Raw genomic sequence first — 1,153,433 nt, 5'->3', positions numbered from 1 at the left:
CTCTCTCTCTCTCTCTCTCTCTCTCTCTCTCTCTCTCTCTCTCTCTCTCTCTCTCTCTCTTCTATATGAATGTAATAATTTTTTTTAATATGTACGCAACGGGTGCAACCATGTCTAGGGTGCCATGGCTGACTCATCTGAAATGAGGAGGCGAGGCTCTCCAATAATAACATGCGTACCGTCCAGCAGAACACAGAAGACCAGCAAAACCTCAAGAAGTGAGGTGTAGGATACCGGACTGGAGAGCGAAGGGAGGACAGACGCCCTCTGCAGAGCTGGCGTTCGTTCGTGCTTGCATGGATGGGCGACAGTGATGATGCACAGGGACTCTGAACACACTGAGCTCTAAGGGACCTCCTGGGGCTGATTAATGCTTAAATGCGGTTTGCAGCCTCGGGAGGGGGGCTGGTGAGGTGGAGGTTTAGTCGGTAGGACGCAGGCTACATACGCCATAACATCTGCGGAACCTGTTAGCGAGCCCGACACTTTGTCCGTAAATGGGATTACTCCTCTAACCAGAGAAAAAAAATTGTACGCAAAGCAAACAAAAGACCATTAAATTGACGATGATACTCAAATATGTTTATCTTAACAAAAATTGATTGTGGATAAAGTTATTATTCTTAATTTTAGCAAAACTCTTCTGATTTTCAGCACAATTTTCTTTTTCACAAAGTACAGTAGAATTTTGCAAATGTACGGTCTTATATATATTTGATGGCCGATACTTTTCTTCTGTTAGAAGTTTAGTAAAGATTGATACGCGTCATATATTATGAACTTTAATGTTAATCTCAATGTTAAAATTAATTTTCTTAAACTAAATATCAGTAAATGCATTTCAGTTTAATATTTAAATCAGAATTATCCTTCAATTAACATTCATTACATAGATGGAATCAATTTAAAAAGAATTTCATATAATAAGTATTGTATTTGATTGTAAATAATTATACCAGGAACTAAATGTAAATCTTTTTTAATAAGTTTTTAAGTTAATGTATATAAAATTAGTAAATAATTCAATAATAAATAATGAATTCATTGCCGACCTCCGGGGCGGAGTGTTACCGTCTTCGTCTTTTATCCGAAAGGTACGGAGTTCCAATTCCGGTCAGGCTTAGAATTTATCATTCAAATTTATACTGTATTCTCAAACGCAGACCTAGAGAACTAATGTGGTGAATTAATCATATTAGAAATAGAATCTTACCTATAATAATTGGTAGTAACCTCTCTTTGAATGATCTTGTAACGATTACTTAACAAAGAAAAGAATATACAGGAAAAGCAAAAAAGCGTTCAATTACTTCTAGTCTAAAATTATTATCATCATACATAAAAACTTGATATGACAAATTTATACAGCAGCATATAATGGATTGAAATCTCTATCTCTGTATAAATTTTGTTTAGTTCATTAACCAACTAAACAGAAATAATTTAGGTTACAGAAATATCTAGATATTACAAAATTTTGAGAGTAAGAAATAAAAAACTTTAAAAAATCAACAATTATTGAAGATTCCTCTATTACTTATTTATCAAGCAATAATTAATTATTTAATTTTAATTCAATAGATTTCTGAAAGAATTTAAACTTTTACAGTTATAATCTAAGAAAATGAACAAGCAGTTTCAGATTGTGATTATCATAATAATCATTAGAGAATGTCACCCATCTTAAATAGGTAATAATTTTATGAATAAATTATCTTAGGGTATTTTTTTAATTGTTTTCATTTGAAAATATAGTCGCTCAGTAAAAAAACTATTTTTTCGTAATAGGTGATATGGGAGCTAGAATCAGTGTAACATCTGATTCTGTAAAAAATTTACTAGTTAATCTGTATGGAGTGGTAGCGTCTCGGCCTTTCATCCGGGATCGTGGGTTCGAATCCCGGTCAGGAATTTTTCATACGCTACAAAATTCTATCTCCATATTCACACGTACAAGATTCTGTGGTGAATAATTCGAGTAAAAAAAATAAAATAAAATAGAAGAGAGCGAATATGTTCTCTCATATTCTTTCAAAGGTGAAAGTAATGATTACTTTTGATCAAAACACATTCCGTCAAATATTTGTCGTGATTTATTTAATGCCGCGTTCAACAGAATGATGGCCACATCGAACCATTACTTTGATTTTAAGATTATTTTAATAATTTTTGTGTCGTTTTTCAATCAATAAAATTAATTCTTGAAGTATTCTTGAATTCTTGAAGTATTCTTGAATTCTTGAAGTATTCTTGATTTCTTGAAGTATTAATTATTTTTTATTCACATCAATTAACATAAAATGAAATTTTTTATAAATCAAGTTAAAAATATTGAACACTTAAAATTATTGAACTTCAAAAGTAAACAATTGTGTTTTTCAACTTCAACTTTTTGGGTTTTATAATAATTTTCTAATTACAAAAGATACGGTTCTTGGACCTATTTTTTCAATCTTTCAGGTCACAAAACGTATCAAATTTGTGTCGTAATTTATTCCCCGTGAAATTCAGCGTAGCCGCATATTACTAGTGGATCAGAAATCCGGGCGATTTATTTCGCTAGCCGTAACTCGCTAACAAACGTTTTTGGACCTATGTTTATTTAAACTTTTTTTCTTATTTTTATCTGTAGAATCATTTCCCGAGAGTTTGCGTTGCAATTCAGAATCACTATGCATAATCACTTTGCAGTTTATGCCTATGCATAAAGGTTTGCGGCTCAAAAATTTCTAAACTACTACTTAACTTTCATTAAAATTTAGATATGCACGTTAAAATTTGATGTAAATTGGTCGTTTCTGAGTCGTTCTTGACCGACCCGGATTAGCTGATCTCGGTCGGACCACTTCTAAAGTCTGAATATTTCTAGAGTACTTAATATGGGACTTTGAGCGCTCCAATTAAAAAACAAGAATGCTAATCGAAAAGATGTTTTGCGCATAAGATTATATTTTTATTCAGGATTCTTAAACACAATTCATATATCCAAAATCATTCTTATTTATTTAATAAAATGAATTTCAAGGAACAGAAGATGTCTATAAACCTTATTTTAAAGATTATAGAGGTAGCGTCGCCGCCTGTCTGTCAAGTTGTCATATTTGTCAGAGGGGGCGCTAGCAAAGTCCTTAGATACCTGTGAAGTTGATACCTGCCCAAAACATGGCATAATTCCTTGTAATCCTTTAATGATGTTCTCAAAAATGGCTCCCTTAATATCATTTTAACCGAAATACTATTACTATGAAAACTTATTTTAATGACTTATCTTGCTAAAAAATTAAAGTACATCCGATAATTAATTAAAAAGTGTAGTATACATCACTAATTCGTATTTTGTTATTACCTGTTTACTAATATAAGTTCTGAAATATAAAACGGTCAAACGTGTTGTTATGGCTACATTCCAAACTGTATGGCCGCTACCGCTCCACGATCCTGATAAGGAATAATATTCGTCTACATTACTAATATATATTACCAACACTATCATGTATACTAAGAGACTTTGACCAAAAATCGGCCACAATTTACTTACTCATTATTTTTTTATATTAAGCGATGAAAAATTCAGTGGTTACATGTTTCTAATTTTATAGGAAAAAATATCGCAGATATTGGAAGCCAAAGCATAAATTCCTACAAAAAGGTTTTTTTGTAAGACGTAAACTTCATTTCTTTTACTACCCGATAGTAAAGTAATAGCTGCAAGGTTTCAGAAAGTAGCTTACTGGATATTGAAAGGTGTGTAAAAAAAATTCTAATAACCAAAACCTCTTTCATAAAAACAATTTTTTAAATAATAACAGACGAACGATACTAAAATATTTAAATAAGGATAGTTCTTGTGTTATTCATTTTTAGCCAATTATTATGACGAAATATTTTTTTATGATGGAAAAAAAATTAAAAATATTTGAATATCCGTCAACTTTTTAGTGGATGTCAAAGAAATTTGCGTACTTCTAATTTATTTTTATTTGTTTATTATGTTTGGAGTGTCGCTTTATATGGAAGTGAATCTTGGACAATCGGAGTATCTGAGAAGAAAAGATTAGAAGCTTTTGAAATGTGGTGCTATAGGAGAATGTTAAAAATCAGATGGGTGGATAAAGTGACAAATGAAGAGGTATTGCGGCAAATAGATGAAGAAAGTAGCATTTGGAAAAATATAGTTAAAAGAAGAGACAGACTTATAGGCCACATACTAAGGCATCCTGGAATAGTCGCTTTAATATTGGAAGGACAGGTAGAAGGGAAAAATTGTGTAGGCAGGCCACGTTTGGAGTATGTAAAACAAATTGTTGGGGATGTAGGATGTAGAGGGTATACTGAAATGAAACGACTAGCACTAGATAGGGAATCTTGGAGAGCTGCATCAAACCAGTCAAATGACTGAAGACAAAAAAAAAAAGTTTATTAAATCTGTTTTTTGTCATCTTAAACTTATGTTCAAACAAATATTTAATTCTCTATTGTATACGTTGCAATTTGTACAATTAGTAAACAATAAGCAGCCTTTCTCCGCGGCCCAGTGAGATCAAGTTGATATGAATGACATGTAAATGCGGTGTACTCTTGTACAGACTCAGACCGATCTTTCCTGAAACGTTTGTTAATTGAACCTTAACCACCAAAGAACACAGGTATCCAGTGTTTAGATTCAAAACAAAAGCAATTAACTTTTCTAGAAAATGAAATTTAGAACATTCGACTTCTATGCATCTATGTCGTGTAAAAGGTTTTATACTACACCCAAATTTACGAATGCTATATATTAACAATAAATTTTATTGCATGTATCTACATTTAAAGTATAGATTAATTATCAATTTGTCTCACAGGACTTATCAATGAACCCTATACAAAATCTGAAAAGACGGTGAAGTGGCGCAGTATCATAACGCATATCTACAGAAAGTATCCGGTCGTTTGTTAACTAAATAAATAAGCTTTTATTTTGAAATTGTTTTATTAATTAAGGTAATTAAAAAGAATTATTTTACATCATACGTACATAATTCCGATTCTACACTAGATTAGCAGCAGAGTGATGTTTTTTATATCACATGGAAACAAGAGATTGATTCAGAAAAATTTGCAAAAAAACTAATAAGCTGTGATAGAAATCAATCAAACAATAAGCATTCGAAACTGAGAGACCTGATATCTAAATCTAGAATAATGGTATCTAAATCTAGAATAATGGTATTTAAATCTAGAAAAAATTCAATTTCGTTGCTATACGTTTTAATACATTATCTGACAAGTTTTAAACTTTTCTGACAAAACAGTGATTGAAAGCAAGAAAACAGAAAAATGTTTGAATTTTCTTTTTTAATAACTTTTTTCTTTGCCGCATTGTTTAGTTAGTTTTTGCCACATTGCTGTTAGCAGTTGACGGGGTGCGCCTACCCATTTTAGCAAATATATGACAATTGAGCGGTTGGGACACGTAAGCCGGTGGTGTATGGCACCGCGCTTAGTCCGCTCATGCTTTAGGATACTGGTCGCTAAACTGTTCTAGACTCAGTTGCCATTTGTGGCACAGATATTCGGTTTTATGCTTTAGGGCGACCGAATGTTCTGGTGGCGTAAGAAATGACAAGCAAACCAATAGCCGCATTGTTTAATTTACAATCGGGTACCAATTTATTGGAAGCATAGGTAAATTTAAAAACAAAGTAAAACCATGACATTTAAGTCATTAAAAAAATGTTTACGTGAATAAATAAAAATTAGATGCAATAAAGTTCTAAATAAGGTAATGAGGTAATTCAGAATTTCAAGAAGTGACCATTTGTAATGTAACGTAGTTTAAGATAACACTACAATTCAGATTTGATAAACTATAATATATATATATATATATATATATATATATATATATACATATATATATATATATATATATATATATATATATATATACTAGCTCTACCCGCCACGATTCGCTGTGTACATTGTGGTTGCATGGATGAGAAATGAGAAACAAAACAAAGCATACTTTTCATAGAAGTTAAATTTTGCAATACTTGTGGATATACAATATTTTTTGTTTTTTTACTGTCTGCGTAGATATAAAGGCTATCTGGTTTGCCGACTCGGGAACACGCAACATTCAGTTGCCCATGTGAGAAGCAATCCGCATCTAAATCTAAACCACACAATTCTAAAGATTGACCTTGAGCTTTATTGATTGTGATTGCAAATGCCAAACGAATTGGGAATTGCAATCTTTTAAATTAAAATGGTGTATCGGTCGGGATTATGAGTATTCGAGGAATGAGGACATCTTCACCTTTGAAAGGCCCCGTTAAAATCGTTGCTTCCACTACGTTATTCATCAATTTCTTAACTGCAAGTCGCGTGCCGTTGCAGAGTTTTGGCTGATTAATATTCCGCAACAGGATAATTATCATTTTTTGATCGAACCGTTGCTAGAATCAATCTAATGAGGAATGTTTTCCCAGTTCCTCCTGGCGCATCCAAGAAGAAGGTCCCCCAACTCCGTCATTTATCATTTGCATTATGCGATCATAAATGCCTTTCTGTTCACGCGTTAATTTGGGAATGTTTGATTGGACATATGACTGAAGATCACCAATGATATAACTCTGTTCGCGGCGTAAATCCACATCAAATGAAGCAATCGCAGCTCGGGTGGGTGCTGGCATTCCCAATGACTAAGAACTTTATTTGCAATAGCTAAGCACTTGTCTTCAATATTTATCAATGCTTCGTTGTAAATGCCTTCTGTAAATTCCATGGTCATATTGGTATTTTCTAGAAGTACTCTATGCAAAATATCCTCAGCCATATGAGATCGATATCTTTCCCATAACTCTATGGGAGATGAAGGGAAGGAAGCGGTCAATATAATTGCGAATAATGCGCGAATTTGGTTTTGATGTGCAGTGTTGCACTCGTCATTAATACATATATCCCACGGTTGGTCGTTTTCTAATAAATTCAAAGCTTGGTGAAAGGCGCAGCTCAATCACGACACGATCGCACAAAAGTACTTCGATTAAAGTGAATATTTAATTCAGATTGTATAATAATCTGAATCAGATGCAAGTGGATACTTTTTTTTTTGTTAATAAACAATGTAATTCAGAACAGGTATTGTTTCACATGTGACTGCGGTTGTCGTTAGCTAGTATGGCGAGTGTTCCCCTCGCTTACTGGCGATGGCGCGGACACTGGTACACAGCTGACCGTTAAAAGAACTGTTTTCTCGCGGTAGTGGGTATGTGACTGATGCGAAAAATATATAAAAACAATCTTTGGTGCGGGTTATATATCGTGCTAAAATTTGAGCTCAATCGGTGCAGAACATTTTGAGTTTTTGAAGCGTACCCAAACGAACTTAACATTTTTATATATTAAGATTTGTGGGCTGCGAAAAAAACCCCTTAAGTCGTGCGAAAAACACATCATTTTAAATGCTTACAAAAGCAGTGTAATGCTTACAAATTACAGAATAATGAAACGGCGTTGATTTCAGATGTTAATAAACTGCTAACGTAAGTAGAAGTTGTGCTGCTTCAGTGTACAACGTGATTCTCGAATATGAATCTACTAATGAATTACGGTCTCCAAAGAAAACAAAACCCCGCAGGCCAATTGAGAAAAAGGTGATATTTTGATAAAAACGCGATTCGTAAAAAAATTACACGAATTTGAATTATTTAGAAATTGTTTAGCGGTGTATTATGTCCTTTGGAATAGAATTCGGTTATTGTCTTCGACAACGCTTCTTATCATTAAAGGAAAAGAATTCCAGCCGTGTTATAGAAAAACAATGATATCAAACTGCGGCTTACTTCAAAAGGAATAATTTTTGAAGAGGTTTAAGTTAATGTTCAATCACTGCAAAGGGTTTCGCGTATTAAAAGTAATTATAGTCCGTATAAAATTGATTTGACACACAACGCCATATTGGTAAGTCGTGTTTTTATTCGGCTCCTAACGAATATGTTTGCCGGCCTCCGTGGCGCGAATGGTAACGTCTCGGACTCTAATCCGGTGGTTCCGAGTTCGAATCCCGGTCAGGCATGGCATTTTAATACGCTGTAAATCATTCATATCATCATCTGAAGCAATGCATAACGGTGGTTTCGGAGGTTAGAAAAAACAAAAAAAAAACGAATACTTAGTTGTGTGGTTTCAGTGTTATTATTTGTCAATTTTGTTCTTTGCTTTTACATAGCAAAGAACGCTAAATGACCAAAAAACGATTGTTTGAGCATATATATGTAAAAAAAAAAAACCCAACAAAGGATTTTTTGGTCATTATGTAGGGATATTATTTTCTGTGTATTTGGTTATTTCGACTTTTTTTGTTTGCATAATCTTAAGTTTATCTGGGCTATAAGAAAGTTGGGTGTTTTAATTTATTTACTGTGTCATCCTTCATGGTGGCTTTTCTTTTGGTTTTGGTGTTTTTATGTTTTTTTTTTAATAAAATACAGATGTTTTAGCTGTTAAATATAATTCAAAGAAATTTGTTACTTAATCAGTTGTGATTTTGTTTACATTGGCAACGGCCATACGGGCTCCTTGTGATTGGTCGTTGTGTTTGACAGCGGCCATCTTGCATTGATCTGATTGGTTTTTCTTTGTTTACATTTCCATCTGATTTATTAGCCTCTTATTTATTAAAAAACTGTGCAAATTAAAAATAGATAGATATATTTGTTAAAAATAGATGAAAACAATCTTTGATGCGGGTTATATATAGTGCAAAAATTTTTTTATCGTGTTTTTTTTTTCTTAATAAAATACAGATGTTTTAGCTTAGCTATTAAATATAATTCAAAAAAATTTGGTCGTTGTGTTTGACAGCGGCTATCTTGCATTGATCTGATTGGTTTTCCTTTGTTTACATTTCCAAATTAAAGATGTGCAAATTAAAAATAGATGAAAACAATCTTTGATGCCGGTTATATATCGTGCTAAAATTTGAGCTCAATCGGTGTAGACCATTTTGAGTTTTTGAAGCCGTACACAAACGAACTTAACATTTATATATATATATATATATATATATATATATATATATATATATATATATATATATATATACACACACACACACATACACACCCAGCGTTTAAATTTTATGACAACTAAAAAGATACAAGACGTATTGTTTATATATGAAAAAAAAATAATATGAAAAAAAGAAAAGAATAAAAGATGTTTGAATGTTTTTTCAGTAACTGAGAAGACAAACGGAAAATATTATTTCATAACTTATACAATCCAACCGTGTACTACTATTGTACGTCGTATAACATTACCCTACCATTGGTAAAATTGAGAGAGAAAAAAATTAATGTATGATATGAGAAAACCTTTATATAACAAATTCCGATTCTTTATTACCTATGCGTGATATTGTTTTCTTAACCCAACAGCAAAAATAACATTTTATCCAATAGTTTATTACAAAATTCTAGGCAATTTTATAATTCAACCGACCGGTAGAATTTTAATGATCATATTCAAATGTTATATCGCTAACCAATAAGGACGGTTACGTAATTTTTTAAATACTATCCGTCTGGTTTTATATATTATTTTTTTCATTACTAACTTGGTCTTTTTCGACAAGGAAGTGAGAGAGTTTCCGTACCTCATCGCCACTACCAATCCATGCGAGCATGGACGAACGGCAGCTCCGCAAGGGGCTGTCCCTCACCCCCACGTCCCACAGTAGACAACTTAGTCCGCCCACCACTCTCGGTAATCGATCTCCTTCAATTTTAAGACATCATCTGCCAAATTTTCTAGCACCTCCATTCGACTACGCCCCGCTGCATGTAGTCCACTATGGCCTCCGGCGTCATCCACTGTAGTTGAGAAGTTACCTTCATTCCTTCCCGCCGAGAGCACTCAAGAATATGTGCTCCATAGTATCACACTGGCCGCAGTAAATGCAGCTAGGAAACTCCTGCCTCCCAAACCTGAGCGGGTAGACGCCAAATTCCCCGTGGCCAGAGAGGAGCTGAGAAATAAAGAAATCTACGTCTCCTCATGCCTCCTCCCTAGCCACAGCCCCAGTCAGGGGGAATCAATCTCCGTCCAGGGCCCTGTAAGTGATACGTCTCAGTCCTTTTACCACTCCCGAAGAAGAAGGTGCAGAGTCAGCCTTCTGCACCCCCTCGTACATCCTCTTCAGCTGTAGGGCCTAGAAACGGATCGCCGGGACTTTAGTAATAGACGAAAGATTTATACGAAATGAAAAGAGACCAGAGATACAACGATCGCCGGGACTCCCGTTGGCACCTCTACCACCTCCGCGGACACCGTTCTATAGGCAGCCACAACCCCCTTCAAAGCTGCCCAACGCTGGAGGGAAGCCAGCTGCCTCACGTTCTTCTTCTGTCCAAGGCCGTAAACCACGCCGGAACAGCGTATAAAATCACTGAGATTGCAGCTAACACTGGTAGTTTATGCTTGGCCACCCGTGGTCCCTACCTTTTTTTTTGTTATCGGTGTTGCGGAGAAATACCGTTTACGTACCCCTCACAAGTGGGAGAGTGTCGGACTCGCACAGGTTCGGCTAGATGTTTTATGTGTGCCCGCACCTACCGACTAAAACTCCTATTTCACCATTCCTCACCGCCCGGGGTCGGATAAGCAGTTTAGCTCAACCCCGGGAATGGGTTTGAACTCGGGGGGTCAAGAGTCCCCGTGTTTCTTCACCATCGCCTATCCGCTCAAGCGCAAATGAACGATAGCTCCACAGAGGGCGCCTTTCCCCATTTCGCTCTCCGGTCAATTCTTCACCAATTGTCTCAGGTTTTTTGTTACATCAATTTGTGTCTTCTAGTAGTGCCTGTCTCGGGTCTCAGTCTTTTACTCTATCACCATTATCTTATTTTATTTACACTCAACCTGGTCTACTTTATTATTACCTTTCTCTATTATCTCTAATAATACCTGTCTCGGTTCACAATCTTCAATCTTATATTTTGACGCATTATATATCCAACCTAACGAACCCCTGGAGTCCCCAGCCGCTCATTAAAACTGGCACACCTAAGCATGCCGGCCCTCACGACTGGGGCTACCCCCAGTCTATTGCTTTTGTTTCAAAACCCCGGTAATGAATTTGGACATAGCTAAAATTTTATACGCATCAGTTAACATCATCTGGACTACATTATCTGGATCAGACGGACCTGTCATCGCAGTACACCGTCTTCTCTCATTCTCCCATCTATAAAATTCAAAGAAAACATGTTCCGTTGTATCCCGTTGGTCGCAATATAGACAAATAGGGCTATCCACCCTATTCCTTCCAAACAAATATGCCCGGAATGAACCGTGGCCGGTCAGGAACTGGGTGAGCCAGAAACTGAGCTCACCAAATCCCCTCCCAAACCACGTTCGATCAAGGTGGCAGAAATCAAGGTGGTACTAGAATAAGTTCATATAATTTACCGAGGGAGGGCAACAAACAAATTGCCCGATAAGCCACTGAACAGCCAGCAGGTGACGGTTTAGGAAGAAGCAGAAGCCTGTCCCGCTTCCATGGCAACCCATATTAGACTTAAAAATGATTTCTAAACTTCAGGTTCTGTTGTAATTTTTTGATTTAAGCAATTTTGACAACACTGTTGTTTCTAATGCACGTCTTATACACACAACATAATTAAAAATATATAACATTTTATTTAAATATAATATTTTTTCATTTTGTTTAATTCAATGATTCTGACAAAAGCGCGCGCGCTTTAATTGGCGTGGATGTGGCGATACTAGCGGCGAAGGTGGGCAGTAACTAAACTAATGTAATTTCCCAACTTATATAGAAAAAATTTCGCTTGTACGGTCGGCAGATTGGTGTAGCCACGAGGCTTAACGCACCAGGTACCGAGTCGGGCGTACGAGTTTGAGACCCAGCCAAACCGAAATACTTTTTTTTTTAAATAGCTCGAGTTAATTTTTTTAAAAAAAGCAACTCGGTCTTTAAATATTATTCAACTATTTAATGCTGCAACTCACCTGTGACGTCGCATCATAGCAGACGACTACAACAGCTTTAGTACGTCAGTGTTACCAACGTCTGAAACATTAAAAAAATTAAAAAAATAATTAATATTTAAACTGTAAAAAATAATTTGGTTGGCAACCCTGTAAAGTTGCAAATATACCGGTTCAAGAGGACGAGGGAAAAGGGAAATTCCAAGATGGCAGACTGCGACACTAAAGCTCCTTGTGCTGACAGGATGTACTATTCACTCAGTATGCCCACTTAACTACTAGTTTAGAACACTTTTTGGAATGGGGTGTGATTTTGAAAGTTTTTTGCAAATACTGCTATTTTTTAATTGTTAACAAGTGTGCCTAAGAAAAATACGATCTAAATTAGCCGAAATCTCCATATACTGAGAATAACCTTGCTCTACCGTCTCACCCCCTTGATCTTTTATTATGTTGAAAATTTAATGACATCAATGCCCCAAGAAGTTATCTAAGTTTGGTCAAAATCGGTCTGGTAGTTCTAGAGATATAAGGTGATTTTGAAGCCAACACCGAACACATACACGTACATACGAACGAATTTCCTTAGGTGAAAAAACGTCAAGATCCTGGGAAACCCAAATTGGAACGGTTATAACACTTTCCCTCCTAAAGCTACAGCTCAGCTATAGCAGCATCTAAACAGGAAAGTAAAAATAATATTTTAAGTTGTAAATTTAAGGGTTTTAAGAGTTTTTTATGACGTTTGTTTTACTATACTCTTATTTAAAGTTATGTAGTTTTTTACTTAGACTCACACACTCATATAATATATAAATGTAATATATATATATGTGTGTGTGTGTGTGTGTGTGCGCTTGTGTGGGTGTGTGCGTATACACTTTATAGTAATTTCTTCACTGGATTCAGGTAATGATTATACAAAGACAATGATTATTTTAAAATTACGATCTTAATTTTTTTGTAAGGTTACCCATCATACATTTAATATTGAAACGTAGAAAATAACCTACCTAACGTTTAGCTTATAATCCTACATTTTTCATTTTTTATTTGCACACATAAACATAATAGTTTACATTAATTTTACAAATTAACTTGACAAAATCTCTACAATCAACTAATCGGACCGGTCTATTGTACTGAAACAAAGTCAAACTAATGTGTTGGTTCAACTAATCTAGTATATTTGGGCGGTAAGCTCCCTTAAGTCGTTTTCAGAGTTACTAAATTCTACTACTTGAAAGCAAATAATTATTTTCATCTCCTTTTATAATAAATATCTTATTTTCTTTTTTGATAGATTTTTAATATTAATCCGATAAAAACGACTGAAATGGAACTTCGGTCTGTTATCAGTATACACTTTGTTTTTCATTTTAACATTTTATCTTGTAAGGTATGTTTCCTTTTAGATAGTTATTTTTTAATGAATAATTTAATAAAAGAAACTTGAAAGCTGTATGTAGAAATATGTTATAAATTATGAACTTTATAAAAAATAAAAATTGTAATCTTAAAAAACATCCGGATTGTAATTTGAAGGTAACAATATTCGAACTCTGAACCTTCCAAATCCGTATTCACTAATTAAATCGGTAACATTATAAAAACAAGATAGGATTTTAAATTACTTTTATTAATTATGAAATTCTATAGAATTTTAAACGTATCTAAGTTCACGTGTAACGACTTCAAATTGATGAAGGAATACGAATATTTGTTTGTATGAAGTGAGGTTAATGAAAGAAAACATAATTTAATAATTTTTTTCACTAATTAAAAGAACGTACTCGGTAGAAAACGCAGCAGATGAATTCTAATGTAACGTTAATGGTATCAGAAACAACACAACGCTAAAATCAAGCCTGGGTGAGACCTTCTCCCTTCACCGACTGATGAGTTCTGGGAACTTGACAATAATGAAGGGAATGCAATTAACCGGAGTTAGTAACTTGATTTCACTGCATTGACGTGCCTCGGTTGCAATCTCTGCTCCCAGGAGCACTGAGTACCACCATACTCAGATTTCCACCTCCTACACTACTGATACTACCACAACATTGCCACATCCACCTTCATCATCAGTACATGTCGCTTAGAAACTTCCCCTTTTCTATTGCGTACAATACAATATACAATGTGTACCTCCTTTCATCAACGTTATGATGACGTCAAACATTCCATACTGTAAGAGAATGGAATATTCATTTTACCTTTAACCTTTAGACTTTCATACAACACTATACATACTAAAAGTCATAAACTGATTTACCTTTCTACAATTATTATAAATTCTCTTCTCTTTTTAATAAAAGGGATAAAAAGTTTGGAAGCATAAACTTGAAAAACTTTCAAGATGTTTTTAAAACTAGAAAAATACCTGTTTCTTTGCTATGATATTTAATGATTTTTAATTGAATTTCGCCTTGCTATTACTTGAAAATAATTTAAATATCTACATGTTATGTCAGATTTTCATGAAAATTTGGTTCATGAAAAAAGTGATCACATAATGATCATCTGTATATGTCTGTGTATCAACCTTTATTAGAAGAAATAGGCGGTCTAGACAGGGGGCTCCGCCCCGTGGATCGCAACGAATTTGTTATCGAATATTAATATTCGATTCGTTATCGAATTCAGTTTTGTTAGAATATTAATTATTTTACAGATATTCTTTAAAGAAAAAAAAATTAATCATTTTACTTCATGAAGTAAAAGGATATTTTTTCTTTAATGAATATTTTTAATTTTCAAATTCATTTCTTAGGCGGGATAGAACTTCAATCTGTAATGTAATACCTTCTCTGTAATGACATAAATATATCCTGAAAATTTGAAAGCAATCGATTTGCTGGTTCTCGCGTGGTTGTCGCAAACAAACTTTCGCATTTAAATAAGTTGTGTTTTTTTAGCACAGCTCTAACCCTAATGTTTTCCTTTTTTTAATCCCAAAACACAAATATAATTTTAAATAAATATCTATATACAAACATTAAATAATAAAAACATTACAATACGAAAACAAATTTAAAAAAAAAATAGTAAAAATTGAACAACTGTGTAATAGATTGTATTGTGTACTATAAACAGCACGTTTGTTTACATTAACATTTATTCTATACTTATTTATTTTTACAAAATTGCAAAAAACCCATATGTCTACAATATGTCTATTTAAACAAAATATAAAAATACTGATGTGGGCACCACATGACTTCCTTATACGCCTATTAAATTACATATACAAATTTAAAAAAAATGAAAATTACATAAAGTTCTGTTTAATTGATTACTTCTGATATGTTTTTATATTTTTTTTATTTTTTTATTATTATTATTATTATTAATATTGAATTATTTATCGTATTTTTTTTTACAACCAGAGGTTAATAATTGTTAATAAATCTAAAAACGGAAAAGGAAATGTAAAGGGGAAAACAAACGAAAAAGGAAAAGGAACTAAGGGAAAGGGAAATGGGGGTGGTAAAGGGAAAGGGGAAGTAAAAAGGGAATATGGTAAAAATGAGAAAATGAAGATGGGGAAAGGTGGAAAAGAAAAAGGGAAAGGAAGAAAGGGAAAGGTTAAATTTTGTGAAGTTCCGTAATGTTCATTTTATTAATGTTTTATCAAACATTCAAGTGTGTTCATTTAATATACATATATATATACTCAAATCTAGCAATAGCGAACCATTTCCGGGTTTGCTAGTTTAAAATAAAAATGTGAGCATATACAGCAAATCAATGCACTATGTATTTTTATTTGAAGAAAGAATAATACTAAATTTGATTGGTGTTCTTAAATTTGAGCCAACGTTTCTAAAAAAAAATAATCTAACGAACTAACTTTAACCAAAATAATAATCTAACATTTTATGAGGTGAAGTTTTCAAAAAAGCTATCTTAGCAAACACTTACAATCTAAGAGGACTAAATTTCGTCCTTGATACGTGTTAATGAATGGTATTTAGTATTTATGTATAATAAATTTATTTTTGTATATATGATTGTGCAACCTTGAATTTAACGAGCAAATACATCACTAAAATACAAAAATATGTCTATAATCTCTCTTAAAAAATAATCTAATCGGCTTGAGTAGTTTTTTTGAAAATATATAAAACAACTAGAGTTCAAAAGAATCTAATCAGAATATCTTTCTCTGAAAGTAATGATGTTTATTATGGTCGGACTTTTACGTATGTTGGAGAGAGTAGGTTATTCCTCTACTCTACTTTTCAATGGCATATCGTTCGATGAGATAAGATATTAAAAGTAAGTTGCGAATAGTAGATTAAAAAAAAATCTCCAATGAATATGATTTTAAACGATTTTATTAACAGTAAAATATTTTTGCAATTAAACTAATATTTGACGATTTGACTGTATTAAACGATTAAATCGTACAAGCTAATTGCTGTATTTTAATCAGTTGTAATCATATTATGTACCTTATATAAAGCTTAAAATAAATTTATTTAATATTTATACTTTTTTTTATTAATATATTTTTTCTTCATTTAATTAACATTTAATTCTTTATTTTTTTATTTTATTTTTTTTAGGAAAACTTATTTACTTGCTTTACAATCATTAAATATGCTCTTTGTCCATTTCAGACCCTTGTTAATGAGGTTGAACGTGTCTCATATCTGGTTGAATCTCAGGTGTATTTTAATTGTGTTGGTATGCTAATCGTTATTTTAATAAATGTGGTAACTTTTATTCTTTCTTTACCCAAAATTCTTGATATATTATCCTTACTACACATTGAGAATGGCTTTGACATATTTAGAAATAACTTATGTCCTACGCCAAGGTAACAACAGTAATTACAATTACGAAAAATAATATAAATTGTTCCTCCTGAACATCACATTTTTTAGTGCTTGAGGTGGGAGAAGGAACGTCGCTGCTGCGTTGCAGTCACGGAGCAGATTATGGTAAATGACATAATAGACACCATGTTGAAAGGCCAGAACCACTTTGAAACAGTCGCAGGATTAGTAGCATGAATCTTGCAAACCAAAGTCCAGAAAGACTTTAGATGCTTCCAGGTGTATCTCCTAGAGAGTACCACAATACAAAGTCCTCAGACTGAGGCGGAAGAACATGACCTAAGGGTCATGTTCTTCCGCATCAAGTGTCGGACGGTCGAAGGGTGAAAGACAGTTCTCTGCGGAGCCGTCGTTCGTCCGCGCTTGCCTGGATGGGTGACAGTGATGAAGCATGGAGACTCTGGAGAGAATCCCTGACTTTCATAATAAATATTATCTGCTTAAGTTTATATTTAGACAGTGATAAAAACCTTCCAAAATACACCGAATAATCAAGAGATCTTATTCAGAGAATAAGAATAGATCTTATTAATAATCAACAGATTAGAAATTTATCATAAAAGTTTATTAATATTTGCTGTTAAAAGGTTAAAATGTGATTGAAAATAGATATATTAAAATTAAAGCAGAATGAGTTGATCCGTAGAGAAAAAATGCGCAGGATAGATGCAATAACGTTGTTATGCAAGTATGGATTTATATTAAATCGAAATATTTACAAATGTAGTGTGTCAAAAACAGACCTTTTTTGTTTTGTTTTTTTTACGGAAGAGAAGATTGCATACGAGCATTCTCTGACTTCCGTGACAAAAACAGTAAGAGAAATATATTGTATTATTTTATAATTATTTTATTACATCCATAAACTGCTCCATTATGATACAACAATATCTTGCACTAAAGAAATTTATTTCTATATTTATAAAATGATTTTATATTTCTTTTAAATTAAAGAGCTCTGGATTACTTGAAACGCCGTGTTTCATTAAAAGTGAATGATTTAAACGAGAGCAATGTGAGTATTAAAAATATAAATTTAGATTTTAGTGCTTATTTTTTTTTTGAAGATTGGTATTTTAATATTTACAATAACGAAATAGTTTTCCAATTAACCATTATTTTTTTTTTGTTTAATGATTCTGACATTAAAATTTCCTGCTAAAAGAAAAATTTAAACTTTCAACAACAAAAAATAGGATATTTTTTATACAGAAAAAATATATTATTAAATTAATTTGAGTGGTAGTTTTTGCATATAATTTGGTACATCTGCATATATCTTAGCTGTAACTCTACTGGTATATTAGCATAATATTGTTTTGTGAGGTATTTATCATAGATACTGTTGTGTGAGATATTTATCATAGTAGTGCTGAGTGAGGTTTGTGTTAAGTAGTTACCCACAACAATTTGAACTCTTTCAGAGACAAAGTGCCACAAAAATTATTTTATACAAAATAAAATTTAAATAGAGAAACAATTTTCCCTTTTTTAAATATTGATCAATACAGATCTATGTAATGGCCAAATCGAGTGTAATAAACTAGTAACAATTTCAAAGTAAAGAGCAACACATGAATCGTTGCTACTCTAGTGGAATTTAAGTGCTTTGATTTTAAAAGAGCTTTACCTATACCGTAAAACACATCTGAATTTATAATCTTGAGGTCCTTTTGATCGTTGTTGGTTATTGTAGAAGTTGGACAAAATTAAATTCATGGGAATTCAGTTAAACTTACAAATTTATCTATTAAATAGTTTTACTACACAAAACAAAATTAATACTGGTCTTCACTCAAATCTGCTAAATCAACGCAGTTATAAGGAAAAGCAACTTACATCTCAGATTAAATTATTTCTGTGCTAAATGAATGGAAGCTAGCTAGTCAGAGAGGTTAGATAATAAATCTTCGTCAAGATGTTTCACATTTCGTCATTTCAAATTTTGTCATTGTTTAACATAATGAAGGTGGAGTGTAATCATTTTATTGTAATTTATGAGATTTTCAGATCACACAGACTCTAGAAGATGTATAAGTGAACAGCCCGTGGTATTTACAAGTAGGTTTAATTGAAAACAACATACATGCTCTACCTGAACGTGTGAGCATTTAACAATATACTTACGCAGCCAATAGTGTATGCAATAGACGTATTGAAAGACAGATTTTTAGAAACCAGATTTTTTAATAAAATTGATTTTGAAGGTTTTTTGTATTTTATTAAGTTTTTTTTTTATTATAAAACATAACTTTTTACTATTCATACTTAATTTATCGACAAAAAATTATAATTATTACTCATAATTTTTCATACAATTTCGATAAAAGGTTTTACCCAGTAAATTTTTTCAATTTATTAAAATAGACATCAGATTTTTATTTTCAAATTGTTCTAACTGGATCCGAAAAATTCATCATGAAGTTTTTCTATTTTTAAAAAAATAATAAATAACTTATTTTCTATAAATCGTTTTAAAACTGTTTGCAGGTACTAAAAGCTGAACAAAATGTATTTATTACTGAAAAGAAATTATGCAACATTGTCGGGTCCGGAACATACATTTTTATCTAAATCATTCAATAATTTCCAAAGAATCCTACTTCAAATAAAACAAAGTATGTGTCTACATAAAATATAATAAATTTTGTATATTTGGCTTTGATTAGTTATACTTATTTGTTTCATTTTACTAGTGTTCTCTAATACGTATGGCTATGCTTTGTTACGAATAGCAGGCTATGATTAAAAGAAAAAACAAAGAACAAATAACAAAAAAAAACTGACAACACAGTTATAGGACTTTCTCCGTCACGCAGCTAAAGTGACTTTCCCGTCACGCAGCTAAAGCTGCATTCTAGGAAAGACCTAAAACTTTGGGTTGTCTATGATGCACGGCTTACACACACAACTTAATTTAAAATATTTATAATTTTATTTTAATACAATATTTTTTCGTTTATTGAATGCAATGATTCTAAGTAAAGCGCTCGCGCATACCTTATTTAATTCGCTCGGGTGTGTTTAATTCACCGGTACTACCGCGACGGTCGCCAATAACTAAACTAATGTAATTTCACAACTTACATAGAATAAAATTCGCTTGTACGGTCGGCAGACCGTTGTAGCCGCGAGGCTTAACGCCTTAAAGTCAACCGGGCGAACGAGTTCGAGACCCAGCCGGACCGACTTACTTTTTTATACTTTAAATATTATTCATTTATTTAATTCTAACGCTCATCTGTGACGTCACAACATAACCAGACGACTACAACAGCATTTTATGGGGTGGAAATGTGATTTTGCTACACAAAAAATCTTTTTTTGCATATATTATTTTTTAATAGTTAACAAATGTTCCTAAGAAAATAAGAAGTTAATTAGGCTAAATCTCGAGATACTGTGGGTGAACATGCTGTACAGCTTCCCCCTTGACCTTTTAAGTTGAAAATTTAATGGCATCAGTGTTCCATATAAAGAAGTAATCTAATTTTGGTAAAAATCAATCCAGTAGTTCTGGAGGTATACGGTGATTTAGAGGGCAACACTGAACACACGTACATACGAATATTAAGATCCGGAAAATTTCCATTCGGTTTTTTGGGTTCTTAGGACTCCAAAAATGTCAAAATCCTGTGAAAACCGCTTAGCGGTCATGAAAGTTAATTGCAATATTTTTGTATGAAAAAATAAAACGTTTACAAAAAAGATAAATCCCAAGATTTTTTTAAAATAATTATTTATAAATATAGTGTTGTATTAGTATTACCAGTTATTTTCTATTTAAAAATCTTTTAAAGCTACAGATAAATTAAGAAAAAGATAAATTAAATAAAACAAATCAAAAATTTACTCTTCTTCAGTGAAAAATTATGTCAACAATTTCAGGTGTATTTTTTACATAATAATAAAGTTATTATTTTACCCTCGTTATTTACTTATTTGTATTTTTTTTTTTTTTGCGACAAGTAGTTCAGATGTATATAAGAGGCAAAGAAAGGGTGAGTAGAATGAGACTTGTAGTACCGTGAAAGATGAAGTAAAGACAGAAAATAAGATGAAGAAAGACGTTGATAACGAAGTATAAAATGAGTAGGATGAGTGGGATGTTCCCATTTTGGAGGCAACCGTCAACTCGGACATTAATCCTGGGATAGTTTCAGAACTGTCAAAGAGTACCCGTACTTCACCCGACACTGTTAGAACTTAAGCAAAGAGGATGTAATTCAGTATGAAAAACCATTTTCTATTGAAGACATTTTCTATAATAATCATTGTAAAACTCATTAAAAATACTCTTTGAAGTTCTTTGTAATTTATGTCATTTGACAATATAAAATCTCATTTTTAAAGTAAAGAAACATTACATCTTGCAACGTAAAGAATTCAATAACTTTTATAAGATATAATACTAATACTATAAAATAATACAAATATATAAAATAACTAATTACAAATTACAGTCATTCAAGTGACTTAAAATTGCAACTTAATCTAAAATAAAATATTTTCAAATCAGTTCAAATAAAAACATAAGTAAATGATAATTACATTTCATTTACCGCTTTTACATTTTTTATTCGTTTTTTTTGTGAGAGAAGAAATTATTGTCTCATAAGAAAGTATATTTTATTTTTTCATCTTTATAATATTAAAAAAGCAATTTTAAAAGAATTATCCCTTTATTATTTTAAGAACATCCTTAATTTTTTTTTTTTTTTGATAACTCAAACTTATTTTAAAATTACACCTAATTCCCAGAGATAAACCAGATAAGATTTTTAATTTTATTATCAGTAAAACGAGTAAAATTAAATTTTCCTTCCAAAGTTTGATCAAGATTAGAGGAAAAAAGTGTATGTTAATCTGCTAAAAATACAATAATTAATTTTCTTTGTATCTTTGTATTCGAAAAATAATCTGTTATAAAAAAAAGTGCTATGTTGTACTCAAGAAGAAATAATATTTAATGTGTTACGTCTTTCATAAGTTTATTAAGCTTTTTAGGTAGATTTCATAATAAAGCTACTCATGGTAATGGGTACCATGATTCGATATCCGGAAAATTTCGACATATCTTCAAGTTTCACATCCCCCAGACCCAAAAACTACCATCAGTTCAAAAGTTTTACAATACATCTTTATATATATATATTTATATATTTCACTATCTTGTGGAACGATGACTGCCGTAATTTTGCGCCAATCATTTTCAAATTGTTCCTTAAAAATAAATCGTCCCAAAATTTCGGTCGTGTTCGTTAACAGCCAAAATTGGATCATGGGGGTGAAAATGTGTGTGCAGGTTTTTTTGAAAAAAAAATATATTGCTATAACTTTCTTATTAGGTAACATATCGAATTCTTTTAAAGTTTCTACTATTCTTTGGATAAAGATTTAAAACCGATCTAAGTAAAGTTTTCTGATATCACAAACCATTGGCTCAGGGGGTGTAAAAAATTGGGTTTCGAAGACAAAAAAGTCATACCTCCCTTAACAACCATAGCATCGAATCGGTTTAAAGTAGTCATTAGTACTTTAAACATTACCTAAAACGTTTGTCTGAAAGAATTGTTGATATGACCAACCCTTATGGCAAATGATGACAAAACTTTTTCTAGAATTGCAAGAAGATCGGGCTTGTATGCTAAACGTGTGTAATTTTTTCACATGCAACCACTGTCGTATTAAGTATTGTCGTATTAATTAAATTTGAAGTTTTTCTGAACTTTAAGGTGGAAATTTTTTTCCACCTACTTAGATCCGGTGAAATCTACCTCCGTCTTCCGGCGTGTCGAAAGGGATTTTTTTTCAATTTAATTTGAAAATTATTTGAATTAATTAAAAATAATTAATTTTATTTGAATTTTTATTTAATTTAATTTCAATTATTTGAAAATTTGTAATTTAATAGTATTGCATTTAATTAATGTGTTCCTTTATCGCTTGATAAATGTTTTCTTATTTACTTAATTTTTTATTACTTATAATAATTAATTTGTAACTCTTGACGATGATTATTTGAGAATAGAGATGCACATCAATTGCTTGTTTTTTTTAAATTTAGAAAAGGGTTCTGGAGTGTTTCCTTAGTTATTTTGTTTCACTAACATTTACGAATAGCTCGATATTTGTATTATAATAATTAGAAGATGAGTAAGTTATTTATACAATATACTACAAGAAATTAAACTAAAACATCTTAAGTGACCTATAAATGGAAATAGCAATTAATAAATAAAATATATATTAATTGTTTACGATGAAATATTTTACTCAGGTCATAGAGATAATGGATATGAGATGAATAGAATAGAATTAAACTTTATGCAAATTTGCTGATGTATTGTAAATCGTTTCTGTTTCATTAAATTATTCTATTAGCAATAAGTTATTATATTTATTAATTTATATATACAGAGTGTTTTCTGAAATGGTGATCTGGCTATACTTTTTCGGATTCTACTTGTAAAACTAAAATAAAAAAATATCCTTAGGAAAAATGGCAATTTCTCCTTTGTTCTCCCCCTTCCGACATTTTTTTATTTTTATATAAAAATTTATATCTCAAGTGCGAATAGACGAATCATATTAGTATTTGGTAACCGTTTTGGTAATAAACTTCTAAAATTATAAAAAATCGGGAATAAATACATTCGCAAATTACAAAATGGCGGCCATGTTTATTTTTAAATCCCTTATATCTCTGTAAATATTAGTTTTATCAAAATTTATATTACTGCTAAAATATTAAGCCTTTTATTTTGAACAAAATATCATTTTATTTTTTTTAAATCTGTTAAGAAATAGCCGAATTATGCAGAAAATTGATGTTATAATTTTGTGCCTGTTTTCCCTGACCTCCATGTTATGTTCAATTCGATTAATAAATGTTTTAATGTTCAGCTATAATAGTCGCTGTGTAAAATAATTCAAAAATGAAAAATTCATATCAATTGTTTTATTATTATTTAATATTAAATCGTATTGTGAGAAAATTATTACTAAATCTGATACTAATTTAAAGTACTAGAATTTACAATAAATAAAAACAATTAATATTTAATCGAATTGAATTTAAAGTGGAGGACATGAAAACAGATACAAAATTACAACTTAAATTTTCTGCCATAACTCGGCTATTTGCTTTTAAAAAAGAAAATGTCATTTTGTTCAAAATAAAAGGCTTAATATTTTACAAAAAAACATAAACTTTTATAAAACTAATATTTACGGAGAAATAACGGATTGAAAAATAAACATGGCCGCCATTTTGTAATTTGCGAAGGTATTTTATTCCTGATGTTTTTCTAATTTTACAACTTTATTACCAAGACGCTTACCAAATATTAATGTGATTCGTCTATCCGAACTTGATATATATTTTTATATAAAACTAACAAAATGGCGGACAGGGGGTGAACGAGGGAGAAATCGTCCTTTTTCCTAAAGATATTTTTTGTTTAGTTTTACAATTATAATCCTAAAAGGTATAGCCAGCTCACCATTTTAGAAACACTTGTAAATATATATATATATATATATATATATATATATACGTGAAATTAAGCTTTAGCTTCTCTATTTAAATAAACGCAAAGACTGTAGTTAAATATTCATAGTTAGAGAAATATCTTCCATTTTTTATTTAAATAAGTTGTAATATTTAAAGATACAATAGTAAATAAAATATAAAGAGAAAAAATAGCTTATTTCATATAAAAAGTTAAATTGGATTATTTATTCGTACTTTTCGTTTAATCCCTGGATATAAAGATTTGTATTAAACCAGTTAAGTAAGGTATATAAAATTCTGTTTATAACAAATAGTTTATATTTTATGAATTTATCCATCAACAAAGATACTTTTTCATGACCTTACATGAAAATTTTATATAGGCTAGCAGTAGCATAAGCCACACCAGAAAGAACAGTATTTAATACCAAATCTATTCAACAAATTTTCACCTTGAATATCGTGGCAAGTGTCTTCAAGTAAAATCATTTCTAAAGTAAAACAAGAATATTTTCTATCATTAGAAAATAAAACAAAAACAAAATAATAGTTTTATAGAAAAAATAGTTCATTTTAAAAGTTAATTGCTGAAGGAATCCGATAATTAGATAAGAATGAAAGAATTCAAGCTTCATGTTCTAGTACTCCAAGAAAATACAAAAATATGACACAGTTGACAATTAAGGAATAAGTAAATATGAAATTCATTAAAAAATTTATTAAAAAAATTCATTAAAAAAGCAAGGTTCTGATAATGCTTCTAAGGTACCCCGTGATGTACATCTTGTACGAAATCCTTATTTATATTATTGTATTAATCTTAAATAGATTTATTAATTAATCTTAATATAATTAATCTTAAATATATTTTGTACTTATCCTATTAATATTTCAATATTTCATTGAAATATTAATCAATAAGCTACATTTTAAGAGTAAAAATTCAAGAGGGTAAAAGCAATAAAACAAAATAAATTTAAAAAAATAATAATAATTACTGAATGGGGACTCATAAAGAATAAAAAAGAGGATGGGTGACCATAAAGATGTTAAATAATGACATCGGGAATTAAGTTTTAAAGAAAAATGAAGCTTTTCTCTGACACAGTATTATAACATTAACGTATGTTAATGTACAAATAAAGACTTGCATAAAAATATTAATCTACTCTTAAAATAATTTTGAGATACAAAACCCATAATGATGGCATTTTTCCGCCTTGACTTATTGTTACGAAATTAAATGGCATTAATGACCCATATTCAGATTTTATCGTAAGAAAATAAATGTCATAAAAATCGGCTATTCTAGGTTGAAATTAACAAACAAAATAAAATGACGAAAACAAATAACGGGCTTACACTCCAGAATGAGGTTGCAAAATACATAACTATGCTTTCACAGTTACGTAATATAAACACCAAATTAGTATAAGATTCTCAATACTTGAGAAATTGTTGTTTCTCAAGTACAGAAACGACAAAAAAAGAAATACAGTTTTATTGTACCCTTTTAGAAAGTTCTGGGTAAGTTAAAAAACCATCAGAATTTTTTAGCTACCTAAGAGGCATTTAATTATGCGAAAAATGTATCTACTCTAAGTAAAATTTTGAGATAGTTATCTCCTTTACCAATTTTTGCCAAAATTAATTTTATTATTTTTTTTTTTTTGCTCAATAACAATTACAAATGGCTCTCCTGCGGAGCCATAAGGAAATTTTACTGACAAAAGCACGGAAACTTTGGGGTTTTTTTGGGGGGGGGGGTTTAAGGAACCCCCAAAATAAGTAATACACAATATAAGTAGTTGCAAATAAACTTAAAGTCCAATATGAAATTTCAAGCTCAATCATAAATCAAAAACCATTAATTTCAACACCATATAGTCCAAAAATTAAACATTAATAATAAATAAAAAAGAAAGAGAAGTAACAAGAAATTAGATACGACACCACTAAACTTGACGGTGTTAGATTCCAAACTGTTACGCAGACCCTAAGTCGAGTTCATGGGTTCGTTTCAACCGTCGGACGTCTCTGCTGTTATCGAGTAGATTAATTGCAAAGTGGTTTACATGATTCTCAAGCCTCTGCAGGTATTTGACATTGCGCTGTTGTGCAATCTCACGAACCGACGGGAGTTTTACATAATGATGAATCTCATCATTCTTTGTGAACCACAGCGCTTCGGCAATTACCCTCACTACTTTGTTCTGAAATCGTTGTATAATTTCCACATTATTAGTACTAGCCGTTCCCCACAATTCTACACCGTACGTCCAGATTGGGTGCAGGATAGCCTTATAAATTAAGATCTTGTTGGATAATGTGAGGCCTGATTTCCTCCGTAGCAGCCAGTGAAGTTCCCTGTACCTTGCGTTCAACTGTTTCCTCTTCTTCCTCACGTGACACTTCCAGATCAAACGCCGATCCAGATGATGTCCCAGATACCGCACAGTCTCCGTTTGTGGGATCAGAACACCATCGAAGTACACACCGGGACAAAATTAAATGGCATCACAATATACAAAAATCATAGAACCAAATTTTATTCAAATCCGTCCAACCAGTCTGAGAATATCAAGTAAAAAATAAGCCACACAGTCCTAACATATTTAAATCTATCTCAAATGCTGAAAATGTTTTTTTCTTTTGGTTTTTAGGGGCTCATGAAACCAAAAGATCTGCATTTAATCAGTCATATAAAATTTGACCCGATTAGCTAACTTTTCCCTATACGTATATTACATTGTATAGTTATGCAGTTTATCTGTATAGCCGGGTAAGTAAAATCCGAATTTAAATCGATATACTTTATGATCTCGAAAAATTTATTAAGAAAATTAAAAATTTTTTAATGAAAGTTAACAATGGACAATGTAAGGTAGAGTAAGTATGGAATAAAAATCAAATTGAAAAGTCTAAGTCCAAAAATATAAAAAAGAGTAATTGTTTCATGACACAGTGAAACGTCTACAAAACGGAACCTCCAAAAAACAGAAACCTTCTCAAAACGTACGGTTTCTCAAATCCCGATATGTTTTTATAGAAATTAATCTTTTCAAGATGGAAAACTCCGCAAAACGGAAATGGGAAGAAACATAGATTTTACTTTTAATTTTACGTATATCTTGTCCCATAAGACGAAAAAGAAATTAAAAAAAAAAAGTTTGTACATTCCCACGATTTGCAAATTATAAATCCAGTAGATTATTATTGTAATACAGTACTGTAACTGTTGTTTATCTAATTATACGCCGTCACATTCTTGGCTCCAAACTTGGCTCAAACTCAAAACAAGGAGAGAACACAGAAAACAAAATTAACGGTTTCGGAGAAGCATTGGGTATGGTCGCTCCGCTGGAAGAATTCGCGATTCGTATAAACAGCGATGATTTGCGACAGAAATATTATTGAAAACGAAAGTTCCATGAGTAAATTATTGAAACAGAACACTGTGCTTGATTATTTTAGAAAATGATTTTAACCAGTATTATATAATTTTTTGTTTTAGGATAAGTGAATTTTTTTCTATTTAATTGTATTACTGAAGTCTATATTTGAAGTGCAGTATATAATTATTGAAAATGAAAATTCCAAGGGTGTTATTGAAACAAAACTGTACTTGATTATTTTAGAAAATGTTTTATTTTAGAATTAGTGTAAGATCATGTTGTGTTTTAGGCTAAGTAATATGTCTTCTAATTAAATGTAACTTTTAAATGAAAAATTACCAACAATTTTTGAAAATTGGTGTTAATGTTCTCTGTATACAGTATAATTTCCGGATTATTCCAAATTTTTATCCTTGTCTAACTTCATTTTTCATTTGTATAATTCATAGCACAGGACCTCACGATAAATTAGCTCGATTTTTAAAAACTCTGTAAGACGGAAACCTCTTCAAAACGCAATTCTTACTCGGTCCCGTCAGATTCCGTTTTGGGGAGGTTTTACTGTAAAACAATCGGACGAACGGGGTTTTTCAGTTGACATGACCAAACCGGGAAATAAAGTACTTTGGAAACTTTCTTCGTTAGGTCGTCACGGACATTCTTATGTTATGTTAAATAATAACGATATTATACTACTTGACAGGAAATAAAATATTACAAGAAGGAGATTTTTAACTGCACCGGATTTATGATTACAATAATAGCAGATAATAAAATATCATGTAGAAATAGAGGGAAGTTGAAGAATGTTTTTGTTATCGGCTTATTTTTTAGAATGAATTATAAAGATATTTCTATCAGTTGTATTTTTATAAGATAAATATGATTTTTAGATTGCAGCATGTAAAAGTAACTTAATATTAAAAAAAGAGGTAGATACAAATCTCTAATTAAATCCCTCTGACTATCTCCATTATTTTAACAAAAAAAGCTTTTTTTCAGTCGAATTTTTAAGATTGAAAATTCTGTTCTTAAAGTACTATAAAAAAGAATCATATTAGATATTTATAAAGTGTATGAGTATTAAATGAATTCAAAAGAGTTTTTAGAAACTTTGATCGTGGTACGTTTTTCATTCAATCACGGTATCTCAATTATACGTTAGATTATTGTATATTGAATGAATACAAACTGTAAAAACAAGATCAAAACGAAGCTGTCCATTGCGTATTAAATACAATTTCCACTCTTTTTTTATTTTCATTACTCGATGTCATTTTATAGATATGAAAAGCATTTTTCAGCAATCCGTAATATTTCTCGATGACAATTAATTAAAAAGCATTGTTTTAATAAATATTTCATGATATGACAATTCTACAATGAAAAAAAAGGGTTTCTATTGTCTCTTTCTAAAAAATTACAAAAATTGTACTTCTAATTAATATATAAAGAACAATAAAAAAATCAGACGTAAGTAATTGTTTACGATTGAAGTGAAAGAAGGAAAATATTAAAAGGATTTTTCGAGGCTGGCTTTGAATAGAAAAATGTAAGATTCAGTGAAAAAGAATATATATATAAAATAATTATATAATTACGCCTAATAAAAATGTTAACTAAAATAATAAATGGAAGGTCCTGGGTAAAGGGTTCAGTACATTTTTATGATTTTTGTTTTATTGAATCATGACAGCAACCTTACAGACAACTAACTACATTGAAATATCAAATATTCGTACAGGTAAATAAAGGGATTAGTTGACTGAACATTCAAAGAGGAAAGTCTGTCCAAGCGTCATAAAAAACAATTTAACGTGTAGTTTAGTGTCGTAGCCATCAGTGATTATGCCTTCCATAATTCCACTGAATGAGCAGTTCAGTTAAAGATTGTGTTTTTTTTTTTTAATTGGGTAGTAACGACGGATGGGCTTGTGCGATATCGAGAAAGCCGAGCTGTTTACTAGACATATTGGCATGGTGTTTCGACCAAAAGATAAGTAAGGAGCAGATGAGGGAGAATGTTTTGGCATTTTGAATAGCCCTATACCTCTAAGTCTGCCCATAAGATCATTCTCTTTGGAAGAGATATCTAGTGAATTCAAGGAGATAGAGCAAATAACAAAGACTCCTGAGTTCAACTCTATAACGCATAAGATCTTATTGATGCTGCCGTATTCAGCCATATTACAGAATGGGATTCTATAACGGGATTCTTCGAACGACACATTTCTCTGTGGAATGGAAAATCTCTCGTATGACGATGATCTAAAGCCAAGTATACCGTCAACCGTCACAGGAAGTTTCCTCATTCAGACCCATTACCCTGCTGTCGATTTTATATAAAATCTTCGATATCTTCGAAGCCTATGACCTACTTTGTAGTGGAAGGATGCAATACCTGACTATTAGTTTGGTTTTAGAAGTGGCCACTCTACTGTAAAGCAACCCTATAGAATGCATAATGTTGTCCGGTGTCTTGAGAGAAAGAGGTACTTCACTAAGACGTTTTTAGACGTACAATATGCCTTCGACATGTTTTGGTTACCTGGCGTGTTCTTCAAATTGAAATCTTGCCGTTCTCAACCTTACAATTTGACTCTGCGAAGTAATTTAGACGATCGCTTCTCGCAGGTTAGATATATAATCAAGACTAACTTCTTTGAAAATACCTGAGGAGTGCCGCAGGGCTCAGTATTGGAACCGGCTTTATTCCTAGTATATGCTCTTGACCCTTCTAGTCCAGTATCTGTTGCAATTGCGTTGTATGCGGATGATACGGCTACCTTACCAGTTGACGATGACTGGATTTTACCCTCGGAGAAGCTTCAGTCGGCGTTGGATGCAATCGGTAAGTGGCTGCATAAATGTAATAATAAAATCAATCCAACGAAATTTATCCACCTTAGTTTACGACTAGGAGAGGATACTGTTCTCTATTCTACTTGGATATCGTTGAAATTCCTCACACAACTAGTGTGAAATACCTTGGTTTGTCAGAACCAACCGGCTTGGTTCGTCACAAATTCTGACATATATGAAGAACATCTGGGGATCCCGTATGTTCAGATGAGATTAACCGTTTCATTTGTAAATACACGTTTAGGCTACGTAGACGTGTAAATTCCCTTGCTTTGAACCTAATAGATAACATTAGACAATTTAAAAGGGTTCATGTGGTGGATCTTAGTGATGGTCATTGAAGATAATTTATTTTCATGTTTATTTTTTGTGCTTTTTTACCTTATGCATTTACTTGTTTCCGTTACTATTTAATGTTTCCATTCTTGCTACCTATTTACTATTGTTTTTTAATGCTCTTACTATTTGTCGTATTCTTGTTTTGTATTTACCTATTTTCCCTTATTTTGTCTGTATTTTATGTATCTCTGTTTAATTTTTCGTTCGTTCGTTCTTTATCAAACTGATCATATATGCATGAGGACCTATTTGATAAAAAACATCGCGTGCCGACAGAATATGTTGGAAACATGTGTTCCATAAATTGTACAAGTTATAGAATCCAGTGGTGATAGTGCTGATGACATAATGAGTGTATTACGTTTACTGTTATTATAATCATTTATTGTTTCTTTTCGTGGAGGGGGAGTAATCATTGGGTGGCCTTTCTCAAAAGATATTATAACATATTATTTACTTATGGTTTAGTCAGAAAAAAACAATTGTAAATTTTTGTTATAAAGGAAAAAAGTTATGGAGTAAGCTGTATTACTTGAAAACAGCATTTATTTTTTAATTTAATTTTAACAATTTTTTTATTTATTTTTTTAAATACTTTTTATTTACTACAACTTATATTAGGAAATAAGGTGTTTAGTTTGCAATTTAATCACTTTTTGCTTGTAAATTTTGTACTGAAATAATAAAACTACTTCTATAATCAGTTTTTTTTTTACTTCCTTGTACGAAATAAAGGAAGTTTTGCGATCTCGAAAAATTTCGGTTTTCAGATTTCAACAGAAATATCTATTTTAATCATCACTGAATTCAATTTTACTAGTTTCGGCGTGACGTCTGTACGTACGTATCTATCTTTCATAACTCAAAAACGAATAGTCGAAGGATGTTGAAATTTTGGATTTAGGACTGTTGTAACATCTATCTAAGATTAGAAGCTTTTGAAATGTGGTGCTATAGGAGAATGTTAAAAATCAGATGGGTGGATAAAGTGACAAATGAAGAGGTATTGCGGCAAATAGATGAAGAAAGTAGCATTTGGAAAAATATAGTTAAAAGAAGAAACAGACTTATAGGCCACATACTAAGGCATCCTAGAATAGTCGCTTTAATATTGGAAGGACAGGTAGAAGGGAAAAATTGTGTAGGCAGGCCACGTTTGGAGTATGTAAAACAAATTGTTGGGGATGTAGGATGTAGAGGGTATACTGAAATGAAACGACTAGCACTAGATAGGGAATCTTGGAGAGCTGCATCAAACCAGTCAAATGACTGAAGACAAAAAAAAAAAAAAAAAAAAAAAAAAAAGTAACATCTATCTGTTCACCTCCCTTTTTCATTGCAATTGACTGAACCAAAAGTGATAAAAGAGCTCAAAATCCAAAAAAATCTGGATTTTGGACTTTTTCTTAATTGCAGTAATAAGCCTTCATTGAGAGCTTTTCAACGATGTATCTTAAGTGGTACTTATTTTTATTGGTTCCAGAGTTATAGCCAAATAAAAGTTTAATTAATGAAATATTTGGATCGTACAAGGAGAAGGCACATCGGTTCGAATTCGACTTCATTTTATCACATTTTAATCACAATTTACTTACCAAAAAAAAGAGAATTATTTTATCCCCATTTTTGTGGTATAATCTCATTATCTACATAATTATTTTACTTTCTGATTTTATAAAATCATTAATTTTTTTTAGTGCAAACAACAATTTTTTCTAATATAAGTTAAATCCTACCAATACGCAATAATTTTCATGTTTAAGAATTTTTAAACGGCTACCTAGTGGCAGATTTATTTTTCAATGTATATCTAATTTTTGAATACGTAGCATACGTCTGTTTGACTAAAACATAGGTATTTTCTTATTATATTCACCAACTATTTCTTGCTAAACGCCGTCAGGAGAATGTAGTTTAATAAAATACATTGTTCTTCTTAAAAGAAGTCCACTCACTTAGTTTAGTCTATAAATAATAGTTAATTGCCAAAAAATGAATAATAATTTACAGAAAATGTTGAAAACTATGTCCATTCAGTTCTATGCATTTGTCAACACATTTGTTCATGTTCCTTATTACATCTTATTAGCTGTACAGTGTCTATTTCCTAAATAGCATTGGTAATTTTTGTCAATTTCTGCAAGGTATAAGGATTGCTCCTATAAATAATTTCAGATCAGGGGATCTTGGTATTAGTCATATCAGGGGTTCTTGCCTCGAGGCAAGAAGAACGCTCAATAAGGCTATTAAGAGACGTAAAAAGGATTGCTGGATCAGGCTCTGCGAAGAGCTTGACAGCAATCCCTGGAGCCAGGCATATCGTATTGTGACCAAAAAGTTCGGGAGACGTATGCCTATCCTCAATAAGACCAGTGTTGCAAGGGAGGTAGCCAGGTTGTTCCCGCATAAGTGCCTGATATCGTGAGATCCACACCTTGCGACAATAGAAGATTCACCATGGAAGAGCTACAACTTACGGCGAGGAGTTTGGCAACCAAAAAGAGCCCTGGCCCGGACAAGATTCCCGCGGCAGTGATCAAGGGGCTGGTTCAGAAGGCTACCTGGGAGATGCTCGAGATTGCCAGTCACGGCATGGAGAACGGAGACTTCCCCGACTGCTGGAAGGAGGCCAGAGTAGCATTCCTACCTAAAGGCACCTCTTTGGAGGGAGATATAACCTATAGACCCCTGAGCCTCCTTAACATGTTGGGGAAGCTAGTAGAAAAGATGCTGGCTGGCCGCATCATCAAAGAACTAGAAGAGGGAGCCGGAATCAGTCCTAAACAGTACGGGTTTATGCGGGGGCGATCCACCGTGCAGGCTATCTGCCGAATTTCGGGATGGGCCGACGAGGTGAAGAGAGGCACTTGGCGAACCAGGAGAATTCCACTGATGCTGTCACTAGATATAAAAAACGCGTTCGGGGCTATTGGTTGGGGTCACATTAATGACGCAATTGCGGCTAGAGGCCTCAGCCCGTACCTGCGTAGGCAAATTGAATGTTATTTGTCCAACAGAGGATGTCTGGTAGAAGCACAGGAAGAAACAGTACATCTTCAAATGCACGGTGGAGTTCCGCAGGGCCTTGTTCTGGGGCCGGTGTTGTGGCTGGTGATTATAGATGAACTCCTTCAGAAGGAGTTTCCTGTCGGCGTCCAGGTCCTGGCTTATGCAGATGACCTTGCAGTCCTCGTAGAGGGAAGGACGGTCTTGGAGGTGCGGGAGAGGGTGTATGCGGCCATCGACACTATACAGGAGTAGTTGAGGTCCAGGGGTCTGCAACTGTCTACGGAAAAATGCCGGTGTATTGCCTTTACGGGTAGAAGAGTGCTAGAACCGTTCAATATTTCCATCAACGGTCATGCTATAGAAGAAGCGAATAACATCAAGTACTTAGGAGTTATCCTCCAGAAAAACGGTAGAAACACCGAGCACATAGTCAGGTAGATACACCGAGCACATAGTCAATGTATGCAACAAGGCAGAAAGGATGATAAAAAGTCTAAACATCATTATGTCATCGCAGAATGCACCTCGGGCCTCAAAGCGCCGTTTACTGGCGACCACCGTCGTGTCTTCGCTTATGTATGCCGTTCCGGCCTGGTGGCGCTCTATCGCCATCAGGTGCAACAAAGAGAGACTGGCGAGGACGCACTGTGTGTGCTCCTAGGTGTTGTGTCCGCATACAGGACAGTGTCCTATGCCGCCCTGTGCGTTTTATCGGGTACACCTCCTATTGACCTAATCGCAAAAAAGAGTGTGGAGAGGGCACAAGGCAAGCCAGAACAAGAGGTCAGGGATGCCGTTTATAATATCTGGCAAGAAAGGTGGTCGCAGGAAGCTGTGGATCGATGGACGAGAACCCTTATCCCCAACATCAAGCCATGGTTGTCGAGAAGATTTGGTGAGGTTGATCATCACCTATCGCAGTTTTTTACAGGACATGGTTCCTTCAATAACTACCTGCACAAAATAGGCAAGAGAGAAGAGCCAATTTGCAACTACTGCAACGAGATAGATGATGCTGAGCACACCTTTGAGTGCAATAGGTGGGACACACTTAGACATAGTAAGGCACTCACAGGTATAACTCCAGAGACAACAATAGACTACATGCTAAGAAGCGAGTCAAACTGGAATAATTTTGCTAGTTTTGTTAGACAAGTTGTTCTACAGAAATACTCCGATGAGAGAAGACAAAGTGTTGGCTAGAATAGGACTGGGGGGACAGCCTTGCTGGTGAGGTCCAGCATGCTGCGGTGTGTTGGCACTGATAAGCCACAAAGGACTCCACGGGTAACAGTCAGGTAACAGCACACTGAATACTGAAGGGACCCGGCGCCGCGTCGCGGCGAACTGGGTCTGGCGTGGTGTCCAAAAGGGCAATATTAATAAAGAACTCTCAAAAAGAGCTAACCGGTAGGCCGACCTGCCATGCCGGTATATAGCCGGTAGGTAGGGAGGCCTATTTGAGTTTAAAGACACTCCCCTGTGTGGCGTAATACCAACAAGTCGGTCCGGCCCAGGGGAGCTGAGAGAAAAAAAAAAAGAGAAAAAAAAGGGGATCTTGGTAGCCACAATTCTTTAGAAATGATTCTTCCACCAAACAACTCTGTAGCATCTCCATATTAAAACTAGCGAGCTGTATAGTAAGTTGCACTGTCCTGTTGCAACCAGTAATAACGCTCATCCTCTTGCAATAAAGTTATGAACTGTGGGATAATTTCTTGGTAGATGGCAACATCCAGAGTTCTTTCAAAAAACAAGGGTCCTGTTAGCGGTAGACTTGAAACCGCAAAATATACGCCTTTTTTTTATGAATTAAAAAAAATTTTCGGGTTTTCAGTACCTTAGGTCCGGTAATTCTGACTGTCCACCAAGGTGAAACCACGCTTCATCTGTGAAAATCATTTGATCTAAAATTGCCAATGTAGCCCCTAATGAACTTTTTGAACCATTGATAGTAGTGAACTCTTTTAGCATAATCAGAATTAGTTACCTCATAGATTCGGATATCATTCGACACGGTTAACATTTCAGCATTCTCCTCACTGAAGTGTGGGCTTAACCTAGTGAAATCTTCTTTTCCCATCTTAGTCCTCGTAAAGCTTTACGAGATCATGTAACAGCCGCTTTAATGTCTTGTACGACCTGCGCGTTAAAACTGATGTGCCAGACACGTTTCTGGTTTAACACCGAAACTGTTTCACGAAATATTTTAACTAGCTTCTGAGTAACACTTTTCACTGTTTTTTTCTTTTCAAATTTCTCCCTGAACTTTCGCCGACACACAACATCAGATTTCTCTCTCTAAGTAGGTTTCCATCAATAATATACGTTCTTCAACACTTAATACGTTCTTCAACTGTATTTTAACAAAAAACAACAAACGATTAGGCTACCTAGTTCATAAGCCAGTGGTCGACACAGACTGGCAATACTCAAACGTGCAGGCAAAAAAACAGTCCTCTCCAATCCAGCTCCACTTAGACCAATATCTTCCACGTTATTTTACCCATCTCACACTAATATGTGCATTTTAATAATCTCTCTCTTTCTCTCTCTCTCTCTCTCTTTTAAGTTAATCCCTGTTTCAAGTTGAATATCTGTATTATATTCTGTTCATCGGGTGCACACTCAACCTGTACACATCTGTTTTCTCGCCTTGTCTTCAGTAGCAACCCAATTAACGTTTTTTAAGCATATCACAACAGAATCTTAATTAAATTGCTTGCTAATTTTTTTTAATAGTTTGGCATTAAAATCGATGATTTTAGTACAACCTAATATTTTAAAGCATTGTATTTTTATTAAATTGTAAATCATATGTTCTAGCTTTATTTTACCACGTTTTTATTTTTCTACGTAAAGTCACAGTTTCGTCTGTTTATCTTTTAATTCAAAATAGATATTAGTTGTTTACATTTTAAGTTTGACATTTTAACAATTTAAAACTTTATAATAAGAAATAATGTAATAAATACATAAACTAAATAAAACAGTTTTATTACACCCGGTTGCCCAAGAGTTATTTTTTTGCTGTTCAGTATCTGATCGCAACGGTTACCTCGCTCTTCATGCAGTTAAATCGTCGCATTGATCTACGCGTTCCCATTTATTTTTACATCGAGGTAGCAATGGAAAAGATGTACTGGATAGACCTACAACGATTCCAATAACTTTAAGGTGGACATCCAGGTTACCCTGAGTTGAAAGGACAAAGATATTTGTAGTTTTTTCTGTTTCATTTCTTTCTTGCCTAGAATGATAAAAGTTCCAGATTTATTTTTGAAATTTAAAACAATCGAAAGATTTTTTTTGTAAAAAAAATAATTTTATTTTAGTTTTTTTATACATAAAATAAAAATTCAAAGAAAAGTTAAAATTTGATATCAGTTAAGTGACATTCCTACTATCTAAAGGATCCTACTATACTAAAGGAAAATTGAAATTACTGTATATTATTTTGAAAAAGGAATTCTATGGTTGGTAAATAATTATGGAAACAACTGCAAAGAAATAATTTTTATTAATATTTATTAGGAAATATTAAATTAGAATATCCAAAAATCTTTACTCTCAAAAAACCATCCTCTTATAAAAACTACAATTAGACTAATTTATTCATTTAAGAAGTTCGTCAGAGGCAGTTAAGTTTCAACGGTAAAAAATTCATGTATTAAAATGAATGTTTAATGAAAGAAGAAATTACCAAATAATTAGATAATTATAAAAATATTTTATTTAAAATAAAATAATAATCTTTTTTTTTAAAGAGTTTGAAGTGTTTATCCCCTTATTAAACTTTTAAATTTATAATTATGCAATTAAACTATATTATTTATTAAAAGTACATTTTGTTTAAAACAGTAAATTAAAACTTAAAAGCTGATTACGTAAATTAATTAGTAGTAAGCCCAATTAAAAACTGCGGTATTTCTAGATTAATTTACATTGTTTACTATATTACGTTGATTACACTACAAATAAAGCACTAAAAAAAAAGGATCGTTAATAGTTACTTATTAATATTTTTAAGTAATCATTAAAAATTAATTTTCTTTAAGTAAAAATACGTAAAAATTAATTTTAGTAGTAAAAATGAAAAATTGTCCACCAAAAAAATCTTTCCTAGGATTTAAATGCGGTTACGCTGTAAAATAATAATCATCGTTAAAGGAATTTTGAAAATAAAAAAAACATTGAAAAATACATAAATAAACAAAACCCACTACTTATGAAGTAAAAAAAATCCCTTTCGGCACAACGGAAAGCAGAGGTAGATTTTACCTTAGCACCGGTGAAATCTATTGGTAAACAAATCTATTGATGATAATCTCTATTCTCAAATCATCAATAGTTATAAATTAATTATTAGAAGTAATAAAAAAATTAAAAGTTAACAAGGAAACATTTATCAAGCGATAAGAAATACATTAATCAAATGTTATACTGTTAGATAAGAGATATACCAAATTAAATTTTAAAAAAGCCCCTTTCGGCACGCTGGAAGGCGGAGGTAGATTTCACCAGTGCTAAATAGGAGATAAAAAAGATTTCCATCTTAAAGTTAAGAAAAACTTCAAATTTACTCAATACGACAATGAATGGACACAATCACATTACATGTGAATGTGAAATCACATTATTATTACATGTGTAATCACATTACATGTGAGTACATGTGAAAAAAGTTTCACATGTTTTTCATACAACAAGCCCCCTCCTCTTACAATTCCAGCAATATTTTGGTCATCCCTTGCCGTAAGGGTTGGTTATACTAAAAATTGTCTCAGAAAAACGTTTTAGGTAATGTTTAGAGGACTAACTACCACTGTAAACCGATTCGATACTGTGGCTATTAAGGGAGGTATGATTATTTTTGTTTTCAAAATCCAATTTTTTCAACCCCCTGAGCCAATGGTTAGTGATATCAAAAAGGTTTACTTAGATAAGTTTTAGGCCCTTCTTTAAACGAATTCAATATTTTACTTAATAAGAAAGTTATAGCTTTTTCGAAAAAGCCCCCCCCCCCCATTTCCAATCCCATGCTCTGATTTTTCCCATTAATTAACTCGACCGAGATTTTGGGACGAATTATTTTTAAGGAATAATTTGAAAGTGAGTGGCGCAAAATTACGGTAGTTATCTGTCCACAAGAAATTGAAAAATATGTATTTTTATAATAAATCTATATATAAACTTTTGGTGAGCTGACGTTGGTTTTAGGATCTACAAGATGTGAAATGCGATGAATGTCGAAATTTTCTGGAAGTTGTATCATGGCACCCATTACAATAGGTGACTTTTCGTATGAAATCTACCTAATACCTCACTATTCAAAACATAAAAAACTGACCATTTTGAATAATACATTCTTGCAATTTTCATTAAAAGCGGGATTCAAAGGATTACAAAAAAATCTTTAATACTTAAAATTCCCATAAAGAATGTTCCGAAACGTATTCGCCGAACTTCACGTACTGATTGAGGACACAAAAATGAACAAAAAAGTTCATATCGACAAACTCCTGTTTTGCTTTGTTTTCATTCTAGACGCATTTTATGATTTTCAACAAAAAAAAAAATTTTCTCAAAAACGGGTAAACCTACTTTAATTAAATTTGGCAGATCTAATACTAGTGTCTTATTCTACAAAATAAAACATTTCGAAAACGTCACCTTAAAAAATGTCAAAATGGCGGCCATCTTAATTTTTTAATCCTCAGTGTCTTTGTAATTATCTGTTTGATGAAATTCTTAATTATTAAAAAATGTATTAAACATTTTATGTTGAATAAAATGACATCTAATTTGTAAGAATCCGTTGATAATTAATTGAGTTATTGCATACAATTAACCCAGCATACAATTAACATTACGCTGTACAAGCGTAATGCAAACTTATAATTTTTATTAATTTACTATTATTATTTATTATTAATAATTTTTATTACATTTAGTGGAGGAAATAAAAACAAGTGACTAAGAAGAACATTGGGTACACTCTCATTTATACAGACGGCTGTGTCTCGGCCGACGGATGTTGCTGTTTTATTGTACTGCTTGACATAATATTATACCTGAAATATTATTGCCTGTTCCTCTGCGTTCTTTTGCGAGGCCTATGCCATTTACTCCGCCTTGAAAATTATCGAGACCCATGTTGACGACAGCATCCTAATAATTACCTACTCTAGGCAGACGTTCTGAATCCATCGTTCAGATTATTCATGATATCCTTTCAAAGATAACTAAGATTATGGTATTGATATCGGTCCCTGGCTATTGTGGCATCCTCGGGAACGAACGGGTAGATGAGGCTCACAAGAAATCGGCAATAAATGGGCTCCAAGTACAACTGACACGTGAGAGAGACTTTATGAATTCTATTCGAGTAAAATTGCGAGCGCAGTGTGGAATAAGTTCTGGATGCTGAGTCCTCCCACGGCATTAAATCACATCCGGGAGATCTGTGAAATCTCCGGATGTGATCTCTGCGATTATATAACTTCGGGGGACTGTGTTAACTCAACAGATCTGCGAGATGTGCAAGCAAATGGTTCGTGCACCACCTGCTCTTTATTGCCCAATCTTTGAAACCATCCGACAAAACTTAGACCTAGGTTCAGATATGAAATCTCTACTAAAGTGGAAAAAAGTTACAAAACGTATGTTGCGGTTCCTCTCCTACAGTGGAATGAAGAATGAAATTTAATGGTTTTTGTCTAATTTATGTAGTTTAGTCTGTGTTTGTTGTTTCTTGTTTTTGTTTATTCTTTATTGTTCCTGTTTCTTTATTGTTTAGTTTATTATTTATGATGATGTAGTGTTTTTTTAGTCGCTAATGACTATAATTGTTGATGCGGTTGTAATAAAAGCATTACAAAAAAAAAAACTACAAAAAATTTATCACTTTCACTACGGTGTGCAATTGTACTGTCGGGTTAATTGTCTGCAATAATTGGATTGTTTATCAACGGATTTTTACAAATAAGAGGTAATTTTTTTAAAAATAAAATACTTAATAAATCTTGTAATAAGTAAAAATTTGATCAAACAAATAATTGGAAAGATACTGAAAATTAAAAAATTAAGATGGCTGCTACTTTGAAATTTTTGAAGGTGACTTCAAAATTTTTTTGTAGAATAAGACACTAGTATAAATTTGCCAAACGATTTTCAATTTTACACGTTTCTGAGAAATAATTTTTTTTGTTGAAACTCGCAAAATTGCGTCCATAAGTAAAACAAAGCAAAATAGGACTTATGCCGATATATACTTTTTTGCTCATTTTGGTGCCCTAAATCAGTACCTGAAGTTCGGAAAATATGTCCCGGAAACCTTGTATATGAAACCATCCTAAATCAAAAAAACTCTTCATCTGAACTCACTCATATAGTTTTATTATGAAGAGGTAGAGATCTACATTTCTATGATTAGACTGCTACGTTTATTTATTATTTTAATGTTTCTACCGATCTCCGTGGCAGAGTAGAAGTAGTAGTGTCACTGATTTTCAATCCAAAGATCCTGGGTTTGAGTCCCAAACAGGAATGGCATTTTTTGACACCCTTCAAATAAACCACATTTTATTATCATCAAATAGCATTCGCATTGAGAGTGCCAGCTAGGATAAAACAGAATATAAAGGTGTTGACTACTTTTCTGCTTTCCCTCCCGCAAGTTAATGATAGACATTAAACACGTCTATTCATTGTTCCAAGGGAACAGATTGTAGTTATTTGTGTCAGTATTGTAGATATTCTTAATTGAAAGTTATATTTTTATTTTTTGAAAAAGTGTTTTTTACGTTATTTTTTACTTTTTGTATCTCCAATTGTATTATTTTTAATAATAATATTACTTTTTAATCATTTTTTGATGCTTTATTATCAGTGTATGAATATAGATTTTGAATTTTTTTGTGTAAACTGTTTTTTTTTAATTATTTTATTTCAAAAACATCAAAATAAAAAAAGGTTATTTTAGTTAATAATTATTACGTTATAATTATTTCAAATGAACATTAAAATGATTAGTTTCATAACAAATTAGATTTTTCATTGATTGGGCTATGGGCAAAGTTAAATTAATAAAAATGTGTATAATAAAATTAACAAAGATATAGAAAATTAAATTAAGAACAAAAAGTTATTCTTGCTATAATTGCACTGCTTTAGGGCGCTACAATACGTACAATGTTTATAATGACAATTATAACTGCGTGTTGTGTTCGTAACAAAGGCTGGGTTAAATAGTTTCATTGTAATTTAATTTAATTTTATAATTAAGCTCTTTTATATATAAAATACTTAGACTTGATCTTTATTTACACCTTATATTTATTAAGAAATATATACGATGATATAGGATTTTACTGTACTTTTATTGTGTGTGTGTTTTGTGAGTATGTGTATAAATAGTATATTCAAAATTAGTACGAAATTGTCGGACATTAAAGGGAAAAACACAATTCCATAAAATTAATATTTACGGAGTTTATTAATTTGGAATGGAATTTTGGAATTTTTAAACTTATATATATTTAGATATTATTAGGGATACGTACATCAAATTTCTTTAAAATATTTTAATGCGTTCTTAAGATATAAATTTTACTGTAAAAACATAAAATGGCGAACAGAAATAAAATGAAGCAAGTTAATGCAGTTGTTCACAAAAACTGTTTTATTTATACTGATTTCCTAAATCTTTCCACTAAATTTGAGCAAATATATATATATATATATATATAAACAAATCCAGGTACTTAAATTTAATCTTTTATTCATTCACATAGATCCCATATATCTTGCGACAAGTGTTCACCGAGACAATCTGGATTTCGGTATTTTACAGCCGAAAAATTTGCTTTCAAAAAATCAAATAAGAAAAAATTTGATCGACAAAATAGCCGAACAAATTGGTAAACCCTTCAGCATACGCCAAACTACAAAGTTTGGGCTAAGTGGATAGATAAAAATCGAATGAAGTCAGAGACGAAGAATATTTTGGAACAACGATGAATATTTTTCAAAGTCAGAAATGCTGACGAATATAATTTGTCGATATCCAAAGACTTTTAGTATTATATCAACTGCGGAAAAGCGGCTCGTCATAAGAAATGAGAGTGAGAATTTAACGGCTCGCAACTTAGCGGCTCAAATGAGAAGTGCAGCGCCGTAAATGATTATTTATTATTTAGGCGTTTTAATAAATAATTTGTTCACTTAATATAGCGTATGATACTCCATATAACATAATGAAGATACTGTTAAAATTTGGAAACGATTAGTTTAGCGATTCTTGAGATTTTTGCTAACCAACAAAGGTTTCCTGTTTATAAAATTGTGAGATTGACTTATTTGTCATAGAGATCTAGGTAATAACACGAAACGTGTTAAATTGTTATTCACATTTTTTTATTTATTTTTACATTTACGTATATATTTAAATTATTTAAAGATTATAAGTTATATTTCTAGCAAGAGATTTTTTATTTAAACTAAAGCAAAAAATATATAAAGGATGATTACAATTAGTTAGATCTTTAATTACGTAAAATACCTAATGGTTATAGACAATTTCAATGTGAATGAATCTATTACAATATTTTTTTAAATTTCAGTTACATTTAAACTAATTATATACGTAAAATTCGACTAATTGTTTTTGTACTGAGTGAAAGATCCCGTTTCATTTTCAAGATAATATTAATTCTGATTCAATAATAATCCAAGATTAAATCACTGTAAAATATTATTTTATTATGTTGCATTAAAATTTATAATATTTATTATATTATTTTCAAAATAGCGTTCCACAACATAGGATGAATTAATCTTGAGGAATTTCAAAATTTTTACTTTTATTTTATTACGTAGGTTACGGCTGTACTCAGGGAAAAGTTGATTTGAACAAATATTGCATTTACCTCCTTTGTTATGATGGAACAATCAAAGAGAAATTGGCTTGTATTGGTTTCAAATTATTTTTTCCCATTCTAACCTCAGCAAGAGAAACATTTCATAAAATTGCTTTTGCTTGAAGCGAATATAAATAAATACGCTCCTACTTTCGTGAGTATTAGATATTTTGTGTGTGTGTATGTATGTGTGTGTGTGTGTGTGTGTGTGTGTGTGTGTGTTTGTGTGTGTGTGTACTGTGAGCAAACGGACGGTGTATGAGTGAGTAGCAGTATATGCTATGATTTATTTGGAGTAACCGCCCTTAAATAATATTATACCCCTCACTGCCAATAAACCTTTTTCGATCGAATTTTTAAAACATAATGGTTGAAAAGTTGTTTAAAAAAAGTTAGAATTTACTAAAATTTTAAGAAAATAAAACCTACTGGGAGAGAATTGCTTGAAGTATTTAAACGAGATAAAAGAAAATGTGTTAATGTATAAAAATATTGAATTCAGTGATTTAGTTCTATATATTTAAAATGATTAAAACAATATATTTAGAAAAAAAACCACGTTTTTTTTTTTTTTTTATAAAAAAGCTATTAAAACATTCTCAATAAAAATAAAAAATATTCCAAGCAAACAAAAAAACAGCTTATTTCATTATCTTACACCAAACGTAAAAATAAAAAAAATAAACTAAATTGATCGAAAAGATATGAACGTTATAATTTTATTAAAGCGGCATCTACCTTGGAATTATTTTTTCATACTAACATTAATTTCATATCATTAAACATTTGATCCAGAACTTTGGTGGTGTTCGTAAATATTTAACCGAGATATTTGAATCTCATCGCTAAACGATTTGCTTACTTAAAGTTAAGACTAAGTCTCTAATATACTAATGTAATACCATTCCTTTACATAAAAAATTACTGTATTAAATTTTCATTAATTTTTAGTTACTCGTAATTTACATTATAGCTAAATAATGTAAATTTTCATATTATATACGTTATAGTGTTGTTTTCAGTTACCAGAGAGCAACCGATATTTATATTATTTTCTTCTTTAATAAACGCTCTTTATTATTGCACCTCGCAAAACAGCGCCCCAGGAGCACCCCGTTTGTTATCAGTTGATGGTGATGATTGGTCTAGCCTCCCACGAGGTGCTCGCATACCTTACCACTCTAGCCTCACCCGCAGTCTCAACAGGAATCCCATTATTATTATTATTATTACACAGAATTTTTTTAATTTATATAATATTATTTTATTTAACGTAAATTATTTCTATTATTTTTGTAACATTATCCATTCGACTGATTGGAATCATTCAATTCAAACCCAGCTCATACAGTGACAGGAACTCATAGTTGACAATTCATTAATTCAGTTTAATTTTGTGCTTAACTGGAAAATTTCCACTACTACATATATAGTCCAACCAAATTACACTTAAAAAAAAAAGTTGTTAAGTAGACTTTTATAAGTGGAATGGTAAAGGGGCTTTAAAATTACCGTAAAATAAATAAATGTCTGAGCGGAGGTGATGGAGGGGTGATTTGGGGGGTTCATTACAACATTTTCCAATACAAAAGTTGAGATCATGCAAAAATGTAAAAAACCTTTTTAGAGGACACTTTTTAACATAACCTCAAAATGTCCGAGATAGATGCGAAAAATCTTTTATTTTTTTTATTTTTTTTTATTTTACATTTCCGCAAAAATAATTAAATTTTGGTGAAAGTTGATGAAAGTATATATTTCTGTGTCTTAAATAACCACAAAAGTTTTGACGTCACTTTCGCCGAAAATCGCAATAATACCATTTTCACTTCTTTTCAACCACCTCAAATCAACCCTCCGTCACTCCCGCTCACGCATTTATTTTTTTTTTTACTTTATTATAACCCTTTTACCATTTCCACTTATAAAAGTCCAGGTAACTATTTTTTCCTCTAAATGACTTATTTAGATCGGTCTTATATATACTCATATTTTTTCGACATGAAATATATCTAAACACCTTACCAGTTATGCCAAGAAACATGGGTAAAAATTTTGTTGCGATTGATCGAGTAGTTTTTTTGTTTAAGAGGACAAACAAAAACTCTTTTGTTCTACATATATAGTAATAGTATAAATTAATTTCAATGAATAAAGCGTAAATTAATAAAATAATTCGTATTTCATTGTAATACTTGGTTATTAATTTTTATTATTTATGTACTGTACTAATGTTTAATTAAGAAAAACAAAACAGAGATTACCTTCATTTTATAACATAAAATATATTTCAAACTTAAGTGTATGTTTATTCAATTTCTTAAGTTGAATCATTGTATTTTGAAAAAATTGTTGTAAAGAAAATTAGGGATATGTAACTTCAACTTTATTTATGAAAAAAATTTACATTTCGACAATATCTTTTGATTTTCAATATTGCATCGTAATCATGTAAATACTTCATCAGCTTATCACGAAATAAATACATAAAGATTATCATATTTTCACGTTGGTCATATAAATACCCCAGATTGTCCTCATTCTCTCAAAGAAAACAATGAGGTTGTCCCCGATTCGCTTATGATTGATCGGTTACGAAAGCATATAGATTGAAAAACAGTGTACAACAACATGGAAATAACAATAATATTGATTTTTGAAATGTATATTAATATATGTAAAGTTTCGCCAGAAATTTTTAAACAGGCGGAAATTATTATGACAATAAAATTTTAATATAATTGGAAGTGAATTTTTTTAGTTAACGGTCGTACAAAAATAAATAAATATATTTTATGATACCGTGTTAATAAATTCTTCTGCAGTATTTATTTTGGTTTCTCAGCAGAGTAGTGATTAGATTTTATTGTATAAATTAATAAATGTTGTTGAAATACGTTGTAATTGTAAATCTACAGGGATGTAATATACAAATGTTATTATGTTAAACTTTACATTTGAATATTTCGGGACTAAAACTGAAATACGTGTTATCGAACATGAAACTAAAATATTTTATAATATGAGTTGAAAACAGAGGAATATTATTTTAAAGCAGGATTAACAATTCATGTTGCTGTTAAATTAAGGAAACTAAATAAATAACACTAACAATGAAATACATTTTAATTTACGTTTGCTTTAGAAGATCCTAGCGAATACAAAATTGATTTTTTTGCATAGAAATATTGTATCTATGGAAAATGTTGCAGGCATCACTAACTAGTGAATATAATGATACCCATGTTGAAAATTATTCACATTATATGAATGTAGGAGGTAATTTCTTTTTTTATAGATGTTTTTTAAATAATTTTTTTACCCTTTGCTTTCCACACATAAAAACTGATTATATTAAACTAACCACCCAGGCGTGCGGCTATGTGAATAGATAAGCGGATAGGTTTACGTGTGCACGTATTACATTTTCATTTATTTACTTTTAGTCTCGGTTAAAAATAAATTTTATTTAATTATGTATGTTACATCCATAGTAAGATATTACCAACAGTAAAATTATTTAATTAAATTAAATGACACTATTTAAATTTATAATGCGAGTTTACAGTAGCACTGAGTTACTGTTAAAATTAGTATAAATTAATTAAATTAATGTAATAAATGAATTTTAAAATCGCCAGCAGTATTAATAATTTATACAAAATTTTGTTAATTTTTATCTTTACGTTGTAACGAAGTTTTGTAATTAAAAAAAAAATATTTCATGTAATTATTTTATCATTTTGGTATTAAAGTTGAAGAATACGTAACCAGGAGTAAATTAATTGATTTACTTTTAAAAACCAATTATGAAAAGAGTTGTACTATTTTTTTTTTTTTTTCACCTTATTAAGAGATTCCAAACATTTCATCACTGTAGAATTTTTTTATAGATTTTATAGAATATCTGTCAAAATCTTTAAAAAAATTAATTAATTCAATGGTGTTACAATGGGTGTTAAACCTAACTGACGAGTGGCTAGCAAAATTGAGGATAAAAGTAAATCCGATTAAGTCAAATCATATTAGGTTTGCATTTAGGAGGAGTCACTGTCCCAAAGTCCACCTGGACGGACTCTCACCGGCATTGGGGCCGGGTTCGATACTACCTTGGGCTCAAAGAAAAGGAAGCAATACCAAGTATAAGAGATTTTATTGGTTGTTAAATTTGCCGGAACGAGGCATTAAGCGCATAACGGTAAAGTCCTACAAGTCTGATCCACAACTTACACACACAACTCAATTTAAAATATTTATCATTTTATTTAAATGGAATGTTTCTTCGTTTATTTAATTCAATGAATCTAACTAAAGCGCGCACGCATACCGTATTTAATACGCGTGAGTTGTGGCGGGACTAGCGGCGACGGTCGACACTAACGAAACTAATGTAATTTCACAACTTACACAGAATAAAATTCGCTTCTACGATCGGCAGACTAATGTAGTCGTGAGGCTTAACGCACCAGTTATTAAGTCAACCGGGTAATCGAGTTTAAGATCCAGCCAGACCAAGTTACTATTTTACACTTTAAATATTATTCATTTATTTAATTCTTCGCTCACCTTTGACGTCACAACATAGCCAGACGACAACAACAGCATTTTTCGGAGTAGACGTGTGATTTTATAAAAACCTTTTTCGCAAATATTGTTATTTTTTAATCGTTAACAAATATGCCTAAGAGAAATATGACCTTAATTACGTGAAATCTGGAGATACTGTGGGTGACCTTTCTCTACAGCCTCACCTCCTTGACCTTTTAAGTTGAAAATATAACGGCATCAATTCCTCATATATAGAATTAATCTGACCAAATTTGGTCAAAATCGGTCCAGTAGTTCTAGAGATATTAGGTGGTTTAGAGGCCAACATCGAACACACGTACATACGAACATTAATATCTGGAAAATTTCCATCCGGTTTTTTTGGATTTCTTGGGTGCCAAAACGTCAAAATTCGATATAAATCGCATATGCCCAAATTGGACCGATTACAATACTTTCTCTTCTAGAGTTACAGTTCTACTGTAGCACTACCTACATGGGAAATAAAATGTTCATATAAACATAAGTTAAGGATTCACGTTCTTCATGTTCATAAACATTCGCTTCGATAGGGAATATTGGCTGGGGAATGATTTCCCCCTGATTTCTGCCCGTTCAGTAAAATTAAGCCAGACCGTAATTCTTGCCGGCCTCCGTGGCGCGAGTAGTAGCGTCTAGGCCTTTCATCTGGAGGTCCCTGGTTCGAATCCCGGTTAGACATGGAGTTTTCATACACGCTACAAGTGATTCATTGCCCTGAAGCAATATGTAACGGTGGTCTCGGAGGTTAAACATAAAAAAACGACCGTAATTCTTGGACTCAAATTAAGTAGTAATTTTAGTCCTATTTTATGAAATCAGACCTACGATAATACAACTATAATATACCTACAATATATAACGCTTATCACCATTTTACTCAGAATTTATTCAGAATAAATTGGAATGGATAAATAGAATGGAATAGAATATTAGAATGGAACAGAATAAATAGAATGGAATTTATCCATTTATTCAGAATCAAATTCTATATAAATTTTGTTTAAACATTTTATGTGTTTATTACCCAGTTAACAAAGTTATTTTACGGCAAACAAAAAATAATGTCTTCCCTAATCTTTGGTTTTTTATCCAGATTTTTCGAAAGTTACTAAAAATACGTAGGTCTTTAACCTATTTTTTTCAATTTTTCTAGTCAGATTTCATACAGAATTATTAAATTACCTCTTAATCTGGAGCCAATGAATTATTACCGTCTCGCTTAATTTTACTGAAGACGCAGAAATCAGGGCGAATTTTTTTGCCATCCGAAAATATCTAACAAAGCGTTCCGTAACCTACAGTTTATTTGAACTTTTAGCTATAATTTCAGTATATTTCTTGAAAGTTTGTCACATTATTGGTGAATCACTCTGTATTTTAAAAATTTACGAGTTTAAAATATTAGCTTACGTAGTTTGACGGTCTCATTTCGTTTATGTTGGAGCAAATTATTTCAAATTAGACTTTAATTACTGAAATATTTAAAAAAGATGTTTTTTCGATAAAGATATTGAATGCAACAGTACTAACGATGTGAACTTAAGAAACACAGTAGTCTATAAACGATAGCCATCTAAACTAACAATTTTTAAACTTTATTATCTAAATTTTCGGCCTCATGAGACAGTAATATTTTATTTTTTACATTATACGTTTTCTAAACTTTATAAATCTCTCATTTTCCTTAGATTTTATTGCATTCTTTCAGGAGGATCTATTAATTTCATATTATATTTATTTGATATTAATAGGATATTGTACAAGGAGCCTATAGTAATAGCTCATTAATGAACGAGTGGGAAGTAAGTTACAAGAGCGTTGGCGAGTGTCGTAAACTTCGCAAGAGTGCGTTAATGGCCATTGTAAGATAGTTTCTTACCGTTTTTTTTCCAAGGCTGGAAAAATATTGGGATTGTTGATTTAAATCAATGATAAGATACATTTTTTACGCAATAATTTTTTAATTTTTCAAAAAATGCATTTCTGTAGCGATAGGTTATTAGTCGTAAGATCTGCCTTTTCTTTAATATCCATCGGTTTTAAAAAACATTTCTTCCTCAAAGTGCTATATAATTAATAAAAGGATAAACAGTATAGTATAAAAACTTACCTATAGGTGTACTTTTAAATTAACTATTAAATCAGATTAAAATCAAAGTAGAAAAACCAGCTGTTACATTAAACAATACTCGCTTTTGATAGGGCAGTGATTGTAAAGAGTATAATGACCCTCATAATAGTCGCGTAATTCAAACATTATAATACAGCCGTAGAAAAAATATATTATAAAATTTCTACAAAAAGAATTATCTGTTTTTATCTCTGGCTATTCTTAATCCAATACACATTACAGCTTACTTCAGTATTAAAATACTAAAGGCTGTTTTTTTAGTGGTTTAATAGGTTTTTTGTAGTCGATTTCATATATAATCAAATTATAAAAGTTTTGATTAAATATAATCTAATTGAAATTAATAATTATGTTTGAAATAAAAATACTGCCTTGAATTGACTATAAAAATCTTCTATAGATAAAATCGTGTAATTTTACTTACAGAATACCTATTAAGAAACTACAAATACTAATTAAAACTATACTGATATAAACTACTATTTAATGGCTATTCTACAAAGTGAAACCACTTTGTAAAACTTTTTAACAATAAAATATAAAAACCTAAATATTCTATTAAAAATCTTCCTTTGTGAAATTATTATCAATTTGAAGTTACGTAATTTAAAAGTGTTAACTATGAATATCAATTTTTGGGTTCTTTAAAGTTTTTTTTTTTTCTTTAACACAGACTAATCCCTGTAATCTGAATTTCACTAGCCTAAGTGTTCCATTAATCTAAAACAGTGTTTTTATAGAAAAAGTACATTGCACTTATTTATTATTATAAATTATTAAAAAAATATGACAGCAGATCGATTACCTAAATAGTAGAAATTACACGTTAAATGACAATAAAGAAGTGCTAATAGAACTGCTATATATAGAATTCGTGACTATCCTTGCTAGCTCGTATCCTATCCTTTTTAAAAATATCGCATTTAATGAAGTTACAAATCAATAAATTAAAATAACCACATCTGATGGATGTGATTTTATTGAAAACTTTAGTTAACAAATTTCTTGAAATTGATATTTTTGATTGATAATTAAATTTAGTAGTAATCTTTTTTATTTATAATGAAATCTTTACTCTGATTTTCCAGTTTCTTAGTTCAAATTTTTAGTAACATCTCATAACTACAAAAGATATCATAAAAGTTATAAAAGGAAAATTAATTATTGATTCTACTTGTACTTCGAAGGATGAGCTACTTCATTTAAAATTAATAGTGTTTTTCTTTCCCAACCAACCTTTTCTTCCGTTTAATTTCATTTAAATCTTTATTATTAAACCGGTATCTATTAGGTAACTGAGATTATTAAATAAATTGTACAAACAGTATATTTCCACTTACCAACAATTTTTTGTAATGTATTATTCAAGCGCTTTCAGAATCGTTTCTCCATCATCAGGGATTATTTAAAACTATGAATTTGAATCTGTATATATAGTATTATATGTATGATTACAATTAAAATGAAATTACAATTATTAAATTCCATAACAGTCTGTCGTCAGTAGTTAAAATAAGTTATAATTAAATAAAATAAAACGTCATGTCAGTAGGATGTTTACGACTCTTATAAGATATGAAATTAAATATTACCAACCTATTAATTATTGTATAATTTGTTTTAATAAAATATCATCTGATTTGTTCGTTCATTAATTTATTATTAATGAACGTTAAGAAAATTGTTTAGATAAAAAAGCTAAATAATTATTTTAAATATTACATTAGATATTTAAATCCTGTTTGCTGACTAGTTGTTTCCCGTCAACAAAATGTTAACGAAGTTCTCCTTTTGAAATTTGTTCTAAAGAGGGAAATAGCTTAACTTGAACGTTGACATCTGTTCCCATTCGTTCGACAACACATCTACTTTCAATGAACAGTATTGTCTTAACATCAATAATGTGGTTAAACAAGTTTGTTCGTCAAGTCTAAGTTTCTTAGAACTTATCTAATAGTATTTTGTTAGTTTTATATTTTTTTCAACTTTCGCTCTATAGTTCGACTGGTAATTTATTTTTAGTGAAAATTATAGATTTATTTTTAACATAAAGGTTACACCAAAGAAAATAAGTATTTTCCTTCCTATCTCTGTGTTTTTGCAACTCATCCAATGATAACGTGTTTTGTGTCTAGAATGATGGGCTGAGTAAGATGATTGAGCAATTCTAAAGAAAACAAATAATTTTATTTGTTGGATATAAATACCAAGAAGCCCTGAAGTGAATGTACAGACTGTAAAGTAATTTGGAGAATAATATAAAGAATAAAATAGTTAAGATTAAATTTATCGAAATTTCTAAATTAGAAGTACCGGCAACTTTAAGGTATGGAGTCGTTTGATAATATGAAATCCGCTTGAATATCTGATGCTATTTAATTTAATTAGGAACCACAGATAGCTGCATCCCTTATTTGTGAAGTGCCAGTTACAACGTAAGCCGGAATGTTGCATCCTAGGTTCGTTAGACAGAGACGTGTTGTTAATTAGAACCGAACAAATGCTGGCCTCAAGATGAAATCAAGAAATTCTGTTATCCCGTTTTCTATAAAAACTTCTTAATAACGTCATTAATAAATTTTGTTCTTAGGACTAAACAGTAAACATAAAAAATTATTACTAATTTTTAAATTAACTTCAATTACAATTGAAATATATTTACTGTTTTTTTTTTTTAAATTTAATCATTTATTTAAGGTCACAGACAACGAATACACGACTTCATTTACTTAATTAAATTATATTTTATTTTAGCTTAAATAGTACTAATTATTGTCATTAGTACCAAAAAATAGTATACTATTAATTAATACTAATACTATTAATTAAGGTCATATTTTTCTTAGACACAGTTGTTAACAATTAAAAAATAATAATATTTGTAAAAAATAATTTTTTGAAAAATTCCCACCCCCACCGTAAAAGATGTTGTAAAAAAGTAACTTGGTCTGGCCGGATGTCGAACTCCATCGCCCGATTGACTCGATATCTGGGTACGTTAATCCTCGCGGCTACACCGGTTTGCCGACCCTACAAGCGAAATTTGTTGTACGTAAGTTGTGAAATTACATTAGTTTAGTTAGTGCCGACCGTCGCCACTAGTACCGCCACACCCGCGCAAATTAAATACGGTATGCGCACGCGCTTTGGTTAGAATCATTAAATTAAATAAACGAAACAATATTTAAATAAAATAATAAATATTTTTAATTAAGTGGTGTGCTTCAGAAACAACCCACAGTTGTAGAACTTTCCCGGAACGCGGCTTTAGCTGCTTGACGGGAAATCCAGTATGACAATCTGATATTTTTCGGGATAATTATCGAAGGTTTTAATTAATTTAGCAAAAATCAGATCTTTTTGTAAATTGTAAAAAAATTCAGAGCATTTATTTTCAACAAGCCAAATCGAAATATAAAATTCAAGACTAACGTAAAATTTAGAAGAATTTAAAGAAATATGATAGATATCCTTACTCTCTCATATTTGCGTATCATGCCGACTAATTAACAACCAAAAATGAGAAATATAGCCTCATCTGTGAACCAGATAATTAGTATTTTGTTATCGATGAATACAAAGTTCACTTGAAGTGGGATTTGTGAATTATTACGTATGTTATTGTAATGGATAAATTTAACAACCGCCTCATCAGGGTTTGAATTATGAATAAGTTGTTTGTTTAAGTAAAATTTTTCATTCCGTATATTAACAAAATCTAATAATTTTTTATACTCTTTTGATCACCATTTTGGTCTGAAATTGTGCTGAAAAGTTATCGCCGATTTTTCTGCTAAAAACATTTGACTTTTTAATTTTAAGAGTTTTGCAATCAACTATATCACAAGAAATATTTTTTTATATGATCCCATTAATAACTCTATCTTTGATAGTTTCAATTTTTAATATTTTCATAATGAGAAAATATCATGCACACAGTGTATTTTATTTAGTTTTTTATTCATCAACATATTCTCTATCAATAATTATTTTTTAGTATTTTATAATTGAAGCGTTTTAAAAAACTAGCGTCCATTTCAATATAAAATTTAAATGGACTATTTAAGCTAAAATTGAACGTAAATAAGATTTATCAATCTTTATTTGATTATATAGGAGAGGTGCAATAAATTTTCACTTTGATACAGAGATACGTAACACATTATAGATACAACTATTATTTACACATTTGTACAAACACACACACATACATACAGCACATAAGTACACACAGTGGCAAGGATAAGAGTGCATTGTGTTCAGTAGGTATATGATAAGTAATATTATGCCGACAGGTGAATAAGATAAGAGAGGTGTTAATAATTTATCATTTTGCTTCAGGGTAGGTGGTTGTAATTTTCAATTAGCAATGAGAAACTAAGGTTGCTTGCTGGTAAAGCTGCTGTTACCGCGTAATTTCAAGCTAACACTGAATTATAGTTCGCAATTAATTTCATGGTGAAAACAGTGAAATTTAATTTTATTTTTAAACAATAACAGATACTGTAATACAAAGATATTTATCTTTGGTTATAATATTTCTTCCTTTAATTTTTAATTTACACGGTACTTTTTCATTTAAATTAATTATATGACATTTAATTCTAAGATAAAATTTGTTAAGTTTTCCTTAAATTGTTAAATAAACCTTATTGCTGTTTACTCTAATTTTTTTTTAGATTATTTACTAAAGATTTATTCCTCTGAAACTTTTCGTCCGGAGTACCGTATTCATTGAGAAATATTACTTTAGAACCACATCTTCAGAAACGAACAATTTCTGTATATATCTGTTAAAACTCAGATACATATTGGTAGTCATCCCCAAGAATTAAGATATGTTTTAAAAATAATAGGAATATGAGGGTCGTTCGGAAAGTTCTCAGCTTGAAAAAAAAATTAAAAATTTTCAAAGATTTTTTTTCAACTTAGTCACGTTGTAGTTTGATACAACAACTTTATAATACCCTCAGTACAATGCGACTTGTCCGTCTTTGAACTTATTTTTTTAAAAATAAATCTTCCCAAGAAGTCATTTCTTCAGGTTTGGAAAAAAGAAAGTAATCTCTGAAAGTCAAATCCAGTGAATACGGCGCATGTGGAAGCACTTTGAAGCGTAATCATAGAATTATACAGCAACAACCCCGAGATGTATGTGCTACAGGATATCGTGGTGAAAGAGTACTTTCTATTTTGGCAGATACAAAGGTTTAGCTTGTACAGAATATTTCAAACGGTCCAGTAAGGAAGCATAATATTCCCTGGTGATAATCCTGCCTTTTTCCAGTTAACCTATGAGCACCGCACTACGAGAATCCCTCCTCCCACCAAAAAAAACACCATACACATAACTTTTCAAAAGATAGAATCACTTTCGCTTACTATGGTTCATTTTCATATACTCCCACCCACTGTTTGATCTGGCATGCAATTGTGAACTCACGTTTCGTCTACTATTACAAAACTTTGAAGAAACTCGGTTAAAACTCTTGCATTTGAGTAAATCTTAACACCCTTGAGAAATGTTCGATTGAACATCGAACGAAAACGCTTTTTATACCCAAAAAATCGTGTAAATATGTTAAAACTGTCTGTTGAGATGTTTATAATATCAATATAAAAGTTGGTATCAATTGTCAGATACAAATAAATACAAAGACTAGATTGTATTACATATTTACAAGAATAAATTTTGTTCTTTCTTAACAGATGACAAAAATATTCCAACCGTTAATGAAAATTGTTCTTACTAATCCTTCTTGCGTTCCGTTTTTTATTTGAAGTTATTTACGTAACTTCACAATATTACTTTTAAACACAACGTTTGGTGTAGACCAGGGCTACCTTTATCGAGAGCCTAATAGATATATTACTTTAAATGATCACCATATTATAACAATAACCCTCGAAAACCATTAAATCTCCCCTTTAATTTGAGTTCCAAGATATACTGTCTGGCTTAATTTTACCGAAGGAGCAGAAATTAGGGGAAACTTTTTCACAGCCGATACTATCTAAGAGGAACTTTTCCGAACCTCTTAATACATGAACTTTCATTTCTATTTTCACCAGTTGAACATGTCCTGAAATTTTTTACATTCTTGGTGAATCACTCTGTTTAAGCGATTATATTATTTTACTTGCATCAAAATAATAAAAGTTTAAAATTCCTACCAAAATGTATGTATAAATGAAAGCTCATTGTGATCACATAAACATTATAAATAAAAGACGAGAACAAATATAAAAAGAGAAAACGAACTTAGTTTCATGGTACATTTTACGGAGTTATAAACCGAAAATATCAGTTTGAAATGTATTTGAAAATGTTGAAGAATGAATGCTTTTTTTTAAACTACCTAGCAGGAATATCCCAGTTTCTATTATAAGAGATTTATTGATAAGATAAAACGTATTATTTAAATTATAATTAATGAATGAATAACTTCCCCCACAAACTTTATTTACTTTGACGTTGCTATTATGTACTGGTAATAAGAAAAAATTAAACGAAAGAAATAATAAAAAGGTAACTCTAATTGGTACATTTGCATTAGGTTTTTTCTTACTCTACCACCTTACTGATGTTAATGATTTCAAGTATCAATATTATGTGGTTTCTAAGCCCACATAATTACATAATTGCAGTGTTCTCATGGATCGAATTTAGACATGGTCGAAAACAATGAATCTTTCACCTTTCACTTACTTCAAAAATAGGATAATTTGCAAAGAATGGTTTTAAAATCCGAACGTTTATTAAATTTTCATAATCTGAGAATGGGAAAAAATATAAATTTTAATTATTTGAAAAGAATTCTGCTGGCAAGAGCTCCCTGACCTATCTGACATCATTAAATTTTTTTATTTATTTTTTTTAATTGAAAATAATATTGGAATATTCCATATTTTTTTGTAAAAGGACAATTTAAAAAAATTAACAACACAGTATGGTCAATACATTTCAAATTTTCAACAGAAAGGGTGGGCCGCTTAGGTGTCCCACCCTCGATGATTGGGCGGGGACTCCCTTGTGGCTTTGGATTTTGGGGAGTAAAGTAAGACCACCGTCCTGGTGGGGATCGCTCCGGGGATTCCTCTAAAGGCAAGACGTAAATATCGGAGTCCCGCAGGGGTCCTCCTTGAGGTTCCCTCATTAGAGGTATATCACCAAAAAAAGACAGAGTCCCGACTGCCTGGAAGGAACATTAGTTCTCGACGAGGCAGTTTGAGGCAAAGGCACCTCCTGGAACTGTGTTTTGGCTTAGTGGTGTGTCCGGCTTCGAGGGTAAGGATAAGAAATGGTGCACTCAAAAAAAAAAAACACATTCGATATCAAAATATTTACTGGCGCTCAAGAAGTATGACGCTGAAAAGTAAGGATTGAATATCACAATTTTTTAATTTTGAATTAAAATGAGCTGCAAATCCTTTCAAGATAAACAGAACTAATTTAACTTATTGATTTTTCTGAATGTATATAAACATTTTTATAAAGGACAGTTTAGAACAATTTTTTTTTCTTCAGTGCCTAATTAACATTCGGTTCCAATTTACTGAAACCACATAAATAGATTTGTATTAAAAATAAAATGACATGTAGAGACGGATTTCCATTGAAATCACTCAACGAACAGTATATGTATACGTATGTATGCATATCTTATACTCATACTGGGTCAGTAGTTCTTGAAATTACCCCGGGTAAAGAAAAAAGCTTTAACTCTTTTGTAGCATTACAGATTTGTAATTTTATTTCATTTATCGATCAGATTACCATTTTCGTAAACTATCAACCAATAGATTTAAAATTCGAATAGTAAAGTTTCTTATTATAATTTGTTACAGAGTATACCGATAAAATCGATATGATTTTTACCCGAGAAATAATATATATCTAAATTATAAAGTTTATTTTCTTTGAAATATAATAAATTTATTGAAGTTTACAAACTGAAAATTTAGTTCTATTACATTGTTAGAAGGTAGGCAGTATGACAAGAAATTTAACAATGTAAATTTTCCATCTATAAAACAACTTTCAAAAGTTTCTCTGGTATTTTTATTGTTATATATTGATTTTCCTTCACATTAAAGTAGAAAACTTGATGAGAACTTAGTAAATGAGGGATAAAGAAACTTTTGTGTCTCGTATAAATTAAAATTTAAATGAAATGATTATACGTCCCCACTGTACCATAACTTTAGCTTATTATTTAAAGCCAATATAATTTTGTAATTTCTACAATACCTTAAATGTAAATATTTATTAAAATTATTTGACTTAAAAAAAAAATGTATCGATTTTTATGTGTGATATTAGGTTTATAAAATTATATTCTAATAATAACTCTGCAATATAACACGTTGAGAAAAAAATCAGTTGAACTAAATCGTTATCAGTTGCGAAATCTATCATGATAAATCGGAAATCAATTGCCAGTTGAATATAAATTATCAGTATACAAATCTGAAATCGTTATCAGTAGAAGAGGCAGAGGTGAACGAAATATTAACAACCAACCAAAAGATGTTAGTTTATAATTTGTTGATCCGCTTCTCTGGCTGTTAATTAGATAACTCTTTATTTTGATCGATACATAAAAATAAATTATATAAATTACATTAGTTTAGGGTTAATTATAAATTATAAAAAAAAACTTATAAGAAAATAAAAGATGGTTTAAAGCAATTTTAATGTAGATGTAAATTAATTATTGAAATATAAATACTTAAATGGAGGTAGAAGAATTTTGTTATTTGGGAAGTAGAATTATTAAAGATGGACGAAACAGGAGTGATATAAAATGCTGAATACCACAGGCAAAACGAGCCTTCAGTCAGAAATATAATTTCTTTACATCAAAAATTATGTTTGGAGCGTAGCTTTATATGGAAGTGAAACCTGGACGATCGGAGTACCAGAGAAGAAAAGATTAGAACCTTTTGAAATGTGGTGCTATAGGAGAATGTTAAAAATCAGATGGGTGGATAAAGTGACAAAGGAAGAAGTGTTGCGGCAAATTGATGAAGAAAGAAAAATATAGATAAAAAAAGAGACAGTCTTATAGGCCATATATTAAGGCATCCTGGAATAATCGCTTTAATATTAGAGGGACAGGAAGAAGGAAAAAATTGTGCAGGCAGGCAACGTTTGAGTATGTAAAACAAATTTTTAGGGATGTAGGATGTAGGGGGTATACCGAAATGAAACTACTAGCACTAGTAGGGAATCTTGGAGAGCTGCATCAAACCAGTCAAATGACTCAAGACAAAAAACACTTAAAATAATGTTAACGTTAATACAAATAATATTAAAAATTATTAAAAAATAATTTACAATTCGATGCCGCCGCTGAAGATTATTTTGTCCACATATTTTTCTTAGCTGGTGTGTACAAAATCAATTTTTTTTTTTTGGCGCAGTGTTTGGTTAACAATCGGTTCCAATTTACCGGAACAATAAGTAGATCTAAATACAGTAAAAATTTTCATGCAGAAAGGGGATTTGAAATCCCTCAAAGAACAGTATATGTATACATATCTTATACAGTATTCATGAATATATAGTTAACATAAAGTACATACAAAGATGAGTCCAAGGAAAATTGATAAAGTTCAAAGCATAAAAGACAAAGAAAACACAAAAAAAATAGTTTATCAATCACACAAAAGACAATCAATTAAAAAGAGAAACAGTAAAACAAATCAAAGGACCAATAAAAAAATAAGTGGCGATACGAAATGAAAGATTTTGACGATGTACAACACCCTAGGGTAGCTGATTCACCTCAAATATCGGAATACTTAGATATAATATATTCATTGCTTTAAACGTCTAAATCCTTGCTTTTATCCCGGAAGTTATCCTCGAATGAGTTCAAATGTTCGTTCAGTCTCATTTTGTATCTTGTACCAAATCGCTGAATCTCCTTTCGAACGATTGGCAGTTCCAGATATTAGTGTATTTCAATGTTCTCGCTTCTGTTATATTTCTTAATAATTTGTTCTGTAAACGCTGCAAGACTTCAGTGTTACTCTGGTTTGTGGTATCCCACAGTTGGATTCCGTAGATCCAAGTCGGTTTCCGGACCGCTGAGTTCAGCAATTGCTTATTAAGTAATGATAGTTGCGTCCCCTATCCTAGCAACCAATACATCTTCTTGAACTTAATACTAAGCTTCTCTTTTCTCCCTGACATGAATCCTCCACGTCAGACGGTAATCCAGATGCAGTCTTAGGTATCGCACACTATTATTCCTGTTTATCTATGTAACAAAGTACAATATATTTTTTCTTGCCCGCCTATCTTCTATTTTTTGTAAAAGAATAAATAATTTACGTACTAATAAATAAGTTCATTTTTACTAATATGATTTTTAAAAAAACGTTTATATGTGTATATTACTGTATTCCATGTCTTATTTTCAGGTAGTCTTAACCTTAAGCTCTGTGGTTTTAGAAATTAAAAGTCTTTAAATATCTTTACGTCAACTGTAATAAACCCCTTGATATCATTTTAATCCCGCATAATGAAAGTATTTGGTACCTGGGTACGTGGACGATTCGTGGAAGAGAGAAAAGAAAGCAATTTAACATGAAGTTCAAGGGAATTTGCTTGTGGTGGGGCAGGCGGTATAAGTTATCTTTATCTAATAAGCTACTTTTATACTTAGCAATTCTGAAAACAAAATGAACATATGACTTCCAACTGTGGAGCACGGCAAGTAAGTCAAATGTTGAAATCATGAAGCGATTACAGAACGAACTAGTGAGGTGTACAGCTGCGGCGCCGTGGTTTGCTAATACAGTTAAATCCACGAATATTTGGGTCTGTGGTAGGGTGAAGGAAAAAATACGTTTCAGTTCGAAATATGAACTTCGGCTAAATTACCACGTTAACTTCTTGGCCATTAACCTTCTAGAAGACCGTTAACTCCTTATGACCGGAGGGCTGTTTGAATAGACAACCCCCTGAGCTGTGTTTTGCTTTGTTGTGGATCTGGCCCAGGGGATAGGGTGGAAAAAAAACTCTCCTAGAAGACAACGTAAGAATGTTAGAAGACTTATGTTAGGCTATATGTTCTAGATCTTAGTAATTCTGATGTTAAATTACATCCGCTGAGTGTTGTGCATTAATCAACTATTCATCCCTTCCACTCTATTTCTATTTTCCCTATCATTTTTTATCGTTTTTTTTTTTTGTTTATTTTTTATTTTCTAAGTGTTCAATCAATTTACTATTTTTGTAATTCTTGTTATTGTTTTTTACTGTACTACTAGTGGAAGAGTTCTTCAAAACTACCTTGTGAATACCTTCTACGATAAGATGTTCTATAATTGTACTAGTATATAATTTTTAGGAATTTCAATGGGGGTTCCTTTTTAATGTTACATACGTCATATAATTTACTTAAGGTTCCTACAAAATTGTAACGTTTGTAAATAAATTCTGAGAAAAAGAAGTTGTAGTAAACAATATTATAGCCCAGCCAATCAAACTTTTAACATAGATAAACCTCAATTACCACTTTAAATCATGCAGGCAATTACCGCATAAATAAAGTTTCACGATATTCTCGTAATCATACGACATCTTATCTTGTATTAATTATTATGTATTATTATTATCTTGTATTAATTATTATTATTGTATTATAATTATTATTTTTATAAACTTGATAGTATTGTTGTACTTGTATTATTGTGGTAGATTATGAATTTTGATATTTTGGTTCGTTTTCAATCGGGAAGACGAACATACGAAGAAGTGCTTGGCCTTAAAATCTTTCTTAAACTGTTTTGTTTTACTCTTTGGTTTGATAAAGATGTGTTAAGTAATAAAATAAAAAAAACCGTTAACGAATTATGCTCGTAAACCGATAAGATTATAAATTATAGCAACGAATCAAAAAATAAAGATGAAAAAGAAATAAAAGTATTTTATTGATATCGAAACAGTTTTCATGAAGTAACTTTTTATTGTTATTATAAATTTCCTATAAAGAAGAAAATAATAATTTTACCAATAATAATTAGTTTTACCAAGAGAATATATTTTTATTGTATTTACTACTAAAGTTAAAACGGAAAAATTTAATATCCCGACATTAAAAAATGTACTTTATAACAAGAAATTATGAAGGCCGTAAATTTTAAAATAGAATGCTTAATTTCAAATAAACGCATTAAATAACAATAATTCTCTTCTATTCTGTAAGCGTATAATATAAGAATATAATAAGACTAGGAAGAGCTTGTGTATATCGCTAGTGCTATATAGTAAACTGAAGTCAAGTAACGCATTGTCATTCTCTCACTCGCTGCCTCTATCTTGTTCTCTCTTGGACTCACAAAATACTCACGCACACAGTAATACCACGAACACGGTTACGGTCTGTGGAAAGACGCTTTTAAAGTCAAGAGTCGAAGAGTAGCATGAATTTAATTACATTCTCCTCCTTATCATGAAACGGAGGAACATTTAATAACAAGAGTATGGATCATCGATAGATGACACAATATCACTATATTGCATTTTAAATTATCGATATCCATTAATAAACCCATTGAAGTTTATTACCTCCTAATATTCCTAAAAATACTAACGTATACAGAATATAAAATTTAATATCATACACAATGATATGAAAATTCTATTTTCTGCCAACGATTTTTTTCAACTTTATTTTAAATATCTCAAAAATGTTATAAAAAAATTATTTTTCGCGATGATATTTTTATTTTTTGCCTATTTTAACTATATTATGTTTTTCTAAAAGACATCTTGCTTATGTCGTAAAACTAAAAAAAAAAAATTGTTAAGATAACTGAACGCTTGGCTGACTGAAAAATCACTATATAACTGTTAGAAATATTTTAGTACAGCAAAGTTTGAAGAAGATACAAGAGTTCTTCATCAAAGTACAGTCGACTTCAAAAGGTCTAGTGGTTAACGCGTCTTCCCAAATCAGCTGATTTGGAAGTCGAGAGGTACAGCGTTCAAGTCCTAATAAAGCCAGTTATTTTTGCATGGATTTGAATACTAGATCGTGGATACCGGTGTTCTTTGGTGGTTGGGTTTCAATTAACCACACATCTCAGGAACGGTCGAACTGAGAATGTACAAGACTACACTTCATTTACACTCATACATATCATCCTCATTCATCCTCTGAAGAATTATCTAAACGGTAGTTACCGGAGGCTAAACAGGAAAAAGAGAGAGTCGACTTCGAAATTTGTTAAATCATTAAATTATTTTCCGAAATCGTTAAATATTTTCTAAATCATTAAATTATTTTCCGAATTAGTTCATGTATCATAATCTCTATCCTTTAGCTCATCATTTCACTTACCACAGCAACAGTGGTATGTATTAATTCTGAGAATATTGAATTCGGGTCAGTTATTGAAGGATTGACAACTGGGACAAGTTATACAAGCATCACTGTCTATATCGTTGTAAAACATTAAAATTGTTTATTATTCTGATTATATTAAAATTGGTGATAAACAGATCGAATGACTTAATAATATTTTAAGTTGTAGATATACTATCCCACCTTTTTTAACAATAATGAAAATAATGTTCATTGATGTGTATTACTAAGCGTTTTCACTATAAAAAAATATGAAATACAGGTACTTACGTATTAGCCCGTCGACCATAACCATAATGGACCGTAACTTTGAAAATACTTCAAAGTTATGGGATCATTAACATACTTTACATGTTAAAAATATAAGCATTGTTTTTTATAATTATAGACATAAATTAACCAAACTTAACCTACGCTCGCTTCGCTCGCTAACCTCGACTAATTAACAGTAATGTTTTGATTATTAAAATAATAAATAATTACAATAATTACTGAATCTACTATTTATACATGTTCAAAACATTAATGTGTTAATTAGTCAACGTTGGCGAGCGAAGTTAAAGAAGGTAAGTTTGTTTAAATTATATTTACAAAATAAATAAATATAAGTGGTTATAAAAATGGTAATATAACAGTTATATCAGGTGATATAACCACCAACCTTTTGGGTTAACAATAAGCCAAAAGTCTGCAATTTATTGCTCGACGGGCTAATACGTAGGTACCGAAATATATTTTTCATTAACAATAAAGGATCTTTATATCTTGCTTGAAATACCAGTATAGTAATTATTAGTAAATACAAGATAAACAATATCTTGCTTAAAACAAACCATACAGATTAATTGAACCAAGATTAGTACAAATAGAACAAAACCTATGAGGAGTACAACTTTCCATGTTTTTAAAGAATATGAAAATTCCATGAATTTCCATGTATTCTATTATACATAAGAAATTTCAGTTGGCTTTTATTGGCTAATTATGTACATACGAAAAGTTTTATTTATCTTTATAGGAAATATTTTTGTGGTTAATGATATAAACAATTACGACCCGTGGTTGGTGAAAACTAGTTTTCCTCTGAATGAATATAAATACAGAGTGTTATAATTATTTAAATAACTAGATTTTGTAATCTATTGGGATGCGGTGTTAACAAAACTCTATAACACGATTAATCAAAGGAGATGCGCATTGCAGTTGATTCAAATTTTGTCCATTCCGATTGGTCAAAAATTTTACACTCTTGTGATTGGCTACAAAATGGGGAATTGTGATTGGATTAAATTTGATGCATTATGATTGGTCAGTTACGATTGATAATTATTATGTTTAATTTGAATATTTTGTTTACCAGCTGATCTAGCATATTCATATTTGTAATTGGTCATGAAAAAGCTGTATCCTGATTGGCTTGATTCAGTGCAATCTGATTGTTTGAACAAATCGTAATTGAATTAGAATCTTTACCTGAAGAATTTCATATTGAGAGTAATTAAGCTAAAATAGAATCGGTGGTGAATCTGTATCTCGTTAATAAATAGATATTAGTTACTGTTTCTGAATATTTTGATGCGATTGTCATATATCATTCTGTTTACCCAGATTAATTCGTTATAAATGTACTAATTTAGAATATATTTTCAATCAAACCTGATAATTTTTAAAATAGCAATTTTTATACCTCACTAGAAGATATATTTGATGCTACCGAAATCCAGCTGTAAAAAAAGCAAGCTGGATTTTTCTTCGCCATTATATTTATCACATTTTAGATATCCTATCAGAATGTGCCAATCCATTTGATACTGTGTGTGTTTCTACCCACAATAACCAAATTATTTCTAATGTGATTTATTGTTTATAAATAGAAAATTTAGAAACAACAAGTTTATCCAGGTTTACAAAGTTGGTTTTGCGGGTAATTAAAAAGGCAGCAGTATTCCTCCAAACTAATTATAATTACATCCAAACCTGAACGTCGTCTGTATGTATGTTTCTGTTACGTCTTTATGTCGTGAACGCGTCTTTGCAAATCAGCTGATTTCAAAGTCGTGAATTCCAACATTCAAATCCTAGTAATGGCCGTTACTTTTATACGGATTTGAATACTAGATCATGGATACCGGTGCGCTTTGGTGGTTGGGTTTCAACTAACCACTCTCAGAAAAGGTCGACCTGAAACTGTACAAGACTACATTTCACTTACATTCGTACATGTCACCCTCATTCATTCTCTGAAGTAATACCTGACGGTGATTCCCGGAGGCTAAACAAGAAAAAAGTCTATTAATCGATGTTTGGTAAAATTCAAGAACCACTGCGCCGATTCGACTGATTATTTTACTGAACTTTCAGAATAAACGTATGTGGTTGTTAAACTGCCTATATCTCTGTTTAGATTAAAGTGTAATTTAACGCTTCGATTGAGGAGGAATGATAATTTAAATTATCATATCTTGTGGTGTAATTTTCTCCGTAAATAAACAAAGCTCAGTTGCGTAAAGTTCAGAGGTAATCAGTTGTACTGCTTGCTATTGGGATATTTGCATTAGGTTTGAATAAGTTAAAAAATACTTTTTTTAATTTGATCAACTTTCTTTGGTACTGAAAGTAAAAAGTTTTTTTTGTTTCATTGTTTTCGTTTATATATTTCGTTTTATTATTGTTTCTATTTATATATCTATGTATAATTAACGTAACTTCTATAAGTAATTGCTATTAATAATAATATAAGTAATATTATTACTTATTATAAGTAAGTTTATTTGCATGTCGTTTGTTCGTTCCGAACAAAGCTAATTCAAAATGCCTTTCCGTTCAAATGGATACATTATCATCTTTTATTAACCGCTGGAAAATTTTTCTGCTATTCTGATCTCTATATAAATTTCATATTTCAAATTAATTCAGGAAATTGTTTCACGTTCTGCTGCTCAAATCAAAATTGACACAATTTCCTTCCTAGGCAATATAACTGTGAAGTTTTACAGGAAGAAATATTGTTAAGGATTATAGATTAACTTAAAATGTATCAAGTAGTGACCACCTACCATGTAATATTAATATGTACACCATCAATTATCTCCCCAATAATAATTTTAATTGAAACAACAGGAAATATTATCGAACAATTTCATTACACTTTGTAATTCCTACCACTGGGGATTCTTCAGATCAAACAAAAAAAAGTTGAAAGACAAAAGTATAAAAAAATATAAAATTGATATATAGTAATAAAAAAATACTTTTAAAACGATGGTCGGTGGTTGTAAAATAGTTTTAATTTAAAGAGTATTAAATTAGACATAGAGTTCACATTGTCATTTAAAACTCCGTTCATTTATATCTGCCAAACTGCAGTAAATAAATAATTTTCAATGCTCTCCTTAAATACTCAGTTTTTTCTTTTTAATTTCACAAACTTATAAATTCATAGACTTCTTTGCATAAATAAAAGTTTTAAACAGTTATTTTCTTCGAGTTTAGTAAAAAACAGCTTAATTTTTTTTAATTTTACTAAGACATATCATGCTTTTCTCCATGCCATTGGTTTGTGTGTGTGTGCGCGCGCGCGCCCTCGCGTATATGTGATTTTTTTTTTTTTGGCGTGTATTAAAACATAGCTTACAGCTGAAAAATAACACAAACTGGTCATTTTGCAATTATACAACAGTATAGAAATTTAAAATTACATGTTTACAGAATTTCATTATATTTACACTTCAACTGCTTTCTAGCAACCTATGGGCACCAGTTATCATAAATAAGATAGTACATGCTGATGTCCAGCAACTGAAAATCTGCAAATTTGTAAGTTCTTATAGCTTTGAACTCCTCTAGCTACGAACTTAGGTTTCAGGTAAAAACACAAATTAAATAAGCTAATATATCGACTGATTTTCAAAATTTATGAAACAAACAGCAAAATCTCTTTTTGTATGTGATGAACTCATAAAATTTCTCCACTCTTCCTTGCATAAAAAACTTACATACACTCAAGAGGGTTAAAGAGAATGAATGTAAAGGCAAACTAAAGGACGACGAAATTAAACAAAATCTTTTTAACTTTTTTAAATAAAAAATCCATAAACTAACTTTCTCTTGACCAAAAATAAAGTATCTTTTTTTACCTTGAAAAAATCAGAAACGGTTTAATTCTTGAATATCTACCTTTAATTCATCACATTAAAATCATAATAAATACAAGAAATTATAATGAGTTTTTAATTGTTGAATTATGTGACAAATTATTTTTATTGATAATTAGGTATTGAGACTAATAAATTGTGTATAAACTGCCATAGTAATTAATAATTTAATTAATTTCCCTTGCTCCCATGAAATACTTCTTTTTCTTCTAGTAAAGTTTTTTCCAGGATCTTTTCCAGGATTTGTAGATACAGAAGTATTTATTATTCAAAATTTTATACATTTGAAGTAATTGGTGTAAAAGTGGTGTATTTCAATTGGTATCATTTTCTTAACCAGTTAAAGAAAGAGATATGATGATTGGTAAGAAATCCATGTATTTCGATTTTGAATTGTGAATAACTCTTTCCCGAGTATCATTTTGGTACCGGTCAAACCATAATGGATTCTTTGATACCCCGGAATTGTTGAGTATTGGTATAGCAGAAATTTACATGTTTGGGTTTATGATATTTGCCACGGATTGTTCATATTATATGATTACGCCGCATAATATGGTCATATGAATGAATAAACTTTCTGTAGTTTAAATCGTTAACGTAATGGTTTCGAAAAATTAATTGTTTCATAATTTATTTACTATTCATTTCTATTGTTTACTCAGTAAATATAAAATAGTGGTAGTCTTACGAATATTATCTATCGCTTTTTAAAATTTATTAACTGTGTATGAAGTATAAAAACAATTCGTGTTTACGTTTGAGGTAGCTTTACCTTTCTAGCTTCACCGTTTAAGCGCCTACATAATTAATAATTTGTAAGTGACAAAAGCGCACCGTTCGTAAATGAAATACAGGCCCTATTTCGAACGTAATCATTTGTTTATTAAAATTTGTACCTTCCCGTGAAAGAAAAGTTTCAAATTACAAAATTATTAGTGGTTATAATTTGATATTAATTCAGACCATGATATGTGGAACTTTATTTATAAAGTTATTAATAAACAAATTAGAACTTGTAGAAAAATTTAAATATCTTGCAGAGCTCATTACTTGTAATTGTAACGAAAAACAAAATTGGACTGAAAGATTTAATAAATTATTTAAAGTGCTACAAGTAACCAAAAATACTTACAACAAAAAATCGCTCTCGATTAACACTAAAATTAGATATTACAACTGTGGTTAAACTAGTAATTACATACGCGAGCGAGATTTTTTATTTAGATTAAATCAGAAAAATAGGACTAAACCTTTGGTTAAAGTTGAACGCAGGATTCTTAGAACCTGCATAAACAAAAAATATAAACACGAAAATCAGTACAGATTATTGCCTAATAAATTTCTGTTAGACAACTTGCAATCCTTAATTGATACTATGAAAAAGAAGCGAATTTCTTTCTGTGCACACTTGTTAAGATTATCGCAGGATAGGATTACTAAGAGAATTATCGATCAATTTTGGTCTTTAAAAAATCCGCCATTATGGATCAAACAAATTTAAGAAGACATGCAAGAATTATATGACTTATTAAGATTTACTTAATAAATCCGTAAAATTAAAATTTGTTATTAAAGATCCGAATACCAACTTTAAAGTAAGAACTTTTAATTATACAAAAAGGGTTTATTCAGAAGAGGATCGTATAGCAAGATCATTAAGAATGACTAAATATTGGGAAAAAGTAAAAGCTAAGAACTTAAAAGGCAAAAGATCGGCAAAAAAAGACCTTGAATTATTCTGATTAAAGGGGTCCTTTGCGGCCTTAAAAGTAAAAAAAAAAAAATATATATATTATTTTGTCAACGTTACACTTCTCTAATATATTTTACTGTTTAAAGACTGAGTTAATTACGGAAACGATTTTCCGGTTTCCGAATATATTTGAACGATTATAACAGTTTTATCGATTTATATTACCGTAGCATCTTTTTCGTACTTTAAGCCAGTTTTGTTTTCTGCTCAATAAAAGTTAAAACACAGCTAATCGTAAATTGGCTCTACACACTGATTACTGTTTTTTTCTGTTTTTTTTTTTTTTTTTTTTTTTTTAGAAAACATCGATTGACTAATTTTTTTTCAAATTGGAAAAATGTATAAAATGTTTTAGGGTGTATAATGTAGTATACCTTATATACCCTTGTAACACGCAACCAGATTTGTATAATTGAAAAAAAATAAAAAAAGGAGTTACTTTTTTTCTAGTAGAAAGAGTTACCTCCTTCAAGTATTTGGGTAGTTACATTATCAACCAGCTGAATCCTAATAAAAGTGGTGAAACAAAAAGTAGAGATAGCTAGAGCAAATTTTCTTAAAATGAAGCCTATGTTTTGCAATAACAATCTGAATTTGAAGTTTCGACGAAGAATGCTCAATTTTTACATTTGGTCTACGTTGATGTATAAAGTTTCAGTTAAAGGAATGATTGTTTAAGGAAGAAAAATAGAAAAAGAAATGCCATGAATATTTCCACGAAGACTAAACAATAATATTAACTGTTATTAATATCCTAGTCGTAGAGAGAACAAAACAACTCGTACTGACGCGAGCGATCAGCGGTCAAGGATGTCGAGCTGTTCGGTTATTTTTTTGGTCTTTTTTCTAAGATTATATAGGTTAAAATTTATATAGGACCTTTCCGAATGTATACGCTTTCGATTAAAGAGATTCCTTTCGGGAGGTAGATTTCACTGGTCCTAACTAGGGGGAAAAAAAAACATCTTAAAGTTAATAAAAACTTCAAATTTACTCAATACAACGGCTGCATGTGAAAAAGATTTCACACGTTTAGAATTCTACAAGACCCATATTCTTACAATTCCAGCAACATTTTGATTCTCCCTTGCAGTAAGGGTTGGTCATATCAAAAATTATTTCAGACCAAGATTTTTGGTAATGTTTAGAGGACTATTGACCACTTTAAATCGATTCGATACTGTGCCTAATAAGGGAGATACGATTTCTTTTTTGTCTTCAAAACCCTATTTTTTCCTCACCCTAGGCCAATGGTTGGTGATATAAAAAAAACTTTACTATCCAAAGAAAAGGCCCTTATCCAAAGAATAGTAGGAATTTCAAACAAATTAATATGAAACAATTTAATAAGAAAGTTATAGCGATATTTTGTTGTTTTTTTTGTAAAAGCCCCACCATTTCCACCCCCATGGTCTGATTTTGCCCATTAACCAACCCGACCGAGATTTTGGCTCGTTATATTTTACGTATCAATTTGAAAACGATTGGCGTAAAATTATGGCAGTTATCGTGACCACAAAAAAAAATATATAAATATAAATGTATATATAAATTTCTGAACTGACGGTGGTTTTGGGGTCTGAGGGATGTGAAACGAGAAGATATGTCGAAATTTTCCGGAAGTCGAATCATGATACCCATTAAAATAGGTAACTTTCTTATGAAACCTACCTAAAAAATGATAAATTTATTACTAATTTTCTTCCATGGAATATAATCAACTCGTTGGTAAAAAACTACTTTATATTGAGTTTTTTTTTAAATTTATCTACAGTAAGAAATATCGCAAAAGCTTGCTTTTACTATTAGTAACGAATTTAGTTTTTATTTTTTACTAAATATTTAAATTCATTACTTCTACTTTTCATCTTGTTCGGTTATATTAAAAATAAAATCAAGTAAATTATTTACTCGATTTTTAATATAAATATATTATAAATTTCATGTTGAATTAGCAAGAAAAGAGTTTTTTCTTTCATTATTTTTATTAAAACTTTTCAAACTTTTGCGGAGAAGAAAGACAATACCAACTATTTTTATCCCCCGTGACACTTAAACCCTCAAGTCATAATTTACCTACCGGTGATCTCGTGTTTTTTAAATTTATTCTAACATGTTAGAATAGAATTTTTTTTATTTAAACAAAATAAAGTTTTTGTATAATCAACCTGATTTAACTTCAGATTCTGTGACAAAAATATATTAAAATAAAACTTGTGTTGTTCGCAAATAAAGTTTAAAGTATTCTATTATATTTAATTTTCGTTACTGAATCGTTGTTACTGAATAAAACTTTATTATGTTAAAAATTTTTCAACGAAATATATAATGAAATTTGAAAAACTAAGTCTTATTAGATATTTTATAAGTTGCTTAGAAAAAAATGGATAATTGTATTAATTTACAATACTATATTTGTTCACTGGCAGAATAAAATCTTTTTCTGTCACGTTCGACTTTCTTTTGAATTGAGATAGGCAGAGAGAAATAATACGAGAGGGGAAATCAAAATTTAAAACAGAAAAACGTATAGTAAATATTTTTTTTAATTTTTAAATTAAATTAAATTATTTTCATTTAAGTAACAATGCGCTGTCCCCGAACTTTTACCATACTCTTTCTAACTCTAATTTTTTAGAATTAGATTACTTATACTGTCGGTAATTTTAATTAATATTTATTACGTTTTGATCTAAAAGTGAAAGTAGATTTTTATTAGATAAAATTTATTATAAGCTAATTTAAAAATAAATCATTTTAAAATAGTTGTAAAATTTAGAACGTACCGGTAGAAATAAAATGAACTCGTTTCATTGAATTGTTTAACTGTCGTAAGTTCAAATTTACGTGTACTTATACGTGTGTGTGTTTCTGGAAGCCACACATATACTGTACGTACACCGACTAACTAAGGTCTGTACGGTGTTTGGAACGGGGAAAGTCTCCAAGTTTATGACTCTTACGACGGAGAGTTCATCTGCGGCTAGGGAAGTTGGTCTAAGTGTCGTTTGGAGGGTTCCAAACCTCTTCTTCCCTCGCTATTCCTTTCGTTACAACTCCCTTATCCATCCTATATTTCCCTTACCCATACCTCTTTCATATACTTTCCTGAGTGCCAAACATTCTGTGGTTTTTGGCACCGGGAACCACTCCTAACTTCATTATTCTAGAAATAGAAATCTATTATCACGCAACATTCTGTGATAAAAAAACATGCCACCTAACACTGCTTAATCCAATTTCAACGTTCTTTATAATAAAATCTCACTTAAAAATTAATTCTAACAGACGTTTTTGAACATTTTGTCTTCTTATTTCATTAAATAATATCTAATATATCATTTTGAAAATTACATTTCCCTCAACACAATTTTTCTTTTGTTTTCGTTATTTCTTATTTATTTTAGTTTCATTAATGACTTTCTTAGAAATAAACTTGTCCTTAAACAATTCGTCTTATCAAATAATTACAGTCATAAAATTTTTCATGTTCACAGATTAATTATTTAATTCCTTCCCCAAATGAATAATTTAAGTCCTTTTGGATAGTGGCTTATACATTTGTGCCTTTTGAGGGGGAGGGGGTATGGCCACGATCATAATAAACTTGAGACAAGCATTTTAAACATCTCGATAATGTTCCATTTTCTGAAGAAAAAACGTTGTATAAGGTGATAAAAAATCTTTGTTAGATATTTTACAGAAACCATCGGGTTGATCTAGTGGTGAACGCGTCTTCGCAAATTAGATGATTTCAAAGTCGAGAGCCCAACGTTTAAATCCTAGTAAAGGCAGTTACTTTAATAATACTAGAATACCAGATCGCGGATACCGGTGTTCTTTGGCGGTTGGGTTTCAATTAACCACACATCTCAGAAGTGGTCGACCTGAGACTGTACAAGACTATACTTCACTTACACTCATACATATCATTCTCATTCATCCTTTGAAGTAATACCTGTGACTGTGATTCCCGGAGACTAAACAGGAAAAAAGGTATTTTACAGAAAGGACTTATGATTGTGTATGTACCTATAATATTTAGAATAGTTTAGTAACATCTTGGACTTGCATTAATATATCCCCCACCAGTTTTTTTATGGTACTAACTCAAAAATAATGTCAACAGTCTTTTTTTAAGTAGCCGATAGATTTCAAATATATACAAACAATTTTACTAACACGTGTTGCAATAAAGGAGTTAAGTTCTCAAAAATCGTACATTTTGAGAAATTCACTTTTAAGTTATTGTATAATAATTTTCATAACTATCATTTATACACAATAATTTTTTTAATCAGCTTTAGCTAACTGCATAGAGGTGGCAATAAAGATTAGAATAAGTTTATGAAGTTTTTGGAGGAAGAATTTTAAAGTTGTATTTAGTCGCAAAAGGAATGTCTTTTTTCTTTTTTTTTTCACCCAACCCCCTCGGCCATCCCATCCGGCGATCGTAAGTCTAGTCCGTCAGGTCAACTCGCCCGTTACATCTTGGAATTTCAAGGGATTACTTCAGTACGTCCTAGTATTTGGCAAACGGAAGAGTCATTACTAGTTTAACCAAACCTGTCATAAGTAACCATTAAATAATCAACTTTCTCTTATTTCCTAATAAATAATTTAATTATTTGTTGACGAAAATTATTTGATCAAAATACAAGCAAATGTACCAGATTTTACCAGCAATTTTAATCAGTGGTTCTGCCGATTAAAAGTTTTTTTTTAACCTCCGGGCCACCATTAGGTATTGCTTTAGAGGATGAGATGAATGTTATGTAGCGTGTGAAAAATGCAATACCAGACCGGGATTCGAACCTGGGACCTCCTGTTGAAAGACCGAGACACTACTACTCGCGCCACGGAAGCTGGCTCTCTATTAACAGTTAGAAAATTCTTACATCCCGAATAAATTTTCAGTATTTTTATTTAATGTGATATTATTTTTCTTCTAAATTGTATTCGTGACTTTAATTTTCATGCTACTCATGTTTAAATTTAGTAGTCTCTCATATCATTTTTTCTGTAGTATTCTATATTACAGTGATAAATTTAGAATTTTATTGATTTATTTATTTTTTTGGCTTGATGATATCGCCACATAAGCTTAAATCTTGTGCGTGAGATATGGAAATAGAATTTCGTAGCGTCTGAAAAATGAATGTCTGACGAGGATTCGAACCCGGGACCTACGGATGAAAGGTCGAGACGCTACCACTCTGCGACGGAGATCGGCAAAAAAATTAAAGCTAATAAAAAAAAAACCCCTGTTTATAAATACGCCAATCTAATTATAACGAGATCCAGTTTACCCTTTGACGAAACTGAATACCAGTAACAAAAAAAATATTATTTTTTTAAAAAATAAATGACAAAAATTTTCAAGTTTTTTTTTTAAATGTTGCATTATACTGTTAATATATTATTAGAATAAATAGCAAACGAGCTAGAAAATGGGTAAAGATGTTTCATCACATATGAAACTTTTTTTTATAATCAAAATAAATTGTCTATAATATCCGAGTATAGAAAATACAAAACAATGAATTTTAATCTATAATTTAAATAAGGTCTGCTAAACAGTTTCGTAAGCTCATTTCATATTCTAGTTTGCGTTTATAATGAACAGGTATGTGGTAGCACCCGAAACGCAGTTAAGTCCTATTAAATTCTACACAGGTTATGAATAATAACTAATCCGACACTGAAGAACCTTCTATGATAACTGACTTGAATTTTGCTTAATTTTAACCCGTGCTTACAATTGTTTAACTAAAAACTCTGTTTATTGAGTTTTTATATATTTTGATAGCTATTATATTTTCATCTGAATACTTTTCTCATCCCATTTTATTTTATTTTTTAAATTCATTTAAAATTCAAACAGAAAAAATTGATAACTGTAATTAATTTTTTAAGATTAATAATTATAAAATCATTAAATAAAGATCGGTTATCGTCTGTACATAAATTACGTATAAAAAATATTTATCGATTTAAAAAACAATTATTACTGGTATTTAAATTCTAATATTTTAATCACCGGGTTTTAGATAGCAATGACCCTGAATAACGCTGATTTTTTTATGACTTAGATATGGGTTTAGAATTTTACTATCTCTCCAAATGGTTTAAGAAGGGTGAAAATGTTTTATTTTATTTATCATCTCACAGCTTATTATTTTGTAAAACTTAAATAATAAAAAGAATTTCAGCTGAACACTTTAATTTTTGATCGGACTGTTATTTTATAATTATTCCCTAGATTTTTTTAAAAAAGAATAATAATTATAAATTTTCTTAACTACTTTGACATTTCTGATTAGTATCTTACGTGATACGAAAGTTCTTGAATATCTAATGCAAATTTATTTAATTGAAATATACAAACAGTTGCGTCAGTTGTTCTTGAAAAGCAGTGTACATATAATTGTAATTACATCCAACATACTGAAGCAAGCATGTGTTATTAATTAGATCAAAGAAATAAATGGTGACTGAAAGACAGAACAAGGAATTAAGAAAACACAGTAAACATCGTGATAATAAATAATAATATGATATAAAATAAATAAATAAATAATAATGTATTTGTGAAATGGTGGAAATAGGTGCACCAAATCTTAATGCGGATTAGGATTGTATTACAAAAAATATTTGCTTGAACTGTATTTTTTTTTTTTTTTTTTTTTTTTTTTTTTAGAAATACTACATGGTTTTATTCGACCATTTATAAGAATCTAATCTAGAAAAACCTACAGTTTTTAGCGTTGTTAGTTCCTTGCTGTTTATAATGACGACGGCGATACGACAATTGTAAACAATAATTTTCAGAACAGGGAACGAGAACCAATAATGACTTCAAGCAGAGACCCCCAGAAAGCAACACGTCGCAGATTGAAAATATAAGTATCTGAAGGTGTGAAGGGGAATCTGGCATTGTGGACAATATACCAAACACACAATGTAGCATGGCAAACTGCACCAACTTTGCACACACCAAGGGTGTCGCAAATAACGACTTAACACTTTCTAATCAATTTGAATACTTTCCTATGCAAGTCACCAGCGAGCAAACAAACCAAAAGGAGAATGATAAACCCTCCCAAATAGTTTTATGTGGTACTACTGACATATTAAAACTCTATAAATTGTTAGAAACAGTTGTATCCAATTCCGATTACAGTATGCGTGTGATTAATATCAGACAACTGAGAATAATCTTGAAAGACAGAGACGCTTATAAAAGGGTTATTCAATTGATAAAAGAACGCAACCTTATAGGACATACTTTTCTAGAAAAGATGAGAAGGTGTTTCGGGCAGTACTAAGGAATTTATTCTTCTCGATTCAGATCGACGTGATCAAGGAGGGTATTGGAAATCAGTGCCACAAGGTTCAAAGCATTGTCAACGCCCGTCATCGGATTACAAAGGAATCGATAACTACTTTTTTTATTAACCTAGAACCTCAAGATAATAAAAAATAAGAATTTAATCTTAGATATATTGCCAACTGCAGTTTAGGTTTGAAAAACCTAAGAGATCTCCTTAATTATCCGATGTATGTGATGTCAGAAATATGGAGTAGTAAAAATAATTGTTTGAGATCTTATCGCTGGGTGAAATGAGCGGGCAAGTACAGAACCAAGGATTCTCAAAAGAAAGGCAGAAATACTCCGACTACCTGTACATGTGTTGTTGTACCGCAGGATATAGTGTGTATAAAGAGATTCTAGAAAGGAAGGATAGAAGGAGAACGAATTATGCGCCAAAACTCACTCCTCCTAGAACCTCTCAAGGTGCACAGGACAGATCATTTGTACTGAATAATAACAACTTCTTCTCGTTGAATCAGGGATCAACAAAAAACCATCATGGCAATACTGGATCAGCTGCCTCATCCTGGTAACCATTAGACCAAAATTTAAAGATTCTTAACGGAGGGCATTATGAGGCTGCGATTCAATGTTACCTCTGGCTTAGAATCAAATTATTGGCCTACGAACATGACTAAAACTCCTGACTTATTAGATTTCTTCTTTACTTTAGGGGGGGGGGGGTTGGCTCTTTCGACACTGATATGAGTAATAACCTTGATTCTACGTCCGATCATTCTCCTGTGATATTGACGGTTAGCAGAATGGTCATACAGAAGAATAATTCCCGATCGTTCACTACAGTAGGATAGACTGGGAATCCTACCGGAGCTGTACTGAAGAAAGGCTACGTGCGAAAGTACCATTGAAATATGTACATGTTACTGATGATAAAACTCAACGTTTGACTTTAACCACGCGGGAGGCAGCATGGCGCTCAACGCCTACAGAGATACTTAAGAGAAGAGAACGCAGAGATTACCCTTAAGAGTTGATGGAACCTATTGCGACTAAAAGGAGAATTTGGAGTAGGAGACAATACTACCGGAGTACCGATAATAGGACAGCTCTTAACAAAGCTGCTTGCAGAGGGCTCTAGAGATCAATCAAAAATGCGTTTAGAAGCTGTGTTGAAAATCTCACCTCTCTTAGCATAGATGAATATTCCCCGTGGAAAACCTTATGAAAAGAGATGATTATTCCTGAGAAAATTCAAGAGACCTCCACTATCACTTCTACCTTTAAAATGATCGTATGAGTGAGATTGAAGCAACAGCTAAAAGGGGGAATTGTTTGTTGCACACCTGTGAAAAGTCTTTTGGCTACACGAAATGAAAGGAGCCGATATAGAAGAAATTGTTGAATCCTTGGACAGTCCTCTTCTGCTATACCTCCCGATGAAACCCATTTCATATGTAAAGGTATCAGAAGAATTTAAGAGAATGAAGGATCAAAAAACTTTGGGGTTTGATTTAATCTCTGATAGAATGTTATTTATATTACCGCCTTCGGCACTAATTTACATAACCTGCATTTCTTCACAAGGCAATCCTTCACACAACGTTCTATCCTATAGATCGGAAAGTTTCACATATAACTATAATCTTAGTTATATTATATGTGTGTGTTGCTGAGTAAGGTGAGAATTCAACTGTCATTTGTAATTATTCGACTTGAATACGTATATTAAGGAGTATTACTTGTGTTCAGTCGTACTACCTATTAACATTGTTTAAGTATAGCTAATGTTGGTTGATAAATTTTCTTTTATTATTTCATTTATTGCTGTTATTTTTTCTTACTTATTGATTCATTTATTTTCATTGAAATCTCATAATACTTCAATGTATTATGAGATTTACATGTATTTACATGTATTTAAATACATGTATTTTAATTATATTAATCTATTATTTTATTCTGTTATTTATCATTGTGTTGGCGCACTATCATTACGTGTTGTTCTTGGAAAGTAATGTATATTATTAGTGTTTGTAATCGACAAACAGTATCATTGGATAATCTTCATTCATGTTAAAATTTATCAATCGGTTTCAAAGTGTTTAGGGCACCGATTATAAATGAGGCGTAATAGTAAGGAATAAAGGTAGTGAAATACTATAAATATGAAGAAAACATGTTAATAAAAGACTGACAAAGTTAAAAAAAAAAAAGCTGACGACACAGTTGTAGGACTTTTCCGTTATGCTTTTTTCTGATGCACGGCTTATACATACATAGACACAGAAGTTAAAATATTTATCAGTTTATTTAAATATATTTTATTTTTTTAATTTTAATTCAATAATTCTAAATAAAGCGTGCGCGCATACCGTATTTCATTCACATGGGTGTGATGGTACTAGCGGGCACTTTAAATGCTTCTTATACTTTGATATTATTCATTTATTTAATTCTACCGCACACCTGTGACGTCACAACATGGCAGACGACTAAAACAGCTGTACGTCAGTGCTGTACTAACGCTCCTTGTGGTGTGAGGGGGTACTATTGAGGCAGTATACCCACTTAGCCGCTAGTTTATTTGAATAATTTTTTGGGCTGAGGGTGAGATTTTGTAAACCCTTTTTTTTGCAAATATTATTTTTTATTTGTAAAAAAATTTGATTAAGAAAAATAAAACCTACCAAGTTTGGTCAAAATCGGTTCACGAGTTCTGTAGATATAAGGAGTGCAAGATCGAACACACATACTAACATCCGGAAAATTTCCATCCGTTTCTGTTTTTTTTGTTTTTGGGTTCTTTAGTTGTCAAAACGTCAAGATCGTAAAAACTCCATATGCCTAAACTGACCCGATTACAATACTTTCCCTTGTAAACCTATAGCTTTGCTATAGCAATTGACGGGAAAATAAAGATGGTCATAATACTAAACACCAGAAACATTATTGAACATTATCTTAAGTGAATTGTTTTTAGGATATTTTCTACGCGGAAATTTTACTCGTTTTTTAATGGAACTGTCATAAAAAAATACAAATCGTAAGGATTGAACAAACTGTTTGATATATAAAAATAACTACTAATGTTTTCTAAATCTCTAAACTACATAAATACTCTATAGTATCAATGATAATTTTGGATTGATATGATTGATTTTGCGCTATTTTGAGATAATGAATTTGGGATTTGGCAAAAACAGAGTTGAACAGACATTATTCAGAAAATTATTGAATATTTTCGGCTTAGCCTTTTCCAAGTGAAAATTTGTTACAATGTTTTATAATTCCAAATTTCACACAATACAAAAATTAATTAAGAGCATTCTTTAACACAAAAAGTATCTTCTATTTATTCTCAGATATCTTTTAAGTATTTCGATGGATCTAAGGAAAAAACATTTTCTTGAGATTTATATCTATGATTTTTAATGAAAAATTATAGATAATCAGTTGATTACATCCAAATAAACTTTCCTTGATTTCCAGAAGAGTAGGTAAGATAGTTTTCCGCTCTCTGGATGGACCCTAGTAATATCCTGTGGGCGAGGTTGCCACGAATCACTCTTTCTCCATTTTTTCTCACCAATCACCTTATAATGTAAGGTACGTTCCTACCCTTGATCTGAATATCCTCTTTTTGAATTCTAAAAGAGTAGTTCAGATTCAATATTATATCTATTCGGAAGTCGCGAGGACTTGTGGAGTCATTGCGCCCTTGGAATATTCAGGAATAGCTGTCTTATCCAATATCCAGTGGACCTTTCTTGTCTGGTGACAACGTGATTAGCTTAATGCTTGAAATATCTATTATGTAAAGCCGAATTTCTTAATTCTTCTGAAAATACAATATACACAGTACGCCTGTTACGAAGAAAAAAAAATGGGTATAGGCTAGTTTATAAATAAGTCAAATACTGAGAGTAGATTTTAAATCTAAAGTAAGTTAGAAATGCAAAAAGAGAAGCAGGAGCAAGAAAAATAGACTATTAAAGAACGAAATAGTATATCATCCGACAAGATAATGACAGAAAGCATAAAATATTTGTTACATGAGTGTTCTTACTTTATTAAATAATCCATCGGAGTTTTTATTTCAATTAAATTTTGCTATTCACCTTTGATTAACGAAGTTTATTTTTATGATTATTTTTGGTATATTTAAAAATATATCATTCATTCTGTTTAATCTTTATTTCATTTTTTATCGACAAGTAATATAGGTTAGCAGCATTATATATATTTATTTTTTAATTAATTATAGTAAATGTTTAATTTATTATAACAATTTAAGAAGACAATGATAAACGATTCATTCGACTGTTTAATATTTTTGAAGTATGTGTTAATTACTTGATAATTAAGAAAAATTGTCGACAATACTTCTATCTGCAGGGTTGCTTGCAGATGCGTCCCCATGAGAACAACGATATAATGGTACTACTCAATGCTTCTCTGTCATTCCGTATTATTCATCGTAACATTTCATCCTCACTTTATCTCTAAAGAAACAAAACAAGCGAAAACAAAGCCGAATAAATTTTTCAAATCTTAAACGACGACTAACATTTTCTCAGTTCCATTTTTTTATTTTATTGTTATTATTGCTTTTCTTTAATGGTATTTTATTGAACGTGATTTAAACAAATGTAATGTTTTATCGAAGTTCAATTTTTAAATATATCATTATGTAATGGGAAGATTTCTGGATCAAAAATATTATTTATATTATTCTAAAAAAAAGTTAAAATAAACTTTTTCTGAGATACAAATAAAATTTAATTTATTCATAATCAGTTACTTGTAATATACTGTATTTAATTCAAAATTTTAAACATTTAAACCTTACATAAAGCATTAAAAATGGTACGTATGAAAATTTAATTTTATCTTTCTTATGAATTTTTGTGTAGGTTAATAATCCTGATTCAACACAGACAATCCTCGTAGAGAAATTTAAAAAATATGTAACTGCAATCTAATGTTTTGTCATTTTTTCACTTGAATAGGTATTTAACAAATTAGTATTTAATATTAAAATTAAAATAATTAAAATATTAAAATAATATATTAAAATAATTTTATATTAAAATTTTAATAATATTCATTTTCATCTAAAAACATTTTTTTTTTTAATTCGTTATATCTTCCCCTCTTTGATATCATAAAAGGAAATATTGAAGTTTTGTTAAATAAAAAAAATAAGCGACTTAAGAAAAACAATAACTAAATAAAACTATGCATATAGAATATTCTATAAGCATATATAATATATAATAATATAATATTTTAATGTACAAGTACAATATAAGCATATAGAGTATATTCATACAGATTAGCGCCATAATCCAAAAAATAAATGAAATGTTCAACCTAATTAAAGCCAAAAAACCTTCTGCAGATATCAAACTCTGCTAGATACCATACCACTCGGACATTAAACCGAATGAAGAAGCAGACAAGTAGGCTAAAAAGCTTCTGAATTTCACGAACACTCCGTGAAATTTAACACTTTTCCCATGCTTAAAAAAGCTCATAAATTATCCAAAAAGAAAGTAATCAGAGCTGGAACAAAAAATGTCAACACAAAAAACTTCATCAAATGTGAAAAAGCATTAATGAAAAGAATCCTGCATGCTCATTTCCCTGAGAATAGGACACTAACTTCAGCCAAATACATCTCATTTTAAAAAAGAAGCGAAATCAATGTAATATTCCCAGGATTATCTATCAGTTAAGCACATTATTAGCGATTGTCCAAACTATCAAATGGAAACACAAGGTACCTCAATATCTAGAAAAGACTTTAAATAAAGTGACAAATAGTGAGAAAACGAAATAATCTAAAAGGCTTGAATTTTCAGCATTATATATGTATGAATTATAAGTGAAATTATATCCATATGATCCACTAGGTGTCACTAATAATCGATAAAGTTGATGCAAAATTAAATAAATTTAAAAAAAAACAGATTTTTTATTGTAAAGCACTTTTAAGAAGTTACTTCAGATCGTCTGTAGTATTTTTTGATACTATCTTCAGTAGAAAACGAACAACAATTTTAAGTTTCGGTTAAAAATTTGTATTCATTTTATCTGTCAGAAGCATTACAAATCGTATTTTTTTTTATATTTCAGTAATCGATAAGCTATAACCGATTTAAAATAAAATAACTTTAAAGAATTAATTTTACTTAAGAACATTAAAACATATTTATTTTATTAAATATTATTCTTTCTTCGACAAAAACAAAATATTTCCTTGGTGACATGAAATCATAAAATTCAATAAGATTTCAGTTGAAATATCAATTATCATGCTTGCTACCTCTTTCAGGTTTTAATCTGAATTTAAAAATCTGATGTGGACAGCACATAACTTCCTTGTACGCCTATTAAATTACACATACACATTTTTTTTTTAAATGAAAAGTATATGGCATTTTATTTCATTAATAACTTCTGATATTTCTTGTTATCGAATTATTATCTATGGTCAACAACTTTTTTTTACAATCGGAGGTTAATAATTATTGATAATTAAATATATTTAAATTTAAAAAAATATATATATGAAGTCGGATTCGAACCGATATGCCTTCCCCTTGTAAGATCCAAATGTTTCATTAATTATTATTATTTTATTTGGCTATAATTCTGAAACCAATGAAAATTAGTACCACTACCCAAACTCCAAATTTTTTTGGATTTTGAACTTTTTTGTTTACTTTTGGTCTACTCGATTTTAATGAAAAGGGGAGATGCACAACTGGATGTTACAACAGTCCTAAACCCAAAATTTTGAGATCCTCAGCTAATAGTTTTTGAGTTATGCGAGATACATACGTACGTGCGTACATAGACGTCACGCCGAAATGGATATAGTCAAAATGGATATTTCCGTCGAAATCTGAGAAAACCGAGATTTTTGCGATTACAATACTTCCTTTACTTCGTACAAGGAAGTAAAACTTAAGAATTTAGCCACAAGTTGTGAGTACTTCATTAATCGTAGTTTGAGTATTATCAATAATTTGTAGTCAAGCAAAGTATACTACTTGGCCTGTAGTTAAACGTTAAAATAAAGCTAAAAATGTAAAATAAACTCATATTTCGTTATAGAGAATAATATAATTTCTGTTTTAGTTTGCGCAAATAACAACGTTCATGATATGTTTGCATTGTATAGAAAATAAAATAAAATTTCTAAATTATTTATTTCAATGTGTGTTTGCAGGCGTAACTCACGTACTACCAAATAATTTTCACGAAATTTTTAACACATAAAAAACCATTAAAATGTTAAATATGTTTTTAAAAAATATTTTATGTTTGAAACAGTGTTCTGAACCTACTTTGACAAAAACGTTATTTATTTCCAAGAGAAATAGAAATAGAAAATTTTATTGACATAAGTGATGGAAAATATAAATTTAAAATATTTATAAAATATTTAATTTTTATGTTTTTTTTTTAATTTGAACAAGCTTCATTTTCCACCGGAAAAGTACATTTTTGTATGTTTTATTTGCTATTCACAATAATACCACTATAAAAATATTTTTTTCAAAATTTCGTTCAAATTTTTAACTGTACCCGAAGGAAAGATTTATTCGTATAATATAGTTATTTTCTTAATATAAACCATTTGAGTTTTATTTTAAAACCTGATAATTATAAATATTTATATACTGATGATAATTATTTACCACAATAATATTTCTAAACCTAAGAAAAAATATTTTTATAACCTTTTCCACCCGAAGCTTGATATTTTCATTTAGGCGAGTGTTTATAGATACAAAGGCCGTCTCTCACATCCCAACCGCTGAACACTTCTATCTCGCCAACTTTCCTCCTCTAAATTCCTTCTTTCTATCGCCTCCCATTACTCTAGATATCCACTGTTTTGAAAGTCGTCCACGTTTCCTCCTCTCTGCTGGTATCCATCCCAACATCATCCTAGGTCACCTGTACTCCTCTATTTTCTGAACATGCCTATACCATTGTAGTTTTCTTTCCTCCAAAACATCAGTCACTTTACCGGTTGCCCCGATAGTTCTTCTGACCTCCTCATTTCTCACGCACTGCATTCTTTAAACTCCACAACTCTTGTGCAGCACATCCATCTTTACAGCCTCCATCATCTCCTCTCTTAAAAAAAAAAATGAAAAAGAGGTGAGGTAAGGTTATTCCCTCACCTCTTTTTTTAATTTATCAAGCTTCTGACCCGTACAATAAACTAATCTCAATAACATTCTTGTATAATCTATACTTAGTTGGTTTCCGTATCCCTTCAGACCACCACAAAAATTACACTTCCGGATAGTCATCCGCTCCAAAGTTATACGATGACTTATATCTTTTACACTATTTCCTTCCTGTGATAATATAGAGCCAAGGTACTTAAAGTATATGCCTCTATGAAACTCCCATCTATAGTCAAGTCCATCTCCTTTTGCACCAGCCACTAAAAGCTCTATCTTTTCCTAATTTATCAATATTTTTCATGAGAAAAGAAACCCTTTACTAAATAAAATAAAAGATTATTAAAAACTAGAATTCGTAAAACAATTTAAAAAACAAAATATCAAGTACTATTAACTAATTTCATGTCTATATGTCCCACTGATACTTTTTCAAAATTGCATGATCATATTGGTAGTAGTGTGCGTTGCTATGGACACTGTTTCACATTTGTAGTTATTGTTAATTTACCATTAACCACAAAAGTTGCAATTATCCATCCTTATAATAATAAAATCATTGGTTTTTATTGTCAGTTGTAATTTTTAGTTACCTACTTATCTTGATAATTAGATATTAATGCCTAGTTAGTAACCAGTTACCTTTTATATGGTTATAAGTAATTTCAGTAGAAAATAATACAGTTCGTAACTAAGATTCTGAAAAAACTAGTTTTTAGGATGAAATACGTAATGATTGCCACGTTATAGTTTAGGTGATCGAGCGCAACTATACAAGCGACATATGAATTAATATTTTTGAATCGTTTGACTAAATACTAAAGGTAATTGTATAAACTATATTTTCCATCGTTATCAAAATTCATCAACAAAGTTCTTAGTCGTTCTAGTTGAAATAGTACGTAATTAGGTCCAACAGTTGGAATTGCTGGTTTCAAAATTATTATTACTCGTGAGACAGTGCCGTTAACAAAATACCAGTAACGTTGAAACAACTGTAATACGAACGTTACAATTAAGGACGTGTATAATCACAGAACAATTTTTTTTTTAAATTACAGTTTAATATTATAGAAATTCTTTATTTAAAAAAATATCCAACAGGTTCCGAAATCACATTCCACATGATAGTGGTACATTTTGGATATTTATTTACAACAAAAAAAAATTAAGAAAAGACCGAGTCCCGGCGGATGGGGCAGGGTCGCCGGAATGGAATAGACCCGGATACCCCCGCCTCTGAAGTTAGAGACAGGCAAATTAAAATAAGAAGATCAAGAACCGGCAGGCCGATCTGACATGCCGGATCTGTTGTCGGCAGAAGGGGAGGCTCCTTAGAGTCTCAAGGACACGCCCTTGGAGTGAGTCATGTTTGACTGCAGATCTGGTCCAGGGGTGTAGGAGAAAAAAATATTACAATTAACGGAACTGTGAACACAAACAATTATCAATCAAACTTTATTTTGGTTTACATCCTATTATAAATCAATAGAAACTCGTAAAAATGTTAATTAAAATAAAGAGTATCGATGGATTTTTAATGTAAAAGAAATTTTCTAAGTTAAATTGCATACTTTTTAATATATATTTTTAAAATAAATATTTTTTCAAGCACGTTCATTATTTTTTGTTATATAGTTAATAAAACGTTTTGTAAAATTTAAGTATAAATAGGTATTTGTAATAAAAGCCACTAACTAATACCCGACATTGGGAAGGTACATTAGAATTTTAGTACGATTAAACGATGCTTAGTGTTCGCTGGACATTATCTCTACGGAACCTAAGATTTTATTCATGTATGCAGGGCTGAAGGTATACATGGATTCCCTTGGTATTTCAAGCCTCTTTTGCACATTTTGTGGGTCGCTCTTACTTTAGTTTACCTTCTACCAAACCCATTTCACATCTCGACTAGACTCACCTCTAGAATACTCACTGAATTTCGGCTCACTGAATCGCTTAACGGTCTTCCAACTAACAATTGCTACGAACACACTTACCTTCTAATAAACCTCATAAATTAATATGCATTATCTAAAGTGTCTTTTGTTTTAACAGTTGTTAGACGATAATGAATTTACTTTATACCTTCTCTTTCACTTTTACATTGAGAATTGTATATTTTATTTACTTACACGATACTGAGTAAGAATTTTATATAGTAACTTGATTTCTTGGAAATTTTATATAATGAATTATAATATATAATTAGAAATTTATATATTATATATTTTTTGTTAAAAATTTCACTTTTATTCTGTTAAATTGTCAAACTGTTTTGTTAAAATTTTTTTTGTTATAAATTTTTATATGTTTTATTAATATTTATCTCTTATTTTATTATTGTCGTGCTACATTTATTAATGTCTGCTTTCCATTACTTCTTTGATAAAGTTAATCTATTTTGTATATTACAGTTTAATTTTTTTTCAATCAGGATTGAATTGCACAATCCCCCGCCAGCCATACAGAAATATTGAACGTGCTATTAAAAAATATTTATTTAAAAATATGTAATTTAACCTATAAAATTTTAAAACTTCTTTTACAATAAAAATCCACTGATTCTTTTAATTAATATTCTAAAAATGCTTTATTTAAAAAAAATATCCATCATGTTCCGTAATCATCGTCCACACGATGGTGGTGTATATATATATATATATATATATATATATATATTTATTATTATTATTTTAAGTCGAGAACTTCCCAATGGAAAACGTTAAGCATTCATGATTCATGTTTCTTTCGTTCTCCTTTTCCCTCCAAAATTCTTTCATTCTTTCCCAAAAGTCCTTCTTCCGTTCTTCAGACCATTTCGGACAATGTTGTTTAGGCTTCGGCGCTTCTGGTTTAACTTCCCATTTATTTATTTTATTTCTATATGGGTTTCTGTCTATGATCCTCACCAATGTAATTCCGGCGTGGAATTTTTTTTTTTTTTTTTTATTCTAAATCTTTTCGTATTTCTGCGAGCCAAGGGATTGCATCTTTTAACGATGTTAAGTATGCGATTATTTTTTGGTCAGTCGGTTTTCCAGCAGCCTGCAATGGTGTCCGAGGGATTTCATTCGTCTTTTCCTTATGTCAGTTTCGATATTAGAGTATGTTTCAACAATTTTGTTCGATTGTAATCTGTATCCTTCTTCAGTTTGTCTCAGTCCTAATATTTTCCTTATAATTTTCCTTTCCTGTTTCTTTATTTCTTCTACTTCGGTTTTCCTATTTAAGGTCAATGTTTCACTGGCTGTGAGTTTAATAACTGCATTGTAATGCCGGATTTTCGTTTGACGTGAAAGGGATTTCTTATTGGACTAAACCTAGAATCTTCCTGACTCTCTACAGACGGTCCAATTGACTTGATTTCTCAGAGCTGTTCGGCGTAATAAATTCTCTAAGGTATTTGAAGTGAGAGATTTTATTTATTACTCCATATTTTGTGTTTAAATTTGGATTTCTATTTTTGAGCAGTCATCTGCTCTGTTTATACTGTTTTTTCAAAAGAAATTTGTAGTCCTACTTTTTCTGCACATTCCTTGCGTATTTCTATTTGTTTTATCGCAGTCCGTTCGTCTTCCGCGAGGATTGCCAAATCGTCTGCAAATGCCAGGTAAGAGATACTTAAATTTAATTTCCCAAATCCCAATGAAATCGGTTTCCAGTATTTTTGTTGTTTGAGTGTATCTTCCCACTTTTTCATCACTTTGTCCAACGTGATGTTAAATAGCAGAGGGGAGAGTCCATCCCCTTGTCTTACTCCCGTTTTAATTTCAAAAGGTTCTGAGATTTCGCCCATAAATTTTATTTTAGATTTAGTTCCAGTCAATGTTTGTTCTATTAATCTTCGAGTTTTCTGATGTAGTCCTCTCTCTCTTTTAGAATTTGAAAAAGAGATTGCCTGTCTACGGAGTCGTAGGTTTTTTGAAATCTACAAATGTTCAGATCATGGGTTTGCTTCTAATATATATATTTTTTTTTTGAGTTCACAGTTTCATCCCCTCCCCCATGGTGGAGCCAGACCCAAAATCAAGCATGAACACAGCTCCAAGGGAAAATATTTTTGTTATCTGGGTTCAATTAACAGAACTGTCAACATGAACAATTATCAAACTTTGTTTTAGTTTACATCCTATTAGAAATCAATCATAATGTTAAAGCCATTGAGTTTTGGTATGGTGGACGACTAGGTACATTTTATGTCTTTATTATAATTAATATATTTTTTGTAACATAATAAAACTTTCGGCCTCTGTGGTGTGAATGGTAGTGTCTCGGACTTTCATCCGGATGTCCCGAGTTCGAATCCCGGGAGGCACTCTATTTCACACGCTACAGAACTGCCATTTCATTTCATCCTCTGAAGCAATACCTAACGGTGGTCCCGGAGGCTAAAAATAAAAATTACAATTTAACTAATTACTCTCTCAAATCATATTATACATTTTTTCTCCGTAAAGTTGTAAAAATTACACTATAGAAAATTTTTCAAAAATATTTATTTTTACTTTTTAGTACAAAATGTTTTTGTTTATTTTATTTGTTATTTTTTATATTATTTAGTTTTTTGCTTTTTAGTACCAACTGTTTTGTTTTGTTTTTTATTTTTTTGAAGAAAACCATATAAAATTTACAAAATGTTCAAAGAGTTAATATTAAATATCTAAAAACCGATCCAATAGAATTATATTTAATTTAAAATAGAAATTTTTTAATTAAATAATTACTAATAATTCAATATGTCCCTAGTCGCTTCAAGAATCGCCAAATCTTAAAATTCTTATATGTTTTATCCAATTAAGTAAAATCATCATCTTTATTGGAAAAATAATTTGAAACACATTGTTTTTTTCATTTCCCTATATATTTTTGTGTATGTATGCGCTAGTGTGGTCTAATACTCGTGAAAATAGAATCGTAAATAATCGCCAATTTTCTATTACAACTCAAACAACAAATATTTAACATTGCAGAACTTACACATTTGTACAAATTAAAGATATTTTTACAGGAGGAAAGTTCTGCAATGTTTAATAATTTTTTTATGATTTTAAAAGCAATAATTAATATATATAAAAGTAAATTATTGTTCATAGAATAATTTTACTTGGTAAATATAAACTACTGGTAATCTTTTTAGGCATAATATCAACATTTAAAAAAATTATATTTACGATTTGTTAATTATAGAAACATTTATCCCCACTACATTAAAAAATCTGATGTGGACACCACATGACTTCCTTGTTCAACTACTAAATTACATATAAATTTTTTTTTTTTTTAATGAAAAATACATAAAATTTTATTTCATTAATAACTTCTGATATTTTTTCATACTTTTATTTTGTTGTTTTTATTGAATTATTATTCATTGTAATTTTTTTTCCACCAGAGGTTAATAATTATTAATAAATAATATATTTAAGTTAATAAAAAGAAAAAAGTAGATGAAGTCGGATTTGAACCGATGTGCCTTCTTGTAAAATCCAAATATTTCATTAATTAAAATTTTATTTGTTTATAATTCTGGAACCAATGAAAATAAGTACCACTTATTATATATCGTTGAAAAGCTCTCAGTGAGGGCTTATCACTGCAATCCAAAAGAAAAAGTCCAAAATCCAGTTTTTTGGGAATTTTGGGCTTTCTTGGACGCTTTTTGTCCAGTCAATTGCAATAAACAGAGGAGGTCCACAACTAGATCTTGCAACAGTTAAATCCAAAATTTCAACATCCTACAGCTAATCTCGTTTTTCACGTGAGGTACATACGCACATACGTGTGTACAGACGTCATGCCGAAAGTTGTCAAAATGGATTCAGGGATGATAAAAATAGATATTTCTGTTGAAATCTGAAAACCAAAATTTTTCGCCATCACAATACTTCCTTTACTTTGTACAAGGAATTAAAAATGGTAAGAAAAATGCAGAAAACATGAAAATTACAATAACACGGGACGTACGAGTAATAAATCTACTGGGAATATCTCATTGATCTATTGGTCGCGAAAGGGCCAGTAGTACTTTATGAATGAGCAATTTAATTTTTTGGAAACCCTTAATTATGACCGGTGATACAGTTGCCCTCTCTGAAAATTTAACATAGTACGTTTCTCATTAAAATTTACGTAATAAGGAATTATACTGAGGTTGGAGAAAAAAATTTATTCATATCCTCCCGATAGGTGGTTTTAGTATCGTATCGCTCTGTTAATATTTATAATATCTGTCAATACTTGTGCCTTTGAAAGTTGACATATCACTGAATATCTTTAGCTATTTTTTTCATTTTTTTCGTAATAAATTGTTTCAAAATGTATCGAATTTCTTCTTTATTTTAACTTATTTTCAAGTCGTAATAACTGTTAAATAAATACACTAATATTACCATAACCTAACAGTTATAACGAAATAACAGTTATAAGAAATTCGATACATTTTGTAACAATTTATTACGAAAAAAAGGAAAAATTCGACTCGGGCTGTAAAAAAGTTCATAATGTTTATGGATATGATGGTTTGTGTGGCAGAAAGATTGTTCAAGCATTTTCAATCTGCAATTTTTTTTTCTCAATGATGCATTTCGCTCTTGTCTCACAGTGAGTGAAAAATTTGATGAAATCGTGAAAAAAATATAGAAAAACTAGCACATTATAAGTCGCGATATCAGTAATGAAGTAAAAAGTAAACACACAAAATAAGCCCACCAGTTTTAAACCATTTGAAAAAAGGCTGGATAATTTTGGTGCCTTCAAATCTTAACTAAAACAGAACGAAATCGAACCATTTTTGTAACGGCTTATTATGGATGACGGAAAATGGATGAATACGATGATACGAAAACCATGTATGGTAAACGTCGTGCAGTTGAAGATGATGCTCCTCAAACGGTGGCAAAGCCAGGATTGATACCAAGAAGAATGATGCTCTGGGTGTAATGAAATTAGAAAGGAATTGTTCGCTATACGCATCTGCCCGATCACGCAATTGATTCTAACCTCTACTGTGAGCAACTGAAAACATGACTGCAAACGACCGAGATAAAACGACCAGAATTGATCAACAGAAAAGGTATCATCTTCCATCACGACAATGTCAGATTCCCCTCATCTTTGTTGACCCGTCAAAAATTGTGAGAGCTTGACTGGAAAATATCTACCGTTAGTCCTGACCTTTCATCGTCAGATTACCATTTGTTCTCTGAAAAATTCTTTAACAGTATAAAGTTGACTTCAATAAAGGCTTGTGAAAACCACTTTTCATTATTTTTCATTAATAAAATACTGAAGTTTTACATTGATGAAATTATAATTTTACTTCAAAAATGACAAAAAGTGATCGAAACGGCATATGTTTGGTTTAATAGACTTTATTTGAAATATAAAAACCTTGTTTTACTTTTGCATTAAAATACGAAGAAAGTTTTCACCAACTCATGAAATCAGGTATCTTCATCTGGAAGAAAATACAGAAACATGACACTGGAAAATATATGTATAAGAAAAATATATTTGTTAGGAAACAGCAAAATATAAGTAAAAGAACAATTTCTATAATTATGCGTAATATATTGCTGTTTAGGGCTACAATATTCAGTCAATTATTAATCTTTGACAATACGTTTGAGTGTCTCGTGGAGAAAAAAAAATCAAATAAAAATATATTATTTTCTTCTATGCTTTCTGTGTATGTGCTAGTATTCAAAATATAAATAATAATTTACTATATTTACTTTAATTACTAACATTAATACTTTAAGATTTGTTTAAAGTATTTACTTTAAGTATCTATATTTACTACTTATTCAGATCGGCAAGAAATAGATAATCTTATTCGTATTATTTTTAAAAACAAAATACAAAAACTTTTATCAACAAAATATATAATTTTCTCTCTCTCACTCTCTCTCTCTCTCGTTCTCTCTCCTTTCTTTCTTTCTTTCTTTCTTTCTTTCTTTCTTTATTTCTTTCTCAGTCTACTGTGCATTATGAAACAACTCGATAATTTAGTTCTACTACAATTGAAAAGCATTTGTTGTGAATTGAAAACATACTACGCTGTGTTTCTCCAATTTCTCGTTTCAATTCATTTTCTGTATATCTATAACATTTATGTTTAATATACCCAGAAATATGAATTAATTTAAAGATTTAAATAATAAAACAATTAGTTCTTTTGTCATTTTTACTTCCTTGTACGAATTAAAGAAAGTATTTTGAAAAATTTTGGTTTCCAGATTTCAACGGAAATATCCATTTTGACAACCCTGAATCCATTTTGACTAGTTTCGTCGTGATGTCTGTATGTATATATGTATCTCGCATAACTCAAAAACGATTAGCCGTTGAAATTTTGGATTTAGGACTGTTTTAACATCTAGTTGTGCACCTCCTCTTTTGAACCGAAAGCTCCCAAAAAGAGCCCAAAATCCTAACAAAAATTTGGATTTTTAACTTTTCTTAACTTTAGTAATAAGCCCTAATTGAGAGCTTTTCAACGATATATGATAAGTGGTACTTATTTTCATTGGTTTCAGTGTTATAGCCAAATAAAGTTTTAATTAATAAAATATTTGGATCTTACAAAGGGAAGGAAATTGATTTGATTCAGACTTCATCTCCTTTATTTTTACTTTTTGTAACTTAAATATATTGATTTACTAATAATTATTAACCTCTGATTGTAAAAAAAAAATTTACAATAAATAATAAATCAATAATAACAACAAAAAAAATATAAATTACTAGAAGTTATTAATGAAATAAAATGTTACTTACCTTTCAATTTAAAAAAATTGTGTATTTGTAATTAAATAGGCGTACAAGGAAGTAATGTGGTGTCCACATCAGTTTTTAAAATTAATTTAATGGTAATTTTTTTAATTTACACTTTATTTGGAATACTATGATGATAGATTATTACTCGATTAGTCGGGATAAGTTTTATACACCGCATTGAAATAAATATATATAACTTTTTTTGTATTATTCTGTGCTTCAGAAGTTTATTTGATAAATTTCTCAACATAATATCCATATTTCGGTATTACTAGCGGTTATTAAGACATTAATTGCAAATTAAACACTAATATACGTACTAGAATACAAACAGTACATATTAAATTAGTCAGTAAGTAATTTATTATGTATTGTATATGTTTACATCGACGTATCAGTGTAATCAATTTCTATCTCATTCCTAATTACTATTTACTCCTGAAGTGTATTTATAAATTTATACAATTTTATTTCTTTTCCTTACTGTATCGCATCTAATAACTATCGCTTCCCTTCATTCAACTTACTCGAAAAAAAATTATCGAAATTATAAGTACTAACAAAATTATCAAAAGTAGGTACCACAGAAATGAATTATCTTCAATGAAAATTCCAGCTATTGAATAGAGTCCAGTCATGTATTTTCCAGTACATCAAATATTTACGATATATTATATCAGAAAATAGTGTTCCGAAATAAATTATTTTCTGTACAGATGGGTTACGTATATGTTAATTAAAAGGGTGAATCTAAATAAACCCGATCATCATCATTCACTAAAGGCTACGCCTTGTCGATTTAGCCAGGTCACTCTCATCTCCGCTTCGCAAAGTTTTTCTAAAAAAAAAAGCTTGCAAAATCGAGAAGATTTAGTCGAATTAGGATCCATTACAAAAAATAAAAGTGCTTTAAAAATAATTTTTGTGAGGATTTTTTGTCTAATGCCACGTTTTCTTTGTCACTTGATATTCTTTTTCACTACTCGCTAATTTTCTTTAACTTTGGTTTTTTCTGTTCTGATTTGAGTTCAATATTTTAGGTTTAAGTCTTCACTAGATGTAGGATAGAGACGCAATAATCCGTGGATATGTTGGATCTGGAGCCTCCACACAGTGTTGCATCTGTAATTTTAAATTTTGTTTTCTCTTTCTAATTTCCCAGTTACTTCTAAATCTTGGCGTTTATGCATAGGTAAATGCAATTACCCCGGCGTGCGAGAGACCTGATATAGTACAGACGTTGTGCATTGAACGTGCAAATGTACCAGTAAACATGTAATCTGTAACAGACTCAAGGTGACCACTCCTGAGACGTATGGTTAATTCATAATTAAATTCCATTCAAATGCATATAAAAACAACTGCTTTTACAACGACTCGAACCTTTGATTTTGGATGCCGAGTTTAACCACTAGACTAACTCAGCGAGTTTCTTTTTAATGTATTCCTTCTTATATTTATCCAACTTGTCATGTATCTGAACAATGTAAAACGATTAAAATATCCACCGGGTAAAGTTACATCACCTAATCTTTCCTAAAATATAACTAAAAATATGTTTTATAACTTTAAATTACGAACAATAGTAATTTTATTAAGAAGTAATAGACCCGGCAATGCTTCAATATTGCTAGATTTGAGTATATATATATATATATATATATATATATATATAGATTAAACGAACACAATTGAAAATTTGATAAAACATTAAGAAAATGAACATTACGAAATTAAACCTTTCTCTTTTTCCCTATTACTTTTTCTCCCTTTTACTCTTTTTCCATTTTTTCCCGCCATTTTAATTTCTACCATATTCTCATTCCCTTTCCCCAATTTCCCCTTTTCCTTTCATTCCTCCATTAATCTACCCCATATTTCCCTTTCCCCTTCCACATTTCCACTTTACTTTTTCTTTTTTATCCTTTTCCCTTCCCATTTCTTTTCCCGTTTCCCTTTTTCCATTTTCCCCTTCTTCCCTTTTACCTTTTTCGATTTTTTTCCTTTCTCTCTTTTTCCCCGCGCGTAAATCGGTCCAGTAGTTTTTTATTCTATAACGAACACACATATCGGAAAAATTGAAATGGAATCGAAAAATATTTAGTATAGCGTGTGTTGCTTTTACGTCCAACAGATAGCGCTGTTTTTTTTAAAAAACCCATGTTTTTATCTGTCACAAGTACGACATCTTAGATACATAAATAGTAGGTATATAAAAACACGCGTGAATTCGAATGTAACGTATCAAAATTTCAAAGCAATTTGTGAAGAACTTTTGGAAATAAAATATTTTGAAAAAACGAACATTTACATTTTTATTTATATAGATAATAATTATACGTTAGATAAAATTCTATTTTCAATGTAACCCTCTAATGATTCTGTTCATAGCATATTATATATAAGCAAATTCTATTCTATATACACAAAGAATATCTCAATATTCTATCGTGTATACGATATTATAGTTTCAGTAATTTTACCTCTACCGTTCCAGGAATTAAGGAATACTCATATAAGTGATTAGTGGAATATTAAATGTAATTGTTGTTGTCGTAAGCGAATAATGTTTATAATAATAATTGTAATACGTAATAACAATATAGTTTAATAAGCACATGTTTTCAACTATGTAATTTAAAACCAATTAGAGAAGTAACTTGCTTCTCTTGGTAGAACTCATTAGATTAAAGAGATAATAATGCAGTTACAAATATCTATTTAAAAGCAACTATCATGAAATGTTATGATATTTGGTCCATCAGTATTTTTTCATTACATTTGTTTATTTTAACTCAAAATATTAATTTGAGATTAAGTTTAATAAAAGATAGATACAAACACGTTTTCACAATTTCATAAATCAATTTTACCCACACTTTCTCTTAAGTCTCTTTCATGCATACAAAAACAGGTAATAAAAATTGTTCAAAGTACAATTCAAATTCAACACTTTCTTCTTTTTTTGTTACAAACTACTTTTGAACTTCTTGACACTTTGTTTTGAATACTAATTTGGTCATTAGTGAAGGAAGTTTGTAAGATTTGTTTTTTCATCCGTATCACCTTTTAAAAACAAAAATAAACTAACAAGGATCAAATAAACATTACTAGTATAACGCTTTTTCAATAGAAAAATGTTTTAACAGTTTGAATAAAACTTTTTTTAACCATTATTAAATTGATGTTTTTTGTAGAAGTTTTTGCTTAAATTAATGAAGTAGTTAATAGAATATATTAATATTTCAGTGCTTCTTAATAAATAATAAAGACTTATATTCATGAGTTACGTGTTTCAATAATTTAAAATTTACAATATTTTTAATAAAAAAAATAAAATTTTCAGATCGAACTGTAAGAAAATGATCATTCATTAAAAACAATAATCAAAATTCAATTGAAAACAACAGATGAGCCTAATGCTATAAATTAAAAAAAATTGCTAAATGTGAAATTTTGGTACCTCCTTACGTTCTATGACAATGATATTTTAATATCATAAATCATTTGATTAAACACCGTGCGAGTTTTTAGAAAAATCAGTTTTTAAACAATTTAAAATGTTGAAAAAGTTTAAAAACTTTAACATTTAGAAATTGAAAGTTATAACATGCAATAAATATCCCATATTAGAATCATGAACATTTTAATTCATTGTGCGGTACCTAAAAGAAATGCAAAAGATTTATTTGTACAAAACTTTTGATAACTTTCCAATCCATAAAACCACACGGACTCAGTCACACCATGACACCCTCACTAAATACTGAGACAGTAAGACAGGAAAAAATAAGGTGCCTGCAGTTTTCTTATCAGAAAACAAGCTTGTACTCTTGATCTATCTCGAAATAGTGTAAGAATAATTCTGTACAAAGATTTGAGTTATAGTAACATAAAATAATTTTAAAAAAACTAAACGTGCTAAGAAAATAAATTACGTGGCATTCTTTGAGAAATGTTTACCGTATATATAATTTTCATCTGTTAATTAGCATGAAAAATAATTTCGTTTATTTTGTGTAATAAAAAAGATTTTATTAATACATATTCTAATCTTAGTCTAATCTTCAGCAGCTTTACATTTAACTTCATTATTTTGTATAAACTCCTATTTACTGTACTTGTATTGTAGAACGTTTTCGAATCATTGAGCATTATTTTTCATAAACCCAAATTATGAATGCTTTTACGATAATAAAGCCGAGTGGTTTTCTTATAACAATGGATGAAAAATTTGATCAGAAGTTTCGTATCATTATATTATGTTATATATTATTGTTATTATTAACAATAATATATAATATTGTTATTAAATAACAATATTATTTTATTATAACTCTGTCCAAACAGAGTCAGCGCCTGGCTGGACGACCATGGATTGTCTCTAGCCCTCCCGGCGGCTGGCAGAGCTTTTTCCTCCCCCTACGGAAAACAAAAAAAAAACCTTTATCACAAACCCCCTCCCCACCAAGGGAGAAGAACACCCGCCTTGTGACATGTCCGGTTGCCATACCCTCCTCCTTTCCTAGCCATTATTGACTTAATCGGAGGACATCTTCTAAAGAACTGATCACATTCCACAGTCATCAGTCATTTCACAGTCATTCATTATAGTGGTCTCAGTGTGATGCCACTGATGTAAATGCCTCAAAAGACATTCCCATCAGTAATTTCTGCCATCTCTTAGCCTTCCTCGAAGGCATCAGACACCATTAGCACCACCACGTAGCCCTTTGGAACTACTTTGCCAAACCCGTGGAAGCACGAAGACCCCGCTCCTAACTTGCTACCACATAACTCATATGCCACCTTGCAGTATGATTAATTCAGTACAACGCTATTAAGCAATTAATTTAGTTATTGGAGTGCAAAACCATAAAAATAATTCCAGAGGACCTCAAATCTGGTCCTGAGTAAACCTCTAGATGTGAATGGATCTAAATAGTATTTATTTCCTGTTTTAATGTTAAATTAAGTAAATAAATTGTAATTTTATTTAATTTTGGAAATTTTAAAATATAAGATATTTTCAACTTAAAATATTCTAAACGATTTCGAGAGAAAAGGATATCAAACCCTGTATTTATTTTAATTAAACAATTCACAAAGAAGACTAGTAGCCTGTGTTAAAATATTCTTCTTTAATTGTAAAGAGAAAAATATTTCAGTTAGAAAATATGAACTACATTTTATTTAAACTAGTAAAGGTTTTGGCGAAATTACTTTTGGACTATAACGAGATAATTCTGGTTCTAAAATAATTAATAAGATAATTCTGGATAAAATTTAATAAAGATCTGAAACAACTAAATAGCGCACTATGAAACAGCCTTTTAATTTTTCAGGGAATTTTCATAATACATAAAATGCACAGATATACATAAATACATAAAAACCTGAATAACATAGTACTATTATCCACAACTAACTTTGCTAGATTATGAAAATAACTCCAAAAGTGCACGTATAAACATTGCCAAAAATAGTTAGAAAATATTTTTATTAACCTTTAATTTTTAATAGATATATATCAGACTGACGCGCATGTGTACCCACGTCACACTCATATACATGTAAAATAAAACAATGAAATTGATTACAGCAAACAGCCAAAAACCATTACTCTACATGTGAAAGTCTTGCTCAACGATGAATTACGCTTAACTCTATAAAGGTATTAAAAATAATATAAAATAAACAAGATAAACGAACGAACAAAACACAAGTAATTTTTGATCACATACTTACTAACTTCTCCACCATCTCATAATTAGCGAAACAAATAAAGCATCGCCACATAATAATGAAATATTCTAGAGCTAAAGGAGAATAAAAAAAAGATTACTTTCTACAAATAACACACAAAAGTGACTCTATGAGTTTTCGTACCTTTTTAAGAACGCTAATAAACCGCTTCTTTTTACAACCTTGTAAAAAGTAAAGGAAGTATTGTGATCGCGAAAAATTTCGGTTCTCAGATTTCAACGTAAATATCCATTTTGACCATCCCTGAATCCATTTTGACTAGTTTCGAAGTGACGTCTGTACGTACGTATGTATCTCGCATAACTCAAAAAGGATTTTATGTTGAAATTTTGGATTTAGTACTGTTGTAACATTTACTTGTGCACCTCCTCTTTTTATTGTAATCGACTGAACCGAAAGTGTCCATAAAAGCCCAAAATCCAAAAAAAACTGGATTTTGGACTTTATCTTAACTGCCATATTAAGCCCTCATTGAAAGCTTACAAGGACACATCGGTTCGAATCAGACTTCATTTCCTTTCTTTTTTTTAACTTTTTTTAATTTAAATATACTGATTTATTAATATTTATTAACCTCTGATTGTAAAAAGAATTTTACGATGAATAATATTTCAATAACAATAAAAAAAATTTATGAAAAATTATCAAGAGTTATTAATAAAATAAAATTTTATGTACTTTTCGTTTAAAAAAAAATGTGAATATGTAATTTGATTGGCTTACAAGGAAATCATGTGATGTCCACATCAAATTTTTTATTAAAAGTATAAAAAGAAATAACTGATTGATAATTGTTTTTTATTCGTGAAACTCTAGTAAATTCAATTTTATCATAATAGAGCGAAATTTTAGAATCGTTAATTTCAAGTGAATATAAACATAAAAGAACGTAAGTAAGTAATTGGTAAACATTTACTTATTTACATTTATATTTCCAAATAAAATATTTTAATATTTAAAGTTGGTTAATTTAGGTATACAGCAATAAAAATCATTTCACTATTATGTAAAGTTTAAAAGTAATAAAACAAGTAAAGTTTGATCCTTTTTTTATTTAAAATATATTAGGATACCTATTGAGTAAAGATTAAAAGTTTTTTACAGAGGGAAAAATTTAAACAGGGTTTTTTGAAGAAAAAAAAAGTTTTTTTTTTCTTTCTATTAAAATTAGGGATTACAAATGTTGTTTGAAAAGTTTCAGTTTACTTTTGAATGAAAATGAATTCAAAAATGTTATAAGAGGTCGAAGTATTTGTTGAAGTGGTGGAAGGAAGTTACATGGTAATCACTATGGTAATAAAAATTATAAAATGAAAATCTGTAAAGAAAATTCAATATTTTTAAATACATTAACTTTGTAGACTTTCGCATAATATTATTAAAATTTGCCATTCATTGATTTTAATCGTTCAAATAATAATAATAAAAAAATACTAAATTCTTCCCGACATAATATTTTTTTTTTTAAATCTATCATAAAAAAATTAATTTTATTCTCAAATTTATATAAATATAGTAATTTATATTATTATATTAAAACGTGTTACTTCTATATAAAATGTACTCATATCTGCACTTGGAAATGAAATCAGTAATTCAGCGATTTATTTTTGTCTTCAGTCATTTGACTGGTTTGATGCAGCTCTCCACGATTCCCTATCTAGTGCTAGTCGTATCACTTCGGTATACTCCCTACATTCTACATCCCTAACAATTTGTTTTACATATTCCAAACGTTGCCTGCCTGCACAATTTTTTTCCTTCTACCTGTCCTTCCAATATTAAATTCAGAGATAAAACAATTTAAATCTCCGTAATATTAAAATAGTTTATTTATTTTGACGTACAACTGAAATGATTGAAAAAATATATAATTAGTCTCCAAAATAAATAGTCCCTTAGCAATGTCCAACTTCAGCAGACCATCAAACGTTTACACTGATAACGAATGAATTAAAAATTAAATCTTATTATCATGAATCAATTTAAATGCATCATCAAGAAAACGTTTTTTTCTGAGTCAGAAGATCAGAAATATACGTTTATTTGATGATGATTCATTATTCTGAGTCCTATTCTGAATTTGTAATTACATATATTGCAGGCATCTGCGGTATCTACTTAATAGAATAATTAAAATAAATACTAACATATTTGCATTGCAAAAAACTTATTTGGAAATTAATATTTTAACCAGATATAAAGTCCCTGGACATTCATTATTGATTCTATTGATGCAGGTACTATATGGAATTTTGTTGACTCCTTTACCGGATGTATGTCTGTTTTTCTTGTCGTGAGGAAAATATGATGATTTCATATCATAATCTGGTGTTCCACCACCATTTTCTCAATCTATCCTTATCTCAAGTTTTCCCCTTCGTCTCTTATAGTCTCCAATTTTCACCTCATTCTTCAACTTCATTCTTCTTCTTCATTATTTCCTTTCTCCTTTTACTAATCCTTCTGATGCACTTCCTCAAACCATATCTCTTTTTTTCCTTTTTTTTTCTTCCCCTATAAGTACTCTTTCTTGTTTAATCCTGTTCGTTACTTTACGTTATCCGTCCATATTTTTTTCAACTCTTCCTCGCCCTCTTCCTCTTCGGCATCCTTCGCTTGCATAAAACAAGACACTCCATACATAGAATTTGATTAACCTCTTCCTTAACTATACGTCCAAACTTTTATAACATAGTAATTTCCTGCATAGATCATACATAAATTATTATATTATATGTAATATTTAAAGTATTTTTCTGTGGCAATTAATTTCACCGATGTTATTTGAAATTGATGTATTAACTCATATGTCACGCCTATCATATTTTTTATAAATTGTTAAACACAAAATTGCCAATATATGTCTTTAATACGGTTACACTACTTAATGAACATTCTATAATCTATTTAGGGCCATTCAACTGTCATTATCATCTGAGATGAACTTCCTTACATCTTACAATGCTATACAACTGAAAACGGTTCAATCTGCAACATTAATCTAAATGTATGCGTTATTTTAATCTTTGATGTACGAATTTCTTCATTCCTTCAAGTCTCTTTCACATCCAACACTAGGTCGTATTAATATCATGGGTATGATACATATTAGTTTAGTTAAAGTAATTTACAACTAAGAGAGATTTTAAGAAATCGCTGCTGTACTGTATGTAGTAATAGGCTTACTTAAAAATATTATATTTTAGTAAATTTATAAAAATTTAAATAATGCTGTAGTTACAAGCTCATATTTTATATGTAGAATTCATAATAATGATAGAAATTAGTGTAAGAATTGTCTCTTCTGAGCAAGTGGAGTTTTGTATATAATAACAACAGAACCAATTAAAGACAGCAAAAAAATTTTTAATTACAACATATATATAACTTTTGAGACAATTACAAGGTTCAGCTTTGTAATTAGTGTTTAGACAGAAGTTACAACAAACACTAATCGACAATTATCGGATACTATTCTTTCCTAAATCAGTAATTATTTGTGTAAAAGTTTCAGAAACGGTTAACTATTAAAACCAATACCGAACATATACACAGCTTAAATTAAACCTTTAAAACATGGAAAAAATAAAATAAAGAAAATTCGATTTTTTATTTTAATAATAAAAAATTAATTTCGCATTACAATAGATAATAAATAGCAAAACAAAATTATCTAAGTAAAGTATTTCTCGCTCTTAAGATATAATATAAAATGAATTGCTTTTTGAAGTTGTTCTGTTTTTGGTCAAGATCGCACATACAACGTTGTTTGAGATGACGCCATTTTTCACAGATTTACCTCGAAACCAAACAAGAATTCCAAGCAGCTGATTTTACGCAAACCTTTCGGTAGTTTGTTACATAAGTTAGCAACTAACTTCTTCATTTTAGCTTATAAAAGTATATTTTACAAGTATAAATGTTACAAAATATGTAATTAAGTATGTTTTTTTATGTAATTAAGATTTCGATATATATATAGTCTTTCCGCCCGACTGGTCGGAGGCATTTATTATACCAGTACTAAAGCCTGGCAAGAGAAAACCGATCCCTTAAGCTACCGCCCTATTTCTTTAACAAGCGTATTGTGTAAAGTAATGGAGAGGATGGTGAACCGCAGGCTTGCGTGGTACTTAGAGAAACATGGATTTCTTTCTTCGGAACAGTGTGGTTTCCGACATGGGGTTCTTCCATTGACCATTTAGTGTCGATGGAGACAGCCATACACAACGTCTTCCTGAACCGCAACACCTCGTTGCTATCTTTTTCGATATAAAAAAGGCGTACGACACGGCTTGGCGATGTGGCATTCTTAACACCCTTAGTAGGTGGGGGATCACTGGCAACATTCTTTTATCCGGGGATTCTTGAATCACTGGACGTTTCGTGTTCGTGTAGACGATTCACTTTCAGACAGTGTCTCTCAGAAAATGGGATACCGCAAGGTAGTGTATTAAGTGCCACCTTTTTTTCTGTGGGCATAAACAGCATTACCAATTGTGTACAGGCTCCTGTCTCTTGTTGTCTTTTCGTTGATGATTTTATTTACGTTGCGAGCCGCTCTACACCCACTGCGGAGCGGCTGATACACAACACTATATTTCGCCTTGAGGCTTGGTCAGGGAATACTGGTTTCACATTTTCACCCGACAAGACGAAATGTGTAGTCTTTTCTCGGCTACGGAACCCTTCTAATCCGCGGGTTTTTCTGAACAGGGACCTTATTGCTGTCTCTACTTACGTTAGGTTTCTGGGTTTGCTTTTTGATAGCCGTCTTACTTGGGTCACACATATGAGGGATTTGAGGACAAAGTGTTCCAAACTTTTGGATATGATGCGGGTCACCAACTGGGGGGGCCGATCGGTCGTGTATGTTACGTTTTTACTACTCCCTTGTTCGTTCCCGTTTGGATTATGGTGGTGTCGCCTATTCTTCGGCTCGTCAAACCGTACTTATGGACGGTGTGCATCATTCTTTTCTTCCTCTTGCCACGAGTGCGTTTAGATCGAGCCCTATCGCAAGCTTACTTGTAGACAGTGGCGAGCCATCACTTTGGGATAGACGAGACCAGCTTTTTTTTATCTTATTTTGCCCGTCTCAGCGAACAGCCGAATCACCCAGCTTTTAACCCAGTTCTTAAGAATGCTAATTTGAGGAAGTATGAGGACCGTCCACATTGTACTGCGCCTGTGGGTGTCCGTACACGACGTCTGCTCCAGCGTATGAATGTTGGCACTCCCTCGTTCTTTCCATCATGTCCGTGCTCGAATCCCCCGTGGAGAATAAACCATGTAAACTTTACGTTTGATCTTCCAACGTATGATAAACAATCAACGCCACTATTGTTTACCAGCACGTGTTCCAGTTTCTCCTCACAAAGTCGAACCCAGACGTGGTGGTATACACTGATGGGCCGAAGCATGACGGTAACGTTAGTTGTGCTTTTGTTTTCAATGAACAGACTTATATGTTTGGCCTACCCGGTGTTACGAGTGTGTTTATCGCGGAACTACTCGCTGTGTATAGGGCTCTAAGTATCCTTGGCCCTAAATATAGGGACATTCTTATTTGCAGTGACTCATACAGTGCTTTCCAGGCGTTGGAAAACCTTTATTCTAGACATCCTGTCGTCGTTGGCATTTATGATAAAATCGCTGAGTTAGAAAAACGAAACAAGGGGGTAGGTTTTTGCTGGATCCCTAGCCACGTTGGGATTCTTGGTAATGAGAGGACAGATTCTACTGCGAAAGATGCGTGTATTTAGCCTCCTTTCACCACCCAAGTTACTACCTTTGATTTTATTAATCATATAAAACAATCACTGCGAGCAAGGTGGTAAAGTGGCTGGACGGCTGCCGTCGATAGTAAACTTCGACGGATTAAAGACTCAGTGTTGCCGTGGGGCTCCTCTTGCAGGAACTCTCATCGTGAGGAAGCGGTCCTCTTCCGGTTACGGTTCGGGCATACGAGGATCACACACGAATATCTAATGTCAGGAGGAGACCCACCCCTGTGCACACGATGCAACTGCCGCATGACTGTGCACCACATTCTCGTGGACTGCGTATGTTATGCGACGTTGCGTCGTCAGTTTAATATACACAGCAGTATTCGTGATGTCTCGGGCAATGATGGCAGGATTTTGGAGCGAATGTTTCTCTTTTTGCATAGTACTGGGTTACTGTAAAGGATTTAATATACTTATATATGTTTTTCTGTAAGGAGAGTTTTATAATAATTTTAACCTTTATTTTCGATTTGATTTTTTAGTTTAATTTTACTATCCGGGTTGGGGATTTTTGCACAACCCATCAGAGTTAGGTAAGTTTTTATACTTTCTTTATTCTATTATTTTATCTTTAATATTTTATCAACTTTGTCTGTGATATTAGTTTTGGGTTTTATTTTGCCTTCTTGGCTTGTTTTAGTAGAAAATATATATATATATATATATATATATATATATATATATATATACATATACATATCGAAGTCGTGCATCTGTAATAATGGTGGTGAGAGAAATTTTATATTTACAGTTACTGGTTTAAGGCAGGGATGTTACTGATTTGGTGGCGTTTGGATACGTCAGACCAGAAGAACGTTACCCGCATCGTATGAGAGGGCCGAATATGGAAATACAGAGGCAAAGCAACGCAAGACTCACAGAAGGTAAACAAAATGACATTACAAAAAAGAAAGGGGTTACGTGGATTCACAAAGTTTGTCACAGGAGTAATCTTATCTAACTCCAGCACGATCGTTCACTCAGTTTCCCTGGACACAACGGATTGTCATTTTCATGCAACTGCTGAAATTAGTATGGCTGCCATGCATTACTCGCGGATGAGTTATGATAAAAATATTATTAAATTTTTTTAAAAATAAACTATTTTTCTTTTTTCTTTCCATTGTTGAAGCCAACCTATCAAACGGCCTCGCGGCCATGCCAAATGTGGTAGGTTTTTTTTGTATACATGAATCTTTTTACATTAATTTTAAGATAAGTATTATATATTATGCGCATCCACCACATAAATGTATATGTTTATTACATATACCTACATATACCTCTTTATTACATATACCAATTACATAGGTATCAAAAAAACAAATATATATATAAATTTAAACCCTGGTTATATATTCTGCTTAAAGCATAATATTATTTTTTGTATGTTGGCCATTTGTTGACACAAGTGAAATAATCCGTTTCAAAATGAAGTGTATACTCTTTTGTTAAATACGACGTGAGAATGGGTAACTCTATTACTCCTTAACTACCCCAACTACGTTGAGTTAAGTCTTTATACGAATGCTTTATAATCTGCTACAACGCTTTCGGCTAATAGAAAACTTTAAATTGTACATGAGCAAGTAAATGACCAAGTGCTTGTTAATAAAATGATTGCTATAATAATTAGATAAAAGTGTGATAACTGCAAAAAGTGTGATAAAAGTTAACTACAAAATAAAAGCCAAACATGTTTAAGCATGCCTGTAGATATACCATTTTTGTATGATTAATTAGATAAAAGTCACCGTTTATTCCTCTCTTACAATCACTCTATCTATATCTTTATCTCACTCTCTCTGTTCCTAAATATCTACATAATTTATATATCCGCAATCAAAAAATATTTATCAAATTTAGAATAATAATGTTTTTAACGTAGGCTCAATATTGTAGGTACATTGTATGAGGTAACTGACAAAATTATAATACCAATAAAATTCTTTCTAAAAAATCATATTAAACAAATGATAAATACATGATTTTATTAATTGCTATAATTAAAATGGTAAATGTTTCATTGTAATAGTGGTATTGATTTATTAAAATACTAGAGATACGGCAATGTTTCGCTGTTTGCTAGATTTGAGTATATATACAGATTAAATAAACACAATTGAAAGTTTGATAAAACATTAACAAAATGAACATTACGGAACTTCACAAAATTTAACCTTTCCCTTTTACCCTTTCGGGAAATCGGAAATCGGGAAATTGGGAAAAGAGAGTTTTCCCAATTTCCTTTTCCTATTTTCATTTTTATCTCCCATTTCTCCTTTCCTCCTCTTACCTTTTCATTCCCCATTTCTCTTTCCCTTATTTCCCTTTCCTTATTCCTCTTCCTTTATATTTTTCTCCTTTCCATTTCATTTTCTTCTTTTTCCTTTTCCCCGTTTTCCTTTATTGTATTTTTACCCTTCTTACCTTTTACCTTTTCGATTTTTCCCTTTGCCGATTTTCCCTTTCTCCCGTTTTCCCCGCAAATAAATCGGTCCAGTAGTTTATAGTCTATAGTGGACATACATATCAGAAACATTGAAATGTAATCGTAAAATATTTAGTATTGCGTGTGTTGCTTTTACATCCTTCAGATAGCACCGTTTAAAAAAAAAATCATGTATTTACCTGTCACAGGTGTGAAATCTTAGATATATAAAGGCACGCACGTATTCTAATGCAAGGTTGTGCCAAAATTTTAAAGCCATTTTTATTTATATAAATTATAATATTTTTTTGGACTAAATAAACATATATTTAAAGAATAACTAATAAAGGTTCGATTGGTTATTATAATTTGTAAGGTAACTTATTATAATTTCGTTTGGTTATTGCAATTTTAAATCTTGTATGAAAAAGATGTGGCTAGATAAGTAAGTTCTTTAGTGTCAGTTAATGAATCAGACATTTCTTATGTATCAAAAATAGAACTGTTTTTAATAACATTTATTTTATATAACTTTTGTAATTATTTACATGAACACAATTATTTTATTTTCGATAAAAAAATGAATTTTTTTTAATGAAGGGTGTAGATCGTATTATCAGAGCAATAGAGTCAGTACGTAATGTGTAAAAATAATACCTAGTTTAAAAATTATAATGAAAAATCTAATAGAAAATGTTTAATTATTTTAAACATGTTTTAAGTGGCAAAAGAAATCTCAAATTGACAAGGAAAATGCGAAGAAACAGGTATGTCCTTTAAGAATTTAAAAATACATTATAGTAATTCTAGTATTTTTATATACGTAAGCGGGTATATAATATGATATGTTATATTGATGTGGTAATTGGGCATCTGCCAAATCCGTATAGTTTATCTATCATCTGAGATTTCCAGACAAATAAAACTATTTACTTCTAACTATCTTTGATAATCAGAAAGGAGCATTTCAATCATCTAAATCTCGATTTCAATATTGGAAATTTCAAAACTTGCTGAAGCTCCATGTTGCGTCAGTAACATGATCCAACGTTTACAACAAGAAATAATAATGCCAAAGTTACATATTTGCTAACCTTATCTTATTTTACAAACTTCATAAGTCCTACTGATCAGTATTTTTGAAACAGATGATCCATGTAACGTATATATATTCACCAAATTATAAAAATAGAATTTTTCAAGTCGGTCCGGTTTATACTGTATGAATAATAACGTCACAACAACGAAAGTTAGCCACCTTTCAAAATGCTGTGTTAGGCAATATTGTACGCATTGAAACTCAATAGTGAAACGTAAAAAGCTGAGCCCATGAATTAAAGAAAAGATAGAATTTGGTAGGTAAGCTGAGTAATAATAATCTTGCCTAGATATAAACACCAAAAAGTACCCGTTTATATTTATTACAACTGTATGCTTACTGTTTGTCATGATAAAATATTTTTATTAATAATGAAACAGTAACAACGCAAATCGTTGTTGGAATATATACTTAGAAAACGCTTATTATAAACCGTATTAAAAATGAAATACATAAAACAAGATGCTCATTTCAATTTCTCAGCAATCGTTGTTGGTAATAAAAAGAAAACAGTAAAAATAAAATAGTTTAGATACACAAAACTTAAAGATAAAAAAATTAAGAAGAAATTCAAAATACATGTTATCCTTATTTATAACATTTATTTTTTTTTTAATTAAAAGTTAGTGTGATTTATATGTGGCTTTTAGTAATCAATGTTAAAATCCAAAGAATAGCTTTAACTGTAAAATACCAAACCCCCTTGAAATTTTTACTTGGTTTTAGACAGATTTTTTCTTTCAAAATGGTCTGTACATAATCAAAAAGCTAAAAAAATAAAAAGGAGACAATATAAAAACTCACGATTTTTCCTTGCGAAGAACGCTTATTTCAGCTATCATATTATACAAAAATGATGTATAGAAATGTTGAATTTACACAAATTTGATAGTAGACACTAAAAACCGACAACAAGAAACGTTATATTCAGTTGTTCGGCGATAGATTTACAATTTAGAATAGTTAGAATTAACGACGAATAATGTTTTGGTTAAAATTTTGAATTTAACTTAATTGCTTGCTATAGTAACTTTGAACTTTTGAGACAATTATAAGGTTCAGCATTGTAATTACTGTTTAGACAGAAGTTACAACAAACACTAATCGACAATAATCGGATACTATTCTTTCCTAAATCAGTAATTATTTCTGTAAAAGTTTCAGAATCGGTTAACTATTAAAACCAATATCGAACATATACGCTGCTTAAATTAAACCTTTAAAACATGTAAAAAATAAAATAAAGAAAATTCGATTTTTCATTTTAATAATAAAAAATTAATTTCTCATTTAGTAAATAATTAGCAAAAAAAATTATCTAGTAAAGTATTTCTCGCTGTTTGGATATAATTTAAAAAGAATTGCTTTTTGAAGTTGATCTGTTTTTGGTCAAAGTTGCACACACAACGTTGTTTGAGATGACGCCATTTTTCACAAATTTACCAGGAAACCAAACAAGAATTCCAAGCAGCTGATTTTACGCAACCCTCTCGGTAGTTTTTTACATAAGTTGGCAACTAACTTCTTCATTTTAGCTTATAAAAGTATATTTTACAAGTATAAATGTTACAAAATATGAAATGTTCAATTATATTAAACAAAGTTCTACAACAACGATATTTAGTCACCGTAATCACCGTTTGAAGACATTCTTTTTCGTCTGTATTGAAGTAAAAAAAAAGAAGTGTAGTGTAACCATGGACACATTCTTAGTTTGTTTATTTCGTTATAAGGAAAAAAACATACTTAAATCAAGACTTATATTTTATCTGTGTTTCAAAATGACTAGCTATATACATATATATATTATTTTTGTAATTGCTATCATTGAATCTATAATGTTATCTAACGTATATATTAAATTTTTTAAACAGAAGTATACTATAATTTATATCATAAAAACATTTTGGAATAATTATCTTACCAAAAGCAACGAAAAATATTTAGGTTACACGTGGCTCAATATTTATTTGCTGCCTACTGTATATTCGGTTTTGTAGTGCGAAGTAAAACTCAATTTTTTTTATGAAAAGAATGAACTTTTATTCAACTGTACATTTTCAACTTCGTCCGAAAACATTTTGCCATCTTTCTGGCAATTTCATTATTCCACGCTTATAGAATTTCTGGACTTTATCACAAAAAAAACTGAGCCTTATACGATTTCAGGTCTTCATAATTATTAATGAGACTTTTACTAAAGTCTTATGAAGTTTACAAAACTATTTTACTATACAAATAGTTTTGTAAACTTCAAAATAAATAGTAATGTAATGGTTCAAGATCAGGGATATATGGGAAATGAGACTTCGTTTTCCGACCGAGCTCCAATAATTTTCCATGAGTTACCAAAGATGCGTGAGGCCTCGCATCGTCTTAGTGGAACACGATTTCTTTGTGATTTACCGATTATAGTAGTTTTTCCTTGATTTCTTCCTCCATTTTCTGTAATTGTTAACTATAAACATCTGAATTATTTGGTTACTTGGAAGCAGTTAAAATACACAAAACCTTTGTAATCCCAACAAATTGACAGTTTGATTTTTTTTTATGTAATTCGGCTTTCGATGTGGCTGTTGCTGGTTCATAACCCTCGGGCCATGGTCGTTTTCGATCGATGTTACTGTAGATGACCAGTTTGACTTAATTGATTCGAGATGCATGCCGCAAATATTGGTTGTGTTAAGTGAGTTGAAGGAGATCCATGCGGAAGCGAAATATCGAGCTTCTTAACGAGTAAATAATATTCGATGTGATTTTCAATTGCTTTATGCTTAATCATGCTTATTTTTATTTAAAGATAAATCTATCATATGATATAATTATGTTAATATTTAATACTAAATCCCGGTCAGATATTTTTACCCCAGATTTCTAAATCTGGGGTAAAAACAGTTACCTTTTTCAATTTTTCCGATAAGATTTCGTATAAACTCACTAGATGTGTATCTTAATTTGGGTCCAAAGCATTATTACAGTCTGGCTTAATTTTACCGAAGGCGCAGAAATCAGGGCGAAAACTTTCACCAGCCGACACTCGCTAACGAAGCTTTTTCGAACCTATATTTATATGAAATTTCTCTTTAATTTTATCAGTACAAGATATCCTGAATTTTTGTTACATTCTTGGTGAATCATCCTATTTACTTGCATGTACACAACTCTTTAAATACTCTAAAACACTGGAAATTGTTGTGCATGCCCATCCATCATTAAACAACCCTGTCAAACAATTTAAGTCCATAATTAAGAAGCTGTGACTTTTTTATTTAGAAATTGTTTATTTTTATTTAAAGATAAATCTTTTAAAAACAATTTTTTAATTTCAAAAAATATTAAAATGAATACCATTTTGGTATTTAGTTTACTTATTAAAAAAATAAATAAATAAAAGATTGTTGAAATTTGGTAGGTTGGATTAGTAGTAATGAATGGGATACTATTAATTTTTTTTAAATCCGTCAAGAAAAGGGAGAGAAAAATGTTGAGTTGTCCATAAAGATGTTGAAGGGAAAAATTTTCCCTTCAAGTGATCTGCGAAAACAGTTTTCAGAAAACTACTCCCTCCCATAAAAAGGTTTAAAATAAATGAATTTCAGTTTTAGTGGTGTAAAATACGTTAAATCGCACTCAAATAATTAAATTGGTAATTCTTAATTTTATAAATTTCCAAAGTAGAAAGGATAACGAATTTCATGAGCGCGAATATTTCACTAACGAATTTCAATAATTACATATCTCTAAGCTTCGTCAAAATAAATCTTGAATGTTGATCTCTACATAAAAATGTGTTAATGCTATAAACTTTTAATTAATAAATAATATTTATTGTGGTAGAGATAATCATCCCCGCTTTCCCAGAAGGTCAGTAAGGTTATGAGTTTGTTTCCATTTTGATTTATTAGATTATGGCTCATCTGAATTCAGGAAATAAAAATACAATTATCTAGTAACTTAAATATGCAATATATTTCTACAGAAAGAAATAAATCAATATTACTTTTAAAAAAATCGCAATTATTTGAAACCTCTGTTTAAAAATAACTACAGGCTTCTACATTGAGTTGATTCTAAGTCATTAAAATAAGATACGACAATAATTTTTGTTGCCTGCAGCTTCAAATCAATATAACAAAGAGACTCATTTAAAAATCGTCTCGTTTCTAAAAAAGCAATCTGAAAAACTGATTTAAATATTTAGTACGTTATGTTTAAACCGAAATTTTTCTTTCTCTGTGAAATAAATTTAAAAACGCCGACCTCTGTGGCTGAGTGGGTAGCATCTCGGCATTTCGTTGGGAGGCCCCAGGTTCAAATCCTGGTCAGATATGGGATTTCATACGCTACCAATTTCCACCGAACTAATGACCATAGCTGTTGATGCCCGCTCTTTCAAAACAAATCTTAACTATATTTGAACAGTTGGGAATATTATTAATTCTTGTAATAATATGTAGGAAACAGTTTTATAAGCAAAATTGTTATTTTAACATTTTTCTTTATACGAGTATTAAGTATTTTACTATGAATAAATTGATATTTGATTTGTTCAAGTACTATTTCAAAACCTGATTGATTGTAAAAATTTAGTAATTTAAATTGAAATTTAAACCTAGGTTGAGATATGAAATTTCTATTAAACCAGAAAGTATAAAACGTCTATTGCGGTTGCTCTCCTGCAGTGGAATGAAGAATATGATTTAGTAATTTTTGTCTGATATATGTATTTTAGTTTGTATTTGTTGTTGTTACTTGTCTATGGTTTATTTTTTATTGTTTATTTTTGTTGTTTATGATTTTTGTTGTTTTATATAATACTACATGATAGTGTTACTTTAGTCGCTAATGACTAAATTGTTGATGCGAGTGTAAATAAAAGCATTAAAAAAAAATATATATATATATATACAGAGTCATTCACGGGAACCGGATGTTTTTGAAGTGGGTTGTACTCGGGCGTTCGTAGTGGGAGGGGCACGTGGCTGGTGTCTGACGTTTCCTTTGTTCATAGCATTTACATTTTAGTCGTTGAGATGGAGCAATGGACGCTAGACCAACGCCTGTACGCGTATGACAGTTTTGTGCGAAATGACGAATCCGTAACTGCTGTTCACCGAGATTTCCGCCGTCAGTTTAATATCCATCGTAATGCAAGTGTCCCTTCTCGTAACACAATATTGCGATGGGTAACCAACCTTCGAACGAGTGATTCAATATTGAAGAAAAAACCACCGGGTCCCCGACGAACTGCTAGCACTCCGGAGAATATCGAAATAGTAAGGGAAGCCATTGTCAGAAGCCCACTCCGCTCTATTCAAAGGCATTCAGCAACGCTTCAAATGAGCACAAGTACGGTAAGACGAATTCTGCATACAGACCTGCATTTCCATCCTTACAAGATAGCCGTCGTGCAGCAGTTAAACGAGCAAGATTTCACGCAGCGATTAAATTTTGTCAACAAATGCTTACCATTTTTGAAGAAAATGAAAATTTTTTATTGTTAATGAGTGACGAAGCCCGTTTTCATCTGAATGGCTTCGTCAACAAACAGAATTGCCGGTATTGGGCAGAAAGAAACCCACATCAGCTTCACGAGAGACCACTTCATAGCCCAAGGTGACTGTCTGGTGTGCAATAGGAAAGGTCGGTGTTATTGGACCATATTTTTTTGAAGAAAATGACGCTGCCTATAATTACATATACATAAACTATAACAGCTGATCGTTACATTGCGATGTTGAATACGTTTTTCATCCCTGAGTTACAAAATCGGGGAATCGATTTTCAAAATGTGTTATTCCAGCAGGATGGAGCTACAGCGCACATAGCAAGGGCAACGATGGCTGTTCGTAACTTGTTTCCAGGACGGATCGTTTCCAGATTCGGCGACATTCCTTGGCCCCCTCGGTCCCCCGACTTGAGTAGTTGTGATTTTTTTCTGTGGGGGTTTCTGAAATCGCGTTTGTACGCCAATAAACCGCGTACATTGGAGGAACTAAAGATCGCAATTCGTCATCACGTCACCCAGATTGATGCAGACATGCTGCAAAGAATTGAGGCCAGTTACCGTGAAAGGCAACAACAATGTATTGCCCAAAATGGACATCACTTGCCGGACATAATTTTTCGTTCATGAGTAAGTAACAAATGCTTTGGTTTAACAAGTGTTTCAGTACCAATAAAACGTTTTTAAAGTAAATATTCAATTTTTTATAATTATTTTAAAAACATCCGGTTCCCGTGAATGACCCGGTGTATATATATATATATATATATATATATATATTTGAATTTTAAAAAAGAAAGAATAGTTACAGGCATCTGATAAATATTTAAATGTATATTTAATTGATAATATTTAAATTTATTTAGGTTGCTACGACATGAGAGTAGTAAATATGTAATTTATTTAATTATTAATAATAATGTTAAGTAATGCTGTCACAGTTTCTGATTGTTTTCGCTTCACAAACTTCGAAGGAAAATTCCAACGTCTTTTCTACATCGTATAGAAACATTTGTCATAGATAATATTAAAGATTTATTATATTTAAACGATAAATTTAAAAAACAATTTCGTAAAGAGGATTTATAATTTTATTATTTTTTATTCTATACCGATATAAAAACTCATATTATATTAGTCTCTATTGTATCGTGTTTTGTTATTATAGAGAAATCTGAAAGCTATCTATCTCTTTTTATTTTATTTATTAATTTTTTTTAAAAGATGAATACTCCATATTTTCCTATGTAAAATCAAATTATGTAAGATTGAAGCCTTAATTAATAAAATTTATTTTATGATTTCATTAAAATACTGGTTTAACGCTATATTTATAAAATTTGTTTCTAGTTGTTTTGCTTGTATCAGTAAACATTTGTGCTCTCTTTCTGTAAGGTAAGGTTGCTACTCAACTGTTTTTCTGTGTATGTACTTTTCTGTACATGTGTGTTCCTTGTATGTATAGGTTAATTTGTATCGTCAGTTAAAGTTACCGGTGATTATTGTAAATGAATTTTTTATTTCACGTAAAAGATTACAAACCTATCTGCAATTCGAACACAAAATTTTAAAATACACTGCCGTTATCCGGTCCAGAGCCGCTAACGTGTTTCAAACAAACATCGTCATCGGACAGGGAAACAGAATCGAAACTTCGCAAGTTTCAATTCCCGTCGCATTAATATATTGTCCCCGTTGCATTAGGTGAACTGTTGTTGTGAGTCTCGGGATTGCTTTTTGCAGCGCCCTTTACTAGTAGTGCGATCTATCATGTCATTCGGTTTTTATGGTCTCTTTACGTGTGTGACGATTTCCCATTCCACAATGCAAGAGGCTTTGGTGTAGGTCTATTGCGATTGCCAAATTGCTTCTTTGGCACGAGTTAGGTGATGAACTATGGGCATTTTCTGCGTGTTTCTGTTCCTGCTTGCAGGGACGCTTTTTCACTGAGGATGGGTTGATCAAATCTCCTTAGTTTGAGTTGCTTCCATCTTAACTGAAGTTAACTTATTTCTATATATCAACTTAGTTTGAGTTGATATAGAAGACCTGGTAGAGAACTCTTTCTCGGCAGTTTCTACTGCAGTATTTATCAATTTTACTTGGCTAGCTTACTTCTCCTCACATCTTGCGCTGGCGACTACGAGTTCATTTAGCGTTAGTTACCCGGCTGGCTAGAATCTGCTCGGACAGTTTGATTGGCTGGAGGTAGATGTGCTTGACACCAAGCCCCGGTTAGAGTAATTTTAATTTTTGTAGTACATCTCATTTTTGAGTCACTCTTTGACTACTGCTCAAAGATTTTTAATTGGGTTTAAGTCTGGGAAGTTCCCACAAGGGAACAGAGTGTTCCCTTGTGGGAATTTGTTTTCAAATTGTATCACAACCTATTCCTTCAAAATCTTGATATATCCATCACTTTTAAACACACCGTATACTGGAAGTATTGAACAACTGCCTTCAAATCTGTAAAAAAAAAAACACCAAAACATTTTTTTCTGGGTATGTTTAACTAATTTTTGGTTATGAGCCGGTGATGTATTTTCATATGATGATTTTCTAATGTAGGAACCTTCTTTTGCCCATGAACGTAAAAATGCGACTCGTCGGAAAATATAAAATTTTACCAGTCTTCTTTGATCCAGTATTCTTAGATCCAGCTTGTCTTAAAAGAGCGTTTCTTCTTTTTCAACATTGCTGGTGTTAAAAGCTGCTTTTTATCTAACCGTCGAGCTTTCCGTCCAACTGCAAGTCTGTGTATAACAGTTGTCACATAAAAATCTGTTCCACTGACTGCTAATTCTCTATTTAAGTCCACGATAATTTTGGATCGAGTTTACTTTTTCTCATTAATAATCGATACTGTGTTGGAGTATTTTTTCTTTTACGCCCGTATTTGCCTTTTCTTTGCGGTGAAAAGGAACCAGTTTCGTTAAATTGTTTTAAAATAGAATTTATTGTCCTTAGTCCAATACCACACTAAGAAGCTGTTTGTCGTTATGTTGCACTTGTATCTTCAGAAAGAAAATAAACGTTAAATAAATAATATAATTCATGAACGGAAAATGATGGCTGAAAAAAGAATTAAACATATCAAAAATAAAAACCAAGATTATTATAAAATTATTTCTACGTGGCGGAGTGATAAGGTTTCTGCCTTTAAACCAAATACTGGCTTTGAACCCCGGTGATGGTTGTCATTTTTTATATATATTCATTACTCATAAAAGGGGTTATGAATTTAACCCCTTTAGGGGTTATCAATTATTCCGAACTGAATGGTTAGCCTACAGTTCCTAAATTAAACATGCAATGTATATTTATCTCAAATGTTTTGTTAAGAGTTATTTATTTTTTAAATCTCTTTAATGGTTTTTCCATTCTAGAATAGTAATAAAATTTAATTATCGCCCGATTTTATTTTATAGTTTTTAGTTTTCATTGTTTAAAATTGTTTTATTTTATTACTTAATCGATCTACATTACTGACTGGAAGCGATTTAATTTTTTTTTTGTCTCCAGCTATTTTTTAATTTAAATACAGTACAGTATTAATTTCTCCCAAATTAAATTTATCTTACGGCAAATCCAGTATACATGCAGGTGATTATTCCCATACATCTCATCTAGTGATAAGATCTATTATTTCAGTTTAAAATTCACTTCGTACATCGCTTTTATTTTGTTTTCTTATACGGTAATAGTAATTGAAAATTATTTACTATGTCGTAATTTTCAATCTATATTTTGTTTATTAAACAAAATTAATTTTATCTGTGTATCGTGATTTTAACGAAACAGATTTTTACATGTCGTGTTAGGCAGATATATGAATCGTTAGTGATTAAACTTTTGAATGCTTACTTACGAAATAATCGTATGTAGTAAAAAAAATTGTCTTTACTTGAATATTACATTTCTTAGAAGTATTTTATATATTTCATAGTAATAATAATAATAATAATAAGTAGAAACTTATTTCGTGTCTGCGATTGGAAATCATGCAAGAGTAGTCAAAATAGTTGTAAGCTACTTACCGATTGAAAAATAGTAAAAAGATATTTTTTATAAGAATTATTTGTTCATTTTTCAATTTACTCGGTCTACGTTCTGATAAGTTTTTTTTTGCAAATTTATTCTAAAGATTAATTTCAGAAATATATTTCAAAAAATACGCTAAAAGAGTACGCTTGTTAAATTATATATTCACATTTTTTAAAATGAAAAGTACATATAATTTTATTTCATTAATAACTTCTGATATTTTTTCATATAGTTTTTTTTATTGTTATTATTGCAATATTATTTATTGTACTTATTTTTACAATCACAGGTTAATAATTATCAATAAATCAATATATTTAAATTAAAAAAAAAGTTAAATAAAAGGAGTTGAACTCGGATTTGAACCGATGTGCCTTCCCCTTGTAAGATCCATATATTTAATTAATTAAAATTTGATTTGGCTATAACTCTGGAACCAATGAAAATAAGTACCACTTATGATATGTCGTTGAAAACTCTCAATGAGGACCTTTTACTGCAGTTAAAAAAAGTCCAAAATTCAACTTTTTTTTATTAATTTAGGCTTTTTTGGATACTTTTCGTTCAGTGGATTGTAATCAAAAAAGGATGTACACAATTACATGTTACAACAATCCTAAATCCAAAATTTCAACATCCTACGGGTAATCCTTTTTGAGTGATAAGAGGTACAGACGTTACACCGAAACTAGTCAAAACGGATTCAGATATGGTTAAAATGGATACTTCCGTTGAAATCTGAAAACCAAACTTTTTCGTGATCACAATACTTCCTTTACTTCGTACAAGGAAGTAAAAAATTAAAAAAAAACCTTTCTAGATAACTGTTTTTAAAATTGAAATAAGGGAGATCCACCAACTTCTTTTAGAAGTATTGCATTTGTCTTGAAATATTTATAATTATTGTAATTTGTTTTTTAGAATTATTGTAGTTTGTGTTTTTTTAATTTTTCCTATTTTTCCTATCAGTTCGTGAGTTTTAATTATTAATTTTATTTTATATATTACTGTTATTTAATGTTTATTTCGAGGTTTAACTTAACTTTATCCAGTTGAAATTATGTGTCACCGTGGAGTTCTTCATGCAGGAGTAACCGTAAAGAAGAAGTCAGTATTTGCCGTTTGTGAATAGGCACTAGGCACTCCATCGTGGATATCTCATCAGACCGATGCATCTGTTTGTGTTCACTGCGACTGCCAACTGACGGTACACACATACTTGTGGACTGTGTCTGTTATGTGGCATTTTCGGGAATTTAAATTAGGGGCTAACATCCGAAATATTTTAGGTAACAATATGACGATGTTATCCAGTGTCTTATTGTCTCTTACATCTATATTAAAATGTTTTATTATTATAATGTTTTGTTTTTTAGAGTTTTATAATGTATTTTAGTGCTATTTTTTCCTATCACATTATGCGTTTTGGTTATTAATTTTATTATATGTATTACTGTTATTTAGTTTATATGTCCGTAATATTTTGCGTTCATATAATTGCACGAGTTATGCACTAGAATAATTGCTTCCAAGCGCTAATAACGAGTCTTCGTTGTGCCCCCCCATAAAAAAAAGTTGTGGATTTTCTCTCAGGATTCATTTCAGCAAATAAATAAATAGTTGGTGGATGACTTTCAGTTTCTCTTCCTCATTATAATTTGTAGAGAGCGTAGCAGAAGTAAAAATGATTTGATTAAAATTATTGAAAAATGTGTAAATTTACCGGAAGAAGTCAGAGTATAGGACGTTGAAATAATGATTAGAGTGAAATGGCGTTGCGCAAATTAGTTTACGCTGTTCACCGTTATATGTAGATGAAGTAACTAATCCCATATATCATGATATTTAAACATTATAAAAAATTAATTATCTTCTATGATTTTAATTTAAATTTTAATTACCTAATGTCGAAAAATAAAATGATATCACAATAAGAGTTATTGAATTATATCACCACTATCAAAATATTTTTAAAAGCTAGGGATTAGATTAGATCTGTAAACCATAATATTCCTAATATATATTCTCCAGAGAAACTCGTGATGTTTTCTCAGTATATATACTACTAATATTATGTCTAGCAGATTAAAAGTTACATTACACCTGAAGCGACAGTTTTAAGTGACATCATTCATAACAAGTTAAACTATTATGTTTATTTCCGCTTTCATATTATGTAACCTAATTTATTTCTGCACCGTTTTCATCCTACTTGACAGTTTATTAATTATCTTTTGCTTAACTATGGATGCAGCTTTGCTTGCTTTGTTATTCAAAAAGTAAGTGATGCACGGAATTTTCATAGTAGTTATATGACCAAAGAATTAACAAATTTTGAATTTTCGTATTTAACCGTGCGCGCGTGTGTGTGTGTATATTGTGTGAACTCCCACATTATATAAAATGTGTAATTAGGCAGTTATTTTTTAACTGCCTAATTCCGAAGCAAAACTGATGAACAATTTTTATAATCATTTATAACAAGTTCTGGAAGTAGTAACATACAGAGAAATAAAAAATAAATTAATTATTTGTAAAGGGATTCCGAAAACTGAAGAAAAAATTAAAGAAAGACGAATGAAAAATACAATTCGCAAAAAAAAAAATAACTTAAAAAATTGTAAACTAAGAAAATTTTTAAATTATTAAGCAATAATGTATTTACAAACTACTAGTAACTCGAAAGTGCTAACTACAATAGATTTAAGCGTTCCAGCCAAAAAAAAACTTAAGAATAAGCAAATTCATAATAGAATCCTTTCTTTTTTCCTGTTTAGCCTTCGGTAACCACCGTTCAGATAATACTTCAGAGTATGAATGAGGATGATATGTATGAGTGTAAATGAAGTGTAGTCTTGTACATTCTCAGTTCGACCATTCCTGAGATGTGTGGTTAATTGAAACCCAACCACCAAAGAACATCGGTATCCACGATCTAGTATTCAAATCAGTGTAAATTTAACTGGCTTTACTTGGACTTGAACACTGGAACTTTCGACTTCCAAATTAGCTGATTTGGGAAGCCGCGTTCACCACTAGACCAACCCGATGGATACGTAATAGAATTAAGAATAAAATTCTATCCACTTCAAGAATTTTAGTAAATCTTGTTCATCTGGCTAGATTTTCAAAGACTAAAGATAAATCACTGCTATGCGTTACAGCGAAAATTTGAAAATCAGTTCAAAAAGAATGTAACGTAGTGGTATGATGAAGTTGTTTAAAGGAAATATTGAAACATGCGTTATTAAGAGTTATTTTGGTTACATTGGCTGGGTGGCCTGCCGGGTGATTCGACGTGCTTCAGATGACCTTTCGGTTTTGGGGTGGGACATAGGGCCAAGTTTTGTCTTGGTCAAACCGAAGTGGTCATTGTTTTGCCTGCGGTATGGCCAGCCATGTGAGGAGGAACTCCACACAGGAAACTCGCTGTGTGTTATGTAGATCGCACGGACATGCACCCGGAGATCGAGGATGTAAGGTGGTCCCACCTACACCAGCATCTTGAATATGTACACAGCTGCGCTGTGGTATGTGCCTCATCTGGGATGAGTGGGAGGCTCCGGCGTCTCATCTTCGATGATCGGGTGGGAACTCTCTTGCGGTGCCGTTGGGGGAAAAAGTAATACCGTAGTCCCGGCGGGGGATCTCTTTGGGGTTTCTCGTTAGAGGCGAAGCGTTAAGACCGATGAGGATAACCTTTTGGGATCCCTTCATTTGAGGCATGGCAAGCGAGGAAGACAGAGTCCCTGCTGCCTGGGCGGGGTTTTGCCCTCTTCCGAGGTAGTTTGAGGCGATGGCACCCCTTGGAGCTGAGATTAAGCTTGGTGGCGAATCCAACTCCATGGGGCGGGGAAATCGATGGAGAACAAAAAAAAACGTATACTACAAGAATTATTTTACCATGACCATCTTACTAATTATGTTTAGTAATACACTAACATTAATATAACGGAGCTTACTTTTGGCAACTTTCAAAAACTTATTCTGCCGTCGTTTTCAGCTGAAGATTTACAAGGCGTGAATAATAAAAACATGAATGGATTATATATTTCTCGAAAGTCAGTCAAGGGAATCTTCCTAAGCGTGATTATTGCGTGTACTTTAGCTTCTTCATCGGTTGAAATTTCTATATGGTTAAAAATCAAGCAGAAACTGATACTATATCATAGTTCTTGAGGATAGAAGCAAGCAATTACTAAAAGTAATTACTTTTATTAGAAGCATCTGGATATGGTGAAATTCGTATGCTATATAATGAACACATCATTTGCGCTTGAGCATATCACAAAATCCCTTTGTGATATTAAAAGTAATTATCCTTCAATGATGAGGTAAATTGAACATACAAACTGTGACCACCAATAAAAAAAAACTTATTGGAATCGCTCAGGTTAGATTTATAAGTGAAAATTTCTCAGTAAATTTACCTAATATGAAAATTTCCAGTTGTAACGTAGATAATCGGTTATCGTATAATTAATTTTATCAAAATTTAGAGATTTCGTCCTTTATTTGTTTGTTTTTTTCGCAATAAATAGAACAAATTATTTGAAACTACTCATCGCTCGCGCGCACGTGTGTGTGTGTTTTGTGCTCAAATACTGCAAAAGAATCCCTACTCAATTTTTTAAATTTTAATTGAAAAAATTACAATATTTTATCCTGAATTAACATTTTAAAATGCTAATTTTTTTTATAAAAACAATATCAGGAAAATTTTACAGAAAAAATAACAACCATCGTGTCTATACAACACAGATATACGTAGCATTAATTCATTTTCCGATATCACAATTTTTATACCCTTTTGAAACCGTGTATTTTTGTATTTAGTTCGATAGTAATTGCAAAACCCAGTAAAACAGTATACCGTACCGGGATAAACCCTACCATAGTTCAATTTGCTTAACGACTGAGAAAAATACAATTAATGCACTAATTGCTTTCTAACCTTAATTACCTCGGATATTTTTATTTTTATCTTTCTCTGTATTTATATATTTCTTTCCTTCTTTTTATTTTCTATTTCACTTCACACTACCCCTTTTCCTCCTTTTTAACTCCCTCTTCGATTTAATGTTCTGTTTTTACGTTCAGTTGTAGTTTCTATATATAAAAAAACAACATCGCATGTTATCTCTTTACACTACCGACATCAAATACTGTTTAGCTTTTATCCTTAATATGATATTTATATTACGATTCAGTGGAAACGTACGCGTGTGCACTTATAAACTTATTTGTATCAACGGATATATGTATGGTATTTGTAAATGCAATTACTTATTTATTATGTACTCCCATCTACAATGCACGGAACAACACAATACCCTAGTTATTACATCAGTTTAATACTTTAATATCAAATATGCCCAAAAATCACTATGAAATATGAGCATAGAACAAAATTAATGAGTGATGAAAAAGAAAATACTGTAAAATCTTAACTATCGACCGTTTGAAATTCAACTGTCAATGTTAGAACTTTCACTTTCTTCTTTAAGCAATATTTTCGAAACAAAATGACTATTCCCTTATTTTTTAGGCTTAATTCAGGTAAGAAGTGATTTTTTGAGGATATTGCAATTACGAATAAGGATTAAAAAAATGTTTACCTGCTTACCGGCCCGATTTCATTCATTAAACAACAAATAATACTAATCACATTTACCGAAATAATACGTAAACTAATACTTTAATTGTTTTTTAAAGAAGTGATGAGAATTAAAAAAATTGTTTCATCTTCAGTACTTTCATTTACGTAAGTATTTATTAAAACAAGCAGTAGTATATTTTCTTTTACATTTTTCTTATTTCAAGTACATTATCAAGTTTTTGAACGCTATCTGGTACATCAAGTACTGCTATCTAGCGCCGCCAATCGTAAAATCACCTTAAAAAAATGAAAAAGTGACATATTCGAGTCCCGCGGTTCATCAAATGGTAAAAAAAGTTGTCCAACAAAATTCAAGGTATTGAAAAGTTCTCTAAAAAAATTGAAGGCGTTGAGGCAGGTATTCGTTCATCCTCGATAGTTCTGATAAATAATATCAGAAGACTTTTCATTTAAAAAAAAATCTTTATGTGTAATTTAATAGGCGTAAAAGGGAGTCATGTGGTACACAAATCAGTTTTTTTATTATAAAGGATAAGATCTAAAACACAAATGAATAACCTATATATATATATATATATATAGATTAGTGAGATTAGAAAATATAGCAACCAGCAATTTAACTTGCGAAAATCAATACAACTTCATGATGGATGTTAATAGTAGCAATAATACTTGCAGTACTAAAAGATAATGCTAGGAAGGAAGGTTTATCCATAAACCTGTTGTACCATAAGTTTCTATAAATCCAAGAAAGAAATAAAGCTATAAAAAAATCTAAGATAGTAGTGTGGTTGTGTGGATTTCAGCTGCGGTCATATTGTTATTGTATTATGGGCACGTGTCATTCTATTGTTGCTGTTAAAATAATTTAAAGCTATCCCTTAATTTTTCCGTATCATAAAATATATCTTTCTTTCTTTTATTCTCTCTATTTCTTTTATCTCGTTTTCCTTTTTTTGTGATAAATATAACGATTCGGTAAAAGTAATTTTTCCAATACTTATTGCAGGTAAGTATTCCAATATTTTTGTAAACAGTCTATATTTGAATTTTTTAAATTTAACAAATTTAAGTACCGTTAATAGAAATTTCATTAACCTTATCTTCTTGTGTAAATTATCAAAAACTTTATTAAAAATACATAAGTTTGACATCACTTTAAGAAAAAGAAGAATTGTAGTATTGGTTGTGTTTGTAATTGTCTTCCTCTATCAACTCATAAAGATTTAGGCTTTAGACACATTTCGACTTCGCTTCATTGACCTTCCTAAGTCGCTCTTGCCATTTAGTTATATTTCCACTACAATAAATATATCAATCAATTCTATGCCATAATAAAATTTCTTATAAAAATATTCCTGTGTCGAATATGATCTTTCAATTCAGCTGTGATATTTTCTTTCAGATATGATCTTTTATCGTGCATTCATTAAGGGAACGCAGAACTCTGCTAACCAAATGCATGCATCCATTCTTTTCAGAATTATCATTTAGAAGCCTCAAAAGTATTTTATTTTTTTAAATCCAAGTCCAGCCTAAAACTATAACGACAGCCGTTTTCTGACCTGCTACTGGTACTACGGATTGGGCGGGATGTTCCTTTACATCGTAATAAATCCAGCTTAATCGGATTGTACCACTGTAAATTCTCACTGCTGGAAAAGGTGGGAAGGATAAGCCGTGGTGTGATCATCCGGTGTATTAATTCGTGGTGAGATGACCTTAGTCGCAGTCGAAAGTGGAACGAAGGCGGATACGAATGTGTTCACTGTCGAAGAGCGTTTGTTAGCTTTCATGTGGATTCACATGAAACGTCTACAGATTGGTAAAACATTTGAGAACATTATGAATAACTTCTTTATGCGTCTTAGAAAATCGTCACCATCATGGAAAACGTTACTGACTGGAAGAAGTAGGCTTTTGCAACGGGGAGTGTTCTTGATGCGCCACACAGTAGGTGGCCGATCACTCAAGCTGAGACGTCTGCTACTGTGGAGGCGTCGATTTTAAGATCACCGATGAAATCAACGCGCAGACTTTCTGCAGAGTTAGGAATTCCTAGATCGACAATACGAGACGATATGAGGAAGGACTTAAAAGTTAAATATTTTTGTCCAGCCACAGTTAATGAGTTATATATATAGATGCGTACATTCGATGAGTATGTACATAATATATGAGTACATAGTATATACATTACGTGCTTACTAACATCCCTATAGAAATATAGTTTTTCAAATAAACCAATAGTTTTGAACTAAGAAGGAGTTACGTTAAGTGGTGAGGTAAAACTTTTATTGGTAGTATATTTATTGCACTTTAGAATGAATTACAAGACCTTACGTTATCCAATATATATTTAAGACTCATTATGCAACTACCAGAATATGCATGTCATCGTACATATCTACCTGCTGCCTATTTGTATATATTTAAAAAAAGAAGCGCCGACTTCCTTCTATCTTCCTACCGTAATCATCGATTTACCAGAGTATTGGCTTACAGTACACAAAATCTAAGTAGGGGAAGAAATCAACAAAAAGAAAAACGAATTGATTTTGAAAAAAAATTATCTGACTAGGAAAGTTCCGTTGCGCAAACTCTTCTTCAAGGTTACTTACGGGCATTTCCAACGAGATTAAAATGGAATTAATTTTACTTGTGGAATAGTCATCTTTGCAATATGATTTTTTGATATCTAGCCTGAAAATATGTAACATCAGAAGTTAATTTTCTTCCAAAAAATAGCTTTTTGTCAATCGATAAGAGGCTCTGATTTTCTTAATCAAGATTCTAAGTGCCTTATAACTTCTTTCACAAATTCTCTTTAAGAAATTAGTAGAAATTACTAACCAATATTATACTAATTAATATAAGAAGATATTTCTGTAAGAAGAAACCTCGTCTACAGGTTTCCCTGGGTCATTACCATGTGAGTTACCCTTCATTCCGCTGGGAAATAAGATTTCCGCAGGATAGCGTTAAAGAGATCCTTAACTCACATGAGGCCTACAAGTATTTTATGCCTCACCAAATCAAAACCCGGGGCTTCCTTTAGTCAACTTCTCTGGTTGATTAACTTCAGTAATTCCCTTGTCGAGATCAGTCTAACCGGAAAGCTGACTGGTATTGGGCTCTCTAAGAAATCTTTAATATCTTTGTCTCTAGGACTCTTACACATAATAACATATATAATAATAATATAATCTTATATATATTATATATAATAAGTATTTTACTAAGTAATTTAAGTACTAACATATTATTGTGAAAAAACAGCAGTTTGATTGTTAAAAACAAATTTCCATCTTGGTGTTTGTCTTAAATCACATTTATTAGATTAAAATTAATATTTTATAACTTAAGCACTGAATCAAATTTTAAAATGCGTATTCTTCCTGCATCAATTTCCATAACTCGTAAAATAGCAATCTGACGTAAACTTCGAATAAAAAAATCAATTCCTTTTATTGCTGAAATTAAAGAACTTTTAATGTAGTTTTCCTTGAATGTTCATAATACGTATTCATTTAAGACTTTTAACATCTTTTAAATACTAACTGTTGGAATAGTTTATACTATTTTTTTTAGTTTTTAAAACTAAATAAAATAATTAAAAAATGTATATATATTTTTATTTTAATTTTAAAACGTTCCTGTACTAGGGAGTAATTAAAAATAGATTAGTAAAAGGCACGGAAATGTTTAATGGAAAGAAAACCCCCACCCACTAATATTAAAAAATAATTTTTGAATTTTATAAAATATGTTTATTCTCTGCACTATTTCATATAAATAAAAGATAAACTATATGAAAACCAGAAATACAAATCACTTAAATTTTTAATATGATATTAAAGGAACGTTAAACATTTAATTTAATGAAGTATAAAATTAAAAGTATTTAAATAAAAATATGTGTATGAAAACAAAAAATAATGCCAAATGTAATTGGATTGGAACTCAAATAATAAATTTTATTCACTTTTGATTTCTTTTATTCGTGACAACCAAAATTGAATGAAACAGCCACCTAAATAAATATAAGACATGGCATTTAGTTATTTAGAATTTCAGATTCTAAACTAAAAATTGTGTTTTTTCATTAAAAATTTTATAATTTTTGAAGAGATTTACGATATTAAGATAGAAAATTATGTAGTACACAATATGTCAATTTTTTTCTATTATAATTTTTTTATTATTATTTTTAAGATAATGAAAAAACTGCAACACTCGTAAATTAAATTAACTTTTAGTTTAGTTTTCCTTGAATGTTCATAATACGTATTCATTTAAGACGATTAACACCTTTTAAATACAAACTGTTATAATAGTTTATACTATTTTTTTTTTTTTTTAGTTTTTAAAACTAAATAAAATAATAAAAAAATTATTATTTTTATAAAGTGAATTTCCATCCATTTCTGATTTTTATCTATTTTTATGATAATTTAATGTCTATATATCCTTAGGAATACGTATCCTCAGTGCATTATGGGTACAAACCGTTTGTAGTACATGTTGTAAAACAATACCAATCCAAGAATTTTTTTTCTAAAGAGTTGTTACCTACCTGTATACTTCAAAGCAAATAAAGGCTCGCCGTACCCCATGTATTGTAGGGTACCCCATTACCTTTAACCTGCTGTTAATAATAAAATAATATTTCTTCAGTAGGGATCTTTGTCATTAAAATTTTATAACATATAAGTATTTTTATAGATAGATTCCTCGGCACGTAGTCAGACTAGGCGTAAAAGAATGGAATTTTAGGTGTGGTAGAATAGATCACTGACGAATAGGTATAGATCTGATTGACCCATCAGTAGAACTTTCAATAATTTCCACCTAGTACAACAGATTAAAAATAACAAATCTCTTAATATCTGACAATTAAAATTACGTTTGAACCCCTTTGTAATTAAAAACTATTCCTGAATGTTGTATTGAAGAATTTCGTCCGCCTTTTCAATTTTTATTTTATTTAACACCAAATTTTGAATGTTTTCCTGTTACTTAACATTTTCTGTATGGTTTTTTGGTGGATACGTTCAAAAGTAATTTTCTCTTCAAATACTCCAATTGTAGACAAATCAGGCATTTTTGTTGCGATCCCCTTGTCATCTACAAGAGATATAATCAGTAGTTCTCATTATTTTTAACCGATGAATGAAAATTTGATTTCCTAAAACACTTTTTAAACAGTCCTTGAGAACGGATGAAGTAAGGTAATGGTTACCCTACTATATGAATTACACCCATCTGTTTCATATCCAAATCATTAACGTTATGATGTACGGTGAAACATACGTTCAAATATATTAAGGTGTAATTTTAAAATTAAAAAAAAAAAAAAAAAAAACAATTTTAGATAATAAATAAATAATTTTTTTTTAACTGAGCATCTTTTTTTCAAAAACGATTATCAACACATCCAAAATTTTACGTTGATAACTAATCGCTTTTGGCAATATTGACGGCGTTTTCGATAATTTATTTATATTACTGGTGATTAGAATTCCTTATTATAATTTATTAGTAAATAGAATTTTTCCAAGAAAATTGATAATTTTATTTGACATTTAGATTATGTATTAGCCGAATTCATCCTCTAACTATTGGAGTAACAGATGCAAAAAACAAACAGTTAGAGAGAAAGGAACAAGGAAAATCGTACGAATTACCAAAAAAACTACTCCCTCCACTACTATAGAGGTGGTAATGAATTGTCACACTCTCAAAGAATCTTTTGATAACAATTATACGAATATTTATCGTAAAATTTCATTTATTGCTGGAATAAATACGCAATTTATAAAATATAATACTATGTATACGTATATACAAAATAGTACAGTACAAATACAAAATGGGGGGAAGCATACTTACAACGTAGGTTAATTTCACAAAATATTGTCGAAATAAGTGAATAACACTCTAAGGCTTACAAAATACTTAATGCCTGTAAGAAAGTCCTTAAAGTTAGGAATCAGTTTGATATTTTGTTGATGAAATTTATTTATGATTTCATATAATTTAAAATATGAAATATAGACTATATTTAGCCGTTCTACTTCAGCCGTTTGTTTATAAGAATTCAAATCTAAATATCTGTTCCTACTGTCGGAAGTTAGACACGCCGGAACACGTGATATTCCAGTGCCCAAGGTGAGACGAAGAATGCCATGACTGAACTGCCGTAACTGGGCATCTCGAGGTGGGGATCTTCGTTTGAACGATGTTACGCAGTTCGGTACACTTCGACAATGTGACGGGTTTCGTGTCGGGAATACTGAAAAAGAAATATCGGAACGGGGAGGGGTGAGGGACAGCTCCGTACGGAGCTGCCGTATTCGCCGGTGCTTGCAAGGGTGGACGGATGTAATGTAGTGCGGGTACTCTCGAGCCCCTGGGATAAACGACTGAGTCCCGGCGGGGCCGTCCCCGTTAGAGGCGAAGCACAAAGGACCGAGTCCCGGTAGCTGGGTGATGGAGGTCGGGAACGGCATAGCCGGGCCTGTCATTTCCCTCGTTTGCCGATTAGAGGCAAAGGCACCTCCCGGAACCGCAGGCAGGGAGGTGCCAGGGAGGCCTCCCGGTTCCGGAAGGCAGGAAAAAAAATCAAAATATGAGCCGGCCTCCGTGGCGAGAGGGGTAGCGTCTCGGCCTTTCATCCGCAGGTCCCGGTTTCGAATCCCGGTCAGGTATGGAATTTTCTCACACGCTTCAAATTAGTCATCTCTAAAAAAAATGAAATATGAATAAATCCATTTTTTTTTTTTTACGGCCCGTAAGGACCAATTAGTCATTTATGTTTAGTCTTTCTTATCTGCCAATACTCTTTCATTTTCCTAAAAAAATCCCTTTTCCGCCCGTTCTCTTTTTAGGCTTTTCTGCAAATTTAACACCGGGTATGTTGTTATAAATTCCAGATCCTGTTCTGAGATCTTGCAGTGCAATGCCTCCTTCTTTGATGTGTTGAAGCACCTCAGTGAGCCACACTGGTTGAGTTTTTAGCTTTAGCAATCTTTCCAAGAGTTGTTTTCTTTTCCCCGATTCCTCCAAACGCAAGAGGTGGCCAAAAAATGTTATTTTCTTCTTTCTTATTTCTTCTGTAGATTTTATGGTTTGGGAGTAATATCCACTTTCCTTCCACCAAGTTTACCCCGCCAATACAGGTCCTTACGATCCTTCTTTCTATTTTGGCTAATTTTTCAGTTCTCGATGCTATCTTGATTTGACCCAGTGTTTCACTCCCATATATTACTACCGGTTTGATCATTTTACCGATAAATAAATCCATTTTATTTATAAAATTAACGATTTATTATGAAATAAATTTGTAAAAATAATAAAATATTTCAATATTATCTCTAAAGCATATTATTAAAAACAAACATAAGTCAAACAATCATTACTAATAAAAAAAAGAAACGATAAACAATTAACATCAAATAGAAAAACCAGAGAGAACAATTTTTTTTAAAAATCCATGAATATGTTATTTCATAACGATAAGAAGAATTAATAGTTATAAGAATAGCCTGGTAGTAATTAAAGCTACGTTTGTAGTGCTTTATTTTCAAAAGTTTAGTACTCTAAAACTACTTGCCCTAAAAATACGAAACTTTGATGAGCACTTCTCGAAAGTGAAATGTTTTTTATTACAGATGGATTGCGAGCCCTATGTTACATATGAGACTCCCGTCCACATCGTACAGCAACTACTTAGACTTTACATTCTAATAGTACGCGTAATGATTCTTCCTTCTTTATCTTTTTTAAAAAATTATATAAAAATAACGTACCAAAACATAAATTCAAAGAATCCTAAGACCTTTTTCGTTTGGAAAGTTAAGTATTTTAACAATGTCATCTTTGATTACTGCACATCTCATAACGTAATCAATTACCATGCGTTTGTAGGATTATGATTCTGTAATACGCGTGACTTAATTGAATTATTTATCTTAAACGTTTACATTTTAATTGTTTCTTCAATTAATTTCAATTATTAATTTATCAAAAATAAAAATTTTCTATTTATCTTCTTTTGTTTTTATTGACTGAATTAATATAATTTTCAGAAATTCTCTTATAAAATTAATGGAAAATTTTTATAAACTAATATGAAAAATATGAAAAGTTTTACGGGGTAGAATATAATATATTGATATAAATTAAACTGTTCTAATAATTTATTAAGTACAACTAACACGATCTGTAAGGAAGTGATAAATCTTTTATCTGACTTCATAATTCTTATTTTTGTTCTCTTTGTTGTTCTAAAAGTTATTAATGATTTTTTCTTTGGAAAAATATAGAATAAACGTATGCGTTTTATAATATAAAGACACAATGGAGTTATGCGTTGAGATAAATAATAAGTTCAGTATGGTCGAGCTTGTTTCTTAAAGTGTTCGTGTCAGAATCAGATGTTTAGTAATAAATTTATGTCTGTTATATTTTTATTACTTATTACCTTATATTGATATTTCAATCGGTCAAGCCTTTTTTTCCTGAGCAAGGAAGCGTCTATATTATGTATTTCTGATGAAATTAGATGGATGAGAAAGAATAAAATATATAATGTTAATATTTACGCGCAATATTAATTACTTAATTATAATCAGATAAAATCGTTACGAATAAGAATGATCAGAACAGAATACAATTTGATCTCGTAACGTGTTGCACCTCTCGATATTGCTTATATTCTGCCGAGTTATGTAACGTAAGATTTTTAATTCGTACTTTAAATGAATCAGAGGAGATAAAACAACAGATAATTGGATAATAAAAATTTCATTCCTGCAAGAGACAATAATCATTAATTGGGGTTGCTCTCCCTTCCCACTGGTTCACCTTTATCAAAAAGGCTTAAATAAGCATAGCTTTGGTCAATAAGTTGAGAAGAATATATTTTCTGATCTTTCTAAAAACCAGCTAATCACTTAATTTTTCTTTTCGTTTGTTTTACTAAGTCTGTAATTTGTGTTTGTATTCCAGCTAATTAATTTTTTCTGTTTGGGAAATTAAAATTTACATTTTTTGTTAACCTGAATTCCGTAATTTTTTATTTCATATTCGTACATTACGATATAGGTTTACATGTAAACTTTAAGGATTGATTTACTTCGAGTAATTATAGATCGTTAGGACTTGTAATAAGGAAGGCGATAGAATTAAATAGCCTTTAAAACATATATGGAAATGGAAAAGATTTAAAGAAAATTATACCTGGTAACTAGATTACATAAATATCTTTACCGCTAATTTAAACTTTCTTACTGACTCATTAATTTACAAAAGTCAACAATAATTTCATTTTCTCTGAAATACTTCCAACATTTAACGTTGTATGCTGAAAAATGTTTAATTTAATAAAAGATAATAATTTTCTTGTACGAACTGTGTGTGTGTGTGTGTGTGTGTGTGCACGCTCGTGCGAGGGATTTAAAACAAAAATAATATAATAGTAATATAATATATAATATAATAATATAATTGAAAATATATTTTTTGCTGCCAAAGCATACGTAATTCTGTTTTTAATAATTAATTGAATTAGTATGATTGTACTTACTGAGCCACTATAACTTCTGCTGCAACTACAAATAAAATTTTAAATATTAAATATATATATATAGTGCTGACAATTATGTTTGTATTTGTGTATGCGTATTATAAATTAAGTAACGTTCCCTAAAAAGCGAAGTGCTTTTTATAGGATGTCAGTCAATTAGTTTAGGAGTATAGATTTATTTAGGAGCGTAAATTATAAAATTGTATCCAGTCAATGGGAGGTTCCTTATCCAGCGGTAGTCATGATTTCCTCCCCGCTTCACAGTTTAATAATGCTTCTTTTGATCTTAAATGACTTAAAAGTAGAAATAAGAGTTACTAGGAATATTTTGTTGTAGTACCTTTTAATTCCATTTTTTTTTAAATGAATTATAAAGTGAGTAATAGTAATAAATTTATTTGAAATATTACAACAAAGATTTACTACAATAGTATGTTAAATTATAAATTACAACTTCATAACTGAATAAATTACAACACGAGATTAAAATTTTAATCTTGTACGAAGTGAATTTATTAAAAGAGGAAAATAAAAGCACGATTATGTTTTTTATTGAAGAAGAAAATTAATTAATTTCATCTCTTTCATCGCATTTATTTGATTTTTTTTTAGTAATAAAATGTATTATATATTTTTAAATGGAAAAAATAAATGTGTTTCTCATTGTAAATAAGAAAATTTTGGCAATCGGTTAGAAAAATTGACGGTGTTTTTAACCTCTTTTCATAGTTAAATTTATGCATTTTAATTTTTTCAAAGACATGTTCAGAATTACTTATTGTTTAAGGATCTGACGAGTGTACAAGTTACTCAAAAGCGGCATTTAAAGGGAGGTAATAGAACTAACCAAAAAAAGGTATTTTTGCAAAAAAAAATTTAATATTTTTTTTTTTTAAATTACAAAAAACCTTTCTTAAAATATAAAATTACATTTGATTTTTTTTTCGTCTTATAGTATAAAATTTAATCAATATATAATTTTATTTATATTTTACCGTCTTTTAAGAAATCTTTTTTTTTTTAGTTTACACTATTTTTTCGTTTTAGAACTTATTCGAAAACAAAGTATTGATTATAAAAATACACCTTATAAAATCGAAAGCTTAACTGCAACTCAATACTGTTTCTGTTCGAAAAAGACTAAAATGAATGTATATATGGCCCAAAATTAGTATATATTTATTAATTTTATATTATATACATATATACTTTACTTTTGAGGCCACATTGGACCACTTTAGTCATCCATATTTCAGTTCCTCTTGAATTTCTGTATTAGACTGGCCTTTCAATTTTCCCAGTATTTCTTCATTCTATCGGATCGTTGCTGTCTAATCTCGTCTGTGACCTCCACTTTGTTATGCCTTTCTAATTTTTTAACGTTGAATCTATTGTTTTGAAGTGCGTAGTTAACTTTCATTTTATCAGAGGCGTCCTCAACCCTCATGCCAATTTCTTGAAGATCTCTTTCAATTTTTTCAACATATTTTCCCCAGGTTTTTTTATTAATATTCCTTGTGACCAGTTGTTTTAGATTTCGGTTCTCAGGTATTCTTAATACACGAGGAAAAAAAAAATATATATATATAAACTAACCGTTTAAAAATGAATACTATTACTTCGACTCATTAACATAAATTTTCAATTAAGAAGAACATTATGAGGATGTAGATGATGCATTTATACATTACACACATTTCTTCTTTATAATATAAATTGTAAACAAAAAAAGAACAAATTTTAAGGTAAAAAATATTTTTGATTCAATCTATATTAATTAAATTAAATTATATTATTTAATATAAAAAAAAAAAATATTAAATTTTTTCAATATAACAACCCCATGAAATAATGTTAAAATAAACATTAAACATTACAACAAAACAATTCGCAATTCATACCTCTATTGAATATTATTTTGAGCACATATCTGTGTACGCATTGAACGAGTTGCAAGAAAGTAAGAGTTTTTTATTATTGTTTTAATTAATATCGTCCAAAAATTCATCGACAGTGTAATATTATTTCCGTAAAAAAATCTTTTAATTATATTTTAAATAAATTGGTGAGAAGATTTTTAATTTATTTTTGTTTGGCAATTTATTAAAATTGGCAATGGAACCATATTTCATAAGCAAAAGGATTATGTTGACTTATAAGGAAACAGTTCCGTTGCCTGGTTTAACAAGGGTGGATATCATTATTTTTTTAATCTTTTTTTTAGCAAAGATTGCACATTCACAAGTATAAAGTACAGATAAGTTATTCTATTTAATTTTAAAAATATCGATCTACAGTTCATCTTATGGTTGTAAGATAATGATCTGACAGCCCATTTTTGTATTTTAAAAATTCCTTCTGACTTTTTAGAGCCCCAAAAATGACATCATACTGTACAGAGTAACATACGTAGGCATAATAAATATTTAATGACCAAAATTAGCTTATTTTATTAAGACCCTTAAGACCAGAAATTTTACTTAATGGGTAACAGAAATACTATCATTATCATTGTTACGTTTACCTGAAAAGTGCAATGCAATAGCTTAATCCATATTTAAAGTTGGGTGGTTACAATTGATTCGGTAATTAACTTTTTGAAGTAGTAGATTTTCAATCCTTTTTAAATGATTTTTTCCAGATATAGATCAGTTGTATCGTTGTGTTTGATCAGTTGTTATCGTTGGTTTCAGTTAACCACATATCTCAGGAATGGTGGACCTGAGACTATAAAAGACTCCAGAGGCTAAACAGAAAAAAAAATATAAAGAGTAGTATCGTCTACGACGAGATTTAAAAGAAAACGGCTCAAGATTTTGAGCAAGTTACTAACAAACAATAAGAAAAGCAAGACATCCGTGAGGTACTCCGTGTTCTTCATTTTGAAATAAAGGACTATATTTTACATGTGTATTCTGATAACAAGGTGAAACTTCAACTTCTTTTCAACTAATCAAAAGTATTGTACAAGTTTTTTTTTTAATTTTATACTTTTAATAACTATTTATATGTAAAATAACCTTATTGGAAAAATGTATAATTAAAAAAAGTCCATTATCAAACTGAGCGAGGTCAGTGAGATAAAATTGGTAAATCAAATATTACGATGTATATTAAGTTCTTTTCTCGTTTCAAGTAACAAAAATTTTTAATAGGTTTAAAAAAATAACCTAAAGATTCACTTTTTTCTGTTTTTTGTACTTTGTAGAAAAAACAAAGTAAAAATATTTTTATTTCACCGATTCTGTTGTTATGCAAACAAGTGAATTTGACGTACTTGCTTTCATACAATTTATTTAGGATCTCACTAAACGAGTTTTAAACAATTTTATTATTATTTATTTTACACAGTTCAAATGCTGGAAAACGGTCCCAGCCGGCATAAGCAAGGTATGAGTCTGGACTATTATTTTTCTACGGAAAGCATTATCGTATACTGAATTTAATATCACATATCCAAACTGACAGACGGTGGGGTCATCCGAATCTGTAGATATTTCAGCGTCCCCAGGTCAGAAGTGAAATGCTTTCTCACCAATTCGCACGTGTCAAAAATTACGGATTTCTGCACGGTGAGGTAGAGGTTAGATGGTACGCTTAAGGTTTGCAGTGAGTTGGATATTTCATCTAGTGTACTAATAATTATGGGCACCACTTTAACTCTACTCTGATCCAAGATCTCCCTGGTCTTATTTACCGAGTCCTGGTACTTGGTGAGCTTTCCAGAATATTTCCTCTTCATGTTGGAGACCAATCATCTGGCAACGGCAGCATTCCAGGTGATCTTCTCCTTCTTCATTATTAAAACAATATCAGTGCGATTATGCTCCACTGGTCTATCTGTGAGGATAGTTCGATCCTAATAAATCTTAAGTGATCATTCTCCAACAGAAAGCAGACCATATTGATTATACAGAACGGTCTTGTCAAAGAGTCCTAGGTCTAAGGCGAATTTTTAATGGAGGATTCTCGCTTTATTGTTCAGTTTATTGTAACGGGACGTATACTCTTTCAGAGTCAACACCCGACATACCCCAATCAAGTGTCCAGTGGACTCATTTGTGGAGTTACACGAATGATAGTGATCTAGTGGTCTGAAAGTATCGCGTAAAATATTTGACAAATCCCTCAGTTTTCGCAAACAGCCCGGTGTTCTTGAGCCACTTGAAGGAAACATCACATTCCACTCCATCTTCTAGCACGGTTTTGACAAACCATCCATGAAGCTCACCAGTTTGCCAACGCTCTATTTTTGTTTAATCAGTTTGGGGCATCACCTACGGGTTGGAAGCCAGCATCTGCAAGGCGCAGTGGAGTCAGACAATCGTCTTTGTTCACTATTTCCCTGTGAAACAAGTTGGTAGAGCCTTTCTCGTGGAAATAATCTTTGAGATTTTGCATCTGTTTAGCACAAACCCCAACAAATCCATGACACCACCCTTTTCCCCTTGACAGATGGAAGCGAGCACTTGAACTCCTCGCATGATGAATGCGTTGTGACGTTATTCTACACTATCTGTCTGTTTAACCCCTCCAGATCCGTCCTTGTCTTTTCAAAATCCCAAAGCTGTAGGCAACCACCGGCAGCGCAACCGTGTTCATAGCCATTAGTTTACTATGCCCACTCGATTAAGATCCCATAGTGGTACGCACTCGCTTAATGAGTTCTTTGGGATGGATATGGTTAATTCCAATATCATCTAGGGAACCTAGATAACAATAGGTGTCACCACGCTTCACAGACGTCATGACCGCTGCGAGCTCCATTGACGGAACAGCACAGTCACAGATCCGTGCTCACCTCCCCTTACATTGATTGTATATTTTTCAAGGCCAAACCTCATGGATATATCAACACTGAATATTTCAACTAGTTTAATGAGCATTCTGATCCCTCTTTCAGTGCCTGAAAATAGTTTGATATCGTCCATATACATCAGATGACTATAACTATAATGGATCAAGCGTAGCCTCTGCTGACCGATTTCAGCAAGTTTGAAAACCGGTTTACGGCAACATAAAAGTAGAGAGCACTAAGTAAATCACCATGAAAATATCCTTCCAGTGATCTTTATTCAACTGATCTTTGCAATCGCTTTATTAGGGACGGCTGTCAGAAGGATGATGCGCCAACCCACCATTCATGGTACGTTGCAGAATATTCACAATCTCTGTGTCGACCTTGTACCGAATCATTACCTCGACAAGTGCAGTGTGCGGAACCGAGTCGAAATCCTTATTGCAATCTGTACACGCTGTATGCAGATTATTCGGCTTCTCTTAGCTGAACCACAGAGAACACCATCTACCACCAAGTGCTCCTTGCAACGTCTGTTCCCCTTGCGAGAGCTCTTCCGCTCTTTTGCTATAATTTGATTCCTTTCAAGATGTTCGCTGATTATGATAGACGTTGGCATATATGATAGACGTTAACATCTTATATGGGGAGACAGGTGATAATACCTTTTTCTTTTTCTGTTTAGCCTCCAGAACTACCGAAAGGTATTACTTCAGAGGATCAATCAGGATGATGTGTATAAAAGTAAATGAAGTGTAACCTTGTACAGAGTCAGGTTGACCATTCCTACCCACCGGGTTGGTCTAGTAGTGAACTCGTCATCGCAAATCCGCTGATTTTGAAGTCGAGAGTTCTAAGATTCAAATCCAGTAAAGGCAGTTCCTTTGAACGGATTTGAACACTAGATCGTGGATACCGTTGTTCTTTGGTGGCTGGGTTTCAATTAACCACACATCTTAAGAATAGATGGACTTTTTTTTTTTTTTCTCTACTCCCCTGGGCCGGACCGACTTGATGGTATTACGCCACCCAGGGGAGTGTCCGTTACTCTAATAGGCCCTCACCGCCTACCGGCTATATACCGGCATGGCAGGTCAGGCCTACCGGTGGCTCTTTTGAGATTTGTTATTCTCTATTATGTCCTCTATGGAACCACATCATACCTGCAAGTCGTGATGTGACCCCGGATCTTTCATAATACTCTCTTGTCCCTACAGCACACACCAAGGAGTCCTCAGCGGATCATTGAAACCAGCACACCTAAGCATGCTGGCTCTCACCGCTGAGGCTGGCCACCCAACCTAACATACTAGAAACCCATACTTCTTTCCTCTTCATTCTTCTGTTTTAGTATTGTCTTTATATAATCAGCGACCTTCCTCCAGTTCTCCTTACTGCTGAGCATGAAATCCATGGTTTCCTTCGGCGTTTTTCCATGAATACCCGCGTCGTGTCTTAGTCTTATCCGTTTATTACATACTAAAAACGTATGCTCAGAATCATCGTCCTGTTCGCAGTACATGCACGTGGGTTCATTCCTTCTTCCCACCTTATGGAGATAACCATTGAAACACCCATGTCCCGTCAGGAACTGAGCGATCCAATAGTCAGTTTCTCCATGCCGCCTGTTTATCCATCCTGTTAATTCTGGAATTAAGGTTCTTGTCCATCCAGCCACTCCAGCCTCCGCCCATCTCTCCTGCCAGATTCTATGTATGTTTTCCCTTACTTCATTTTCTGTTCTCCCTAAAAACCTGTCAGTTCTATATCTGGCGATAAGGTCAATTGGTAACATTCCCGAGAGCACACAGAGGGCCTCGTAAGAAACAGTTCTATAGGCAGATACTACTCCCAGTAGTATCCCCCTGTGTGCTCTTTTCAACCTGTCTCTATTTCTGCTAATAGTGAGAGCGCAACTCCATGCCGGCACGGCATACATCATTGTTGACACTATGGTTGTCGCTAAAACTCTTCTTTTTGATGCCCGAGGAGCGCTCTGCTTTGACAAAATTATATTTAGGCATTTAGTCAGTTTCTCCGCACTCTGACAGACACTTAGTACCTGCTCAGTAAATCTGCAGTTTTTCTGTAAGATGACTCCAAGATATTTTAATATTGTTACTTCTTCAATATTATAGTCTCCAATTCGTATATCTACTGGCTGCAATACACGTTTTCCAGTGAATTTAATGTATTTACATTTTTCAGTCGAAAGCTGCAATCCCCTATCAATGAGCCATCTACCAACTGTCTCTAATGCAGCGTTTGCCTTGTTTTTAACTTCATCGATCGTTCTGGCCTGCACAAGGATTGCCAGATCATCTGCGTATGCTATAATTTGTACACCCTCAGGAAATGTTAGCCCTCAGGAAATGTTAAGAGTAGTTGGACCTGAGACTGTACAAGACTACACTTCATTTGCATTCATACATATCATTCTCACTCATCCTCTGAAGTAACACCTTACGGTGGTTGCGGAGGCTACACAAAAGAAAGTGAAGGTCGACCATTCTGAGATGGGTGAATAATTTAAACCCAACCAATAAAGAACACCGGTATCCACGATCTAGTACTCAAATCCGTATAAAAGTAACTGCCTTTACTATTATTTGAACCGTAGAACTCTCGATTTTGAAATCACCTGATTTGTGATGACCATTTCACCATTAGACCAACCCGGTATGTTGTAGGTGATAAAATTGCATGTATCAGGATATTCTGCTGGTAATGCCGTGTTAGGAATCACATATGTCACTCCCTTGGTGAAAAAGTTCGGAATTAAATCCTTATCCTTAAGAATCTCCGAGTAAAGCTCAGGAAGACGCTGGTGGTGCATTGCGGTAAAGAGCTTGTAACAGTAGTTTTGCATTTCATCAACTCCGGGCGCTCTCCAATTATGAGTTTCTCAATCGCACGGAACACAACAGCACGAATCAACACATGATCCACCATTACTGATGTCCCGTCAACCCTCCTTTTCTCATCACGGATCCATTCTGCTCCGCCTCGTTGGTGTAAAATTGACCATATCGAAGCCCAAATTCCAATATTTTTTTTTTCTACTCGGGATTATGTGATCCTGAACTTTTAGCTGATTGGTTTTTGGAGCTGTTTATAAAATCCACGCTGTTTGGTGCTGAACGATGGTTTTTATCGCGCCACAAATTATTCAATTAATACGGACGCATCCCTTCAATACCACTACGCGCTGCTTTAGGAGATCCACGATCTCAGCCGCAGAGTTGTTCTCTGAGTTCTTATTTTTCTGAATTATGGACTCCACCACGGATTGGACTCTCCGGCTGCGGTTAGTTAACTTCAAAAATGTTGTCAGACGGCCAATATTTTTCTTTAGCCTGTATTACTACAGTATAATAATAATTATTATTATTGAGTTTATTGTTAACTGGCATTACACTATAATATTTCATGGTTCTAATGCCGAACGTTCTGTTCCCCCAACCGGGTGCCTACCCCTATAGCGGTTGGGACGGCTGGAAGAGGAGGATGGCGGCCGTTCGGGCCAACAAATTATTATTAATGGTATCCTATTCCCGTACTACGTTTAAAATTATGCGTAAAAAACAGTTTTAATAAAGATAACAGTCGTTGAGTAATCAGGTGTGATTTATTTTAAATTAGTATGCCTTCAGTATCTCAAGCATGATATTATAAGGAATTTATAATATTAATGAAAATAAATATTAAATATGTATAATAAATATACACACGTTTTCGTTAACACATTTATACCGTAATAATAACCCTAATAATAAATATTTTGTGACAAAATAAGCTTTTTGTTATTAAATATTTTCTTATATATTGTAAAGTATTCATGTTAGTAAGTATAATAATGCTATAAGTAATAATTCATTTATCTTTCATAAATTTTTCAACTTATAATCAGTTATATAATTTATTTTTATTTAAATCTGCACGGTAACAAAATTTAAATTAACAGAAAAATGGAATGAAAATATAAAAATCATTTTAAAGATGAAATTTTTCTATTCATATTTTATTTCTTTTATACCGAGTAGTTCATATTGGCATGTTATGAAAAGCTGAAGTGTACTTATATTTTTCCAAGAATGTCGTCTCATTTATATAAGAAGACATTTGCTGAAAATGAAGAAAATATTGAAGGTGAAGATTTTATTCAAATTATGAATCAAGATGCGACCCAAGGAGTAAATAAATGAATAGTAGTTCGCCATTATAAATATATTTATATAAAACTTTTTATTTGGTTAGTTTTGTTTTAGTAGTACTATTTGAAGTATTATTTTATTTTTAGATTCATTTTAAACTTTATCATTATAAATAATTTTTGTTAAAATTTTGTGTACTTAAGATGTGAAACAAAATTTGAAAAGGCGTTTTATACAATTTAACATCTACCCGAATTCAAATATAATAGAAATACAATTCGTAATCTCAACAAAATGTATAATTAAAGAATATTGCCTTTTTTCCAGGATGAAATAACGTATATCTCAACGTTTATATGATTTAGTGTAATGTATACAATATTATTAGTTAAGTTTATCGGTTTTATAGGGATAAGAAAGAAGATCCGAGTTCGAATCCCTTATAAATATATTCTCTTTCTTATACTGCACGGGACTGAAAAGGGATAAGAATTCTGTTTTGAAAACAATCAAATATTTAAGAAAAATGTTAAGTATATTTTATAATTATCTTCACCTTTTATTGCTGTACTAAAAATAAATTAAGTAGCTTTTAATATTTCCTCAGTTTCTGTTTATATGTCCTAATCTTTATCTTTCTGTACAATTTTTTGACTTCAACATATTCCTCTTCACCTGTTTAACAAAACCTGGATATCTTAATATATGCTCCACCATATTTCTTCTTTTTTTATAAGCAAGCCATAAATTTCTTTAATCTTCTATTCCTCTTAAGACAGTTCATTTTGGATTTTATTGACCCATCCTAATTTTTAATATTCTCCTGAGGCACCGCATTACAAAGATTATATTTGTTTTCTTTTTGTTTTGCCTATTGCCCTTGTTCCCAGTAGCGTTACTATCCACATAAACATTTAAAAAAAATTCTTCCTAATATTAAAACCTATATTTGATACCAATAGATTTTTACATATAATCTCTCCTTGCTATGCCATTCTACTTTTGCTGTCTATATCCTTTGTTCATCCTTCGTAATTTTACTCCCTAAATAGTAAAGTTTTCTTACTGCTGATATATCACGTTCATCTAACTTAATATTTACTGTCTCGTTATCATCAATTCTGTTCACGTTACATTATAGTTGATTTACCCTTATTTATTTTTAAACTGAGTTTCTTTAATAATAACAAATTCATCCTGTTCAGACATTTCTGCTAACACATATTTGGTTTTAGTGAAAAAACAATGGCATCGATGAATTTCAAATTTTTGTTTTATCTTTACATCCATTCTCAAATTCATATAAAAATTTATCTGAATTTTATTGTTTAAATAAAAGGTTTGGAAACATTTAAGATTAAATAAACAAGCTTTTGAATAGTGTATATATTTCATTGTCCAGTTCAAATTAAGCTTTTAACACAGTCACTTCAAATTAATGAACCACTTATGGAAATTTTTTTCAAAAAAAATGAACAATTAAATGTTTTTGATGATAACTGGTTCAGCGTATGTTTAAATTTTATTCATACGAGCCAGAGTTAAACTTTTTCTGAATTTCGGAATTTTTTTAAATGTATTTTTATTGAAAATTGCAGTAACTATTTTTCTTTTTTTTAATTTTTGAAAAAAAAACAAATAAAAACAAATTTGTTGTTATTTTCTTAATAACAAAAATTATTGATTTTACTTAAAAATTTAAAGCTAATTAAAATTTTTATCTTATTTTTAAATTCATTAATATTCTTTATTAAATATTAAAATATTTAGGTTTTTAATATTTTTATACCTAAACTATGGCTTTAATATTATTACTATTATATATATATATATATATATATATATATATGTGTGTGTGTGTGTGTGTATAAACGAGTATAATATGAGTATGAAAAATGATGAAACTTTACAATCGCGAAAATGACAATCGAATATCCCTCTTGATATCATTCTACGTTCATAGACTCATTAAAACATATAAATACATATATCGTTAAAACATATTACAGTTACTTGATAATCACAAAAATGATATTTCTCAACTTATACTCGTATATCATATTAGAAAATACATGCACATGTAACATTTTTATTAGAATACTTTATGCTTTCTACAATTTTACAATATCTAAATTCTGTTTTAATAAATTGAATATTGCAGCTGTTGTAGTTAACGACTTGACATACTGTTGCATATGTTTTTCTCGCGAAAAATGAAGTAATCTAAAATATTTTTTCCTTTCCGTTGTCTTTCTTATTGTTGCGTGTAGTATTCAATAATAATAATAATAATAATTTTATTTCCAATTAAATCAATTATAGTAAACCGTAATTATTATTTTAACTTATAAAAAAAGTATTTTAAACGTCAAAATTAATTTAGATTTCTTAATAATGTAGTTCAGATAACACTTCAAATTATTGGAATTTAGGTATCTCTAGAGGCAAGTATGTTCAAGAGATTACCAGTAATATAATTAATTAATATAAACAAATTAATTTATTAACAAAAATAAAACATCAATTTAATAGTAACTTGAAAGAGGTATCAAGTGATATTCACCATAAACTTATCGTTAACGTATATCCCATTCAAGAAACGTAGAATTTCACTCAATTAACAAACTGTAATCAAATTCGAACAGTTAACCATTCAAATATAAAAGACAAATACATATATGGTCGATACCATATCAATTCATATGATAAATATTATATGTGATAATGTATTATTATGTTTCACATAGACTGAACATGAAAATCCAGAGCAATTAACGTATATTCTTCAAACAACACAGGTAATCCTGTAATAAAGTAACAAACCAATAAAATCTCATAGTCATGACAATTGATCAGTCGACAGGAAGAAACGTTCTGGATCATCCTTCTCAAATATTTTATTCGAAAGGGATCTTTTTCTTACAGAAAAAGTTTCAGGTTCCCTGATATCATCAGATGCCGGCCTCCGTGGCGCGAGTGGTAGCGTCTCGGCCTTTCATCCGAAGTTCCCGGGTTCGAGTCCCAGACATGGCATTTTCACACACGTTACAAATCATTCATCTCATCCTTTGAAGCAGTACCTAACGGTGGTCCCGGAGGTTAAAGAGAAGAAAGGATATCATCAGATATTAAGTTTTAAATCGTAGGAGCCAAATAATCATACGACCTTTTGAGACTTTCAATTTTTGTAAAGGAAACAATAATCTTTCCCTTATTTCCAGTTTGCACGATATTATGATCTCCTTCAATATGTCCGTTTCTTAAATAGAGGTTTAATTTATTAATCATTAACCTAACCATTAATACAATCATTAGTTTAACCATTAATCTAAAGATGTTCAAATGTTTTATAGATAATATTTTTAATTTCCTAAAAATAGATAACAATGGATTTAACCTAAATTCATTTGCAATCAATCTTTCAATTTGTTTTTTAGATTATAATTAATAGCTCAACAACCGATTTACAAGCATATGTATCTCCTTAACATGTTACTGCGTAATTGATTCTGGACTGCACAAGAGAAAAGTACGGTATTTCAATATATAATTTGGAAATATAAGTAATAAAATCTTTCTTATATAAAAACCAATAATATTTCTAACATAATGAACATGGTCTCTTCCATGTCAATTGGTTACCTAAGATCATTCCATGACCATATATAACACTATCAACCTTAATGATACGTACACAGTTACATAAGTTTCATCCACATAATTTAAATTATGAGAATACATACACAGTTACATAAGTTTCATCCACATAATTTAAATTATGACATTGCAGACTATCAGTTACAACCCTACATCTTGGACGACATTCTACAATTTTTTTTTGAACATTTAAAGTAATTCCATTCAACGTTAGCCATCCTTATGTGTCTTAGATCATTTACAATATTAGTATGTAACTGCTGTTTTCTAATTGATCGATAACCATATCATCTGCAAATGCAACAACTTCGCCTTTAAATTTTCCATTACAAAAATTATTTACGTATGTAAGAAGTAGGACCAAGTACAGACCCTTGTGGAACTCCAGGAGATAGTTTACCTGGCTTACTTCGTACATTACCAACTCTAACTGACTGAGTTCTATTTTGCAAATATGTTGTGAATCGCTTATTAACAATCTCTCTAATACCCATTTTTATTTTGCAAATATGTTGTGAATCGCTTATTAACAATCTCTCTAATACCCATTTTTTTCCTTTTTATATAGTAAAATTGAATACTCCACCTTATCGAAAATCTTTTGCATATTTAATAATAGGCCAAGTACTTTCTCATTGTTGCCTTTTTCCATCAGAGATTATTCTTGTGATTGAGGTAAAAAAATATTATTTTTTACTTTTAGACCGGTTATTTTTTCATCAGTTTTAATTTTTTTGTAAGTTTATTATATTTAAAAGCGTGAGTTTTTTATCTTTATTAAACCTATTCATAAATTTATTAAGAACAATGTCTATATGAAAAAAAATTTTAATTAAAACCGAAACGCGAAAAACCTGCACGTTGGTAAAAATATTAAAACAAGTGATGTTTTCCTACTAGATTGTTATAGAGTTTGCGGTAAGATTGTTTGTAATGCCGGAAATATTTACAGTTTTAAGCTTAAAAAATTGTTTATAATTCAAGAAAATAGCAAGTTTTGACTTAATGTCTTAAATCACACAAAAATAGTTTTAATATTAGCATATCATTAAGTGCTAACTAACCAATTTAATGCCACGGTAATGACAAACGTACTTCAAAAATTCTGTTTCTATGTATTCAGTTTTTTTTTATTAATTTATATAAATGTTTTAGGAAAATGTATAAAAGAAGCACCAGAAGGACTTCCTGTACAAAATGAAAAAAAGCGTCTGTGTACTTACGTACGTACGTAAGAAGTTATACTTCTTTGGCGTGAATAAATAAAGATTTTTTTTACGCATTCAAACAAATTTGAACTAAGTCAAACGATTCACAGCCGACATTAAATGCCATGAATAAAAATTTGAATAAATATCACTTAAATTAAATTTAATAATATTTATTTTAAACAGTTTAAAAAGTATTGAAGTATTCATTGACATATAAAACAAAGTTCATCGAATATATTTAGATTAGTTTAGTTCCATTAATTCTTCGGATGACGATTGAATAGGCACGAGGGTTATCAGCGGCTTATGATATGAAAAATATGATATAAATAGTTTAGTTGAAACCTTTTCTAGAATCGCGTAAATACGGCACCAGTGGGAGGGCTGTGTTCTTTTGTACTATAAAAACTGTAAAAAATGTGCAAATAATTTTGAATATGCTTTTTTTATTATTTATTTTCTAATTCAACATTCACAATAATTATTTTCCTTCAATTATATTCATTAAAATTAATTTTGGAAATTGATAAATTAACTCAAGATATAATAAAATAAATACCTTATTATACATGAGCAACCTTACAAATAATACAATTGGATAACTTGAATAACTTCAGACTGAAAAGAAAATAATAATCATAATAATAAAAAAGTTAATTCTCACTAAAAACTAACTTCATGGTGTGTTACATCGACGCGCGCAACTTCCGTAACTTACTGAAAACACTCTGATCAGTTTCTCCTAACGCGCCAAACAAAGTATAACTTCAAAAAGTTAATCATTGAAACCCATCATTTTAGTAACTAATAAGGCGTTAACATAAAAGAAAAGAATACACATCAAACTGAAATCCTTCTACGCTAACATGTATATTAGTTATACGTATAAATAAATATAGAATTCTTCGTTTTGTCTTAGAAATGTCTTGGAATTCTTGGTAGGATGAAAGAAGCAAACGTTTCAGATCCATGCCGAGAATCAAACCTAAAAGTAAAATGAAAAAAATAATGATTTTGTAAGTAAAAAAAAAAAAAAAGTGCTCGTTGAAAATTTATTATGATGTAAAAACGCATACATTTTATGTATTTAATACAAACATAACTATTTTTTTTTCTAACACGGTTCTTACTTTATTAAATTTTAATTTAATAACACTGTTTTCATGGATTATAATTCTTACTTTTAGTAATTACATCTGCTATATTTTAATAATATAGCAGTAAATTATTACATTTCTGTTTATTTGTACCTGATTTATAATCATTTCTATGAACGGTTGGGAGTAATGTACTCAGACGCGCAAGCACATGCACATGCACTGACGCTCAAATAAAATATACTCAGCACCTGGAAATTGCAAAATCAGAATACTTTTTCAACATTTTGTTATTTTTTTTTTTAATATCATTTATGTGTTTAATAAAATTTGAAAGGCAAAAATAGTTATTGTTAACATAATATTGTTTATTTTTATTTAAAAAAAATTAATAATAAAACATAGTTCAGCATTCATTTTAGTACTTTTGAATTTTATATTCAATGACATGTAAATTTATATTTAAATTTTTAACATTTTTACTACTTTCAAACATTTAATTAACATTCTATTTCAAATCGAAAAATGTACAAGTATAAAACTCAAACGTAATTCGGCTTCAATCTGTAATGAGTAATTCAAATATAAGAGTTGCCTTTTAATAAAATAGTATAATTTTAATATTAATATTGAAGATATCGTCTGTGTTGAATTTTTAGATTCTATCAACACGTGCACGTTAATAAGTACCCAAGTGAATACATTCTTTTACTATTTATTTATAAATTTTTCATATTGTAAAACTTGCATTTTATAAAATTTAATACTTGCATTTTTAATATTGTAGCTTACTATATAGTAAGCTACAATATTACATAATTATATTCTTTGTATGTGTTTGTGCACAGTGTGTGTGTGTGTGTGTGTGTGTGTGTGTGTGTGGGCACGCGTGGCAATATTTTTTAAAAATATACTCAGAGATTATTATATTGCGAATAATGTAAGCTGACATTTCTATTAAGTTAAAAACCAGTAAAGTAAAATTTAAAATTGTATAAAATTGAAATCAAAAATGTATGACTATTAAATTGCATGACAGTATTATAAACTGTTTACGTCTTAAGAATAATTCTATTTAAATTTATATAGTCTGCTGGTTTATTTGTATTCTGAAAATGATATTTAAATGCATAGGCGTTCATTATATTTACAAATTAAAAAAAAGTTGAAAGTAAGTTGCGATTTAAGTATAATTCAAGCGAGACTACATTAGCCATTTACTTTTCTTTATTGCACCATTTACTGTTTTCAGTAATGGATTATTTAATTAGTCCTTAAGGTTTTATATCCCCCCCAACTTTTGACTCTTAACGAGCATAGTATTTTACTTTATAGCGTTGTTTTGAAAACGCATGCTATTATCATACTTTAAAAAGAGTGTCTACTGTACACTAAAATATGATCTTATTAATAATAATAACAATAACACCGAAGTTACTTTTAATAATATTGTTTCTTGTTCTACAGATTAGATTATACGTTAACCAAAACAAAATAACACAGTTAAATATAGGTATAATAAAAATATATGTATTCAAATGCGCACATTACGCAGTATTCGATTGTTTCACATTTAGATATAAATGTATTTATTCATTGTGGCATCTTTTAATACGGTACATCAAAAGCACCTGTCTTCCAAGAAACGTCCCGCAATTAACCTAAGTTTCTAATAACTAATGCATAGTTCTAGATGTCGTAAAAAATTTAAAAAATGAATTTTAAATATCTGTATTTGTAAGCTATAAAATTATACTTACGTAATAGTAACAAAAAAATAACAGTACATAACAATTATGTAAAACTACAAATTAAATTTTTTTTTTTAAATGTAAGTAAAAATTTTTTTGGTAAAACAATACACTATGTAAGCTTCGAAACTTGTGCATGGGAATATGAAATGAAAATTTGTTTAGCGTATGAAAAGTTTTATGCCTAACTGTGATTCTAACTCGGGACTTCCGGATGAAATGCCGAAAGGTTACCACTCCACCACGGGTCGCAAATCATTTTAACTATGATACTTATTACTTAATTAAAATCATCCAAATAAGTAAATTTGTAATAAATTTTAGAAAAACACTTTGTCACCTTTATTTATTTTTCATGTACAAATTTAATACCGCTTTGGTGCAGTACGATCATCGGAACTGATATTTATTTATTTTCGAAGTAAATAAACTATATCTAAAGAGATTTATAATAATAGTAATTTTTTTATGATTAATTAACGAACTAAGTTGAACCTTAAGTATATGAAATTGAAATTTTTTGCATATAAAAAATGCCAACCTGGGTGGGATTTAAATCCGAGGCATTCTAGATGAAAGATTAAACCGGTATCACCACGCCAAAGAGATAGGCAAAATAAAATTATGTACCTACGCAAGTCAGCATATAAAATTTAAATAGTATATTTGTTTTTAAAATACCGAATAAATATCTTAAAATTTTTAAATAACTAAAAAATAAATAAATTGCTTCAAAAATAGATATTAAAACAACACCGGTCTTTTAATAAAAAAAAAAATCTCCTCTATTACCACAATAACTGCAATTTTTATAATTGACCTGGCACAGAATCACTACCGAAAGAAACACAGGTTTCCCATGAACAAAAATGCAGTTTATATTCTGAATATATAGATAGAGTGAAATGGTTTCCAATGTGTTCTTTACTAAGTGGAATATAATATATTTAAATGCATCTGCATACCAAGTTTACGATAGCAAATAACTTTCAAGGACCCTTGAAGTGATCTCTGATCGCTTTAATTGATTAGGAAAATAATTTTTTTATTATAGAATATTTTTTTCTATCTAAAATGTCTGGTATAAATAATTTTCAACGAGTTTTCAACGTAATGTAAATTTATTTACCATAATTTTTTTTTTAAATACAAGAAAAGATAGTTATACCACATATTAATTTGTACTAAAATGTAGAATTTACTTATCCTCTAGATATTGTTCGTCGAATTGTTTGTAAAAAAATTTTTTTTTTTTTGAAAATTATATAATAAATAATATATTTAATTCTGAGTGGTTTAATTTGTCCACCCGACAAACTGTATACCGTATAAAATATGATTTATGATACTGCTTTGAAGTAGTTTTTTTTATAAATTGAGAGGATAAAAATACCATCAAATGGAGATGTATAGAAAGAATAGTTAGAAAATGGAACCAAAATATCCTTAGTGGAATGTGATTAGGAATAAAAAACGAAGGTATCAAAATCAAGTGTTTATCTTTCAGACAACATACCCTACTAGCTAATACATGTTATAAAGCCAAAGAACAGACTGTAGGACTTGAAAAACAAGCAGCAAAAAGAGATCTCAAAATCTTCTTCGAAAAGTAAAAGACGAAAAAACTGATGACAAACATAAAAACCCACCAAGGCACCTTAAAATTGGGGAACAAGAGATAGAAGTAGCCAAAGAATTTAAATATCTCTGAGAATGGATCAGCGGCAATCCCCTTGAGAGAAAGACGATGAAGACCACCAGACGATGAAGACGACCAGAAGAAACAAACTTGAATAGCCAATCGCCCCCCCCCCCCACAAACATCTTCAAAAAAATAATCTATATTCTGGAATGTAATAATACAATATTAAAACACGGTAATCATAATCGGAAGCCTTGTATGCAGCCGAAACATTATTCATCGCCGACTGCGACCCAATCGAAAGACTGGAGATAAAAAAAAGGAAAATCTTACGAAAATTCGTATGCCTCAATTTCCAAAACAACTCATTCGCATCAAAAACGAAACCGAATACCAGAAAACAGAAAATTTGTTAAACACAATGAGTAAAAGATGAATCGACTTCTACGGACACATCCCCAAAACAAGCGCAAAAAAACAAACCAAACTAATCTTCATTTCTACAACAAAAACAAAACAATATTGGTTTCAACGAAACAAGGAAAGATCTAATGGCACTCCATATTCAGAAAGAATGCTCCTGGACAAAACCGCCAAAACAATCACCAAGGACAAGAAAAGAAAATTCCAAACCAAAACCAAAAGTAAGATCCATTTTTCCGAAGGATAAAGGAAAGTAAGACAACTTTGATTGATCCAAGCTACTTCTATGTCGGGTGAAACGTAGATTTTTATAAATATTTTCTGAATTCTTAATAAGTTGTCCTTTAATTCTATATTTTTCAAAAACTCCCTGTTTTTCATAATCGTCCGTATTTCCATGAAATTATATTCATGATTACATGAAAATTTAATTCTTTATACATTAGTAAATCTAAAAAGTCTAAATTCAACTAATTTTAATATACTTTGTCATTAAGTTATTATTTTTTTATTTTTTTTTTTATAGAATAATTAGTCCGTTTATTTGTCATACATAATCTTCAGTTAAAAAGGTACAGCCTTAGAAAAAAGATATTTATTTCTTTTTCAATGTAGTTATTACGGGGTTCATTAGAACTTCGTCGATAAGAGGTGAGTCAACCAACTACGTTTACAGTTCTAAACATAACCTAACCTAACAGTGAAATTAAAATGGGGGAAAAAATAAGCATGAAAACATTATATTTCAGTTCAGTTATATTAGTAATAAAGAATACTTTCAAAAAATTCCTCGAATTTCGTTAGACAACGTGTTTTTTTTTTCCATTTGATGAACCGCAGGACTCAAATATGTCATTTTATTGATGTACCTTTATGAATCGCGCTGCTAGATAACAGTAATTAATAGTACTAGGTAGCGTACAATAACTTGATAATGTGCTTGAAATAATAAAATTTAATAGAAAATATAGTACAGCTTGTTTTAATAGTAAATGCTGTTATGTAAATGAAAGTACTGAAGATGAAACTGTTTTTTTTTTAATTTCCATCACTTTAAAAAAAATATAAAAGTATTAGTTTACAAGAAATTATACTAGTTTTAATAAAAAAAGGAATAAATAAAACAGAAATAAATTCGATTAGTAGAATCGTATTTAACGATATAAATCAGGGGTTACACTTACAAAGTAATAAGTACAATATTGCCGGCCTCCATGGCGCGAGTGGTAGCGTCTCAGCTTTTCGTCAGGAGGTCCCGGGTTCAAATCCCAGTTAGGCATGGTATTTTCACACACGCTATAAATCATTCATTTCATCCTCTGAAGCAATACCTAACGGTGGTCCCGTAGGTTAAATAAATAAAAACAACAAAAGTGCAGTATTACATCACGGATTTTCGATTCGTAAACGTAATTCATTATATTAGTTTTATTAAAAAAGGAAAAATATAATATGAAGTGAATGATGACTATCAATAAAAAAAATTGGTCTTGAAATTCAATTTATTTGTTCTAAGGGAATAAATTTTAATAATAAATTCATTAGATGACAATCAGTAATTCATAAAAAAAAGTAAAAGAATAATCTAACAAAATGAAGGATATTCAAAAAAATTACAATGAAATTGTAAACCATTCAGTAAGATATAATTTCTTCCGCTCATAAAACAAAAATATCTGTAATATAATAAATAAAACTGTTTTTAACAAAACGATACTGATATCAAAAAAGGTAAGACGCTACATTTCTATTTTAAAAATCTGTTTTAATTTAGAATTTTCTTTAAAAAAAAAATATGTTAAATGTATGTAGTAGACAAGAGATATACAATAATAGATGATAAACAATGTTTAAGCGTTCCATATAATAAGCAAAAAGAAACAAAAATTTGTTAAAAAAGTTTTACCGGCCCCATTTCATTTATATGTAACATTTAACATTTACAGGAATAATACAACTGTTGATTATTCGTTGTTTAATAAATGAAATCGGGCCAGTAAGAGTTTTGTAACAAATTTTTATCTTTTATTTTTTGTTTATTATATGGGACGCTTAAACATTGTATATTATCCATTATTTTATGTCTATTGTCTATTACATATATTTAACATAATTTTTTTTTTGAAGAAAATTCTAAATTAGTAACAGATTTTGATAATAGAAGTGTAGTGTGTTATCTTTTTTGATATCAGTATCGTTTTGTTAAAAACAGTTTTATTTATATTACAGAATTTTTTTTTTTGAGCGGAAGAAATATCTGCGTGACTCTTATCGTACGGTTTCCAATTTCATTGTAATTTTTTTGGATTTTATGTGCCTAATAAATTTCAATAAAATAAAAATATATACCTATAATAATCTAAAACTAATTATTTATTTGCTGATCATTTCATTAATCTTTTTCAGATTATAATTAAAATTTTCTGCCGACATCTATAATGTTCCTCAGCGTATTATTAATTTACTTACAGTATTTCATTAAGGGTTATCAGGTTGCTACACCTTCTTTATTATTATGATTCTACGGTAGCTAACGTAAACCCTTTCTAACAGATACCTTACCATTGCTTTGCATAACCTTGCACCCTGCTTTTAATATATTCCCAATAAAAAAATGATACTGTCTATTCACAGAATAATCTAACTTCTCCATCACTAAACTTGGAATTTTTTAACTAAAAAAAAGTACTTTTTTATTGACAAAAAAAATACAAATTTAAATAACCAAATTTCAGCAGAATTGTTATTTTTATAATAATGAGAATTTAAACCGTGTGCATGTTATTTTTAGTTTTATCGCTGACCTATAAAAAGAAGTAATTCAGTAGTTAAATAATTTTTATGAATATCTCTTCAGGGTACAAACTTATCGAGAAAGATATTTAAAAGAAGAGTTTTAAAATAGGTCACTGTTTTTATATTACTTTTTTCTTCACTCTCTCTCTCTCTCTATATATATATATATATAAGTCTATTTCACTCTCTCTATGTATATATATATATATATATATAAGTCTATTTCACTCTCTCTATGTATAAATATATATATACATAGAGAGAGAGAGAGAGAGAGAGAGTGAAATAGGCTTATATAGACTTATATATATATATACATACATATATATAAAAGTGACCACTACAATATTACCTCGACTGTAAATTAATTCTATTTAACAAGGTTAACCTTGTTTTAGACCTGTTTTAAAACGGAATTTGAAGCCCGTAAACTTTGCTTTATTAATGGTATGAAATGTAATTGTAATGTAGAATTACTTATATATTATAGAAAAAAAAATTACTTGATAATATTTATTGTTATATTATTTCTTATACGACATTACTAAATCCATATTACGACATATTTTTATAGATATATATATATATTGAAGAACATTCATTCAGATTCATTTATTCTACGTGTGATTTATAATAAATAATTCCTCCTGCTATATAATATTAAAAAGATTTAAGAATTATATTGGCGAAATATATTTATAGAAGAAAATTGATTTTATTAACCTTGGAAAAATAACATAAAAAATGAAGATATTCTAAGGCATTCATACAGAATTTTTTCATATTGGTAATAAAATCTAGGGGTCTTTAAGGAACCCATCAGATTAGTCTAGTGTTGAACGCGTCTTCGCAAATCAACTAATTTCGAAGTCAAGAATTCCAACGTTCAAATCCTAATAAAGGCAGTTACTATTATACGGATTTCAATACTAGATCGTGGATAGCGGTGTTCTTAGGTGGTTGGGTTTCAATTAACCACACAACTCAGGAGTGATCGATCTGAGACTATACAGAACTACACTGCATTTACATTCATACATATCATCCTCATTCATCCTCTGAAGTAATAGGTGATTCCGGAGGCTAAACAGGAAAAGAGAGGGGGTCTTCATAAAAAAAAATAAAACATAAAATTTGAAAGTGGTAAGACAGTGCAGAAACGAAAAAAATACTTAAAATAATTATTCTAAAAAATGGTTTACTGAAAAAAAGGATCCATATGGGCCAAATTTAGAGAAGAAAAGAAAACATAATAAAAATTATTCTGAAGAACACTACAAATGTATTAAGGTAAAAAATAATAACAAGATATATTTCTTTCAATGTCTGTTGGGTTTCGGAGCACTTTAATTCACAATTCACTCAGTTCTAACAGAATTAAAGAAATAATCAATCATTACTCAAGCCAGAACATAATTTATACACCATACAGATTACGTTAGAAACGATAACTGTGGAATTCAACGGACAAAATAGAAAATGCACTAGTAGCTACAAGGAAGGGTCAAGAACAAGGATGAACAAACCCGTAAAGCAAGCATGGCCAAAAATTTAAAAGTTATATAATCCATATTAATCTAATAAAAAAGTAATTCCATAAAATAATTGTGATTCAGCTAAACAGAGATAATAAATTAGTAGTTTTACGAAAAACATTAGATTTTGCTCAGTTTACACTGAATTTGGATTAATTTCTACAAAGAAAGTGGAATTAATATAGTGACCTGAGATAAAATAAAAAAGAAGTTATCGATTCTAATTGATTGTAAAAGTTTTACTCAATGCTGAAAAATAACCTTACTGTATTAGCACTAGCTTAAATACTTCCAGAGATACCAGACCCCCACTAACAGATGGCCGTTTTGATGGTACCTTCACAAGATTTCATGTTCTTTTCTAATTGTTTGCTTGTAGTACTTTTCATGTAGTATTTTTATGTAAATAGCTCTTGGGGAAAATAATTAAAAAATTTAAATACCTTTATAAATTTATAAACCTTTTTTCGCGGTCGAAGATTAGGCACAGTATTTTATAACGTTGTTCAGTAATAGAGGAATATTCGAAGCGATATACGTTTAGAATAAAGATGAAGTGAAACATAAATATTGAAGTATCTAATGCGTAACCAATGAGAAACAGACTGGAAATGGTGGATCTGTCATGGGTCATATCTACATTGAAGGGGAGTCGACATTATGATTGCTTTTTGATAAAAACTTCACTTCCATCAAACCCTGTCTATGAAAAATAGCACCCACCATTTTAAAAGAGAAAATTTTATGGTAAATCGTTACATATTTATCATTCTGCTAAATATCAAGGAACCTTACAAAGAAAATATTTCTTAAAAAATTATGTTGAAAGCACATTAGTCAATGACTGGATCTTAAACAGATGAAATGCCAAAACTTCGAGCTAGAACAGTACTTTCTTTTGCTCAATAAATGTAATAGGCACAGAATATGACAATAATTTATAAAAGCATTAATCGATGAATAATTTTATTATGTATTTAACTGCACGTTGTTTAGTTCTTTTAGAAATTCAGATATTTTTTATTATTATTTAAAATGTTTAAAATAAGTAAGGTACCAAATTTAATAATACTTAATGTTGGTGATGAAAAATTAATTTTTTCGAATATGAAAATTTCTAAGCATGACTAGGATTTGAACCCGGAAACTTCTGTAAAAAGGCAAAAACTTTACCACTCTGTTGCGTCGGTTAACCTCAGTGGAAGAGATAAAATGATTTTTTTTTTTCGAAGTAAAGGAAATTAAGCAATTGATTTCTTTAATTGGTCATAAGATCTTTTACTTCATTATATATTTAAATTAGAGAAGGCAGACAGGTGGATCATTGCACGGGTTCACCACAAACACAGATCTGCTTCCTTGTGCAATGTGCTACTGTATGTCCAAACCTCTGATATCCAAAGCATCGCAGTGGTGTCAGGATGAACGGAGGAACGTCTAGATTGGGAAAGCCGGTCTTTACCTTTTCCGGACCCTTCGGCTTGTTAAATATCAAAACATGTGACGCAAAGGGTAAAATTTCTCCGTTGCGTCGGGAGTTCAATCTTCGACATGCTATAACTCCTTGTTCATTCATTTGCTCGATGATTTCCTCTTCGGTGCAGTTGAATATCCCTGTACACAAATACTCCTTCGAGGTATTTAGAAAGCCTCAATTTCTAACAGTTCAATATTCTTCGCCTTTATGAACTTTGATAATTGTAAATCGTCGACAATTTCAATGAACAAATGGACCGGTAAAGGATGTAAGGAATACATCCTTCCTTGCATCCTTTACCGTGATGCCTCGGACTGTCACGAAAGAACTTATTTTGCTAAACTCTACTTGATAACCAAAAATGTTGGTATCACTACATTTCCTTTCGGTAGGAACTTAGTTCGATCCGTCTTCTCAATGTCCAAGAATTCAACATTTCCTCCTCTTCGTCTGAGAAGACAGAAGCTCTCCAAGAAGCACCGGATAATTGACCCTGTCTGGGTTCCCCACTCAGCCGGCTCCCAAAGATTTAACCCGCGCCGGGTAGTCAGGAACTGCCTTACCCACAATACCGACATTCCAGGACTCACACGTAGTGATTGACTCATACTGGGCGGCGCAAGTCTTAGGCAGAGCAAGCTCACAGCAAACCGACTCTCCATCCTCAAACCGGCTCCAAAACCGACAAGATGGATGAGCACTCCCCGTCCGCATTCCGTTCAGCATCGGCAAAACTAGTTCACAGTCATGCCTCCCGTCATCACTGCAATCAGAGAAACAAGAAGCACAACCGCAATCAGCTCGGGATCGCCAATCCCGTACTCTCCAGGGAGCTTCTGATCAAGACCAGGGTCCCGTTGACAACATAAGCGAAAGTACCGAAGTACCATGTTGTTGCCCGCCCGGGATGTGTGCCTAATGTTAGTGCAAGGATATAGGGCTGGAATATTGTCCGGAGTATTATTATTATTATTCAGGAATAAATACCTTTTTTAGAGTAACTAACACATCCATTAATAATCCTGACCCCCGTAGAGGGAAGACACCCGCCATGTTTCCGATCGCCACGCCACCCCTCCGTACCAAGCCCTAATGGGCTTTATCGGAGGTCATCTTCATAAAACTTAGCGATTGACATGTTTCAGTCTCGCCTCGGCCAGGTTGCCACCGATGCGAATACCACATGTGACATTCCCATCGGTGAACTACTAACTAAGGTGAGCTCGTAGAAAACAAAATACATTTCAATTGAAGACTGAATTACCTGAACCTCAAGTGAAGAAACTGAGATCTGCCTACCCGAATAAGTAATAGTGAGTTCGACGCACAACTCAACAACAAAATCAAAATGAAGACAAAATAAAGAAACAAAAGAAGCCCAGTTGGGATCCTACGTCCCTTCTGCATTTCTTTCTTTAGCAAGGAAAATCGTAAATTCTTCCAGTATTAAACATTCGACCTGGTTTCTGTAATTCTGCTGAATATCCAAAGTCGACCCTATAATGTCGAGACGACAAATCACCTCAGTGCGCTTCCCATCTACTTTGAAAACTCATACAGCACGTGGAAGGCATCATCTATTGTCCCACACTGCAGGCACAAACTCGAATCGACCAGGCTGAAGGAACATATGGCTAGAGTAAAAATATAATATGGAAATGTTAGAATTTTTAAATTGCTGAATAACGACCAACAATATCATATCTATATGCACCAAACAATAGCCCAATGATGGAATGTTTTAGAGTATGCAATTATATTGCAACAAGACCGGTATAACGGACCTGAGTAATGGATTCCTGCCAATCAAGAAGAAAATAGTAGAAAACATAATAATGGGAGGAATTCAGAAAGGGGCTAAAAAAACTCTTTTAGTAAAGGTACAGGTCTGTTTAACAATCGTCATTTGTAATACTGCCCGCTGACAGACCTAAACAGATGTTGTTCCGTGAAAAGAGTTACTGGACCCAGGTCAGGAATTCATGGGAAACTAAAAGGGCTCGGTTGTCATTCACACGCTTAACTGGGGTCTGGTCCTGCAGGTAAAGAGGATAGGAGTATAAATACTCCGGGGAAGACAGTTGATAATCAGTTCTGCGAGATGAAGTTGGCAGGGAGAGTCGGCTGGAGAGTGCTACGATAGAGTTCTAAGCGATGAGTTATCATGTGAGTTTAAAGCAAAAGTATTCTGTGAAGAGGTCAATGAAGGAGCGAATTTCTAGTGCAGGTTCGACACAATTAAAGTGACGTCACGAATAATTCCAGTACACGCAAACAAGAAATGGTTCAGTGAATTATTGTTAGACTCTAAGGGAAAGATATAAAGTACAAATTTCATTTCTAAATCGTTATGGTAATTTTATTTGGGAAAAGCAAAATATTTGCAGTGAAATAAATTTATACTTATCTTATCTATTGTACTATTGTTTTTAATAGAAGAATAGTTGTTAAAAGTGTTAAGTTTAGCGATCATGCTAATTTGTTTGTTAGTGGAACTATTTAACTACTTCTTTAACGACTTATGAACATACGACAATAATATACATTGATATAATTAATAAATTAAATGTGATAACAAGCTTAACAATCAAAACCTTGGATCTATGAACCAAAGTAAAACAGCATGGTATAATCTTCTTGGAAACGAAATCAATTTGATCAAACCATGAAAATGTATCATTTAACAGGACGTTCACTTTGACATCAATATAACCGTGATGTCGCCTTAGGGTATAAAGGCAGATATTCGAACAATCACCTACTATCATTCCTCTAAATCCACATACTGCTATTTTGTCATTGATATCAGACAGATATCAATGTGAAAAGGGATTAGAGACAAAATAATTATATATATATATATATGTTTATATCCTAACTATTGATAAGCTATTTATTTTGTCGTGCTTCATATTTATAGGAAATATGCTTATTCTCCCAGTAAATATTTTTCTTTCATAGTCGTATACTTTTAAAAATTGAAGTATTTATTTAAAAGGTTAGAAAGAATCTTATGCAGATGATACAGAATTAGAACTTGTATGAAGATTATTGTTATCGTGTAAAATTTCAAAGAAATTTAGTTAACTGCCAACTTGTTATTGATGGGGTTTTCCTTGACAACCGAAAATAATTAGTACCCGTATCTCTAATTATAAATATAATAATATCATTAAAATTACAAATAATATAAAATTGCGTATTTATACATCTATTTTTATTTTTCTTATCGCTATTGTCACTTGGTTTATTAAGAAACAGATATACATATAGAAATTTGTCTACTTCGCTAAAGTGCAGACGGACTGATCAGACTAGCGCAGACGTAATTATGATGGCTGTCCAACGATCTGAAGAAGATAGAGGCGGACCGGACAAGACCAGCATCTTATTAAATAGAATTCCTATTATTTCAATTCGCTTCAGGTTTGGATCCGGTGAAAACATCTAATTCTTCCGATGAACGGCATAACTTTCAAAGTAGAAATTCTAATCTCAAAAGAAAACGAAGATCTTGGATTCGTTATTTGTGGAAAGATTTATCATTGATGTATACATCAAACTATGCATACAATTGAAAAATTATCCCGAATGATTTTTAAAGTATTACAAGATGGATATAAAAACATTTAACTGCATTCTCCATCTGTTGAAAGTAGTTTAAGATAATCATTAACTTCAGAAAATGTATTAACCTACATAAAAACTTACAATACCTTCAAGATAATACTTAAAAATAAAAACATTACAGATTTTACATTGAACATGACGAGCAATCTGAAGGTGAAGGAAACTCGTTTACATCTAACTGGTCTGACCGGTTAAACTAAAACAATTATCAGTGGAGGCTCGCGTATAGGCACTGTGGAACTGCAGCACCCCTATTTCCACTTGATATTATCGATAACATTTAACATAATGAGTACTTTTTCTTTAATTCTTTCTTTATACTTTTACAGTATATAATCCTTAAACATAATGTCAGTAGCTATTCCCCAGTTTATGAAAAAGATACAAAAATCTTTGTATGGAAATGTGCGCTTCACAGTTCCAGCGGCGTAGTGTTTGGCTGTTGTGCGCATGCGCACATAGGAAGCTGCAGGCAAGGCCTGCGAGGGAGAGAGAGAGAGCACTGTCACTCCCGCAGTGCCGACCCTGGCGTGCTGGTGGAAGGTAGTTTTTCTTTTACTCCGCGTGTGTATAAAATGTTCCTTGTTCGTTCCTTTTTCTAGTTTAGTCGGTGGAAGGAATATGAAAGTGGTTTAGTTGTTTTCTCAGTAGTGATCAGAAGGTGGCGAAAAGCAAGGGTTCTTTGATCGCCAGATCTGTCCAAAACACGCTCGAAGGGCGAAAGAGAAGGTAATCGGTAAAAACTAATTATTTTTTTGTTTCTTTGTACATAAAAATTTTAATTAAGCACCATTGGACTACAGTGTTTTTAAGCGGACAATTTATTAAATAAAACTATTACTTTAAAATAAACTTTTAAATAAAACTATGACTTTATTTAATAAAACTAAAAAATATTATCTGTATGACATTTCATTTATTCGGTTAAACCGAATACGGCTTTTAAGCACAGTGTCTTTTATGCGCAGTATGCTTAAAAACCGTGTACCATATTCTTGAATTCGATAAAGTATAGAATTAGATTATTATCCTGCTTCCAGCTATTCTACTTGATTCTTTTTTTTTACCGAAAACTTTAACCATAGCCTTGAAAAGGTCCAGAAAAATGTTTTCTGGAAAAGCACCCCCCCCCCCTCTAATTTTAGCTACGAGCCTCCACTGACAATTGTGATAGTACAGCATGAATTGGTTTTACACAGCTCTTGCTGAGGTAAGTTTGTGCTGGTCTTTCCGCTTGCAATGGAACCATATTCTAACCCAAATTGAATTAGAACATTTTGTATACAACACTTGGGAATTTAAGTGAAATAAATGTTGTATTTGAAAATTTTTTATAAGACTTGAAAGCACGGTTACCAGTCGTTTACTTTGGGATAAATGGCAGACAATGACTCATCGTTCCTCAAAGTAGCAACTTCGTAATCGTTGTTAGTAGAAATTTAATTTCCTTTGTGAAATAATTTCAATAATAATTAATTTATAAATCATGCTATTAAAAATAAATTTAAAAAAATAATTATAAATAATAATAATAAATAATTAAAAATAATAAAATAAATATTTTAAAAATAAATTTATAAATCATGCTGTTTTGAAGATTTTTCTTTTCCTAAAATATTTAATGATACAAATTCTCGATATATTGTTTTATATATTATTGATAATTGTCTTTTAAAATTTTATCTATAATTATCGGAACAGGCGACACAAAATAAGGCTAAAAGAAATGATAAGAGCATTACTCGTATATTATATTGTACAGCAGCCGAATATGCAAAACACGGACTTTGCGCTACAGTTGGCTATGCTGTTGCGTTGCTATAGTTACATCTGAAAATTTTGATCGGCTAATAGTTAAAATTTACTGTTTACTAACTATTAAAGTTCGTTCTAAAATAATATCAACTATAGTGTAATCAACTTATGGCAGATGCGGGAATGAATTTTTTAACATGCCACGGTGATGTGGAACCAGGAATATAACAGTTTAACTGGTAATGTTGAATTGGTAGTAATCATACTAGACAGACTTCTATGACCGTATTGACGAAACTTTTGTTAAAATGTTACCGGAATTTATGAACCTATTATAACTTATTGTTTAATTTTTAAAGATAAATAGAATTAAATAAATGTTATTTCTTCAGAAAAAATAAATTAATATCAATTTTTATAAAACTTTAGTAATTTTTAAAAATATATTAAATAATTTCGTTTTTTATTTTATATTATTCAATTTTAATTGTGATGATAGATTTTTAAGGAAAAATAATCCAGAATAATATGTATGTAATACCAGATTATTAAAAAGATAACCCAAAAAACGTTTCAAGAAGTTTTTATTTTTGATTCAAAATATTTTTAAACATTCGCAATGTATAAAAGATGAGGCTTATAAACTTAAGTGCTTGTAATTTTAAATAGTCTACTATTATTATACGTGGTTATACAACCTACATAAATATAAAAATTCAGTAAATATAAAATTCTATCAGAAGAGGAAAGCTAATGAGGTATCTTCAGATTTCTTCCACTCTGTACAATCATTTCATCCCTTTCTAAATTGCCTCTTTCTCTTCATTCTCTCTTCATAATATATCCGACCCATTCCTACTTTAGATTTATCTCTTGAGTACGGTTTTGGCTGACCCGCCCATCCATGAGCAACCCCCACTCTTCGCTATCAGTTTCTGCTCATCTCTAAAGCTGACTCTCCAAAGTATCAGACAAAACCAAATTAAAGCAGCAAATATTTACCGCAAGCATTTCGTGGGTTGTTTCGCCCTCCCTCAACCACGCTCCTTCATTTATCCTTTCTTCTTCACTCTTATTTCTTCCCTCTTACTCACCATCTCCGCTTTATCTTCTTTATCCGTCTTACTTAAAGGATCTTGGATATTAAGCTGATTAACTGTTAGCATTTCTAATATAAAAAAATAGATAATTTTCTTTACGATAGCTTATGTAAATCGATTATGAATTTTAAGTTATTTTTTAATAACTAAATTTAATCCTTTTGTTCCTTTTTACGATTTCATCGGAATCTTTATGACGATATTCAAATTTTTATCTGTCTTTTTATCCGTTTAACAGAAATTGTAGTTGAATCACGAAACGTTGAAATTTTTTATTTACTTCGGATGCCGGAAAACGTTTCCATTATAATTGTTTTAATTTTGAAATATTCAAGTATAATTTTCACAATAATTTGTAAAATTATTAAAAATTACTTGTCATTAAAATAACTTGGCAAAGAGAAAAGAAAAAAAATTTATAATCATTAAAAAAAGTTGAAATGATTATAAAAATTACACACAAGAATTACAAAAATAAGTTAAGTAAATAAATAAGTTTGACACACTACAATAAACAATAAAAAAATTACATCACTAAAACTTATAAGTAAAGAAATTATTTCAAATTATATCACTAGAAAAAATAGTTACCGATTACAAAATGTTGACCTACTTGATTACTAAATGAATAATGATTTTTGATCAACAGAAAGTTAAATTAAAATAGAATTATAATAATAAAAAAAATAGACGGACCATCTTTTGCACGATTTCAATATATTTTTAATAATTAAGAAAAACTCCGTTTTAAAAAAAATTGTTCATTACTAGAAGAATAAAAATGAATAATTACTTTGAAAAGTAATTTTAAATACATCAAAAAAAGTATAACTTAATAAAAGTTTGAAAATTATTGGAAAAATTACATAGAACGCACTTGAAACAAATTTTTTTATATTAAAAACTAAACAAAATTAGAAAAAATTTTAATGTTGTTTATTTTTTTTAATACTTAACTGTACTTAATATTAATACCAGTTGTTGGAAAAAACGAAGTAAAATCACATCATAACTAAGAACATAAACTTATAAAAACTGTTTCATTCAACTTTATTCATTGATAATCTCCACATTCTCACTACTCATCAATTCATATTGGAATTTATGTCTTCAACAAGCAAATCATAGACTGATAGACGGTGTATACTGAAACAATATTAATCGTATTTTTTTTCCCCAACTAAAACAGAAATAGGCTTAGAATAAAACAAGAGATGATGTATTTCAGTAATGTCTTTTAAAATACTAATGGTCTCTTAGCACGTGTTTTATTGACAATAATATTCTGAAAATCCCTAGTAATGCTAATTTTTTTTTAATATTGAATGAAAAATGGAAAATCCTTGGAAAGTCTTAGCCAACTATTTTCCAACAAGTTTATGGCATTTTCTAGGTTGTAATTTTTTTTAGTTATCCATTTTTCAAGAATACTTGTACTTAAAAATACAGTTCTTTCATTTTATGAAATTTAAAAGAGCCTCTTTTTGATTTGATAGTTTTTACCAATCTTGTGGAGTAAAAAGTTATTGTAATTCTAGATTAATTTTCAATTACGGCAAAGATTCTACCGTTTGATAAGAATGAGTGCACATTTACAATGAAGTTATGATTTATTGTTTTAATAGATATTATGGATCTTGCAAAAGTTTTAAAATGAAAGAGGAGATTTCCAATTCCGGTTCTAGCCGATACAAGAGTCACTAAAAAAAATTCATCGTTGTTTATCCTTCTGCTGTGTAATATATTACACAAGACATGCTACTATCTCTTGGCTTCCTTTTTTTTCATTTGGCATCCTAAATATCACATGACTTTCATTACCATTTAAATTTACGGCACACAGAATTACACTCGTATATACGTATTTCTTTAGTAATAAGTCACAGATGTGGTAAATTTGAGTTACATTGACTTAAACTGCTTCACTTCATCACTGATCGTATCTAGTTATCGATTTAGAAAATTTGGGAAGTGCTCCACCAAATAGTCTGTTTTTAAAATAAAAGCATACCATTTTACTCCAGTACAGTAACAATCAATAACAAGTTCAAATCATAGAATAAGCAATTTTTATTTATACCATTATACTTCTAACCAGCTTAAATGTCAAAATATTATTTTTAATCACACATATAATAATAAATAGTTTCTCTGTTAACAGTCTTTGTCGGCAATTTTAAATCGGTTAGTTTTATTATCAATCTATCAGCCGTATTTTTCTTTCAAATATATTCCATTTTTCAAATAATTATTTTAGTAATGAATAAACGACTGTTAAACATTATTTTAAATGGTATGTTGGTTTATATAACGTTTAGTAATCCCTCGTTATTCGATCCGCGAACTTTCCATGAACGCCAAAACCGGGAATATAAAAAACTTAACTTTACGGTCCTTAAATCATGAATGACTTGGTTGTTACATACAGAAAAATATAAGTATATGCGATAAATGCTTACTAGAAATAAATGCAGATTAAACAAGTATTTTATTAATAATAAATAATTTTTATATTCGACTTAATTGTGAAAGATAGAAATTATGTTCATAAATCTAACAAAATTTTATTTTACAATAAAATACATATATATACTAATTAGTTGATACTCCGCCCACTGGACCTCCATGGCTCTAGATAGGCGCAAGTGAGGGCCGGGGCCGACCCAAGAGCCGCAGACCTCGTTTCGCTTGCCATTCCTGTCTGTCCAGGACCTCTGCAATGTTCGTTACCCTTATGATAGTGAGAATAATATTGATAAATAATTAAATTAATCAGAATTTATAGAAACCTGAAAAGAAACTAAATTGTAGAAGAACAGTAGTAACTGTGCTAACTAAATTACACAGACCTTTGACGAGGAAATCTTCACAACTTATTTTTGCTGTCATGGTGACAAAAATTAATTTAATTTTAATTATTATTTTTTTCTTTAATGAATATCATTAAATCATTAACTGATAACTCACCCCCTCCTCCACCTAGAGGGCTACGGCTTCAGTCTATGGCTTAGAACCTTCCCTGAGGTAACACGAATATATCCTGCAAAATTGAAAGGTCGGTTGGTTCTCGTGTGCAGAACATACAAACAGACAAACTTATAATAGAAAGAAACAAACTCTCGGTTATATATATATCTTTATATATATTTTTTTTTTGTCCGTGTATATGTGACTGAACTCCTCCTAAACGGCTGAACTGATTTTGATGAAATTTTGTGTGTGTGATTAAGTTGATTCGAGAATGGTGTAGATTCACAATTCGCTCCGATAGAAAATGTTTTATTAATTTATTTATTTATTTATGTGTTGTTGTTGATCTTGGGATGGTTAAGGTTCACAACTGGATTCGGTAGGCAGCGCTGCCATCGCGTTTAGAATTGCGCGCTTATTGAGAATATTAAATTATAATATATTTATTTATTGAAATAATGTTATAGTATAATTAAAAAATATACATTGCGCAAATTTTTAAGGTGCAGTATTGAAGTGAGTATTTTACATGATTTTTCATGGATTTTAATGATATATACACGTGCATTCAATAACATGCAAATATTGAACGGCTCATTGAAAATAAAAATGTAAGTTTGTAAAATAAATTATAACATTTATAAAATTAAAATATAAGTTACTTCTAATAATTATAATTTAAAGAATATTAAAGAAATTTAAATTATAATTTTTGTAGCTGATTAATTTTATAAAAAAGTTTTCTGAAATTGTTTTTAATTTACAATAATTAAAAAATTGATAAAATAGATGTTAAAATAAAGAAAGAGAAAATAAATAAAGATATAGAAAATGATAAAAATTTCTACTAAAATTTTAACTACCTTGCTCTTTTTTAGTGCTCAAATTTTTTTATTAATTGATTAATTAAGCTATCACATGATTATGAAACTTCAAAATTATTAATTAAAAAAAAAAGGAGAAGGTACTTTTTTAAAATGATCTTAAGTGAAAATTAGCAGTAATGTGAATGAAAATTTATTAATTCACTAATTATTAATTTTACGACGTACACGGTATGCACAAATAGTCCATAACCGTTAGTTAAATAGAACGACAAAAGATCAATTGACGGACAATGTAAATTTAAGAGACCAGGTTGCAAACACACGTACAAATGAAAGTCGAGAGCATCACAATGAACGTCTTCGAGCTAATCCATTGAGACAAAGAGAGGCACGTCAACGAGTCACCGACGCACACAGAGCACACGATCGACAGCGCGTGCAAGAACGTCGTGCATTGACACATCCATCACTTCACCGCCTTGCGTTTGAATATGAACCTAATTCGAAAAAATACTGTAATTTTATCCAGTTCAAACCTTCGTCTTCCCGGCTTCATTATCAGCTCTTCCATCGTTAACTATATCGTTATTGTACAGATGATGTAAGAATAAACTGTAAACTTAATATTGTAACCTTATCTCGTAACCTTTTTCAGGTTCCAGTGAACCCGGGACCTGGAAACAACCAAACTGTTTCATTTTTTCTGAAAAGGTTAATTATTTGTTTCTGTTTTTTTTTCCGGGTTCTTTAAACTCTTCATTGTACAGTACTAATGTTACGTTTTGTTAAAGTCTAAAATTTATGGAACGCTCTAGAAAGTGACCAGTTTAAGAAAATTTATTTACTATCTGACTACCTAAACTAAAAATCTCATTCGGCGTATTTTTTTTCACCTCCGGGACCACTGTTAGGGATTGCTTCAGAGGATGAGATGAATGATTTGTAGCGTGTATAAAAATGTCATGCCTGACCGGGATTCGAACCCGGGACCTCCGTATGAAAGACCGAGACGCTACTACTCGCGCTACGGAGGCCGGCTTATTCAACAATTTGAGATTATTAGGCGTAACTGAGACGTCGTTAGAATTTTCCTCTTCCTCAGGGGTACTCATGGGCTTCATTATCAGCTCTTCCAGTTCTTTTTCTGTGAATTTTTCATTAATTCGCGAGGTTCTTGAATGTTTGATATTTTAATTTCATTGAAATCTTCGTCTCTAATTTTATGTGCAAGTTACACAATTTCCATCACTATATCGTCAGTGCCGAGGACATTGTCTTCTAAAATACAACCTGGATACTTTCTCCAGTAAACAGTGGTCGTTGACGTTTTATTTTCATCTACCAGTCTCTCTATGTTGGGAATGCGTTCTGTGATGTCGTAATTTTTCCAGCGATGGAAGACAAAACTGTATCTTCTCAAATGCCCGTAATAATATGCTAAAGTACGTCATAGATATTAAAGCTTTGAAAACAGGCTGTAACACGGCTACAATGTTTATCTTCAGAAATAACACTTTTATTCTAGGATTTAAAATTTTATCTGTTTTGAATTTCTAGGAACATTATTTATTACGAGTAGCTCTTTAAAAGGCAGTGACCCTAATTTCAAATAAACTTTCGTCTTTTTTGTTACGTCGAACTAAATTTGTTATGGTACAATACAACGTAAAATATAAATTCTACACAACATTTTTAAATTGTATTTTTAATTTGAAAAAATACTGTAATCTTATTCAATTAAAATTCATTACAAGCTCGTAATATAATGTGCTAGCTAATAATTTTCTGCCAAGTTTATATCGCCCGTAAAGATTAAATATTTCATCATATTTTTATTTAGAAATATCATTGTACCTCCGAGTTTTTAATTTTTTCCAATATGTCATCAATTTTTTTTTAGCTAATGAAATTAAATTATCAGATTTTAATCACGTATAAAAAAAAAATTGTTAACTTGAAAGATTGTCGATTATTGGAAAACTGTTGGTCTAAAACGATAAAACTTAAAACTAGAGCATCGAGAAAATATTAATTATTATGCAAGTAAATTGGTCATAATTATAGGACCTTTTAGGTGCATTGCATTTTACGTGGATCAAGATTCGAATAAGTTCATATATTATTCTAATCAGAAAGCTGATTAAGAATCATTTTAAGCTGCGATTTGTTTTAACGTTGTGATGAAGTGAATTGTTAAGCTTCAAAATAATCTATTATTAACTATTTCTGATGAGAGTTCAAAAATTATCACTAAAATTTCCTTTATTAATTTATTTTAAAAATATAGTTGTTTCCTTCATTAAATATGATAAGCTAAAGAAAATATTATAAACTATTAAAAGTTTAACGCAATATTTTTTCTTCGCTTAATTAAAATAATAACAATAGTAATAACGGTTATATCGCACAAGCGAATGAGGAAGTTTATGTTTACAGTGGTAGAGTAATTCGCAAAAGATCGGCACAATTCATCAAAGTTATGTATGACTTTACTGTCTTCCTCCATCCACTTAATTCATATTCTAACAATTCTCTCATCTTTACCGTTCCACAACCCATGTGGAGAGCAAATTATACTCGTACGAGATCTTTGCTGTAAACCATGATGGAATCGGCCGAGTTCCTCTCCACATGTTTCTTCTACCACCCTTCCATTTAACTAACAAACAACATTTAAGCGCCAGTCAACCGATTCCACTCTATAAGAGATTTCTTTCTTCCTACTTATTTCCTCTTATTACTTCACGCTTTATCCTTCAACTATATTACTTGTATAAGATTTAGACTCGTGCTCTGTTCTCATTAACAATTTATTACCTCAAAATCATTTTATATACTAATTTTGTTTTCAACATGATAATTAAATATCATTTTAAATTACTATTTAATATTAATTTTAAGTTTCCATTTTTTGAAATGTATAACAAAAGGATGCAGTCCCATTTGTCAAAAAATAACCCCTCTCATCGATTTTTATATTTTCTGACATTTTGAGGTTTCATCAATTCAAAATATTAAAATTCCCATCATAAAATTTTGAATGATGTATATGTTATCTGTTTTTCGCTTTATACGTTATAATGATAATAGTAATAATTAGTATATAATATATGATATATATTTATTTATTATAACAATAATAACTGAACTTAAAATCATGAAATTTGATTGGATAACTTTTATAGTAAATGGATCTATATTTTGTTGTTTTTTTTTCGGATGAAAGTTGGGTATATTGAAATAGTGTTAGAAAAGAAATGAACCATGAAAATTACTTTATTTACACACTCAGAAAATACACATAAATAGCTTGGAAAATAATAATAATGATAAATTTTTGAAAACATTTTCATAAAATCTCTATTTTGTATTTGATTTTTTCAAATTCTAGTTTTTAACTTGTCAAAACTAAATAAAAAGCTATGATAATAAATTTAAAAACTTGACTATTCTCAAAAATTGTTTAACAAAAATGTTACATTAAATCTACAAATAGTTGGTAATTTCAATTATCCGTAGATGCTGAGGCAGCGTCTCGGCTTTTCATCCGAAGGTCCTGGATTTGAATCCCCCGGTCAGGCATGGCATTTTCACATTTTACAAAAAATGTTCATTTCCTGTCATCCTCTGAAGCATTACATAACGGTGGTTTCAAAGGCTAAAAAAAAGATACTGGTAAATGTATCCTAATGAATTATATCTTGAAAAGATACAATAAATAAATAATAAAAAATAAATAATATTAATTGGATTAATTGGCAAATAACCTATACATTTTTTGTTATAAAAATACTGGTTGTGTAATGTGTAGTAAGTTCTGTTTATTAATCCTGACCTCGTAGGGGAAGACACCCACAATTGACAGTTACCACGCAACCACCTCCCCACGCAAACCCCTCCGGTACCTAACCCGTATGGGCTTTACCGGAGGTTATCTTCAAAGTCTCGGCAAAAGGCATCTCTCCGCCTTGTTGTTGCCTCAGTCAGGATGCAATCTATGCGAATGCCACATGTGACATTCCCATCGGTGTACTACTATCTCTAAAAGACAACAAAACACATCTGATGTTAGTATCAAACAAGATTGAGTAATCAAAATAAGAAAAGAAACTGAAGTCTTTTACCTACCCGAAGGTAAAAGAAGTGAGTTTAACAAGCATTTACAATAACACAAATCAACAAAAACTTAGCATCTACAAAACAAACAAAAGAAGAACGCAGGAAATCCCATGCGGCAACCACCCTAGATCCCTTCGACAATTATTTCTTTTGCCAAATATTGTTTAAATATTTAATTATTATCCATTCGGCCTGGTTTCACCAACTGACACGGTGATCCAACGCCGACCCGATAATATTGAACCGACAGATAGTCTCCGTGCGCATAAACTCATACTTTCAACAAACCTACAACACATGATGTGCATCGTCCAACTGTCCACATTGTGGACACGTTCCAAAACCTCCGCAGCCTGTCTAGGAAAGCGCCAAGACCAGAAAGATATTGCATCACGTACTTATACTTTAGGCGCCCTGCAAACTAACAAAATCAGGAAAGAGATGTGTAACGTTCGCAATCTGCCTCATCCCATCTGGCCTGCCACAAAACTTTATTATGTTGTTCAATTTCCCGAACTTTGTCAGACATTAATTCATCTATATTCTTGACGACATAACGCTGTTGCCGCTCTGACGCAGTCAAGTTTATCGGTTTCACGCCCACACTCACTAAGATCGCCTCCCGTGAAATCGTACGGTAGCCACCCATTACCGTTAGACGCCCTCAACAATGTGTCCTGATATCTTTTAAACTTTAGCCTATCCGCCCAAACAGGCGCCACATATAGCATAATTGCCTCGCAAATGCTTTTATGCAGGATACTCATGGTATTAAAAATTAAGACCCCAAACAGGATTGATCACATGCCGAATACCAAAGAAGGCAATACAGACTTTCTCCGTGATGTGTTGAAGGTGCTTCCTGAATTGCATTTTTTAATCGAGAAACAAACATCCCGAGGTACTTTTCAGCCTGAACATATTTTATGCGCTGGCCTGCCATTGAAACACGAACCTGCCACCTCACTGCCAAGTAGCCTTTGAGGAGAATCATAGTGGTCTTCTCAGCTGAAAGTCATTTTATGTTGATGAGCCTCACTTGATGAGCTGAAGTATTATACAAGTCTGAGAGCCTAGGAACTCGCCTCCCTCCGCGAGCATGCTTTGACCAGCAGGAGCTGCATCATCAGCAAAAGCCATAAAGCGACACCCGCTGGGCAAACTTAGCCGCAGAAGATAATCAAACCCCACCACCTACAACAAAGGACTCAACACGCTACCCTGGGGACACCCCTTGGACAGCGTTTTGCCTACCTCACGGTTTCCCTCGCGAAGGAGCATATCCCGATGACTGAAATAACTTTGCATTACCTGCAATTCACTGACAGTGCATTCTGTTTTTTGTAATTGATAAATGGCCGAGGGCCACCACAAATTTTTAAACGCCCCTGAAATGTCTAGGAAAATTCCCAGGACATATCCCATCTCACTAGTTGTCACCACACTCATCACACGGAGTATGGCATTCTCACTGTCTTTTCCAGAACGAAATCCATACTGGTTTACCATCAAAATAAGCCTCGCGAGATTAACCTCTCATTTATATGAAGGTACAGAACCTTTTCAAAGTCCTTACCAATAACCGATAGTAACGTCAAGGGCCTATACGACGAACTAGCAGTGATATCCTTTATGCGGTTTCCCTAACTTCGTCGTCATCAGGCAGTAAATCGTCAAGTAATTTTTGCAAGTAAAATTTTGTCCAGTCGTATATAAACAAGTTATAATTACCCTAATCTACAACCTCATGTACTTCCCTAATCTCTACTAATGTTTTAGAAAAAAACTCCTTGTTGACTGGAATATGTCTTAAGACAGGAAGAATTGGAAGTGATCGTCAACTGGGATTTAAATTTGTACTTAAAACAATAAAAATAAAACAACGAATATATAGTTATTGGTATTAAACATATTCCATCCAGCATGTCTTGCTGATTAGATTTTATATGTGCATTATATATTCAAATACGTATTTACTATGTGCCTACAGATTAATTCCCACATTTTTAACATTTAATTTATGAAAATGACCGAAATTTTGAATATTTGCCTGTATTGAATATTCTGTAGCCGCATATATCCTACAATTGCCATATTTAAACGCGGTCTTCTCAGATCGTCAACTTATAGACAGAACAAAAGAGTACAGCACGGTCATCTTATAACCACTGTATAAGTGGCTATGATCTATCATCAAGATCTTTTTATCTTCCCTAATAATAGAATTTCCCGTGAAATGATTATAAAAAATGCCATGGCTATCCGTTTTTTTTTTTGTTTTTTTTTTTGTTTTTTTTTTTTATAGATGTACATTAAGTGAGCTTAAAGTTTGCCGCTCGCCAACTGCTGTGTCTAGAGTACTAGCCATTGTATTGCACTAGTCTGTTGTGTTTGTATTTCATATACAAATATGTGTGTTATAGTAATCGGATAATATTTGATTAGATAGTACAACAAACCACGCCCGCCCGATCCGCCAAAGCCAGCCGAAATTTCGGATGACAAAGAAAATGGCAAACCTTCACCTCACTTAGTTTATGAAAAGAGTTATTTTAACATACCTCAAAATATAATTCCCCGTACAGAATTTTATATTCTATGATATTTACCATTACATCAGTAAACAGTTAAAAGTGAATTTATATACTTGCATTTATATAATTTTCAATCTTTTGAAGTTACTGAATTTAAAATTTCTTACACAGAGATCTTTCTAAAAAAATATTTGTATATCAAAATGTGTGTTGACTTTTAGTTTGTTTTATATCTCTGTAAAGGTTAAATCTAAATTTGCAATTTTTTTTTTCTGATAAGATGTTTGGAATTATTAAGGTGTTATATCTCTAAAGAGATATAAATTTATAAAATTCATTTATGATCGTAGAAAAAAAAAAATATTTACTTTTTATTTTCAAATTTACATTTTAATGTATTTTAGTATCGTTTTATACTGATAAATTTAATATCTTAAATGATATTAACTTATAATTAAACAAATCCTCTTTAATGAATTAGAATAAGATGAAATAATAAATTAATTAAAAATATTTCGTATAATAAAATGCGATTATAAGATATATATCCTTTATATTAAAATAAGTAGCATTTTAATTTACGTTTTAATAAAAATTTAATTAAATGAACTCATTTTAATCTCAGTTTGCAGTTAAATAAAAAGCTTTCGGTTATGTTTTGTGTTTTTTTTTCTTTTAGAAAAAAAGAGTAATCTTACATCTTCCTTTAGCACCAGTTGTTTTTAAGTATTATTTAACTTGCTGAGTAAATCCGTATGCTGATAGTTACTTTTTATAACTAACATTTGCCCTCATTTTACTGAAATTAAGTTTTTTCATTTCTTTTCCTTTTGAGGTAATACTTTAAAATTATTATCGTTAATTTTATATATTTTATGACAGACTTTTTTTGGTATTTTTTTAAAAATATTATGAACTTTTCATATTTTACCTTTCTAGTTGTTTAAATTGTTTAGTATTAAATTCATATGAATAAAGAAACAATTCGGTTTAATATTTCGATTAATTTACATTTTAGCAGAATTTAAGCGAAACAAAGGTTTTATTGTTTCCTTAACTGTAAAGTGCAACTGGTTAGTTCTCATCTTTGTAAGATAAGGATACCGCTAAAGATAAACCTGGATTTAGAACCACGTACTACTTCATTAATAATAAAGTTATTAAAAATTGGTTAAGCCCACCAATTTTTATAATATAATATATCATTAAATTTGTTTTTACAATACTCTTGAAAATGCTGGTTGATAGCTGCGAGTAAATGATAAAACATTTTAAATCAATTTAAACTAATTATTATGTTATCCTTAAAATATTTCCCGTAAAAAGGGATATTTTCACACATATTTAAATATCATCAATCTTATATCTTTCTAATACAAAAGGATTAAATGTTTTGTTTTTCGTTTCGAAGACACTTAGAGAAATATTAATTAAGCTTTCATCCCCAGACATTAATAATTTTATTGTAGTTAAACCGTATTTAATTATTTTTATTTATTACGATAATTATTTTCCTATGATTTTCAGAATAACACGTTTTAATTTTTAATTTTTTTTTAATTTGACAATATTTTTCAGGTATTATTTTTATTTTGTTTTCAGAGATCCCCTGGTTTGAACCCGATCAAGCATAGCATTTTTCATAAGTTAGGAAATTCATTACCATTCATCAGAGTAACTATTATCTGACGTCAGGCTGTAGGATAGGAAAAAGCAATAATAAAGCAACCAACTATTATATAAAAATAATACAAACGCTTAATATTTATTCGGAATTCCTAGGCTTTATGAAGTAGAAAAAGTAATAAAGAAGTTTAATATATAATCGTACTACATTTCCCATGTCGTAATAGATTATTCCAAGGTTTAATTGTTGTTTTAACCCATAGAATTCTTAGTTTTAATTTGTTTAGGTATCCGCGGGGAGGGAAGTATTTGCGAGAGTCTTTTTTCAACGGCTGTAGTTTTTGAAGTTAAAGAATTGCAACGCGAAGAATGATAGATACCATGATCGTTAGGAAATTCCTCGGCCTGACGCAGAAATTTTAAGTATGATATTTGTTAAGTATGATAATTTAGACGTCTTTAAAATATTATTCATATATTTAATTTTCAAAGCAACAATAAACTTATGAAAATTTAGAAACAATCTGTGATAAACTAAAATTTTATGGGTAATAAAAAATAAAATCCCGTTTACTATCTATAAAACATCGAAAATAATGTCGTTTAAATCTCCCAATGTTTGCAAACAGCTTAATATTTAACCGTTTATGATAATTATTGCACTTACAGTATTACTTAAATTCATAACTATTGTCAATTTATTTCATTATCAAATAAAACAGTTAAAAACAAAGTTGCTGAGTAGAAATTCAATCCTGTAATGAAATATTCTACCTTAAGATAACATAAAACGTAATTTAAAACATCTAAAATTACATTATTTTGAGCTCTATAAACAACAAGAATTTATTAATTATTACTATTATTAATTTTTATAATGAATTCACTCCTACTACTGTGATTAAAGTTGATAAATATTTTCTACCGTGTAACGATTCATGCAGAAATGTTTTTAAGTTTCAACTAAGGAACTAGATTAGAAAAGAGAAATAGATGTTAAATTTTATCTTCATTGGTAAGGGTTTATTACTACCTAACCCTGTTATAAGGTTTAAAAACTGTTTTCCACTTAATAAATTCTTAAGTAGAAAAAATTGTTTTCAGAAAATATTTCAAGATGAAAGATTGGGCCGGTAAAAGTTTATATAAACACCTTTTTTATCATTAGTAATATTCCCTCACCTAATCTATTGATAAGGAGGAGGGCGGATGAGCCCCTCCTTTACTGCCGCGACCCGGATACCCAGAACACGTAGTGTTCTGGTGCCCGCAGTGGGTTAATTACCGCCTAGCTTGCTCGGCGATTACCGGACCGCTCAGCGTGGAGAACCTCATCGCCACCATGTTGTGGAACCCTAAGAGTTTTGACACCATCGCAGGGTTCGTGGCGAGAGTTCTTCAAGAGAAGGATCGGGGCGGCTGGGAGATGAGGGACAGCCCTCTGCGGAGCTGCCGTTCGCACATGCTTGCACGAGTGGGCGGTAGCGATGAGGCACGAGGACTCTCGCACCCCCAAGCGAAAAAGACCGAGTCCCGGGGGGGATGCCCCGCTCGGGGTGTCACCGTTAGAGGCATTGGCATAAAGACCGAGTCCCGGCTTCCGGAATGGAGACCCAGGGACGGCATAGCCGGGCCTGGGATTTGAGGCGGGCGCAAAGTGACATCCGACCGGCGGGCCGAGACGTGGAGGCCCGTTAGAGTAAAGGACACTTCCCTGGACTGTCTAATACTTAACTGCAGGGTCCGACCCGGGAGAGAAGAAGAAAAAAAGATAAAAAAAAAATTAAATCTTTTGAGAAGGATAGAAAAAGTTTCCTACCCTTAATGAAATCTAAGATACTAATAAAAAATGTTTCTTGAATGTTTTAAAAATTACAAGTTAAAAAATGTATGATAATAAAGTTTTACGGGTGGGGTTATTAATATATATCTTTTAAGTGGTTTTATTTTGAACGATAAATTAAATTGTATTACTTTGTTAAAAATTTTGAATTAACTAATTTTTCAACTTACGCCTTTCAAAACATATCTCTCAATACTATTCCTTTACCCAATTTTTTTTCTGTAAATCATTTTGATTCGATTCAACCCCTTTTTACAAAATAGCACAGCGAATTTTATAATTAAAGATTGGATCATTCTTGAAATATAAAGTGGAACAGAAGTCATAATACATGAATATATAAGCACATAACTATAGTAGGAAAAATTTAGGTTAGCCGGTCAGTGACGTAACACGCGAATATTAAATTTTATAATTTTAGGAGGTTTTTATTTCCTCGCATGTATTTTTTGAAACAACGGATTACTAATAATAGTAAAATAATATAAAACTATTTAAAACGTACATATTTACCACAGAAATACCAAACTTTTATCCATTATTAATAGTTTTTGGATGTACTTTCTTTAATCCTTATAGTGGTCCTTAACCTACCCTAGACCCATCGAAAGAAAGGGCACCCAAACAAGAATAATTTTGTGTGTGTGTGTTTATGTGTACCCACGCGCGCGTGTGTGTCTGTAACAACAATCGCGCATTTTATTTTTTGTTTCTTATAAGGTGTTGAAAAAGAAGTAATTGAAATTTCTTAGGATTTTGTTCCGTTTGAATTCATTAATATTTTGTTCTACAAAACTGATTGGCCTTTACTGTTCTGTATTGTACCTTATAAATAAGAATATTTTGACCGACGTTGTGATTCTTCGTTCAAAAATTTCATTTCTTATTCTTGCTTGATTTGTAGAAAACTTTGACTTGCATATTAGGTAATAGATTTGACTTATTTTCTTTAATTTTGTAAGACAATCAGTCTTTTCATTTATATAAAAATTAGAAATAAAAAATAAAACGCTTACGGAAAATTTAAATATTCGGTTTTAACAAAGTAGTCAGACATTTATTCTTTGAATTTATGTACCTGATTGAATAAATTAACGAGATATAACGTGATATCTTAACAATCAGTTGATTTGCTTTACACATAGCACTTATGGTTTTGTCAGGTCTGTGTCGACATTTAATTACAGTCAAAATTGGTCACCTACAATAATTCAACTATATATATATAGTCTAAATATAGTAAGATTTATTAACAACATTTTATTTCTATGAGGTAAATAAAAACTTAAGCAATAGCAAGACTTTTCTCTGATATACCCAGCAAAAGTTAGGAAAGTAATAATTCAATAGGTTTTCGTATTTGGAAATGAGTAATGACTAAAAATTGTTCAATATTACTTTTCTTATCACTTCTTAAATTAATTTTGTATGAAAATTAAATCTAGGTTATTTCTTTAAGGAAAAGCTTAATTAAGATAATTATTTAAATTAATTCAGATTAACAGAATTCTAATTAAGGAACGCAAATAACTACAAAAGATAACATTAGGAAGAATGTTTTTAAGCAGTTGAATTTTTGTTACTTTTTTTCTAGACGGTGTCATGCTTTTAATTAAATAGAATACCTTTGAAATCTGTAGTACCAAAAAATACCTTGAGTTTGTTTTTAAATTATGTAAAATACTGTGAACCTCAATTAAACTGCGTTTGTTCATGGAAAATTTACCACCGATCATCAATAATATTGAATTTTTTCATTCTCCACCCTCGCTGATACGATAATAATAAACTTTCAGAGCACACTTTGGTCAGTATAGGACTTGAAACATTGAGTGATGTGAAGAATGCGGGTTTGAAAAGAATCGGCCTCCATCTTAAAAATAATTGTTATAGCTGGCTACCCGTCCTTCGTACGGGTAAAAATGTATTTTTCCCGGTTCTTAGCTTTACCGACAAATACCACTAAGAGGAGACCGAACTTCGTTTCTCATTTTTTTATTTTTTTTTATTTTATGTTTTTTAGCCAAGTAACCGGAGGCAGGTCCAGCCAGTCGCGTTGCATATATAGTAACAGTGGCTGTGTTGATTGAGCCATCGCCCCGTAGAACGTCGCACTCCTTACTAAACCTACTATTATATATATTACCTACCATTATATATGTATATATTTAAACAACCTTACTTTTTAAACATTCGAATTTGAAAAATCCTTTGGTTTATCTACCAAGGCGAGCGACGTCGTACGCAAAGTAACTTAACACATTAGGTTACCTAATATCTAATATTAGAAGATATTCGATTAAAAAATCGAAATTCAAAAATACCCAAAAATGATTTTTAAATATTTATCTGAAGAATATTTTAAAGCCTCCAATCTAGTTAATCTCATTTAATATACTCGGAAATGAGGAAAATTAGGAATCATTTTTCTTTTCTTTTTTTTTTTACTTTTCTTCATCCCATTTAGAAATATTTCTAAAAATCTAGAAATTTTTTTTACATATTTACATGAAAATTAAATTATACAAACCAGAATCTTTTAATTCTTTTAAATGATTTAAAAAGATTTAATAACTCTTTAAAAATATTAAAGTTGATATGTTCATTTGTTACCGAGAAATTAACAAAATAGCCGGGTTTCAAAAAAAATCGAAATTCATTTTAATTCTTAAAATCTATAAACTCGGAATTTCAAAAATCTAGAAATTAGTTTTTAGATATTCACATAGGATTATATACACAAAAATTAAGTTGATATCTTCAATTCTTACCGAGAAATTACAAAAATAGTAAATATCATTGTTACTCCATTTTAATCCTTTAAACTCGGAATTTAAAAAAATTCGTTCTTAGTGTGCACTTACATCGTAAGAAGAACATGTATAAAAATTCTCGTCAATTTATCTGCAGTAATTTTTTCTGAACGTTGATGAATCATTCGGTCAGTCAGGACAAGTTGCTTTATAGATACAGATAAATATATTAGAAAATATTTTTTTTCATGAAATTAATGAACCAAATTAAGCACGTATTCAAATATTTAAACCTACCATTATATATATATATATTTAAACAATCTTACTTTTTAAACATTCGATGAAAGATCCTTTGGTTTATCTACCAAGGCGAGCGACGTCGTACGCAAAGTAACTTAACACATTATCTAATATAAAAAGATATTTTTTAAATAACCGAATTAAAAGCCGATAGTTTTGCAACATTTCAGAGAGTATTTAAGTAGATTTCATAAGAAAGCTACCTATAGTAATAGGTACCATGATTTGACTTCCGGAAAATTCTTCGCGTTTAACATTCCCTAGACAACAATACCAGTCAGTTCAAAATTTTTGTATACATTTCCACTATCTTGTGGACACGATAACTGCCTAATTTTGCGCTAATCACCTTCAAATTGATACATAAAATATAAGGACCAAAAATCTCGGTCGATTTCGTTAATGGACAAAATCGAATGATAGGGGTGGAAATGAGAGGGCTTTTTCGAAAAAAACAAAATATCGCTATAACTCTCTTATTAAGTAAAATAAAAGATTCGTTTAAAGTCCCCACTATTCTATGGATAACGGCCTAAAACATATGTAAATAAAATTTTTTGATATCACCAACCATTGGCCAGGGGGTGGAAAAAATTGGGTTCGGAAGACAAAAAAAATCATATCTCCCTTAATAGGCACAGTATCTAATCGGTTTAAAGTGGTCGTTAGTGCTCTAAGCATTACCTAAAACTTTTGTCTGTAACAATTTTTGATATGACCAACCCTTACGGCAAGGGATGACAAAAAGTTTGGTGGAATTATAAGAAGATGGACTTGTCGTATGCTAAACATGTGAAACTTTTTTTCACATGTAACCATTGTCGTATTGAGTAAATTTGAAGTATTTCTTAAATTTAAGGTGGAAATCTTTTTTATCCCCTATTTAGCACCGGTGAAATTGATCTCCGCCTTCCGGCGTGCTGAAAGGGATTTTTTTTCTTTTTGAACTGTGTTTTATACAAAAGCATCTTATTTCCACGAACTAGCATTGCTATAACTACACGGTTACTTTTTACCTCTTCTAAATGTTAAGAGGTTGTTTAACGTAAAAGGTATTTAGAAGCTACAATTTAATTGTAAAGATTATTAAACATGTATATGAATTAAAGTACCGTGCTTAAATATCTCAATCCGTTAAAATAATATCGCTTGATATATTTAAAATAACTCTGATATCTGCATAAAATATTGTGATTTTGTTTTCAATGTTATAAGTAGTCTTAAAAAGCTTAATATTATTAAATTAAACACCGTATGAAACATTACACTAGTAGAAACGTAAATATATAAATAAATAGATTAACTTAAAATAATTAAATTGAGCATGTACAAAACTAAATTGTTTGTGTGTGTGTGTGTGTGTGTGTGTGTGTGTGTGTGTGTGTGTGTGTGTGTGTGTGTGTGTGTGTGTGTGTGTGTGTGTGTGTGTGTGTGTGTGTGTGTGGGTGTGTGTGTGTGTGTGTAGATTTACAATAGAAAACATTTTGAAGTGTCGTTTTCAAATAACAATAAATAAATACTGACATTTACTCTAGGGTTAGATTTCAGTATGTGGAAAATAGGTCGATGAATCACGTAATATTTTTTATTTCATTTTAAATTCAACTGTAATACTTTTTTTTTAATAAAATATTAACCGAAGCTTACGTACAAATAAAATCTAAATTCACTTTATCAATTTGGCTCACGTGACTAAAAAGACAAAGTCAAGAATTGTAAATGAGTGTGAACATATGTCTGTGTACGGTTATACTAACAAGGATTCAAAATAAAATAAAAAACTAACTATAGATAATTTCTACGTATAACTCAATAGGTTATATCTTAAAAAAAATAATGAATTAATTAATTTTACTATAAAACACGAAATCAGCGTGATTTCAGATATAAGAATTATCTTAAGTTTATATATAATCTCAGAAATGCTTACAAGAAATCAATCATCTCAGACGTTAATGTTGATATAGTTATGATGATTCTCTCTCTCTCTCTCTCTCTCTCTCTCTCTCTCTCTCTCAAGAGAAGTAGATTAAGAATTTTTTGTAGGTAGACTATATATTTAATGTAACCCTAAAAGAAAGCCTACAGGATCCAGATAGAAATTATTTTTAGGTCACAAATCAGTATCGCTTCCCCCGAACCACGATCATTGAACCCCATTGTCTTGAATCTTTCAAGTCACTGTCTTTCCCGTAAAATGATTCTTATACCATTACACCTCTCAATACTGGTAACTTGAGGAAAAATAAATATTTCAATATATCCTAATAACTGTAGACTATAATTACTTCTTAATAGAATATAAATGGAACCATCATTTGTAATACATTACTTTACGAGCTTCTTTTTTGTTTAGATTTTGATTATTTTATGCAATCTATAATTATTTACGCCATAAATAGTAGGATAGAACCAACAACGCCACATAAAGATATCACGTAATTGGTTAATCCTTTTGAGGTTGAAATTTTTTTCTTTAATGGTAGTTAAAGAAATTCTAGTTTAAATAGATTTTCGTAGTTGTAAAAGAGCCGTTGAGAAAGTTCTCGTCCTCACGAGGAAAAAAAAAAGTTTCTCGTAAATTCCTTTTTATTTTTCACCGTAGTTACCTTGCAATACTATACATGTAGGCAACAGTTTTCCAACTTTTTATTATGCTCAAAATAATGTGATTTGACTAAATTTGCAAATAACTGGTTGTCTCAATTTTGACATCATCATTTGAAGCGTATTTTCGTCCAACGAGCCACTTATTCAGGTTTGGAAAGATAAATTAATCGCTAAGAACCAAACAAATCCGACTAACATCAGGAATTTGGAAGCACTTTAAAGGTACGTCATAGAATTTTTCATTAACAACCCGATACAGTAGGTACAGGCACACTATTATGGTAAAAAACCTTTTCTTTTTGGCTAGATGTGAACGTTTCATCCATTTAGTCGACCTATTAGTAAAGTATATTACTCCCAGGTGTTGGTCATGCCTTTTTTCAGGTATATTATGAGCACCACACAACGAGAATCAAAAAAAAAACCTAAGCATGATTTTTCCTACAGTTGGAAACGTTTTCTTTGGCGCATCTACCAAATATCTTACAACGAGTTGTCTGATATATCTTATATCAGACAACGGGTGGGAACACCCGTTGTCTGGACTGCTATTTAGTCTCTGGCGTGTAATGGTAAATCCATCCTTCACCTACTGTTATAAAACTTCGAAGAAACTCAACTAAATTGGTATAAAGCCAAACACCCTCGAGAAATGTTCAGTCGAATACATTTTGGTCGACTGTTAACAAACGTTGCAACCGTCGAACGGAAAGCTATGTCAAACCCAAAACATCGTGTAAAATGTAGTGGAAACGTCACATCGATATTTTTTTGATATCATTAAGTTCCTGTATCTTTAGTCGACGATTATTTAATGCGATATTGTATACCTTTGTGACTATTTCGTCCGTCTTAGTAGCTTGTGGGCGTGCCCAGCGTTCATCATATTAAATGGATATACGGTTATGTTTAAATTCAGCAACCCACCGACCGTTTTACCGTCGGAAATGAAGGGAATGTCCGTCAGGGTTAAACATTTTAAAATAAAATACTTTATAACAGCTCAAACTTCAATTTTATCCATTTTTCAGAAAAATTTAATAAACTTGTTCGCTTTATTCGATGGAAAAAACAAACTATTAAACCCTCACGATTGAAACTTTGCAACAGGTCATCGAAAGGTCATTTGATCATACGTGTCTTCTTTTTGTCGGGCCAAGAAATTTCTGAACGACCCTGGCATTTTAAAATATACTTTTTTTAAACATTAAATTTATAACTTTTCACTGAAGAAATAAAAATTAAATATTTTTTTTTTTTATACTTACGAATTTATGAATATATCTTTTTATTACAAATTTTTAAATAAAAATAGGTTGTTGTTATAAATTTTCAAAAGTATTACCATAAAGAAAAAAATAAAACATTTTACAAGAAGATTAAAAAATATTATTTAATCGTAATAACTCAGTGTTTAAAAAATGTCACTAAATTTCGCTTTTGTTATGAAATTTCATGACAAAATTTTGAGATCAGAATTAAAAAATATTTACTTTTCAATATTACGCAAAGAATTCATTGCCTGTATTTGTTAGTTTCGTTAAATATAACGATTATGAAGAAGAGGAAAAATCTGAAAATAATCTGCAAAACATTGATTAAAAAGTTAACTTTTTCATTTAATAAATATTCCATACATCCTGATTCTACCTCACTTAATTAAATATGTTTATAAATTAAGATATTTAAATTCGTCATTTTTAAAAAAAGTTTGTTGAGTATTCTACAAAAAATAATAACTAAATAAAATATTAACAAATAATAATAATATTTACTCTTATTATAAAATGACTGACTCAAACCATGCTACATTACAACAATTTCTTTAAAGGTTGCTAGATAATAAAAATGTCTTGTTTATAACATGGAAATGATAAATTAGATTGTAAAAGTATATTAACAAAATCAGGAATACGTGAAAATTTTATTCTTTTTTTAAATCTATAACTTAAAAAAATAATACGGAATCGAAGTTAAAATGAATAGAATAAAATTTATTTTCTCGAACCATCGATAAATAAGTCGCCAATACAAGGTAAAAATTCGGTTGAATTCAGTCCAGGAAGGATTAACAGAATGTTCATTCGTATAAACACGCGTTCATCAAGGTTTTACAATGTACGTATTTTTATAAAACTTACATTTGTAAAGCTGGATATTTGTACCGAACTTAATACTTACACTAAGCAAATTTAGAACGTGCATCAGTATCATTTACAAGTACAGTATTTTGATTAATAACTGTGTACATCGCGGTAAAGCTTAGTGTTTACTCAACGACAGTTGCAGCGACTCTGTCATTGTGTAACTTATAAGAGGAATAATTGATGATGAAAGGATTCTGTACACAATCCATTACAATTGAAATTACTTTGGACTCAGTTTATAATTGAACAATAATTCTTCAAGTTTTAATTATAAATTTACGATTGATATTTCTGATAAAATAGTAATTAACTCCGAAATTCTGTAGTTTAATTTTTTTTTTTTAATACATTTTTCTTAGATTAGTATAAATTTATAACATTCAGTAAAGAAATATTACAAACTGATCAATATACCAACTCACTCCTACCATAAATTAATAATAATAGTTATACAGTTTTAGAAATAAAGCATTCAAAAATATGGCCACATATTTTTTTGTAAAATCATAGAAATAGTGAAATATTTATAAATAAATTGTTAAAATGCTGAATATTTCACTGGTTTATAAAATACAGAGTGCGATAGGATGGAGTCTCATGATCCACAAGTTAATAAAAGAAAAACGATAAAAATATTATTTATTTAGGAAAAGTACATATATGAAGTTTTGTTTACTTAGGTTTTTAAAAATGATGTCGCCAAACGGCGGCTATCACGAGCGAAACACATTTAAAGAGGTTCCTGAAGGATTTGAATCACTATCTCCAGTATATATCAAGGAATAGCGAGCGAGTGGTAACTTCTCTTCTCGCGTCCTTAAGTTTTCCAAGGATTGGAGACCGATGATTGTAGATCTCACCTTTCAGATAGCCCCACAAAAAAATCGCAATTGCTTAGAGGAAAGAGCGAGATGGCCACTCATTATCTCCCCGTAACAAAATCGACATCCCGGAAAAATTTCTTGCAAAATGGGACGAGATGGACGGGTAGTGTAAGCTGTAGCCCTATCCTGTTGAATCCAAAAGTTCTCTGATTCATTTTTACCGAATTCTGTCAAGTGAGGTCGGAGAAAGTTTTCCATTCGGTCACATTACCGGTTGGAACAAAAAAGTACAACTCTCAAAAAAGTAGGACCCTACAATGTTCCAAATGGACAAAGCATACGGTCACTTTCGGTTCGTGAAAGAAACCTTTGATGAAGCTGTTGGGGATCTTCAGTGCCGTAAGATTTGCCTCATAGATCGATCGGAAATCCCGAGTGCAGAACGGTTTGTATGCTGCTCTGTAGACGCTGTTTCAGCAGCGACGTTTAATTAAGTTGTAGGATCATCAGACGTTCTGATGGATCTGCAACAGTCAGCCGGTCGTCTCGTTAATACACAAACGAATTGTCCTTACATTTGCGTGTAACTATCCTCCTTACAAATACAATACATGTAATTGCCCTTACATTTGCGATCCACTTCAGTATCATTTTCCGATCTGAAAAGACTGCTCTTGCCGATAAAAGAAAGTACGTAAGTAATGGTCTTTAAGTCGCGGTTTCCATGAGCAACTATTACCGGCATAATGTACTTAAACGTGTTAGATTTTTGTGTTTCCGCAGATTAATATGGAGGTCCCAATTTTTTGACGAGGTAGAACCCTTCCACAACATTCGGAAGTTGTGCGGATGGCACTCAAAACAGGTTCCTAGAACGCTTGATAGGCAGAGAAGCTTCCATAGCTTGCGTTGGATATTAAGAAGTGGTGGGAGAACTGGTAGTAAGGTTTGGTTATAACCAATCATTAATAAGTCGTGCATAACATTTGTCGGGAGCGACATCGTCCTCGCTTCGCCTGCGATTAATCGTATTTTAGCGCTTGTCGAAAGCATGATCACCTCCATCCGCAAGTCAGTCGCGTTTAGTATTTATTGTAAGGTCTCTCCACTGTATCATTAGGTGCATTTACTATGTCTTGTAGTTTAGGGAATCTTATTATAAATTAAATATAATTTATCTTTATATATCTAGTATCTTCATTCTCATACCGGTCCAAGGGATTATTCCAGCATTATCTTATACAGTTCATTATCTCCAAATCAACATAAATTGTCTACCTATATAGTATCATCCTATCAAAAGAAATCCCTTTCGACACGTCGGAAGACGGAAGTAGATTTCACCGGTCCTAAATAGGGGATAAAAAAGATTTCCACCTTAAATTTAAGAAATACTTCAAATTTACTCAATACGACAATGGCTGCATGTGAAAAAATTTCACATGTTTAGCATACGACAATTCCAGCAAAAGTTTTGTCATCCCTTGCCGTAAGGGTTGGTCATATCAAAAATTGTTACAGAAAAAAGTATTAGGTAATGTTTAGAGGACTAACAATCGTATAAAACCGATTCGATACTGTGCCTATTAAGGGAGGTATGATTTGTTTTTGTCTTCAAAACCCCATTTTTTCCACCCCCTGGGCCAATGGTTGGTAATATCAAAAAACTTTACTTCGATAAGTTTTAGGCCCTTTTCCAATTAATCGTAGGTATAAACAAATTCGATATTTACTTAATAGCAATACTTTGTTTTTTTTTCGAAAAAAAACCACCCCATGGTCCAATTTTGGCCGTTAACGAACTCGACCGGGATTTTACGTTAAGGTTACTTTAGGGAACAATTTGAAAGTTATTGACGCAAAATTACGGCAGTTATAGTTTACACAAGAAACTGAAATATATGTTTCAGCTGACCGTGGTTTTGGAGTCTGGGGTGATGTGAATGGCGAAGATATGTCGAAATTTTCCGGAAGTTGAATCATGGTACCCATTACAATAGGTAGCTTTCTTATGAAATTTACCTATTACCAAGCAGGTATTTCTTCCAACAAACAATATAATGTGATAACTTGAAGAAATTAACAAATAAATATGAATGATAAACAGTTATAAAGAAGAGTAATCAATAATCTTGTTATTAATAAATAGGTACAATTAATAAAAATAATTAAATAGATAAAATTATAATGTATATAAAAAATTCAGTTTGAAAAATACAAAAAAAATTAATTTATATAGAATAAAGCGAAATAAGTGAGTTTGAAATTCATCTTATCTTAATGGAAGGTCAATAAACCTTTACTGTTTAGTAGAGTGAGCTAAAAAGTTTGGATGCTTTTACGAGTTTATTTTGGTATTTAACACCGACAACCTTAATTTCTTCTTTTGCCGTTTTTAACAGACCACGGAGCATTCGTAATGATTTCTAAGTTTTTATTCGTAAGTTGTAAAAAGTTCATTAATATTAAACTAAAATACTTTTGTTTATTGATTTATGTACTAGCCAGCGTTTGTTGTAACAAGTTGAAATCAATAATCAATTCTGATTAGACGAGCTAAGAATGTAACGTTGCTAAATATTACAGTCCTTTTGCATGCGTATAAATAAGAAATTCAACTATCTACTGGTTTTCAGCGGGCAAAATTGCATCATATTATTTATTTATCTTTCGTTATTTGCTGGCAATACGCATACATTTGATTATATTGATAACATAGCTAGCTGCCTAGCATAACCTGTGCGCAACAACCGAGACTTAAAATTGTTCCAAAAAAACAACATTTGTCAAACAAACGTTTGTCTATTTGTCTAAAAACAAAAATTTGTCTTTTGTATAACATTTGACAAGATGTTTTAAAATTTTTATCTATTTGTCTAAAAACAAATAAACCAAATCTTTGTCTATCATGTATCTTTGTCTTCTTTGTATCATGCTTTTGTAAAAAGCATGATACAAAGAAATTTCAAAAAGAAGTCTAAAATTTTTTTTTCCTAATTTTTAAAGAGTTTTATGACTCATTTAACTCAGAAATCTCATAACAAAACAAAGAATAAAAAAATTCGACAATGAATTGCATAATATTCCCGCTTACGGTTGTGACTTAAAATATGTAATTCATTATCGAAAATCCAGAAAGCTTTTCAATTCATTCATTTTAAGCTATTTGGTGGGGGCTCATGCAACAGCATGAAATACTCACTAATAATAATTAAAATATTCACTTAAATTGAATTTAAAGTAATAAAATCGAAATTTAAAAAACCTTTTTTCGTTTTTTTTTTGTTTTTTTTTTAATTTGGGAGCTTCCCCAAGAGGAGAAGAATATTAAATTATTTTATTGACTTTATTGTTTTGTAAAATACATTTTGAGCATTAAAAATTTGAAATTGAAAAAGCTGTTGTTTTTTTTCATTTTAGGGGCTTTCATAATCAGGAAAAGAATTCGGGTAAAATTAATTTTCATGAAAATAATCCCTAAGAAGATATTAAATATTTAAGAAAAGATTTTTCATGATTGTTTTAAAAATAGAAAGATACACCAACCACAGTTCTAAATAAACGAAGTTGTAATTTTCTAGGAAGGACGTGAAATTAATTGAGTAATTTTATTTTCAAGAAATACTACAGTTAGGGTTATAAGAAATTTAATATTTTTATATTTTAAATGCGAAGGGTAACTTGAAAAATGGATTTAAATAAAAATAAATTAATTGTTTTTTTACCTCAGACCACTGGAGTGGGATGAGGAAAACGTTTTAAAGTGGTTTGAAGGCTTATTGATATAAAAAATATAGATGCAAAAAATTCTCATTAATTCCTTTTCTGAAGTAAGATGTAGTTAATAAAAAAAATTAAATAATTTTTTGGGGTGCGGGTGTATAATAAAAATTGTCAGTAATTTTTGTTCTTGATAAAAAATACTTCAAATTTTGTAAGAAAAATTTTTTGCTAAAGTGCTCCAGTAAAAATTTAAAATTTTATTTCGTTCAAAACACTCCCATCCCTTTCTCCAATTTTTGAAAAAATGTAATCCATTTTCCCCCCGAAGGTAGTATTTATCAATCTAGTTTGAAAACTTTTGGTCAACGAGTTATAAGACCATATACAGGCCAACATACATACATACGTATGTACATACGCACAAATGTCCATCTGACAAAAATAAGTTTTTTGAAGTTTAGAGCATCGGGATAAAAGGTTTTTTTTAATGTTTTCTTAAGGTAAAACTTTAAAAAAGACTATTTTTTAGATTATTTTTTGATCGATCTACTCTTTTATACTTTCCCGTTTAGTTGTAGCTCTATAACAACATATATCGCTTTCCGGGAAAGTAAAAATACACAGACATATTTGAATATAAGGTATCAGATTAATATAAAGAAAGTGGATAATGCGTTGGCCATCCATATTAATTATACAGCATAACATACTAGGTAAGTGTAGATATGTGTACTTTTCTTCTTTTTTTTTTGTTTAACCTTCAAGACCACCGTTAGGTATTGCTTCAGAGAATGTGATGGATGACAATGTAGCTTGTGAAAGTACCATCCCGGGATTCGAACCCGGGACCTTCGAATGAAAAACCGAATGATGACATGAAACTCATTCTAACCGGTTCGTGTAGCTTTAGCAAACGAGTAAGTGCACGCGCAACGAGTTCAATTCAATCACGTATCAGGACGAGAGGTAGTGCCGTCAAACGATAAACGAATATACAGCACAAACAAAGAGCCGCTAATTTGATTTAAGAGGCAATGAATCATTTTCCTTATGTTTGCTTACTTTGTTTACTTTAGAATAGAATTAAGAAAAAGAGTTACCATTTAACTTGTTGCGTAGTATGAAGACGAGTCATAACTATATGGAGCTCGTTTTTAGTATAACTAATAATACTACTTGTAATAATATTAAAAAGTAAAAGCGATTTTTTCTAAAATCGAATACAAACATCCCCATATTTGGCATATTATAATATATATTTATTATTGTGTCGCTTTTTTACGTAGATTTCATAAGAAAGCTACCTATTTTAATGGGTAACATGATTCGACTTCCGGAAAATTTTGATATATATTCGCGTTTCAGATTCCCCAGACTCCAAAACCACCGTCAGTTCAAAATTTTATATATATATATTTTTTTTCACTTTCTTGTGGACACGATAACTGCCATAATTTTGCGCCAATCACTTTCAAATTGATACATAAAATATAACGATTCAAAATCTCGGTCAAGTTCGTTAATGGACAAATTCGGACCTAGAAGATGGAAATGGGAGGGGCTTTTTCGAAAAACAAAATATCGCTATAACTTTCTTATTAAGTAAAATATTGAATTCCTTTAAAGTTCCTACTATTCTTTGGATAAAGGCCTAAAACTTATCTAAGTAAAGTTTTTTTATATCACCGACCATTTCCCCAGGGGGTGGAAAAATGGGGTTTCGTAGACAAAATATCATGCCTCCCTTAATAGGCACAGAATTGAATCAGTTTAAAGTGGTAGTTAGTCCTCTAAACATTACCTTTTTTTTCTCTCAGCTCCCCTGAGCCGGACCGACTTGTTGGTATTACGCCACCCAGGGGATTGTCTTTATACTCAAATATGCCTTCCCGCCTACCAGCTGTATACTGGCATAGCAGTTCGGCCTACCGGTAGCTCTTTTATTTTATATGCCCCTTTCAGGAGTGTCGTGACGTGGTGTCGAGGTCTTTTCTCTATATCTTGTGTTTTATTATTCCCTAACTATATCCCCAGGAGTTCCCAGCGGCTCATTGGAACCGACACACCTCGGCATGCCGGCCCTCCCCGCTGAGGCTGTCCTCCCTTCCCTAACCTAAATCAAAAACTTTGTCTCCTTTCGTCGATGTTTATCTGCGATAAGATCTGTCTTGTGTAACACGCTATTTTCTTCCAGTTGGATTCCCGACTAGTCATAAAAGGTACTATAGCTTCGGGAGTCATCCCGTCGATCGCCATGTCAAATCTGAGGGCGGTCCATCTTTCACATATGAAGAAAGTATGTTCTGCATCGTCGATCTCTTCGCAATACATGCAGATTGCCTCTGTTCTCCTTCCTACTTTATTTAAGTAATCATTAAATGAGCCATGTCCGGTGAAAAATTGCGTTAAAAAGTGATCCATCTCGCCAAAACCTCTTCTTATCCGTGGTTCGATCTCCGGGATGAGTTGTCTTGTCCAGCGACCCACACCGCTATTAGTCCACCTCTCCTGCCAGGTAGTATTGACTTCATCTTTGGCCTCTTGTTCTGCTCTGCCCCTCGATCTTTCGACTCTATATCTCGCGATGAGGTCTATCGGCGGTACTCCGGCGAGAACACAAAGGGCTTCATAGGACACTGTCCTAACGCGGCCACCACACCCAGGAGCCCTCTCCTAAACATTACCTGTCAAAGTATATAATAACGATACTTCAGCACAAAGGCATGGACGACGAGGTAGCTAGGGGGTGATGGACAGCCTCCTGTGAAGTCGTCGTTCGTCCGGGCTTGCCAGGATGGGAGACGACGATAAGACACGAGGACTCCGTCGCCCTCGAGCTGTTAAGACCGAGACCCGGCTGGGATCCCCTCGGAGGACCCGGTTAGAGGCAGGCAACTGTTACAACCAAGATCCCGGTGGGTCTTGGACGACATCTCCCGGAACTAAGTTATGCTGAATTACGGGTCCGGCTACGGGAGTTTGTACATAATACCATAATACCTAGACATAGTGAAGACTTTAGAAATGTTAAACGATTCCACGTGTTGGACTTTGTTAACTTTATGTGTTCTGAGGTGCAACTGTGTCAATTTAGTGTTACTCATTAATTCATTATTTTACTTCGTTCAGTTTTATTTATTATTCTTTCAATATTAATTATAGTTTTATTTTTTCTCTTGTTTATTAATTTTTGGGATTATTTTGTTTTGTGCTGAGCTGAGCAATGGAACTGTTCTCCGACTTAAATTTATGTGTGTACTTAGATTGAATATTCTGCATAGAAATATTAATATATAATTTTTGAGGGCCTTCCATGGAAGCCTCTCTACATGTGATTGTATGTGATCATATTTACTTATGGTTTATTTGTGTAACTTTTATTTTGAGTCAAAAAAAAATTATAATCTTAAAATTTACAAAATTTTATTCTAACCGGAAAATTTTTATAAAATGTTTAATTAACACAAGAAACTGTATAAAAATTTTATAATATCGATACTTATAGTAAATAGTAGAACGAGTGTGGGAGAGAGTGAATGAAACTGGTGGGTGCGCGGGTGTGTCTAAGTTTATTATAAATTGAAAGATTATAAAAGATATGTTTAGACAACATACAACACAATATGTTTTGTACTTGTTATATTGTAATATTGATAATGAACTAGCGAGTAGCCTCCGTATATTCATACTATCCTAGTTGTAGGTTGATTTTAAGCATTATATATTAATAAATGACAAATACCATTCGAGTTGCTTGTGCAGTAAATTATTATTACTATAAAGCATTGTTTAACGTTCAGGCACACGTATTATTCATGATGTAATACAACATGTCATAAACAAACTCACTTGTTCATAAAGATTTATTACTATTTACTAATAAAGACAGCATAATGTATTAGGATTTACAAGAACTATCAATTTTTTTTTACTTTAAAAACGTTAAAAATTTTTATGTAATTGTTATAATTTAAAAGTTATAATTTTAATGTAATTGTCCAATAATTTTTTGCAGTTTTTTTTGCCATTTGTTGATGATAATCTATACGGTCGTTAGACAAAACGACAAAGAATATGAAATATGTGAATTCACACCAAGCCCTGAAGCACTCCTCACTAGAATCGTATTATAACAACACGACATTACTTCGTATGTCGTGTTGTTATTATGGCATTGATTGCGTATATATTTTACGTATTCTTGATTATTGCACTGGTCAACCAATTTAATATTATTAAATTAAAACTATTTCCTTTTTTATCTTCAAATTTCAAAGAGGTTTGTGTTTTTCTTTTATTTATAAGGTCACTCTATTTGAATATATTTTCCCCCTATTCCCCCTAATATACTCTTTAATTACACATTACACAGTAGCAGGAAAAGTATACTGATCGGATCAAATTGCATGGTGGAATTTTTGCAGATCTCGACGTTTCTTGACCCCTTTAACAAAAGAACAAAATAGTTCTGAAAAATTCTAGGATGTACCTGTTTTTTGCTTAATGTTTCCAGACTAGAGAGATCTATTTAAATTACATTCTGTCACATAATGTTGTATCCCTTAGATAGCTAAGATACCTTCTGATGGTTTTTGATTTTATTCAAACCCCCATAAAAGGAAGTAAAACTCCTTCTTCCTTTTTTGTCGTTTCTGGACACAAAGTCGAATTTTTTTTACTAATTGCATGATTCAATTACGTAAGTATATCACTTTGGTTATGTATTTGGGCAATTACATTCAAAGGGATAATAAGCCAAAGGCTTTTTAGGTTTTACAGTTATCGTTTTACTTGTTATCATCAAGTATAACGATTAACGATTTTTATTAAATTTGGTATTATGATTTCTGAACATAGGTTATTCATTCCAAAATGAACAGGTTATTCGAAAACAAAGTTAAATTAATTTTGGTTGTAATAGTTTAAGAGGACAAGGAGATATGGTCACTAAGGGTCCCGTATCTCAAAGTTTTACGTAAAGAATACATTTTTTAGTTAATCTTTACTTGCACACATGTTCCACTTAATTTTGTTCCTAGTTGGTAGTTTATCAAGCGCAAAGCTTTGAAAACCAGAGTTGTAAACTTTCCCTAAAAAAATTATCCAATACTTTGCCGGATTTTTTCTTCATTTTTATTTAATTACTAAATTTTTATAAATTTTGTCATTTAAGTTATGAAACTGAATAATTCTTACTTTTTGAAAAAATATAATGGTAGAAAATAGAATTTCAATTTTTTTTTTGTTCTTCGATTTGTGTAAGAAATTAAGATCACGTAATTACACCTAGAATCGCTAAAAAAAATTATCTTAAAATATTGGCTGTGTCACCATTGGTAGTTACGTATAATATTTCATATATTCTACTTTACAAAATACTAGCCGGTCATTCTAGCCAGAACCTGGACCCTCGGGGCTCTGGTCAGCCCTAGAAAATCCTGGAGCCAATTCAGAAGCTCCTTGGAGCCTCGGTGCGGAGTTTCGTGTGAATTCACAAATTTCATATTCTTTTGTCATTTTGTATTCGACCGTATAACAATTACATTAAAATATTTTTACATTATTAGTCTAAAAAAAATTTATAGTTTTTGTAAATCCTAATACATTGTGACGTAATCGGTCGGATTCAGTCAATTAACTGTTGCGGCTATGGGGTAGTCCAAGGGGCCTACCTCATGGCCGCAGAGCTCACCATTCCCAATTTGCCAGGGGTACCTGCGCCTGGACATCCTCAAGCTTGCTTCGGTCTCCATTCGCATCTACCCAGAGAGCTCCATCCACTGGACCCCCGTACTGTACTATATCCTCATACTTGTGAGAATAATACTGATATATAATAATTAGAACATTCAGGTCATATAGAAACATGAAAAAGAAACTAAGTTACAAAAGATAGAATAATAGTAATGTTAATTAAAATACATACACCTTTAACGACGAAAAATTCATTACTTATTTCTTTACCGTGGTAGCAAAAATATGATAATGAAGTAAAACGATTAATATATTTTTTCCATAATGATTATCTTTAATTCACAACTTCACCCTCCTTGGTGGTGAAGAAATAATGGATATTTTTAATATTTTAACTTTCAATGGAGCTAGGGCCTCAGTCCATGGCTTAAAACCTTCCCTGGGTTAAAAAAGAATGAATCCTGAAAATTTTAAAGTAATCAGTCAGTTGATTCTCGCGCGATGCGATAACAAACAGAAACTTTGTATATATATTTATGTATATACATTTCCGAAGAACGCGAGTGTACCTGAAGCATACAAAATTTAGCCTTCAACCTACTAACAAATACCCCTTTTGAATTTTGAACGTAGAACGATTGTTTGTAGATATATTATAAAAGCACCCCATTGCCCCTCTCAAAACAACGCTCCATGGCACCCCGTTTGTTACCAGTTGATGGTGATCGTTTGTTTATCCCCCCACGAAGTGGTAGCATACCTCACTCGCAGTCCCCACGGGAAGCCCATTATTGTTAAACAGAAATTTTTGTAATTTATTTAATATTATTTTATTTAACGTAAATTTAATTCTACTACTTCTGTGATGTTATTCATTCGATTGATTTGAATTATTCAGTTCAAACCTAGCTCGAAGAGTGATAAAGACTCACAGTGCACTGTTCATTAATTCAGTTCATTAAAGTTGTACTTCAATCAACAAATTTCCACTACTACGTACATATATATTTGTTTTCAAGATTTTTCGAGATGAGATATATCCAAAAACCTTCTCAGTTGTACCAAGAAACATGGGTAAAAATTTGGCCGCGATTGATTGAGTAGTTTTTTTATTTATCCTGAACAAACAAAAACCATCTTCCTCTTTTTATAATAATATAGATAGTTATTAAAATTTATCTCGAATTTCCCCTTTTCCGACCTTTGTATTATAGTATAAGTTTCTACGGTTACATAGAAAATCAAAAGTAATTTAAATATGAATAAAAATCTTTTTTTTCAATTCAGTGGTTTGTAATATATAACCTCAAAACGAGCTTTTTCTTTCTTGATGAATTACCTAACTAAAATTATTTGATTGGTTAATTGTCTACATGTTATGGTCAATTATTCCTCTCTCTAATAATTCCATAACCTGAACGTTGATTTTACTGTACTTTGTCAATTATAGGGCATTTTATTTCTTTTCAGACAGCCTAGTATTGACTTATATTTCCAAACATTACCATGCGTCTTCTTAAAGCATCATATTTTTAAAACAGTACAATTAATTTCAGCACTCATGAACTCTAGAAATCGATAAAACTAAAAAAAAAAGGACTGAATAGGTCATTTTTTATTACTAAAGTATAAAAAGGTGGCTTTTTAGATAGTCTTGGCCTGTCATTAGCTAGAAAATTGGATGTTGAGCTTTTCCTTGAGAGCTTCTTAGAAACTAAAGTTACTGTTCAATTCAGTTGAATCTGATAGGTTTTTTCGAGGTATATGAAACTAGAAAAAATAGTTTATACCTAAACTATTTTTCCATATCTTTAACATCTCTGACTGTAATTCAGTGTTTGGAATTTTGGATTCTATATTAATAAATTATGAGTCAATCAGTCATTTGGGTAACAAACTTGACAGAGTCAAGTTGTCTGAGTAACAATACTCAGATATCTGGGTAATAACATTCGTATTGTTACCCAGATGAGGCTCAACAAAAAAAAATACTTGTAGGTGAGAGTTATAATTTAAAATGAACGGTCCGACCTTTTTGGCTCTTCATACATTACAAAAATTTCCGCAACTATAAATCTGGTAGATACGATCAGGAATATTTGCAATCGCGTAAAAATTATAGGTAATTAACCGACTTCAAAAAGGTGATTATGTATTTGACCCACACACACACACACACACACACACATATATATATATATATATATATATATAATGTTTGTTCGCGCAGCAATACTTTTTGCTTATTAATCCGTTTGAGATAAATCTTGTTACAATCGACATGCTTTTACAATCGATGCTTTTCACGGTAGTACCATGATGTTAAAAAAACTTTCTAGACAAATACTGGTCTGAAAATTGACAAAAAAAAGTTTTCGCCGTCCGCGCAAGATATGTAGCACCGTTAATAAAATCATCAAAAGTCAAGATTTCTCGTCTTGATAGACGAGACATCTCGATTATATACCCATTATCCATTTATATAATATGCATACTCAATACACATTATGTATAATAACATCGGTAGGGTTAGTAGGAATCTTATAATTCTATATACGTACATTACATTTCATGGTCTTTCGGTCAGTCTTTCATGGTCAGTCGGTTCCAATAAAACTTATTACATTGAAATCATATGAAGAATTTTGCAATAAATTCTTCTGTTTGTATTATCCCTTTTAATCCCTTGTATTACCCCTTTATTTAAATCCCTTTTTTTATCCCTTTATCTACCTCTAATTTAATTCTTAACTAAACGGAACACAAGAATGCTGGGAATTTCAATATTTCTCCCTACAGATCTCAGAGCCTGGACAATGTCCCTTGCTGCTGTATCATTCTATTATCGGTCGGGTATGATGGGTTATTTAGTGGCGGTTATAAATTTTAAGTTTTATTTACGGACGGATTTGGTAATTTGCGTTGCTATTCGTATGGACCAGCGTGAAATTTATTTGCTGGGTCTGACCGTGGGAGACTAAGCTTTTGAGCCTAGTACTCCCGGCGTAATTCCCCTTCAGTCCATCCGCTGAAGTCCTTTCGGTACCACCACCTTATGGGCTAACAGGAATACGCCTACTGGAGCCCTAGTTATTTGGAGAAGCAATGCGCCCCCTTCTCCGGAGGGAGTCGCATATACTGACTGAATTAAATTGTGGTCTCTTCGTTGGACGGTGTGGGGTGTTGTCTAGGTTTTTATAATTTTAACAAAATTTAATTTGAAAACGGTCACTTTCGCGGCCGGAATTTTTGCGGGTTTCCATTTATAGGTCACGCGATATAGAGGCTCCTAAGCCTGGTTTGTCATTTTTTGACTCTCGTACCGCCTCTTCACGGTGGTTCGTTTAATACGGCATGGGGCCGTTTACTTATACCCTGTGGAGTACGGTCCTCTCGGCAGATGTCCCAGAGATGGCCGGGCACCCAAAACAGTGTGTGCCTGCGCCACCACTCCCCCCTCCTTTGATACGGCGTGTAGTCCCGGATCGTAGCGAAGAGTGACGTTTCTGACGAATTACGGTGCTCCAAATATCTCCGCAACGCTGTGTTTTGGTTAATTCTTAAACTTTTTTGCTCTTTCAGTTTAACAAATTGTATATCATAATACATTTTTGAAGAGCATATGAATGATGTAAATATAGGAATAACATAACTCATCCTCAATAACCAATTTTTAACTTATACTCGATCGAGAATCAGTGTTATTTTCTCTTCGTATCTCTTCTTTATAGAAATACTCTCGTGTTGTCGCTATGGTTTCCATAGCAATCTTTTTGCGTGCGTTAAAACCCAATACCGAACCAATAGAAATCACTGACTTTTATTTATATTATTTTTATATTCTGTAAAGATTTATTATATAACAGATAAAAGAAGTTCTTGATCGCAAATACGTCTAACAAACAACATCAGTTCATAGAACTTTATGACCGCTAATATCAGGTGTCAATGAACTAAAAGTCGCGAAAGAGCTTATATTCTACTTTAATTAAAATGAATATTTGTTTAAATATTCATTGGGTTATTTATTATACATTATTTAACTGTGATCGTGATAAATAGGTCTGATTAGTTTTCATAGTTGTATTATCATTTATTTAATACGTTGTATTTATTGAAAGTAATAGATAATTACATAAAGTAAATATTATAAAATACACAATTCTATGTAATAAAATTGATAATAAGTATGTATTAATATTTTCGTAATTCTAACTTATTCAAATTTATACAGTTACCGCAAATAAATCTTGAATTTATGCATACGTGTATAGAACTTAATATAAATAAGGTTCAATGATAATTCTATGTTAGTAATATTAAAAAAGGAAGTTTCCAATAATATGACAAATCTCAATTCAGACTTCCGTTTCTTTTTATAATTCATCAACGTCCGGTAGGGGTATTTACATCAATACTTTTTATTTGGCACGATTGACAACATTTTGTATTCATTGTCTTTCTACTTTATCGTATTAGGGGAAGAGAAAAAATATCTTTCTTCTTTTTTTTGGTAGATTTCATAAGAAAGCTACCTATTGCAATGGATACCATGATTCGAGTTCCATAAAATATATATATATAATATATATATATATATATATATCACTTTCTTGTGGACCCAATAACTGCCGTAATTTTGCGCCAATCACTTTCAAATTGTTCCCTAAAAAAATTCAACTCAAAATCCCGGTCGAGTTCGTTAATGACCAAATTGGACCATGTGGATGGAAATGGGATGGCTTTTTTGAAAAATCAAAATATTGCTATAACTTTTTTATTTATTAAAATATTGAATTCGTTTAAAGTACTTACTACTATTCTTTGGATAAGGGTCTAAAATGTATCTATCTAAAGTTTTTTGATATAACCAACCACTGGCCCAGAGGGTGGAAAAATTGAGTTTTTTAGACGTTAGTCCTGTAAACATTACCTAATACTTTTGTCTGTAACAATTTTTTATATAACCAACCCTTACGGCAAGTGATAACCAAAATTTTGCTGGAATTGTAAGATGAGGCTTCTTGTATGCTAACATTTGATGCTTTTTTCACATGCAAACATTGCCGTATTTAGTAAATTTGATGTTTTTCTTAACTTTAAGGTGAATATTTATTTTATCCCCTCCTTAGCACTGGTGAAATCTTTTTTCAACTTTTTTTTTAATTTAATTATATTGATTTATTAATAATTATTATCCTCTGATTGTAAAAATGTTTTACAATAAATAATAATTCAATAATAAAAAAAAATATGAAAAAGAAATCAGAAGTTATTAGTGAAATAAAATTTTATGTACATTTCATTTTTGTATCAAAATTACAAGATCCGGTAAAAGCGGTGTACGCCCAAATTGGACCGGTTACAATAATTTCCCTTCTAAAGCTACAGCTCTGTTATAGCGTTATCTAGACGGGAAAGTAAAATCATATATACAGGAAACAATTTTATGTGACATGTATAAGAAAAAGGTAGAAAGAATTCTTGTTCTGGATCCTAGTCATTAAAGCAGAAACTTAGTGCTTAGCTAATTTTAATGTAATTCTACTGAATAAATATCTTAATGATGTTTGGCACGTTACTTAAATAGCTACTTATTAATACACATCTATTATCATCATACATTTATCTGTCCCCCAATTCTATTATTTCCAAGTATTTCTCACATGCACGTGTATTATAAAAAAATAACAATTCCACAGCCGTAAATGTGCTAAAACATTAAAATCCTAACGAAATAGTCATTGAAATAAAAAAGTAAAATTATTGCTTACTTAAAATTTAAATGGAAATAGTTATTTATAATTTGAAATTTATTTGTTATCTAGCAATAACAAAATATAACAACTCGTATGTACATGTACTATTTATTTTATTTTTATCTATCGAATATTATTTTATATATAATATTACCGACAATAATATTTATAATGCATTGCTAGTTCTCATTTTGTTACACCATTTCCTTCTTATTTACTGATCTTGAATGGTTTAGAAAAGTCGTACTATATGTGTGGTACAGTGTCTATGCATGTTTATATGTTATGAACTAAGATACATGTTTAAAAAAAAAGGATTGTAATAGAAAGAAAACGTCTGACTGAGCAATTGTTATTACTGTTTACTCACTCCTCTATCCCAATTCTTTAACTATAATATTTGAAACTACAGGATGGACCGTTTCCGTTTACCAGTAATAGTGAATTTATATATTGCATTTCTTATGTTGAATTTGTGTATTACTACTGTAACCCTGTTATCTGTTTGCAAGATTTTATGCATTCTTTCCTAGTAAACTAAATTTTATTTGAGTACTTTCAATAAACAAATAAATCTAACAAAGAATTTATTAAAAGTTTTTCTTTCTTATTTTAATAATTATATTTTACTAATAACTTTAAAAAGCACCCGAATTGAGTTTTCGATCTGTGTATAAATATAACTGAAATCAAACCGGCCTCCGTAGAGCGAGTGGTAGCGTCTCGACCTTTCATCCGGAGGTCCTGGTTTCGAATCCCGGTCAGATACAACAATTTTCATACTATACATTTCCATATCCCACCCACAAGCTTGAAGCTTATGTAGCCATATCAAGAATAGAAACGCAAAAGGGTCATCAAGCGTTCTGTATCCAAATCATTAACGTTCATTAGATTGGCGGAAATTTTTTCAAATTCGTAAATTAAAATTTTGGAAAATTAAACGTGAAATTAGATTAATTTATTTTATTTTATTTTTTTTAATAAATGAAGAATATGTTACAAAAAAATAATTCTAAAATTTTGGCTTGGTATTGTATATATTTCACAGCGATATCACAGATACGGCTCGATCAATCGAGCTGAAATTTTAACTTTAGCTTCTACTACCTGAAGTAATGTTAAATAGCTAGGTAACAAAAAAATATACAGGCTCAGTTTAGGTTTAACTTGCAATATTTTTTTTTTTTTTTATTTCAAGTCGGCGTGACTACTTCAAATGATTAATATGATTTATCGACTTACAATCTATGAAAAAACAACTAACCGATTTAAGAATATGTATATAATTTTTTTTGACTATTGCTATAAAAAAAATACTGATAATTGATATGTTACTTTAATTGGTTCCCAGTCAATAAAGTGGTTGGCAGATTGACGTCAGGTTAACGGTAATAACCCATAATTTGTTTAAAAATAAAACTACTTTTGGTTTCATATCTAAGTCAAGTTAATTTTTCTAAATTTTATTTAATGATTTTTCTTTAATAGATTATTTTATAAATTTTCAAAAATCTTTAAAAGATTTAAGAAGAAAAATATTTACTTTACCGTCTAGCCTGTACGTTTTAATACCTAAGGAACCCAAAAAACCGGATGGAAATTTTCCGGATGTTGTTTATACATGTATGTTCGATATCGTACTCTAAATCACCTTATATCCCCAGAACTACTGGACTGATTTTTACCAAAAATGGTCAGATTACTTCTATATATAGGACATAATGATGCCATTAAATTTTCAACTTAAAAGGTCAAGGGGATGAGGCTGTAAAGAAAGTCACCCTCAGCATCTCGAGATTTCGCCTAATGGTCTTATTTTTTAGGTATATTTGTTAAAAATTAAAAAAATAATAATATTTGAAAAAAATGTTTTTGAAAAATTGCACCCCCACCCCAAAAAATACTCTCTAGTGGCTAAGTGGGTATACTTCGTCAATAGTACCCCATCTTACCGCAAGGAGCGCTAGTGTAGCACTGAGTACAGCTGCTGTAGTCGCCCGCTACGTAGTGACGTCACAGGTAAGCGGTAGAATTAAATAAATGAATAGTATTTAAAGTCTATAAAAGTATTTAAAGTGACCGCTAGTAACGCCACACCCGCGCGAATGAAATACGGTTTGCGCGCGCGCTTTAGTTAGAATCATTGAATTAAACAAAAAAACAAAAATATTATATTAAATAAAATAACAAATATTTTTAATTAAATTTTGTGTGTAAGTCGTGTATCAGAAAAAAGCCGCGTGACGGAAAAGACCTAAATCTGTTGTCAGCTTTTTTCTAAAACTATTTGAAAAATAGGTAAATCTCACTTCTGTATACGTCCCTTGATTCTTTCACACCGATTTCAAATTTATCTTCTTTACACAGCGTTAGATAATTATCTGTACGCTTTAGGTAAGCAGTTACGGTTTAGCTACACCATCTTCGTTTGCTCAAAGCATGTAGTATAAGTAAGAGCATTAGCCTTCATAATATTCTGATATTACATAGTAATTCTTAATGAACGAACATTAAATACAGCTACAATTAATGTTTTCACGTTCTTATTTAACGTGGGAGTCATACATTTTAGTTTTTATGTTTAAAATATTACTTTTCTTTATTTACATTGTATTTTATTTTACTCGAATGAACGGGGAACCACCAATTTTATTAAACGACTTACTCGTGGTATGAGTGTTAAAAGTATTCGTGAGATTGTGGAATCGATTATTGTCCCTGACCTCTAGCTATTTATTGGGTTTTTTCGGTTTTTCCATTCGATAAAACAAATGACAGAGTAGTCCCTTAGGCTTCACCGAACCACTCACTTTTATTTTCGACTTCTGTTCCCCGTAAACAGTAAAATCCTCGATATAAAATTCTGTTCATTATAGAAATTCGTGATTTATTACGTTCATATAACGTGACCTAAAATTTCTGCTGAAAACTTTGAAAAAAAAGATTTGTTTCTAAAATAAAAGTATATGTTATTAATTTAAAGATTTATTTCCTTTATATCGATTTAAATTAAATTTTATAAACTAATGCTTCCGTTTGATTCTAGAAATTTTTTTCGAATAGGATTTATCTTATCTAGAAATAGTAGCATCCGAAATACAATTAGAGATTATAATATTATCTTTATATATATATATATATATATATATATATATATATGAGGTATCACCACCCCCATCCATACGTTTTTCGTAATTTTTTTTAAGGTTTGAAAATTGATACCGCTCTCCTGATGTTCTTTTTATAAACTTTGTGTCAATAAGGCGTAATCGAGCTACAGACAGTTTTCAATCGTTATCTGAGGATTATTGAGCGCACTCCCAATAATAGAAAGTATATAGACATTATTTTACGATTTGTTGTTTCAACCGTCTCATTTGAGTTTTTTTTTATTGTTATCTGTAATCGTTCTTAATTTTTGTTTGTTTGTAATAACCAAAGAATTGAATTATATCTGAGTTATTCCATATAATTATACAATAATAATATTGAAATCGTAATAATTTTTAACATTTTTAACCGGTTTACAAAATCACTTTAGAATGATTTTTTTTTTTTGTTTCTAAACTGAGAAAAATACGTACAAAAACTGTTTACAAAAAAAAAATACTTTTTATAATAGTCTATATTATAATATAAAATAATGAAAAACTGATAATAAAGAAATAATAATTAAACATATAAGCAAAACTTAAACTAATAACATTGCAAATAAATTAGCTATTCTAATTTTTATAGAATAAATGCAAAAAGTATTGCCTAAATAAGTAAGAAATATTTTTTTGGCAATCATAATCAAAAGTGCCTTTTTTAATCAAGAGTTTTTCTTTGTTCTTAATAAATCATTTGGAAGATGTAGCATTTCGTAAGTACCGTTTACTTTTCAATAAATTGTTTATCATTGTTTTTGTTTTATGCTTTTTAACATAAAATTCACTACGTCGTTACCTCACTAGTGGAGTGGTAGGGTCCTGCCTATCAACCTTTCAACCGGAGATTCTAGGTTCAAGTCTCATCACGGATGGCGCTTTTCACACGCTAAAAAAGTTTTATTATCCATCAGTAACTGTTACTTTTTGTCAATGTATAAACAAATAAAATAAAAGATCGAGTAAGAAAATAAATTTGAAAATAAAAACGGGTGTAACATTAGTTTTACTTTAAGCTTTATAAAAAATTCAGGTATTTTTTGTGGTTTTTTTATTGACCAACAAATAGAGAATTTTTTTTGCGTTAACACAAAAATGAGGATAATCCTCCCATTTTTCTATGCGGTCAGAAACTGGATAAATTTAAACATTTTGATTTTGAATTTTTAGTGATTTTTTTTTTATGTTCAACCCCTTAAAAAGAGATTCTGTATATTTGTAAGATCTTGAGTTAGTTTAATACTAAAAATTGATATGTTATTTTATTTCTCTTTATGATAGTTTTAAAACCTAAAAAGTCAGAACCTTTGATCTTAATTCCTAAAACTTTAACGTGTTTAGGCTGTAATGTATGAGGATAAATGCGAAATATCGGTATATGATGAGGTACTTACACATATGATGAGCTGCGTTACACGGGAGGGGTAACTCCCTTTGCCTAAGCTGATTATTTGGCACTTGTGTCGGTGGGAAAGACTGAAGAGGAGGTGGCTAACAATGCTCATAGCTAATATCGGAAGATCGATGACGGAAAGGGGTTGCAGCTGTCCCGAGGAAAATCTATGTTTGTCCCGCTGGCGGAGAGAGGGCGCTGGCACCCATCGCAATCAACTTTGAGAGAGAAGTGGTCCAATCGCGGGAAACCACCAAGTACCTGGGAATGTGGCTGGACCACAAGCGATCGTTCACCTACCATGTGAAAGAGATTAGTGAGTAGGCGGGACGAATGGTGCAGCGTCTGGCTAGGTTGCTCTCGATCATCTATGGACCACGAGCACATCGAAAAGAGGGCTGTTGCACACGTGGTCAATGCAACACTTCTCTATGGCATTCCGGCATTCCGGCATGGAAGAGGGCCATGGACGTGGGGCGCAACAGGAGGATCCTGCTGCGCCGCTCTGAGGTACAGCATTGCATGGCCTTCAAGGTGGCATCAGCATATGCCTTGGTGTCGACAGAGGTGGTGCTGGTGATCACGGGGCAGCCTCCTCTTCAGCAGCTGTCATAGGCCCGAGTGTTGTGCCACGGGGGGGGGGGAGTGCCCAAGTGGGACATACATGCGGCCCTGTTCCGAGATTGAGAAGCTAAGTGGGATGCGTCTACCAAGGGCACATGGCCGCATCGCCTTACCGCAGATATAAAGTCGTGGGCCGGTCGAAGGTTTGGTGAGCTGAACTACTGGCTCACGAAATTCCTGACCGGCCATGAGGTCTTCCGCGCCTACCTGTGTGGTAGGAGGAGGGCGGATGACCCCCACTGCCCTTACTGTGGCGACCCGGATACCCCAGAATACGTGGTGTTCTGGTGCCCGCAGTGGAATGAATATCGTCTAGCTTGTTAGGCGATTACCGGACTGCTCAGCATGGAACATCCATCGCTCCCATGTTGCGGAGCTCCAAGAGTTTTAATACCATCGCAAGGTTTATGGCCAGGAGAAGAATCGGGGGGCTTTGGGATGAGGAAAGCCCTCTCCGGAGCTGCCCTTCGCACGTGCTTGCAGGAATCGGCGGTAGCGATGAGGCACGGGGTCTCTCGCACCACCGAGTGAAGAAGACAGAGACCCGGCTGGGATGCCTTACTCGGGGTGTCCCCGGTTGAGGCGTTGGCATAAATACCGAGTCCCGGCTTCTAGAATGGGGACCCTGGGACGGCAATAGCCGGGCCTGGTACATCCTACTCTGGTGGGGTTTGAGGCGAGTGTAAAGTAAGATCCGACCGGTGGGCCGAGACGTGGAGGCCCGTTAGACTAAAGACACGCCCCTGGGCTGTGTAATACAGGATGCGGCACGAGGGAGGAAGTATAAAAAAAAACAAAGCACACTGGCCTCCGTGGCGCTAGTGGTAGCGTCTCGGCCTTTCATTCTGAAAGCCCGGTTAGGCATGGCATTTTCACACCCTACGAAAATGTCAATCACCTCATCCACTGTAGTAATACCTAACGGTGGTCCCGGAGGTTAAAAAAAGAAAACAATACCCTATATTGTTGAAATCCTTATACAACTAACTAACTTTTCATACACAATTAAATTTTACAGGATTTGAACCTCAGAACCTTTGAATTCGACAATGAGCTGGTAAATAACTGATTTGCGACGACGAATTAACCACTAGACCAACCCAGTAAGCTTTTATCAATATAAGGGTCATAATTTTAAATAAGGAAAAAAAGAAAAGAAGATTTCTTATTTTGCAGACCAAACAAATAATTCCGTTTTGAATAAATCGATTGCTATGAAGTATCGATCATCAACATCATAGTTTCCACTCATTATCGTTTTACGACAAAAATCTGTTTTTATTTTTATCTTCAGTACAGCAATATTCGTTAATTTAATATAAATTTGTTTTTATAATTCTGTTTTGATGTATTATCAACTTAATTTTAATAATTTATTTGTTCTTTTTTTATATACTTACATTTTTAATTAATTGCATATTAATTTTTTTAATGTTAAATTCGATTAATTTATATTTATGTGTTTACAATATATTTTCTGCTATGTATAAATTTATGAACTATATTCCGGTAGAATTTATGGTTCACGTATGATCAAAAACAAAATTTAGTAAATAATTATATATATATGTGTAAAAGATTAGTTTTATAAAATATATTTTTTAAACAAAAATTTTTATTTAAAACAACTATAAAATTTTTTGTACAAATTTGTCAGAACTCTTGCTATTATAATTATTTTTAAATAAATTATACTAGCGTTTATTTATTTTCTAATCTCTACAAAATCAGGTAGATATCGACAAAATCTATTTGTAGATGTTTACAATATCTACAAAATTTCTGGTAAAAGATATAATTTAATACTAAATAAAATTTTAGGTATAAACATTTTTTATGCATTATTAATTTCTGTAGCATACTAAATTCAAACATTGATTTAATGATATTGAAACAGAATTGAAATTAAACCGACATTTACTCTATATTTAATGAAGATACAAATAAATCTGAACTTGACGATTTAAATTTTTTTCGACATTACACTGTACTTTCACTTCCTTTCGTATTGCATACGAGAGTAAAAAACTAAAAACAAACAAACTAAGGAAGTATATTTTTCCTGTAGTAGATGTAAATATCAACAGAATTTTTTTTAACCCATTGAACTTCCATTCATATTTAAAGACGGTAATAAAAAAAAATGAATGATGATGATTTTCATTGTTTGCATAAGACCTTAAAATTGGACTCATCCCTCAGTAGAATGTTCAACATTTTTATTACCCGTACGTACGTTGCTGTTCTATATAATTTCTTACATAAAGAAATAAAATGTTTAAATTGAATTTTTAAACCGAATCACTGTCATGTAAAAAGAAATGACAATTGAGAAAAATCCATTTCGTTCTTACAAAAAAGGCTACTTATTTTTAATAATTTAATACAAATTATTTTTGGTAATTAGAAAAATTTGGACTAATTTTTATATCTGAATGCCTTTCTTAGCCCTAACTTATTAAAAAAAACAAAATAATTTTAAATTATGAAAATTCTTGTCCGAAATTATAACACAGAACCCATAAATATGTTTTGGTATTCAACAATCAAAAGACAAAACACAAAAACAAGCAACTGATTTTAAAAGAATTACTCACCAATCATTGTGATAAACTGTGACAAAATTTTTGTTAATCACTCTTCAACTGGAAAAAATATTTTAAAAAGTTTATTAAGACGAAAATATATTTATCCCCAAAATTTAGTATTTCTCAACGTTTTGAGACCCGAAAATACTAAAATTTGTAAACTGTAAGTATAATATTCTCTTACCTAAACGTAAAAAAAATCATGGAATGAGATTAAAATACAAGACACCAAATTAAATTTCATTTGTGTTTTATAACTCTCTCCAATAAAACGCATGGTTTTTTTGTATGCTGTACGCGCTTACATTTTTATTTTGATGATAAAGCGCACGAACGATGTATACTTCTTGATAAGAACTATTTATCCAAAATTATATTTTTGTTTTGGGGGTAAAAAATGAAAACATTGGGATTAGAGCTCTGTTAAAAAGACTATATACACGCGTATATATAAATGTAAAAGTTTGTTTGTAACAGCATCACGCGAGAACCAGCTAGCTGATTGCTTTCATATTTTCAGGATATATTTTTGTGTTATGCCAGGGAATTTTTTAGCCTGAATTAAAGTTATTCATTAAAGAAAAAAGTATCCTTTTACTTTATTTTATTTATGTCACCATGACAACGGAAATTATAATGAAGTAAAATCATTAATATTTTTTCTTTAATGAATATCTGTAAAATATTTAATACAATAACAATGATGAGGATAATAACGAATTCGTCGGCGTCGACGATTAGACGATCAGGTGAGCGAAATGAGCTCTGAATAGCTAGTTTAACCTTTATTCTGTATGTATATATAGAAATGGTATAAAAACAATATCCACCATGATCCAGGCTGGGTCTGGTTTGGAAATGTTTTGTTATATATATAAGTTTATATGTATATAAGTTTGCAGGATGGTAACAAAGCTTGGCAACTCTTAAATAGCTTTCAATAGTTTTTATTTTTATTTTTTATCCCTAATGTATATTTTGTAATCTGTACGTGTGAACAGTGATGTGAGGATGTTATGTAAGATATATTAATGAGGTGCCCACTGCTTAGGTGCCCATTAATGGGGTTCCTCCATCTCTTAAAAAAAAGTATTAATCAGTATAAATAATGTACAATTTACTTATTATATTTACTTCAATTTGAACCTCAGAACCTTCGACTTCGAAGTCGAAGGTTTGGCTTTAGTTTCGAAATTGATAGTAATTTTATCAACTATGACAAAATTAATTAGCATTGATTTTACCACTAGACCAATCTGTAAATTCTTTAGTTTCGATTACATCTCGAAAACTTTTTTTCGGTATGAGTTCACTATAATTCAGTCACCAGAGTGTATCCGGGGACGCAACTCAAAACTTTTAAATGAAAAGATTAGGATTCATCGTGTTTTGGAAAACAAAAATTTTGACTCTGACTGAGAAAACCCTAACCAAAACGGCAGTAATTTTATATTTATCATATCGCTAGTTTCAAAAGCAACCTACTGTACACCCTAAATTGTGCACTCATACCGATAAGTAAATCATTTTTTTTTTAATTGTTAAAAATTTATTTAAATGATTGACACTTTATTAACATATTCGATATATATTACATAAGTTAGAGTACCAGGAAGTTCGTTAGAACTTCACCTGTAATAGTTCGCACAACTGGACGACACGGCGAAGTCAATGAACTATGTTTACAGTTCTGAACAAGACTTAACCAAAAAGTGAAATGAAAATGGGGACAAAAATTATAAAATAAACGTGAAAACTTTATATTTAGGTCAATATATTTATAATAAAGAATACTTTCAAAAAATATGTCGAATTTTGTTAGACAATGTTTTTTCTTTCGTTTAACGAACCGCGGGACTCGAATACGTTACTTTTTTTTCAAAAAGGTGTTTTACGAATAGCGCCGCTAGGTAGCTGTACTTGATAATTCTAGGCAGCGTAAAAAAATTTGATAATGTACTTGAAATAATAAAATTTAAAAGAAAATATACTACAGCTTGTTTTAATAGTAAATGCTCGTATGCAAATGAAAATACTGAAGATGAAACAATTTTTTTAATTTCCATCAGTTCTTTAAAAAAAATAAAAGTATTAATTCACAAGATATTTTAGCTGCTAATAAAATACGAACAGTAGGAAAGTGTTGCAAATGTGGCAACAAAGATTTGTTACATAAAACAAAAATAAATTCTATTAGTAATATATTTGTTTATTCTACAATTAGAATTATTTAAACTAATTGAACTTAATTTTTTTAAAAAAGTTAATGTAATAATAATATAAAATAGGTGTCCACGGATACGATAAAAATCGAGGGTTGCACTACAAAGAAATAAGTCCAATATTACATCACGGATCTTCGTTTCGTGAATATCAATATACTATTTTATTAAAAAAGGAAAAATATGGTATGAATTGAATGATATGACTATCAGCAAAAAAAGATTGGCCGAGAAATTCAAAATTGTATATTTGTTTGTTCTAGAAAGGCAATAAATTTTAAAAATTCATAAAAAAATAAAAGAATAATAAAAAAAACGCAGTGATATCCAAAATGAAATTGTAAACCATACGATAAGAGTCTCGCAGATATCATTTCTTCCGCTTAAAAAACAAAAATTTCTGTGCAACAGATTTTTCTATTTTTTTCTTATAATATGGAACGCTTAAACATTGTTTATTATCTGTTATTCTATATCTATTGTCTATTACATATATTTAACTTGAATTTTTTTTAAAAATTACCTTCTTTGATATCATTTTGTTAAAAACAGTTTTATTCATATAACAAAAAGTTTTGTATTTGAGCGGAAGAATTGATATCTGCGAGACTTACCGTACGGTTTAAAATTCCATTGTACTCTTTTTGGATAGTATTAATTAATTATGTAAGCATTAAGTATTATGTGAAGCATTATTATTTTTAGTTTATTCCAGGAATAGTAATTATTCTAAGAGTTGCTTATTATAACTGAATCCTTTGTTCAGTATGTATTTTTATTCAGTCCTGCAATTCCCTTTGTTAGTACGAACATCTCACTCTCTTTTTCCTGTTTAGCCTCCGGTAACTACCGTTTAGACAGAGGATGAATGAGGATGATATGTTTGAGTGTAAATGAAGTGTAGTCTTGTACATTCTGTGTGGTTAATTTTGAAACCCAACCACCAAAGAACACCGGTATCCATGACCTAGTATTCAAATCCGTGTAAAAATAACTGGCTTTACTAGGACTTGAACGCTGGAACTCTCGGCTTCCAACTTGAACGCTGGAACTCTCGGCTTCCAAATCAGCTGATTTGGGAAGACGCGTTCACCACTAGACCAACCCGGTGGATAGTACGAACATCTAACATTATATGTAAGAGTCTTAAATTGCCTTGTTAGAAAGCACATGAAACGTAAGTCTTGCACTACTGTATTGGAAGGAATATCCAAAATAATATAGAATGTATATCTCTATGTAAAACTTATATGTAAGTAAATATAAATTTTTTTATAAAAAAATATTCGTATATATATTTATCCCTTTGTAATATGCATGTTGATTATATTAAATAATAATTATTATGATCATTATTGTTATTTAAATTAAAATATATTTTGGTAATATAATTTTTAAATGTAATATAACCTAAAATTAATTTGTACAGATAGTTCTCATTCAGTTTTAGATAATTTCTAAATTAATTTCCGTTGGTATATGTTAGCTAACAGTTTCATATATATTACATTTACTCGATTCAATTGTGATGGTAGGTACATCCAAAAGCCCTTTTAATGGTATTTCCCTAGCCGAGTATTTTGATTGCAATTATTATTTTTATTAAAATAATTAAAACGGAATTCATCTAATATTTAGGATGAAATTATTATGTAATATAAAAATATAGATTATATTTATTTTAATGATACGGTACGAACAAATATAAAGAATGAAATTTAGCTATCACGGTATATTTAATTTCCTGTTTATCCATTGTTCACAACAAATGTAAAACCTTAATTTTTATTTACTTTTAATTTTGATTCTTAATTTTATGAAAATTTGAAATTTAGAAAGTATATTGCCCTTGACTAAAAAAGTAACAAATTAAGTAAAATATGTACTGATTTTCTCAATGAAAATCAAAAAAAAGTAAGCAAGCGTATTAGAAATTGAAAAACATTTTAGAACGAAATAATTAATGTTCACGGAAGGTTTAACTTCCACTTATGAGTATATATATTACCTTCTAATTAAATAAATAGCCGTACAAGATAGAAAAAAAACGTGTTTCAAACATCGAAAAATAATCTTCCTTTTCTTCATCTTAACCTCTCTTCTTTCTTCTTTTGCCTCCTCTTCTCGGTTTTTTTATTCTCATTAGATTGCTCATCTGCCTCATTCTTCTCAGTTTATCCAGAATGTTGAGTTTTTATTTCAATTTAATAATTTGTTTTATTTTTAAATATCGTTTTATTAGAAAAATTTTATTTGAATAGAACTGATTTTCAGAAGTCAGTTAAATATAGTGACGTCCTTTATAAAAAAAAGAAAAAAAGTTAAATTTAAAATGGTCTGTTTTTTGTGTAAATAACGTTTTATATAACTTTTTCTTTCTCTTTGTAGTTAGTAAAAATTAAAATACATAATTTTTCTTCATTTTATATTTAATTATTTTTTCCGTTGACTTTTATAATAATGGTCGAAAAGAATTTTTAATAAATATAGTTGAGTTACTTATATAAAAACTTCATAAATGTTATTTTTTCATTTCTGTCTTACTTTTTTTGTAAATAAAACTAAATGCAGTTGGTGTATGATTTCATAATAATTCTTGATCGTAATTTTTTTTTTTTTAATTTTTGTTAAAATTAATATTACTTTATAATTTGATCAGTGTTGTTTTTTAAGCCCTTGTCACATTAGTTAAAAGTGATGTGTAATCTTATCACCTATAGGATCGTCAGATGTAAGGATGAACAGGATCTAATAACATTAGTTAAACTATTTTTGACGTCTGCCATTTGAATAGGGATTATATCCGTATTCTCACAATTTATTGCCATTCTGGCGGCTTCATCTGAGCTTTCATTTCCTGAGATACCCTCATGCCCTGCTGTTCACAAAAATACACACCGCTGACTTGTTTGGTATAATACATAAAGAATGAACAGGATGTTTTCGACAAGAGCATCCTCGGTTTTTTGTTCCGAATAGCATTTAACACGCTTAATCGGAACATAAAACCACTTTCTTTGCACAGAAGTAGTCTGTGAACCCCATACTGTCTGCTGTAAAGAAATAAGCTCTGCTATATATACTGGCCTTATCTAGCAGTCTCCAAGCAGAAATTTCTAGTATCAAGAAATTTCGTGTCGTATTCCGGTTGGTCTGGAACAACAATTTTTGTGTATGTTGTTTTTAAATTTGCTTCGAATCTATGAGTCATTTACAATGAAATGGAATCTCAGAGGGCAACGATGTAGGACACCGAAGATGTCCGGACGAGGCCTACAGCGAAGCCAAAAGCTCAGTATTAGAATCACCGATGTAAATGTCTACCGAGGCATTTACATCGGTGGTATCTCAACGAGGCTTGGCTTATTACTGTGAGATGTAAAAAGTTAGAGGGCGAAAGACGACTCCCGTTAAAGCCCATAGGGTTTGGAACGGGGAAGATGAGGCGACCAGAAGAATCACAAAGCTGGTGTCTTCCCCTACGGGGTTAGAATGGTCTGGGATAGGTAGCGCAGCGTTTTTTTTTTATGACGCAGTCTTCAGACTGAATTATCCTGAAGGAGTTACTGCAATTGGCTATGCTGATGACATAGCAATCCTCGTTGAGGATAGGGATGTAGATAACTTAGAACGCAAAGCCAATCTGGCATTAGGAATTATAGATGAATGGTTACAAAGAAGCCAACTACAGATAGCCCCAGGGAAGTCCAGTTGTATTGCCCTTTCCGGCAGAAGACCTATTAGAGGTATAAATTTGAATATCAGAGGGGAGCCAATTATGCAAGTCATGAGCCAAAATATCTGGGAGTCATACTCGATAAAAATTTGAGATTTAGCAGATACATCGATATGATATGTAGTAGGGTCACTCCAATGGTCAAAGCTCTGATAGGACTCTTCCAGAACCATGGAACACCAAAAATAGAAACTAGGAAATTAATAACTGCTGCAACAACATCAATGATATTATACGCGGCCCCGGTTTGGGGACATACAATTAGTATTAAACGGAATAAAGGAAAATTGAGAAGCGCGCATAGACTTGCACTGTTGAGGGTGGCCGCTAGTTACAGAACGGTGTCCTATGACGCGCTTTGCGTAATAACAGAGGTACTACCAATAGACCTGCAGATTAAAAGCAGGATGCTTAGATATGAGGGACTACCACAAGACGAGATAGCGGCTCAATTGGAGCAAGAATGGCAGTTGGAATGGTCACGCTCAAGAGTCGGGGATTGGACTAGAAGACTAATCCCTGATATAGGTAGGTGGTATGGAAGTAGACGCGGAAACGTTGACTTCTATATGACACAGTTCTTATCGGAGCATGGATCTTTCGGGCAGTACCTAGCCAGAATTGGAAAAAGGGACACACCACAATGTGTTTATTGTGAGAAAACAGATAATGCGGAGCACACTATATTTGTATGTATATTTGTATGTCCTAGATGGGCTGAAAACAGGAGGGTAATTATAAAAAATCGATTAACACCGGATAATCTAATTAATTGGATGGTACAAATCAAGAGAACTGGGACTGGTTCAGAAGGTTTGCTGGAGAGATCCTGAGAACTAAGGAAGAAGAGGGCGGTAGACTGTGATTAAGTTAAGTAGGGAAGGGTGGACAGTCTCTCCGTGGAGGGCCCGTATGCCCTGGTATGCGGGTTCCTGCGAAGGGGGAGAACTCCAGGGGAGATGGGAATAAAAGAAAAGAACGAGTCCCGGCCGGCGGTGTGTCTCCCTGCGGGCGTCTAGGCGCTTGTGGGGTGGGTACCGTCGGTTAGAGGCATAGGCGTAAAGACCGAGACCCGGTTCCCTGCGGAGGGGCTGGGGGACGGCATCGCCGGACCTTGGCCCTAACGCGGAGAATTAGAGGCAGGCAAAAAATAAAAATAAAAATAAAACAAAAGATCCAAGACCGGGGGGCCAACCTGCCGTGCCGGATGTAAAGCCGGTGGGTGGGGGACGCCCCCTTTGAGTAGAAGGACACTCTCCCCGACTGAGTATACTTAAATGAATACCCGGTCGGGGAGAGTAAGGTAGCGCGGCGTTCATATAAAGCACCAAAAGGATTATTATTAAAAAATTTGTAATTTATACTGGTAGGATAATTTGTATATTTTGATAGGTTTTGGATTCTGTATTTTAGAAGTGGAACTACTGTATTCAACAGCACAGCTTTTCTTATTTCGATTCAGCAATTTTTAAATATAATATAAATTGTTTAAATAAATTCATGTTATTCGTGCACTATATTTAAGTATGCAAGCCAGATTTTGTGAGAATACACAATATATAATATATATTTTCTTGGATACTTATTAAATACACTTATAGAAAATCGATTTTTCAAATTACAGTTAATTTTCATACATTCAGTATGAATGTACCAGTACGAAACTAGTTCACTGGTTTTATTGATACAAAAAAAAAACTTGAGTAAGATTAAGTTAAATTAAAATTCTTATTAGTTTGGTAGAGCTTATGTTTTGTTTAATCATAAATTTTTATCTTTATAATTACCAAAAGATTTTTTCTTCAAGGAAGTGAATGAATTCTATTCAATGTTTTGAATTCTAATGAAAACAAAAAGTAATTGGAAAAAAAATACTATAAATGTTTTCCCAACTTATGTATATTGTTGAATGAGCTGGTTTTGAGAGAAAGGTTACTCCACCTTTCATTTTGAATAAGTTCGAATCTCCGTCAGGTTTGGCATTTTTCATAAAAGATTCATTTATCATCAAGAAACTACAATCGGTGTCAGCCTGTTATTTTTGCAGTAAATGAAGGAAGAATAAGTAGAAGTTAAAATTCTTAAAACTTTTTTTAATTTATTACCTTCCGAAACTTTTTTAAAAAATTTATTTGTTTATTGAGTGAGTCACCAGCCTATAAATAAACTTTTTAATTGTTTTCAATCAGAGAGACGAAGCCTCCTTTGAAAGTTTAAAAATATCCTCCTACATTTTGTTTTAGATTATAATTAAGTTGTAAAGAGTTATTTTGGTATAGATGTATTTTTGAAGTTTTTCTCTGAAATAAGTCGATGATTCAAAACTGTTTTGCCAAGAAAAGGATGTTTGAGTTTCTCAACATGGATCAAAGTTAAAAAAAAATTGTTTTAGATTCTAGTTTTTTAGATTTTAAAAAAATCTAATCTAGAGTTCTAGACTATAGAACTCTATAAAATGTTAGTTTTACGTAGAAAAATTGCATGAAACTTCCAAAAATACTTTTTTAGAAAAAGTTCTTTCAATTTTTATTCACTAAATAATGATTCGATTCAACAACAGGGCTCACGTACAATCACTATAGCCTTCTTATAGAAACTTCTAACATTATTAGCACTAAACAATATTTCTCAAAAAACCAAATAATACAAAATGTAATCTAACATTTATAAAGCACATAAAGAATCTTTTGATAAAAATGATCTCTCTCCTTTGGTTTTTAAAGTTATTTCAAGTTTTATCCTTTTGTTTTACTTTTACCTCGTGTAAAAATAATTCTGAGATAGTAAATCATAAAAAATATGTTCGTTAAAAAAGAATTTAAATACCTCAAAATATTGACTCAGCAAAGTTTTCGCTGATCTAGGAATCAATAAAAACTTTTGATGAATTGGATCGAATATCGTTAAAATCTCGATTTTTAACAAGTGGTTAGTAGCCGTGGTAGACAAAGACAACAATACGTTCTGAATCTCATTAAAAGAAGTTACGGTTTTTCCTTGTTCTTCATTAGAAAACTTTTTGGAAAAAAAGAGTTTAAAATTTGGAAATACTTGATATAAAAAAAAATCTTTAATGTCCTGTTTTTGCTTTACTATGAAAATAAAATGCGTTATGAAAAATAATTTTTACAAATATCGCAAAATTGTGACTTTTGTGTACTTAAGCGATGGGGGGAGTCAGGGTATTTAAGATATCTGCAGATTATGAAACAACTATTGCACAGTTGTAGATAAATATTTTTTGTTAAAGCACAGTTATTTGGTAATTCTATTTATTTATTTTTTTATATTTTTATACCCCGTCATCAGAGCCGTATCTACAATTAAGTATAACGCAATCCAAGGGAGTGTCCTTTAACTCTAACGGGCCTTCCCGCCCACCAGTTGAACATCCGGCAAAGCAGATCGGCCCCCCGGTTGGATATTATACTTTATCCTTACTTCTAACTGCCAGCGAGGAGACACCAGATCCAGTAATGCCGTAACCTTCATCCCCACCCCAGGGGCCGGGTCTCGGTCTTCTGATCGCCTTATCCCTCAAATGGGGAGTCCCCAAGGGCATCCCCCACCGGGAATTCGGTCCCTGGTAATGGTAATTCTTACCCCCAGAAAAAAACACATTTTTAAAAAGAGCGTTATAATATCACATAATATTCAAACCTTTTTCATTAACAGCCTAAATAGCAACAAGACTTAACATCTTCCACTTCATTAAGTTATTTATTAATTCATGAAATTAGAATAAATTTTGAAAAAATATACAACTAACCCAACATCTGATTTCTTCACGTGTAAATTGATAGTGATCCAAAGGATTGGGAATTAGCACTCTTACAATCCTAGTAATGATCTCAACTTCAAAAATCAAGTCCGTAAGTTTGGTGCTCCTCCGATAAAATGCTTTCTTGCGACCGAACTTAGCATATATTGAAACAGTTCTTTTAAATTAATTCAGATACATAGATTAATTTCATTTTCATTAAGTTAACCAAACATTAAAGGGTTATTTTTATAATTGTACAATTAACAAATAAATTTCTAATAACTAAATCGTAAATTGATTTCACGCGTTTTTTAAACAAAATTTTCTATTTTCACCAATAGATATTTTTGGTGCAATTATAATTTTATTTAAATCTAAAAAAAAAATAATAGAAGTAACAATAAAATGAAACTGTATCAAAATTATGAAACGAAGTTTTAAGTGGGATGTACTTGAAATAAATTAATGTGTAAAAAGATTATTAAGTAAAAAAAAAAGTGAAGTAGTCAAGGTTGAAAAACGAAGACTGTACTGTACTGTACTGTAAGGGAGTAAAGGTGAGGAAAGCAAAGAGATGATGAAAAAGGGGGAAAGATGATAGAAGAGAAGAAGAAAAGGTACTGAACTGCTGTAAGGCACAGGAGGTAAATCGTTCATCACGATCACAGGACGGGTCTTGAATGTCGATGCGGGCACTTCGTACATTCATCACAAGCCCCAGCCACTTCACATCAACTCACTCACTCGCTCATTCAGGCTATTGGTATTGTGACGTTGCCATTACCGTGTTGGGAACAATTTGAATTTTTTTACTCGGAGAAAGATTCTGTATACCTTAAAAAAAGTACTGAACAACTTTAGTTTTACTATTTATAAATGTAGGAGTGTTTTAGAATATTTTAATTCCACGATAATTTTTTTTGCGCTTCTAAGAGTTTTTAATATACAATCGTTTTCATCGACCCACAAAAATAAAAGTACGATACGCTAACTCAAAGAACTAATCATATATTATTTTATATATACATTATATATATTACTATAGGTAATATTATATATCTTTATAAATGATAATTTATTACTAAAGTATTTATTTAAATTTATTTATACATACATACGAGGTCTGTAAATAAAGTAATGAGACTAGTTTTTTTTTTTTTGGCAGTCAACGTGGCAACACTGTGAAGTTACTAGTAAACATATGGTTATATGAACAGCTGATTTATATTGGGTTAATATTTTTAGTCTATTGCTACAAAATGAGACGTAACCAAACGTTTCGTGAAACGAATTTTTGTTGTGCATTACAAAATGTTGAATCAAGTTTTGTTTAAACTCGCTGAGAATGCTACTGAAACTTTTTCAAAATTGAAAAGGGCGTTAAAGCATTTTCAGATGGCCGGAAATCAGTTGCGAACGATCCACGCTCTGGAAGAACGTTAACGTCAAAAAGTGACGACAATGTTGATCGAATCAGAGACTTGATACGGTACGACCGGTGATTAACTATCAGAATGATGGCAAAAAAATTTAATTAGAACCATATCACAGTCCATCAAATTTTGACAAACGAATTGGACATAAAAAAATGTTGGTCCCAAAAAACATCACAGTTGAACAGAAAAACAAGGGTGGAAGTGTGCCGCGATCTGCTAGGCCGAATTGAAACTGATCCTGATTTTCTAAAAAATGTTTTTACTGGTAATTAATCTTGGATATTGAGTACGACCCAGAAAAAAAACGCCAGAGTAAGGAGTGGCACATTTCAAACTTTCCACGTCCCAAAAAAGCAAAAATGAGCAAATCAAAACCATTCTAATTTGATTCTTCAGTAGTAATGGCATTGTCCATAACGAGTTCTTGCCTACGGGACAGACCGTAAATCGATATATTTACCAAGAAATTCATGAAACACTCGGGAAAAGAGGTGCCCGCGTGAGACCAGCCATCAAAGACAACTGGATGCTGCATCATGATAATGCACCTTGTCACCTGCCTCTCAATTAATGAGTTTTTGGCAAAGAAAAATATTCCTCTAGTTCCTTAACTACCTTATTCACCTCACTTGAGTCCCTGCGACTCTTTCCTGTTCCCTACGTTAAAAAATACTTCAAAGGACACTGTTTTGGAACAGTAGTAAACATTTAAAAAAATGTAGCCGACCATCTAAGGATATTTCGGTTTCTGAGTTCCAACACTGCTATGAAGAATGGGAAAACCATTTTATTTACAGACCTCGTATATGTATATATGTTTTAATGTATTTTAGTTATTAATTAGTTAACTGACTTTAATTTCATTCTCCATTCAGTTTTGTTCTGTGCTGTTCATTACCCTAAACATACTTAAAAGTTTCTGCATTCTTCGATTTATGTACACTTCAATCATTGTACTCTGTAGATCTTACCTTCTGTTCGTCAATCTTTCACGAAATTAATAAAACCTGATTGCCTTACTAATAATTTCAATTTTCAAATTAATTTTCTCTATTAACAATACAATCGTGCCGTTATTTCTTCAAACTATTTGATTTCTGCTAAAAGAAAATTGTCATCAACATTCTTTTGAATGTTGAAAAAATCTCAACATTCTTTTCCTCCTTGAATACTTCCACCTTCAATTTTTTTTTCCAAATTCTTTTACTGCTAATTCTTTGTAAGATTTAAAAAAGATCGGGGACTAACTTTTTTTTGTATCACTTCTTTCTGAAACAAGGCTATCCTTTATTCATCTTCTGCTTTTATAACTGCTACCTGATTCTTACACAAATTATAAATAGTTTTTCTTACCTGTATTTCACTCGTATTTTTTAGTGTATATATACAGTAATTAATAATTTTTTTAAATTCCCTCAGTAGCGCAGATAGTAACGTGCTTACCTGCTATACATCTAAGGTCGCGTATTCAATTCCCGAATACAGTCTAGTAGGTTTATTATGAATTGAACTCAGCATTATCGCTATTGTTAACATGTAAGCATAAAATTTCACAATTATTTAAAAATATTCTCTTAAATTAGAGGATGTTTGGTCAGAATTACAACAATTTCCTTTGTATATTCTTGGTTAAGTAAAAATAAGAAAATTCTCGAAGTGGCAAGGTTTTATCCCTCAACCATCCCAAAGATGGTGATCCTTCATTAATAAAAACTTGATTTAAAATTTAGTATGCCAATAATTTTAAACTAGTAACAAACGGGCTCAAATAATTTACAAATCATTTTACTTACTTTACAGTTACGCACTTACAAATCTTTATAAGTAAATGAAATGATCAAAAAGACCTTTAGAGAAAAATATCTTTCACAGATGTCAAAGAAGAAAACATATACACTTTTTAGCATAGTTTCAAAATACAATTTTGATGTGAAATGTCTAAAATCACACCGAAACATACGGGTACCAGAACAGAAATTTGTAGCATAACGAAAAGGTCTATATCGTCCTGCCTTAATAACTCCCTAACTATTAGTCTCAGAAACGTAAATTCGGTGTCATTTTATAGCTTACATGGTCAGCTCGCCGATACGACTTTGAGTTTGCATCACCGGCAAACAGGTTGGCGGAGAGGGAGCACAGCGCAGTTCAAACAAAAATGGCGCTCTCGCTCATTTCCATTCATTGTAGTTCACGACTTAGACGTGATAACGCGATGATTCGTATATTTGTGTTTGATAAAAAATTAAAGTCAACATGTTAGAAAGTATTAAAATTCAATATGTCAGCCTCAGCTTGCACAAAATCCAGCCGGCATATGGTTGGAAACGGGAGATTATTGGCCACGCTCAGGTACACCTATGTCCGGTGCTGAGCGAACAAGACTGATTTAGGAGCTTCGCAAAGCTGACATGCCGCGCTCATTGAACGACGCCGACGGAGCGAGCACATCTACTGCTGCTTATTACGCCTTATGTATCTTATCTCATATCAAAGACCAATGTTGAACAAAATTGTCGTCGAATATTAATCGAAATAAATATGTACTATTTAGTATCTGTTTTATGTTAAAATTAAATTTAGTACGCAGTCAGTGTTTCGTTTTTATTTCAATCCAATACATTAAAAGTGACTCGCTGACATACAGATCGACCAGTTTATCTGAAGAGTTGACCAAATGAAGGAACTAAAATTCGAGAGCCACGATGGTGGCTCTCCCATTTAACTCTACAGATAAGTTGGTCAGTCTGTAGCTCGGAAGAAATTCTTCCAAGGTCTGTAACGTTTCACGTTAAACCAACGGCCGTGCACCCCAACACAGCACCATCCGTTTTTTTTTTAAATTTCATATTTTATACATTTTTTTTTAAATTCCTACCTTCTTTTATGAAAAATTCTAAAGAGAATTTTTCCCTAATAGGCTACAAACATATAATCTATTTCCGCTTAATAAGGAATTTAAGAAGCTAATAAATACATTTGTATAAAGTCATATACATCACTGTGTAAGAGATATCAAATAAATATACACAAATGTCAAATATATACGTTGTTTGTATGCAGTTTGTTTGGTTTAGTAAATATGATGAAATTCTGCACTTAACTTTAATGTAGGTAAAATTCCAGAGAAATTAAATAAAATTAAACAGAAAGTAAACTAAAAAATCCAAAAATAATACGATTCTAAATTATAATTTTCAATTATTATTAAATAATCAGATGTGTCACGTTGATTGTGGTATTTTTTTTATTGTTATTACTAAAAAATTATTTAGAGTATTTTTTTTTTATAATGACGGGTTAATAATTATTAATAAATCAATATATTTAAATTAAAAAAAAGTTAAAAAAGTGAATAGGAGATGCAGTCTGATTCGAACGGATTTGCCTTCCCTTGTAAGATATTAATTCAAATATTTCATTAATTAAACATTTTTGGCTATAACTCTTGAACCAATGAAAATAAGTACCACTTACGATATATCGTTGAAAATCTCTCAATGATGGCTTATTATTGCACTTTAGAAAAAGTCCAAAATCCAAATCTTTTGGATTTACTAGATGTTACAACAGTCCTAAATCAAAAATTTCAGTATACTACGGGCTAATCGTTTTTGAATTATGCGAGATACATAAGTACATACATACATACGTCACGCCGAAACTAGTAAAAATGGATTCAGGGATGGTTGAAATGGATATTTCCGTTGAAATATGAAAACCTAAATTTTTCGCAATCACAATACTTCCTTTACTTCGTACAAGGAGTAATAAAAGACTAGTACTTTTATTATCACATTTAACACACTTAAATATAAATGCTGGGGAAAATTATTATTTTTAATTAAACAAACGTTTTTACACGATTATATCTACAAGCACCTGAAAAATAATCAAGTAGCTGTCCATTTTAATGTCTTGAAACTTTTTCTGACTTTAAAAGGAATTGCAAAGAATATATTGTTGCCGAATACATGCCGACCTTCATATAGGCGAACGCAACGTTACCGTTCAGATGTAACCGAGAGTACAGTATATCTATGCGTCTGCAAAAGTACCCCTCCCGACCAAGCTAGCTGATCACGAACCTCTCCCACGACAGCAGCGCTGCGCACCCACCATTCGCAGGAGCCTATAAAAGAGTGAATGACAGAATGAAGTTTCAATTCGTCGCCGGCCATCGCCTAGAGAAGAAGAAGATGGGAGAAGAAAGAAGTATTTAAGACTACATTTTTGCCTGACTAATATAACCACAATGGTTGTAGATAATGAATTAAACATACCCACTTTTAAAACTGAATGAACTATTTTGAAGACTGACTAGCCAACTGAACGAACGATTGCCTAACTGACTGACTGCATGACCAAATTGCTTACTCACTGATAAACTAGGGAGACGTCTGGGAGGCTGACTGGCTGACTAATTGACTAATTAACTAATAAATTAAATTGACTAATAAATGACTGTCTGACACCCTGAGCGTCTGACTGGCTGACCGATTTGCATACTCACTGAAAAACTGAATAACTAACTGGCTGGCTGGCTGCTGACTGACTTACCGACCGACCTGTCTGAGTGAATGATTCATCCGTTGGCGGGCCAACTGGTTGAATGAGTGACTGGCTGACTGACCGAGCTAACTACTGATTGATTTTCTGACCAACTAGTGACGACTGACTGGCAGACTGGCTGACCGACTGGCTAAATGACTGACCTGACCGACTCCTCGACGGGTTGACTAACAGACTGACTGGCTAAACGATTAGCTATCCAACAAGTTTGCTAACGTATCGACTAGTTGTTCGTCGGACTTGCTGCCCGACTGACTTGGTGATCTATTGTATGACTGTCGGGGTGAAAAGCTGGCTAAAAACTGGATGAATCTCTGAATGACCGATTATTAGGCTGACTGACTGAACAACTGACTGACTCATTGGCTTATCGGCTAAATGACTGACCAACTGATTGATCGAAAGTCAACGATAGGATGACTTAGTAACGGACTCACCGTCTGAATAACGGACTTTCTTACCGACTGAACGACTGGCTTATTGCACTACTAATCGACTCACTGACCGACTAACTAGCTAAAGAAATTGCTGACTGGCCGACTAAGTAACCTGGCAGACTGGTTGACCAACTGGCTGGCTGATTGACTGGATAACTGACGTTCACCTGCTGACCTATGGAGTGCTTGGCTGGCTGATGGTTGAATGATCAACTGGCTGAACTCCTGGGTGGCTGAATGGGTGATGTCTGGATGGCCGAATCTCTGTCTTGTTGACCAATTACTGACTAACTGACCGACTTACTAAACGACTAGCTAAAATCTACTAACTGACGGACTGTCTGATGTACTGACTCACATGCTTACTTCTGGCTTACCTTCTGCGGCCTACTGTCTTTCTGATTAACTGACAGGCTAACTGATTTTCTGACAAACTGGCTTACTTACGGACTGGCCAGACCGACTGGGATCGACTGAGTGACAGACCAGATGCTGTATGTCTGCACAGACGGTTGACTGGATGGCTGGGCAAAATGTTGTAGAGTTGGGTGGACCATTGAGCGTACAGATGAATGGCTGGCTGACTGTCTGGCTGTCTGACTTACTGACTGTCTGACTTACTGACTGTCTGACTTACTGACCGACTGAATGAATGTCTGACTGACTAACTGACAAGCTGACTGACCTACTTATCGACTTGACGGCTGACAGGTGTCTGGCTGGACGAGCAAGTGGTGGTCTGGCTGTGCAGATGGATAGCTGGCTGGCTGGATGACAGATGACTGAATGTGTATCTGGTTGGCTGACTAACTTACTAGCTGGTTGACAAAACTAGCTGACTTATCGGCTGGATGACTGGACGGCTGACCAGTTAGCTGAATGATCGGTTGGATGGCTAGGTTGTTATTCGTCTGGATGGCTGGACGAATGATCGGCCGGTCGGCTAGCTGGAAATGAAAGCTTCGTGTCAAATATGATGTCATTAAAGAAATACTTATTCTTTAATCTAGGTTTGATTCCCAACCTATCAATAAGTGTCCAGTGCAGTTTGTTTTCATTTGAGGGAAGTAAATTCCTACCAGATTAAATTTATTTCCAAATGGAAGTGTCAGATTTTAACCAACCAAAATCCCTCCCTACCACCAAGAAAAACATAAGTTTAGCATGTAATGCATGTGCACAGCACCTGCTAGGCCTCATACAATCTCCCAAGAAGTCCTGCAGGCATCTTAGTCATACAGCTGTCCTTATGGGATACTCACGTAGACTCATGTAGCCTATTCACTTTTTTTTTTATCTGACATATTTTACTTTAAGATCATCTTTCCCCAGTTACTTGTCTGCAGTTTTGGACTTTATTACAATTGTAATAATTTTATTTATTACTTTCCAGTTCAGTTTACTCAATCCTAACTCTAACAGTTAGTTACAAAAAGATAAGTGCTCTGTACCTATCCACTGTCACTGTTGACAATGCAACACTGAGTCCAGGGGATTTTTTTGCCACTTTACTTGCAATCACTACTATGGTCGCTACTTAATTGAAAACGGAAATGAACTGAGGCCGTCATATCCAACCAAAGACTGCGTCAATTTAAAATTCACCTGTCAGTTTTATCTTTCTTTCAACCTAAGGCTTAATATTTCCATCAGACCGTATGTTCACATTTCCTTTTATGCGTCGTTTTTCGTTCTTTCTATCGTCTTATTTAATTTACTACCATTGTTCAAGTTTCTCAGCTATTTGTCGTCATCCTCTTCCTGGCTTAAACTTGTAAAACTAGAATAATACCCAAACCCCCTAAAGAGAAGACACCCACGCCTTTTGGAGATTTTGGGTGCTACTTTCGTCCCTCTGTTACTGGCTTTACCAGATTTCGTCTCATTGATCTTCTAATACCAAATACAAGTGACAGATGATCAATAAGCTCTCATCAACTAGTTCTCTTCAAAATTCCGCCAATTCAAATGCTTCAGTGGATTTATGTCCACCGAAGAATTTGCATCGGCATAGGCCATAGGATTTTAGAAACTTATAGATCCTGGTGATGTATGCTTCCTTGACCATTTCATTTGATTGGATAACTTTACCTTAGTACCTAAATTTGCTTGTCTTCTTAATTCTAGCTCTATCCACAACAATTTTGGTATGTTATTAATATTCAGCATCATATACTTTGTTTTCTCTATGGAGATTTATAAGCCTGCCTTTTTGGCCATTCCATGTAGAACATTCAATTGTTATTCTACCATTTATATATCTTCTACCAAGAGGGTGAAATCATCTGCAAAGTCCAGACAAATGTTCAGATTTTCCCTTCCATACTCAATTTGACTTGCTTCATAAAGGCCAGAAAGGCTTAAAGAATTTGGGACAGACCTAAATTCTTTAAGAACGTTAAACAATGTTTTCAGATCAATTGAATCATAGACCTTTTTAAACTCTACAAAGGTGATCACAATTCTCTTGTTCCCCAAGTTGAATTTCCTGATGACTATTTTCAGGCTAAAAATCTGTTCTGCACTGGATCTCTCTTTCTTGAATCTACCTTTCTACTCTCCATTTTGTGGATAAATTTGTTTTTCTAATTTTCCAAGATTAACATTAGAAAGTATTTTGTACATAACCAGCAGAAGAGATATTCCTCGATAATTATTGATCTCAGTTTTGTACCCTTTTGTAAAATAGGCTGTTTTCCACTTCTCTGTGAGTTTTTCTTTTTCCCAAATTTCTGTAAGCTCTCTACGCAGTGAGCAGATTGTATTCTCATTGACATATTTCTGCTATGATGTAGTCTTTATCACATGCTTTGTTATTGAGGTTCTGTATTGCTTTTAATTTCTTCCAGCATTGGTGTTACTGATTCTGGAGACCATTGTTCTGGTTTTACGTCTGGGAATCTTTCCTCTGGTTTTTTCACAATTGAGAAGTTCCCCCAAGATATTCGACCATAATTTCACAGTTTTCCTTGTCATTTCTACATTCTTCCTTTTAAAGCAGATACTGGAAGGAGTGTAGTTGGTTAATTTCTGCATAAAGATTCTATAGTTCTTTCCACTGTCATTTGTTTATAGGATTTATTTTTATTATGATATTTTTTAAATGATTAATCTTCAGATCAAACCTACAAACTGCCCAATTGCTATACACTAAGCAAACAATCATGCTAACTTCATTACCTTGTAGACCATAAGCATACATGTGAGCAACAAATACAGATGATAGGTACATATGAGAACCTATCATAATCTTATTATGGTTAGATGCCACCACTAAAGGCAATATTTTTGAAGACAAATATGGTCAGTGTTTTTCAAGATGAATGCAGAGTATAGTAACGCCCAGTGGTTCAGCAGATGAACATATAAGCAAGGATTCTTGAAGTTTGTGTAGTACAAACTTTAGCTTACTTAATGCAGTTACTTAGCTTACTTACTTAGTGCAGTTACTAAGGTTGCCATCTAATTGATTGTTGATTTTACTGTTATAATGAAGAAGTAAGTTATATGAAAAAATAAATGACCTAATCATAAATATTAAAGGAAATTACATTTTGATAGTTACAGGAAACTGGAATGCAGATGTAAAAAAAGACAAGAAAGGAAAATGGTTTGAAAACATGAATCAAAATAAAAATGATTAAAAAGAAACTAATAATTACAAATAAATATATATTTTAAAAATTGTAAAAGAAGATATACTCAGAAGAGACCAGAAAGCACAAAAAGGTATCAGGAAGATGAAAATGATATAACATTTAAGTTGATACTTCAAACCCAGGTTATGGAAATACAAACCTATGCTGACATTATTTTATTTTATATTAATTAAAATATCTGCGTATAAGTATGCTTATGGACAGACCCAATATGTAAAAGATTATTAAAATGTTGTTTTCTCAGATAAGTATGAGTATTCTACCAGAGATGAATGAAAAATTAATTTCAATAATATGAATTTTTCTTTGTTAAAAGATTTCTTTTCAATTTTGTAACCTACTACTGGCATTGTTATTAAAAATTAATTTTTAGTAATTTTTAAGAACTAGTATCTGAGTTCTGAATTATATGGCATTATCCAAGTACTGCAATAAACATGTTCATAATAATGTATTTTAAAGTTTACAAATTATTTTTATAAATTATTAGTGTAAATTATTATTATCCGTATAACATAATATTATATTAAGTATGCTTATGCTCATATCTTCTCTTAGTTAACTACATTTGTCTGAATTATACTTCAGTTGCCCAATGCAACACTTCCTACAGCTAGACTTTTGAATTGAGATATTAAAAAATCAAATTATAAAGTGCTACTCAATTGCTCTCTGAGGTACTTCAGTTAGTATATTTAAGATAGCAATATTTTTTTCAATAATCTTGCTGAATTCCTTTTGTGTCAATGAAAATCTCATAGGTGCATATAAGTGCAAAAGTGCAAATCCATGGTGCATATTAATAGCACAGTCTTAAAACTCACTTGTAGGGGCCTTAAATGTATTAGTTATTCAATAACGTTGAGTTTTGGTTCATTTTATAAGCACAGTGAAGTACTCATATGAAGTAATATTGAGCAGTTGGGAATAAGAATATTCAATTCAGATATTATGCAAATACTTTGTGCAATACTTTAGAGCGGTGCATGAAACTGGCAGAAATGTGTTAATGGATACATAATCAACGTATTGCAACAGAAAGCAAAAATGAATACCATATTTCATGGTACCACCAACAAACCAAAGTAGATACCATAAACTAAATAACATGATTGATAAATTTAATCAGTTTTTTGTGAAGATTCTTTCTTAAAGACAGATAAACTTCAGATTACATCTAGTTCTCAATATTTAATTATAGGATTCCTAAATACAAAAACACTTTCTTACTGCTAGCACCCACAATATTTTTACTCTCTTACTAGTTACTATACAAAAAAAAATTGCTTTACTATTTGTAACTTGACCTACATTGGCGACATCTATATCGATATAGATTATGATGTACTTCCGCCAAAAAGTTATTTTTTCAATTTTACTTCTCACTTGCTTTATTTGTTATGGAATTCGTCATTACTTTCATCAGCTTTTCTTTGACTTTAATAAAAATTTAATTAGTTGTCCTTTATTTTTTTATTCTTCGTTAAAGTTTATGAAAAACACGCTCATTTAATTTTGAAATATCACCAGTTACACAGAAATAATGAATCCGTAAATTTCGTTTATTACATTGGATCCCTATATAAATTTTCTTTGACATATTTCATAATAATTGACTTTTTAGTTCGAAAACATCATAATTACATATCTGCTTACATTTAGTGCAATTACTGTACATTTAAAAATATGTATATACAAAACCGTTTCTATGGTTTCTTTCTGTATTATATTCATTTATTTTCAAAACAATATAGAATTATTAAAATTCACTCTTTTCTAAGATTTCTTAATTTAAAAAAAAAATACAAGTTACTTAACCTCCAATGTCGTACTTCAGTGAAGATAGTTATGATTAAATCGTAATTGATCACTACGGAAGAGTTGTGTCATTGTTTGAGCTATGAAAGTTTCTTTCTTAAAGCATTTACCCATTGTTTTTGATAAATTGCAAATATACTTTATTTATTTATTTTTAATATTTAGATTAACAAAATGCGGAGAAAAGTATAATTTAGTTGTAGACGGCGATGTGATCAAATGAAATTTTCAAAGCTATTCTGTAATGTTTCGATTTTCCTGCGGACACAAACAAAATCCTTCAGATAATGGACACTTTGTTCCAGCTAACCATTAATTTCTGGCTCGCTTATCACTCGGTGTCACAATTTAAGTAAGAAATTTGAAACTGAAACGCGTTTTATGATAAGCGATTTCATAAAAAGTTTTAAAGATATTCTCTACTCATTACACTATCGATAAACAAACTACGGTTTACCAATGTTATTATTATTATTTTTTTTTTTTTTTTTTAATATTGTAGGAAATTATTACCTGACTATTTATACCACCAATATTCATTAAAGAAGGAATTCTGTTACTGGCCACCTGCATATCTGTGAACTTCATTGAAGTGCACTTCATATGCACTGAAGTACATATCTGTGTACTTCATCAGCCATATCTTTTTTATATTATCGCATGTTGCAGCTCGATCAGGATACTAAGAATAGACAAAAATGTTTATATAATGACAATTTATTAGTTTAAGTACATAAGTGAAAAAGATAAATCAATAATAATAATGAACAACTCACAATAATAATCAGAATAATAATAATAACCTCAGTAAACAATAATAATAATAAAGATAGTGATTTCATACAAAAGAGAATTTAACATAATCATCAGGATTTATTTACAGGTAGTTAAATATAATTCAGTCCCACTGACAAAATATATAAGCATGACCGCTAGTCTTAATACTTTTAACAACTAGTCTTGTATTAACAACAATAGTACCATAGATAAGACACGTATAAAATAAATTCATTGTAAATACCTTTGCTGTTCACAAATTAAACTACCCTAACAATTTGTGAATGAAATTTAGTACATTATCTTTTTCACTTATATATAGTCGAACCACTTCTTGTTTTCATGTACTGGAATTACTTTTGACATCACCTTAATCGCGTCGAATTTAGTTCACTAGAAATTCGCTCTTTCACGGACCTCCTGGCAGAATACTCTCACATCAAACTCGCATAATAACTCCTCTCTTAGAACTCTACAGTAGCACTCTCTCGCAGACATTCCTCGCAGACTCACATCTCGTGAACTGATCTTTCCCGGAAGATTTATACTCCTATCCTCTTTACCTGCCGGACCGGATCCAACTCGAAGCGTAAGAATGATCGTTTTATCACATATTCCCATAAAATTCCTACTCTGGTCCGGAAACTCTTCTCGCGGAACAACATCTGTTTAGGTGTGTCAGTGGGCAGTATTACAAAGAAGGATTGTTGAACGGACCTGTTACCTTTACGAAAAGAGTTTCTTTTAGCCTTTTCTGGATTCCTTCCATTATTAAATTTCCTAATACTTTCTTCTTCAATTGGTAGGGATCCGTTACTCAGGTCCGTTATATCGGTCTTGTTACAATATAATACAAAACGTGTTAACGAACTGTTTTTTTTTTTAACTGCTGCACTATCGTGAGTTTGACGTCATCTTCGAGAATGAGTAGTAGTTGTAGATTTCATTTGGTTTTCATATATTAACAAAAGTACATATTTGTGCATTATTATTTAAAAGTAGGGGCAAGTTCCCTTTTATTTTTCTTGGTGTTCAATCAATGTTGTTTTAGTTGAAGATATTTTTGCAAAAATTACTATAACTTTGCTTTAGACGGTTCTCTTATATTTTCAAGAAATTAACAAGCTGAAATCCTTTATAGATTTAATACTTCGGTTTTTGAAATAAGTTTAAAAAAATAAAGCCACGCGCCGAAAAACTAAAAACTTGAAATATGAAACTCAAAACATACAAGACGAATTAAAAGAAACAATTTCTAATGCGATACACAAACTGAAGAAACGAAAGTCAAATCTGTTTCAATTAATAACGGGTGCCGACGATAGGACAACAACATAACACATTTAATAGCACAAAACAAAAATGAACGTAAAACGACATCGCTGGGTGCATCAGTACAATGAAATAAATTTTAAATGCGTTCTTTTTTAGTGTCAAAAGAATTAGTAAATGCTCATTCAGAGAGTTTAAAATTATTTTATAAACTGCCTATTCAAACATTTGTTAAGTTAATTGTTAATTTCCGCTATTAAACGTCACATAATGAAAAAATTTCAAACTTTAGGTCGAGTCTATGAGTTGAAAAACGGTTGCTCATAACTGTAAGGAACCTGGTAATATTTAAACCATAATTATAGAACTGATGACATTCAATTTTTATTTGAATCTAGGTAACAAAATACAGTCAAAAACAATATGTTTAACAAAGTTCAAATGTTGTTTCTGTTCTTCAAGATGGGGCTTGACGTATGATAAACATGTGAAACCGTTTTTCACATGCAGCCATTGTTGTACTGAGTAAATTAAAAATTTTTCTTAACTTTAAGGTCGAAATATTTTTTATCTCCTTCTTAACACTGGTGAAATCTACCTCCGTCTTCCGGCGTGCCGAATGGGATTTTTAATATAAATGTTATTTTATTTTTTAACACCTTCAATTTTTTTTTTTTAGTAGTTTTATCAGTACATGTTTTAAATGCATAAATTTAGCTCGTTGAACTACAAATCTGTAATCATAACGCCATTCCATTCTTCTCAAAACTTATCAAAATCTTTTTTATTTAATTTAAATGCGGATTTAAAAAGTGAAATGACTCTTTAAACCGATTAAAATCGTTAACCTCGACGTGAATCGTGGCTCTGAAAGATTTCAAAACACGTAATGTTTGAAATTTTACAAAAAAAATTAATTTTATGGAACTCTACATATTTAAACGGGTAGAGGAGTAAAAATAAAGCCGGAAATCGATATTATTTTTGTTAATTTCCCTCGTAAAATGATTTTTCAGCAGATTAAAATCTTTAACCTCAACGAGATTTGTGGCCCTGAAAAACCTTTCTGTCAACGCTCCACGGCCGCATTTATATATCTTCCCTGTAGTATTTGTGTTTATTCCTTTTGTTTTGTTTCAGGTCTGTTACAAGTGCTGCAGAGTGGTTATAGTGATACAACTGAGGAGGTCACCTTTTTCGGCCTCACGGTTCCACCCCCCAAACCGTTCCTAGATGCACGTGCGTTTAGAAGATATAAGGATTTTTCTTACATCTCATCGTAAAATGGAATAAGACGATCGCCGCCCCCCTCGTGAACGTGAACATTGCTATATGAATTGTAAGAGCGTAATATTCTATTTTCAATCCAAAAAAATAAAGAAGACTGCCGACAGACTGCGATGTATGTGGAAGAAGAAGCCCAGCAGTCGCCCGACGGAAGAAAGAAGAGGCCTGCACATTCCCCTGTACTGCCCTTTTCAGAGCCACGGAACAATTTTAGGTTTATGGTTTGTAAGTTATTTACAACCGGTTGATGAAGGACCGACGGATTGAACCCGGCCCAGCCTGAATTCGACCGAGGCGTAATGATAAAGATAGCATCAGTGAAGAAAAGCTTTCTAACTTTGTTTCACCGATCAACTATTCTCATTTCCTAACTCTTATAATTTAGGTCTCTGTTAGAACATGCGATTCCCTCTTGCGAGGGGAGTTCATCAGTACAAGAGTTCTTTCCTCTTACACCGAAAGGACTTCAGAGGATGAACCGAAGAGGAATCATACCGAGAGAATGAAGATGAAGCACATACGCGGCTAGTCACCCAAGGTCAGCCGGAGTAAATCTTTTCAATCTGGAACGGAAGACAATGTACTACTCCGTCCATAAATAAATAAATAAATAAATAAACAGATTAAAAATATAACACCCAAATAAACAATTACCCGCCCAATTAAAAGAATGACAAAAGGACTTCCACAAAATGAGTGACAAAAAAGGAATTCCAGATTCTGCGAATAGTAGAGATACATTAATCTCCCGCTATCCTGGGGATTCGATCCGGCGAACATAATCCATATCGTTTCACTCTTCATTTGTCAAAATAATCATACTAGGTTTTCGGGCATTCGCTTATTTTTGTATAATTATTTTATTGTTCACGTAAACTTCAGAAAGTAATTTAGAGAATTTTTTTTTTACATCTTGATGTATGATTTTTTTGTATTTTGTTAGCTGTAACTTTTAAAAAAAAATATATTTTATATTCGGTTTGTATTCCTTCTGATTACCATATGAATTTTTCGCTGTTAATTTATCAATTACTGTGAATCCCATTTAATCAGATTAAAAAAAAGTATAATTCAACCTTTTTTATATACCATCATAAGCAGTGGTATTAAATTAATCTTTTCTGCTCAAAAAAAAATATTTTAATTAAATAATGGATAAAAGAATCATTAAAATCGGTCTACCGGTCTTTCTATTCCTAGCACACGTCAGTTGATACATGCGGACAGGTGATATATACACGTGATCATTCTGATTTTTAAATAATTTAATACACATGCATAAAAATCCTATTTAATTAACAAAAATTTAAAAAGTAAATGTAAAATTTATTTAAAAAAAAAAATATTAGACCTCTAAAAATTACGTTAGTAGTGAGAATTATTCAGTAGACATAAAATATTACAATAATTTTTAAATATAAGTTTGATGCTTTTTTTAACCAAGATGTATCAAGAGTATTATAATAATGAAAACAACAATTTTTTAAATTTTCAGTTTTAAAAATGATCATATTAATCAGTTTTGAAAATGAAAAACGTACTTATTCAGAAAAAAAATAAAACAACGTATGTAACGTACATACAATTTTATTTAAAAAATTATATTTTCAAATTTTCAGTGTATTTTATCTTAATACATTTAGATTTGTTTTTTTACTGAAAAAAATAAAATAGCTGCGACCTAGAACATCCCAAGAACGTCATAACGTTGAAGAATGTTTCCCCTTTCATCGCCATGTACCAGTTGACATTCAGATGAAACATGAGCGCTGGGAGTGTACCATTCTCACGAAGATTATTAAAAATTCTACAAAATACTTTACGGTTTGGAACTACTCGTCCAAGATACCTACGTCGGTATTATTCTTCATCTGGAGTAACATTTTTCTGTTTTGTTCTTAACAATAAAAGTTAATTTATTTTTTAATTTTTTTTTTTTTTTTTTTTGTTTTTCATAGATTTTAATACATAAATTTTCTCAGAATTAAATTCTCTACAAGTTTTTATTATGAAATTTACCCAATTATTAGTCATTTAACAAAGTTATTGTACTTCAAACCTAAGAAATGTGTTTTTCGTCACATAATTTTTCAATTTTACGTTGTATATGATATAAAGTAGAAGAGATACAATTTTGGGTCCTGTTTTATTCGATTTTTTGGATCATAGAATCATTAAAAACCCACAAGTTTACCACTTATATAACACTTAAATATCTCAATGTGATATCATTTCACCGGGGAACTGAAATCCGGGCGAAATTCTTCGTTAGCCGTAACTCGATAAAAAAGCGTTTTTGGTATATGTTTGTATAAACCTTTTTCCTTATTTCAATCTTTAGAAACAATTCTCAAATTATTTCCCTTTTCCTACTTAAACTCTGTATATATACATTTTATTTTCACTATTGCTATCTACTCACAAAAAAAAATAATTTTTTCAACTAGATCTTCTTTAACAACTCCTTGTCCTTTTATAAGAAAGATCTGTTAAAACTTCTTTAAATGATAAAGTATGACTTCTTTCAAATTTTCAATCCCATATTCAAACAAAATTTCATAAAAATCATTTAATACAGTTTGAAAATATCAAAAGGAAATCTGGTGAAAAAATAGGTTTATGGTCCCCTTCAGCCCTGAGTGAAAGTTTCAGAATTCAAAAACCGAAGTGATGTACTAATGTAATGGAATCACTTAATTAATACAAGAATGTAACTTTGAATCCAGAAACAACAAAAAAGAAAAACCTATTTTCTTTACCTACTCTCTTTATGAGGGTTTGAATAACACCAAAACACAAAAGTATTTTAACTCCCTACAGAGCATAAAATTATGAAAAAAACGTTTATCAACCTTTTGAGTAAAAATTTGAAATACCAGACCCATAAGGTCCATCATATTTCTCTGCTCCTAGACCAATTTTGACCAAAATTAAATGACATCAACACCTAAACACAGAAATCATTGTGGTAAATTTCAACCAGATTTGTACATCCAGTCAAGAGATATCACGCAAAAAGCAGGCCAATATATATAAACTTTATTAGAATTTTTCAATGCTAAAATTATTTTTTTTGGTCAGAGGGAATCATGGAACATTAAGATCTGCAAATTTTGACCCAAATAGTATACTTTCCTTAAATAATATAATGTACATATCTAGAAAAGGGGAAAGTAAGAATTAATCAATTTTTTTTTAAATTCAGTCTCATAATCAACTTAGGGCAATAAAAAAGTTTGTAGTTTAGCCTACAAAAAAAAAAATAAATAGTACTTTGACTAAAAGAAGAAAATTTATTGTTAAAAATCTTAATATTTACACAACTATGTTTATATTTTGCCAAACCTAAATATCCTTTATTAATCTAAAGGTAATATATATTTTTAGGTAATATTTAAATTACAGGTGTTACAAATAAAAACATAAAGAATAATTTGTGTAGAAAACCATATAAAATTTATTATAAGAAAAATCATAATTCGTACACTCATCAGCTTTATTGCAGTATTAATAATATTTTTTTTTTTTACTGTTTCTGAATTACCTTCACAATGATCATTGTAGTAATACCTTATTATCCTACATGATAGAAAGGACCGGTAGCAAAAACAGTACATCGGGTAAGCCGTAACATGAAGAAAATGAGGGGAAATGCACTAATAAAATTCAATTCATTTCTGCCAGTAAAACCTCTACTTCTAAACTTTATTCTAATTTAGTTTTACATCTAATTCAAATGCAGAAGGCAAGCAGAAAGTAGTTGCTGAGTCAGCTCATAATCCTTCACACGGAATATACTACTTAAATGATATTCATATAGAAAGGGTAAAATTTGACAAAATGTTTTTATCCTGCAATGATTTTTAAAGTGTAATTTATTATTTTTTTTCATGTATTAATTCCTTAGAATTTTTCTTACAGTTATTATTTTATAAATATAAAAAATAAAATTTATAAATATAAATATTATATATATAAAGAGAGAGAGAGAGAGAAAGAGAGATAACTTGTCCCAGCATCTGCCTGAACATATCAAAGGAAACCATGACATATCTTACCAGGGCAAAGTCACACAATACCCAATTAATTATAAAATAAAAATTAGTTGTGGTTTAAAGTCCATATTAATATTTTTAGATAGAAGTAAATGAAAGAATAGTAAATTAAACATATGAAGATACTAAATAAACCATATAATTATAACATAAGAATTCAAAAAGTGAAAATGAAAATTATTTCAAATTTTATATGTTAAATAGACATTCAGAAAATTCAGGGAATTTCCTATTTTCTAATTTTAGTATTACTTATAAACTCACTGACTGAGTAATATTGTTTCAATAATTTTTTTTAATTTTACTCAAATGGCTTAGCAATTTACTAAAAATATTCATGGAAGCATAAAACCCTTTTTCATAAGCTGAAGCATTACACAAAAAACAATTCTGTTGTTTGGTTTAATATTTCTAATATTTCAGTTTACAAAGTACATTACTTTGAAAAAAATAAAAACTGCAATTTGAACATAAAAATAGTCTTGTTTAATATTTTGTGAACAATTACTAATATTTAATAAAGGTACCGTAATTTGAAGTAAGCTTTTGAAATTGTTTGTATAACAGGATTCTACGCTTATGGGATTGACTAAAATAGTTTCTTTTGAAGAAAAAAACATTAGTAAGCATAAAATTAATTTAATCTTATGAATGTAAAAAATAGGTATTAATAATGGTTTATTCGGTTGACAGAATTATTTACATAAATTTAACTTCAATACTGACATCAATTCAATTTGCGGTCAAAGAAGGACTTTACTTCAAATAACAAGGTTTATAATTGAGGTTAACCGCAATTTTATTTTAATGTTTGTATACTTAATTGATAACATAATGTTGAGGAAAATTAAGTTATATTTCAAATGCAATCCAGTAGATAAATATTCTTACTTATTAATCTATATCTGTAAAGATAATATTAACTAAGATCGTAAAATTATTTATTTGTACATTCCCCGCCCCATTTTATTTATTTTTTTTTTCATTAACTCAACAGATCAGATCTTTCAGGCTCCTTATAGAGGAATAACTATTACAATATTCTGAGGTAGTCACAACATCTCAATAAATCGAATTTAAAGACTGATGAAGGAGCAAAGATAACATTCCACAGCAAATAACAAAATATAATTACACAGCCTTTGCTGTTTAGAATACACAAAAATCTTATGAAGTGTGTCAAGCTAAGTTTTACATAAAACCTTACACTTTGCTTATATTCAATTTATAAAACAGATGAATAAATTAAATTGATAAACTAAATAAATAAACAATTTTTTAGTTAAACTAAAGAAAAACTTAGATAAAAACTAGTTAGAAAATAAGTAAACCCTTTTAAAATTATAGACTGACTACTCAACTTAAGTAGTAACTAAACCCTTAAAATTAACTAATTGCTTACTAAATTTAATAGCGTGATTATTTAAAACAAAAGCAAAACTTACAGAAAGTAATTTTTTACTGTATAAATATAGTATTTTGATTTCAACAATTAAAAAAAAATCAGTTACAAACATTACTGTTTATTTCAGTGAAATTAAATGGTTCATTTAACGGTTAAAAATTTCAGATATAACTCATATGAAAAATTGTTTAATTTATGAAGTGTTAGTAATGGTAAGTAAAGTACATTACATGCAAAATAGTATTATTTATTGCTAACAATATTACTATTTCTGACAATGTGCTCTCCAAAATATTGAAACGTTAACACATATATTATATGTCTATATATATACATACATACACAAAGGCCCGAGCGCGCTCGCGCTCACAAACACACACCACTTTTACAAGATGAACTGTACCTATTCTGCAATTATCCAAACTGTAAATTCAGGAAAAAAGGCAAAATTACAAAGACAGAATAAAATAAAGTTACAGACAAAAACGATGCTCATGGTAAGTACATACTATTGTAATACTGTAATATAATAGTAATAATATAGTAATTTAGATGTAGTACTGTGGGGTATACATGGGATGCATACCCGGACCCTGGGTAGGACAGGACAAGGAAGGGCATCTCAGCAGTCCAGAGTGGATGGTTGGAGTGTTCTGATGAGCCAGAAGGGACCCCAAAAGGTGGATAAAGAAGAGTCCAGAGTCAGAGGGGTGTTTCTATGCCACGATATACAGGTGCAGCTGAGGTAACTTCTTTCACGTGGCTACCAATTGCTCCTTGTGTTGAAAAAAGGATAAAAATAGAAAAAAGGTGTAGTACTATATCATTGTTGAGGACGTTTTGGTCCAGCAGACAGCTGGATCAGGATGTCTCAATGACGCATTGAGGACCCTCGAGGTATATGAGGTGGGCATACGATTTTGGGGAGTTATGCGTGGAGAGCATACTCGGACCCTGACTAGGAGATAGGAACGGGGAAGGTAGCCCTTCTGTGAAGGGTCATCCCGTACCCAGAAGTGGGTGTTGTGGTGATTCAATGAGCCAAAATGAACCCCGATGGGTAGTCTGGCTTTTATGCTGCATGTGAAGGGGTTGGCTAATCTACAGCCACGTTACTCAGGATCGACTGAGACAACATCTTCTAGGTGGTTACCAGTTGATCTTGAGTGGTCAAAAAATGGTATATAAAAAAAAAGTGTACTGTGAAAAGAATTTTCACAGAAAGATAAAGCAGCTCTTTTTACTTGACTTGAGAGAACAAAATGGATGACAGTGATGAAAGTAACTAAATGCACACACAAGATATTTTTTGTTAACTTTTTGTTTAAATATTACTTAATATTTAAGTGTATTAATAATTATCAGTGAAAAATATTATAAACCCTGGATTCTATCTCCAGTCTATATTATTTTTATCTATCCCAGCCCAGCTTCCTAAGATCATCATGACATTATAATATTAACAACTCAAACAGATGCTAAGTGAATAAGATTATTAAAGCAAGATTTTGTTTTTTTCTTGATGAAAACTTTTTTTTAAAGACAAAGACTAGTTATTATATACTGAGCTTATATTACTGAAATTCTGTTTACTTTGAGTCAGGATATTACACCAGGTCTGTCAAATGGAAGGGCTGGTGAGCCCTTCCATTTGACAGACCGAAAGATCATGATCTTTACTATACTGGTTAAGTATAAAAGATTATGAACTAGCTACACTGGTTAAATTTTTAATAGTACTCGTTCATCAGTGTTGTCTTCCATCAACCATTCATTATCACTTTCTACTTATAACATACCTTGGGCTAGAAAGTATAACATACTTAATGTATACCATTAGTACGTATACGTATTTAGTACATATATGTATTAATACATATTTTAGCCTTGACTAAATAAAACTGCATTGGACATCTCAAAGAATTTCAGATTCATACATATTAACTGCTCTTTAAATGTACACATTTCGATTTGACTTACTATGATTTATTTTGAAAAAAAATATCTCTGACTTATAATTGCGTGTCATGTTTTATGTCCAACGTGTAGAATGCTTTATTATTTTCTTCTGTTTCTTCATAATCAAATTTTTTTGCTTGTTTTGATCGGACGTATTTTTTACCAACAATTCCTGAAATAAAAATACATGATTAATTTCTTAAAACATACGGTTTTTATAACCATATTGAAAAAAATCCTAGATGTCAGTTTTCAAGATCTTGCAGTAAAAATTCAGACCCTTAACAGGAATCAAACCTAATATTTTCATATTAAAAATTAAAGATCCTTGTTAGTTAACAATAATCTTTGATCTATAACCATACAAATCAATTCTTATTTAAAATTTATGTTATGGAAAATATTATCTAAATTGTATGAAAGAAAGGATTTATCAACTGACAATGCAGATCTATTATTTGTTGCTGCACTCTACAGGATATCTGATATGAGAACACAAATGTGATAAAAAATAATATGTTTATTATATTATTTTTTGACTGTTTACAAGTTAAAAACTTATATAACAGAGGTTGATAAACAAAATAAAAACAATCTCTATTAAATACAAACATAAATTAGACTAATTACTTGTAAATTCTTGTACCAATCTCAGTCTCTAATTAACCTCAAAATATACACTTTTCAAACTTATCAATAAACACTAATATTCATTACATCAATGACAAAGCATATACAAGACTTACTTAAAAATACCTGTATCTTAGAAGACTGAAAAAAATAAAAAGAATCACTGTTACTCCAAATAAGTCGGAAATATTACATACAGTTAGAAATATTTAGGTAAATTTACAAAATCAAAGTGTGCCTTCTCAGTACTCTTTTATTTAAAATTTAATAAATTAATAATTTTACAAGAAATGTCTACTTTTAATACATAGTGATATTCCAGTATTCGTAAGTTTTCATATAACACACACACACACACACACACACACACACACACACACACACACACACACACACACACACACACACACACGCACACACACACACACACACACACACACACACACACACACAACCCCTTACAAACTTATCAGAACCTTACAAACAGTTTATCAGTAAATAATTTCAATCAATTTGATTACTATTACACACCTGGCAAATTAATAATCTGACTTATTAACATTATATTAGAAGGGGGTTAGAAGGAGGTCATGCATAGAGTACTGAACAGGGCTGTTAGATGTGTAATAGTGTGTAAAATAACAGCAAAAAAAAGCTTGTTTTAATTCTATTCCTGCAAGGTTTTCTATAATGAGAATAATTTTCCTATTGCTGACAAAATTATTTTATTTCACTACAACAGATTTTATGTTGAGATTAATTATTCATATAATCAACTTACTTTTTAAATTAAATAAATATTTTACTCGTATCAGAACATAACATGAATGGGAAGTATTATTATTCAGTCGATTAGTAATTTTTTTTCTTTTAAATAACGTCAAGTAATCTTATTTTTTACATGGGTCCATGATTACTACACAATTAGATACCAAAATGTAAAAAAAATATTTTGGAAAATCAATGCATTGAAGTAATGATTCTTATAAAATAAAACAGATTACTGATGCTAAAGTGCATCTCAGTGTTACTTAATTTTATTCGTTCAAATATAGAGATATGTTGAATATCAAATGTTAAAAACCCTAAAAAAGCAAGACTAAAGAAATGATAGATTTTGGAATATTTTCAAATCCACTGTGGCATTTAGATACACCGCTAAAAACCCCATTTAGATACACCGTCATTTTAATTGACTTTTACATCATCCAAATTTTGTTCTAATGGTATTTTTTAGTTTTCTGTTAGGTAGATTTCATAAGAAAGCTACCTATTGTAATGGGTACCTTGATTCGACTTCCGGAAAATTTTGACATATCTTCGAGTTTCACAACTCCCAGACCCAAAACCACCGTCAGTTCAAAAGTTTATATATATATCACTTTCTTGTGGACACGATAACTGCCGTAATTTTTCGCCAATCACTTTCAAATTGATACATAAAATATAGCACCCAAACTCTCGGCCGAGTTCGTTAACGGGTAAAATAGGACCGTGGGGGGTGGAAAAAAATATAATTTTTTACCCCCCGTGGGGGTTATTTCGAAAAAATATAATATCGCTATAGCTTTCTTATTAAGTAGAATATCGAATTTGTTTTAAAGTTCCTACCATTCTTTGGATAAGAGCCTAAAACTTATCTAAGTAAATTTTTTTATAACATCAACCATTAGCCCAAGGGGGTTGGAAAAATGGGGTTTCGAAGACAAAAAAGAATCACACCTCCCTTAATAGGCATAATATCGAATCGGTTTGAAGTGGTCGTTAGTCCTCTAAATATTACCTAAAACGTTTGTCTGAAACAATTTTTGATATGGCCAACCCTTACGGCAAGGAGTGATCAAAATAATGTTGAAATTGTAAGGTGGGACTTGTATACTGAACATGTGAAACTTTTTTTCACATGCAACCATCGTCGTATTGAGTAAATTTGAAGTTTTTCTTAACTTTATGGTGGAAATCTTTTTTATCCCCTACTTAGCACCGGTGAAATCTACCTCCGCCCTCCTGCGTCCCGAAAGGGTTTTTTTTTAATTATGTGTTCATTTTTGATTAATAATAATGACTTAATAGTAATGATGTCAATTGTTATTTTAATGAGCATTAGTATTCGTGGTAGTATCCGATTTATAGTGTCTAATTGTAATGTAGTATCTAATTATAGTGTTATTTGTTACAATCATAACATTACATTAACATAACATTAAGCAGTCTCTATTACCAGAAACATGTTTGGACAACGATACTCATCTACAGAATGTAATCGTATTATTCAGTTAATGAACGCTTTTAATGTTCTAAAAACAGCTGTTTTTTATACCTCGAGTTCATTCGAAATAGTACATTCGAAAATAGTGCTTAAAAATTCTTATCAGCTGAGTACTTTAATCCACTTTGATAATAGCAAGCAACAGGTAACTATTAAATCGTTATTTATTCACCTAAACTTTTTCTAATTTGTTAATTATATCATAAAAATATGTATATGTAAATTTGTGTGTGTATTTGTGTGTGCGTGCGTGCGCGTGCGTGCGTGTTGTGTGTGCGTTTGAGTGTATCGTGTTGTGTTTGTGTGGGGAGCGGTTTTATGTACATACTCGTAAAGGGAGTTGCAAATAGTTGGCAGAAAATCAACGGAGTCGCGAGTCTTAAAAGTTAGGAAGCGCTGATTTAAGACATAGTTATGAATTCAGTGAGGGTTAAGATAAAACTATCCTACAAGTCGTGAAACATACTTTGTGTCTCAATTTATTAATATCAAATTAAATTACAGAAAACTTGTTGCTATATACCTTTCTTTTCTTATTTTACTGAAAATAACGAAAGAATATATTTTAATCACAAACCTAATTTGTCTATTATTTGTTATACTTCATAATACGTTGTTGTGTTTTTTTTTTACGTACGTACTAGCATAACTTAGAGTCACATAGGATATTTCAAATTACACTCAAATAATAAAAAAGTATTCGTTACAAATATTCTACTACACTACTTTTAACAGAAAGGTAATGTGACGTGTAATATTTATTTAGCATAAAATATAACTAGACAAATACAGTACCAGTATGTTTTCTTGACCTCGATCGAATGCAGCGAACTCGCTGTAATCCCATATTTAGCCTTAATACGTTGTAACCTTATTATTTACCTCGTTTCCTTATTTCAAACTTGTAACCTTATTTAATGGCAATAGCATTACTACGCGCTAGGACACAGTCACCTACCGTTTAAAATGAAATAAAATGTATTTATAGCTACAGAATATTATAAAAAAATATTTATTTACCCGAAGTTCAATTTTAGTTATCCAATCTGCTTAAGAATATAATCTTTTAAATTCCTTATAAATAATATTTTAGCCTACTTTTTTTTTATACATCTGTAGTTTCCCCTCCCCCCCCCGGAGCAAGATACATAATTAAGCATAAACTCAGCCCCGGTCTTGCCTTCGCCTCAAACTACCTCGGAAGGACACAAGGCCCCACCAGGCAGCCGGGACTCGGTCTTTTCGCATGCCATGCGTCAAGTGAGGAGTTCCCAAAAGAACACTCTCCACCGGGACTCCGGTCTTGACGCCTCGCCTCTAGTGGGGAACCCCCAAAGGGATCCTCCACCGGGACTACAGTCTTACGTTCCCCCCCAATGGCACCCCAAAGGAATCCCATCCTAACATTGAAGGTGGAAGACCGAAGCCTCCCACCCCTCCCGGGTGGAACTGTCCCTCAAAGACACCACGATGTTACTGTGAAGCAGATGGACCCGCCTTACATTCTCGACCTCCGGGCGCATAACCGTACAACTTGAAGGATATACATCGAGGCTCCTGCTTATAAGCTTTTCGTATATGGCCGGCCTTACCACACGTAAAACAATGGCCACTTCTATCTGCACATTAGAGAACTTGGCCCTGTAGCCTGGACTCCAGCATCTAAACTAGAGTTCGTCGGAGGCACGCAGCGTCACCCGACAGGCCACCCATCCAATGTGAACAGGTTCATCAGACACCAGTTTTTCCGCAAGGACAAACTGGTGTGGTACACCTAATGTTACTACTTGCGTCGAGCCGTAAGCCGGCCGCATTGATAAAACATCTATAGTGACTGACTCACCAGTTATTTTACAAATTTCTCTGAGAAACCCATCCTGAGTCGTAAGAGCACCCACATCCTTAACAAGGACGTGGACCCTCCTACCACCCTTTCCAGGCAGGGCCGTAGTAGCACCCTCCACTTTTTCGGCGATATCTTTGCTCAACTGTTCGGCCGCACCACCATCGGCTCGCACCCGGAGGTGAAGATCCTCCCCCTGGCCTTTCCGTACGGATAGGACCCCACTTTTTACTTGTTACACAAGCCTAAGTGATAGTAATTTGATATAATAATTATGATTGTAGATGAGTATATTTTATTTCCTTATAATATTAAAAAACGTACTATTACATAAGATCTGATTCAATAACTTGATCTTACCAGACTAAAATAACATACATCTTTATTATAATATACTGATAAACGTTAATATTATGTTTGGAACCACATTATGTTCGTACAAAACAAAAATAGAAACTTAAATAAAATATACGTAAAATATCGTTTTATACTTGACCAAACCATCGAAACTTTGAAATCTCAGTAAAAATTTCTCTCTCTTATATTAAAACCAATAACAAAATTTTACATTAAAATACAGAATAATATTACGAAACAATGTATCGGCATTTTTTTTCAATTATTTTTTTATTGGATCAACAGAACGCAAAGCCTATTACATATTCTTATTACCTCATGGTGGACATCCGTTTCTCTTCTTGTGGTTGACCATCTGGCCACAAAATTACAGGCAGAAACTGCGGACACGGTCACTTATGGTCGACCAAAAGCGGGCACTTGGCTCAACCCTTTCCATTCACTTGTACAACACATGTTACACAGTCTACTTGTTCTAAGGACTAGACCTAAATGAGATTTCTGATTGAGTGACCCACAACAACAATAAAAACAAAAATGGTGTTTTATTGGTTTAACTTTTGTCTTGTATAATTCACTAGAATTGTTTTTCAAGTATTAAATATTATACATTTAAAACATTCATTTATACATACATATATAACATTTATTTATCAGAATAAAATCTTTCGATTAAATATTTTACTGCAAATAAATCGTGTTAATGAAAATTGTAGGTTTTTAAAATATGAGATGCAAAGATATATATATATCTGATTTCAACGAAGCTAAAATATTCCTTGATTTGATTAAAAACTGAAAATTTATTTTAACATACATGAATTTTTGTTTTAAATATTTTTTTTAATATTATTTAAAATTTAACATACTTAAATAGAAATTATTAATTCTTTAATTTTCGTTATTGAATGAATAACATTTATCATTGACCAAGATCTTGAAAATGAACAATGAAGCGATCTAATTTTTCAGTTTTTGATTCTTAAAGTCATTACCTATTTAACTTTAAATAAATGTATCCACTTCTTTCGCTGAAAAAGGAAAAATCAGAGTTTTTTAAAGGTATTAAGATAACCCCTCGGTTACTCTATAATATGTATTTTAACGAAACAGATGATATAGTTCAAATTATACATTGAAAACTCTAAACTCCGGCACTTAGTATTAGCCCGTCGACCATAATAATCCCATGTTACGTTAGCCATAACCGTAATGGTCCCGTAACTTTGAAAATACTTCAAAGTTACGGGATCATTAACATATTTTACATATTAAAAATATAAACATTATTGCTTATAATTATAGATATAATTTAAATTAACTTAACTTTCGCTCGTTAACTTCGATTAATTAACAGCAACGTTTTGATTATTAAAATAATAAATAATTGCAATAATTACTGGATTTTTTTAGTTTATTTTTTTGTTTAACCTCCGGAACCACCGTTAGGTATTGCTTTAGAGGATGAGATGAATGATTTGTAACGTGTATGAAGATACCATGCCTGACCGGGATTCGAACCCGGAACCTCCGGATGAAAGGCCGAGACGCTACCACTCGCGCCACGAAGACCGACAATACGCAAGTACCTAAAATCCTTACAAGGAATTAGACCAGAGACAAACTGATCTAGAAGTCGGTGTGTTTAACAAGAAAACCAATTAGTCGGCTGACTAGATAGTTGTTTGAAAAATTTAAAGCGTTATACTTGTACTTTAACAATTATCAATTAACAATTATTATTAATTATATATTTATTAATTATTTTATTACATTAACAATTATTAATTGTTATTTTGATAGATTTTACAAGTAATCACGTTCTTATCGTAGATGGTTTATTTTTATTTATTTTATATTATACGTTTTTATTTTTTTTGCCTTCAGTCATTTGGTTTGATGGAGCTCGCCAAGATTCGCTATCTAGTGCTGGTCGTTTCATTTTAGTATATCCCCTACATCGTACATCCCTAACAATTTGTTTTACATATTCCAATCGTTGCCTGCCTGCACAATTTTTTCTTTCTATCTGACCCTCTAATATTAAAGCGACTGTTCAAGGATTCCTTAATATGTGGCCTATAAGTCTATCTCTTCTTTTAACTATATTTTTCCAAATGCTTCTTTCTCCATCGATTTGCCGCAACACCTCTTCATTTGTCACTTCATCCACCCATCTGATTTTTAACATTCTCCTATAGCACCAACTTTCAAACGCTTCTAATCTTTTTTTCTCAGATACTCGTATCATCCAAGTTTCACTTCCATATAAAGCGACGCTCCAATAATATACTTTCAAAAATCTTTTCCTGGCGTTAAAATTAATTTTTGATGCAAACAAATTATATTTCTGACTGAAGGCTCGTTTCGCCTGTGCTATTCGGTATTTTATATCGCTCCTGCTTCGTCCATCTTTAGTAATTCTACTTCCAAATAACAAAATTCTTCTACCTCCATAATCTTTTCTCTTCCTATTTTCGCTTTCAGTGGTCCATCTATAATTCCATTATACGTTATGTATTCTTTCTAGTGTAGATTATGTTAGGAATTGATCGTAAGCGCTACGTATCGGAAATATAAAAAACGTAGCCGAATAAATATTCTAAGATTGAAGCTAATATAGGGATCTTATAATACATCTTAAATTAAGGACACATATCCTCTATGACTGGATGCAGAGATTCTAAGGCATACGAAACTATTGCAATGAAAGCCATGTCGTTAACATAATCTACTTACTATGTATTATTTACAGTATTTAATATTTTACATAATTAACACATTTTATACACTCGTAAAATACGTATTTTAAACACACACACACACATTTATAGAAGAGGTTATCTATAAAGTAAAGACCGTTTCATTGTAAACAAAATTATTCTGAATAAGAATAGTAACCGGTAGATACTTTAAAATTACAAAGTAATAAAAAACAAAAACCCTACTTGAAAAATGTGTGAGTAAATATGGTAGCCGCCTTCAAGACATGTGTTAGAAAAAAGATGGCTTGTGGTACAGTAAAATGCTATTATATCAGTTTCCATTTAATTTATTTTTAATATGTGTACAAAAAAATTAATAAATTATTAAAATCGCATATTAAGAAAATTAATACACAAAAACATAAAGGTACAATTTCCGAACGTGAGCTTAGGTTTTCGGGAAAAAAGAATATGGATTATTTTTTCTTTATATTTTCCAACAATTTTTTTTGTGAAAATACTTTTAATATCAAAATTAAGTAAAGATCTCTGTCTTAACGCTTTAAACAATCCTACAAACAATCGTTAGTGACAAAAAGAAGATTTTTTTTATGTTCTACATAGACCATATACAATATTTAGTTTAAAATAATCGTCCACTCATGTTGTCCGGAAGAAACTTACTACAATATCACAAGAAAACGTCGCCTTTAAGTATTTTCAGAATATAAAAAAGAATTATGGAAATCCATAAAAAATGCGTACTTGTTGATTCAACAACATTTCCTTTGTAGTAATAAATAAAATCCAATACGGCAGGTTACAGTCAAGAAATTTTTAAAAGCCAAGATTAAAATTAGCAACTTTCGAAAGTAAATATTTTGAAAATTTATTAGTACAATTTTAATAAAGAATTTTTTAAATCTTCTTAAAAACGTTGAATGAGATAACATAATTTTTGAAAAGAAGTTTAAAAGAAAGAAATTCGGTATTTCAATGTGATTATTCCTCGTAACATAATAAATAGTACACAAATACCTACTTTTAAGTACGTATGCAACCACAATTTTTACTAAATTAACCGATTTAAATCACTTTCTAAAGCTTTTAACAAGGCTGCATATTGCGTCTGTGATTGGAAGGAATTCATTTTGATGGGAGATTAAGAGAAAGAGAGATCATTGTAAAAGAATTGTTAAACGGGTGAATAAATATACAAAATGATTTATTCTCTTGTAAAGAAAGAGATTTTTTCTTATCAATGATGGGCATTTATAAATTAATTCAATCATACATTGCAAAAAAAAAAACACTTTTAGTTAACTTTCATATCATTTAATTGCAAATGCAACAAAAATCGATTAATCTGCTAAATCATGTTTACTCAAGCTTGTCAGCAAAATCTTATCGTTTCATAGATTAAGTTCATTAAGAGTAACCATTAGAAATGTTGAGGTTTTGCATTAGAGGACCTTTTGTGGATTATACTACCAACATACTAAGAGAAACGATAATAGTAATAAGTAAAAAAAAGAAAGAAAATCTAACATTTTCTGCTTAATCAGAGTAAAAGCTTACAGCACAGCCCAGCTCTACTTCTATTACTGCTTTACTTGTTTTCCAAAAGCTTTTCTCTAAAATTCCTCGATTTTCTTTCTCATGTACGATTTCTCTTCCTTTTAGTTTTTCTCTTTTCTCACTTATACGTAGTACGCAACTAAATTCTACTGATTAACTAGCTGAGTAAATACTGTAAAGACTCAGTTTTAAGCACTAGATAATCTGAGTTCTAGAATTCTGTGTTTTTAAATAAAAGAAATAAATAAAATTCAAACCTAAATTCAAGCACAATATATTTTATATTTTGAAGTATACATATGTAAAATATTACTATACATATGTAAAATATTATTAAATTATATGATAAAATTAATAAAAATATTCCAGTTGTGATCCTGTCGTTATTTAATTTTATTCGGGAGGAAATGAAAACTGGTTTTTTAATGTAGAGTGACTCACTTCAATAATTTTTGCTATAACTCTATTATTTATGAACGCATTTGAATAAATCCGGAATGAATAAATAAAAAGTGTAATTTTCTTTTTATAAAACGCCTAAAATTTTTGTTTTTGTATCATAACATTTAAATAAAGCAACTTTTGCTATTAACAATTAAAAAATTTACATGGCCGCATTTTGAAATTGGTTGAGAGATCATATTCATTATTTTTAAATGAGTAAATTTCTGGTACCGTGGTAGTATAAGAAATTTCAGGTCAATACGATTAATTGTTCCTAATGAACAAATTTTTATATTATAAATTCAAAATGCCGGATAGCCGGTAAACTTTAGCGTTTCCTGACGTATGTTGATGTACAGTTTTTCTTTATTTCTATATGTTAGATCATTCCCTGGATTCTTGAAAGGGCTTTTATAAACCCCCTGTTTATACACACACGCACGCATGCATATACACAGTGATATTTAAGTTTGGAAACAGCTTTATACTGCATATCTGAGTGATTTTGGAGGCAGAAAGAAATGGAGGTCAACATACGAATAGTTAAAGAAAATTTACATTATGGTGGGGTTTTAATTTTAGTCCGGCATCTTGGATTCACCATACTGAATCAAACTTAATTTTTTTTAAATAGGAAGGTGGACATATGACACATGATTTCGGTTTAAAATTTTACAAGAAAAACAATGGCGAATGAAACCCGTTTCTCTGTTAATGTCTTCATTATCGAGTTATAAGCATTCTAATTTGGTATGGCGTAAAAATCGTGTTAACAATAAAACGAGATAAAACGCGCTGTGTGAACAATTTTATTGCATTTTACATTCATAATTTATTATTATTATTATTACAAAATATATATATAATAATAATATAATATTGATTTTAAGAGTCTATGAGTATATCAATTCGCTATTTTAATAGTCCATTATGCAATGAGCCTATAATAATAGCCATTGTTGCGCGAGTGTGAAGTAAGTCACGTTACGAGCCTTGACGAGTCTCGTAAACTTTGCAAGACTGCATTAATGGTCATTATAGAGTTTTATACCGTCTTTTTTCTACAGCTGAGGAAATATTAATATTGTTGATTTAAATCAATGGTAGAATACATACGGAATATTTTTAATTTTTTTTCCAAAAACTCCATTAAACGGAAAATAAGACAAACCACCAGAAATAAAATACCGAAATAAAAAATGTAGGCTTAACTTCTGCTTGCTAATTACTAAATCAAAATCAACAAGAAATTTTTTTAGAATATATAAAATAAATATTACACTAACAATAATAATAATCTTAATTATTACAATAATTAAGTTAAAAGCAGTTGATACATTAAATAAAACCTGTTTCTGATTGGTCAGTGGTTAAAAACAGAAGGCTTTTGATCTGTTGAATACCTGAATCATAATGAAAATTTGTTTCATAATGATCCTCATTACAGGTTCCAGGTTTCAGCCGCGTAATTCTAGCGTTATTACACAGCCGTAGAAAAAAATACAATTTTAAACTTCCCCTCTTGGATGACCAATCTTTTTTCTTATTATTTATTTTTGCCTCCACTATTTCTTTTGTATTTACGAATGATGATTGTTTAACCATCAAAATACGCATCTAATTTGAAATGTTTATAATTTGTAGACGGTTCTTGAGCATTTTTATGCATAAATGTTTTTTTTTTTTTAAACATGTTAATTTAGAGGGTGTACAAAAAATAATATCGGGTTTTAAAGCTCTTATAAACCCCGACTTTGTGGCTTCGACGTATTCTTAAAGTTTTTCCCAACAATTGTTCAATATGAGCATCTTTTGTTGCGCAGCATACATTCAACCGATAGGAGAGTTCGTCCCATATTTTGTTCCGCATGTCTGGAACCGATAGTTGCTTCAATCCTGTGTGTCAAATCGGTTAGATCAGTAAGTAGCAGAGACACAAACACTAGACCTTTTATAAAAAAAAAAGGAAAAGTCACATTGATCAGATCAGGTGTCATTTGCCACCGCAAACATGTTCTTATCATCGGGTTTATTCTAATTAATCTAGCGCTGGGAGGAAAACAAGCATCATTCATCCGATCTCGTACAGAATTTTGCCAGTGAGAAAGCACCTATTTTTTTGCCAAATAAAATTCTCTAATCCAACTCGCAGTTGAGAAAAGAGAGCCCAGATAACTAGGCTCTATGGAACTAGATGGCTAGATAAAATACTAGGCTAAATAACTAGGTTCTGGAAAGTTAATCTATCTATAACTTCTCTGAAGAGAATTATTATAGATTTAATAATGTAGCGACATCATATAACATTACATATTTTCAACATTTTCTTTATTTGATGTACCATTTAATAAGTTTCAGTTATCTGTTGTTTTTTTTTTTTTGTTGTTATTACTGTTTTTTTTTTTTATATATAACTACTAGTATCGTTATTAACTTTATTTTTATCAAATTGTCATGTTCCCAGTTTCACCCGCACAAGTCCGACGAATCACGTGATATCTTTTTTCATGAAAATCATTTAATCATTTTGAAATTACCACCTGAATAAATCATTTTGTTACTGGCATGGTCATATATACTAAAAAGTATTGAAGTGTATTTATTAAATTATATCTAATAACTTATAAGAGTAGATAAATATTTTGTATTGCAAATGAAAACTTTTTCAGAAAAAATACTTATATTTTAAAAGTTTACATAATTATTTAAAAACATGTGATATCATTGCTGTATCTAACAATGTACAAGTAATGTGTATTACATAAATTTGTTTCAAGAGACGATGTGACCCAGAAAGTACACTCTGATGTTTTCTAAATGAGGAAACTACAATACTGTTCTGTCCATCATGTACAGAAGCTAAGAAATTGATGTCGCCCTTTTAGTTAGCTCAATCTCGTTATAATTTTTTCTCTCTTTCTGTGTTACTTACATTTGTGACACTCCAGTGTGCAATACCCTTATAGTCGTACGGGCTCACTCAAACACACACACATTTTTTTTTATTACACTCATTGTACATTTCGTGTATTCTACTGCTACTTTATCACAGTAAAGTACTATGTTTTCATCTTTTGTTCCGAATCAGGTCAGTTTTCTGTACCTTTGGCCTTATATTAAACTACATTATATTGATTTTTTTTTTTTAATTTTTCCTCTTCAAAAATATAATATAAATAAATAATAATACTGTAATAATAAAGAATTTGTTCATTGCTTATTTATAGCCGCATCAACGGTAAGAATCATTAGCTACTTAAATAAAGTAAGTGTTCATAAATAATTAACCAATAAACACCAAATATTGGATAATAAATACTGAAATAGGATCATGACAACTAGACTCACTTGAGTAAAACTTCTAAATTGAGACATCTCATTATCAGAAAAACCGCAACAATTTTTTATGCATTTCTTCCAGTTGAGATAATCCTTCATATCTGAACCCAATTTTAGTAGAACGAATAGTCCTGAACATTGGGCAGTTTTGGAGTAAGTGATTTACGGACCATTTTACAATGCACGTCTCACAGTTCTGTGAGGAGAGCCAAATAGATGATGGTGGGTTAGTTTTGCGTGCCCAATTCTCAGCCGCGTTTGGATGACTTGATCTCTTCTGTTGTTTGGAATGAAAGGTTTCTCGAGGACGTTCCCCCGGATGTCGTGTAAGGCCGCGGGAGTACTCAGCAGTAAGACCTTATTCCTTTAAGTATGTAGTTTGACACGGACTGTCTTCTTGGAAGCCGCTCTCATACGTTAATTCCAATTGGAAGCCATTTGTTTCCACTCTCTTAGCAGGTTCATCATTCGTTTCCGAGGATGCCACAGTGGCCCGGGATCCATATGAATACCACTGTCTAGATTAATCTTGAGAGGTGTCATAGATAATTTGAATGATGGGCTCAGATCGTCTGCAGTTAAAGCTGTCGAGTATACTCCAAGACAGTTATTACAGGAAGCTGTCGTCACTGCGGGTATCAATAACTCTCAAGGCTGAAGAAATTGTATAGGTCTCGCAAAATAACACAGAAGAGTAGGCAATTTAACTAATAAATACGTATTTGGAAAATAGTGGGAACTGCTGTGGGAAACTAACCTAGAAATGTATGACTGACCACAAGTCAATTAAGGATGCAAGCGCTTTAATATGATGAACAGGTACTTTCTGGCATTCAGCGACCTAGGCGTGGCAGCGAATTGCTGTCTAGACGAAGTAAATTTTAATTTATGGATGTCATATATATTTTTGGTAGTTAACGGGATGCCCCTATCCATTTTAGTAAATATATGGCAAGTGAGCGGTTGGGACACGTAAGCCGATGGTGTATGGTACCGCGCTTAGTCCGCTCACGCTGTTAGGTAAGCTCTAGGAGGTATTTAGAACAGTGGTCGCTAAACTGTTTCCAGGCTCAGTAGCCGTTTGTGGTACTAACATTCGGTCTTATGCTTTAGGGCGACCGAATGTGGCGGGAAAAATGCCAAGCAAACCAATTACAATTACTTGGAAAATGAGTTAATATATATTTTTATCATTTTTATAAATGGAATAATATAAAAAATAAATAACATGTTTTAGTTAATCAGTACAATTTTTTTACGATAAAATTTCGGGTAATTAAATATCTATTTAACTACCTAGTAATATCCTGTACTATTTAAAGTAAAAATATACTATTATTTACCACTATAAGTAGTTTTTTCCTTAATTAACAATCATACTCATTAAAACAAACCTAATGGAATTTTTGAAATAACAATAATTTGATTAAATTAACTAATAACTAAACGAATTACCTAAGTAACACAGTTACTAGGAAGCATTCATTCATTCATTCATTCATTCATTCATAGTGTTCTGCCATTAAAGCAAATCCTGTCGTGGCTGCAGCTCTCCACCTTATTTTATCCTTTGCTAACACCTTTGTTTCAGAATGTTTTTCCTTTTTCAAAATCCCATCCTTCATTTGAAATCTCTGCTTTCCTGTTCCTTTCCTTTCATTCACCAAGCTTTCTATCGCATCCACTAATAAACACCTTCTTTTCGAACAATATCCTAGCCAGTTCCTTTGCCTATATTCAATCACATTTAGTATTCTCCTGTTCTCCCCGATTCTCCTTAATACTTCATTTGTTACATCGTCTTGCCATCTAATATTTATCATTCTACGCCACACCCACATCTCTTAAGCAGTAATTCGTTTTCTGTCTGCCTTTCTCATCGTCAATGTTTTATTTCCGTAGAGCATCACACTCCAAATAAAATATTTCATTAATTTCTTCCTTAACGCTAAGTCTAACTTTCCACACAGCAGCGGGATTCATGTTTCTATATTTGAAACCATGAGACTATTGTAAATCATTATCATATTTTTAAAGATATGGTTGAACTATATGACGTAACTAATGCAGCCACTCAGCGTTGCGCAATAATTATATCGACGGAATCCGAGAGCAAGGTCATCTAAGTTATTACAAAGATAAATATTATTCTGCTTCATTTTTTGGCATTTAAAATGAACTTTCTCATAATAGATTGCCGTGAAAATGAGCAAGAAAAGGTTTTTGGTGATATTACTACGATACACAAAAATTAATTAGCTCTGCTTTTGTTGGTGCCTTTAGCCATTGCTTCATTCCAACTATTTCCCGGAGATTATTCAAAAGGTGACTGGCCATATTTGTTTACACAATTAAAAATTCAAATACCTCGTATGGAAATATGTGAACTTTCTATGATATTTGATAATTAATGTTTGATATTTAACGAAACACGCGCGCGCGCGCGCGCGCGCGCGTGTGTGTGTGTGTGTGTGTGTTGTGTTGTGTGTGTTCATTTAATAATTACAACACTTCAGTTAAAGATTTATTTAAATATTTTAAGTACTGTAAATTATTTTACAGCTATTTTTCTTTCCTTTTGCTCAAGTTTAAACTAATTTCATCGATTTTTCAAAGCCAATAAACTCAACTGTTTTATCACACCATCACTTTTGTAATCTTCCATGTACTTAACTCTCGATTTTTCCTTTAACGTAAGATATTCTTTTATTCTTTCTACCTCCAACACACCCAACCACCCATTCCATCATTATTTCAATCTTTTCATTTTTTTTCTACTGGCGCATGCTTCTTTGTATTTAATCTTTATTCTTTTTTAATTTTACATATAAATTGTTATACATACAAAAACATTTTCTGATTTAAAATTTGTTTTTTTCAATATCAATCTTAATGATTTTGTCTTTTTCTTTAAAAAAAAACTTATATCTTCCATTTTATAAATAATTTTAATTAAAGAATATGCAAATAAAAAAAATATATTACAGAATTTTTATGTTTCTACTATTAATCAAATTTCTATATTCAAATTATTTAATATTCAGTAAATTGAATAAAAATCTATAAGATATTTCGCTAATCCAGATAATCTATGACTGCAGTTACTCTGAATTGTTGACATTTAACTGTTATGTAAAACTTTTACTACTTGTACTCTATTTTTAAGTAGATTTCATAAGAAATTTACCTATTGTAATGGGTACCATGATTCAACTTCCGGAAAATTTCGACTTATCTTCGTGTTTCACATTCCCCAAACCCCAAAACCATCGTCACTGCAAAAGTTTATATATATATAATAATAATCGTAGCAGTACACCCAAGTATGCAAAATATTGTATCTAAAAATATGAGAAACCTACTTAAAACCATAAGGTATTGGTTGGTATTATTTTTTTATTGTATGTTGTTGCAAAGATTTTATACTCCTACATGTTTTACAACAATATTTTCTGAAGCTTCTTATGGACACGATAACTGCCGTAATTTTACGCCAATCATTTTCAAATTGATACATAAAATATGACGACCAAGAATCTCGGTCGAGTTTTTGTTAATGGGCAAAATCAGACCATGGAGGAGTAAATGGGAGGCTTTTTCGCAAAAACAAAATATTGCTATAGCATTCTTATTAAGTAAAATATAGAATTAGTTTAAAGTTTAATACTTCCTATTAGTCTTTGGATAAGGGCCTAAAACTTATCTAAGTAAAATTTTTTGATATCGCCATCCATTGGCCCAGGGATTGGAAAAAATGGGGTTTCGAAGACAAAAAACATCATACCTCTCTTAATAGGCACAGTATCGAATCCGTTTAAAGTGGTCGTTAGTCCTGTAAACATTATCAGAAAATTTTGTCTAAAACAATTTTGATATAACGAACCCTTACGGCAAGGGATGACAAAAACCAAAAAAAAAATCCACTAAAAACAAAATAACTAGTAATAACTTTCTTATTAAGTAAAATATCGAATTCGTTTAAAGTTCTACTATTCTTTGGATAAGGGCCAAGAAGTGGAAAAAATGGTGTTTCAAGGACAAAAAAAATCATAGCTCCCTTAATAGGCACAAAAACGAATCTGTTAATCCTCTAAATATTACCTAAAAATTTTGCCTGAAACGATTTTTGATATGACCAACCCTTACGGCAAGGGATGACCAAAATATTGTTGGAATTGTAAGAAGAGGCTTTCCATTTGCAAAATATGTGAAACTTGTTCACATATGAAACCATTATCGTATTGAGTGAATTTGAAGTGAACGCATTTAAACTCCCGTGACTTAGTACTGTGTATATTTTAATTTTTGCAAGTGACAATATTTTACGTGGGTAATGTAGGCCTATTGTATTTTCAAATCATCTTCTCAACATCACTGTTGTTACATTTATATATTTTTTAAATAAAACTTTCTGAAACATGGTGTTTTTTTATCAATACAAAGAGACAAACCTAGGATCTCCCACTAATCCTCAAATAGGTGTGTTGTCAAGCAGTCTTAATAAATTTAGCAATAGCTTGTAGTTTAATGAGAAAACGTAGTGTCCGTAAAACATGGAAAGTGATGTTTGATATGAACTCGTACAATCGGAGTTCGCCTACCCCTACTTTGCCCCGGTGAAATTTGCCTCCGCCTTTCGGCGTGCCGAAAGGAATTTGTTTTTAAAGTTTTATGAGAAAGCAATCATTAAGGTGAACATGTTACTTTTTCAGCAAAAGTAATTTACTGTTCTTCTTTGTATCGAGACATTCACGAAATTGGCTCGTTAACTTGTAGAACTAGGCACGGGGTTCGCGTTTCCGCGTGTAAGCTTAGTTCTTGAGGGCTACGAAGTAGCGTTAGGTGTCGGAGTCTTCTTCGGAAGGCGATTTTACTGGGGCAGAATAACTGATGTAGATGTCCATCGGGGCATCTGCATCAATGGCATCTCACGAGGCCGGACTGAACACTGTGGAATCTGATCAGTACGAGGGCAAGAAGATGACCACCGTTAAAGCCACAACTGGCAAGGAACGGAGAGTGGTTTAGCGACCGGGCACGCTACGAGGCGGGATCTTCTCCCCTCGGGGGGGAATCGAGATGTTCTTCTTTGTAAGTTTTACGAATTCCTTACATCATTTAGTTTCCATGTTTCTGTACAAAATATATTGTACTAATTTTATAAGATTTTTTTCTTAATTCTGTCTGTGATAGTAGTATAGATACCACAACTTCTGGTGTAATGTGGGTTGGTGGTAAATTACTCCAGAAGTTCAGGTTTTTTTTCACTAGAGCGACACCCTAATTTTCACTACGAAAGTGTGTATTAAGCACAATTCTGTATCCTTCGTAAAACAGTACTCATTAATTATAAAAGAATAAAAATAACACATGATACCCCAATCTTTTACATGTCTATATCACTGAAAGTAATGATGCCAGATTTTTTCAAAACACTGTTATAAATTTAAAAGTGATCAGAACTGTTAACCGAGTGATTACTAGATAAAAAAAAAACATATTTTTATTTTATTTCAACATCAAATATAAAAACATTGTGAGAAAAGGGCGTAGACCCCTAATACCAAAAGAGGACTTTCCAACTTCCTGGATCGATAGCCGCTAGTTTCATGCGTCTAAGTCCAACCATTCTCGAGATACCCCCTTTTCTCACAATATTTTTATATTTGATGATGAAATAAAATAAAAATATGTTTTTTTTTAATCTAGTAACCACTCGGTTAACAGTTCTAACCACTTTTAAATTTATAACAATTTTTTTGAAAAAAATCGGACATCATTACTTTCAGTGATATAGACATGTAAAAGATTGGAGTATCGTGTGTTATTTTTATTCTTTTGTAATTAATGATTATTGTTTTATGAAGGATACAGAATTGAACTTAATACACGCTTTCGTGGTGAAAATTAGGGGGTCGCTCTCGTGATAAAAAACCTCAACTTCTGGGGTAATCATCTTTAATGTATTGAGTTATTGACTTAACTTCTGGGGTAATCTTTAATCCATTAATTTACTGAAGAAAATAGAGTCGTGTTTTGCTGTGCTTTTTGAAGTAGATACACTGTTTCGTGGTGAAAATTTAACTAGAAAGAGGAGGTCGCTCTCGTGAAAAAAAACCTCAACTTCTGGAGTAATTTACCCCCACCCTCACTACTCCAGAAGTTGAGGTTTCTGTACTACTTGTATAATTTTAATAGCATTAATAATAATAATAATAATAATGTTAAAGAAATCGTTTTTTCCGAAATTGATCAAGGAATTTGAATTTTTATTCTAATACAATTTTAAAATTTGCATAGATATCGTTAAACAATAATTTATTAAGGTTTTACTCATCTTTAAACTTAACTTTTATTCACGTGTGTTTTCTTTAAAGAAAAGTAAATTATCTACGTAGGATTTTATAGGCATGATGAAAACTATTTGATCACACAAATACGTAGGTGACGCATATAGTAATACATAAAATTAAATATATATGTACGCACGTTTAATGCATTATATGAAAAGTTATTTCGTTCATTAAAATTATCCATGTTGAAACAGAAGGCTTAATGAAAGCATTAGTAGAGCAAAGAAGCTGTACAGAAAGTTGCAGTAACTGTACATGTTGAAGTGACTGGAGACTATTCTGTAAGCCTTTGAAAACATAACTCCCTTAGATCCAGCTAGCTACAGCTTCCAGCAGCTCCAAAGAGAAAGAGAGAGTATGAGCGCGAGCGAGCGAGATAGTAAATGTAGGAATCGATAGCCGCCTACCCACCCTCCTTCTACGTTATACTCCGACCGACAGCCCTTTTCTCTATGCTACTTCGAAATTTCGAGACAACAACAAAACAAACCGCCATTGGAATTCGTTTAAAGCATAGAGACTGCCTCCTCTCTCACTTTTACTCTTTCGACCTCCCCATCACCATCTCTGCACTCACATTTCCTCTTGGATTTTCATCCATCATTTTGCTCACATATTGACCTCTCTGTATCCCTACCGACAAAACTGCAACCGTTCTTTCAATCTCTGTCATTCTGTCTTTCTCAATCTTTCTAAAACACATACGAACGCTTTACATTCGCTCTCTCTTTTTAAAATACTATAGTTGTTTCTATATCGTATTATCTCTGTCGATTCCACATATAAACGTATAAAGTTTTTTTATGTTATATTTAACGAGTAGTTGTAAAAGATACGTTCTTATATTTTGCAACAATAATAATCTATGTAGGTTTTCTTGTATTTTATATGTTTTTTTTTTACTGAATTCATATAAATTGTTGAAAAAATTATTCTTAAAATAACAGAAAACGATAGAATGAACATGAACCTCTATATGAGGCTTTATCATGTAGCATTCAACCCGGTTCAACTTTATTTCAGGTCAAAATCACCTGCCATTCTTTAAGTACGGACACTCTACTCGCGAAACCTGACGTATGCAGTATCAGCTGTCACCTTGCTAGGTCGCAACTATTTCAATGATACTCATACATAATCGTGAATGGCGGGAAAAAATTTAGTGCTGTTCACCCTCTAAAGTTCTTCTTTACCGATCCAAGTTTATCACCTGAGTAACTTTTGTGGGGGCATCTAAGTCAGGCCCTTTACGTTTCAAGTCTGAGACCACTGATTACAAAAACAGGCTGAAACACAAGACGACTTGAGCAACGCAGAGATATTTACAAATGAGATACTCTACCTTTACGAATCTGACCTTACCCGACTGATATACTGAATATTTTGACATTATCTTCCCATTATTGTAAGCTATTAGCCGCCCATAGCAAATAAACTGTACTTATTTGGAAACGGATTCCGGAAGTTTCGGAAACGAATTTGGGGAATATACAATATGTTCCCCGAATTTATTTTCCTGCACGGGGGTCCTAATTGACTTTTATCTTACGGAAAATCGATCTAAGTATAGATTAAATGTATTAATATTGATCAATCAGTTTTGTTGTAAGACAATACAAACCTCGCAAAAAAGGGAAAAGTGGGCTAGCCAATTATGTATTTATAATAAATTTTGTAAATATAAATATTACTTAAAATCCATTAATCTTCACCTTTTTTTCCAGAAACAACACTTTCTTTCGATACCTGATTTTAAAAAGAAATCTTTATTCCTGTTTATAATTTGTAACATAAATTTAACGTATTTAAATTTTAAATGATTAAATTTACTTAAAAATAAGTTCAACTTTAATCAAGTAATGGTTAATATAACGTTTTTAGAGGAACGTGATCAACGTTGTATTTACGCATACACTTTAATTCATCTGTTGAACTCTGATTGTTATTTAGTACTTATTATGTAATCGTCTAGTTAACTTGTAATAACATTTAACCGAAATTTGTTTTTGAACATTTAATTCAGTCATACTAAGTTATCACATTCAATAAGATGATTAATTATATATATAGCATTTACCATACCTATCTATATAGATATAGTAAATGACGTTAAGTTTGTTCGCTCCTATACTGTAACGATATTATAATCAATATTACAGAACGTTTAGGTTGACTGAAATGCAATTATTGTAATTATTATTTAACATTCCCTTGTTTGCAGTTACTTTATACGAGTACAAACTGACATTAAACTATTAAATTAAATTTCCTTTCTCTGTCTCTATATAAATGTGTGTGTGTGTGTGTGTGTGTGTGTGTGTGTGTGTGTGTGTGTGTGTTGTGTGTGTGTGTGTGTGTGTGTGTGTGTGTGTGTGTGTGTGTGTGTGTGTGTGTGTGTGTGTGTGTGTGTGTTTAAACTAAAATTGGGAAGGTTTTTAAATGAAACAAAACTTAAAAACTGTTTTTTATTCACATTTCAATTTGTTTTATTATGTAGGCTACTTATGTGTATTATCTGTAACAATCCTATTAAACTAACAATTAATTTACATATGTAAATAAAAATTACACACCATTTCAAATCATTTTTTCCATAAATTAACACACAGGAAAATTTACAAATTCCAATAACTTATCTAAATAGGTTTGCTTTTGAAATGCTTCATATAAAAGATGTTTTAAATCTTTTGGGTTATGACTTCTCTCTACCATTTACTTTTAATAAATCTAGAACGAATAAATTTTTAAAAAAGTATCTTTATGAAGAGGCTCCGAGTTCAAATAATTATCTTATAGATAATTTTTTGCACTTTTATAATTTTTTTGTGTGAAAGCTTTCACTAAAATACTTTCTGATCAGATAATGAAAAGTAAATCTCTTGAGGTACCGTAACATTTTAGTATATTGTTTTTTAATCTGAATCGGAGTGGTCCAGAGTGTTAGTGTCTGTTTACTCGTGTTAAATGCAGACAGTTTGATGCCAGTCAGATATTTTACACAATCACTCCGTTCTAAAATCACATAACGGTCCGGAGGACGGAGATGTGATTTATACCTTACCACACAGTAGTAAGTTATAGATATATTCGCAAGATATGCAGCTGCCTACAGATTCAGTAACAAGAAAAGTGTACTAAATACTTGGAATCTTCCGGAATATAATTGGAATCAGTCAGTAAATCAGTTTAAGTAAATAACTCAAATTTCTTTAAGTTATGATGTATTCAGTTTTTGCATGATTCATAAGAAATGAATTGAGTGACAGAAATGTAATATTGATACGATTCACCGTCATATATATTATCCAGAAAGAGGAAAAATACCAGTTCCCCCATTAAATATTTACTGCAATTTTTACTTCCTTGTACGAAGTAAAGGAAGTATTGTGATCGCGAAAAATTTCGGTTTTCAGATATCAACGGAAATATCCATTTTGGCCATCCCTGAATTCATTTTGACTAGTTTCGGCGTGACGTCTGTACGTATTTACGTATGTATCTCTCATAACTCAAAAACGATTAACCGTAGGATGTTGAAATTTTGGATTTGGGACTGTTGTAACATCAAGTTGTGCACCTCCCCTTTTGGTTGTAATCGACAGAACCAAAAGTATCCAAAGAAGACCAAAATCCAAAATGTTTTGAATTTTGGACTTTTTCTTAACTGCAGTAACAAGCCCTCATTGAAAGCTTTTCAACGATATATCGTAAGTGGTACTTATTTTAATTGGTTCCAGAGTTATAGCAAATGAAATTTTAATTAATAAAATATTTGGGTCTTACAAGGAGAAGGAACATAGGTTCGAATCCAACTTCATATACATTTTTTTTTTTTAACTTTTTTTTTAAATTAAATATATTGATTTATTAATAATTATTAACCTCTGATTGTAGAAAAAGTTTTACAATAAATAATAATTCAATAATAATAATAAAAAAATATGAAAAAAAATCAGAAGTTTTTAGTGAAATAAAATGTTACGTACTTTTCATTTTAATTTAAACATTTTTACAGAAGTTAATAATTATAAATAAATCAATATATTTAAATTTTAAAAAAAGTTAAAAAATATATGTATTTGAAGTCGAATTCGATCCCGTGTGTCCTTGGTTCCGTATCCGACACTTCTCACTTACACCACATAACTACTTGAGCGACATGAAACAAAATTAATAAATAAACTAATATAAAATGCTGATACGAACACCACAAAAAAATGTGATGATGTGTTGTTCACCACAATGGAATTGTGTAACTGCCCACTTTATTAAAGAATTGGAGAATCGTATCTCACTTTCAAATGAAATAAGTTTAAATGAAGTGCAGCCAAAAATGTGTATATGTAATTTAATAGGTGTGCAAGGAAGCCATGTGGTATCCACATCAGATTTTTTTACACATGAATTAATATAATTTTTTTTATTGAATGTTGTATCCATTTTCATTTGTACTGGAAGTAATGTAAAAATTATATATAAATAAATATTTTATTTTGATCGGTACATAATAATACATTGTATACTTCACTTAAGTATGAATAGATATGCTACTTTACGAATAAAAGAAGGGACTGGCTCAGGATTTTCCTGGATAGATCAAGGAAAACCATGATAAAACCTTGATCAGAGCAGCATAACCAAATACGTAATTAATTATAAAATAAATAATAAATATGGTTAAAGTCCATGTTAATTATTTAAAATATAAAAAAATAAAATATTAAAAAATATATTAAATATACCTAAAATAACTATAAAATTAATTACAACTCAAATAGTCGTAAATTAAGATTTTTTATGTAAAGATTAAATATTCAGAAAATTCTGGGTTTTTAAAAATATTATTTAAAAATTAATCAACTCGGTAATATTGTTTCTGTAAAAGAAAATCATTCTATTTTAAATAAAGCGATGAAAAAAAATGGTGGGATAATTTATTAAAAATTGTAACGGAAACATAATAAGGCTCTTTTTCATAAGCCAAAGAATTGTGTACGCATCACTGCGTAAACATATACTATTTTTTTATAAGAAGAAGACAGCTAAAAACTGTTCCACGAGCATTAATTTTAATGACTTTGTTCTGATACAGTAAAAGAATAGAAATCTTTATTTATTTATCCTTTCTCTCTTTTTTTTTTTAATTTATTAGAAACTGAACTACCCGATGTTCCTCCGGGAACCATATTTTATTTATTACCCGAAAGGGAACGCTCTCTAAAAAATTTAGAAAAATATTTATGAAACTATCTTTCAAATTTTAGTTACTTTTATTCTTAATTGTCAATATACTTTCTTGTAAGGGATCATCATATTCTTCTTGACTATATAAGTTACACGCCAATTCTTAAATTTTAAATTAACCTGCCGAATTAACGGAGCAATAAGTGGCCAAATAAGAAAAATATATAAACTATATTAAATCTGTGAGAGGTTAGTTTTTATGTATTGTTTTTCCACAAATCTTTTACCCTCCAGCCTTGATTAGTTTTCGTAACTTTACTACTTATGTATTATGCTTATCTATTTTAAATATGTATTTTTTTTTAATTAAGATTATTTATATTTCGAACATTTTTTCTTAATTAATTTTTGATACCCGACCCGAGATTTTTCGTTTTGGGTTATCCCTTATAAAATTCTTAGTGTAGTTTATTTTCTGCTTTTGTGAGTTACAACTTGTAAAGTTTTATATATATGTTGTTTTATAACTTTCCATTATGACGATTATGCAAAATGATATTAGAATTAAACAGTAATATGCTTCTTGTTGATTTTAAGCCGTTAGGCTACAGTAACTTCTCTAATTATTCACCATTTTAAAAATAATTATTCTATGAAATGTTTATTAAAATGCATTCTCAGAGAATAAATAACAAAAAAAAACTATTTAGTAACGAAGGAGACAGAGACGGATATGCTGAAACTCAACATAAATATTAAAAATTACAAAACACGACTGCAAAAAAAAAAAATTGCTGACAAACATTGTTCTTTAATATAGGATAATCTTTATAAATAATGTAATGTTTATAAATAACAACATTATAAATAATATAATGTTGTAATGTTCGTTTGTTCAAAATCTTAAATTTCTGAAAGTTCTTCACTGATTGCTTTGAAATTTTGACACAACATTGCATTCGAATCCGCGCGTGTTTTTATATACCTACTATTTATAAACCTAATATGTCACACCTGTGACAGGTAAAACAATGATTTTTTTTTAAAAAACAGCAATATCTGTTGGACGTAAAAGCAACACACGCTATACTAAATATTTTACGATTCCATTTCAGTGTTTCCGATATGTGTGTCCGCTATAGATTAAGAAACTACTGGACCGTCTTACGTGCGGGGAAATAGGGAGAAAGGGAAAAAACAGCAAAGGGAAATAGGGAAAAATCGGAAATGGTAAAAGGGAAGAAGGGGAAAATGGAAAAAAGAAAAAAACGAGAAATGGAAAGGAGAAAAAAGAAAAGAGGAAAGGGGGAAGAGAAATAAAGGAAAGATAAATGAGAGAAGGAAAGAGAAAAAGGGAATGGAAGAATGTACCGGGGAAATGGGGAAATTGAAAGGAAATATGGTAAAGATTAAAATAGGAAAAATAAAAATGGGAAAAAGAGGAAAAGGGAATAAGAGAAAGGAAAAGGTTATATTTTATGAAGTTCTGTAATGTTCATTTTGTTAATGTTTTATCAAACTTTCAATTGTGTTCATTTAATATATATATATATATATATATATATATATATATATACACTCAAATCTAGCAATAGCGAAGGTTGCCGGGTCTGCTAGTTAGTAATATAGAATAATTAAAGAGCGTGCAGGTGACAATTTTGCATATAGTATAATTTTGTATCAAATTTCTAAAATTTATTTCAATATATATATTTATATAACTCAAAATAACAATTGTACAAACTAACATCAAACATAGTAATACAAGAATCTAATAAACTGCCGAAAGTTAACTTTCACGGAATCCTATGTCATCAGTTGGTAAATAAATAAATAATTATAAAAAAAAAAAATAATAATTTAAAGGAAAATGTAAAACCTAATAATCATAAAATTAGAATAACATAAAATCACTATCGCCTGGAATTATATAAATTTAAAATGTCATCTAACTATATTTGTAAATATTGTTGCCGACTGCTACAACTCGCTGTGTCTTTAATTAAAGTGTAATTTTCAAAAACTATCTGTTGATTAATGATTTTATATTTTTCTTTAAATTTATAAATGCAATATTTTTCATTGTCGTTACAAATTTCTAAAATTTTTAAATAATTTTTATAATCAGTATTTCTGTGTTTATATTGCAGCAGATGGTCAGCCATGTTATTTACATCTCATTTCTTGTTTTTGTAGGTGTTATAATGTTCCATGAATCTTTTTTTAAAGATAACATGGCCGACCACCTGCTGCAATCTGTGTGTGTATATATATATATATTTATACACATGCATATTTATACAGCCTATGATACTTCCAGTTATGTAAGGATTCCAACGCTGGGTCACACATCTAAATCAGTTCAGCCATGTAAAAAGATAAGTAACATAAAATTGTTTTTCTAAATGCTGTTTGCTTTAATCAGTATCTGCTCAATTTGTTTAGTTAAAATACATCTACAGTGTATAAATAAAAACTACAAACAGTATTTGAAACTTCTGTTCCCAGTTATATTAACAGAACTTTTTTTTTTGAGAAAATTATTAAAAATAATTCTATTTGATTTACATCCATTGAGATATCTATTCTTTTCTTCATTTAAATCCATACTAATCAATTAAATACCAAAAATAAACTTTTTTTCTTAAAAAGGAATGGGATTACTACTAGTACATTTTTTAAATTAAAATATAGAAGATTTCAGTTAGGATTAGAGTTCAGACTGCAGTTTTTTAAACTTTGTATCTTCCAACAACCTAATGATCTCACGACTGAAACTTCTCATGAGTAGCATCCTGAAAATTTGAATGAAAAAATAATAAAATTTCATTGATGATAGTCATATTTAGAAACTGATTTTTATGTTGAATGCAGTTTAATTGTTTGCTGTTGACAAATATTAATATCTAATGATTCATGACTGTCAAACATTGGTGCTGTGAAAAAAGACCAGATTTTTGAATCAAGGTCTTTTCTTACTATAGGTTAAAATTCCTCTCCAGGCCAAAGTCTGATTGGACAGGTCTGGTTTCTTACTATAAAGTCGAAATTTCTTTCCCGGCTCTTGATTACAAAATCACATACTTAAAAATTACTATGGTTTTCACTTAAGAATACGCAAACAAATGTAATAATGTTTTATTTAAAACTTGTATTCTGCAACATTTTAGTTCAGTATTTTTTTACTTCACCTTTTGTTCTGTTTTCCTTCTCTTTTGCTACTATATGGATAATATTTTTAAATTTAGTAACTTTTTTTTAATATATACTTTTATTTGATGAAAAGTTAATCCATTCATAGCCATTATGATAACCTATGTATAATCTTTATCTACTTGTATTATTTTTAATTATTCTAATCAATTAATTTTGTAGGAAAATATTTAAATGTAATGACAGTTTACTTAGAATTGTCATGTATTTATTACACTGGGGACATATTAAATTATTTTTATTCAAAATTATAACATCACTATAAAAGTGTTTTGTGGTTTTTTAATACAAGTTGTCCATGCTGCAGTAACTTAACATTGTTTTGTTTTTATCTTTTCATTATCAAAGTTGAAGAAGTTGTACACAAATTTTCCAGCCTTTCCATTTTGTGATTTAGAAGAATTAGGAAAATTCTAAATCTGACACATTAAAGATAAGCTCATATGCCCTTTTAATCAATCAATTGTTGAATATTTCAGTGAAATACACATATGTGCAGATAATAAATCAATTACCAATTTGGGTAGAAGTTTTATTTTTTTACAACAAACTGTCAGATATATTTAAATTTGTACCATGAATATTACTACAAATATTGTATTTTATTATTGATATGGACACTACAAGTTGGTCAACACATAAAATTTTGTTTAAACTTTAAAAAAAAAAAAATTAAAACTAACTTGTATTTTAAATGTGAGAAAATATTTTTCCAAAAGTTTTATTCAAATGTATGGAGTAGTTCTTTCATCAATGGTGCTATTAGATGTCTCTGTAGTTAAAGGCACTCAACTTGAAACAGTTATAAAATCCTTTTAATGTGAGTTTAGGAAGTATATCATTGATTATTTTTTTCTTTGTTTGCTAAATACGACTCTCTTATCAATTTAGTATCTTTATAAATCTAATATTTTTCAAATATGAGAGTTTTATTGAGTTCGTAATTTTTATAAAATATATGTAAAATGTGAATAAAATACTGTGTGAAATATAATGGGTAATAAAAAAGACTATGTCTATTTCCAGAATATGCAATGAAAATTATTTTAGAATTGAAATACAGAAATAAACTTTGTAACAAAAGTTTATAGTTTCAAATAATCTCATTCCATTCTCCAACTTATGTAACACATATTCTTCAAGTACGAATATATATTTGTCTATTAATGTGTACTCAGTATTTTATTATGTTGTTCTTCATTGCAGTTGTCAAATGAAATGAGGATATGAAATAGATGGTGTAATATTTGTGAAAAAGCTGCATAATTGTATGGTTAGATCATATATGGCAGCTAGATAAATTGTGGATAAGTAGGTCAGTTATCTATATATTATAAAGGTGTACAAGTTGTGTAATTTTTGTATGGTGATATCTAAAAACTATGCTTCATTCTGTATACGTTCTGGTATGAACTAAAATTTGGGATATAATTTGTTAGTAAGTTTGAGGGATATTTATGATACATTTTATATAATTTTATAATATGTATCTTGTATGTAGTAATATGAACTCATCAGCATAGTGTGACAGATAATGCTTTATGTAGATACATTCTACGTTGTATTTTTGTGGCATTGTAAAGATATTTTAGACCAAAATGACTGAATTCTTTAGTAATTTTGGTTACATTTAGTATTAATTGTTAAATATTTCTGCTCTACTGCAACTTACATTAAGGTAATAATTTTATTTAATTTTTATTACAGTTTTTTTTAGCATTTCATTTGTTAACATCATTCAGGGACTGATAATAACTAAAAGGACATCAGCCATTATTGAATTTAAAAATGCATGATATAAAAAACTAACAAGTGTAACACAAAATATATAATATACTAATAAATTAAAATGTTATCTGGAAATTTCTAGAGGTTTCCAAGGAACAATGCTTATCATCAGAAAAATACAGTAATTAATATTCTTAAAAAACTTTTTATGAATATTATATAAAGAAAACTGCTATTCAATAATTAAATTGCATCAGTTCATCATGCTCTTATCATGATATATTTGGTACAAAATCGTTTTGGGAGGTGCTTCATGTTTTATTATAACTTTGTAAAATGTTTAATTACTTTTAACATTTTTAAAAATATCATTAGTTAAAAATTTGGCATTTTTTAGGTGTCATGAACACAATATTTTTGAGCAATATTACAAGTTTCTCAAAAACAGCATAACCATTCCCAAGAATAACCACTATCATTTATCAGGATTACTAGGGAAAGGGATGTACAAAGTTGTTTTCATAACCTTTTTTATTTGGCTAAATATTCTACTGTATGTCAGTATTCCAAGCACACAAAACTGTCCAAGTACATCAAAGGATACATACTCTATACACATTTAGATCTAAATATATACTGCAGGCAAATTTTACGTAGATTTAAATACTACCTTATTAAAGCAGAAATATAAAATATGCTAGTTAAATCTGACAAAAGTAATCTATTAAATTAATAAATATGAAACAGATAAAATATGAGCATAGTATTCAGCTACACTCTGAACAGGTTTCCTAACTACTTCAGGGCACCTTTGTCCACCATATGTATTAACTGTAATAATAATTAAACACACTTTTTCTGAGAGTAATAATGTTTAATTATTGCAATGTTAACTGATATCACTTGTATGTAAGAGATTTACAAATATGTCAGCTCTAAGAAAGACTAAAGTAAATAATATAAATCAACTTATTAATGTGAAAATATTCTTTCTTTTGTGAAAACATTGTCTCAACCCACTAAATGAATCACTGTTCTTTTCTTTTTAACATGTTGGCTACAGTATCGGTTATGCATGTCATGTATTAACATTTACCATGAAGTTTCTTGTTCTCCTCTCGATTTCTCTTCTGTGTGTTAGGTGTATTTTTTGTCTGTTCTCCTCGTTTATTTTTTTATCATTCTGAGTAATTCTAAAGATTAGATTCAAAAGTCAAAAGGATTAAATTCTTGCTGGACAGACCTGGGTGACCAGTACCACACCATTTGAATATAAAACTAATAAATAGTTCTATAATAAGCTTACAAGATATGGTACCCTTAATGTACCTGTGGAAGCATGAATACTGAAATATGGAGACTTATAAAACACCAAAATTACATACATTAAAAAAAAATACTCTAGCTAATGTGTTAATTAATATGAAAAAATATCATTATCTAGGCAGGATTTTTAAATAACTAAATTTATTAAGAACCCTTTGTTTATATGAACATGAAACTCTAAGTATGTAAAATTTCTAGTATTAAAAATTAATAAAGATAACTAAGATCATAACATAAGAAATAAGAACAGTATTCAAATAAGAACAGGATAATTAAATTCAAATAAAAAGAAGTACAAAAATTATAGAAATTATAAAACCGTTACAAGAATTTCTAATTAATAATTCATCTTAATTTTGCCAATTTATTCTCTGCTCTTGCTTCTATGAAGTCTCTAGAAACTGTTGTGCAAAAAGGATTTATTCATTTATGTATTTAAAAAAATGAAAATATATATCTATAATTTTTTTTAAGATAGCAACAATGGGCTCTTGTTATTCAACACAGTGCTTTACTTGTAAAATATTCAGAAAAATGTTATGTTTTATAAAATGCATAAATGAGAGGAATATGAATGTCTATTATTTTTTTAAGTTATATTGATCCAAATCCTTAAATAACTTTTTAAACTTAAAAAAAAAACTTTTAAAAGAAGAATAAACTTCTTCCTCCTCCCCCTGCCAATATTTCATATTATACCCTAACCCCTGTTGGGTTGAAATTGATCTAAAGAGTTTTTCCATAGGCCTATGTATTTGAGAGGGGCATATAACCTTTGTGTTTAACATATCTTTAAAAATGGAAATTGAGTTTTGTGTGGTAAGATGGGATCAGGTCGACCGCTATTCTACAGGCTCATATTCTGATACCGTATACGAAGTCAGCCAGCTGCCTTAAACAGCTGTCCTGATTATTATTTTCTATACCTTCAATCTGAAATATATTCTCAAATAAAATCTTTTTCTTCCTTTAAGTTCCAAGAATTATCGAATAACATTCAACAATTTTTAAATGCAGAAATATATTTAAAAGAAGTTTATGTTATTTCGCTCAAATAAATGTAAAAATAATAACAGTTTATTTTACTACTCTACCTTCATTACTTTTATCTTATGATTTCCTCTCAATTATCACTCCAAAATTTTGTTTGTTTGACATTCATTAGTAACATCATCCACTGTAATTTGTATTACAAATGTACCATTTGTATTCTAAATACAAATGGTATACTATCACTTCTAGAATATTTTAGAAGCCAGACTGGCCTGTTCCTTTCTCCATTAGAAATAAATTTATCAGCCAGTTATTAAAGTAATAGTTACACAAACAATTATTCAAAAAATGTTTATCCCTCGTTTATGTACTGATCGACAGAATGGTTTCAGTTGTGTTTGTAGTCATAATGGCACCTGTAGTCATAATGTAGTCATAATGGCACTTGTAGTCATAATGGCACCAAATAGTCTAATGGCACCTGTTATTTCTGTTAGAATTTTGTAGTTAAGTAGACACACTTAAAATGTAATCTAATCTTGTGTTAAATTTTTGTTTACTCATTTAGTAGAACATTATATTCTACAAAATACGATCACCAAATTAAAACATTTTTCCAGGAATATATATGGTACTGTTCCAACTGTATAATGTTCTAGTTTGGAGAAATGGGATGCACCTTCAAATGAGTTTTCCATAGCAATGTTGAATCAATAATTTCCAATTATCTCATAGATGCAAGGACAAATCTTGAACCACTAACAACCTTGATATTACACATACACACACACACACACACACACACAGAGAGAGAGAGAGACACACATACACACACACAAATAAACAATATGTCTTAATATACTCAAACATTAGTAATCAGCAGATGGTCAGTAGTCAACAGCACCACCATTCCCTGAAAATCTCCATATAAGCATTATGGGGTGAGATTTGGAAACTATAATAAGTTTAGTTTTTTTTATTGTTTAAAAACAATTTATACATTACAGTTTATATCTCTATCTTTATGATGCTCGGTATTCCATTCTGTCATCATTTTATTAAATATTTTATGTACATGATCATTTTAATTTAATTCATTTTAAGTTAACAGAATTATTCAAAATATGTAGCTAGTTTAATGAGAACACCTTTTTCAAATACAGTCTGATGATTTATTAAATTCTCCTTTTGTTTAGTCTAGTACATTTTGTATAATATTTCTGCTTCTGTGTTATTATTAACTTTGAATATTTTATAATTACTATTGTTTCAAAAAGGATTAGTTATAAATGATTTTGTGTCTGTTTTAGAAAGTTCTCCAATAGTTTTAAAATCTAGTTTTAATAAGTATATTTTTCCCCTTTATAGACCACGTAAATAATTTCATTTCACCAGAGAAACATAAAATGTTTTTTTTTTTTTTAATTTTAAATTTGTTGAGACATTATAATGTGATTATTTGGTATATGCAGATTTGAAATTATTGTTATCATAGTATGTACATATTTGTACTTTTAATACAATTTATGCATTTATATTTTAGAATTTGTACCAACTTTGATGTAGTTTCTACTGTTGGACTTAGTTTGACCTTTTTATTAATTCTTTTCAATAAATATTTATTTTTAAATTTATTAATAAATTACTTTTATATTCATTCTGTATAGTTGTTTCATGTTGTTTAATTCTGTTTCTAGTTTCAGTTTATTTTGTATGTAGTGTGTTCCTTGATTAATCATGTTTGTAAATATGTTAGCATTCAGTGACTGTGGATGATTTGAATCTTAATGAATCAAACAATATAGTCATTCATAAAGATTCAAAGCATATAAAATCAACATATGTGAATTCAAATACTTTTGAATTGATAAAGAATTCATTAAATGTCAATATAACTTTATACCAGTCTTTCAATATCACAGTGACAAAATTAACAAAGTAACAGGTTGAATTTTCTGCTACAGATACGTAGAATTTGGACAGTTCCATGAGAAATTTCCAATTGGAACTAATTTCCCTCAAAACTAAATTCATTCCAGTGATTTTTAAATGGGAGATTTGAGCTTTGGAAATCACTTATACATATTCCAATATCTTTTTGATTTATTGGAACTAAATAAAATGAACACTCCATTTGATTGACACCAGTTAAAGAGGACGTGTTTCTATATATTATTTCATATTATATTTTCTCTAACCAGATAATGTAAATTATTAACCTCCAATACATGTCTCTTAAAGAAAACAAATTTTTCTGATCAGCAACTACATGATTTATTTCTTAACTTATCTCTTTGATGTAACCTTGACTTTTAATAACATATGAGTGTTTCTATGAAGTTCAAACTGGCCTTTATATAAGTAACTGATTATTAATTTACTTTTATTTTGGTCAAAACACACATTTTTTACTATATTGTTATTTAACACATTTTTTTTACATATTGCCAGTACTCAATAATCTGCAGTAACTATAATAATGAAAAATTACCTAAAGCAGACCAAAGTAGCAAGCTTAATATAAAATTTACCATTATAAATAATAAGTCTTTCAAATCTATGGATTCAAAATCAGCTATAGAATACTGTAATGTCAGCAGTACATTACCATCTTAATATGTAAAAAAATGATATTGGCATGATCATCGGATTTAATTTTCGACATCCACCTTCAACTTCATATTTCAAATGTCTCTATATTCTTTACTGTTTTGTATTTTCTATCTTTAATCTTTATATATTGTAAGATGCTACACTTCAGACAAATATTTTGTTTAAATTCTTTTCTTTTTCTATATTTAATATTAGAAGACTGTTTTTTTATATTAAACTCTCCTTGTTTATGCCCAATCTGCTTTTGACACCTTCCTTACTTCATCCATCCTTTATAATTTTACTACTGAATAATAAATTTGCCTATAACTTAAAAAAAAAATAGCAACATATCTATTTATATAAGAATTATACTTTCTAGAAAGAATATGTATACACTATTACATCAATCCTTATCTGACCCCACTAAATAATCAGAAATAGTTATTCCTCTATACACCACAAATTAAACTATTTATTATAATGCACTATATGTTTTTTTTTTAAATATCAATATTTGATTTATAATCTATATATAACACAAAAACTAATAGCATGTACTGACATCAAAGTAAGCAAGAAAATTATTTTAACTAATTGTCATGACAAATTAAAGCAATTATTAAAGTTGCTGTAAATTTATTAATAACTTCTGACGGCAATAATACAGTGCTTCTTGTTGATAATTAATAATAATAGTAATACAACTTTGTTATATTCTCAGTAACATAACAAAGGTATCATACAAAAAAATATGGCTCTCACCGAATCCAAACACTTCTTTTTTGCTTTTTATTATTGTCACACTCTCATTAACTGGTTAACTGGTGCAACTGGTTAAATAGTTAATCAACATCCATGATGTTAGATTCCCTATGAGGTTATCTCAGAATGAAGGACTTCTTGAAGGTGATAGTCAGTCTCCATGAAATTGCAAACAAAATAAGAAGAAAAATCTCTACCTATTTAAGACATCTAATACTTAAAAATCTATTCTAAAATTAAATTTTATTCATCTCCTTTTTCTTCACACTTATATTTTAAAGTTGATTGAAAATAAAAAGTCCACTGCTAATTAAATGTTCAGAATTTGGATGAGACTGCAATTTTGCTAGCAACTTTAGAGCCCAATGTGTAGTGCAGTATCACTGAGGAGGTTGAAGAGTTAAGGAGGTAAATATGTGTGGGGTCGATGTAATTCAGGCAGATCTGGGGTATGCCCAGCCCATTCTGCCCAAATCTTATTAAAAAACAGCTAACTACTTATAGAAGAAGCTTCACAAAACTTTTGAAACTTTGTCTATCCTAAGAGTTGGCTCAACTTAATAATGCAAAAAGCATAGAAACTTTTAATTCTTTATTGTCTATGGATTAGCAAAGGAGCTCATAGAAAAGAAGTAACATATGTAAATCCAATCTAGAAAAACATTATACTTACAAACTAGTGATACTCAGATAGATTTCCGATTTTTGGCATAAACCAGAAATAGACTTCAGCTGTATGCTGACAGCTTAAATTGGTGGTCGGAGAAAGAAAGCTCTTTAAACAGATTATACAGTAGAAGTAAAAGAATTGTAATAAGATAATTATGATGGGAAATGGTTCATTAAATGTAGTATTCAAAATAACAAGTTAATGGAACTGTATCCTTTTCATACATCGCATTAGAATTTTGTTGTTTTGATTTACTCTTCCTGAGATGACCAAAAGACTATTATAAAGGTTTGTTAATTACTGACATCATACATCAGACTAGTTATATTAAATGATAACAAAATAAATATCAATAAACATTCAGTTATCATAATAACAGTTTATTTTATTTATTATTTTACTAAGTGCACTTATTTTAAATGTTTCACTTTCAGATAATATGCAACTGTATCATACCAGATGTACTATCTTTTTACTTTAACGATTACATGGTAACACTTATTTATTTTCTCTCCAGTAATGCAGACCTATACCCTATACAGCTAGACTAATCCTTTTTTTATGGTAAGAAATGAATTTTAGATTATTTGAGAAAATTTTTCTCTAGCCTGTCTGGGATAAAAAGTTCCAGGTTTGAACTCTGGCATAATTCAGCATGTATATCAAAAGCATATTGACTATTAAATTTTTGAAACAACGTTATTTTTGTGTAATTTTAAGCTGAACATAATGCTTATTGGCAATAAAATTTCATATTTTTATAGATAATTGAGTCATTATTTTGTGCTGTGTGTGTTGTTAAAACAATAATATAAACATATATTACATTCAAATAACTTAACCGTGTTTGTAGTATCCTTATAAAACCTTAATTCTTTTTTTCTTTAAGTTCTATATATTTTTTTCTAAGCTTGGTAACTTACAGGAACTGAATTTTCTTTTTTTTTAATATATTTTAGGCACATCTCATCATACTATAAAAATAACTTTTCAAAAGCTTCTTCATGGTTTGTAAAAATGAAAAAACATTTCTCATGAAGGAAAATCTTTTTTTGTTTACTTAAACTCTCATACTGTCTCTGTATCTTTTTGCCTTTATCCATCTTCACTTATTTTACCTAGCAAAGAGAAACTTTCACAACTTTATATACATTACATGTAAAATTTTATTGAAAATATACAGCAAAAATATTTTTTTTATCATAAATTTTTATATGTTCATAAAAATTCACAAACATGTTTTTTTGATATAAAATTCTCAAATCAAAATTTGTAAAATATATAAGTGTACTTTTTTCTCTTTATATTTACTGAGTATTCCAGTTTGAGATACAAATATCAACATTTTATCTTGCATTTAATTCTGTCATTAATAGCATGTATTTAGTTTTACAATTTGCTTTTAAAATAAAAGTTATATATTTTTATACACATCAAAGTTTACACTCAATATAAAAATTTTTTATAAGGTAAACTGTTTAGAAGTAAAACTTAAAAGTACCTTAATATTTAGTTAATACTTTATAAATATTAATGAAAACATCTATAGTTCACAGATGACTTGAAAGTTTACAACAATTTATATTCTTGTACTATACTCAACTACGTAATCTTTTTATGCTGATTTTACAACCCTAACAAATAACTATTCAATCATTAAACTGTTTAATATTTAGATCGACTGTGTGGCTGTCATTTCATTACTCACTTTTGCAAATAAAATATCTCACATCCAACTCAAAAAGATAAACAGAATAACATGTTAGCATAACATACCCTCAACTGTACAATAACATTCCGGCGTATAACTGCTTAAATGTCATTTACAAGCTCTGACAGACCATGATAATATGCTATCTTAAATTATTCAATATACTCAGAGATGTGAAAAAAGTTTGATAGCTAGTTCATAAGAATTCATTTTTTTTTTTTTAATATTCTAAAATCAACCTTTTTTCTTATTGTTAGGTGTTGTAAACATAAATATTGTAGGAGAGCTGAAATAAGAGTCATAAGAGAGTCCTGAAAATAGCATAGAAATTCGCAAAAATAATCAGCATTGCCAGTCAAGATTACTGGGAAAATTAAAAATAAAATGTTTTCCAATTGCCGTCTTCACTAAGCTAAACATAATTTCATACGTTGTCATATATAGTCTATAAAATTCAGATTACATTCATCTCTAAGAGTGACATTCACCGTTTACCACAGATACTGATTATATAATGAGCATCATTAATATTGCCAAAACTGTATCTTCATCAGTTGCTTTAAAATATCATGGCCAGAACTCTGAAAGAGATAGTGTAAAGTAGTACATTAATGACCAGATTTTGATAATTATGCTTGACTGCATCATTTACCAACAAATGTTTAAAGTTTGCCCTGAAACTTCATCCAACAATAATTAACTCTGTCAATCTACTGGAACCAGTACTTAAATGAGGTTTTGACCAGTGGCATTCTATTTATTTTTATTTTTATGACCTTGGGCATTGCTACTTAATAACAATTTCCCAGATGATGATAATTGAGACACTCCAAATGTTTTAGATTAAAGTTGTTTGGGAAAACAGTTTTACATTTTACTCTGTACAACTAGATAGAATGAATTCTAGAAATAGGGAAATCAATAGAAAGATCATCAATTGTGAGTAATATTAGTTTTGGAATTAGGGTCAGACACCATAATGAGTAGCATACCTAATCATTCCTGATGTGATCCATGTATATATTGTAATTTTATACTGATCTGGTTAAAATATATTTCATTTAAAGACATGTTACATTATCAGTTATGCTAGCACGAATTATGTGCTGCAATAACAACAAAATTGAGATAGACTAGTACCAAAGAAGAGATAGAAATTTTAAGAAAAGATAAAATTTACCTACAACAAGGGTTCACAATTTGAAAGTATGAAATACTTTCTTCCTTATATTTTATTTCTTATACTTCTTCCATTTCTTTCTATTCTATTTCTTATACTTAGAAATACTAAATATAAATTCTATAACATGTATATATAAATGGGTACAATAGGTTACAAACAGCACCTTCTAAGTATGTCTTCCTAATTCACAAATCTAATAATTAATAATTTATCTATTTCCTCTTATAAGCAACTACTGGCTAATCTCCGATTACAACTCCCTGACGAAGATAAATTTTGTATCATGAAAATACTCCAGACTTGACAAAGATTCAAATCCGGGATCTACAACCATTTAAACAAGTTTAGACCAGCTGCAATACAGAACTATGATACTGGAATTAAATTCTGATATGAAAGAATAAAATTTTTATAGCATTAGTATACAAAAAATAAAGTTACATTTTCTTTAATCAATTACAACTCTAACTTATCACAAGAAAAGAAATTACTGCTTAAATTTCTGTTAGTAGCAGAAGAGATAATCAAAATTAAGTGTAATTCTCACATTAATGTTTTATTATTATTATTATTGTTAATTGCCTTCAAATTAAAGCATTTATACTTACATGTAGGTGACTTTATACATTTTTATGTTTCTATCTTTCTTGAGAAAGATATTATTATTTAGTATTCTGAAAATGTAAAATAAATTAATTTATTAATTGACAAAAACCATAATTAATATTATGGTTATTGTCAATAAAATCACAAATTTCAATATTTTATCTCATCTCCTAATTAATAGTCAAATATCTGTTGTTTATCTACAAAAGAGAATATTTATTTTAGGTATTCAAACATAACAATTATGAATTGCCCTCACTGGATGTAATTGTATTTATGGTCATAAAAGAGCTTGAGATTTTCTGTCTTCTGGAGGTACAATGGATCAGCGAGAATAGTTTTTTTTTAGTTACAACTGTAAAATATTTGTGTTGTTATAGTTTTCGGTAAATGTTTTTTTTACACTCCAATTCAATTTATACACACATAAAGCTATCACTAATATAAAAATGTGAATGGTTGTTATGAAAGTTTTATACACTTATCCATTTTAATGCAATTTCATGTGAAAAGTTTTCAGTATTTTCTAATTGTCATAAAAAAAATACTATTAACTACAACTGCAGCTAATATTATAATATTGAATACAAGTTTGCAGGCAACTTACAAATAACTTTGTAAGTTTTAATCACAATTTGTGGACATCAAAACTGACTGAATTTTTAAATAAGATGCTGTCCTAACTGGTGAAGCATCTTCTGCAGAACTCAATTTTTGAAATTGTATAGTAATCAGTGAATTTTCACGGTGATGAAAATAATGTTTCACTTAATATAGCCTGAAGCAACTGTTTATGATAAGCTGTATATTCGTTTTTTCATATAAATACATATAAACAGTTAAAATGTTTAAACAAAGGTGAACTATGGTTTTAATAATTTACACCAAAAAAATATGATTTTTATTTATTTATTGAAAAATTCAATACTTAAGAGTAAAACCACAAAATATTTTTCATTAAAGGCTGGACATATGTTATAAAAATATTTCAGGGACCACAAATTAAAGCAAATAAAATATATAAAAAATTCTGTTTTACGCTATATTTTAATTTTTCATTGAGTGATCCTTTCTGACTACCCGTAGAAGCAACAAGTTATTCAGTTCATGCATTACTTTATAAAATACTGTAGTTCATTGCTATAAATGAAGTCCAAAAATCAAAAATTTAATTGTTGTACAGAATGTTGTTAGCAACAAAAACATTACCCACCAGATTTTTGTTCCTCGGGAAATTTAGACACAAATAAACAAGGAAGTAAAAAAAAATTAAAATTTCAAAATGATATAAGTACATTTGAGTGTAGCATCTATTTGGCATTATTGATATATTAGAAAAGGTCATCATAAATTTCAGTAACTTGTTCCTAGTAAGAATCCCTTTAAACACGAATCTTTAGTTGCCCTTCTTATTTTTCTAATTCTTTTAATGTCCTTTTACTAATTCTTCTGCCAGCATTTTTTAAAGAGAAATTTACATCTTCAAAATGGATTATGCTATTTTAATGAAATTTGCCACATCCAAATGGACGTATTGTATGAAAGACCTGTTGTAGTATCTTTTATCAGTGCATAAATCTTTCTCAGTACTCTGTTCTCAGTTGCTTTTACTCTTTCTGCATCCTGTTTTTTGAGTGTCCATGTTTCACAGCTGTAGAGCAATATTCACAGCTGAACTATTGTCTTGCTCAGTCCCAGCTTAGAACTTTGCAATAAGTTCCTACTTTTAAACAATTCATTTAAAGCAAAACTTGTTCTACTTGCTGTCGCAATTCTTTTTATAATTTCTGGTTTCATAATTTCCATTATGGGGAGAATCCCAAATATTTGAATTCTTTTACCCAATTGAATGTTTCTGCCTTTGAAGTTAAAGGGTTTCTTTCACTTTCTTTACTGCTTTTCTTTGAAATTACAAGACATTCTGTCTTGGTTGAAGTTTAGTCCAACTTTCTTTTCATTTTTTTCAATGGATTCCACAATCCAGGTCATCTGCATCTAGATAACAATTCTCCCTACATTAATTCTGCCACTGCGTTCTTTTTGGAATTCCCTGACAACCTTCTCCAGCACTGAACAGAATTGGCAAAATCTCATGTCTGTGTTTCAGTCCTATCATAAATGGAAATTTTTCATTTATAGTTCTTCATTTACTTTAACCTTTGATATTCTGTTATTCAGGAATTCCTTCCTATTCCCATTTTCTGCATAATAAGGAAATTTTACACTGTAAATTTAAAAATGGTGCTCATCTTAATTTTTCACTCCATGATAGTTCAATAATTTCTAAAAGTTTAAGGTTTATAGGTTTTTATTTATAAAAAGAAAGTTGTTGCCAAGAATTCATCATTTAAATTTCTATTGATAATCAAAATAACTGCATCATGAAGAATTCTGAAATAATTGTTACTCTTTTAAGTGTCTGCTTGTTTGCATTTGCTGTTAAATATCTTTAAAACACACAAACTACATCGTAACACAGTTAGACATTATCAAATAAATTCATACTGCTCAAAATAACATGTAAATTTACACAGTATGAAGTCACACACTTCAATTTTGACATTTTATTATACATCCTGAATACATGTTAACTCAAACATACTTAATTCACCACTGGTTACAGCATCAGCTGATGCCAAAATAGAAAACAGTGATACTGATCACTGAAGATGGTTCAAAATTGATTGATACCATTATTATGTGATTCAAAAAAGTATATACTAATAAAACTGCTGTGATTGTACTGAATTCTTCACTAGTCAGATAGGATCAACCTACAATGAATCTTGTGTAGAGAATCAACCTCAGTGAATCTCCTTAATATTAAGGAGTGTATGAAGCTATGAATCAATTTTTGCCAATCACCTTGTTCAAATAGAATATACGAACTAAGGCAATAACCACAACATACAAATTATCAAACAGTATATACTAACCAAGATCTCAACAAATTTAAATAAAACAAAACTTACAAATGCTTTAAATTTAACAAATACAAAATATTAAACAAATAATATAAACTAAATATGTTATTCAATTACATTTTTAAATAGTTTTTAAGATGGGAACTAATAACAGCAGTGCTCTCAACAAGTCACTGAAGAAGGTTCTATTTAACTTTGAAAGATCTTATAGAAGATCAAGTTCCATTAATAAAAACATTAATAATTTATTATTAAAATAAAAACCTCTATATTAAAATAAGTATTCTGAAAAATTGCAGTCTAGTAGCAGAATAAATTATTTGTAAAAATAGAATTCTCAACTTACTTATTGCTTTTTTTTTTATATTAAGTGCTCTTACAGATCTCTGCTTTATAAAAACATAGTTAGAAATAAAAAGTTAAAATATACAGATATATATATATATACCATCTCAGTTACTGATGTAGAAATGGAATTTTTTTTAATATAAAAGAAAAGGAAATCATAAAAATAATATTAAGCCAATAGTAAACTGAGAATTTGTTTTTATAAAAAAATTTGTTTGTTTTGTCACCAAAATATTTAGTTTTGAATACAATTCATCATTAACAAAACCACATTACAAATATAAAATTATGTTTAATCTGTGTCATGATTATTCATTTAATTTATTGTTTTATAAAACTTACTGTGTTTATAAATTTCATATTATTTATTTATTTCAATAACTGTGTTTATTTTTTGCATATCACTAGTAAAATTTGCATATATGGGTTATTGTTTTTCTATGTGCATTTATTAGATGACTTTTAAATTTTTTGTTATTAAGAGAAGTTATATTCGTTCTTTGTATCTGTGGGTAAATGTACATAGAATTGGTTCATTGGAGTACATAGTGCAGTTATTACAGTTTAAATTTATATCTTGCCGGCCTCTCTGGTGCAAGTGGTAGCATCTCGGCTTTTCATCTTTTCATCTGAAGGTTTTGGGTTCGAATCCCAGTCAGACGTAGCATTTTCACATGCTACTCTCATTCATCTCATCCTCTGAAGCAATACCAAATGGTGGTCCTGGAAGTTAAATAAAAATTTATATACTTGGGTTTTACATTTATCACAATGTTTTTTTTTAGTTTATCTTAAGTTTGTGTATTTTATTATGAATTGGAAACAACATAGTAAAATATTTTCCTGAAACTGTAGCAAATTTATTGTGAATTTAAGCCAATATACAGGTCTGTGTATGTCCAGCTATTGTCAATATATATTCAGCCAAGCTTGAAGTTGCTAACATTAGTTTGGTGCTTATGTAAGTTAAATTAAATAAATATCCTGGGTAAAAGAAGCTAATTGCAGATTTAAGAGGTTTGATAGTGTAAAGTAGTTTTGTTCTTTACAGAAAAATCAGTTATTAATGTTATATTTTAATTTACAAAAGAAAAGCTACTTAAGTTTATTATTGATAAATAACGAGAAAGGGTTTGTTTTTTTTATGTTAAATTATATGTAGGAATTTTTTGTTATTTCTTTCTGAATTTAGTAAATGCAAAAATTGGATGTAAATATGTATAAATAAAGATACTTGAATTAAATATATAAAAATTCACAAATAATAAGACTGTTAGGAGGCAGACTAATAATAATTGAAAGCTTAATAATATGTATCACCAAGTATTATGATCTTACTTTATCAAATCTTTATATATAAAAATGTTAAGTTCGTTTGTGTACGCTTCAAAAACTCAAAATGTTCTGCACCAATTGAGCTCAAATTTTAGTACAATATATAACCCGTATCAAAGATTGTTTTTATCTATTTTTCGCATCAGTCACATACCCACGACCGCGAGAAAACAGTTTTTTAACGGTCAGCTGTGTACCGTTAAATAATTTTATATTGAAGCAAATTCATAGCAATTGACTGATCAGAACAGCTCCAGCAAAAGAAAGAAATACCAATATCTATATAAATAAAAATGTAAATGTTCATTTGTTCAAAATCTTAAATCTCCGATTTCTTTGAAATATTGACACAACATTGCATACGAATACGCGAGTGTTTTTATATACCTAAGACATCACACCTATGACAGGTAAAAACATGCCTTTTTGTGAAAAACAGTGCTATCTGTTGGACGTAAAAGCAGCAAAAGCTATACCAAATATTTTTCAATTCAAATTCATTGTTTCCGATCTGTGTGTCTGCTATAAACTAAAAAATTACTGGACTTATTTACGTGCAGTAAAAAGGGAAAAGGGAGAAAGGGAAAAATCGGAAAAGGAAAAAGGAAAGAAGGGGAAAATGGAAAAAATTAAAAAAGGGAAAACGAAAATGGAAAGGAGAAAAAATAAAACAGGAAAGAGGAAAAAGAAAAAGAGGGAAAGGGAAATAAGAGAAATAGATAAATGGGGAAGGAAACAGAAGGGGGAAAAAGAGGGGAAAGGGTAAAAAAGGGAGAGGTTAAATTTTGTGAAGTTCCGTAATGTTCATTTTGTTAATGTTTTATCAAACTTTCAATTGTGTTCATTAATTTATATATATATATCATAATATAATATATATAATATATAATATATATGTATACTCAGATCTAGCAATAGCGAAGCATTGCCGGGTCTGCTAGTATTTTATAAAAATTGTATAATTTTCTGTTTCTTTCACTGATATTGTTGAACCTATAGAGTTATTCATGAAGATCCAAAATTGAACATCATGTTCTGATATGCAAAGTTTGTGAAAATCTTTTAATATTTATAAAAAAATTATATGATATAAATTTATTAAATCCCTTCCCGGTTGAAGTTATGTGAGAAGGTCAAGTCAAATGATAATAACATTATTTGTTTGCTGAATTCTTGAATATCACTCAGTGCCACTTAACTGTCACATACACTAGCTCATCACATGTTTATAACACATACTGTTAACATTTGTATGAAATCCCAAAATACCAAATTCGTTTTAAGTTGAAGTTTTGGATCAACCTCTTTTAAATTATAGACTGATCAAATTTTTTTATTTTATTTCAAAGATGACACTCCTGCACTGAACCAGTTAAAAGCAGTATACCTTAAAAGCAGAGTATTGTTGAGACTACCTCTTGAAATTGGAAAATTTTCTTATACAAATTTTAATGAAATCCACTAGAGGTAAAAATCAGACAATTTTTTTACAACAAATTTCTCCGGCATATGGTAAATAATGAAATAAATTTCCTTTATGTAGTTAAATAAACATAATTATTTAACAAGTAGCCATACACATTGTAGTATACTTGGAATTGAAATCTGACAGTATTGTTATGTTGTACTCTTTAAGGAATTTGTGTGATTAAATCAATATATCATTCTAATAATAAATATAAATGATTTAGGTATATTCTGTATTTACAAGTTTATTTTTATATAAATAGGTTTTCCAAATGTGATCGTAAGGTAGTGCAATAAATATATTTTTAACAAAGTAAATTTTAAAAAACTTCAGGTTTTATATTATAGTTTGTACTGTACAGCTTACAATACAAAAAAATAAATTGATTTCAAAATAAAATTATAGGTTTTAATGAAAAAAAAATTGTTTTTTCACATTTCTGCAAAGGTACACATTTTTAAGAAAGTCCATGAGAAACATTTTAACACATTTATGACTGCACCAAAATATATTATTAAAAATACTTTTAGTCTATTTTTGTTAATGTTAAGGTAATAATAATAATAATAAAAATAATAATTTTTGTTAATGCTACATAATATTAACAGACTGTATCTCATTTACAGTAAAGAAAGTAATTTTTAATCATAATTATTACATGAAATAATGAAAATTAAATTGCTTAAACCATGATTACAATGGATCTGATATAAATTTATCAAGAAATTATATTTCTGATTATTTCAGATTTAAAAAATTAACATTTCTATAAGTAATTAGAATAAAATATAAAAAAAGATTATATTGTTATATTATATAATATAATCTCTATATATTATATTATTCATAGAGATTATTATATTAGTAGGTTATTATAGAGATAATAATATTAGTTCTTTGACAACAAACATGAGGCTAATCTCATTTGACTTCAGGATGTTTGTAAAGTATAGAGAAATGGGACTTAGAATGATTACAATACCTGTAGTATAACTTATATATGTATTGTAATGTAAATATTACATCTATTTAATGTGTGTATATTGTACAACAATAGATGGTTAAATCATAATAACATGAGAACAGTAAACTTATTTCTAAGAGCATTTTTGCTGTAACGAGAAAGTTCAGTAGGTCATAAAATGTAATATTATTTATTTTATAATATTAAAAATGTAATATAATCAAATAATTGTGAAAATATAAATTTCAGTTTTGCTACAGTCATGGGTAATGTTGAGTGTTTTAATGATAATAAAATAGAAGTAATATTCTTATAACAGATATGATATGGGTAGAAATGTTTTGTACTAATATAATGAATATGATGAATAGGTGTTTTAACATAAACTGATAGAAGTAATTATAAAATGAATTACTATTAAATCAATCCTCATCTGACTCCACCAAGTAATCAGAATTGATATTATAGTAATTTGAATATTTTATAATTACTATTGTTTCAAAAAGGATTAGTTATAAATGATTTTGTGTCTGTTTTAGAAAGTTCTCCAATAGTTTTAAAATCTAGTTTTAATAAGTATATTTTTCCCCTTTATAGACCACGTAAATAATTTCATTTCACCAGAGAAACATAAAATGTTTTTTTTTTTTTTAATTTTAAATTTGTTGAGACATTATAATGTGATTATTTGGTATATGCAGATTTGAAATTATTGTTATCATAGTATGTACATATTTGTACTTTTAATACAATTTATGCATTTATATTTTAGAATTTGTACCAACTTTGATGTAGTTTCTACTGTTGGACTTAGTTTGACCTTTTTATTAATTCTTTTCAATAACTATTTATTTTTAAATTTATTAATAAATTACTTTTATATTCATTCTGTATAGTTGTTTCATGTTGTTTAATTCTGTTTCTAGTTTCAGTTTATTTTGTATGTAGTGTGTTCCTTGATTAATCATGTTTGTAAATATGTTAGCATTCAGTGACTGTGGATGATTTGAATCTTAATGAATCAAACAATATAGTCATTCATAAAGATTCAAAGCATATAAAATCAACATATGTGAATTCAAATACTTTTGAATTGATAAAGAATTCATTAAATGTCAATATAACTTTATACCAGTCTTTCAATATCACAGTGACAAAATTAACAAAGTAACAGGTTGAATTTTCTGCTACAGATACGTAGAATTTGGACAGTTCCATGAGAAATTTCCAATTGGAACTAATTTCCCTCAAAACTAAATTCATTCCAGTGATTTTTAAATGGGAGATTTGAGCTTTGGAAATCACTTATACATATTCCAATATCTTTTTGATTTATTGGAACTAAATAAAATGAACACTCCATTTGATTGACACCAGTTAAAGAGGACGTGTTTCTATATATTATTTCATATTATATTTTCTCTAACCAGATAATGTAAATTATTAACCTCCAATACATGTCTCTTAAAGAAAACAAATTTTTCTGATCAGCAACTACATGATTTATTTCTTAACTTATCTCTTTGATGTAACCTTGACTTTTAATAACATATGAATGTTTCTATGAAGTTCGAACTGGCCTTTATATAAGTACCTGAATATTAATTTACTTTTATTTTGGTCAAAACACACATTTTTTACTATATTGTTATTTAACACATTTTTTTTACATATTGCCAGTACTCAATAATCTGCAGTAACTATAATAATGAAAAATTACCTAAAGCAGACCAAAGTAGCAAGCTTAATATAAAATTTACCATTATAAATAATAAGTCTTTCAAATCTATGGATTCAAAATCAGCTATAGAATACTGTAATGTCAGCAGTACATTACCATCTTAATATGTAAAAAAATGATATTGGCATGATCATCGGATTTAATTTTCGACATCCACCTTCAACTTCATATTTCAAATGTCTCTATATTCTTTACTGTTTTGTATTTTCTATCTTTAATCTTTATATATTGTAAGATGCTACACTTCAGACAAATATTTTGTTTAAATTCTTTTCTTTTTCTATATTTAATATTAGAAGACTGTTTTTTTATATTAAACTCTCCTTGTTTATGCCCAATCTGCTTTTGACACCTTCCTTACTTCATCCATCCTTTATAATTTTACTACTGAATAATAAATTTGCCTATAACTTAAAAAAAAATAGCAACATATCTATTTATATAAGAATTATACTTTCTAGAAAGAATATGTATACACTATTACACCAATCCTTATCTGACCCCACTAAATAATCAGAAATAGTTATTCCTCTATACACCACAAATTAAACTATTTATTATAATGCACTATATGTTTTTTTTTTAAATATCAATATTTGATTTATAATCTATATATAACACAAAAACTAATAGCATGTACTGACATCAAAGTAAGCAAGAAAATTATTTTAACTAATTGTCATGACAAATTAAAGCAATTATTAAAGTTGCTGTAAATTTATTAATAACTTCTGACGGCAATAATACAGTGCTTCTTGTTGATAATTAATAATAATAGTAATACAACTTTGTTATATTCTCAGTAACATAACAAAGGTATCATACAAAAAAATATGGCTCTCACCGAATCCAAACACTTCTTTTTTGCTTTTTATCATTGTCACACTGCTCGTTAACTGGTTAACTGGTACAACTGGTTAAATAATTAATCAACATCCATGATGTTAGATTCCCTATGAGGTTATCTCAGAATGAAGGACTTCTTGAAGGTGATAGTCAGTCTCCATGAAATTGCAAACAAAATAAGAAGAAAAATCTCTACCTATTTAAGACATCTAATACTTAAAAATCTATTCTAAAATTAAATTTTATTTATCTCTTTTTTCTTCACACTTATATTTTAAAGTTGATTGAAAATAAAAAGTAATTATTAAAGTTACTAGTAAATTTATTAATAACTTCTCCCTTCAATATACACCCTTCCTCAACACCTACAACACTCCATAGAAATTTTCCATTGTTCAAAACAGTGCTGGAAGTCTTCTTCTGTGAGCTTTTTCATGATAAATGCTGCTTTTTCTTTCAAAGCTTCAACGGTCTGGAATTTTGTTCCTTTTAATACAGATTTGACCTTGGGGAACAGATAAAAGTCACATGGTGCCAGGTCAGTTGAATAAGGCAGATGGTCTAACACTGGGATGTTGAACTTTGCTAGAAATGTCTTGACAGACAGTCCACTGTGAGCCAGTCCGTTCTCCTGATGAAGAACCCATGACTTGTTCTTTCACAATTTGGGTCGTTTTTTTCTTATTTTTTCATGAAGTTATTAAGCAAGGTCTTCAAGGTACTAATGTTGATTAATAGTTTGACCTTCAGTAACCCAGTAAAGATACACTATCTCATGAATATCAAAAATAACAATCATCATCGCTTTGAATTTTGATCATCTTCAACATTTTCTCAGCCATCTTGGCAATGCTTAAACCATTCAAAAACTCATGCATGTAATAAACATTCATTGACATATTTCCTTTTTTTAATAAAAGATAAGCTTCAGTAGTGATTTTTCCAAGTTTCATATGAAATTTCATGACAATTCTTCACTCTCCAAACAAAAAAAATAAATGCTACCCAAATGAAGGTCATGGCCAGACTAATATGTCTACAGAAACTGGAATGGCAACAATTGAAAGAGAAGGCTTCATGCTACACACAGATGTTGGTCTTACAAATCTGGCACAAGCGCAGTTATTTTGTATCAGCAGTAGTCTCATTATTTAATAGCCACACCCCGTAAAATTAATTATGTCTTCAATAAAATTTTCAGTCCGGTACCCTACACTTGATGTAATTAATGATGAAAAATTAATATAAACTTTAAAAGTAAACCCTAGACTAAAGAGCAGATTAAATAAAAGAAAAATCTATAAAAATTAAAAACTATTTTTTAATAGTACAGAATGTAAATAATGTAATAACTGAACAAGTACATTAAAAAATGTGATTCAGAATCAATATTCTAAGATGACACTGCAGTTTGCAGGAGATGCCAAATAAAAAGCTCTAGTAGGTCAAAGTACATAACAAATGTTATATAAAAGATAATCAGATAATGCTATAAGAAGTTATAGTTTTAGACTAAAGATGAATATTATTATTAATAGGAGGAGATTCTATTTTTCTTTAAATGTAACGAATGTTAAATGCCATAATTATAATTATAATTATATTCATTTTTTTATTTTTCAATTCATTTATTTTTTTGTTTTTTTTTTTCAGATTATTTCAGCAACTATAAATTCAAATATTCAGGCTTCAGAATATTGAATGAATATTATACAGGGTAAGAAAAATGACCAAACCAACTGTGATTCAAACCGGGGACTTTACAGATCAAAGACTGAGATGCTTCCATTTAGCTATACAAATTAGTAATTTAAAACTAAAGCATATTGGTTAATATTGTTCATATTCTTTTGGAAGAAACCAAGTAATTCTAGATGGCAACGATTTATTGTTAGGAAAGTTATTCTGTATGGGAATAAGTAAAAATATAAGAAAGATAATAAAACGAACAGAAGGGATGAAAATTAAGGAATTAAATAGCAAATTAATATATTGAAAGGAATGTATAATACCAGAAGTTATTTGGTAGTAAAATTTATTTGATAGTAGAATTACAAACAACAATGGATGAAATTTGATCAAAATCAGACTCTCACAAGGAAAGAGAGCCTCATACAGAAAAAAGCCCCCTGGTATCAAATATAGCTCTAATAATTAGAAGAAAAAGATTCTTAAAAAATATTAGAGAGCAGTGATATGGTTTATGGTAAAACAACACCTTCAATAGGATATGCAGTAAAGAAAAATTATAGAGGGCATTGAAATGTGGTTTTACAAAAAGATATCAAATATTCAGCAATTGATGAAGAGGTCTAAAGATAAATAGAAAATGAGAAAACTTATAACAAAGATTGGAGAATCTTGTATAAAAATAAACTAGGTCTTCATAAACATAATTTGATATAACATAATATATTAATCATTTGTCCTTCTTCATCTACTCCTCATATCACCCATATTCTTGTGCTAATTCTTTCCCCAAACTTCAAATTGAATTTTATTAAAATGTTAAAACATCACTGATTTTATTAATTTTTTTTAGCCTTATGGTACAAGATGGCCAAAAGAATGAGCCTTCTGATGAATTAGCCTTCATTTAAAATCCCTTTCCCCACAATCTCTACTTACCTGAGGAATGTCCAAATACATATTTTTGATACATAAAGTATCAAATAAAGATTGATAGCATGGTACCTCTCACATTTACTTGGTTCTGTTTGTTTAATAATTAAAAAAAGAAAAATTTAGATACATTTATGAACCATTAATTCACTTTATATTTCTGTTGAAAAAGTCCATTATTACAGATTGTAATGACATACCACTTCATTTAGATTCTTCTGTGCATTCAGTGTAGCAAGGCTCATTTATTTGATTAAAGGAAAGGCAGGAAAACCGTGCTCATGTTACTGAAAACAGAATACCATGTAAATGGGTGGGGGAGTAGTAATTACTCAGATAATTACTATTGTTCTTGAATGGGAAGAGACAACAAAAAAATAACAAATAAAAAGAAAGTTATTTGTTTAGTAAAAGCTTCTAACATTGTTTTAGCACCTAGCCTGACTACTCTGTGGTTAAGGAATTGTTTTTTCCTCCATGTATTTTCTTGTGTTATGCTGAGTACCATATTCTTTTTAGAAAACAATGCCTCCACTTTCCCTTAAGGATACACAGTTGAATTCAATTTACATTATTTTTTACAAAAACATTAAATGATATATTGAATGAAAGTCTATGTTTTACATAAGGTTAAATAATTAAAATACCCTATATATTTTATGAAGTAAAATTTTAAACAAGTCACATAGGTTAGCACCATATGAATATAAACTATCCATATTATTTTTGCAAATTGTTTCCTACATTGTTAAAAAAAATATCGTCAAGGAACTGTCTGTAATTAATTGTCTTATTGCAATAAATACTGGTATATTCGGAAAGAGCAACATTTAATTGTAATTTTTATTCTTTTTAAAATAATAACCATTATAAGTTTTATTAATTTTCACTTCACACAATATTTCATTATTTGCAATATATATATATATATATATATATATATATATATATATATATATATATATATATATATATATATTAACTACAGACATATTTTACGACAATAACACAATAACAAAAGGTCGAAAAACAAAAACAAAATATAATTATTATTATTATTACGATACTTGATTTAGTTTGATGTAAGTTTATTTTAATCTGATAGGTTACAGCACTATACTGTTCTTACTTGTATGAATTTCATAGAATTTCTTGGAGATAGCAGCAGTGTTCGTAAAAATAAGCCCAGTATGAAAAATTAATGTAAGGGAATTTGGAGAATTGCTAAAATGAATATTAAAATTATTATTTATAAATTAATCATTATAACGCTGACGAAATCAAATTATTAAAAGCAACATTTCCAAGAAGAAATCTTTTTTTTTTCTAAAAAGTCGGGATTTATAATAAAGTTAATGTTCTACAAGTTAACATTTGTCTTGTCACTTTATAATCTTCATTAAAATACAAATTTACTACTTTTGATGCCGTGATAATAAAATGATAGCCATTGTTATTAATGAATAATGATGTGCATTTATGACAGAATTCATGAACAAAGATATTTTATTCATTAGATAATTGTATGTCTACTCCTCATTACCTTTTTGTTATTTTTTTTTTGCTATGAATATGATTAGTGTGTCTACTATTAATTTTTACAGATGTCTCTTGTTTTTAAATAATGTGCAATGTAATAATCTGAATTAGGATTTCAAAATTATAGTAAATTTAACAATCTGTTTTTAAACTAAAAAAAAAAAAACAGAATTGTTTTCAACACTAATTTAGAACATTTTTTTCTGTCTTAATGAAATTTTTGTAAATTTTCTTGATTTAAATTAAAGAATTATTTCATATGCTCTCATTAGAATTAAATTATTTTTACACAGCTTATTATTTAATGTGGAGTTTTCTTTAAATTCATGAATCATTAATAAATGTGTGCTAGCTTTAATGCTACACTAGATCCAAAAAAAATTTAATGTTAATTTTTCTTTAATATTGCTAAATAATAAAATTATTAGATACAACAGTTTCACATACTGTAGGAAACTTAATAACAATAATAATTCCTGTTATTACAAACACTGATATAATTTGTTTTAAAGATTCAGTTTACTCTTTACATTATGTATAATTTTTGTTATATTTGCCCTTAGCCAATTCCATTGTTTATAAATTCTACTTTCTTTCAGATCATCTATTGTCTAACATATTTTTATTTTATTTTCCACAGGCTTATTTTTCAGAACCTAAAATGATTCCTCCCCTGTATATAACCCATCAGTTTTTTTATAATCTGTTTAAAATCTATTCAATTTCCCCTTCTCCATTTACCCATGTAAATTAAATTTTACTTGATTGTGATGAAATAAATAATAAAAAAATCCTGTCTGATAAAATAAAATCAAACATAACATTAATACTGATGAACTAAATGAAGTATATGCGGGAATGTTTTTCATTGAATTCTGTAACTTTGAAATGTGCAACTTTTGACAGACTTAAAATTTACTTAAGCTTAAAATTTTACTTGTTTCAATATTAATAAATATAAAATTATTTTTCTAAATACACTACTTATAACTTAATCCAAAAAAGATAATCCTTATGTCTAACATCTCATATTTGATCATTATATTCTTTCACTCTTCCTTCAAAAACATTTTTTTTAATTTATTACTTGTCCTACCAAAAAGAATAATGTTGTTTTTTTGTACTACTCATTCATCCTACACAGTACAGTACAATTATTTTCAATAGAGTAAGATTTTTTCATTTTCTCATTAGACTCCATTTTTCAATAATTTTCTTCAGTTACTCTTCTCACTTTGCTTTCTTCTTCCTAATAAAAGTCTTTAACAAAACCATGTAGAACAGCAGATATTTTTGTAAAAATATTTTTTTATAAGTATTTTTTATATTTTTGTAAATTAAATATTGATTTTTTACCACTGGATGATTTCCAAAATGCAACTGTTTGTCTTTCATCTACTCTTCTTTTTATTACTTTACTCTCTTTAACACTCATTCTTTTTTTTATTTTACTTGTTATTATAGCTTCTTATAACATTAAAAACATATTTTATAATGTCTTCTTTCTATTTTATTTTTGTCATTATAACATAACAAAAAATATTTGTGCTTTTTTATACAGAGCTCAGCGCTGTTACCTTAACCACGTAAGATTTTTTCTGAATATTTCACCTTGAAATATGTTAAAACGTTTATTTATTTGGAGTTGTTTCTTTTTCTATTTGCCTAATTCCGCTTCATTCTTTCTGATATTTCTTTCCTTCATTCTTCAGAAACTTCAGCTCTGTTGTTCTTGTTTTTGGCACTTCTTGGAACCTTTTATTTTCATCTTTTAATATTATCTTTAAAATTTCTCTTTCCCTTATAATTTCTTCAATTATCTCCAGTTCTTTTAGATCTTCTTAGACTTGTGTGAACCATTTGCCTTTAGTTTTTTACTTTGAAAAGAAATCAAAAATTTGTTTAGTCAATTTACTGAAAGCTTTATTTAAGCTAATAAATAAAAAAAAGATAAAACTTTTGAATAATTATTATGAGAAAATAAGATATTAACATTCTTCTGATTCAATTTTATACACATCAATAAATAGTAAAAACCCACCTATATGAATTCAATTAAAGCATTAAATTCACTCTCAGGTAAATTGTAGAATATCTCAATTTGCATTTAATTAACATTTTCATACAGAGTGTATCACGAAGTACTCCTGTGACTTTCACAACTTGTTCTACTCATGAATATAATGGAAAAAGTTTAAATAAACATATGTCCTAAAAGGCTTCATTTGCGATTTATGGCAAGTGAAAGATTTCTCTCGGATTTCAGCTACCCCAGTGAATTGAGGTCTTACTGAAATTTTCAGGACATCAATTAAGAAGCAGAATTAGTGATTTCTTATGGTTTCTGACATGAAAGAGCGAATAAAATAGGTCCCAGAACTGTATCTGGAGACGTTTTTAAGAAACCTGGAGTGTAAAACCCAATAAATTTGGGTAAAAATCCTGTTTTTTATGTTTAATGTGCAATAACATTGTTAAACAGGTAATAAACACATAAAACTTTTAAACAAATCTTGTGTAAAATTAATTATGAAAAAAATGGTGTAAGATAAGTTGAATAAGATTTAGAAAAGTTAGAAAAATTCAAATTTTATTTAGAAACAGTACATTACTACAAGTAATTAATGTAAACAAAAAACAAGTTCTTTTTTGGTGATGTGAAAAATTTGAAAACAAATTTTACAGAAATTGCTGATAAAAATTAAAAATAGAACTGGAAATTGGACGACAACTGTAAAATAAATAAAAATTACGTAGATAATAATTTTTTCATTAATCTCAGAAACACAATAAATTATTTGAAAAATTTTACTTCAAAGTTGGCAATAAAATACAACAGCGGATTAACATACGCGATATTGAATTAGTGTTTGAATCATTCTGTAAGGTGCATAAGTATATTGGGTCCTCTGAACTGTGCTGTGAAGGTTTTCTGTAAATTTTAGTTTGAAAATGATCAGTTTGCCATTGAAATAATGCCGTATGTACTGTATTTATAAAAGAAGAATATGCTGATGTAGTATCCATTTTGGGTGAGTGTAATGATAGTGCTACAGCTGCTGTAGTAGAATATGAAATACGTTTTCTGAATCGCAAAATCCCAGATCTCAAAACAATTAGCGTGGCTTTTCATAATCTTCAAGAAACATGTTCATTTCTTAGTATTCGTACCAGCTACAAATTATCTGTGAAACACGACCCTGTTATAAATGAAATTATTATCAATGCAGTTCAGCGTGATCCAGGCATCACTACATGATATATTTCTAAGTGGATTGGCGTTTTGCATTCGATGGTTTGGAGGAAACTTAAACAAAACAAGGTTTTTCCTTATCACAAACAGCCAGATTGAAGTTCTTCAACTAGTGGAATACAAATCAACCACTCTAAAAGTATGTTTTGTTTTCCAACGAGGTAAATTTCACATGAGATGACATCAATAACTTACTCAATGAGCATCCATGGGCAGAAGTAAATCCTCATGAAACAGTAAAAGGCAATTTTCAACATCAATTTAGTGTCAGTGTATGGTGTGGCTTTCTTCACAATCAGCCATTTAGACTGTTCATATTACCTGGCCATTTAAATGCTTAAGTCTACTTGCACTTTCTTCAAAAAGAATTGTCACAGATGCTTGAAGATGTTCCTCTAATGCTGACACAAAGAATACTTCCAACACAAGGAGTGCCTCCCCAGTTCTCCAGTACCACTCACTTAGATCATTATTTCCCTGAAAAATGGATTGTATGTGGAAGTCCACATTCCTGGCCACTAAGGTCGCCTAATCTAACAACTTTTGAGTTTTGTGTCTGGGAATGGTAGCAAAATATTGTATACAAAACAAAAATACATTCTCATAAGGAATTAATTGTCCGCATTGTGGGTGCATCTGAACTGTTTAAGGACATCCTTGAATAACTAAAAAGAACCACAAAAGCAATACAGAAGAATACCAAGAAATATGTCAAAAATGTTAGGCTCATTTTTGAACATTTATTATAAACTGGTATATATAATAAACTTTGGTCTAATGTACTGTTTCTGAATAACATTCAAAGTTTTCTAACTTTCCTCTGTTTTATTCAACTTATCTTACCATACTGTTCAGAGTTAAATTCTCTACAAGTCTTGTTTAATAGTTTTATTTGTTTATTATCCATTTAACAAAGTCATTGTATGTCAAACATAAAAAACACCCAATAAATTGGGTGTTTACCCAATTTATTCACCCCAAATTTCAGTAAAAAACATCTCCAAGTAAGGTTATGGAACCTATTTTATTCAATTTTCAGGTCAAAAACCATAAGAAATTACTAATTCAGCCCTTAATTAACATTCTAAAATTTTAATATGACCTCATTTCACCAAGGGTAGCTAAAATCCAAGCAAAACTTTTCATTAGCCATAAATCGCAAACAAAGCATTTTAGGACATATGTTTATGTAAACTTTATCCATTATTTTCGTGAATAGAATAGGTTATGAAAGTCGTGAGAGAACTTTGTTACACACTCAGAATAATTAAATAGTATTAGAAGTTCACTATTTTTTATATCATTCCAATGATTTATTATATAATTTTCTAAATTTCCTGACATAAGACAGTGAATGATCCACCAATTTCTTAAGTAACTTACAGTTTATATGTTGTTCATCTCCTGTCTACACCCATGTTTCCCTTGTCATGAACAAGTATTTTTCCGTTTATTATCACAATACTGGTAAGATAGTTGCTGGAATGGACTTATTTTCCTTGGTAGTGCTCAGTAGCATGAACTTGTTTAGGAACTTCTTTTTTAAACAAGATTTCACAGAAAGTTTCAGAGGATTCCAAATTGTCTAATACTGATTTCCTTTGAAGAGTAATATCATCTTCATCTTTCATGCAGAAATTTTTAGGTTCAGTCAGGTTTACCGATCAAGCTTGGTGTTTATTTAGCTTTAATGTATGATATAAAATTAATTTCTTCAATTCATCATAAAAAAGAAGCAACTTTAGGTGGGTGTTAAGCCTAGACAGTGTAAATAAATTAGACGCTCATCTTCATAACTTCCAACAGGATATGGATACAGAAGTTATACATAATTATTTTACCGCCAAAATTCAACACTTCTATAAATATTTTTGCAGTTTTTCAATAAAATAAAAATTGCTTAACTTCCATTTATTCAAAATATATATTGCATTTTTTACAAGAAATAATCATTTATCTTTATTTTACTTGTTAACTTATAATTATAAGTTTATTAGTACAATGTTTAAAATTCTGGGCTACTTTAGATGAATGTATTCAGTCAGTATGAAATATCGATGGCCATGTTCCTTCAAACATGAACAACAGATTTTCTTCAGATTTCAATATATGATAAAGAAGTCAAGTACTAGTTTATGTGTAAAAACAAAACAATACATTGCTCATCAAGAAATCACCAAGGATATGATAAATAGTTTATTACGTGAGTACATATTTTACATACATTTCTTTTGAAATGTATGTAAAATAAAAAAAAAATGTATGTAAAATATGTACATACATTTACATTTCTATTACATGTATGTAATAGAATTAAGTATAGCATGATTTTAAATTGTAATTGCTTTTATGAAACATTTTAAACAATAAGATAAACCATGTTTTAAAAGGGTTATTAGTTTTAAGAAAGTTCTTCAATTTTAAGTATATTCTAAACAATCCAATAACTTCATTAGTTTTCAGCTGCTATCATCTAATTTCAAAAATATATTTTATAGAAAATTACAAAGCAGTTTTTAAAGTATATGTCATTCATTGTTTCTTTTTATGTTTTTATTTGTACTAAATTCATATCTTTAATTATTTTTTAAGTGCAGGATTATCACAAAGGATTATTTACGGTAAGTGTTTATTGAAATTTGAAATAATATAATTCTGAGTGTAAAATTCATTTTCGAATTCATTACTTTTTTCTAAAAAGAAAAGTGTGTAGTTTACACAGTGATTATTAGAACCAGTTACAATATACTTATGACATCTGCAGTAAACAAAGTAATATATATAAAACTGTCAATTTTTTTTTTTATTTGTAATGTTACTAGTTTATTTCATGTCTTTCTAACATGGAGAAAATTATAACCCATACAATTGTTTTCTATATTCTCAGTCATTTTGTATTGTTCATTCAGCTGGTATGTGAATTATAACAGCAAACGTTCTTCCCTCTGAAAGTTGTTAGACAATTAAATTACATATTTTACAGAGACATCTTTTTTCCTTTTCTAGAATATCTTCATCATAATCACATTTCTTTATTTATTTACAAATACAATTTACTATGTTATCTGTTTTTTGGCAGAATTCTCTTTTAATTTGTTGTTTTCTTTACATGTCTATTCTCAAAAATAGTCATTTTAAATTCGCAGTAGCTTTGGCTGTCTGCAAGTTAATCCTCTTTCATGAAAACATTTTTAAAATCTTGAAACAAAATAATGGATGTAGTATTTCTGGCCTGTAAAAATAATATTAGATTTTCTTAAGCAGTAGATAAGTAATTTATTTTTTAAAAAAAGAGCCTAGTTATGTTAATGAAATATCAGCTTCAATTAATCTAACTTTTCTTCTTCTAGAAAAAAAAAAATTTCTCCATATATTTTTTGGAAGTATGTTCTGTTTTTAAAGAAAACCTGAAAATTATTTTATGTCACATTTGACTAAGCATATGAGCTGGCATGAGATCTACTGGTAATCCTTGGTCAACATTAAGTACAATACATGTGTATCTACAGTGGTTTGTCACTCACACCTGAACATTTACTCATTACACCTTTTCATGGCTTTATAGTAATTCTTTGTAATTTTAGCATGAAATCCTGGCCTATAGAAATAAAGGGAATTTATTTTTGGTGCCACTTTTTAGGACACTGTTCTACTACTACAACCAATTTTTATTTTTTCTCCTGTGATCCTTGGGAATAGTTTCCCTTGTATGTTGTGGTAAATTAATGTGTTAAAAATCTCTTCTAAAAGTAAAACTAGGATATCATTTAAATGCCATTTGAAAAATAAGCTTTTCAGATGTGACAACACCCTGTCTACATACCACTTTTAATGATTATCATTTTGTTTTTTAACTGAAGTAACAAATAAGTAATAATAGTCTGCTCAAAGAATGTAATTAAAATATATATTAAGTTAAAAGAAAAAGAAAATGTAAAAAAATGAAATATTCAAAGAATATAATTAGATATGTTCTTATTATTACTTAGTTTTATTCATATAAAGTGGAAACTATATTTTATTTTTTATTCTTTTGTTAACTTTAATAACAATCGACTTCAAATTGGTTAAGTCCAGTTTTTAATTGTTATTAAATACAGTCTATTAACTTTAAAAATAAAAAGGTCAATAAATAAAATAATTTTATCATCTAAGAAATAATACAATGGAAAATTCCTCACTAGTAAAATTTTTAAATGTAATTATTGATTATAATTTGTGTTGGAATAATGATTATTTTTCAAAAAAAAACAGCTCTTAATATTTTTGTTGTCTGATCACAGTGATGGCAGCAGTTTATCACAGATAGCAAAAGTTCTCACACTAAATACTCAGTGTAGTTTTTGAGTATTATTAAACACAGTTTATAGCTTACTAAAATAACACATAAGGTAGGATAAGAAAATATGAAATATATACAGGCAAGTATCTTAAAAATATAAAATAATTGGCATTTTATTTATAATTTCTTTATAAAGAAATAATCAATATTGTTGACAGGCAGATTTCTTTTAAATATGCCTTTACGATTCCAGAAATGGAACAAGCAGATTTGTGGAAGTTAATTATTTGAATGTAAGCCATTGTATACAGGGGGTACAATTTATGGAGAAATTACTACATGACAACAGTGCCTGAGATTATAAAAAAGCTAAAGTAGTTTTCAGTTAAAAAATATTTTTCACATTACTTAAGAATAACTTTTGGTCCACAATATAAGTAAGTTAGATAGTAATAAATTTAGGATAAGAAGATTATAATTAAGTTTTAGCTTTTAACTCACCTGTACTCAGTACCGAGTTATTACAAGATGCTACTGAAGAAACATACAATATGATGTAGTACTTTTTTTTTAACTGTGGTAAAGAATTCATATTCCTGAAGAGTATAATGTAGTTCAGAGTTCTATTTTTTCTGTAAAGCACAAAAAATTTGGCTTAAGCCTTTTTTTCATAATAATTCAATTACATTTATATTAAGAGATATAAATTACATTTATATTACTTGTCTTGTCCAAAAATACAACCAGCAGTAATTGAATTTCAACCAAACAGTACATCATTGAAATTGCATTTAACCAGAATATGAAATGTAAATAAATGGAAAGATAATATTAAACTCTTGCAATAAATAAACAAGAATTTGTTTGAACTAGAGTCCAGCAGTCATAAAGTTTACCTTGTAATTATGCAAATCACTAACCCACCATAATTATTATTAGTTTACCTTGTTATATAATGAACCAAAATATGTTAAGATTGATTGTCAATAGTAATCCTCTGTACTGTGTTCATTCCAATTCATTCTCTGTAAATTTTATTATGTACAAAGAATATGAATTGTAAACAGTATAACTTACTAGAATGATTAGATTAAAACTATATAAATAATTGTTTACTGTAAATACCTATGGGTAATATAAAACCTGTTTTCTGGCTAACAAGATAAAAAATCCTTTACAAAAAAATATTTTATATATTTTATTATTAATTTTTTGGTTGTGTTTTATAAAAATGGAAAGGTATTTCATTTTTTAATAATAATCATTATTTTATTTACAGTTCTGAAATTACAAGCTATTTTCTTGATATTTAAAATTTTAAACATCTAAATTATAAATATTCAACAAAATTTTATAAAGCTATATATATTATTCATTTCCTCCTACTACACTCATTACAGTTTTAGCTACTTTTTCAGTCTTCATTATTAATTTGACTTTTCTAAAACTAATCCTTTTCTTTTAATGATATGACATACTGAAATTCAGTAATTTTTACTTCATAATTTTTAACAAATATGAATGTATTGTCATAAAACAACAAAAGATTAAAGAATTTTTACTTAAAAATCATCGCATGCAGTTTCAACTTACTTTAAAATTTCTATTTTTCATAATATCTTATTTCAGTTTTACAAATGATAGATATAGTTTCAGTTTTACAATTGATTACATATGTTTTGGAAAATCTTCACTTCTCCTTTCAAAAAGATTTAAAATGCCTAGATGCTCCTGAATCACCTTAATTCACCATACAGATTCTTTGCACCATTTATGCCATACATTTTAAAAGCTTAGCAATTTCCAGATTCTTTGGTTACTTTTATAACTTTTAATTTCTCACCAACCAAACGTAAGTTTATTATTTTTGAGAGTTTGTGATTAGGACAAATAAAATATTATAAAAATATAATATCAATAATCATAGACAAAATTTAAAAAAAGAAACAGTTTCTTTGAAACTGCCTTATTGAATTTAATCTAAAATCTAATACATAATTAGAAAGTTTTACTTTCTAAATATGAATTTTACTGGATATCATCTATAGGTAAATATAGTATGTCATTAAAAATCAGTTTGAAACAATGGGGTGTATTTCAATCATTACTCAGAACAGAACTATTTGTAGAAAGATACTTTAATAACATGTAATTTAAAAATGTTTAGTAATAATAATATTGATTCTCTAAAGGCCAGAAATCTGCTGCAACTTCCCACATAGTTGAATTACATACTATACCTGCAATATATTACCTATAAAAATCTTTGGCTTCTTTGTAATAAAATGAAAAAAAATAGAACCAAGAAATTACTTAGTACTTTTTTTAAATAATCAATTTAAACAACAGATATTTATCAGAAAAACTCAATTTTGGTCTCTTATATTTAAAGTTCATGTCAAAATTCTTTTTCAGTTGCTACTTAGTTATTTCTCATATTGCAGTTAGCATCCGTGTAACAAGAAAAAAAGAAAGTGTGATTTTGATTGTGATAATTTAATATTTTATTTATATTGGTATGTCTTATTTTGGTTACATTACCTTTTTTCTTTTTTGCTTAATCGGTTTGATGAATTTTCTTTATTCCTTTCTATTCTTCTCCAACACTTCAATATCAACATATTTTAAACAACCATTAATTATGCACTTTACACACTGGCATTCTAAACTTTCTTTATTTTCCAACGAGCTTTTAGCTTTTATACTTCCTTCTATAAACAAATCAATTAACCCTAAGAATCTTAAAACAGTAATAATCTGATCTACTTCTTCTAGTAAGAATTTCCTTCAAGATTTTTTTCATTCCATTTCATCATAAAACCAAAATTAAGGTTTGAACTATGACAACCCATTTAATTTCAACATTCTTCTTAACATTCTGTTTCAGAAGCATGTATTTTATTTTTTGTGATACTCTTAACCATTTCTTAAAATAAAAATTATACTACTCAGATAATAGTAAAGAAAGCATATTATTTTAAACATATTTTCATGTATTTAGAAAGTAAATCATATTTTTAATCGTTTTCATTGAACAGCTTGTTTGAAATGTATCAGTAAAAACATAATAAAATAATAATTAATGTTAATAAATATTTTTAAAAATGTAAATATATCCAATAATTCATATGTGTTGTTTCCTGTTTAATTATTAAACAGAATGATTTTACTTTTCAATAAATCACCCTCAATAAAAAGTAGTAAAAAAAAAATTAAATAAAATTTTTATTACATTTCAGCTATATGGTCACATCTGATTACACAAAGCTGTGTAATCACATGCATGTCAATTCTTGTGTAATCAAATATGACTGATAGATATTAGAAAAGCATTTAAAATATATACAGGCTTTTTAAACATTAGAATAATATTATTGATGATACTTTTTTTAAAAGACAAAATGTGTCTTGCGTGTAATTAAAAAGGTAATATCTCAAGATTTTTTTGTAAATGCATTATTAGAAGTTTTTATACTTTTTAATAATATCTATTAAGATTAATTAATTAATTAAACTATCTTAAATAAGTTGTATAGAATTTATTTAAATACATTTTTTAATTTAATACTGTTTCAGTCTTAAAAATTTAAATTAATGTTAGTATTCATTCTTTAGAAACAAGTTAGGATTTAAATCCAACCTGTACATTTATTTTACTTCACGTATTAAGATCATAGTTTTAATTACAATGATCATAGGTGATTTAATATGACATAAATTACATACAAAATTAACACAATTATATTTAAGCAGCCCGTGTCAGACTTATTAAAGACAATGAAGAGTGAAGTGTTTTCTATTACCTTCTTTACTGAACTGAATATTACATTGCACATTACTACACAAACTCTACAAAAATCAGATATCAGTTTAAACCAAAAAATAATACTTTTAATCTGAACACCGTATTGAATAGTTTTAATGTAAAAGTTATTTTATTCAAATAAACATTTCTCAGACCAATTTCTCCTGTATTTTAACTGCTTTGCATGCAGTAGAGACTTATAAAGATAGCATAAACCAATAAAATAATATACTTTTTATAAACTTTATGATCATTTCTTGCTGTTTTTCTAGGGTTAAGTAGGAGGGATTTGGCAGGATGCCCTTCCTGATAACCATCCTACAAGAGGATGCAACACATGATAATTAATGACAACATATGAATATAAATGAATGAATTGTTTTTTTTAGGAATAATAACTACAATATTTTAAAGCAAAATTAAGGGAAGGCGTACTTTTTACCCAGTTATACTAGAATGAGGGAGGTTATTCTGCTTAAGTAGTATGTTCATTTGCGCCTCTGTAAATTCAGAATGGCTGTATAGATTTACATGAAGCTGTCATAAAATGATTACTCTAAATTGCATGAATGATAATGGGTACATGACAATTTCAACAAACAAAATGGCAAAATATACATACCATCTTTCCTAGATAAAAATTAACAAAATTTGTAAACTCATTTTTTGAGCTATCAAATAAAAGCACTTGCAAGAAGATTTCAAAACAATAAATAAAAAACATATATATATATAAATAAACATGGTCACCAATTTGTAATTTGTGAAGGTATCAAGTCCTGATTTTTTGCTAATTTTAAAACTTTATTACAAAGTTGCTTACAAAATATTAATGTGATTCCTCTATCTGAACTTGAGATATAAATTTTTATATAAAAATAAGAAAATAGCAGACAAGGGGAGAACAAAGGAGAAATTGCCATTTTTCCTAAGGATATTTTTTGTTTAGTTTTACAAGTAGAATCCAAAAAAGTATAGCCAGCCCACCATTAGAAACACTCAATATAAATATATATATATATAAATATTGGTTATTTTTTACATAGGAGGTATTTTTCATGAAACATTAAAAAGTTATTTATAAAATTTATTAAAACTAATCATGAAATACTAATATTTTTTTGCTTAAATCTTAAGGTCTTTTAATAAATATGAAAATTAATTTGAAGAGGTAATATAAAATAACATTTGTAATTAAATTATTGGAAATTCATTTATGAAAAATAGTCCATATTGCTAGTAAAAAATGTGCAAAAATTATGTTTGCAATATTGACTTCACATTTAAAAAGTTCTGAATTTTCATGAATAAAATATATCAAATTATTTATCTATAGTATAATATCCAGTAATTGGTGCTGAATGCATGCCAATTTAAAAATAAAAAATGGAAACATTATTAATTATATTTTATTATTTATAAAGTCTTTATAAAATTTTCAGGCAGATAACTTCACCTTAGTTTTACCCCTACAGTATGTTTATTAAAAAAATAATTAATTTACTTTTTCACTAAATTTGCAGACATATTTTAGAGAAAATATACTGCAATGCAGAGTTTTACTGTAGACATTTTTTTTTTTCATTCTATATCCTAATAATATATATACAATGATAAAATGAGTAAATGTTGACCTAACATTTAGACTATTACTACTGAAAAGTAATGGATTGCTGCACTACTAGTATCCCAGTAAATATAACTATGCACAAAAATTGAGAGTGATAACCATAAAAGTTTGCAAAAGAAATCTTGCAAGTAGCAGGCACTGACAAAAGAAAAATAAATATTATTAAAAGGTTGTAAAAAGATCCCAACAAAGAAAGAACACATTGCAGAGTGTAAATAACCATCACTCAGAAAAATAAACTAAGAAAATAATTAATAAATAATCCCAAAACAAATGAGAAAAAATAAGTAAAATGCACAAGCAATGAGGTATAATTATAAGCAAATCATTATAAAAACTATTAGTAATCAAGGTCGCAGTCTGAAAGTAAAAATAAATAAATAAAATAACATGGTAACTGCAGATAAAAACTGGAAAGTATTATTTGACTTACCCAGATATTAATAATAAAAATTAAGAGTTAGAGTCAAAAAAAAACAAAACAGATTGTATATTTTTAGAGATAGGGAATAAATTTTAAGAAAACTTTCTAGAAAATTTATATGCAGGTTACACTCAAGTAGTTTAAGTAGTTTTTTTTTTTAATTTCACACACCATTTAATAAAGGCTAAAATAAGAGAAAAAAAATTTCTAAACCAATTCTGTGTTTTACGTATTTTTTGAACATTTCTTGACAGCTCTACATATAAAGAATAAACTTTCAAAAAAAAATGTTGAAAAATATTTAAATCAAAAGGAGATGGTACAAAAGAACAAAAAAAAACATTTATTTCAATTTTAATAGGTGGAAGTTAATTTTTGAAAAACATTTTTTGAATTAATTATATATTCTTTATAGTTAACAAATTTGCTATAATGAAGTTTTCCCTAAAATGCCTCTTAAAAGAAGAAAATCTAAATTCGATTTTTCACAATATCCTCCTACACCCTGAACAAATTTTGAAGAAAAATTTGTATGATCAATGCCCCATTATAGAAATATTTGAGTCAAATTTGAAGATAATTGATTTTGGTCAATCCAAAGATATACCCATCTCAGCTATACCGAAGGCGAAAAATAGTGTAATACACATATTATGTACATATGTAGACACATACACAAACACACATACACAAACACACACACACACACACACACACACACACACACACACACACACACACACACACACACACACACACACACACACACACACACACACACACACACACACACACACACACACACACACACACATATATATATATGTTTTTTGGACTAGATGAACTAGTTGGTCCCTAAAACCTAAAAATTTGCAAAAAACCTGATTCCCCATTGATCACCAAACTTTCCCCTTTAATATTGCTGTTTTAGGTATATTCACTTGGAAAGTAATATATAAATTCAGGCAGAAGCCTAACTGATTTTCAAGTTTTTAATTTCTGGCCTCAATATCACCTAGAATCCTGCCAGTTTTAATCTAAATCTTTAACACAGTACTATACACAATCAAGCAAAATCTGACACTCCATTATCTGGCAGTTACCCAAATAATATACTGGGCCATTTTAAGATAAAATGAATACCCAAAGCAGTAAAGTATAAAAAAGCAGTATTTACAACTAAATTTTAGATGTAGGAAGAATCATTTTCTAACCTCTTGTTTCCATTTTTAATTCTGTTTATTGATCACCACCAGTTCAAAAAAAAAAATTTATCCACTTTGATGGTAAATTTTGACAAAATTAAGTTCAGTTTGATATCGAAGTTGTTTAAAAAGCTTTAGTAGCATTGTTAAGAGTTAGAATATAATGTCCTCATTTATACATGGTTCAAGTAAAATTTATTTTTTAAAAACTTACATCAACATATATAATTAATTTGTGACTTATTTATAAATGCATCTGAAGAAGTAGACAAGATCTTCTAACGTGCATTCTTCCTCCATGAAAAAAGAAGGTAAATTGCTATATTATCATCAGAGTAATTAAGCAAAGTACTAATATAAATAAAATAAAATACATGAAACATGAAAAAAAAAAATCATTATAAAAATGTAAAGGTGGTATTTTAAATAAATATACATGAGGGAAGTCAAAAACTAAAGGGAAATTATTATTCCCTTCCCAATCACACAACTCTCTCGCACCACTGACTATTCTGTTATAAATTATAACCTTGCATCATCTGTTCTGTAAATATTAATTTGTTTGTAGCTATTTGTAGCTGTATTTAAAAGTTAGTTTAGAATCAGGGTTCTTTGTCCAGTTCCTAAAGAAAGATTGCAAATTATAATGTATTTTCTCAATTCAGAAGGGTACTAATTGTATATCCAACCCAGGGGTGTAGGGGGAAAAAATTCAGAAGATGACCAGTCTCCATGGCACATGTGGTAGTGTCTCGGCCTTCAATTCGGGGTCCCGAGTTTGAATCCCAGAGAGGCATGGCATTTTCACACATGCTACAAATCATTCAACTCATCCTCTGAAGCAATACAGTGGTCCCAAAGATTAAGCAAAAAAAAAAATTCAGAAAGATAAATCAACAAAAATTATCTATAGAATGCAGCAGCAACATTGAGAGAGTTGTTTGAGTGTTAGCAAGATCTACAAATGAATTGTGGTTTAAAAATATTAGAATTGATTTCTCTTTATAATGAGCAAGAAAAAATTGGCCTTCCACTACACAGAATAATGAAAATAAAAAAGGAATTAAATAAATGATCCACAATAATCTCAAACTAACATTGGTAAAATTGCATGTGAATTGAATATAAAATAAGATTTGGTTTTTTTTTTTAACTATACATTTTTCTTTCAATTTTCAATAAGTCTGCCCTTGTTGGGTTCCATGTTATCTAACATGCAGTAATTAACACACATTCACTAAATGAACCGTTTGAAAATTTCTTAGAAACTATTGAGAAGGTATGAAGATGTATAAGACTCATTTCTGAATAATGTAATGGATAATAACTGTTGATGAGACATGGATCCAATGCTTTTAACCTAACTGTAAGGAATAAAGTTTAGTCTAGAAACATACTCTATCTTTTACAGCGAAAGATTCAAAAGTTACATGTCTTCAGGAAAGCAAATAATGACAGTTTTCTGGAATGCAGAAAGTTCACTTTTATTAGGTGAGATAGTTAATAGTTAAAACTAATGTGAGCTACAATCATAGAAAAAATAGTACAATCGTAGAAAAAAATTTTTAAACCTGTTATAAATGGGGTTTATGAATCTATAATTTTATATTATTTTATTTCCATTTAATAAAATTTACTTATTAAGCAAATATATTTGGCTTGAATAATAATCTAATAATTATTTTTTATAAATACAAATAATAATCATCCCTTTTTAATAATTGTAGGGGAGATATAGGTGATAGATGTTTTGATATCATGAGATAGAACCACAGCTCTTCTCTTTCAAAGGATGTTGACAGACATAGAATCATTGTGGTATAATTAATGAAACTGTTGATCAAGTATAACTTTAGAACTAGTCAGCTAAAATCACTAACTTGACAGAGGATTGGTAGTAATCATTATTACACATCCATTGTTCATGCAACAATGGTCAATATAACCTCTGAATTCTGTCTGATGAATGAATATTCAGCATATATACAAAATATATATATATGTATATATGCACATGCTTATAAGTAAAGTAGCTGTAAGAAGTAAGAAGTAAAAAGATTAGAACAAAATTTTTCAATGTAAAAAGTTTTTCTTTTAATAAACTGGAATTTAGTTCTGCCATTTTTTATCCATTTACGAATAATGCTACGTTCATAACATTCATTTCAAATATTATCTGTAGGCAATTCCTTCATGTGAATTGTACTAATATCTTTTTGTGAATTTTTTTGTAGTCAGCTACCTACACATAACAAAAAGCAATTTTTTTGTTATTCTAACATAATTATAAATGAAATATTCTTCTATGAAAGTGCTACTACTCTTCAGTTTTGTACAGAGAAAATAAATAGTCAAGTTTTATTGGATATTTGGATCTAGTTATATAAAATGATGCATTACTACAAATTATATGATTATTTTGTAAACAAAAAAATGGAATTTCTACATTTTAACATTTTACAGCTTATTTGTTAGAGTAATTTTTAATATTGCTATAATACATTAAATTCGTTTTCATGTGATTTAGTTTCAAATTATTGGTTTTGTTTTCCTATTCCTATAGCTCTATTCCTGGACTAAGTGTAGACAGTGTATGTAACTCATTATTTCTCACAGACAGGATGTGGATATAATTATTTGTAACTTTGCACTATCTTTCCCAACTAGAATGATATTTACCCAATTAGAATGATCCTTTTTTGTGGTTGTGTTGTACACCTATAATGCAAATGGAGATATAAATTTGCTGCAATTGTCAACATTTCTTTCTCTAAAACTAATTTAGCATCATTATTCAGCCTGTTCCTGCAGTGAACAAAGGTGTCATTTGTAGTTTGAATGTCATTTTCATTTTGGTGGGATTGGTACAATGATGTGCATGCAACATTAATTTAATTCAGTGAATGTATTAAGAAAACACTTCACTCTTCACTTTCTCTAGTAAACATGATATGTGATCATTTTCTTCCTGGGAATGGCAGTGTTATTTCCAGGAATACCTGATGCCAAATATTAGGTCATCGAAAACCATTTAGTTATGACACCTATTATGCAATGGTTCCATATTTTGTGTAGATCTTTTTCTGGATTTTTGTTCTCACTAGAAGCAACGTAACTAGGTTTTTATTTTTATTTTATTTTTTCATATTATGAATTTGGAAATACATTAAGTAGTAATATTTTACACATATTTTAACAGAATGTTGAGGAGGACAGAATGAAGTTCACATCATAAATCAAATACTTTGTTTTCTGCTTTAGTATCTACTAGAAATACCATACATGAACTATACAGATTGAAGAAATACATTTTAACTGCTGTAATTAGGCTCTAATTAAATTTTCCCATTCTTATTCTGTTTAAATATTATTTAACAACTTTTATCCTTTAAAGTAGTGTTAGCATGATGCAGATGGTTAGGCCTAACCATTCGTTGGGAGATGATTATTTCAAGGCCTTGTTAAACTAATTATATTTTAATGTATGTACCACCTTGTACTACCTCCAATCTTCATTCTGTTTTTGGATTCTAATTAACATCATTCTAGCTCGCTGGTTCATGAATGTAAGAAGCTCATTACTCAAATATGGGACTATGGGTTGCAGCTGCTAAAAAGAATATTACACAGATCAGTTGATCTATTAAAGGATATTAAAATGATAGGGCATGTACTGACTGAAAAGAAGCATAAGTGGTTGAAGGAAAATTTAGTTTTAAAAATCTCCTGGCATCTGTGCCTAAAGGTTAAATTGATATGGTGGTTAACATGTTATCCTAAATTGAGAAGTTCCTTAAATCTGAATTTAATTTATAGTGTTATTTATTAATTTTATTAGATAATTATTTTTTATTTTATTACTCAAAACTCACAACATCTATAAGTACCATTCTAAATAAACATACCGTAAAATCTTTTGGGAAGTAACATTAAATTTTTCCAGTAAAAAATAAGGTATACAAATTATGTTCCTCCATAACCAACTTTGGTTATAGAGGAACAAAATAGTAGCAAAATAAAAAATTGTGTAGGGGGATGCAATCAGCAAAGAGTATTTCAAACCTGAGAAGCAAGTATTAAAAGAATTATACAGTAATATGTGTAAAAAGGATTTTTTTCTGACTGGTTTAACATATCCCTATACCAAGGTAAATTAAATGTAAATTTAATATTCAGAGAACAAAATAATTAATGTGTTGATTATTCTAGATTACATAAAGAAGTTGGAGTCGTGTCAGGCATTATTAAGGAGTTAGTTTTGAGAAAAATCAACTCAGAAGTATAACAAAAAACTGAAATAAGTAAAAAAACCTTATTTTTCAGAAATAAAAACTACCAGTTCAATCAAACCTTTAATTTAGTTTTTTTCTGTTTTTGAAGTTGAATGTAGCATTTTTTTTTTTTTTTTTTTTTTTAATTGAGTATATTACAAGATTGCTGGGTAAAATCAGTAAAATTTCATTATGATTATTTTTACTAAAATTAGCTGTCTTTGTAGCTCAGTTCACAGATATATTGACTTATATTCTGAAAGTCCTTGGTTTTATTTCTTAACTTAGTCTAACTCCTAACACAAATAATCACTTACTGAAAAAAAGAACAGCAATCACCTCTATTATTTCAGACAATAGTACTTTTTTTTTCTAACTCAACACAATCCTTCAGTTTTGAGCAAAGTCCATATTTTTGTCATTTTTAATAAATTACCAACCCATTTAGAAGATTTTTCCATCAGTTTATTTATAACAAAATTAAGTAATTTGTTTTTATAGTAACAATGTTACTCAGTTTTTATAAAAAAAAAAAAATAATAATTAAAATAACATTCTTAATTTTCCACATTTTTATTTAATTTATACAGTGATCAAAAAGTGACAACATTATGATAGAATGTATCCTTCTTTTGCTGCAAGTTTAATTGAGGAAAATGTGTTATGCAATGCAGCAAACAGTATTCATTGTTTCCCAATACATTAAATGTGCCAGTTATGCCAAGACCCAGAATGCCTTCACAGAAAAGTATGGTGTGGATGCACCAAAAAAGTTCTCCATCAGGTGGATGTACAACAAGTTCCAAGTGACAAGGAATGTGGCAGATGCAGCCAAAAGTAGTCAACCAAAAGTGCTAGTACCAGAAAAGTTAGTCAATGCACAAGCTAGATAATCTGTTAGTCCCAAGAAGTCTGAGCAATACCTATCTAGCCAGTCTGTCTCTATGTTACTAGGGCCCACACGGCATTGCACAATTGTTTAAAATGCTTCCATACAGAATTCATGTTGTTCACGAGTTGTTACGTACAGTCACTAAGAAATGTGTAGCTTTCTATTAGCAGTTCATGTCATCTGTAATGCCAGATGGGAACGAATTCAATAACTGGTTTTGATCTGACAAGGTATGCTTCCATCTTTATGGATACATGGATGCACAGAATTCACACATTTGGTGTACAGAAAATCCACATCAGCTGCACAAATCTTCTCTGCACGAACTAAAAGTGGGTGTTTGGTGTGCAATATCACAAAGGCATATCTTCATGACGTTCTTTGATGACACAGTAAAAAGTGAGCACTAAATAAAGATGGTGCAACAGTTTGTAAATACTATACCTGCTTATTTCGAAGAGGTTGTGGCCCCCTCAGTCTCCTGATTTATCCCCTCCTGATATATCACTTTTCTTGTGAGGATATCTTAAGGAAGCTGCTTACAAAACTCATCCTCACACCATTCCTGAATTGCAGAGCGAAGTTGTGTCATTGCAATTCCTTTATAAAAGTTACAACGTGTTTAAGAGCATGCAAGTCATATTCAATTATGCGAATCACATAATGGAGGCTACTTTCAAATTACTGCAACTTACTCATTTTCCTATAAGGTTGTGTCGCTTTTTGAACACTTTGTATAAACAGTATAAACTGAAATAATTTTCATTAGCACCTTTTAAATTGTTATAATTTATTTTGTAATTTTTAAATGTTTGTGTTTAATTCATTATTATTTCACTTATTTGTTATATATTTTATCATAAATAAGCAACTTTTAACACTACTAATTTGTTATTTTATAATTAATTGTCCATTTTGTGATACCACTATGATGAAGGTCTTACCACAGTTTTTCTTGATCCATCAAGAAAAATGCTGAGACCAGTTCCTATTTTTATCCATGAAATAGCCACCGATCCATTCCTGATGTGATCTATGTAATTTATTATTAACTACTGATCTGAATAAAAAAATTATTTATTCCTAGTACAAAATTAGACTTTTTACTGGACAAAAAGATTTTCTGTGAAGATACTTTGTTTAAACATTTGTTCAGGTAAACTTTGATTAAGGTATTTTTCAAATGACATTCCATTCAATAAAATTCATAATTTTTTTCATAAAGTTTTACTTATCTCAGGATAATTTTAAATTCTCACGGAAATTTTATCTGGAAATAATTTTATTAAACAGTTAATTCATAGTAGATAGATCTTGAAAAGGTAAGTTTATGAAATTATCGTCTACAGTTATTACTATTAATAAAAATAAAGTAATGGTTTTACAAACTAGGACGACATTTTAATATAATATTAAAGTTTTGCCTCATTTATATTTGTTGGCGTATTTTGTAACGTACGATTTAAACAATTCCCATACTACAAGGATTGTCAATAGAGAGTACTTTTACGGCTCTAATAAGAGAGAAGTGCAATTGACATACGGCAGATTCTCAGCTGTTTCCTACAATGAATGTCACGGCACTTCCGGCACCAGTCGGTGATTCTACGTCCATTATTTTACCAGCTAGATCAATAACGCTCGCACGCACTCACCCACTCACGCACGCGTAAACACAAGCAAACTTCTTTTAAAATATGCGCACGCGCTTTCTCGTCATTTTATTAATCTGTACTGCTTTTAATCGAGTAACAATTTTTATTTTATAACAACAAAAAACCAAAACATATTACATATCGTAATTAATTTGTATTGATTATTAAATTATATATTAAATCAAACCATCCATCCAACACGACTTGAATATTCTGTAATATTCAGTATTACAAACTAAATAAACAACCCTAATTAATTTGTTTACAAGTGCTATTTAGCTTATTTATTTCATAACTATACTAAAAAAAAAAAAAAAAAAAAAACTAAAAAACCGTGCAATATACCTTTATAATGCACTATTAATAAAAGAAATTAGTTGGAATAACAGAAATTCTTCATTAACGTTTCATTAATGTTTTGATTCCACTCGATTCTGTTTTAATACTTTTATATACAGTGTATTAATTTAATCATTCATAAGTAAATTTCCCTAATTCTCCTTTCCCTGTACGTTTTCATTTTTATAACGTCAGTTACAATTGCATTAAATTTTAATCGATTTCAAAAATAAGAGAAGGTTCTTAAATTTACTCAAATTATTTTGCTCTTTTTTATAGTTCAAGCCTTTCTCTTTACCAATAAAACTCGATTAGTGTTTTTAGTTTTTTATAAAGAAAGGTTTTTCCTAATAACTTATTTGGAGAACACTTTGAACAAAAAGTTATTTTGTTTTCATTCTAACGCTTAAATAATTTTACACAAAAACTGAAGAAAACTTAGTTTTATTGGATAATTTCGGATAAAAAATAAAATATGCTTTTCTATTCATATGATTAGGGGTTTCCAGCGAACATCCTCATTAAGACCATATAATTACAATAGTTCACAAAATCTAATAAAAACAAACAATAAAACATCTATAACAACATTAAACAGTACACAAAAGACAAACAAATAGTAATAAAACACTCTCATGGAGATAAATGGAAAGAGGCTAGGCTCGTCATTAAGGCATAAAAAGAAACTCATCACATTTATACTATTGAACCAGCAAGAGTCACTCCAAGTCCAGCACATGTTTTCCCACACGGGTGGGGTCTGGTTTTAGGCCTGGCAAAGAATAGACCAAGTCCCGACCTGCCGGGTGAGCGATCCCTGAAGGATACAACTTTGTCGGATCCCGCGGGGTCACGAAGGGTTTGAGGTGAGGCACCCGCTGAGGTTGTGCAACGTATTCGATGCAGGTCCAACCTCAGTGGTAAGGGGAAAAAAAGTCCAGCTCATGTAGGCGTTTCAATCAACCCACCGGGTTGGTCTAGTGGTTAACGCGTCTTCCCAAATCAGCTGATTTGGAAGTCGAGAGTTACAGCGTTCAAGTCCTAGTAAAGCCAGTTATTTTTACTATTTGAATACTAGATCGTGGATACCGGTGTTCTTTGGTGGTTGGGTTTCAATTAACCACACATCTCAGGAATGGTCGAACTGAGAATGTACAAGACTACAACTTCATTCATACTCATACATATCATCCTCATTCATCCTCTGAAGAATTATCTAAACGGTAGTTACCGGAGGCTAAACAGGAAAATGAAGAAGGCGTTTCAATCGCCAGATATTCTCGCTGTTGTCTAAGAGATAAACTGTTAGAAAGTTCACGTAATTTTATAACCGCTGTCACCGAACTGTTTAACGTCTCCGCGAACGTAAGGTAATTCTGGGTAGTCGTGAATTTATTCGTTCCGTGAAAACCACGGTGTTTCTGCAATAGCTCCCACCAACTTAATCTGGAATCTTTGTTTAATATCAATACTATTCTTACTCGTCGTACCCCACAGCCCTATGCCGTACGTCCAAATCGGTTTTAGAATCACCTTGTGTATTAAAAATTTATTAGACAGCAACAAGGAAAATTTAAAATAAGAAAGGGAATGAATTAAAAAGAAATAAAGATAAGGATATCGAAGCGGCAAACTAAGGTTCCCTAAAATGCAGAATATTCATTTTATATTTAACTTAAATTTTCCAACAACCTTTAACAACAACAAATATTTAAGAAAATTCTTTTAAATAATTATATACAAATGAATACAATAACGGGGCCAACTAAAGACCTTGTCTATAAAATAAAATGTCTAACCGGTTGATTAGATGAAAATTAAGGCCTGATATACTTATTTAAATATATATAAAACTAGCGGCTATCGGAGCATCGCACGCGTTCTTGACAAGCCCTTCGAGACTGATTTGTTTGATCTTCATACTCGGTAGTTCTGGATACTCCTTAAGTTAAGCTTGCCTAATGAAATTATGTTGTTGATCTGGCTTTGAAATTTTCTAGATGATTAATGTTTTATAAACCACTAATAATAACGTCTTTGCAGAAAAGAGTAATGAGAACAAAATTCATTCCTACGTTTCACACTGACACCGCATGTTTTGTAAATGTATCGTAACAACTCTTATAATAACATCTTTATTTAACTAGTAAGTTTTATCGTCGTTCACAGTAAAAAACAAAGAAGTGGTCAGCTTACAAATCTGTCTTTCAAGTTGTTTATTGCTGGTTGCAATTTTCATATGTAAAACACCACAGATTACATCATTTTGTAAATAAGAGCTTTACTTTCTTTGTTGTGTACTCTATCAGCTATCTGATTTTTGTAAAAATTGTAACTAATATTTCGTCTCTATATTTCAACAAAATTTTCTCTAAATATTATGCATTTTATGTTACATGCCTACTTAGAACTACAAAAAAAGCCTATATATTTCTCAATAATAAAAAATGAAAAGAAAAAAATTAAAGGAATCGATGCAGTAGTTTTTACAAGTTAGAGTATTAAATAAACAAACTTTCAAATCTCTGTATTAGTTTGATTACAAAAGGATCAGATTAGGGAACCTTCTTCTTTTATGAGTTCGGAAGTAATGGCCTAATGTAAACAGAATGATTCAGGGAAACAGTAAATTTTGCCCTTAAGAGGTTACACGTTCGGGACCTTAGTAACTCTTAGTTTAATTATACTCGTTGAGTGTTTTACATTAATCAATCCTTCATTCCCGTCCTCTCTGTTTCTGTTTTCATTTTCATTTTTTTTTCTTTTTTGGTTTATTTTTTCCTTTCTAATTGTGTTCCAATCTGTTATTTTTGTAATTCTTGTTATTTTTTTTCTACTATATTACTGATAGAACAGTTCTTCAAAATTACTTTGTGCACATACTACGTTCTACGATCAGAAGTTCTATAATAGCACTAGTATATAATTGTTTTTTTAGAAATTTCAATGTAGATTCGTTTTTAAGGTGTATATATATGTTATATAATTTACTTAAGGTTCCTACCTTAAATAAATTGTAAATAAAAATTTGAAACAAAAAAAAGAATATATATAAATATTCTTATGAAAAATATCTATAATATTATTATTATAATACATTTATTTATAAAATTTAAATAGAAAAAAATGCCGTTCGGCAGGTGGGAAGGCGGAGGTAGTATTTACCGGTGCTAAGTAGGGGTTAAAAAAGACTTACACCTTAAAGTTAAGAAAAACTTCAAATTTACTTAATACTACAATGGTTTCATGTGAAAAATTTTCACATATTTAGGATACGACAAGCCTTAGCTTATTACAGTTCCAGCAATATTTTGGTCATCCCTTGCCGTAAGGATTGGTCATATCAAAAATTGTTTCAGACAAACGTTTTAGGTAATATTTACAGGACTGACAGCTTTAAACCGATTCGATACTGTGTTTATTAAGGGAGGTATGATTTTTTTTGTCTTCGATATCCTATTTTTTTCCACCCTCTGAATCAATGGTTGGTGAAATCCAAAAACTTTACTTACATAAATTTTAGGCCCTTATCCAAAGAAAAGTAGGAACTTTAAACGAATTCGATATTTTACTTAATAAGAAAGTTACAGCGATTTTTGATTTTCGAAAAAGCCCCCCATTTCCACCCCCCATGGACCGATTTTGCCCATTAACGAACTCGACCGAGATTTTGGGTCGTTATATCTTATGTATCAATTTTAAAGTGAAATATATATATATAGATAGATATAATCGTATATATATAAATGTATATATAAACTTTTGAACTGATGGTGGTTTTTGGAGTCTGGAGGTATGTGAAACGGGATATGTCAAAATTTTCCGAAAGTCGAATCATGGTACCCATTACAATAGGTAGCTTTCTTATGAAATCTACCTAAAAAACATGCCAGTTATGTACAAAAAAAAAAAATTATTTTTTGGAAATCTCTTCTTGCAGATGAGCTCCGTCTCTGCGTTGACATTACTCCAGTCTCATAGTGAAACTATATGGTTTGAAGCAACATCTCAACAGGAATTTCAGCAACTGCTGTTCAGAAATTGGCATTTTGGCATTTAGTTCTTCTGTGGTAGCAGGTCGACTACTACACACTTTACTTTTAAGATGTCCCCCACAAGAAAAATCTCATACCGATAAATCAGGAGACGTAGGAGGCTATGGAATGTCACTATTATTCGAGATTATATGCAGTCCACCAAAAATTGGCGTGCAGTTGATGTTTGTGCTATGAGTAATGTCGATCCACCTTGTTGAAACCAAGCGTTGTCAGTAATTTGTAGAAATATCTGTAGTTTATGCGCAACAAAGTTTTTCAGCAGAATGACGTATCAATTTGATGTGACTTTAGTCATGAGACCATCCTTGTTTCTGAATAAAGGCCTATTATGTGATATGATGACATCATACACCACACATTAATCTTGTTACTATGTAGCGGGCGCTGGTGTAGCTATGTAGGATTTTCTTGTACCAAAATATGAAATGTAGCAAATTCGTTCTCCTTGTGTTTCTTTACAACCGTTTGTTTACAGAATTATTGGCACAATATATGATCGTTTGCTTTCAGTTCCTTGACGACTGCAACACTGCAACTTGTACAGATGTAAAGTAAGTTTTGCAACAGTTTGAACACTTCTTCCAAGTTTCTTTGAACACTTGAACTATGTGACTGTAAGGACACTGTACGACAGCGAATTGAACAGTGTGGGGTTTTTGTGATAGCAGTCTCGATATTGTCTGACTTTTGAACAATCCACAAACCACCTGGAAGTTTCTTTTTCATTGCTGAAATTGTTTCCCCAAAATTAAGTATTCACGTATTAATTTCATATGCTGAAAATTATAAATTAAAGGCCAACGAAACTCTCTAATTGCAGCCATATACTGTTATTATTTTATAAAAAACTTATAGAGGCAAAAGCATGTTGGAAAGGTGGCGTGAGCTGATTTCTATAAGTTATTCAGTACTGACACTCTCCAGGGCTGCCGACACAAATTTCAAAATGTCCCGTTTCCTGGAATCACTCTGTACAAAACAACCAAACGGAATTTTTTTAAAAATCTTTTTCATACTTATTTTCTATTCTGCATGTATTCTTCCACTTTTTTAATAATGCTCTTATAAATTACAAAAATCTTTATATTTTAATTAAGTAGTTTAAAATTGTGTAAGATCATAGCCCAAAACTTTCTTCTTATTAATTATTAGCTTTATATAAATATAATTATATATTTATATCTTTGTAAATCAATCATTCAGTTCAATAAATTTAAATACAAATGTTTCTTAACTAATTCATTTATTTATTATTCTGTTCTCAAACTTGTAGTACCTCAAAGGACAACCCACTTGCAACAAAGTTTTTGCTTAATTATATCTTGATTTATATATCACTTAAAACAACATTTCAACAGGAATTTTAGTAACTGCTGTTCGGAACTTTGCTTTTAGTTCTTCTGTGATACCAGGTTGACTACTATACACTTTGCTTTTAACATACCTTTTACCTTAAATAGATTGTTTATAATTGACTATTAGTTTATATGTTTTCCATTTAGTTAATCGTAACTACAGCTATAATTACTAAGGTTAATGTAATAATATTAACAATTCTATTAGTGATGTGATAAAACTTGTTATTTGCAGACGACCCAGTTGTATGGGGGAAGTCTGAAAGGGATGTAGAATATGAATTAAATGTCTAGAGTAAAGAAATTCAGAAATATGCTATGTAGTTTAGTGTTGAGAAAAGTAAAGTGCTTGTGCAATATAGAAAAAAAGGGATTCAATGGACATGACTATGAATAGTAGAAAAATTAGAAAGGGTAAACAAATTTTCTTATCTGAAATCGGTTTTTTTTTATTTTGAGGATGGCAGAATGGTTAAAAAAATATGTGCAAGAGTACGGAAGGCAAGTGGATCTTACAGAGTGTAAGATGTCTGGAACAAGGAAGTACCTTTTGCAGTGTAAGAGAGTTATGTGTAAATTCTACTTTGTGACAATTCTTACCTTTGCAGCAGAAACCTGGACAGGTAGCAGAAAGATGGAGAATGAAGTACTGGCAGAAGAAATGAAATTCAAGAGAAGCATGCCAAGAAAGACAAAAAGGGATAGGGTAAGGAGCAATGTGATTAGAGAGAACTGAAATTGGGAAGCCTTGACAAGTTAATTCGAAGATCATAGTTCAGATGTTTTGAGAATATTGAAAGGATGGATGAAGAAAATTAGCAAACTTGATACTTCATGCAAAGGAAACAGGTAGAAGACAAAGGGGTAGATGAAGAATGAAATGGATAAATATGATGATGGAGGAAAAGTGCAAGAGAGAGAATTTGGTGAGTATAATAGAAGAGAGATGGTTTATGGGTCAAGGCAGGAAGAGAAATTTTGTGGAAAGCTCAACCCAAGGGAACTTTGATTAAAGGAAATTGAAAATGATGATGATGGATATGATAAAATTATACATATAGAATTCAAAATCTTTCTTCCATATCAAAATATTTCAATCTCAAATTCAAATTCATTAGTTACAATCCAATTTTATTGGAGAAAATACCTAGGAAAAAGCTTAAGAAAAGTTTCAGAGCATTTTCAAATGCTGAAAAAATCTAAGGTAAGCTTGTTTTTTTTGTTTCAACTATCTAAATTTTTCAAAAAAAGTATAGTTTACAATAAAAAAAAAAGCACTGGCACGAAAAGAATGGGGAGAGTATAAGGTAGAAGTTCAATATAAGTGGAATAAATTGAAATTGTTTCAGTATTTAAGAGTGTGATAGTCAAACCCTGCATAATATTAATCAAATAGGAAATGTGCAAGCACTCCCAATTACCTAATCAAATAAATTTAATTAATTTTATTTGAATTTATTCAATACAACCTCTCGATTTCAATAACAGTATGTTTCAAACAATCTTCCATGTATAACTTTATAGATACAGTGTAGCATAGATTGTAGATGTAACTTTAACACAAGGTACAAGTACTGAAAGCATCAAGGGATATACATATTAGATAGGCTTCTCTGTATTAACATTTTGTATGGTGTATTCCTGGATTTTTTTTTTATAATGGGACTCTTTAAACAGTTTTTTAAGTGTTTATTTCTAAAACTGAGGCCTTCTTTTTTACTTATACTTTAGCTTCAATTTTTCATCGTTGTTAAGATACTTTAAAATAAATAACTACTTTTTTTACTGAGTAAAAATTAATAAAATTGATATTTTCAAAGCCTTCTCATCGCTCGAATTAAAAAAAAATTTTTATTCTGTTATTTTGATAAAAAAAAAAATAATTTTTGTATCAGAATAACCCTTAAGTTGTTAAGCTTAATAAATATTTATTAATGTAGAGTTATGAATAAATATATATATGTTATTCTGATCTGCATATAATAATATATTACATAGATCACATCGCTAGGATAAATTATAAATATAAATTATTAAATTATAAGATAAAAATAGGTATGATTAATTCCGATTCTGATTATGTAAATATAAACATAAAATAAATTTCAAGGTAAAAAAATTAAATATAAAAAAACTAAAAAAAAATTCGCAATTCAGAAGGCATTATTGAAAATCATTTTAAGCATTTATTTATGCATACGCTGAAGGGATGTCGAAAAATCAGGAGTTTTTTAATTAGTATTAATTAAAAATTTATTGATAGAGTAATTTTGTTTTAATATTAGATAGATTTCATTAGAAAGCTTCCTATTGCAATGGGTACCATGATTCGACATATCTTTATCTTTTCTAAGGAAAATTTCGACATATCTTCGACATATCTTTATCTTTTCTAAGGAAAATTTCGACATATCTTCGTGTTTCTCATCGCCCAGATCATAAAACAACTGTCAGTTCAAAGGTATATACATATATTCGTATATATATTTCAGTTTCTTGTGGTCACGATAACTGCCGTAATTTTGCGCCAATCACTTTCAAATTGATACATAAAATATAACGACCCAAAACTCTCGGTTTTGGAGTTTGTTAATGGGCAAAATCGAGCCACGGGGAAGGAAATGGTGAGGGGGAGCTTTTTCGAAAAAACAAAATATCACTATAACTTTTATTAACTAAAATGTCGAATTCTTTTAAAGTTTCTACTATTATTTGGATAAGGGCCTAATACTTATCTAAGTAAAGATTTTTGATATCACCAACCACTGGCACAGGGGGTGGAAAAAATGGAGTTTCGAAGACAAAAAAATCACACCTCCCTTAATAGGCACAGTATTGAATTGATTTAAAGTGGTCGTTAGTCCTCTAAACATTACCTAAAACTTTTGTCTGAAACAAGTTTTGATATGACCAATCCTTACGGCAAGGGATAACCAAAATGATCCTGGAATTGTCAGAAGATGTCATATGCTAAATACCTTTTTCACATGCAACCATTGTCGTATTGAGCAAATTTGAAGATTTTCTTTACTTTAAGGTGGAAATCTTTTTTATCCTCTACTTAGCACCGATGAAATCTAACTCCGCCTTCCGGTGTACCGAAAGGGATTTTTGTTTTATTTATAGTCGCATCAATAATTAAAATCATTCATTGGTGACTCATCAATAACTGTGTTAATGTGCCGGTAATTGTGTAGTCTTGGACAGACGTTAGTCGAACAAACTCAGACCAACCATTCCTGAGATGTGTGGTTAATTGAAGCCCAACCACTAAAGAACACCGGTATCCAGAATCTAATATTCAAATCCGAATAAATGCAACTACGTTTATTAAGATTTTAACCTTAGAACTCTCGACTTCAAAATTATCTGATTTTCGAAGATGAATTTCAGCGATAGACCAACCCGTGGATTAAGAATAATATTTTTTCCGTAAAAGAAATTTTTTTAATTTTATCTTAAATAAATTGGTGAGAGATTTTCAAATGGTTAGGTAATTTATTGAAAATGATAACAAAAGCATTTCTCGTATTTTCTTGAATTATACGAAAAAGGTTCCGTCGTTTAGTGTTCGGTAGAGATGAATATTGTTATTTTTTAAGAATGCGTGACTAATCTTTATAGCGAAGATTGCACATTATAAATTTAAATACAAAGTAAACACAATTCACACTTATAAGCGCCAGATAAGACCATACAGCCCATTTTTATACCTTAAAAATTCGTTCTGACTTTTTGAGGGAGCCCCAAGAGATGATATTATATTTTAAACTGGTATATAAGTATAATAAATATATTGAACTGATGATAAACTACAAATACAGAGAAAGAAGATTTAAATCTAAATGAAAGAAAAATTTTAAATTAAAGAAAATTTATAGCTATAGATAACGAATTTGCATTTCTTTTTCAGGTCATTTTTGTAACTGCTTGTGACCTCATCTTTTTTATAACTCTGTTTTTTTTTCAATGCTGTTCTTAGTGGTATCGTACTATCGTTTTTATGATTAACTTATTAAATGTTATTTTAAGATTTATTTAATATTGTTTACTTTACTTTTAATTTATTTGTAGCTTGACACTTCTTTTTTGTACTTTAGCTGAATTGTATTCTCTGTTAGCACACAAGCTTTTTGCTTAGCTGGCAGTGCCCATATTAATACATGTATTTATGTTTTAATAGAAATTAATTTTTTTTTCTTCAGCTCATTTTGATTTAGTTATATCTACTTTTTTCTTTTACATTTTTTATTGTTGTATGAAGTTTGATAAATTTTAAGATTTAAGGAATTATTGTGCTGATTACATCATTAACATACTGTACGAATTATAAGATAGTGTGGCATGGTTTATTAAAAAGAAAAAAATTAATAAATAAAATACAGTTTTTACTAAGGCGCTTCAAAGGAAAATAGTACCGTTTGATTTTTGTTACAAACGAAATCAATTTCATCATCCCAATAAATCTTGACATTTAATAAAACGCATAGAAATTTCACTGTAAATGTAACAAAAATACTATTCATCATTAATGGGGATTTTATCCTCACGATCAGTAATTTTTCATTTATTGAGAAAAAATGTAATGGTTTTATCCTTATTTAATGTTAGACTGTGAGCGAATAATTTTTTGAATTATTTGCTGTTACTGATATTTCCGAAGCGTTTGTACTAAACATTAAACTCGTTTAGCTACATTATCACAAAAAAAAAAATAAACAAACTTGTAAAAATATTTTTTAAACAAAATTAAATCTACGTAAGCCGAAATGCAAATTTTCAAAAATATTTTAATTTATAGATTCTACATACTTATTACATTATACTACATATAAATAAAACGAAAATTTTTCTGTTTGACTATTCTCCATTTTTTAATAAAAATCACAGATTGATCTGTTATTAGCCCTGATTCAAATTCAGGATGTTTAGCATTTCAGTAATTACAGGGGCCTTAGTTTGGTAGAATATCATTTAAGTAGAGAACTTAAAAGATGTAAATTTCATTTTTGTAAAATTATGAACAATTTTTATCTAAAATATTTTCCAGCATGTGATTCTGTGCCATCTTATAATATCAAACTTTTTTTTTTGTCTTCAGTCATTTGACTGATTTGATGCAGCTCTCCAAGATTCTCTATCTAGTGCTAGTCGTTTCATTTCAGTATACCCTCTACATCCTACATCCCCAACAATTTGTTTTACATATTCCAAACGTGGCCTGCCTACACAATTTTTCCCTTCTACCTGTCCTTCCAATATTAAAGCGACTATTCCAGGATGCCTTAGTATGTGGCCTATAAGTCTGTCTCTTCTTTTAACTATATTTTTCCAAATGCTACTTTCTTCATCTATTTGCCGCAATACCTCTTCATTTGTCACTTTATCCACCCATCAAATATCAAACTAAATAAATCATACTATATATCAAAAAAACATTAAATAATTTTTCTATAATAATAATTAGTTGTGTAGTAAAATAAATTGTTTTTTTATAAGTTAATTTTTCTAAATTAAAAAAAGCCTGCTTATAGATAATTCAATTATAATAGAATATTAAATTATTTATTTAATTAAAATCAAAGTCAGACCAATCGACTTTCATTATTTATTAATAAATTATTCTTTTATCACAAATCGGTGTAATTTAATGATACCAAGGGTGAAAGTAGGTTTGTGTCGTAATTATGTCACCCCATCTTTATGAAATAAGGACTATGCAGCAGCCAATATCAGAAGAGAATAATTAGCATTTAAAATCTTTAAAGAATTATTCAGGTTTCTGAGATTACTTTGGATAAGCAAATAAACAAACGTTAATCTCATTAAATAACGGATTTACTAATGGAAATATCAGTTTAAATTTAATTTTATTTCAGCACCTAATTAGTCCACATTGTAAATCTTTTAGATAATCCTTCCCTACTAAACGGCATTTGTATGTCTGTCTGTGTGTACGTCCGCCTTAGCTTAGCACCGGAATGTACGATCACTAGCGGAAAATCCCGATTCTTTAGTACATGTCTCGTGGTGGTCAGGTGTATACTTGTTATATTATTATAAATCGATATACCGTAAATATGTCGATATATATGCGGAATACATATCGATGTATATATCGAAGTTTTAAGAATATGTAGTACTTTTTAACCGGATCCGAATTTTCGGACGAAAATTGCAAATATCTCGAAAACGGATGGTCCTAGCGATGTGAAAGATTTTTTCCGACTCCCTTCACCTTTGCCCCATCCGCTTTCAGTGTTACCCGTCGAATGATAATATTTTCAAGTGCCCTTTGGGCGCCGTTCGGAAATTGGGGAGGAGGTGCGATGGGTGCCACCGTAATATATCGGCAACTGATTTTCACAATTCAAACGGCGTATGTATCAGCAGGTCGAATAAAACGCATCGGGTACACTTTTGATCGACCGGATCTTGGTTATTCGGAAATTAAATCGTTTAGCCCTATGATCTGATTGCACTCATCCACTGTAAAATGTACTGATCTATGCTCAAACCTGTGCGCTAGAGCAGCTATAAAGTATAAACTTATGAAGACTAAAAAGTATAAAATAAAATATATATAAAAAACAACTTTTTAAAAAACACTCTTATATTAAATGCACTAAAAAATAGAAAAATAAGAAATATGTATAAAAAAATTTTAAAACCACTAATAAAATTAAACGCACTAAAATGTAAAAAGTAATTTTAGGACTATATCTCGGAATGAATCTGACAACAAGCTTTGATGGTGATATGTAAGATTATGTGAAAGTCATAGTTTCAAATTAAAAATTTGATTTTTTTGATGTTTTTTGCTTTGCAAATTAAAAATTTGATGATGTAGATTATTTTTATATATATAATTATTTTTATGTTCAATTAAAAATTGAATATGTAGAACAAGTAATAATTATATGAGAATGAAGAACATTGAATAATCATATAATATGCAAACTAAGAATTTAATCAATTTTTGTTAATGTGATAAATTATTATTAGCATTCGAATTTACCAGTTAGTGATGATTTATTTTGATGTATTATGATAAAAAATTATTTATGATTTGTCAGTGACATTATGTAAATATACTATGTAAAACAACCGAAATGTTTTAATAAAGCTCTCAATCAATCAAACAAATATATCATCATAATAAAATAAAATTTTGTGAAACATGAAATAAGCTAGATTTTATAGAATTTAGAATTTTCGAAAACCATTAAAAAATGTTAAGTCCTTATTAAAGACTTACAACTTCTAACTTTCTTGACAGCTGTAATGTACTATATTAAACTATAAAAAGAGAAAACTAAACTAAAAAAAGAGGAAAGAGTAAAGATAACAAACACCTCTTCACCTTTTTCTCTGGATTCCAAGATCATGAAAGATGTAGAAATGCAAAAAAAGGGAAAAGTAAATTCTGTTTGTTCGAATGTATGTGTGACTACATACATACATACATACAGTAACTAAGGAGTCTAGATTCAAAATATTCAGAATTGTTTGGTGAGTTTTTTATACGGAACATTATTCCATTAATGTTTGGAATGGGGATCTGAAAAGTACGGTGTAATAAATAATAAGTTGACAAGGTTAAACAAGGTCGTCATATCTCGTTTGGCTGTTTTCCGGTCAAATGATCCATCCCGGAAAATTTTAGCATCGTAGTTATTAAGTTTTGTTTTCGTGTTAATTAGGCATAAGAACAATTTACGCACCAGATTTCACTTTTCTACAACATGAGGAAGTTTCCTTTCAAAGTTGAGGAAAACTGTTAAAAAAATTAGTCATAAGCGGTACATAACACAATCGCTATATTTACCATTAGTAAAGGGATATTTATTTAATTCAAATGGATGTAAAAAAAAAAAAAAATATCGTATATCTTTACGTAAAAGAGATACATAAATATTTTAATAACCACAAGTACATTACAGGCAAAGAAGTTAGTCGAATATAATAGAAGACTCATGTCTCATTACGCCGGAAGAGAGGGCATTGTCTCCTTTTGCGGTCTCTATACAGCCACGTCTGTCGTGCTTTGATTATTCACCGACTTCTTTCCTTCTACTTCTTTTTTATGACCTTTTTTTTCTGTGTCGGTGGTCCTTCCTAATGAGATTATGCCCCTACTCTTAAGATTATATACCATTAATATATATGTACATTCATCTTTCTACTGTATTTTTTTTTTTTTGCCTTTCTCTTTATCACTAATTCATGTATTTTATATTTTTTATTCATGAGATCAATCTGTTTGTTGTCCATACTCAAGTGCAGGTCGGCTCTAATGGATTTTGTATAATAATATTCCGTGAAAAGTTTAAATTTACCTATATTCTTTGCATAACACCAAACTTTGTATTAAATAATCGTATACTTGGATTCAAAAGGATAATGGTATGTCCCCGAAAAAGATGTAAGCGTCTTCATTAAATTTCATAAAAATGTAGTTTAAATTCTATGTGCCAATATGTTTTAAAAAATATGTACTATCGCCTAATAGAATAACTACTTTATGTCAATATATATTGGAGGCTGGAGATATTTAGCAAATATTAAACCTTTAATTACTGTTCAAAAAATTATCTTCCGTTGTATTTAAAGAAGCACGTTTGGAGCAAACTTGTTTCTTGTTTACAAAACACCACAAGTGGTAACATAATATCGTTAGAACATTGTTTATAAGATACTGAAAGTAGGTTTTCTTTTTGAAGCGAAGATATTAAAAACTGAATTTATGGTAAATATTAAAAATGCTCATAAGATTAAAAACCAAATATGAAAAAATTAATAAACTGAATAAATTTAAATGCCTAGGTGAAATAATTAAACCCAACGCAAGATATAAAGAATCGAATAAAGTTAGAGCTAGTAAAATGAATCTAGCTTATTACATAATTAAGCACTGATACAATAAAATTTCCAGAAAACAAAAATTAATCATTATAATATCGTTATTAGACCTGAATGATTGTACGCCTCAAAATGTTTACGTGTGAATAAGATAGACGAAATTTGAGAGCTAGAAAAGAAAATATTAAGAAAAATATTAGCGCCAGTTAAAATTGAAGAGAATAAATGGAAGATTAGAAAAAATGAATAGCTTTATAAATTTAAAGAAAGACTTTGAGATGTTATAAGGAAAAGAAGACTGACTTTTTTGGATATATTTTCAGAATGGAAGAAAAAGACTGACTAAAAAATTTTTAATTTTGTCTATAATAGAAAAAACTAAAAATATCTGGTTTTAAGCAGTTTAAAGGATATGGGAAAACTAAATACCTCGGAAGAAATAATCTTAAATAGAAATAAATTTAAAATTATTATTTTAGAAACAAGGGTTGCCAGGAAAACCGAAAAAGAAATAGAACTACAGGTGGACTGAAAAAAGAAAGCAAAAACATGGAAATTGAATGAAGAAATATTGGTAAGTAAGGCAGTCAAAAGAGAAAAAATGATTAAAATATTTATTGTGGTCTTAAAATGGCCAATTCAAAAATAAGAAAAAATGTATTATGAAAAAAAAAGAAATAAGAAAACCACATAATTTTTTTTTTCAAATTCACGTACACGTAATGTCATTTCTATAATTCCTAACAAGGATTTTTATACATCATTTATGAAAATTCAGAATTTTTTATTTGTATTCAAACTACTTTTTTTTTCCAAGTAACACGCTATGTTTTTAACGCTTAATCTTGATAATCGCTTCGAGGTAGATCTGTTTAATAATTTTAAAAATATTAGGTTATTTGTTTGGATATACTAAAAAAGAATGGAATATGTAAAACAAATTGTTAGGGATGTAGGATGTAGGGGGTATACTGAAATGAAACGACTAACACTAGATAGGGAATCTTGGAGAGCTGCATCAAACCAGTCAAATGACTGAAGACAAAAAAAAAGAAAAAGAATATTTAAAAATTAATGAAATACAACTGTTATTACAACGTGGATGAATTTATAAATGAAGTTGTGATTAATTATTTAATGGCAGAAAAAGAGTGGTGTACAATGACACTCGCAAGAAAATGATTACCCTGCAAAGCGATAATTTTTTCTACAGTGCTATAATTGTGTAAATGATGTAATTGTGATATTACAATATTTTTTCCTATTAAAAAGAGTTATGATGATTGAATTATTCCTTTCGTATATCACTTCATCCTCTTTACTTTTAACTGCTATTCATATTTTCTTATTTAGCTCAATAATACATTACAGTTTGTTTTTTAAATCTTTAAACTAACCGTTCCTGAATGAACCATTCTAGTAAATATTACTAGAATAATAGTTGATCAACTTGAAAAATCTGTGTCCAAAAACGTCCAAACTAGTCGCAGAAATAATAAATGGCTACTAACTTAATAGTTAATAGGACATAATATTAGAATTTTTATTTGTGCTTTTTACACTTGTTAAATTGAAAAGTAAACCAAAATGATTTTATTTCTACATGTTATATGCTTTACTTTAACTTACAATTGTTCTACCGTGTCCTCAAATCTTGCAACCTTAATTAATAAACTCATTTCCCGATGTCATACAAAGGTGAAATTTTACACAGCGACGTAACTCGAATGACAGTTCAACATCCCACTTTTAATTTCATATATTTCTATATTTTATATATAGAACATTTATGTATAACTTGGAGATGCAAGGGGATCATCTTGAGGAAGGAATCTAAATTGATAAAATGTAGCTATCGATCCGTTTGATTTAGACTATCGATTCAGTACGTGGCATTAAGGTGGCTGTTGAAGCGGATTTTAATATAATTAGTGTAAATTTGCCTTCCAAAATTTATAAACCCTATAACCTTTTTTTTTTTCGTTTAACCTCCGAGTCCACAATTAAGCATTACTTCAGAGGATGAGATGAATGATTTGTAGCGTGTGTGAAAATGCCATGCCTGACCGGGATTCGAACCCGGGACTTCTGGGTAGTAGTGGAGATTTGCCGGTTGAAGCACAAACTTTAATGAATTAAATTAATGAACTGTGAACTGCATACTATCACTGTGTAAGATGGATTTGAACTGAATGATTCAAACCAATCGAATAAATAATATTAAAAAATATACAATTAAATTTACGTTAAATAACATAATAATAAATAAATTTAAAAAAAAATTATTTAATAATAAATATGGTTACTGTGGGAACTGCGTGAGAGTAGTAAAGTGATGCGAGTACCTCCTGCGAGACGAGATCAGTCATCACCATCAACTGGTAACAAACAGGATACCTCAGGGCACCCTGTTTGTTACCAGATTTTCAAAATTCAAACTGGATATTTGTTAGTAGATTGAAGGGTAACTTTTGCATGTATCAGGTAAAATCTTGATATAATAAACCCTATCACCTGATTTAGTTATAAATAACTACATTCTACTTTTTCTGTTTAGCCTCCGGAACCACCATTAAGTATTATGGTGGAGGATGAATGGGGATGACGTACGTGTGAATGTAAATGAAGTATAGTCTTGTATAGTCATGGGTCGACCATTACCCAACAAGTTGGTCTAGGGGTGAACTCGACAACGCAAATCAGCTGATTTGCGTTGTCGAGTTAAGGGTTGATAAGTCAAGAGTTATAAGGTTCAAATCTCAGTAAAGGCAGCTACTTCTATACGAATTTTATTATTAGATCGTGGATACCGGTGTACTTCGGTGGTTGGGTTTTAATTAACCACAAATCTCAGGAATGGTCGACCTTCCTTTTTACTGTTTAGCTTCTGGGAATCATCGTCAGGTATTACTTCAGAGGATGAATGAGATGATATGTATGTGTGTTAAGTGAAGTGTAGTCTTGTATAGTCTCAGGTCGACCATTTCTGAGATGTGTGGTTAACTGAAACCCAACCACCAAAGAACACCGGTATCCACGAGCTAGTATTCAGATCCGTATAAAAGTAATTGCCTTTACTAGGACTCGAACGCTGGAACTCTCGACTTCGAAATCAGCTGATATACGATGACGAGTTCATCACTAGAGCAACCCGGTGATTTATACCAGTTATAAATAACTGGTTTCATTTATATTAACGGAAACTAATTTTCAGGTTATAGAATAAAACTGCATATAAATGATTTTTTTTTGTTTGCTAAAGAATTATAACAACTATAAGTAAAAACTTACTTGTCAGTTTAAATTACTTATAAAAAATATTAGTGTAAAATTAATACTTTACGAAAAGATTTTATAACTTGAGAGAATTTAATTTGTTCAAATATGATTTCAAGCTCAGTTTTCTGGAAGAAATAAAAAATTTAATAATTCCTTATAATATAATTTATAATTGCTATATTATAATTTAATTAAATTTCATTTAACGATGACTAAAAATAAAAAAAAAACTTTTATTAAAAACATGCTTTTCTAAAATAAATTAGAAAACAAACAAAATAAAATAATTCGTACTAAAAAGTAAAGAATAATATTTTGTTTTCAAGAAAATTACTTTAAAAAATTTCTATTTATGCATGACTAAAAAGAAAAGCGTGGAGTGCGTTCTAATTATTAAGTTCTATATGAGAGCGCACTTCATGCTTTTCTTTTGAATAATGCACAAACAGAAAATTTTTTTTAAAGTAATTATCTTGAAAACAATTTTTTTTTTCTTTTTAGTACGAATGCTTTTGTTTTTTTTATTTTTCTTTTTGGAGAAAAACATTTTTTTAAATCATTAAAATCTTTTTTTTTATTTTCTTTTAATTTTTTACCGATAAATTTTTCACCGATTAAATGAAATTTTATAGGTCAACAAAAAATGAACAGGAAATGGAGGGGTTAAAAGAAGACATCTTCGACTTTTTATTTATATTATGAAGCTAATTAATGAAGTTCAAAACTTATAGCGAGCCGAACATAGTTTATAACATACGACCTTTATTTACTTCAAATTTTAAACCGTTTTTCCTGAAAAAAAAATGTAATGTTTCAATTAAATAATTAAGACGATGGCGAGCCATCACTTCATAAGTTATATTTCTTCATTCCTGTTAATCTTCAGCAATTCCTATTTATCCTGTTATTTTATCTTCAAATTCCTTGCCACTATAGGAATATTCCTGGGTTAAGATGGATACCTCAAATATCAATTATTTTTAGGTTTTAACACTTCTTCTATTTGATAACCTTTCTGCTAATGCAATTTTCGATATTTTCTCTTTTCCCTCTGTGTTGTATCTCTGACGATATTTCTAATTCTCAATTAGAGTTCTCCTTTTTTTATCTTTCATATATCTGTTATTCTATAAATTTTCATAGTAAAATCATTCATTTATGATTTATTAAAAATCTTAAAGTTCTTTTTATTATTATTTTTATTTTTGCAGTTTTTTTATGTGCTTCATATATTTTTCAACTATAATTTTTACGAAAGCCTACAACATTAAAAATAAATCTAAAATTTTCTTTTCAAGCGCTTTTATTTGATATATTTATCAGTTTTTAACGATTTAAGTAGTTTTGATTTGGAAAAAGTTACGACAAATATGTCCACCACTTCGGTTTTTGTAATCAGTTTGTCATGAGCTCAGCGTTAGTCATCATCCTAAAAGTGAATCGTTTGGTAACAAATTAAAAAAAAATTGATTCAATCCTTTTGGATTAAATGAATTTAATAATTTTTTTTTAAACACAGCTCCAAGAAGGAAATATAATCGAATCCAAGAAGGAAACATAAGTAAATAGAATTACAATAAGCGCTTTATGAGAGGTTTCCATTGAATTCCCTTAATAAAAAATTCATGCAAAAGACGATATTTTATTTGTGCATATGCACTTGCACAGATTCACTTCATAAAAAGTACATAAAACCGTAAAACCCTAAAAAAACTCAAACAATAATATATCAAGACAAAGAAAAGAAAAACAAAACAGTAACATAATATAACATAGAAAAGATGCTCGTTACTTAAGGAATGTCTTTTCAGCCCAAACCTCACTTAGACTTCAGGAGGTCCAACATGTGAAGGCGTTTAAGTCTCCGGACATCCTCTGTTTTGTCTAAGAGATTTAGCGCTAGATAGTTCACATGATTACCTAGCGTTGTTTGTAATGTGAATTAAATCGCTTGATTTTCTTGCGGATATAAGGTGATTCCAGATACTTACGAATTTCTTCGTTCTGTGCAAACCAAGGTACCTTTGCAATGATTTTCGCCAACTTATTCTGAAAACTTTGAACAACCACAACGTTGCTCTTGCTCGTCGTACTCTGTAGCTGTACGCCATATGTACAAATGGGTTTAAGAATGACCTTGTATATTAAAAGTTTGTTGAACAGCGATACATATAAATTCCTGCTTAGTAAGCAATAAAACACCTTAAATCTGATGTTTAGCTATGTTCTCTTCTCTTTCTCATGGTTCTTCCATGTCAAGCGACGATCAAGGTAGAACCTGAGTTATCGTACTCAATCAGAATCCGGGATGAAAATGTCGTCTACCTTAACCCGGGGATAGTCACCCCTCCTTAATGCGATCATGACACAGCTTTTATTGTGATTTAATTTTATTCTCTACTTTTCTAGCCACTTTTCGATCAAAAATTACATCAATAAATTGATGTAATTTTATGTCTGTTTTCATGTCCTACGTTCAATTCGATTAAATATTAATTGATTTTATTTATTGTTAATTCCAGGATTGTAAATAAATCAGATTAAGTAATAATTTTCTTACAATAATAGACCTAATAAATGTGACACAAAATTACATCAGTTTTCTCCCATAACTCGACTCTTTGTTAACCGATTTAAAAAAATAAAATGTTATTTTATTCAAAATAAGAGGCTTAATGTTTTAGAAAATAAGATAAATTTTGATACAACTAATATTTATGGAGGTGTAACGGATTGAAAAATAAACATGGCCGCCATTTTGTAATTTTCGAAGGTATTTAAGTCCTGTTTTTTTTTTTTTTGCTAATTTTAAAACTTTATTACCAAGATGTTTACCAAATATTAATGTGAATTCTCTATCCGAACTTGAGATATATACTTTTATATAAAAATAACAAAATGGCGGACGGGGGAGAACGAAGGAGAAATTGTCATTTTTCCTAAGGATATTTTTTGGTTTAGTTTTACAAGCAGAATCCGAAAAATTATAACCAGCCCACCATTTTAGAAACATTCTGTATATTAAAATCGCATTCTAATAATTTTTTTAAATACAGACATAAAAAGCTTATTGTTGCTGTAAGAATAATTAAAAATAAGACTGATGTAATATCAGAAATAAATTTTGTAATTCTGTTATAAATCGATAGTTTGTTTTTACATAGGAATTAAAATAATTAGAAGATTTAATATTAATTCGTAATATGTGCATAGTATATTTACTCTAATAAAAAAAAATTAAAACAGTACTTAAAATTTGTATATAATATTTTAAAGAATAGCCTGGATTCATTGTGGATAAATAATAGGTAGGTGTGGTAGAAGCCGACATTGCCCCTGTTTCATCACGGGGTAACCTAGTAACACGGTGTAGAGTCGGATACATATCGGTGTTGTGGGTGTGCGCCGAGTTTGTGCGTGCGGTAACAAGATCACAGATGACAACATTTTTGTCGGTAGTCTCTGTGTTAAGGGTATACGAATATGTGTGGTACTGAAGGTGGATAGGCGAGGCAGCGTCAGTAGACATCAATACCAGACGCGGGGCATGCGCGGACGGAGGCAGCCATCTTAACAAGCAAGGGGCTCACAGTTACCCGCGACCTGGCAAGGTGGCAGTTAACGTAGTCGTCGGCCAGTCTGTATTTCTCCCTAAATGCAGTTGTTGTAGTGATAACAAGCAAGTGACGTCATAAGTGGAGACATGTGAGAGTTGTATTATTTGTAACGGTGAGTTACGTTTATAATTTTAAATTTACGTAATAATTTCTTAATATATTTTGCTGCTTGTATATTATGATGTAATAATATTTAATACAACGCCCTGAAAAGGCTATCTCGAGCTCATGTTTTTGTAGCCATAAAATATTTAGACAGAATAACGATTTTATTATGTTGTTTTCTCTAACGTTACACATAATACCGCCGAAAATATATACTATATATACTTGATAGTTCGTTTCTTTCATTTCATTAACTTTTTTTTAGGTTAACTTGTTATAGTGTTTCACAGTGCATAAAAAAATGCCAACGGGCAAGTCATTGAAAAATAAAAAAGTTTGTTTACAAAACTATTTTTATGTATTAAAAACTACAGTTGTTATTTATTAAGGCTGTAACACATACTGCTTCGCTTGCCAACCAATTCTAGTAGTGTTGTCTTCGTTTCCTTGTAATTCTGTTTTTAATTCCTTCACCTGTTACGTTGAATTTTCCCAAAACAGAATAATTTGAGAAAAATCCGGATTAATAAGAGAAGTTTAACAACTTTTTATTAAATCATAAAAATTTCAATAACGTTTGAATAAAAACCTAAAATCACAATTTCTGTTTGATACATATAAAACAAAATAAAAGTTTGAAAAATTTTCTGAATCATTATTATTATTTTTATGTATTATTAGATTTTAAATATCTTAGAAACGATGCAATGTGTTTTAAATAACATTGAGATAAAACAACAACATTCGAAATATGAAAAGTTCGTAGTAATTTTTCTTCAATTAGGTATAATCTTATGAACTTTCATGTGCTTGATTAAAAGGTGTTGTACACGATATTTACTATGATAAAAAAAAAATAGGTTACCAATTTTATTTTACTTTAGCTACATAAATTCAACTATTACGTAATTTAGGTTACTGAGTGAAATTATTCATAAATCTGTTCAACAACAATTATTTTTTTTTTTTGTTTTTTGTTAACTTCTGGGTTCAGTAGTTCTAAGTAAATTTTCCAATTGTTTATGTTATCTTAAAATGATCATCATTTGTATCGTAAATATACATAATGTCTTCTGTATAGACATTTCAATACCGCAAAGAGAAGACTACCTTGTGTTTGTTACGTTACTCCATCGTAATAGACGAGTTGTCTGTTATTGTCATACTGCTCTCCCATCAATTCTGATGTCATTGTTTATACACGTGCACTTCAGTTTTTGTGGTCGTATGCGACCTAAACTCAACTATCTTTTCTATATATATATATTTGTGTGTGTGTGTGTGTGTGTGTGTGTGTGTGTGTGTGTGTGTGTGTGTGTGTGTGTGTGTGTGTGTATATATATATATATATATACACATAAAAGATTTTTTTAAATTAAATTTATCCTAGATGTATTATTTTCTTCCATTATGATTAAACAGCCAGTAACCATAGTCTAAATGTAATCAATATTGACGCTTTTTTTCTTTCTTTTTCTTTTGTTAAAAAAATTAATTTACCTTAAGCTTAAAAAATATTTAATGTAATGTTACTAACTTATAATTATAATATTTTTAATTTGTTTAATTAGAGATATTTATAGACGAATTATTTTTTTTTAATTTTTGTCTCTTTTTTATTCATAATAATTCGATAAAAGAATCTTATTTCTCTAGAGAAAATAAGTTATATTCAATTCACTTTATTTCATGTAATATCTACACACACAGTCGATCTCTCTCTTTCTTTCTCTCTTTCGTTCTCTCTCTCTCTCTCTCACACACACACTCACACACACACACACACACACACACACACACACACACACACACACACATTCCCACTCTCTTACTCGAGGTGTAAAATTTTATGAAAGTAAATAATAAACAAGGTAAATATCTTTAAATACAATATTAAATATATAAATTGACACAGTAAACTAATTTCGGAAATACGTTTGTATGTTTATTTTTATGACTACTGTTACTTCCAACTTAAAAGTAAATGAAGTCATATTTTATAATTACTTACAATATTAATTTTATATAAAATGTATGTATAAGTTACTAATTGTTACGCTTGTATTTCCTTTCGTTAGGGTTTTATTGTTTTACTAAGTCTAAGTTTTCATTACTCATTGAATTTGTTATAGTTGGTATTAAATAAACGATATTGTTAATTAAGACTACAGTATTTTCCAAATATTGTGTTATTATTCCCGTTGAGAGGAAAAGATCATCTGTATATTTAATAACAAGAATGATGGTGGGACATTCTTTTTATACGTGATTAACTAACTAGAAAGGGAATCTTGACTCAATGTTGCCACACTAAATTTTTCCACCAAATTTGCTAGCTAGTAATGATTATTTAAATAAATTCAACAAATTATATTTTATTTATCATGTAGAAAAACCCGGATATACTCTCATGTTATTCGGATTATACAGTAATTTATTGAAGAATGTTTTACATAGTTATTTTATTACAACTTTTATTATTTTTCTTATACTACTTTTTTAAGATACTATATGGAAGTAAACAATTTTTAAATTCTTTACAGTACATATTAATGCATCCTGGACAAATATTCATCGTACACAGCTTATATTTTACTGATATAATAAAAACTCTTCTCCTGCTTTTTTGTCCAATCAAGAAATTTACCTTCTTTCCGTTGTGAACACGTACTTCAGATATTTCGATAGACACTAGATTTTTTTTTTTACTTTTATTTTCATAGCTCTCGTGCTATGCTACAAGAAGAAAAGTATGGTAATCAGTCGAAAAATAGGGTATGGGTTTTTCTTTCGTTTCTTGACGTTTTATAACCCTGGAATTTCGAAAATAAAACAAAAAAGTGAGAAATATAATGTTTGATAACTGTAATTCGTATGTACGTGTGTTGGCGTGTTTGAAGCTTAATAACTTTTTATTGGATAAACCAGGCGTGGCCAACAGTTTTTGCCTCCAAGCTGAATTGGAAAGAAAACTCTTTTCACGGGCCGAACGAAATATTAAATGATAAAAAAAAGTTAACTACAAAAACAATTCATTTAAGTAAACCAAATTTTATTATCGAATTTGTGTATGAATAAATGTAAATAATTTAGTACAACAAATTAACAAAAAAAAAACTAATGTGACGTGTTAAGTTTTTTAAATTTCCGTATTTTCCATTATTCAGTTGCTTATATTGAAAAATTTTTTGCGGACCGGATCCGTCCCGCGGGCCGTATGTTGGCCATGCCTGGGATAAACCGATTTTGATGAAATATTTTTCAGACTTGTGTATAAGGGTCAATTTGTTGGTAGAATGTTGTGGTCAATATCTCCAGGGGATTGTTGGGAGTCAATTTTCACAAAAATTTGTAAACTCCACATTATATTAAGCTAAGTACAAGCTTATCTTACCATATTTTTTTTACCGTATTTTTTAAATGTATTCCAGGACGTAGGAGTAGTAGTAGTGGTGCAAATGACCCAAACAAAATATTTTGGGGGCAACACTGATGGTGGGGAAACGATCAAAGTTTAAAAATATCGATTTTTTTAACTTTTTACAACATTTTTGGTTTATTTAAACTTTTAATATTATTAAAATTTTAAACTTTTAATATTATTAAAATTTTAAATAATAAATTTTTAGTAATAATGTTACTATAAAATTTCATCATACTTCACCCCCTACCCCTAACAATTAATCTTATGTAATTTTTTATTGGTTGTACATTTTTTCTAGAACATTCTTTTAGTTTCTTCCATTTAATATTGTGAACATAGAAAAAAAAAAATTTTTTTAAAGGTGATTTTGGAGAAGAGAAGTAAAAAAAATTAAAAATACTAATTTTTTTAAAATTTTTAATTTTTTTTTTAAATTAAATATTAATTATAATTTTTACAATAAAACTTCATTATTAATTGCCCTCACTCCAAAAAAAAAAATGCTTGGTACCTTTTTAATGCACAAATATTTTTCCATTTTACTTGTGTAAGAATAAATAGGAAAGTATTACAGCTTTGTTATCAGCATTTTACTTCCTTGTACGCAGTAAAGGAAGTATTATTATGATTGCGAAAAATTTCGGTTTTTAGATCTCAACGAAAATATCCATTTTGACCATCCCTGAATCCATCTTGATTAGTTTCGGCGTGATGTCTGTACGTATATATGTATCTCGCATACTCAAAAACAATTAGCCATAGGTTGTTGAAATTTTGTATTTAGGACTGTTGTAACATCTATTCTTTTCTTGGTCTTAACGTTTTCTTCGTCTTTATATTTATCATCTTCTCTTATTCTTAACATTTTCTTCCTCTTCACATTCATCTTCTTGTCGTTTTTTGAAATATATTTCTTCGTGTTATATTTCTTTTTTCTATATAAATATTTCTTTTTCATTTTTGATTATTCACCAAATAATCCAATAATAAAAACTGAATATTGTACACCGTAAGTTCGAAATTAACATTTGTAACCAGTATACAGAAGTTCACTAAACGAAATAGTTTAATTATTATTAACTTTTTTTACGATACACCAGAAATTTGAAACTTTTGTTAATCATCAACTCACCCAAGATACAAATAATACTGATCTAGTAATATGAATAACAAAGAGACTTTTACTCTATCCTAATATTTCATGTAAGATTGTTGAATTAATAATTGTGTAAATATTTGTTGTTAATAAAAACTAATATTTCAGCAGTTGAGTAACTGTCCACTTTAAAAAATTTGAGGATCTTATCTCACTTTCAAATGAAATAAGTTTAAATGTTGCGCAGTAAAAAATGTATATATGTAATTTAATAGGCGTACAAGGAAGTCAAGTGGTTTCCACATCAATTTTTTTTTTTTCAGTATATGGTTAATTTATAAACCCAAATACTCTTTTTTTTATAGTTCTTTGTACTTTTTTTATTGTTTCCTGTACTGCGGTTATTGATGGTTTTTTTCTAACAGTTAAAATGTACATTTACTCGTAGTTGTAGATTTTTACTTTGGTTACATACTCGTATCCTTCACTATTGTATATTTATAAAGTTTCGTTGCTTTTCATTTTATTGTTAATATGGAAATTATTTAAATATATATTCATTAATTTTACAACTGTATATATGAGTGTTTATTACTTGTTCTTTATTGCCTAAACCTATTGTAAATAAATAAGTTAAGAAATAAAAATACGGCCAAAATAATTTATCTAGCGTTCTACCCTCAAAAATTAAATTTGGACACAATTAATTTAAATTATAAATTTGTTCTACTAATTAATTAAATGCAGAATTACGGTTTACATAAATTAATAATTTAAACCTTAATTGATATTCAATTGCACATAACGTAGTTACACAATTGGTTTTGTTTAATTAGAATATCTCTATTTGTGATCTAACATAATTAGAAACATAAATTAGGCTTCTATTAATCCTTTTACTAAAATTCAGTTTTAATAACCTATTTTACGAGTATTAACATATACAACCTAGATTTTTTTAAATACAATCTCTTTTAATGAGAAGAGAAATTTTTACAATAGACTGATTAAAAACTACTTACTTTATTATTTAAAAGCACGAATGTTTTACTTTAAAAGGTTTAGATATTGATGGCTTAGATTTTAGTCATAGATAAAATACTAGTGTTATCGATTAGACAATACATAAATAACTACAGGTACAAAAGATAAAATTATTTCTTAACATATAATATTATAAAATATAAATTTGATACTATTTTTATTTTCATAATTATTTTCGGTTTTCAGAGAAGAAAATAGTAATAAAAATTAAATAAAATAAAAAACAATTGGAATTGTACAATAAGGAATTAATTCAATAGGGAATTATATTTTTAGGGAATATTATTATTGGTTAAAAACCAATATATAATCTTTGCATCAATTTATCTATTTATATTTATATACGTAGGTATATTGTAATTAAATATTTAAGTCTTTATTATGTATTTTTTGATTATTCCCATCGAAGGCTCTGTAATTTTCGAAGTAATTCCGATGACTAGAGGCCAAGCTGGTTGGAGTTTTTTTCTAAATTAAAATATGCTACATACCAAATTGATATTAAATATAAAACCATACCACATTATTAAACATTAACTTACATAACACTTTTTACTTCCTTGAACGAAATATAGGAAGTATTGTGTTCGGTAAAAATTTCGGTTTTTATATTTCGACGGAAATATCCATCTTGATCATCCCTCAATCCATTTTGACAAATTTTGGCGTAACGTCTGTACGTACGTATGTATCTCGCATAACTTAAAAACGATAAGCCGTAGATGTTGAAATTTAGGATATAGGACTGCTGTAACATTTGGTTGTGCACTTTCTCTTTCGATTGCAATCGACTGAACCAAAGGTGTAAAAAAAAAACAAAATCCAAAAGAACTGCAGTAATAACCCTCATTGATAGTTTTTCAACAATATTTCATAAGTGGTACCTATTTTCATTGTTTCCAGAGTTATAGCCAAATCAAGTTTTAATTAATGAAATATTTGGATCTTACAAGGGGAAGGCACATCGGTTCGAATCATATTGATTTATTAATAATTATTAACCTCTGATTGTAAAAAAAAAATACGATAAACAATTCAATAATAACAATAAAAAAAATATATATGAAAAAATATCAGAAGTTATTAATGAAATTTAATTTTATATACTTTCATTAAAAAAAAAAAAAAAGTGTATATTAATTTAGTAGGCGTAAAAGGATGTCATGTGGTGTCCACATTTCATTTTTTCTTTATATAAAAACAGGAACAGGAATAATTCTTCCAAAATCATGGTAGTTACGGTTCTAAAGAAAGCAGCCCTTCTTCGTAACACCCCTTTTTTCTGGGCTAACTCCTCATTTAGACTACTAAATGATTCAGCGTAAAACCTAGCCTGAGGACGAAATTTACCCCAACACTATATAAGCTAAATTGGAGAAAGACCAGGAAGATAAAGTTTATTGATTACTTTCTTCTCAAAGAACAAAAAAGATTCAACTTAGGCAACGAAAATACCGATATTATTGAAAACACAAAACGAAAATTAAAAAATTATTATTACGTCTACTTTCAGTCGTAAATTACTGTTGAATTTACCATCGGTTCCAATGTAACTGGCCAAAAATAAATTTTAAACAAAAAAAAATTGACTTATGGAAAGGGGTTTCTACTGAAATTCCTCAAAGAACTGTATCGTATGTATGCATACGTATACATATTTTATACATTATACATAAATATATAATAAAGATAAATAAGTACATGCAAAGATGAATTCAAAGAACATTGATCCAAGCCCAACGTTCCGAACATAAAAAGCACAGAAAGCACTAAAACGAGTCTTATCAATCACACAAATATTAACTAATCAAACGAAGAAACAATGAAATTAATCAAAGAACCAATAAAAGTAAGTGGCGAAACGAAATGAAGAATTTTGAAGATGCACAACACAGGGTAGCTGATTCTCTTCAAATCTTGGATAACTTACATAATTAATATATGCAGTCGCTTTAAGCGTTCAACGTCTTCGCTGCTATGCATGAGGTTAACCGCGAGCCAATTCACATGTTTGTTCAGTCTCACCTTGTATCTTGTTCTTCTCGAAAGGTTGACAATCCCAGATAATCTTGAATAACCCTCGCCTAACAACCAGTACATCTCCCAGAACTTAATGTTAGGCTGCATCCGTTTTTCTCTGACATGACTCTGTCAGACGGAGATCCAGATGCTGTCCTAGAATCACACGCTGTTAGCAGGCGGGATGACTTAACCAGATTAACCTTCATCTTTCTTCTAGCTAGCCACTCGTTAGTTAGTTAGATCCAATGCAGTTTGTAGTTTAGTAGAACCTATCCTAGGTTCTACTACTAAACTACTTCTACTAAACCTGGCATACACAGCCAGGACCGCCGTATCATCCGCAAACGATGCAATTGTGATGTTCTCTGAAGTCGGGAGGTCCGCAATGAAGACCGAGTATAAAACCGGCCCCAGAACTTAACTCTGAGACCCCAACCTCTTAACACCCAACCCAGTATCAAACAATACAGACAAGTCTTGATTTTACTTCAGGTGGGAAAAACCTCCGTCCAGGTAGCTCAATGAGAATCAAGTAATACGATTGAGGAAAAGCTCCTTTTCAATTTATAGAGTAGGTCAGAAAACCAGATCTTATCAAAGGTCTGCTGGACATCCAGAAAACAGCCGGGCACTACATCTTCTCTTCTAGGCACTTGCTGATAACGTTTACAATCCTGTGTTTGTTCGATTGTTCAGTGACCACATCTGAAGCCGAATTGATGGTCAGGAATAACATCCTTCCTTTAGAATCGTTATATTACTACTGTTTTATAAGAAGAAACGAATGAACTTTTTTTTCTTTTTAGAAATACCTTATAGAAAGTGGCAATTTTATTGGCGGATTTTGTTCATAGAAACTTGAAGTTGTAATCAATACTGTGTAATCAATAACCATAATAGTCATTTCCTTCTTTTTTTTATACCAAACGGAAAATTATCAAATTCTGAAAACGTTTCAAAAGTTTACCAATTTACAAAATTAATTTTACTAAGCTGAACTTTTTTTGTATTTTTATGTAAATCTAAATTTATATTTTGATAATTCTTATAAAATTAAATATAATTTTATTTAAAGGTCTCATAAAGGTCTATTAAAAAGAAAGTCAGTGTGTATTTATACAAATCTATTAATTAACATACAAGCAAAAATTAAACTGAATTTCAATAATTACATGGTTGTACTTTTTTTTTTCGAATCTGGTCGGCTGAGGACGACATGAAGCACATTTTTCTTTTATATGAACGCTTTTTTTCTTGGTCTTCCAATAGTTCATTATTTCACTTTATTTTTGTGTTCTCTCTTCTGATCAGACCGTTGTTAATTTTTATTTCTCTTTCTCTTTGCAAACCCTTGAAATCTTGTACCAGTTTTTTGAACGTCGTTCTATCTTGTACTATTTCTTCAGGTATTTTCATTCCTTTTAGGTTTTTTGAACCACTAAGGTTCACTTATTTCCATTCTTTTTTTATAAATATGATTGAAAATGTACAGTATTTGTTTCCAGTTCTGTTATCATCATTCTCATAAGGTGGCCGAAGAATTTAGGATTTATATAATTAATATTTGTTCTGTATATATCAGTTTTATTTTTCATTTATTGATTTCAAAGTTTTATTAAACATTAAATTTTAATAATTGTATTACTTGTCTACAGCAAAACGTTTCCTGTTTTTTTTTCTTTAAAAATTCTCCTACTGAATGGAAACAGTTTAGATAATTTATTTTTCCCCAAATAATATGGTATATTAATTGGTTGCTTTGCTCTATCTTTTCCAAATTTTATTTTACCTGCGACGAATGTAAGCAACTAAGGTTCAAATGAGAGAGCTGCTTTTTAGGATGATTCCAACAATACTTAAAGAAATTATGAAAATATTAGGGGCCTGAGGAAGATAAATAGTAAATAAGTGTTACCTACATATATTTTAAACCAGCAACAACATTACGGTAGCGGTACATTAGCGGTAGGCACGGGGACTCTCAAACCTCCGAGCGAAAAAGACCGAGTCCCGGCGGGGATACCCCACTCGGGGTGTTCCCGTTAGAGGTACTGTCATAAAGCCCGAGCCCCGGCTCCCAGTGTGGACCCAGGGACGGCATAGCCGGGCCTGGTGGATCCTACTCTGGGGATTTGAGGCGGTCGCAAAGTGAGATCCGACCGGCGGGCCGAGACGTGCAGGCCCGTTAGAGTAAAGAACACTCCCCTGGGCTGTGTAATACTTAAATGCAGGATCCGGCCCGTGAGAGAAGAAAACAAATTTTAAAAAACCAGCAACTTCATTACATGCACGCGCGCATCCACAATAAAGCATTAATACTCACATTATTTGATAATGACTTTATTAATCACTTCAACTATTCAAATATCACTGCGTAATTTCTGAGCTCGTGGTGGTAGCGTATCATTTTTCTTATGGGAAAGTCCTAGGTTCGAATTCCGAGCAGATAAGGCATTTTCATACGCTAAAAACTTTCATCCCACATTAGTTTGCTCAAGGAACTTATTTGGTGGATTAATCAACGAAAATAATAATTACAAAAAAAAACACTGTCCTTTAGTAATCTCTTAATTCTCATAGTTTATTCATTACTTTACCGCTTGTTCCATTATAACCTATAAAAAGAAAGTATTGTTATATGTAAAAAAACTATTCAGAATTTTTTTTTTAAGAAGCATTTTATGTCGTTTTAAGAGCCTTGAGTTAAAAGATTATTAGAGTACAGGTTGTAAAATTCTTGATATATAAAATTTGTTGGTGATCTTTCCCCTTATATCTTGAAGTAGTTTTTCCTATAAAACAATTCTCTTGTGGAATTGTATTCTATAGAGGCAATTGATTTTTATAGGTATATTTTAATAGAGTTACGGATGGAAAATTATTGAATAGGGTGGTGTATCTTGAAGAAGAGGGTGGCCTCTATAAAAATATTACTCTTATTTTACACAGGCATTTTCAAATTTAGTTTTAAAAAAATGTTTATAATTTTTTTTATCATTGCTGTTTCAACCTAGCCATTTAAAAAATTTTAATCATTAATTTTTTTTTTTAATAATATGTAGTCAGGATGAAGATATTTTTCAGCTGTTACCACAATAATAAAAATAAATTTTAAAGAAGTTAGTTTTTTTTTTTTAAATAGCCCAAAATGTAATTATATTATGATATTGAAATTGTATAATAACTTAGTAGAGATTTAAAGTTTTGCCAATTCATATACAAATTTTTATATTTTAAAAAACCGTAAAAATGTGCGGTTCTTTAAGTAATAAATCTTAATACTGAAGAAAATAATTCAACTTTCTCACATTTAGAAGGAGTTTTAAGTTATGGAAATTTCAGCAACATCTTGACAACTTAATATAGATATAATAACTTTATATGGTATTGCAATTACAAGATGATACTGAAGATGAGTTGAAAAAGCAGCCTTAAACGGCTCTCTCAATTTAACATAGCAGTGAGTTCCACTGGATATGTCATATTGTTATTTCTCTTACAATATGTATATTGGGTGTAAACGTATAAATAACGCTTACATACTTTCAGTAACTAACTTTTTTTTCACCGCAATAAAAAATAAATTTTTACTCTGTCTCAGACTATGATATTGATGGTAATAAAGCACTGAAGCTGATGTTACATTTCACATCAATAAAAACGGTCGAAAATTTCTGGGATTCAAATAAAAGCTTATCTAAAATACTAGCATTGATAATTTTGTACATAGTGTAGGTAAAATACAATATTAAAAAGAAATTGAAATAGAGCTGGTCAGTATACCTTTTCAGATTTTATTTTTTAAAGTGTCAGACGAATAGCACCGAATATACCCGTCAAATTATTTCCCTATGAAGTTTTTGATACAATGTAAAACGTAGGAAATCAATTTTTATTACAAGGATTTTACTATTTTAGATTGCACAGTATTTTGTTTTGACGTTTTTGATAAATTATAAAATAACGGAAAAAATGACAAATTTAAAAAAAAAAATACAAAAAAATTATACGAATAAATAATTAAATGCCTAACTTCAAACTCATGATATTTTAATACAATTTAAAAAACCCCATCCTAAATATTTAATAAACAGAACTTTTTTTTTAAAAAGTTGTGTATTGAACAGATTAGTTTCTTAAACGAAAGTGGTATAGAAACAGGCATTGAAGAAAAATTTCAAGGTCGTTCTTCGCCACCGGGCTCGGTGCGGTATGTATCCGTTTGAGGAAGCAAAGCGAACACTTCAAACGAGGCGAGTCCGTTTACGTTTCCGCTAGCGTTAACGCGTCGGCTAATGGAAGCGGACCGACTAGCGTTTGCGCTCCCGTTAGTGTCAGCGGAAGCATAAGCGGACTCGCCTCGCATGAGGTGCTCGCTTTGCCTCTTCTAGCCTCGCACGGGGTTCACACAAACCGCACCGACGGTTAACCTTCAATTTATGCTTCAATTCATGTTTCTTCCATACTGTTCTATAGTTTCTATACTGCTATCAAAGAATTTTTTAAATTTATTATATGTATTTTCGATGAAAAGTGTATAAATATCGTTGACAAGTTTTTGTATTTTTTACTCGCTAATAAATTTACAGAAGGATTATTTCTATGGAAATATATTTTTAATTGAGGGGAAATTATTTCAATCATATTGTTTTAAAAAGAATATTTGTTTGATGAGAATTTTCGATGAGATTAACGGTGTTAATTGAAGTTACGTTTTTCATAAGCTTTGCAAACAAATCATTTGATACATTTTTTATGAGTCTTACACTTTTTAAAAGATATTTAATTTATTTAATATTTAATTTATTTATTAAGAATTTAAGAAAGAATTAGAAAAAGACAAGTAACAACAACAAACACAAACTAAAATACATAAATCAGACAAAAACCACTAAATTGTATTCTTCATTCCACTGTAGGAGAGGAACCGCAATAGACGTTTATCTTCTTTCCGGTTTAGTAGAGATTTCATATCTGAACCTAGGTCTAAGTTTTGTCGGATGGTTCCAAAGATTGGGCAATCAAAGAGCAGATGGTGAACGGTCCATTTGACACGCCTCACAGATCTGCTGAGTTAACGCAGTTCCCCGATGTTATGCAATCACAGAGGACTCTCTCTTTTCCTGTTTAGCCTCCGGTAACTACCGTTTAGATACTTCAGAGGATGAATGAGGATGATATGTATGAGTGTAAATGAAGTGTAGTCTTGTACATCAACCCGGTGGGTCAATCACAGAGGACTCAGCAGCCAGAAATTATTCCACTGAGCTCGCAATTTTACATGTGAGATCTAAGATCTCACATGTCAATTGTACTCGGAGGCCATTTATTACCGCTCTCTTGGCAGCCTCATCAGCCCGTTCGTTCCCGAGGAGACCACAATGGCCAGGGACTCATACCATTACCACAGTCTTATTTATCTTTGAAAGATAAATCTGGACGATGGATTCAGAACGTCTACAGCTCAAGTTCTCAAGTACACTCCTAGATTTTTAAAACAAAAATTTTTAATTTAATTATTGTTTGTTTAATAATTTTTTTTTCTTTTAAAACAAAAATTTTTAATTTAATTATTTTTGAAAATATGTTTGTTTAATAATTTTTTTTCTTTTCATTTAACCTCCGGATCCACCGTTAGGCATTCTTCAGAGGATGAGATCAGTGATTTGTAGTGTGTGTGAAAATACCATACCTGACCGGGATACGAACCCTGGACCTCCAGATGAAACATCTAAAGTGAATATTTTAAATGAAATTAACAATACTTAACACAAATATTCACAAGCTTTTAAAAGAAATCAATAACACATATTTTATACATAATAAAATTCAGAATGTATGTTTCCTGAGAAATGAAATTTCTCATTTTAAAAAACCTTCATTTTTCATATAAACGCTTTAGATATTTAATTTTTTAAATATTTTTGATTAATTTAATAGTGTCGAAACAAATTAAATATTTTTGTCAAGCTATTCATGCAAATACGTTTTTAGAAAACGTATTTAAAAAATATACGTTTTTAAACGTATTTAGAAAATAGAATTAATGAACATAATATTCTTACTCTTTGAAACATAAATGAATTTCAAGATTTATTTATGTTTTACTTTTGTTGTTTGATTATGCACCCCTTTTAAACAAAGTAGATTTCTATTATATACTGTTTGATCATAATTTTGCATTCACTAAAACATCATCAGAGGTACATGTAAAAATATCTGTTTCGATATTACATTTTTAATTAATTTTTAATTAAAAATTAAAAAAATTATGTTTATTTATTCTGTTTATTTATTTATTCTGTTTATTTTTAGTTCTCTACTCGGTAATCATGATTTGTGAATTTATATCTAATAATTATTTTCTATAACAATAATATTCTACAAAGATATCATTTAAATCAGTATATACGTGTTCGTTTTTAAATTTATTTAACTGTATCGAATTACTTAATTTAATTCAAATCACGTTTAAGTTATTTCTTATATTAATATAAGAGTTTATTTGTACGCAATTCATTATTATATTTTGTAACTTCGAAAACCTTTTAATTATGTTATAGGTTCCTCTTATACCTTAAGCGTTCTAAATGCACGATTTCGTAAGTTAAAATGTAAACAAGATTATTTTTGTTCTGGTTATTGTTCATTTATCCTTGAACTTTATCTCAAGTTGTCGACTAAATAAATTATTATACAATATTTTTCTTCTTATTAAAAATATAGAATAAAAGTACATTCGTGAGAATAAATAAGAGGTTTTAACTTTTTTAAGCTCTGTACAAGTAAATTTAAATAACATGGTTATCAGCTTTTTAAAAATATTTATATAATTTGATTGCATTAAAATTAGCAGATTCATTTTAATCTTTAAACCGTTATACTTTACAAAAAGAAAATTATTAATTCTTCTTTTAACAAAGTTAAATTCCAATAATTTCAATTTTACATTTAAAAATATTTTACTGGCTCTCTTTGAATAAAATCCACTACAGATAAATTATCCCCTAGGATTTTGGAGGAGGACCTGTAGATTTCCGAAGAGTAGCTCTATCTATGGATCTACCCGATAGCTGAGAAAAACCAAATCTGGGTTTTCGTGCTTAATTCGTTAATCAGTTTGTGGTGCTAAACCTTCAGCAGATTTTTTAGTACTGTGTCACGACTACCATGAATCATTATAAATTGCAGATTCTGATGTTGGTTTAAGGGGATTTTTGTGTTTCATTATTATATTTTTTTTAAATTAGGTACAAATATAATGTAGGGTTGAAAGGTAATAAAGTGATATCATCATCATCAGAGCACCGGTACGTGACTTTATATTTATACAAAACTAGAAAAAAGTTCTTTTTGTATGAATGGAATACCATGAACAATAAAAAGTTACTGAAGCGTGGGACCCACTTACACCTTTTTAATTTTAGAATGTAGACTACACATCACAAAAACTAATTAATTTTCTTTTTAAGTTAGCGTGATGTCACGCAAACATTTAACCGATGACCATACGTTAGTAATTATTTATTTTTATATGTATGTATGTATTATTTATTTTTTTAAATTAATTTTATTAAGTATAATTCTTTTATCACATCAAGTAAATACGTTTATATTTACTAAATTATTACTATTTTTCTCTAATTCTTGAAAAAACCTTGAAAAAATATACGCATGTGTTTTAACTCGTGAAAAGGAATGAGATAAGATGTAAAAATAAATGAACAGAACTCATCAAGCGTTAACTATTTAAATTCAATAAAGAATGGTTGATTATAAATACAACGTATATTTCAGAGTACACACAATCTTCTAAGGAATTTAGCTTCGTTAACCGATTATTCTGTTATTGATTATAAATCCTATTTATTCGTTTATTAGAATTTTTTATCTTTATATGATATTTTTAGCAATATATTCTGTCAAACGTCTGTAATTCTCTCTTTGAAATCTTCTCCGCAAACTCAATAAGCCCCAATTTAGAGTTTCGGTCTTACAGTGGGCTGGGAGTCAAGGACAACTCCAAACTTTTAAATAGGAAATATAGTCATATGATTACCGTATATGTGAGGTTTTTGCGAGGCAAGCAATATGGTATAGACCTTCGGCCTTTCACCCGGAGGTCCCGGGTTCGAATCCCGGTCAGGCATGGCATTTTTCACACACGCTACAAATCATTCATCTCATCCTCTGTACAGTAATGCTTAACTGCGGCCCCGGAGTTAAGCATACGGTAGCAATACGGTATAACCCACCGGGTTGGTCTAATGGTGAACGCGTCTTCCCAAATCAGCTGATTTGGAAAGTCGAGAGTTCCAGCGTTCAAGTCCTAGTAAAGCCAGTTATTTTTACACGGATTTGAATACTAGATCGTGGATACCGGTGTTCTTTGGTGGTTGGGTTTCAATTAACCAACATCTCAGGTATGGTCGAACTGAGAATGTACAAGACTACACTTCATTCACACTCATACATATCATCCTCATTCATCTTCTGAAGTATTATCTAAACGGTAGTTACCGGAAGCTAAACAGGAAAAAAAGCAATACGGTATAAATAAAATAAAATTCTGAATATTCAAACTGAAATAGCGACCATAAATTCATTACGTTAATTAAAAACTGAAAAAATTAATATTTTAGCCAAATCCCTTGATCCCCTTGATTTCTTGCTGTGGGGGCATTTAAAATATAGTTCACAGCCAACTTCTCTCGAAAAATGAGATATAATGTAGGAAGATTTCACCAGAAACGTTTCACAATCTGAGAGAAGCTTTCGAGCAGCGTCTGTGTTACTGCATGGAGGAATAGGGAGGGCAGTTTAAACATTTAATATGAGGTGAGAAGCAAGAAATTTTAAAACTGAAATAATTTTATTAGGCAATTATAATTCATGAGATTATAGGACTTTTTAAATAAAATATAAAATTAATTACACATGAAAAAGTAATGCAAACTGTTATTTGCTTAAATTAAATAAAATTCTTCAAGATTCTTAAGTTTAATTAAAAGAAATATTTTAAAAATTGTAATAATTAATTTTTTCAATTTTTAATTATTGAAATGACATCTGAATTTAGTTTTAATTCCATTACTTTTCTCGTCTCATTGAGTTCTTTAAAATGATATAACTAAATAACCATTGATCACATTTGAAATTTTTAAGTTGCCCCCACCCACGCCGCTCAAAAATCAAAAAGAGAAACATAAGTTCATTGAAGTAACCCCTCGCTATTAGAAAGAATGCCGCCAATTATAAAAAAGTTAGAGAGGGGTGTAAATTACTTTTCAGCCCCCGCTATATCATATATAAGGAAATCCCAATTTAAATGAATGGTATTTTTGTACTCCTTATACCTCAAAACTTAAAGAAAATTCATTTTCACCTTTAATATTTATACACTCTTGTTTGCATTCGAACCAATTCTCGAAAATTTTCTGATTGTGATTCATTACCAAAAGTTGAATGAAGTGATTTGAGGCATTGTTGTTGAATTAGTAGAGACTAATTCAAATTACTAATACTAATACTAAATCGTAAAAAATCATCCAACAGTTTTTTTCTCACAAAACTACTCGACTGGTTTCTGAGCTGTGGCGCTTTTACAACAATAAAACAATCAAATTTTACAACAATAGTAATGTCACATCTTAATAGCGCCATCTAGTGGTCGTTTGTAAAGCCTTAAAAGGCGACCTCCCTAGTTTTTAATATTTAAATACTTTTTTTTTTATAAAATTAACATTAACATTCGATTGTTGAAATGTAGAGATAAGCAAAGACCCATAAAAATATATTATACATATATAAACTTACAGCAAAAAATCGAGAAAATTTGTGAAGGTGTAATTTTTTGACCAGTAGTAATAATTTGCCTCTGTTATATACAACAGACAGGACAGTAAAGGTTTAGTAGACAGACTGTGATGTATTACTGTAGTTGTTTTGAACATACTGAGGTACAGGAGAGTAGAGTTTTATAATGTAATAAATGAACTCCATTAAATTTTATCCATCTGTAGAAAAGAACTTTTGTATTACACACAATGAAATATAAAGTTATAGTTCACTTTCTTCTTCCCCACGAGCCCTTATTTATCTTTTTACTATCTTCAATTGTACTACAAAGAAGACAAGCGAGTACAAAAAAAAAATAAGCGTTACTTTTTTTATGATGTCACCAAATTGTAATAAAATAAAATTAAAAAAAATTGTATTAAAAATATCAGAAGCATAGAATAGTTTATTATTATCTTCATTATGCGATAATCTACGTGGTGGAGTGGTAAATTTTGTGTCTTTTATCTGGAACATGTTTTTTAAACAGCATCCAAAGCAAGAATAAAATTTGTGCTCTTTTTTAGTCGCTTGTCCCTAAGATGGTCGATCGATCCTTCATCTGTATTAGACAATAGTTAGGACAATGTTTGAACACTACGCCTCGATATGGAATTATAACATTGACCACACTTCTAATTTAATTGAATCTGTTCAGGGACGTCTTTTTCATTTTTTGCATGTAGAGGTATTGGCCAAGTGTCTTTTGATTATAAAGCTCAAAAACTTTCTTTGGTCTCAGCTCCCTCAGTAATCGGCGGTCGTTTGAGGATATTATCTTTGCACTAAGGTACTCAAAGAAAATCTTAATAACAAATATAACAGAAACAAATTACATAAATTAGGAATGAACTGATTATTCTATAACTTAGTAATAACATTAAAATCTTCTGGGAAAATTGGGCAGATCGCTTAGATCAAAGGAATGTAAAAAAAATACTTATAAAGTATTCTTATAAATATAACCCAATAGGAAGAAGACGTTTTAGTCGTCTAAAAAATCAGATTTCTGTGTAGTCATGAAAAATATTATAATTTTGGATATTCCAGATTGAGTACAGTCGTGAATAAATTATTATAACTATTATAACTGTTGTGTGATATCCTGCTTGTTAATTAGATAAAATTACTATTTATAATTCACATAATACTATTTATAAAACACACATAATTCTCTACGTTCCAACAGGTTTTTTCCATATAAAGAAAAAATATATAAAAATTTTCCTCAAATATAAAGACAATTTTTTGCAATGTAATGCAAACAGTCTATCAATATTATATTTTATATTTTTAAGTATTTATCATCGTTTGAAGAAATGAATCATAAGTAAAATACCTTTACCGCTGTTTAGTCAGACATAAAAGGTCAATTAATCCCACTACCGTTCAACTACAAATATTACGGAAATAGCCTGCACAAATATATTTCAATTTTTAAATGCTTAGCTTTTAGTTTTATTGGTTATAATATTTATTATCGTAGATTGTGATTAATTAACCATTAAAAATATAATTAATTTTACGTAAAAGTTTTAATTTATTTTTTTTTAATGAAAGGAAGTTGTTTATATGGATCACTGAACCAATATTTTTCTTAGAGACGGGGTTTTATTTTCATATTACTTTTTTTTTTCTAAGTTACCGTAGTAACAACAGCGATATATTTTATATATTATTTATTACTATAAAGACAATATATACAATTTGATGTGTAGAATAGAAGATGTAATAATAATAAAAATAATATTAATAATGAGAGAAGAACAGTTGTATGAGTTATACGTTACAAGTTACTTAAAATATCGGTTACAAACAAAAACATGCCAGTATATTTAATACATTCTACGTAGTGTGTTTTAACTGTTGATTTTAAGTATAGGATACAACATGAAAATACTGTACTTTTCCCCTTTAGTAAGTACTATTATTGTGTAATTTTAGACTTCTTTACATTTTCTCTATTGTTTTATTATTTTATGCGATAAAAATTGGAACGAGTTACAGTTAGAATACAAAGTCAGATTTTTTTTTTTATAAGTACAGGATCAGTCTAAGTATTACAAGACCATTATAATCATCTTTCTTAATAAATTTTATCGTTATTTTTTTATCTTTACCATTTTAGGTAGATTTCATAAGAAAGCTACTTATTTTAGTGGGTACCATGATTCGACTTCCGGAAAATTTCTTATACATATCTTGCAGTTATTATTTCTTGCATATCTTCGCGTTTCACATCCCCCAGACCCCAAAACCACCGTCAGTTCAAAAGTTTATATATGACACGATAACTACCGTAATTTTTTGCCAATCATTTTAAAATTGATACGTAAAATATAACGATCCTAAATGGCCAAAATCTGACCATGGGGTTGGAAATGAAGGGATTTTTCGAAAAAACAAAATACCGCTATAACTTTCTTAGTAAGTAAAATATCGAATCGTTTAAAGTTCCTACTATTCTTTGGATAAGGGCCTAAACCTTACCTAATTAGAGTTTTTTAATATCACCAACCACTGGCCCAGGGGGTAAAAAAATGGGGTTTTGAAGGCAAAAAAAAAATCATACCTTCTATAGGCACAGTATCGAATTGGTTTAAAGTGGTCGTTAGTCCTCTAATATGCTAAAAATGTGAAACGTTTTTTCACATGCATGAGGTGGAGTTTCATATTTTAATTTCCACAATTTTTCTATAACCTTTTTTTTTCAAATACCCATTAATGTAAGCGAATAAATGTGAAGACAATAATATTTAATCAAAATGCGGCAGTCTTGTTTGCATGTTTTAAGTCAAGATCTAAATCAAGGTGCTACAGCGACGTCGTTAAAATTAACTCAAGCCTGTCGAGATGGTAGGGTAGGTTGCAGCATTTTTCACAAAATGAATATATGTAGAAAAATAATGTGTTTTGATTTTTTAGCACAAGCAGAATTTTAATTTTTCTAGGGCTATTTTACCTCCGGTCGTTTAACTAGTTCGGCGCATTTTCTAAATCGTTTATATTACTGACATCCATAAATTTTTTATCCTATATCCTCAATTCAGTTAATAGATAGAGCCAAATAGATAAACTTATAATATCTGTTATCATATTTGGGGCTCTATTTGACTAATCAATTTTGGCTCCCTTTATTTTGTCTATACATAACTTTTTAGAACCAAATCCACTTACCGTTTTTTCACATGCAACGATTGTCGTATTAAGTAAATTCGAAGTTTTCTTAACTTTAAAATGAAATCTTTTTTATCCCCCTACTTAGCACCAGTGAAATGTGAAGACAATAGTCTTCACATTTATTCGCTTACATTAATGGGTATTTGAAAAAAAAAGGTTATAGAAAAATTGTGGAAATTAAAATATGAAACTCCACCTCATTTTAGTTAAACTGTTCTTTTTGAACTATTAGCGTGCTTTTTAACTGATTTGTGATAAGAAGGATCCTCTCTCAATTGGATCCCCCTTTTTTAATACAGTTTCAACCCTTACTCTTTATCAGATTTATCGACTTCGATGATAGTATTCCACAGAGGAAATAGATTTTTTTTTTTATTCCACAGAGGAAATAGATTTTTTTTTATTCCACAGGAAATTTCTGTTGAGGTCCGGTTATAATTTTTTTTTTTGTAATCTCCGGGACCACTGTTAGAGGATGAGATGAATGACAGTTTCTGAAGCGAGTAAAAAAGCCATGCCTGACCGGGATTCGAACCCGGGACCTCCGGATTAAAGGCTGAGACACTACCACTCGCGCCAAGGAGGCCGGCTCTGTGTATAAAATTACTGTTTATAAACGATTCATTTTTTTATCGATATTGTCTCTTAATAATGGCTGCTTAAACTACCGGTTAAATCAGTTTTTACTTGGAATTTTTTATTTGTGCTATATATTAGTAAAACATTTCATGGGAATAAGTATTAAAATAAATAGAAATTTAAATATCTGAAAAAAAAGGTTTGTCGGAATTTTGATCCACGTTCCTTACCTGGTAATAATATGACCCGATAATATAATCCAAGTCATATTATTAAGCACAAAAGTTAATTTATACCCGCTTCTATTTCATCTATTATTACATATTATACAGTATCAAATTATTATATGCTGTACGTCTCCTTTTTTTTAATCTGTAACAGACTCGGTGGTAAATTTATCTTATTTAGAAACATTTTATTGTGTTCTGTGTTTTATTTTATAGTTTAGTTTGTGGTAATGTTATTTTCTTAAAAGTCAAACGTTTTAGGATCAGTGAAAAAAAAAAACAAAAGATTTATAGAAATTATATTGCACCTCTCTACAACATGATGTATCATTATTATTATTACCATAAAAACGTCGATTTTCTGTTTAAACTTTCTATAATTTTCAATTATAAATTGCCGCGTTGTATTTTTGCTGATGGGTTAGAATCATAATTACTCCTTTATAATAATAAAAAATAACTATATAAAAAATCACGCTTATTTTTTTTTTATACCCGGTCAATTTTCTTCTAATGTATGTAATTTTGTAACATTTCTCAAACTCTTTCATAAACAAAAGTTTCTCTTTTTAAATAATTCTTATCTTACTCCTGTTGACGCGCAAAAAGTTAGGTAAATAATATATCCTACATAACCAATCTTTCTTCATTTTCTTTGCTTAATTTGTGTTTGGCTATTTAAATATTTATGTGTTTGGTTAATTTTATATATGGTTATTTCGATCTGGAATGTTTATTTTTTAAATAAACAACTGACTTTTTTTAGTAAATTAAATAAGAAAAAATGTGTAACTAAATAACCATTATTTCGGAAAGTTGGAGTGGTAAAAAAATACAATTCTTGAAAGAATTTATTATATTCATTAACCGTTGCGAAAAGCAGTGTAATTTAAAATTCTTCCGTGCTTAGAACAGCAGTTTTATTACACAAATAATTACGACTGCATTATTATTTGATCGTTACTGTTCAATTTTCGTCCATAGCAATTACTTAATTATTTTGTGTTCACCTCTTTCTCACTGATAACGACAATTTTAAATCGCTATACAAATTTTCTTTACAAGTAAACCAGTAGTTATTTAAAAAAAAAAAACAAAAACCGTTAATTCAACAGAGTCCAAATCGGGCAAACACGATCAATAAAATCTCAGTTCTATAAATTTCAATTGAAAATAATCAAAAAGGACATTTTAGATTAATTTTTTAAAAATAGGATTTGATTTGTGAGATAAAATTAACTGGCAATTGATTGGAACATTGTTTTTTTTTAATTGTTATAAAACAAAACGTATGACTTTTAAGAGCAAAACTATGACAAGTACATATACTTACGCTATTTTGAAGAATACGGACTTTGTAGAAAAAGCATTTCTGTTAGGTTTTATCTTATCAAGAAAATATTTTTAGATATTCAGTTGTGCTAAAGTTATTGTTATAACGCGTTATTTATGACTTTAGTGTGTCGCAGCCCGCACTGTAGTCATGAACCTTCTTGAATTATCTGAAAAACTTTCTAATGAAAAAAAAGCAAGTTAACTTTACGCGTAAATTTCGTACCAATAATGGTATGAAGTTATCGTTTATTGCGAATAAGAAGAGGTGGATTTGTAATGGCAAAGGGTGCTACAAATACGTGTGACGAGACACTCGTTTCTTAAAGTCATACTGTTGGACAAAAGAGCTCACGTCCATTAGATTCTGTTTAGAGAAGCTGAAAATAGCTGGAGGTACTGCTGTACAGTGGAGAAATTATATGTGAGCCGCCTGTGCACGAATTTAGATAGAAATCCGATAAAAATTGGTGGACCAGGACATTCCGTAGATCTATTTCCTTGCAGAAAAACAATGGGCGTGTTTTGCCTAAACAGTGGGTGTTTGGCGGGTACTGTCGTGAAACAAACGAATCGTTTTTGTATGCGGTTGAAAACAGAAGAGCGGTTTTTACCCTTACCCAAGAAAGGATTCTTCCTGGCACAAAAATTATCTGTAACGAATGGAAAGTTTACAATAATATTCAAAACCTGCCGGGAAATTACACGCATCAGATAGTTAATCATAAAATTAATTTTGTAGATCCAGAGTTTAGCAAAACAAAGAGAGCGGATAAGTCGTAAATACGACTTGTATCCTCTATCGATTCGTACCTGTGCGAGTTTGTGACGTAGACGTTATCGCGACACCGACTTATATAAATAGATAATTGCAGATATGTAGGAACGTATGTAAATACTAATTAGTTATTCATTTTTATATGAGAACGGAGTAATTACAATAAGTATTGGATTTCATTTCATTGTAATTTCGATAGCAACAGCAATGATGTCCCTTCTGATATGAAAAGATATGTAAAGATTGCTGATATATAACTTCACATATCATCTGAATATCAATCCTTTTTACTAATCTTTTTTTCTTAAAGCGAATTTGAAACGCAAAATAAGCTATATTTAAAAATTTGTAAATTCCATTTTTTTTTTTTGATCTCTCATTAAAATTATGAAAATTCCTTTTAAATCATGGATGCCAGTATTCTTTTGTGGTTGGGTTTTAATTAACTACACGTCTCAGAAAATGTCGACCTGAGAGTGTACAAGACTACATCTCATTTACATTCATACATCCTCATTCATCCTCTGTTCCGGAGTTCAAAAAAAAAAAATAACTTCTATATTAACTTTAATAATTTATTACACTGTTTATCCTTTGTTAATTATGTCGGATTCTGAGGAAGAAATCGCTGATCAATATTAAAAAAATAGACAGAACTTATGATAACCTATTGCCATAGAAATGTACTTTTAATGTATTTCTGAAAAATTTTAAATGATATATATTCTATCATTGATTTTTTTGTTATTATTCATTCACCTTATAAGTTGGAAGAATTTATGACCTATTGCCATAGAAATGTACTTTTAAAATCTTTGATTTTTTTTTATTATGCATTCGCCTTATAAGTTGGAAGCTTGTAAATATCTTCTCAGACATAGAAAAAATACGTCGAGCAACTCTCCATTATGGCCGTTAATGCACTACTGCGAAATAAGCCATTAATGTGCGAATCAAAGAAATAAAAAAGAGAACGCTACAAGTCGTAAATATATCGATTCGTACTTGTTAGAGTTTATGTGGCGTAGACGGTATCGAGACACCGACTTATTTAAATCGATAATTGTAGATATCGTTGCCTACCGCCCTCCTTCTATGTAACAAGAAAAAATATCTTCTATGTAACAAGTAAATAATATAAGAATAAATATCAAGAAAAAATAAGTACTAATTAATTACTAATTTTTGTGCGAAGTAAGTTACGACAGAGCTGATATCATTTAAATAGTGATATGAGATATATAACTTATGATCAACAATTAAAAGAAAATAGTTGCGTAATATTATTGGTACCATTTTTTAATTTAATTCTTCTAGCTAAGTTCATGTAAAGCTACATATGTAAAATGCTTGTAGGTTAAAAAACTTAATTTTAAAAATGATATTATATATTACCCTTTTCTTTAGTAAATAAGAAAGAGAAAGGACTAATTATTGGTAAAAAATTACTGTTTCAAAGTCTGTTGATTTAAAAAATCAGCTATATATATATATATATATATATATACATACATTTAATGTGATTTTGTACCTTTTATATAAAAGGAGGATATGATCAGCTGAACTGAAATAATGCTATCTCTCTCTCTCATCAGGAATATAAAGAAAACTATTAAAATTATGAAGTGTGTGAAAGACATCGGTCTTATAAAAATAATATATTATTTGAATTAAGAGATTACAACATATTCAGTTTAATGAGTTGTGAGTCATTCAGTTGATGCATAGTGATCATTGGGGGGGGGGGGGGAGGATGTCACATTATAAACTTAACATTTATATTTATTCGTGTCCACTGTTTTCCTTCCGGAAAACAGTGGACACGAATCCCATATGAATATTGAAACCAAACACGAGGTTATGAAAAGATTCAATGAATAAGAATTTTAAAATAAGATGAGGGCAATGTATCATTAAGAAAAGGGTAAGAAAAAATTTTAATTAAGAACAAAAAAGTGGAAAGGTAAAAATAATATATATACAAAAACAAATACGATCGCGCGCGCGCACACAAACATTTACATTTATATATGTAGAATAAGTAATCAATATAAAAGCCACTAAAAGAGAATAGTAATTGAAAATTACTATTTCAATAAAATTAGTTCAATAAAATTTAGGATTTTACCAGAAATTTAGGAAGTGTCAAATTTCGGCCTAATAATCATCTAAAATATCACTGGTATTGTTTATTATCTTAATCTCTGATCTAATACTGAATACGACACCCAATCCAGGATGAAATGAGGTAGGTTTACGCAAAACCTACCCACGGAACATAAGAACAATATCAGGAATCCTGCTTCTCCCTAATTAGCAGAAAACAGTATATAATCATTAATATTATTTGAAATTATAACATTTTCATAAAACCATCCACAACTAAAAATTTAACTGTTCAATTTTAAATCAGGGTAAACATTTCTAAAAACTAAATTTTTTTTGCTTCTTTTCGTTTCAATCTTTATTCCGACAGAAGGAAGGTTATTTTTACTTTCCCGTCTAGATAGCACTATAGCAGAGCTATCTAGAAGGGAAAGTATTGTAATTGATCCAATTTTGATATATGCGGTTTTCACCGGATCTTGATATTTTGATACCTAAGGAGCCCAAAAAACTAGATGAAAATTTTCCGGATGTTAATGTTAGGAGTACAGATTTCGTATGTATGTGTGCGTGTTCGTACTTCTATATAAGGGGCATCAGTACCATTAAATTTAAAAAGTCAAGGAGGTGAGGATGTAGAGCAAGGTCTCCCTCAGTATCAACAGATTTCACTTAAGGTCATATTTTTCTTAAGTACATTTGTTAACCATTAAAACCTAACAATATTTGTACAAAAAAAAAATTTGCAAAATCTCCCCCCTGCCAACAAAAGATGCTGTTGTAGTCGTCTGCTATGTGCTGACGTCACAGGTTTGGAATTAATAATTTTATGTTCATATTTTGTGTTTAGGAAATAATAAAAAATAAAATACAAAAACTTTTAATTTACTTAAATGTTTGATTAATTTCAGTTTACTTTTCGAACCTAAGTATAATATTATATTTAATATAATTTTTTTTTTAACATCCGGGACCACCGTTAGGTATTCTTCAGAGAATGAGATGAATTATTTGTAGCGTATGTGAAAATGCCATGCCTGACCGGGATTCGAACGCGGGACCTCCAGATGAAAGGCCGAGACGCTACCATCGCGCCACGGAGGCCGGCATACTTAATATAATTAGATATAATAATAATAATAACAACAATAATAGAACTAATACTAAGTTTTGGCTTAGATCATTGAATTACTTGTTGGTTAGTTGTCTTGAAATTTAGCCAGAAACTTTGCTGTTTTACTCATCAAATAAAGTACAGTACAAAGACCACGTGTGTGACTGTCTGACCGTTTCAGTGCTATTTATGGGTTTTTCTTCCATTACAGTTGATGAGATGCACCGACATAATAGTCCTACAGTTCCATTCTATTTTCTTCTCTAAAATGTTTTAGTAATGAAGTCTACATAGTGTGTTCGTATTTTATGTAAATATGGGATCCTTCTTTTTTCTTGACATTGTTTAAATTGTTCTTTCATTTGTGTATATTTCTTAATAAATATCCATTTACTGGTTCTTTGTTTTTGGTCGTATGCAATTTTTTGTTTTTTTTTTTCTAAATGTTTTGGTTGTGGTATATCAAAATAAGATAAAATGGGATAAAGGAAGAAAAAGTTATGTATTTATGAAATAGATAATTGAGAATGAGTTATGTTTGAGTTAAGCAGTCACCGAATGGAACCCACCGGGTTGGTCTAGTGGTTAACGCGTTCAAGTCCTAGTAAAGCCAGATATTTTTACATGGATTTGAATACTAGATCGTGGATACCGGTGTTCTTTGATGGTTGGGTTTCAATTAACCACACATCTCAGGAATGTCATTCATCCTCTGAAGAATTATCTAAACGGTAGTTACCGGAGGCTAAACAGGAAAAAGAAAGAAAGTCACCGAATGGAAAGGAATAAAGAAGTGCATCAAACCAGAAAACAATTGACACCATTATTTAATATTTTAAACAAAAATAACTTTATTACATTTATGTATTAAGATTTAAGGTTTGGGTCTATACCAATCTTTGGGAAGACAAAGCAATTGAGCCGACCCTACCCGCCTTACTATAAGGTTTTTTGTACACCGCCGTATCTTTTGATCCCTTTAGTGCCTGTTCTACGTAGTACTTATAAATAGTGAATATGGGGTACAGTATAAAACTTAGATGAGGGAGAAACTGTATTTATAATAATTAAAAACATATCCTTCGGATCTTGAAAAGTTTTGCATGTATTTAATAATTTCTGCATACGTCCACTTAGATAATGAGACACCTTTCTGAAACTTTTTATACCATCATAAAAGAGATTTGTTCGTAGTTAAATATGTAACAGCCCTTTACACTTAATTCAGCAAATCCCTGGTAAATTTTTTAAACACACTAATTTTTTAAAATGAGTGTTTTATTAAGTACGTGTCATCGTGACAATTGAGAGTGCGTGAAATGTGTAAAATGTATAAGATATGGCGTAAAATATAGTTATACTTAGAATCATGTCCAAGCGAAGCGTGATTCCAAGAATTTAAAAAAAAACTGGCCATTGTAATGCATTGTAAGAAAAAATTTCGACTCTAGAAACGTAATAGTAGCCCTCAATCAATGTTACCACATTCGATTTTTTCATGTCTTCATTTTATATAAGAGGTACAAAATCACATTTTGTACCTCATTTTGAGTGAGAGAGAGAGAGAGAGAGAGAGAGAGAGTGAGAAAGAAAGTATTAAGTATTATTTCAGTTCAGCTGATTTTTGAAATCAACAGATTTTGAAACATCGAAAAATGCAAAACATCTTGAAGTAATTTTTTTATTTTACATGAACTTACAACGTTTGCAACTTTCGCAACGTTTGCGTTTATACTTACACAACGTTGCATTCGAATACGCGCGTGTTTTTATTTACCTAAAATGTGACATTTACCTAAAATCTGTTGGACGTAAAAGCTACACAGACTATATTAAATATTTTACAACTCCATTTCAATGTTTCCGATATGTGTGTCTGCTGTAGACGAAAAAACTGCTGGATCGATTAACGCGTGGGGGAAAAAGAGTGAAAGGGAAAAATCGAATCGGAAAATGAAAAATTGAAAAAAGTAAAAACGTAAGAAGGGGAAATTGGAAAAAGAAACAGTGGAAAACGAGGAAAAGGAAAAACGGGAATAAATAATGGAAAGGTGAAAGGGGGGAGGAAAGGAAAAGGGTAGAATGGAAAAAGGGTAATGGAAAGGAAAAGGGTAGAACGGTAGAATGGAAAAAGGGAATTTAACCTTTCCATTTTCCTCTTTTACCTTTCCTCTTCTTTACCCTTTCACCTACCCCATTTTCCTTTTCCCTTTTTCCATTCTACCGAATTCTCTTTCCCTTTCCTCCATTTCCCCTTTTCCTCTCCCCATTCTCATACCCCCTTTCACCTTTCCATTATCTATTCCCGTTTTTCCTTTTCCTCGTTTTCCACTGTTTCTTTTTAAATTCTTACGTTTTTCGATTTTTTCCTTTTCCGATTCGATTTTTCCCTTTCACTCTTTTTCCCCTACGCGTAAATCGATCCAGCAGTTTTTTCGTCTACAGTGGAAAATGGGGTAAGAAAAAGGGTAAAGGAGAGGAAAGGAAGGTAAAAGGTGAAAATGGAAAGGTTAATTAAATTTTGTGAAGTTTCGTAAAGTTCATTTTGTTAATGCTTTATCAAATACTCAAATCTAGCAATAGTGAAGCACTTCTGGGTCTGCTAATATAACATAAAATACACTATATAAATTTATTTTTAAAGAAATATTGTGTATTACTTACTGTGACCAAGATGTTACCTACTGTGTGATCACCAGTACAACAAAAAATATATTTAAATGTATTAATCTACTTCAAAAATGTGTAATTTTTCTTTCATAACCGTTTCTTTCTCCCGTTTCTTGACTAATAAGGTCAATAGTAAGGAAAAAAGGAAAAAAGTAAGGAAAATATATCTTTTCTGCATTTTGTTTTTTTCTTTTTGGAAAAACCAAACTACCAGACGGAGCCGGTTTCCGTGGCTCGAGTGATAGCGTCTCGGCCTTTCATCCGAAGGTCCCGGGTTAGAATCCGGTCAGGCATAGCATTTTCATACACGCTACAAATCATACATCTCATCTTCTGAAGCAATTCATAACGGTGGTCTTGGAGGTGGAGATAAAAATTAAAAAAAAAATTTTTTTGCAGATAAAAGCACAAATAAGTAAGCATAAATTAGAATTTACACCAACAGTAAGGGGACGGAGATTTGTGTTAAACTAATCAAATGAATACGAGAAAAAAATTTGCAACATATAAATTGTTTAAAACACATTCAATTAATTGTTAGGAAAACTGTATTTATTACATTATTGAAAGTTAAAAGTTGTTAAGTTTAAAAAGCTCTAAATAATGATCTTAAAAGTAAACGCCCTCTCACACACATACCTGCACAAAAGTATCCCTCTGTCTTTTTTTCTCAAGTCTTGCTTCTCATAGGATAAGTATAGAATCCCAGATATTAAATCGTGACTTGTTCTTGATTGTATAATAATTATTAATAACATTATATTTACCTAGTAATTTCTACCGTATAATAATTATTAGCATCCGATGCTCTTTTTTTTTAAATTACCTGGTAAAATAGTTAATATTATAGTGGAAACAGTGTTTGTTTTACCGTAACGTACTTAGCCTATAAATGAAATTAATAAATAATGAGGTTGTTTTGTGTCAGTGCCCTAGTTCGTATTTTTACTTGTCTAATAATAGATACTAGAGGAATACTATCAGTAAACAATTTTTTTTAACATCTAGTTTGGTGGGTATATTAGACTCTTTATGAAGTGCTAATTTAAATAGTTTGTGTATACGGATGAGTTGGGTATCATAACTTCTTTAGGTCATCTAATACGAGACAAAAGTCTCGAAAAATGGGCGTAGGCATTTCGAAGAATAACAAAACATTCTATAATAAGGTTATTAGAAAAACTAAGGAATGAAGTGAGTGATTTCTGGTTCCCTTCTTCATCAAGTCGATTGTACTATTCTTTATCAAATTGCTCTTAGACTAGTAAAATTTGGGTGATATTCAGTTCTACTTTCATTCTCTTCTCTGAATCATCCATTCTGAGTGTTGATTGTTGTATATCAGATGGTTTATGTATCTACAAAATAAAATAGTGCGGATATAAAACTTTGTTTTAACTTTATAAATAGATTTGTATTATTTTTAACATTTTAACACATCAAAATCTGTTAAAATTCGGAAAACAGATAAAAGATTAAACATATATAAACTACGAGGTATGGAACATTAATATCAACTACTTCTCTTGGAATTCCTTCATAATAATATTTAAACCAATTTTGTTTCTTTATTCAAGTAATAACACCATTCAATAATCTATTTTAGTCTTCATTATGCATTAATTAACCTTGCAAATATCCTTTTCTTTTTGAGATTAACAGTTAAATTTATATATTAAACGTGTAACTTTTTCAGATATGTGTTTTGGTTTATATTCGCAGAAACTTTCTTTCCCGTGATTCTACCAATATAACTCGGTAATAAGGATTACCGTAAGATGGTTGCTTACATGATGTAATAACTATAAGATAACGAAGTTTTAATCCAAAACTATAACCTCACCCCTCACAGATAGATTAAGAGTAAGATTAGCAAACATAAAAGTGGTAATGATATTTTTTAATAAGTATAAATGTTTATTTATGGTTACCCATTGCTAACTACGTTGTTCAACGCATTGTATAAGAACAATTCGTTTAAGAACACAATGTAAAAGAACACCATTCAACTTTATGTGTAAGAAATAAATTTATGTGGCATTACCTAGTTTTTACATATCTGAATAGCTAATTCAGTAGTTTACTGGTTATTTTTTAACACAAATGGCTTGCTACATAAAGAATTGTTAATACTCAATCTTAGAGAATTTTGAATTTTTTGTAACTTTATTACTATAACTATAGTAACGTAAATTTTTTTTTCTATTTCTATTATTATCCCTTCTCTACTATGGGTAAACTGAGACAGTCGTTTTCTTTTAAAATAGGAAAATTTTGTAATTTTTTTTTATTTTCGCTAATAGTTCATATTTTCGCTAACAAATTAAAATTATATCTCTGATTAGAAATGCATTTTTTTTTATATGAGCACTGTTTGTAGAGTAGTTTTTGACCCCTTAAAATGTTGAAGGTAAAAGATAGTTATTGAGGATTCTTTTTATTTAAAGTTAGAAGTTCTGCTGAAATTTCAAGTCTTTACCGAATCGGAAAGTGTTGAAAATAAATTTAAAAAGAGAACAATACTTATCCCGGTAAGAATGTGAGCGATAAAATTTTATCATATTCCTTTTTTCCGTTTCGCTTGGGCATGACTGACTGCACCGTATGTTTGGAGATGTATACATATGAACCATTATCTCAACATCCACAAAAGATATTTTCGGTTTTTATATTAAAAGCTTTTATCTAAATTTTTCATTTTTAATATTTTTTAAATGTCATGGCAACGCACTATAAAATTTTAAACGGGTCATCTGATGTGTAAAAGAATATATTAAAAATATCCTTTAAGGGCAAGAAATCTGTCACAAAAATTTCAAACATGTACCTCCTAGAAGCTGAGAAAAAGGGATTTAATAAAAACGATTGTATTTATTATTTACCTTGTTTTAATAATTCTCTGGTGCATATGAAGGAATGTCTGGCTCCTCTTCTTGCTTACACATATCTTCTTGCCTCTTTCTAGTCAATGTACGTTTTTTTTTTGTTTTATTTATTTTATCATGAATTTTAAAATATTTGTCGCTTTGTTTTATCCGATCAGAATCCTCCGATCTTTCCGTTGCAGTCAATATGTTTTTCCTGGGGTCAAAACTTTAGTTCGCTTAACACTCCACACTTAGGAATTAAAATTATTCACAGCTTTATACACTCAAAATTTTAGTGTATTTTTGCCCACAAGAATAACAGTACTCACTGAATTATTGAAAGATTCACTAGGATTTTGTGTTTTACGCAAACTACACTTTTCTAAAAAACTATTTTTCGTCAAATCGTGAAATATTGGTTTTACAGCACTTTATAGCAATAAAATTACAAAAATATATAGCATAGATTACAAAAACTGGAATGGAATACTGTTGGTTTTATAGCACTTTATAGCAATAAAATTACAAAAAAAATGTAGCATAGATTACAAAAACTGGAATGGACTACAGTAATACTGAAAAAGTAGCAGGCCGCATGGAAGGAATACGTTCCTGTCAACCAATTGGAAAAGAATTAATAAAAATATTCTAGTCATCTGATTAACATGAAATACCATCTTAAAGAGCGCATTTCAAACTACAAGTTAGACTAAAAACCTAAAATTCGATTTTTGGGCGGATTTTACGTGCAGTAGTAACCTTAGGAATTTTTATAAGCATTTCCTCGAAAAGCAAATGACAGTTTTTCAGGTCGATTTGATTTAATCAGGTCACGATACAATAACGAAAAATCCACTAAAGCATTTCGTAAGATTTTAAAAATAAATATGAAATTGCTTATAATGTGATATACGTGTTTTGTAATATAACTAATATTTTCAATTTTCTAAATCATTTAATGCGAAGGCGTAAGTGTTACTGAAAGATGCAATTATTGTTATACAATGCACCACCCACAATGCACTTTAAATGCATTGGCCTACACGGAAATGTCAGTTGCAGTTACTGGATGTGTATATAAACGACTTTACTGCATATTATATAACAGGCTTATTAATAAAGCTGAGGGCTTTTATAAATTAATGAATTCGACATTGGAATTCACCTTGACAATATCATATGATATATCTTTTAATTACTTATTAATAGCGTCCTTATAATTTCAGTTATGTATTTTTATTTAAACTTTAAAGAACCTTTTAAATGATTTAACCAGAAAATTCACGACAGTTTTATTAAAACTTTCAGTGCTTTATGCTCCATACTACATGAACTAATTGCAAAAAAAGATACTGTTTGTTAAATTAATAACTAAAAAACTATTAATTGAAGAAAACAGTAATGAAAATACTTAATTTTCTAGTAAATAATATACATTTTTGTTTATTAAACAAATTCTCTGATAACGAACATAGCGGTTGAATAACCCAGAAATATACGCGTATCTTATTTCCCTTTCGGCACGCCGGAAGGTGGAGGTAGATTTCACCGGTGCTAAGTAGGGGATAAAAAATATTTCCACCTTAAAATTAAGAAAAACTTCAAATTTACTCAATACGACAGTGGTCGCTTGTGAAAGAAAGTTTCACATAACACACGGAGCAAGCCCATCTTCTTATAATTCCAGCAAAAGTTTAGTCATCACTTGCTGTAAGGGTTGGTCATATCAAAACTTTTTTCAAACAAAATTTTAGGTAATGTTTAGAGGACAAACGACCATTTTAAACCGATTCTATACTGTGCCTATTAAGGGAGGTATGAATTTTTTGGTCTTTGAAACCCCATTTTTTCCACCACCTGGGCCAATGATTGGTGATTTCAAACCTTATTTTTTGGATAAGGGCCTAAAACTTATGTAAGTAAAGTTTTAGGCACTTATCCAAAAAATAATAGGAACTTTAAACGAATTCGATATTTTTACTTAATAAGAAAGTTATAGGGATATTCTGTTTTCTCGAAAAAGCCCCCTCCCCATTTCCATTCCCATAGTCCGATTTTGGTCGTTAACGAACTCGACCGAGATATTCTGACGAGTTATATTTAAAGAACATTTGAAAGAGATTGGTGCAAACTTACGGCAGTTATCTTGTACACAACAATATGAAATAAATAAATAAATAAATTGAACTGAAAGTGGTTTTGGGGTCTGGGGATGTGAAACGCGAAGATATGTCGAAATTTTCCCTTAGTCGAATCATGGTACCCATTACAAAAGATAGCTTTCTTATTAAATGTATCTAAAATATTAGATTATCCAAAAATATCATGAAAGAAACTATTTTGTAGTTTGGGGGGTTTTACCCATTTACAATAATATAATTCATTCGGATTAAAAAATAGTTATTTTATGTAAATAAAAACAATAATTTATTTTTAATTATTAAAGATCTTTTACTGATTTTAAATTAAAAGTCCATTTAAAACCATGACCTCGTTATATTAAGTAAACATCGGACCTTTAATTATTAAACATCACATCATTATTTTCAAGTCATTTAAATATAAAGTGATGCGTTGAATTTAAAGTGTAAGCTGCTCTATCCTATTCGTATTGTATTATAATATAACTTGTTTTCATACTATAATTTATTATTAGCGTGTCATTACACGTGTATTATTCCTAGTTTTTTTATTATTTTTTTTTCTATAAGATAAGCATTTCTAATATTATTACGTTCTATTAAATAAAATGTTTTATCTCTTTAATTTTTCAAATAGATAATTTAATTTTTAAATGGAAAATGTAATAATATTTTTTGTTACTTTAGACCGCAACACTCGTTTATAATTCTGTTTTGTAATATGTCGACATTAAAATATAAACAACAAATATATGTATGTAACCTTTTGCTTAAGAGTTTTTTTTTCTGTTTGTTCTCCGGAACTACCGTAAGGTATTACTTCAGAGGATGAATGAGGATGTAATGTATGAATATAAATGAAGTGTAGTCTTGTACAGTCTCAGGTCGACCATTCCTGTGATGTGTTGTTAATTGAATCCCAACCACCAAAGAACACTGGTATCAAATATCAAGTATTGAAATCCGTAAAAACATAATTCTTTCCTTTGCTAGGATTTGAACCTTAGAACTCTCGAATTCGAAATCTGCTGATTTACAATGACGAGTTAACCACTAGACCAACCCGGTAGATGGGTTTACCAATTAAGCCTGCTACTCTTCGAGATCTTTGAAATCGAATTGTTACAGCAATGAATTCAATAAACAGGGACCAGTTACCTACAAAATTAAATTAGGACCAATTAAATAATTAACTGTTATTTATAAATCTCGATTTTTACAAGGAATTATTGTGATTGCGAAAAATTTCGGTTTTCAGATATCAGGGAAATTTCCATTTGTATCAATTTTGACTATTTTCGGCGTGATGCCTGTACATAAGTATGTGCGTATTTATCTCGCATAACTCAAAAACGATTTAGCGTATTAGCGTAAAATGTTGAAATTCTGGATTTAGGTCTGTTTAACATCTAATTGTGCACCTACCCTTTTGATTGCAATCCACTTGACCAAAAGTGTCCAAAATACCCAAAATGCAAAACATTTGCATTTTGGAGTTTTTCTTAACTGTAATAATAAGCCCTCATTGAGAGCGTTTCAACAATATATTATAAGTGGTATTTATTTTCATTGGTTCCAGAGTTATAGGCTAATAAAATGTTAATTAATGAAATATTTGCTCTTACAAGGGATAAAAAAATTAAGAAAAATTTCAAATTTACTCAATACGACAATAATTGCATGTGAAAAAAGTTTCACATGTTTAGCATACGATAAGCCCTATCTTACAATTCCAGCAACATTTTGGTCATCTCTTGCCGTAAGGGTTGGTTATATCAAACATTTTTTCAGACAAAAGTTTTACGTAATATTTAGAGGGCCACTTTAAACAGATTCGTTACTGTGCCTATTAAGGAAGATATGATTCTCCATTTTCCACTCTCTGAGCCAATGGTTGGTAATATAAAAAATCTTTACTTAGATAAGTTTTAGCATCTTATCCAAAGAATCGTAGGAACTTTAAACAAATTTGATTTTTCATAGTAAAAAAGTTATAGCAATATTTTATTTTTTCGAAAAAGCCACCTCATTAACACCCCCATGGTCCGTTTTTGGCCGTGATTTTGGGTCGAGTTTTATACATATATATATATATATAAACTTTTGAGCTGACGATGGTTTTGGTGTCTGGGTGGTGTGAAACGCGAAGTTATGTCGAAATTTTCCGAAAGTCGAATCATGGTACCCATAACCAGCTTTCTTATGAAATCTACCTATAACACGGTGTCGCTTTCTCACTTCACTTTCAGTACCGGCACTGGGGGTTCAAACTATCACCATATGATGGAATTACTTGCTCAAGTAGCCATGTCTTCTGATGAACTAAGATAAAAATTGTTCACCTTACTACGCAGTCGACTCGTCATTTTCTTGGACAATAACTTCCTGGAACCAGCGAGAATGACTAACCGTCATTGGAGCTAAGCATAATGCTCATAATTTCCTCCAGGAAGATCGCTCCCCCAGACAACCTATTCTGAGCCCAGCTGGGCCAGATTTAAACTAAAAACACCAATTTTCTGTGCATTTTTGAAGATGATAACTACAAACTATCGATTTTAGAAAAAACGAGTCAAATGAAATTTTAATTTCTTTTCCATAAAGTTGACCTTTAAAATACTTTTATTTGACCTTATCAAGGACAAAATAGGTTGTGAACGTATTTCTCTCTTGAAATGGAAAAACTTTAATAGGAAATATTACTTCCCTAAAATGTGTAGTTTTTGAGATATAGATGTGTCTCAATTTGAATGAACCACCCGGTATACCGGCCTGTCCAAGTTTTGTTTTATATATCGGGCTGTTCAAAAAATTGTATCCACACTTTGAAAGAATATCAAGCGTGCGATACGCTTCAATTAGGGTTGGCTTCGGGTTCAAGGTGTTGTATAATCGTTCAAAGTAATTTGAACGTTCAAAGTAATTTAAGTAACCGTTATTTTTCAAAGTAATGGTTGCTGGCCAGACTTACTCGGAAATGCTGGACACATTAATTTCGCCACACATTAGGGTTTTGTTTGGTGACGATCCATTTCTTATTTTACAATACAGTGCCTCGCTGCACTTTCATTCAGATGTGCGTACCTACCTGGATAATATTGTATCGGGACGTTTTTTAGTACGAAGGGATCTAATTGAGTACCCCCGTTCGCCTGATTTAATCTCCCTTGAGTTTTACTTGCGAGGGACCTTAAGGACGTACTGACAGTAAGACGCCACGGTAGTAGTGGAACTACGCCATGAAACTGAAGTGGCTTATGAAGCAATCCCTACTCTAGAAGATCTCACCAAGAAATCACAGTATCGTGAACAAAAATGTTTGCAGTTTGAGCATTTATTGAAATAGTAATATCTCTATTGTGTTATTGTAATACTCACAATAATACAGCAGATTCTTCTCTTTCAAAATGTGTACACGAACAGCCTGGTGTGTACAACTTTTATAGTTTGTATCTTCTTTTCCTTTCGTGTAATTGAAATAATGTTTGGTATAATTTCTTAATAGTAAAAAAGAATGTGCTTTGCTGGTGTTTTTTAAAAACTTTTTGTTTTTTTACAAAGTATATTTAACAAATTAATTAATAAAGGATATAATAAAATACTTGAATTGAGAAAAATTAAACAACGGGTACTGTAAAAAATAAGCTACTGGAATCTTGTTCTAGACAAAACACATACTTTAATTTTTTCTTAATATAAGAATTAAATTCTTTATTTCTATAGTAACTTTATTTGTGACCGCTAACCGCTTTGTTGTGGAAAATAATTCGTCTAAATATCTTAATTGCTTAGACCCTAATAACTTGTTAATTAAAGAAAGTATGCCACTCAATTAAAACTTTTAAATTGACAATTATGATTATCTTCAAAACTTAAATTTAACTGTTCTCTTATTGATATCAATAAGGATACATTATGTTGAGTTTAAATTTATTTACGTAAGTATTTTGTTGTAAAAGATTTATTGTTATACATTTTTGTGAATGAATAATTAAGATTTATATTATTTGAAGTAGATTAATTAGGAAAAAAATGTAATCTAACAAATTATTATGTTGAAAAATGTTTGATTTTTTTAAAAATATGTTAAGGAAATTTTAAGAATTCTATTTGCTTAGATTTATTACTTGTACGAAGTAAAGGAAGTATTGTGATCGCGAAAAATTTCGGTTTCCAAATTTCAACGAAAATATCCACTTTTACAATCCCTGACTCCATTTTGACTAATTTCAGCGTGAAGTCTGTACGTAGGTTTGTATGTTCGTATCTCCCATAACTCAAAAATGGTTAGCCGTAGGATATTGAAATTTTGGATTTAGGAGTGTTGTAACATCAAGGTGTGTTGATTTCAATCGACTGAACCGAAAGTATCAAAAAAAAGTCCAAAATCAATTTTTTTTTTTATTTTGGGCTTTTTTTAACTGCAGTAGTAATCTCTCTTTGAGAGCTTTTCAACGATATATCATAAGTGGTATTTTTTCGTTGGTTCCATAGTTATAGCCAAATAAAAATTTTTATTTGATGGAGATTATTTAAATATATTGCTCTATTAATAATTACCAACGTCTCATTGTAAACAAATTTTTACGATGAATAATAATTCAATAACAAGAAAAAAAATGAAATTATATCAGAAGTTTTTAAAGAAATAAAGTTTTATGTACGTTTCATTTAAAAAAAAAATTGAAAATGTAATTTAATAGGCGTACAAGGAAGTCACGTGTTGTCCATATAAGATTTTTTTATTAATCAGGTTTAGGAAATTTTATCATAAACGTTTCACTAACGATTTATCAAAATATCTCAACAATGGCAATTGCATGCAGTAATATTGTTTACTTCTGTTGTCTGAACGCAGGGCGGGTATGGTTTTAAAAAATACGATGTTCTTTATTCTCTAATACCTTTTAAAAGGACAGACTGATTTCAATGTGTATTCCTCAAAAAACTGTATTCTCAAAATAAATTTTTGTTATATAATTAAGACGTTTATCTATTTACAAGTCCAAACTTTTCTAATTTTTTGAATTAGTTTTTCACTTGATTCGGGTGAAAATTCCCTCTTCTAATAAGATGGCCAACCATGGAATCAGCTGTGATTGTCGCTGGAAATTATTCGTTCACAAATGTCTGTAAACCAACTCTTAAATATTTTTTAACCTTGGGGTATTTAAAATTTCTTGTTAATGAATTATATGTATGATCAAATTGACAAGAACACTGAAAATAATTAGGGTTATAATACAGATCAAAATCTAACTTACACGAAAATTATACATTTTTATCCGTAATTATACAATTCAATTAGTTTTAAGTTACACTTCTGTGAATATGAATATTCAGAACAGAGCCCCATGCCATCCACTGGCGCCCCATGGACCCTCTGTGTTCGTTAAACTAATGCTTGCGAGAATAATAATGATAAATAAAAATTAAAGCCTGTTCAGTTTATAAAAAGTATCAATGTATTGTAATTTCTTCAAGGCAATAGTTTAATAAGTACTGGACCCAAAACTTAGAGTGATCCGAAGAATGCGGGTTTCAAAATAGGCTGTCTCCATCTTAAAAAGTAGTTACAGGTGGTTACCGTATTTCGTACAACTAAAAATGTATTTTCCCCGATTCTTAGCGTTTCTCGATAAACAACACTAGGAAGTGACCGAACTTCGTTTTTCTTTCTTTTTTTTTGTAACTTTTAAAATCTTTTATTTTATATATTTTAGTTAAGTAACTGGAAGCTGGTGCAACCAGTCGCGTCGTACATACAGTAATAGTGGTAGTAATTGTGGTTGATCCCGCGCGCCGTACAGCATCGCACGCTTTAAAAATCGAAATTCAAAACAAATTCCAAAATAGTTTTCAGATAATTATCTGAAAAATATTTCGAGCCCAAATCGAGTGAATATCTCGTTTAGAAATGGGAAAAATTTGCAATCATTCTTCAAAAGTTTTTAATCTTTCCTCACCCCTTTCAAGACGGGATTTCGAAAGATCTAGAAATTGGTTTTAGATATTCACATGAAAATTAGAAACACCAAAAATCATGTTAATATCTTCATTTGTTACTGAGAAGTTTAAAGAACAATAAAATTTAATGTTACCACATTTTAACCCTTTAGACTAGGAAATTCAAAAATCCTACTATACCGGAAGAAAAACGTGTATACAAATTTTCACTAATTCATCTTCAGTATTTTTTCTGGGTGTTGTGTATCAGTCAATCCAGATATTTTTTTTTATAAGAGGCTCACTGCTGAGTGTTGATCTCTTCACTCTATTTCATATGATCACATTTTTCATCATCGCTTGTATTTGATTGGTTTTGTTGTTACCATAGTTGTAAATTAATAGAGAAATTTATTAAGAGAAGAAAAATTTATAATCCAAACCATAGCTGCCTATTACGTAATTTACTGCCTTTTAATGGAAGCATTCGTCTATAATTAAATGCTATACATGTTTTTCTTAAACCGAAAGAATTTGGTTGGCTATTTCTTTTTAATAAAGATCTTGCGAATATAAAATTGTACGAGTACGAATATCATCATTGTCGATTCTGTTACCCATGATAAACTAAATTACTACAAAACATGTTCAAGGTAGACAGTATACTCAAAATCATGAAGACATCCGAATTCACATTTTTATTAAACCTTTTTAATGGAAGGTATAATGAAACTCGTATTCACCATTTTGAGCCGAAATTTAAACTTCGGAGTATGAAATGGAAACATTCGAGTTCACTCGCCAGGGAAAAATACAAAACCTACGCGTCACCTGGAAAATTGATTCTCTCGGTGTTGTAGGACAACAATAGTCAAATTTATTACGATTATTTGGAAAAACAACGAACAATCAACAGCGCGTACTATTGTGACATGTTAGAAAATAAGTGAAACCCAAAATAATTAGGAAACGTCTCGGTTCTCTCTGTATGATAACTTCTGCCCCCATACCACTAAAAAAAAAAACACGGAAAGCTATAACACGGCTATAAGCTATATAACACGGACTAGGAGTTATGCCACATCCAACTTACAATCCCGATCTTGCACGATCAGATTTTTGTTTGTTTGGTCCCCTCAAAGGATTTTTACGTTGCACCAAGTTCCACAACAGTGAGCACGTCAAGAATAGAGTACAAGAATGGCTCAGACATAAAAGTTACAATTGCTGGAATAAAAGACTGAACAAGTATTTAAATGTAGGCAGGATTATATTGAAAAGTAACGATAGTTTTATTGTTAAACCAATAATAATTTTTCTGCAGTCATTTCTGTCTTTAAAATTGAGCCGTGTGATATTTACGATGAGAAATGGTGATTGTCCATGGGTCCAGAATGAATGGCATCTATATCCCATACTCTGATCTGGTACGGTACCTCGGCCTACACTTGGATCGTCGCTTGAAGTAGAAGGGCCACCCGGTAGAAAAGCGGAAACAGCTTAACTTCAAGTATAAGAAACTAAACCGGTTGATGGGTAGAAACTCATAAGTCCTTAATAAATTTTTTATTTATAGAGTTACTTTTATACTATCTGGACGTATGAGATCCAGAAAATTAATGTAGGATATGAAATCTTTGGTAATTAAAAGATTGCAAGATAAAATTAAAATTAAAATTGCTGAGGACCATAACAGAGAGGCCGTTGGTTTAATAGGGGCAGAGAAATTCATGAATATCTAGGATTACCTTTGTTTAGCTAAGAAATCCAAAAAAATTGGTTCGCGATATAAACAGAGGTTACACAAATATGTAAATCATCTGGCAGTAATTCTATTGGACAACGGTGATGACATCAGGCGACTGAAACGTTTCCATGTGCTGGACCTGGGAGATGTAACCAGAGGAATGACATGGAGAAGGAACCTAGGTTTACAGTGAACGTCACTGTGATAGTCTACGAATTACAACTATTTTATTACGGAGGAATATTTATTTTATCTATATTTTTTGTTTTCATGTATTGGTATTGAAGACATTGTTTTTTTTATTTTTTTCCTATGAATTATTTCTAGTGCTGTGTTAAGTGTTGAACTTTACTTGGACTACATTACGCAATTGTTTTTCCTATACATGAGGAGTGAACCTATGTTTGATTTAATGAGGGGTTTCGTCAGAGATATTTCTTCACGTGATTACCATGACTCAAATTTACTTAAGGTCCTATGAAGTACCTATTGTAAATGCTAATAGAAAGACAAAAAAAATTGCGCTTTAATTATTAAACGACTCTCGTAGAATGTAGCTAAGTCCTTAATTTGAAAATTAAAGCCGGATTAAATAACAGTCATTATAAAATGCTACTAAAATTTATACTCTTATTTATCCTTTGATTCTGGATTATTTGCGGTTTCGTTTCATTAATTTCATGTCATTCCCTTTCAGTAATTTAAATATATTTTTCTCTTTCATTAACTATTTAATAGTTTTTTATATCGTTAATTCAATAACTTTTACTTTAATTTTATATCTGCAGATAGAAACGTCTGTGTATTAAATATAACATTTATAGGTATCACTTTTACTTTAAGTAATGGGATATAAATCAGATCACGCGATACATGAAAGGAATTAAAATATTTAATAAAATTATTGAATTTTAAAATACCTGTACCAGTTTCATACTGGCGACATTATTACTCAAACAGAATAAATAATGTTATTTTTACTAGTCAATAGCGAAATTAAGTGGATTACTTAAACACAGTGGTTATCTAAACACAACACCATTAATAACAACATGCAACTTTTTTTAATATAATACAATCTGTATTAATGTAAGTTGGGTTTAACTTCATTCTTCAAGTATTCTATTTTTTTTTTTTTTTTTTTGTAAATTTTACGTAATGCAGTAAACATAATAATTTCCATTATCTTTAACATAGATAAAGACAATATTAACTTATAAGTACGATTTTTTTTTTTTTTAATCCTGTAACCTATTTTTTTCTTTTTCCTGTTTAGCCTCTGGTAATGACTGTTCAGGTATTACTTCACAGGATGAATGAGGATGATATGTATGAGGGTAAATGAAGTCTCAGTTCACAGTCTCAGTTCTACTATTCCTGAGATGAGTGTTTAATTGAAACCCAACCACCAAAGAACACCGGATTCCATGAAACAGTATTGAAATCCGTATAAAAGTAAGTGACTTTACTAGGGACGCTGGTACTCTCGACTTCCAAATCAGCTGATTTGGGAAGACGCGTTCACCATTAGACTAACGCGGTGGGTTAAATGCTGTAACCTATTATAATTTATTAACACAAGAATAAAACTATTTACTTTTATACTGTATACAGTAAGAAATATTTATAAGTACGTTAAAATGATAATAAATTCTAAATGTGTAAAGAATTTTTGCTATTTATGAAAATAGTTAAACACCCTGTATTGCAGAATTGAATGAGCCTAATACTATGAGAAAAGTAATATAATGATTCCCTGCACAGCGACTGTCTTCCTCGTGCAAGCAAGCTTTTAGTTTCTTCGTACACACTGATCATTATTGAAACATATAACGCTACTTTTGTAACTGCTCTAATATATTGGGCTGAGAAATTTGAAATTACTTTTGACAGTCATAACTTAGGGTTGCATTTTGTTTAATCACTGCGGCTTCGCAGAATTATCTCATTAATATATCTCGTTAAATTTTTTGTTAAGTCAAGTTTTTTACATTATTTATGTAAAATTGTTTTATTTTGTTGTAATATAAAATACATTCAATACACAATGCGTTCGGAAAGTCGCTATGCAATGTGCTTTAGAATTCTGTAGTACATTCTGTGTTTTCGGCGTTAGGTTGGTTGCCCTGTGGTTTCGTTGGGCGTTGCTCAGTAATGAACTAAGACGTCAGTTGATGAATTGTAATTAAATGTTCTCGCAACAGTTGCGAGAAATCTCCTAACGGTTCTTTTGGTAAAGGAACGCATTTTTCTCATTGAACACGTCTTGCGTGAACGTGACAAATACGGACTTACTGAAGCAAACGTTTTCTGAAAAATTTCGAAATACTCCTGTTTTTCATTGCAATCAGTTTGAACTCTTATGAAATCATTTCCGGCAACAGGATCTGCTGAATACGCTGATCGATATGGAAGACATATAAAATCCACCTAAACTAGACGAACAGAAGCTGCTTGATATTTTGAATGCTATGGCCGAAAGTTCATAAAAGTCAATGCATACGTTAGCATAGCAGCAAGGTATCGGACTTTTTACTGCACATAAAGCTGTAAGAAAAGAATTGAAACTTTTACCCTACAATGTAATGTTTTTACAAGTACTGAAGTCTACAGATTATGTCAAAAAACTAAATTATTGTCAATAATTTAAACGTTTTATTGACCAAAATTCCGTAGGTATCTTCGACATTACATTTTTTTACACAAGAAGCGCGGTTTCATCTGGGAGGGTTTATTAATTCACAAAATAAACGTCTCGTCAACAACTAACCCCCATGAATTACACGAAGGGAAAATTGGAGTCTGGGTCGGTATGAGTAGAACGCGTATTATGGGTCCAATTTTTTTTTGAAAATACAGTTAATAGTGGTTGATATTGTGCTGTTTTTACAAACTTCATTACTCAGCTAACAGAAGTGAGTATCAATCACGTTTGATCCAATAACATGGCGCCACAGCGCACACAGCTAACAGGTCAATGAGGTTTTTCGAAATTTCTTTGGTGAACGAATTGCGGCTTACAGTGTATCGCAAAAAACCACGCACGATTGACAAACTAAAAATCGTAACATCGACATACGTACGAGACATCCCAGTTATGTAATATCTGTTTCTATAAAATAATGAAATAAAGATACAAAGTAATAATTAAAAATGTTTCATCTTTACACTTCCATAATTCCAGTCCACAGGAACTACCTGAACGCTCTGTATTAGCTATTTCAGAACCCTTATCTCAAGTTTAATGCTTTCAAATTCATCTCGAGCAAAAAGTTACCTATTTCTGTATTATAATCCACATAAATTGATAATTCAGTCAACTGTACACTATGATAATACAATAATTTTTCACAGATAGCTTGTTAGCCCACCAACATTTTTTCATATGTACACTATTCTTTTCTTAATCTAGCAGATTTATATTCAACGTCTCCCTTTATTGAATATAATACATGAAATAATTGCCTTATAGTCATAATAGTACGATAGTTTTATTTTCAAAAATAAAGTGGCGAAGTAGCTCCTGGTGTATGATAAAAAGTATTAGATTAGTTTTTTAATAAATTTGTATATTAATTCAGACAGATGAATCACCAGATCAACGGCATTGGAATGCAGAGAGCAATGGGAAACCACTGCATTAAAGTTCCTTAAGAATATCCTTAGTCGATCATGGCATGGTATGGACCTTTTGTAAAAGGTTTCGGAGGTAAAGCTTCCCCTTATTCAGATCTCCGGGAAGGGAATATAGCAAAGTTTCATTCTTATGAAGAAGAAAGTATAAGACATGGACTCGGAAAGGGTAATTACGAAGGGAGGGCTAGAAAATGAAAAAGAAAACCGAAATATGATAAGAACAGGAACATGGAATGTACTGACACTAATACAATACGCAAAACAGAAAGAAATAAGAAATAAATTAGATCTAGTTGGAATGAGTGAAGTGAGATGGGGAGGAAATGAAGATATGTCGAGTGAGGACTTCCACTTGTACTATTCAGGTTGCAAAAAAGTGGTAGGAATGGAGTTGGTGTATTAATAAAAAAGAAACTTGTAGGAAAAGTAATTAGGGAGGAATATGTTGATGATCGCCTGATGATGATAAGGATAGAATGAATGTAGAGATAAAGATATTTTAATAATTCAAATGTATATGCCAACACCACAATATATGGAAGAAGTTGAGGAGTATTATGGAAAGCTGGAAAATATGCTAGAGAATGAAACGAAAAAGGCATGTGTATTTTTGATAGGCGACTGATATGCTGTGGTTGTTGAAGGACAAGAAGTCAAGACAATAGGAGAATATGGTAAACAAAAGAGGAGAGAGATTGAGTTCTTTATGGAAAATGATATGGCAGTGGGAAAAACAATGTTTACAAATCATAAAACAAGGAGATATATGCACGGGTTTCGAGATTGGATGGAGAGAAGTGTCAAACTGATTATATACTCATACTACAAAGATATAAGAACTGTATGAAAAATGCAAAAGCTTGCCCAGGTTCAGATATAAACTCTGGTCAGAACTTAGTAATAGCAGAAATCAACTTGAAGCTCAAGAAAATAAGAGTTGATCAGAAAGGAAGTGCCTATGGTTTAAAAAACTAAGAAACAAAGAGATACCGAGAGTCAAAAAGATGCAAAATAGCGTACTGGAACAAACGAGAACGGAAGGGAACCAGATAGTGTAAATGATCATTGATTAAACATGAAAAACAGTATAAAGGACTGAGGAAACAATAGGAATTAAGAACAGAGAAAAAATACGGAAGAAGTGGATCAGTGAAGAAATGATAAAGAAAATGAGTGAAAGGAGAAAATGGAAAAATGTTTGGACAGAGGAAGGTAAAAGGAATTATAGAAAGCTTAATAATTAATTAAGAAGAAAAACTGAGATGGCAAGAGAAAAGTGATTACAGGAAAAACAAGAAAAAGAAGGAAAGTAAGATCTAATGTACAAAGAAGCTGCAGAAACGATATTCAAGAAAAATGAAAAACTTGTACAGTGTATCAGATCGAGTAAAAAACAAGCACCTAATAACTGAGAGGAATGAAGTGTAAAAGATATGGGAAGAGTACATCATGGATTTATATGAACTGAATGATAGGCCAAGGGAAGTAGATCTAGAAATGGAAGAAGAGAACAAAGTTCATGAAGATCACAAGGGTTATAATACACTTCTTTTACATTCATGCATACCACCCTCATTCATCCTCTGAAGTAATACCTTACGGATGTTCCGGGGGCTAAACAGAAAAGAGAGAGAGGTAAATGTTCACGTTAAGTTATATCATTTTTCATTCAAGTGAAAGTATATTTTAACGAGTAACCGTAAAAGTACATGCGTGTATATAGCAAATAATTTTTGTAGTAAATTTTACAAAGGCGAAAACTAACGTAAGAATATGTAAAAGTTAAGATACGATTAAAAAATAATGAATCCTCGTTTCATTATTTTTTAATAATAGTGCAATATAATTAAAATTTATTTAACGTTTGGCCCTTCGTAACAGTCACCTAACGTAAGTAAACAAAATGGAATATGAACTAAACACGTTACTAATCCTCCCAAATACAAACCGATAAAAATAAATCAATGGCAATTGGCATTCATCCAGGCATATCACAGATTACACTTATGATTCTCTGCCCCCACAGATTACTTCAGGAAGTAACCAATCAAAATGTTGTGCTTTTTCAACCAATCACGTTTACGAATACGATTAACCAATAAAAAGGCACTACATTCCACCAACCAGAACTGTAAAATTTACTGACTAATTATCAGGCAGTAAATTCCAACCAATCATATTTGTTGTTTTTTAACCAATCATATTTAATACTTGGCAATTGGAATAAAACAAATTTTGACTGATAAAATTCGTACTATCACTTAATATTATTAACACTAATAAACAATCCCAACTCTTTACCTTTTGTCAGAAACAAACCTGAGAATCAACCACTCAACAATTACTTTGACCAAACACGAGACAGAATTATCATCACCGTTATTTGTATATTAATACAGAAATCATAAATGGATATGGATTGGTTAACAATTAGTTTTGTTCTTTTTCAGATGAAAACAAGGGAATTTTTTAAGGCAGAATTTTAACGTATTACCAGTTGAAATTTTGTGTATTTTTATAAGCAACAGCGATATTTTTAGCATTCGGGAGAATGGGATATATATTTCCCGGAATAGTGAACTAAATTTGCAAATAAATATTTCAATTCATATATTTGATTTACGAGTCGTTTCCGACTCGTAAATCAAATCAGAGTTTTCACTCTAACGGTAAATAGCAGTGTTTAATTTCTATCTTTTACTGGAAAGAGAGGTTTGTCGCTACACGAGGCCATGTCACAAAAAGGTAAATGTTACATATTTTACAAACTGACACCACGGAGTATATATGTTTTAATACAGATTCGCAAGCGTTTCGAGATGGGCCCTGTAAATTTTGCAGTTAGGCGTAAATACACATTGACTGAGTGATCGCTAGTCTCCGTACGTTTGTTACGCAGTTCCCAAAGGATTGAGTTACATATTCTTAATCGTAAGTCGGTTTGTAACAACTCAATTACAAACCGAACTAATTATCTTGCTAGTAAATATACCTTCAAAGTGTTTTTAAAATAGAATCGGGCTTCCATTTTTTCAGTATATGAAATTTCAATACATGATGTAGTGCAGACATATGTGTATGCCAACCGCTTTAAATGTCAGTATTAATTTTTGTAGTGACTAATAGGAATTTAAATAGTAACTTGGGTATGTAAATTGTTACCATTTCAGTATAATAAATTATTTATTATTATTGTTATTTCCTTGTATGAAGTAAAGGAAGTATTTGTGATCGCGAAAAATTTCGGTTTTCAGATTTCAACGGAAATGTTCATTTTGACCATCCCTGGATTCATTTTGACTAGTTCCGGTGTGTCGTCTGTACGTACGTATCTCGTATAGAGAGATTATGGAATTAATCCACAATCGTTATTTTAATTTATGTAAAATAAACTAAATTTTATTTAATAAACTAATATTTAAATAAAAGTATGAACTAAGAAGAATGAAGTCATAAAAAAGTTTACGACTATCAAACATTGACGTTAACAGGACATAAAATGCAACTGATATCGCATTTTCACAGCGAGGGCCTGTAAATAATACGCTTCTGTTCGGTAGTATAACGTTCTAAATAATAAAATACTTACGTGCTTCTGAATTCTAAAACAGAAAGCAGTTTCAGAATAATAAAACAATCTAATTTTTATTACATTGTATTTTACTCTAAAGAAAAAGTTTATCTAACAGAAATTCATACGGGAACTTATGTAATTAACATAATTCAACAATTTTATTTTTTTTTAGTCTCATTCTATAGACATATTTTCCTCACGTATATCCCTAAGACATGAAATTTAATTTATACGGATGCGGGAGTAACCTTAAGTAATCACAGACTGTTTACAGCATGAAACCGGAGCTCCGAAGACCAGAGAGATAATCAAACATAATTCAAATTTAATTTCCAGTAAAATTCGAAGTTCAGAAATATGATATCCACATATCAGTAAGTACCATAACAGTACACTAACGCGTTTAAATTATAGAAAAATGTTTCGTACGTAATTACATAAGGTAGAACTTTAATTATTTATAATCTGTGAATGTTTGTTTCTCTGTGAAAGATGAGGGTTTTTTTTAAATAAAACATTACATTTATACCGTATTTATAGATCATATTATACGTTAAACTTTCAAAGCTCAATTAACGGGTAGGAAGGGGATGGATTGCTGGAACAGAGGCTTACTTCTTGTTCCCGATGAGGGTCCTGCCGCGGTACATTACCCGTTCTGCTGTACAACAGTTCAGACACGCCAAGAAAAACATACCAAGCACCTAGTGTTTACGCTATCTAAATTTTGACTAGTAATATTAACGAGTACTCAAGCACACAAAGCTCGCTTTCTACATCGATAGTTATAAATTATTTTTATATTAAATGACGTAGAGTTTGGGGGGGAGAAATTTGTATTATTACTTGTATTTTAGAAGAAATTAGATTTTACCTGTTGAGAACTTTAGTAATTTAGGGTAGTTACCGGTTACGGATGACGTCAAAATATATTGTCCGATCAGGAATAGTATGGATCACCTGTTGCTACAATTAAATATTAACAAGGTTGTTGAGTGGGCTGACCGCAATTGTATGCCCTTGAATTTTCGAAAGACCAAACATTTGACTTTGTCTCGTAAGACGTCGAGCTCTGTTTTCAGCTACAGGATTGGTACGCACTCTATTGTCGCTGAGACATTGGTTGAGGGCCTCGGGATTTTATTTGACACGAAGTTGTATTTTCACGAATATGTTGCTCGGATTGTCAATAAAGCACGCCGGGACCTTGGTCTTGTCCTTTGGATTTGTGGACGGTTTAACAATATTTCCACTTGTAACCTGCTGTACAAATCTTTGGTGAGGAGTCGCTTGGAGTACTCGACCGTGGTGTGGAATAGTACACGAGTTTTTGCCTCTGATCTGGTTGAGGGTGTTCAGAATAGGTTCCTGAACTGGATGCGTTTTAAGTTTAGAGATTGTTTTGTTAATGCTAGTAGAGAGGATACGTTGAGGCGATTAGACCTTTCCAGGTTATCTGATAGAAGAACGTACTTTGACTTGGTTTTCTTTTATAAAGCTCTGCACAATAAACTTCCGACGCGTTACCATGTTGTCTTGCGAAACCAGGCCAGGTCAGTGAGGTCTTTTAGGCAATTTGTGTCACCGGTTGGTTCCACCGTGTCTCCGATTGAGCGGTGTACCAGTGTTCCAGTGGAGTTCCAGGATAAGCTAAGCTTTTGGGAAGATGAGACAACCTTCATTACAAATTTGAGAGGGTTACGTGGCGATGGATTATTGTCCTTGGTGTAATGCTCACTTTCATAATTTTAAAATTGTTGTTTTTTAGGATTAGTGCTTATAACTTGTTTTATTTGGATAATATTAGTAATATTGTGTTTTTGTTTTTTTATGTTTTCATCTATGTGTTTTTATTATCACTCCATAGCTACTGTTTTTAAAGTTGTAATTATTATTTTTTTTGTATTTGACTGTATAATTGTAATTATTATTATTGTGTTTTGAATATTTTATTTTTAATTTATATGTGGGTTGTTGACTTGTGGCTGTTCTTTTGTGATTTTATGTGATATTGTGCAACATACAAAGGTTTTGTGTAACTGTTCTGTTGCACAAACAAAGCAAATAAACAAATTATTATTATTATTATTATTATTATTATTAGGGATAAGAGGGAACCATCTAAAAATGTCTAATAATAATAATATTATTATTATTAGACAATAGTTTGGTCTGGTCATAAAATAAGGGAATTTTTAATGTACAAGTAAAAAACAAATAATTTAATTATCTTCCTATGTCTGTAGATCCTTAAAATAAAGTCTTTGGGAGAATTACTACCTACCATTTTTGGAAATTAATTAATCCTTTGTTTGTTCCTGCAGGAAGTATAACGGATAAATATTAACATAAATTTCTACTCGACCCCTTTCCACTGTTTTGAAACAAGAGCGTGCAGAGAATTTATGTAGAATGCAGTATAACAGAGTTACAGAATTCTTCCTGTAAAACTAAGAATAACAGTGCCTTGTGTACGCGTGTGTTCTAATGTATAAGCTGTCGTTGTACTGTATATTTACAAAAATCTTGCCTACGTTGGAAATTTGTGAAAATAAGAGTCCTATCTTTTACAAGATAATGGATTAGTATGTTTTCGTACCTCATAATACTCAAAATTAACCAATCAGTTTCCATTTTATTTATTTTTGTTATTAAAAAAAGATATATAATTTAATAATACCAGTATATATACTGGTATATATATTTATCTTTATCTCTTTCAAAAGCGGTGACATTCAATATTGATCATGAATGACGGCTTTTTACGTCCTAGTTTCTTTGTTATTTTTGGAATATCCGACTCCTGTAGATTTCTTTCGTGTTCCCTTTGCAGCAATGACGTTTAAATCTTTTTCTAGTTTTATAGAATATACTTTTTGATCGTTATTACCAGAAAAGTTTTTAAAAAATGTATAACTGGATAGTTGTTCTCTTTCACGTAAAAGCAGTTGTCTTTCTATCCTATAGAACCCATGTTGAATTTTAACTGTAGAAAAATTGTTCTTTTCTTATTATTATTTTTTGTACTTTTCGTTGATCAAATCAAATAACTACAGTCTTTATGAAATGATTGACCTGTGGTTGGGCTTACTATTTGAGATTATATGATTTAAAAATAAAATAAAATAAAAGCTGTTATTTATATTACACAACACTCTGCATTTGAATAAACGTTAAAATTTAACTCTTCGTCTAGTAACAAAAGTTAAAAATTATTTTTAATCTTACTATATTACTTTATTTACTTTTATATTAAAAAATAAATTTTTATTTTTTTTATTTGTTAAAAAAAAATATAAAAATTATACCCAAATTCATCTCTTTCAAAGTTAATTTACTGTAAGATATAAAACATAATTATTAGTTAAAAATAATATTTTGTGTAGTTTACACAAAATTACATTTAATTTACCCCTCTACCTTTAACATAAACGTTGAAAACTAAGCCTACTCCAATAACGCCTTATTAAAAAAATATTATGATATATAGAACCTCTACTTTTAGCGAAAAAGATGCTGTTTTTCAGTAGTATTTATTCATTAGTATATCAGATGATATTGTTGTTTTATAAGCCAAATAATAGTCATGAATAAAAGTCCAGTTCATTAAGGTTCATTCTTCAGAATCTTCCTCGACCACTCATTAAAATTTTTTAAATATTTCATAAAATCCATTTCCCTAATATAAAATCTATCACTCCAAATCTCATGACCGTAGTGTTAGCATTAGCTTACACTCGGGACATACGCATTTCGATGGACTTCGATACTGTGACGGGTTTTGTGTCAGGAATACTGCAAATGAAATATCTGTGATGCGAAGGGGTGCGGAACAGCTCTGTACGGAGCTGCCGTTCGCCCGTGTTTGCACGGATGGGCAGTGGCGATAAAGTGCGGGAACTCTCGAGTCTCTGAGATAAAAGACTGAGTTCTGGCGGGCCCGTCCCTTCGAGGTGTCCCCGTTAGAAACGAAGCACAAAGGACCGAGTCCCGGTTGCTGAATGATAGAGGCCGGGAACGGCATAACCGAACCTGGCGTTTCCCTCTTTTGGCGGCTAGAAGCGAAGGGACCTCTCGGAACCGTGTTCATACTTAATTGGGGATCTGGTATTAAACTTTGTTATTAAATATTTACGTACTGTTAAATAACAATACAAAAGATCTCATAACCTCCAGAGATACTAAAATCAAGGCAGTTTCAAATTTTTATGATTTTTTTTAACGATAGTAACAATTCCTAAAATATAACATTTGTCTAGGGAAAATTAAAATCGTTTATTGGAAACTACAGTTGACACACTATCTTTAACAATAAGTTACAACCTTTATAACGGTAAAAATTCAAAGGTGTTATATTAAGTAAAATAAAAAACATCAGTTTCTTTTCTGTTAGTTTACGCATTGCATTCCTGTAATTTTCCTTTAAGAAAAATAAAATTCTTTCCTCAAAATAAGGTTGGCACGTCGGCGGAGGTAGATTTCACCAGGGCAAATAGGCAAACTGTATGAGCTAATAAGTAGTTTTAGTCCGACTAAAAACTACTTATTATAATAATCGATTACTTTAAAACTCCCCAAAATGCCTAAATAAGGTGAAAATATTGATTTATTACGTAGTTATTAGGACATATATATATATATTTTTTTTTTTAACTTATCAAAAAATTTATAACTCACAAATTATAAATAATATTTAACAGAATCGAGATTTAATTTAATTTAATTTATATTTTGAAAGTAATCGATAAATTTCTATTCTTATTCTTATAGTTCATTCAACCTTTTAAATAAAGAAAATAAGATGAAATATGTTATTGAACTATGGCCAGAAGCAATAAGGAATTGTTTTCATACACAGGCCTACTCACTTTTAAGAATGGTATCCTTCATATAAGTTTGATCAATACATTAAAACAATGGTTTAATATTGTCTTCATACTTTGCCTTAAGCAGATTTGTTTTGTTTTTGAGTTATTTTTTTCTTTATACACAATTTACATATTTTATGCTAAAGAATTAAACCCCTAGTTATATTCAAAACAATTTAAGTAAAAACAATAATTATATTATTTTAATATGGAAATTTTAATGTCATGTTATCACGTTTAATACTACTTTTGTCCAGTACGTGACTTAAAATTTTTTTATTCTTTATTCAGAATAACGTATATTATTTATGCTTGCATTCAATGGAAGTTCCGGATTAAATAAAACTATTATGATACCGCGAGAAGATGGTAAGGTAAGAGAAACTCAGTTTATTATACGTTTCATGATACTCGAAACGTTTAAAGGGTTACTTACGGTGATATGGATTTAGTTTTATCCTTTTACCGCTTTTCCATTGTTACGTAGATTGTTTGTTATATACCTTCCGATTGATTTTTTTCAATCGGATATCTTTCTAATGGAATCGTATTAGACCCAAAAGTTTTTCATTCTGTTAATCATCTTGAGATCAAGAATAATTCGATGTTGAATTGGTGTAAAGATTTTTACTCTGTCATTAATAATAATCATATAAACGTATAATAATATAATTAATAATAATAATAATTATTATTTCCCAATAAGTTATTACCTTGTTAATTTTTTATAAAATATCCTAAATAACAATATTCATATTAAAGAATTATTTATTATTTCATTATATTCCATGTTGTAGTTGTTTCATATTCCTTTTATTAAAAATACATATCTCACTATAATCCCTGTTTGTTTACAATATCACGGAATTAGTTAGAACTTCTTCGATAAGAGGCGACGAAGTCAACGATCTAGTTTACAGTTCTAAACATGACCTAACCTAATAGTGAAATGAAAATGGGGGAAAAATAAACCTGAAAACATTATATTTCAGTTCAGTTGGATTAGTAATAAAGAATACTTTCAAAAAATATCTGGAATTTTGTTAGACTTATTTTTTCCATTTGATGAACCGCGGGACTAGAATATGTCATTTTATTAAATTTGTTTAATGTACCTTTACGAATCGCATCGCTTGATAGCAGTACTTGTAGCACTTATAGCAGCACTTGTAGCATGTAAAAACTTGATAATGTACAAAAATTAAAGATTAATATTAAGATTAAGATTATTATTATATTAAGATTATTAATATTAAGATTAAAACTTAATTAATGTAAAATTTAAAAGAAATATACTACAGTTTGTTTTAATAGTAAATGCTCTTAGGTAAATAAAAGTACTGAAGATGAAACAATTTTTATAATTCCCATCACAATTAGGTGACTTTATAGTCCGGCCTTACGGTGTGTTCTTCTGTTTATTTCGTTATTATTATTATTAAGTCACAAACCACTGGGTCTGTGGCTACTTACTTAATGTTAATTAAAATAGATCTTATTTACTTGTTCAATTCTCTTACTGAACAGATTATAAAGTTGCTAGGACGTTACAATAAAAAAATAACTTTTTATTAATTTTATAGTTTCATTTATATTTGTAAACATATTTTTTATATAATATTATATACCATTCTATTAATATTACCAAATAATAAATTTTTTCATTTACTTATTAATAGAAAGCCATTTTTTATATTATACGTATAAGCTATTATCTTACTTCTCAATATTTTGTCTATTATTTTAATAATATAATATGAAGTCGCTTTCTTAAAGTTAATCGTATTGGATAATTTTGTTTGTATATTTTTGTTAATTCTATTAATTTTGGAGCACTTGATATAAATGCTATCCATTATATGCCATAGAATATATCCAAATGCATTTGTTATAAATATATATTTATAAAATAAATATATATATTTTTATTTAAATTAATTAATATAACGAACAACTAACTGAAGTTAATCCCGATTTTAAATCTATTTTATCTGGAGATTTCGCAGCGACTTAAACAGTAAAAGTTAAATTTCAGACAATAAGGAAGACACTTTTAAGACAATTTATACCATTCTACGAACTGTCATAATCTTTCGCACGATTTCTATAGTATTGGTTAAAGTTTGCATTGGGTTTGCACTAAATTGTGGTTATATAAAATTCATGGTTTTAATATATCATATCAAGTCACAGTCAGCCGTTATAGAATAGAGGCATCAGCGGTTCTATTCAAAACCATCTCCAGTCGATATTTAAGACTCTAATAAATTCTGATTAAAGATATTTTTAACTTAGTAATCTAATATATAAATGCGAAAGTTTGTGGCTGGTTCTGTCCGTTTTCATCAGCATCACGCGTGAACTAACCGACCGATTGCTGTCAAATTGTCAGCTTATTTTCATATTATCCCGGACGTTTTAGGCCGTAAATCAATGCTCTCGCCCCCTTGGTGGGGAGAGGATTTGACATGTTTGAAGCTTATTAAATTTTGACTGGATAAACCGATTTTGATGAAATTTGTATACAGAGACTCGTGTATATGGGGAAATTTGGGGCCCCCTCTTATAAGGTTGCCCCTTATAAAAGAGGCAATCCCCCTTTATATTAAACATGCATACACGCTTCTCTTACTATTTTTAAAAATATTTTGCCCCAAAACTCCCTCCTTCCTCAAACATTGAAAAATTTATTTTTATTTATTGCATATTTTTAACCGAGAATCTGTTTTAATGTCTTTCTAGGCATTGTAGTAGTGCAAGCGATCCAAAAAAAATACTTTGGGAGCAATATTGGTGGTGGGAGAGACGATAAAAATTTAAAAATATCGATTGGTTGAACGGTTCAAAACTTTTAGTTCATTAAAAGTTTAAATAATATACTTTTAGTAATAAAAATGATTAACAATAAAATTTCATCATAATTCACCCCCAACCCCAAAAAATAAATTTTAGGTAACTTTTGGTTGTACATTTTCTTGCGAAATTTTTTTAGTTTATTCTATTTAACATAGTTAAGGTAGAAAAATCAAAACCTTATTTAAAGGTGATTTTGAAAGAAGGGGTGCAGAAAAAGATTTCAAATATCGATTTTTTGAATATTTTAACTTTTTTCGTTTATTAAATATAATGTGATAATATTACAATAAAAACTTCATCATAAATTACCCTCTCCCCACTTCCAAAAAGTGTCAGAAACGTATTTACGAATTTGTTGTCCGTTTTTTTTTTTTTTTTAATTATGAAATGTCCTTTTATTCAAAAAATTGAGTTGTAACTGTTTCTAACTATTTTCTAATACATAAATGTGAAAATTTGTGACGGATTTGTCCGTTAGCAACAGCATCACGCTAGAACCAACGAAACCGATTGATTTCAAATTTTTTGTATACATTCATGTTACCTAATAAAAGGTTTTAAGCCATAGATCGAGGCCCTAGACCCCTTGGAGGTGGATATGTGAATTTTTCCTCTTGAGGATAACCTAATACCGTTTTTATTTAGTTTAATAAACGTAAAGATAATAGAGTTTGCGTTTTATATAACATACCCGATTTTCAGCTCTCTACCTTGACCCCTTTTTGAAATATAAGGTACATTGGGGTAATGAAAAGGGGAACCAAAAGGTTCGTCTACAACAGGAGGGTATCAGAGCTACTTCGTCAAAAACGAAGGAAACTTTTAGAAAAGAAAGGTTTTCAGGCTTTAATTATTTATCAGTATTATTCTCACAACCATGCAAATAACGAACACAGGGGGCGGAGCCCTTTGGGTAGACGGAAGCGACCGAAGAAAGCTCTGCGGGTGTCCAAGGCGCCGTCCACCGGCAATACGGGAATGGCGAGCGAAGCGAGCTCTAGCTCTGCGGTCCTGAGGTAGGCTCTGTGGCCCGAGAGGTTTCGGGGCCTCACTTCGTTCGCTCTTCCCGGCTAGTAATTTATATAGGTAAGTTTATTTTTTTTAAGCATTTAATTAAGATATTTTATTTTACCAATCTTTTCCTTGTTTTTTTTTTTTTGACCGCTTATCCAATCAAAAGTCGGTTAGCAAAGTAGGTCACCCTAACAACAAGCTCTGTACAATAAGAATATTTTATCATTTTTCAATTAAATTTGTAAAAGATTCGTACAATTTTAATAAAATTTACTGTTTTTTGTTGTTTTTTTTTTATGTAGTGTTTCTTAATATTTATCTCTGAATCTTTTTTAATCTGTTTTTTATATAATAATTGTATTAATAAAACAATTTTTATAAATCTTATATTCTGATTATGGTTGTCCAACTATTATTTTGTAATAATTCTACTGTTAAGAACCCATTATAATTCCTATCTTTTGATGATTTTTAGAATCTTAAATAATTTTTTTAAAGGTATTAAGCACTTAATTTTTTTACAATTTAAAATTTTTAGATATTACCCAATAAAAATTGCACAATGTGTTATAAAAATCTCTGATATTTTTTCTATATGTTAATGTATATTTTAAGAAAAAATAAACGAAATAGTTAAGAAAAAATTGACCGAAAAACATTTTTAGATACTAAGTTCTACATTACTTTTTATGAATAACCTTTTTTAATTAATTTTTTATAGATTTAAAAAGTATCTTCAAAGTAATACGTATTCGCTACGTACGTATTCAAAATTTGATAAATTATGTACATAAATTTAAAGTGTTATGAACATCTCAAATGTTACTAATGTAATTAGTAACATCAATATGTTAATTCTAACATATTCAGTCATCATCTGAACATGAAACGTCAATAAAAAAAGCTCTCTCTCTCTCGCGCGCGCGCGTGTGTGTATGTGTGTGTTTGACGTTATTAATTGTTTAGGGGATCAAAGAAATTTTTTTTAGGAAGATATGAAGGACATACAGGGCCTACGATTTAATCTTACCAAAATTTATTCTTATTGAAACTTTCATCCGTGTGTTTTTATTTTAAGATTAAAGAATAATTAGAATCTAAAAACAAAACAGTTTTCAACCTTATAAGTACAGAAGTTATTAAATTTTAAATTCTGAAAATTTTCTGGTAAATTTCGGCCACACCATTGATAGTTATTGTATACGGTTACAATAATCAATTATTATTATCCATATTTTTATTTTTACAAACGAATATGTAACAAAATATACATAAAATGGATAAATTAAAACTATTTCTGCTGCATTTTTTAAGTCGATATAATTACGAGGAAAAAGAGGTTTATAAATAAATGTAATATTGTAAAACATACACTCTACTCAAAGTGCATACTGATGGCAATGACAGTGAAGACCTAGTTTGAACGAGTTTGAGGCCACTTTGTGGCTTCCATAACTTCCTGAGAAACAACGTGAGACTGCAGATAGAAATATAACCCTAACCGAGATCTAAGAAAGCAATCGCATGGAACCAGACCTGTATTAAACCACAGGGCACTCGTACTTAATCTTATATACTAATATAAACATTTTATTGGATTTATTATTTTTTTTAATGAGATTAAAATTAAATTCTAAATGTAAAACTTGTTGAAAGTTAAAGATTTCAGTTCCGATACTTCTCATAATAATTACATACTACGCAACCGAATACGAGTTTCTTTATTAATTTATTTAATATAATACGCTTAATTCTTCGAGAGAATATAAACTCCGCTGTTCATTTTTTCCGTGATTATTTTATTAAAATTTATTTTCACTAACAAATTTCAAAAGTCTAGATTAAAGTTTTAAAAAACAAAGAAGCATATCCAAGATATAAAATATTTCTTTTCTTCTTTTTGGAATTATCAATGGGTTGACCGGTGTAATGCTACTTTCCAATTCTTTCATTTCTGCAATCCTTTAAATATCTTCTAGTTTTATCTTCTATTTTTTTTTCTACTACACGATCCTATATCAACTAATTAACTAAAATTATATTAATACGTGTAGCTTATCATAAAATTCATTCACAAATCTTTCCTTTCCTATTTAATTCTTCCTAAGAACTGTTTTATTTCAAATTATATTGACCCATAGTCTTTTCAAAATCCCTCCTATAATACTACATTTCAAAGACCATTTTCTTTCCCTGCTGTTTTTCTTGTTGTACATGTTATACTACCATGAATTTGCTAAATTTAGTTCAAATATTTTCAAAAATTTATTTCTAATTTGATTATCTATATTTATATAAATAAGAAAAACCTTTTTTTTTTTAATTTTATTTAATATTAGTACGTAGTATATCACAACTATATATCAGAAAAGATTCAACCAATCGAGCGGAAATTTTAATTGTAGCTTATACTATCCGTAGTGGTCTTAAATAGCTAGATTGCAAATCTATCAGGTTCAGGTTTAGGTTTAGGTCTAACTTTTGATATTTATTGGAATTATAACTGTTATTTCCTATTACCTTTTTCATTATAAATCTTAATAAAATTTAAGTTATAAATAATAAGCAAAGATTTTTTTTCTGGCCCAAAAACTTTATAAATAAAAACAAAGACCAAAAAAAATACAGGAAAATAATTTTTTCACATCTAAAAAGTATAGAAATAAAAATTACTGCTTACTAGCGATACTGAAACACGAACAATTTTTATTAACGAAAACTTGTAAAATTGTTGAATAATATTTCACACGGTACACTAAATCTTAAATGTTTAAGTAGAATAAGTGCAAGTGCAAAGAAATAGGAAAAATTTTGATAATTAAAGAACATATTTCCGTTGGATTATAACAATTTTTCAATTTTTTTACACTTCCCAATCTTTTTTACACTTATTAACTTAATCTGTAAATTCCAATTACTTACCCTTATCGTACTTATACTTGATATTCTAGTCTCCTGTTACTGTTAAATTCATCTCGTTTTGTACTTTTCATATTAAATCATTATATATTTTTCATCTTTTGCTAAAGAGGTTGACATATAAATGTGCACTAATGTAATAAGTAGGATAGGATCGTCATTCACATAACACAACAACAGCTCGCATACAAAATACCTCATAAATATAGATCTGAAAACATGAATTTTTCTAGGTTATAAATTCTCTTTTTTAGGTTATAAAGTCTTTTTTCAGTTAAAAATTGAGGTATTTTAATTTCTTGCTATATTTAAGTTTTACAGTACAAGATCTACTATAGGTATCAGTTATACTTACTTTTTTGAGAGTAATGATGTTCACAAAACGTTTAATGAACTAAATTAGGGTTCATTTTCTGGGCCGAACACTAGCATATATTTTGGGAGTTTGACATGGTAATTTGAGACAGTATATTTGTCTTAGTGAAGAAGGTAACGGGAAACTACTTCATTCGTCCTCTCTTTTCCTTGTAAGATCGATATAGAATATTTGTTATTTCTAAGAATAGTTATTCCGTTTGCGGTAGTTATTTGTAACTCATACTGGATATTTATGGATTTACCACCAAAAACACAAGCAAAGAATAAGAAATGTCTTACAGGCACTATATGAAAAGAAATTGAGAAATAAGTTCCATCGGTCAATTTTCAAATTTATTGGGAAATCAGCTAATAACAGTTGTTTAATAAGCAGGATATTAATTAATCTGTTAATCATAACACGAGGTGTTAATCTGGCACGAGATGTTTTCTTTTTAAAAATTCTTATGTAGTTTTTGACAATGGTTACGCAGTTGTGATTTACGAATCGTGATATGATCGCAATAGTTATATCACTTAACAAACAATCTACCGAGGAAAACAGATGTATTCATCCACTTTCTTCACAAATGATCGCATACGAAATTTTACGATATATTTTGATGGATCAACTCGCTCCTCTAAGTAAGCCAGTATGATGTTGGTAGATATAATAATATTTGATATCATAGTGTAATGATGTGTTTTTTAGTTTTAAAAATAAATGTGGTGAAAATTGGGAAATATTTTTATTTTTTAATTCAAAGTTTAGTATGAAATTTTTAAAAATAATAATTTAAAAAAACTATATCCCAGTATTTTAAAGATACTGTAACTAGAAAGTACGTTATAATATCATTCTTTTTTCAACGTAAAGATACTGTTAACAATTCAAAAATAATTTCTAAGTGATAAAATAGAAGGTTATAAAATAAAGATGTAACTAAAAATTGGATCAATAAAAAAGAAAAAAAAAAATAGTGAATGGAATACTATATAATTTATGTAGCATGTTTTATTGCATTTCCTGTACTTTCGTGATGCAGCTTTCTAAATTAAAATAAAAAGAGACAGATCTGGAGCAAGAGGCGGGATAATACAAGATGTAGGTCGTCGTACTTTTTAAAGTCTTGGATATAATCCAAAGTGAAGTATACCTAATATTTTTGTTATTACTTGAAATTATTGTTATTATTATCTTTTTTAATATAGTTATTTCGACGTTCTGTTGTTGAAATTATGGTAAAAACTTTCCCTATATATTTGTATTAATAAGTTTTGATAATGTTATACGATTTCTGCGAGTGGTGAGTGTTATTTGATTACCGTTAAGGGTATTTTTAATGAAGTTTCCATTATAGACAAGGTATTATTGCATTATTGCTATATAATAACTTTAATGGTAGTAAGACAATAGTAAAAATAACTACGGGAGAATGATATACCTCTCTCACAGTTATTAACAAAAGCAGATAAGCGAAATTGGATTGATCTACATTAAAATGTTGATAAAATAAATCGGTAAGAAATCTTATTTTATTTAAGTTACGATCCGTTTGTGATAAAACACACAGTATTACTAGTGAAATCTAGATTTCTTATTATATTAAACAAGATAGTGCCAGACAAACAAAGTATTCAGACACATTGTTCTTATAGGTCAAAATCGCTTGCGCTAAATTGAGCATAATAAATGTTATCTTAGAATTCGTGCGGAGTCAAAATTAAACTGAATCACGATGAGGTGCTTCTTGCTTCCTCATCGACTACACTTTTCTTATTCTCAATAAAATCACGCCATTCACGATTTCAGGATGTAGGATGCACGTCCTATTTAAAACTCACAACGGGTGGGGAAATGTTGAAAAGAGTTATTTATTAAAAGGACGGTTAAATCTTTTGAAGAAAAAAAGATTATCTCAATTTACAGATGTACATATGAAGATTTAGCATTTTGATTCATTAAAATATAAATATAAAACCGCCGTTTCTCTATACGTGTCAAAAAGAAAACTTTCGATATGCTGTAGTAATTGAAATTTGGTACTCTTTTGAATCGATTTGATTTCAGTTAGCTATTAACAATTAAAAAGTAACAAGATAATTTATAACCTTGAAAAATTAATTTTCAGACAATTTTGGTGTATTTAGAATACAAAAAATCTTCTCGTTTTTTTCATTTTTTTTATTAATATTTTTAATGTTTTGGGACAATAAGAATATGAATTATTTAGTTTTAAAGTTTCTTTTATTTATTATTCTCGTTGATTTTTCCATGAGGAAAACAGGAAACCTTTATTTAAAAATAACAATGCTGACTTGGATAATTATTCTATCACTGTACTACGTAATTGAAACTAAGAACGGCTTTTAAGTAAAAATCTATCCAGATAATTCTATGATCGGATCAGGAATACAGCTTATGTAGAAAAATTATCGTATTTTGTACTCGTAGCTTTATTTTTCATTTATGATTTCCGGAATTTTTTTTTTCCTCAGTGTTTAATTTACAGTCGGTTCCAATTTATCAGAATTTACAAAAAAATGACATGCAGAATGGGGGTTTCCATTGAAATCTTTCAAAGAATGATATACTTATACATATGTAAATATATCTTATACAATATACATAAATATAAATAACTGCATACAAAAATGAGTATATTGATCAAAATCCAAAATTCAGAACATAAAAAGCCATGAAACACCAAGAAGTATATCTCACAGTTACACAAAGAATAATTAACAAAACAAAGAAACGGTGAAACAAATGAACCATCAAAAGTAAGTGACGAAATGAAATGAATTTTAACGATGCACTACACTGGGTGGCTGACTCACCTCAAATCTCGGATAACTTACAGATCTAATATATGCAGTCGCTTTAGGCGCCTTACTTCCTCGCTATTATCCAGGAGGTTAACCGCGGGCCATTTTACATGTTTGTTCGGTCTTATTTTGCATCTTTTACTCGTAAAGACAATTTCTCGTAAAGACTGCTGAATCGAATGGTTGGCAATCTTAGATAGTCGGGTATTTCAATGTTTTTCAAAAACCATGGCGCTTCTGTTATATTTCCGGAAATGAAATGTATAAAATGATACTTAAATGTATTATTTTATTGACAAAAATCGGATTTTCTGTTCTCTAGATATCATTAATTTTTTTTAAAAGATTATTATCGTCTCTGATTGTTTTATATTTTTATTTTATTTTTTTAGGTAGGTGAAGACGTAATTCTTTGTTATAACGACACAGCAACTTTACAATCTGTTCAGCAAGATAATTGAACAATAAGTAGATAAGATCTATTTGAACTAACATTAAGTAGTCACAGACCCAACGGCTGGAGACTTAACGATAACAACGAAACGAAATTGAAGAGAGCACTTCGTTCACAGCCAGACCATAAAGTCATCTAATTGAAACAATAGCCAAGAATATTTATTGTTCCTTAGCAATCTTGAAAAATCACTGATCGTGTTATCTAATAAATTGACCACCAAATAATTCGGGTGCCGATTCAAATAATTTTGATACGGTAGGCTGACCAGAGAGATATCCTGCCGAACGGTTCGCAACTTAAGATCATTATACATGAGATCATTATACATCCTTATGTACCAAGGTATGTTGAGCATTTTCCGCAGTGTTTTTGTCTGGTAGCTTTCAAGTACGTCAATACTGGAATTGCATGTCGTATCCCGCAATTCAAGCCCGTAAATCCAAACAGGCTTCAAAACGGATTTATAAATCAATAATTTACGTTCTGCTGAAAGCCGAGATCTATATAATGAAATTAAAGTAAAATTTATCAACTTTTACTTAATTTATTAAACGTAATAAATTTTTCAAGTATTTAATTAAATAAAAAAGTTTTTATAAATACTTAGAAAAAATGTAGGCAAAAGTTTTATAAAACAATCTATAAAATTTCATAATTTGTTTTTAAGAAGGTGAGTAATTGAATTTTTTTTTGTAGTTTAAACTGCATAATTAATTTTTATTATGCTGCTTTTAATTTATTGATGTTTTTTTGTTTCTTACAAAACTAAGCAAAAGTCCTGATCTGAATTTGTTCTAATACTGTGTTATTTTATCACGATTTGTTCTTTTTTTGTTTGTACGGAAACAAGAATGAAGGGAATAACAAGCTTTAACGAAAAGTATTGAATAAATTTTATCTAACTGTACCAATTAATGTCTTTTTTTTTAAATAACTTGTTTCTAGTGCGTACTGTTTTTATTTAAAAGAATTACGATAGGACCACCTTTCATGACAAAAAGTAGATATTGGTATTTTTATTCATAATGCACTTGAAATATAGAATCAGGACATTAAACTAAATTCACTCATTTTGTTGTACATAATTTCACGATCATTTTGCATTTAAAAAATAAAAAATAAATATTTTAACAGAAATGTAATATTTGAAACAACTTTTCTTTGGGAGCTTTATCATTTCCCTCTTTTTGAAAAAAATTAGTTTTTATTTTTTTTTTTAATTGTTCCTTCCTTCATTTTAAAAACACTTTTCGTGATTTTATTACTGTAGGTATATTTTACTAAACCCTGAGGCATAAACTCCAAAATGATGAAATTTGAAACCATTTTGGTAAGAAATATTATGTATAGTTATATGCACATCTCTCAATAAAAGAGTATTGTGAGTTTGTTTGTTTTTTGTATGTGCTCATATTTTTATTTTAGTTGCTATTTTGTTTTTCCGTAGGGGGGAAGCTCTGCCAGCCGCCGCCAGGCCCGCTCTGATGGCATTGCAGGGCTCTCACCCGATAAAACACCTACACCCCCCCCCCCCCACTCTACGCAAGCGTCGGAACCAATCTCTTTAGCATGTACTCAGCCCCCGCGTGATCACCCGGGCTCTCTTCTATCCGATTCGAAACGACTCTGTGGCATCCCCTGGGGGTGATTGACGGCCGGCGACTCCGGGGAACCCCCGCTGACCCCACAATCATTAGTCTCCGGACTCTGTGCCACGGTTCATCCGTTGATCCATATTCTGTGGAATTCTCTCCTCATGCTCCTTCCCATGTATCATGGTGAAGACCACTGTCATTACTTTATCCCACTTGTCCTGCTGCTAAGCATTACTTTTATTATATTGCTAACGTCCACTATTCCTTGCTCCACCATTTTAGCTGCTATTAGCGCAGAGTGGACCACGTGTGCCCTGGGCGGCTGCGCGCAACCGACTCTCTCCCGCTCCCTTCTGAATGAAGGACTTCATTTATTAAATAATCACTCAAGATACAGCTAAATTTTACAGGCTAGAAGCAAGTCCGTTTTCAATTAATTTACAGATTATTTAATTTAATTTCTATACTCATAAAATGGAAATCGCCGGGTTGTATTATTACAGACTCAGTATCCCTCCCACAAAGGTTAAAACCTAAAAAATGTAAGAAAATTAATATCAATTCTCGAAAAAGACTTCGAATAATTCAAATATGCTGTTAACTATAAATTGTTATAATAAAAAAAAAAATCTAAACGATAATCCTGTTAAATTTCTAATAATAATTCCGCTTACTGTAAATTTCCTGTCTAGATTTATCATTATTTTAATTAATATTTCACTATTTTATAGCCTTTTTATGATGCATATATAAAATCTCTAAGTAGTGTAAACGCAAGACGTGATATATACATATACGATAACCTTGAATTTGGATAATAGTGTTATTACCTTGAATTTGGATCATAGTGTTGTTATTTTAAATAATTTTTATTTACTCAAATGATGCGTATTCAAATAAAACAATTAAGTTACTGACTGACCAAAACGAGGTCCTACTTTAAATCTATCTTTGGGTATTTCTTATGTGTATGTTTCACACGTAGTTATGACCAAACTTTCTCCCGACTTTTGTGAAATTCTGTTAAAATAAAAATTAGGTTTATTCCCTGAAAAAGAAGTTTTTCATAATTTTTATGAAAATATTAACTGAAACGATATAAAGATTAGAGTTTTATAATTTTCATATTTAAAACAACGCTGCTATATTTCTTTTCCTGAAATGATGGAGAGGTATAATAGAGGCGAAGTTTCATCGTCAAACCAACAACAGAAAACCCACCGCGGTGGTCTTGTGGTTAAACTTATTGCAAATAAGATGATTTTCAAGAATGGGTTCTATGGTTCATATCCTAGAAAAGGCAGTTATTTTTATACTGATCTGAATACTAGATCGTGGATACCGATGTTCTTTGTAGGTTGAGTTTCAATTAACCATACATCTCAGTAATGGTCAACTTGAGACTGTATAAGTCTATACTTCATTTACATTCATACATATCATGCTCATTCATCTTCTGAAGTAATACTTTCGGTGGTTTCGAAGGCTAAACATAAAAAACTCATTAACAGTTACGGGTGACTCCATATCTGACGCGAACCTAATCTTGTCATATACAATTTCCGTTATGTTTTTCAGAAGGTACGCATTAGATATTTCAATTCACTTCTCTTACCACTGAGTTGTGCCTTTCTAATACATAAGTACACTGTTTAATACTCATTCTTACTATAGTTTTTTTTTATTGCTTGCTTCCTAAAATACGTAATTTATTATATAAAGTTAAATACCTCTTTGAAATTCATTAATCTGTCCAGTCCCCCTGAAAACAGTGCTTATGTTAGAGTAAGATATTTCTTGATACTGACTCCACCAAACAAATTCAATTACAGTTGAAAATTCGGTTTTTTACTTTATTTTTATTTTCAATTCATAAATTCAATGTCGCTGAAGGATCAGTTTATTAAATTCAGTGCAATGTAAACGACAGCTTCCATTTACAGAAAAACTTTTAATGTCTTTAAAGGTTGCATACAAAAAATAGTACTTTACCGTACAAAGTATTTGCTATATATTATTTGATTAACCGGACTGGTCTAGTGATTAACTCATCGTCACAAATCAGTTGTTTAACTGATAATTTTCGAAGTCGAAGGTTCTGGGGGTCCAAATCCTTGAAAAAGCTAATGGATTTTAAACGGATTTGAATACTAGACCGGTGTACTTTGGTGGTTGGAGTTCAATTAACCACAGAAATGGTCTCAGGATTGGTCAGCCTAAGTCTGTAGAAGATTACACCTCATTTATATATCATACATATCATCCTTATCTCATTTGTTTGTTGGTAGGGTGGTTGTGGCGGGGTCCACTAGTTGAATAGATTTCATCGTATACATTAGGAAAATTAAAAAAAGATATATATATTCATATATTGTTTTCAAATCGTTACCAGTAATATCAGGACAATAACCCGAATTCTTTTCAGTTCACCGAATTCTTTGGTAGAGATGTCAAGAAATTTTGTACTTTATCCGAACACAGAAATAATTTATACCTATATTTTGTATAAAATCAATAATTTTGTTTTGAATCCCACTCTTCTTTGAACTTGAACAAAGCACTGGTAAGATAATGATGTGAAAGAAATAAATTGGTAATCGGTTGAACGTTTGAAGAATCGTTTAGTAAACATTTAGAAAATAAAAATAAACTTATTTATTGAATACTAAAAATAATTAATAAACTATTTAATGCAGTTTACTAACGACTCTATAGAAATTAATAAAACTTTTTCTATGGAAATATTTTTCTTGTTTATATAAAAATAATTATTATTTAGTTGAATAAATTCATACAATCGTTCATAGATGGCGTCCCTTTTAGTTGAAAGATGAAAGCTCAAAGAAAAATTTCAGCATTTGTGAGATAGAAATTTTATTTCCATTTTTCTTTTTTATTATTTACAATATTTCTTTTATCGACAAAATATAAATTTAAAAAGTACTCTATACCTTTTGATGTTATATTTTCTCGCCTCTGAATCCATTACAATACAAATAATTTCCGTTCACCGTATTCATCCATTGAAATGGAAAAGTAAAGTGATAAAATTTCGTTTACAAAAATTTCAATAAAAGAAATTCGTTTAATTTTTAATCAAAGTAATAAAATAACGAGCATAATAAGTAACTTTATTTAAAAAACGAAGTCGGATATTCTTATATAGATCGTTATAAATGTTTCCATAATTTACAACGTAAACAAATATGAGGTTCTTTTTATCACAATAGCTTTAAAAAATGAGCTTTTGTAATTTAATTTTTGAAATTGTAGGATTGGATTAATAAATTTGTAATTTACCCTGTTCATTATCCTTCGCTTCCTTCTGCTTCCAGTTATACCTCTCCCTTTTTTCAACTCTCTCACCTTCATATTTTTTCCTTAATCCACAATTATTCAACATTGTGTTAAAAGCAATTTCAGCTCCAGTCTTCTAGAAATTAATTTTTTTATTCTTTTTTTTGTAACCCCCTAAACTTCTTCCTGCTGATTCATCATTAAAGTACACATTTCTATGAGTTTTATTGAGTACCATTTGAAATAAAATTTTACATATGCGCACGCGTGCACACACACACACAGGCAGAGAGAGACACACACACATATATATATATATATATATATATATATATGTATGTATTTTTATTTTCTGAAGATTCCAATATTTTATTATTATAGTTGCCACTGTGTTAATTGATCTTAATATGATATAGTAAATAAATTATTATAATCAATTTTCATATACTCATAATATTAATCACCAACTGACAATGCGAGATATTCGCGAAGGTTATCTCTTTTTTCCTCCAATGAGTCTGAGAAACCCCATTTACGGGCGGAATGTTGAACTCACTAACAGGTTCCGTTAGATGTTATTAAGAGAACGTATGTGTGTGCCTGCTCCCTACCGACTAAACCTCATATCTCGCCGATCCTTCCCTCCCGGGGTCAGTTTCACAATTAAACATTGCACTTTCCCGGGAGAAACACCCACCGTTTCTCTCTGGCCCGTCGCCCAACAGATATCCATGGCGTCCCTGGACATTTTAGCATTAAACAGGAGGTATTTCATTTTGTGGTTGGACAACTCCTGGCTCGGTGGCCCTCCACACCACATAATGTACAGTATGCTACTTCAACGCACTTCTCTCTCCTGTATCCAGGCCTCCCACACGAAAAGCACAAGTTTGATTTGTCGGGGCCGGTGCAAGTCGAAGTCCGGTGTCCCGTTCCCCAATATCAGAACACCTGGGGTCCTGCTCTCTTAGTAGCATCCGACGAGACTGCCATCCTATGCGGATTCTTCTTCCAACCATCAGTGGTTAGCTGCTCTCCTTGGTAGGGTGACAATCTCATTTTGCGACTGTCCGATGGTCGGTGTAAGGTAGGTAACCTGCATATCTGCCTATTCTAACGGCGGAAGGGCCTCCCTAACTGCTCTCAGCACTTCATTTCTTACTGGCTTCATAGCCCAAATTTTTTATATGCACTGCAGCCTATTTATCTAACTTACCACCGGAGGTTATTTTTGCCCCCTGGAGGGTCTTCTGAATGTGATGTGATAAGGCCTTAGCCTCACCAGCCTCATCTTTTATTCTCTGGTCGAGGCCCTCTCCTCTGCCTCGTCCTGCTGAGATGACGGCTTCTGAGATTTTCTCTCCAGCTCCGGCCTGACTTCTCTTAAGAGCTGAGCATAAGATAATCCTTCTTTGCTTATAAATTAAGTAGCCACTTCAGCCTTATCAGGTATCTGTGCGACCCTCTCCTCCTTGGTTATATGTAGCGATTTTCTCTTATCATCTCTCCTGGCCAAGTATTCTAATAGCCGCTTAAATCTTGTGCACTGTCTTGCCCAATATTATGCCCACAGGGATTGAGTTTTTGACTAAACCCTATATCTTCAAAATTCCATCTAAAATATGCTTAGTAACCTGGGAATTTTTCATGTCAAAATTTATGATGATCTCAAAAGTTTCATCCACATTGTCATCCACTTTAGTTCCTCCTAGTAGAATCTCAGTTTCCGGATCTCAAAAGTTTCATCCACATTGTCATCCTCTTTAGTTCCTCCAGTAGAATCTCAGTTTCCGAAGCATCTCTCAGAAAACTACCTTGGACCAACTTTCTCTCACTACGCACATTACCTAATCGTGGGACACCATTACATATTGTCCTGGAAAACAGGCTTTTCTTGTTCTGTTTTAAGTCTAGGACCATTATCATCTTGTGACCCAGACCCAGGTCCAGGATACCCGTTTTAATATCCACACTGCAGAAAAAAATCATCTGCTCTCTTTACAGAGATCAGGCCCGCGATTTCTTCATGCGTAACACCTTTCTCTAACTTTTTCAGTATTTCTTCTTCCGCAATCACCACTCTGCTGGGCTTATCCGTCTGTGTTCTGGCTTCAGCTGTCTCCCGAGGGGAAATGGAGGGTCCCGGCTAGTGAGAATATGTCACGTAATTCGTAAAAATTTGCCGGTCAGGAAGCAAAGTTCTTTATCAATGATCTCTAACTTCGTGTTAGGATTATGATATATTAGTGACTTCAGAGTCCTAAAATAATTAAGTATGTTCTCCACTACACCCCGAAAAGCGTGGGCCTTCTCCTTGGCCGAATATGTCTCCCCATCACTAAACTCCATTCCAGCCGACCCTCCACACGCCTGGCGGGCGCTTCAACCTCTGCAAACTCCGTTGGCGACCTCTAGCCCTGGTCAGCCGACCGCAACTTCTTCAAGTCCTCTTCATTATGAGAAAAGCTCAACCTCGGTTTCCGCTCTTCTCGCAATTGTTACTCAGACATGCTAATATGTGAGTCCTCATCACGTGACGCCCCTCGTAAGGTGAAAATTTCCCGTCATAATCATACTCATGTCCACTGTCTCCGGTGACCTAGTCTCTGAAATGACGACCCCGCGTCGAATGCTCCGTTAATTTTCACTGGCATCCTGCCGCGAAGAAGAAGGAACAACAGTCGATGACATGTCCTCCGATCTGTCCTTCCGCTGCCTTTAGTCGACAGCCTGCGGGAACCACCTCTCCTCTCAGGTTCCCCGTCACTAGCAGAGGCTGGATCCATGCCACTCGCCACACCGAAAATGATCTACTGTAGATATCGTATGAAAAGTTTTGTCAAAAGCGAAACTTCTGATGGCTGTGCAAAAGTTAACCGAATCAGTAAATAAATTATCAAAGTTAAAAATATAACCAACTCCGAGCAGTTATTACAGACGAAATATAAGATAAACTATTTTTCATGTGAAATAATATAAAACCACCAAAATTGTGTGAATTCATCCCACACATAATATTTAAGGGCAATTAAACGAAATTAGCAACAAAATAGGTAAAATTAACAAGAAAAAAAAGAAATCTGAACCTTAACCTACGGTTGCTAAGGGTAACTCTCCTTAGCAACGCGAGAATAAATTTAAATTAAGATTAGTCTACTAATTAGTCTACTAAATACAACGTAAAATTAAACAAAATTAAACATTGTCAATTTATTTATCTTAACTGATTTTTAAGCCCTTTACACGTCTGAATCATCTTACAAATAATATATATATTAAATTAACACGGTCGTAATCTGATCTAAGATTTTTATATTATATTCAGCCTATTTCTTCGTAAACGATTAATATTCTTATATAATAGAGACCAAAATAAACAAGTTGGTAATTGTAATTCTCATAAAACAGAAAAAAAAACTAGAACCCAAACTAATTTTAATATTTAAAAATTACAAGTATAAACTATAAATAATAACCTTTTTTGTGTATCTTGTTGATCACGAGTTTAATCATTCTATATTTCTATATAATTCTTGTTTAAAGAAAATGTTCATTTGAAGTTTGTCATAGCTGGCGTTATCCTTTGAATTCTAATCATTGGATAATTACACTGTTAGTTGTTTGATTGATATGGATTTGATGATGTATTCATATATGTTATTTGATTAGTAGGCCTATTATATCTGTCGGTTCTTCGACAGTATTTCTTTTTTTAAGAACGTTTTAATTTTTTTCATGGTATAACGTTTTTCTCTAGAAAAATATATAATTTTACTTAATTTAATAAATTATAATTATATCCGTCTATATGATTGGCACGTCTACTTACTTTTAACGTGTTTCGGAATTCTTTTTCATCCTCAGAAAATCACTCACTGGAGGTCGTCATCATAAAATGAAAAACGAAAACATTTTATTTTGATGTGAAAACGACTTCCAGTGAGTGAATAATTTTCTGAGAATGAAACAGAATTCCGAAACCCGTTAAAAGTAAGTGGATGCCAAATAAAATGTTACAAACTATATAAATAAAAACGTAAAATTTAGTTTGTTTAAAATCTTAAATCTCTGAAATTTCTTCACCGATTGCTTTGAAATTTGACACAACGTTGCATTCGAATAAACCCATGTTTTTATATACTTATTTATATACCTAACATATCACACCTGTGACAGGTTTAAAACATGCTTTTTTTTAAAAAAAGCGCTATCTGTTGGACGTAAAAGCTATACACACTATACCAAATATTTTACGATTCCATTTCAGTGTTTCCGATACGTGTGTATGCTATAGACTAAAAAACTACTGTACCGATTTATGCGCGAGGAAATAGAGAGAAAGGAAAAAATCGAAAAAGGGAAGAAGGGGAAAATGGAAAAAATAAAAAAGGGGAAAACGGGAAAACGGGAAAAGTAAATGGAAGGCGGAAAAGAGAATATGGAGAAAGATAAAGGGGAAAAGTAAAATAAAGGAAAGAGAAATGCGGGAAAGAATGGAAAGGGGGAAATAGGAGGAAAAGAAAGGGAATGTGGTAAAAATTAGAATGGGGAAAAGAGGAAAAATGAAAGAGGAAAGGAAAAGGTAAAAGGGAGAAAGGGAAAGGTTAAATTTTGTGAAGGTTAATTTTTTTAATGTTTTATCAAACTTTCAATTATGTTAGTTTAATCTATATATATATATATATATATATAATATATAATTCAAATCTAGCAATAGCGAAGCATTAGCATTACCGGGTCTGCTAGTAATTAAATAAAATTTATTAAGTTAATTAATTATAATTTATTAAATTAATTATCAATGGTGATTTAGATAAATTAAAATGAATTTTACATTTTATGTTGTTTACATTTGTATTTAACCAAATAAAGTTTTATTTTTTATGTATTAATATTTTGTAAATAAGTAATTATATTAAAAAATTAATACAGACTGAAAACATTGAGAGTTGAATGATAAATAATTTTATTTACTTATTTTACTCTCAGATTACTTTTTAATAACTTCTATATTTTTTAAACGATGAAATTTACCCTAACGCTTAGATACTTCTACCGTACGAAATCAATTAAATTAATAAGCAAAGATCAAGTAACATTTATAGTCTTCATATTCTGTGTTCATGACTCTTTAATTTTAAAATTATTACTTATTACTTTCATGACCTAACAAAGAAAATTTAGCTAACATAACCGTACATAATTACGACAATAATAATTTGTTTTATTATTTCCTATTTTATTGGTAGTTAAGTTCTTTAATAATAAAGTGTATTTTTATTATCGGGAGAATGGAACATGATTACTTAACTAAATCTGTTGTCGGTTTATTTAATCAAAAAAAAAATTTAATAAATTTATTCGTGTTTGTTTCTTTACATGGCATATTTTAACGGTAGTTTTATCATGAATAGATATTTTAACTGCTATAAAACGCCGCAAAAGTAATAAACTTGAATATTTTTTAAGTATGTTACAATAAAGAAAACCTTTTTTCTTATAATAATTTTATTTAATAACAGAAAAATTGTAATCTAAATTATAATTTCTTAATATATATTTTAAAGAATCATTGATGTTTGGAAATAACTCAGTTTACTCGTAACTGCACTACAAACCATCAGAAAATGTTATAAGTATCAATTCTGTAGAATCTTGCCGAGCAGTGTTTATTTTCATCAAAAGATTTATAAAAACCGTCTATATTTATCTATTTAATCATAATTTACATAAAAATGCATTCATTTAGAGTTAATAGTTTGTTGATGAAAGAACATATCCGTTTTGAGAAAAGCAAACATATTTACGATTACACTTTGAATCCTGTAAAATTAAATCTGTTTTTTCTTATTTAGACGGTTACCAATACAATAATATTTAAAGTAAAAAATATTTATTTAACAGATAAAAGATTGACCACTCAGATTATTTTTACAAATGAAACCGATATAAATAAGTCGTGCATGTTCATTCATTTAACGTGAACCGACCACTAGAATGCCATCTCCATAGATATGTATTAGAAAAAACGTACTGCGTATTATTTTAAACAAAAATTAATCGTTTCAGTTATTTTTAATGTAAATTAAATGAAATTTATAGACATAGAAATAGAATGATTAATGCGTACATTCTAATCGATCTGATTCAGATGTACCTATAAAGATGATAACTACAGAGTTCAGCAACTTAAAACTGACTGCTACAGACTAAAGACAGTCACGACAAGCAATATTTTGTAATTAAAATGAGAAATTAAAAAGGTAAATTAAATTCTGTCCTTGCATTAGCAAACGTTTATAAATTTACCATATTTTTACAGATGTTTGAAATGAGCACTCTGTGCATAGCGATGTACTTTTGTATTCCAGTGATCGTAATGAGAGTCAGTCACCTTACACAAAATGTTGTTGTCAGCGTTGCCTAATTTTTGTTAAATGTTTACCTACTTCAGTTCATCAATAGTGTGGGGATTTGACTCAGTTCGAACCGATTCCGTTCAGTTTTAAGTTGCTCACTCATTATTTAAATAGATTAAATTTAAATGTAGTAATTCTTTTTCAATTTATATTGCGGGAAAAACAAACATTATTCGGTTCGTTACTTTATGTAAAGGAGAAGGGTCGATGAAAGTACAACGGTATAATATTAAAAAAGAGAAGGGAGTCGATTCAGGATGCTCTATCATTGTGCTCCTTTTTTTAAGTATATTATTATCCTAAATAAAACTTATAAAGAATATGCCGTTTAAGATACTTCTTAAAGCATTTGTTATTCAAATATAGCTTTTAAAAGTTAAATCGAGCTTAATCGTAAAAATGACAACATTAGCCTAAAAATTCAAAATCTCTAAATGTTACTTAAGTCCTAGTATAATTTTAATATTACCGTAACGGTAAGATTCCATTTACAATAAATTATTTATTAATCAATCTAAAGGTGAATACGTTCTTCATTGAATAACGCATGTCATTATGACAAAGAATGAGTAGGAGATATTTGTTAGATATCGTCATACAAGAATCAATAACAGGGAATGGCCAATGGAAATCGGGTGACAAATCTGTCAACCCTCCGCAGTTATTCATAAACCCCTTCCCACTGGAGCTTCGACTCTCTCAGGTAGATTTACAACAGAACTTCAAGTTAAATCAATATTCAGCAAATATTAGTAATTAAAGGCACGAGTGTTTTATAAACATTGTTGTTAGGTGTTTTCGAAAAACAAAGTTTATTTTGTAATCACTGTTCGTCGATTATTTTATTTTTTTATTACTGGGCTCACAACTCGATGATTTCATTAGCCTCTCAATCCATCACTCTATTTTAAACAGTAATAAAATTACAATATTAAGCAAATAACTATAATAATTCATAGAATTCGTTATTGAAACACAAATCTTATGCCTTTTTACAATTTTACAATTTCCTCTACATCAAATTACCCTAAGCAATCAACCCGTGCAATCGAACAGTGCAACCACTTTCCCGAAAACATTGATCATGATAAAACAATTTGAAACAATCTTACTTTGAACTTTAAAAAATTGTCTACAATCCAAAAATAATTTCATAATTTTCTAATTGATAAGATGAACTAGTTTTTTCAAAACTGAATCTTTCCACATGACATACATTCCGGAATCGGGCACACCGATTCTATCAACCGATGTTCATAGTTCAATACTTAATTCCGGAGGAAGAGTTCAATATTTTTTGAAGTCAACGCAAGATCTTTTATTAGTAATATACATTTTCCATCCTGGGTAAAAGCGTTTTGGTCTTCCAGAGGACTGAGCGCGGCAACGAAATATCTGGAGGCATCCTTGTTCTATATATATATATATATATGAGCATTCTCTAGAATTATTATGCATACCGTGTTACGGTTTTCTATGTTACGTTATATCAAGTATCACCCACCTCTTTTCCATATCCTTCCACTTCTTCTGAGATTGGATCCTGTCAGATCTATGCTGAGGTTGCAGGAAACTATCCAGCCAATATATATATATATATATATATATATATATATATATATATATATATATATAAAATAATATATATATATTATTAAAACTTTAAACAAAAAAATTATCTTTGGAATCTTACTACAGCAATTTTTATTCAAGATAATTAAACGTTTTCATCAAATCATTTCAGTTGAGAATTGAAATCAAGATCTAAAAGAAATAATATTCTAACAGATTATTTAAAATAAAAATTGGTAGGTGTTACTTTTTATTTATGTTATACGATTAATTCAACTGTTATAATTCGTTTGTTATAATTAAGTTGTTGTGTGAAACCATGAATAAAAAGAATATAAATCTAATGATGTGTGAATTCTTAACCGGTTTTCTCAAAGGGATAAAAAAAGAGGTCGTTGGACTATAGATTTAAAAAAAAAATATGTTACAACTACCAGTGAAAGAAGACAACAATGTAAATTAATATTTAAAAAAAATATTTATGCAATAAATACTGATATTATAATTTATACAGAAAATATCCATTCTGAAAGTACATAGGCCACAAAATATCCTCGTAATGGTAATGTGTTTTTATCGATCCAGTTCGGAAACAAAAACAGCTAATAAACACAGATATATATATTTTTTTTAAATACTTTACCTTCCCTCAATAATTCCTAAAACATCAACACTATTAGAAATCAATATACCGAATTTTTTCGAGATGATGATCTTATGAATGAAGTTGCGTTTTCTGTTTTCCTGTGGCGTACGGAAAAATAAAAATGCTGACAACACAGTTGCAGGAATTTCCCGTCAAGCGGCTAAAAGCCACGTTCTAGGAAAGTCCTACAACTGTGGGGTTCTCAGATGCATGGTTTACACACACATACTCACACAACTTAATTTAAAATATTTATAATTTATTTAGATATAATATTTTTTCGTTTATATAATTCAATGAATCTTAAGTGCGCGCGCATACCGTATTTTATCCGCGTGGGTGTGGCGCTACTAGCGGCGGCGGTCGGCACTAACAGAACTAATGTAACTTCACAACTTACATAGATTAAATTTCGCTTTTACGGTCGGCAGACTGGTACAGTAATGAAACTTAACGCATCAAGTACCAAGAAAACCGGGGCGATCGAATTCGAAACCCAGCTAGACCGAGTTACTTTTTTTAAACTTTAAATATTATTCATTTATTTAATTCTACCGCTCACCTGTGACGTCACAACATAGCAGCCGACTACATCAGCATTTTTTTGGGGTGGGGGTGTGATTTTGTAAAAAATTTTATTTTTTAATTGTTAACAAATGTGGCTAAGAAAAATATGACCCTAATTATGCGAAATTTCGAGATACTGAGGGTCACCTTGCTGTACAGCCTCACCCCCCTTTGAGCTTTCAAGTTGAAAGTTTAATGGTATTAATGCCCCATATATAGATGTAATCTAGTCAAGTTTTTTCAAAATCGGTTAAGTAGTTCTGGAGATATAAGATGATTTAAAGGCCGACAACAAAAACACACACGTACATACAAACATTAACATCCGGAAAATTTCTATTCCATTTTTTGGGTTTCATAGTTGTCAAAACGTCAAGATCCGGTGAAAACTGCATATGTCCAAATTGGACGGATTGCAATACTTTCCCTTCTAGAGCTATAGCGCTATCTAGACGGGAAAGTAAAATAAAAAATATGCAATTGTTATAAACAGCTATTTCCTTTAGTGCCAGATCTAAAATAAATTTTACCTAAAATAAATAAAAAATTCATCTGTTAAACAATTTCCTTTTATTTACGAGATGTGTGAATTTTATCATTAAAAATACGCTTCTGTACCCGCGTGGTAAACTCGACCCTGGGACAGCTCCTATGAAATCCGGAACTGATTTCCTCTTTCCGTATATCTTTATTGCTTAGAAATAACCCGACACACAGCACACCCGATTACAATTCTATTTCTTTTTAAAGTGTTAAATAAGTTCTCAAATAAAACTGATGCCTAATCGTTTTAATATTAACAACATTCATAAATCGTAAGAGATTATTATTTTAATTAAAACGTTTTTATAACGATCTGTGTTTGTCTGGAAATAATTACAGACGAATTGTGTGATTTATTTTCCTTTAAATTATAGGATTTTTATTTGAACTTTTATAATTAAACTATGACTTTAGTAGAATTTTGTTGAACAATTCTCTGTTTTCTTTTTAGGAAAATCTAACTCGAAATTTATTATTCATTTTTTAAATGCGATCGTAGTTGTTAATCGTTTTACGTTCTTTATTTCTTATTTGTTTTTTTCTACATCTTAAAGAGTACAGAATTTTTTTGTATTGTTAATAATTAATTTACTCTTCTAACAATAATTACTTCTTGGTTTAATCAATAAAATGAATTTATGAGGAAATTTAGGTTTTCATAATATAATATTCAGTCAAAACTTTCTAATTTTTCGCCCATTAAAATACACACTTTGTTCAATAATCAATGAATCAAATAGCTACAGAAAAAATTGTTATTTATCCGGTGACAATGAAATTATTACTACTTTTCAGCAAAATCCCCAGCTATATTAAAGCAGTTGTGCCAACTTTCTGTGAATTCTTTTATTAGAAAAGTAAGGAGTTGTTCATTTATCAGGCATTCTTGTACCGCATTTTGACCTACTCGTTTCCGAACTTCATACCACGTAAAAACTCTTTGAGAAGACAAACAAAAAAAGCCTGATGGTCTCGAGATCGGTATTGTAAAAGGTGGATGTGGCAACATCTCCCATCCCAAATTTTGAAATGTTACTCGTGTCTTTTGAGCAGTATGGGGATGGGAGTTATCATGTAAAAGAATTACACCTTTTGATAAAGAACCAGGTCGTTTCTTTCTTATAGCGGGTTTCACCTTATTCTCTAGCACGTCACGATAGTACTTAATGTTCATTGTTCTTTCAAATAATTCCAATACATTGGGTCTTTAAGTCCCAAAACACCATTAGCATCACTTTACCGGATAATTTGTGGGTTTTTAATTATTTCCTGTCAGTTGAACATAGATGTTTTAATTCCATATATCGATATATGGATTCCGACTCAGAATGATGAATCCAAGTTTTATTACAAGTTATTATGTAATCTAAAAAGCATTGCCTTCCTCTAAAAACCGTTCTTTAAATTCCGTTTAAATGTGAATTCAGGTGTCTTTGTGATTTTAAGTATACTGTCTCGGAACCCACCTTGAACATGCTTTGAGGTATGGATAATGGAATGAACATTGCCAATTATCGCTCTAGAAGTTTCAGTAATTTCATAAATTTATATCCTCTGTTATGGGAATAAGCCCCTTAATGCGACGCAAATCGTCAGTCGAAACTTACGATAAGATCAATAACTGCTGCCTGGTTTACAATATGTGGTTACAATATGTTTTTAACATCCGCTAGTGAATTTTAGCCGGTCATACATTTTACAAAATAAAATTCTTATCACAGCCCGCGCTTCTTCCGCGGTACACGATTTAAACAGAGCCCACAATTATAAATAAACAAAAGAGGTCATAAAAATGGAAATTCTTTTCGAGCAGCTGATATTTTCTTTGTCGGTAGCCCCAACTTGAATGTCAAATTTTTCACTGCTGCTATTTGTGTCTTTAATTACTGAATGAACCTCGTATTTAAATAATACTCAAGTTCTGCGGAAACATGACTTCATTGTTTTTCGTTTTGACTTATTAGTGTATGAAATTCAAAGTAAAAATAAAAGTCATTTTTTTAAGAATCCATACGGTCGGAAAACCAAACTTAACTTTTCCCGTTTTAGCACATATATATATATATTGTATGATTTAGTATTATATTGCTCGCAAAACTAATTTTTTTTAGTAAAATAATACTAAAACATTATGAATTATATAAATTTAACACGAAAAATAACCTACGTGTTCCGACTGCATTCAATTTATAGCAATTATGCTTCCCTTTCCATGTGGACGCTCATCAGACCATATTTACCTTTCTTTCTTTTCTTGTTTAGCCTCAGGGAATTACCGTTCAAGTGTTACTTCAGAGGATGATATGTATGAGTGTAAATGAAATTAATTGAAAAAAAATTAATTGTTTGATTAATTGAAACCAAACCACCAAAGAACACCGGTATCTACGATTTAGTATTCAAATCTGTATAAAATCTGGCTTTACTAGGACTTGAACGCTGGAACTCTCGACTTCCAAATCAGTTGATTTGGAAACACGCATTCACCACTAGACCAACCCGGTGGGTTAAGACTATATTTACCTGTACTGTTTCACCTTAATTTAAATTTACCTATGGATCTAAACTGAATTAATTGTCAGTTACTTATATGTATTTACGCCAATCACTCAAACGTACAAAAACAGGTAAAGAAAAATTTTAATAACCGATTTTTGGCAAATTTTTTATCCAGTTTTATATATATAAAGAGTTATTCAGAAGGAAAAGAAAATAATTTGAGAACTGATTCTAGAGCTTGAAATAAGGAAAAACATTCATACAAATATATGTCCGAAAAGGCTTTGCATCGAGATAAAGCTAGCGAAAAATGTCACCCGGATTTCATTTCCCCGGTGAAATGATGTCATACTGAGATTTTTAAGGAGTTACATAAGAGGTAAACTTGATGATTTTTTAATGTTTTTTTTTAATCAGAAAAATCTAATAAAACAGGTCCCAGAACTACGAGTAAATATCTCCCGTAGTTTTCATGATGTAGTAAAACAGAAAAATTCGGTGACGAAAAACGCACTTTTTTAGTTTTAAGAACAGCAGCATTGTTAAATGACTAATAAACAATTATATTTTATTGTCTGAACTTAGAGAGAATTTAATTCTATGAAAATTTATGTAATAGAGTAAATGAAAAATTAAATTTATATGTAAATTATTGTATAACAGATTATAACATTATTGTATTAACAGAAAAATGTTACGAATTGTAAAAATTAAGAACAGCTGTATTGAAAACAGCTGCAGATGACTGTTATTGCAGATGACTGTTTCTTGTACAATTTTAAAAACAGTTGTTTTTAGTTCCCAATTTATATATAGAATCACTTCCCAAATTATTTTCCTCTCTTCCTGAATCACTCCTCCTAATCACTCTTATTCATATGCATACATATGAATTAGAAGAAAATGGTCATATTATTTATATTTTACGATTCAGTGTGGCTAAAACTTAAAAAATCTGATGTGCACAACACATGACTTCCTTGTACGCCTATTAAATTACATTTACACAATTTTTTTTTAGAATGAAAAGTAGTACATAGAATTTTATTTCATTAAAAACTACTGAACTTTTACTTTTTTCTTTTTGTTATTATTGAATTATTACTCAATTGTAAACTTTTTTTTTTACAATAAGAGGTTAATAATTATTAATAAATCAATATATTTAAATTAAAAAAAAAGTTAAAAAGAAAGGAAATGAAGTCCGATTGAAATCGATGTGAGATTTGGATTTAGAGATAGGATAGAGATAGAATTCTGGATAGAGATTTGGATCTCTAAGATCCAAATATTTCATTAATTAAAATTTTATTTGACTATACTTCTGGACACAATGAAAATAAGAACCAGTTATGATATATCGTTAAAAAGCTCTCAATGAGGGCTTAATACTGCAGATAAGAAAAAGTCCAAAATCCATATCGTTTAGATTTTGGACTTTTTAGACACTTTTGGTTCAGTCGATTGCTATCTAAAGAGGAAGTGCACAACTAAATGTTACAATAATCCTAAATCCAAAATTTCAACATCCTATGGCTAATCGTTTTTGAGTTATGCGAGATAGTACGTACGTACAGACGTCACGCCGAAACTAGTCAAAATGGATATTTCTGTTGAAATCAGGAACCCGAAATTTTTCTCGATCACAATACTTTCTTTACTCGGTACAAGGAAGTGAAATATTGTTCTAAGTAATTTTTATATATGGAAGTTCTGTGAAAGTAAAATTCTAATAATTCAAAATTAAAGGGAATAAAAAGGAATACCATGTGTGTATATATATAAATAAAATTTTGTACACTATCTTACTGAACGTTTTGTATACAAAAAAATAATTACTATTTAAAACTTTGCTTATTAAACAACAATATCGCCAGTAAACGCGTCTGCTGTGCTGTACAAACGTGTGGTATCGTGACATTCTCTTCAAGAAAGTTTTACATATAGTACTATGTATAAAATTTGCATATATAGGAAGGTTAACTATTTCCTCTTCCATCATAACATACCTATATATTATAGCGTGCATTATTTCACCTTGTTCTGAAATGAAATATAGACCGATTCTTGTCTCTTACACGAACTTACTAGCTCCTGTCCCATACATTACCGATACGATCGGCTGTTAAGTCTTGTTACCTGTCATACTTGAAACAATGTTAACTTATTACAAACTATCAAATTCGGTCCTATTTTAAATGTTATACTTTTTTTAAATTATGCTAAATATATCATTTAAAAAAATTAATCAGTTATACGAATTGTATTGTAATTTATTTGTTTATTTTCTCATTCAAAACTGTAACCTTAAACATTTATAAATGAAACAGTTTGTATGCGTGATGTAATTGTAGGAAGGACAGAATATATTAACCTTGTGTTCTGTATAAAATTATAGCCTACTTAAAGACGGTTAAGAAGAAAATAAACATTAGCTAGGTAAAAACTTTCAAATTAGGCCATATTTTGTAGAAATCGTTTGTTATAACTAATAACATAGAAGTTTAATAATAATATTAACAATTTTTTATAACTAATGCATTATAAAACACTTGAATGCTTTTCCAGACCTGAAAAGCCGATGAAGGATACATTTAAAATACGAGTTTTATGCCTAAACAGTTCATAATTAGATGCGAATGTTGTCCATCTGGAAGCATCAGAACTATGGTCATATAATTAAAACCATTATCCAGAGCAAACAATCTCGTAATAGAAGTATTTATCACGGAGTTCGTTAGAACTTCGTCGGTAAGCGGTGACGAAATCAACAAACTATGTTTACAGTTCTAAACATGACCTAACCTAACAGTAAAATGATAATTGGAAAAAATAAAATAAGTGTGAAAGCATTATATTTCAGTTCAGTTAGATTTGTAATAAAGAATACTTTCATAAAATATCTCCAATTTTGTTAGACTTTTTTTTCCATTTGATGAACCGCGGAGCTCGAATATATCATTTTATTCATTTTTTTACGGAGACTTTACAAATCGTACCGCTAGATAGCAGTACTTGAAAGTACTAGGTAGCGCAAAAACCTGATAATGTACTTGAAATAATAAAATTTAAAATACTACAGCTTGTTTTAATAGTAAATGCTGTTTTGTAAATGAAAGTACTGAAGATGAAACAATTTTTTTAATTCCCATCACTTCTTTAAAAAAAAATAAAAGTATTAATTTACGAGACATGTTACTAGTTTTATTAAAAAAGGAATAAAAAAAAAAAAACAGAAATAAATTCGAATTTAACGATAAAAATTGAGGGTTACATCAATATTACATCACAGATTTTCAGTTCGTAAAGATTATATTAGTTTTATTAAAAAGGAAAAATATGGTATGAAGTGAATGATATGACTACCAACAAAAAAAAATTTCCGTAAAATTCAATTTGTTTGTTCTAGAAAGGCAATAAACGTTAATAATAAATCTATAAGATAACAATCAATAATTCATAAAAAATAAAAGAATAATCTAACAAAACGCACTGATATCCAAAAAATTACTGAAATTACTGAAAAAAATACTGTAAAAAAATTACTGAAATTAAAACCGTACGGTAAAAAACAAAAATTTCTTTAATATAAATAAAATTTTTTTTAATAAAACGATACTTATATCAAAAAAGGTAAGACACTACATTTCTACCATCAGAATCAAATTTTCTTTAAAAAAAACATACATGTTAAATATATGTAATAGACTATAGATATACAACAATAGATGATAAACAATGTTTAAGCGTTCCATATAATAAGGATCAAGAAAAAAAAATTGTTACAAAACTCCTCCTGGCCCAAGAGTTTTGTAATAAATTTTTCTTTGTTTTTGCTTATTATCATTGTTTTATTAACATTTTTTTATTGTCTATTTTTATTATATCTATAACTCATTTTTATGATAGAAATGTAGTGTCTTACCTCTTTTTTGATATCAGTATCGTTTTGTTAAAAATAGTTTTATTTATATTAGAGAAATTGTTTTTTGAGCGGAGGAATTGATACCTGCGAGACTCTTACCGTACAGTTAACAATTCATTGTAATTTTTTTGGATAAAATTTACAGTAACACAGTAAAGTTTCAGGAACAGAAATAATTAAAAAAAATACAGATATTTGGGTACTATGGTGATAAAGGACTGAAAGAGTGTAATGGAAACATGAACAAGAATAGGAATGGTAAAAGAAGCCTTCAATAAGAAGAAGAAATTACCATGTAATAAAGTGGTTAGAAGAAGTGAAATCTTGGCAACTGCAAATTTGAAGGATAGTAGAAGAAGAAAAACCGAGGAAGAAGAATGATGAAGTGAAGATTAGAAACTAACGGGGACGAAGAAAAGACTTAGGACCAAAATGGATGAAGAATCTCACGTTAGACAGAACCATTTCTTTATTAATTTAGTTCTGTAGAAAAAAACAGAAATTTTTTTTTTTAGAATTTTCTTATTATTTGATGGAGTATTTAGAATTTTTAAAAATGAACAGTCCAACAGGCAATGTCATTAAATATCAGATAAGATCGTTCGAAGCGCCACGATTGGCGCACCATGTCAGCAAACCAGCGCGTTCGTTGCCTAAAATATCAATATGGCTGCCTGTAATGCAGCAAAAGCTCGCCGTTGTATTACGGTGATTCATTTGCGGAATCTCACACACAGAGTGTCTGGAGTACACATCATTAATCACCTGTAAGGCACTCATGGAATCTGAGCAAAGAACATGTCGAAATTTTGCGTAATACCGTTCGAAAGTGACATACAGTTCTGCAACGAATTACTGGTGATTCTGGGAAGGCTAAACATGTATGTTCTGTTGCCGACAACAAAACCACAACCAACAGAATTAACGTTTCTAGAGTCATCCGGATAAACTGTTACATTAAGATTCATGCTATTTATAATACAAAATTCGTTTTATAAGATAACGGATTTGTATTGTTTGGTAACGTAATAGAAGTTAGATAGTTTGCATCAGCTTTATTTAACTATTGTAAAAACACTTACCGATTCGTATTATTATTATAAATAGAAGATTTTGCTTACGCACCAAATGTAAACAAATACTTCATAATTTTGCGGTGGTTATATTTGAAGGTTATGTTATTACATTAAACATGTACTCATATACAATAAACGTATTTCGTTCATTACTTACCCGGCTATAACGATATATGCTGCTGCTTCTGCAGCAGTTAGAGTTATAACGGGAAAGTATATACATAATGTAAAATATAGTACATATATATAATATCGGTCAAAAACTGCTTTATTTAAGTGCTGTGCTTTAGAGACATTTTTTCTTTAAATTAAAAAAAAATAGATTTAAGTAAATTATAAATAATCAGCGAAAAAATTCTATTTCAATGCTCCCAAGAGAAAATATCTATTTTTGTCAGATGGACGTATTAGGTTAATTAATTAATAACATATTTTATTAGATTAATACGTCTGTACCTCAGCCTGTTGGTTTTGGTCTGGACCCCGTTGACCAATTTTCATCAAACAAATTGGAAGACAATTTCTACCTTCAGGAGGAAAAGAATCCATTAAATTTTTGCAAAATTTTGAAAAAGAGGTGGGGTGTTTTAGTTGAAATAAAATTTCAAACCTTTACTGGGGCACTTCATCAAAATATTTATCTTACAATGGTCGAAGTTATTTTTTTATAAAGTTCGCAAATTATCAAAAATTTTTCTTTATTATTTATCCCGTCCCCAAAAATGGCTTTTTATATTTTTCTTTTATTTAGCTACATCTTGCTTCAGAAAAAGGGTAATGGAAGGTTTTGCATTTTTATTTTCTGAATTAGGAGGCCTTCACATCAATATAATTTTCTGTCCATTCTACTCCAATGGCCTGCGGTAACAAAAAATAATTTTTAATTAAAAATATTTTTTTTCATTTAAATTCATCTCGCAAGTTACTCATTCACTGCATTTAAAATGTAAAAATCTGAATTTTTTATAGCCCTTAAAAAAATGATGAATGATTAATGATTAATTAGTCAAAAATTTTCATCTTTTTCCTAGAAAATGACAACTTTGTTTATTTAGAATTATGTTTGTATGTTTGTAATTTTTAAACAATTTTAAAAAGTTATTTTTTAAATTTATTATCACTACTTGGGGATTTTTTCTTAAAAATTAATTTTACCCAAAGTTTTCCCTTAAATATGGAGCCCCCAAATTGAAATAATTAAGTGCATAACGCGACTGGCGTAGCTGGAAAGAATTTATTAATCTTTTTCTTTTTTTTTATTAATAATTATTTAAACCTGTTGTTTGAATTTCAGTCGATTTTAAATCTTAAAGGTCAAAAATTAAAGTTCAAGATCATTAAAAAAATATAATCTTTATAATTTACGTAATGTATTTAATTACAAGATTCCGTTTATAGTTCTTATATCAATCAGTACTTGTTTTAATTTATGTTTTCACAAACTTGATAGTAATAAATGCAACAAATTCTAGTAATAAAAATAAGTTCTAGCCAACAAAAAAATAATACTAGGTACTCAAGTTGTGAATACTAGATCGTGGATACCGGTGTTCTTTGGTGGTTGGGTTTCAATTAACCACACATCTCAGGAATGGTCGAACTGAGAATTTACAAGACTACACTTCATTTACATTCATACATATCATTCTCATTCATCCTCTGAAGAATTATCTAAACGGTAGTTACCGGAAGCTAAACAGGAAAAAGAAAGAAAGGTACTCAAGTTGTAATTATTTTGCTATATTATTTTAATAGCCCCGGATGATCTAGTGTAACTCGTCTTCGCGAATCAGCTGTTAATTTTCGAAGTTGAAGTTTCCGAGGTGCGAATCCTAGTAAAATTTAGTTAGTTGTTTTAGAATACTAGACACTGGACACCGGTGTACTATGATGGTTAGGGTTCAGTTAATTGCATGTCTCAAAAATGTTCAGCCTGAGTGTACAATACTACATCTCATTCTCATATCATGCATATCAACCCATCTCATTGGTCCGTTAGAGGGGGAGGGAGTGTTGCTTACTGCCTTTCACTAGTTGAACAGATTGCAACGTGCATTAGGAAATGGTGTAAAGACATTAAAGACATTTTATTTTATTTTTAATGAATGTTTTTGAGAAATTCTTAATATTTTTAGATAAAATAAATAAAATAAAAACTCTGCCAAACATTTCATAATTTAGAGAAAATAAAAACTTCTTACTTTTGTAAACTATTTTGGTTTGAATTTTTTTTATAAAGCAATTAACATCTTATATAAGATACTGCTTTATATAAAAATAATAACCTGTTTTGTGAGTTTTTTTGGCCGTAAAAGAATAACAAACGTACCTAATATATAATAATAACCAATTTCTCAAACATGGTTACCGCTGATATATTAATAAATTATTAAATATAATTAAAAATGATCAGTAATTAGTATACTGTTAACTAGCAATCAGTCATGACTGGTAAATATTTTAATTTTTTAACTTTATTTTATTATGATACTTTAATCTCCTGACGATGATCTAAGGACTGAAAGATCTAATAATAAATAATTTTTATTTGTGGAAAAATTTAATAGTATTTCTAAAGGGAAAGTTCCGTCATACTTCAAAAAGAATGTTATAGTCATGATACCAAAGAAAGCAGGAGCAGATAAATGTGAAGAATACAGAACAATTAGCTTATCTAGCCATGCATCAAAATTCTTAACTAGAATTCTGTACAGAAGAATTGAGAGGAGAGTGGTAGAAGTGTTAAGAGAAGACCAATTTGGTTTCAGAAAAAGTATAGGGACAAGGGAAGCAATTGTAGGCCTCAGATTAATAGTAGAAGGAAGATTAAAGAAAAACAAACCAACATACTTGGCATTTATAGACCTAGAAAAGGCAATCGTTAATGTGGACTGGAATAAAATTCAGCATTTTAAAAAAATTAGGGTTCAAATACAGAGGTAGAAAGAACGATTGCTAACATTCACAGGAACCAAACAGCAACAGTAATAATTGAAGAACATAAGAAAGAAGCTGTAATAAGAAAGGGAGTCCGACAAGGATATTCCCTATCCCCGTTGCTTTTTAATCTTTACATAGAACTAGCAGTTAATGATGTTAAAGAACAATTTAGATCTGAAGTAACAGTACAAGGTGAAAAGATAAAGATGCTAGGATTTGCTGATGATATAGTAATTCTAGCTGAGAGTAAAAAGGATTTAGAAGGAATAATGAATTGCATGGATGAAGCCCTACGCAAGAACTACCGCATGAAAATAAACAAGTACAAAACGAAAGTAATGAAATAACGAAGATGGATCACTGAATGTGAAAAAAGGAAGAGAAAAGATTATGGAGGTAGAAGAATTTTGTTATTTGGGATGTAGAATTAGTAGAGATGGACGAAGCAGGAGCGATATAAAATGTCGAATAGCACAGGCGAAACGAGCCTTCAGTCAGAAATATAATTTGATGTCGAAAAGATTTTTGAGAGTACATGTTTGGAGCTTCGCTTTATATGGAAGTGAAACTTGGACGATCGGAGAAGAAAAGATTCCTGAGAAGAAAAGATTAGAAGCTTTTGAAATGTGGTGCTACAGGAGAATGTTAAAAATCAGTTGGGTGGATAAAGTGACAAATGAAGAAATGTTGCGGCAAATCGATGAAGAAAGAAGCATTTGGAAAAATATAGTTAAAAGAGTGCCTTAATATGTGGCCTAGAAGTAAAGGCCACATATTAAGGCACTCTGGAATAGTCGGTTTAATATTAGAGGGATAGGTAAAAGTAAAAAATTGTGCAGGCAGGCAACGTTTGGAATATATAAAACAAATGACTGAAGACCAAAAAAAAGTATTTCTAAACCAGTAAGAGGTAACATTTTACGCTTTAAAATAGGAATTTTTAATATAATTTTAAAAGTTATTAAAGTAAAGGAAGTATTGTATGATCGCGAAAAATTACGGTTTTCAGATTTCAACGGAAATATCCATTCTGACCATCCCTGAATCCATTTTGACTATTTTCGGCGTGGTGTCTGTACTTGCTTATGTATGTATATACGTACGTATGCATCTGGCATAACTCAAAAACTATTAGCCATAGGATGCTGTAATTTTGGATTTAGTTGTAATGTCTAGTTGTGCACATTCCTTTCTGATTCCAATCGACTGAACCAAAAGTGTCCAAAAAAGCCCAAAATCCAAAAAAATTGTACTTTGGACTTTTTCAGAATATTAATAGTAATATTAGTAATAATATTATAATTAATGTAATATAATAATATACAATACAATAATATTTAATATTAATATCAGAAGTTATTAATGAAATAAAATCTTATGTAATTTTCATTTAAAAAAAATGTTTAACTTAGTAGGCGTACAAGGAAGTCTTGTGGTGCCCACATCAGAATTTTAAAATTTATAACTCGATCAACAGCTTGTGAAGAGCTTTTTGAAGAGTTAACTTGAACAAAACCTATAATCTAATTCCGAAAGATAAGAGGATATGAATTTTTTTTTCAATCAACTTCAATTTAATTTAATTTAAGCTCTTTATAACATAATCTACTTAAAACTCATTGAAAGTTTTTACTTTAGTTAAATTCATCAAGAAATAATGAAATATTTTCATAATAATGTCACTACTGCATCGATATCTCGGTATAATTCTGCGATTAATAAATTTATATATTATTAAAATTTTAAACACATTATTTTATTTTAACCGCATAAATTCTGGGAATCTATGAATAATATGTAGGTAAGAAAAATGGATTAAGCTAAGACTTTCATACCACTAAAGATGTTAACCAAACGTTAATTTTGTACTTGTGAAATCATTTATGTCATATCACTAATTTTACCATAATTTTTTTTTTTTAATTTTATAAGTATTTAAATTGACAAGTAAATTTTTACTTTTAGTTGTTTTAGTATTATAGTCAACAAAAAAAAATATTTATATGCAGTTTTATTCTCTATTATAAAATTAGTTTCCATTATTATAAATGATACCAGTTATTTGTAACTAAATTAGATGATTAATGTACGTAAATTTACGCTGATTCTATTGAAATCTGCTTAACAGTCACCTAAGCTACACATACTGAATCAACAGTCAGATGGATAGCTACATCTTATCAATTCAGATCCTTTCACAAGGTGTTCCCATTTTATCTTCACTAACTTTTATGTAAATGTTCTATATATAAAATATAGAAATATATGAAGTTTACAATGAAGTATTGTATTGTCAGCCGACTTACGTTGCTGTGTAAAATTTCACTATTTTGTGACGTCGAAATATGAACTTGAATATGAAATTAAGATTGCAAGATTTGAGAACTCGGTTGAACAGTTGTAAGTTAAAGAAAGACATGTGATAATAATAATAGTAATAATAAAATAGTAGTAGAATAATTTTTTATTTAAATCTTATTGGTTAATTTAATTCTATAAGTCTCTTAATCCCTTTTCCTCCCCCGTTTAATAACGTAATATATGATAACGTTACACTTAAATGATATAGAGAACTACGGAGGAAGCAGATCATGAAGAAAATTTATCCTTCTATTTCATCAAACATTTAAAATTAGACTTAGTAAAAAAATAATTTCAATGAATTTTATCAGTACCTACATCTCAACAATAATGGTATTTGACTTTAATGTCTTTCTGATTAAAATGAGGAGCACAACAAACCAAAGAGATAGCGTATGATCTCGCATCAACAAGTTTGTTTGAATAAAATTATAATATAATAAAAAGACAAAAAAATCGGAAAGGTTATAAATATTACTGGTTGTTGAACTTTTCAGATTATATTTTTCTACCTTATTACAGTGATATGAAGAACTGTAGAGATATCCTATATTGATATCTTTCACTGAATAATCATTTATTCCTTATTAGATTTTAATTATAAAAAATGTTTCTTTTCATATTGCATTTACAGAATTCCTGTACAAGATTTCATTTAAGAAAGTAAAAAATGTTTAAAGCTTTTGTTTAGAATGCTGTTATTAAAACTGTATCGGTTTTCTATTCTTATTTGGGTGTTAATTTATTTTACTTTTTTCTCTGATTGGAAGATTTTTGCGTAACAAAAGGCGCTGAAAATTTAGTATCTCTCTCAGTAAATATTATCTATTTATTGTAATAGAATTAATAAAAATGCGTATGTAAATACAGAATTTGATTAAAGTTCTCTCTGTTTTTACATCATAAATAATCCCAGTAAGAAAAAATAATGCTTCTGTTTGCTTTACTCTGTAAGATTTAGAATAACATTTTTTCCATTATAATTTCAAATTTATTTGTATAATATTGACGTAACATTACGTAAATTTGTATGTATTTTTCTCTAAATCAAGGGCAGTGTTAATATAAATCTTATACAGCTTTAGTTTTGTACGTTATTGCTCAGATAAAACGCAATTTCATTGATCTGCATTGAAAATAATAGTCCGGAATAAGAGGCGTGACGTACATAATACTTTTCGTAGCTATGACGCAGATGAGTTTGCAACTTCTGTACTCAACCACTATCGAGATAATCGACCATTGTGCTGTTCCACCTTTAATAAACTACTGTGAAATATTTACACTTATTCATGTAAAATCAAATTTTTATATAATTATTTTTACAATTTTGTGTTAGGTTTTTTTTTTATAGATTTCACCATTCGATTTAATTTTTTTAATTTGTTCGGTAAGTTGTATAAATTGCATCCTTTAAATTAAATAAAAACGTCATCAAAGTGATTAAATTTTTGACTTCTCTAGAATAGAAAATAGTTCAATGTCATCCAAATAATTGATTAAAATATTAAAACATATAAAGAACAACAGTATTACAATATTGATCAGTTTACCAATATTTCTTCGTGATAAATCAAATTAACTTCATTTATCGTCTAACATTTTTTCTATTTTCTAGTTTTTCCTCATAATTTTTTTATTATAACCACACAGAAACTTTACAATCTGTTCAACAAGATAATTGAACAATAAGTAAATAAGATCTATTTGAACTAACATTAAGTAGTCACAGACCCAGCGGCTGGTGACCAACGAAATGAAAGAAATGAAATAGAAGAGCACTCCGTACGTGAAGTAACCTAATTGAAACGATAAGGCAAACCAAGAATATTGTTCCTCAGCAACCTTGAAAAATCACTGATCATGTTATCCAATAAATTGACCGCCAAATAATTCGAATGCCGATCCAAACGCCGCTTAGATTTGATATGTTTCGCCCAAGTAAGTTGTCCTCAATCTCATAATCTCAGTCCTCAGATCTCATAATCGGAACATTGATGATAGAAGAAGCAGAACAGTGTTCCCTACAAAGGGTAAATGTGACGTGCTTTGCAAATAAGAGGAAAAGTTTTACCTACATTTCAATTTTAAAAACAATCTCTCTTCATTCCCTATGTGATAGTACTACCAGAGGATTTATTATCGAATTAAAATTTTATTAAAAATGGATTTGATGTAAATCAAATCTAACCAATGTAATGTAAATCTCTAACCAACCTCAAATTTTGCGATTAAATTTACAATAATATAACGAATTAGAAGTGGAGAAATAACAATATTGGGAAAGTAATTATGTTGGAAAATTAATAATTTTGTGAAACGTAAAAATGTCTTTATTTTGCGAGTAGAACCGCACACCGATATCTTTCTTTTATTTTTTTGTAGAAAAAAAACTGTTTTTTTTTTTTTATAGATTACATTGTTGTAAGTACGCGTGCAAAGCCGTGGTTAGGAACTAGTAAATATTAATAGTACGTAACCCCCGATCTAAATTTCGAAAAATATATCTACATTAAGGATTATCATTTTTATCTCGAAGATTATTTTGTAAAATAACTTTTTATGATGTCGCTAAAAGTGTTCACAAAGAGATCGATAAAATGTTCCATTTCAGTGATCAGTATGAGCAACGAGTATAATTTTATCTTCTAGAAATGCGATGAAACGTAAGAATTTATTTTTGATAAATCTTGTGTGTACTTTTAGTCCTTGCTCACATTTTAAAACCGAGAAAATTAACACCATAAGTGTATAACGCTTCCGTTTAGTTTTTTTATTTTACCAGAGATTCCACTTTTCTTTAAGTTTTTACATTTTGTTTATCCTACTTCGCATTCAAATTTTTATACCCATAATAAAAATTGTTAAAAATTAATACATAAAATCAGTTTAGTTAAAGAGAATATTTTTGTACTGAATCTACTGTTCTGAGTAATTTCTAAACCACACAACAAAAATTTATCTAATTGATTAACAAAGTACGCCTTCAAGAAATTGTTAAACTTATTTTAAATATTTAATTAGCTCAAAATAGGTTTCAACTATCTAACTTCAAGTAGTTTTTATTTAAAATACAAATACATATCCTGAATTATTAGTTTATTTTTCGTTAATATAAACAATTCGTAAAACAAACAAAAAAAAACATTTTGTTAAAGAACATTGGCATTGACCTTCAATGAAGTTGGTAAATCTTGTTTTTATTAATTGTTTTTTTTATTTATCTTTCTTTTAATCTCGATGCTTTAACTGTGAAAGAGAAAGGTTAAACAGAACAAGATCTCCGTCTACCTACGAGATTCTCCGTCTACCTCGTTCATTATATAACATTTATACTACAGTATTTGCTTTCTCACGACAGTTCCGTAAGAAGCTATACCGTATGTTTGCGTGATTTAAATATAATTCATGGTCGTAACAAGCCTTCTTTTTATTATTATTATTATTATTATTATTATAAAGGTTACAGTTAATACCTTTTACTAATAAACATTATGTTTAATAACAATTTTATAATTCGACTTTAATTCCTTTTATTATATTTATTCAGTTATATTATAAAAGAATTCTTCTGTGTGAATAATTTTTAAATAGATTATATAAAATAAAATAATATTATATAAAAATAATTATTTTTTCTTAGTAGAGTATAATTATAAGTTAAAGAAGAATGTTGTAAAGTTTTTTATTTGGAGTGTTCTTCTGTATGGATACGAATCATGGAAAGAAAAAAAGAGAGGTTGAAAGCATTTGAAATGTGGACTTTGAAAAAATTTGGGAAAATGAAATCGACAGAAAAAGATGAAAAAGGAAGACGGTAAAGAGGAATGTGAACGAGAATAGACGCTTAATCAGAACAATATTTAGAATAGAAAGGCTAATCACTCAAAAAGAAACCATATAATAATAAAAATTTTAAACGATTTAAAAGAGATTGGATCTGTCTGAATTTTAAAAGATTAGTTGGTAGTAGAGGTTTATGAAGACGGATGGACATAATGCAAAAGATCTGAGAACATATAACCATACGAGTGTAGTTATTTTTTTAAGTTCATATATTTATATATATATTAACGCATTTATTCCCATGAAATATAAAACAAACAGTTTAAAAAGTGAAATTATAATTCAAAGAATATTATTTTTTATGGTTTTATAGGGTCTTTTTTTTTATATATTACTATATGAAATTACAAAATAACAAATCCTTTCTTTTTTTTTCAAATGAATCTTTTTACTTTAGCAATATTTTTACACACAGCTAGATTTTTTTTTTTACACAAGATTTCAACGACTTAAGTAAGCCTACAAAAAATATCTGTATGATGTTTGGTTAAAACTAAAGCAATGTGTGAGAACAAATTTATTAGATATAAAAACAGATTAATGTCAAGAGATAACTCCTCAGTTCAGTACTGCGATGTAGTTTTGCAGTATCCATTTTAGAATATGCGCGCACGCGAGCGAGCGCGTTTGTGTGTTTTGTAACTCTTTATATATATAATCACACATTTTTATTTTTTTTATTGCCTTCGTCTTTTTCCTGTCATTTTTTACGATTTTAGCGATCCATATGACAATTTTGACTTTGTCTACTCTAACACGAAATAGTCCAGTGATTCCAAGAGAAAAATAATATACTTTTCTCCTTCCAGACGTCTTCCACTTTGTTTTTGTATAAATGGTGGTTACATTTAATGATTATATATTTAAATTATTCAACCATCTTTCTTCCAATATTTTTAACATTTTTAGGTACCGTTCATAATCTGTTTTACAAGTCTTTATGATATAATCTGTTTATTTAATTTTGAGTGTGCATCTATATTTCTTGATAATTTTTTATATTCATATCACTACTTTAAAGGTAATTAATATCCTTTACATATTTATTTCAATTTTCTGCTTAGAATCTTATTTAAAAAATAATGTCCGTTCATTGATAATAAAATTCATTTAAATCAATGCTAATAAAGGTGGTTGCGTTTATTCAGATTTGAATACTAGATCCTGGTTGTATAAATTTTTTAACCCCTTACCTCCCAAGACTGTCCCCGTCGTCAGGCACAACTCAGTCTTGGAAAGCTGCCTTTAGCCTCTATCATCACAGGTGCCCGAACTGGCCCCGGCTGTACCGTTCCCAGCAGTAACACCCGATCCGCCGGGTCTAGGTCCCCTTTAGTTGTCATGCTTCAAATGGAGTTGCCCCAAGGGACCTCCCCACCGGGACTCCGGTCTTAAAAAACCGTCCCTATCATCCCCAGTAGTCCCCGTTCACTCATCGGAAATGAGAGGCAGGAGATCCCACTCCTTCTTGAACGGGGCTGTCCCACGTTCACTTTTATTTGTTTGTTTATTTAACCTCCAGGACCACCGTTACGTATTGCTTCAGAGGATGAGATGAATGATTTGTAGCGTGTATGAAAATGCCATTCCTGATCGGGATTCGAACCCGGGACCACCGGATGAAAGACACTCACGCTACGGAGGCTCTGCCCCTCTCACCCTACGTTCACTTTTTTTTTTTTTTTATTCCCACCTACTCCGAGCGGTTTCTGCGGTTATAAACGACGAGATCACATTAAAGTTATCCTCGTTAAGTAGCATTTTATCCACCACATTCTCCGTAGATAATGGCCCTATACGTCTTACACAGGATTGCCTGCTTTCAGTCCAACGGTTACATTCAAATACTACATGTTCAGGGGAATCATATGCCCCACAGTAAGGACAGTTGTTGTTATCTACCCTTAGTCTTGCACATAAATAGGACCTGAACGACCCATGCCCTGTAAAAAATTGCGTTATCCAGTAATTTATGTCCCCGAACTTCCTTTCTATCCATGGTCAGATCAAAGGTATCAAACGATGTGTCCATCGTCCCGTGTTGGCTACATCCCAACGATGTTGCCAATTACGCAGCATCTCTTCATATGCTTCTTTAGAAGGTTGTCCACATGCTATACTCACTCGCATCTTCGCCAGTTGTTTAAGCGGAGGAACTCCTGCAATTACGAGTACTGCCTCGGCGGAGACTGAAGAATATGCGCATATCACTCTTAAGCCCATGCGCTGTTGAATTCCTTCAAGGGCTCTTCTGTTCTTGTCGGCACGCAGAGCTCTTTCCCAGACTTGTATACCGTAAAGTAAGATGGAATTAACTACATGAGCGTAAATCTTACGCTTCGCTGTTCTGGATCCTGTCATATTACCGAGTAATCTGCTAAGATTTTTGACCGTGCATTCAGCTCGTTTACGTATTTCATTCACGTGTGCCGTAAAACTCCTCCTCTTGTCAAGCCAGATCCCTAAATATTTGGCTGAAGTCTGTTGCTGGACAAGATTACCCCCTACTCGAATTAGGATGTCAGATATTCTCCTACGACCTGTCATGACTACGTATTTTGTTTTACCGTGCGAAAGTTTTAAGCCTTTAGTGGACATCCAGACTTCTGCCATTCGTATCGCTACGTTTGCCTTCTCCCTACGTTCACTTTGGTTTCAATTAACCACACGTCTCAGATATGGTCGGTCTGAGTCTGTACATAGCTACAACTCACTCAAACGTCACCAACAATGGATGCGGCTGCCTACACGCCCCGAATGCAGAAAATATATGGGATATATGGACACTTCCGGAATATTTATACGAGAAAAACGCTTTTTTGTTCCTAACAAAACGATGTGATTAGCGAATTAAGAAATTTTTAATTTTGTTTTCTGGATTGTTAACTCCATTCTCAAATCCACTTATCAATTCCATAGTCTTTCTGTACTGTTATATAGATAATTAATAGTAAAGAAAATACCTTATCCAGTTAATGAATAACTAAATAAAGGTATAATTTTTAGGGTTGAATATAACTTACATTTTCGTAGCATCTTGTTATATTCATACACTATAAGACCTTTTTGTTAAATTAATGTAAAAATGTATTAATATAATGATTTTTACTTAAATTATGCCTGTTTATTACTGTAATAATATTAATAAGGAATGATTTAATTTGTTCTTCAATACAAAAACACAGTTCAGCCGACACACGAGCTACATTTTTTATAATTTTTTTTTTTAGTCGGTAACTTTTTTCTAACTTTTAAATGATTATCAGATGCAGCACGAACACACTAGATAGTTCCTTATAGTAACTTAAATCGGAGAAGGGGACATCACGTCTTTGTGCCAAGTAGGCCAGTGCTTTAATAAATATCTTTGTTCGTTATCTGCAGCTTATTAAGGATGTAACGTTTATCTTACCTCAGTTCAAACATAAAGAAATACTCACGAGAGGTGAAATAAAAAAATAAAAAATCGTGAAATATTTGGTGAAAATAATCTATTTTAACTTAAATTACGAATATATATATAAAACTAACCCATTAAAAACAAATATTTAATATCATCATAACTTGTTAACACAAAAAATTTACAAAGATGTTATTTAAAATGTTTATTTTCCAGTCAATCATACATAGCATTATATTTGTGTTTATTTAATTTGTTTATTTCTCTTAATTTTTTTCTACTGACCTCAATAAAAATGCATATAAAAATAGTTTCTTAAGAGCATTAGTTCGGCGTTCATTTTACTTGCTCTAACAAAAATAAGGAATATTTTTTAAATTGGAAACTACGCGAGTGATTCTTTCGTATTCTTTGCCGGATGTAGGAAAGTGAGTAACGCCATATGAAAGAAATATAACTGAAATATTTTTAATTTCATTCTTTATTTTTTTTATTTTAATTATTATTTGTGACGTAAATCCTTCACACGATTTTTGACAAAAAAGTGAAATATTACCCACGTACTAAATAAATTTCTCTTACTTAGGGTGTTTCCAACCTGCGTGCAGCTCTGTTAAGAGATTTTCTGTCCCCTATAGCATTTCCATCTCCTTTAAAGTCACCTTTTTGTAGTAATTAGGTCCATCACCTGTTTTGTATAGTCTGTGCATTCCCATCTTAGGTGTCCATCACCAGACTCCTTTCTGCATGATCGAGGACAAATAGTATGTTGCGTAATCAATGTTATCAAAAACATTTCAATCGGACCGGTACAATGAGCTCCTCTCCCATCCAGTCCCGATATGAATCCCAGTTTTTCCTACTATTATAAGGGCAAGCGACTTCTTTCTTAACACCGCCGTACTTAAGATGAGTAGAAGAGGTAAATGGTCAGATGTCGAATAACCATTCATAGCGGAGATGTATAGAGACGATATACCTAAAGTGACGTAGAAGGCTAGCAAGTCCGGTATCATCGTCATATCCGATGGACAGTATGTAGACTGCAAACCTGAGATGATATTGACGTGGAGGTGCATAGTTAACCCATTGATGTCCCACGTAAAAATCTTAAGAAATCTAGCCATCAGTAGATTTTTGGCGATCACGTGGGTGAGTAAGGCTATTATGCTTCCCTTCGCTGGACGTTTCCGAGAGACCATCTTGACCCCGAGAGGAAGACAACCACAATGTAACGGGTACGACCGCTACGCCACCACTTCGTGCCTAGCCCTAGGGGCTTTACGGAGATCATCTTCAATAGCCTCAAGATATACGAGTATTTCAGTCTGGGCGCTGTCAAAATAACACCGATGGGAATGCGACAAGTGACATTCACATCTGTGTATGTCGTCTAACATGGACATTTACCTTAAAATGATACCATTTATCTGTCTCAAACGAGACCACACCGATTGAGCTGCACAACCTACCTGAGAAGAGAACGAGTTCAACGCGTAACACTAACAAGAACTAGATTCACATGGAACAACAATAATAAAACAACAAAGTAATAAATCAAAAGACATAAAACCTAAAATTAGAAGACTAATGAGAAAACAAGAAAAGCATTCAAAGACAACAATAACACAACTAAACACCAAATAATAACCAACAAAATACAAACATAACACCAAAACTAACTAAACCCTAACAAGAAGACAAGTAGCCAAACAAAGGGATAAAAACTACAACAAAACTATAAAAGAATTCAGACAAGAGAACAACACCTACAAAAATATCACAACTAGGAAAATCACTTAGAAGAAGCAGGAAAGCAACAGAGACAAAACAAATAATAGAAACAACACGAGCAGTATGACACATTAACAAAAACAAAAACATAGAAACCAAACGAAGCATAATTATGAACTGAATAAACGTAAAAGAACTTAGAACTGCCCGTACAAACATCTAAATCTTGGTATCAGTCTTGTTACAGAACACCTCCCACGCACGCCTATATGCAGGACATTCATATGACCTACAGTCATGAGACGCAGGCTTCCCAACACAGAAACAATCAACACAATTAGGATATCACCTTCTTTCCTAACTGGACAATCCTTGGCATAATGTCCCTCCTTGCTGCAGTAGAATACAGCTCCTTGTCCTTACATGCTTTGACTACATACCCAAGTACCGACTCGCTCTAATATAATCCTTAGTCTTGCAAGATTCATAATCCACAAACAACCTACCCTTCCGGAGAAAAAAAGCACGTAACTGCTTGTCACATTCAACTGTGTAATTCACATAACTGCTAACCCTGTTTTCTGCACAAAAAACTGCATGAAAGATTTTTTTTAAATCATCCTCTGAATATTTTGTATTCTGAGTCCGAACGGCATCTACGAACCCTTTCTCTCCCAAATCTCGTGGGACGTTGTAAACAATTATACGAGGTCTCAGGACCTAAGTGACCACCGTCTTTAATGAATATTCATTAATCTTCTCATTGCCTCTGATATTTCGCTCAGTTCACTCTCATCCTCCACAATCCTGGTACCTTTCAGATTTTCTTTCAAACTGATAATTCGCTAGTCTTTCTTCCTAGCTAAGATCTTTATTACCTGGTCTTTAAAGGCCAGGTTTATCAATTAATAGTATTTTAGACCTAGACTTTGCAACATCAGAGACAAGCTTCTTCATAGGTGGTGATGAAGCAGACACTCGTTCACCCATCCCGGCCCTGAAACCCTCGATATATCCCTGAAGTTGGTCGTTCCTCTTAACTGTTAATAAATTAAAAAATCAAGCTTACACACACGCGACTGTATGACTGTTAAACTTCTTTCTGTAACGTTATTAAAATTGCCGACATATTCTTCGATCTCAACACACAGTCCATTGAATATGCTCACTAGTTCGCTAACAACCTCATTAGAGACAGTAAAAGCTAATCGAGATTCAAACTTTCGCAATGCTGCAGCCTCAGCCTTTTTGGCCTTCATGAATGCTAAGTTTTGTTTGTCAGAACCGACAGAGGTCCTGAGAGTAAAAACTCTCCCTAGACGACACACCAACGCCATTGAGATCAGCTGACAGCTGATCCATGTTTACACTTCATTATAGCCTGGCCAAAATATCCAAAATGACTTATAAATAAAGTTACCTCATACAGTATCCTTCTCAATAAAAATCCGATGACACCACTAAAAACAAACACAGCTACACGAAAAAATAACAGCTGATGAAATAAAATATAAACCTTAACCTTTTTTTTCCCTTGTTTTAACCTCCGGGATCACAGTTAGGTATTGCTTCAGAGGATGAGATGAATGATTTTTAGCGTTTGTGAAAATGCCATGGCTGATCGGGATTCGAACCTCCAGTTAAAAGACCGAGACGCTAAAACTCGCGCACAGAGCCGGGCATCGACCTTAAACCTGCACTGAATTACTTAATATTTCACCTGAGACAAAAAATATTAATACCGAATTTAATCAGAACCGGCAGAAAAGAAAAAATCTAAATTAAATATAAAAAAATGAAAACATAACAAACAGCAAAAAAAATTAATAATTATTTACAAAATAAATAAATATATATATTCTTAATTCTAGCATTTTTTGTGTTTTAGTAAAAGATACAGGAAGATTTTTCGTTAATAGATTTGACAGTTGAAGTATACACTCCTTTGAAGTCATTTTGCCCCCCTCCCTATGCAACAAAAGAAACAGCTTGTACTCCCATTCCAAGTTTTTTGCTTGGATATGAGTAGGCATTGTACAATTAAAGCGGAAGAGTTAATAGTAATACGGCTTGTGAAAAGTAAGAGCATGAAATATCGTGTAACGTGACTTGCTAACATGGGAAAGTGTTTTGGATGAACGTCTTTGTGTTTCTTTGTCTAAAATAATAAAAAGATGTCATGGAGTGTTTATATATATATATATATTTAGTGTGTCATATTCATGACTATAGCAAAGCAGAATATTAAAAACAATTTCACTGATAAAAATTTAATTATAATAATATGTTTTTAATTGTTATATTTCTGTTTATTTTCTGTCACACTATAGACCCATGAACTACTAATATTCATAACTGTGGTTATTAAAGAAAACAAATATTATTAAAAATGGATTGTGTTAATGGGATTCAGATAAAGTGGAGAAATGAGAAAACAGAAAGAATCTTATAAAAGTTTGATAAGCTACATAAACTATATTAAAACATTCAGAAACTATAATGGAAACAAATCAGAAATTGTATTATATTAATGTTATATTTTCTTTCTTGTTCATGACAATATCTTCCTTTTTTAAGACTGAAAGTAAAAAATTAAGGAGACTTTGACCTTTTTAATTTTTTTTATTTTGCTATTCTGGGAATTTTTTCTTTAATACTTTTATTTATAGTCTCATCAACAATTAAAGTCATTAGCGACTTATCAGTATAATGTTACTGTACCGGTAAATGTCTAGTCTTGAACAAACTCAGGCTGACCATATTTGAGACGTGTGGTTAACTGAAATCCAACTACCAAAGAACACCGGTATCCACGATCTAGTATTCAAATCCGAATAAAAGCAACTACCTTTATTAAGAATTGAATCTGAAAACTTCGACTTCGAAGCTAGTTTACGACGATTTTACCACTTGACCAACCCGGTGAGTTGAAAAAACATCTGGGAAATGAAAATACATTTCTGAAATAATTGTATAGAATATAAAATCCAACCCGCCGGGTTAGATAACCCCTACTGCCCTTACTGCGGCGAGCCGGATACCCCAGAGCACGTGGTGTTCTGGTGCCCGCAGTGGAATTATTACCGCCTAGCTTGCTCGGCGATTACCGGACCGCTCAGCGTAGAGAACATCATCGCCACCAAGTTGCGGAGCCCCAAGAGTTTTGACACCATTGCAGGGTTCGTGACGAGAGTTCTTCGGGATAAGAATCGGGGGGCTCAGGGATGAGGGACAGCCCTCTGTGGAGCTGCCGTTCGGACGTGCTTGCACGAGTGAGCGGTAGCGATGAGGCACGGGAACTCTCGCACTCCTGAACGAAAAAGACCGAGTCCCGGTGGGGATGCTCCATTCGGGATATCCCCGTTAGAGGCATTGACATAAAGACCGAGTCCCGGCTCCCGGAGTGGGGGCCCAGGGACGGCATAGCCAGGCCTGGTGGATCCTACTCTGGGGGTTTGAGGCGTGCGCAAAGTAAGATCCGACCGGCGGGCCGAAACGTGGAGGCCAGGTAGAGTAAAGGACACTTCCCTGGGCTCCCGCCGGGTTGGTCTAGTGGTGAACGCGTCTTCCCACATCAGCTGATTTGGAAGTCGAGAGTTCCAGCGTTCAAGTCCTAGTAAAATCAGTTTTTTTTACGGATTTGAACACTGCAGATCGTGGATACCGGTGTTCTTTGGTGGTTGGGTTTTCAATTAACCATACATCTCAGAAATAGTTGAAGTAAGACTGTATAAGACTACACTTCATTTACACTCATACATATCATCATTCAACCCCTGAAGTAATGCTTGAACAGTAATTCCCGGAGGCTAAACAGGAAAAAAAGAAAGAAAAAAAATAATATAAAATCCATCTGGTATTTTTTTCATACTTAACAGAATGTTTTTATTTCATTCCTAATAACATACGGTTGGAATTTTCTGGCATTCATAGATTTATATTGATATATTTGAATTACCATAATTCACGAATATGAACTTTAACTTTTTATTCGATTAATATTAACTATATAAAATGTTCATTTCCGTCAAATTAAACTTCGTTTTACTTGAGGTAACCTATGTAATAAAATCTATGTATCTTTAATACTAAATATGAAAATTTTTTAAGTTTTAATGAATTATGTTCTTCTATCTTACCATAATCTTCCTTTCTCTAGAATTACATTACCTTCGATTTAATCTTATTTTATTAATAAATATAAAGTTATTTTTATAAATACATACATACCATTTAATTTTCTATGGCTTCCTTATTATGGAAACTGCTATTTTTTTCTTAGTTCATAAATTATTCACGTATTCACTTGCATACCACTACTAAAAAAACTATATAACTTTATTAATCTTATATCAACTGGTTGATAGTATGCAGATATCTTGCGCAACTTTAAATCCCTTCTCCTTATGATAATACAAACTCTCTACAAGAATAATTGTTTATTATTTTAAAAGATACATATATATATATATATATATATATATATATATATATATATATATATATATATATATATATATATATATATATATATATGAGATTTTTATATTATCAGGATAATATCTGACTACACTACCTTAATTAAAATACCTCGTTCAGTTTTGCATACTTCATTTTTCTCTTCTTTAGATTTATTGATTTTTTTTCTCTCCACTTTTCTCTTTGTCAGCTTGAATTTTTTTTTAAATCATCTCTCTTTTAATATAGTTACTAATTTAGTTACTTTATAGTTACTAATTTAATATAGTTAATAATTTAATATAGTTACAGAGTTAACAAACGAGTATAGTTTTCACAATTCAAATCAAATTTCTTAAAAACAGTTCAAATTTTTTTTAGGATAGAACAGAATTACTTAATCTTCAGGAACACTTAAAATCATACGGTAAACATCGTTTATTCTACTAAAATAATAAAAATATATAACCTTCTGTAAAATATTTGATCACTTAACTAAACTAATTTTGAAAAATGTATAAATTAAAGTAGAAGTGAAAAGTTAAAATAATTTTACTGTTAGTTACTTTGCATATCTTTGCATAGTCTTCATCATTTCTGGGTATGATTTTTTAGTGTATTTAATAATATTTTATGCTAATATTTCTGTTCCCTTTTAGTATTAATTATCTAAATTTGCTTAAATCACTTAATTCTCATAATTATCCTATATTATACGTTAAAATTTATTTTGTATCTCTAAATCGCATTAAACTTTCTAAAATATAACGTGTAAATAACATGTCAAGATAGAACGGGAAGGTTTATAAAATGCTAAATTCTGAATCTTAGGATTTTCGATGTTTTTATAATCAGGAAAATCATTTTATCTTCTTGAATCGTGTAATAATCTTTAATCTTAATACATTGATTAGGATTGATAGATAAGGAAAATAAGGATTGATAGATAAGAATAGTAATTTTTCTATTTCAGGACAATTTTTATTCGATTTTCAACTTATAAAATTTCTTCAAAACAGATTGTATTTTTGTTAAAGTTCAAGCACATGTTTTATCTTAGTTATCGGTTTTATAAGTATTTAATTAAAAATTAACAATTCTTAAAAATTAACAATTCTTAAAAATTAACAATTCTTTTAAATGAAAATCATATCTCTTTAATTAGACGACCTGATTATTCACTTGATGCTGATTAAGTCAAAGATGCTCCTTAAGGAACCGTATGTCGGCTGTTCAGTAGGTTTGAATTTATGCAGGAAAATCAAAGTACGTTGCAGCTCATTTTCAATGTAAAATCGCTGATTAGTAATTTATTACTAATATCCTAATATCCTAAACGATTTTTATTTAGGATAATCGTCCAATCTCAAGAGATTGTGAGCGGGAATGAAAGGACAGAAGGACGCTTTGAACTATTCTACAGCTACAATTATCTGTCTTATTCAACATTTGTCCTTTTCCCTAGCCTCGATTCGTTTTTCTCTTTTTTCGATATAGAGAATCCAAAGACCTGTTGAACCAATCTATTCTGGAAGTGATTCTATGTGGAGAGCTGTGAACTTATCTAGGATCTCAATTTCCCAATTCGATTTCAATTTCGTAGTTGTATATTAAGAAAAAACGGGATAAATGATTTTCCTAGTTTTTAATCCTAGTCCTAAAATACTAACGATTGAAAAACTTCTCCTAGAATCACATTCCATCTCTTTACACGGATTCCCATATTTTCCATTTTCTTTCATTTTTGTTTTCTGTTTTTTAATAATTTTTATCGTCACATTGTTTTCTTAAATCGTATAAGGTATACAGCCTTATCTGTTACCTATCTACCTTATATGTTGCTATCACTTGATTTTCTCACTGCTTTCTCTTTTATACCTTTTATAATAATAGGTATACTAAAAGTATAAATGAGAATAATTAATTAATTTGACTCTTCTAAATATATTACATTTTTAATCTTTAAAATAACCTATTTAATTTACTTAGCAACTAGATATGATGATGTATGTCACTATAACTTGTAAAGATTTTCTTTTAATAAAAATGTATAATTTCTTTTTAAAGTGAAGGGAAGTTGCTATTCATAAAATGTGAAAGGAAGTTTATCTTGATTTATAAACGACATAGGAGAATAATCCTTGTCATATCATTTTTAATTCCTATAACTTATCTAAAAATATATATATATATATATATATATATATATATATATATATATTTAATTAAAATATATATTTATATATATATATATATATATATATATATATATATATATATATATTTAATAAAAATAATATTTTAATGGTTAATTTAATTTCAAAAGATGTAATTATTATAAAATAATACTTCATTAGAATTAATGATTATTAATATTTAAAATAATATTAATGTGTTTTAATTTATATTTTAAATATTTAATCACGTTTTTATAGTATTAAATCGGTAGCGTGATTAAACTTTCTAAAATAATATATTTATATAAAATAAATAAAAATAGTTATAATTAAGTACATAAGTATTAGGCAACATTTTATTTATAATATATTATTTATTACATCTAATCACGGCAGATCACAAAAACTATCATTTTTATCCATTCCGTTAGGTGACATTTCCTGGTGCATTAGCCTTTTTGTGCTTTTTTTTATTTATTTTTTCCTGTCTTACTTACAATTTCTTGCTATTACTAAGATTATCATTACTATGTACATAGTATAATATTAAAGTCTCATCACAGTGTTGCTGAGAGTCATTATTAAATATGTTTTACGACGTTTCTATTGACGTTATAATTATACAGTATAAAAATACCTGTAAGATATGTATAAAAATATTAACGTTTGTCAACATTTGATAGCGTATAAGTAGATTATTATGAAAAGATTTACAATGTTGATAATATTATAAAATGATTTCCTGGTTGAAATAACTTAAAGACTTATTTAAAGGAAAATTGGAAGAAATAAATAGGCTGATAATGAATTTTGTACATAAAAGCAATAAAATTCGTGTTGTATCTTCTAATAACTTCTTTAGCTTTTTTTTGTACTTGTATATAAAAATCTAGTCTGTGAATCTGTTACTCTTTTACACAAAAATGATTCAACCGATTGAAATTTTGCATAAACGTAATTTTATACCACTGCTTCACCATCTCAAAATGTTTCACCATCTCAAGATGACTACCGTTTTAATGGCATATGATAAAAACTGGATTATGTTCAACTTATGATCAACTTGACTGTAGCCAAACCATAGTCAAATCGAATTCGAAGATCACTTAGTTATGAAATTAAATTTTCTACAAAAAAGGTCTGTCTTTTCGATATCTATTTCGATTATAAAAGTTGTTTTAAAGGTTCTTAGGTGTATGGCGCGGCGGATCAACCATTACAGCCCCTACACTACTGTTACCACATGCGACGCATCGTGACGCGACTGGCTGTGCCTACCTCCGGTTATTTCATTACTGTTTTTAAGATGGGAATCAAATATTCTGAAACCCGCATACTTCAGATCAATCAATATCTCGAGTCCTGTGCTGACCAAACTGTTGCTCTGAAGAAATAAAAAAACGAACACAATCAAGGGACAGGTACAGGGGGCGCTGAGCCCCCTGGCCAGACGCAATCGATTAGTTCATGAATATTTTTATAATACTTTTCTATATTCTGTGAATTTTGTTAAAATAGTCAAAACATATTTTTAGGATATTTTGGGAGATTTCACATTCGGCTTCGAGTCTCTTGTTTAATTTTTTTTTGTAATAATGTTTCACAGCGTAAATTATACCGAAAATGTTAAATCTGTATATCATAAATTTTGCAATTTCATCGTTGAATGTAAATCGGTTATTAAAAAGTTAAAAGACGACTGATGGAAAATATAATTCTAGAGAAGAATAGAAAAGCAGAATGTTTTATGAAGGTTAGATAAATAATTTCAAATAATAAAAAAATTTTACGGATTAATACAATCGGATATGTTTACTACTCAAATAAAGCATTGAAAATAGCTAAAATCCAAAATGAAGGAATGAGATTGAGTGGGTAATCCTTGGAAGAAGATTTTTCAAATCAGGGTATTAGTTAAAGGAAGCCGGAAAGGTGGAAAGTACAATAAATGAAAAGAATGAATAAAATCAGAAAAAAGATCTGAAGAATTTTTCCCGGGCAGGGAATAACTGTATAACTGAGGTAGAAATACAAAGAAAGTATCTTTGACATGAAAGTGAGGAATTTTATCTATTATGGGACAGAACAGCAGTCATAAACATAGATTCTTTGATATAAACTTAAATAAAGAAACGATAAAATATAAAGATTTCTCTGTTTTGGACAAAATTTATTTCAGTTTTATTGTAATGCTTTAAAATGCTCTAAAGATTAAGTTTTTAAAATTAACTACAAAGTTTTAAAAAACGTTATCTGAACTGTGTCTGAGCTTAGATTTCACTCAAGTTTAACATAAAGTAAAATTTGTGCAACTTTCACCTAAAACCTTTTGCAACTTCTTTAGGAGAGGCTTACAATCATAGAACCTGAAATATGTCTATAAAATTTGAAATTATATTTTTCGTACCCCGATTTAAAAATCTTTTTAAAATTTTACTGTTGTGACTGTTTGAGATCTAAAGAATTGGTGAACCTTATTTTTTAAGCTAGTATAATTATTTATAACGGCTTTATATATTACAATTATTATATAACATTTTAAGAAATCCTCCCTATATTATAAAAAAGTTAATAAAAATGTTGGCAACACGAAAATTGCAATAACTCGAGACCTAACTGATCTACTAGGACAGATAATGGTCACAGATAAAAGTCACACCTAATGAGGAGGCCTCACCCAAACATTTTCCTCAACTTTGAGTCGAGAAATGAGCGAAAATTTGTTTTCCCTATATTATAGCATGGTAAGAAAAATGCTGAAATATTTGCCCCGATGCAGCCAGGGGGCGCAGCTCCCTAGTCTATAGAAAGGCTAAAACTTTTTTTTTTAAGTGTCATTAAAGTAATGTATGCTGTTAAATATTCATAATTAAAACGTTTCATATCATGCTGCCAAATAGTAACAAACTGAATGTTAATAATCCATTCTGTTGTAAATTAACTGCAAATAGATTTTAACAGTTACTTGCTTGAGAAACTTGAAAAAATATTAATCATTTTCCTCTACTTCATGAATGTAAATTTAGTAGAAATAAACTAATTTAAATTATCGTTTTTACAGAATTCATAAATGAACAGTCTTTTTATAATTCAGATATAGTATTTTATTTTTGTAACATCTGTATAAATAATAATTTGTCTTTTTTAATATGTAATGTGATGCTGACACTACGCGTGTTACTAATAAAACATCGTGTTGGCTAGCGTAATAAAGGTTAAGGAACAATTTAGGAGGTCATAACGTTAAATATGCAGTGTTAGTGAATGCGATATAATAACAGGTTTTTACTTTATTAATATAACTGACGTGAAGTTATAATAATTACTATGCATTCTCTTTCAAAATTATAACTGACATCATATTAAAATTAATTTTAAACCTACACAATTTTGCTTAATTATTAATTAATAACTATTTATTGGATTATTTATAAACCTACATAAATACTTACTTTTAATTGGTAATTAAAATATTGGTACACATGTAAGTAATTTATTATATATACTCGTACATCGTATTATTATCTACTGTAAAACTGACAATAATATGTTAGATTAAAACATATAATACACTCATACTAGCTGACTGTAAATGTGTAACATGAACAGAACATTGACAACGTTTTCATGAAACTATCATCTTTTATGAAAGAAGAAAAATTTTACAAAAACATAAATTAACTTTTAATAAACATAGTTAACAAATACACGCAACTTAAACAAATTACTGCAAAAATAACATTGAATAGAACATGCAGATCTAAGTACAAACCAAACACCCAATCAAAATGACTATGAACTAGAACGAACGATTCGAATTTACAACTACTAAATTTAAAAAAATAATTATATATTAACCGTAAATACAAATAAAGAGCTGCACTAAAAAAGATTGAAATAAACTGAAATAAAGTTTCGCTCCAAAATTGTATTTCAACAAATATAATTTTAAAAATGTAAAACTAAGTTGTGGGGAACAGCAAGTAATAGTAATATAGATATCATACAACACTTTCAGAACAAAGTAACGAGAGCAATTGCAAAGACGCCATGGTTCACACGGAATGATATCTGAAGCTTCCAATGGTTCGTGAGGTTTTGAGACAGCGCAGCGTTAAATACCAACAACTACTTGAAGAATCACGACAACTTATCAATCAATCTGCTTGTTAACAACAGGGACATTCTAAGGTTGAAACCTCTCCCCATATGCTTGACTTACGGGCTACTGAATGAGAGTTTGATAAACGCCAAATCTAGTGATATTATTCCTGTTTTAATTTCTTTATGTTTCTGGTTTGGTTATTTATTTGTTTTATTTTTTTAATATTTTGTTTTTACGGACTATGAAGTTTTGGCCGAAATATTTTTCTAATAATTTTAGCATTACTGTTTATTGGGAGTTCCTTAAGAACCCCTTATCATGTGCTTCTTATCAAACGATTTACTTATGATTCTACTTGAGCCGATTGTAAATACAGTGAAATCATGAAAGTGGATTCCAGTGTTAGTGGAACAAAAACATCTAAAACTAGATATCCACTTTGATGATTATTATTAGACAATTGTTATCTGTAAACTCTGAGGAAAAGTATAAAAAAGTATGAGGAATAAATGTGTATGAAAAAAAGTAAATTAAAAAAACAATTAGCAAATAAACAGTATTTCAAGAGAATACAAAATTGATATTTTAGCGGTTTTTATATTAAAATAATAACAAAAATAGATAAAACTGTTGTATCATTTTATGCAATCCCAGAAGAAAAGTAAAAATTTTTAATTTCTTGCCTTTGAGTATCTTGTGAGCAAATGTTTTTATCCGGGACACGGTTTTTATAAGCCAATCCGAATAAAATTTTAAATAGAAATATATATATATATTTTTTTTTACTTTCCCGTCTAGTAATCGGTCCAATCCTGAACATACGCGGTTTTCACCGGATCTTGACGTTTTGACACCTAAAGAACCCAAAAACCAAATGGAAATTTTCCGGATGTTCGTATGTACATGTGTATGTTCGGTGTCTCACTCTAAATCACCTTATACTTTCAGAACTATTCGACCGATTTTGACCATACTTGATCAAATTACTTCTACATACGGGGCATTGATGTCATTAAGTTTTAAAAAGGGTGTAAGGCAAAACAAGGTTACCCTCAGTGTCTTGAGATTTAGCCAAACTGAGGTCTTATTTTTATAAGGCATATTTGTTAACAATTAAAAAATATTTGCAAAATCGCACCCCACCCCCAAAAACTGCTCTAAACTAATGGTGTATATTTCACCAATAGTGTACCCCCATTCACCACAAGGAGCGCTAGTGTAGCACTGACTTACTAAATTGTACTAAATTGCCGGTCAGGCATGGCATTTTCACCCACGCTACAAATCATTCATCTCATCCTCTTTAGTAATGCTTAACTGTGGACTCGGTGGTTAAAAAAAAAGCCTGTGTAAACCGCGTGACGGGAAAGTCCTACAACTCTGTTGTCAATTTTTTTTTTAGAAATAAAATACTTTATATTAATTTTGTTTATTTATTTATTTTTTTTTGTCTTCAGTCATTTGACTGGTTTGCTGCAGCTCTCCAAGATTCCCTATTTAGTGTTAGTCGTTTCATTTCAGTATACCCTCTACATCCTACATCCCTAACAATTTGTTTTACATATTCCAAACGTGGCCTGCCTACACAATTTTTCCCTTCTACCTGTTCTTCCAATATTAAAGCGACTATTCCAGGATGCCTTAGTATGTGGCCTATAAGTCTGTCTTCTATCTCTGTATTTGAACCCTAATTTTTTTTAAATGCTGAACATTTTATTCCAGTCTACGTTATCGAATGCCTTTTCTAGGTCTATAAACGCCAAGTATGTTGGTTTGTTTTTCTTTAATCTTCCTTCTACTATTAATCTGAGGCCTAAAATTGCTTCCCTTGTCCCTATACTTTTCCTGAAACCAAATTGGTCTTCTCCTAACACTTCCTCTACTCTCCACTCTCCACTCTCTCACTAGTTAAGATTTTTGATGCATGACTAGTTAAACTAATTGTTCTGTATTCTTCACATTTATCTGCCTTTGCTTTCTTTGGTATCATGACTATAACACTTTTTTTGAAGTCTGACGGAAATTCCCCTTTTTCATAAATATTACACACCAGTTTGTATAATCTATCAATCGCTTTCTCACCTGCACTGCGCAGTAATTCTACAGGTATTCCGTCTATTCCAGGAGCTTTTCTGCCATTTAAATCTTTTAATGCTCTCTTAAATTCAGATCTCAGTATTGTTTCTCCCATTTCATCCTCCTCAACTTCCTCTTCTTCCTCTATAACACCATTTTCTCTAATTCATTTCCTCCGTATACTCTTCAATATATTCCACCCATCTATTGACTTTACCTTTCGTATTATAAATTGGTGTACCATCATTGTTTAACACATTATTAGATTTTAATTTATGTACCTCAAAATTTTCCTTAACTTTCCTGTATGCTGTTTATGTTTCCTGTATTGTTTATTATTTTGTTAATTTTTTTACTCTAAATAAAAAATATAAAATCAAATTAACTTTAAAAGAAACGGTTTTATTTGTTGAAGTCGAATTTTTTTTCTCAAGAAAACTGTGCTAAGAAATAAAAATAATTCTTTTTTTTTTTAATTTCGAGTTTGAAAACGGCACTAAATTAAGGTTTAGAAGAACAAAGGTGAATGGTTGCAAAATCTTCGAATTTAAATAAGAATTGAAACGGTTTTATTTGTTTGTCTTTTTTTTACATTTGTAAATTTATTGAATTACAGTAGTGTATTCGTATGAAAAGATAAAACCTAATTATGTAAATGGAAGATGTACGTTTAATAATAATAATAATAAATGAAAGTTTTATTCACTACCTCATAATTGTTAACAATTTTACCCTGAACTTCGTGACAGCATTCCCCTTAAGCTTGTCATCCAGTATGTTCTGAATTTGAATTAGTGTTTTACTTAATATTTCATATGTTTCAAAATCCTTATATATATATAATATTTAATTAACACGAGAATTATTATTTTCCTTAATTTTTTTCACATCTATTTGGTTCGGAATATTCCTTATATATCTTATACATCATATTATTCCTTATACAGTCTTTATAAATGCTTCTTTAAAATGTCTTCTTTTTTACTTTCCCTTCTATTAGCTCTACAAGGAAAAATACTGTAATCGGTTCACTTTGCCCACATGCAGTTTTCAAAGGATCTTGACGTTTTAACAGCTAAAAAACCCAAAAAATTTTCCGGATGTTAATTTTTGTGTGTACGTGAGTTTGGTATTGGTCTGTAAATCACCTTATATCTCTAGAACTACTGGAGCGATTTTGGACAAAGTTGGTCAGATTACTTATATATATTTGTGACATTGATGCTATTAAATTTTCAACTTAAAAGGTCAACGGGGTGAGACTGTAAAACAAGTTCACCCTCAGTATCTCGAGATTTTGCCTAATTAAGGTCTTATTTTTATTAGGCACATTTGTTAACAACCTCTTTTTCATTTTTACTGTTTACTCAGTTAATGAAAATACGAGTAGATGCACGCATTCTGAAGTACATTATTTTAGAATAAAAAAAATTTATGTAGTTTGAAATTGATGAATTTCAAATAATTTAGTTCTTCAGTTTGTAACATAATTTGGTATTGTAAATATATAACCAGTCATTTGCGTTATTGAAACAAACAGATTACCGTTTATAAATGATAACCGGTAATATATTTATCGTTTATAGTTTATATTTTATCATTTATGAAAATATGTAGACCCTTTAGAATATAGTAAAGGAACGAATAAATAAACATAACATACTCAAACCGATTACTGTATCTTTCTGAAATAGTCGTGCAAAAAATTACAATAAATATAAATAATTTGTTTCACTCTAGAGTGTACTTAAAAATAAATATATACTTTTGAAATAAAAATTATGTGGTTGTGAGGAAATGTCACGCGGTAAATCTTAATTTTACAAAAATCGTTGTAAAATATAATAAAGAAAGAAATTATTGAAATTTTTTACGTATGTTCTTTGTACTTTAAAATAAAATTTGTCATAAATTTATTTTTTATGTGAAACAAAGAAAACAAAAAAATTACTCATTTTTGTTGTAAAATATAATAAAGAAAGAAATTATTGAAATTTTTTACGTATGTTCTTTGTACTTTAAAATAAAATTTGTCATAAATTTATTTTTTATGTGAAACAAAGAAAACAAAAAAATTACTCATTTTTTTTTTTTTCAGTTTATCTTCAACTAATTTATCATTTATCAACGTCATTTGTTTTCTTGTTAAAGGTTTTTTTTTATTTTTGTTTTCTAAGTGCTATTATAAAATATATTTACAATATATTACGAATAAATTATAAACGACAACTTAATGTTTTCAGAAAGATTTCGGAAAAAATAGAATTCACCATTTTATTATATTTCTGATGGCTATTATATCTCCAAATTTATATTTAAAAATTTCTTTCTGTATGATTCATTTTTTTAAAAAAAAGAAAAAACCATTTAAAAAATATATTCTGGAATAAGCCAATCCAGTCGCAATAATTATTCAGTTTTTCATATAGGGCAAACATATAGGTCCTTTAATACAAACTATAAATAATATTGACTATACCATAATTTCCTTAAAGCCCTTCTAAACTTTAAAGAAACTTTAAACAAATCAAGAATCCATAATTATAAAAAAATCTATAAATGCCGCTGTTTTAAATTATACCACATTCTAAAAATGTAAAAACTGATTATTCAAGTATCTATTATAAATGTACAAATGTGTGACAACGCAGCCAGCATATGCCATCTAAGGATAGCTTTATTATGTGAAAATTTTCTCTCTATATTCAAAAAATTGCTCAAAAAAAACCAGAATGTGTGAACTCCGCAATTACAACAGGATAAAGAAAATTCTAATAACTCTTCATACTTCACACTGCATGTTGCTGTTGTGCATAGCATCTGTGAAATATATTTTTCAAGACTTGCTAAGCAGTGGTGCTCACTCCAAGACTAAATTGTATCTTTTTTTAAACAATACGGAAGATATTTAGAAATAAGTTATTGTATTTTTATTTACAATCGTATTTACATAATTTATTTATTTTAACCCCGTACGGCGTTTTCTCCTGTACTGAAATATTTTAATAACTTAATATCTTATTTCTTTCTCATTTTAAACCAAGATTTTACTCATTTTAGATTTATGAAGACCTTTAGGTGTTATAATACAGAAATAGGAGAATTTTAATGAATATAATAATATATACGCATCTTCTTTTATTTTTATGCAACTTTTAAATACAAGTACAAATTAGAATTCATTTTACCAAACGCAAAGTATAATGGTAAAGTAATACAGTGTTACTAGCATCCTCATGGCGGTTTCGCCCGGGCTATATAGTTTTACTTGCGTTTCCCATATCGGTCGGGATAGGGTAAAGGCTCGCTTCGCTTGCCCTTCTCTTCTAGCCAGAGGACTCCGCCCCTTGGAACCCGCTGTGTTCATTAAACTCATGCTTGTTAGAATAATAATGATATAAAAATTAAAGCCAGTTGAATTTGTAAAAAATATCATTGTATTTTACAATTCTTCAGAGTAACAGTTTGGTCAGTACAGGACCCGAAACATTGAGTGATCTAAGAATGTGGGTTTCATAACAGCCAGCCTCCATCTTAAGATTATTAGTTATACCTAGTAATAGTTATACCTAGTAAAAATATTTTTTGCCCGGTTCTTAGCGTTACCCGGCAAACGTCACTATTAAGTTTAATGTACTTCGTTTATTTTTTGTTATTTTTTAATTATTTATATTTTATATTTTTTAGTCAAGTAACCGGAGGCAGAATGTGGTTCGTGTACCACATACAGTAAGTGACAGTGGCTTTGTTGGTTGAGCCGCCGCGCACCTACATCGTTGCACCCCTTAAAAAATCTAAATTAAAAAAAACCGGAAATGGTTTTTAGATATTTATCAGAAGAGATCTATTTACAAGTCTCAAGTGAATATCTCCTTTAATACAGTCAGGAATGGGGAAAAATTGCAACCGTTGTTCAAATTTTTACCTTTTTCACCCCCTATCAAGGTCGATGAGAAATATAAAAATTAGTTTTTAGATATTTATTTGAAAATCACACGCACCAAAATTAAAGTTGATGCCTTTATTTGTTACCGAGAACGTAAAATACGTAGCCGGGTTCCAAAAAAATTCAAGACATTTTAAATGAAACCTTACAACCTAAAATTATAGGGGGAAAGTATGATTTTTGGAGTGTCATTTTAAGCAGTGAAACAGGTTGACTCTACTGTATATATGGTAACGGTTGGTCTAAATGTTCCTATAATTGAAACTGGTTAAACATTAATGAGAATTTTACGTGTTTTATATTTTTTTAAATGTTTTAATTACCGTAAATTAAAATTTACTATATTAAATACTTTATTATTTATTAACATTGTTTTCTATAAATGGATTTTTTTTTTTAATATATTTTATTTTTACTAAACAATTTATTTTTAAATTAGATTGTTTTAAATCATAAAACATGCATTATTTTTTAAATCTGCAAAAAGTCGATTTAAACGAAAGATAAATCTATATTTTTATGGAAACAAATTATATCTCTTAACTGGTTTAAACAAACTTTACTGTTACCGGAGAGTGATTTTTTATATGAAGCTTAGTTTCGACCTCGGTAAGATCTGTAATCTTTGGAAAAAAAGAACACATAAATTTATGTTTCCTGCTTTGCAATGTAGTGTAATTCTGCTCGTTAAATGTTAGAATAGTTACTTTATGTTAGTATTGTGTTTAAAATAAAATAAAATTTAATAATATAGAATATATCTGATCTCTTCCGTATCAGCAAATTTTCAATAATTATTGTTTCTTTAACATAAACTAAAAGATGATTTAAAAACATCATTAAATGAGTTATTAATTACCCTGATTATTAATTAGTTTTCATTAAATTATGTTTAATTTATTATATACATTGAAAATAACATTGAATAAATTGTACGCTACCTTCGATATCAGTTACAAAAATATTGTTTTTCCACGCCAATTTACATTGCATCCTAATTTTAAAATATATATTAAAGTCTAAAATGATACACGTAAGAATTTACCAATTTTATTGATTAAATTTAAAAAAGTTGTTTAAAATTAAAATCATTGCAAATAACACTGGCCCATCAGTACATATTAATTACAATTATTTAACACCCCACCGAATCCATTAGTTATTTGGGTCTAACTCTAGACAAAACGCAACACGGAAAAAAATGAGTAACTCAAATTCATCAACTTGCCAATACAGGATTCCGCCAATTATATTGTTTATTTGGTCATAAATCAATATTCTCTTAATATTTAAAACTTACCGTGTAACCGGCCCTTATTGGGCGTTTGGCATATTAATCTTTGATAGTTTTAAATCAGACTATCCCGGTTTTAAATTTTGTAAATAACTTCTTTTATTTTTAATTTTAACTTTTATTTTATTTAAGTAATATTCTACTTGTTTCTACATTATCAAATTCTTCATCAATCGGCAGTATATTATTATACCTATAATGTAATACGGCCAGCATTATTCTTCCACCTACTTTCAAAACTTAATTAGTGTACTAAATTTTTCCGCATGTTTCCAGGCTTTTCCTGAAACCGTGAATTTATTTTCATATAATCCATCTTTCATCTCTCGTTCTTCAATAAATTACTCTGATTAATAATTTTGTTACATATTTTATCATTATTATACTTCTTCTTCTGGGTTAATTCAACGTTTTTATCTTCCAGTGGAAGATTATTGAAACGATTCGATAACGGAAGTTCATCAGGGGTACTTGTTGAGAATTGTGATACCCAAAAAGCTCTGGATTGTTATTGCCGAAGCACTACATAATCTACCATGGAAGGCGATCTGGTTGCGAGTGTCATAATCAATTTCAGAGTCACTTTCTGAGGCATTAGCAAGACTGGAGAAAATATTGTCTCTAATTAACTTTCATCTCCTCGGGTACTTCTCTGAACATACCGGCGGTTCGCGTTTTCCAGTTGTCATGCAATGCCCAGGAGATGCTATCCCATCGTCGCTCGGATCAGCTACCAGTTGATCCATGTTTACAATTCACTGACCTATAGGTTACTCCGGCTAATCCACTAATTAAAAAATAAAAATGAACATACCGTTAAAATGTTACAAATAATATATTTTTCTTACAAAGTCCAGAAAGCAAAACTAGACGCACCAACTTCTATTTCATGCAAAAATCAAAAATGAAACTAACTATAAAAAATGCACTTCCACTACGAAATAACAGCTGAATTTATTTTAAAAAATCTCTTTCTAAATTAATTTACTTTTTTAAATAAACTGTAAAAACGCAGATGAATTCTTCGACTTTAACTATTTATTTTACTAAGTCACTCCGTGACATATGCTTTATGCTATAACTTACAGCTTTCAATCAATGCTAAGGATCAACATTTCATATACATGTACATTTACTTGGCACACACCATCTGTCACACACATATAAATTTCTATTTATTCCGGCGTTCTTACACCTAAAATAGCCTATATGAATCGATCACTGAAAAGTTTTTCCTCCTTCTTAAAAATTCTTGCACAATATTGTGAACGGCATTTTTTAGGTTGTTTCACGTATTTTATATCAAATCCTTATTCATACGATGATCATGTGAAAGATTTTCAAGTAATCAGTAGTTTTTAACTTTACCGCATGGAATTTTTTTTTTTATTACAATCTATTATGCATACATCTTTTTGAAATGCTATAATCTATGTTTTATGAATAGTATGTTAGTAAACGTATTTTTAAATCTAATTTTAGTATATATTTTTCTTTTACTTATTTATATTTAATTAATATGTAATCTTTTGTAACAATTCATAAATAATTGATAAATTGTTACCGTAGTGGTTCTGCAGTATGGCATTCTAAAACAGGAGCGGGCAGTGATTATTTTATTCCCCATTATTTTTATGATTAATTTTATTTCAATGTTATTTCAATAATAAAATGTGCCCAAAAAACTGAATAAATAAAGCAGTTTTATTACTTTTTAAATGAATTCATGAAAAAAGTATTAACGTACCCTACAGTCAACCAAATGAATCAATTTTTTCTCAATGCACTCGCCGAATTTGGGAATTTATGGATTAATCTTTTTCCAGTTGTCTGTCATAATTATTTCAGTCAGAAAAGGTTAGAGGAAATAGACATGTTTGTTAATTAAAACCTCTAGAGAAGGGTGCATTAAAAGCATTATACCATTTATTACAATCTTTCCGGTAACTGTAATGAATTTAAATCATCTAAAATACTGGTGGCACCAATCAGAGTTTTTGTCTCTGGCAGTAATGATGTTAATTACACAGATAGTTTCTATGCAAGGATAGAGGGTGATTTAAAGGTGACTTGATAGGCTGAATATCACATGCATTTCACTGTGCTCAGTATACTGATATGAAATAGAATATTCGGTTCAGTAAAGACAACTTGAAGTTATTTTCCCTATTATGCCGGGCACACCAGGCACGGGATGCTTTTACTCTTGGTCTTAACTTTTTAGAATTAATTATGCCATTTTTGAGGATACATTTGAGTCATATCAAGTCGCCTATAACTGCTAAGATTACATCAGCTATATTTAACAGTGGTCATTTAACAGCTGATCTATGTGGCGGAGTGGTAAAATCTCGTCCTTTCATCACCTGGGTTCGAATCCCGGTTAGGCTTGGAATTTTTCATACGAAAAAAGATAGTGGTCTGTAAATATAAATATAGGTCCGAAAATGCTTTGTTAACGAGTTACGGCTGGCGAAAAAGTTTGCCCAGATTTCATCTCCTCCAGTGAAATGAAGCCATACAGAGATTCTTGGGACTCAAAAATGTAAGCGTATATAATATATAATATATATATTTACACTGTACATCCAGTGATGTACTCGTATATAAAACTGCACTATTAACTACTGCAGAAGAATTGTGTTTAGCTGCTTTGTAAACATAATACACTAGAGACAAAAGCAATATTTTCTTGGAAATTTTAATTGGGCGATGACAACGAAAAATAATTGATCATTAAGACATGTTTTCGAAAGGTTTCCTTTCAGGTTTAAATTCGTATTTGTTAATAAATGATCAAAATCTCTCTCTATTTAAAAAAAAAAAATATTATCTTTACTTATTTATCGTTATAAAGTTTAAAACTGACTGGGAAAGATATAATGCGATAGTTATGATTTATCTGCACTAACATTTTAGATTTAATATCGTATATTTTAACCGCATCTTTAAACTGCTTTAAAATCATGGTGATTAACTAGAATCTCACAATTTCTCATTCCATTTACTGTTCTTAAAATTCGTCTCCTTATAAATGTTTCTTTAGGATTGATCTACTCTTGTCTGATGTTACATTACCACAATAACCGAAGACGATCTGACAAGATTAAAAACATCTAAAAATTTTGCCTAGTAATATTTTCTACCGACTTGTTTGAAAATAAAAAAATCTGGTATGGACACCACATGACTTACATATATGCCTATTAAATTACATATACTCATGTTTTTAAAATGAAAAGTACATAAAATTTTATTTCATTAATAACTTCTGATATTTTTTCATATTTTTTTTATTGTTATTTTTGAATTATTATTTATCGTAATTTTTTTTTACAATCGGAGGTTAATAATTACTAATAAATCAATATATTTCAATTAAAAAAAAAGAGACATATAGCTCTCAATGTTATTACAGCAGTTAAGAAAAAGTTCAGTTCAAAATCCAATTTTTATGTTTCAACAGTCCTAAATCCATAATTTCAACATCCTAAAGCTAATCGTTTTTGAGGAATGCGAGATACATACTATGTACAGACGGATTTAGGGATGGTCAAAATAGATATTTCCGTTGAAATATGAAAACCGCCATCACAATACTTCCTTGATGATTTTTCATGTGATTTTTTCTTCATGAAATTTCTTGATTCAAATTTTGCATGTAAATTTTTCTTTTATCTTTTCTTCTTTAAATGCCCCACACTAGATTATTTTTAATTGTTGTGACCGAGTGTGATTTTTCGATTTTTCAGATTATTTTTCATCCTTATGTCCCAGATTTGAATGCCGGTTATAGGCATGGCATTTTTCATAACCAAAGATAAAAACAGTGTGATTATTACAATACCTATAAATATATAAATATTATTACCGCATTGATGTCGGCGGGCGGCAACGGTAGCAGCTCAGATGTTACGTGGAGCACAGTATACGTACGCGTTGGTGCTCGTCACTGCTCGTCACCGCGCAGATGATCGCGGAGTTCTCCCACCATAGCGGCGCTGCAGTCCCACCACTCTCAGATCCAATAAACGAGCGTGCACGAGATTAAATTTTGAATTCATGGTCGACCAGGAGAAGACCAAGAAGAAGATGGAAGAAGACAGAAGATCCCTGGCCGCTTCAACGTGAGACCTCCCGGCGAATGCCAACATCCCCGCCGGAGCAGCATACCTGACCGGCCCGCCTAGGGAGTCGGTGAACACGGACGCTACCTTCTCGCCGGGCTTCAATCGCCCTGGCTGGCGGACTCAGCAGTGCTCGGGGAGAACCACCTCGGCCGCGCCGACAAAAGACGACCGACCCAACCCGACATTGCGGAACTCTGGGAGCCATCACGGCCACGCTGTAGTGGGGACCCAACTACCGTTGAGGAGAAGCCCAGTCTGATTTCAATGGACGTGCCGCAACTTCTGAGAAGAGCTGTTGGGTCCGGAAGCTGGTCTCCGGCGAAGTCGGGGTTAGAGTAGTTTGAATGAAATGAATACAGTCATATTTTATCATAAAATACAGCTATCCCTTAAATGTTTTCTACGTATTTAATTTTAGTCATGAATACAGTCATATTTTATCATAAAATACAGCTATCCCTTAAATGTTTTTTACGTATTTAATTTTAGTTTCAAGCAAAGTTGAATGAAATGAATAGAGTCACATATTTTATCATAAAATACAGCTATCCCTTAAATGTTTTCTACGTATTTAATTTTAGTTTCAAGCAAAGTTAGAGTAGTTTGAATGAAATGAATACAGTCATATTTTAACATAAAATACAGCTATCCCTTAAATGTTTTCTACGTATTTAATTTTAGTTCCAAGCAAAGTTAGAGTAGTTTGAATATACTCATATTTTATCATAAAATATAGCTATCCCTTAACGGTATAATGGTTTTTATTATTACATACGTTGACTGACTCGATATATTAATACATACATAATACCAGGTTTTTTTTATTTTTATAACTTGATTAAAAAATATTTTATTTGAAAACGCCCGATAGCCGGAAAACCATTTTCTATTGATAAGAATATCAAAATTGAGAATTTAACTTTTTAACGGCGGCAGCAGCAGTAATAGTTTTATTAATTATAGTTAATAGCATTTTAAAATAAAATTAAAATTAATTCTAATCTTAAAAATCTGTATTATTTTCAGGGTGCAATCTCGTCGTCTTCTTCATGTTGTAAACAGTATCATTTTCTGACGACGAATGTGAGTTCATATAAAAATTTCGATGTAACTGTGCTACAGTTTTTCTTTTAATTTTTGAAGTAGAATTATCATTATTTTAATTATATTAAACAAAAACCTATCGATATTCCAGTGAAAATATTTTTTTTATTTTTAAGTTAGATTTAGAGTTAGGATTATTGGTAACTTTAACCGAGCTAGAAAACGTTGTTTATAATTTATTTGTTAATTTCTTCTTCTAGAACATGTTATAATTTGTCGTTACACATTAATTGCCGGCTTGATTTTGGCATAGTATTTCTGTTGATCCGTTAGAACGTTGGCTCTCTATATTTCACAAAATCTTTCACACTGCGAGTGTCACCTGTATGTAGAAAATATTACCCAACGGAAAAACCGTGCAAGTAATAAACTAAAATTCGCGCCCGCGAAAAAATAAGTTAAATAATATTTCGCATCGAATTTGAACGATAAAATAATGGAGAAATGGACCAGAGTCAACAACCATTAATTACACATTAATGAGATTTAGAATTTCCATATACAAAATGTGCCCCCTTGCCAACAAATTAGATTTTTGAAAAAGGCATATTTTCAAAAAGTGTAACACCTTTGTCTTGATAAGTTTCATTAATATCGTTGCCCTTAGCCTACCCAAATTGAATATTTATAATTTTATTTTCAAAGGAGTGTCTATGTAATAATTTTCACTACTTTACCATCTTCGGTTCCTTTAATATAGAATTTTCATAAAAGAAACATTTTCCTACGTTATAAATACTGCGTACCCTTCAAAATTAATCTAATTAAGTTAATCGTTGATGAGTTACTCATTCAGTTAGTACATTGTTATATATGTATAGATTTTGCAGTAGTATCTACTGATGTTGAACTTATAGTCACAGTTACTATTTATTTCTGTTTAGATTTTTAGTAAAACATTTCGTCTACAGTTTTTTAATGAACATTTTGTTCCCCAAATTGTTTCAGTAATCATTTAGCTTAGATCTTTATTTTTTTTTTATATTTAGAATATAGATTTATTATTTTTAGCGATACAGTGATTACGAAAAATATCGCCCACCTTATTATAATTAATTTTCAGGCTACTTTTGTTAATACGCTTTAATCCACTATAATGCTAACTACCTTTGATTACAGTTTTTGTAATTCAGGGTAAATTTTTATAAAATTAGGCCATCTTGACGTTTACAGCATTTGTAAACTTATTTATTTTTTTAAAGAACTAATAAAAAATTTAAACGTTAAATCAGTCAGTTTATAACTGTTTGAAGTTGATAAATGTACCGTAATAAATTTTATTGTATACTTCACCCTACTGTTTACAACCCTTGGTTCAGTTGTTCTACGTCGACCAAGTTAGGTCGAGGACGATGCTATTCTTGTTTAACAACTCTATTTCCGTGTTAGAATACAAGGAGGGTTCTTCCACAGTAAGTTTGATCACATCAGAGATTCACTCACTCGTCGTAGCAGATATGTCGGATCTCTCTCATTTTACTCCCCCTTATATTTTTACACAACTGTGTTCTTTTCGTTTCTGTATACAATTTACTTTTCTTTTTTTTTTTTGGTTTTAGTTTTTATTATTTTTTTTTAACATACAACAGCTGCTTAGATTATTACTCTCTTATATGTAACTGTCTTTTTCTTACAAGTTATGGTTATTTACATTTTAAAATTAAACTATACTTAGCTACTCTGTTAGTTTAATGCTTAGTTCTTGAAAATATATCTCTAAAAAAGTTGCCTAATTAGTTTCTACGTTTGGAATTTAAAAGCAACAACGTTATTAACTCTTTAATCCTTTGACTTATTTACCTATACATTCACTTAAAATTATCTGATTTCGAATTCATGAAATTACTTTAATTATATGAGGTGATCCAAAACGTGTGGGACTGATTTTCTTTGGGAAATTTAAAGCTTGCTAAGTAGCAGTTCTTGATGTATACAAGTAACTGGGTGTATTGTCTGCTTCCAGTGTCAATTTCAAGTTGTTTGTTGCAATCTTTGTCACTGATCGTTATTATAAGTGTCGGGTAATTGCCTAGCAATGGAAAAAGTATCGGTCAATGTTATGCTATTCAGTTTTGCCTACGTTTAAAAAAAAACAGCTTCCGAAACGTATTAAATGCTGAAAGAATCATTCAATGAAGAGAGTGTGTTACATGAAACATATTGCTCGGACCAGAGATCGTGAAAGGCTTGATGAGAGCGGGTCAGACGTTAAGCCTGACCGAATGGAGTACCCCATATTCGTCTGTGAAGAATTGTTGACTCGCTTCAAGGAATACGCTTTTTGCGTAATGTGGTAACCGCTGTCGGATTTTCAAAACAACTCTCACTGGAATTCAACTTCTTTGAAAAAAGCGAAAGCTCCATGCAGGCTCTCTGGTATATCAATGTACTGAAGAAAATGCTGACTCACTTTATGAAAAAACGCCCTAAAATTTAAAAAAAGATTGGAACTGTTTTAATTTTTTCATTCAAAAATTAGCAGTCTATTTGAGCGGGCATTGTCGAGATACAACAAATTTTTTTTTAAATTTTAGGGCGTTTTTTCATAAAGTGAGTCAGCATTTTCTTCAGTACATTGATTTACCAGAGAGCCTGCATGGAGCTTTCGCTTTTTTCAAAGAAGTTGAATTCCAGTGAGAGTTGTTTTGAAAATCCGACAGCGGTTACCACATTACGCAAAAAGCGTATTCCTTGAAGCGAGTCAACAATTCTTCACAGACGAATATGCGGTACTCCATTCGGTCAGGCTTAACGTCTGACCCGCTCTCATCAAGCCTTTCACGATCTCTGGTCCGAGCAATATGTTTCATGTAATAGACTGCTAATTTTTGAATGGAAAAAAATTAAAACAGTTCCTCACCCACCACACAACTCAGATATGGCTATGCCAGATTTCTGGCTGTTTTCAGGAAAAAGCACTTGAAAGGGTGATAATTTGAAACGAATATAGAAGTCATAAAAGCCGCAGGGCGAAATGCAAAATGCTCTCAAAAGATGACCTAGATTTGATGTTTGAAAAGTGGATAGAAGGATGTGTGTTGCACTTAAGAGAGACTATTTTGAAAATGAACATGTAAATGTAGTAGTTTTTTCGAACTATAGCTGTTTTTTAATTATATTTGGACTGTCCTTGTAGTAGATCTATTAAAAAAAAGCAACTTTGATTAATGATACTTGGGTGCATAAAAAAAGCTGTTATCAAAATAATGGAAAAGACAGCTTATAATGTATTATTTACAAGTCATTTTAAATTACTTTGTTGTTAAATTTCTCAAAATTTATCAATAATCGAGTTTCTTTTAAATTTAAAGAATATTCAGATTCTATTTAAAAGTATAATTTAAAGAAGAAGTGGTATTTGATTTAAAAAGGAAATTTGAAAAATTGGGTATTTAGGAATGAAAAGTTCCAAATACGCCGTTTAGCGTATTTGAGTATTATTATCGTCTTTAAAAGTAAAATTTTTAAAATTCTGGTTTTTAAGGTTTTTTAATTTTTACTTTCAAATCAACTTTCTTTTTACTGTTTAGTCTCCTGGAATTACCGATCAAGTATTACTTCAGAAGATGAATGAGGATGATATGTATGAGAAGAAATGAAGTGTATTCTTATATAATCTCAGTTCGACCATTCCTTAGACGTGTGATTAATTGAAACTCAACCACCAAGGAACACCGGTATCCGCGATCTTGTATTCAAATCCGTATAAAAGTAACTGCCTTTACTAGGACTTGAACGCTGGAACTCTCGACTTCCAAATCAGCTGATATGGGAAGACGCGTTCACCAGTAGACCAACCCGGTAGGTTTTACTTTTTTATCAACTTATGATTATTTGCTCAGATCTGCCCTGAAACAGTTTATTTGCACAATATCTCTCTCCATTCTCCTCTATTTTTTGCTGAATTTTTAAGGAATTTAGATATTGCATATCCTTTCAGATTGACTATAACCTTTCTTTTCCGAACTCTCTCATTTGGACCTTCAACACTATTAATCAACTTTTTTCCTTTCATAATATGTTCAATCCGGTTAGCTTTCCTATTTTGAATTGTTCTAATTAAGCTTCTATTTTCCTCAAATTTCATTAATTTTTCATTTTTCAGTTTTTCTACTCACTAAACTTTTCCTATCTCCCCCATGCTAAAATTTCAAATGCCTCGAACCTTTTCTTTTCTCTTTTCCTTAGTACACAGTCCGTCCCGCAAGAAAGATGTCTGATTTTATATTCGTGCGTGCATGTATTTTATTTTTTTAAATAACATCTCCTGGTGAGTGAAGTGTAGGGAGTGTCAAATCATTATTTTTATGTATTATATAAAATGTTTCTATGCAGTAATGGAAAAATATTTTCGGTCATTTATTTGCAGTATTATTTTTTCCTAAATAATTAAAAAAAGATGTGGCAAGTTATTGCTTGCAGAACAGGACCTTCCCTAATTGTTGGAGGGAGTCGCGCACTGTGTTCTTGCCCAAGAAGACTGCTAATGGAGAAGTGGTTGGTTACCGCCCGTTGAGCCTCATAAACAATATCGGGAAAGTGGCTGAGAGATTGATTGCAGAAAGGTTACTTGAGTTAGAGACAGGCCGGGGTATTCATTACAACAGTTATGTTCAGGCGTGGCAAATCGACGCTTCAGGCGATTGAAAAGATAACTAGCTGGGCTATAACAGTCAAGGCTGGAACATGGCGCACCAGGAAGATTCCTTTACTGGTTATGCTCGACATTAGAAATGCTTTTGGGACCGTCCAGTGGGACTCCATCATGGCGGCTTTAGTCAGAAGGCGAATAAGCTCTTACATTAGGAGACAGATCTCCGAATACCTGTCTGAAAGATGGACTACGGTTAGCACGCTTGATGGTGACATACGATACCAAGTTCATGGTGGTGTCCCCCAGTACTGGGACCATTACTTTGGTTACTGGTCATTGATGATGTATTACGACTACAGCTACCTGAAGAGACGGATATAGTGGCCTATGCTGATGATTTAGCGATACTCACCTCTGCGAGATCAGAAGATGTTCGATCGTAAATAACTGGCTAACCGACAAAGGATTAACAGTTTCAGTAGATAAAAGTCAATATATTATGTTGGCGGGAAGGAGACGGCTGCGAGATCTTGAACTTAAGATAGGGGAACATAGGCTTGAACGTGTAAATCAGGCTAAATACCTGGGAGTGATAATTGATAAAACCTTAAGCTTTAGTGCTCATATAGTATATATATGCGAGAGAGTCGAAGGATTACTACAAGCCCTCACAAGGCTATTAGCTGGCCGAGATGCCCCAAGATCATCTAAACGTAGGGTTTTAGTCTCCGCATGCACTTCGGCTTTATTGTATGCTGCACCTGTCTGGTATAGAGCCATATTCACGCAAAGGAATGCTAAACGATTGAGGAGTCTACATAGACAGGCTCTAGTTGGGGTGATGTTCGGATACCGCACAATATCGTATGAGACTGCGTGCGTTCTGGTGTCCACAAAACCCATAGAACTCCAGGTCTTGGAACGCTGGCTTCGCTTTCAGGGCATGGAACGGGGTGATGCTTCTGAAGTGGTTAGACAGGGATGGCAGCGTAGATGGAGTCAACATGAGGGGGCTATGTGGACAAAAAGGTTGATTTCAGACTTTAGCCAATGGGTCAAACGAAAGCATGGCGAGGTCAGCTACTATGTCTCTCAGATGTTCTCTGGACATGGAAATTTCGAGCAATATTTATTCCGCTTTGGTAAAAGAAGCTCTCCACGTTGTCGGTACTGTGAACGCGATGACACAGCTGAGCATACAATATTTGAATGCGATAAATGGACAACACTTAGGTTTCGCACGGGAATACAGAATCTCACACCCGAGGAACTAATTAGCTTCATATTGAGTTCTAGACAAAATTGGAATAATTTTGAAAAATTCTCCTTTTTAGTTTTAAAAGAGAAAAATGATACTGAAAGACGTATGGGGTACTAATAAAGACTGAAGTAATTGTAGAACTAGGATATTCATGAGTATTGTCTCTTTATGAAACCTACGACCGCGAGTAGGCGTTACGAGATCGGACTGGGAATGTAAAGACCGAGACCCGGCTTCGTAGATGGTGGCTGGGAACGACATAGTCGGGCCTGGCCTACCTTCTGTGGGGTTAGATGCAGGCAACACCAAAAGACCGAGACCCGGTTCCCGGGGCTGGGGCTGGGGACGGCATAGTCGGACTCGGTTCCTGCCCTGGGGATTTGAGGCAGGCAATGTAAAGAAAACAAATAGAAAAGATCCGACCGGGGGGCTGACCTACTGTGCCGGACATACAGTCGGTGGGTGGGGAGGCCTCCTTTGAGTAAAAGGACACTTCCTCGGGCTGCGTATACTTAATTGGATAACCGGCCCGAGGGTGAAGGGGGAAAAAAAACAACAAAAAACAAAAAAAAAAATAAAATAAAATAAAAAAAAATTTTAAAAAAAACCTAAATTTCTAACAAGAAATGTTAAAATTTTTAACAGAATAAAAACTTTCTTCGTAATACTACAATGGGAAATTAAAAGAAGTTAAATTTCTGAAACATTTATTTATTTTTCACTGATTTTACACAGATTTTTCAAAATCTAAATTTTTTTAGATGTTTTTTTTACTTCCTTGTACAAAGTAAAGGAAGTATTGTGATCGTGAAAAAAATTTCGGTTTTCAGATTTCAACAGAAATATCTATTTTGACCATATCTGAATCAATTTTGACTAGTTATGGCATGACGTCTGTACGTATGTATCTCGCGTAACTCAAAAACGATTAACCGTCAGAAGTATAAATTTGGGATTTAGGGTAACATTTAGTTGTGCACTCCCCTTCTGATTGCACCAAAACTGTTCAAAAGATCAAAATTAAAAAATACTTGGATTTTTATTTTTTTCTTAACTGCAGTAATAATCCCTCATTGAGAGCTTTTCAACGATATATCATAAGTGGTACTTATTTTCATTGGTTCCAATGTTACAGCCAAATAAAATTTTAATTTATGAAATATTTGGATCTTAGGGGAAGATATATCGAATCAAATCAGACTTCATCTCCTTTTTTATTTTTTATTTTTATTTGTTTTAATTTAAATGTATTGATTTTTTCATCTTTACAAACAAAAATTGCGATGAGTTCAATAATAAAAAAAAATTAAATATATCAGAAATTTTTAATGAAATAAAATTTAAAATTTTTAGCATTTTTCATTTAAAAAAAATGTGTATATGTAATTTAATACACGTACAAGGAAGTCATGTGGTGTCTACATCACATTTGTTTAATTACCATTAAAAAACGCAGTATTAAATTTAATAGTAATTAAAAAATCTGATATTTAAAAATATTGATCTATTAATAATTATTAACCTCTGATTGTAAACAATTTTTTATAATAAATATTAATTCAATAATAACAATAAAAAAAATTCAGAAGTTATTAGTGAAATAAAAGTTAATATCTTTTTAAAAATGTATATATGTAATTTAATAGGCGTACAAGGAAGTCATGTATTAATTAATTAATAAATATTAACCTCTGTTATAAAAAATCTCTACAATAAATAGTAATTCAATAATAACAATAAAAAAAAAAAATATGAAAAAAATGAGAAGTTATTCGTGAAATAAAATTTTATGTACGTTTAAAAATGTGTATATGTAATTTAATAGGCGTACCAGGAAGTCATGAGGTGTCCACGTCAGATTTTTTCAACTTAGTTCTTTTTTTTAATTTGCAACAATTTTCTTTGGAAGCTATACTCTTTCTGTGATTTATTTCTATCCTTGCAGCAGAAATCGGGGCGAAATATTTTGCTAATCTAACTCTAAAACAAAATATTACCAGACATGTTTACAGGAACGTTTTTGGTTATAAGTGTCATAAACGAGCTACTAAAGTATTGCAGTGTTAAAAATTTTAAATCGCCTGTGTTTAAGTCCTTTACTCATTGAATCTTTATTAAAAACAGACTTTTAATTCAAGAGAGATGGAAGGAAAATAGATTAAGCTGTTAGAAATAATTGTACTAGTGTAGAAAAAACTCAATACCTTGGGAAAGTAATCCTAGGGGCATCTAATCCAGATTTATCCTATTGAGTTTTATTATGTGGAACGAAAGTTCAGTTACGTTTTCTAACTACTAAAATTCGTGAAGTAAAGAAGATTAACAAAGAACACTTCCGGGAATATTTCACGCCTGAAAAATATGCGCACACATAAATATATATTATTTTTATAATAGCAATAGAGAGTGAATGATTTGTTTGATCATAGTACAAACTTAATTACTATTTGTACTTTCACCGAGTAAATACCGAGGTCATATAAATAACGAACTATATAATCTGTTTGTGCATCCATAATTATACACCATGTATGCATATAAGTAAAAACTTTTAAACTGTAAAATGTGAAACATATTTTTCCGTACTGAAATATTTGCTACAATATTTTTCAATTAGCAATTCGATTATTCCATTAATGTGACAGAGTGGTATGATTGTTTGTCTTTCTACAACATCAAAACGGTTGCACTGATTTATTAAATAATAACTAAACGTTTTGTCTAAATAACGAGTATAAACTTTGCTACGTGAGAATTGAAATAAAAATAAAAAGTGGTGTAACATTTTTTTGTCCATCCAAAAAATTACAACGGTTAAAACTCATAAAATGTGATATCGAATAAAAATTTAGAAGTTTGTTTCGAAATATACGATAACTATTTGTAAATTAACGTCAATCAGTAAAAAAAAAAAAAATAAATAAATTAATTAAAAAAAATACCATATACAAAAGTTACATAAATATTTATATTATTTATCCACACTGTCCCCGCCCAGATTCAAGCAGTTGTCGTATCGTGACTTTTTTTGTTTAACCTCCGGGATCACCGTTATGTATTGATTCAGAGAATAAGATGAATGATTTGTAGCGAGTGTGAAAAATGCCATGCCTGACTGGGATTCGAACTAGGGAATTCCGGATGAAAGACCGGGATGCTACCACTCGCGCCACGGAGGCCGACCATATCGTGACACCAGCTTTCTATTCAATATTCAAAAAACTGAATTATACCAAAGTATTCATCCACGACTTTCTCATTGCTTGTGAAGTGTTAAAAACAAGCCATTTCTTCAACAGATGAAAATCAAATGCTGTCGAATAAAGGGCTGTAAGGCAGGTGATCAAACTCTGCTATTTAAACTTGATTAGTACAACCTTAGTTCTATCGACGGTGTAATGCCATTTACTGTCACGTAAAAAATAATTATCTAAGTTAGCATCTCTCGCCGTTTGTTCTATATTGCTTTCTTAAAATTTGAAAATGTTTCACAACAAACGTCAAGGGCTTTTCTCCTACTCGACTTCATAAATTCTACTAACAAAATTCCTTTACGGCCCTAAAAAACGCTAGCTATAATATTTAATTTTGTTCTGATAGATTTTTTGAAATTGTTTAGGGTTGTTCAGCGTGAGTGTGTGGCTTACTGTTTGGATTGATTCTTTTCTCAATGTTGCTGAACCGAATCCATGTTTCGTTCCAAGCAACAATACTGTGAAAATATTCTCTTCCTTCATTCTGATATCGTTGAAGGAAAGCTAAAGTTGGTCCTATTCTTTTCGTTTGTGAACATCTCCCATGTTTCGGTACCTACGAAAACCCAATCTCTTTGTAGCAGTTCCGTAAAGCATGGACCTTGAAATTTAGGAAAATTTTCACTGAGTTCGGTAATTTTTTATGGAATTAATAATGCACATTATTTCGCCCTTCCCTGAATTTTTTGCACCATTGTTTCACAGAACCATCACTCATTACATTATTACCGTAAACGAGGAGGATGATGAGGAGGAGGAGGGTGGTAATGGGTGGGGGAGGGGTGGATGAGGAGGAGGAGGAGGAAGAAGAAGAAGAGGAAGAAGAAGAAGACGAGGAGGAGGTGGAGGAGGAGGAAAAACGTGAATTACGGTAACATATTAATTATGAAACTGGAGTGCATATGCTGTGTGAAGGGAACGGTAGATAAAACATAGTTTATTGATTCTTAAAATTCCGGAATCAAGGATATTTGAATGAGAGAATCTAAAAATAAAAAAACAGAGTAAGATATCTTTTTTTAACCGTGACTAAAAACATAGAGAGACGTCACTCACAAAAGAAACAATGTTTTTTTTTGGAATGGATTGATGTAATTGAGAAAATTCTTAACTAATTGCATTTATCAAAGAATTTTCCTTTTAAATCCACTTCCTTTTCTTATGTTATTTACTTGATTTTTTTCTTATTTGTACCTTACGCCATATAAAATGAATTGTTTCCGTTGATAATACAAATTATGAAACACAGGTGTAATTTCATGCTTTAAATAACATAATTTAAAATTGGTTAGTTGAGACACACAGAAACACACACATACACACTTTTTAAAAATAAAATTTAAAAAATCAATATAGGCAGGCAGATTTTTAAAAGAAATCTAGACGAAATTTTATTAGTTAAGAAATAGAAATGTCAACCAAACTATGGCTGAAGTTTATCGACAATATGATATTATTAGTACCTGACTGTAACAGCACAAAAATATTTGTAGAAAAACAGAATTAGGTTTTAATAAAAATAATGATTTGACACTCCCTACACTTCACTCACCAGGAGATGTTATTTAAAAAAATAAAATACATGCACGCACGAATATAAAATCAGACATCTTTCTTGCGGGACGGACTGTGTACTAAGGAAAAGAGAAAAGAAAAGGTTCGAGGCATTTGAAATTTTAGCATGGGGGAGATAGGAAAAGTTTAGTGAGTAGAAAAACTGAAAAATGAAAAATTAATGAAATTTGAGGAAAATAGAAGCTTAATTAGAACAATTCATTATAGGAAAGCTAACCGGATTGAACATATTATGAAAGGAAAAAAGTTGATTAATAGTGTTGAAGGTCCAAATGAGAGAGTTCGGAAAAGAAAGGTTATAGTCAATCTGAAAGGATATGCAATATCTAAATTCCTTAAAAATTCAGCAAAAAATAGAGGAGAATGGAGAGAGATATTGTGCAAATAAACTGTTTCAGGGCAGATCTGAGCAAATAATCATAAGTTGATAAAAAAGTAAAACCTACCGGGTTGGTCTACTGGTGAACGCGTCTTCCCATATCAGCTGATTTGGAAGTCGAGAGTTCCAGCGTTCAAGTCCTAGTAAAGGCAGTTACTTTTATACGGATTTGAATACAAGATCGCGGATACCGGTGTTCCTTGGTGGTTGAGTTTCAATTAATCACACGTCTAAGGAATGGTCGAACTGAGATTATATAAGAATACACTTCATTTCTTCTCATACATATCATCCTCATTCATCTTCTGAAGTAATACTTGATCGGTAATTCCAGGAGACTAAACAGTAAAAAGAAAGTTGATTTGAAAGTAAAAATTAAAAAACCTTAAAAACCAGAATTTTAAAAATTTTACTTTTAAAGACGATAATAATACTCAAATACGCTAAACGGCGTATTTGGAACTTTTCATTCCTAAATACCCAATTTTTCAAATTTCCTTTTTAAATCAAATACCACTTCTTCTTTAAATTATACTTTTAAATAGAATCTGAATATTCTTTAAATTTAAAAGAAACTCGATTATTGATAAATTTTGAGAAATTTAACAACAAAGTAATTTAAAATGACTTGTAAATAATACATTATAAGCTGTCTTTTCCATTATTTTGATAACAGCTTTTTTTATGCACCCAAGTATCATTAATCAAAGTTGCTTTTTTTTAATAGATCTACTACAAGGACAGTCCAAATATAATTAAAAAACAGCTATAGTTCGAAAAAACTACTACATTTACATGTTCATTTTCAAAATAGTCTCTCTTAAGTGCAACACACATCCTTCTATCCACTTTTCAAACATCAAATCTAGGTCATCTTTTGAGAGCATTTTGCATTTCGCCCTGCGGCTTTTATGACTTCTATATTCGTTTCAAATTATCACCCTTTCAAGTGCTTTTTCCTGAAAACAGCCAGAAATCTGGCATAGCCATATCTGAGTTGTGTGGTGGGTGAGGAACTGTTTTAATTTTTTTCCATTCAAAAATTAGCAGTCTATTACATGAAACATATTGCTCGGACCAGAGATCGTGAAAGGCTTGATGAGAGCGGGTCAGACGTTAAGCCTGACCGAATGGAGTACCGCATATTCGTCTGTGAAGAATTGTTGACTCGCTTCAAGGAATACGCTTTTTGCGTAATGTGGTAACCGCTGTCGGATTTTCAAAACAACTCTCACTGGAATTCAACTTCTTTGAAAAAAGCGAAAGCTCCATGCAGGCTCTCTGGTATATCAATGTACTGAAGAAAATGCTGACTCACTTTATGAAAAAACGCCCTAAAATTTAAAAAAAAATTGGAACTGTTTTAATTTTTTCATTCAAAAATTAGCAGTCTATTTGAGCGGGCATTGTCGAGATACAACAAATTTTTTTTTAAATTTTAGGGCGTTTTCACACAGCATATGCACTCCAGTTTCATAATTAATATGTTACCGTAATTCACGTTTTTCCTCCTCCTCCACCTCCTCCTCGTCTTCTTCTTCTTCCTCTTCTTCTTCCTCCTCCTCCTCCTCATCCACCCCTCCCCCACCCACTAGCACCCTCCTCCTCCTCATCATCCTCCTCGTTTACGGTAATAATGTAATGAGTGATGGTTCTGTGAAACAATGGTGCAAAAAATTCAGGGAAGGGCGAAATAATGTGCATTATTAATTCCATAAAAAATTACCGAACTCAGTGAAAATTTTCCTAAATTTCAAGGTCCATGCTTTACGGAACTGCTACAAAGAGATTGGGTTTTCGTAGGTACCGAAACATGGGAGATGTTCACAAACGAAAAGAATAGGACCAACTTTAGCTTTCCTTCAACGATATCAGAATGAAGGAAGAGAATATTTTCACAGTATTGTTGCTTGGAACGAAACATGGATTCGGTTCAGCAACATTGAGAAAAGAATCAATCCAAACAGTAAGCCACACACTCACGCTGAACAACCCTAAACAATTTCAAAAAATCTATCAGAACAAAATTAAATATTATAGCTAGCGTTTTTTAGGGCCGTAAAGGAATTTTGTTAGTAGAATTTATGAAGTCGAGTAGGAGAAAAGCCCTTGACGTTTGTTGTGAAACATTTTCAAATTTTAAGAAAGCAATATAGAACAAACGGCGAGAGATGCTAACTTAGATAATTATTTTTTACGTGACAGTAAATGGCATTACACCGTCGATAGAACTAAGGTTGTACTAATCAAGTTTAAATAGCAGAGTTTGATCACCTGCCTTACAGCCCTTTATTCGACAGCATTTGATTTTCATCTGTTGAAGAAATGGCTTGTTTTTAACACTTCACAAGCAATGAGAAAGTCGTGGATGAATACTTTGGTATAATTCAGTTTTTTGAATATTGAATAGAAAGCTGGTGTCACGATATGGTCGGCCTCCGTGGCGCGAGTGGTAGCATCCCGGTCTTTCATCCGGAATTCCCTAGTTCGAATCCCAGTCAGGCATGGCATTTTTCACACTCGCTACAAATCATTCATCTTATTCTCTGAATCAATACATAACGGTGATCCCGGAGGTTAAACAAAAAAAGTCACGATACGACAACTGCTTGAATCTGGGCGGGGACAGTGTGGATAAATAATATAAATATTTATGTAACTTTTGTATATGGTATTTTTTTTAATTTATTTATTTATTTTTTTTTTTTTTACTGATTGACGTTAATTTACAAATAGTTATCGTATATTTCGAAACAAACTTCTAAATTTTTATTCGATATCACATTTTATGAGTTTTAACCGTTGTAATTTTTTGGATGGACAAAAAAATGTTACACCACTTTTTATTTTTATTTCAATTCTCACGTAGCAAAGTTTATACTCGTTATTTAGACAAAACGTTTAGTTATTATTTAATAAATCAGTGCAACCGTTTTGATGTTGTAGAAAGACAAACAATCATACCACTCTGTCACATTAATGGAATAATCGAATTGCTAATTGAAAAATATTGTAGCAAATATTTCAGTACGGAAAAATATGTTTCACATTTTACAGTTTAAAAGTTTTTACTTATATGCATACATGGTGTATAATTATGGATGCACAAACAGATTATATAGTTCGTTATTTATATGACCTCGGTATTTACTCGGTGAAAGTACAAATAGTAATTAAGTTTGTACTATGATCAAACAAATCATTCACTCTCTATTGCTATTATAAAAATAATATATATTTATGTGTGCGCATATTTTTCAGGCGTGAAATATTCCCGGAAGTGTTCTTTGTTAATCTTCTTTACTTCACGAATTTTAGTAGTTAGAAAACGTAACTGAACTTTCGTTCCACATAATAAAACTCAATAGGATAAATCTGGATTAGATGCCCCTAGGATTACTTTCCCAAGGTATTGAGTTTTTTCTACACTAGTACAATTATTTCTAACAGCTTAATCTATTTTCCTTCCATCTCTCTTGAATTAAAAGTCTGTTTTTAATAAAGATTCAATGAGTAAAGGACTTAAACACAGGCGATTTAAAATTTTTAACACTGCAATACTTTAGTAGCTCGTTTATGACACTTATAACCAAAAACGTTCCTGTAAACATGTCTGGTAATATTTTGTTTTAGAGTTAGATTAGCAAAATATTTCGCCCCGATTTCTGCTGCAAGGATAGAAATAAATCACAGAAAGAGTATAGCTTCCAAAGAAAATTGTTGCAAATTAAAAAAAAGAACTAAGTTGAAAAAATCTGACGTGGACACCTCATGACTTCCTGGTACGCCTATTAAATTACATATACACATTTTTAAACGTACATAAAATTTTATTTCACGAATAACTTCTCATTTTTTTCATATTTTTTTTTTTTATTGTTATTATTGAATTACTATTTATTGTAGAGATTTTTTATAACAGAGGTTAATATTTATTAATTAATTAATACATGACTTCCTTGTACGCCTATTAAATTACATATATACATTTTTAAAAAGATATTAACTTTTATTTCACTAATAACTTCTGAATTTTTTTTATTGTTATTATTGAATTAATATTTATTATAAAAAATTGTTTACAATCAGAGGTTAATAATTATTAATAGATCAATATTTTTAAATATCAGATTTTTTAATTACTATTAAATTTAATACTGCGTTTTTTAATGGTAATTAAACAAATGTGATGTAGACACCACATGACTTCCTTGTACGTGTATTAAATTACATATACACATTTTTTTTAAATGAAAAATGCTAAAAATTTTAAATTTTATTTCATTAAAAATTTCTGATATATTTAATTTTTTTTTATTATTGAACTCATCGCAATTTTTGTTTGTAAAGATGAAAAAATCAATACATTTAAATTAAAACAAATAAAAATAAAAAATAAAAAAGGAGATGAAGTCTGATTTGATTCGATATATCTTCCCCTAAGATCCAAATATTTCATAAATTAAAATTTTATTTGGCTGTAACATTGGAACCAATGAAAATAAGTACCACTTATGATATATCGTTGAAAAGCTCTCAATGAGGGATTATTACTGCAGTTAAGAAAAAAATAAAAATCCAAGTATTTTTTAATTTTGATCTTTTGAACAGTTTTGGTGCAATCAGAAGGGGAGTGCACAACTAAATGTTACCCTAAATCCCAAATTTATACTTCTGACGGTTAATCGTTTTTGAGTTACGCGAGATACATACGTACAGACGTCATGCCATAACTAGTCAAAATTGATTCAGATATGGTCAAAATAGATATTTCTGTTGAAATCTGAAAACCGAAATTTTTTTCACGATCACAATACTTCCTTTACTTTGTACAAGGAAGTAAAAAAAACATCTAAAAAAATTTAGATTTTGAAAAATCTGTGTAAAATCAGTGAAAAATAAATAAATGTTTCAGAAATTTAACTTCTTTTAATTTCCCATTGTAGTATTACGAAGAAAGTTTTTATTCTGTTAAAAATTTTAACATTTCTTGTTAGAAATTTAGGTTTTTTTTTAAATTTTTTTTTTATTTTATTTTATTTTTTTTTTTGTTTTTTGTTGTTTTTTTTCCCCCTTCACCCTCGGGCCGGTTATCCAATTAAGTATACGCAGCCCGAGGAAGTGTCCTTTTACTCAAAGGAGGCCTCCCCACCCACCGACTGTATGTCCGGCACAGTAGGTCAGCCCCCCGGTCGGATCTTTTCTATTTGTTTTCTTTACATTGCCTGCCTCAAATCCCCAGGGCAGGAACCGAGTCCGACTATGCCGTCCCCAGCCCCAGCCCCGGGAACCGGGTCTCGGTCTTTTGGTGTTGCCTGCATCTAACCCCACAGAAGGTAGGCCAGGCCCGACTATGTCGTTCCCAGCCACCATCTACGAAGCCGGGTCTCGGTCTTTACATTCCCAGTCCGATCTCGTAACGCCTACTCGCGGTCGTAGGTTTCATAAAGAGACAATACTCATGAATATCCTAGTTCTACAATTACTTCAGTCTTTATTAGTACCCCATACGTCTTTCAGTATCATTTTTCTCTTTTAAAACTAAAAAGGAGAATTTTTCAAAATTATTCCAATTTTGTCTAGAACTCAATATGAAGCTAATTAGTTCCTCGGGTGTGAGATTCTGTATTCCCGTGCGAAACCTAAGTGTTGTCCATTTATCGCATTCAAATATTGTATGCTCAGCTGTGTCATCGCGTTCACAGTACCGACAACGTGGAGAGCTTCTTTTACCAAAGCGGAATAAATATTGCTCGAAATTTCCATGTCCAGAGAACATCTGAGAGACATAGTAGCTGACCTCGCCATGCTTTCGTTTGACCCATTGGCTAAAGTCTGAAATCAACCTTTTTGTCCACATAGCCCCCTCATGTTGACTCCATCTACGCTGCCATCCCTGTCTAACCACTTCAGAAGCATCACCCCGTTCCATGCCCTGAAAGCGAAGCCAGCGTTCCAAGACCTGGAGTTCTATGGGTTTTGTGGACACCAGAACGCACGCAGTCTCATACGATATTGTGCGGTATCCGAACATCACCCCAACTAGAGCCTGTCTATGTAGACTCCTCAATCGTTTAGCATTCCTTTGCGTGAATATGGCTCTATACCAGACAGGTGCAGCATACAATAAAGCCGAAGTGCATGCGGAGACTAAAACCCTACGTTTAGATGATCTTGGGGCATCTCGGCCAGCTAATAGCCTTGTGAGGGCTTGTAGTAATCCTTCGACTCTCTCGCATATATATACTATATGAGCACTAAAGCTTAAGGTTTTATCAATTATCACTCCCAGGTATTTAGCCTGATTTACACGTTCAAGCCTATGTTCCCCTATCTTAAGTTCAAGATCTCGCAGCCGTCTCCTTCCCGCCAACATAATATATTGACTTTTATCTACTGAAACTGTTAATCCTTTGTCGGTTAGCCAGTTATTTACGATCGAACATCTTCTGATCTCGCAGAGGTGAGTATCGCTAAATCATCAGCATAGGCCACTATATCCGTCTCTTCAGGTAGCTGTAGTCGTAATACATCATCAATGACCAGTAACCAAAGTAATGGTCCCAGTACTGGGGGACACCACCATGAACTTGGTATCGTATGTCACCATCAAGCGTGCTAACCGTAGTCCATCTTTCAGACAGGTATTCGGAGATCTGTCTCCTAATGTAAGAGCTTATTCGCCTTCTGACTAAAGCCGCCATGATGGAGTCCCACTGGACGGTCCCAAAAGCATTTCTAATGTCGAGCATAACCAGTAAAGGAATCTTCCTGGTGCGCCATGTTCCAGCCTTGACTGTTATAGCCCAGCTAGTTATCTTTTCAATCGCCTGAAGCGTCGATTTGCCACGCCTGAACATAACTGTTGTAATGAATACCCCGGCCTGTCTCTAACTCAAGTAACCTTTCTGCGATCAATCTCTCAGCCACTTTCCCGATATTGTTTATGAGGCTCAACGGGCGGTAACCAACCACTTCTCCATTAGCAGTCTTCTTGGGCAAGAACACAGTGCGCGACTCCCTCCAACAATTAGGGAAGGTCCTGTTCTGCAAGCAATAACTTGCCACATCTTTTTTTAATTATTTAGGAAAAAATAATACTGCAAATAAATGACCGAAAATATTTTTCCATTACTGCATAGAAACATTTTATATAATACATTGTTTTCAACAAAACGATATGAAACAAGTTTTTGTCTTACACAACCTATCCCAGTCTTTTTTGTGGATGTAATTTAAAATGCACAATAGCAAAAATAATCAGACTTGCTTTTTCCTAAGAGTATAACAAGACCCTGTGATGAACAGAATTAAGATTTCACTTCCAGCATTGATAGCTGCATATCATAACGTTACAATGATGATATTATATTCATACAAGTACGTCATCGTGGTTAATAATATTTATTAGAAATCATTAAAGTGTCCCCCTGCTCTATATCAATTTATTTTATTTTTTATAAAACTTATTGAACTCGTTTTTTTTATTTTTATTTGGAGTCATTCGTCAATTGATTTACTTGATTCAATTTTATATTCTTTCCTGTTCTATACTAATATTCTATTCTTAAAGTAATTTACATATTTCAATCTTAGATATGTATTTAATAAATTCGTATCTTTGTCTTCTACAGGTTTATCCTTTACACATCTTTCTATTACCAAACCAACAACCTGAATGTCTGTCAAGGCCTTACAACCTAGTTAGCATCTACATGTTTCTTCCATAAACTACTCTCCTTTTCCTACCTCATTTCGTATTATATGAATCCGCTGTATTTTTAACATCCCCCTGTAAACATATTTTTAAGGCCTCAAATCTTTTTTTTGTGTTTTTTATGCTGCCCACCTTTCTTTCGTTACTACCAAATATAACAATTTTTCGAAGATCGAAGATATTGATAAAAAAATGTACTGCAATCAGATCAATATTAGATTCTAGACATTTTATTTTCTGGTTAGGAGTTTGTACCAGTCTGCTTTAGATCTCTACTCTACTTCTTCCAACCTATAAAAATACAGTGATCCCAAAAAATATAGAGATCACCTATCCTTATAATTCATTATCTTTGTTTATCTTTTCTATTTTCAAAGTGAATTACATTCTTAATAATAAATCCATACTACTTATAATTTATTCCGACTTATTTTTGGGATCAACCAAAAAAAAAAAACAATATCAACGGCAAATCTTCTTCTTATCCTTAGATAATTACCTCATTCTAGATTTTTTTTTTCAAGACTCCTGCCCTTTTTTCAATATACAGGTTGAAAACCAACCATCTAAATTAGACATGGCCAACATACGGACCGCGAACCGGATCCGGCCCTCGCAATGAATTTATGCGGCCCGCGAAAAAGTTTTTTAATATTAGCTTTTTTTTATAAGCAATTGCATAATCGAAAATACGCACGTAATTTTTTTTTTTTTTTTTTGTTAATTTTTATTATAAATTACTTACATTTATTCATAAACAAATTCCATACCAAAATTTTGTTTACGTAAATGAATCGATTTTGTATTTAACATTTTTTTAATTTTAATATTTCGTTCGGCCCGCGAAAAAGTTTTCTTTCCAATTCGGTCCGGAGGCAAAAAACTGTTGGCCTTGCCTGATCTAAATCCTTTCCTCACTCCTGTTTTTTATTATTATTACTACTTTAACCCTTGAATCCTGTATACATTGTCTTCTTTTCCTATATTTCAAATTAATCTTTCTTAAAATATTCAACATTTTATTGTTTTCTACATTATCTTCATCAGATATGTATACTATGTAAGTGCTTTATTCTTTATCTAGTCTGATAACTTGAATGGCCTCTTCCGTATCCCATGTTCTTCCTGACATTGAAATGATTTTCATGTAGTACATCATTCAATCCAACCCCACATTCTATTCATCTGAAAATTATTCTGAGTATTTTTAATGCATTATATATTAGTCTAATAGTTCGATCGTTTTCATATTTATCTTATCTTGCTTTCCTTCGTAAGCTAACAGCTATATTTTTTTTTTTTAACTTGGGTATTATTCCAGTCTTAAAAAATCTATATAGTACTCGATATAATCTATTAACTCCAATCTATTCAATCTAAACAGGACAATAATTCTAAATGTATATTTTCTAAACAATAGGGATAGAAAATATACATTTAGAATTATTGTCCTGTTTAGATTGAATAGATTGGATATTGTTTATTTCAACGTCTTTTAGAACTCTGATCTTAAAGTGGAGTCTCCTGTAATAATACCATCATCAATTTATTTATTTTTTATGAAACTTTCTCCTTTCTGTTTAGTTTTACTATGTACTTAAGCTATCTGTAAGCTCTTTCTTGTGCCTGTAACAACTGTTTTCTATCCAATTTTTGATGCTACTAAGTAATTCTGCAAGTATATTTTATTTACCCAAAAGGCAAATTTCACTCGAGATGGCGTCAACGACATACGCAATGGGTATATATGGACACAATTAAATCCTTATGAAGCGGTGGAAGGCAATCGTCAACACCGATTAAGTGTTAATGTATGGTGCGGCCTTCTTCACAATCAGCTCTTTATATTACCCGGCCGCTTATATGCTAAGATCGACTTGCACTTTCTTCAAGAAGAATTACCGCAGCTGCTTGAAGATGTTGCACTGAGAAGCAAAGTGTACTTCCATCACGATGGCGGGCCTCCCCATTTCTCTTGTGCCATTTCCAGTCACTTAAATCATCATTTCCCTGAGAAATGAGAAATGTTAGATCGGTAGTGGAGATCCACATTCCTGGCTCTTAAGATCGCCTGATCTAAACCTTTAGATTTTTTCGTCTGGGAATGGATAAAAATATTGTATAAAAATTAATAAAATATGTCTCATGAGGAATTAATTGTCTGCATTACGGATGCGGTTGGGCAACTTAAGGACGGACCTGAAGAACTAAAAAGAGCAACAAAAGCAGAAAAGTATATCTTGCTAAAAAATGTGTTGAAAAAGGGCCGGAAAGTTTTGAACATTTATTATAAATTGTTAAGTACAATGCTCTTTAGTCTAGTGTACCGCTTCTAAACAAAATTCAAATTTTTCTAGATTTTCTTTGTTTTATTAAATTTATTTTAACATTTTGTTCAGAATTAAATTCTCTACAAGTATTCTTTAAAAGTTTTATGTGTTTATTACCCATTTAACAAAGTTATTTTACGTCAAACATAAAAAATAGTTTTTTCCCAATTTATTGTTTTCATCCCATATTTCTCAAAACTTACTGCACATTTTAAAACATATATTTATACAAACTTTTTCCGTTATTTTCACGAGTATAATAGGTTACGAAAGGCTCGGTTTACCTTCGTGATACATCTGTATATGAAAATTCAATATGAACAGTAAACTGGTTCTTAATATAATCTTTAAAAGAAGTAATAATAATTTAACTATTATGTTTTTTTGTTTTTTTTAAGGGAGGGTTATATCCTTAATATTTAGGAAGAATATCGAAAATCACCTAATTTTTAAACTCTACATAGGCCTTATAAATTTTTATCAATGAATATCTTCTTAATCGGGTTTTAAAATAATGCTTGTTCCAGATATCATCAGGGAGTAGTTTTGTTAAATAATAAAAGTAATTAAAACTGTAGTACTTTTATAAATTGCTTTTTATTTTTTTAATAGTAAATATCAGGAACAGATCGCTTTCACTAATTGTAAGTGAAATTTAATTTTATTTATTTAGTGAAATTTCCGCTTACCTCATTTTATGTTTAAATTAATTATACTTCCGATGATTTAAATTTTTTTAAAAATCAATTTATTTACGACCAGATTAAATAGATCGTAAAATGATTAAGTATTATAGGTTTTGGTTACCTGCTGCGGTTATGTTCACGTAAATATGGACCTTGTAGTATAATAAATTTCTAAAAGAAAGTTAAAAGATATACACATCAATAAAACATTAATAATATAATTTTATTAAAATAACAAGAAATCTTTGTGATAATCATTATTTACATTAGTTTAATTAAACAAGGTTTATTTTTATAGGCGATATAGGTACTAAGGAGTTTAAAAGTTCACATAATATCTTTTTGTAACTGTGCTTAGATTAATTTATCAAAGTTCAGCTAACGTTTAAATACTCGTTTTCTAAACGTGTAGGCGAATAAATCTCAATCTTTTTAAATTCAATTAAAATGGACCTTACATTGTTAAAATTATTATTATTATTATTATTATTATTACTAGCCTCTGAAAATATCAACAACGGGGGGGACGTTGCGCTGAAGCCATAGTTGCTTCGACCATACGGCTGATGCATGCAACGCTTCCATGCCCCACGGGGGGGGGGGGGTCGAGGCACCGGAAGCGACCGTGTACTGGTGGATACCGGAGATTACGGGGTAGCGCGGAGAGTGTCTTCGACTAAGAAGAGTGGCGCAACGAGCAAGGAACAGCACAGACGCAAATGCCAGGTCAGCCGAGTTTAAGACGGCATAGCGGGTCCGTCGAGCCATCAACGTGAGCAAGACACGCTGCTGAAGAGTACTGACGGAGACCGTGGATGCAGACCCTTGGGGGCTGGGTCACAAGATAGTAGCTCAGCGATTAGGGGTCTCGCGCTCACCAGCTACACTAGACGAGGTTAAAGCGGAACACGTCGTTAAGATGTTGTTCCCAGCCCACTCGGACTGTGCCGAGCTGGACTTTGGGGACGTGGGCGACTTCCCGCTCTTCTCGATGGAAGAACTGGAGGGAGCCCTACGGACGCTGAAAGGCAAAAAAGCCCCTGCTCCCGACGGTATACCGGCCGAGGTGCGCTGCATGCCCCGTCTTCTACTAGACATGTATAATGCATGTCTGAAGGCTGGGTCTTTTAGCGCCAGGTGGAAGACCGCGCGTCTTGTGCTAATTCCCAGAAAAGAAAACCCAGAGTGAATGCTTGACACAGCTGGGAAGGTATTGGAGAAGCTATTAAAGACTGATTGCGGCGATGAAATCAGGCAGGTGGCCTGTCACTAACCAGTACGGTTTCCGGCAGGGTCGGTGGACCCTAGACGCAATTCAGGAGGTTGTTGAGGACCACAATCATATTTCTGCGGCGAGCAGAGGACCTCAACCATTTTTCGGGACGTGTGGTCCTTCTCGTTACGTTGAACGTTAAAAACGCTTTCAACTCCTCATAGTGGAGCAATACGATTCGGGCCCTAGAGCATAAGTTCCATGTGCCTCAATACCTACTCAGAATAGTGGACGCATACCAGAAAAATCGCGGCAGGCTGGCGTAGGACTGTGATCACGTCAGGGGCGGTGCAGGGGTCAATTCTCGGGCCCCACCTTTGGAACGCCGTCTATGATGGCTTGCTGAGGCTGGAGATGCCTGAAGAATCTGTCTTGGTTGGCTACGCTGACGACGTTGCACTACTTGTCGCAGACCGCGACGTGGAGCGCGCCTAACTGAGGTTTAGCCGAGCCATGCACAGATGACCATGAGTTGTCTCTAGCCCTCGTGACCTAACGAATAAGCGTATCGACATCCTCCTCTCCCTGCGAGTCGGGGTGGAGGTTGTCGAGACCAAGCCGGCCGCAAAGTACCACGGTATGATGATTGACCGGAAACTCAGCTTTGCTGAGCAGCTTCGCAGAGCCGCCAACAAAGCTGCGAGAGCAATAACTGCTCTCAGTCGGCTCATGGATAATGTCGGCGGACTGAAGACCAGCAGACGGCGATTGCTGATGTCCGTGGCGCATTTCATCCTGTTATACGGGTCGGAAGTGCGGGCCTAGGCATTAAGAGCTGCAAGAAACCGGAAGTGGCTCGCGCAGGTGCGAGCAGCCACTGCGGTGACTCACCGCAGCCTTGCGAGTCACTTCCGCGTATCGGACGGAGGCGACAAAGACCGGGAGACCATTGCCAACGAGGAATGCACTCGCACTTTTCTCGCATGGCAGAAGACCCGGGACCACGAGAGGAAAGGAAGATAGACCGCAAGGCTTATCCCTCTGGTCAGACCGTGGACGGAGCGGTTGCATGGAGAGGTGGAGTATAACGGGTCAAGGGTACTTCCGCGCTTACCTCCATGTCATATGGAAAGCGCCGTCTTCCGACTGCCTCTATTGCCCCGGTGTACGGGGCAATACCTAAGCACTCCTTTTTCAAAAATGTGTTCGGTGGGCGGCAGATGGAGGGACACTTGCTGCGAAATCCGCAGCACGGAGACCGCACAACGTGGTTGTGATGATGCTCCGTAACCTGAGAAGCTGGGAGAGTGTAGCCTGATTCGTCGGCAACATTCTCAGGACCAAAAAGGATGACCTGGATGGTCCTGAAAATTAGGAAGCACCTAATCAGGCTCGGTTCCGGGTCGGTTGGAGAAAGGGGAGTGGTTTTAGTCGGTAGTCTGCTGATAGTGATTGGATAAAACAATCTGTGGGATCCCGACACTAGTTCTAATCGATAGGTTTTATGTATTTACTCGACCTAGCTAATCGGGGGATTCTAAGATACGAGAGTTTGTTTAAAATAATTGTCTTTGTAGAATTAGAATTTTTTTATTTACACTCTTTCTAAATTTCTTTCTCGACTACAATCCAATGCTAAATTAGATTTACCGATTTCCATATTTTGAGTTTTATAAAAATAAAACCATTTTTTATTCGGGATAGATGTTAAGCGTAACGAGGAATCAAATTTATAATCTTCCGTATGAAAGGAAAAGGAATTCTCAATCATGAAAATCGACAGTTTAAAGGTAAACTATATAACAAAAATCTCAACATGTTTTATTTTATTTACATAAATAATTTATTAGTAATTTTATAAAACAAGTAATTGCAGAAGATATCAGTAAATAAATTATAATTTATTATAAAAAAAAGAAAACATAATTAATCAAAACTGAAATATTATTTGTAATTATTTTGTTCCGGAACCATTATTCAATCATTTCAAAATCGATTCAGATAATTTTAAATAAATGGTATTGCATATTTAATACAAGATTAATTTACATATTTTATTCTCAAATCGTTGCAGTTAAGTGAATAGAAAACAAAAGTATGGGAAATCTTTTTATGAAATATAAACATACATACAAAATCATTTATGTATGATCCTACCATGTACAGGTGATTGGTTTTGTAAATATTTAATTTTCATAAATATGTATTAGTTAAAACATGCCACTACATGACGGTTGTCTCAAGAGTTTAGCAGTCACCTGTTCCGAAATTTTCGTTCGGTACCTCTCTACTGCTAATCTAGGCTTTGTATAGCATTAGCAGTAATTTAATAAACAAACAGTAGGACGGACACCCAAGAAATCATTAGCTGATAATATATGAACCAGTAATAACTTTATAACCCTTGACCAAAAGTTCTTTTTCAATAAACTGTCAAGCCTTTTTCTACCGGATAATATTGGAAATATTAGGTTATATCTATATAAATAAAAATGTAAATGTTCGTTTGTTCAAAATCTTAAATCTCCGAAAGTTTGAAATTTTGACACAACATTGCTATTCGAATACGCGCGTATTTTTATATACCTTCTATTTATATACCAAAGATGATCACACCTGTGACAGGTAAAAATATAGCGCTGTTTTTAATAAAAACAGCGCTATCTGTTGGACTAAAAGCAACTCACTCTCTACTAAATATTTTACGATTCCATTTTAATGTTTCCGATATGCGTGTTCGCCATAAACATAAAAACTACTAATAAATACAGTTAGTAAAAAACTAAATAAAATAAAATAAAGCATTCCTTTTCACTCGGAACGAACTATGATTTCACGGCCAACTCAATAACAAACGAGCGACATTTACGTAAAATAAAAACAAAAAACAGTCGATAGGATCAAAATAATGATTAATTTTTTTACCATCCGAATATTAATGTCGATGTCACCAGCGACTTTAAACAATAACAAAGGTAACCTCTATCAAGGAAAATATTTCAAAATGTTCCATCTTAATTTGTTTAAAAGTGACAGGTCGGTGTGGGGATTACACAGCCCAGGGGAGTGTCCTTTACTCTAACGGGCCACCAGGTCTCGGCCCGCCGGTCGGATCTCACTTTGCGCCCGCCTCAAACCTCTAGAGCAGGATCCACCAGGTCCGGTTATGCCGTTCCTGAGTCCCCCCTCCGGGAGGTGGGACTCGGTCTTTATGCCAATGCCTCAATATGCCAATGCCTCAAATGGGGACACCCGGAGTGGAGCATCCCCACCAGGACTCGATCGGTCTTTTTTTCTCGGGGGTGCGAGAGTCCCCGGCAGCTCCACTGCGGGCTGTTCCTCATCCCCGAGTCTCCCGATCCCTCTCCTGAAGAACCCTCGCCACGAACCTTGCAATGATATCAAAACTCTTGGGGTTCCGCAACATGGTGGCGATGATGTTCTCCAGGCTGAGCAGTCCGGTAATCGCCGAGCCAGCTTGGCGGAATTCATTCCACTGCGGGCACCAGAACACCTGGTGTTCTGGACAATACAGGTCGCCGGGAATTTAGGTATCATAGACTACACGCTATGTAGGCTCAGAAATAGCTTTTCCTTGGCTCCTAGACTAATCATAGCGAGAATATTTCCTAAACCATTTGTATTTAAATTTATTTTTTACTAATACCTTTGTAATGCGCATTTAGTTATATATTTTATTAATAGCTTAATTTAAAATCAGTAAAACCGGAAAGTTTTATTAAATATTCAATTAACATTATCACATTATATAAAAAATTAATTTACAAATTTAACAATTATTATTGAAAAGAAAGTACGCCAATGAATTTTGTGAACTTTAATATAAAATTTTCTCTTTGATATTACTTACATCATCAAAGTTATTAGTAAAGTTTCCCTCTCATAGATTGTCAATATAATTTTTTTTTTTTCATTTAAATTATGTAATTAAATGAGTGAATGTTAAATAGTACTAAAGTAAAAGTAATAACATTTTTAAGATGTTTTTTTATCATAAATATAAATTTATTTTATTGCTATTATAAACAAACTTCTGGTTATTATATTACGAGTATGTTTTTAATTATCTACGTTCATAGCAGTTAAAACAGAATTATCAGTAATAAACCTATTTATTTATTTATATTAAATTGAATGAAACAAGATTTCTATTTTATTTAATCAAATACGTTGACTGTTTTATGTTTACCCGAGTTACGTCTGAATTTCTGTTTTGCACTGGAACATATCCAAATACTTTTGAACGTTATTTCTGATATATACGACTAAATATAAATTTTACGTATCTTAAAAACTCATAAAAGATTCCACCTTGTAAATAAATCAATTTAAAGAGATTTAAATGTAGTAAAACAGAATGGATATGGTCGGTGTAATCTGTCTGAAATAAAATTATTACGTTACAAAAAGAACAACTGTTATATTAATGCTGCATTATTTTGAATGATTTTTACTCATATTTATTTTTATAAGTTATTTTTCTCTTCGCGCTATGTACAAAAATAGTATTTATTATCTTTTTTTTTTGCAAATATTTAATTAAGTGTTTTTATCTCTCTAGAATGTATGTTTTAATCTTTTGTTACTTTTCTGACTTATATTATGTACATAGCAAAGGAAAACATTGTTCTGACTTACCCTGAATATTTCTTTTTTTTACTTTTTAAGTCCTCCGAAATTAAAAGTACTAAAATTTTGAATAAAAACTTGTATGTTTTCCTCAAATTAATATCTGAGAAATAGTAAATTTTAAAAATAATAAATTATAAAACATATTAACCTCACGTACTGCGCAAGTGTACAAACCCTTCCTACCTATTGCCCCATCTATACTACCCACAGGAATGGAATGGAATGCAAAGTTGGCGGGAGTTTAGCAAATTCTCCCTACAGATCGCAGAACCTGGACAGTGTCCCTTGCTGCTGGATGATTCTATCGGGCGTGTTTTTAAAGGTTTATTTTTTTTAATGACGGGTCTAATTTTTCAATTTTTGTGTTATTTTATATTTTTAATTTTAAGGACAGATTTAATTGCATTCCAATCCGTTGTTAAACCAGCGTTATCGAACGCATTTTATGGGCCGACCGCGGAAGGCTAGGCTTTTGAAACCTGTCCCGACGTAATTCCCCTTCAGACCGACCACTGAAGTCCTTTCGGTGCTAACGCTTCATAGGCTAGCAGGAATACGCCACAACGGGGCACCAACTGTATGGAGGGAGCAATGCGCCCCCTTCTCCGGAGGGAGTCGCAATTTCTGATTAATTTAATACTACCCACAACTAGCTACTGCGCATATATACTACTTCTCCCCACCTTCTGCTCATGTGTACTATCCTACCTAGCTAACTCCACATGAACTATTCCTCCCCACCTACTGAGCATGTGTACAAACCATTCCCACTTACTGAGCACGTCAGCTCATGCGAGCGCATATGTGTGTATGTATTATACGTGCTAATGCTGTAAAGATATTTTTAAACAAATATAAATACATTTCGGTGAGTGGTTAATTATGGAACGAAACCGTTAACCATGGAACTAAAGTGAACTAAAGGTAAGCATGTAAAAATAATAATACTTGCAAAAAACTTTTTGCAAAATTGTACTTCTATCCCCCAAAAAATGCTCTAAAATAGTGGCTAAGTGGGCATACCAATATTACCCCCCCCCCCCCACTGAAAACACAAGGATTGCTCGTGTCGCAGTCCGCCATCTTGAAATTTCCCTTTTTCCCTGTAGGAGATTCCATTTTTCCTCGTTCCCCTAGTCCTCTTGGACCGGGAAACAACACTTTAAATATTATATATTTTATTTTATTTAGTTAATATTGCAAAGGCTTGGTAGCACTGACATACAGCTGTTGGAGTCGTCTGCTAAGTTGTGGCGTTGCGCCACGTGTTGTAGACCGTAACTTTGAGCGCGCCCAACTGAGGCTCAGCCGAACGATGCACAGGGTCAGCGCCTGCCTAGATGACCATAGGTTGTCTCTAGCCCTCAGAAAGACTGAGATCGTGGTTCTAACGAAGAAGCGAATTGACACACTCCTCCTACCACTTTAGATCAGGGATGAGGTTGTCAAGACCAAGCCGGCCACGAAGTACCTCGATATGATGATTGGACCAAAAGGCTTATCCCTGGTCAGACCGTGGACAGAGCGGCGGCTTGGAGAAGTAGAGTAATACGTGACCCAGTTTTTAACGGGTCACAGGTACTTCCCCGCTTATCTCTATGCAACAGGAAAAGGGCTGTTCCCCGACTGACCGTTAAAGCCCATCAGGGCTAGGAACGGGGGGGGAACGTCACCAGACGGGTGTCTTCCCCTACGGGGTTGGGATGTTCCCCGACTGCTCCGGTGTATGGGACACCTAGCACACTTTTTTCAATTGTGGTCGGTGGGGGCAGATCGAGGGACGTAGAAGCGAATCTCGGAGCACTGAGTCCTCACAACTTGGTTTCCATGATGCTGCGTGACCTGAGCAGCTGTAGGAGTGTGGCTCGATTCATCAGGAGCATTTTCAGAGCCGAGAAGGGCGACCTGGATAGTACTGAGTCAGGTAAAAATTAGGTAGTGGCCTTCTCAGGCTATGATAGGAGGACTCGGCCCGTAGTAATGTGATTCCGAGTCGAGTCCTGGTAGAATGGGAGGGTTTAGTCGGTAGTCTGATGATAGCGATTGGATAAGACCATCAGTGGGAGCCCGACACTCCGTGCGTAAATGCATTTCCCCATTTCCCCTCTCCATAAAAAAAATTATTCATTCGCTTTCTAATTACCATAAATAAATAATGACTAAAATGTAATTTTTTTATGATTGTAATAAGCCTATTTTTTTACGTACTGAAAATGTTACATAGTTGAATAGAGTGGTATAACAAATTAATTTATACAATTAATTTTATCAAATTTATTAAGATAATTTTATCAATTATTATAAGTTTCATTTTGTCTTTTATGGTTTTATAGCTATAATCATTGACCTTCCTTTTTTATATTTTAATAATTTTTATTTTAATTATATAAATTGCGGCTATCTTTGATGTAAATTTAACTTAGAGCATATTGATTTATTTTATTAGTAATGATGGTTCAGAGGGTATCTTTTAATTTTTTCTTTAAATTGCGATTACGTTATTCGTACTGTTAAATTACAATATATTGTATATTAAAAAAACAGGAAATAATGAATTAATTAAACTCTATTTACTGTTAATGTTTTTTTTCATAATTTATATTACAGTAGTATTACGTTTTAACTAAAGCATAACACAATTTATAAATATGTGAACTGCTTCAATAATTGTAATCTAGAAAATAAATATGTCGAAAGGTTTTATGAAAAAATTACGTATGTAATTATATCAGACTAAAAAGTAATTTTCAAAGTTTTCTACAACTACCGATAATATTTGGCAATAAGGTTTAGTTAGAAAAGCCTGTTTCCGGATCTAACTGATAAACGTGTTAAAAATACGAAGTAAATACTAAAATTTTATGAGAACATTATATAGTCATTCGAAGTTTTTATTATTTTGTCGAGTGATGTAGAATATTAAAAAGGAAAGTATTCTTCAAGTTGAAAAAAATAGCACTTGGATGTTTTTTTCAGTTTGGGTGCTTTATTTTTGTCAGTTTGAAACATAATAAACTCTACATAACATGCAATTTCTTAATTTCTTTTTTTTAAATACTGAATAATTTTTTTAATTAATTCACCCCCGTCACTTCTCGTGATTTCATACTTGAAAACCCTTCATGATAATAAAACTCGTAATTAAAGAAATTAACTAAAATAAAATATTCTCCAAAGGTAATTATAAATATTATTTTTTGTTGACAAAAATTTTATTTTATTTTTTAAGTTGGAGAATGAAACTTGCTTTCTGTTATTATCAATGTATATATTGTAATACTTATTTCAATAAAAATATCCCTTTAAAAAAAAATTATTATCCTTTAAATAATAAATTTTTCCTTCCATTTATTAAATAGGCTTTATGCATCCCCTTGAAATGAAGTACGTGATAATGTAATCTGACATCCTCGTTTAATTTGTTTTACGCGAAACGTACGAACATATCAAGGAATAAAATTTCAATTTTTTGTAATACATTTTTATTTTGGACATTCCTAACATAAGGTATTTCAATAGACAAATCTGCCGGAATCAATTTTAAAAATCTGCGAATATGTTTGTCAACGTAAATCACAAATCGATTACAAACTTACAAAAAAAAAAAATATATATATATATATATATACGTATATAAATATATATATATTTTAAGGGTAAATTTTTCTTTCTTATTATTAAAAAATATTTATTTTTTCTCCCTCAGAATAAGTGTTTTTGGTAATGAATGAGTTTTATTTACTAAAAACTGAATTTCTAATAAGGAAGTCTTTCTAAGTTAAAAAAGAAAACAAAAAATAATTTTATCATTTTTGCTACAACTTTAAAAAAAAAAGTTAAAGTTAATTGTTTACCTGAGGATTTTATTAGGTACATTTATTACTTAATTATATAAAGCTTTACTCTAAATTAAACCACTCAATGATATCGGTTGCCAGTAGGAGTCTTAACTATGTTTTTTGAACAGCTTTATTTACTAAGCCTACAAAAAGTATGGATGATATGGTGAAAAAAAATTACTCAACATCACCCGGGTAACGTTGGACATCACCCAGCGTATAAATTTATAAATTAGTTAATATGAAATATATAGTAAACCAGTTCATTTCCTTTTAAAATAATTTCTGTAGTAATTACATATTTGCTTTATAAATAATACAGTCATTCCTAAAGTAGACACGATTATAAGAGTATTGTATTGTAATAAGGTATATATTTTTTGTTTCTCATATTATACTTACAGTCTTTTTTGTAGGTAGAAACCATAAGTAAATTTCATCACAATAAGCAAGTGTACAGAAGTTATCTTGAAATATCTTAATTAAAAACATTCTAAAAACATGAATAGTAAATTAAAGATATCATAGGCAATGATAAAGTCTAAACAACTAGGTACTAGAATCCTTAAAGTCCAGTAGTACGAATAAAATCACAAGGTAAAAGAAAAAGTAACATAAAATCAAATGACACCAGAGACATAAACACTCACTAACATTAACACAATCCTTAGATAATGGGCAAAATGACAAATTAAGTATAGAAACCTCCTCTTCCTGATTATTACTATTATGTACCTAGGTTTAACACATATAGCCGCTTTAACCATCTAACATCTTTTCTATTGTCAAAGAGGTTAATAAGATGGCTCATGTAATCATTAAGCTTTATTTTGTACTTAGTTGCCTATCAATTGACTTCTTCCCGAACATACGGTACCCTAAATACTAATGGATTTCAGCGTTCCAAACAACCCATGCCGCCTGCATCATGCATCTCGTAAATTTGTTCAGCACGTAAATGTCTCTATATTGCTGGTACTTGCCGCAGTCCAAAGATTACGTATGTCTAAATCGGTTTTATGATCATTTTGTACAATAGTAGCTTGTTAGATACAGAAAATTACGATTTCCTGCCTATTAATCAGTATAGTTCCCTAAATTTGATGCCTACTTCCTTCCTTTTTTCTTTAATATGAACCTTCCATGGTCAACAACGATCTAGGTATAGTTAAACACCGTACACTCTCAGCTCGCGGGATGAAATTCTCATCTAAATGAGTTCCTGGGCAGTCACCCCTTCTCATCGAGACAATCATATGAGTACACTTCCCTTGATTCACCTGTATTTTCCATTTTCTCAACTGCTCGACTAGAAGTGCAACCTAGCTGAGACCTATATCATCATCGACGATCATGATTTCCGTATCATCGGCTAAACAATGCAGTAATGTCCGCACTGAAGACGGAATAGAAGATAGGCCCCAAGATATATAATAGGGGAAGATCCAAGATATATCAGACCTTATCGAACGCTTGCTGGACATCTAGAAAGGCAGCAGAAGTGAATCTGTTCTCCTTAAGCATTTTGTGACAGCAAGAATGATCCTGTGTATCTGTTCAATGGTGAAGTACCACTTCAGAAACCGAACTGGTGGTCAGTAATAACGTGTCCCCGCTCGAAAACTGGTTACAATCTCCGAGGTTTAGCCTTTCAAATACCTTGGACTTACATCAATGGGTTATAGGCTTATTGGTACGTTTCGATCGATGAATTGAGTTTCGCAAAATAGGATAACATCCAACGATTCTGTGAAGATAAATGTTACTAATTCTTGTCTGCGGGCAGCAAAACCATTAATGTTCCAGGTAGATATTCTAAGAAACCTGAGCATTTACAGATTTAGGCTATCATCTTGCTGAGTAAACTAATCAGGCTTCCAATATGTTATACTAAAAACTCAGTATATCTCTCTGCACACTTCAAACACCGAAAGGATCGCATATAATTAATCTTTGTATGTCTTTACTACTGACGATATCTCTTACACTGGACTAGAGCCGGAGCTCTTCTGGGGGTCTCGAATGTGATGCTTCAGTTACTGATGTCTAGTAGTTGAATATCTCCTTGTTGTTCATATTAAGCTCAAGATTCACGAAGAATGTAGACAACAGCTCTCTTGTGACGCAATGATGGGCGTTTATTATACTTCATATCCTATGTCCTTTAATTTCATGCTTGATGACGTCAATCGGGATTGAATATTGGAGGTTGGTTCTCAGTACTACCAGAAAGGCAAGCTCGTCCTTTAGCCTAAATGTTATCAGTTACCTTGTGCTCAATGGAATTGGATCAAATCTTTTTTTTTTGTAGATGTCCAAGCTTTTTGTCATCACACGTAACTGTTTAGTACTCACAATTTTTATATAGTACTCGCTTTTGGACACGACTGATTGTTTGCCATGATGGAAATCCTGATTGGAAACCTTAGTTATCATTGATACCTTTACTATCCGAGTTATTCAGATTGTTAAAAATAATTGCCAGGAATGAGTTTACGCCGGGATGACTTCCTAGGGTCTCGATCCTAAGTTGTTAAAGATCCACGTTTTCTACCAGATAATGAGTTCCACCAGTCTTAATTTTATTGGCGTCAAATCGATCAGGTGACAGCTGATCCATGTTTACGTTTTGAGAGGTTATGGGTTTAACCCATTAGCTAAGTAAAGATTAAAATCCTAACAACTGTTCAAAATTTTTAATTAAGACTATAATACACCATTGTAAACCAAACACAATCGCCCATAAATAATAAGCTATATTTATAAATATTTTTTAAAAAAATGAAAATTATTAATCAGTTTTTATACACCATTATCACCAAAAATAAGATATTATTCTTCAGTAATTAAGTTACTATTGTATTTACCTGCAATGTAATAATTAACAGAGCATTTTTTATGACTGAATATATTTCTACCTTGTTTAATCGTTTAATAAGGATATATTCTGATAAATATTAATAATTGTAATTTTATTTAATCAATGTTTATTAAATAATTTTCATTACATCGTCTTTCAGGTCACAAATTAATATGTTGCCCTCATCCGTTGTTGGCATTCTGCCTTGGTCACTCAACTTAACTCTTATACATCCGCTGTATTCCACTAGTGTTTATAAATGTGCTACTACTGTATTAAAGGAGGATGACCCTAAGGCGGAAATACGTATTGTGTGTGTGTGCGTGTTCGTGTAGGTTTTTATTCAGAACTAACCACTTCCTACAATCGTGAAATTAATATTTTATGAAAAAAAGGATTAAATTTTTGTTTATTAGATTAAATTGAATGCATTTTAATTACTAAAATATATCCTCTTCGTTTTAATATGTATTGATCCTAATCACTATAGATGAAGATATTTTTGTAATTTTAATTAGCGTGATTTTTTTTTAACATATCCTGCTTTTAAGTATTCATTATTTCATTCATTAATTTGGATACCATTCATTCATTAATTAGGTTCTGTTGTCCAACATAAACTATTCTATTTTATTTTTAATATTTCTAGGAAATACGGCGGTTAATTATATTCTAATATTATTCCTTTTTTTAAATCTTTTTGTTTTTTTTTTAATTGTATCTGTTTCCATTTTTTTATCTAAAGCCTTAATTTTAAATCTCGTCTAAATATTGTTTTTTTAGTATATCTTTAAAAATAATGAATATTTTTAATTAAAATAATTTATTCTGCGCCATAACAGGCTGGTAAACCACATACAATCTGAAACTTTCAGACCCATATTTCTTGTTAATAGTTGTCAGTTAAACCTTAACGAGAAAAATACATCCTTAATAATGAATGACATTTGAATAAAGTTTAAAAGTACCTATAGATATAAAATCGATTTAAACCAAAATGTTCAGAAACGGTATTTTTTTAAAAATAAATATAAAAGTGATCCTAGAGGTTAAACAAAGAAAGAAAAAGTATTCATAAAAATAAAGTCCTTTAGGTTTCAAAGCCTGTATGGCATAATAACAAGTACCTACCTCCCGGAGAGCCTATCTTAACCGTTTATGGTTCAAGTGGATGGTTCCTTATTTTAAGATACACTAAATAGACGAGTTTGTTTCTTTAAGACCACTAAACCTTTACTCGGATGGCTCTTTGAGTTTTGGAAAATAGATTAAAATAATTTTTAGATAATAATTCGCCGATCTACCGAAGGAGTTTTGTCAGGATGAGCACTTGTTGAAGAAGAACTTGAACTTTTCTGTGTCGCACGTCAGTTTCTCCGAGAGTAAATCGTCTTCTTCAGAAGGAGAAGTCTCCTTAGTAGGTCCGCTCTAAGGATACCAAGACCTGTAGAGGATCTGCATCATCCTTCATACTTCCGATGAGTTTTGGTAGATGGGACTGCTGCCTATGACCGAACCAGGGATTCTGTTTCCTAATCGTTGGTCGGAGTGCCCATGGAATAAATCCCGGCTTCCTTCTTAAATAGTTCAGTTTATTAAAAAAATATATGTTCGATGAAAATAAGGTGAACGTTTGCTAAGAACATCATCGATCATTATGTATCATAAATCTTTTTATTCTAAATTACATTGTTTCACAATCGTCTTTAGATCCGGTTCATGTCATAGTCTTGTCCAATAACTAGTTAACATGGACTATTTTAACACCTTTTCAAATATGATATTGAATTCAAGATTAAAAATAAATAAATTCATAATATATTCCTTGTAGCAATCAGGGATATTTAAAGAATAAAAATTAATAAAACGCTATTGTACAGTACGATTTGTTAATTATCGATTAACAACATTAATGCAGGCAGGTTAGTTCGACTTTGAATAGATACCTTTTATTCAAGAAAAAATTTAAAAAAGTTAATTACAAATAACAGTAACAAGTAATATTTCATTACTTAACCGTTTTTATAGATGTTAGTGGGAAAAACTAATAATATGCACGTAATATATTTTAGTATAATATAAAAAGTATGTAGCTAGGGTAATGGAAATATAGAAAGAATACAGTGCATATTAGCGATGTAGTTAAAGTTCATATTCGTCAATTGAAATTTGAATAACTCTGTAAACATCTGAGAGACGGAAAATATTTTAATATGAGTATATAGCTAGTGTAATGAAAACATAGAAAGAATACAGTGCATATTAGCAATGTAGTTAAAGTTCATATTCGTCAATTGAAATTTGAATAACTCGGTAAACATCTGAGAGGCAGAAAATTCTTTCAACAATATCGTTTCTTATAAAAAGATTATTTGAATTGCGTATTTTAATGTAAATAAGAAGTGTAGTATAAAGAAAAAATAGATCGCATATTAGTAGCACATTTATATTTCATATCAGTGAAATATTCAGATACAACAGTAAATTTAGCGGCAAACAATTCCAACGTTAACATATTTGGTTATAGAATTAAGAAATTATTCTGCAAGTATGAAAAAAATATCTGAGGTGATATTCATTTCAATTACCATGTAAGAATTTTTATACACATAAAAACCGATGAGAAGAATTATTTAACGGTCATTTAAATTTTAAAATGACTATTATTTAGTTCAATTTTTATTAATATCGTTCATCTCAAACCAATCAAAATTACTTTCATTGCCTACAAACCATTCGATGTAAGATAGTTTACATTACATGTCTCAAGTTAACGTTTTTTGTATGTTAATCCTTTGTATTATGTAAAAACTAACGATATCATTTGAATAAAACCAAGTTTTTTGCATGGATTTAACAAAAATTGTTTAGGTTCATCACCTTCTTGACCTGTACTGTACAAACTCTATTGTACGTTTATTTAACTGAAAGTACAACATATGTAAAACAGACTTTTTTTTTAGTGTTTACTAGATAAAAGATGCTTACCAGCAGACTTCTAAACTGACCGAAAGAAGTAAATAACTGAGAACTAAACACAGTATAATGAATGTATGTAATAAATGGCAGTATCTGAAAATAATAATGAAAATTAATAAATCAATCTTACCTTAACGTAAAATTCATGAGTAAATTTTCTTTAACATGACGACAGTCAGTGTACTAGTTTGTTGAATGGAAATTCACACATCTCGTTATTAATTTTCTCATATTAATAAATTACAAAATTAATATATCATTGTTGTCAAATTTTACTTAATTTAACCAAACTTAAAAAAGAGAGTCTGTTAAGCAAAGTTGTTTCGTTTCCCATCTTTTATCGTATGAAATATTTGTGCTAAATTTTTATTTTTGTATACTTTCCGTAAATGAACATTATTCATTATTCATTATTTATTTCATTATTCATTTATTTATTTATTCATTTATTTATTTCATTATTCATTTTTCCTTTTTTTTAATTTACAGAAAAATATTCTTAAGAATTCTTTTCCACATATTTCATTTCAGAAAATGAATAGATAATATGAACTTATTTATTTCTATAGAATAAATAACGTTGTCATAGATCAGTAGCTCTTTAATTTCATCACAGTATAGGCCTATACGGTTCTAAATCTAATAAATCTTAAATGTTTATTTTTAAATTAGTATACTAATACATTAAATGACTGCTCTAGTTTTTTTTTTTTGTGTTCCTTATTAAGATCAAACACAGTACATATATGTTTCAGGAATATACAGTTCCTTAAAAATTCAATATGAATTTATTAATTTTTCTTCATCTTGAGAATTATAACGAACTTAATATGTAAATAAATTATAAGAAACATATTTTTTTCATGTAATATTAACTAAATTCTGAAATATCAAGTTAGTAGCTCCCCGTTGCAGCATTGCCAGTGCTACATGGTTACTTGCGTTTCCCGTTGAGGTCAATCTTTTATTTTATGTCTATTAGTCAAGTAACCGGAGGCAGGTGTAGCCAGTCACACATACAATAACGGTAGCCGTGGCTGTGGTGATTGAGCCACAGCGCCGTACACCTTCGCACTCCTCAAAAAAATCGGAATTAAAAAAAAAACCGAAAATGGTTTTTAAATATTTATCTGAAGAATATTTGCAAGCCTTAATCAACTGAATATCTCGTTAACTATAGTCGAGTTTGAGAAAATTTACAATCATTATTTAATGATTTTTTTACCTTTCTTCATTCCCTTTCAAGGTCGAAGTACAAAAATTTAGAAATTGGTTTTACAGAAGATTACACTCACCAAAAATTAAAATTCTTTCTTTCATTTGTTACCATGAAATTAAAAAAATTACAGGGTTTCAAAAATTAATTAATTAATTCAAAAACTAATTTTAACCTTTAACCTAAGAATGAAACTCAAAAAATCTAGAAATTGATTTTTAGATGTTCATAATCAATTAGTTCAAACCCAGCTCACAAAGTGATGGATAATCACAGTTCACAATTCATTAAGGTTTGTGTTTCTACCCGCAAATCTTCACTACTATATTATATATATATATATATATATATATATATATATATATATATTTTAGACATTTTTTGAGATGAAAAAATCAAAAAAACTTTTCAGTTATGCCAAGAAACATGGTTAAAAATTTAGTTGCCAAAGATTGAGTCGTTTTTTGTTTATCCCGAACAAGAAAAAACCCTCTTCCTCTTTATATAATAGTATCTATATTGATTATTTTATTTAATGTATATTTAATTCTATTATTATGTAACATTATTCACTGGATTGTTTTCGTATCATTCAGTTCAAATCCTGTAAATTAATTCAATTCATTAAGGTTTTTGCTTCAACCGGCAAACCTCTACTACTACATATATATATATATACATTTTTTTTGGAGGTGAAATATATCCATAAATCTTCTCACTTTTGCTAAGAAACATGGGTAAAAATTTAATAGCGATAGATCGGGTAGTTTTTTGTTTATTTCGAACAAAAAACCCTTTTCCTCTTTATGCAGGACGTTTCATAATGTTCTTCGGAGTTTCGAAAATTCATTAACAAAAAACTACTACATTCATAAGAATAAAACAAGTACTGTACGAAATTGTACTTCAAATAGTTTTTTCCACATCTACTAGACAGTTAATAAACCATTTGCTCGTTAGGCGTCGACAGTAGAGAAAATGGCTGCCACGGGAAACGAGAAGTCGATTTATGTGTTAGAATTTCTCTTGTCAAAGTCATTAATTTCTGTGCAACGTGCGTTTCGGTTAAAATTTCATTAGGAGCCACCAAGTGACAATTCAATTCGTGCATGGTACAAATAATTCAGTGAATTTGGTTGCTTGTGCAAGCAAAAATCAACTGGTCGTCCATCAACCTCAGAAGTCAATGTCGAACGTGTGCGTGCAAGTTTCATTCGCAGCCTGTCAAAATCGACTGCGGCTGCAGGCAGAGAATTAGGAATTCCGAAAACAACAGTGTGGAGAGTTCTCCGTAAACGTTCATTATGCAAGCCGTACCATCTTCAATTAATCCAGCGTCTTTCTGATGGAGATAAAACACGTAGGCTCGATTTTTGTTTACAGTTACAGACATAGATACATAGATATTGTCAGATGAAGGTTTTCTAAACAAGATAATTTTCAGCGATGAAGCTACTTTCCATATTAGCGGCAAAGTAAACCGTCATAACGTGAAAGTTTGGGGAACTGAAAACCCACACGATTATGTGGAACACATTCGGGATTCTCGGAAAGTAAACTTTTTTTTGTGCGCTCTCTTGTGAGGCAGTGTATGGACCGTTCTTTTTTATGGAAACGACAGTAACCGTCATGATATAACTGGATATGTTACAATTATGGCTTATGCCTCAGCTACTCAACGACTTCATTTTCCAGCAAGATGGTTGTCCTGCCCATTTTCATAACGAGGTTCGACAGTACCTTAACATAACATTACCTTATCGAAGATGACATATTAGAACGAGTTTCTATCAAAAACTAGACTTTCGTGTTGATGTGTGCCTTGTCACCAGAGGAGCACATATTGAACATTTATAGATTTTAACAAAAACTGTTTGAGTCTCTGCATTACCTCGTACAACTTTCATTTAGGTAAGTGAAGTACTTTTTTGTACTGAATTTTTGTAACTCCTAAGAACATTATGAAACGCTCTGTATAATACGCGTAGTGTAGATTGATAAATGCAGTAAAAATTATAAATAGTTTTTATTTAATTATTTTTAGAAAACGTAATTATTTTTTTTCATATTTACAATATACAGATTTTTAATTTTCTGAATAAATTTCAGTTTTAAGTCCTGCTTATTTCTACTCTTACTAGAAACACTTATACTAAAATACAAATAAATTTAGCTTAAACTGTGCATCTATTAATTCAATGCACACATATTACATACTTCTTATCATCACAAATTTTTCGCAAATTTTAATCGGTATCAAATCCGAGAAAACTTTTTTCTTTAAAAAATTATACATTAATTAGATTACAATGTTTTATTGTATTTTTCGAAATGAAAGGATTCACAGTTTTGTAGTTGGGATTTTGCGTATAGTCGAAAATATATAATCGAGCAAAACGTGTTTAACGCTTCCATACAAAAAAAATCAGAGCTGTTCAATTAGGAATTGAAAAGTAACATTGCAAACGCCTTGTAGACAGTTTAAATGTCTATTACAAACTCGCACATAATAGCTTAATTGTTTTACTCACGCGAATTATTGTACTGTTTTAACTATTTTCGTTCCTCTTTCTCAGGGAAAATATATTAAATCCCTGATTTCTTTAGTGATTGTATTGAGTTTTTGATACACTGAGTTTTTGTTTTGTATTGAGTTTTGTTTCATGATTGTTACTTAAGGTACCATTTTTCTATCGTTTCTAATCTTATCTTGCCAAATTGTGTGTGTGCGCGCGCGCTCGAGAGAGAGAGAGAGAGAGAGAGAGTTTATATTTACTTAAATATACCAGTATTAGATTTGTTGTATTTACTGTATATTTGTTACTCGGATGTTCAACTTAAAAGAAGCCCCATCAAGTAGTTTAGTCTATAGTAATAGTTTATTGGTAAATACTTACATAATAATTTACAGAAGGGGTTGAAATATCAATCCACTTCTGTGCACTTGTCAACACGTTTGACCATGTTCCTGGCTAGTCTTGTTAGCTGTAACTAGTCTACTTCCTGGATGGCATTGGTAATATTTGTCTTCAGTTCCTGCAGAGTGTGGATTGCTGTGGAGTGTGGTTTTTTTTAAATAACCCCACAGAAAGAAGTCTGGACTAGTCAGATCAGAGTATCGTGGTGGCTACAATCCTTTAGAAATGATTCTTCCACCGAAAAATTCCTGTAATATGTCCACATTAAAGGGAACTATATGGTAACTGGAGCTGTCCTGTTATAACCAGCAGTCATGCTTATCCTCTTGCAGTAAGGCTATGAACTATTGGGTAATTTCTCGATAGACGTAGCATCCATCGTTTTTTTTATAAAAACAAGGGTCCTATTATTCGTCACCTTGAAACCGCACACTACACCTTTTTTTTGTGGGTGTAGAGGAGAATCAAAGAAAATGTGCGGGTTTTCAGTACCCCAGGTCTGATAGTTCTGACTATGAAAAACATTTAATTTAAAATGCCAGTGTGGCCTTCTGTAATTAAGATTCTGAACCAGTGACAGTAGTGAACTCTTTTAGTATAATCAGCATTAGTTAGCTAATGGAAAAACGGAATTCGGTAAGGAAAACATTTTAGCATTTTCCTCGATGCAGTTTGGGCTGAATCTAATGAAATGTTATTTTCCCAGCTTAGTCTTCGCAAAGATTTATGAGATATTGTAACTGCCGCTTTAATATCTTGAACGACTTGCGTCATTAAAACTGACCTGTGTCGAGCACGTTTTTGGTCTAACATCGAACCTGTTTCACGAAATTCTTTAACTAACTTCCGAATAACACTTTTCATTGGTGCTTCCTTTTCAAATTTCTCCCTGAACTTTCGCCGCCACACAACATGAGATTTCATCTTTAAATAAGTTTCCATCACGAAATCACGTTCTTCAACAGTTAATCGTATTTTAATAAACAATATACTTTTACACAACCTTGTTCAAAAGCCAATGCACGACACAGACTGGCAATACTCAGACGTGCAGACAATAAACAGTCCTCTCCATTACAGCACCAGTCGTACCAACATCTTCCACATTATTTTATCCATCTCACACCGATATATGCATTTAAAAAAAATATGCGTTTAGAATAAACTACTGAATGATGGGGCATCTTTTCAGTTGAATACTCTGTAATATCAGTTCAGAATTTATAAATTTGTGTTTGTTCTTTAATTAGATTATTACTGTTTTTTTTTTTCATCTAATGATTTTTTCTCATTCATTTTAATTGTGAGTTATGTTGAGATTGATTTATTATTGAACATATGTGTTGCAATATTCGACTTGTAGCTGGGTATGTGATTTCTATTGTCATTATGTGTAGTTCAAATTTAATGATAATAAGTTTTGTTTTTCGGCCGACGTACATTTTATGTTACATCTTATGTTTTACAGTTGATCTCATCAAAGCCGTTTACGTTTATGTTGATTTTATTTTCGTTTTATTCTGGAAATTAGGATTTTCTGGGCATGTGTTTGTTTCTGTTTTCGTGGATCATAATTTTGTTTAGGTCTTCAATTCTTTTGTATACTTCACAGAAATTATAGACAAAGAGATAAATGAACAATGAAGAAAGGATGTAAGCAGGAAGGACTTAGTATATATTTTATCCAGCGTGGTAATACATGTAATGTGTTTTATGCACTACAAAATTCCAACAAAAATTCAAGGTAGATTAAAACGCAAGTATATTAATTTTATTGATATATAACCAATACTTTTACTGATTTATCTAATAGTCATAAAAATGTATTTTTTAATCAACAGAAAAGAAAGTTAATTATGCTTCTATATTTTTAAGATACTTTTTTTTGGGGGGGGGCAAAAAACGCCTGTGCGTTATCAACGCCCGGAATTTTCTTTAATAAAAAGGTAACTTAACTCTAAAATAATAAAACTTATAAGGTTTAAAATTAATATAAATCATAATAAAAATGTATTAAAACAAAAGTAAAAAAAGTGAAATAAAACTCAAAACTATTATCGCAGACGGAGTCTTTAAAATATAAAAGTTAAAATAATTAAAAAAATAAACTATATAAAACTTACCTAATTCCGATAGGTTGTGCAAAAGACTCCCTTCTCAGATAGTAGAGATTTTTGCGAATATATTGAGAAAATATTTTAAGATTCTTGATAGAAATATTGGGCATCTGGCTGAAAAATTACATTATAGAAACACCATTACTGGGTGAAATTTTAAAAACCTTTTCTTTGTGGTTTACTTTGTATTTGATAAATTAAAGAAAATATTTCATAATCTATACATTTTTTCAGTCGAGCTACTAACATTTAAGGGAGTTAAAAACTCTGGACTTAAAGTTTTCATTTCTACGTAATAACGATATCAAATTTTCATAACTGAAAATTTACGTGAAATTTTTAAAAATTTAGAGATTTTTTTTTTAACCTTTTATTCATACAGGATTTATTATGAAAAATCGTCCTTCCGCTGTATAATAATTGAAATATAAATCAATAACTAACGATAGATTAGAACATTATTCATCAGTCCGTTCGACCCTTATTTTCATCCTTTGGTGTAAAAATTTCATAAAAAGATTTATTAGCTGATGCCAGGATAAGTTCATATCACTCTCTTTAAATTTTAAAAAGACAAGAAGTTTTTATTAAAATTTTAAATTTCATAGAACTGTGTTTTCGGAAATATTATCATAATAAACACATTGGAGAGTGGTATTTCGCTTTTATATACGTATTATATTAGTGTAATATGAAATTTAAATGAGAAGAGATATTTTTTTGTAAATCCAAAAATTATAAAGAAAAAGCACACTGTAATAAATAAATTTAAAAATATAAAAAGCGCGCCCAATATGATAGCTTCACACAAGTATACAGCCTCTGGTTTGAATTATGCTACAGTTTTCAGTTCACCAAAACAATGTCATCGGACCAGAACAACGAAAACTCAGATTAATTTTTCTTTTTTCTTTATCTAAAATTTCTTATTATTCTTTCTCCTTTAATGTTCTCTCGCATTTTTTTTTTTATACAAATTTTGTCCCTACTTACAAAAAAGACAAAATAAATATATTAATGTTCTTTTAACTTATTATAAACTTTTTATATAAACAGTAATTTATTATCATCCGAAAACAGTTTTCTCGCAGGTTTTGTTTATCTTTTCACTTCTACTGATCGCCCACTGTTATATTATTCATGCTTGATTACAGTATCTCTCAAACAAACAAACCAATTAACGGGAAAGTCGTTCACTGTTTATTTTTGGTGAAGGATTTATGAGCAAGTATCATATCATCGTTAATATAGTCCACTTAATTATAGTAGTATATTTTTTACTTTATCTTTCTCACATTTTAATTAAATCTACGCGTGCTCGCGTGTGTGTGTGTGTGTGAGTTGTGTATATATGTTTTACTGATGAGTTCACCCGTTAAGAAGATTAAACGCTAGAATAGACTTGCAAAAACGAGCTATAACTGATTCGGATGACAGTTCATTATTATTAATAAAAACTTCTTTTTTTTAATGTTTATTGCGTAATTTATTGTATTTATTTTTGTTTGATTTACTTTTTAAAAAAATTTGATAAATTTTTTGGTTGAAGTATGAAGTATAAAATTTAAAGATCAATCTTCAAATAAATAAATTACGTATGCTTTATTTACATATCTTACATCAGTTTTATAAACAAGATATATTAAAAATATTTTCAGGGATCAAATATTTCTTAAAATTACACAAATTTTAATGATTATCAGCAGTTGACTGGATGATCTTCATAAAAATATCACTATAATTTTTACGGTTGAAATACAAAGGGCACTAGGAAAGTTTTCCAATAAGACTTTATTTTTTTATAACTTGTCAAATAATTTCCATCACACATCACACACTTCATCCTTCGAAACCAGTTATCAAAGAATCCCTGCTATGTTTCGTCGGAGATCTCAGCACACTCATCCTCTCAAGCTCTTAGAAGGATATCATCGACCGCAAAATTCCTCCCTTTCAGTTTATTCTTTATCTGGGGAATAGCACCAACTCACATGGAGCGAGGTCAGAACTGTAGGAAGGGTGCTCTAACAGTTTTATTCCAGTGTTAACCAAATATTCGGAGCAAACTTTGGAGCGGTGCATTGGAACGTTATCGTAGTCATGGTGAAGAAACCATGCTTCCAGCCTTGATTTTGGGCCCAGCTTCTTGATAGCTTCAACAACTTTAGGCAGGCATTCCTTGGTATACCATTTCCCTGTAATTATCTTCTGAGTTTCCAACACAACTCGCTCTAAAATCTCTCTCAGACTAAAAAATAAGGCCATCATACTTTTCACTAAGCTGAATTTTCAAACAGCCACACTTTCTTCTTAGCCTTGGATGGGACTTCACAATAGTGCAGCCAAGTTTCATCACCTATCACAATACTTTTCAGTAAAAGGAGATTTCCAATTTCGAAAGGTTTTCAGCATTTCACGACATCAAAGCTTTTTAACATCAAGATGAACTCGGAGTATAGTACGAACTGTTGATGCATTAATGCCCAATAACACCTCAATTTGGTGGTAGGTCACACACATGTGTCACAAGTATTTTTCGAACTGCAATAATGTTTCCCTCAGTCACAGACTAAGACGGTCGACCTAATCTTGGAGTATCCTCAAGGCCAAAATTTCCTCTTTTAAACTTGTGGTACCATCTAAATATTTTCTTACTATGAAGATAATCCTCTCCAACCACAGGAGTAATTTCCTCGAAACACTGATCAAAGATTAACCCACGTGCAAAATCCTTTTGCTTTTTTGTCAGTTGTAGTTTTACTTGATATCTTCAGATTCGATTAACCGATTTTTTATAAAATATGGTACATCACTTCTGAATAATATAGGTCATTCATACCACATAAGTTTTGTTACAATTAATCAAGGAAGTGGGAGGGAGATACGGTCACCATGATTCCCATATCTAAAAATCGTTTACAAATAATAGAATAATTTTTTACGTTAATCTATTTTCTACTTAATTAGTAGTCTGGTCGAAGGCAAAGCTCTCGGTAGCCTAAGTTGCATAACTTTACCTTCTTTTGTAAGACATCCCTCTATTCTTTGTCTTTCTGGCTTCTATTGTTATGTCGACCGTATGTTTTCAAATTTTTAGTATACATTCGTGTTAATCTAGGAAAGGTTTTAAGCCATAGATATAGATCCTAGTCCCTTTGTGAGTAAATTTGTGAATCAAATACATTAAAGAAACATAAATTATTAATTTTACTTCATTATATTTCTGTTCACCATGGCAACAGAAATATAATGAACTAAAATGATTAATCCTTTTTTCTTAATGAATATCTACAAAATATTTAATATTTTTACAACGAGAAAGATAACAAAAGCGTCGGGGGTCCAGCTAGACCAGTTAGTATGTGTGTATACATGTACATATATATATATATATATATATTGACGCCGAATGACTTCGACGACACGTAATTCACAACCTTGTGGTGGCGTTAGCTATGAGAAGAGCTGTTCAGTCTGGAAGATAGACTCCGGCGAAGTCGGGGAGTTGCTGCTCGTCCATTGAAGTCCGACCGGGCTTTCCCTCTCTAGTTGGGTCCCCGCTACAACATGGCAGTGGTGGCCCCCAGAGGCCCGCAGTGTCGGGTCGGCGTCGGTCGTCCTTCACCGGCGCGGCCGAGGCGGTTCTCCCCGAGCGATCCCACGCTGGGCGGCTTTTACTGTTAAGCCCGGTGAGCTGCAGCTGAAGCGGGAAGGTAGCGTCCGCATCCAGCGGCTTCCTCGGCGGGCCGGCCAGGCCTGCTGCTCCGGCGGGGATGTTAGCATCTGCCGGGAGGTCCCACGTTGAGCCGGCCGGGGAACTTCTTTTGTCTTCTTGTTGGTCTTCTCCAGGTGGGGGTTGACGATGGTGGGGGCCTTCACTCTCGTGGTGCACGCTCTTTTATTGGAGCCATGGTGGCTCTTTTATTGGCTGCAGCGCCGCTATGGTGGAAGAACTGTATGGCGGTAGTGATGCTTGTATCAGCGCGTCCGTATACTGTGAGCCAGTTCGCATCTCGTGTTCGGCCACCGATATTAAATTAGGCGTATATGTGGTATCAAAATATATATATATATATATATATATATATAATAGAAATATATATATTGAATTTTATATACAAACTGTAAAATATCTGGTAAAAATTAATAAAAACAGATGTATGGTTAAAGAGCTGTTAAAATTGAATAAAACAAGTTAATAATTAGATATAACCATGCGTAATTATCTACCTGTTTTTGATTATTCTATTCCTAATTAACATCTATTTTAATCATTTTTACCAGCTATTTTGTAATGAATATAAATTGTGGTTTACGTGAAATTGATGTTGGTTGATGTGGTTAACTTGAAAACCGCCATTTTGTTTTCTATAAATCCTAGAAAGTTGAAATTTTCACAGAACATTTTTAGAACCTTCATTAAAATTTCTGTAAAGTTTCACAAGAATAGGTGTAGGTGTTGGTGAGTGATACTAAATCAAAAGCGTATACCTCTTGGTGGGACACTCTGTATAGATAATTTTAGAAATTTCTTTCGAATTACTGAATCTGTGTTTGGTAGCAACAAATTTCTTTTCTGCGTAAAAGCTCTCTCTTCTTGTAAATATCTCCTTTTGACGTCTTTTTTAATTATAATCCTTTATAGTTTTATAAAATGTAGGATTTAATAACAAAATCCTCAGACCTTTTCTCTTTCCTGTTTAGCTTCCGGTAATTACCTTTCAGATAATACTTCAGAGGATGAATGAAGATGATTATTCAAATCCATGTAAAAATAACTGACTTTACTAGGATTTGAACGCTGGAACTCTCGACTTCCACAGGAAGACGCGTTCACCACTAGACCAACTCTGTGGGTAAAACCCTTACATCTAATTATAGATTAATTTTTCAATACCCTTTCTATCGTATTTCATCACCTATAAAGATAATTCTTCTAATCTTAATTAATTTTCTACATTTTGTCTTAATTTATTTGCTTTAAATTCCGACCCGTTAGTATTTTACATTCTATTAATTATTATACTCGTTTGTATCAACTTATTAACAGTAAATGCCTAAATATCATGAAAACCAAATTAATTCTAATATTGAATGAATTTTCAGCTGGCTTTTTTCTCCATTTCATCTTGGCAAGACCCGATTTCACCAATTCAGACAATATCATAAAAGAAATTATTAGAGTAAATCATGCTGGAGAATATGGGGCTAAACGAATTTATCAGTGGCAATTATCTATTTTTTTTTTAGTATTCTTATCCAAAATGCATCAATTAAAAATCTATATTATCTTTGACTTTTTTATAAGCATATTCACACAAAAACTAAAAAATGTTCTGCATATAGATTTACGATTACAACTGCAAACTACGTAGACAAGGAAATCATACAAATTACTTTTCAACAGCGTTTAATAACAGTCATTAAAATAGAACAAGACTTTCTGTAGTTACGATGAGAAAATTAAATGCTTATAATGATAAAAAGATATTATAAAGTAGAATCCCGCTGTAACGACCTAATTAGTTCCAGAAGATCGGGCAGTCATAAATCCAGCTCTATGCAACCAACTATATTGCTGCAGATCGACTGCAGTAAGATTATACTTTAGTGTTTTAGGGCAACTTAATTACAGCATTTAAAATTGATATATACGCACAAAAACACATTTATGTAGTTTGTCACTGCGTCTAAATCAAGCATATTTTTTTTTACTTTGGCTTCATAAGCGATTATGAGATGTGTTTCCTATGGAGGTCTATTTATTCAAAATGATGAATATCATCAATAAAACTGAATACTGTATTCGTTTCTTTAGTTATTATTAGGAAGACTTCGCTGAAATAAAGATAGCAGCTTCGTATTCAATAATTCATTGTTGTTTAATGTGATGCACCCTTAAATCGATAAAACAATCCTTTACTGACTTAAGTTTTCCGTTCGTTCTACGGCTAATTTATTTACTTTCATACCTTTTTTTCCTATTTAGCCACCGGAAATCATCCTCATTCAGAGGATGATATTTATGAGTGTAAATGTCTTGTACAAACTCAGGTCGACCATTCCTGAGACGTGTGGTTAATTGAAACCAAACCACCAAAGAACACCGGTATCCACGATCTAGTATTCGAATTTATTAGGATTTGAACGCTGGAACTCTCAACTTCCAAATCAGCTAATTTGGGAAGTCACGTTCACCACTAGACCAACCCGGTTGATTACTTGCATACCCGATTTGTTTTTTTTTTTTTGTAACTTAATAGTTTCCTTTTACTTTTTAAAGATATTATTTATTTATTTTTTATTTTTTTTTTTACTATTGCATCACTAAAAATGGGTTAAATGAATTAATGTAACACTTTTTTACGTACAAAAAATAAATATATTTATTTAGAAGAAGGAATTAGGAAAAAAGGTGAAAGCCCCAAACGCCTAAGTGGACCTCTGATAAATATAATACATGAACATAGTACTAGATTCATAAAAATAGAATGTCAATGTTTGTTTTAGACTTTTTAATCAATCAACCTATTGGCTGAAATTTTTTTATTATTGATGATAAATAAACATTTTTAGAGTTAAATAATAATCGGACTTTATCACAGAAGTGAGGGTTAAATTGCAAATATACATATTTTAATATTTTTTTTACAATACTTTATCTTCACAAAGAATTTATTTACAGTAACGTTTTTAAAACTCATTTTAAAAAGTATTTTTATTATTTTTCTTCTGACTGATTGATTTTTTTTTTCCGGAAGTCTCCAGATATCTAAGCAGTTTTACTATGTCGGAGACAGCTGCGTCGCTTCTTCGTGTAAAGAGTTTATCTGTAGCTTATTTCAGACTAGCACGGATCACCAAACCATTCTGTCTGTGTAATTAAAATCTAAAAATAGACAGGTTACCGAGGAGAACATTAATGAGTCAGTGTTGTAATATAACTGGTTCGAACAGATCTTGAAATATCAGCCTTCCTCACAAGAAAATACAACTGCTCAGTCAAATTTCTTTTTATAAGAAAACATGTAAATTTTTAATAATTTTCATGTTTATTCACTATGTTTTACATTTTTATAATTTTGTAAATCTACTTGGTGAAATCTCACAACATCGTTTGGTAGCTTTTAACTTAATGTTTGATTCTTAAATTTTTACTTATACGCAGGTAGTAATTACATTGTGACTTATTAAAGGAATTCCAAATCAATTTCAGGTAGTTAGATAAGTATTAAGTAATTTGTTTTGTTGGTTTCTGAACACTGCTTTTATAATTTTATACTCAATAATTTATATTTTTAATCTTATACGTAATTTAAAAGATGATTTTTATGAATTGTTCTTTACAGGTTATTTGCTAATTCTGTTTTCGGTTAAATTTTTAAGAGTTTAATTGTACTAAAATTAATTCCGTGCAATAAGTTTGAATAAATGTTTTGCTTAAATATATTACTGGAATAGTAATTATAATAGAATTTCAGTTACGAAAATACTACTTAAATATACAAGTATAATTTAAAATCAATTATACCTAAAATGTAATGTTAGATCTGTTTGCAAAGCTGTTAGAATTTAGAATTGGAATTTTTAAAATTTTCTGAACTCAAATAACATAAAGTTTTTTTTTGTTTTTTTAACTTCCGGGACCACCGTTACGTATTGCTTCAGAGGATGATATAAATGATTTATAGTGTGACCGGGATCCGAACCCGGGACCTCCGGACAAAAGGCCGAGACGCTACTACTCGCGCCACGGAAGCCGGTAAACGCTACTTGAAATAAATATTTGTTATTTTACATTTATTTACATCATTGTCAGGAAGATTACCAACAATGTTGCTGAACTGTATTCAATTTTGCATAGAGCTTCAAATTTAATATTTAAGGGTCATTGACAACAACATTGTGTGTGTGTGTGTGTGTGTGTGTGTGTGTGTGTGTATACATCATTTAAAAAAATTAATTAACGTAATTATAAAAGTATTTTTAATTATTTGTTCAACCAGTGAACCAGTATTCAGGTATTCAAATGAAAGTATTTAGTTATATATACAATGAAAATTAACCTTAAGTAATAAAATTAATCTTAAGTAATTTTTCCTCTGTTATAAAGGCTGACAAACTTTTTCGATCCTAATAACTTCTGTTAAGACAAGAAAAATGCTCTATGTTTTTAAAGCTCTGAAAACATGAAAATTAAATATTTCTTCTTTTTTTTCATTGTAAATAACTCTACCTTGTTAAAAATCTTCATAAATTATATCGTGGGTTTTTTTTTAAATTCGATTTAGAATGGGTAAAAAAAATTAATTAGAAAATACTTCTAACTAATTATGCTTCTATCACGTAATCATTCGTTACATTCTGATTTACTTTGCAGTTTGTATGGATAATTTACATTGACAATTAGAATTAACGATATTTTAAACGTTGTTGTGGCCGAAATAAAAGAAATTATTTTTAGTGTCATATACTAATAAAATATTCTCACCGTTTTTATTATTGGTTTTATATTCTTCCAATTTGGTTTTTATTATTGGTTTTTATACCTTCCAATTTGCATGAAGCAAATTACTTTTTAAATATTTATTTTGAAGGTAAACATAATACAGCAAGGCGCGAACTATTTTAGAGATTATGGACTCAGTTAGAATAAAGAGGAAATATAAAAGAAGATGACAACGGTTCGGCAGGCCTGTAAGCAGGACGGTCTGCAGTTTCAAGGTACTAATAAATACAGACAGGAGTGAATCATCTAGAGAATATGTTGAAAGTCTACCTCCCCTGAAGAGAATTAATCATTCTTTGTGAGAGTTGACGAAAAAATTCAAGTTTCACCAACGTTATTCCAACCATTACAGCCGGCTAATGGGTGGGCCTGTAATGACAGCCAAAAGGCCGAGATATTCGCTAAGCACTTAGGCAAGGTGTTACAGCCGCATGAGATGCAAGGAGATATCGAGGAGATTATAGACTTCTTAAATAGCCCATTCCTTTATGTCTCCCTTTGAGGCCCTTCTTGAAATGAAGATAACACTAGAAGTGAAGAGGATTGAGAACATACTAAAGACTCCAAGGTTAGACTGCATTACGCATAGGATTATATCTGCACTACTCCAACGCTGTTTCTTACAAACAGGAACTATTTAATGCAATCCTTAGGACAACTCACTACCCAACAAAATGGAAATATCTCAGAAAACAATGATCTTAAAACCTGGCAAACTTTTGCAGGAAGTATCTTCGAATAGACCTATGCCTCCTACAGATTTTATCTAAAATGTTTGAGGAATTGTTCCTGCGCAGATTATGGTAAGTATTAAAATGCGAAGGAGTAATAAGAGAACATCAATTCGGCTTGAGGTGGTCATTCAACAGTGGAACAAGTCCGTAGAGTTACTAGTGTTATCGTCAGGTGTCTAGAAAAGTATTGTTCAGCGGCATTTTTTGGACGTAAAACAAGCATTTCACAAATTTTGGTTGCCTGGCCTTCTTTTCAAATTAAAATGGTGCTTCCCACAATCTCATTACTTAACGCACCTGTCTGGATCGTCGCTTCTAACGAGTTAATTGCAATCAAGAGATGTCTTAGGTTTTTCGACAACTCAGGGAGTACCTCAAGCTCAGTTCTGGAACCGGTTCTATTCCTGGTCTACACTACTGCGCTACCTAATCCAGTTAGTGCTACAATTCCGTCATGTGTAGATAACACGGCAATCTTTATGGTTGACGATTGCCCTAATATAGCCTCGGAGAAATTACAATCTGCACTTTATACCATCAACGTTTGGCTTAGTAAATGCAGAATAAAGGTAAATCCAACAAAGTCCAGCCACGTATCGTTCACGATGAGAAGAAAATATTGTCTTGAAGCTCATTTAAACGGTGTCAGAGTACCTTACGCCAGTAAGATACGGTACCTGCTTTTACCTTGATCGTCTGAAAATATGAACTGGATATTGGGTAAGGGATGGCAACTTTCTTTATCCAACAAAGTACTGCATTACAAGGCTTTCTTGAAGTCGGTACGGATTTACGTAATTGAACTCTAGAACACAATCAGTAATAGCAGGGTGGAGATTATTCAACGGTTCTAGAATGAAATACTACGGAACATAACCCAAGCGCCGTGGTTCGCAAAGAGGAATGATGAGATCCACGATTATACAGGTATTCAAGAAGTTGGACGCCTAGTTTCGAGATATGTATCCAGATTGGAGAAGCATGTTAATTATCTAGCTTTGAATTTACTTGACAACAGTGAGCACGTTTGGAGGCTGACAAGAGTCCATGTGCTTGATCTGGTTGATGGACCATTATTATAATCCGGTTTGTTGAAGATTGCATTTCTTATAATTTTTTGTTATTTTCGGTTATTCCAATTTATGGATGCTTACGTTTATTATTTATCTATGGTTTTCTTAAAGTTAGTGTTTCATTTATCAGTGTTCTATTTAAACTTGATGTTTTATTTATTTCTCTTCTATTTACATACCATGGTGTGAAGATATTTAACCGTATTCTCAGATATTATCAAATATGTTATTTTGTAGTTACTAATATTTATTGTTTTAATAATATTATATTGTTTTAATGTTTAATTGTTTTTGTACTCGTCGAAGATTATCATTGAATGATCCTATTTCAAGTGATTGTCATACGACTTACTAATACCTTCAATATAGAAGCTGATTGTAAATAAAGGTATTCAACAAAAAGGAAATATTATTTATGGATTTTTTTTATTAATGTAGATATTATTTTCCGTTTTATATACATATATTTTAACAACTGATGTTTTTATTAATTAAAAAATATATGATATATTTATTGTTCACTTTCATGAGTATATGAATGGTTGCGAACAGTGATTTCATAAATGTAAAACACTTTTGAGATGAAGCAGCGAATTGTTTCATTTTAAGTAAAGGTACCTTATTAATTTTGTTTTTTTTCGCATTTTTTTTCTATTATTCAAGTAAAGCAAAGTACATAAGGTTCGAGAGGAACCAGTCAAAGTTCTTTTCACTGAGAAATGAAATTCATTATACAACCAACCCTACGGTGATCAGAAAGAAATTGTCCTCTTGTATTGCAGAATATTATCTGTATTTTTATAGGCTTGGCATAGATACGTAATCGTATATTCAGCTCAATGAAGAACAACGGAAAAACCACTTCACTCCTCATTTTAACGTAATAATTCTCACGTGGGATGCTAGTTATTCTTTGTCAATTTTTTTTTAATGACTTGTGTCACTGCCTAGAACTATTATAGTTATAGCGGTTAGCATACATATTAATCACCTTCGGTGCACGTGGTACCGGTCAGAGTTACTTTTATCTGAAAGTTAAGATTATTTAAATACCCAGTCCTTACAATTAACAACTTGAAATTATCATTTATCTTGTAGTTTCCGCCTATATTTACGTAGGCTTGACATGCTAATATGAAATAATCAGCATAATCGGCTGGGCGAATAAGGCAAGGGTAAATCATTTCACTCCATGCTTTCCGAAGTAAGCGGATATTAGATGTTCAATCCTTGAAAACGACAATGCTATTTTGACTTAAATTTTATTTTTCACCTTTATAAATAAATATGTTTTATTTGCAGCTAAAACAAAGTTTTGTTACTAAAAGATCTTTTGAGGTGCTACAAGTTTTTTTAAATTTTTTTATATTCGGGTGACACCCACTTTTTTTTAGATTATACATTGGGTAGTGGAAAATATATTTTATTTATAGCTGGTAATATTTTTAAATAAATTGGTATCGGTAATCTAAAGTGGTACATTTTTCAGTTGATTAAATTTTTAAAACAAACTACACATTTAATGGGTTTCGTAATAAATAAATTAAAGGTAAACAATGCATTTGTGAGTTCTAATTAAAATTTAAATGAGTTTTGAAGATGCTTCTCTTGTTTAAAAAAAAAAAAATATTGAAAATATTATCATATTTTTCTGACATTTATAAATAGAACTGAGTGTTTATAAAAGAAATATATATATATATACACGAGATGAAATATGAACCGAATAACAATTTATTTACTTTGAAGGATTCTCTCGTCCACTATGGTAAATGACAATGGAAAATAATTCTGAAAGCTTTCTGTTGTAACAATACAACTATATGTTACACATTTTATATTCTAACATAACAAAATCTAATCCATATAAAATATAAAAATACAGACAAACAACTTAATCCTTTTGTTTACCTTTTTAAAATCAATTTATTTTCCAGTATTAACAATAATTTTTATCCATAGGAAATTATAATTTTGTAAAAACACAAAAAGTAAGAAAAAAACTGCGAAAAAGTAATCACCGTAATGGATCTATCGTTATTCAAGTTTCTGAAAATACCCGTCTACTTTTTACTCGTCCTTTATAGTTTTGTTACCTGGCTTAACAAAACGGATTAACTTTTAAATTAAAACTTTTACGTAATCTCTTAATACTATTTCTTTATTTTGTTTTTAAATCATGCAGCGGTATTATTATCTCCTGCTTTTTAAAAAATATGAACGGATCTTCGTAAAACATTTTCCCGATGAAGCTAAGCTTCATCAAGACCAACATTTTACACCTGTTTCGGATAGACCATTTATTCTTCAAATGCATATGAGGAGATCCAGAAAGTCTGACCGAGGGACAAATCAGCCAGACAAGGTAGACAAACAAAAATTCTTTCTTAGTGATTACACATGCACTCTCCCACTACCGTGTTACATTATTGTAGTAAGAGCATTTTCTACTAGTAAAAACATATTTCTACCTGCTTGCTAAAGCAGGAAGTAGTTGATAAATTGTTATACATATAAATATGATATAGTCTGAATGTTTGTGGTAATGTAACTCCAGAATAGTTGTATCTGTTTTATCAAAGCAAATGACACATCTGTCGTATTTGGGATAGGTTGATGCTATTTTCCAATACTTATAACTTCCGGTAACAATTTTAAATGTGTAGTATAGTTATAAAATAAAATATGAATTTAGTAGAAAGAATAATGAAAATATTAATTAAAAAGATTTTAAGCCCTTTTAATTAAATTAATGAATTTAAAGATGTGAAATAAATTAATAATTCAAACCCGCCGGTTGGTCTAGCGGTTAAACTGATCATCGTAAAATCAGCTAATTTTCGAAGTCAAGAGTTCTAAGGTTCGAGTTCTTGTAAAATCACTTGCTTTTATAAGGATTCGAATGCTTGATCGTGGATACCGATGTTCTTTAGTGCTTGGGTTTTAATTAACCACACATCTCACGAATGGTCAGACCTGAATCTGTTCAAGACTAAGTGTGTACCGGTACACTTATACTTGAACATATATTATAATATTACTTAACGTGTCACTACATCTGCAGCTACATCAGGCCTGACAAGCCGGTAGACGTGATTGCAGTTGCTAATCTACACACACATCCAGAAACGGCAGTAGCTGGAAAGACTGGATAGAAAAACATAAAATAAAAAGTAAAAAATAAAAATAAAAAAACGGAGAAGTGCAAGTTCTTTTAAAAAGAAACCATCTTTTGGAATCGAGGTACCGAATGGAAACTAAATAAAAAATAAAAAAATGTTGACAGAATACTGATTTTTTAATTATTTAAAATTTTGTATTTTCCGCGCGCTCGAGTTCCTGGTCGTAGCTATGTGCACCAGGAGGCAGTGACTGCGCAATCGTGCGCTTGTTTACGTCTGCAGAGCATCGTGATGTTGACGGTGCGATTGTTAGCACGCGACTGAAGATGAAGATACTGAAGACTGAAGATTTTTCTGTAGCGTCTACCAATGACAATTGTTTAACAATCGAAACTGATATCTATATACAAATATAAAGTAAATTTTTCTTTAAATGGTTTTTGGACTGTAATTTTTTTTCCTTAATCTGACAACACAATTTTTGTACATTGAAAACTGGTTCTATCTTTTGAGGGTGAAGCAAGAGATATTATATATTAGACAGAATATAAGTAAATATAATAAATATTTAATAATTATTCAAATATTTAATAGAAATATCAAACAAATAATTTAAATATATAGAGAGTTTTATTAAAATGCTTCAAACAAATAATACGGTTTGATATTGCTTGAATTTGTTGATCCAATCTAAAATGAATTATCTAATAAAACACCAGAAATCTTGAATTCTGTATAACAGAAGAATTATCGTTATAATTATAATCGTTATTATAATTATAATTATTATCGTTTTAATTTTAATCAATCCATTAGTTAAATTACAAACAAAGAAACACAATTTCTTGAAAAAAAAAATTATTATCCAAAAGTTTCTGGAGTTATAAACTACCATGAAAATACTTACGAAATAAATATACCTGGTCTAAACTGGTCAGTTGGTTTGATCATCGTATTTGAAAATTTATCTCTCACCCATTTAATTGATAGTTATTTACCTGATATTATTAATTTTACAGAAACAAGAGATTGTTCATTAGAACGTGTGAAAAATGTTACTTTCCCCAATTTCTTTTTACGAAAACCTACCATAATTTCAATAATAATTGTTAAAAAAACTGCTATTACCCTTATATTAAATTTTTTTTATCACTAAATATATCCTATCTAAATATTTCTTTTAGAATTTATAGACACAATGATTAATTAATTAGATTCATAATATTTAATTTCGTTTTACCATATTATGTTTAAGCACACTACAAAATGACAGGTGTCTAATCTTTAACTTAGTTTTTTCTATCGACTTTTAATTACTTAATATAAAATATTATAACTTAATGAAACGTTGATGCTATCGCATTTAGGTTATAAAAAATGACCTTATTTATATTTAAGATTACCTTTAAGCAAACGTAAAAGGATTTTTGTATGTAATTATTGTATGTATAACATTAGCGAACGAATGGTAAATTCAAAGCTATTTAAAATTAATAGTGTGCGGAAATGATTATATCTTCCTTCCTTTGAATTGTTTCTAACTGTCTGTCTACCGCATTATTATTACTAAACTATAATGCTATAATAAAAAATGAATTGTTACTTAATGACGAGCGTTACCTGAATATAATTAGTTATCCATTCGTAGTAATAATTACAGCATTAATTAGTTTTATGCTGAACTGCTCTAGCTTATCTTTTGAATGTATTTTATACAGAGTGATTCAGGAGGAAATGGAAATAATTTGAAAATTAATTCTAGAAATCGAAATAAATAAAAACGTTCATACAATCTTATGGCCGAAAACGCTTAGCTATCGAGTTATAGCTAGCGAAAAATTTCACCGGGACTTCAGTTCCCCCGGTGAAATTAGGTCATACTAAAATGTTTAAAGCGTTATTATAGAAAATATCTGGAAACGAATTGAAAAGTGCATAAATGTCAATGGTAGGATTTTTAAACAATGAATTGTATATTCAATTGTAGAGTCATTTACAGCTGTTTTTAATACAATAAATATAGATCTTTGAAAGGTTAAAATACTTTTAATTGACTTTTTAATAAATACTGTGGTTCATACCGTATTAATTTACAATAAATGTTGATACACAGCATGTTAAGTAACACAGTGACACGTTAGGTATAAATAAATGTTTAAATTTTAATTACAATAAATGAAAATTCTACAATTGACACCAATATATTTTTTAACTCATTTCCTTAAATTTGTTGTGTCCTTGATGAGGGTAGAACATAGAGAATGCGAGCGATCAGTTGATAACATAACATTTATCTACTTTTTGTTTGTATACTTCACATTTCATATATTTCCACAAACAGTAATTTAAAGTAAGATCCGGTGATTTAGATGACCATATACAGGCCTTCTACGTCCAATCAATTTACCAGTAAAATTATCATCTAAGAATTGTCTTACCACATTAGTGAATGTATCAGTGGTCTATCAAATTCATAAACATTTCAATTCATTTCGCCAATGGGAAATTTTAAGCACTGGAAGAAATTCGTTGTTAAAATTTCAGACAATTTCTATCCGTGACAGGTTGTTCTAGTATGAAAGAGCCTGCTGGCCTTCGTGACACGAGGGGTAGGGGTCTCGCCCTTTCATCCGGAGGTCCCTGGTTCGAATCCTGGTCAGACGTGGCATTTTCATACGCTATAAAATTGTCATTTCATCTCATCCTCTGAAGTAATATCTAACGGTGGTCCTGGAGGCCAGAAAAAAGTATGAAAGGCCTATTGATTATAGTTGTTTATTTTTAACAAATTTATAACATTTTTCTGTTATGTTTTAATAATAAAAGTTGATTTTTTTTTTTCATAGGTTTTATTACAAAAGCTTTCTCACAATTAAATTCTCTACATGTCTGATGATAAAATTTACGCATATTGTAAGTAATCTAATAAAGTTATTGTACTTCAAACCTAAAAATGTGTTTTTCGTCCGCGAATTTTTCTGTTTTACTTTGGATGTCATGAAAACTACGAGAGATACAGTTCAGGGACATGTTTTATTCGACTTATTTCGGGTCAGAATACATAAAAACCATCAAGTTAATGCCCCCCTTAATAATGCCTTAAAAACTTCAATACGACATTTCAACGTGGAAACTGAAATCTGGACGAAATTTTTCGTTTTCCGTAATTCGATAACAAAGCGTTTAGGACTTTTTCATGTTTTTATGAACTTTTTTCCATATGTCATACTCTAGAATAAGTTCCCAGATTATTTTCCTTTCCTCCTGAATTACTCTGTATTCGGTATATATAGGATTACCGTGTTTTCCTTTTCTTTATTAAGAATACGTACCATTAGAAATATTTCCGGTCAGATCCTTAGAATTTACTTACAGTGGTAGATTAGCCGTATAATATTTTATTATAGACTTAAAAGAATAAATAAGATTAACTTCAGAAATAATTACAGTAGAATATATTAATTCTTTTAACTTTTCTATTGTTATTTAAATTCCGACTATTTGAAATTCGATACACCCAAACAATAACGATATCTATTACAACAAAAAATGTTTTTTTTCTCTATAGAAGTTAAATCAGCGACTATTTTAAAAGTTAAAATTATTTCAAATATCATTACAACATTATTTCAAACATTATTTTATTGAAGATTTTTTAATTTAAAAAACTATCCATATTCAAAATATTAATTAATTAAATTTAAAAATTGTTAGTTTAAATTGTTCAAACTGGGTGAAAAAAATAAAAAAATTATTAGGTACTCTTTTGCATATTTCGCTAGGGTATAAATGTCTAGTTAGATTAAAATGTTAAAAAGTACTCCAAAATTGTACCTTTCTTTAGCTTTTTTCTCGTAGGCATATTTCAATAATAAAATAAAATTGTATAAACTAATGAAAAGTGATTCGGAAATAAAATAACCCTATATATTTATCGTTAAAATGAAGCGGTTTTTTTTAGTTTTTATTCATCGGCAAAGATATAACTCTACTAACATAAAATGAATGAAAATATATTGATCCTTCAATGCCTTAATCGAAGGACCATAAAGATAAAACAATTGATTCTATTTGTATATGTATAAAAACAAACACGCATTTTAGGTATTTAAATACTCCACAGTCTTGATATATAGTATTTATACAAGGAAATGATTATGCTAAATACATCCTGTTTGTAATATAAACTTCTTTGTGTTATGTTATTTTAGTCATAATATATCATTCTTTATCATACCTATATGATCTACTTTTTTTATTTAATTTTTTAAGAAACGATTTAGCTTATAGCAGTATAGAGATGATATTCATTTCATCTCAGATAAAAAAAAATGAATAAGTACCGATGAAGGTAATCGTACAGAGTATGTAATATTACTGCTGTAAGATTTCCGTATAGTATTTCTACTCATTTTGATTTATCTAAACAGCTTAATGATAGATATACGTGGTAGCTGTTTTTCCTTTATCGTGGTATCTTCCCATTTTATCGATCAACATGCAATCAGCGATAACATATTAAATTACCACAAGGTTTTTTTTTACAAGTTTATATTCTTCCTCGTGAGTTAAATTATTTCATTATTACAGAAAGAATTATTATTATTATATACTACTTCTATATATTGTGTATTACTTGCAGATTAACCTTTGAAGCCAATCTTTTTTCTTTGGAAAACGATAATTTCTTATTAACATAATTATTATGTGCACTGCAGTTATAAGCAATAAGAAAATTTGATGATTAAATAAGATAGCGTAGAAAATATGTATAGAATAAGTATTTTAAAAATTACAATGAATATCTTTTTTAAAATTACAATACCTTGTATTTAAAAGGTAATCATCAAAACAGAATTATTATTTCATTTAGGTATAAACAATTTCCAATATTAAATATTCGTTAGATTTTTATTATTTTTTTTAAGAAGCCGTTCTGCATTTATAAAAAATATAAATGAAACTAGATATATGGAATTTTTAGATACTGGAAATCAATGTTAAAATAATATTTATAATTTTCAGTACATAAAATTGTAATCTAAAGAAAGGAGAACTATTTATAACTTATATAAGAATAATTATAATAAAGAAGATGATAAGTAATGGGAAGCTACAGTAACAAAAAGTGAAAGGAATGAGACAAGGATCTATCCATCTCTCTGAAACGAGTAACTTTTGCATAGGGATTAAAATTAAAATATTTAGATTCGCTGAGAATTGTTATATTTTGTTCTAAATTAGAAAAAGGTTTAAAAATTAAATAAACACGAAATCATTACTGAGAGGAGGCGGAATAAATTCAACTGTAATATAAACAACGCTAAAAGAGTCCTGAAAGACGAGCATATGAAGATTAAAATATAAAAAAGGAAAGCACGATATACCACGAAAAATAAACTAAATATAAATTAATGTGAAAAGTTGACAGGTACAAGCCAGGATTACTTTTATGCAAAAAACTTGTTTATGTTTATATAAAACGTCCTCAGATTAATAGTAGACATACTATTAACATACTTGGCGTTTATAGACCTAGAAAAGGCATTCGATAACGTAGACTGGAATAAAATGTTCAGCATTTTAAAGAAATTAGGGTTCAAATACAGAGATAGAAGAACAATTGCTAACATGTACAGGAACCAAACAGCAACAGTAACAATTGAAGAACATAAGAAAGAAGCCGTAATAAGAAAGGGAGTCCGACAAGGATGTTCCCTATCTCCGTTACTTTTTAATCTTTACATGGAACTAGCAGTTAATGATGTTAAAGAACAATTTAAATTCGGAGTAACAGTACAAGGTGAAAAGATAAAGATGCTATGATTTGCTGATGATATAGTAATTCTAGTCGAGAGTAAAAAGGATTTAGAAGAAACAATGAACGGCATAGATGAAGTCCTACGCAAGAACTATCGCATGAAAATAAACAAGAACAAAACAAAAGTAATGAAAATACCGAATAGCACAAGCTAAACGAGCCTTCAGTAAGAAATATAATTTGTTTACATCAAAAATTAATTTAAATGTCAGGAAAAGATTTTTGAAAGTGTATGTTTGGAGTGTCGCTTTATATGGAAGTGAAACTTGGACAATCGGAGTATCTGAGAAGAAAAGATTAGAAGCTTTTGAAATGTGGTGCTATAGGAGAATGTTAATAATCAGATGGGTGGATAAAGTGACAAATGAAGAGGTATTGCGGCAAATAGATGAAGACAGAAGCATTTGGAAAAATATAGTTAAAAGAAGAGACAGACTTATAGGCCACATACTAAGGCATCCTGGAATAGTCGCTTTAATATTGGAAGGACAGGTAGAAGGGAAAAATTGTGTAGGCAGGCCACGTTTGGAATATGTAAAACAAATTGTTAGGGATGTAGGATGTAGACGGTATACTGAAATGAAACGACTAGCACTAGATAGGGAATCTTGGAGAGCTGCATCAAACCAGTCAAATGACTGATGACAAAAAAAATATATATATAAAACGTAGGTTACAAAATTTGTTTAATATTTTCAGGTTGTGTAATATTCTATTGCACTAGAAACATTTTTGTTTACTAAAACTATTGAATCGGCAAGAAAGTAATTTCGGTTTTCTTGTGAAATAAAATTCAATATTTTTTATACAAATAATGAACTTTAACCATTTATATATTTTCCATTTTATCCATTATCCTTTTGCCATTTTTCTGGCAGCTTCATGATTCCGCATTCTTAGAATTTATCAACTTCTGGTCCTTATCAGCAAAAATCTGAACCGAGTGAAATTTCAAGTCTCAAAGACTTTTACAAACTTTGAAATAAAAAATAATCAGGTGACAAGATGAGAGCTATATAGGGGATGAGTCTCACTTCCTGATCGAGCTCCAATAATTTTCCACGAGTCACAAAAGTTGTGTGAGGCCTTGCATCGTCTGGGTGGAACACGATTCCTTTGTGATTTGCCAACTCTGGCCGTTTTTATTTTATTGATTCCTCCAATTTTATTAGTTGTCGACAGGAAATATCTGAAGTGAATTTACGGTTCCTTAGAAGCAGCTAAAAATACACAACACCTTAATAATCCCAGGAAATTTACAGGTTCATCTTTTTTTTGTTGAAATTTAGCTTTCGATATGCTTGTGCTGGTTCGTCACTCTTGGACCATGATCGTTTTCCATCCATTTTTCATCACTGTGATGATTCGTTTCAGAAAAGAGTCGATTTCATTGCGTTTAAGAAGCATATCGCAAATATTAATATTTACTCACACATCGTACAAATGATGTTGGTTATTAAGGTTGCGCGCGCGCGAGTGTGTGTTCAGAGTATGGAAAAAAAAGATTTCTTTTGTTACGTGTGTTTTTTTCTTGTTGTGATGTATGAGTGATTTTTACTCCTTGTGTTGGTGTTGCATGAGTTGTGTTGCGTGAGTTTGTGTTTGGATGTTTCAGTTGTAATTACGGTGACCGATTGTGCGTGCGGGCATTTATCCCTTCCTGAAGTTATGATGCAAGGCAATTCCCAGGAGAGGCGGAAATCCAGGGGTGGAGATTTAGTCGGTAGTGCGCAGGAACACATACGCACTTAATAACATCTTGCGGAACTTGTTAGCGAGTCCGACACTGCTTGCCCGTAAATGTGGTTCCTCCACCTCTATAACAAAAAAAAGAAAAATTAAAAAAAGGTCTTCATCGACTTTAGCAGGTCGACCGGAACGTTGGTCATGTTTGAGTAAAAAATCTCCAGATCGAAATTTTTTTGATAGGTACGTTCTGAAAGGCAATCAATACCATAAACTTTACATATTTCTGTTAGCCACAGCAACTTTCTTCTCTTTACGGAAAAATAAAAATTAAGATATATCGAAAATTTTCAATTTTGCATTTGAAGTTAAAATTGATTATAAACTAGCAGCTGCAAATAACCTAAATTATGCTAAAAGTGCCAGCTATCAAATGCCAAAGAAAAGAATTATAAGATTTATATTAATCCTTCAAAACAAACATAAAGGTACGTTTGGTATTTGTAAAAATCAAAATTACTTTCTTGTCAACCCCAATAAATAGAAACTAAATCAAAAAATAAATAAGTAAAATCTAGAAAAAACTGGAAACAAAAAAAGAAAAAAGGCTTTACAGGAAATCTTTGTCGAAAATAAGCTGGGCTGATAAAGTTCAAATAAACAGCTTATAAAATTAATTCGATGAAAGAGATATTTTTTGCATAATCTTGAAAAATATAGGGTAGTACTGGTATATTATACTGAATCTTCGAAATTTTCAGTATGAATGAAGGAGGATAAAGATCAGAACACATGAAAGATAAAGGAACATGTTGCGATGTAAAATAAAAATTGCATATTGAAGCTACGAAATCGGCATAGAATAGAAAGGAATAGAGAAATGCATAACACCAAAAATTTAACTTTGTTTTTTGTTTAGCCTCCGAACCACCGTAAGGTATTACTTCAGAAGATGAATGAGGATTGTATGAATGTAAATGAAGTGTAGTCTTGTACAATCTCAGGTCCTGAGAAGTATGGTTAATTGAAACCCAACCACCAAAGAACACCGTTATCCACAATCTAGTTTACAAATTCGAATAAAAGTAACTCCTTTACTAGGATATGAACCTTCGAACTCTTGACTCTCAGATCAGTTGATTTTCCTGATTTGATGACGAGAATCACTAGAACAGCCCGGTGGGCTTATGTAAATTAACTACTAATAAGTGCAAATAGATGTTGGGTACACCATCTCTGGTGATATTTTTTAAGGGCTGTGATTTTCTTAGACTGTTCAGGGCGCCTAGATTATGATCAAAAAATCTTTGTTATTTTTTAACTACTTACGTTTGGCTGTAATTTTGTTACAGATTATTATATCCCTCAGTGTAGTGTTTTTAGATTATTACATCCCTCGTGTAGTTTTTTTTTTACCTTGTTGACCCATTCAAAATATTGCACATTAGAAGATCTTCCTCAGGAAGAATACCTCTAATATCATTCCCCATTCTCCACTAATATTTTCTACTTTTTATGTCTTCAAATAATTTATTTTCCGTTGAAGATTATAAAATAATTTTTGTTTAACTTAAACATAGTCTTGTACTTTATTTTCTACAATTCTTTCTGTAGTTAACTTTAGTTTTTCTCAGTGCCACAATTCCAGTAGACAAAAAAAGATGGATTTACACATTAAGAAATGTTTAACATCAGTGAAATCATACTAATTATCTGTTTTAAAAAATGTTTTTTTAACTCCAGTTAACTAAATTAAATCTACATTTTATCGCTTTAAAATACACTAGATTAAAAAATTTTCAGTGAATTACCTTTCTTCATAAAACTATACTGAGATACAAATAAAAAGGTATCAGATTTTACTTTTTTTTTCATAACAATGGGTAGCTAATTTTCAAAGATTACAATTTTTTCGATCATTCCTGGCAACGGATTAGTGTGACGTCATATCATTGTTACTTTCTTTCTTTCTTTTTTCCTGTTTAGCCTCCGGTAACTACCGTTTAGATAAATCTTCAGAGGATGAATGAGGATGATATGTATGAGTGTAGATGAAGTGTAGTCTTGTACATTCTCAGTTCGACCATTCCTGAGATGTGTGGTTAATTGAAATATCATTGTTACTGGCTGGGATTTCTGCTCCTTCCTTCTCGCGTTGTGTGTATATGGGCCCAATCATTAATTATAGAACTTTCAAGTCTCTCATTGTTTTATCATCTTTCTCCAAAACAATACCATATTGCAGAAACAATAGGCAAATTTTCTATACCCAGCCTTTTTTCCTGATGCACATTTAATTTTTTTTTAAAATGATCTGGCTCACTTTCCTAGTTTTTTCACAAGATTTTCATCACCTCTAGCTTATCTTATAAACTTTTCATTAAAATTTTAATCGCCTTGTTATCTTAGTAGTATCACTAACTGCTAAACACAAAGTCCCTTGTTTGATTTCCGGCATGGTTTTGAATTTTTATAACGAGATAGAAGTACTTTAAAAAGTATTCCTGTCATTGAAAGTCATACTTTAAAAAAATTCGAAATTTGCCAATAGATTTTACTTATCTTTTTTCCAGCAAAACAGTTCTTTAATGACCTATAATATTTTCTAAATTTGGCTTTCTAGAAACTAATATACTTTGAAAAGAAAGTGTTAAGGGTAAAAGTAATAGACAAAAATTCTAATTCATAAAATTGAGGATATAGGATGTATAATTTATATTGAGGGCAAATGATGGAAGCCGTGCACAACATGGACAATGTTATTGTTCAATAATTATACCGTTTTTGTGTATTATCACATTTAAATAACCTTTTCTCTGTTTGCCTGAGTAAATAACATACTGCTGACAATGAAATAATAATATTTTTCTTACTTTATCTATTGTTTTTTACTTCCTAAATAGTAATATTCTTTGACATCTGATATTTTATGACCTGCTTTAATATTTATTGATGATAATTTTTTCTATTCTAAGAGGATAAAATATTCTCCATTATAGATGACTATCTTTTCCAATGATAACTTAACGATTTTAAATCTACGTTAACGCAGCAGTCAATAGTTATGTAAACTATTAAAGTAGTTGTAATAAAATATATTTACATGTATATTCTATATATACATACAAAAATATACACATATAAAAAATAATTGAATAATTATGTAATGATTTACACCCATTACATAAAAATACGATAAAATATTAACAAATACGAGTTATAAATACTATATGTACGTTGTTGTCGTATTGATTCTTTTATAAATGCTAAACACTACTAGCCAATAAAATTTGTAAACTCCTGTCTACTGCATGTTTATACTCCCCTTGGAGGCTGTTCCCAACAGTTTTAGAGTGCAACCCTGACCTAGCCGAAATCGATTTTCTTTGTATGACATCGGGGACCTCCTGTTGAGCTTAACTCAGTGAAAAAGTACAATATCTTCAAATAAAAGATGTATTTATTTAGCAACTGAAAAACATACTTTTATTGAAATAACTTTTCTTTAAAACTGCAGATATCGTTTATAAATCCCACCAGAAGAATACAGATTTTTTCTTTAATAAGTCAGAAAATAGTTCAACCAGAAACATAAATTCTCAAAGAGATTTCCTAGAACTTAATACGATACCGTAATTAAAATATCCTAAAACATTTCTGTAGGTGGACCAAAACACGTTCCTAAAATATAACATTTTTTAATGAAGTATATTCACTTAATTATAGAAATTTTAAAATTAGTTTATTTCTTCGTAGTATATTCAGTTAATAAATTATACTGAATTTATATAACACTGAAAAATAAAGGGTTAACTAATACAGTCATTCTATTTGCACTTCACTGTAGGCTATTGTAGGTTGTAGGTTATTTATACATGAGAATAACCGAAAATGGACATTATTAAGGAAAGCTTCTCTTGTCAGAAGTACTGGGGAACAATCAAAATTGAAAATGATATCCGGTTGGTTTCTTAAACCAAAGAATCTTTTTTTTACACAGTAACAAGTCAATTATATCAAAATGCAGGAGTATTCAATTTACTACAAGGAACCGTCTGAATAGTAAAAATTTAAAAAATGTTAATATTCGTAAACTTACATTTTTTAGTGAAATCAATAAATTTATTCGTTCGTATTGTATTCCTGTTGTGAATAGCATATTTTAACATCTCAAATATAGTATTAAAGCTCAAATATAATGAATGATAGTCTTAAAAAGTACTATAATCTAAGTTATATGTAATATATTTTAGATTAGTAAGGCATCCCTAATCCATTTATCAAAAACATATTGAAATATGTAAGGAGAACTTGATACAGAAAATAAATTCATTAATAGTAACAAAACTGTTTATAAAATAGAAAGATTTTTGTAAACATGAGTATTTTTATCGAGTAAACGATTTAATTGTTATAGAACATTGATATTAAGAAAGTAAAAAGGGCAAACAAATATGTTTTTGTTTGTAAAAAAAAAAAAAGGAGTTTTGGGAACAGAACTTATCGCAGAATGTAGATTTAAGCTACTGTATTACACAGAGTGATATAAAAGTATGGAAATGGCTTCGTATTTTAAAACTGAGCAATATTAAGAATAAATAAGTTCGAATCTACAAGTTACAAAATTATTACTATATACTGTGTTTGACATTTTTTTGAAAGTTTTTCGCGATCTTGGATCAACCATATTGAATCAAACTTTCTTTTTAAATAGGAAGATAGAAATGTGATACATGATTTTAATATCAAATTGTACGTTAAAAACTATGTTAAAAACAGTTTTTTGATAAATTCCGAGTTATGCAAAAATTCAAAAATTGCTTATTAATAAAACGAAGTAAAACGCCCTATAGTAACTTTTATATTTCGTATTACTTTCAGAGTTACAGCCAATAACAATATCTAGTGTGTTATTATTATTATTATTATTATTATTATTATTATTATTATTATTATTATTATTACTGTTATATTTGGGTTTTTTAAGTTTTAAGCGCCCCTTCCACGTCAAAAAAAGAAAAACATACTTTTTCCTCCCTGTTAAAAACACGAGCAAGATAGTTAGTAAATTAGTCTTGTCAATGGAAATCATCTAATAAACAGACTTGTAATGTTTTTTTTTTTTTGTTTTTAAGTGGCAAGGACCATTTACACCCTTGCCATTTTGTATTTCTTCTGCATATGAAGCTATCTGTGGCGTTCAGCTACGCACAATTTTCTTTGCGTCAAAGTAGCTACTTTCTGTATTGTCTTGATCCCCTGGGCAGTTACTTCCTGTTTATAAATAGGAAAATTCCTATACCTTACACAGAATGGTGTCCATGGCAGTTGACACAGACAGGAGGATTCCTGCATGGATCATCTGAATATAATGGTTCACCACATATACATATATGCAATTAGCCGCCGTGTGTCCGAATCTCTGACACCCAAAGCAAGACAAAGATGTTGAGATAAACGAATGTACATCCAACCTGTGAAACCGAGCTTTTAACTTCTTCGAAAATTTCGGTTTACTGAAAGTTAACACGTGTGACGCAGAAGGTAAAACTTCTCCGTTGCGTCGCGTGTTTAAGTGTACCACGTCATACTTTGCATTTATCATTATGCAGCAACGTAGCTGAATAAAATTCCGAAATAAAAAATCTCATTTTTGATACTAAGAGTTAATAAATTTCAATATCCTGATCGTTACATTTTAAACGCTTGAAAAAAAAGTATGTTAAGATATTCATTTAATGTAAACTAATAGCTTTATTTGTATTCAGTATTATGCTGATCACGTTGTATAAGATATTACGTAACATTTAGATGGAAGTATACTTGTATGATTCTATATTCAGCAATAATTGCTATTCTCATGCGGTACAAGGAAACAAGTACTTGGTTTATAAGAAAGTTGTTCTTTTTTTATTTGGTTATTATTCATAGCACACGACTGAAATTGATTAGTCTTATATACAAATACATACATCGATCAAACATTTTTATTTCTTTACATTTTTATTGTATTTTTCTAATTTAAGTACTCTGAACTCTAGTTTATATAAAGTTTAAACTAAGTTTTAAAGTTTCAACTTGATTTTAATTCAAAAAAGGTTCAAAGTTTAACTATATATCAGGTTTTCTGAAATAAAATACATATTTAATTATTGCCCGATATATATAATTATTACAGAAGAAAGAAACATTGATCTAACGAAGTAAATATTTTATTAATTTTTTTTCGCTTTTCTTATAGGATAAAGGGACAAATAAACAACGATTAAACTTTAATTTACAATGAAAAAATCAAATATTAAAGATAAGGAACACCGCCTATAGTCATTCCTGAAGCACGATGGCTAGTGATAAACTTTACTTTTGTCACCAGCCAAACTTATCTACTTTGAATAAGTTTGATAAGCTTGATAAGTTGACAGCGAATATCGATTGTTTAATGCAACCGTTTTAACCTCATAGGTCTGCTAACAGAGGTGATCATCAAAATCTGCTGACGGGAAGGAGTCTGAAGATCGCGACGTAGAACATAAATAGCAATATGAACAGAAAAAAGAATTGGAGGCATTTTTCCTAACTGAATGCTGTTTGTTGTTCTTATCTCGAGACACATTTCACCGATAACAACTATTTAAGTATTCGAGGCTATTCTGTGTACTTAACTAACTCCAAACGTAAGGGGCTAGGTGAATACTGCGCTACTAATCTAATAAAAAATGGGGTAGACATATACAACTCCGCCAATTAGGACCAACCCGTATTTAAGCAACATCAGTTGAATTAACAGACTTGCTTGGACCGCTAAGACTGTCAGCAGTGTACTATCTCCCTCGCCACGCAATCGCAGACGAGATGTACTTTTAGTATTTCAGCTCACTGGTACGTATTCTAGAACTCTAGACTAATAACTATCCGTAGTAGAGTACTAGAGTGTATTACAAGGTTACGGCTCAATGCTCTCTCTGACTTGGAACCAACCTACTAGCCTACAAACATGACCAAAGCTCCTGATCTCTTGAATACCTTTATTAGCTGGCGAGGAGAGGTTGGCTCTCTTTACTGAAGCTTAAGAAACATGGGTGAAAAAAGACACCGTGTCGAAAATTTATCCTCTCTTGGTAGAGGTGAATATTTTTTTGGAGAGTCACAAAGATTCAAAAGATCGCCATTTCCATTCTCACCTATAAGATCATCTTGGGCTGGCAGCAACAGCCAAAAGACGGAACTGTTTGTCACGCGTCTTTGCAATGTATGATTTGAGGGTGTCAATGATTAAGAGATTTTTGAATCCCCGGATAGCCTGCTTCCACTATGCCTCCCAATGAAACCCACTTCAACTATGGAAGTATCGCAGGTACTCAAGTATTGAAGAACTCAAAGAAGACCCCAGGGATTGATTTAATCGCTGTCATTTAATGTTACCCACTTCAGCATTTTTTTTATATAACCCAACTGTTGAATGCAGTTCTTCACAAAACGTGCTACCCGTCAGAATAGAAAGTATCACATATTACTATAGCCTTGAGGTCGAATAAATCCGCCAAATAACGTGTCTTCATACAGGCCTACAAGTTCCTTTCTAAGGTCTTTGAGAAGTGTTCCTTAAGAGACTGTGACCGATCTTAATAAAACATAAAGTTATCGCAAAAAACCAGTTTGGCTTTAGACTGGCATTTGACTGGACCTCCCCGCAGACGCACAGCTCATCAGCTGCTAGGTGGAACAGAAACAGATATTTTTTTAAGCTACTACATGTATTTGATCGTAAGTTCTCCGAGATTTTAGGTGAATCAGGTATAACTAGGGTATTGTTACGCATCGTCAAAATTCTTCATTTCGTTCCGTCACTTACTATTTTTGGTTCTTTGATTAGTTTCAGTCTGTTTGATTAGTCATTCTTTGTGTGATTGAGAAGACTATTTTTTGGTATTTTTTTTACTTTTTATGTTCTGCGTAAATTACAGTTCTTTGAGGGATTTCAATGGAACTCCCTCTTTGCAAGCCATTTTCTTTTTTCGTATTCAAATTTTTTTATAGTTCTGGTAAATTGGAACGGATTGTAAATTAAACCCTGCTGAAAAAAGAAAAAAGTCTATAGGTAATCTTGCTATTTTATATAGCCGTGCAAAAGCCAATGATTTAGAGGGATTAAGAGAGAATAATTGATAATTATTTTCGAAACAAACTAAAATTGAATTTATATTACTTATATCACCCTTGTCTGATTCATGTAACTGCTACGCGACATTACAACTTCTCTGAGGAGAATTTCAGTTGTAATCAAATTATGTTACATAGATTCTTTGATGTGTATACACAATTACTACTGTTGTCAGAACTACTTAGTTTAATAAAACCAAGTTTTAAAATTCACAACAAATGTCATCATTATTCTTTATATAATATTTTATGTTTTAATTTTTTTAAATCAGATAATTAATTATCTGTGGTAAATAATATGAATAATACACAAAATTAAAAGTATAAAATTTATTAAAAAATAAATCACCATAAAGGGCCAGCCAAAAATAAAATAAAACGAAACAGAATGGTGCAATACGTGACGTCCTTGACCCATTATTATATACCTAGCTAACAATATTTACGAACACCGACCGCTATTATCACATATATGTATTATTAATGGAAGCATACTATGCTATCATCCTTTCTCTCTATTTCCTTCTCGTTTTCTTTTTTCACTTTCAGTATCTCTCTTCTGAATGGGTGTGTTTCTATCATCCGGCACACGTCATCAACATCACAAAGCGTCTGTAATATCACTGTCGTCGTTACCTATTGATAGTTACAACCGGTCTCCACCTATCCTTTTATTACATTACCCACAATTCACACTGGCTGTTTAATGCACTATTATATGTCTATTGCATAAAATTATAATAATAAAAGTTATTACTTGTTATGTTAAATTAAACTTAATTCGATAAGTTAACGATAAAAACGTTTAAAAAACTTATGCGACATTTATTTGAATATTTGTTAACGAGAAAACTTTAAAAATTAAAAAATTCAATGGAAAGTTTATTTCAAAGAGTTCTCAGTAATTTGATATTAATTTAAATCAATTATGAATATTTAATATCAAAATATTAGTTTTCTAATCTCGATGACTATCTAAGGTAAAAAAGATTCCGATTTTTTGTTAGTGGACAAATTTATATAAAATTATTGTTGGGTAAATTCGTTCATTGATTTGAAATTAACAACCGAAAAATATTTTAACGCGGTTACCGCTAGCTAATGCACTGATTTGCAATCAAATTCCGTATTTCTTGCAACTTGACTTAGAACTCACTCGTATTAACTACATTTTATCAAAATAAACTATTTTTCTCTTTTCCTATTTTCCTAATTTTTTTAAAACATCATACAAATATTCTTAGGTAAAGAAACAAAAAGTGCCAAGAGGCACATTAGTGGTTTGGGCGTAGAGGTGGACCCATGCAGAGGCGAACAAATGATCCTTGTTAGTTCATAAATCATTTCCAGACATAAAAAATATTAAACCAAAAACAAATTGATGATAAAAATAATAATATATAAAACAAAATTATTATTGGAAAGTAAATTTATTAATAGTAACCTTTATTCAGATTAAAAGAAAAAATATATATCAGAGCGAACTACGACGGTGGGCGTGCATTTAAATAAATCACTTAAGTACATACTAACTAAATTTTAGCCTAATTTAAAATATCTATATATGTATTATTTCTTAGGTAATAATATGAATATTTTACCTAACGAAAGTAGAGATATAATAACAGTTAAAATTAATAATAGTTCATAGAAAATTATTACCCTCGTAAAATAAAATCGATTCATATTAAAACTCGTTTGTTTCCCTCTAGGGGGAGAAGCTGCGCAAAAACTGACCATAATACTGCGTTGCAGATAGGGATAGTCCTACTATACATTAATTTTAGTTAGTTTTATTTAAGAGGGTGAAGTAGGTTATTGTGCATTCAAACGGGGGAAAAAGATGGTGTAATTGCCTGAGAATATTATACAGTGGGTATAACATTTGTCACGAAATACGAGTATTACATATCGTTTGTTTAAAGATTAGTAAAAATTATTTTAATTGTTTATTTAGGTCTGCCGGTGTCATTATATGTAGGTCCTAACGGTAGTCTTGGAAGCTAAAAATTAAAAAAAGTCTAGTAACTTAGATATAAATATTTTACTTATGCAATAGTTTTATAAAATTTTACAATTTTAAAATGTAAACTATTTTTATTGAAAAAATAATTTTTTAAACGTGATCGACTGCTAACAGCTTTCGTTACATTCAATAGTTTCTCTTGGGAAATCAACAATTAGTGGAATAGAAAAAGAGTCTATAGGTTCAGCTGGAATCTGAGATTTACGTTAGAAATATATTGCATCACAGATAAGCTGTGTTAACCTGTTTAAGCGTGATTGAGTAATAAAGTATTATATTTTATCGATTTAAGTAAAAAGCATAGTTAATGATGTAATAAAAAAGCCAATAAAAATTTACTGTTACACAAATTTATTTTTAATTTCCTCTTTTCCGGCATTTATATAAAAACTATATAATATATATTATATTTACGGCACGAGAGAGAGAGAGAAAGTGAGAGGGAGATTTTTCATTGATGGATGTTAAAAGTGACCTTTCTCCAAATTCTTTTGTACTTTTGGAGATCATGAAGTAGAAATTAGAACATGGGTAGAAAATTATGAATGTATGTACATAATTAATCTTTTTCTTGATTTTACCAACTTTTCGAAAAAATTCACTAAAACTTTTTATTTCCTTATATATATAATCAACCATACATATACAAAACAACCATTTTTATTATTATTATTATCTTTATTATCATTAATCACGAGTCCAGTACGTGCCGCCATGTCCAGAATGTATTTCCCTCTGGAGTTGGTACGCGCCATACCCCAGTCTACCGCCCTGGAGTTGAAGTTCCCAGCTACCACCAACTAACCAGCGGCAGCAAGGATAACATCCTCCAGCGCGTAAACTTTCCGGCGAAAGTTCGCTATCGAATCATTTAAGGTGAGGTAACAGCTAAAAATCGTCACTTCACCGCAGCAGATCCAAACGAACCCCTCGCCTGAGCGGTGCCTCCGAACTTAGGCTCTCCTACAATTATTATTATTATTATTATTATTATTATTATTATTACGCGAACGCCAGGTCAGCCAAGTATAAGACGGCAAGAAGCGGCTCTGTGGAGCCATCAACGTGAGCAAGGCACGCTGCTGGAGAGAACAGACAGAGACCGTGGATGCAGACACTTGGTGGCTGGGTTACAAGATAGTAACTCGGCGATTGGGGGTCTCGCGGTAACCAGCTCCACTAGACGAGGCTAAAGCGGAACACGTCGTTAAGATGTTGTTCCCAGCCCACTCGGTCCGTGCCAAGCGGGACTTTGGCGACGTGGGCGACTTCCCGCTCTTCTCGATGGAAGAACTGGAGGGAGCCCTACGGACGCTGAAAGGCAAAAAAGCCCCTGGTCCCGACGGTGTACCGGCCGAGGTGCGCTGTAGGCCCCGTCTTCTACTAGACATGTATAATGCATGTCTGAAGGCTGGGTTTTTTAGCGCCAGGTGGAAGACTAATTCCAGGTCTAAGACTAAGCGCCAGGTCTTGTGCTAATTCCCAGAAAAGAAAACCCAGAGTGTATGCTTGACACAGCTGGGAAGGTATTGGAGAAGCTATTAAAGACTGATTGCGGCGATGAATCAGGCAGGTGGCCTGTACTAACCAGTACGGTTTCCGGCAGGGTCGGTGGACCCTAGACGCAATTCAGGAGGTTGTTGAGGACCACAATCATATTTCTGCGGCGAGCAGAGGACCACAATCATATTTCGCGGCGTGTGGTCCTTCTCGATACGTTGAATGTAAAAAATGCTTGGATGTAAACTCCGCACGGTGGAGCGATATGATTCGGGTCCTAGAGCAATCGTTCCATGTGCCTCAATACCTTCTCAGAATGGTGGACGCATACCTGAGGAACCGTGGTCTCATTTACGAGACCGCAGCAGGCTGGCGTAGGACTACGATCACGTCAGGGGCGGCGCAGGGGTCGATTCTCGGCCCCGACCTTTGGAACACCGTCTACGATGGCTTATTGATGCTGAAGATGCCTGAAGAATCTGCCTTGGTTGGGTACGCTGACGACGTTGCGCTACTTGTCGCAGACCGCAACGTGGAGAGCGCCCAACTGAGGCCTAGTCGACTCATGCACAGAGTCGGTGCCTGGCTGGACGACAATGGATTATTTCTAGCCCTCAGCAAAATGGAGATCGTAGTTCTCACGAAGAAACGTATTGACACCCTTCTCTCCCTGCGGGTCGGGGTAGAGGTTAATTATAATATTTTATAAAAATATTATATTAATTATAAAATATATATATATATATATATATGAAACATAAAAAAGGACTATTTCACGTTTTCGCATTAAAATAAGTCTATTGTTTTTGGATTTGAAATTCTCCTGTTTTCGATAGAAATACGTTTTAGTAACACTTCTGAAAATATCTTAATTATAAAACTCTTTTATAAATTATTAGGGTTCTTTTAATATCTTATTCATATTTGGATCCTCATATTAGCGAAAATAACTAGACAGTAATAAATAACCGCATTAAGTTGGCTACCTTCTAAATGTTGAAAGGAGAACGCTATACTCATACTCTGTAGTTTTAGCTAATTACAATTTATTTTGATTGATATGAAGGATAAAGATTTTATGTAAATACCCGAGTCAAATTCGAAAGAAATACATAACATGTATACTGTATATATACTTTAATAGGAAAAATTAGGAGGATCGGTTATACTAGAGCCATACTATACTAAAGCTATACTAGGATCGGCTCTAGTATAGCCGATCATCCTAAGCACTAAGTTCCCGGTTAGAGTTTTTGTACAGCTATCGGGTAGGGAAGAGAATACCGGGTTTGGTTCATAGACGTAGACTTCACTACGAAACTGTACACCAAAGACACAGAACTCTTGTGGAGAAAAATAAATATGGAAACCGGGATACATCATTACAAACAGCCGACAACTTACAGAGCAACTGGAGACCGTATGAAACAAACATTAAAATTAGTATCTGAAATTTCCCCAAGCAGTAGGTATCCAGTAATATGTTAAAAAACAACGACATTTGGTAGATACACTTAAATGTATATTGAAATAGATTTTTTATCCAGACACCAAAGAGTTACTTTAGAATTTATGAGTTCAGATTTATTTAAGGAAATACATTAGTAGATTAGTGTAACTGCAAGAGTCTTTCATAATCATTGATAGTTGTTTCAGTGATCCAAATCTTTACGAATGTTGATAATAAAACAATAACTTTCTAAAACTATTAAGTTATTCAAGCTGTAAATTACATTCTATTTCAAGGAAAACACATTAAAAAATGAACAATAGGTTGTCCATCTGTCCAAAATTTACATTTACATTAATTTTTGTAATTAATATATTTTTCGTTTGTTTTGATGAATGTAAAAATTTTAATTTTTAAAGATTATATATGAATTTATATATATGTTTTTATTTACACATTTGTTTGTCAATACTAATGTTTCTCCCTGACCCCGCTGGCAGTCACCCAAAATTAGTAATATTTATTATAGTTCTTTTTAGAATCAGGGTCATGGTGAACATTGAACATATGTGATTGTACATAAAGGACTCTATTTCCAATGGAAAGATCCATTCCACACATTTACAAATATAATTAAAAATTTAGAAAGCCAAATTACCCTGTTAAATATTGTATACTGTAACAGATTAAAAAAAAATTATTTTTCTATGGTCCTTTTGTAACATGGTGAATAATTCAACTAGAATAAGAAATACTACTCATAAAGAAATCATTGAAAATATTTTTGTTGCAAATATTATACTTTTTTATTAATTTACATCTGTTTCTTTTTATGTTTATTTTTGAAATTTTTTTTCACGGTTCAACAAAATTTTGTGAAATTTCTCTTTGATCATTAGAAGGAGTTAAGTTTGTACTATAAAAATGATAATATAAATTTTACAAATAAGTGGGAGTATACATTCTTTTTTTTCTTAAAATGGTTTGAAAAAAGTGACGAGTGCAATGAAGAACTAAACGTGTCACTTTCCCAATGACCATTTTTACTTTTCAAAGTATCGTCAGTATCATACCAAAAAAAAATCTGTAAATGGTAAATTATGATAAATAAATACATTAAGAGAGAAAAGATAATTCCTCCTGATCCATTATATTTTCAAATTTCAATTAACATCAAGAAAGATTGTTACTTATTATTTTTCCCTTAGTTACAGGCCTATACCCAGTTAATCTTTTTTTTTTGTATAATAATATATTAAGACTATTTTCGGGATTCAAAATCCAGAATACGATAGGGAGAGAAGCTACCAATCTGTCACGTAGGTCAACATTATCGATAATCGATCAAATACTATAAAAAAAAATAAATTCAGACCATTCAGATATGGATATCAAACTATTTATCAGAATTAACAGGCAGGAATCTGTAGAAGTCAAATCAACTTAAATAATCGATGATTATATCAATTAAAAAAATTAATTTTTATTATTTTTTAAAAATGTAACTGATAGCAGAAGATACCCGCTGATAGACTGGATATCCGCTGCTTCGGGGCACAAGTGTTCTAACTATATATTTGGTGTACAGTACCGTGGTAAAGTCTACGTTTGTAAACCAAACCCAGTATTCTCTTCCCTACCCGACGGCTTCTGTTATGATGAACGGTTAATGTTCAAGTTTTGCTTCCACTTTCATGAGTAAGGCAGAAGGTTGCCTTAGGAGATTTTTTAAGCAAAAGGGGAATTGTTCTTGAAAACGTTGTTATGCCTACCGAATGCCTGCCATCCAAGCATAACTGGTCGTTCCAATTTGTTTGATTGTATCACCTTCAGTTGACATCAGTTGGCATCATTGACATCATTATTAATAATGATTGACATCATTACTTTGACATCAGTTGGTCAAAATAATGATCTACCTGTTCGAGTTCTTCTTTAGAGACAAAATTTTTCTTTCTTCGAAAAACTTGAACATAACCATAGCTCTTTTTAAGTTTCAATCTTAGACCATAGAGTTCGCCAGCCACCTGCAATTCTTCTATGCGTCTTTGTAGTTCTTTTGAGAAGAAAACTATATAATCTGTGAATCTATATATCATTCAAAAATTGAAGTTCAGAATTTTTAATTTTCAAAATTACATAGTTTTAAAATTACTATCTGAAGTGAGTTTTAATGTCGGTGAAATATTTTGTATAAATATTATTTCAGTTTCGTATGATACTTTTGTGTAAGTTGAAAAATTGTATTATTTTGTTTGTTTTATGTAATTTCATATTTACGCAATAGACTATATCTGAGGTTTCCTAATAAGAGCAGATACTGTTGATAGAACAGAGGAGAGTATAATAGTACACTACGACAGGATGTCGTAGGTTTCAAGAAGCCAGTCGCCGCCTCATTATTCCATCCCCACCCTGCAAATGACTGACCTGTATAAATTTTGAATAGAAATACCCAGTGCTGTCATAATTGTTAGAATATTACACTAAACTGACTGGTTCCTGGCGAAATTGTAAATCCATAAACTTCTGTATTTTAATCTTTTTCCGTGGTACGAAGGGAAGCATCTCAGCCTTTCTTCCGGGGGTCCCAGGTTCGATCCCAGTCAGAGGTAGCATTTTCACGCACGCTACAAATCATTCATCTCATCCTTAAAAGATGTAAATAAATATATATCAAATAATTATGTTCCCCTCTATTTTTCTCCCTTTTTTTTGAGTTCATCAGTTTTAATCCCCCCCCCTCCTGGAGCCAGGCCCGAAACGAAGCATGAACACAACTCCAAAGGGTGCCATCGCCTCAAACTGTCTAATTGTGCCATCGCCTCAAACTGTCTAATTGAGAACTGGAGTTCCCTCCAGACAGCCAGGGCTCGGTCTTTAGTTAATCGCCATCCCCCATCGGAACTCCGGTCTTGACGCCACGCCTCAAATGAGGAACTCAAAGGGATCTCCCACCGGGACAACATTCTTTCTTTGCCCCCCTCATCGAAGTTCGATCGGAACAATCAGGGCGTCCCTGTCCAATCACCGGCAGCAGGACACCTAAGCGGCCTACCCTCCTGGACAGGGCTGTCCCAACCCAGGTCTTCCCCAAAACACAGGAAAAATTCGGTCTTGGTCCTGCAGCCGCGTCCCCCGAGAGAATGCCTCCGAGAACTACAAAGGGTACATTTGGCCTCCGTCGGGCAATTCGTAACAGAGATGCCCCGCAATCCCACAGTGACAGCAATGTCTCGTATATCGGGACCGCCGCAGGACCCAGCTCGGTATCTGTTTTTTACCTGATAACGTAAAAGCATATATTTTTTCTTTATAGTTAAGCTTATTAAAATACCATCTTATTTTTAAAACTATTCTAATTGATAATAAAGTACAAATAGAAATTTCTTTTTGTAATTAATGGAATTTTTAATTTATGTAACCGGACAATAATATAAAATACCCAAAAATAACTTTTTAAGAATAATAAATTTAAAAAGAAACAAAACAAAAAACATTTGGTTTAATGTAGTTACGTATAGTATGGCATCCTTTCTTCGCGCAAAGCATTTATTAATAAACTATGGTTTAGTCGTCACACCAACTATTTCCTGGTTAAACGCGTAAAATAAGTGGCGCTATTAAAACACTATTTCTAAATATTGATATTATGCGTTAGCATAACAGGATACGTCTGTTAAAACTATAAAATTAATACTCTGCTGTTTTAATTTTATCTACTGCTATTTTAGTATTTTTTTGTTAATGAATTCAAGATTATATAACTGTTTGTTATGTGTTATTGATGTAAATATTTGGTTTCTAATATTCACTTCTAAATCTATTTACTAACAGTACTTCTCTATTAATTATATAGTTAACTTACTATTTTAATAGAATAGCATTTACTAAATTATTGTATTATAATTAAATGATTATCCTATGTAAATATATTAGAAACATTTATACAAAAGAATGTGTCGGAGCGGTGTTATATATGTTGATGTTTACCTTCCTCTAGAAGGAGACAGTTCGAATATCGGTGCAACCAGTTATATTTTAATCCTAAATAGTGTTGTCTAATTCTACTACTGGAACAGAGAATATATTCCATAATATAAACAAGGAACACAGCTGCTTGCGAATCCCAACTTAACAAAACTATCCGAAGATTCTACAATATTATTCCAATTATTCAATATATATAGTTGTAACATATAAGCAATCAGTTTGATTTTTTTTTTTTTAATTTTGCAAAGGAATATATATTTCATTTTATTTCGTCTTAATGGGTGATTTAGAATTTAATTTTTCAAAACTGGTAATGGTCTTAGTGAACTTTTCCCGTGTTTAACAGAGCTTAAAATTTCAAATTTTCCCTCCTGTGATAAAATTGAGTTCTGTTTACTGTTGTTACTACCTTAGTTTTATTATACTTTTTACTATTTTTAGTAGAAGAGTAATAATTTTTTTTATTATATGTAATTGTAGATAACTAAAATTATTTATTATACCATTAAAAAGTTGTAAAATGTAAAAAAGTTTCAGTTCTAATCTCTCTATAAAACGTACTATAAAACTTAACTAAAAAAAGCTCACAACTTACAATATTTTGAGCTGTTTAAACGTAATATTTTTAATGTCGTTTTTAAACTATTTCCGCGCAAATAATGGCTTATTTTCGTTTCAACGAAGTTTATACGTAATTCATTGTTTCACAACGTAATTAGATAAATTAACTTATTTTACAATATCTGTTTCAGTTTTTCTTATGGTTTATCTATGTAAAGTACCTGGGAACAAGAGGCAAAATTTTGTTTTGCTTTCCTTTAAAATAATGATGTTCATTATTCAGCCAAACCTTGTGATTAAAAGAGTGAAGATGTATCTTGTTCATTTGCATATCGTTGAGTTTGATATACACTATATAACAACAATACATTTGTACGTGTCACGTAGTCCCTTACCATAATGGTTAAATTAATTTCATTAAATACCAACTTTTCTTTTCAAGCAGAATATATTCCGATTCGTTTGAAAAAAGAGTTAGAACCCTAAATCTAAATGTTCTAATATCACAATTACAGGAAATTTTTCTTCTAAGTCTGGTACCAGCTTTTGTGAAGTAAATAACAACATCAACAGAATACGCATCCCTGCGGGTACCTCCATGTGAACGATAATATGGCAGATGGATACAGAATGAACATGCACCTAACCTTACGGGACTCCTTATTTCACGATCCACTGGATTCATCCTATTTCCAACACGCAATCAGGGTTTCCTATTGCTGAACCAGTGAGTGCCCTCTGAATATGACCCTTAACAAGGCGTGAACCAGCCATTCTAATTTAAATATCCTCAACTCCAAAAGCAAAGAGTTTTACCTATTTTGACTCCAATAGCTATGGCAAAGCCAAAACCAACCACGGCATAGTTATCCGATTTCGGCCGAATTATTAAAATTAAGTAATAGAGACGGAGCTACTTCGCCGATGAAGAATCAACCATACGATCCTGACTCAGACCAGAGATACCCGCTTCGTAATATGGTACTTGGATCTGAGCTACAGTGACTCAAAACTTTATCACACAAAATGTCAGGTTGATTCACAAACCGCCCTCGGTAAAGTAATATTCTATCCTGTAAATTTTATTACCTTATTCTCTAAAATATAAGGGCCAATAATAATCCTCAATCGCATGACACTGGTACCTCCATGTAAATGGGGGTAGCAGCCGGTCATGGTACCAAAAACTCAGATCAGTTCTCGTTCATGGATCATATAGCCGAGCTCCGAGTGCTCCGAATTTAGTTCCTGGCACGGGTCAGATTTCCAGGTCGGCTGGAATACCACTTCATGAACTTATTCAGTAAAAATAATTATTTCATATTTCACATATCACTGTTGTAGTCATTTTCTAGTCATCAATTTTAGAATTCAAACAGTAATATGACCTTAAGCAGATTTTATAAATTGGTTGATTATAGTTAAAAAAATAATAATAATAATTGTATAATAATTGGTTGAGTATAATAATAATAATAATATATTTTTGTTTGAAATTTGATAAGTAGGCGCTTGTTAGGCAAACACCATACACGCGAATAATACTAACAGTTGTTTACCTTTACTAAACAGTTATTCCTCTTTTTGTTACCTTCCTCTTCTTCCTGTTAAATGTTTCCTCAAACCGTTACTCCCCCACTATCATTCCCTTTTTTACACCTTTACTAACATAGTACTTCCCTTTTTGACTGTTTAGTCTAAATTAATTTTTTTTCACATTCTTCTCTCTGATGTGTAAAAATCATGTTCTAAACTTTTTAGAAAATAATAAATAAAACTTTATTTGGCAAATTATAGGGTCACATAATATAGTAACAATTGAAATTGTTACTAATTAATAATAAATCAATTTAAACAATTTTCACAGGTTATTATTAAGCATTAATTAATTAGCTATAATTTAAATTTATTTTTTGTGATCTACATATATTCTGAGTAAAACTAGTTGCCGCAAGATCCTAGAAAAAATAAAAAAACGATGGGAAATGGATTGAGAAATAATTCATAATTCAGAAATAATTCCAATGTGAATTTCATTATTTGTTCGTAATTGATTTTTTTTTTTTTTGTTCGTAATTTTTTTTCAAAAGGCTTAGAAATAAATTTCTAAGCCTTTTGAAAAAAAATTTATCTGTACATTTCGATAATCATGAAAAGATATCTCAAAAGATTTTTTACAGTACATTTCAGCGTCATTATTCATTATTTACTTTAAATAGTTGACTAAACCAGTTTCTGGGAAAATAAAAATATAAGAAATGATTTTACATTTATCAGTCCATCCGTTTCAGGAGCTATATCGCAAATTAAATTAAATGTTTTATTATTTATTATTTTCCTTATATAGAAGATTTATATAATTTGTATTGCTAAATCCTTCACTTAAATAGTTTAAGATATATTCTTTATATTAAAAACAACAGTCAGGTTTTATTTTAAATAAGTTTGAAGATAATTCACCGATAAAAAACATAAGTTTAATTACCTTAATCTGGTTACGTTACTGACGAGTCACTTCCATCCGTCATTATATGATACGAAAAACAAGAACTATAATACATATGCAGGTAAAAAGGAAAAGGTGACTTATTTTAACCGTCAGAATATTTCTGTAACAACAATGTAGATATCTAAAACTTCAAATTTACTCAATGCGACAATGTTTACATGTGAAAAAAGTTTAACATGTTTAGCATACGACAAGCCCCATCTTCTTACAATTCCAGCAACATTTTGGTCATCCCTTGTCGGTTGGTCATATCTAAACTTGTTTCAAATGTTTAGGACTAACGATCACTTTAAATCGATTTAATACTGTGCCTATTAAGGGAGGTATTCTTTCTTTTTGTCCTCGAAATCCCATTTTTCCACCCCCTGAGCCAATGGTTGGTGATATAAAAAAACTTTACTTAGATATGTTTTAGGCCCTTATCCAAAGAATAGTATAAACTTTAAACGAATTTAATATTTTACTTAATAAGAAAGTTATAGCGATATATTATTATTTAAAAAGCCCCCATCCCCCCCCCCCCATAGTCCGATTTTGCCCATTAACGAACTCAACCGGAATATTGGGTCGTTATATTTTATGTGAAAGTGACTGGCGCAAAATTATTGCAGTTATCGTGTCCACAAGAAAGTGAAATATATATATGAACTTTTGAACTGTGAAGTGTATAAACTTTTGAACTTGGGGATGTGAAACGCGAAGATATGTCGACATTTTCCGGAAGTCGAATCACGGTACCCGTCTTTATACTTATATTAAGAAGAATATTTATGTTTATTATAACAAGAAATATAATAAGATTACTTAATATCTATTTATAGTAAGCATAACTTATATATATGTATATTATATTATATATATATATTATATAAGCTGGTCATGGCTCGCTTACTTCATGGTTATGAGAATAATACTGATAAGTCATTAATTCATCGATTTCATCGAAAGTTCTGAATTACCTCAATCTTATATTTTTTTTTTTTTTTATTTTGCTTCAGTGTATACTTTAAGCACTGCAGCTTTACATACCTTCGGCCTTTACTTACCTTGTTATGTTTATTGTTCTCTGTTATGTTGCAATATGTACATGATCGGTGTAGTTAATCTGTCCAGTAGTTTTTGCGTGATGCGCGAACAGGGACGATCCTAGTTATAATCTTATTATATGTATACTAGATATAAACTCACCTGCAAGCACACACGCACGCATAAGAGACATATTAAATTAATATTGTGGGAAATAATGTACTGGTCCTTGAATAGATTGTTGTATAATTATTATTATAATGTTAAAACTTAATTTATAACCACGACTTAATTATAATAAAGCTGTAGACTTAAATTATTTGATAATTTATTGTATATATCATAATAAAGATAATAAAATCATGTTGGTAAAATGATATAAAATAAATTCTCATTCTTGTATAAAGAGGAAAACATGATAAATATATTTTCATGACAGATTATATCATTTGTCGTGTATACTGTTACCATGTACTATTCAAGGATACAGTATAGAATAATATACTAGATGTAAATAAATTGCCGTGTGTGATGTCATCGACTGTTATACTATATTCATTTTAGTATTTTAATATAGTAACATAATTGCATGTTAGCGGTTATTTGCAACAAACGTGTCATGAATTTTATTTTTATATTTTATATTTCGTAAGAAAATTAAGTTATAGTATTGTGTTTTCAGTTACATTTTACGTACATTTAATTTTTAAAGGATTCATTTATTAGTTCTTTGATTTTCCTTTCGTGGTACTTTTGCTTTTATTAGTATTAATCTTTTATATGACATACATTGCCGTGTTCTTGTTTTTATCTTTTGTTAAATCGTTATACAAGAAAGTTTAATTGAAAGTAGAAAAACTCGTACCAAGTACTTCCTTTCATTATCTTCATGGCCTATGTTATTTTAAGTTAATTTATTACATTATATTAAACAAGTATAAATGGAAATTAAATAAAATAAATTAGTTAACTACAGAAAAATTCAGTCCCTATAATTTATTTTTTCTTCTTGACAATATTTTATTACATTATTTACGTACGGTATTTTATAAAATAGAAACTTGTTAATTAGATAACATAGAAAATTAATTCAATCTATAATGCAGTTTCGTATAATGCTGCTTTCTTTTACTTCGCTATTTTTATTTTATTATGATATTACTGAACTCTACGTTAAATAACTAAGACTACCCGAATAGATGCAGTTATTAGCATTAGTGTGGGGCCTACGTGAAACAGTTTAACCACTATTATATAAGTAAAGAAAGAATAAAAAGCTTGTTGTTGAGAAGTTACTTTCTACATACTACTTGGTTGAAAATGTTTTCGTTTTACTTAGTATTACCTGGTATTTTCTGCATTATTTTTATGAGTTAGAATTTATTGCTTTCTAATAATTATGAAAAAATAACTCATTTTTTCCTATTTTTTTATCGGTAGTGCAATTTCAATGCTGTTTTGGTTCAGAAATTAACAAAAAAAAAAAAAATGTAACTATGTTTAAGAGCAGAATATTTATTATCTATTACTTGAGAATTTTTTTAATTTTTAGATAGACGGAGAACATTTTTAAAATGAAATAAATTTTTATAAAAATCATTACCTCTTCAAAAACTCATTATAGCTCAGACTTAAACATTTTGAAGTCGGCACTAAATTAAAAATAAACAACGTACCGATCTTTAACCGGGCTAAGACTTAAATTTTTTGTGTCAAATTTTGAGTCAAATTTTTGTGGACACCACAAGACTTTCTTATATGCCTATTAAATTACATATACACATTTTTCACTGCATTTCATTTAAATTTATTTCATTTGAAAGTGAGATACGATCATCCAATTCTTTAATATAATGTAAGGTAATTTTAGTGATTGGAGGTTTGAAAAAATATTTCCAATACAAAAGTTGTAGACCATGCAAAATCTACAACATTTGTAGAGCTCACGTTTTAACATAACCTGTTTTTTTTTTTTTTCGTTTTTTGTTTTAATTTTGACAAAATTTGGTTAAAGTATACCTTTCTGTGTCTTAAATAACCACAAATTTTTTTGACGTCAACTTTCGCCGGAAATCGCAATAATACCGTTTTTCACTCCTTTTCTACCTTCCAAATCAACCTTCCACCACCTCTGCTCATGCATTTATTTTTTTTCGTTCATTATAATGCAACTATAATAAAAATTTAATCGATTGTAAACAAAAAAAATCTGGGAAAAAAACAGATGAGTAGACGTAAGGTAAGTTTTTTTTTATTTACCGGTTGTAAATTATGAATTTAATTGTGTTACAATTTAGAATTATTGAGCTAAGCTATCAGAGATGTACCATTTCCTTTGTATTAAGGAAGTGAAAATGGTTGTTTAAAATCAATACTTGCGAAAGTCTCTCTCTCTCGCTCTCTCTTTCTAATTAATTGAAATAAATTAATATTTGTCTTCCATTCGTTAGTAAATTCATAATTTATTGTCACATTCTTCCGCTTTCCCATTTGTACTCGATAACTTTCCTAATTTTTCATGTCCTTTCTAATTTAACGCAAACTTTTTATTAATTATTTTTGTTTACCAAACGTACATTAACTTTCACTATTATCAAAATTTAGTGGATGGACTTCTATATTATTTTCTATTCTTAAATTCTTTTTTTGCGTTTGACATCTTAATTGTTTACTTTATGGGATTCTAATATTTGTCTCTAACTTATATTTCAAAATTTAATAATCTTCGATGTCTTACGAACTTTCTTATAGAAATTTCTCACTTTTTTAAGATCTTTCATAAAATTTTCTCTTTTTGCACTTTACCGACCAGTTTAAATTTCATCATTCTTCTACAACTCGAAAACCTCTTTTCTTTGTTTTTATGACTTTCTTATTTCTGTAAATAGAATTTCTTTACGTATATTTTTGTTTTCTAATGAATTAATTCTCTATTATTTTTTTTATATGGTCCAACTAAATTATAGATATTATTTATTGCGGAACTCATGAAAAAGGAAATTAAAACAAGTTAAAAAATCTAGATTTATTTTCATCCTGTATCTATTTTTTTCTGCTATACTTTTATTATATATAAAGTAGAAAATATTTTATTGAAAAAAGTTTTTGGTTATTCTCTACTTTTAATTATCTTTAAAAATCAATTTATAATTGTTTAATTTCTCTAATTTCTCCAGTGCACAAACTCCCAGCTCCTCCAGTCAATAATTAGAATATTTTACAAAATTTCCTTTCCTATATTATTTAATAAACGGAAAAAATAATAAGTTTTTTGAATATATTTAAAGGCGAGAATTACCTCGATAACCACTTTAATTATTAGTTTTATTGTGCAGCCACTAGAAGGAAACCAATTATCTGCAGCGACTTACTGATAGCCGCTCTATGTGATCAAAACAGGGATGCACTTATCTGTAAGTCAGTGTATATTCTGCAGTACCCAATGGGGTTTGAGCTAGATGATGAAAAAAAAGCAATATGTAATAAGAATAGATATAGAAACCCGTGGAGAAGCCACACTATAAGACAGATTACTATTCAGTATTATCTTCAAGACACGATTCAGTGACTGGATGCCTAATCCACTCCACCAGCGCTTGGGAAAAGGGATTCCGAAATTACCCTTGGGAATTTTTAAACAACTCATATACATCACATTACCGCTTAACGATATTTTGACTAGCTTAAAGATAATTTATCCGGAGGTCCCTGGTTCGAATCCCGGTCAGGCGTAGAATTTATCATACGCTTCAAATCCCGGTCAGGCGTAGAATTTATCATACGCTTCAAAATTCCATTTCCATATTCCACGCTCAAGCAAATATTTGTAGTACATAGCAGATAAAATCAATGCAAAGGAAATTAAAATATCATAAGTAATCTAAAAACAAAATAGAGCATATAAGAATAAATAGAGGTTTCACATAAAGGGCGAGAATGAAAGAATCGATTGTCTGAAGACCTCATCCTTTTAATAAAACCATTTATATTCTTTCTACATTTTATCGGATGTTTCATGACCTAGATAATTTTTCTAAAAACAAATAACTTTGACGATTTTAGTGTGATTATTTGAAATATTTAAATATCTAAATGAATAAAACTGTGTTCTGTCTGCATTCTGCAATCTCAAAATATCCTTTTTTTAGAAATTTATAATCCGGACATCCACTTTGTGTATATTCTACCCTCTAACAGACAGCAATAATTTGTCTAAAAAAAAGCTGACAACACAGTTGTAGTCCTTTCCCGTCACTTTTTCTGATGCACGGCTTATACACACAATAATTTCAAATTTTATCATTTTTTTGCAGATATTGTTAAAAAATGTGCCTAAGAAATATGATCTTAATTAGGTGAAACCTCGAGATAATGAGGGTGACCTTGCTCTTGACCTTTTAAGTTGAAAATTTAATGCCATCTATGCCCCATATATAAAAGTAATCTAAACAAGTTTGATGAAAATTGGTTCAGTAGTACTGAGGATATAAGGTGATTAAGAGCCACAATAAACACGCACGCAGGCACAGGTACACGAACATTAACATCCGGAAAAATCCGGTTTTTTGGTTTATTCCCAAATTGGACCGATTACAACATTTACATTTTCCCTTCTAGACGGGAAAGTATACTTTCCCTTTATAGCTCTGCTGTAGCGCTATCTAGACAGGGAAATAATCTGTTATCACCTAATCTTATACGTACAGCAATCCACGGAAGCAGTCTATATTATGTATTAATTACTGACCTTTCTCTCCGCTGCAATATAAATTATTTTACACTTTATTACTACAACACTTTTTTTTCAGCTTATCAAATTTTTTTTAAATAACCAGTTTTTTTTTTAAAAAAACTCAAATTCAGATACTAAAATGAGAAAATTTTGAAAATTATTCAAATAAGAATCCTTTTCGTTCATTTTCTTGTTTTTTTTTTTTTTAAGAGAAATTTTAGTAATGAATTGAAACTTTATAGGTTATCAAAAAAGTGAAAATTAACTTCATTAAAGACATTTTTTTTTTTTTTTTATCATAATTTAGGAAAACTTCAACTGAGGATCTAACTGAAGGTTTTTTAGTTCACTGGGATACTTTCACCTGCCAGCCAAGTTGATTTAAGCCAGTGAAAAACATTAATCAGTAATGTGCTGCATCTATTTGGATTAAAAATTACCTGATTTTTGAAACGGAGTAGGGTGGATAGGCTTCCAGTCCTTGCATAGTGTCTTAAAATTAACCATATAAAATAAGTTTGTATTCGTTATTGTCATTATTTTTCGATTGCAATCAGAAGGGGAGGTGCACAACTAGATTTTACAATAGTCCTCAATTCAAAATTTCAACATCCTACGGCTAATCGTTTTTGAGTTATGCGAGATACGTATCTCGAGATACGTACATATCTCGCATAACTCAAAAACGATTAGCCGTAGGATGTTGAAATTTTGAATTGAGGACTATTGTAACATCTAGTTGTGCAAGACGTCACGCCGAAACTAGTGAAAATGGATACTTCCGTTAAAATCTGACAACCGAAATTTTTCGCGATCACAATACTTCCTTTACTTTGTAAAAGGAAGTAGAAGAAAAAATACTACCCAATTACACAACCATTTGTTATATCAATAAATTTGTTATATCAAACATTTATTGATATATGGTATTTATAAACATTTATAATAACAATTATTAAATTTATATTAAATAAATTTAGTTAAAACAATATAATTATTTATCTAATATTTAATAGAGATAATATAAAATAATGTTTTAATCTAAATCAATTTAATTCAAATAATTAGGTGGTTTATTTTCTAATAATTCTAAAATAATAATTTTTCTAACGCTCTCTTTACCTTACCATTCGTGCTGTGTCTTTGACGATGTATATGAAGCTTAAAATCTCTTTTCATTGTAAAATAAAAAAATAAAAAATGGTCTTATTTTATAATACATCAATCACTTTTTTGATAATTTACTAAGTTTCATCTCTGAAATGTGTCTGAGGAAAACTAAGGAAAAGGATTACTATTTGAATAGTTTTCAAAATTTTCTCATTGTCCTACCTAAATGAGTGTTTTTAAACTAACAACATTATTCAGGAATGAGTATTTAAAAATAAAAAGTAATCTGTACGTTTTTATAAGTGTTTAAAATACAATGAGGATGAAATGGCCAAAAAAATATATAAAAATAAGTCACATTTAACTGTAGCGAAGGGAAGAGTACAGTAATTATCACCTAATAATATAGACTGTTTTCGTTGATTGCTGTACACAAATTAGCTGATTATTTTTTCACAAATATTTACTCGAAATATTTAATAAATAATTATTTTAATATCACTGCTCCTAGCATATATACTACGCCAGAATATCCTGCTCCCATGAGTCCTTGACTCGATTTTTGGCATGCATAGTAATAGCAGCTGTTATATAGCAGGATGATGATTGAGAAAAAGCAAGTTCTAAGGGCCTTAAAAATCCATGACAGAAAAATCTTGATCAGGGTGGAGTTAATAGCTTCATCAGGAAATGCAGAGTAATTGAAGTAAAAAAAAAATATTAATATGAATTCATACCCTACAAAGTAATCGTTAAAATTGTCTCAAAGGAAAAAATAACTACAACAGGTACAGTTTAAAATAGCAGAAACCGTTAATCCAAAAACTTCCATATAAGGGTGAGAAAAAATAAATTAAATAAAGATATGTTTTCTATTTCACACAACTGTAAAATCGAAATTGATTAAAAAAAAGTTCAAGCTACTTTTCTCTACTTTCATAAACTCATATTTCCGTATTTAACAAAATAATACATTTATTATTTTAACAAAATTTGGTATTGAGAATTAGACACTTATTACACGATTGTCAAAATAGGAGTGTAATTTCTTTAAGGTGTACGTATATATGTTTGTTTGTTGGTTGCACCGTAGCAGCTGAACTACTAAACCGATTTAGATGTATGACCTCGAGTTGGAATTTTTATGTTACCGGGAGGGTGACATAGGCTACAAAAAGATATATATGTACATGTTTAAATTAAAAAAATTATACTATATAATTTGTCACCCGCTCGCTCTTTAATTATCCTACATTATAGAGTAATGTTTTTTGTCAGTCGTGTTTTTTAATTTTTAATATTTATCTCTTCTTTTATCGTAATTGTTAAAACGTAAATTTATTTACGCTGTTAAAAATTGTTGTAATTTCTATAATAACCTTTACTAAGAAAAGATTGATATCACGTAGTTAATAAAACGAACATATTTTCACAAATGATTAGCTCTTTTAAACGCATTTAAAATAGTTAAAAACGCATAAAAGTTAGACAATGCTCATGAATATGAGCATCGAGATTATGCTATTTCTTTCATTTTAGAAAGAAGTAAATAAAACTGATAAATTCCTAAATATTAAAATTTTATCCAGTTTTAATTATAGCATTACTTTTAATGACCCATAAAATATAAGTAAATATTAACATTACAGACGCCAAACAATAATTTTATGATAATTATAATAATAGATGTAATAAAAATAACATTAATTGGAAATTTAAAATAAATATTAATTATTAAACAGATAAATAGTTTATTTGACGTCAGATATTTAAAAGCTATTTTTGTTGTTTGGCAGAGATATTAAATATGTATTGGCAACAACATGTATTCTATATAATTTAAATCTGCTAAACATGATGGAAAAAGTAAATATAGACCAATATTGTTGTTGTTTGTTAGCTTAATTATTATTATTATTATTTATATTTTAATTATATTCCCAAAGTGCACATAAAACATATTAGTATTTGATAAGATTAAATTTCTCTCAGCTGCCATCCGCGAAAAAGATAATTTTGTTTGAATCTTAAAAGAAATATTTATTGTCAAAATATGTAACATTTTAGAAAATTTATTATTGTTATATGCTATAGACAAAATCTGAATATATATATTACAACTGATTTATGTTAAAACACGTTTCAACAATTCCTTCAGTACGGTAAGGAATTCGATATAATCAATCGGTTCGAAAATTAATTTTGTTATTTTGTTCAAAATAGGATTTTATAGTGAGAATAATTGAAATAAAGTGTAATGAAGACCGATTTAAATAGTTATTAAATTTATATAAATATAATTTATACTATAGTATTTATAAATTTAATAACTATAAATTTAGTAGTTTCATACTCATGGTACACAAGCCTGATTAAGTTCAATCTGTCCATATGTCCAAACAATCTAACTCTTGCCAGATGTACAAACACCTGCGGCGTTATTAGACCAACAGCTGCAACAATTTCTGTTTTAAATCGTCCAAGTCTCGAATTTTTCTTTGGTAGACACTACTTTTAATAAATCCCCATACAAAAAGTATAAAGGAGTGACATCTTGAAATCTAGATGGCCGTGCAGTTGGACCTCCTCGTCCGATCCAACATCTGGGAAAACTGTTGTTCAACAACATCTTGTTGGAAAGTGATTTCAGAAAAACCAGCATTGACTTTTGGTGTTTCCCGTTCATTTGCAATTATTGTATGGGAATTTTCAGTACCCCAAATTCGATTACTTTTTCTAACTTTCCCGCGCGTATGAAATGTTGCCTCATCAATAAATAACAACATATCAAGATAATTAGGAGTTTTTTTCGATACGGTGCACACCTCTGCAGCAATTGATATCGTTGGCGGTGATCATTTGGTTTAACGTAATAAAGAAGCTGTGACTTACACGATCGCAAGCGGAGCCACTTATGAACATCATGAATAGTGGAACCAGAAGTTTTCAGTTCTTAACTAGTCAGCCTGATTGATTTTACTGGACTGGCAGTGAATGCATACTGTACACGATACACGATCCACATAGTCTAGTCACTAACTGAAACTTTTGGATGATTTCCAGTTTGTGAAACCAAAAGATCGTATTACAGTTACGAATGTAGTAAGATCGATATCCCATTCAGTTCCTACTACAATTGCAGCGTGAGTCTGTTTGCCTACGCATGAGTATTCAGCTGACCTAGAGAGTATACTAAACAAATTTTGAAGACGTTTCTTGTCGATTGAGCCTACGTTTATGAGATTACGAGGACTAGTTTTTTAAATATAGGCTATTACGTCTGGATACCTTCAGCCCGGGTACCCTGTAGTATACAGTACAATATAAATATGTATATATATCTGCATGTGTGTGTTTAAAATAATATTAATAATATTAAGTATAGATCTGAATAACAGTAAAATTTAACAATGAAATTTATTTGCCTTAAAGGCATTGATAGTGGTTAAATTTTTGACAAACTTTGATGACGTATTGAAAAGTACGCTTCAAAATCGCTTCATAAACGATTTTATTATTAGAAATAATACCATTGAGCATTTTTGTCAGTTGCTTAAAAACCTCTTTCCTCGTATAATTTTTTTTTAATGATTTTTTACTACGATTGGTTTTTACTTCCTTGAACGAAGTAAAGGAAGTATTGTGATCGCGAAAAATTTCGGTTTACAGATTTCAACTGAAATATCTATTTTGACCATCCCTCCATTTTGACAAGTTTCGAAGTGACGTCTCCGCGTACCTACGTACGCATGTACGTACGTACGTATGTGTCTTGCAAAACTCAAAAATGATAAGCTGTAGAATGTTGAAATTTTTATTTTAGGACTGTTGTAACATCTAGTTGTACTACCTCCCTTTTTGATTGCAACTGACAACCAAAAAAGCCCAAAATCCAAATCTTTTGGATTTGGGCTTTTTCTTAAGTGCAGTATTAAGCCCTCATTGATACAAGTCACAGAACAGTTGTGACTACACCTGATCAGTAATAGCATTAAATATTCACCAAATTGATTCATGAATCATTATAACGATTTTTTTTCTGTTATAATGCAAATATGTAGGTAGACCTTTTGTTTATAAAAAACGATGTAAATCAACTTTTAATTTTGTATAAGAGTGATATGTTGAATAAATGAATATTTACTGACTTTCCCGTCTATATTGCAGCAATAGCGAAGCTACAACCTTATAAAAGGGAAAGTATTGTGATCGGTCAAAATCGGGCATATTCAGTTTTCACTGACAAATTGACCCTAAGGACCCCAGAAAACCGAGAAATGGCATCAAAATTTCCCCGACAAAATGTCCGTACGTATGTATGTTGGCTTGTAAATCGCCTTATATCTCAAGAACTACTCGACCGATTTTCACCAAACTGCTGTAATATTTCTATAGTAGGGACACTGATGTTATTAAATTTTCATCTCAAAAGGTCTAAATCGTCTGCAGATTTTGCATAATTAAGTTTTTTTATATAATTTTGTGAATATTAATAAACAACTTTTTTTACGAAAATTACTTGCTAAATTTCACCTCTATCCCTAAAAATGGTTTTAACTTTGAAATATTATAGAAGGTAATACAAGGGGTGATTTTCTTTACAGTTTTTTCCTGACGGCTTCTCGTTATACCCAAAAATGTTTCCTTCACAAAATAGGGGCTCTAACCCCCATATATCGGCCGGACCCTAAAAACTCTCATTTGGGGTTCGCACTGAAAGTTACAAACATAGTGGTGTGGGGTATCGATTTTGACATTTTCAAAGGCTATAAACCGTTTTTTACTAAATTACACTGTCACTACAGAAAAATGAAACGTTGTAGAAGGACTACAGGGTGGACCTAATTACGATATTATTTTTCTTAGACACATTTGGTAAAAATTAAAGAATATTTCAAAATCGCACCCCTCACCGCCAAAAATGCTCTAAACTACTGACTAAGTGTGTATACTTCGTCATTGGTACCTCCATCTTGTCACAAAAAGCTCTAGTGCGTGTATACTTCGTCATTGGTACCTCCATCTTGTCACAAAAAGCTCTAGTGCAGCACTAACGTACAGCTGCTATAGCAGGTGATCGGTAGAATATTAAATAAATCCATAGTATTTAAAGTATAGAAGCCTATTAAACTGGTCGCTATTACCGTTGCACCCGCACGAATAAAATACGATATGTGCGCGCGCTTTTGTTAAAATCATTGATTATATAAATAAAATGATAAATATTTTTAATTAAGTCGTGTGTGTTATCCGTGCCTCAGAAAAAAAGCCGCGTGACGGGAATGTCCTACAACTGTATTTTCAGCTTTTTTTAATGAAATATATTTATTAAAGTTTCTAGTTTTCATCCCTGGATTTCATAAATATACATAACGTTTTAGTTTATGAATTTAATCAAAGATAATTTATACAAAGAAGAAATAATTACATTAATAAAATCATTATGCAAAAAATTCTATATTGTGGACAAGTTTTGCATGTTAGCTTAACGATTACGAGGAAATGGAAATCTAGAAGAACCTTCATAAAAATTTCCGCAATAGTAGCGTCGAAAAAGTAGCGTCTTTTTTGCTTCCGGAGGGTTTTTGGTTCTAATCTAAGTCAAATTTTCAGTTTTATGTACGCTAAAAAAAAGTAATTTCTAAAATAAATAATGAAATAATCTTCCAATAATGAAATAAACGAGTTATATTTTAGTTTAAATACCATTTTTGTTATTAATTATTTGTATATTTAACGTTAATTATACGAGATTATCGAGCGTAGGTTATGTTAATATGACCTGAGTGGTAGTGTCTCGGACTTTCATCCGGAGGTCCCGGGTTCGAATCCCGGTAAGACATGGTATTTTCACACACGCTAAGAATGATTCATCTCATCCTCTGAAGCAATACCTAACGGTAGATCAAGAGGTTAAAAAGAAAAATCGGTTATGTTGATATACGAACGATTTGTCAGAATGAATATAATTAACTAAACACAAACTACACTCGCTTCGCTCGCTAACCTCGACTAATTAAAAGTAATGTATTGATTTCTAAATAATAAATTCAGTAAATACTGCTTATAGTAGAATTGTTATTTTTAATACTTGATTTCTATAGAAAAACGTTGAAAGCCGTGCAATCCTATAGTGGGAACACAACTAGATTGGTCTAGTGGTGAACGCGTCTACCCAAATCAGCTGATCGAACTGAGACTGTACAAGACTACACTTCATTTACACTCGAACATATCATCCTCTGAAGTAATACCTGAACGGTAACGGTTTCCCGGAAGCTAAACGGTTTTTCACGGAGGAAATGCAAAAAGTCCTATAGTGGAAAAGGTCATTGGTTCAAAGATAAATAGATAAATATGATTTATATAGTTTATTTTCGTTTTTTTTCTATGCATTGACTTTAAAAGGAAATTTGGTAATATTTATTTTTATTATTATTAATAAATAAGAAATTTAACTAGTTGTATAATATTAAAAATAAAATTAATTTTTTGTTAAATAGGGTTCAGTATAATTGGTATTATTATCTTATATAGACACGAAATTAATTAATTAGTGTTACACTTCTATCATATTTCTAAAATCAAAATTTTTGCTTATTAATTTAAAACACCGGATAATAACTGAATCTAAAATCTGTGGGTGGATAAGCGAGACAGTATGTAGGTTGGGTGTCAAGGTTAGTAAAGGAGGGGAAGGTATTTTAGATAAGGTAAGTGGAGCGTTGTTTACAGTGCTTCGTTTTGTTCATGTGTGTGTATTTATTGCTGTTGCAGATGGCTGTGCGCCTGCGCAGAGGTTAGACGCAGCCCCAGCAGATCGCGTAGTAGTACCGCGCCGCCTCGCCTCTTCTGAATTGTCATGTTTCTCGTCGGTGGTGTGCTACGACCTCTTCGCTCTCCACGAGTTTACCGGGTGTGAGTGATTTTTAAGTGTTGTATTAAAATTATTATTAAAATTCGCGTTATTTCTTTGTCGAAATGGTATCGTTTGAATTTTAAATAATACTTAATAAAATTAACGCGTCGTTTTATTTACGACGTAATGAGTGGTTTTGTGTAATAAGTGTTATTGTGTGTGATATATAAACAAATATGTTATCGTATATGGTGCCAGCGTTGGAGGAAAAACCTCCACCTGTACCTAATAAAGACCGATTACAACTCGATTTGGCACCTGATAAATTAACTAACGGTCAATTGACCAACGGACATGCTACAACGGCATCGAGAAAAGCCACTGTCTCTACTGAAAGCAGTGCCAGCAGCCTAAGCAGTGGGGATGTTCCGGCTGCGACACATACCATTGATAAACCAAAACCTAAACTCTTGAATGGAGCGACAAAACACACTACACTTAAAAGGTAATAACATCTACTAAATAATTTCTTACTTATATATAAAAAATTTATTATAAATTAATTTCACTACGTTATGATTTGAATTCTGTGAAATAAGTGCAGTATTAGTAAACCAAAAAATTATCAGAAAAATTATAAGCCACGAAAAAAATGCTGATGTTTTAAAATTAAATTTTAAAAAAACACACTTGGAAACCATTAATTATAATTTATGTACACGTGGAAGTAAAAAGAGTTCATGTTTAAAAATAATTTGCCAACAGCCTGTAACTAAAACAATTAGGCTTGCATCAAATTCGCTTATCTAGCAAATACTATTATTAACTTATTTATAATATTCATACAGGTTATCCTTTTTCGGTGGAAATATTCGGCATTCATCGAATAATTTAACTATTAACCGCAATAAAGATTCTGAATTTTTTTTTATTCTATTTCCCTAAAACATTTCGAAAAATTATAAATCGATAAATAATATTAAATTGTAAAATTTTCAACAAAATTTCGTGAGAGATTGAAAAATTATATTATCTTTAATATCCCTTTAAATTGTTTATTAAGGTGGCAGATGGGACTCGTGTTATTAAACTTTCTTAAAAAAGTATTAAATTTTTTTTTATTCTTTGTTTCTAAAAAAAAAAATGTTTTACGTAACTGCAATTCGAATGTGTAAATTGTTCACAACACTGACTAATCATGATAACAGTTTTTTTCTACTAAATAGACCAAAAAAATTATCCCTTAATTTGGCACAGTATTCAAAAAGTCGTAATTTAAACGAATTCGGCAGAGTAAGCGATTTTTTTCCTGTTTAATCTCCGGGACCACCATTAGGTACTGCTTTAGAGGATGAGATGAACAATTTATAGCGTGTGAAAATGCCATGCCTGACCGGGATTCGAACCCTGGATCTCCCGATAAAAGACTAAGACGTTACCACTCGGCCGGCCAGAATAAGCGATTCATTTTTTTTATGTTTTCTAAATAGGTTTTATTATTATGTTTTAGCAATTATTTTGTAATTTTATATTTATATAAAGTATATATGTGACGAACAAAATCATTACTCATATATAATCATTACTCATATATTTGTTGACCTTTAACATAAAACGTAAATAAAAAATTAACGTAACGAAATTTCGTACATCTCCCCCTCTTCTGTGACATATCTCTTTTATTTTTGTGATCTTATAAATTAATTTTAAAAATAGTCAAAAACTCTTTTTGAATCTACTTATTAATCTACTTTTAATCTACTTATTCTTACCGTATCCGAATGAAGTTATCATTAATATAAAACGATCCAATACAAAGCAATATTTGTCAAAAAACGAAAAACATATTCAAATCGTCTATATAGGACATGTATACATTTCGTTACAATAAAATGGCCTATATTTTCTCAATCGTTACAGGGTTGTGGAACCAAAAATGAGTCTTCAAATAGGTTTACAAGAGTGTTAGAATAAATATTTAATAAATCCTTTCTTACAAGTCGAACTGAGAACTTCCTTTTGTTGAAGATGTAATTAAATTTTTTTTAGGAATTTTATATCCTTATTTTTTTCTTTAGAATATTTTTTGGAGCATCTACATCGAGAAAATTAGAAAAATAAATTACTTTTGAATTTTGGACTTCCAGTTTGAAATTATCAAAATTCGTAGTGTATTATACGATAATATTTTTTATAATTACTCGTTTATAAAAAATGTATATATAATCTAATTTTATTTCGTGTGATTGCATCCAATATTAGATTTCAAAGAAAAAATTTTTTTGTCGATAAAATAAAGTCCTGTTTTTTCAACCGGCTAATTATGATAAAACTGGTAAATAAACGCAAAATTTTATCAATCTATTCTTTTCCTTCAATTTTGTTCATATTTCGACGATAAAAACTTCCATTGTTATTATTAGCCCATAAAAAATTTCAATTTATGTAATTTAAAGATATGACTATAACAATTTATTACGGATACTATCTCTATGTAAACTTGAATATATATATACGTAAATTAAATTTATTTCTTCATACACCATAACCTTGATCACATTGACATTTTTATACTTGCAATTCACTAAAATAAATTTTAAAATTATAATGATGATTTTATTTAAATATAAGTCTGGGAACATTATTGATTCTTTATATTTGCAAAGTAAAGAAACGATTTCGTTCCATGATGGGAAAAGTCAGCATTATTTATTACTCGGAGTAAAAGGAATTTAATACTTACTTATTTTCTTCAAGGTACTTGTAAATAATTCTTAAGTGGCTTACTGTTAAGTCTCTTATTTCGCAAGCTGTCTTTCTTCTAACATTTAGTTCAGAACCCCTTCAAAGAATAAGTCATACAAAGTTTCATTGTAATTTGAAACTTAATAGTTTGAATATACTCGTATTTTCATTTCTATTAAAGTTTTAAATTCATTCTGTTCTTCCGTATTTAATTTTGGTAAACTGTTTTGTATTATTATCTTGAATAAATTAGTTTTATTCAGAAAATTAGAGGATTTGTATTTATGTGTATGTGTGTTTTTGGGCGCGCACATCAAAATATACTCATATGATTCCCATTTGCTCATAGTACGTGTTTTTTAATGATAATTTTGCATTTCTTACGAACAAAAATTAATTAGACTATTATTTTGATCTGTTTATATGTATCTGTTCCTCAAGTTAATTTTATCATTACACGGATTGAAATTCAGTAAAAAAGATTGTCAAATTTAAAGGTTTTTAACATTCGAAAATGTTATTTTAATTATCATTCTAATGATGCATTTTTGCAAAAGAAAAGGGTTCACTTAATAAAAATTAAAGAAAATAGAATTTTTAAAAAAATTCTTTAAAAAAGATATTTAAATTATTAAAATAAGGCACACCCCTTTCAGTAAAAACTTTTTCCATCTTGTACATTCATTGTTTTGAAACATGTATTTTATAGAAAATATTTCGACAGGAAAGAATGAAATAAAATTTAATTCGAAACAATTTTTTAATTTCAAATGAGGACGGCAATCCTTTTCCCTTCCTTTGGGTAAAATAATTATCATTTTTAAATACTTTTAATTTTTACCCATTGATGATTATGAATCTTAATTGAAAAATTTCTATGGATAAAAATTATCTACATAAATAAAAATCGTTTGTTCGTTCAAAATCTTACATCTCCGAAAGTTCTTCACCGATTGCTTTGAAATTTTGACACAACGTTGCATTTGAATACGCCCGCGTTGTTATGTACCTGCAATTTATACACCTAAGATGTCACACCTGTGACAGGTAAAAACACGCTTTTTCAAATAAAACAGCGCTGTCTGTTGGACGTAAAAGCAACACACGCTATATTATTATATTTTACGATTCCATTTCACTGTTTCCGATATGTGTGTCCGCTATAGACTAAAAAACTACTGGTCCGATTTACGCTCAGGGAAAAAGAGAAGAATCTTCCTTTTTTCCCATTTTAATTTTTACCATATTTCCTTTCCCTTCCGTCATTTCCCCTTTACCCTACTCACATTTCTGCTTTCCATTTCCTTCCCCCCATTCACTTTTACTTTTACATTCACATTTACTTCCTTTTCGATTTTTTACCTTTTACCTTTTTTACCTCCCTTTTACCTTTTTCGATTTTTCCCTTTTCCGATTTTTCGAAAAATCGAAAAAGGTAAAAGGGAAGAGGTGAAAAGGAAGTAAAGAAGAAAAAGAAAGGGAAATAAGGGAAAGTGAATGGGGGGAAGGAAATGGAAAGCAGAAATGTGAGTAGGGTAAAGGGGGGTAAAAATTAAAATGGGAAAAAAGGAAAACGGGGAAAAGGAAGGGGAAAAGGGAGGAAAGTTAAAAAGGAAAAGGGGAAAGGGAGACAAGATGGGAAAAAGGAAAAAAGGAAGGGAAAAAGTTAGGGGGAAGAAATGGGAGAAATTTTAATAAGGGAAAAGGGAATGACGGAAGGGAGAAAAGTTAAGAAGGAAAAGGGGAAAGGGAGACGGAAGGGAAAGGAAATATGGTAAAAATTAAAATGGGAAAAAGGAAAAAAGGGGGAAGGGAGAAAATTTAAGGGGAAAGGGAGACGGAATGGTAAAAATTAAAATGGGAGAAATTTTAATAGGGGAAAAGGGAATGACGGGAAGGAAATATTGTAAAAATTAAAATGGGAAAAAGAAAAAAGGGGAAAGTGAGAAATTTTAAGGGGAAAGGGAGACGGAATGGTAAAAATTAAAATGGGTGAAATTTTAATAGGGGAAAAGGGAATGACGGGAAGGAAATATGGTAAAAATTAAAATGAGAAAAAGAAAATGGGGAAAAGGAATGGGGAAAGGGAGAAAAGGCAGACGGAAGGGAAAGGAAATATTGTAAAAATTAAAATGGGGGGAAAATAAAGGGGAAAGGGAGAAAAGTTAAAAAGGAAAAAGGGAGACGGAAGGGAAAGGAAATATGGTAAAAATTAAAATGTAGAAAAGGAAAAAAAGGAAGGGGAAAAGGGAATGATTAAATTTTGTGAAGTTCCGTAATGTTCATTTTGTAAATGTTTTATCAAAGTTTCAATTGTGTTCATTTAATCGATATATATCCTCAAATCTAGCAATAGCGAACCATTGTCGGGTCTACTAGTAACGAATTGTTTTATTCTCTTTTCAAGTAGTAGATAAATCGCACTACTCGTAGAAACATATATATTTTATTTAACTTTTTTTTTATACCTGATTTATATTTCGTTCCTGTACAAATACGTGTAACTTCTACGATATCAGCAATCTACAAACCTGATTTATTCAAATTCTAGATTTTTTTACAACCTTTTTACTCTTTTGTTTATTTATTATACTTGTAGGTACTGATATAGAAAAGGTCACTTGTTTTACTGCTATATTTAGATAAGCATGAACTACAAAAATCATTGTTTACTTGCTTATTGTTTAACGAGCTATTTAACTTTAATTAATATATAATATATGTTAATTTATTCAAACAAATTACAGTAGGTTGAGTAAATAGGTTATGTGATTACATTTATTTTAAAGTTTTAAAATAATTTAAGCTGGTTTTTCTTAAGCATTACTTTTAAAAAAAGTTGTTAATTTATTGCAAGTATAATTTTTGAACATTTAATTTCGTATCTACAATAGATTTTTTTAAATTTGTGGTTACATCATAAAAGTAATACCAATAAAATTTTGAAAAGGCGTCTGGGTTAGTGATGCAGTTGAGTCTTACCGGCTGATTTGTTTACGTATATGGTATCTGCTTGTCGGACCCGTTACCACAACAAATTCACCACTCGGTTTCACTTTCCAGAATTGGCAAAACAAACAAATAATTCTTGCGCAGTTCTGGTCAAAAAGATCGACTTGTTATTTTATTTCGTATAATTTTTTGAGCAAGAAATATACAATACATAAATTAAATAAGAAATCAAAAAGAGGTATAATTTCTAATTTACTTAATGTCCTACATCACTTTTAAATTCGCTCACCATTGTGACTCACTGCATAAGCGCGTATGAAAAATACAAAGTCAACGTAACCTCAATTTGTTGTCTGTTGACCTTTAATTGAGCGTATAACTAAAAAACGACTCAACCAATCTTCATCAAATTTTCACATTCACAATTTCAGATATACTACTACAGCATATCTTCAATGAAATTTATCTCGTAGTTTTGGAGATTTTTTAACCACAAAATTTTCAAATTGTTTGGAAACATTCGAGCTTAATATAAGAATAACTCAACCAATTTTCATCAAATTCTTTTACAATTTCAGATACACTACTACAGTGTAGTAAAATTTCAGTTTTGGAGATTTTTTAGCCACAAAGTTTTATGTATATTAATGTTATTTTATTAGATTTACTAGCCAAAAAAAATGTATACATGAATAGCATTTTCGTAATTTTTATACGTCAAAATATAAAGAAAATTCATTTTCACCCCACCCGTCCACAATTCTAACTTGCGACCGAAAATAATACCTCAAATTGTGGTTTCAATTTTAAATTTAGCGTAACCCAGGAACGATTCAAGCAATCTCATCAAATTAGCATATGCACAAATTCAGATACTCTATCACAACATATCTAAATTTCAGTGAAATTGTTCTGGAGATTTTCGAGTCAGAAATTTTATACATACGCATGTATATTAAGGAAATTACATTTTAAGTGAATGGTATTTTCGTACTCCTCATACCTAAAACGTAAAGAAAATTCATTTTCACTTCCACCATACAACTCATTCCGTACTTTTCTTCGAAAAATGTAGCAGTGGTATGCAGTTGCAATCCAAAATAAACTTAAAACAAAACAAAACTCCAAAAATATTTTTGTTATGGTTTTTTTGCTTTTCTATTCTGGCCACTTTAGGACCACGTTCCAACCTCTACTTCTTTCATCTTAGCTGTTTTCTCTCTTCTTAGTACCTGTTTATTCTTTCCTCATACTGTTGTTTGAGTTTTTCCAACAATTTAATTTCCGGTTTTTTTTTCCTGGACCTTTGTCCTTGGAAACATTCTATTATTATTTTAAATTTGTCTTTATTTTCAATATCTTTTTCTGTTATATTTTTAAATGTTAGGTCTTATACAAGAAATCAATGATTTTCTTAGTTAGTTAACCCGTTTTTACTCGATCTGAAAAGATGTTCGAGGAACATTAATTTTTTCTTTTATATTTTTTTATATATTTCATTACTACATTTAAGTTTAAATGTGCTTCTATCCTTTACAGGACCTAATATTTTTCTAAATATTACTCTTTTTTCTATTCGTATATTTTACGTATTTGTGTTCATGATTAAGCACTCACACCCATTTAAACTTTCCGGTTTTAATACTGTATTACAATTACTGTTTTTCAAATTTTCTATTAGCATTTATTATATGCATTATTCCATAAGCTTTTTCTATTTTTGAAACTATCATGTATTGAAAATTTTTCTAATTCATATTTCTGTACGAGTTCCTATTCCTGTTTGTATGTATTTTTGTGTGTTTTTAATTGTCTTCTCAACTGATAATTTTAGTTCTGTTTTACAAGCTGTGGTATCTAAAAGGTCCACCGGGTTGGTCTAGTGCTGAACGCGTCTTCCCAAATCAGCTGATTTGGAAGTCGAGAGTTCCAGCGTTCAAGTCCTAGTAAAAAAGTCAGTTATTTTTACACGGATTTGAATACTAGATCGAGGATACCGGTGTTCTTTGGTGGTTGGGTTTTAATTAACCACACATCTCAGGAATGGTAGAACTTAGAATTTACAAGACTACACTTCATTTACATTCATACATATCATTCTCATTCATCCTCTGAAGAATTATCTAAACGGTAGTTACCGTAAGCTAAACAGGAAAAAGAAAGAAAGGTACTCAAGTTGTAATTATTTTGCTATATTATTTTAATAGCCCCGGATGATCTAGTGTAACTCGTCTTCGCGAATCAGCTGTTAATTTTCGAAGTTTCCGAGGTACGAATCCTAGTAAAATTTAGTTAGTTGTTTTAATACGGATTTGAATACTAGACACTGGACACCGGTGTACTATGATGGTTAGGGTTCAGTTAATTGCATGTCTCAAGAATGTTCAGCCTGAGTGTACAATACTACATCTCATTCTCATATCATGCATATCAACCCATCTCATTGGTCCGTTATAGGGGGAGGGAGTGTTGCTTACTGCCTTTCACTAGTTGAACAGATTGCAACGTGCATTAGGAAATTGTGTAAAGACATTAAAGACATTTTATTTTATTTTTAATGAATGTTTTTGAGAAATTCTTAATATTTTTAGATAAAATAAATAAAATAAAAACTCTGCCAAACATTTCATAATTTAGAGAAGATAAAAACTTCTTACTTTTGTAAACTATTTTGGTTTGAATTTTTTTTATAAAGCAATTAACATCTTATATAAGATACTGCTTTATATAAAAATAATAACCTGTTTTGTGAGTTTTTTTGGCCGTAAAAGAATAACAAACGTACCTAATATATAATAATAGGAATGGTCGAACTGAGACTGTAAAAGACTACACCTAATTTACACTCATACATGTCACCCTCATTCATCCTCTGAAGTATTATCTGAACGGTAGTTACCGGTGGCTAAAACAGGAAAAAGAAGGTATCTTAAAAGGTTGAGTTGTACTTTTGCTGATTTCGTGTGACTTGTATTTATTTTTATTTTTATTTTTTTTAATAAGAAATGTACACTCTGTTTTGCGTAGCAGATATAATGAAGGAATACAATAAATTAAAAAGAAATAAAGAAAAACAGAAAAGAAAAAAATATTTTTCACCTTTTTACTTCCTTGTACGAGGTAAAGAAAGTATTGTAATGGCGAAAAATTCCGGTTTTCAAATTTCAACGTAAACATCCATTTTGACCATCTCTGAATCCATTTTGACTAGTGACGTCTGTACGGACGTATGTATCTCGCATTACTCAAAAACGATTAATCATAGGATGTAAAAATTTGGATTTAGGACTGTTGTGACACCTAGTTGTGCACTTCCCCCTTCGATTGTAGTGGACTGAGCCAAAAGTGTCCAAAAAAAAGCCCAAAATCCAAAACAATTGGATTTTTTCTTAACTGCAGTAGTAAGCCCTCATTGAGAGCTTTTCAACAATATCATAAATGGTATTTATTTTCATTGGTTCCAGAGTTATAGCCAAATAAAATTGTAATTAATGAAATATTTAGATCTTACAAGTGGAAGGCACATCGGTTCGAATCCGACTTCATTTCTTTCATATATATATATATATATATATATATATATATATATATATATAAATCAGAAAATTTCAAAAATATATAAATCAAAAATTTCTTCTGATTAATAATTATTAATAAAATCAATATACTTAAATTAGAAAAAAAAGTTAAAAAATATATATGTATATGAAGTCGGATTCGAATCGATGTTGCATGGTTACGAAATCCGACACGTTCTCACTTACACCACATATCTACTTGAGCTACGTGTAACAAACTAATATAAAATACTGATACGGACACCATAATAAATGTGATGTAATGTGGTATCCACCACAATGCAGTTGTATAATTGTCCACTTTATTAAAGGATTGGAGGATCGTATCTACTTTCAAATGAAATAAGTTTAAATGATGTACAGCAAAAAATGTGTATATGTAATTTAATAGGCATATAAGAAAGTCATGTGGGGTCCACATCAGATTTTTTTTATTTTTGATAAACGTTCTAATGATTATTAACTTACTTGAACACATTACGGATTAATGTTATTCTATTAATCTATTATTCGTACGCAGTAGAATAACTAAAAGAAATTGTCAAAACAATACTAAAAAAAAGAGAGCTGGCTCGTAGCCAATCGTTACTTTCTTAAGAAAAAGTAAATTAATAAAGTACTTTAAAAGAAAAAAGGTAATGAAGAAAGAAGTTTTGTTTGTTTACTTTTTAGTATTTTTGTTTTTTTTTTATATTTTAATTCTATTTTTTTATAGCTCTTTATTTTAGGTTAAAAAGAAAAAATATAAAAATACGTTTTATATTCAACCTTTTTTGCACGTCAGTTCTTATAATCTTTAAAAGGTGATAAAGGAAAAAAATTAAATTATTTTCTTTCCTTCGATCGGTAGACAAAATCCTGGATTTTTTTTTTAAAGTTTTGATGTCATTGAAAAATAGTGTCTGGGCGTTCTTATTTGTCGTGTTTTGTTTGAATTTCTATGTATCTTAATTTTACTTTTTTTCTAAGGGGAAACAATCAGTTTTTTGTATTTTTTTTTATATGGAAAATATTGTTGTAAGGATAGATTCGACATTTTTTTATATTAGTTTTAAAAAGAACTGGAGAGGGAATTACTTTACAGAAACGAATTCTTTTTTAAAATACAAGAAAGTTCTGATATTTATTCTCACGACCCGTTCAGTTAATTTATTTTTATAAGGACGTCTTGATGGGTTATTCCCCATGTTTTTATGCTTTATCCTAACTTTTCTTCCAGTTTCTAATTTTAGAAACATAATTATATGGACTTCGCTTCGTTTAAATTGTTATTGACTTCGTTTTCTTCTTCCAGCGATCCGTTTCTTTTTCCAACATAATCGATCAATGAAGAGACAATTTAACTAAATAACATAGAGATTGAGAAATCTATAGTAAATTTATATTATTAAACTTTATTTTTTATAACTCATCTTAAAGTAATGCATGAAAGCTTTCGTAGAGGTTAATAAAATATGCGCTGTGTTTAGAGGACAGAGAATAGTTAAATAATGGTAAAGAAGAGCTTTTTCAACTATAAATCAGGTTCATTTAAGGTTAAGGAATTAAAAATTCCTAGAATTCTATCATAATTAACGCATTTATCTCATCACTGCATGTAATAATGTCACTTAATTGAATTATTTATGGAAACGTCAATCTGTAGTTGTGAATCTGTGTAATTTATATATAGTACATAGTATCTCATTATAATGTATATGATTGCATCGGGACTACGTTTATGGTGTTAAATGTAGTTAATTAACTCATGTATATCAGAATAAAATTAATCAACTGATATATCATTTTACTAGCCGGTAAGGGCTCGCTTCGTTCGATTTTCTCATCTACTCAGGGTGCTCCGCCATCTGGACCCCCGCTGAATTCGTTATCCTTATAGTTGTGAGAATAATACTGATAAATAAATAAATTACACAGATTTAACAAATCCAGAAAGAAACTAAATTACAAAAGACAAAATAGCATAGACGTTGACGAGGAAAGATTCACAACTTCACCCCCAAAAGGGGTAGAGTCTGTGATTTATAGCTTAAAACCTACACCGGGGAAACACGAATGCATCCTAAAAATTTGAAAGCAATGGTTCTCGCGTGATGCTGTTGCATACGGCCAGACAGAACCTGTCACAAACTTTCGCAATTTATATATTAGATTTGCTTCGTACGCGGATGATACGACGATCTTGAAGGTTGATGATAGCCTGGCTACTGCCTCGGAGAAATTTAAATCTGCAATGGATGCCATCAGCGTTTGGTTGCGTACATCGAGGATAAAGCTTAATCAAGTCCACCCACGTGACGTTCAGAAACCTTGATCGCCACTTGACGTGGAGGGATCATGTTAGATGCTTAAGAATATGTACTGAGTGTTGGGTAAGAGATCACAACTTTCTTTGTCCAACAAGGTTCTGTTGTTCAAGGCTTTCTTTAAACCGATATGGACGTACGGAATTGAACTCTGGGGAAGGGAACGGCCAATAACAGCAACGTGGAGGTAATTCAAGGGTTTTAGAACAAACTTCTATGGAACATAACCCTCGCTGTGGTTCGCGAGGAATGCTGAGATCCACGATTACGTAGGCATTCCATACGTTCGAGAGGAATTTGGACGTCTAGTTTTAATGTGTCCAAGTTGGATAAGCATATTAATCATCTCGCTTTGAATCTGCTAGACACTTGCGAGGACGTTAGGAGACTAAACAGGATCCATGTGCTTGAACTTTTGATGACCCGTTATGATGATGGTGATCCGGTTTTGGCGGCTTGATGCTCACGTTTATTGTATCTTGGCTGTTTCAAAGTTACTGTTCCTTTACTGTTAATTTTGACTGGACATTCGAATGGGCATTCAAAGGCACTATCAAATCTTATATTATCAATGTTACACTATTGTTTGTTTATTATGTTAAACTATTGTTTCTGTATTAACTTGGGTAATATCATTGGGTGGTACTCTTCCACGTGATGGTTAGTCATAGCTTTATTGTAGAAGCTGATTGTAAATAAACAAAGGAATTCACCAAAAAATATTATATTAGATTTTACGTATACTAATATATTTTAACAAATTACCTAAACTTAAATATTTAAGCAGTGATTCCTAAACTGTGTGCCGCGGCATCCCGGGGAGCCGCGGCATCTTTCATAAGTAATTGAATCCAAGTCATTTATAATTATTAATTTAATGTTAATAAAGTAAAAAAAAATAATGAAGATGACTACTACTTACACTCTTACTTAGAGTAGGGCGCCACGGAAAAATTAATTGAAAACGGGCGCCGCGACTTTTGGAAAAAAGTTTGGAAACCACTGTAATATAGAGTATAGAATTTTTTGAAAACGAAACGTTGAAAACAGAAAAGGTTGGAAATGTACTGCCAAGTGGAACGCAACTGAAAAAAGTTTGAAAAATTAAAAATATCTAAATATCTCTGTTAAAAATCTAATGCCAGTGAAATTATCTAAATAAAAAATTATACTTAAGTTTCAAACTTTGAACAGATTATACTTTTCCGTTTATAGTAATTTACGAGTACCTAGTCTTTCTTATGTTATTATTTTCGTTTTGTTCTTATTCATGAGTTTATTTCTCTTTGAAATTTCGTTATGGTAATTTAAAATGAACAATGCTTCATATGTAATTTTCTAAGCATATGCAATACATTAAAAACTTTTCTCTATAATGTTACAACTATTTTTGCTCTATTTGCTCATTGACCATAACATTTCCTTATGTCAGTAAAATATAATTTTTTATGTATATATACTCATTATGTTGGTTTTGTGTAGATCGTAATTCATTTATTAATAAATTAATAATAATAATAATAATAATAATAATAATAATAATAATAATAATAGTAATAAATTAGTATATATATATATTTTCTCCATTTATGGTTAATTAAGGTCGGTTGCTCTAATGATTTTCAAATGGATAATGGATCTGGAATAAACGGAGATATTTAATATAACACGCCGACTTGTTCAGCACAAATAAATTACTTACGCTCTAATATTTCTCTACCTTCGCCAATAATTTTACAGGTCATATAACAATTGTTTTTCATACAAATATGTACTGTTTTGTTTATTATGCTTATTTGATAGTTTCATCTTAACGCGTAGATTTAAGTGTATAATTCATTTGCATTGTCGTGTCAATTTATATTGTTAAAAAAATTGTTAATTTTGATATTTTGTACTATAAAGGCATACCAAACCCCACCGGATTGCTATTGAAATTCAGCCCTACCAATGAAAACTTCATTCAGTTCTCTACAAGGACTGACAAATCTTTTAGTATTATAGTAACATAGTATTATAAAAGACTTGTACAGGCACTGTAATCCGTTACTGATAAAAGACTACTTTATATAATTTTTTTTAATAATACCGTTGTAGTTGTAAGCAAACTGAATCCTGATAATATTCGACCTGTAAGCGACACTTTCACTGTTCACCTCAGTGACTGTAGTCATCATTACTCCCAGAAAAAGCAAACTAGATTAGTCCCACTTGGTAAAGCAACAGATTGTTTTCTTTTCCGAGAAAAACAATGCATCATACGAGCTCGTATAAATATATATATTGTCTCCACTCAGTAGAATACATATCCCGCCATAACTCAGTAAGGCCAAATTATTACGCATATATCACATTCATAATTATCATTAGTAAGTACGTGTTTACATGGTATTAGAAACCTGTTTACATGGTAAAATCGGTTCAGCCGTTTAGCTGCTTCAGTGAAACATACATATGCTCTAAATACACTACACTCCTTTTTGTGCAATCGTGTAATAAAAAACAATCTTGCAATACTTCCAGGACGGCTGACTCATCGTCTACCAGTTGCTTTATTATTCAATAAAACTTTGTTATATATTCTGTTATATACTTACCCATTATTTCACTACTCCCCTGTTATGTTTACATGGTAAAATCGGTTCAGCCGTTCAGCTATTTCAGTGAAACATACATATGCTCTAAATACCCTGCACACTTTTTTGTACAATCGTGTAATAAAAAACAATCTTGCAATACTTCCAGGACGGCTGGAAGTTGCTTTATTATTCAATAAAACTTTGTTATATATTCTGTTATATACTTACCCAGAGGTAGGGACTCCAGCCTCTGGAATCCCTGGAACTGATGTGAGATTTCACATTCATTTAGTAATCCTTGTTTAGCAGTGTTTTGAAACGAATTGAGAACGATATTTTGCCCGTTTGATTTCTTCCAACGACTTTCCAAATTTTGGTTGTTTGAAATCGACATTATTCAATTTGGATTTATTAAGTTTTCAAGCTAAGTAATTATAATCCTGAACTTATGCTAAAACACTTATTTATAACTGTCTTTGCAGAGTATTTTTATATGAAAAAGCCTAAAACGGGTCTTAAAGAATCTTTATTACATAGTACCGTGTACAAGACTTCTTTTTTTCTACCCTTAAAGTTACACTGACATTTAACGAAATAGCGCTATAAAAATTTCTAAAATGTAATACGGTAAAAATTTATTAGACTATTAGACTCGTCTCAGTTTGTTGTTTTCATTTTCATGAAGTCCTTTACAACCAACCCTACCGGAATCATTTGTTACAAATGATATTTTTATTCTACTGCTTCCAATTTTTATTTTATGTTCTTTTGTGACGTTTCCTCAAAATGATATTGTTTTTATTTAATCTATATACAGTTAATAATTTGCTGCAGTCGTTCAAACTATTGTTCTCATTTATTTATTTTCTTTCGTTTGCAATAATTTTTCTGGTTTTTCTCCCGTTAAGCCGACCTCCGTGACCGATTAGGTAGCGTCTCGGAATTTCGTGCGGAGGTCTCGGGTTCAAATCCCGGTCAGGTATGGCATTTTTTCATACGCTACCAATTTCACCGGGCTAAAGATCATAGCTATTTCATAAAAAAAAAAAATATATTTCTAAATAAATATACATATGTATATCCTTCAATCACCTATAAAAAATATTTTGCTGATTAGTAAATAAATTTACTGATTAATAAATTTATTCATATATAACATGACATCCAATAGATTTATTGATAACATAAAGAACCCGAAAAAATCTATGAATTTTGAATGTAATGGAATATATAAATACATTAGAGTGCGTACGTACGTGTATCTTTATCAATCTTTTATAAACCGTGTACGAATAAATGGATACTTTTTTCCAAATTTATCGTTGCTCAACATTTAGACGTTTAGGTCTATATGGAAAGTAGTAGTTTATTGTTTGTAGAAAAGTTTTTTTTGTTAAGCATATTTTTTTTGTTAAGTTTTTTTTGTTAACTATGAATTAATAATAGAATAATTTTGAAGGCCATTACAATTGGGCTTTGCTATTTTTTTACAGACGTTTATAAATTTGTTTCTCATTTTACTTACTTAAGCGGAGTTCCGCTCCGCATCCATCATCTCGATCTCCATACTTTCCTGTCCACCCAATCACCCTACACCATTCCTCCCTCTTCATTCGCCCTCACTACGTCTTTCTGGGTCTACTCTCGTCCTTGTTGCTCCAGAACAATAATCTAACATCTTTTTTGACCACCTCTCCACACTTTTCACATGTCCATATCAAACTAATAGTTTTTAATTATGGAAGTTGTCTTTTTTACCCTACTTTAATTACCTTATTCCTTATTCGGTCCAGGTTTTGAAGTCAGCGTACACGATGGAAGTCTCTAAATGTTTTTTTTATTTTTCTATTTAGCCCCCGCAATCACCGTAAGGTTTTACTTCAGAGGATGAATGAGGATGATATGTGTGAATATAAATGAAATCTTGTACAGTCACAATATTCTAAGATGTATGACTAATTGAAACCAAACCACAAAAGAACACCGTTATCCACGATCTGGTATTCAAATTCGTATAAAAGTAACTGCCTTTACTAGGATTTGAACCGTAGAACTCTCGACTTCAAAATCAGCTGATTTGCGATGGCGCGGTCACCACTAGACCAACCCGGTGGGGTTGTCTCCAAATGCCCCCTATTTCTTTTAAACGCTCTCTTTTCCCGGTGGCTGTTGCTGGATCTGCTATCGGGTGTCGCTTTGGAAATGGTAATCTCAAGTAGAATACCCAGGGTGGACATAAACTAGACTGGTGCCTCGCAGTTTATAATTTGCTTCTTAAAAGGCTAGGGGAAGAAAACCCGTATAAAAAATTATCTGGTTCTCCAGGAAGCGTTGGACCAGCAACCGTATATTCCAAAAATATTTTTTTCTGCTAAAGATCTCGATAAGAAGCCTCGGAACAAGGATAAACTAATCGTTTGTTTTTCCTATTTTACCCGCAAAGTATATATTAATTTCCTCGAAATGAACCCTATATATTATATCATTACTTCTTTTTAATTTATTTTTACCAGATTATTTTATTAATTTTACCCGAAAGCGTATAATATGTTAGCCCTCAAGATTCGGGAATTTCAAACCTACAATGCCGTTTCCGGGAAAGTTATGCAATTCCTTGCCGCCTATTTATTAATCGGCAATTTAAACGCCTATTTATTGCCTATTAGTGGGAGTTTTAATGTAATAACTGTAACTGCTTTACAGTTTTAATGTAATATAATCAACTACAGTCTTTCTTACCTTTAATAATAAATACGAAGAAATTAATTATTCAGTATTAGATCGTTAATGAATAAAAAGGTTCATAATAATTGAAAAAAAATTATTTCATTTGTTTTATATATATGTAATATATATATTACATATATATAATGTAATATATTTACATTATAGTCCAACGTTGATTTTTAGAATATGGGATTCAGGGCGTGGAATGATTTATGGGGATATCCTGAATCGGTTCACTTCCTCCCTATGGAGGAAGTAGTTATACCTAGTATACCATTAAAATTTTTACTACGATTTTTCCAGCGATGTAATAATCATAAATTTACGTTATATAACTACTTATATATTAATATACTTATCTACTTCAAGGAATTTCACTTTAAAAATGATATGTATATGCATTTTTTATAGTAATTATAAGCTCTGAAAATTTATTTCTAAATAATTTGATAATTAATTTATAAATAATTTTATTACTTTAAGTAATCATAATATTTAAGGCCGGCCATCTTGTAACAACTGCATAATTCTGACGAAGAAACGGAGAAATTTTCAGGACATGTTTTTCTGGTGAAAATAATGAAAAAACTACATAAAAATAGGTCTGGAAACGCTTTGTTTTCAAGCTGCGGCTAGCGAAAGATTTCGCCCGGATTTCAGCTCTTACAATAAAAAGAAGACCTACTGCAATTTTTGGTACACAAATTAAGGAGCAAAGTTGGTAGTTTCTTAAGTAATTTGAGCTGAGAAATAGGATAAAACAGAACCGTAACTTCAATAGTAGTACAATAGGCTTTGTTAAATAACTAATAAATACGGAAGATTTAGTATCAAAACGTACCGAATTTAATTCTGAGAAAATTTCAGACGAAAAATAGACAAAATTCTTTCTGTACCGAATTTTATACTTATATAATACTAATTAAATTATTAATTAATAATTTTATACCAATGTATACCACTTCGACAAATTTACTTATTAATTCACTTCGACTTATTTAATTATTAGTTATTTTAACACACACGTTTAAATAATTAAATAAATACGTAATCAGTGTTTCATTCAATTTGTTTTTGTACAAAGTATTTTAAATTTTAAAATCCAGTTAATGGATTCTGTGACAAGTTGCCTGACATTTAATAATTTTACATACTATTTTTATGCTTGCTGCTAACATTGAAATTATTCTTGTCTATTTAGTAACTAAAGTACTGCGCAGAGAGATTAACATCCCACTGTATGAATTTAACTTATAAATGTCACATGAATTTATTCATGCTGCTAGTATTACAACTTTGTTTTTTAACTCTGCTGTCGTTTATTTGTAACTGAATATTGCTGTTATACTTTTCTATTTGTCTGTTATTAAAAAAAATATGAATTTTTCATATTTAAAAAGAACGATAATATATAGCACAAAATACAATGAGGGGCCAAGTTTTAAGGAATATCACTAAAATGGTACTTAAGAATATTCAAATATAATTTTTTACTGATTCGGAACCTCTCTCTCACAGTCTCTCTCTCTCACACTCTCTCTCTCTCTCACACACACTCTCTCACACACACTCTCTCTCTCTCACACTCTCTCTCTCTCTCACACACTCTCTCTCACACACACTCTCTCTCACACACTCTCTCTCTCTCACACACACTCTCTCTCTCTCACACACACTCTCTCAATCTCTCACTCTCTCTCTCTCTCTCTCTCTGTGTGTGTGTATGTATGTGTGTGTGTCAAAGGTAATAGCAGTAAATTCAAACGTGTTAATCAGTTTTTTAATAGGTTTTTACACTGAAAACATCATGACATTCTTGAATACAAAAAAAAACCTTTTTAACCTATATTTATTTCTTGCTTTGGAAAGTCTCTTGTACAATGATAATTAGTAAAATTTTATGAACTTTTTATGAAAAATTCAGTAATATTAATACTAATATTAAAAAAAAAAGTATGTAAATTTCCTTAAGTCTTAAAAATGTTTACTGCAACGTAACACTGAAACAATAAAACTTACTCAAAACTCAGGAATGTTATTTTCACATTAGTCATATTAAATAATATATCTTATACAGTCAGTTCCTTGCGAAACTGGTAGCGTCTCGGCCTTTCTTCCGGAGGTCCTGGTTCGAATCCCGGACAGGCATGTCATTTTTCATACGCTGTAAAGCTCCATTTCATATTCCAAGAACATGCTTTCAGCTTATATGGTGAATCATAAAAAAAAAAATTATGAGTATGTATCGTAATAAAAAAGATGTAATTGGCACAAAGATTCCTCAAGAATGAGAATCTCATATCATGATTTTTTTAGGTAATGTCATAAGTAAACATCATTATTCTTCGTGTCTAGTCCTCCATGCTGCTTTCCATGTATTAAAACGTAAGAGCTGGAACAGATTATGTATATATATATATATATATATATATATATATATATATATATATATATATATATATATGAATAATTCGTCCAAATCTTCAGCATGTATAAATTTTTACATTAATTTAAATATGAACTCCATGCGGTAGTTTCTCAGCTTTCATCAGGAAGATCACGGGTTCAAATCCCGTTCCGTATGGCATTTTTAATAAGCTACAAGATTTTCCGTTTCATATACCCGTACACAAACCAAGCATATCTGATCAATTAAATATAATAAAAATACTATTGTTAAATTTTAAAAAATCTATCGATACGAAAATGTCAAGAAATTGTAAATTTGCAATATGTTTTCAATGATTCTATCTCCTTAACATTATTATTATACGTTTTTAATTTTTTTAATGAAGGCCAGAAGATAGGACTCTTCTTAATGGGACGGCGCGGATGCTGAGGAGGTTGTTGAGGACTATCAGGGACGAGACATTCAAAGAGGATATAGGACCTGAATGGGGACGGATGCTCCTTATGGAAGGCTACAAAGGGACTGCAATGATCATCAGGAACGCTCCCCACCCTACAGAGACGTACTGTCGTGGGCGAGGACTGACAGAGAAAAGGCCGATCTGTTTGCTTCACACCTAGGGGTAACGTTCCGACCCCACCATGCTGAGAGCCCCGTGATGTGGATGTTAACGACTTCCTTGACAGCCCGATGCCAATCAGCTTCCCGATTAAACCGATCTCTGCAAGGGAGATACTGAAATTAGTAAACCAAGGAAGACGATTAAGGAAGGCCCCAAGCTTTGACTTAGTGACGCTACTTGTCATGCTACCCCTTAACGCATCAAGTGCATCAGGAATTTGTTTACCGCTGTTCTGTGAACGTCTTACTTCCCAGCGGAATGGAAGGTGCCGCAGGTGGGGATGATTTTGAAGCCAGGGAAGCCTGCACAGGAAGTTTCTTCTTACAGACGAATTAGCCTGTTACCGGTCTTATCTAGATTGTTTGAGACTACTGCACAGGCTTGTCAGTTTGGGTTCAGGTGTGGTCATTCCACAATCGAACAATCCCATAGAGTCATCAGTGGGTGTCTGGAGGAGCAGAAATTCTGATCGGCGGCGTTCTTAGACATCCAACAGGCCATTGATATGGTATTGATACGTGGCTTACTCTACAAGTTAAAGCTACATCTTCCTCAACCCTACTTCCTAGTCTTGCGGAATTATCTTGACGGGCGTTTTGCTCAGGTGAAATGTAATGACAAGTTTTCAAGGTTCTTTGAGATTGGATCGGATGTCCCTCAGGGTCTGTGCTGGGCCCTGTGTTGTATTCCATATTCGCTGCGGACATTCCGGCCCTGGATGATTGCATCGTCGCCACGTTTGCTGATGACACTGCTATCCTGGCCGTAAATGAAAACCCTGGCCTATCCTTGCAGACCTTACAAATGGCGATGGATCGTGTGTACGTGTGGCAGAAAAAGTGGAGGATTGAGGTTAATCAGGGTAAGTGTCGAGGCACGTCACATTTACCATGCGGAGAGGTGACTGTCCCCGGAGTGTACTTCGATGGTGTTTTTATCCCGCAAACGGAGACTGTGCGGTATCTGGGACTTCACCTGGATCGGTGTTTGACTTGTCACGTGAGGATGAAGAGGACAACTAAACGCAAGGTACTGGGAGCTTCATTGACTGCTACGGAGGAAATCAGGCCTCACGTTATCAAACAAGATCTTAATTTACAAGACTATTCTGCGCCCAATCTGGAATTGTGGAATTGTGGGGAACGGCTAGTACTAATAATGTGGAAGTTATACAACGATTTCAGAACAAAGTAGCGAGGTAATTGCCGAAGCTCCGTGGTTCACGCGGAATAATGAGATTCACGATTATCTGGAGCTCCCATCGGTTCGTGAGATTGCACAACAGCGCAAAGTCAAATACCTGCAGAGACTTGAGAATCATGTAAACCACTTTGCAATTAATCTACTCGATAACATCAGAGACGTCCGACGGTTGAAACGAGCCCATGTACTCGACTTAGGGTCTGCGTAACAGTTTTGAATCTAAAACCCTGCAAGTTTAGTGGTATCTTATCTAATTTCTTGTTACTTCTTTCTTTTTCTTTTTTATTTGTTATTGTTTGTATTGTAATATGGTGCTGAAATTATTTGTTTGTGATTTATGACTGAGCTTGAAATTTCATATTGTGTATTATTTATTTTGGGGCTTCCTTAAGGACCTTCTTATCATGTGCTTTTGTTAGGAAACTTACCTATGGCTCCGCAGGAGAGCCGATTGTAATTATAATTTTTATTGAACAAAATAAAAATAAAAAAATAGTCATAATGTTTAAGGTGATCTTGTAACAACTGTTTAACTTTTTCTTTGGATATTTTTTAGTAATATACAATGTCCCACGAAGAAAAGGAGAAATTCTCAGGACATGTTTTACTGGTAAAAATAATGATAAAAGTACATAAAAATAGGTCTGGAAACGTTTTGTTTTCGAATTGCGGCTAGCGAAAGATTTTGCCCGGATTTCAGCTCTTATAATAAAAAGAAGGCTTACTGTAATTTTTGCTACACAAATTAAGAAGTAAGGTTGATAACCCAACCATAATATTTAAAGTAAATTATATAAGGAACTACCAAATTCCTTATATAATTTAAGCTGGGAAATAGGATAAAACAGAACTGTAACTTCAGTAGTTTTTATGATTTCCAACGTAAAACACAAAATTCAATGTTGAAAAATTTTTTTTTTAGGTTTGTAGTACAATAGGCTTTGTTAAATGACTAACAAATGTGAAAAATTTAGTAAAATTGATTTTACTAAATTAAAAAAATTTAATTAAATTAATTTTTTTTTTTTAGATTTTTACATAAATCTTTTATGTAAAAGATTTTCTGAGAAAATTTCAGACATCTTTTATGTAAAAGATTTTCTGAGAAAATTTCAGACAGAAAACCGTAATAATCTTTCTGTGCTTAATAAACATTCTAAATATAGCAAAAAAGATATAAATGGTAACAGAATAATAAGTCTCTAATTCGAAACTCCTTCCTTCACAATGTACACAGCACTTTGCCCGAAAAATGAAATAAAATATTTCCGGGGTGGCTTTCCATATCATCTTAGGATCCCCCTTTCTTATAATTTCAATAGCATTTGTATTTTAATCAGTAACTATTCTTTAGTTTTAGCTCTTTGTTGGTATACTATCGTCTTCATATGGTCCCAAATGAACTAATCTAATCAGGTGTTCGTGGTGGTCAATTGATTGGTTCAATCCAGTTTAAGAAAATAGCATTCAAGTAATGTCTAGCTAGTGAAGGAAAATGTGGCCTTACACCATCGTGCTGGAAAATTATTCACGATCTAGTTTGTAAAGGTGCATCCTCCAAAAAAGCCACCAAATTAATTTTGAAGAAATGAACGTATGTATCTCCCGTAAGCTGTCACACCAAACATTAATGTGAAATCTATGTTGCAAATTAGTTTCCACAGTACCACATGAATTGTCTTCGCTCCATGACTACTTTTACAATTGAAGAAGCTATTTCTCATAAAAGTGATTTCATCAGTAAATAAAATTGAATCTACCTTATCAGCGTTATCTAGACGTCAATGTCACATGTTTAACGTTGGGGGTAATCTGTTGACCGCAAATTTTGGACCTTCGCAGCCGAAAAGAATAAAGATTTTTCTTTCCGTAGGATGTGCCACACTGTTTTTAGACAAACCAGTGTGACAAGAGATTCGCCTTTTACTAGTGCGTCGGCTGCGCTGAATATGCTGAATCACACAATGATTTACTTGGCGTTCAACAGAAAACGAACACGTTAGAAATGACTTTCGTTCGTAAATTCTGAGTTTAAAAAGAAGTTACAGTTCTGGGACCTGGTTTATCTTATTTCTCAGCTCAAATTACATAAGAAACAACTTTACTCCTTAATTTTTATTTTTTTAATTACAGTAAGCCTTCTTTTTACTACATGTTCTGAAATCCGGGCGAAATCTTTCGCTAGCCGTAATTCTAAAACAAAGCGTTTCCAGACCTATGATTAAATGACCATTTTCATTATTTTCATCAGTATTCTGAAAGTTTCTCCGTTTCTTAGTGTGACACTGTATTTTTATTATTTATGGTTATTAAATTTATTTTATTAGTTTGTTTGCAAATTTCTTTATGTAAATTATCTATCCTATTAATTTGTCCATATATGCTTACTTTCGTTAACATTAAGTTATAATGTAATTAAAATTCTCTTTTGATATATTTATATCTACATTGTAGTTTTAACCTTACTTCGAACTTTGAACTATTAAAATCTTAACAATTTAACAGATTATAATTATACTAATGTTGCATATTAATACTAATTAGTATTATTAATTTTTTTTTTTTTTTTACTTTTAAGACCATAATGGATCACTTTAGTTCTTTTTTTTTTTTGGCAAGTTCTTTCTTTTCTTGCTGATTTGTTGTTTTTCAGCTTTTCCTTTTTGCCAGTAATTTCTAAGGGTTTCAGATCTTCTTGCCCTTTCTTGTTCAGAGTACACCCGGCTTATTGTTTTCTTGGGTTTTGATAGGAATGTATTTTTTGTAATAGATTTTTGTGTTTTTATTGTGGCTTTGATGAGTTTATTTATTCTTTCATTCCAGTTTGGATTTTCTTGGAGGTTGTATGTTATATTTTCCCCCAAATATTAGTTTTCTACTAGTTCTATGTCATTATTGTTTAGTTTTACTTTATGCATAGTGGGTCTCTCACCATAATTTTGGTTTTTTCGTATGTAATTTTTAGTCCACTTTTTCCTGCAATCCCTTCCAGTGTTGACAGTTGGTATCTGGCCTCTTCTATATTTTGGGATAGTAGGGCTAAATCGTCCGCAAAGCCTAGGCAATTTACTGAGATACCTTTTCCTATTTTAACGTTGTCTTTATTTAATTTTTTCCAATCCCGTATTATAAATTCAAAAGCGGTAACAGTCCATCTCCTTGTCTCAGTCCTGTTTTGATGTCGAATGGATCAGATATTTCTCCCCTGAATTTAACCTTGGATTTGGTATCCGTTAGTGTTAGTCCAATGATTTTGACTAGTTCACCCAAAACTGGGGTGAAGCCCTAAATTTCTCAGGATTTTTAGCAGGGATTCTCGATGTACACAATCATCTGCTTTCTTGAAATCAATAAAAGTCACTACCAGTTGTTTATTCTTTAGTTTATGTTACCCTATAATTAATTTTAAATTTAGAATTTGTTTTGGGTAGCCTCGCCATGGTCTAAATCCCCCTTGATATTCCCCTAGTTCTTGTTCCAGTTGGTCTTTTTTTCTGTTGTAAATTATTCTTGATAGAATTTTGTAAGTGCAATTTTCAGGAAATTTTCTTCACTTGCTTTGTTGTTTTTCATTTGCTTCAGAGCTATCTTTACTTCTGCTAATGTTGGTGGAAGGATGTTTTCTCTTGGTGTTTTAATCTGGGTATTTGTGTTTATTTCCAGATTTGGTTCTTCACAATTCAGAAGTTTTCTAAAGCTTTCTCTCATGATGTTGGCATTTTCTTTATCAGTGTGTGCCAGATTTCCTTCTGAATTTATTAACATTAGTGTTGGGGCATTAAATGTAGTGTTCTTCAGTTTAAAGTTTTTGTAATATTGTCTTGAATTATTTTTATGGAAGTCTTCCTCAATCTGTTCTAGTAATTTCTTGTGATACTCTCTCTTTTGATTTCGGATTATTTTTTGTGCGAGTTTTCTTTGCATTCTTAGTTTTTGTTCGTTCTCTTCTGTCTTTCTTGATTGGAAGATCAACCAAGCCTTGTGTCTGTTTGCCAGTGCTTGATCACAGGTATTGTTCCACCACTGGTGTTTCCTTTTTTTATCTGGCGGTGCAATTTTGATGCTATTTCTTTTAGTGTTTCCACCAGGGCTTCTAGTTTGTTTACAGTCCCTAGTTGGTCTGTTTTTTCGGTGTATGTGACATTTCCTGTAATTTTATTCTGGTCATATTGCTTTTTAAATCTTTTGTCCCTTGCAGATTTTCTCCGTGGTGTCATTTTGATTTTAATTTTGATTAAGTAATGATCTGAGTCTACTTCCAAACCTCTCATCACTTTTACATTGTAGATCTCTTTGTGTGAATTTTTTCCATACAGACATGGTCGAGGTGAAACTCCTAGTTTCCAGTTTGGACTTTTCCAGGTTTTCATTATTTTGGCTTTTCTGGGTAGTCTGGTGAATTTAGATAAAAGGTCGTGACTTCTACAGTAATCCACCAGTCTTTGGCCGTTTGCATTTGTTCTTTATGTTCGTTTGTTCTTTATTATTATTATTAATTTTTTTTCTAAAATCAATCCTTAATCATATTCATCTGCACGATACAAATTATATTAATCCGATCAACCCAAGTACAGAATTAATAAAATAAAATAAAACAGGATCACACCTACCTCAGAGCCCTTTCGTGAGTACCTCGCATCATCAGTTGCTCTATAATTTTTCAATAAATTGTATATATAATTTTTCAATAATTGTATATATAAAAATATGAAATCATTAATAAAAAATTTAATTAAAGGTCAAAATTAATAATAAAAATAAAATAGAAATCCATGTAGACTTGCTAGCCAAAGTTATGTGACTCTTGCTTGGATTATGGAATAATGTAGGTTTCATCCTATTTTAGATAACTGTAACTACAGTAAATTACACTATTCTATGATGTTCAACATTCGCTTTCATTGAAGAGTGTATACAAAATAGTCTTCTCTTGTTTATTCTGAGAACCAAATTAAATACCGATACTGTTTATAACGTTATTAGTAATTATATTGAGTTGCGCATCTCTTTTGTTTATTCTGTTATAAATTATAAATAATGCACATCTGTGCAGATGGTTAATATAATTAAAAAATATGTAAATGGTTCACTGATATACAGTGTTTCTGTTTTTTTTATTATGCCATATTAATTCATTATCTGCTTTGAACAAATGAGATTTTGACATTTTGTTCACATTAGAAAGTTTAATATTTTATCTAAAAACATAATTCTATAAAAATGTTACACAGCTATTATTAATGTTTAAGACATTTAAATGGGCGCCATTTAGAAATTTTTAAAGATAAAATTCAAACTTTTCGATATGTTTACCAAATTTCATTACAATACTGTGTATTTCAATCCGTTCCTGTGATATTCAATTTTTATTGAAAAATATAAAATGGCGGACAGAGGTGAAAATGAAACGAGATAGGTAATTTGTTCATATGAACATTTTTGTTTTTTGACTTAAATCCGTTCCTTAAGTTTGGTCAATTTTCTCCGGACATCCTGTATTTATATTTTTTAATTTTCTTAATTTTTTTTTTTAATTTTATACCTACGAACCAGTTTATTAAATGAATTTAATTCTAATGCCACATTAAAATTTCTTCGTTTTTGTGTTGTTTAATAATGTTGTAGAATGTAGTAGTAACCATTTTATTATATATTAACCGATTAATTTAATATTTTAACAATTTCTAGTGGAAAGGGCCTGATAAAGGAAAAAAAGAAGATTTTTCAGGAATTTTAATTCCCTTTATTTATTCCACCTTTGTAAAAACCTCAGTATAATGCGACTTAACCCATCGGGTTAATCTAGTGGTGAACGCGTCTTTGCAAATCAGCTGATTTCGAAGTCGAGAGTTCTAAGATATACGGATTTGAATACTAGTGTAAGTGAAGACTATACTTCACTTACACTCTATAGAAGGCTATACAGAAAAAGGAAAAAGTGATTGTCTCAACTTTCACTTCATCATATGAAGCGAATCTTTGTCCAACAAGCAATTTCTTCAGGTTTTGGAAGAAGTAGTTTGGACCAATGTATCTTTCTATCAATATTACGCCACGGGAATCCCATAAAATTTGTATCCCTGATTTTCTATGCAGATGGGAACCGTTTTCACTTTCTTTGTCACACTTTCCATCTGCTCCCAACCCAACTCGTATTTAGTTTAACGGTGAAGCTATCTATCATTTACTATTGGGTAGCGATCAGTCGTGGCACCTTCCAAACAATAATTTTTGTTTTTAAAATAGATACTACAATTTTGTTAATAGTTTACTAAAACCATGTTATTCTGTAATTCTTCTCCTACGACACAAAAGATAATAATTAATCTCCTAGAAAACCGAAATTTAATACATACAACTTATGACTTTAAATTTGTGCCGTTACATAAAGAAAAGTAACAGTACATTCAAAAATAGATATCATGGATTTAAATAATTATGGTTTCATACATATGAATATACTTCATATGCATATTTGCTTCTGAGCATTTTTACTCTGAAAATGAATTTACTGCGAAAATATATAGAGTATTTTATTAAAGTAACGAGTAAATTAAGTCCTTTATACTCGCTCTTGTAAAGATAATATTTATAATTATTGTGTGTAGGTATCCATCGGATACTTTAATTTTTTTGCATCATTTTTTAAGGCTGTTTATTTATTTATTTATTTTCGACATGCAAACATGCAAAAATTTGCATGTTTGCATGTCGAGGTTTTGGTAAATCTTAATGTTTTAGACCACTCTAGTAAAAATTCCGAAAGGTTGTATGTATAAGTGCATGTTTGCCTATTTTTTTTTTTTTTTTTTGCTTGCCCCAGACTGAATGAACCAATTTGTATGAAATTTGGGCTCAGATGATTTCTGTATATAAAATATTAATGCCATTTAATGTTGACGTTGATTACAATCGTCAAAAGAGCACCGAGGTACAGATCCCGTATCATTCCCTCTTATGGTCCCAGTATTCCAAAATTTTATTCACAAACAGATAAAGTTTTTCACATTTTTAATGTCAATTGAGTAACTGTAATTTTTCGTCTTCGTCAAACATAAAACTTAAAATCATATTCTTTTCCTATTTGTTTTTTTTTTTTTTGTCTTCAGTCATTTGACTGGTTTGATGCAGCTCTCCAAGATTCCCTATCTAGTGCTAGTCGTTTCATTTCAGTATACCCTCTACATCCTACATCCCTAACAATTTGTTTTACATATTCCAAACGTGGCCTGCCTACACAATTTTTCCCTTCTACCTGTCCTTCCAAAATTAAAGCGACTATTCCAGGATGCCTTAGTATGTGGCCTATAAGTCTGTCTCTTCTTTTAACTATATTTTTCCAAATGCTTCTTTCTTCATCTATTTGCCGCAATACCTCCTCATTTGTCACTTTATCCACCCATCTGATTTTTAACATTCTCCTATAGCACCACATTTCAAAAGCTTCTAACCTTTTCTTCTCAGATACTCCGATTGTCCAAGTTTCACTTCCATATAAAGCGACACTCCAAACATACACTTTCAAAAATCTTTTCCTGACATTTAAATTAATTTTTGATGTAAACAACTTATATTTCTTACTGAAGGCTCGTTTAGCTTGTGCTATTCGGGATTTTATATCGCTCCTGCTTCGTCCATCTTTAGTAATTCTACTTCCCAAATAACAAAATTCTTCTACCTCCATAATCTTTTCTCCTCCTATTTTCACATTCAGTGGTCCATCTTTGTTATTTCTCCTACATTTCATTACTTTTGTTTTGTTCTTGTTTATTTTCATGCGATAGTTCTTGCGTAGGACTTCATCTATGCCGTTCATTGTTTCTTCTAAATCCTTTTTATTCTCGGCTAGAATTACTATATCATCAGCAAATCGTAGCATCTTTATCTTTTCACCTTGTACTGTTACTCCGAATCTAAATTGTTCTTTAACATCATTAACTGCTAGTTCCATGTAAAGATTAAAAAGTAACGGAGATAGAGAACATCCTTGTCGGACTCCCTTTCTTATTATGGCTTCTTTCTTATGTTCTTCAATTGCTACTGTTGCTGTTTGGTTCCTGTACATGGTAGCAATTGTTCTTCTATCTCTGTATTTGAACCCTAATTTTTTTAAAATGCTGAACATTTTATTCCAGTCTACGTTATCGAATGCCTTTTCTAGGTCTATAAACGCCAAGTATGTTGGTTTGTTTTTCTTTAATCTTCCTTCTACTATTCCTATTTGTATAATCACATTACATATGCCTAATTCCCCCCCCCCCTGGCAGTTATACTTTTGATTGATATTTCAGACTGGTTTGACCAATTTTTTTTAAACTTTGTACATCCACATTTAATTTTGACGACAATTTGTCAAGGCGATGGGAAAATACAATCACAATTGGTCCTGTATCACAAAAATTTTAATCATTGTAGAATAATTTTTTACTTGCATACTTTAATTTCACGCTTAATATATTTTTCTCTTAGTAGTCTGGCGAAAGTAACCAGAATATTACATTCTGGCCAAGCCGGAAATGTTATGCAACTCTCCCACATTTAAAAAAATTACTTTTCTCCAAAATAAATAAATACTTGTTCTTTGAATAATCAAAAATGATAATAAATAGTTGATAATCTACCAAAAAACGTGTAACTCATATTTAAAAATCTCTTCTCCGATAGCTTTTATTTCTATAGGAAAATCAATATTATTGCTGCATATAAATGAATACTGCTTCAAGATTGGTTTTTCGTCTATCGCCTTGTTCATTAAAGAACTGATCCTTTTCCTTTTTTTTTTGTATCTCTTCTGCCCAATTTCAGTTCTGTGAATCTAAATTACATCCTATCGTTAGTCTTATTAACTAGTTTACATCTGAATTTAATTTTTTTCTAATTCTCATGTTTCGCATTTGTTTTTATTTTTTTACATATTATCTTTTATCAGAATGGTTCGTACAAATGTATTCTTCCATTAGCTTTTATAGTACCTTAAAGAATCAGTTATTTTTTGTGCGTACCTTCTTTAACTGTGCTTTCTGAATGTTTCTCTCTCAATCTCTGTCTCACTCTCTCTTTGCATGTATGGGTGTGTGCGCGCGTGAATAAGTTTGTGTAAACTTTTATATTATTAATTTATATTTTTTTATTTTTTTCTATTTTGATTGCACAAGAGTGCACAACTTGAAAATTGGCAAAGAAATTGGACGTGTCTTACATTTTACATTATATTCTTTGGCAGTTATCCAAACTTCCGTGCGAGTCCGCTTTTTATTTTCTTATTTCAGATTATTTTGGAAGTTTTTATTTACTTCATTTAAGTTTATCTTTTATACAGTCGCTCTTGATTTTTGTTTTCATAATACTGCGGGAGTGTATATTTAAATTCTTTCTTTATTTTTTCTTGTATTTATTTTCTTTCTAATACAAATATGTATTAGATGAGGAGTTGAAGAATTTTTCAATATTAAACGAAGGGTGAATTCACCGTTATCGAAGGAAATATTGGAAAGAATCTTGATTGAAAATAATGAAAGAGATAGATTGAGTATTTTTGATAGAAGGAAATATTATTTGGTAGAAAGGGGTTGACTGCATAGCTTTCTGTAAATAAATATAGAGGGTGATCCTGACAGCACAGCTATTATTCTTTTTCAGCTGTTCCTATCTACTTATTTATCTACTCCAACTGTTTATTTTAATTTTTCTGTTGATAATGAATTTCCGTCTTAACCTATTATTTATGTATTGTTTATAAAGGTCAATAATAAATTTTAATTCAGCTGACTTTGGCGTTAAATAACATCGTTACGTTTCCTCTTTGCAAAGAATTTTGTGAGGCGAAGTAAACGGTTATAATGTAAAGTGTCATATTTATTAGTATTGTTACAGTTTTATTGATGAATTAGTGTAAATTATAATAATTGACCTAAATGGTATCTTTTTAACAACTTAGTCATCTTATTTTAATATTAGTTTTCAAGTGTACGCATGCGCAACTATGAGGTACATGTATTTTTACATCCAATGTCAACTGTTAAATAGCTAAATTTTTTCAGAGAACCTACACAGTAGCTTTCTTTCTAATTTAAAAGAATTGATTATGTGAAGAAGTATGGATATTCTTAAAGGTGTATATATATATATATACACACACACACACACACACACACACATAAATAATAACATAAAATAACATTAACAAGTACGTACAATTGAATGAAAACATTTATAAAGTTCAGAATATAAAAAAACAAGGAAAAACCAAAAAAATAGTCAACAAAGAATAACTCAAAGTAAGTAGAGAAATGAAATGAAGAATTTTGACGATTCACAACACCCTAGGATATCTGATTAACCTCAAATCTTGAAGAACTTACAGATCTAGTGCATGGTGTCGTTTTAGGCGCCTAACGTTCTCGCTGTTATCGGGAAGGTTAACCGCGAGGCAGTTCACATATTTATTCAGTCTCATTTTCTACCTTGTACTGAATCGGCATGTCTCCTCTAGAGTGGTTGGTAATCTCAGATAATCGTGTATTTCAGTAAACCACGGCGCTTCTGTTATTTTTCACATTAGCTTGTTCGGCTTCGATGTTACTCTCACTTGCCGTGTCCTGTAGTTGGATACCGTAGATCCAAATCGGTTTAGCACCACAGAGTACAACACTTGTTTGTTAGGTAATGACATTTACGACCTCCTACCTAACAAGCAGTACATATATCTAATTTTAATGTTAAGCTGCGATCTTTTCTGCCGGACATGCATCCTCCTCTATGTCTGAAGGCGATGCAGATGCAGTCCTTGGTATCGTAATCTCGGCGGCAGTCACCTGTCCTCATCACAAATGTAACAGGCATAAGTTAATAAGATCCAATTATTCGAACGCACATAAAAAAAATTTATTATCAAGTTCTTATACAAAATAATTTAGTTATGTGTATCTATAATTGTTCTTTTTTTTACTCCAAATTGCAATATCATTTTTCCACATAAAAAAATGGATGGTGCGTGGGTTTGTTGTATGTCCTCACATTTTTACTTTCTTGTACGAAGTAAAGGAATTAACTGTGATCGCAAAAAATTTCGGTTTTCAGATTTCAACGGAAATATCCATTTTGACCATCCCTGAATCCATTTTCACTAGTTTCGGCGTGAAGTCTGTACGTACGTATGTATGTATGTATGTATCTCGCATAACTCAAAAACGATTATGCGTAGAATGTTGAAATTTTTGATTTAGGACTGTAGTAACATCTAGTTGTGCACCTCCCTTTTTGATTGCAATCGACTGAACCAATAGTGTCCACAAAAGCCCAAAATAAAAAAAAAATTGTATTTTTCTTAACTGTAGTAATAAACTCTCATTGAAAGCTTTTCAATATATCATAAGTGGTCTTATTTTCATTGGTTCCAAAGTTACAGCCAAATTAAATTTTAATTAATGAAATATTTGGATCTTAGAAAGGGACGGCACATCGGTTCGAATCAGACTACATCTTTTTTTTGTCTTTTTTTAATTGTTTTTATTTTAAATATATTGATTTATTAATTAATAATTATTATTGTAAAAAAATTACGATAAATAATGCAATAAAAAAAAAATATGAAAAAATATCAGAAGATATTAATGAAATAAAATTTTATGTACTTTTAAAAAAAAAAAAGTGTATATGTAATTTAATAAGAATACAGGGACGTCATGTGGTGCTCACATCAGATTTTTATTTTAGCTACTGGTGCAAAGCGGACCAATGGTGGTGCGCCGGGCGGCTTCGCGCAACGCACGAACCATTCGTAAGTTCAAACGATTTATATTTCTCAAACGATTCATACTTCTTGATACGAACGATCGATATCTAAAATTATTTTTGTTTTGGGGAAAAAAAAGGAAAAAGGGGTTAAAGCTTTGTTAAAAAATCACATTTCAGAACTAAAAATGTTCAGGATTTTGAAGCTTTCGTTGTAAACTTTTTGTGGTTATTACGCTAAATTCATGAACTTATTACAGTTACAATTGGTAAAAAATTTAACAAAATCGTGTACTGAAACGTACCTTTTTATACATAATCGTACATTATAAATAAATGATTTTATTTTGTTGCAATTCGAACCTCCTTAAATAAATAATTCAATGTTTTTACGTTTATTCTCTATTACTTGATAATTATCATCATATCCGTTCACTTTTTACTGATCAATTTCTATTAGTACTTATCTAGACTATCATTACATACATTTTTATATATATATATTTATATAATCTATTCATTACAATTTCCTTAAGTTGTTACTATAAATTTCGTTTTAAAATCTGTTTAAAACTAGCTGCGTTAACGTAACTGTATTTCCTTACTTTTATCTTGTGCATAATGTTTAATAATTCACTTACCTTCACTATGTTGCTACCTGTCTGATTTAATACACCGTTAATTTCTTGACGTCATATTTTATTACATGATAACAGTAAACTATAAACTGCTTAATATACTTACCTCTGAAACAAAAGTTGCTGCATTTAAATTTCTAATAGGATTTTTTTTAGTTAGTTGTGGCTTAATATCCGGAATGATTAATCTGAATTAGATATTATTTTGTTGTAAATACTCATAAAAATTCTCAAAACGTTTTTTCAAATACAGAAATAACCATTTTAAACAGTTTTTGAGCGGTTTCTATTTACAAATTTACACCTCTTTCAAATTAATCACATTTAAATTAAATTTCTCTGTAATATATGTTGTTCATTTTTTTTCACCCTTTTATAATTCTTTTAATTTTCATGCAGTTTCACGCTTTTTAATCGAATTGAATTCATAAATTTAGTGAAAGTGAGGAATGAATGAATGTATTATATAAATTCCATGGTAACGTATTAAAAACATTTTTTTTTTTTTTTTTGAGAATTTTATATTCATGTTTGTAAATTTATGCCTTTTTTAGTATATTGACGTAATAATTTCAGTTTAATTTAATTTTTATCTTCTATACAATATTTTTAATTTTATTTTATTTTATGAATAGCTTCCTAAAAAAAAATCCCCTTTGGGCACGCCGGAAGACGGAGGTAGATTTCACCGGTGCTAAGTAGAGGATAAAAAAGATTTTCACCTTAACGTTAAGAAAAACTTCAAATTTATTCAATACGACAATGGTCGCATGTGAAAAAAGTTTCACATGTTTATTATACGACAAGCCCCATCTTCTTACAATTCCAGCAACATTTTGATCATCCGTTCCCTTAAGGGATGGTCATATCAAAAATTGTTACAGACAAAAGTTTTAGATAATGTTTATAAAAGTAATGACCACTTTAAATCAATTCGATACTGTGCCTGTTAAGAAAGGTATGATTTTTTTGTCTTTGAAATCCCATTTTTTCCACCCTCTGGCCCATGGTTGGTGATATCAAAAAACTATACTTAGGTAAATTTTAAGGCTATTTTCCAAAGAATAGTAAGGACTTTAAACGAATTCGAAATTTTACTTAAGAAAATTATAGCGATATTTTGTTTTTTTTAAAAAGCTCAACCCTCATTTACATCCCTATGGTCCGATTTTGCCCATTAACGAACTCGACCCAGAATTTGGGTCATTATATTTTATATATAAATTTGAAATTTATTGGCGTAAACTTACGGCACTTATTGTGTGTGTTGTATAAAAAAAATTATTTTATTATAATAATTGAAGTATGATTTGATTTTTTAAACTGTAAATGCATTATATCTTTTTATATAAGTTTTTTATTTTTTTTATTTTTTTTCTTAAACTTTGGTAAGATTTATATGAAATTGTTGAATAACTTATTATAATAGTTGAGTAATTCAACGGTTTTTAATAAGCCTTTTAACTATTATAATTATTTACTCACAAATCTTATATGAAGAGATACATAGTGATATATGAATGGTTAAATGATTTATGGCATAGCTCAAATACTGTTATAACAGTGGTGTTGTTATAGAAAAGACGTTAAACGAACAATTTTACTTTTATTTTTGAAAGATGGCCTGATTAGATTTATATTAGTGCTTGAATTAATTTAGCAGTTTAAAAGTCTTGACTTATTAAATTTTAATTGTATGTTATCGCGGTAGATATTTTTCGTTGTGGTTGAATTAGTGATATACATTTTTTAGAGCGGAAAATCAACTGGATTTGTTTTTTTAGCCGGTTGTAAAATAATAGAGATAAAAGTATTAAATATTAGATTTTTGCACCTCCAGATAATTTTCCGATGACCATATCGTTTCTTCTTTTTTTTTGTGATTTGAACACTGACTTTTCTAGATTTAACTTTTGGTGATTTCAGCTATATATTCCACAAAGAGTAGGTATGGAAAAAAATTATAAAGGGTTCATTTTACTATTTTACTATATAAATTATAAAATGGTTCATTTTAATTTATTAAAGAATTTTAGAGAAAATGTTGTTCACAATTTATATTAGATTTGAGTTGCACTCGGTAAGCATCTGGTGAAATAAATTAACTGAATTACCATTTCGCCATTAATTTTTTTTAATCTTGAAATTCATTGATTAGTTTTTCTATTTATTGTTTTTTGGAAGCAGGAAGTAAAATGTTTTCCACATTGTAAATGTTTATTTATAAAAGCATCATTCGGTAATGTTCATTAATTGAATTTGGTTTGTAAATTCTCTTTGAAGCCAGCCGTCGGATGCGATATATAAATATAAATTATTGTTCATTACATTAAAGAGTTTATCCTACACTATGAAGTAACTTACTATAGACTTATGCTGTTGCATGATAAGCCGCTTAACTGAGCATTCTTTCCTTTTAACAATGAATATAAAGAAATTTTGTAGTGTTGAACATCAGGGTATAGTATTGTAATATAATGTGCTGTAAGGGGTGTATATACACCAATCAGATGATGACAGCCGGGGGAACTGTTACATTTGACTCAAGTGGAAAGGAAGATTGGATATGAAAGAAAGTAGTTGTAGGAGATGAGTATGCTGTGGGTTAATCCTATAGAGACTTTAGGCGCGCGCGCGCGCACGTACACACACACACACACACACACACACAATCCAAAGTTAATCCATACCATCCCTTACAATGTCTCTCTGGATTGTAGCGAACAGAGGGTGAACGGTTTTACCCCAAAAATTCAACCCTCTGTTGAAAGGGCGGCTGTTTTGATAAACACCCCTTCGGCTAGGGCGGATGTACTGTACTACACTTTTCGATAGTGAATTTGAATCAAGGTAAATGAATTATTAAAAAAAAAAATCTTTTCGATATTTTATTGTTAATAGGAAAATCGTTCAAATATTTGCATGTTAAAATTCCATGTTAAATCATAATACCAAACTAATGGATTCATTTAAATATTTAGAATGTATTATCACCTAAAATGGTAGTTATAAAAAAGCAGCATTTAGGATGGAAAAGATATAGGTGAAATGGTTTAAGAATTAAATTAACACCGCCAAAACTCCCGATTGACTTTATAAAAAGATTCCCAAAAATATTAAAAATGAAGGAATTACTTTATCACGGTTATGAAGGAATTACGCATCACCGTAAGGTGACGTGATAAAGTGAGAAACAAAGAAATCTTACGTAAAGTAGAAGAAAAAAATATGCTGTTTATTATAACAAAAATGAAAACGTGTTTGATTTTGATCGTATTGAGAAGATATGTGTATGCAAAATAAGATCCCTGGAGGTAGAAATAGTAAATAAAGAGGAAGAATGAATTGAAATATTGAATAATATTATGACAGGAAGAAGTTATGACCATATAAAGAAGGCGAGTAGAGGGAAAGGTTGAGAGCCGCCTGTCACCTGTCTTAAGATATTTCTACAAAAGCCTTTCGTATTATAACAACTTTATTTTTATTCTGTTTTCGATTCAGATTTATGAAATTCTGTACGTTCGGCAATATTGTTATAAAAATATAAAGCAAAGCTGCTTCTTTCTATACTTTACTTGCTAAAAACTAAAATACCATAATCACTTTTTTTTAAATGGCTACTGTTTTTAAAATCAATCTTCAGGCAAAGATTAAAAAATAAACAGTATTAAAAATTTTCTAATTTTTTATTGCAAAGAAGACTACGAACTTTTTAATTGGCTCATATATATAAATAGGCTAAAAACGGAATTATGTTTATGAATATTCTGTCGTACCGACGTGTTTTTTAAAAATTTTATGTTTTTTTTCCATTAATTTTTTTCCTAAAATTAATGGAAATTTAAAATTTCCTAAAATTAAATTAGTAATTTTTATTTTCTGTTACTTCCTAATTTTACCTGTAGTTTCTATAAATTTACCTTTGTAATTTTTGGTAAAAAAATTTATTTATCTTAGTATGTTGGAATATCTGACCGAACTAATTTTTTACAGCAGATTTTTTTTTTTTGTAAAATCGTCTTTTCTTTCCAAACGGATAAAATTTTGACAAAATATTTTTTCTCTGTTTATCTTCTTTTTTGTCGCTATTACTTCACTACAATTCCTGAGAAAATCTAATTATAAAGCTAACACTACCAATCAAAATAGTAAAAATACTATTTTTACTTTCCCGCCTAGCGCTATAACAAAGCTATACTTATAGAAGAGAAAGTATGGTAATCGGAATTTAAAGTGGCCGCTAGTACCACCACACCCGCACGAATGAAATACGGTAGGCGCGCGCTTTAGTTAGAATCATTGAATTAAATAATCAAAATATTATATTTTTAATTAAGTTGTGTGTGTAAGCCGTGCATCAGAAAAAAGCCGCGTAGCGGGAAAGTCCTACAACTATGTTGTCAGCTTTTTTTTTTTATCGAGATCTTTTAAATGTTTTAAGTAACGAATTACATTCTTTTGTAATTACCTTAAATAATCCATTATTCATTATAGAAATTTCTACTTTTGCTTGATTATTAAGTACACGTTCTTCGTGAATTTTACATTTATACTGCAAAATATAGACGTCCAGCCAAAATTAAATGAATTGGTTTAGTGGTTAACTCGTCATCGTAAATCAGCTGATTTCGAAGTCGAGAGTTCTAAGGTTTAAATCTTAATAAAGGCAGTTACTTTTATACGGGTTTGAATACTAGATCGTGGATGCCGGTGTTCTTTGGTGGTTGGATTTCAATTAACTACACATTTCAGAAATGGTCGACCTGTGACTGTACAAAACTACACTTCATTTACATTCATATATATCATCCTCATGTATTCTCTGAAGTAATACTTACGGTGGTTCCGGAGGCTAAACAGAAAAACAGAGAGGTAATATTGCAAAATAGTAAATTGAAAATTTTAATTTAGATATAATTTCATTTTATGAAGCCTGTCAAACTTAAATTTGTATTAATCAAAAGTTACAGTTTTCAATTTTCTTTCGTTTTCGAATAAAGTATATCTGTAGGAATGCATGCTGTGAATAAAAAATGAATCCGCTCCTGGATGTTTAATTATTGAAATTTTTTGGTCCTTCAGTCATGATGTATAGCAACCTTGATTACGAATTCTATATAAATTCATATTTACTTTATAATTATGTCCATTATAAAAATTATATTTTTAAAAAAATTATCACCAGTAAAATCAGTAGTTTTTCATATGAGATATAACAATAAAGGTTTGAAATAATTTCATTAGAGCACCCCTCTCCACTGAAAACAATTCATTTTTTTTTATTACTATTTCAACAGATTAATTTGGATAATTTTTTTTTTTTTAATTTACGTTAAATAAGGAAAGTTTATCATCGGAGAAGGGGTATATTCTAAACTTTGTGTAAATGCCAGAAAAATTTACCAAAATCGAATTCACCAGAAGAAATATAATTGTATTTTATTCCGTACAGGTAACTTCAATGTAAAATGAAAATATATTATTGACAAATTATCTGAAATTGGAACAGCTAGTTGATTTTCCCGAGTAATATATATATTTCCGAAATTAAAATAAGCTATTAGATTATTTTTATTTTATGACAATTTGATTCGCCGTACAATATTTATCATCCGATAAATTTAAAAAAAAAACAGAAACAAATATATGTAATTGAAAAAATTATAACATTGATTTTCCTACCTTAAGAAATAATTTTGTTACTTTTTAACATTTATGTTTGTTTTTTTTTTTATCACCATCACAAATAGTAGTTACATAAAATTTACGTAATAATTTTCTCATAATTAAAAAAAAACCGTTTGAAAATCATTCCTAAAATTTTAAACCCTTTTAAAAAAATGTTTACATAAATTTAGATGACTATTTCGATTGTAATATAATGATTAGTAATATACCGAGGAATTAATATTTAAAAGATATTATAAAATAAAGAAATAACTGAAAATTTATAATGGATAAAATAATAATTATTTTTTAAACTTAAGAATTTCTATGAACCGTGTATTTTTAAATACATTTATAAAATTAAAATAAATACTGTTGACAACTATGAAGTATCCTTTTAGGCTGTCCGCAAAAGGTTGATTTAAAATATTACGTATTTAAGTAAGTTCCGGCCTCCGTGGCGCGAGTGCCCCGGAGGTCATGGGTTCTAATCCCGGTCAGACATGGCACTTTCACACACGCTACAAATCATTCATCTCATCCACTGAAGCAATACCTAACGGAGGTTTCGGAGGTTAAACAAACAAAAAATAAATAAAAAAATTAAAAAAAATAAAAAGTATTTTATTAAGTAGGAGATTTATTGGTAAAGTGTTTTAAGCTAACTTTACGCTTACAATTGGGATTGCCTAAAACGAAAATTCTTATATATATTTTTTAGTCGACATCGGTTCACAATTTTTTTCTATATTATTATATTTTTCTATGAACATTATTAGAAATACACTTTTCTTAGTGTTTATTTGTTAATTATCATTTAATTATTAATTCTTAATTGTAATTTCTTAAATTTGTTACTTTTTTTACTTACTGATATATATTGACAAGGAATACATTATTTAACATCTCATAAAAAATTTTTCGTAAACAGTTTTATGCGTTTTATTCTTTTCCAAATTATTTAAATCACCTTTTAGCAATTCATTTTCTGTGCAATTAGATCGGTATGTAAACTTATTAACCTACATCGATTAGGATTTAGAAAGAAGGAATCTTTTGATATTATTGACGGTGAATCTGAAGATCAAAAAGAATTGAAGATTAAAAGATGAATCCTTTTTTTAAAGATTCCATCATGAATTATTTATTTACGACATAGTATTTTTTGCCGATTTCCTTTATAGTACACATATCTTTCAGTTCTATTTATAGTTTAATTTTGAAATTAACAATTGTTTAATATTAGTTCACTTCTTCTAAGCTAAGTTATTATTCTTTATATATAGATATACCAATCTGACTGGGTAACATATTATATAAAGTAAGGTTACCCTGTTTTTTACTTGATATTTTCAATATTAATTAGATTATATTTATTTAGGTATTTGAAAAGTTTAGTTTAGGGGTTGGATAAACCTATCTTCATTCATCATTTTGCTTGATCATCTTCAGATTAAATCAACTGAATTTTATAACATTTTGTACGATCACTTCTAATACCGGTCATTTTTAATAGGTATATATTAAATTAAATATGCGGAGTTTTTCCTTGCTTATTTTCAATTATTTTTTTCATGACTGCATAGTTAAAACTGTTCCCTGTCGGATCACTGCACAGTTTTAATTATTGAAAGAAAAAAAGGTTTCTGGGGGGCAGAGTTGAAAAACTTTTCAAACTCTTGAACTCATTTAGACTTTTATCAGAATTTTATTTTATTTTACGTTCTTTTTCAGTTTTACAGGAAGCATTTGTTGATCATGTATGATTTTTTATCCAGTTATAACAGTGCAGTTTCAAGAAATGAATTTTCAAGTCGATTTAGCTTTCAAAACTTCTTTCGTTAAGAATGCCCCTCGGGCCTCAAAGCGCCGTTTACTGGCGACCACCGTCGTGTCTTCGCTTATGTATGCCGTTCCGGCCTGGTGGCGCTCTATCGCCATCAGGCGCAACAAAGAGAGACTGGCGAGGACGCACAGGTGTGTGCTCCTAGGTGTTGTGTCCGCATACAGGACAGTGTCCTATGCCGCCCTGTGCGTGTTATCGGGTACACCTCCTATTGACCTAATCGCAAAAAAGAGGGTGGAGAGGGCACAAGGCAAGCCAGAACAAGAGGTCAGGGATGCCGTTTATAATATCTGGCAGGAAAGATGGTCGCAGGAAGCTGTGGGTCGATGGACGAGAACCCTCATCCCCAACATCAAGCCATGGTTGTCGAGAAGATTTGGTGAGGCTGATCATCACCAATCGCAGTTTTTTACAGGACATGGTTCCTTCAATAACTACCTGCACAAAATAGGCAAGAGAGAAGAGCCAATTTGCAACTACTGCAACGAGATAGATGATGCTGAGCACACCTTTTTTGAGTGCAATAGCTGGGACACACTTAGACACAGTAAGGCACTCACAGGTATAACTCCAGAGACAACAATAGACTACATGCTAAGAAGCGAGTCAAACTGGAATAATTTTGCTAGTTTTGTTAGACAAGTTGTTCTACAGAAATACTCCGATGAGAGAAGACAAGGTGTTGGCTAGAATAGGACTGGGTGGACAGCCTTGCTGGTGAGGTCCAGCATGCTGCGGTGTGTTGGCACTGATGAGACACCAAGGACTCCACGGGTAACAGTCAGGCAACAGCACACTGAATACTGAAGGGACCCGGTACCGCGTCGCGGCGAACTGGGTCTGGCGTGGTGTAATAATGTGGTGTATTAGTATTGCCCTTTTGGGTCCCCAAGGGGGCAATATTGATAAAGAACTCTCAAAAAGAGCTAACCGGTAGGCCGACCTGCCTTGCCGGTATATAGCCGGTAGGTGGGGAAGCCTATTTGAGTTTAAAGACACTCCCCTGGGCGGCGTAATACCAACAAGTCGGTCCGGCCCAGGGGAGCTGAGAGAAAAAAAAAGCCGTACATTATGCTGTTATACGATACTTGAACGTATTTTCTTTATCTTAATTATAAATTTAAATACAAGTTGCAATTTATAACTCGTTAAAATTTTAATAAAGGTTTTCGTCATCTGTAATAGCCAGAAATCTAAGCGAAATTTAATTTGTCGATGGGGGAGTATTCTTTGAAAAAGATTTATAATAATAACAAATAAAACTCATAATAACTTCCAAGATTTTTCATTTCTATATTTTTCATAAAAAAACTTTCAATTCAAAAAATTAAAATTAAATTCAATTTTAATTTAATAAAATTTCTACGAAAAGGATTAAATTCGTTTGGAGGTGGAATCCAAATAAAATTTTCATTTAGTTGCAAAATAAATATTAAAGAATTTATACCAGATAAATTAAATTATATCAGTTGAAGTTAAATGTATTTTTATCATTTTTTTTTTATTAGCACACATATATATACTAGCAGACAATGCTTCGCAATTGCTAGGTTTGAGTATATATTTAGATTAAATGAACACAATTGAAAGTTTATAAAACATTAACAAAATGAACATTACGGTACTTAACAATATTTAACCTTTCCCTTTCTTCCTTTTCCCTTTTCCTTTTTCCCCATTTTCATTTTTACCATATTCCTTTTCCCTTTTACTTTCCACGTTTTTCCCCATTCCCCACCCTTTCATTCCATTTCCCCATTTCTTTTTCGCTTATTTCCATTTCCCCTACCTGTTTCCCATTTCCCCTTTTATTTTCCCCTTTCCATTTCCTTTTCCCCGTTTTCCCTTTTTTCTTTTTTAAATTTTCCCCTTGTTCCCTTTTATCTTTTTTTGATTTTCCCTTTTCCGATATTTCCCTTTCTCCCATTTCCCCGCGCGCAATTCGGTCCAGTAGTGTTTAGTCTATAGAAAACACACGTATCGGAAACATTGAAACTTTTTCAAAAAAAGAATGTTTTTACCTGTCACAAATCTGACATCTTAGGTATATAAATAGTAGGTATATAAAAACACGCGCTTATTCGAATGCAACGTTTTGTCAAAATTTCAAAGCAATCGGTGAAGAACTTTCAGAGATTTAAGATTTTGAACAAACGAGCATTTACATTTTTATTTGTATATATATATATATATATATATATATATATATAGAACCATTTACACATATGGTTCTATCTGACCTTGAGCTACCATTTTAAGATAGTACCCTTAGTTCAAATCCGAAAAAAAACGGTTGCACAGTAGTGTACGTCTTATTCGTTGAATTGATGAGGCGTACAAAAAGGTTGTCGGGTATCCCCAAATAAACATCACAGCTGTCTATTACTTCATTTGTGAATCGTTTTACTTGCGTTTTTGCTTTATACAACTTACCGTCTTCCGCGTCACCTTTTTGGTATTCTGTCTAGTTGTGTGGTGATATCCGCTATTTAATTTTAGCTCATCAGATTCTCTACATTTGTTTGGAGTTATAATCGTATACCTAATATTATTTATTACACTTCTACTTAAGTCATCATTTCTCACGTACTGTGATCTGAATTCCAAAATATTCTCTTTAGAATTAATTAAACCACCCTAATCTAACGTATAAAGTATGAAACTACAAATATTTTTCAAGATTACTTTGACTATTATTAGAATTCCTACACTACATTTAATTATTTCACAATAATTTTATTGAAACTTTCGCTTCTATTCGGTGTAATGCCAACCCGTACAGGTATCCTGTTGAACAACATTAACGATGTTCTCAAGACCAGGTATCCTAAAACTACTCCAGAAATGTCTGGAAAAGTTACTCATCCTGTTTGACTTTTATAAGATTTACAAAACCAAGTATTAAAAAATGATAAAATTAACGACGAAGTTGGTTTATAAAAGAATTCGCCAATATATCTAAATGACCTTGATTAAATCAAAACTGGTCATGTTTTTGGTTATTTGTTCAGTTTGCGAGTTGTAATAAAGGAACCGGCTTTTGCAGTTCCTTGCGGTATTATTTTTTATTCTGTATATGTAGTTGCATGTAATACAATACTGTTTTTTGTAATATGAGATTTCCTTTTTAAAGTAGTCTATATTAAGATGATAGTTATAATTAACAAAGGATTTTTTATACACTGACTTTTTTTCTTGCTTTATATATATATATATATATATATATATATATACATATATGTAGCTGTAGTTTATTATATAGATAATAAACTTAAAAAATGTTTAAGTAGTTCTAAAATCACTATGAAGTACTGGCGCATTTTAAAGCAGTTACATTTTAACGACACATTTATATTTATTCTTTTATGACTTTCTAATTATTACTTTTATGACTACTTTTTGTACATCCATACTTCAATTCTTGTCTTATTTTAAGATTTAAGATCTTGGAAAAAGTAATTAAAATGTTGAGTTAAAAAGGAAAATAAAATTATATGATTTTGATAATTTAATTTTAATTATATAATTTTAAGGGATTTGAAAGCTACACTGTAGATACCGGTGTTGTTTGATGGTAGGGTTTCAGTGAACCGAAGGTCTCAGGAGTGGTCGACCTGGGTCTGTTCTAGACTAATTGTTTACCAGTACATATACTTTTAGACTGCAGCTACGTCAGCCCTAACCAATAATTGCATTTGCCTATACAGACACAACTAGATCCAGTAGTAGTTGGAAAACTGGTTGGTTAATTGGTTGGAAAAACAAATAATTTTAAAAAGAAAAAATTATGTGTATTTTAAAGCTTTAATAGATTTTAATTATAATATTATAGTAAAAGTATTGTATTTTATTAGATATTGTAAATGAAATAATATATGGAAAAGTAAACATTTTAAATAGGCTTTATGAATTTCTAGTATGTTTTACTTAGAACGAATTTTCCTTTTTTTTAAATTTTAAAAAAGATTGTAAACAAAATTTTTACTGTTACGTGATTTATATTTAATTTTACTTAATGACTTAATTTAAAATCTTACTTTACAATTCTGCTGCTAGATGCAATTTACTAACCACTTATTAACACTGGTTTGAACAGTTATTTTCTATTCACTAAAAATGAATGAATAAATCATGGCTATAGTTTTATTGCATTTTTAAATCCCACAAGTTACGTAGAATATTTTACCTCCAAAATATAAAATTTTATTTTTTTATTGGTGTACTGGTATTAATTTACTTACAACCAGTTTTCTGAACAATGAAACTATAACTAATTGTACAGAGTAATAATGACGTGAAATGGAGGCATATAGTGATACCTTTCAAGACAATATAAAGGTTTAAACTAATTACAGTACAATAAAAAGTATAACAAATAAAAATATGAGTAACTGTAACAAAGTAAATACAATTCGAAAATTAACTTTTAAGAACAAAAAATCGTAACGGTAACATAACTTAAGCATAGAAAACAATAAAATTAAATGGTTAAGAAAACAGAGCAAGAAATTGAGTATAAAAAAGTCACAAGTTATATTTCAGAAACAAAAAAGACGTAAAAAATTAACTCTGGTCACATATAAGAAACAAAGTCGAAACCATGAAACTTAAACAATTCATAAACAATAAAACAAGAAACGAATCAGCAAAATTTCAGTAAGAAAAGATAATATTCAACGCGCAACAGCCTCTAGATCCAAGAGGTTAACAGCTAGATGGCTTTGTGCGCGTTAAACTTCATTACATACTTTGAACTTTGCCGGTGAATTTCTCCAAGAATAGATGTCACCCCTAGGTAATCATGGATCATCTTGTTCTTCCCAAAATACGGCGCCTCCGATATGTTCCTCAGCACTTTATTCTGGAACCTTTGGATGACATAGATATTGCTATTACTTTCCGTATCCCAAAGTTATATCCCGTAGGCCTATATTGGCTCTAAAAACGCTTTATACAAGAACAGTCTGTTATTTAACGATAACAAGGACCTTCTTCTTAATAACCAGTTCAATCGTCTAAGCTCGATATTTAATTGTTTCCTCTTTTCTCTCACTAGAGTTTTCCATGTTAAGTGGTGGTCCAGTTGAAATCCTCGGTATCGTACTCCTTCTAGGTAGACTCGTGGTCAAACTCCCCTCATTATCGCTAACGTCACATGATTCGACTTTGCAGCAGTATTAACATGTACCTTCCATTTGACTACCCATTCACTGAAAAGTCTAACTCCAATTGCAGTTTCTCCGACGCTACTGTTGAGTTAACGTCAACCGCCATAAACACCGTGTCCTTTGCAAAGAACGCAGGAGTGATATTTTCCATGCTAAGAAGATCAGCAGAGTAAATCGAATACAAAACCGGGCCCAAGACTGAACCTTGCGGAACCCCCAATTTCGATTCAAAAAACACCTGGTAACGTTTGACTATATTTAACCTGTGAGAATCGTCCATCAAGATAGTTTTGTAATACCAAATAATATTGTTGTGGCAGGTTCATTTTAAGCTTGCAAAGCAGACCAGGCAACCATACCTTATCGAAAGCCTGTGTAATAAAATTTATTACACATCTAAAAAATTTCTCCTGCCAACGTTTACAAAGAAATCTAGATGTATTTAGCTTTTAATTGTAAAAAGCTATCTGTGTTTAAAATATAAATTATTTATTTTTCATTTTGGCTCTCAACATCGAATAACAAATTCGCGTTGATGATTTATAATATTGAATTCATAACTAGAACAAACATTTAAAATTTGATTTAAATTTTCTTGTGTCATAACTTTATAATTTTGTTATAACAAAAAAAAATTTTACTTTCATGAAAACGGAAAAGTTTTTTTTACGATTTTTGAAATTAGACGTAAAAATTTCACTTCAAATTAACAGACAAGAAAAAATGTTTGAAATACTTTATATGTAATTTTCCGTATTTCCTGCAAGTTTTTGGTAAATAAATTTCAATATTTAATAATCCAATAAAATAAGAATTTAATAGTGAATAAAACTAGTTTTTTCCATCTACTGGCTCATAACACAACTTGTCAAAGACAACCTATTTCTTTTCTGGCGTATAATTTGTAAATTTCAGTCAATTATTTTCTTTGGCCATTCTAACGATCTATAATTTGATTATTCTTAGATAATTATATGTTTTTTTTTTCTTTCTTTTCACTTTTTTCAATTAAAGTTGGTATTACTGGTAAATTCCAGTTGTTATTTAACAACTATAGTTTTGTACAAAGCAGAATAAAATATGAATTGATCATCCGTTTGGAAGAACTTAGAAAAGATCATTAACTGATACTCAGAATCATTAATTGATATATAATATGATAAATATCATCACTGACGGTATTTAAAAATTAAATGATTTTTTAAAATTAACAATCGCGTACATAGATTATATTATAATTTTTTTAAAAGTATTATTTATAAAAATTCTATTAATTTCATTTTTAATGAATTACTTAACTGGAAAATGAGAATCTTTATTATCCATTACAACTATAGGTCACCTCTTTTTTTTAGAATATTGAATGAACATTTTATTTTTGGCTTCATAACGAAGAAATTTAATTATATTTCTTTGTGATGAAGCCAAAAATACGAAAATGTTATGTAATGGTGGTGCTGTATGATACCATAACCGACCGCAGTTTTATTTCTCTCCGTATTGTGGATGATAACCCTAAAAGGGACGTTAAGTAAGCTGAATTATTAAAAATAAATAAATAAAAGACTATATAAATATTGAGTCATCTGAATGAAAATCGCATTATGTTCTACTACTAAAATCACTGACTTATTTAAATATTTGAAAAATTATGATGTTTATTCTTTAATCTCTTTTTGAGACTAGAACAGGAATCCATATTTATTATTTCTTTATTTAAAAAAGGAAAAAACAATGAATATAAAACTACGTATATTTAGATTCCGAAAAAAAAAATTAATATTTTTCATGTCGCAGTTCTGTATACTATTTTTAAAATATGAATCACTTTAGTTTATAAATGGAATCTAGCTACTTCTTTATAAAAAATTGGTTTAAATCCAACTTGAACAATCATTTTAAATCTTGATAAGTTTTGTCAAAGAAGTTTACAAGACTAACAAGTTTGTCGATAAGCCTTTGATCTATTGTTTCTTTTGTTTTTAAAATCTTCATTACTATTTTGTTGTTTTGTTTATTCACAAAAGTTTTTAAATTAAAAAATTTTCATATTTTTTCAATTAACTATAATTAGAACGCTTTATTGTAACTACCCTGTAATAATTAGTCATTTATTTTAAGTAAGGTAATTTTAATAATTAATTATCTTTTAGTTAAAAACATGTTATTACAATTTAAATAAATGAATATTCTATAATGCAGAATCGATATTTTAAATTTCTGGAATAATACATGTTTATTTAACGTAATTAAATAACATCATAAAGCCTGTGTATAAAATCAAGATAACCGATCGATTTGCATTTATTTCCATAGTACATAAGAATGGTTGAAAAACTTTAAATTTACTGGAAGAATTTGTTGAAACGCTAATGGAAAACCAGGTTTTTTTCTAAGTAAATATATTCAAAGAAGGCTTTTCCCCTTTTCTAAACATGATTTTTTACATTCACTCTCTCAGAGTTTGTTTTCAAACAAAAACCTAAAATTATAAAAAGTAAAGGCTGTAAAATATACAAAACTCTTGCTAGAAACATTTTTTTTGATTTTCAAATTGTCGTAGTTATCTCGGTTTAATAAAAACTGTACATCCACATAAATATTTCAAAAAATATATATTTCTACTTTCTCATAATTATTTATATCATCTCTCCTTATTCCACCATTTGAATTGTAGATTACTTCAAAATTATTTGAAATCTCAGTAAGTTTTTGTTGTTATCATTTATTAGAAAATCATTAAAATATCGTATCTATTAGTTTCTAGATAAAGATAGAAAATACGTTGATACTGGTCGGAGTTTTAGCAAAAATTTTTTATTAAGGACGTTTATTTGATCTACAAATATATAAGGGAAAAACTATTCATTTTTCACAAAAGAACTGAGCTCAACTATCTGATAAAAGTGATGCTGTGTCATTTAAGTTGGTTTTTTCATATATTTTTTTTATATCGATTGGCTGATATTTGCGGCTGATTAACGTAGTAGTGTATCATTGAATTTTTTTATCAAGTATTTGTTATGGCTTCATTGCATATACATTATGAAACACCTTCCGGCTAAAATTTTTACAGACTTTTATTCATACATACAACACTTTAATATTGCAACGTAACGTAATAACAAAACATATTGTTTATCCGTAACTCCTGTTTTTTTTGTTTTTTGTTTTTTTATGAATTGTTTTACTCTTCGTTGTGATCATGGGATATATTTTTTAACGTCCGTATTTCCTTTTCCTTTAAAATCTGTTAGCATTGTATTTTTAAAACAACGAAGTATTTTCTTTAAAAATATTCTATGGGCATTCCAAAAATTGCTTTAGAATTTTAAATTGTTAAAAATATAAAGCGTTTATTTTTTTCAGGTAAACTTTTATATAAACCAATTTGAGTGGTGGTATACAAATCTAACCATTGCCCCGCCACTTTCGCAAGAACAGCGTATTGAAATCATAAAAACGTATTATGAAAATTGTCAGAACATAAAAGAAACGGTTCGTAAAATTGGTAGCTTTTTCCTAGCTTTCGATCATCCTTCTCAACAAGTAATCGGAGATTTAGTGAAAACGTTAGAAAACACTGGGTCTTATCGGAACAAACTACATTCAACGAGACTAAAAACTGCAAATTTTGCTGAAAACATTGTTCTTGTTCGAGAAAGCGTGGCAAATGAGCCATCAACATTAATTTCACGGTGATCTCAAGAATTACCCATTCCTCGGATCAGTTTATGTAGAAGAATTTTACACGAGGACTTGCATTTACATTCACGCACAATTCAGCCGACTTATGGTGGAGTCGAAGTAACGCAGAAATGTTTTTACTTGGGTGTTAGAGGAAAAAGCATCAGATCCATGATTTTACACAAAAAATCATCTTTTGTGATGAGGCTTATTCTTCGTTTAACAGTGCAGTTAATAAACAAAACTATCGCATTTTAGGAAAAACCCCTTGAATTATTAACGAAAAAATTTACGGTTTATGGTCCGAAGGAATCATCGGAATGCTTTAAAAACAATAACGCAATGGTTACGGTGAATACAGAACGTTATAACGAGATTTTAAAGACTTTGTATGACTTTAATTAAAAGGAATTGACTCTGATGATCTTTATTTTCAAAAATATGGCGCTACATACCACACAACACGAGAAAACTTCGTTTATTGCGTATGAGATTACCTAGACGTATTATCTTACAGAATGGTAATGTGAATTGGCCGCCAAGATCTTGTTGCAACCTGACCCCTTTAGAATTTTATCTTTGAAAATTAGGTTATTTAAAAATTAAAGTTTATGCTAATAATCCGGCGAACATTCCAGCCCTAAAAGATAACATCCGAGCTATCGTAAAGGAAATTGAAGTTACCGCTCAAAAATATCCCGCGAGAATTCAATGTTCGTATCGATGCCTGCCAACGTAACCGTGGTGTACATTTAAAGGATATTATCTATCATGTTTAATTATAGTCAATGTAAATTTAACTTTAAATAAAAAACCCGAGTTATTTCTATAGTTTGACCGTTACTTACAAACTTGGAACACCCTTTTCTAAAAATGTTCATTTCGATAAACCGGTCGATTAAGAAATGAAATCGCTATTAACAATCTTAAAAAGAATTACTCGTTTCCATATTGCGTATATACCTCATATAAATTATTTATAAAAACAAATTAAAGTAGTGAACTTCTCTATTGAAATTTGTTCAGCCAAACGAAATTTATCGATTAGAAAAGCATGACCATTTTAAAATGTCACTTTACATAAAAATCTCTTAGTTTGGCTTATAAAATTTTTCTGTAAAATAATTTCATACTTTCTGAAAAAAAATGTTAATATAGCATATGGTTTTATTTGACTACAGTATGCTATTTTAATTTTGAAGTAGTTTTTCACAATGATTTTCATTTTCTTTTTTATGAATTTTCACAACAATGTGCTAGAATCATTTAATCACCATTAGCTCATATATTATTCAGTAATTGTACAAAAAATAAAAAAATGCTTTAATGGTTGTGAGGGCATTCAAGATGCAATATAACAGCAACACGAAATCCTCTCGTTTCTTACGATAAATATATCTAACGTATCTGTTTTTCTCCTGCTTTTCCGATGGTTATAAGCTGCGTTATCGCTCGCTGTCGTCGGCATATCTAACCCCTTCTTCTATTATCCTTGCGTTCATGATAGTTCGGGAGGAAATGTTTTTCAAAGAATATATCATATCATAGTCGGTTTACTTTTCTTGCTTTATGTTCCATAATATTTTTCTTTTCCCCTTATTCTCTTTATTACTTCATTCTTTGTTTTCCTCATATTTTGCTCGTTATTTTTTTATCTCTACCACTTTTATTTATTTTTACCACTAATACTCTTATTTTCTTGACATTATGTTATCACCAAGTCGTTCAGAATTCTATTCTGAGATTTATTTTGATATTTTTATCAGTTGAAATGCTTTTAGACCTTCTTCTCCGTTTGTTTTTGTAATCTTTATTTCATTATTAATGCTTCCGTTTTTTTTTTTTTTTTGTTATAAATTAAGTCGTTTATTACATCGATATATTTCTAAATTATTCTACCGTTTTAAAAATTAAATAATTCAAATATTAATAAATAATGTTCAAATAATTATTAGTTTTAATTTTAGTGTTTTGCATAGAAATTTTTTTAATATCTCAAAGATATTTTTATTTGAATAATTTTTAATTATTGCAGAATATTTTTAATCAATTATTTGTTTAAATTATTATTAATAATAATAATATTGTTTAGTCTGATTAAAAAACAACTAGGACTGCATCTAAATCGCCGTCTAACGTGAATGAATCATGCCAGGGAGAAAAGGTCGCAGCGTAACGTTAAGTTCAAAGAGATCTACTGGTTGCTAGGCAGGGGGTCGCAACTATCATTATCTAACAAGCAATTGTTGTGATTAGCGGTTCTGAAACCGATTTCGACGTACGTAATCAAACTGTGGGGTTCGACAACCGAGAGTAACATCGAGTGGGTGGTAGCGATGAGGCACGGCGTCTCTCGCACTCCCGAGCGAAAAAGACCGAGTCCCGGCGGGGATACCCCACTCGGGGTGTCCCCGTTAGTGACATTGGCATAAAGACCGAGTACCGGCTTCGGGAGTGGGGAGCCAGGGACGACATAACCGAGCCTGGTGGATCCTACTCTGGGAGTTTGAGGCGGGCGCAAAGTGAGATCCGACCGGCGGGCCAAGACGTGGAGGCCCGTTAGAGTAAAGGACACTCCCCTGCGCTGTGTAATATTTAACTGCAGGACCTGGCCCGGGGGAGAAGAAGAAGAATAAAAAAAATTAAAAAAACTATTGAGAAATATAACAGAAGTGCGAAAAATAGTGAAGTACACGATCATCTGAGATTGTCAACCGTTCGAGTGGGAATACGGCAGTTCCATACAAAATACAAAATGAGACTGAACAAACATGGGAACTAGCTTGCGGTTAACCTGCTGGATAACAGCGTGGACGTTAGGCGCCTAAAGCGACTGTATATATTAGATCGGTAAGTTCTCCGAGATTTGAGGTGAATCAGCTACGCTGGGGTGTTGTGCGTCGTCACAATTCTTAATTTCGTTTCGCCACTTACTTTTGTTGGTTCTTTGATTTGTTTTACTGCTTCACTGTTTGATTAGTTATTATTTATGCAATTAATAAGACTATTTTTTTGTTTTCTCCTTGGTTTTTACGTTCTGAACTTAATCAATGTTTCTTGGATTCATCTTTGAATGTATTTATTTAAGTTCAATACATATTTTTGTATATTATATAAGATATTTATGTATACAAATACATATGTATACATACAGCATTCTTTGAAGGATTCAACGAAAATACCTGTCTGCATGTCAGTTTTTTGTATTTAAATTTACTTATGGTTCCCGTAAATTGGAACCGTCTGTAAATTAAACACTGCGACAAAAAAAAAGATATATAGATATATTTATATATGTTTAGAATATTTTGTATTTGGAAAGGCCATTACAATTAAAAAATTGAATGTTCCACATTGTTATCCCTATAAAAATTTGTCATTTTATTTTTATTTTGTTGATAGACACATGTATGTGTGTATATATATATATTGAGAGAGAGAGAAAGAGATCTAAACTCTTATTCAAATAAATACTGAAGTAGAAACTGCTCAAAAACCGCATAAAAAAATCAAATTTTATTTAATCAATTTTTATATATAAAATGCTCATTTTATCTGTAATAAAAAACGCAAGGGAAATAAGCAAAGGCGAATATAGAAGAAAAAACATAAAAGAAAAATTTACAATCAAAAAAGTAATAATATAATACTAAATTTAAACTGACTGAATAATCACTATCCAAATTATCAATTTAATTGGTAATTAAATTAATTTAATTATGTACCCATACAAAAAAGTAACTAATTGTATCTAATTAATAACTAAATAATCAGTAGTCAGGAAATAATTAGAAAAAAATTACGTTTATTGTGTTTATAAAACAAAATTAATCGAACCGTCTATTAAAGCGTTATTCATTCATTAACCGGTAAGGCAACTCAAATCTATCGCCGGAAGTCTGTTTAAAAACTGTCTACACCACTAAACAACCACTAAATATCCACCTAAATCCGTTTGGAGAGAATTCGTGAGTATGATCAAGTTTTGGACCGACTTCCTGCTGTTTTAGAAGTTAACCGTATGATTTCTTAGTGGATTTTATTTTACTATATACAGGTGAACATTCTTTTTGTTCGTATAAGTTATTTATTTATTAATCATTTGCCAGGAGTTCTTTTAAAGTCCTTTTAATTATTTTATCTGTAGTTTAGCTTTGCTAATTACTCTGTTCTGATGATGCCAGATCGTTCGAAATGCGTATATAAATCAAAATCTACAATTTTGATTATTAAAAATTCTCTTTGCTATATTAGTTTTTTTAAATTGATATGTACTAACTTGAACGATTAAATGATCTGTTGAATCTATTTCATGAAAATCTGGAAAGGCGTTAATGAGTTAATAAGATACCAATAAAAATATCACCTTATTAAGTTATTTTTTTCTTGGTCAGTCGAGGGTAAAATATAAAATTTGTAGTAATAATTATTTTTAACATTGTTGTTTGTTGTTGCTTAGTAATTTCCTTAGATAAATTGATTGTAATGCCTTGATTAATACATCTTTTTTAATTTGTAAATTATTTAAAATTTTAAAACCGTAAAAACTGAAGAAATATTGTTTTGAAAAATCCAGTAATCGGAAAGTTGTAGTCTATTACAACTTAATCTTAACAACTGTTAACTGATAACTGTTATTTATCATTTATTTTATAACGTTTAAGAGCTAAATAAATTTATTTACACCAGTAAAGAATGGTCAGATTTATACCTACTGACTACCAATCTATTAAGGGGAAATTGATGTGCAATGAAAAACGTGATTTGATTTTAAACTAGACTCTCTTCCTATTACGAATTTATAACACCATGCATTAAATTCATATCGGATCACCGTATTTGGTTGTTGTCTGTTTTATTACTATTTTTTTACGCAATACTTCCTAGCTTAAGAAAAAAATGATATAGAAGTACATTCTTTAAAAAATGAATTCAAATTTTCTTTGATTAAATGATATCCTAATTTATTATTTATTCCATACTTTTATTTATTTTTATGATGAAAATTTAAAATCGAATAAATCCGTACTAAAGAATATAATTTCATCTTCTCCTTCAGAATACTATTTCAAATTAATACGCACATCTCTGAATGTTAATTAATGAGTTATCGGTTTATTTAAAAGTAATTAAATTTTAATTACTTCTATATTAATTAAATAGATAATTAAATTTATTCATCTGCGGTTTATTAATGAAAGATATGTTTTATAGTCGAACTAATAAATAAAATTAATTTGAACGTTTTATTTTAGCAGGATATGCGGTTTTTTAATTTTTTATTTGCAAGGAAGTAAAGTGTACTTGTGATATCACAAGTACACTTGACTTCGCGATACTTCAGTATCGACGTTTATTAACTCCCACTAATTTCTTTTCCGATAAGTTTGAAACTTAATAACTCGCTTTATTACAAATTTTAAAACATAAACGGGATATTTTACTTAAATTTAAGAGAAATATATACCTGTTTGAAACACGAAAAAGAACTGTATTAATTAATTTTTTAAAACTCGATCAAAAAACTTTTATAACTTTTTTAAATTACACTTTTTTTTAAATCAGCATCAAATTTAAAACGACAAGTTTTAGAGAAGAATTGAAAAAAAAAAATAATTTTTTTTATTTTTAGTGTATTCTTTTAAGTCAATTTTTATATATTTTTAGGTTCATTTTACTTATCATGTGTTTTTTAAATTAAAATATGGGGAACCTTTAAATAAATATTGTTCGTATCCAGTTCAACTTTTTAAATCATTTCTCTTCTAACTTTTTAAAGTAACTAACTCGGCGTATTATTCTTAATATTTTAGAGATGACTGCCGTTTTTGGAGTGACTGATGTTTCATGAAATGTCGTAAACATACGAATTAATATTATATATATATATATATATATATATATATATATATATATATGTTACAAGTTAACCTTGCTACAGTTGATACATAAAGTAGAGATAATTGTACAAAAAGGTGTTCTATAAGGGGACACCACATCACCGATACTCTTCTCAGCCTGCCTCAAGAAGTTATTTAGAAAGCTGGAATGGGAGGAAAAGGGCATACAAATAAATGGCGCATATCTAAACTACCAGAGATTCGCAGATGACATAGTTCTTCACACGAGAACCAGAACTACAAAGACACATGCAGGAACAGGAGGTGGCTGGTGAACACTACGGTCTAAGGATGAACCTTTAGAAGAACCAAGTCATGTTCAACAAGTTTGATGAGGAAAGAAAGATTTTTGTCTCTGGTGAATTCGAACAAGTTGATCATTACGTATATATCTTGGCCAATGGATGTCAATAGAAGGTGATACAATCAAAGAAGTTGAACAACGAGTTAAGCTTTGATGACAGGCATTCCAATCTTAACAGCGTTTTCCAGAAAAAATTCCTCTTTTGTCTTTAAAAGCTTAAGCCTAAACTTTTCCAAATCGCGGCGCCCTTATACAATTAAAAATGACGCCCTACCCTAAGTAAAAGTATGACTACTCGTAAGTAAGAAATAAATAAAAAATAAAACTCGTGTATCTTCATTATTTTTTTTTTTATTAACATTAAATTAATATATAAGTGTCTTGATTCGATTAGTTATGAAGCTTTTACAATATTTCGCGGCGCCCCTGTGAATAGCCCGTGGCTCCCAGGGGCACAGTTTGACAATCATTTTGGTTTTCCTTTCCATAGGTAAGTTTTATTCAACTATACCATTCTGTTCAGAATTAAATTCTCTACAAGTTTCATTTGAAAGTTTTATGTGTTTATTACTCATTTAACAAAGTTATTGTACGTGGACATAAAAATAGAGTTTTTTACCCCAATTTATTGATTTTCACCTCAAATTTCTCAAAAACTACTGCATATACGGTTCTGGGACCTACTCCATTTGATGTTTAAAGTTAAAACCTATAAGAAATCACTAATTCTTCCCATTAATTAAAAAAAAGTTAAGTACAACCTAAAAATTTCAGTACGAGATCATTTCACCGGGATAGTTGAAATCCGAGCGAAATCTTTGACTAATCGTAATTCGCAAACGAAAAATTTTAGGACATATGTCTAAATGAACTTTTTCCATTGTTTTCGCAAGTAGAATAGTTTATGAAAGTCCCCGGAAAACTTCGCGATACACTTTGTATATGTTTATTTATGTATGCATGCTTTATTGAGGGTTTTCGCGGGAAACCCCTCTTCGCGTGCTAAAATGCAATTTACTTGTGATTCCTTCATCTTAACCGATTGTAAACACACGATTTATAAAACAATTTAAATACATTATTTTTATTGAAGAAGATAAAGAAAATTTTAGTTTCTAAAGGAAATAAAACTAAGTTCGGTTTTGTTAAGTAGATAAATAAAGGATAATACTACATCAGAAGATAAATTACAAAGAATAAAAATTATATTCAGGAAAATGGTAGCTAAAATTAAGAATGTGCATTCTATAAGTGTTCTCCTGGATGCTGGATAACAGAGAGAAAAAGGTATATTCTGATGTTATAGGACGATTTTTAAAATCATACCTGATAGATTCTATATTATCAATAAAAATGCAAAATTACATGATTGCATTATCAGATAAATTCAAGGATCCTTTCCCAAATGGTACTGCGAAATCTCCATTTCACTTGGATAACTTAATGGTTCTAATCAATCATATATTACAATAAAGGGTCTTCCTAAGAGAAGCTACTCATACGCGTCGATTTTTAATGTGGTAAACCAATAATCGAACAATATAGGGTTCCAGCTACAATTAGGGGAAGAGCTAATAATAGCTGGACTACAAGCAGACTACACCCCTCTGTAAAGCCCGTAGCAACGTTTCGCAAATACCATACCACAAAGAGAACTTTGTTAATTATCACGAAACATTATAATAAATTACCACGAAAACCTTGTCGTTAGGTTTGTAAATAGGGAGTAATGTATTAATCAATTTTAATTACTCGATTCTGAAGTGCGTATAATAAATATTACATCACAGAAAAGTATTTTGCATTATTGTGCCACTTTTTATGATGGAAGTAAGATCTCAAATTTTTTTCGAATTTAAAAAATTAACGTAATTACACTTTCTTTATTTTATTTATTAGTCCAGTAAACAACTATTCCAAAAAAATTAGCCTTTAAAAAACAGATTCGGAGATAAACATCACCTACTCTGATTTTAACAATCGAAGTTAGAAGAATATCTATTTTGCGTTATAGTACTTTATGGGATAGCGGTTTCAGCTGTCATCCATCCGAGATTACAATTTAACTTGGTTCATCCCACCAACGAAATTTAAAGAAGGTATGTTAGAGGGTGTTCTGCAATATATGCAATTCTGGAACGTCCTTCTACCAAACCCGTAAAGATATTTCCCAAATTCGCTGTGACCGGAGAGGAACTGTGTGACATGATATCCAACCTCTCCATGATTCCTCCCCAGCCACAGCTCCAACCTGGGTATGAGTCTGCACGTCCAGTCGCCATTCCTCGCCGTGTTCCGTGCCTCGGCCATTCTTGAGTTAATAGTGCCGCCGCATCTTCTTTGGTCATCCTCAAATCGCCTTTTTCTCTGCAAAGCTCTGAGACGAATCAGGGAAACCCCAGCGAGTACCCCACCGCCTCTGCAGACGCCGTTCTGTACACACATGTTGTTTTTAGCGCGGCCCTTCGCTGTATCGACGTCAACCATATGCCGTGCTTCTTTCTGTTCAAGGCAGAGAACCACGTCGGTATTGCATATAGCAACACCGACGTTGCAGCAGACATGAGCAGTCTTATGTTTGCTTTGAGGGCCCCATCTGGTACCGATTAATCGGCTCAAGATTCCAACTACACGCTCCGCCTTGCCTGACAACTCTTTAATATGTTTATTGAACAGCCTTATTTGTTCTAACCATAAGCTTTACATGGGGCTGCATGGTCATTTGGACCTCTTCTACGGTGATGTTGATTTGTCGGATTTTTCGCCGGCCGACTATTGCCACGACCTGAGTCTTTTGAGGCGCCAACATTAGTCCTTCAGTAAATTTATTTACTTTAGAAATTCATTTCGAATTGTCTACAAGATTTTATGAAAAAACTAACTGTAAATCTTATTTATTTCAAAATTAGTATTTTAAAAATTACATATTTTAAGACTAAAAAAGAAATATGAAAATGAAAAATTTTAAACCGTATGTAATATCTAAAATACAACCATTTCAATCAAAAATATTAGGTAAGTAATGAAACTTTCCATATAAAAAATACCTTTAATTTTCCGAATTACGTATCCCAAATGACAGACGAATTTTACTACTTTTACTAACGTAATGTTCTAAGGATGAAGTAAATTGTAATATTTCAACCAACTAATTACCGATCTAGCGTCAATAAACGTATTATCCAACCCTGTACAAAGATAAAAACAACTTCGGGTTAGAGATATCATGTCTAAAATTAAAGTATGGGTTAATAATATCCAAATTAACTTAAATCCCGATTGGAGTACTGTCCCTAGGCAGTAGCAGTCTCCTCAGTCTCTTAAATTAATTTTAATCGATCTTTATCTGATTCACTTGTGTTTTATTTTTACTGTTGTGAAGAAAGAATAAATAAATTAACAGTTTGTCGAATCAGATATTTTTTATGTATTATCACTTTTTCGTTTCTGTTTTATTTAAAACATTTTTCTTGATAAAAATTGATGTAATTTGCCTGGTTTCTTTTCATTTGTTTACAATTTTAGAAGGGTGTGTGTGTGTGTGTGTGTGTGTGTGCGGTGTGTTGATATTTATGTTGTGATGAAACAGTAAGTTATCTGATATTTTTTTTTTTATATATATATAATCACTTTTCCGTTTTCATTTGTACTACCTTATACGAAGTAAAGGAAGTATTGTGATCGCGAAAAATTTCAGTTTTCAGATTTCAACGGAAATATCCATTTTGACCATCTCTGAATCCATTTTGACTAGTTTCGGCGTGAAGTCTACGTACGTACGTATGCATCTCGCATAACTCAAAAACGATTAGCAGTATAGGATGTTGAAATTTTGGATTTGGGACTGTTGTAACATCTAGCTGTGCACCTCCTCTGTTGATTACAATCGACTGAACAAAAAAAAGCCCAAAATCCAAAAAAAAAAGAATTTTGGACTTTTTCATAACTGCAATAATAAACCCTCATTGAGAGCTTTTCAACGATATACCATAAGTGGTAGTTACTTTCATTGGTTCCAGAGTTATAGCCAAATAAAAATTTTATTTAATGAAATATTTGGATCTTACAACTATATCGGTTCGAATCCCACTTCATCTCCTTTTCTAATTTAAAATATTGATTTATTAATAATTATGAACCTCTAATTGTAAAAAAAAATATAATAAATAATAATTCAATAAAAAAAATATCAGAAGTTATTAATAAAATAAACTTATATACTTTTCATTTTAAACAAATGTGTATATATAATTAATAGCCGTACAAGGAGTTCATGTGATGTTCACATCAGATTTTTTTTTCTATTTATAATATATAAAAATATATACAATATTTATTAGTTTTTGTTTTATTACAACCAATTTTTAATTTTTATATTACGCAAAATTTTTATATTTTGCTTAATATCTTTGGAATAGAGGAAATGTAAATTGAAAAATTGATATGAAGATTCTTGTATAAAGATCACTGAAGTAGCCTAACTAAATTTTTTTTAAAAATTGGTGTTTTCCATTCCCCTTGTAAGTTCAGTTAGTATTTTCATAAGCTTGTTGCCATCTTCCTTTTTACAAAAATTAACCACCCAGTATATTTTATAATCTCTTGTTACAAAATAAAAAATATATATTTTTTATTTTACTTAATTGTATACAGTAACGGGAAAACTGTTATAGTGTGTTACCTGTTTTAGTAAGTTAATTGTAACACCGGTACTGGATCCGTGTAAACAAATAGGTTATTATTACTGTATTAAGTAGATTGGGAAGTGAAAATTACCGGTATATTGTGTGTTATGCACTGCAAACTGTTAGAAAAGTTAATAGAGTAGCACGCAATGTAAAACGTCAGCTTGCTTATATGACTTCTAATTAACTTTATTTTATATTTATTATTACAGTAGGCCTACATTTCATCACAATACGTCAGCAAATTAAATTACTGTATTTAGTTCGAGTGTCCTTCAATTATTTTTACTTCTTCCTGTAATTATGGTTATTATTTAAATAGTCACTACGACGCTATGATTTTAGCGTCTTAATTATAGGTTTCTTACCCCATTCCATTAATTAAGATTAAAATCTGTGGTAAATTGTCATTCGAATGTATTTTTTTTTTTTAATTTTCTTCGGTATGTATTCATTTTTTAATTTTAACTTTTATGAGTTATTCTTTTTGTACTGTTATACTACTACATCAGCTTGTTTGGTAGTACATCGATTAGAAATTGAATAAAGGTGAAATAAATTCACTTGCCTTATTAATAACTTTGTTAGTTTCGAAATGAGGGTCCTGTAAACTTACCGCTACCATATATTGTTTTGTAATAATTTAATTAAATAATGGCTGAATAATGCATAACTTCCTGGATCACCAAAATTTGATACAACTTTTTTCGATAAGTCACTGAATTCTGATTTTACCGGTCTATTCTTGATTGACAGAATAATTATACATTCGAATATGTTGAAGAATGGAAATTTTGTCGCAATACTTCTCTTCAGTAACTGTAGAACTTCTTACATAATAAATATTATCATAATATTTATTTAACCACCTGAAACTTACATACATATATCGTTTGTAATATATTAGAAAGGGATTAAGAGCATCTTTAGTTAATAATTACTTCAGCCCCAGGTTGGGCATTTTTTACATGCATCGGGTAAGTAATAATTTCTCCAGATAGTTCTTTTGTGCTGAATCCCCCCCCCCCATAAATTGCATAAATATTAAAGGCATTGGTCAGTATAATAAAGGTTGATAAATGATGAAAAGAAAAGATGGGTTATAAGGAAACCGCACAGAAAGATCGTGGAATGAGACAAGTAACCGAACCAAAATAAGTGCAAGGCTTTCTCCTTGCAATGGGTTCTCCTTACAGTCATTCTGGAAATCACGCTATCTTAACTTTAATAAGCATGAGAAAGCGTGTCTTTGATCTTCGATTTTTATAATGAGTCGATTAAATTTATGCTACAACAAATCGGTTTTTCTTCATATACTGAAGGTTTAATCTTAATAGATCAGCATTGCAAATAACCATTTCATATGCGAGAACTTGTAGATGACAACTGGAATTTAGTCTGCTCTAGCTTGACCATCGACGTTATTCTTTAAAAAACCGTTTTGGCTTGCCATTAGGGAACTGAAACCGAAATTGATTTTGATAAATTGACTTCAACCTTGAAGTGGTTCTGGAAAGAACCATTTTGGCTCGTAAGCATATGGTAAAAATTATTGTAGTGGTAATCATACCACTAAGGTCATAAGCGTTAAGCATCTTCTTCTTCTGATTTAGTCCGAGTTTTTCCATCGACGAGACTCTGGGCTGGCCTTGTAACCTACGCTCTTTCATAGCTTTCGGACTGCAGTAACGGGAGGGTTCTAACCGGCTGAGTTGGCGCAAGATATCGATCAGAAAGAAATTTGATCGGTTACCTTTCACCTACACCATTGGTGAAAACAAGTTTCTCAAATAGCTGTTTCGAAATCGGGGAGTAATTTAATTATATCGGTCCTCGTACAGTTTTTATCTGAGAACAGATTGAAATTCATATTTGCCAGTCACCGAAGTTTTTCACAATAAACTAATCTGGACTGTACAACAATTTTTTGGATTGTAAGAGCTTTGAATTTTAGAAATTTTACTAATTATACTCAAAGGTGGAAAACATTAAAGTTTCTTTATATAAAACTTTATAGATTATATTAAAATTCTTTATATAAAATTTTACACCATCATTTTATATAAATTTTTAGTTTATAATTCTAATATGAAATTAGATGTATTTTAGGATGAAAATTCTGTGAGATTGTTGCTACAAAGGTAATTCTTTCTTAATCTATCGTTAAAAATAAGCAAATGTTTTTTCGTACTGCAAAATCTAAAAGGTAAAAATATTCAACGGTAAATATGATAGATTGCAGGTGTATTACAATTGCATGTTGATTATAATTTCCATTTGTGCTCCAATTGGTGGTATTATACATTTTGGTGTAAGAAAAAACCTGTTAAAAAAATTCACGAAAAATATGGTGAAAAAGAAATAATAATTAATTTCTTTTTCATTTCGTACTCTTGCTCACAAGATCAGGGCTGATTGTTGTTGTTTAAGGGCTAATTTTCAAAGTCGAAGGTTCATAGGTTGAAATCCTAGTAAAGTTTAGTTACTTTTCTATGGATTTGATTACTAGACAGTGGATACCGGTGTACTTTGGTGGTATTCTTTTTGTTCCTTTATTCCTTGCCCCGCCCCCCAGAGACGGACCCTACTTTGGTGGTTTTGTCCCTCCTTTTTCCCCGCCCCCCTCGGAACCGGATTCGTAACCAAATTTAAACTCGGCTCCAAGGGGTGCCATAGCCTTTAACTACCCCGTCAGGAACAAAGTTTCCGCAAGAAAAGACCGGGACTCGGTCTTTTAGGCGCGATGCCTCTAATGAGGGAGTCCAAAGGATCCCTTGACCGGGACTCGGTATGCCTTGCTTCTACTTTGGTGGTTTATTTATTTATTTTCTTTTGTTTTGTTTTGTTTAACCTCCGGAACTACCATTATACATTGCTTCAGAGGATTAGATGAATGATTGACTTGTGAAAATGCCATGCCTGACGGGATTCGAATCCAGGACCTCCGATTGAAAGGCCGTGATGCTACCACTCGCGCCACGGAGACCGGCCTTCTTTGGTGGTTAGATTCAATAACCACACGTCTCAAGGTCTCAAGAATGTTTTGCCTGAGTATGTACAAGACTACACTTCATTTACTTGTCATACATATCATCTCCCATTGGGCTATGGGAGAGTTCCTTATTGTTCACTGGTTGAATAGATTACAATGTACACATTAGAAAAATAAAATTAACTGCCTCTTAAATTATCAAACAGGTATATTTAAGTTGCTCATCTATCTATCGATGATAGATCGATATATCTTCTAAAATGTTTATTAATAACTGTAACAGAGAAGGCACGTTAGCGGTATGAATTTTCTTTATGTTCTTGAATTGTTTCGTGCAAAAGATTTATATTTTTATTTTTTAATAATTTTACACTTTCTTTCGTTTTTTCTTAATTTATTAATGGATTTACCATGTTTTTAATGCGCTTTGTCTAAACAATGTTTACCGTTTTACACCGAACAATATGTAACTGGATTTCTTAAATCATTTATTTAAATTCCTATATTTGTTCATTAAATTTTGCTTATACAACAGTTAATATTATTCTTCGGTATTAATGCAATTAATCTAATGAATCGAAAAACCTGTTTACAAATGTCGTTTGACTGGATACAATTATATAATTATTTTGTATATAAGTGAAACAAGACTTCTACATCCTTTTCTTTAATTCTATTACTTAAATTACGTAATTCAGTTTCCCTTTTTTTTAACTGTCTACCGCGGTTTCCAAGGTAATGTAATTCATACCAATAGAATGTAAATAATAGTTATTCTTGTCTAACTATATGCATTAGTAACTAAATATTAAGTACGTAATTAATTCTTATACAGTGTAATTGTGGGTTTCTTTTTTTTGTTTTTTTCTTTTTTTTGTAAATATGAACCTTTTTTTGAACCTTTGTGGGATAAGCCCCTACCCCTACATAATAACTTACTGAAATTGATCGTCAGTTATTTAAAGGTTGGTAAGTCAAGTATTTGTTGTATTGAATTTATGATACGAGTATAAATATTGTCATCTTGTTTTTACGTAATAGCTTATAATTTGTACATTTAATTAACCATTGACATCATACACTAGTACGTCGAAAAGAGAAGATTTTCTGAGAGATAAGAAGTAGCCTATATTATAAAGTTCAATTTATTACCCAAAACAAAATAAATATAATGTAGATTTGGATTTCTATCATAACCAACTAAATTTATTAAATTCGTAGAGTCACTGCAAGTTTAAGCAAAGACAGACGTCATTTAGTCGTTATTACGACATTGTAAAGGAGGGAATCCAAATATCTCTGTCTGTCTCTCACTCTCTCTTTGTGTCTGTCTGTCTTCTACAAGCTAATCGCGCTGGCTAACGTCTATTCTTTAAGTAGTAAAATACTACGATAATAACCAACGTTTAGCAGCAAACTGCATACTAATTACGACGCATTCGGTTTCGCACATAGGCTCCCACTCCATAACGTAGGAATAAATGATCTTGCTTTAGAATCGCCCGCCAGTCCTAACATAAATGTCGAGAGTTGTTAAAGAAATGATAACTAGGATATGAGAGGCAGAAGGTTAATAACTAAATTGGTTGAAAGTTCTGTTGTTTTATTACAAAATTATTACAAGTAGAATTTTTTTTACAAATTTCGTTAGAAATATTACTTTGCAGATGGAATATGTTTATCGACTAGTAATAAAATTAGTCTAATTATTTGTTTTAAGAAAGAATGCAGACAAGTTAAGAAATTAACAAATCACTACAGATGAAGAAGGGTTAGAATTAGAAAACTAGAAAATCTAAAAAATAGTTTGACAGATGTTAATGAAATTCTTATAATGATTTTATAGAATAAAAATAAGCTGAATGTAGAATAAAATGGAGAATGATATTTCAGGAAGTTTTAAGGTAACCAAAGGGATTGAAACAAGACTGCATTTTTTCATTCACGCTGTGTAAAATACATGTATAAGAAGCGTTAAATACATGGAGAAGAAAGTGCAGAGGGATGGGAATATACAAAGGAAACCATTGTCTGTATACACTGTTCTTTGCGGACGATCATGTGGTGTTTTCTAACGGTGCTAAGGATATCTCATGTATGCTAAGGCAATTAAGAAAGGAATACCTTAAATGAAGCACGGAAATTAATTTAAGGGAACCGGATCCACTGTGATGGTAGGTGAGAGAGGAGAGTATTTATTTGCGGAGGCAAAGAAGGTGCAAAATTGTGACAAGATTAGATGCGTGGGAACACTTATTTCTGAAGATGGAAAGTGTGAAATTGATATTACACATAGGATTGGTCAGGGAAGAGCGGCGATTCGGAAATTGAATAGCTTACTCTGATCATCAAAGATAACAGTCAGAACTAAATAGATGTTTCATAATGCAGTGACATTATTATGAATTAAAGGTCAGAGTGATAACAAGTGAACAAAAGGAATAGGGAGCGTTTAGAGGCTTTTGAAATAGATTTATTCCGTAAAGCGTGCCGACTTTCAAAACTGGATAGAATAAGGAATGAGGTAATTAAAGATATAAAAAGGACAACTTCCAAAATTAAAAGAATCGAAGAAAAATAATTAGTTTGATATGGACATCTTCAGTGGATGAGTGGGGTGAGGTGGCAAAAAGTAATTAGATTATTGTTTTGGAACAAAAAAAAGAGAAATAGTCTCAGAAATACGTGTTGAAAATGGGTCCAGTGGGCGATGAAAGAGAGAAGAATGGTAGAGGGTGACTGGAAGGACGGAAAAGTAAGAAGATCGAGATGCGGGATTCGGATCAATCTGTAAGAACACCGTTTAAAGTAAAATAAGCTAGAAAACTGTAAAAAAAAAACAGTTTTTACAGTCATAATGCCGCAGCCTCGCTTTTTGATTTAATTGTTTTTATATAAGACAAAAATTGCTGTAAATTGTCTTGACTTTAATTCTTATACCCGTAAATTTTTGGTGGAATGAGTTGTGAAAAAACGGGGCAGAGATCACCCGTGAATTTAAAGTGTTAAAAACTATAAATTGTATACATTTTATTTCTCATTCCTGTAATGTTCCTCATGTTAAGGAAAATAATTTAAAAAATACCAGAAGCCTATTTTTTTAGTAGCGGAGGGATACCGTTATATATATTTTTATAGAATTTCTTTATTATTATAGTATGAGAAATAATTAGTCTGACCAGGATTCGAGCCCAAATCCTCTGATTGAAAGGAGGAGACTGTATCATTCTGATTCGGACGATTAGTAAAACTGTTTATATAAAGAACATTCCCGTTGAAAAAGTATTGGGATATTATTTTACTATCCCGGAAAAATAATTACAAAAAATTTGTTTTTTATTTAGATATTCTAATGTAATATTAACTATTAAAATCGTTTAAAATCTTCTCAAAACAATTTTTTGTTTAAATAAACGGATACTATTGTTTTAAGTGTTTAAAATTTAAACAGTAATTTATTATTCCTAAAAGTTACTTAAATTTATATTGTAATTTTAGTAATTATTAATTCAGCGGTTTATTTTAACTTAAATTATAACTAATTAATTGGTAAAATTAATTTGTTTTTAATTGGATTAATAAATATTAATTTCTACTACAGTCGTTAATTTTCTTGACTAATGAAATAAAATAAATGCTATATCAAACTTAGTTTTTATCTCATTAAATTTTTCGGTGCTATTTTTAATAGATATACGTTATTTAATTGTGTAATTACTTAATACAATTTTTACGAAGAGTTTTTAAGTTCACAGATATGCGTGTATAGATAAATATTCGATACTGAGAAGAGACAATGTGTATAATAGATAATAATGCATTATCTGTCAACAAAAATTATTTATTAATTTTTTGCTTTAGGTTATCAGACTTTCTTATGACTGTAACTCATATAAGGCACCTGAAGTGAAAGAGGAGAAATTGTTTTCTTTGAGAGTAATGATTTACATTACACCTGTAAATAAAAGGTTATTATTGCTAATAGAACTTATCTCTTGAATTTTTGTGGGTGTGACATATTGATGTGCAACTGAATGTTTGAATCAGTTAGACATTCAGAAACTCTTAACTTTCCTTAGTTAACTTGGCAATGGCATATTTTCTTGTAAGTAGAGTATCTAGTTATATTTTTAAACAAACAAAAATTACTAAGTACGCTATACTTTGTAATTAATTTTCTTTTCCATTTATTTAATTTTTTAGCTGCGATTTGTACAGTAAGTCGCTTTTTAGACTTTCGAGTTGAACTAGGCGTACGTTAAAGTACATTAATGTACCCTTTGTTTAATTTGCACTTGAAAACAATTAAATTGAATAATAGGTTATCAAATGAAAAAAACTTTTTTCAATAATCAGTAATAGTAGATTATTATTGCTTTGGATCATTTATTTATTTTGTTTTGAATAAAGAATAATGATTTTAATCTTTTTTGTTTATTTTTTTATTATTATTCTAATATTTTAACGATTTTGTAATATACGTTACTTTAAAGGGATATAGGTAAATATACGTTTTGTAAATAAATAAATATATGTATATATTACAACTTATATAAATATTTTCGATATTTTAAAGTTATTTTATTATCAAACTAAAAGCATTACTTCCTGAGTTCATCTTTTTCTAAGGAAAAAATATAAAAAGACAATTTTTTTTATAATAAAAATGTTTATTGTCCAAGTATTACGATTAAAATTGTTTAATAATTTCCTACAATAATGAAATTATAATCAGATTACTTCTGTATATGGGGCATTGATGCCATTAAATTTTCAAATTAAAAGGTCAAGGGGTAGAGGCTGTTAAGCGAGGTCACTCTCAGTATCTCGAAATTTCGCCTAATTAAGACCTAAGTAAACTTGTTAACAATTAAAAGATAATAATATTTGCAAAAAAGTTATTTTTCAAAATCGCACCCCCACCCCAAAAATGCTTAAACTAGTGGCTAAGTGGATATACTGCGTCAATAGTACCCCCTGTCACTAGAAGGAGCGCTAGTGTAGCACTGATGTACACTTTTGTATTCGTCTGCTATGTTGTAACGTCGCAGGTTAGCGGTAGAATTAAATAAATGTAACTGTAAATAAATAAATAAATGTAATGTAAAAACAAATGTAGTGTAAAAAAGTAGCTCGTCTCGATGGGTTTCGAACTCGATCGCCCTTTTAACTTGATAACAGTTGCCTCTTAACAACTGGTAACTGTTGTCACTTTAGTTAGAATAATTGAATTAAATAAACAAAAAATATTATATTTAAATAAAATAATAAAGATTTTAAATTAAGTTGTGTGTGTAAGCCGTGCATCAGAAAAAAGCCGCGTGACGGGAAAGTCCTACAACTGTATAATCAGTTTTTTTTATAGTAAACAACAATAACACTTGCAAAACCTGGATGTGCGCTTACTGCACAATTACACAATGTCCTTGGTCAACCATTCCCTTAGTCGGTCGCAGCATTTTGAAAATGTTTTAACCAGAACAAACCATAGCGATCGTTCACATCAACTTGATGTGAACCAAATTGATGTAATCGTTGTTCACATCAACTTGTTTGAATCAAATTTTGGTCGTCGACTTTTTACGTAAATTAAATTGTAGGACGAAATTATCTTTGTTACGATCAACACTGTTTTGTTGATATGAGGATAGTATTTCTAGTGTTTAAAGACTCAATCAAGTAATGATTTTGTGCACAGTCTAATTGAAGTTAGATTTAGAAACAGTTTTAGTGTAAACCTTCGGAGTTAGAGAAAGACGCGGGGATCGCGATTCCGCAAATCGGTTAATTTAATAGTTGAGAGTTGAGGGTTATAAATTATGTTAGATGTTTGTGTTTGGAAGAGGCCACACGAAGGCAATAATAAGTTTTGTAAATATACTGATGGAAATGTCTGCCGAGGCATTTCCATCAGTGGCTTCCTGACAGAGACCAAACTGATGACTGTGTTGTGTTATCAAGTTTAGAGAGCCCAATCTCCGATAAAGTCCATCAGGGCTGTGAACGGAGGGGATAATGTGGCAACCGGGATCGTGCAAGGAGGTTGTCGTTTCCTACACGGACAGGATGTGGGCTTTTTATTAACTACTCTAGAAAATAAATAAAATATACTATACTAACATAAATTTAATATTTATAACTAATTATTTTTTCATCAAGAATTTCGTCAAATTGTTTGTGATCGAAAGCTACCGGCAACTCTCTAGACATTTCACACCATTTTCCTCCATTTATTTTATTCAGCACATTATCGTAGTACACAGCACTAATTTTCTATTCATTTTAGTCGGTATTGTACTTAAAAAATTCTAATCGGTATCGTTGTTCGAATTCTACAATCGACGGCAACGTTGGTTGGCTTATTCTTTTTTAAAAGTTTACAGCTAACAAATAAATAACCAGTAGAGAAGCACAACAAAGGATGGAATACAGCAATAGAGTCCCGAAAGTATGTCAGTTTAATAATTAATGTTCATTGCTTTAAAGATAACTCTCATAGTACTGGCTACTATTTATTGTCTGTCTCGTTTAAAAATTCTCTATAAAATTAACTGTATTCAATACAATAAATTCGATTAATGTACTGGTCTTGCAAATCTTAAACCTAGATCGATATCTGTTCTTTCGATGTCATATTCCTTATGTATGTTACTATATATCTAAAAATGTGTGTATCGAGCGAAATTTAAATCTGTACTGCCGTTTCAAACAGTGTAGAACTTAAAAAATTTGATTACTCAAAACTAAATATGTTACTGTAAACTAATTACACTGAACTAGATTGCTGTACTCTTTGAGATTATAAAATAGGTTTTAATTTAATTTTTTAATGCAGAACTCTGCGTTTGTACTCATCTGCTTTTTAATGATATACATTGTTTTGGAGGAAAACTTCTCACTTAGACAGGGTTAAATTAACTGAAATATATTATCTGAAATTTCTAATGTATGACAAAAAATATATATATATATATTAATGCATTGTATTACAATTTGTCATCCTTTTTTTAATTATATTGTAGTTTTATTCTAATTTTGGGTTTTGAAATTCCTTTTAGATCGATGTAATTTTTTAGAATCCTGTGAAAAAATATGATATTACCTTCTGAAACCCTAATAAATTTTGAGAGATATTTTCATTTCAATCAGAAAGACAGTGTAAAATAAAATTAATAATGAAATTTTTCAAATGAACTTAAAGTGAAATAAGTCATTTCAGTAATACTCGTGTAAGCGACTGGATTGTTGGTTTTACCACCTGATTTTAGTTTAAATTTAGTTTCTACACTATTAGTGTACGTAGAATAGAGTAATAATTTGTATTCTCGATAACTCGATAAAAACCTTTTCTTTGTTTTATTATTTTTCTTTGCGATTACAGTTTCTTAAATATTATTTATTTGTTCAGTTCTTGTCATGTTTAACAGCATGTTTGAAGCCAAGCATTCATAATATACATCACAATTATACTGTGCTACATAATCAAACAAAAAATAATATAAATACAATAAATGCCGAACTTGCACAGAAACTAACATGGCCCACTTACAAGAACAAGTCCCTCTGAATAAAAATTAGACATTGCGACACAATAACACGAGCAGATGTAACCTATGCATGTAAAATATTCAATTTTAGAAGCAAAAACAGAACATAAGAACTTCAGAAAGTGGATAGACGAATTCTAAGTACAATTATTAACAAAAAACATATAATAGATGGAAAATATCGACTTCTTCCCAATGAAATCGTATATCAAGAAAACGTACCCTTACTGAACATCATGAGAAAAAGAAGAATAACCTTCTATAGTCATCTAGCAAGGCTCCCAGAAGAAAGGATAACCAAGAAACTACTAACATACCGACAAAAAAAAAGTTAAGAACAACTGTCTAAAAGAAAGAAAAACAAGAATGAAAAAAACGAAGGCTAATCAAGAAATGACTAACCTACTGACAAAGAATAAGTTAAAAAAAACTGGCTAAAAGAAATAGAAGACTTAAAATTACAAAAGGTTTTGAACAGGGAAGAAAAGATTATCCTTAAAAACAAGAAAACAAAATTAAAAACAAAACTCCGAAACAAAGAAATATCAAGATGAACAGAGAATCTTCTATTCATAAAGAAGGTTCATGAAAAAGATTCCTTCCTCTGTTCTGATGAGGAAGGTAAAAAAATAAGAGTATTAGCCAAAGAAGAGAAATTCCCAGAAAGGATCTTCCCAACATTGACTACAGTTACTCCAACGAGGTCCTAAACCATATATAAAAAAAATTAGTTTATACACAGCATGATTTTATAAATATATATTTCAATATAGAAATTAATTTTTCGGTGGGGCAGAGGAAACATATTTGACCGTAAAAAAGTTGAAGTTAAAATTTGTATAAATCAAAATCAAAATAGTAAATCGAAAAGAATTTCCTGTTGAAAATCTTACAACTAGTTTTGTTGTTAATATAACTTCAGTACTAGTTTTAGCTTTTTAAAATAATAAAAGAAGAGATAGTTAATCTGCAGTTTTTGGAATAATTTTATCCCACTTACATTTAACAAATTATTCTTTTTAAAAAAAGTTCGGTATTTAGATCAAAACCGCTTACAAAACAATTATTTTTTAATGTAAATAACTGAGTTGCAAACACTTTAAAATACTTAGTTATAACACGTATAACTTAACAATTTATCTGGGTACTCTAAACTTTTAATTAGATATAAGATATCTGTGTGACCTGATATTACTGTGTAACTGTACACTTGAGGATAAGTGTGGGTAAGAACGCAGAGGCTCAGACGTTAGACTCTCGTACAGTTTTATATTTCTATAATTAATTATTCCTCTGCAAAATTTTCTCGCTTCACGAAAAAAAGAACACCATTTTAAATAAAAATTAATCTACATTTATAAATTAATAATATTTACAAAGCGTCTGTGGCGAATTAGTTGAGCAAGCAAAAAAATTTCTCATTTTAACATTTGATTAATAATTCCTAGTTATCTTTTTCTATATTAATCAAACGAACTTAAATCATTATTTTTTAATATAATTTTGAGAATATTACAAGCTGAACTAGTCTTAGCGTCTTCTTTTTTTTGAATTCATCTGTGTCGCTTGAATATTCAGCATTTTATATCTTAAAAAACCATCTTATCTATGAACTTTATACAACTTATTCCCCTTCCTTCAGCGCTGATTCATCTTTTTTTAAAACATTTTTTTATCACATTTTTAACATATATTAAATAAGATTGGTGACAGGGAGCACCCTTTCTGTACTTCTTTTTCTAGTTCAAACATTCAATTGGGCATCAATTATTTTCATAGCTGTTTTCTGATTCTGGATAATGTTGATTAGTGACGTACAAAGTTGAATTGCCGTGATTTTTAAGGCATGATCTATTATTTTATTAAAGATGGTTAAAAACAATGATTATTTAGTGTCGCTTAATTTTTTTCCCCTGCCACCCAGAACCAGAGCCCCAATTAAGCATGAACATGGTTCCGGGAAGTGCCTTTGCCTTTAGTAGCCAAACGAGAGAAATGCCAGGCCTGGCTATGCCGTTCCCGACCTCCATCATCCCAGCAACTGGGACTCGGTACTTCCTTTATTTCCTTCCTTTGTACTTCGCCGTTAGAGGCGAAGTACAAAGTCCTTTGTACTTCGCCTCTAACGGGGGCATCCCCGAAGGGTCGGACCCGCCGAGACTCAGTCTTTTAGCTCAGGGTCTCGAGAGCGCGCACTTCATTAGTGTCACCTAATTAATTGTGCTGAACTATTTTATATAATTATATTTCTTTACACGACTGCCGAAAAAGTAGTGTAATATAGCTAGGGTATATGGATATATGTTTTTTCCACCTGAGCAGCTCAACGGTTGAACCGATTTAGATGTATGACTTCGTTGGAATCCTTACGTTACTGGGAGTGTCTCATATATATAAATAAATATATATATATATATATATATATGTTTAAATAAACTTAAAAAATTTGAAAATAATTATACTATATACAAAATTGTCATCCGCACGCTTTCTAATTATGCTATATTAGTAATTTATATTAAAAAGTAATAACATAAAAGAGTAACGTTAAAACCCTATCTCAAAAGAGCAATGTTTGTCAATAATGGTTTTTTTTCTTGGCAGTCGTGTTTTTTCATTTTTTATATTTTTCTTGTTTCCATATCAATAATATCAAACATTATGTATGAATTGTATATCGAGAGAAACGTTTCCATAAAACTTTTACTGGAAATTGTTAAGGATAAAATAAATTACAGTTTAAATATATTGATTGAAAATCAGTTTAGGATACTGAAATTTACCATCTGTTATTTACCACTGTTAAATGAACAAGAAAACTACCAAATAAGTAAACTGGAAATCACTTCTAAGAGTTGCATGCAATTGATTTCTCTGTTCGCCCTAAATTACCCATATACATTGTTACTAAAATAACAAAGGATACGGACTGCACGTCTATAAATAAATTATTCTTTAGCAGTTTGTATTCTCTTGCTTTCATCTAAGAAGTTTTTTTCTTTTTTTTACATCAATCCTTAATTTACTTAGAAAAATAAAGGGTAATTTTAAAGATAGGCAGACATTTTGTTCTTCATTAAAATTTTGAAATTAAATGGAGAGCTGATTTACTTCAATTCTATTGATTTTCTTGTCCTGATTTGCCAATCTTGTTAGCAATCTTGTCACGAAAACCAATCAATAGTGAAAACTATTGCTTTTGTTGTTGGATACATATTTCTATAAACCTTTAAGCGGTTTTATTCTTAATAATAAATAGTAAAATTTATCCTTTTTTTTAACTGTGTATCACATAATATTGAATGAATTTAATTAATATTATTTTTATATTTATTACATTATTATTATTTATTATTTCTATTATATTTATATTAATTTTACTGATAACCGTTTTTACTGAACTGTTTGCTTTTTGTTTTCATTGTTTTTTTTTATTAAAAAATAATTATATCATGTAAAGTACAATTTACGAGGTACCCTAACGCTGTAGGATTGCTTTATAATTTATTTACTGAAAAAAATGATTTAATATGTTATTGAATGCATAAGAACAATTATTCTACAACACAGTTATTGAAATAACTTTTTTTTAGATCAACAGCCAGTTTTGATAAATACTTGTTAGAGCTGCTTGTTATAACACTTATCAAAATGACTAAACGGAGGATATCCTGTCGCATTTCTTATTCGTGCATAAAATCTTACTTGTTTATACCGGAAAACAGTCTACTTAGTTATGAATCTTAATCTGCTTGCCTTATTTTAGAATTTCTAATATTGACAAAAAAGGTTTTACTCTCATTTCTTCCATCTTATATTCCTCTTTGAAATACGCTTATAATACATCTAAGGTCAAAATATTAAAATAATATAACTACACTTGTTACTACAAATAAATCTACTACTACAATTGGACTAATATTAGATTATATACGCAGTGCAAAGTTTATCTTTTTTCAGTTTTAATTGTAATTTTGGATACATCACACTCATTACTTTATAAAACTAATATATTAAAATTATAATTAGATTTAAGAATTAAAAATAGTCTTATAAATATTTGTTTAAAGTGTAGCCTTTTACAGTTGTGATACATGGACAAAAGGGAAAAAACAATAGAAATATGGTATTATATATACTGAAAACTGTATGTGTCGATAAAATTTGAAATGAGATCTTCTAGGTAAATAGAACAGCAAACAAATTTGAGGCATAATCTTGTAAGTAGACAAACCCAAGTGTTTTAATTAGTAGCCCAAGTATTAAGAACTCAAATGTAAATAGTTTGGTAACAGTAGTTAAACACTCTGAAGGATTAACGAAGATTAAAATATATATAACAGATAATTGAGGTAAGAAGAATTTTTTTTAATATCTTACTGTTAAAAATATAAGACAAAACCAAAACGATAAGAAGAGATCGTCAGCCTATTGATTACCCAAAAAAACTATCAATAAATAAACAAAATTTTCAGTCAAATTTGTGTTTTCTTTCGTTTTTATCTGAACATATTCCCAGTTTTAACGTATGCTGAATTATTGACAAACATAAAAAGTCTTCTTTTCTTTCGGGTTTTTTTACGCAGTTTAAATTTACGAGTGTATAAAGAAAATGGTAAACCTTGATATTATTTTATAACTTTACCAATTGCTACGAGCTCGGTAAGTGCCGACATCCTTTTTTTTGTGTATAATGGATAGTGATAGATTAAAAACCTTGGGCATACGGAAATATGTAATCAAGAATATATTCTCCACAATGGAACTTAATTTATTATAAAATAAATAGAATGTTTTACGCAATGTAAGGAACAACTTTACGTTCCATAAAAGGTATAAAAATTTGAGGTAAAGTTGTTTCTTACATTACACGTTAGGAATGTAAATAATTTTTACGTTTAAAAATTATGCGGCCTATGGCTAGTAATTATAATTTTTAAAATGGCCTTTTTTATTTTTGAGCACTTGTTTACTCTTAATTCCATCCCCACATCATACCTCCTTATTCCGTATCTTTACAATTTTAATACTTGGTCCTGTAATACCACCAAGAGTAAATGCGATGTATGCAGCAGGCTCCCCCCCCCCCCCCGAAACCAACAGCTTATCTATTTCGCTAACCTTTTATCTTCCCGATACTTGCTTCCATCGTTCTTTAATCTTTTCTCCACAGTATTTCCTGCTTCTATCCTTGTGAAGATAATTCCTCAGTATGATTCTCTATTTCATACTGCGTTTCTCCTGCGTTTTTACAATTTTTTATGACTTGTAATATATTATAGCAACTGTCATGCGTAATGTTATTTGATGTCGGTGTACTCAAAGACATTGATTATCTCTAGATATATTTATGATCGGCGATCCTAGGAGGCCAAAAAGGCCTGAAATATTATTTTATTTTATATGAACAATATTTTTTCTTATTGTCAGTTATTTTCAATAAATTTTAAACGCTTCCATCTCTATTTTATCTTTTAAATTTTTTTTAAAATCCTGATTTCAAAAACCTGTTTTTTTATTGTTCTCCTGCTGTCCCGGCTCGACAATCAAGTACTACTCAGTTCAGGGGAGTGTCCTTGCGATTTTAATAAGCTTTCCCGCCTACCGGCACGGCGGGTCGGCTTACCGGTTCCGGATCTTTTCCTTATTTTCATCTTTCCACTTCTTGTAATCCACATCCTTTGCTCGTATAACATCAGCCACGAATCTCTCTATTGTCAGCCTCTTTGTCAGCATCTTTACTTATAAGCATATACGAGGTGCGACAATAAAGTAATGAGACTGATTTTTCTTTGCAAGATGTGGCAACCCTGCAGCTTGCGTAGGCACACCATCTTTGACCTTGGTCTGTAAGCTACTTCTAGTCCAAGCGACACATTGATGCAACTGCTCAGTCGTGAGTTGTGCTGTAATAAGTGAACATAATAAGTGAACACGTGTTTGTGTCTCTCGTCACAGAAATGAAACCGCAAAATATTGCGCAACGGTATGCCATTTCTATTTGCGTTAAATTGGGTGAAAACCGACTACAACTAGCTTCAGAAGGCTTTTGGAGAGAAGGTTATGTCAAGAGCTCAAGTTTTTCGGTGGCATAAAATTTTTAGTGAAGGCTGAACAAATGTTGAAGATGAAGACCGCAGTGGACGATCATCAACCTCACGCACAGATGTCAACTTGACCAGAGTGCGTGAAATCGTACGATCTGATCGAAGATTATCCGTGAAAATGATTGCAGAAGAACTCAACATCAATCGAGAAACGGTTCGTCTAATATTAACTGAAAATCTTGGTATGAGAAAGATTTATGCAAAAATGGTCCCCAAAAATCTCACACAGCAACAGCGAGAAATACGGAAAAATGTGGCAGCCAATCTGTTAGAGCAAACGAAAATCAATCCAGATTTGTTGAGCCGTGTTATCACTGGTGATGAAGGTTGGTTTTTTCAATACGATCCAGAGATAAAACGCCAATGTTCGCAATGGTTCTCAAAGGGATCACCCAGACCAAAAAAAGCTCGCGTGTCAAAGTCAAAAGTGAAATGCATGCTTGTGTGCTTCTTCGATTCCAAGGGAATTGTTCATAAAGAGTGGGTCACCTGGACAAGCAGTTAACCAATATTTCTACAAAGAAATTTTAGAAAGACTTCGTAAACGAGTTCTTCGTATCCGTGCCAACATTGCTGATAATTGGATTCTGCATCACGATAATGCGCCATCCCATACTGCTCTGTCAGTACAGCAATTTTTAACCTCAAAACAAATTTCAGTACTACCACAACCACCTTATTCACCAGATATCGCTCCGTGCGACTTTTTTCTATTTCCAAGAGACAAAATGGCGGTCAAGGGACACCATTTTCAAACAACACAAGATGTCCAAAAAGCTATGACGAGGGTCTTGGAGGATATTACAGAGAATGAGTTCCAGAAATGTTACCATCAATGGCAGAAGCGCTGGAATAAGTGTGTGCAATCAGAGGGGAACTACTTTGAAGGAGACAACACTAAACATGACTAAAACGGTAAGCAACATTTTTTTCACATCAGTCTCATTACTTTATTGTCGCCCCTCGTACTTCGTTATAGTTTCCGGGGTAATCTCTCGCATGTTATATCTTACTTTTAGATCCTCCCAACGTGCATATTCAAAAAAGGTGTGACAGGGAGTATCCTTTTGACCGCAAGTACACATAATTTGAGAGCTCCCTTCTTCTAAACCTGTGTAAGTATACACCAAATCCTCCGTGACCGGAGAGGAATTTGTGACAGATAGTAAGTACCCCCATGTCGCCGTGTTTCCTTCCCAGCCACGGTCTGTGTTTTTTTCTTTTAAATCTTTTAATGTATTAAATTAATTTGCTTAAAATAATAAAGGGTAATTTTAAAGAAAGGCAGATATTTTGTTCTTAATTATTTTCTTTCGATCTCTGTTTTATCTTTTAATTTTTTTTTTTTAGATCCAGATTTCAGAAAGCTTTTTTTTTCTTTTATGTTTTTATCCATAACCGACTTAGTTTCAGAATTACAATTTATGAAAATTTTCAAAATATCTGTATTCTTAAAAGTGTTCGAAAAATAATACCTTTAATTCATCAATTTCATTTTTGGTTGTTTTCTAATGGTCAAACTACCACTTGGTTACGGTTAATTTCAAATCGCAAGTCCAGTATTCATTTACTCCTTTGCTCCCGCTTCATTGTCGAGTCTTTAATGGAAACATTATCTTATCTAGTTCACATATTATAAACATATTTTTTCTAAGAGCATATGAAAATTTAAAATAAAAATTAAATATTGTATTTTTGATTAGAATCATTGACTATAATACATTGTTTCATGGCCGAAGGGGCATTAATTTGTTTCTTTATTAATCTTTTTTGGGCTTTGACCTTCTTAAAGAACCTGAAGTACAACGAACACTAGTTGCTGATAATTTCCATGTTCATTGCAGTCTCTGTGATGACAGATGAAGTTGCTACTTCACCCTCACCATACAGTCATTATTGTCGCCTTTTTCAAGGTCTAGGTGTACGATATACAACAGTACGTTTTATTCTATTTGAAAGCAGTGAAAAACTCTTTAAATTTTTCCCGTAGACCGGACACGATAGGTTTGTTATATTTTGGCTCCTCTGATTTTGGAAGCGATTTGAGTAATATGTTACGTTGCTTCAACCTTAAATACTTTCTTAGCTTTAAGTTCTTTTTTTGTATTTTTATAGCTTAATAAACTATTTTGTTTTATTACGGCTGTTAGTTAAGTTCAGTACGTACTTGATGCATTTTTGAAAGATGAAGGTCACTCATTAATTTCAACAAAAAAAAAACGGGTACTTTATTTTATTTGTGTTACAGCATTGCAAGATTTAAAATAATCTAATTCAATCCCAATTAACTGACGACTTTATTCTTGTTTGTTTGTTTCATTTTTAACATAACGATTAGCTTTTACGTCTGTACAGTTACGTCTTGGAATATGCTGCGTACAGTAAATAAAAAACACATCATTATTATTATTATTATAATACCTCTTTCTAATGTATATGTTTGTAATTATGGCTGTTTGTCTTCGTTACGGTAATACTATAGTTTGTTTTGACTACAGTATGAGTCTCTACTAAGACTCAACAGTCGGCCGTAACTGATGATGGAGAACGAGAATTGAAAAGGTGTATGTGTTGTAGGAACATAAAAAAAAATAGAAATAAGCTTCATAAAGGAGTAATAAAGAGAGAAAGTGCGAGGGGGAAAGAGTGACTGTGGCTGTGGAATGCTATAACATCTCTCCAAAAATATAAATAAAACTGCAAAAGAAACTTAACGTATATATTACCTAGATCTATTCTTTTTTTATTTCTTTTTAACTTCATTCCAAATTTAGATTCAATAAAAATTCTTCTGTTTATTTTTAGTATAGTTTACAACAAACAAGAGTCACTGTTAAAGAATACATTAAAAAGAATCCAGAATAGTTATTTACATTATTATAAAATGAATTCTTTTTAAAATTATAAAAAAATGGGGGATGTATGTTTCTTATAATTTTGAGAATATATTTTTTTAAATATTTATAAGCAAGGTAGTTTTAATATTTCATCGATCAAAGTTACAGTTACTGATTTCTTGATTCGTGTGTGTGTGTGTATATATATATATATATATATATATATATATATATGTGTGTGTGTGTGTGTGTGTGTGTGTGTGTGTGTGTGTATGTGTGTGTGTGTGTGTGTGATAACTCTTAAGTATCATGACTGCCAATTTTGTATTTTTGCATTCAAAATTTGATTGATGGAACCGTATAATATTCCAGATGTCTGGTGCAGCTTTCTTGATTCGAGGCTGGTATGCTCCTGCATCCTTTCATCGTATAGAAAGGGTAACTCTTTACATCTGGATCCCTTGTCTAGGACGTGCCGTTAATTAAAACCTAACAATAAAATGATGTTAATAAAAAAGATAAAGTTGTTGCTATAAAATTTAAGTTATGTAAAAAGAACTCAAAATGCCTACTTTCCGTATGTTAAGGTAATGCTTATCCTACAAATATTTGTATAATTATTCAGTCATAGTTTTCGAATAATTACTAATTACGTACATTTTAACCATTAACTTATTTAATCTCATTCATATGTTATGTAGCAAATATCTTCTTTTCCGTTAGTAAATTCTTGTTAATAAATTCTTTTAGACGTATTTTTACTTCTTTAAAATGTTCATAATTTTCAAATAATTTAACAAAGACCGTTGTTTAAAGAAGTAGGTAATTATTTCACATCTTTCAGTAAATTGTTTTATTAATGAATAAAAGGATAATTCAATATACTTTATAATGATAGAAAAACGTAATTTCTTTTTGTTTTCTCTTTTTTAAAAATAGCTTTTTTATTTATTAGTTTTTCGGTTTATTATTATTATTATTATTATTATTATTATTATTATTATTATTATTATTATTATTATTATTATTATTATTATTATTATTATTATTATTATTATTATTATTATTATTATTATTATTATTATTATTATTATTATTATTATTATTATTATTATTATTATTATTATTATTATTATTATTATTATTATTATTATTATTATTATTATTATTATTATTATTATTATTATTATTATTATTATTTTTTTTTTTTTTTTTAACTGAATTTTTACGGGCATCGACTGCTAAGGTCATTAGCCCTCGTCACATTCTTTAAAAGAAATTTTTATCTCCATCAGGATCGTCATATGTAAGGGTGTAAAGGGCCCTTACATTTTATTTAAAAACACAAACTTCACAGTAAACATTAAAACATGAAAGACAAGGACAATCACAAACACTTACGGGGTGTAAAGGGCCCCAATATTAAAATTTGAGATAGGTTCTCAAAAGACCATGAACTTAAAATTATAATTAATCTTCTCAATACCATATCTTTCCTCTTTCTTCTATATGTATATATATATATAACTACCACTTAGAGTATCTTTTCCACAGCTTTAAACTTCCATTTTACAGACTTTTAAGAAGTCCACTGGCGTGTAAAAATGCAACTATATTTTCTTCATTTCCATTATCCAGATCAGCACTAATATTATTTGTAAAACAGAACCTCTTTCTGAGGTCCTCATATATGGTACACTCTTCTATTAGATGCTTGGTTGTCAGTGTTTTATTGCAAACACCGCACATTGGTCTCACTTCGCCGGTTAACAAATATAAATTTGTTAATCGCGTGTGACCGATTCTAAGTCTGGTCACCGCTACTTGTTCACGGCGAGTCAATTTAAAGTCGCTTTTCCATTTATAAGGAGAAGTTTTAACTGAGTTTAATTTTGTATTTAAACTCCTCCATTCAGCGTTCCACTTGTTTCTTACTATATTTGTTAGACGGTTTTTAATATCTGCCACTCTTACAGGAAATGCATCCAAATCATCGCAGACTGTTGCCTTTCTGGCAGCTTCGTCTGCGATTTCATTACCTGTAATACCAGCATGCCCCGGAGTCCATACAAATACGCATCGCTGTCCTCGTTGTTTTAGAACGTATAAAATGGACAGGATGTTTGCAATTAGGACATCCTTAATGTTCTTGTTCCGAATTGCGACAAGTGCACTTAATGAGTCGGAACATATTAGCACTCTCTCTTCGCAATAGTGTTCAGTGTAGCGAAGAGCTTGCTGAATTGCAGTGAGCTCTGCCGTGTAGACACTGGCCACATCTGGCAGTCTCCAAGAGTGGGCTTCTTCATTTACATATATCGAGCATCCAACACCATGTTCGGTTTTAGAACCGTCAGTGTAAATTCTTATATGTTCTTCGTAACTACTGACGGTTGCTAAAAATTCCTGCTGGATGATCACTGCTGGTTTCTTTTTTATTTCTCCTTGAGAGAGATCCAAACTTGTATTTACCGCTGGCAAGAGCCATGGCGGTATTTCTCTAGTAGAAATTGCTAGTGTCTCTGGTATAGCAATTTCATATTTCCTTCTTAATTCGTGGTACCTAATTCCGGCTGGTCTGGAATAGGTAGCACGACGTTCGTATAATGCAGCCATGGGATGATTCATAAACAATTTATTATTTATATGGGCAGGGAAAGCCCATATATTTGCTGCATATCTTAACAAGAGGATCTCTCTTCTATAATGTAGTGGCATTATTCCGGCTTCAGACATCAGACTAGCCGCCGGACTCGTGCGGAAAGCACCTGTTGCGTATCTTATTCCGCTATTATGAACTACGTCTAACTTTCTTAAGTGCGACTTTCTAGCGGATGAATATACGATACATCCGTAGTCTAGTTTAGATTGAACCAATGCTTTATACAGTCTCAATAATGTCTCTTTTCCTGAGCCCCAATTTAGGTTCGATAAACATTTTATAATGTTTAGGGCTCTTTTGCATCTATCACTCAAGTCCTGTATATGTAATCCCCATGTGAGGGATTTATCCAATACTAGTCCTAAATACCTTACGCTGTCTTTATATTGTATTGGATTATCATCAATTGTCAGAGCAGGACTTTGATGAGGAATTCTCTTCCTACAAAAGTGTACACAGCACGTTTTTTCTGGTGAGAATTGGAATCCTGTATTCCTTGCAACTTCATTTAGAGCATTGATCGCTCGTTGCAATTTGTACCTCACTATAGCAGTCTTGTTGCTGGCATATACGATTGCCAGATCATCAACATAGACGCTTTTGCTGATTTCTACTGGAATGGCTAATATCAATTTATTAATGGCAATGGTAAACAAGGTACCGCTCAACGGCGAACCTTGCGGTATGCCATTTTCCAAGATTCTTTCACATGAATATTCGTTGTTGACGCGTACTTGGAAGGTACGGTCATTCATGTAGTTGCTGAGCAGTATAGGCAAATTGCCACGAATGCCCCATTCATGTAACTGGAGCATTATACCATGACGCCAGGTCATATCGAAAGCCTTCTGAAGATCAAAGAAGACTCCGACACAATGTTTCCTTGTAATAAAGCTGTTATATATAATGTCCTCTAAGCTGATCATTTGATCAGTGGTAGAATGGTATTGTCGAAAACCTGCTTGATACGATGATATCAGGTTTTCTTTTTCCAAAACCCAGACGAGTCGATTATTAATCATTTTTTCCAATATTTTCCCCATAGCACACGTCAAAGAAATAGGACGGTAGCTATTGGGGTCTGTTAAATTTTTATTTTTCTTTGGTACTGGAACAACATGAGCTTTTTTCCACTGCTGCGGGTACGTTCCATCCCGCCATATTTTATTATAAAGTTCTAATAGTCTACACTTTGCAGTGGTATTCAGCTGCCTGATCATATTATAGTGGATTTCATCCGGACCAGCAGCTGTGTTACCTGATTTTTCCAACGCCTTCGCGAATTCTTCCATTTTAAATGGTACATTATATGAGTAATTATACTCAGTTCCAAAATTTAGTAGACCTTCGTGTTCTTCTTTTTTGGTTCGAAAACCTTCCTCGTAGTTGGCCGTTTTGCTGGCCTTTTCGAAATGATTGGATAACAGCTCTGCAATTTCATATGGAGTATCTTTTATTTCATCTTCATCTTGAAGGCTAGTTATGGGAGTAAAATCATTACGCCCACAAATCGCCTTCACTTTCCTCCAAACATCTGATGCAGTAGTAGTTTTGTCAATGGATGACACGTGTTGCTGCCAGGATCGTTTTTTCGAATCTATCATAACACGTTTTGCATACGCCCTGTATTTCTTAAAGGCAACAAGATTTTCTATACTAGGACGCTTCTTAAAGGCATTATACGCCCTTTTCTTTCTTTTTATAGCTTCACTTATTTCATCGTTCCACCATGGAACGGGTTTCTTTGTAAGTTTCCCAGATGTTTTGGGAATATATCTCGATGCCGACTCGATTATTGCATTTGTTATGGCGTCGACATCGTCTCCGATAACTCCGGTTGTTTCTGGGAGCATCGTTCTAGCTGTGAAGCTCGTCCAGTCTGCCTTTTCAAATAACCATCTTTTAGGGATGGGATATATTGCTCTAGTAACATCAGTTACAATTTGCACCGGGAAATGATCGCTTCCATGCAGATCGTCTATAACATGGAAGCTGTACCTCGGTGCTATCGATCCGCTTATGAGTGCAAGATCTATACAGGACGTCGATCCATCTCTGGCATTGAAAAAGGTTCCTGATCCGTCATTTAAAATAATAAGATCAGAATTCATCAGGAACCCTTCCAGTTCTCTTCCACGGGGATCTACTCGATCCGATCCCCAGAGAGAATTATGAGCGTTAAAATCACCCACCAGTAAAACAGGTGGGGGAAGCTCGGAAATTAATCTTTCTATGTCATCCTTATTCCAATCGTAATTCGGTAAGTATATGCTGCACACAGTGATCTTAAGCGGTCGCTTCATTCTAACGGCGACCGCTTGTAGGTTGGTGTTTAGAACAACCGCTTCGGTGGTAGCTCTAGTCGATGTTAATATAGCTACTCCACCTCTAACTCTTACATTTGGCGGTTGATCTCGCCGAAATATATGGAATCCTTTTAATTTAAAATTTTCATTTCGGCGGAAATGCGTTTCTTGCAGACATATACAAATCGGGTCTACGTCATGTACCAAGCGTTGGAGCTCATGGATGTTTGAAAAACATCCATTGATGTTCCATTGTACAATCGACTCGCTAATTTTTAATTTTTAATTAAATTATTGCCTGGGTTTTCCTTTCGGCCATCCCTTTTTCCTTTTCTTCTCCATCCTGCGAACAGCATCGTGTTCGCGGAGAAGGTCGTCGCCTGTAAGGCTTCCGGTCTCCGTATCGGAGACCACCGAAGCCGCCGACGACGACGGGCATGGATCGGCGCCGGTTTCAGGCGCCGATTGAGAGGCGACAACCTGCCCGCTCCCCAACACGGGGGTCGCACCGGTCACCGCCTGTGGGAGGGGGGACACTCGCCCCCCCTGTGTGATTTTTTGTGGCCTCTGAGGCTTAGAGGCCACTTCAGTTACAGGAGGCTTGGGAGCCTCCATAACAGACTCTGTAGGTATCGCCTTTTTCTTTTCATCGAGGATCTCGCTGAGACGGACTTGACATTCAGGTTTATTGTCCGTTTTCTTTTCTGGAGGAGCAACTTTCACTTTTATCGACTTATCTTCAGCAGGCTGTATCACTATCTTTGGCTTAACAAGTTCTTTATTGCCAAGAGGTTTCATCTTGTTTTCGATGATCCTCTCAATCATGTTAGCCAAAGTGGGAGCAAGTTTATTTATAATTTGTACCTCATCTACAGCAATCGGAGCAGGAGCAGGAACAGTAGCCGCAGCCTGAGCATAAGATGTTGCTGCTCTAGGCTTACGGGCGTTAACTATTTTTTTTGCATCGAAGTAGCTGACTTTTTGCAGGGTTTTTACTTCCTGCACAGCTACCTCATCTTTGTAGACAGGACAATTCCTTGATCTACAAGAATGCGCTCCTTTGCAGTTTATGCATGTAGGAGGCTCTTTACATGGCTCTCCCTCATGCACCTCTTCACCGCACACGCATATTTGCGGTCTTTCGCATCTAAGAGCGGTGTGGCCAAAGCGTTGGCACTTGAAGCACCTCATCGGCTGTGGGACAAATGCCCGCACATCCAAACGGTGAATCCCCGCTCTTATCTTTTCTGGCAAAGTAGGCCGGTTGAAAGTAAGGACATGAGAAGCCGAGGGTAAGACCTCACCGTTCCTTCTCATGTTCAACCGACGGCACTCTATTACTCCTTGTGCTGCCAGCTCCTCTACAATCTCTTGCTCCGAACAGTTTAAAAGATCCCGACAGACCACAACACCCCTTGAGGTGTTGAGCGTGCCGTGGGGATCAACGCGTACCGCTAGCTCTCCAATTTTCTTCAGCCCTAAAATCTTCTGAGACTGTATATCATTAACAGTCTCTACATGAAGTCCCGTAAAAGTTTTCCGTATTTCCTTTACAGGGCCTCCAGCACATTTGTTTATCTCTCGAGCGATGAGAAAAGGACTCACCCTCGAGAAATTTCCATCCTCCTTTGTAATGACCAAATATTTAGGTTTCGGTACATTACTACTTTTAAAAAAAGCCTTCTGTAAGCTTTTTCTAGCCTCAATCTCTATCTTCTTACTCTCCGTACTCTTCCTCCGTTTTGCCTCAGGCGAAACGGCTGGTTCTAAACGAGGGTGTTTACGTGCACCCTCTGCCACGTTGGTTTGTTCAGGAAAATTCATGAACAAAAAATCCCTTCTGTAGTAAGGCTAGCCGCCGGGGTACACCCCCACTCCAGGGCTACCAACCCTGGAGGTCCGTTCCGGTACTCCGGTGGAACCGGCATATGTCCTGGCAGAGAGCGGATGCGCAGTCTCTGCACTGACTCCAGGCCCCTACACACCGAAGCTTTCAGGGCTCCCATGCTCCGAACATGGGCACCTTAACTACATGCTTGCCATCGCAGGGGGCATGTGGACGACGAAAGGTCTCCGTTACACCTGCAAATAACTTTGACCGTGGCCGCCACATCGCCAGCTCTAAAGGCGGTATAAATCCATTTCCGTAATCGTTAAAAATGTCATATCTGCAGGTGGCCGTAAAGTCCAGTCCTGTAATTCGGCCTATGGATGTAAATCGACCGAAGAAAGTATATCCGAGAAACAACACTCGGAACCCCGTTAGCCAGCTATATGTAATGTACTTGAGTACAGCTGTTACCGCCCTGGACGTGGAACGTAGATGTTGTGTTCCGGACGTGGGGAATATCTACCTCAGGGCATTATTATTATTATTATTATTATTATTATTATTATTATTATTATTATTATTATTATTATTATTATTATTATTATTATTATTATTATTATTATTATTATTATTATTATTATTATTATTATTATTATTATTATTATTATTATTATTATTATTATTATTATTATTATTATTATTATTATTATTATTATTATTATTATTATTATTATTATTATTATTATTATTATTATTATTATTATTATTATTATTATTATTATTATTATTATTATTATTATTATTATTATTATTATTATTATTATTATTATTATTATTATTATTATTATTATTATTATTATTATTATTATTATTATTATTATTATTATTATTATTATTATTATTATTATTATTATTATTATTATTATTATTATTATTATTATTATTATTATTATTATTATTATTATTATTATTATTATTATTATTATTATTATTATTATTATTATTATTATTATTAATTATTATTATTATTATTATTATTATTATTATTATTTTTTTTTTTTTTTTTTTTTTTTTATCTGAATTTTTACGGGCATCGACTGCTAAGGTCATTAGCCCTCGTCACTTTCTTTAAAAGAAATTTTTATCTCCATCAGGATCGTCATATGTAAGGGTGTAAAGGGCCCTTACATTTTATTTAAAAACACAAACTTCACAGTAAACATTAAAACATGAAAGACAAGGACAATCACAAACACTTACGGGGTGTAAAGGGCCCCAATATTAAAATTTGAGATAGGTTCTCAAAAGACCATGAACTTAAAATTATAATTAATCTTCTCAATACCATATCTTTCCTCTTTCTTCTATATGTATATATATATATATATAACTACCACTTAGAGTATCTTTTTCCACAGCTTTAAACTTCCATTTTACAGACTTTTAAGAAGTCCACTGGCGTGTAAAAATGCAACTATATTTTCTTCATTTCCATTATCCAGATCAGCACTAATATTATTTGTAAAACAGAACCTCTTTCTGAGGTCCTCATATATGGTACACTCTTCTATTAGATGCTTGGTTGTCAGTGTTTTATTGCAAACACCGCACATTGGTCTCACTTCGCCGGTTAACAAATATAAATTTGTTAATCGCGTGTGACCGATTCTAAGTCTGGTCACCGCTACTTGTTCACGGCGAGTCAATTTAAAGTCGCTTTTCCATTTATAAGGAGAAGTTTTAACTGAGTTTAATTTTGTATTTAAACTCCTCCATTCAGCGTTCCACTTGTTTCTTACTATATTTGTTAGACGGTTTTTAATATCTGCCACTCTTACAGGAAATGCATCCAAATCATCGCAGACTGTTGCCTTTCTGGCAGCTTCGTCTGCGATTTCATTACCTGTAATACCAGCATGCCCCGGAGTCCATACAAATACGCATCGCTGTCCTCGTTGTTTTAGAACGTATAAAATGGACAGGATGTTTGCAATTAGGACATCCTTAATGTTCTTGTTCCGAATTGCGACAAGTGCACTTAATGAGTCGGAACATATTAGCACTCTCTCTTCGCAATAGTGTTCAGTGTAGCGAAGAGCTTGCTGAATTGCAGTGAGTTCTGCCGTGTAGACACTGGCCACATCTGGCAGTCTCCAAGAGTGGGCTTCTTCATTTACATATATCGAGCATCCAACACCATGTTCGGTTTTAGAACCGTCAGTATAAATTCTAATATGTTCTTCGTAACTACTGACGGTTGCTAAAAATTCCTGCTGGATGATCACTGCTGGTTTCTTTTTTATTTCTCCTTGAGAGAGATCCAAACTTGTATTTACCGCTGGCAAGAGCCATGGCGGTATTTCTCTAGTAGAAATTGCTAGTGTCTCTGGTATAGCAATTTCATATTTCCTTCTTAATTCGTGGTACCTAATTCCGGCTGGTCTGGAATAGGTAGCACGACGTTCGTATAATGCAGCCATGGGATGATTCATAAACAATTTATTATTTATATGGGCAGGGAAAGCCCATATATTTGCTGCATATCTTAACAAGAGGATCTCTCTTCTATAATGTAGTGGCATTATTCCGGCTTCAGACATCAGACTAGCCGCCGGACTCGTGCGGAAAGCACCTGTTGCGTATCTTATTCCGCTATTATGAACTACGTCTAACTTTCTTAAGTGCGACTTTCTAGCGGATGAATATACGATACATCCGTAGTCTAGTTTAGATTGAACCAATGCTTTATACAGTCTTAATAATGTCTCTTTTCCTGAGCCCCAATTTAGGTTCGATAAACATTTTATAATGTTTAGGGCTCTTTTGCATCTATCACTCAAGTCCTGTATATGTAATCCCCATGTGAGGGATTTATCCAATACTAGTCCTAAATACCTTACGCTGTCTTTATATTGTATTGGATTATCATCAATTGTCAGAGCAGGACTTTGATGAGGAATTCTCTTCCTACAAAAGTGTACACAGCACGTTTTTTCTGGTGAGAATTGGAATCCTGTATTCCTTGCAACTTCGTTTAGAGCATTGATCGCTCGTTGCAATTTGTACCTCACTATAGCAGTCTTGTTGCTGGCATATACGATTGCCAGATCATCAACATAGACGCTTTTGCTGATTTCTACTGGAATGGCTAATATCAATTTATTAATGGCAATGGTAAACAAGGTACCGCTCAACGGCGAACCTTGCGGTATGCCATTTTCCAAGATTCTTTCACATGAATATTCGTTGTTGACGCGTACTTGGAAGGTACGGTCATTCATGTAGTTGCTGAGCAGTATAGGCAAATTGCCACGAATGCCCCATTCATGTAACTGGAGCATTATACCATGACGCCAGGTCATATCGAAAGCCTTCTGAAGATCAAAGAAGACTCCGACACAATGTTTCCTTGTAATAAAGCTGTTATATATAATGTCCTCTAAGCTGATCATTTGATCAGTGGTAGAATGGTATTGTCGAAAACCTGCTTGATACGATGATATCAGGTTTTCTTTTTCCAAAACCCAGACGAGTCGATTATTAATCATTTTTTCCAATATTTTCCCCATAGCACACGTCAAAGAAATAGGACGGTAGCTATTGGGGTCTGTTAAATTTTTATTTTTCTTTGGTACTGGAACAACATGAGCTTTTTTCCACTGCTGCGGGTACGTTCCATCCCGCCATATTTTATTATAAAGTTCTAATAGTCTACACTTTGCAGTGGTATTCAGCTGCCTGATCATATTATAGTGGATTTCATCCGGACCAGCAGCTGTGTTACCTGATTTTTCCAACGCCTTCGCGAATTCTTCCATTTTAAATGGTACATTATATGAGTAATTATACTCAGTTCCAAAATTTAGTAGACCTTCGTGTTCTTCTTTTTTGGTTCGAAAACCTTCCTCGTAGTTGGCCGTTTTGCTGGCCTTTTCGAAATGATTGGATAACAGCTCTGCAATTTCATATGGAGTATCTTTTATTTCATCTTCATCTTGAAGGCTAGTTATGGGAGTAAAATCATTACGCCCACAAATCGCCTTCACTTTCCTCCAAACATCTGATGCAGTAGTAGTTTTGTCAATGGATGACACGTATTGCTGCCAGGATCGTTTTTTCGAATCTATCATAACACGTTTTGCATACGCCCTGTATTTCTTAAAGGCAACAAGATTTTCTATACTAGGACGCTTCTTAAAGGCATTATACGCCCTTTTCTTTCTTTTTATAGCTTCACTTATTTCATCGTTCCACCATGGAACGGGTTTCTTTGTAAGTTTCCCAGATGTTTTGGGAATATATCTCGATGCCGACTCGATTATTGCATTTGTTATGGCGTCGACATCGTCTCCGATAACTCCGGTTGTTTCTGGGAGCATCGTTCTAGCTGTGAAGCTCGTCCAGTCTGCCTTTTCAAATAACCATCTTTTAGGGATGGGATATATTGTTCTAGTAACATCAGTTACAATTTGCACCGGGAAATGATCGCTTCCATGCAGATCGTCTATAACATGGAAGCTGTACCTCGGTGCTATCGATCCGCTTATGAGTGCAAGATCTATACAGGACGTCGATCCATCTCTGGCATTGAAAAAGGTTCCTGATCCGTCATTTAAAATAATAAGATCAGAATTCATCAGGAACCCTTCCAGTTCTCTTCCACGGGGATCTACTCGATCCGATCCCCAGAGAGAATTATGAGCGTTAAAATCACCCACCAGTAAAACAGGTGGGGGAAGCTCGGAAATTAATCTTTCTATGTCATCCTTATTCCAATCGTAATTCGGTAAGTATATGCTGCACACAGTGATCTTAAGCGGTCGCTTCATTCTAACGGCGACCGCTTGTAGGTTGGTGTTTAGAACAACCGCTTCGGTGGTAGCTCTAGTCGATGTTAATATAGCTACTCCACCTCTAACTCTTACATTTGGCGGTTGATCTCGCCGAAATATATGGAATCCTTTTAATTTAAAATTTTCATTTCGGCGGAAATGCGTTTCTTGCAGACATATACAAATCGGGTCTACGTCATGTACCAAGCGTTGGAGCTCATGGATGTTTGAAAAACATCCATTGATGTTCCATTGTACAATCGACTCGCTAATTTTTAATTTTTAATTAAATTATTGCCTGGGTTTTCCTTTCGGCCATCCCTTTTTCCTTTTCTTCTCCATCCTGCGAACAGCATCGTGTTCGCGGAGAAGGTCGTCGCCTGTAAGGCTTCCGGTCTCCGTATCGGAGACCACCGAAGCCGCCGACGACGACGGGCATGGATCGGCGCCGGTTTCAGGCGCCGATTGAGAGGCGACAACCTGCCCGCTCCCCAACACGGGGGTCGCACCGGTCACCGCCTGTGGGAGGGGGGACACTCGCCCCCCCTGTGTGATTTTTTGTGGCCTCTGAGGCTTAGAGGCCACTTCAGTTACAGGAGGCTTGGGAGCCTCCATAACAGACTCTGTAGGTATCGCCTTTTTCTTTTCATCGAGGATCTCGCTGAGACGGACTTGACATTCAGGTTTATTGTCCGTTTTCTTTTCTGGAGGAGCAACTTTCACTTTTATCGACTTATCTTCAGCAGGCTGTATCACTATCTTTGGCTTAACAAGTTCTTTATTGCCAAGAGGTTTCATCTTGTTTTCGATGATCCTCTCAATCATGTTAGCCAAAGTGGGAGCAAGTTTATTTATAATTTGTACCTCATCTACAGCAATCGGAGCAGGAGCAGGAACAGTAGCCGCAGCCTGAGCATAAGATGTTGCTGCTCTAGGCTTACGGGCGTTAACTATTTTTTTTGCATCGAAGTAGCTGACTTTTTGCAGGGTTTTTACTTCCTGCACAGCTACCTCATCTTTGTAGACAGGACAATTCCTTGATCTACAAGAATGCGCTCCTTTGCAGTTTATGCATGTAGGAGGCTCTTTACATGGCTCTCCCTCATGCACCTCTTCACCGCACACGCATATTTGCGGTCTTTCGCATCTAAGAGCGGTGTGGCCAAAGCGTTGGCACTTGAAGCACCTCATCGGCTGTGGGACAAATGCCCGCACATCCAAACGGTGAATCCCCGCTCTTATCTTTTCTGGCAAAGTAGGCCGGTTGAAAGTAAGGACATGAGAAGCCGAGGGTAAGACCTCACCGTTCCTTCTCATGTTTAACCGACGGCACTCTATTACTCCTTGTGCTGCCAGCTCCTCTACAATCTCTTGCTCCGAACAGTTTAAAAGATCCCGACAGACCACAACACCCCTTGAGGTGTTGAGCGTGCCGTGGGGATCAACGCGTACCGCTAGCTCTCCAATTTTCTTCAGCCCTAAAATCTTCTGAGACTGTATATCATTAACAGTCTCTACATGAAGTCCCGTAAAAGTTTTCCGTATTTCCTTTACAGGGCCTCCAGCACATTTGTTTATCTCTCGAGCGATGAGAAAAGGACTCACCCTCGAGAAATTTCCATCCTCCTTTGTAATGACCAAATATTTAGGTTTCGGTACATTACTACTTTTAAAAAAAGCCTTCTGTAAGCTTTTTCTAGCCTCAATCTCTATCTTCTTACTCTCCGTACTCTTCCTCCGTTTTGCCTCAGGCGAAACGGCTGGTTCTAAACGAGGGTGTTTACGTGCACCCTCTGCCACGTTGGTTTGTTCAGGAAAATTCATGAACAAAAAATCCCTTCTGTAGTAAGGCTAGCCGCCGGGGTACACCCCCACTCCAGGGCTACCAACCCTGGAGGTCCGTTCCGGTACTCCGGTGGAACCGGCATATGTCCTGGCAGAGAGCGGATGCGCAGTCTCTGCACTGACTCCAGGCCCCTACACACCGAAGCTTTCAGGGCTCCCATGCTCCGAACATGGGCACCTTAACTACATGCTTGCCATCGCAGGGGGCATGTGGACGACGAAAGGTCTCCGTTACACCTGCAAATAACTTTGACCGTGGCCGCCACATCGCCAGCTCTAAAGGCGGTATAAATCCATTTCCGTAATCGTTAAAAATGTCATATCTGCAGGTGGCCGTAAAGTCCAGTCCTGTAATTCGGCCTATGGATGTAAATCGACCGAAGAAAGTATATCCGAGAAACAACACTCGGAACCCCGTTAGCCAGCTATATGTAATGTACTTGAGTACAGCTGTTACCGCCCTGGACGTGGAACGTAGATGTTGTGTTCCGGACGTGGGGAATATCTACCTCAGGGCATTATTATTATTATTATTATTATTATTATTATTATTATTATTATTATTATTATTATTATTATTATTATTATTATTATTATTATTATTATTATTATTATTATTATTATTATTATTATTATTATTATTATTATTATTATTATTATTATTATTATTATTATTATTATTATTATTATTATTATTATTATTATTATTATTATTATTATTATTATTATTATTATTATTATTATTATTATTATTATTATTATTATTATTATTATTATTATTATTATTATTATTATTATTATTATTATTATTATTATTATTATTATTATTATTATTATTATTATTATTATTATTATTATTATTATTATTATTATTATTATTATTATTATTATTATTATTATTATTATTATTATTATTATTATTATTATTATTATTATTATTATTATTATTATTATTATTATTATTATTATTATTATTATTATTATTATTATTATTATTATTATTATTATTATTATTATTATTATTATTATTATTATTATTATTATTATTATTATTATTATTATTATTATTATTATTATTATTATTATTATTATTATTATTATTATTATTATTATTATTATTATTATTATTATTATTATTATTATTATTATTATTATTATTATTATTATTATTATTATTATTATTATTATTATTATTATTATTATTATTATTATTATTATTATTATTATTATTATTATTATTATTATTATTATTATTATTATTATTATTATTATTATTATTATTATTATTATTATTATTATTATTATTATTATTATTATTATTATTATTATTATTATTATTATTATTATTATTATTATTATTATTATTATTATTATTATTATTATTATTATTATTATTATTATTATTATTATTATTATTATTATTATTATTATTATTATTATTATTATTATTATTATTATTATTATTATTATTATTATTATTATTATTATTATTATTATTATTATTATTATTATTATTATTATTATTATTATTATTATTATTATTATTATTATTATTATTATTATTATTATTATTATTATTATTATTATTATTATTATTATTATTATTATTATTATTATTATTATTATTATTATTATTATTATTATTATTATTATTATTATTATTATTATTATTATTATTATTATTATTATTATTATTATTATTATTATTATTTTTTTTTTTTTTTTTTTTTTTTTGAGGTTTTTAGGGGCATCGACTACTTTGGTCATTAGCCCCGTCCCACTTCAAAAAAAAACAAAAAAAAAAAGGTTCAAAATTTCACAAAATGATCAAAATTTTGCTTTTCCTTATAATTTCTGGTCCAATTATATCATTTTCTAGGCTTTCCTTTCGGCCAACCCTTTTTACACCGCTTTTCCATTCTGCGAACGGCCTCAACTTCCGACGACAGAGTGTCTGAGGCTTCGGACATGGCGTCGTCTTCTCTTTCTGACGCCAATGACGTTCGCCGGCTTACATCAGGTGATGAAAGCTTCAATGGTGCTGTGAGCATCGTTGCAATTGAGTCTAAACTTGCAACCGATGCACTTTCGGCGGCTGATGAACTCGATTCGATGTCTAAGGCTGTGCTTGGTCCGGCTGATACAGATGCTCTCGCCACAGTTGTTCTCTGAGCTTTTGGGGCCTCTGTAGGTACAGTTTTAATATCGTCTGTGTCTGGTGCTTTTTCGATAGTTACTTGCACCTCCATTTTGGTTGACGCAGATTTTTCCTGTACTCTTGTCACAGTATCCTTAGCTATATGACTCGTCGTCGGGGTGATCTTTAGATCTTTGTTGGATAGATCAAGATTTTTCTTCATTACGTCTATTGCTGGAGTTATAATCGAGGATTTTGCCGGTTTTTTAAACTGCGCTGGTGCGGGTCTTCTGTCGGCGACGTCAGTCCGGGATTGAGCCTTCTCATGTTTACTTTGTTGTATCTGTTGAGTAGACTCGATCTTGGAATCAATGATTCTTTCTATTATTGTCGCGAGACTTGGCGCCATCGTATTAAGCAACTGCTCCACGTTGATTTTAGGTGTGGGGGGAGCAGCAGCTGCTTCTGCGTATGAAGTCGATGGTCTAGGTGTACGTAGGTTAACAATCTTCTTCGCTTCAGGGTAGCTGACTTTTTGAAGCGTTTTAACCTCCTGAATGGCTGTTTCTGATTTGTATACTGGGCAGTTCCTGGATCGACAGTTATGATGCCCTTTACAATTAATGCAGACTGGAGGGTCTTTACATGGATCACCCTCATGTATCTTCAATCCGCATATACAAATTTCCTGCGCTTCACATCTAGCTGCAGTGTGTCCGAAACGTTGACATCTGAAACATCTCATCGGCTGCGGAATAAATGCCCGTACATCAAGCCGATGGATGCCAGCTCGTACCTTTTCAGGAAGACTTGGCCTATTGAATGTCAATACATGAGAGGCCGAAGGAAGAATCTCACCATTTCGTCTCATAGAAAGTCTGCGACAATGTGTCACTCCCTGACTAGACATTTCCTGCACTATTTCTTCTTCAGTACAGTTAAGAAGATCACGGCAAACAACAACTCCTCTAGATGAATTGAGTGTACTATGCGGTTGGACAGTAACCGCAAATTCACCGATCTTCTTCAACGCCTGGACTTTCTGACTTTGCATGTCGTTTATAGTTTCGACATGTAATCCGTTAAACGTCTTACGGATATCCTTGACAGGACCACCAGCACAATTTGTAATCTCTCTAGCAATTAAGAATGGACTTACCTTTTGGAAGTTACCATTCTCTTTTGTAATGACCAAAAATCTTGGTTTGGGAACATTATTACCAAACAAAGCTTTTCTCAAATCTTTACTGATTTTATCAGCATCTTTTCTAATCTTATCACTCTCCTTGCTTTTTTTCCGCTTCGCTTGTGGCGAATCGGCGGTTTCTAAACGAGGGTGTTTACGTGCACCCTCTGCCACGTGAGTTTGTTCAGGAAAATTCATGAACATTGATCCCTTCTGTAGCAAGGCTAGCCGCCGGGGTACACCCCCACTCCAGGGCTACTAACCTTGGAGGTCCTATCCGGTACTCCGGTGGAACCGGCATATGTCCTGGCAGAGAGCGGATGCGCAGTCTCTGCACTGACTCCAGGCTCCTACTCACCGAAGCTTTCAGAGCTCCCATGCACCGACATACATGGGCACCATTGCTACATGCTTGCCATCGCAGGGGGCATGTGGACAACGGAAGGGTCTCCGTTACACCTGCAATAACATTGACCCTGGCCGCCACATCGCCAGCTCTAAGAATGGTATGAATCCATATCCAAAATCATATGTTACTCCATTTCCTGCAGGTAGCCAAAAATCCAGTCCGTTTAGTGACCTGAAGTTGGAACCAGGTCAAACTTAACAATGCATAACCGAGGAATTTACTCGGAACCCCGTTAGCCAGCTATATGTGATGTACAAAGGTACAGCTGTTGCCGCCCTGGACGTGGAACATAGATGTTGTGTTCCGGACGTGGGGATTATCTACCTCAGGGCATTATTATTATTATTATTATTATTATTATTATTATTATTATTATTATTATTATTATTATTATTATTATTATTATTATTATTATTATTATTATTATTATTATTATTATTATTATTATTATTATTATTATTATTATTATTATTATTATTATTATTATTATTATTATTATTATTATTATTATTATTATTATTATTATTATTATTATTATTATTATTATTATTATTATTATTATTATTATTATTATTATTATTATTATTATTATTATTATTATTATTATTATTATTATTATTATTATTATTATTATTATTATTATTATTATTATTATTATTATTATTATTATTATTATTATTATTATTATTATTATTATTATTATTATTATTATTATTATTATTATTATTATTATTATTATTATTATTATTATTATTATTATTATTATTATTATTATTATTATTATTATTATTATTATTATTATTATTATTATTATTATTATTATTATTATTATTATTATTATTATTATTATTATTATTATTATTATTATTATTATTATTATTATTATTATTATTATTATTATTATTATTATTATTATTATTATTATTATTATTATTATTATTATTATTATTATTATTATTATTATTATTATTATTATTATTATTATTATTATTATTATTATTATTATTATTATTATTATTATTATTATTATTATTTTTTTTTTTTTTTTTTTTTAACTGAATTTTTACGGGCATCGACTGCTAAGGTCATTAGCCCTCGTCACATTCTTTAAAAGAAATTTTTATCTCCATCAGGATCGTCATATGTAAGGGTGTAAAGGGCCCTTACATTTTATTTAAAAACACAAACTTCACAGTAAACATTAAAACATGAAAGACAAGGACAATCACAAACACTTACGGGGTGTAAAGGGCCCCAATATTAAAATTTGAGATAGGTTCTCAAAAGACCATGAACTTAAAAATATAATTAATCTTCTCAATACCATATCTTTCCTCTTTCTTCTATATGTATATATATATATAACTACCACTTAGAGTATCTTTTTCCACAGCTTTAAACTTCCATTTTACAGACTTTTAAGAAGTCCACTGGCGTGTAAAAATGCAACTATATTTTCTTCATTTCCATTATCCAGATCAGCACTAATATTATTTGTAAAACAGAACCTCTTTCTGAGGTCCTCATATATGGTACACTCTTCTATTAGATGCTTGGTTGTCAGTGTTTTATTGCAAACACCGCACATTGGTCTCACTTCGCCGGTTAACAAATATAAATTTGTTAATCGCGTGTGACCGATTCTAAGTCTGGTCACCGCTACTTGTTCACGGCGAGTCAATTTAAAGTCGCTTTTCCATTTATAAGGAGAAGTTTTAACTGAGTTTAATTTTGTATTTAAACTCCTCCATTCAGCGTTCCACTTGTTTCTTACTATATTTGTTAGCTTTCTGGCAGCTTCGTCTGCGATTTCATTACCTGTAATACCAGCATGCCCCGGAGTCCATACAAATACGCATCGCTGTCCTCGTTGTTTTAGAACGTATAAAATGGACAGGATGTTTGCAATTAGGACATCCTTAATGTTCTTGTTCCGAATTGCGACAAGTGCACTTAATGAGTCGGAACATATTAGCACTCTCTCTTCGCAATAGTGTTCAGTGTAGCGAAGAGCTTGCTGAATTGCAGTGAGCTCTGCCGTGTAGACACTGGCCACATCTGGCAGTCTCCAAGAGTGGGCTTCTTCATTTACATATATCGAGCATCCAACACCATGTTCGGTTTTAGAACCGTCAGTGTAAATTCTTATATGTTCTTCGTAACTACTGACGGTTGCTAAAAATTCCTGCTGGATGATCACTGCTGGTTTCTTTTTTATTTCTCCTTGAGAGAGATCCAAACTTGTATTTACCGCTGGCAAGAGCCATGGCGGTATTTCTCTAGTAGAAATTGCTAGTGTCTCTGGTATAGCAATTTCATATTTCCTTCTTAATTCGTGGTACCTAATTCCGGCTGGTCTGGAATAGGTAGCACGACGTTCGTATAATGCAGCCATGGGATGATTCATAAACAATTTATTATTTATATGGGCAGGGAAAGCCCATATATTTGCTGCATATCTTAACAAGAGGATCTCTCTTCTATAATGTAGTGGCATTATTCCGGCTTCAGACATCAGACTAGCCGCCGGACTCGTGCGGAAAGCACCTGTTGCGTATCTTATTCCGCTATTATGAACTACGTCTAACTTTCTTAAGTGCGACTTTCTAGCGGATGAATATACGATACATCCGTAGTCTAGTTTAGATTGAACCAATGCTTTATACAGTCTCAATAATGTCTCTTTTCCTGAGCCCCAATTTAGGTTCGATAAACATTTTATAATGTTTAGGGCTCTTTTGCATCTATCACTCAAGTCCTGTATATGTAATCCCCATGTGAGGGATTTATCCAATACTAGTCCTAAATACCTTACGCTGTCTTTATATTGTATTGGATTATCATCAATTGTCAGAGCAGGACTTTGATGAGGAATTCTCTTCCTACAAAAGTGTACACAGCACGTTTTTTCTGGTGAGAATTGGAATCCTGTATTCCTTGCAACTTCATTTAGAGCATTGATCGCTCGTTGCAATTTGTACCTCACTATAGCAGTCTTGTTGCTGGCATATACGATTGCCAGATCATCAACATAGACGCTTTTGCTGATTTCTACTGGAATGGCTAATATCAATTTATTAATGGCAATGGTAAACAAGGTACCGCTCAACGGCGAACCTTGCGGTATGCCATTTTCCAAGATTCTTTCACATGAATATTCGTTGTTGACGCGTACTTGGAAGGTACGGTCATTCATGTAGTTGCTGAGCAGTATAGGCAAATTGCCACGAATGCCCCATTCATGTAACTGGAGCATTATACCATGACGCCAGGTCATATCGAAAGCCTTCTGAAGATCAAAGAAGACTCCGACACAATGTTTCCTTGTAATAAAGCTGTTATATATAATGTCCTCTAAGCTGATCATTTGATCAGTGGTAGAATGGTATTGTCGAAAACCTGCTTGATACGATGATATCAGGTTTTCTTTTTCCAAAACCCAGACGAGTCGATTATTAATCATTTTTTCCAATATTTTCCCCATAGCACACGTCAAAGAAATAGGACGGTAGCTATTGGGGTCTGTTAAATTTTTATTTTTCTTTGGTACTGGAACAACATGAGCTTTTTTCCACTGCTGCGGGTACGTTCCATCCCGCCATATTTTATTATAAAGTTCTAATAGTCTACACTTTGCAGTGGTATTCAGCTGCCTGATCATATTATAGTGGATTTCATCCAGACCAGCAGCTGTGTTACCTGATTTTTCCAACGCCTTCGCGAATTCTTCCATTTTAAATGGTACATTATATGAGTAATTATACTCAGTTCCAAAATTTAGTAGACCTTCGTGTTCTTCTTTTTTGGTTCGAAAACCTTCCTCGTAGTTGGCCGTTTTGCTGGCCTTTTCGAAATGATTGGATAACAGCTCTGCAATTTCATATGGAGTATCTTTTATTTCATCTTCATCTTGAAGGCTAGTTATGGGAGTAAAATCATTACGCCCACAAATCGCCTTCACTTTCCTCCAAACATCTGATGCAGTAGTAGTTTTGTCAATGGATGACACGTATTGCTGCCAGGATCGTTTTTTCGAATCTATCATAACACGTTTTGCATACGCCCTGTATTTCTTAAAGGCAACAAGATTTTCTATACTAGGACGCTTCTTAAAGGCATTATACGCCCTTTTCTTTCTTTTTATAGCTTCACTTATTTCATCGTTCCACCATGGAACGGGTTTCTTTGTAAGTTTCCCAGATGTTTTGGGAATATATCTCGATGCCGACTCGATTATTGCATTTGTTATGGCGTCGACATCGTCTCCGATAACTCCGGTTGTTTCTGGGAGCATCGTTCTAGCTGTGAAGCTCGTCCAGTCTGCCTTTTCAAATAACCATCTTTTAGGGATGGGATATATTGCTCTAGTAACATCAGTTACAATTTGCACCGGGAAATGATCGCTTCCATGCAGATCGTCTATAACATGGAAGCTGTACCTCGGTGCTATCGATCCGCTTATGAGTGCAAGATCTATACAGGACGTCGATCCATCTCTGGCATTGAAAAAGGTTCCTGATCCGTCATTTAAAATAATAAGATCAGAATTCATCAGGAACCCTTCCAGTTCTCTTCCACGGGGATCTACTCGATCCGATCCCCAGAGAGAATTATGAGCGTTAAAATCACCCACCAGTAAAACAGGTGGGGGAAGCTCGGAAATTAATCTTTCTATGTCATCCTTATTCCAATCGTAATTCGGTAAGTATATGCTGCACACAGTGATCTTAAGCGGTCGCTTCATTCTAACGGCGACCGCTTGTAGGTTGGTGTTTAGAACAACCGCTTCGGTGGTAGCTCTAGTCGATGTTAATATAGCTACTCCACCTCTAACTCTTACATTTGGCGGTTGATCTCGCCGAAATATATGGAATCCTTTTAATTTAAAATTTTCATTTCGGCGGAAATGCGTTTCTTGCAGACATATACAAATCGGGTCTACGTCATGTACCAAGCGTTGGAGCTCATGGATGTTTGAAAAACATCCATTGATGTTCCATTGTACAATCGACTCGCTAATTTTTAATTTTTAATTAAATTATTGCCTGGGTTTTCCTTTCGGCCATCCCTTTTTCCTTTTCTTCTCCATCCTGCGAACAGCATCGTGTTCGCGGAGAAGGTCGTCGCCTGTAAGGCTTCCGGTCTCCGTATCGGAGACCACCGAAGCCGCCGACGACGACGGGCATGGATCAGCGCCGGTTTCAGGCGCCGATTGAGAGGCGACAACCTGCCCGCTCCCCAACACGGGGGTCGCACCGGTCACCGCCTGTGGGAGGGGGGACACTCGCCCCCCCTGTGTGATTTTTTGTGGCCTCTGAGGCTTAGAGGCCACTTCAGTTACAGGAGGCTTGGGAGCCTCCATAACAGACTCTGTAGGTATCGCCTTTTTCTTTTCATCGAGGATCTCGCTGAGACGGACTTGACATTCAGGTTTATTGTCCGTTTTCTTTTCTGGAGGAGCAACTTTCACTTTTATCGACTTATCTTCAGCAGGCTGTATCACTATCTTTGGCTTAACAAGTTCTTTATTGCCAAGAGGTTTCATCTTGTTTTCGATGATCCTCTCAATCATGTTAGCCAAAGTGGGAGCAAGTTTATTTATAATTTGTACCTCATCTACAGCAATCGGAGCAGGAGCAGGAACAGTAGCCGCAGCCTGAGCATAAGATGTTGCTGCTCTAGGCTTACGGGCGTTAACTATTTTTTTTGCATCGAAGTAGCTGACTTTTTGCAGGGTTTTTACTTCCTGCACAGCTACCTCATCTTTGTAGACAGGACAATTCCTTGATCTACAAGAATGCGCTCCTTTGCAGTTTATGCATGTAGGAGGCTCTTTACATGGCTCTCCCTCATGCACCTCTTCACCGCACACGCATATTTGCGGTCTTTCGCATCTAAGAGCGGTGTGGCCAAAGCGTTGGCACTTGAAGCACCTCATCGGCTGTGGGACAAATGCCCGCACATCCAAACGGTGAATCCCCGCTCTTATCTTTTCTGGCAAAGTAGGCCGGTTGAAAGTAAGGACATGAGAAGCCGAGGGTAAGACCTCACCGTTCCTTCTCATGTTTAACCGACGGCACTCTATTACTCCTTGTGCTGCCAGCTCCTCTACAATCTCTTGCTCCGAACAGTTTAAAAGATCCCGACAGACCACAACACCCCTTGAGGTGTTGAGCGTGCCGTGGGGATCAACGCGTACCGCTAGCTCTCCAATTTTCTTCAGCCCTAAAATCTTCTGAGACTGTATATCATTAACAGTCTCTACATGAAGTCCCGTAAAAGTTTTCCGTATTTCCTTTACAGGGCCTCCAGCACATTTGTTTATCTCTCGAGCGATGAGAAAAGGACTCACCCTCGAGAAATTTCCATCCTCCTTTGTAATGACCAAATATTTAGGTTTCGGTACATTACTACTTTTAAAAAAAGCCTTCTGTAAGCTTTTTCTAGCCTCAATCTCTATCTTCTTACTCTCCGTACTCTTCCTCCGTTTTGCCTCAGGCGAAACGGCTGGTTCTAAACGAGGGTGTTTACGTGCACCCTCTGCCACGTTGGTTTGTTCAGGAAAATTCATGAACAAAAAATCCCTTCTGTAGTAAGGCTAGCCGCCGGGGTACACCCCCACTCCAGGGCTACCAACCCTGGAGGTCCGTTCCGGTACTCCGGTGGAACCGGCATATGTCCTGGCAGAGAGCGGATGCGCAGTCTCTGCACTGACTCCAGGCCCCTACACACCGAAGCTTTCAGGGCTCCCATGCTCCGAACATGGGCACCTTAACTACATGCTTGCCATCGCAGGGGGCATGTGGACGACGAAAGGTCTCCGTTACACCTGCAAATAACTTTGACCGTGGCCGCCACATCGCCAGCTCTAAAGGCGGTATAAATCCATTTCCGTAATCGTTAAAAATGTCATATCTGCAGGTGGATTATTATTATTATTATTATTATTATTATTATTATTATTATTATTATTATTATTATTATTATTATTATTATTATTATTATTATTATTATTATTATTATTATTATTATTATTATTATTATTATTATTATTATTATTATTATTATTATTATTATTATTATTATTATTATTATTATTATTATTATTATTATTATTATTATTATTATTATTATTATTATTATTATTATTATTATTATTATTATTATTATTATTATTATTATTATTATTATTATTATTATTATTATTATTATTATTATTATTATTATTATTATTATTATTATTATTATTATTATTATTATTATTATTATTATTATTATTATTATTATTATTATTATTATTATTATTATTATTATTATTATTATTATTATTATTATTATTATTATTATTATTATTATTATTATTATTATTATTATTATTATTATTATTATTATTATTATTATTATTATTATTATTATTATTATTATTATTATTATTATTATTATTATTATTATTATTATTATTATTATTATTATTATTATTATTATTATTATTATTATTATTATTATTATTATTATTATTATTATTATTATTATTATTATTATTATTATTATTATTATTATTATTATTATTATTATTATTATTATTATTATTATTATTATTATTATTATTATTATTATTATTATTATTATTATTATTATTATTATTATTATTATTATTATTATTATTATTATTATTATTATTATTATTATTATTATTATTATTATTATTATTATTATTATTATTATTATTATTATTATTATCATTATCATCATCATTACTAAATTCAAGCATTCTTGTTCAATTATATTTTTAAGAGTCGTTAACTAACAGTAAATTGATATGTAGCTACTCATTTAACCCGGATAAAATAATTCCGTTTTTTATCAAATATGTCTCTTAATGATATTTAAAATACATTCCTCGTAGTCCAAAAAAAAAAATAATAAAATTCGCTTACTTTGTACAAAAAAAAAAAAAAAATTTAGTAAATTTAAGTTGCATAACGAAATTAAATTTAATGAAGCAAAAAAAAAGTAAAAAAAAAAAAAAAAAAAAACGCAATTCTCAATCTCAGTTGATTTTTAAAAAGCTATAAGTGCCAGAAGACCAAATTATTGTTACTGAATTAACAGTTTTTAGGGCAATACCAGGGACAGTCGTACGTATTTCGGTTGTATCCCCCATCTTTTTTTTTCTTTTTTATCAGTTTCCATTTGTATTATTTTTTTATTTAAGTTATCTGAAGGACAGTCGATAAAAAATAAGTTTATAAAAAACGAATCCTAAAACTATAAAATTCAACACTACAATACCAGTAAGAAAGGCATGATACTGTATGTAGTAAGAGAACTGTATTAAAGTCAGTCAGTAGGTTTAAAGGTGGAGTAAAATATAAGTGAAGTGTATCTTAAGTGTAGGTGCTGAAAGATAGACTGTCGGTGGTAATTTGGTGTGGGACCAGGTCACGACAAGAGTAAATAAAACACGTTTTCAGCTTGTAAAAACGGGTGAAGAAAACTACCGTTCCATCGTACCAAACCTTTTCTTTCAACGTCAGAAAATAATAGTCAAAGAAAAATTAATGTTCGAAACGCTTTTAACCATAACTTCGTCACAAACACTCAAGCAAATAAACGAAGTGCTAAAAGATCGTATTAAAACAGGACCACGCATCGTTAAGTGGATTATGATATTGTACTAGCGTAATTTATACGGTGTCATTTTTATCCAGTTCCGCAAAATTTTACAAACGGTCAGTTGCGGAATTAATAATTCTAAACCGTCTGATCTAGATTTAATCTGAATTGCGTATGTACACGATATGAACACGTTTAACTTGTACTTCTGACACGGGAGGTATTCTAGAACTTTTCTCTTATCACATATAACCTTTGTTTTCTAATTGTTTTTTCCAGTCATAGGTAGATTGTCTTGGTGGTCATATACCATACCACACCTACCATATGTTAATCTGAAAATTTGCTGTACAATAGTTATAATTTGTATTGATTACTACGAGCACACAAAGAGCTTTCATCACAAGAGTAGTGACCAACTTGCCAGTATGGTAAGGCGACACAATAATCGGTATTGACATCAGCAACAGTTGTACCAAATTAAAAATATTTCCTATAAAAAAAATCCGTACTGGTTGCTACATTTAAATATAAAGTTACGCTTTTTTCAAACAATCAAACGTATATATTTTATTTGTAATTACCCTTTATTTATTTATTTATTTTTTATTGTTGTTCTATATATTTTTGATAAATAAAAATATAAAAGATGTGAAAAATAAAAAATAAAGAAAAACAGATAACATATAACTTTACCTTGTACATGCAACTTTTTTTTATCATATTTTTATAATAAAATAAAGATGTGAAAATAAAAGATGTGGTTGTTCTATATATTTTAGATTATAAATGTCAGATACTTTCATATAGTTATAACTGCAGTAGTTAAAATTAATTGTACACCGGAGAGTTCCCAAGCGGGACATACATGCGGCCCTGTTCCGAAATTAGCAAACTAGGTGGGATGCGTCCACCAAGGGCAGGTGGACGCACCGCTTTATCGCGGATATAAAGCCATGGGCCAGTCGGAGGTTTGGTGAGCTGAAATACTGGCTCACGCAATTCCTTGAACGGCCATGGGGTCATCCGCACCTACCTGTGTGGTAGGAGGAGGGCGGATGACCCCTACTGCGGTGACCCGGATACCCCAGAACACGTGTTGTTCTGGTGCCTGCAGTGGGATGATTACCACCTAACTTGCCCGGCGATTACCGAACCGCTCAGCGTGGCGATATCATCGCCACTATGTTGCGGAGCCCCAAGAGTTTTGATACCATTGCAGGGTTTGTGGTGAGAGTTCTTCAGGAGAAGGATCGGGGGGCTCGGGGATGAGCTGCGGAGCTGCTGTTCACACGTGTTTACACGATTGGGCGGTAGCGATGACGCACGGGGACTGTCGCCCCGCCGAGCGAAAAAAACCGAGTCTCAGCGGGGATGCCCCACTCAGGGTATCCCCGTTAGAGGCATTAGCATAAAGACCGAGTCCCGGGATCCAGGGACGGCATAGCCGGGCCTGGTGGATCCTAATCTGGGATTTGGAGGCGGGCGCAAAGTGAGATCCGACCGGCGGGCCGAGACGTGGAGGCCCGTTAGAGTAAAGGACACTCCCCTGGGCTGTGCAGTTAACTGCAGGATCCGGCCCGGGGAAGAAGAAGAAAATAAATTAAAAAAAAAAAAATTAATTGTATGTATTGAACACATAATTTTTAGTTTCCTTCATCTTTATTCTTGTTCCCTAAAAAAGTTTGAAATTAAGTCACTCATTATATAAGTTCAGCTAATTTAATTCTATTAATACTTTTTATTGTTTTTTAATATATATATATATTTTTAATTCGTTGTAGTCTCATTGGACAACGCATATATTGTTCATAAGATTATTTATCTGATGTACTTCCCTTTTTTCCTTCCTTCCTACCTAATACCTACCTACCTACCTTGTAGCATGTACCTTATACCTACCTACCTTGTAGCTTGCTTTTTCCCTTCCTTTACTCTAATTGGACCTAGAAACTTCCACAAAATTCTTATGTTTTTTTTCACCCGTAACATATCCATTGCTAACTTCTTTCTTTATTACAAACATTGAATTTATTTTTATGTACATATAACTTTAATATTTACTTATTAATTACTGATTGTAGTTTTTTTAAATGGCAGACTGCTAACTAACTTATCTGGAAGAATCTAGATTTAAATTACGGCTAGCCATATCATATTTTCAAGCTTTTGCAACGAAATTCTTCTATTTGTATGGGAGTTAACCTCTTTTTACAGGAAAAACATTAATTTAAAAATAAATATAAAAACTAAAACAACTAAATCATTAAAATTACAATATTTATATGAATATTATACTGTTGAATATTATTACTGTTAATCAATTAAAAATCAGTCTTTCTTGAATTTTGCACCTTTTCTACTAAATAAATTAATCTCCGATATAATTTCATTGTCAATTTCCAAACACTGAGAAATTGGAAATTTAATTGAAATATTAATTATTACAGAACAGAATTTAGTCGTATAAAATTTAATCTTTTTCTCTTCTATCTAATCAACTACTTATTACAACATTTACGTACATCAGTAAATTAAAATCCTTATTATTCCTCATGTTGTCATTCAAAAACTAATTAGTATGTTAGTCCGATTTCAGCTCACTTTGCCTGATTCATTTCTTAGGTTAGCTACCAAAATTTATTTCGTACGTTCGTTAGGTTTTTCTAAATTTCAGTCGAATACTATTATACACCGCACCCAGTCTTCATGATGGATCACACACCGTGGAGCTGTCACTAGTATAAATTCACGCCCTTTTCACATAGCATAATATGAATACTAACCCGATAAATCCGGTAGGTCTTTTTTTCCATATGCTGTTGTTGTATTCCAAACACATACATTCTTTGTTAGGCAATTAGTTCTGTAGTGACGTTTTTTTTACTTTTTAATTTAAAACATTAAATTGGTATTTTTAAACGTGATAGTTCTTTATGTTAATAAAATGATAAATTTCATAAAAAAATTTGCTCCTTTCATTATCTTTTACTTTTACTTCCTTTGTATCTCTTTTTATCTTTCTAAAGGGAATAAAAAATATTTGCAGTTTTAAAGAAATTTTATGAATAGATGTATATAATAAATTGCTTCTTCTGTCTTGGTTTGTTGAAGTACATGTAAAAAAATGCAAAAAGGAGAACAAACTAAAGTAACAGCCACTTAGCTGCCCGTTGCTTTTATTCACACACATACATACATATCTTGTTAACAAGTTCACTTTTTTGTTTTTTGTTTCCTTTTATCCTTAATTCTTTCGTACATGTAATTTTGATTATACAATTAATTAATTATTGTTAATAAATAATTTATAAAAATGAATCTTAGATACAAAATTTTAATTTATCATTAATTGTTATTACCTTTATCATTTTCGCTTGGAAGATATCATATTTCACAGATTAATTTTTAATATCATATTACACTAAAAATTTTCATAAAACTATATACATATATTTAATATATTCATACTAATACATATATATATTTATATTACATATATTTTCATAAATATATATATATATATATATATATATATATATATATATATACTATAAATAGAAAATAATAATAACAATACAATAAATTTTCTACGCAAAAAATGTAAACATAAGCTAAAATTGAAATTAAGTATATGGAAAACCTACATTATCAACAACCACATTTAAAATAATAAATTAAAACATCTACGTGATTAAAACATTGCAAATTATTTAATATATGATCAACAGGACATCGTACAAGGAAATGTCATGTGGTGTACACATCAGTTTTTATTTTAGCTTCTATTGGCGCAGAGTCGACCACGTGGTAAGCCAAGCACCCGGGCAACTGCGTGTAGTGCACGAATCATTCGAATCACTCATTCGTTCGAAAGATTTACACTTCTCGAGCGAGACATTCGTTCGAACGATTTATACTTCTCTTGATACGAATGATTTATCTAAAATTATATTTATATTTTGCGGATAAAACAGGAAAACATTGGGGTCAGAGCTGTGTTAAAAAGTCACAACTCAAGAACAGCTAAAAATGGTCAAAATTTTGAAGCCTTTCTTTGTAAAAGATTTTGTTGTTAGTACGCTAAATTCACGGATGTTATTTAGTTACAATTGACAAAACCTTTAACAAAATGAGGTGTAATGAAACATACACCATGTATCATTTTCGCGGCGAGTTGTAGGCCCGCTTTTTTCTTAATAATTATAGTTTTGATAAGTTACAATAGATTTTAATTTGTGACTTATACTTTAAACACATTTTAATCGATTTAAATGTATTACACAATACAAAATCCGAAAGCGTAGTGAAAAATATAAAAAAAGGAGATTGTTTTGTTAATAATTTATTTAATTAAGTTTTATAATACAAAAATGAACTACTACAGTTGTAAAATATTATTCATAGTTTAGAAAAATTAGTTGACGCTTAGTGTGGGAATGGATGGATGTCTGTACCAATAGGGAGGCACAACAAATATTAATTCAAACACGCGCACCGACCACGAACGTATGCACGTGAATATGCTGTACAGCGAACGTGTCTTTCCTTTTATTATCCGCCTTAAAAATATTTTTAGTTGTACATTTATTTTTTTAAATCCACTTATTGTTAATATTTTTATTTGCCTAATTCTACTTATTTATTTATTTTTCATTTTATTATTTTTTTTTAGATTTTAATATGTTATTTAAAAAAAAAAAAAGTAGGAAGGATAAAGATTTTTTAAAATTGCAATTCTCTCCCTTGCATGTCATTTTTATCGTTAGTGTTTTATGACCGATTTATCGGTCATTGTCATTGTTGATTGATCATCTTTTATTTATCGGTCATTGTTTTCGATATCGTTGTAAGCTATTGTATATCGACATCTTTCTCGTCTCGTAATTCTATTTTAGTTTTAAGGTGTTCGGAGCACAACTGAATAAAATAATCAGCCGCCAGTCTAAAATCTTTTCTCAACCATTTATTTTATTATATTTTATCAACGTGACACAATTTCCTCCAAAACTAACTTTATTTTCACCACAGTCGAGTTATGTTGAGGGGAGTACATCGGCAATGTTATTATGTTGTAGTTATAATCCTACAAAATTTTTCTGGCGAGGTATTATTTTTTTACCCTAGCAAGGTCCTAAATAATCTTATAATTTTTATAATTCACTTTTTAACCGGACAGAATATTTTTTATTTCGTAGCCTCCCTACCGCTTTTTTCTTCAATTTCCAAATCAGTGGTTTGTGTAATTTTACGTTATAAGAGAGAACGTTGTCAATTAACGAAACTGGATGCGGTGGAAGATTTGGTATAATTTCTTTTCATCCATATATCTTAGTTCTCAGCATTTACGTTCTTCCAGAATTCCCCTTGCTTCTGGCCCGATTTAAAAATCAAAAGTACATTTGAAATTTCTATTGCAGCATTTTGACTTTTGACAGACCTCTCTTTGTCCCAATCTGCAGTTAGATCTTAGCTGTGGCATTACAAAGGTAAGCGTGAGCGAGAAGGTGGTATAAAACAAAACTGTCGGTGATGACTACAGAAAGGTAATATTAATAAAACATAAGAAACAAATAAATAGTGAAAATGCCCATCATAATAGGTGGAAATGAAGAATGAGTATTGAAAATTAGATTATATGAAAAAAGGAAACGAAGAACGCAAAATTAACAATACGATTGCAAGAATGTGACAGGGAATTAAATAGTTATTCTACACATAGGAAACTTTCTCACAGTATTTGAAATTGACCAAAATGTAGCATGAATTCTTCTTAACTGATTCATAATCGTCTTTGCACATTGGAATGGGCTAATTGCTATGCTTCGTTAAATTTTTAAATGTTTACTTATCTAATTTTTTATTAGTGGTTAAAGTCGTCATCGCGAAATCAACTGATAAGTCGAGAGTTCTGGTTCAAGTCCTTGTAAAGGCAGTTGCTTTTATATGGATTTGAATGCTAGATTGTTGATACCGTTGTTCTTTGGCGGTTGGGTTTCAATTAACCACTCTCCTCAGGAGTGGTCGACCTTAGTCTGTTCCAGACTACATATTTACCGGTACATTTACACTTACACTGCAGCTACGTCAGGCCTGGCAAGCCGGTAGTGGTAACTCCATCTGTCTATATACACACACACACACACACACACCCGGCAGTAGCTGAAATATTGTTGGAGAAAACAACTTATCTGATTTTATTCATTTATAAGGTTGTAAATTATATTAATAGCAATTAAAAAATTTATTTATGTCGACATTATTTAATGTGTTAAGTAAAACTCTCGTATGATTTATAAACCTCCCACGTCACCCTCAACGCCTTCTTAGATAACAGTTTTACTTTCCATTGTTAGAAATATGTATCAAATGTTATATTCTTAAAGTTACCTTATTTTTTCTTTGGAATTATTTAATAATATTATAATAAATTTTATTTTTTGTATTTAAAACAGTTTATTTTCATGAAATTATTTTTTTCTTTTATTTTTCATGTTTTAGGTATGTTGGTGGTTTCATTTAAGATAGTTTGTGAGTACGAAAAAACTTTAAGTTTACTATAATATTTATATTATTAAAATAATCTTTTTGAATGATTAATCAGGGCTAAAGAGTTACTGGAATATTTTGAAAGTTGTATTTTTTTCTTGGAAATATAAAAAAGAGGTTTATTACTGGTAGCTTTTCCTGACGCCATCCTATTAAAAGGAACTAAAATTAAAATATGTAATATGTAAAAAGAGTAAGGACGGGGAGAGTAGCCCTACTGTGGAGAGGCATCACAGCATCCAGATGCGGAGGGGTCGTGTTACTTCAATGAACCAGGAGGGACCCCGTTGGGAAGGTCCAATGGGTGGACAATGCTGAAGGGTGGTGGCTAGACATGGACGCGTCACATAAGGTCAATCGAAGCAACGTCTTCGCGGTAACCGAGAAATTTTACAAGGCCGTTGGCCTTGTGTGGTTAAAAAAAAATCGTAAAGAACAGTAAAGTAATATTTATTTATTAATTTTAAAGGAAGGGTAGGCTTAATGTTTCGAAGAAGTTATATAAACATTTAAAATTTTGATCTAATAACTTTTATATTGTGATATTACGAAAAAATTCCAATTTGGAACCGAGAATCGAAATAGATCATTATTATATTAGTCAATATCTACCCTCGGTTAAAACAAAGAATGAATATTAATAATTAAAACATAAAAAACAAAAAATTATCAATAAGACATACGGAGTGTTTCGGGACGTATGAAAGCTGTTAATTTTTTTATTGTAATAAAAAAATTATTACATTATATTAAATATAAAAATTATATTTATTATTTATTATTAATAAATATAATATATTTATTATTAATAATAAATAATAATAGTAAATTTATAAAAATTATCTATCATCTTGCATTACGGTGCGAAAGCGTAGTGCCGGGACTACAATAACTCGATTGTTTGTCAACGAATTTTTACAAATGAGGTAACATTTTGTTCAAAATAAAATTCTTAATAAATTTTGCAATAAATAAAATTTTTTTCAAACAAATAATTACGAAGATGTTAAAAGATTAAAAAATTAAGATGGCTGCGATTTTGAAATTTTATAAGGTGACATTTACGAAATTTTTTATTTTTTTAGAACAAGACTTAGATTTGCTTTGTTTAATTAATGTAGGTTTACCCGTTTTTATTGAAGTAGGTAGTTTTTTATTGAAAATCACAAGATGGCGTCCAGAAGGAAAACAAAGCAAAATAGGACTTACGTCGATATGAACTTCTTGGCTCATTTTGGTGTTCTGAATCCGTCCCTGAAGTTTGGCTAATGCATTCTCTCCCCCAAGGTCGAAGGAATTCCTGGACAATGCTGTCCCCCACAGACACTGAACAGTGCTAAGCAAACACCGCATCTTATGACGCAGGTGAAGTCTTACATCCCCACCACCGGGTGCATACCCATGCAACCTTCAGAAAGGACACCGAGCCTCCCGCCGGCAGTCCTTCCGCAGTCGCCACAGGTAAAGCAGTGGCCATTACGATCTGGCCTACTACAGGATCATTACATCTGGCCTATTACAGGAATTGGCTCTATGGCCCGGCTTCCAGCAGCGAAAAAAAAGGTCAACTGAGCGCCTCAAGAATCTGCAAGACACCCTTTCAATACGGACACGTCCATCGGCAAGTAATTTGTCCGCCAGGATGGGTGCACGGCCACAGTGACCACCTGAGTCTCACCTTAAGCCGATCGCATGGACAGAAGTCCATGCGATCGAGACATGCTGTCCATGTTACGGGAGAGTCACTGTCGATAGACAGTGACTCTTTCGAAGTTCTGTCTCAAACTCATCCTGAGTAGTTAGAACACCCACGTCCCTGACAAGGACGTGAACCCTCCTGCCATCCCTCCCTGTCAGGGCCGCCCCACCTACGCGGAAATGTCCTTACTTATTCGTTGAGCTTCACCACTGTCGGCCCGCACCCAGATATGAAGGTTCTTTCAACCTGCCCCTTACGTGCGAAGAGGACTCCTCCTTCATTTGAGAGACCATTTGGAGGATAAGGAACGCCGACTACTACCTTTAGATTTATTCTTCTCTTCAGCCGCCGGGGGAGAGAAACGTAACCTCCGTTTCCCGATGTCTTCCGGAGTTCCTGCCCCACCTCCGTGTCATCATCGACCTTACTGGATGAGGCGGGAAATACTCTTCAAGGCCTTTGCTTCCTGCAATGTCAACTGCGGCTAAAACTGCGGTAAATCAGCAGTCCGTTGCTGTTTACTAGCCGGTATGTCTTTCTTCATAATCTCTCAGCGCCTTTCTAACAATCGCTCCTCGCTCCGTAGTTCCATCATCTCCATATACGCTGAATTATTACTCCCACTGCCATCGGAGGGGAGACCTCACGCACCAAAACCCATGAAGCCTCCTTCCTTCCGGAACGTCTGCCCACAACAGGAGTGATAACCTCCCCAACAGGAGGGGACGCGGCCCGGGACTGATCCGGTTCGGTACTCTTCACAACTAAGTTATTAAAATGAACTTAGCAACTCCTTCAAGTCGAATGTAAACAAAGAAAACTAAAATTACCAGCTGTGTAATCAAGTAAATAGTCCTTGGTTACCATGGGCCAGACACAAAATATAAATATTAAACACGTTATTTAAATTAAATAAATCACCGAAACGGAAACTAAACACAAAATAAACGTTTCTAACGAAATGGAAGAAAACAACGTAATTAAAATTTAACCCAAAACGAAGAATAACGCACAGCCAAAAATAGTCTGACGCGAATAAAACAAACTACAAGAAAAAGAACACAATAAATAACGAACAAAACTATTAAAAATAACAAAATAAAAGATGTTGAAAATGATTTCCTTCAATATAAATACAAATTGCACACGTTTCAATTTAGTCCCGTGATTCTGAATTAATGGATCTATGGTGTAATCGAATCGAAAATACAGAATTAATCCTTCATTCTGAAGAGCTGACAAAAGAATAAATGAATATTTGCAATAAATAATAGTATTTGATTCGTATTTTATTTGTTTAGTTCACGATGAAAAACTCATTCGTGTATGTTAAATATAAATAAGAAAATTTTAGTTGAATTTCACGATTTTTATTTGTTTTATAAACAGCAAACAATAAATCTTATTTAAATAGCGACCTACAAACTGTTTGCTGAGTTGCGATTATGTAGCACGTAGAACACCGAAAGGGACATGACCCTTACCAAAAATCGATGAGGGTTGAAAAAGGGAACAGAAGAACATTCGCATTCAGCGAACGAGGTGTGGGGAAATTTATTATTATTATTATTGTTATATCACAACAGCTGCTACTATCTCTCATGAGCTACAGAGTATAAAGACCCGACGACTCCCCTACTGTAAACTTCAAACAATCTTAACCATGCGGCTTTTATGTAAAAATAAAATCTATTCTTTTTTCTTATGAAGTGACGCTGTTTCTTGTTTAGTTACTGAACATCGTAGCATTTTTATAGTTCCTTTTTACATATTAAAAAAAAATTATAAAATAGAAACTTTCTTTAAAAATATATTAATTTACTGTTTATTTATTTTCACTGACGTTTTGTGTATTTTTTAACATTTTTATTGAAAAATTTACACAAAATAGGATATTTTCACTGAAAAAATAAGTTCAATTTATTCCTAAAATAAAAATTAAACCCCTTTGAGACGTACGTTAATAAAACAAGTTGAACTCTGTTTTCCACGGTAAAATTTATTTAACGGGTAATGAAATCGCTTGCACTACGCCCATCCGCCGTAACCTAACTCGGAGAGGAAGTTATGTTTTTTTCTTTATGATCCAGCCGTTATATAAGATTTACGATCAGAATCAAAATCAATTTATATGTTTATTACTATTATCGTTTTTAATATAACATTTCTATTATTAAATTTTTTTTTATTTAATTACGTAGAGAAACAACTGAATGCTAAAGTTACACGAATATACTGGCTTCTTGGTAGACGATCTCATTTTTGTCCTTGACGAAAAATTGATGCTGTGTAAGAATTTCCTGAAACCAAAATGGAGGTAATGAGCGCAAGTATGGGAAACTACTTGTAACAGTAACATTGAAATCATCCAACGGTTTCAAAACAAGATGCTCAGGATGAGATCAGAGACTCCATGGTTGCCAAGAACTACGAGGTGAACGGATATCTTTGAATGCCACGTGTTCACGAGGTGATACAAAAGACCAGTAGAGACATATCTAAGCTGGTCAAGTATGTGAATCACCTGGCGGTGAAATTACTTGACAGTGATGAGGAGGCTGCATGTAATGGACCTCACTCATCTTTGAAAGCATGGATTATCATTAAGAGTGCATGACCCGGGGGATGATATAGTGGTTCTTTTGTCAAAAATGATTTAAACTTTAGGAATCTGTACTGGAATTTGACATATATTGAAGCTATATATATATATATATATATATATTTATTTTGACTAAATCGGCGGTCTGATTCTCCGCTGAAAATTCGGTGTCTTTATTGTTTTGTGACTATTTTTATCTGAATTAAATATTTATGATTTTACTTGAATGACTTTAATGTCATCTGACATTATTGTTTATCTGACTGATTATTTGTTAACTATTATCTTAGTTACTTGCTTTTCTTTAACTCACAATGTTTTTTTTTTTCATGTTTGTCCTCAATTTAACATCCTTAATTGCATCCTTAATTTAACATATTTCCAGACATTGCCGAGTAATTAAATTTTGCAGTTACTAAGATCGGGTGAAAATACGATATTCCACCATTATTTTTGCAAACATTCCCCGTACGAGGTAAATTAAGTGAGCGGGTGTAATAATTTAACATACTTCCTGACATTGCCTATTGATGAAATTTTGTACAGTTCTGAGGTCGGGTGACAATACAATATTCCATCATTACTTTTACAAACATCCTTCCGTACGGGAGTAAATTAAGGATTCGGGTGTAAAAAATTGCAAAATCTGAATAACAGCTATGCGGAGTTTTTGGAGTCGCAAATGACATATTCGATAGCTGTTTGACACAAAAAATGACAAAAATTTGGTACGGGAGTTTTTGTGGTTTCGAATTTGGCAACATTTTGTTATCAGTTTTGTACATATATATATATATATATATATATATATATATATATATATATATATATATATATATATATATATATACATATACATATACATATACATATACATATACATATACATATACATATACATATACAGATGATTTTTTCGGGCAATATGTTGACACAGCTCCTGACGATTCACTAGGGTCCGCAGGATTAAAAAGTATAAAGCAAGTTTTGAAAAATTTTTGTAATATATTTGTTATTGTTTCGGAGAGAGGTGACGCATATTATTAATTGTATTTGAGCTGGGCTTTCTTTGGATGGTTTTCTGACCATAAAATAAAATAAATAATAAAAATAAATTCGTCAGAAAAATTACGTATAGCAAAATTGTATTTTCGTCATCCATTCAAAATCATTGTATAAGAAATTAATATCCCTTTTTTCTTAACTTCGTAATCAGCTGACCATCTTTCTTATCAGCAAGTTGTATATTATTCTTTCATTCCCAGCCGTTTCTCCGAAACAACTTGAACTCTATATCCTTTTTGAATAGATTATACCATCTCTATTCGGGTCTTCCAGTCCACAACTGACTGGAAGGCTCCAACCAGTCCCTTATTATAACTTTTAAATGTTCATCTTTATCTACCCATTCTTTTACCGTCTTATCACGGTACGATATCTGATTGATTAAATAATGTATTAATTTTTATTTCTCCTTATTCTTCGATTTCTAATTTCCACTCTATTGAATCAAAAACATTTCTGTGCACTTATTTTCAAACGATGCCAATTTTTATTAAAACGTTATTAATTTACTCGTTTACGTATGGTACTAGTTTTATTTTTTTTTAAATCAATAATTCATCACATAATGCTAAGTTGACTAGGATACGAACTTGGGATATTTTAGATGATAATACGAGATTTTATCGCGAAAATCGTCAGTTCTAAGATTGTTAAATTTTATATAATTTAAATTTTGATTTGTTTGCCATTAGTTTTCAAATCGTACTTTATTTTATTCAAACATTTGTTCGCTGATTTTAGACTTTTAGGTTGAAGGAGATATTGTTGTGTTTTCCGTGGTAATTAGACCGTTAATAATAGTTCTTAAGTATTTAAAACTGCCCATTCTTTCACAGCTTTCTTCATTCTAACTTAATTCTAGATCTTGTTTAATGATAATTGTTTATAATTTCCCGTCTGCCTCTAACTCTTTGATATTAATTGATATTAAACCTAGTATGAACGATAGAAGAACATTTTTTAAGTCAGAAACACATAAAAACATGCATAACTAACCTCAAAAGACGAAAAATTTTCAGAATCGTTTGTCGGAGGCGTTATGTACGGCTGGTGCTGGTGCTCAGAACCGTTGTAAAACTGTCCTAATGCTTTAAACAGGACTTGGATTCGTAATGTGTAGTCCGAATTGAATCGATAGAACATGAATTAGACCGAATTTAACTGTTTAAAACATGAATTTAAATTAATATGAATTCGACCGAATTGTTTAACAACCTTTAAATAAATTAAAGGTGTTAAACAATTCGTCATTATTTGTGAACAAGTTAAATGTGTAAACTACTTAAATTTCAGGCTATTTTATTATTTTTTATTAGATAATAATTTATTTATCTATTCATATCCATAAAAGTATCATTGTATCTTGTATTTAAGTAAAATATTCTTATTTTAAATAGAGGTATAAAAAATTCAAATCGTGTCTCCTTGCTATTTGGTTTTCTCTTTGAACCTAGTGATCAAGAGTTGAGTAATGGTACAAGAGGGTCAAAAACCCTTACAAAAGCATTTATTAATTTTTTTACATGTCTATCAAAATAAATATATAATTTAAAAATTTTTTTGAAAACAGATATAGATGTACTCTTTTGGTTTAGTAACCGCTTTAGAAAAACATGTATAAACAAGAAAAGCTAGACTGTTTCCAACGAAAATAAAACCTAACTTTTCTGTATCTAATCGGTTTAAATTTGTTAAATTTTTAAAAATTGCTGCTTTAATAAAATGTTTATTTGTTTTAGATTAATACGCTCTTAAAATGTCTTTAAGTTCTTTTAGCAGTAAATGATTACAATAACATTAAACGAAATACATTCATTATGTTTATTCTATGGACCACATTTGTTCAACCATACAGTTCACATGAGATGTTTTTTATCAAATAGAATATCCTCATGCTCACATGAACACAGGTAGATAAATCAACGAGTGAAAAAACGACGTAAATAAAAGGCTAATAAAATAAGCGAGTGTAGGTAAACACAAAGCAGGAATACGATGAACAGTAATAGAATTAAAACAATTGTAAATAGGTAGCAACAAATTTTTTTGCAGTAGTATTTAATTTACAGTCTGATACAATCGAATAAAAAAAGAATGACGTGCATAGAGGGGTTTCCATTGAAATCCCTCAAAGGACTGTATATATATATATATATATATATATATGTGTGTGTGTGTGTGTGTGTGTGTGTGTGTATGCCTATTTTGTACAGTACACATAAATGTTTAATAAACAAAAAAAGTACAGACAAAAATGAGTACAAGAACATTGATAACGTTCAGAACATAAAAAGCAAAGAAAACACCAAAAAATAGTATTATCAAACCAACAAAAATAAGTAGCGAAAAGAAATGAAGAATTTTGATGATGCACGATTCACCTCAAATTTCGGAGAACTTATAGATCTAATATGTGCAGTCGTTTTAAGCTCGTTACGTCCTCGTTGTTAAAGGATGCTGTTTTAGGAAATTCAGGAATTCCTGTTAGTTCACTATAAAGAATTCGTACTTTGTAAATGTGTATGTCATTTCATTTAGGAATTCTTATAGAGTGAGCCTTTTTTTAAAGGAATTTTTAGTAAGAAAAGGTGATATATGAAGTCTCTCCTCCGATTAGAACGTTGTTGTAGTGCAAATTGTATAATGCCTTGAATAGAAAAGATTACTTCCTTTTCAAAGATTTTACAATTTTTTTTCATAGATAAACAATGTTTATTACATCCGAAAACAAATAGTGTATGTTGCATTAGAGACAACTAAAAAAATTATTTATTTTTTGCATAAATACCGAAACGGGTTTGAGCAAAACCGTAGATCCTGATGAATGTAAAAAAAAATCTACCCGACAAAAAAAGTAAATAAAAACAATTAATAATAAAAAATAAATAAATAAATAAAAAACATATTTAAAATAATTAAGCTGTATAGTAACTAGGGATACAAAAACTGAAATTTTATCCTGTTTGGTGTGATTGCTTTAAAACAAAAGGGCAGTATGTAACAATGCTTTTAGTTTAAACAGTGCCACTGTTTAATTTTAAAACAAATTAAAGACTTTAATTTTCAGTCTGTTTCAGTTTACCGGAGCCGTAAGTAAATTTGAATACAAAAAAATGACACGCAGAGAGGGGTTTCCGTTGAAACCCCTCAAAGAATGGTTATGTATACATAACTTTTACAGAATACATAAATATATACAATAAAGATAAATAAGTACATACAAAGATGAGTCCAAAGAACAATGATAAAGTTCAGAACATAAAAAGCATATAAACCAAAAATAGTCTTATTAATCACACAAATAATAACTAATCAAACAGTGAGGTAGTAAAACAAATCAAAGAACGAACAAAAGTAAGTAGAGAAACGAAATAAACAATTTGACTATGCACAATACCCTAGGATAACTGATTCACCTCAAATCTCGGAGAACTTACAGATTTAATACATGCAGTCACTTTAGGCGCCTAACTTCCTCGCTGTTATCCAGGAGATTAACAGCGAGCCACTTCACATGTTTGTTCAGTCTCACATTGTATTTTGTGCCAAATCGTCGAATCTCCTCTCGAACGGTTGGTCGTCTCAGATAATCGTGTATTTCAGTGTTTTTTCGCAAACCATGGCGCTTCTGTTATATTTCCCTATATTTTATTCTGAAATTCCTGTACGACTTCGATGTTACTCTCACTTGTCGTGCTCTACAGTTAGATTCCGTAGATCGAAATCTGTTTCAGGACCGCTGAATACAGCAACTGCTTGTTAGGTAATGACAGTTTCGCAAATCAGCTGATTTCGAAGTCGATAATTTGAAGGTTCAAATCCTAGTTACATTTATACAGAGTTGAATACTAGATCGTGGATACCGGTGATTTTTGGTGGTTGGGTTTCAATTAACCACACATCTCAGGAATGGTTGACCTGAGACTGAACAAGACAATATTTCATTTACATTCATACATATCATCCTTATTCATTCTACTCTGGTTCCGGAGACTAAACAGAAAAAGAAAGGTAATGATAGCTGCCACCCCCGCCCAACAACCAGTACATCTCCCTGAACTTCATATTAAGTTGCGTCCTTTTCTTTCTGACATGAATCCTCCACGTAAGATGGCGATCCAGATAGGTATCAGTAACAAAAACATGTAAATTCACGACGTAAAAAAGTACCAAAAAAATAAAATAAGAGTATTACATGAACCCTTTTTAATCGTCTAATGTCATCACCGTTGTTTAGCTGGTTCAAAGCAACGGGATTTACATATCTATTTAGCCTAACCATGAATTTAGAACTGAAACTGTCAATCTCATCTCGAACATAACGGATCCCCAGGTATTCATATATTTCAGAATTTCTGACGAACCAAGGCGGTTGGGACACATTCCTCAATTTCTTGGATGGTCCAAGATAAATCTTAAACTTTTCATTATATTTTGTCAAAAAATGTGTGAAAATATCTTCCTACGAAGGTAAATTTTTTATTTATAAATTTCATTTTTTACAGATCAACCGGGATGTAAAAGTGGACAAAAAGTTTAATTTTCTTCTCCCTTAAAGCTTTAAATTTAAAAAAAAAATCTTTCTTTAACAGTAGTTATTGTACAATAATACTACAAAGTTTATAAATTATAGGAAGAATGTCGTGCTTCTACCAGTAAAGCCAGATTTCATCTTTGGTTTTACGCAGTATAGTTTGTTCATTGTTACTATAATACACTAGCCACATTGTAGGAGCCGCAGTGCGGTATGTTTTTTTTTAACCACTTTAAACCACATCACACGCAAATTCTTAAATTAGATGTAATTAAATTTTTTTTTTTATATATAATGTTTAAAATTAACTGTAGTATGATATTCTAAATCCGATTGTTTTCATTGCAAAATAAATTCTTCCTCCTATTAATTTTGAAAAGTAAGTACACATTTTAGGATCATTCTACTTGTTGTATACATTCTATTCAACTTATTAGTACTTATTTTTAATAAAAAAATGAAGTTTCCGATGTACCAACACATATAAACACAACTACGTAATAAATATAAAAACACATTGGGTGTGGATACGAGTTAAAATGAACTACCATGTATGTTTTCTTTGTATGTTTGTGTAATTTACTGTGAAAGGAAATTGCTGTATTGTATTGTTGTTTACAATACAATACAACGCTTAATTATTACGTGGAGTTTCCTGCACAAAAAAATTTTTTTCTCGGTTTGAGTTCACTTTCCTTGGAATTTTTTTTTATAGAATTAGTTCGTTTTCTTTATGCGGCTTGCATTTGATACTGATTGTTTAACTAGAAAATGAATACGAACAGTATGTAATGTACGAAGTAAAGGAGTAAGATCATGTCTTACTTTTAAGTAACGTTCATTATTTTTTAAGTTTTTTTAAAATTGTCATAATATAAAATAATTTTGTTGGGAAAACTAAGAGATAAAGAAATGTTTTAAAAAGGATAATTAATAAATAAAGAAGTATTATCCTTATAAACTGTATAACTTTTGTTTTAACCATATCAATTGCTAAAATAACCAATTAAAAATATTTAAATTAATTACCTTTTTAAGTAATTTTATATTCCACGAGACTAAGGAAATTTATAATTCGTTTTAATCTTTATTCATTTATACTATTTTTTTTTTTTTTTTTTTTTTTTTTTTAATCTATTGTCTACGTAACAGAAAGGTTGCACTGATTTACAAAAAAATATTAAACAATTCGTCTTATTAGTTCGAATATAACATAATATTTTTAAAACCAAAACGGTGGAAGGAACTCTATTTAGAATTAAAACTGTAAACGCTTAAAATTCCTAATTGATAATTCCACTTGTAGTGGCTTATCAAAGTACTTTGCTTGAAAGAATAATTTGACATTTATCTGTGTATTATACACAAATATATTTTATATATATATATATATATATATATATATATACATGTTCAGTACAATTTCAGTGGTCCAGCCTGTACATGAAAAACCCACCGTGTTGGTCTAGTGGTGAACGCGTCTTCTTGAATCAGCTGATTTGGAAGTCGAGAGTTCCAGCGTTCAAGTCCTAAATGGCAGTTATTTTTATACGGATTTGAATACTAGATTGTGGATGATCTTTGGTGGTTGGGTTTCAATAAACAACACATCTCAGGAACTGAGACTGTACAAGACTACATTTCATTTACACTCATATATATCATCCTCATTCACCCTCTGAAGTAATACCTGAACGGTAATTCCCGGAGGCTAAACAGGAAAAACAAAGAAACCCTGTACATGAGAGTAAGGGTGACGGACTTGCTGAGAATCGAGAGGATTGATGAACTGGTAATTTAATAAAAAATTAAGTCGTATTGACTTAATTTTTTATCAAAATAAATCAATGGATACTTTCTTTATTTAACTGATACTAAGATACTGATACATAATCTGCTTATTTGGGTACTCGTATTTACTGTTTTTGTATTATTCTATTGTTTAATGAGAGAAATATTTTTTTCTTTTTAATAAATAACTATTCTCTAATTGTGAAATAATTGAAATAATATTTTTTTATAACATTTCCAAATAGCAATAATTTCATTGATTCGAGACTTTGTAAATTACACTCAAGGTCAGAGAAAAGGTGAGAACAAAGCAAAAATTTACCATGTTATTTTTTTGGGAACTTTAAATAAAAAAATTATATTATTTTTATATTTTTTTTAAACACGCTGTTTGTTGAAAACAGAAAAAAGAAATATTTTTTCTTTAAAAATACCGCTAATGCTATTTTGCTTCCTTATACGAAGTAAGGAAAGTATTGTGATTGCGAAAAATTTCAGTTTTCAGATTTCAACGGAAATATCCGTTTTGACCATCCCTGAATACATTTGACTAGTTTCAGCGTGACGTCTGTACGTACGTATGTATCTCGCATAACTCAAAAACGATTAGCCGTAAGATGTTGAAATTTTGGATTTAGGACTGATGTAACATTTAGTTGTGCACCTCTCCTTTTAATTGGAATCGACTGAACCAAAAGTGTCCAAAAAAGCCCAAAATCCAAACAAATTTAAATTTTGGACTTTTTCTTAACTGCTGTAACAAGCCCTCATTGAGAGCTTTCCAGCGATATATGATAAGTGATACTTATTTTCATTGGTTCTGAGTTATAAATAAATAAAACTTTAATTAATGAAATGTTTGGATCTTACAAAGGGAACGCACATCGGTTCGAATCCGACATCATCTCCTTTTTTTAACTTCTCTGTTTTTAATTTAAATATATTGATTTATTAATAATTTATTAACCTCTGACTGTAAAAAACGTTTTACAATAAATAATAATTCAATAATATCAATAAAAAAAATAGTATGAATAAATATCAGGAGTTATTAATAAAATAAAATTTTATGTACTTTTCTTTTTTTTTAAATGTATATATGTTATTTAATAGGCGTACAAGGAAGTCATGTGATTTCCACATCAGATTTTTTTTATTAATGATTGTAATTTTTTTATATCTTATTCAGTTTTTTAAAATTCCATTTGTAATTAAAATAACATAATGAAAATGTCGATAGCTTGATTTCTAATAACGTTTTTTTTATCGACTTTTGGAAGAAAACTACGGTATTATTTTTAGTCGCGCGTGGGATTGGGGGTAAAATTTAATTATCTTTATGTTTTGAGTTACGAGGAGTACGAAAATACCATTCACTTTAATGTAATTTTCTTTTGTTTTTTTATTTATATATATATATATATATATATATATATATATATATATATATATAGTATAAAAAAAAAAATTTTAGTTTTCTCATTTAATTTATGTTTTTTTTAAAAATAATTACACGAAATAAAATAACGAAAAATCGGTCTTCTCGCGCGGCCCTAATTCTTTTGGATTATTAGATAATATTACGCATTTAATTACGCAAGAATATTTTTGATAAATTTTTTTACTCCTTTTACACGGTAGTAAAATTAAATTTTGAAAGGTAATTATTAAAAATTAATAATTTCATTTGGTTTTCATTTATTTGTTAATAAGATTTATTCATTTTATTTATTTATTTTAGCAAATTTCTGTTAACTATCAAATTACAATTATTTTGAAAGTTTAAAGTTTTAACGTATGAAAAATGCCAATTCCGATTATAATTTGATCCCAGAACCGCCCAGGTTCTACGGTAGAGACGTTATCACTCCACCACAAGAAGTTCGGCAAAATAGTGAAAATAAATTATATAAAAAATTGAATACATAATACAATTCCTGGTATAAAATAGACAGTTTTCGATTTCTTTTTTTTCTTCTTGAATTTTTACGCGCATCGACTACTAAGTTCATTAACCCTCGTCACGTTCTCAGAAAGAAATTAGTATCACCATCAGGATCGTCATATGCAGGGGTGTAAAGGGCCCTTACATTTTATTTAAAAGCACAAACAACACAGAAGATTAAAACACAAATAACAAAGACAAGCATAACACTTACGGGGTAAGTATCGGGTAAAAGGCCCCGATATTAAAATTTGAGATAAGGTTCTCAAAAAACCATGAAATTATAAATACAAGTTATCAGTACCATTATCTTCTTCTACCTGTCTCGATTATTTGTTAATTTTAGCACCCTAGGGGCGACCAGAACCTCCGTTAAGCAGAATATCAGTCGCGCCAGGATGCCGTGGCAGTTGACTCTCCATATTAACAGGCTACAGGCATGCATTGCGCCCACCTATAGCCTCGCGCCCTCAGTCCACCCTTGAGGGTCCCCCCATGCCATCATTGGACACACCCCGACTCACTGCTCTTGAATGCAGACAAGCCAGGGTGACCTAGGCAAGAGGGCTACCTCCCGTCACTATACGTGCCACGCTTTGAGACTCCCATTTATGAATGAAACTACCTCTTAGAGACTCTTTATTAATATTTTAAATATTTTCTTATATTCGATTTCTTAATATTATTTTTTAATGAATTCTCCTTCAGAATTACTCGTTAGAGTTAACAAAATTTGTTAAAAAACATTTTTCAATTTTATTTTCTAGATGTATTAGAACTACTTTAATCTGTAAGACGTGCGTCTAGTTTCATTTACGTACATATAACAGTACATTAATTTTATGATTGCTACAACAGTCGGGTTTTATTGCTTGTATTGAAAAAAAATATTTTATTAAACATTTTGTGGCCTATTTATCTGTAATTTTTCTGCGAAATAGAAGTTGTTTAATTTATAATAATGAAAGTAAGTAAAACTGCTTGCTTATTACTTATAGTTTAAAAAACATAATTTATAATACATTTTTTTTTAAATTTAATATAACATCTAGTTCATTTTTATATTATACTTCATTTACTTTTATAAAATAAATTAACTCTATAACTCTTTTATTATATTTTTATAACTACTATTTGTCTTTTTAAAATTAGTATAAAATATAAATAAGATTGTTTCTATTTTTGTTACTCTTATAACTGTTGTAAATATTCTTTAAAAAAAAATCCAGTCTGGAGTCCTGTTAGTTATCTAAAGAAAATATACATCTAAAGGTTATTAATTATTCTCTAACTTACTAACCTTTTAACATCAGTATGGTAAAATATTATTCTAAAATTAATCCATATAAAATACAGCCGTAAAAATAAGAGTTCAAAGACATTTTTGAATTCTTTTAATTTGACGAAGTGGTTTAGCTTTTAGTTTGCTTTTTTTTCAAAACTTGTTCATTTATTTATAATATTAACGATACTGTTTATCGTTTAATCATTGCTACAACTATATTATGACGCTTATTTCTTTGCCGAGAAGTTTGAAGCTTGATGTTTTCACTTTACTATAAGAAATTAATTCTTATAACTTGTATTCCTAAGGAATTCAAGTTATAATCAATAAGATGAATTAGGAATTTTTTTCTAGTGAAGCTGTTAGATGTTTCATTATTTTAATATTCAATTTTCCAAACTGCAAGATATTATCGATACGATATTAATGAAAAACACTTTGGTTTGATAAAATAAATTTTTTAAGTTAATGAATACGTTTTCCCCCGCTATATAAAATCAGTGTATACATTGTTTCCTCTAAATGAATATATTAATATATTACTTTAAAGTATCATTATCTGTCTTTATTATAGCTGTGACGCATATAAATAATATAATGTAGAAAAATTAGAATAACTTCAGAGTTACTTTCTCTGAGAGTAAAGATGTTCATTATAGTCAATCCCTATGATGAGGAGAATGAAAATGCTAGGTTTAGAGCTGAATGACATCTGCATTTCAGTGAGCTCGGCATGTTTGCAACAACATATATTCGGCACAATGAAGAAGAGAAATGGATAACTACTTCAATCCTCACTGTCCCTATAAACCTGAAACGAAATGATGTTTAATCTTCAAAATGCCTACTCTATTTAAAGAACTGATTTATAGCTCTGTCAAATCGACTACAGATGGCCGATTATAAAACTTGATAAATAAATCGTAAGAAAATTCTATTAAAAGTTAAGTTTTATCTGTTTCTGATATATTTTTTCAGAGTAACATTAAATATTTATATTTATGAGTTTTTTTACCTTTTTTAATAAGACAATAAACTTTCAGACTTCTATCACTCGAATTATCATGTATCACGAAAAAGATTTTTCGAAATTAGTTTTTATATATATATACAACATACACAGAGTGTTTCACGAAGGAACTGACAGAATTTCAGGACGAATTCTACCAGTGGAGGTAATGAAAAAAGTTATATAAATATGGATCTGGAATCGCTTCGTTAGCGACTTACAGCTGGCGAAAAATTTCGCCATGATTCCTGCGCAAGAAGTGAAATAAAACCGTACTGAAATTCTAGAAACACAAATTAAGGGGTAAGCTTGATGGTTTCTACAACAATGCAATTTGTATTACGTTGAAACAGAATAAGAAGCAACCGACAAACTTCGAGATTGAGAAAAATGGATATCTTACAAGGAGACCTCTAGAAAAATCTTTCGTTTCAAATATTATGTTTTTCAAGTTTTTCCGCTTATTATTTTACTGGATTATTTTGATTTATAATATCTATAGTCTCACAAACATAAAATCTAAGCGTCTCGTCTTAGCAAAATATCGAAATGGTTTTGTTTAAGAGTTGCTCCAATAATTTAGATTAACACATTCATAAAACTAATATTCTCTAAATTTATTTTCCTTTGTAATCAATGAATTATAAAATAACTCATTATGGTAATGTGTATCTCGATTAAAAGTTTTATTCTCGTATGGGAAAATAAAAAATTAACATTCGATTAAATCATGTTTTTATTTATTCCGATTTATTGTTGCGGAACTATAGCACTAAAACCTTTTTTAACCACAGTATATTGTTGACGTTTTGATATAAATTTAACACTGACCGAAAAAACATAACTCATGCAAGAATTAGTGCGTGTTGTATTCACTGGATTATTAAATTCAAGTTAGAAATTACTACCTTTCATTCTAAACTATGATTTTAATTTGTTCTAACCTAATTACTTCACGTATTTGTTTCAAGTTTGTCTTTCTTTCATATTTTATATATATATATATATTTTTTTTTTCATATAAAGATATTCATGTTTCTATTTTATCGTTGTCTGCAGTATAGTATTAATTATATATATTCTACAGTAACAACTCCAGGTTTAATAATACTTGAAGAAAGCTTACATTAATTAAAATAATAAAAATTATTTTTTATAATCTTTATTTTATTCCGCTTCCGGTTTCATATCTCGCTTCGTCATCAATCGTTCATTAATTAAAATTAAACGCTATAAATTCATGCGAATACTCATGTAAATAGTTACACTATCGTAACATTTAAATATTCTGATTTTTAAAAGAATTTTCATAATGCAAATTATGCACCATTTCATGAAAATGTCTCACCATTTGCATGGTAAGAAATTCGGTATGTACATATGTTGAGTCTCATAATTATAAAGGTTACAGGCGACTTGACATATAAGGCACTCGAAAAATGACTTACAATCCTTAAAAATAATAAGCATCTCATAGCCGACTTATTAGACAAAGTAAGGAATGAAACAGTTTCCCGTGCTTTGTTCACAGTCAGATACTACTAGTAAACAGTTGAATATCAGCATATGTGGCATGCCAGTTAAAATGCAGGTGGTATACAGTCCTGTAAATGACATTTTTCGTTCTGTTCATGAATTGACTGTACATTGTACATCATTATTCTTAGAAAAAGCAATCCTGATTAATGCCTCTGTATCTCGTGCGATTTTTAGAAACACTACGCATTAATTGTATTACACATAATTTGATTATAGTTTTTTTTTAGTATAAACGCTTCAAATGGCGTTAATAATATAAGAAAAATAGTTTCAAATTAAGATTACACATCAACATAGCATGCAAGTAATTTTTAAAAGAAGAAGTAGTATTGTGACTACCAAAATTATTGCTATACATAAAATAATTATATATATATATATATATACTAACTGGCCAGTCTAACCAGAACCTGGACCCTCGGGGCTCAGATCAGCTCAAGCGAATCCCTGAGCTGACCTGAGCCATGGGGGAGATTCTCGGGGTCCCCCCATAGCTGCAGAGCTCACTTCGCTCGCCATTCCCAATTTGCAAGGGGGACCAACGCAGAGCCTGGACACCCGCCAGAGCTTACTTCGGCCGCCATTCCTGTCTACCCAGAGGGCTCCACTCCTTGGATCCCCGCACTGTACGTTATCATCATGTTTGTGAGAATATGCGTTAATTGTCAAATGGCGTTAATAATATAAGAAAAATAGTTTCAAATTAAGATTACACATCAACATAGCATGCAAGTAATTTTTAAAAGAAGAAGTAGTATTGTGACTACCAAAATTATTGCTATACATAAAATAATTATATATATATATATACTAACTGGCCAGTCTAACCAGAACCTGGACCCTCGGGGCTCAGATCAGCTCAAGCGAATCCCTGAGCTGACCTGAGCCATGGGGGAGATTCTCGGGGTCCCCCCATAGCTGCAGAGCTCACTTCGCTCGCCATTCCCAATTTGCAAGGGGGACCAACGCAGAGCCTGGACACCCGCCAGAGCTTACTTCGGCCGCCATTCCTGTCTACCCAGAGGGCTCCACTCCTTGGATCCCCGCACTGTACGTTATCATCATGTTTGTGAGAATATGCGTTAATTGTCAAATGGCGTTAATAATATAAGAAAAATAGTTTCAAATTAAGATTACACATCAACATAGCATGCAAGTAATTTTTAAAAGAAGAAGTAGTATTGTGACTACCAAAATTATTGCTATACATAAAATAATTATATATATATATATACTAACTGGCCAGTCTAACCAGAACCTGGACCCTCGGGGCTCAGATCAGCTCAAGCGAATCCCTGAGCTGACCTGAGCCATGGGGGAGATTCTCGGGGTCCCCCCATAGCTGCAGAGCTCACTTCGCTCGCCATTCCCAATTTGCAAGGGGGACCAACGCAGAGCCTGGACACCCGCCAGAGCTTACTTCGGCCGCCATTCCTGTCTACCCAGAGGGCTCCACTCCTTGGATCCCCGCACTGTACGTTATCATCATGTTTGTGAGAATAATACTGATAAATAATATCTTTAACAATCAGGCTTTATAGAAACCTGAATAAGAAACTAAATTACAAAAGATAGAATAATTATAGTAACTATGATAACTACGAGTAATTCCTTTGGCGACGAAAAATTCATAACTTATTTCTTTACCATTATGGCAAAAATATAATAATGTAGTAAAAAGATTAATCTATTTTTCCTTAATGAATTTCTTTAAATCACAACTTAACCCTCTTTGGGGCCAAGAAAAAATTAATATTTTTAATATCTTATCCTTCACGGGAGCTAGGGCCTTCAAGGGAGCCTCCTCCCCTACAAGAGAGCTAGGACCTCGGTCGATGGCATAACAGCTTCCCTGGGATAACAGGAATGTATCCAGCAAATTTGAAAGTAACCTAATCGGTAGGTTCTCGTGTGATGCGATAACAAACAAACAGACGATCTTCGAATATATATATATATAAGATTTGTCTGTTCATTTCCGAAAACCCGTAATCTGTTAGATCGAGAGTGTACCTGACATATGCAAAACGTAGCCTTCAACCTACCAACAAATATCGCGTTTGAATTTTGAAATCCGATGATTTTTTGCAGAGATATTATAAGAGCACTCCCTTCAACCTCCCATAAAAACGCCCCAGGGGCACCCCGTTTGTTACGAGTTGATGGTGATGTTTAGTCTAGCCTCCAACGAGGTGCTCGCATAACTCACCACTCTAGCCTCACACTCAGTCCCCACAGGAAGCCCATTATTGTTAAACAGAAATTTTTTTAATTTATTTAATATTATTTTATTTACACTAAATTTAATTCTATTATTTTTGTAATATTAGTCATTCGATTGATTCGAATCACTCAGTTCAAACCCAGCTCACAGCGACAGAGATTCACAGTTCATTAATTCAATTCATTTAAGTTTGTGCTACAACCGGAAAATCTCCACTACATATATATGTATTTCCCCCCCCCCCCAAGGTGAACTATATAAAAGAACCTTCTCAGTTATGCCAAGAAACATGGGTAAAATTTGGTTGCGATTGATCGAGTATCTTTTTTGTTTATCCCGAGCAAACAAAAACCCTCTTCCTCTTTACATAATAGTATACGCACGCGCACTTGCGCGCACACAGAGAGAGAAAGCCACACACTAATAATATACGAAACTCGTACATTACAATTATTAATCCTATATTAGCAGTAAAAGTGACTGTATCGCTCTAAAAGAATGAATCTCTTCTGAGCTAAAATAGTGAGTACTGCCCCTTCATCCATTGAAACACTTTGCTTTGTCAGGTTATATTGCAGAGACTTTTTTAAAAACTATTTTGCTTTTGATAAGTGAAAAGTAAATAAATATAATTTAAATAGAATGTAAGGGTATTAATGATTTTTAAATTTATCTCTGAAAGATAGATCCATGCAAACGCTAGAATGTTCAATAATATATGCTACAAATTCTTTAATTCAAACAATAATTTTTTTTTCTACTTATAAATAGTACATTTATAAAAATACTTTGCTAAGTGATATATGTTACCTAATTTAATTATAAATTTTTATTTTTTATCTGTTACCGTATTGTCTGATAGGCAAACACATATAGAAGGCCATAATGTAGACAGTTACCGACACGGTCTGGCGTTTGAAAACAATAATTTGTTCATAGAACCATGACGGGCATGATGCTACGTCATCCATATAGTCATGTATATACATAAAATATTTATGTGTTTTACCTTCTGATCATAAATATCATATATATATATATATATATATATATATATATATAATTATTATTTTAATATTTAATGGTTCTGTGATACTTTAATAATTTAATATATTTTTTATTATGGTTTTAATCATTTTACAGTACATTGAACTTAAATGTTGATGGTTCTATTCTTAGTTCTAAACTTGTACTTTGTATTAAATACGTATTTCTTTAATGACCTTTCTTGCAGCGTTAAAATTCTTTTATGTTTAAATGTTATTAAAATCACTTCTACCTCTCTCTTTTATGTTACCATTCACTTTATCTTCTTTTCTTCTCTTCTTGTGTATTCGTGAATTTATTGTCGTATCTGTTCTACTTTCAAATGAAGTTTATATAATTTAAAGTTTATAAGTCGGTCTTTCAGTCGCTGATATCTTTTTTCTTATATAGTAGCTTTATAATTATAGTATGAATATCCTCCTATCTTCATAATCTCTTTCAGCATGTTTCTTTTAAGTTTGCTTTAAAGTTTTTTCTATATCTTCTTCCTATATTCTTTTACCTTTTTTTGAAAATTTATAAGTCTTTCATAGTTTTTTGTATGTAGAATGGCATCTTATTGCTAGTGTTTCTAAATGATATATCCTTACCTACATGGTTGCTACCCCCCCCCCCCCCAAATAATAATACAGAATAATTTTGAATAATGTTTTGAAACTGTTAGATGATTTCAACGTTACTATTACATTACTTCATACTTGTGCAGCATACCTCCATATTGGTTTCAAGAAAACCTTATACAGCAGTAATTTATTCATAATAAGACGAATGAGACCGTCAAGTGGATATATTAAAACAGCAAATATTTATAAAATTCTTATATATTTTAGAGTAGTGAAACTGTGTATGTTGTTGTTTTTTTTTTTTTTAACTAGTAAATATTATTGTCTCCAACAGAATTCCTGATATTGTATCATTTAAAAAAAAAAAACCATGCGTAAGAATATTTTTACGCAGTTCAATCGCAACTCGAGGTACAGCATCTAATATCAGTATTTCCCTCAGTAAACACATTAGCATTTCTTTCAGTTCTAGTTCAAATTTTAATTTATAAAACAACTCCTTGTAATACTCAAGCTATCATATCACCAATTTTTATGTTTATAGGTTGTACTCTACTTCCAGTGGATTCTGGTACAGTTACCATGATACGCATACTTTATTATGCCATAGAATTCAAGAGGGATGAGTGGGGTTATTTCTTTAAAAATCCTCTGGCCTGTTTCCTGGTATCTGTTTAAATATCCGGATGTAGAAGAAATGTTCTGTAATTTATTTATATTTTCAACATGAAATCGTTGATCAATTATTTACTGCATAAAAACGTCTCAAACTCTCAAGGATTTTAGATGGTATAGATTTTAGAATCGTTGGTTAAAACGAAAGGTTGGTTATAAATTCTTGTTCAATCATTTGTAAATTTCGTTTTGCCTCAGCATAATAATATATTTAGTGCAAAGAAGTAAGCTATACAGATAGCACATGTCGTTGTGAATTGATACATTCTTATTCTGTTGTACAGTGTTCGTTAAGTATACTTAAAACGCTATCAGACATATTGGTTACCCACCAATACTGTCAAATAAATATATATCTGTTTTTTTTCTCAGAAACTGCAATAACGGATCAGTTTCTGCTTAATTCCTAGGCAGTAGGAATCCTAGTCAATGAACCTATCGATGTAGACTGTAAGAAAGTTTGGACTAGCCCGATCTTCACGGATCACACCTAAGTCACTCATATTGTATCTGATTTCTGTTTACGTCGGTTGAAGGTGATTTGGCAGTTTGAACGATTTATTAAAAATTCTCTCCTCCCCCCCTCAAACTCACTCACTCACTCCTCAATCTCTCTCAACCTCTCTCACTCTATCTCTCTGTCTGTCTGTCCGTCCGTCCGTCTTTGCGCGCGCGCGCACGCGCGTGTATGTATGTGTGTGTGTGTATGTATGTATAGATATATATATATATATATATATGTGTGTGTGTGTGTGTGTGTGTGTGTGTGTGTGTAAATTATCAATACGTTATAACTTTTGTGAACTTTTTCTTGTCGGTTTTACTTGAGGATACACCAAGCTAACGCATGTTTTCTGGGAATGCTCCGTTTACCCGTTAGTTTACATCTGTGGATATCTTTTAAAGTCATCACACCGAATAGGATAAAATTTCAGTTTTTGTATCTCTAGTCATTACAGCTTAATTGTATTAAATATGTTCTTTATTATTCATTCTTTTTTGTACTTTTTTTGTTGGGTGGATTTTTTACATTCATCTTAAGGTTTTTTTTTAACACAAATCCTTTCAACTCCTTGTTTCTTTTCTCATATTGATTAGGGAAAACTTTTACGTTTCGTTAACCGTTTGCTCAAATCCATTTCGGTATTTGCACAAAAAATAAATAATTGTTTTAGTTGAACTCTAATACAATATACTCCTTTTTCCGGTGTAATAAATAATCAATTTTTTTCTATGCAATGCGCTGTATAATTGGCACTTATGAATTTCTGATCGGGGCAGAGACTTCATATATCATCTTTTCTTACTAAAAATTCCTTTAAAAAAACTCTCTCTATACGAATTCCTTAACGAAGTGACATGCACATTCACACATGCACGAACTCTTTGTAGAGAAGAAACAAGAGTTCCTGAATTTCCTAAAACAGCTCCTTTAACAGCGAGGACGTAAGACGCTTAAAACGATTACATTTACTAAATCTGTATATTCGACATATGAGATGAATCAGCTACCATAAAATGTTGTGCATCTTCAAAATTCTTCATTTCGTTTCGCCTCATACTTTTATTGGTTCTTTGATTTATTCTTTATTTAATTTTAAATTCTTTGTGTGATTGATAATACTATTTTTTGGTATTTTCTTTGCTTTTATGTTCAGAACTTTAACAATGTTCTTTAGAATCATCTTTCTATTTACTTATTTATGTTTATTATATATTTATGTATGTTGTATAAGATATGCATACATAAGTACTCATGTACAGTTCTTTGAGGAAAAAATATATTAAAGCAACAGAATACTTTGACTACTACTACTACTACTTCTAGAAAACCTGAATAACAATCGAAGATAAAAGTGGAAATTGGAGAGGGATAGATAATCCGATTAGAAGCCGACGAGGTCTTCTTACGTAAGCTTAATTACTTAGCAGTATTCTGTAGTTGTTACAATGCAAATGGTCATTTTTTTGCGCTTTTTACGCCTCTAGATATTATTTATATAATAGTTTCCACTTACCAACAATCTTTAATAGTAATGTTCGAGCGTTTTCGGATTATTAATCCATCCTCAGGAACAGTGATGTGTTATACATTATAATTATTTACTTTACATATCATTGATTAAACTAAATTGAATTTTTATAAATATATACATATATATATGTAACGTTATCCGTCATGTCAGTATGTCAATTGTTCAAAAGAGCAATTGAGATGAATATATCAGTATGAATTGTTCTCAATTCATACTGACGTAACTTTAACTTTATTTTACCTTTTGACGCTCAATTGTTATATTTATATTTTTATAAAAATTCAATTTTATATTACTGATATGTGAAGTAAATAATTATAATCTGTAACACATCATTTGATCCTGAGGATGGATTAATAATCCGAAAGCGCTCGAACATTACTATTAAAGATTTTTGGTAAGTGGAAACTATTATATTATTATTTATTTGTTAATACCAACGGGCCGTGCTTAATAAAATTACTGTAGATATTGTTCAGTCATGTGTTATTCTTAAAACTTATTTTGCATGGATGAATAAAATATTTTTACCTCATTTTGTTCTCATTCTCCTTTCCTTTTGCCCATAAGAAACCTACTGATATTACAATTTCCTAATACCTCATCCTTTATTTATTTTGTCAACAATCGAAAATAACTACCAAAATCATCTATTTATTTGATTTTTTAAACATTTTCCTTTTCGTGTGGAATGTCTACAGATTAAGGGCTATGCATACAATTTAAATTTTTAACTTTATCATTTACATCTCTATCATCCGTCTATTATCTGTAATCAGATCATATCGTTGTTGAAACATATACGTTTTAGCGTTGTATACGTAGATCATAACATAAATATACATATCATTTCACGAACGTTTCTGAGTGGCGCAAAGAATAGTGCTTAAGGCAAGAACTAATTTTAAAAGTATCAATATATTGAACTATAGTTAATTGGTCATACAGACACTCAGTTTACGAACAAGGAATGCACCTTGCCTTAACTAACGAGTCTCAGAGTTTTTTCTTATAGGCTTCTTTCTCCCTCTTTCTGTTTAGCCTCCGGAACCACCGTAAGGTATTACTTCAGAGAATGAATGAGGTTGATATGTATGAATGTAAATGAAGTGTAGTTTTACACACTGTAAGTGTAATACGTACTTATAGGTTCCGAATTAAGAAAGCTGCTCTAAATATACAATGATCAAGAATATTAAATCAATAAAAATTAGACGTTAAAGGAAAAATGTCCTACGTTTTATGGATACAAAAATTCTATTTGTTTTAAGTAAAATATCTTTTGATGTGACAGTTAAACTTTTATTTCATTATCACTGTAATTTGGTTACTTATTGTTTTCTATTTATTTATGTTTGATTAATTCGTTTTGTACATATATATTTGTATACATAACTCGTAGTAATAACAGACGATTCATATCGATAGATTTTTTGCAACTTCCAGTTTAATTAAAATTTATTGCGGTTGATTTTACAGTTTAAGAATGGTTCAACTTTTTTTTCTTTTCCTTTAATACTCCATTTTGATCTCATATGTATCTTATATAGAAATAGGACAGTTAATTTAGCAACTCCAACATTATACAGAAAATAAAATCAGCTGATTACAGGGACGGAACTTTGAACAATAATGCTTCCTTACAGAAGAAAAAATTAAACATTTTTGAGACCGTTATAAATAAATTTCCTGGAGTAGAACAGAAACAAAACTGAATCTGTAAGAGGGGAAAGAAGACGTAGTTTGGGATAATAATAGCGTAAAACCAAATTTAGCTAACACAGCTCACCTTTTTATTTGAGTCGGTCGTAATTTTTTTACTAATGGGAGAATTTTTTCACACGTTTTGTGTGATTTTTTATATATCTTATTAAACTTAATATTTTTACTGTACAACTTGTGATTTTCACGACAGATGATTGTACTGTTCCTAATTTTATTCTCTTGATGTTTTATTTACTTGATTCTACTGGCAACTATTTATTTGTAAAGAAGCTTACTTGTAAGCTCTACTTAATATTATAATTTTTATCGCCTACGTATTAAACCAGTGCGTCACAAAGTGGGCGGCGAGTTGAATGCAATTTAGAAACATCCTGTGCTGAGTTTTGTAACGGAACGGCAAAGTGGCGCTGTTCTCCGTTTCCGGCCTTAAAACTAGTCGGCCAATCTTGATCTGGACCCGACTAAACCTCTCTCTACTGAGTATTACCTCTTTCTTACACACAAGCGCGCTTGTGTGTAAAAAAGACTTTCTGCCACCGTTTCACTCTTTTTCTTCCTACTTCCTTTCATTTCTCTCTCCTTCCAATGTTGCATGTATGCAGGAACAAAGCCAATAATTACTTTACGTAGGGTTTTTTCTATATATATATATATATATATATATATATATATATATAGAGTTTACAATAGTTCATGGTGCTTTCGTTATACCCTTTAAGTCACGTGCTATATTCTTTTCCCCTTCATAACTTTATGAATAAATAACGATATGCACTTTAAAGATTCCTTTTCCTTATGTGCCTGTAGCATACAAACCGCGCGCGTACTTTCATACTAATAACAATTTAGAATTAGTAAAATTACTTACAGTTTCACGATAATTGGATAGCATGATTTCACCGGGTTTTTTCCTTGCACATTTAAAATACGTTGTGTTATTTAAAACTTTTAGACTAAATTTTTAGTCTGTTTTTTCATATTCTTTTTTTTATTTTTTATTGTCAAATATTTATAAAATATTTTTATCAGCAATGCAAGAAGTTTCTTGCATTATGAAATCTCAAATAATGAACTTTCTAATGTTTAAAGTAAAAGTAGGTTTAGATTCGATTACTCAATTCCTTTGCGTATGGATATTCTTGTGTGCATATTTACATCTTATGTGTTGCGATTATAAAACTTTTTTACACCGATTATTCCTAAGAAAACGTACAACACCCGTATATTCGAGAAAAAAAAAATTTATTTTTTATAAAAAAAAGTTTTAATTTATAATTCTATGAGGTAATAAACATTCTATTAAAATTATTTTCTGATAAATAAATTTTCAAATTTTACACTTTTTTAAATAATAGAAAATACTATTTACAGTACCTGAAAATGAACAAAAAAATATAACATTAGGTGTATACATAACTGTTAATGTATACAACCTTTTACCGTTATCGTATAAAGCAATTTTGAGAAATTTAGCGCTGGATTTTATAATATACGAGGGTGTGCTGAAAAGTTCCTGGCTCTGATGCCTTGTGGTTGAAATAGAGAAACAACTTTAGGCTCATTTGAAAGTTTGAAATCTTAGTTTGTAATAGTGCAAATATCAGGTGTCCAGGATTCGTACAATTTTTTCAGTTGCAGATGAAAGCCGAGATGGTGGAGTCTCAAGGAAGTTTCTCGTCCGTGGAGTTACGGGTCGTCATGAAGTTTTTGTTTCCCAGGGAAAGTCAGCAAACATTCACACTGAGATTCCAGAAACACTGGGAGAGAAGTGTGCTTCCTACAGCACTGTGAAAACTTGGATATCTCGTTTTAAGACTGACCATTTCACTGTTGATGAAAGATGAGCCCCGCAGTGGACGCCCTCAAATCGCAACTGACACTGAAATATGCATTGCTGTCCCTGAGGTCATTGTCAGGACCGGTGAATATTCACCAAAAAGATAGCCCATATACTGGACATCTCCAGGAAGCGTTTTGGTTTCATTATTACCAATATCCTAGACATGTGCACGCAAGCTTTCAGCGAAGTGGATTCCCAAATGTTTGAACTATGATCAGCGGAAGGAACGAGTTGAGACATTCAAAGCCGTTTCGTGCCATTTTGAAGCTCCAGAGGCCGTTTTTGGTGGGTTAATGACTGAGGATGAAACTTGGCTTCAAACCAAGGAACAGTCAAAAGAATGGCTCCACAGAGGTTCCCGCGACCGAAGAAGTTCCGCTCCCATTGCGCAAAAAAGTGATGGCTTCCGTTTTTTAAGGACAAAGACGGCATTCTGTTGGTGGACTATTTACCTCAGGGATCTAGTATAACCAGGCAATATTATGCTAACCTGCTGAACCAGTTAAGGGAGGCAATTAAGAAGAAACGTCGAGGGAAGTTGGCCAAAGGTATCTTTCTTTTTTTTTTTGGCCAAAGGTATCCTGTTGCATGACAATGCACCTGCGCACACGTCCAATGTTGTGGCTGCCAAATTGACAACCCCTAAGCTTCCAACTAGTCAACCAACCTCCCTATTACCAGACCTATCCCCTTCAGACTATTATCTGTTTCCGAACTTGAACAAACATCTGAAGGGTATTCGTTTAGAGGACATTTAAGATTTCAGAGAAGCTGCTGAGAGCTGGTTTCGCACCCGATCACAGGACTTTTATTTGCACAGACTAGAAAAGCTCCAACAACGATGTACCAAGAATATCATCAGTTTCAGAGGAGAATATATATTGAATAAATGAATAATTTCAAAATTCTGGCTCCATTCTTTCTAGGCATAGCCAGGAACTTTTCAGCACCCCTTCGTAATGTTCGTATTACATATTAGCTTTTACATTCCACATGAACGAATTTTTAAAACAAAATTTTACGTAGTGGAATAATTATATCTTTGAAGCTACCTTCGGAGTAGTTCAATATAAATTCTTCAAAAATGACTAAAAAATTTTGTATATATGGGACCATACCAATAAATTTTGGACATGATGAAAAAAAGTAAAGGTGAGGGTAGTTTTTGCCACTTTTATTTTTTGAATTCTTACCAGGGTTCGAGGAAAACTGAGCTTTAGTCTATGAAAATTAAGTTATATTTAATCCCAGAGTTTTAAGTCAATCAGATTTAGGGATGGGAGATATTCAGAATTATTTATAAACAGTTTTTATCTCGTACCTCAAAAACCCGTTGACAAAAAAAGTTTAAATTTGACATAAATATCTGGCTTTATATATATATATATATATAATATATTCCTGCTTTGGTCTGATTTTCGACCATCGAAGAAGGGGCATATTTATTTTTTAGTAAACCATAATTTATTTAGTCTTGTTGAAGAACATAGCACCAAATTGATCCAATTTATTGAAGTAAATACTCGTAATTACTACAATAAAGAAACTTTTGAGCAGCAAAACGCAACAGGGCTGAATGAGACTTGTACTTAAACTTTTTTTTTCTAACACTAATTTTCAAAATTATCAGATTTCCAAAGTATCTGATAGATGACATTGGAATTTTAAACCATTTTTGAATTTTTTTTAAATTCTTGATACTTTATGTTTTTCAAATCGTAGCTTTTACTGAAAATGTTTTATGAGAAGCTACCGAGCAAGAAGCACTAATGTTTTTACTAAAGACTTTGAATTTTTTCTTCAGTTATAAATTTGATGTTATATAACGTTTAAAATAAAAAATTAATTTGATCAAAGGCGGTCATATCGCTCCCAAATCTTTTTACTGAACATTTTGGTTGTTTTCGCGATTGTGGGTCAAATCAGCTTTCTGTAACCGGAACGGAACGAGATACAAGGATAGCGAGAGAATTATGTATCTCCCTACTAATCGAAGAACCTGAACAAAAGTCCCTTGTATTTCTTTTAACTTGCGGGTAATTATTTATTTAGTGGCGGTTATATTTATTTTGTTTTATTTATGAACGGATTTATTTGTTGCATTTCGATCCTATAGACAGGGAAGTATTTTACCGGGGCTGACCTTGGGAGACAGCTGCGTATTTGCTTTGTTCTCCCGTCTTGATTCCTCTTCAGTCCGTCTCCTGAAGTCCTTTCGGTGCTAGAGCCTTCCAGCCTAGCAGGAATGCGCCCTGAACCTGGTTAGCCAAACCAATGTGAAAAACTATTTTCAGTATTATTTATTGGTAATAATAATAATAATAATAATAATATTCACAATTTTTATTTTATTTAACAGAATTTTCAATTTCATAGCACTAAGTATTTGTTTTTTGAATTCATGGAATGTAAATTATAATAACAATAATATTTACAATTTCTGGTTAAATTAAACAAATTTTACGTATCAGTTTAATTTTATCAGTTTACGTATCAGTTCATTGTATTATTTCTTTACTTTTATAATGCAGATATTATTTGAATATTAAAAATATAATATTAGAAACTTCACAAAAAAATAATAAACCGTCACCATTCGAAACTCAGAATAAATTTAACACCATTTTAAGGGTCCTTTATAAAAAAAAAACACAAAGATTTCTTATCGTTACTATACCTATTAGGGTCAAGGGTTATACTATCGATTCACTTTAAGTACACTCGTAAAGTTGCTTTATGTATAACGCCATGACGTGTTGACGATTTACTAGTTACGTCAACCAGATTTATATTTACTAAATTAGGTAACTCTGACAGATATCATTACTTCCTCTCTTCATTTTTACTGCTAACAACTGAAAATAAAGAAAAAGAAAATATAACATTTGTTAAGATGTAAAACTGCTGATTTTATTTTATTACTTAATTAATTTTGTGTACTTTTTTTATTGTCTAAAAATCTTTACTTTTTACTTTCTTGTACGAAGTAAAGGAAGTAATGTATTAGCGAAAAATTTTCGTTTTCAGATTTCACCATTTCATTTGACCATCCCTGAATCCCATTTTGACTAGTTTCGGTGTGACGTATGTACGTAAGTAGGTATATATCTCGCATATAACTCAAAAACGACTAGCCGTAAGATGTTGAAATTTTGGATTTAGGACTGATGTAATATCTAGTTGTGCACCTCTCCTTTTAATTGCAATCGACTGAACCAAAAGTGTCCAAAAAATCCCAAAATCCAAAGAAATTTAAATTTTGGACTTTTTCTTAACTGCAGTAATAAGCCTTCATTGAGAGCTTTTCAGCGATATATGATGTGATACTTATTTTCATTGGTTCTGAGTTATAGCCAAGTAAATTCTTAATTAATGAAATATTAGGATCTTACAAGGGGAATGCACATCGGTTAAAATCCGACTTCATCTCCTTTTTTTATTTTTATTTTTTTTTATTTAAATATATTGATTTATTAATAATTATTAACTCTGATTTAAAAAAAAAATTACAATAAATAATTCAATAATAACAATAAACAAAATTATCAGAAGTTATTAATAAAATAAAATTTTACGTGATTTTAATTTTTTTTTAATGTGTATATCTAATTTAATAGGCGTAAAGGAAGTCATGTGGTGTCTACATCAGATTTTTTTATCAGACTATGGCAATATTCTGGCAGCAAAAAGAGGTGAGGTCTTCAAATAATGAAATTGTTAATAGTAGGTAATTTATATATATATTTTAAATAAGGATTTAAAAAAATAATTTATATATATTTTTTTAATTAAGGATTCATAAGGACTGTAAGATATATATTCTCAAATCCTTTCAGATTGTCATGTTAGAAAGAAAATCCCATAAAATTTCGTCTGATTTTTTAGCGGATTATAAACACAATTTTTTTTTTTCACTAATTTTAAGTATAAAATCATACGCTGCCAGCACTTTAATTTTTATTTATTTATCAAACTCTTTAGTTTTACTATATAAAGAACTTTTTATAATTAAATAAAAATTATCTCCGTTACAGAATATAATGAATTCTATTATATTATGCATCAGTTAAAGTGCCTGCAAATAATATTTTTAGATTTATTTATTTTTATATAATTATCTTTTATTCTCAGTTTTGTTTCATAATCAGCTTTTTTTATTATCCAATTAGTAATATCCGTGAATCCTATTTACGGACTAGAACAACTTTAATGTATTATTTTAAAAAATCATTTCTCGTTCTTATTCCCACATATTAAATTTTTTTCATGATATGAAGTTAATTCGTTGTACATTATATTTCTGTGTAAGTGCCGTTTGTTTCTTTTTTCATGTTTTATTAGAGTTCTGTTGTTAAAATTAATTAGGTTAGTATAGTAATACGTGATCCAAAAAAAATTACGGTGAATTGTAAACCGTACGTACGGTAAGAGTTTATCATTCCTTCGCTCAAAAAAAAAATTTTCTGTAATATAAATAAAACTGTTTTTAACAAAACGATATTGATATTTAAAGAGGTAACACATTTCTATTATCAAAATCTGTTATTAATTTAGAATTTTGTTTTAAAAAAATACATGTTAAATATATGTAATAAACAATAGATATACAATAATTGATAATAAACAATGTTTAAGCGTTCCATATAATAAGCTAAGAAAAGAAAAATTTGTTACAAAATTCTTACCGGCCCGATTTCATTTATTAAACAACGAATAATCATAAGAATTGTATTATTTCTGTAAATTTGATATGTATTACATGTAGTTGAAATCGGGCCGGTAAGAGTTTTGTAACAATTTTTTTTTCTCATTATTTGGAACGCTTAAACATTTTTTATTATTGTATATCTATTGTTTATTACGTTTACTTAACGAGTAATTTTTTTTTAAGAAAATTCTAAATTAATAATAGGTTTTGATAATAGAAATGTAGCATTTTACCTTTTCTGATATCAGTATAGTTTTGTTAAAAATAGTTTTATATATTACAGAAATTTTTGTTTTTTGAGCAGAAGAAATGATATCTGCGAGACTCTTACCATGAATTACAATTCATTGTAATTTTTTTTATATCACTGCGTTTTGTTAGATTATTCTTTTATTTATTTAATTTTTTTTTTTTATGAATTACTAATTGTTATCTTATGGGTTTATTATTAAAATTTATTGCCTTAGAACAAACAAATTGAATTTCACGGCCATTTTTTTTTTTTTTTTTTTTTTTTTTTTTTTTTTTTTTTTTTTTTTTTTTTTTTGTTAGTCATCATGAGAATATGATATGATTATCATTGATATGATTTTTTCATAACACTTCATACAATACTTTTCATTTATTTTGTAGTTTAACATTTAACATTTAACTTTGCAGTTTAACATTTAACATTTAACTTTGTAATTTATCATGAAATGATAAACTACAAAGTTAGACTTTTCAGTTTTGAAGTCGATAGTACAAAAACCACTGACCCAAAGTTGACGAAGATAAAACACTTCTTGCACAGGAATGCAAGTAAGTAACAAGTTTTGCATATAATCAATTAAAATTCCTCCAACACTATTATTTTCTTTGCAACGATTTTGAATATCTTTCAATTTACTGTTAAACCTTCACTTCTTTTTTTGTAAATAATTTTCTCCGCTACAATAACTCTCTTAGCAACGCCATTCAAATTTGAATTTTTAAGTTTAGCTTGAACTTTTCACATTAGAACACACATCCTTTTGGGGTCACCCAAACATGTAAGAAACGTTTTCATGGACATATTCTAAATAAAATGAATATGACACTGGAAAATCACATCATTTTTAACGTTTAAACCTGAATCTAGATACTTAATGCTTCTATTTGCATAATCGAATTATTTAGTTAAAACGATTCTATCTGTTCTTGTATTTTAGTCACAATAAAATAAATGAGTACAGAATAAATGAATTGTAAAACATTAATTCTGTCTGGCCGGGTCACGAACTCGATCGTCCGGTTGAATCAGTTCCTAGTGCGTTAAACCTCGCAACTACACCAGCTGCCGACCGTACAAGAGAAACTTTTTCTATGTAAGTTGTGAAATTACATTAGTTTAGTTAGTGCCGACCGTCGCCGATAGTATCGCCATACCCTTGCGATTTGAATACGGTATGCGCGCGTGCTTCAATTAGAATCATTAATTTAAATAAACGAAAAAATATTATACTTAAATAAACTGATAAATATTTAAAATTAAGTTTTGTGTATGTGTGTGTAAATATTCCATCAGAAATAACCCACAGTTGTAGGATTTTTCCGGATTTAGCTGTGTTCCGGGGTTGTCAGCTTTTTTCCTTTTAATTTGAGTTAAAAAACATATGTTATTTCTTTCTGTAAAATTGTTTGAATATTAGAAAACTTTTCTATAAAACTAGTTTTCATTTTGATTAAAAAAGGCGTTAATTTTTTTTTCATTAAATATAAAAATACTTATAATATATGAATTTTATTAATTATTCTCAAATTAGCATAAAAATCTTTTTGAAGTAAAATGTAATTTGTTTATTGGAAACATTTTTTGCTGCTTAAAAAATTGCATTATAAGTAAAACAACAAATACTGGACGAACAAATTTGTATTATAACTAAAATTAGAAAGTAAAATGTTATTTCAGTTGTAGGGGAAAACTTAAACTGCAATGTAGATATCTGCATTGTAGATAAAAGTGGATTCACATGTTGAGGGGAAATTAAAAGAACTCGTATCACCACAGATGTCACGAACCATTATTATGATCCATAGAAAGGTGGCCTTTCCGCTGCATCAAGGAACTAAAAGAGAATTGCTGCCATTGCTGACATACAGAATGTCTATACACAAACACTTTTTTTAAGAGTGTTCTCTGATGGCTATTATGGAACTGTAGAGGTAAATATAGAACTCCAGTTCGGTTTGTGATTTTCCTTCAATAAGCTTATGATAGCCTTAATAGTTGTCATATATTAAACAAAATTACGATAAATGTAAAATTACTATCGTACAAAATACAAAATTACGATCGTAGAAAAATGTATTAATTATTTTAAAAATCAGTCGATGAAACATGCGATAATGTAATAAACATTCTTTTTACTCGACTGATACCGACGAATTGTGCTTGGGAAGAGTGAAGAAACTTTTTCAGCAAGTCTTTTTGATAGTTTTATCTTTCCCTTTACAGGACATTTGAATATCCCGTTAATTGATGATAGAAATATATTTACATTATTTTTCTTATGTAAATTTTCTCTTAGTAGAAATTTCTACTATTTCTCTTAGTAGAATTACTAAAGATGGACGAAGCAGGAGCGATATAAAATGCCGAATAGCACAAGCTAAACGAGCCTTCAGTAAGAAATATAATTTGTTTACATCAAAAATTAATTTAAATGTCAGGAAAAGATTTTTGAAAGTATATGTTTGGAGTGTCGCTTTATATGGAAGTGAAACTTGGACGATCGGAGTATCCGAGAAAAAAAGATTAGAAGCTTTTGAAATATGGTGCTATAGGAGAATGTTAAAAATCAGACGGGTGGATAAAGTGACAAATGAAGAGGTATTGCGACAAATAGATGAAGAAAGAAGCATTTGGAAAAATATAGTTAAAAGAAGAGACAGACTTATAGGCCACATACTAAGGCATCCTGGAATAGTCGCTTTAATATTGGAAGGACAGGTAGAAGGAAAAAATTGTGTAGGCAGGCCACGTTTGGAATACGTAAAACAAATTGTTAGGGATGTAGGATGTAGAGGGTATACTGAAATGAAACGACTAGCACTAGATAGGGAATCTTGGAGAGCTGCATCAAACCTGTCAAATGACTGAAGACAAAAAAAAATTTTCTTATCGCACTCTGATCAATTTTTTAATTTTTCATCGAATTACACAGCTATAACTAATTACTAAAATTATTATTAATGACTTATTTTCTTATTAACTTATTTTCCTACGGCGTGTTAATAGATTTGCATACGATAATAATCCAAACTGTAATATAGGTGATGAAAGGTTTATTTTGCTTCTTCGCTTCTTTTAACCATAAATCCCTACAAATAACGCTGTTAGGAACCGAGAGATTTTTATATTACCTCTTAAAAAAAGAGAATTTTCCCTTCATTAATAATAGAAAACTAAATTTTCTATTAAAAAATTCCTTTATGGACTCTATTCTTATGCGTCTTTTTTACTTTCTTTTATTTTAATTAAAATATTTTAAGTGTTTTTATAATCGTTTTAGATTGCTTAGTTTTAGGAATAAATAAATTAATTATAATATATTAAGACTGCGTAGTAGGGTAGTGACCCTTGGTATTTTTATTTCCTCCACTTAAATACAAGGAGGCAGGAATTTTCCGTAAAAAAAATAATAATTTTCCTGCAGAGCCTACTTGCATCCTACCATCGAAGAAAGAATGTGAAATTCTACTCGAAAATAAATAATTATTATTAAATTTAATTACGAATCATTTTTGTTCGATAATTTTTAACGATTCATGTAACTCGATTCATCAGATCAGCTTTTTTGTAGTTGTATGTTTTTGTGTTTTAACATTTGGATTAAGTTTTTTGTTTTGTCTTTATTTGTAATATTTCAGTTTGTTTTAATTTTGTTTTTAAATTTCTACTTAAAGTTTTAATTTTGTTTTAGTTTTTTTATTCAATTGTTTTTGTATTTATATTACATGTTTTGTTTTCCGGGCGTTTTTATTATTGGAATTTCGTTTTTTGTAAAATACATACATCGTGTTCGAGCGATAAAGTCGAAACGTTTTTCGCCCAGAAAAAAATCAAATAAAATAAAAATCTACTCGATTGAAACATAATAAACTACCAAAAGACGAGATTCCTTGAAACTCGGGCAACTTTTTCCGGGATAAGTTACAAAATGTTCATTTAGATAAATAAAATAAAAATTAATTTATACAAATAAATAAATTTTGTATATTTATTTCCCAGGCGTAACCAATCGGTTTTCTAGAGAATTAAATCACCTAAAATATTAATAAAAAAAGTTTCCATTTTTTATCTTACATTAAATGTATTAGTATGATGAAAAGAAAAAACGTGTTTATGCGTTAATTTTAAATTAAACTTCATGTAAACATGACTCTTTTTTAAACTTTATGACGTAATTAAAACTTTTATGTATTTACTGATTATATTTTACTGTACAGCTACTAAAATAAAATAAAAAATCATATGCAAAGTCAAATAAATTTCTTTTGATGTCTTATCTAATTAGGTTTTTTTTTTTTTTGTTAATATAATTTCTCGTGACTAAACTGCGATTCATTTATAAATATATGCAAACATATGTTGACATTTAGAGAATGTAAAAACGGCAGATGTTGTGTGTAGGTGTTTATTTGTAAAAGATTAATTAGGACTGGGAGGAAGCTGACGACTAGTGGGGAAAGTGGGACGGGTTACGAGGTAGATTTAGTTTGGTATGTCACGGAAATTCCCCCAAATTTCTTAATATTTCTTCTGCAAAAATACGGAAGAGTGCCAAATGTTTAATCGTATTAGCTTAAAATAAAATTTTCCATAATTCATTTGAAAATTATAACTGGCTTGTGTTCTTACGTGAATGTTTATATAAATATATAATGTAAGTGTTCATCATTTTTTTTACATATATAATTGGAAAATTAAATATTTAAAACAATAAAATATTGTCGGTTGGCCTCCTTTCACACTCAGAATCTTCTTCGTCTCTCTCACTCTCTCTCTCTCTCTCTCTCTCACTCCCTCTCTCTCCCTCATGGTCATCATCATTTCTTTTAGAATTCATTTCTTTTGATTTACTGTTTATTTAATTTTATATTAAATTTCTCTTCCAAAAATATATAATAATTGATTATTTCAAGCTTCTGAGCTAGTATTTCATTAAAGAGTATCGCTGATGTAGTGTATGATTCACGAATGAAGTACACCAAATTATCGCAGGAATGTTTTTTTTAGATTTGGTAGTATTCTAATTTATTCAAGATTTAGTTCCGAATTACGGTCCTTAATATTCTTACAGATTTCTTCTATTATATTATCTATTATTATGCATAGTATTGGAAATTAATGCGATAAGAAACACTACCAAATGTTTTCAATAACGATGTACATTACATTCAATGATGTGCTTGCGACCTGAGTAGAAGTTAATATATTACTTTAAATTTGAATGAATAATTGTAATTGTTTTTTTTTTTTTACTTGAATTCTTTAATAATAACTCGAGAGTTTTTACCTTAAAAAAATAAAAATAAATGTAGGTTTTTAATATCTTAACATAAATTAACGAGAAATGAATTTTTCTATAAGATAATCTGATTTGGACACCACATGACCTGTTAAATTACATTAAAAATTGTAATTAATTACCTATTCACACATACATATTGATTACGCCTATTAAATTGCATGTACTCATTTTTTGCTGTATTTCATTTAAACTTATTTCATTTGAAGCTGAGATACGATTCTCCAATTGTTTAATAAAGTGGACAGTTCACAATAATAATATTCATTTACATAAAATATTAATTTAATAAAGACAGTTCACATAAAATATTAGTTTTTATTAACATCATATACGTATACAATTATTAATTCAACAATCTAACCTGAAAAAAGCAAATTATTTCTAATTCTGAAAGAAAATAACAATAGTAACCTTTTTTTACAAAAAGTTAAATCAGTATTAAGGCACCTAAGATCCATATTACTATAGCCAAAAAGGGGAAGGCACAGGCTTCGGGACACCGATTTGAACCATATTGCGTGTGTGAATAGTACACTGTATACGTGTCTTCATCACAAAATACTAACACGCAATATTCAATTATATTCAAGAAAAATGGCCCTAAAAATTTCCTTAGCATTTTATATTAGTTCATATATTAATTTTGTTATACGTCGCTGAAGTAGATATGTGCTGTGTGAGAACGTGTCGGATCCGTAATCATGCACACAATTGATCCGAATTCGACTTCCTATACATATATTTTTTTAACTTTTTTTTAAATTTAATTATATTGATTTATTAATAATTATTAACCTCTGATTGTAAAAAGTTTTGAATTAAAATGAAATGTACATAAAATTTTATTTCACTAACTTCTGATTTTTTCAATTTTTTTTTTTTTTTTGTATTATTATTGAATTATTATTAATTGTTAAACAGTTTTTTTTTTACAGTCAGAGGTTAATAATTATTAATAAATCAATATATTTAAAATAAAAGAAAGTTAAAAATATATATATGTATATGAAGTCGGATTCGAACCGATGTGCCTTCCTCTTGTAAAATTCAAATATTTCATTAAGATTTTATTTGGCTATAACTCTCTAACCAATGAAAATAAATAACACTTATGATACATCGTTGAAAAGCTCTCAACGAGGGCTTATTACTTCAGTTAAGGAAAAGTCTAAAATCCAAATGTTTCAAAATTGAAACCCCGCTTTATTTAGAGGTCTGACTTTATACACATTTTTGGCCCAGTTGATTGCAATCAAAAGGAGAAGTGCGCAACTAGATGTTACAACAGTCCTAAATACAAAAGTTCAATGTTCTACAACTAATCGTGTTTGAGTTATGCGAGATACATACGTAAATACGTACGTACTTACAGACGTCACGCCGAAACTAGTCAGAATGGATTCAGGGATGGTCAAAATGGATATTTCCGTCGAAATCTGAAAATCGAAATTTTTCGCGATTACAATACTTTCTTTACTTCATACAAGGAAGTAATAAGTAGAGAAATAATATTGAGAAATATCTTTTTCCTTTTTTCAGTTATTTTTAAAACATAACTGATACTGTTGTAATTATAAAAATAGTGATTAATAATTATAATTGAACAAAACTTATTTTTTTTTGTTTTTTTTATTATTATGAAAGATTGGACATCAAATATCTATGGTCATTAGCTCGGTGGAGATTGGTAGCATATGAAAAGATGCCATGCCTGACCGGGATTTGAACACGGGACCTCCGCACAATATGCCGAGAAGTTACCTACTCAGCCACGGAGGTCGACAGTTGAATATTATTTTATTTCTTTTAATTTAAAGAAATTGCTTCTTCCGGTCGGAAATTAAAATTTTATTTTAATTAAGCATTGTAATTTTAGCTGAAAGGGATTCTATTTCTTTTCATGTTACATCTATTATTCTAGGGAATCGCCCTTCTTGTATCATCGAGCTTAAAATGAAGATCCCTCCCGTTTTGTTCATTTTAAATATTCCTTATTCTTAAAAGAAAGAACTGCTCACTTGTAAATTCTTCACAGTTTTAGAGTGAATTTGTACAGCTGTTCGAAGAGACAGCATTTAAGTGTTCGTTTTAAATATTAGTATTTAAAGTGGCCTAATCGTTTTACTTAATAATTAATTTAATAATACTACCACGTAATTTTTAATTTTATACTCCTTTTTTTAAATAAAATTTTACACGCATCCGATTAATTAATTAATGTACAATGCTCCCTTGATTAATTATATATTTTTTTAAATTACGTGAGAATTATTACTTATTTGTATGTTAATCATGGAATTATCTTTTATGTTGTGTTTTACATTCTTGTTGTATGTAAAGAGTTTTTAATAGGATTAATTATTATTTATTATGTTCAATTAGCTAACTCTCACAATGAAATTTTTTTTCTATGTATCAAGTACTCTTACTTTTGAACGTCAATTAAGCTAACATACCTTCAGATAATATCAGATCGATGGTGTTTACTTTTCTGATGAATATAATGCCTATTTTTTAATACGTTATGTATTTGAGATATCAATTGTTAACCTTATGGAATTTAACTTAATAAATGGTTTAAAAAATTCTATTCCGATCACATTGGGATAAAAAAAAACAGCTAGTATGCATTGGAATAATGCGAACGCGACGAAAAGTTTACTAATATTTTTAAAATCTGCTTTTTAGCTTTGAGTTATAAATAAACAAAACGTTTATTTATTTATTAGATAGATGATGTATTTTTATGAAACAATGTTTTTGACTATTTGTGTAATTTGTCGGAGAAATAGATTTTTTACTGAATTACGCCATTTGTATGTAAATTCAATGGTATTTAACGTACACCATTATTAAGAAATGTTTTGCCCTATAGAAAGACACGCAAATCAGAGAGTGAATTATACAATTAGAATACTGTTGGTCGGCCTGTTGCTACAGACACGCTTTCCGCTCCATCACATCTAGTTAGTGATGTAGCATACGTTTCTATAACTTACACAGACGGCGCAACCGATTTTGATGCTTGGAGCCATGGCAGTGACAGCCAGAATTCGAATCATTCTACTATCCTTTTAGCTTAACATTTGTTTCATTACCTAAAAACAGCGAATGGGCCTTCGTAACATGTATTGTGGTGTTACTATTGGACCGCAAATTATTTCCCAACCTTTTCTGTGTCATGCCCCACCAAAGCCTTTCTAAAATTCTTATCCCCCCTATGTAACATATACATAATTTTTAATATTCAAAAATTGGATTTTTCACTGAAGTGCCTTAAATGGTAGGTTTTCGGAAGAAGTTGTTAAGGAAAAACAATAAGTAAATTTTCAAAACATATAACGGAGAACTGAATTCAAGTACGAAATGATTTTAATGAAAGATTTTTCTATATTATTTTAATTTTTAGTAATTATTTATTATTTAAATTTAGTGAGATCCTTGCGTTTGAGATTTTTTTATCCTTGCTGCAAAGAGATTTTATTTTAGGTTCCAATTTAGTTAGCTTCAGTCTCAAGTCTCCCCGTTCTTTTTTTTTAACAGGAAATCATTATGGCATTACATCCATATTCATCCCAACCCCCGTACGGCAAAACACCCGCTGTGACGATTCCGGTCGCCCCCCCCCCCTCGGCAAAGAAATCTCTGATGAGCTTTATCGGAGCTTAAATCCACATTCAGCTAAATATGAAGATGGTAACGTTAAAAAAAAGTTTCTTGCACATTTGGTTGAATTTAGATATTTGGTTTCTGTTTCCTCACAAAGCCATGCCATCGCTCCTTTTATATTAAATAAAATTTTAACTAACTCATCATTTTGCATTTCTGCGAGTTCTTTTTGATAGTGCATAATTGAAATATCAGACTTATCCATTGACATTGACTTGATCGTCTAAGTTGGAAAATCAATTTTTTTCAAATTAGAAAATTTTTCTTTTAAATCAGCCGATAGAACTTTCAGATGATCGACAATAAAAAGTATAGCGGTATCAGTCACTTCACATTTTTGGAACCGTGAAACTTTTCAAAATATTTTTTTGTAATATATTTCTGAAGTAATTCAATATAGGTAATGAAACCAAATATCTTCGCTTTTGTATCGACAAGAGTTTTATTTGTTCCTTGTAGTTACTTATTAAATATATTTAGTTTTTTAAAGATATCGGTTAAGTAACTCACACAAATGCTTTACTATCGACCGTAACAGATACTTCATTTCAGGTTTGCCGCTTAAAAAATCATTTAGTGTATCAAATAGTTCCATAAATCTGTTCAAGCAGTTCCCTTTTGAGAGCCATCTTACTTCAGTGTGAAGTAAAAGTCTCAGATGGTCTACATTTTCTTCTTCACAAAATAGCTTAAAGAGACGCTCACATTTGGCATTAGCTTTAATAGCATTTATAAATGAATTTAGTATTTCATGTAGAACAGACGAAATGTTTTTAGCTACCAAGTTTTCTTTATGAATAGCACATGCACAAAAAGCATTTTCGATTCTCATTTTCATCAATTTTAAGCAGCCATTTTTCTTGCCATCATATTAAGAGCACAATCTGCAGCACAAGATGATGTGTTTTTCATCAGTATGTTATTGACATCTAAGTAATTTTTTAACTTATTATATATATCTTTGGAGGTAGTAGTGCTTTCTAATGATTTACAAAACATTTCTTCAGCAAAATCCCCTTTATCAATATCTTACGTAAATTATCAATACGGCCTCACTGTCTCTGAAAGTGGATTCATCCATTTGTACTGAGAATTTCCTTGTTTTCAGCTTTCAAACAAGTTGTATTTCAATAGCTTCGCTCACTTTGTCTATTCTGCTAACAGTATTGTTACCCAGTGGGATAACTTTCAGGTTTTCTTCACTTTTTTCAGACCGTTTTAAGAAATGCTGATATTGATAGTTTGATTAAATACCAAGATTTAGCGATGAATAAAGAAATTTGATAACTAGCCTCAAGAGTACAATTGACAGTTGCAGTATGAGCAGTAAATTTAATGTTGCTCTTTTTTCAAAATTTTTCTTTAAAGTTTGAAAGTAATTCAAATCTGAATTAATATGAGTACTATATTTCGCCTTCAAATGCGCCTTCATTGACTCATTGGTCAAGTATTGTTGGCATAAAAGACAAAAACGTGAGCGTTCATCGTGGACAGCTGGTATGAAATCAAATTTTAAATATTTCTCCCAATACTGACGAATTTTTTTTCTTGCTTACACCATTCATTTTACTATGGGCTGAAAAAATTAAATATAGGATTAATTAAAAAACTAAAAAAAAAGTATGTGTTAAAATTAATTTAATCTGATTTGGAGAAAACATAAACTAAAAGATTTGATATAGACAATACATGACTACTTTGTACACCTATTAAACGAAGCGATGTGGTTTCCCCTTGTAAGATCCAAATATTTCATTAGTTGAAAGTTTTATTGGGCTATAACTCTGGAACCAATGAAAATAAGTACCACTTATGATATATTGTTGAAAAGCTCTCAATCAGGGCTTATTACTACAGTTAAGAAAAAGTAAAAAATCCAATTTGTTTGGATTTTGGGTTTTTTTGGACACTTTTGGCCCAGTCGAATGCAATCCAAAGGGGAAGTTCTCAACTAGATGTTACAACAGTCCTAAATCCAAAATTTCAACATTCTACGGCTAATCGGTTTTAACTTATGCGAGATACATATGTACGTACAAACGTCACGCCGAACGAAATGGATTAGGGATGGTCAAAATGGATATTTCCGGTGAAATCTAAAAACCGAAATTTTTCGCGATTACAATACTTCGTTGTACGAAGTAAAAATGCATATTTAAATGTATATGAAATATTTTCCCCACCCCAAGATAACATATATTTTCCATTTGAAAACTTTTTCTGGTAAATGATGATTCTAAAACTGAAATAAATAAAAATAAAACAGAAATATTTTCTACTTATATTTATATAATGTATATTTATTTTAAATCAATGATACTTTTACAACAGTTCTAACGGACGCTTATTTCAAACCAACGATTCTCCTTTTAACTCTTTGCACAAACAGGCGACCGCCCCTAGCGTCTAATAGTGAAATCACGGCTACGAACGTGGCGGACAGAAGTTACCTATGCAGGACATTTTCCCAGCTGGAGTAGCGACTGAGTCGCCATATGGTTAACTTAAATTCTGGACGAGTCCATTTGCGAATTGCCCCACTTAACAATCAAATTGCCCCCATTTGGGGCGTGGGTCCCATGTTGGGAAACACTGCAATATACCTTTCAAAAACGTATACTAATATTTGTTATAAGGCGCGCGCACCCTCACACTCACTCAGAGTTGTTACAAATCAATAATAATAATAATAAAGATCTGTTTTAAAACTCTTTTTGAACATGTTTTATCTTTTAAAATTCCATAATTTAATATCTACTGTGTTGAATTTAGCTAGTTACATAAAATTTCCAATAACTTTAAGAGGTAACTCTGTTTCTATGTCGCATAATATTTTTTTGCTTACTATAATTTGGAAGGGAAAAAAGAGGCATGTTAATCTTGTTTGTTGTATTTTTAAAGACTATTTGCATATTGCTAATAAGTTTTTAGGCGTTAGAAGAATATTTTTGACATTTAAAAGATTACCTCATTCAAATGGCTAAATGATAAATTTGGGTTTGACACAGTTGGCTTACTGTAGTTGCTATCACATCTAACTTTTTTATTACATATAAAGTTACTATTCACCGTTTTATATATATATAGGTAATTATGTTGTTACGTATAGAAAGAATATTTATTTTTTACTTAAGTACTGCAGTAATTAGTACTAATGTTACTTGTTTACGTTACAGGTGAGAGTTACATTCCATTTTAAGATTTTTCGAGTAAGTAATAAACATTCTTTAATTATAGTTAACTGTTTATATTTTTACAAGATTTTAATGGAATTATTATGTATTTTTTTAATTAAGTTTAATTAGCCTCACGTTTCTAATCATATTTCTAAAATTACAATTAAAGACATGTATTAATTTTAATTAAATTAGTTACATGTATGTTTTTATTCATCAAAATTGTATTCTTTTATTATTATTATTATCATTATTATTATTATTATTAATAATAATAATAATAAATACATAGTTGTAAATGATGTTAGAATCTTAAGATATATACATTTTTAAGTTGAGACAATTAGCCAGCCTCCGTGGCGCGAATAGTAGCGTCTCGGCCTTTCATTCGGAGGTCCTGGGTTCGAATCCCAGACCATTTTCATACGCTACTCGTCATTCACCTCATCCTTTAAACAATACATAACCGTGGTCCCGATGGTTAAAAAAAAAACTTGAGATAATTAACGATTGAATAAATAGGTAACTGCTTTAATTTTTGTCAGTACCTTTTTCCATCCACTTTTTAATTGAATAGTACAATGAATATTTAAAAAAAAGATGGTAGATTATTGAATTTCACGATAAAAAACCGATGTCCTATGTTTATTTTTGAGTCATGAATATAGAGCGGTGTAGAATTTAAAAATGTGCGAGAATCTCTATAAAAAAATTAAAAAAGTATTTTTTTTTTAATGTATTTTAATAAAATTTTATCCTAAGGATAAATTAAACATAAATATATATTTTAAAGAGGAGTGGGTAACATTATACAAATGGATAAAATTATTTACAAAATGCTACACTAGCACTGAATTTGTATGTTCAAGCTCGGATTAAGAACTTAACCGCTAAGCCACATCATGAATCAAACAGCTTATTCATATCGGTATAATAACCGAAATATAATGTATTAAATTCCAATATGTTCGGCAAAATTAATTTATACTTCTGTTGATCGGCATACTAAATCTGTACCTCTAACTCCATACAAAATTTAATTAAAATTAAAAGCGGAATTATTTGTTTTTTTAACTCATTGATTTTTATTGAAAAAGTAAAAATTTGGAAAGAAATAATTTTTTTTTATCGTTTTGCAGTCGGAAGATTTAATAAATAACCCTAACTAATTATTCGTATCAAGAATTATCAATTCGGAAAATAAATTATATGGAGACATAGATAAAATGTTCATTTCTAAGATACGTAGTCCTTTGTTGTATCACTGTTAGTATACTGGATCTATCTTGATTTGAAGAAAGCTCAAAAACTTTTTATCAAAAACGTTTTGAGCTTTCTTTAAATCCAGTACCCATTATTTTTTATGGGATTTTTGTTGCCCCTGTAGCTGGAAAATCCCACAAAAATTATGTAATTTTCTCCTTTCTTTTATTTATTTTATCTGTAGATGTGCTGATAAAATTACAATAGTAATTTGTGTACGTCTATCGTGATCTTGAGCAACAAAGAATATTTTCCGAATATTGGGTTGCTGGCCCAACGCTTCATTTCCCAACCTGGAGGACCGGGTAATATTTTATCCGGGTTTTCTTCTCCTAGCCTTTTAAGAGTTAACTGCGGACGATTTAATGTTGTTGGCTAATGATGCTGAGGATATCTCGTATATGCTAAGGAATTAAGAGAGGAATAACAGGCCATGAATACTAATTTAAGGAATACGGGATACGTTGTGCTAATAGGTAAGAGAAGAGAGGGTTTATTTGCGGAGGTGGTGTGCAAAATTATTATAAGATTAAGCGCCTGGGAAAAAAAAAATTTCTAAAGATGGGAAATTATTTCTGAAAATGGAGGGTTTGAGACTAATATCACAGATAGGACTGGTCAAGGAAGACCCGCGATTCGGACATTGAATAGTTTGACTATCAAACTTTACAGTCAGAACTAAAAAAAGGTATAATATGGTAGTTGAAGCAAATATGACATGGCTCAGAGTGCTGGCAGGTGAGAAAAAGGAATAGGGATCGTTTGGAGGCTTTAAAAATGGATTTTTCCCGTAGAGCGTGTCGATTTTGAAAACTGGGTAAAAAGGACAACTTCCATAAGTAAAATAATTTAAGAAAAACAATTATTTGGTATGGATATGTTCAACGGATGAGTGAGAAGAGGTAGAGCAATCTGAGTGAGAGGGATGCAGAGCAATCTGTAGGAACCCCGCTTAAAATAAAGTATTTGTGCACGTATATCAGACGTATTTATACCTCTTCCAGTTTTCTTTTCAAAATGCCAATAATCGAAAAATTTTCAAATCGGTCGAAAAATTTGTTTTTACTTCCTTGTACGAAGTAAAGGAAGTATTGTGATCGCGAAAAGTTTCAGTTTTTATATTTCAACGGAAATTCCATTTTGACCATCCATAATTTATTAGGCGTACAAGGAAGTCATGTGGTATCCACATTAGATTTTTTACAAAATTTTATAAAGGTGTAAAGAAGCGGCGCGAAATCAAAGTTAAAAACAGATAAAAATGAGTTTAAATAGAACACGTCCAGAATGTTTCTTGAACGACTGGACTTTTTGTATGCTGAAATTATTTAAATAAATTAAAAATCAGTTTATGCTAGGAGGTCTAAAACGGTTTTATTTTTATTAAAAAATAATAATAATAGACAGGCTTTCTAATCCCTTAATAAATTAGTAATTGGTGGAACATGTAAAATATCGTCTTTTTCTGATTTAAAAATACAGTACCGCAGACAAATAATGACATAAAATAAAATATTATTTCTTATTGTCAACGTGACTATATCTAAGTTTAAATTACATCTTAATATCATTTTTTTACAATTACTAACTGAATATGAGGAAAAACTGCTAAATTTTTTTTATGTAAATTCATACTTCGAAAAATTTTAAATGAGAAATTATTTTTTTTTTAATTTAAAACAAAGGCTAAGACTTAAATCGTTCAAATAATGTGATCTGCATACACTGTTGTCTTCCAATCTTAGCTCACTTGTCATCCCTTTAGTGAATGTTCCTTAATAGAAAAATTATTCACTTGACTTTAAACAAACTCTATTAAATTTAAAGTCAAATAAATGACAAGCAGTAATAAAATCATTAGAAATCATTTATTTATTTTTTCGTACTTTAAATGACGACATGAAATAAATACACGATACAAATTAATTCTGCCATTTTGTTTAACTTTAATCTAATTTTACGGTTATAAATATATAAAATAGAAAAGGATCCTCAATCAAAATTTCTAAAAACCTTCGTAAAATCCATTGTACTGAGGAATGTTGAAGATCTATTTAAGTGAACTTTCGCTCGTAAAGATGTGTAAAGTTTAATTTTTATTTTTGTTAAAATATTTTACTAAAGTGCCATCTGAATTTAAAAACGACATTTTCCTAGGAGAGGTACAAAGCACCTCTTTTAAAAGTAAAAATATTTTGTGCATACTTATTTTGAATTGTTTTTATTAGAATGGATTCTCAGAGAATAAACCATAACTATTCCTAACCTAACTATTCCTAATAAGTAATACCTAACGGTGGTCCCGGAGGTTAAACAAAAAAAAAAAGAAAAAAGAAAAAAAATGGTTTTTCGTAGGTACATGTTCTGTTTAAAGTGCCAATTAATTATACGATATAAGTGTTTAGATCTCTTAGTGTGTCACGTGTATGAATTTTTTAAAAGAATCTACTTAACAAAACAAAATACTTGAGTTTGAACTATAATTTTTTTACTAGGAGCAAAATAAATGAATAGATAACGATACTATAGCCTATTTTGAACATTTTTAATGCCTATTTCTCTTGATTTTTTACGTTATTTTATTACGAACTTGTTTAAACAGCAATAAATGCGTCGTTTACATTTAAATGAAAACACGGAGAAACTCAGTTTACCCCTTTTTTTGTATATACAATTTCCAAGCATTCGTTTAAGATTTACGACGTTCCAATTATTTCTTCGACGATAGTATGCCTTTAAGAAAATACATACACTTCCATCTCTAGTTATTGTATAGAAATGATTTTTATAAGTATTTTTGTTTCTCATTGTTGAGTCGAAAATTTTCGAACAAATATTTTCCAATTTTCGGCCATTTTTGAATCAACAGTTATTTCAATCAGGAACGCTTATCTTTAAAAATTAATGAAAATAATAAAATTTTGATATTTTTTACGAGTTAAATTAAATATGTAATTATAAATATGTAATTATAAATATGTATTAATTTACGTACATATTAACAGATATTCAGAAAAGTTATCGAAGTATAAAATGAAACATTGGTTGATTTTTTTTACCGTTATTTAGAAATTTTAAATTAAGTTTAAATGTATCGGTAAAGATATAATCCGAATACTATAAATTAATATTCAATGTCTCTCGTTAAGAAACGTGTATTATTTTTATTACGTAAAATTAAAATGCATTTCTTTATATAATTTTTATTTTGTTGTTTTAGTTAACAAATGTTATTATTATGAAGATAATTATTAAAATTACTTAATTGTAGTTACTAATATATAATTAACTGTTTCTCTAGATTTTTGTGCATTCTAAGACGCTATAATTAAAACAAAAATTTGAAAAATATGAATTTTATCCTAAAAGGCAACAAGTTTAATGTTTATAAACATTTTATTTTGTTTCATTATTATTATTATTAAGTTAATTACATTTTAATTAAAAATGGATGTATTACCCGTTCAGCTTTCTTTCACCGTAATTGACAGTAAAATTAATGGAAACCTACATTTAATTTTGATCTATCTGTACAATTATTGAACCATATTGATCAGTATTAGGGTGGTATTCTTGAAAGGGTCGTAAAAACCATGGGGTGTTGAATTTTGGGGGTTGATCGACAGTGCAAATTATACTGAGTCACTTCTGTTTGACCGTCCTGCTTTCACGTTCGTAACTCAGGCGTTTATATGGGTTCTAACTAACACAGACGAACGTGCATTTATATGTTAGGGTAGTAATGGTACAAATACGGCATAAAAGTACAAAATGGTGGAATTACCTCGTCCCACTCTGCTGATCTATATTCCTACTGTTACTTTGGGTAGATTTAAATCCCCTAAAGGCTTCTGGAATGGAAACCTACCCTAATAATACCCTAACCGTTAATACAAACTGAGCATCTGGGGGTTTCCTAATTCATCATCCCCTTTTCTTTTTCAACAATTATTTGCTAATCATTGTTCACTACCCTTCGTTTGTAAATATTTTGCTCTAACAAATTTAAGTTTTATTATTTATAATTTGTTAAGAAAATATATGTACGAAACGTAATAATACTCATGATACCTTTTTTAGTTTATTATTATCAGATTATGAAAATTGACTGTGGTTCGACAATTTTATGAAAATACCCAAAATTCATCCGAATCAGGAACTACATACATCGGTCACTAAACTTGCAGGTATATTTTAAATGCTATTGAAAAATATCATTTTTATAATTTACAAAATATTGTTTCCATTTAGATTTCTTTCTTCACTTTACGTTTTCTATGACATTAATCTTTATTAACGTTGCCCTTTATTACATTGGCACTATGTTATATTGTTAAAATGACGTGATCCTTATGTTTGTCAATGTTCGTTATGTTTCATGCATTTTCTGTTGATATGGCATATTTTTTTCTCTGCATATAATATTTATTTTACTTAATTCGTAATAGGCTTTTCAGTTTTTTATTAAAAAGAAATAACTTATTTAATATTAATAAGAAATATCAGTATTAATAAATATTTACTATTTTAAATTTATTAATTAATATTTTAATATTACAAATATTACATATGGATATTTTTTTCTTATAATACAAATCTGTAGAAAACAATGATTTATATTTATTTCGTGGATGCAAAACGTACAATAATTCTTGTTAAACCACGGAAAAATTCCCTGAATAGCTTATGTTCAATCTAATCTCCGAGCATTTTTTAGAACGGGAAATAGCTTGACGATCTCCTCGTACAAAAACTCTACTTTTTGATCCTTGACAAATTTGGTTAAAGTTTGCATGCATTTTGCGCAAAAAAAAAATTGCTTTAACTTCAGAAAACTATGAAAATCAGATACCCACAGATACGTCCTATGCGAAGACTGATCCAGTATCTCCCACCAAAACTTTGGCAATTGTTCTGCTATGTTTGAACAGCGTGAGAACGCGCATTTTTGTGGATCAGACATATTTTCTTCGTACATGGTTTTTCTTCTTTTCGTTGAATAATGAAATATTTTTTCTCGTTCATCAAATCTCTTTCGTACCCTTCAACGGGTTGTCGATAAATTTAAGTTTATTAAACATTTTTTTTTTTCATTTAAAAAATATATTGCCAACAGCACCTAGTAATCGACGATCGTGATGTTGCTGATGTTTTCAATAACATTAATGCTTCTGAAAAATATCGAATGATTTTCTTAATAACTCTGAGATAATCGACAAGAGTGACAGGCAACTTACTTAAGACAAGTTCCTGGGAAAATTACATTAAAAGCAACTTTTTTTCCTGATTATTACTTACTTGTATTATTATATCCAAATGATTGTAACATTAAAAATGACCTCGATAGTTAGATTAACATTACTTTAACAATATTTTTCAAACAAATTAAAATAAAAATCACCAAAGACTGAAAAAATTAAACCGAAACTAGCAGGAACTATTTCAAAATACTCAGTTTTTAGTAAGACTCAAAAAAATCTCGTTCTGGAGATTGCTTAAAAATTAATATCAATTAATGAAGAAAATCTTTTTTTATGAAAAGATTTCACCTAATATTTATTATTTCAAGGAGATATACCGTTTAAAATTGCAGAATTAATTCCTTCGCTCACCTTTTAGATAAAACATTTAAGTGGAAAAAAGCCGACAAAAGGTCGTATAACTTTACTGGCTTTGCCCCTGACAGGATTTTTTTTTCAAAATGCAATGAGGTTTTTAAAAATTAATGGATTAAGCAGTATTTAGAGTAAAACTGTAAAAAAATATCAAACGTCCAGTAAAAAAGGATTTTTGGTCTCGGTTGACCCCTTAGTAAATGATTTTTTTTTAATATTATATAGTAGTACTGTTTTAGAGTATAATCGTTAAAAAGTTAAAAATTTTTAGTAAAACAATTTAGGATCCATTATTCAACAGGTACTTCATACAGCATTATTAATAACAAACAAAACTTGAAAAATAGATAACGTATCAAAAATTAAAACGACGTTTTGATTCGGGTCCCACAAGGCCTCTTTTTAAATAATTCCCATTTATCTGCATTAACAGTAAATTCAGTTTGATTTTTAAAATTAAGGTTTAAAAAATTGATATTTTAAGAACGGGTTTCATTCAGTCACATTGTTTTTACAGCTTAAAATTTTATTTATTTAAGTAATAATTTACATCAATAAGTCAGCCCAATTCGGTACAATGTTATTCAGCAAGGCAAAAAAAATATTTAAAAAAATGGATGTCGTGATGCCCTATGTCCGATTGGCTCGAAAATCAGATCAAAGCTGGGATATATGTAGCAAATTATATTTGTGCCAAATTTCTTCTTGTGTTGGCCAACTTAGGATCACAATAAATATATCTTAATCATTTTTTTCTCATTTGACTTCCTTTCATCCCAATATTTTTTCATTTTTTCTTCATGTCTTCGCTTTCTCTTTTAACTCCGTCTTAGTCATATTTCTTTTCGATTTTTCCTGTATATCCTTTTTTCTAAAATAATATTTCGAGATTTATTATATTATAGCCTATTAAGATAATTTTTTTGAGGTATTTAGTTTTCTTTAAAGTTTCATCCAGGTGTTTTTAGTTTTTTTTTTTATTATATACAAACCTAGATTCTTTTGTTAGTTTTTTCTTCCATTCTTCAATCTTCTTTTTCATATAACACCTGAAATCTGTCATTAAAATTATAAAGCTCTTCATTTTTTCCTAATCCTCCACTTATTTCTTCAATTTTAAATGTCCCAAATATTTTTCTTAATATTTTACTCTCTTCTTCTCTAACTCTTCAATTTCGTTTATTTTATTCATATATAAGGCATACAAATATTCAGGTAAAATAACTGTACTATAATGCCTAACATTTGTTTTCTGGAAATAATTTTTTTATTGTATAAATGCTTTATTAAGCGATTTGCAAGACCCGTTGTACTAGCTCTAACTTTACTCTGATTTGTGCCAAATTATATTATTTTTATTTCTGAAAAATATAAAATTTTTCGGTCAACGGGTTTTCGAGATATGGGCAAATAATTATTTAAAAATAATATTAATAACCCCTATCCCTAAATCCGATTAACTTAAAACTTTGGGATTTTAAAATAACTTAATTTTCATCGTATTAAAGCACAATTTTCTATGATCACTATAAAACGTCAGTAATTATAAATTGCAAAACCACCCATCCCCCGTTTTTAATTTTGTTCAAAATTTAATGCCTTCAATGGTCCATTTTTACAGAAGTTTTTTGAGCCACTTTCAAATCTATGATGAGCCAGACCGGAAATATAAAAATACAAGCCAATACACGTACGTACATATATCTTCCGGAAAATTCTATAACTTTTTTGGAGTGTTTTTGGAGAACGGGTGTCTTGTAACTTCGACATTTTAAAAAACCCGATACCCAAAATGTTGGCTGATCGCTATATTTTCCCAATATAGCTATGCTACTTACTATGCTATAGCAGCAATACGGCTACTGCCGGTAAGTAAAATGCCAGGATTCGATAATTTTTCACTATTCCCAGTTTTACCCTTACATGAAATATATGTCATTCAAGATAGTTAGGAAAGCAAAGGAGAGATGGATTTCGGAAAAGTGTGAACACATAGAGGAGCTACAAATGAAATATGACAACCAAAATTTGCATAAGAAAATTAAAGAGCAAACAGGAACAACCAGAAAAAGATAATCCGCTGTTATTAAAGATAAAAAAGGCAAAATCTTGATTGAACCAGCGCATAAACTTCTACGGTTGAAGGAATATATAGAAGAGCTATTTCAAGATACAAGAAGTATGAGAATACATCAAAATGCTATAGAGGGGCCAAACATCATGATAGAAGTTCTTTATGCTATAAAGAACTTCTATCTCACTATAAAAACAATGAAAATCGGAAAAGCAGCTGGGCGAGACGAAATTCAGTGTCAAAGGTCAAAATAGCGATGATTATTGCAAACCTCCTCAAAGGAGATGCATCTTGAAGAAGAAGAAAAAGATAATCCATTATATATTATTATAATAATTTATCCATTAAAATTGTCACAGTTATTAATAGCGTCCAGAATTAGATTCCTCACAATTATCATCATTCACTGTATTTATTTTTTTACTTTTGGGTCATGTATGGATCAAGAGTCTGAATATTTTACAAGTTCTCATTATTTCATCACAAAAAACTTTGTTGATACTACTGATAATAAAAATAACATTTGTTTAAAGTGGTAAAATTGAATGTAATTTGAAGTTCGAATACTTTTTTAATTCCTGTAAAAATAATAATTTTTCAATTTATTTCATTTTATATTTAAATGACCGATAAATAACCTATTAAAATAATATATTATAGAAATCGAATATTAGTTAAACGTTCAAATTGCTTTTTCTACCATTTTTTCGCACGGTTAAGTTTAATTACTATTTCATAAAAGTCATCTACAGTTCAAATTCTCGGCACCAGAGGCACCAGCTGGTTGCTGAATTGAAGTAATCGTTTATTGACTAACGATTAAAGTACGCATTTCCTTGCCTAGTAATTGCATGTATTCATGCGTATGTCCGTGCGTGCGCGTGCTTTACGTTCAGATGTATACATTTGTATGAATGTGATTGAAAGGCAGGTATTAGAGGGTCGTGTCTACTCACCCTTTTCATTTTGCAATCATGCCAGACGATAAAACCCTATTGAAAGAGAGAGAGCGATTGAGAGAGTGTGTTATCAACCAGACTTCCCTTTTCACGGCGCAACGTTATTACGAACAAAACTGTTCAGTAGCATCTTTATTTTATCTCACAGTTCCACGCTTCCTTAATTTCAGTTCAATATTACCGTATTTAACCGTGGAATGAATTGGAAGTGTTTTAAGTTAAATTTAATTTATTATTAGATGGTAATTTAGTCAAGTTTTTTAATGGATCAGTGCAGTCCGTAAACCGTTCATGATTTGATTTCTTCGTTTGTATATAGGTGTCTTTTTTTTGCTCAAATAAATTTACTTTAGTTTCTCCCTAAAAAATTATTTTTTTATTAAAAGTAAAAGCTATAACTGAATGGTTTTTATTTCATAAATCTTCTTAAAAGTAAGAATTAAAAGAAGAAAAATTGTACATTAAAAATTTACTACAAAATTACTGCATTACAGTTGATTAACACTTATATGAAATGGGTCAATAAAAAACTGCAAGATATATCTCAAATCGGAGATAAATGGCTTTAAAGAAGTCAACACCCACTGTTGCTGCTTAATAAAACATTAATTATAAAACTTTTATATCGCTTAAGAAAGAAGATTTAGATCTATTTAATTTAGCGATTTATTATTTTCAAGAAAATTTATGGGTAATGAATTTAACTCTCTTTCCAATCGAATGAATAAAAAATAAATTGTATTTATGTTGAAGAAGTAAAACGTTAGATTCCTAATGAAAAAATTTTATTGATTGGAAAATACAGTACTCTTCAAAAATAATGAATATTTAAATGTTTTTTTCCCCATTTACTTCAAATTGTACCAAGTGTCATTCATCTCGTAAGACATTGATAAAAAGTTTAATACTTTATTCATAAAAATTAAAATTTATTTTCAAAATAAATTTTAAAATAAAATATCTGTTTTTAATAAAAATAATTCATCTTAGAAATTAGTTTAGAATTATACATAAATTTTTATTTATTTATTTAACTTTTTCAAATTAAATAATTTTTTTATTTAAATATTTTTTCTTGTTTATTTCTACTAAGTTTTTTCTCCTTATTTTGAAACCGTACGATTTTTTTCCTGTTTAGCCTCACCGTCAGGTATTACTTCAGATGATGAATGAGGATGATATGTATGAGTGTAAATGAAGTGTAATCTTGTACAGTCTCAGATCGAACATTTCTGAGATGTGTAGTAAATTGAAACCAAACCACAAAGAACACCGGTATCCACAAACTAGTATTCAAATCCGTATAAAAGTTACTGTCTTTAGTAGGATTTGAACATTGGAACTCTCGACTTCGAAATTAGCTGATTTGCGAAGATGCGTTCACCACTAGACCAACCTGGTGGGTGAAACCGTACGATTTATTTAATTAATACCTCTCTTAATGATAAGTGATTTATGTATTAAGTGAACCATTTTTAAAGCTTGAAAAAAAATAGTAACTACGAGGTTATAGTCGAAATTCCTACCCGTTTTTATTTTGTCTTTATTTATTTTTTATTTTTTTTTACATAAAAAAAATTAAAAAATATAAGTAGTTTAATCCCACTGCTAATTGACATACTGGTGTGACAAAAGGTGTGTTAAAGCACACGATTCAATCCAAAAATAATATTTTTTTTTTAATATTAAACTGCGGATTATTTTTTGTTTAAATAACCGTCAAGTTGGAACCGATCCAACGTTCATTTTTTTTTTTTTAAAGTAACAGAAAAAACTAAATAATATATTATTACATTTTTTTTTATTTCTTAACTATTTTATAAAATTTATTTAAAACTGTTTACCGAAAATAAATACAATCTTTTAATAAATTACGTAAAAACAGACACAATCGTTCTTGATAACTGTCTTTATAAATGGTGCTGCTGTTCTCAAACTGGTATCAACAGATTTTTATGGTGTCACAGAACAGAGTACTTTATATATATAATTTTTCGTATTTGTTGCAGGTTTTAATCAAATGAATTGTAAACTAGCAAGATTATCTAACAAAAAATTACTTTTATTACGTGTATAAAGTCCAATGTTTTTATATTTAGTGAACGTAACACGTTGATATATAACACAATTAAAATAAAATACAATAATCACTAATAATTATATTTTACATGGTTGAAAATTATATAATAAGTATTGAAAACAGATAACGTAAAGCTTTTAAATGAATATAGTTATCTTTTTCAGTTATGAAACTGTATCTTGTAAATTCTGAGTTAGGAAAACGTCAAATATTCAGAAAGTGAAATAAGAAATATTTTAAAGAAGTTAGATACGTTTGAATCCCCAGTGTTTGTGATCCTTATTTATAAATTTCAATTTATCATTTTGTTGTTTTTAAGTAACATTTAGTGTATGAACAATGAGACTGCCAAATTAGAACTTTTCGTAAACCATCTGGAAGTGACTTTTTGACGTGGACAGACATATTAACTGATATTATTAATTCTATAATTTACACAAAAAAAGTCTGTAATTGTTGAGTGTTAAATTAATCTTTTTTACAATATTTCCTCCTTGTTTCATATAAGTACATTTTATTCCTCCCAGCCTTCTTCTAATCGCTATTTTTTTATAGATGTGATATAAAACCTTATACTGTGTGAAAAAAGAATGTTTTCATTTTCCATTTTTATAGATTTTCATTAAATTATTTAGTTTTAATTACGCTTAATTTTGCTTTTTAACGTAACAGAAACAATTGAAACTTTAGTTTTTAAATCATTCTTAATTTTTATTTATTTATTTTTTTAGTTTATTTCCCATATTAAATTCCTGATCGTACTTTCTTGGGATAGTAATTCTACTCAGTTATGCAAATCTTAGATAATGTTTGTTACTTTGAATTTGTTAGAAGAGAGTTATAAATTATTATTGAATAGCTTTATTTAACTATTTTTTCTGCTATGAAAGAGTAGACAACAGCTACTGCCTTCTTTTATGTTGCCTGCCGAGTGTCCCTTCTCACATAATTATGTACAATATACTCTTTCCGGCATCCGTTCTAAATGATGTTTCTATCGATTCCGGAACCTATTAAATTACATGTACACATACTTAAAAGTACATAAAATTTTATTTTACTAGTAACTTCTGATATTTTTCCTTTTTTTTTTTTTATTGAATTATTAGTTATTGTAAAAAAAAAAAGTTTGCAATCACGGGTTAATAATTATTAATAAATCAATATATTTAAATTAAAACAAAAGTTAAAAAAAAAGAGGAGATGAAGTCTGATTCGAACTGATGTGCCTTCTCCTTGTAATTAATTCATTAATTAAAATTTCTTTTGGCTATAACTCTGGAACCAATCAAAATCGGTACTATTTATTATATATATCATTGAAAAGCTCTCAAGGAGGGCTTATTACTGCAGTTAAGAAAAAGTCCAAAATTCAAAAAATTTGGATTTTGGGCTTTTTTGAATATTTTCAGTTGTAATCAAGAGGAGAGGTGCACAACTAGTTGTTACAACAGTCCTAAATCCAAAATTACAACATCCTACGGCTAATCATTTTTGAATTATGCTAGATACATACGCACTTTCGTACGTACGTACGAGTCACGCCGAAACTAGTCAAAATGGATTCAGGGATGGTCGAAATGGAGATTTCCGTTGAAATCTGATAACCGAAAATTTTCGCGTTCACAGTACTTCCTTTAGTTTGTACAAGCAAGTAAAAAATCATATTCATTTCTTGAATTCGATTTGTCCATTGCTTCAAGGAAACTCGTAATTTCATTTCTACGAAGTACTAGGGCAGTCGTTAACCAATAATTCAGGAGCATTGGCTGTTGTACTCTTTAAATACAGTCTTAATTCAACGATTTTTTCTTTATTCTTCTTCAGGATTGGATATTCTTTAAAATAACTAAAATTTATAAACTTATTTTTTTAAAGTTTCTTTAATCGGTAGTTTTTTGCTTATATTTCTATTTATTTTTAACGGTTGAACAGTTTTTTATGGAAGCATTTTAGACTCCTATCTCAAAAACAAATAATTTTATGTCTGTATATCAAAATTATTTTTAGTTTATTAAAATTTTTTTTTATTTGATTGATACTCATTTACACCGTTCTATATAATTCGTTGTTTCTATTTATAGAGTCTGTTACAACTCCGTACTATTAATTCCATTTAATGTACACCGTACTTTAATCTGTCCCATTAAACGAACTTTTAATGTATATTAAAAAAATCCTTTTTTATTAGTTCAATTGCGTTGCAGTATTTTATTTGGCGTAAGTTTAGAATAGTAATAACCCAATCGAAATAAAATAAAAAATGTTAATTTTATTTTTATTTATCAAAAATTACACGAATGTTATATCAGCCATATATAAAATTTAAGATATGCACGCTCAAGAAAACAATAATTGTTAAAATAAAATCACGAGTAGCGTGTTATATAACGTAATATAACTGACAGCTTAATTTATTTATTGTTTTTTTTTATTATGTAGAAATGATTGGTTATAAGTAAATCAACATTTTCAATATTATTCTTATCTAGTCAAATCAGAGGCTGTATAACTGTTTATTTTGTACGTTTTGTTATTATCCGTAATAGAATGGAGTTAGTATATTATGGTTTCATCGGTTTATTTTTCAGGATCTCTAGACCTTTCATTTCAAGGACTGATTAATTAATTTCATATTAGTAATATATATTTTTTAATCTATCATTATGCTTGAGTTTTAGAAACCTTTTTTACATATATATATCTCAATATGATTTCAAATATAACAGTATTTTTATGATTCTAATTTTACATTTTATCGTTGTTTAAGAACGGATTGGTCTTACCAGAGTTTATATTAATAATTATTTTTTCTTGCAAAATGATTTTAAACAAAACGTCGTGTAAAGCTTTCCAAACTTTTGTTTGGTTTTATAGATGTATATTTTTTACGTAAAATAACTTTTTCCCTGCTTGTATTTTTGTATATATCTTACACCTTTGATGGGAAACCTTAAGAATTAAAATCAAAGATTCAAGTAAAAACCTGAATCATTTTAATTTTGTAAAACATATAGAAAACGTTTCGTTTTCCATCGTTTGTTTATTTATAGTTCCAAAAGCAATAACCGCCATTACCAACTGAAATAAAACTAAATGATCATAAATAATTAGACAATTAACACCAAACATTGGATAACAAACTGAAACATGAATAACAAATGGGTAATAAATACTGGAACATCACCACTAAACTATTTTCACTGCGCATATAGTATTCCGTAAGGGATCTCACGTAATCAAAATCGCTAAATTATGTTCTTCATCCCACTATCACTGAAAAACCGCAATAGTCTTTTGATGTATTTCTTGCGGTTGAGTAAAGCCTTCACACCTGAACCCAGGTTTAATTGTTATCGAATAGACTCGTACATAGGGCAGTCTGAATAAGTGGTTTACGGACCATTTTACATTGCACACCTCACAGTTCTGCTGAGGAGAGCCAAAAATATGGGAATGAATTAGCTTTGTGAGCCCGATCCTCACCGAAGTTAGGATGACTTGGTCTCTTCTGATTTTTTGGAATAAAACGTTTATCGAAGATTTCTTCCCGGATGTCATGTAAGGCCATGGAAGGACTCACGTGCCAGAATTTATTCCACTGTTTATGTAATTTGACACGGACTGTCTTCATGAAATCGCTCTCGCATGTTAATTCTAATGGGAGCCCATTTTTTGCCGCTGTCTTGGCAGCCTCATCATCTCGTTTGTTCCCAAGGATGCGGCAAGGCCAGGGACCCATACCACTTTCTTAAAGAGGGTAGCATAGATTATTTGATCGATAGGTTCAGATCGTCTGCAGCTCAAATTCTCAAAATATATTCATAGTCAGTTATTATCAGAAAGCTGTCGTCACTACTTGTCTCAATAACTCTCAAGGCAGAGTAAATTGTTTAGGTCTCTGCCGATGCCATTATTTTAATCAAACATCGTTTTACTTTATTGATTTAAGTTTAGTTAAACGTATATTTCTGTGGGTTTTTTTTTTGTAATTAATCCATGCTGATGAAGCAAAAATGTCTGAAAACGCGCTAAATGGATTTAAAGGGGAAAAAATTAGTAATTTAAGTATGGTAATTAATTTTAACAGAATATTCTGCTGCTAGAATGGCATTTGCTAATCTCTTGTTTAACACATATATATATATTTTAATGTCTAATGGAATTTTAAATATTTTATTGAAATATTTACCTCATTTTTTTAGTTAATTCCCGGACAATTATTACTAGTTGTCTTTTATTACTTATAAATTTAAAATGTAAAAAAAATGTACAGTTGTGCATGCGTACACACACTCTCAGTCTGTTATGTATGTATATTATTTTCCTAAATCTTAACCCTTATATTGCACATATCTAAAGATTATACTTTATAGTTAGCGGTAAATTATACATATTAAACATCGGTTATTTCACTAAAGTATTCTTATTAAATGAGAGTAAACCATCACGTACATCAGAACGCAATTGGCATTATATATTTTAAAGTTCACTAGCGTTATTAAATTTTGTGATCAACTGCAGATGGTGTACGTTGTGAATGCGCTAAAATAAATTATTATCAGACTTAAATTAATATTTTATTGGTCGCATGAAGAACAGGAAGTGAAGAGAAATGTTGTATTTAATTTATTGATGTAAATTACATTTAATTTATAACTTAATTAATAGTAGTTATAAATAGCATACATTAAAGAAGCCGATTAAAGATAAAACCACTTATTTATAGGTTATAGGTTTCTGATTTACTTCCTTGAGACGTGATTCTTTTTTTTAACAATAAAATGAGTAATGTAATAAATGAAATAATTTCGGATTCTTGTTGAGAGTTGAACTTAAGACCACTAATTTACAAATCATATGTTGTTGTAGTGGCCGGTTGGCCGGTAAAATCAGTAAGCTAACCGAATGACGTTCGATCTAAAGATAGAAAAAATAAAATGGACACAGAATTAGTTATAATGAGGTGTTATGTCGAGTTATGGGAGAAAATTGACATTGTAATTTTGTGTCATAATTATTAGATCTATTATTGTGAGAAAATTATTATTTAATTTGATCCTGATTTTCAATACTAGAGTTAACAATAAATAAAAACGTTTAATATTTAATCGAATTGAACATAAAGTGGAGGACATGAAAACAAACACATAATTACGTCAACTTTATGCCGTAACTTGGCTATTTGTTAATCGATTTTCAAAAATAAAATGGAATTTTGTTCAAATAAAAGGCTTAATATTTTAGCAAATAACATACATTTTGTAATATTTATGGAAATATAACGGATTGAAAAATAAACATGGCCGCCATTTTGTAATTTGCGAAGGTATTTAAGTCCTGATTTTTTGATAATTTTAGAACTTTATTATCAAGACCCTTACCAAATATTAATGTGATTCGTCTATCCGAACTTGAGATATACATTATTATATAACAATAACAAAATGGCGGTCAGTGGTAGAACGAAGGAGCCATTTTTCCTAAGTATATTTTTTGTTCAGTTTAACAAATAGAATCCAAAAAAGTATAGCCAGCTCACCATTTAGAAACACTCTGTATAATTAGGAAACCTACAAAGGATAACCTGTGCGCAGGTATGAGCCACTTTTATGTGATATTTCTAAAAAGGGAATATAAAAAAATTAAAACTATTTTTGAAATAAATTGTAGTAAAAAAAATTCCTACATAAATAAATAAAAGTTCTTACAAACAAAAACGTAACAGTTAAAGATTAAGATCAATTAAAATTTAAACTATGTTATATATCTGTCTCTATCTTATATCTAATGAAACCGTAATGGAGTTCTTTTTTTTTCTGAATTTTTATGGGCATCGACTGCTAAGGTCATTAGCCCTCGTCATAATCTTTAAAAGAAACTACTATCACCATCTGGATCGTCATATGTAAGGGTGTAAAGGGCCCTTACAATTTATTTAAAAGCACAGAACTACACAAAACATTTAAGACATAAAGACAAGGACAATCACAAACACTTATGGGGTGTAAAGGGCCCCAATATTAAAATTTGAGATAGGTTCCCAAAAGTCCATTAAATTAAAATTAAAATTAAAACTTATCCTACCATATCTTTCTTTCTTTCTTCTACGAGTCTCATTTATAGTTTGTTTAAGCACCCTCGGGGCGAGCAGAACCGCCGTTGAGCAGTATATCAGTCGCGCCAGGGTGCCGTGGCAGTTGAATCCTTCTTATAAACAGGCTATAGGCATGCACAGCGTACACCCACAGCCTCACGCCCTCAATCCACCCTTGAGGGTCCCCCATGCCATCATCGGACACACCCCGACTCACTGCTCTTGAATGCAGGTGAGCCAAAATGGCCTAGGCAAGAGGGCTGCCTCCCGTCACTATACGTGCCACGTTTCGAGATTCCCTTATGTATATATGCATACATTTAAAATTAAAATTAAACTTCTCAATACCATTTTTTCTTTATATATATGTAAGCTACCGCTTAGAGTTTCTTTTGTCACAGCTTTAAACTTTCATTTTTATAGACTTTTAAGAAGTCCACTGGCGTGTAAAAATGCAACTATATTTTCTTCATTTCCATTATCCAGATCAGCAGTAATATTATTTCTAAAACGGAACCTCTTTCTGAGGTCCGCATATATGGTACACTCTTCTATAAGATGCTTGATTGTCAGTGTTTTATTACAAACACCGCACATTGGTCTCACTTCGCCGGTTAACAAATATAAAATTGTTAATCGCGTATGACCGATTCTAAGTCTGGTCACCGCTACTTGTTCACGGCGAGTCAACTTATAGTCGCTTTTCCATTTATAAGGAGAAGATTTTACTGTGTTTAATTTTGTATTTAATCTCCACCATTCAGCATTCCACTTGTTTTTTACTATGTTTGTTAGACGGTTTTTAACATCTGCCACTCTTACAGGAAATGCATCCAAAACATCGCAGACTGTTGCCTTTCTGGCAGCTTCGTCTGCGATTTCATTACCTGTAATACCAGCATGCCCCGGAGTCCATACAAATACGCATCGCTGTCCTCGTTGTTTTAGTACGTATAAAATGGACAGGATGTTTGCAATTAGGACATCCTTAGTGTTCTTGTTCCGAATTGCGACGAGTGGACTTAATGAATCGGAACACATTAGCACTCTCTCTTCGCAATAGTGTTCAGTGTAGCGAAGAGCTTGCTGAATTGCAGTGAGTTCTGCCGTGTAGACACTGGCCACATCTGGCAGTCTCCAAAAGTGGGCTTCTTCATTTACATATATCGAGCATCCAGCACCATGTTCGGTTTTAGAACCGTCAGTATAAATTCTAATATGTTCTTCGTAACTACTGACGGTTGCCAAAATTCAATGGAGTTCTTATGTTATATTCAATGGAGTTCTTATGTTATATATTATGCGATATAGTTTTGGTGATTACTTAATTTTGTAGTAACCAAAATATTTTTAACTTAGTTAATTTTTATATTTTCGTAGGTTTTTTCGTGTTTTTCGTTAATATTTATTTCATCTATGGTATTTATAAAATTTTCCAATAAATTATAGTATATCCAATAAATATAAGATAAATTTTACAATAAATTTATAAAATTTATCTTATATTAACGAATTTTTTGTTGTTATATTTTAATCCGACAGGATGTTACTGTGATCATAACATCTTCCTTTTTTCCTATATATATTTTTTTCAACTTTATAGTTTCTCATCATCCTACTCATTTTCTTTGTGTTTGGCGAATTTCATGCTCATTTAGTTTCCCTGTTTTGAATTAGTTACTACCGTTTTAAACTTCCTTGAATGTATATCATTCTTTAACAATAATATTGTTTATGTCGGCTTTCATGACTTTTATCTTGGTATCTATCGTCTTTTCTTCAATTATTAGTATGTTGTAATCTTTATTTCAGTCCGTCAATATTTATTTTTCTGTTTACATTAATACTTGTATTCTTTTTATTATTGTTTTCCTTTTTTTTTCTTTTAATAAATAAAGAACGAGTGAACTTAGAAAAAGCGTACTTTTTAACTATTGTATTTCATTTATAATTTGTGCTATAGCTGTTACCTTGATTATGATTGTTGTTCCTCAAAAGTATTTTTTATTCCGTGTCATGATACTTTCCATTTTTAAATTTTTTATATAGTTTATTCATCTAGCCACTTATTTAACTCTTATTTTTTCTCCTAAAACCTTTTTTTTTTTTCTATTATAATTTTCATCTACTCCATTACATATCTACATGATTGCAATTTTGTCGGATTTACACTTTCTAATTTAGCTTCCACCACCCATCTCTTTTTGACAAAATCATTTCCTTTTTAATCACTGCCTACATCAAATCAGCTCATTTATCACTTTTTTATTCTTATAACTTATTTCTTATTTTTTATTATTATTATTATTTCTTATTCTTATATCTAAGGTGGAAACTATTTTTATCACCCCTGAATTTTAGTAATTATCTTTTTTTTTTAAATCCTTGGATCCGAAAATATACGTTTATTTTTTTCCATTGGAGTTCATTTTTTTTGGAATAACTTAACATAAAATTATGAAATATATACAGTATTAAATCATTTTAATGATATTTGTAAATTATTAAGAATGGATTCATTTATTTAAAATATATATTATTTTGTTTTAAATTTTAATTTTCTCAACGTATATATTTATAATTTTTCTAACGACCAGTTTTCTAATTTCTTATGAAAGGATTCAAATTTGTGAACATTTTACTTGTTAATCGAATTAATCTAAAACGGTTTTTCTTTATTAATTTTTTTTTTTTTTTTGCTAGTAAGAGATCGTAACAGTATAAATTATCACTAGGGAGGGATAACGGTCTATGCAAATACGGACAAAGTTCAGTAATATCGTTGCCAGTTTTCTTTCCATACAATGTACTCATTAGCTATTTCCCTACCGTAAATCACAATTATATACATCATTTTTTATAGGTCTGCTGCCCTTCCTTCCTGACCTTAATTTACCTATCGCACAAAACTGTTATAACCCTTCTATAATTCCATTATCCTTTCTATACTTTTTTCATTACCTCGTTTTTTAATTACCCATCCTTCATAAATTGAGCTCATCTTATTAAAATCTTTTACTTACAGTCTCCTTAAATTACAATCGATTTCATTAAAACCAAGTTCCAAATAGATTGAAATGTTTAATTTTACTAGTTTTCACTTCTAATCAAACAAACTGTCGTACCACCGATTTCAGTTTTATCAAATAATACTTTTATTAACCATTTAAAGGCTGTTCCGTACCGTACAAACCTCATGAATTAATTAATCCTTGTCGGTATAGTGATGAATTAATAGCTATCTCAAGAAAAACTTATAAATGTAACTTCCGTTGCATATTCATCGTTTAATGTGAATCGGTCTTAACCTAATATAGATGTAACTGTTTATAATATGCACACAAATTTAGCTTACCGGAATCGTTTAATGGTTAACTTGTCGCAAATCAGTTATTTAACAGCTGAAGTCAAAGGTTTTAGGGGTCAAATCCTAACAAATATTAATTGATTTTACACGGATTTGAATACTAGACAGTGGAAAAAATTTATAAATAAATTTTCCTTTACTAAAAGAAGCAATTTCTGAAGGTTTTAGTTTAATGAATTTGTTAAATTTTTTTTGTGAAACCTTTTTATAACCAAAATCCAGCTCCACAATATACATTTAGATATTTGATACTATTTCGTCTTTGTAAGTTAATAACTTGGATATCGTTGTCATTTTGACAAGTGAATCTGATTAATGGTGACTACTTTACCTCCTTTTTATTTGCTTATATTTAATTTTAAGTTATATGTAGCTTTTTTCAAACTTGATATGTAGAACGCATAATCTTTTTTTTTGTAATATACTTTATTGGTTACTTAATAAATAATTTTTCTAATGACTGCCCCTAAATTTATCCTTTTCGCGGTTTTCTGGTTAACAGCCAATAGCTGTTTCAGTCTGGAAAGAAAAAATAACTGTATTATTTTGATATACTAAATAATAAAATTTATTTATTACAACCAGTGGAGGGATGAAACATTATCCACGGTAATAATAAATTTATTATGGTAATTTGAAATAAAATTAGATTACATTTATCATCGGTACAAATAGTATATAGTAATTTTGTATGAAAATAATTCGCCGGAAATGTCTCCTCTGAAAAGCAATCTATTTTTGTATAATATTTAGTTAAATTTATTAGGATACTACTTTGCTCTTCTTAAATAAACGATGACAGCGTTTAAATTACTTTCATAAAAATCTTGAGAAAAGAATCAATATTTTTTTTTTTTAACTGCTAAAATATTTTTATCATAAAATGTATACAAAAATACCTGGGGTACTGAATTCCACCAGTCATATAGTCCCAAAAAGACATATTTAAAAAAACATGAGTAAAGTTCGGTTAATGTTTTCCATCTTTTCTTTTAACAGTTGTATAAACATTCCGACTATATAGTATATTTTTTTATAAAGTAAACTTTACATAAGTCATGAAGTTCAGAGAAGAGAGGCCGTTTTTCTTGGAGATCCAAGGTAGTGTTAGGGGATAAACCTATCGAACGGGTGAGCAAATACAAATTTTTGGATGTAAAGTATCATATAAGGGAGAAGTAGATATCGTAGATAAAATTGAGAGTTTTAATAGATTAAATGATGAAATAAAGGCAACATTGAGAAATTAAGTTAGGAAGGATCCTCTTCTGAAGTTGTAGAGTTCTCAGGACCTGTCTTTTTGGAAGTGAGATGTGGACATTAATATTGCTTATAACTCAATATTTTCTTTTTCCTGTTTAACCTCCGGTAATTACCTTTCAGATAATACTCAGAGGATGTATGAGTGTAATTGAAGTGTAGTCTTGTACAGTCTCAGTTCGACCATTCCTGAGATGTGTGGTTAATTGAAACCCAACCACCAAAGAACACAGGTATCCACGATCTAGTATTCAAATCCGTGTAAAAAATAACTGACTTTACTAGGAATTGAACGCTGGAATTCTCAACTTCCAAATCAGCTGCTTTGGGAAGACTAGTTCACCACTACACTAACCCGGTGGGTTATAAATCAAGGTTGCAGGCAGTGCAAATGCGTTTCCAGCGGTCAGTGGTGGGTTATACTCACATGGAGAGAAAGTAAAACTCATAGATAGGTAGGGAACTTGATGTGTATAATCTGAATAGCAAGGTTAAGGAGTAAAGACAATGGATACAGCGTATGAACTGTGTAGAATTCCCAAAATATTTTATGAATACCGGCCGGTGGATGTGAGAAGTAAAGGTAGGCCAAAGAGGAGATAAATGGATCAGTTCAGATAGGATGACGTAACAGGTAATTGCCTAAATACGTAAATAGGATAAGAAGAAGGAATTTTCCACGGATAAAATTAGTGCAAAAAAACTATAAAACGAATCCTGTATAATATTATGAATTTTAAATGATAAGTTGCATGGTTTTAAGAAATGCCGTATTCATTTTTCGTTCAACGAGATACACGTAATTATGGCGCTTGTTAATTAGACTACTTTATTGTTAAATGAATAATACCGATTTCATAAAAAAAAAGAAGATGAATAACGAACTTTAGCTTCTATTGTCATAAATATATTTTTTGAAAATTAAATTACCGAATTTAAAAAAAAATCAATTCTACGCGTAATGCTGTGTATTTCAGTATAAATACAAGTTAAGAAAATGTAGGTTGAAGTAAATTATATTTAGGTTTACTATTAAAATAGCTTAATTTTTGTTGAATAACAACTATATACGATATCTTATTATCGTCAACAAAATTTGCTTGTGGCACGCAACATTTGTATTTGGAATATATTAAAATGTTCTGCTATTGCACTAATTTCCTCTATTTTATGTATACATATTTAGGTTGTGTCTATGTATGTGTATGTTTTTTGTTTTCCTAAATATCGTAATATTTGCATGCTAATGTACTAAATAACGTAAACAAAAATTTGACCTAATTTTATTTCAGTAAAATAATAAATAAATATAATTTCATTTAAAATTATTTTCCGCTTATCTTTACTTCAATAATTTTATGTGTATTTTTATTATTGTTATTATTATTATTATTATTATTATTATTATTATTATTATTATTATTATTATTATTATTATTATTATTATTATTATTATTATTATTATTATTATTCACAAAGTAATATTATTTTATACAAAAGTTCACACTAGACTTATAAATTTTTATTTATTTATATTTTTAAAAAACTGACAACACAGTTGTAGGACTTTCCTGTCACGCGGCGGGAAAGTCCTACAACTATGTGTTGTTTCTGAGGCATGCATACACATATAATCACAATTTAAATATTTAACATTTTATCTAAACAAGAAATTTTTTAATTTATTTAATTCAATGATTATAACTAAAGCGCGCGCGCATTTAGTTCGCGCAGGTGTGGCGGTACTAGCGGCGACGATCAGCACTAATTATACTATTGTAATTCCATAACTTATAGAACAAATTTCGCTTGTACAATCGCCACACCGGTGTAGCCGCGAGGCTTAACGCACCAGGTACCGAATCAACCGGACGATCGAGTTCGACACCCACGAAGTGAAACTTTTAATTAAATAAACAATCATTCAGAAAATCCACATGACATCATCACAACCGGATACCAACACAAGTTCCACGTAAATATTTAGTGTGGTATTGTAGGTAAAAAAATTTTGGGATCATTTTCTATGAGCTTTTTTCGGGTGCTTCATACTTAAACTTTTTGCTGGAAAATTTGCCAGATGTATTGGAAAATGTTACTTTGATAACAAGAAAGCAAAAGAATTTCCAGCACGATGTGGCAACTCCACATTTTTTTCTCTAGCAGTTAGGCAACACTTAAATTTTCGATATTTTTAAACAAGTGGACTCGACGTCTCGAAGCTATCAACTAGCTTAACTCCAAGGTCGCCTAACTTAACACTTTTGGAATACTACGTGTCGGGTCAATTGAAATCATTAGTATATGAACAAAAGTGTAACACAAGATAAGAGTTAGTTATTAGAATTCTTTCTTGCTCCAAAAAAAAATTACAATGAAAAACCGTTTTTTTTTTTTTTGTTTTTTTAAAAATAATTTGGGAAGCACATTAGAAGAAACATTTGGGTGACTTTATTCACTCTATATCTAATGTATCTTATGCATTTTATTTCAAATATTGATTATTTTTTCTTTCTTTCTTAATTTTTAATTTTTTTGAGTACTGGATTACAACAGTCCTGAATTAACTTTTCTTTTTTTTGTCAGGGTCCGCTTATTACCCCGAATTACTCTTACATTTTTTTGTATACCGAACTTAAACAAAAGTTTCCCGATTATTTCTATAATATTATTTTTTTTCAAAATAATTTACACTTAAATTACGTTGAAAGCCCTGACTTTCAACAGACCATCCAGTTTTTTGCCCAAAATGATTTTCTGTAAAGTTGTTTTGATACATTTATAAATTAAATTTCCCCTTTTAAAAATATTAATATGATTTCCGTGAAAGTTTTATAAATGAAATTTTAATCGTTTCATTTATCTAAATAATTTTTTTTTTAGTTTTTTCGACGTTTTTACTTCCTTGTACGATAGAAAAGGAATTATTATGATCGCGAATTTCAGTTTTCAGATTTCAACGGAAATATTCATTTTGACTATCCCTGAATCCATTTTAACTAGTTTCGGCGTGACATCGTACGTTTGTATCTCGCGTAGTTAAAAAACGATTAGCCATAGGATGTTGGAATTTTGGATTTAGGACTGTTGTAACAGCTAGTTGTGCACCTCTCCTTTTGATTGCAATCGACTTGGCCAAAAAAAAAAAAATGTCCAAGAAAGTCCAAAATTCAAAAAATTTAGATTTTAAAATTTTTCATAACCGCAATAATAACTCCTCATTGAGAAATTTTCAACGATGTATTACAAATTGTACTTTCTTTTATTGGTTCCAGAGTTATAGACAAATAAAATTTAAATTAATGAAATATTTGGATCATACAAGGGAAAGCATATCGGTTCAAATCCGACTTTATCTCCTTTTTTTTAACTTTTTTTTTATGTAAATATATTGGTTTATTAATAATTAATTATTAACCTCTGATTGTAAAAAATGTTTACGATAAATAATAAATTCAATAACAAGAAAAAATTATCAGATTATTAATGAAATAAAATTTTATGTACTTTTCATTTAAAAAAAATGTGTATATGTAATTTAATAGGCGTACAAGAAAGTCATGTGATGACCAAATCAAATTTTTTTATAGAAATTTCAGGATATGTCATCTAACTTGATCGGTTACGTTATCCAATTGTAAAATATAGTTTTACGAAAATTTATTAAAATATTAAAACTGCTTATGTTCAAAAAAGTGAGTAAATATTCTATAAAGATATATGGTTTACTTTTGTTAATTTTAAAAATACGATGTCCAGATTAATTTTAATATTTTACGCTTAGTGGACATCTGCATTACGTAATTAGTATTGATAAAGATGCTCCTCTTTCTGTTTTCTTTCGGTTTTTATACATATTTATTTATGGAAACAGTTATTTTCAGAAAAGTTATCTATATGGTTTGATGGTTCATGTACCATTTATTACACAGTTATGTTACATATTTTTACGGTACTAAACATATAACATGCAACAGTAGAACATCTTTTTATGTCTTTCCAGCGTAATGTATTCAACCAAAATAGAAAGTGCAACGTTATTACTTTCTGAATATAGTATTCCGAATTAGTTCACTTTTAAGATCGTATGTTATAGGGACTGAAAATGTTTATAAAAATATTATTTCCAAAAATAAAGCATCCGAATCTCATAAATCACATGCATTTTACTTAATTTCTCCTTAGAATATAAAGATGCATGAGACGGCAACCTACCTCGGACAATTCTTACACTGATTTAAAAATCAAACATTTTAAGTATGAAATTTATTGAAAATTATAAGCCACCTCACCCTGTATCCAGTGGCATTTCGGGACTCATTTAATTGAAGACGTGATAGAGTATATGATTCGAATATAAAGGCAAACGACTGTATTTCGCGAGTGATTGGATATCACAAAAACTCGATTTCTATTTGGGATTTCTTCCTTGAAACGACAAATGTTGATAAAAAAATATTTTGTTAAAGAAAGCTGTAAAATATGGTAAAATAATTACACTTACTTTATTCAATTAAAACAAGCTCCACGTGAATTACTCCAATACTTCTCCTGCTCAAATTCCAAGTATTAAATATTTTTACGTAAAAATTATTGAAAATGATGGGGCACATAGACATGTAAATGACCGATCAAATTTTGGAAATTACTTAATCGGAAGCGTGACGTAATATGAAATTAAATTAAATAATCAGTTGACATTTTTGTAGCAACGATTGAACTCACAAACTCCATTTTTACTTGTGTTTCAGCCTCAAATTGTAAACAATTATGAAAATATTAATTAAAAGGAAAAAAGATTAGATTAGGAATAATTAAAAACGCTTTGACTCAGTTTTCCTGAAAATGTCTAAAGAAACTGTCAAAATAAAAAAACATATGACTCTAAGACTCAACTATTTACTGCATGGAATTTATTGAATACAAGTTGGCCACGATGATCTCTGTAATTGACAGCATTTCGGTAATCAAGTGTTCCGAAACTTGATGGTGTAATATGAGATTACGGTAACAAGACAATCGATTTTTGTTGACTGAATGATTGTATAATACAAACTGTTCTTCCCCACCAAAATTCTGGATTAAATAGCAAATACTTTTTTTGACTCAAAATAAAATGTACAATTGTTAAAAGATTTAAGAAATCATAAATAAATATAATCGTATAAAAACATAAAATGCAGAGACGCTGAACGTTACTTACTAATATTCTTGTACAGAATATTCATCGTAGGTACATGCATAAAGTTAAGTATGAAACCAGTATCAGTGGTGTTTCAACACGAAACAAAACCAAACCAATCGTAAGGATTTATAAAATTCATTATTTCATTTCGTTCAACTTTAGTTATTATTCTTTCGTTATTAATTACAGTTTTATTTTCATTAATTCTCTGTGTTTCATCGTTTCTCTTATTAAAAAGGAAATATGGGAATATTATTTAGCCAAAGGAAGCATTATTTAGCATTAGATTTCGTTAAATTACACGCATTTTTCCTAAATGTAAAAAAGAAACCTTAAAAATACAGACATGATACAAAACCCCATAGTGATCTCTCCTACAATTTTTCCTACACTCATTCTAAGAAATAAGTATTGGGGAGATTTCATAAGAAAACTACTATTGTAATGGGTACCATGATTCATTCAACTTCCGGAAAATTTCGACATATACCCCAAAACCACCGACAGTTCAAAAGTTTATATATATATATTTCAATTTCTTGTGGACAGTCGATAGATGGGTGGAATATATTGAAGAGTTATACGGAGGAAATGAATTAGAAAATGGTGTTATAGAGGAAGAAGAGGAAGTTGAGGAGGATGAAATGGGAGAAACAATACTGAGATCTGAATTTAAGAGAGCATTAAAAGATTTAAATGGCAGAAAGGCTCCTGGAATAGACGGAATACCTGTAGAGTTACTGCGCAGTGCAGGTGAGGAAGCGATTGATAGATTATACAAACTGGTGTGTATTATTTATGAAAAAGAGGAATTTCCGTCAGACTTCAAAAAAAGTGTTATAGTAATGATACCAAAGAAAGCAGGGGCAGATAAATGTGAAGAATACAGAACAATTAGTTTAACTAGTCATGCATCAAAAATCTTAACTAGAATTCTATACAGAAGAATTGAGAGGAGAGTGGAGGAAGTGTTAGGAGAAGACCAATTTGGTTTCAGGAAAAGTATAGGGACAAGGGAAGCAAATTTAGGCCTCAGATTAATAGTAGAAGGAAGATTAAAGAAAAACAAACCAACATACTTGGCGTTTATAGACCTAGAAAAGGCATTCGATAACGTAGACTGGAATAAAATGTTCAGCATTTTAAAAAAATTAGGGTTCAAATACACAGATAGAAGAACAATTGTTAACATGTACAGGAACCAAACAGCAACAGTAACAATTGAAGAACATAAGAAAAAAGCCGTAATAAGAAAGGGAGTCCGACAAGGATGTTCCCTATCTCCGTTACTTTTTAATCTTTACATGGAACTAGCAGTTAATGATGTTAAAGAACAATTTAGATTCGGAGTAACAGTACAAGGTGAAAAGATAAAGATGCTACGATTTGCTGATGATATAGTAATTCTAGCCGAGAGTAAAAAGGAGTTAGAAGAAACAATGAACGGCATAGATGAAGTCCTACGCAAGAACTATCGCATGAAAATAAACAAGAAGAAAACAAAAGTAATGAAATGTAGTAGCAATAACAAAGATGGACCACTGAATGTGAAAATAGGAGGAGAAATAATTATGGAGGTAGAAGAATTTTGTTATTTGGGAAGTAGAATTACTAAAGATGGACGAAGCAGGAGCGATATAAAATGCCGAATAGCACAAGCTAAACGAGCCTTCAAAAACAAAATATCACTATAACTTTCTTATTTTGTAAAATATCAAATTCATTTAAAGTTCCTACTATTCTTTGGATAAGGACCTAAAAGGTATGTAAGTAATGATTTTTTATATCACCAACTATTGACCCAGGGGGTTGAAAAAATGGGTTTTTGAAGACAAAAAAATCATACTTCCCCTAATAAGCACAGTATTGAATCGGTTTAAAGTGTTTGTTAATCCTCTAAACATTACCTAAAACTTTTGTCTGAAACAAGTTTTGATATGACCAACCCTTACGGCAAGGGATGACCAAAATATTCCTGCAATTGTAAGAAATGTGGCTTTCGTACGCTAAACATGTTAAACTTTTTTTCACATGCAACCATTGTCGTATTGAGTAAATTTGAAGTTTTTTTTTAACTTTAAGGTGGAAATCTTTTTTATCCCCTACTTAGCACCGGTGAAATCTACCTCCGCCTTCCGGTGTGCCAAAAGGGCTTTTTTTATATGACATAATTTGTGGAAACGTCCATTAAAAGATTTTTGAAGAGGAAAACAATGGATTTGATTATTTAATGTGTTTTTTTAATTGAACGTTGCTAAACAATTCCTTTAAAGGTTGAAACCAAAAGTAAATGCACGTATTGTACTACCTTAAACATGTACACTGTTAACACGTGCTTAAGATGCTTACTTGCGTAGACAAAGCTACTTCCTTACTTATTATCTCCCGTATTCTTTAAGTTTCTTCAAGTTGATGTTCTTTTACAATAGTATCGTGGTATATTTTTACCTTAACTTATAAATAATCGTTATAGTAAAAAAATATCTCTTTTATTGTGGAATACGCATGACTTCCGTTTTTTTTAATTTATCATTATTTATTCAGTAAAGATTCTTCGATTTTAGAATTAACAGTAGTATACTGAATATTAAAATTTCAAGATATAAACATAAGGACTTATAAAAAATTCATATGATTTATTGAAAAATTTTTTTGCGTCTTAATTTATTTCTATAATTAAATGTACACCTTAATCGTTAACTTATCATGGAAAAGTAATGAAAACATAGCAAGAAACAGAACAAAAAACTTGAGATTCTATTTTTCATGAATTTTTTATGACTAGGCGATTGTAATTATTTTTAGGAAAAAATAAAACCGAATAATAAATTCGCTGAATTTAACGAAAATTGTTATATATTTAGTTTGAAATTTTGTATTCTGAATAAATATTTAAAAATTTATTTACATTCCACAAAACACAGTTTGTTAAAAGAAAATGCACAATTAATTTTTTTCTAATAAAATATGATTTTAATTTAGAGAACCATTGTGTGCAAATGATGAAAAGAAATATTATAATATTTACATTTCATTTAACCTACGAGCACATGCGTCATGAACAAGGTTATTACGTTTAACCTTCAACGAAACGTAAAAGTTACTAATTCCTAAATTTTTATTATTATAATATGTAGGTTACACGATTCGGCCACTTGAATTTAAAACGAAAAGTTTATTAATCCTTCCATTTTTTGTTCTGTGTAAGAGGCTAAATTATAAAATTGTTTCTATATCCATATTTATTTTCATACTTAAAATTAATTTATAAAATATAATTGATTAATTTATATAAAAAAACTACTGATTGTTCGGGAATACGCATGATTTCGTTTATAGTAATATATTTAATGTAATGATTTAAAAATTGTTAAAAGACAATGTTTAAAGACTTAATGTTTAAAGACCGTTCTCAACAAATTTCAATTAAATCTAAAACTAAACGGATATTTCGATTGGTAAACGTTTAGGAAAACTAAATGTAAAAGCAATCTAAAAATAAAAATAATAAATATTAATTAACAAATAAAAAATCACTTATTAATATTATAAAAGGAATATTTAAAAAAAGAATACAAACTAGTTACCTCCAACTCAGATTGTCCACCACGATCTTAATACTTGCCGTTGATGTAGATTGGTGTTTAATAAACAGTAATCTATATAAGAGGTGTGCATTAGGTCGTAGTAGGCAACCTTGGTCGTTTAATTTTTAACCTTTATGCTTTCGACTGGGATTGCCTAATATTACATTTGTATTTTTTATTGTTGTTCTAAAATTAATGTTAGAAATAGTCGTTTCATTACAGTGTTTAATAAACTTTTTTTATTATTAATTATTATTATTAGCTGTTGTTGTTTAACAATGAAAATGACTATCTAGATTAGATTTTAACAAAAATCTTCTTAAAATGGTTTTTGTCCGTTTTCTTGTTTTCCTACCCCTCCCCCCCCCCCACCTCCACAATTTTACTTTAAGAACCGTTAGGTTGATCTTCTTTCAAATTTTATAATTATTTATTTCACAAAATAACCTATGTAAAAATCAAATGCATTCTATTGAGAAAGCCTGAATAAATAGTTGTTTCGTTATATCGAAATGTTTCTAGATATTTCTTAAATATATTTGGGATCAGTCCCATGACTCAAGTTTACCTAGAATTTAATAGATTTGGGTAAGTAGGATGCTGCGAAGAAACAAATCTTTTTTAAATATGCTAATTATGAGTATTTTTTTTTTTTTTTAATTTTAATTATAGAATGAAATGTCAAATTATCATCTCTTCAGTGGGAATAGATCTAGCTGAACGATTTCAGATTGATTCATTCCACACCCCAAATAATTTTGAAGATAGGCAAGAGTTTTCCTTAAGGAAGCCCAATATGGCTCTTTTGTATCTGTAGGAAAGGAAAAAGCAATTTGTTACAGCTTACACTATAACTGATGAAAACCAAATTGTTGATAACTTATACCTGATCATATCTAGGATAAAGAAAATCCGATCCCCAAGAGTCGGAGGGATTTTCACTACCTTGAAACCTTGAGGTTGTCCTTTGATTAGGATATTTACGTCGATTTACGTTCGGTCTTCAGGTAAATTGTTTCTTTCTCTGGCACTATCCATCGATTTCTGCTATTCTTGATCGCTTACTCTACAGAGATGTCTGTAGATTATGGCTAAACGCGTGTTGAATTTATATACGATAAAAATATGGAGATCTTTAGAATCTTGCGTCCACAGCATTTGGTTTTCTGAAACTATGAAAAACCGGGGAATTCGTTTCCCACTCTGAATAACTATTTTACAACTAAGGTTAGCAGCTGTACAAAAACCCCACTCGGGGCTAAGAAACTATAAAATTGAATATAATCTTTCTTATTGCAGTACAACACAATAAAATGCCATTAGTTAAAACAATGTAAGAACTAAAATATTCCCCTGGTATAATTATTTTACTCAAATATTCTTCTGTACCCTATTATATTTTTGAAGAATAAGACAAACAACTACTTAATTAATTCTGTGGACGATTTTTAGGAAGATTTCATAAGAAAGCTACCTATTTCAATGGGTACCGTGATTCGACTTCCGGAAAATTTCGAAATATCTTCGCGTTTCACATCCCCCAGACACGAAAACCATATTTCACATTCTTGTGGACACAATAACTGCCTTAATTTTGTGTCAATCATTTTCAAATTATTCCGTAAAAATAAGTCGTCCCAAAATCTCGGTCGTGTTTGTTAACGGCCAAAATCGGACAGTAGGGGTGGAAATGGGGAGGATTTTTTGAAAAAAATAAAATATCGCTATAACTTTCTTATAAAGTAAAATATCGAATTCGTTCAAAACTCCTACTATTCTTTGAATAAGGGCCTAAAACTTATCTAGGTAAAGTTTTGTGATATTACCAACCATTGGCCCAGGGGGTGGAAAAAATGGGGTTTCGAAGACAAAAAAAATCACACCTCCCTTAATACACAAAGTATCGAATCAGTTTAAAGTGGTCGTTAGTCCTCTAAACATTACCTAAAACTTATGTCTGTAGCAATCTTTGATATGACCAACCCTTACGGCAAGGGATGACCAAAATGTTGCTGGAATTGTAAGAAGGTAGGGCTTGTCTTATACTAAACATGTGGCACTATTTTTCACATGCAACTATTGTCGTATTGAGTAAATTTGAAGTTTTTCTTAACTTTAAGGTGGAAATCTTTTTATCCCATGCTTAACACCGGTGAAATCTACCTCCGCCTTCCGGCGTACCGATAGGAATTTTTTAAGCTGTTTTGTCTCCACATTGAACCTTTATTATTAAATAATAATTATAGATTGTTATATATTTTTCATCGGAAAATGTATTTACAGGTAGATTTTTGAAGAATAAATAATATCCAGTTATAATGATTATATGCCTTAATTATTTTTAATTGATTACTACAACAGAAAAATGTGTAACTCAATTTTAGTTTTCTAATTCATCTTTCGACTTCTGATCGATACACCCGACCGGTTTTATTAATTAGATCCTGGAATGAATAAGTGACATGGAAATTCAGATCAAATAAATTTATCTGTACCTTCAACATAAATCATATATCAAATGTTAACAACTTATCAAAAATAATGCAGAAAACTAATCCATCGATGGGTGATTTAAACTTTAAATGTAGTACGAGTATACAGAATAACGGTACATGTTACTTCCTTTTAATCGTTCCATATAAAATGATTACTTTATGAACTCTTTCTCCTGAAAGTTCGGAAGGAGGTTTAAAAAACTGGTTGCTAAAAAAAATATTATCCTGTTTTTTCCATTATTATTTTAATAGTTCTTAGTGTTATACTTACCTTGGAAACAAAGATTTTAATTATAGATTTAATTCTGTTATTTTATTGTTGTTATTTTTATTATTACTCACTTCAGTAATTTTTTAAAATAGTATTTTTCTTAATTCTTTATTAAATTTACAATAACTTGTATAGCAGTTATATGGTTAACAGATTAAATAAATAATTCTTCTTGTTATTTGGTAAATGTGTTTTAAACACGATGGGATCCGCCCAGTTTGTTAACGGATAAAAATCAAATTAGTTAAAAAACATTCCTGAGCAAGAATTGTATTAATATTTTCGCTTCCTTTTACTACTTTCCACCAGCACGATGTTTTTTTGTTTTTTTTTTTATTTTATTTAAATGCCACATTAACCTATTAATAAATTATTGTCAGATCTGCACTAAAACATTTAATATTAAAAAGGAAAAGAATTTTTCTCTTATCTAGGTTGACTTATGCGTAACTTGATTGAATAACTGGATGCGAGGTAAATATCTTCTGGAATAAGATAAATATCTTATTCCTTATTAATAAAAAAAAAGCTAGTAACGATGTTGATGAAATATCTTGGTATTTGTAGAGAGCTTAAAATTCAAACTTCTCTTGAATTGTTAAAGCTGAACATTATTACTTCTACGACTTTATTCATTTTCTAATTTATTTATTTTTTTAATTTAAAAAATAATAATAATAGTAATAAAGAAACCATTACATAATGATTTGTAAAACCATAAATAAAGTTAGCGCAAACTCAATCCTGTGGAGAAGAATTTTATCTTAAGGTTTCATAAAATATAATTTAAAACTTCTTAAATGACAGTATTTTAGACGATTCAAACAAATATGCATTTTAAAAAACTTTTAATTCACATTTTACTGTGTAATAAAACTAAAAAAAAAAAAAAAAAAAATGTTAAATATATTCTCACCTTGATGTCTTATTTTAAAAAATAATTATAAATGTTTTTTTTTTTTTAATTCCATAAGTTGGAACATAAAATAAATAGTTTTTAGAAGTCCTATTAAAAATTCTACCAAGATAATGTTTTCAAATCGCTTAACTTATAAACAGTGGATCTAAATAAAAATTGTAACTATAATATCTATTTATTATATATTCGCCCTCTCTCTCTCTCTCTCCCGCTCTCTCTCTCTTTGTCTCTCTCTCTCTCTCGCGCGCTCGCGCGGGTGTGTGTGTGTGTGTGTGCGTACATACAGAATTGGAATTCCGACGATACCTGTACTAATTTTTGATAATCTAAAAATAACCGCATGAGTAAAAATGTTAATTGAATAAAACCCCCTTCCTCTCTATACACCTAATTATTCGATTTTTATAAAATAATTAACATAATCAATCTACCTAATTCCAAAGGCTACCTCAGCAAATGCTACGTTCATACGTTAAACCATTGCAAAACTTTAAAACACGTATACTTATACATAAATACAGAATTTTCTGACCAAGATTTTAATTATTTAAAACTTAGGATCGGGTATCAAAACGTCGAGAAAAAATAAAAATCGTGGAGGAAGTAAATTTTTTAATAATACTAACACCTTTCTTCTTTTATTATCTGCACTGTAACAGTTGTAAAAGTAGAAGGAGAGGAAAATGGGCACATTTATAATCAGGTAATAACGTGGAGGAGTTATTTCAGGGAAAAAAGGACGCAGGGTAATATTAACTTCAGGGAGATGTACTGGTTGCTAGGCACTGGGTCGTAAGTATCATTATCTAACAAGCAGTTGTAGTCAGCGGTCCTGAAACCGGTTTGGACCTCGGAATCCAACTATGGGTAAGTTGTCTTACTCAATGTTTACATTGAGTAAGACAACATTGATGTACAACGATTCCAGAACAAACTATTGAGAAATATAACAGAAGTTCCGTGGTTTGCGAAATACACTGAAACCATTATCTGGGATTGCCAACCGTTCCTGAGGAGAGACGGTGATTCGGTACAAAATTAGCCTGAACAAACATGTGGCTTCCATGACTGAACAACTGGGTCGCAGTTAACTTCCTAAATAATACAAAATACAAAATGAGGCTGAACAAACATGTGGGTCGCATTACTGAACAACGTTTATTCCTTTTTCTGTTTTGCCTCCGGAAACACCGTCAGGATTACTTCAGAAGATGAATGAGGATATGTATGAATGAATGAAGTGTAGTCTTGTACAGTCTCAGTTCGACCATTCTTGAGATGTGTGGTTAATTGAAACCCAACCACCAAAGAACACCGATATCCACGATCTAGAATTCAAATCCGTATAAAAGTAACTGCCTTTACTAGGATTTGAACCTTAGAACTCTTGACTTCGTAATCAGCTGATTTTCGAAGACGCGTTAACCACTAAACCCAACCCGCTGAGTATGACTAAACAAGTGGCTTGCAGTTAACTTCCTAGATAATATCGAGGACGTTAGGCGTCTAAATACTGTATATATATTAGATCAGTAAGTTCCCCAAAAGTTTAGGTAAATCTGCTACCCTAGGACGTTATGCAACATACTTCATTTCGTTTCGCCACTTACTTTTGTTGGGTTTTTTTATTTATTTGACTGTTTTTTTGATTAGTTATTTGTGATGCTTTATGTGACTGATAAGATTACTTTTTGGTGTTTTATTTGCTTTATATGTTCTGGACTGGGTCAATATTCTTTGGAATAACATTGTATTACCTATTTATATTTATAGTCTTGGCCGAGATATGTTTTGGTTTGGACTTTTTCTATACGATAAATAATTTTTGCTCTAATGCATCCGTAATATCTTTAGAAACGTAATTACAATTTTAACAGAAAAATTATTATGTTTTTTAAATCTATGTTTTGTAAGCTAAAAAGTTCAGATATCATAATGGCAAACACAAATTATTGCTAAATATTGGTGTATTAATTTATCGATAATAATTTATTCCAAAAGTTGCACAACGGCGATCAATTTAATCGGTTGTATATCTGGAGATAATTAATGAATCGAAACTTTTTTTTAAAGAAGCGTGTTTCCGAGTACTTTTAAGCTGTGTGTTTTTTTTAAATCAGTTTAGATAAAAATTCGTGTAGATTTAATTTTTTTAAGGTATAAAAAAGTTGCAAATACGTTTGAAAACTTCCCTAGGTTCTCCTAATTAGCCGATTTAAATTTTTCAAAATGTATTTGAAAATGTGAATGCTCTTTCATATGTGATTAAATTTTCAAGTATCTAAAGACTTTGAGGCTTTACACAATTTTTTGTAACTTTTTTTTTATGCAAAATTATTGTGCAAAAACTGTTCGACCGATTTTGTTGAAATTTGGCGTGTTGCTTTATCATATCAGATGATTTTTTGAGAAAAAATCTGAAGATCCTATGGTAATATAAGTACTCGAAAAAAATTCCAAAAAATCTTGTAATTTTTTCTTTTTTTTTACAGTTATTGCTATTTTTGCATCAATATTAAAATGTTTTTACGAATTGAAATCGATTGCGTGAAAAATTTAATAACGAAACTTTTTTTTCTCTCGATCTTTTCTCTAAAATGAACAATAGAGTTATTTAAGGAAATAGGAGGGAAAAATGGATATTTTTGCAATTTTTTTTTTTCATTTTTTTAATAAACATTTAAGCAATCTTTTTCAACTGGCCCATAACGAAATAATAATTTCTGATGATATCCCGGAGGTATTAAAAAAAATTAGCAATCATATAGAAAAAGTTCAAATATTCCCATTTTAAAACGACACCGTCTGGATATTATTATATATTTACGTGTTCTGTATAAGATACGCACACATATGTACAATTTTCATACATACCTACAATTCTTTGAGCGATTTCAATGGAATTCTCTCTGCTTGTTCTTTTTTTTATTCAAATTTACCTATTGTTCCAGTAAATTGGAAAGGATTGTAAATTAGACACTTACGCAAAAAAAAAAAAAAAAAAAAAAAAACATTTAATACAAAATTACGTATAAAATAACTATTTATGAAGGATGGCAAGGCAACAGTCATTTTATCGATTTAGTGAAAACGTATTATAATTACATTTTTTTACTTATTGTATTTTAATCTCATTTTGACATACAGTATTACTTTTACTTATTCATTTTATTATGATACTATTAAATTTAAAAACAAGAAAAAATTGTTTAAATAATAATTTTTTTCTTTGAATAAAATAAGAAAATATCAATAAGTAATTAAATAAATCAATAAATAATTAATATCAATAATAATATAAGGAAATACAGTAGTACTAGTTAGTTATTTGTAGAGGAAAAGTATAGAACTTTCTTATATTATTTATCTGGTAATAAAATATGACGTATGAACAAATCATTTTTTTTTTAAGAACAGAAATATTCATACCAACCGTATTTAAGAATTAAAAAGAAATTCTCAATAATATTTTTCTAGCATATAGTGCTTAACGGTAGAAAGTCGGAGAAGTTTAGAAACTGATAAATATAAAGAACAGATAATTATTAAATGTAGTGTATTACATGGTAGGTAAATAAAAGCACCCACCGGGTTGGTCTAGTGGTGAACGCGTCTTCCCAAATCAGCTGATTTGGAAGTCGAGAGTTCCAGCGTTCAAGTCCTCGTAAAGCCCGATCGAGGATACCGGTGTTCTTTGATGGTTGGGTTTCAATTAACCACACATCTCAGGTATGGTCGAACTAAGAATGTATAAGACTACACTTCATTCATACTCATACATATCATCCTCATTCATCCTCTGAAGTATTATTTAAACGGTAGTTACCGGAGGCTAAACAGGAAAAAGAAAGAAAGAATGGTAAATAAAAGCATAAAAAGGAAAAGATTTTAAGACCGTTTAGAGAAAAAACAATTATCGTCATATCTAGAAAAAATAAAATTTTTGATAAAGAATATATTCATGCATCCTTTATTTGGTTGTATAGAACACAATCCGAATAGAAAGATAATTATTAGAAAAAATACAATTAAAAATGGAAGAAATGCATTACAAAAAATGCATTATTAACGTGAAAATTTATAAAACCCATTAAAACAAACGCAGAACGTAACAGCCAATAAATAACATTACATTTTGGTATAGCCTTTATTTTAATGGGTTATGTAAATTCCCATGTTATTAGCATGACAATATTAACAGTCGTTTATTTTAGTCCTTAGAGTTAAAAATAATGTATCGGATAAATAAAAATAATAATAATAATTTGCTCACCTGGAAAAATCGGCGCCATATATTGTTTAAATAATATTTAAATTATACTGTTAACAATTAGATTTTTTAAGATTATACATTGGGTTTAATTTTATTAAACATATATTTTTAATTGTTTTGAATTCTTATTCAGAATGAAAAATGTCAGATTAGTAAGTTGACTGTGAAAGTACAAAAAATAATAATTTAGATTAACCATTAGATGACGTTCTGCGTAAAAATTACGCCATAGATTTGAAAGAATATTACTATCGAGAACCGTTGTTAACATCTTATAACGAATGACGTATATGCTCGTATAGACGAAATGAAGAGATGGGTTTCATTGAAATCCTTCAAAGATGTATTCGCATACATATACCTGTCTTATACAATATATATAAATATATAATAAACATTAATAAGTACAAATATAAGTCCAAGGAACAATGATAAAGTTCAGAATATAAAAAGCAAAGAAAACATAAAAAAATATTCATCATCATAAAAATACAAAAGTGGCGAAATTGAATGAAGAATTTTGACGATGCACAACACCCTAGGATAGGTAGCTGACCCACTTCAAATTTCTGAGAAATTACAGATCTTATATAAGGAATCGCTTTAGGCACATTTCGCCTAACATCCTCGCTATTACCTAGGAAGTTAACCACGAGCCAATTCACATGTTTGTTCAGTCTTATTTTGTATTTTTTACCGAATCGGTGTATCCTCTCGAACGGTTGGCAATGCTTTTCGCAAACAACGATGCTTCTGTTACATTTCTCAATAGTTTTTTTCTGGAATCACTATATGATTTCGATGTTCCTCTCGCTTCCACAGCTGAATTCCGTTGGTCCAAATCTGTTTCGAAACGCTGAGTACAGCAATTGCTTGTTAGATAACGATATTTGCGATCTCCTGACTTGCAACCAATACATCTCCGTCAATTTAATGTTGAAGTTCGTCCTTTTATGCCTGATATGACTCCTCCACGTCAGATGGTGATTCAGATGCAGTCCTAGGTATCGTACGCTAATAGCATGCGGAATGAAAACGCCATAAGTTGAATTACCGGGCAGTTACCCCTCCTTATCGCAAACGTAACATGCGTAAAGTTAGCGGGATTAACCTTCACTTTTCATCTAATGAGCCATTCATTAATTAGATGTAATACAGTTTTTAGTTTAGCAGAAGCTGCGACAGGGTAAGCAGCCACAGCCAGTATTACCCTGTCATCGGCAAACTATACAACTGTGATGTCCTCTGGAGTTGGGGGATCCGCAGTTTAGTCATGCATAAATAAAAATTTGTTTAAAAGTAATTTTCTAAAAAACAATAAATTCTAGGTTTTTGTAAAATCGTTAAATGTTTAACGATTATGTGATAAATATTAAAAATTAAAAACCACAACTACAAAAAAAACATTGCTGACAAACATTGCTCTTTAATATAGAATAATTAAAGAGCGTGTGGGTAACAATTTTTTATATAGTATTTGCATATAGTATAATTTTTTTTCTAATAATTTAAATTTATTTAAATATATATATATATATATATATATATATATATTTATATAGCCTATGACATTCCCGGTAACGTAAGGATTCCAACGCGGGCTCATACATCTAAATCGGTTCAGACGTTGAGCTTGTAATTTTAAAACGTAAATTTCTCTGAAATTTGGTGGAAAATTCTCCATTTTCGAAAATTAATCTATATATATTTATAATCTCCAGACTAATTATTGAACAGAGTAAACTTCAAATTGCTTTTGGTAATGATTATACTAAATCTCTCAGACTTAAGACGACGGCTAGTAATCAAAGTTGGACCCTTTAATTGAGTTTAAGACCCATCTCTTTCCCCCGCTCTATCACTCTGACTGCCTGCTCCTTCAATCTATCTCTGACTCTCTCTCTCTCTCTCTCTCTCTCTCTCTCTCTCTCTCTCTCTCTCTCTCTCTCTCTCTCTCTCTCTCTCTCTCTCTCTCTCAATATCTCTCCCCCTGTGTGTGTGTGTGTGTGTGTGTGTGTGTGTGTGTGTGTGTTGATTATAAAATTTACTATTCATGAACTTGTGTATTTTCCAAAAAAAAAAAAATGGCTAAAACTTCATACTTCAAGTTTATCTACAATTAAACTTTTATCTTTTACTTTTTATCTACAATTATGATATTTTCTTTCCTTTCGAGACGTAACATAAGGATAACGTCTGAGAAAGTTTTATTTAAACTTAACTTTTGTGCTTTGCGCAATGATGTTTTTATTTTCATGTGTCACTCGAATGTACAGTATTTTCTTAATATAACAGCGTTTTATTTATTATTTGTTTTCATTTTTTAGTTATTCATTTTCATCGAATATCTCAGTAATTTTATTTTTAATGTTGTTTTTTTATCTTTTAGTTACATAATTTTACTCATCCTTATATTTTTATCTATCGTTGTATTCAAAGATCAGTGTTTAAATTTTTTTTAATTTGCATTTAATAAATTACATTCCAACACAGAACTTAAAAAACTATGTTTAATGATAATAATCGGTTAACTTGAACTTAATTATAACTGTGTTGCATTTACAGTAGTTGCAATTAAGTAGATTTCTAAAATAAGGTAAGAGAAAGTCGTTGCCATAAAAGTTACGTTATCTACTAATATCGATTACAGCTAATAAGGTTTTGAAGTTTTATATTTATATTGAAATATGGTTACGGTAGCCTATTAAATTTGTATTTTGGTTCTTTACTGATTTAATATTAAAGTTCTGCAAAAAAGTTTTATCTTTTAAATTAGATGTCAAAAATGTGAACGTAATCTCTTTAAATTTTCATGTCACTTAATAATTATAATTCTTTGCATTAGGTTTTATTAAAGCCCTAATGATACAACCGGTATGTTTTTCTGTTCCGTAGCAATTTTAACCTAACTATTCTTAAACCAAAAATGTTGAAATATTGTATGCAAGCAAAATTATTTATTTTTTTTTACAAAAAAGATAATTTTGCCTTTAATATTTTATTTTTAAAAAAATATGTAAATTGATGTGATATTTTCACAAAAAAAAAAATTAATAATTGTATTAGATTAAAAAAATGTAGTTGTGATTTATATCTACCAACTCTTAAAATGTGAAAAAATCCGTGTCGGATAGTAGCGTCTCAGCCTTTTATCCGGAGGTCCTGGCTTCGAATCCCGGTCAATAATGACAAAGCTAAACGTGTTTGATGCCATCTCAAAAAATTTACTGAATAAATAATAATAATGGATTTTTAATTCTTGAATCTCTAATTTAAAAGTATTAAAATTCAACATTCTTTAACAATTTTTTTTTAAAGAAGATTTAAAATATATTTCGTTAGTACCTCTAATTAACTGATGACTATGAGAGTGATATTTCTTAAAAACTGGTAGTGGTCAATCACTCCGAAGTAGGATGATTAATTCTAGTTTAACTTAAGAAATTTAATTTAATAATAAAGATTTTCGTTATTAACAAAATATCATAAAAATAATTTTAAATATTTCTATTGTACATACAGAAATTTCAAAATTGAAAATAAAAATAGCGAAAATTATACAGAGTGTTTATAAAAACCTCTGTTTACTAGTATTCCTCTATTTCTTCCACTTAATTTTATTCGGGAAGGAATGAAAACTGGTTTTTTAATCTAGTTACTTCAAAAATTTTTGTCATAACGTTGTTATTTATGAACGGATTTGAATAAATAAGGTTTATTTTCTTTCTAATAAAACATTTTTTTATAACATAAAATTTAAATAAACCAGCGATTGCAAAGATATTACAACAAAAGTTTTCATCAATTTTGAAACGGATTGAGAGATCAGGTTCGTTATTTTTAGACAGGTACGTTATTTTAAACCTCTAGGTACCCTAGCAGTATATGAAATTTCAGCACGATACGATTAATAACCATTCCTGAGAAATTAATTTTTATGTTAAAAATAGAAAATGGCGGATAGCCGGTAAACTAAACGTTTAAGTTTTTTTTTCATTATTTCGATGTGGGTACCCATCCTCTGAATTATCGAGACAGCCGTAAAAACTTTAAATCACTATCTTTTAGAGAGATTTATGAACTTAAATTTTATTCTTTTTTTCTAATTTATCTAAACCTAATATTTTAAATAAAAATGTTTAATCTTACTTAGAATTTCATTAAAATTTATTACACAAATAGTATTAATTTTTTTTTAACTTTGATTGGGTTAAATTTTCATAAAACTATTCTAGTTGGAAAAATTAAAAAAAAAATAATAATTGTAGAAGAGATAAACAAAAGTTTAACATGAAACGTGTATAGATATCAGTGCAGTGGCAGCTAATGTTTTTATAAGATATTAAACATATTTAAAACATATAAGCCTAAACAAATAATTAATTTGTATGTATTAATTTTTTTTTTTTAAATTATTTTCAATTTTTTTATTAATTTCATATGATTACATTTTTGCATGTATGACTTATTCATTTACATTTACACGTGTCTTTACAAATAATGAATGTTTTTTTCTATGTATTAAGGAAGTACTATACTAGAATGTCGGTCAGTTATTGCATCAAACATGTACTATAGTCACTCATAATTATAATTTATGCATAATATTCAGGGTTAAAGGTAAAGGTCACATTGCATGCGTTTTATTGTTATCGTCCAAGTCTATATAATCGAGTAAGCGTTCTTGCATTTTAACCGAATGCAACACCTCATTACATTAACGACTGGGGATATATGGGTGAAGGTCAAACTGCATTATCGACCTGCTGCCCGGAAACATGACGCCTTGCGCCTCGACGCTAGACTGCGGACCCCTTTTTTTACCCTCCTCCTTTCCACTGTAAGTGTTGTTGTTATTTTTATTAATACCATTGTTTTTACTCGTGTAGTTACCGTTTATTTTTGATAAATAGGAGGGAGACATTCATTATTCAATTTATAAACCCGATACTATTCTTCACTTGTAAAGTGTAAGTTATGTTAATATAATAAACAGTTTCAGCCTTTTCCTGTCTTAATTAAAGTAGTTTTTTCATCGAAGTTAATTATTTATAAAGTAGATCAATTAAATTTTGATTTAATAAGAAAAGAGAACATTCAGGGATATCAACAAACCACGCCCAACAACTATCATTCCTTCATTTTATTTTCGGAAAATAAATTCTGTTAAAAAATGATTCTTTATTATTTTTTTCTATGTAAAATAGAGTCATCTTGTAAAGTGTTGTGTTTGGAACGTATTGTTGTAAAACGGGTAAAGGAAAACTGCAGGCATTAAAAATTTAGGCATAAAAGATATTGAAAAAAGTAAATAGGCAAACGAAGAGTTTATGAGGAGAGTGAACGGGAGTAGAGGCTTAATAAGAAAAATTCAAACTTTTGAAAGCTAATCATTCGGGACATATAATGAGAGAAGAACGATTGATTAAGACAATGAATACTAGAAGGATCAAAGAAAAAAGACGAGAAAAATTAAAAACTACCGTTGACTTAAAAATAAAAGATAGTTAGTTGGGAATAGGGGAGAATTTTGACAGATATGGTGCAAGCGATCTGCCTCGGGATAGATAAATCATATGATGCCGTAAGATTTCTTTTTCAAAAAAAGAGCATTTTTAGTTTAAGAATTTTAACCTTAATATTTGAAACTAATAGTAGTATATTTCGGTTGATTCGACTTTATCTGGTTACGTAATATATTTTACTTACCTTGAATAATACAAGCACGGCAGCATTTCTTTTCGATTATAGATATAGACTTGTTCCAGTTTACAATTATAAAGGTTTTTCTTTCGATTAACTTAAATGATAGTCACTAATAACATATTTAATTTGTGGTTTCAAAAATAAAATTCTTAATATCATTTAACACGCGATTTTTGAATTTCAAATAATATATACAATTAAAACAGGAAAACTTTTAAATTTATTTCTTTTTACAAAAAGCTATTATTTTTAATCAACTACAAACTATTTATTCTGCTATTCTTTAATTAGATATATTTTTTTTAAATTGTCTTTTTCAATAAAATGAAACCGGTTAAAAAAATAAATTAACTTTATAAATTCTTGTTTATTTTTTATAATAAACAAATTATGACAAAAAATAAAGCCCTTTGAATAATCCATGAAGACAGACTAAAGAAAAACGAGACGACATAAGAAATTACTAGACATATTAATATACAAAATTAATATTAAAAGCCGATCATTTCATTTTACCATTAAGTTTGACAACTCTCGGGACCCTTACATCTGTACAGAGTCTCAGAAGGGTTGATCAAACTTAACGGATTGATTCATAACATAAGTAAAATAGTTACGTAAGCAAATACTCGATCTCGTTTAATTTTCTTCGGTCCTCCATTTTGAGTTTTAAAATTCATTTTTTTAAACAAATTGAGATATCATAATTAAATTTGGTTTTCGGATACCAAACAAAATAAATGAATTTGATAATTTTACCTTTGAAAATTTCAAAATGGCGACCGTATAAATTTTTTAATCATTAATAATAACGTTATAAATTTTAGTTTTCTCGAATTCTGTTTTTATTAGATAAAATGTTAAGCCTTTTATTGTGAACAAAATGATATCTCATTCGTTCAAATCGGTTGATAAACAGGTCAGATGTATCTGAAATCGTTAAAATAAATCGCAAAAATTAGTCTGATAATTTTCCTTCGGCGTTTCCTTCCTTCACTGATTGATTCAAAATAAATATTTTTGTTATTATTAATTGTCTCACTGGCAGAAAGGATAAACTTTAAAGTTCTTGGATACGTTGGCTCACTGGTAGAAACATTAAATTTAAAGCTATTGATACGCCGGGATACCTATTTTTAAAACATCACTCTTAATTTAAACGTACTAAAAGGTAAAAAATAATATTAGGACGGTATCTCAGAATGGATTTGACAATAAGCTTTGAAGGTGATATGTAGGATTATGTGAGTTATAGCTTCAAATTAAAAATTTTATGTTTTTGCCAATTTTTTCTTATGCGTGTTTGCATTCAATTCTTTAGACCATTCATCACGCAATATGATGTTTTAAAACATATTTTTTATTTTCTACTTTTAGTGCATTTAATATAAGAGTGGTTTTTAAAAAGATTTTTTTTATATATTTTTTATTTTCTACTTTTTAGTCTTCATAAGGTTATTCTTTACAGCTTTGCTAGCGCACAGATTTGAGCGTATTTAGCGAAAGATCGGATCGGTATGTTTTACGGTAGGTGAGTGCAATCAAAACATAGAGCTAAACGATTTAATTTCCGGATAACCAAGATCCGGTCGATCGAGAGTGTACCCGATGCGTTAAACAGGTAGCGCTCGATCTGCTGATGCATACGCCGTTTGAATCGTAAAAATCGGACAAGCGGTTGCTGAGATAGGATAGCATCCTATCCACTCCCTCCCCAACTTCGGAACGGCGCTTCGGAGGCACTTGAAAATATTATCATCCGACCGGTACCACTGGGAACAGATGGAGTATCGTTCTGAGGAGGTCGAATATTTTTTTCAGAGGGCTAGGACCGACCGTTTTTGAAATATTAACGATTTTCGTCCAGAAATTCGGATCCGGTTAAAAAGTACTAAATTTTCCCAAAACTTCGATAAATATATATATATATATACGGAACAGAACGGAACGCAAGAATGGCGGGAATTTCAATATTTCTCCCTACAGATCGCAGAGCCTGGACAATGTCCCTTGCTGCTGTATATTTCTATTATCGGGCAGATTTCATCGGTTATTTAGTGGCGGTTATAGATTTTAAGTTTTATTTGTGGACGGATTTGGTAATTTGCGTTCCTATCCGTATGGACCATGGTGTAATTTATTTACTGGTTCTGACCGTGATAGACTAAGCTTTTGAGCCTAGTAACACCGGCGTGACTCCCATTCAGTCCATCCGCTGAAGTACGTTCGGTACCAGCACCTATGGGCTAGTAGGAGTGCGCCTACCGCAGCTCTAGTTATTTGGAGGGAGAAATGCGCCCCGTTCTCCGGAGGGAGTCGCATATGCTGACTAAATGAAATTGTGGTCTTTTTGTGGGACGGTGTGGGGTGTTGTCTAGCTTTTTATAGTTTTAACAAAATCTAATTGCGAAAACGGTCACTGTCGCGGCTGGAATTTTCGTGCGGTTTCCATTTATAGGTTGTGCGATATAGAGGCTCCTAAGCCCGGTTTGTCATTTTTTGACTCTCGTACCGCCTTCTTCGCGGTGGTTCGTTTAATACGGCATGAGGCCGTTTTCTTATACCCTGTGGAGTACGGTCCTCTCGGCAGATGTCCCGGAGATGTCCGTGTTCGGACACGACCGCTCTCCCGAACAGTCTGCGTGCCTGCGCCACTCCTACTTCGGATACGGTGTGTAGTCCCGCATCGTAGCGAAGAGTGACGTTTCTGACGAACCACAGTGAATTCAAATTTGTAGTTGTACGGGTTCAAATTCGTCCGCAACGCTATATTTTGGACGGCTTCTAATTTCTTTTAAAACGTGGAGTTCAACAAAGCTCCCCATGCCGGGTAAGCATATGTTATAATTGGCAGGAAGTATAGCCGAAAAAATGAGCAATTTTGTCACCAGGATATGAGCTGGCACTGTTCATTACTGGGCATAATGAGGCCCTGACGGCCTTTGCCCTTTGGGTGACATATTTAACATGTTCTCCTAAGGTAAGCCGTTTGTCCAGGACTACTCCCAGGTACTTGTTTTGACTTGACTGTTTTCCCAAAGGGGATTTTCTCTCCTGAAATTTCCAGCTGCCTGGCTGGAGCACGTGTCTTATATGTGAACATTACTGTCACCGATTTTTCACCGTTGACCTTGATTCTCCACATATCGAGCCACGGCTCTAATAGATCCAGTTGCTGTTGGAGTCTCTCTATCGCGTAATCTACACCTCCGGATTCATAATAATATCCCGTATCGTCTGCGTATAGAGCTGTTTTGACTCCTTTCGACAGCGGCATATCGTTGACGTAGGCCGTGTACAAGAACGGCGAAAGCACTGCTCCTTGGGGGACTCCAGCGACTACGTCTCTGGTGAAGGAGATTGTTCCCCCTACCCGTACAACAAATTGTCGGTCTAGTAAATAAGACCGTATCAATCTGACATAGCGACAGGGAATCGTCGTACATGCGAGTTTATACAGCAAGCCGCATATATATATGGAATATCGTTTTATAATAATAATAATAATATAACAAGTATACAACTGACCACTACGAGACATATATTAACGAATCGGGATTTTCCGCTTTTGATCGGTACATTTTGTTGCTAAGCTAAGGGGGACGCACACACAGACACACGAACAAATGCCGTTTAGTAGAGTAGGATTACTTTAAATTTCGAACTTTTATTGCAAAAGTTTCAAGTTGATGGAGGTAGGCTTGAGGAAAAACCGAAGAAAATTAGTAGATTATTCCTTTCGGTAGTGATAAATTTGTCAAAATGGCGTAATGTAGAATTTAGGTAATGATAAAATATTAAACGTAGATTTGCATATTATAAAGCAAAAATTCAGAAAGTAATAATTTCAATGATAGTGTGCCTTGGCGTTATAAGTGTTTCAAAATTAATTTATGATCACATGTATCTATTATGTTGGGTTCAGTCTCCTGTTACTGGTGAAAATGCATACTTTTGTGTATTTCAAATATATTCCCGGTCAATGGAATTTTCCAGATATGTCCAAATATTATAGTGTGTGTAATATCTAATGGCAAGTCCGTTGTAAGCTATGTCATCCCCTCCACTGCTCTTTTCATCACTCAGCCACTTCTCCTCACACCAGCAGCCAAGTAGTGTATTCCAAAAGTCGCATCAATTAACTTTCAATGACTTCCACCATATCCAATTTTGACGTCACTATTATAGTAACGAAATTTGTTCTATTAATTTATTATTTCAAATAAAATTATTTATGCCTAATATTTTGATGTATCTATTTATTGAGCAATCTATTTATTTATTTCTTGGAAGGATGTTTTGTTTTTTTTTCAAGTATGTTAAACTAAGGTTTTGTTACAATAAATAGTAACAAAAGTAATAGTTGTTAAATAATAGTTTTGTATTAAATAGTAATACAAAATATGAAATGAGTTGTTTATTTATTATAGGTTATAATGTTATGATTTTCTTTGACGTGGTGCAGTTATTTACGAAAATTATTTTTTTAGTAGCACGTACGCATTACTTTTGTTGCAACCAGTAGCACCTATTACGCACGCCAGGTTGTAGGAGTCTTTTATACGGATTTAAATACTAGGTCGTGGATACCGGTGTTCTTTGGTGGTTGTGTTTCAATTAACCACACATCTCAGAAATGGTCGACCTGAGACTGTAGAAGACTACACTTCAGTTACACTCATAGATATCATCCTCATTCATCCTCTGAAGTAATACCTGACGATGATTCCCGGAGGCTAAACAGGAAAGAAAAAAAGGTTATAGGAGTGGTGTAGAGGACGCAAGTAAAGGCAACTTGGAGAGAGGCCCTGCCTTTAGATTTTACATATATTATAGTAAACATCGCTATGTTTTACGAAAATTTTACGTTTTAATGGCTACCGTTGTCAAAGTTAATTTTTTTTTTACTTCCATATCCCTTCTCTGTTCTCTGCTTGTCTTGATGGCTCAAGCGATAAAGAAATTATTCAAATAAATGTACACACCGTTATCAACAAAATATGTCGGATGCTGACGTAGAATGTATTAGCAGGAAAGTGGTCAGCACTCTGAAACACAAAAACTAACTTATCATTTCCATGATATCATTCATTACGTTGCGTAATTGAATATCATATGTATGCATCTGGCAAAACTGTTGACCGTTAAAACAATGGTTTTTTTTTTTCTAAACATTACAAACTGTATATAGATATTAAATCACTGAATGTTTTTTCCTTGAAATAGTTAATGCATCTGTTATTTTTAAATTTAATTATTTATTTATATCCTTTGTTATTTTTTAATTATAAAAAAACTCAGTTTGAACGGAAATGTGATTCTACGTATAATTAAAAGATAGAACTATTAAAAGATGAAGAGCCTCTTAACAAACTATTCAATAAAACATAAAAAATAAGCATTGTAATTGTTCATTAACTGTAACCGAGCTGGATTTTAATTCATTATCGAAGTATATATATATGTGTGTGTGTGTGTGTGTGTGTGTGTGTGTGTGTGTGTGTATGTGTGTGTGTGCGCGCGCGCGCTTGTGCTTATTATAGTTGTATGTAGTTACAGGTTACGTAGTATGTTCCTCATAATAATTTTCCTGTACCATTAACAGCGGAAGATTTTTATTGCAGCAACCGAGGTCAGAGTAAAAATTCCTAACAAATAATAATTATAAACTATGTTTATATCGCTTAATAAGTGAGTAATTTCTATTAGAATCTTTTACTGCCGTCTGGGTGAAGTACTTTAATTAGAAAAAAGTATATATTCCTTTATATTTAATTCAAAGAATATATATATATATATATATATGTGTGTGTGTGTGGGTGTGTGTGTGTGTGTGTGTGTGTGTGTGTACAAGTATATATATATATGTGTGTGTGTGTGATAAAACAACCTTTACATGATATGAATAAATATATCCACATGTGTATGTGTGTAACATACACACATGCGATATTAAAGGTATGGTAAACAAATATCAGATTACACGATCACATTTTAGGTAGATTTCATAAGAAAGCTACCTATTGTAATAGATATAATGATTCGGCTTCCGGAGAATTTCGATATATCTTTGAGTTTCACATCCCCCAGACCCCAAAACTACCGCCAGTTCAAAAATTTATATATATATACACTTGTATAGATATATTTCACTTTCTTGTCGACATGATAACTGCCGTAATTTTGGGCCAATTACTTTCAAATTGATACATAAAATGTAACGACCCAAAATCTCGGTTGAGTTCGTTAATGGGCGAAATTGGACCACGGGGATGGAAATTTCAAAGAAGCCCCTTCTTCTTCGAAAAAAAATATCGCTATAACTTTCTTATTAAGTAAAATATCAAATTCGTTTAAAGTTCCTACTATTCTTTGTATAAGAGCCTAAAACGTATCTAAGTAAAGTTTTTGATATCACTAACCATGGCCCAGGGGGTGGAAAATATGGGGTAAACAAAAAAATCATACCTTCCTTAATAGCCACAGTATCGAATCGGTTTAAAGTGGTAGTTAGTCCTCTAAACATTGCCTAAAACTTTTGTCTGAAACAATCTTTAATGTGATCAACCCTTACGGCAAGGGATGACCAAAATGTTGCTGGAATTGTAAGAAGGTAGGGCTTGTCGTGTACTAAAGATGTGAAACTATTTTTCACATGCAATCATTGTCGTATTGAGTAAATTTGAAGTTTTTCTTTACTTTAAGGTGGAAATCTTTTTTATCCCCTATTTAGCACCAGTGAAATCTACCTCCGCCTTCCGGCGTGCCGAAAGGTTTTTTTTGTGATTAGTCTTTTGACTGGTTTGATGCAGTTCTCCAAGATTCGCTGTATAGTTCCAGTCGTTTCATTTCGGTATACCCCCTACATCCTACATCGCTAACAATTTGTTTTACTTATTCCAAACGTTGCCTACCTCTAAAATCTTTCCCATCTATCTGTCCCTCCAATACCAAAGCGACTATTCCAGGATTCGTTAAGATGTGGCCTATAAGTCCGCCTCCTTTTAGCTTGATTTTTCCAAGTGCTTCTTTCTTCAACGATTTGTCGTAACACCTCTTCATTTGTTACTTTATCCATCCACCTGATTTTTAACATTTTCCTGTAGCACCACATTTCAAAAGCTTCTAATCTTTTCTTCTCAGGTACTCCGATCGTCCAAGTTTCACTTCCATACAAAGCTACGTTTCAATCATATACTTTCAAAAATGCTTTCCTGATGTTAAATTAATTTTTTATGTAAGAAAATTATATTTCTGACTGAAAGCACCTGTCCTATTCGGCATTTTATATCGTTCCTGCTTTGTTCATCTTTAGTAATTTTACTAAAATTTATTTTTAAAAAATAAATAAATATTTTTTCTGTAATATTATTTTTAAGAATTCTAGAAATTAATAATAATAATTATAAATATAATAATAAAAGTAATTTCATTTGAAATAAAATGATTAGAAAATTCATTCAACCTTTTGAATGATTTCACTAATACATTAAAAAAGAACGCTTAAAATATGTTAAAGATTATTGGCTAGTTTAGATAAGTTTATGTAGGTTTTCAATAAATTTAAATTAACTACTAAATTTGCCTTTACTAAAACTCAGTGATAATAAAATTTTATAGACAAAAATAGATTATTGCAGTCATATATTGCAGTCATAGTTAGCTCATTTTAAATTGGACCTGTTTGAAAAAACATTATTGCGTTTTCTAGTTTTAACTGCGTAACTTATACTTAAAAAAAATCACAATATTGATATTGTTGCTGATGAACTAATGAATATACTGAGAAAACGCTTCCATACGAAATTAGAGCTATTCAACTTTGTAACGGTAATTTCTGTAATTTTCTTATTTTGTGTGTGTGTGTGTGTGTGTGTGTGTGTGTGTGTGTGTGTGTGTGTGTATGTGTGTGTGTGTGTGCGCGCGCGCGCGCGCATACAAGTCATGATCCAATCATTTACCTCATATCTACACTTTATTTACACACATATATATATACGCGCGCGCACGGTCTGTATCTTTGAGGTTGTCTGACTGACCATTAATTCTGCATTTAAATTTTCTTCACATATTCCTTGATTAAGTTGTTTTTTCCTTGACATTCAAATGCTCTTCTTCCTTTTGACCACTAACTTTATTGTTCATTCTTTCTTTATAGTATGTGCCCTCAATAACATATGAAATGGATTTTAATATTCAAATATACTTTTAAATCTTTTATTATCGTTTCAACTAAATACTTTTATTTTCTGTTACTGTATCGTTCCAGCTGTCTTCATAATACGACGATTCATTAATACTGCCTTAATGAGATAACTTTTTATTTACAAACAATTATGTAGTTATGTAGAATAATTTCAAACGGATTTTTTTTTTCTTTATTACTTATTTTTCATTGATATTCACCTTATCTTTTCTTATTACTCATTCTTATACCTTGTTCATAAAGAGTTACTTTCTTCAGTATAATGAATATTTTTTGTAGGCAATTCTTTGAATTTCGATTTTCTTTTTTGATGTTGACTCCTAATTTTGGGCTAATAAGTCGTTGTTTGTTGATTTTTATTCTGGTACCAAATTCTAAACTGTAAATTCTATTACAAAGTCTATTATTATAAATTAATTATCCTGCCTTTATTGTTTAAAAAAATTAAAATGTTATTATTCAGATTATTTTTATTTATTTTATTAATTTAAATTTTATTTTTCGTAGTCTTTAAAAATAAAATACTCATTTTAATTATATATTAAAATAGCTGAATTGTTTATTATGTTCAATCATGCTTGTACTGATCTGAATGAAATCTTCCATACTAATAGTCGTGGTTATGAATTAATGCATAGTCAATCTCTCTGCTTAGCTTCAGAAAACTAGGGGGAAAATTCAAAGTAGAGGAAACTGTTTATTTTCAATTACTCTTAAATGACTGAACTGATTTAAGTGAAATTTAACGTACAAACATTTTAAGTCATTTTCAATTGGTATTTTTTTTTTTTTTAATTTAACATACACATTGAAGTATTTGCGCATAACAAAAATTTTTTAGGTTACTTTATTACTGAAACTTTAATTAAAGAATCGCTTCGTAAATACTTGGTTTTGTTTTTTCAATAATGTACACAAAAGTTTCTTAATATATTATTAGTAATTTATTAAATTGCATACGTAAGTTTCTTCTGAACAATTCCAAAGGATTACATTCCGTCCAAATTTCAGAAATAGAAAAATACTGCAATAAATTTAACTTAATACATTAATATTGCAGAAACAATTAAAAAAAGAAAGTGATGAAATAACACGAAATATTTTTCAAGATGGATTTTTAAAAAATGCTCTCGGAAAATTTTATTAAAAGAAAAGTTAAATAAAAAATGAAATTAAAAAAAGAAAATTATGTATTTTTGATTAAACTACAAATAACCCAAGTGTAAGTGTACATACTTTTCACTTAAATTGAAGGAAAAGCAATGAAAACTATAGTTCAAACGTGTTAATTTTATTGGCAGTAAAATTTAAAGAGCTTGTCGTTTGACCAATTCATCGCCTAGAATATCCCCAATTCTGTGTGGTAATTAAATTTGCAAGACAGCTCATTCTGTTTGCGATAAATAAATAAAAATCTTAGAGGAAAAACCGACATTTCTTTTTTTCAAACTGTTTTTATTTTTCGTTTTATATTTTTTGTACTATATATTAATATTGTATAGCTACACAGTATACTGTAGCAAAAAGTAAACTATGCTAATCGTGTCAAAGTTTGCATATCAGAACTTTTGCAGATCTTACGTTTCATGATCTCTCCCTAACAAAAAAAAAACTTAATTTTAGCGTTGAAAAATTCTGAAAGGATTTACGTATTTAGGTTTATTTTTTCCTTGATATCTACAGACTGGATAGACAGATTTGGATGAAATTTGGCATGATATACAAAGGCAACATTGATTCCATTTAAATTTCGTCACAATTCGTCAAGGAGATAAGGAGATTAGAACCTACATCTTAAGATTTTACTTAAAAGATAAATAAATTTTTCACATGTTTTAATGGTCTTTTGTTAGCTAAGATATTTTCTCATGTTGTTTGGTCTTATTTAAACTCCCCATAAGGGAGTGGGGACAAAAAACAAGTTTTTAATTTAAATATTTTTGTTTACTAAGCAGGGGGACTGTTCCCACAGTTAAACTAGATGTTAGTTTAAATCCATCGTTTTTCCGATACTCCTTCATTCATATAATATGTATCTATTTCGCATAAGGAAAATAGAATAAATACTCGGCTTAACATTTCAGGCAGCCTGGAATGTTATTCAATGCTTAAAAATATTTCTGTAGAATGCACTGTTTTAAAGCAACAAAATATGGATGTTAACAAAGCCAAAATCGGAAAATAAATTGGGTCGTTTTTTATGTTTGGTATTATAGAACAATGTTAAAAATTACATCGGTTTATTACAAATCTGGAAATAACAAATATTTAAATGGAAATAAAAAAAAAAAAAAAGTTTAAATGATTTAACCTTTTTTTATTTCCAGATTTCTAATAAACCTGTGTAATTCTTAACATGATTCCCGAATGGTATTCCCTCAAAACGACTAAAATTCCGAGTACCTTTTTCCCGAAGGTATTCTAAGCACAATTGTATGTGAAATTTTGGTATATTTACATGGAAAAACCTAAACATTTGTAAAAAATTATAAAAATCGGTAAATTAAGTAACGATATTGCATGCAAGAGCTCGTACTCTGGATATTTTTCAACAATGTTTTGAATGCGCTTTTGAATTTCAAAAAATTTGAAATAAATTAACAGTAGTGCCTAAATCTGAATGTAACCACGGAGATTAGATTGAACACAATTATTTGCACAATTTGAATGATTCGGGAAACAGTATATGCTTCGTGAAGAAGCGCATTCGGAAATTTGTCTCCGGAAAAAAAATCATCAGGAGAATTTGTATTCGGGAATATGATCATATTAGCCGGGAAATGGCTTTCGGGAAAAAACCTCCGGCAACAGTTTAAATAGAAATCTAAGAAAAACATTTTTTTCTATTTTTGTTTATCCTCCGGGACCACCCGGTATTGCTTCAGAGGATGAGATGAATTATTTGTAGCGCGTGTGAAAATGTCATACCTGACTGGGATTCGAACCCGGGACCTTCGGATGATAGGCCGAGACGCTTTTGTATCTCGGCCCGAGAAAAACATTTGTGATTAATTTTCACAATTAACAGAACTCAGTGAGTCATACAGCCTACACTAACCTACTCGAATCGGTTAATCTGTTAATAAAGAAAGTTTTTTAATGAAAGCTTAAATAATGTAGTAGAGTTTATGTTAACGGTAACTACGTATTATTCTGCTTACGTAAGTGCGTTTATCGGGTTTTGATAGAAACGTTTTTACTTTCAATCGATGTAAGATTTATAAAATAATTTTCCAGATCAAATTTTGACCCTACTTTTAAATAAATATACGAGGTGTGTGATAAAAGTAATGAGACTGACTTTTTACTTCTCAAAGTTTTAATTTTTTTCGAAAAATATTATCCCCTTCCAAGTAGTTCCCTTAGGTAGCTATACACCGGCGGAGTCGTTGTTCCCACTCCTGGTAGCAGCGCTGGAAGGCTTCAACTGGTAGGGCATTTAACCAGTCGGTCACAGTCTTTTGAATGTTCTCCAGGTTTCCAAAATGACGTTCTTTTAAGACATGTTTCAATTTTGGGAAAAGGAAAAAGTCACAAGGACTCAAATCAGGGGAATGTGGGGGTTGAGAAACCGTAGGAATGCGTTTTGAGGTAAAAAATTCCGTGATGGAAATGGCCGTGTGTCACGGGGCATTGTCATGAAATTGTCACAAACCTTTCGCATGTCCAAATCGTCTATCAAAATTTGATGTACGGTGAAAATGTTTAAATTTAACTGTTCACTCGTTATCCTTATTGGTAAACGACGGTCTGATCTCACAAGAACCCTCACACGCTCAACGTTTTCAGATTTTGAAGTTAAAGGTCTCCCTGAGCGAGGTTGATCTTCAACGTGTTCTCGGCCTTCCAAAAATGATTTGTGCCAGCGGAAAACTTGTGTTCTTGATAAGCAATGTTCCCCGTAGGCCTGTTTAAACTTTTCAAAGGTTACACTTGCGGATTCCCCAAGTTTAACACAAAACTTGATCGCACAACGTCGCTCTAAATTTCGATGTTCCTTTTCGTAACACACAACTTCACTGATGGCGCTGTAAAAAATAATGTGTTGGTTGGCTGAACGGAGTTGAAACTCGTACTGATCATGAGGAAGGGACTAGTACAGACTGGTAGACACAGCGTTGCCAGATTGCTCGCAGTGTTACCAATCTCATTACTTTTGTCACACACCTCGTATTCTTAGATAGACTATAATGCGAGTAGTTTATTTTATGACTACTACAAAACCAAAATTCTTTTCATTTCTGAAAAGTATGCCTTGTTGCTGAATGACGTAATTTATGATATTTTTGAAGGGAAATTGGTTGCTTACATTTGAAGTTAAATTACTCCAAAATATAACATTGAATATAAGGTAAGCATTTTAAGAAAAAGGGTATAAGCGTATAATTTGAATTCTACAGGGTTGCCAACCAAATTATTTTTACACATTAGATATTAATTATTTATTTTATTTATTTAATATTTCAAAGGTTGGTAGCACTAAAATATCTGTATGTCAGCTGTTTTAGCCATCTGCTATGTTGTGACATCATAGATGAGCGGTATAATTAAATAAATTAATAATATTTAAAGTGTAAAAAAGTAATTCGGTCTGGCTGGGTCTTAAACTCGATCACCCGGTTGACTTGGTACCTAGTGCGTTAAGACTCGCGGCTACACCAGTCTGCCGACCGTACAAACGAAGTTTCTTCTATGTAATTTGTGAAATTACATTATTTAGTTAGTGCCGACCATCGCCGCAACTAGCTCCACACCCACGCGAATTAATTAACGGTATACCCGCGCGCGATTTAGTTAGATTCATTGAATTAAATAAACGAAAAAATATTATTTAAATAAAATGTTAAGTATTTTAAATTAAGTTGTGGGTGTGTAAGCCGTGCATCAGAAACAATCCACAGTTGTAGGACTTTCCCCGGAACGCTGCTTTTGCCGTATGACGGGAAAGCCCTACAACTTTGTAGACAGTTTTTTTTTTTAAATAACAATAAATATTACATAATGAATAATTAAATTAAAAATTATTGAAAAGTATTGCAAGATATCACATATAAAATAATATTTTGCATTGAGAAAGATATTGCACTATTGTTGTCTTATTCTATAATTAAGTTTAGTTTAATGAACAGTCGGTTTCGGGTCACCTACTACACAGTAGTTTTTTTTTTGTTTTTTTTAAATAAAAAAATTACGATTTAACCTAATCTAACCCTGATTATTTTTTTAAAAAAAAACTAAATTAAACTTGTTTTAATAGTTTGGCTTTAATTAATGACGCTATCTATAGAAAAGTCAAGACCAGTAGCCGAAATATGTGATATTTTGATAAGATTTTTATTAACCAACAATGTTTATGAACTAGTAAACTGTTAAAGTAAAAATAAATCAGTACAGAGATACTGCATTCGTTAATGTTTTTTTTTATATTAATCGCTTTATTTATTATCTATTTATGACTAACAATAATTTATATGAAATAATTTTTTGTTTCAGGTGAATTAACAAAAATAACATGGTTCTAAGGTAACTCGATTATATTTATGTTAGTAATTAAAATAAATTTTATCACTCGTTAAATTTAATTATTTATATTCAACTAAAACGATTACATTAGTTTTATACTTGTATTACTCATTTATGTATGCATTTGAAAGCCATCCGTTAAATGTAATGCATATCATATTAATATACGATGTAAGTAAACAATTAAATATGTTAGATGCATCATTTATTAAGATACGTCATAGGTCACTCATTATAATAAAATCAAACGTTTAGCCGAGTTTATTTTAAATTTTATTCATTGAATTGATACAATTAATTGTTTAATATTATACTTCTGTTCATTTCTCGGGCCACGCTCCTGATGACTAGTGATTAAACTAATTATTATTTATTAAATTGCTATGGTATACTAGTTTTGTCGTATGCAATGTTTGTCTGGTCATTGCTACATTAATTATACGGTATTTTTATATCAATATATAATATATATATATATATATATATATATATATATGAGAAGGAATTAACATCTACTACACCAACAACTCTAGACCTTGTCAGTTTCGTCTAGGCGTTAAACAGGTGCTATTGTGTACCATTGGTGGTGGTCTTATCGATCATAAGACTAATATAATACGCTTTTGTGTATGCAGAGGTATATACACATATCTGTATTGATTTACTAATATTTATTTTAATTTAAATATTAATTTATTCTAATACTAATAATTTACTTTTAATAAGACAATAAAATATTTTATATGGCAATAAAAAATTTTATTATAAGTAATTTTGATTGCCGTTTAAAAAAAAAAATATTTTCCATAACAATTTATATTACGTTATATATGCTGCTAATTTAATTGTTATGTATAAATTGCTACGTATGTATGTTAGAAATTATAACGTAATAATACACCTTTTAAACAACCACATTACTGTAATATATATATATATATATATATATATATATATATATATATATATATATATATATATATATATATATATATATGTTACGGTAAAACCACTTCACTTCTAAATAGGAAAGAGCATGAATTTAAAACTGCTCTTCTCAATTTCGAGATTTCAGTTCAAAAATTGCATTAAAATTAATAATTTTCAAACGTGAGAATAATCAGTTAACTCTTAAATACACAGTCTGGGTCTAACACTCGGGTTGTTTTTTAACCCAATTTATTTTCAATTTTTGCTGCGGGAATAAAGTTTTGAATCCCAACTGAACGTTTTTCATTAAATACAGTCATTTTGTTCGTTCAAACCACTCTAAAACTTAAGGAAAGATACAAAAAACCTAAAAAATATAACTAAAAATTCTGATTTTTAAAATATAATATAGTAGTCTATATTATAGTTTCTATACTATATTCTATTCTCGAAAGGATTCATTTAATTATAACAACGAACATATTGCTATTTACCATTGTAGAAGTTTGCTGAAAATTATTCATTCCTGAATATTAGTGTATATGAATTAATTACTTACTTACCTGAAATGTCTTAGTATTATTTAGCAAAATAAAGTTTTTTGTAATCTTTTGAAAAAACCTGTTTCATTTTTCACCCGCAGTGCACTGAAATTCCGAAATTGGAAAGAGCATTTTTAAATTCATACTTTTGAGTGATTTCATTACAGAATTGTCAACTTTTACCAACAGTCTATGGTAAATGTCAATAATGACCAAAACTATTTGGTAAAATTCCGAAATAAATGTGTTTTCAAGATTTTTTCGGACTTTTACCAAGCGACTTAGTAAATGTTCGAATTTACCGGTAAAACTTAAGATCGCCCCTTCTCATCGTAAATGACACATGACTCGATTTGCTCTGTTCACCATCTTTTTCCATTTCGTCAGCCACGCGCCGATCTCGACTAACTTTAATTGATGTTTAACAGAGGTTTGAGTGGATTCTTCACCATCAGCTAGGATTGCCGTGTCTTCTCAAACGATGCGACAGTGACGTAATCTGGTCAGGAAGGTCTGATGTGAAAATCGAATATAGAACAGGCCTGAGAACAAAGCCCTGAGGAACTTCCGATTTCGTATCGAAGAACCCAGATAATTCCTGATTGAACTTAACCTGGTGAAAGCCCCCATCAAGGTAACTCCATAGGACTAAGTAAAATGGCTGTGGGAAGCTCTGTTTTAGCTTATACAGAAAATCAGTCAGCCAGATCTTTATTAAAAGCCTCCAAAAACGGTGCTGAGCAATAGATCCTCCTCCAAGCATCTGGTTATGCGATAACAGCTCTATGGGTCTGTTCAGTGGTAGGGTGCCCACTTGTGAAACCAAATTGATGATCTGGTATAATATCCTCTTGCTCCAAGATAGGCCACAACCTCCGGAGCTTTTCAAGCAATTTGTATAGTATGTGTGGAAGACTTATAAGAATATAAATTACTAAATATATATATAACGTTATTCGTATGAATAACTTTATTATTTATATGAATAAAGTTTCACACATATATATATATATAAGTGCATGTATAATATAAGACATGTATATATATATATATATATATATATATACGCATATACATCGAGATGATGTGAAATTTTATTCATACATTTAAATTCGTTTGAAGAACTAAAAAGAAAGTTTTCATGCAGTAAACTTTTTCAAAATTTATAAAACTTTAGTCAGAACCTGAGTTACTTATTTGTTTACAGATATAATGGATAAATATTAATACACTTTAGTTCTACCTGTTGCTTCCTTCATTTATCGTGCAGAAACAAAAAACCGGAAGTAATTTTACGTTCCGTTTTGCACTGAAGATAAAAATACAAATCAATGGTATCTGTTCTATATTCATGAACCCTTTTGTTTATTAAGTAATTATACCGTTAGCATCCAAAATATGTTTTCCACTGTTTCAAAATTTAGGGGTTCATGTTTCAGAGAGCTTTTTTATTGATTAAATTAGATTTTAAATAAATTAAAATCGAAATATAAAAAAAATATGGATTTTTTTTAATATGGGAACTCTCCCATCAGGAGAGAAGTATTAAATTATTTTATTGTTAAACAAAATCTGTTTGAGCATTAAAAATTTGAAAATGCGAATAATTTTTTTTTTTTTTTTTTTTTTGGTGGTCTCATACTATTAGGGTACAATTAATTTTTAAGAAAGTAATCCGTAAGTGGTGATAATAAATTTAATAAAAGGATTTTTTTTTAATTGTGTACAGATAGAGCCATAATTCAAAATAAACAAGTTACAATTTTCTAGGAAGGGGGTCAGTTACATCCAACGGGTTGGTCTAGTGGTGAACGCGTCTTCGCTAATCAGCTGATTTGGAAGTCGAGAGTTCCAGCGATCAAGTCCTAGTAAAGGCAGTTACGTTTATACGGATTTGAATACTAAATCGTGGATACTGGATGTTCTTTGGTGGTTGAGTTTCAGTTAACCTCACATCTCAGAAACGGTCGACCTGAGACTGTACAAGACTGCACTTCATTTACACTCATACATATCATCCTCTGAAGTATTATCTAAACGGTAATTCCCGGAGGTTAAACAGGATTAAAAAAAGGAAAGAAGGAAGAGGATGATAAGTTTTGGCTAATTCTTTTCTTCAAGAAATACTAAATAGTAATAAAAAAATTAAGAGTTTTATATTTTAAATGCAATGGATAACTTGCGAGGCGGATTTAAATTTAAAATAGATTTTTCCTTTTTTTAAGCTAAAGAAATGTTTTTTATTACCACAGACCAGTGGGACGTGAAGGCAAACAAAATTTTATAGTAATTGGAAGGTCCTAATTATTTTATTTTATTAGTAGTTATTTAGTATTTTATTTTAGTTATTAATAACTAAAATAAAATACTAAATAACTACTAATAAAATAAAATATAAAATAATAAAATAAAATATAAAATTTTATATAAAATAATAAAATATAAAATATAAAATAAAATAAAATAACACCTGTTATTCATTTTATTAGTAGTTGTAGAAAATATAGATGCAAAAAACTCTGATTAACTCCTTTTCTGAAGAAGGATTTAGCTAAAAAATAAAAAAATAGATTAATTTTTTGGTGCATATTAAATAAAAATGTTTGGTAATTTTTGAATTTTTGATCTTGATAAAAAAAACTTCAACTTTTGTAAGAAGAACGTTTTGCTGAAGTGCCCCAGTAAAGGTTTAAAATATGATTTTAAACTTTCCATTCTTTCCCCCGAAGGTAGTACCAGTTTACCAAATTTGTAAAATATTGGTCAGTGGGGTCCAGTTATATAACCAAGTACAGGTCAATATACTTACGTAGATAAGCACAAACGGCCATCTGACAAAAATAAATCTTTTGAACTTTTCTAGTATTGGAATAAAAAAAAAAGTTTCACATGTTATTATAATTCATTTTAATTTATTTTTTTTTATTTTCTTCTGTTAAAAATTTTTTTAAACATCTCTAAGATACAAAACTTAAAAAACTTTCTTTTTTTTAATGCGATCTATATAATTTCCTGTTGTAGCTATAACGGCTGCATATGACCCTAAAAAGCCGTGAATGTAAAAATAAAACCCTATTTAAGCAGGAATATGCTAGGCCAAGTCGGTGATGCATTTGCAGCTTTTTCTCTCATCTGTTTATAAATGACGTATAATATTCGTACCATAATATACTTAGCATAATTTTCAGTGTTCTTAAGCTACGAAGACCGGCTTACTGTCCAACCGATTTTCCTCTTTAAAAATACTTTAACTAAAATGTCATTTACTCCTGCTTGGGCCCTGGATTTCAACTCATTTATTATTTTTTATTTCGAACGTTCCAATAGACTTTTTTCATGATTTTTATCATTAATAAAATTTACTCACCGTATTTTAACGAAAAAATATCTCCTGTTCCTTGATTATTATTTTATCAGATAAATTAAGGTACAGTATTAGCTTGTTAATTTTGTAAAATTTTAACCACAAAATTAAATAATCATGAATAAACTATTTCATTACTGCAATAAATAACGTAAGATAATTTAAGTATAATATTGAAATAGAACCTGTAATAATAATTATTATACGGCGATAATGTTTCACGTTATTCAAGCAAATGTGACCACTTATTACTTCCTTGCACACTGTAATCGCGAAAAATTTAGGTTTTCAGATTTCAACGGAAATATCCATTTTGACCATCCCTGAATCCAATTTTACTAGTTTTGGCGTGACGTCTGAACGTATGTATCTCGCATAACTCAAAAACGATTAGCCGTAGAATGCTGAATTTGGATTTAGGACTGTTGTAACATGTAGTTGCGCACCTTCCCTTTTGATTGCAATCAACTGGAACAAAAGTGTCCAAAAAAGCCCAAAATCCAAACACTTTGGATTTTGAACTTTTTCTTAGCTGCACTAATAAGCCCTTATTGAGAGCTTTTCAACGATATATCATAAAAAGTAGTTATTTTCATTGGTTCCAGAGTTGTAGCCAAATAAAATTTTAATTAATGAAATATTTGGATGTTACAAGGGGAAGATACATCGGTTCGAATCAGACTTCATTTCCTTTATTTTTTATTTTTTTTTTTAATTTAAATATATTTTATTTATTAATAATTATTAATCTTTGATTGTAAAACATTTTATAAAATAAATAAAGATTCAGTAACAATAAAAGAAAAAATATAACAAAGATCAGAAAAGTTTTATCAAACATGGCCCGTTGGTATGATTATAATAACAATAATTTATAAAAACCACTTACCAGCAACTTTTTTATAAGTGTTCAAGAACTTTCGGATACCAAATCCATCTTCAGGAACTCAAAAAAACTTTTATATTATTTTAAAAATAAAAAACTAAAACTCACTCATCGTATGTAAGTCGTTATGTAAAATTTAAAAATGTACAACAGTGGTCTCATGTTTTAAAAAATTATGTCGCCTTAGCGTCCAAACATATCGGTGGCAACTTTTACTGTGACTGGACGCTAAGTCGACATAATTTTTTAAAACATGACGACCACTGTTGTACATTTTTACATTTTATATAACGAAAATTTTATATACTTTTAAAAATGTGTATATGTAACTTAATAGGCATACAAGGAAGTTATCACAACTGTCTACGGGGATTGGCAAGCCAGTTGGGATGCATCCACGAAAGGGAGGTGGACGCGTCGTTTGATCGCGCACATTGAGTCGTGAGCCGAGAGGAAGTTTGGCGAACTGGGATTCTGGCTGACACATTTCCTGACCGGCCATGGGGATCTTTCGTTCATACCTGTGAGGACGAAGAAGAGCTGAAGACCCCTTCTGCCACTACTGTCGGAAGTTGGACACGCCGGAATACGTGACATTTCAGTGCCCGCGGTGGGACGAGGAACGCCGCGACTATATTGCCATAACTGGGCATCTCGAGCTGGGGCCATCGTTGGAACGATGTTACGAAGTTCGGTGGACTTCGACACTGTGACGGAGTTTGTGTCGGGTATACTGTAACTGAAATATCGGGAAGCGAGGGGGTGAAGGACAGCTCCGTACAGAGCTGCCGTTCGTTCGTGCTTGCACGGGTGGACCAGGGTGATGAAGTAGAGCCCCTGAGCTAAAAGACTGAGTCCCGGCGGGGCCGTCCCTCCGGAGGTGTCCCCGTTAGAGGCGAAGCACAAAGGACCGAGTCCGATTGCTGGGTGATGGAGGCTGGAAACGGCATACCCGGGCCTGGCATTCCCTCGTCTGACGACTAGAGGCAAAGGCATGGAATGGAATGGAATACAAAGTTGGCGGGAGTTTATGCTCCCTACTTATCGCAGAACCTGGACAGAGTCCCTTGCTGCTGGATGATTCTAATCGGGCTTGTTTTTAAAAGGGTTATTTTAAATGGCGGGTCTAATTTTTTAAGTTTTGTTTATTATTTAGTGATTTTAAGACGGATTTAGTTGCATTCCAATCCGTTGTTGAACCAGCGTTATCGAACCCATTTTTATGGGCCGACCGCGGAAGGCTAGGCTTATGAAGCCTGTCCTCCCGACGTAATTCCCCTTCAGACCGTCTACTGAAGTCCTTTCGGTGCTAACGCTTCATAGGCTAGCAGGAATACGCCACAACGAGGCACCAACTATAAGGAGGGAACAATGCGACCCCTACTCCGGAGGAGTAGAGGCTGCATTGCTGGTTTATTTTACTCTACTTGTAAGTTTTAAAAAGGAGAGGTTGTGTAGAAGCTCTTCATCCGCTTCTGCTATGGCTGCCCTTCAGGACGCATCTCTGCTGGGCTCTGTTCCGGACTCCAGTCCGTGATGTTGTCCAAAGACACCTCCTGGAACCGTGTTCATGTTTAATTGAGGGTCTGGTTCCGGGAGGCAGGGAAAAAAAGGACGTCATCAGATTTTTTTTTAAATTTTAATTATGTTTCTGAATTATAAGTAGTTGAACCATATTATTTGTTGTAATGTACTGCTAATTTTATACGAGAGAATTTTTATGGACAGCAAATTATTTATTGATGGTATTATTATTTTGTTTACGTAATAAATATTTGTTCTTTATTACAGCAACGAAATGTTTTTATTTAATAAAAAACAATTAGTAAAAAAGATTAATTCATTAAACATTTTTTTAAAAATAGCTATTATTTTTAAACTGAAGATAATACTGTATGAAATAATACATATATATATAATATACGTAATATACATACATGTACTATTCAGGAAGTTAAACGATTCTTGCGTCACAACGTTTGTCCATTTTAACACATTCAAATTTATTTATTACGTTTTAAATAAGAATTAATAAATGTAAAATACGAATAAATTGAGCGTGTTGAAGAGATAATACTCGTACAAGCGCCTAATTGTTCAACACGAAAAATATAATCGTTACTTTGTTTAGGGTACAGTGATTACGTTAAGATGGCTAACATTTTTCATCGGCTAACACTAAAGCTCAACAGCCGTGCAAAATATGAAAACTTTATTACTTAAAAGAAACAAGTTTAGAATTTGTTTATTTATCATTTTAAATTTATGATGAGCAAACAACGATTGTTATTTTACGTTTTATTCTAGGAATAATATTTTACGATAAATAAATTCGTCTTCTGTAACTAAAATAAATTAAATTACGCATAACAATTCGTAGAATCAATTTCCAAAAGAAGGTCTGGTTTAGTATGTAAATAATATTCTTTGTTTACAATCACCTTTGATTCTAATCAAGATGTCCCTGGTAAAAGCTATTGTCAAGCTCAACAAATTTAATGGAGCCATTATAAGTGTACTTGGTTTCAGTCAGTTTACTGTCAAAGTCGCAATTATGAATTTTAACTGCGTACACCTACTGCAAATGACAATTTTAACTGTTGTCATTTCGCAGAATAATAATTTCTTTTATTTATTCTGCGTTACAAACTTAGTTTTACTTCTTTAGAATATACTACGTGTAACAAAGGAATTGTTGCATCAATTTATCCGTATACGTTTCTTGGCTTTTTTATTGTATAGGGTCTTCTTAAAAGAATGGTGGAGTTTTGAACATGGATTAAATGAAAACAAAAATACTTAACACTTGATATTTATTTATCGAATTTGTCATCTCAAACAGTTTTTTTACATAACTATTAAATTTCAGTATGTGCACCATTAGTCGCTCGGCAAATGTTCAATCGTTAATCTGTCCGTACCCGAATTAACATATCTTCTGTTATGCTTACAATTGCTTCATTAATCCTTTCCTTTAAGTTACGTAGGTCACGTATTTTTCAATCTTTTGTGTAAAACTTTGTGAATTGTTGTTTTCGGAATATCCAACTCGTGACTTCGACGAGAGATGGATTTATTACGACTTCTGATTGCAGATTGTCATAATTCGTTCAACAGTTTCGTCTAATACTCGTGATCTGCCGGTTGATATTTCCTTGAGAACAGAACCTGTTTCTTCAAACTGTTTGAACCAACTTCCTATATTATATTCATAATACTCTTTTCCATATTCACAACAAAATGCACGTTGAACTAAAATTATGGACTTTAATTCAGCCTGCCACAAAGCACACTTTGCTTTTTCTTGAAAAAGCAATGTGTGTACAAGTGTTTACTACAGTGAACATAGTAACGAACTAAACACACATCAAAAACAATACAAACACTGGTGTGTGCTGGTATGATCTGTTGTTACACAAACTTTTAAGTTGGAGGCTATCAGGGCTACCGACATAACCTCTCAAAATTTCCCTACTGCCTTGATCTTTTTTTTCTATTTAGCCACCGGAACCACCATCAGGATTCAGAGGATGAATGAGGATGATATGTATGAATGTAACTGTAATGTAGTCTTGTACAGTCTCAGGTCGACCATTCCTGAGATGTGTGGTCAATTGATACACAACCACCAAAGAACACCAGTATCCACGATCTATTATTTATATCCGTATAAAAGTAACGGCTTTTACTAGGATTAGAACCTTATAACCAAACTTAGAACCTTAGAACAAGGCAGTAGACCAACCCACCGGGTTGGTCTACTGCCTTGATCTTTCTTTCTTTCTTTTTCCTGTTTAGCCTCCGGTAATTACCTTTTAGATAATACTTCAGAGACCATTCCTGAGCGGTGTGGTTAATTGAAACCCAACCACCAAAGAACACCGGTATCCACGATCTAGTATTCAAATCCATGTAAAAATAACTGAATTTACTAAGACTTCAACGCTGGAACTCTCGACTTCCAAATCAGCTGATTTGGGAAGACGCGTTCACCGCTAAACCAACCCGGTGGGTTCTACTGTCTTGATCTGAATTACAGAAACCCCACCATTCTTTTATGATTTTCCAAGCTTTTAAAGGTGCACATATTGAAATAATTATATTAAAATATTGTTTGAGATGAAAAATTCGATAAATAAACATCAATTGTAAGTATTTTAGTTTTCATTTAACCCTTGTTCAAAACCCCACCGTTCTTTTATGAAAACCCTGTATTATATATCACCGAATTTATTTTAGTGACTATGCGAACGTTTTTAATGTTAGTTAAATATTCAAATTTAGATTACCTTACTTGGATAAGCGTACAGTTATTTTAAATGTTCTTTAAATAACATTAACCACATTTTAAGGGCTATTTGTTTGTCAGCGTGATATTATTAAATACGTAACTGTTAATTTTTAAATTGACTTTACCCAGATCTTATTGTAATTTAAATATTTTCATAGAAAAATTATCAAGAAAGTTTTTTTGATAAACTTGGTAAATAATATAAAAAATATTACTGTTTTCCAGAAATACTTTGCTCATTCTGTGTAGCAGTTTCTCTTTATCGTTTATTTTCATATTTTTATTGTTTATTTACGATAATTTTATTTGCATTTTAGTTTCTGAAAAATAAATTTTAAAACAAACTTTTACTGCATTTCTGTATATCGAACTATTTTTTTTAAGTATATTTTTATTTATAGTCGGATCAACAATTAGTCATTAATGACTTGAGTGTAACTGTAAATATACCGGCAAATGTCTACTTGCACAGACTCAGGACGACCATTCCTGAGACGTGTTGTTAATTGAACCCCAATCACCAAAGAACACCGGTATCCACGATCTAGCATTCAAATCCGAATAAAAGCAACTATTTTTACTAGGATTTGAGCCTAAAAACCCTCGAATTTGAAATCAGCTGATTTACGATGACGAGTTTTACCACTTCACCAACCCGGTAGGTTTACTGCAATCTTAGCAAAGGTTTGAAAAGAAGTATAGATATATGACATTGTGAGAATATTTAAGGATTTATAATTTAGTAGGCCACCAAAAATAATTTATTTTAACAGGTAGGTAGCAAAAAATAACCACAAATTTTGGGACCACTGCTATATCAAATATACTAGCGTATTAGACCATTCAATCCATCAGTTAAACTGTACTTTCAAATTAAACCTTTCTTTCTTGTGATCAAGTTAAACGGTTAGTACATTTTTCTTCTTTTATTTTATTCTACGAATGTTAATTTAGAAAAATCAATCTGGCAGGGTTATCCAGACCAATTATCTTTATTACATTTATATGTTCGGCGAATGAATTTATTTTTTAGTGCAAATGATTATGAGGTTGGTTTTTTCCATCGAGTATAAATATTATTAATTAATAAATAAAAAAAAATTATTTCACTTAAATATCTCTATAAATTTCGGAGTGAACTGAAACCGTATTATTTATATTTTCAAATTCTCTCTGTCGGTGGATCTTTTATCCCAGTACTTGATACGGATTTCTTCATCTGTTGCTGTTTCAAGGCGCGCCTTGTTTATTTAAAATACTTAATTTTAAGCTGATTTCCGTGAGAACATTTTTTAATCGTTTTCCACTCGGAAATGTTAATTATAACAATAAAATTTAAATGTTTGAAAATTATTTTTAAAATATTGAGAAAATTACCATAATGAAATACCTCCTCAAAAGTTATCATTCAATAATATCCGGTGTTCCTGGAAACGGTATTTAGATATTTTGAAAAACAGTAAGATTATTTTTGATACTGATGGTAAAACTTCTAGAATTACGATCAAGAGTTTCGTTTTGTACTTTATTTTAATCGTCATTATTATATTGTAATTTCGTTGAGAACTCAATTTATTAAATTCATTATGTCAAAATAAGCCAAACATTCATATAACTATTAGTTTTTTCCGAATTAATCAGATAAATGTTAGATTTAGTGTCAAAATGAATTCATGATTAATTTTAGGATGCATGATAATTTACTTTTATAAGATCTTTGTTTTATTGAACCCTTTAATCGGCATAATTGTTGAACTACGTATAAAAAAAATTATAAAAAAATATAAATTATATTTTATAACGTACTATGTGCCAAAATATTGTCTAATAGTCTATATGCATAGATACTCTATTTGCATTGTTGTAATCTATACAATTTTTCACTAATAATGAATACATTAATATATGGATATTTTAGTAGTATGAATATTGCGCTAAGGTTAATAAAGTCACTTTCGCCAATTGGTTTAATTATTGGCTTCTGCTTTTAATTGTACTGTACAGTATTCGTTTCAAGAAAGACGAGTTAGTTACACATGAATACAAATGGATGGATGGTGTTTCTTTTTTAAATAGTTAAAAATAAATTCGTAGATTACTTTACTCTTTTTATCCTTTTTGTATAGTTATTATTTATATTTAAACTGACATTAAAAAATAAACTTTCTAAGTCAGGAGTACATTTTTATTTGACGATATTATACATTTTATTTATTGATTTATTTTATTATTAGCTTTTTATTAAGTTGTTGCGTGCCGCGCAGCCCACCCTGTCACACGTGTTTCCTTTTCCTTTCTGAGGCGGTAAGTATAGTCCCTTCAATAAAAAACATGTACAATTTTGATACAATTATTTATCATTTCTTTAGTAATTTTTTTTTTATCTTCACAGGCTGAAACATTGGTCTATTTTAAAAAAGATCATCCGCATTCCTAATTATTTTTCAAATTTTTTTCCCATCTTGTTCAATCGACCATCCGAGATGTAATTTTTTAGCTTTTGACAAAGTAATGTCTGCAGTGTTTGGTTAACCAAGGAGATGTTTTATTTCCGGTTCCTACCAAATTTTGTTACATCCTCATATACACCACCTTAAAAGTAGCAGATTGAAATCAGAATTCCTCAACATAACGTTAAACAGTGTTACTTATTTTCAAATTATTCGGGTAGATTTACATAATAATTTAAGTCAGAAAAATGTAATTTTCTATTGTTTTAAATTAAGTGTAGATGTTTAAAGAAAGCGCAGAGGTAATAGCAACCGTTGTAGAATATGGAAACTTTTTCAAACATGTAAGCTTAAGGATGCCAGGAATAAATCGGAATTTAATTGTGATTTCTTTTTTGTTAGAATTTTTTAGTTATAATAAAAACAAATCATCATCTTACGCAAGGTCTATTAATTTCTGTAAGTATATAATGAACGAATAGGAGGAGGTACATGGAATAACCGTTACTTCTGCTATTTTCTCTCCTTTATTAAAGATAACCAAAACTTGTATTTTTGACATGGTTAAAAAACATGTTCGTCTGTGTAGAACATGTTTTTTTTATAGTTTTTCAGTAAACAATCTTATCAAGTTTATAAATATTTCAAACATTTTATTTCCACCGAAATATTCATAACAAATAAACTAGAGAAAAGACGTTAAAATTATGGAAATATTTATAATTAACGTATTCTTTTAACATGTATGGTTGATATATTGATATTTAGGCCCATCAGTGTTCGTTAATCCACATTTTCTTTGCATCAGTGCACTAGTATTTTAAGTAAACTTTTCCTGTGACAGACTGTACTGTTTTTATTCTCCCCCCCCCCCCGGAGTCGGCCCGCAACTAAGCATAAACTCAGCTCCGAGGGGTGCTATTGCTTCTAACAACCTCGTCGGGAACAAATTTCCTGCTAGATAGCCGGGACTCGGTCTTTTAGGCGCCATGTCTCTAATGAGGGAACCCCAAAGGATCCCCCTAATGTGACTCGGTCTTTATGCCTTGCCTCTAATGGGCAACCCCCGAAATGGTTCCCAGACTGTACTGTTTTGTTTTTTTTATAACCCTGCCTCCCGAAACCGGACCCGAAATTAAGAATTAACACGGTTCCGGGAGGTGCTTCGCCTCTAGTAGCCAGATGAGGGAAACGCCAGTTCCGGCTCTGCCGTTCCCGGCCACCATCATTCATCGACCGAGATTCGGTCCTTTGTTGTTCGCCTCTAATGGGGATACCCCTGAAGGGGCGGTCTCGCCGGGACTCAGTATTTTAGCTCAGGACCTCAAGAGTCCACGCTCTTCATCGCCACCGATGAACCCGTGCAAGCATGGGGAACGGCAGCTCCGATCTCTTCGCGATCTATCATTTGAAGTATTCCCGACACAAAATCCACCACAGTGTCAAATTCTACCGTACGTAACATCGTTCCAACGATGGTCACTACCTCAAGACGTCCAGTTACGGCAGCACAGTCGCGGTGTTCCCCGTCCCACCACGGGTACTGGAATATCTCGTGCTCCGGCATGTCTAAGACTCGACAGGCCATACTTTATAGATGAGATAAATCGTACGATTATAAGGGATATTTAGGTTTCGCTATATCCCTGTGAGTTCTATTTAAACAGGCGATATTTTAGTCGGATAGTTCCAGATATCACACAATTTTAGAAATCAGCACGGTTGTTTCTTTAGGAACATTGCAGCTGAACGATCAGGTGACAATTTAATCTCTGTATGAAAAGGAAATTTGGTTACAGCGTATCAACATAAAGTCGTCGATCAATAATATTCTCGCTTTGAGTTAAAATATTCTCCGAGGGGTTTTAAAGGAAATGGCTACCTGTGGCTGGAAGGGTAACCTCAGAATCAAAGATCCCTTTATTGTTTTTTAGAGATACGCGCACAAAAATCAATTGTAGCCAAAAAAAATTATTCAAAAATCAATTTGTCTAAAATCTTTTATTGTTATATATATATATACATATGTATCAGTTATACAATAGATTCATATATGTTTACATATTTAAACGTAAACAATTAGGTAGCTTGTTTTATTTTAATTAAAATTTTTCTTAACTTTTTAAACTTTTTGTGTTCTGGCTTTCATAGAAATTCATCGTTAGTAATCTTCATTTTTGTTTACTATTTAACCATTGGCTAAATGTAATTTAATTTTCATAAGTAAGGTCACTTACTTAAGTGATCATTTTCGAATCTGTTTCAGTATTTTGTTTTTATGGAATACATAACAGAAAATCCATATTCGCAATTTGTGCTGGATGCTTGAAAAGTTCCCATAATGTAATACAGAAAGGAAGGGTTAGAAAATTCAGGGTTAGTTTGGACAAACTTTAATGTATCCCTAAAAGTCTTGAACAATCCTAGTTTAGTTTTATCTAGAATTGTAAATATTTGTTTTATATTTTACCTATATAAACTTGTTTATTTGCCTTAAATTCTCAATATTTTTTTGAAACTTGTATTATATTTTGCTTCCCCAAATCAAAATTGTTTCTGGAATTTGTAATTTCATTATCCAATGTTTGTAAATTTTTTAATTCTTCATTTAGAAATCTACTCTCTTAAATGTAAAAACACACTTTCAATAAATCGAATTATAGCTGACGAACCAATATAACTTCTAATGTTTACTTATCCTAAACAACTGAATTTTTATTGTGAATAGTAGTTATAAACTGCCGCAAGAAGGTCAGGGTATATGCTACTCCGTAATCTCAACTAAACGTGCCAATTAATATAACTTGCATATTTACAATAGTTGATTGTAGATGCTTGGGAAATAAATTTAACCGTGCAATTTATTGCAAACCTCTAAAATCATTGCGCGGCCGCGCACCCGCTTAGAGGGACTAAGCTCAGGATAGGGTTGTTTTTTTTCGTACCGTGGTTCTTCCACGGGCAGATCGTCCTTTCGTATACAGACCATTTTTCTTGATCTCTTTTCCCATTATTTTCGATTTAGTAACGTAGGTGTCAAATTACGCTAGATTGATGTTAAGGATAACGAAAACCGTATAACCCAACGTATCCTCGGTGTGATCTAATGATAGGCATCGCCTATGGATAACGCATAATGCGTTTCAATTTCCTGGAAAAAACAATTACCCTAATCGCTGAAATATCTTCGGGTAAAACAGAGCTTATTAAGGCTCTAAAATACAAAAATAGTGGGTTGATTTTATTTAACCTAATTTTTTTTTGTAAGATGCTATTTTGTAGCACAGTTTAAATGCATTTTTTCAACTTTATGCCTATTAAAATAGAGTAAAAATATAGAGATTATTTTCGCTGATATATCATTTAATCTTTTTTTTTGTTCAGACATAAGGTATTTTCTTAATTTACGGATAAATTTAAACGATTAGATTAATTCGTAAAAAAAGCGATATTAAGTTAAAGAAAAAAATTATTTATAAAGATGTACAAATGGGTAATTATGAAATTTGTATTGATAGGCTAATTTTGTTGTCGGTTTGGTTTTATTATAGAAAACTAATATTACAATTAAATTATCTAGAAAAATCATATATTAGCATTAATAAAATCCCCATAAAAACGAAACTCTAACCAAAAAACAGAAAAATTGTCAGACACAATGAAAAGAAGAAGAATCGACTTCTACAGACACATCCTCAGAATGACCCCAAACCGACTAACCAAACAAATCTTCGATTATTTCCATAACAGAAAAACCAAACCAGATTGGTTCAACCAAATAGAAAAAGTTCTAGAAAGTATGCTACTGGACAAAATAATCACCAAGGACAAGAAATCGAGATGTCAAGCGAAAACCAAAACCAAATATAAGATTCTCCGAAAGAAGAAAGGAAAGTAAGATCGGAAATAATGAAACAATGCTGGTCTAAAAGAAAGGTACAAACGTACCTTGGGGTACCAACGTATCCCAAGTCGGGTGGAACGAAAAAGAAGAAGAAGAAAGAAAAATAATACACAATACATTTATTTTTTTATTTTTTGTTTTGTTTATGCGATAATTCTTATAAATGTTCCACAGTGAAATGAATATATTTATTCACAGTTAAAAAAGTAATTGTACTGAATAAGCCATGTACTAATTTATGCAAAACGTACTATGACGATAATAATGCTGTCATTTATATCTTAACCGCTAAAAATATGCAGCAATAAGTAATTATTGTACTATCTTAGAGTGTGCGATGATAAACTGTGCATTAAATTATTCTTTGTTTCGAGCCGACAGAAGCTTTAATATTATCTTAAATATGTATTCCACTTATGAATTTTGAAATTTTTTTCTTAAAAAATTCTAATGAAAGTTTATTTCTAAAAAGAGATTTTTAAACGGTATATTTTTACCGATCTTATACATATTATTTTTTACCACTAACAGTTAAATTATTTAATACTGGACTCTGGCTTCATTAAATTTTTTAATGCGGTTCTTAAACATTGTTTTTCCGTAAGTTGTTTTAATTTTTCTCTTTGTTTTATTTATTAGTTGATCCGTTAGTCGCAATGATATTTTTAACCTTAGTGAATAAATCGTACAGTAATCCAGATTCTAATACTATCTACGCCGCTTTATCTAATTTAAACTAAAGTTTTGTTTTTTTATTGCGCTATTTTTTTTTTTTACGGTGTAGTTCTGTTTTTTATTCTGTTACAGTTTTGTTTTTTATTCTGTTAATTGAATAACAACGACAAATGGTGGTCGGAGAAAGAATTCAGGAATACTTATCCTCGAGGCGTCAACCGTACATGAAGTAAAAACTGCATTAGGTCTTTTAATTTTTTTAAATATTTAATCTGTCCACTTTAGTGAAATTTTGCACTCGACCGTTTACAACTCATCGATATTCTAGATTGTGGAGTTAAAATTAAGTTAATTTATAATAAACGTAACGCATATCGCAACAATTATGATTTGTTCTGACACAAATCATCTGACAAATGAGCATCCCAGCCTTGGCTTAAGTGTTCACTCTTTTGACAAAATTTCCAAAACATGTTGACATAATTGCTTGGAAACGTTGGCAATATTATGTCGAATTTATTGGTTGAGGTCCTCAATTGTTTGTGGTTTATTGATGTACACTTTATCTTTAAGGTAACTCCAAAGAAAACCGTCCGGCGGTGTCAAATCATGTGATTTTGGCGCCCACTTCACATCACCTCTCCGCGAGATAACACGACAGTTAAATTTTTCTTGCAATAAATGCACAGTTTCACTGGCAGTATGGAATGCTTTCTTTTTCCTATTTAGCCTCCGGTAGTTACCGTTCAGATAATACTTCAGAGGATGAATGAAAATGATATGTATGAGTGTAAATGAAGTGTAGTCTTGTACTGTCTCAGTTCGACCATTCCTGAGATGTATGGTTAATTGAAACCCAACCACCAAAGAACACCGGTATCCACGATCTAGTATTCAAATCCGTGTAAAAATAACTGACTTTACTAGGGCTTGAACGCTGGAACTCTCGACTTCCAAATCAGCTGATTTGAGCAGACCCGTTCACCACTAGACCAGGCAGTATGGCGTGCTGTACCATCTCGATGAAACCACATATCTTGCTCATCCATATCATTAATTTTAGGCCATAGAAATTTGAAATCATCTGACGTTATTGAACTCCATTGACGGTAACAGCATCTCATTTTTCATTTTCGAAGAAGTAAGATCCAATCAATCCCCAGCCCAAAAACTTCACCAAATCATGACCGGTCGAAGATGCATAGAACTTCTTCAATTTTTTTTTTTAATTTTATGATCCCTAAATTCGACAATTTTGATAAATAACAAAGTCTGTGAGAAGAAAATATGCCTCATAAAGATGATTTTTTCGAAAACTCGTTATCAACTTGTTGTTTTTCAAAAACACACTTAATTTCCGAACTCCGGACGACTCGCATGATCCTGTGGTTTCAGTTCTTGTGCCAACTGAACCTTGTAAGCAAACAAATGTAAATTTTTCGTCAAAATTAGTTGAAGAGAGCTTCTGGAAATACTTAATTGGTGACTGCGATGAGGATTGATATGGAAGGATTTTCTTCGACACTTTCATTAATACCGGCTATGTTTTCATTCGAATGATCTCTACGAAGACGGCCACTGCTTTTTTTGTTTGTAACTGAACCGGTTGACTCCAATTTATTGATTAAATTTACCACGATTTAACGAGAACGTGCATTATAATGACCAAAAAAATACGGCATTTGAAAACAGTTTCATTAATATTTTAAACATTTTTAAGGTGAATTTTTACAATTTCTACGCGTTGTTCAAATGTGTACGTTCCATAATTTAACCTTGGTGTTTACTGATTACAGAATATAAAAATCTCTACTCTAATTTTACCGCGAAAAAAATGACGGCGAATTTAAAATATCAGTTCATTTTGGGATATTCTTTAGTATAAAATTTGGAAGTTCAATATAAAGTAGCTCAATTCGCTCGCCATTCCCGTGTTGCAGGAGGACGGCGCCTGAGACATACGCAAAGCTTGCTTCAGTCGCTATTCCCGTCTATCCAGAGGACTCCACCTTCTGGACCCCCGCAATGTTCGTTACCCTTATGATTGTTAGAATAATACTAATAAATAACAATTAAAGTATTCAGGTTTTATAGAAACCTGAAAAAACTAAATTACAAAAGTTAGAATAATAGTAACTATGTTAACTATAATTTTTATAGGTTTGTATACTTTAGTACACAAACCTATAAAAATTCATAATTTATTTTTTTCCATGGAGGCAGAAACATAATAATTAAGTAAAAGGATTAATTTTTTTTACTTAATGAGTATATTTAATTTACAATTTTATTCTTCTTTGGGGGTGAACAAATAATGAATATTTTTAATATTTTAACCTTCAAGAGAGCAAGGGCCTTGGTCTGTGGCTTAAAACTTTTTATTGTATAATACAAATGTATCTTGAAAATTTTAAAGCAATCAACTGGTTGGTTGTTCGAGATTTTTCGATATGAAATACATCTAAAAACCTTCTCAGTTATGCCAAGAAACATGGGTAAAAATTTGGTTGCGATTGATCGAGTGTTTTGTTTTGTTTATCACGAACAAATAAAAATCCTCTTCTTCTTTATATAATAGTATAGATTTTATTTAATATAAATTTAATTCTATTATTTTTGTTATATTATTCATTCGATTGATTCGAATCATTCAGTTTAAACCCAGCTCACGCAGTGATGACTCACAGTTCATTAATTCAATTCATTAAAGTTTGTGCTTCAACCGGAAAATCTCAACTACTACTGATCGATACAAAATTTTGCCGCTTACTTCTATAGTGTCAAATTTTCCAATTATCTCTGAATCTTCCCTGACTCAGCCGGATTCAGACGATTGTGCCTGAATTTGCCTTCATAATTCACAATCCTGTCTCCATGGATTCATAACATGAATTATTTGTTACCTTCCTAAAAGAAAACTGTTATTGGAAGAGCTCATCATTTTAATAAATGAACATTGACAAAATATGTGCTTCAACCTGCAAATCTCTGCTACTATATATATGTATATATTTATTTATTTTTCGACATGAACTATATCTAAAAAACTTCTTAGTTATGCCAAGAAACATAGGTACAAATTTGGTCGCGATTGATCTAGTATTTCGATTTTTTATCCCGAACAAACAAAAACTCTCTTTATATAACAGTATAGTCTTTATATAACAGTATAAATGAATTATTGAAATCTTTGTTCGAACATGTTAATGTATCTTTAAATGTAAGTTATTTTTTTTTAAAAAAATCATTTATATTTATATATAATAAATATAAAATAAATATAAAATTATATATTTCTATTTTATATTATATATATATATATTTATATGTTTTATATTTTCATTTATTTATTTTTTTTTAATTATACTATTATCACGATTTATGACATTTTTTAACGCATTTTTTCAGTAAATATAATTAATTTACTAATGAAGATTTTTTTTAGTTAAACATGGAATTATTGCGGTTTCAGTTAATATAAATATTTCATATATATTTATACTTTATTCTACTCTGTATATATAACGTTTATATATATATATATATATATATATATATATATATATATATATATATATAAACAGCAAACATTTTTTTCACGTTTCACGGGGAACGCATATAAGTTAAAAATTAATTTTCTTTACTTTTCATTTTGTTTTTTGAAGAGTCTTTTCAGTAATGAAATGAAATTGCATAGATTAATTGAAACGTAATCAAAGAATGAAATAAATTACCACCTTGAAATTTTTATTGTTATTATAGAGAGAGTTATTAAGATTCAAACTCATTTAGAAATGATATAACGGTATAGTACCGATATAAGTTCCAGTAATCAGCAAATGACACGTATAATGGCTTCCACTGATTATAGAACAGTGCCGCTTATTATTCTATCATTTATTATTATTTTTAAGCTGCAGTAGAGGTAGACATTCATTCCTCTGTTATAAACAGTAAGACGTCAATTCAGCCTAGTATCTAAATCTGAGGTCTGAGAGAAAAATTTATTCGTGTAATGAAATAGACTGCCTAAAAAAAAAATAGTTCAAGTGGGAATAAACATTTACATTGAGATTTATTTTACCATGATCTTTTATCAAAATTTTGATACTAGGTAAAGTATAATGTCAGTATCTTTGAGTTTTGACTTCTATCACTTTCTTGCGTCTGATGATTGGGGACAATTGACCAAATATTTAAATTAAAGATTTCTTTATTCGCTTTTCGTTTGGTTAACAAAAGAAAAATATTTGAGTTTTAGCCGATATAATTTAGAAACATAAAAATTCATGTTATATATCTTATTATAATCTGTTCTTTTCTACAATACTTTTTAAAGAACCGATTTAAACAACAAAAATTTCGTTTCTATTTAAACAATTTTTTTGAAATATTATTTTTCGTCCTTTTCTGATGTATGAAATTTTAAAGCTCAGGAAATTTCGATTAAACAATTTCTTGTTATTGCATATATTGAAATATAGATATGTATCTTAGATCGTTTCAAACTATAATCTCAGTGATTATAAAATTATACAAAAATTGATATTTCTATATTCATTAATCATATCGAAATTAATTTTTACTGTAATGTGTGGTTTTACAAAAGAAATTCAAAAATTTAATCCATATTGTAAACTGAAAAACGTAATTTTACAATTTATTTTTCTTTGCATAGATTCTGAGGTTTCTAATGCATGGGAATTGATCAAGAATAACACATAGTGACAGCGTTAACTGTAGTTATCACCAAAGAAAGAAAAATCAACAAGAATATTTTATGTATATATAAAACCTTTTTTTTTGTGTGTAACCTCCGGGACCACCGTTAGGTATTGCTTCAGAGGTTGAGATGAATGATTTGTAGCGTGTGTGAAAATGCCATGCCTGACCGGGATTTGAACCTGGGAGCTCCGGATTTAAAACCGAGACGCTACCACTCGTGCCACGGAGGCCGGCATATATAAAACCTATTTATACATATGTAAACCTATATATTTTGAAATTATGATAAAAATAATAGAGATCGTTCAAAGCATCACTGGGAAGTGACTGCTCCTAGTGTGATAGTACGCTATGTTTTTTTTCAGTGCAACGCAATTGCTGTTTGAACGTTTAAAATTAATTTCTTCTTTTTTTTGTTTACTTTCCATTCACCGGGTATGAAAATTTAGAAATTAGCAATTAAATTACTTTATTACAATGAAAAAATGAATTTCCATAAGATTTCTAAAAATTGAAATATCAATATCGTAATAAAATTTGGTCTTATAAAGCCAATATCAACGGAATATTAGCCAAAACGACTTGAAATTTTACAAGAATAAACTTAAAATTTCTTATTTTTAAAATCTGTTAAGTACATATTTATTGGGTAATAGAAATATCAAAGTAGTTGAGCCTGAAAATCACTTAAATAAAAACACCTCTTTTTAATAATTTTTACTTTCTTTTTCTTGTAGATTAGAACAGATTTTAATTCATTATAACACGTTTTGTTTTCTTAATTTTAACAGGTTTTTTTTAATGATGGAGTTGAATGTGACTGATATTTTTTCTCATACTACATTTAATCCTTTGTTATTTATAATTTTTCAAGTTGTTATGGACTAAGGATTTGGAAATTGGTGAACTCTTTTTATGTAGATTGTATTGTGACTTATACTAATAAATTATTGGATATAATAGCGAAAATGAAAATTCAAAAAAGCACTTTTAATGGCTATTTGATGGATAGGCTACGAATAGCCATTGCATAATGATTTGATGATACTACGCTTGAAAGAGCGATAATGATAGTGGTTTTTGATTGGTGATTGGTTAGAAAAATGATAACGGTCTGGTTTGTTGCTATGACTACCACCAATAGTTGCTAGAGATCAACATTCACCAGCTACTCCTCCTTCAGACAAAATTTTCCATTTTATTTTAAATATTACCGGGCTAAAATATCATATTAGCTCAGAATTTCATTTAGCAAACTATTTAAGAAATTTCCTTATGATATACCTAATTATTTTTGAAGACTTTATTTTGTGTTTTTTTCTGTTACATAAAAATTGCATTATTCGTGATCATTATTTTCGTTAAGGTGTTTTATTGTGTACACGTTTATCGAGAGCACAGAAAAAAAAAGACATCTATACTATATAATAAAAATTAATGATAATTGTTTTGGTCGAGAACGATGTATATATCCGTTTTTAAAATGGTTTTAATATTTGTATGTCAGACTAAGGAAATCAGATTTATCTACACCCATTTATTTGTATTTCCACTCAAATATAAATAAAAGTATTTATATACATACACTGAAATAAATTGGAAAGCAAGATTAAGCTCAGACAGTTTATAAAATATTTACTTAACATTTTAAACTAAGTGGCCGTTTTGATCGTTAAACAATTCATTATTAGTAGATATCGAGAAAGAAGTATATTTGTAAGAAAATAAGCAAATAAATACATAAAAATGTAAAAATAATAGAAAATATTAATTAAAAATAAACAATACTTAGGAAATATAAATCGAGTATTCTTGGCATCGCTTTTAAAATAATAATAAAAACACAAACAACGTTGTCTTGTTTATAAACATACAGTTCCACTGTAACCTCCAATTCAGACTTCCTTAATAAGTAATATTTCCTTTTTCTTTTATTTTTTAATTTATTTTCTTATTCGTATGACTGTAAAGCATTCGAAATAGCCATCTAATTTTTAAGTAAAACTTTTGTAAACAGTCGAAAGAAATTTTATTTCAGTTTACAACTACTTTTATTTCAATTTACTTTTATTTATTTAAATTCGGTTTTAGTGTAAGCTTTTTATTTTACTTTTAATTTCTAAAATAATCTTTATAATTACGGTTTAATTTTTATTTATCCGTTAAATTAAAATAATAACGTTTGTTGCAGTAAAATGTAAGCAGTTTTAATAAACCAGAAAAACGTTTTCTGTTTATAAAATTGTTTTATTTTAGCCAAGATTTATATTATACGTTTTTATTTTAAGAGTCATTGTCGTTTATGTAGGAGTGGAATTGAATCTGTTTTGTTTAGACATGAAAACATTATAATAAACCAAAACAAAAACGAACCGCAAAATTATAATAATTTTCTTGTAAAATGCTACTGGCTATATAATGTAAATAATAAATGAAAATAACTAAATTAAACTATTACCACCCACAGGAAGTTATAATAATTTTAAAATATTAGTTACATCGTTTATTTGTACATATAACGTAAATTTCAACCCACTTAAATATCATTTAAATGAATTAGTTTATTTGTGTTATAATTATATTCAATTCTTAATGCTATGTTTGAAAAATCTAAGCGCATGTGTATTTCTTAAAAATTAGCATGTAATTTAGTGGGCGATTGCTCCAAGTATAAATGTTTAGAACGTAGTTTATTCGTTGTCATCTGCCAACCTTCTCACATAAAGTAAGTGTCATTAACACCTGACGTAACACAGTAACAGTAATTATGAATTTTAATTACCTTGCACATTTCTTTGTAAGGAACAATATATATACGTAAATATTAATATTTATGTACAGGTTTCAGTGTTTCATATTACTTATATGAAGAAGGATCGAGGTACAATTACGTGAAACTGAAACCGGTAGCGCATACCATTGTAATCCAAAAGTGTGTTAAAACTACCGTCCAAATCTTTCTGAATTTCTTCCGTTCCATTTCTCAAATTTATCAGCATTCTGAATTCCCTTTGAATATACGCCAGTTTTTCTCATCTTAAATCATTTAAGAATCTACTGTAACTAGACTTTTCATAATATATTTCTTTTTTTTAAGAGGTGGAAGAACCCCCACGTTTAATCGTCAAAAAGGTACAAGTAGCAGTCTGATCCAGACAAACGCAACCAAAACTGAGCAGTATAGGATCAAGGATTAGGAAATCGGATGAAAGGTGGGAAGATAATCTACTGACAGAAGGGAAAATGAAAGAAAACACTCACCTAGAGATTAACTTCAAAGCAGCCTTCAGATAGTTGTTTCTAATTCTTTTAATAATACTTGGATAAACAAGATAATATTATCCAGGATTAGAGTAGCGCAATACTTATCAATTACTCTTATCTTGATCAAATTAAACTATGCTGCAATAAACAAGCCTATCCAAGAATCGATTTAGGCTTTTTAAACCCTAGTCCATCTTGGGAAAATATGTCCATGTGGATGTATCAAACTGAAGTATAAATTGTCAGCTAGCCCTGAACGAAGGGGTTTTACTAACTTAAGTCTTTTCCAACGGTGGTTCCATCTACCTGGTTGTCTTAGATAATATTTATAATCCCTGCCATCTTTCTTTTGATCTGGCTAGTCCTGTCAATTTTTTCCAACTTCTCAGCTCTTTGTCTTTGAGGATTTACAGTAAAACGGTTTTTGGCTCGCCCTCCTGGTCCGTTAAACCTTTATCTTTTATAGCTTATAGTAAATATGAGGTACTGTCTGTTCTGTCATTCTATAAGTTAAACCATTTATACGTTTTTCATTCTTTCTATCATCTCTATCAAATCACACTTTCTTTGTCTCTGGTTTTTTTCATACATTATTTGTATGTACTCTTCTACCTTTTCATCGCCCAACATTCCGAAACACATAGCATAGAGCTCTGTGTAATATTCGTTGCTGAAATATTAGTACTGCGTTTACATTACTAACATTTCTTATTATTACACTGTCATTTTCATTATAATTTTCTTTGTATCGTGCATAATCCTTCTTTATCCATTTATTATTGCATAGCTTAGTTTAATTTTACCCAGCCTAACAACATTATTGGATTTTAAAATACATTTCCAAATATTTAAACTCCTGATTCATAATTTAGATTCGACAAAAGGTTCTTTCGTATCATTTTTCAATTTTCATAATATTTTGTGTATATTCCTTTTGAATTTTTTGCATTTCCATTTATTTAGGTGACTCGCTTTCTCAAATGAATCTACCTGCAACACCATCAACATAACACCACCATATCGCAGATTTGGTATTGTTTCTACTGAAAAATCTCAATACTCCATTTTTAATATATTTAATATATTTAAATAATTAATTTTCACATTCGTTCTTTATGTCGTAACATTTTCTCTTGCTATTAATACCGTGGATGAATTCAGGATAGCTTACTAGTTAAGCGCTTAATTTCTTATCTATAATTACAGATTTTAAGTTAATTGATTTAGTTTAATTGATTGTTAGATATATATATATATGACTATCCGAAAAGGAAAATATGGCAAAAAGAAGATTACTTTGTTTGGAAAAACGATAAAATTAATTGGGAAAACTTAATTTAAGATTTAGAGAGGGGAAGGATTCTAAGCCATAATAATGAAAGAAATTTTATGTACAAAATCATTTAAAGTATTTTCACTTACAACTCTTCGAATTGTTAAATCCTTTGATGAAAAGAAATATTATTTTTTTAAAATGAAATATATTTTGACAAAATTATATTTAAAAAAATCAGATTAAAAGTTTAAAAAAATAGAGATAAATGACTGACTACCTAACCGTAAGTGGGTGATTGACCTTGAGCGATCTATTTGAAAAGCATGAAGTATAATGTTCTTTCTCTTTACACATCAGTAAGTTATATGTGTCAAAAAAGAAATAGTTCCGTCATTTATAATCTTCTTTCAATTCTATTAAACGAAAAGCTAACAAAAAAATCGATCGATCATTTTTCTCACTTTTTAACGTTTTTTATTTATGTTCGCAGACGTGTGTCTGGATATGGGTGAGTATAAATGTGTTTATGTTTAGATAGTTTGTGGTTAAACGTATACAAAATACTTTCAGTTCATATACTTTTTGTTATGTTCACATATTGAATGAAAACATTAAAATGAAATATTGACCTCTAGAGAATATATATTTACCGCCTATCTTAAAATGCTTTGCCAAACTGTGACGTTGTATGTTTAGCTCAGGAATGAGAGTTTGGGAGTGGTAACAATGATGGATGGGTTCCTGCCAGTAGCCTTATAAGTTACTTAATATCATATAGAATTTAGAACTAAAGCCCGCCCCCCTTACGTTCCTCCTCAACCAATAACCATTTCCTTTAACACGTACTGATTCAGTGCTTAAATCGTTCAACGTTTTGAAAATTTTAAATTCGTGAATTTTATTGTAGATTTTTATAAATTTACAAGTTAGATAAATCACGCTTAAGTTTATTTATTCATAGCCTTAAAGTTTTATTTGACACATTTCTTATAAAAACCCCTACTGAATATTCACTTACCGAATCAAAATTGATATACTAAAAAATGGCACGTGTATCCACAGTGTATTTAATAATTAGCCTGTTTCCTAATCAGAGGCTGAGATTCACGGACCAATACCCTTAACAGTACTTCATAACTCCTCAATTTCTTCGAAGTGATGAGAGGCTAGCTCACGGACAAAAAAATATAAATGCTGCTCACCACTAGACCTCTCTACCTTCATCATTGACCTAGCAAATCGAGGTCCTGTTTTACGTCATTGACCTGTTGATATGTCATCTATTTTTGTTTCTATATTTATGACCTTTTTTTCTGTTTAGCCTCCAGGAAATATTGTTCAGGTATTACTGTAAGAGGATGAATGATGATGATATGTATGAGTGTAAATGAAGTGTAGTCTTGTACAGTCTCAGTTTGACCATTCCCGAGATGTGTGGTTAATTGAAACCCAACCACCAAAGAACACCAGTATCCACGATATAGTATTCAAATCCGTATAAAAGTAACTATCTTTACTAGGACTTAAACGCTGAAACTCTCGACTTCAAAATCAGCTGACTTGGGGAGACGCGTTCACCACTACACCAACCCGGTGGGTTGTGTATTTATGACCTAGTTACGTTCAAATGCTTTTTTCAATTTTGAATTAGGTTGCCTTGCTACTTCTTATTAGACTGAATGACGTATGTGTAATAATATTTTATAAAATTTTCCTTTTCAGATTGCCGTTGTTATTTTTATTTCCTTGTACGAAGTAAAGAAAATGATGTGATCGCGAAAAATTTCGGTTTTCAGATTTCAACGGAAATATCCTTTTGACTATTTTCGGCGTGACATCTGTACGTACGTATGTATCTCGTATAATGCAAAAACGATTAGCAGTAGGATGTTGAAATTTTGAATTTAGGACTGTAGTGACATCTAGTTGTGCACCTCCCCTTTTTATTGTAATCGACGTAACCAAAAGTCGACTTAACCAAAAACCAAACCAGTCGACTTAACCAAAAAAGCACAAAATCCAAAAAATTTGGATTTTGAACTTTCTCTTAACTGCAGTAATAAACCCTCATTGAGAGCTTTTCAACGATATATCATAATATCGATAACGATATTTCAAAGATATATCATATTTTTATTGGTTCCAGAGTTGTAGCCAAATAAAATTTTAATTAATGAAATATTTGGATCTTAAAAGTGGAAGGCACATAGGTTTGAATCCAATTTCATTTCTGGCTTTTTTTAAATTTAATTATATTAATTTATTAATACTTATAACCCTCTGTTGTAAAACATTTTTTACAATAAATAATAATTAAAAAATAGCAATAAAAAAAATATGAAAAAAATCAAAAGTTATTAGTGAAATAAAATTTTATGTAATATTAAGAATGTGTAGTGTAATTTAATAGGCGTACAAGGAAGTCATGTGATGTCCTCATCAGATTTTATATGAGATGATTGGTAAAATATTCCTTCAGAGGCTCTCATTTTGAAAGTATGGAGACTACAGACCCAAGGAGGAATTGAACCGGTTGTAGGCATTGTAATTTTATATTAATAGATCACAATGAGCAACAAACATATAGATAGTATATCTTATATCCAGAATTAATTGGAATTGCTTAACGGAATCAAAGCAACAAACGGTTCCATATTAATATTACCTGGAGGGATGTACGACTGACCATGTATCATGGTCAGATAACAATAATTTACGTAGTCATATTAAAGTACGATGCCACCTACAATTTTGCGAATTCCTTTCTTTAAAAACTGTATAACCTCAGCAACTAAATGGTTGGATTTCATCATCTTTTCATATTTTTTTTAACTAATTTATTTTATTTTTATTTTTTATTTTATTTTTTAACTAATTATAAAATATACAGTTACATATATGTCCCAAACAGACGAATAATATAATTTTCCTTAAATATTTTTTTTTAACGAAAATAAAAAAAAATACGGAAAAAGGAAGAAGTAATGATGAAAGAGTATTTAAAAAGTTTTAATTTGAATAATAAAACACTAAAATTGATTGTAAATTGGCTGAGGTACCGATAAGAAAGCGTTACACCGCAATGCTGGTTTACTTATACCACGTACCACAATATAAAATTGTTTACTGCGGTATACTAGATACTTATGTCTCTGAAATTATTCAGTTAATTATTATAATTTTAAGTAAATTTGTTTTCTAGATTTCATATGTTTTTTTTTTTTTATAAGTAACAGCTTTCATAACAATAATAATAATAATAATAACTCTTTTACTTTTGAAATAATTAAGATATTCCCTTTTTAAGTACGAAATTCATTTAACTTTCACGTAGCGACATCATAAAATAGAATTCCACATAGTAAAAACAAATATTACGTACAATTTTCCACTGTCTGTTTAGATTAATTAATATTTAATGAAAATCTTTTTAAAAAAATTCCAGAATCGGTTGATTATTTGCTGAAATAATTTTTGAGTTTAATAAATCACTTCATAAAATTCTAGATTGAAGAAGGAAATTTTTATACTCATCCTAAAATGATATCTCCCCTATTTACTAACAAAACGTAAACACTTTAATAATTTGTTAAAGCACTGTAGGGCTTTAAACCTTTCAAAAATAATAACTTTTTTTTAACGAAACTTGTAACGTTTCAAAAATAACAAGAAAGAAGCTTATCCAACGATTACCCTTGTTAGGCAAATCCCATCCCTGATTGATGAATATCAAGTAATTCAGACGGGAAACATTTGTCTTAGAGCAGTTGAGCCGAGATATTCCTTACCCTAAACAAGGAGAATAATGATATGCAAACAAAAATGTAGGTTTTGTTCGTGTGTATATATATATATATATATATATATATATATATATATATATATATAGATACACGAACAAATATATATATATATATATATATATATATATATATATATATATATATATATTTGTTCGAATTCACTATTCCTAGATTTGAATATATATATATATATATAGATTAAATGAATATAATTGAAAGTTTGATAAAACATAAACAAAATGAACATTACAGAACTTCACAAAATTTAACCTTTCCCTTCCCCTCCCTTTTACCCTTCCCTTCCATAACCTTTCCTTTTACCCTTTCCCCATTTTCTCTTTTGCCATTTTCCCTTTCCCGATTTCCCCCTTTCCCTTTCCACATTTCCTTTTTCTTCCCCTTCCCCTTTCCTTATCCGATTTCTCGATCCCGTATTTCACGTCCACCTTCCTCTTTCTCACCCCTTTTCTTTTTTCTCCTTTCCCATTTCCATTTCCTTTTCCCGATTTTCCTTTTCACCGTTTTCCCTTTTTTTTCTTTTTTCCATTTTCCCCTTATTCCCTTTTATCTTTTCGGATTTTTCCTTTCTCCCTTTTCCCCCCGCGTAAATCGGTCCATTAGTTTTTTAGTCTATAGCAGACACACATATTGGGAACATTGAAATGAAATCGTAAAATATTTAATATAGCGTGTGTTGCTTTTACGTCCAATAGATAGCGCTGTCTTTCAAAAAAAGTATATTTTTACCTGTCACAGGTGTGACATCTTAGATATATAAATAGTAGGTATATAAAAACACGCGCGTATTCGAATGCAACGTTGTGTCAAATTTCAAAGCAGTTTCGGTGAAGAACTTTTGGAGATTTAAGATTTTGAACAAACTGACATGTACATTTTTTTTTATATACTCCTTTTATCATTGACTTATGTGACCTTTTTCAATTTTTTTTTTTTAACTAACTTTTAATAACTGTTATAAATAAATGTTGTTTTATTCAACCTAATTACATGTTTGTTTTTTTTTAATACACATTTAATTAGGTTATTTTTATTACTGACTAAACAAATACTGTTTTTATATTTATATTAATTGTATTATTTTTAAGTCTTAAACACCTTTTAGAGAGCCGCCAAATACTACCCGCCACTGTAAGTTACTCTTAGAAACATCTGTTCCACAATCTGCAAACCCTACTATTATGAAATGATTTATTATAATCTTATATATTTATATATGGGATTTTAGAGACAGATGTGAACACAACTGTGTAATCCTATATACTTAGTAAATGGTATAAGTAAAAAAAAGGTAAAAAAAATAAATAAAATTAGATTTATAATTTAGATGAATAGGCTAAAAACGTTTTATAATATTATTTAATGTTATATAACTGTAACTAATACGAAATTATTACAATTAAAAGATTTAATTGATATGTCTGTACTAATCGCGTTATAACTTTAATTATATCGGTATATAATAATAATAAAAAAATCCCTTTAGGTACGCCGAAAGGGGGAGGTAGATATCACCAGTGCTAAGGAGGGGATAAAAAAGATTTCCACCTTAAAGTTAAGAAAAACTTCAAATTTACTCAATACGTCAATGGTTACATGTGAAAAACGTTTCTCATGTTTAGACTCATCTTACAATTCCAGCAACGTTTTTGTCATCCCTTGCCGTAAGGGTTGATCATATCGAAAATTGTTTCTGACAAAAGTTTTAGGTAATGTTTAAAGTACTAACAACCACTTTAAACCGATTCGATACTGTGCTTATTAAGGGAGATATGATTCTTTTTTGTCTTCGAAGCCCCATTTTTTCAACCCCCTGACCAATGGTTGATGATATCAAAAGCTTTACCTAGATAAGTTTTAGCCCCTTATTCAAAGAATAGTAGGAACTTTAAACGAGTTCGATATTTTATTTAATAAAAACGTTATATCGATATTCTGTTTTTTCGAAAAAAACCATTTCCACCCCCATGGTCAGATTTTGGCCGTTAACAAACTCGACCGAGATTTTGGGACGAGTTGTTTTTAAAGAACAATTTGGAAGTGATTGGCGCAAAATTATGGCAGTTATCGTATCCACAAGGAAGTGAAATATATATATAAATGTATATAATAAACTTTTGAGCTGACAGTGGTTTTGGGGTCTGGGGAATGTGAAACGCGAAGATATGTGGAAATTTTTCTGAAGTCGAATCATGGTACTCATTACAATATGTAGCTTTCTTATGAAATCTACCGAAAATCAAAGATGGTAATAAATTATTCCAATGATTTTTCTGTTAATCAATTCCAACTTCATTTCATTATTGGAGTTGTTTTTTTGTTGTTTTTTTTAAACGAGAAAATGGAGAAGAACTAAAAAAAAAGTGTCTGTTTTATTATATTTGTTTATCTATAATGTTGTTTTCAAATACTGGTATTGATGTTATTGTTTTTATTATTTTCTTCCTGTGATTTATTTTCAGTGACATGTTAAGTATTGAACTTTACTGTTCAAGTAAAGGTCAACCTGTACAAGTGCTTTAATGAGTGGTTTCGTCGGAGACCTCTCTTCATATGACTAATGACATGACTAAAATTTACTTATGAATTACTGATTCATTAGAAATTACTGATCCTGTAAATGTTAACAGGTAGACGAAAAATCATCCTATTAACTGCCTAATAATGTTTTCTTATTGGTTTCACCTTCTTTTTACATCGCAACCCCGTAGGGTAAGACACCCGCGGTCGCCACACCACCCCCTCACCATTCCTAGCCCTGATGGGCTTTAACAGGAGGTCTTTCGTCCTCTAACTTTCTACATCTCATAGTAATAAGCCAGGCCTCGTTGGTATGCCACCGATGTAAATGCCTCGATAAACATTTACATCGGTGATTTTTAAACTCAGCTTTTGCCTTCGCTGCAAGCCCCATCCTGATATTTTTAATGTCCTACAGCGTTGCCCTCTGAACTATCTAACCGAGTTCGCGGAAACACGAACCCCGCGCTTAGTTCTACATTTTACAGTGCCAATTTGTGCGTAAATGTCTCATAATAATCGAGGCAATACCTTCTTTTTACAGTTGATAAATATTTCGGTCAGAAATTATTTTTATTAATTAAGAAAAAAATTTGGTTTCAGGAAAAGTATAGGGACAAGGGAAGCAATTTTAGGCCTCAGATTAATAGTAGAAGGAAGATTAAAGAAAAACAAACCAACATACTTGGCGTTTATAGACCTAGAAAAGGCATTCGATAACGTGGACTGGAATAAAATGTTCAGCATTTTAAAAAAATTAGGGTTCAAATACAGAGATAGAAGAACAATTGCTAACATGTACAGGAACCAAACAGCAACAGTAACAATTGAAGAACATAAGAAAGAAGCTGTAATAAGAAAGGGAGTCCGACAAGGATGTTCCCTGACTCCGTTACTTTTTAATCTTTACATGGAACTAGTAGTTAATGATGTTAAAGAACAATTTAGATTCGGAGTAATAGTACAAGGTGAAAAGATAAAGATGCTACGATTTGCTGATGATATAGTAATTCTAGCCGAGAATAAAAAGGATTTAGAAGAAACAATGAACGGCATAGATGAAGTTCTACGCAAGAACTATCGCATGAAAATAAACAAGAAGAAAAACAAAAGTAATGAAATGTAGTAGAAATAAAAAGATGGACCACTGAATGTGAAAATAGGAGAAGAAAAGATTATGGAGGTAGAAGAATTTTATTTGGGAAGTAGAATTAATAAAGATGGACGAAGCAGGAGCGATATAAAAAGCCGAATAGCACACACGAAACGAGCCTTCATTCAGAAATATAATTTGTTAACATCAAAAATTAATTTAAATGTCAGGAAAAGATTTTTGAAAGTATATGTTTGGAGTGTCGCTTTATATGGAAGTGAAACTTGGACGATCGGAGTATCCGAGAAGAAAAGATTAGAAGCTTTTGAAATGTGGTGCTATAGGAGAATGTTAAAAATCAGACGGGTGGATAAAGTGACAAATGAAGAGGTATTGCGACAAATAGATGAAGAAAGAAGCATTTGGAAAAATATAGTTAAAAGAAGAGACAGACTTATAGGCCACATACTAAGGCATCCTGGAATAGTCGCTTTAATATAGGAAGGACAGGTAGAAGGGAAAAATTGTGTAGGCAGGCCACGTTTGGAATATGTAAAACAAATTGTTAGGGATGTAGGATGTAGAGGGTATACTGAAATGAAACGACTAGCACTAGATAGGGAATCTTGGAGAGCTGCATCAAACCAGTCAAATGGCTGAAGACAAAAAAAGAAAAAGAACAAAAAAAGAAATGGTGTGTTTGTCTTAATCAGCTGAATAAGAATATGTAGGATATATTTGATGTTACTTAACAGGAAAATGATAGGGAATGAAATAAGACCATCCTAGATTTGTTTTTTACAGTTATACAGTGAGCTATTAAGCTTCAAAATAAAGTATATAACGCGACAAGAGTATATTATTAATACTATATTAATTATGAAGCAGAAAAATAGGGCGGACAGTACTATGATATGTTAAATTATTATCATAAAATTAAAACAAGTCTTAACTATGTCGGTTTATATTTTTTATTCCTGTTGTGATGTAGAGTTATTTCATATTATTAACCGGTCTGTTGATTAACGTGAGAATATTATATGATATGTTTCATGTGTCTAATTATTATCATGTAACCTAGCCGACTTGAAGTAAGTAATTCTGTTATTATTAGCGAGTCTTTTATAACGATAAAAATTCTATTCATCAGAATATTTAAAAAATAATAATAGATATCCCTTACGTTTTAATACTTAACACGTAATTATTTAATTTCAGTTATAAAATTTATTTAGCTATGAAAGACTTAAATAATACAATGATTAAGTATTAACGGTTTTCAAAAAGACACGTCGATAAGTTTAAGAAACGTTTTTTCTCAAGAAATTTTTACTGAAAGATTTATTCTGGTTGTGGTGAAAGCAGTTTGCAGACAGCTGTTCTATATTTCAACTTTTTTATATATTAGATAGGGGTTGTTGTTCTACTTTTAGGCAACAATAACAAGGGTGATTTAAAATCTTACAGAGAAAAATGAGAGCTGAATTATTTTTAGTAAACAGAATAGTGTTTTTTATCAAAATTATGTTTGAAAAGTTATTTAATAATGCTGATCATTTCTCAACTTGGGGGTCGCGGTGATATGAAAGAGGATCACGAAATTAGCCTACAACTTTACACGTAAACAATACTGAAATCATTTTATGAGAAGAAAATCATTATAAACATTTTATATGTATAAGTACATATGTAAAGAAAAGTAATAAGATTATTGCATTTTCTCGTTTTAAAATTTCTCCATACGTGGATCTATGTTTGAAACACACAAAAGCAAATTGTTTTCAAATGATAAAAGACGATTCCTATATTTACTTTTTAGCGCAACTAAAGACGAAAACCCCTTTTCATAAAGGTAAGAGGTGACGAAAAGGGATTAATATTTTCAATGCTTCTGTGACTAAATTTTCATATTCACTTCAACTAGCAAGCGAAAACGTATCTAAATCTTCAGATGTGAATTGCAGTTGTAACGTTTTATCGACAGACACATAAATGGACTGTCGTGAATCTCAATCAGCTGAAACAACGTTTTCAGAAAGAGGATTCAGTTTCAATCTCTTCGAGAAATAATTTTTATCTTCCGGGAAATATTCTGCCAACTGAATTTTTAGTTCACGCAAATGTATCTTCACGCTATCCAAACTGTGGTGAATAATATGTCTACTTTATCCAGATTTTTTCAGTATAATAGGAAGTGAGTGGAAACATATCAAAATTTTTACTTTGAACGCGAAAAATCCAAATATCATGCTTCTTAATGAAAGAAAGAACTTTTTTTGTCATTAATAAAATGTTTTTATCACGTCCTTGTAAATTCACATTCAAGTCGTTTAAATGCGAAAATACATCGGCTAAGTATGCCAACAGTAACATATACTTTTTATTCTGTAAAAACATTAAGGATAGAGTTTGTTTATCCTGGAAAAATATTATTAATTAATCTCGCAAATTCAATAACCGGGTGGTATAAGACGATATTTTAATTTTTTTCAGAAATCCACTGTTCTTTTCTGCTGTTATCGCATTTGCACCATCACTTCATACTGATATACATTTTGTCCAGTCTATAGTAAAACGTTTTATATAGAAATAAAGTATCCACTTACCAACAATTGTGAGTGTTGACTATCTAAGCGCTTTCGGATTATTCCTCCATCATCAGGGATTAGTGATTAATTATGAATTTTGTAGTAGTGCATATAAATTTTTATAAATGGGAATTAAAACGAAAATAAAATTTAAAATTAGTACGTTCATAACAGTTTATTGTCAATAGTTAAAATAAGTCAACGTTTAATGAAAATCATCTTACTGCAAGACGTTTTTCTTTTAACGTTTACTTATTTTAACTATTGATAATCAGCTGTTATGAACATAATAATTTTAAATTTTATTTTCATTTTAATTCCCATTTATAGAAATTTATATGCAGAACTATAAAATTTATAATTAATCAGTAATCCCTGATGATGGAAAAATAATCCAAAAGCTCTTGGATAGTCAGTAAGTAAATACTGTATTCTTGTTGCTCTTGTTGGTAAGTGAATACTGTATTTTTATATGAATTGTGTAATACCAAGTTCTTTGACTGATCTATCACTATCGCATTCATATTCCACAGAACATAAGAACTGAGATATGTTAGCCACATCTGTTGATTTATCAAACTATGAATATTAAAACATTCATTTGAAATCACTTGCTGAATTATCTGACCGCGAACATCGGCAGTCATGTCATCGATTCGCCTTGATACTCTGTCGTTAGAGAACGGAAGTTTTTTGCTTCTTCCACACCTATTAAAACACCGACCGTATCAATTTCAGCAAGTAATATGAGGTTTTCTGCAATAGTATGGGATTTGGGTATCTTAGCTAATCTTAATGTTACGATGCTTCAAGTGCACTTTAATCAGTATGGCTTGGTTTACAAATAAAAGCTTGTTGATTTCTCAACATATGTAATTTCTTTCGAAGAATTCCAAGGGTTTGCTTTTACAATCCGAATGTTTAGTTTCCAAGTGTCGAATTAATTTTGATGGCTTCATGCTTTGTTTGGAGAGGATTTGAAAGCAAACAACGCACTTTGACTTTCCACTTAATGAGATAAAACCATAATTTAAATAACTGTCATTGTACAATCTTGTCTTCTTACCAACCGACTGTAGATGGCTCACTTCGTTTTTCTCAAATTTATCCATTTTGCATAACAATCTAGCTGGAAAAGAGAAAAAAGTTAGATCGTTTGCCCGTACACTAAAAAAAACCGAAACCTCTATTATTATTTTTAATGAGACTACGCTTTTAAAAACTTAAATAAATTTTTAGTCTTGTGACTAACTCACTTTCTGTAAGTGGTTCCTTTATATGGTTCTCAAAAACGAAGTTTTTTTTGTTCTCAGTCATTTGACTGGTTTGATGCAGCGCTCTAAGATTCCCTATCTAGTGCCAGTAGTTTCATTTCGGTATATACCTACATCCTACATCCCTAACAATTTGTTTTACATATTCCAAACATTGCCTGCCTGCACAATTTTTCCCTTCTACCTGCCCCTCCAATATTAAAGCGACTCTTCCATGATGCCGTTATATGTGGCCTATAAGTTTGTCTCTTCTTTTAACTATATTTTTCCAAATCCTTCTTTCTTCATCAGTTTGCCGCAACACCTCTTCATTTGTCACTTTATCCACCCATCTGATTTTTAACATTCTCCTATAGTACTACATTTCAAAAGCTTCTAATCTTTTCTTCTCAGGTACTCCGATCGTCCAAGTTTCACTTCCGTATAAAGCTACGCTCCAAACATATAACTTTAAAAATGTTTTCCTGACCTTAAAATTAATTTTTGATATAAACAATTTATATTTCTGAATGAAGGCTCGTTTCGTCTGTGCTATTCGGCAATTTATATAGCTCCTGCTTCGTCCATCTTTATTAATTCTACTTCCCAAATAACAAAATTCTTCTACCTCCGTAATCTTTTCTCTTCCTATTTTTATATTCAATTGTCCATCTACATTACTTCTACTACATTTCATTACTTTCGTTTTGTTCTTGTTTATTTTCATGGGGTATTTCTTGCGTAAGACTTCATCTATACCGTTCATTGTTTCTTCCAAATCTTTTTTACTACATCATCAGCAAATCGTAGCATCTCTATCTTTTCACCTTGTACCGTTACTCGGGATCTAAATTGTTCTTTAACATCTTTAACTGCTAGTTCTATAAAAAGATAAAAAGTATCGGGGATAGGGAACATCCTTGTTATACTCCCTTTTTTATTACGGCTTCTTTCTTATGTTCTTGAGTTATTACTGTTGCTGTTTGGTTCCTGTAAATGTTAGCAATTGTTCTTCTATCTCTGTACTTGAACCCTAATTTTTTTTAAATGCTGAACATTTTATTCCAGTCTAATTTATCAAATGCCTTTTCTAGGTCTATAAATTCCAAGTATGTTGGTTTGTTTGTTTGTTTTTAAAATAAATATAAAAAATATAATGAATTTTGTTTTCATTTCATTCACAAAAATCATTCAATTCACAACAAATTTGTAATCTCAAAATTTCCATGATTTAATACAATATTTTTATATTATTTATAAGATAATCTAGTAAAGTAATTTTTTGTAGCAATTGTTAGATATGCAGTGAATTTGCATACATATTATTAATAAATTGCTCAGATTATGTTTTATTTTATCTTTGCTTTTCATACAAAACTGAAGCGAAAGTCTGTATTTAAATTTCTCAACATCCCATTATCTCTATTTACGCCAGATTGGCTTATTCATAACCTGTCTTAACGTATGAATCTATTTTAACAGCGTAATAATTTTTACGATTAGAACAATTGCCCCTATAATCTGTTTCTCTACGAAAAAGTATCATGAAAAATTAAATCTGTTTTTGTTTTTGTTTTTTTTTTTAATTTACATGCTTATTGTGATTTTAGGAAAAAAATTTTGTATACAAAAATAAAAACTGAAACAACTCTTCTCGGAAATTTTTCAGAAGACAAGAGTACATCTTTTTCCAAAATCGGTGTTAGCTTATTTTACAGGCTAGATGTATTTCAGTGAAATATTTCGGGACGAGAATCAAATAAACTTTGAAACAATCTGCACGAGACTTTTTTTTTGTTTATTTTTTTAACGTACATTTAATAGTTATGAATTGATACTCGGAAAAACGTGGGATAATTCAGATGATATGAAATAATTAAAAAAAGGAAAGATTTCAAAAAACTAAGTAACATAATTTTTCAAATCAAAAATTTGGTTCCTACGTTAAAAGTTGCAAAAAATTTTTTTTGTGATTTAAATCATATTTATTTTTAAAGTATTATGAAAACAGAATTATTAACATTATCATTTACATTAAACAGAACCAACAGATGTTCGGTGTTGTTCATACATATATCCAAACACAGACCACTGTTTTGATATGATGACGACATGTATGCAGTAATTAGGAAATTTAATTTATTGTACATCGTTAAATAACATACAGAGTAAAACTGAATAACGTAATGAACTTGCCGTTCGTTAGCTGTGTTCCGATTACACCATTAATACAACGTACTGTTTATAACATGAGAAACAAAAGGTTCGTTATATTACCACAAGATAGCGTTAAGCACACTATTGTGCATTCCCTTGTTTTATACAGTATTAGAGTATTTCTATTTGTTTTCGTGAATTTTTTTTCAAATTAGTTTCACTGTACACGTAAAAATCAAGAATTACGTTTCGTATTAATTGATCTGTAATCATTTTTTTTTCTTTTTGAGTATTTTCAGCTACTCTTATACATTTATATTATAATTCAATTGAAATAACACAATCATTTAATTTTAATTTTGTGGCTTAGTTTTTATCTAATAAATAAATTAGGATATTAATTACAATAAAGAATTTATCGTGATGGGATTTCTTTAAAATTTCAAAGAAATTTTATGATGATTTAAGCTATTTTACGAAAGGAAGAGAAATTGGGTGAACTGCGATGAAATAAAGGAATGACTACACCGAACCTATTTTTGTATGTTAGTATTAATATTAAATAATGCAATGGTAACATTAAATCTACAGGCTTTGCTACAGTTTTTTTTTTTTTTTTTGTTTGGTTTTTCGTACTTCCTGCCTTGGTGAATTAAGTTAAAACTGCAAGGAAATAGAATTCTTGATTCCACCCTAATGTAATTCCGTAGTAGAATATTTTATGAATAATTTAAAAGAAGAAAAGCAATTGTCAGCGATAAATTTAGTATTATTTTAATTATAAATTTTAAGTTATATATACTTAAATATGAGTGAATGTATGTTTTTTAAATTATATAAAATATATTTTTATATATACCACCAATTATACATTATAATGTGTAGTTTCATTCTACTGTAGCTGGTAGGTGAATTATTGACTCTGTCCTGTGAGACCGACGCCTTCGTCGCGGCGCCGAATTGACCTAGTTTTTATTATCAACTGCGTATTTCGTAAATTTCTTGACCGACAACTTTGTATTGTAATTTTTTTTTAAAGTAAAATGAAAACTGATCGCGCTTGTAAACGTGTTTCTTCTTTAACCCTTTTGAAATGTATTATGATTTTATAAATTAATTTAATAATTTATTCAACGTTTATTATTGATTAATTATTGTAATTAAGGAATTTAAAATATTTAATTTTTTTTTAAATGTAAATGGATCAGGAAAATTTATTTTACAATAAAATATCATGCAAGTGATTTTCATAAAAATATATAGTGAATGGGTTTTAATACACAATTTTAAATGTTTACGTGTGTTTATGCAAACAAAATTAATCTTCAAAAAAAAAAAATTGGAATTTACAGAACCTTTGTAGAAAAATTGTGCATAATATGTTAGCAACAACATCTTCAGTTTTTTTCCGTATGACTTTTTATCGGTAAGGAGAATAAGTAGACCTCGAAAAGTAGTTCTAACTCGCTGTGAATTCCAAACCTTCGACTGGGCAATAGAATTCGGAAACCTTAACTAAGTAGATATTACGAATTATATCACCGAGGCGAGGTGGTTAACTTATTAGCCACCGTTACATTTTTTTTAATATATTAATAAATCAATATATTTAATTTAAAAAAAAAGAGTTAATAAAAAAAGGAAATAAATTCTGATTCGAGCCGATGTGCCTTCCTTGTAAAATCCACATATTTCATTAATTAAAATCTTATGTAGCTATAACTCTGGAACCAATTAAAATAAGTACCACTTATGATAAATCGTTGAAAAGCTCTCAATGAGGACTTATTACTAGTTTAGAAAAAGTCAAAATCCAAATTTTTGGGGATTTTTTGGACACTTTTGGTTCAGTCGATTGTAATCAAAAGGGGAGGTGCACAACTAGATGTTACAACAGTCCTAAATCCAAAATTTCAACGCTAATCGTTTTTGAGTAATGCGAGATACGTACGTACATACGTCACACCGAAACTAGTAAAAATGGATATTTCCGTTGAAATCTGAAAACCGAAATTTTTCGCGATAACATTACTTCTTTTACTTCGTACAAGGAAGTAAAAAATAACTTTTTAAGATTGTTTAAAAATACAAAGGTACAACTAAAATTTTAAATAAACAAAGTTCTAATTTTCTATGAAGGGGTGAATATTTTTGGTTATTTTTTTTTTCAAATTAATATTAAAGAATAAAGCTATCAAAATATATTTTTTTTTAATTTTAATTGAAATGGGTAAATAATGTAGATGAAAAAACTCCGATAACTCCTTTCCTGAAGCAAGATGAAGCTAAAAGAAGAAAAAAGTATAAAAGCTGTATGGGGAGGGGGTGAATATTAAATAAAAGTTTTTAATAATTAGTGATCTCGATAAAAAAATTAAAAAAATTGTAAGAAAAACGTTTTGCTATTGCACCCCGGTAAAGATTTAAATTTTTATTTCGGCCAAAACATCTCCAACTTTTGTAAAAATGTAATACCTTCTTTCCCACCCATCGAGGGTATTACCTGCCTAACAAGTTTTATTATTTTTAACTTTTATATTATTTTAACTTTTATATTTTAAAGACTCCGTCTGCGATATTAGTTTTGAGTTTTATTTCATGTTTTAATAAATTTTTATTATATGCTTTATATTAATTTTAAACCGTAAAAGTTTTATTAATTTAGAGTTATTTTACCTTTTTATTAAAGAAAATTCCGGGCTATGATAACGCACAGGTGTTTTTCACCCCAAACAAAAAAAAAAAACAAAAAGTTTGAAGAAAATCGGTCAACAGAGTCCAGCGTTATAAGACCAAATACAAGCCAAAATACATATGTACGTTCGTAATTATAATAGCACAAACGTCTGTGTGACAAAAATATTTTTTTAACTTGGGAGAATTGGAATAAAAGCCTTTGTCTCGTAATTTATTTAAATTAGTTTTTTGTTAATTTTTTTTAATGTCTTCCTAAGGCACAAATTTAAAAAAAAAACAATTTTTTTTAAGCATTAAGTTTTTATTAGACAGATCGTGGGCGGTGTTAACCATTTTACTAACCTGCAATTAATATTGCTGCTTTCTAGATAATTTATAGGTAGATGCAAATTTGTTAAGCTTAACCTATTTGTGAACCCATACCAAAAAAAAAGAAAAAAAGTATTATAACAAAAAAACCTTTCTTAAATATTATTCCCAACATCTAAAAAATATATATTCTGTTTTATAGCTCTAACTCTTTTTTATTTTTATTATAATTTTTCTTGCTAATTTTAAATTATTCTTTTATTATTAATTAAAAACATAATGTTATATTTCTCTTTATTTAACCTTTTCCCAACACAATGATCCGCGCTTGATTAGCGCTCCGCGAAAATATGTTACCCTTCTTATGCTACCCTCTTGTGAAAAAAATTTCAAAAAATTACAGTATATTAAAGAGATTTAACAGATTCTGACAAAAAAAAACCGTTACGATTGGATATTTTTTATGCCTGTAACAACAAAAAAATTGAAACAGTACAGAAATTACGATAATTAAATTGCAGGATTTTTTGCGCATTCTACTGCGTTTTTTATTAGCGAAATTTTTTTTTGTCTTTATGAAACATAGTTTGCTGATTTTAAAAATAATACTTTCAGGCAAATCGGTTGAAAATTGGGCATAATATGATGAAAACCCCGTTTCATAAATCACATATGTTAGTATAAATGAAAGTAGATTCAAAAAACTACGTTTTATAAAAATTCCCACCACTTAAAAGGCTATTCAGATTGACAAAAACAATTTTTACTGTATACTGTTATTCATTACGAATCGTTATGCGTTTCATATTTACCGATATCTTTTGTCAGAAAAGATATTTTAGACCTCAAGTAAAAGTGACATATTTATGACCACGACGACCTTTTTTTTTTTTGTTTGTGCCGTATAACATAATTATTATGTGTTTAAATACATCTATATGTTGCTAACATAATAAGCTATTTTTATAAATAATAGCAATTTTACGGGTTTAAATTGAAATTATAATTGCTATGAGGGTTACGGATTTTTGTAAATCCTTAACCCTCATAGCAATTATAATACACAAGTCACACACACAAGCACATTTCTGAGAAAAAAATGGTCATATTCTTTCTAGTCTAAATAAAACATTTTTACATCGTATAAACCTCGTTCAAATTGTGTAATAAAACTGATTCCTTTGTGAATATAAAACAAAATAACCAACTTAGATACCATATAAAATGAATTTGTAACGGCGTTTTAAAACTGACGCCGTACATAGCCAGTTTAATGGCTACATGATCAGAAAAGGTTAAGCTACACATTTTAAGTTTTAGTTTGTTAAATTTCACTCTCTGAAACCCTTTAAATATTTCCTTCTCTTTCATAGATTCAAAAAAATATTTCTCCTTATAACTACTTCACGGTTATTATATTGAATTCACGGTGGAAAAAAATATCTCTGCTGTTTTCAGTCAGCTGATTTTAGTTTTAAAAAAATTTGTTTATTTGACATATTACGTTTCTTTAGCATATATGCTTATCTTTATCATTACCCTTTAATAGATTACTACGAAAATTTATCGGAAATATCAATCAGATTATTGTTCACTAAAAATGATTTAGAAAGTTAAAAAGTAAAACCATTTTAAAACTTATTTACTGATTTCGGTTTTTTGACGATTTATCTTTATCCATTTATTCTCTCGTGAAAAAAAGAATTATACGAGAATGAAAAATGTAGAATTTATTATCACTGCTTTTGTTTTAAGTGATTTAAAAATTGTAGGGTCCACAAACTGTAATAGCTTGCAGTTTACCATTTTACTCCCACTTCAACTGGAAGTTTTGCCGATGTCTGATTTTGCTTGTATGTTATAAATATGATATATGTTTATTTAAACATAAATAACGTGAATGTATTTTTTTACTAATTTATTTTATGAATTATTTCAGTTTCATTTTTTCTTTTAATTAATATACATTTTGAAAAAACATAGCTCGATTATAGTTGTTTTATTGATGAAGTGTATAATTAAAATTTAAAAAGGTTTTATTTCAATTTTTCTACCGTGTTAAAAACAAAGACTATTTAATTCCAATCGTGTATATGTGCTACTTAACAAAGCCAAGTGTTACAACCCGGCTATTTTAGTTTATTAGTATCTATCATGCTACTTAACAAAAACTCTTCATATAACAAAAAACCTACTAGAAATTTGTTTTACTCATGATAACGTTTTTACTATTATTCAGTCATTTTTAATTTATTTACAAGGAAGGAATGGCCCGCCGCGAAAATGTTACATGTTTTGTTCATGTTAAATGTTTTTGCCAATTGTAACTAAATAAAGATCGTGAATTTAGCGTACTAAGAACAAAAAAAACTTTTACAATGAAAAACTTCAAAATCCTGAACATTTTTAGCTGTTTCTTGAGTTGTATTCTTTTTTAACACAGCCTAACTCCAATGTTTTCCTTTTTACAACTGCCCAAAAAGGAGTGTAATGTATTTAGGATGTATGTACGTTTGCTGCACCGTAGTAACTGAACGGCTGAACCGATTGTCACCCACACGCTCTTTAATTATCCTTTATTAGTAATTATCCTATATTAAAGAGCAATTGTTTTTTGAGACAGTCGTGTTTTTTTTAATTTTTAATATTTATCTTTTTTTATCCGCAAAACACAAATATAATTTTAAGATAAATCGTTGGTATCAAAAAGTATAAATAAATTGAACAAATATAGCCGGTCTCCGGGCGCGAATGGTAGCGTCTCGGCCTTTCATCCGGAGGTCCCGGGTTCGAATCCTGTCAGGCATGGCATTTTCACACACCCTACAAATCATTCATCTCATTCTCTGAAGCAATACCTAACGGTGGTCCCGGAGGATAAACAAAAAAAATCAAACGAATGAATCGTTCGTGCTCTGCACGCAGCCGCCCGGCGCACCATCATTGGTCCACTCTGTGTCAATAGCAGCTAAAATAAAAATGTAAGCACGTACAACAAATAAACCCAGCACCATCCTTTTTCATGGGATGGGAAAGATTACGCAATTTTATTATTATTTTCAAACACCGTTTAAATTAAAATACAAAAAAGCCTTGCTTATATTTATTTTTATCTTTTTCTGTTTAGGCTCCGGAACCACCGTCAGGATTACTTCAGAGGATGAATGAGGATGATATGTATGAATGTAACTGTAGCGTAGTTTTGTACAGTCTCAGGTCGACCATTCTTGAGATGTGTGGTTAACTGAAACGGAACCACCTAAAACACCGGTATCCACGATCTAGTATTCAATTCCGTATAAAAGTAACTGCCTTTACTAGGATTTGAACCTTATAAATGTCGACTTCGAAAATCAGTTGATTTGCGAAGATGCGTTCACCATTAGACCAACCTGGTGGGGTTTCTTATGTTTATTATATTGACTGAACGGCACTCTGTTCACCTTTAATGTTTTCGTATTATGAAATGACAATAATTCGTTTCTACTGGAAGATCTTAAAACATTAATCTAAATGTAAAAATGCATCATTCATTCCATAAAGTCTACCGAAAATGATAGACTATGATAAAATACTCCAAATAATAATAACATGTATTAAATTATAAATTCCAGGACCCGATTATCACACTCGAAAAGATGTTCGGATTTATATTTCCCTCAGTTATTTTTTATTCTGACGTGAAAAATAATTTCATTCTTTATTTATTAACTTTCTCGTTTAGCGATAAGAATATCTCTTGATACAAAAAAGTTTCCTTCATTTTATTATTCAGCATCGACTTTTAATAGAAGCGGTCAATTTTTTTCTTAATAAATATACCTATTACTAGAGACCGGATTATATGCATTTGAATTTTAAGCCCATTCTCACCGGTTATTACATATTTTCCTTAAAATCTAGTGATGAAACATATTTTTGCTACATTTACAATAGTTTTCGGTAGGGTACCTTGTTAATAAATGAAATCTTACGTTGTAGCCGGCCAAACCTATTAGCTGCACGGCTCTTAGATCGCACTTAGCAGCCGCGGAACAGTACCTCTGATTATTTATATTTACAAAAGTAACAAAATGTTAAATAATTGTTAATTATCGAATTTATCGATATATTAATCAACTACTTACTAATTATATGCTGATTTTGAAATAAAAAAAACTATAATTACTACTTTTTTATTACTTAAAGTTTCATATTTTTACACTTTTCATGCATATTTTCAGCATTTTTCATGCATATTTCAAGCTTTTTATGTTGCATATAATCCGGTCTCAACTAATTATTATTCTTATATACATCCCTGTCAATTTCAAAGATTTCTCTACAAATTTTTTACTTAACCGAGTTTTTTCATAGCTATATAGACCGTCTGTTGCATCTCCAAACTGTTATTATCCACATTCCTTCTCACCATCTACTTCAGATAACGTCTGCATCTCGGCGTTCATGTGTGTTTTCTTTTCTGTTGTAGAATCTATTTATTTAAATTTCTTTTTAGGCCACCTGTATTCTTCCACTCTCAGAATATGTCCATACCGTTACAATTACCTCTTCTTCAGATGATCAATCAGTGAATTTGGTGAGGTCATTCTTCTTATTCTTTAATTTCTTATCCACTGCAGTTGCATCTTCCATTTTTTTAAATTTTATAATTTCGCGTAATTACAAATATATCAATCGAAGTAAATGAATAATTATGTCAGTATGACATATAAATATATTTCCATGGAAAACAAATGTTTATTTATTATAATAATTTTGAAAGTGGGAAGCATATAATAACGATTAAAATTATGACCTAATCGTAAACGTGGAATAAAAATGACAGTACCACTCTTTGTCTAAAACTGTATTTGTAAAGCATGTTAAACAGAACTAGCATTGCTCCCTTATCTAGTTAAATATAGTCTGCTTTGTCAAGTAACGTTCAGCGTTATCTTTATAAATATAAAACACTGGTAGATATTTAAAGATGTACTGAACAGTAATGTAAATGTATTTTATTTTATTGCGTTGTACGTGAACGTGAATTGCACGACTAGAAACTAGAAAAAAACCACTCCATTGCCTCCAGGTTATCAAGATTATGTAGAGCAAACCGTGATATCTAAGTTTACTTCAATTGGAATGGTACAATATGAAGATACTGTTTACCGAATGAAACCTCTTCTTTCTTTGTTATTATATATAAGCCTACACATGCAGAGTACGGTACTGAACAGGTTAATGGTTCCGCACGAACTTCCACACCTGACTAGATCACAATAAATTGTTTATTTTTTTATTTATTTTTTATTTCAATCGCAGTTCTTCACCTAACCTTTTATCTTGATTTTTTTTTTCTATGTGTATATAAATAATATTTTCATACTCAATGTATTTCATATTGTAGTATATAATATAGAACTTTATTCTGTGCTCCCCTTTGGCTACCAAATATAACATTTCAATTATTATCACGCTGTAAAATCTAAATATGTTTTCTTTAGTTATTGTAACATATATATAATTCCATTAATTTTATTATAAATTAAGATGGCAATATCTTTATAATAAAAACAGACCATTCCGTTAAATTTTATAAATAACTTATATAAAAAGTATAACTAACTCGTGATTTTTTTTGTTTTTAATTTTTTGCAGTTAGAATGATTACATTTTTAATTGTACTTCCCTGAATTGGATTTATAATTTAAAAAATACAGTTATGAAATTTTGTGTAAATAGGCTGTTTTTTTAAAAATAATATACACTCAATTTATTTGGTTTTATATTATGATTAGCATGTCTGCTCTTACCCTGTAAACATTTCAACAACTAACCTTACTGTGTGCAACCACAAGATAGATAATATACGCAAAAAAACGCTTCGGTTAGCAGCCCCCTAACCACCGGTTTGGTCCATTGCCGAACTCGTAATGTTAAATCAGCTGATTTTGAAGTCGAGTGTTCTAAAGTTCAAATCCTAGTAAAGCCAGTTACGTTTATACGAATTTGAATATTAGATCTTTGATAGCGGTATTCTTTGGTGGTTGGGTTTCAACTAACCACACGTCTGTAGAATGGTTGGCCTATACAGGACTACACTTCATTTACATTCATACATATCCTCGTTCATCCTCTGAAGTAATACCTTACGGTGGTGCCGGAGGCTAAACAAAAAAGAAAAGATTTTAATCTCAGAACATTCATCGTAAAAATATCAGCTGATTAAACAACTGATTTACGACGTCATGTTAACTATTACACCAGCCCGGTGGGCTATTTTTTTTTAATCGTTTTTTAAAACAATAATTTTTAATAATTTAATTTTTATTTTTACCAATTTTACTGTTAAATTAACAGAAATTTAAATGTTTTCAAACGTTTGAAAGTGGTAAAATATATGAACCAGTATTTTTCAATATGGCAATCTAATCATACTTCCAAATTAAAATTACTTTATTAGAATTTCTAAATTACAATTCTGTAATATTTCATTGATTCCCTTTCAATGAATTTTATAAAAATAGTCTGACAAAATTTAAAAAATGTTTGAATGTATGTGTCGCTGTTTACTCGTTGAGTTTAAATTAACTGCGTTATCTTTGGAATTTTTGCCTGAGCCTGGAAAAACCATAATATCTCGAAAAATAAAAGACAAAATAGTGTTTTTAAAAAAGAAAATAATAACACTTATTTAGTTACACTTTTAGATCGTTTCAACATTTTTAACTGCAACTTCGTTACAGGAGAAAATATTTTTTTTTTTTAGAACATTACAGAAATTATATTTTAAAGCAACTAAATGCTTTGATTAATTGACCTAATTTTTTTGTTTGGTGTGTGTACGTTTGCGTGCGCGTATGTGTGGGAAGTACGGTAATAAAAATATATAATGCCTTATTCTTCCAACTACAGTATTATGAACTATATCATAAGTTAAAGGGGTTCAATGACCGTGCTTTACTAATATATACCTAACTAGGTTAATCTTTTTAACTCATTCTAATCTAAATTGGCTTTTAATTATGTTAAATGTTAGCATTTCTTTCCTCCTAATTTTCTTATTCTTCTTCCCTTTATTCTTCTATAAATTAAGCTAACTCTTTCTCCTTTTATAAACCATTATGACTATAATTTAATGATTAAAAAATCGCTAATTTCTTTATTCATTAAAATCTCAAATGCATTGTATTTCAATAACCTAACGGATTTTTAATATCTGTGAAAAAAATATAAAGGTCAGGATTATTGTTCGATGATCAGAACGCTTTGAGTTGCTATTTTAAATCTGGCACAAAACAGTCAACAATTTATCTATTTTTCTGGCTAAACCAATTATATTTCTTCAATGATATGCTCTAGACCCTACATCCTACTTAATTTGATACTTCTGCATTTCACATTCGGAAATTGATGAGGATTTTCTTCTAGAATCTATTTGGTTCTTCGTTGCAGTTTATATTTGAGCTGGTCAATGTAAAACTGTTGATTTTTAATGAACTGTTCCAAACCTCCATAACGGTATTGCGAGCTGTCAAGCGATATCTTGAAACGTTCGCTTGTATCGGTCTGTTTGCTTCGGTTCATGATCCTTTCTGTCAAGTAAATCCCTTTCTTACTAACTGCCCTTTTCTAAAGAAAATAGGATAAAGACTTTCAAGGGGATAAAAGATTCTTGAACTCTAACCCTGATAGTGTTAAATGGTTTTCTGTTAAAATTTTACTTGATTCGTTTTGAAGACGGTGGGACCTTTAGAGATACTGCATTCTGGAGTAGACATGGTTTAAAGAAGACGGCTCTTTATTTTAATATAACAAGTAGATGTACAAAAAACCTTAACTGGTTATGAGATGTTTATCAAGGAAATTAAATCTATATGTAATACACCTACCTACCTACCTTGCAGGTTATTCCTGGAACTAACCAAAGATAAAATCTATTAGGGATAATACCAGTCTCATTATAATTGTTTACATTTCATTAATAATGCTATTTTCATGTTACTACGATATTCATTCATGAAGGATTAACTTAAAAATACAGTTTTGGATCCAAAAATAGTATAATAATAATAATAAACAAATATTTGATTGATGGTTGATATCAAGCTAGGGGACCTGTTGAAAAATCTTTTATCTCGTTCCTAGTTACAAAGCTATGTAAGGCATACATTAGGTAAGAATTGATTCAGTTGGTTTCCTCAATTGTTATAAAAAAAATTTTAAAAATTAATTAAAACAGAAAATCCGTTACTTTCTATCAGTTATATATTTCGTTCAATGTTCCTTTTTAATAGATAATTTTCTTACTACAGACTCAAATAATTCTTCAAAAAACACCAGTTAAAATCTAAATATGTCACTCAATACAATACTTGAATTGTGAAATTATGCTAAATTTTGAAAGTACGAGCATTGTCTCATCATATGCATTCTTCCTTAGACATATTCAAACGAAATCTCCATTAATTTTTCATGTATAGGTAAACTAAAATGACATTTCTCTTTCTTTTTCTGTTTAGCCATTGGAACCACCGTAATATATTACTTCAGAGGATGAATAAGGATAATATATATGAATGTGAATGAAGTGTAATCTTGTACAGTCTCAGGTCAGAAGTGTGGTTAATTGAAACCCAACCACGAAAGAACCCCAATAACCACGATCTAGTATTCAAATCCGTATAAAAGTAACTTCCTTTACTAGGATTTGAACCTTAAAACTCTCGACTTCGAAATCAGCTGATTTGCATTGCTGAGTTAACCACTAGTTAAATGACATGGCTAACCTAAATTGACATAGCAGGTATTAATCTGCATGTTATTTAAAAATATTTCTCTTCATTCTTGTTGATAGCCAATGACGCTTCCCTTTCAAACATTTCCAATTCCAAACAAAACATTTTGTAAAGCTTTTCCTTAATTTCAATGTTTCTTTTTATCACTGTTATCCTTTAATCCTTTCAAGTGCCGTTTTTTTCCACTGTAAATTCTTCTTCTTATCTACTTATAACAGCTTCCATTCGAGGTAATTCCTAAATACTTAAATGATACCGCCTCTAATTTCTTTCCTACAATCAAGCGTTCAGAACTCTTCCTTTTTTTTTACCAATTTTTATAGCTTGAACATGAAGTTATATCCAGTTATAATTAGCGAAATTTTAACATACCGACCTGTATGGTGCACTACTTGGTACAAGCCCAGCTACAAAACCAAGCTCAAGTACAGATCTCAGAAAAAAATCCAATCCCTCTTTAGTTTCAACATCACATAACCTTTGAAAAGTGAAAAAAAAAAAAATATTAAGATAGCGTCTTGGCATTCCTTCTTTGTGGAAAAGTTAATATTCGAATTACTCTCAGTCTTTTCTGAGTAAAAATATCTGTACTTACGTTCAAAGATATTTATTAAATGAGTCATGTAAAAATAAAATATACAAATGTAAAGAAATAAATATTTGTTGAAAATTTTAAAATAATACTCTTACAAAACAGAAAAATAATTTTTGTGTAGAAAAAAAAAGCGTCAAATAAATTGTACTGGAGCCTCCTTTTAAATAATCTGTAAAATATTTTTAGGTAATCCGCTGCCTAAAAATTAATAAAATTAAACTTTTTATTCATTCAGATATTCAATAAACAAAATTAAAAAAAAAAAACTGATAATAATTATCCTTTTTAAACTAACTGCGTGCATGGTTTCCGGAGTTGTAATGCACATCACAAAATCCTTTAGAGATCTGAGTTAAATTGAAATATAATAACAGACTGGAAAAAAAACCACTGCGCAGGTACCCTACATGATTTTTATTTTTTATTAAAAATAAATTGATGTAATTACTCATCGGTTAGCAGTATTACTAGAGTATAATAATAAAATAATTCAATATTAATAGCTTAACTGCATTTTACCGGCCATCTCCACAATACAATACACCATCCTTTCCTTCCGCTGTTTAAATCTATCGTGGCTGCAAGTCGTGTTCCGCAGACGTGATCGTAAAGGAATTACTCGCTTGCCCGCCAGTGCGGGCGTGATAGTTTAATGCCGATCTGCTAATAAAACGATCTGCATCAGATTTATGGCTCGATATACTCTAGCGGAAATGAATCAAGTCTTTTGTCTGTTTTTAGGTTCTACATCCACCTTTCTTGCTTTATTAGTCGCTTGTTCACTGTCGTCCTACTATACATTAAATCTGTTTATGAAATTAATGATCCGTAAATGTGTCTCACGTTAAATATTAAATGTTTTAATTGTTAGTGTTCTAAATGCGTATAAGATTCATTTACTAATATAAAAACCCCGATGTAAAATAATGCATGTTTTAGATTTAATGTGCTTCCTGTATTTAATTTTTTATTTATACATTTATTCGTTTTTTTTTTTTTTTTTTTTGAAGATTTAAAGGATGAATATATCATTGCACAGAATGATGTGTAATGATGATAACACGATATTATCGTGTTATAAAACAAATATTTACTTTTATCACCCATACTTTCAATATTTTCCCTTAAGTGTATAAACCAAAATTGCAACCAAAATTCTTGTAGGGGTACCTTAATCACATTTTTTCATAAAAAAGCGAAGGAAAATTAATTTTAACGTTAAATCTAATTTATAAAATTATAATTGCAGTTTATTGTTTAATTAAGCAATTTATTTTCAGGCTCCGTTATTATAAATGATCTTTAGAAAAGTTTTTCGTATTACTATAAATAGTTTTCATGAAATTAAATTTTCCGTTTAATTAAAATGATTAAATACTCGTAAATATTATCTTGATAGGAGAGGTTCTACTATTAACTGAAGGTCATATTTGTTGCAATCGGTAAATGTAATTCAAAATGGTGTAGCTTAGTTAAATCTCTACCCTACTCTCTTCTGAGTGATCGGTTAACCTTAGTTGTAAAATCATAAGTTTGTTGGTTTTTTAAAGAAACTTTTAATTTATTTTTACATTTATATCATGACCATTTTTGCAAATGATTTAGAAATTAAACAGTTTACCATAAAATAAGCCAACCGGCTATATCAGGCATGTCCAACATACGACATAACGCGGGCCGCATCCGGCCCGCGAAAAATTTTTCAATATTATTTTTTGTATAAGCAATTGAATAATGGAAAATACGGAAATTTAAAATACTTGCCAAGAAATATTTAGTAATCTTCAACTTAACTTATATTTTTGAACAAACTTTTTCTTGAATCTAAATAAAAGTACAACAAATTCCATAATATAATTTTGTTTATTTAAATTAATCATTTTTGTATTTAACATTTTTTAATTTTAATATTTCGTTCAGCCCGTCAAAAAAGTTTTCTTTCCAATTCAGCCCGGAAACAAAAAATGTTGACCACGTCTGGGCTTATCATGAGAGGAGAAGAATTAATTAATACAGTCGTAGAAAGTGCAAATAAAAGAGGCTCAAAAAGTATAAAAAATAGATCAACTAAATGGAAATGGAAGCTATTAGAAACTAATAATTATAACTAGGATTAGAGTAAATTTGAGTTGGAAGTAGTATAAGGGATCCGCCTTAGGATACATAAACATGTATTGACGATGATTATTACTATGTAATTTGGGAAACATTTCGTTACGTTTACATGTAAATGAGTTAGTTTTAAAATTAAGCCAGAGTTTTTCTCCTTTCATAATTTATAAAATATACTGCGGAATGATATTTAAATTTACAGACATTTAAATTTTGTATATTTATGGGAATTTTGATAGTATTGTGTCTTAATACTTCGAAATATTCCATTAACTATTATACTACATTTTGAGCACAGTATTATGCCAATAATGTCAAAACTATGAGGGTTGGCAAGGAAGTAATTTCGATTTTCACAAATCGATAGCTGTATGTTTGTTTTGAAGGATTTCTGTCAATGTTATGAATTTCTTCTTTTGACATTTAATAGCGGTCACTTTTAGTACACTTTAAAAACAAATTGCGGATAATTTGTTTGTACCTGTTAGTTTATAATCAGTTTTAACGTGGAGTACAAAAATTAAAATTTTCGATATATTTTACTTTTTTATTTCCGTAAAGACAAGAAAGCTGCTGAGGATCGCAAAGAGATACGTGAAGTTTAAGTTGTTTATTGCCTAACAGAACGCAAGTGACAGAATCGGTTTAAAAAAATCCGCTCTAGAGATTTATCACTCAAAGATGATGGTCTACCTACTGAAGTCGATGAAGACCAAATCAAAGCCTTAATTAAGTTGGATGGTCATTTAATTGTGCAAGAAATTGCAGAAGGGTTAAATATATCACACACAACAATAAAAAATCACATTAAATGTTTTACTCGCTAGGCCAATATTTGGGTTCCGCATGTATTGAGATTCATTTATATATTTTCCAGTTATACTCGCATCTCAACTGCATTTTATAAATTTACATCGCTGGTTTATTTTAATTGTTTCTATTTATTACTTTCCCGTTTAGTATCGTTATATCTTATATCTCCAGAACTACTGAGCCGATTTTGACTAAACTTGGTCAGATTAATTGCGTTGATGCCATTAAATTTTCAACTTAAAAGGTCGTGAGGGTGAGGCTGTAAAGCAAGGTCACCCTCAGTATCTCGAAATTTCGCCTACTTAAGGTCATATTTTCTTAATCACATTTATTAACAATTAAAAAATAACAAAATTGCACCCCCACCTTAAAAAATGCTCTAAACTTTGAAGGTTTGTTATGATCGCTATGATGGGTGTTTTTCATTGCGGTTTCTTCTATTGTCGTCTAATTATGCATATATTAAGCTTTACTAAACTGGGAACCCCAAATCCCCTTCAAGCGGCCAGATCTAATCAAAAGTCATGCATTTCAAACAATTTATACATTTTCAATGGCGCTGAAAACGATTTTAATATTTAAAGTTGTTGAAAGAAGCTTTTTTTTTGTAATACCAATTTGAAATTTGCTGTTTTACCCTCAACCCAATATTATTATCTTGTAATTATAACGTGGAATTTTTTCAATATGTCATTAATATATTTTTTTTTTGTCTTCAGTCATTTGACTGGTTTGATGCAGCTCTCCAAGATTCCCTATCTAGTGCTAGCGGTTTCATTTCGGTATAGCCCCTACATCCCACATCCCTAACAATTTGGTTTACATATTCCAAACGTGGCCTGGCTACACAATTTTTTCCTTCTACCTGTACCTCCAATATTAAAGCGACTATTCCAGGATGCCTTAAGATGTGGCCTATAAGTCTGTCTCTTCTTTTAGCTATATTTTTCCAAATGCTTCTTTTTCATCTATTTGCCGCAACACCTCTTCATTTGTCACTTTATCCCATCTGATTCTTAACATTCTCCTATAGCACCACATTTCAAAAGCTTCTACTAATCTTTTCTTGTCAGGTACTCCGATCGTCCAAGTTTCTCTTCCATGCTATGCTCCAAACATATACTTTCAAAAATAATTTCCTGACGTTTAAATTAATTTTTGATGTAAACAACTTATATTTCTGATTTAAGGCTTGTTTCGCTCCTGCTTCGTCCATCTTTATTAATTCTATTTCTCAAATAACAAAATTCTTCTACATCCATAATCTTTTCTCCTCCTATTTTCACGTCTATCTTTGTTATTTCTACTACATTTATTTACTTTTTTTTTGTTCTTGTTTATTTTCATGCGGTAATTCTTGCGTAGGACTTCATCCATACCATTCATTTTGTTTCTTCTAAATCCTTTTTACTCTCAGCTAGAATTACTATATCATCAGCAAATCGTTTCATCTTTATCTTTTCACGTTGTACTGTTACTCCGAATCAAAATTGTTCTTTAATATCAATTAATATATTAATTATATTTTATTATAAATAGCCTCGTGACGGGTAAGTCCTACAAGTATGTTGTCAGCCGGCCTCCGTGGCGCGAATGGTAGTGTCTCGGCCTTTCATCCGGAGGTCCCGGGTTCGAATCCCGATCAGGTATGGCATTTTTACATACGCTACAAATCATTTATCTTCATCCTCTGAAGAATGCCTAACGGTGGATCCGGAGGTTAAAAAAAAAAGTATGTTGTCATCTTTTTTTTTATTTTAATTTTTAAAAGGTAGATTTTCTTTTATCACTTTTAGATGATAACATCTCATTCGTAGGGATTAGAGACCGTAAAAATGCCGCGAATGAAAAAAACCGCGAATATAGAACGGAACTAATACTCATTTAAGGAAAAATGGTTAGGTTCTATGTAAAATTAATAACAATTATGCGTACTTACTTAGGGCGGTGTTATTGATGAAATACAGACGGCAACATTAATTATAAGCACTGGTTTGGTATAGTACGTAGGTACACTACACAAAAAATATTTAAAAAAATACAGAATATTTCCTAATTTACTCGTAAGCACTTACGGAAATGTTTGATTTAAAAACTCACTTAAGTACGTAGAGTATGTACTGTATTAGAAAACTGTATTACATGTTCAAATCATACTCGGTAATCGCCTTAGAAAGTCAAGAAAATAGCACTACAGTACTACGTACATTAAAACTAAAATTAATGTAAAGGAAATTTACAAAACTAACCTACAATATTTTAGATTGCATTTACAAAAATTTGTAATTTTTCCTTGTCTCGCTCTTGTTTTTAAATCCGTTTGATGTTCTGTGTACTCTTGCATGGCAACTTCATTTTGCGCTTAAATATAAGTTTCTATTCAGAGATGGATCAGCATCTATAGAACACTGAATAAGATCGTGAGATAGTTTAATGACTTCGGAAACGTTTTGACATTTAACTGCTTTCCAGGGATCGTATCTTCTACCTCTTCACGTTCAAACTCTACCTGCGCCACTAAATCTTTTATTATTTTTATTTTTTAATGTCACTATATAATGTAATGAACGCAAATACGGAAACTTTTAGCCGCGAATATAGAAAAGACATCGCAAAATATTGTACCGCGAATACGGGAAGTCCGAATAAGGCGATTTCACTTAATATGTAACAAAGTCTTGCTGTAATTTTTTTTAATTATAAAATACGTTAAAAACAATTACATCTTTTACAGATCTTGATCATTTTCTTTCTATATCTTTAATAAAAAAATAAAAATGTTCTGTGTTTATTTTACAAATTTTCTGCTGATAATGTATGTATATAACATTAACATGTCCATTTTTCGTAGGTTTGTCCTCGAGAAATCTAGGCAGTATTTCATTGGTAACACCTACACACCTGTCTGAATATTTAAATGTATCCTATATATTTATACCGGTTTATAAATTAAAGTTCGTTCACCTTAATCACTCACTATATAGCCCACTAGTAACAATAATAATAGTAAAGGTTGAATGTGTCGGTATTTCTACATATTTTCAGTGAGAGTCTACATGTGATATGAATTGGTATGTTAGAAATATTATTTCTAAGCTCGTTTACGTAGAACTCGTACAGTTTGTATAAATTGGTTAATATTATATGTTGTGAGTGATAGGTAAGTGTTCATTAATTAAATGCTTTTTTTTGTTATTTTAATTATATTTTATCTTTAATTAGTGAAGGAAATTAGAATATTTATTAATTTATTCAGATTTATATCGATATCTTTAGTTAACTTAATTTATTAAAAAAATTTATTTTAAGCATTTTTAACAAATTTGTTTTTCTGTTGATCTCCTTTAAATGCAAAGGATTTTCCAACAATGTAAATGAAATTGATAAACATTTTTTTAATTCCTTAAATCTGTTAAAACTTTTTTTATTTGTTTAATAAATCCCTGGTTGTTTATTGTTTGATATTGAGCCCGTTATACTCCCATCTATATTGCATTTTATATATACAATATTGCTGGTTAATTTTAATTATTTATTTATTTTTTTTTTTATTTCTAAAGGTAGATTTTCTTATACCACTTTTAGTACCATGATATCATTCGTATAAGGGGTTCCTTTACAATCTCTTATTTTATATTTTTAAATATATGTTGGTGCTTGCAGAACTTTGTGAACCTTTATGCAAATTTAAAAAAAAAAATTGTTTTTTAATTATGTAAATTTATTTTGGTAAATAAAAAATAGTGCTGCATTTGTTGTTTGCGTTCATGGAGTAATACTAATTATTTGATCATAAAAAAAAGTATCGCAATACTAAAAGTCTATGGATAAAATTTTAATTTCTCCTAAAGTTGGAATATTTCCACACGAAAACAAATTATTATTAATAAAATTGGATTTATTTTTTATTCTTAAATATATATATATTTCCATATCATTAAGTCAAGTCGAATGTATCATAAGGTTGCTTACTAAGATGAATAAATTATTTATTTATTTTATACTTTGGTAAGTAAAAACTTATGACAAATTTAATTATACAAATAAAATAATTATGAATTGAAGTAGTGGTTCCCAAATTTTTCCGAGTCTCGGCGCCCCTTTTTCAATTAAAAATTTTCCATGGCGCCCTACTCTTAAGTAAAAATACTCGTAAGTAAGAGATAAAAATATATAAAACTCGTGTATCTTCATTATTTTTTTTTACTTTATTAACATTAAATTAATAATTATAAATGTCTTGGTTCAATTAATTATGAAGCTTTTACAATATTTTCCGATGTCCTGTGAAGAGGCCGCGGGCCAAAGTTTGGAATCACTGAATTAAAGGATTATTATTATCATCAACTTACATTGAATATAATAATTTAGTCGAACCTTTTTAAAAAAAATTGTACCCTCGGCATTTCGTGCAGTTCCCGGGTTCGAATCCCAGTCAGGCATGGCATTTTTTCATCTTCTACCAATTCTCATCGGGCTAATAACCATAGCTGTTGATGTCCTACTCTTTCATAACAAAAAAAAAATAATAAATTTTTCAAAATCTTACCTATATTATATTTCCATACAAAAAAATTCTTATATCCACTTACTGTTAATTGTACATAAAAACCAGCAACTTTATTAAAGTTTCTAATACATCTAGTTCTGACACAATTTGTTGTTACATATATTATTATAGTTACTTCTTACTTTTGTAGAAACCCGTATTGAGTTGGAAACCTGTATATTTTCTTAAACATAAACTGGCGGTAAAATATATCGTATAAAATGTCAAGAATATAAAATATTTATTTTGTTTTTGTAAATACAAAAACATCCGTGTTCAATTTCAATAGGTAGGCTGCATGAAATAGAATAAGAAATAATTAAATATATTGTTCTGGTTGATGAAGTTATTTTTTATACTTTGAAAATAAATATTGGATTTTGATGAACGTAACGTAATAAAATATAAAAGAAATTAATAAAATAAAGTTTTATTTTATTATCTTACACTTTGTATCAATTAAATTTCGTTACAACTGAAAAAGAAAAATAAGAAGATCCTTTGGTAATTCTCTTGCATTATTCCCATTATTGTAAATCGGTTAATCTATTTCCTTCGTTCTACACACTTTATTGTCTTCTTGTTTCATTTATAGAAGGCTTAACTGGCTCTAAATCATTTAGGATCCTTTATAGGGAAGCATCCTAACGGCAAGGGTGTTAATAAAGTTCAGCCTTTGTTAGAATCCCGAAGTTACATGATTTTGGGAGATAAATTGTTGCAAATTATTTAGTATGAATATATATATATATATATATATATATATATATATATATATATATATATATATATGTATAGAGAGAGAGAGAGAGAGAGAGAGAGTGAGAGAGAGTGATTCATGTAATGTTACCAGCGCTTTCTGAGCTTATTCTACCAGCGAAAATAATGAAAAAAGTCATACACATACGGTTCCGGAAATACTCCATTAACGAGGCAAATTGTTGCAATTAACCACACATTTCAGGAATGGTCGAACTGAGACTGTACAAGACTACACTCATACAATTTATTTATTTATTAAAAAAAATATTTAGACTAAATGAAAAACTACAATTTAAAACTTTTTTTTGTTTCTTTTTAAATGTAACGCAAACTTTGAAAATAATAAATACACCTTTCTTTAGTTTGTATATATATATATATAGTGATTCATGTAATGTTACCAGCGCATTCTGAGCTCATTCTACCAGCGAAAATAATAAAAAAAAGGCATATACATACGGTTCCGAAAATACTCCATTAGCGAGTTTCGGCTAGCGCGAAAGATTTTACCCTGATTTCTGAGCAAAGAGTGAAATAAAGTCATACTGAAGTTCTAGGAACTCAAATTAAGACGTAAAGTTGATGGTTTTTGACCTTACAAATTGAACAAAAAAGAGGTTCCACAATCATACCTCCAGTAGTTTTCATAATATTCGACGTAGAACAGAAATATTTGTTGTCTAAAAACACGTTTTTTTTTTTTTACATTTGTAATACAAAAACATTTTTAAATGGCTAATTAATGGGTAAAATCTATTATCAAAACTTGTATATAATTTAATTCTGAAAAAGTTATGTAAAATAGATGAATAAAAACAAATAATAGTTCAAGGAATTTTATTTTATTACTAACACTTATTGAATGAAAACGAAGGGATTTTTATACGGAATATATACTAGGAAAAAATATATTTGTATATATATATATATATACTTTAATCAATTAAAATGTTATTAATTCTACATGTTAATTATGAGGACTGTGATTTTATCTGAATGAAATTTCGTTCAGATACAGATATAATTTCGTTGAGATTTTTTTGAATATGATTTGCTGAGTGTTAATTTATTTCTAAAAGAAAGGCCGCAACCAGTTTTTGTTATTTATTAAAATTTGGTTATTAATTATTCATCTACAATTTATTACGTAAGGACAATCGATGTCACATTCCATTAAATGTTTGTAATTTTTATTCATGAGCAATTTAAAAGAAACCATTAACGTTTTACGTAATAAATCTGTTGTAAAACATTAAAAATGAATTTTTAATAATACATCCTATGCTTTGTAAATAGTGCATCATCTATGTTGTGTTATTAATGTTATTTGAATTATTTATTTATGAACTCGGTTAAACATAGTACTAAGTATCTAACTATATATACATATATTGTAAATTACAACTTGTAGTGTTTAAACAAAATAAGTGCGCTTAATACATACAAACGTTTAGTCTGTTTTAACTCTTTAATGTTTTCCTCCATTAATGAGCCACGGCTTTTTCCTACCCCCTGTCTCATTTTAAATTCACTGTTATTTATATCCCATTTAGAAGTTCTTTTTGTTTTTAATTTTTTTTTTTTTAATATTTCTTTTAGAGTATAAGATGCTCTTACCTTTAAAAACGAAACAAAAAAGGTCGTTTACAAAAAGGTGTATTATTTTCAAAGTTTGGGTTTATATTTAAAAAGAAACAAAAAAAAAGTTTTAAATTGAAGAGTTTTTCATTTAGTCTAAATATTTTCTTCTTTTTTTTTAATAAATAAATAAATTCTATTTTGCATTAAAATTGAGAATAAATGAAGTTTTATTTATTAAAACAAGTTTGATGATTTTTTTTCATACTCGTATTTTTTTTAAAATTATTTTTTATAGATATTTTGTGTGATCTCATTCATTTTTCTTTTTAGCCTCCGGTAATTACCGTTCAGATAATACTTCAGAGGATGATATGTATGAGTGTAAATGAAGTGTAAGTCTTGTACAGTCTCAGTTCGATCATTCCTGAAATGTGTGATTAATTGAAACCCAACCTCTAAAGAAAACCCGTATCCACGATCTAGCATTCAAATCCGTGTAAAAATTACTGACTTTACTAAGACTTGAACGCTGGAACTCTTGACTTCCAAATCAGCTGATTTGGAAAGACGCGTTCACCATTTGACCAACCCGGTGGGTTATTTTATGTGACCTGTTTTTCACGAATCTCACATATTTTAGAAATACTTCACTGTACCGTAGTAACACTTTAACTCGGCTCGTATTTTTGTCTCTACAGCAATTTTACTGAATAACATCTTTATACAATAAATAAAGTAACTGCCTAAGGATCGTCAGTGATATTTTAATAGAGTGGTTTAAAATCCGGAAAGACAAACACATTTTTAGTTTTTGTTTTCAGATTTTTATATTTTTCTTAACAGATTTATGACATTCATATTTATGTTCAATCATTTAGTAAAAAAATTCTCTTTCGATATAGAAAGAAACTGGTCATTCAATACTTTTGATCGAGGAAATCTATTGTAATTTGAGTAAATAACATTTAATGAAAACGTATAAATTCATTGTTTATAAACAGTGGTGACTCGTAGCTAAAATTAGTGAGGGCGCTGATCCAGAAAAGTTTTAGCCTTTGTTTTAAAATTGTGTAAAAGAAAACAAACATGTATAAAAGGTTAAAGTTTTCTGTAAAATAGAAGAACCGAAAAAAAATGAACCAAATAGAATAGCTGGAAGAAAGATATTAATCTAATTCTATTCTTTATCACATTCAAGAATACGGTACGTGGTTTTTAAGCACAACACACGCAAAGTAAAAAAAAAGACTACTTTCCACCCGCTCGCCTGAGTCAGCACTACGAGAGTGACAGCGCTCTCTCTCCCTTGCAACCACGCGTCCAGCTTCCTATGTTCTCATGCGCACAACAGCCAAACACCATGCTGCTGTGAAGTGCACAGTTGCAAACAAAGATTTTTGTATTTTTTTTTTTATAAACTGGGAGATGGCTTAAGGACAAAGTATAAAGAAAGAATTGAAGAAAAAAGTACTCATTATATTATATGTTATCGATAATATCAAGTGGAAATAGGAGGTGCTGCAATTCCACAGTGCCTATACGCGAGCCGCCACTGTTTGTAGTAATATTTTCCTCAAAAATCTTCTATTTAAAAAAACCGTTCTAATTACAATAAACATACCGAAATTTTGTTTAACAAATAATCAGTATTTTACAGTGTATTTTATTTATTTATTTTATAATGTCTAATCATTTGTGTACAACATCAAAAGATTATGTCAACCAAATAAATGTTATAATTCTTTTATAATAAGTGAGTAAATGTAGACAGATAATTCCACGTCAAATTATTTATATTTATGACAAAAAAAGAATGCAGCGGATCATTATTTTGAAATAAGATAATAGCAGAGGACATGATAAATAATGTCCATTACACAGGACAAGGTTCTTTGGGCGTGTTTTTTTATTTTATTTTATTTATTTTTTTATTATTATTATTTTTTTAATGTTACTCTAACTATAATACCATTAATGTGTTAGAACATTTCCGGGAAATTTGATCAGCGGATGTATCTCCATTAGCGTTTCATACTATATGAACAGTACTAGTAATGCAGTCATAACAGCGTCATTACCAAAGTTAGCGGGAAGTATTGTTTTTACTATTATTATTAATTTTATATTACCGGTAACTTTACTACAGTGTGGATCAAAAATGATTGTGTAGTTTCATGTTATGTAGATAAGTATAAGAAATAAATGTACATTACAACGGAGGTGTATGTTTTACCTACTGAATCAGGGATTCATTGTATTTATCCTAGTTATAAAAAGACGTAAGTTAGTTTAGTTTTTTCGTTTTAATTGACGATTTTATATGATTTTAATAATTATATAAAATTTTAAAAGATAGTACTATAAGAAATATTTTAATTTCTTTGTATTAAGAAGAAAATTATTGGTTTATAACAATAAAAATGTTTTGTTTTATATTTAATAATGTTTGAATTTTTTTAAACTTTGTAAAAATTTTGTTTGTTTCGTAATACGTGATCATTTTAATGCACTTTATAAAAAGTGGACCAATTAGAAACGCGTGTTTTCTTCCTATTCAAACGAATTTACGTTTACATTAAAAAAAGGACTTATTCTCAGTCTAAGAAAATTAAATTGGTAGTTTATCATTAATTAATGATTATACCTTTAATAAACAGTCTTCAAGAAAAACTTATTCTTAATCGATCCGTATTTTTTAAAATTTTATTATTATTATTAAAACTTTTGTCCTGTTACCTTGCGGAATATTTGTCTCTTTTCCTCAGGATCATTTCATCTCACTTTTTGGTATATATACTATTCCTGCTGTTAAATATTGGAAAGACATCGATTTTTTCGAACCGTTGTTAATTTTTCGGAGCACTGCTCTTAACGATTGGCGTGACGATGAATTATGGAAATTTTAATTAACAATCAAATTACCAGAATTATTGTAATTATCTTATTAACTGTATTTTTGACCTAGATCTTAATTTTTTATACACCGAGTGTTTTACATAATTTGATATTATTTAAATTGGCTATTTTCTTTTTTCTCCGAAATTTATGTACAGTGAATATTTTTAGCTGTAAGAATCTATAATGTCTTTCATTTTATGATTAAAAAATTATTTATCGCAGGATATATCAAATCTTTAACATTGTTTTTACTTGTTTTCGTAAAATAAATAAAAATAATTATGATTATTATATAATAATTAATATTGTTATATAGATATTTTTACACAGATGATTTGAAGGCATTTGTCATTGTAATATTTTTACACATATCCTAATGATGTTCTTCAATTATTTTTACGCAAAAAAATCATAAACAATAATATAATACTCCCGGATTTCATATAACCTTAGTTCTCGCTCAGTAGTAGTATCTATTTCATATCCCTGGAAATATTTTTTATATTAATTAGACAGCAGATTTCGGGTTTTCTCAGTTTCTCCTCTCAGTGGTTTGTTTAAGAATAAGTATTCAAAAAGGTAGATAGTCCAGGAATGATTGTAGAAATAGATGAGTCCCTCATTTTCAATAAAAAACTACAATAGAGGCAGAATTCTTCCTAATCAGTGGGTAATTGGAGGTATTTGCAGAGTAATTACAAATATTATTTAACCAAACTTAAACTTCGCTCGCTAATCTTGACTAATCAACGGTAAATGTTTTGATTATTTAAATAATGAATTCAGAAATTATTGCAATTTTTTATTTATTATTTTTTTTAACCTCCGGGATCACCGTTAGGTATTGCTTCAGAGGATAAGTTTAATGATTTACAGCGTGTGTGAAAATGCCATGCCTGACCCCGGGATTCGAACCCGGGACCTCCGGATGAAAGGCCGAGACGCTTATTATTTATTATTTAAATAATCAAAACATTACTGTTAATTAATCAAGGTTAGTGAGCGTGGGTTAAGTTTGGTTAGATTATATTAATAACCCACCGGGTTGATCTAGTGCTGAACGCGTCTTTGCAAATCAGCTGATTTCGAAGTCGAGAGTTCCAACGTTCAAATCCTACTAAAGGCAGTTACTTTTATACTGATTTGAATACTAGATCGTGGATACCGGTGTTCTTTGGTGGCTGGGTTTCAGTTAACCACACATCTCAGAAATGGTCGACCTGAGACTGTACAAGACTACACTTCACTTACACTCATACATATCACCCTCATTCATCTTCTGAAGTAGTACTTGACGGTGATTCCCGAAGGCTAAAAAAAAAAATAAAAAAAAATAAAAATAATGAATTAGAAATTATTGCGATTATTTATTATTTAAATAATCAAAACATTACTGTTAATTAGTCAAGGTTAGCGAGCGTAGGTTAAGTTTGGTTAGATTACATTAATGATTTATAATTATAAATCTGCAATGTTGTACTAAGTAACGAGACATGTTTAAACATAATGGTTTTTTTTACGTAATACGTAACGTAAAAAAAACCATTGTCGGGTAAAAACAGAAAAGGCCCCAGATTTTTCCCCTTGTTGGTTTTAAATATTTTTTTTGGTAGGCTTTTATGCGTTTTAAATAAAAGTAAAATGTATAAAATAAATTATTTCGTATATATATATATATATATATATATATTTTACTTAGATGATGTAAAAAACGTGATAAATTGCGGTTGTTTTTATTTTGGCGCCAGATCGTAAAGACGAAGAAAAAAACAAATTTAATTTTTATGTGCATTTTTAAAGCCACGAAGCTTTAAAATTTATTAAAATGAAAAATAGAAACTTAGTAAAAATGAAATAAAAACCTATTAACATATTGAAATAAGTCGTAAAATAATAAACGCTTATCCTATAAAATAAGCGTATATATTTTTAAGGTTATTAACTTTTTTAAGGCTTGATCATGCCATTTGTTACTAATCGCCCACCCATATCTACTTGATCCACAAAATTCAGTACACTCTATCTAACATTAAAAATAGATCGTAGTAAAGTGTATTTTTAAGCAGAAATTATAGCAGTATGATTTAATATAGGCATTTCTTTTAAATTAAGAAATTGCTTCTTGATGATTTTTTTAATAAGTGATTTTCCCAATTCTTTTAGTTAGTGAATCTTTATTCCATTTTGAATTGACAGATGTCCAAAGAATATATGAATTGTATGCGGATATGTCAAGCATGTTGTAAAAAATGATCACTGGCCATCGGTCAGGTGTATGTGGCTACGAATTGGTCAAGCTTATCTACAGCACCTTTACTAGCGTCATAATCTAAAATTGTTTGTGGTTTTTTATTAGTTCTCGTGCTTATCTCTTCTTCAGTTTGTAAAGAACATAAGTACAACACTTTTGTTCTTTTTTGGAACATAGTTCAACTGTTGTGTTATAAGGAAAAAAAAGATGAGCTATGAACTTCCATATTTGTCATTTACACTGATAATTCTTTTCTATATTTTCTTACTACGAAGAGTTATTTTACGTCTTAGAAAAATTTGCCCTAAATTGTAAGATATAAAATAGTTATCTATTGTAACATTGTGACTTCTGAGGTCACTAGTCAAATTCCACACAACTCTTGTTCAATTCTTCTCTTGTTCCAGGTCTTTTCCGGTATACGAGTAAACCTGCAATTTCAGCGCACATAACACACTACGCTCATATCTTATACCATACTTTGTAGCTTGCTGGGAACGTATTGTTTTAAAGGGCAACAGCCACGAAAACCAACTAATTGTTCATCAGTTGTTACATGTTTTTTAGGATAATATAATCTTGGCAGAATTTCTACCCACTTTTCCCAAACTTCCCATGCACAATTCATCTGAAAGTACGCCTTCGTTCTTGACGTTTCGATCTATTATCAAAACGTAAAACTCCTGTTATTGAACGAAATATTTCAAGGTATATAGTTGCTAGGAATACGGGACGATCACTATCTGAATCCCATAACGTCTTTGTTGATTCCTCGTGAGATTTAAATATCCCCGCCAGTAACAATAATCAACATTATGCCAAAAATGAAACGTTGTTGTCTAAATTCTTAAATTTTTCTCCATAAACTCGAGAGTCCTCAATATTTGTAATTTTTATCACTTCATTTCGCCGGATGGATTTTTGATATTATTTTGGGCATCTTGTCATGTGTGTTATGGAAGTTCAACCTTCAACTGAATCTCTCTAAAAATACTTTTAAAAAATACTTGTGCTTGCTCCTGAATTTCTTTGCCTTGCCCTACTATCCTCATCAGTGTTATTACTATCACTAGTAGTCTAGGTACTTGTATGATTTTCAATCTCTGACACTTCTTCACTGTCAAAAACTGCTGTTATCTTGAACTTCACTTTGTTCTATTTTATTTGCCATACCATATTGTACTATCTAAAACAATGAAATCAGACCGATTCGTTTGCACCTATATTTATAGTACTGTCCTGTTAACTGTAGAATGACGTTTCCAGACGTGACAAAAATTCATTTTGAGACTTGCTTAATTCGGGGGGCTCGGGGACGAGGGATAGCCCTCTGCGGAGCTGCTGTTCGCACGTGCTTGCACGATTGGGCGGTAGCGATGAGGCACGGGGACTCTCACACCCCCGAGCAAAAAAGACCGAGTCCTGGGGGGGATGCCCCACTCAGGGTGTCCCCGTTAAAGGCATTGGCATAAATACCGAGCCCCGGCTATCTGGTGGGGACCTAAAGATGGCATAGCCGGGCCTGGTAGATCCTACTCTGGTGGTTTGAGGCGGCCGCAAAGTGATCTCCGACTAGCGGGCCGAGACGTGGTGGCCCGTTAGAGTAAAGGACGCTCCCCTTGGCTGTGTAATACTTAACTACAGAATCCGGCCCGGGGGAGAAGAATAAAAAAAAAGAAAAAAAGTGACTTGCATAATTACAACAGTAATGTGAAATTTGTTAACATATTAAGTTCCATTGTTGTTTTCTATTTCATGAATCATTTGCCTCATTTCATAATTGATGATATAATACGTGCAAATTCAGACATGTCCAACTTCCAAGCAAACAGGGACATTATACTTTTTCCTCCTTATTTTTCTGTTTTAGCCTCAGCAACCACCGTAAGGTAGGATAAATGAGAATCACACCACATCAGAGGATAAATGAGGATGATATGTATGAATGTAAATGAATTGTAGTCTATTACAGTCTCAGGTTGACCGTCCCTGAGATGTGTGGTTAATTGAGACCCAACCACCAAAGAACACCGGTATCCAAGATCTAGTATTCAAATCCATATAAAAGTGACTGCCTTTACTAGGATTTTAACTTCAGAACTCTCGACTTCGAAATCAGCTAATTTGGGAAGTCACGTTCACCACTAGACCAATGCAGTGGGTTAGAGACAATATACTGTACACAATTATCCATACATCCCCAATCCACCTCATCCACAGTGGGTAAAGCTACGTAAAATAATATAAAATACGCATCGGGTCGTATTAACCCGAACAATACATTAGTATATACTTAAAAATAGGGGGAAAAAAATATTTAAAAACAATTATGTGGTTTAATCCTTTAGAATAGAAATAATAAATTCCTAAAAACCTAAACTATAATCTTCAGCGGAAAAGAAGTGACAGAAAGAAAAAACTCTTTCGGGTTATATTCACCCGAACAAAATAGCAGCAGGGTTAACCGAAACATTTGTTATTTTTGTATATGTTTAGTTGTCAAAACCATAACTTTATGACTGTAAAATCTTTGAAAAAATACGACAAAATTATTTCTTTTTTAAAATTGTGATCTAGCTACACCTCTACGAGACTGTACCTTTTCAGTTTGTCTAGTAGACCAGCTCTACGTATTCGATAATCGTGGTGTAACAGCATATTTGGAAAATGTACTATAAGTTACGAACTCAAACTTGAAGTTATTTCTGTAAAGCTACTTTATATTGTAATCATAATTAAATGTTTTATAAAATATAATATTTTTAATAATTTTGCAAAAATAACAGATGTTCCAAACATGATTCTCGATTTTTTTTTTTTCATTTTGATTATTGATATAACAATGTATTATTCATAAATAAAATTATTCGTAAATAATTATTCTTATAACAATGTTTAAAAAAGCCCAAATTAATAATGCTTTTTTAAACATTTTTTAAAGATAATAAGGAAAAATATTTACTTATTTTTTATACACGAGTAAATAGAATTGAATGTAGACCATGCATGTTCTCTATTTATTTTTTTTAATTAAAAAATAAAGTTATGCCTATATATAATACTCATGTAAGAAATTTTATAATTTTCTTTTATTATGTTTATTTAGGGTATCCTTTGGAAGTTCAAAAGGATCCATGGTTGAGACACTTATCTATGAAAGTCCTCTCCAGGAAGAACCCGAAGGAAGCCCTACGCCCACACCCGATGCCGTCGACCCCGAAACTACTGGGTATGTAATTTCAAAAACATTAAATTATGGAATAATATTTAACATTAAACATAGCTTTGATCGCTGAGTTTTATGGAAATAATAAGAAATATCAGTTATTTTATTATAAACAAAAAATATAATCACGGGGTTTTTCTCAGACTAATTAGGCACGTTTTTAATTATATAATTATTTTTCTAAATATATAGTTTTTTTTGTGGTTATCCTGATAGGCAGCATGTTGCACAATTAAAAAGAAAAAATAGGATTAATGCGTAAAACTAATAAAAAAGGTACTAATATAAATAAACTTATATACTTAACACGTAACAGTAGTGATATTGTGGTTGGGAATATTATTCAAAATTTTATAATATCGATTTATGAGACCCTTTTACAAATTTTATTTAATTTTTTTTTTACTTCAAAACAAGTTGTTTTACCCCAAATTACCTTACCTGATGGGCAATTTTTTTACGTCATTTTGACACTTCCATGTGTAACTTAATTCCGGGAATGAGCTAGCTTCTTTTTTTAGAAATCTGGTACCTTTCTTGGAGAGTTCTTTAATGTTTGGAGAAAAAGTAATCTTTGATAATTTAAACTTAAGAGAATATTTCTTGTTTCACGCTGATAATACCGGGGATATCCAGTATGTGTGATGTGATTAGAACGCGTACTCTGGAAACTCGTGTTTCTTGTCCGGTGACTCCATAATAAATGGAATGATTGAAATATCTATCGAATAATGTTGAATCTTTTGATTTCTCCAAAAACAACCCAATACAAAAAGCTAACAATTAAATAAAATTCATTAAAATTTACGTTAATGTTAAATAAATTCAAGATAACGTAATCCGGGCTATTCCAATAGGGATTGTTTTGTAATTTTTAATGATTGACTGGAATCCATTTCCTGTTGGCCAATCGTATATAAGTTTGTTATAAATCATTGAAAAGAAGTGATTGTTAAACTGTTATCTATTGATGGATGGACGATTTGAATGAAAGAGGAAATAGGTCAATCAAAGAGTATCTGTTGAGCTTTTGGTACTGGCCACGTCTGGGCCTCCTCTAAACGATTTACCTTTTTAAGAAACAATAAATCAATAATATTCTTCTTTTAGGTAGATTTCAAAAGAAAGCTACCTATTGTAATGGGTACCATGATTCTACTTCCGGAAAATTTCGACATATTTTCGCGTTTCATATCCCCAGACCCCAAACCCGGTGTCACTTCAAAAGTTTATTTATACATTTATATATACATATTTATGTATATATAAATATATACATACATATATATACATATTTATGTATATATAAATATATACATACATATATTTTTCACTTTCTTGTGAACACAATAACTGCCGTAATTTTGCGCCTACCACTTTCAAATTGATACATAAAATATAACAACCCAAAATCTGGGTCGAGTTCGTTAATGGGCAAAATCGGACCATGGGGGTGGAAATGGGATGGGGTTTCTATAAAACGAAATGTTGCTATAACTTTGTTATTCAGGGAAATATCGAATTCGTTTAAAGTTCCTACTATTCTTTAAATAAGGGCCTAAAATCTTTAAGGGATTAAATCTTTTTTATTTCCTACTTAGCACCGGGAAATCGGGGAAATTTTTAGAAAAAAAAATATCGCTATAACTTTCTTATTAAGTAAAATATCGAATTCGTTTGAAGATCCTACTACTCTTTGGATGAGGACCTAAAACGTATCTAGGAAAAGCTTTTTGACAAAGCTTTACCAACCATCGGCTCAGCCATTGGCCCTGGATCAATCATTGGCCCAGGGGGTTGAAAAAATTGAGTTTCGAAGACAAAAATCATACCTTCCGTAACAGGCACAGTATCGAATCGGTTTAAAGTGGTTGTTAGTCTTCTAAACATTACCTAAAATATTTTTCTGAAAAACTTTTTGATACGACCAACCCTTACGGCAAGGGATGACCAAAATATTGATGGAATTTTAAGATGGGACTTGTATGCTGAACATGTGAAACTTTTTTCACGCGCAACCATTGTCGTATTGAGTAAATTTGACGTTTTTCTTATCTTTATGTGGAAATCTTTTTTATCCCCTACTTAACACCGATGAAATCTACCTCTGCCTTCCGGTGTGTTAAAAGAGATTTTTGATGTTTTAATTACTCAAAACAATTTTACTTAAGACACTTACTTAACATCTTATGAACAGATTATGAATTATTCCTTAATAAGTTCTATTTTATTTTAAGTAATACAATTAATTAATGGTACATTATGCAACGAGAGTGTAATGGTATCCATTAATGCATGAGTACGAGCAATGCTACTCAATGCTCGTAGCATTGAGTAGCCAATGCTATGACACGAGCGAGCATTGGCGACAATCGTAAACTTAGCAGGAGTGCATTAATGGCCATTGTTGATAGTTGCATATCGTATTTTTTTCTACGGGTGAGAAAATATTGGGATCATTGATTTAAATCAATGATATAATACATTGTTTACGAAATATTTTTTTTTTCAAAAAAAATTTTAATTTAATCTATTGCCACAAAGTTTTTTTGTGGCAATAGATTATTAGTCAGTCATAAGTTTTGCCTTTTCTTTAATAACAATCGGTGTTAAAAACATTTTCTTCCTCAGAATCCGACATAATTAACAAAAAGATAAATAGTGTAACATAGAAATCTATCGGTGAACTTTCAAATTAACCTCTGCTTTCTCTACTAAATCGGATTAAAATAAAAGTAAAAAAACGCTGATACTTTAAACAATACTCGCTTCTGATTGGTCAGTGGTTGAAAAGTGTAGGCTTTTGATTGGTTGAACATGTGCTTCATAACGACTCTCATTTGATACAGGTTCCAGCCGCGTAATTCAAACGTTATAATACAACTGTAGAAAAAATTGTATTAATTTTCGTTTTATACTGTTCTGTGTTTTATTATTACTTCATGTGAATAGTGTAGTAAGAGCGGTACTGGCCCAAAACTTGCAAATATCAATGGGCACGCTAGCCTTTACGCTTCCATTAACTGATCCGCTGATTTTGAAGATTGCCAAGTTTTGGGCCAGATCCGTCTACATTACACTACTCAGGTGATATATTTTTTTAAAGTAAAAAAGATTAAAATTAAATTTTCGAATTAAGTTAATGAGCAACTAGATGTTCTAATTGAAGATAAATATCCAACGTTAATGGTAGTTAGAGTTCATGAGATTTATTTCGCCAGTGACTTAATTCCTGTGTTTTAAATTCTCTGATATTATTTATATTTAATTATGTAATCATTTCGTGGAAATAAAGTTATATTATTTTCTCAACTTCTCATGAAAGTAATTTAATATAAAAATAAATATTTTACTTTTCTTTAGTAATAATAAAATCGTGTAAATATGATTTAAGCAAATTAAATTTTATTTTATTCTTATAGAATCTGTTTACTGGAAAATAATTTAATACATCTTAGTTTTTTTATTAAATTTCCCTAGTAATAACAACTCCGTAACCATGATTATTCCATGGAATTGATGTGCACTTTTTTAGGATTTCATACGAAAGCTACCTATTGTAATAGGTACCATGATTCGACTTACGGAAAACTTCGACATATCTTCGCCTTTTGTAATCCCCAGACCCTAAAACTACCGTCAACTCAAAAGTTTATATATATATTTCACTTTCTTGTGGACACGATAACAGCCGCAATTTTGCGCCAATCACTTTCAAATTGTTCCTTAAAAATAACTCGTCCCAAAATCTTGGTCGAGTTCGGGGTTAACGGCCAAAATCGTACACGGGGATGGAAATGGGTTTTTTTTAAAAAAACAAAATAGCGTTATAACTTTTTTATTAAGTAAAATATCGAATTTATTAAAGTTTCTACTATTCTTTGAATAAGGGCCTAAAACTTATCTCAGTAAAGTTTTTTAATATCACCAACCATTGGTCCAGGGGGTGGAAAAATGGAGTTTTGAAGACAAAAATACCTCCTTTAATAGGCACAATATCGAATCGGTTTAAAGTGGTCCGTAGTCCTCTAAAAATTACCTAAAACTTTTATCTAAAACAAGTTTTGATATGACCAACCCTTACGGCAAGGGATGACCAAAATATTGCTGGATTGTAAGATGGGGCTTGTCATATGCTAAACTCGTGAAACTCTTTTTCAATCCAACCATTGTCGAATTGACTAAATTTAAAGTTTTTCTTAAGTTTCTTAATAAAAGTTTAGCGTAACTCTTTATTTTTTATTTAAATTTCATTGTTTTAATTTCTTGTTATAAATTATATTAGTCTTGTTAACATTGTTTCTGTATTTTTTTTTCAGTATAAATAATTTTTTTAATACTAATTATTTTTGACCTGGGAAATCTGTTTTATGAATTGTTTAATTTAAATAAATATTCAGTTTTTACAAACTGTTCTCATATTAGTGAATTTTAAATTTATTATTTTTATGAAAATGTATAAAAACTTAACAACACGTAGTTTAATTATATTCATAAACAAATCAATAAAAAATAATAATTGTTAGGTATTGGTTATATAGCTCGGGAATCTTTTAACACTGGTTTTGTTTTAAATTCTTACACAAGCGATTAGGATTTTGATTGTTTTTTTATATTTAAAATTACAGAAATTTCCATTTTTGTTTTGCTGATCATCTAAACATTTTTATTATTATTTTTTTGAATAATTCTTTTTTTAACAGGATATCCTGTTGTGATTTCTGATCGGATGTACAAATTAGGCATTCCTATTAATTTATTTACTTTCATCTTATTCAAAACGTATTTTCAGTTTGTTTCTTTAGATAGTTTATTAAAATTATCCTTGTTTTGTTTTAAATTAATTTTGTTCAACTTAATAAATATGAAAAAATTCAATATTAAAAAACTTGTTTAGGCTCATTACAAGAATATATTTTAACTTTAACGCTGTGTTTCCAAACGTGAGAATTTAATTTTTCATTTTTGATTAATAAAAAATCATACAGCAACAGGTAGCAATCTGGTGGTGAGAAACAGGACATTTTATTACAGTTAACCTTACAGTTACGGTTGAAAATAATGAATAATTTTTACCTAACATTTTATCAATTTACCGTTAACATCAAATTAACGATACTTTGACAGGAATTAATTAATGATAATCTAAATTTACTATTTTTAATATTTTTTACTCGTAACACTTAGCGAAATACCGGACCGCTTACGAAAACTCCTGTATAAATAAGCAATTTTACGGTAAACTATCCCTAAAGTACAATTTACATATTATAACGGGTTTTTTCAAATTAATTTTAAAAATAAAGGTTGTTTGGTTTATAGCGTGTATGAGTTATTGTGTGTGTACCCGCACTTTTTACTTATTTCCCAGTATTTTATTTTCGTTTTACAAAAAATAAAAAAATATAATTAATTATATCTTTATGACTAAAAATCGTTTAACAAAAAAAAAAAATAAATAAATAAATAATGCATTGCTTCCTTCGAGGAGTGAGTGAAACACCTATACTTTTAGCAAAGTGAATATAAAGTTAAAATTTATGATTATTATTTTAACTCATAATATGATGCGGTTTACGCATGACGATCGGGTTGCGGTGGTGGATGAAATATTTCGTGTGATTCATCAGCAAGTTATATTTGAAATTTGCTTGCGTCCGTTGCGGTTATAAACCCATAAAATCTAATATTATCATTATATTCGGTCATAACCAAATCAAGGTATTGGCATCATCTATCAGTGGAAAATTTAATTAATATACAAGAAAGATTCGTGGGTTTCTCATAATTCCCATTACCACGCGTCAAAATGATATCATTGTTTTAATTAGATTATACTATATTTCAAGTATCATGAATATAAAAATATTTTTTTTTTTAAATTCATTTTTTTTTCTTTGAAGCAATTACTAGTTAGTATTTCATCTAATTACAGTTACCGATGATTTTGTATATGTAAAAGTTAAAATCTTCCCGGGATTCAAACCCATAACTTTAAATATAGATTGTTTATAGTAAGTACTTAATAACTCGTTATCATAAATGTCTCGTTTTAATTCTCTTCATAACCTAACCCTCTTTTTAGATATTAAAAGAAAAATTTCTATTAATTGTACAGATCGGTTGAATCACTAAGAGCGCTGGTCTGAGCATGCGCAATTATTACTAAACGCCCGCAACCCCCTCCGGGCCAACAGTCTTCAGTACAACCCATGCAATATTAAAAATAGATTGTAAAAATGCTTTAATGCAATAACAAATATGACGAGATAAAGATTTATTAGTATGGCCTTTATAATTATAATAGCACTCGTTGCAGGAATTTTAGACATAAATAAATACGTCTTGATGATTTATTTATTTTATATTTATCAACCCTTGGGTTTTATTTTACAGATCGTTATTTACATTATAATATGTAAACAGACACATAAAAGATTGTTTTAATTCAATGAATTATTTAATTTATATTTTTATTCAAAAATATTTAAAATAATTAATGTTTATAAATTACATAACCATGAATTATGCTTATTACCTAATACACATATATTTAGAATTCTGTAGCTCATGTAGATATTCAATAGGTTTGAATATGTTGAAACAAAAAAACCTTATTAATACAAAATATCTTATATGCATGTGAGTATTTAAACAAGAATGTAAATGTGGAAAATATCGAAAAGAAGGAAATGGGAAAGATAAAAAATATATTAGGTCCTGTAAAGGACAGAAACACATTTAAATTTAGAAGCAAAAATGAAATGCATCAAAATATAGAAAAGAAAAGCTGATACAGTTGTCAGATTTTTCCGCTACGGGGCTTTTTTCTAAAGCACGGCTTACACGCTCGCGCGAACACACGCAACTTAATTTAAAACACTTATCATTTTATTTAAATGTAATATTTTTTGTTTATTTAATGCACTGACTCTAACTAAAGCTCGTGCGCATAGCGTATTTCATTCGCGCGGATGTGGAGGTACTAGCGGCGACTTTAAATACTTTTTTACACATTAAATATTATTCATTTATTTAATTCTACTATTTACCTGTGACGTTACAACATAACAGATAAAGAAAGAAAGACGACTACAGTAGTTGTACGTCAGCGCTACACTAGCGCTCCTAGTGGTTGAGAGGGGTACAAATGACATACTGTATCCACTTAGCCACAAGTTTATTTAGAGCATTTTTTTTGGGGTGGGCGTGCTAATTTGCAATTATTATTTTTTAATTTTTAAAAAACCACATACTGAAGGTGACCTTGCTCTACAGCCTCACCCCTTGACCTTATAAGTTGAAAATTTATTGGCATCAATGCCCCATATATAGAAGTAATCTGACCAAGTTTGGTCAAAATTGGTGGACTAGTTCTGGAGATATAAGGTGATTTAGAGGGCGACACTCACGTACATACGAATATCCGGACATCTGGAAAATATCCATCCGGTTTTTTTGGGTTCCTTAGGTGTCGAAAGGTCAAGATCGGGTGAAAATCGCGTATGCCCAAATTGGATCGATTACCATATTTTACTTTCTATAGTTATAGCTCTGCTATAGCAATAGGCGGGAAAATAATAATGAACACAACAAAAACGCTAATATTGGTATTCTTCGGTCACCTTGTCAGTATGAATAAATCACTGAATTCTTCTATAATAGTAAAATAAAGAACTGGATTATAAAATAAAACTGGTTAAAAATGATTACCGTTTAAAAATCTTATAGAAAAAGATATTAAAAGTAAAGACACCTTAAAATCAAAATTATGATGTTAGAGAGTTTCCAAAAACAAAGACCAGGAAAATTCCGAAAATGAAATCAAAAAAAAGAAAGAAAGAAAGTAAACAACAAGATGCGGAGATAATGTTGAGGTACTGGGAAGAGAGAAAACGCAAAGAAGAAAGACCTGAAAGAGCTTGGAACGTGGTCCTAAAGTGGCCAAAATCGAAAAAAATATGATAAAATACAAAAAAAAATTAATTTCTATTTAAAATATTATACTCTGTTATATAAAATAATATAGACTATTCTTTTAGGCGACCAGCATTCTAGATTTGTCAACCGAGGTCTACGTATGCATTTCAATATGTTTTTATCCTGTTTGTTATTCTTGTAACTATTTTAAATATGATTCACTTTTAATGAAATTTTTATCTAATTTTTTTGTGCTTTCCTGGAGGAAGAGTCTGGGTATTGTCTTATTCAAGGTTGCTAGTCTATGTACGTGCTACACGTTTTTATTGGGTTTATACTAGTATTATTGTCATGTGGCATTGCATTTATTTTATTTTGTTGTTACTTTATGGGAGCGGAACATAATTTTGTGAAAAAACAAATAAACTTTCTTCTGGGAGATAAATTGTTTCTTTATTGTGTTGTATATATTTTTAGTTATTATTATTTGGCCTTTATTCACTTACCCACATTTATACTACCTTTTTATTATTATTATTTTTATTTTATTTTTTAAATATGAATAAAGTTTAAAATATTGCAATATCTTTTTTTTTTTATATGAAGTTAGTTAAATATATATATATACTTTTAAAGTATTAAAACAACTTTTTTTAATTAACTAAAAGTTTTATTAATAATTTCACTTATTAACTTCATTAATTTAAAATTATTACGCGAATAATATTAAAATAATTTATTCTTATAAATTCGATACGCTTGATACAAGTTATACAAGTATTATTTATTATACCGTCAGAGAGTTTAAATAATTTTCTACTTCATTCAAAAAGAAACTTCATGCAAAAAAAAAATACGAAAAAAACTACTTTTATTTGCGCTTTTTTTATTTATTTAAGAGTTAATTTATGACGCACTTATATTACGGTATTTACAATATCTTCTTACACAGGTAAATTATAATTTAATTTCATGCAAGTCACATTTAAATTAGCAATTATCGTGAAGATGTGTTGTATCAGACGAATCATTAAATTTTTTCTTCATATTTAAATTGTGCATGACCTTACCAGTTTAGGCTAATGATTTACAGAGAAAGTGTTTCGCGGTTGAACAAATTTTTATCGGTTTATTTATATATTTAATTATTTTCCTTTTACATTAAAATTTGCAATTTATTTTAATTTAGTCGTTATTTATTCAGGTATGTTTGAAATATTAACGTTATATAATAAGTAGATTACAGTTCACGCACTGAGAGGGCTTTGCAACGATACATAAGTGGTACCTATTTTCATTGGTTCCAGAGTTATAACCAAATAAAACTTTAATTAATGAAATATTTGGATCTTACAAGGGGAAGGCACATCGGATGAATCCGATTTCCTTTTTTTAAACTATTTTTTTAATTTAAATATATTGATTTATTAGTCATATATATATATTATGTTTGGCGTTAGGTCTTTGGTAAACACTAACATAACGTTTTTATACCTGATTGTAGACTTGGTTTTAAGCGAGATAAATCATATAATTTAGCTTAAGATCTTTTGATTATCTTGTAGTTGGACAAATAAAAATAAATAAAATTATTGTCTTTGGTTGGAATTTCCAAAATCAAATTTTATTGTTAGATTAATATATGTAACAACAAATTTTGTCTGGAATAGTAAATATATGTCTTGTAGCTTCCATTTTCCGAGAAAACGGAAGCTACAAGATATATATTTACTATTTGTGAAATGTAAATAATAACATATTACTGCACCGTATATTTAATCTGGACCGTCGATCAATAATATGGTGCACCTTTGCGGGTAAAAAGTCGATTTCCTTAGGGATTATGGGGCTGATGAGTTCCTCCTGTTTGGAAGGGACAGAGAATCTTCGATTTTTTCCTTCCCTATTTATGTTCTGTTAGTACAGATAAGATCCTCGTTAGGTCCTTGGGTATGGAACGGGGAGCTATAGAGCGTCTATGCCGGGTGAAATACGGGAGGGGAACTTATATCTATGAACCTGTTTGGGGACTCCGTTTCCTGCCCGGTGGTTGTATAATAAATGTATCGATTGAACACACGTCGGATAAAGTTGGGCTTTCTAATTATATCTCAAAAAACCCGTAAATAATAGGAGGAATGAATCTCAAAGAAAATAGTAAAACGCATTACAACTTTCCGATAATTAAGTTTTTTTTTTGTCTTCAGTCATTTGACTGGTTTGATGCCGCTCTCCAAGATTCCCTATCTAGTGCTAGTCGTTTCATTTCAGTATACCCTCTACATCCTACATCCCCAACAATTTGTTTTACATACTCCAAACGTGGCCTGCCTACACAATTTTTCCCTTCTACTTGTCCTTCCAATATTAAAGCGACTATTCCAGGATGCCTTAGTATGTGGCCTATAAGTCTGTTTCTTCTTTTAACTATATTTTTCCAAATGCTACTTTCTTCATCTATTTGCCGCAATACCTCTTCATTTGTCACTTTATCCACCCATCTGATTTTTAACATTCTCCTATAGCACCACATTTCAAAAGCTTCTAATCTTTTCTTCTCAGATACTCCGATTGTCCAAGTTTCACTTCCATATAAAGCGACACTCCAAACATACACTTTCAAAAATCTTTTCCTGACATTTAAATTAATTTTTGATGTAAACAACTTATATTTCTTACTGAAGGCTCGTTTAGCTTGTGCTATTCGGCATTTTATATCGCTCCTGCTTCGTCCATCTTTAGTAATTTTACTTCCCAAATAACAAAATTCTTCTACCTCCATAATCTTTTCTCCTCCTATTTTCACATTCAGTGGTCCATCTTTGTTATTTCTACTACATTTCATTACTTTTGTTTTGTTCTTGTTTATTTTCATGCGATAGTTCTTGCGTAGGACTTCATCTATGCCGTTCATTGTTTCTTCTAAATCCTTTTTACTCTCGGCTAGAATTACTATATCATCAGCAAATCGTAGCATCTTTATCTTTTCACCTTGTACTGTTACTCCGAATCTAAATTGTTCTTTAACATCATTAACTGCTAGTTCCATGTAAAGATTAAAAAGTAGCAGCGATAGGGAACATCCTTGTCGGACTCCCTTTCTTATTAGGGCTTCTTTCTTATGTTCTTCAATTGTTATTGTTGCTGTTTGGTTCCTGTACATGTTAGCAATTGTTCTTCTATCTCTGTATTTGAACCCTAATTTTTTTAAAATGCTGAACATTTTATTCCAGTCTACGTTATCGAAAGCCTTTTCTAGGTCTATAAACGCCAAGTATGTTGGTTTGTTTTTCTTTAATCTTCCTTCTACTATTAATCTGAGGCCTAAAATTGCTTCCCTTGTCCCTATACTTTTCCTGAAACCAAATAATTCTATAATACTTGGAACGTCCTGAGTCGCTTATTATTCTAGAAAAAAAAACAAAATGTGTACTAAGGATTAGTTACAGAAGCTGAAGCTACATTTATAAAATTATTTCTATAGATCACTAAGCGTTATTCATCATTGGATTTAATTTTCTTAATGGGTTAACTGCATATTGTTGACATTTTATAGTCAAATTTTAAAAATTGAAGGAATAAAAGAAGTAAGTTCCTCCTAATCAAGTGTTGTATATATTGTAAAATACCTAAAAATTATTCCAAGGTATTCTGTGAAAGAGCCTGATCACATACATTTTAAAGTTAATCATCTCTTGAAACCTAGACGTTCCGATCAGCTTCAGTGAACCATGTGGACATCATAATGCAAATGTCACTTGAGTAAACTTGATAAGCTAGAACCTAGTTAATTGTATTAACCTAATTTCGTAAAATTGTTTTGTACAAGATTTAAACGGTACATCGCTGTAATTATATCGGATTAAGTCTTGATAAAAAATGTTGGTTTCCAAGTAAGAAAAAATAAATGATGTTAACTTTATTTTCTAACAAAATAAATAAAATTATTCTACATTATTTAGAAACGAAGTTTTTATTAATTAATTTTTAACTTTTTTATACATTTTTACTTCCTTCTACGAAGTAAAGGAAGAAGTATAGTAATCGTGAAAAATTTCGGTTTTCAGATGGAAATATCCATTTTGACCATCTCTGAATACATTTTGATTAGTTTCGGCGTGACGTCTGTTTGTACTTATGTATGTATGTCGCATAACTAAAAAAAAATTTACCGTAGAATGTTGTAATTTTAGATTTAGGACTGTTGTAACATCTAGTTACGTACCTCAGCTTTTGATTGCAATCGACTGGACCAATATTGTCCAAAAAAGCCCAAAATCCAAAAACATTTGGATTTTTAACTGCAATAATAAGCTCTCATTGAGACTTTTCAAGGGTATATATCATGTGGTACTTATTTTCACTAGTTCTAGAGTTATACCCAAATAAAATTTTAATTAATGAAATGTTTGGATCTTACAAGGGGAAGGCACATCAGTTCGAATCCGACTTTATTTCATTTTAAAAAATTTTTTTTTTTAAATTTAAATGTATAAATTTATTAATAATTAATTATTAATCTCTGATTAAAATATATGAAAAAAATCAAAAGCTATTAGTGAAATAAAAATGTTTATACTTTTCATTTTATTTCTAAAATTTTTACAGAATTTAATATTAATAATAAATCAATATATTTAAATTTAAAAAAAAAGGTAAAAAAAATGCCTACGAAGTCGGATTCGAACCGATGTATGCATAGTTACGGATCCGACAAGTTCCCACTTATCACCACATAATAAAATTAATATATAAACTAATATAAAATGCTGATACGGACACTACAAAATAATGTGATGTAATGTGGTGTCCACCACAATGCAATTGTGTAACCGTCAACTTTATTAAAGAATTGGAGAATCATATCTCACTTTCAAATGAAATAAGTTTAAATGAAGCGCAGCAAAAAATTTATATATGTAATTTAGTAGGCATACAAAGAAGTCATGTAGTGTCCATAACAGATTTTTTGGTATGAGTTTTGATTTTAACTTTTAATAAGACAATTATAAGTTTTTTTATATGAGTTTTAATTTTAACTTTTAACCATATAATTACAAGATTAATAAAGGAATGAAATATAAAGTTTTCTTCTAGTAGAATAAGAATTATTTGGCAGTTTTTATACATAATCAATTCTTTTGCATTTTTAACGATTTTTAAGAATGATTTTTAATTTTAATTATTAGTCCTGAGGATTTTATTCTTCGAATTCTAATGTTATTTTCTTTCCTGGGTAAGTTGATTAAAATTCCCAAAAATACTTCTTTGAATGCAACTCCGACAATGTTTTATTTTTAATCTGAGGAGCACACAATTTTTGTTTGAAATTTAAAAAAGTACGAATAAATGTTTGTTTTTTTCATTTAATTGAATCATTCAAACTACAGGACGCTTAAAAGTATGCACTTGAAATTTTATTATTTTTTTTATATATACCTTAAAAGATTTTTCAAAATCTATACTTGGATTCGACCTCAGCGAGTAAAAATCATTATATTACTAATAAAATACAGGATTTTTTTTCAAGGGGAATGAAGAACTTCCATTGGCTTAAAAAATGTTATCTATAACATTTTTTCGAATTTTCTACTACAAGGAAGGGAGCCTTAAAACAATTAAAACAAAATGAAAATTAAATATTTCAATTTTTTGTAAAATGAATCTTTAACAAGAAAATAGGAAATAATATTTTTCATCATTAGGCAAGTAGGACCTGTTTAAAATTTTTTCTTACTATAGTATTCATTAAAACTGATTGGGTCATTAATAAGTAACTGCCAAATAATTTAACGCAGAAAAAAACACCGTTTTTCGGTTTGTATGGAAAGCATAATTCATAAAAAATATATAATCTGAACAATATTTCTAAATAAAAAGTTGTTGAATATTTACGGTGAATTATTATATAGTCTAGAAAATTATATTCTAGCATCAAAATATAATTATTTATAAAAATACAGTTTTCTATTTACTACTTTATTTCTCTTCTTTTTATAAACGTTTTCGAAGATAACTTTGCTTCGTCAGAATATATGTGTGGAAATTTAGATTAAAAAATTTGTGTTAAACAGATTTTAAGTACATAGAGGTATGCACTTTAACCATCCCAGTCAAAGAGAGGCAAAACAATTTATTTTATTTTTCTTCTAGCTGTGATTTCTGAAAATGTGTTAAAAATGGTGAAACAAATAAAGCAGTCAATGGAGAATTAATTTCTATGGATAACGATGAAGTAATACATTCATTTTCAAACAAATATTTTCTAATAAATAAAATGGCTCATATGTACAACTATAAAAATCTGATGTGGACACCATAATATGATTTTCTTTTACGCCTATTAAATTACATATACACATTTTTTGTTAGACTTCATTTAAATTTATTTCATTTGAAAATGAGATGTTATCTCCAATTCTTTAATAAAGTAGATAGTTAAACAAATGCATTGTGGTGGACACCACAATGCATCACATTTTTTTGTGGTATCCGTATCAGTATTTTATATTAATTTATATATTAATTTTGTTTTATGCCGCTCAAATAGTTATGTGGTGTGAGAAAGTGTCGGATCCGTAACCATGTACACTCGGATCCGACTTAATACACATATATTAAAAAAAAAAAAAAATTTAGTTTAATTATATTGATTTATTAATAATTATTAAACTTAGTAAACATTTTAGAATTCGACTGAAAAGTATATAAAATCTTATTTTATATTACACTTTTTTCCCCTATCTAATCCGAATTATTTCAGTTTTATATTTTATACTTTTTCATTATTTTTATTTTTTTTTTAAATTAGGTCAACATAATAATATCAATATAATTTTTCTTTTTTATTTCTGTAGAACCATTAGTGAACTTATTATGTTTATTAAAGGATTTACTTTTCTCTTTATACGGCATCATATTACATAGTGATACCGTAGTGTTAAGAATTAAAAAGTTTAGATTTTTTCCGTATAAAAATAGATTTTTTTCTGTTTATATATATATATATAAAATTTGACCTAATTTTTTCTTCCACTTTTAAAAGGCCAACAAAAAAAATTGCCTAGTTAAAATATTGATAAAATAATTTCCTTGAGGTACGAAATAAGTAATATTCAAGAATAAGGATAAGTAGATAAGGATAAGTAGGATTATAAGAATAAGGTAAAGTCAAAAGGATAACTTTTTCTGATCCATAAGATCGAAACCTAAAAGTACTGTAATCGCGTAAAATTTCGGTTTTCAGATTTCAACGGAAATATCCAATCTGACCTACTCTGAATCTATTTTGACTAGTTTCGGCGTGATATTTGAACATACGTATGTATCTCGCATAACTCAAAAACGAATAGACGTAGGATGTTGAAATTTTGGATTTAGGACTGTTGTAATATCTAGTTGTGTACCTCCCCTTTTCACTGTAATCGACTAAACTAAAACCCCAAAATCCAAAAAAAAGTGTGAAAAAAGCCAAAAATCCAAAAAAAAAGCTCTCATTGAGAGCTTTTCAACGATATATGAAATATTTGGATCTTACAAGGGGATGGCACATCGGTTCGAATCGGACTTCATCTCCTTTTTTTTAACTTTTTTTTAATTTAAATATATTGATTTATTAATAATTATTAACCTCAGATTCTGAAAACGTTTTTACGATGAATAAATAATAATTCAAAAACAAAAAAAATAAATATGAAAAAATATCAGAAGTTACTAATGAAATAAAATATTACTCGTATGTACTTTAATTTAAAAAAAAAATTGTGTATCTGTAATTTAATAGGCGCACAAAGAAGTCATGTGGTGTCTATATCAGATTTTATTTATTTAAATGTTAAAGAGCTTATAGAATTTAAATTAATAATTTTTTCAACATTTATTTTAATTTTTAAATCTTAGCATAGTACATACCGAGTAATAATGATTTATGTTTATAATTCTTGTGTTTGACCGAATATTACCAGAATAGGCATCAATGAAATATTGTAGATGTTCCTTGTACCTGGAATAATAAAGAATCTTAAATTATGAATTAATTTCTTTATAAGAGCGAAGATTTTTGGATGGAAAAGCAACTATTTCCTGTTTCAAAACAGTTTTTTTTATTACTTCTTAGTATTTTTATTTTATATTTGACAGTTTAGAAATTATTACGATCAGTAACCATTTTATAATTTTTTTCCGTATGTAATTTTATACATTCCAATAAAATTATCATATTTCTTCCGCTTACAAGTTTTCGACTCATCTCATACCAAGAAACCTTTAAAAAAATCGCTTAAATGTTCATTACGAAAACGATCAACTTTTATTTGATGTAACTGTAGTTCTGAAATCTTGTGCTATAATTCATCCTTTGGGAATAAACTCCAGATCTTCTAGGCGGAGTGGTAGCGTTCGGCCTTTCATCCGGTGGTCCCGGGTTCGAAAACCGGTTAGGCATGGCATTTTTCATACGCTAAAAAATTCCTTTTCCACATACCTATTTACAAGGTACAACGTTACTGAAGTGAATTAATGTATTAATTTAAAAAAAAAAAATTAAAATTAAAAAATATGTATGTGTGAGTGTCTTTGTGTGCGCGCGTGCGTGAGTGTGTGATAATTTTGCCGAAAAGTCAACAGTATCTACATTTATTTTATAAAAAACTTTTAAGAAAAATGTTTAAGTAAAAAATAAGTTAGGTTTGTTTTTTCGATTAATTTTTCTCACGGTTACACTTATTTTAAATAAACAGAACAACTTTGCAACATTGTTAAAAAATTAAATTTATTTCTGTTTTTATCAATAAAAAAAAAAAATATATATATATATATATATATATGTAAATACTGTTACGTATTTTATGTGCTTAATAATAGATTTAAAATAAAACCATTAAATAAAGAAGGTGTTTAAAATTTGTCGATAGACACTTAAAATTTAACTACTATATTTAATAGATAGATCGATGTGTTTAAGTTGAGCCAAGCTACCAGCACATCTGTTAATAATTGCCTAACCTCTTAAAAAAATTAACTGCAGTACTGTGTCCGTATGTATAATAGACTACGTAGCGCGTGGCTGCGTAGCTCGTATGGGAAAATAGACTTTGAAATGCGCGCGCCTGTCCGCTTTACAGTGTACTCCCCTTGTAACTTTAAACATGGACTCTTCCGGACAGCTGAGCCTCGTACAGATGCCTTCCATTCCATACCTTCGCGTTTGTACTAACCGCACTCTTCATACTGTTAGCTTTCATAGCATTTACTGACATTAGTTCGTCGGATATTGTATTACAAGTGATTGTATAGTGTTTATTTCAGTTTTGTGAAGTGTTTGATATATATTTTCCTTAGTTTTCTGACACAATTTTAAAGGTGAGTTAAATTATTGTTTATTTTTATTCTGAACGAGAGCGAAAGTTCCCCTCTATTTCGTTTGACTGAATGAACTATGTTTTGCGCGCGTTTCTTATGATGGAAGAGAATTAGCCATAATTGTAAATAACTTTTCCTTTTACCTGTGGGATTTTTTATTCTCTTCCTATAACTAATTAAATCATTTTCATCTATAATATTTCTGTTTACTATATATATATATATATATATACTTTTTTTTTTGTTTGTATTTATGTATACATCTATTTTGTGTTTATGTTAATTTATTTCTATATATCTATTAATTACCCATTACATTTTTACTTGCATCAAAGTAATTTAAAGATTACAGTCAGATTACAGTTTGAAAAAAGTTTTTTTTTTACAATTATTATCTTATGTGTTAATTCTTTTAATTACCTAGTGATCTTAATATCACATTACCAGCCATTTATTACATCTATCAGTTGAAAATACAAATAAAAAACTGTGGCAAACTTATTTAAACTCCTTAGATTCTATTTTTTTTATTTTTATTACTAATGTATCATTATTATTGTTAGTCTGTACAAGTTAGGTCTTCCGTATCTTTTTTTTTCTAACGCTAGCTGTTGTACAAAGCTATAGTAATAAGGAATACTAAGACATGTCAATATTCCATATTTTTTCCATCTTCCATTATTCAACTTTCATAGTGATTGAATATTTAAAATAAATATTATATTTTATATTTTAGATTCCTTCCCTATGAACAAAAATTTAGATGACGATTTACCTAATGTCGTACGTTGAATATTAATGTCTATTGTTGTTAGTGATCATGGAGAGTAGACGTCATGGACTTCGACCTGGTTTTTGTTCTTGTTTTTTGCTTGATTGCCATGTTTTGAATTTAATTTATTATATGTGTAGTTTTGAAATCAGTTGTTAAAAAATAATACTTTTGTGCTCCACATATTTGCGTGTACACTCACGCTTGTTTAATTATCTTTTCTATAGTATTTGTTTTTATAAATCTGAGTAATTAGATTTGTTAGATTGAGTTCAAATAATTATATTCTTATATTTTATTATGTATCTAAATCATTTAATAGAAAGTAAGTCATTGAATTTAAATTAACTGTTTATTTAATATTCGGAGAATTTGCCGCATATATAAATTTTAACTTTTTTGTAAGGTAATATAGCCTTAATAAAATTTGTGATTTGTAGTTAAGAAAAATATGTCCCTGTGTAATGTAAAGCATGTGATTCTTATTTTGTGAAAGTGTATTTGTAATTTTTTTTTTGTATGTTTGATAATGTATTTAATACAATTTAGTTAATATTCAAGCACGCGATTTCATGTTAAATTTTTATTTAAAGTATCTGATGGTTATTTAGATGTTAATTTGTGCAACCTACTATTGACCGACATAACGCAACAACTGTTTCTACTCCCCTCTAACAGAGTTTGTATTTGTGTATGAATTCTAGGAAAGGTCGTACAGAAATAAAAATGCATAAATTAATTGTTATTATTACTATTATTATGCAAAATTTTAATTTTATTGCGAAAATTAAAAAAAAAACAAATTAATAGTTTGCTCTGATACATATAACAAAAATATAGTATTGAATTTTTTTTTTACAAAAAAAAAATTATTAATTACTGACTGTAATACAAATTATAATTTTAAGAAACCTTGAAATCACCCTAAAATAAATAATTAGATTCTGAAGAAACGTTTCTTTTTTTTGGTAATTATTTAGTTGAGGTGCTTCACCCCGAAATCACAAAAAAACAAATCAAATTCATTCAAAATTAATAATATTTATTCATTTAATGATGTATTTTGGGTGTCTGAAAATAAAAAAAATTAGTAAAACTTTACATAGTGATACAAATAACACATAACACAATGCAAATCGAAAAAAAAAATACTTCTAATATAATCTATATATAAAATACTACTAAATATTTAAAGATATAAACATGAAAATAAATAATATAATCAAACCAAACTTAACCTATGCTCGCTTCGCTCGCTAACCTTGACTAATCAACAGTAACGTTTTGATTATTTAAGTAATAAATAATTAATTAGGTTAGGTTCAGCTCTTTATTATTGCGGTTGCGTTTTTCTTGCTCCGAGTATTCGTGGTTATTATTGCAGTTTTCATTAATAGTAGTACTGTTACTTTTGCGTTTTGTTCGTTTTATTTAGTGATGTTTTTAGTAGTTCTGTTGCGTTTTTGTTGAGTTTTAGTTTTTTCTTATTTCATCACTATGTAAATTTTTACTAATTTTCTACTTTCCGACACCCAAAATACATCATTAAATGAATAAATAAATATTAATTTTGAATGAATTTGATATGTTTTTTGTGATTTTGGGGTGAGGCACCTCAACTAAATAATTACCCTTTTTTTTATCAAAATGCTTAAAAGTACCTTATTCATAGTAAATTAATTTTAAAAACACCTCTATGTGCTTTATAGACTTTCCAAAGATTAGATAAGTTCAACTTGACTTCATGCTGATGCTTGTACATCATCATTATCAGTTCCTTTAAAAATATATTTCTGTCCCTTTTTTCGTAAGGAAAGAAAATCGTTTCTTTCCTTATATTTCTTTTACCCTTTTTTGTTCCATTCGCGGCACTTCCCATGCCTTTTATGAGAATTTTGTGTATATTTTCCTGTTCTTATTTTATTTTTTAACTATATATCGTTTATATATGACTGATATTAACCAGTTTATCATTGTGTAATGAAGCGTAGATTTGTATATACCAGTCATCATTTTACGTAATACTAATTGTGTATATATTACATGTTTGATTTTATAATTATACCGTGCATACCTACTTCAATGTTCGAATTTGTAATTATATCGTGCGTACCTACGTCAAACGAGTCATAATTCATGTTATTTATAAATTAAAATAGAAAAAAAAACATTATTTTTAGAAAGAAATTAAAATCAATGTTTTGTATTTCTTACAATTTTACGATCGTTTTCAGATTGATAAAAGTTTGGAAATAGCGGACTTATGGACACTAAACACACATACACACGCGCGCACACAGAGAGAGAGAGAGAGAGAGAGCGAGATATATATATATACACACATACACCCACACACACATATATATACAAACAATGCGGCAGTTCTTTATTATGTTGTTTCTTTATTAAATTTTTATGTGGTTTCTTATCGTTAAAACGTTATTGGTTCATTAAATATCGGCCAATCACAGTCAAGATAAAGATTTTGCATTACTTATCAGTTTTTTTTTTTTCAATTAATATTGCTGGTATATTTTTTTGCAGTGTATATTCCGTTAAAAGTCTTTAATCTTACCTTACATTAACTGTTTGTTTTCTTATGATTATTATTACTATAACATTTTAAGCCATAAATTTCGATAATTAATTGAGCAGATAACCTTATCTTAATTTATTTCTAATTATGGTACGGTACGTAAGGCAGTTGTTGGTAATTTGTTTTATTTATATTTATTAGATAAGAAAACCAATATTTATTTAAAATTTTAGACGTGTGTCATGATTATTAACTATCAAGGTCAAATATACGTTAGGTTATTTATTGTAATTAAACGGTACGGTATTTATTTCGTAAATATTGATTCGTCGCTTAGATGTAGTAAACAAATCGAACAATTAGGAAAATAATAGTTTTTGCTCGTTTTGGCCTAATTAACATTTTTAAAAAAAGGTTTATTTAGCCTACATTTTAATTTATTTTTGTATACTTCCTAATCTTTTAGCGGCAGTTCACCGGATTCGTTACAAATTCAGAAAACGCTAAATGCGAGCCCTGCGTTGTAGGGTCCACTATGCTGAGTACGTTGTTCAGTTGAACATTTTTTTTTTAAAGCCTGCGCATTTTTATTTACGAGTGTGTTGTAGATTACTTTATAATTGTGAATCTTTATTTATAAATAGTGTCTTCCACAGTGTAACTTGCGTAAACGAAACGATATCTTGGTGATTTCACATGAATTTTAGGTAAAAAAAAGAAGTTTATTCTGTTATATAAGAAATCTAATGAGAGTTGTTCGTGAGCCATATAATAATTTTTTATTTATTTTTACCTTCTAATGCAAATTAGAAGGTAATCCTATGTACTTCTATACTATGTACTTCTTTTTTGGTTTTGTTGTTTTTTAAATGATTTTATTTATGTAAATTATTTTAGTATTTATATTAAATTTATTGTAAAACAGTTTAATTAGGTAACTGCATCATTATTTGTTATATACATACATATATATATATATATATATATATTAATCAGTACGTGGAGAAAAAAAGTAGGTGATGTATTAGGTAACCGAGTTGTGTTACGCTTTGCAGTAGAAAAGGAGTTTTCGTAGGAGTTAACCGAAGATAAAATTTTGTATTTTTGTTTATTTTAATACTTGCCAAGTTTTTAATTGAGGTTACAAGGTTAACTGTTTTTAGAATCCTTAATAATAACAATACTTCAAGATTTATGATGAGTTGCTTAATGTTTGTTTCATCTCCAACTTTTAACGATATATTCTTGTTTCATATTTATTTTATTAAAGCTAATATATATTTCGTTAGTTTGTTTTTCCATTTTTCTATTTTACGATTATATTAAACCAATTTTACTTTATAGAAATGCTTATTGGCGTAACTGTGGTCACTAAATCTTGAAGTTTCATAGAAAAATTTTTTTTCTTATTGTGTATATGAATTTTTTTCTTGAGTTAGTGTGTAACCACGGGTAATATTTTCTTTTTCTGAAATTTTTAATTTTCCATTTGGGATCATTCGGTTGATTCTTATTCATACTCGATTCATTTTAAAAGCTGTTCTGTTGTAAACAAATCAAGTGGTGTTGTAAAATTTATGCGTACAAATTATACGTTTTGATGTTTTATGTTTGATCCCAGGTGTGTTTTTCAGATAGTTAACCTTGGAATTCGTCGTGGCCCTGAAAAATTTATTTTATAGACGGGTCGCAAAATATACTACAGAAAACACTGGAAAACTTTGGACTAAGCAGGTCAGAAGGTGTGCGGGTATATCCCCCGTGGTGTCTTTATATGATTAACCTCAGATGTAACCGTATGATTTTTCAGCCGGTTAAAATCATTAACCTCAGCGAGAATCGTGGCTCTGAAAAATTGTTCTGTCAACCCACCGCGTTCACCTGTTTATCGCGCTGCGGTTTCGGTGGAGTTTTTTCCCACCCCACCCCCTGAGCCGGATCCACAACAAAGCAAAGCACAGCCCAGGGAGTTGTCTACTCAAACTGGCCTCCCCGTCCGCCGGCCATAATTCTAGTCCGACAGGTCAGCCCGCCGGTTTGATCTTTTCATCGCCTATCTGTAACCCCTATGGCGGGATAACTAAGCCCGATTATGTCACCTGGATTCCACCCCAGAAGCCGGGACTCGGTCTTGACTACAATGTCTCTAGTGAGAGCGCCCTGTGTACGGCTTCTGTGGAGTTATATCTCCACCTAGTATTAGAGCATGTTCCTTTTCTTTTGTTTCAAGTCTGTTACAAGTGCTGCAGACTGGTTACATGCATACAATCGAGGACAGCTTTTTTCGCCTCGCGGTCCCACCAAACCGTTCCTAGATGCACATGTGTCTAGAAAAAATGAATTTTTTTCTTATTTATTTTCTTGCATCGCATCTTACTTCTCTTCATAAATGAAATAAGGCGATCGCCGTCCCTTTGCGAACGCGGTTGTTACTGCACAAATTGTAAGTCGCCCAGTATACTTTTCCTAATGCAAGATGTGGAAGGTAGCTAAATATATGGAAGAAGCAGCTTAGCAGTCGTCCGACGGAAGAGAAAAGAGACCTGTACTTTCCCCTGTGTGTCCTTTTCAGGTCCATGGGAAATTTTGAGATCTACGGTCTAAATTTTTTACAACCAGTGTTTCGGAAAGACAGGTTAAAGAAGAAAAGCATCTACCCTCCGGACTGAACCCGGCCCAGCTTGGATCGGGCCGACGTGAGGTAATGGAGACAGCGAGAGTGAAGATGAGTTTCCTAACCGTTGTTTCACTAACCATCCTTCTTTCCGAACTCTTACAATGAAGATCAGCGTCAGCACATGCGACACTTTCCGGCGAGAGGAGTGTATTACATCTTACAACATTTACGATCCTATCAGGCATATTCCTGCTAAGTCGTCAGCGGACGGACTGAAGAGGAATCGTGCCGGGAGAATGAAGCGCGTGCGCGGTAGTCTCCCAAGGTCAATCCGCCACAATTCCGTTCGTAAATAAACAAAATTTATGCATTATTCCCAAATAAACAAATACTCGCCCGATATTAAGAATGTCCCACCAGCAAGAGACTTTTGTCCAGGCTTTGCGATTACTAGTGTTTGAGGGGGGGATCGGTTCCGTTTATGTTTGATGTTTACTTTCGGCCCCGACAGAATCGTGTTATTTACGAATTATTTACATGGCAGCTGTTTTAAAGTTATATCACTGTTGACAAAAAACACGATATACGATAAAGTATGACATAGATACTTTCTTTCTTTTTCCTGTTTAGCTTTCGGGAATTACCGTTCAGGTATTACTTCAGAGGATGATATGAATGAGTGTAAATGAAGTGTAGCCTTGTACAGTCTCAGTTCGACCATTCTTGAGATATGTGGTTAATTGAAAGCCCAACCACAAAACAACACCGTTATTCACGACGTATTATTCAAATCCGTATAACTGCCTTTACTAGGACTTGAACGCTAGAACTCTCGACTTCGAAATCAGTTGATTTGGGAAGATGCGTTCACTAGACCAACCCACCCGGTGGGTTGTTATCTAGATGTTGGTGAGGACTAACAAGTTGAGGCACCGAGTAAATTACTGCACTAATACAGTTGCACATGGTACAGTAAAATCTTACTATTTACCCTATTATCTCACCAACAGTAGTACAGTCACTACTAGGGTAGCTCTTACGCTGAACACAGTATACTTTTAATTAGTCCTGGGTGAAGTTAGTGATTCCGTTCAGCACAATTTAGTATAATGCTTAGATAAATTTCTGTTTTGATTCGGTGTAATTATAGGATAAAATAAATAAATTAAAAGAACACACACACACATATATATATATATATATATATATATATATATATATATATATACATATATGTGATTCGGTTTTTTCAAAAGTACGACGGATGATTTCTTCCATACGTTATGTGGATTAATTTAATTATTTTCTACCATTTAGTACGATGATTTGTCGATGGGCGGTGACCAATAAATCGATTGGAATTTATAGACGAGATCTAAACGTACGTTCGATAGAGCATCGACTTTTGTAAAGAATTGGCGGCGATATTTTCTAATTAAAAATCGATGATAACATGGTTACGATATAACCAAAATATTGTCAGACGCGTGCATTCACAACGGTGGTATGCAGTTGGATTTACCGGCAAACAATACCTTCTTACAATATATTCCCGACAGATGCTTCCGCACAATATCTAATTCCATCACAATAAAATTTTTGGAGGGAGATGTTTCTTTTATTTCTATTCATGGGAAGCGTAATGTACCAGCTTATTTGAAGCAGCTGGGTTCCCAACATTTCAAAGGCGATCTAAGATATCAAATGGTACAGTTATTAAAGATTTCTGGTCGTCATTAATAAATATAAGAAATAATTTCGTTTTACGTTTTACTTGAAGCAGTCGGTACACTGAAGTTTAAAAATGATTTTTGCCTTCGTTAATGCATTAGTGCTTTAATTTTATGTATGTATGTATGTATTATAAATGTATCTTTAATTTTCGTCTTTGCTTTGAGGAAAAGAAGTTATGCTGAAGTTGTTTATAATTCGCTTCCGGTTAGTTATTTCATTAGTTACAACTTTTTCTATTATTCTACAGTTTCTTATTTATCTGGCGCTTTGTATTACGTCTATTGAGTTACTGATGACGCCAGTTCTAAAACGGTTTTGTAAACATCATTTTGTGAAAATAAATGTAAGAACTTCTATCGATTTTGTGTCGTAAGTAAATTTTTTTCTTCTAAATGTAATGTATCGAGATGGTGATTTTTTTATGCTTTTACTATTTTCTTATTGCGCGGTTAATATTTTTCTTCGTTTTCCGTAGTAAATGATTATATTGTATTTCTCTTACTAAGTACAGATGTATTGCACTGTTCAGCAAAAAGTTGTACATTAATTTATTTGTATTTCCCAGTCAGATTCAAAATTTGATCTAAATGTGTTATAAAATAACAAATATTTTTAAATATATAAGTAGAGTTTTGTGTGTATGTATAATAAAGATTTTGCATTGTAATATTAACATAAAATTCATTTGCGTATGATGTCATTAATGGAAGCTTGTACACAATTTAATTGGTAATTGTTATGAAGTACTATTATTAAGATGTTTGTTGCAGCTGTAATTATTTATTGCTATTAACTCTCTATTAAAACTTCCTGAAATAACTGATAATTTAGTTAATAACAATTTTATATATTTAAATATGCTATATTACAGGTGTAAAAAGTGCCTTGTAAATATGCATTCTATTTATAGATTTTGGCTATTTTTTCCAAATATGTACGTTGCTGCAATCTATTCAACTAGTAAACAATAAGCAGCCCACCGGGCTGGTCTAGTGGTTAACTCGTCATCGAAAATCAGCAAATTTCGAAGCCAAGAGTTCTAAGGTTCATATCATAGTAAAGGCGATTGCTTTTATACGGATTAGAATACTAGATCGTGGATACCGGTTTTCTTTTAGGTAGATTTCATTAGAAAGCTACCTATTTTAATGGGTACCATGATACGACTAACGGAAAATTTCGACATATTTCCGCGTTTCACATTCCCCAGACCCCAAAACCACCGTCACTTCAAAAGTTTATATATATATTTCACTTTCTTGTGGACACGATAACTGCCGTAATTTTTTCAAATTGATACATAAAATATAACGACCCAAAATTTGGGTCGAGTCGTTAATGTGCAAAATCGGCCCCTGGGGAGGGGGCTTTATCGAAAAAAAAATCGGTATAACTTTCTTATTAAGTAAAATATCGAATTCGTTTAAAGTTCGTACTATTCTTTGGATAAGGGCCCAAAAATTGTCTAAGAAAGTTTTTTTGTGTCATCAACCATTGGCCCAGGGGTGGAAAAAAAATGCGATTTCGAAGACAAAAAAAATCATACCTCCCTTATTAGGCACAGTATCGAATCAGTTTAAAGTGGTCGTTATTTCTCTAAACATTACTTAAAAGCTTTAATCTGAAACAGTTTTTGATATGACTAAGTCTAACGGCAAGAGATGACCAAAATGTTGCTGGAATTTTAAGATGTGGCTTGTCGTATGCTAAACATGTGAAACTTTTTTTCACTTGCAACCATTGTGATATTGAGCAAATTTGAAGTTTTTCTTAACTTTAAGGTGGAAATATTTTTTATCCCCTACTTAGTACTGGTGAAATCTACCTACCTCCCTCTTCCGGCGTGTCGAAAGGGGATTTTTTTTTTTGGTTCGGTTTTAATTAATCATACTAATGAATGGTCGATCTGAGACTATACAAAATTACACTTCACTTACATTCATACGTATCATCCTCTTAGGTAATACCTTACGGTGGTTCTGGACGCTTCAGAAAAAGAAAGTAAACTATAAGCAAACCCCCTCCCTGGCCCCAGGTAGGTGAAAATATATATGATTACGTATATGAGATGTATCCTTGTATAGGCTCATTTTGGCTATTAAAATAAGATACGCTAATATTTATTTCAATAATTTTGGAACTATGAAGGAGTTAAAAACGTTGAAAAAGTAACATTTCAACAAATTGTAATTACAGGGCGATGGAGATGAAACATTTTTTGCAGTGAGGGGAATGAATGTGTCTTTGTGAATACGAATAATGTTGGGGTGTAATAACTTGTTTGGTTGTTAGCATATTTTTAGATTTGTCGTGCTGATGTGATCGTTTGTAGCGAAAATCACTTCACTTTTTTACTTTCCCTTATAAGAGTAGCAGATATATTTATTATTTTTGAGAAATACTGTGACATATTCGGGAGTGACTTGTCTTCTGTTAATGATTATGAAACAATTGCCTAATAATTGTGTGTTTATCTAAAAGTACATTCTGTCTGTCTGTTGTACAATGTTACACTGTTGCTAGATTTAATGTCCTTTCAATTTTATTTATTTTTTCGTTAAATTTATTCATTTTCATTACCGTTTGTGTTTGTGTGGGTTTGCATATCTATCCTGTCTATTTAAAATGATTGAGTATGCTTTATTTTTTTTACTCTAAAAGTTTATTTTAGAATATTTTTTAATTATATATACTGTAATTTATTATGATTCCCGTCATTATTCATAGTACGTATAAACTTTCTTGTTTTGAGTGCCCTTATTAAGCTAGTATTTTACTTCCTTTATATTGATCCGCTTTTTGTGGTGTCCTATCCTAACTAATTCATTTCGGGTAAACCCTTTCTATATTACTTTTTTTCCTAGTTCATGTCATAATGCTCGGTCGGATATTATGTTGCATCGTGCGTCACGCAGTCTTTTAGTACACGTTTAAAATCAACAACTAATCAAACATGAGTCGTCTCATGCGGCATGAAGTTATTATTATTATGTAATATAAAAAGTCTTTTTATATTCTTCTTGGAAATATTATTAAATCATTTTTAAAATTAAATGCAAATGAGAAAACAAACTGATTAACTATAATTTATTCTTATAATATATTTGTTATGCATTATTTTTATCGACATTAACTTTATTATAAATAAATTACGTATTTGACGTAGTGTGTTTTCTATCGTATATTGATTGATTTGATTTTTGTTTTTATTAAGACCGACAATTAAGAGGTATCACGTTACAAGAATAAAAAATCCTGTCCAGAAGATATCTCCAGATTCTTTAGATAGGGGACTTTTAACAACAGTTTGTGAGTTCGGAAATTTTTACTCACCATCCACCGGGTTGGTTTAGTGGTGAACGCATCTTCGCAAATCAGCTGATTTCGAAGTCGAGAGTTCTAAGGTTCAAATCCTAGTAAAGGGAGTTACTTTTATGCTGATTTGAATACTACTAGATCGTGGATACCGGTGTTTTTTGGTGGTTGGGCTTCAATTAACCACATATCTCAGAAATTGTCAACCTGAAACTGTACAAGACTGCATTTCACTTACACTCATACTTATGAACCTCATTCATCCTCCGAAGTAATCCTGACAGTGGTTCAGGAGGCTAAACAGGAAAAAAAGCACATTAATGATCCAACGATTTTACGTGGATTGCCAGTTAAAAGTAGAAATTATTGTTGGATTTGAACCCTGAATATTACTATTATAGCTAGATTGTATGTTTCTCGAAATTTGGTCTGTGTATGGATGATAAGGCGCTTTGAAGCGCCTTAACTTCCTTAACATTAAACTTGCCATAATTATAAAATATTTATTTTATTTACGTATATCCCCATTTAAAATATAATATCATCTCTTGGGGATTTACCAAAAAAGTGTGAATGAGTTTTAAGATACAAGAAGAGGACGACGTCAAATCACTGTTTGGCCCTTATAATTATGAATCGTGTAGACCGATATTTAAAAAATTAAATTTATTAATTTATCCTGGTATCTATATTTATGAATGTGCAAATTTTACTTAAAAAAACAACAAAGATTAGTCTTTTGTTCTTAAAAAAATAAAATTATCTACTTCTACCAAATCTGACAACGGAACTGTATCACGTTACTTAGGCTTATGAGAAAGGGTGTTATGCTTTCCGTTACCATTTTTAATAATGACCGAACCATTTAAAATCTTCCCACCGGTTTCTTAAAAATACAATTAAAACATTTTCTTTTACAGAAACAATGTTATTCTGTAAATGAATTTTTAATTAAATACTAATAATTTAAATATTTCTAAAAATTTCCGAATTTTGTTCATCCATCCATGTATTCAAGTAAATTTCAATTAACACCTTCTGAATTTTGAATTATGTTTTAGGTTTTTTTTATATATACTTAAATCACATCTATTTTTTGTCTTATAATTAATTGCATCCATTCCTGACTTTCCATATAATGTTATTAATATATTGTGTTTCCGATCAGAATAGAAGATTTTTCGTACGAATTTACTAGACACAGGTTTATATCTTTTCCACTGGTACATGAGGTGTTATTGAATTTATCACATTAAAAAAAATTGTGAAAAGAACTTGTTTCTGGTAAAGATGAAAAGAAACATTCTCATAGCAGTGTAGAATCTGAGAGTTGTTCAAGATAAATATAATATATTTAATTTTTATTACGCCATAACCGGTTCGAACGAGATTTAGTTGCGTAAAATGTAAAATAAATCTGAAGCCTTACAGGTTAAAATAATGAGTGGTGACGTTGTCTTTTTATCGATTATACCATTTAATGCTTAATAAAAAGAAAAGAAAAAAAACAACCAACAGCTACAATTAATGAAGGATGCACTCGTTTTCATATGGCTAGCTAAACTGTTTTTGTAATTCGTTGATGGATTTTGTACAGGTGCAATATTTTCATTGCAAACTTTTCCTTCTTTTTAAAAGATATTGCTACAGACGTCGTTTGACTTTTCCTCTTCTTAAAACCTTTTCATTACCTGTCTTATTAACCGTGCTGCTATTTAAATAACCACTAACATCACGTTTTAAATCCGTTCTGCCTTTCTATCGTACATGTTTTGCTTCCATAATACACTTCCTTCTGTATAAATAAATGTATGTATGTATTTTAAATTGTAAGAGTTCACCGGTTTGTGCATAACTGCTTTTAATTTTTTTTTTCATTTTTTATCTTCTTTATAATGCTGTGCTACCTGAACAGAAATCTCAATGGACTTTGGTGTATTTTATTAAACTAATATTTCCCATTCGTTATTTTTTCTCTCCTCTTTCATTTTATTGTCTTTGTTTCGTAATTATTATTTCGAGTAAAAATTTAAAAATGAAGTTTTATATATATATATCTTGAGAAGTTAGTTATAGAGGGAAAAATCGAGGGCAGCAGATCATGGAGAAGACCGCCGAAAATATGGCTGGACCACATTGAGGAGGCGCTGAAGTAACGCTACGCACGTTGATTCGAATGGCACAATATCCTGAGCAATGGCGTAGAATTGTCAGCGGGATATGAATTGGGTCACCAGCTTTCAGACATGAGAGGAAGGATTAATGATTATGATTACTTTTAAAAAAATATAGCCATATTTAAATCTGCCGCTAGTCCTCCTTGGCTGTCGGATAACTTTTATGGCGTAAGAATAAAGTTTTGATGAACAATTAATAACTGTTTTTCACAAAGGCGCACCTATCTGTTTATCTGACTGCTTAAAAATAAATAAATGTCTGACTTACAAGTTCAGGAGGTCAGCTTACAACGGAGTTTATTGATGGTTTTTTACAGGTATGAGAAGGATACCCCCGCCGGTTTGGTCTAGTGGTGAATGTATCTTCCCAAATCAGCTGATATGGATGTCGAAAGTTCCAGCATTCAAGTCTTAGTAAAGGCAGTTACTTTTATACGGATTTAAATACTAGATCGTAGATACCGGTGTTCTTTGGTGGTTGGGTTTCAGTTAACCACACATCTCAGGAATGGTCGAACTGGGACTACAAAACTACAGCTCATTTACACTCATACATATTATCCTCAATCATCCTCTGAAGTAATACCTGGAACGGTAGTTCCTGGAGGCTAAACAGGAAAAAGGGAAGGAGAACTAATTTAAATGGTTCAAATGGCAGTTCCAACGAGGCTCCGTTTTAAAGTAAACTCCATTTAAAGATTTTGGAGTGATTATTGAGTTAGCTAATTTGTATCACAGTTTCGGCAGCAGGCCAGTGATGAACTATTAACCTGTCTCATAATCGAGAGATCTCGGGTTTGAACTCCGTGACGGTTTTTAACTTTTATTTTTCCCTTACCTAAAGTTTGTTTTAAAAATTTAATTGGTGTAGGAACGTCAGTGGCGGGTAGAATAGATATGAAATAAAGCAATATATAGCCTCTTAATAATAAATACATAGAGAATAACATAGAAGTATTCATTTCCTTTTTAACAAGCGAGTTTATTTTATTTCCACCGTCATATACAGTACTTGTATACGCTTAGACCAAATGTAGTCTGTACATATTGAGTATTTAAAAAAATGTTTTAGTTCCATCCGGTTATTTAGTACTTGTTTAAACTCGATTTATTTTTAGCTTCAATTAACTGGAGTTTTTAATACTACCATTTATTCTTTGTTACACTAAAAGGAAGGAATTTTTTAACCGAACATAGAACATTTTTTTTTACAAAAGTTTTTAATTTTTTTATTTAATTCTTGTTGCACTAAATTTTTTTTATTAATTCCATCCTGAACAAGGAAATAACAGAAAAATCTCTTTGTCCCAAAGTATCCATATTTCAACAATTTTGTTACCGTTGAAAATCGTTTAATATTCTGTTTTATTAAATTTTTATACCTTGAAATGTTTAACTAACTTGTATTTCCCGTCTTTTTGGGGGTGTCCCCATTACAGGCGAAGCACAAAAGACCATGTCCCGCTTGCTGGGTGTTGGTCGCCGGGAACGGCATAGCCGGGGGCTAGAGGCGAAGGGACCTCCTGAAACCGTGTTCATGCTTAATTGGGGTCTGGTTTCGGGGGCAGAGTTTAAATAAAAAATAAGAAAAAAATCGAAACCGGTATTCGGCGTTTAAAAAATTTCACCTTTAGGAAGTTGTTTATAATTTTGTTTTATTTTTTATATTTTAAATGGTTTTTATCTTTTTTAGAGCAGGGGTTAAATGCTTAATTAGAAATTTCTAAAATGCAGCCTGAATTTTATTATTTAAAACGAATGTATTCTGAGGTAGAAATTCATTTGTGTATGTATATTATTTTAACAGTCTATGAATTTATTTTTAAGATGTAATTGAGATTTTATATACTATTCATTCATCATGTAAGTTTCGTTTTAATTCTATTCGGACTGGCGTGATACTTGGAAAAACAAATATAGTTAGAGGTATCATGGACACATTTTCTCAGTTTTAGATGAAACGTAAAAAATATGAGAGGTTTGATTATTCTAAACAGTGTATGTGCATAACTTTGTTGAAAATATTCGTAGATAGGTAGGCTGCAACATTTGCGTGCTTAACAGCTATCTACAAATCGTTATTTTGTATATTATGTATATATATATATAAGCGCGCACACAAACGTTTCGTGTACTTTTTGTAAATCTAAATAAATCGAAGTATTATCAGATTCATATAACATGACCTCATTAAATTTGAAAAAAAAGTTGTGTAAACTTAATATTTAACATATACGAATAAGTTACTTGAAACGATGCATAAATTTTTAATCACTTTAGGGAGTAGACCTCAATTAAAATTAATTTAAATATATGCACTTCGATAATGCTGAGTAATATAATAAAACATAAAAAGAAAAGTTGTAAATTTTTTCAAGAAATTTAATTTCTATGCGGGTAAAAAAAATGTATCGTTATTAAATTATTAACAAGAGATGAATTTTGCCGATAGATATTAATTTATATAAAATCATTTATAACTTTTAAGCTAAGGTGTTTTAATCTCATCGTTTTGACAAGATTTATTTTTAAGGTTTTTAACTGGTCAACAGTAATTTGTGATATGTCCCAAGTCTTTTTTTGTATGTATATATTGTTCATAATAAATTGGTTTAAAATTAATTACATTACTTTGTTTAAATTAAAAAAATTATAAAATTTCAATAAAATTCAAAAAATTACGTCTGTAAAAGTGTAAATTAATTACTATTGCCTTTAAGTTATGTTTATTTAGATAAATAATACATTTTTTAGAGAGGAAGTACAGTAATTATACTGATATGGTGGGGGAGAGAGAAAAAAAATTATTAAAGTAACGGATATAATATTATTTCAGTTAATTTTCAATCTCTTTCTTTACCACAATTTATATTAACGTTATGTTGAACTTGGCAAAATTAATATTTTTTGTTTTGTTTACTACATGTTTATTTCAACAAAAATTATGTAGTAAATTATATCCATCAAGAATTGCATAATTTATTGCATCCTGTTATTTTGCTATTACATGCAAGATTTATTTTATGAATTTAAAAAAAGAAATTGTAAATCACATTATATCCTATGGATCAGCTGTAATTGGTATGGAAGTTTCTTAAAATTGAATTTTATTATCACCAATAATGTTAGTAAATTTTTTATGGTCATTTCATAATTTAAAATTGTGTATTTTTGTTTTTTTTTTATGGACCTAATTTGCATAATAATACGTCAACAATTATTATTTTGTTAAATTTTTTTTGTTTATCCTATGATTACGTACTTGTTAATCTGCTGTTTTTTTTAAAATTTATCCTGCACGTGTGTGCGCTTAAAAGTGGCTTTATTTTTAAATTCTTGATGCTTGATTTGAAACTGAATTTTAATTAATTTTTTTACCCATCGGGCTGAGTGGTTAGCTCGTCGTCGCAGATTAGTTGGTTAATGGCTGATTCTCGAAATCAAAGGTTCAAATCCTTGTAGAAGCTTTTATCCGGATTTGAATACTAGACGGTGGATACCGGTGTACGTTGTTGGTTGGGGTTCAATCAACAACACGTCTCATTAATGGCCGGGTGAGACTGTACAAAATACCTTATTTACATATCGCATATATCATCCTCATCTCATTGGGCTGTGGAGGGAGGTTGCTTATCGTTCTTTAGTTGAACAGATTGCAACGTACATATTAGGTATAATAAAAAAAATAAGTTTTTTTTTTGGAAGTTTTTGTTTTTCTTTTTACATTCCTTCCCGGATTATTTGCATTTAATTATATATATATATATATGTGCCAAATTTAAAGTAATAATTTATATTTCTGCGTTACGGATTTTTCTTCTTTGACGGACTTCCTTTAATCTTTGTAGACGTCCCTTACTTTTACCCAGGCTTAGAAGGGGATGGTATTGTAATAAAGAAATCCAATAGTATAATATATACTACAGAAAGTAAGTATAGACCCAAACAGGAATTACAAAATATGAGGTAAATTGGAATACTTAACTAAACTACTTAAACTCTACAATAATCACACAAACACAAAACGAAAATCATTTGGATGTCTTTATCAAAATATTAAACAAGTAACTTACGATTCGAAACGTAGAATGTATAACGTTAAATTTAAATTAGTGTAGAATACGAAAATAAATTCGTTGAAGTCGTAAACACAAAGAATAACAAGGTATTTGATTGATAGTTGACATTTTGAAATATCGCAGAAGAAATCAATCTTCAGAGTAATTTATTAACAAGAGTAGTAGACATATGTACTGGCGAGATTAGTTAAGAACGGTAAAAAACATTTTACACTACAATCAGGTACTGGATTAGGAACAGAGGCGTTCACTGGAAAATGTCCATACATCTATAAGATTAAAAATTGGTAAAGCATCTCTAAACCATCTCGGGAAATGATAAAAGGTGATTCTCTCTTCTCTGCGTGCCAGTATTTCTAAGATTTATATAATTGCATGACTTTATTAGCTTTAAAATCAAATAAATACTCGTAAAACGATATATTATATTCATTTTTTATCGCCGATAAAAAATGAATATAATATTTGAGTATAACCCAATATTGATATAATTTTGAGTATAACCCAAAAACCTTTTTGGGTTTTCATCCATCTAAATTCTTTTCTTGTGTTTGTCGTTAAAGTTTTCCTTATAAATTTTACGATTCACTATATTAATTTTTTTTATACGCTTTGTTGTACTGCCCTGATTTTTATTTTCAAATTAGTTGCCCGTAGTACTTCCCTCTGTACTTAATGGTCTATAAAAAACATTGGTTATTAGTTTGCTTATTCAGTAATATTTTGCTTTTTATTAAGTCTATGAGGATGTTAATAATTTAATTATGTAAAAGCCGTAATGGAGGGTGGAACTACTCGAAAATGTAAAGTTTTCATTCGGTATTTTTTGCGACAGTGGCTGTGTGTAAGTGTTACGTAATATTCATGACCGCCTCCCTCAAATAATCGATATCTGAATTTTCTAAGTATAATTGCCGTGTCAGATTTTCCTTCAATTAAATTTAAGAATTAATACTCTAATAAATTTATTTTTAACGATGGTTATAACCTTTTTTAATATCCTTCATTTATGGCTACTTTTTAACCCTTATATTTGAAATTCTCGTAACCGTTAAAAATATGGATAAAAAAAAAATTAATGAATGACCCGTTTTACCATAGTTAATCCTACTCGTTTAGATTTAAACGATAAAATTTTGAGTATAACACTTGATTTTTACCCATACATATGTGCACAGTTTTTTATTTTATAATGATCCCATGAATTAGAAAAAGCTGACGACACGATTATTTCTGATGCACGGCACAACTTAATTTTAAATATTTATCATTTTATGTAAACATTTTTTCGTTTATTAAATTCACTGATTCTAATTAAAGCGCGCGATTACCGCATTTAATTCGTGCTAGTGTGTTGGTACTAGTGAAGATGATCGGCATTAATTCTTTTTTTTTCCTGTTTAGCCTCCGGTAACTACCGTTTAGATAATTCTTCAGAGGATGAATGAGGATGATATGTATGAGCGTAAATGAAGTGTAGTCTTGTACATTCTTAGTTCGACCGTTCCTGAGATGTGTGGTTAATTGAAACCCAACCACCAAAGAACACTGGTATCCACGATGTAGTATTCAAATCCTTGTAAAAATAACTAGCTTTACTAGGACTTGAACGCTGTAACTCTCGACTTCCAAATCAGCTGATTTGGGAAGACGCGTTAACCACTAGACCAACCCGGTGGGTTGATCGGCATTAACTAAACTAATGTAATTTCACAACTTTCATAGAACACATTTCGCTTGTACGGTCGGAAACTGGTATAGCAGTGGGACATAACGCACCAGGTACCGCATCAACCGGGCAATCGAGTTCGAGACCCAGCCAGATCGAGTTATTTTTTTTTTACGCTTTAAATATTATTCATTTATTAAATTCTACCGCTCACCTGTGACGTTACTACATATCATAGTATTTTAGAGTATTTTTTTGGGTGGAGGTGTGATTTTGCCAAAAAGGTTTTTGCAGATATCACTATTTTTTAATCGTAAAAAAATTTACCGAAGTGAAATATGGCCTTAATTTGGTGAAATCTCGAGATACTGAGAACGACCAGCGTAATCACTTTGACCTTTGACGTTTAAAGTTGAAAATTTAATGACATGTCCTATATATAGAAGAAATCTCTTCAGGTTTGGTCAAAATCTGTCCAGTAGTTCTTAAGATATAAGGTGATTTAGAGGCCTACACCGAACACACACGTACATACGAACATTTAACATCCTGAAGATTTCCATCCAGTTTTTAGGTTTCTTAGGTATTAGAACCTAAAGATACGGTGAAAACCTCATATGCATAAATTGAACCGATTACAATACTATATCTCTGCTATAGCGCTATCAAGACGGGAAGTAAAAATATCGGTAATAGATTAGATAAATATATTGTATTAATACTGATCTATTTTTGCTTAGTTGTGTTTTTTTTTTAATATTGTTGCAAAAATTTTGTTTTGGTACTGCAACACCTGTTTAAAAAATATACATTTCATCGATTTTGTTATTTTTTTAAAAATAGTTTTAATATTTATTAATTAATTATAGTTTCTATAGAAACAGAGTTTTATAAAAAAATTATAAAATGCAATGATTACATTATTCTAATTTCTTTCAGTTGTAACTTCCTGAAAGGAATGAAACAAAAATTATTGCTTAATGTAATTAACTAAAAATTAATAAATGTAACTTATTGATAGTTTTTATTTTATTAATTGTATCTTTCATGTAAATAAAAAAACCAAACGAATGACCGTGACGGTATCAATATGCTATAATAACTACAACAAGCGGCATATTGTTGTCCATGTAGACAGACGGCTGGCTTACCGCGCTATTAACTATCCTGAACAACTCTGACAATGTACTGCATACTATGTAAGTATACGGAGCTATACGAAATGTTTTCTTAAAGGAATGACTATTTAACTGTTCACCCGTCGTGTTAGTCTATCTCTCTCGCATACAAGTGCACAGCTATACGCCGCCCGCTATACCAACATTTTTGTTTTTTTTTTGTTTTTGATCTGTTGTTCCAGCTTAGTGAATCGAACGATTCTTATATCAGTAATGCACGATGTAGGCTAATGCTTGGCACGATCACGGTTCATTGCTTCTTGTCTTAGTACTTTAACGTCATAAGTCTTCTTTTTTTTTTTTGAGACCAGGTGCCTGCCGGAAGTGTGCAATGAAGGAAAAAAAATTCTTCCCATATATTCAATTAGGACTCCTTCCATGTCCTTTCATTTTATGTGAATTCGTTACTCGGATCTGTATTACGAGTAAGTTATGTATTCCAAATAATATAATGGGGCTTGTATAACGTTGTATAGTAGTGTTGTGGTCGTGTCTTATTTCAAAGCCATTGAACTGTTATGAGAGTTCTTTTATTCTAAAATTTCAAAGAACTCTCGTTTACTAAAGTTAAAACGGTTTTCACTTGATCTTTGTTACATTTTAGTAATGATGTGTGTACTGAATTAATGTAACTCAAATTATAGTTTACGATTCCGTTATATTAAAAATTATCGTAAATTTATATCAAGTATTTTATGGAATGCATGTTTTTTTCATTAATTATGCTTCTATATTTGGATTTAGTTATGTAAATAAATTTAATTTTGATTTTACTTTTTTTAATCGGTAAATATTATTGCTATAGTCGTATTCACTACTGATTTTATTATTAATTTTAAAGTAGGATTTACTCGTTATAAATTTGTCATACCTTAAACGGTAATCGAATTACGACTTTCGGTGTAACAATAAACCCACTACCGTCTCTTTTAAAGCAATCTGTTTTAAAAGTTTTTGTCGAATTTTTTAAAAGTTTTTTCCTAAAGTACTTTTAAGTAAAGACATTCCAAGATTATATCAAGATTGACGCTTATTTTACTTTTTAAATACATTACTTTGTGTGCATGCGTGTGCGCGAGCGCTGTACAAATGTATCAGATTAATATTATATTGGCGTTTCTTTTAACAGGGTAAGACGAATTACTTTAAATGGACTGGTAATTTTGTTGTACTTTCCCGAATATAGAGATGTATGACTGCTATATATAGCTGTAACGGGAAATATAAAATAGATTTATTAAAAAAAAATATAGGAATTTTTTTTTAGCGTAAGGAGAAAATTTTTTTTAACAAAAAAAATAATCTGCGAAAAAAGCTTTTTTTCCCGATGTTCCGTAGTCCAAAATATCTGATATGGACACCGTATGACTTCTCCTTGTACGCCTATAAATTACTTATGTACATTTTTTAAAATGAAAAGTACATAAAATTTTATTTCATTAATAACTTTTGATATTTTTTCTTATTTATCGTAAAACATTTTTACAATCGGTGGTTAATAATTATTAATAAATCAATATATTTAAATTAAAAAAAAAAGTTAAAAAATAGAAAAAGAGGTTGAAGTCTGATTCGAACCGATGTGCTTTCACCCTATAAGATCCAAATATTTCATTAATTCAAATTTTATTTGGCTATAACTGGCACCAATGAAAATCAGTACTACTTATGATATATACATATCGTTGAAAAGCTGTCAATGAGGGCTTATTACTGCAGTTAATAAAAACTCCAAAATTTTTGGATTTTGGGGTTTTTTGGACACTTAGTTGCAATCAAAAGGGGAGATGCATAACTAGATGATAAAACGTCCTTAATCCAAAATTTCAACATCCTACGGTTAATCGTTTTTGAGTTATGCTAGATACATACGCACTTACGTACGTATGACGTCACGCCGAAACTAGTCAAAATGGATATTTCCATTGAAATCTGGAGACCGAAATTTTTCGCGATCACAATAATTCTTTTACTTCGTACAAGCAAGTAAAAATTTATTTTTGTCAGACGGACGTTTGTGCGTATGTAGTATGTATGTTGGCCTGTATTTGGTCTTATAACTGAATCCCGTTGACCGATTTTCTTCAAATTTGGTAGACAGGTACTACCATCACTGGTAGTACCTGTCTACCAGTTACTACCCCCTTAATGGGGGGGGGGGAGACTGTATTAAACTTTTGCAAAAGTTGGAAAAAGGGGATGGGAGTGTTCGGTCGAAATAAGATGTCAGATCTTTACTTGACCAAAAAATCTCTCTTACAATCTCTTTTTTTGTTCCACAGTTATATTTACAATCAGCTCCTTAAGTGGAACCATAGGTAAATCGATTGGCAATAAGGTCATGATTGGGGTTTTTAAGGAACTTCCATAATAAGTCGGTCATATTAAGATAAACTTCAATAGTAAAGAATATATCTGCCAATAGTTCATAGTCCATAAATACAAACAATTAAAAAATAACTACCAGTAAGCAAATAGAAATAAAAACACAAACAACAATCAAGCGATAACTAGAACGAAACAACTATTAGCTATAAACCAAAAAAGTAAATATAGAAGTAAACAATAGTAAGATTACTAGAATTGGCGATAGTAAGGTTTTTCCTGTTTAGTCTGCGGCAATCACCGTCAGGTATTACTTCAGAGGATGATATGTATACGTGTAAGTGAAGTGAAGTAGTCTTGTATAGTCTCAGGTCGACCATTTCTGAGATTTGTGGTTAATTGAAACCCAACCACCAAAGAATACGGTATCCACGATCTAGTATTCAAATTCTTATAAAAGTAACTGCCTTTATTTTTTCGAGATCACAAATTACAAACGTTTATATATATATATATATATATATATATATATTTTTTTTTTTTACCCCCATTAACTATATTTTGTTTCAGAAAATAGTTAATGTGAGTTTTTTGCGTTTATATTTTCTACATCAATAGGCTTTCATACCAATATTAACCAGCTTTGTTTAATTTTCAGTTATTGCTGTATCTCGTCAACAATTTTAAAAGTTATTTTTTTTAAATTTATTATCTTGTTTTAGAGATTGTTTCTTAAACATTAATTTTACCCAAATGCTTCCCTTGAGTATTTTTTTAGAACCCAAAATGAAAAAAATTCGCAATTTAAAATTTTTAATGCTCAAAACGTATTTTGTTAAAAATAAAGTCATTAAAATAACTTAATACACCTCTCTTGATGATGGTTTAGCTCAAAATTATTAAACAGAAGAAATTAAAAAAAAAAAATTAACTATAATTATGCAATTTATTACCTACTTGGTGTTAATAAATAAATTTTACATAGTTTTGATTCAAATTTGATAATTTCGAATTTATTAATAGTATAAATCTGTATTATACAAATATTATAAATAAAAATAGAACAAATAAGCCAATTATTTATAATTATCAGAGATCGGTCTGTGTTGTCAGAAGTTCGTTGCAGCAAATAAAGAAAAAGCTTTCTTGCCGTAAAGAAATTAATTTTCATGTATGAAAAATTCAGGTACTAAATAGGAAATGTTAGTATATTTTAAAATTGATTATATTTGAATAGCTTATGAAAGGATGATGGATGTTATTCATCAGGAGTGTGATCCTAATTCCTCTTACTCCTTCCCACAATTACGTTTAACCTTTCGTTAGAGAGCATATGAATTTATTTTTTTTAATTTAAATTAAGTTCCATTTAAGTTTTTTCTCAATTCGCCTAATCATTTTCCATTAATCATAATTAATTTTTGTAAATGAATTATAAATTTGTAGAAAGATATATGGGTGTACATTAAATGAAGAAATTTGAAAAAATAAAAATGAAAAATATTTAAAAACAAAAGACTAGATTTATAAGTTATATGCATTAAAGGATTTAGTATTATTCAATTTAGTAATGAAAGCATATATATATTTAAATTATATGAAGAGAATACTTTTGGATGTACGATATAAAAAACAAATACGGTGGAGGTAATATTAACACAAAACTGGGTGGGAGTCCATAAATTCAGTCGAGTGGTTCAACTGCAAAACAAATTTAAAAAAAAATATAAAAAAAACTACCGGCTCCTTTTTTTGTTTGACAAGTTACTACATAGCCAATTAGGTTGTTGCTTCAATTAATTAATTTCTATTCATTATTTCTTATTGATAAAATTTTTTAATCTTTCTCTATAGACTATATTAGTTTAGTTTTTAATTGTTTTTTTTTTTTTGTTTTTTTGATGAGGTTTTTTTTAATTAAAATATTATTTACCATTTATTAAAATTAATTAATATTTCATTTTAGTTATAAATTAAAAACATATATGAAACTCTTGCCTACGTGTTAGCGGAATTTTTTATTTTACTCTTTTTTTTCTGTTAGTGTTATTATTTGCATGCTTATCTATGTTAAATTATCGAGTCAGAAACCGCATATCAGGATGTTAGATAAATATTTACAAAGTTTTTTTTTATTTTTATCTGCAATTATTATTGATTAAGTTAAACTTGTAATATATATTACATTTAATGTTAGTTCAGATTTTCCTTTTAATTATTTTATTAAAGTAGGCTTACAGGTTTTATCTATTATTTTAATTTATCTTTTATGTATTTTTTTGTTAAAGGTAAAATGTTGTTCCTTACCCTCACCCGACCGTCTATTACTTGTTCGTAGACTGTTGTATGTTATAGAAGTTTGTCAAATTATTAGTACAAATTGTTGCTGTCAGGTAATTTACGCAAGCTGGTTATTTTTTTTACGTAATAAAAATTATTATGCTGGATAGTACTATATTGTAGAGAACAGTTTTCGTAACTTTAGCAATGTTATTATTATACAACTGAAATAATAAAATTTATTTATTTTTATTAATTATTTTATGGTTAACGTTGTTGTAGTTTTGTAATTTTAAGATTGGTTTTCGTTCGAAAAAACTTTTATCCATAAATTTGTTGTTTAATATAGTAGTAAAAAAAGCTTGTCTGGAAGTGTGTTTAATTTGTATAATAAGAAAATAGGTCACTGGGCTGTTGTATGCAGTGTGTTTATGTTGGTTGTATTTTTGGAAGTTAAAACCAGACAGACGTTGTTTAGTTGACAGTCTGAAAACTGATTTTAAAAGTAGAATTTTATTTATATTTGTATTTTATTTATTACACAGGTGTTTCTAAAATAGTGGGCTGGCTATACTTTTTCGGATTCTACTTGTAAAACTAAACCAAAAATATCCTTAGGAAAAATAGCAATTTCTCCTTCGTTCTCCAACTGTACGCCATTTTGTTATTTTTATATCTCAAGTTCGGATAGACGATTCACATTAATATTTTATAAGCGTCTTGGTAATAAAGTTTTAAAATTAGCAAAAAATCAGGACATAAATACCTTCGCAAATTTCAAATGGCGCTCGTGTTTATTTTTGAATCTGTTATATCTCCATAAATATTAATTTTATCAAAATTTATGTTATTTGCTAAAATATTAACCTTTTATTTTGAAGAAATTGTCATCTTATTTTTTAAAATGGGTTAACAGATATTTAAGTTATGAAAGAATATTGATGTAATTTTGTCATAATTATTAGTTCTATTATTGTGAGAAAATTATTACTTAATTTGATTCTAATTTATAATACTAGAATTAACAAACTATTTCATCGAATTGAACGTAAAGTGGAGGACACAAAATTACAACAACAATTTTCTGCCATAACTCGGCCATTTGTTATCCGATTTTCAAAAATAAAATGTTTTTTTGTTCATTATAAAAGGCTTAATATTTAAAAAAAACAACATAAATTTTGATAAAACTAATATTTATGGAGATATAACGGATTGAAAAATAAACATAGCCGCCATTTTGTAATTTGTGAAGGTATTTTCCTGATTTTTTTCTAATTTTAAAACTATTACCAAGCCGCTTATCAAATATTAATGTTATTCGTCTATTCGAATTTGAGATATACATTTTTATATAAAAATAACAAAGTGGCGGACATGGGCAGAACGAAAGAGAAATTGCCACTTTTCGTAAGGATATTTTTTATTTAGATTTACAAGTAGAATCCGAAAACGTATAGCCAACCCACCATTTTAGAAATAGCAATTTTTATTTGACTAATTCGTTCCAGATTTTTACACACACACACACACACACACACATACATACATACATACACGACGGACAATCACACAGACATACATACACGTACACTGTGTGGGAGACGGAAAATTTTAACTGTTGACTCTGAGTGATTTGATAGCTGACATTCTATGTTTTTATTATCATTAATATCGCTAAAATTACTTTATACACTTCCCCTGATGAGGAAGCTCCCAAATTAAAAAAAAATTGATTTTTTCTTTAAATTATTTAAAATTAATTTTTGTGAATATTTTAATAATTAAGAAAAGCTCTGTGATGCATGAGCCCCCAAATAAAAATTATTGGAAAAAACCTTTTCAAAAGAGAATTGCATGACTTGACCGGCGTATTTGGGAGAAAGATTTTATTATTTTTCATTAGATTTAAGATGAAATTTTTATATTTGGTAACAATAAATCTCTTCATGTTCTATATAATTTTAACTCGCGCCTTAAATATAAACACTAACATTATGTGAATTGTTTGTCAGATAGGCCTGTAATTGTCTTCGTAAGACCCACTTAGACAAAATTCCCTACCACGCACTTATGTTTCCCTCTATTAAAAAACACATTTTTATTCATTTAAACTGGGATTTGTTCACCAGTAACAGTTCAGTAAAATAATTAGTACATGATTCAACTTTTTTTAAAAATTTTATTTCATAGGAATTTGTTTTTTTTTACGATTATCGTTATTTTTCATTTGAAGGACAAATATATTTAGTATAAAGGGGAAAAGATGATTAATATTGGGGTAAGAATGTAGGCTAGTTTTAATATGTGAACAGTTTAAAAAGCACCCCTCGGTTAGAACGGGTACGGAGTTCCTTTTACTATTGTTATATATTATATTGTAATAATGGCTTTACTTCCCTCCATGTGGTATTTTCCAGTAAAAAGAAGGGAACAACCCTATTTTTTTTTAAAGGCGCTTTTCTTTGTTGATTGACTTAGACTTATTTGACAACAGTTATTCTTATAAAACAAAGAAGGATTAATTTTTATATGCATTATTGTAACAAGTGGTTTTGGTCGTGTAGCATTTAGATACGTTTTCACGCTCGGGTGTTTTTAATTCCTTTTAGAAATAAACGTAATCGTGCTCTTGAATAACTTTGATTATTTATAACATAAATATTTTGAAGGTTTATTAGGTGAGATAAGGTTATAAATGTTAATTATAACGAATAGTTATAGGAAACCTGAAACGAGACACCATTTACTCGCACGAAAATGATAGAACATTTCTAAGGATAACAAGGTTTTATCCAGGTTTACTTAAGGAAACATAGCAATGAAGTGATTTTCCGTTGCCATCCTCATTGTGCGAGATAAGGTTAATATCAATATGTCCAACCCTCTTTTTTTGATGAGGTCACCTGCTGATTGATACAATTTTTATCTGACCACGGCGTGTTTCGGAAATACTTACATGTTAGGAGAAGAACTGGCGTCTCCTTTTGCCTTTCTTGCGGAGAGCTCAATACACCGAAACACGTCGTGTTAGTCTGCCGGACGTGGGCTGCTGTGAGTTGGTGATTGGGCCTCTTATAGTTGGCACAATCATAGACTTTATTTTATCTGGGGCAGAGAGGTTTCGGGGGGGTAACTGATTTTGTGACAAGGATACTCCAGCACAAAGCCAGGGAGAATTGGGTAGCGAGGGGTTGAGGGATAGCCCCCTGCAGAGCTGCCGTGCGTCTGTGCTTGTACGGATGGGCGGCAGTGATCAGGCACTGGGACTCCCTCATCTCTTCGCGAAAAAAAAACCGAGACCCGGTGTGAGTGCCCTACACAGGGTGCTCCCCACTAGAGGCACTGGCGTCAAGACCGAGTCCCGGCTTCTGAGGTGGGGTCCAGGAACGACATAGTCGGGCTTGGATACTTTTCCCTAGGTGTTAGAGGCAGTCAATGAAAAGATCTATCTAACGGGCAGGCCCGTTTGAGTATACAACCCCCTGGGCTGTGCTTTGCTTTGTTGTGGGTCCGGCCGAGAGGGTAGGGCGAAAAAAAACCTTCTTGACAGGCTGGTGATATTCTGTTTTATAAGCGATGCGATCATTGTGCTTTCTTCAGGGACTGAGTGTAAAGAAAGCCACTCTAATCGGTGTCGTTTTTACCTCTGATAATTTATTCGTTGAAAGGTCGACTGATATATCCAGAATTACATAAAACGATCAAGTAGTTATTTCTGTAAAAGAAAAGGTAAAATAATAACAGGGAATTTTCATTTTTTAGATTAGGAGGATGGTAACACTGACTACTTATTTGTAACGATGAATTACTGTTACCGGTTTATTTTATAATGAGTGTTTCGCTGACAGTTAGCACCGACATAGAAATGTGATCATTGAGCGATACGTTTCTTTCATTCAGTGGGAGAAGTAAATCTGATGCTTATTGTCGGGTTTCAAACGGCTTCACATCAACGGTTATATGTCAGGAAATGAATCTCTTTCATCTTAATTATGTACCTAATTATTTTTTCTATTATTTCTGGAAGTGTCCGAAGGTTTAATCAGATTTTCTTTCCATTCAAACAAGTTATTATACAATGCTTTTGTGAATAATTTCAGTATGTTTTGTTTACTTTGAAAGAAGAAAATTTTCAACAGTTTGAATTTTTTTCTAGGTGCAGACAGATTATAAATTTACTTAATTTCACACTAGTATGCAACTAAACAATAAATCATTACTTAGGACAAAACATTGTAAGGTTGCTCAGAATTCAGTGTAGCCCTCCCTTTTTAAGAAAAACAAAACTTCCCCATTACTTTCTACTCTAGAACGTTGGTGTAATTTGGTTTGATATAGAAACAAAATTATGATAGGACAATAAGTTATTTGTGATTCTATCTAATTGATTATTTATTGCTTATTAAACCATAACGTTATAAAATTACAGAGTTCAATAGAATAGAAATGGAAACAGACATCAGGTTAATAATTTGTTTACCTATTTAGATTTCAGATTGTAGGTGTAATCTTCCAAACTATTATATAATTTTCAAATTATTATAATTATTTTTTTTTTTTTTTTTACATAGTTATTTCATATTATTTCTTTAAGAATACCGAATTAAAATGTGTTAAATTTCGTTTTGAATCAATTTAATTAAGACATTAAAAACGTTTTTTCTCTAAAGATGGTGATGTTCAGAAGCTCCATATACTCGTAAAAGAAGTCTTCGATGTCAGTTAAGTTGTAAGCTTAAGTATTTTAGTAATAAAAAAATTGTGTTATTCAGTTTAAAATGTTACGTTTAAAAACATGAACGAATAGATACATACCGAAATAACTCAAAAATCGATTATTGGTGAAAATAATATCGATTAATTTTTTTTTTTTAAAACGAATCGGGGGAAAAATATACCAGAAGTATGTTTTAAAAAAAGCGTTAAGTTTCATGATTATTACTCTATATTCTTACCACATGAAAAACAAAACTTTTTTTTTTTTATTCTACATCATACTTTTATTTGTCTTCCTATTTTGTCACTGCATTGGGGTTATTTTGTCTCTGAATCATTTAGCACCCTTTGTGGTGAACACCCCAACGACAGGGGTGTTTTTAGTTGAAGGGTCTGCCTTTATATTTCCTTATTACACTGATTTAGGGTAAAATAAAAAAAAACCGTTATGTGTAGTAAAGCGTTTTTGCAAATGTTACACGATTTTTTAAGTTATTTTAGTATATAACTTAATTTTTGGAATATTATAAGGGTTCTGTTAGTACGAATGTTTTAACGCAGTTGGTATCTTATTTTCTAGGAAAGTCAGTTATTTTTACACGGATTTGAATATTAGATCGCAGATACCGTTGTTCGTTGTTGGTTGGGTTTCAATTAACACACATCTCAGGAATGATCAAACTGAGACTGTAGAAGACTACACTTCATTTACACTAATTACATGTCATCGTCATTCATCCTCTGAAGTATTATCTGAGCTTTAATTACCAGAGGCTAAACAGGAAAAAGAAAGAAAGTTGGTATCTTATTATAAGAAACGGTGTAACTGGCTTTGATCCTGGGATCAGGTTCTTTATCTTAAATTGACAACTAGTGAAGGGGTACTTTATCTGCTAGTATGATTGTTTTTTTTTACAAGTTGTATTATTCTTAAACAATCAGTTATTTTATCTTAATACTCTCCATACACAGACGAGTACAAAAAAAAAAAAAAAAAAAAAAAAAAAAACATAATTAGGGCTTATTAATAATAAAAAATTAACAGTATATCGTAAATAAAAAAAATTAATATTAATAATTATTTATAGGCCTATTTTTTAGTTATATTTGAAATTAAATAAAAATACTATTTTAAATTATTAAATCGAGAAATATTTGTTTATTTTTCCACCCATTTTTTGCCTTGACAGACATGACTGCTATTGCTAGATTTTTTTTTTTATTCTTTTTTTATACGAAGGCGGTATGTTTCTGAATGACTTAACTACGAAGTAATCTATTGTATACGTATATTTATGATATCTGTATTTTATTACATTCACCTTTATGTTACATGAAATGGTTTCGTTTTATAATTGTATATGAAGAATTTGATTTGTGGGTTGTTAAATATAATATGATCATTAATTCTGTAAAGGTTACGGTTGTAAAATTTAAAAAAAAAAAATACTATTCTCATGTTTATTTGAATTTCACGTGATTCTTTTTTCAGTACATATTGTTTTACTAGATTATAATACTTTATTTCTGGTTAGGTATTTTTACGTTGGTAGATCACACGATTTACCAGCCTAGTATGTTTTTATAATCATCAGAAAGACTTTTAAGATGTTAATTGAGCAGTTTTTTATTTTTTTTGGAGTTACCATTAGGAAAATCGTGAATCCATAATAGAAAATGCGTAATTAGCAACGAAAAAGGTCGCCTGGAAGGACAGTTTCTATATAATTACATTGGGAATCTTTAAGTAAAGTTTGTTAACGTATTTAGATATTCAGATTCAGTTAATTTTGTATTGAGGATGTGTGAAGTGTGAAGGTATATATTGTACAAGTTAAAAAAGATTAACAATACAACCGACTAAAGATGTTGGATGTAGAAATTATGTTGAGGTAGGAAATGAAACATCAAACCAAATAAATAAATTGTTGAAAAGCTTGACGAAAAATGGTAACGTTTTTAACGATTAGTTATCAATTATATGAAATTTAATTTTTTTTTTCCGAAGGACCTTTCTTGCTGTTAAGTATACAATTCCTTCTTCATTGGTTCATTGGAGTAACCAGTGGCAGTATTGTAACCATTAGAAATACAGTGCTATCTGAAAGTAACTGCGTAATTAAAGTAATAAAAAAAAACTTATTAGAATAAGTTCCGCGTAATTAGATAGCGAATCGTTAATAATTTTACAAATTTGTAGGCATAATTCGTTTAAGTTCGAATTTAATGTAATTTATACACATGATGTTTTATCATTTTAACTTTGACTGATGTTTTAACAACACGTATTCAACAAACAACACATATTCGTTCACTTAGTAACTTTATATTATTTTTACTTCCTTGTACGAATTAAAGAAGTAAATTCCTTTAATTCCTTTACTTCCTTTACTTCGTACAAGGAAGTATTGTGATCGCGAAACGATTCGGTTTTCATATTTCTTCGGAAATATCCATTTTGACCATCCCTGAATCCATTTTGACTAGTTTCGGCGTGACGTCTGTACGTACGTACGTGTGTATATAACTCAAAAACGATTAGCCATAAGTTGTTGAAATTCTGGATTTAGCACTGTTGTAACATAGTTGTGCACCTCCCTTTTTGATTGTAATGAAAATTAAAATTAAAATTGTAATTAGTGAAATATTTGGATCGTAAAGGGAAGGCACATCGGTTCGAATCAAACTTCATCTCCTTTTGTTTTTTTTTTAACTTTTTTTATTTTTATTTTTTTAATTTTCTTTTTTTTAGATTTAAATATATTGATTAATAACTGTAAATACCCGTGATTGTAAGAAAAGTTTTACGATAAATAATAATTTAATAATAAAAAAAAAATGAAATAATTATTAGTTAAATAAACTTTTATATACTTTAAAAAATGTGTAAATGTAATTAATAATCATTACATAATGCGTATATGTAATATATTCGGTGACAAACTGATTATTTAATATTAATTGAAAATTAAATCGTATTATTTTTGGATTTTCTTCGCAAATTCTTAGAAAAATTGTATATTTATTTTAAAAAAATCATTTTATTTAATTATTTGACAGAAAAATAAAATACATTTTTGAATTGTATCCAATTTAATGTGATTGTTGAAATTTTTTTTTTTCTTGTGCATAATATGCACAAGATTTCTATTGTGTATTTCAGATTTCTGGTGTGTCGTAATAAATTAGAAATAATGAATAGTATAATAAATAGAATAGTTAATAATAATAATAATACTATTCCGTTTAGTGAACTCCTCCTATGTACTGGTTACAGATATTAATTTTGACCTTACGAAGTAGAATAATCAGTTTCTATTACTAGATTATTTGGTAAAAGGTTTATTTAAAGAGTAATCAAGGAACTTTACTGTAACCTAATATTTCAGGTAAGATTTTTGAATTAGTAATTGTATAAATATTTGATGTTAATAAAAACTAATATTTTAGCAGTTTTGTAACTGTCCACTTTTATTAAAGAATTAGAGGATCGTATCTCACTTTCAAATTAAATTAGTTTAAATGAAGTGCAGAAAAAATGTGTATATGTAATTTAATAGACGTACAAGGAAGTCATGTGATGTCCACATATTTTTTTTATAATTTATTTAAATAAATAATCAATTATATTTGTTGGCTATACATTGTACTTGTGTCAAATTGTTTTTTTCCGTGCGTATAACTGATTGATAAACCATAGTAGAAAAAATAATCGTAATATAAATTAAATCTTTTTATTAAATTGAATGATATATTTAAAAAACTTTACAACGAATTTTAGTATTTTAGGTGTACGCAATTTTTATGATGGTACATATTAACGTTAAAACAATAAATTATATTTTTTATCGCAAATCAATGTTAATTGTGTAAAACCAATACAATATTTTTGTGCAGGTCGTTTTATGCGTTTTTAAATTAAAAATTTAAGTAATATCTCTTAAACAATATTTATCCTTTAATAAATATATTGATGGTAGCTTTCTAGAAATTTTATTAGTTAACTGTATCTCTCTGGGGAATGAATATGGAACAACGGTGTAGTATTGGGCGTGTCACTCTTAAAGTGCAAAACATACGTCCTTGAAGGCTTTTTGGGTAATTGCTCAGATACACCAACATACGAGACGTTCCTGTAGTTTGCTTTATAGCATACATAATACGTTACTTATCTTAATATATCATATTTTAAGTTAGTTTTTCATGTAAAGTAAGAAAGTGTTTATTAGATTCTAGGTCATATATTTTGTTGTTAATGCTAGTCTTATGTATTGTAAGTATGAGTTTTTCATATATATTTATTTATTTTTTGTGTATTTTGATACGGTACCGGTAATTTCTAAAACTTTTCCATCCAATTCGCATTTTTAGAAAAAATATTCCATCAGCTCCTTCATGAAGTTATTTAATATCTTCTTCGTGATATTAATCTAGTATTTTAGTGTTAAATTAAAATAAAGTATTAAGTTGTATTTATCATTATTATTAATTCGAGGTCTCCTCTAATTAATCTGATCTGTAAGTACTTAGTAATAATTCTATATTTATCTTAAAAACTAGAAGTTCTCGATTCATTTTTAAAAGTTATCCTGTTGTAAATAAACCGCGTGGCATTGTAATAGACTGTCTCGAAAGTTACGCGTACAAATTATATGTTTTGATGTTATATGTTTGATACATGATCTGATTTATGTTCGATACTTTCACTTTGGGCCGACTGAATCGAGTTATTTAAGAATTAATTATAGGGTGTTAAACTTAAAAGAGGGCCTATCACTTAGTTTAGTCTAGTGTTTTCCTAACTATGCGCCGCAGCCTCTTCTTCACAGGGGCGCGGCAAAATATTGTAAAAGTTTCATAATTAATTGAACCAAGACATTTATAATTATTAATTTAATGTTAATAAAGTAAAAAATTATGAAAATATACGAATTTTAGTTATTTTTATCTATTACTTACGAGTAATCATACTTTTAATTAGGGTAGGGCGCCACGACCCACCGGGTTGGTCTATTGGTGAACGCGTCTTCCCAAATCAGCTGATTTGGAAGTCGGGAGTTCCAGCGTTCAAATCCTAGTAAAGGCAATTTACTAGGATTTGAACGTTGGAACTCGACTTCGAAATCAGCTGATTTGGGAAGATGCATTCACCACTAGACCAACCCCGTGGGTTACCCGGTTGGTAACTTCACCAACAAATATGAACACGTTGCAATAAAATCTCATCTAGCTAGGATAGTTTTTACGCTGAACACAGTATAGTTTAGTGTAGCATTATTCTATAAAACTATTGGTTTTGAATAGTCAAATATTTATAAAATAGACTATAAATTAGGAATTCTGTGATTTATTTTTAATACATATTTATATAAAACTCCTTCGACTATTGGATGAATGTCTATTTCTTAGGATATGGAGTTACAGTCCATTACAGAGAGAAGTTGAAGTGGATAGATCAATGATTTAACAAGACGTAGGTTATACGGCGGGCGAAGTTATATCGCGGTCTCAATATGTAAGATGACTGTTAAACAATAATTTAGATGTTGGACGGGAGACGTTTAAGGGGATTTTAAAAGTACATACCAAAGTGTAGGGATTTGGCTGAATGGTTTATATTTCGTTTAGATACTTCTACATGCCACATAATCCAGGAGATTTTCTGTGAATTTAATTAGTTTCTAATGAACGATTTTTTTTTAGAGGCGAAAAATCCTACGAGTCGATCAATAATTGTCGTTTAAAAGTCACTACTACAAATTACCGTAATATAAATGAACTATACATATTGTAAAAAGAATAACTTAATAAGCAAAGAAAATATAACAAATTTTTATTTGGTAATCGCAAACATTTTCACCAATAATAGCCATCTTTTATATAAAAGCACCCGATCTCCGGGTAGAGTGTAGGATAAATGGTTCTCCGGATTCTAGAGAGGATTGGTGCGCGGTTGATTTAACTTAGGAGGAATTGTTTGTTGATCAGCCTTATGAAGTTTAATTTCTGTTCAATGGCTGCTGAACAACATTAAGCATGTGTAGTGTTCTGGTAAAGTTAAATTATTGTGGACTTTGCCCGAGGAATGTAGCAAAAATTGATGGCACCGAACGTATCAAAAACAACATTGTGTCTTCTGGATTAGAAATTTAATATCTGTCAGGAGATTATTTGTACCAATTAGGAATTTTTGAGTAATACAAAGTCCTTAAACAAGGAGTTCCTTTAAAAAAGGATTTTTATTCCATTTGATTTAAGAGATTTTTTTTGTATTTTTCAACCGACTATTGATACCAAAATAAAAAGCTTACATAATTTTGTTAATTTTAGTATATATTGTATGTCTTTAACAAGAGCAGTATTATCACACATAAGTATTAAAACTAAAAACTAATTCCATGTTGCTAAGCAGTGTCTACAAACTTATAAATATGAAATATTTATTTTTCTTTCGTTTTTTTCTTATTAAAAAAATTCTGTAAAATAACTTATGAAAATCGATGGTACATTTTATAATCGGGAAATTAAATTTTTTTATTTTAAACTAGCAGACCCGGCAATGCTTCGTTATTTTTAGATTTGAGTATATATATAGATTAAATTAACAAAATTGAAAATTTGATAAAACAACAAGATGAACATTACGGAACTTCACAAAATTTAACCTTCCCCTTTTACCCTTTCCCTATTTTACCCCATTTTCTTTTTACTATATTCTCTTTTCCCTTTCCTTTTACCTTATTTTCCTTTCGTCTTTCCCCCTTTCTCCTTTTCTTTTTTCCCTTTTCCTCTTTTTCCTTTTTGATGTTTCTCTATTTCCCTTTTCCGATATTTTCCTTATTCCCTTTTTCCCCCGTGTGTAAATCGGTCCAGTAGTTTTTAGTCCATAGCGGACACACATGTCCGAAAAAATGAAATGGAATCGTAAAATATTTAGTGTAGCGTGTGTTGCTTTACGTCCAGGCGATAGAACTGTTTTTCTTTTGATAAAACTTGTTTTTACCTGTCACAGGTGTGATATCTTAGGTATATTAATAGTAGGTATATAAAAACGCGCGCGTATTCGAATGCAACGGTGTGTCAAAATTTTAAAGTAATCTGTGAAGAACTTTCGGAGATTTACGATTTTTAACAAACGAACATTTACATTTTTATTTATATAGATATTAAATACAATAAATAAATCTTGTAAAACTTAGTCATAAAATATTCATTTGGACTAAAAGTGATTTTTATTCTTGCTTTATTTAACTATTTTATGTTTTCTTATTTAATTATTCCTTACGCTCGATATTTTTTTTTTTTATGATTATTGAATACATAAATAATTTTTGTTAAAAAAGGGGATTTTATGATCACATATGAAAGAACGAAATAGTTGTAAAGATTTATTTATTATTACTACCGTTTCTGTTTAGTCTAATTTTAGTTCCATTTCCGTTATTTTATTGACTTCACACCAATTCTATTACTAGTACTTCTTATTTTGCAAAAACATAATGTTTAACTGAATATCTATTTTTGTATTTAAAAATAGATTTTTAAAAAATATTTATTGTTTATAATTAATTAATCGAAATTATATTACTAAAATACTTTTATATGCAGCTTTTTTTAAATTTTGTTTGCTAGTTTTTAAACATTTTAATCAATTTCAGTGAAAAAGATTTTCAATTTGAATTGAAGTATTTTCTATTTGTTTTCATAAAACTTAAAAAATAAAAAGAATCAGAAGAAATTCAACATAATTTCCTCAAAGAAGTACGTAAAATTTTAAACCTAAACAGTAAAAGAAAAATATTAAAATTACGGTAAAATTAAGAGGAAGTATCTTACAAATTTTAGATCTCCAGAAAAGAGAACGCAATCGAAGAATAAAAAGTCATTTGGAATATATCAAAAATTAAAAACTTTCCCATTCGATTAGAAAAAAAAATCCCATTTTTTCTAATCGATTGGGAAGGCGGAGTTAGATTTCACCGTTGCTAAGTAGAGGATAAAAAAGATTTCCACCTTAAAATTAATAAAAACTTAAATTTACTCAATTCGACAATGGTTGCATGTGAAAAAATGTTTCACATGTTTAGCATACGACAAGAGTCCATCTTCTTACAATTCCAGCAAAACTTTGGTCATCCCTTGCCGTAAGGAATGGTCATATCAAAAATTATTTCAGATAAAAGTTTTAGGTAATGTTTAGAGAATTAACGACCACTTTAAATCAGCACTTTAAATGCTATGTCTATTAAGGGAGGAGGTATGATGGTTTTTGTCTTAAAAACCAAATTTTTTCAACTTCAAACGAATTCGATAAATAAGAAAGTTATAGTGACATTTTGTTTTTTTCGAAAAAGCTCACCCATTTCCATTCCTATTCTCGTGGTCCAATTTTGGCCGTTAACGAACTCGACCGAGATTTTCTGACGGGCTGTTCTTAGGAACAATTTGAAAGTGATTGGCGCAAAATTTCGGCAATTATCGTGTCCACAAGAAAGTATATATATATATATATATATATATATATATATATATATATATATATATATAAACTTTTGAGGTGAAGTGAAATATATAAACTTTTGAGTTGATGGTTGTTTATGGGGTCTGGGAGATGCGAAACGCGAAGATATGTCGAAATTTTCCGGAAGTCGAATCATGGTACACATTACAATAGGTATAGCTTTCTTATGAAATCTACTTTGAAACATTAGATTGTCCAAAAATATAATTAAACTTTTGTAATTTTGGTTTTTTTTTACTCATTTAGAATCCCTTAAAATTGGATAATTCATTCGGTTTGAAAAATAAATATTTTACATAAAAATAAAAACGGTAATTTATTTTTAATTAATAAAGACTTTTTTTTACTAATTTTGAATAGAAGTCCATTTAAAACCATGACCTCGTTTATATTAGAGTAAACATTGGACCTTTAATTATTAAATATCACGTCATTATTTTCAAATCATTTAAATTTATGATTATGCGTTTATATTAAACTGTAAGCTGCCCTATCCTATTCCTGTTTTATTATAATGTAATATAAGATTAAATTTAAATTTGTTTTTCAAATTGTAATTTATTATAAGCGTGTCATGGTGTCACATGTGTATTATTCGTATATTTTTGTAAATTTTATTTTTATAATATAGGCATTTTTAATATTACGTTCTATTAAATGAAATGTTGTATCTTTTTAATTTTTAAATAGCAAATGTAATATATTTTTTATTTCTTTAGACCGGAACACTCGTTTATAATTCTATTTTGTAATATGTCGACATTAGAATATAAATTTCGACAAACATATATATATATATATATATATATATAAATAACCTTTTACTTCAGGGTTATCTTTTTTCTGTTTAGCCTCAGGAACTACCGTAAGGTATTACTTCAGAGGATGATGGTATGAATATAAATGAAGTGTAGTTTTGTACAGTCTCAGGTCGACCACTCCTGAGATGTGTAGTTAATTGAATCCCAATTACCAAAGAACACCTGGTATCCACTATCTAATATTCAAATCCGTAAAAAAGTTATTCTTACCTTGTCTAGGATTTGAACCTTAGAATTCTCGATTTCGAATCAGCTGATTTGTGATGACGAGTTAACCACTAGATCAAACCAGTTGTTTACCAATTAAGCCTGCTATTCTTCAAGATTTGCGAATTCGAATTGTTACAGCAGTGAATTCAATAACCAGGGACCAGAAAACAATAAAAATAATTTGAGTAATTAACAGTTATTTATAAATCGTGATTTTCACATTCTTTTACGAAGTAAAGAAAGTATTGTGATGCCGAAAATTTTCGGTTTTCAGGTTTCAAGGGAAATTTCCATTTGACCATCCTTGAATCCGTTTTAACTGTTTTCGGTGTGACTTCTGTACCTATGTATCTCGCATTACTCAAAAACGATTAGGCGTAGAATCTTGAAATTTTGGATTTACGACTGTTGTAATATCTAATTGTTCACCTCTCCTTTTGATTGCAATCGACTGGACCAAAAGTATTTAAAAAAGCCGAAATTACAAACTATTTTGGAGTTTTTTTTTTTTAACTGCGATAATAAGCCCTCATTGAGAGCTTTTCAACGATCATAAGTGGTACTTATTTTCATTGGTTCCAGAGTTATAGCCAAATAAAATTTTAATTAACAAAATATTTTGCTCTTACAAGGGAATGTACATCGGTTCGAATCTGACTTCATTTCCTTTCTTTTGTTTTAATGAAAAGTACGTAAAACTTTATCTCATATTTAAATATTTTTTTTATTGTTCTTGTTGAATTATTATTATTGTAAAACTTTTTACAGAGGTTAATAATTATTCATAAATCAATATAATTAAATTTAAAAAAAGGTACAAAAAAAGATTTCACCTGTGCAAGGAGGAGATAAAAAAAATTTCCAATTTAAAGTTAAGAAAAACTTCAAATTTACTCAATACAGCAACGGTTGCTTGTGAAAAAAGTTTCACATGTTTAGCATACGACAAGCTCCATCTTACAATTCCAGCAATATTTTGGTGTCATCTCTTACCTTAAGAATTGTTTATATCAAAAGTTGTTTCAGACAAAAGTTTTAGGTAATGTTTAGAGGACTAACGACCACTTTAAACCGATTCGATATTGTGCCTATTAAGGTTGGTACGGTTTTTTTTGAAAACTCCATTTTTTCCACTCCTTGGGCCAATGGTTGGTTATATCAAAAAACTTATATTATTTTAGACCCTTATCCAAAGAATAGGAAGAACTAATTGAATTCGATATTTTACTTAATAAAAATGTTATAGCGATATCTCTTGCCGTAAGGATTGGTCTTATACAAATTTGCGTCAGATAAAGGTTTTAAGGTAATGTTTATAGGAGTAACGACCACTCTAATTCGATGCGATACTGTACCTATTAAGGGAAGTATGATTCTTTTTTGTCTTCAAAACCCTATTTTTCCACCCTTTGAACCAATTGGTGATATCAAAAACCTTTACTTATGAGTTTTAGGCCCTTATCCAAAGAGTAGAAGGAACTTCACCTCATTTCTACCCCATGATCCGATTTTGGCTGTTTTAGGTAACAATTTGAAAGTGATTGGCGCAAAATTACGGCAGTTATCGTCCATAAGAATGTGAAATATATATATATATATATATATATATATATATATATATAAAATGTATATATAAACCTTTGAGCTGACGTTGGTTTTAGGATGGGGATGTGAATCGCGATATGTCGAAATTTTCCGGAAGTCGAATCATGGTATCCATTACAATAGATAGTTTTCTTATGAAATTACCTAATACGATTGATGTTTAATGGGTTTGTTTCAAGACTGTATTAAAGTAGATACTGACAAGAAAATATTCTTATTGTTTTAAAACAGAAAAATGAATAGCTTGGTTCTCAGAAGTCAGAAAAAACGTGGAAGATAAATCTCTGAAAAGGAAATCCAGTTCAGGGAAATTTTTTGGAAGAATATCCAATAACTATAAATTTTTTTACTCAAAAATCAAAGAAAGTAAATTAAGATCCAGTGGTTTGAAAAAAGAAAGAAGCGACACAATGAAATAAGGCGAAATAAAATTTGTAATTAATCCGTATTGGTCAAATCAAAAAATGTTAATAAACAAATCTTGTTAATAATTATTCATTAGTTAATTTTTAAACTACGTTTCACTAATCTAAAAAAATGCTGTTCCTTTTTTTTACGCCTACATTAAAGTAATTAGTAAACACGAACAGTTCTAATAAAATTATTTTAATATTATACTCGTACGGTTCTTGCCTGACGAAAGTAATTATGAGAAACAATTATTTTTAAACGGTTATGAAAAAAAAAATGTTTTTTATTTAATACAGTTGGTAGTTATATTATAGGGAAAACTCTTCTTCATGTCAAAAATGGAGTATAGGTGTTCTTTTTTTTTAAGTTTTTACGTTTTAGAATCCAACTAGTTCATGTAGACGAAAAACATTGGTATTTATGTATACATGTGTGTCGCAATGCTTTTAGCCTTATATCTCAGGATTGACAAAACCGATTTTCTTCAAATTTGGTTCAAATATTTCTATTTATCAAAAAATTGATCATAATTTTTTTCAAAATTCGTTAAGAAGGCAGGATATCGAAAAAACAAGTTTCAATTTTCTGCAGAGTTATGTTAGAGAAGACTTGATTAAAGTAAATTTGCTATCTACAATGCGTAGACGATATAAAAGGAAATGAGAAATGAGACCTATCACGATCTCATAAGGTTAGCTGGGAATAGAGGAGAATATTGACGGATATGTTGTAAAGGAATTGCCCCGAATATTTTAACTGTTTAATGACTGGCAACAAATATTACCTTAAATTTTTAGAGAATTTGTAAATCAACGAAGTAGGAGGTATCGGTTATTACCCCTTCTAAAAAAAATACTATTTACGTTTAACGGGTATGTTTCAAGACTGTATAAAAATAGATAGACTAACAAAGAAAATATTTAAGGTATTTTAAAACAGACCAAATGAATAGCTTGGTTCTGAGAAGATAGAAAAAACTTGAAAGAAAAAATATCTGAAGAGGAAATCCAGTACAGGGAAATTTCCCCTATCTGTTACTCGCTTGGCGGCCTTCTTTCATAAATTATTGCTTTACTCTTTGTCTTTTCTTTTTTCTGTTAACCTCCGGGAATTACCGTTCAGGTATTCAGTGGATGATATATATGAGTGTAAATGAAGTATAGTCTTGTACAGTCTCAGTTAGATCATTCCTGAGATGTGTAGTTAATTGAAACCCAACCACCAAAGAACACAGGTATCCACAACCCCACAATTCAAATATCCGTGTAAAAGTAACTGCCTTTACTAGGACTTGAACGCTGGAACTCTCGAATTCCAAATCAGCTGATTTGGGAAGACGCGTTCACCATTAGACCAACCCAGTGGGTTGCTTTACTGTTTGTTTATATCATAGAAAGTACGCGATTCCGGTTATCTTATATCTTACAAGAAAAATGGTATAATATTGTAAATGAATCCTGATGCTATTGTTTATAAAAACGGCACTAAACCACGATAATATTCTGTAGGTGGTGCGTTTATAGTTTATAATAGGATATATATTGTTGGCCTTTCCAGCATCGTCCTTGTTTTCGTCGCGAAGTTGTACGCTATATTAATAAGGCCTTAAATATAATTAGTACAACATTTCAACGCCTATTCGTCTGCAGATTCCATGAGTGCATTGCAGGCGATTAGTGACATCTACTCCAGACCTCCATACCTGTCGTCTTGCATCTCAGATGATTCACCGTAACACAATTCTGAGCTTCTGCTTGATCCCCAACCGTATTGGAATTTCAGGCAGTGGCCGCGCTGATCGTGCGGCAAAAGAGAATTCTTTGGAGTCTCGTTTCATTGGTCGACTTGTTTCGGACGATATTGTCTGTTTATTTCTTGGAGGGTGGTTCATGATGAACGGAAAAGTGAATGGAATGCTCCCATCAAAAAATCGTCCAGTTAAGAACTTGCGTCATTGTGGAGATCTTCATGCAGGAATAATCGTCGATAGGAGGTTATTATAGGACACACCCAAACTCATTCATGGATACCTTTATGAATCAGACCGATGCACACGTTTGTGTTTGTTGTGACTGCCAACTAACGGTACACCGTACAGCAATATCCTTACGGATTGTCTGCTACGCGGCATTGCGTCGGAAATTTAAATTAGGCGCTAATGCCAAGATATTTCTATATCTTAGCAGACGCTGTTCTGAATGTCTTGCTATTATTTTGAACGAGTTATTTATTATAGAAGCATTTTTTCCCGCGCTAATAATAATTTTTCATTATGCACCTTCCAAAAAAAGGAGTTATCATGGTCTAAAGTTTGGCTAAGTAAACTGGAGAAAGCAGACGGATACGGTTTGAGATTTTTCAAGGCAGTTAACTATTTTATGATAAGACGTATAAGTAAGGACGAAGCAATTTATCACTTCTCGTTAAACGAATTTGTTCTAAAAAGAGCTTTACTTTGTTTAAGAAATCGTGCATGAAACTAAGTTTTACGAATAATAAAGAAATTATAATTCATGTTTAAATTTTACCATATGATTGTTCGTTTAAAAATTGAAAAATTAAGATTATTTATTAAGCTAATGACAATAATAAAAATAATAATAAATTGTAATTAATTAGTAATCGCATATTGCTAATTGCTGGTCAGTTTTGAATGAATATTTGTGCATAATTAACGTAGCAATTACCACTTATGTGCCTAAGGTTTAACTATTTTTTTTTTTTTGTTATTTTGTTGAACGATAACAATAATATATGAAAGCGGTAATGTGTAATTAAAAAAAAAGTTTTATAATTAACTACTGTACATGTTTTTGTACGTCTATAATCTAAACATTGCTATAATAGATTATTGCTTGTAATGGAATGTAATTAAATTTATGTAGCCATTAACTATTCGTACATTAAATTACAACTACGGTGGTCTTTTAATTACTATCGTACGATAGTACGAGAAGTTCCGTTAGTAAAATTTCTTGTAAATAATATTAACAAATTTTCTTTTACTTGTTAATAATAATTATTTTTATTTGTTAAATTATCGTTGAACTGTAAATATATTAAAAAAAAAATCAATAAAATTATGTTATATATGATAACCAAAGATGATGAATTATCTTACTGATAAGCTAAATTTGAAACTTTCGGTTTTCACATTTACTTTTATTTTTGCCATCGCTGTCTTTTTTAGTAAGATAAGTACTACGAGATATAGGAAAACATTTTTTTTTTTATATTGTCTTCCTAGTTTAAAAAAAATTCTGAAACGTTTCGTGTTATTGCTTTATAATTTCGTAATATTTATTTAATTTTCCATTTCCGAAAAATATTCAAATTTGGGATATAGACAATCGTGTAGAAAAATAAAGTGATCTATCGGTTGCAATCATTTCTAGATTTTTTTTTTGTCTTCAGTCATTTGACTGGTTTGATGCAGCTCTCCAAGATTCCCTATCTAGTGCTAGTCGTTTCATTTCAGTATACCCCCTACATCCTACATCCCTAACAATTTGTTTTACATATTCCAAACGTGGCCTGCCTACACAACTTTTTCCTTCTACCTGTCCTTCCAGTATTAAAGCGACTATTCCAGGATGCCTTAGTATGTGGCCTATAAGTCTGTCTCTTCTTTTAACTATATTTTTCCAAATGCTTCTTTCTTCATATTTCTAGATTATATTTTGATATTCTGATTAATCTTATATAAAATATATAATTAATTAAATCTTATAGAGTTGAAAAAAGCTTTGCAGGTATATTGTTATACATCCACCGGGTTGGTCTAGTGGTGAACGTGTCTTTCCAAATCGGCTGATTTGGAAGTTGAGAGTTCCAGCGTTCAAGCCTAGTAAAGTCAGTTATTTTTACACGGATTTGAATACTAGATCGTGGATACCGGTTTTCTTTGGTGGTTGGGTTTAAATTAATACACATCTCAGGAATGGTCGAACTAAGACTGTACAAGAGTACACTTCATTTACTCATACATATCATCCTCATTCATCCTTTGAAGTATTATCTGAACGGAGGGTAGACAAGAAAAAGAAAGAAAGTAAGGTATATTGTTGTATATATGCCTGCCTCCGTGGCGCGAGTGGTAGCGTTTCGGCTTTTCATCCGGAGGCCTTGGGTTCGAGTCCCGGTCAGGCATGGCATTTTCACACGCTACAAATCATTTATCTTCATCCTCTGAAGAATGCCTAACGGTGGATCCGGAGGTTAAAAAAAAAGTATGTTGTCAGCTTTTTTTTTATTTTAATTTTTAAAAGGTAGATTTTCTTTTATCACTTTTAGATGATAACATCTCATTCGTAGGGATTAGAGACCGTAAAAATGCCGCGAATGAAAAAAACCGCGAATATAGAACGGAACTAATACTCATTTAAGGAAGAATGGTTAGGTTCTATGTAAAATTAATAACAATTATGCGTACTTACTTAGGGCGATGTTATTGATGAAATACAGACGGTAACATTAATTATAAGCACTGGTTTGGTATAGTACGTAGGTACACTACACAAAATATATTTTAAAAAATACATAATATTTCCTAATTTACTCGTAAGCACTTACCAAATTGTTTGATTTAAAAACTCACTTCAGTACGTAGAGTATGTACTGTATTACAAAACTGTATTACATGTTCAAATCATACTCGGTAATCGCCTTAAAAAGTCAAGAAAATAACACTACAGTACTACGTACATTAAAACTAAAATTAATGTAAAGGAAATTTACAAAACTAACCTACAATATTTTAGATTGCATTTACAAAAATTTGTAATTTTTCCTTGTCTCGCTCTTGTTTTTAAATCCGTTTGATGTTCTGTGTACTCTTGCATGGGCAACTTCAATTTTGCGCTTAAATATAAGTTTCTATTCAAAGATGGATCAGCATCTATAGAACACTGAATAAGATCGTGAGATAGTTTAATGACTTCGGAAACGTTTTGACATTTAACTGCTTTCCAGGGATCGTATCTTCTACCTCTTCACGTTCAAACTCTACCTGCGCCACTAAATCTTTTATTATTTTTATTTTTTAATGTCACTATATAATGTAATGAACGCAAATACGGAAACCTTTAGCCGCGAATATAGAAAAGACATCGCAAAATACTGTACCGCGAATACGGGAAGTCCGAATAAGGCGATTTCACTTAATATGTAATAAAGTCTTGCTGTAATTTTTTTTAATTATAAAATACGTTAAAAACAATTACATCTTTTACAGATCTTGATCATTTTCTTTCTATATCTTTAATAAAAAAATAATAATGTTCTGTGTTTATTTTACAAATTTTCTGCTGATAATGTATGTATATAACATTAACATGTCCATGTTGAAAGAGTTGCATTTCCATGGCAACACATCAGTAAAAGGAGATGTGGTTATTAAAAACTTAAAAAGGGACTAGTAGTTTTATTGAAAAAAAGTAACCCCTTTAAATGCATTTTTTTAAATAATAGATTACTGATGGTATTTGGAATTGAAAATACGCGAATATCTGGCGTTACTACATGTATCATACACAAAAAATTAAAAATTTTATGTTCTTTTAAAAATGTGTTTATGGTAATTTATTAGGTGTACAAGGAAGTCATGTGGTTTCATATCAGATTTTTTTTTTTAAATCGATTGAATGCTTGAAAGATTTCTTCTTACGTTTTATCGTACGAGTATTTGATTCACATATCATTAAATTATCAGAAATTACCAGATCTGTATTAGTAATATATTTATAGTTTTTATAACACAATTGGCGTTGTTATTTCTCTTTATTAAGTTTTACTATTATACTCTTGTTCAGAGAATGTTATTTTTGTTACATAATGAAAGCATAGTCTTCATTTATTATTTAACTGACTTATTATATTTTCTCATGGTCATTATGTGGGTTTGATAATCTAATACTGTAATATAATTATATATATGTTCGTCGTAAATCTTTTAAGGTTTATTATCTTTGTGTCATTGTTAAAGGACTTAATTCATAACTGTATTAAAAAGAATAATCTAATTTGATTGATTGGTTATTATAGTATAATATTATCTATAATTATTTTTCTATGTAGCAATCGCATTCTTTTAGGTTTTTCATTGTGGAATTTTTTTTATTGTCCCTGAATATCTATAACCCAAGTTTTAATCCTCGTACGTTGAAAGGTTAAGGAATTCTTATTGGTTCTCTTGCCCATTCTTTGGAATATTAGATCTGTTCACCGTAAATAATTCTGACTGAAGCATTTTACATTTCTTGTTATGTGTATAAGTGGAATTTAAAAAAAATAAATAAAATGAAATTAATATACTTTTACTAAGTACAAAAAACTTAGGTGATTAAATATTTTCCAGTTAATTTTTCCATTGGTCATTGATTTAAACATTTTATTGGTACAGAAGTCTATAAAAAAAATTCAGTGTTTTTATTATTATTTTTGAAGGGGTTATTTTTTTAGAAAGGTATTTAACATTTTATATCATCAAAAAATTACAGTCATAGATGTGCACGTGAAAAAATCACCTGCATCTGTGAATGGGAAGTTAAAATCAATAAATTGTTATGTTAGCTTAACTTTAAGAAGAGAAAGATATCCAATTTATAAAACTGTAAAATATTCCTGAAATAGAAAATGATGTAAGCACGCATTTGTCCAGAGATAGATGTTATCTTGTAGAGTTATATAAAGAAACCCATTTATGAATGAAAACCCATTTATGAATTGGAATAAAAGTGCATTAGTTGTTTAGCTTAATTGATAACTCAAATATTTTGATTAAATATGATGACGTATTTTATGGTCTGATTTGGCGGCTGTTCCCCAAAACCTATATCCATGCAGCCGGACTGGATTTAATATAAATTTTATATAAATATATTTTTTTTATACGGCAAAAAATTACCGATCTAAAACGATCTTTATTTGAAATATCATATGTTTGATTCACTTGTTTCATATGTTTGAAATATAAACTTTGAATCGTAAAGTTTTATAAAAATTTATGTTAAATCTGATCCAGCTGCCAAATCAAAACGTAAAATACGTCATCATTTTCTATCAAAATATTTGAGTCCTTCACCAACGCCTTATGGTGTATCACAATCTTAAAATCCAATTACTAAAACAAAAATATTGCTGTAAGTAGGGAAAAATACGTAAAAAAAATTCATAAAAATCGTTTAGCAAATAACCTCTTAGGAAACAGCTAAGATACTCCAGTTATTATTAAGTATATTAATAGGTATTGTCTTTTATAAAGGTTAAACATTTATAGAATTTTCTGAAAGAATTTTAATTAAACTAATTTAAAGACTTTCTGTTATAATGAATTCACCAGCAAGAAATTATAACCACACAATTGGGGGTGAAGTTTATTTTTTTTTTGTTAATAGATAATTAAAAACAAAATTACGAAATAGGCTAACTGAAATTTTATTTATTTATTGTTTATAAAATGTTAGTTGGAAAGTATATCATGATGTAGTAAAAGTTAAGAATATTAATGACTTCACTTTCATTTAATAAATTATTAATTTTTAAGAAAAAATTATTTTACTTGGCGTTAAAAAAAAAAAAAAAAAAAAAACTAAAAGCAATAAATCGTATTATAAAGGGCGATATTTTTTCTTCGAGTATATACTATCATATAAACATTGATTAAATGAGCAGATACATAAATTAATGCAAATTGATGTGTTTAAAGTTAGTAATTTTATTCTAAGTTTTAAAATAAGGTTAAAATCGGAAGTGGACCTCAATCTTTTATTTTATTTTTACTTTAAAAGAATATTTAAAGTTTCGGTTTTGTATATAATATTCAATTATTTTCTAATATACAAGTGTATTCAGATAGGTTAGAAAAATGTTTGAATTGTTATAGACAGCAAAACGTATGTGACCCACCGGGTTGGTCTAGTGGTTAACTCGTCTTCCCAAATCAGCTAATTTGGAAGTCGAGAGTTCCAGCGTTCAAGATCTAGTAAAGTCAGTTATTTTTACACGGATTTGAATACTATATCATGGATACCGGTGTTCTTTGGTGGTTGGGTTTCAATTAACCACACATCTCAGGAATGTTCGAACTGAGACTGTACATGACTTACAGTTCATTTACACTCGTACATATCATTCTCATTCATTATCTGAAAGGTAATTATCGGTGGCTAAACAGGAAAAAGGAAAACGTATGTGACATTTCTTCATATTAAATTTCCGATAAATTTTGTAAAACAGTGATTCCCATACTGTGCGTCGCGGCACCCCCCCCCCCCCCCGGAAGCCACTGCGTCTTAACAGGAGCGCAGCGAAATATTGTAAAAGCTTCATAATTAATTGAACGAAGACATTTATAAATATTAATTTAATGTTAATAAAGTAAAAAAATAATGAAGATACACAAGTTTTATTTATTTTTATCTCTTGCATACGAGTAGCCATACTTTTACTTAAGGTAGGGCGCCATGGGAAAATTTTTATTGAAAAAGGACGCCGGAAAAGTTTGGGAACCACTACTGTAAAAAATTAAAATTATGAATACATTTTCTGTGAATCTCGTGATACTAAGTCTATTCAACACAATTTAATTAATTAAACTGTCTCCCGCTTAACGTATGTAAGAAGTTTTTTTATTATCATTATATCAATTAAAAATTTTACTATTACGGTTTTATAATTTTTCATGTCGGAATCTTTGTAGGTTTTTGTAACTGAAATGTTGTATAGGAATATTAAAATTGTGAGCTACATTTAATTTTTTTAATACTCGAAACAATTCTGACCGCATTATTATACTAATTTATGTGTTACGTACTCAATTATTAGTTTTTACTCAAAAAAATACTAAGTAAATTAAACATATATTAAAATAACAGAAACATTCTTCAGGTCTCCCGTAAATTAACATAAATAGAAAAAATAAACATTTCTTTTTTTATGAAGGCCGTGGTGTACCAAGAAAAGAAATCGCCTCCAGGAATGTTACATTGACGCAATTACAAGCATAACTCTAGCTGTGCTTAGCACAGCTGGCGTTAGTGATACGTTCCTTGAAATGATTATATTTTGTATCTTTTCTTGATACATCATGACCTTCATAAAAAAATTGTTTATTTTATGAACACTTTTGGGCGGGTTACGAGATTTTCGGCAGTGGTTGACTCGCATCGAAATGTATTTTCGAAACAATGGAAGTTACGTAAAGCATTTTATATAAATAAAAAGGATTTTCATAAAAAAATATTTATTTTTCTAAGTATGGAAACCAATGGGACATGTTATTATTACTTTTATATAATATTAAAATTGTATATTGTGAAAGAGTTAATTCATTTTGAATCAAATTCACGGTTTGGTTTAGTATTTGGATTCTTCGGCCCTTGGTCAGAAACCATTTTGGGCTCAGCGCCTTATTACTAAATATTTTTATGATGAATTTCTTTAGAATGTTTATAGGAAAAAATTGAATCTTCATGAAATTACTTTTGTTTTTTGGGTTTTTTTTTATAGATATTTCAACATTTTTCCTTTGATTGTTAATCTGCTTACGATTGTTTGTAAGGGAAGGAATATGTATTTACACAGAATTATGATTATGCAAAATAGAGTATATGATGTTCTTTTTTCCGATTAAAGCTGGTAGGTTAAAGGATTGAAGCACAAGCTAAACAACCTGTTTTAAAAGTGTTTAATAGATATAACTGATGATTAGGCCTTTATCTGTTATGAAAACTTTCTTAATTACTATGACCTTTGTTTAAACTTAGACTAAGCTTGATCAGAAAGATTTGAGGAATATATATGTATTTTTAGTGTGTAGTGGGGTTAAGCAGTGTACACTAGTTCATACCTGAATGTGCTAAGAGTACCCATCTCATTGTGATCGTGCAAACATCAACGTGTCGCATTTTGTTGATTCAATTTGAAATCTTGGTTCCTTTCTTATTCTCTTGTCCCAGGATTTGGTTGCCGAACATGAATATCTTTTATTCATTGTGAAAAGAGTACACAATAATCTATAAAAAAATCTTTTAGGTTCTGACTAGAGTATTTCCAAAAATAGTTATTCTGTTGAAAACGGCTTGTGCCATTTGACTCTCTGGTTGAAGTGACATAATTAACAGAATAACGGGATGTTCGTCGTACAAATTAGTCCCTATAATGGATAAACTTGCTTGAAGTGAAACTGTCACTTGCATGTTTTTGGGCATGGCATTTTTAAAAAAAGCAGCAGTGTATATTTAGCTCGGTGAAGAAGGCAAAGAGAAACCGTTTCACTACTTTTTTCCTATATAAAAAATAGTTATGCCATTTTTCCCAGTGGTTAGTGTATTATGATATATCAGTTCGCTTCAAATTATAAAGTTATGGCTTTGAAAATACATACTTCATAAGTGGATTGGTGTGGATTTTTATGATTTAGAAAATTCCTTCGCAATTTTGGAGAAAATAATTCCAACTTCGGCAAAAGAAAATTCAACTAATTTTAATTGTTTTTGTCATCATTAACATATCATCTTATGGTTATATGTCCTGAGCCAAGTCCCTCGCACAATTTCCATCTCTTTTCTATTCTATTTCCAATTGGTGTTTCTGATAGTTCCAAGTTCCTATCATATCGTCTGTAATTTTTACTATTTTATTTTCTCTACCCCGATTTTTCTATTAATCAACCTCTTTGTGTCATTGAATTCCATATAACTATTCTTATCTTCTGTATATTGTCGACTTCAAAAAGGTCCTGAAAAATGAAAAGCAGACTGCCAAAACTTATTTTTGATTCTCTGGAGATCCAAATGAGAAGATATACTATTTTTAGTTTCACTGGAAAATTTATGATGTTCATTGTACCTAAAAATAATAACCGGTTAATTTTTGGGATATTATTTTCCGATATGTCTACTCATTTCGTTGGTTATGGTTCCTAAATCATAAACCTAATTTCTTCCATGATTTAAAGAACGTAAAAGTTATGTAAAGAATGCTTGTTTGCCTTGATAAAGGTATTGTATTAATTGAGTGAAAAGTTTAGACGTCTTTTGTACCAAATAGAAAGTAATTCCTTACTATAATAGTGGCTAAATAATATTATCTGACTAAACTTTGAAAAATTTATTATCCGCATTGAAAAATTCATGGACTAATTATTAGAAAAATTAACTTAGTTTTTATCGACTGATTCTCTTTGAAATGAACGAGAAAAAATATTGGCAAGTAGCCGAATTTTCTTGCTCAGTTTTTTTTTAACCACCTACTTCACTCTAATTTTAGAGAACAATGCCCGACCTGATTCACTAAAATTCGTTCAGATGTTCTGAATTTATCTTCGAATTAACGTGAAATATGTAAATAACAAAATTATGACTGTAACTTTGTTTCTTTCGGCCAATACGTCATAATTATAAAATGAAAAGTTGTTTAGCTCAAGGATATGTAGCCAATAAAATATTTAAGAATCTGTTGTGTATTTTGTCTTCATATTATTATCTTTTATTTATTGTTTTTGGTAGCACATTTTTATCACTAATTAATAAGTGTTTTATTTTTTATACGAATTACATTGTAAAAGCATTACATTGTGATATTAAGCTCATGAAAAAAAACATAGTAAATACGAATTCTAATTTAAATTAAAAGAGGAAGGGTTCCAATTTTTATTCATTTAAGATCCTAAATTTAACAGAATAATTAATTGAGTGTAATTGCTTTCAATTTACTTTTTTTTTAATTGTCTCTTTAACAAGTTAGCTTACAGTAGCGGGGAGTTAACAGTAACGACATGAACTTTTCGTTACTTGATGAATATTCGAAAGAGAAAAAAACTTGAATATAAAAAAAGTAAAAAAACACCGTTAAAGGGAAAATGTATTTTGCTGGTTTCATCTCTTAATTATAAAATTATTAACAAATTATAAACATAATTGTTCATATAATGAGATCTTGGCGTTACATTATACAGTTCCAGTGAATTTGAAGTTAACCCACCGGGTTGGTCTAGTGGTTAACGCGTCTTCCCAAATCAGCTGATTTGGAAGTCGAGAGTTACAGCGTTCAAGTCCTAGTAAAGCCAGATATTTTTACATGGATTTGAATACTAGATCGTGGATACCGGTGTTCTTTGGTGGTTGGGTTTCAATTAACCACACATCTCAGGAATGGTCGAACTCAGAATGTACAAGACTAACATTTCATTTACACTCACTCATACATATCATCCTCATTCATCCTCTGAAGAATTATCTAAACGCTCAGGAATGGTCAAACTGACACTGTACAAGACTACACTTCGTTTACACTCACACATATCATCCTCACTCATTCTCTGAAGTATTATCTGAACGGTAATTACCGGGGGCTAAAACAGGAAAATGAAAGGGGAAAGTGAATTTGAAGGTGACCTCCCTAGTTTTTTTTTTAACCTGAGTAATTTTTATTTCATTATTAATAGATATCTTCAAAAAACTGAAGTAAGTTTTTCATAATTTGTTTAACTTTACTTGGATTGACGCCCGTATGAATCATCCAAAAAAATAAAAATAAACTTGTTCTAACTACGGGCTAATAACCTTTCTTTACTCTCATCAAATATGGGCATTTCTATAACGAACGGTATTCTAGTTATTGGCTGTATTTCAAGTGATAGCTATTCGTATTTCGGTCAGCAATTGTGTTTATTGAATTCTAACTGTACCGGCATTTTTATAAATGAATCTGAATTTAAAAAAAGTGAAATCATGTTTTGAATTCTTCAGAAATGTCTCTTCACTCATGCAGAACACGCTGATATTATTTTTGTGTGCAGCGTTTCCATGGAAGTGTTTTACGATGGAAGAATACCGCCGTAAGTATCCTGGACGAATAGTTCCAAACCGTAAAGTGTTTTGTAGAATTTTTAATAATTTTCGTTAAAATGGTACACTTCCCAGCGCTTATGTTTCATAACAGGTACATGGTGATGAAAGGGAAAAAATTCTTCAGATGGTACAGTTTAATCCTACCGAGCGCACGATGAATTTCTACACGACTCAACATTCCTCAAAGTATAGTTTATAAGACAGTGTCTTTATCATATTCATTCAATAATTCCAGCTTGATGACCATACCAGACGACTGCAGTTTTGTCAGTTGGCTAATAATAATTACCGCTTAATTTCGTTTATATTTTAGGACGATGATACTTTTCCCTCTCTCTTTTAACTGTTTAGCCTCTGGGAATTACCGTTCAGGTGTTACTACGGAGGATGATATGTATGAGTGCAAATGAAGTGTAGTCTTGCACAGTCTCAGTTCGACCATTCCTGAGATGTGTGGTTAATTGTGAAACCCAACCATCAAAGAACACCGGTATCCACGATCTAGTATTCAAATCCGTATAAAAGTAACTGTTTTTAATGTTGGAACTGTCGACTTCGAAATCAGCTGATTTGTGAAGGCGCTTTCACCATTAGACCAACCCGGTGGGTTTTGATACATTTCCCGTAATGGCACAAACACGGAATTCATATCGGTGATCTGAAGAAAATCCACATGCTGTTGGTCAAATCAAATTTTTGCAGCGGCTTTTGGTGAATGTTTGATTTGCCAAGATCAAAAACCAGTTTTCTTACCTTTCATACTAGAACAACGCGCCACGGGGAGAAATTATCTGGAATTTTTAAACAACGATTTTTTTACAGCGCTTGAAAATTTCTCATACGCGAAACGAATTAAAATGTACTATCAATTTTGTTGCACCAATACATTTGAATGAAATAGACAATTCTAGAAGAAAAATTTACTGGTTAATGAATTGGACATAGAGGGCCGGTAAATTGGTCACCTAGATTACTCGACAACGGACCTTACTCCCTTAGATTACTGTTGATGGGGTTGGATGAAATTTCGAGGTATACAAGCAAAGCGAAGATATTAGGTTGATGACAGAAAATATAAGGAAATGAGTTGAACGATCTCAGGTCTAAATTTATTGTGCTAAAAACAGCTGTTTTTAGTTTTCACTAACTCAACATTTTTGTTTGTTATGTTTTATTTTTATAAATATTTTTATTAAAATAAAAGTTGATTTTAATAATATTTAATAATAATAATTTTTATTAATATTTTATTAATAAAAGTTGATTTTTTTTTTACACAGACTTTATTACATCAATTTTCTCAGAATTAGATTCTTTACACTCTGATAATAAAATCTAACATTTATTAGTCAATTACAAAGTGCAGTTTACACCTAAAAAATTTGCCGCAACACCTCTTCATTTGTTATTTTATCCAACCATCTGATTTTTAACATTATCCTATAGCACCACATTTCAAAAGCTTCTAATCTTTTCTTCTCACGTACTCCGATCGTCCAAGTTTTACTTCCATATTATGTGACGCTCCAAACATATACTTTCAAAAATCTTTTCCTGACATTTAAATTAATTTTTGATATAAACAAATTATATTACTGACTGAAAGCTCGTTTCGCCTGTGCTATTCGACATTTTATATCACTCTTGCTTCGTCCATCTTCCCAATTAAAAAATATTCCTCTACCTCCATAATCTTTTCTTTTCCTATTTTCACATTCAGTGGTCCATCTTCATTATTATTTCTATTACATTTCATTACTTTCGTTTTGTTCTTGTTTATTTTCATGCGGTAATTCTTGCGTAGGACTTCATCCATACCTTTCATTGTTTCTTCTAAATCCTTTTTATGCTTAGCTACAATTACTACTATATCATCAGCAAATCGTAGCATCTTTTTCTTTTCACCTTGTACTGTTATTCCGGATCTAAATTGTTCTTTAACATCATTAACTGCTAGTTCTATGTAAAGATTAAAAAGTGACGGGCATAGGGAACATCCTTGTCGGTCTCCCTTTCTTACTGTTTTATTGTTATGAAGTTCTCAACTCATTGGTAAAGATATGACGCGTCATTTTAATTATTAACTATAGTTTCAGTAAATATTTTTGTTTATTCTATTTGTAACGAAGAAAATTAATACGCTATTAATTATTTATTGTTCCATTTGTATGAAAAATTAAAATAATTAATTCTAATCTGAATGTGGTTTGATAATTAAAAAAATTGTGTGAACTCATTTTTATATGTGCGTGTTCTTTACTGCTTCTGATAATGTAAATTACGACTGTCTGTTAGTATATTATGAAATTCTTTCTCATCAGTTTGGAATTTAACCCTGAATGTGCGATTTTTAAATTACATATTCATTATTCAAAGTGTGTATAGTTATACCACAAAAGTAACGGCTTTACGTGACGTGATATGAAGCACAAGTTCCTTCTGATATTAACATAGTCATACTTAGACTCTTTGATAAACATTCTAGACATAGTATAAATATGGTGGAATGAAGTAATTTACCATTATTATTTTATTTATTTATTTATTCTTTTTAGCAGTAACCTTTTCTGTTTTTTAAAAGGTCTCTGGAATCTATTAGGTTTGTCGCATATTTTTGTTTGTTTTTTCGACAGAAACTTTTGTAGACCCATCTTCTAGATAGTCTAAAAATGGTTATATTTTGAAGTGCAGCTAAGTACAGAACTGAAATCATTCGAAATGAAATTTCGATTTGAAATGATTTGAACAAATTTATTGTCTCCTTTTCATCCTCTACATTATCGGTCTAAAAAATAAAAATAATTCAATTCTCCTTATTTTAGCCAATATTATCCGACTATGTATGTGAAGGTGTGGTCTTCTTTTATTCTGGGGTCGAATCCCGATCAGGCTTGAATTTTTCACTAGCTACGAAGATACGTTCGTCATAAAAAAAAGGACAGCAATAATTGGACAATAAGCCTATTCAGACAAAATAAATAAATCGTAGGAAATGAAAAGGTATATGACAAATTTATTTTTCTTCGGAAGGAAATAATCTTTTATTTTTCATACTATATTACATTTTCTTTAAGTGAATTATCCAAGGATTGGACCTTTTGAGCTATTGTGATTTCTTTGCCTTCTCGTTAAAACGAGTTGACTAACAGCCTCTTGGGGGTAAATCTAACTCATATATCATTTTCATGCATCCATATCAGATGTTCTTCCCGTTTTCCTCTATTCATGTACTCAAAATAGAAAATAGTCGCCAATTTATACATATATATCCCCACTTCTAATCCACCGGGTTGGTCTAGTGGCGGGACTCGTCATTGCAAATCAGCTGATTTCGAAGTCGAAAGTTCTAAGGTTTTATCCTAGTTAAGGTAAGTTACTTTTATGTGGTTTTGAATACTAAATCGTGGATACCGGTGATCTTTGATGATTGGGTTTCGCAATTAACCACACATATCAGGAACGGTTGAACTGAGGTTGTAAAAGACTACACTTCATTTACATTCATACATTTCATCCTCATTCATCCTCTGAAGTAATATCTTACGTTGGTTGCGGAGGCTAAACAGAAAAAGAAAATGATATAATACCCACTTCTAATCATTATTAAGAAGAATCATAATGCATCGGTTCTTCTTGGCAAAATGCAACAAAATAGCAAACTGCATTTGTTTCTGTTTTCTTTTTGGATAATTTCCTTTTTTGTGTTGAAAAAAATAAAGAAAATTTATTGCCATATTTTAGTATTGTAATGTTTTTATTATTTAATTTTTGATTATAAATATTTATCTAAAATTATACTTGTGTTTTGGGAGTAAAAAAAGGAAAACATTGGGGTTTAGCTGTGTTAAAATCACAACCCAAGAAACAACTAAAAATGTTTAGGATTTTGAAGCTTTACGTTGTAAAAATTTTTGTTTGTTAGTACGTTAAATTCATGAACGTAAATTACAGTTTGTAAAAACATTTAACAAAATCACGTGTAATGAAACAAACCATGTAAAACATTGTCGCGGCGGGCCGCAGGCCTCCTTTTTTCTAGTGTGCTTATCAAAAGATATTATTCTTTAACAAATGTTTAGGAATAGATTCAAGTTACTCTTTACTTTCGTATATTTCACTCTTAAGTTCCAAAAAATTAATATTTTTAATTTTCTCTCTGTTATTTGTTGACATCTATTTTCATTCTTTTGGAAACTTTTCCCTAGAAATTAATTTTTGTCTTCGTAACAGACATTTCAAACTCTAAAAAAATGATTTGAGTTAAAGGTGTCTGTAAATCATATAAAGAATTTACTTATGAACATATTAATACTTAAAATACACTTCTTTCTTTTTCATTTCCCCGATAACATTGTGCTTTTTTTAATTAGCAATTACCAAGTAGAAAATTTGACAAAATAGATATTTAATGATTATTTAACTTAGTGTAAAGTTCCATTGTTAACTAATGATTGTGTTTTCTATATAAAGAACGAGTACTGAAATTTTTCCGTTTCACATTGGGATATTTATAATATGCTTTTAATTAGCTAGTTTTAACAGAGACAAAAATTTAATATTGTGTTTACTGTATTATGATAAACACATTCCGATATTGGCTCTTATCAAGTGAAAACGGCTGGCATTTTAAGTAGGTTACTGGTAATTATTCTATGCAGATATTTATGTTATTTCGTTATAAATAAGTTTTAGCTTGTACTTCAGTCGGATGAGTAATTTTAAATTTCTTCAATTAATTTTTTTAAAATTCTAATTTATGAAATTTACAAAGGAGAATTTCAATTTAAAATTTCTACCAACTGAGGATTATTGAATCAAATTATAGCTTCCCTTCCGTATAAAGTTTCAGAATTAGTTCGTGACTAACTTCATAAACAATACCACGTAATTCATGAGAAAATTTGCTAGATTTTTTTATATTTTATATTTATATCTGAATTTAAATAAATATAAGCTGATTTTTAATCATTATTGACAATAAAGATTATTTTTTTATTTAAGTAACTAGAGATTTTTTTTTAATACTGCATATTCTTGATAATCCGAACTAATGAGACTATGTCTGTTCCGGATTACTGAAAACTGGATTAAAATCGCTGTTAATGCGGATTATCGAGAAGTTAGGATCGCGAGTAGGCAGCGTTGAATGTAGATTATTAATTAAAAGTTATTTTAAGTATATGTATTACCTTATTGCGTAATATGAAATGTATTTTTGTTTGATGTAGTTTGCTATTTATTAAAAGATCTATTCCTTGCTATGATCTCACTGATGACGTCACTTTTGTTTTTATCTTTTATTTTAATGCCTTTCTAAAACAAGATAAATAACCAGTTTTATTAATTTGTTTTCTTTTATTCCTTGTCAGGATATAAATAATATTTTTTTTTTTACTATGTATTAGACAATTTACATCTATTTTATAAGGAATCATCCGAGTTACTTTCTACATCGTTTTTAATTTTTTTTTTTTTTAAAAAAACGAGGATTTTCTTCTATTTTTTTTAATAGTGGTGAAAATTTTTAAATCTTTGGTCGTGGTCTACTCTTAATCGTTCGATGTTGATAATTTAAATAATTACAATTTCTAGTCGCGGTTCTATTTATACTGCTACGTCTCGTATCTGTATATTTATGAGGGATACGTATCGCAAAATTTATACTTTATATAATATAACATTGTAGGTAATAAACGCCTATTGTGTGGTTTTTTTTCTTCAAGGAAATAAAACGTTGGAATGTTCAGGCCTCACTTATAATTTTTGAATAGCTTATCAATTTTTAATGCGAATCGAGATTTAATTTGAACTTAAAAAAATTGGGCTATATTTGGGAGTTCAAATCCCTTCATTTATTGAAGCTGTATGTATATAATTATTGTTTCATTACTAAACGGGGTTCATACTTTATATAGCTTTTCAGTCTCTCATAACCGTGATATATATATATGTACTATTATATAAGGAGGCAGAGGGTTTTTGTTTATTCGGAAGAAAAAAAAACTACTCGATCAGTCGCAACCAAATTTTTACTCATGTCTCTTGGCGTAATTGAGAGGTTTTTTTTTTAGATATATTTCACGTTGAAAAATCTCGATAAAAAGATATGCATATAGTTAGTCCATAATATGGAGATTTACCGGTTGAAGCGTAAACTTTAATGAATGAATTGAATTAATGATTTGCGAACTGTGAGTCTCTATCACTGTGTGAGTTGGGTTTGAACTGAATAATTCGAATCAATCGAGTAAATAATATTTAAAAAAAATAAATAATAGAATTAAATTTATATTTAATAAAATAATATTAAATAAATTTCTGTTTAATAATAATAATGGGCTTCCCGTGGTGACTGCGTATGAGGCTAGACTGGTGAGGAGGCCCGCGAGCATCTTAAAGGCTAAATCGATCATCACCAACTGGTAACAAACGGGATGCTCCTGGGGCACAGTTTTGAGAGGTGCAATGGGGTTTTCTTATAATATCCCTTCAAACAATCGTCCCATTTTCAAAATTCAAACGGGGTATTTGTTAGTAGGTTAATAAAGTTTGTCTGTAATCGCATTACCCGAGAACCGACCGTCCGATTATTTTCAAATTAGCAAAATAAATTCGTGTTATCCCAGAGGTTTTAAGCCATCGACCGATCAGTAATATTCTCACAACTATGAGGATAACGTACAGTGCGGAGGTGTGGAGCCCTTTGGATAGACGGGAACGGCGACCGAAGCAAGCTCTGCTGGTGTTCAGGCAATTTCCCTCTGGCAAATTGGGGATGGTGAGCGAAGGGAGCCCTCCGGCCTTAGGGTAGGCCCCTACTAGCCCCTGAGTTGGCTCCGGGATTCGCCTGGGCTTATTTTTGCATCGAGGGTCCAAGTTCTAACTAGGCAAATTGGCTAGTATGAATCTCTCTCTCTCTCTTTCTCAGAGATTGTAAGAAAGAGGAGAGACATCTGGAGTATAAGACTACACCATTAAATTACTCTTAAAGTAAAAGATTTCTCTTTACAGCCTCATCCCTTTAATAATGGAAGCAAGCCGCCACTTAAGAATCTAAATATCATTTCAATTTAGGTGATATATTCAATAACATAATTAGGCCGATTGAAGAGAACCACACTACTCTCTTTCACTTTCCTCTAGTGAGGTAGAGTTGTTATTTTTGAGAACGGATGTGGAGTTTTCAGGATTTACATTTGTAACACACGTTAGGTCAGCCCCTACAACCGTTAGAATACTAAACCAAAATATATATATTGTACAGCTGCAGCATCTTGGTCAAAAACAGTATCTATAAAATTTTAAACAAGTTACACTTATTCTTTTTTTTTCTTTTAGCATTTTAAGATTTGATGTCGTCACAAAATTGTAAAGTATGCGTGCTGCTATGTTTTAAATTTTAACCGAACAGTGCTGACTGTAGTCGGTAAATAGTCGTAAAAGCAAATTAAACAGTTTCGTACATCTATTTACCTGAATAGCTAGAATACAAATTGACTAACTGATGAGAATTATTATCTATTTTTGTTTTACAATATTGCATTTTCTTGCCCATGTTCATTACTGGTAATTACAGTGTATTATTTTAAGTGAATTATCTTAAAAAACATATATATAAAAGTATAATTCAGCTGATAGGATCAAGCGTGTATATTTGTATGAGTTATTTTTATTTTACCATAACTTTATTTCATTTTAGTTTCTCTTATGAATCAAAAAGTATGAATAAAACGTCCTAGTAATAATATTAAAATTTCTGTAAATTAAATAATAAAGAAAAAAATAAATAAACCCTAAAATTGGTTTATGGTACTCGAAAATCCTGTTACAAGTGAAAATTCATTTAATTTTTTTTTATGTTTATTATTTTATAATTACTTTTGAACATACTGAGTCGAGTGTTTATAAAGAATATTGCTATTTTATATTGAAATTGTTCAGTTTTTATAACTTTTTGCTAGACTTATAGCTAAATTTTGTAATTTTCAATAAATGCTCTTAAGCAAATAGTATTTATTTATTTAGTAGTGAAATTTATTAAAAAACTTTTCAATGATTTGATGAAAGTTTTACGAGTTGTTTTCCTTTTTTTCTTGATATACCAAATAATATCATCTATATTTTATTTTTACGGTTTATGCAATTAAATCGGCTGGCATATTTTTCCTTCCTTTATTATTAAAAAAAAAATTTTCTATGCATTTAAAGTAAATATAAAATACTTATAAAAATAATTAATTCTATAAATACAAAAATTATATTAAATTTCCAGGTAATATTGAGTTTGAGTTGTGTGGATTGATTTTTTTTAAGGGGAGGGGATTTGTCAACGTAGACATACAAGACATGCCATTTGTGGGTTGATCAGGAAATAGTAGTGAACGAATGAAGATCTTTTTACGACTTTAGAGGAGGAGATGGTTGAAAATACTCTTAATAGATATCATAACAAATATTTGTTAAATTAACGCTGAATTCATTACTTATTAATACATTTTTTAATACATTTATTATACAATTAAAAGATTATAATGAGTCATCTAAAATCATTTGATGATTATAATGTGTTCAGGGTAAGAGCTATCCTATCTGTTGTTTGTAGTAGTTAAATTTTACAGTACTTATGTATTAGTCCGTCGAGCATAACCATAATGATCCCGTAACTTTGAAAATACTTCAACGTTACGGGATCATTAACACTTAAAAATATAATCATTATTTCTTGTAATTGTAGTTATAAATTAACCAAATTTAACCTATGTTCGCTAATCTCGACTAATTCACAGTATTTTTTATTTTTTATTTAAATAATAAATAATTGCAATAATTACCGAATTTGTTATTTAAATACTTACAACATTACTGTGCTAATTAGTGAAGGTTAACGAGCGTAGACATGTTTGGTTAAATTACATTTATAAAATAAATAAATAAGTATAGATAGATGGTAATATAATTACCATCTCTAATATATATCTAATTATATTAGATATATAATATCTATCATATTTGTGATTACGTTAGTGCAGTAATGTACCGGGTAACCCACCGGGCGTTCACCACTAGTGGTGAACGCGACTTCGCAAATTAACTGATTTTGAAGTCTAAGATTTCCAACTTTAAAATCCTAGTAAAGGCAACTGCCTTTACTAGGAATTTACTATACGAATTTGAATGCTAGATCGTGGATACCGGTGTTCTATCGTGGTTGGATTTCAATTAACCACATATCTCAGAAATGGTCGACTTGAGACTGTATAAGATTACACTTCAATTACACTCTTATATATGTATATATATATATATATATATATATATATATATATACACACAGTATATACAGAAGTATTACCTGACGGCGATTCCCGGAGGCTAAACAGGAGAAAAAAAGTAATGTACCGGATGGCTCAGTCTATTATAGTGATTCCCAAACTGTGTGTCGCGACGCCCCGGGGAGCCGCGGCCTCTTCACAGGGGCGCCGCGAAATATTGTTAAAGCTTCATAATTAATTAAGTCAAGACATTTATAATTATTAATTTAATATTAATAAAGTAAAAAAATAATGAAGATACACGAGTTTATTTATTTTTATCTCTTACTTACGAGTAGTATTTTTACTTAGGATAGGGTACCATGGAAAAATTGTAATTGAAAATGGGCGCCGTGTCTCGGAAAAGTTTGGGAACCACTGGTCTGTCATGTTTTTATCAAGAGTGATATAACTTTAATAATATTAATATATAGCTGCCGTGTGTTCGTTAATCACTCGACCCATTCTGCGCCGAATGAAAATATCAAACATAAATTAGACCATAAATCAAACATAAAATATTTAATCTGTATGAGTAACTTTCGAGATTGCCTATAAAATGCCACGCGGTTTGTTTACAACAAGATAAAGTGTTAAATTGTATCGAAAAAAATGAGTAATACTTGAACATTTGTTTAGTGTTTGTCTCTTCATAACAAACAATTATCTTTGAATTGTAATGACAGTTATTTACATAATGTTAATTAATAAAATTGCTCTATAATTTTTAACTTGTTGTTTTATAGACAAAATTTAGATGGTTAAAAAAAAAAATTAAACATGTACAGCTTCTGTATTTCATCATCATCCATCATATGTTCTGTTAATTTATTTTAGTGATATATTTTCATTTGTTTTCGTAACCATAAAATGTTCAGTACTGAAATTATTTTTAAATGTTTAATATGTGTATTAAAAAACAAGCAACAATTAAAGCCTGTGTTCTGTATGTTGCACATATATAAAAAATGTAGGGTTAATTTCTTTTAGGTTGTAATTGCCAACCAACCGGGTTGGTCTAGTGGTAAACGCGTCTTCCCAAATTAGCTAATCTGGAAGTCGTGAGTTCCAGCGTTCAAGTCCTAGTAAAGCCAGATATTTTTACACGGATTTGAATACTAGATCGTGGATACCGGTGTTCTTTGGTGGTTGGGTTTCAATTAATCACACATCTCAGGAATGGTCAAGCTGAGACTGTACAAGACTAAACTTCATTTACACTCATACATATCATCCTCATTCATCCTCTGAAGAATTATCTTAACGGTAGTTACCGGAGGCTAAACAGGAAAAAAGAGAGAGAGGTTGTAATTACATAATATAAAAAAAATATACGGTTAATTCCATTTAGGTTGTAATTGCCAACCAACCGGGTTGGTCTAGTGGTAAACTCGTCTTCCCAAATCAGCTAATCTGGAAGTCGAGAGTTCTAGCGTTCAAGTCCTAGTAAAGGATAACCATATAAAACTTTTATACGGATTTGAATACTAAATCGTGGATACCGGTGGTCTTTGGTGGTTGGGTTTCAATTAACCACACATCACAGGAATGGTCGAACTGAGTGTGCAAGACTACACTTCATTTACACTCATACATATCATTCTCTGAAGAATTATCCACGATCTAGTATTCAAATCCGTGTAAAAATAACTGGCTTTACTAGGACTTGAACGCTGTAACTCTCGACTTCCAAATCAGCTGATTTGGGAAGACGCGTTAACCACTAGACCAACCCGGTGGGATGGCTAAGGGTATTCTTACCTGAAAAAAACTTTTCTTTTTAGTTTTACGCTTAATTATTGATTAGTAACTTTACAAAACATTCAACAGCTGTTAAAAAAAAAGTAAATGCGTATTTCCATTTTTAAACAATCTTCATCATTAATTATTGAAGATTTCTGAAAACAAATCCAAATACAAACACAAACATAAATTAACCAAAAAGATCAACTATGATGAAATACAAAAGGTAACCAACCATATTTATAATAATAAAATTTTACCGCAAGGCAGAAAAAATGTATGTATCATACATCAAATTTCATGAAAATTTCATTCAGATCTTAAGATATATATATTTTTATTGAAAGAAAAAATTTCGAACAGAAGAAAAGTGACGCGAGATGTAGGACATTGCTCACACGAACTTTTTTTGTTTGTTTATTTTCACATCCTGAAACAGTCCCTGAAGTTTGACCAGCACCTTCCGGGACACCTTATTTACATTTAATAGAATGATTTAATTAAGTGTACATTGGCTGTGAATTAATTATAATAATTTCTTAATGTTCGTTGAATTAACAGTGGAAAATGCGTATCTGCTTCTAGATTTTTAATTTTTGTAAACGGCTCTTAATTTATTTTAATAATTCTTTACATAAAATTTTTTAACTTTAATATAATTAATTAATTTAAGGAAATGAGTTTGTATGATTTTGGATTACAGATATTATTAAAACATAATGTTCATGATTTTATGATCATCAAGAAAATGTACACTTTTTGAAACTTACATTACTAGGGGAAAAAATTAAGTTAATCATATATTGTATACAACATTTTGGTGCACTACGAAACCCTAATTGGATTTATCCTCCGTAACTTTTCTTTTTCGGCCTGCCTTATTGGGATTGTCCTTTACTCTAACGGGCCTCCACGCCTCGGCCCGCCGGTCGGATCTCACTTTGCGCCCGTTTCGAACCCCCAGAGTAGGATCCACCAGGCCCGGCTATGCCGTCCCTGGGTCTCCACTCCAGGAACTGGAACCCGGTCTTTATGTCAATGCCTCTAACGGGGACACCCCGAGTGGGGCATCCCCGCCGGGACTCGGTCTTTTTCGCTCGGGAGTGCGAAAGTCCCCGTGCCTCATCACTACCGCCCACTCGTGCAAACACGTGCGAACGGCAGCTCCGCAGAGGGCTGTCCCTTATCCCTGAGCCCCCCGATCCTTCTCCTGAAGAACCGTCGCCACGAACCCTGCAATGGTATCAAATTATACGTATTTAAAAGTTTTTATGTTTACGATCAATATTCGTATTCCAGTGTTGAGTTACTGGATGGATTAATTTAGTCGTTAAAATTCAGTTAACAGCACTTTTTATTAAGACTCCTACGATACCAATTAACGAAGTGTATTATCAGACTTAAATTTGATATAAGCATAGTCAATCTTAAAATAAAAATTAAAATACGAAATAGTAGTATTAGTTACAATTCGTACATTGTCATTTCAGTACAGTCAGTTGCTATTAAAAAAGAAATAACATTGTTGAAAGTATAGTCTTTCTTTCTGATCAATACTTCCTTCCCTTCCTGTAGTGTGCTATACTGTAAATACATTAAGACCCTTTTCCAATCCGCTAACACCTATCGGGGTCATCTATGGAGTCATTTCCCTTTATTCACATTGTATCTTTTTGTACGTATACACGCACCCATATAATCTGTTAAGAATTCTGTACACCTTTATTCGTACACCTTATATGATATATGTGCTTAATAAACGTGATTACCTTGTATTATTTTTATTTGTATGTTGTCCAGCGTATTGAATGTTTGTATTGATTGATTGTATGTTTTTTTTATTTGAATATATTATGCTTTATTCATTTTTGCAAACTGTCCATCTATTTTAAATAAAATTAATGTGATGTAACTTTTCCTCTTGTTTAATTTTTTTATATTTTGGGGTTTTGTTTTATCCGATTACTTAAGCATCAAAATACTTATTACTGGTAATGTGCGTTATGAGAAGAAAAAATTGTAAGAATATAATTTTATTTTGGTTGGTAAGGTTAAATAAGAAATAATGAATTTATCTTAAATGGTGAATTTAATCTGTAAACACAGATTAATACAACTAAACAGTTGTATTACAAAACTTGTAACTGTAATCGAAAAAGAGATTGTTATAACACTATGATGGGAAAACGTAAAAAGAGGTGTGATTGAAGGAGCTCTGTTGTTTAGAATATTGGTTTTTTTTTGACTTGTTATATACTCTTTATCAGTCACGTCATATACTTTTACACGTTTGTATTTTTACATTACCTTTTTTCGTATACATTACCTTTTCTAAAATATAAATACAACAAAAAAAATGTACACTGATTTGGCATGCTGTAATAGCAAACTTGGTAGGGAGGAAGATGAGTAATATTGGCATTTACGGTACATCTAGGGACTGCAGGAGAATAAGATTCTGTGCATCATGCGCTAACTCGTCTTCAATATATTTGTTTTTATCGATTTTAAGTTTTGACCGATTAAGGAACTTGATTGTTATTTTACGTTGACCTTGAAAAAGCAAATGCTTTATCAATTCTGTAATTATACGGTTATCCCAAATTATTTCCATGAAGTTTTTGTACACCATTATCTTTCAATATACCAGTGTCAAGTTGAAAAATAATTTACTATTTTAATGTAAAATAAATCTGTATTTAAACTTTTCTCTCTGTGATTAATTTACATATTTTTTCTATCAACCGAAGCTATAATAGCCTAACTTTAGAGAATATTTACTTATTACATATTTGTTCGCGGTTCAAGACGGCCGTATATACTTTTTTTGGCATAAAATAGGTTTGTTTAGAAACTGAAATAATTTTTAAATAATTATTTTTATTTGAATATAGATTGTTTGCTTACATGTTAAATTAAAACATTTACCATTTTATTTAAATATAATTTTTTTCGTTTATTTAATTCAATGATTCGAACTAAAGCGCGCGCGCGCATATACCGTATTTAATTCGCACGGGTGTGCAGATACTAGCGGAAACAGTCGGCGCTAACTAAACTAATGTAATTTCACAACTTACATAGAATAAATTTCGCATACACGGTCGGCAGAATGGTGTAACTGCGAGACTTAACGCATCAGGTGCAGAGTCAACCGGGCGATCCAGTTTATGATCTAGCCAGACCGAGTTACTTTTTTACACTTCAAATATTATTCTTTTACTTAATTCTACCGCTCACCTTTGACACCACAAAATAACAGACGACTACAACAGCTGTACATAAGTGCTACCAACATTTGAAATATTAAATAAATAATTAACATTTAAAGGTAAAAAGTAATTTGGTTGACATCCCTGTGGAATTTTCTGTTCGAAGAGGACGGGGGGAAAGGAAATTTCCCACAGGAAATAAGGGATTCCAAGATGGCCGACTGCGACACTAGCGCTCATTGTGGTAAAAAAGAAATGTAAAAATGTGACCTTAATTAGGCGAAATATCGAGATACTGAGGGTGTACTTGCTTTACAGTGTCACCTTCTAGCATCCACGATTTCCTCACGCTCTACCACAAATCTAGAACAGCAAAAAAAATACATGAAAAGGTGTCTCTTCAACCCCATAAGCATAAGGGGGGGGGGGGAATAGAGACTGGATATATACTAGCTGGACGGAATTGAAGTACTCGTTTGAGAGAGGTTATTTTTTCTGTTTCCTTGTAAATAGATTGTCCATTTTCATTTTCACTTTTAATTCTTTATACTCCTCGGTGATTTTCTGTAGTTTTTGTAAATGGCCATTGTAAAACCAATCTCTCTGAGTTGCTGGTTTTCTTTGTAGCGTTTTTTAAAATGGCCATTACAAAACCAGTTTCTAAGCTGCTTAACAACCTCTGAGTTGCTTAGTACTTGATGTTTATGTGGTCTGCCTGTAAACGTATCAAGAGATTTGTTATATCCAACGGCTCCACAAAAAGCCTTAATTTGTCGCTAAACCCTCGACGGGCTTGAATAAAGCCCGTCAACCTGGTCCTTCGTAATATAGCACAACCCGGCGTTTATATTTTATTTGTAATTTTTCTTTTTAATTTTATGTTTATGTTTTGTGTCTTATTCAATTTTTTTTTATTCAGGTGATGGATTTATATATATTTTTTAATATCTTTGTTGTTTCGTTTCGGTGGGGGTTTCCTTCCAGTCCTTTTATAATGTTCTCTTTTATCTTTGTACATCCCGGCTAACAATAGTTTTTGTGTAGTTAATAACAATTTCTTATTCCATCTTAAATCCACTGTTAAAATAACTGTTATAGTTTATTAATACTACTGTATCCTTTATAGTTTTGCCAATAAAGATTAAAAATAAAGATGTAAATTAGAACAGAAAAGATTCTGATGTTGAAAAAAAGTCTAACGTAACCCTATAATTTAACTTCTTTGTCGTAAATTCACCATAAATAAATATGTTATCCTATCTATGATTTGTTCTTTTATGCAGTAACTGTGTAATCCAGTTCTTAGTAATCGTATTTTTTTTCTGTAGAATCTATATTCAATTTAGCTGATAATTTTGTGTTTCCATCTATAACTAAGAATATTCTGCTGAATCCTTTAATCGTTCAAATTATTTGGAATGCGGATTGATTAATGAACCAAACAGCAACAGTAGCAATTGAAGAACATAAGAAAGAAGCCATAATAAGAAAGGGAGTCCGACAAGGATGTTCTCTATCTCCGTTACTTTTTAATCTTTACATGGAACTAGCAGTTAATGAGGTTAAAGAACAATTTAGATTCGGAGTAACAGTACAAGGTGAAAAGATAAAGATGCTACGATTTGCTGATGATATAGTAATTCTAGCCGAGAATAAAAAGGATTTAGAAGAAACAATGAACGGCATAGATGAAGTCCTACGCAAGAACTATCGCATGAAAATAAACAAGAACAAAACAAAAGTAATGAAATGTAGTAGAAATAACAAAGATGGACCGCTGAATGTGAAAATAGGAGGAGAAAAGATTATGGAGGTAGAAGAATTTTGTTATTTGGGAAGTAGAATTACTAAAGATGGACGAAGCAGGAGCGATATAAAATGCCGAATAGCACAAGCTAAACGAGCCTTCAGTAAGAAATATAAGTTGTTTACATCAAAAATTAATTTAAATGTCAGGAAAAGATTTTTGAAAGTGTATGTTTGGAGTGTCGCTTTATATGGAAGTGAAACTTGGACAATCGGAGTATCTGAGAAGAAAAGGTTAGAAGCTTTTGAAATGCGGTGCTATAGGAGAATGTTAAAAATCAGATGGGTGGATAAAGTGACAAATGAGGAGGTATTGCGGCAAATAGATGAAGAAAGAAGCATTTGGAAAAATATAGTTAAAAGAAGAGACAGACTTATAGGCCACATACTAAGGCATCCTGGAATAGTCGCTTTAATTTTGGAAGGACAGGTAGAAGGGAAAAATTGTGTAGGCAGGCCACGTTTGGAATATGGAAAACAAATTGTTAGGGATGTAGGATGTAGAGGGTATACTGAAATGAAACGACTAGCACTAGATAGGGAATCTTGGAGAGCTGCATCAAACCAGTCGAATGACTGAAGACAAAAAAAAAAAGGATTGATTAAAAATATCGATCAAAAAATCAATCGTAAAATTTTCTTCTTTATGTTTTTTCCAGTAATCTTATTTCAGTTATAATCTGTGTTAATATGGTTCTTAAAAAATAATGTTTGTACTTTAAAACGCATTTTAATTTTAATGTTGCGACTTATTGGTGTATAGGATGTGCTCTACTGTTAAACTATGGTGACAAATTAAGCTTGTGTACACTTGGGGAGAACCTGTTGGTGTGATAATCAGTTTGTGACCTTCACTAGGGAGGAATAGCAGCTGCAGTAATTTATGATGTTTCAGTCTCACTGTTCTATATAAATTACAGACGTGTAACATTGTTTTTTCCTGAGTTGTAGATTAGATTAAAATATATATATATATATATATTTATAGTGTTATAGACAGATACACTTGTGATTTATCAATTATGGATGTTTATTATACAGTCATGCATTACATGTAATTCTGTCTGTTCTATTACCGTAATACAGTGCAAATAAATTGTAAATGTGCTCTTACACATTTTTTTGTGGTATGGTCTGTTACTTGAACCGATTTTAACATGTCAATATTTTTATTCAGAATCGATATCGAAACGTTTTACATTCACAATCGGTATCGAAAATTTTCTCTTAAGGCTTCACCTATTCTCATTGATTTTTGTTTTCTATTTGCTATACTAAAATAAATTGAAGTGGTTAATAGATATGCAATAAATGTTGGGTATAATTTGTAGCAGTATGGGGAAAAATTAAGATTTTTTTTTTTATTCATCGTTTTTACCGTGTTTGTGGACGCGTTTTATTGTAACATTTATTATAATAGCTGTGTTTTATACTTGAAATATCTAAAGGAAATTTAACTTTTTCAATAAATAATTTAGAATTTTTATTACACGTAATTATCTGTGTTACGCAATAAATTTGTGAAGAAGGTATAATATAGCAGAATTGGTATGAAGACATACTGTTAATGCTTACGAGTTTGTATAAGTTTAGAATGAAATGTATAAAATATTTATATATATATGATGATGTATGATCTCACTAAAACTAATCTGTTTCAAAAACACATTTATATTATGAAACTTTTACCAGGCCTTCTCTTTTTGTGAGAATTTTTACTTAAGTGGAAATTATTTAAAATGCAAAAATATATGTAAATTTGGGTGTATTTTCCTCAATGTAAACATTGAGGAATATATTTACATTTTTATTTTTCTGTTTAGCCTCCGGAATAGCCTCCGGTAGAGTATTACTTCAGAGGATGAATAAGGATGAAATGTATGAATGAAGTGTATATACTCTTGTACAGTGTCAAGTTCACCATTCCTGAGATGTGTTGTTAATTGAAACCCAACCACCAAAGAACACCGGTATCCACGATCTAGTATTCAAATCCGTATAAAAGTAACTAACCTTTACTAGGATTTGAACTTTAGAACTCCCGACTTCGAAATTAGCTGATTTTCGATGACGAGTTCACCGCTAGACCGGTATGTCGATACCATAATACTAGCAGCTTTTCTTCAATAGTGGTTATATAGTTTTCAGCCGTTGCTCTCATCAATTGACACTTGCGGTTAAGAATTTTACAAGTACTCTTTGATTCTATTTAATAGATATAAATTATTAAATTACTTTAACTCTTTTGCGACAGGTAGTTGCATTATTATTTTTTTTCAGTCGTTTCATTAAAATATACCCTCTTAATTTGTTACATTCTTAACAATTTGTTTTACATATTCCAAACGTAGCCTGCCTGCACAATTTTTTCCCATCTATCAGTCCTTGCAATATGAAAGCGACTATTCCAGGATGCCTTAATATGTGGCCTATAAGTCTGTCGATTCTTTTTAACTAAATTTTTCCAAATGCTTCTTTCTTCATCGATTTCCCGCAACACCTCTTCATTTGTCACTTTATCCAACCATCTGATTTTTAGCATTCTCCTATAGCACCACATTTCAAAAGCTTCTAATCTTTTCTTCTCAGGTACTCCGATCGTCCAAGTTTCACTTCCATATAAAGCGACACTCCAAACATACACTTTCAAAAATTTTTTCCTGACATTTAAATTAATTTTTGATGTAAGCAAATTATATTTCTGACTGAAAGTTCGTTTCGCTTGTGCTGTTCGGAATTTTATATAGCTCCTGCTTTGTCCATCTTTAGTAATTCTACTTCCCAAATAACAAAATTCTTGTACCTCTGTAGTCTTTTCTGTTCCTATTTTTATATTCAGTGGTGCAACTACATTATTTCTACTACATTTCATTACTTTCGATTTGTTCTTGTTTATTTTCATGGATTAATTCTTGCGTAGGACTTCATCCATGCCATTCATTGTTTTTTTAAAATCTTTTTTACTCTCGGCAAGAATTACTGTATAATCAGCAAATCGTAGCATCTTTATCTTTTCACCTTGTACTGTTACTCCGGATCTAAATTGTTCTTTAACATCATTAACTACAAGTATTATTATTATTATAGTACAATATTTGCGTTGTTTTTTTTTCTTTGACCAAATGCATCACGAGGGCATTTACATGAATAAATTTTAAGTGATTAAAATAAATTCTGCCAATATTACCGAAATTATTACAAATTGAGAAATTTCCCCTCCCATGTATGTATATATATATTTTTTTAAATTTATAAACATCGGTATGATTTTGCTTGAAATTGTATGTTTATTTACTTTTTTTTGTAATATTTTTTGCTATTTTGTACATAACAGAATATTGTTAATTATTAGTTTTTTAAACGATAAATTGAGCCAAATTTCGTAAATTCATTTTTTTTAATAACTAAAACGTGTTCATTCTCTGTTGGTGGTCATAAGAGAGGCGTAAATAATTTTAGAGTTTTTAATAAAAGTTTGTATTTATAAAGTTTTGTTTGGTTTGTTGTCGTTTCAAAAGTTTGTAATTAAAAACAAATATTTCCCACTTTGAAATGTACATTTTTTTCGAAAATTAAATTTTTTTAAGATAAAATTAAATTTTGATAATTTAAAATATTAAACGCGTAATAATAAATTGAAGTTAATGAAAAATAATCATGAAATTGACAGTTTTATTTAATTAGAATAGAGCTTTGCTTAATTATATATATATATATATTGTGTGTGTGTGAAAGGGGGGTATATATATGTACGAGTGTGGTATAACTAACAGGAAGTTGTCATCAAGCAATTTGAAAGTTGAATAATAATATATAAATAGAATACAGTTTGTGCCAAATTTCGTGACGTCAAATTTGTGGATTCTTTACGAGTTATGGCGTAGGAGTTCCAATCCGAGTTAGTGTGTTTAGTATTTGTACATCTCATTTATATACATGTGCATTATTTCCTTCACTAATGTATTTTTGTTTGTTATCCCATTTAACGTGAAACTTCGAAAAATTAAGGTTGTGTACCATTACGGTCTAATATTGTATATCGAATGTAGTGATCAAATTTAATTGTGTTGTTAGAGGTTTTGCTAATATATTTTTCTTGTTTCGTTGCATGATTTTGTTTATCAGTCGGTAAATGAAAACTATTATAAACAAACGAGAAGTAATTTTGATCGGCAAGTGAGTCTTTTGAATGTACGAGTAGGATACACATTTATTTTTGAGCCATCCGTATGAGTTATTAAATATGAAATTCTAGTATGTATTCTCCTTCGTTCTGGAACTGTGTGAAATATTTAATTATGTTATAGACGCTCATATAATTTTAACTAGTATTAATGAAATTGACTTTTTTCGAGTGAGATACCTTGTGAATATATAATACGCAGAATTACGTTCTATGTATTATACAAGAATTTTATGAAAATATATTTGTATTTACAAAGGTTTTTATGGAACAGCAAAAGAAATAACGAAAATATTTTTATGATTAATTGTCCCATTATTTCAAAGTTTTAAAGTGGAAATACTAGCTGACCCCGGCAATGCTTCACTATTGCTAAATTTGAGTATATATATATATATAAAAATTAAACGAACACAAATGAAAGTTTCATAAAACATTACGGAACATCACAAAATGTAACCTTTATTTTTCCCCCTCTTTCCGTCTTCCAATCTTTATCCGTTCCCCTTTTTGCAAAAATATTTCTTTTCACATAACTAATATATATTCTGAATATGAACTAAATGATACCATTAATACAATTTTCCGAATTATCTCGACTCCAGCGCCTCCTGTTGGTCCATTTTTTGCAAAAATATTTCTTTTTACGTAACTAATACATATTCTGAATATGAGCCAAATCGGGACCATAATTACAATTTTCCGAAATATCTCTACCTCAGCGCCACTTAGCGGGTCTAAACTAATTCAGAAATCTTCACGGGCGTGCGCACAACTCACGAAAGTTTCATTACAGTTGGATTAATGGTATAGGAACGCATACGGGAAAAATAATATATATATATATATATATATATATATATAAAAGATTAGCGTATGAAAGTAGACGGTAATTGAGATTTGAACATAGAACATTCAGGATTTATGGCGAAGACGCTGCTGAACTTCATAGTAGTCAGCGGAATGATTAATTATTGAAGTTAGAATTAGTTTATTTTAAATATTCAAAAAACTAAAAATTTAATGTTTTATTAGATCGGATTTCATTATTCAATAAATATAATTTTCCCTTTTTTCCTTCCTTTTTCCTGTTTAGCCTCTGGGAATTACAGTTCAGGTATCACTTCAGAGGATGAATGAGGATGATATGTATTGAGTGTAAATAAAGTGTAGTCTTGTACAGCCTCAGTTTGGCCGTTCCTAAGATGTGTGGTTAACTGAAACCCAACCACCAAAGAACAGCGGTATCCACGATCTAGTATCAATAAATATGACCAATCTCACATTACCGATAATGAATTCATTTGTTTTGTGGATGCAATTATTTCGGATACTGCACTTAAGTGAAGTAGTCATTTCAACTGCGGTTAATAACACGCTAAAACTGTGGTTATAGGATAATTAAGCTTAGGGAAACGGGTATTTTCTTGGATTGGTGATGGTAGTGAGAAGATAAAGCATTATAATTCAATTCAATTACGTCTTTTATCTTGAAGGTGTAAATTGTGCGGATTCGTATTATTAAGGGAACTTATTATTAAGTCTAGGAATTTCGTCGAACAACTCCTCCTCTTGCGCCTTTCTACTTGTCTTCCCTAGACCGTTTGAAATACACTCGTATAGTTGACGTATCCATCCCTTCATGTCGGTGAATATAATTTTTTTTCTTCGACATAAAATGGATTTCATGTGATCTCCATAATTTTTTTCCGACTTTACAACATAATAGAGGGTTGTGAACTCAGTCTTTTCTAAAAAGACGATTTCCATTTGTGACCGAACAATAAGGAGGTGGAACGATAACCCTAGCTGCAGTTGGTGTTCTTCTGATACTCCAAGGTTGCCCCTGTCGACGTTATTGCACAATAATACATGAGCAGAGCACTTTCTCAATGACCGAAAGCGTGCGGTATTGGCAGATAATTCCTCTTTTTTTTTCTTTTTCTGTTTAGCCTCCGGGATCACCCTAAAGAATACTTCAGAGGATTAATGAGAATGATATGTTTGAGTGTAGTCTTGTGCAGTCTCAGGGTGACCATTTCTGAAATGTGTGGTTTGATTGAAACTTAACCAGCAAAGAACACCAGGATCTACGATCTAGCATTCAGATCCGTATTAAAGTAACTGCCTTTACTAGGATTTGAACCTTAGAACTCTCGACTACGAAATCAGCTAATTTGCGAAGACGCGTTCACCACTACATCAACCCGGTGGGCTTAGATAATTCCTCTACTCATCCCTTCTCGTGCTACTATGACGTGAAAGTTGGCAACTCTGTATTTCGGTTTTCTCTAATATAGCCCACTTTTTAAACTGTACGAAGTAAATTTTAATGGTGATAACTTGATTTATTAAGAATAATTCATTCTTGATTACATTTTACATTATTTTTGTTTTAGTATTGATGCTAATTACTCTGATATAATAGAGATATATGTATGTAATTTAGCTACTGCCATCGGCGCACTAGTATTTCTTAGGGGATGGTGCCAAATCAGAAATTTTTTAAAGGAATTAGTTAATTATTACGTTTATATATTTATTTTAATTATCGAGTTCTGTATTATTTAGGCCAATAAATAATTAAAAATAATATATGGGTATGAAATATTATTTGGTTAATATTAGAACTTGGATAATGCAAGTTTATAACTCATCTTATTTTTTTTTTTGTTTTTTTCTATCTTGACTAATTTAACTGTAATTTAGTGCAATAAACAATTTGGACCGATTTAAAAGAGTATAAAAAATGTTTTCTATTATTTATTACTACCAGTTACTTTTTAATTTGATTAATATGAATGTATTTATTGTTTCAGGTGAGTAATTGAAAACGCTGTTCTACTTCCTAATTCTACTAAAATTGTAAGTAAGGTTCAGTAATGTAGTAATAAATATCGATCTAGTTTAAAAAAAAGAAAAAGAAAAAAGGTATTAAGAAATAAATGTTTTTTCGATTGTTCATGCTAATATTAATTTGGTTTCACGCATGCATGCACGAGCACACACACACACATCTCTCTCTCTCTCTCTCTCACTCTCTCTCTCTCTCACACACACTACACACGCACACAAAATAAAAAATATAGTACTTTATGATAATCCATTACATATTTTATTATTTTATAAATAATTATATTTTTCTTGATAAGGAAGTTATTTTCTCACAAGATTTTAGTTAAAAAAAAATACACTTGACGAAAATTAAAAAATTTACATTATTTACTTAGTCATTTAAATATAACTTATATAAAGCGTCGGTTGCTGTTCCATATTCTTGGTCTGGCCGAATATAATTTTGGATTACTAATTAATTAGGTAATTTAAAGTTGTTATCAAAAAATGTCTAATTATTCACTTCGATTATATTTATGCGTCTCATTAAAGTATTATAAACATGTACTTATTTTTAGTAATTAACATTCTTACTCGTTCATAAAAACGAATATTTTTTCCCTTTCTCGTTGCTTAGGAATGTATTAATAATTAGTTATCTATATATCTGTTAATTTAATTGTCATATTTATAGACTGTTGGTTTATATTGATAAAATAAATTACCAAATTTCAGCTCTAATTCTATAGAATGGCCAAAAGTCCATTTTTGTATCAAGAAATGAACGCGAATTGTTTCCAATCAGTTTATATAATATTTTTACGCATAAAACTTACTTTTACATTTTTATGTGCTCTTCAATTGCCTGGATACAATTTTATCAATCCCCAAGTGTGTTTCGTCGTTATCTTCAATGTCGGTGGATCAAACTAATAAAAACTGCCGCTGACAGCAGTTTTCAGTTCATCAACATTCCTTAGTCGTAAACGGATATTTTTCTTTGATTACACCTCAAAGGAAGTTATCGTAGATTGTTAATCCTTAAGCTTCTAGACGGCATTGAATTTCGAAGCTCCTACCAAACCATCCCGTTCAAAATGCTCATTTATAAAGTTCCTTAAGGACTAAGGATTATGAGCTAAAGCTTCATCTTGCTATAAAATACTAATTAATTACATGCCGATCAATTGAAGCCCGGAAATAAAATAATTTTCAATAATTTTAAGGTATGAAATGCTGTTAATATTTATCAAAACTGTTAAGGTGTAATGCTGTTAATATTTTCTTAAAAAAAAATGTTATCAGATGCGTCCCAGATATCGATGCGCCATCATTACGTGTGGTGGCTGGTCTGTGATTTTCTCATAAAAGAAGGGGTTTTCTTTGCACAAGAAATACACGTTCCGAGAGATATTATTCAAGTAAATGACACACACGTTGGAGGAGAAAACTAGTTTCTGTAATTGAACACTGGGAAAATGCCTTAGAGGAGTTTTGCGACAAAGTTATCTTAAAGTAATGTCCCGATTAGAAAGCTTATTAACCCGAACAGGCTTAAAGAACTTAAATCCAAGATCTTTATTCATTATTTTTGAAGTGTTGAACGGGGAATATTTAGCTTTAAAGATCTTTCCTGATCGCTTAAGAGGATATCGTAAACAAAATTCTTCAGTAACATGAGAGCTATTCATTCTACTGGAAGTATGTCCAGTTCGTTCAAATCGAGAATTGAACCGGTGGAAAAGGCTTTTCTTTCTCTACTTTCGGACTGTTAGTACTGATGGAGCTTTCTTACGAAACGCTGAACGAATCTGTCTCTAATGATTCCGTAGTTTTCACTCTAGTTTGATATTCATACAACCAAATAATGGCAACAAGTCTTTCTTAAATTGAATACTTGCTTGCGTCTGCCATTTTAACTTAACATTACACAAATAAAAATTCTGATTGAACACGTGAAAATGACATCAGCTTGTAACAAATCTGGCACTTTTTTGAGTAGAAGAAAGCAGCTGAATAACCTTTACAATCATCTGTGACATGTGTCGTTATCACTCTGTATGTTATATTATGGAAAGCGACCTTTTCTGCATGTTTGAATTCTTTATATCATTGTCCTTTTACGTTCTTTTTGTTATTCTCTTCAAAGGATCCCTTTGACATAGACTTATATTTGTTGTATTAATTTTTCTTGTGTACGGCGTAAAAAAAATTGTTTTTGTCGTTTTATAAACATAAATTTGTTTATTCTTTTAAACACTTACGTAAATGATGCTAATAATTAACTTCCACTGCAGCGTTTTGTTGTTTGTTGAATTATAGTAATGTTGACCCGCTTTCAGTTCACTTTAAAAATAGAATACAAACATTTAACATTTTTTTAAAACTCCTTTATGTTAATAAATAATGCTGATTGACATTCAAGCATGTTAATTCTTATACTTGATTATTTTTTACTATCTTGTATTAAAAACGAATGGTAGGTCATGCCCAGAATTGTTTAGAGTGCAGAAATATCAGAGATTTTTCCTGTTTAGCCTCCGGGAACACCGTCTGATGTTATTTCAGAGTATGAATGAAGATGGTATGTATGAGTGTAAGTGAATTTTAGTCTTATACAGTCTCAGGTCGACCATTTCTGAGATGTGTGGTTAATTGAAATCCAACCACCAAAGAACACCGGTATCCACGATTTAAATTCAAATCCGTATAAAAGTAACCGTGTTTATTAGGATTTGAACGTTGGAACTCTCGACTTCGAAATCAGCTGATTTACGAAGGCGCGTTCACCACTAGACCAATCCGGTGGTTCTGAATATATTATTATATATTCATAATATATATATATATATATATATATATATATATATATATATTTTATTTAACTTATCGTATAATGATAATAGGTAGAGATATTCGGGCACAGGTTTTGGACGTGTCTTACTCCATCATTAACAGCGATGCAATGCTACGCATACCGGCACATACAGCGCGCTGAGAGGCACTAGTCATGATACATTTTTGCTTCCTTTTGTTGAGGACCTTTTTTGGTTAAATATCAAGAACTATGTAACTATGTATTTTCTCGAACTAATTGTTCGAAAAAATCACAAGAAGCAAAATGTGATCTTTTTTATCGTTTTGTGGATAACCATCATTAAAATTTGAAAATGTAATTTTTAAATTTTGTCCGCCAGAGTAGCGCACCCCCTTCTTAAAGAGTCATATCAGGTCTTTCTGACGTTGACTATCAATCCGGCGTATTTCTCTCTGTTTTGAGCATTATGAAAAAGCGCTTCTACGTCTTGGCCTTCAATTCCTTTACGACCCTCAATTTTCCCCAGAAAAATCAATTAAAAAAGTTTATACTGGCTCCCCTTTAAAACGTAATCTAAATTTGGCAGCTTCTTGCATGTAATAGTTGTCAGGAGCTCTTGTCCAACCCTGGCGCTTCTCAAAATTTCTTCATTATAACTTAGTTGGGATACAAAACATTCTTCTACCTGGTCACATTTTAAAAGCTTCCACTCGTTTAATAATCGCCTCTTTCAGTGTCCAAACCTCAGAACAGTACATCGACGTTAACCAAATGCAACATTTGATCATTCTTTGTCTAAGCAATCTTTGAAACATGTTGAACATTCTTTATCAGCTATCTCTAGAATAGAGATAGCTATCTCTATTCTTTGTTTCACCTCTTTATCGGGATTCAGCTGGTTGATGATGTAGAAGCCCAAGAACGTGAAGCAAGTAACTCTTTCTGGTCGATGACCATTGACATATAGATTAGCGTCAGGGTGTTTACGGCTGAATATCATGATTTTAGTCTTTGATGAATTAATATTTAACCAATCTTCAGTTTTATTTGTTAAACTCGATTCAACAAAAGTTGAAAGTCTATCACTGAAGCCGACAGTATTATCGGCATATCTAGTTGTATTGATAACATCTCTGTTCACTCTTATTCCAATATGGTCCTTCCTTAAAGAATTTGTCCGAGTGCAGAATGAATAGTTTAGGCGAGACAACTTAATCAGCTGATTTGGAAGTCGAGAGTTCCAGCGTTCAAGTCCTAGTAAAGCCAGTTAGTTTTACACGGATTTGAATACTAGATCGTGGATACCGGTGTTCTTTGGTGGTTGGGTTTCAATTAACCACACATCTCAGGAATGGTCAAACTCAGAATGTACAAGACTATACTTCATTTACACTGATACATATCATCCTCATTCATCCTCTGAAGAATTATCTAAACGGTAGTTGCCGGAGGCTAAACAGGAAAAAGAAAGAAAGGCGAGACAACTTGTCTTATATTACACTGAATGTCATATTCGGTAATAGCTTTGTCTATTTATTACGAATGCCTTCTCGTAATAAATAAAATACATAATTTTAGATAGCCTATATTACTTCCAGACCGAATACTTGTTATTACCCATAAGTTGGTTGTGATTGGTTGGATCATTGAAGCTACAGAGGGTAACAAACAAATATGTATAACAGTTAAACGCATTACCACTCCTCTTATGGACGTAGTCAGGTAATAACATGAAAACAATTTAGTTAATTGTTATGTATTCAGCGTAGGAGTTATTTTAAATAAACTCATGTGTATTACTATATATGGACTCCCTTAAATAGTATGTGTCATCATATAATATTTATCAGTAAAAAATAAAATTGTATATTAAAACAAAATATTAAGAGTGATTAAGTACGTTATCGTGTCAATTTCCTACAACAGATTTAAATATTTTAAGACCATTGAACCGTTTTGTAAATTATTTAACTTTACTTAACAGAGAAGATACAAATAAACCTGCAGTACTTCTCATTACAAGCACGTTGGATAGATCTTACGTTGAACTAGAAATAGTTTACTTCTTAATGAACTTGTAAATCATTTTATGAATTTTTTTCCTTTCTTGACGTTGGTATTTTTAACCCTTAAATGGCATGGTGTGGTCTTTTTTGACCCCCAGATAAATATTTTTCAAATTTTTTTAGGTTATTAAACCAGGAAGTTGACTCTCCAGATATTCTCATAGTTTGGTAGTCTATGTCAGATGGTGGCCAAATAAGATACGCGCTGCGTCCTGGATATACCGAATTAGAGACCTCTGGGGTCGTTTTAAACCCCGCCATGCTAATTACATTACCTTTTTGCTGAAGTTACTATTATTGGTTCAGGTGTTATTTCTTACTGATCTGTGAATTAATTGGCAAGTGAATATGTATACAGACAATTTAAGAAGTAAATTAAATGAAATTGATAGACTATTAGATGGAAGTTTATCCTGTATTGATTTAACGTCTGATTTCCCTGATGCACTGAAAAAGGGTTTGACTTATGTTAGCACCATAAAAAAACAAACTATAAATTCCTTGCAGTTTCTTACCTGATAAAAAAATAAAACTATACACCAGTGAGTTTGTTTTCACAGCTGATAAAATTCTTGTATCCTACGTGCCAAAAAAAATCCCGCCATAATATTGATTTCTTCACTGCACCACGATAAATCCATTCTCCATAATTGAGAAGATAAAAAAACAGAAAAAATAGATTTTTACAATATGACCAAAATTGGAGTAGATAGTCTAGATCAAAAATTTATTTGGTTGGGTTTTCTTGATCCCAAGCTTTTCCTCCCCCTGAAAAGTCGTTTACTTTTGCGGGGAGGAGGAAACGTTTGGGGTCAATAAAACCCCACCATGCCAGTTAAGGGTTAATAATATTTTATTGAATCTTAAGTGAACTAAGACTTTTTTTTTGTAATTTTTGATGAAAAATGCTATTATTACTGTATTATATTGTTATTCAGTTACATTTAAAAATATCTTTAAAAAAAAATGATTTTTTTATTGTTTTTATTACTTTATTCTTATCCCCGAAGTCAGATCCGCAACTAAACATAAACTCGGCCCCGTGGAGGGGCCATAACCTATAACTACCTCGTCGGGAACAAAGTTCCCGCCAGATACCCGGGACTCGGGTCTTTTAGGCACCATGCTTCTGATGAGGGATCCCTCATGCTTCATTGCTGGTGGGGGATCCCCAAAGGATCCCCCACCGAGACTCGGTCTTTATGTTTTGCCTAAAATGGGAACCCCGAAAGGATTCCTCACCGAAACTAGATCTTATTTCCCCCCCAACGGTACTGCAAGGGAGTTCCTACCCGATTATCGTAAGCGGGAGACCGAAGCCTTCCACCCCCTCCTGGATGGGGCTGTCCCTCAGAGATACCATGATGCTCCTACAAAGAAGCAGTTCCAGATGCCGATGGAGCCATTATTCTTTGGTGATAGGGTTTCAATTAACTACACGTCTCAAGAATGGTCGGCCTGAGTTTATGCAGGGCTACACGTTTACCGGTACAATTATATTACACTGATAATTCGCCAATGACTTTAATTGTTGATGCGATTATAAATAAAAATATTAAAACGAAAATAAAATAAATAAATCTTTAGGTTATACTGAAATTCGATCAGCTGAAAATTAAAACTGATAATTAATTGGCAGAAAATAAATTTAAAAATAAAATTATAAACGATATGTAACAAAATATTTTAATATTGCGAAAATCGATGAAGAGTTAATAATAAATAAAAAGAAAAGAAAGACTAACAGGTTTCTTATTATAGAAAAAAAGTGTACATTTCATTTTATAACCTATACACGCAATAATGAGAATGCAGTATACCCTTATAAAGAATGTATTTATTTAAAGAGGTTTAAGAATCTTGGCCAAGGTAAACAAGCACCAGCGTCCAGTTCCTCCGAAAGGGAATTTTGTTTTGATAACCTGTTTTTATAAAAATAAATTTAAAAAATTCACTCCATACAAGTTTAAGTCAAGGACGGTATTTATTTAATATTGTAATTAAGAATTCTGGAGAACTCATTGTGATTATATACGAGTATTAAACTATTCAATAAATAATTATGATTTAATTCAACAATAAAATACAATGAACGTTTAATTATCATGCAATTAAAATAATAAATAAATCCATCGTAATTTGACCTCGCATGTATATTTTTTAAAAACCTCACAACATTCATTCATTCATTTATAGCCGTCTATGTCATTTTATTCGAATTGAATGTTATATAAGGGATTTATATGAGAGAAAGTCCATGAAAAATAGTGTCTAAATAAAAATAATACATTACAGATTTTCAATGACATTAAATTTATGATATGGCTGAATTATTAAAAATGATAAATTGGGATGATTTGTATTTAAAAATTTCAAAAATACAGTTTAATGACGTCTAAATATAATGTAACTAATTATCATACAAAAATAATTGACAGTTTATAAAATTAAGACTTAAAAGTAATAAATAAACTTGTAAGATTTTAAAATAACATATTGTAAATAATATATATATATATATATATAGGCATTAATTTTATTCTATTTATTAAAATATACATGTCTTATTAGTGTTACATATTTTAAGTTAACATTGATTTTAGAAAATTTTCTGACCACTTAATTTACTCATGTTGCGTTCTAAATATGAGGTTCTAAAATTGATTAATTACTAATTTTTAACGTCTTTTTAATTTTATTTTCGAGAAGATCGTCAAAATTCTAAGAAGAAATTCTGTATAAGAAAGTAACTTAATATGGCTATTAAAAAAATTATATAATTTTATTAATATAAATAAACTTAAGAAAGAACTGAGAAACTTCAAAAATATCATTAATAACCACCCAAAACATATACAATAAAAAATGCCTATCGACAAAACTAAAATCAGACATTACCTAACAGTAATTCTTCCAGAAATACAATAATACGCCAGCGAGAGACTCTCTTCGGACCATACAAAATTGGAGAATTAGAAAGGATCGAAAAGATAGAAAGGAAGATAGTCAGAAAATGCATAAATAAGAAAAACATAGCAGAAGGACAGTGGAAGATAATCTCAAATGAAGTATATAAAATAATAACCCCACGAACAAATTTCTTCAGGAAAAGAAGAATTTCATTCCTGGGGGCAAACCAAATAATTAACTTATACTGGGAAAGAACAACAAAACCAAAATGGATGAAGAAAGTCCGAAAAGATATGGAGTAGTTGAGAATCTCCAAAGAAGATCTAATCACAAAATCTGGAAAATATGACACAGTAATTAAAACTAATATAATAACATTTGAACTTAAAATCAAAAAGAAATCCAATGTGTATTCAGATGAGGACAGGCGCCAAAGATCAGAACGCCTCAAAAAGATGTGGGAAAAAGAAAAGAAGCAAGAATAAAACAACTCCCACGATTCGGAAATAAGAGGAAACGATTACAAAATGGACTGGCCCAGAAATTGAACTAAAGTGATCGTATGAGATCGTTAAAGGAAAAAAAATAAAAAAATAAATTGACATATATCTACCATGAAAATATTGTTTTTTTTGTTTTTTTTTACATCTTAACCATTTACTCAGTATCTAACAAAATTAATTCCCTTACTATTTGAATTTTCTAATTAATCATACATTTTTATTAAATAGGAAAACAGGATTATGCTTAATAAATCGTTTAAAATCAATCTAAAATATGACCATTTCGATTACGTAGTTAACACAAAAGAAGTATATATATATATATATATATATATATATATATATATGTAGAACAAAATAGATTATTAAAAAGTAGAATTAACAGTAATAAAATAAAAGAAGATAATTGACAAAAAGATTAGTTAAGAAAGCCTTAAATTATGAGTATTTTCGTTTTATTCAATCCTTATAGAAAGTTTCTATTGGAATTGTAAAAGACTACAGTTGTTTGGATTTCGTATTTTTATTCTAAAAACACTTTTAGAAAGACTCATTTTAGAGTGTTTAGGTTTTAGAAAGACTCTGAGAGCGTTTAGTAATTATTGTTTGTTATTATTTTTTAATACCGCTATTTTTTAATTTATTTCCTTAATTCATTTCTTTTCGATATGTTTACCGAAGACACGGAAATTAGGGCGATCTCTCTCTCTCTCTCTCTCTCTCTCTCTCTCTCTCTCTCTCTCTCTCTCTCTCTCTCTCTCTCTCTCTCTCTCTCTCTCTCTCTCTCTCTCTCTCTCTCTCTCTCTCTCTGCGCGCGCTCGCCACATCTACTCTGTTCAACACAGAAGCTGGTTGTGATAGCTTAAGATTTTAAGGAACACTTTTGAAAACTGATTTTTGAGCGAAAGCTTGTTTCAGGTTTATTTCAATAGCTGTTCATTGGTACTTTTTATTTTTAATACAATTTTTAGAAAAGAAACAGAAGTAGTTGCTTTAAATAATTACGTGAAAAAAAAAAAAAAAAAATCGATAACGTTAGATTTGTAACTATTTGTATGGTGCTATAATAATAAAATATTAATTTTTTTTCTCAGAACAAGTTACTACTGAGAGTGGTACTGGCATTCTTAAAAATAACAAGATTATGGTTATTGTGTTAAGGCTTACTAGTGGAAATGACGAGTGAAGTAGTTTCTCGTTACCGTTTTCACGGTATCAAATATGCTGTTACTTATCGTTATCTATACTGGACACACTGAAATGCAAATAATTTATGTATACGTGTAACACATCTACTCTGTTCAACACAGAAATTGGTTATATGTTTAATATGCTGGCAATCATTTTCAAGAAATCAGAAAATTTTCTGAAATCATTCCTTTTATTATAAAAGCAACTCTGGTGTTGAAGCTCTTGAACGTCACGTGACGTATTCGGGTCAATACGAAAAAAAGTCATTAGATATTGGATTATTTATTTGTTTATTTATTTACGATCGAATTACAGCAACTACTTTTAATTGCCATGTAGTTTTATTTTTTTTAGGGGGGGGGGGGGGGCGAAAAACATTTCCTTGTTATGGCTCGGAAAACAAAAGTATGAAATATAAAAATAATATATAAAATCTATTAAGACAACAATAAAATTAAAACAAAATAAAACATAAATTAAAATAAAAAACCAAGACAAAATTGTTAAATACACAAATTATACAACTACCGTACATAAAAGAAAATTTCAAAAATACTATTAAAATGTAATGTAAAACACCAGTACTTCGGAAAAAAAAAATACCCGGTCCAAAACTTCTTTATTAGTGTCTAGAATGTGACGAAAATTTCTGGTTGGGCATTATATGGTTTTATTGGATGAGGTGAATTTTGTACCCTATAAAAGAAAACGTCATGCCAAATCTAATATTTTTTAGCTTATTATATAAATCCTTCGTTTACAGAGAATCTGTAGTCTTGGTTTCTTAATATCTCCATTTCGGTAATGTCTTTGTTTCTTTATTAATTTTATTAAAAAGATCTTACTAGTTCTTAAAAGATTTTGTTAAAAAGATTTTTTAATTTTATTTTTATTAAAACCAAATTTTGATTGATTGTTTTTTTACTGATTGAAATATATTATGACTATTATTTAATTTTACTAATCGGTTAGATTACATTTTATTTCACACGTTACTAGCTGGATTTTTATTTAGTTTTCGTCGATAATGTAGTTTAGATTGAAGTCTATTACATCATAAAAAGCAATTTTTGGCTGATCGTGTAACGAGTTCGTGAATTGAGAGAGAGAGGCTGAAGAAATAGACTACAGTATTATCAATATGCTGCGAGTTACGGGGTTCGCCACTCCCACAGTTATATGTAACTGTAAGGGTCGTGCTCAGAATTAACGTTTGACGTTATGAACGACGTCACCTGACATTAGTTAGTGAATTATAGTAGGCGGCGTAGCCATTACCGACTCTTGACTATCCGTGAAGGTGTAAAAGTGGAGTAGCTGATTAATATAACGAGAGAGATTCTACTAGCCAGAAAATAATTTCCTATTATATATTTTTAATTACATCGATCTTGTGCACACCGTTGTATGGTTTTTTTTTTGGAATACTATTTCTTCGGGTTTATCTGTGTTAACGAATCACGTAATATAATTATTAGGACATTTATAATTTTCCCTTCACGTGATTTTTATCTGTTCGTAACATCTCATCTCTGTATCTCTCTCAGGATTTTCCCCCATTTCTCCTCCTGTGTGGAGGAGAATTTATTATTATTAGTTTGATAATTGCCTTTCGCTCTCTTGCCTACTTAGTTTATTAACTTTTGTATAATATATAACATTTGTAAAATTTAACCGTATATCAGTATTCTGAAAGACTGTCCGGTATATAAAACCATTCACCGGTTATGACAATACTGCTATTATTCTATAGAATTATAGTTTATTTCTTTTAATATAATCATTATTATCATCGGGTATCTGCCCTAAGTCAAGCCCCTCTCGCCATATCTACCTCCATTCTCTCTCTTGTATCATCTATAATGGTTAATTTTTACTCGTTTCTCTTCTTTAAAACCACTTTCCATTAATCCGTCTTACAGTGTATTTTTAATTAGTTCTTATCTTCTGATATTTCCTAGCTAATTTACTTTTCTATTCTTAATTCTTCTGATTAATCTTCTGTTATCGTTGAATTTCCTTATTACTTCATTAACAGAGAGTTAATGCCCATTTAATTTTCTCCAATCCTACATTTTAAACGCCTCATGTTTTTTTCCACTCTTTTCTTAGTGTCTATGTTTCATATCCAGGCAGAAGTACCCTCCAAACATAGCAATTCACGAAGACGCTTCCTCTAGTCTTAAAGGCCTTTTTTCTATTCAAAGCTTCCTTAACTGTATAAATTGTAATTTTTATTTTGTTTTATTTTTTGAAGTTTTGTGATGTTTGTTCAGTTCTCGCGTCTTTTGTGTAGACATTTGACGAATTATTGCTTCTTCCTCATTACCTTTGTATTGTTTACATTAATTGTCATTCCCCATTTTGTTCCCACAAGGTTTTCTAATGTTGAAATCATCCGTTACATATTCTGGACTTCATCTCCTAAGTTACTATGTTTTCTGCGAGCTTTAAATAAAAGTGTGTTTTCCTTCCTCATCTAAAACAATTTAAATCATATCTTCGGTTCACATATTTTGTTATTGAGAATAAGCAGCTAATTTTCCTTCCTCCTCTACGTAGGTCAGACCGTTCAGTTTGTTTATTAAACGTATGCGTTATAACAGTCTTAAAAATGCAAATTGAATTTATTTAGTTTATTTCAACGGTCTTAATTTATTACTGTGTTATCTGACATCCCAGATACAGGATAACAAGACTTGCGTACAGCATACGTATCACGATCAAAAGACTTTTTTACCGGTAAACATTATAATATCTGTTATTTACGCTATGTGGTTGCAGTCAATTTTCAGTGATCTAGTAATATCTTTTTTTTTCCGGTTCATGATCTGTTGTGTTAGTAGTAAATCATTACTGTAGAGATCATTATATATTCTCATTTTTCTTGATCAAAAATACTGGAAGTTGTTAACAGGGATTTAAGAGCATTTTCTAACATTTTTTAAATTTGGTTATTTATTTTAATCGGTTTTCGATTGTAATATTTTGTCACAGTAGCATGTTTATTTAATTTTATTTATTTATTTTAATTGAACGGTAAACAAATTTTATTTCTGTTGTACATCAAATAAATTAAATTACAAAAAAAATGTTGTTTTTAAGTAAGATGCTAGAGATAATTCATACAAATATTTATCTCTGAATAAAATAAAGTTACCGTTTCGTAGTTAATTGATGTAATCTGACGTATTGAGGTATAATTTTAAAATAGTTACTACGTTTTAAGAAATTACGATATTTTTTTATGATTATTTGATTGTGGTAGTGTTTTTATTAAACGTTTATAAGTATGGAAGAACACTGTTTTAGAAACTCGTTCTTTATGGAAAAACTTATAGAAAAAATATTATTGCCTATTGGTTTTACTTATTCTGTAAGCTAAAAGAAATAAATAAAAATATTTAAAAAATAAGATGATATTAAATAAATGAATAATATATATTTTCTAATACATTACTGAAATATATTACAGCATTTTTACTGTAATGTTTCTAAAATAGATCATAAAATGTTGTACACACATTCTTTTAAGACTGAAATACTTACTGTTAAACCGTTATAGAATGGTGTTTCTTAACTTGTACAGTGGCTTTGGTTTGTAGTTGTACTTGCGTATAGGCTATATTTATATAACAGCGAGTCTGTAGTACTGTATTTTAGATTATACATGTCAGCGTTTAGTATATGACGTCAATGATGTAGAATACGTAACTTAATATAAATTCTGTATTACATTAATTTTATTTTAGTTCTTCTTATAATTTTTCAGTTATGTTTCGTATTAAATCATGATCACTGTATTTCAGTTGATAATTATCGCGTACGTGTAAGTTTTCTTCATCCATTAGCATCATCTTTTTCCCCGTAATTTTTCTCTGTGCAATAATGAAAAATGAAGCTTGGATTTAAACAGCATAGTACATATTTGTAAATTTATGCAAAATATAATTTGATAAATGACTCGTTTTAAAGATTGTTTTATTGTAAATTTAACTCTGTACCGTCCTCTTATAAGTAGCTGTTAATAAATAAAAAGTGGAATGAAATAAAAGGAATTGAGGCCTTTGAGATGTGAATCTATCGATGGTAAGGTTGAACACAAAAGGTTGGATACTAGCAGGAAGATAATTATTATTAATAGAAGAAAGTTCGGGCACTTTGCGCATGTGATGGGACATCCAGATCAGTATTTCTTTCCCTGTATTATACTTTAAGGAGAGAAGCCGAAGTCCAGGTCGACATCGTGATTAAATCAAGAATTTGATTTGGTTTTTAATTCAACTAACTAGCTTTTTATTTTGGTCAGCAGACAAAGTTGTAATTGTGTAGTGCAGTGGTTCCAAAACTTTTCCGAGTTGCGGTGCCCTTTTTAAATTAAAATTTTTCCGTGGCATCCTATGCTAAGTAAAAGTATGACTACTCGTAAGTAAAAAATAAAGATAAATAAAACTCTTGTACCTTCATTATCTTCTTACTTTATTAATATTAAATTAGTAATTATAAATGTCTTGGTTCAATTAATTTTGAAGCTTTTACAATATTTCGCGGCGCACAGTTTGGGAATCCCTGGCCTAGATGTTTGCTAACGTTCGGTAACAGATATAACACATGAAGAAAAAGAAATGAAAAAAAATCACAATTTTGTTTTTCTTTACGAAAATATTTTTACGACTATGTATTCCTTTTCACAAGTATAATGTAATATTACATTATTCTTGAGTATACCAAATATTGAAGGAAAGAGACATACCAGTGATATATTACACTTTCTCTTATTTGCTTTTCTCGAATGGATAAAGACAAGCAAAGTATCACGTGATTGGTTGGGTTTTTTTTCATGGTGATATCTCGAAAATTTGCATCATTTTAGTCCTGCTTAATCGTTTTACGAACCATCCCTTTATCCTTCAGTTATATTAATTACTTTCACATCTTGTGTGACATAAAGCGAATTACAGAAGTTGTCAATATTTAGATATAATAATCTGCTTAACAATTGCTTCTTCACGTAGCTTTCCCCTCTGTTTTCCTGAAAATATTTTTTTTTAATTTTTAATTTAGTTTAAATCCAAGCTTATGTTTTAATCTGATTTCTCGCCCTCGTTATTTTAATATACCACAAACCTTCGTGGAATCGATATCCAATTTTATGAATGAAAACCTACAGTACCTCCCTAATTTGGTTTTTTATTATATATTTTCTTCTTTTTAACACAGAATCTGTGGATAAAGGATTTGTTTTAAGTCACTTGGGAATCACAGTCTTTACGAAACCATTTCATTTAACACTTTACATTTGTATTTTTGACAATTGGATAATAGATTTTGCTGGGAGGGAACCTACCTTTCACTTATGCGTTTGTTTCAGTCACAATAGCTAGCCAATTCTACCAAAAAATTTTAACGTCATGAGGAACTTGTTTAAAACATTAATGCTGAATCTAATTGAATGAGAGTGAGTGAATGAATGAATGAATGAATGATATTACGTTATACAGTCCAAGAACTTCTTATTAGGTAAGCCTAGCACTTCCCTCTCTCCTAACTTTCAACGTTGTAAAATTCAGGAGTACTTAAGTTTGATAGCTGTATTATGTGAATTGAAGTTAATTGTGCAAATTGAAAGTTTCAGTTTTTGGCACAACAACAAAATTTGCGTTTCCGTGTCAAGAAACTAAATTTTGATTTAATAACATGTATTTTCCTATTCAGTTTTGGGTATATATTGGGTATATTTTCAACTGTGTGCATCAACTGGTTTTTTTTTTAAAATGAATATTGTAACTTCTTTTTTTGGAGGGATTAAAAGGCTGGTCTTTATCCATTGCTTCAACTATTGTATTTAATTTATCGCTCTTCCTTACGGGAAATAAGGAGCGTGGATCTTTCCGTAAGCAATCTCAATTTCAAATTACCTGAAAAAATTCTAGCTCTACAGATACGAATATGTTGAAAATGGATCGGGTAGGTAAGGTATCAAGGATAAGGAAAAAATTAGTTAATAAAACAGGATTATTCATTCGCAGTGCAACCGAATAGATAAAAACAGTACCATGCAGAGGATTTCTCAAGGTCCTCTTTTAGCAAAAGAGATTTTCTCTGCAATCCCTGAGATGATCAAGGGGGATTTTTTGCTAGTTAAGAGTAGCATATTCATTATTTAGTAATTTCGCATTAATCAGTTTAAAAATATGTTGCAAACTTAGTGCAACCTTATCGTATATGGAATTATTCAACTAATTCACCCAGACTTCCACATAGAAAACGAGAAACTTATATGTTGTTTCCTTAAAAATTTATCTTTTTTTTTAAAAAATATGTATATTTCTGGATTTAAATAGAAACAATATTAAAAAAAAAATGTATATTTTGATCAGATACACTATGAGATTGTTATTCAAATGACTTATTTGTGAAGGTAATGAACCCGGAGCTGATAGTTCATTTGACGACAGTATAGGCACGCATTTGTTATTGTTAAGGTTGGTCGTTGCTTTAAAATGAATAAAAGATTGAGTAAGTAGAAATAGTTGTAACAAAATTTGGCAACTGGATGGACGACGTGGAAGATTTCTGCAGAAAATCTGACGTCTGGCCAACTGTCTTTATGCCAAATATTCTCTTGTTTGTTTAAATAACTTGATCTACATAAACAAAAATTTCGCTCGAAGATTTTTGTTTATAAGTTAATAGAATTTACTTTATTTATGTAGATTAGATGAATTTTCCCATTTGTTGTTTTATGGAATTCTAATATATCTAGTTTATAATCGATTAAGAGTAAAACAAACAACGTGCATCAAATTCTGCAGTAGAATATAGAGATTGATTCAATACCAAAAGATTTTGCGAAAATTTATTGATGTTTAAACGGGTATGAAATCAAAACCAATCTTGAATTGAAGGTAAACATGCTACCCATTTTTTCAATTTCTGTTTGTTATTCAATCAAGGGCTTTAGAATGTAAATGAAATTATTGTTTGTATATAAAAACTGTTCAATAATTTGAAAAACCTAATATTTCTTTTATGTTAAGTAAAATCGAGACAAATGATTAAAAAAGGCTAGATGTAACATTCGCTCAAATGTCTTATTATAAAAGAAGTTTATTACGGTAAAATTGTTAATTTACATAAATCTATGAAAAAAACCTAGAAAACTGCAGAATTTCATTAAATGTTAGGAAGATTTTTAAAGAAAAATTAAAGATAATCACTTTTTTATGAGAAAACAAATCAAACAATCGATAGTCCAAGTTGACAGGACCTTGTGTTTTTTACTCATATATTCAATTTCTACAAAAATAAAATAAATTTTGAGAAATGATATATTTAAAAATAACACACCCTTAAACTATCAATATTTTGCTGCTTATTTGACTAAAAATCGAAATAACAGACCCTATTGTTAAGAAACTACAATATATCGCTTACCGGTAAATATTTAAAGAGTATTAATCTACATAATAAAATATTATCGTTATGTAATAGTTTTTAGAAAATATGAGACTAATAAAGAACAGTTAACCAACAGTGTAAAAAAAAATCTGATTTGGACACTACATGACTTCCTTGAACGCCCATTAAATTACATGTACACATTTTTAAAAGTACATAAAATTTTATTTTATAACTTCTGATATTTTTTCTTTTTTTCTTGTTATTATTGAATTATTATTTATCGTAAAAATCTTTTTACAATCGGAGGTTTAATTATTATTAATTAATTAATGCATCAATGTATTTAAATTTAAAAAAAAAAGTTAAAAAAAGGAGATGAAGTCCGATTCGAATCGGAGTGTCTTCCTCTTTTAAGATCCAAGTATTTCATTCATTAAAATTTTATTTTGCTATAACTCTGGAACCAATGAAAATAATTATCATTTAGGTATTTCGTTGAAAAACCTCTCATATCGCTGAGGGCTTATTACTGCAGTTAAGAAAAAGTCCAAAATTAATTTTTTTTTTTTTTTTTTTTAATTTGGGCTTTTTTTTGGACACTTTTGGTCCAGTCGATTGCAATCAAAAGGGGAGGTGCACAACTAGATGTTATAACAATCTTAAATCCAAAATTTCAATATCCTATGGCTAATTGTTTTTTAATTATGCGAGATACATACGTACTTAGAGACGTCACGCCGAAACTAGTCAAAATGGATTCACGGATGGTGTATTTCCGTTGAAATCTGAAAACCGAAATTTTTCGTGATTATAATACTTTCTTTACTTTGTACAAGGAAGTAGAAATTGTATCAGTTTTTTTCAGTTAACTAAGGTAAAAAATTTCAGCTAATCACATTATGAATCGCGGTTGGCAGGCCGTTTGTTGGTCGATTTATGTATGTCTCCCCTAATTTATTCAGATACAGTAAAGTAAAACGTTTATTAGTTTTTAAAGTAAAACTATTATAGTACAGTAAAATAAAACGAACAATTTCGTAAAAAGGGAAGTAACGAATTTAGTTAATATTTTCATTTCTCAGAAAATAAGTTGTAAAATATCGCATTAAATAAAATATGTATGTAATTGATAAAATAGTAGATAAATAAAAAGGTTTTTGGAAATTATATCGACCTTTTCACATTTATCCTAGATAACAGATTTTAGTTAGTCAAAAAAGTAGTAGGAGACGCTATCTTTCCGTACTAATTGTGTTCCATTTCTTTATTAAACACATTAAAAATATGATTTAATTACTGTTTTATACGAAAACTGATGAATATATTAAGAATTTAATTTTCTCAATTCAAATTTAATCAGTCCATGTAAAAGAGGTTGCTTTCAATCAGGTATCTTCATAGGTACTTTCTGGATGTTCAGTTATTAAAATTCTATACATATTAGATAAAGTTTGTAGAAAAAAATGCAGAGGCCGATAAAATTCATTATACTTTAAGAATTAAAAAAATGTATATTTGTCGGTCTTTTCGCGGTAGCATGAGAAAAGCGAATCTTGACATTTTTATGTCGATGTGATTTGAATTTTTAATTTCGTGATTCAACATTTTACTTATTAATTTTCAATAAATATCGACTCAAATAATTATTTTTATTAAAAAATGTTTACGTGTAAGATTTCAATGCTTACGTTTAATGATACCGTAAGATGTCGCTGATTAATACAGTTTTTCCGATATATTTAAATGTTAAAATACTATATGCTTGTGACAGAATCTGTAAAAAAATTATAATACTGTTATTATATATGAAAAATTTTGAGTGAGATATTATAAGTATGAATTATTGTGGACTTTAACGAGATAAGTTTATTTAACCGGAAATGCTCTAAATTGAAAGTGTGATAATACCTACAATTGCCATCAGAAATGGATTTTTTGGATTAGTTATCAAAAAGAACCCATCTTTACTGAAATTTTAGGTGAACTTTATTGTTTTTTTTAATGACAATTGAAGACTAAAAATCCTTTTTAGATATCACAGAATAAGTCTTAATTAGTTTAACTGGCCAAGGTACGTTCCGGAACTGTTTGAAAATAATGGGTCTTTTACGTGAAGACTCCTAGTTGTAAATTGTGCTCAACTAATATGCACGCATATGTTGTACCAAAGTTAAAAATTCTATTACTTTTTTCCTATAATAATTAGATAACATAATTTTTGTGTATTTTCTCATAATTTTTATAATCCCGCATTCCATCCTGGAAACAGGATCTGATTATAATTCTGTTTTGCTGATGTAGAACTGGGCTTACAGAATCAGAGCTAGGCGTGCACAAACTGTCATTCATACTGAGGTACTTAGATATAAACCTGTCACCGTTGTGCTTTAATATAATATACAAAAAATAATTTTGTCTCATTTCTGATCTGCTGGAAAGAGATTCCAACCAGTCGTTTTTGTTGGCTCGGATGTATTGACTGGAAAGAAATTCTTCCGGCCAATCGGTAAAGAGATAAATAGAAAATGTTTTCCTTATTTCTTCTTATCTATTCAAATAAATGGTATGGTAATATTTTGTTATATTCTTCTGAAATTGATGAAATAGTTTAAGGAAAAAAAAATAATGGGTGTTTTACAAGAAGATTCTTTTGTAAATTGTGCTCATGAGATTAATATGCATTTACTCCTTAAATTCAAGTTAAAAAAAGTGGTAGTAAAAAAGTAATTAAACTTATTAAGAAATAAGGAATTAATTTTAATCGTGTAACTAGGGAAAAACTTTTAGAATAAAAATTATTCTTTGTAGTTAAACCGGAAAATTCTTGCTAACCAATCTAATGGATTCGAACAGGTTATTTCTGGAATTTCCTCATTTTCTTCAAACTCATTAATGAGTTAATTTGTATCTCGATTTAGATATTAGGCTATTTTATTTGTCCTTTCATCTGAAATTACTAAGTAGTAGTTCGTATTAACCACATTTTTATGTTATTTATCCAATTTAATCGTTTTTGTTTGTGGTTGATAAATTAATTGAAAAAATCCTTTTCGGCACGTCGGAAAGCCGAGGTAGATTTTACCGGTGCTAAGTAGGGGTTAAGAAAAGATTTCCATCTTAAAGTTAAGAAAAACTTCAAATTTACTTAATACGACAATGGTTGGATGTGAGAAAAAAGTTTCACATGTTTAGTATACAAGTCCCATCTTCTTACAATTCTAGCAATATTTTGGTCATCCCTTACCGTAAGGGTTGTTAATTTCAAAACTTGTTTCAGACAAAAGTTTTAGGCAATGTTTAGAGGACTAACGACCACTTTAAACCGATTCAGTACTGTGCCTATTAAGGGAGTTATGATTTTTTCTGTCTTCGAAACCCCTCATTTTTACCATCTCCTGGGCAACTTCAAAAAAACTTTACTGAAATAAGTTTTATGCCCTTATCCAAAGAATAGTAAGAACTTTAAACGAATTCGATATTTTACTTATATGAAAGTTATAGATATATTTTTTCCGAAAAAGCTCCTCCATTTCCAATTACGGTCCGATTTTGGCCGTTAACGAACTCGACCGGGATTTTGGGACAAGTTATTTTTATGGAACAATTTGAAAGTGATTGGCACAAAATTACGGCAGTTATCGTGTCCACAAGAAAGTAAAAATGTATGTATATATATATATATATATATATATATAAATGCTAACTGTGTTTATGGGAGTTTGGCGGATGTGAAACGCGAAGATATGTTGAAATTTTCCGGAAGTCGAATCATGGTAGCCATTATAATAGGTAATCTGTTTATGAAATTTTCCTAAAAGAGCTTTTGTGTGTGTATGTATATATATATATATATATATATATGTATATGTATATGTATGTTTGTTATATAATTATGATACATACCTGAAATGTACTTTTGTTCTCATGCTTGAGAGGTTTTTGTTAAAAGTGTTTATTCAAAAAATTGAACCAAACTGGCTTAAATGCTTTATCTTGATTTTTTAACGGGTGAAGTATTTTGAGATTGCCGCCCACCGTGGCGCATCTAATAGCGTCTCGGCCTTTCATACGGAGGCCTCGGGTTCGATTCCCGGTCAGGCATGACATTTACCGTTGATTATATCTTAAAAACTGTAAAACGTCGAAAGTGGTGGATTAGTGGTGTACCTTTTGAGTTAATTTTCCGTTTCTTTTACGTATGTAAGTCTTAAATAAAATTTTATCGGCCCAAATTTTTCTTTTTTTTGTTCATAGAATTGTTACCGTTATATTTTGCTGCTTATACTCGTCATTTGTATTGTGATATAAGTCTTGACTATCCAATTATAAAAGTCGACATTAGGTAAATTGGTGAAAGTATTTTATTAATATTATCGTTATTATTCGTTTAGAAAGTAATTTATTTTTAAATTAAAAAAAAAGAATGCATTACGTAATTTTTTTTATGCAGGGTATGAAATAACTTTTAAAAGTTTAATATTGTATTCTGTAGTACTATCATTTATCAAAGTAACTAGGTGTTGAAATGACTTGCATATATATATATATATATATTCAAGTCATTTCAACACCTAGTATATATACACATACACACACACATATATATATAACAATAGCATTTTGTTATAATTAATTGTTGAAAGATAACATTAGAGCCGTTAATTTTAAGATAACGTGTTGATGAAAGTTATATGCTAGTCTTCACGTTATTATAAGCCTGTAATAATTTTCAAGTTTCGAGTTAATTTTATGAAAATTTTAATTTAATTGCATTGTTTTTCTCATAAAGACATCGGATACCGTTATATAATTAGCAGGTGCCTTGTTTCATTTTATGTAGTTCAACAGTTTATACCGTTGGTTTTGTTTGGCATTTTCATTTGCATATAATGTAATGTTTTGCACGTATACGTGGATTAATACTAGTGTACACACCTTTTAAGAATTTACAGTTTCTATCCTGTCTATTCTGTTTCTGTACCCCACCCCACCGTCTTCGTTATTGTCTTTCTTTCTCTCATAATATCGTATACTGAGACAGGTGAAATTCATTTACTTTGCGTGTTAGGTTGCTGCTGCTTTAATTGTAGTTTGTGTTGTTTCTATTCCAACACCGTTATGTTAGTTAAAAGTTCTATGTTAACAATTTACAATTACACCTTGATTAAAAATAGCTCTCTAATAATATTATATTATATACAGTTGCAGTTTTAAGTATCAGATTTATTTTGTTCCGTATTTATATTATTATTTCTTAAAACATGTTGACTATTGCAATCAATTATTTGAAGTTGGGTCATTTAGAACCAATACAAAAAGGAAAAGGAAAGAAACTACATGAAACTATATTTACGTGGTCCTTGAAGGCCTATTTGCGGAGAAAAAAATGATAATATGTAAAATAGTAATAGTGTATTGTTTACATACTTTCAGTGAAATTAATCCTTGAAAGAGTATGAACAGCGGCCACCTGAATCGTGAATTGTCCAAAGTTGTAATAAAATAATATTGCAGAAGTCTTTCGTTATTGTAACAACTTTAACAAATTTAAACAGTTTTTATCATATTATTTTTTTATTTTTGCCGATTCTGAATTCTACATTAAATTTTTGCCGATAGTTTGATTATTATAATAAAATGATTTATTTACTTATCGTGTGTACGGAAGTTTGCTGCTTATGATCTAACTTTAAAATTTAGGGAAGTAAGTAGGTCGTATTCTTCATTAAGCTAAATAAATTAATAAAAATCCGTATTAGCCTTGTACTTGTCATAGCAATTTTAATAAATAACTTGCACATACCTCTGTTTTTAGTGGATAGACGATAAATGACGTATATATAGTCTAGACAGAAATGACTGAAAGGTTATTTTTCAAGGTTACATTTACATTCTATAATTAATATTTAATAATAATAACAATCTTTTTTCATTAATTTTGTTATATATTTAGTGTAGATAAAATATGAAAAAAATATCATAATTACAAAATTTTAATTTAAAATATTAAAAATTTGATTAAAATTAAAATTGAAAAAGATCGAATTCCAGATAATTTAGTAAGGTTTAGATAAGTTGATATTATTTTTTTTTTTTTGCTTTGGTCAATAGTTTTTGAGATATTTGGAAAAAAAATGTTTACTCCTGTTTCATTCTCCGTTACGTTGAAAAAAGTAATCGTAAAGAAATAGAGACTATTTTAATCTTTAGGAGTCTCCTGAATTTTCATGAGAAAACAAAACATGTTAAACAAAAAAATAGTGGTTCTTATTCTCTCATTACATCCATTTTTTTATTATCAATTTTTATACTATTAACCCAATATCTATAGATTTATAAAGCTTTTCTATACTCTAATAAAATATATGTAAACATAGTTTTCAGTTATTAAAAAAATAAATGACATTTGTACACGTTTTTTTTTTTTTAATTTTATTTGAAGGTATTGAAAGAATTTTCAATCCCATTATTGATTTCTTAGATTTTTTATTTGACTTGAATTCCATTTATAATTTGAAACTTTTGAGCGTAAAACAATCTCCTTCGATTTTCCATCAGAATAAAATTATGAATTTAAAAAATTTAAGCATTCAGATACCGTAAAAGAACAGCATCTGTGGTGTAAAGATTAAAATAAGGCAGTATTTTGTAGGTTAGAGATGCGACTTTAAAGCTACTTTTTCAAGTAGCTTTTTTTACAAAACGATACTTTTTCAGTATTCACTAAGAGCTCAGGAATCTACATTCTCCGCCATTATTTGTATATATTTCCACGCCACAATAAAAATAAAACTTCGTGTTGTAGCACCCATGGCGCGTTGAGAGTTTTTTTATTAACCAGTGAAATCTCTCCCCAGGAGGCCTACTATAAAACACTCAAAAGTGTTGTGATCATGTAAACAGGGATTATACTAAGAAATTCACAAAGGGAGTGAAAAAGGATAGTTTTTCAACCAATCTGCAATTAGATCTTTTACACAATCGTTTTAATTATACCAGACAACAGAGATCATTATTGTAAACATGCAGCCTACGTAAACAACTTAGCAGAAGCCGAAAGCTGTGCAGAAAAACAAACGGCATGTCATATATTGGTTTTTTTTTTATAACATGTGCTCTATGTTGAAATACACAAATCGTAGACCGTGAGTCCTTTTTATAAAAAAAACCTTGAGACCGGCAATTAAATCACGTAAGAGCAGTATCAGACCAGCGCTCTTTTAATGCTGACGGGTTAAATGAGAATCAGTAAATCCTACAAATACATGAACAACAGAAAGTTGCTCTTTAAAGACCGATCAGACCTTTAATTGAGACGTACTCCTTCGCCACTATTCCTCGACAACGACCTACTAGAAAACGCATCGAAATCGTACGTGAATCGATTCACCGCAATCTCTGCGAGGGATCAGTGTTAAACCAGCCCTTACACCCATTATCATTCTGTGTACCGACTCAGTATTTAGGTTACCCATAAAAAGACCCCGATCCATTCAACCCAGTCCTGATGAAGTATTGCCGTAACAAACCCGTTTCATTAGTAGATCTGATTTTACCTGACTATTTCATGATTTACGAGTATATCCGTTGTCATTCCTCTTTTTCTTCTTTTTCCTTCTGTTTTCCCGTAATTTATCCTAAGATTAAGATCATGTATGTATCCTAGTTACGACTTAGGATAAAAAAGATATTGTTTTTTTTAAAACCCTTATTTTTGCTAAAATTTAAAAATTTGTTAACGATGTATTTATTAGTCGTATATCAGTATTAAGAGTATTATTAGTTTTAACAATAACATTAAAAATCAAATAATTCTTTTCAGATCACATAACCATTCTGTGCAAGGTGAAAATTTACACAACATAGATATAATTACTGGTCCTTGGTTTCTACATTTTGAGTAGTTGGTTTCAGCATTTTTTTTTTTTAGAAAAATATTGTAGATTATCCCGAGTAAACGTGGAAAGTCAAATTACAATTTGACTGAGTTACAGCTAATGCTATTTTAGTTTGCGATTTACTGATTACAGTAAAGAAGTTTAACTTAAAAGAAGAGAAAATTAGAGATGAATATGTTCAGAATTTATAGTAATTGATTGCTTTTTTTTTGTAATAAATCTAAATTTCCTTGTCGAATGACTTTTTTCGGACAATTTTTTTACCACTTAGGGGCAACCGGTAATCCCTTATTAGACGCTGCCTCGGACGGCCCTAAGTGACGTGGCTGTAGACTAGCCCACCCTGTGCATGCAGCTAAACGCTGAACTGCTTAACGCGGTCCCTCCTGATCCATTGAAACATCATGACGCCTCTTCGGTTACTATGATGCCCCTCCCAAGAAAGGCTACCCTCCCCGTCCAGACACGCTAATTAGGATTCGGGTATGCACCCCATAACCCACCGGGTTGGTCTAGTGGTTAACGCGTCTTCCCAAATCAGCTGATTTGGAAGACGAGAGTTACAGCGTTCAAGTCCTAGTAAAGTCAGATATTTTTACATGGATTTGAATACTAGATCGTGGATAGCGGTGTTCTTTGGTGGTTGGGTTTCACTTAACCACACATCTCAGGAATGGTCGAACAGAGAATGTACAAGACTAACACTTCATTTACACTCATACATATCATCCTCATTCATCCTCTGAAGAATTATCTAAACGGTAGTTACCGGAGGCTAAACAGGAAAAAAGAAAGGGTATGCACCCCATGCATACCCCCCCCCCACCTTCCGAATCACGCGTACTTCGAGGGTCCTCATTGCGTCATCGGAACGCCCCAATCCAACCACTCTTGCGTGTCGCTGGACCCTGTCGAATGAGTTGTTTTGTTTTTATGTAGAGTAACATCAATAAGCATTTCTCTCAGCCACTTGTTTCTTTACTCAGTTATGGTTTGTATTGTTGAAAAGTCAAAGAAATATCCACATTCCATACTAAATAGTTTTAATTTCTGTACTATCAGTATTTTCAATGTATTTTTTATATAGTCACTTACTAATGTGTTTCAAGCTTTTAAATTAAGGACATCAGGACTCATATTTTCCAGCAAAATCAAAGCAATACATATATATTGTGCAAATGTTATTGTTTATTAAAATATAACGTGTTATTGGGTTTTTTTGCAACTATCAGCAAAAAATTTCCAAATTTTAATCTACTACGGCTCAAATAGTAGATTTTTGAAAGATCTACAACGTTCCATAAAAACCTTTTTTCGACAGGAATTCAACTTTTCATTTCATTTTCATTTCAAAAATCGCTGAAAATGTCATTTTTTTAACTGTAAACATCTACAAACAAAATGAAAACGTCGAGTGGTTTTCAATCTCGATTACTACATTACATGTTACACCTAGACACTACCCGTAGTTATTTTTTTTTCTTAAAAAATAAACTCATTTGTGTGGCCGTAAACCGATGGAAAGTTTTTTTTAAATATCACATTATTCTGGACGTTTTCTTTTTCGCCTTAACGAAAATAGTGTACCACTTCATAAAAAAAAAATATCATTCCTGTATTAAATGTTTATAGAATGAAAAATGGATGGTAATCATGGATTAGATGATCCAAAAATACCGAAATTAAGGTGACTACAATTAGAAAATATCATTTATTAGTTAATTAAAAAAAAAAGATTTTCATGTTTTGCATGGTCGTAAAATGAAATTTTTAAGTAATTTACAATAGCATTTTTCAAGTTTTTGAAGATAAATTTCTGGAATTAAATAAAATAGAATAAATTAATAAAAGGATAGGAAATAAAATAAGACGAACGAGTAGGTTTTTTTCTTACTGTTATTAGAATGACAGTTTTGAACTCTTTTCCAAATCTGTAAAGATACGACACGACTAATGTAGGCGTTGTCTTAATCTATATTAGTGAATAGTTATTAATTTTTGCATTTGGATTAAAATTTATTTATTTATTTCAAATTTAATAACATATTACTCTTCAGATAAAGTAAATGTATTAGATATTATTTTCTGTATGTTTTTATTAATGTGGATTAAATTACAATGTGTTAATAGATTAATCTTAATTTAATTACGTAATAATAACAATTATTATTAATTACTATTATTATTTTAGTTACTCGAAGGAAAATAAATAAAAAGGTAAATAAATTTGTTATTAATAATAAATAAATAGTATCCATTTCTAGGCCAAAAGTCAATTTTGTAGTAGTAAATGATTTGCCTGTTCATTGTTCGTGTGGTCATTTCCGTTCAGACGAGCGAGTTGTTAAAAAGCATTTGATACGCTGGTCAGGTGTTATGACGTAACAACTTTCACTCGTTTAAACTTAACCCTACCCTATTCTTAACATATGATGTCATTCAGTGCTTGCAGCATATGTTGTCTATTTGTTCTTTACGTTGTTTAAATATTAAAATGAGATGCAGTCCTTCATTTAGAGGACATATTTCGTAAACGTTGTTTAAAAATTGATGAATTCATGTTAATATTTTTTCTTTGTATTATGTAAATGTTTTCGTCCATTTTTGTTTATCTCGTATATTATTGTTTTATTAGAGGTTTTTCGTAAATTATCTCGCTCGCTTATCTAAATTTGGTTTCCCAAGGTTTGGTTTCTCTTTATGCCTAAAAAAAGGTGGTTGCAAATAAATAAAAAATGAGAACTTTTTGCTTGAAGAATTAATTTGCCATAAAAGCTTACGGAGAAGCTTGTACGTGGGAATATAGAATAAAACTATTGTAGCATATGAGTAATGCCATGCCTGACCGGAATTGGAACTCAGAACTCACGGATGAAAGGCCGAAACGCTACTACTTCGCCAAGGAGATCGGCAGAGTTCAATTTTATATTCGTTTTAATTTTTCGCTACATTTAGTTTTACACAAACGCAATTTGTACGAAGCGCATTAGTTCGAACGACTGAAGTGGACGAAGTAATTATGTTCTTTATCCTATTTAATTTTGCTTATATACCGATATATTTTTAATTAAATTTTATTATTATTATTATTAATATGGTGTTATTTATACAAGTATACAAAGTATAGTGACTTTAAGCTTCACAGTATAGAGTTGTCGAATCTCTTCCAAAAAAAAAAAAAAAACCTTTTACTTTGTAATTCCATTCCGGTAATAGGTAAATAGTGTGGGAAATTTTTCATACTTTTATGTTAGATATCAAGTGAGAGATACATAAATTTAGTTGTTGGAGCGATTGAAACAAGTGGATACTGACCCAAAATTAAAATTTTTTGATGTTCATAAAATATATTATCCTTTAAATAAATTTTCAACCTTTAAAAATAGAAAAACGAAATTTATTAGATTCCTATTTAAAAAAAAAAAAGATTTTTTTTCGGCGTGAGACAACCAACCACACCCCAAACATCCAAAGGGCTCCTATGAGAGGCAACTTAAAAATTTTAAATGGAAAGGATAGGATTGTGATACACATTTTCATGATCATTGAAAAAACAAAAAAATTGATGTAAAAAAATCGGGTTACAATTTTAACCAAAATTGGGGTCATTTAATGTTTTACAAAAGTGGTATGTCCTACATAATAACTGCTAGACATTGAATCGTCAAAAAAAGAAAACAAAAGAAAAGAAATTTAGCTCAAAAATCTTCCTGCTCAATATTATATATTTTTTATACGGAAGGGTCACCGTATTTTATGAGCTGTACACTAAAAAATATTAATTTTTTATTAAGCAAGTAGATTAAAAATTTATTTGTTATAATAAAGAATAAAAAAATGTTTAAAAGTTAAATCACAATTTAAATTTTGTTCCGGTTTACGGCAATTGGTACAACAGTACAGTAGGCATTTTAAATTGAAATAGTTCATCGTATTCCTTTCACGTATACAAATTGGAGTCTACTGTCCAGTATATATTTTTCAGTAGTGAAAAATATATACTATGGGGCGTCTGTTTGGGTTGGTGCTCTTGAGGGCACGCAACAGAAGGAGGTCGCTTGAGCCAACTACGACGGCTTAATCTGCAGGTTATTGCAGGGTACCGGACGATAGGTACAGAGGCGGCGTCAGTCATAGCTGGTGTGCCACCGATTGACCTGCAGGCCAGGATGAGACATCTATTGCTTTGGGGAGTGAGAGGAAAGTAGCTGTCGACGAGATGTTCAGAGCTTGGAACGACGGGTGGAATGCGGCGGAGACTGGACGGTGAACACACCGGCTCATCAATGACGACAGGAGCTGGGTAGAGGGGAAGCATGGTGATAACAATTACGAGTTCTATCAGGGCATGGATGCTTTCAAGATTACCTGTACCGTATGAGTAGGAGTACCACGAGATGCTGTTATAATTGTGGGGAGCAAGATACGGCGGAAAACGATGGATTTTTTTTGCACGAGGTGGAGAGACTTCAGGGCCGCCATGATGGGATACGACGCAGTAAATGTGGGTAGTCATAAGTATGATGTTGGGAGATGCTTGGACTAGAGTAACGACTGCGGTGTGAGCCATTATTCGAAACAAAGCACCAGAGGAGAGGGAGAGGCAGTTTGGAAGACTACAGTTGACCTGTGGCGGAGGAACCGATGCCGGACGGCTGTGGGCGGCCAGCCTTAGTGGGTGGCAGCGGGGGCTCCTCGGAATCGTCGTTCGCCGATGAACCCCTCGGGACGTCGCTCTGGTTATTCTAATTCGGTGACAAGAGCACCCGGGCGATTGCGGAGGGGCTGTGTACATACCAATGGATTAGATCTGTCCTCTGCGTGACTAGAGGGGGAGGTTTTTTAGTGGGTGAGAGCCCCACACTTGCCGCCAGAGCGGGCCTGGCGGCGGCTGGCAGAACTTTTTCCTCCCGCTACGGAAAACAGAAAAAAAGTGTAGAAATTATTTATAGATTATTAAATCGATAACAATTTAATTAAAAATAGTTACATATAAACTACAGTAGAAGATAATATATCTTAAAATCATTATCAAAACATGATATTCGATCGCCATAAAAAGAGGAGATTGCGCAAAACTAACCACTACTCGACATTTGATATATACATATATATATATATATTTTTTTTTTTTATTGAGGAATTTTAATGGAACTTTTCACCCCAGACTGAATAAGTTAAAATATTTTAGAATATAGTAATTTTGTATGGTGGATTAGAATATTTTTAAAATACACATGAAAGGCAGTAACTAAAATGAAGTGTTAAATAGATTCTTTAATGTAATGAATCCGTAATTTTTTAAGAGGGATATATATATATATATATGTGTGTGCGTATATTAGGCTACATAGCTACTCGTATGTCCTTGACCTTGACTTTGACAATCAATTTTCCGCCATCTTACATCCTACTACATTTTATTATAACTTTTTCCTTCATAAAAGTTATTTTAATAATTGAATTTAAAAAACCTTGTCAACGTTACGTTGGCTTTTTTTCTTGTGAATTTGTTTTTATTGCTTATGCAACTATATTTTAAATATTAAAAATTATATTTCTTTAATTTATTATTAGTTGTAGCCGGTCTGGGTTGCATCCCTCTGGACCTCCAGGGCCCAGGAAACCCTTGAGCCGACCCAGGGGCTTTCCAGGGCCACGAGGACTACCCTAGGGTTGCATAGCTCGCCGTTACCGTCTTGCCAGGGGTAACGCATAGGACCCACGCATAGCTTGCTTCGCTCGCCATCTCAGTCTACCCAGAGGGCTCCGCCCCTGCACCCCACATTGTTCGTTACCAATATGATTGTGAAAGTAATACTGATAAATAACAGTTAAAGTATTCAGACTTTATAGAAACTTGAAAACGAAATGTGTGGATTAACTGCTAGCAGTAGTAGTATCTATGGCAACTAAAGAACACACTCCTTTGGTGACGAAAAATTCATTACTTATTTCTGTTGCCATCTTCAGAATTTTTTTTATTTTTTACGTATTTTTTTAAATAAATGATCCTTTATAGTTCGTAAAGTACGACTGCAAAATAAAATATTAAATAAATAATTTCGAACAGAAGAGTAAATTTGCCGATACCTTTCCAATAAATTTTACGTCATGAATGATACTATCAGTATTGTATAAATTTTCTTTTACTATTTGCCACGGTCGATAACAGCTCAAACGTTTTAAACCTAATTTTTTTTAGAAATTTTGTTATTTTTTCCTCACCACACTTAAGTAAATTAACTCGTTATTCGTTAAGTGTTATTACTAGGTGTTGTAACTAATCCACACATCTGCGCCTGCCTCCGTGGCGCGAGTGGTGGCGTCTCGGCCTTCCATCCTGAGGTCCCGGGTTCGAATCCCAGTCAGGCGTAGCTTTTTCACACGCTACCTGTCATTCAATTCATCCTCTGAAATAATACTTAACGGTGGTCCCGGAGGATCATTTTTTAGTTTTTCCGCTAAATATTTTATTCTCTTTAAAATACAGTCTTTGAATAAAATTTCCAGTTTATCTTTTGCTGTTTTATTCAAAAGGTACTCTTTACCTAATTTTTTTTTACATTCGATTTTCCCCATTTTTTTTTTTTAAGAAACATGCTTTGATTTAAATAGCCTTTTTTATTCTATCCCCTTTATTTCTGGAGACGTACTTCATAAAAATTTGCCACTTTCTCTTTCGTTATTTTTTTCAAAAAAGCATTCTTCATTTCATCGTATTTTATTTTTTTATTCACTTAATTTCTTCACCTAAATTTGCAGGATGATATTTTTCATTTTTTCGAATATTGTAACTCGATCACGTTTTTGATGATATTGACGATTATTAATTTTTTTCTTGTTTTCTCTGAATTTAGTTATATATATATGTTTGTGATTTGTCTTATATGGTGTTTTTGGGTATGATGATGGGAATGACTTTAATAATAAAGAGAGAGAAACGTATAGATCTCTCTGGATTCAGCAGTATTTATAATGTATTGTTTCATAATTGCAAGGGGTAAATAATTTGCTCCTTAACATCACCCTTGTCTTTCTTATGGGTGTGAAAGATGGAAATCACCTTAGGTACTAAAGGCAATATTCAAAGTAATTTTCTCTGATAGTAATTATATTTATTATATTATCAGTTTATCATAACAACTGATAATATAATAAAATAATAAATTAGTTACATAATAAACTAGTGAAACTGTTACTTGAAGGGCTGAATGATAATTTGTATTTCGGTAGCTTTCGAGTAATGGTGTACAAATGTATTTTAAATTCGCTAAGAAGATTAGTAAAAATATAATTCCTCTAGTAAGCCTAGCACGAAACTTATTTTGATTTAGCTTGATTACAACGTTTTCAGGATCAATTTGTGAATTCATTGCGGGGCTCAACCGTTGTGATACCTAACAAACAAAACAACCGAAACTATTCCTGAGATTTTTCATAGTTAATATGTTATAACAACGACGAAATGCTAGTGGATTGGTATTAATTGCGTTTGAAATGTACTTGGTACCTACCACTATGTTAGGCAATAGCTCCGTTTAATCGATTGTACTATTTTAAAATAGCTTAACAACCTGGTCGTATGTGAACGCAAGACCTGTCAATTTAGAAAGTTACAAAAGTCTTGATTTTACATAATGTTTTTACCGACTTTTCAATGTTATATTACTTCTGGTCACATGATGGGATTGGTTTTTTCCTGTTTAGCCTCCAGGAATTACCGTCAGGTATTATTTTAGAGGATGAATAAGGATGATATGTATGAGTGTAGGGGATCTGAGTCTTGTACAGTCTTAGATCGATCACTTATGAGATGTATGGTTAATTGAAACCCAACCATTAAATAACACCGGTATCCATGATCTAGTATTGAATCCGTATAAGAGTAACTGCCTTTACTAGGATTTGATCGTTGGAACTCTCGACTTCCAAATCAGTTGAGTTGGGAAGACGCGTTCATCTGACCAACTTGGTAAGTGTGAGGGGAGTTTAAAATGAATTTTCTTTACTTTTTAGGCATGAGGAGTACGAAAATACCATTCACTTAAATCATATATATATATTTTTAAGCCTTTGTATAAAATTTTGCGGCTCGAAAATCTCAAAAACTGCTTATTCAATTTCATCGAAATTTAGGTACATTGTTGTAATAGATCTGAAGATGTACATGTGAAAATTTTATGAAGATTGGTTTAGTCGTTCTTGCGTTGCAATTTAAGGCCAAAAGAATTTCAACGGGGCAAACAAAATTAAAAGTCAGTCTTCTTACGCAGAACTGCGCATGCGTATATTCGTTTTGATAACGATGAAAGTATTTATAAAATTAAGGATTTAACATCATATTAAATAAAAATAATATTCGTGGATTTTGCTTCTAGCTTATTACTCCATTAGTAGAAACGTACCATTTAGCATGATTCCCTTTTAACTTTGTTAAATAAATTATGTATACATTTAAAATTATAAATGTAAGCTTACCGTAAAAATCCATTTATTAAATTTTTCGTAATTTTTATCTTTTTAGCAATTATTAAAAAAAAGCCATAACTGTGTGGAGTACCGTACATATTTATCTTTTTATCAACGAAAATAAGAAAAAAGTAGTTAGTAGTTGGTATATCCATTTTGAATAATACGAAAATCGGTTATTTTATTTTGTGTGACCAATTACTTAATCTTGTGGTAATTTTATTATTATATTGTTTATTTTTCTAATGGATCTTTGATGTAAAACCACATCATTTCATTAATACGAAGTCTGTCTTCAATTATATATACAAGTTTTCTCCCGTTTTAATAATTTATTTACATTTCTTTTTTTTTGTTTAACCTCCGGGGCCGCAGTTAAGCATTACTGTACAGAAGATGAGATGAATGATTTGTAGCGTGTGTGAAAAATGCCATGCCTGACAGGAATTGTAACCCGGGACCTCCGGGTGAAAGGCCGAGACGCTACCACTCGCGCCACGGAGGCCAGCAACAATTCTTTTAATTTTCAAAATATACACTTACATAAAATCCCAGGACAACAGTAAATTTATCTAAAAATTCTTCAATTCTATCAAAATTATTAGAAAGTAATTCTGTTAACATGTTGCGAACTAATTTTTTAGAAATATTTTTCCTCATCTAATTTATCATTAAAAATATAAAAAAAAATAGCTGATTCTAATAGTAAATATGAAAACGTACGAATCAATTTTTGCATGCGTATTTGTTAATACGCATGCCTTAACAAAAAAGAACTTTCTAGGATACCTGGCTTAAAAAGATACCAGTCGTCCCAAAAATAGTTGTCATTCTTAACAATAACAAGATTTTATGCTAAAATTACGGAACTTAAGTGAGGAATGAAGTAATTTCTCATTGCATTCTTCACGAAGCGGTTTGTAAGTGACACTACTTTGTTCTCAACAGGTGTCGGTTATATAATGAAAAACGTCGCTATTCGCAGCTAAAGCAATTATCGATAATGTCTCTTGTATTACAGTTGCTTGACATAACTCATAGACTTAAGATAGGTTGGTATAGTAATAAATTAATGTCCTTATAGTCGGAAAAAATAAATAGAAATTGCCGCCTATACCTTTGTAGTTTAGTATTTTGTAGAAGATTAATATTTTAATGGACATATTTATGAGAAGTACAAGTGTCAACGTACATTTTTCAGGGCAGTTTAAGTGCTAATAGTATAAATTGCTCAGTACAAACCAATGCACGAGGGCTGTCCAGAAAGTAGCTTACGTTTTGAAATAAATAAAAAAAACCAAATAAAAAAACATTTTATTATATACATCTGAAAGGGACAATCTTAAACTACTTTACTACATAGTCGTCATTTAAATTGAGGCACTTAGCATGACCATGCACTAGCTTTTAAATTCCTTCTCTGCCGCTTTAGATTTTTGGCATACATCTTGCGTTAACCAAGCTTCCCCGATACAATTTCATGCAGTTAAAATTTGTGAAATTTGGGAGAAATGAAGCAAAAGTTCCGTAATCGTAATGCGGTGATTTTCACAAATTTTATCGTTGATTTTCATCGTCAGTTCAACAGTCACAAGGCTAAGCCGACCACTGCGGTCCTCATCATGAACATTGGTGCGGCCATTTTTAAATTGAATGTACCACTGTCTCACTCCACCTTCATTAATTATTCCATCTCCGTATACCTCACAAATTTGCTGATGAATTTCAATTGGTGTCCGGTTTTTTACCGATAAAAACCTAATCGCACCTCACAACTCGCTGGATTTTCTATTGAAGCGCACATTTCAATAAATCACAACGAACAAAGCAGAAAAATCACAGTCCTCACGCTACGACAGCTTGATGCGTACTGAGTGTAGAAACGTTTTGACGCCAAGATGGCTGCTCTATCCCCACCCATCTCCACGCTAGGCACAAACGTAAGTTACTTTCTGGACCGCCTACGTACAAACCCAGTGTACATGCTTGTTTTATTGTTGAACAGCACATTTCAAGCAGTTTTGTTCACAACATTTATTAACTTATGCAAGTTCCATATAAGCACCTTTTGTGGCGCATAAAATGTCTCTTCTTTCTTTTCCTGTTTAGCACCGGTAACTACCGTTTAGATAATACTTCAGAGGATGAATGAGGATGATATATTAATATGAGTGTGAATGAAGTGTAGTCTTGTACATTCTCAGTTCGACCATTCCTGAGATGTGTGGTTAATTGAAACCCAACCACCAAAGAACACCGGTATCCATGATCTAGTATTCAAATCCGTGTAAAAATAACTGGCTTTACTAGGCTTGAACGCTGGAACTCTCGCCTTCCAAATCAGCTGATTTGGGAAGACCCGTTCACCACTAGACCAACCCGGTGGGTTGCATAAAATGTCTAGACGATAATCAGTTTCACGCCACACATTACGAAGAATAATTGAAGTTATTCTATTAATTACGATTTATCCTCGTAAATCTTCGATTCTTCTTTTTAGTTCATCGATATTGGCAATCTTCGTTGTGTACATTTTTGTTCTTCGACAAACCCCCAATGAAAGAAATCGAGTGGCATAACATCAGGGGGTCCAGGTGGTTAAGGAATCGGCCCATCACTGCCAATTCAACGTTGAGGTAATTGTTCATGTAGGTAGAACATGTAAAACCCAGTATGGTTTACCACACAAGTGCGCGCCACCTATCCGGAAGTAAATGTTCGTGCTCAATTTGTGATGATGTATACTCCTGTAACACGTCTAGATAACTAGCGCTAGTAACCGTTGGCTCGGCGAAGAACGTTTCGATCACTTCTTAATCAGTCAACACTCATGTCGAACGTTAATCTTCGGACTATCACTGTGTTTGTCGATCGGCTTCACGGTTCTCGCTACCCGAAATTCGACAATTATGACGGTTAACGTGACTAAATACATGAAAGGTAACTTCGTTAGAAAAGATTACTTTTTCTAAAAACCTTCTTTCACTTCATCAAGAATGTCCAAAACAAAATTGTAACGGCGTGGTTTATCGTCATCTTCAGTTGCTTGTACAGACTGAATTTTGTATGCACTAGCTTGTGTAGTACCTTCGCGATTGTCGATATCGGTATTATTCCCAATTCTAAACTCGAACGACGAGTCGATTTATACGAGCTTCTCTGTAATATTTTTCTTACTCGATCCTCAACTTTCTCGGAGTTGAGAGGTCTGCCTGTGCCGTTTTTTTTTTTTTGTATACTACACTCCTTTATACTGCTGTTATTTTCTTTTTTCTACTTTTGTACTTAATATGCTGATACCAACGTTCGTAGTACAAACTTAATTAGGAGAATCACGGCCATACGTTAAAGGAAAACGTCTACGAACATTAATAACAGATCCGCTTCCATCAAACCGTAGTACTCGCATTGCTTTCTCCTGCACAGTAACCATTGCTTAACTGACGTCCCCCCTGTCGTTACATCGCTTCTGCGTGTTCATCAAGGTCATCAACAACTGTACTATTTACATTAATGTTTGAAAAAAATCCCCTAAAATGCGCTGAATAATGTATGTTCACTCTGTATTACTAATCATCGTTTTTAAAAGTTTAACAATTTTTCAAAATAAATTCCGTTCTGAGGATTGACTTTTTTTCGCATTACATTGCTGTTATTTTATTTTATTTTTTAAAGAAATTCATTACGTAGTTATTTTATTGTGGCTCACATGAATTAATTTTTTTTGGCTGAATATTTCTACTTTATTGTAAAAGATTGTTAATAATATGAATTATATAGATACCATACCGGTTTTGTCTGTAATATTGTCCAGATATTCTTAAAAAGAAGATTAGATATAAAATCAAATCTGAAATTATACTGCTGTTTATTTTTTAAAAATCAATATCTAACCTACGGCAAAAGTTTTAAATAACGGTGAGGATCAATAATTGACTGATTGAATATGTGTTAATACGTTCCTCGTGGAAATAGAAGCTGGAGCCCGGACGGCTTTATTCTCCCTCCAGATACCTCACAAGAGAGTAAAGGAATCATTGAAGAGAGTAGTACTTAACGTTAAGCACTGCTGATCAATTTAGTGTTACCATGGAAATTGTTTAAAACTGAAGGATACTGTTGAGTCTCTTATGATTATGGAACGTGACCACAACCGGTATTCTCTAATCACCCTTATTGGACACCTCACAGTCGTTCTTCAAGGGTATGGAGTGGAATAAGGACCGTTTTTTTAACATTTATTATATTTTTATTGTAAAATATTACCTGGTATTCAGTATCTCTTAATCTAAAATTAATGCATATTTAAATAGTTATTAATATTGAAGTTAGTCCAACATTAGGCTGCATGGTTTCTTCTGTTTTATTCGTAAATTCCTGGAAAAAGGTCAACCCTTTGTCCAGGTGTAATGGCTAGATTAATTTGATTTTGCATCTTCCTATTTTTAACTCTCCATTTGTAATCGAAAAACTGATTAGAAAGTCTTTATAAAATTTTAATAATTTTTATGAAACGATTCCAAAATTGTGATGCCATTGCATCCAGTGAATTCTCTTTTGTCCACTGCATATTAAAAAAAAAAAAACCGGCTGTCCTTTTGTTGTTTAAAAAATTATTTTTAAGTAAAAATTCTGTTATTTTGTTTTGGAATTTGTTGGTTCCAGGTTTTCCATTTTAATTGTAAATTGTCTATGAATTCTGTTCATTAATAAAAGTCGATGTAATAAAAATTATAACAAATTCAACCTGATCCCCAAAAAACGACTAAAATGCAAAAAAATTCTCATTTTTTTAAGTTTTTGAAGTTGTGTAAAGGATTAAATACAACAAAAAAATTAATAACTTAGTAATTTGGCGTCAAATTTCAAAAATGAAATTTTAAAGATTAATTGAAAAAGTATTAATTTTTTTTAAGTTTGTTGAATTAAATTTTTTTTATTTCGTTTAAAATACGTTTAAGCTACATAAAAGCGGTCCGCATTAAAAAGTATTTTGCAGGAAATCAGCGTCTCGATAAAATGAAAATGTTACCGGCAGACAAAAAAAAATAAAAAAAATAACCTGAAAATAATACCAAGGGATTTATATTTTTTATTTTCATTTAAAAAATTTGTTAATACTAGATTTTATGGTTATTGAATTTTTTTTGGAATTTAAATTGATTCCTTTATTTTTATTAATTTTAGATGGTATTCAATCTCTTGTCGTTCTCTACAGAGAAACGTCTGTAGTAACAGACGAATAGCTTCAAATATCCATTCTTTTAAATGTTCCGATTTTATTGTTTGAACAAAAAACAATTTTGTGTCTCATATTTCCAGCAATGAAATTCCAGAATTAAGATCAAGAGACCATGGAGGCCAAGATATCCATATTTCTCATCCGACCGATCGCTGAGGAAATGTTCGTTTTTTCAGCGATCCCGCACGAATGTAACAAAATTTGGAGAACCTCCTTCTAATCGGAGACTGGAATTCTCCAGTATTTGGGGCACTGAGTACCCTTCTAATATATCCACAAAGTTGTTTCCCGTTACAGTATTATCGGAAAAATGTGACCGGTTAACTCTTTCGTATAATTGCTCATTACACATTAACTTTAAGGGATTCACGTTGATGTTCCACATTGATACGTAGGGGTTCTGTACCCCATATTCGAATATTCTGTGAACATAATAGTCCCAAACATGAAACATAGCTTTACTCTGAAATAATAAACTTGTCTAAAAACTCCTGAAGTGTAAAATGTTTGTTGTGAATTCAGAAAGTTAAATTTTTTCCTACGAATTAAATTTATGTTTACATCTGAATTTTTGTAGTCGGTGAAGTGTAGTTGATTTTTTTTTTAATTTTGTGAGCAACTGTCGCCTAACACCGATTTTTTTGTGCTACGTTATAATTTATTTGTACAGCTTCAAGGGTATCGTTAGACACTGATGGTCATCGAGTCGTTCAGTGTACTGTTGCCCGTTTATGTGAACTGTTTGACTGTCGGCGATATTATGTTCCGTTGGTGGTCATCGAAAATGACGGTAATGTAACCGATTCTTATAAAACTATAAACACATTTAGTCTTTTTCTGCACCGTAATCATGGTCATTAACGAGATACGAGATTTATACGGCTATTGAACTCGTAAAGAAGCAGTTATGGCCTGGTATTTCAACTTTTTTAAGTATCGAAAACTTGGATAATTTGTCTTAATTTTGTTTATATATAAGGGTTTGTTCCAAAATTATGACTATTTAAAACCTCACCATTACAAGCATTCTGTAAATAAATGACGTAAAATTAATACTATCGTTTAATTAAATTTGATGACATGAATTGTATTTTGTTTTATACTTTCAAGTCTTAACGACTATTTTTCTTGACGGTTCGCGTGAAATATTTGGAATATCAAAACGATACGAGGTTATATAACTACGATATAATATTAAACAGTGATTGCAACGAACAGAAAAAATAAATTATCTTAAAATTGTTTATCTAATATAATAATTCTTCTTTTTGAATATATTCCACTTAGTTGTTTATAAGAAACTAATTATGTAATCATCAGATTAATTTATTTTGCGTATTAAATGAAGAAGCATTGATTGTATTTTGTTAAAATTAAGGCTTGAATTATGTTAAAAATTACAAGTCGAATTTAAAATTCGCTAATTTTTTTTTAGTCTGCTAAAATCAAAATAAAGGGGTTGTTAAACAGAGGTAAAAACATAATCGTGAAATGAGGTAAATATTAAGAAAACTTTAAAAGGTACTATGCAAAGATATAATAAGATAATGGAGGGAAAAAATGAAACTGGCTCAACTTGGAAAAGTAAAGGCTCGTTTTTAAATAACCGCATTAGGTAATGTTAGTAATGATTATTTTGTTTTCATATAGAAAAATGCTAAAAAAAATGTAGGTTATCTGTTTATTTCCTAATTAATGATTATCTCGAACAAAAATAAAAATTTTAGAAATTACAATAGTGACTTCTTTTAATATACCCGATTTTATAATACTCAACGATAAAAAAGCTCATATTTCCAGTTGACCCAGACCTTATAATCATAAGAATGTTCATCTTTTAATCTTTGTACGGGCGGTTCAATCGTATTGTTATTTTACGCAATAATTATAAATCATGTATTTTTTTGTGTTGACTTGTAATTAATCTTTATGAAATTACTATTTTTTAAATCTGATAAAAAATAATTTTTTTCTATAAATTTTTTCCCGTTAAAATTATTGTCATTCCAATTCCTTTTTTATTGTAAAAATAAAAATGTGCTTCTTCGGGTCATATTCATGCCTTCTTTCTTACGTGTAATCGGTAATTTGGCAATTTAAAAATACTTAAACATAATTTTATGTATAATAACAGTGATTTTATTTGTAGCATGAAAAATAATAATATACTTTCTACTTGTTTCTTCTCTTTGATACAAGGAAATAAGAAAACAATTGTATATTTAAATATTATTTATTATTTAATGTCAATGTATAAAAAAGCGTATTCTATTATATAGCTAATTTGATGTGTTACTGAAAATTATTTTTATAGTAATAATAATTTATTTACTACGAGTGTATCGTAAAATGTGTACCCTGTTAAATGATTTCATGTTTAGATTAATATATATTAACAATGTTTGTACCGTTATGACCCATAATTTGATCGATTTCGTTTGACATTTTAAAGATACCAGATTTTATTCAGTTGTTGAATTGGGAGTTCTAATACAATCGTCCATCCTTTATTCGTGTAGGTAAAATCGTTTGTTGAAAATAATTTTTTTTAATCTCCCTGGATTGTCGAGCTTAATATTCTAAGCTCGACAAGTACATATAAGTACATATTCGTACTTATTTACACCCAGTCACAGAATGAAAAACGGGAAATAGTATGAAAGAGCTGTTACCGTTACCGGTCCGTTTATCTCGAAACGTGAACCTTCCGTACGGGAAACCAAGGGCTAATCGTCTGTTCCATCCGTATACAATTATTTTATGAATAAACTTGAAAAAAGTTGTTTATTTATACACAAATTAATTGTCTCAAATTATTAATATGGTTCTAGAATATGTAAGCATCTCATTCGAATCAAACTTAACCGATTTATAGTACATTTTTAAACTTTCACATACTCGTACTGCACGATTTTAAGGATGGGGTGTATATTTTAAGAAAACCTGAGTATTTTTTCTCAGATTCTCTGTGTCTTAATTACCACAAATTTTTTTCACGTCAACTTCATCGGAAATCGCAATAATACCGTTTTTCAACCCCCCAAATTAACCCTCCACCATCCCCGCTCACGCATTTATATTTTTTTACGTCTGTTATAAGTCCCTTTACCATTTCCATTTATAAAAGTCCTGGTAACATTTTTTTCCTCTTCTAAATGAGTTATTTCGATCGGTCTATATAGAATAAACTATTTAACTATCTACGCAAAATTCTACTTTTTTTAAGATTGAATTATCCATGTTAAACTAGATATAAAAACTTTTATTAATAGTTAGTCCAAATCACGTATGCGCTTTAGTTTAGGTGAAACATATTTTAATCGGATGACAGACCATTAAATTGTAAATTTTATATATAAAGGTAGTTATTAAATATTATATTACCGGTATTTTTTATTATACGTGATGATATGTTAACACGTATAATTTATTAGATATTAACCGTGGATGCATTATAATCACATACTGAGAAAATCGAATGGTTGTGAATCAACGAGTTGCAGTTCCGCCAACAGCGGTTATCTCTAGAGAATCGGTTACCATATCCTTGTAGCGTGACGCAGAGCGACGTTACTAGATAGAGTTATAAATCAAGGGTGTAAAATTTAACCTGTAACATAACATTTATTTCAGTTTTAAATTGTACGCTTCGATATGCATAAACGCCTTAAAGGGTTAACATTTTATCACTTGGCCTTTCATACTTTCATTTAAATTAATATGTTTTTATTTATAGTCCGTTGTCATAATATATTTTATTATTAATCTATTGTATTCTTTATTTTCTTTTTTCTAATAAAATGAAAAATTGCAGGTCATTTTGTTCCTTAAAGAAAATTATAAATAATGTATTGATACTTTATTAATTGAAATAACGGATATCTATTTTTGTGAGACTTAAAAGTAGTTTATTTAGAGGTAATGTTGATATTTTATGTATTTACAGATCTAAAATTGTTTTGAAAATCAATTTAAGTTGTTTTAATTCAAGTTGTTTTCTCTTACCCTTATTGTGTTTTTATTTATGTTTAGTATTCTTACAGAAAGCTCTTCTTCATCAGAAAGGTTTGTTTTTTAAATAAAATTTAATAAAGAAGGTAATTTAAAATATTACTAACTGTAGAGAAATTTGTTTATCATCTCAGCCATTGATATAAAATGAACTGCTATTAGAATCTCTTGAAATATAATAAAATTGTTTTCTTGCAAATAATGAATATACAAAATGCTAACAAAGAATGGCAACTCTTAAACATAGACAAATGAAATTTAGAAAATACTCTTTCCTCAAAACGTTATTATTTTCGGTATGTGTTCTATCACAGCTCCAAGATCCCGTAGGGAGAAGAGGTTGACTCAAAACTTTTAAATAGAAGGGGTAGGGTTATGAGTCATCATTTTAAAGGGCATTGAAAAACAAAAACCTAAGTATAACAAACATTGGGTATAACAATCCTTAACAAAATGACTACCATTTAATTTTTTTTCCAGCTAGTTTCAAAAATGTTTACAGTACCTCTTGAATAACTTCAACAGGGCCATAACGACGGGACGCCATAAAAAAAATTATAGCAAGTTCCTACCTTGAAACGATTCATTTTCTGTATGAGATCACTACTTGGGATGAAACGTAGGCCACAAAACTAACTGTAATGAAAAACGTTAAATGATTACCATTTTGGTTAAGGTTCATTGCTAACTAATGTAATTTTGATATTCAGTAGATTTTTATAAAAAAATTCAAGAAAGTTTGAAGACTTGGATTGGAGAATAGTACATAATATAGCAATCCTATAATGATCACCATTAATGCACGAGTACGAAGTAAATTACGACACTCGCCAAAACTCGTGTCGTAAACTTTGCAGAAGTGCATTAATGACCATTATAAATAGTTCCATACCGTACTATTTCTATGGCTGAGAAAATATTGGGATTATTAATTTAATTTAATGATCGAATACATTATTTCGGAATATATTTTTTTAAATTTCAAAAATTACATCTGTGGCCACAGGTTATTTAGTCATAAGTTCTGCATTTTCTTTAATATCTAACGCTGTTAAAAACATTTCTTCCTTAGAAAATGATATAATTAACAAATGGATAAACAGTGTATTATAAAAACTTAATTACTTGTGGTGTCCTTTCAAATTAACCTCTGCTTGCCAACTACTAAATTAGATTAAACTCAAAATAAAAATAAAAAAACAGCTGTTAAATTAAACAATACCCGCTTCTGATTGGTCAGCGCTTGAAAAGAGTTGGCTTTTGATCGGTTGAACACCTATATCATAATGAAAATCTGTTTCATAATGACCTTCATTATGATACAGGTTTCAGCCGCGTAATTCAAAGCCGCGTTATAATATAGCCGTAGAAAAATATCTTTTATATTGCTAACATCTTTTGATCTCCTGCTCATTGTCATTTTTTAAGTCGTTTTTATGATTTTTTTTTATCAAGTCGCAGATTTTTCATCATTGCATTTTTTGCGAGTACTTTTTTACACATCGGCAGGACTTTATGTATCAATATTTGAAATAAAATACAATTTTTTTTTTTATACGTAAAATAAAATAAATTTATAAACTATAAAAAATCTTGACGAAATAATAGTTTATCAACTCTTTAATTTATACAATATTTAAATTAGCGTCAATTTAAGAATTAGAATGAATTTTTTTAAATTCAGAGATAATTTTTGGAATTTGAAAGTTTAAAAAAATTGAAAAAATTACTTTTTATTTAATTTGGTTTTTTCAAGTCATTTTTATTCATGATTTTTTTGACTTTAATTATTAGTAATTAATTAAAATAACGGACTTGAATGATAACCGAAGCTTGTAAAATTAATTCAGGTGGTAATCAATTGAATAAAATTAATTATCTAACCTCAACAATAAATACAGGTAAATATTGTCATTTATTATGGCATATAACAATTTATTAAATAATAAATTTAAAAAAATGAAATAAATAAATTTATAATGAGTTAAATAATAATAATTTATTTATTATTTTGGTAATTTGGAATTTATTGGTAATATTTATTTATTGGTAAATATTGGCTATTTTAATTTTAAAAGGCTGCATACCGGACTGAAACGGTTGACCACTATCAAACTATATTTGTTATAATTCTTTGCTTCCCTTTCAGTTAAAATATGGTAACTTTATAATTATGTTATTGTTCCCGACGAGGTAGTTAGAGGCTATGGCACCCCTCGGAGCCGAGTTTATGTTTAGTCGCGGATCTGGCTCCAGGGGGCGGGGAAAAACTTTATAATTATATTTGTAATAAAATCACGTACCATCCCAAAATATTGTAATTTTTTTTACAATTTTGCTGATTGTACCATCTTAATCAATGTGTAATCCATTAGCAATTATTTAGGTTTACACTTATTTATTGTAAAAAAAATTAAAATAAAATGTTTAAAATTTAATTTCATTTAAATTTTTTTATTAAATAGTAATTTTTAAGATTGTAAAAGATATATTAATTTATTTAAAATGTAAATTTTTTAACATTGTTTATACTTTGATTATGTATATATTGCTGACCTGTAAAGAATTAAAATTTGTCTGATTGGTATGCACAAATATTCATTGTTTAGTTTATTTCTTACTGGAGTTTTTACTACATTAGATATCCAGAAACTTCTGAAATGTTTAAACAATTAATCAGTTAGTCATCAAAAATGTTATCAATATATATTACCATTTTATGGGATTCAAATAACTACGATTTTATCACATTATTAAATACAAATACCAAACTGGATACTTTTTCGTACCTCGGTGATCATTAAATAATTGATTTAGTGTAGTGATGAGTTTATATACTTTTCATTCTGTATTGGTACTCTTTTCGTATATTATAATTACATGACCCAAATAATAAAATCAATTATATTTATTTGTAATATGATGAAATGCGTTTAAATGAAAGATTTTCATAAATTTTTTCCGTTATTATTTTCATTTTTTTCTTTTCGGGATGGGGGTTATGTTAATTTAATTAATTAATTGCTACTCGAATTCGCCGAATTTTTTAGAAATAGCTTAGGTAAAACGGAGCCAACCGATAAGAATTTAATAGAAATTCGCGGTAAGAGAATCCAACCTATCAGGACCTTAGATTTAAAGATTTTTCACAACATCTACGTTTCCTATTATTGTTTGATTTCATCCCATAAAAATGAGTTGAAATCACTGTTTTATATTGAAACTGTTGGAATAAAATAAAAAAAAAGACCGATTAATTTCGTTGTCGGAAGTGTTAGAAATGGTAAATCGGAAAATCTTGAAGCTACAGTTTCCTAAGTACGTAAAAATTTGTATTAAAAAGGGAAAAGTTTCACTATTAATACTTTAGACTACAGATAAACAGTTGGATTTTAATAATAATATTTGTGTAAATGACATATTTTAAACCAATCCTAATTAAAATATTAATAGAATAATTAATTATAAATTGACATTATATAGATTAAATTAAAATTTAGATTCATTAAATATATTACGTAATAAATAAAGTGTTATATAGATAGGCCATAAATATCATAAAGTAGGTCTGAACTCGGTGGTAACTCTTTGTGCACATTGTATTATTGTATTAAGACGATGTGTTTTTCCCACGCAAAAGGAAATAATTTGCCGCTTCCTCAACAAACTACAAAAACCACCGACTGAGTGCTTATAACGACTTTACTCACGAACATTGAAACATGGCTTGATTACACCATGACATTAAATACAAATCATTAAACTAAAAACGAAAATTCTTCTTTAAAAGTGTATGCAAATGTTTCTTATATTAATTAAAAACATAATCTTGAGTTGTAGTAGATGTTACTTAAGATATCTTATTGTAGATTGTACATTTCTAAATTTTATATAGCAGGTTATCAAATTGTATTGATACATCTGGTTACAATTTCAGAATTAAAATTTATTTAAAAAAAAATATATATATATATATAATTTCAAGCCATACATTTTTCCTTTCCTTTTTTCCTGTTTAGCCTCCGTCAATCACCGTTCAGCGGATGAATGAGGATGATATGTATGGGTGTAAGTGAAGTGTAGTCTTGTACAGTCTCAGGTCAACCGTTTCTGAGATGTGTGGTTAATTGAAACTACACATTTTTCCTGCCAGTTAATAAACTGGTGTAATAAATTTCTTATTCGCGTTTTTTTTTGTTTTTTTTACTTCAGTGTATTTTTTATAGGTTATCTTCAATTATTTTCTATGCTTATATGTACCATTATCTTTCTCTTACAGCAGCCTACAATTGTTTTCAGTAGATCTGTTTCCGTAGATTTTTAGAATGTTTCCGTAGATTTTTCAGTTACCAAATTAACTAAATCTGGTTTTTTTAATCTTGAATTGATTCACTATGCATCCAGTAATTGTGGAAGTTTCATGTATTCCAACTGTCCTCAGAAGTTGAGGACATAGGTAGAATACATGCGATATCTGTTGATTTCTTAGCTAAGAAGGAATTCCAGATAATGAACGAGTTGATGTGGGCCGCAGTGTAAGCTTACTTTTAGACGAATTTCAAGAATGCTGCTTATTCTAACTGTACATGCTTTGTGAAAGTGGATTGTAGACAACTTGGTATAATGAGAGGTCGGTTGACCGTTAACGGTAATAAATTCTTGCGTTAAAGTAGCGTTTTATATAGTGGAAATCATCAGTGCGAGAGGGTGTTATGAAGAAGTGGTCAATCGTCGTAGAAGATACCAGGTTAACGTATGGGTAGTTATGTTATCTTATTTTCCTTGAATAACTGCGCTTAACGGTTTATCAGATTCTTGTTAATTATTACATTATGGGCGGATTTTTTTTATAGAATCGGCAGATGACGATGTGGTTAAAATTTTAAAATGTTTCTAATTCTTGTAGTAAACGTATTTTCTTTGTCGTAATATATTTTCTTCTTTTTTTTTTAGGGGTGCTCTTTACAATTGCACCTAGATTACTTGAAATTCAGACATCTAAATTGTCGATTATTTGAAATATTTTTACTTTTGTCTCTTTACAATCCTGTATCATGATTTTCTATTTCTCCATATGACTTAAATTTTGTTGTGTGTACTTTTATGGCTGTCTTTTTCTTTACTTTCCCACAATATTTTTTTTCAATTTTTTAGGTAGATTTCATAAGAAAGCTACTTATTGTAATGGGTACCATGATTCAACTTACGGAAAATTTCGACATATCTTCGCGTTTCATACCCCCCAGACACCAAAACCATTGTCAGTTTAATAGTTTATATATATACATTTTTTTTTTTTTCACTTTCTTGTGGACACGATAAAATAAATGCCGTAATTTTGCGCCAATCACTTTCAAATTGTTCCTTAAAAATAACTCGTCCCAAAATCTCGGTCGAGTTCGTTAACGTCCAAAATTGGGCCATGGGGTTGGAAATTGGGGAGGCTTTTTCGAAAACAAAATATCGCTATAACTTTCTTATTAAGTAAAGTATGGAATTCGTTTAAAGTTCCAACTATTCTTTGGATAAGGGCCTAAAACTTATCTAAGTAATTTATTTTGATGCCACCAACCATAGGCCCAGGAGATGGAAAAAAATGGGGTTTCGTAGACAAAAAAAAATCATACCTCTCTTAATAGGCACAGTATCGAATCGGTTTAAACTGCTCGTTAGCCCTCTAAACATTACCTAAAACTTTTGTCGGAAACAATTTTTGATATGTAACCATTGTCGTATTTAGTAAATTTGAAGTTTTTCTTAACTTTAAGGTGGAAATCTTCTTTATCCTCTACTTAGCACCGGTGAAATTTACCTCCGCCTTCCGGCATGCCGAAAGGGATTTTTTATGAATGTTAAGCTGTATAAGTTTTTTTTAGGTGAAATTGAATTACGTTTTATTACTATCAAATACTATCGTTGGTAAATAATGTAAACTCCTTTACTAATATGGTGGAGCAGTATTTAATTCAATATATTTAATATTTTTTAGGGTGTCCCACCCTACAAAATTCTGGGGAATGGTGGGTTTTTTACTTATTGAAACCAAAGTCTGTTCTCGGATGGTTCTTTAATTTTGTATTAAAAAACATATTTGTTACCTATATTTATGCTTGTTGACGCTGTATCATTGATTAACGTTGTCATAAAATGTATTTTTATTGGTAGAATTAATCTTAAAGAATTGTGGGTAAGATGAATGAATACCCACTGCATAGAAAGAACCTTGAAACACTTAATCGTTTCTTACTACCCATTCCTTTTTCTGTTGATCTCCTTTTCGCTGGGATATTCTGCAGCTTTTTGACCAGATATCCATTTAATTCGTCGAACAAGTAAGAATATGATAGTTTTGCCGTTGATTTTTTTCTACATAAAATCTCTCTTTACATAGACCTGTCTTACTTTGCTTTATCTAATCCTTTCGTTGTCTCTGCTTAACTTTACGGGTTAAATAACAAAATTACAATTCTTGATGGATATTTTACTTCTAATTTATAGTTTTCAGTACTTTTCTTTTTAATATATTTCATTACTTTTGTTTCTTAATCTAATCGTTTCGAAATTAAATCTATGTTTAAATTTAATAGTATATAACAATATCTAATCAATTCTTTTTTTAGTTTCATTTTTGATTAATTTTTGCATTATATTTCAAAATTAATGTTTTTTCGAGTACATTAAAAAACAAAGGGAGTGAGAACGTTTGGCATTTCGAATGACTACATAGCTTATCATATTACTTGAAACTAATTTGCATAAATTGATTTAGGTATAAAATTTACCGATCGATACGTGGTTTTAATCTTTTTAAAAAGTCTATTTTAAAGTAAATTTGAAATATGAAATTAATTTGCTGGATTATTGTTTTCGTTTTGTTGCATAAGGATTAGTAGAGTTATATCTCGATAGAATAACGTTGGTATTTGTAGTGTTTACAAAATGAATTGTTAAATTTACCACAATATAAATAACTATTTTTGGTCAGTTTTATTGAAAACGTTTGTATTCTGATCTCCAGTCGTCCATTTTACTAAGCATTAAGGTCTTGTATTAGAGAATATATTACACAATTATTGTCGGGTATGAATGTTTTCTTTTGCAGAATTAAAAATTCACCCACCTGCTTTATCCAAAGGACTTTAGAAAAGTAGTTATATAATTTTATAAATTTTAACTCTCATTTTGCTATTATTTAATCTAAAAATTTATACGTTAAAAAAAAATTGATGTATCATTGTGTGAAAATTTAATTTAAAAAATTGTAGAAGGAATATATTTCTTCAAATCGAAACGGATGCCACTTATTGTGTTATTTTTTAAGAATTATTGAAAATTTGATCAGTTGTCTAACTTCATAGCTATTCTAAATTATTATAACAATTATATATTGCTTAAATTGTTAAAAAAAACTTGTTTATGAAGTCATTTTATAATTTTATCACAGTTTTATGGTATAATTTAGTGTTTTAAAAGCTGGAAAAAATTCAAGACAAGTCAAGTATTACAGGAACAGTAAGTGAACTCAAACAAAAGATTGCAACCCAATATTAGCAAGAATGTCAATAATAATAATAATATGACGAGACGTAACAGGGAATCAAAATTTCAAGGAACCACTCAACTAAAATAAAATCATTAATAATCGAAACCATGAATAATTATAACCAAATAATGAAAAAAAGGCATTAAGTCACCGAGCATGTAAAGATGAAATTACTCTAATATTCCAACACAATCGGCTAATTTTATAAAAATAAAAAAAAAAAAAAAAACAGGATCAAAATTCACAAAAGTAACGTGAGTAATTACAACCAAATCATAAAAAAGAAATGGCATGTCACCGAGCACAATAAGAAATTAAATATTGAATAACAGGGTATCCCATCCTGGTATAAATTCAAATTTAAGTAGATAAAAAACTAATATAAATTTCCCCCAAATATACATTTTAAAAATAAAATAATAACAAAAATAGGCATGGTCAACATACGGCCCGAGGGCTGAATTCAGCCCGCGAAAAGTTTTAAAATATTCGCTTTTTTTTATAAGCAATGAGTAATGGAAAATACGGAAATTTAAAAAAATACTTGCAAGAATTATTTAGTAATCTTCAGCTCAACTTGTATTTGTGAACAAACTTTTTCTTTAATGAATATAAATAAAAGTAAAAAAAATTCCATAATAAAATTTTGTTTACTTCAATGAATCGTTTTTGTATTAAACATTACTTAATTTTATATTTCGTTCGGCCGTGAAAAAAGTTTTTTTTCCAATTCGGCCTGGAGGCAAAAACTGTTGGCTATGCTTGAACTAAACGCTAAAAAAAATTAACTAAAACTTGATGTATAACGGCAAATGCTGGTATAATGTTATTTAGTCCTAAAAAGTATAACTTCAATCACAAAAATGATTTGCAATAACTACTGAAAATAAACAAAACAATCATTAAGAACAAAAAATTAATAACTTAAAGTTAAATTTAATAATAAAGATCAAATTTTGTTATTTTTTGTATTATCTTTATATTGTAATTTGTTCATTAGATTTTTCTAATAATTATCATTCTCGAATAAGGAATTAAAGAAGTTTTTTTTAATATTAACGTTCCATGGTATTAGAAATATTGATTAAAAAAAATATTTTTTGCAGTTTTATTGGATTTTAATATCGATGGTCCCTTGTATTTTATAGTGTTATCTTAGCGGTGTATTACGTGTGTACCCGATCTTTTTTTAATAGGATGAACTATTAAGTGTTTCATCATCCATCACACGGTTGCGCTCGAGATACGGCATTTAAAATAGCTACAAACAGAAAATAAATCGAATAAAACTGTTTTTACAAATTGTCACTTTCACTGAAAATGTGAATGAAGCCTTTTGATTCGGCTAAAAAAATATAGGTTACAAATATAATCGCTTAAAATATAATTCTAAATTAGTACCATTTACAAATTATTTCCGTTTATATGAAAGAAGGAAGGAAGATAGTTAATTAATTATTAAATATTAATTTTATAATTTAAAAAAATATATATATATTCGTCATCGGATCCCAATTCTATGTGGAAACATAGATTTCTGTGAAAAATTTAATTAATGTTTTCTATGAACAGTCTTAAACGTTAATCATTTTGTGAAATTTTTCTTTCTGCATCTTTGATTTTTTTGCATTCGACAGTTTTTTTTTTTAGATCGGTGCCGTATCACGATTTTTAAATTCAACGTTACCGTGTTGTGAGATTTATTAGATGCTAAAAATTTCAAGAAAATAAATGTAAAAAAAATCACGTTTCGGTTCTAGAGTTTTAAATTTTTGTATCGATGCTGTGTTTTAAATTCCGATCCAGTACATATAAAAAAAAATGTTTAAATTGTGTCCGGACGTTCTCAGTTTTTGATTAAATTAGAATGACATGTATAGAAATATTGAAATTTCATTTCTAAATAATAATAGATTACGTTATTTATTATCGTTCAATTTACTGCAGTTATGCTTTATATGCTTTCTTTAAAACGAAAAATATTTATAAGAAAAAGAAATGTTTTACAATTTTATATCTTTTTTACTTCCTTGTACGACGTAAAGGAAGTATTGTGATAGCGAAAAATTTCGGTGTTCAGATTTCAACGGAAACGATTCCTGAATCCATTTTGTATAGTTTCGGCGTAACGTCTGTACGTATGAATGTAGCTCGCATAATTAAAAAACGATTAGCTGTATAGTACGTTGAAATTTTGGAAAAAAGTTTGGATTTTGGACTTTTTCTTAACTGCAGTAATAAGCCGTTATTGAGAGCTTTTCAACGATATATCATAAGTGGTACTTACTTTTATCGGTTCCAGATTTATAGCCAAATAAAATTTTAATTAATGAAATATTTGGATCTTGCAAGGGAAGGCACGCCGGTTCGAATCAGACTTTTTCTCCTTTTTGTTCATTTAAATATATTGATTTATTAATAATTATTATCCTGTGATTGTAAAAAAGGTTTTACAATAAATAATTCAATAATAACAATAAAAGAAATGAAAAAAATCAAAAGTTATTAGTGAAATAACATATTATGTACTTTTAAAAATATGTATATGTAATTTAATAGGCGTGGTGTCCGCATCACGATTTCTATTTTTTTATAAATTAATTGTAAAACAATAAATAATTTTTATTTTATTTTCAGGGCGAAAGCTCCGTCCAAAGTGCGAGTAACGTTTTTTGAGTCTGAAAAACCCTTAGTTGTCAGCTCGCCGGAACAGTCAGACGATTTGGATGCGCCGACGACAATGACTTCAGCTAGTCCATTACCTGACCACGCGCCCCCGTACAATAGACAAGCAAGGTATGTGTAAAGAATTATCTATCGTTCAGTAAAATATATTAAAATTTAAATATTTTTCGTTTATATACTTATCCGATTGTCTTTATTTTTCTAATGTATCTACTTTTTATTATTAGCATATAAAAAGGGTCCGAAAATAATGATATTAATTAGATAGATACATTATATATACGTGTGTGTGTGTGTGTGTGTGTGTATATATATATATATATATATATATATATATATGTATGTATGTGTATATTATACTAATTAAATTTTTACAGTTATTATTTCATAAGATTTCCGATGTTTTTTCTGTTTTTTAATTGGAATAAGAAAGATGTTTTTTTTTTTTTTTTTTTTTTATTAAGGTTATATTTTTTTGTAGCATCTAGTACAGTTATAGAAAATGTTAGACGGAACTTATTTTCATGTGCAATGAACTATGTAATAATGTAATAATTTTTGAGTCGTTAGTTAAGCATGATGATTTTCAGGGTTCAATAACCTCTCTATTTCTCTATTATTATTTTTCTCTTTTATATTATAAAAATACGTATTTGATTTAACCGGTCAGTCGTAGTAAAGTAGTAGTAAAGTAGTAAAGTATGTTGTTATTATTATTATTATTATTATTTGAAATTTACTTATCTTTGTATGTCTATAAAAATTAGGTTACCCTTCTCTTTTGAAATCTTTTTAAAACATTTTTATGGATTAGTAATAATTTTCATTGTTACCCTCATTTTTTAAAAATAATTTTTCTAAATTATAATCTATAAGGAGATCGAGTCAAGTGAATGATACGGAGATTTAAAAAAAAAAGTTTACTAGACTGATCGAATTTTTTTTTTCCTAATTAATATTATTAATTCTTAAGTGCATTAAATTTTTATCTGGTTTATTGTAATATGGACAAACTTCATATAAGTCGTAATTATTTATTTATGTTTTTTTTTATGATTAATTCACCATATAAGCTGGAAGCTTGTGGATGGGAATATGAAATGGAGATTTTGTAACATATGAAAAATGCCATGCCTGACCGGGATTCAAACCCGGGACCTCCGGAATAAAGGCCGAGACTCTACCAATCCGCTACGGAGATTAATATAATAATTAAGTGGACTTTTACTGTCATGGAATGGAATGCAAAGTTGGCGGGAGTTTATTACTCCCTACTTATCGCAGAACCTGGACAGAGTCCCTTGCTGCTGGATGATTCTAATCGGGCTTGTTTTTTTAAAAAGGGTTATTTTTAAATGGCGGATCTAATTTTTTTAAGTTTTGTTTATTTTTAGTGATTTTTAGACGGATTTAGTTGCATTCCAATTTTACTGTCATGTTGTGTATAACTTATTAGGATTATCTTAGTTCTATGATGTAATATATAGAGAGACGGTTGGTTTTCTTTATGCGTATTTGCGGTGAGCTGTTCTCTACATTATTACCCATGTGTTGTTTAATCGGCATGTATTAAATTTACGTTCCTTTAGATTGTATTGAAGTACTAGATAAGTAAGGTTTACTGTTTTTTTTTCTCTCTCTCTCTCTCTGAAATTCAGTGTAACTCCTGGAGATTTTTCTTGTATAAATCAAGATCTTAGAGGATTTCTTCTTTGTTTCCGTATTATTGTCTCCAGTTGTATTTTCTTAAATAAAAAATTAAACTTTCGTATTTTTTTTTAATGATAAACCAAACAAAATCCATTTAATGCAACGTTTAAAAAATTCACGTTATGATGGTTTCGGCCTTTTTTACGGCTAAATTCAATAACTGTTGTTACAGTTCTCGCTCAGGCAACAGTTGATATTATTTATGATGGATTTCTTGAATCAGGAAAATATTTAGTAATGAAGTAGAAAAGATTGTTAAATTTAAATTTTGGCTGTTCATTTATAGTGTCTATATTTATATTTCGTTTTTTTGGCTGGTAACGATTTAGGAGGGGAGATATCTGAAACTTGACCGTAAACAGGCATAGAGACGCTATGGGTTGAAGGCTACCAGAGTACCTTAAGGTACTCTGGATGTGGTCCTTCACTCTCACTCCCCCTCACACACACTCTCTCTTTCTCTGTGTGTGTGTTTTGCGATAGAAAGAGAGATATCAATATTGCAATTGTATGTACAAGAAACAGCTTTTGAGTTAAATCTTTTACTGTATGTATGTTCTTCGTATGAAGCTGCAAGTTATTTGTCCGATGGTAGAACATTGTGCAATAGGAATATTTTTATCTGCTAGTTTGTCAGCTGATACTAAAATTAGAAACAGAGGCACCACTTATTGGTCGCTGAAAAAAAAAATTGAGAACAATATGATTCTAGGCTTTTAATAGATTTCATAAGAAAGCTATCTATTGTAATGGGCACTAATTCGACTTCCGAAAAATTTCGACTTATCTTCGCGTTCCACATCCCCCAGACCCCAACACCACACATATATATATATATATATATATATATATATATATATATATCACTTTCTTGTGGACACGATAACTACCGTAATTTTGCGCCTATTACTTTCAAATTGTTCCTTAAAAATAATTCGTCCCAAAATCTCGGTCGAGTTTTTAATGGCCAAAATCGGACCATGGGGTTGATATAAGGGGGGGGGGGATTTTTAGAAAGAGCAAAATATCAGTATAAACAAAATAAGTATAATTTTCTTATTAAGTACAACATCAAATTCGTTTAAAGTTCCTACGATTCTTTGGATAAAGGCCTAAAACTTATCAGTAAATTTTTTTTATATCGCCAATCATTGGCCCAGGGGGTTGAAAAATGGGGTTTCAATGACTAAATCATGCCTTCCTTAATAGGCACAGTATCGAATCGGTTTAAAGTGGTCGTTAGCCCTCTAAACATTACCTAAAATATTTGTCAGAACTATTTTTGATATGACCAACCATTGTCGTATTGAGTAAAATAAGTAGTTCTTAACTTTAAGGCGGAAATCTTTTGTATTCCCTACTTAGCATCGACCTCCAACTTACGTCGTGTCGAAAGGATTTTTTAAAACGTGATATTATATAAATTTGGTTGGTTTGTCATAAAAAAAAAATTGGTAGTTCTATATAATAATATTCTTTTTATAAATATTCCAAAATTTTTTTTCTCATTTTGTTAGCAAAGTAACAGCGATAAGAAATTAAAATTATTTATGCTAATGAAATCTATAATTTGTTAAATTGAAGTAAAACCTTTTTTTGATATCAAAATGAAACATGTATACATGAAAGAGAATGAGAAACATAGAGATTATATTAAAGAATTATTGCAACAGGACGTTGTAGACTACCCTTCTTTAGATAGTGACTTGCTGCGTAAGAAAGATTTGTACGGTTTGTTGAAGAGCTTAAAAAAGGCAAGTTGGGAAGATTCAGTTGGCTTTTCTTTTCTTTACCCCCCTTATTTCTTTCATAAACCTACGCAATCAAACTTTACTTTCCCCTGTTTCGTCGTCTTTATACACAAAATATTTTAGTATGTCGTAAAGTTTAAAGAAGTTAAACAAACTTTGGTTTGAAGGTTAATAAATACGTATTTCTATCGTGAACAGTAGTAAACGTTCTGTCGACGACTTTCACAATCGATAGATAACTTAATCAAATTTTTAAAAACCATACGTTCTAGTACTTTTTTTTCTTAATCATCCTCATATTTATAGATTTCAAATGTATTTCCAATTTTTATTGTTACATCACATATCGGGGTGAATCTTTATTAAGAAATATAAACAAAAACGTTAATTAATTACCTGTATTAAACTGTGTAGGCACCACCGATGGTGTGACCAGATGGGCTGAACCCCCTTAGAATTAAAAATACTTTATCCAGTAGATAATTATCAACGTATCTAAATACGAGAAAATAGTAAATAAATTATTATTTTTTTTTTGTTAAGAGAATAAACGTTGTATATTTTCAAATATTTCATCGCCCACCGGGCTGATCTAGTGGTTAACTCGTCGTCACAAATCAGTTGTTTAACAGCGGAAGTAGAAGATACTGAATCCTAGAAAACGTTAAGTTACTTTTATACGGATTTGAATACAAACAGTAAATACCTGTTTACTTTGTTTGGTGGTTGACGTTCAATTAATCATATCTCAGGAATGGTCGGCCTGACGCAGTACAAGACTAAACCTCATTTACATGTCATACATAACATGTATGGACCGTGGGAGTGGGGGTTGCATAGTGTTCGCTAGTTGAACAGATTGCAACGTATACATTAGAAAAAAAGATTTTTCCCTGTCATTTTTATTAGTATACCGCATAAAAATATCGTAAATAGTAAACGCTCAATAACCGTTCACAAAAATGAAAGTCTTATGTGGACACCACATGACTTCCTTGTACGCCTATTAAATTACATATGCATATTTTTTTAAAATGAAAAGTACATAAAATTTTATTTCATTAATAACATAATTTTTTCATTTTTTGTTTTTTAATTGTTATTTAATTATTATTTATTATAAAACATTTTTTACAATCAGAGGTTAATAATTATTAATAAATCAATATATTTAAATTAAAAACACGATGAAGTATAATTCGAACCTATATGATTTTCCCTTGTAAGATCCAAATATTTCATAAATTAAAATTCTATTTGGTTATAACTCGAACCAATGAAAATGAGTACCACTTATAATATTTCGTTAAAAATCTCTCAATAAGGGCTTATTACTGTATTTAAAATGTTTTGATACTTTTGGTCCAGTCAATTGCAATCAAAAGGGAAGTGGTCCACAACTAGATAATACAACAGTGCTAAATCCAAAATTTAAACATTCTACGGCTAATCGTTTTTGAGTTATGCGAGATACATACGTACGTACAGACGTCACGCCGAAACTAGTCAAAATGGATTCATAGATGGTCAAAATGGAAATTTCCGTTGAAATCAGAAAACCGAAATTTTTCGCGATCACTTCTTTACTTCGTACAAGGAAGTAAAAAGTAAGATAAGAAAACAAGACTCATACGCGTATTTCGATTGGTAAACAGTTATCAATTAAGAGAAGAGAATTAATGTATTATAAATATTAAATTTATTGAAAAACTAATTACTTTAAAACTTATAAATTAGGGTATCATAGTTAATGAAATTTGATGAGAAGATTTGTCTTGAATTATTTTTCTTGATTTTAGGTCGTTATAGATGAATAAAATGTAAAATTTATTATCTAAATAACAACACTACACGAACGCTAGATGATGTGATAAAATGATTTAAATGACAAAAAACAGATTTTTGCGAAGAAGCGAAAAGTCCAACGATTTCCTCTTTTAAGGTTATGAATTTTTAACATGTAACTTCTAATTTATAAAGCGAACAATTTTCATTCGATCAAGGAAAAAATATATTTATTTAGATTTATTGATGATTTAACTAAAAAAAAAAAAATCAGAGTTGGAAGAAATATAACATAATTTTACTGTCCAGTTTTGTCAAAATCACATAATTATTGAGAATTGTTTGAAGTACAACTGATTTACCATAATATTTGAATGTTTTATTATATGCTGACTGTGGATTTTGTTGTAATATGAAGTTTATTTCACTTCCATCTAGAACTGATATAAACAAACGATTATTCAATTATCAGTGGTGATCTGTGTCCTTGAGGTTACTGAAAATCGTTTGTGTTGCACATCGCGAAATTTTTAAATTATTCTTTATTTATAACTTCTCTTTATTTTTCTTAAAACGTCTGGTTGTTACGAAAGACAAACGATACCTACGTCTTTGGGCTGCAATAGGATCGGAATTTCACTAACCTAACAGTCGGTGGAACGGTTTGTTTGTTAATTCCAAACGAATGAATTTGATCTGTCTGTTGCTCTTAACTGTATATTGCGACTAGAATGTTATGAGATTCTTTACATAAAAAGAATCTTAGTTTTCTGATGTAGGGTAGGGATATGCGGTCCACACCGGATGTTATCAACAGATAGGGGTGTCATTTTGATGAAAGAACTTACAGAAGATCTGAAAGACATTAGAAAACATTTTCAAGCGTCTTAAATCGACTAAGAAGTGGTCATCGTCGAAGTTTTAGGAATTTATAATTTGAAATGGAATTTTTTTTTACTCTATTCCAAACTATATACTTTAGCACTAAGACTGTTTGACAATTTTCACATCGATTTCTTAGTGTGAACGAAGTTTTTCTAAACTTAAGTCGATTAAAAGTTATTTTTATCGGACCATTAGCCAGTCGAGGCTTTCAAGTTTGCTTATTATATCAGTCGTGCTTATAGCAGCTGATTAGATTAATTTTTCCGATGTTATCATCGTCATAATAAATTTGTTGAAATAATAGAAGAAAAACAAAAATTTTAATGCTTCTAAAATCAAAGTTAAAACGGTTTTAACATAATTTATATATGAAGAATTTCATATATGAGTAAAAAGTTATATTAAAGTAGATTTTTAATCGAAATGTTTGTTTTGATTGATAATCGATATTTGTTCATTTAATTGTACTGTTAGTGTGCTATAGTATTATTTCTGATAATTGGCAATATAATATTGGTCCTGTTAGTTGCGTTGTATGAAGTGCAGTTCCAGTATGTTGTACGTACTAATAAAATTAATACGTAATAATATATGCATACTTCGAATAATCTTAATAGTGTTTTGATGTTATTACTGTACTATTTGTTCTTTGCATTGTTAAAAAAAATCATAGAATTTATGTTTAAAATAGAAAAAATAATTCACTACATGTTTTTTATTACGACATTGTATGCGCTCGTTACCCAAATCCGAGTACTATTTAAATGATGGGGTTTGGGCGTGTAGCATTATGGGAGTTCCGCACCGGGTACTAAACAGTCTAGGTACGCCACTGTTTTTAATTTTTTTTTTTGTTGTTTTTTTGGAGCTTAAGTTCTCTTTTGAATTTGAATAACAGATGCTACATTACAGTTAAAAAAAGCTGTTGCTATTTGTGTAATCTCCCTACAGTTATGTCTAGGCTGAAAAATCCCATCACCAGAAATTTTGTAGTTTTTTTTATCTTTTATTAATAAAATAATTACCCTTTCGTTAGAAATGCTGACATAATTTAAGGTGGTCGACTGCGATTATGAGAAGGGACGAATTTTTACTATCCCGTTTTTTTTTTAAAGCAAAATATATCCGACTGTATAAACAGTCTTGTATATATTTTTTATTTTAATTAAAAATACTTTTTGATAGTTGGGTTTTCATAATGGATTAATTATTTTTCATTCTTAGTAAAAATAACGGTGAATTTTTTTAATCTCCTGTTTTTAATGTTAGTAAATAGTGTATTTTATTTATGTGATGGATTATTGTTTAGTTTCCTGAATTATATATTGATGGTTAATTATATAAAAGTTATTAAGTCGTAAGTTAATAAATCGGTTATTTTTATAAAATGATTTATGTATTTGAGATTGACCTTTTAATGCTATGAGAACCTTATAGCGAATTAAAAGTTATATCATTCGTCATCGGCATTTATGATGGCGTAATTACAGTTAAAGAGATAGGGCGAGGTTATACCGCTAGAGAGGAAACCGTGCTAATAGCATTAATGGTAACGAAGAGGAAGGTAGAATATGGAGAAGAAAAGGAAAGAAAGAAATGTACGGTAATGGACCGTTGTCATTTAATAAAAGAGGGAGAGAGGGTTTTAGTGAATGAGTAAATACAAAGGGAGAGGGGAATTGTGAAATAGCGTAGGGAGAGTATTCGGTCAAAGGTCATTGGGCCGTGACGGATTGTTTTTGATTAAACTAGAACGGTCATCACTGTATACCAGGTTTCATTTTGATATCCTTTTTAAAGAACTTAAGATTTATGAAGAATATTCTATAACTAAAAAAAAAGACAGTTCATACTTAAGAACAAAACTAAGGTTATGTCTATATATTTTTCCTCGTATATGTATTTCATAAAAAACTGAAGCCGGTTCAGTTTAGAATATTAATGTTTATCAATTTTTGTACGTTCTTTCATACAACAATAACAGATAAGACTAATTTTAAGTGATTGAAATCTAAACTTTAAACAAGTTCAGTGGAAGTTGGTTAAAAATTAAGGAGAATATCATCTGGATTACGGAAAATAAGCGATTACTTTATCGTTTTAATTAATTTTTTTATGTTTAGTTTTGATGAACATTTTCAAAATTATTATTAAATTGTCCAAAAGATTTGAATATTTTATTGCTGGAATACCAGTTTTAATATTTCATTCCATGAGCTAAGCATTGTATAAAATTTTCTTTACGTTAGAAGAAATATATTACTGTACATTGCATGTTTAAGGACGATGAAATGAATTCTTTTTCTTTTTTTAAAGTTCACGAACATCGTGACAGTGCTTTGTTGTAAGAAAACTCTTAAGCATCAAACGAGTAATGAACTTACTATTTTTTTTTTTGTTATATGAAATTTTTCATTCTGTTACATGGTATTAAATTCAACGTCAGTATTCTTATAGGTCAAATGTCGATTCTCGATCTTTATAAAAAAAAAAAAAGGGTAATGTACGCTGCTTTACATGTTTCTTTAACGTAGGTATGGATATATATTTAGTGAAGCTGATAATCGTAATAAGTGCTTTCCGTGTCCCCTTTTTTAATTTACGTATTATTACACTTTTCCATTATCTAAAGCTATCTAAATCTAGGTATTTTCAACCACTTTTAAACATAATAACGTAAATTACACCAGAGAAAAGCTTTTACTTTTCAACTTCGATCACTTTTTTTTTTTAAAGAAAGTAATGTCAGTTGTAACATAAAATAATGATTTTAATCTTTTTTTTGCTCAAAAGTAGGCGTACCGGATCTAAGAGCTAATGATTTTCGAGCTGCATTATTGAAATTAATAAAACGAACCTAAGTTTAAATTCATTTAAAAATAGTCTATCGAATTTTAATTATAGTTGTTTCCGGGTAATCTGGTTCTTGGCATTCTCATAATTTAAAATCTTTTCAAAATATTATTCAGTTTTTATAGCCGTATACAGAAGTAAAGAATTTCGTTAACGTTTATAATATTGTTTCCTTTTAATTTTTAGTTTTATTGAAAACATGACGTAATGGTAAACATCGTTTCTTATTATGAAGTGGTAGAGGGGAATGTGAAGAACGCCCAACATATTTTTTAAATGTTGTTGCTTTGAATAAAGGCCGAGACCGTATCCACTTGTATGTTTTATTAAAAGTTAAATAATCTTTAAAAAAAAAAAATAATTAAAACTTATTTTACAAAAATTAATTGCTATTCAAATTTTGAGTTTTTGAAGTCGCCGCTAAATTAAAATGAATGTAATATAATGTTATAATTTTATCAAATATGGCCCGTTGGTATGATTATATAATTAATAATTAAAAAACCCAACAATTCTCTTATGTATAGGTTTAAGCGCTTTCATAATAGAATTCCATCATCAGGAACTTAAAAAATGTATGTTATAATGTTAATAAAATTAAAACTTCTTCATGTAAATTTGTTTATGTAACGTAATATAATATGACAGTGGTCGTCAAATTTTAAATATTTAAAATTTTATCCTGTTATGACTATTATGTCACCGTTAGGTTAACGGTGGAGACATTCATATTGACAGGACGTAAAGTCGACATAATTTTAAACATTTGATGACCAATGTCATATTACATTACAATACATAAACAAATTTACATGACGAAGAAGTTTTAGCTTTATTAAGATTATATCACTTTTTTTTAAATTCCTGTTGATGGAATTTTATTCTGAATGCGCTTGGAGTTTATATAAAAGAATTGTTGATAAGTAGGTTTTTGAATTATTAACTATATCAATGTTAACCCACCGGGTTGGTCTAGTGGTGAACGCGTCTTCCCAAATCAGCTGATTTGGAAGTCGAGAAGTCCAGCGTTCAAGTCCTAGTAAAGCCAGTTATTTTTACGCGGACTTGAATACAAGATCGTGGATATCGGTGTTCTTTGGTGGTTGGGTTTCAATTAACCACACATCTCAGAAATGGTAGAACTGAGAATGTACAAAACTACACTTCATTTACACTCATACATATCATCCTCATTCATCGTCTGAAGTATTATCTGAACGGTAGTTACCGGAGGCTAAACAGGAAAAAGAAAACTATATAATGTTAATTTTTAAAAATTGATTAAGCCAACAGATAACCCTGCCCGTATGAAGAAAACGTCTGTGCGTTTCCAAGAAATGCACAGGCGAGTAACCTGCGTTTAAAATAAAAATTAAAAATGACGTGAAGAGATTACTAAAAATCGTGAGTTAAGGAAACCGTGAGTTCTTTGAAATAAAACCATATCTACTTTTTAACATTAAAGTTCTAACCTGTTTACTTAAATATTCGAAATGTATGTTGTTTGAAAAAGTAAGACTTCAATCAAATTGAGAACGACTTCTTTCTTTACGAATGAAGTGTTTTAAATATTGATATAACACGTTCAGAAAATGATCCCTGAAAAGACAAGATATATTAGAGTATTATTACTTTACTAGAAACGGGGTGTTATTACCTAATCAGTATTTTATTGAAAAATGTAATTATTGATTAATAGTTAAATATTTCTAAATAAAGGCTTTTCTGAAAGTTTTTTAATCTTTTTTCAAGGAAATTTCAGAACAGTTGTACAACAGTTTCTTTTGTAAATACGTTTTAGCGAGTACATTCATTATTTTATCGATCTCTTTTTGTTTACTTTAAGCCTATCCTCTTTTCCTATATCTATATAATGCCAAGATAATATATATATATATATATATATATATATATGTAATACTGTTTTGAAATGTTATTTATGCGGTATTACTTTAACTTCACTTGTGGATGTGTTCAGACTTGAAATGCCACTGATAATTTCCTGACATTTAAACAATGGAACTTTAATAAGTTATCTTCTCTGTTCAATAGTAAACTGCTGTATAATACATAGTTCTTTATCTATTTACACGTCTTACTTTAAATTACAGTTATATTTGTCCATACGTTGAATGGAGATATATTATTTTAAATATATAAATTTAATTAGATGAATCAATGGTTTTTTAAAGTAAAATTTAAAATTAAGAGAGAAAAAGAAAGATTTTTTTAGTTGAGACTTTCAAGTTCATTCAGTTGAAACTGTCAAAGAATGTGCATGAATGATTACAATTATATACTGGTTTTTATGATACGTAAAATTATTGCGATAATTAAAATTGTGTTGAATGATGTCTAGAATATCACCTGCTAAAAAAAATCTAAAAATCTACCAAGATAATCAAAAATCAAATACCGTTTAGAGTTTTTCTTTAAGGTAATATATATTATTTAAATATTTTATCATAAATTTGTGTAAAAAAAACTACATAAATTACTAAAATTTCAAAAATATCTATAATACCTGACTTCTGGTATTACATAAAACGAGGATTTTTTTTGTCTACATTTTCTAATCTGAAACTTAAGTCGAATTTTCTTAAGTGCTTGCGAGAAAGGACCAAATAAATACCTTTATTAAGGTTATATATTTATATTCTTGTTAGGAGCTGATCTGGTAAAACCAAAAATATATTTTCAATTAGTATTTAAGGGATTTTGTTTGAATGTGAAAGAAGATTTATGTAATTGATTATCTTGTAAATATTATTTGTGTGTAGCATTGATAAATCCAGACCAAGTGTCCAACGTATAAAATACAAAATCCAAAAACGGAGCTACGTAGAGGTAATTTTCATTTATCCGAAAAAACTGTAATTTTTTTAAACGAAATCATTTTTTTAAATTTTATAAAAAGCATAATTAAAAAAAAAATCATATATTTTAGGGTTCCACGACAATTTTACGTATGAAATATATTACTGATTGTAAAGTTTTATTTTAATATATTCGTATTATTTATGAGAAGTAATATTGAAAATACTAATTGACCACTTAAAATACAAGGTGATTGTAAATTGTTCAGCGAGTTTTAGGTGTTAGTAGAAAAAATAAAATTATAAATAAAGTAAAATTAATTACATGCATGTCGTATTGTGTTGAACCGGGCATTTCAAACAGTTTTGTTTATAATAATTATTAACTTAAACAAGTTCACATGAGCACCTATAGTGGCACGATATTGAGTTTATTCAGTCTAAACGATATTCAGTTTCACATCACACCTTATGAAGAATATTTGAAGTTATTCTGTTAATTTCATCTTCTATTCTTCTTTTTAGTTTATCGATGTTGACAACCTTCGTTGCGTACACCTTTGTTCTTTGACAAACCCTCACGATAAGAATTCGAATGGCGAAACATCAGCGGATCCAGGTGGTTAGGGAATCGGTCCATCACGGATTAAATGAACTTTAAGGAAATTGTTCATTTAGGTAGTTCGTAATATGTAAACCACGGTGTGGTAGTGCGACATCTTGTTGGAAGTAAAAGTTCGGTTGGCGATGTTGCATACTCGTGTAACACGTCTAGATAACTAGCGCTAGTAATCGTTGGCTTAACCCACCGGGTTGGTCTAGTGGCGAACGCGTCTTCCCAAATCAGCTGATTTGGAAGTCGAGTTTAATAGGACGTTCAAGTCTTACTAAAGGAAGTTACTTTTATACGGATTTGAATACTAGATCGTGGATACCGGTGTTCTTTGGTGGTTGGGTTTCAATTAACCACACATCTCAGGATTGGTCGAACTGAAACTGTACAAGACTACACTTAATTTACACTCATACATACCCTGAAATAATACCTGAATGGTAATTCCTGGAGGTTAAACCGGAAAAGAAAGAAGTAATCGTTGACTCGGCGAAGAACGGTCTGATTACTTCATAAGCAGTCGACGCACACCAGACGTTATTTTACGACTATCACGTTGCGTTTGTCGTATCGCATGAGGGTTCTCGGTAACCCAAATTCGAGAGTTATGACGGTTAATTTGACCGGTAGCTTCGTTAGAGAAAATTACTTTTTTCGAAAAACCCGTTATCTTCTTTCACTTTATCTAGAATGTCAAAGGCAAAATAGTAACGGCGTGGGTTACCGTCAATTTCAATAGCGTCCATCGACCGAATTTTGTATGCAAGAAGTTCTAGGCACTTTTATAGAACCTTCGCTTCCCAATTCCCTTCGTAGTATTGCCAATTCTTAACTCGTACCACGAGTCGATTTACCCGGGCTTATCTGAAAAGTTTTTCTTACTTAATCCACAACTTCCTCGGACACAGGACGTCTGAGGACAATCCTTTTTTTTGTACGACAATTTATGTATCATTTATCATTTTATCGTGCCGTTATTTTCTTTCTATCGATCACCAGTTCTTAAATCGTTTCTTTTTATTTTGGCTTTATTAACCTTTCGGTTTTGGATTTTTTCCCTACAATGGATTTTCTATTGAAGTTTTACTCTAAACTTTTTTCCGATTTCTGAGAAATAAGTTAATCAGTTGTTTTAATATTTTTTTTTTTTAAGAATTCGAATATTTTTTTGCGACTCTATTTGTTTTTCATTATTGAAAGATGAAGTAGAACATTAATGTTCACATTACATACCGAACCGGAAAAGTTTTCGGAATTTTGGTACATTTTGGATATTTTTTATTCTTTAACGGCGAAACGTACTACTTATTTCAATTTATTCCTTTTTTACAATAAAAATATAAAACATGATTATTATCGTGCATATTCTTTTAAAACGTCTTACACTTAGAATATTTGAAAAGAAAATTTTACCGCTACATCATTTATAAAGTAAAACAAAAAATCAACCAAAGAATTTGGTTAAGAGCAAAATTTGTATTTAAAAAAGTCGTACGAAAAGAATAGAGACTTTTTTTTACAAGTCGGCTTAATTTTTTTTTTTCAGTATTATTAATCCGCTTAACTAAAGCCTGCGTTAGATGAAGCGTAGCTTGCGGTCAGACTAACTCCGGTATCAGTTGAATTCAACCAGATCGTGTATTAGAAGAAATAGCTTTAAAAACAAAAAAAAAGTCTCATAGTGGTTGCGGTTACGTTGTTCCCGAGATCGTTTCATGTCCGCCAGATGCGATTCTACAATGATTTATTTATTAGTTATTTTGAACTTCTGAATCCAATATGAATTAAAATCATACTGTTCATTCATATTTGATTATGTATTTTATTACATGTATGTATTTTTTAGTGAATTTTTAAGGCCGGTCCGTGTTATACGAACGAATATTTATTTATATTGATGGATTTTCCATTTATTAGCATTATCAAGGACAGATTCATGAGAGAAGCCTCTTGGTTTATATGTTCCTGATTACCTCCTTGATTTTTTTTTATTCGATACGGTTAATATGATCTCAAATAATAATGTGATAGCCAGTAGTGGTTTTCACCTGCAATGCGACCGACATATTCCTTCCATAATTTCAGTTTTCAAGAACATTTCTTTTTTTATAGTATTTATTATGAGTTAATTACGTAAGCGATTTTAGTTACCTTCTGACCCAGTTTAAACGACCCTATTTTGTTATTGATTTTTCTCCCCGCCCGTCGTATAAAAGGTTAGTTAGGTTTTGTTAATTAATATTTTATTATTTATTTCGTGTGTTCCCAAGAAAATATTTGTTCATTATTGCACTATTTGATGACGCAATTTAAATATCTTTCACATGTAAAAATATGTTCGATTTGAAATCTGATTATATTCGGCAAGGTTTTGTTGTATGTTGAATTTTTAAACGGGATTAAAAATGTCTTAAATTGTTCAAGCCTGGAATATTGTGTGTGTATCTTATATACAAACACATTTTAGGACTGACTAGCTTAGAACGAATTAGAAGAAAATTTAAGCTTTTTGTTTGTAATCGATGATTTAAATTACGTCCCTGAAATTGAAGTGATTTTAAATTCTGAATGATTAAACTAGGTTGCATGGCATAGTAAATTTAATTTGGAACTCATAAATAGAAGTAATAATTAGGTGTTTCTAAAAAATAAGAACCGTTATGTAAAAGAACGGTTCAGAATTTTGTTAATTAAAGGGTGTTCTAGGAGGCTTGAATCTCTTCCATATAATTAAGTATTTTACTTTACACTGAACGAGAATACCTTTGTATTCTGTTTAGCCTCCGGAACCATCGTAAGGTGTACTTCAGAGGATGAATGAGGATGATGTGTATGAATGTAAATGAAATTTAATCTTGTACAGTATCTGGTCGGCTGTCCTGAGATGTGTGGTTAAATGAAACCCAACCACCAAAGAATACCTGTATCTATGATCTAGTATTCAAATCCGTATAAAAGTTACTGCCGTTATAAGGATTTGAACCTTAAAACTTCGACTTCGAAATCAACTGATTTCGAAAGATACATTTGAGTATCTTAATATTATTTACATTGAGATATGTGGTTCTGGAGATTATAAAGAAGTTAACGCATTCTCTCCTTCTGTTTGAACGACCGAAGAAAGATTTTGTTTTACTTTATATTTTACGTTTTTGTTAACTTTATGTTTTTTTTTTTTATGTATTTAAAAGTAATTACAGTATAAAATTATTAAATATTAATAAATAATTGTTTTTATTTATTATAATAATTAGAGTAAATTATAGTAAATAATTATAATTATTAAAAATTATTATTTTTATTGGCAGTTTTAAATGGATCTATTGGATAAATTCACTTTTATTCTACTAATTTTCTTCCGTTTTTTCCCTTTTGTGTAACCATTTTATAGAAAAAGTATGAAGTTAACTATCGTAATTTGAAAGCCATAATTTTTCATGTTAATTTTACGATTATTTTTACGTAAAAAGATTTTTTTTCTTCCTTGTCTGTTTACCATAAAAGATATTTCAATAATTACTTTAAACGTGTCTTAATTTATTAGTATTTGATAATATTCTGTTAAGTCACGAAATTACATATTAGTTATGGAGATTATAATCACAGATGTTCATAGTGAATTGAACACGTGTTGTACTACTCGTGTTTATATTCCACTGTAAACCTGTTTTGTTTTTTTTTTTTACTATGATTAAATGCTGTAATGCAATTTTTCAGGAGTTTAAATAAATACGCATTATTAATAATACATTCGAAATTATTCTAATATTTGTTTTGTTTTTATCACAACATTAAGTCTTTGTATACATAAATTACTCACGCATGTATATAGCGAAGACGAAGTATAAATTGATTTTATCTGGAACTGTAATTCTACAGACATTTTTTATTTTGCCAATGAACTCGTACTGCGTTAACGGTCAAAATAAGAATGTCATTTTTGGTATTTGTTTTTTGATTGTTCAAAGTTACAAAATTATTGTAATGAAATACCTCATTGAGGTGTTACGTTTATAACTTTTTCCTACATAATAATAAAGAAAATTAAAAAATTCCTTGTGTATTCCTACATTTAAAAATAGTTTATTATTTTACGAATAAGTTTTATTTATTTATTTTTTATTAAAGATATATTTTAACCGATATTTTAAAATCAATTAAATATTAATAAAAGCTTCTTTTTTTTGAGTGCATAATTTCTCTTCCCCCCCCCCCCCCCCGCTGGAGCCGGACACAATTAAGCCTTTACACAGCTCAAGGGGATGGCTTCGCCTCAAACTGCCTCGTCGAAAACTAATGTTACCCTCATGCTGCCGGGACTTGGTCTTATACGCCATGCCTCTAATAAGGAGACCCAAAGGGGACACCGGTCTTTACGCCTTGCCTCTAGTGAGGAACCCGCGGAGGGATCCACCACCGTGACTACGGTCTTACTTTACCAAAAATCCGAAGCCACATGGGCGTCCCCGCCCAATCATCGAAGGTGGGACACCGGCCACCCGTAGAGCTAAGCGGCTCAGCCCTCCTGGACGTGGCTGTCCCAACCCAAAATTCATCCCAAAAGTGAAGACAGGATTAGTTTCCGGACGCCGGCCCTGCAGCCACGGCTTCCCCCCCCACCCCTAGATCGTGCCCACGGGCATTGCAGTGCGAACAGTTAGCCTCCGTTGAACAGTCCTTACGGAGATGCCCCCCCCCCACCACAATTGAAACATCGTCCTTTTCTGACAGGACCGCCGCAGGTTCCCGCCCCGTGCCCTGTGCCCTATACCTCAACATCGATAGCAACGTTCTTCGTCGGACCTCCTGGACACTCGACAAGACACCCACCCGACTCTAATTCGGCCAGCCTTCAATAATTCATTCGCCAGCAGAGGAGGGACTGCCACTGTTGTTTCGCCGTATGACGCCCTCAGGGAGAGGACATCGATGGTAACCGAATCACCAACAGTCTTGCGCATCTCACGTACTAAATCCTCCTCTGCTATAAGGGCGTCAATGTCCTCCTTAATGAGTAAGTGTACCCGCCGAACGCCCCTACCCTCCGTGACCTTGGTTGGTCCTGTACAACCTTTTCCAATATTTGTTACCATAACATGGTAGCCACGTCTCCTGTGTCTTAGACCCGTATATGAAGATTCTTTCCCTGACCTCTTCGCGCCGACAAGATGTTCACGCCATCCGACGATACAGTGTCTCGAAACGTTCGGAGAAGGTCCGCGTATGATCGTCCCGCCGCCTTCACCACCACAGTTGTGGTTGGGGGCGGGCCTCACCGATTTTTTTGCCTGGGGTTGATCCCCCTCAATCCACAACGAAGACCTATCATAATAAATATGAAGCTTAGTGGAATTCCTTCGGGCCAATTATTCAGCCACCTTATGAATATATTACCGGCCCATCTTCTCCTGAGGCTCACAAAAACAAACTAATAAAAGCTTAAGGCTGTTTTATGTATACTTTTAAAAAAAGAATATTAGCATCATCATAATAATAACAACAAATAAAATAAATATTTATCTGCATAAAAATAGCTGATGATTTTGTTTTTTTGTTAATTTATTTTATTAATCCTAATGGCGTACGTTACAATCTGTTCAACTAGTAAGTAATAAGCAACCCCCCGCGATCCAGTGAGATGAGAATATGTATGACAAGTAAATAAAGTGATGTCTTTCCAAATTTAGGCTGACCATTCCTGAGACTTGTGGTTAATTGTACCCCAACCACCTAAGTTCACCGGTATCCACCGTCTAGTATTCAAATTCGTATAAAAGCAAATAACTTTTACTAGGATTTGAACATCAAAATCGTCGACTTCGAAAATCAGCTGTTAAACAGTTGATTTGTGACGACGAGTTAACCACTGATCCACCCAGGTGGGCTGATTTTTTTATTTTACAATAACTTTTAATCGATTTAAACAAAAAGAACAATTTATCGATTTGCCCTTTTGTTCAAGCTTTACTTTTTACCTAATAAACTGATTTCGTTAATATTTTACAACGAACGGACAGTTCGTTATTAAATTTAAAATGTATGTATGAGAGTGAACACTTTTTGTCTCGGATTTTGATTTCGTTCGGCTATCATCTCGGTTCACCTCGTAATGGCCGCCAAGATAAAGATTTTTTAATAATTTTTACGTAATAACGGTAAAGCTATCAAATTAATTCAAGATACTAATGTTAGGTTTATTAAAATGCTTAAAATATATAAATATCAATTGTGAATATCAAGTGTAAAACCCCAAAATGGCGGAAAAACTAAGTTTTTAATAATTGGAAAAAATAAATCAAAACCGCCGGACGTGAAATAAATAAATTATATTAATTTAACGTATGTAGGATCCCTATAGAGATTTATTAAAAACCTGACAGACTCATTTACGCCGTCTGCAGCTCTAAAAAATCGTTAAATTTAAAATTAGAATAATGTGTAACTTTTTAATTATAACAGGTACTGAAAAGGAACCGACTTCATATGACCATAAATTATGATTAACGTAATATGTGAGTACTGATTTGATCGGCCACCAAATAATGGTCACGTGACTTAAGATAAAAAAAATCCCTTACACACTTACGTAACCGTAATATACAATAAAAAAAGCTTATTACAATATTGAAAATTATTAATTACTAGCAGACCCGGCAATGCTTCGCTATTGCTAGATTTGAGTATATATATATCGCGATTAAATGAACACAATTGAAAGTTTGATAAAACATTATCAAAACGAACATTACAAAATTTAACCTTTCCCTTTTCCCGGTTCCCCTTTTTCCCATATTCCCTTCTTCATTTCTCCTTTAGTTCCCCCATTTATCTTTCATTATTCCCTTTTCCGCCTCTTTCCCCTCGTTTCTTTTTTCTCTTTCCCTTTTTTCATTTCCTTTTCCCCGTTTCCCTATTTTCTGTTTTCCATATTCCTCTTCCCTTTTACCTTTTCCGATTTTTCCCCGCGCGTAAATCGGTCCAGTACTTTTTTAGTCTATAGCGGACACACATATCGGAAACATTAAAATGGAATCGTAAAATATGTAGTATAGCGTGTGTTGCTTTTACGTTCAACAGATAGCGCTGTTTTTCAAAAAAAGCGAGTTTTTCCCTGTCACAGGAGTGAAATCTTTGGTATATAAATAGTAGGTATATAAAAACACGCGCGTATTCGAATGCAACGTTGCGTTAAAATTTCAAAGCAATCGGTGAAGAACTTTCGGAAATTTAAGATTTTGAACGAACAAACACTTACATTTTTATTTATATAGTGAGTGAGAGTCTTGTTCAGATATCTTTAATCGCTAATAAAACTAATAATTATAACGGGAAAGTCTTACTAGACTTTTCATTGAAAACTTAGTTTTGTATCTATCTCTTAGGGTGGTAACTTTATGAAACTTTGAGGTTCAAAACCTAGTAAAGGTATTATTCGGATTTTAATAAAGTGAAAACCGATGTACGTTGGGGGTCGAAGAATTAACCTCACTTCTATAAGATTACACCTCATTCACCTATCGCAAAGATCTTCCTCATCTCATCAGGTCATAGGATTATAGTTGATATGTTAAACAGATTGTAACGTACACATTAGTATTAGAGAAAAAATTTATTAAATTTTATTAATTTAAATTAATATATTTCCCTGAGTTATTTATCCTGTTCAAAAATTACTTGTTCATTAGTTATATTTTTATTCATTGCTACTTTTTTTTTCGAGATTGAGGGTTTTCAGTAAACATTTCGCTCTTTATTTCTAAAATGATCGAGTTTACTTTTCTGGACTAAAAGAGAAAATGTAGTAGATTACAATGTTTAATTAATTATAATTAATTAAGGAATTTGCTGTTAGGGGCATATTTTTAAAATTATTTTTTAATTTTCAATTTTATTTTGCATCGTTACATTTTTATAATGTAATCTGATATTTTTTTTAATGATGTGTCATTTATATAAAATCTAATAATTAGATTGAGGCTTTTTGTACCGGGTAGGGTAACTTTTTCATTTGATAAAGTAACTGTTAATAGGATAATTTAATATATTATTAATAAAATAATAAATTTTATAGAATTGTAAAATAAAAGAAATGGAATGGTGTTTAGCAGAGCAAATGGAAAAAAGTTATCATTCATGCTGCTATTATGTGCTATCAGTTTTATTGTTTTTAATATATCGGATTCCAGCTGAGTATCACATACATTGTTCATACACTTAGTAAACTAGTTCCTTTTTAACCTTTTTTTTTTTTTGTTAATGCTTTTATTTACAGTTGCATTAACAATTCAGTCATTAGCGACTAAAGTAACACTATCATGTAGTGTTACATAAAACAACAAAAATAAACAATAAAGAAACAGGAACAATAAAGAATAAACTTAGACAAGTAACAACAACAAATACAAATTAAAACACATAAATCAGACAAAAACCACTAAATTGTATTCTTCATTCCATTGCAGGAGAGGAACCGCAACAGACGTTTTATACCTTCCTTCCGGTTTAGTAGAAATTTCATATCTGAACCCAGGTCTTAAGTTTTGTCGGTTGTTTCCAAAGATTGGGCAATCAAACAGCAGTTAATAGTTAGCAGTTTGTTAAACTTAACGTTAAAATTTCATTAAAATCTGTTCATTTTTATTCAGCTTATGGTATTTGTTCATACAAAAGAAAAGCAGATGTAAGATTAGTTAGGCGAATTAAAACTTTTAAGTCTCATGAGTTATACGACCACCATTATAAATGTTCAATAAATATCTCTCCATGTTCGGTTATGAGATAACTAAATAAATAAATATATATATATATGTATTTATTTATTATAAGATCCACCAAAGTTAAACCTACGCTAGTTTCGCTCGCTAACCTTGACTAGTGAGCGAAGGTGAAGTTTGTTTAGATGATATTTATACTTTTACATTTATTTATCATATAAATCTATATATTTTTTAAAATTTATTTATTTATTTGGTTACCTCATAACCGAACATGGACAGATATTTGTAGTGGTGGTCGTGTAACCCATGAGACCGAAACTTTTAAATAATTGTACAGATTTAAGTGCGTTAAGTGTGTAAATGTATTTTTTAACATCAATTTTATTGAAACGAGTCGCAAGTTTTTAGTTATGAACTTTATAAATCGATCAACGAGATTCGCATTTTCGGCTAGATTATTAATAAATCTTTGTAACAAATTCATGTTTCACTTTGTCTCGTGAGGGTTTCATTATATTTTTATTTTTATTAGGAAAGTAAAATTTTATTGATCATCGAATAAGGGAAAAGCTTTTTGTCATTTCGATATTAATTTTTATGAATGTTTTTTGAATAGATTTAATTTATACTATGCATTTTGGAACAACTTGGGGATCTCTTCGTTTTGCTTTTGAAAGTTTTGAATTTAACAGATTGTAAAGAAATTTGTTAGTATTGATGTATAAACCTAGTGAATAACGTAAGTTCTAAATTCTAGAAAGAATTTACTGTGGCATTTTTCCATTATAGTTGAAAAATATTGGTCCACTTCTAGAGGCTTAAATATTTATATTATTTTCGACCCTATAAAATAATTTGTTAAAAGTAAGAGAATCCTTTTTATAATTATATTTTTTATAAAAAAAATAGTTACGTAATTGTGCTTACAGAAATAATTATGTTTTTCTTGTCATTTCTATTTCCTTTGAGATCGCTATATGAGATTATTAATATATACTTTCGATAGATTTACATACAGCATGTCGCAAAAAATCATCTGATTTGAATTGTTTATAGTTAGAAAAAATTTCAATATAAAAACTTAGCTTAATTTTGTACGTATTAAAAGTTTATTCATTAAGATTTTTTTTTTGCATACAAAGTCATAGGTGCTCAATATGCTTCCCTTGAGATGCACGACACACGGTAGTCGAATTTGTTCCACACCTTAGCAGGCGTTTCTCTATTCATTGCTGCTGTTTTACGGTTCCGCAGTTCGATAGCTATAGCTGGAAGGTGAGGCACATAGACGGAATCTTTTACAATACCTTACAAGTAAAAATCGCACTTGGGAGATCTGACGATTTTGGAAGTCGGTGTAATAAAGTTGAATCGTTAGGTCCCATACGGCCGATCCATCGTTGAGGAATTCTATCATTCAAAAATTCTCGAACGTACAGACTCCAGTCAGGTGGTGCTCCGTCCTGCTGGAAAATGAAAGTCGAGAGTTAGCTCTTTCTAACAGTACTTTCCTCGATCAAAACTGATTAAAAGCTGAATATTATGATGTTTAAAATTCAGATGATTCTTTTTCGGAAACGATGTATTATTTTAATTTTGAATAGATCTCGTCTAAAATTAGTACTTGATGACAAAAGAAACTATTGGGAATGTCACCAAGATTATTATTGGATGACCAGATTATTATTCTTTGATGACCAATGATATATTACAGCCAGGGACCATTAAAATATAGTTGAAAGGAATTTAAAAATAAAGAATGAACACAAATAAAAAAGGAGTAAGAAAGAATTATCTTTATTATAAAAAAGTGAGAAATCCGTCCTTGGGATTTTCCAGCCGGGAAATGACTTAAAGTTGTTTAATAGCGAAACGTTTACAGTTTTAAACTTTTTTTTTTTTAAATTGTCATGCATCCAGCGTCTCTTAAAGGTCGGTCATAGACGGTTATAGATGTTTAAAATCTTATTCATGAAAATTCAGATTTAACTTTTTTTTTTAATCGATTTTCTCTTAAACCTGTATTTATTTGATCTTTTTCAATTAGAATGTCTGCTTTTTTTCTCTAAATACGAATACTAAAAATTTTCAATTTAAATTTATTTTAAATAACGTTTTCATATAATCTTTTCTTGTTTCACGATAGAGTTTTTACTATTATGTCTGCATAATATTATAAAATGATTATTCAGATTATATAAACATGTGTTTTTTTCACCAACGTTATTATAAATTCGAATACTTTATTTAAAGAATTCTTACGATTGCATTTAAGTTTTATTTAAAATTATTTAATCATATCTTACTGATATAATCAAATTATTATTTTTCTTGACGATTTCAAAAAAAAAGAAGAGTTTCAAAATAATGTCTATTTTACAATTTTTGTAAAATGCTACAATATGAATTTTTCCGCTTTTTAAATGATTGGATGAAGAGGCGGGAATTTTATATTATTCAAAAACTTGTAACCGATATCGACTCTGTGATCTAGTCAAATCATTGGATATCTGTTTCACAATATATTCTGTTTTTTTTTTTAAGAGAAGAGTACAAATAAATCTACGGTCAAAACATATACCACCATGTAATTTATTAGTAAACAGTTAAAAATCATGTCATTTTTTTCAAAAATTTTGAGATTATAACGCGAATTAGTGCGCCAACAATTTCAGAAACAGGAGACTATTAAAAACTCATCGTTTTAAATATATTAAATCAAAAACCTTTCTGAGCTAACATTAAAAGAAAAAAGTGGCATATTACAAATCAATCTATATGTATGTAACACGATTAATTTTTGTTTCATTTATTTACTTATAATTCTTTCTTTTTTTTTTTGTAATATGCGAGTATCAAATTTTTAGTTTCTGGAAATTGTCTAATACAGTAAAACCTTACCTGTATTATGTATGCATGTAGTATACGTCTCCTTTCCGGTATTGTATTGTACTGTACTTCATTATCTTTATTAGTGCTATATAACTGGTCTACCTATTGTTTTAGGCATTGTATTCTAAATACGTTATAGCTATTTTCTTATCTCTTGCAGCGCACCATTGTATAAAGTTAGCTGAATAGTATTATCTGACACTGCACCATAATTATACAAATCATTCTGTTATAATTTTGCTTTTGCTCGGTTGAATGTAGGATAATACGTACCTATCAATGTATTTTTTTATTGAAATAATGGTTATAATTATTCTTAATAATAATAATTTCAATACTGCCTTCAGTGTAACCTACTTTAGTATTCTCTTTTACGGTGAATCCAAATTACAAGAATGTTTCATATATTAACGAGAAATTCCTTCCCTTTCTTGACTTTATATATTGTAACAAGACCGGTATAGCGAGCTTGAGTAATGAATTCCTACCAATTATTATGAAAATAGTAGAAAATATAATAATTAGAGGAATCCAGAAAGGGACTTAAAACCCTTTTAGTAAAGGTAACAGGTTTGCTTAACAATCGTCTTTTGTAATATTGCCTTCTGACACATAATGAACACATGTTTGTACCTTGAGGAAAGCTACCGGACCAAGTTAAGGAATACATGAAAACGAACAGACTTGGTCGATCATTCTCACCCTTCGAGTCGGGTCCGGTCTGACAGGTAAAGAAGATAGAAGTATAAATACTATGGGGTAAACCATTTAAAAATCAGTTGTTCGGCGTTCTGTGAACCAGTCCAGCGAGGAGAGTCTGCGAGAAGGACAGTGAAGGAGCGAATTTCCAGTGTGAATTAAATTCGAGACGATTAAGGTGACGCCATGAGTAATTCCAGTAAACAAGAAATACGATCAGTTAGTTATTATAAAACTATAAGTGAAAGAAATGATGTACTAAATTCCATTTAAACTGTTGGCGGTTGTTTTATTTGTGAACAGCAAAGGTATTTACAGTGAAAGAACTTTATACTTGTCTTATCTAGTGTACTATTGTTTGCTAATTCAAGACTAGCGGTTATCTTTTATTAATGGGTCGGATTTCTGGTTTTCTATTTTATCTACCTGGAATAAATCCTGACGATTTTTTTAAACTCTGTCTTACATGTAATCTCTGTTTATTATTACTGTTGACATTTGTGACTATTTGATGTGTAATATTATGATTGTTTTCTGTTTTGATTATTATGCTCTATGTTTCATTACTGTCGCTTATTATTATTAGTATTATTCTGATTGTGTTCACTATGATTAATATTTGTGTATTTACTATTTTTCATTAATTGTTTGATTATTGTCGCTTATTATTATTATTATCATTATTATTATTATTGTCATTAATAGTGATTTGTTTTCATGTTTTTAAACCAATAAACTGTAATAATATGAACATTCTAAATTGTCAATCTTTCAATATGCTGATCGAGTCGCGAACACGCGACAATATATTTGACGCCATTCATACTTGTAATATTTTCAAAGATGTCTAATGTAACATATTATTATTATACTATTATTATTAGTATTATTATTATTATACTGATATAAAATATCTCTTGAATAAAAGGATTGAGCTATCTGAAATTTTTATTACTCTTAAATCGCAGTTTGGGAATTTTTTTTTACATCTTGTCTAGTATTATCGTCTAAGATTGGGCAAAAATAATCTTTATGAATAAAGAGAGCATGTGGAAAAATGAAACTTCTGCTCGACAACTACGTCTGTTACTTTGGTTACTTATGACATGTAAAAGATCAGTGAAAATTTTGGGACCGATCAGCCAATAGCCCGTTTTCATTTATGTACTTATTGTAAGAGTTTGGAATATGTAAAGGGAATGTTGAGGAATAATTATTATATGTTATTGTAATAAAAATAAATTTTGCGGTGTTTTCTTCCTTAGAACACAACACAAGGAAAAATACCCTACACCTTTTAATGAGGAAAAAAGACAATTCTTTTATTTCTTTTGTAATTTCTGCTGAGACAGTTGTCCATCATTTCACTTCTTGATAAAAGAGATCAAGGGTTTTCTTGATATATTAATGTTCATCTTTTAAGAAAACTAAAAACAATTTCTGCAGCATTTGAAGTTCTTATCTATCAAGTTCTGGGATTCGTCCGGTTTTCTGTTTTCTCAGAAAAAACATTAATTGTTTGGAATTTATTAATTTTATCTAAAATTCAGTGCACAGTTTATTTAATTTTTTTTTAATAAAAAATTGAAGCCAACAATCCGCTCTACTTGGAAATTTACTTATTAGTTTTTTTTTTATAGACAATTTTCGTCTTCTACTGTTATAACCAAATTGCACATTTTTTGGTTAACTCGAATACTCATTCACCATGAACCACCGTTAGGCATTCTGTCTTTGTTTCGCGTTCGGTTTGCACTTTCTTGGATCGAAGTTTTTTTTTTTGGAGAGGTTGAAGTCACTGAAGATGCAAGAAGGTGGTAGTGTCTCGCGTCTCGGCCTTTCATTGGAGGTTCCTGGCTCGAATCCTGATCAGGCATGGGGCATTTTCATACGCTAAAAAACTGTTATTTTATCGTATCCTTTAAAGCAATACCTAACGTGTTGCCACAACTAAAAAAAAAAAATGAATCAACTAAATATTTTGATTATGGTTTAGATAAAATTTATGAAAGAAAATCTATCGTATTATTTAATAATTGTACTAATCACTAATATTATACTGTAGCCTCATTCTTTTTGTAAGCGTTTTATAAACTACATGTTTTATCTCTTGTTATGTTTAACAAATTACTTACTGCATATCCGTTGCGATGAAATTACAAAGAAATAATAATTATAATAAATATAATATGTCATAATCTACAACTCAAAGCATTTAAATACATTAAAAAATGATGTTTTTCGTTTACTTTCGTTTTACTTTCCTGGCTACAGCGAAGTATGTTGTTGTAGAAGCTATAGCTGTATCGGGAAAGTATACAGATCTATAAAAAAAATTTAATCTTTTTTTTTTTTTTTGCCTTAAGAAGATATTTAAAAAATAATTATTCCAATACTCCCAGTCCAAAAAATATGTTGTTTTTTTTGTCATATGGACGTTTTTTCCGTAGGGGGAGGAAAAAGCTCTGCCAGGCCCGCTCTGACGGCAAGTGCGGGGCTCTCCCCGCTAAAAAACCTCCCCCTCTAGTCACGCAGGGGACAGACCTAATCCAAATGGTATGTACACAGCCCCTGCGCAACCACACGGGCGCTCTTGTCACCGAATTAGAATAGCCAGAGCGACGTCCTCAGGGGATCATCGGCGAACGATGACTCCGAGGAGCCCCCGCCCACCCACCCCCTAAGGCTGGCCGCCCATAGCCGTCCGGCATCGGTCTCTCCGCCATAGGTCAACTGCAGTCTTCCAGTCTGCCTGTCCCTCTCCTCCGCTACCTTGTTTCTAATTATGGCTGATAACGCAGTCGTCACTCTCGTCCAAGCATCTCTGTCATCCAACATCACACTTATTGCATTATCCACGTTTACTGCGCCGTGGCTCATCATGTCAGCCCACAAGTCTCTCCGCCTCTTGCATGAAAACCCTACGTGTTCTGCCATATCCTGCTTCCCACAATCATAGCAGCATCTCGTGGTACTCCTACTCATACGGTCAGGTAATCTTTAAATCACCCGTGCCCTGATAAAAGCTCGTAATTGGTATCACCGTGCTTCCGCTCTACCCAGCTCCTGACGTCACTGATGAGCCGGTGTGTCCACCGTCCAGTCTCCGCCGTCATATGGACGTTGTGCGTATATACATTTACCTTTGTTTGGTCTTACAACTTTGGACCCCTTTGAACGATTTTCTTCAAAATTGGTACACAGGTCCTACCTTCTGGGAGAAAGAAAGTATTACATTATTGCAAAAATTGGATAACGGGGTGGGGGCTTTTTTACCGAAATAGAATTTAAAATCTACTGAGGCACTTTAACAAAAACGTTTGTTATAAAGTTGGAGTTTTTTTTAATCAATATCACAAATTACCAAAAATTATTATTTAATATTCACCACCCCCTTCCCAAAAATAAACGTTATAATTTTTTATAGCCATATGTGGCTTCAGAAAAGCAGTTTTTTAATTTAAAAAAAATAATTTATTTATTTTAAATCGAACTTCAGCTCGCAATTTACTCGTTGCATTTAAAATGTAAAAATCTTAAATTTTTGTTAGCGTTTACTCTTTAATTTTTCTTGAAAATAAATTGGGAAAAATTTTTCCCTCCCTTCCTAGAAAATTTAATGTTAATTTATAATTATGGCTTTATCTTTGTGTTTTTTAAACAATTTAAAAAAGGTCCTTTTTTATAATTTATTGTCACCACTTGGGGATTATTTTCTTAAAAATTATTACTACCTGAATTTTTACCAACGAGTATGTGAGCCCCCCTCCCCAATGAATATTTATTTCGCAATTACAAATTTTTAATGCTCAAAACGTTTTTTATTAAATAACAAAGCACTAAAATACTTCTCCCCTGTTGGGGGAGCTCTCAAATTAAAAAAAAAAAACATAAAAAATATTTAAATTTCAATTTTAATTTATTTAAAATCAATTTTACTGATCATTTTAATCATTAAAAAAAACCCTCTGTTGCATAAGTTTCCAAATTTTCAGATTTGAAAACATATATTTTCTAAATTATGATGATAAATATACTAACATTAAAATTTATTGCATAAACTTGACTTGCAATTCAATATCAGCTTTCAGCTTTTATTTTTATTCGAAGTAGATATAAAAATAAGAAAAATAACAGTTATATGAAACAGTCTGCGGTTATAAAAATAACAGCAGCTCAGGTTCCAAAAATCTTTATTTAATTTAATACAGTTTTTCTTTACATTATTAAAAAGCAACATAACTTTTGCTTTCAGAAAAATTAATTTCCGACTCAAAAAGTAGCAGTGTTAGTTTAACAATTTAAAAGTAAACAAAGGGTAGTGATTAGAATTTTTATAATATTTATATTATTTTATAATATATAAACAGAATCACAGTTTAGAATTGCGAGATAAAACAGAGATATTTATATTGCCTGCCAATATGTCCCTGCTTTTCCTTTTTTGTTAAAGAAATATTGAGTTTTTCCACCGTTTGTGTACTTTTTATTGATTCTTTTCATTCTCTCATTCCCATTCATTCATACGCGTATGTCATGTTTATTTATCAGTTTTCCGGCAAACTAATTTCTCCGATTTTATAGATTATAAATAATACTGATTTGAAATAAAATTTAGACAGAGTTGACGTCAATTTTTCTGAACTATAGTATAATTTTGGTTGTGGTGTGACTAAACTAGTGCATGTATGATCAAAAATATGAATAATTGTAAACGAAATTCAAAAGTATGTTCATAAAGCTGAATTAAAAGACGGCAAAATTGAGTAATTTTTTTTCGGAAAAGACTTGGCAATCCTTGTTTGGTACATCAGAAATTAATGTATATTAAAGATAAAATTTAGGTAGAACTAAAATTTCCAACTTCTAGTGAAGGTGCGATAATAAATTTTAATTATCTCCTAAAATAATTGATTCATGTAAAATTTAGTTGGACCAATTATTTATTTTAAATGTAAGAAACGTGAGTTCTGATGTAGAAAGGAGGGAAACAAGTATGCAACGTATAGCCATTGCTTTTAAACTTTTACATGTATAAAGCGGTATTAAAATTGAAGGATATTTCTGAGAATGAACTGTTCAAAAAGGAAAAAAAATAGATATCAGCTTTATTGACAAGATTGATCTAGTAGTAAAAAGAAAAAAGTTATGAATTAGAAAAAATGCTGAATAAGTTTATTGCTAGGAGAGAAATTTTTACTGAACACAAATGAAAGTTAGCCTGATCTACGAAATGTGACAGATGGAAGTATAATGAAGGAATAAATACTAACGTAGAAAAACGTAATATACCAGAAGTAAAAGAATCTTGATACTTAAATTGTAAAATTAAAAAGGATGGGATAAATATTGCAGATATCAAAAGTAGATTGGCATAGTCGAGGTGTGTTGTCCTGCTGGAAGAAAGATATTAGTATCAAACCTACTTAAAAACCTTCAATTTCAAATTTTACCAACTGGTGTAATGTTCAAATTGCTCTTATAATATCTTCTTTTCGTTTCTGTTTTTCCTATTGTCCAACTGGATTACAATAAAATACTTTCAAGAATTTTTAACAAGTCTTAAGACGAATAGGAAAGGATAAACATTTGTGATTGAATTTTGTAGAGATGAACTAGGTCGGTGAATCGTACATTAACCACCGGGTTGGTCTAGTGCTGAACGCGTCTTCCCAAATCAGCTGATTTGGAAGCCGAGAGTTCCAGCGTTCAAGTCCTACTAAAGCCAGTTATCTTTACATGGATTTGAATGCTAGATCGTGGATACCGGTGTTCTTTGGTGGTTGGGTTTCAATTAACCACACATCTCAGGATTGGTCGGACTGAGAATGTACAAGACCACACTTCATTTACACTCATACATATCATCCTTATTCATCCTCTGAAGTATTATCTAAAAAACGGTAGTTACCGGATGCTAAACAGGAAAAAGAAAGGTGAACCGTACATTAAGGTATCTATGTTTGAAGAAGACAAAAATTCGAATATAAATGTAGATTATTAAATATGAAAGATGTAGTAAATAAATATGTTTAAACCAAAAGATTATCACAGAACATGAAGGAATGCAGATTGGCATAAATGTCTCCTCTTCAGAAAAAAGATATTCCTAAACATTCATATAATATTGGAAGTCATGTCTCATGTCTTAAGCCAAAATCTTAAGAAACTCGCAAATTACTTCATCCTTTGTTTGTCTTTTGTGTTTTATTAACAGAAATTGTTTTTTTTTTTAAAGTAATTTTTCATTACAATATGTCTCGTTCAACTCACGAACTCTATTTAACTCGTGATGGACACTCTTACATAGTACGCTTGAATTAATATATGTAATAGTTTGTGAATTGAAATCAAGACAATTCTTTACACAACGTGACCACGATTCAGGTATACGGACTTCTCTTAAGATACTTTTTCCTTTTTTTCCTTGCATTCAAATCTCGTGATTCATGGAACTTACTCCGTTCAAAACGCCATTACAAGACGTATTTGTATATTTTCTTTGTAGCTTATTTTCTTATTTATTTACTGCTACTATTAGCGGATTCCTACTGCTGACGCGTTTCTCCGTCCGCAGTTTCCACTTAAGTCGATCTTCTACATCCTCCATTGCTATATTTCTTCTCTTCATTCCCTTTTATACTTTGTCTTTCAGCCGCGTCTAGGACGTCCTCTTTTCTTTTTTTCTCAAGGGTAGCTGTTCCAAAACCCTCTTAGGAAGCCTTGATCCATCCACTTCGCTTACATAACCAAACCACCTCAAGTATTTTTGGTGGACGTTATCCGCAATGTCTCTCTACTCGTACGAACACCTTGTTTTATCCTAGTTCCTAACTCTCTCTAACCTATCCTTTGTCAAAATTCAGCACCATACTTCCATCACTGTTGTCAGTAACTTCGATTTGACCACTTAATCTTAATTTTTACAATCCAGATTATTTTGTGATAGTTTTTCTACGATCTAAGTCGTGTTGAAGGATGTGATTCTTAATTACATATTGATAAAAAAGAGTACTTTTGTTTACGATTAAAATACGAAGTTATTTTTAAGAATAGTCTTATCAGTGAAAAACACAACTCGCACAATATTTATGTTTTATAATGATTATATTTATGATATTGTGGTGGGGTTACGGGCATTGCAGGAACCCGTAATTTAGAATGGAGTAAATCTTAAGGCATGAATATGTTAGAAGATAATAATTAGGAGGAGGTAGATTTTCTTATTTCTTAGTTCGTAGATCCACAGAAGTGTGTTTCAAACATTATCTATCGACGTTTTCTTAATTATCACTTTAGCATTTGATTTATTTTCTCATCGATCATGACTGTTTGTAATTTTTTTTTTCTTTAGCGACCGTATCATGTACGTATGTTTGTTTAACTTATAAAAGGTCGGACCTTAATTATTACGGTAATCAAGTATACATATATATATTTTTTTTTTTAGACTTGTTAATCATTAAATTTCTCTTTTCAGAATCCGTTCTTACAAGTTGTAATTTAAACAATCGCATACAAAAATAACTCATACATTATGTGGCCCGCCTCCATATCAAAACGTAAACAAATTTTGTTTTAACAAGCAGATATGTAGGTAGTTTAGCGCTACATCTCCTCTTTTTGTAAATAAATCTTTTGAAATTTAATACGTACTATATAGTTTGTTTGGATGTATACTACCATGCTCCTAAAATAATTATTATAATGGACTTGAATTCCATCATGCATCTGAAGAAGTATAGTTTTATATGTTCGTTGGATTTTTACTCTTTGTATTTTTTTTTTATATCCTCCTTTCTTTTTTATCCTTTATCATATTCATTTTAACTCATCATCCGTTATTTCTTCACAAATATACAATTTGTATTCAGTGTAATAATTCATTGTAAACTTTCTTCAAGTATATTCTTACAAATTATATAAAAAAATTGGTATATTACTCTGTTATTCTTTAAAATTATGTTTATTATTGTAAATACATTATTTACTTTTCCTGTAGAATATAATATAAATATTGCACAGTACATAAAAAATCATATTTATACGTTTATTCTCAATTGGCTTCATTACTTTAAATATTGCTAAACAAATTTTCATTATCTTAATTTTTTAAACATAATAATTCTTAATTATTTAAACGTAATTTTCTTCACAGTTTTTATTTCAGAAAATTTATGGAAAAATTATTTTTTTTTGTTTAATATTTTTATTTGTTGAGATATGAGTTAATAATCTGTTTTTGAATTGATTTTCAATTGGTTGTTCAGGTATCACTTGTATCCGACTTTGTTTTTCTTTATTATTTATTTTCTGATTTATTATTTTACAAATTAAATTTTGATTTTTTTTTTTTAATTTTTATTAAGTTGTTATTATCTTATTAGCAGCAACTGTTAAACACGTACTTGAAATAATATTATTAAGTAGCAGTTATAAACATATATCTTGATGAAGAACGTACGTTCAGTTACCGCTACGTAACGGCGAGATTGGATAATCCTGCACTTCAGTGGTATACTGTTGTTCTCTGTAACATTGGTACACCATGATTAGTCATCTGTTATAGCGGGCGGCGTATAGCTCTGCACATTGCGTGCGAGTGAGATAGATGGATAGGACGTGGGGAACAGTTAGATAGTAATTCCTTTACGAAAACATCTCGTTTAGCTCCGTATACTTACATAGTACGCAGTATATGTCACGATATGTCAGTATAAGTTCAGGATAGTTAATAGCCCGGTAAGCCAGCCGTCAGCATATGTGCATAGCAATACGCCGCCAGATTTTTTTTTATATTAGCGTAAACATGATGCAACTTACGTTGGGTAGTGTAATCGTCGTTACTTAGTGTTGACTGTTCAGTTCGTACGATGAAAATTAAAGCTTGCTTGCACGAGGCAGACAGTCGCTGTGGAGGTAATTATAACTCTTTTCTCGTAACATTAGACTCGTTCAGAAACCTCCTCCTTTTTCTGTTTAGCTTTCAGAACCACCGTAAGATATTACTTCAGAGGATGATTTGTATGAATGTAAATGAAATTTAGTCTTGTACAGTCTCAAGTTGACCATTCCTAAGATGTGTGGTTAATTGAAACCCAACCACCAAAAAACACCGGTATCCACGATCTAGTATCCAAATCCCTATAAAAGTAACTACTGCCTTTACTAGGATTTGAACGTTGAAACTCTTGATTTCGAAATCAACTGATTTGTGAATACGTGTTCACCACTAGACCAACCCGGCGGGTTTTAACGCGGTGACTTTGTTTTTTATCCTTTTTTTTAACCACTCAGGTGCAGCCGGTAACCGTCTAGAAGACTGCTTCGACTGACCCTAAGTGACGCGTCGGTGACTAACCACCCACTCTGTATCTCGTCCGCCCTTTTGGACTTACCGACGGGTTCCTCCTGATTCACGGATGCAGCATGACCTCCACTTCTGGATGCTGTGATGCCTGGCTATCCTTCCCGTCCTTAAAAACGCGGTGATTAGGCACACGTAACTTCATGATAGCGGCTGCTGACAAAGAACGAATGACCGAAATTCAATGTGATTTGGCATGTTTGTAATGTGGGAAGAGTAACTTTAAGATGGCAGCATGCATCGCACTACACGATGTTTTGTTTTCATTTTTCGTGCAACTGTATATTACTTATCTGTCCCTCGTAACATTTTCTCTACTTAAAATCTCATCTATTACTCGTAGTTGGGTAAATTATTTACCTAGCCCTCTAAATATGATTAAGATTGGTATTGTAAATTCTTCATTAAAAAAACATATACACATACCAAGATTAACAGTCCATTTTTCTTGAATATATTTGGAATAAAAAGTACTTTGTCAGAATTTTGTTTTCATATCTCCTCCGTCCGAACCACGCTTTCCAAATTATTTGACAAAACTACGCATTGATCTTTTAATCGTTATAAGTTAGACGTTTAAAATGTATACCACTATCTATCATTGGAGAAATATTATTATAAATTACAGTCTAAGTGAAATTCTCGCTTATAAATATGGGTAGTCGCGACAAATAACTACTGACATATTCCTTGATCAAAGCGGATCAAAGCGCTTTAAACTCACCGGGCTCAACATAGTTTATATTGTTCTCATTTAATTTACGAGTGAGCAGGCTTTATCGATCTTGAAGGTTTTTCCTTACCCAAAAACCGACTCCAAAGTGTAACCAGACTTTGAAAGATCTGATCTTTTTTTTTGTTTTTTAGAGACTTAATGATAATGTTTCCCTTTTTCTGTAAAGTTTTGAAAAATTATTCGATTTTTGTTAATTTATCTGTTGATTTCTTACATGTAATTTAACACTGCCATAATTATTTTTATTTTTATTTTAATAGTGAAATTAAGCAGCTTACTAATCCCTAAATAAACATAAATAAGAGACGGGAATTTTTGCGGGTTGATGAAAAATTTATTTCATACCACCACTTAAGTTGTTTGTACTGTTAACAAACCACGCCTTTTGTTTTACTTATTTAAAAAACCGATAAAATGGAGTAAAAATATAAATATATGTTAAGTTTAAAGATGATGAATTAAGCAGAAACCGAAGTTTATAATATGTAAAATATAATGAATAATTTAATTCTTTTTTATATCAAAAGAAAAAATTGGTTGGAACGTTTTCCATGGGTGGAATTATTTATATTTTTTGTCCGACTGGAAAGGTGGATATTGTATTGGATAACTTTGAATTTGTATACTGGAACTCCAGAAATATAGCTCCGACGTTTTCTAATCAGTTAAAAAACTACTTTATTCAAACCTGTAAGTTTTCTATCATCGTATAAAATAAGATTTGAAGAAGAAAAAATTTAATAAAGATTTTAATATAAACTCTTTGCAGAGTATTCAACTTTGGAAAAATTATTTTTCACAAATCATACAATTTTCTTCTGCATCTTCCTTTGTAAAACTCCTTAATTTATTTTTCTATTACTATTTTGGCGCAATTTTTCTTTAAATTAAGAACAATATGGTAATATAGCTTTTAATGCCAGGATTTTCTTTAATTTGTAATCTAATTATTAAAATACCCTACTAATAACACGTTTATTTGTTTAGTTGCGAAACAACTGATATTTATCTACTATGATTATAAACAAAGTATCAATTTTTTATTTTTTTTTTATTTTTTTTTTTTTTTTGGAAAGCGTTTATTACTTAATTTAAATAAAACAACTGTAATAAAATCTGGAATTTTGAAACAAATTTTTATATTTTAAAAAGTTTTAATTTTTAAAATACGTTAATTTTTTGTTCTGGACTCATTGGAATAATCTGTAGTTTTTTTTTTTTTTTCACTTATTTTCATCTAGTTGATGAATTTTTTACGCAGATTTTAGTTTTAAAGGTTTGGGATGGTATTTTTTGTAGTATTTTTTTATGAGATTACGGGCTCAACTGCTATGGCCATTAGCCTAAATGGAAAATTGTAGTGTTTGAAAATGCCAAACCTAACCGGGATTTGGACCCGGGATGAAAGGTCTTTTTCTTTTGGTAGGATAACATAGATATTGAGAGTTGCTTAATATTTTTAATTTTCAGTCTGCATTAATAGATAACAAAGCGATAATATTGATATCAGAAAAAAATTGATTCTTAAAATTTAGTATTTTTCGTTGTTTTTTTGGCCCTCTTTCGTCGTTTCGTACCCTTGAGTTTTTAGATATTAAAGTCCTAGTTTAAAAAGGTTGGCCAATTTAATTTATACGTCTAAATGTCGGTTTCTGTTTGTCTTAGGTATATCAGGAATAATTCTTTACCTATTTTTTCCTTCATTCTGAGAAATTTGTTGGGAAGTTTCTATTTATCTCGAGGGGTGATAAACGTAATGAAAATTTTACAATATATTTAAAATTCTCATAAATTTTACAGCTTAAAAATAATCATATTGTAACAGGTAGAGAAACTTCCAGAAAAAATAAATGAAGAATTTAGAAGAACGGACAAAGGGATTCCTTCTAGAAAAGCGTAGAAAGTGCGGAAAATGTAAATTATTTTGCTTGAACAATCAAAATCACAGGTTGGATACTGGTCTGCAGGCCTTGAGATATAAATACTGCCGGGGAACAGCTTCCTCCACTTTACAATTTTTGCTCATCGTATTAGCTCATGCGACTTCCTCCGGTGAAAGGAGTACATTGCTAGGATCCAATCTGGCGGATTCCTGCTAGTAGCACCGACTGGCCTCCAGTGGACAGAATGACGGGCAATCATGCCGGAAGAAATACGCAAATACATCTCTAGTCTCCCGAGGTTTGCCAAAGTAATGATTTCAAATCGATCTGTAATGATCAGAACGCAACCTTTAATTCCGTCTATAAACAAAAAACAAACAGATACCCGTCATATAATCCCAGCAGCAAGGGACTGTTCTCTAGGTTCTGGGATTAAGAAGAGGATGTACCCCCGCTAACTTGACGTTCCGTTCAGTTCCGGAGTGACAGTTTTCATATTTCTAGTTCAGTGTACGATAAAAGCAAGCGATCACATTGTGCGAGAGCATTCGGAGTAATTGTTTGGTAACAGTCGAGTAAAGAGTGCGTCACGAGTATTCCATTTCGGATAGTGGCTGAAAACCAGAAGCTGTTCGGTGAGTTATTTGGAAATAGGAGTTACAAGTGACAGTATTCTATTCATTCTTAAAGTGTAGGGTAGTTCTTTTGTAAACAGTAAAAGTGAATTAGTTCGACCATTCCTGAGATGTGTGGTTAATTGAAACCCAACCACCAAAGAACACCGGTATCCAAGATCTAGTAAATCCGTGTTAAAATAACTGACTTTACTAGGACTTGAACGCTGGAACTCTTGACTTCCAAATTAGCTGATTCAGGAAGACGCGTTCATTACTAGACCAACCCGGTGTGTCAAACTGTTGGTACACCTAAATGATATTGTACGATGAGGACAATCCTTTTCAAACACACGAATCATTTCCTCTAAACACTGATCAACACTTGACCATGTGTAAAAATTTTACCACAAAATTGCCTGGTATTTAATTTTCGACTACAATGACATCAATTTCTCTTTTCACTAACACAGCTGAAAAGCAAATGACATTGAGGCAGAGGCTAGAGCGGCTACAGTGCAGGTTGGGAGTTTTCTAAACGCGCTAACTTCTGACCACCTCTGATGATCCGTTCCATCGTATTGCAAAACGTTTCTAGTACCGTTTGTATTTTCATTAAAATGTTTTATTATACAAAAAAAAATTAAATAGGCTTCGTTAGGTAAAATCTATTGTTACCAAATTAAAAATCATCTGACGTAGACACTAATGACTTCCGTGTACGCCTATTACATATAAATATTTTTTTTTAAATGAAAAGTACATTAACTTCTGAAATTTTTTCATATTTAAAAAATTTTTTTTTTTATTGAATTACTATTTATCGTAATTTTTTTATACAATCAGAGGTTAATAATTATTAATAAATAAATATATTTAAATTAAAAAGAAAAAGTTAAAAAAAAGAAGAAGAAGAAGTTGGATTTGAACCGATGTGCCTTCCCTTTGTACCATCCAAATATTTCATTAATAAATATTTTATTTGGCTATAACTCTGGAACCAGCGAAAATAAGTACCACTTATGATATATCGTTGAAATGTTATCAATGAGGGCTAATCACTTTTGGTCTAGTCAATTGCAATCCGAAGGGGTGGTGCACAACTAGATTTTACCACAGTCCTAAATCAAAAAATTTCAACATCCTACGGCTAATCATTTTTGAGTTCTGCGAGATACATACGTACATATATAGACGTCACATCGAAACTAAAAATGGATTCAGGGATGGTATATTTCGTTGAAATCTGAGAACCGAAATTTTTCGCGATCACAACACTTCCGTTACTTAGTGCAAGGAAGTAAAAAAAATGTGAACTTAATTATGAAATATTTATTCGCTTCCTTCAACTGCTGTAAACCTACTGTTATATTAAACAGAACGGAATTATTTTCAAAGGATTTCTCGATTACTGTTTTGTCATTTCCGTTACTTGTTTGTTTAAATTTCATAAAGTTTTCAGTTTTATGGTTATATTTGTCCTTTGTAATTTTCAGTAATTCGTTATCGTTTTTATAAAATAAATGACAAAAATATTAGAGGTTGTTATGTAATTAATTTATTTTATTCTTGTGTTGGACTAAATAATGTTTTTTTCTTTTTTAGTTTTGCTTTACCAAAAATAGTTTATTATGGTCAGTGAGCGAGCCGTTTTATTTAAATACCATTGAAACATGCAATAGGTCAATTGGTTGCGTAATCTTGACTAGCAGTATTATTGTTATTATTATTATTTCCATGTTAATTTAAAATTCCACTTCCTCGTATGTAATATTTTTATTGTAGTGGTCCACATTATAGAAAGTTAATTGTTTTTTTTTCTGTGTGGGTTAATTGCTAAGTGAAACTTTTACCTCAGGAGATTTTTTGTGGTTAAAAAATAACTGTGTTGTAATTGAATGATTTAACGTATACAAGTTTTTTTTTTAATAATATTTAAATTTTGCTATTTTTTTTTTAACTACTTAAAATTTCCATTTATCTTTAGGTAAACGCTTATTAAGAAAAGTAGAGATATTTTTAATTAATGTAATGTCATTTATTATAATTTTATTATAATACAGTGATTATTTAAATACTCGTATATGTTCGGTAACCAATCAACTCTGATCAATAACGTTTAAAAAAATCTTTAAATGTTCATCAATAGCGGTTCTTATTCTAAGCTTAAAGTATACCTTTAAATTCATTTAAAAGCAAGTTAATTTTAATTTTCTATACATTATAGTATTTTCTTAGTCTTTGAGAGGTTTCTAGTTAAAAATAAAATTTATGTTCGTTTCGTATAATTTTATAGTTGAAAAATTACCGATCATATTTTTCGGTATCAATTTTTTTGATTCCCATTTTCCATGCTTTTTCTGTTCGTTTACTTTTTTTTTATATTTTTATATTAACATAATATATTATTTAAAATATTCTTTTTTAAGTTAGAAGAAAAGATTTATAGAAAATATGAATAAATTTTAAAAGGACATTTTATTGATTTTTTAGTCTCAATATATTTTTTGGGGGAAAAATAGTTGTTTTTTTTAAATTTTTTTATATATTTATTATTTAAAGATAAAGTAAAAATATACCTACTGCTAGTATTCGACCATTAAAATTCAAATTTACTTGTTTTTCAAAAGTTGATTTGACTGTTATTTTTTGCCCTTCCTAGCAGTGCCACTTGTCGCCGACGAATGGCTTCGACGGCACGTGGCACTGTATAACCTTGTAGTAGCCCTGAGAAGGACTGTTGTCGTCGATTGGCTTCGTTGTAATTCATAACCTTATGATAGCCCTGAAAAGGGGCGTTTTTATTGTCGATTGGTTTATAATCTTGTGGTAGCTCTGAAAAAGCCGTTTTTGATGTTAACTCTGAGAAGAGCTGTTAGATCCGGAAGCTGGTCTCTATCTCTATCGAAGTCGACTTGGCTGTAGTCGGGGAATTGCAGCTCGTCAATTGAAATCAGGGGGGCTTCCCCTCAGCGGTAGTTGTATCCCCATTACAGCGTGGCAGTGGTGGCTCCCTAGAGCCCCGCAGTGTCGGGTCGTCTTTTGTCGGCGCGGCCAAGGCGGTTCTCCCCGAGCGATCTCACGCTTGGTCGGCTCCTGCTGCTGAGTCCGCCGGTCAGAGCGATTGAAGCGGGAAAGTAGCGTCAACGTCCAGCGGCTCCCTCGGCGGGCCGGCCAGGCCTGTTGCTCCGGGAGGGATGTTGGCATCCGCCGGGAGTTCCCACGATGAGCCGGCCAGGGAACTTCTGTCTTCTTCCAACTTCTTCTTCTTCTTGGTCTTCTCCAGGTGGTAGTCGACAATGAATTAAAGAGGTGGACGCTCTTTTATTGGAGGCTGAGAGTAGTGGGGCCGCAACGCCGCTATGGTGGGAGAACTGCGCGGCGGGAGTAATGCCGTGAAAGCGCATACGTGTACTCTGCTGATACTGACATTTGACCTGCTATCGTTGCTTTCCGCTGACATTAAGTTAGGCATATATGTGGTAACACACTAATATTTGTAGTTAACGAGTACCTCCGTTTTCAAAATTATTTACAGCACTGATTCTTCCTGGGATCGTTGAATAACTACCGATGTTAAACTCCTCCCACACTCTATCCCAACTGACATGGACTCTTCTGCTTTGTCCCTCCCGCTCTAACGGTTATAAAATTTCTTGAAAATAATCCTTCTCATTTTTCATTTTAACAAGTTTAGATTTTTAAACATTATATTGGTGTTTATTTATTCGTTAATTATATTCTTTCCTTTTAATTTTAGCTTGAATCTAATAGTCTATAAAACATGCAAATATTCAAGCTAAAATTAAAAGGACAGGACAGTTAATGAACAAATAAACACTCAATCCAATATAATTTAAAAAGAAAAATCTAAAATACGAAATATTCAAGTAAAACCGATTTTATGAATATTTATACATGTCTTTCAGATTAATCGTCTATTATAACATAAAGTAATGCTCCCTAGTATTACTGGAAGCCAGTAAAACTGGGTTTTACAGGTATAAATATAATTATTTGGAGTTAATACCGAGTTCAGATCGATTGATTTTTAAAGCTAAGACTTCAGATTCAAATCTAGCATAGAATTTGGTTAAAATGCATGTTTTAATAAATTATGTATTTCAGAAAAATATAACGAGTAACCTACCTGTCTTGAAGAGAAAATTTAATATTTCTATACTTACGGTCTTATGCTCGGAGTTGCGCTGTTGCTATTTTTACCAATGTTGTGTTTTTAATCATTTAGGGGAACCGGATATACCAAATTTCTGCCATCGGCCGATCAACAAAACTTATCTACCATTCTGGAAACGGTGTCTTCCGTTCGGTCTATCAGTCGGCTAGCTCCTCCTGGATCGTATCAAGAATGTCGTCTTCAGGTCCCGATATCTTCAATACCGACGAAGCGAGGACCGAATATGAACTCACAGAAACTAAAAATTTAAATAAAGGGTTACAGACATAAATGGGGTTGATGGTAATAATGAACGATCTATTCTTATTTATCCCGCTCACAGACACCCAGGAGATCGTGTCTTTATTCCGTATATTGGAGAAAGACTATTAAAATTTTGTATCGATCAGATTAAATGCATGCTGCAACAAACATTTTTCCTCCATTAATTAAAAGTTCCGCCCGATACAGATACACGATTTTTAAAAGAAGAATCTCGCCCTCCAATCGGGAGTAAGTTTTCTGTTTACTTGCCATAATCTACTTTGAATAAATCATAAAAGTTAAGGGTATATGCACAGAAGTAGCTTTTTATCTGTTGTCCAAAGTTGCAAAAGTTACACATGTAACCGACGTGACTTAAGATTGCGTTAAGAACGAATTCAATGAGAAATTTTAAAATATTTCATTAAAAAACTTTCTCTGTGTACACCGTAATAGATCAATTCACTTCTCGGTTGAATAAGTTTTTTAATTATCCATTTTGTAAATAACATTTAAAAAATACATTTGGCGATTTCCACTGCGCGAAAGTGATAGATTTGTCTTAGCCTGTCATCCAAAGGACCCGGATTCGAATTCTAGTTTTATACTCGACAAATTTTTTTTTCATTTTCAAGCCTATCTGGTGAATTAATCATTAAAAAAAAAATGAATTTTTATAGGCATATTTTTTATTTTATGTTTATTTTCCGCTTTTTAATCTGACTGTAAATAATCGTATTACTTTTTTGTTTTAATTAAAATTTTATAAATAACTACGAAATTCGTTAAGCGCTGTTAATTTATTATTTTTTTATATTATTTTATTTTAATTAAATCAAGCTGAATTATATTCGTTCTTATCGGTTATAGATAATAAAAAAATTAAATGTTTTATTTATAAAATAACGATCATCTATTCATTAAAATACTAAGTTAAACGATATTAAAATTGATAGATTTCTGATTGTGAATTTCAATATGTTACATCGATACCATCTCTAATTTCCTGGGCGTGGTTTAATTTCATATAGCCAGTTATTCTTCCATTAAACAGATATTTATTTAATACTCTTAACTAAGTTTTTTTATTATTACTATTTTAAGATTATATTGTTATTGGTTTTTTCTGAAAACATTTTTATAAAATTAGAAAAAAATATTTGATAAATTAAAAAAAAAAAATCTTATTAAAATGAAATTTTTAAGCCAGTTCTATGTTTTTGTGTTACTGTTTTTTACGATACTTTTAATATCGTCTCTACTATATAATAACGATCAGAATGAACTTTATCATCAATATTATTTTCCCTGGTATAAAAATATTACTATCATTCAGAATATAATACATCCGTATTTTTTTACCCACTTTTGGAAGGTAAGTGCGGTGTTACTTTCAGTCGCATGGTGGTATTGCGGGTTGAAATTGAGTGTTCTATATTTATGAGGTATTTTCGTACTCCTCATACCTCATAAATATAGAACACTCAATTTCAACCCGCAATACCACCATGCGACTGAAAGTAACACCGCACTTACCTTCCAAAAGTGGGTAAAAAAATACAATACCACTTAAAATGTAATTTTACACGAGTCATTGGACGAGTGGTGTACACTATAATTTTGAGGTGGCTCTACAAGAAAAAAATCGCACACGGATAAATCTGGCGACTTGGGGGCCAATGAATGTCACCAAACCGTGAAATTACGTGGTATCAAAGAATTGTTGAACGGCTGCCATTGACGTTGTAGCACTATGGGCCGTGGCTCCACCTTGCTGAAATCAAGGATTATGAAGATCAGGAAAGTTTTGAAGGGTTTCTAATACAAACGTTTCGAGCTTATCAACATATAGTTTAAACGTTACTGTCGTTGTATTCCCTCTCATTCTTAAAGAAGTAAGGCCCAGTCACACCTCACATTGGTACGGCACACCAAACTCTAACCTTTCGTTTATGAAATGGCCGTTCGTCCATTTGACGAGGGTTTGCAGCTGCCCAGTATCTACGATTCTGGTTGTTTACATACCCGCTGATATTGAAATAAGCCTCATCCGACATGAAGAGGTTGTCAAAAAAATTGTGGTCGACATTAATCGTTTCGATCATTTTATCTCAGAGTTGTCGCACCACGTAGTCAGATGGTTTCAGTTCCTGTACAACATGATTTTGTTAGGGTGAAACTTCAAATTACTGTGGAGTATTCGGCGGAAGATTGTTTAGGTTCAATACTGCTGGTGTTTCCTTGCCGTTCGTCGTGTGGTCTTTCCAATTGAGATCCGAACTGCTTCATTATTTTCTGGGGTTCGTTCACCTCCTGATGGTTTCTTTTTTAGAGATGAACCTGTCTCCACGAAATTCTCATATGTTGATGGCGTGGCAAGATGGAACGCGACCAGGAGGTCCTGAATTGTAATGATATCGGGATTCCTGTTGAGCAGCAGTCACACTGTCACCATTCTTGTAAAATGTTTCACGGCAAATGCACGTTGTGTACCGGCCCAGTGGTCCATGATTACTAAATGTCAGGTAGTTGTGCGCATAAGGATCTCATTCATTCCTACTTTTCCTACTAGCTTCTCAGGGCTTCCACTACTACTTTGACTTTTGTTTTATAAATTTGTATTATATGGTTAATATTAATTTTACACCTTATAAGTTTTATTTTTTTGGAGTTATTTTACCGTTTTGTTAATAAAAATTCCGGGAGATGATAACGCTCAGGCGTTTTTCGCCCCAAACAAAAAAAAAAACTACTTTGAAACTTTTTTGATTCCCTGTGTCACTCTGTATTATACGAAGTAAAATAATAACGAAGTAAAATAATTATACGAAGTAAAATAATAATAAAGTCCGTCTTCTTGCGCAGAATTATGTAAGAATTTTTAAAATTTTTAAAAGTTTTAGGATCTTATAAGTCAAAGAGTACTAAAATCTTAGGTTAAAACATTCTATATGTCGGCCTCTACCTGGCTTTATATCTTAAACAACGTTTTGAATTAAATCCATCAAATTTATTGAGCTAATTCTTTGAAAAGAAAAGTTACATGAAAATTTCTCGTCTCCCTAAGAACGGCATTTTGTGAATCGTTCTAACATAATTTTTTTTTCAATCTTTCGAGTGTAATTAAATTTTATTCTTCCAAAGTTTTTCTTAGTTTAGAATTACTTTTCCATTCTTATCAATGGTTGATGATAATTCACCCTCTGCCACGTATATAAATAAGGGTACTACATTTTTATAACGTTGTTGGATTTACAGATTATACGATTAATTTTCTAAATTGCTCATATAAACGTAAAATAATTTACAGTAAGTTAGAGAGAAGATTTTTAAAAATATTGTTTCAGGAGCACAAAACACCAATTTATTTTCTTTTAAATGCATCTTACGGTATCTTGAGGCGAAATACCTTAGTTCAGAGTTAAATTTATTGTAATATAACATTTACTGGTTAAAAAAATCTTTCTGTTATGCACTCACGACTTAGTATAGGATTAAAAATAGATTAAGTAGTAAGTATAATAAAAAGTAACTATACTAGCCACTAGTCTTTTTCCATTCGAACATTCACCAATAATTTTTAAAGATAGATATTGATCAGGGCAGGTGACAAACAACATTCATGTATTCCTCTTATCTGTTTCTCGTTCCTTTCATTTTATACCCAAATCTTATTCTTACTTTCTGATTTGGATAAAAATTCTTTATGATTTCCTTATAATTTTACCTCAGGTTCTCCATAAGCTTAAATATTTCTATCGTATTTTCATATACTCCGATAGGAGTTTTCAGTTAGAGTAAGGTATATTCTGAATAATACATAAAATATCATTTTTAAAGAGTGCCTTCATTTCTCCTAAAACCTTCTTGTAGATTATATGTTTGTTTCCCCTTTGAAGGATGAACACTGTTAGGAGAGTTCATTTGGAAGAGATTCTCTATTTTAACTTTGTGAATTAATATAAGACCGAATAAGAGTTTTTTTAAATTTTATTATCCCAAGAAGCAAATTTTCTTCTCCATTAATTTCCTCTGTATCTATTATTTTTATTAGTGATAGTAGTCAGCCGAAGGACATAACTAGCAAATCTATAATTACCGTAAATATTTATTTATTTTTATTTTTACTGCCGTGGTTTTTTTTCTGAGCTTAAGCAGGAGGGATTTGTTATGAATTTTGCGTTCGGTTGGTTTTCGTACTTGCCAACCTACCACCACACGATATGATGCAAACAAACGGAAATCATTTATCTAATAATCATACTCGATGTTACTTAATTTGTGTATTCATATAGTAAGCAGTAATTTAATAAAGATTAATGAAGCGGGGTAATTTTTAGTCCTCTATAACAGTAGATAAATTAATAAATGAGAAGACAACAGCGTGTAGATGTTACAGAAATAATGTACATTACGACAGTTTGGCAGTTATAGAAATGATCTCACTAAAAATTATTTTTTACTTATGTACTTTAATATAGTAGATATATATGCAAATAATCTTCCTACACTAGTTTTTATTGGACATTAAACCATTACTTTTGCACTACAATTTGTATCTCTTTAATTTGTATAAGGAAAATTAGGAGCATATATTAAATTCATACTTGCCAACTTCGCAAAAGAAAAGTTAGAATATCGATATAAAGATTTCTTGGAATTTTTAATTAAAAAAATTCCAGAAATATTATATTTTTAATTTTTTAGTAATAAATTAAATAGCATGAAACTATATTTTTATTATTTGTATGTTTATATCAACAATTTATTTTATCGTTAGGAATTTAGAATACATCGTAAATTTTGAATTATACACGTACTCGTAATTCGATATTTAAAAAAAACATAGTTCTATGAAAGCCGATCTCCGTAGCTGAGTAGATAGCGTCTTAACACTTCATGCGGAGGTCCCGGGTTTGAATCCCTGGTAAGGTATAGAATTTTTTCATACGCTACCAATTTCCACCAGGGTGATGTCCATAGCTATTGATGCCTGCTCTTTCATTAAAAAAAAAAAGAATTAACATAAAACGGAAGTTAAAAAATATTATCCGATACCGAAATTATTTTCGATTTTTTTCAAAATTGCATTATTTTAAAATTATATACGTTATTTTTATCCCAAAGGGTTATAATTATATTTTAATTTTATACAAATAAGCAAGAAAACATTAAAACGCTTACCGGTCGATTGTTTTAATGTAATAAAATGCCATTCTGACGCAGAGTTCTCAGCGAGTGTACTTAATATCCAGGAAAAAACAAAAATGCAAAAGACCGATTTTATGATTAATATATTCTGTTTAAACACTTTTATTAACTGTATATATATATACACACACACGAAGAGAGGGGAAGAGAGAGAGAGAGAGTATATTTTTTTTGATGTGCATCATTAGAAATAACTTAAGTTTTACGAAACGTTGGTTTTTTTTTATTATTTTCCTTGATATTTTAAAGTGAAAGAGATTAATGGATGTGCTATTAAATTATATAAAATTGCCAATTTGTACTCCATTAGAAAAAAATTGTTGTTAATAGTCCTGTGTAGATGAAAACATTTATTTTAAATGTTTAATCCGATTCAGTTTTATAGTAGGTAATTTTTTTTTTTTAAATATTACTTGATGAATTTTTTTATGTTTTTTGAAAACTAGTTAAAAACTACAAAAGGTATTGTATAATTAATTAAAATTGTTTAAATCTAGCCATCAAGTATTCATATTTTTACTATCCCGGTTTTAGTGATATGTCCTTCCTGTTATAGCTTTAAGGGAATAGACTCTATTGGTCAAAAAAATCTTAAAAAATTGGTCTAATATTTTAAGTCCTTTGCTTTAAGGAGACATTAAAAAAATAGATTTAAGTAAATTGTAAATAATCTGCGAAAAAAGTTTTTATTCCAATGTTCCAAAGTCCAAAAAATGTTTTATCAGATGGACCCATTGACCGATTTTTTTCAAACTTGGTTCACAGGTACTACCTTCGGAGGAAAGAATGTATTAAAATTTAGAAAAAAATTGGAAAAAGAGGTGGGCGGTGTTTTTTTTTATCCGAAATAGAATTTAAAATTTTTATTAGGGTACTTAGAAAAACCTTTTTCTCCAAAAAATGAATTTTTTTATCAAGATCACAAATTACCGAAAAGTTTTATTTAATATTCATCCCCCCCCCCACCCAATAACTGATATCTTGCTTCAGAAAAAGAGCTAATGGGAGATTTTTTATCTATATTTTTTACATCAATAGGCACAGCGCCGAGAAAGTTTTGCTATCCTTTGCCGGAGTTTTTTTTATCTTTGAACCTTTTTAATTCAGGTTAAAAGTAAGGTTATTAAATTTTACATATAGAATAAAAATATAAATAAAAAATGTCGGTAAATTTCCGTTGACTTAATTTTATTTGATATATTTTTTAATTTATTTTCAGTTAATATTCAACATTAATATTAGACGGCTTATTATATCAACACTAATGATTCGTATCTAACAATCCTTTATTTCCACATTTATATTGTTATATTTGTATAGATTGAATTTTTCCATTAATGAAAACGAATGTTAGTATATTTAATAATCCTTGGCCTATTTTCTATGTGGTTTTTATTAGTGAATCCGGCTGTTGATTGTGATCTAAAAATAATGTTATATTCTATAGTTCATTATTGCAATCAAGTTCTTTTTTACATCTAAATGTTTAATTTTTTTCACTTTGATAATATTAAAATATCTTATTTTACGAAATAGCTTTATGACGTAATCATGAATGAATTGCATTTTATTGACAATGTAATTTTTTTGTTTAAAAAAGAATAAAAAAATTAAAAAAATGAATAGATGATTAATAATCGAAATATAATTATTGTTTTATCAGAACTATGAAAGATAATACTAATTTCCAGTTTTTCGGTGCGTTTTCGTAGTATTACTCCAATATCAGCGAATTACTATTAAAATTACTAAATTATTAATTACCAAAAAAATTGTTTTAAAAAATATCAGGAAGTATTTAAAAAAATAACAATTATTAAAAAAAAATAAAAATAAAAATGTATGAATGTTCCACACTTGAAAGTTGCGACACGAGCGTTGGCGAGTGTCCTAAACTTCGCAAGAGTGCATTAAGGGCCATTATAGAGAGTTGCATACCGTATTTTTTCTACGGCTGAGGAAATATTGACATTAATTTAGATCAGTGATACAATATATTGTTTACGGAATACTTTTTTTAATTAAAAAAAAATACATTAAATAACACATTTCTGTTGCAATAGGTTTATTAGTCGTAAGTTCTGCCTTTTCTTTAAATATATTTTTTCCTCAGAATCCGACGTAACTAACAAATGAATTTATTTATTTATTCATGTATACCAGGTTACACAGTGATGTGATAACAGTACTCCGCAGAAATGCCAAGGCATGTGTGCGCAATTTAGCGTGTAATTGTAAATGTATCGGTAAATGTGTAGTCTTGAACAGACTCAGGTCGACCACTCCTGAGACATGTGGTTAATTGAAATTCAGCCACTAAAGAACACCGGTACCAACAGTTTAGCATTCAAATCCATATAAAAGCAACTGCCTTTATAAGGACACGAAACTTAGAACTCTCGATTTCAAAAATCAGCTGATTTTGAGATGACGAGTTTAACCACTATACCATTCGTTCTCAAAGTGGGTGGTAACGGCCCTTTGTGGGCGTTAGAGACCTTCAGGTGGGACGGTAGAAGGCCCACAGAAAATTGGGGACGTTTAGGAGGTCTAGGAAGGCGATGGCCGATTAAAAAAAAGGCAAAAATTATGTTTTCCTGATATTTAAAACTAAAATTAAATACCTACTATACGTGTATAAAAAATTAAAGGTACTCCTATATTGTATGATAAAAATTGATTGTATTCGAACTATTTTAACCTTTCAACCAAGAAGCTTCGAGAGACGCATTAAAAAAAAAAAAGAATTAAAACTTGAATACTCTACTTTTTGACAGTATACTTGAGTTTTCAATTTTAATAAAAATATTTCCAAATATGATTAAATATGCGTTTTAATTGCTCTCATTTAAAATTTTTCAACTCATAAATAGGATATGTCACGTTTAAAAACAATAATTGCAATTTTTATTTTTAACAATGGTAAGTTTAAAAATTTTAGGGGCGCTAGAAAATTTTTGATTCTCAATGTGGGAGGCCGGCGAAAAAGTTTGAGAATCAATGCACTAGACTGACCTTGTGGGTTAAACAGTGTAATAGGAACTTGATTACCTATCGGTGTACTTTCAAATTAACTTTTGTTTGATAACTACTAAATCGGATGAAAATCAACGTAAAAAAACAGCCGATATATTAAAAAATACCCGCTTCTGATTGGTTAGTAGTTGAAAGAGCAGGCAATTTTGATCGTTTGAACAATTCTATCATAATAAAAATCTGTTTCACAATGATCCTCATTATGATGCCGGTTCCAGCCGCGTAATTCAAACGTTATAATACAGACGTAGAAAAACAAGTTTATTTGTATTTAAAAAAAAGTCATTTACACACAATTTTCATCGACTTGAATTTTTTCTTTTTTAATTAATAAATAAGTTATGCTTACACCTTTTTTTTTAATAATTACCGGTTTTTCTTAAAAAAAAAAAAGAAATAGCAATATTTCAGTCTTAACTACAAATAAATATAATAGACGGAAAACTTTAGTGTTTTCTTTTTACTTTTCCCTCTTCTGTTTCATCTTCTTTGTTCTAGTTTTCTGAATTCCCTTCTAATATGTCTACCGGCCTTTTATTTTATTTTTCTGTTGTGTTTTTTAAACTATGATTGTTTCTATTTAGAAATATAAAATTATGTAGTTTCCTTTTTTAATAAATGGAAGAATAATATTTAAGTTATCGGTAATTTTTTCAAATTTTTTTTTAATCTTCGGGACCACCGTTAGGTATTGCTTCAGAGGATGAGATGAATGATAATTCAGTAGTGTATGAAAATGCCATGCCTGTCCGGGATTTGAACGCGGGACCTTCGGATGGAAGGCCGAGACGCTACCACTCGTTCCACGGTGGCCGGCTCACATTAATTATGTAGCTGAGATTTAAGCAACTTTGTCGTCGCACATCCTGAAAATGGTATTTTGTTATCCACGTATTGCAATCTAAAATTTGTCTTAATTTTAACATTTTATTAAGCCAAATTTATATGTTTATAAGGTATAGTAATAATAATAATAAAAATAATCGGTTTTTAAAAGTATATTTATAATTAATACTAAAATATAAACGGTTTAAGCGTATAATTATTTAATTTTGTAGTAATAATTAAAAACGTTATTAGTTAATTAAAAGAAAATTATGTTATTTAGTAATCATGTGAAAATAGAATTTTACGCTTTATTTATAAGTATAATTTATAAAGAATGGATGTATTATAAACTTACACGCATGTACAAATTCAAATTTTGTAATTAAGTTATTGTTTACTCTTCTTATAATTAATTAATTGTAATTATTTAATTGTATTCATTAATAAATTCTTGCTTAATGAAATTAAGAAAGTACAGGTTGAATACTTTAATTGATAAAACTAGTCTTTTTAGTAAATTACAAAAAAGGCGATTTAGTAGAATTCTTGTTATATTTCTTTTCTAACAATTAAGAATGGAATTCCATTAGTTTTTTCATTAATAGACTCCAACGTCTGGTTTCCATCATTGCTGTTTCACATTTCTTAGTTATAATTTTAGATTATGATGTCGATTGCTTTTAGTATTATCTCAGAATTTTTGTTTTTCTTTCTTTTTTAAGAATAAATAAAACTAAACGGTTGTTCTTTTTTTTCCAAACATTCATCGTTTTTTTTTAAAATATTTAAATTAATTTTCTTATTATTTTGGATCTTTAAATAATTATTTATCTAACCATAATTCATGTTTGTATTTTACAAAAACAAAAAATTATACGATAATAATAGTTGCAGCTTCTTTTAAATTTGAAAGTAAATTATTTCAGATCAATATAGTTTTAATTCTAAAATTTTTTCAATTCTTCTATTAACTTCAATTATCAGTATTGGAAAATGAAATATTGTAATTTTCCTATCGTTTACCAGGACATATATCTTTTTAAGGAATTGCTATGGTTATCTGCGACGCGTATATATTTTTACTGATTTCTAATCATAGTTCAGTTAATCTTTATAATGTCGCCGAATGACTTCGACGGCACCTGGAACTTACTAACCTTATGGTAGCCCTGAAAAGGGCCTTTTTTTGTCATCGAGTGGCGCTTCGACAGCTCGTTATAATTACTAACCTTATGGTAACCCTGAGAAGGGCTGTTGTCGAATGGCTTCGACGGCTCGTAATTCATAACCTTGCGGTGGTCCTGAAAAGGGCCGCTTTTATCGTTAGCTCTGAGAAGAGCTGTTGGGTCTGGAGGCTGGTCTCCGGCGAAGTCGGGGGGTTGCGGCTCGTCCATTGAAGTCAGATCGGGCTTCACCTCAGCGGCAGTTGGGTTCCCACTATAGGGTAGCAGTGGTGGCCCCCCAGAGCCCCGCGGTGTCGGGTCGGCGTCGGTCGTCCTTCGCCGGCGCAGCCGAGGCGTTTTCTCCCCGAGCGATCCCACGCTGGGCCGGCTCCTGCTGCGGAGTCCGCCGGCCCGGCGAGATGGAGGGGGAAGGTAGCGTCCGCGTCCAGCGGCTCCCTCGGCGGGCCGGCCAGGCCTGCTGCTCTGGCGGAAGTTCCACGTTCAGCCTGCCAGGGAACTTCTTCTATCTTCTTCTTCTTCTTCTTGGTCTTTTCCAGTTGATGGTAGACGATGAATTGAAAATTCACTCGTGCTCGCTCTTTTATTGGAGCCTGAGAGTGGTGGGGCCTCAGCGCCGCTATGGTGGGAAAACTGCGCGGAGGTAGTGTGATGCTGTATCAGCGCGTACGTATATGTGCATCAGCTCACATCTTAGTTGCTGCCAAGTTTGTTCACCGATATTAAATTAGGCATATATGTGGTAACAATAACAATCGGTACCGGTCAAATACAAACCCTCACTAGTTTTATGAAAGTCACATTCACCATCCACAAATACCAAAATTTTGGTATGTACGGGATAGTAGTATCATTAAACCATCCCATCATTTTTTTTTTTTTTGATTTGGCATATTAAAGAAAAATCCCCCCCCCCGCAATTAACCAAATATAATCCTAATTGAAAAAAAAAAAAAAAAAAAAAATAGAAGATGGAGGTATCGTCGCGTTATTAGCTTCTAGTTAAAAGAATGTTTGAATAATTACTTTGTTTTTTATCTTTCTAGTTACTTCGACGAAAAAAGCATTGAACTGGTCGGCTTGTTCACCGTAATTTTCCCCTTCAGTTTTTTTTTTCTTTAGGGGTTTTGGAAGAGGAAATTTTAGAAATTTAAGCCTTCATATCTTAAAGATACAAATGATTGTAACTGCGCGTCATGCAATACTACTACATTTGTTGCGTAAGGAGAGCATTTCTACCACCTTTAATTACTGCTAGGAAGATATGGGTGTGCGTAATATTACTTTTCAAAGTTTAGAAAGCGTAAATATTGTTGATGAGCAGTAATATTCTACTTTAGGTATCTACTATAGTGTTGTCACACAACTATTGATACAGTGGAGGGGATAGTGTACCGCGACATGACTTTGTAGGTAGCAAGAAGCCAGTCACCGATCCAGCAATTAATTACGCTGAGATGAGCCATGCCCACACCTACATCAAATCAGCTTTCTAAACTTTGATAAGTAATAAAATTGTAGTTATTAAATCTAATAAAGATAATATTTATCCGACAATTTTTTGTTCATCTATTTTGTTAAAATGGTTTTAAGATATTAATAGGTAAATAAATAAGAAATTATTTTGTTTGGATTTTATTTTTTAATGATTTTTTATATTAGTAATCATTTTGCTTTTGTTGTTTGTCATCAGTATGTTTTTAATCACGGTCTTTTGGTACCAATTGGTTATCATAATATTCCAAACAATTCTGAAAATCTCGAGCGATTTGCCAATAACTTACTAATTTTCGTTTTTACTTACATTTTAATTCTACAGTAAATAATATTCAAACTTTGACTGGGTTCATTTTTTAAAAGACCAGTTTATCAAACTCCAGTTCGCTACATTTTTGTTGCGTCCTTGGACGTAAAAGCTGAAGTACCATATACCCTCTCTTAATATTAAAAATTTTTATGTCCGTTTCCCTTCCCCTAAAAATCGGGGAAGTTGGATATTGCATAAAACGATAAGTTTTTGACTGTATGTTAGCCTGGTATTGGTTACGAAAATTAAAATTTTTCATATTCATCTGAAAAGTTAAATCGGTTGAAGGTATTAAAGGGAGTTTTTAAACATAGGAGCATTGAAAAACTTTCCAAAATATTTGTAACTTTTTATCCTTGTATAAAATTATAAAATATGAAATAATAAGAGTAGTTTTTATTTTTTTCATTTACTATCAAAAATAGCCTATTATAAAAACAGGCATTTGAGTAATCACAATTTACAATTTATACGTAGTTCAGCCGATGTATTCTTTTACTCTTGTATAAAGCTTTCGTTAATAGGTGCATTGGTTATTAATCTGGAAGAATATATTATATTTAAGTCTTCTTTTTCTCTAGTTATTATACTACAGTACCTGTGAGAATGTGGACGCATTCCGTTGTTGGAGTACAGTATGTTACTTCGTCACAGTGACCTTTCATGAAACGTTCATTTTTACTTTAAGAAGAGAAGTCTTTACCAAGCTGAGAAAATCCAGTTGTTGGTAGTAGTTTAAGTAACAAATTAAACAAGTTCTTCAAAATAAAAATTAAAAAATTAATTACCATTACTGTCGACTAAATACATTTTTCATCCAATAACGTTTTTCTATAAACTTAAGTAAAGGAGATATACTCGTATAAAAAATTTTGTTTTTCAACTTTTTCTTCCTTGTACGAAGTAAAGGAAGTACTGTGATCGCGAAAAATTTCGGTTTTCAGATTTCAACGGAAATATTCATTTTGACCATCCCTGAATCCATTTTGACTAGTTTTGGCGTGATCTGTACGTATGTATCTTCCATAACTCAAAAACGAATTGTCGTATGATGTTGAAATTTTGGATTTAATACTCATGTAACATCTAGTTGTGCCCCTTTTGATTGCAATCGACCGGACAAGAAGTATCCAAAAAAGCCCAAAATCCAAAATTTTGGATTTTGGACTTTTTCTTAACTGCAGTAATAAGCAAAGCCCTCATTGAGAACTTTTCAATTATATATCACGTGGTACTTATTTTCATTGGTTCCAGAGTTATAGCCAAATAAAATTTTAATTAATGAAATATTTTGATCTTACAAGGGGGAAGGGACATCGTTCAAATCCAACTTCATTTCCTTTTTTTAAATTTAAATTTATTGATTTATTAATAATTATTAACCTCTGATTCTAAAAAAAATTACAATAAATAATAATTCAACAATAAAAAAAAGGAAAAAAAATATTAATGAAATAAAATTTTATGTACTTTTCATTAAAAAAAAATGTGTATATGTAATTTAATAGGTGTAAAAGGAAGTCATGGTAAATTACCAGTTTATTATTTTTTACCTAGTATGATTAGTTACACCGAGTTTTGGAATGAAAGATCATAAATGCAATATATTAAACGAAAATTGGTTTGATGTGTTCATATTTTATCAACTAACCGTCGGTCAAATGTTATAGTAATCAGGATGAACTAGTGTTCAACTGTTATTAAGCGTCCGCCTATTGCAGATTGAATAAGTAAATAAACATTACATTACATAAAGGACAGTTATTTCAGTTGATAAATAAAACCTTTTTTTAAATTAAAAATCCGCTACACTAGAAACGTTTTCCCTCATTAGTAAACAAAAACGTAATGTGGATGAAATTAAAATTCTAAAATTATGCTCTGTACTATCGACGTCAAACATTTTAAAAACATAGACATGACACGTTTATCATGTACTGCTAAAACATACTACATTGAAGTATACGTTTAGTGATTAAATGAGAGTATGGATATCTGAACTCAGAATACATATAGATATACTCATTTCACGATAAAGGAAATCAGCTGCCCTATGGGTCTCAAATCAAAATTTTTATTTTGAGATAGTGTAGCTTTCTTGAATCATCCAATCTATCCTACGAATTGATCGATCAAAATATTGATGAGGAATTTTTAACCTCAGTAACAACACCTATTATGACGCGCAAAATTTGTTTAATACAGCATTTCAATAAATGCTTTGTTGTTGAGCATAATTACTTCCTAGGAAATATAAACGTAGTTGAAATTAATGTAACTATTTTGATACCTGCGTTAAAGGACTATTTGAGGAATACAAAATGACACTACAATTTGAATGTGACCTATTCCAATTCGAATTGTACGATTGCATTTTGATTAATGCAAAAATTATTGCATTTGAATTAAATTATGTAACTGTAGTAGATGACCGTGTAGTTGCATCATCGGTATATCTAATGCATGTTGATGTTCAGATATATGCACTATAATATATAAAATGGGTGTGAATGGGAGGTGGTGCTTTAATTTTTAAATTCCTGTCCGGTTTTACTTTATTGTTTGTCCGGATATCCGGTAAATAGGTAATAAAAAATATATTCCACCTCCGTTTATTCTGTCAGTAATAATTGATCATCATTAAGTTACTACATACCAGCCTGATGTCATATGTGTATATCAGATCTATCGTTATATAATTACTCCTTGATCGAAATTCTCTTATTCAACATTCCAATAAATCGCAATTCGTAAAATCTTTGTTTATTTATTGGTTTCTACATTATTTTTTTTAAATTTAATATAAATTAATTTTTTTAAATTTAATATTAATTATACTTATAAAAAATTAAGTAATATTGTTGTTTTGTAGGATACAACAATAAAAAAAATCTGGGATACCATATGACTTCCTTGTACGCCTATTAAATTACATATACACATTTTTTTTTAAAATGAAAAGTACATAAAATTTTATTTCATTAATAATTTCTGATACTTTCCGTTTTTTTTTTTGTTATGAATTATTATTTATTGTAAAAGCTTTTTACAATCAAACGTTAATAAATATTAATAAATCAATATATTTAAATAAAATAAAAAATGTTAAAACAAAGAAAAAGAGGTGAAGTCGGAGTCGAACCGACTGCTTTCCCCTTATAAGATCCAAAAATTTCATTAATTCAAATTTTATTTGGCTACAACTCTGAAACCAATGAAAATAAATACCACTTATGATATATCGTTGAAAAGCTCTAAATGAGGACTTATTACTGAGTTAACAAAAATTCAAAAATCAAATTTTTTTGGATTTTGGGCTTTTTTGACTCTTTTGGTCCAGTCGATTGCAATCAAAGGGGAGGTGCACAACTAGATGTTACAACAGTCCTAAATAAAAAATTTCAACATTCTAGGGTAATCGTTTACGAAATTCATACGTACGTACGTACAGACGTCACGCCGAAACTAGTCAAAATTGATTCAGGAATGGTCAAAATTGATATTTCCGTTGGAATCTGAAAACCGAATTTTTTTGCGATCACAATACTTTACTTCGTACAAGGAAGTAAAAATACGTGTAACATACAGACTTTTACACCTTAACTTTTACTTTTTAGTTTGTTTATTTCATTTTTACTATTTGTGAGATCTGTAATGTCCTGTGTTCAGAGTAAACGTATGATTAGCCAGCAGAGTAGTTACAGGCAAGTGTGGCCTGCTACATCGCACTGATCTTCACGTCGGATATCCTTAGCAGAACCCAAACTGTAGTATGCAGGATCAATAAAAGATATGAGGATGGATAAAGAATCTAGGAAAACATTGCAGACTTAGACAAAAAAAATCTGTCTGAAGATAGTTTCAAGGGCCCTTTCCGGCAGTGGACGCTCTGTTACCCAACCATGAATTTTATGGCGAGTAGAAATATCTTCCTGAATTATAAAAAAATTCAGCCAGATATATAGTAGTGATACGCGAAACATATTATTGTCTGGAAATTCTTTTGGCAAATTGACTACGTTTTTTCAGTTAAGATATTTTTTTAAATTATTAATATGAAAATTAGCGCTTAAACGTACAATGTTTTCACAACGTCTCTGTCCGAGAAATATCAGGTTTTCCTCTTATTCCTTGAGAATACGTTAGGTTAGAACACTTATACAGTAGCAGTCATGCTATACCGGACACAAAACTTTGGATTTCCTTCTTACTGAATTTTTAATGAATATGCTGTTGACTAATAGCCAGCAATTAATTTTTACTTGACATTTTTTTCTTTTAAACATGTCACACCTTTTAATATTCTAAGAATCATGAAACTTTCTGCTGGCAGGTTATCGTCTTTCAAAAAAATCTCTTATTGTTGTTCGTTGAAATCTTCATTTATTTTTATATTCAACTTAATTTTTTTTAATTAATTTTTTCACATTAGAAAAAATTACGTTTTTCAATTATTATTTCCTCCAATAAAAGCATATAAAGAGGTCTTATTTTAATCAAATTGGACTATTGGCGATTTAATTGACACGTTCTACATGTTAATTTAACGTGAGATGAGGAGTAATTGAGAAGTGTTGGTACAAAGCCTTTTTTTACCAGTGAAATATTTAAAAACTTTCAAATTGTATTTTATATCTATAAAATAAAATAAAATATCTATAAAATAACAATGCAATATCTTATTAAATAAAAATTATTTTAATAAAAAAAACTTAATATGTGGGTTAAGAAAGAAAAAAACGAATGAAATCTGCTATAAAGAATGCAATAAGGATGAATATATTAAAATACAAGAATAAGGGTAGAAGATTAAAAAGAGATATAAGAACTAATAAAAGTGTAAAGGCTAATGGAATTCTTCATTTTTATTGAAATTTGTTTACCTCAAGATTCAGGATTTCCGAACGTATAACCTGAATCGTTGAACTTGAAATAAATACGCCAGCTAGTAGGAAATGAAAAGAAGGGTTTCCTATTATATAAAATCAATTTCTTACTTATTTACTGAAAAAGTTTTTTTTTCTTTTTTAGAAAGCCAACTTAATAACAGAAATATTTTCTTTTTTAATTTTAAACCTATTTATTTTAATTACATAAAAATGAAATTAATTAACAAATTTATTTCTTACATCATTATCATTACACTAATTGTGTTTTATGATTTTATATACTCGAGTACAAGTATGTTTTTTTCATAAGATTTCTAAAGGATCTTTCTTATATATTATTATTAAAAAAAATGAGTATTACTGGATAATATTGACAGTTTCATTTAATTAACCTTCATTATTGATTTTGCGCTAATTCATCTAACCCTTAATATGTTAATAATAATGTGTACTTAGAAGAACGACTGCTAACATTTACAGGAACCAAACTGCAAAAGTAATAATGGAAGAACATAAGAAAGAAGCCGTAATAAGAAAGGGAGTCCGACAAGGATGTTCCCTATCCCTGTTACTTTTTAATCTTTAATCTTTACATAGAACTAGCAATTAATGATGTTAAAGGACAATTTAGATATGGAATAACAGTACAAGGTGAAAAGATAAAGATGCTACGATTTTCTGATGATACAGAATTCTAGTTGAAAGTAAAAAGAATTTAGAAGAAACAATAAACGGCATGGATGAAGTCCTACGCAAGAAATACCACATGCAAATAAACAAGAACAAAACGAAAGTAATGAAATGTAGTAGAAATAATGAAGATGGACCACTGAATGTGAAAAAAGGAAGAGAAAAGATTATGGAGGTAGAAGAATTTTGTTATTTGGGAAGTAGAATTACTAAAGATGGACGAAGCAGGAGTGACATAAAATGCCGAATAGCAAGGCGAAACGAGCTTTCAGTCAGAAATGTAATTTTTTACATCAAAAATTAATTTGAACGCCAGAAAAATATTTTTGAAAGGATATGCTTGAGATGTAGTTTTATATGAAAGTGAAACTAGGACGATCAGAGTGCCTGAGAAGAAAAGATTAGAAGCTTTTGAAATGTGGTGCTATAGGAGAATGTTAAAAATCAGATGGGTGGATAAAGTGACAAATGAAGAGGTGTTGTGGCAAATCGATGAAGAAAGAAGCATTTGAAAAAATATAGTTAAATGATGAGACGGACTTGTAGGCCGCATATTAAGGCATCCTGGAATAGTCGCTTTAATATTAGAGGGTCGGGTAGAAGGAAAAAACTGTGTAGGCAGGCAACGTTTGGAATATGTAAAACAAATTGTTAGGGATGTGGGATGTAGGGGGTATACCGAATTGAAACGAATAGCACTAGATAGGGAATCTTGGAGAGCTGCATCAAACTAGTCAAATGACTGAAGACAAAAAAAAAATTGTGTACAGCAGTGATTTCCAAACGTTTCCGAGTCGCGGCACCCTTTTTCAATTAAAATTTGTCCATGGCGCCCTATCCTAAGTAAAAGTATGACTACTCGTAAGTAAGAAATAAAAATAAACAAAACTCGTGTATCTTCATTATTTTTTTACTTTATTAACATTAAATTAATAATTATAAATGTTTTGATTCAATTAATTATGAAGCTTTTACAATATTTTTCGGCGCCCCTATGAAAAGGGCGCGAGGGGCGCGACGCACAGTTTAGGAATCACTGGTGTACAGGATAAATTTCGTAACCGTTGTATTCTAGTCTGTTAATCTTCATACTGTTAACATCGTATTGTACACTACTAATTCTAAAAAGATGATTAAGTCATTAGTGAGTGAACTAGGGTTGCAAATACGGTAGCCGCTGTTGGTGGATTCAAGGTTGTTTCCTTGATGAACTTTGTGGTAACCATTGTCCACTAAACTGCGCGTGAATACATGAATAAAGGACTTTTTCTTTGTATGTAGAGTACAATATCTAGTTAGCAGGCCAGTTGATTCTTCAACTTAATTCCATTCAAACTCTTCTCTTCCTCGCTATTACTCATCAGTCATCTCTTGCTATTGCGAGAGATGGACTGAGTGAGATAATACACACAGTTATAACTAGAGATCGGATTATATGCAACATAATAAGTTTTAAATATGCATGAAAAGTGTCAAAATATAAAACTTTAAATAATAAAAAAAATAGCAATTTTTAGTTTTTTTTATCTCAAAATCAGCATACAGTTAGTAAGTAGTTGAATAATATATCGATAATTAACAATTATTTAACATATTGTTACTTTTGTAAACATAAACAGAGGTACTGTTCTGCGACTGCTAAGTCCGCGCTAAGAGCCGTGTCGATATAGGTTTGGCCGACTACAACGCAAGATTTCATTTATTATCAAGGTAACCTACCGAAAACTATTATAAATACAGCAAAAATATGCTTCATCACTAGATTTTAACGAAAATATGCAATAACCGATGAGAATGGGCTTAATATCCAAGTGCATATAATCCGGTCTCTAGTAACAACTGTGTGTGATTTGATAACTATTCTTGCCTTCTCAAACATCAAATTTTTTTTTATTAATGAATTATAGTCACCTTTTTCTTTGTGATTTGTTCATAAACGGCAAAGTTCGACAATTCATAAAGAAGAAAAAATGTTTCTAACTTCGTCCATCCTCGAAGTTTTTAAGATGAATTATCCAACTTAACTGCATACCGTTCACCGAAACCCTTTCGTAACTTTGTACTCAATACGCCATACCAATAATATCTAGACTTTTATAAACAGCTAATGGTAATATTGGTGATAATGAAACTATCCATTCTCTAAATTACGTGCTTTAAATTCATATTTGTCACAAGATCCGTAACAATCATTGTTAAGAGCTTTTGTATTTAATTCTATAGTGAAACTTTTTTATTTCGATTAACAAAATGTTCCGATCTAGAGTTAGAAATATCAAATTGGAAATGGAACAGGCGCTGGCTTATCATTGTTAAAAGTTATTAAGTTTATACACGGTTCTGCTCCGGATTTGTCAGCATTACCGTATGATAGCGATGTCAGCATTTTATTGATAATTTCCACAGTTTCAATTTGATTTATTCTTTTGTTCAGTTCGGTGTGTATTCATATCGCTTTTATTCTCCGACAATTGGTCAATTTATAAAATCTATCTGCTGGTTTTATTCTCTGTTTTGGGTTTATTGTCACCAGTTTAAGCAAAAAATTGTTGCAGTAAATTGTATTTTCTTTTTGATTTATAGTAGTTGATTTACCTCTTTGGAAATAGGATTATTATTATTTTTCTATTTTCATTTATTTTTTAATAGAAAATTTTTGTTTCCAATCGCATCAGTCATTACGTTTCTCTAAAGTAAAACTTTGTATTTTTACTGAACTATGTAAATGGATGTTATCTCTTTTTAACTTATATTGACCGATAGCGTTAAAATATACCTAAAATTCAACGGTATTAATTTTATACATAATTTTAATAACAGATAACCAAAATTCCAATTTGACTTCCTCGAGCGCTTTTGATAGCAATTGATAAACAATTATGACACTATTGCAATACGGCCGTAGTCACTTTGACTTAAAACTTTAACTTTAGAAAATGATCAGTTATCCTCCTGACGATGGTAGAATACCCGAAAAGCGCTCGAGGAAGTCAAATTGGAATTTTGATAAGCTGTTCTTATAATTATATATAATAGTCATTATACCAAACGATGTCAAGTTCGAGAAACTAAATTTATATTAATGTTAGGATTATATTACAGTTCTTGCGCTAGTTCTATAATCTTGAATAATAGTATGATGCCACACATTTTGCGGTAGTATGGCGCCAAAGGAGAGTGAGAAAAAGTACAAAGATTACATGAAATCATCAGGGAGTGCGCCTGTACATTTACGGCAAATGGCTACAGTTTTTTAAAAGAATTACGGAAGACCGTCCCAGATGACAGCTTCTCAGATAATATCTAAGCCACACAGCCCTCCGAAAATTTTGAAAATGATGGTGATGAAATAAGCAAGAACATACCCAATACTACAAGTGGGACGCTTGCAGAAGAAGTTGGTACCTTCAGAATACCGACTAATTACACAAAATAGAGGACACCAGATCCTATCGAGCTAATTGGCGACATAAAAAAAAAGCTAGATCAACTACTTCATTTATTCAAGGACTAATTCCCTCGCCAGTTTCAGACATTAAGAAACGAAAAAAGGCGTCAAGAAATGTGAATCGGTTAATCCTTTTTTTTCCTGTTTAGCCTCCGTGAATCACCGTCTACACTTCACTTACACTGATATCATCCTCTGAAGTAATATCTTTGTACAGTTTCAGTTCGACCATTCCTGAGATGTGAGGTTAATTGAAACCCAATCACCAAAGAACACCGGTATCCATGATCTAGTATTCAAATCCGTATGAAAGCAACTGCCTTTACTAGAACTTGAACGCTGGAACTCTCGACATCTAAATCAGCTGATTTGGGAAAACGCGTTCACAACTAGACCAACCCGGTTGGTTGAATCCGGTTATCCTACCAAGCACTATTCCAACCCTCTCCTCCATGTAGGACATCACATGACTGTTAGGGTTTCCGATTCCGTATTCTACAGCTTCGTAAAACAGCCAAACTATAACTCAGCTTTTCTGCTGTACTGTACTATGAAGATGAGTCAAAAAACTTTATGGGATCAACTTCCACTTCCCACAGTATGTCTGAGTTTTCCAAAGCTTCGTCAATGGACTAATTTAATTTTTAAGTTTATTTTAAAAACCTTGTTTTTTTTAGGTTTGATTTAAATTTATTAAGGTTCTCTTAAATTTTTAAGTTTCTTTTAATTTTTTCTTAAAGCGTTTTTGTGTATTTTTGAACTGGTAAATTTGTATTCTTGACAAATTAGTTATATACCTAAACTTATAAAATACTTTAGTGTTAAAACAATTACAAAAAATGCAGTATAATTTTTTTCCACTCAGTCAGTAATTGTGACTGTCAACATCAGAGTAGGCTAGATATTCTATTAAGAATGTTTTGTGGTGCTGTATATAATTTTTTATTCTTATTTATAGCTCTTCAAACGTTTGCATGCTCATCCTAAAATAGTTGAAACACTTTTCCCCGTCATTTCTTAAAATTTTCAAAAAGCACGAAGAATGAAGTTGGGCTTTTCAAAAAAGGCCAACCTCATACCTCATTTCTTCTCATATTGATTGAATGAAACCATTTCAGCCTATTTCATCTTTTCTCCGAACGCCCATACAAGAGCACAAACGACTAGTGATTTATCTCGATTTATTCCAACCATCGACGTGTACACAATTGAAAAAATATTAATGCTGTTGACGGATGCATGCCGAACATATGTGAAAAGAAGTCACGTTCGTGTCGGTGCCGGCTAGACATTGGTTAACCGACCGCCGGGTAGGATGAAATAACCTTATGAATCTTTTAATCGGCCTACCTAAAACCGCTTACTATTCGTATTCTATTTCGCATACATTGCATTTATATCATCTTTCAGTTGTAAACGTTGATACAAGTTTTTGAAAAAAACTGTACCACGTATCAAGAAACTATATTAGGTATAAGTATATAATTACGTTAAAATTGACGGGTGCTTAGTAATTTGAAATAAATAATCGGGAAATTTGTTGAATTTTTCAAAATATTAAAGTTTTACTTTTTTTTCTTTTGTTAACGATTGTTGAGGTCATTTACAAAATAATCTATTGAAATAGCATTATGTTTTAAGTGAATAAGCTCTGTTTGTCGGCTAAATTGCGAAGTAACACCGCATAAAATTGTTGGATACATTTCTTCATTTCTGATTTTACATATTTAGCTTTCAGATGTTTAATGACTAAACGAGTCGATTATCGAATTTATTGTTATAAGCATATGTTGAGTTATATTTTTTTTAAGAAAAATAAATTTGCTATCTTCTTTTTTTTAATGTAACGGATAATCTTAAATTTATCGTATTTCTGTGTTCACTGTCGGTTTTATATTCATTACGAAGCGTATAATTTTATGATTTGTATTTTTGATGGTATATTTCCTTTTTATATTACTAACGTGAAGGCTTATTATCCTTTTTTTCATGCTTGTGTACGTTTATTAAAAATAATTATTCGTTATTCTTGCTGAAGATCTCAATTTCCACCGTTTATGTGATTTCCTTTACCGAAAATAATTCTAGATTTTTATACTATTTTTAAAAAAATATAAAAATACTTTACAGGGATAAAACTTAACTGTAAATCATTTTAATTTACATGCTAACTACAATTTCACACGCGCACGCGCACAGAAAGAGAAAGAGAGACATATATATATATATATATATATATATATACTAGCTGCAGAGGCGTGCCTACGGCACGCCCCCTGGGCAGGCGGCGTCTCGAAATGGGTTTATGAGGTGTCCAAAATTGATTACCTCTTGTGTAAAAATATTTTTTTTGAATGATGAAAATTGATATAACGAAAGTGAAATTAGAAATTTAACTCTAGAAATTGATACTTACGAATCGGGATTTTCCGCTAGTGATCGGTAAATTCCGGTGCCTACTTTTTGGTTATTCTTCATTATTTTATGAAGAAAAAAAACAGATAAATAAAAAGAATATTAATATATATATATATAGATAAATATGCGATATATCGATATATAATAATATTACAAGTATACACTTGACCACCACGAGACATGTACTAACGAATCGGGATTTTCCGCTAGTGATCGGTACATTCCGGTGCTAAGTTGAGAGGGAAATACATTCTCACAGAAATGCCCTTCATTAGGGTAGGATAGTGTCTCAATAACATAGCAACCATGCATTTAGAGTCGATTGCTATGAAAAGACAACACGAAATGGCTGTCTTAATATTTTTTAAATTGTGTTTTGATTTAACGATTTTTCAATTTGTAAATAATTTTTTCATTTGGTAATTTTTACTTTTTTTTTTTTAGGTGAGTACTACCTATTATTGGACTAACAACAATACTAAAGGTACTGTAATTACATTTTATGTATTTGATTAATAACAGTTGTGTACGTCTGTTTATATTTAAATCATATTTACCTATGTATATTGAGCGCTGTAAAATGTAATGGTTGTTTGTGACCTGATATGGATCACAAGCTACTCCTGAAGATGATAACAGGCTTTCTAAAAAAATAACGATCATCTCGTGTCAGCTTTAGTAAGGGAAATTGTTTCCTTTCCACTGAGCTAATTATACGATTGCATAGCGGTATGCCAAGCCCAATGAGACGCTGGTAATATCAAGTTAGATCTTTACTCTGTTCACCGTAAGGATTGGTTTATAATCAGTTGGGCTTGACAAATAGTGTAAAGCAGCAAATTAACGTTTGTAACCCTTTTTCTCTGAAATAATGCGTTATACTACTTAAATTCCTAGGATAATATAACATAATTTTCAGTTATATATTTTTTAGCTACATTACAGAAAAAGAACCAGTATAAATATGTGTATTTTTCACATATTTATACAGTAAACTTCACTGATGCGAACATTAAATCCCGTTATGTTGACAGTAGTAGTAACAGCTTACAGAGCAGGCTTTATAGGTGTATATATCCCGTTGCATAATTGGTTATCAATCATCAGAATTTTCTTAATTGAATGTATTTTTTTCTTTTTATTATGAAATTATTCTTTATTTAATATATATATTTATATTACCTGACATGGTTAATGGATAAGCCATTATTTTACTAGCTTTATTTAAAAAAATTAAAATAAAGGATAAAAACAGTATAAGAAATGAAAGAATTTTCTGCTTCAGTCAGTTTCTGCTCCTTAATTTCTTTTCACATATCCATTACGGGATCCTTTATATTCTTTCTATTGTAGTTTAGCATTCTATTCAACTTTACTTTCGTTATTTCTTTGAACAGTCTCCTCTTAAAAAATAATTTTCAAAGCCTAGGTGATGCTTTCTTTTCTTTTAGGAAATACCGTTGTTCTAGATATTTTTGATTTTGCTGAGTTTTTAACGTAAATTATGTTTTTCGTGATAAAACATAAGTTTTATGTTTACTAAATTCTCTAAAATAAATTTTCAAATTAATTTGTTTTTCTTTATTCACACACAATTGGATAATACTTAACATTCAAGAGTGATTTAAATAAAGTTTTTAATAGAAGATCTTCTTTGCGTTTCTTTAACTGGATGAATCCTCTTTTCCTTTCCCCTATTCTTCATTAATTAACCATATTTATTTTGTTAATTGTAAACATTATTAGACTTGACAACCGTTGTTAACTTGCATACAAATTATGAATTCATATGATCATCCTGACTCCTGTCTTGTGACGATTCCGGTCGCCACACCACCTCCTCCGATCCTAGCCCTGATGGGCTTTATTGGAGGTCGTCTTTCAGACCCTCTAAACTTGATAACATAACATAGACGTCTGTTTGGCCTCTGTCAGGATGCCACCGAGGCAGATGCCTCGGCAGACCTTGAACCATTGTTGTGAGAGAAGTTACGCGCATGCGATGCGCAAACGATTCTTACTTCCTGGACGACCTCCAGGAAGGTAGTATCTTATCACAACCTGTGATTTTGATTATATTACAGTTGTGAAAAACTATTGTGTCTATACTTTTCATATCCCTTGTGGTACTTTCCGCCTCTTATCTCAAACACCTGTGATATATTCATTTATTACATCCTTTAAGAAGACTTAAAAATTGATTCAACACTTATATTTTTGTATCGTAGAGTTACGATTACGAATGAATCTTTCTTTCTTCGTTTAGCTAATTGATATGTAGAGTTGTAAATAAAATTGAAAATTTAATTCAGGCCTTTTAATTATGATAATATAAAGTGGTTTTTGAACAGAACAATACGCAGGAGCATTTTATATAAAAATTAAAAATTAATATTGTGATATTTTCCTTAAGTTAAGATGTCGTGAAATACTGTACTTTTAATTTGTATTTTATAAAATTAAAAATTGCTACGTTTTCCCATCACATTTGATTTTGACAGATGTTGAAAAACCGCGTTTAAAAAATATACTAAGAAATACTCAAACCATGAAAATATAATTAAAAAGGTAGTTTAGGAATACAAATATATATGTGTGTGTGTGTGTATATATATATATATATATATATATATATATATATATATATAGAATTCTGAAAATAATATATTTTTTTGTCTTCAGTCATTTGACTGGTTTGATGCACCTCTCCAAGATTTACTATTTAGTGCCAGTCGTTTCATTTTCATATACCCCCTACATCCTCCATCCGTAACAATCTGCTTTACATATTCCAAACCTTGCCTGCCTGCACAATGTGTTTCTTCTACTTGTCCCTCCAATATGAAAGCGACTATTCCAGGTTGCCTTAATATGTGGCCTATAAGTCTACCTCTTCTTTTAACGGTTGCGTTGTTCAACCGACATCGGTAGATTAGTTAAGGGTAACGTATAATGACTCCTACCGTGCTGCTGTGGGAAGCTAATCCAGAGATAATGGCTGGCCACCAGCCAGATAAAGTTCCAAGCGTTTTAAATGGTGGACAGGTACTAAGCGACCAAGGTGTGACAGGAAATTACTGTCTTTTTAATATAATAACAAGGGGTGCGCCTCCCCGCTTTAGTTTTCTTGTATGACACGTGAGCGGTTGGAACACTTAAGCAGGTGGTGTATGGCACCTCGTTTAGTCCGCTCACGCTGTTAGGTAAGCTCACTAGGAGCTATTATTGGTCGTTAAACCTTTTTTGAGGCACATTAGCCGTTTTTGGCACGGACATTTGCTGATGTGCTCTAGGGCGACCGAATGAGGTGGTGGCGGGAGAAATGCCAGTTAACCAATCCTCTTTTAATTATATTTTTCCCAATGCTTCTTTCTTCATCAATTTGCAGCAACACCTCTTTATTTGTCACTTTATCCACCCATCTAATTTTTAACATTCTCCTTTAGCACCACATTTCAAAAGCTTCTAATCTTTTCTTTTCAGGCACTCTGATCGTCCTAGTTTCACTTTCATATAAAACTACACTCCAAACATATACTTTCAAAAATATTTTTCTGACGTTTAAATTAACTTTTGATGTAAAAAAATTATATTTCTGATTGAAAGCTCGTTTCGCCTGTGCTATTCGACATTTTACATCGCTCCTGCTTTATCCATCTTTAGTAATTCTACTTCCCAAATAACAAAATTCGTCTAACACCGTAATCTTTTCCCTTCCTATTTTTATATTCAGTGGACAATTTATATTATTTCTACTACATTTCATTACCTTCGTTTTTTTCTTGTTTATTTCCATGCGGTAGTTCTTGCGTAGGACTTCATCCATGCCATTCATTGTTTCTTCTAAATGTTTTTTTACTCTCGGATAGAATTACTATATCATAAGCAAATCGTAGCATCTTTAACTTTTCACGTTGCACTGTTACTCCGGATCTAAATTGTTCTTTAATATCACTAACTGTTAGTTCTATGTAAAGATTAAAACGTAACTGGGATAGGGAACATCCTCTTCGGACTAATAATATATATATATATACACACACACACATATTAAATACATATATTTAACTTTAAATACCGTTAAATTCTTTTAGTTCTGTTTGTAAAATATTTTTATCGTTGCAAGGATAGGTCGATCGAAAAATTTTATTTAACTCGTGTAGATAATTGTTCGCTAGGAAATTCTCTTTCTTTGTAGAGAATCAAATTTCCTACGATTTTTTTATTATTATATTTATTTTGTAAATTTATTAATTTTTTTTACTAAAAACTCAGAAAAACCACTAAAGTGAGGTCCAGTTGTGTTTAATATTTCTAGTACTCGTTCTGTAGTTCATTATTAAGAAGAAAATCATTTACTGGCCGAGTTGAATCTTTTATTAGTAAATTAATCTAACATAAAATGATAATTTATTTTATGAAACGAGGTTGAAGTATTTACACTGTACAGTTAATAGATATTTTTTCTTTCATTCATGAATGCATGTCTTGTTGAAAACTATGTTTGTAAGTCTTAGAAGTCGTTGCTAACTTTAGACATCAGAAATTGTTATTAACTGTTAGTTGTAGGCGTTGACTCGTGATGGATGAACTAAACTTATTCAGTGAAATATTTTTTTGTTTTGTTTTTCCCTCATACTTATTTATGTTTTCATTTATGTAAATATGGTACAAAGCATACACAAAAACTCTTTTATGTTTTAGTATTTTTTCTTTCTTTCATGCATTTATTCAGTCGTTGAAGTAAAAGAAATGTATGATGTTTCTAAAACTAATATACATGTTCCCAGTTCATTATTTCAGAATAGAAAAGGAATAGTTTTTTTTTTTGCCACGTTAAATATATTTTTCGATGTCATAATTGTCTTTTTTTAACTGGGTTTAGACATCAGATTACTAGTATAATGAATAGGTATATACCAAGATGTTTTATTATAACTTTTAATTTAACTAAGATTTAAATACTGTATTCCCTAATAGACATACAAAATTTATTAAGAATATATTTTAGTATTGGAAGAAGAAGAAGGAGAAGAATATATTAGTATTATCACGAAGTTCATTACAGTACTATTCGTACTATAACTTTACCTACAAATTTGTATGTTAAACTCATTTTTTAATAACTGTTGGGGGGGGGGGGGAAATCAATGTTATCTTATTTTTATTCCTCAATCACGTTTCTGTTAACGTTTGAGATTTCATTTCTGTACTTAAATTAGTTTTAAAAAAACACTGAGGTAAAATTATAGAAAAAAAAGTTTTTATATTTTAATGAAAGTTAGTATTTTTAGGCCGACTGTTTTCTAGTTTCACAACGGATGAATTCTCGCAAGAAAATGATAAATTGTCTTATAAACAGCTGCCCACAATATGTTGTTAACAGTAAAAATTTAAAAAAATATTTATTCTGGTCGGTACTTAATAATACATTGCATAGTGCACTTCAAGAATGGGTACAATTAATTATGAAATAAAAATATAATGTGATTGAAGTACAAATTAATTATTTAAAATATTGACATATGAAATAATCTTAACGTACATAAAGATATTAATTTTATAAATAAAAAAAGTAACTACACAATAACTTACAATTTAGAAGGCATAATTAAAAATTATTTGAGGAAACGTTTATATACACGTTCAAAGAGATACAAAAAATTCAGATTTAAAAAAAAATTATTTTATAAGTGTTATTACAAATTCCTCGGCAGAGATGTTTTTTCTGTGAAAAAACCCTTTTTTTAATTGTATTTTAAATAAATTGATGAGGAGATTTTTTAAATGGTTTAGTAATTTATCAAAAATGGCAATAGGATAATTATACGAAAACAGTTATGTGCCCTGATTTGATAGAAGTGGTTATTTGTGTTTAAGAATAAGTGACTTTTTTTTTTGTTGTAAATATTGAAATTTTTGTATCTCGAAAACTAATTGACCTTCGAATGAGCCCCAAGAAATGATATGGTACTTCTGTCGGGAATATATGTTAGTATGGTAAATGTTAATAATTATGAAAATGACAAGCTTAACATTTTTATTAAGGTGCTTTAAAGCAAAATAGTACGGTTTGAGTTTGTTGCAAAATAGTACGGTTTGAATTTGTTCTTCCCAAGAGAATCTTGTCATCTAATAAAATACCCAGAAATTTCGTTTTATGAACAACAGAAAAATACTATCGTTATCATTAATCGAAATTTTTATCCACCCGATCAGAAATGTTTACTTGTTAAACACAGTGCAGTAGTTTTATCTGCATTTAAAATTGTTTGATGGTTACAATACATGTGGTGAATAATGTTTGAATTGCTAACGTAGAATTTTCAAGCTCTTTTAGATAATTATCTTCAAATATAGATACTGTTGTGTCATCCACGGAGAGGGTAATTTTTTTTTGTTCAAAATTGCGAGACCGGTCATTAATAAATAATAAGAAAAACGAGAGACTGAGGATTTTTCCCTATGGCATCCGCGTTCTAAATCTTGAAGTGAAAACCGACCTACATTTTATGTGTATTTTTTTTCTTTCCGTAGCAATTAATTGAGTTAGATCAGTGAGAAAAAGCTGGTTATTAGGCAGGTAATAGGGCATATTACAAACATAAGCCCTTTCATCGGTAAGATTAACAAAAACAAAATGGACAAAAAGTTACGTTTTTTAAAAACAAATTTCAGGAATGAATTGAAATGTACTGAAAAAAGTTATTAGAAAATCTATTGTGGAATAAAATTCCTTCGAGGTTTTATTTTACCGTTATTTCGAAGCATTTTTTAAACTTCAAACTCCATCAGCAGAGGTATAGCGGAACATTTTCTTTCTTGTTCTGTGACACAGTGATATTAAATCTATTATGTAACTTATGAAAAGTTTTTTTTTAAATTGTTTATGTTAAAGGTTTTTTCCTTAGACCGATTATATTTTTACTAGTGATTAATCTACAAAGGGAACATAAACTACAAAGGGACTCACCCCTCAACGAATATGATTGATGATCTTCGAAACGGATAAGTACTGAACATTGAGGAAAAAATAAAAGTTTGTAGATATAAGAGTATTTATGCGTTACTCTTATTAGAATAATATCTATTTTATAAGAGTATCATTTGTGTTTCAAACAGTTTTGACCTAATTTTTTTTTCAAAGTGCCGAAGTAGTTCTTTGATGAACTTATATGTTTCATTTGTATGTGCACTATAAAGGAACTGATTTTATTTATTATTTTCAAAATGTGTACATTACAATATGTTCAGTTAGCGAACAATAAGCAATCTCCCGACGGCCCAATGAGATGATGGTATGTATAAAATGGAGGTGTCTTGTACAGGCTCGGGCCGAACATTCTGAGAGGTGTGGTTAATTGAAACCCAACCAACGAAGTACAACGGTAACCACTGTCTTTAGTATTCAAATCCTTATAAAAGCAGTTAACTTAGGGTTTGAACCTCGGAATCTTTTTTCCTGACCTCAAAAAAGAGTTGTTAAGCAACTGATTTGGGTCTTATTTTTGTTAAACGACCACCACTTTTGCCTTGACTTAAATGTTAACTTATTGAAATTGGCATGTCATGAATAAACAGAATTAAAGTGATGTGAATTTTAAAAAAATGTGTTACAAAGTTATTCGAAAAAAAAATTAAGAAAAATATAAATATAGAAAATTAATTTAGTATTTATAAAGAAAACTAGTTATTGTTAGAAATTATAGTAATTATTCTTTTGGCCAAAAAATTGTAATGTCCTATTAAAAATTAATTTTTCCGCTTGTATTTTTGTCGTCGGAAACAATTCACAAGATAAACACAGTATCTCTTCTTAGAATATAAAATTTAATAACAATACTATTAAAATATAAACAATATTTGAAGAACTAAAATGAAATCGATCGGTTGAAAAATGCGCGAGCTAGATTTGGTGATCGTATAACCTGTTAGACCCGGTAATTTTTCTGGATTTAGATTTTTTCCAATAAATTAAAAACTTTGTCAACATTTAAAAAAATTCTTGGGTTACTTATTTATGATTACGAAATTTGCTCTTATTAAATAAAATTTCGTATTATCTCTGTTGAATATATAATTAAAATATTTTTTAAAAAAACATAATTTTCGGCAGTTTTGCACAAATTTATTGGTGTATCTCAATTTTATCTCATTCAGATTCAATGCAAATCTTCAATGTCTTTGAAATGATATTTACAAAAAGTGGGGAGTACTATGACACAAATTTCTTTGATATTGACCTTTCTTCAGATAATTTTCATCAAACGGCTCTATTTTCATTGTTACACTTATACTCTTACTATTACTAGTACAACTACTTGCAGCAAGATAGTGGCCAAAAGGTCAAAGTTAATGTACCGGAAAGTTTCACGTCGCGTTCAACAAAGATCGTGTGAATCTTTCCCCCTTCTTTTATACTCCAAGAATATTTCTTCTCCTAACTAAGGGTGAATATGGGTTTTTCAAGTTTTGAAATAAGTTATACTGTTATTGTCAGTTGACTTGAATTAGTGATGGTTTGATGGTGTTACTAATTGTCTTCTGGTACAGCCAGTCCCTGTTATTTGTACAACTATATATAATTTGCCTGACTTAACATGCTATTATGTAATTCGGCTCATTTAAGAATGAAAAAATAAACTAATTCATCTCAATTTCATTAGTAATTTTGGTAATATGTATACTTGTTTGTATTGAGAATGTTTGGGAATACTTTGTATTTCGATTTCCTATACCGTTTGCTTATGGATTTTATAGTCATCGTCAAGGCTGTCGCTGATGAGACAATATTGTACATGACAGGACACAAGTTAACAGGATCCAACACGGTACATCTTTACTGTACCGTGTCGTGATATATATCTATGCAGTATCCCCCTAACAAGAACGAATTCATGTCTACTTCATTTCATCGTACCGATTACTCTTCTTTCAATATCTGTTTTTTTTCATATATTTGATATTTTCTGTTGTATATTTAACAAATATTTTTATATAAATTTTATTTATATTAGATGGTTTTTTTCAACCCACCTGGTTGGTTTAGTAGTGAACTCGTCATCGCAGATCAGCTGAATCCTAAGTCGAGAGTTCTAAGGTTCAAATCCTAGTAAAGACAGTTATTTTTACACGAATTTGAATACTAGATGTTGGATACCGATGTTTTTTGGTGGTTGGGTTTCAATTAACCAAACATCTCAGAAATGGTCGACCTTTCTTTCTTTTTCCTGTTTAGCCTCCAATAATTGCCGTTCAGATAATACTTCAGAGGATGAATTAGGGTGATATGTATCAGTTTAAATGAAGTGTACAGTCTCAGTTCGACCATTCCTGAGTTGTGTGGTTAATTGAAACCCAACCACCAAAGAACACCGATATCCACGATCTAGTATTTAAATTCGTGTAAAAATAACTGACTTTACTAGGACTTGAACGATAAATGGTTGAGCTGAGAATGTACAAGACTGCACTTCATTTGTATTCATACATATCATCCACATTCATTCTCTGAAGTAATACCTTGCGTAGGTTCCGGAGACTAAACAGAAAAAAGAGAGATGGTTTTTTTCGGGGGGAAAAAAATTGAATAAGCAAAACTAGAATGAAATATTTTGTGCACATTACATTAAGAGAACCTTTTTTTCTATTGCATAAAAGGTAAAAATCATCGCCTTAAATAACAGCAGGAGTTACAAAGTAAAGAATGACGAGTAAACAATTTGCGAATTCGGATCGGGAAAAAAGTGAGTGCATCATACGAGTCGGCCAACGGAATCCGACACCGATCGAACAGTAATTTCTTCACAACTATGGTCTCGTTTGTGATAATCCGCTCTGTAAGCATTTAACGAAACTTTAGTTAAATAAACATGTTATCAGTTTCACAGTTCTGTCTTTCTGCCATCACTTGTTTGATTCTAATTAGCATCACATTCTGCCCTGAATAACATATATATATATATATATATATATATATATATATATATATATATGTCACATGTTCTCTTCGCAAATATCGGACCAAGATATTTGCGAATTTTATGGCTTACGATGAAATGAAACCGCACAGATAAAGCTGCATCACTTTATTATAAAAATCAGCCGCATAGTAATTTATTTATTTATAATCATTCTGTATTTTTTTTTAGAGAACGCATATTTTTTCATTTTAATCATTCTCATAGTATGCGATTCGTAGGTGTACTATGGTCTTGTTTTTATCTTTAGTACTTTTTTAAAAAATAATTTTTTTTCTAGTATTGTCAAATGGAAAGTTTATATTCCCTGTGTAGACATCATTCTTTGTCATTGTGTTTTATACTTAACAGCAAATCCTACGGGAACCACCATAATAAAACTCACCCGGACTATTTCTAAATGATATATATATATATATAAGTTTAACTGTATCGTTCCTACAGACGTAATATTTTTTAAATAAGTTAAATTTATATAAGTTAATATTTTTTGTAATATTTAACTTCAAGATTTATTTGAAAATAAGTTTGTTTGTGTGTTTAAAAATATCGTTTATAAGTTAAATTTCTATGCTAGCTCGAGTAAATACAGTATTCGTAGTTATTTTATTACTTTTTCTTATTTGTCGGTTCAAGAATAAATCATTAATTGTTTACTGTTAAATAAACAATACGGTTTTAACCGGCTTCAGAAAAGACGGAAGTTATTAATTTGACCCGATTTTTTTAAAGTTTAAGCTAATTCTAATTTCCTTTTCACCAAATGAACAATTTTTGAGATATTTTTACTTTCCCGTGTAGACGGCTCTCTATAGATCTAGAAGGGAAATATTGTAATCGGTCCAATTTGGGAATATGCTGCTTTCACCGGATCTTGACGTTTTTCGCCTAAGAAACCAAAAAAACCGGATGGAAATTTTCCGGATGTTAATGTTACTATGTACGTGGGTATGTTCGGTGTTGACCTCTAAATCACCTTTTGTCTCAGAACTACTGAATCGGGTTTGACCAAACTTAATCAGATTGCTTCTATATATGGGGCAATGATACAATTAAATTTTCAACTTAAAATGTCAAGGGGCTGAGGTAGTAGAGAAAGGTCGCCTTCAGTATCTCGAGATTTCGCTTAATTAAGATCACATTTTTCTTAGGCATATTTGTTAACAATTAAAAAATAACATTTGTGAAAAAAAAAACATTTTTTTACAAAATCGCAACCCGCCCAAAAAATTCTCACAAGTGGCCAAGTGGGCATACTGCGTCAATAGTACACTAAAGAGCGCTTGTGTCGCAGTTGGAATTTCTCTTTTTCCGTGTGGGAAATTCCCTTTTCTCTCGTCCGCTTAAACCGGGAAATTTGAAAATCCACAGGGTTGCCAACAAGATTATTTTTCACACTTTAAATATTAATTATTTACTTTAGTTAATATTCTAAAGATGTGTAACACTGCCGTACAGCTGTTGTAGTTGTCTGTTATGTTACGACGTCACAGGTGAGCGGTAGAATTAAATAAATGAATAATATTTAAAGTGTAAAAAAGTAAATCGGTCTGGCTGGGTCTCGAACTTGATCACCCGATTGACTCGGTATCTGGAGCGTTAAGCCTCGCGAGTACACCAGTCTTCCGACTGCACAAGCCAAATTTGTTTTATGTAAGTTGTGAAATTACATTAGTTTAGTTAGTGCCGACCGTCGCCACTTGTACCTCCACACCCGCGAATATTAAATGCGATATGTTTGCGAGCTTTAGTTAGAATCATTGAATTAAATAAACGAAAAAATATTTTATTTAAGTAAAATGATAAGTATTTTAAATTAGGTTGCGTGTTTAAGCCATGCAACAGAAAGAACTCAGAGTTGTAGGACTTTCCCGTAACGTGGCTTTTATCCTTGTGACGGGAAAGTCCTTATTTTATTTTTGAAAGCCAGCAATTTTTTTTTAATTTGTAGTGAAAATTCTACAGGTGGTTTCCTTGCAACTTTATTTTTATTTATTGTCGTAGTTGGAAAGCTTATGGGGAAAACATAGTATTAAAATTCGTAGAATCTTAGCTTTTTTTTAGTAGCTGTTTTTTTTTTTTTTTGTAGGCCTATTTATATTAAAAAAATATATATCTTGTAATAGAAATAACTTCTTTTTTTCCACTTATTTAAATTTCGACACTATAGTCGGTGCTAAATTAAAGGTTAAACAGTTGTGTAAAAAAACAAATTGCAAATTATTTTTCTATTATTATTTTAAAAAGTTTATTTTTCATGGTAATTAACCGTAGGTAACTTTCGGTTTGATAATAAAATAGTTTTTCACGCTGCCTTACTTACTAGTTATTGATGCTATTTCATTTATTACCTCATTATATTTTACGTAGTTTTTTTATTTATTTATTTTTTGGGGGTGGGTTTTGGGCAAAGAACGCTTTGGCTTTATCATCGCCCGGTTTCTTTATATATATATATATATATATATATTAATTATGGATTTTGTATTTCTGAAGTTAGATGTTACTAGCAGATTTTGTTAGTCAGGATTGTAGACGCTATTCTGATTTGGATGATTTAATCTTTCTTTAATAGATATGTCGTTCTATCTATTTATTCGAGAATTCATTTCTATTAAAAATAAAACCATTAATGGTGGTCCAGCATGAGTTCCATATCGATCAGTTGTTATTAGAGTCTTGTATCCTGCAGGACTATAACTGAAATCTAATTAAAACTTGTAATTACATTCAAGTGATTTGATTTTTTTTTTATGATGTTGATGTATATTGGCTGTTACAGATTAATTCACGGCTTTTCCTAAGAGATATTGGAATAGTCCCCCGCTAAGGACGATTGTCCCACTATAACTCATTCTATATGAAGTTGTATGATTTCGAATTTAAAAAAATTTACATTTCTAACGGCAGGATAATTCTATTCTGTTTGAATATGTAAATGAACCGAAATCAGGTAGTATTTTTTATTATGTAATACAGGGTTATCATAGAAGAATGGTGCGGTTTTGAACATGGTTTAAATTAAAACAGAATTACTTACAGTTTATGTTTTTTATTTTTCAAATTTGTCGTCTCAAACATTATTTTACATAATTTATAAATTTCAATATGTGCGCCCTTAGTCGCTCGACAAATGTCCAAACGATACTCAACTTCTCTCCAAACATTAGTTAACATTTCTTCGTTAATGGTTGTCATTGCTTCATTAATCCTGTTTTTTAAGTGGTTTAGGTCGCGAATTTTTTTGTATAAACAACGGTTTTGATGTACCCCTACCAGAAAAAATCGCAAGGTGTCAGGTCTTGACTCCTTCGAGGCCAAAGTACGGGTCCTTGGCGGCCTATCCATCGATCTCCAAATTTTTCGTTCAAAGCGTCCGTGACCAATGCGTTGAAGTGCGGGGGAGCACCATCTTGTTGGAAATGAAGTTGAATGTTTTCGAGTTCATCCGGCTGAGGAAAGCAATAATTGATTAACATGTCAAGATACACAACTCCATTAATTGTTTTTTCAGCAAAGAAGAAAGGCCCTATTACACGATTTTTCATCACACCATACCAAGCATTAACTTTAGGCGAATCGCGTTGTTTCTCGATAATTGCGTGTGGGTTTTCAGAGCCCCATATTCGTGAATTGTGTCTGTTAACACATCCATTCACGTGGAATGTAGCTTCGTCTGTAAAAATTATATCATCTAAAAATGATTCGTTTTCACTTATTCTGCCCAACATTTCAACAGCGAAATTGTAACGTTTTACACCATCATCGGGTTTCAATTCCTGCAGTATCTGGATTTTATAAGCGTGTAATTTCAGTTTTTTATGTAAAACTTTGTGAACTGTTGATTTTGAAATACTTAATTCGACGCTTCGACGGGGGATGGACTTCCCAGCACTTCTAATTGCCGATTGTCTAATTAGTTCAACCGTTTCGTCTGGTACACTTGGTCTGCCGGTTGTTTCTGTTTCTTAACCGATCCAGTTTCTTCGAATTGTTTGAACCGACGTGTTATGTTATTTTTGTGTGGTGGATCTCTTCCGAATTCACGTCGAAACGCACGTTGAACTAAAATTACGGATTTTAATTCAGATATCAATAAAACACACTTTGCTTTGTCTTTATCCGAGAACATAGTAACTAAACTCACCGCAACAACAATACAAGAACTGACGTGGTTACAACTGCTGATAAACAAACTCTTGGGTTGGACTTTCAGGGATACCGATATAACACCTAGAAATTTCCCTACAATCTTCCTATGAATAACTGAAACCGCACCATTCTTTTATGATAGCTCTGTATAATATTTTAATTTTTTCCCAAATATTCTATAAATATGTATGTATTTTTTTTCATGAAATGAAATTTTTAATACCTGAAAAAATTAATACCTAATAAAAGCTATTTACGATATTGAGGGGGAAAGAAACAAAATTCTATTCTTGATTTTTACTTATTAAGCAAGAAATTCTGTCCAAAAGAAGTTGAGGATAACTTCATAAGAGATGATAGAGTAACAATGAGTGGCTTGCAGAATTTTTTTTTAAGTAATACTCCTATTTAAAAATTCTTTCTTATTTTCAAGAAATTATCAGATATCCATTTCATTGAAAAAATTTATAAGAAATTTTTTATATCCATTTCCAGTGTGTCTGATGATGAATTTTCTAGTAAACAATAAAACTGAATGTCTGCTAAATTAATTACTAATTATAAAAAAAATCGCAAAAGTAAATTGATTTTGTGATATAAAACTCGGTCCCGTGTATGATTTTAGAAATAAATAATAGTTTTAATTGTAATAATTATTTATTTATTAAATAAAAAACGTTTATTTTCAAGGATAAAGAAATATGCAACTAAGATGTAATATAACTGAAAGGAAACTGGTGTATTTTATTATATAAAACGTGACATTTCAAAGGAATAAAATCTTGTGATTGCGTAATTTCTATTCATTGTCAACTTCTGTAGAAGAGAATATTAAAAAACCATTGTATTGATGTTAAAAGCTCTTAAAGTAGTACAATAAATCAAAATTTCTTATCGTTAGCGGTTTTTTTTCTTCATTTATTTATAAATAAATACGTGTTTTTATTTGTTATATTCTGTCATTCACAAGTTATAATAAATTTTATATTATTTTCACTTTTTTTTATAAATAGGAGAAACCGTAGGGTATGTTTTTGCAAATTTTACTGGCACATATTTGATAAATATAACAATTGAAAGTGTGGAGTTTTGTTAACATGTATTTTTCCCATTCAAAAATTTTATTTAAAATACATTTTTTTATGGTAAGGAAAAGTGTAACAAGCTACCCTGATGCGAGGTAAGTTGTTATATAATGTATATAATTTATTTTAAGTAATGTAAGGGAAAATATAAACGAAAAATAACATGGCATTCTCATCAAAACCATATTATTTACAAACATGGACAGACAGTAAATGAATATTAGGTTAACAAGAATAAAAAGGAAAGAAAAGGATTACCGAGAATGAGGGGAGGGCAGACTAAAGCCCGAATAGAAGACGTGGGAGGGAAGGACAGCCCTCTCCTGAGTTTCCGTTCGTCCGTGCTTACACGAGTGGGTGGCAGTGAGGAGGCACGGGGACTCCGACCCCCGGGTCAAAAAAAAAAAAATGGAGAAATAACCGAGTCCTGGGGGATAGAGCGGGGTCCCGGGAACGGCATAGCCCGGTTACCCCCCTCAGAAGTCAGAGGCAGGCAAATTAAAATAAGAAAGATCCAGAACTGACGGGCCGACCTGGTCCGACCTACTGCCTGGCCGGACCTACTCCTGGGTCCGACCTACTGCCGGCAGGCGGGGAGGACCGTTAGAGTCGCTAGGACACGTCCCTGGACTGAGTCATGCTTGACTGCAGATCCGGCCCAGGGATGTAGAGGGAAAAGAAAGAAAAGGTTAACTAGAATATACCGGTGCTCTTTGGTGGTTGGACTTCAATTAAACATACATCTCAGGAATGGTCAACCTGAGACTGTACACTTCATTTACGTTCATACATATCATCTTTTTAGGATGAATGAGGATGATACCTCTCTTTCACCTTTCGGTGGTTCCGGAGGTTAAAACAGAAAAAAAAGTTAAGAAGAATAGAATTTAATTTCAGTCTCGAAACATTTTTGAACAATAAAACTTACCCTTAAGTTTAAACTTAACAAGAATATTAAATCTATCCTACTGATAACTTTAAGCATTGGTACAAACTGTATAAGTTTTAAAAATCAGAAAGCTCAGAAATGTCGGATATTCATTGCAAGCGAATATAATATAGTTCATTTCCCGTACATTTCAATGATGCATGCACTTTTCGCCAGGCAGTCTTTGAATACGCATTTGGTAGGTAGATAACCCCCAGACTGCCGATACTGTAACGAAATTAACTCTGTAGACCACTCCATCTACAAATGTAATACATGGGACGAGATTAGCCACTCATTTGGGATAAGTCGATTGAATCCGGAAAACACGCTGCAATACATGCTAAAAGGAAAACACGAATGGGATAACCATTAGCCTCTATGGTAACCAAAATAATGCAAATCAAGGAGAGAGACGCTAGAGAGTGGGATGGTGACAGATACTGGAGGTAGGGAAATACAAGGGCAGCCTGCTCACGAAAGGGCGGTTCGCTGAGATGGGCCGTTCTCGGTGATTGACCGGGGACCCTTTGAGTTCGGGGAAAATTGAAAAGACCGGACACCCGGCTAGATCCCCTCCTTAAAGAGAAACTGGTTTGAGGTATGGCACAAAGAAAAGACCGAGTTCCGGTCTAATGGGTGAGCGACCCCCCTCCCCTCTAACCTGGGAGGTTAGAGACCAGGCAACCACTGAGGATACACAATGATTAACCGCTGGACTATCCTCAGTGTTCATGGGAAAAAAAAGATAAAAACTTTTGAATAAGCTGATAGATATACAATGCACAAACAATCTTCATCTGTTGTTTCTTTTTCAGAGCTTTCTACTACCATTTTCTTTCTTCTAATATATTTTGATTTTATCTTTTTATGGATTTTTTTTTCACAGCTTTCAACAGAAGTTTCTATTTTAATTTCAGCATGTTTTTTCATTGAAATCTTTCCATTTTTACTTTTCTTAATTGTTCCTTTACTGGAGTATCGGTAAGGATGTTAGATTTCCCTTTTTTCCTTCCTTTTTGTGTTCTTTTCCTCAAACCCCTTAGGATACGGTCAAATTTCATTGGAGTCACTACATCGTTACTATTTCAACTGCTTTCCTCAGAGTACAAGACTCCTTTTGACTTTCCGAAATCCCATTACGGACGATTTATTCATATAATTGACGGCTTCAGATAGCGCGCATGTGATGGATTTTCTGATCTGTAATGGTTTGTGCGAGACATTTTCCGAGAGAAAATCTTTATCTCCGTAAACATGGATAACCAGATCCTTGCTTTACGAAATCTACTTATTATATATATATTTTTTTTTTTTTGGAGTTAACTTATGCCTTTTGGGCAACAAAGATGCAGCCAGGAGGCCTCTGTATCACGAAATGAGAATGGAAGTTCTTTCGGGGAAAAAAAAGGGGGGTTCAAAATTATCGTTCGTGTTTATTGTTATTTTTATGGTTACAGCCTGATTTTTTTCTGTTGAAGAGCCTTACCTATTTGTTTTTTCCTTTTTCAGTTTTTATTTTACTGACTTAAGAACTACTGCAGTTTTGTCTACATTCTTCTATACTCTGTCACTTTCAAAATATCTTTTGAAGAGTGTTTCTAAATTGTCAAAAACGGTCATCATTGTGACCGTTTTTTGAAGCAATATATTAGGATGTCATTTCATGAATTTTCATAAATTTTTGAAAACTTTAAAAAAATGTCATATCATAACGCTTCTTTTTTTTAATTTCCTTTACCTGAATAAATTTGACTATATTAAAAATGTTGAAGGCTTGTTTTTGTTTAAAAGTAGTCGAAGAGAAAGCAAGTGATTTTTTTTCTCCAGAAAAAATTCTCATTTATTACGCCTACGAAGGAAGTATGTCGTCAATGAATAGTTTCTTAAGTTTAAAATGGTTTTTCATAGAATTTGCAAACAGTTAATTGAAAATAGTGTATAGGATTAACTCAATAAAAGCTTTTTTAAATATTAAATGAATTAGTTGTAAGCTAGTGTAATTTTTTTTTTTTTTTTTTTAGTTGAAAAACTGTATGTAGTTTACATAAGGATTTTGTTTGTAACAGATGTATAAGTGTAATCTATCTGTTCGTTGCAGTCCTATTTTTTCTTATGCGTATTATTTTAATGTTTTTGTTTTTAATTTGAAAAAAATTAGTATAACTTAAATCGTCTGATCTGTTGTCTGCGGATAATTTTTTATGCTCTCATATTTTAAATTACAGATTGAAATTTTATAAAATATTTCAGGTCGTCATAAATTAGACGCTTTTCTCAATTGATTTTTCTTATTATGAGTATTAATAAAAATTATGAATTCATACGGAGTTCAGTTACAAGTGGCACAGTTTTTTTTGTTTTTTTTTCTTTTCTTATATGTAATTATGTTGTTACTTTTATGATGCAACTTATACCGTATGAAATTTAGCGCTTGTAGCATATTTCATTCAATACTACAATTTTTCTACAATTAGTTAAGTGTTCTAATCATATATATTAAGATATGAAATGACTGCTCTAATTTCATAGCTTATTGCTCATCAAGCATGCAGTGTGCTGTAGATGTTATTACAGATCTTATATATATATATATATATATAAAGAGCGTATTACGTCATAGCAGTATAGTACGTGTTTATATGAAGCGTGGGCACCTATAAATTACTCACTGTTAACATCTTGAGCTGACTAGCCAATTTTTAACAGCATCTTCACTGTAAAGTCTTAAAATATCGGAATCTTTTTATTTTTTTCACGAAAATATGATTTTAATTCAGTTTTACCTTTAATAATAATAGTTTCATTTAATTTTATAAGTTGTATGTTATTCCGAATAAATTTAATATATGAAATCCTAAGCTAAATGTTTTCATTTTATAAATTGCAATAATTTAACATTTTTAAACATTATAAATGAGTTAATACGAGTATTTCCGTAACGGAAATAAAAGTAATAGCTGTTTTGTTTGTTAGGAATCCATTTACGATTTTCGAAGTAGTGTCATTTTATGTATGAATGAAAAAGCTCGGGATCAATAGTATATCATAAAATGGTGGAAGAAACGCGATATCCCAACTTCTGGTAAAAAAGCTATATACTCGTGTGTATGTACGAGCACGTATGAGTATATATTTACACATACTAGTAATTTACCTGTAGCGGCTTCGCCCGCAACGGTTTTCAGTTTTTCTTCTGAGGTACATATAAATAGACATATGCATGTAGCTGATTGGTTGGTATTATTAATAATAACTGGTGATTTTAATGTGGTCAAATTCTATCGTAATTTACGGTCTCGGATAAACAGAGAGAACGAAGAAAAATATTATGTAATATTTATGAAGTAAAACCTATTGAATAAATTATTAATATTAGAAGATATAGATTGACTTTTTAAAATGTATGAAGGCGAAATTCAATTTTGCGACATTTCAACCACTTAAAAATCGAATTTCGCAAAACTAAAAAATTGGTTTTTAAATATTCATCTCAGGAGTATTTATGAGTTAGAACCGACTGAATAAATCGTTAATGTTAAAATATATCGGCGACCTTTTCAAATTTTCGCTCGATCATATTTCACCTCCTCAGACACAAGATACAGAAAAACATAGAAATATGTTTTTAGATATACATATAAGAAATATTTTAGAACAAACGATCAGGTCGATATCTATTTTAGAAGCTGAGAAAAACGAAAAACCCAAAGTATCGTTTCACCCCCTTATAAGTTGCTTTGCAAAAGGAATTTTGTAAAATCCTTTCTTAGCATACCTTTCTTTTTCCTATTTGGTTTATCCGGGAATTACTGTTCAGGTATTACTTCGGAGGATGATATGTATGAGTGTAAATGAAGTGTAGTCTTGTACAATCTCAGTTCGTCCATTTCTGAGATGTGTGGTTAATTGAAACCCAATCACCAAAAAATATCGGTATCCACGATCTAGTATTCAAATCCATATAAAAATATGTACTGGGACCTACCTGTACTGGGACTTGAACGCTGGAACTCTCAACTTGCAAATCAGCTCTAATTTGGGAAGATGCGTTTACCACTAGACAAACCCGGTGGGTAAAAGGCATACCTCTACTATATAAAACGAACATAACCTCAAAATGTCATGTTTCTAACTTAAATAGTTTAGGCTTGGGGTTGATAAGTGAGTTAATCAGTCAATCAGGATATCTTCGTTTATATATAAGATATACAGAGTGATTCAAGAGAGAAGGTAAATAATTTTAAAACTGATTCTAGAGCTTGAAATGGGAAAAACGTTCGTGCAAAAACATGTAACAAACAGTACTTTGTTATTGAGTTAATGAAAAATTTTGTTCAGATTTCTTCTCAATGAAATGAAATCATACTGAGATAAGACGTAACTTGATTGTTTCTTATGTTTTTTTACCTGAAAAATCTAATAAAACAAATCCCAGAAGTGTATTTCCCCTAGGTTTCATGATATTCAGTGTAAAATTGAAACATTCGGCCACGAAATGCACCTTTTTTTTTTAGGTTTGAAGTACAATATATTTCTTAAATGACTAATAAATTCGTTAATTTTATTATCAAAACTTGTAGAGAATTTAATTCTGAGAAAATTGACGTAATATAATTTATGAAAAAAGAACATAAAAAACTTTTTTTTAATTAAAAACAAAAGACAAAAATTAACAGAAAATATTTTTAATTTGTAAAAACTAAATAGCAATTTTTAGTTCAATAAATGTATACATTTGAAAAGTTACTTTGGCAACACTAACTATATGCTTTAATTTGAATACTACTCATTGTTGTCATAAAATAGTGTTTACGTGTTAATAATAAATGTTAGGCGGTTTAGTTGTTTTTGTCATAATTTTGATTGCGTTTAATTATTTTTGAAAATCAGGCGGCTATGTATTGTTTTTGTGTTTCTTATACTCTAAATTGTATCTATATTTTTCCAATTAAATCTGGGTTTAAATAAAGTGAAATTCCATTTCACTAAATTTTGTTGCAGTTCATAAAATTATATTTATGGGCTATCGATCAAAATATTGTTTCAAAACAAATAGCATTTTTCTGATTGGTCTATAACTAACCTTCCAACCGTTCTGTGATTGGCTCATTCTTTTACATATTAATTTTCTTCCTTTATAGATATATTCTTTTAATTTAATTATTTGTACTTAAAAGTAATGAATGTGATTTAGCGATAATAAAAAAATTTTCGTTAAAACGTTATTAAATATTAAAACGTCAAAAATAGTTTTAAGTTTATAATTAATATTGATGGATTATAAAAATCGGTAAAGGTATTGGTAATTTATTACTTGGAACTTTTGTTAACAAAAGTTTCGCAATATCGTAAAGTAAGATGAATCTTAATAGTTCCACAATTAGATCGTATCACATTATAAAATGGAATTGATATTTACTACTAGGTGATCTAGTGGATAATATGTCTAATGTGTATTTGTGAATATGTGTGCATGTTGTCAAAATGTGGTGGGGTTCTGCATTAGTAGGTTAGATAGTAGAGGTAGAGGGTCGGCCATATTGGATCGATAGCGGGGAGTGGTGCGACTGTGTTGCGAGCCGCTCGCCTCCTGCCTTTCGGTTTCTGCCAGCAGTTGATTGTCAGAAGCGGCATGTAGCGCTACGGCGCAAAGGTATGGCCACTTCGCACGGAGGCCTTCTATATTACGTGGTTTCCGTTCCTAAAGATTCGGTTCATAATACTTCTATTGCGGGTGTTGATGGACTTCCTACCGGAATAATATCGTCTGCAAATTCACCGGAATTAAGGTATTTTTGAGCAATCAATTTTTCTCCGAAATTAAGCACATACTAACCTTAATATATTTTCATTGAAATCGTTATAATATTTATTGTGGTAGTTAAAATCGTATAATCATTTAAGTGAACGTATAATTTTATGTGATATTTAAGTCATTTTTGGGGGAGGAGAAATAGTTAACTTGTTAAGTTCATAATACGGTGTTTAAGTAAATTTTTCGAAATTTTTTGCCTTAGAAATTCCGTGTTACGTTTGTTTTTTTTCCGGAGTGATAATGAAAAATTTATGTTTTTGATATGAATAACAAATGTGTTTTTTTTTTAACAATTACTCTGATAGAGGTTGACATAATTAAAGAATTATAACCTCAAAATAAAAAAGTAAGTAAAATAACTTCTTTAATTTGATGTAACCATAAATCATTTGGTACCGATTTCTATGGAAATATTTGAATTTATCTAAAATTGTTAGCAAAGCTTTATAAGTAGATGTTATTTTTTTAACCTTGATTGTTTTAAATTAAAAATTAAATAAAAATTGTATAATATTAGAGCGGAGGCAATCTGTATGTTTTTAGAAGATTAATCGGTAAAAATTAATAAATAAAATGATTTTGAAGGGTACAATAATTCGGAATTTGACGAACGTTATAAGATACGTAATTTTATTTAATAGTACCGAATAATAATGTTAAACTGATACCTGTAACGTTGATGTACATGTATATTTATTGCATTTTTTTAAAAGTAAATGTTATTTACCTTCATGTACTTTATTTACTTATTTTTTACTAAAGATAAATTTTATTTTATTGTTGCCTTAATTAAAATCTTTTTCGTTCTAAAGTTTTGACGTCAGTCCTAACATTAATCATAATGGTTTTGTTACTTTTTCAAAGAAGTAAAACAAATTAACTTACCATATTATACTTTAATATTAAAATAAATTGTGAAAATATAGACGTGTTTATTAGTAGACAAATATTAAATCCAATTTCTTATGTACAGTTTTTTTTTTTTAATTTAAATAACGAATCTTTAAATATACCAATAATTCAAACAGATAGCTAAAGGCGATATGGTTATACAAGTTGTCTTTTTCTTTTATATTTCTCTTTCGAAGCTACTATCTAATAAAAGTAAAATTACTTATTCGTTCATAATAGGGAGCTACCGTATTTTATCGTTTAAAATATTCTTTTAAATCATTTTTAACATAAACTTCCTTTAATATATAATAAAGTCCGGAAAGTGCGATTTAAATTTTTTTTAAATATTTAAATGTAACATAGATTATAAATAAATATTTATGTATATTTTCTTTACGGTTTTGCTTGGAACAACAGGCGATTAACCATACACAGTGCTTTATTATTTTATTAATTATCTTTATTTCAATAATAGTTTTGTTTAAATGTATCAAATTTTATTGGAAATAAAAAATACGGCTTAAAAATTTATTTTAGGCCGAAATTTTTAACCCATTATTATGTAAACGTATGTTAATCTAATACTTGCTAATAATTTCAATTTTTGTTTAACTATATTAGTTTTTTATGCACATTTTTTAAATAATTCTTCAAAAAGATAAATAAGTCTGTGTTTATTAGTCGTTAAATCAAAAATATGAAATTTCCGATGTCCTAAATTTCCCCTTAAAAAAAATTAAAGTTGTGAATACATTCACCAGATTTTCCCAGATAGAGATATTTTGATTTATAAGTTAGTAAATTATGAGGACAATAGATCTATATCGTCCGTAAAACGACGTGTTACATTTTTTTTGTATAATGGGAAAAAAATGACGTTAAATCAAAAAGTGATGTGTTTTATTTAAATTTGTTTAATAAAAAGTATATTGATTTGTATGCTTAATAAGAAATTGCTGTAAAATATAACTTAACAGAACCGAATTTTAAAGTTAAAGTATTATAAACACTAAACGCAGTACAAGAAATGAGCTATGTTAAATGGTAACTAGATTAATAATACCAAATACGCACAAAAATCGTTTGCATAAAATTTAAGTCTAGATGTATATCTATAAAGGAAATATTTTAAAAATCGATATAAATACTATTTATAAAAAGACTAACTGGATTTATACCATAAAATGTTTTGTTTTCAATTTTTGTTTTATTTGACAACTATAAGTATTACTATAGATATTTCTAATTGTTATTTTTCATATAACTAATGATGATAATTGTTTAACAATTGAAATGAGCTTTTTTTACTTAATGTAATCATTTCTGGAATATTCTTCTCGGAATTTTAATTTTAATGTTAACTGTAAAACCTTACAACATTTAAATTGTAGTTTTTATTTATTATAATTTTTGTAGTCTAATTTGATTGTGTTGTTATAAGTAATTTATCTTTATTTTTTGTATAATTACAAAAATAAAAATAACAGTAATGTGCTCATTTATTTCCACTTCTACAAAATAATAAATTTAATTTGACTACAATCCTCCTTTTTCAAACAAAAGAGAAATTACAATCCAAATTACTAATAATAGGCACAATCGAACCAGGTCATCTGCAGCTTTTTTGTTATTTTATTAAAATAAAACATTCCAGAAAGATATGATTAGTAAAAATGTCTATTGAAATGTGGTTACAATATTTTTTAAAGTTACGTAAAGAGAATGAATTTTTAAACGAAAATTAATGAATCTATGTCGACTATCGACAAAATCGAAGCTAAAAATAACTTATATTATTTTCTTATTTAGCTTTCGTTTAGATAGGAAAAAAATTAAAATTAATTTTATAAAAAAATGTTAAATACATCTGTAATATGTATCTAAATACAGAACTATTCATTTTTTAATTTAACTGCTATCGAGTAAAAAAGAAAAGGGAATCATGGTCCCCGGATAAAGTAGTTTAATATATAATAATAGTTATATAAAATTAAATTACTGCGGTCGGAATGATTTTTGCCTGTTTAAACTCTCCTTAGTTAAAGGTTTCGTATAGAGTGAAATAGGGTTTAATGTGATCACTACAGCTGTTTTCTGTCCTACCTAACTTGTAATACCTTTACATCCGCACGATTGTCGTATCTCGTTCATTAACATCATATATTTCACTATTATCTCTATCTTCTTGATAAATCTATGTAAAGTAATTCAAAAAATTTATTTTGCTTTAAGTTATCTTATCTTAAAGTTGAAGTAACTTACTGTTTTTGCGTTGTTAGGTATCGGTTATTTCGTAATCTTAAATAAATTTACGATCTCACCCTGTTTGATTTTAATTGATACTGAATCTTTATGTAGTCTGTATAAATTATGGATCGGGGTTCAGGTAAGGTAACACCTCATGACCAGTCCATCGGAATCCTAATAAATCTACTTTTATCGTAATTATGGTAACAAGAATCTCTCATTTTCGGTTAAACGGGCATGGTAATTAAAAATTTCATTCGGTTTTAATATCTTTAATTACTTTTAATAAATTATTAAATATGTGCATATTATTTTAGATGATACTTTTTTTTGCTCTGACGTATGCTTTGATAACTTCATTTTTAAACCATGGTGATAACGGTAACATATACTGTTATATCTTTACTGGTGAGTTTGAAGTTAATAACTTACTTTATGCAGTTGTAAAGAATCCTGGTTGTGTTATTTATTTAATTATGAAATTTCATTTTATTTAAAATTTTCTTTAAAAAACCTGGAAAACTTAAGTAAAAGAATCTGTTTTTGATTCGTTAATAATCGTAATACGACTTAACGGTTATTTTAAACGCATTAAAAAAATTATAATATGCTCTGTTATCTACCTTATATTTTCTATTGTTCTCACTCAATTCGGGTGCGTTCTTAAATTAACGGTTTTCCATTTATCGGCCATTTTCCAAGAAAAAAATTATATCAGAAGTATTAATTTTTAAAAATTAGTTTGATAACGTCTGTGAATAAATGTGATTGTAATGGAAAAACAAATATTATAACTTCTTGGAAGTAGTCTAGGCTGCTATCGATCCATTGCAGGATGAAGGCTTCTTACGGATCTAACTAACTAATACGGATCTTGTACGATCTTCTGCCAGTTCAGTCCAATGTACTTGATAATATCATCAATCCAATCTGCCTTTGGTCTTTCTCATGAGCGTTTAAGATCTAATGGTATCCACTCAAGTCCTAATTTAGTCCATTTGCCATCAGTTCTTGCTGCATGGCCTGCCCACCGCCATTTTAATTCTTTAACTTTGATGATGATGATATCATTTACGTTTGTCTGTTCTCTGATCATTTTACAGGTCTTCCTTTCCCATCTGGTAACTACAAGAATACACCGTTGTCCAAGATATATATCACTAAGTTCGTTCGAATTTCGCCGGTAAGAGACCACATAATTAACGGCACGGCGAAGTCAACGAAATATGTTTACAGTTCTAAACATGACCTAACCTAAAACTAAAATGGGGAAAAAATTAAAAATAAAGCAAGAAAAAATTATATTTCAGTTAAATTAGATTTGTAATAAAGAATACTTTCAAAAAGTACCTCGAATTTTATTAAACAACGTTTTTTCTATTTGATGATCTGCAGGATACGATATGTCACTTTTTTCTTTTTTTAAAGGTGGCTTTACGAATCGCGCCGATAGGTAGCAGTACTTGTTAGTACTAGGTAGCGTACAAAAACTTGATAATGTACGTGAAATAATAGAATTTAAAAGAAAATATATTACAGCTTGTTTTAATAGTAAATAAATGCTCTTGTATAAATGAAACTGCTGAAGATGAAATACTTTTTTTAATTCCCATCACTTCATTAAAAAAAATATAAGTCTTAGTTTACAAGAGATTATAGCTGCTAATAAAACACAAAAACACGAACAGCAGGAAAGTGTTGCAAATATGGACAAAGATTTGTTACATAAAACAGAAATAAATTCGATTGGTAAAATTTTTATTCTACAATTAGAACTATTTGAACTAATTAATGGAGAAATAAAAAAAAAGTTCATTTAATAATATAAAAAGTATGTCTACGGATACGATAAAAATGGAGGGTTCACATACAAAGTAATAAGTACAATATTACATCTCTGATCTTCGATTCTTGAAGGTCATTACAATAGTTTTATGAAAAAAGGAAAAAATATGGTATGAAATGATTATCAATAAAAAAAATTAACCCAGAAATTCAAAAAATTTGTTTGTTCTAGAAAGGGAATAAATTTTAATAATAAATCCATAAGATAACAATCACCAATTCATAAAACAAAATAAAAGAAAAATTTAACAAAACGCAGTAATCCAAAAAAAATTACATTGAAATTGTAAACCGTATGGTAAATTCTCACAGATATCATTTCTTCCGCTCAAAAAAACAAAAATTTCTGTAATATAAATAAAACTGTTTTTAACAAAATTATAATGATATCAAAAAAGGTAAGACACACTACATTTTTATTATCAAAATCTGTAATTAATTTAGAATTTTTTTGTAAAAAAAAGTACATGTTAAATATAGATAATAAAAGATAATACACAATTTTACTCGTTCCATATAATAAGCAAAAAATAGAAAAAATTGTTACAAAACTCTTACCGGCCCGATTTCATTTATATGTAATACATATCACATTTACAGAAATAATACAATTGTTATGATTATTTGTTGTTCAGTAAATGAAATCTGGCCGGTAAAAGTTTTGTAACAAATTTTGGTACTTACGTATTAACGCCACCGCATCTACAGCTTTATTTAAAAACGAAGTAGTCAATTGGATTTCGGTGGAAAATGGACCGAAACAGAATATAAATGGTTATTTATATTTATTTATTTTATAAAAAATATTTAACCAAACTTAACCTACGCTTGCTTCGCTCGCTAACCTTGACTAATTAATACCGTAATTTTTTTTGAGAATTTATTTAATAAATTCAGTAATTACAACTATTTATTATTTAAATAATCAAATTACAATTATTTATTATTATACATTAAGTTTGGTTAAATTATATTTATAAAATAAATGTTTATTTATTTATGTTAAACTCTATATCGGCCCATTTTCCACCGAAATCCGATTGACTACTTTGTTTTTAAATAAAGCTGTAGCTGCGGTGGCGTTAATACGTAAGTACGAAAATTTTTTTAGTTGTTTATTATATGGAACACTTAAACATTGTTTATTATCTATTATTGTATATCAATTGTCTATTACATATATTTAACATGAATTTTTTTTTTTTTTAAGAAAATTCTAAATTAATAACAGATTTTGGTAATAGAAAGTAGTGTCTTACCTTTTTTGATATCAGTATAATTTTGTTAAAAACAGTTTTATTTATATTACAGACATTTTTGTTTTTTGAGTGGAAGAAATGATATCTCCGAGACTCTTACCGTAGGTTTACAATTTCACTGTAATTTTTTTGTATAATGATCTACTTAGGAGTTCTTCTCCAGAGACAAAAATCGTTCTCTCCTTGGCAAACTTGTTGAACAAGGTTTGGCTCTTTTTAAGTCATCCTTAGATCTTCTTTTCTTGCTCCCTTGGACCGGCTCAACAATCTATCGATTCTAATGAGCCTTCCCGCTTACTGATATGGCAGGTCGGCTCAGCGGTTCTGGATCTTTTTCTTTTTTTGCATCTTTAGATCATAGAGTTCACTAACTATCTGCAGTTCCTGTATGTGTCTTTGTAGATCTTTTGGTTCTTGTTAGAAGAGAACTATATCATTGCGAATCCCAGGTAGATAGGCATTATTTATTTGTATGTCTTCTTCCCATTCCAGGTTTTTAAATACCTGCTTGAGACAAGCTGATAAAAGCATGGGTGTTGTAACATCGCCTTGTCGTACACTTTTTGTAGATTTATCTCTACATTTATTCGTTGACACAAATGATAGCTTTTGCTTCTTCAAGATACGAAGTTCTGCAAGCAAGTTTATGTAGACTATATTTACACTGGTTAAATATAATGCAGTTATTTTTATTTTGGCTTGTGTTGTTAGCGAATCAAATGCCTTTTCATAGACAATAAAATTCATACATAGGGGCGTAGTATACTCGTGTCTCTATGACTTGCTGAACAACCTGGATATGATCCGAAAATCGCTTTGGAAGCCTGCCTGCTGCTTTTGTTATGATTCATTCAATGTTATTATTAGTTTTTTTATTATTATCTCGGTGAAAACTTCGTAGATTACTGAGAGGAAGCTTATTGGGTGGTAATTCTTCAGGACTTTCCGAGTTCTTGTCTAGATGAAGAATCACTTCCGCAGTTTTCCACGCATTCGGGATCGTTTGGTTTTTGAGGCACCTTGAGTTCAGGTTTTCAAATGCCGTGTGCAACATTTTGCAATCAGCTTTCAGCATCTCAGCAGTAATGTTGTTATCTCTTTTGAAGCTTTCCCATTTTTGTATAGCCTGTGTTAATTCTTCCACTGAAACGTTTGGTGCTTCTTTTTCTTCTACAGGAAAGAAGAATGTGTTGTTACATTATTTATTTGTTATATATTTATTTGTGAAAAACTTCTCCCTTAAAATGACTTAAATTAACCGGTGCATTATAATACGAGCAACGTTCCGTAACATCAGAGTAATAAAGTTTTGTTAAACAGTACTCTCTCGGCAGCAGCTATTTCGAAATAGGTTCGTTTTTAATTATCACATAGGCGTAAAGTTGTGTTTGGTTAAAAAATTAATTTTTATTTAGTTTGTTTAGTTTTTCATTAGATTTTTAAAGAAAATTTTGAATAATGGAATTAAATTCTACAGTTTCGTTGAGGAAAAAATTGATTTGGGAATAAAATAAGACCACTATCGATGATATTATTAATAATATAAGCTTCAGGCCTATCAAAGATACTGTGATTAGTATGGAATTGATTTATAATAGGTCTTTAAAAAAATTCGGTAAAAGTTGTTAACGGATTGTTATTGTTGTAAAATATTACTGGTAATTCAGTCGGTTGTTAATTTATTTCTGAAGAAATGCACTTTTAACTTATTTAGATTTTAATAGATTTCTGTCTTTTGTTGGAGGTAATACAAAAGACTTCATTTTCTGTAGCTATTTTAAAACTTCTGGTATCGCGTTTAAATGTCTGTATTCACACCTTTTTCAATGAAATGAAATGTCTTGTTAATAGTATTATTGTCTTTTTATTTTCTTAATCTGTTAGGAAATGTAGTCTTAAGATTCTGATATTGTTTACTTAACACAGTTTTTTATTCTGTGTACTATAAAGCTGTTTTCACTCGTGCAAGTTATTTCAAGGTCAAGACGTCACTCTATTATTAGGAGCTAAATTTATCACCATTCGTAATATGTATATAATTTTAAATAAAATTCTGTACGACCGTGTTTTCCTTTTGTGTCTTAAACTTTATTTAGGTTGTGAACTTTTCTTTTTTTCTTCGATAATCCTTCATATATGAAAACAAAAATAAATTGTAAAATTTTAACTGTGGATATGTATAATTCACAATTTTTAGGAGTTTTCTTCGTGTGAAAGGATCATTATGGTGGTTACTGCGGTTAAATTAGTTTTTTCTTTATTTTAGGTTAATGCGATTAGACTCCAGTCAACATTTCTTCTATCAGAATATGAAGTTAGGTAGAATTTTTTTTCTTTGATACAATAACTTAAAAAATACGCATAAAATATCAGTTACCCAAAAAAGGACCTACAAATATTTGTAAGTCCCAAAAAATCATTCTTTAGGCATTTCAAAACTCAAGCGAAACGATTTTTTAGTGTGCTCATTTGTAACCTTGCTTTTTATACGACAGAAACGAAATTTTTTCTCATAAAATTCAGTATTTTTTTTTTCTTAATACATCGACAGCATGTATATAGAAATTATTTACAGCTGAAAAATTTCTCACAATGCGAATTTCTTATGTCAGCCTTAATATTAATCAGAATGCTAAAAACGTAACCGGGTTTTCTTTTATAAAAAATAATTTTATCTTTTTTGTTATATTAGGAATATACACATGAAATTTCATAGTTCTGTAAAAGTCAATTTAGTCGTAATCATGTTTAAAACAAAAATAAATTATCTAGTTTTTTAATCGTTGAATTTTTAATAAATTTAAAAGTAATTTTTTAACGGTAAGGTAAGAATTACATTACAATTTTACTAGGTAAAAAATATACGCAGTATTTTACTCTTTATGGAATAAGTACATTTTAAGGTAATTTTAAAATTATTTATTAATGAAGAATATTAGTTTAAAATGGTAGAATTAGTTTGATTTTGCTTGCACCTTATCGATTTCCTCTTTTTTCAAGCCAAACGTCTATCTTTTCTGTTCAAATAATGCTATAATTTATTTTCCACGCTTTTTGATATATTTCTTTCCGCTACACTTCGTCAACTATTGTAAAGTATAAAATTACGGTATGAAAATGAGATTATTTTTTATAACTAAACCAGTGAGTGGTTCCCAAACTTTTCCGAGTCGCGGCACTCTTTTTCATTTAAAATTTTTCCAAGGCGCCCTACCATAAGTAAAAGTATAACTACTCGTAAGAGATAAAAATAAATAAAACTCGTGTATCTTCATTATTGTTTTACTTTATTAACATTAAATTTGTAATTATAAATGACTGTGCGTCGCGGCTCCCCGGGGTTTCGGAATCAGTGAACTAAACAATAATGCATATTGTAACTTTACAATAAATTGTATTGTACAAAATAATTTAAATGAAATATTTTTTTGCAATAAACTAATTGCGAAATGTTATTTATAAATAAATTTGTGGATGAGGCTGACCAGCGAGCGATTGGCTTCTTGCTACCTACGATTCCCTTTCACATTACACTCTCCTCTCACCACTGTACTATTCACAGTGCCAGCACTAGTTCAGACACCACGGTAGAACTACTGCACATCTATGCGTTTAAATTTCCAAAATTTAACCAGTAATGTATAAATTGAACTTTTTTTACAATCTTATCACAGTAACAATTTTTTTGTTACAATTTAAACATTTTTATCGGTCTTTTGATTGTTATTGTTTAACTAAAGACCTACTGATATGATTTACAATTAAATTTTTACCGTTGCAAAATTTGATTATCGGAAGAAAGTAAAATTGTATAATTTTATTATTATAAATGAAAGCGAAGTAATTTCTTGTCTTTTTCTGTTTTGTTTTGCCTAGTATAAAAAATGTATATATGTGTTTAATCACGCGACTTGATAATCTGATTCTCTCATAATAAAAAATAATTTCTCTCGTTTTCTCACGCTTATTTCATATTCCTTAAAAATCAACTTTCGAACAAATAATAATTGATATGTTGTCATTAATAAATTTTTAACGATCTAAACACACATGGCCGAAAATTTTAAAAACATAAAATAATGATAATTATATAAAAAGTTTAGTAAGAGCTTAGTCTATAAAATTAATACCGCATGCTTTGATAGTTACATCCCGTCTAAGCTTAATAATAAAAAAATACTAATTTTCAAAAGTTTATCAATTAAAATAAAATTAATAAACACCAAATCTAATAATATGCATTATCAATTATGTCAATATTAATGTTTCAAAAATTTTGATTTCATACATTTTAAACAATCCGTTTTTAATGTTACAACGATTAAAAAAATATTTTACAAACTTAAGAAATAATGTGGTTTTACCTTCTTCGTATTTTTTAATTTAATTTATAGATATATTAATAAAAAATACTTATAAAAATGATTATAATAAAATTCCTATAAAAATAGTTAAATGAAAATTTCTTTTTACAAAATTTAAAAAAATTACGCAAATAAAAAATAATTTGATTTTTATTTATCTTAATTTTGAATCGAGATCAAAACTAAAAATCAACCTGCAAATTTCATTAAACATTTTCAAACATGTTTATTGTATTATTGTCATTATTGCTATAAATTATGTTACTCTTAACAAGAAAATACCAGATTTGATTGTTCGTCTTGAAAGCAATCTCTAGAATTGTGTACAGAAATCTTATGCAGATAGGCTTTCTCTATAGAGTATAGGCCATACATTTCATAGAGACCCTTATAACGCACTTTAAAAACAAGTATAAAAGAGTTTCATATAATGTTTTAAAAATGGGGAAAGGCGTTTTTAAACACTCGATGTAAATTCAAAGGCAAGAGCAAAACACGTTACATAATTTAACAGTACAAATTGTACAACCATTATAGACCTTTTTTTAGTTACATTTTTTTTTTTTTTGCTTAGTCCAAAATGGTTTCCATGGACGTACTTGTTGATTACCCTTTTTAATTTTTCATTTTACTGCCTTTAAAATATGTTATATATTTATGTGGGCGATGGTTATTTCATAGTTTTATTTACTTAAAAAAAAACCTATGAAAAATTTTACTTCGCCTTGTAATAAAAATTAAGCTAGGAAAAAAAATTGTTTCATTAGTAACGTCATTAATTTCCATAATATGATCTAAAATAAAAAATAAAAATATCTAGGGTTTTTTTGTATTTTTTCCTTTATTTTAATAATTTAATCATTTTTCTATGCAAATTGTATATTCTTTCGTATTTCAATACGTTTTTAACATATAAAAAAATTTCATTAATGCTTTAAAGAACGTTTATTGTTTAAATAGCAGTACTAAACAGATACAGGTTATGTAAATAATATAAGACTGTACTATTAACGTATACTACATTTTATACGGCTTTATAATGCAGCATATATATATGCATACATAGAACTCTGCATCTATATATTTATATATTGTTCTATGTAAATTAACCTTGACGTTTGATAAATAATCGTTTTTTAAATTTACTTAATTTACATTTTTTCCTTGCATATTTCATTGCTGTAAAAATCAAGTGTGTATGTTTTGCGTAAACTAAACATGCATATATGCATACATGAAATTTTCAAGGTTTACAGAAATTTATGCGACTATTGTTGTGTAATTAAAAAGAAAAAGTTATTATAAAACCAACCGTAGTAAAGTTTCCAATATGAAACGTAGCTATAGATTGTATGTATGTATTACAAATATTTATTCAAGTCAGGTTATCTCAAGAGATTTAAGAGCCCTGTTTTATTTTTTCTAGTGGGTGTTTTTTTCCAATAGTAAAAGGATTTAAAAAAATAGAATTATTGTTTTAATCAAAAACATCATAGCATCTGTTTCAATATTCTATTGCACTATTCATCTTTATTTCTCTTTACTAAAAGATTATGCAGTTATCACTTATATCATTTTATATTTAATTACAAATGCTAGTTTGTGTGCGCGCGCGCGTATGTATATATGTATGTGTATTTTGTTATAGGTTTTTGTTGTCTACCCTACTAAACGGCATTTGTATGTTTATCTGTGTGTGCGTCCCCCTTAGTTAAGTACCGGAATATACCGATCACTAGCGGAAAATCCCGATTCGTTATATGCCGTGTATATATATATATATATCGAAGTTTTGGAAAAATTTAGTACTCTAACCAGATCCAAATTTTCGGCCGCAAATATCTCGAAAACGTCGGTCCTAGCGCCCTGAAAAAATTTTCGACTTCCCTGGACAGTAACCCCATCTACTCCCAGTACCCGTCGGATGATAATATTTTCAACTGTCCCCGAGGCCCCGTTCGGAAATTAGGGAGGGGCGATGGGGTGACACTGTAATATTTCGGTAACTTCTTGTCCGACTTTTACTATTCAAACGGCGTATGTATCAGCAGATCGAGCGCTAACTGTTTAACGCATCAGCTACACTTTTGATCGACCGGATCTTGGTTATCCAGAAGTTATATCGTTTAGCCCTATATTTTGATTGCACTCGTCCACTGTAAAACGTACCGATCCGATCTTTCGCTAAATACACTCAAACCTAGGCGCTAGCGCAACTGTAAAATACAAACGTATGAAGACTGAAAAGTAGAAAATATATAAAAAAAAACTTTTTAAAAAACGTTCTTATGTTTTAAATGCACTGAAAATATGTAAAAAAAAAAAAAAAAAAAATTAAAACACCACTCTTAAATTAAACGCACTAAAAGGTAAAAAATAATTTATAATTTTATCACGATATGTCAGAATGGATTTGACAACAAGCTTTGTTGGTGATATGTAAGATAGCACCCAACTGTTTAGGCCATTCATCACGTATATGAAAAAATTGGCAAAAACATCAAATTTTGAATTTGAAGCTATGACTTTCACATAATCCTACATATCATCATCAAAGCTTGTTGTCAAATCCATTCTGAGATACCGTCCTAAAATTATTTTTTACCTTTTAGTGCGTTTAATTTAAGAGTGGTGTTTTAAAATTTTTTTACATATTTTTTATTTATTTGTTTTTTCTTCATAAATAATGAACTATAACCAAACAGTAGGCATCGGAATGTACCTATCACTAGCGGAAAATTATCAATTACCTGATTTGTTATTATCAATTTCTAGAGTTAAATTTCTAATCGTTATATCAAGTTTCATCATTCAAATAAAAAAATATTTTTTACACTAGAGGTAGACAATTTTGGGCACCTAATAATTCCATTCCGAGACGCCGCCCGCCAGGGCCTAGCTGCGGAGGCGTGCCTACGGCACACCCTGCAGCTAGTAATAGTACTAGTATTTACATTCCTACCGTTAATTATTTTCAATAAAAGCTTTAATATTGCGATTGGTACTTTTAAACTAATGAGAATTTTGTTATGTACATATCTTGGTAAAGTGTCCTTGTCTAAAATGAATAAATTTGACCGGGTCCTTTAATTAATAAAAAAAAGAAGAAAAATGTATAATTTACGTTATTTGTGGCACATAAAATTCGTTTAGATTATTCGTTATATACGTTTCACTCAGTTTGCTGGTCTAGTGGTTAACTTGTCGTCGTAAATCCGTTAACAGCTGATTTTCGAAATTGAAGGTTCTGAGGTTCAAATCCTAGTAAAATTTAGGTACTTTTATACAGATTTGAATACCAGACAGTGGATATCGGTGTAGTTTGGTGGTTGGAGTTCAATTAGTCACACGTCTCAGGAATGGTCTGTACAAGACTATATCTCATTTACGTCATACATATCATTCTCATCCCATTGTGTCTAGGGGCGGCGGGGTTGCTCATTCACTAGTTGAATAGATTGCAACGTACATATTAGCGGGGAAATTTATATATATATATATAAACTGAGAAAAATGTTCTCCTAGTGTTCATTTTTCTTGAGTATTTATAAAATCAAAATCTGGAACTCAAACAATCACGATGTCTACCTAGTCAATCAAAGAATCGATTCGGCTATTGGTGGAATTAGACATTTTTAGCATGTGATAGAAATTTTAATTTGTTTTTTTAAATTGTAGGAAAAAATAATTATATATATAAAATATAATAGAATAATTTTTTAATTATATATTAAACGGCCATTTTTTTCTGTTTAATATACTATATATATATATATATATATATTTAAAAACTATTAACCTGTAATAATAATAGTATTTTGTCAGATAAAAAGAGTGAATCGGATTGGGTAAAGCCTCAGAATAGAATGTAATATAACAGAAGAAAATGGAAGATACTCTCTCAACATATTATGAGTTCGTGACGTCATCAGTTATGGTTTATTATACCCTTCATTCTTGTTTAGGGTCATTCACCCTTTCTCAGAATTCTTTTAACTATTTTTTCTTTATTTTTGTGTGAAATATTAAAATGCAGTACAGTAATAGTTAACAATCTATTTTTAACTTAATATTTAAATTTTAAAATTCGCTGTTATACCAGCGTATTAATGATTAAAATCAATTTATGAGCTAAAATATACGAGGTTAATTTTTGTTTAAATACGAAACGTTTTGTGGTAACTTTAAATAATTTTCTTTTTTTTAAATAAAAATTTTCTTTAACTTTTTTCAACATAATCCCCATTGACATCGAACATTTTTTTTTTTCTTTTGAATGGGGAGACGAGCTTATGATGTTTCTCTCGTTAAAGAACTTTGTCATCTGTTCCTAAAACGAGTTGTTGACAGTATAATTAATATCGTCATCGGTCTATTAGGATGTCAGTTGGCACCAGATTCGAACTATACAGAGGGTAGTCCATTATCATTCATTGAAACGTTTGCAGTAATTGTTCTGCTGTATGTTGAGCGATTTGAGAGTACACGTTATGTGAAACCGAACGCGCCTTAACTTATTTAACGTTTCACAGTATTTTTCCGTACGATATTTTCCCGTCGAGGCAGATATCATTAATAATTAGTAATTTACGGCCCCCAGAAACCGTTGCCTTTATTATTAATACGGTTAAAGGTTTACCGTTTGAACTTCTTGGGTTTGGTCGGAGAATGTGGTGGTGCCATTAATAATTGTACTTGAATTTTGGATATTTGTGAGACATCTACCTTATGTCTCATCTGCTGTCATTACGCGATCCAAGAATTCATTCTCTTCTGTGTAACAAAAACCGAATTGCCAGTGGATGGAATTCTTCTTCTACATGGTTAATGAAATGATACTGAAAATTAGCGTATGATACCGTAAAGAGGAGCTAACAGAACGGAAATGAAGGGTATTGGGCGATATTTTATTCTCCTGTTAATCGTAGAGCCTGATGTTCAGGCTCTACGATTAACGGGGAATGCTGTTGGGCCTTTCTAAATATCGGGTGGGTATTGTAAGTTTTAATGGCAGTTTTATATTTATTTTTATTTTAAGACGGACGGAGTTTGGGATAGCGTTCCGATCCTTTATAGTCCGGGTTTTGAAATGTCTTCCTTCTTTTTATATGGGTTGTTCTTTCGGAGATTAGCAAGATATGCGTTCTTCTCCTGTCGTGATTCCCCAACAGTCCGTTCACTGAAGACCTTTCGGTCTAGGAGAAATGCGCTTGATGGAGTTAAAGTTTTTGGGCGAGGTTGCAATGCCACTCCCTTCGTGGAGGAAATCTCATGTGTTATCTGAAAGCTAATAATTGTAAGACGAAGGAAGAAAGAAAGGAGAGTGAATTTAGGTTGTGTAGATTCTTCTTGACCCACCGGGTTGGTCTAGTTGTGAACTCTTCATCGCAAATCAATTCATCTAACATCTCAGGAATGATCGACCTCAGACTGTACAAGATTACTTTTCATTTAAATTCATATACATCATTCTCTGAAATAATAACTTGCGGTGGTTCCGGAGGCTAAACAGAAAAGAAAAGAAAGATTCTTCTTCTTACATCAACTGAGTCGGGGCTGGGCCGTGTTCACTGTCGTGACGTGTCCTTCTTTCTTCTTTTTGCCTGACTCTCCGTGTTTGTCGGCTTTAAATGTTTACAATCGTAACCTCAGAAAAACCTTTAAGTTTGGAGAAGGGCATCACAGTGAAGAGTGTAGGTCTCTTCGTTCTCTCCGTTGGCTGTTGAATTTTTTCTCCATTCTTCGTCCCTATCTTCCGGCGGTCTTGGAACTAACTGACAAATCAACAAACATTTTAAGATGCCTGATTTTAAGATCCTTCCTGACTTACCATTCATACCAAAGTGTTAATTAATTTTTCAATATATGCGGACAATTCGTACTTTAAAAATGATCCTTGTATCTGATGGTTACTGTACTTTTTGTCGAGCAGACAACTATTGTTCAAAAGCCGTACGACTTTCTTTGCGTTAAGTAATGCCTTAGAGTTAAAATTAATGTAGTAAAATAAGCAATATTTTCAGGTTTCGATTCGAAATCATCTTGTAAAATTGCAAACATCACTAAAAAATTACTCTATTCGACTCATTTGTTATAACTAGCGGAGATAATGACTGCTATGACTAATTTGATTCATTATTGCTGTAATCACAGTAAATAAATGAATAAAATAATTAATTTACGTAGCTTAAAATTGTTATTCTCATTAAGAAATTTAATGCTTTTTAACCGATCGACTGATACACAAACAGTGAAAAATTCCAGTCGCTAAAATTTTCATTTTTTTGTTTTCTAAATATACTTTTTTTATAATAAACCAGCTTTAGAATAATCAAAAAATGTTCGAGACAGATTGTTTCGTGGCAATAAAGGTAAATATATGTATGAACTATTGACTCATTATGAATATACATATTCATACTGGCATCAGTCGATTATTCGTAACGATAATTACAAATTAGTTTTGCACAGGTAGACGTTAAGTTTCTGAGTACTAAACTACATTTAATTTTTCCTTAATCGCTACTTATAAAATTCATCGAAAATTTATAAACTTCCCAGTAAAGGTACTTACTTATTTCAGATTTGGGATCTGTTACTACTGTTTTATGTTATAATTAAAATAATTTTCTTTATATAATATTAAAAAAATAATAATAATTAACGGCGAGCGAAGACTTGCATAGATTTTTTAAACAGATTACTTACTACTCTGAGGAAAATTATTACACTTAAGTAAGTATGCGAGTAAAGAATTATGTAAAAAAATTTTATGTTTGAGCAAAATTTTAAAATACGGGACCCACGGTTACCTTATTTCTCCATCTTCTTGACCAATTTTAACCAAAATTAAATCGCACCATTAAAAAATTCCGTACAAAATTTCATAAAAATCGGGCCAAGCAAGAAACTGGTCAACATATGTTCGTAAATACGCGCGTAAGTATTTAGATAACATCCTTCCGGAATTTTTTATTATTAATTTTCTTTTTGTCAGAATGGATCGTAAAACGTTAAAATCTGCAAAATAAAATCCCAGTATGAAAAAGTATCCCTGATTATCATACTCGTAATTTCCAATATATAGCATACTTCATAATTTTATAGTTATAGTTTTGTGACTGTGTATCCGCGAACATTTGTATTAACTACACGGTTTTTTAAAAATAAATATTAACTTCTATTTTATGAAATTTCTTTATAACACAAATTGTTTCTTGATTTTCAATAACTAAAAAAATATTTTACTCTTAGCTAAGCAGATTATAAGTATTAGAATCTACGGAATTTTCGCTTCAAAATAATATATTACTTTTAATACAGATAAAAAAAAAATAAATGAAGAATCGTGTTGTTAGAATGAATTAGTCCCTTATTATTAGACCAAACCGGTGGTAACCCATCGGTTTTGTCCTGTGGTGAACGCGTCTTCGCAAATCAGCTGATTAGGAAGTCCAGAGTTCCCAGCGTTCAAGTCCTAGTAAAGTCAGTTACTTTTATACGTATTTGAATACTAGATCGTGGATACCGGTGTTCTTTGGTGGTTGGATTTCAATTAACCACACACCTCAGGAGTGGTCGACCTGAGACTGTACAAGACTTGCACTTCACTTACACTTATACATATCATCCTCTGAAGTAATTCCTTACGTGGTTCTGGAGGCTAAACAGAAAGAGAAAGAAAAGTCCCATTATTTTGTTCCAGCCTCCGTGGCGCGAATTGTAGCTTCTCGGCCTTTTATCCGGAGATCCTGGGTTCGAATCCCGGTCAGACATGGCATTTTCACGCGCTAAAAAAATTATCATTCATCTCATCCTCTGAAGTAATACCTAACATTGGTCCAGGAAATTAAAAAAAAAATAATTAAAAATCCCATTATTTTGAACAAAATATGTTCGGTAACAGTTTTGAAGGAACGAGACAGTGTTCACAAACAGCAGTCAATTTTTTCCACAGATATTCTTTTGAGTAAATTTGATTAAATAAAGTTTACTACAGTTTATCTCGTAAGATAATATTCTGCCAAAAATAATTCCTATTGTAATTTACTAAATTAAAAGGTTTTAAATATTTTACCATCCCGGTCCAACCTTGCAATCAGATTTCAGTTGCAGTAGAATAATGCCTATTAAATAAATAATTAATCTATTAGTGTTAGGTAGATCGTAACGAATTTTACGCCTTCAAAAATATTGTTCCACAATTAAACTTCTATAGTTTTTTTTTAATCTGAATCTATATTTTTCTGTAATGGAAATGATTAATTCTAAACTTCATGTTAAATTGAGAAAAAATGAAATGCTTAACAAAAGTTAATGGGTTGTTTATAAATTATGTTATTAATAACTTCCTGTCACTTTGTAAAAAAAGAATCAATTATTTGTTACTTTACAAATAAAAGAAAAATAGCGCAATTATTTAACAATTATAAGACAGGTAAATAACAGGAAATTAAATACTACTGGAACATCATTTAAGGATAAAATAAATTTGTCACTTTTACTTCTGCAACCCGTTTATTCCTTCGATAGACAAGAAATGTGTTTCACTATTCCATATTAAGAAGTAGTAATTACTTAAAGTAGACATAAAGTAAAATTGAAAATACGGTATTTATTTTTTTAGTGTCTGTTTTTTATACTTGTTTTCATTTTCAAATGCAGTCTTGTTTAATTTCTGGCGGATTTACTTCCCTGATATCGGGTATTTATTAGGAGTGGATCCAAAACGTTCTGGTTGCAGAAAGCTTTCTGTTCTCATAACTTGCTAATCAGCAAGTTAATAACGCGTATGAAAGCTGTCAAGTTAACATTCAGAAAATAATTGAGGTATTAAAGTGATCCATATAATTTAGACAAAGAGAAAATTATCCGAATATTTGAATTTATTATAATTATTATAAAATCACAACACAATAACATATAAAACTGGTAAAGATATTTTATACTAACTAATTTAGAAACAGAACCGGCCCCGGGTTAGTCTAGTGGTGAACTCGATATCCTAAATAGGGTGATTTCGAAGTCGAGGGTTCTAAGGTTCATATTCTAGAAAAGGCAGTTACTTTTATACGGATTTAAGTAATAAATCATGGATACCGGTGTTCCATGGTGGTTGGGTTTCAATTAACAAAACTCAGGAACGGTCGACCGTTCCTGAGATGAGACTGTACACTTCATTTACACTCATGCATATTCTCATTCATCCTCTGAAAAAAGGAGTAGATTTCATAAGAAAGCTACCTATTATAATGGATACCAGGATTCTACTTCCGGAAAATTTCGACATTTATTCGCGTTTTACATCCCGTAGACCCCAAAACCACCGTCAGTTCGAAAGTTTATATTTGCATATATATATTTGACTTTATTGTGGATACAATAACTGCCGTAATTTTTTTCCAATCTCTTTCAAATTGATACATAAAATATAACGACCCGAAATATCGGTCGAGTTCGTTAATGGGCGAAATGGTACATGGGGGTGGAACTGGGGAAGCTTTTTTGAAAAAACAATATATCGCTATAATTTTAATATTAAGTAAAATATCGAATTCGTTTAAAGTTCTTACTATTTGGATAAGGGCCTAAAACTTATTGAATTAAGGTCTTTTAATATCACCAACAGTGGCCCAGGGGTGGAAAAAATGGGGTTTCGAAGAAAAAAATCATACCTCCCTTAATAGGCACAGTATCGAATCGGTTTAAAGTGATCGTTAGTCCTCTAATATTACAAAAAAGTTTTGTCTTAACAATTTTTGATATGGCCAACCGTTACGGCAAGGGAAGACCAAAATGTTACTGGAATTGTAAGATGGGACTTGTATGCTAAACATGTGAAATTTTTTCACATGCTACCATTGTCGTATTGAGTAAACTAGAAAGTTTTTCTTAACTTTAATGTGGAAATCTTTTTTATCCCCTACTTAGAACCGGTAAAATCTACCTCCGCTTCCGGCGTGCCGAAAGGAAACTTTTTTATATAATTCACAGTAAATGTTCTCTTGAACTAATTAATAAGCGACTTTGTATCTTTTCAGATTTTACAACAATAGACATACATGTATATCAAAGGCTACAGTTAAATAATAAACTGTGTTATAAAATGTCACGTAAAATAAATTCGCCATAAAAAAATTTAATTACATCTTTTCGTGTAGAAACCTTTTCAGATTTTAGTGTCTCGTTTAATAGTATTCTAATAGTGGGAGATGGATAGTTCTAACTAATTCTCTCTTCTTCACATCCTCTCATTCTCTCTCTCTTGAGGTCGACTGTCTGTCTTATTTCGTATTCTTTCTTTGTCTTTGCGTTGAAATGTAATTATAAAGTAATCATTATCTTCAAATAACAGCAGATAAAAGAACACAAATTAATTCCCTGAATATTTTTATCTTCTTTTATGTACACTTAAGAATAAATTCGTTTAAAGCAAACTACTCTGTTTTTTAATTTCGCATTTACTTTGTTTAATACAGTATTTGCATAACTAAATGTAAGAAGAAATATATAAATAACTTAAATTCATTGAGTCAGTAAGTTTTTCGTAGTATCTTATCGATGTATTGGAGTAATGTAGAAAGGACGATTCCAACCGATTGGTTCCAGCAATTAAGATCGTCCTGCTATCTCTACGTGACATTTTTGTTCATTTATCTGTGAAAGAAAATCGAATTGAAATAAAATCATTTTTTTATATTGAAAATGATAGAATAGGATTGATTACAAAAATATAATTCTTTACTTATTCTTTTAGTAATTTGTAATTTTTTTATCAATAACGTATTTATTAAGATATACAATATTTTCATAATTAAATATGGGAATCGTATGGCGATTGATGTAATGTTCATAACAATCACATTTTAATTACATTTAAGTATAACTGATTATATGATGATACGGTCGATTTCTGCCGATTAGAAGTCGTGATGTACCGGCCGTTCCTTTGATTTGATATTTTCGTTTTTGTATCTGAAAAATAAAATATAAATAAAAAATAATAATTTTTTTGTATTGAAACTGGTTTAATGGAATAATAACATTTTACATTTACTTTTACCGCTCCGAATTCTTAGATTTAGTAGATTTCTTCGAGTTGCCAAGTAAGAAATTACCAGATAACTTTTCAGTTTTTTCGCATAGAATTTATTTTTTCAATGTTAAATTTACATAATAAAATGTATGAAGAAATATAGAAATTGTTAGAATGCATTGTCAGTACGATTTTAAAAACATAATTTTTTTGAAGTTATACTTCTTTTGGCGCGTTAGGAGAAACTGATCAGAGTGTATTTTCAGCAAGTTACGGAAGTTGCGCGCGCCGATGTAACACATCATGAAGATTTGCGCAGGCCCAAGCAGATCAATTTACACGCACATCCGTATAGTGTCTAATTCAGTCAGTCCTTCAATGCAATTAAGTGATTAGCACGTGTTGTAAACGTAACAGATATTGAGTCGTAATAAATATATATTTATATATACGGATTTCTGAAGACAGATATTTTAAACTGTGAATATTGTTGTTCATATGCATAAAACTTTATTTATATTGCAGCGTATATTTTTTCCTGAAAATTGTGTATCAAGATTTGAGATTATATTTATGTATTATTTTTTGAGTAAAATTGTATGTTTTAATGAGACAGAAAATACCACACATCAGATAAATTCTTGATTTTACATAAGTAATTTTAAATTTACCAAAAACAAAATTGTTGATAAAATACGCTATTATAAATAAAACTATTTGTATCATATTTTTCATATCATAAGCCGCTAATAATCCTCGTGCCTATTCAGTCGTCATCCGAAGAATTATGGAACTGAACTACTCGAAATATATTCGATGAACTTTGTTTTATATGACAACGAATACCTCAGTACTTTTTAAACTGTGTCGAATAAATATTTAATTAAGTGTTATTTATTCAAACTTTTATTCATGGTATTTAATATCTTCCATCGATCGTTTGACTCGTTTCAAATTTTTTTGAATGCGTAAAAAAATTATTTTTTTTATTCACGCCAAAGAATTATAACTTCTTACGTGTGTACATAAGTACATACGAGCTTTTTTTTTCAATTCTTTGAGATAGAATACTGTAGTGAATCGAGATTGACCGATTTCTTTTATTGTTGAAATGAAATTACTATGTTTATATTGAAGCTGGTCCCTTTTAATTCGTATCTCTACTTTCTGTTAAGTTCTTGCTCTTAATTACTTAGAAATTACGAAAATGATTTTTTTAAATTTATTTATGGTACATTTATGTACAAATAATTTTTTTAACCCTGCCTGGTTAGTCTAATGGTTAAACTCGTCTTCGCAAATCAGCTGTTTACGAAGTTGAGAGTTATTTTTATACGGATTTGAATACTAGATCGTGGATACCGTTCTTTGGTTTGGTTTCAATTAACCACACGTCTCAGAAACGGTCGACATGAGTCTGTTCAAGACTACAAGATTACAAGAACATTTAAATTGCACTGTATACGAATATGTGGTTTAACCCACCGGGTTGGTCTAGTGGTGAACGCATCTTCCCAAATCAGCTGATTTGGAAGTCGAGAGTTCCAGCGTTCAAGTCCTAGTAAAGTCAGTTATTTTTACACGGATTTGAATGCTAGATCGTAAATACCGGTGTTCTTTGGTGGTTGGGTTTTCAATTAACCACAAATCTCAGGAATGGTCGAACTGAGAATGTACAAGACTATACTTCATTTACAGTCATACATATCATTCTCATTCATCCTCTGAAGTAATACCTGAACGGTAATTACCGGAGGCTAAACAGGAAAAAGAAAGAAAAGAAAGAGTATGCAGTTACATCAGACCTGGTAATCCGATACCGATGATTGCAGTCGTTACACACGCACTCAGATCCCGGCGTAGCTGGAAAACTGGTGGGAAAAACAATTGTGTTTGTATGGCAGTATTGATAATTGTAATACGAGTACAACAAAAAAATGTGTTCGCGTTATGAAAGTGCTCTACATTTTAGCACGCATGTTTTTAAATTCATCGGTTTACCTTTAGGTTTCGCCATAATCGATTCCTAACCATTTTGTTTCGTATTCCTTATCAATATATACTATCGGTGAAATCTATTTTATTGTGTTGCTTTTTTTCATTACTGGATGATTGCACGCTAATAAGTCATTAAGAGTTAAAGGGAGATTTAAAAAATATTGTACTTTTATTTTTGTATAAAGTAATCTGATAAATGGAAGTTTTATTGTAATTATTTTGTAAAAGAAAATATACATCCATGTTCCATTTTTAGTTTCATATGTTTCGTTTCGTAAAAAATAATAAAAATATTAGTTTTGTTAGTTTGTTGGCGGTATATTGACGTCATTTCTATTTTAGATTTGCATATCGGTTTGAATGCCGAGTAGGGGAACTTATTTTGCAACTCCGGACGTCTCGCATTAAGATGAAACTCATCAATAGTAATATTTTATTACTGTTCCACATATGTTGTTTACTACGGATATTAATTTGTTTATGGCGTTTAAAATAAATATAATAAATAAAATTAAAAAACGTTAATGTAGTCCGTTCAACATGTGTTCATACTTTTCCTTCTTACATACAAATGTGTTCTAATATTTTATTATCGGTTGGCATTTGTAATGGTTTTTTAAAATTTATTTAGTTATTTTTTTGTTTCTTGTATCAGAACCCGATCTAAAAGAAAAGAGACCATTGGTAAAAGAGAAAAAAAATTATAATCCTTTTATTTCGATTAAAACCAAATTCGAATATTTAAACAAACTAAATTTAAACTTAATTGGCGTTTTCTATTTACCTGTAAACTTTTTAACTACTATTGTAGTCTTCATAAGTTTTGACGTCAGCTCTGTTATTTTGCAATATTTATTCAACTGAAGTTATTGCTGGTATGTTTTTTTATTTATTAAAATAAAAAATTTAATTAATTATTTGTTTTTATATATTTATTTTTTTAATTTTGAGACGGATAAGATCAGGAACTATATCCAGATCCATTCATATTTTTATCTGCTCACATCCATCTCTCGTTGTTTATATCCGTCCTGTTGTAAAAGTTGATGTAGATAGGTGATACAATTCGTATAATTTACGGCTAAATGAAGAAGAATGATACGGGTTTAAAAAAATTACATTGTATCATCGTTTGAAAAAAAGATTTATCCATCATAAATAATAAGATGCATAATTAATGCATTGTAACTTAAGGTAAGATAGGTTACGTATCATCACCCACCGCGTTGGTCTAATGGTGAACGCGTCTTCCCAAATCAGCTGATTTGGAAGTCGAGAGTTCCAGCGTTCAAATCCTAGTAAAGTCAGTTACTTTTATACGGATTTGAATACTAGATCGTAGATACCAGTGTTCTTTGGTGGTTGGGTTTCAATTAACCACATATATCAGGAATGCTCGAACTGAGACTGTGCAAGGCTACATTTCATTTACACTCATACATATTATCCTCATTCATCCTCTGAAGTATTATCTGGAAGGTAATTACCAGAGGCTGAATAGGAAAAAGAAAAGGTTACGTATCATCAGCTGATTTCGAAGTCGAGAGTTCCAACGTTCAAATTTTAGTAAAGGCAGTTACTTTTATACAGATTAGAATACTAGATCGTGGATACCGGTGTTCTTTGTTGGTTCGATTTCAATTAACCACACATCTCAGGAAAGCCCGAGACGCTACCACTCGCGCCGCGGAGGCCGGCAACGTACCGTACTGCATTAACACAATCGCGCACACCCTGCAGTAAAATCTCACTGTTACAGACAGATAGGATAGCTCTTAAGCTGAACACAGATAGATACATTTTTTTTTTTTTAATTGCATAAAAGTGGGTGAACAGTTATGCTGTACTCTACTGGGAGTTGGAAATACTATTTCTAAGGAGGGGTACTACATATTTCGCGTGATCTTACAACAGTATTATACGGTTAACATTTTTCTTTGACGTAGAAATATATTACTTAACATATTAACTTTCTTTATTTTCATTTTACCTGTAAGTTTGTTTTTTCTTAAATAAACCTTATTTAGTAAAAGAAAAATGATAACAAACAGAAAAATTCTGATGTGGACACCACATGACTTCCTTATACGCCTATTAAATTGCATATATACATTTTTTTTAAATGAAAAGTATATAAAATTTTAATTCATTAATAATTTGTGATATTTTTTCATATATTTTTTTTATTGATATTGAATTATTATTTATCGTAAAAGTTTTTTTTTTTTTTTTTTACAATCGGAGGTTAATAATTATTAATAAACCAATATATTTAAATTTAAAAATAAAAGGAGATGTCGAATTTGAACTGATGTGCCTTTCCCTTGTAAGATCCAAATATTTCATTAATTAAAAGTTTTTTGGCTATAACTCTGGAACCATTGAAAATAAGTATCACTTATGATATATCGTTGAAAAGCTGTCAATGAGGGCTTATTACTGCAGTCAAAAAATCCAAATTTCTTTGGATATTGGGTTTTTTTGGTCACTTTTGGGCTGGTCGATTGCAATCAAAAGGGGAGGTGCACAACTAGATGTTACAACAATCCAAAATTTCAACATCCTACGGCTAATCCTTTTTGAGTTCTGCAAGATATATACTTACATATGTACAGATGTCACACCGAAACTAGTCAAAATGGATTCAGGGATGGTCAAAATAGATATTTCCACTGAAATCGGAAAACCTACATTTTTTGCGATCACAATACATCCTTTACTTCGTACAAAGAAGTAAAAAATGAATAAAGAAAAAATGAAAATGGAGTTGATTTTTACAAGCTCTTTTATTGCTAAGTTTTCTGATTTCAAACTCTTAAATGAAAATATAATATTTATAAAATTTGACGTAGTTGCTTTTAATAGTTGGATATCACTTTTATTTTTATGTTAAGTTTTATTCTTTATTTTTTTTAAACTGTACAAATTTATTCTTTATGATAAATATATTTTTTTAATAAATTTTAGACATGCAATGGTACTATATAATGTGTTCCATTTAAATCAGCCTTTTCAAAGTGAATGACCTTATGATAATAACCTGTGAAGTTAAACATTATTTTAATTGTAAATGGATATATTTATGTAGCCTACCTTTAAACAGTAAACAGTTTATTTTAATTTTAGGAAACCACTTAGTAGTTGTACTTATTTATAACTGCTTTTTAATTAGTTATAATACTGGTGTCTTTTGATAAAGAATTCTTTACTTATTTAATTAATGGAGAGAAATAGGATTTCTGTGACAACATGAATATCTCATCATTCTTTCTGATTATAAATGACGATGAATACCAATGTAATTTTATGTGATAGTTTCATTTAAATTTTAAAAATAAAAAAAGTAATTTTGGGGGAAGACAGTCACTTAAGAAATAATTAACTATTAGAAAGTAGCAGCTCAGTCACTTCATTGTTTTCAGTTTCTATGTATGTACAAAAACATTCATTTTCAAACATTTTTCTTTTAAATTTCTTGAACATTAATGCTTTCAAGTATTTTTGTTGTATAAAGGTACAAGTCTTTAAAGATATTAAATAGTAGAAAACTAGAATTACTTATTCCTTTGTTATTTAAATAAATTTAATGTGGAGTATGTTATGTCATCTGTTACTTATCAAACTGTTTGTAAAATTTTATATCCAAAGTTTTTGGCAGAGTAACTGACAGGTATATCCATTATGGATTTCAGAAATTAGATTTATTGTGTAGTCACCAGAAAAGATACACCCAAAAAGTTATTCTACAGAGTGCTACCACATCAAGGGTACACTTGGACAAATCACACTGGCTGGACAAGCCCCAAATCCTCAGAAGAGATGTAATAGTATGTGTGTCATATACTCAGAAAACTAAAAATAGGATGAAAGGATAAGGAAAGATATTAAGTAGTAAGAAAAGATGGTCTACCCTTGGAGGAACTACTTGTACAGTGTGAGAAAAGTATCCTGATTATCGGTTAATGTTTTGCATTGATAAGATTAAATATGCTGCACCAAGATTGCTTTTCCTTCAGAAATGAAAAACCACCTATAAATGGGTGCAGGCTTCTTAAAGGGACTCGTTACCGGTGTACTGAATATCTTACCTTTTCCAGTATTACATAATGAATTGGTAGAACTATAAGTAATTCAGCTAGACCCCAACTGGAATCATAATTTTTTTTTTATTTTTGGCCTGATTTGTACAATATTTTTCCAGAAAATGAAGTAATCTTGGAATTGCTTTTGTAAGCCAGTAGTAATCTGCTGGTTTTTTTTTTTTAGTCAATCTTCTGAATTATTAATGAAATGAAATATACCACAACATTAGTTGTGATATTAAGATGGATTTTTTTTGGAATCATTAAAAAAAAATACAGTTGGGGGTTTTACAAAATTGATGACTAATTTCTATTTTAGTTCACCAGTAAGAGTTGCTTTAAGATTAACAATATTCAACATTCATCAGTCTCTGTGAAGAACAGAGTGAAGATATTATTTGTAGGGTTGAATATACCTGCAATCTAATACGCAATGCTACTGTATATTTGATTTGGTGAAGAAAGCAATAGTAAATCGTTTTACACTTTTTGTAATGAGCCTTTATCATGGGTGCTTTTTTATTCTAAAAAAAGCCCATGTTATTTTCAAAAGGGAGTTGTCCACGACCATTAAGTTAGGTTAAGGCATTTAACATACATAATATTTTCAATCTGACAAAATTGATAAACTTTTCTGCATTTGATATTTCATATGAAATATTTTTTAAGCTTTGGCTTTAATCTTTTATTCTATTTTTCCCCCCAAAGAAAGAGTTTCAACTTTCTTAATTCTAATAAAAATATTATTTCATCTTTTATCATATTTCTGGTATGTTTAAAAACACTTTTTTAATCTACAGCTTTTATAAATCTTTAAAACAATTTTAGTTAGTAGTGCAAATATACATTATATTACCAGGATTCCAGGTAAATAAGAATTGTTTTATTATTTACCAATATAACATGAACACATCAGCTTGTATATAAACACACAAGTATTCATTGTATTATAAATATACAGATTTTGATGGTATAATGTAGGTTACATTTATATGTTAATTTATACATTCTGTGAAATGTAGTTCAAATCTATTTTTAATCATAGGATATACCATCTGATAATCACTGAGATGTGCCCAGATTTCGTCGACAAATTTTATGGCATACTTCCAAAATTTTCTGTTGCATGATGATGCTTTGCGGGTGTTGTATATAGTTTATTATTTTTGTTTAACGCTGTTCCATTTTTAATTTGTGTGGTATTTTTCTTATGTGTAAACTTTGTTGAGTGTTTTCATATGGACTCAATTTCTTGTAAATTTTATCCTGCTTTTTTATTTAATTTTTTAAAAGTTTATTATTGTATAATTATGTTCATTGAGACTCAAAATCATTACAAGTAAGAGCTTCAGAAACATTTATTAACAGTTTACTGATAATAGATAACAGTCAATACATAATGTAAATAAATAATACATTTAAAAGCAAGATCATGTGTTATTTGCAGGTCGGTCTCTGATAAATTACCCACACATAGCATTTAAAAACTTGTTACAGATGTATTATACCAACATCTTAGATTTATTAAAAAAAAATTAAATATTAACTTATATTATCAACCAACTAATCAATTTACTATAGAATAATACATTTCTACTTTACTACCTAGCAGAGTTGTAGCGTTAGAAGGGAAAGTTTTGTAATCGGTCCTATTTGGGCATATGCAGTTTTCAATGGATCTTTACGTTTTGACACTTAAGGAACCCAAAAAACAAAAATCAAATGGAAATGTTCACATATACGTGTATGTGTGTTCAGATTTTGACCAAATTTGGTCAAATTACTTCTATATTTGGGATATTGATGCTATAAATTTTTAACTAAGATCAAGTGGGTAAAACTGTAGAGCAAGGTCACCCTCAGTATCTTGAGATTTCACCTAATTAAGATCTTATTTTTCGTAGGTACATTTTTATTAACAATTAAAAAATAAAATATTTTTAAAAAAATGTTTAAAAAATCACACACCCACCCCAAAAAATGCTCTAAATAAACTAGTGGGTATAGTGTGTCATTAGTACCTGCTCTCACCACAAGGAGCACTAGTCTAGCACTGACGTACAGCTGCTTTTAACATCATTGGTGAGCAGTAGAATTAAATAAATGAATAATATTTAAAGTGGTCACTACTAGTGGCCATACCCGCGCAGATGAATTAAATTATAGGAGACAAATAGTAAGTAAATATAATTACAAAATTTTTTAATTTATATTGTAAATTATTTAAATTGCATTATAAAGAAACGTTTAATAGTATTTTTTATGACAAGATCAGGCATATCAGAGAAGTATTAATTTTGGGAGGAGAGCTGATAGAACTTTTTAAGTATTTAGTTCTTAAATATCTATTTTACTAAATTTTCATTTGTTCTTATATTAATTTTATATATACTCTGTGGTGCATATTACAATGAGGTATTTTTTATTGTTTTATTTTGATAATAGAAAAGATAATCCCATTTAAATAAGTTGTATGTAAATATCAATGATATAATATGATCAAAAACCAATGCATTACTCAAAATTGATCTTGAACTATATAGTTGATTTATAAGCTAGTTTATTGACTGTTGCAATAATTAATTGATAATTACAACATCCATTTCATATAAGATTGTAAAATATTAAATTTTATTATTTTAATAAGCTCTTTTCACTTGTGTTTTGTATTGCTTCAACTATTAAATAGTGCTTAAGGAATTACCTCTGTTGTATCTGAAGATAATTAATGAAATGATTATTTTAGTATATTAAAAACAGGTTTCGAAGCTGATTTTTTTCCTTCAATTGGTTTTTGTAGTTGCAACCCATTTATATTTATATGAATCTATAACCATCTCTTTGTTGATGGTAGCTCTTGGAAGCAAGAAAAATAAAATACTGCCAAGGATAGTTATTGGAAGAAGAAAAAATACGTAGAAATTCTGGTGTTCTATCATTCATACGTTAGGCTAGTCATAAAGCTAACAACAACAGATGCAGTATTTTTATGACTCGTGTAACTCATTTGATTTTGATAATAAATGTTCGTTTCTTTTATTACACGTCCAACATCAACTAATCAAATGCGAATGACTAATGAATTCACATTAAAATCTGTACATTAGAATTCTGTACTCGATTCAGTTAATTAATTTTCAACACTGTCTTAATTGAGTTTTACCTTCTATATAAATGAAATGAATCACCCTTTTGACATACATTATCAAATACACTTACTATAATATAATTAATATCTTTTATCTTACCTTTGCTGATTAATAAATACATTTTATATACCGGTTATTATTAGCACACTACAAAATGTAAACAGTGGAAATTGTTTATTCTAGTGGATTCTATTATATACAATTTAATAAAGCACTGATCATAAATTTTTCGGTTACTTTAATTTTGTTGAGATTAAAACATTTCTTTTTTATAAATGGTGTAAGCAAATAATTTTTTTGAAGGATGGAAAAATGTTTTCATAACTTGATTTATCATTGTTTTTAATATCATATTATACATTATGATACCATTGTGAAGATTTTTATATAATTTCTTGCCAATGTCTCTAAAATATTGTAACAATTTTAACCAAAACCTGGTTCTAGTAAAGTTCTGTTCCTCAATAATAAAACAGAAGTCCAGAAATGTAGTTTAATTAAAATGAATTGTTTATTTTTTCATAGTAAAGATTTAAATTTTTAATTTAACAGAATTGTTTTTCAACTTCATCTATATTTTTTTTAAATTCTGTTATGTACTATTATTGCTGAATTATTTAATTATCAGGTACATAAATTAAAAGAAACGTTTTTTGTTATCTCACGGTGGTGTCCACTTCTTTGATAAAAGTTAGTATTGCCTTTTTTTTAAACAGTGCAATGAAGTGAGTCTGAGCACTGGACCATACCTAGTTGTGTGTTTATTATTAACTCTACGTGCATCTCTGGAACGAAATCCGGAATCTGTTTCTAGATACGAGCCAAATTATTATGTTATGCTATTTTTAGATTTAAAGCTTTGTTGAATCAGCTGTATTGTTGGTGGGAAAGTATGTATTAAAGAATTATTATTTTCAGGTATTTTTTCAATTTGAAAATTTTTTCTTATGCTATTTTTGGTTTAAATTCTGATGATCAAAACTTTACAATATCGCTGTAAAATAATCACTGCTACTAATAATTATTTATTAATCATGAAGAAACATTACTTGTAACTTATAACATCAAAAAACATACCTTTTGTGTTGATGCAGTAAATAGAACTAGCAACATCCATTTATGAGTACCATGTGACAATTACTCGTGAACTAAGTCAATAGTTAGCAAAATCTGCCTATAACATAACCAAATTATAGTTACATTCTACTTTTTTTAGCAGATATGATTTTATTATAAATAAAAGCATCTGTTATTACTACTGAGCCCCGCTGGGCTGGTCTGGTGGTTAACTCATTGTTGCAAATCAGTTTTTTAACAGCTAATTTTTGAAATCTAAGGTTCAAATCCTAATAAAAGATAGTTGCTTTTATACAGATTTGAATACTAGACAGAGAGTATAGACTAGTTATTGTTAAACAGGTTTTAACTAAACATTAGGAAAATGAAAAACTTTTATTACTGAAACAATTTATTAAATACAGCCCTAGAATTGAATATTTTATCCTTACTCAAATACAATAGAATGTGATGATTATGATTTACAAATTCACAGTTATCTGTTTTGGAAACATTTCTGCTTTTCATACAGAAGGTTCTAGGTTTGAATCCTACTCAGGTTTGGTATTTTACATAAGATACAAAAATTTATGTCATCCATCATAAAAAGTAATAATAATTTTATTTTATAATGATTATAGTTAGCAGTGATGCTTGTATGGCTAGAAAAATAAATCCAGGTCTAAGAAGAAGTTCTACTAGACTGGGCATTACATGGTAGATTAAATTTAGATTTTAGGTAAAAATCATCACAATTTATACAAAGGAACTTTCAATGAAACTTTAAATGTCTTTTAATGAAATTAAGGAAAACCTTATTTGCAGTATTCTGAATACATTCATATAAACTATACTAGTCGCAAATTTTGTTCTGTAGATTTGTAATTGCAACCTTTGATAGTTTACAGTAACATAAACAAAATCTTGCTGCAAAAGTTGTCAAATTAGCTTTCAGAAATGTTGATGATCGTCATAGTGAACCCTGTAATAATACAACAATTACTGTTAATTTTCCATTCTATCAACAAAAAAAAAAAATTATGTCGAATAAGAATAAAAATAGTAAAGAGAAATGTCCAAGAATTGTTTTAAAAAATAAAAATCTATTACTAAATAAAAGTAATACTATTTGACTATGGATAGTTAAAATTGAAAGAAAAAGCTTAGCTTATAAAATATTCGACTGCTTAAAATCACCACCACTGACCATCCCTTAAGTAAAGTAGTATAAGATGAAGTTTAAAAGATAGACCAATAAAAAAGACAGTTCACATATAATTTAATATATTCATGGTTCATGAAATTATATATATCTTCAGATTAATGAATTCATTTAAGTAAAATTTAGGGAAGGTATTTTTTACTTTAATTATTCATTGGTATTGGACATTAAGAACATTTTTTTGGAGGTATCTAATTCATTGGTTATTTCATAAAAAAACTAAATTTTTAAAATCATTTGAATTTACATTTACATTTTTAAAACGTCAAGAGTAAATTTTGATAAAGTAAACCAGTTTTCTTTTTAAGTTTAAACATTCTCTTATCTTAACTTACTCTTACATAAAAGTTTTTTTATGAAAGAATGAATTATGAAGATATCTAAAAACAGTTTCTTCAGTTAAAAATAGTAACATATTATTAAGGTAAGAATATTTTTCATGTATTTTAGTACTTAAGTGAATTCATTATGCATTAATATATATATATATATATATATATATATATATACATATACATATACATATATATATATATATACATATACATATTATATATATATATATATATATATATATATAATATATATATATATATATATATATATACATATACATATACATATATATATATATATACATATACATATTATATATATATATATATATTATCGCAGCTTTGCCCACACTATATAATTAATTGTGTTTTCCATCACGGTCAGGGGGCGTTTAGCCAGTTATATTCCTCTCTAGCCAGGGGCTCTACCCCCTAGATCCTCTCACAAACTAATGCTGTAAAAAAATATAATGATAATTAAAAATTAAAGCCTGTTCAATTTATAAACTCAATGTATTGTAATTTCCTCAGAGCAACAGTTTCATCAGTACAGGAACCACTAATTGATTTTTAGATTTCCTGTCGCTGCTTCACTTGTGAAATATATAATCAGAATTGCCAACATAAATTACCATCACAATGTTACCATATCAAATAAAGATTGATTCAATAGCGGCAGCACTAAACAGTAAAAATGTAAACATCAATTTATGATTTTTTTACCCCTTAAAATATTAAAATTCAAAAAACTGAAAATGGTTTTAGATTTTTATCTGAAGAGTATTTGCTAGCCCAAATCAATTTAATATTTCATCTCGTTTAGTATAGTTGGAAATGGTGAAAATTTGAACATTGTTCCCAAATTTTTTTACCTTTCTTCACCTCTTTGTGGGTGAAATTTAAAAAATCTAGAAATTGGTTTTAGATATTTACATGAAAACTACACACACCAAAATCAATTTGATGTCATTATTTGTTACCGAGAAATTAAAAAAGTAGCTGGGTTTCAGAAAAAAAATTCAAAATCCATTTTAGCCTGTTAAACTCAGAATTTAAAAAATAAATCTAGAAATTAGGTTTTAGATATTCGCTTGAAAATTACTGGCCAAAAATCAAGTATATATCTTCATTGTTACTCCATTTTAACCCTTTAAACTTGGGAATTTAAAAAATTCCTTTCTTAGTGTGCACATACATCGTAAGAACATGTTTATAAACTTTCATCAATTTAGCTTCAATAGTTTTTGCTGGGCATTGATGAATTGATCAGTCAGAACAGGTTACTTTATTGGTACAGATATGTGTGTTATACACACACACACACACACACACACAGAGAGAGAGAGAGAGTGGGGGTGGGAGGGTGATTCAGGAGGAAAGGGAATTTGGGAACTGATTTTAGTGCTCAAAATAAGGAAAAAATTTCATATAAAGATATGTTTGATAACGCTTTGTTATCAAGTTACGGCTTATGAAATATTTTGCCCAGATTTCAGTTTCCCCGGTGAAATGAGGCCATACTGAGATTTTTAAAGCATTATATGAGGAGTAAACTTGATTGTTTCTTGACATGAAAAATTGAATAAAACTGGTCCCAGAACTGTATTTCCCATAGTTTTCATGATATCCAATTTAAAACATAAAAATTTGGTGACGAAAAACATGTTTTTTTTTTTTTATGTTTAAAGTACAATAACTTTGTTAAATTACTAAATAAACGAATAAATTTAATTCTGAGAAAATTGAAAGTGTATGAAAAACAAAAAGCAGAATAAAATTTTATTATTTAAACAAAACTTAAAGGAAAAATGTTATGAAATTGTAAAAATTAAAACAGTCTAGTAACTAGTCCAATTTAGTATATCACCTGGAAAAACTACAGCTACATTTATTAGCTACTAATTTTGCTTTATATTTAGGCGTTACTACATTTTCCTTTGTTTGCTACTTGACATGAAATTTACAATTATTTGAAAATTATGTCTTCATCAGATAAAGAGATTGTAGACAAAAAGGCGAGTAGGAATTTGTTTGTAAAATATAAAGTGTCATTAATACTAACATCATATTAGCATTGATAAAATATTATCGTAAAATAAAATATCTTCAAAGAAACAAGCCTGGGAAAGAATCAAGGATTTGTACTCAAATGTTTTTGATAAACTGGTAACAATCATACAGTTAAAAGTGTTAAATAATTTGAAATCTACCATAAAAAAGAAAATTGACATTAGAGCGAATGAAAATCTGGTTTTCAGTAAAGCTCCAGCCCCATCTGGTGAAAGAGCACCACCATGTGTTTCATTTTTCAGCAATAATATTATTAAAAAATTGGTGTTCTCATTTTTAAAATGCAGTAACTGTTCTTATCTACTTATCGCCATATACTTTCCTGTTATTTATATATATTAAAGAACATTACCTTGACTGGTACTAATAAAAAAACAAGCATGCCTTCTGTGATGCTTAAAAAAAATCTAGTTGTTACTTAAATTAAAATAAATAATGTTGTTTTTATTCACTTTGATTTTTAACTCGTTACTAGAAATCTGGAAAAACCAAGTTGATATTAAGTTTAATTGAGACTAGTTTTTTTATTCACAAAAAATCTAGTAGTTACTTAAAAATAATGTAGTTAGTATCAACAAATACTATTTTTTATTCACTTCACCCAGTGAATTTCTTACAGTGCTTGAAAATTTCTCATTAGTGAAATGAATTTTTATCAACTTGATGGAGCACTAACACATTTCATGAATGAAGTAAGACAATTTGCAGATGAAAAATTTACTGGCAAATGGATTGGATGTAGGGGGCGGGTAAATTGGCCATCTAGGTCATCCAGGTCATCCAGTCTTACTCTTTTAAATTACTGTTTATGGAGATGAATGAAATGTGAGGTATACAAACAAAAAATAGACAAATGATAAACAGATCGCTCACATTCTCAATGCTGCTGCCCTCATCAACAAAGATATCGTTAGGTTGGGGACAGAAAATGTAAAAACAAGTTGAAAAGTGTATCAATGTCAATGATGAAATTTTCAAACATTTATTGTAAATTAATACAGTATAAACTGCAGTGAGTATTTTCTTTAATATAAATTAAAAATATTTTAATTTTTCTAACTTTATTTTACCAGCCGGCATCCATGTTGCAAGTGGTAGCATCTTGGCCTTTCATCCGGAGGTCCTGGGTTCGAATCTCAGTCAGGCATGGCGTTTTCACACACTACAAAAATTGTCATTCACCTCATCCTCTGAAATAATACCTAACTGTGGTCTCGGAGGTTAAAAAAATACTATTTTACTAAAAACAGCTGTTTTTAATTTTTACAAATTCATAACATTTTTCTGCAAAGTTTTGTTTTGTTGTTAAAAATAAAAGTTGATTTTTTTCATAGACTTTATTACATAAATTTTCTCATAATTAAATTCTTGAAGTTTTGATAATAAAAATTTATGCATTTATTATTAATTTAATATAGTTGAATTTCAAACCTAACAAAAACATGTTCTTCATCACCAAAGTTTACTGTTCTACATTGGATATCATGAAAACTGCAGGAGATACTGTATAGGATCTGTTTCATTCAATTCAGATCAAAAAACATAAGAAACCATGAAGTTTACTTCTTATATAACAGCTTAAAAAAATCTCATTAGACTACATTTCACCAGGGAAGCTGAAATCCGGGTGAAATTTTTCACAGGCTGTTACTCGATAAATAAATGTTGCCGGCACATGTTTGTACTAAATTTTTTCCTTACTTCAAGCTGTAAAGTCAGTCCCGAAGTAATTCTCCTTTCTTCCTGAATCACTCTGAATATATTCAATTGATTCTTTTTAAGTGACAATTTAGATCAATATAGAAGTAAGAGTTGTTCCAGCTCATGATTATGATTTCATATTACATCATACCATTTTATATGATGACATTTTTTAAATAAGTGTGTCAGGAAAGCAACTCAGTTACATATTTGTTTAGTGAAATTATACTATTATATTTCTTATTCTATTTACAATAATAAAATATCAGAATAGAATCATATTATTTTATGGAATATTTTTGTATGTGTATCATGTAAGGTTTTGAAGTGCGTTTACTGTATTATAGAATATGTATAAACCAACCGCTATACATAGTGAGTAAATTTTGCTGGCTGACTGTCTTTCACATTAGTTCCACTAGCATTGTCTATTGGTCTGTGATGAATCCATTTTCTTTAATAAACATATATATATACCTACTACAACATAAGCTGACATAAACGTTCAAACTAACATAGATACTATATTAACACAAGAAAGGAAAAGTACTAGAGGTTATTTGTTTATTTTTTCCTTTTTTTTGTAAAAAAAGTAATAAAAAATATACTTCAGTTTTATTGAATGAGTAAATAAATAAATGCTTTTATTTTGGTATATAATAATTATAATCGGTAATTTTATGTGTTCTTAATTTTTTTAAATTGAAAATTCTTGTCATTGACTGTTTCCTCTTTGTTTTCAATTATAGTAATGCTCAAATGGCAAAGGTTAGTTAGTACAGTTAGTTAGTTAGTTAGTTAGTAAGTAAGGTAGTTAGTACACTATTAGTCTTCTCAATTTGAAATTCAGTCAGACCAGTTGTATGTTTAACAGTGACTCATCTCTGGCTATCACTTTATTGTTGTCAGGTTTGAAAATCCATGAATGTAACAAACTTTTTTTTGTCTTCAGTCATTTGACTGGTTTGATGCAGCTCTCCAAGATTCCCTATATAGTGCTAGTCGTTTCATTTCAGTATACCCTCTACATCCTACATCTCTAACAATTTGTTTTACATATTCCAAAAGTGGCCTGCCTACACAATTTTTTCCTTCTACCTGACCCTCTAATATTAAAGCGACTATTCCAGGATGCCTTAATATGCGGCCTACAAGTCTGTCTCATCTTTTAACTATATTTTTCCAAATGCTTCTTTCTTCATCTATTTGTCGCAATACCTCTTCATTTGTCACTTTATCCACCAATCTGATTTTTAACATTCTCCTATAGCACCACATTTCAAAAGCTTCTAATATTTTCTTCTCAGATAATCCGATTGTCCAAGTTTCACTTCCATATAAAGCGACACTCCAAACATATACTTTCAAAAATCTTTTCCTGACATTTAAATTAATTTCTGATATTTCTTACTGAAGGCTCGTTTCGCTTGTGCTATTCGGCATTTTATATCGCAACTGCATCGTCCATCTTTAGTAATTCTACTTCCCAAATAACAAAATTCTTCTACTTCCATAATCTTTTCTTCTCCTATTTTCACATTCAGTGGTCCATCTTTGTTATTTCTACTACATTTCATTGCTTTTGTTTTGTTCTTGTTTATTTTCATACGATAGTTCTTGCATAGGACTTCATCTATGCCGTTCATTGTTTCTTCTAAATCCTTTTTACTCTCGGCTAGAATTACTATATCATCAGCAAATCGTAGCATCTTTATCTTTTCACCTTGTACTGTACTGTTACTCCGAATCTAAATTGTTCTTTAACATCATTAACTACTAGTTCCATGTAAAGATTAAAAAGTAACGGAGTCAGGGAACATGCTTGTCGGACTCCCTTTCTTATTACGGCTTCTTTCTTATGTTCTTCAATTGTTACTGTTGCTGTTTGGTTCCTGTACATGTTAGCAATTGTTCTTCTATCTCTGTATTTGAACCCTCTCTTTTTCCTGTTTAGCCTCTGGTAACTACCGTTTCGATAATTCTTCAGAGGATGAATGAGGATGATATGTATGAGTGTAAATGAAGTGTAGTCTTGTACATTCTCAGTTCGACCATTCCTGAGATGTGTGGTTAATTGAAACCCAACCACCAAAGAACACCGGTATCCACGATCTAGTATTTGAACCCTAATTTTTTTTAAATCCTGAACATTTTATTCCAGTCTACGTTATCGAATGCCTTTTCTAGGTCTATAAACGCCAAGTATGTTGGTTTGTTTTTCTTTAATCTTCCTTCTACTATTAATCTGAGGCCTAAAATTGCTTCCCTTGTCCCTATACTTTTCCTGAAACCAAATTGGTCTTCTCCTAACACTTCTTCCACTCTCCTCTCAATTCTTCTGTATAGAATTCTAGTTAAGATTTTTGATGCATGACTAGTTAAACTAATTGTTTTGTATTCTTCACATTTATCTGCCCCTGCTTTCTTTGGTATCATGACTATAACACTTTTTTTTGAAGTCTGACGGAAATTCCCCTTTTTGATAAATATTACACACCAGTTTGTATAATCTATCAATCGCTTCCTCACCTGCACTGTGCAGTAATTCTACAGGTATTCTGTCTATTCCAGGAGCCTTTCGGCCATTTAAATCTTTTAATGCTCTCTTAAATTCAGATCTCAGTATTGCTTCTCCCATTTCATCCTCCTCAACTTCCTCTTCTTCCTCTATAACACCATTTTCTAATTCATTTCCTCCGTATAACTCTTCAATATATTCCACCCATCTATCGACTTTACCTTTCGTATTATATATTGGCGTACCATCTTTGTTTAACACATTATTAGATTTTAATTTATGTACCCCAAAATCTTCCTTAACTTTCCTGTATGCTCCGTCTATTTTACCAATGTTCATTTCTCTTTCCACTTCTGAACACTTTTCTTTAATCCACTCTTCTTTCGCCAGTTTGCACTTCCTGTTTATAGCATTTCTTAATTGCCGATAGTTCCTTTTACTTTCTTCATCACTAGCATTCTTATATTTTCTACGTTCATCCATCAGCTGCAATATATCGTCTGAAACCCAAGGTTTTCCACCAGTTCTCTTTATTCCGCCTAAGTTTGCTTCTGCTGATTTTAGAATTTCCTTTTTAACACTCTCCCATTCTTCTTCTACATCTTCTACCTTATCTTTTTTACTCAGACCTCTTGCGATGTCCTCCTCAAAAATCTTCTTTACCTCCTCATCCTCAAGCTTCTCTAAATTCCACCGATTCATCTGACACCTTTTCTTCAGGTTTTTAAACCCCAATCTACATTTCATTATCACCAAATTATGGTCGCTATCAATGTCTGCTACAGGGTAAGTTTTGCAGTCAACGAGTTGATTTCTAAATTTTTGCTTAACCATGATATAATCTATCTGATACCTTGCAGTATCGCCTGGCTTTTTCCAAGTGTATATTCTTCTATTATGATTTTTAAATTGGGTGTTGGCAATTATTAAATTATACTTCTTGCAAAACTCTATAAGTCGGTCCCCTCTTTCATTCCTTTTGCCCAGCCCGTATTCACCTACTATATTTCCTTCCTTGCCTTTTCCAATGCTTGCATTCCAATCTCCAACTATTATTAAAATTTCATCTCCTTTCTAATGTTTAATTGCTTCATCAATCTCTTCGTATACACACTCTACCTCATCATCATCATTGGCGCTTGTAGGCATATAGACGTTAACAATCGTTGTCAGTTTAGGTTTTGATTTTATCCTTATTACAATGATTCGATCGCTATGTGTTTTGAAATACTCTACTCAAAGAGTAACAAACTATTAGTTATTAATTACATGTACAAGGGATACAAGCTGCCTGTATTCTTAATTTAGGGCCTACAGGGCCTGATCAAGAAAGCTGCAGTAGATATTTGGGATACATTTAAAAAATATTATGAATCGATAAAGATTTGTGAATTTATGAAATTTTAAGATAGAAATCATATGTTTGTGTGTGACCTGTTTTTATTTGCATGTAACTGAAGAATAGAATTATTCATTTTAATGTTTCTCAATTTGTAATTGCCTTTAATGCTCTACAAATACTGTTAATTTGATAGTGATATTTTACTGGCTAAATTTGTATGTATTATTCTATTTAAAAATTTCACTTTTGAAATATAATTTTATTTTTAACAGGCACGCTGTAATTATTTCTCTATATATAAATTAAGAACTCTAAATGTATATTATACATATAATTACACATTTTTATTTTATCTTGCAACATATTAATTTATATTATTGTTTTATTTATTTTGTCTTACTGGAATGGATAGAATGGACTGTTAGTACTAATAAAATAAAAAAATAAAACGTAATATATATTAAACTAAAATTTGTATAAAACTACTGGCATCTTGCAATTCTTCACCAATTATGATTTAGAACAATGATTTGATTACGTTTTTCTGATTTATGAATTTTTTGTGATAAAAGAAAAACATTCTAAAACAAATTGTGAAGACTGACATAAATACATTTCATTTAATTTCATAGGCTTGCTTTCAAGTTGTTGTTTGTGTTAATATCTATCTATAGGATTATATTACAGTTGCCTGTAACAACACAGGATGATTGTACAAATTTGTAATTAGTTGATTACATTAGTGTGTGATTTAATTTAATCATAATATTACATAATGGTACATATCATTTAAACCACCTAAGTTGTATCACACCTTTGCTTACAATAGTACACCTTTTGCATTACTGACAGTAAATTAAAAATTGTAGCATAACCAGAATGTGATCATTAAGTCAAAACACTAATGTTTTCACTTACAAGTAATTTTTTTATATTTATTTATTATTTTTCATCATTATTTGTATTCTAATTTAGGTAAATCTGTAGCATCTGTGTTCCCTGTTTTAAGCTTTCATCTTCAGATTCTCAAATTTCTTTTCAAATTGTCTCTTTGATTAGCCCTCTGTTCTATATTCTTGTTACATTGAAATATTCTAGAACCGTCTACTGTAATCTGTTTCTCCACATCATCCCTATGAAGAGAATTCCCTCTGGCTGTATTTATTCCATAACTTTCTCATTTAATCTGCTAATTCTTATACTTTTATTAACGCAATGTGAAAACAAAGAGATGGTTAATAAATATTACTGTGCAGTAAACTAATTCTGTAAAAAATTTATTTATTAGATACTTACATATGAACACCAATTTAATTTTATTAGTATGGTTTGTTATTATCAAAGGAATATTATTTTGTTCTGTGCACATGGCCATTTACAATTTTATTTTCTAGAAGTTGTTCTAATTTACTCAAATAATTAGTACTTAGCAAATTTTGATGAATACATTTCAAAAATAAAAGTGTAATAACAGCTATAAAAAACACTTGTCATTATATTCAATATCAAGTTGTCAGTACCTTTATTTACTGATTTGCATTATTTCCATATATGTTAATCTCATATCTGTTACATTTGTTAACATAACAGATCTACTAGCATAGTCATTTTAAGAATTTGGAACGATTAGTACAGTTAATTCATAAAACGTTTCAGGATATGCAGATTCAATGTGAATTATTCAATTTCTAAAGCAAAAGAGAATCTGGTTTAAGTAAAACAGTTTTAAATGTAAACATTGCATTTACATTGTTTATAACAAATTACAAGCATCCATAACCATTATCAATATACTACCTTGTTTGCCCAAAAATTATCTGACTGAGTGAATGAATTATCCCAAATAGTAACAAAGAAACATAATAGTTTCTTGTAAACAGCTCGGCAGAAAGAGCTTGTAAGTACATAATCGTGTACAAATATAAAAACCATTCAGTATTTTCCTTCGTTGATGAATGTTTCATTGCTCCAAAAATGCTTCTTTTTTTTTTTGTACTTCTGGTCCACCGTTAGGTATTGCTTATTGTCAAATACAAAGAGATTTATTTATATTTAGACTACTATTTAAAAGTTGATGATGTTTATGCTTAATTGATATTTTCAAGTAAAACTTTCATGTTATCTGTTCAAATTATAACTGAAAACTAAAGCGGTGGGACCAGAATATAGAGTGTTATCTGATATTTCACATGCTTTGGTTTCATTTAAAAAAATGTCTACTAGATTTGTTACATCATTTAATTATAAAATATTGCCCTAAATAAGTCTTCATAAAAATGATGTACTTCTTTGATCACAAAAAATTAATCGCTACTCACTTATATTTCTCTTCGTAGATGTGATTGTTCACTAGTTTTTATTTAAATTAATAAAAATTTATTTAAATTTATATTTTGAAACTTTTATGATTAATATTCAGTTTTTTTATTTGTTTCAGTACGGACAGTGGATGGGATAACCCGTTCCGACCTGATGGAGATTTGTCAAGAGAAGCGGATGAGATAGTAGAGCTTATAAAAGGAGGTAAACCGATAACTCCGACTCCTGGAACGGTAGCAAAGGTGCCTGCTGTTGAGGAAAATGGTATTGCACCACCTCAAACAAATGCTGTCTTGACACAATCACCAAGTCCAGCAAAAGGAGCAAATGGCAGTGCACTTGTCAGTAATGAAAAACCACCACCTTCATCTCCTGCAGCTGTTGAACTTCAACGAGGCACTGTCGTGCCTCCAAGTGATGCTTCACAAGTTGAACATATTGTCCTCAAGAAAAAACCAAAGTGCAAGTGCTGTGTAATTCAGTAAATGTAACAATCACAGTGGTCATGTCTTTTATTTTTGTAACACAGGAGGAATACTTCCTATTAACCAGCAACTTAGTATTAGAAACACTGATAGATAATGTCAACAGAAAACTGTAATGTAATTTAAATATATTCACTAGTTTCACGCATAACATGTTGTGTATGATATATATGTTAAGATAAATGTCAACGACCCAGTCTTTATGTAGATACATCAATCAGTAAGGCAAAAAAACTTTATTAATAAAGGGAGGAGGTTGGGTAATTTTAACATAATACTAGTTAGTATACGTATATTGTGTAACTGATTTATTTATTACTATTTTTATTAATATTAGTACATTTTCTTACTACTGTTGTCGCACTTTACTGCTGTTCTTACTGTATTGTGTTCTATGTCATATCATCAGATTAAGTAGACAGAATCATGTCATATTGAATGATGTATTTACATTTTATTTAAGTTTTTTTATGCATAAAAGACCATAGCATAATAAATAAACATTGTAATTCTCATTAATATAACATTATTTTATTGTTATTTCAAATAAGTTTTGTAATTATATATATTTTGTTTAAATAATATTGTTGACTGGGTTGAATGATTTATTTATTTGGGTAATACACATGTTTTTTTTTTTTTAAATAAAATTTAAGTAAATCGTATAGATTAACAATTGTATTTTTGTATATTATTATAGCAGTTTATTCTAAATATTGTTTTAAACGTTAAAAATTCTGTAAAGTTACTGCGTTGTTACCAGTTTCATTCATATGACCATTGTGTTTGTTGATTTTATATATATATATATTTATATATATAAATTTTTTTTGACAGATAATGACTGTTAGTATATAGTAAAAAATATAATAACCGTGTAAGGCTGATAGTGAGCGTTATATAAAATTATTTAAGAAAAAGAAGAAAAAAATATAATAAATTTCTTGCTTTCACGCTTGCGGGTTGCAGACACTATTCTCGCATCACGGGTGTATTGAGATGTGAAACCTGCAATTAGTTCCTGCTCCTACGTGATAAAGATATTATTATTATTATTATTATGCGTGAATTAATTTGTTATTATTATTATTATTGCTTTTATTTGTATTAAATTTTATTTGCCTATGTGATAACCGGTGTATTTTCATCAATTTATTGTCTGGCTTAAATCTGTTGTAAGAAAAACATCTGGAATATTGTTATGTGAATATGTTGGAAGGAATTTATTTTTAATGTGTTCTTGTTTTAAAATGATTCAATAATATATGCATACATCATAAGTTTTATTTTTTTCATATTATTGTTTTCTTTTTATTATCTTAATCTATGATGTTCTTTTTTTTATTCTATTATGTATTTATTAAATTATTTTATTGTTTATGACATAAATTTTATTAGAATTAATAAAAATTATACAGTTTCATCATTAAAAAATATTATGGAAATTTATTTTTTTGTCTTGTATAAACAGAGCTGGCTCTACAAGTAGGTTAAGAATTTGCCCAGGACAAAATAAATTTTTAACGTAAAATGGGGTAAGATGAGGTTGAAATAAAAAAAAAGTTTGATATCTCTTTTGTTATTAAATTTTATATAATGTAATCATTTGAGGTTAATAAATGTAAGAAATTAACAAAATGTCGTTGAAAAGAAAGGCACAAGGTGCCTTTCCATCATATACATATACCATCATATAAATGCATCTTTTTTTGTTGCCATTGTTGGTACATTTTGAGGGTGGTAGAAGTTAGTAACAAAAAAAATTATTGGGCTTTAAGGGAGTTTATAAAAAATATTTAATATTTGTTAAAAATAATAAATTACTTTATATTTGATCCTAATTTTTATTTAGGGTTTTTCTTAGTCAATAAGGATGTTTGAGCCAGTGCTGTAAATAAGTGTTTTTTTTTTTACATTTTAACATAATTCCTATTAAAATTTTTGTTATAACAATTGAAAAAACTTAGCAGAAGCATGTTTTATATTGTCTGTGTGGTTTACATAACTTACACTCTGTTAAATGTTTTATTGTGACTGAAACTTCTGTTAATATTTTTAATTATTTTATCATTGTAAACCACTGATGTTTGTCAATATGAATTTTTCTAGGCAATGCATTTTAATGAGTTAAAATAATGAGATTCATTAACTCTGAAAGTTGAATGTGTTTAATGAATAAAAAAAAAGGAAACATTTTGTTAATCGCTTATATTTATTATTATTTTTGTGTATATAAATATATTTCTATTTATTTATATATCAGTAATTTGGGACCACAAAAAGTGGTAAAAAGTGGGAGTTGTAAATTATTATATATTGAAATAAGAGAGATATTGTTTCTGTATTTGAAATAAAATACTTTAATAGTCAGTTAGAATTGTAATTACATATTTGTATTTAGCATTCATCGATTTCCAATTTATTTATGCATGCGATTTGAAATGATGATGTCGAATATAATATTTGTTAATACGATTAATAACAATTAATTAATGGAAGATCTTAAACTATTTGTTAACTATATGAATACATTACATTTTGTATGTTATTTATGTTGTTATGTATAATACAGAATAAATAACATTTAACAAATTGTTTCTGAAAATTTATCATTGAAGTATTTCACTGATAAAAGCATGCAAAAAAATTGAATATTTCCATCTTATATTATAAATTAATTATAAAATACTTACTTCTGCATTGTTGTTATTTATTTAATTGGTGAATATACTTTCAAATATGTCATCATCATTATCATTAGAGTTGTGTTGTAATGATTATAATCTTGTAAATCTGTTAATGTAGAGGAGTATGTTTATTAAACTTATTTTGGATTTATCTTTATTTTCTACCATTATATTTTACTGCACATTAATACTCCCAGAAATTTTTCAGTTATTAGATAAACTATAATGATGAAGAAGTATGTATCTTACCTATATTTCTATGATGCATCATATAACATTATGAATAATATGTCTCAGTATATTGAAAAATGCACTAGTTTACCTTACCTGTAAGTCCACCAATGCCTTACATTGGGGGTGTTTTAACTAAGATTTTGCCGCTGACTCCCTTTATAGATTTGGATTTATGTAACATCCGGTTAAGGAGATGCAATAGTGGTTTATTTGAAAATGTTTTCGGATTAATCCCATCCCCCCATTACATTAGATGATAATTATTTGAAAATAATTGTAATATAATTACAATATTTTAAGTGAAATTCAAATTGGATAATTTTTATTTACCATTTTCAGTTTGGAAAATGGTAATGTGCTAAAAGGAAAGTGCAGTTTTAAATTTTTTCATAGACTGTAAATAACAGATTTCTTTCAGAAGCATAATATAATGTACATATACTTTTTTTTCTTTAAGAACATCATAATTTTCTTTTTTACATCACATATTAATGTTACATTTAACTTTATTTATAACTTTAATTAATTTTTGGTTTATTTTTTATAATGACCAATTTTTATAAACATAACCTTAATATATAAATAAATATATACATACATAATTGTTGTTGACACATATAAATTGCGCGTTGCACATATCTTATTTCACCAAAAGATGTGCTGTGTATAATAATAATAATAATGATAACAATTATTGTTATTATGATTAATATATTAATTTGAGGCATGTTAATTATCGATCTATATGTTACTGATAGTTTTTCTTTTCTTATGTATAATAAATGTATCGATACATTTATTTTATATTCTGTTTGTACAGGTATGAAAAGTATTAGAAATTTTTAATTTTTTGTATTATTTGCATGTCTTATTTTTTAATTTGTTGATAAAAACAAATAGTCTGTAGAATGATGGTTTTTTTTATCTATTAGCTATTTATTACAATCAATTTTTTTTTTTAAATAACATTTCAATATTGACTTGTAAGTTAATAAAATTATTTTTTTCTTGTAAATATTTTTATCATTTGATCACTTACCAGAATGATTAAAACATTCGCTCATTTTGCTTTTATTTATAAATATATTTTTCTTTTGAGCAGTAATTTGAGTTGTCGATAATTGACCAAGATAATAACAAATATCATTTACGATTATGCTACTTTTATATACATCATAATTTTATTTCATATAATTTAATGCTATTTGATTGTGTTACCTCCCAGTAAATATATTTAATATGGTACATATGATATTGTTTGGAACTTGGCCGTGAATTTTGAGCTTCTATGGCAAATAAATATTTTATTCAATATAAAAGTCATTAGTCATTTATGCGATTAGACCGATTAAATTCTTACAACATAAGATATCTAGTTGTCAAAGTTACATTACCTGATCTGAAGTTTGAGGTAACATCCAATCTATTAAATAAATTAATAATATTCTTTATTACTTTAATGCACCAATTTAATAAGTTTATCAGACCTTTCTCATTGTTAAAAATATATATTTTAATAAAAAAATATATATGTATATAAATATTATATATATTTAACAAATATTTCCAGTACCTGTTGTGGATATACTTTTTTAAATGAATAATAATAATTATTATTATTATAAGAAAGAGAAAATATTTAAGGTATAAAATGCCCGATTAATAAAAATAATTAATTTAAAAATGAAATATTTTATGTAAATTTGTAATAATTTTTAAATAGGTTTGTAGATTATGATGTATTTGATGATGGTGATAATCTATGTGTGTAATGAAGCATATTTATTCAAGAAATTTGTTTTAAATGTAAGATATTTATTATTATAGATTATTATTCTTTATTCATTTTATTTATCTATTGTATTTTAATTACAAATTAAAATTCTACTTATAATGATATTGTAGTTTTCAAAGTGTAATTTTTAGATAATTATTAAAATTATTCTGTAAAAAAATGTTACATGTAATAAGTTTAGAAACAAATGTTAACATAACAAGAAAACTAATTAATGTTTTATATTTAAATTATTGATATTATTACTATCAAAGTTGATTGAAATTTTTTGTGATTTACAAAAAAAAATATATATTACCAAAATATATTTTGTAATGAAAATAAAAACATGTTATTTCAGTATCGATTAATTATAGTTTAAATTAATATTTTGTTAACATAATCTTTTTATACCGCTCAAAATAATAATAATAAACAGTTTCTGAATGAAGTATTGAATATTATTATTAATAATATATATATTGTCATTGGATTATTAATGCCGTTGTAAAAAGATATTATTTTTACTGATTTATGGCATTGTCACTGCCAATTAGAAAAGAATAATATAATAAATACATCTGTCATATGAATTAAAAGAAATGAAGTTTTGTTTCTAGTTATACAAACTAATATTTGTGTTTTCTGTACATTTATATCATTTCTATTTATTTAATGAATGAAAACATGTTTATTTTATTAATAATAATAATTAAGATTAGCAGAGCTTTTGTATTAAAATTCATTTCAATACTTTGTTTTTTGTGTTAATAGAGTGAATGCAATAGGTTGAGAGAGATGTACTGCTGCAGTTATGTTACATAATATTTTTATTTTTTATCTTTTGTTAATCCACCTGTTTTATTTTTTGTTTACATTATCTGTATCAGTTTAGTTATTTATATAATATTATTACTATCGTTAACATTCTTTATTTCAAGTGTAATTATTACGGTGCGTAAGTTTATGAAAAAGATTTTATATATGTGTAAATAGAGAATATTATATCCAGATATGTGTCTTGTAATTTTTTCCTTTTAAATCTTTTTTTTATTTATAGTTTACGTTAAGGTATTGTTTTTGTTATTTTCAGTGATATATTAATAAAAATTTCATAAATGTAAGGTGTGCTGACTTTTGGCCAGTTTCTGACAACTGTAATCTGCAGTTGTTATTTGTACATTGCAGTTCCTTCTTTCTTTAACATTTACTTACTTTCTTGTATATAGATCTTATTTCTTTTTATACATATAATGAATAAAAAAGTAATCAATTAGCCTTAAATATTACTTGTATTAATGTTAATTTAAATAAATTATTAAGAACAGGTTAAGGGACCAATGCTGTTTTGACAAAACGTGAATATATTTATTGTGAATCAAACATCCTTGTTCAGTAAGACAACAGTTTATCAAAGTGTCATGTGTGTACATATATTTAAGTGCATGTTTGTGTGAGTGCATGCATGTACACACACTCATACAACACACATTCACATATATTTTAAAATTACATGTGTATATGTGCATGCATGTACACACACAGTATTACCTGTTCTATTTTAGATGGGTTTTCTTTTATTATAATCATTTTGGTTATTTAATTTTTGAATAACAGATTTTGAACCCATCTCTGTATGTTTTTCTTCTGTCTGTGATTTCCTTTTTAAATCTTAATTGTTATTTTCATTTTGCCGTTCTTGCAAAAATTTTATTTTACTTTATTCTTATTTGATTTTTGTAGCTTTTTTTTAAAAAAAAATACATAATGTTCTTAAGGATGATATACAATTAATTTTTTTTGATTACTCTACTTGTGATTTCCAGTTTAATTGAAGTTAGCATACAGTGGACATAATGGTGATTATATACCATATGCAGATATTTCAGTACCTGCATGTCGCCAACAAGAAAAAAAATGATACATTTATAGATTTTTATCAATACCTGTTGATAAATGGTACCTAATTTATTTTTAAATACCAGTTGTTTTGAAAAATGTTCTTGTTATACTTGTCATCAACTTAAATGAATGTTTAGAACAGTTGGGATGGGAAAAATAATAAGTATATACAAAGTGTATGGTAATTTCTCCTATTATTCATATAACTGCTGTTAACTTTTTTTTTTAATTTTTTATAAATAAATAATTGAATGGCTATTACTATGCAGTCGACAGAAACATAAAATAATATTTAAAAAAATTCCATTTTTTTTCTCTACTCCAAAAATCAATATTTTAATAATACGGTTGTAGGATTTTTAATTTTAATTAGAAGTTCATTTAAATGCAGCAGATATAGTAGTCATACGTACTAAGTTTTTTCTTTAAATAAAATTGTTCAAATTTAGTACAAGAAGAATGAAGAACTAACAATTGGAAGATCAGGAAAGCAAATGCCCAGAAGAAAGATAAATTAATACAAAATATTGGTTGCTTCACGTGATCCTCAGTTGACCAAACTCAAAAAAAATAATCTACACCTAAATTATATATAGATTAATTTGAAAATTTAACTTTCATTTCAAAAGTAATGTTTTCTAGCTATGACTCATCACCAGTCTTCAAAAATTATGGCCACATGTAAAAACTGGTAATTTATTTTTGTACCAGGATGTTCTCATTTCTTCGTCTTGGTTTAAAACGTTTACCCTCACCACAATCAGTGAATTTGTTACCTTAAAAAAAGTTATCACAGGCAATTTTATTATATTGGCAGCAATGTTCATTATTGCAAATATAATTAGCTTATTTTGCTTGAAATCAGTTTGGTGGTTTACTAATTTATAATTGTTCCTGTATTTATAAAAATAATTTTTTTTTTTTTTTTGATGTATTGTTTATTCCTAAAATTTTTCATATTGTTTACACATTGTCTTTTTATGAGTTTCTCTTTCATGTTATATGTTTTAACTTTTGTTTTTGTATTCTCCGGATTTTTCTGAAAATCATTTATTGAATTATCCATTGCTTTTTCCGTAAGTGTAATATTTCACACTCGTTACTTTTTATTTTGTTTTTACAAGTGACAGTAAGTTTATGAAGAATGATGATGGGATATGGCAACAAAATATTATTTTCAGAATTAAAGTAAAAGTAAGTTCATCTTCAAATTATTAACTAGAAGTTAATTTTTTAAGTAAGATCTTAGATAAATATTAAATGGATATATACTGAAAAAATTAACATACAATATCTCCTACTTTGTTTCATTTTACTGTTTCATTCATAGTAGAAAAGGTTGTAAACAAATAATTGAATATGTCCAAAATTTTTGAATCAGAGATTCAAACATGTCAGAAAACTACTCTGTACACCAACAATCCTAAAGAGGGGTCAAATTTATTTTCTTCAAAGTAAAAAAAAAGTAAATTTCCTCAAAGAAAAAATGATCACAATTTCATGTATTTCTTTTGGGATATTTAAAGTTGAATTATGAAATTTGGCATTCTGGTAGAAGCAACAGAATAGTAATTATATATAATATATTAATCTAATTAATGTGTCAATTATTTATTTAACATATTACCAGTAATTGCTGTTTTTAATTAAGAATAGAAGACATTCTAATATTTGTCTAGTTTATGTTGAGGCCTGAAGTAAACTAAACAGATGCTAAGTGAGGCAGTATGAACTGGGTTTACAAAAAATTGCGCACCTGATTTAGTTTCTATTGTAATAGTAATAATACAGAAATAGTTGTCTATTACTCAGTACATTCTAAAACATCTGATGTTTATTAAATTTAGAAAAGGTTATAAATTGTTAAATATAATAAAAGTTATGTTCGATGGTAATTTTGTTTTACCATTACAGCAGTAATCGTCATTTGCAGTTAAACAATTGATAATAATGATAGACAGTAATGGTTTAATGAAATGAAAACATAAATAGGTTTGTAAATAATTTATTAAGTGCTTTACATAAACCTTGAAATACTATTTGCAATATATTATTATACTATTTGAAAAATATTTTATAATTTATTACCATTTTTTGTTGGTTTTTTATAATTTCTTATAGTGAATCCCTGGGTAAATAATTCACTGAACACCTCATCTTCATCTTCATTAGCATTAGATTCCAAGGAGCTATTTTCGAAATTAATAATGAGTTTATTCTCAATATCAACAAAGTAATCTGTCAGATTAATGAGTTTACTCAACTTGATATCAACAAAATAATTTTTCTTTCTCATTTTTTCATCTTTTGCAGTACATGTTTAACATAGATCTGTCTTTATCAGCCGTTACCTCAGTGATACCATTTTCAAGCAAAACCTTTACACCCAGTAAATCATAAGTTTTGTTATTCCAAGCCTCAAATCCGTTTACGTGATTCTACACTAGTTCTGTTGGGTTCAGATTGCAGTGGTATGGTATGGTGGAAGCGGTAATACTGTATATCCATTTGTTTCAGTTATATCATTGACTACATATTTGTTAAATTTTTGCTTATTTTTTTAACTTCTTCTAGGAGTTCTACCTTTAAAAATGTGGAATCACATGAGATTTATTTTTCTCTCTGCCACAAATCCGCTTTTAGCCACGATGTATTGGGATTTTGTCAAATTTTACGCTTTGGTGTGGTGCATTATTGATAACAATAACACTGTATGGCAGAATTTTTTTCATAATTGTATTAAACTAGTTTTTAAAAAAATTACCATTCATATCTTGTGGTAATCGTCCTTTTTATCGGATTCAAAAACTAATAATGCACTGCTAACAAATCCATCTTCATTCCCTACATGACCTATAATCAAAACAAAGTGTCATGTGTGTTTGTTTTCCGTTGTTACTTGCCAGTTTTATACCGGTACTTAAACCAGACACAAAAGCCTATTTAGATGTCTCAATGGAAATGTCACAACAAACTTTATTGACCGAATGACCATTCATCCAGATAAAAAATCTTTTAAATGAACAACTTTATTGTCTATATTTATAGACTACTAAAGCCATTAAAACAATGTCAACTATTTATGTAAGACTGGTTAGTAATTCTGATTATACAATTTTTTATGCTGTTGAATTAATAAGATTAAGAATTAGTATAAGGTATAGCCAAGCAATATACAACTTGATTTTAGGAAAACGTATGTTTGGTACAAGAAAAAAACCATAGTTATTAAATTCAAGATGTGTAAAAACACTTACAAAAAAAACTTAATTTCTAGAAATGTAATAAAGCAAATAAGTCAGTAATAAGTTTTAAATAAGTATCCTATTGAATATTATGTATTCAATAGGATACTTATTTAAAACAAATTAATTACAAAACCAACCTCACTTGAAGTAACTTCTATCACAAGCAGTTAGCAACCCACAGCTAAAATAACAATGAAGTTTCACAAGACCAAGTAATCATTTTTAAAATAGTGTCAGAAATATAATTTAACTGTATCAAAACTATAAATAGCTATGAAGTATTTCTATTGTTTATATAACATCGTACTTGATATGGACTGAATTGCAATTCAAATACTTTGACTAACATATGAAATCTTTATTTACTCTAGGCCTCAAGTTGCAAATAATATGAATATTATAAAATAAGGAAACAGAAATTGTATAAATTTTTCAATAATAGTGCATTGTTTGCATTGCTGTAGACCTAACATATTTATAATTATATAATAATAACTAATAGTGTGATAATCTGTGATTAATAACAGGTGTAAGTAATGATTAATCCTCTTATCGTGTAGTAGTTCTTTTTAAAAGTGATGTTTAATTTTTGTCCACCTGGTGGATTGCATCAACTGGTTGAAGGTTGTCATGTATGTGTGTTGTGTAATTACATGTACCACACACATGCAGATTGTTTACTTCAGGCCACAGCGTAAAGTAAACAGAAAATAAGTGCATACTACAGTTAATACATTGATTTAGAAAAAGTATCCAATGCATTTAATATCAGTATAATATTCCTCTCCATTCTAAGGATTTGGTGCTCAGCTGTAGGTGACAAGAGTATACTCCCAGGCAACAAATGAGCATTAGAAAGATTGTAGTTGTGAATAATTTGGTGGGGGGGGGGGGGAGCACAGAAAAAGCAAAATAAATTTTGTTAAATATAATAATAATAATTTAAATCATAATTTTTGTAAAATAAAGTTGTGAATAATTTTGGGGAGGGGAGAAAAGAAATAATTTTGAAATACCAAAAGGACTGATAAGATAACTTAATTGAGGCAAGTATGAATGAACCACCTGCTGTAAAAAGCAAATTTCTGTTCTGTTAGAAGTTGTCTTTTTCATGTAGGCAGTGACTATAAATTCCTGCAGGATTGGCTACTTTATCAGTATTAGTGGTTAAGTAAAATTTCTGGTAGATCTAATCTACAGCTAAGGTAGTAGGTGTTTCCTGTAGAGAAATGCTGTCATTTTTCTTTCAGAGGTACTGTGAAATGTATGCAATTAAAAAAAAAAAAAACATTTTTGCAGTTATGTAAAAAGGGGAAAAAATAGAAGTGAATTCTAATATATCACAGAATTGTGTGTGATAAAATACCTTTGAATTGCATAAGGAAATCATGTTTAATGATGCGACATCCTGATTTGCAATAGCAAATTGGTTGGTCAGACCGATTGGTGCTTTTATTTGGTTCAGGTGAACCAAATAAAATTTTTATTATATTAGAAACTTTGTTTTGAAGTTTGGATTGATCATGCAAGTTTTATAGACAAAATTTTCAACATTGTTTCCTGGAAGTCGTTTTAGAAAAAAGTTTGTGAAGTATGGTTTTGTAAAATATGCTGACATATTTAGAATAAATTAAATCTACATGTAGGTTTGTTTGGCATTTCTCCCGCCACCACTGCGTTCAGTCACCCTAAAGCATAAGACCGAATGTCTGTGCCACAAATGGCTTCTGAGCTTTGAAACAGTTTAGCAACCAGTGTCCTAACTAGCTCCTAGAGCTAACCTACAAGCGTAGTACCATACAACACTCGCTTGTGTGTTCCACCGCCTACTAGTCATATATCACTAAAATGGGTAGGTGCACCCCGTCAACTACTAAAACATATATGACTATCAATAATTAAATTTATCTTGTCAAAGATAGCAGCAATTTGATGCCACACCTAGGTCGCTGAATGCCAGCAAGTACCTGTTTACCGTTAAAGCGCATGGAGCTTTAAACTGACTGGTAACCAGCCATAACTCTCAGTTAACGTCCTACAGCAGCATGGTAGAAGTCTTTTCCCTTAGGCAAACTACTGATGTTTATTGAACAAAGCAACCGCATGACGGAACTCCCACACGGTCTGACAATGTGGCTCTTGCCATATCGACTCATATTGGCTTGTGAGTGGCCAATTTTCCCCTTGATCTCTAAGTTCCAGGGTGGCCTGAGTTCTGGGCCATCAAACATCATGTGTTCATTCTATTGGACCTCCCCACAGACGCACAGCTCATCAGCTGCCAGGTGAAATCGAAACAAATATTGGTTTAAATTTACGTGGTTGGAGAGCACTCGCGCTCTCGTTGCCCTTTAAAACAATGGAGAGGCATACTATTCCCCCAGATCGTGTATCTGGACCTAATGACCCCTAATGGTCCCTTAGTCATGTATGATGACTAAGGGACCTTCCCTTAGTCATGGAATGTCATTCTTGCTGCCATGCTTCCATCGCGATGCTGTAAAGCCTCCTCTACAGGCGGGAGATGGGCAACTGTTTGAAATTTAGAACCAATTCATTGAGATCACTGTTCCACTCCAGTACAGGTCCGGCTTGAAACCGCATCCTAAATATCTCAGCTTCCCTGCCTCTTCGTAATTTCCACATGGTCACCCAAACTTTCACCACAAAATCGATTGGGAGAGCCTTTTCCAATACAGTGGTAGCTTCGTAGGAAGTTGTTTTAAAAATACCAGTGCATACAATTAAGGCTCTGTGCTGCGCAATCCTTGAATTAATTTTTTTTTTTTTTATGACGCTGCAGAAGAGGTCATACTTTTGAAAACTTCTTGGTACTCCATGAACAAATGACAGCCCGACACCCCGTAATCCTTTCAAGCAATCCTCCTAAGTTTGTGCATCACAGAGAGACTGCTACTTGCCTAATGTGGTTAAAAAGCAACTTCTCATCAAATAAAACACTTAGATACTTATGAACTTGAACTCAGCTGATTACACAGCCTTTATACTTAATGCGGGGTTACGACTGTATGATAATTTGTCTGCACCTTTGAGAAGCATAAACTTCGTTTTAGGCACAGAAATCTTTAAATTTTGACTGTCCATCCAGCCCTCTGCGGTTGACAAAGCTACCTGCACTCGGTCTTCCAGCTGCGCTCATAAGTTACCATGAACTAACAGGAGACAGTTATCAGCGAAAGCCTGGGCCATGACCTCTTCTGGGAATCCCAAAAATCCATCGAATACCAGGTTCCACAGCAAGGGACTGAGAATGGACCATGCAGGCTTCCCCTGTTGATGGACTTTTCCACAACTAGGTATGCATCCTTAAACAGAGCCATGCGATCAGACAAGTAGTCACGTACTACGGCCTGCAGTAAATCTACATATATAAAAGCTTGAGCTGTAGGTTGTTAATTAATGGTAACCCAATTTGAAATTAACAACTAACACTGAAATTGTAGGCCCTAGTAGAAGGAGTATGAAAATCATGATGAAATCAGGATAATATTTTTTTTGACAGGTTTGCAGGATTTGATTTAAAAAGTATCACCTATTTTACAGTATCAAGATAAAACCTGTTATAAATTATATCTTTTAGTTATAATATTATTCAAATGTATTTTCATAGTTTTTTTTTATTTTTAGCCTCTCAGTCCTCAGTTTAGGTGAACGATCAGCATCTTTTGGTCGATCAGCAACATATTAATGTATTATTAAAAACCATTAAAATAAACAATTACCTCTAATTGGTAAATGATCTTATTTTCGGTACTCTTTAGTTGCTAGGTTTAATTAATGGGAACTATTTCACAAATATCTGTTGGCGACTGAACAAGACCAGCTGTTAGACTGTTTAATTATTTTGTGATATAAAGTAATGAAACAGAAAAGTTAGAATAAAGAAATAATTGAAGATTTTTATTTCTGTCTAAAAAAAAATCTCCGTTTTTTCTAATCAGGACATATTTTTGTGAATGAGAGCACTGTACATCTAGCACTGGCTGCTACATTGTTCCCACATTTTTCCTTTGTTTGGCTTTTATTTGTCAGTGAATAAAAATGACTAAATAGTGATGTGAAATGAAATTAAAACATACTATTAATGTTTTAAAAACTGAGGAATTAAATATGTAGGATATTAATAATAGAATACAGAGTGTATCAAAAAGAATGACCCAATTTCAAAACCATACACCTGGTAACCTTGAACCACGCATGGTCAGTGGATAAAATTTACACCGCTTGAAAGACATTCTAGGTTTTCAATTTTCGGCCACCAGATTACAGCTAGCACACAAACATTTACAAACCACAGTTGTAAAGAACATGGCGTCTGTGCAACAGAAGGACTTTTGTGTTAGGCAATAAGGACGACAATAATGATTCTGTGTGTGTTTCGACCAGTTCTTCATATAAGCGACAAAAGAAAACTGAAAATTTCTGTGTAATTAATTTTTAGTGATGAAATAAGACCTCATTTAAGCAATAAAGTTTAATGTCACAGTGTTTGCGTATGGGGACATGATAATCTGCATGAGATTATACCAAAAGTTAATGTGTATTTATTTGTTATTGCACCACCACTTTTTGATACAATTTCTTAAGATTTCATGAGAAAATAAATAATTACATTTATTTAAGGTGGAAAAAGTACATTTTTAAAAATAAAAGTTGCAAAACACTTTTTAGATAATTTTGACTCTGTGTACTGACCAGTCGTATTACATCAACATAATCTATGTTTGCTTTGGTTGCTAATCTCATCTAATTAATGTTAAATAGGATATATTATGCATATTTAACATTAATTAGATGAAATTAGCTAGCAAATCAAACATAGGTTATGTTGATTTGTCAGTGCACGAATTCAACATAATGTAAATAAACATCCTACACTCGTTTCGCTCACTAACAGACATATTTTTTGTTTGACAAATTGTAATAATACTTTATTTTTTGATAAAGAAGTTGCATCAAAAAAAGTAGTGGTGTGATCACAAACAAATACCGCTAATGCTTATGTGCAGTTTAGTTAGAAAAATGTATGACTCTTTCTGTTTTTAAGGAAACATTAACAGGGAGGGCATTCTTATATTGAGATGCAGGATCTTTTTCCACAACTACATGAAGACTCTGAAGAATTAATTTTTCAGCAAGATGGGGCCTTGCTACATTCACACAACCAGTTTGTTGGTTTCTAAATGAAACATTGCTTCAATGCTGTATAGGGGATACAGAAGCCTTAATGACTTGATATTACACCTTGGTCCCCAAGATTCCCAGACATTACACTTTGCAATTTCTTCTTGTGGGTATGTATGAAACAAAGTGTTGTATGTTCTATCATTACCTGCTGATTTGATGAGCTAAAAACCATGATCACAGCTGCAGTAACTTCTGTATGCCAAAACATTGTAAAAGAATTCAGCTATCATCTTGGTGTTATCCATGCAGCAGATGGAGGGTACATGGATAACACCACATTTATAACTTGGTAGGTGAAATTTTAAACATTTTTGAATAGTACATAATTGCATTGGCCAGAAAAGGAAGAAACCAAGAACCAATTTCTACTGTACAGAAATGGCAATTAGTTTTTGATGAAAGACAGTGAAACAGTTAATTTTAAGAAAATATAATAGCCAAATGACATGTTCAGAACTTATGATAAAATTAAAATGGAAAGAGTTTTTTAAATAAATTATTCAAAGTGTTTTTATTTTGCAGCAATCAATAAAGTTTTACACATGATCTTCAAGCAAGAACAATTAAGTTTTAGTTTACATATTCTGCGTTAGACTGTTGCACAAGCCAAGTTGTATGAGCCAATTGTAATACATCAACACAAGAAAGTTATAAACGCCAGCTACTCCATGAAAAGTTAAATTTTTCAGTAGACTTTATTTTCAACATATATATTATTTAGTAAAACATTTCCTTTTCAGCAGTAAAAAAAAAAGGTCATGTCGATGAAAAAAATAAAAGACTCGAATTCAGCTTAAACAGTATACAATGAACGGAGAGCGTAAGAGTAATCACGGAATCGCATAACACAACCCCTACCTTTGTTATGCTCAGGCATTTTCACCCGTGTCGCTTATACTCAGTCACATGTTTGTCCGACCAACTAGACCGACTTAACCGACTAGACCAACCCGGTGGGTTGGGATTCCTTATCTAAGTGGATGGTTACAAAAGTATTCGTTGCGAGCGGACAATATTAAGTGTATTCTTTCTTAATGAGGGTGAATTTGTTTTACCATGGTTTAATGTTTATCGGTTTATCTCTTCTGATTGGGTAGTTAGTTACAGAAATAATCTTTTAGGCCGATCGATATTAAGTGTATTCTCCGATATCGAACGGTGAATGTGTGTTTTCGTTGGTTTATTTTTTATCAGCTTTCCTCTTCTGATTTCATAGGTATTTCAATAATCATTGAAGGAGATCCATGCTAAGTATATTTTGTGATATTGAAGGAGAATATAAGTTTTCATTGGTTTAATTTTTGTCGGCATTCTACTTGTTATAGGGTAGTTAGTGATATATTCTTTCACAGGGTATAGTTATGTGTATTCGGGTTATTGAAACGTGGATTTGTATTGTCATTGTTATAATTTTTATCGCCTTTCTTTTTCTGATCTGATAGTAACTGAAGTAATCTTTGAAGTCGGTCAATGTTAAGGATTTTCCGCGATTTTGAAAGTGAATATGTGTTGTCACTGCTATATTTTAATCGGTTTTCCACTTCTGATTGTGTACTTATTGAAGTAACCTTTTAGGGCACCAACGTTAAGAGTACTCCAGGATATTGGTGATTGAATGTGTGTTTTCATTTGTTTACTTTTTATCGACTTCCCTCTTCTGATTGTGTAGACAGTGAAGCAGTCTTAGAGGGCAGTCAATGTTAAGAGTATTCCGCGATATTGGTGACAGAATGTGTGCTGTTGTTTGTTTTATTTTTTTTACTTTACTCTTCTGATTGGGTAGTTACTGAAGTAATCTTTGAGGGTGGTCAATATTAAGTGTATTGTCCTACATTGAAGAGTGAATGTTTGTTGTCATTGGTTTAATTTTTATCGGTTTTCTTCTTTTGATTTTGAAGTATGCTTTATTGTGGTCAATGTTAAGCATATTCCACGGCATTGAGGAGTGAATATATGTTGTAAACGGTTTAATTTTTATAGGCTTTCTAATCTGTGTAGATTGTTACGAAAGTAGTTTCCTAAGATAGTGAATGTTATGTGCAATTTGCGAAATGGGAGTATGAATGCGTGTTGTCATTTGATTAATGTATATCGCCGATCTTATACAGATAACAAAATTATTAAAGTAATTTTTTTGGGTAGTGAATGTTATCTGGAATATTGAAATTTGAATGTTTGTTGGACTAATTTAATTTTTATTGTGTGAATGTGCATTGTCATTTGGTTTGTTTTTATCGAGTTCCTTGTTCTGATTGGGTTGTTACTTAAGTAATTTTTAACAGTAATCTTTTAAATATTAATTTTATTCTCCTATATTGAAGGGTGAAAGTGTGTTTTCATTGGGTTTACTTTTTAACAACATTCGTTATCTGATTGGGTGGTTACAGAAGTATTTATTGCGAATAATCTATATTAAGTGCATTCTTTGATGAGGATGAATATGTTTTGCCATTTGTTTACTGTTTATCGGCTTATCTCTTCCAATTGGGTAATTAATTAAGTAATTAACAGTATGAGATCACACTCTTTTGAGGGCGGTCAATGTTAAGTGTGTACTGACATATTTAAGGGTGAACGTTTATTGTCATTGGTTTAATTTCTATCGGATTTCCTGTTCTGATTGGGTAGTTACTGAAGTAATCTTAGAGGGCGGTGAATGATAAGAGTATTCCGTGATGTTAGAAAGTGAATGTGATTGGTCTTTTGTTTAGTTTTTATCGGGTTCCCCGTTCTGAATGGGTAGTTACTTAAGTTATCATTGAGCATGGCCAATATTATATTCTCCTCCATTGAAGGGTGAATATTTATGTCATTGGTTTAATTTTTATTGGCATTCTTCTCTTGAATGGGAAGTTACTGAAGTATACTTTATTGTGGTCAATGTTAAGCGTATTCCACGAAAATGAGGGAAGAATGTATGTTGTCAATTGTTTAATTTTTATCCGCTTCCTATTGTGTAGATTGTTACTAAGAGAGTGAATGTTAAGTCCAATTTTAGAAATGAAGGTGTGAAGGCGTGTTTTTATTTGATTACTGTTTATCGGTGTTCCTATACAGGTAAGTGAATTATTGAAGTAATTTGTTTGGGTAGTGAATGTTAATCGTTATCTGCGATATTGAAATTTGAATGTGTGTTGGCACTAATTATTTTTTAATCGGGTTTCTTATACGTTTTAGATACTTAATCAGATAATCTGCGACGGTAGTGAATGATATGTGTAATTGGTCATGCAAATAGGTTAATGTATGTTAGCGTTTCTTTAATTTGTAACGGCTTTCCTTTTCTGTTTGAAAAGCTACTGAACTATCGTTGAAGTCGGTCAATGTTAAGGATTTTCCGCGATTTTGAAAGTGAATATGTGTTGTCTCTGCTATATTTTAATCGGTTTTACACTTCTGATTGTGTACTTATTGAAGTAACCTTTTAGGGCACCAACGTTAAGAGTACTCCGGGATATTGAACTATCGTTGAAGGCGGTAAATGTTAAGGGTATTCCCCGATATTGTAAGTGAATGTGTTTTGTCTTTGCATTAATTTCAATCGACATTCCTCTTCTGATTGGGTAGTTACTGAAATAATCTTACATGGCCGTGAATGTTAACAGTATTCCACGATATTGGAGAGTGAATGTGTTTGGTCGTTTGTTTAGTCTCTATCGGGTTCCCTGTTTTGAATGGGTTTGGATGGTTTGAATGGAATCGGGTTCCCTGGTTTTGAATGGAATTGAGTACTGAAGTACTCAAATAAGGGAGTCAATGTTCCAAACATTCTTCAAATCATTTTATAACTACTCTCAAAGCCATTTCTGCACCGTGGACTCACGGTCCTTTATAACCATTTAATTTGTGTTAAATCCATTTGCTCTTTTATCTATCTCATAACCCGTACCATATTCATGTTTTCCAAATTCCGTATACTAATTCCTACTGTTATGTATTTTCTGTGAAACTCGTTACTGTATCGACTGCATATCTGAATAGGAAATAACTTTCCTGCGGAGGTTTTAAAAAAATATGCCATCACAATGGCGACTGACATGGTGAATGTAACACAGTCGTATTCTATTGCAAACACTATCTTAATGCCTCTCAATTTACAGATTTCTTTTATCATGTGAGGCAGAAAAATACCTTTGCTGTATAGTGGTCCTGAAACCCCTACTACTATCCTGCCCTTTGAAAAGGCGGTTGGCACTTGTATGAACAGAGCACCATCTCCCAGGTGCTGTTCAGTTCCTTTAACATAGCTTTTAGTTTAATATAACCACCTGGAAGCCATACAATCTTTGTCCACCTACCAAGCGGAGGTGTTTTTTTAGGATTTTCTCTTCATAAAATCTATGGCCTAATATACTGTTGTTGAATTCTGTAGTAGACTTAGTGTGTACTTTCCTGATATATGTTTTCTATATTATTATAATGTAACATAAAACATGATCGTATATAGTACGTAATAATTAAATTCACTATCTAATCCTCGATTCACATATTGTTAAGGTACTAAGCAGTTTTTGAAATTACAATTAATATAATTGATAAATGTAATATTTGTTTGCTTTTTAAAAAATATAGTAATAATAATAATAATAATAATAATAATAAATCTTTATGAAACAAAATAAAATGTAATTCTTTAATATTACGTATCTTAGATACAAACTACTTTTGTATATATGTTTCTATAGAAATGTTTATTTAAAAAACACTATTTAAAATCATTCATTCCACTACACATCTCATCATGTTAACATGAATTAATATAACAATTATTTAGAATTACAAAATATATATGATGCTTGCTTTCAAAAAAACTGATCTTTCGAATTACTTCAAAATATTAACTATGTGAAACGAAAAATTTTATAAACAAAAAACAAATATTTCCTAAAAATACATGGTTAAGCATACTGAACATATATAATTGTCAGCATTTTTAATTACATTATACATGCAATAATTGTATAGAATCAAAAAAAAGTTCAGATTGAATTTTAACCCTTCTACTTCATGTAGTGGTGGGTTAAAATTCAATTAAGATATATGTATTTTATTTGCTTAAGAACGACGAAATTAATAAATAAAATAAAATTAAAAGTTAGATAAAGTTTTATCAAATTTATTAATAATTTAGAATACTGTTCTAAATTATCAATAAATTTGAATTTTAACGCTTCAACTTCATGTAAGTGATGAAAGGTTAAAATTCAATATTAGTAACTGCTCCTACTATAAATTATTATGAATTTAAAAACTTTCATATATATTTCACATTGAATTGACTGCAAATAGGACTCTCTTATAATAGATAAGAAATTCGCTCTGCCCGTCGTCTTATATTTGCAGACTCTCATACACTTTCTGATTGATTGTTATTGTTATATAGCTTGTTTCTGTAGTAGTTGAAGACAGTACTTTTCTTATATTTGTGGTATAACTTATTAAAATTTCAGATAAAACATGATCGTTCATATTACATAATAAAAGAATGTAATCAACGTTTCATATATTGTTATGAAAGTAAGCAGTCTTTGTCATTACCATGCTGTATATAATGTAGTTAGTGTGAGTTTACAACAGTCCTTCAGAAAGTGTACCAGGGTGTGTAAATATAAGATGAAGCACATAGTGCTGTATCTTATATATTACAAGAGTGTCTTCGCATTCAACTGAATATGACATATGTATGTAAACATTTTAAATTCATAATAATTTATAATAGGAGGTTATTAAAATTAAATTTTAACCTTTCATCTTTTACATGAAGTTGAAGGGTTAAAATTCAATCTGACAAATATTTTTTATTTTTGTATCATTGCAAGTGATATGTAAATAGAAAATGGTGACATTAATTTAATTGGGTAGTACACTTAAAAGTTTTTTTTTGTGAAATTCTTGTTTTGTGAGTACTTTAATATCATATTCTTAATGTATGTAAGTAATTGGAAACCTATCATATTTTATGATAGGGAACGTGAATATTTTTTTGACAGAGTCTTATTCGCACTCAACAAATATGTGTAATGTATATGTAAACATTGTTAAAAATGTTACATTACGGGATAGGTTATTTAAATTGAATTTTAACCATTCATCACTTACATGGAAGTTGAATGGTTAAAATTCAATCTGAGCTGTTTTTTTTTTATTATATAATTATTGCGCTATTATAAAAATAAAAATGCTGACATTAATTTAGTTGTTCAGTTCGCTTAACATAAAATATATGCTTTTTGTTTGACAATTTTAGTATCACATTCTTAAATTTTTTAAGTAATTGTAAAGATAATTTTATTTGAAAGGGAACATATATATTTTGTAATTCTAAAAAAATATTTTCATATTTATTCAAGTTAACACGATGAGATTTAAAATGGAATGAAAGATTATATATAGTTTGTTTAAATAAACATTTCCATAGAATCGTCTACATAAAAATTCTTTGTATATAAGTTACATAATATTAAAGATGAATTAAATTTTATTATGTTTAATACAAAGCCTAATATTATTATTATTACTATATTTTTAAAAAGGTAAACTAATAGTAGAATTGTTATACTGTGTCTTTGTAGTATATATATTTAAACCATGAAAAGTTATATTTAACCTAGCACAGCTCTATCGTACATTTTCTATTTAGCCTCCGGAACCACAAAAAGGTATTACTTCATTGAGGGTGATGTGTGTGAGTGTAAATGAAGAGTACTCTTGTACTGTCTGATGGTGACCATCCCTGCGTGGTTATTTCAAATAACCACGCGTGAATGGGTAGGTACTTTAGTAATCTCAGAAGGCAGTCAATGTTACGAGTATCCCGGAGATAACGGAAAGTAAATATGGTTTGTCTATTTTTTATCAGCATTCCTCTTCTGATTGGGTAGTTATTGAAGTAATCTTACGGGGTCGTGAATGATAAGAGTATTCCACGATAATGGAGAGTGAATGTGTTTAGTCGTTTGTTTCGTTTTTATCAGGTTCACTGTGCTGATTGGGTAGGTATCGAAGTAATCCTTGAGATCGGTCAATATTAAGTGTATTCTCCTATGTTGAAGAGTGAAAATGTGTTGTCATTGGTTTAATTTGTTTTCATTTTTAATGGGATTCCTTATCTCTCTCTCTCTTTTTCCTGTTTAGCCTTCGGTAACTACCGTTCAGGTAATACTTCAGAGGATGATATGTATGAGTGTAGTCTTGTACATTCTCAGTTCGACCATTCCTGAGATGTGTGGTTAATTGAAACCCAACCACCAAAGAACACCGGTATCCACGATCTAGTTATTCAAATCCGTGTAAAAATAACTGGCTTTACTAGGACTTGAACGCTGAACTCTCGACTTTCCAAATCAGCTGATTTGGGAAGACGCGTTCACCACTAGACCAACCCGGTGGGTTGGGTGGGATTCCTTATCTAAGTGGGTGGTTACAAAAGTATTCGTTGCGAGCGGACAATATTAAGTGTATTCTTTCTTAATGAGGGTGAATTTGTTTTACCATGGTTTAATGTTTATCGGTTTATCTCTTCTGATTGGGTAGTTAGTTACAGAAATAATCTTTTAGGCCGATCGATATTAAGTGTGTTCTCCGATATCGAACGGTGAATGTGTGTTTTCGTTGGTTTATTTTTTATCAGCTTTCCTCTTCTGATTTCATAGGTATTTCAATAATCATTGAAGGAGATCCATGCTAAGTATATTTTGTGATATTGAAGGAGAATATAAGTTTTCATTGGTTTAATTTTTGTCGGCATTCTACTTGTTATAGGGTAGTTCGTGATATATTCTTTCACAGGGTATAGTTATGTGTATTCGGGTTATTGAAACGTGGATTTGTATTGTCATTGTTCTGGTAGTAACTGATCTGGTAGTAACTGAAGTAATCTTTGAAGTCGGTCAATGTTAAGGATTTTCCGCGATTTTGAAAGTGAATATGTGTTGTCACTGCTATATTTTAATTGGTTTTCCACTTCTGATTGTGTACTTATTGAAGTAACCTTTTAGGGCACCAACGTTAAGAGTACTCCAGGATATTGGTGATTGAATGTGTGTTTTCATTTGTTTACTTTTTATCGACTTCCCTCTTCTGATTGTGTAGACAGTGAAGCAGTCTTAGAGGGCAGTCAATGTTAAGAGTATTCCGCGATATTGGTGACAGAATGTGTGCTGTTGTTTGTTTTATTTTTTTTTACTTTACTCTTCTGATTGGGTAGTTACTGAAGTAATCTTTGAGGGTGGTCAATATTAAGTGTATTGTCCTACATTGAAGAGTGAATGTTTGTTGTCATTGGTTTAATTTTTATCGGTTTTCTTCTTTTGATTTTGAAGTATGCTTTATTGTGGTCAATGTTAAGCATATTCCACGGCATTGAGGAGTGAATATATGTTGTAAACGGTTTAATTTTTATAGGCTTTCTAATCTGTGTAGATTGTTACGAAAGTAGTTTCCTAAGATAGTGAATGTTATGTGCAATTTGCGAAATGGGAGTATGAATGCGTGTTGTCATTTGATTAATGTATATCGCCGATCTTATACAGATAACAAAATTATTAAAGTAATTTTTTTGGGTAGTGAATGTTATCTGGAATATTGAAATTTGAATGTTTGTTGGACTAATTTAATTTTTATTGTGTGAATGTGCATTGTCATTTGGTTTGTTTTTATCGAGTTCCTTGTTCTGATTGGGTTGTTACTTAAGTAATTTTTAACAGTAATCTTTTAAATATTAATTTTATTCTCCTATATTGAAGGGTGAAAGTGTGTTTTCATTGGGTTTACTTTTTAACAACATTCGTTATCTGATTGGGTGGTTACAGAAGTATTTATTGCGAATAATCTATATTAAGTGTATTCTTTGATGAGGATGAATATGTTTTGCCATTTGTTTACTGTTTATCGGCTTATCTCTTCCGATTGGGTAATTAATTAAGTAATTAACAGAGTGAGATCATACTCTTTTGAGGGCGGTCAATGTTAAGTGTGTTCTGACATATTTAAGGGTGAATGTGTATTGTCATTGGTTTAATTTTCATCGGCTTTCCTCTTCTGATTTGGTACATACATTATGCTATATTGAGGGTGAATCTGTGATAACATTGTTTTAATTTTTATCGGCATACATCTTCTTATTAGGCAGATACTTCAATAATTTTGAGGGAAATCAATGTAAAGTATATTCTGTGATATTGAAGGGTGATTGACACTGAAGGGTGAATGTGTGTTTTAATTTTCAACGGCTTTCCACTTCTTATTGGTTGGTTAGTGATGTAGTCTTTCACGGCGGTGAGTGTTTATATCCTATTCTGATTTGGTAGTTACTGGAGTAATCCTATAGGGCAGTCCATATTAATTGTGTTCTGCGATATTTAAGTGTGAATGTGTGTTCTTGGTCTTATTTTTATCGGCTTTTCTCTTCTGATTGCGTAGTTACAGGTGTAATCATTGTCTAATCTGTCTTGTTGGGACTTCCGTATGTTGAATCACCACATGGACTGGCAGTATTCGGTCCTTTAGGATTTTTGGAGTCCTCTTAACGGCAATTCCTATTGCGCCCGCTGGTAATATGAATATAACTTCCGGTGACTGGCTTTAGCACTCGCATTGTTATTCTCTGGTACTTTTGTGTCATAGTATATCCTATATTTGCTTCTCTTAATTTTGTAGTTTCCTCGCCAATTATAGTCGTCTCGTCCTTTAGTATGCCACCTGGTTTATACTCTGGACGACATGTTGTAACCTCTTCGATACCAGATTTTACGGTATATCGTGTATGCTACACGTATTACACGATTCCTCCGGCAGTTCCTTCAGTATGCAGAGCTTGTCTCTATACGTCGTGGCCATCTTCTTGGGATTAACTCGACCAGTTTCCCGTTTGTGAGTACTCCTGATAGCGTCTCTGTCACATCCTTTTCACTTATATCGTGGTCTATTATGGTGATCACCGTTAATGACGCCGAAATCTCAGTTATCTTTTTAGGCCTACATATTTCTTCTTCAATTCATTCTTGTCCTCAGGAATTTACTTCGACAGCCCCTGAACCCAGGTATTGTTTCAGTGACATCATAACGATACCGAGTTGGTATGTTAATCCACCCAAGCAGTCGTGGGAGGGTTCCTCCTCCTCTGAGGATCCCTGCCGTAAACATTTCTTCCCTTTAGACTCTGGTCTCCTCGTGGCGGAACTCGCAGCCAGAACTTTGAGACTTCTTTTCCTCCAACGGGAGTGACCCACGTCGATGCATTATATTTTTCCTGGGTTCTGCGCCTCAGCCCAATTTTGCAAAGTAGCCACTCGATGGAGTCTGGGGTTTTCAAAAAGCGGGACGAGTAGGTACAGTCTCAGTTCGACCATTCCTGAGATGTGTGGTTAATTGAAAACCAATCACCAAAGAACACCGGTACCCACGATCTAGTATTCAAATCCACGTAAAAATAACTGACTTTACTAGGTTTTAAACGCTGGAACTCTTGACTTCCAAATCAGCTGATTTGGAAAGACGTGCTCACCACTGAACAACCCGGTGGGTTTCAAAAATTTCACTCTAGAAAAACTTAACTACAAAAACGTTGACAAGTCCTTGCTTACATTGCTTTAAGTGATGTCACTGACCAATATTTGCCTATGAGTTTAACTTAGAAAAATTCTCTACAATAAAAAGTTTATTAGTATAATCTCAAATAATTAATAAAGCTTATAACTATTCGCACATATACACCAACTGTCTCAGGATACTGTATATATATTCTTGGATGTAACCAGCAACTCTGGTAATCATCCAGTCCCGTAAATTCTTCGCTACCTCAACACTAAATTTTCACTAGCACTCGAAATGAACTATCTTCGAAAAAACCTTTATAACTTTTGTAATCCACAACCGAAAATCTTAAAACTTGGTGTCCGTGTCCATTAACCACTCATTCATAATATCCATCTGAAAATTCTGTTTTGAGCTTTATTTTAACTCTAATAATTACATTTTGTAAGAACTAAATTTTTTTAATTCATTACAAGCCGTGCTAGGTATACCATTCTTAAAATCTACCAATCTTAATCTTATACCAATCTTAATCTAATCATACCATTTTGCAATATTTAATCAGTTAAAAATGTATAAGCCTAAATGGACAACTTTATTGTCTATATTTATAGACTACTAAAGCCATTAAAACAATGTCAACTATTTATGTGAGACTGGTTAGTAATTCTGATTATACAATTTTTTTATGCTGTTGAATTAATAAGATTAAGAATTAGTATAAGGTATAGCCAAGCAATACACAACTTGATTTTAGGAAAACGTATGTTTAGTAGAATTTTTTTTATTTTACAGAAAAGCAGGCTCAAATCTGCTGTTAGTTATCTAATATTTTGCTTCCAATACATCCAGGTTTTTCTCAAGGAAAAAGAGAATCTCCCTACTTAACATTTTTTTCTCTCTACTGCCGAGTAACTATACTATTTATAGATCTTCTCGATGAACTATTTCTTAAAACCGGTTATTCCTATGAAAATATCCAAAAGGAAATTCTGTTTATAGTTATGAAATTATAAACAGAACTCAGTTTCATTAATTCAATAAAATTGTAGGCTGGTAGAAGGACAGAGACTATTTACAGTTTAAAGATACTTTACTTGAATCTACTGGGATAGCAGAAAGTGCAACAGCAGGCTTGCTTATCCTCCTGATTTTTTACTGTACTAGAAGATCAAAAGTACTTT

At 30.6% G+C, this 1,153,433-nt stretch overlaps 1 protein-coding gene and 1 long non-coding RNA gene across 3 annotated transcripts; both read left to right on the top strand.

Moving 5' to 3' along the window:
• The first annotated feature begins 339,156 nt into the window (after positions 1-339,156).
• LOC142328638 (uncharacterized) lies at positions 339,157-1,132,371 on the top strand. Of its 2 annotated transcripts, XM_075372497.1 has the most exons (6): positions 339,165-339,300; positions 463,546-463,602; positions 562,004-562,590; positions 848,457-848,579; positions 995,462-995,620; positions 1,126,297-1,132,371. In XM_075372497.1, the coding sequence occupies exons 3-6, from the start codon at positions 562,322-562,324 to the stop codon at positions 1,126,661-1,126,663; spliced, it is 918 nt and encodes a 305-aa protein (XP_075228612.1). In that variant the 5' UTR covers positions 339,165-339,300; positions 463,546-463,602; positions 562,004-562,321; the 3' UTR covers positions 1,126,664-1,132,371. The 2 variants fall into 2 exon arrangements, with proteins under 2 accessions (XP_075228613.1, XP_075228612.1); XM_075372498.1 differs by lacking the exon at positions 463,546-463,602 and having other exon boundaries at positions 339,157-339,300.
• On the top strand, positions 594,793-778,261 carry LOC142328639 (uncharacterized). Its single transcript, XR_012757321.1, has 4 exons — positions 594,793-594,986; positions 674,647-674,676; positions 719,382-719,414; positions 778,232-778,261. It is a non-coding gene; the product is annotated as an uncharacterized LOC142328639 (long non-coding RNA).
• Positions 1,132,372-1,153,433: the final 21,062 nt, after the last annotated feature.

Source organism: Lycorma delicatula, chromosome 8 (assembly GCF_047948215.1).
Source record: "Lycorma delicatula isolate Av1 chromosome 8, ASM4794821v1, whole genome shotgun sequence".
Classification (NCBI taxonomy): domain Eukaryota; kingdom Metazoa; phylum Arthropoda; class Insecta; order Hemiptera; family Fulgoridae; genus Lycorma; species Lycorma delicatula.
The sequence above is the reverse complement of the archived record's forward strand: the minus strand, read 5'-3'. Positions and strand labels throughout refer to the sequence as shown.

Coding starts and splice junctions, on each gene's coding strand:
- LOC142328638 (XM_075372498.1), top strand. CDS start 562,322: ATGTTATCGTATATGGTGCCAGCGTTGGAGGAAAAACCTCCACCTGTA. Junction 562,591..848,456: donor AAACACACTACACTTAAAAG/GTAATAACATCT, acceptor ATGTTTATTTAG/GGTATCCTTTGGAAGTTCAA. Junction 995,621..1,126,296: donor CCGTACAATAGACAAGCAAG/GTATGTGTAAAG, acceptor TATTTGTTTCAG/TACGGACAGTGGATGGGATA.